The sequence below is a fragment of the Scyliorhinus torazame genome, chromosome 7, assembly GCF_047496885.1.
Source record: "Scyliorhinus torazame isolate Kashiwa2021f chromosome 7, sScyTor2.1, whole genome shotgun sequence".
Taxonomy (NCBI): Eukaryota; Metazoa; Chordata; class Chondrichthyes; order Carcharhiniformes; family Scyliorhinidae; genus Scyliorhinus; species Scyliorhinus torazame.
In genome coordinates, this window is record NC_092713.1 from 190,056,051 (window position 1) to 191,209,483 (window position 1,153,433).

The 1,153,433-nt window shown below is 47.9% G+C and overlaps 2 protein-coding genes and 1 non-coding gene across 6 annotated transcripts; all 3 read left to right on the plus strand.

The window, feature by feature from the left end:
* Positions 1-2,589: 2,589 nt before the first annotated feature.
* On the plus strand, positions 2,590-185,935 carry rnf145a (ring finger protein 145a). The gene is made up of 10 exons (XM_072511899.1): positions 2,590-3,062; positions 52,046-52,154; positions 77,366-77,457; positions 122,649-122,884; positions 135,907-136,082; positions 137,121-137,261; positions 138,197-138,379; positions 145,765-145,912; positions 181,071-181,427; positions 184,426-185,935. Exons 1-10 carry the CDS (start codon positions 2,858-2,860, stop codon positions 184,948-184,950), a joined length of 2,172 nt encoding a protein of 723 aa, XP_072368000.1. The 5' UTR covers positions 2,590-2,857; the 3' UTR covers positions 184,951-185,935.
* On the plus strand, positions 11,846-12,034 carry LOC140427549 (U2 spliceosomal RNA). The gene has a single exon (XR_011948561.1). It is a non-coding gene; the product is annotated as a U2 spliceosomal RNA (small nuclear RNA).
* Positions 185,936-226,583: 40,648 nt separating the features above from the next.
* On the plus strand, positions 226,584-778,497 carry ebf1a (EBF transcription factor 1a). Of its 4 annotated transcripts, none has more exons than XM_072511900.1 (16): positions 226,587-227,694; positions 228,375-228,531; positions 229,063-229,126; positions 229,836-229,891; positions 234,679-234,752; positions 247,059-247,127; positions 512,064-512,145; positions 535,987-536,128; positions 575,684-575,814; positions 593,829-593,955; positions 695,914-696,002; positions 752,003-752,068; positions 752,624-752,801; positions 761,374-761,553; positions 766,636-766,830; positions 775,325-778,497. In XM_072511900.1, the coding sequence occupies exons 1-16, from the start codon at positions 227,561-227,563 to the stop codon at positions 775,354-775,356; spliced, it is 1,776 nt and encodes a 591-aa protein (XP_072368001.1). In that variant the 5' UTR covers positions 226,587-227,560; the 3' UTR covers positions 775,357-778,497. The 4 variants fall into 4 exon arrangements, with proteins under 4 accessions (XP_072368003.1, XP_072368004.1, XP_072368001.1 ...); XM_072511901.1 differs by having other exon boundaries at positions 535,987-536,104; XM_072511902.1 differs by lacking the exon at positions 766,636-766,830 and having other exon boundaries at positions 226,584-227,694; positions 775,316-778,497.
* The last annotated feature ends 374,936 nt before the right edge of the window (positions 778,498-1,153,433 follow it).

The following is a 1,153,433-nucleotide window of genomic DNA, read 5'->3' on the forward strand; positions in this document are numbered from 1 at the left end:
ATTGTGTCTCTTTAAGTAGCAAAACCAGCCATTTGTTTCAAAGACCATAATTAGATAATGTAGCATTAAACACCATGCTAAGTACTGACTGAAGCTTGTGTCCTTTTTTTCCCCAGTGGTGCAAAGTTGTCTCCATCAAGGGATTATTAAAGGGTGATATTCATGATAGGCAGGAGTCAGGAGGATTCCCTGCTGGGTTAAAGAGTCAATGCACTACCTGATGTGGTGCTGAGCCACACAAAGTTTCTGTTTCAATATTTTATCAGAACTAATCATGGATTTAAGCAGAGAAAGCTGAGAAAATGGCAACTACTCCCCAAGATTAAGATGGGGGAAATCAGCTTGTTATCCATTGAACCCAGCTGAAAAAATGTGCATACATGCACCTGGGACAAAATGCCCTCTGTAGCGTCATGACATGCATATGTCTGAATGAAGAACAACCACTTGTTGGGAAGGATATATCAAACATTTGGGTGGCATGGTGGCAAGCACTGCTGCCTCACAGTGCCAGGGACACGGGTTCAATTCAGGCTTTGGGTGACTGTGTGAAGTTTACATTTTCTCTGTGCCAAAGAACAAAGAAAAGTACAGCTCAGGAACAGGCCCTTCGGCCCTCCAAGCCTGCGCCGACCATGCTGCCCGTCTAAACTAAAATCTTCTACACTTCTGGGGTCCGTACCCCTCTATTCCCATCCTATTTATGTATTTGTCAAGATGCCCCTTAAACATCACTATCGTCCCTGCTTCCACCACCTCCTCCGGCAGCGAGTTCCAGGCACCCACTACCCTTTGTGTAAAACACTTGCCTCGTATCTCTCCTCTAAACCTTGCCCCTCGCACCTTAAACCTATGCCCCTTAGTAATTGACCCCTCTACACTGGGAAAAAGTCTCTGACTATCCACTCTGTCTATGCCCCTCATAATTTTATAGACCTCTATCAGGTCGCCCCTCAACCTCCTTCAGCTGTGTGAGTTTCCTCCGGATTCCGCTCACAGTCCAAAGATGTGCAGGTTAGGTGGATTGGCCATGCTAAATGGCCCTTTAGTGTTCAAAAAAGATGTGCAGGTTAAAGGGTTATTGGGATAGGGCAGGGAAGTGAGCTTGGATGGAACACTCTTTCAGAGATATAGACTCAATAGGCCGAAAGGCCTCCTTCCGCAAAGTACCGATTCTATGATTCGATACCCCAGCGTGAATAAGTATCTCTCAGAGGAAAAGATAGCGGAGCAAACTCTTGATACAGTCAAAAGAGCAAAAAATGTACATAGTGCTGTTCACACATGTCCCTTACAACAAAGTACTTTTGAAATGTAGTCCCTGCTGTAATATCAGAAACATGACAGCCAATGTATGCATGACAAGCCACCAGAAACATAACTGTGCTGGTGACCAGACCACCTGTTTTCATGCTGTTAGCTGAGGGATAAGTCTTGGTCAAGCTACCATGGTGATTGCCTTTGCAGGTTCTGACAAACAGCACAATGAGAGCACCTGAGAGGGCAGATGGGGACTCAGTTTAGACCTCATCCAAAAGACGGCACCTGGGACAGTGCGGCACTACACCACTAACTCAGTACCGCACTGGAGGAGGGACAGACAGCCTGATAAGGAAAATAGACAGTAAGAAGTCTTACAACACCAGGTTAAAGTCCAACTGGTTTGTTTCAAATCACTAGCTTTCGGAGCACTGCTCCTTCCTCCGGTGAATGAAGAGGTCGATGCCAGAAACATATGTATAGACATAGTCAAAGATGCAAGACAATGCTTTGAATGGGAGCATTTGCAGGTAATTAAGTCTTTACAGATCCAGAGAGAGGGATAATCCCAGGTTAAAGGGGTGTGAATTGTCTCAAGGCAGGACAGTTGGTAGGATTTCGCAAGCCCAGGCCAGATGGTGGGGGGTGAATGTAATGCAACATGATTCCAAGGTCCCGGTTGAGGCGTACGCATGTGTGCGGAACTTGGCCAGAAACTCAGCACCCATGGACCAGTTGAACAAGGGGCATTCCTTGTCACAATGGACGTCTCGGCACTCTACACCAGCATCCCCCATGACGATGGCATTGCTACAACTGCCTCAGTACTCAACACCGACAACTGCCAATCTCCAGACGCAATTCTGCAACTCATCCGCTTCATTCTGGATCACAACGTCTTCAGCTTTGACAAGTTCTTCATCCATCTTGCATCTTTGAATCTGTCTATATATATGTTTCTGGAACATACCTCTTCATTCACCTGAGGAAGAAGCAGTGCCCCGAAAGCTAGTGTTTGAAACAAACCTGTTGGACTTTAACCTGCTGTTGTAAGACTTCTTACTGTGCTCACCCCAGTCCAACGCCGGCATCTCCACATCAGGAAAATAGAAGAGCGGCTGCATCAACCACCACCACTACCAGCAGCTAGCTGCCAGCTTCGCCAAGCCTGACTGGTGAATTCAGCTGACCGACTCTCCCCCTAGTGTGCCCCCCTCCTCGCCCACTCTCCGCGCGCGCGCGCCCCTTCCACCCCCACTCCGCGCGCGCGCGCGCTCTGCCTCCCTCCCGCGCCCCCGCCCACTGCGCATGCGCACTGCGCCGGACTCAGAGCTGGAATAATGGCGGCGGTTTGATGGTTCCGTTTTTTTTGTGCGTCGTTTCCTTTCACCTCAGGAGCCGAATACGAGAGAGAGAGAGAGACGGGTTGAAGGAAGGGGCGGGGGTTTGTGGGCTATGCCGTTCTTGTGAACCACTGGCCCAGTCCTCCCTACAATAACAGAACAATAATCGGCAATAAGAGACAGAAAATACCAGAGTCCGCCCGATCGCACCGCGCCTTAACTTTAATCTCCTCTGCCGCCCGCCACTCACCTCGATGGCCGGCCTGAGGGTGATCATGAGTGGAGTGAGGGAGAAGCTGGAGGCGGTGCTGAATGTGGCCCTGCGGGTGCCCAGCATCATGGTGCTGGAGATGCTGTATCGGTGGGACGTGAGCTCCTTCTTCCAGCAGATACAGGCCCGGAATAACAACAACCTCCTTTTCCAATACAAATACCTGGCCCTCAACCTCCACTATGTCGGTGAGTGAGTGCATTGGCAAACCCGTGTGGGCTGGGCAATTTTATTTGACGCTGCGTGTGTGTAATTTATATATGTGTGGTATTAAATGTGTGTATGTATATTCACTGTATTGTGGTTGTGTATGTGTGTATTGTGGTTGTGTATGTGTTGTGGTTGTGTGTGTATTGTGGTTGTGTATGTGTGTGTGTTGCGCTCGTCTGTGTGTGTTGCGCTCGTCTGTGTGTGTTGCGCTCGTCTGTGTGTGTTGCGCTCGTCTGTGTGTGTTGCGCTCGTCTGTGTGTGTTGCGCTCGTCTGTGTGTGTTGCGCTCGTCTGTGTGTGTTGCGCTCGTCTGTGTGTGTTGCGCTCGTCTGTGTGTGTTGCGCTCGTCTGTGTGTCTTGCGCTCGTCTGTGTGTCTTGCGCTCGTCTGTGTGTCTTGCGCTCGTCTGTGTGTCTTGCGCTCGTCTGTGTGTCTTGCGCTCGTCTGTGTGTGTTGCGCGTATCGCGATTGTCTGTGTAGCGGGTGCGTGTATACTGTTTTTTGTAGCGGATTTGTGTACAGATATGTGTCTGTGCAGTGAAGTGTATGTGTATTGCGATTGCCTGTGTGTGTATCTGTGTTTCGATTATCTGTCGCTGAAATGTATTGTGATTGTCCGTAGGTGTCTGGGTGAAGTATGTCTGTGTGTGTGTATTGTGATTGTCTGTGTGTTTATTGCGATTGTGCGTGTGCATTGCGATTGTGTGTGAAGTGTGTGTGAGTTTCTTGAGTGTTGTTGGAGCTGCACTCATCCAGGCAAGTGAAGAGTATTCCATTACACTCCTGACTTGTGCCTTGTAGATGGTGGACAGGCTTTGTGGGGTTAGGAGGTGAGTTACTCACCATCGGATTCCTAGTTTTTGACCTGCTCTGGTAGCCACAGTATTAATGTGGCGAGTCCAGTTCAGTTTCTGATCAATGGTAACTCCAATAGAACATTACAGCGCAGTACAGGCCCAGGTGTTGATTGTTGGGGATTCAGCGATGGTAATGCCATTGAATCTCAAGGGCCGGTGATTAGGCGGCAGTGGAAGGGTGAGAATCAGAGGTCACCAATTTAAGGTGATTAAAAAAAAAAAAAGAGTAATGATTACATGAGAAACATTTTTACACAGCAAGTGGTTAGGAGTGCACTGCCTGTGTGTGGTAGAGGTAGACTCAATCATGGTTTTCAAAGGAAAATTAGATTCAGCACCTGACGAGAGAACATTTACAGGGTTATGGAGAAAGGGAGGGGGAATGGAATTACCTGAGTTGCTCTTGCAGAGAGCGACATGGATACAGCATGGGTTCCCCCTCTGGTGTAATTCTAGATTCATACATGAAATATGATATGAGATGTGAAATTTTGAAATATTTCCCGAAAGGATGAAAAACTGTTGATTACCTCACAGGCTGGAAATAGGAGAACTGTGAGGTAATGAATTAAGAGTAATACATCCTTCCTGAATGCCAAAGTAAGTTTATTGAGTTAACCAAGTTAGAAAAGTCCCAGGTTCAGTTGGTGAACTTGCCTCTGTATAGCAATATAGCATCTTTCCTATAGAGGAAGTGTCCCAAGATAATTCATAAAAGCATAATCAGGAGGGCGGCACGGTGGCGCAGTGGCCCCAGGTCTGTCTGTGTGGAGTTTGCACATTCTCTCCGTATCCGTGAGGGTCTCACCCCCACAACACAAAAGATGTGCAGGGTGGGTGGATTGGCCACACTAAATTGCTCCTTAATTAGAATTTTAAAAAAAAGAAATTTTAGTAATAGCATAATCAGATAAAAATCAGCACTGAGTCAAAAGAAGAGCTAACAAAAAGGGGAACAAAAAAAAAGAGATGAGCTTCAAATGGATTTCAAGAAGGGGATGGAAGTGGATAAGCAGAGAGGTTTAGGGAGAGAATTCTTTCAAGCTGAAAGTCTGATGAATCAGAGTTTTGGGGGTGCACCATCGACCGGAGTTGGAGGAATGTAGGAGTTCCAGTGGATTGTTGTGGAAAGTTGCAGTCATAGGGAAGATGAGTTCATGGAGGGATTTTAACATTTAAAAAAAAAAATTGGAGTACACAATTCATTTTTTCCAATTAAGGGGCAATTTAGTGTGGCCAATCCACCTACCCTGCACATCTTTGGGTTGTGGGGGCGAAACCCACGCAAACACAGGGAGAATGTGCAAACTCCACATGGACGGTGACCCAGAGCCGGGTTCGAACCTGGGACCTCAGTGTCGTGAGGCACCAATGCTAACCACTGCGCCACTGTCCTGCCCTAGAGGGATTTGAATATGATAACGACGTGGACTGTAAATTTCAACTGTTGAGAGACTGGGGGCTAATGTAGATCAGTCAGTGCAGTGGATCAGCTTTCCTTTGACTTATGTTTCACTCAAGGCGCCGAGGACCCGGGTTTGATCCTGGCCCCGAGTTGCTGACCGTGTGGAATTTGCATATTCTCCCTGTGTCTGCGTGGGTCTCACCCCCACAACCCAAAAAGATGTGCAAGGTAGGTGAATTGGCCACTCGACTTGTCCCTTAATTGGAAAAAAAAAAGAATTGGGCACTGTAATGTAAAAATTGGGTAATGTAAAAAAAAAAAAGATTTAAAAAAAGACTTGTGTTTCACATCCCAGAAGTTTGTTGGGGATGTGAGGGGGTGTTAGGCCGAGAGGAGTAGCAGCCAACGGTTTCCATTCTTGATCAGTATCCAGGGAGGGCACCAGGATAGGACCAGGCTGTAATGGACTGCAAGGTTAGGTATCCGGCCAAGTTGCCAGAAGGTGACTGACATCAATGGAACTGTGGTCACAGAAGTAGCCAAGGTTTTTTAAGTGAGATTAGACAAAGAATGGTGACAAGGAGGTGGGGATTTTTTTCAATCCTCCCTGTGTTGGCCATTTCCTTTTGCTCTTTCTCTTTTATAGTTTTCATTGTTCTCATTTATCTTATAGGGCAGAAGACAAAATGCTGCAGGGCTCAAAATCTGAAACATTATCAGAAAATGCTGGAATATTGAATTGGACAGACAGCATCTGGAGAGAAAAACAATTCCTGATTCAGGTTAATGACACTGGAACAGCCACAGACCTGAAACGTTTCTCTCTCAACAGATGCTGTCTGACTCCTGAGTATTTTCAGCATTCTGTTCTGTTTATATTGCAGGATGGATTTCACTTTGTGCAATACATTTAATTTCTCCTCAGTTCATCCCACCACAACAATGATCAGTGACAGCCTGTATTCACCAATGTCTAAGTGATATACAATTCCAATGGACAAAATCCATTTGGAAGGGCAGAATTTTATTTTCTGAATATTTCTCACAGTTCAAATGACTTAGATGTGAAAAATGGACATACTCAACATTGTACATCAGTGGAATCGCAGTGATGGTACTGATTTGTCAGGGGCTGTATTGATTAGCTGTTTGTAATTCCTTATTTGGCATATATAAACCAATTTAACTGCATTAATGTTATTATGCATTGTAATAATTTACTACCGCTTCTTTCCAGGATCATGGCTTAAATATCTTTTTAAGTTGCTGTGTCATTTTGAGTTTTGAATTTGTTATAAATGTTGGTGTGTAGAGAGACCATGATTATATCTAACTCCAACTGGTTACTGCATCTGTCATGTACACCATTTATCAGCACTTCAAAGAATCTGGTACGTACGCAGTTTGTAAATGTCACACGTCTTGTGTTCTCACATCACAGGATCACTAAGCAGGTGGACAAACCAGCCCCATGTTTAAATTTTTGATCTTGGCATTTTATGGTTGATTGAATAATTTACAATCCATTACAATTTTTGGACATTCTTTATTTTCATATGAAGTGTACAAATATTGCTCAAGTGTGTGTGTGTACGATCCCACTTTAGTTGTTAACATATTTCTCATTGCACTTTGCCTCAGAAGTAGGGTTTAGTTTGAAGTGCACTGTTTTGACCATGTTGATGCATGCATGATACTGCGTTATTTATAGGTGCTGTTTGTACACACAAAAGCAGTGAATTTGCATGCCTTTACTCTCATCTCTGATTTCTGCTTGTATTTGTACATTTTTCTTCCTTTTGTAATTCATTATTTGACTTTCTGATGGCATTAAGAAATTTAACATTTTAAGCAAAGCTGTTACTTTAAAGAGTATAGTGATTGCTTTGGCAGAGTATACTGACTTCATATTTTAGTCTGGTTTCCATATCATGGCAGAAACCACCAAGAAGAAAAAGCTATACATTCTCAAAACTGGCTGTCTTAAAAACTGAAGTTGTCCGAAATCTGACATTATTAGAATGTGTCATGCATCATGTTTTCTGTTTTATTCAATTAAAATGAACTTAATGGGACAATTCAGCTGGGCACTGCATGGTGCTGGACTTGTTATCCCCTTAACTACTTATTCGCTGTTCTATTCCCACACTCCAAGCTGCCTTTGACCCCACCTGACGTGGATTGATCCAAAGTGCCCAGTCTGAATTCTGGCAAAACCTAAAATCGGACACAGGTCCTGAGGTTGTCAGTTTGGAGAGCGTGTAACTGCAGAAAGAAAAGAACAAGTTGCCGTTTGAATTCTGATCTCTAATTTTGTTTTTAATACGTTTCATTGTTCAGTCGCTACTTGCATGGTAAACTCAGTCTATAAAATATTGGAGATGAAATTTCATGCTCCTCATAAATCTGCTTCCAACCTTAAGAAAACATTTTGAAAAATTACAGATTTAAGTCTCTAATCTCATTTGATTGTGTAGCATGTTGGTGTCAGCATTGTTTAGGAAATCATTTTATTGTTTATCATGTTGGTATCTGCATACTTGAGGAAATATTGGACTAAATCGTAATGTTTTAAAGAAGCAATAACTCAACTCATCATTCCAAATTGCCTCAATGACAAATCTGAAGTCAGCACTCTGACCTTGTGTTGCTTTCTTTAGTCACCACCCAATGCAATAACTGCTATTGACTCCTTCTCGCAGTTCAAGTGGTCTCGGTACCTAACCACCATGGTACTTTACTAAGGTCCTAATGAAAGTAAGATTGCAATTTGTATGTCTGAGTTTTGTTATAATTTCCAGCTTGGGACTTGGCATGTAAAGTTACTTATCAGATTTCAGTAAAACCCCGTACTTAATTTTATTTTTAGATGGTATACAATCACTGGGCTCACTTCATTGATGTCGGATTGGACTCCACCTGATCAGTTCTGTTCAGATGAATTGTTTTAGGCAATTCAAATTGGAATTATTTAATGTTGTGTAAAATATTTCTGAGACATTGATTTATTCTGAACGTTAAGTGTTTCACTATTCAGATCAAATTTTGCCTCTCCCCTGTTGACAGTTATTAAACAATTGTAGACACATCTCTGTGTGGACAAAAGCTTTTTCTTTGTATACTTAAATACCATGGAGCTTAGCTTATTGCTGTTGAACCCTTCAAACACAAAGTAATTTCTTTTTTTGGTCATCATGAGGAAATGAGGACAAAATGTGAACGTAGATCATACTGTAGTAATTTCCTTTTCAAACTTGCATTGTCTGGGGATTCATGCATAAACTTGAGGGAAAGAAAACCTTGATTTTCCATTTCCAAAATATTCCTTTTAATATTTTCAGGATATGCCGAGTTACGGACTTGACTATTTAAACTATTTGTGGAGCAACATTTGCACACTGACGATGTGTGTATCTAAGCCCATGTAGTTCTGACATGGAAATCTACAATGTCATGATATGCAAAACTTATTGAATTCAGGGATCACAAAAGCCCAGGACTTAATAATAACTAAATGAATCTCTTATTAACTTTAGTCACTGATAGGGCTGCACGGTGGCGCAGTGGGTTAACCCTGTTGCCTCACGGCGCCGAGGTCCCAGGTTCGATCCCTGCTCACTGTCCGTGTGGAGTTTGCACCTTCTCCCCGTGTTTGCATGGGTTTCGCCCCCTCAACCCAAAGATATGCAGGCTAGGTGGATTGGCCACGCTAAATTGTCCCTTAATTGGAAAAAGTGAATTGGGTACTTTAAATTTATTTTGAAAAAAACTTTAGTCACTGAAAGTGGGGAAGGTACACTTAATTCAGGTTGGACACTTTTGAGTCCAACATTGGAGGACAACGAGACTTAGTGTGGCATGTGAAAATGAGTGTATAAGGCTAGTGTTCAATAAACACTTCTGGGTGGTTCTGAGAGCTGAACATGCAGGAAAGTACCAAAGCAAAATCTGATGCAGTGTGCAGCAACTGGGAGGATATAATGACCAACACTCAAATAATGAGTGAGTGTGTACCACAACAAGATAGTATAATTGAATAAAATAGAAAACACGATGCATGACACATTCTAATAATGTCTGGTTTCGGACAACTTCGGTTTTTAGACAGCCAGTTTTGATGTATCTGTGCTATTTGATTTAAGATTGACTTCATTGATGTTGGATTGGACTCCACTTGGTAAAGGACTGCTTAGATTTAAACAAAATGTTTTATTCCATTCTTAAAGTTAGAAAGCCATTGCGCAGAGTGGACAGGGCAAGCCTTTAATCCATCTCCTTGCTTGCTCAAAAAGAAATTCCAATTCAAATTGAATTCAACTCTGTTTAGAAGATGGGAATGTTAAAATTATAGCATGGGAAGTGTAACATGCAGAGAGAGTGGAGCACAGTTTGGTGGTTATAACCACAGACGACAATTTTCAACAATCGCAATTTCTGTGAACAGGCAGGCAGACGTCAAAATGTATTACTGTAGAAGCATTTCTACATTGAAAAATATTTTAAATGCATAATCTGTTTCACTACTAACTTGCATGTGCTTCGTTATCTATTTTCACCTTGGGCAGCAATTCGAGTGTTGTCATTTTTTTCATGCGCTTTGAGCATCGCTGGTAAGGCCTGCATTTATTGATTGTCCCTAATTGCATTGGAGAAAGTTAAGGTGAGCCGCCGCCATGAATCATGTAGTGCAGGTACACCAACAATGCTATGAGGTGGAATTTCCACAATTTTGACCCAGCCCTGACATTCCAGGACGAAGAAAACAAAATTAGCTAGAGTTGGCTCAAGGATGCTTTGACGTGACTTCGGCTAAAAAGTGCACATCGGTGGACTTCTGATTACAAAATGTGCCCAGCTGTGTTATAGATTGCAGTGTAATTTTATGTTGACTTTGTCGCAGTGCTGTGTTTAGCTTTATGCATGTAGAAATACTACTCTAATGAGGTGACTAAGGTCTGTTGGTGCCAGTTGAACTATTTTCCAAGTGTCAGTGACCTCCGAAGAGGGAAGAAAATAAAACACCTTGTATTCATGTTGTGCCTTTACATAATAAAACTTTCCAAGGTGCTTCTTAAGAGCATTATCAAGCAAAATTTGGCATTGAGCATGCAAGGAGATATTCGGGCAGATGACCTAAAGTTTGTTGAAAAGGTTGGTTTTAACGAGGAGAGAGAGGTGGAGACAGTTGCAGAGCTCTGGGCAAGTGAAAAGGCACAGTGCCATTTATGGAGCAACTATAAGTGGGGATGCGCAGGAGGTCAGAATTGAAGGAACGGGGCTCTCATGAAGAGTTGTAGGGTCTGGCGGAGGTTCCAGAGATATGGAGGGGGGAGTACAGGAGGAGTTTGAAAAGTGAAAAAGATTAGGCTTTTTTGCATCATGAACCAGTCTAAGTCAGGGAGCTTAGGGATGGTGAATAGTATTTGATGCAAATAAATAATCGCAGCAGAGTTCAGAACAAGCTCAAGTTTATGAAGGACGGAGGATGGGAGACTGGCTTGGAGTAACCAACTTTAGAAGTAGCTGGAGCATAGATGAGGGTCCAAAAGAGAAAATGCTGGAAAATCTCAGCAGGTCTGGCAGCATCTGTAGGGAGAAAAAAGAGCTAATGTTTCAAGTCCAGATGACCTTTGTCAAAGCTTTGACAAAGGGTCATCTGGACTCAAAACGTTAGCTCTTTTCTCTCCTTACAGATGCTGCTAGACCTGCTGGGATTTTCCAGCATTTTCTCTTTTGGTTTCAGATTCCACCATCCGCAGTAATTTGCTTTTATCTTTAGATGAGGGTTTCAGCAGTTGATAAGTGAGACTGCATAGTGGTTAGCACTGCTGCCTCACAGCACCAGGGGCCCAAGTTCAATTCCGGCCTTGGGTCGCTGTCTGTGTGGAGTTTATATGTTCTCCCCATGTCTGCGTGGGTTTCCTCTCACGGTCCAAAGACGCACAGGATATGTGGATTGGCCATGATAAATTGCCTCGTAGTGTCCAGGGATGTGCAGGTTAACTTGTGGGGTTGCAGGGTGGACAGGAGAGTGAGCATAGATAGAATGCTTGTTCGAAGGGTCGGTGCAGACTCGATGGGCCGAATGGCTTCCTACATGCAGGGATTCTATGAGGAGGGGCAGAGACTGGCCATGTTATGGAGGTGGAAGTAGGTGGTTTTGGTAATGATATGAACATATGATCAGCAGCTCACCTTGGTGTCAAATAAGACTGTGACTTCAGTCATCCAAATGCTGGAGGAATTTCTGCTCATGCAGTGCTGGACGTTGGACTGGCAGTGTAACAAATTAGGGAGGGCTCAAGAAGATCTTGAGTGCCCTCATTGTACTTATGGAACCTGATATTATGTTTTTGGATATTGTCACGTTGAGCAGCATGGAAATGAGAATTAGGAGGGTGCCGGGGAATATCCTTGGGCATCCAGAAGCAGAAGTGTGGGATCAGGAAGAGAAGTTATTGGAAACGTTTCTTAGCTGCGACTGTTAAGTATAGACCAGGTATCGCTTCTCGGCCTTTTGGCTAAGATCAAGTGTAGTATCTGCTCTCCTTTTGGCTCAGATCTAGTATCTCTCTCTTGGATTAGATTCAATTTGAATTGGTTTTGGGAGCAGGCAAGGAGCTGGATTGGTGGTTTGCCCCTGTCAACACTCTGAGCCCTGGCTTTGTAACTCCGAAAAGGTCATTTAAAAAAAAAATGTATAGACCAGGCAAGGGCAGTCCCTTGACAGATTTTGAAAAGGGAGAACATAATTGAGAACAGGAGATAGTATTGTGGGGAATAATGGTGTAGATTAATGGTGTACATGAGACCACCAAGACACCGTATGGACATAATGAATTTTAAAAAACAAGATTTATTGCTGATCCATTGAGCTCCCAAGTAATTACATTAAGAAATCTGCCTCTAAATGTGTTAGTCTTAGAGAAGCAGAATTCCTTCTGACATGTGACCTTGACAAATCGATATCCAATTATATGGTTGAATGGTGGTTGCAGTAGACTTGGAATTAGCATCAGTGCAATATTTTGCTACAAGATCAGTTCAATTCAAAAGTTAGAACATCATATTTTAAGTTTGAATGATGATGCTTTACGGAATTCAGTAATTTATTGGGCTTGTGCACAAACTGCGGCTAATGGCTTTATATGCAAGATTGACAAACGTGTGCTTAACAATCTTTATTTTAAATGTAACCTTCATCCTGCTGAAGAGAGAAAATGCACCTCCGTTCTTCTGATGGGCTCGTGGGTAAATGTAAACCCTAGATTGTCAGGCCATTCAGTCCAGAGGCTTGAGGCTGTTTCAAGTTCTCCACGTGTTTGCGTGGGTTTCGCCCCCACAACCCAAAGATGTGCAGGATAGGTGGATTGGCCACGTGAAATTGCCCCTTAATTGGAAAAAAAAAATTAGATACTCTAAATTTATAAATAAGAAAAAAAAACGAAAACGTCACGTCACTAAAACAGATTGGATACATTTGCGGATGCTGAGGGAATTGAGGATATTGTGGAGATACAGGCTGTAATATGCCAATTCTTCTTAGACACTGGGATTGCTGCCAGAGGCCTGGAGAATTGCAAATATAACACCCATCTTAAAAAGGTGTAAAGACAAGGCTAGCAACTACTTGTTGAGATGATAATCCGGGACAAATTTAGCAGTCACTTGGGCAAGTGGAGATTAATTAAGGAAAGCCAGCACAGATTTCTTAAAGGCCAATTGTTTTCACCAACTTGATTGTGTTTCTGGATGAGATACAGAGAGGGTTGATTGACGAGGATAATGTGGGTGATGTGGCCCATATGAACGCCTGAAAGGCGCTTGATGAAGTGCCATGCAAACTGCTTTTGAGCAATGTTGAAGCCTGGGAAGGAAGGGGGAGTGGCAGCATTGGTAAGAAATTAGCTGTGTGAGTGACCACTGGACGGCTTTAGGAATATTAAATTTAAGGGTTAAAATCCTGGGGTTGGAGTGTGTTTGACTGCAATGGTCATGTTTTAAAAAAAAATCAATTCTGCTCTACAGGGCCTGGGTGTGTTTAGCAGCCAGAAGGTGAAATTGACAAAGGAATGTGTTTTCTACTCTGGACTAATGGACAGTGGTTTGACTGTGAAAGTCCCTGGGGAGTGGAAATGCTTTGCAGCCAACAGAGATAATTTGTTTTTAAGCTTGGGGAGATTAGGTCATTGCTTGATGGAGCCAAGGGAGGCAGAAAGACATTTTGAGAGTATTAGAGAGTTAGTTTTGTGGAGAAACTTTGGAGAGGGGAATTAAATTGTGATCTGCTTGATGTTGAGTCCACAACTCCCCCACAGTTAGATAGATTCGGATCTGTATGTTTCTTTTCTTGTTTCATGGGAAATTGAGTAGTTGGTGTTCAAGGGGTATGTAAGCTGTTCTTTTCTGATGCGAAGTTAAAAACTTTAATATTGTGATCACAATAAAGTTTTGTTTTAAAAATACCAAATCTCTATTTCTTCATGCAGTCACTCCTGGAGCGAATCATTATTTCCGCACAATCTTACAAATAAACTAAAATATTGTGGTTTCAGTCCAGTATCCTAGCCACTGTTGGGGTCTGACCTGGAATCGTAATATGTGACGAGCAATATGGAGTATTAGTGAATGGTTGGTTTTGAATAGGAGGAAGGTATGCAGCAGGATTCCCTAGAGCTTAGTACCAAGACCACACACCTCTTTATTGAAATAAATGACTTAAATGTAGGTGAACATGGCACAATTTAAAAATTGCATATGACATGAAATTATAAGTACTTTGAACTGTGAGGAGGATAAGGACATAGACAAGCTTGTTAAATGGACTGACCAGGAGGAAATTGAATTTGATGTGGACAAGTGTGAAGTGATACATTTTGGTCGGAAAAATTAGGAAAAGCAACATTGAATAAAGGGTACAATTCTTAAGCAGATGCAGCAACAGGGAAACCGGGGCATATGTGCACAAATAGGTGGAGGTGACAGGTAGGTTGAGTGAGTGGTTAAGAAGGACACAGGATCCTGAACTTTAGAAGTAGGGGCACAGCATACAAAACCCAAGGAGGCTATGAGAGTGGCACGGTGACACAGTGGTTAGCACTGCTGCCTCACAGCACAAGGGACCCGGGTTAGATTTTGACCTCGGATGACTGTGTGGAGTTTGCATATTCTCCCCGTGTCTGCATGCATTTCCTCCCACAGTCCAAAGATGTGCAGGTTAGGTGGATTGGCCATGCAAAATTGATGCTTAGCGTCCAAAGGTTAGGTGGGATTACGGGGATAGGGTAGGGGAAGTGGGCCTAGGTAGGATGCTCTTTCGGAGGGTCGGTGCAGACTCAATGGGTTGAATGGCCACCTCTTGCACTGTAGGGATTTTGACAAATCTTTGTAAAATATTGGTTTGGCCTCATGTGGAGTTTGTGTCCAAGAGAGGATGCAGAAATGATTTCTGAGAATGTCTCCAAGAGTGAGAGATTTCAGCTGAGCGATTAGACTGAAGAAGTTTTTTTTCTTCCTGGCAGATGAGATGGTTGAACGGATATTTGGTAGAGCTCTTCAGAATCGAGTGGTATCTAGACAGGATCTGGGCACTATAAATTTATTTTTAAAATATGTTTCTATTCATTTGACATATTAACATATGCTTCATAATTTCTTCGTCAGAAAGCCACATCCTCCATAGGTTGGGTAAAGAATGAGGCAACGTGCATTTTTAAAATAAATTCAGAGTACCCAATTCTTTTTTTTCCAATTAAGTGGCAATTTAGTGTGGCCAATCACCTACCCTGCACATCTTTGGGTTGTGGGAGTGAGATCCACGCAGACACTGCGAGAATGTGCAAACTCCACACGGACCGGGATTGAACCCGGGTCCCTAGCGTCATGAGGCAGCTGTGCTAACCACTGCACCGCTGTGCTGTCCCTAATTGAAATCTAAAGGCTACAAAGGCAATCGTGGTAGACCCAGATTCATGTTTGTTCGAGTAAAACCCTAAAATGCTGGAAATAGACATTGGCTCCATCAGCATTTTGAAAAAAGAGTCATCTGAAAATACTGCAATCTTGGTTCATCATTTCAAGCACAGTTTTTAAGAAGACTTTAGGAAATGGCACACCTGTTCGAGGTGTGTGGATGAAAATGTGTTGGGCCCATTGGATTGAGTTATGCTTCACAGTCAATTAACTGTTTCTAACTTTTGTCTGACGTCTTGTTCAGCAGATGAACACTAACTACAAACCCACAGAGGACCCAGTACACATTGTCAGAGATTTGTAATATCAGCAGTTGTACTGAACATTTGTGAAAAGAGCTAGTGGCACCTTGGGAGATGGAATTTGTAATCTGTGAACTGTACAACATCACTCAGTCAGAGAAAAGGCAATCAGTTGTCTAAAGCAGGGTTTTTCCAACTCAGGGTTGTGACCCGTGGGTGGGTTGCAGGAGGGCCGCGGAGTGATCGGTCGTGGCGCTCCCCATCGTGGGAACAGTGCCCAACGGCCGCACCCAGCTTTTAGGTTGAGTGTGCCGGCCATGACTACCAGCAACTGCAGCATTTTGCCCTGCTCCATCTGATTGGCACCCAGATTATTCAATGGGTGATAGCTTTCCTAACGTCCCATCCAGCACCTCATTGTTCCGCAGACCAATAGGAGACGATGGGGAGGCACTTCAGCGGTCGGACTGTTGGAGCCCACAGGGCCTGTGAAGGATACCGTGAGTGGCAGAGAGAGTTTGGTGAGGGGTGAGAATGGCAGGTCACGATCCTGGCAGTCAGCACCAGTTCACTGTTTTCCATTCGCACTTCAATGCATACATCGGTACAGTAGCACAGTGGTTAGCACTGTTGCTTCACAGCTCCAGGGTCACAGGTTCGATTCCCGGCTTGGGTCATGTCTGTGTGGAGTCTGCACGTTCTCCCTGTGTCTGCGTGGGTTTCCTCTTGGTGCTCTGGTTTCCTCCCACAAGTTCTGAAAGACGTGCTGTTAGGTAAATTGGACATTCTGAATTCTCCCTCTGTGTACCCGAACAGGCGTGACTAGGGGCTTTTCACAGTAACTTCATTGCAGTGTTAAAGTAAGCCTACTTGTGACAATGAAGATTATTATTATTATTATTAATAAGGTAGGAGGAAGTATGTGATAGCTACATAAGCAGCGATTGCAGTAATTTGTTTGTTTTTCAAACTGATCCAAGAAGAAGGCACCAGCAGCAATCACAGAAAATAAATGATGTGTGGTTCTCCTCTGGGGAATTTAAGGAACAGCATGTTTGAAACCTCTGCAATCGTGTCACTATAATAGTGTATTATAAGTTATCGGTCTTCAGAAATGAAACTCATGGACACCATGTGCTGTTTTTTTTTTGAAAAGAGAATGCTGTCCTCCTGCATGATCCCTCCGGCAGATCTGGCAGTGCACAGGCCTAGTGCCCAGTGGGGCAGACTGCCACCTCCTGACATCAGCGTGCTGTCCCAGTACGTCTCCTCCTGATGTCAGCGCGTTGTCCCAGGACTAAATTTCTTTGAAAAAATGGCAGTCTTCCCACCAGAAGTGGCGGCAGAGAGCAGGTCACGCGCATGGCATGTGCACTGACGTCATGCGATTTGCGCTTTGGCCGCAAGATCACGGAGGAGAGCTGTCAGCTTTGTAGCTGCCAGCAAGAACACAATAGGACTGTGTAAAGAACTGGAGATGGATCAGTTTGTAATAAGGAAGAGTGGGCCAGAGACACAAACAGGCCAGGGTCTCTCAACTGGATCTGCTGGAGAGAGCTTCTGAGGAGAGTCCTTGGTAGGGCAAAGCAGTGCTGGTGAGAGCTCCAGGGCCTCTGGTGAACAACCCATTAAGAAGCTGAAATTGGGACTTCCGGTTGCGGCGATGCACTGCTAAGCTGCATGTTTCGGCAGCTCCCGTTCTAACGGACTTTTGGGCTCTTTTCGGGAACCCCAATGGAAATTTTTTCAGACCAAACCCAGTGTGGGGTGACGAAGGAAGGTGTGCCCCCGGGGGTATATGGAAAGGACCAGTGGCAATGGCCAGATTGCGAAGGATCCTTTGGAGCAGCGGCAGAGAAGAGAAGGGAGAAGCAAGATGGCGGCGGATGGAGCCCAGACGACATGGGGCCCGGACCAGCAGGAATTCCTCCGATGGTGTGTGGAGCAACTAAAGAAGGAGGTGCTGGCGCCGATGCCATTGGCCGAAAATGAGGATGAGATACAGGGCCTGGGTGGTAAAAACGGAGACGCATGAGGGGCTACATAAGAGATGTATCGAAAGGTTGGAAGCTCTGGAGAATAGCTCGAGGTGGAAGAACCTACGGATTCTAGGTCTCCCCGAAGGAACAGAGGGAGCTGATGTTGGGGCTTATGTGAGCACGATGCTCCATACGCTAATGGGAGCTGAGGCCCCAACGGGCCCCCTGGAGGTGGAAGGAGCACACCGGGTCCTTGTGAGAAGACCAAAGGCGGGTGAAATACCAAGGGTGATAGTGGTGAGATTTCACCGCTTCATGGACTGAGAGGCTGTTCTGAGCTGGGCCAAGAAGGTACGGAGTAGCAAGTGGGAGAATGCGGTGAAACGAGTGTATCAGGACTGGAGTGCGGAGGTGGCGAGAATGAGGGCGAGCTTTAATCGGGCCAAGGCGGTGCTTCACAGGAAGAAAATAAAATTTGGGTGCTGCAGCCGGCGCGATTGTGGGTCACGCATCAGGGCAAGCACTACTACTTTGAAACGGCGGATGAGGCATGGACCTTCATCCAAGAAGAGAAACTGGACTAGAACGGAGAGTTTGATGCTGGGGGGGAAACAACGAGGTTGTGGTACAGAAATGTAAATTGGGAAATGGGAGGTTTGTTTTTTTTAAAAAATATTTTTATTCTCCTTTTTCACATTTTCTCCCACATTTACACCCATCAACAATAAACAATAATCAGCAAGATATGTCAATCCCCATAATAACAACGATCCCATCCGCCCACCAACCCGCAAACTTCAGCCCACATGTTTACATAAACAAATGACAAAAAGGAATCCGGGATTACCCATAGTCACCCTTAATCTACACAGCCCCCCCCTCCCCCAAACTAATGTTCGATGTTATCCAGTTCTTGAAAGTGCATAATAAATAGTGCCCATGACTTGTAGAACCCCTCCGAGTTTCCCCTCAGTTCGAACTTAACCTTCTCAAGGGTCAAGTATTCCAACAGGTCCCCCCGCCACGCCAGGGCACTGGGTTGAGAGGCTGCTCTCCATCCCAGCAGGATCCGCCTTCGGGCGATCAACGAGGCGAAGGCTATGCTATCTGCCTCCGCTCCCGTTTCCAACCCTGGCTGGTCCAACACCCCGAATATGGCCTCCTGGGGACCCGGGTCCAGTTTCACACGCACCACCTTGGAAATTACCCGAAACACCTCCTTCCAGTACTCCCCTAGCTTTGGACAGGACCAAAACATATGAACGTGATTCGCAGGCCCCCTGCCGCAACGCTCACACACATCCTCTACTCCTTCAAAAATCGGCTCATCCTCGCCCTCGTGAGGTGCGCTCTATATACCACCTTCAGCTGTATCAGCCCCAACCTCGCACATGAGGTGGAGGCATTCACTCTCCGGAGCACCTCACACCAGACCCCCTCCTCTATAACCTCTCCCAGCTCTTCCTCCCACTTTGCTTTGGTCCCTTCCAGTGGTGCCTTATCCTCTTCCAGAATAGCTCCGTACACCGCTGACACTGCCCCCTTCTCCAGTCCCCTTGTCAACACCTCCTCCAGCAATGTGGAGGCCGGTTCCTCTGGGAAGCTCTGTATCTCCTTCCTGGCAAAATCCCGAACCTGCATGTACCTAAACCCTTCTCCCTGCTCTAGCCCATACTTCGCTTCCAGCTCCCTCAATCCTGGAAACCGACCCCGAAGAAACAAATCTTTTAGCGTCTTAATCCCCTTCTCTTCCCATTTCCGGCAAACTTCCATCCCATCTCCCTGGCTCAAATCCGTGGTTCCCCCGAATCGGCATTTCCCTTGACTCTAAACCCAACCCGAAGTGTTGGCGAAACTGCCTCCAGATTTTCAATGAAGCTATTATTACCGGACTCCCTGAATATTTCCCCGGAGCTATCGGGAGCGGCGCTGTTGCAAGTGCCTTCAGCCCCGACCTCCTGCACAAACTCTCCTCCATTCTGACCCACTGAGAATCCACCCCTCTGACCCAGCTTCGCACTTTCTCCACATTCGCCGCCCAGTAGTAGTACAACAAGTTCGGGAGACCCAAACCCCCTGCCTGCCTTCCCCTCTGTAGCAGCACCTTTCTCACTCTGGCCACCTTCCCTCCCCATATGAATGAGGTAATCCTTCCCTCAATCTCCCTGAAAAAAGTCTTTGGCAGGAAAATCGGTAGGCATTGAAAAATAAACCGGAATCGCGGCAACACATTCATTTTAACCGCCTGTACCCGACCTGCCAGTGACAGAGGAAGGCCGTCCCACCTTGCCAGGTCGGCTTTCACTCTCACCACCAAACTAGTGATGTTGTACCTACGAAGCCTCCCCCACTCCCGGGCAACCTGCACCCCCAGATACCTAAAATGAGTCCCTGCTCTACGGAATGGCAGCCCCCCCACCCCCCGGCCGAGACACCACAAAGTACTCACTCTTGTCCAGGTTCAACTTGTACCCCGAGAAAGACCCAAATACCCGCAGTAGCTCCAATATTCCTCCTATCGACGCACTCGGCTCCGACACATACAGCAGCAAGTCACCCTATGCTCTATCCCAACCCCCCCCCCGCACTATTCCTTTCCATGCTCCCGAACTTCTCAATGCGATGGCCAACGGCTCAATCGCAAGTGCAAACAGCAGGGGGGACATAGGACATCCCTGTCTAGTCCCACGGTGGAGAGAGAAATATCTCGAACTGATATTATTTGTGTGGACACTCGCCTTCGGTTCCTTATATAATAGCTTTACCCAGTTCACAAACCTTGGTCCAATCCCAAACCGCTCCAGCACTGCCATCAGGTACCCCCATTCTACCCGATCAAACGCCTTCTCGGCATCCAATGCCACAACTACCTCTGTTTCCTTTCTTTCCGCCGGTGCCATAACAACGTTCAAAACCCTCCTAATGTTCGAAAACAGCTGCCTCCCTTTCACGAACCCCGTCTGATCCTCCCCTATTACCTTCGGAAGACACTCCTCCAGCCTACCCGCCAGTACCTTCGCCAACACTTTTACGTCCACATTCAGAAGTGATATGGGCCGATACGACCCACACTCCGTCGGATCCTTATCTTTTTTTAGTAACAGGGAAATCGATGCCTGCCCCAAGGTTTGCGGCAACACCCCCTTCCCTATCGCCTCCTCAAACATCCCCACCATCAGGGGTGCCAACCTATCCTTAAATTTTTTATAATATTCCACCGGAAACCCATCCGGCCCTGCCACCTTCCCCGACTGCATCCTCCCAATCGCATCCTTTATCTCCTGCTCCACTATTGCTCCTTCTAATGTAGCCCTGTCCCCCTCCCCTAGCCTCGGGTACTCCAACCAATCGAGAAATTCCTGCATCTCACGGTCTCCTCCGAGTGGCTCTGACTTGTACAACCTCTCATAAAACTCCTCAAAAACCTTGTTAATCAGCACAGGAGCCACCACCAACTTCCCTGCCCTATCCTTCACCTGAAGAATTTCCTTTGCCGCTGCCTCCCTCCGGAGCTGACCTGCCCCGCCTTATCTCCATGTTCATAAACTGCACCCTTGCTCGTCTCAGTTGGCGCACCGCCTTCCTGATGGACAGTCGGTCGAAGCTCGCCTGTAGTTCCTTCCTCTTTTCCAGCTTTGCCGGGTCCCCATCCTCTGCATACCTCCTATCTAGCTCCAACATCTCATCTATTGCCCTCTGCCGCTCCAACCTCTCCTCCTTATCCACCCTAGCCTTAAACGAAATTACCTCACCTCTCACCACCGCCTTTAGAGCCTCCCAGATGACTGCCTTCGACACCTCACCCGTACAATTGAAACCTACATATTCCTTAATTACCGTTTCAATTTTCTCACAGAATACTTGGTTCCCCAAAAGCCCCACATCCAGTTTCCACCCCAGTCTCTGCGCTGCCCCCTTCTCTAGCACCATATCCACCCAATGTGGAGCGTGATCTGACACTGCAATTGCAGATTATTCCGACCCCTTGACTCCAGCCAGCAAAGCCTTCCCCACCACAAAAAAGTCGATCCGCGAGTATACCTTATGGACTGCTGAGAAAAATGAATACTCCCATTCCCTTGGGTGCAGGAACCTCCAAGGGTCCACCCCTCCCATTTCCACCACCCCTCCCATTTCCACCATTAGCCCAGCCAGCGCCTTCGCCCCCCCCTGATGGGACCAGCGAGCGCGGCCGTGATCTATCCAACCTTGGCTCCTGTACCAGGTTCCAGTCCCCCCCCACAATCAGCTCATGTGTGTCTAAGTCGGGAATAGCCCCAACCACCTTCCTTGCGAATCCCACATCGTCCCAATTGGGACCGTATACTTTTAACAGCGCCACTAATCTCCCCTCCAATGCCCCTGTCACAATCACATATCTACCCCTCTGATCTGCCACCACCTTCTCCATCTGGAAGCGTACCCTTTTGCTGACCAGCACCGCTACCCCTCGAGCCCTTCCAACAAATCCGGAGTGAAACACTTGGCTAACCCAGCCCTTTTTAAGTCTCACCTGGTCCTTCACCCTCAAGTGAGTCTCCTGCAGCATTGCTACATCGGCTTTCAAACTTTTAAGATGTGCAAGCACTCTTGACCGGACCTCCTAACCCTCTCGCGTTCCACGTGATTATCCTTACTGGGGGTCTCTCACCCTCCCCACCTTTCTTATCCACCATCACCATACCACCGGGCCCTGCCCCATAAGCCTGACCCACCCCTGTCCATTGTTAACATCGAACCCCCCCCCCCCCCTCTCCCAAGAACCCCCCTACAAAAACATCCCTCCCTCCACCCACTCTTGCTCGCCTCGTAGGCCCATTGAAGCCTGCTACCCAGGCTCCAACGTCCGCAGTCTTCTCACCTCACCCCCGTTCACTAACTGACTCTAGTTAGCTAGCGCGGGTGGCTCCCGCCCGCCAATACCTCTCGTCCCCTTCCGCCCAGTCCCAGAGAAAGAAACACCAAAACAAACCCAACAATCCAACCCCTACAATTCACTAACATAACATTTAACCGTCGCAACACAGAACGCCATTAACTTGAACTCTGCAACAATGCAAAGAGAAGTAAATTTCAATACCAATCAGTAAAAAGAAAGTTGTAACATTTGTACATTTTCCAGCCGCTCAAACGCAGTCCACAGTCTTTCTTCCAGTTCCGCTCTTCACGTCTGTCCCAAGCCTTCTGCCCTCACGAACGCCTCAGCTGCCTCCGCTGTCTCAAAATAAAAGTCTTTGGCTTTATATGTTACACTCAACTTCGCCGGGTACACCAAACCAAATCGCACCCCCTTCTTGTACAAAGCCGCCTTCACTCGCCCAAACGCCGCTCGTCTTTTTGCCAACTCCACCGTCCAGTCCTGGTAGATCTGAACCGCAGTACCATCCCACAGCACCTCACGCTTCTGCTTCGCCCAGCTTAATACTTTCTCCTTCATGCAAAACTTATGGAAGCAGATAATTACTGCCCTTGGCGGCTCGTTCACTTTGGGCTTCGGCCTTAATGACCGATGAGCTCGTCTAGCTCGTACAGGGTGGGGTTCTCACCCTCCCCCATCAGCTCCACCAACTTCTTAGCGAAGTATTGCGTTGGCCTTGGGCCCTCTGTCCCTTCGGGCAAGCCCACAATTCTCAAATTGTGCCGCCTTGAGCGGTTTTCCAAGTCTTCCAGCTTTGCTCGGAGCCCTCTGTTAACCTCCACCACCCTCCGCAGCTCGTCCCCCAGCGAGGTGACCTGGTCGCTGTGTCGTGTCACGGCCTCCTCCACCTCCTTCATCTTCTCGCCCTGCTCTCTCACCTCGGCCAATGCCTTTGCCACCTCCACCCTGATCGGGCCGATTGCCTCCTCCAACAATGACCTCACCACGACCACCATCTCTTTCCTCAGGATCTCCATGTGCCTCACCAAACCTTTTTCCAGCTCCACCACCATCACCTCGGTCATCTTCTCCACCATAAGTAGTGCGGTCCCGCCTTGCAGTTCGGCTTCCGCCATCCCGTCAACACTTTTGCTTTTGCTCGTCTTCTCCTTCGGTGGTGAACCCGCGTTTCCTCCTTTCTTTGACGCTGCTTTTCGCATCTTTTAGCTGCTTATTGTTTTTTATCTTCTTTCCTTTCTCCTCTCTCCCCCTTCACCCTCCCGCCCTTCATCACTCTGACATTCTTCTTTTTTGAGAAAAAAAAACTTTTACCAAACTTCCATGAATCTTCTTTCTTTCTCCTCTACATTCACCTGGGACCAGGCTTCAAACCTTCTTCTTCCTAGGTGGGAGCCATCCGACGTGGAGCACCCTCCCTACATGGCGCTCGGGCCTGCCGCCTCGACCTCTTCGAAGCTCCGCCCCCGCTGCTCCGACCTGCCGGGCCCGGCGCCTCAGCCTCCGCCGCCCGACACCCGCGCGGGGTTCTTCGCCGGCTTTTAAACCGGCCCCGCTGGCTGCTCGTGGCGGCCCCAAAGGCCGACGATAGTCGGGGAGTGCGTGGGGTCTCGGGGATTTCCCCGAAATCGCCGCGAATCGCAGCCACCGGCGGGAGCTCTTTTTTTTTTTTGCGGCCGCCCTGCTCGCCCACCCCACCGGTAGCCAAAATGGGAGGTTTATTATATAGTAACGTTGGATGGGGAATTTCTCTCCCCATTGATGGGGGGACACGAAGAAATGTGGAAAAAGGGATAGAGAGGGGGGATGGGGAATGAGGGAGCTGCGCCATAGGGGGCGGGGCCGATAGGAAAGCGCGGGGTTTTTCCCGCGCTATGGAGATGATGGCGGGAAGATAGGCGCAGGGAGGAAGAGAGCCCCACGCAGGGGGGTCAAAGAGAGAACGGGGGAAGCCGGGGTCATTTAGAGTTAGCTGACTTTCGGAAGCATTATGGGGGGAGTAACCATGCTAGATGGGGATCTAGCGGGGGACTAACTGGGTTGCTGCTGCTGAATGCAAGGGGGAGCTGGCAAGAGAAGAGGTGGGCGGGACGGGAAGGCGCCGCCTGGGGGACAGGTGGGTGCACGGGACCTGGACGGGGTCTGGCCCAGAAAAGGGGATGGCTAGTCGGCGGGGGGGGGGGGCGACGAATGGCCCCCCAATCCGGCTGATCACGTGGAATGTGAGAGGCCTAAATGGGCCGATTAAGAGGGCCCGGGTGTTCGCGCACTGAAGGCGGACGTAGTCATGCTTCAGGAGACGCATCTGAAGGTGGCGGATCAGGTTAAGTTAAGAAAAGGATGGGTGGGACAGGTATTCCACTCCGAGTTGGACGCGAAAAACAGGGGGGCGGCGATACTGGTGGGGAAACGGGTGTCGTTCGAGGCTAAGAATATAGTAGTGGATAACGGGGGCAGATATGTGATGGTGAGTCGAGATTGCAGGGAGAGGCGGTCGTGCTGGTAAATGTATGTGCCCCAAATTGGGATGACGTGGGATTTATGAAGCGGATGCTGGGACGTATCCCTGACCTGGAGGTGGGAAGCCTGGTAATGGGGGGGGGGGGGACTTTAATACTGTGCTGGATCCAGGGCTAGACCGGTCTAGATCCAGGACCGGAAGATGGACACCAGCGGCCAAGGTGCTTAGGGGATTTATGGAACAAATGGGGGGAGTGGATCCGTGGAGGTTTGCTAGGCCGTTGGCCAAAGAGTTCTCCTTTTTCTCCCATGTCCACAAGGTATATTCCCGACTTCTTTGTTATGAGTAGGGCACTGATCTCGAAGGTGGCAGGAATGGAGTACTCGGCCATAGCCGTTTCAGACCATGCCCCGCACTGGGTGGATCTGGAACCAGGAGAGGAGAGGGAGCAGCGCCCACTCTGGCGACTGGATGTGGGACTATTGGCAGATGAGGGGGTTTGTGGAAGGGTGCGGGGGTGTATTGAGAGATACCTGGAGGTCAATGACGATGGTGAGGTCCAGGTGGGGGTAGTATGGGAAGCGCTGAAGGCGGTGGTTAGGGGTGAGCTGATCTCCATTAGAGCCCACAAGGAGAAACAAGAGGGCAAAGAAAGGGAGAGATTAGTGGGGGAGATTTTGAGGGTGGATAAAAGATATGCGGAGGCCCCAGACGAAGGACTATATAGAGAAAGGCGAAGACTTCAGACGGAGTTTGACCTGCTGACCACAGGAAAGGCAGAGGCACAGTGGAGGAAGGCACAGGGGATGAGATATGAGTATGGGGAAAAGGCGAGCCGGCTGCTGGCCCACCAACTTCGTCAGAGGATAGCGGCGAGAGAGATTGGGGGAGTTAGGGATGAAACGGGAACTATGGAGCAGAGAGCTGGGAAGGTAAATGAGGTGTTTAAGACCTTTTGTGAGAGGCTATATAAGTCCCAACCCCCGGAGGGAAAAGAGGGAATGCTACATTTTCTGGACCAACTAAGGTTCCCGAGGGTGGAGGAGCAGGAGGTGGCAGGTCTGGGGGCGCCAGACGAGGTGACTAAGGGACTGGGGAACATGCAGGTAGGGAAGGCCCCGGGACCAGACGGGTTTCCGGTGGAATTCTACAGGAAATATGTGGACCTGTTGGCCCCGCTGTTGGCGAGAACCTTTAACGAGGCCAGGGAAGGGGGGATACTACCCCCGACAATGTCGGAGGCGACGATATCATTAATCCTGAAGTGGGATAAAGATCCGCTGCAATGTGGGTCATACAGGCCTATCTCACTCCTAAATGTAGATGCCAAAGTGCTGGCGACAAGGATAGAGGATTGCGTCCCGGGGGTGGTGCATGAAGACCAGACAGGGTTTGTAAAGGGGAGACAACTGAACGTCAACGTTCGACGGCTGCTGGGGGTGATGATGACGCCCCCAGCGGAGGGGGAGGCAGAGATAGTGGCGGCGATGGATGCGGAGAAGGCATTCAATAGGGTGGAGTGGGAGTATTTGTGGGATGTGCTGAGGAGGTTTGGGTTCGGGGAGGGGTTTGTCAGATGGGTCAGACTCCTATATGGGGCCCCAGTGGCAAGTGTAGTCACAAACCGGCAAAGATTGGAGTATTTTCGGCTACACAGGGGAACAAGACAGGGGTGTCCCCTGTCCCCATTACTGTTCGCATTGGCAATTGAACCACTGGCCATAGCGTTGAGGGACTCTAAGAAATGGAGGGGGGTGGTTAGAGGGGGAGAGGAGCATCGAGTGTCACTCTACGCTGATGACTTACTGCTATATGTTGCGGACCCGGTAGAGGGGATGACAGAGGTGATGCAGATATTGAGGGAGTTTGGAGATTTCTCGGGATACAGGCTAAATATGGGGAAGAGCGAGCTTTTTGTAATACACCCCGGGGACCAGGGAAGAGGAATAGATGCTCTGCCGTTAAGGAGAGTGGAAAGGAGCTTCCGATACTTGGGGATCCAGGTAGTTAGGAACTGGGGAACTCTACACAGATTTAATCTGACGCGACTGGTGGAGCAGATGGAGGAGGATTTCAAGAGGTGGGATATGTTGCCGCTCTCATTGGCGGGCAGAGTGCAGGCGGTAAAAATGATGGTCCTCCCGAGGTTTCATTTCGTGTTTCAATGTCTCTCCATTCTGATCACAAAGGCCTTTTTCAAAAAAATAGACAGGAGCATTATGAGCTTTGTGTGGGCAGGGAAGACCCCGAGGGTAAAGAGGGGGTTCCTGCAGCGCAGTAGGGATAGAGGGGGACTGGCGCTGCCAAGCCTGAACGACTACTACTGGGCCGCCAATGTGGCGATGGTTTGTAAGTGGATGAGGGAGGGAGAGGGGGTGGCGTGGAAGAGCCTGGAGATGGCGTTCTGTAAAGGAACGAGCCTAAAGGCGCTGGTGACGGCGCCGCTGCCGTTCTCCCCGAAAAGGCATACCACAAACCCAGTGGTGGTGGCAACCTTGAGGATCTGGGGGCAGTGGAGACGACACGGGGGTGACAAGTGCCTCGGTGTGGTCCCCGATCAGGAATAACCGCAGGTTTGTCCCAGGAAGGATGGATGGGGGGTTCCAGAGTTGGCAACGAGCAGGAATTAGGAGACTGAGGGACCTGTTTATAGACGGGACGTTTGTGAGCCTGGGAACGCTGGAGGAAAAATATGAGTTGCCCCCGGGGAATAACTTCAGATATATGCAAGTGAGGGCGTTTACGAGGCAACAGGTGAGGGAATTTCTGCAGCTCCCAACACGGGATCCAGGATAGAGTGATTTTGGGGGTATGGGTCAGGGAGGGCAAAGTGTCCGAAATATATCAGGAGATGAGAGATGAGGGGGAGGCGCTGATCGAGGAGCTGAAGGGAAAATGGGAAGAAGAGCTGGGGGAGGAGATTGAGGAGGGGGCTGTGGGCTGATGCCCTAAGTAGGGTAAATTCCTCGTCTTCGTGTGCCAGGCTTAGCCTGATTCAATTTAAGGTTCTACATAGAGCACAAATGACAGGAGCAAGAATGAGCAGGTTCTTTGGAGTGGAGGACAGGTGCGGGAGGTGCTTGGGAAGCCCGGCGAACCACACACACATGTTCTGGTCGTGTCCGGCACTGGATGAGTACTGGAGGGGAGTGGCAAGGGTGATCTCCAAGGTGGTGAAGGTCCAGGTCAAGCCAGGCTGGGGGTTAGTGATATTTGGGGTAGCTGAAGAGCCGGGAGTGCAGGAGGAGAAAGAGGCCGATATTCTGGCCTTTGCGTCCCTGATAGCCCGGCGAAGGATTCTACTTATGTGGAAGGAAGGGAAACACCCCGGCGTGGAGGCCTGGATAAATGACATGGCAGGGTTCATAAAGCTGGAACGAATGAAATTTGCGCTGAGAGGATCGACTCAGGGGTTCTCCAGGCGGTGGCAACCGTTCCTTGACTATCTCGCGGAACGTTAAGGGAAAATAGATTGACAGCAGCAGCAACCAAAGGGGTGGGGGGGGGGGGACCACTATTTTTTGTCACTTTGTTAGTTCACTATATTATTTAAATAATGTTATTTATCAGTTATTGTATTATTTTTATGTTGATTTGTAAAAACGGAAAAATTTTGCTTGAAAACTTTAATAAAATATACTTTAAAAAAAAAAAAAGAATCTGAAATCGGAAACAAAGCAATATAAAGATAATTTTGTGAGGTTTTGCTTTATTAATTGTGCCAATGCAAATCAGGATGCAAAGCCCATATGTGTTATGTGCAGGAAAGTACTCGCAAATGAAAGATTAAAACCCTCAAAACTTCAAAGGCATTTGAAGACTAAGCGTGGCAAGTTTGAGGACAAACATCTTGATTTTTTTCGAAGGATGCAGTGAGAACTTAAATCTTCAACTGAAGCCCTTAGCAGAAATGTAACATTGAATAACAAAGCAAGTGAGGTTGTGAGGGCCAAGTAGGCTCATCAGTTGCATTAAAGGTAAACAAAAAAGTCGGGTTGTGAAGTTGGCCGGCTGTCGTGGGTCCTGAAGGCTGACCGGTTGGTAAAAATGGGGCCTGGGCAAAAAAAATTGAAAAACACTGGTCTGAAGATGTTGTATGCTTAGGCAAATGAAACTCATAAGAATTTTGAACAGTGAAAGGTGTTTAAAGTTGAAATAAAAAACAAATTACGATGGTCAGATATCTGAAATAAGAACAAAAATGGACAGCAGTGTCGGCACATAGAAGGTCGAGGCAAGTTAATGTTTTATTTGGAACCTTTAATTCGAAATGTTTTGGGGAAGGATTTCTACACACAAAAAATTCTGACTTGCAAATAAATAATCTAGTGTGGATGTTAAATATTTTCTGGGCGGCATGGTGGCGTAACATTGCTGCCTCATGTGATGCTGCTTTGATGCCGGGTTACTATCTGTGGGAATTTTGCACATTCTCTGTATACCTGTGTGGGTCTCACCCCCCACAACCCAAAGATGTGCAGGGTTGTTGGTTTGGCCACGCTATGTTGCCCCTTAATTGGAAACATTTTTTTAAAGTTAAACTTTTTTTGCTTTTGCCGAAGCTTAAGAATATGAGGTACACAGTACTGAACTGTTAACAATTAATTGAACTTTGAAGATTATTGTGAGTGGCAGAATACAAAATGATAATCCTCAGATAATGCATTATCTGGTGAAATAGCCTGCCAACACTATTTGATCGTTCAGGTGTTGAAGATTTGCAGTCTGTAGAATCTTTACCCAGCATGCGTCAGCATCTTTTGGAGTGAAGGAAAATTAGTGTCAACGAAAATGAAACTGGATTCTTACCCCTCATGCCACACACGCGCGCGCACACACACACACACACTCACCCTTCCCTCTGAAAAAGGCTTAAAATGCAAAACATCAATGAGTGGGAACTTCTAGTTGTCTCTTTATGCATGCCTACATTATACCCTATTTCCTGTATGAGACAAATAAATGATTATGACATGCCTCTTAATGCCAGTCTGACTGCTGGAACTTTGCAGGAGCAGTTATAGATTCACTTTTATTTCTTTTTTCCTGTTCTGATGGAATGCATTAGATTGGCAGTTGCTGTATAAAGAAATTCTGATGTGGAATGCAGTTTGTGCTTGAACTGCTTTGTTGACATCAGTCTTCTCAATTCACATAATTGTATTTGTAAAAATGTATACATTATATGTGGCTGCAAATAGCTCTCTAGAACTATTGCATATCAACTCATAACAATGGCTATTTTCAGAAAAATGTGTGTGTTCTCAAGAAATGCAAAACCCTTGGAGAAATACTGGATGAGTCATGGGCAAAACATGCTGGATTAACACACAGCCTATCTAAGGGGAAGCAAATTAGCCTTGTGCTGTGTTAGTGATTAAAGAGCCCTTATTTTCCAGCAACACCTAATTGTGACAGGAAATGTCATAGCTCTCAAGGCTGTCACAACATTCCGGTCCTTCATGCAATGATATAATTTGTTATTGGCTTAATTCCTTGACCTATTGAGTGTTAATGCTTACTCAGTGGAATTCCTCGTCTTTTCTGCACAGCCTTCTGTAAAATGCATCCAACATTTAAACAAATCTTCTGACAATTCCAAACTCAAGATCAGAGTGCATGAGAAAGCTAAAAATTAGATTATTATTAGCTAAAATTAGACTTAGATTATTTTCTCCTCTAGTCCCTCCGCCTTCTCTTCCTGCCCCTAAACAGGCATAGACTCCCAATTTGGTATACTACTACAGACACGAGCAGCCTGCCCCATCCGTTTCACTGCCATTCATGTGATTGTAGCAATAGTGTGCTTGATGAGAACAAGGATTGAGTTTAGCTTAATTAACATTTGAAGAATGGGATCATTCATGAAATAATGAAGCTGCCACTGCCTGTGGAGCCATAGCCTTGAAAGAGTGGATATTTTCAGGGCAGGTGAGAAAAAATGGGAGGGGAAGCTGTACAAGTATAAAGCATTTTAAATTGAACTCATTGCTCTTTTGAAATTTGTTAATTGGAAAATACTTTAAAGAACAAATTATTAATGTTGTTGTGGACTAATTTAAGTTAGTATGCTTTCTAAAGTTAAAGATTTGGGATGTTTCCCCAGTAAGATTCTCAACTTGATAGTTCATAGCATATGACAAGCTGTTATTCCAATCAATTTGGAAATATTCTCGAAATTTTGTGAGCCTTGAATCACTTGTATACAACTTCATTGGTAGAAATACATTCAGCTTTAATTTAATCCAGAATGGGGCGTCATGGTTCCGCAGTAGTTAGCACCGCTGCCTCACGACACCGAGGACCCAGCTTCGATCCCAGACCTGGGTCACTGTCGTGTGGGGTTTGCATATTCTCCCCGTGTTTGCGTGGGTCACCCCCTCCACAACCCAAAGATGTGCAGCGTAGGTGGATTTGCCATTCTAAATTGCCCTGAAATTGGGAAAGAATTAATTCGGTACCCTAAATGTATTTTAAAAAATTAATCCAGAATGCTCTTAATTTAGTTTCAATCTAACTAAATTGATTATAATTTGCTGTTCATTAACGTACATTTATCAAAGGTATCAATTTTGGAATACATTTTCAAATTTGGGACCTATTATCAGGATTTAGCAATCTCAGGTCAGGTTAGTTTAAAAGATTACAGTTGAGCCTCACATGAGGAGTAATGTTTGGGTGGATGGCAAAAACTCTGTTCAATCTTTACTTCAAGGCTTCAAAAGAAAAGAAGGGGAAAATGTAAACCTGTGTTTTTTTTAAATAGGATTCTTGAGCGGGCTTAACAGGGTGGATTTTGAGAGAATCTTTCCTTTCATGGGGGAATCTAGAACTGCTGGGGAGGCGGCACGGTTTCAAAATAAGTAGCCTCCCATTTAAGCCAGAGGCAAGGAGGAATTTATTCTCTGATGGTTATTAATGACTTCAAAGGATATGGAGATAGTATGGGAAAGTGGCATTGAGGTAGATAATCTGCCATGATCTTATTGAATGGTGGAGCAGGTTCAAGGGATTGAATGGCCTATTCCTGTTCCTATTTCTTATGCTCATGTGTTAAGTTGGAAACTGTATTTACAAAGCCCTTAATGAACAACCTTGTCTTTATTAAAGAGGGAAAACCAGCATTTTTAATACACCAAAAGCATGCCAGTTTCATACTTAAATATGCTCCAGTTTTGTTCTAGTCTAATATTGAAATAGTACACTTCTATCATTGTTTAAACGTCCAATAAATCTGAGTCCTTCCTGCTTATTTACTTTGTTCCCATTTATTTTATTTTTATTATATCTGCCTGTGGACCCATAATCGGGACGTGCCTTTAAGCAGAAGATTCAAAGTTGAAACCGCCTGCTTGCCAGGACATTATGTTCAGGTGTTGAACTTGATGATCAGCCATGATCAGAATGAATGGTGGTGCAGGCACGAAGGGCTGAACGGCCTCCTCCTGCCTCTATTTTCTATATATGTTTCTATGTATGTTCCCAGGTTTTGTATTTTGGAAAGGAGAAACCAGACTCCTCAGCACCGAGTGGATCTTAGCAACCAGGTTGTGGTGGGAGTCGGTTTGATTGGTTAACTGACAACCTGTGGGTTGGCCAGAGACGGTATTCAGCCTGACAACGGTCAGTGATTGGTTCCTGCATGATGCTTCCTGAGCAGAAGTGTTTAGACCTTGGAAGTGAAAGGAACAGTCTCTCTCTCTCTCTCTGAAATGAAATAACTGCGCTATTGTTCTGAAAGCGGTGAGTCCCTGGCACATTCTTTGCCAGGAGACTGTAGACAGCCTTGCCAGAGAAAACCATCTCAAGCCTAAGAAGGAAGAAGTGCCAAATGAAAGCCTGAACTTCAGAAATACATTAACTGGAAATCATCACAGGCATCAAAAATTTATATTTTCCTTTCCCTTTCCACTATCCTATCCCCCCTGATGTTTGTTTGTGTCTGTGTGTGTGTGTATATAGAGAGTGGGGCAAGTTGGGGGGTTGGGTAAGGGGTAATAAATTGTTACATTTTCTGTGTGTTTAATTATAATACTGTACATGATTAAAGGCTATTTGTGTTTTAAAGCTACAAATCTGGTGACTGTAGTTTATTGGGCTCAACCAAGGACGTTGAGTATTTTAAATAAACTCTGATTTCACCTGTGTTGTGACTCCTGGTCACGTGAGGCTGCAATTGACCAAACACTAGCCCAAGGTGTTGTGACAATATTTAGACTTTTGAAATGTAAAAAAGGATAATTCAAACACGAATTCAAACACGAAATGCGTAGCACTTGATTCCACATGGACGTGTGACAATACCATGATCCATAATGTATAATGAAAAGCTTGCTCATGTGCTCAGAAGTCCAACTTGTACCATTTGCTGTACCAGTGCTTTGAATCAGTGGATTGAACTTTGTGAAAATGATGATGAATGGATTCTTTTGTTACTGACTTGACATGAAAGCAGCAGCTTTTTAAAGTTGCTGACAGCTATTCATTGCTGGCTAACATCACTGGTGCTGTATCTGCTTCTGTGTATGCATAGTGAATAATCCATTTGTTTTCATTTGCTCCGGCAAGGCATGGTTTAATCATAGTTTTAGTTGGCAGTGTACTTGAAATTTCATGTCAAATTTCTTTGTCAAATCGTTAAAACTTTTCAAAGCTTCCTATTTAACCTGACACTGGTGTTTTTGTGAACTCGGCTATTAGATTATGTGTTAGAAGCTGCCAGGTGCTAAACAGGTGCATTGTAATGATTGATAGTAAAAATTTAGGAATTGAAGTATTTATGCCGTGTTGAGTAAGATTATCAGTCTAGAAACGTGGTTCAGCTACTTACGTTTTACCTGCATCATAGAACCATCATTTAGAGCTTATTCTTTTATAAAGTGAAGCTTTTAAGCTCTGCAAGTATATTATCTGGATCTAAACTGCTAGCCTCACAAATATTGGTACAATTTGCTTAATTGCAATGCCACAGGCTATAATTTACCATTTTATGTATGTTGTATTTCCTAATTGCATAATGACCAATTTATTGGTGGATTACAGTTCCCATATATGTTGAACTGCCACTTTGCAATTAACTATTTACATCCAAATACTGAAGAGCACCGAGAGTGCTGCACTGCAATTAAAACATGGTTAATTTGGGCTTTCAGTTTAGAGGCCCAGAATAACTTGTAATGGCTCCACTTGTGGATTTGTTCCAAGTATAATTAAAGCTAGAAAATAAAACTGTCAGCTTATCTCCCTTTTGGTGCTTCTTCTTGATAACTACAGTACTTTTCCTTTTTAATTGTACTGCATCCACAGTTGGATAAAACTCCAAATTAGAAACCACATCACAGTTTCCTGACATGCACACATTTCACGCTCAAGTGAGTGAACCAACAGGACGTTCATTCAGATCAGTGGCCATTGTGGCTGTCGGGAATAAGTGCATACTGCTGAAAAACCACATTGTCGCATTTTTGTCAAAATCCTTATGTTCTCGAAGTTGGCTGCAAATATGTCAAAGCCTGACTTGTGTCAACTTCTAAATATGTTATTGTTTCTTCTGTGCATTGTGTTGTTGATATCCTCTGATTACTACCAGGCAGCTCAATAACATTGACAAATGTGGGAGTGGTGAATGGTAGGAAAATGGTGATCATGTCCAGAAGCCTTTTAAAAATAGTTTTTAGACGCATGAGTCTGACTGCAGTTTTGGAGGAAGCTGCTAAAAAATTTCATCTGGTCTAAAAGCTGTTACACATAAAGGGTCACCCATTGAAAACTGAGTTGAGGTGAATTTTTTCTATCGGAGGTCTGTAATCCTTTGGAACTTCTTCCTAAAAAGGCAGTGGAAGCAGAACCGTTGAATATGTTTACGGCAGAGGTGCATATATTCTTGGTAAACAAGAAGGTGAAAGGTTATTGCGGGTAGATTTGAGGTTACTATCATATCAACCATGATCTTACTAAATGACAGAGCGGGCTCGAGGGGCCAAATGGCCTTCTCCTGCTCCTTGTTCGTATGTTCATAAAGTTGCTGATAACTGCATGTATGACTATTGGTGCCTCCCCCACCGGAAATATGATTCTGTACAAATGTAAGACTTTCTTTATGGCTATCTGTCTGCCTAATCCTGGTCACACTTATGTGGCTCTATTGGCCTAATATTGTGAACTGAGTTGATATCAACCACAGAACAGTGCCCATTTTTCCCGTAAGTCAAGACATTAGATGTTAGTCGGATATTAAATCATAGACATTGGAGGTGAGGCAGGCTAGGGCGGTCTTACACAGCTGGACCATAGAAGGCAAATGTTGGAGGAGGCGGTGTGGTTAACTGTGAGAAAGGCTGCAGATAGGTTTAATAATAATCTTTATTGTCACAAGTAGGCTTACATTAACACTGCAATGAAAAGCCCTTAGTCGCCACATTCGGTGCCTGTTCGGGTACATAGAGGGAGAATTCAGAATGTCCAAATTACCTAACAAGCACGTCTTTCAGGACTTGTGGGAGGAAACCGGAGATGCCAGAGGAAACCCACGCAGACACAGGGAGAACTTGCAGACTCGTACAGACAGTGCCTCGAGCTGGAATTGAACCTGGGACCACTGTGCTAACCACTGTGCTACCGTGCCGCCCGTTGACAAGTATGAGGAAGGATAGTGTAAGAGTTTCACAAGATGTCACTTGATTGTTGTGGGAGGGGTGGAAACCTGATTGCGGAAGTTTAAACATGAACTTGCAGGTTCGGTGGATTGGCTATGCTAAATTGCCCCTTACTGTCCAAAAGGTTAGGTGGGGTTACTGTGTTACGGGGATAGGGTGGAGCCATGGGCTTAAGTTGGGGGCTCTTTCCAAGGGCCGGTGCAAACTCGATGGGCCGAATGGCCTCCTTCTGCACTGTAGATTCTATGATTCTATTCTCGTGATCAAGGTAAGATGGATTTTGGAGATGACAGCCTGGTCAAGGAATTCTGATTGGAAAGAGAGGCTGGAGATGAGGAGGTAATTTGCATGGTCTAGACTTCTTTGAGGAAGCGGTAATGATTACAAATTTGAATGGGAGGAGAGCCATACCTGTGAAGAGGGAACTGTTGCCAATATTGGCTTGCATGGGGATCTGCTAAGTAAACTTAATTGGTCAGCAGTTAAATTGCATATGGTTGAGGGAGCAAGAAGTGGGTACCATGGATAAATTGCTCTGAGAGGGCATGAGCGATATTGAGAGAGCAATGAGAGAAACATATGCTATCATGTTGGAACTGGGGAGAATCTATGGAAAAGTTCAGCTTTGTGGGCTAGTGAATGGGGATATGCGGCACTTTAATAGGTGGTCTTGATCCTTGTGTCAAAGAAACCCACCTTTCAATGATTGGGGTACACCAAAGCTTAGTTGAGGACTCAAACTCAGTTGATTAAATTTGCAGATCAGTAGAGATTGCCAAGCTAGAGGCAAACAGCATCAGGCATGCCTAAAAGTGAGGAGCTAACCTGGTGTAGTTATACAGGACAACATGCTCTTTCCACTGTTTAGCATGCATGCTAGACTGAGCTCAGTGGTTCCACAACCATCTGACTGGATCAAACTCTGCAGTTACTACATCAAGTTGTGAATGCTGGTATGCAATTAAGCAACTAACCAAAGGAAGAAGCTCCACAAACATCCCTATCCTCTACTTTAGGGGAGTGCAGCAAGTCGGTGCAAAAGGCAATGCATTTGGAACCATCTTCATCCAGAATTGCTGGGTATATGAACCATCTTGGTCTCCTTCTGAGGTTCTGGCATCACAGGTGCCAGTCTTCAGTCAATACGACTCACTCCATTTGATAGAAAGAAACAACTGAAGGCAGTGGATTCTACAAAGGCAATGGGCCCTACAAGTGGACAGGAGAACGGAAGACTTGTTTGTGCTCTGGAACTAGCCGTGCATTAGCCAAGCTGTTTGAATACATTGCAAAACTGACATCATAGAATTTACAGTGCAGAAGGAGGCCATTCGGCCCATCAAGTCTGCACCGGCTCTTGGAAAGAGCACCCTACCCAAGGCCAGCACCTCCACCCTATCCCCAGAACCCAGCAACCCCACCCAACACTAAGGGCAATTTTGGACACTAAGGGCAATTTATCATGGCCAATCCACCTAACCTGCACATCTTTGGACTGTGTGAGGAAACCGGAGGACCCGGAGGAAACCCACGCACACACTGGGAGGATGTGCAGAGTCCGCACAGACAGTGACCCAAGCCGGAATCGAGCCTGGGACTCTGGAGCTGTGAAGCAATTGTGCTATCCACAATGCTACCGTGCTGCCCAAGACATCTATCTGACCATGTGAAAAATTGTTGAGGTATGACCTGTCCACAAAAAGCAGGACAAACCCAATTCAGCCAATTACCATAGATAAAAACAAATCACTGTGGATGCTGGAATCTGAAACAAAAACAGAAAATACTGGACAACCTCAGCAGGTCTGACATCAACTGTGGAGAGAGAAGGGAGTAAACGTTTTCGGTCTGGATGACTCTTTGTCAAAGCTAGCTACCACCCCGTCATTCTACACTCGATCATCAGTGAAGTGATTCAAGGTGTTATTGACAGTGCTATCAAACGGCACAGAGAACACATTCTCAGAATATAGCCAGCCCATTTAAGACTGAGATGAGGAGGAATTTCTTCACTGGGGGTGGCAAATCTTTGGAATTCTCTATCCCAGAGGGCTTTGGAGGCTCAGTCATTGTGTATTTTCAAGAAATAAGATTGATATATTTCTACATATTGAAAACATCAAGGGATAGGGGGATAATACAGAAAGATGGTGTTGAAGTAGAAGATCAGTATTATCTCATTGAATGGCCTGTTCCTCCTATTCTTTATGTTCCTTTGTTGTCCAGGTGGCTCTTATTTGTGCAATAACATGTAATATCCTGCTGAATTGAATCTGAGATGTTCCATACATTGGTTCCCAACCCCTCCCATTTTGTGGGGGTCATCTAAAAATACTTCCAAGTGCTTTTCTGACCTCATGATGCAACTTAATGCCTTAACAGTGTCTGTGTTATGGAAAGGCTGTTCACTGCATGCCACTCTTCTTTCATTGATTACTGCACACCACTGATTTTTACCACAAATATTATGATTCCAGACCCAACAATGGCTAGGATACTGGACCAAAACTCCAATATTTTAGTTGATTTGAAATATTATGCGTAAAGAATGTTTCGCTCCAGAAGTGATTGTGATTGCATGAAGAAATAGGGCTTGGTTATTTTTGAAACAAAACTTTATTGTAACTACAACATTAAACTTTTTAACTTCACACCCAAAAAGAACGACTAAACACTGCTACTTAATTTTCCATTCAACAATAAGAAAAGAAACACGTACATCTTAATCTATCTTACTGTGGGAGAATTGTGGACTCAGCATCGGGTAGATCAGAACGCAACTCCTCTCTGCAAAGTTTCTGCACCAACCGCCACTCTAATGCTTTCAAAACTCCTCTCTGCCTTTTATCCAGCAATGGTCTCATCTCCCCAAGCTAAAAAAAACAACTTACTTCTGCAGTCTGCAAAGCACATTAACTCCCCGGGTCTTCCCCAGGCAAACCGCTATGCTGTTAGCCCAGACTGAAAAACACATTCCTTTGTTAATTTTACCTGCTGGCTGCTAAAACACCCAGGCCCTGCAGAACAGAATTATTTTTAAACACACACATTCTAGCCCCAGGCATTTAACCCTTAAATTTCCCACTACATTTATAATCCAATTTTCTTAACATCTTCCAATCATCTTTGCTTCCAGTGTATTCAGTTACAGGCTTGGGCTGCGAATGTTTGGCTTTCAGAAAATCGTGCGAGAAATGATTTACCACTGTACTACTCGTGTAACTTTTTTTTATAGAGGAACAGGTCATGAATTGTTCAAAGTCCTTGCTTTTTACAAATCAGCCACAAATACTTGATCACTCCCCATATCTTCGATAATGCAGCCATTTATACTGTGGTTTTGTGGTCTTTGGTGACTGAGGAGAGAATATTATTACCGTGGATGTGGAAATATTTTATTTTTAACTTGACTAATAATTTGTCCAGATTAATTTTGTTGATATTCTACATAATATTACAAGTTCAAATTGATGCCAGTGAACAATTCAAATGACCTTTTTCACGATTGTCGCGAACTAATAGCTGAATAAAACCAGTGAAAGAGGACACAGACGGGGAACATCTTAACATGTATTGAGTATGATGCCCTTGCTGTGAAGGTGACTGAACTCCAATTTTGAAACCTTGTCCTGGAAAAAATTGCAGTGGAGTTGTGATGTGAGAAATGTTTCATTTTTCAGTCCCTCCTTATACCAGGGGCCCGATTCTCCGTTTTTGGGAATTTGTCCGCACGCCTTCGGGAAAACTGTGGTCTTTTACGCCAGGAAAACTGGCATCAAAAGGCCACAGATTTCCCGTTTTGCTGGCTGCTAGCAGGCAGCTGTCGTAGAGCTCGCAGCTCCAGCTGCCGATACGGCCCCCCACAGTTTCGGGTCGGAGGCCTCCAGCGGCCGCGCCGTGCTCCATGGTGGACTCAGCCTGCGGACCTGGACCGCCAAAATAGTGTCCCGCATTGGCAGCTCGCGCGGCCCATACTGCCCGCACACATTGCCCCCAGCCCGAATTAAGCCTCCCCCGACTGTGGCGGTCCCTGAGTCCGCAGTCCCCGATTCCGCAACCGCCGCACGAGGATCATGGGCGATGAGACCATGTCAAAACCACGTCGTCGGGAATTCGACTGGTCGGAGACGGAGCATCGCGGGGCGGGCCTCGGGCAATGGCCTGAGGCGATGGATACTCGGTGCGGTGTACTCCACGAGTACGCCGACTTCCGGGGGGCGGAAAATTGAGAAACCAGCGCCGGTCCTAATTTTGTGCGCCAAAATGGATTCTCCGCCCCATCGCTGAACGCGATTTCGGTGTTGGATCGGAGAATCCAGCCCCAGATCTTGTTCTCCGCTTGGAAATAGCTTGGAATCTAAGGGTACAAGAAAACAGATAGTTGGATAGTCTTTGAAAAATTACATATCATTACCTTTTTTTGGTTCATAAGTGATCTTGAGTAATAATACCATTGATCTTTTAACTGAGGAGTTCTGACACTTGTTAGCCACTTTAAATTACTGCTGTATCCCTCAGCTGTAACCAATTATAATGTTTTCTCAAGATCAGCATTTTGACTTTGTCCACAAAAAACATAGTAATTTCCAGAGACTAATTGTATAAAAATCTTCTGATAAATAAACGATTAACTTTCAAAATGTGTAATCACAGTCTATGTTCAAGAACAAAGAAACTTGAACTTCATGTCTGAAGTTTTTGCATCTGTAGCCAGAGGTAGGAGATTGAGGGCCTTCATCCTTTTGCCCTTATGAAACATCAAATACAGAGCTCTGTTCATAGTTCTGTGATCTGCTTTTCAGTTCTGGTCATCCGATGCCAAAACCAAGATCAGCAGCCTAAGAATTGCAGTGTTTTTGTGATCCATCACAAGCTCACAATAATGAGGTTTGATTTGATAGGTATACCTATCTGTAAGGGAACCAAGGATTATGGGGATAAGGTGGTCAAGCGTAGTTGACGATTATCATATCAGATCAATCATGATCTTGTTGAATGGCAGAGGAGGCTCGATGGGTTGAATGCCCTTCTCCTATGTCCTATGGTCTTATTTCAATGCCATTCACCTGAGCACCAGCTGAGAATGTACATTCTCTGAAGGTTTCCACATCAGCAGCAGTCAGAATCCCAGCTGTTCATCCTATTTCCAATCCCTTTTTTGCCCTGTTCTTACCACCTATCTGACCTATTATTAAATGTTGACATGGGCTCTCTATTTCATCGCTCACTACAGTCATACCGTAAATAGCCTCTCACGCCTTTGTTTAAAAATATGCTTTCATAGAATCACTACAGTGCAGAAGGAGGCCATTCGGCCCATCGAGTTTGCACCGACCCCCTGAAAGAGCTCCCACCCTATCCCCATAACCCAGTAACCCCACCTAACCTTTTGGACACTAGAGGAAATTTAGCATGGCCAGTCCACCCAGCCTGCACACCTTTGAACTGTGGGAGGAAACCCACGCAGACACAGAGGGGACGTGCAAACTACACACAGACAGTGACCCAAGACTGGAATTGGACCTCGGCCCCTGGCGCTGTGAGGCTGTAGTGCTAACCACTGTGCCGCCGTGCTGCCGTTATGCTGTACTCCCTCTTAAATTTTACCGTCATTCCCCTTTCTCTGCATCTCCCAATTGCTAAGGCCTTTTGTTTTAGCCTGTTTTGTTGCATTCCTTCATAATTTTAAATAATTTGTCAAATCACTTGGATTTTTTGTTCATATTTATATTTCCTTCTACAAAGATTTGTTTGGTACATTCACTTATATTTTGACTTTCAAATTCTATGGCATTTGTATTTGATGAGTTGTGTTATGACCTTATCTACTTCATAGAATCGCTACAGGCAGAAGGAGGCCATTTGGCCAATCAAGTCTGCACCAACTCTTCGAAAGAGCACCCCCCTAGGCCCAATCCCCCACCATATTCCCGTAACCCCACGCAACTTTTGGACACTTGGAGCCAATTTAGCCACATTTACCTGTGATGCTTTTATAGTCTTGTGAACCTAATTACCCATTCCTCTGCCCAAATGCCATTGCTCTTCTACATCATTTAAAGGATAATTACGTTATAATCAAAATATACAATGCTACTTCATATTTACTGGGTTGAATTTCCTCAACCACTCTTGTTAATTACACCAGCTTGCCATTATCCTTTTGCAGCTTGCATTGGTCTTTAGAATTATTTGTATTGCCTCCTATTTTAGCATTGTTTCCAAACAACCTAGATACCACTTCTGCTAGCTCTATATCCAAATCATTACAACATAGGAAGAACAAAACCCTGTGGGACATCACTACCACTTAGAACACAATGTCTGACTTAAGGGCAGGTTGCCAAACGGGTTCAGGGCTTTGAAAGTACGGGCTGGTTGAGTCTGGTCAGTGCTTTACGTACCGCTGTCTAAAAGTAAATATGATTACGTGCTTGGACAGGACTTGTTGAAATATCCTAAGTGATAAGAATTACACTAACTGTTTTAAGATTATCAGTTGGGCTAGCAATGTGGTTTCCCTACACTTGCAAGAAGCTCCATATATAGATACGCAGATACCTATTTTCTGCAGGCAGAAAGAACAGCTCCAAACAGTATGCTTTTATGAATGAAACAAAAAGCATAAGGGACAATCGTTCTCTGGTCGATTCTCCACGGCAGTGCCTTGACCAATCGGAATTGACTTACCAATGAATTAGCACTCTTTTCTCATGCAGTATGAATTGTTGCCTCCTTTGAAACTTAGCATTCTTGCAATTGTCCTGATGAGTGCAAGCAGAAAAGCTTCAACAGCACATCTCTTTTTACAGCAATACCCAAGTTCTGCACGACCAAGTAACAAAAAATATTTTTTGATCAGGATTTGCCATCCAAGAACAAATCAACATAATTTGAAAGCCAACCTCCAATGTAAGTGTACATTCACATTTTCACTGTGCAAAGTCCTATGTTTACCACAACATTTTAACTAAATGTCAAGGCTTTTACAGTTGCATCAAAATATTATGGCAGTTGAATGTTGATTGAAAACCACTGATCGCAGACGTACTGTTCTTCCAGCATGATGAACCTTTTATTATGAATTTTATCACCCCAATCTCCAGAAAACCAGTGGCATTGTCATCTCACTTTCCAAGTGATCTTATGACCCGTCTTCTAATTGATTATGCCACCTCTGATTGTGCTGAGGGAATTCTTGTTTCGTTGTGATACACCTCTATCAGCATTGTCCCACTCCTACATGTAAACTGTCTAGTCCAAGTAGCACCAGAAAAATACATGAAGCAACAGCATGTGAAAGTTGCAACACCCTCCCATGGATACATTAATGAAGTAGAAGAGCTTATTGTTAGATGGAACTAAATAGTATGACTAGTCACCATTTCTTTAGGTGCCTTAAAAGTTTGGAGTTTACAACGTGTAGAATTCTAGACCATATTTTACTATCGTTTAGTATTTGCATATTTTTATAAATCATTTTTACAGGATGTGGGCTTCGTTGGCTAGGCCAGAATTTGTTGCCCATCCCCAACTTCCCTTGAAAAGGTGGTGGTGAGCTGCCTTCTTGAACCACTGCAGTCCCATGTGATGTGGGTCCACCCAATGTGCTGTTAGGGAGGGAGTTCTGCGATTTTGACCGAGCAATGGTGAAGGAATGGCGATTTATTTCCAAGTCAGGATGATGAGTGACTTGGAGGGAACTGCCTAACCTATCCAACAGGATTGCTGAACATAACCTTTTGCATATCGATATTGCTTTTGTTTTGCTCAGTAGCACACAAATATGTGTTAGGTGATCAGTTGCTTCCATTTTGTGCTTTAGTGAGAGGAGTAACAAAGAGTTAAAAAATAAAAAGATTTTGCTCTGGTTGAGCATTACAGTCAACATTTGTTTTCAATGAAAAAAGTAAAGTCTTTTTTTCTTAGATTATGATGAGTTAAAGATATCGTGCAGAATTTAATTTTTTTGTTTATTTGAATTAAATACAAACAAGAATTATTCAATTCAGATTTATTGGCTTGTGTTCTCTGTTGGCCAGACTTCAGAACTTGATTTGTGTGTTTAGTGACTTCAGTAATTTGTAGATTCACAGTGGCGTAGTCGCGGATATTAGAGCTGCATTATTCCATTTGAAAGGACTCCTTGTCAGATTCATGGTGCCTGATAAATCAGTCATTGGTGTCTATATACCGAGGGGATGTTAGAAATGGAATGTCTTCCGTACTGATAAATAAGATATTCCCTGAGCAAAATGGAACTGAATCTTTTAAGAAAACATAAATAACATTAATATAAAAAGGTGAACTCTATATCTTGGTCATAACTCAATTTATGGGAGTCTGAGACCTGTAACCAAAGGTGATCATGATTTTCCATTCTAGGTCTGTTGGTACACTACAAATGGAGCAGCACCTCCATGTTATGGATATCTAGTTCAGAGTCTCCGTCGCGACACCTGGCATTAAAAGTGCCTTTTTGTCAACCTGTGCTTTATGGCGTCAGGGTGAAAGAACGCATTTCTCAGTGACTGCTTAGCTGGACTTCCATGTGCTTGATATTCCCGAAACCAGTGATTCTCCAACTTCGTCGACTGCTGACCTTTCGGTGGGGAAGAAGACCCTGGGAATCAACTCCCTGTCTGACCCAACCTGCTTTCACTTGCCTCTGAAAAAACTCACCAGAATTTAAGGAAATTATGAATAGTTCACTGCTTTCTTCCCTAGAAGCTGTAATACATTTGTACCCGTTATATTTTTAATTGAATAGCTTTAGTAAATTAATTCATACCAGAAATAAAAGTATAGGCACTTCTATTGAACATTAATGCTACAAGAGATCACGTTTATTTGAAACATTCTAATGTGTTATAAAATCATCTCAATCTTCTGAGAAATAAATACGTAATTTATGTTTCTCTTTAACAAAATCAAAAGTAACGTAAATCTTGCTGATAAAACAACGTTGTTATTAATTGCACTTATGATGACTCATGCTGTGCACATGGGAGGCTGTCTACAGGTGTGACATGGGCAACTCATGGGGCTGAGAGTTCAACCTTGTTCTCTCATATAGAATTTTTTTTTTTAGAATTTACAGTGCAGAAGGAGGCCATTCGGCCCATCGAGTCTGCACTGGCTCTTGGAAAGAGCACCCTACCCAAGGTCAACACCTCCACCCTATACCCATGACCCAGTAACCCCACCCAACACTAAGGACAATTTTGGACACTATGGGCAATTTATCACAGCCAATCCACCTAACCTGCACATCTTTGGACTGTGGGAGGAAACTGGAGCACCCGGAGGAAACCCACGCACACACGGGGAGGACGTGCAGACTCCGCACAGACAGTGACCCAAGCCGGAATCGAACCTGGGACCCTGGAGCTGTGAAGCAATTGTGCTATCCACAATGCTACCGTGATGCCCTTATGGTCACAGCTGGAGGGTTGTGCGTCAATGACTTGCATTTTGCACCAGCATGCGGAGCAAACCCAAGTGAGACTTGGTAACGTCAGGCCTGAACAAAGACATTTCCGGAAAATAGGATGGTAATTGCTTTGGGATTTCCCAAGCTTGATCTGACATCACTTGGTGCTCAGATGTTGTAAACAATCGATCCTATTTGGCTGATAATTCAAATTTGACATCCTTGTCGTGAATTTGAGATGCATGAGCAAGATTTTTAAAATTTAATGTTTGAAGTCTTCCTTCCATTTCGAGTGGTGAATTTCCAGAAAGTCAGCTTTATTATGTGTTTATAACTTAATTGCCCAATTTAGTGACCTGTAGAATGCACATCAGCCAAGATCCAGTTGGATAGATTCCCAGGGGCTGGTTTAGCACACTGGCCTAAATCGCTGGCTTTTAAAGCAGACCAAGGCAGGCCAGCAGCACGGTTCAATTCCCGTACCAGCCTCCCCGAACAGGCACCGGAATGTGGCGACTAGGGGCTTTTCACAGTAACTTCATTGAAGTCTACTCGTGACAATAAGCGATTTTCATTTTTCATTTCAATGCCTTGAGAGAGACTTCTGTTGGCAAGGTTATAAATTTCACTTTCAGTTCCATTGTATTAAATCCAAAGATTTTGATTGGTAAGTAAATGACCTGCAAGTTTCAAAACCAAGTCATATACCAGATGGTTCCAGATTCAGTCCTTGATCGATTCTGAATTGGTTGCGTATTATAGGAGCAATCAGTAGGTGCTACAAATGTGGGAAGGAAAATTAGGATGACTGATCCTCATCTAAATATCCTGACCAATATCCTGGGAGGGAAATTTGCTCCAGCTCTTCGGGGGGGGGGTTAAACAAATTTGGCAGGGGGATGGGAAACTGATTTGTAGTCCAGGAGATAGCGTTGCTGGAGTTCAGGAAGTTGAGGGTAGTGCAGTACTGAGGAAGGTACCAAGGTCACAAGAGTGGACATGCAAGCATGAAGGTGGTTTGAAGTGCGTCTACTTCAATGCGAGGAGCATCAGGAATAAGGTTGGTGAGCTTGAAGCATGGATTGGTACCTGGGACTACGATGTTGTGGCCATTACGGAGACGTGGATAGAACAGGGGCAGGAATGGTTGTTGGCGGTTCCGGGGTTTAGATGTTTCAGTAAGATTATGGAAGGTGGTAAAATAGGTGGAGGAGTAGCATTGTTAATCAAGGATAGTATAATGGCTGCAGAAAGGCAGTTTGAGGAGGATCTGTGTACTGAGGCAGTGCGGGCTGAAGTTAGAAATAGGAAAGGAGCGGTCACTTTGTTAGGAGTTTTCTATAGGCCTCCAAATAGTAATAGAGATGTGGAGGAAGAAATTGCAAAGCAGATTATGGATAGGTGTGGAGGTCTCAGGGTAGTTGTCATGGGTGACTTTAACTTTCCAAATATTGATTGGAACCACTATAATTCGAATAGTTTGGATGGGGCTGTTTTTATCCAGTGTGTGCAGGAGGGTTTCCTCACACAATATGTGGATAGACCGACAAGAGGCGGGCCACATTGGATTTGGTACTGGGTAATGAACCGGGCCAAGTATTAGATTTGGTTGTGGGAGAGCACTTTGGAGATAGTGACCACAATTCAGTGACTTTCACTATAGCAATGGAGAGGGTTAGGAACATACAGCAGCGCAAGGTTTATAACTGGGGGAAGGGTAATTACGATGCCATTAAGCAAGAATTGGGGAACATAAGATGGAAACAGGAACTGTCAGGGATAGGCACAATTGAGATGTGGAGCTTGTTCAAGGAGCAAATACTGCGTGTCCTTGATATGTATGTCCCTGTCAGGCAGGGAGGAAATGGTCGAGTGAGGGAACCATGGTTTACAAAAGAGATTGAATGTCTTGTCAAGAGGAAGAAGGGGACTTATGTAAGGATGAGAAAACAAGGTTCAGTTAGGGCACTTGAGGGATACAAGATAGCTAGGAAGGAGCTCAAGAAAGGGCTTAGGAGAGCTAGAAGGGGGCATGAGAAGTCCTTGGCGGGTAGGATCAAGGAAAACCCCAAGGCTTTTTACACTTGTGTGAGGAATAAAAGAATGACCAAAGTGAAGTTAGGGCCCGTCAAGGACAGTAGTGGGAACATGTGCATGGAGTCTGAAGATATAGGAGAGGCCCTAAATGAATACTTTTCTTCAGTGTTCACAAAGGAGAGGGGCCATGTTGTTGAGGAGGATAGTGCGATACAGGCTGGTAGGCTGGAGGAGGTAGATATTCGGAAGGAAGATGTGTTAGAAAATTTGAGAAGCCTGAGGATAGATAGGTCCCCTGGGCCTGATGGGGTATATCCTAGGATTCTTTGGGAGGCGAGGGATGAGATTGCAGAGCCTTTGGCTTTGATCTTTATGTCCTCACTGTCTACAGGAATGATGCCTGAAGACTGGAGAGAGGCGAATGTTGTTCCCTTGTTCAAGATGGGGAATAGGTATAACCCTGGGAATTATAGTCTGGTTAGTCTCACTTCGGTCATAGGTAAATTATTGGAAAGGACCCTGAGGGATAGGATTTATGATCATTTGGAAAGATACAGCATGGATTTGTGAGGGGTAAGTCTTGCCTCACAAGTTTGATTGTATTCTTTGAGGAGGTAACTAAGTACATAGATGAAGGTAGAGCAGTTGATGTATACATGGATTTTAGTAAGGCGTTTGATAAGGTGCCCCATGGGACGGCTCATGCAGAAAGTAAGGAGGCATGGCATAGAGGGAAATTTGACCGATTGGATCAGTAACTGGCTATCACATAGAAGTCAGAGGGTGGTGGTGGATAGTAAATTTTCATCCTGGAGCCCAGTCACCAGCGGAGTACCACAGCGATCAGATCCTCTGCTAGTTGTGATTTTTATCAATGACTTGGATGATGGAGTTGAAGGTTGGGTTAGTAAATTTGCTGATGACACCAAGATTGGTGGAGTAGTGGGTAATGTGGAGGGCTGTTGTAGGCTGCAAAGAGACATTGATAGGATGCAGAGCTGGGCTGAAAAGTGGCAGATGGAGTTTACCCTGATAAGTATGAGGTGATTCATTTTGGTAGGACAAATTTGAATGCGGATTACAGGGTTAACGGCAGGGTTCTGAAGAATGTGGAGGAGCAGAGAGATCTCGGAGTTCATGTCCATAGATCTCTGAAAGTTGCCACCCAAGCGGTTAGAGCCATGAAGAAAGCCTATAGTGTGTTAGCATTTATTAACGGGAATTGAGTTTAAGAGCCGTGAGGTTATGCTGCAACTGTACAAGACCTTGGTTGGATCAAATTTGGAATATTGTGTGCAGTTCTGGTCACCTTATTATAGGAAGGATGTGGAAGCATTGGAAAGGGTGCAAAGGAGATTTACCAGGATGCTGCCTGGATTGGCGGGTAGGTCTTATGAGGAAAGGTTGAAGGAGCTAGGGCTTTTCTCATTGGAGCGAAGGAGGATGAGAGATTACTTAATTGAGGTGTATAAGATGATGAGAGGGATAGATAGAGTGGACGTTCAGCGACTTTTTCCTCGGGTGGATGTAGCTGTTACAAGGGGGCATAACTATTAAGGTTCATGGTGGAAGATATAGGAGGGATGTCAGAGGTAGGTTCTTTACTCAGAGAGTGGTTGGGGTGTGGAACGCACTCCCAGCTATGGTAGTGGAGTCGGACTCTTTAGGAACTTTCAAGCGGTTATTGGATAGGCATATGAAGTGCACTAGAATGATTGGGAGTAGGTTGATTTGATCTTAGTTTCAGACTAGTTTGGCACAACATGGTGGGCTGAAGGGCCTGTACTGTGCTGTACAGTTCTATGTTCTAAAAAAGTTTTGAAGTGTCATTTATGATGGGTTTTGCTGGGAGTTTCCCACTGGCTCTGTCGCAAATTCCCCACTTATCTTACCACACTTTGTCCCTTTTTTTCGGGCCCTGGGGAGTTACTCCCTGGTCAAGCCCACACAGAATTATTGTCGTCGCTGGGGAGCTGAACTTACTGGAGAGTCAACCTCCTCAGAGATCAGGCTGTAATTTTGGAAGGGTGCCGCAATCTCCAAAAGTGAACTTGTGGTTTCCCCACACAACCTACCCATGGGCAATGTCACCCGCCCCCTCCTCCGCGATTATAGAAAATACTCAAGCTCTGTGTACTCCTTCCCCTACCCTGCGATTATAGAAAATAATTCTATATTTTGTGTGTGGGAGAAGTGAGACAACAGTTTTCTAGAGCACAGTTTCAGCGGATGTTAACCTGCCTCCATTTGTCTTGCTTGGAAACAGGTCAATGTTACTCACCAAACAGTTCAGATTGTTTAATTGATGATGTAGGAAAGCTTGCCACATTGAGGTTAAGGTCGAAACTAATTGTCTATCATTATCACAGTCATTAAAGATGGTGTTATACCAAGCATTAAATCCATTAGATTTATTTCTGACCTGACTTAGTAAACACCCATAGAAATTGAGAGAAAGTATTGGATGCTTCACAAAAGACTCTCCTTTCATCTGGAATTACTGTTTGAATCTTGAATATTGCTGATTCTCGACGTTCTGCAGTCCCTTTTTGGGGATTTTGAGACCATGTAGCCACAAAAAACAAAAGGCTAATTATTCACTTTGTCTTTCTATCAATCTGTTCCAGGAAATTGTGCAATTTATCAAACTATTCATGTTTCATAATTTCTGTTTATACAGCGATAGGGGAAACCTTATCATGGAATGGGTGCGGCACAGAAATTACTCATTCAGCCCATCGTGCCTCGGGTGGCACGGTGGCGCAGTGGTTAGCACTGCTGCTCACAGTGCTGAGGACCAGGGTTCGATCCCGGCCCCGGGTCGCTGTTCTTGTGAAGTTTGCACTTTCTCCCCAGGTCTGCGTGGATCTCACTCCCCACAACCCAAAGATGTGCACAGGAGGTGGATTGGCCACACTAAAATTGCCCCTTAATTAGAAAAGAAAGAATTGGGTACTTTAAATTAAAAACAAAATTCAGCCCATCTTACCATGCTGGCTTTCTGCAAGAGCAAAACCCCTTGTGTTACTCCTTCTACATGTCTCCACATTCTTCCGACCAAAATTAATCACCTCACACTTCATTAAATCTTATCCTTAAACCTGTCTGTCATTTTTAAGTTCTGCATTATCCTCCTCATTTCCAAATTTTGTATTGACAGCAAATGTTGAAATTGTGCCCTGTACACTCAAGTCTAGATCATTAATATAAAAGGTAAAGTTGCCATCGTCCCAGATGACCATAGGCTGCTTTTTCCTTTGACTGGCGGCGGTTTAACCTGAGGATCACAACACCTCAGGCGAGGGGCAAGGTTGAGAAACCAGTATAGGAATTGAACCCGTGCTGCTGGCCTCACTCTGCATTACAAACAGCTGTCTAGCCAACTTAGCTAAATTTAATACATATCAAGAACAGTAGGGGTCCTAACATTGACACCTTGGAAACTCCATTATAAACCATCCTCCAATTCAAAATACAACCGAACACCACTACCACGTTTCCTGTCTCTCAGCTGATGTCACATCTGTGTTGCTACTGTTCTTTTTTTATCAGATCTGTTTTGCGACATTCCCTTAATGTAATATGTGTTGAAAATACTATATTGAGCCAAATTGGCTGCAGAATCTTGTAGACTTTTATTTGGTCTCCGATGGGACTGATGAACCAGAGCCCTGGAAACTATGTAACATAATTTGACATTGACACTAATTGTTGTTGCAACCGTCTTAATCGTTTGAACTTCTTGGGGTCCATTGTCAGTTTAGACTGGTGGATTCTGCTTTGGTTTTGTAGTGATGGGTGGGGGATAGGTTTAATTTAAAGTTGACTTTGGAGCCTATTTTTTCAAACAAAAACTTTGGGGGTGAAATAGGTTGCAATGGCACATGTGAGGGCATTTGTTGAGATAAAAGGATTTGAAATATAGTGAAGTAAAACATGGGGAAGTGTGATGTATTATGTATTCTGTATCATCATGTTGTGTTAATCGAACAAAGTACCTTTAATCGCTGTCATTCTGCACGTTGACCTTATCATAAAGTCTTGCAATAAAGCAGCTTAACTGTTCGGACCAAGGCTCACCTCATTTTGTGTTAACTTAATCTGTTTTTGGAGAGATTGAAGAAATACATCTGTGAAAGACATATGAATCCTCTTGTGGTCAGGGGTAGTCTTGGCACATCCGTGGGTTATGCCATCGTAAGTAGATAGAGAGCACTATATGTCAGCTCCCAAAAAAGCAAGACGCTTAGGTCTTTTAAATAAATCTCATAGTTGTGCTGCTGTGATTGAATATGTTTCTTCTTATAGTTGTATTGCTGTTGAACGCCTCCACCTCATGTGCGAGGTTGGGGCTGGTACAGCTGAAGGTGGTGTACAGAGCGCACCTTACAAGGGCGAGGATGAGCCGGCTCTTTGAGAGGGCAGAAGATGTGTGTGAACGTTGCGGGGGAGGCCCCACAAACCACGTTCATATGTTTTGGTCCTGTCCAAAGCTGGAGGATTACTGGAAAGAGGTGTTTAGGGTAATCTCTAAAGTGGTGCACGTGAAACTTGACCCCGGGCCCTCGGGAGGCCATATTCAGGATGTCGGACCAGGGTTGAAAACAGGCGCAGAGGCTGATGTTGTTGCCTTCACCTTGTTGATCGCACAAAGGCGGATTTTGTTAGGGTGGAGATCAACCTCTCCACCCTGTGCGTGGCGGGGGGACCTGCTGGAATTCTTAACGCTTGAAAAGGTCAAATTTGAACTGGGGGAAGGATGGAGAGGTTCTACAATTCATGGGCATTATTCATTGTGCACTTTCGAGAATTGGATCACATTGGAGTCTGGGAGGATTGGGGGACGGGGGACTGAATGTGTTAATGGTGACTATGGGTGATTCCTGATTCCTTTTTGTCATTGATATGGGGATTGACATTACATTCGTTACTGATTATTGTTTATTGGGTGTAAATTTGGGAGAAAATGTGAAAAAGGAGGAGAATTTAAAAAAAATAGTTTTATTGCTGTGATTGAATGTGTTTCTTTTTTTAATTGTCCTTTAGGTTATATAATAAGCCTTGTTCTCCTCACTCTGCCTCGGCAACACTTGGTCCAGCTGTATCTGTATGTTTTGACTGCACTACTTTTGTACGCTGGGCACCAAATTTCCAGGTAAGGATCATTGGAGTGTTCAGTTCTCACATTGATTTAAAAACTGCTTGTTTTGTGTAAGCATTAAAGTAGAAAGGAGTAGATGTTAGACAATTACCTGTTGCCTCTGGAACCCAGTTTAAATCCTGGTTTGTTTAGATGGCATAATGATTGTCTTTGCTGGCCATTATTCTTAACCGATAATGAGTGTAGATAATCTGAGCTACAGAACAAAATTATCCCTTTGATATGAAGTGACAAAAAATTGCCAGTCTCAGACCAGGATTGGGAGTGGTAAATAGAAAATCTGTGATTCAGGGTATTGGTGCAATTAGAGCTATTTTTCTGAGATTGGAGCTGAGATATATTCGGCAGATATATTTAAAGGCAGCTTTGCTCTGTAACTTGCCATATTTCACCTGATCTGAGAATGTAATGTTGTCGCTGGGTTCTCAAAATAAAAACTGCTCCTCAGTATTTGTCATTTTGAGTACAGACAAGATGATGAAAAAAAAATGTTAAAAGCCAACTCTTAAGCCCTTGAAATTTAATGTTACTGTTATCTATCAAAGGGGCTGGCTGTAGCTTCCTCGTGTGGCTTGACTCTGAGTTTCAGGTACATTGTGAATGCTCAAAGCACTCAAAGAATGATGTACAATCAGGAGTATTCTGTTCCATTCTTTAATGTATGTCATTACTGAATTTTTATCAACACATGGATTTCTTGTGCTTTTTTTTCACTTGTTTTTGTTTGCGTTTCTGCATTTTTCCATACTTTGTTTTCTGTGTTACTGCTCTTTTTCTCCTCCCATCACTATTTCATTATACAGTTGCATGAAAACTGACAACCTGAGAGTATTTTCAAGTTAGTCTCATTGTACTGCATGTGCCCAAAGATAGACGCTTAAACCCAATCTAGTTTGTAGGGGAAATAGGAAGATTTAATAGAGACTGCTCCTCTCTTACATTTTTTTATGGCAGTTGTATTTTGTATTGGAGATTGGTGCATTGCATACGCTTACTGCAATTTTCTCATTCAAGATCATTTTCAACAGGTTAAAAAGTAGATCATTATTGAGGCTGTGTTTGCATGAAAATGCAAAGTATACTGTGAAGCTCTGGCAGTTTGGCCAGTACAACAACAGTGGCTCACATCAGATTGCAGAAATATTCATCCAAGTCTCCAGCTTCAAGTTGTGTAACTGAAGGGAATGTCTAATGCACATATTGCATCACTGCTGTACTAATATCGCCTCAGTGTTTACAGCCATCCTCGCAATATTTGGACAATTTTGTTATTTTGTTATTTGTAGAATGTGCATGTTGTGACCTGTAGATTTGTAACGCTGCTCTATGTATATTGATATAAGGGCATGCTACAATCTTTATTGATGAATTATTATTGTGTTTCAGTATTTTGAGTTTTTAAAATTTAGAGTACCCAATTATTTTATTTTTCCAATTAAGGGCAATTTAGCGTGGCCAATCCATCTAACCTGCACATCTTTAGGTTGTGGGGGTGAAACCCACGCAGACATGGGGAGAATGTGCAAACTCCACACGGACAATGGACCCAGGGCCGGGGTTCGAACCCGAGTCCTTAGCGCCACAGTCCCAGTGATAACCACTGTGCCACATGCCGCCTAGTATTTGAGTTGTTGACAAAGAATGTCATACGTGTCGCAAGTTGCTTTGTCATTACAGTTGACTGCATCTGCAGGCTGTATTGATCCTATTGTCAGTGCATCTTCAGTTTTTAAAACATTAATCCAGTGACAGTTGCAGCAATGGTTTTGCACCAAAATGTGTCTCAAGTTACAATTTGGATTTAGAAATATTGTGAACTTAAAACACGTAGTAGGAGGAGAGATAGCATTTTGGATTGATCGGGGACAAACCATTGGAAATAGGATAGTAGAAACAAAAAGCATTTTAAGGTAGCTCAGAACGACTGTGAGAGGAGTGGCAGAGAAAGAAAGCCAGATCCAGGAGTGGACCGTATATTGTTGGATTGGATTGTCACGTGTACCAAGGTACAGTGAAAAGTACTTTCTGCGAGCAGCTCAACAGATCATTAAGTACATGAAAAGAAAAGGAAATGAAAGTACATAATCGGGCAACACAAGGTACGCAATGTAACTACAAAACACCAGAATCAGGTGAAGCATACAGGGGTGTAGTGTCGATGAGGTCAGGAGTCCATAAGCGGGTCGTTTAGGAGTCTGGTAACAGCGGGGAAGAAGCTGTTTTTAAGTTTGATCGTGCCTGTCCTCAGACTTTTGTATCTACTGCCCAATGGAAGAAGTTGGAAGAGTGAGTAAGCCGGGTGGGAGGGGTCTTTGATTATGCTTCGATTAGCTTTTCTTTTTAAGCCCTTTTAATCAAAAGCAAGTTGTTCACCTGAAGAAAAATCCTACCAGCTTCCAGAACCATCCTGTTATATCACTACAAACCTGGTGTCTCTTTTTAATTTATACTGTAACCCAGACGTGTTGTCTACCATTCTAAAGATCCCGGACTCGAGCCCATTATTTATGCTATGACACCCTGGACTAGGGTGCAGTCAGTTCCAGCCCTCCTTGACCTGGACTCGCAACACATTTGAATTGAGCCCATTATTTATGCTATGACACCCTGAACTAGGGTACAGTCAGTTACAGCCCTCCTTGACCCAGAGTCGCAACACAATTGAATTAACCAATAATTCTTAGAAAAATACCCACAGTCTTTGGCCCTTGGCTGCCCAATAATTACAGTCACCAGGTTTGTAAATGTAAACACAATTGCGTTTTATTTCTAAAAAGAACTAACGAAATATGCAGCAAATATAACTGGTTAACTATTATCTAATTCCTAATTCCCCACGCTCTATATATACAGGCCGGTTTAGCTCAGTTGGCTAGACAACTGGTTTGTGATGCAGAGCGAGGCCCGCAGTGCGTGTTCAATTCCCATACCAGCTGAAGTTATTCGTGATGGTCCCGCTTTCTCAACCACGCCCCTCGCTTGAGCTGTGGGGATCCTCGGGTTAAATCACCACTAGTCAGCTCTCCCCATCAAAGGGGAAAGTAGCCGATGGTTATCTGGGACTAGGCCGACTTTACCTTTACCGTATACACACAGACCCTATAAACATAGACACGCGCACAATGGCATGGGCACACGCACAGAGACACGCACGCACACATTCTTGAAGCAGAATTTCCTTCAAACCAGGCGTTCAGATCAAGATTTCTGCTTTCCAGTCTGTAATGGTTTTCACTGTAAATTCATCCAGGTCTCTGCAGTTTCACAGCAGCTTTTCTGGAGGAAAAACAAGGTAGAAAGAGAGAGAGAGAGCAGGTCCTTGTCTCTCAGTGTCCAGGTCTCCAACTCTGCTTTCCTTGGGTCTCTGGAAATCATCCTACTCAGGCAGGATCCAAGCACCACCTGTTACTGGGCAGAATACGGCCTTCTGGTCAATGAATTGGCCACCAGCCAACCAATTGAAGCGAGTCCCACCCAATCTTTCGGGTGCCACAAAGTCTGAGTTCAGCTGCTCGACAACTAGCACCATATACCAAGTTGCAAATTTTTGAATTCCTCATTCTCTCTGCTGTTTGACTTAAAGATACATACACATTAAGGATCCATGGATCGAAATGATAACGGCAAATAATAAAGAATGGGGAAATAAGGGAATCAACAGGAAGGACCCCTACAATACGAGCATGGAACATATGAATTAGGAATAGGCCATTCAGCCCCTCAAGCTTCCTCTGTCACTCTGTAAGATCATGGCTGATCTATTATGACCTCTATTCCAATTCCCACCGACCTCCGATAACCTTTCACTCCCATGTAGTCAGGAATCTCAGCCCGTGGGAGATTGGAGATCAGAAGCAGGTGACAAAAGCTGGAACCAGGAGTGGAGCTGTTGGTGGGAGAGACGAGCAGCGAGTGATAAAACCAGGCCCAAGACTGGAGTTACTGTGGGTGATTGAACCAGTCCAGAGATGGAGCTGCAGGTGATTGAACCAGACCCAGGAGCAGAACTCTGGGTGATTGAAACAGGCCCAGGAATGGAGTTAGTGTATATAAAGCTGGGCCCAGGAGTAGAGCTGCAGGTGATTGAACTGGTCGGGAATGGAGCTGCGGGTGATTGAACCAGACCCAGGTCCGGAGCTGCCTGTGATTGAACTGGTCAGGAATGGAGCTGCAGGTGATTGAACTGGTCGGGAATGGAGCTGCGGGTGATTGAACCAGACCCAGGTCCGGAGCTGCCTGTGATTGAACTGGTCAGGAATGGAGCTGCAGGTGATTGAACCAGGCCCAGGTCCGGAGCTGCCTGTGATTGAACTGGTCAGGAATGGAGCTGCAGGTGATTGAACCAGGCCCAGGTCCGGAGCTGTCGGTGATTGAACCAGGCCGGGAATGGAGCTGCGGGTGATTGAACCAGGCCCAGGTCCAGAGCTGCATGTGATTGAACTGGTCAGGAATGGAGCTGCAGGTGATTGAACCAGGCCCAGGTCCAGAGCTGCATGTGATTGAACTGGTCAGGAATGGAGCTGCAGGTGATTGAACCAGACCCAGGTCCAGAGCTGTGTGTGATTAAACTGGTCAGGAATGGAGCTGCAGGTGATTGAACCAGGCCCAGGTCCAGAGCTGTCGGTGATTGAACCAGGCCGGGAATGGAGCTGCGGGTGATTGAACCAGGCCCAGGATCGGACCTGCGGGTGATTGAGCCAGGCCCAGGATCGGACCTGCGGGTGATTGAGCCAGGCCCAGGATCGGACCTGCGGGTGATTGAGCCAGGCCCAGGATCGGACCTGCGGGTGATTGAGCCAGGCCCAGGATCGGACCTGCGGGTGATTGAGCCAGGCCCAGGATCGGACCTGCGGGTGATTGAACCAGGCCCAGGAGCATAGATCATGATTATTGAACGAGGCCCTGGAGCAAAGCTGCCAGGCGTTAAGCCTGGCCTGGGATCAGTGTTCCAGAGGTTGAGAGGGACAGCGGGAGGTAAAGCCATGACCTGGAGCAGAGCTGTGCGAGATTCAGGAGGTGGAGGTACAAAATTAGCAAAACTTTGATAATCAACGAGTGGCGTCACAAGACGGTAAATTAGTGAGTGGCTGGTTAGTGTTGAAGGTTTATTTTTGCTTTTTAAGTTGGTTAAGTGCTCGTCAAACCTGTATCTAAAACTGTGGCTTAATAATGAATTGGATAAACTGAGCGGGTGGCACAGTGGTTAGCACTGCTGCCTCACAGCTTCAGGGTCCCGGGTTCAATTCCGGCCTTGGGTGACTGTCTGTGTGGAGTTTGCACTTTCTCCCCATATCTGCGGGTTTCCTCCCACACTTCAAAGAAGTGGAGGTTAGGTGGATTGGCCAGGCTAAATTTCCCCATCATGTCCAAAAGGTTCGGTGGGGTTACTGGGTTACGGGGATTGGGTTGAGGTGTGGACTTAAGTGGGGCGCTCTTTCCCAAGGCCGGTGCAGAGTCGATGGGCTGAATGGCCTCCTTCTGCACTGTAAATTCTTCTGCATTGTAAGTTCTATGATTCTAGGAAACAAACTTAACTTCAATAATAAACACCTGTTTTCTAAGCCTTACTATTGTTCTCAAAAGAATCAACTATTTAACTGTACAAATGTTTTTGGCTGCAAGATTCAATGTGGTGAATGTTATGCATGAGCCTTTTGAAAGGATTTAACAAATAGCCATTGAAAGATGTAAAGATTTTGGAAATGCAGCAGTCTGATTCAAGGGATGATTAAAGAGCACAAAGTAGAGGAAAGGCCTTTTTGATTGATTACAATGACCCTCGGCCGTTCCGTTCAATGACCCTCGGCCGTTCCGTTCAATGACCCTCGGCCGTTCCGTTCAATGACCCTCGGCCGTTCCGTTCAATGACCCTCGGCCGTTCCGTTCAATGACCCTCGGCCGTTCCGTTCAATGACCCTCGGCCGTTCCGTTCAATGACCCTCGGCCGTTCCGTTCAATGACCCTCGGCCGTTCCGTTCAATGACCCTCGGCCGTTCCGTTCAATGACCCTCGGCCGTTCAGTTCAATGACCCTCGGCCGTTCCGTTCAATGACCCTCGGCCGTTCCGTTCAATGACCCTCGGCCGTTCCGTTCAATGACCCTCGGCCGTTCCGTTCAATGACCCTCGGCCGTTCCGTTCAATGACCCTCGGCCGTTCCGTTCAATGACCCTCGGCCGTTCCGTTCAATGACCCTCGGCCGTTCCGTTCAATGACCCTCGGCCGTTCCGTTCAATGACCCTCGGCCGTTCCGTTCAATGACCCTCGGCCGTTCCGTTCAATGACCCTCGGCCGTTCCGTTCAATGACCCTCGGCCGTTCCGTTCAATGACCCTCGGCCGTTCCGTTCAATGACCCTCGGCCGTTCCGTTCAATGACCCTCGGCCGTTCCGTTCAATGACCCTCGGCCGTTCCGTTCAATGACCCTCGGCCGTTCCGTTCAATGACCCTCGGCCGTTCCGTTCAATGACCCTCGGCCGTTCCGTTCAATGACCCTCGGCCGTTCCGTTCAATGACCCTCGGCCGTTCCGTTCAATGACCCTCGGCCGTTCCGTTCAATGACCCTCGGCCGTTCCGTTCAATGACCCTCGGCCGTTCCGTTCAATGACCCTCGGCCGTTCCGTTCAATGACCCTCGGCCGTTCCGTTCAATGACCCTCGGCCGTTCCGTTCAATGACCCTCGGCCGTTCCGTTCAATGACCCTCGGCCGTTCCGTTCAATGACCCTCGGCCGTTCCGTTCAATGACCCTCGGCCGTTCCGTTCAATGACCCTCGGCCGTTCCGTTCAATGACCCTCGGCCGTTCCGTTCAATGACCCTCGGCCGTTCCGTTCAACTACCCTCGGCCTTTCCGTGAACGGAACGGCCGAGGGTCATTGAACGGAAAGGCCGGGGTCACTGAACCGAAAGACTTGTGGATGGCGAACCGAAAGGCTTGTGGATGGCGAACCGAAAGGCTTGTGAATGGCGAACCGAAAGACTTGTGGATGGCGAACCGAAAGGCTTGTGAATGGCGAACCGAAAGACTTGTGGATGGCGAACCGAAAGGCTTGTGGATGGCGAACCGAAAGGCTTGTGGATGGCGAACCGAAAGGCTTGTGAATGGCGAACCGAAAGGCTTGTGGATGGCGAACCGAAAGGCTTGTGAATGGCGAACCGAAAGGCTTGTGGATGGCGAACCAAAAGACTTGTGGATGGCGAACCGAAAGGCTGGGTAATGGCAAAGAGGAATGTTCAGAAATTAAATCTGAAAGGGGAACTGAAAAGCAGTCAAGTGATTAATCAAAACCTTGAAATATTTACAAATGGAGGAGAATCATTATCTCTAAAGAGAAAAGTACCTGCAAAGACTAGTTAGAAATAGGTAACCAAAAATAGGGAAAATGGTGAAGCAAGATATGCAGAAATTAGTGAAACGCAGGAAATGTTAACCAAAAGCCAAAAATAATTTCCAGAGAACAAGTCCACAGTGGCTAATGGTTAACCAATGGCAGCACGGTAGGATAGTGTTTAGTACAGTTGCTTCACAACTCCAGGGTCCCAGGTTCGATTCCCGGCTTGGGTCACTGTCTGTGCGGAGTCTGCACGTTCTCCTCCTGTCTGCGTGGATTTCCTCCGGGTGCTCCGGTTTCCTCCAACAGTCCAAAGATGTGCAGGTTAGGTCTGCAATCTGTCAGGATAGGTAACAGCACCTCCTCCACAACAGTCCTCAACACCAGGACCCCGCAAGGATGTGTGCTCAGTCCTCTACTGTACTCCCTATATACACACGACTGTGTGGCAAGATTCAACTCCAATTCAATCTATAAGTTTACAGATGATGTGACTGTGGTGGGTTGTATCTCAAACAACGACGAATCAGACTATAAAAGGGAGGTAGATTACTTGGTTGCATGGTGTACCGAATGCAACCTCTCTCTAAATGTTGGAAAGACCAAGGAACTGATAATTGACCTCAGGAATTGTAGTACGACCCCCCCCCCCCCCCCCAAACCCGGTCTACATCAATGGCTCCGAAGTGGAGATGGTCGATAGCTTTAAGTTCCTGGGGGTCATCATCGCCAACAGTCTGTCCTGTCCACGCACGTTGATGCAACAGTCAAGAAAGCCCAACAACGTCTCTATTTCCTATGGAAGCTAAAGAAATTTGGCATGTCTACATCGACTCTCTCAAACATCTACATATGTGCCATAGAGAGCATCCTATCCGACAGCATCATAGCTTGGTATGGCAACTGCTCGGCCCAAGATCGCAACAAACTGCAGAGTATGGTGAACTCAGCCCAACGCATCACACAAGCTTGCCATCCTCCCATTGATTCTGTCTATACCTCCCGCTGCCTCAGGAAGGCAGACAGCATTGTCAGAGACTGCTCACACCCAGGCTTTGCCCTCTTCCAGACCCTTCCATCAGGTAGAAGGTACCGAAGTCTGAAGACCCGCACATCTAGACATAGGACAGCTTCTTCTCCACAACTACTAGACTCCTCAACGACTCTCCCTCGGACTCATCAGTTCCCTGTAAGAACACTATTCACGACACCCTATACTGCTCTTGTTTGGCCCTTGTTCTGCACTGTAACCAATCACTATCTGTTGACATACCATTTGTCAATGTACTCTGTCGATTATTCTTTTGTCTACTATGTACGTACTGTGTACGTTTCCTTGGCCACAGAAAAATATTTTTCACTGTACTTTGGTCCATATGACTATAAATATCAATCAATCAGGTAAAGCTGTCTACGTGATGGATTCAAGCTAGTTTCAAATATATAGTGGAGATATGCCAGCACTCGCTGGTTTAGAACAATAAAGCAGTTATTTATTTCAGCAGCGAGAGAGAGTTAATTCTCCTTTCAAGGTCTGGGCCAGAATTCTCCAATCCTCAAGATTTTCTGTACCCGCCGACTACACACCACTGCCCATGGGTTTTCCAGCGGCGTAGGGTGTCTTCAATGCGAAATCCCATTGACAATTGGTGGGCATTGAGAATCCTGCCGTCAGCTAACCGTGCACCACCTAGAAGCATGCGGCTGGGGGACTGGCGAATCTCACCCGTTCTGCCCAGCTCTCTCAGAAGCATCGTGCAGGAACCAACCACTGACTGTTGTTAGCCAGAACATTGTCCCTGGCCAACCCACATGTTACCAGCCAGCCAATCGAACCAACTTCCTCCAAAGCTGGTTCTTAAGGTTCACCCACTGCCGACGAGTGTTGTCTCCTCTTCAAAATACAAAACCTGGAACCCACTGTTCTGACTAGCAGGCTTGAGCCCTCTGCTTAACGGCGTATTTGACATTTGGGTTCACGGATTTAAAATAATAAAATAAACAAGATCAAAGGGAAATAAGGGATGACTCTAACAACATGGAGACAAGTGATACATCCAGTAAGCGGAAGTATAATGGCAAGAGGTTCTGTTTGGCACTCATTTGCTATAGTTACTCAAACTTAAAGCAGGTAAAGATACTCTCCTGTTTTTAGGAAGTAAAGACTTATCGAAATGATCTTGTGGTACTAAATCCAAGCAAAATGTTTTTGTGTACTTTATTTGACCAGAAAAATAACTGAGCCAACCACACATGTTATAACTACATCAGCAAATCAGAACTGGGTATTCTGCAGTGAGTGACACAGTGCCTGACTCAAAGTCTTTATTTGATCCACAAGGCTGAAATTGGGAGTGTGGTGGAATATTGTCCACTTGCTGGGATGAATGCAGCTCCAATGGCATTCAAGAAGCTCAACACCATCCAGATGAGGGGACCCAGAGGACAGGAGTGTCAGCCTCTGCTCTTGCCCAACAGGCTTGGGGTTTGCTCAGCTTGTTTGGATGAGAGTGGGGACTGCAGGGTGGATGTGCAGACTGACCATGGCACCGCGGTACAAGAAGCCATTGTAGTGAGGGGGAAAAAGGGACATTGTGGTAGTATGGGGACGGTACAGTGAGGGGGATTGCCACTGTTCTCTGCAGCAAAGAGCCAGAATCCAGACGGCTGTGTTGCCTGCCTGGTGCTAGGGTCCAGGACATCCACTCCGGGTGAGTGGAACTTGCAATGGGAGTGGAAGAATCCCATTGTCATAGTCCATGTAGGTGCCAATAACAGGGAGAAAGAGAAGGGTTTGAGGAACTAGCCACTAAATTAAACAGAACCTCCACAAGGTTGTAATCTCTGGATTATTACCTGGGCTGTGTGCAAATTAGCATAGGGTGCAAAGAATTAGAGATGAATATGTGGCTCAAAGAGTGGCGTATGAGAAGTGTGTTTTGGTTTGTGGGACACTGGCATCAGTACTGGGAAAGTGGGGGCTGTACTGTTTTTGGATGGCGTATCTCTGAACCATGCTGGGACCAGTGTTCTGGCAAATTGCATATCCAGGAGATGTAGAGGGGCCGGGAGGGTGCGGGGGGTGGTTTGGGAGTGGGCGTATGGTATGTAGGCTTACAAAACATGACCATATGGCAGCATTACAAAGCAGCTATTTGGGTAATGATGCCCAGATTGTGACAGAAAGTGACAAAAGTGTCCAAACATAAAAGATTAGCAAATAGGGCGAAAGGGGGGGGGGGGAATGGTTAAAAAGTCATGAGGGCAGAGTTGGCTGGAGGGGGACTGGGAAAGGATTTTAGCAGAAAAGACGGTTGATCAGCAATGGCAGACATTTATGAAAATAGTTCATGACTCATAACAAAGATATATTCCAGTAAAGAAGAAGGATTCTAGGAAGGGGGTAAGTTAACCACGGTTAACCAAGCAATTAAAGTATTAAATGGAAAGAAAAAAAACATACAATTTGGCAAAGATTAGTGGTAAACCAGAGGATTAGGAAAGTTTTAAAATGCAACAAAAGATTGGGGAAGGGAAAGTCAGGGAACCAAGAGGTGAAGTAATCAGTGGGAAGCGTCGCTGCTTAGCAATACAAAAAAGCACGAAAAGACAAAACTCAGGAGAGGTTACGATAGTCCCCATCCCACAAAATATGACACAGTGTATGGAAAGGCTCAGTAAACCAAGGTCCACCACACTAATAAAACAAAAAGGGACGATCAATAGAGAATTAAAGGTGCTATATTTAAATGCGCGCAGTGTACGGAACAAGGTAGATGAGCTTGTGGCCCAGATTGTGACTGGCAGGTATGATGTGGTAGGCATCACAGAGACATGGTTGCAAGGGGTTCAGGACTGGCATTTAAACATCCAGGGATTCACAACCTATCGAAAAGACAGGGAGGTGGGCAGGCGGGGCGTAGTTGCCTTGTTAATTAGGAATGAAATTAAATCAATAGCACTAAATGACATAGGGTCAGATGATGTGGAGTCTGTGTGGGTAGAGTTGAGGAACCACAAAGGCAAAAAAAACATAATGGGAGTTATGTACAGGCCTCCTAACAGTGGTCAGGATCGGGGGCACAAAATGCACCACAAAATAGAAAGTGCATGTCAGAAAGGCAAGGTCACAGTGATCATGGGGGACTTCAATATGCAGGTGGACTGGGTAAATAATGCTGCCAGTGGACCCAAGGAAAGGGAATTCATTGAATGTTTACAGGAGGGCTTTTTGGAACAGCTTGTGATGGAGCCCACGAGGGAACAGGCCATTCTGGACTTAGTGTTATGTAATGAGCCAGACTTGATTAAAGATCTTAAAGTAAGGGAGCACTTAGGAGGCAGTGATCATAATATGGTAGAATTCAATCTCCAATTTGAAAGAAATAAGGTAGAATCAGATGTAAAGGTGTTACAGTTAAATAAAGGTAACTACAGGGGCATGAAGGAGGAACTGACGAAAATCGACTGGGAGCAGAGCCTAGTGGGAAAGACAGTAGAACAGCAATGGCAGGAGTTTCTGGGAGTAATTGAGAACACAGTACAGAGGTTCATCCCAAAGAAAAGAAAGGTTATCAGAGGGGGGATTAGGCAGCCATGGCTGACAAAGGAAGTTAAGGAATGCATCAAAGCAAAAGAGAAAGCCTATAATGTGGCAAAGAGTAGTGGGAAGTCAGAAGATTGGGAAGACTACAAAAACAAACAGAGGATAACAAAGAGAGAAATAAGGAGAGAGAGGATCAAATTTGAAGGTAGGCTAGCCAGTAACATTAGGAATGATAGTAAAAGTTTCTTTAAATACATTAAAAACAAACGGGAGGCAAAAGTTGACATTGGGCCGCTCCAAAATGACGCTGGTAATTTTGTGATGGGAGACAAGGAAATAGCTGAGGAACTAAATAAGTACTTTGCGTCAGTCTTCACAGTAGAAGACATGAGTAATATCCCAACAATTCCGGAGAGTCAGGGGGCAGAGTTGAATATGGTAGCCATCACAAAGGAGAAAGTGCTAGAGAAACTAAGAGGTCTAAAAATTGATAAATCTCCGGGCCCAGATGGACTACATCCTAGAGTTCTAAAGGAGATAGCTGAAGAAATAGTGGAGGCGTTAGTTATGATCTTTCAAAAGTCACTGGAGTCAGGGAAAGTCCCAGAGGATTGGAAAATCGCTGTTGTAACCCCCCTGTTCAAGAAGGGAACAAGGAAAAAGATGGAAAATTATAGGCCAATTAGCCTAACCTCGGTTGTTGGCAAGATTCTAGAATCCATTGTTAAGGATGAGATTTCTAAATTCTTGGAAGTGCAGGGTCAGATTAGGACAAGTCAGCATGGATTTAGTAAGGGGAGGTCGTGCCTGACAAACCTGTTAGAGTTCTTTGAAGAGATAACAAATAGGTTAGACCAAGGAGAGCCAATGGATGTTATCTATCTTGACTTCCAAAAGGCCTTTGATAAGGTGCCTCACGGGAGACTGCTGAGTAAAATAAGGGCCCATGGTATTCGAGGCAAGGTACTAACATGGATTGACGATTGGCTGTCAGGCAGAAGGCAGAGAGTTGGGATAAAAGGTTCTTTTTCGGAATGGCAACCGGTGACGAGTGGTGTCCCGCAGGGTTCAGTGTTGGGGCCACAGCTGTTCTCTTTATATATTAACGATCTAGATGACGGGACTGGGGGCATTCAGGCTAAGTTTGCCGATGATACAAAGATAGGTGGAGGGGCAGGTAGTATGGAGGAGGTGGGGAGGCTGCAGAAAGATTTAGACAGTTTAGGAGAGTGGTCCAAGAAATGGCTGATGAAATTCAACGTGGGCAAGTGCGAGGTCTTGCACTTTGGAAAAAAGAATAGAGGCATGGACTATTTTCTAAACGGTGACATAATTCATAATGCTGAAGTGCAAAGGGACTTGGGAGTCCTAGTCCAGGATTCTCTAAAGGTAAACTTGCAGGTTGAGTCCGTAATTAAGAAAGCAAATGCAATGTTGTCATTCATCTCAAGAGGCTTGGAATGTAAAAGCAGGGATGTACTTCTGAAGCTTTATAAAGCATTAGTTAGGCCCCATTTAGAATACTGTGAGCAATTTTGGGCCCCACACCTCAGGAAGGACATACTGGCACTGGAGCGGGTCCAGCGGAGATTCACACGGATGATCCCAGGAATGGTAGGCCTAACATACGATGAACGTCTGAGGATCCTGGGATTATATTCATTGGAGTTTAGGAGGTTGAGGGGAGATCTAATAGAAACTTACAAGATAATGAATGGCTTAGATAGGGTGGATGTAGGGAAGTTGTTTCCATTAGCAGGGGAGACTAGGACCCGGGGGCACAGCCTTAGAATAAAAGGGAGTCACTTTAGAACAGAGATGAGGAGAAATTTCTTCAGCCAGAGAGTGGTGGGTCTGTGGAATTCATTGCCACAGAGGGCGGTGGAGGCCGGGACGTTGAGTGTCTTTAAGACAGAAGTTGATAAATTCTTGATTTCTCGAAGAATTAAGGGCTATGGAGAGAGAGCGGGTAAATGGAGTTGAAATCAGCCATGATTGAATGGTAAAGTGGACTCGATGGGCCGAATGGCCTTACTTCCGCTCCTATGTCTTATGGTCTTATGGCCAAATAATAATAGAGAGGAGGTAAACTATGCAAGTAAACTAGCAAGTAATATAAAAACAGACAGAAAGAACTTCTTAAAATATATTAAAGGGAAGCGAGAGGCCAACGTGAACATCGGCCCAAGAATGAAACTGGGGAAATAATAATGAGGAATCAGGAAATTGCAGAGGAGTTAAACAAATACTTTGCATCAGGGGCAGCATGGTAGCATAATGGTTAGCACTGTTACTTCACAATGCCAGGGACCCGGGTTCGATTCCTGGATTGGGTCTGTGCAGAGTCTGCACATTCTCCCCGTGTCTGCGTAGAGTTCCTCCGGGTGCTCCGATTTCCTCCCACAAGTCCCGAAACACATGCTTGTTAGGTGAATTGGACCTTCTGAATTCTCCCTCAGTGGACCCGAACAGGCGCCGTAGTATGGCACTAGGGTATTTTCACAGTAACTTCATTGCCATGTTAATGTAAGCCTACTTGTGACACTCATACAGATTATTATTATTAAAGAATAACATTCCAAAATTACTAACTAATCAAGGGGCGAAAGGGGAGGGGGGAGAGGAGGAAATGAATTCAATAACTATACATTAGAGAAAAAGTACTCTGGAATCTAATGCGGCTAAAGGCCAATAAGTCCCCTGGACCTGATGGGTTGCATCCTAGGATGTTGAAGGAAGTAGCTACAGATGTAATGGATATATTGGTGGTAACCTTTCCAGAATCCTTCCATTCTGGAAAGGTCCCAGAGGATTGGAAAACTGTCAATGTAACACCCTTATTCAAGTAAGTAGGGAGACTGAAACAGGTAACTGTAGGCCAGTTAGCTTGGCATCCGTCATTGGGAAAATATTGGAGTCCAATATGAAGGATGTAATAGCAGAGCGTTTAGAAATGCATAATATAGGGGACTTCCGGTGATGGCGGGCGGGAGGCGGCCGCACAATGGAGGGCTCCCGTTAGGCAACGGCATTTTCGGGGCTTTAAGCCCGGTCCCAGGGTCCGCGGAGGCGGCAGAAGAAGGGAGAAGGCACGGAGGAGGCACAGTGAAGACACAGGAGGAAAAAAGGAACAAAGAAAAATGTTGCAGGTGAGCAAGAAAACGGCCGGAAAAAAAACAGCTGGAGGTCCGTCGGGGAGTGGAAAGGTTACCGCGGGGCCACCAGGAAAAATGGAGGCTGGAGCACTAGGGAAGGCCGCACTGCTTACGGCTGAAGAAATAACTAAGGTGATGGCTGCGGAATTTGAAAAGCAGTTGGCGCAGATTGCGAAATGCATGGAGACGGTGAGGAAGGAGATGAGGGCGGTTTTGAGTGTGCTGCTGGAGGAGGCGGTTTCCCCGGTGAGGGCGGAGGTGGCGAGCGCAGTGGCGGAGGTGCGAGAGCAAGGGGAGGCGCTGAAGGAAGTGGAGGAGACGTTATTGCAGCACGGTGATCAACTTGCCTCGGTGGGGAAAGAGATGCGGAAGGTGATGGATACTAACAAGGATCTGCGAGGAAAAATGGAAGACCTGGAAAACAGATCCAGGCGACAGAATTTGATGATTGTGGGGCTGCCCGAAGGAGTTGAAGGACCGAAGCCGACTGAGCACTTTGCCGCGATGCTGGCAAAATTATTGTGGGAGGGGGAGGATCCCTCCCGATATGAACTGGATCGGGCTCATCGGTCGTGGAGGCCTATACCAAAGGCGAGTGAGCCGCCAAGGGCAGTGACTCTGTGCTTCTGTAGGTACAGGGTGAAGGAGAAGGTCCTGAGCTGGGCCAAGCAGAAGCGGGTGGTGCAGTGGGCTGGAGCTGGTATACGTGTATGCAGGACTTTACGGTGGAGCTGGCGAGGAGGTGGGCTGCCTTCGACCGGTTGAAGAGGGCACTGTACATTAGCAAGGTGCGGTGCGGCATTGTATATCCAGCGAAGCTGAGGGTGACCTACAAGCTCAGGGACTTTTATTTTGCAGCGGAGGAGTTTGCGAAAGCAGAAGGACTGTGGCAGAACTGACAAATTGAGGAATGATCATGTGCCGATGTAACCTCATGACTGTATTTTCTTCTTTTTTGTATCACTGCGCGCGGGTGTAGAGATTAAAGGAGCCAATGTGATATATATTTGGACAAGGGAAGGGACGGGTCTTTCACTTGAAATCGAGTTCTTTGGGGTGTAGGTGGATATGCGGGGTTTGTGTGCTAAAAGGGGATCTTTGGGCTTTCCTAGGGCCGGGCAAGTGGGAAAGGGACCTGGGCGGGGGCCTCCACGCTGGCCGGTTTAAGCCGGCCAGTGAACGGGAGTGAGGTGGGGGGGAGGGGCTGCGGCCATCGGAGCCTGGCAGAACAGGGTCCGAGTGGTCTAGCCGGGGTGGCAAGTTGGGGGGAAGGAACCAAGGTTGGGAGGAGGAGTTTTACAAGAGGCAGTGGACGGGAGGAGCTGGAGACCTGCGGTGGGGTGGGGTGGGGTGGGGGTGGGAAGGGAGGGGAGGGGGGAAGCTGTGTAAGATTAAGGGTGACTACGGGTAATCCCTGATTCCTTTTTGTCAGTTGTTTATGTAAATATGCGGGTTGAGGTTTGGGGGTTGGTGGGTAGATGGGATCGTTGTTATTATGGGGATTGACATATCTTGCTGATTATTGTTTATTGTTGATGGATGTAAATGTGGGAGAAAATGTGAAAAAGGAGGAGAATTTAAAAAATTTAAAAAAAGAAATGCATAATATAATCAAACAGGATCAGCATGGCGCCATGAAGGGGAAAAAATCATGTCTGAATTGGGTGACAACGAGCAAGAGAGAGAAAGGCCAGTTTCCATTAGATTTAATACACTTGGATTTCCAAAAAGCTTTTGATAACATTCAGTACAAAAGGCTATTTAATCAGATCAGAGTCTATGGTATTGAGGGTAGTATGTTAGCATGAATAGAGGATTGACTGGTTAATAGAAGACAGTTGGGATTTGAGGGGCATTTTCAGGTTGACAACTGTAACTAGTAGAGTGCTACAGGGATCAATGCTGAGGGCACAATTATTTACAGGGAAGTGAATGTACGATTGCAAGTTTGCAGATGACAAAAAAATAGGTGGGAAGGCAACCAACAAGGTTGACACAAAGCATCTACAGAGAGATATAGATAGGTTTAGTGAGTGGGCAAAAACCTGGCAGATGAAATGTACTGTAGCAAAATGTTAAGTTAAGCACTTTGGTAGGAAGGATAAAAGGAGCTGAATATTAAAATGGACAAAGGCTGCAGAAAGCTGAAGTACAGTGGGATTTTGGGTTTCCCGTGCATGCAAGTTGGTTAATAGGGAAGACAAATGGAATATTGGCCTTTATTTCAAAGTGAATGACAAAAAGTCATCCAGACTCAAAACGTTAGTTGAGTGAGGGAACCATGGTTGACGAGAGGTTGAATGTCTTGTTAAGAGGAAGAAGGAGACTTGTGTAAGGCTGAGGAAACAAGGTTCAGACAGGGTGCTGGAGGGATACAAGATAGCCAGGAGGGAACTGAAGAAAGGCATTAGGAGAGCTAAGAGAGGGCATGAACAATCTTTGGCGGGTAGGATCAAGAAAACCCCAAGGCCTTTTACACATATGTGAGAAATATAAGAATGACTAGAGCGAGGGTAGGTCCGATCAAGGCCAGTAGCGGGAGATTGTGTATTGAGTCTGAAGAGATGGGAGAGGTCTTGAACGAGTACTTTTCTTCTGTATTTACAAATGAGAGGTGCCATATTGTTGGAGAGGACAGTGTGAAACACACTGGTTAGCTCGAGGAAATACTTGTTAGGAAGGAAGATGTGTTGGGCATTTTGAAAAACTTGAGGATAGACAAGTCCCCCGTGCGTGACGGTATATATCCAAGGATTCTATGGGAAGCAAGAGATGAAATTGCAGAGCCGTTGGCAATGATCTTTTCGTCCTCACTGTCCACAGGGGTGGTACCAGTGGATTGGAGAGTGGTAAATGTCGTGCCCCTGTTCAAAAAAGGGACTCGGGATAACCCTGGGAATTACAGGCCAGTTAGTCTTACTTCGGTGGTAGGCAAAGTAATGGAAAGGGTACTGAAGGATAGGATTTCTGAGCATCTGGAAAGACACTGCTTGATTAGGGATAGTCAGCACGGATTTGTGAGGGGTAGGTCTTGCCTTATAAGTCTTATTGAATCCTTTGAGGAGGTGACCAAGCATGTGGATGAAGGTAAAGCAGTGGATGTAGTGTACATGGATTTTAGTGAGGCATTTGATAAGGTTCCCCATGGTAGGCTTATGCAGAAAGTAAGGAGGCTTGGGATAGTGGGAAATTTGGCCTGTTGGATAACGAACTGGCTAACCTATAGAAGTCAGAGAGTGGTGGTGGATGGCAAATATTCAGCCTGGATCCCAGTTACCAGTGGCGTACCGCAGGGATCAGTTCTGGGTCCTCTGCTGTTTGTGATTTTCATTAATGACTTGGATGAGGGAGTTGAAGGGTGGGTCAGTAAATTTGCAGACGATACGAAGATTGGTGGAGTTGTGGCTATTGAAGAGGGCTGTTGTTGACTGCAAAGAGACATAGATAGGATGCAGAGCTTGGATTGGATTTGTTTATTGTCACGTGTACCGAGGTACAGTGAAAAGTATTTTTCTGCGAGCAGCTCAACAGATCATTAAGTACATGAGAAGAAAAGGGAATAAAAGAAAATACATAATAGGGCAACACAACATATACAATGTAACTACATAAGCACTGGCATCGGATGAAGCATACAGGGTGTAGTGTTAATGAAATCAGTCCATAAGAGGGTCATTTAGGAGTCTGGTGACAGTGGGGAAGAAGCTGTTTTGAGTCTGTTCGTGCGTGTTCTCAGACTTCTGTATCTCCTGCCCGATGGAAGAAGTTGGAAGACTGAGTAAGCCGGGTGGGAGGGATCTTTGATTATACTGCCCGCTTTCCCCAGGCAGTGGGAGGTGTAGATGGAGTCAATGGATGGGAGGCAGGTTTGTGTGATGGACTGGGCGGTGTTCACGACTCTCTGAAGTTTCTTGCGGTCCTGGGCCGAGCAGTTGCCATACCAGGCTGTGATGCAGCCTGATAGGATGCTTTCTATGGTGCATCTGTAAAAGTTGGTAAGAGTTAATGTGGACATGCCGAATTTCCTTAGTTTCCTGAGGAAGTATAGGCGCTGTTGTGCTTTCTTGGTGGTAGCGTCGACGTGGGTGGACCAGGACAGATTTTTGGAGATGTGCACCCCTAGGAATTTGAAACTGCTAACCATCTCCACCTCGGCCCCGTTGATGCTGACAGGGGTGTGTACAGTACTTTGCTTCCGGAAGTCAATTACCAGCTCTTTAGTTTTGCTGGCATTGAGGGAGAGATTGTCGTCGCTACACCACTCCACTAGGTTCTCTATCTCTCTCCTGTATTCGGACTCATCGTTATTTGAGATCCGGCCCACTATGGTCGTATCGTCAACAAACTTGTAGATGGAGTTGGAACCAAGTTTTGCCACATAGTTGTGTGTGTACAGGGAGTAGAGTAGGGGCTAAGTACGCAGCCTTGCGGGGCGCCGGTGTTGAGAACTATTCTGGAGGAGGTGTTGTTGTTCATTCTTACTGATTGTGGTCTGTTGGTCAGAAAATCGAGGATCCAGTTGCAGAGTGGGGAGCCAAGTCCTAGGTTTTGGAGCTTTGATATGAGCTTGGCTGGGATTATGGTGTTGAAGGCGGAGCTGTAGTCAATAAATAGGAGTCTAATGTAGGAGTTCTTGTTTTCAAGATGCTCTAGGGATGAGTGTAGGGCCAGGGAAATGGTGTCTGATGTGGACCGGTTGCAGCGGTATGCGAATTGCAGTGGATCAAGGCGTTCTGGGAGTATGGAGGTGATGCGTTTCATGATCAACATCTCGAAGCACTTCATTACGACTGAAGTCAAGGCCACTGGTCGGTAGCTCAGCTGGGCTGAGAAGTGGCAGATGGAGTTTAACCCTGAAAAGTGTGAGGTCCATTTTGGAAGGACAAATATGAATGCGGAATACAGGGTTAACGGTAGAGTTCTTGGCAATGTGGAGGAGCAGAGAGATCTTGGGGTCTATGTTCATACATCTTTGAAAGTTGCCACTGAAGTGGATAGAGCTGTGAAGAAGGCCTATGGTGTGCTAGCGTTTATTAACAGAGGGATTGAATTTAAGAGCCAAGAGGTGATGATGCAGCTGTACAAAACTTTGGTAAGGCCACATTTGGAGTACTGTGTACAGTTCTGGTCACCTCATTTTAGGAAGGATGTGGAAGCTTTGGAAAAGGTGAAAAGGAGATTTACCAGGATGTTGCCTGGAATGGAGAGTAGATCTTACGAGGAAAGGTTGAGGGTGCTAGGCATTAGAATGGAGAAGGATGAGGGGCGACTTGATAGAGGTTTATAAGATGATCAGGGGAATAGATAGAGTAGACAGTCAGAGACTTTTTCCCCGGGTGGAACAAACCATTACAAGGGGACATAAATTTAAAGTGAATGGTGGATGATATGGGGGGATGTCAGAGGTAGGTTCTTTACCCAGAGAGTAGTGGGGGCATGAAATGCACTGCCTGTGGAAGTAGTTGAGTTGGAAACATTAGGGACCTTCAAGCAGCTATTGGATAGGTACATGGATTACGGTAGAATGCTATAGTGTAGATTAACTTGTTCTTAAGGGCAGCATGGTAGCATTGTGGATGGCACAATTGCTTCACAGCTCCAGGGTCCCAGGTTCGATTCCGGCTTGGGTCACATGCGGAGTCTGCACATCCTCCCCATGTGTGCGTGGGTTTCCTCAGGGTGCTCCGGTTTCCTCCCACAGTCCAAAGATGTGCAGGTTAGGTGGATTGGCCATGATAAATTGCCCTTAGTGTCCAAAATTGCCCTTAGTGTTGGGTGGGGTTACTGGATTATGGGGATAGGGTGGAGGTGTTGACCTTGGATAGGGTGCTCTTTCCAAGAGCCGGTGCAGACTCGATGGGCCGAATGGCCTCCTGCACTGTAAAGTCTGTGATAATCTATGATTAATCTCGGACGAAGGTTCGGCACAACATCGTGGGCCGAAGGGCCTGTTCTGTGCTGTATTTTCGATGTTCTATGTTCCATGTTAGGTCCCATTTCTCTCCACAGATGCTGTCACACCTGCTGAGATTGTCCAGTATTTTCTGTTTTTGTTGTGATAAAAATAGAAAAGTCTTGCTAAAACTATACAAGACACTAGTTAGATTTTCCCTGAAGTTCTTTTTTTTAAATGTCTTTATTGGGTTTTCACATCGTATCTTTCTTAACTGATAAGTTTCATGTTACAAAACGGTGCAATAAAGGAAAATAAAAAAGACCAACAGAAATCAACATATCTATTTCCAGGCAAATATCTTCCCTCCAACTGTGGCATACATCTGTTACAATCCCCAGTAAGGCCAGAGCACGCATTTACATATGTCTATTTACAGTTTAGTTTGGGCTTCAGTTTGCCCTCGAACCAGTCCCCTGCTGTTTTGTCCCTTGCCCCCCTTATATTCTTTGCATGCCTCTGTCTTCTAACCCCTTCTTTTCCTCTTTGTCCCATGGCTCGTTTGTTGGTGAGCCCAGAACATGTGGGTGTGGTTGGCCGGCCTCCCTGGCACCATTCACATTTGTCCTCCACCTCCGGAAAGAACCCACTCATTCCGGTTCTGGTTAGGTGTGCGCTTCGCACCACCTTTAGCTGTGTTAGGCTCAGCCCTGCGCATGTGGAGGTGAAGTTCGCTTTGTGTCGTGCTTCAATCCAGAGTCCCTCCTCCCACTTTCTCCTTGTCTCGTCCAGGAGGGAGCATACCTCTTCCAACAGTCGCCAGTACAGGTCTGCACAGTTGCCCTTCCCTAGACCGCCCGCATCCAGCACTTCTTCCACTAACAAGTATCCTGGTATCTGGGTATGTTGTTGTTTGCTTACGGAGAAGGTTTTTGACCTGAATGCATCTCAGGTCATTTCCTCTTGGTAATTGGAACCCCTCTGTGGGTTTCCCCAGTGTCACTACTCTATCGCACTTGTACATGTCCCTAACCGTCTGTCCTCGCGTTCTGTCTCCACCTTTTGAAGATGGCCTCAATTATTGTGGGAGTAAACCTGTGGTTGTTGCAGATGGGGACCATGGTGAACATTTCAGTTAGGCTGAAGTGCTGCCTCATTTGGTACCACGTCTGGAGCGTGGCTACTACCACTGAGTTCCTTGTGTGCTTCGCCAGGGGGGATGGGAGAGCAGCTGTGGCAAGGGCTTGGAGGGATGTCCTTATGCAGGAACATGCCTCTATCTTCACCCACTCTGCTCCTGGTTCCTTTGCCCATCCCCTCACTCTTTCTGCGGTGGCCGCCCAGTGGTAGAACTGTAGATTTTGGAGGGCCAGGCCTCCCATGTTTCTTTTCCTTTGTAGGACCTTCTTTTGGATCCTCTGGTTCTCTTCCCCAACCCCCAAACCCTCCCCCTCAAACCTCACTCATTCACTCACTCACTACCTCACTCCTTACCTCACTCACTCCCTCACTACCTCACCTCCACTCATTCTCACACACACACACAACGTGCGCGCGGACACACACCACTAGGTTGATCCCGGAAAATGGAAGGACTTTCTTTTGAGGGGGTTGGGCCTGTACTCATGGGAGGTTACAAGACCTGAGAGTCGACCAAATTGAGACATACAGAATTTTCAGGGGACTTGACAGGATAGATGCTGAGAGGTTGTTTCCCCTTCTGGGGGAGCCTAGGACCAGAGGGCAAAATCACAGAGTCAGTGGTTACCCATTTAAGACAGATGAGGAATTTATTTTCTGAGGTGAATCTGTGGAATTCCTTACCGAAGTGGGCTCTGGGGGCTGTTCATCAAATATCTTCAAGGTTGTGATCGACTGATTTTTAATCACTAAGATTGGGCTGTGGGGATAAGATGGGAAAGTGGTGTTGTGGATTGACGCATCAGATCAGTCATGAATGAGGCGAAGTAGACTTGCTCTCTACTATGTCTTAAGGTTTTCAGGCCATCTAGCCAACTTGATTGGCACCGCACCCAGCATATTTTTAAAATAAATTTAGAGTACCCAATTATTTTCTTTCCAATTAAGGGGCAATTTAGCCAAATTTAGATCGAACCTGGGTCCTCAGCGCCGTGAGGCAGCAGTGCTAACCGCTGCACCACCGCAACCCTATCCATCCAGCATCTTAAACATGCATTTCCTTCACTGGTGCACTGGCTGCAGTTTATCATCTGCAAGATGCCATGCAGTAACTTGCCAAGCTTTCTTTGGCAGCCTCTTAAACCCATGAAATGTATCACTGAGAAGGACAAGGACACTTTATGTCATCATTTCTTCACTGCTACCAGGCCAATATCTAGAAACATGGCTAGAGTATTGCTGAAGAATGAGACATGCTTTTAAACCACTTGCAAGCCAGTCAGCACCCTCCTGTCATGTAGTATGTATTGTTGATCCATTTGAGATTTGGTATTCTTGGGATCTCTCCTCATGAGTGCAGACGAAAGGCTTCAGCAATATGTCTCTCTGCTTGTCAATTTTTAAAAAAATTTAGAGTACCCTATTTTTTTTCAAATTAAGGGCAATTTAGCGTGGCCTGCCCTGCACATCTTTGGGTTGTGGGGGTGAGACCCACACAGACACGAGGAGAAAGTGCAAACTCCACATGGACAGTGACCAGGGCTGGGAACGAACATGGGTCCTTGGCGCCTTGAGGTAGCAGTTCTAACCACTGTGCCACTCCTCTGTTTGTCAATAATCTTGGAACTTTGTCGAATAGCACTGCGGGGAAATATCAATCACACAGGCTGCAGTGATTCAAGATCCCCTCTACCAATGGAACAGATGTTCTCTGTGAGACCCCTCATGGTTTTAAACACTTCTATGAAATCTCCTGTCAATCATCTCTTCCTTAAGGGACGTAGCCCCAGATTCCCCAATCTAACCTCATAACTGCAGTTGCTCATCCCTGGAACCATTTTCATAAATCTGTGCTGTATCCTCTCCAATGCCTTCGCATCCTTCCTATTGTTCTCACAATTAGATGCAATAGCCCAGTTGAGCCTTAACCAGGTTTATGTAAGGTTTACCATAGCTCCTTGCTTTTATACTCTATGCTCCTATTTATAAAACCCAGGATCCAGAGGCACTGTTAACAACTTCCTCAGCCTGTCATGCCACCTTCAACAACTTGTGCATCAACAACTTGTGCACACATGTCCACAGGTACTTCTCGCTCCCTCATGTCCTTTAGAAATGTATCCTTTTATTTTACGTTTCAGTTCATTGTTCTTCCTACCACTTGGCACTTATTTGGAATAATTTCACCTGCAACGTGTCTTTCCGTTCCACCAATTTGTCTATGTTCTTTTGAAGTCTGTCATTATCCTCCTCACAGTTACAATACCATTCATCCCAGTGAATTTTGAAAAAATGAGGTTGGCATTGCTATTTAAGAAAAACACCCCAAAATGCAGTGGATACATAGCTTGAAACTAACTTTGGATTCAAGGGGAAAATCAGCCAGATTGACCATTACTTATCAATATACCAATAACATGTTGCAAAGTAAATGTGTTTCAGTATTGAGTGAGAAAGGGATTCTGCCCAGCTGTGATGCCCCTCACTAAGATTTATTGTCTACTGACAAGTTTCACATTCTAACCACTTGGTAAAGATGTTTTTCCTGAATTCCATTTATTTGGATTTATTTCTGCCTGTCTTACTCTTCTGGCCCCTAGTTTTGGCCACCCTGTAATGCAAAATATCTTCCATACATCCACCTATCGAACCCCTTCATAATTTAGAAGACATCTATTGGGTAATCCCCATAGCCTCCCCTTAAACTGCAAAACTTCTTGGCTTCAGATCTAATGTTTGTTATTATAAATTTAGAGTACCCAATTATTTTCTTCCAATAAAAGGGCAATTTAATGTGGCCAATCCACCTACCCTGCACATCTTTGGGTGAGCCCCACGCAGACAAGGGGAGATTGCGCAAACTCCACATGGACAGTGACTCGGGGCCAGGATTGAACCTGAGACCTTGACTCCATGAGGCACCAATGCTAACCACTGTGCCACCCTGCTGACCCTCAAATATAATATTTAAGTGCTAAGGAATGAAATGCTTGTAGATTTTCCTCCTATGTGTAAAAAGGGACAGAAATACACGACGTATTAAAATTTTAATTGCTCTATTTGCACTGCATTCTGATAGAATTAGCAAATGAAGAGCAGTTTTATTGAAATATCAATATCCTGTTGGTTTCTTTTACTTTTCAGAGACTTTGTGAGGAGTGAGATTGAATTCGGCCATGATGGACCTGTGTATGAGGAACCTTTGTCCCTGAACCGCTTCACTACTGCTTTGATAGGTATGGTGTGCCTTTGAAATTCATCCAATGATTAATGCTTGCCGGTAAATTTAGGGTTGATTGCAGAGATTGGTGAAATTTAGTGCTATACATTGACCAACAAATACATCTTCAAGTTGGTGTAAGGAATTGGGTTAACAGACAAATTTATTTGGAAATTTTTATTCTCCGGGCATGGAAATGGGTTTCCAAATTTTAGCTTTTTCTAAATCACGAGTTCATTTGCTTCAGCACGGTAGCATTGTGGATAGCACAATTGCTTCACAGCTCCAGGGTCCCAGGTTCGATTCCGGCTTGAGTCACTGTCTGTGCGGAGTCTGCACATCCTCCCCGTGTGTGCGTGGGTTTCCTCCGGGTGCTCCGGTTTCCTCCCACAGTCCAAAGATGTGCAGGTTAGGTGGATTGGCCATGATAAATGGCCCTTAGTGTCCAAATTTGCCCTTAGTGTTGGCTGGGGTTACTGGGTTATGGGGAAAGGGTGGAGGTGTTGACCTTGGGTAGGGTGCTCTTACCAGGAGCCGGTGCGGACTCGATGGGCCAGGTGGCCTCCTTCTGCACTGTAAATTCTATGATAATCTCAGATTCATGCTGGAGTACAGTGTAGAAAACTGCTTTTTTTTTGGTCAGTTGCTATTGGTCGATGTTTGAGTATGGCTGTTTAGTGAAGATGACCTGTCATCCACCTGCATTTGCTTTCCAGCCGGAATCACTTGGATACCTCTTTCAAATGGCATCTTATCTTGACACATTTTTCCTCTCTCTCTCCCTCCCGTTTCCATACTGTGGAGGTGCAGCGGTCCGTTGTAGTCCCTCAGTTTCTGGCCTGGCTTAGATCAGTTCATAAATTATGAAGAGACTACTGCAAGAGCTCAGTATGATGATCAAACTTAAAACAGTACAAAATATAGGAATGAAATCACAAGTCTCTTGGTCCGAGAGGCTCGGCATCTGACTGGGACTCAGCAGAGTCCTGGGATCCAGCATACCTCTGAATGCTGACTGCCTTTGATGTTCCTGCCTCCACCTGATATGCATCAACAACTGTGTGGTGCTCATCATATTGTGTCCCAGAAGCCTGCCCTCTGCCACTTCCTCCCAGGTGACATTGGTGACCCTGCTGCTGGTCCTCCGACCCCCTCGGGGAAACAGGATGTCCTATTTTGCATCCCCAGCGTCGAGATGTGTGGCCAGGTTGGAATTGCCAAAGCAAGGAGCAGATCTGCACACTGCCATGCTTGTGTGTTGACTGGAATGAGTGGCGAGGAAGCGTTTAAAAGCAACTTCCCCTTGTTAGCGACGAGACGCTGAGGTGCAAGTCTGGCAAATCAGATGGCAAGACAGCCAGTAGTGGCAAGAAGCTTGCAGGCTCATTTCCGCCTTTAAGTGATGCGAAATCCGGGCCCCGATCTCGCCAAAGTCCGACAATCGTGCCCAAAATGTCACTTAGAAATGTTTCCGTTAAATCACACTCAGCGTCTATCCTAATTTGATCCTGGATCCATGCCTGTTTTTCCTATGCTTGCCTCGAATCTGATTTGAGTTTCGAGAGTTCCATCATCACTGCACGGGCCATAACTGCAGTGTTGCTAACTGTGTTAATGATCAAAGAACACTATCCTTGTCCTCGCTGCAGATCCTCAGCTTGTTTGACTAAACCATTCTCCCTTGTAACATCTTCGTCTTAAAATTTTTTTTAAGAGTACCCAATTAGTTTTTCTCAATTAAGGGGCAATTTGACGTGGTCAATCCACCTACGTGCACATCTTTTGGTGTTCTGGGGGTGAGACCCACGCAGACAAGGGGAGAACGTGCAAATTCCACACTGACAGTGACCCAGGGACGGGATGGAGTCTGGATCCTTGGCGCTGTGAGACAGCAGTGCTAACCACTGGCCACCGTGCTGCCCTACACACATTAGTAATAAAGTATTTGAATTTCGGTGCCAGTGTGATACCAGGTTTGTAGGCCCTATGTCCCAAAGACTGGTGGATTGTATCAAACAGCATATCCTTTCCGCAGTCAGCACCAGGTAAGGTACAAACCGTAACCAAACAGCCTTTGCTCGCAAAACCCAAAAGTGTCCAACATTAGATGTGATTCTGCGACTGGACAACGTTTGCTAAATGATCTTCAGTGTGCAAAGAATTACGCTATCAACCAATGTAAGATTGTCGGTTAGGCTCACAGTATACTTTTGGGCAGCACAGTAGCACAGTGGTTAGCACTGTTGCTTCACAGGACCAGGGTCCCAGGTTCGATTCCAGCTTGGGTCACGTGCAGAGTCTGCATGTTCTCCCCGTGTCTGCGTGGGTTTTCTCCGGGTGTTCCGGTTTCCTCCCACAAGTCCTGAAAGATGTGCTTGTCAAGTGAATTGGACATTCTGAATTCTAATACTCCCTCCGCGTACCCGAGCAGGTGCCGGAGTGTGGCGACTAGGGGATTTTCATCGTAACTTCATTGTAGTATTAATGTAAGCCTACCTATGTCACTAATAAAGATTATTATTGCATGTACTGGAAGTTGCGTGTATTAATACACCGGGCCCTATTCTTTGCAGATGGAAAGAACATGTGCAAACATTGCGCCTATTTCAGCTAAACAAAATAAGTGACAACCATTCACTGGTTCATTCCTCAGGGCAATGCCTTGACCAAGCAGATTCAAAATGCCTGGTTTAAATTTCAAACCACGCATGGCAGTCAGTTTCCATCACCTGATCAGACTCGACTTGCCAACCAATCAGCACCCTCTTATCGTACATTCTAAATTTGTCATTTCCCCTGACTTGATATACTTGCTAATTGTCCTGATGAGTGCAAGACGAAAAGCTTTGACAAAAAAAATCTCTTTTCAAGTCTGTACTACCACCCAAGACCTCTTTTTCTGAAGCACTAAAGCTTCATCCATTGTATAACAAAAGGAAGCTTCTTGTTCAAAGATAAGGATATATGAAGATAAGTATTTGGAGTGCAGACCTTTTCTTAACACATCTACATCTTTGCCATATTATCTATGCACCTTTTCCCCAATCTGGTAGAAACATTTCCACCTTCCACTGCAACATTCAAATAGATGATTCAGTGTAAGTGTTCAAGAGCCTTTCAACTTCACAACATGAGAAGTATGTGTGCATTCTGCAACTACAAACCAGCACCCTGGAGAAGAAAATTCCAGTTTCTGTTGAATTGATTGGGGTGCTGCTGATGAGGTCTGTGATTCAATTATTTTATTTTATATACGCAGTTCCTCCAGTAACTCTTAAGTATCAGCTGCGATAACACTTTGCTGTATGGTTTTAAGTTCCTAAGTTCAATTCCCTGTCTTTGCTGGATAATTTGATCTGAGTTGGCACGACAGCAGAATTGCAGTTAGCATTGGGTTGAGGAAAGGAAAAATTCTTCAATATTTGCTGTCCAATGTCCACTGTTGCAGAGTATGTATGTATAGACTTTGGTTGAGTCCAGGATTCAACTTGAGTTGGAAACAGATAGAAATAGGTAAGTTTTTTCTTATTCACTTCAGAGGTCCTTATTTCTTTGAGTCAAAATGCAGAACATGAGATTATACTTGAATCAAAACATATCATTGTATGATAAAAATTGCAACAGAACTAGTTTTTTCTCTTCAATTAACATCTTCATAAATGCCTGGTTTAAATTTCTCTTTAGGAGAAAAAGCAGGAAATTGCATTCAGATCAACACATCTGAGATGTGATGTAGAAGTGAGAGAAAATTGCTAAAGATTAACCAGAAAGTAGGAAAGGTTAAGCGGGAGGCGTTATGTGCGGTTAGCATATAATGCGAGAAAGTCACAGTTGAAAGACTACCAACCCAATGATCCACCGAATGGGTCAGTGTCAACTTTATGCACATTCTTAGATTACATTTTATGGTAGTTCATTGGCTGCAAATTATCGAATGAAAATGTTACATTAAAATAAATTGAAATACATGGAATGCAGAGATAATTTGAAAAATGTTGCTGAGTCATGTTTTGGCGCTCAAATATAATGCATTTTCTCTATTCTGGGTGCTTTCTTCTGAAAGGATTCACTACCTGCCGTCTGAATCCAAGTTTTCTGCCTTTTTTATGGAAACCAACATAGCTGAACTTAGTTGAATCTTGTTCTTGTCCAATTTCCAAATATCTTTGTAGCGGATGCCAAGGATGTTAACCCCAGACCTTGCTGTGGCTGCTTTGTTTTTCTGGCACCCGCCAGAAATCTATTTGAACTTGCCCCAGTCTCCACGAGTCATCTAGATATATATATTTTACAAACAAAGTCAATGTCATAATCAAGAGCATGAATCCTATTGGTTTTGTTCTCTTTGTTCCCTAACCTGGAACTGTTACCTAACCTACGTCCCATAACCAACTGATAGCAACCAACTTAACTATCCAGTGGTAGAACATTTGACAAAGTTTTGTGTAAAATGCTGCCACCTGTCCTTAAAAGTGGGTCGGGATTTATGGTGCAATCTGGGAATGGATGAGAATTTGATGAGCACGACACAGTGGGTACATTTGAGAGACGTCATGCCAAGATGGTGAGAAGCACCGAGTGGAGTACCCAGGTGTCGCACTAGGACTTTTACTTTACATTTATTTCAGATTCAGAAAAAACACTGAAATTCATGGATATCTCAACTTTGTGGGAGGGTGGGGCAGTTCAACTGATCTACAAAATGAATTAATTAAATAATGCAAGTCGGTAGAATGGAGATGATATTCAATAAACGGCAAATACAAAGTATGGCTTACAGGAAGAAAAAAAATAGCCATCATTAATAGCCCATTAATGCTGTTGAAATAGTTGAAATTGCATTTCAGTGGTGTGCTAAAACAAGTTCTCGTCATTATATTGCAACGGGGGCATTAAAGTGCTACAGCAACAAAGACGAGAAAACACAAGAATGGTCCACCGGTCAGAGTGCTAATTGATGAAGAATGGCTGGAGATAATCAGGCAAGAGAGCAGATTATTGTATTCAAAAATAAATTTCAGATTGATGTCAGAAAGTTCTTCACACAGGAACGACTTTGAAATACAGTAGTGAAGGCAAAAATTCAGGATTAATTGAAATATACCGTGATGATGAGACTAGTTTTCTTCTGGATGGATGAATGAGGATTGGGTGAAAGGCCTTCTGCACCCTATCTGGTGCTCAAGGATAAAAAAATATGAGACAGTTCTGATTTATGTGGTTCAGCTACTCATTGGATGAATTGACTGAGTTATGAGGAGTCAAGCCAAATGTTTTCTAACTGTGCACATGGTGCTGTGATCTTGTGCTTATGACTGAGGTAATTTATTTAATTTAAGGTACTTGAGAGCTACCAGTAGGGGTTGTATTTAATCCCAAATTTAAGATTTGAATGTGTACTTAAGCAACAATGCCACTCAGTTCTCCTGTTTCTTCCAATAATCTACCATTCAATATGTTTACTTTGAACACAGTTTCAGAAAAAACGAACGTTCCCTGCTGACCACCCAAACTCAAATGTTCCCATTGTAATATTCTTGGCACTCCACACTGTGCTGCTACAAACTTAAAAGTGCTGAACAAAGCTCTGCTGCCCAAAATCTTTGTGTTTTTGTGTTAACTATGAAAGGGACAGCAACTGGGAGAACCTGCTTACAGGCTCAATGGAAATCCTTGGGCCATTTCTCAGCACTTTTGAATGCATAAAAGATAGAAGATGGAACAGTCCACTTGGCCCAACTGGATTGTATCTAGTGTACTGCAACAAGTCAACTAAATAATCTTGTTCTGCTCAGAAAGGCGATGCATGAAAAATAAGTTATGCTAATGAGGAAATCAATGAATGATGAACTGAAAGCTGACCACAGTTTCAAGAAGCAATTGCTTCTGGTAAAGTTAACGAGAGTTGCGCATCCATTTGACATATCAGGCCAAATTTCCACAATTGTTTAATTATAAGTTCCAAGGTGTCAGAAATAGGAACAACTGTCTGGGAGGCAGCTGGTGATGCAGCTGCAAAGTGGTTGATGATTCTTTTCACTCGGTTTCCAGTTCCTGACTTTTGTGGACAGGGAGCTGAGATGAAAAGCTTATCATAGAAAATAAAGAAAATGTCACCTGCCTGATCGACAAAAACAATTCGCTGGTTCATTGAGACTACCTCACATAATCATGATGACTTGAGCATGATTTAAAACGCATCCTACCACAGCAGCCATGTCATCTCCTGGGAGCAACAAAAAAAATCTACGGCCAATTTAAGAAGACAAAACATAGAACATTCCCCTCCGACTCCCCAAATTTAATTAAAGGTTAAAACTACCTTGGAGAAAATCTTGTCCACGATTTATATTGCTTTATGTTCACCTATCTTTCATATGCCCTGATTTTCAGTGCAGGCAGTAATTGGTGTGGTTGTTTTGAAGACATGCAGCAATTCTTCAACTGTCAGCACTCTTAAAGGTATGCATTGAATCTACACTCAGGGCGTGGGCTGATAATGTGTTTCATTGTTTATTATCCTGTGAGAAGGGAAGAACCTCCTGACATTCGAGCCTCATTTTACCCTGTGCAATTTACATCCATAACTTATTCCTAGCCTATTTATTTGAAATAATCCAGTGGTGAATGTAGTCTAGTCGCTTTATTACTTTAAGCCCTTGAATCAGATGGTTCTGGAGTCTATATTTCTCCACAGTAAATATGCCAACTTTTTAAGTTCAGAGTAACAGGTGTTTTAAATTTGGGTTTAGTTCTCAATACTCTCTAAATCTTTCCTAACATTTCAATACCATCCAGCACGAGGGCATCAAAACTGGATGCAGCATTCTGAGCAAGGCCCAATTTACCAAGAATTGAATTATCCCAGCAATTCAACAGTATTTGCTTTGACTGTTAATTCATTACATTGGTGTTGAAACTTTTCCACAGATTTTCATATTCTAACTCATAAGAGTCGATAATTTGGCCTATGGGAGCGTTACATGTATCTTTTAAATGCCATTTGCTGTATATGAACCCATTGCTCAAGAGCATCATGTTCCTCTTGGAGTATTTTATTTTATTTGAGCCCACAATTTTAATGCTCATGCAGATCTTGATCTTGGAATAACATGCAAATGATTCTGCTGTTATCCATGTCTTAAAGATTGTGAACGGCAATGCCCCGAACCACAATCCCGATGGATCACCACTCATAAATGGTCTCCAAACAGATCCACAGCCATTAAAACAAAATTCTGCCTATCGGAGTGCAACCAATTCTTAATTGACTCTTCACACCTTCCCACCAATTTCACAGAATTTTAGGGTAACCTATTGTAAAACACTTGATCAAAAGCTTTTAGAAAGTCTCCAATATACACTGTTACTGGTCTACTTTCATCCATCAACCCAGCTCTTAATTAAAATGAACAATCATGGTAAGCCGCAGCCTGGTTTGTTAGCAGCCTTGTTAAAGTGAGTGACCCCTAGTTATTTGTCCAGTCTTCTTGAGGGCTGATTAAAACTTGTTGCCAACAGAAAGATTTGTGGAGATGTGATTAATATTGCATGGTTTTATTACTGGAGATGGGAGGTTACTTTGTTGACAAGTCAGTGCTTTATTATTCAGGATTAATGGGCAATAAGGTAGCATCATTTTGTTTCACAGTAACAAGTTCTTAGTACTTTCCCGAGTCCAAGCAACTCTGGGGATTTCAACTCACACTGTAAGTGGATACAAAGGGAACCAGTAGCTCAAAGCTTGTTACATTAATTGAATAACTTTAATTTTCAGCTGTTCATTAAAAATAGTCAGTGGGAAAATGTTATGTTTAGTGTTTGATCAATTTAATAATGCTTTCTGATTAGTTTTTTGTGATAAGTTGGCTGTAAAAATTGGTGACAAACAAGTTCCTGGCCCACTTGTTATCTCTGCCAGAAACTGAAAAGCAGGGCAGCATTTAATTTGGTTGTGACAGTGTGATGCCACTGAAGTCCCTGGACCAAGGTGAGTGGGGCAGAATTGGCAGCTACATTCAGGGATCCCTTTGGAGGGGTGTTGTTGTCAAGAGGTGGTGGTGGTTTCCCTCCCATTCTGCTGGCCAGTACCTCTTTTGCACAGAGGATGTCTGAGAAGAAGGGATCCCACTCACCAGGCCTAAGGTATGCTCATCAGGGTCTACCTGCCATTTCCCCACATGCTGTGGCCCTTGCCTGCTGCTGGTTGAATGCTAGTCGTGTCAAGATGAGGTCCTCAAGTAGTTACTTAATGGCCTCAGTTTGACCTCTGGATAGGGAGACAATTCTGAAGACTTTCCACTCGGGACTTAATTTGGGGAGAATTGAGAAGGCAACAGGCTGCATCTTCCTGCCCCATTTTGTGTTCATTCATTTGTGAATGAATCTCTTGATTGACTTTTGAATACTGTTTCTGAGATGACCTGAATTCAGATACATTGGCCAAATATACGACTAAGGCAATTCAGTAAGGATTTTCAAAATGTTTAAGCAGTGGTAGAAAATCCCAATTCTTCCCCAGGTAACCAATAAACAGCAACTGTTGCAGGTGACAAGCAACCATCCCTAACACAGCAAAAAGATGTGAATTAATTGTATTGCAACTTTATTTACATTGTTGAGAACACTTCGCATTTTGGAAATAAGTATTTCTTGAATGAATGACAAATGCTTGGGTTCTAGCTGATATTTTGTGGTCACGTGCTGTTTTTATACTTTCAACCTAAAGGCTGCATTTAGGTTTATGCACCCAAAACAAAATTAATCTATTTTCAAAGGGCTTATGTCACCACTCCTGTTCATAGTCTTTACTCATGCCCAGTCCCTTCATAAGCAATGGGCCTTTATACTATTAGCACAAGACATTTTTTTGGTACGTGTAAAATAACAATACAATATATAAATTCACACCTTTGATCATTTATAAAGTCATCTTTGACAAGTTTCTTTTCAGCTGGAGATTTGGCAGACCTTGCTAAATGGAGATTTCAATCACAGCTGAAGAAAATAAATTAACAGTAGTGAAGTAAAATTAGGAATACTGAAGAAATCTGTAACATGGCAGGAAGGCAGGCAAAGAATCTCTACATTAAATATTAAGCTCTCTAGTGAGGGATCACTTGTGCCTTTGCAGCATTTCTGTTTATTTATTTCATGTAATTGTGCTTAATTATCCTGCTAGTTTTTTTAAATTTAAAGTACCCAATTTCTTTCCAATTAAGGAGCAATTTAGCGTGGTTAATCCACCTATCCTACACATCTTTGGGTTGTGGGGGTGGGACCCACACAGACACGGGGAGAATGTGCAAACTCCACACGGACAGTGACGCAGGGCCGAGACCGAACCCGGGTCCTCGGCGCCATGAGGCAGCAGTGCTAACCACTGCGCCACCGTGCTGACCCTATTATCCTGCTAGTTAATGACATGTTTACATGCCAAACGGAAGATTCAGATTCTGAGAGCTCTCATGAAAACGCTCAATTAAAATTTAAATGGTTTGCTGTCTTTCCTGTAACTATGGAGATTTTAATTTTCTTCAAATTGTTTTATTTGCCATTACTTTCATTGTTTTCCCTTTTGCTTTGATCCTTTCCTTTCTCTTTTTACTGTTCCTTTATTGAATTTGCTGATTCATCCTCCTGCAGTTTGAATCTTTTGGCTGCTTTTCACCTATGCTTAAACTTTCTTTTTAAATACCCTGTGCTTTTGCAGCTCTTTTGTTTTTATCTAGCCCCATCCACTGGTAAGACACTGATAAAACAAAATGGCACCAGATTTTCTGAATTCAGAGGAAGATTTAGCAGTAGATTCAGCCTACAGTCACAAAACTAGCTTTTGAACTATGCTCGACAGTACCTGGAATTTGTCAGAAAGTTTTCAGAGGCATCTTTCTCTTAATATGCCGTTCACCAAAAAATTGAAGTAACAGTAAAAGTTAGTTGATAGACTACTTGATGAAGTAATATGCTTCAACTACTGTTTGGCAGGGCATGCAACATCAATCTTTACAGAGGATGTTTTGTCTGGTGGCTGTGCAGCTGTAATGGCAGCTGCAGAGAATATTCTGGGCCATTCTGTCTTTTTGACCAAAAGATTACAAGGGAAGCCAAGAGGGGTATGTTGGAGGTGGGGTTTGGAATAGGGAACAGACTGGAGGAAATACTAAATATGGGGTAATTAGCACAACTAAGAGAAAAAGTAAATAAAAATGTTAGATCTCGTCTGGGGGACTAATACTATTGATAAAAAGTCACTTCAATTACATTTGTCCTTCCTTACAATTTGTGACAATCCAATGTTTGTCGTCATCTGCAATCAGGGAAGCTGTTACACAAACATATTGATTATTAAATGGTAAAAATATATTTTTTGCCCTCTCGCCAAATGAAATCTATCCTTTTGTCTCTGAGATGTCTTAGTTAGTGAGTGTAGTTTCCCAAATTTTTATTGACTGAACTTTCATTGCTCTGGAGACTTGAGTCCCATTTCATCCCTTTTCTATTAAGGAATGGCATTTTTGCAGTCTTCACTGATTAGTTTTACAGGCTGTAATTAATAGGACATTTTTAATGTATGTTGAGTTAAAATGTAAATTATTAACCAATTAAATTTAACAAAAAAGTTGTTTCCTTTTGTTTGAGTGTGACCACCATTTTGTTTCGGGCACACAAGGTTGGATTTAAGTGCTTTCAGGTTAAATAGAGCAATTCCTCCCTACTCTGCATCAGACCTAACAGTAGAAGAGCACCTCCCACTTTTAATATTTATTTCCTAGATTCTATCTTGTCCTGGATCACCATTCAGTTACCTTTTTCTCTGCACACACAGTATATGCAAAAATCTGGCCTCCTTATTTCTCATCAGAGGAACATAGGTGAAAAAGCAGATTGTGTAGGAAATGTAAATGTGTGTAAGTCTATTCTAAAACATTTTTTTATAAATTTGGGGTACCCAATTTTTTTTCCCAATTAAGGGGCCAATTCACCTATGCTACACACCTTTTTGGGTTGTGGGGGTGAGACCCATGCAGACACGGGGAGAAAGTGCAAACTCCAGGCAGACAGTGACCCGGGGCTGGGATCTACCCGAGTCTTTGGTGCCGTGAGGCAGCAGTGTCATCTATTTTAAAATAACAACACGCAAAATAAAAGGTGTAAATTGCAAGTGTATTACGGTTTTGCTTAAACTTCTATCTGGAAAAATATGAGCAAGTCTGAAGCATAACCTGAGCATACTGAGAAGGGCACCTGCTTCCCTTGATGATCCAAGGTAGCTTTGAGACATCAATGTCAAGGAGGTCAGTGATACGAGTAATGTAAGTGTTGCAAATGAAATTTAGAATTTGGAACTAGGCAGGGTGGATAGAACTTTAATCCATTCTGTGTCTGGTGTGGGCGGCACGGTGGTGCAGTGGTTAGCACTGCTGCATCACGGCACCGAGGACCCGAGTTTGATCCCGGCCAGTCACTGTCCGTGTGGAGTTTGCACATTCTCCCCCCCCCCCCCCCCCCGGTGTCTGCATGGGTCTCACCCCCACAACCTAAAAAGAATGTGCAGGGTAGGTGGATTGGCCATGCTAAATTGCCCCTTAATTGGGGAAAAAAAGAATTGGATACACTTTTAAAAAAAAATATTTTTCCTAAAAATCCTGTATCTGGTCAGCAGAGTGCTCAGTGCATACTGTTAGTTGTTTAGAAGTATTACTTTCAGTTGCCTGTAACTGTCCTTTATTCAGCTGTTTCTCCGCATCTCTGATACTTATGCTCTTATAATCCTAAATTGCCATAGCATTACTCATGGTGAACCAAATGCTGCTTAACTTGGCATTTTGTTGTCCCATTTATGTTGTGGTTGGTTCCTTAGTACAGTGTGAATGCCCGTCTTCTGATTTCACTGCATTTATATTGTTGAGTGGATTTGAAATTCATTCAGTTTGTACTGTGGGGCCTTAAACTTTAAGCAGTAACAGAGTGGATGGTCATGATTTCAGGTGACATATTAAAGGAGTGATGACAATGACAGATGTGTAGTTCTCATGCTGTTGGCCAACAGTTGGTTCTCACACTGTTAGTGGTACTTATATGTCAAGTTACTGACCTCCAGAGACCCAAATATTTATGAGTACTAGAAATCACTGAAGGGACTCCAACAAATATAAACAGGGAAGAAGTGCCAATGGAGGTCATAAGTCTACATTGGTCTCAAGGGACCATGTGTTTCATATAAAACTCCTTCTGCTGGCACACCTTTCAATTTATACTACCCTTGAAGCTTGATTCAAAATGACTGCACTTTTCTCCTCTGCTAATTTAGAAACAGGCATCATACTTTCACAGTAACTTTATTGCAGTGTTAATGTAAGCCTACTTGTGACAATAATAAAGATTATTATTATGTAGGAGATTTGAACAGTAGCTTCATCATTGCTATTCCCAGCAAATAAAACTACTGAAAAAGCATGCAGTTCATGTCAAAGTTACCTGGTATCAAAGCTATCAGGTATGAGTAATGCAAGTGTTGCAATTGAAATTTAGAATTTGCAATTGGGCAGGGTAGATAGAACTTTAATCCATTAGCTATTAGTTGCTTAGGAGCATTACTTTCAGTTGCCTATAACTGTCCCTTATTCAGCTGTTCCTCTGCATCTACCACAGCATTACTTAAGCGTACCCAAATGCTGCATAACTTGGGATTGTATTGTCCCATTATGAACACCAATGAACTGATCCACTGAAAACATCTCTCAGGAAGCAGGCTGTTTGGAAGCCACTGTTTGAAGGGCGTAGGTTCACCCAGAACACGTGCACTGTCCAAACCACACTGGTCTGATTGTCGAAAACCTGTGGCATGGGTGTGTTCACCAGGGTCAGCAATGAGAACCTGAGTGTAAACTGAAGAAAGGAACTCTTGAGTTCTGTATAAAATCTGAAGACATGTTGGTTGCTTGGATTCATTCTACTTGAATAAAAGTGTCAGATGGTTTGGAAAATCCGTCATTATCATTTCACACTGCAAGTGCATGGTGGTTTTTTTCCTCGTAGGTAAGTCTCGTTCTCCCCTTTATGTGAGGTTGCTTTTCTTCCCTCCTATAAAATTTATTTGAGGATCACAGATTACCCAAAAAAGTTGAGAAATCAATAGCAATTTAAACCATGTTTATTGAGGAGCAAATATCAAAATAGACACAGCAGACATGCAGTACAGGTGAGAAGATTTACTGGTCTTGGATGAGATGGATGAATGAAGAGGCAGAACAGTTTGATCTTTGTAGTCTGTGGTGATCATTTCTTTGCCTTCCGTCATCTTTCAAGCTGATGGAGTTAAGCTGAAGCTTGCATGGGTCAACCTCGAACAGTGCCTGCCTGTATTTCCTCTTGACCACCTATTTATGTACCTTATTTTTAAATGTTTTAGTCCATTCTTAAAGTTACAAAACCAATGCACAGAGTGGGCAGGGCAAGCCCTTAATCCATCTCATTGCTTGCTCTAAAAATTGAAATTTAACTTGAATCCAATTCATGGTCTCCACAAGAGAGATGTACAAGATCCAAGCTGACAAGAAAAGACATGCATCTCATCTTTGACTTGATCTGACATTTGAACTGGTGGATACCTCTTATCAATCATTAGTTTGACCCATTTAATTGACCAATCATCAGGGAATAGATATCCAAGCTAGGTCCCTCCTGTCCTAGTCTCCAGATCATTTCTTAGCTTTGTATGAACATCTTGCTACCCGCCTGTGATGAATGTAGGGATTTCATGTATATTGTTTTGTATGTATTTGGTGCAGTAAGGGTTAAAAGCCTGGGATAGTGTGTATATGACTGTTGCAGTAGTGGGATTTTTAAACCCTGGTTTTGCAAGACAGCTAGACTTTTTGGGAGCCAGGAGGTTTGGGCTAATGGATTTTTGTTCATATTAAGAGGGTTCTCTGCAGAGTAGTTAATTGGAGACAATGTCTTCAGTTGGCTGGTTTAGCACAGTGGGCTAAATTGCTGGCTTGTAATGCACCAGCCTCCCCGAACAGGCGCCGGAATATGGCGACTACGGGCTTTTCACAGTAACTTCATTGAAGCCTACTTGTGACAATAAGTGATTATTATTATAAATGATGATTTCCAGTTGGTGGCTCTCTTGAAAGTTTGGAATTTGGCACTTTTAGACCGCAAATAGACCACTAAGTCTGCAAACGCCCCCCCGCCCGCAAGATCACCACAGATATAGAACACAGAACATGCAGTGCAGAAGGAGGCCATTCGGCCCATCGAGTCTGCACCGACCCACTTAAGCCCTCACTTCCACCCTAACCCAATAACCCTTTCTAACCTTTTTGGACACTAAGGGCAATTTAGCATGGCCAATCCACCTAACCTGCACATCTTTGGACAGAGATGCCCACGAACAACTCAAAAAACCGAAGAGATAATGGAGTTAGCAAGTGCTGCTGAGATAGCACCTGCTGAGATTTTCCAGCATTTTCTCTTTGGTAGAGTTAGCTAGAGTTTTGAGAGGAAGAACGACACGGCGAGAACACTGAGCGAACGGAGCAGGTTGCAACCAAGCCGTCCGGGTTGGCGATGCACATGTCCAACTACCTGCCAATTGGAGCTCCTGAAGCCTGGAGATGATGATGGTGGTCGCGGATGCCCACACCCCTTCAAGGAGGTGTTGGAAAAAACTGGGCAATGGTTGGAGGCGCAGGTAGCGACTAAAAGGGGGCTGGAAAAAACAGCGACCGACCAAACCAACCAAATCACCTCATTGGAGAATGAGATGGCAAGCTTGGGGCGACCCAAGAAACACTTGAGGGGACGGTAGAGGATCAGGAGAACCGGTCACACTGCCAGAACGTCTGGGTCGGAATTGTGATAGAAAGGCGGGGGGGGGGGGGGGGGGGGGGGGGGCGGCGGTGGGGGGGGGGTTTAAGAATGCTGGATACAACCGGTCACCCATGGACTGGAATACCAAAAATGGCCATCCTGGATGGCCCTCTAACAAAGGGAAACCCCGGAGTGCAAGGTCGCATCCACATGGTAGGCATGGTTGATCCCACAGGAGGGGGGGGGGGGGGAGAGACAGAATAGTCACCTGGAAAGACAGCGGACTTGATGGCCCATTGAATGATGCAGAGTCTTCGCCCATTGGAAGCCCAATTTAATCTTCCTCCAAGAGACGCGCCTGAGGGAGAAAGACCGACGGGGTAAGAAACAGCTGGGTATGACAGGCATACCAGTCGTGTTACAGGACGAGGGCGAGGGGGGTGGCCATAGTGCTCAATAAGAGCACGGCATTCACAGTGACAAAGATGGTTACGGACCTAGGGGGGCGATATGTCATGGGCACCAGTGGTCTTTGTAAACGTGTATGCTCCCAACTGGGAGGACACGGAATTCATAAAGAAAACCATGGCAGAAATCCCCGACATGGACTCCCACCGACTCACTGAGAGGAGACTTCAACTGTGTACAGGACCCACAGACAGACGATCTAGCCCCAAAGCAGGGAAGCAGCCAAGCATGGCGAGGGAGCTGAACACCTACGTGGAGCAGAGGGGGCAGTGGACCCACGGCGGGTCACTCACCCAAGGGAGAAGGAGATCTCCTTCTCCCAGGTCCACAGGATCTGCACTAGTATCGACTTATTCGTCGGGGGGGAAATCGGTGCTTCTGCAATCGTAAACTCCGACTACGCGCCACATTACGTGGATGTGAGATTGGAGACAGGCCAAGCTCAACATCTCCCATGGAGGCTGGACACGGCCCTCCTCGCCGATAAGACATTCTGTGAGCGGATATCACGAACCATCGATGGGTATGTACCTGCAACCAGAATGGGGAGGTCTCACCCTCCACATTCTGGGAGGCACTGAAGGTGGTGATAAGGGGGAAATTATTGCGTACAGGAAATAGCTCAGGTAAATGATAGAAGTGGCAGACTAGTTGCAGCACCAGAGCAGACTACCAAGGCCGTGGCAACCTTCTACCGAGAGCTGTACACCTCTGAACCATCCGAGAGGGGCTCGAAGATGAAGCAGTTCCTTGATGGACTGAACATGCCGGTCGTGGGGGAAGGTAGGAGACAGGGCCTGGAGGCACCATTAGAGCCAGGGAAGTAATGGAGAGTGTTAACTCCATGCAGGCGGGGAAGGGGTCGGATGGACTCCCAGCGGACTTCTATAAACAATTTGCACCAGCATTGACCCCACACTTGCAGGAGGTATTCGCTGTCAAAGGGAACCCTGCCAACAACACTGGCTCAGGCCTCAATATTACGGATCCCCAAAACCGACAAAGACCTGACGGAGTGTGGGTCTTACAGATCCATCTAACTAATTAAAACTGACATCAAGATTCTGGCAGAGGCCGTGGCGAGGTGGCTGGAGAGCTGCCGGAGGTAGTCTGGGAAGACCAGACAGGCTTTGTCAAGAGCTGAGAACTGAGAAGGCCTGCGATAGGGTCGACTGGAAGAACCTCATGGAGTTACTGGAACAGGTTAGGCTTGGGCCAGGATTCACTTTGTGGGTGAAACTACTGTACAATCCTCCCATGGCACGCGCACAAAGCAGGGATGGCCATTGTTCCTGCTACTGTTTGCTCTGGCAATCAAGTCACTGGCGATCGCGCAAAAGGGTGGAGAGGTATCCAAAGGGGGGGGGATAGAGAGCATCGAATTTTACTCTATATGGATGATCTACTCCTCTACATCTCAAACCCCCTGGCCAGTATGGAAGGGAGAATGAAACTCCTAAGGAGTTTGGAGCCTTAGGTTACAAACTTAACCTGAGTAAGAGCAAAATCTTCCCTGTGAACCTGCAGAGAGGAGTAGCAGAGCTGGGGAGGCTGTCGTTCAAACTGGTCCAGACCAAATTCCAATACCTGGGGATCCAAATAGCCCACGACTGGACACTGATCCACAAATGGAACCTGATGAGTCTGGTGGAGGAAGTTAAAAAGAACCTGCAGAGCTGGGACTCACTCCCACTCTCCCTGGCAGGGAGAGTGCAGACGATCAAGGTAACCGTACTGCCGAGTTTTCTCTTCCTGTTCAGATCCCTCCCGATCTGCATCCCCAAGGCTTTTTTCAGCACAGTGGACAAACACATCATGGCGTTTTTTTTGGAGAGAGAAGAGCCCTAGGATTAGGAAGAATGTCCTACAAAGGAGAAGAAATGTGGGAGCAGAAAGGGTATGGGGATGGGCAGGGAACCGGGAGCGGAGTGGGTTAGAATGGAGGAGAGCTCCTGAACGGGAACATCACTCAGCGCGCTGGTCACAGTCGGATTCCCATCCACCCCAGCCAGGTACTCAAAAAGCTCAGTGGTGGTGGCCACGCTCCGGTTGTGGAACCAAATGAGACAGCACTTCGGGCTAACCAAGATGTCCGCTATGGTCCCTATCTGCACAAATCACAGGTTCACCCCCGCAACAGTGGATGCCTCCTTCAAAAAGTGGTCAGGGCGAGGGGACACTAATAGTTAGGGACATGTACACGGACTGTAGAGTAACATCCCTGGGGGAACGACCTAAGGTACGTACAGATCAAAAACTTTCTCCGCAAGGAAACAACGATGTACCCCCAGATACCAAGACACTTGTTACTAGAAGGACTACTGAATGCGGGTGAACGAGGAGAGGGGAACTGTGCGGACATGTATGGACGACTATTAGAGGAGGTACGCTCACCCCTGGACAAGACCAGAAAGAAATGGGAGGAAGAGCTAGACAGGGAAATAGGAGGACAACTCTGGATCAAAGCACTGCACAAGGCAAAGTTCACCTCCATGTGTGCTGGGCTGAGCCTACCGCAGCTAAATGTGGTGCACAGGGCGCACCTAACCAGAACACGAATGAGTGGGTTCTTGCTGGAGGCGGAGGATAAGTGTGACCGGTGTCAGGGAGGCCTGACCAACCAGACCCACATGTTCTGGCCCTGCCCCAGACTTGTCGGGTACCAGATGTCCTTCAAGGCCATGTCCAGGGTTGTGGGATTAAGGGTGGAGCCGTGCCCACTAGTGGCGGTCTTCATGGTATCAGAGCTGCCAGAGCTCTTCACGGGGAGGGGGGTTGACACCCTAGCCTTTGCCTCCTTGATCACCCACCAGAGACTCCGGCACCACTCAAGGCTGCGGATTGGCTGTCCGACCTGGTGGAATTTCTCAGGCTGAAGAAAATAAAGTACTCCATCCGAGAATCGGAGGAAGGCTTCCACAAGATGTGAAAGCTGTCACCAATTTCTTCCAGGACCTATTTGTAACCAGCCACAAATAAAGTAGGGACAGCGGGGAGGGGGACCCAGGACAAGCCACAAAATAAGGAAGAAAAAGGAAGGGGAGAAGAACACGGGGCGGGGGGCGGTGGAGGCAGCGAGTGTCGAAAGCAACCAAGAAAAACATGGGACAGGTAGAGGAGAAGAAAACCGCAAGGGACAGTTTGCTTGTAAATTATTGCCGAACCATAGTAGCTGTAAAATTTTGTAAATACATGTGTTGGATGTCTGGTTATGTAAATTTTGCAATGAAATGTGAAAACCCGAATGAGACCTCTCCCACAAGTCCTGAAAGACGTGCTGTTAGGTGAATTGGACATTCTGAATTCTCCTTCAGTGTACCCGAACAGGCGTGGGGAGTGTGGTGACTAGGAGATTTTCACAGTAACTTCATTGCACAGTAACTTGTGACAACAATAAAGATTATTATTATAATAATTATAATAATTATTATTATTATTTAAAAGTGGATTGGGATCTGAGATGGTTTTGTTTTTAGTGCAAATAAAGATAGCAGTTAAGGGTTATTGTGTCATTGTATTGATGAGCATTGTTTAAGAGGTAATTGTAAGCTATTTTCTTGTGTGATATTAAAGATATTTTAAAACTGCTGGGAATGAAGTTTGTTTTACTATACATATCCCTATTTTACATGAAACAACTCCTGGAGTGAGGTATCCTTTCCTCACAGTCTAACAAAATTAAAATAAATTATAGGGGTTACTGCCAGGAATCCTCGTCACTGTTGGGGTCTAGTCCAGGATCGTAATACTCCCCTCTCACAGCAGGTTCAGATATGCTGATCATTATGCTCCCTTTTATGAAGCCCAGCTCTGCTTACCCCAAGGTTGTACAACCTTTTTGTCTGAGGGAACAACATTCAAATTTTCTCTCGGTCAAGGGTCGATGAGCAAATTTAACGTTCGTTGCAACATTACATATGAATTTAAACAGAAAGAGATATGAAAAGAAACAACTTGCTGTGCAAAAACAAAGGAGTAATAAATAGGATGGGTATTAGGAGTGTAATGGGGTGAAAGAATGTGTTGTCCGGTTCACTCATCAATAAGTGCTCACTCACTCGCCCTCAGTTAGAGGAAAAGCGAGTGCATGGTGGTGTGTGTTTGTGAGGGTAACTGAAAACCCTGATAGTGGGAGAAAGCCAAACTAATGGACAGGCACTGCCGCACCCCCCCCCCCCCCCCCCACACACACACAAACTAACTTTGTTTCTCTCTCCCCTCACACCATCTTGCCCTCACTCACTCTCACCTTCAGAAACTATTGCCCCCTCAAATCTCTCACTTCACACACACTATCTCTCCCACCACTTTCCCCCTCACACCACCGGTCCCACACACTCCCTTCCCCACTTATACCCTCTACCTCTCTCCACTGCTCACACCCTCTCCACCACTCACAACCTCTTCTCCCTCACAACCTCTCCTTCTCATCCATCCCCCACTCACACCAGCTCCCCTGCACACAACCTCTCACCCCCATGCGCACCATCTCTGTCCGTTCGCACCCTCCGCCCGCGCACCCTCTCTGCCCGCGCACACTCCCTCTGCCCACACACCCTCCCCCCGCGCACCCTCTCCCCAACCTCGCAACCTCTCTACCTCTCCCTCGCACCCTCTCCCCCTGCCCCCGCGCACCCTCTCTCCCTCCCCCTCGCATCCACTCTCCCTCAGCCCTTTCTCCCTCAACCCTCACATCCTCCCTCCCTCTTGCACCCTCCCTCCCTCTGGCACCCTCTCTCCCTCCCCCTCGCGCCCTCTCCCCCTCCCCCCGCGCACCCTCTCTCCCTCCCCCTCGCATCCACTCTCCCTCAGCCCTTTCTCCCTCAACCCTCGCACCCTCCCTCCCTCTGACACCCTCTCTCCCACCCACCCGCACCCTCCCACCCACTCGCACCCTCTCTCCAACCCACTTGCACCCTCCCACCCACTCGCACCCTCTCTCCCACCCACTCGCAACCTCTCGCCCTCCCCCTCGCACCCTCTCTCCCTCCCCCTCACACCCTCTCTCCCTCCCCCTCGCACCCTCTCTCCCCCCCTCGCACCCGCTCTCCCCCCCTCGCACCCTCTCTCCCCCCCCCTCGCACCCTCTCTCCCCCCCCCTCGCACCCTCTCTCCCCCCCTCGCACCCTCTCTCCCCCCCTCGCACCCTCTCTCCCCCCCTCGCACCCTCTCTCCCCCCCTCGCACCCTCTCTCCCCCCCTCGCACCCTCTCTCCCCCCCCGCACCCTCTCTCCCCCCCTCGCACCCTCTCTCCCCCCCTCGCACCCCTCTCCCCCCCTCGCACCCTCTCTCCCCCCCTCGCACCCTCTCTCCCCCCCTCGCACCCTCTCTCCCCCCCTCGCACCCTCTCTCCCCCCCTCGCACCCTCTGCCCCCCCTCGCACCCTCTCTGCCCCCCTCGCACCCTCTCTGCCCCCCCTCGCACCCTCTCTCCCCCCCCTCGCACCCTCTCTCCCCCCCTCGCACCCTCTCTCCCCCCCCTCGCACCCTCTCTCCCCCCCTCGCACCCTCTCTGCCCCCCCTCGCACCCTCTCTGCCCCCCCTCGCACCCTCTCTGCCCCCCCTCGCACCCTCTCTGCCCCCCCTCGCACCCTCTCTGCCCCCCCTCGCACCCTCTCTCCCCCCCTCGCACCCTCTCTCCCCCCCTCGCACCCTCTCTCCCCCCCTCGCACCCTCTCTCTCCCCCTCGCACCCTCTCTCGCCCCCTCGCACACTCTCTCCCCCCTCGCACCCTCTCTCCCCCCCCTCGCACACTCTCTCCCCCCTCGCACCCTCTCTCCCCCCTCGCACCCTCTCTCCCCCCTCGCACCCTCTCTCCCCCCCTCGCACCCTCTCTCCCCCCCTCGCACCCTCTCGCCCCCCCTCGCACCCTCTCTCCCCCCCTCGCCCCCCCTCGCACCCTCTCTCCCCCCCTCGCACCCTCTCTTCCCCCCCTCTCACCCTCTCTTCCCCCCCCTCGCACCCTCTCTCCCCCCCTCGCACCCTCTCTCCCCCCCTCGCACCCTCTCTCCCCCCCTCGCACACTCTCTCCTACCCTCGCACCCTCTCTCCCCCCCTCGCACCCTCTCTCCCCCCCCTCGCACCCTCTCTCCCCCCCCTCGCACCCTCTCTCCCCCCCCTCGCACCCTCTCTCCCCCCCTCGCACCCTCTCTCCTACCCTCGCACCCTCTCTCCCCCCCCTCGCACCCTCTCTCCCCCCCTCGTACCCTCTTTCCCCCCCTCGCAGCCTCTTCTCCCCCACCTCGCACCCTCTTCCCCCCCCCCTCGCACCCTCTTCTCCCCCCCTCGCACCCTCTTCTCCCCCCTCGCACCCTCTTCTCCCCCCCTCGCACCCTCTTCCCCCCCCCTCGCACCCTCTTCTCCCCCCCTCGCACCCTCTTCCCCCCCCTCGCAGCCCCTTCCCCCCCCTCGCAGCCTCTTCTCCCCCCCCTCGCACCCTCTCTCCCCCTCGCACCCTCTTTCCCCCCCCTCGCAGCCTCTTCTCCCCCCCTCGCAGCCTCTTCTCCCCCCCCTCGCAGCCTCTTCTCCCCCCCCTCGCACCCTCTTCTCCCCCCTCGCACCCTCTTCTCCCCCCCTCGCACCCTCTTCTCCCCCCCTCGCACCCTCTTCTCCCCCCCTCGCACCCTCTTCTCCCCCCCTCGCACCCTCTTCTCCCCCCCTCGCACCCTCTTCTCCCCACCTCGCACCCTCTTCTCCCCCCCTCGCACTCTCTCCCCCCCCGCACCCTCTCCTCCCTCGCACCCTTTCCCCCCTCGCACCCTCTCTCCCCCCCTCGCACCCTCTCTGCCCCCCCTCGCACCCTCTCTGCCCCCCCTCGCACCCTCTCTCCCCCCCTCGCACCCTCTCTCGCACCCTCTCTCCCCCCCTCGCACCCTCTCTCCCCCCCTCGCACCCTCTCTCGCCCCCTCGCACACTCTCTCCCCCCTCGCACCCTCTCTCGCCCCCTCGCACACTCTCTCCCCCCTCGCACCCTCTCTCCCCCCCCCTCGCACACTCTCTCCCCCCTCGCACCCTCTCTCCCCCCCTCGCACCCTCTCTCCCCCCCTCGCCCCCCCTCGCACCCTCTCTCCCCCCCTCGCACCCTCTCTTCCCCCCCTCTCACCCTCTCTTCCCCCCCTCGCACCCTCTCTTCCCCCCCTCGCACCCTCTCTTCCCCCCTCGCACCCTCTCTCCCCCCCCTCGCACCCTCTCTCCCCCCTCGCACCCTCTCTCCCCCCCTCGCACCCTCTCTCCCCCCCCTCGCACCCTCTCTCCCCCCTCGCACCCTCTCTCCCCCCTCGCACCCTCTCTCCCCCCCTCGCACCCTCTCTCCCCCCCTCGCACCCTCTCTCCCCCCCTCGCACCCTCTCTCCCCCCCTCGCACCCTCTCTCCCCCCCCCTCGCACCCTCTCTCCCCCCCCTCGCACCCTCTCTCCCCCCCTCGCACCCTCTCTTCCCCCCTCGCACCCTCTCTTCCCCCCTCGCACCCTCTCTCCCCCCCTCGCACCCTCTCTCCCCCCTCGCACCCTCTCTCCCCCCTCGCACCCTCTCTCCCCCCTCGCACCCTCTCTCCCCCCCTCGCACCCTCTCTCCCCCCTCGCACCCTCTCTCCCCCCCCTCGCACCCTCTCTCCCCCCCTCGCACCCTCTCTCCCCCCTCGCACCCTCTCTCCCCCCCTCGCACCCTCTCTCCCCCCTCGCACCCTCTCTCCCCCCCTCGCACCCTCTCTCCCCCCCTCGCACCCTCTCTCCCCCCCTCGCACCCTCTCTCCCCCCCTCGCACCCTCTCTCCCCCCCTCGCACCCTCTCTCCCCCCCTCGCACCCTCTCTCCCCCCCTCGCACACTCTCTCCTACCCTCGCACCCTCTCTCCCCCCCCTCGCACCCTCTCTCCCCCCCCTCGCACCCTCTCTCGCCCCCTCGCACACTCTCTCCCCCCTCGCACCCTCTTCCCCCCCCCTCGCACCCTCTTCTCCCCCCCTCGCACCCTCTTCCCCCCCCTCGCAGCCCCTTCCCCCCCCTCGCAGCCTCTTCTCCCCCCCCTCGCACCCTCTCTCCCCCTCGCACCCTCTTTCCCCCCCCTCGCAGCCTCTTCTCCCCCCCCTCGCAGCCTCTTCTCCCCCCCTCGCACCCTCTTCTCCCCCCTCGCACCCTCTTCTCCCCCCCTCGCACCCTCTTCTCCCCCCCTCGCACCCTCTTCTCCCCCCCTCGCACCCTCTTCTCCCCCCCTCGCACCCTCTTCTCCCCCCCTCGCACCCTCTTCTCCCCCCCTCGCACTCTCTCCCCCCCCGCACCCTCTCCTCCCTCGCACCCTTTCCCCCCTCGCACCCTCTCCCCCCTTCCTCCCCGGCGCCCACTTCCTCCCCGGCGCCCACTTCCTCCCCGGCGCCCACTTCCTCCCCGGCGCCCACTTCCTCCCTCACAACCTCTCCTTCTCATCCATCCCCCACTCACACCAGCTCCCCTGCACACAACCTCTCACCCCCATGCGCACCATCTCTGTCCGTTCGCACCCTCCGCCCGCGCACCCTCTCTGCCCGCGCACACTCCCTCTGCCCACACACCCTCCCCCCGCGCACCCTCTCCCCAACCTCGCAACCTCTCTACCTCTCCCTCGCACCCTCTCCCCCTGCCCCCGCGCACCCTCTCTCCCTCCCCCTCGCATCCACTCTCCCTCAGCCCTTTCTCCCTCAACCCTCGCATCCTCCCTCCCTCTTGCACCCTCCCTCCCTCTGGCACCCTCTCTCCCTCCCCCTCGCGCCCTCTCCCCCTCCCCCCGCGCACCCTCTCTCCCTCCCCCTCGCATCCACTCTCCCTCAGCCCTTTCTCCCTCAACCCTCGCACCCTCCCTCCCTCTGACACCCTCTCTCCCACCCACCCGCACCCTCCCACCCACTCGCACCCTCTCTCCAACCCACTTGCACCCTCTCTCCCACCCACTCGCACCCTCTCTCCCACCCACTCGCAACCTCTCGCCCTCCCCCTCGCACCCTCTCTCCCTCCCCCTCACACCCTCTCTCCCTCCCCCTCGCACCCTCTCTCCCACCCACTCGCACCCTCTCTCCCACCCACTCGCACCCTCTCTCCCACCCACTCGCACCCTCTCTCCCACCCACTCGCACCCTCTCTCCCACCCTCTCTCCCACCCACTCGCACCCTCTCTCCCACCCACTCGCACCCTCTCTCCCACCCACTCGCACCCTCTCTCCCACCCACTCGCACCCTCTCTCCCACCCACTCGCACCCTCTCTCCCACCCACTAGCATCCTCTCTCCCCCCTACTAGCATCCTCTCTCCCCCCTCGCACCCTCTTCCCCCCCTCGCACCCTATCCCCCCCTCGCACCCTACCCCCCCTCGCACCCTCTCCCCCCCTCGCACCCTCTTCCCCCCCTCGCACCCTCTCCCCCCCTCGCACCCTCTCCCCCCCTCGCACCCTCTCCCCCCCTCGCACCCTCTCCCCCCCTCGCACCCTCTCCCCCCCTCGCACCCTCTCTACCCCCCTCGCACCCTCTCTCCCCCCTCGCACCCTCTCTCCCCACCTCGCACCCTCTCTCCCCCCCCTCGCACCCTCTCTCCCCCCCCTCGCACCCTCTCTCCCCCCCCTCGCACCCTCTCTCCCCCCCCCCCTCGCACCCTCTCTCCCCCCTCGCACCCTCTCTCCCCACCTCGCACCCTCTCTCCCCCCCCTCGCACCCTCTCTCCCCCCCCTCGCACCCTCTCTCCCCTCCCTCGCACCCTCTCTCCCCTCCCTCGCACCCTCTCTCCCCTCCCTCGCACCCTCTCTCCCCTCCCTCGCACCCTCTCTCCCCCCCTCGCACCCTCTCTCCCCCCCCTCGCACCCTCTCTCCCCCCCCTCGCACCCTCTCTCCCCCCCCTCGCACCCTCTCTCCCCCCCCTCGCACCCTCTCTCCCCCCCTCGCACCCTCTCTCCCCCCCTCGCACCCTCTCCCCCCCCCTCGCACCCTCTCTCCCCCCCTCGCACCCTCTCTCCCCCCCTCGCACCCTCTCTCCCCCCCTCGCACCCTCTCTCCCCCCCTCGCACCCTCTCTCCCCCCCTCGCACCCTCTCTCCCCCCCTCGCACCCTCTCTCCCCCCCTCGCACCCTCTCTCCCCCCCTCGCATCCTCTCTCCCCCCCCTCGCACCCTCTCTCCCCCCTCGCACCCTCTCTCCCCCCCTCGATCCCCTCTCTCCCCCCCTCGCACCCTCTCTCCCCCCCCCTCGCACCCTCTCTCCCCCCCCTCGCACCCTCTCTCCCCCCCCTCGCACCCTCTCTCCCCCCCCTCGCACCCTCTCTCCCCCCCCTCGCACCCTCTCTCCCCCCCCTCGCACCCTCTCTCCCCCCCCTCGCACCCTCTCTCCCCCCCCTCGCACCCTCTCTCCCCCCCCTCGCACCCTCTCTCCCCCCCCTCGCACCCTCTCTCCCCCCCCTCGCACCCTCTCTCCCCCCCCTCGCACCCTCTCTGCCCCCCCTCGCACCCTCTCTGCCCCCCCTCGCACCCTCTCTGCCCCCCTCGCACCCTCTCTCCCCCCCTCGCACCCTCTCTCCCCCCCTCGCACCCTCTCTCCCCCCCTCGCACCCTCTCTCCCCCCCTCGCACCCTCTCTCCCCCCCTCGCACCCTCTCTCCACCCCTCGCACCCTCTCTCCACCCCTCGCACCCTCTCTCCCCCCCTCGCACCCTCTCTCCCCCCCTCGCACCCTCTCTCCCCCCCTCGCACCCTCTCTCCCCCCCTCGCACCCTCTCTCCCCCCCTCGCACCCTCTCTCCCCCCCTCGCACCCTCTCTCCCCCTCGCACCCTCTCTCCCCCCCTCGCACCCTCTCTCCCCCCTCGCACCCTCTCTCCCCCCCTCGCACCCTCTCTCCCCCCCTCGCACCCTCTCTCCCCCCCTCGCACCCTCTCTCCCCCCCTCGCACCTTCTCTCCCCCCCTCGCACCCTCTCTCCCCCCCTCGCACCCTCTCTCCCCCCCTCGCACCCTCTCTCCCCCCCTCGCACCCTCTCTCCCCCCCTCGCACCCTCTCTCCCCCCCTCGCACCCTCTCTCCCCCTCCCTGCACCCTCTCCTCCCTTGCACCCTCTCCTCCCTTGCACCCTTTCCCCCCTCGCACCCTCTCCCCCCTCGCACCCTCTCCCCCCTTCCTCCCCGGCGCCCACTTCCTCCCCGGCGCCCACTTCCTCCCCGGCGCCCACTTCCTCCCCGGCGCCCACTTCCTCCCCGGCGCCCACTTCCTCCCCGGCGCCCACTTACTCCCCGGCGCCCTCTTCCTCCCCGCGCCCTCTTCCTCCCCACGCCCCCTCTTCCTCCCCCCGCGCCCTCTTTCTCCCCCCGCGCCCTCTTTCTCCCCCCCGCGCCCTCGTTCTCGCCCTCGTTCTCGCCCTCGTTCTCCCCCGCGCCCTCTTTCTCGCCCCCTTTCTCCCGCGCCCTCGTTCTCCCCGCGCCCTCGTTCTCCCCGCGCCCTCGTTCTCCCCGCGCCCTCGTTCTCCCCGCGCCCTCGTTCTCCCCCGCGCCCTCGTTCTCCCCGCGCCCTCGTTCTCCCCGCGCCCTCGTTCTCCCCCGCGCCCTCGTTCTCCCCGCGCCCTCGTTCTCCCCGCGCCCTCGTTCTCCCCGCGCCCTCGTTCTCCCCGCGCCCTCGTTCTCCCCGCGCCCTCGTTCTCCCCGCGCCCTCGTTCTCCCCGCGCCCTCGTTCTCCCCCGCGCCCTCGTTCTCCCCGCGCCCTCGTTCTCCCCCGCGCCCTCGTTCTCCCCCGCGCCCTCGTTCTCCCCGCGCCCTCGTTCTCCCCCGCGCCCTCGTTCTCCCCCGCGCCCTCGTTCTCCCCCGCGCCCTCGTTCTCCCCCGCGCCCTCGTTCTCCCCCGCGCCCTCGTTCTCCCCGCGCCCTCGTTCTCCCCGCGCCCTCGTTCTCCCCGCGCCCTCGTTCTCCCCGCGCCCTCGTTCTCCCCGCGCCCTCGTTCTCCCCGCGCCCTCGTTCTCCCCGCGCCCTCGTTCTCCCCGCGCCCTCGTTCTCCCCGCGCCCTCGTTCTCCCCGCGCCCTCGTTCTCCCCGCGCCCTCGTTCTCCCCGCGCCCTCGTTCTCCCCGCGCCCTCGTTCTCCCCGCGCCCTCGTTCTCCCCGCGCCCTCGTTCTCCCCCGCGCCCTCGTTCTCCCCCGCGCCCTCGTTCTCCCCGCACCCTCTTTCTCCCCCCCGCGCCCTCGTTCTCGCCCTCTTTCTCCCCCCGCGCCCTCTTTCTCCCCCCGCGCCCTCTTTCTCCCCCCGCGCCCTCGTTCTCGCCCTCGTTCTCCCCCGCGCCCTCGTTCTCGCCCTCGTTCTCCCCTGCGCCCTCGTTCTCCCCGCGCCCTCGTTCTCCCCGCGCCCTCGTTCTCCCCGCGCCCTCGTTCTCCCCGCGCCCTCGTTCTCCCCCGCGCCCTCGTTCTCCCCCGCGCCCTCGTTCTCCCCCGCGCCCTCGTTCTCCCCCGCGCCCTCGTTCTCCCCCGCGCCCTCGTTCTCCCCCGCGCCCTCGTTCTCCCCCGCGCCCTCGTTCTCCCCCGCGCCCTCGTTCTCCCCCGCGCCCTCGTTCTCCCCCGCGCCCTCGTTCTCCCCCGCGCCCTCGTTCGCCCCGCGCCCTCGTTCTCCCCGCGCCCTCGTTCTCCCCGCGCCCTCGTTCTCCCCGCGCCCTCGTTCTCCCCGCGCCCTCGTTCCCCCCGCGCCCTCTTTCTCCCCCGCGCCCTCTTTCTCCCCCGCGCCCTCTTCCTCCTCCCCGCACCCCCTCTTCCTCCTCCCCGCACCCCCTCTTCCTCCTCCCCGCACCCCCTCTTCCTCCTCCCCGCACCCCCTCTTCCTCCTCCCCGCACCCCCTCTTCCTCCTCCCCGCACCCCCTCTTCCTCCTCCCCGCACCCCCTCTTCCTCCTCCCCGCACCCCCTCTTCCTCCTCCCCGCACCCCCTCTTCCTCCTCCCCGCACCCCCTCTTCCTCCTCCCCGCACCCCCTCTTCCTCCTCCCCGCACCCCCTCTTCCTCCTCCCCGCACCCCCTCTTCCTCCTCCCCGCACCCCCTCTTCCTCCTCCCCGCACCCCCTCTTCCTCCTCCCCGCACCCCCTCTTCCTCCTCCCCGCACCCCCTCTTCCTCCTCCCCGCACCCCCTCTTCCTCCTCCCCGCACCCCCTCTTCCTCCTCCCCGCACCCCCTCTTCCTCCTCCCCGCACCCCCTCTTCCTCCTCCCCGCACCCCCTCTTCCTCCTCCCCGCACCCCCTCTTCCTCCTCCCCGCACCCCCTCTTCCTCCTCCCCGCACCCCCTCTTCCTCCTCCCCGCACCCCCTCTTCCTCCTCCCCGCACCCCCTCTTCCTCCTCCCCGCACCCCCTCTTCCTCCTCCCCGCACCCCCTCTTCCTCCTCCCCGCACCCCCTCTTCCTCCTCCCCGCACCCCCTCTTCCTCCTCCCCGCACCCCCTCTTCCTCCTCCCCGCACCCCCTCTTCCTCCTCCCCGCACCCCCTCTTCCTCCTCCCCGCACCCCCTCTTCCTCCTCCCCGCACCCCCTCTTCCTCCTCCCCGCACCCCCTCTTCCTCCTCCCCGCACCCGCTCTTCCTCCTCCCCTCCGCACCCGCTCTTCCTCCTCCCCTCCGCACCCGCTCTTCCTCCTCCCCTCCGCACCCGCTCTTCCTCCGCACCCGCTCTTCCTCCTCCCCCCGCACCCGCTCTTCCTCCTCCCCCCGCACCCTCTCTTCCTCCTCCCCCAGTGCCCCCTTCCTCCTCCCCACGCCCCCTTTCCTCCTCCCCACGCACCCTCTCTTCCTCCTCCCCAATTCCACCCCTCGGCCTTCCCAATTCCCCCATATAATTTTTCCCCCATCCCTTCTCTTCCTCCCTTGCTCCCTCCCTTCCTCCCCCGCTCCCTCCCTTCCTCCCACGCTCCCTCCCTTCCTCCCCCGCTCCCTCCCTTCCTCCCCCGCTCCCTCCCTTCCTCCCCCGCCCCCTCCCTTCCTCCCCCGCCCCCTCCCTTCCTCCCCCGCCCCCTCCCTTCCTCCCCCGCCCCCTCCCTTCCTCCCCCGCTCCCTCCCTTCCTCCCCCGCTCCCTCCTTTCCTCCCCCGCTCCCTCCTTTCCTCCACCGCTCCCTCCCTTCCTCCCCAGCTCCCTCCCTTCCTCCCCCGCTCCCTCCCTTCCTCCCCCGCTCCCTCCCCCGCTCCCTCTCTTCCTCCCCTCTCCCTCTCTTCCTCCCCCTCTCCCTCTCTTCCTCCCCCTCTTCCTCCCCCCAGCTCTCTCTCCCTCCCATTCCCCCCTGCTCGCACTCTCTCCTCTCCCCCCACCCTGATCGCATCCTCTCCCTCTTCTCTCCCCCCGCCCTGCTCGCACCCTCACTCTCCTTTCCGCTCACACCCTCTCGCTCTCCCCCCTGGTCACACCCATTTCCAGCCCCCCACCATCACCACATTCTCTTTGTCATCCGCTCCCACACGCAGACACTCTTCCTCTCCAACCACCACCACCAGATACACAGTCTCCCTCTCACACACCTTTCAGTCACTCGCCTACTCAGACGCCAGTGGACTCTGCTTCTGCTGTCTCCTGCTCCGTCCTGGATGCCCAGCCCCCACTTCCTGCCATTCCCCCTCTTGGGTTTATTTGGCCCTTGGATCCCCCGCATCAGGGCCACCCACAACCCTCTGACCACCCCTAGCTCTGAACGAGCTGTGTTTGGTGTTCGCTGCTCCTCCAATCACAAATTATTTATCTCGCAGAGTGAGTGTGAGCCTATCGGCATCAAACGTCAGAGAATCGACCTGTGATTGGGGGAGCAGCTCCTTACAGAATTTCCCATTCCCATTTGGCTGAGATTTTGAAAACTGGCTCCATGGGCTGCATAGAAAGGCTTCACAGGCTGTATCATGTTCATTGGACAAGCCTAGCTTACACAAAAGCTTGTTTCTGTTATATCCCTGGCCATATAACAGGCCCTTGAGAAAATTCTTGTTCATCATTGACACTATTTTTTGTCAGTTCAGGCTGACTGCTAAAGCATCTCCTTTAACTGAAGAAACCTACTTCTCAAGATTCAATATCGGGGCTGGTTTAGCACAGGACTAAATAGCTGTATTTTAAAGCAGACCCAGGCAGGCCAGCAGCGCGGGTTCAATTCCCATACCAGCCTCCTCGGACAGGCGCCGGAATGTGGCATCTAGGGGCTTTTCACAGTAATAATTTGAAGCCTACTTGTGACAATAAGCGATTTTCATTTTCATTTCATTTCATAAGAGCTTTACTTCTTACACTCATCTCAAACCCTTGTAAGTCATTGCTGGGTTACAATTCCACAGATGTTGGTTGCTTCTGGTACCGTGCAAAAATGGTCATGATTCAGCTTTGAGCTGGGTGGATTGGCCACGCTTAATTGCCATTAGTGTCCAACGATTAGGTCGGGTTACGGGGATAGGGTGGGGGAGTGGACTGAGGGAGGGTGCTCTTTTCGAGGGTTGGTGCAGACTCGATGGGCCAAATGACGACCTCCTGCACTGTAGGGATTCTATGGAGACAGGGTGTAAGCACTTTATTTGACTGGCAGGACATCACAAGCGTAGTCCTGTCGCCACCTAAATCCCGCATATGCTGACTTTCTGGCACTAGAATTATAAAATTCTAATATATATTATAAAATAAATTATTAGGGCACGAGAATTATAAATCAGATTGATTTTCCCCTGCTTACACAATCTGCTGAAACCTCTATTGCTTAGATCAGTGCAGAATCAGAACTACGTCTTCTGGTTTCTGTGTCTCAGTTGTGCAAATGGGGGCTCTTATATCCATATAAAAATGATACATAGAACACAGAACATTACAGCGTAGCACAGGCCCTTCGGCCCTCTGTTGCGCCGACCTGTGAAACCACTCTAAAGCCCATCTGCACTATTCCCTTCTCGTCCATATGTCTATCCAATGACCATTTGAATGCCCTTGGTGTTGGCAAGTCCACTACTTGCAGGCAGGGCATTCCACGCCCTTACTACTCTCTGAGTAAAGAACCTGCCTCTGACATCTGTCTTATATCTATCTCCCCTCAATTTAAAGATTGTCCCCTCATGCTAGACATCACCATCCGAGGAAGAAGGCTCTCACTGTCCACCCTATCCAATCCTCTGATCATCTTGTATGCCTCAATTAAGTCACCTCTTAACCTTCTTCTCTCTAACAAAAACAGCCTCAAGTCCCTCAGCCTTTCCTCATAAGATCTTCCCTCCATACCAGGCAACATTCTGGTAAATCTCCTCTGCACCCTTTCCAATGCTTCCACATCCTTCCTATAATGCGGCGACCAGAATTGCATGCAATACTCCAAATGCGGCCGCACCTGAGTTTTGTACAGCTGCAACATGACCTCATGGCTCCGAAACTCAATCCCTCTACCAATAAAAGCTAACACACTGTACGCCTTCTTAACAACCCTCTCAACCTGGGTGGCAAACTTTCAGGGATCTATGTACATGGACACCGAGATCTCTCTGCTCATCCACACTGCCAAGAATCTTACCATTAGCCCAGTACTCTGTCTTCCTGTTATTCCTTCCAAAATGAATCACCTCACAATTTTCTGCATTAAACTCCATTTGCCACCTCTCAGCCCAGCGCTGCAGCTTATCTATGTCCCTCTGTAACTTGTAACATCCTTCCGCACTGTCCACAACTCCACCGACTTTCGTGTCATCTGCAAATTTACTCACCTATCCTTCTACGCCCTCCTCCAGGTCATTTATAAAAATGACAAACAGCTGTGGCCCCAAAACAGATCCTTGTGGTACACCACTAGTAACTGAACTCCAGTCTGAACATTTCCCATTAAACACCACCCTTTGTCTTCTTCCAGCTAGCCAATTTCTGATCCAAACTGCTAAATGATCCAAACACCACCCTTTGTCTTCTTCCAGCTAGCCAATTTCTGATCCAAACTGCTAAATGATCCTGAATCCCATGCCTCCGTATTTTCTGTAGTAGCCTACCATGGGGAACCTTATCAAACGCTTTACTGAAATCCATATACACCACATCAACTGCTTTACCCTCATCCACCTGTTTGGTCACCTTCTCAAAGAACTCAATAAGGTTTCTGAGGCACGACCTACCCTTCACAAAACCGTGTTGACTATCTCTTATCAAATTATTCCTTTCCAGATGATTATACATCCAATCTCTTATAAACCTTTCCAAGGTTTTGCCCACAACAGAAGTAAGGCTCACTGGTCTATAGTACCGGGGTGATCTCTACTCCCCTTCTTGAACAAGGGGACAACATTTGCTATTCTCCAGTCTTCTGGCACTATTCCTGTAGACAAAGATGACTTAAAGATCAAAGCCAAAGGCTCAGCAATCTCCTCCCTAGCTTCCCAGAGAATCCTAGGATAAATCCCATCCGGCCCAGGGGATTTATCTATTTTGACACTTCCCAGAATTGCTAACACCTCCTCCTTATGAACCTCAAGCCCTTCTAGTCTAGTAGCCTGAATCTCAGTATTCTCCTCGACAACATTGACTATTTCCTGTGTGAATACTGATGAAAAATATTCATTTAGCACCTCTCCCATCTCCTTGGACTCCAAGCACAACTTCCCACTACTGTCCTTGACTGGCCCTACTCTTACCCTAGTCATTCGTTTATTCCTGACATATCTATAGAAAGCTTTCGGGTTATCCTTGATCCTACCTGCCAAAGACTTCTCATGTCCCCTCCTGGCTCTTCTTAGCTCTCTCTTTAGGTCCTTCCTAGCTAACTTGTAACTCTCGAGCGCCCTAACTGAACCTTCATGTCTCATCTTTACATAAGCCTCCTTCTTCCTCTTGACAAGTGTTTTGACTGCTTTAGTAAACCACGGTTCCCTTGCTTGCCCACTTCCTCCCTGCCTGACAGATACATACTTATCAAGGACACGCAGTAGCTGTTCCTTGAACAAGCTCCACATGCCTCATCGCATCATAATTGCCTTTCCCCCAGATATCACTCTTGCCCTGCGGTATATACCTATCCCTTTCCATCACTAAAGTAAACGTAATCGAATTGTGGTCACTATCACCAAAGTGCTCACCTACCTCCAAATCTAACACCTGTCCTGGTTCATTACCCAGTACCAAATCCAATATGGCCTCGCCTCTCGTTGGCCTATCTACATGCTGTGTCAGGAAACCCTCCTGCACACATTGGACAAAAACGGACCCATCTAAAGTACTCAAACAATAGCATTTCCAGTCAATATTTGGAAAGTTAAAGTCCCCCAAAACAATTACCCTGTTGCTTTCGCTCCTCTCCAGAATCATCTTTGCAATCCTTTCCTCTACATCTCTGGAACATTTCGGAGGCCTAGAGAAACCCCCTAACAGGGTGACCTCTCCTTTCCTGTTTCTAACCTCAGCCCATACTACCTCAGTAGACGAGTCCTCATCAAACGTCCTTTCTGCCACCGTAATACTGTCCTTGACTAACAATGCCACCCCTCCCCCTCTTTTACCACCTTCCCTGAGCGTACTGAAATATCTAAACCCTGGCACCTGCAACAACCATTCCAGTTCCTGCTCTATCCATGTCTCCGAAATGGCCACAACATCAATGTCCCAGGTACCAACCCATGCCGCAAGTTCACCCACCTTATTCCGGATGCTCCTGGCATTGAAGAAGACACACTTTAAACCACCTTCCTGCCTGCCGGTACACTCCTGCAACTTTGAAACCTTACTCATGACCTCACTACTCTCAACCTCCTGTATACTGGAGCTACAATTCAGGTTCCCAAGCCACTGCTGAACTAGTTTAAACCCTCCCGAAGAGCATTAGCAAATTTCCCCCCCAGGATATTGGTACCCCTCTGGTCCAGGTGTAGACCATCCTGTTTGTAGAGGTACCACCGACCCCAGAATGAGCCCCAATTATCCAGAAAACTGAAACCCTCCCTCCTGCACCATCCCTGTAGCCACGTGTCCAACTCCTCTATCTATTCCTCGTCTCGCTATCACGTGGCACGGGTAACAACCCAGAGATAATAACTCTGTTTGTCCTAGATTTAAGTTTCCACCCTAGCTCCCTGAATTCCTGCCTTACATCCCTATCCCTTTTCCTACCTAGGTCGTTAGTACCTATGTGGACCACGACTTGGGGCTGCTTCCCCACCCCCTTAAGGATCCCGAAAACACGATCCGTGACACCATGCACCCTGGCACCTGGGAGGCAACACGCCAACCGCGAGTCTCTCTCGTTCCCACAGAATCTCCTATCTAACCCCCTAACTATGGAGTCTCCAATGACTAATGCTCTACTCCTCTCCCCCCTTCCCTTCTGAGCAGCAGGGACAGACTCTGTGCCAGAGACCTGTACCCCATGGATTACCCCTGGTAAGTTTCCCCCCCCCCCTCCCAACAGTATCCAAAGCGCTATACTTGTTACTAAGGGGAACGACCACAGGGGATACCTGTACTGATACCTCCCAGCCCCTCTCACCGTCACCCATCTATCTTTATTCTTCGGAGTAACTACATCCCTGAAGCTTCTATCTATGACCACCTCTGCCTCCCGATGAAATCATCAGGGACACTGACGGCGTCCCTCACCTCAAACATTCTGCAGGAGGAACATTGCACTACCTTCCCTGCCATCCCCTCTAGATAAAAAAAGAAAAAGAAAGATCTTACCTGTTATTCACTCCCCTTCTCAGCAAGCACTCACTCAGCAACCTCTGCGCCCCGCACGATAACACCTGAGGGAAAATAAAAGAAAAACTACTTACCAGTCACCAGCCAATCCTTTACCTGCAGGCTGTGACGTCACGGTTCAACTTCTTTCTACTTGTACCTGCCCTCAAGCCTTCCTCTTGATCTTTACAGCGGTTGGGTTTTTTTTGTTAGAGGAGGGGGTAGGGAGGGAAGCACTGAAGAAGTGTTTCAGGTTTAAGTGTCACTTGACAACAGCTCCACAAACCACCTTCAAGTTAGGGTGAGCACACGGACGTATGCAAATTCCCCCCTCAACAGCCCATCAGCAGCTCTGCTCTACTGCCCTCTGCTGGATGCTTGTCTTCACTTGAACAGCTGGAGTCTCTTGCTCAGGTACACCTTCAAGTTAGGGTGAGCACACGGACGTATGCAAATTCTCCCCACAACAGCCAATCAGCTGGTTTTTAAACATTTTTTACATTTGATTTCAGAATGTGATTTATTAGAATCCCAGGAGTCAGCTTTCAGGTCTGAGGTTTTTGAATGCTTCAAGAATTTGACTTCAACATGTAAAAATGAAAATGATTTTCAGAGTGAGCACCCTGGTCAATAAATAGTTGTCCGGTGTAGTGTCTTGGTTTAGCTCAGTGGGCTAGACAGCTGGTTTGTAATGCAGAACAAGGCCAGCAGCATGTCAGAATGTGGCGACTAGGGGCTTTACACAGTAACTTCATACTTGTGACAATAAAAGATTTTTTTTGTGTGCATCATCTTCAAGCACAAGGATGGAGTTACAAGAATTCTTTGTCCCATCCGAAATGAGATTGTATTCTATGCAAAAATTATTGGAGGCAACAGTATTTTAAAAAATATATATTTTTATTCTCCTTTTTCACATTTTCTCCCAAATGGGCAGCACGGTAGCATAGTGGTTAGCACAATTGCTTCACAGCTCCAGGGTCCCAGGGTCAATTCCCGGCTGGGTCACTGTCTGTGTCGGAGTCTGCACGTTCTCCCGGTGCGTGCGTGGGTTTCCTCCGGTTTCCTCCCACAGTCCAAAGGTGTGCAGATTAGGTGGATTGGCCATGCTAAATTGCCCTTAGTGTCCAAAATTGCCCTCCGTGTTGGTTGAGTGGGGTTATTGGGTTATGGGGATAGAGTGGTGTGGGCTTGGGTAGGGTGCTCTTTCCAAGAGTGGTGCAGACTCGATGGGCCGAATGGCCTCCTTCTGCACTGTAAATTCCATGAAAATTTACACCCACCAACAACAAACCATAATCAGCAACAAATATGTCAATCCCCATAACAATAACAACGATCCCATCCACCCACCAAGCCCCAAACATTAGCCAGCATGTTTACATAACCAAATGACAAAAAGGAATCGGGGATTACCCATAGTCACCCTTATTACACACAGCCTCCCTCCCCTCCGACCCATCCCCCCTAACTAATGTTCGATGTGATCCAATTCTTGAAAGTGCATAATGAATAAGGCCCATGACTTATAGAACCCCTCCGTCCTTCCCCTCAGTTCAAACTTCACCTTCTCAAGAGTCCAGAATTCCAACAGGTCCCCGCGCCACGCCAGGGCACAGGGTGGAGAGGCTGCTCTCCATCCCAACAGGATCCGCCTTCGGGCGACCAACGAGGCGAAGGCTACGATATCTGCCTCCGCGCCCGTTTCCAACCCTGGCTGATCCGCCACCCCCGAATATGGCCTCCCGGGGACCCGGGCCCAGTTTCACGTGCACCACCTTGGAAATTACCCTAAAAACCTCCTTCCAGTAATCCTCTAGCTTTGGACAGGACCAAAACGTATGAACGTGATTTGCGGCCCCCCCCCCGCAACGCTCACACACATCTACTCCTTCAAAGAATCGGCTCATCCTCGTCCTCGTGAGGTGTGCTCTGTATACCACCTTCAGCTGTATCAGCCCCAACCTCGTATATGAGGTGGAGGCATTTACTCTCCGGAGCACCTCACACCAGACCCCCTCCTCTATAACCTCTCCCAACTCTTCCTCCCACTTTGCTTTGATCCCTTCCAGTGGTGCCTTATCCTCTTCCAAAATAGTTCCATACACTGCTGACACTACCCCCTTCTCCAGTCCCCTTGTCGTCAGCACCTCCTCCAGCAATGTGGAGGCCGGTTCCTCCGGAAAACTCTATCTCCTTTCTGGCAAAATCTCAAAACCTGCATGTATCTAAACATTTCTCCCTGCTCCAGCCCATACTTTGCTTCCAGCTCCTTCAATCCTGCAAACCGACCCCTAAGAAACAAATCTTTTAGCGTCTTAAACCCCTTTTCTTCCCATTTCTGAAAATTTCCATCCCACCTCCCTGGCTCAAATCTGTGGTTCCCCCGAATCGGCATTTCCCTTGACCCTAAACCCAACCCGAAGTGTTGGCGAAACTGCCTCCAGATTTTCAATGAAGCTATTATTACCGGACTCTCTGAGTATTTCCCCGGAGCTATCGGGAGCGGCGCTGTTGCTAGTGCTTTCAATCCCGACCCCCTGCACAAACTCTCCTCCATTCTGACCCACTGGGAAGCAGCCCCTCTGACCCAGCTCCGCACCTTCTCCACATTCGCTGCCCAGCAGTAGTACATCAGGTTCGGAAGACCCAAACCCCTTGCCTGCCTTCCCCTCTGCCGCAGCACCTTTGTCACTCTGGCCACCTTCTCACCCCATATGAACGAGGTAATCCTTCCCTCAATCTCCCTTAAAAAAGCCTTTGGCAGGAAAATCAGTAGGCATTGAAAAAAAAACAGAAATTGCGGCAACACATTCATTTTAACCGCCTGTACCCGACCCGCCAGTGATAGGGTGTGGAGGGCTCCCAGAGGGGGACCATCCCATCTTGCCAGATCGGCTTTCACTCTCCCCACCAAACTAGAGATGTTGTACCTGCAAAGTCTCCCCCACTCCCGGGCAACCTGCACCCCCAGATACCTAAAGTGAGTCCCTGCCCTACGGAATGGCAGGCCCAGCCCCCCCCCCCCCCCCCCCCCCCCCCCCCCCCCCGGGACACCACAAAATACTCACTCTTGTCTAGGTTCAGCTTGTACCCCGAGAAAGACCCAAATACCCACAGTAGCTCCAATATTCCCCCTATCGACACACTCTGTTCCGACACATATAACAGCAAGTCGTTGGCATATAAGGACACCCTGTGCTCTTACCCCCCCCCCCCCGCACTATTCCTTTCCATGCTCCCAAACGTCTTAATGCGATGGCCAACGGCTCAATCGCAAGTGCAAACAGCAGGGGGGGGGACATAGGACATCCCTGCCTCGTTCCACGATGGGGGACATAGGACATCCCTGCCTCGTTCCACGATGAAGAGAAAAGTATTTTGAGCTGATGTTGTTTGTGTGGACACTCTCCCTCGGCTCCTTATATAGTAGCTTTACCCAGTTCACAAATCTTGGTCCAATCCCAAACCGCTCCAGAACTGCCATCAGGTACCCCCATTCTAGCTGGTCAAACGCCTTCTCGGCGTCCAAAGCCGCAACCACCTCTGTTTCCTTCTCTTCCGCCAGTGCCATAACGACGTTCAAAACCCTCCTAATGTTTGAAAAAATCCGCCTCCCTCTCACGAACCCCATCTGATCCTCATCGATCACCTTCGGGAGGCACTCCTCCAGCCTACCCGCCAGTACCTTTTGCGTCCACATTCAAAAGTGATATGGGCCTATACGACCCACACTCTGTTGGATCCTTATCTTTTTTTAGCAACAGGGAAATCGATGCCTGCCCCAAGGTTTGTGGCAACATCCCCTTCCCTACCGCCTCTTCAAACATCCCCACCATCAGGGGTGCCAGCTTATCCTTTAATTTTTTATAATATTCCACCGGAAACCCACCCGGCCCTGCCACCTTCCCCGACTGCATCCTCCCAATTGCATCCTTTATCTCCTGCTCCACTATTGCTCCTTCTAATGTAGCCCTGTCCCGCTCCCCTAGCCTCGGGTACTCCAACCCATCTAGAAATTCCTGCATCTCACGGTCTCCCCCAGGTTTCTCTGACCTGTACACCCTCTCATAAAACTCCTCAAAAACCTTGTTAATCAGCTCCGGAGCCACCACCAACTTCCCTGCCCTATCCCTCACCTGAAGAATTTCCCTTGCCGCTGCTTTCCTCCGGAGCTGACCTGCTAACATACCTTATCTCCATGTTCATAAACTGCACCCCTTACTCGTCTCAGTTGGCGCACCACCTTCCTGGTAGACAGTCGGTCGAAGCTCACCTGTTGTTCCTTCCTCTTTTCCAGCTTCGCCGGCTCCCCATCTTCTGCATAACTCCTATCTACCTCCAATATCTCATCTATTACTCCAACCTCTCCTCTTTGTCCACCCTGGCCTTAAACAAAATTACTTCACCCCTCACCACCGCCTTTAGAGCCTCCCAGACAACTGCCTTCGACACCTCACCCGTACAGTTGAAACGTACATATTCCTTAATTACCTTTTCAATTTTCTCACAGAACACTTGGTTCCCCAAAAGCCCCACATCCAGTTTCCACCCCAGCCTCTGCGCTACCCCCTTCTCCAGTACCATATCCACCCAATGCAGAGCATGATCTGACACTGCAATTGCCGAGTATTCCGACCCCTTAACCTCAGCCAGCAAAGCCTTCCCCACCACAAAGAAGTCGAACCGCGAGTATACCTTATGGACTGCTGAGAAAAACGAGTACTCCCGTTCCCTTGGGTGCAGGAACCTCCAAGAGTCCGCCCCTCCAATTTCCACCATTAGCCCAGCCAGCGCCTTCGGCCCCCCCCCCTGATGGGACCAGCGAGCACGGCCGTGATCTGTCCCCCCCACTCCCACAATCAGTTTGTGTGTGTCCAAGTCGGGGATGGCCCCAAACACCTTCTTCGCGAATCCCACATCGTCCCAATTGGGACCGTATACACTTAACAGCGCCACTAATCTCCCCTCCATGGAGGCAGCAGTATTGATTGAGAACTGGTTAATAAAGCTTATAGGATCCTGGGCCCTGTAAATAGGGAGTAGAATAAAAAACAAGGAGTTATGATGATCCTTTATAAAACTCTGGTTTGGTCTCAAGTGGAATGTTGTGTCCGGTTTTGGGCACCACACTTTAGGAAGGATGTGAAAGCGTTAGAGAGGCTGCAGAAAAGATTCACAAGAATGGATTCAAGGTTGAGGAACTTCAGTTATGCAGATAGATTGGAGAAACCTGGATGTTCTCCGTGGAGTAGAGAAGGCTGAGAGGAGATGGAGATGCTCAAAAATAATGAGGGAGCTGGACAGAGTGGCTAGAAACTGTTGCCATTGACGAAAGATCAAGAACAAGAGAGCACAGATTTAAGGTAATTGTCAAAAGAAGCAATGGTGACATGAGGAAAACTGTTGCACAGTGAGTCTATGACATCTGCAATGCACTACCAGTGTGTGTGGCCGGGTCAGGTTCAATCATCACATTCAAAAGAGAATTGGACCATTAGCTTGAAGAGGAAAGATTTTGAGAGGTACAGGGTAGTGGCCCTAAGTGGCTTGTTCTTGCAGAGAGTTAGCATGATGGATCAAATGGCCTCCTTCTGTGCTGTAACCACTCTATGGTTCTAGGAGAGGATGGAGAAGAGAAAGATTCTCTTGCTCTTGGGCATTGTGGGCAGTTCTGAGAAAAGGATGAACTCAGCAAAATTGTAACCTGCATCCTGATACGTAAATGAAGTAGAGTGAAGAGGGTTTAAAATAAAACCCCAGAGGAGAGGTGAAGCCAGACAGTAGAACAGGCAAGGAATGAATTTTAAATATAATTTTTAAAATTGCCCAGTTCTTTTTTTTTCAATTAAGGGGCCAGTCCATCTACACTGCACGTCTTTGGGTTGTGGGGATGAGACCCACACTGACACAGGAAGAATGTACAAATTCCACACACTGACATGGGGCCGGGATCGAACCCGGTGCTGTGAGGCAGCAATGCTAACCACTGTGTCGTCCATGCATTTTAGATATATAGGGCATGGGAGATGGACAAGTCAAGATTGAGAGAGGTTAAACTTGGATGGCTTATTTAGAAAGAAGAAATCTGGTAACAGAAAGGTGAAAAGGAGAAATTGCCATACCAAAGGGATCCATATTGATAAGAAATATAATGTTGCTTGACTCATTGACAGAATATCATGTCACAACAGTTCAAACATAACAGTGGCTGGGTTAAAATTGACTATTTCATATTCTTGACAATACAACTTTATGGAGAGCTTGAGCAGGAGCACAATTAGGAGGAGTAATACTTACTCTGAGAAGTTATCGTAGCATTAGTGAATAATGATTTGAATGGTTCAACAGAATCCCTCTGAATTGAGTTAAGATGAAGCAAGATTAGTTATGTTGTAAGAATGTGTGGCTGAACTGCAGGAAGAATTTAATTTTTTTTAGATGAGAATGTGAGCATCACTGAAAGGCTAGAGTTTATTACCCATCCCTAATTACCCTTGAGATGGTGGTGAGCTGCCTTCTCGTACTGCTGCAGTCCATCTGGGACACTCGGTGCTGTCAGGTAAGGAGTTCTGGAATTTTGATCCAGCAACAATGAAGGAACACTTGATATATTTTCAAGTCAGGATGGTGTCTGGCTTGGAGGGGAACTTGCAGGTGGTGGTGTTCCATGCATCTGCTGCACTTATCCTTGTAGGTAGTAGGGCATGGATTTGGAAGTGGTGTCAAAGGAGGCTTGGCAAGTTATTGCAGTTTTTTTCTTCGTTCGTGAGATTGCATTGCTGACAAAGCCATGATCCTCGACCTTTTCCCGTAGTGTCACGTGTGTCTTGCCATTTCTGTCACTAATGCGGCGATTCGGTCGCTCTGGTCTGTCGAGGCTCCCTTATCGTTGCGTCCTGGGTCTCCAGCTGCCTTTCCGCCTTTTCCAGAGCAGCCTGCGGGGTAATCAGCGCCTCTGCCATCGCCACCTTCACCGTTGCTGTAATTTCCGTCTTAATGTCCTCCTTGAGCTCCTGGAGTTCCTGTGTGAGGAACACCCTCTATCCATTCGTTGGAGTGGTCCGTCTTGTTCAGGTGCGGCCGGGACCTCACACCCCATGTGGTTGGCCACACCTCATTCCTTCTCTCTAGGCTTTTGCTGCCTTTTCCATCTTTTCAGCCCCTGGAGCTGCTGCCACTTGGCATGTCTTGTCCTTATGGTGTTGGAGGAGGGTGAGGGGTATTTTCTCCTGATTTTAGCCGACTATTTTGGACTTAAAGTGCCTAATTCCAAGTTTTCAGGAGGAGAGCCACCTTTCGTGCGTCCACTCAGCACATCCATGTCCCCGGAAGTCCCCTTATGTGCTAGGTAGGGCTCCAACTGACGGAAAGCTTTCTTGCTGATTCTCACTGATTTTAGTTTTGCGAGAGCTCCTCAATACCACACATACTAATAATGCCTTAATACTAAGGGCACTTATTCTCATTTCAACTGTAGAGTTCAGCTCTTTGGTCCAGGGCTGCAGTGAGGTTTGGAGACGAATGGCTCTGGCGTGGCTCAAGCTGAGCATCAGTGAGCACGTCATTTTTGTCAAAATCCAACTTGATAGCGATGTCGTCGGCATCTTCGATCACTTTGTTGATGATGTGAGCGTAGACTGATTGGGTGGTAATTAGCTGGATTAGATTTGTCCTGCTTTTCGTGAGCACTGCATACCTGGGCAATGTTATTGCTGTAGCTGTACTGAAACAACTTGTCTAGGGCTGCAGCTAATTTTGGAGCGCAAGTTGTCAGTATTACTGCCGGATGTTTCCTGGCCTCATAGCCTTTGCTGTATCCATTATTATTTCTTGATATTAGGTGGAGTGAGTCAAATTGGCTGATGTTGGGCAGCTGTGATCATGGGAACCTACCTCCGAAGGAAGTTCGACACTTGTACCTGGGGTTGATTTAGCCTTGCCTTTTCCACTGATGCACTGGGCTCCCCCAGCATTGAGCTTGGGAATGTTCCTGGTTAATTGGTTAGTTGCCGACCAGAGTTCAGGACTGTGTCAGGACTGACCATAAGAACATAGATTGTCGGAGCAGAAGTAGGCCATTCAGCCAATCAATTCTGCTCCGTCATTCAATGAGATCATGGCTGATCTGATATAATCCTCAACTCCATGTTCCCACCTTATCCCCCTAACTATTGGCCAGAGCCAGAGGAATGGATAATTCGTACAGGGTTGGGTGAGGAGGCGCATGGTTGGAGAGTTAAAGGACAAGGCCCACGTATTTAAAGACAGCCATGAGAAATTTATGTTTACTTGTGGGTGCCCATGAAGGCCAGCCTAGATGAGAAATTGAAATCATTGAGTCTGAAGATGACAAAGGCTTGGCTGAAGGTTTCAGCAGCAGCTGGGCTGAGTAGGATTGTTGAGTGGGAACTAGCAAGAACATTTCCAGAGTAAGAGTGAAAAATCCCACCGGAGGGACAGAAACCGATCCACAGATACTGGAATGTATAGTCCAGCAGGAAATTTTCTGTAGAAAGTGGTGGCTAAAATGAGATGAAACCAAGAAACAAGGAATGGAATTTGGCCTGAGGAAAAGTGGATTTCTTTTCTTTTATAAATTTAGAGTGCCCAATTCATTTTTTCCAATTAATGGACAATTTAGCGTGGCCGATCCACGTACCCTGCACATCTTTGGGTTGTGGGGGCGAAACTCACACAAACACTGGGAGAATGTGCAATCTCCACACGGACAGTGACCCAGAGCCGGGATCGAACCTGGGACCTTGGCGCCGTGAGGCAGCAATGCTAACCACTGCATCACCGTGCTGCCTTGAAGAGTGGATTTCTATCTGCTATTCATTCTGATGTATTACTGCAGTGCCAAGATCATTAAGGAATATTGCAACGCTGGAAACAGCTAAGATTAATGGAGCAAAAAGTTCACAGACCTGGCACTTCAACTCTGTTTCTCTTTCTTCACATATGCTGCCCTGTTGAGTTTTTGTCAGCATTTTCTGTTTTATTTGAGATTAAAATAATGGTCATAGTGAATTTCCATCTATTGCATGTCCTTTTCAGTTTTCTCTTTGCTTAGAGGTTTTCATAGCTTAGCAGAAATATCCATTCTGTCCTTGACATGATCATTATTGCCATTTTTGGTTCTTCTGTTGGTTGTGCTGGTCAAGATGTTGTGCAGCTAAGATTCAACTGTCTTATTCGGTTTTTAAGCCTCTTCAGTTATGATAGTGGTAGGAATTTGATGCTTTCAGCACCCATTGAAAACTTTTTAAAAATAAATTTAAAGTCCCCATTTATTGCATTTTAGCGTGGCCAATTCACCTACCCTGCACATCTTTGGGTTGTAGGGGTGAGACCCATGCAGACAAAGCGAGACTGTGCAAACTTTACACAGACAGTGACCCAGGGCTGGAATCGAACCCGGGACCTTGGCGCCGTGAACCCATTGAAAACTTAACTTGCGTTCCCCAATTCAGGATACTCCTGTTTGAAATGTCCACATGTCGAGTGAGGATGTTCAAATGTGAAGTTTGCCAATGAATCTCAACAAGCTTTCAACTGGAGGAGCATTCGGGATGAGCTCTTACCATAACAGCATGCAATGCAACAGATATGATGTGAACTTTGTAGTTGGATCTTTTAACTAACAAATCATGATTATTACTAAATCCATAAACCATAATCTCCATTCTAATTATAGTATATCTATCTGTCTTTTGCAATCTTTAGCATGGTTCCACTGATAAAAACATTGAGAACTTGTGTCAAAATATTGTAATTTTTATCTACCTTAAACTATGCCTTCATATATATGCTGTAACAACATTCAAAATAGTTTCCGACATGTGGAAAAGGTCAGTCATGGTTTAATGGTAAATGCACCACTTTTATGGTCCTGTGGTATGTAGAAAGCCATGGGGTGGGACCGTGGTCTGGGATGTATTAGTTGTTTTAAGTTGAGATGTATCAATCAGGGACTTTTATTTTGGGACTGGGAATGGGCAGATTAGTTCTCGTGTATGATCATATGCAGTTACACATGCTGAAACCTGCGTGTATGTGGGCATCAAGCAAGGTCAGGAGGATAGCTTGCCCACGGCACTATCCATTTGCATGGCGAATGACTCAGGGAAGATATTGAGGAGTGCCCATGAATAAGTTGAGGCCTTCAGGAGAAGAGACAATGTAATGTTAATTTTAGCCCACTATTCTACCAGTGAAGGTAAGTTATGGTGATACTTTGTTTTGGCTGGATCTGTTCCAATTGCATTGATTCTTTGTTGTGTTGTTTTTATTATAGGACAGCTGGTGGTGTGCACACTTTGCTCCTTTGTTATGAAGACAAAACAGATCTGGCTATTTTCAGCCCATCTGCTACCCTTACTGGCACGGTTCTGCATGGTTCCTGTGGAAATGCTTGTTATTATCAACAGGTTTGCCATGATTTTCACAGGACTGGAGGTGCTTTATTTCCTGGCCTCTAACCTGTTGGTACCATACAAACTGGCCAAATCAGCATACAGAGAACTGGTGCAGGTGAGTGAACCAACCAGATGAATTGAGTGTAAACATAGTTAAGTAGAAAATAGCTGCAGGAGTAGGCCATTCTGCTCTTCCAGCATGCTTCGCCATTCAAAATGATCAGGGCTGATCCTTTGTCTCAACACCATATTCCTGTACTCACCCCATACCCCTTGACACCTTTAGAGTCTAGAAATCTACCTATTTCCTTATTGTATATATTCTGTGGTAGAGAATTCCACAAGTTCACCACCTTCTGAGTGAAGATGTTTCTCCTCGTCTCAGTCCAACATGACCTATCCTGTGTCCTGAGACTGTGACCTTTTGTTCTAGATCCCCCAGCAGAAGAAACAACATTCCTGCATCCCGTCTATCCAGCCCTGTCAGAATTTTATACATTTCAGTGAGCTCCCCTTTCTTCTAAATTCCAGTGAATACAGGCCCAGTTGACCCAATCTTTCCTCGTATGACAATCCTTCCATCTGAGGAATCAGTATGGCGAACCTTTGCTGCATTCTTTCTATGGCAAGGAGAAATAAGGAGACTCACAATACTCTGGATGTGGTCTCACCAAGGCCTTGTACAGCTCCAGTAAGACATCCTCGCTCCTGTACTCAAGTCCTCTTGCACTAAAGGCCAATATACCATTAGCCTTCCTAACTGTTTGCTGCACCTGCATGCTTGCTTTCAGTGACTGGTGTACGAGGATACCTAGGTCCCTTTGTACGTCAACATTTCCCAAACTATCACTATTCAAGTAATACTCTGCCATTCTGTTTCTCCACCTGAAGTGGTAACTTCACATTTATCCACGTTATACTGCATCTGCCATGTATTTGCCCATTCACTTGTCTAAATCACCCTTGAAGCCTCTTCACATCTTCCTCATCACTTGCGTTCCCACTAAGTTTTGAGCTATCAGCAAACTTGGAAATGTTACTTCTGGTTTCCTCATCCAAATCATTAATGTACATTGTGAATAGCTGAGGGCCAAGCTCTGATCTTTGCGGGACGTCACTAGTCACTACCTGCCACTTTGAAACACACAACTTTTATCTCTACCCACTGTTTTCTGTCTGTTAACCAATTCTAAATCCATGCCAATATATTACTACCAATCCCATGCGCTTTAATTTTGCACACTAACCCCTAACGTGGAACCTCTCTTTTTTTGGTAAAGATATTTTATTCTGAACATCAGCAAATATACAGTCCATCAAAGCATAATCAAAAGTTTGTACAGTTTTTCCCCTTTTTATTCGCCCCCAGCGCGATGAACAACCCCTCAAATAAGGTCATGAACGGCCTCCACCATACCTCAAATCCCTCCTCTGACCCCCTCAACTTGAAATTGATCTTCTCCAGCAAAAGGAAGTCATGCAAGTCTCCCAGCCAGGCCGCCACCCCTGGCGGCGTATCTGACCAATTCAGCAGGATCCTTTGCCGGACAATCAGAGGCAAGGGCTACAACATCAGCCCCCTTCCCATTCAGCAGTTCCGGCTCCTCCGAGACCCCAATGATTACCACCATAGGGTCCAGCCAAACCTCCACCCCTACGATCCTAGATAGCGTCCCAAACACTGCCTCCCAAAAACTGTCCAGCTTCTCGCAGCCTCAGAATATGTGAGCATGATTCGCTGCCCCCCCCCGCACTTCTCACACCCATCGCCCACCCCCTGGAAGAACCCACTCATCCTCGCCCGACTCATGTGCACCTTCTGTACCACCTTGAACTGAATCTAACAGCAACGGGGCCGTCACAAGGGCCCTCAGACTATATCCCCTATTAGACTCCTCCAGCGTGATCTCCCCCCACCCACCCTCATCATCGCCTCGCCTTCTTCACGTTCACGGCCCAGTAATTACACAACAGGTTTGGGAGCGCCAACTCCCTTCTGTCTTTGCCTCTGCAGCAGAGCCCGCTTCATCCTTGGTATCTTCCCTGCCCATATAATCTCCGAGATCAATGCCTCCACCCTCCGGAAGAAAGCCTTCGGGAGAAAGATCTGGAGGGTCTGAAAGACAAACGGGAACCTTGGCAGTACATTCATCTTTACCATCTGCACCCGGAAAGGCGGAGAAGGCCCCAAACCTTTCCAGCAGGCCAGTGATTCTGCCCATATTCTTCAGTGGGTCCTACACGAATAAATTCCTGCCTCTCTTTCCCACTTCACCCTCCAAACAATACCGTCCAACCTCAATCTTCCCTTTATGTCTCTGTTTCTTCACTGTTGATATGAGCCCTGCTGTAAGTATCCCAGTTACATCTGTTCCCTTCCTGTGTTACTGTGGGGCATTTTCCATCTAATGTCATCCAGCAACTGTCCAATTGTCTGCCCAAATGTTTGCTTTTTCACTGAATTTGGATCATGTTTTGAAGTTCTGAAGCATCTTACAAGTGGCTGAATTGCTGTGAACTAACATTTGACTTGTTACTGTTGTGTAATGTGACAATGACCTCCTCTTTGTTTACTTTTTGCATTTCTGTTTGGGGGTTTCCCTCATGTATTGTAATGTATTGCAATTTAATGCAAAATGTCCTGAAGTAAATATTTTAGAAGAAAACAGGGCAGCACGGTGGCACAGTGGGTTAGCCCTGCTGCCTCACGGCGCCAAGGTCCCAGGTTTGATCCCGACTCTGGGTCACTGTCCGTTTGGAGTTTGCACATTAGAACATAGAACGATACAGCGCAGTACAGGCCCTTCGGCCCACGATGTTGCACTGACATGGGAAGTCAAAAAACAAAAGCCATCTAACCTACACTATGCCATTATCATCCATATGCTTATCCAATAAACTTTTAAATGCCCTCAATGTTGGCAAGTTCACGACTATTGCAGGTAGGGCATTCCACGGCCTCACCACTCTTTGCGTAATGAACCTACCTCTGACCTCTGTCCTATATCTATTACCCCTCAGTTTAAGGCTATGTCCCCTCGTGCTAGCCATTTCCATCCGCGGGAGAAGGGTCTCACTGTCCCACTATCTAACCCTCTGATCATTTTGTATGCCTCTATTAAGTCTCCTCTTAACCTTCTTCTCTCTAACGAAAACAACCTCAAGTCCATCAGCCTTTCCTCATAAGATTTTCCCTCCATACCAGGCAACATCCTGGTAAATCTTCTCTGTACCCGTTCCAAAGCTTCCACGTCCTTCCTATAATGAGGTGACCAAAACTACACTCAATACTCCAAATGCGGCTGTACCAGAGTTTTGTACAGCTGCAACATGACCTCATGACTCCGGAACTCAATCCCTCTACCAATAAAGGCCAACACACCATAGGCCGCCTTCACAACCCTATCAACCTGGGTGGCAACTTTCAGGGATCTATGTACATGGACACCGAGATCCCTCTGCTCATCCTCACTTATAAGAATTTTACCATTAGCCAAATATTCCGCATTCCTGTTATTCCTTCCAAAGTGAATCACCTCACACTTCTCTACATTAAACTCCATTTGCCACCTCTCAGCCCAGCTCTGCAGCTTATCAATGTCCCTCTGTAACCTGCAACATCCTTCCGCACTGTCGACAACACCACCGACTTTAGTGTCGTCTGCAAATTTACTCACCCACCCTCTAGGTCATTGACAAAAATGACAAACAGCAACGGCCCCAGAACAGATCCTTGTGGTACGCCACTTGTAACTGAACTCCATTCTGAACATTTCCCATCAACCACCACCCTCTGTCTTCTTTCAGCTAGCCAATTTCTGATCCACATCTCTAAATCACCCTCAATCCCCAGCCTCCGTATTTTATGCAATAGCCTACCGTGGGGAACCTTATCAAACGCTTTACTGAAATCCATGTACACCACATCAACTGCTCTACCCTCGTCTACCTGTTCAGTCACCTTCTCAAAGAACTCGATAAGGTTTGTGAGGCATGACCTACCCTTCACAAAGCCATTCTGACTATCCCTAATCATATTATTCCTATCTAGATGATTATAAATCTTGTCTCTTATAATCCCTTCCAAGACTTTACCCACAACAGACGTGAGGCTCACCGGTCTATAGTTGCCGGGGTTGTCTCTACTCCCCTTCTTGAACAAAGGGACCACATTTGCTATCCTCCAGTCCTCTGGCACTATTCCTGGAGCCAATGATGACATAAAAATCAAAGCCAAAGGCTCAGCAATCTCTTCCCTGGCTTCCCAGAGAATCCTAGGATAAATCCCATCAGGCCCCGGGGACTTATCTATTTTCAGCCTGTCCAGAATTGCCAACACCTCTTCCCTACGTACCTCAATGCCATCTATTCTAATAGCCTGGGTCTCCGCATTCTCCTCCACAACATTCTCTTTTTCCTGAGTGAATACTGACGAAAAATATTTGTTTAGTATCTCGCCTATCTCTTCAGACTCCACACACAACTTCCCATCCCTGTCCTTGACTGGCCCTACTCTTGCCCTAGTCATTCTTTTATTCCTGACATACCTATAGAAAGCTTTTGGGTTTTTCTTGATCCTACCTGCCAAATACTTCTCATGTCCCCTCCTTGCTCGTCTTAGCTCTCTCTTTAGATCCTTCCTCGCTACCTTGTAACTGTCAAGCGCCCCAACTGAAACTTCACACCTCATCTTCACATAGGCCTCCTTCTTCCTCTTAACAAGAGATTCCACTTCTTTGGTAAACCACGGTTCCCTCGCTCGACGCCTTCCTCCCTGCCTGACCGGTACGTACTTATCAAGAACACGCAGTAGCTGTTCCTTGAACAAACTCCACATATCCAGTGTGCCCAACACTTGCAGCCTACTTCTCCAACCTACCCCTCCCAAGTCATGTCTAATGGCATCATAATTGCCCTTCCCCCAGCTATAACGCTTGCCCTGCGGGGTATACTTATCCCTTTCCATCACTAACGTAAACGTCACCGAATTGTGGTCACTGTCCCCAAAGTGCTCACCTACCTCCAAATCTAACACCTGGCCTGGTTCATTACCCAAAACCAAATCCAATGTGGCCTCGCCTCTTGTTGGCCTGTCAACATATTGTGTCAGGAAACCCTCCTGCACACATTGTACAAAAAACGACCCATCTAATATACTCGAACTATATCTTTTCCAGTCAATATTTGGAAAGTTAAAGTCACCCATAATAACTACCCTGTTACTTTCGCTCTTATCCAGAATCATCTTCGCCATCCTTTCCTCTACATCCCTAGAACTATTAGGAGGCCTATAGAAAACTCCCAACAGGGTGACCTCTCCTTTCCTGTTTCTAACCTCAGCCCATACTACCTCGGAAGAAGAGTCCCCATCTAGCATCCTCTCCGCCACCGTAATACTGTTCTTGACTAGCAGCGCCACACCTCCCCCTCTTTTGCCTCCTCCTCTGAGCTTACTAAAACACCTAAACCCCGGAACCTGCAACAACCATTCCTGTCCCTGCTCTATCCATGTCTCCGAAATGGCCACAACATCGAAGTCCCAGGTACCAACCCATGCTGCCAGTTCCCCTACCTTATTTTGTATACTCCTGGCATTGAAGTAGACACACTTCAAACCACCTACCTGAACACTGGCCCCCTCCTGCGACGTCAAATCTGTGCTCCTGACCTCTAGACTTTCAATCTCCCGTACCCTAAAACTACAATCCAGGTTCCCATGCCCCTGTTTCTCCCCGTGTTTGCGTGGGTTTCGCCCCCACAACCCAAAAATGTGCAGGCTCGGTTGATTGGCCACACTAAATTGCCCCTTTTTTTTTTATAAATATTTTATTGAAAATTTTTGGTCAACCAACACAGTACATTGTGCATCCTTTACACAATATTATAACAACACAAATAACAATGACCTATTTTATAAACAAAAAATGAATAAATAATAAATAACAAAAATGAAAACTAACCCTAATTGGCAACTGCCTTATCACAAGTAAGACTCTCCAAAAATATAATTTAACAGTCCAATATATAATTATCTGTCGCAACGACCTATACATATTATACAGTATATATTAACAACCCTGAGAGTCCTTCTGGTTCCTCCCCCCCCCCCCCCCCCCCCGATCCTGGGCTGCTGCTGCTGCCTTCTTTTTTCCATTCCATCTACCTTTCTGCGAGGTATTCGACGAACGGTTGCCACCGCCTGGTGAACCCTTGAGCCGACCCCCTTAGAACGAACTTAATCCGCTCTAGCTTTATAAACCCTGCCATGTCATTTATCCAGGTCTCCACCCCCGGGGGCTTGGCTTCTTTCCACATTAACAATATCCTGCGCCGGGCTACTAGGTACGCAAAGGCCAAAACATCGGCCTCTCTCGCCTCCTGCACTCCCGGCTCTTGCGCAACCCCAAATATAGCCAACCCCCAGCTTGGTTCGACCCGGACCCTCACTACTTTTGAAAGCACCTTTGTCACCCCCATCCAAAACCCCTGTAGTGCCGGGCATGACCAAAACGTATGGGTTATGATTCGCTGGGCTTCTCGAGCACCTCGCACACCTATCCTCCACCCCAAAAAATTTACTGAGCCGTGCTCCAGTCATATGCGCCCTGTGTAATACCTTAAACTGAATCAGGCTTAGCCTGGCACACGAGGACGACGAGTTTACCCTGCTTAGGACATCTGCCCACAGCCCCTCCTCGATATCCTCCCCCAGCTCTTCTTCCCATTTCCCTTTTAGTTCATCTACCATAGTCTCCCCTTCGTCCCTCATTTCCCTATATATATCTGACACCTTACCATCCCCCACCCATGTCTTTGAGATCACTCTGTCCTGCACCTCTTGTGTCGGGAGCTGCGGGAATTCCCTCACCTGTTGCCTCGCAAAAGCCCTCAGTTGCATATACCTGAATGCATTCCCTTGGGGCAACCCATATTTCTCGGTCAGCGCTCCCAGACTCGCGAACTTCCCATCCACAAACAGATCTTTCAGTTGCGTTATTCCTGCTCTTTGCCACATTCCATATCCCCCATCCATTCCCCCCGGGGCAAACCTATGGTTGTTTCTTATCGGGGACCCCCCCAAGACTCCAGTCTTTCCCCTATGCCGTCTCCACTGTCCCCAAATCTTCAGTGTAGCCACCACCACCGGGCTTGTGGTGTAGTTCCTCGGTGAGAACGGCAATGGGGCTGTCACCATAGCCTGTAGGCTAGTCCCCCTACAGGACGCCCTCTCTAATCTCTTCCACGCCGCTCCCTCCTCCTCTCCCATCCACTTACTCACCATTGAAATATTAGCGGCCCAATAATACTCACTTAGGCTCGGTAGTGCCAGCCCCCCCCTATCCCTGCTACGCTGTAAGAATCCCTTCCTCACTCTCGGGGTCTTCCCGGCCCACACAAAACCCATGATGCTCTTTTCAATCCTTTTTTTTAAAAAAAGCCTTCGTGATCACCACCGGGAGGCACTGAAACACAAAGAGGAATCTCGGGAGGACCACCATCTTAACCGCCTGCACCCTCCCTGCCAGTGACAGGGATACCATATCCCATCTCTTAAAATCCTCCTCCATTTGTTCCACCAACCGCGTTAAATTTAACCTATGCAATGTGCCCCAATTCTTGGCTATCTGGATCCCCAGGTAACGAAAGTCCCCTGTTACCTTCCTCAACGGTAGGGCCTCTATTTCTCTACTCTGCTCCCCTGGATGCACCACAAACAACTCACTTTTCCCCATGTTCAATTTATACCCTGAAAAATCCCAAAACTCCCCAAGTATCCGCATTATTTCTGGCATCCCCTCCGCCGGGTCTGCCACGTAAAGTAGCAAATCGTCCACATACAAAGATACCCGGTGTTCTTCTCCTCCTCTAAGTACTCCCCTCCACTTCTTGGAACCCCTCAACGCTATCGCCAGGGGCTCAATCGCCAGTGCAAACAATAATGGGGACAGAGGGCATCCCTGCCTTGTCCCTCTATGGAGCCGAAAATATGCAGATCCCCGTCCATTCGTGACCACGCTCGCCATCGGGGCCCTATACAACAGCTGCACCCATCTAACATACCCCTCTCCAAAACCAAATCTCCTCAACACCTCCCACAAATAATCCCACTCCACTCTATCAAATGCTTTCTCGGCATCCATCGCCACTACTATCTCCGTTTTCCCCCTCTGGTGGGGCCATCATCATTACCCCTAACAGCCTCCGTATATTCGTGTTCAGCTGTCTCCCCTTCACACACCCAGTTTGGTCCTCGTGGACCACCCCCGGGACACATTCCTCTATTCTCATTGCCATTACCTTAGCCAGGATCTTGGCATCTACATTTAGGAGGGAAATAGGTCTATAGGACCCGCATTGTAGCGGGTCCTTTTCCTTCTTTAAGAGAAGTGATATCGTTGCTTCAGACATAGTCGGGGGCAGTTGTCCCCTTTCCTTTGCCTCATTAAAGGTCCTCGTCAATACCGGGGCGAGCAAGTCCACATATTTTCTATAGAATTCGACTGGGAATCCATCCGGTCCCGGGGCCTTTCCCGCCTGCATGCTCCTAATTCCTTTCACCACTTCTTCTACCTTGATCTGTGCTCCCAGTCCCACCCTTTCCTGCTCTTCCACCTTGGGAAATTCCAGCCGATCCAAGAAGCCCATCATTCTCTCCCTCCCATCCGGGGGTTGAGCTTCATATAATTTTTTATAAAATGTCTTGAACGCTCCATTCACTCTCTCCGCTCCCCGCTCCATCTCTCCTTCCTCATCCCTCACTCCCCCTATTTCCCTCGCTGCTCCCCTTTTCCTCAATTGGTGTGCCAGCAACCTGCTCGCCTTCTCCCCATATTCGTACTGTACACCCTGTGCCTTCCTCCATTGTGCCTCTGCAGTGCCCGTAGTCAGCAAGTCAAATTCTACATGTAGCCTTTGCCTTTCCCTGTACAGTCCCTCCTCCGGTGCTTCCGCATATTGTCTGTCCACCCTCAAAAGCTCTTGCAGCAACCGCTCCCGTTCCTTACTCTCCTGCTTCCCTTTATGTGCCCTTATTGATATCAGCTCCCCTCTAACCACCGCCTTCAACGCCTCCCAGACCACTCCCACCTGGACCTCCCCATTATCATTGAGTTCCAAGTACTTTTCAATGCACCCCCTCACCCTTAGACACACCCCCTCATCTGCCATTAGTCCCATGTCCATTCTCCAGGGTGGGCGCCTTTCTGTTTCCTCCCCTATCTCCAAGTCTACCCAGTGTGGAGCGTGATCCGAAATGGCTATAGCCGTATACTCCGTTCCCCTCACCTTCGGAATCAACGCCCTTCCCAGCATAAAAAAGTCTATTCGCGAGTAGACTTTATGGACATAGGAGAAAAACGAGAACTCCTTACTCCTAGGTCTGCTAAATCTCCACGGGTCTACACCTCCCATCTGTTCCATAAAATCTTTAAGTACCTTGGCTGCTGCCGGCCTCCTTCCAGTCCTGGACTTCGACCTATCCAGCCCTGGTTCCAACACCGTATTAAAATCTCCCCCCATTATCAGCTTTCCCATCTCTAGGTCCGGAATGCGTCCTAGCATCCGCCTCATAAAATAGGCATCATCCCAGTTCGGGGCATATACGTTTACCAAAACCACCGTCTCCCCCTGTAGTTTGCCACTCACCATCACGTATCTGCCCCCGTTATCCACCACTATAGTCTTTGCCTCGAACATTACCCGCTTCCCCACTAATATAGCCACCCCCCCTGTTTTTCGCATCTAGCCCCGAATGGAACACCTGCCCTACCCATCCTTTGCGTAGCCTAACCTGGTCTATCAGTTTCAGGTGCGTTTCCTGTAACATAACCACATCTGCCTTAAGTTTCTTAAGGTGTGCGAGTACCCGTGCCCTCTTTATCGGCCCGTTCAGCGCTCTCACGTTCCACGTGATCAGCCGGGTTGGGGGGCTTCCAACCCCCCCCCCCCCCCCCCCCCCTTGTCGATTAGCCATCACCTTTTTCCAGCTCCTCACCCGGTTCCCACGCAGCTGTATCTCCCCCAGGCGGTGCCCCCCCGCCCATCCCCTCCCATACCAGCTCCCCCCTCTCCCCAGCAGCAGCAACCCAGTAATTCCCCCCTCCCACCCCCCCCCCCCGCTAGATCCCCGCTAGCGTAATTACTCCCCCCATGTTGCTCCCAGAAGTCAGCAAACTCTGGCCGACCTCGGCTTCCCCCCGTGACCTCGGCTCGCACCGTGCGACGCCCCCTCCTTCCTGCTTCTCTATTCCCGCCATGATTATCATAGCGCGGGAACCAAGCCCGCGCTTCTCCCTTGGCCCCGCCCCCAATGGCCAACGCCCCATCTCCTCCACCTCCCCTCCTCCCCCATCACCACCTGTGGAAGAGAGAAAAGTTACCACATCGCAGGATTAGTACATAAAACTCCTCTTTCCCCCCTTTTTAACCCCCCTCTTTGCCCCCCACATTCGTCCCACCACTTTGTTCAAACGTTCTTTTTAATAACCCGCTCATTCCAGTTTTTCTTCCACAATAAAAGTCCACGCTTCATCCGCCGTCTCAAAGTAGTGGTGCCTCCCTCGATATGTGACCCACAGTCTTGCCGGTTGCAGCATTCCAAATTTTATCTTCTTTTTATGAAGCACCGCCTTGGCCCGATTAAAGCTCGCCCTCCTTCTCGCCACCTCCGCACTCCAGTCTTGATAAACGCGGATCACCGCGTTCTCCCATTTACTGCTCCGAGTTTTCTTTGCCCATCTAAGGACCATTTCTCTATCCTTAAAACGGAGGAATCTCACCACTATGGCTCTGGGAATTTCTCCTGCTCTCGGCCCTCGCGCCATCACTCGGTATGCTCCCTCCACCTCCAACGGACCCGCCGGGGCCTCCGCTCCCATTAACGAGTGCAGCATCGTGCTCACATATGCCCCGACGTCCGCTCCCTCCACACCTTCAGGAAGACCAAGAATCCTCAGGTTGTTCCTCCTTGCGTTGTTCTCCAGTGCCTCCAACCTTTCCACACATAGTTTCTGATGTGCCTCATGCGTCTCCGTCTTCACCACCAGGCCCTGTATGTCGTCCTCATTCTCGGCTGCCTTTGCCTTCACGACCCGAAGCTCCCGCTCCTGGGTCTTTTGTTCCTCCTTTAGCCCTTCAATCGCCTGTAGTATCGGGGCCAACAGCTCTTTCTTCATTTCCTTTTTGAGCTCTTCCACACAGCATTTCAAGAACTCTTGTTGTTCAGGGCCCCATGTTAAACTGCCACCTTCCGACGCCATCTTGGTTTTTGCTTGCCTTCCTTGCCGCTGTTCTAAAGGATCCACTGCAATCCGGCCACTTTCTCCTTTTTCCATCCGTATCCAGGGTGGATTCCCTTCTGGTTTACCGCACAGTGTTTTTAGCCGTCAAAATTGCCGTTGGGGCTCCTATCAAGAGCCCAAAAGTCCATTTCACCGGGAGCCGCCGAAACGTGCGACTCAGCTGGTCATCGCCGCACCCGGAAGTCTCCACACTAAATTGCCCCTTAATTGGAAAAAATGAATTGGGTACTCTAAATTTAAAAAATAAAAATAAAAAATTTAGAACAAAACTTTGCCCAGAGGATGGTTAAGAAAAAGAATGAACATTAGCCTGGCTTTTTCCAGGGATTTTTAAAAAATGTTCCGAAAATGCAGCCTTAAAGCTGCTCCAATACTTTATCTGGAAGTGGTAAGTGGGTTGCGATGATCACCCACTCCTGTTAAAAGGTTTATGGAAATATTGGCACAGAATTTGCTGGGAAAACAACAATGCGTTGAACGTGTATGATGTCTGTGGTGTGTAAACTCTAAAGCAATTTGTGGTAATGAAGGGATGTGCTGTGAGGTCTGATCCAGCACACATTGCTGGGTGATTTCTATCGTTCTGATGTTGGCCTCATTGACTTACCCTGTTTACAGAGAAAATATGAATTAAACTCACTACAGAAAATACGTAACAGGGCAGGACCCTTTTTAATAATAAGATTTATGTTCATTCAATGCCACTCAACTTCTCTGGTCTAGAAATGGAACACTTGAAACTGCAGAGTGTCATTGTTGAGATTAAAGTTTTTTTTAAATACATTTTTAAATTACTTTTCCTTGCTGTCGCATTATGTTCCATCTCTTGATTCAACCTTGCTTTTCCTTTCTACTGCATCTGAGCTGACTCTATTTCACCCTATTCTCTTCTATGTCATTCCTGTTTGTTTTCTTTCTTTGCATCTCATTGATTAATTGTTGGTCCTATAATTCAGCAGGTATTATTTAAACTCTGAGGTTCATAACTCTTGAGCTGAAGAGCAAGAAAAGCCATCTAATGAGTGGAGAATGTGTGAGAAATGGCGAGCTCCAGCAAATTCTGGTCATTGAATATTTGAACATTCAGTGAGATCCAGTGTACGCATAGTGGTTTCTCACATGATTATAATGGAACAATTAACTCCATACTCCTAATTACAAGTCCAGCATTTTTATTTGTGGTAATTTCTTTAGGAATTTGTTACGCCCTTTTGGCAGGTCACTAAGCCTCGTGCCAATTTATTCTCCATTAAACTAGTGAATCATGTGCTTTTCACGGAGAGGAGTGTCCTTTGGGCAATGAAGCACTTTTTCACATGCTGCTCTGTCAGCTTCTATTATAGTACAAGCAATAAACATATCTTCCTCTCCTTTTCCATAACAATATGTTTTAATCAAATCTCAGAAAACCAACTTCTGTTGCATGAGTATCATAGAATAAAATGTTTGCATCATGGAAGGGAGGTAATCTGGCCTGTTATGTCTGTGCTCGCTCTCTGCAAGAGCAATTCACTTGCCACTCCATGTTTTCTGCCCTTAGCCCGACAAATTATTCCCTTTCAGATAATTGTCTAAATGTAGAAATGATTCCATTTCCTGTTCTGTTTATCCATGCACTTTACCAATGATTTAGTGCACATTATACGCCCCTTAATGTGCTGGATCTGTGGATTGGGTTAAGATTGCCCAAATAAATTTAGCACATTTAAGTGTTGTGCCAGAGAGAGTAGAATACCGTAATGTGTTGTCTTTGAGTTGTGTGGTACTACCATGTTAATGGGTTTTCAATGTAATCCAAATCCGTTTATACCTCCTCTTTCATTCCTTCTTTGGACAGGTAGTGGAAGTTTATGGGCTGTTGGCACTGGGAATGTCTCTCTGGAATCAGTTGGTTGTCCCTGTGCTGTTTATGGTTTTTTGGCTGGTCCTGTTTGCTCTACAGATATACTCTTACTTCAGTACACGTGATCACCCCACATCTCGCGAGAGACTGCTCTTCCTCTTCCTTACAAGGTATGATTTACTTTTGCACTTAAGCTAGTGACATTTCACAATTCAGCTTGGTCAGTAGAATTTCCATTAAGGATAATGGTTGTTGTAAATGCTTCAGCTGTGGAAGAACATCTAACCGTATTATTCAATCTTGGGCTGTTTGCTGAGATCATTTCAGTGACAAATCCCAAATTTCTTTACCCGTCAGTCTGGCCTCAATAAAAGTCAAGATGGATTTGCAGGTACAGCATTAGTTATTTTATTTGGCTTGCAAGCCTGATTCATCTCAGAGAGGCATAAGACACATCCAGTCTCCTACACCCCGGAAAGCGAATGAACAAAGAGACAAAGGGATCTCTGCAAATCAATTCAAATGGTATCAAGTTTCACATACACGATTCCCATAGGTCATCCTACACCCCTCCTGACCTAGTCAGACATTCTGATTGGCTCACTTCCAATCCCTTCCTCTGGCCCCTATTACCCAGCATCCTTTTCTCCTCCTTTGGTGGACACACCTCCTCCTTGCTTTGCCATGCGGTCTGAAATCCTTTGTCTGTGAACTCACCAGAATGAGACTGGCCTATCTCTACATTACAGTAACTAATATCTCTAAAGTAACTATTTCATATCACATTCGTCATCAGCATTCTGCTTTTTGAATTTCATCCATCATTGAGGGATGAGTATTGAAAATAGAAACCGTGTTGTGCTGCTGAGTTCAAATTGTTCCCACGCTGCTAAATGTTAACTATTGCTAATAATTGGGAGAGTTATCTCTTGATTCCTGTTTGATATGCTACTTGAGAGTTAACAGTAAATCAACATTGGAGCACATAGGAAGCTATTATACAATTGATCTTGGAGTTGACTTGTGTATTCCAATACTGTCACCCATGTGCAGTTAATTTGTGAATAATAAACTTTAGGGAGGGGAGGGGACAGGCTGATGCATAAAAGGCCAGCGTTGCGGTCAGATAATTGTGTTACCGACAGGATTAATAAAGGTATACCTTCTTTCATCATGGTTATGTCACTCAACTAACATTTCTATTGCAGTATTGCTGAATGTTGCAGCACTCCTTATTCTTTGCTGGGACTCATGTTCACAATCTCCTTCATTACGCTGGGTGTTCTGACACTTTGCAAGTTCTACCTCCAAGGCTATGGAGCTTTCATGAATGACAATCTCATGCATAGGTAAGAAGCAATCCCATGCTGAGGTGTGTAAAAACATATAGTGCACCTAAAGTTGGACGTAGAATGCTTAAATAAGTTTATAGTCTTCTGAACAGTTCTGGTAAAATTAAAACTAGCAATTTTTTTCTAAATAGTGACAATGCTGTGAATATAAGCTATCCATTATTCTCAGCATCATCGTAAGCTAGGAAATCTGATTTAAAAATGTATGATTTTAGAAATGGCTGAGCTTCATTGGCCCTTTTACATTTAGACCATTTGAAGAAGTGACTGACTAACTGAAGAGCACCTTTACAGCATGGTTCGTTGTTTATTCCAAATGATCTAGGCTTCAAAATTAATCTCATCCTCTTAGTACATTATTAATAAAATTTCTCTGAACTAGATTGCCTGGTGTTTCAAAAAAAAAGCACCAGTTGCAAATCTTGGTGAAAGTTTGATATTTACTGTATCCAGATAGAGCATGTGTTATTGCTGATAGCAATATAACTTGCAAAGCATTTCAAAACGATTTTTAAAAAACTGCCTAATAGTATTTTTTTCAAAATTCGAATTAGTATGTTTTGTGACATTACTCTTTTTTAAAAAAAAATTTGGTGTACCCAATTCATTTTATCTAATGAAAGGGCAATTTAGCGTGGCCAATCCACCTACCTTGCACATCTTTGGGTTGTGGGGGCGAAACTCACGCAGACACGGGGAGAATGTGCAAACTCCACACGGACAGTGACCCAGAGCCGGTATCGAACCTGGGACCTCGGCGCCGTGAGGCAGCAATGCCTCCGTGCTGCCGCTTGTGACATTACTCTTAATTATTAAGTCATAACATTTTGATTTGCTGTAGTCTTTTTCGTCTTATAAATTTAGCGACTGGGAAGCACAGCAGAGATGTATTACATCAATTGAGATTTTATTTCTTAATCGTTTTTCCACAGAGGAATGACTGAAGGTATCACATTGCTGATTCTGGCAGTACAGACTGGCCTGATTGAATTACAGGTTGTGCATCGAGCCTTTCTGCTGAGCATCATTCTCTTCATCGTGGTAGCTTCCATCCTTCAGTCAATGTTAGAAATTGCTGACCCTATTGTTCTTGCACTTGGAGCATCAAGAAACAAGTAAGATGATCTTACAATCTGAATCTTTCACAGCATAAGGGGATGCAAATTTGGTCTCATGTACCTTTTCCTGATGTCTCAAGGAGCCACCTCCGTCCCTTGTCTATCCAGTAGCTTAAGTGCTGTGAGTTTCTATTTCAACTGTTCTGATATATTAACTGCAAGTTGTTCTGCTAATTTTGCACTCTGTCTTTCCACTGACAGTTTGGTTACTTCCTAAAAATTAGACAGCATTTACAGTTAGACACAAGCTATTCTTCCCAACAGGTCCATGCCTGTGTTTATGCTCCACACGAGCCTCCTTCTGCCTCCTTTTAAACTCATCAATTTATCTGTCAATTCCTTTCTCCCATATTTGTTCATCCAGCTTTCTCCAACCAGTGCATCTGTTCTAATCAGCTGAATTACCCCTTGTGGGAGGAGGTTCCATATTCTAACTTGTCTCTGGATAAAGAAGTTACTCCTGAATTCCCTATTTTCTTTACTATTAACTATCTTATTATATCTTCTTAAATGGTCCTTCGTTCTGGTCTCCCCTGCAAGCCTCTGAATGTCTACGCAATCATAATCTTTTTTAAAAAAAATTAAACATTTTTTTTTAGAGTATCCAATTAATCTTTTCCAATTATGGGGCAATTTAGCGTGGCCAATCCACCTACCCTGCACATCTTTGGGTTGTGGGGGCGAAACCCACGCAAACACGGGGAGAATGTGCAAACTCCACACGGATAGTGACCCAGAGTCAGGATCGAACCTGGGACCTCGACGCCGTGAGGCAGCAGCACTGACCACTGCGCCACTGTGCTGCCCCACGATCATAATCTTAAAAGACCTATGTCAGGCCTCCCTCGGTCTTCTCTTTTCTCGAGAAAAAAATATAATCTGTTCACTATTTTCTGGTACATATAATTTTTCACTTCTGATATCAGCTCAGGAGGTCTTTTACATACCAATGTTTCCAATTATTTTCCTAATATGGAGATCAGAATTTAACACCATACTCTCCATGTGTAATCTAACCACGGTATTATCGAAGTTAAACATAATTTCTCTCCTTTTCAATTCTATCACTCTAGAAATTATGCCCAGTGCTTTATTTGCTTTTTCATGGCCTTATGACCTGCGTCAGTACTTTGTGATTCATGTATCTGTACCCCAGTTCCCTCTGCTCCTCTACTCAGTTCGGACATTTATTTTCAAATAACATTAGCCTCCATATTCTTCCTAACAAAATGTATCATCTCACACTTAATTATATTGAATTCCATTTGCCAATTATACTTCAACAAGCTTATTAATCCCTTCCTGTATTTTGTTGCAGCGGAAAGGGCAAGTGTGTTTTGAGACTGACACCGATATTGTTTATAGTGTTCTTTTATTGTAAACAAGTAAAATATCAATACATGCAAGTATTTAAGCGATAGTTCACAGAATAAGGCAAAATTTGATACACCTGCTCCTACTCTGGTAGAGTCCAATGTCCCTTGACCGGTCACCATCAAGCTATGGCCGTCATAGATTTGACTCCACACTGCTTCAGTGTGACTCTTTGTTTTGACCCGACAACTTGAACTGCAGACGTGCCTTTGCTTTTAAACTCATGGGGCAAGAAAGCTGTAGACTGCATTCTTACACCTTGGAGAGTCAATTACCCGCGCAACACACCTGTTCCACTTCCTGAGCCATTTTGTTTGTTTGACTACTGATCAACTTAAACTGTGGTTTCACGCTTGGGTCTTCAAAAAAACATGAGGTCTTGCTGAAACCTCGGATGTTGTTAATGATTCTGCAGCTGGTCTGTGTGTTAACTTCACTGGCTCCATTGTCCTGATTAATCTGAGGTTAACATGACACATGGGATGTCTTCCACAAACCCGGGATGTTGCCAGCTTATTTGCGTTTTCCTGATTCTCCATTTTCCTGCATTACCTCCAACATTAGCAAATCCTAATCAGGATAATAATATGATCAACTTTTGACTCCTGTCAGAAGCCTGTGGATTTAATTGATCCACTTGGGGTGATTTGCATGGCGGATAATATTGCCAAACAAAAGATGTTAATTTTGCTCCCAAGTCCAATATTCATAAACCATACACTCCACCACCCTGCCCAGCCCACTTCCCAAAAGATCTAATGTCATATGCACATTTTAAAATTATGCCTCCCAAGTCCAGAGCTCATATTGTTTAACTAAATGATGAATAAATGTAAATCGAGCACTGGCCCTTGTGTAACACTAGTTTCCTCCTATTGCCAGTCTGAGCAACTACCATTAACATCAACTCTCCTCGCTGTTTTTACTTTAGTTGGTGTGGTATCCATTTTGCTACTTGTCCGTAACTCCACATGCCTGACCTTAGTCATGGGTTTATTGTACAATACCCTATAAGAACGCCTTTTGAAAATCTAAATATATTGTAATAATCTTTATTATTGTCACAAGTAGGATTACATTAACACTGCAATTAAGTTACTGTGAAAAGCCCCTAGTCGCCACACTCCGGCGCCTGTTCGGGTACACGGAGGGAGAATTCAGAATGTTCAATTCACCTAACAAGCATGTCTTTTGGGGCTTGTGGGAGGAAACTCCGCGGAGCACCCGGAGGAAACCCATGCAGACATGTGGAGAACGTGCAGACTCGGCATGGACAGTGACCCAAGCCGGAATCGAACTGGGACCCTGGCGCTGTGAAGCAACAGTGGGAACCACTGTACTATAGTCCCGCCCAACACCTACCTTCTGCTTGTCTATCCTTTCTGTTAACTTTTTCAAAGAATTTAATAAGGTTGGTCAAGCACGATCTTTGTTTGAAAATCCTGCAACAATAATAATCTTTATTAATGTCATAAGCAGGCTTACAATAACACTGCAATGAAGTTGCTGTGAAAATCCCGAGTCGCCACACTACAACGCCTGTTCGGGTACACCGAGGGAGAATTCCGAATGTCCAATTCACCTAACAAGCACGTCCTTCGGGACTTGTGGGAGGAAACCGGAGCACCCGGAGGAAACCCACACAGACTCCGCACAGGCAGTGGCCCAAGCCGGGAACTGAACCCAGGTCGCTGGCGCTCTGAAGCAACAGTGCTAACCACTGTGCTACCGTGCCACCCATTAGTTTCTACATATTTTTCTCTTACTTTGAGCAATGATTCCATTATCTTTCCTGCTACTGATAAACTAATTGGTTTATCCTTCCCAGGTCTGTTCTATTTCCCCTTTTACATATTGGAATGACATTTGCTGCCTGTCAGTCTCTCCCTTTTTTGTAAATGTGTAATTGTGTTTCTGCAATTCCGTAACTTATTTTATTTATTGTACAGGTATGCAATCTGGGCCTTGGGTTTTATCCTCTCTGTTCGATTAGATTCCTCCCCCTTTTCTATCTTTTTTTAAAGTATATTTATTTACATTTTAAAGTTTTACATTTAAAACACAACATTAAAAAACAAAACCCAACCCTAAAACCGCCCACCCTTCAGCACCCAAACCCCATCTTTTATGGAACCCCTCGAGGGCGGCACGTTGGTGCAGTGGTTAGCACTGCTGCCTCACCGCGCCAAGGACCCGGGTTTGATCCCACCCCGGGTCACTGTCCATGTGGAGTTTTCACATTCTCTCCATGGTAGCGTGCATCTCATCCCCACAAGCCCAAAGATGTGCAAGGTAGGTAGATTGGCCATGCTAAATTGCCCCTTAATTGGCAAAAAAAAAAAGAATTGGGTACTCTAAATTTATTGATTTTTTTAAATTTATGGAACCCCTCACACACCTCTTAGAGTGAATTTCACCTTTTCCAAATGAAGAACTCCATTAAATACCTCTGCCACACCGAGGCACAGGGTGAAGAAGCTGACCTCCACCCCACCAGAATCTGCTAGCGAGCGATCACTAAGGCAAAGCTAAAACATCTTCCCCTGCTCCCATCTGCAGCTCCGGGAAGACTGACACCCTGAATATGGCCCCCAGGGGACTGGGCTCTATAAGACCACATGCAAGATCGGCAACATGATGCTGAAGTACGACCTCCAAGATTTCTCCAACTTAGGGCAGGACCAGAATATGTGTACGGGATTGGTTGGGCCTCTACCACATTGGTCGCAAATATCCTCCACCCCCTCAAACAGTCGGTCCATCTCAGATGCGCTCTGTATACTACCTTTAGCTGTATCAACCCACACACAAGGTTGAGGCATTCACCCTCCACAGCACCTCACACTAAAACTCCTCCAGTGCCATCTGCAGCTTCTCCTCCCACTTGGCCATCACCTCCTCCAAATTTGCCTTTTCCGCCTCCAAAATCCTTCCATGTATTGCCAAGGTGACTTCCCTCCCCCCAACCTCATCACCGACGACATCGCCTCCAGCAGCGAAGAGGGCAGTGCCACCGGAAAGGTCGGAAAAACCCCGCACCTGCATGTACCTGAAATCCTCACCACGGGGGACCCCAAACGTCTCCCAACTCTTCCAAAATCAAGTCCATCATTTCCCTCACCCGTCGCTCCTCCCACCCCGGAAACCTCGTATCCATCCTCCCTGCTCAAACACTTGATTCCCTTGGATTGACATCAACTTCAACCCCACCCTCAACCTAAAGTGCTGTCGATATTGTCTCCATATTTTCAGCGTGGCCACCACCACAAGTCTCACCGAGAACTGCCCTGGGGTGAAGTGGAACGACACCATTTCTAAACCCTCTCCCCCACCCCAACCCCTTGCAAGAGCCAGCCTTCATCCTCGCCCACAAAGCCTCCATCTCCCTACTCCAATCCCGCACCTTCTCCACTTTCGCTGCCCAATTATTTTTTTAAAATAAGTTTAGAGTACCCAATTATTTTTTTTCCAATTAAGGGGCAATCTAGCATGGCCAATCCACCTAACCTGCACATCTTTCGGTTGTGGGGGTAAAACTATGCAGACACGGGAAGAATGTGCAAACTCCAGACGGACAGTGACCCAGGGCCGGGATTCGAACCCGGGTCCTCAATGCTGTAGTCCCAGTGCTAACCACTGCACCACGTGCTGCCCTCGCTGCCCAATAATAATATAACCAGTTCAGTAGGGCCAAGCCCCCCTGACTGTTGCCCTCTCTGAAGTACCGACCTCCTAATCCTTGCCACCTTATCTGCCCACACAAATTACAAAACCAACCTATCCACCCCCATAAAAAAACGATATCAGCAAAAAGACCAGTAAGCACTGAAATAAAAATTGTGGCAAATTATTCATCTTAACCGCCTGCACCCCATCTGCCAACGATAGGGGAAGACTGCCCCACCTCGATACATCCGCCTTAACCCTGTCCACCAGACTCGTAAAGTTCAACTTGCGGAGCCAGGCCCAATCCCAAGCTACCTGCACTCCCAAATACCGAAAGTGGTTTGCTGCCACCCGAAATGGCAACGGCCCACCCAACTCCCGCCCCTGCAGAAGACACAACAAAACACTCACTTTTTCCAAAATTTAACTTGTAGATGAAAAAGCCCCAAAAGTCCCAAGTAGTCCCCATTACATCTCCCACATGGTACAAAATCAGTTCATTATGATCTGAGTCAAACGAGGATGTTCAGTTATTTTTCTTTATGACTGTTGCAGGTTTGGGGTGGAGACACGCAAAGTTCAACTTATTTTTTCTGTTCTTAAGCGTAGATAACAGAATGGAACAATTAAGGACTGTAGCAATCTTCCACAAACCTTAGTCTCCAGACCCTCCAAGGATTCATTGTGCATCTCCTGTGAAAGTTCCCTGGCAAAAGACTATGGAGGGAAATCTTAAGAAGTCCAAAGATGTTGGACTTGATGTAGCCGTTAGCGGTGGAGCAGCAGTGTTCACCATTGACCTTGAAGGAAGCTGCTCACAAAGATCTAGCAATCTATGTGACATGGATTTCCCCTTTCCTCAACATCAGTTTGAATCTAAGACCAAGCCAAAGGGATCTCCCTACATCCAGCAGCGGTGTCATGAAACAGGAAAAGCAGCCAATCGCTGAAAAAATCTCACCAACATCAAACTAGGAAATAATAAATGCTGAATGACTTCACTTTTAATTTAAAGTTTAACACTTTTAACAATCTCTCCATCCACAGCTCACCTCAAACCCCTCAGGGCTGAAAAAGAGCAAGTGCCAAATGGGACCCACTCCTTTCACATATCCTCGCCCCCCCCCCAACTCTCAATTACAGTGACACATCGTGTTGGTGCTTTTTAGAAATGTATTAAAACATGAAATATCAAAATAAATCATTCTTTATTAAAAATGTAAAGTCTGCTGAAAAAAAAAACCATCATTCGTTTCGGTCCAGCCAGTACCACTGTTTGATAATTATGAAATTATTAAGCTATTGAAAAAGCAGTTACTTTTCATTTAACACTTTTCAAAATTCATTTATGGGATGTGGACATCGCTGACTAGGCAAGCACTTATTGCCCATCCCTAGTTGCTCTTCAGAGGTGGTGCGCTGCCTTCTTGAATCGCTGCAGTCCAGTGCTGTTAGGGAGAGTTACAGGATTTTGACTCAGCGACAGTGATGGAAGGGTGATAGATTTCAAAGTCATGGTAGTGAATAACTTGGTGGGGAACCTCCAGGCAGTGTTCCCATGTATCTGCTGCCCTTGTTCTTCTAGATGGTAGCTAAGGAGCCTTGATGAATTCCTGCAATGCATCTTGATGGTACACATTGCTGCTACTGTTCGTTGATGGTAGAGTGATTGAATGTTTGTGGAAGGCGTACCAATTAAGTAGGCTACTTTGTCCTGGATGGTGTTGAGCTTCAATGTGTTGGAGCTGCATTTATTCAGGCAAGTGGAAAATATTCCATCAAATGTTGTTACATTTTCAAGAGCTTTTACCACAAGACTAACAGTGTGACCGGTTTCTCATCAGTTCAATGTCTTCTAATTGCATTCACAGGGCACCTCAGTACCGTAGAATCATTGACAGCAACCTTCCACATTTAACTGCACATGTGAACGCTCCAGATTTTGCTGTCTGTTTCAGCGAAGTAATGATAGTGAATGCTACCTGTTATGGCATCATTACTGCCTCAAAATATAGGTCTTAACATTTCTTGGTTCTGATTTCATCACCGGTGAGGCAATATTCTTTAAGATCCTTTTGGGAAACTCTTGACAGGCAGAAAAAATTTATAAGTGCAAGTCAGATTCCGCTTCCTTAGTTCTGCAGACTAGATTTCCAGGGCTCAAGGCAAATTGGATACCCCTGGCTTTGTGTCTGCAAAATCCTGATGGGTGTCTTCTGCAGTGTATTTCTAACAAAGTTGTATTATATTTTTTAAGGTGAAATTTGTAAAAGATTTTTTGCTTCTCGGTGCTGGAATTTGACGTGTTTCTTATTTACTACATTTTATGTGCTTGCTTACAGGAGTCTGTGGAAGCACTTCCGAGCAGTCAGTCTGTGTTTGTTCTTGCTGGTGTTTCCAGCCTACATGGCCTACATGATTTCTCAGTTTTTCCAGATGGACTTCTGGCTGCTCATCATCATCTCTAGCAGTGTTCTGACATCCTTGCAGGTAATGAATAAACCTCTTTCTATAATCCCATGAGATTTTGTTGGCATTACTGCATAACATGATCCTTAGAAACTATGACCTTCCATCTCATTCGGTATCCATCAGTGCGAAGTACACTTAACAGTGGAAAAAGGTTAACATTTTTTAAAAAAAATTATTTTTATTCCAATTTTCAGACCTCCAGAATCTTTCCAATTTCGGGCAGGACCAGAATATATGCACATGTTTAGCAGCAACCCTCCCACAGATGTCCTCAACCCCTTCAAATAGCTGGCTTAAACTTGACTTTGTCAGGTGTGCCCTGTACAACACCTTCATCTGTCTCAGCCTCAGCCTCGCGCACAAGGTCGAGGCATTCACCCTCTGTAGCACCTTGCACCACAATCCATCCTCCAATGCCGTCCCAACTCCTCTTCCCACTTAGCCTTAATCCCCTCCATGGACACCTTATCCTCCTCCAAAATCATCTCATGAATTGCTGAGATGACCTCCCTCCAACCGCCCCCGCTGACAGCACCTAGTTCAACATTGAAGAGGCAGGCGCTATCGGGAAGGTCTGGAAGACCACCTTCTCAATATCCCTCACCTGCATGTACCAGAAACTCTCCTCCTGCGCCAGTCCAAACTCCTCATTCAACTCCTCCCAGCTCGCAAACCGCCCTCCCAGAAACATATCCTTCATCTCCCTGATCCCTATCTCCTCCAATCCCTGGAACCTCGCATCCATCCTCCCCGGCTCAAATCTGTGATTCCCCCTGATCGCATCACCCTGAACCCACTCCCAACCCAAATGCTGCTGAACCTGCCTCCAAATCCTCAGTGTGGCCACCACCACCAGACTTCCCAAATACTTCCATGGAGCCAATGGGAGTACCGCCGTTGACAGAGCCCGCAACCCTAACCCCCTACACAAACCCGTCTCCATCCTGAACCACAAAGCCCCCAATTTCCTATTCCAACCCCATGCCTTCTCCGCATTTGCCGCCCAGTAATAATACAGCAAATTCAGGAGGCCCCCCTCTCTGGAGTGCCACCTTCCTTATCCTGACCACCTTCCTGCCCAGATAAACTAAGAAATCAACCTATCCACCTCCTTTAAAAACGCCAAAAGCAAAAAGGCCGGCAGCACTGAAATAAAAACAAAAGCCGTGGTAAAATGTTCATCTTCACCGCCTGCCCCCGACCCGCCAATAACAGAGAAAAATTATCCCACCTCATCAAATCTGCCTTCACCCTCCCCACCAAACTTTAAAAGTTCAACTTCAGAAGACTTGTCCAGTCCTGAGCCACCTGCACCCCCGGGTACCGAAAATGAGACGCTGCCACACGGAATGGCAACCCCCCTACCCCAACCCCCATGCTTGGAGTGGAAACCACAAAATACTCACTTTTCCCCAAGTTCAGCTTGTACTCCAAATCTTTGAAGCAAACCCATTATGTCCCCCACCGAGGAACCCAGCACCCAAATGTAAAACAACACATATCCATTCCAAGGACACCCTATACTCCACGACCCCCCCCCCCCCCCCCCCCCTTCACTATCCCCTTCCACAACTCTGAGCTCCTCAGTGCAAGGCTCTATCGCTAATCCGAACAGAAAGGGGGACATGGGCATCCCTACCTTGTTCCCCAGAGCAACAAAAAAAGTACCCTAAATTCATATCGTTCATGCGCACGCTCACCATCAGCTCCTTATACAGCAACTTCACCCATGCCACAAACTTAGGCCCAATCCCAAACTTCTCCAACAATGCAATCAAGTAACTTGACTCCATCCAATCAGAAGCTTTTTCCGCATCCAATGCCACCACCACCTCCAACTCCCCTCAGCCAGAGAAAGCACCACATTCCGGAGCCGCCGCACATTCAACGATAGCGGTTTGATCCCGGCCCCCGGTTACCGTCCGTGTGGAGTTTGCATATTCTCCCCGTATCTGTATGGGTCTCACCCCCACAACCCAATAAAATGTGCAGGGTAGGTGAATTGGCCATGCTAAATTGCCCCTTAATCAGGAAAAAAAAGAATTGGGTACTCTAAAATTTTTTTTTTTAAGTCCCACACTCCACCGGGTCCTTGTCCTTCTATAGCAGCAACCAGATGGAGGCCTGTCCCATCGTTTTTGGCAAAAACCTCCCTGACCATCACATCCTCGAACATTTCCACCAACACCGGTGCCAACTTACCCTTACATTTCTTGTAACATTTCTACTGGGAACCCATTTAGCCCTGCCGCCTTCCCTGCCTGCATCTTCCCAATTTCTGCCTTCAACTCCTCCACCCCCACCGATTCCGTCAGTCCTGCCCTCTCCATTTCACCCACCCTCGGACACTCTAACCTCCCAAAAAACTCCCTCATCTCCCGATAATCGTCTGGTGGTTCCAACTTATGCAAGTCCCTACAGAACTCCTCAAACACCTTATTAATCCACCAAGTCGCCTGCCCTATCCCAAATCTTAACTATCTCCCTCACGCAGCTTGCCTATGGAGATGACCTACCAACATACGACTCGCCTTCTCCCCATACTCATATACAGCCCCCTTCGCCCTTCTCGGCAAACGCTCCGCTTTCCGCTTCCCCATGGACAGCAGATCAAACGTCGCCTGCAACTCCTTCCTCTGCACCAGGAGTCCCGGGTCCGGGTCGCTCGCATATCTCCAGTCCACTTCCAGAATCTCTTCTCTCAATCATTGGCATTCCTCCCTCTCCTCCTTCTCACCTTAGCCTCCCACCTCGCCACTGCCTTCAGAGCCTCCCAAATCACCGACAGCGAGACCTCTCCATTTCAGTTAAACCCCACATACTCCTCAATCACCTCCCCCATCCTATTACAGAAACTTTGGTCTGCCAACAACCCCACATCCAGCCTCCACCCAAGCTTCTGAGGCAACCCCTTCTCCAGATCATGCCCATCCAATGTGGAGTGTGATCCAAAATCACAATTGCCAAATACTCTTCCCTCGTAACTCCAGCTAACAGTGTCTTTCCCAGTGCAAAAAAAATCAATCCTCGAGAACACCTTGCGCACGAAACAAATACTCCCGATCCCTCGGGTGTAACATCCTCCACGGGTCATCCCCCCCCCCCCCCCCCCCCCCCCCCATCTCCCTCATAAACCCAGCCAACGCCTTCGGCCCCCCCTTCCCCGATGGGGTCAGCGAGCATGGCTGGGACCTATCCATCCCCGGTTCCAGTACTGTGAACTAATTCTGCCCACTCCCGCCAAAAAATCAGCTTATGGCTATCCAGATTCGGAATAGCAGCCAGCGTTTCCTCACGAACCCTGCATCATCCGAATTGGGGGCAAATACGCTGACCAATGCCACCAGCTTCCCCTCCAGCACACCCGTTACAATCATGTACCTAGCCCCCTGAGCCGATACCACCTTCTCCATCTGAAACCTCACCTGCTTACCCACCACAGTCACCAACCCCAGGCCCTACTATCAAGCCCAGAATGAAACACTTGGCTCACCCAGCCCTTCCTAAGCCTCACCTGGTCCTTCACCTTCAGATGGGTCTCTTGTAGCATCACCACATCGGCTTTCAAAGTCATCCAAGTGCGAGAAAACTGTCACCCTCTTCACCAGTCCCCCCCCCCAACCCGCGCATGTTCCATGTCACCATTCAGACTGGGAGCCTCATTCCTCCCCCCCCCCCCCCAGCCTCCCACGATCCTCAAATTCTGTCTCATCGATCTGTTCTCCAGGCCATCCACTTTGGGTCTCAGCCGTTTATTGACCTCCGCCACCCTCCGCAGCTCCTCACCCATCGAGGTGAACTGGTCGCCAAGCTGCGACAATGCCACCTTCATATTCGCACCATGCTCCCGCACCTCCATCGATGTCTTTATCAGCGCAGCCTTTATTGGGAAAAGTGTTTCCTCTTTGAGCGAAGTCGTCATTTCTCTCTGCGATGCACCTTTAAATGCTTGCCGAACAGCCTTACAAACTCTGCCGATACCACTTCGGTCAGCGTTTCTTTAAAATTTTTATAAAGGCATTTATACATGTATATTATATTAAACACAACCAAAACCAAAAAGAGAACAAACAGCCTCCTGACAAATAAATAACCAATATCCCGCGCCCCACCCTCCCAGCGGTACCACCCACCCACTGTGCCTCCATTTAAAAAATATATATAAATTTAGAGTACCCAATTATTATTTTTGCCAATTAAGGGGCAATTTAACGTGGCCAATCCACCCAACCTGCACATCTTTGGGTTGTGGGAGTGAAACCCACGCAAACACAGGGAGAATGTGCAAACTCCACACGGACAGTGACCCAGGGCCGGGATTCGAACCTGGGTCCTCAGTGCCGTAGGCTGCAGTGCTAACCACTGTGCCACGTGCCACCCCATCTGTCTCTTTTTTAACCCCCCCCCCCCCCTCCCCCGCCGCCACCCCAGGAACCTCTCGTCAAAGCCCCCCCCCCCCCCGGAACAAACCTGTGGTTCTCACAAATCGGAGCCCAAACCGAGGGCCCCCTCCAGCCTCAGGTGCTTCCTCCACTGTCCCCACACCCTTAGGGCTGCCACCACTACCGGACCTGTGGAGTACCTGGCCGGTGAGAATGGCAGAGGCGCCATCAATAGTGCTCCCAAGCTAGTGCCCTTACATGAGGTTGCCTCCATTCGCTCCCACACCGACCCCTCTCTCACTACCAACTTCCCGACCATGGCTATATTTGCTGCCCAGGAATAGTTAAGTAAGTTTGGCAAGGGTAGCCTGCCCTCCCCACGTCCCCACTCCAGCAGCACCTTCTTCACCCCCACCCACACAAACCCCAAGATCAATGTATTAATCTTCCTAACGAAGGCCTTTGAAATAAAAATCAGAATGTTCTGGAACACGAAGCCTGGATCGGAAAGACCTCACTCTTCCCCATGTTTAACTTATATCCAGAAAACCGGCTAAATTCCAACAAAGTGCCCATGATACCTCCAATACTTTCCAATGGGTCCGACATGTAGAGCAACAGGTCGTCAGCATATAGCGAGACCGTGTACTCCAACCCCGACCCCCCACTATCCCTTCCCAACCCCTTGATGCTCCAAGCACCATTGCCAGTGGCTCTATCATCAAGGCAAAGAGCAAAGGGAAGAGTGGGCATCCCTGCTTGGTCCCACGATGCAGCCTAAAGTACCCCAAACTCACCCGATTCATCCTTACACAAGTTGGTGGTGCCTGATATGACAACTGGATCCAATCCACAAACCCCTGCCTGAACGCAAACCTCCCCAGTACCTCCCACAAATATTCATTCTACCCGATCAAAGGCCTTCTCCGTGTCCATAGCGATCGCCACGTCCTCATTCCGACCCTCCGAGGGCATCATTATAACATTCGACAGATACGTCCCTTTTACAAATCCTGTCTGGTCTTCCCCGAACACCCCCGGCAAACAGTCTTCACTCCGCGAGGCCAAGATCTATGCCAACAACTTGGTGTCTACATTCAACAGTGATATCGGCCGGTAGGACCCACACTGCTCCGGATCCTTATCCTTCTTCAAAAATAAAGCTATTGAGGGCTGCGATAACATGGGGGATGGGCTCACCCCCTTCTCCCTCGCCTCATTAAATGCCCTTACCAGTAGGGGCCCACATCTCCTAAAAACGTTTTATAAAATTCTACCGAAAATCATCTGGGCCCAGGGCCTACCCTGCCTGCATCGCCCCTTACCCTCCCATCACCTCCACCAGTCCAATGGGTGCTTCCAACCCCGCTACCAGGTCCTCTCCGATTTATAAAGCTTCCTGTAAAACTCTTCAAATAGCCCGTTCACCCCCACTGGATCCAATACCACTCCATCCCTACTGTCTGTCACACACACGAATGGCGGCCCTCATCCGCTCACATACCTCCTCATTCGCTAACAACCCTGGGTCCAGCCTACACTACGGGCACTGGGCCACCTGCCCAGTCCACTTGCAAGTTCACCCAATGCGGCACGTGGTCTGAAACCATGACTGCTGAGTACCCTGAGTTGATCACCCCCGCCAATAGCGTCTTACCCACCACAGTAAAATCAATCCGAGAGTATACCCTGTGCATGTGGGAGAAGTACAAAAACACCTTCACCCTCGGCTACCCAAACCTCCAAGGGCCCACCCCCCCCATGCGCTCCATGAATCCCTTCAGCTCCTTTGCCACCGCCGACACCCTCCCCAACCTCAGGTCGACCGGTCTAGCCCTGGATCAATGACCGTGTTGAAGTGTCCCCCCCCACCCCATATTAATAACCGTTGCGAGTCCAAGCGTGGGGCCTTCCCCAACACGCGCCTCTCAAACTCCACATCGTCCCAATTTGGAGCATAAACATTAACCAGGGCCACTGGCAACCCCTCCAGCTTCCCACTCAACATCATGAACCTTCCCTCTGAATTTGCTACTATGTACCCCACCTCAAATGCCACCCGTTTATTTACCAGCACCGCCACCCCCCGCGTCTTCATTTATAATCCTGAATGGAAGACTTGCCCTACCCACCCTTTCCTTAACCTTGTCTGATCCCCAATCTTCAAAAATGTGTTTCTTGTAAAAAGGCCACGTCCGCTTTCAAGCTCCTCAGGTGCGTGAAAACATGTGACCGTTTAACTGGCCCATTCAGCCCCCTCACGTTCCATGTGACCGACCTGGTTGGAGGGCACCCTGCTCCCCCCCCCCCCCCCCCCCCGCCTATCAACCATACCCCTTCTTAGGTCAGCTCTGGCCCATACCATGCGACCCTCCAGGCTCCAGGCCCACCCTCAGATGTCCACCATCACCACCCCCTCCCATGTTACCCCACAGCAATAACACCTTTGTCAGTACCTCCCCCTTCCCCTAAACAAAACAACTACCCCATCCCCTCTGTTACACTAACCACCTGTGCCATCATAGTGTTCCTTATAATTTTAACATAAAAGGGTCGCATGTGGTGCAGTGGTTAGCACTGGGACTGCGGCGCTGAGGACCCGGGTTTGAATCCCGGCCCTGGGTCACTGTCTGTGTGGAGTTTGCACATTCTCCCCATGTCTGCATGGGTTTCACCCCCACAACCCAAAGATGTGCAGGTTAGGTGGATTGGCCACTCTAAATTGCTCCTTAATTGGGGGAAAAAAAATAATTGGGTACTCAAAATAATAATTCTAGCATAGCTGTTGTACTCTATACCTCTCTTTAGAAAACCCAGGCTCATATATACTTTGTTAGCTGCTTTATTAATCTGTCCTGTCACTTTCAAAGATTTGTGCACAAATATCCCATGGCTCCAGTGCCCATTCAGAATTATACATTTTTGCATGCGTGGCCCCACTCCGTTCTTCCTACCAAAATGCATCATCTTACACTCCACCACATTGAATTTCATGTGTCGACCCACTCCACCAGCCTGCCTGTGTTCCCTTGATATCTGTTGCCATCTTCTTCAGTTTTATTACACTTACAAATTTGGTGTCGTGCGCAAATTTTAAATTTATGCCTGGTACCCCAAGTCGAAATCAACAATGTATATTGGAAACAGCGGTGTTCAGGTACTGAACCCTTGAGGAAACCACTCCATACATTCCTCCAGTCTGAGAAACAGCTGTTCATCACATGCGAACATAAGAATTAAGAGTAGGAGTCGACCTCTCAGGCCTACTGCACCACTTGGTAAGATCATGACTGATCTGATTGTGACCTCAACTCTACTTTCCTCTCTATCCCTATAAACAAAGAACAAAGAAAAGTACAGCACAGGAACAGGCCCTTCGGCCCTCCAAGCCTGTGCCGACCATGCTGCCAGTATAAACTAAAATCTTCTACACTTCCTGGGTCCGTATCCCTCTATTCCCATCCTATTCATGTATTTGTCAAGATGCCCCTTAAATGTCACTATCGTCCCTGCTTCCACCACCTCCTCCGGTAGCGAGTTCCAGGCACCCACTACACTCTGTAAAAAAAAAAAATTTTTTAATTTGCCTCGTACATCTCCTCTAAACCTTGCCCCTCGCACCTTAAACCTATGCCCCCTAGGAATTGACCCCTCTACCCTGGGGAAAAGCATCTGATTATCCCTCATAATTTTGTAGACCTCTATCAGGTCGCCCCTCAACCTCCGTCGTTCCAGTGAGAACAAAGAAGTTTATTCAACCTCAAGGCAAACTTTATTCTCTCCAACTTGATAAACCCTGCCATATCATTTATCCAGGCCTCCACGCTGGGGGGCTTCGCCTCTTTCCACATTAACAAGATCCTTCGCCTGGCTACTACGCAAAGGCCAGAATGCCGGCCTCTTTCGCCTCCTGCACTCACGGCTCGTCCACTACTCCAAATAGTGCTCGCCCCCAGCTTGGCTTGACCCGGACTTTCACCACCTTAGATACTGTTCCCGCAACTCCCCTCCAGAACCCCTCCAGTGCCGGGCATGACCAAAACATATGGACATGGTTCGCAGGACTTCCTGAGCATCTCCCACATTTGTCCTCCGCCCCAAAGAATCTACTCCGCCTCGCCCCCGTCATATGCGCTCTGTGAACTACCTTAAACTGTATCAGGCTAAGCCTGGCACACGAGGAAGAGGAATTAACCCTACTTAGGGCATCAGCCCACAGCCCCTCCTCAATCTCCTCCTCTAGCTCCTCTTCCCATTTACCTTTTAGCTCCTCTACCAAAGCCTCCCCTTCTTCTCTCATCTCCTGGTATATCGCCGACACCTTGCCCTCCCCGACCCATACACCCGAAATCACCCTGTCTTGAATCCCCTGTGCCGGGAGCAGCGGGAATTCCCTCACCTGGCGCCTCACAAACGCCCTCACTTGCATATACCTGAAAGCATTTCCCGGGGGTAGTCCAAATTTCTCCTCCAGCGCCCCTAAGCTCGCAAACGTCCCGTCGATGAACAGGTCCCCCATTCTTCTAATCCCTGCCCGATGCCAGCTCTGAAACCCCCCATCCATCCTTCCTGGGACAAACCGATGGTTATCCCTGATCGGGGACCACACCGAGGCTCCCATCGCTCCCCTATGTCGTCTCCACTGCCCCCAGATCTTTAACGTTGCCGCCACCACCGGGCTCGTGGTGTACCTTGTCGGCGAGAGCGGCAGCGGTGCCGTCACCAGTGCCCCCAGTCTCGCTCCTTTACACGACGCCATCTCCAACCTCTTCCACGCCGCCCCCTCTCCCTCCATCATCCACTTACGGATCATCGCCACGTTGGCTGCCCAGTAGTAGCCACCCAGATTCGGCAACGCCAACCCTCCTCTATCACTGCTACGCTCCAGGAACCCCCTCCTTACCCTCGGCGCCTTGCTCGCCCACACAAATCCCATAATGCTCCTGCTTACCCTCTTAAAGAAGGCCTTGGTAATCACAATTGCGAGGCATTGGAATACAAAAAGAAACCTCGGGAGAACCACCATTTTGATCGACTGTACCCTGTCCGCCAGCGAGAGTGGCAACATGTCCCACCTTTTAAAGTCCTCCTCCATCTGTTCCACCAGCCACGTCAAATTAAGTTTGTGCAGTACCCCCCCAGCTCCTAGCTACCTGAATCCCCAAGTATTGAAAGCTCCTTTCCGCCCTCCTCAACGGTAGGTCGTCTATCCCTCTTCCCTGATCCCTCGGCTGCACCACAAAGAGCTCACTCTTTCCCACATTGAGCTTATAGCCCGAGAAGTCTCCAAACTCCCTTAGGATCTGCATGACCTCAACCATCCCCTCCACTGGATCCGCCACATACAGCAACAAGTTGTCTGCGTACAGCGACACTCGATGTTCCTCTCCCCCTTGGACCACCCCCTTCCATTTCCCCGACTCCCTTAACACCATGGCCAAAGGTTCAATTGCTAATGCAAACAGCAGAGGGCACAGGGGGCACCCCTGCCTCGTCCCTCAGTACAGCCGGAAATACTCCGACCTCCGCCGGTTCGTGACCACACTCGCCACCGGGGCTCTGTACAGGAGCTTAACCCAACTAATAAACCCTCCCCCGAACCCAAACCTCCTCAACACGTCCTAGAGACACTCCAACTCTACTCGGTCAAAGGCCTTCTCCGCGTCCATGGCTGCCACAATCTCTGCCTCTCCCTCCACCGATGGCATCATTATCACATTTAGGAGCCTTCGCACATTGGTATTTAGCTGTCTACCCTTTACGAATCCGGTCTGGTCCTCATGAATCACCCCTGGGACACAGTCCTCAATCCTCGTAGCCAACATTTTTGCCAGCAGCTTAGCATCTACGTTGAGGAGCGAGATCGGTCTATACGACCCGCATTGCAGTGGGTCTTTATCCTGCTTCAAGATCAAAGAGATCGTCGCCTCCGACATTGTCGGGGGCAGAGTCCCCCCCTCCCTTGCTTCATTGAAGGTCCTTACCAGCAACGGGGCTAACAGGTCTACATACTTCCTATAAAACTCCACCGGGAACCCATCCGGCCCCGGGGCCTTCCCTGCATGCATACTCCCCAGTCCTTTAACCAGCTCCTCCACCCCAATGGGTGCCCCCAAACCAGCCACCTCCTGCTCCTCCACCCTCTGGAACCCCAGTTGGTCCAAGAATCGTCGCATCCCCTCTTTTCCCCTTGGGGGCTGGGACCAATACAGCTCCTCGTAAAAGGCCTTAAATGCCTCATTCACTTTCACCGCACTCTGCACCGTAGTTCCCCTGCCATTCTTGACGCCACCTATTTCCCTCGCTGCCATCCTCTTACGGAGCTGATGTGCCACCATCCGACTCGCCTTCTCCCCATATTCATATAGCGCCCCCTGTGCCTTCCTCCAATGTGCCTCTGCCTTCCCTGTGGTCAACAGGTCGAACTCCGTCTGGAGACTTCATCTCTCCCTGAGTAGTCCCTCATCAGGAGCCTCTGCATATCTCCTGTCCACCCTTAAAATCTCCCCCACTAACCTCTCCCTTTCCCTGCCCTCTCTCTTCATCCTATGAGCCCTGATGGAGATTAACTCTCCCTGACCACCGCCTTCAGCGCCTCCCATGCTACTCCCACCTGCACCTCCCCGTTGTCGTTGGCCTCCAGGTACCTTTCGATGCACCCCCGCACCCTCCCACACACTTCCTCGTCTGCCAGCAGTCCCACCTCCAACCACCACAACGGGCGTTGGTCCCTCTCCTCCCCCAGCTCTAGCTCCACACAATACAGGGCCTGGTCTGAAATGGCTATGGCCGAATACTCCGTTCCCTCCACTTTCGGCAGCAATGCCCTGCCCAGAACAAAAAAATCTATCCGGGAGTAGGTCTTATGTACATGGGAGAAAAAATAAAATTCTCTGGCCAAAGGCCTGGCAAATCTCCACGGACCTACTCCCCCCATCTGATCCATAAACCCCCTGAGCACCTTGGCTGCCGCCGGCCTCTTCCCCGTCCTAGATCTGGAACGATCTAATGCCGGGTCCAACACCGTGTTGAAATCCCCACCCATTATCAAGCTCCCTACCTCCAAGTCTGGAATACGCCCCAACATCCGTTTCATGAATCCAGCATCGTCCCAGTTCGGGGCGTATACATTTACCAATACCACCTCCGTTACCTGCAACCTACCGCTCACCATCACGCATCGGCCTCCATTGTCCGCTACTATGTTCTTGGCCTCAAACGACACCCGCTTCCCCACCAATATTGCCACCCCTCTATTCTTCGCATCCAGCCCCGAATGGAACACCTGTTCTCCTCCCCCCCCCCCCCCCCCCCCACCGCCGACTAGCCATCTCCTATCTTAGGCCAGTCCCGTGCCCGCGCCTCCCGCACCCTCCAGTCCCCCCGACGGGGAACCCCCGCCTCGACCACCTCTTCCATTTTCAGTTCCCCCCTCGGCCAGTGCAGCAGCAACCCTATTGCCCCCCTTCTCTCCTCCCCCCCCCCCCTCTCCCCGCTAGATCCGCATCTAGCGTGGTGACCAGAATTGAACACTATACTCCAAGTGTGGCCTAACTAAGGTTCTATACAGCTGCAACATGACTTGCCAATTCTTATACTCAATGCCCCGGCCAATGAAGGCAAGCTTGCCGTATGCCTTCTTGACTATCTTCTCCACCTGTGTTGCGCCTTTCAGTCACCTGTGGACCTGTACACCTAGATCTCTCTGACTTTCAATACTCTTGAGGGTTCTACCATTCACTGTATATTCCCTACCTGCATTAGACCTTCCAAAATGCATTACCTCACATTTGTCCTGATTAAACTCCATCTGCCATCTCTCCGCCCAAGTCTCCAAACGATCTAAATCCTGCTGTATCCTCTGACAGTCCTCATCGCTATCCGCAATTCCACCAACCTTTGTGTCATCTGCAAACTTACTAATCAGACCAGTTACATTTTGCTCCAAATTATTTATATATACTACGAACAGCAAAGGTCCCAGCACTGATCCCCGCGGAACACTACTAGTCACAGCCCTCCAATTAGAAAAGCACCCTTCCATTGCTACTCTCTGCCTTTGATGACCTAGCTAGTTCTGTATCCACCTTGCCAGCTCACCCCTGATCTGTGTGACTTCACCTTTTTTTACCAGTCTACCATGAGGGACCTTGTCAAAGTCCTTACTGAAGTCCATATAGACAACATCCACTGCCCTACCTGCATCAATCATCTTTGTGACCTCTTCGAAAAACTCTTATCAAGTTAGTGAGACACGACCTCCCCTTCACAAAACCATGCTGCCTCTCACTAATACATCCATTTGTTTCCAAATGGGAGTAGATCCTGTCTCGAAGAATTCTCTCCAGTGATTTCCCTACCACTGGTATAAGGCTCACTGGCCTGTAGTTCCCTGGATTATCCTTGCTACCCTTCTTCAACAAAGGAACAACATTGGCTATTCTCCAGTCCTCTGGGACATTACCTGAAGACAGTGAGGATCCAAAGGTTTTTGTCAAGGCCTCAGCAATTTCCTCTCTCGCCTCCTTCAGTATTCTGGGGTTGATCCCATCAGGCCCTGGGGACTTATCTACTTTAATATTTTTCAATACGCCCAACACCTCGTCTTTTTGGATCTCAATGTGACCCAGGCTATCTACATACCCTTCTCCAGACTCAACATCCACCAATTCCTTCTCTTTGGTGAATACTGATGCAAAGTATTCATTCAGTACCTCGCCTATTTCCTCTGGCTCCACAAATAGATTCCCTTGCCTATCCTTCAGTGGGCCAACCCTTTCCCTGGCTACCCTCTTGCTTTTTATGTACGTGTAAAAAGCCGTGGGATTTTCCTTAACCCTATTTGCCAATAACCTTTGACTCCCTTGTCAATCAAAATCTATTTAACTCGGCCGTAAAATATTCAATGACCTAGCCTCCATTGTTTTCTGGGGAGGAGAATTTCATAGACTGATAACCTTCTTGAGCGAAAACAATTCTCTTCTCCATCCTAAATTAAAGACCCTTTTATTTTAAACTGTGTTATACGTGAGCCTTCTCTGAATTGCCTCTACTGCAGTTATATCCTTGCTTAAATAAGGAAACCAAAGCTATATGTAATACTCTAGAGGGGGTCTCACCAACACCCTGTATAACTGTAGCAAAACCTCTTCTGAAAGTAAAGTACTGCAGATGCTGGTAGTCTGCAATAAAAACCGAAAATATTGAAAAGAGTCAGCAGGTCTGGCAGCATCTGTGGAGAGAGAAACAGAGTTAACGTTTTGAGTCCGTATGACTCTTCAGAGCTTAATAAAGAGTCTGTATGACTTCTTCCTTTTGTATTTTCCATTCCCCTTGCAATAAAAGACAACATATCATTTGCCTTCCTAATGACTTGATGTACCTGCATACTAACCTTTGGTGATTCATTTACCAAGACACCAAGATCCCTCTGTACCTCAGAGTTATGCAGTCTCTCTCCACTTAAATAATTCACGGTAAACTTTGTTATCCAGCATTGTACCAACCGGAATGCTCTATTAACCAGAATTTCTGATATCCTCTAATCCCTGACGCATCTAATTTTTTTTAAAAATCCAGCCGAAACTCTCAAACCTGCTCAGACTTGGAAGCAGTTACTGCTCAGAGCAAGTGCCAGTGAAACTGACAGCTTGTTTTTTTTAAAGCCGGGGTAAAGAGTCAAATGAAGGATTTCCGAAACCCCAGTGTCAGAAGTCTGCCATTTGGTGGAAATTTCTCATCCCTGGGCATAGTGCAATAACACAACATACATTTTATAATTTATGAATAGGGTTTATTTGTTCACATCGCATTGTATCGTCAAATCCACTCAGTGAGCATTTGGGTATCATGCTCAGAGCTGTTTTTCTAAAGAAGTGAGAGCTTCTGTTCAACTTAGTCTTCAGTCGTGGTGGTAATCTGCAGTAATTTGCTTTTATCCATGTGCTATTTGTTCGTTTCCGGTTGTCTTCCCTTCTTTAATAAAGGAGGTTTAGATGTCCGTGACATCTACTATCTCAGTAAGTACTTCTTTTGGACTCAAGATGTAGGCCATCAGGTCCTGAACACTTGTCAGCCTTTAGTTCAAATAGTTTTTGCACTACTTTTTCCCTGGTCATTCCAATTGTTTTTTGTTTTTTTTTAAAACATTTTATTAAGGCATTTATAATTTTATAATCTATATTAATGACTTGGATAAGCTGTCTTGTACTGAAATTTTTAATATCCAATTAATTTCTTCCAATTAAGGGGCAATTTAGTGTGGCCAATCCACTTACCCTGCACATCTTTGGGTTGTGGGGGCGAAACCCACACAGACACGGAGAGAATGTGCAAACTCCACACGGATAGTGACCCAGAGCCGGGATCGAACCTGGGATCTCGGCATCGTGAGGCAGCAGTACTAAGCACTGCACCACCGTGCTGCCCTCTAATTTTATAATAATAACAGTAAACAGTACAAATATAAAGGGCAGCACGGTGGCCCAGTGGGTTAGCCCTGCAGTCTCATGGCGCCGAGGCCCCTAGTTCGATTCTGGGCCACTGTCCGTGTGGAGTTTGCACATTCTCCCTGTGATTGCGGGGGTTTCGCCCCCACAACCCAAAGATGTGCAGGGTAGGTGAATTAGTCACGCTAAATTGCCCCTTAATTGGAAAAAATTAATTGGGTACACTAAATTTATTTAAAAAAACAAATACAAATATAAACATAGTGCAAAGACGACTGCCTCCCTCCCTCACAAGGCCCACCTCCTCTAAACAATAATCTAACTCTTTCCCCCCCACCACATCCACTGACAGTTACTTTTCTCCAAAGAAGTCGACAAACGGCTGCCACCTCCCGTTGACCCTCTTCGGGCGAACTTTATTTTCTCAAGTCAGATAAACCAAGCCATGTCACTGAGCCAGATCTCTGAATTCGGGGGCTTCAAGTCCCTCCACGCTAACAATATCCGTCTCCGGGCTACCAAGGAGGCAAAGGTCAGCCTCTATCATCTCCTGGACTCTCGGATCTTCCGACACTCCGAAAATCGCCACCTCTGGACTCGGCACCACCCTCGTTTTTAACACCGTGGACATGACCTCTGTAAAACCCTGCCAAAATCCCCTAAGCTTCGGACATGCCCAAAACATATGGACATGATTTGCTGGCCCTCTCGCACACCCGTCGTCTATCCCAAAAAACTTGCTCATCTGTCATGTGTGCCCAGTGGACAACCTTAAACTGAATCATGCTGAGCCTGGCACATGATGAGGACGTGTTGACCCTGCTTAATGCATCTGCCAAAGACCTGCCTCAATTCTTCCCCCCCCCCCCCCCAGCTCATCTTCCCACTTGCGCTTTAGCTCCTCTGTCTGCGTTTCCTCCGACTCCATGAGTTCTTTATAAATATCCAAAACCTTCCCTCTCCCACCCCCGTTCTGGAAACTACCCTGTCCTGTATCCTCCGTGGTTGTACAAGCAGAAGGGTTGAAACCTGTCTTCGCAAAAAATCCCGGACCTGCAGATATCTGAATCCATTTCCTGCTGCCTGTTCAAATTTCTCCTCTAAATCCTTCAAACAGGGGAAGCTCCCCTCTGTAAATAGATCCCCATCCTCTCAATCCCTGCTCTCTGCCATCTCCGAAATCCCCCATCCAGCCTTCCCGGTACAAACCGATGGTTACTGCAAATCGGGGCACAGACCGATGCCCCCTCCACTCTCATATGCTTTCTCCACTGCCCCCAGTCTCTCAGGGCCGCCACTACCACCAGGCTTGTGGAGTACCGGGCTGGCGAGAATGGCAGAGGTGCTGTTACCAATGCCCCCAAACTTGTGGCCCTGCATGATGCCGCCTCTATTCGCTCCCATACCGCCCCCCCCCGCCCCCCACCACCCATGGCTATATTTGCCGCCCAGCCATAGTTGCTCAAGTTCGGCAGCGCCAATCTACCCTCCCCTCGGCCACGCTCCAGCAACACTTTCTTCACTCACGGGGTTTTACCCGCCCACACAAAACCTGAAATCACCTTGTTTACTCGTTTAAAAAAGGCCCTTGGGATAACGATAGGGAGGCACTGAAGAACAAACAGAAACCTCGGGAGGGCTGTCATTTTCACGGTCTGTGACAGCGGGAGCATGTCCCACCTTCGAAAGTCCTCCTTCATCTGTTCTTCTAGCCGGGTCAAATTTAGTTTATGTAACAGCCCCCATCGCATGCCACCTGGATTCCCAAATAACGAAAGCTCCCTCCCACCACTCTGAACGGCAGCTCTCCCAAACTCCTCTCCTGCCTCCTTGCCCCGAATTGCAAACATCTTGCTTTTCCACATATTCAATGTGTACCCCAGAAAATGGCCAAATTCACCTAAAATCCTCACAATCTCTCCCATCCCCCCTCACGGGTCAGAAATATACAGGAGCAGGTCGTTGGCGTATAGCAAGACCCTGTGTTCTACCCCGCCTCGGACCAACTCTTTCCAGTCCCTTGAAGCTCTTAGCGCCATCGCTAGTGGCTCTATGGCCAAAGCGAACAGCAGTGGGGAGAGGGGGAATCCCTGCCTAGTCCCCCAGTGCAATTTAAAATAGTCCGACGTCAACCAATTCGTTCGGACACTAGCCACCGATGCCTGGTACAACAACTGGACCCGATCAATAAAGCCCCGCTCAAATCCTAACCGCCCATCACCTCCCACAAATAGTTCCATTCCACCCGTTCGAAGGCCTTTTCTGCATCCATTGCGACCACTACATCCACCTCCGTCCCCTCTGGGGGCATCAGGATCACGTTTAAGAGCCTTCTAAAGTCGGCCGTTAGCTGCCTGCCCTTAACAAACCCCGTCTGGTCCTCCCCTAACACCTCTGGGACACAATCTTCTATCGTTGAGGCCAAGATTTTAGCCAACAGTTTGGCATCAACATTCAATAGGGAGATTGGCCTGTATGCCTGCATAGCTCAGGGTCCTTCTCCCGCTTCAGAATCAGTGAGATCGAGGCCTGTGACATTGTTGGGGAAAGAAACCCTGCTCCCTTGCCTCATTAAATGTCCTCACCAGCAGTGGGCCCTGTATCTCGGAGAACTTTTTGTATAATTCCACTGGGTAGCTGTCTGGTCCCGGGGCCTTACCCGACTGCATGGATTTCAGCCCCTCTGTGATTTCTTCAATCCCAATCGGGGCTCCCAACCCCTCCACCAACCCTTCCTTCACCTTCGGAAACTGCAACTCTCCCAGGAACTGCCTCATCCCATCTACCTCAGCTGGGGGTTCCGACCCGTATAGCCGGCTATAAATCTCCTTAAACACCCCGTTCACCCTTGCTGGGTCCAAGACCGTGTTCCCATCTCTGTTCTTCACTTTACATATTTCCCTGGCCGCCTCCCTTTTCTTTAGCTGGTGTGCACGAATTCTGCTGGCCTTCTCTTAATACTCGTATATCGCCCCCCTCGCCTTCTTCAGCTGCTCCACTGCCTTCCCCGTAGACAACAGATCAAACTCCATCTGTAGCTTCCGCCGCTCCTTCAATAATCCTGCCTCCGGGGCCTCCGCGTATCTCCTGTCTACCTGGAATATTTCCCCAACCAACCTATTTATCTCTGTTCTCTCCACCTTCCTCCTGTGGGCCTGTATCAATATTAGATCCCCTCTAACCACTGCCTTTAGCGCTTCCCAAACCATTGCTGCTGAGACTTCCTCAGTGTCGTTTATTTCCAGATCGTTCTGGATGGACTCCCTCACAAGCCCGCACAAGGGCAGCACGGTAGCACAAGTGATTAGCACTGTGGCTTCACAGCGCCAGGGTCCCAGGTTCGATTCCCCGCTGGGTCACTGTCTGTGCGGAGTTTGCACGTTCTCCCCGTGTCCGCGTGGGTTTCCTCCGGGTGCTCCGGTTTCCTCCCACAGTCCAAAGACGTGCAGGTTAGGTGGATTGGCCATGCTAAATTACCCGTAGTGTCCATAAGGGTTGGGAGGGGTTATTGGGTTGCGGGGATAAGGTGGAAGTGAGGGATTAATGTGGGTCGGTGCAGACTCGATGGGCCGAATGGCCTCCTTCTGCACTGTATGTTCTATGTAATCTATGTAAACCCCTCGTCCGCTAACAGTCCTATGTGCAATCTCCATTGCGGTTGCCGGCCCCCCTCCTTGCTCACCTGCAGGTCCACCCAATGTGGGGCATGGTCCGACACAGCAATCGCCGAATACTTGTTATCTACCACCCCCGCCAGTAGAGTCCTGTTCAGAATTTAAAAATCGATCCGGGAGTATACTTTATGTACATGCAAAAAGAAAGAAAATTCCTTCGCTCTTGGCCGACCAAACTTCCATGAGTCTACCCCACTCGTCTGCTGCATGAACCCCTTTAGTTCCTTCGCCATTGCTGCCATCTTCCCTGTCTTTGAGCTTGACCGGTCCAACCATGGGTCAATGAATGTATTAAAGTCCCCGTCTTCTCTCTCTCTCCCCCCCTCCCCTCGGTCAGGTTGTGTGAATCCAGGTCCGGGATCTTCCCTAACACCCGTCTTATAAACTCCGCATCATCCCAGTTTGGTGCGTAGACATTCACGAGCACCACCGGTGTCCCCTCCAACTACCCGCTGACCATGCTTGCCCCCCATCTCTGCAACTATTTTCCCCACCTCAAATGGCACCCGTTTATTAATCAGGATCGTGACCCCCCTAGTCTTTGAGTCCAACCCCGAGTGAAATACCTGCCCGACCCACCCCTTCTCAATCTGGTCTGATCTGTTACCCTCAGGTGTGTCTCCTGTAGCATTGCCACGCCTGCTTTCAATACCCACAAATGCGTGAACACCCGAGCCCTCTTAACCGGCCCATTCAGCCCTCTAACATTCCACGTGATCAGCCTGACCGGGAGGCATCTCGCCTCTCCCCCTGCCGATCAACCATCACCCTTCTTAGGCCAGCCTCCAGCTCGGGCCCCCGCAGTCCCGCCCTTCTGCACCCTCCGTCCTCGACCTCCCATTTGTCTCCCAGCAACAATCCCTCCCCTGTCAGCAGAACAATCCCGCCCCCCTCCATTAACAATACAACAATTCCAACCTCCTTTTGCAAACTTATCATCTGCTCACCCCCCACTGCGCTTCCGTGCGCAAGCCTGCCCAGCTAGCCTGGTAGCTCCCCCCGCCATGGCGCCAAACATCCAACCCACTATTGTTTCCCCCCTCCCCCAATCGGACATACATACTCAAAAAGCATAGTTCCAACCAAACACAAAGAAAAGACAAAGAAGATCCATCCACCCTTCCCCCACTAGCACCAGGTTAACTTACAAAACTGAGCAACAGCCCAAGAATCAAAATAAAAAACATTTCACATACAATTCAAAAGCGAGAATAACTTTGACAAAATCGATTCAGCATTACCCATCCCAAGAGTTCCGTGTCCTCAGTCACCTGCCAGCCCTTACTTTTAATAAAGTCCATTGCCTCGTCCGGCGATTCAAAATAAGAGTTCCTGATCTTCAAAAGTGACCCATAAACGAGCTGGATATAGCAGCCCAAACTTCACTTTCTTCTTGAAAAGGGATGATTTTACTCGGTTGAATCCCGCTCTTCTTTTGGCCAGATCCGCACCCAGGTCCTGGTAGATGTGCAGCATGCTGCTCTCCCACTTGCAGCTCTGTGTTTGCTTGGCCCACCGCAGAATCTGTTCCTTATCCAGGAACCAGTGCATTCGCACCACCATCGCCCTCGGCGTCTCATTCACACGCGGTCTCCTCGCAAGCGTTCTGTGCGCTCTATCCACTTCCAAGGGTCGAGCAAACGCCCCATCACCCATTAATTTCTCGAGCATATTCGCCACATCGGCCCTTGCGTCCGTTCCCTCACAGCCCTCAGGGAGGCCGACGATCCTCAAGTTCTGTCGACGGGACCTGTTCTCCAGGTCCTCCACCATCTCTTGCAGCCTTTTCTGCTGATCCCTCATCAGCCCCACCTGTAACTCCAGCACATGTTCGTCATGCTCAACCACCTTCTCCTCAACTTTCTGGATCGCCCGACCTTGGGCTTCCAGCCCCTGCTCCACCTGGTCGATCGTTGCCTTGATCGGGTCTAGACCTTCCTCCTTTTCCTTGGCGAAACCCTCCTGATTAAATTTCACCAGCTGCGCCGTTGACCACTGGACCTTTTGAGCCAGTACCCTGCACCTCCGCCATGTTTTTCTGTGCTGTGGGTTTTACACGTGCCTTCTCTGCTCGATTTTTCTTTCTTCTATGACCATTTCTGGTCCACGTCTCCATATACTGGTGTGGGATTTCTCCTCACTGTTCCATCCACTCCTGATTTTTCAAGTAAAATTCGAAAAAAGTCAGGGGGAAAAGGGTCCAAAGGTCCGTCACGAGCGGGAGCTATCAAATGTGCGACCTCCTACTCCATGACTGCCACCGGAAGTCATTCCAATTGTTTTAAGTTCCTCCCCTTTCACCTCTTGATTTACAATTATTTCTGGGATGTCATTTGTGTCTTTTAGCGTGAAGACGGAGACAAAATATCTGTTTAAAATATCAAAATATGCTTTTGCCAATTCCTTATTTTCCATTATTAATTCCATCAACTGACTGTCCAGAGGACCAGCGCTCACTTTAGTTACTCTTTTCCTTTTTAAATGCCTATAGAAACTCTCACCATATATATATTTTTTTTATTTCTAGGTAACGTTTGCTCGTACTCTATTTTGCCCTCATTGTTTTAGTCATTCTTTGCTGGTTTTTAAATTCTGTTCGATTTCTGACCTACAACCAATCTGAAGAATTGTACACATTTTCTTTCAATTTGATACTACCTTTAACTTCCTAGTTAGCCACAGATGGGGCATCCTTCTCAGAGAAGGAAAGATCCTTCTCATCTTTCTCACTGGAATATATCTTTACAAAAAGTTATGAAATATCTCCTTAAATGTCTGCAACTGCATCACTACTGTCCTACTCTTTAACCTAATTTCCCAGTTCACTTTCGGCAGCTCTGACTTCATACCCTTGCGATTGCCTTTATTTAAGTTTGAAACACTAATCTTAGATCAACGCTTCTCGCTGTCAAACTTAATGCAAACTTTAATCATGTTATCATACTGTTACCTACAGGCTCCTTTACAATGAAGTCATAAATCAATCATTGTAGATTTCCTTGTCTGGAACAGCCTGCTATCTTAGAATGTGTTGCTGTCAGAGGTTGTCCCAAATCCAGACTTTCAACACATCTTCCAGGCTACCTTTGCTGATCTGATTCATCCAAACTACATGTAGATTAATATTAACCATGATTATTGCTGTACCTTTCTGACAAGCCGTCATTCTTTCTTCCTGTATACTCCATCCTGCAGTGCAGTTACTGTTAGGGGTCCTAATGACTCCTCCCACAAGTAACTTCGTAACATTGCTCTTTCTTGTCTATTCGCAAACTGGTTCTATGGCATAGATTCTTCGGACGCACCCGCCACAAGATCGCCACAGACGGGACGGGGGACCATGTAACGGTCCATTGACCTTGGGGTGGAATTTCTGGTCTGCAGGCGGGCAAGGCCGGAGAATTCCGCCCTACATCTTAATCTTTAGAGCTGGGGTCATTTCTCACTTTTGTACTAATGGCATCCTGAATTAACACAGCTGCCACAACCACTAGCTTCCTGTCCTTCCAAAATATCATGTAACCTTGAATATTCAGGCCCTAGCCTTGGTCACCTTGAAACCACGGCCCGGATTCTCCGAAAATGGGGCCACCCGCCGGACAACGGGCACGAATCACTCCAGTCTTTTTCCAAAAAGTCCGGAATGATTCTCCGACTTCAAGAGGGATAGTAGGGCCCCGGCGTGCGCCGCACAGCTCCTGCTGCCGGAGAATCGCGTCCCGGTGTTGGAGCCGATCGCGGGTATGAGACCCCATTCTCTGCCCCTGCGCCGAGCACGTTTCGGAGCGGAGGTTCGGAGAATCCCTGCCCATGACTCTGTAATGGCTTTCAGGTCCAACATATTTATTTCTGTTTGTCTGACAATTCATCCATTTTGTTACAAATGCGACATGCATTCAGATGCAGAACATTTAGTTCTGTGTTTTTATTATTTTCTGCAAACTATGGCCTAATTACTGGTGCACTCTTAGGTTTTTATTCTCTGTCCCTTCCTGCCATGTTCTGATTAATAATAATAAACTTTATTATTGTCACCAGTAGACTGACATTAACACTGCAATGAAGCCACTGTGAAAATCCCCTAGTCGCCACATACCGGCACCTGTTCAGGTTCACTGAGAGAGAATTCAGAATGTCCAAATTACCTATAAGCATGTCGTTCGGGACTTGTTGGAGGAAACCAGAGCACCCGGAGGAAACACAAGCAGACATGGGGAGAATGTGCAGCTTCCGCACAGACAGTGACCCAAGCTGGGAATTGAACCTGGGACCCTGACGCTGAGAAGCAACAGTGCTAACCACTGTGCTACCGTGCCACCCATTACATTACTCTTTTAGCTATCTTGCACTATTGCCTTGTTCTTTCCCTTTAATTTACTACATCCTCCCACATATGATCCCTCTCTCTGCCTCCATCCTCCACTATTTAGTTTAAAGTCCTTTCTACCACCCTAGTTATATGACTATAACCGGGGAGGCGGTGGCGTAGTGGTATAGTCACTGGACTAGTAAACCAGAGACCCAGAGTAATGCTTTGTGGACCCAGGTTCAAATCCTGCCACTGCAGATGGTGACATTTGAATTCAATAACAAATCTGGAATTAAAAGTCTAATGATGACCAAGAAACCATCGTCAATTGTCGTAAAAACCCATTTGGTTCACTAATGTCCTTTAGGGAAGGAAATTTGCCTTCCTTAACTGGTCTGGCCTACATGTGACTCCACAACAATATAGTTGACTCTTAACTGCTCCCTCAAGGGAAATTAGGGATGGGCAGTAAATGGTGGTACAGCCTGCAGCGCCAACATCCCATGAACGAATAAAAATAAACTCACCAGACATTCATTTTTTTAAAAATAAAGCGTAACCAATTCATTTTTTCCATACAAGGGACAATTTAGCGTGGCCAATCCACCTACCCCACAAACACGGGAGAATGTGCAAACTCCGCACTGGCAGTGACCCAGAGCCGGGATCGAACCTGGGACCTCGGCACGGTGAGGCAGCAATGCTAACCACTGCGCCACCGTGCTGCCCTCCCAGACATTCATTTATGTACATTTCGGGGGAGGATTTTCCCAACAGGGCAGCTCCCATTTTTCTCCAATGCTGATGCCAAGACCTCATGAATCCCATTTTTCCCCACACAATCTTTGATTCACGCATTCCACTCTCTAATCTTATTTGCCCAATGCTGATTTTCTTGTTGCTTAAGTAATAATCCAGAAATTATTACTTTTGTGGTTCTGCTTTTTAATTTATCCCCTAGCTTTCCACATTCGTAGTTCTTTTTTTTTAAAATGTTTTATTGACATTTTTTTCCCAAACAACAATTTTTCCCCTCTTACAAAGCAAACGCAACAATAACAATACAGAAATTTTTAACAATACACAAGTAACAAAATCCCTTTATCTTTGAACTAAACTAAACCCCCCCCCCTCCCCCTGGGTTGCTGCTGCTGGTCATCTGTCTTCCCTCTAACATTCCCCTAGGTAGTCGAGAAATGGCTGCCACCGCCTGGTGAACCCTTGAGCCGATCCTCTCAGGGCAAACGTTATCTGCTCCAGTTTAATGAACCCTGCCATATCATTTACCCAGGCCTCCAGTCCGGGGGGTTTCGCCTCCTTCCACATGAGTAGGATCCTGCGCCGGGCTACTAGGGACGCAAAGGCCACAACGTCGGCCTCTTTCGCCTCCTGCACTCCCGGCTCTTCCACAACTCCAAATAGAGCTAACCCCCAGCCTGGTTTGACCCGGGCCTTCACCACCCGCGAAATCACTCCCGTCACTCCCTTCCAATACCCTTCCAGTGCCGGGCACGCCCAAAACATATGTGCGTGGTTTGCCGGGCTCCCGCCACACCTCCCACATTTGTCCTCCACTCCAAAGAACCTGCTCAATCTTGCTCCCGTTATGCGTGCTCTATGTAGCACCTTAAATTGAATCAGGCTAAGCCTGGCGCATGAGGAAGAGGAATTTACCCTGCTTAGGGCATCAGCCCACATACCCTCCTCTATCTCCTCCCCTAGTTCTTCTTCCCACTTTCCTTTTAGTTCGCCCACCGACTCCTCCCCCTCTTCCCTCATCTCTCGGTAAATCTCTGACACCTTGCCCTCTCCGACCCACACCCCTGAAAGCACTCTGTCCTGAATCCCCTGTGTCGGGAGCAACGGAAATTCCCTCACCTGTTGTCTAGTAAACGTCCTCACCTGCATATATCTCAAGAAATTTCCCCGGGGCAACTTATACTTTTCCTCCAATGCTCCCAAGCTCGCAAAAGTCCCATCTATAAATAAATCTCCCACCCTCCTAATTCCCAACTGGTACCAGCTCTGAAATCCTCCATCCATTCTTCCTGGGGCGAACCTATGGTTGTTCCTGATTGGGGACCCCACCAGGGCTCCCCGCACCCCTCTCTGTCGCCTCCACTGTCCCCAGATATTCAATGTTGCCGCCACCACCGGGTTTGTGGTAAACTTTTTAGGTGAGATCGCTAGCGGCGCGGTCACCAGTGCCTCTAAACTCGTCCCTTTACAGGACTTTCTCTCCAGTCTTTTCCACGCCGCTCCCTCACCCTCCATCATCCATTTACGTATCATTGCCACATTGGCGGCCCAATAGTAATCGCCCAAGTTCGGTAGTGCCAATCCTCCTCTGTCCCTACTACGCTGAAGGAACCCCCTCCTTACTCTCGGAACTTTCCCTGCCCACACGAAGCTCGTGATGCTCCTGTCTATTTTATTAAAAAAGGTCTTGGTGATTAGTATAGGGAGACATTGAAATACAAATAAGAACCTCGGGAGGACCATCATCTTAATTGCTTGCACCCTGCCCGCCAGCGATAGAGGCTGCATGTCCCACCTCTTGAAGTCCTCCTCCATTTGTTCTACCAACCATGTCAGATTAAGTCTGTGCAAGGTTCCCCAGCTCCTAGCGATCTGAATCCCCAGGTATCGGAAGTTTCTTTCCACTTTCCTTAGAGGCAAGCCTTCTATCTCTCTACTCTGGTCCCCTGGATGTATCACAAATAATTCACTCTTCCCCATGTTTAGCCTATACCCCGAGAAATCCCCGAACCCCCTCAAAATTCGCATAACCTCTATCATCCCCCCGCTGGGTCCGACACGTATAACAATAGGTCATCTGCGTATAACGAGACTCGGTGTTCTTCTCCCCCTCTAATCACCCCTCTCCATTTCCTGGAGTCTCTCAACGCCATGGCCAGAGGTTCAATTGCCAACGCGAACAACAATGGAGACAGCGGGCATCCCTGTCTTGTTCCCCTATATAGTCGGAAATACTCCGATCTATGTCGACCTGTAACTACGCTTGCCGTTGGAGCCCCATAAAGAAGTCTAACCCAGCTAATAAACCCGTTCCCAAACCCAAACCTCCTTAACACTTCCCATAAATACTCCCACTCCACCCTATCAAATGCCTTCTCTGCGTCCATTGCCGCCACTATCTCTGCCTCCCCCTCCACTGGGGGCATCATTATCACCCCTAATAGTCGTCGCACGTTAACATTCAGTTGTCTCCCTTTTACGAACCCTGTCTGGTCTTCGTGCACCACCCCCGGGCCACAGTCCTCTATCCTCGATGCCAGTACCTTTGCCAACAATTTGGCGTCCACGTTCAATAATGAAATGGGTCTATAGGACCCGCACTGCAACGGATCTTTATCCCTCTTCAAAATTAACGATATCGTCGCCTCCGACATCGTCGAGGGTAGAGTCCCCCCTTTCCTGGCCTCATTGAACGTCCTCACCATCAACGGGGCCAACAAGTCCACATATTTTCTGTAATACTCCACCGGGAACCCGTCTGGTCCTGGGGCCTTCCCTGCTTGCATGCTTCCCAGTCCCTTAATAACCTCGTCCACCCCAATCGGTGCCCCCAGGCCTACCACCCCCCGCTCCTCCACTTTCGGGAACCTCAATTGGTCCAGGAACTGCCGCATCCCCTCCTCTCCCTCTGGGGGTTGAGACCTATACAGTTCCTCATAGAAGGTCTTGAACACCTCATTTATCTTTCCTGCCCTTCGCACCGTGTCTCCCCTTTCGTCTCTAATTCCTCCTATCTCCCTCGCTGCTGCCCTCTTTCGCAATTGATGAGCCAACAGGCGACTAGCCTTTTCCCCATATTCATACCTCCTCCCCTGTGCCTTCCTCCACAGTACCTCCGCCTTTCTGGTGGTCAGAAGGTCAAATTCCGTCTGGAGTCGTCTCCTCTCCCTGTACAATTCCTCCTCCGGGGTCTCTGCAAATTCCCTATCCACCCTTAAAATCTGCCCCAGTAATCTTTCCCTTTCCTTGGCCTCTGTTTTCCTTTTGTGGGCCCCAATGGAGATCAGCTCTCCTCTGACCACTGCTTTTAGTGCTTCCCATACCACTCCCACAGGGACCTCGCCGTCGTCATTGACCTCCAGGTATCTCTCAATACACCCCCGCACTCTTGCACACACTCCCTCATCTGCCATCAGTCCCACATCTAATCGCCAGAGTGTTCTCTGCTCCCTTTCCTCTCCTAATTCCAGGTCCACCCAATGTGGGGCATGATCCGAAACCGCTATGGCTGAGTACTCAGCTTCTTCCACCCTAGAGATCAACGACCTTCCCAAAACAAAAAAATCTATCCGGGAGTACACTTTATGGACATGGGAGAAGAAGGAGAACTCCCTAGCCCTAGGTCTAAGAAATCGCCATGGATCCACTCCCCCCATTTGGTCCATAAATCCCTTAAGTACCTTGGCCACTGCCGGCCTTCTTCCGGTCCTTGAGCTGGATCTATCTAGCCCCGGGTCCAGCACCGTATTAAAGTCCCCTCCTAAAATCAAGTTTCCTACCTCCAGGTCCGGTATACGCCCCAGCATCCGTCTCATAAATCCAGCATCGTCCCAGTTTGGGGCATACACATTAACCAACACAACCTCCATTCCCTCCAGCCTGCCACTCACCATTACATATCTACCTCCGCTATCTGCTACGATGTTCTTTGCTTCAAATGCTACCCGTTTCCCCACAAAAATGGCCACCCCTCTATTCTTTGCGTCCAGTCCTGAGTGGAACACCTGTCCCACCCATCCTTTCCTTAGCCTAACTTGGTCCGCCACCTTTAGGTGCGTCTCTTGGAGCATAACCACGTCTGCCCTTAGTCCTTTCAAATGCGCGAGCACTCGGGCCCTTTTTATCGGTCCGTTCAGGCCTCTCACGTTCCACGTGATGAGCCTCACTAGGGGGCTACCTGCCCCCCTCCCGTGTCGACTAGCCATTACCTTCTCTAGGCCAGTCCCATATCCCGCCTCCGCGCTCCCGCTCGCTCCCCCAGCGTCGCACACCATCCCCGCCCACCCACTCTTTAGCCATTTCCTTTTGGATTTCCGCAGCAGCAACCCAGTTGTCCCCCTCCCTCCCCCCCTCCCCGCTAGATCTCTTTCTAGCATGATTGCTCCCCCCATATTACTTCCGTAAGTCAGCTGACTTCAACTGACCCCGGCTACTCCTGCTCACTCCTCGACCCCCCCGTGTGGGGAACTCCCATCCGCCTTGCGCCTGTCTTCCCGCCTTATTCTTTCTGGCACGGGAACATCCCTTTACCTGACCCGCCTCTTATGGCGCAGCTCCCTTCCCCTCCCCCTCCCCTTCCCCATTCTCCAACTATGTCCCGTCTTTCCCCCCTCACCGGCGCCCACATTTCCCCAATGTCTCCCCCCTTCCCAATTTACTTCTCAATTAACTTCAACCGTAACATTAACAATAACATTTCCTGCAGCATCAGTCCCTCAGTTCCGATCCAATTTCTCTTCTTTGATGAAGGTCCATGCTTCCTCCGCCGTCTCAAAATAATGGTGTCTCTCCTGATACGTGACCCATAGTCTTGCCGGCTGCAGCATCCCGAACTTCACCTTCCTTTTATGCAACACCTCTTTGGCTCGGTTGAAGCTCGCCCTCCTTCTCGCCACCTCCGCACTCCAATCCTGGTATACCCGTATCACTGCATTCTCCCATCTACTACTCCGCACCTTTTTAGCCCATCTCAGGACCTCTTCTCTATCCTTAAGGCGGTAAAATCGCACGATTATCGCCCTGGGTGGTTCTCCCGCTTTTGGTCTTCTCGCCGGAATCCGATTTGCCCACTCCACCTCCAAGGGGCCCGTAGGGGCCTCAGCACCCATCAGTGAGCTCAGCATCGTACTTGCATACGCTCCACAGTCCACTCCTTCCACACCCTCAGGGAGACCCAGTATCCGAAGGTTCTTCCTTCGCGCTCCATTTTCTAGGGCTTCGATCCTTTCAGTACACTTTTTATGAAGTGCCTCGTGCGTCTGTGTCTTAACCGCCAGGCCCAGGATCTCGTCCTCAATATCTGTCACCTTCTGCTCCACCACGCGGAGCTCTGTCTCCTGGGTCTTTAATGTCTCCTTGAGCCCCTCAATTGCCTGTAGCAACGGGGTCAGCACCTCCCTCTTCAGCAGCTCCACGCACCGTCTCACAATTTCATCCTGCTCAGGCCCCCATGTCGCCTGCGCTTTCTCCGCCGCCATCTTGTACTTCTCTCTTTCTGACCCTTTGGTCGACGATTCCTCGCGCTGCAGCCGCCGCCGCCTGTTTTTTCCTCCTTCGTTTGGGGGGGGACTCCCTTCTCACACACCCCACACCGGGTTGCGTCGTCGAAAAATTCCCCGTTGGGGCTCTTAAAAGAGCCCGAAGGTCCGTCGGAGCTGGAGCCGCCGAAGCGTGCGGCTAGCTAGGCATCACCGCAACCGGACGTCCCTTCAGTGGCCTTGATGAGGTCCTTTCACAGTTGTTCCCTCTGCTGCTAGAATTCACCTTTGATACAGGCCCTCAGGTCAGCTTGCAGCTTTAAGCTTGCCCTTCCCCCGCCTGCATGCTGGAAGAGGCCCTGTTTATCCTGTTTTACTGTTTCTGCCGTGTCTGGCAACCCAGAGACATACCCTTCCTGGGGGACACTGTCGGGGGAATATTGCAGCCTTCTTCCCACACCGGGAAATGTCAAACAAATGCCGTGGGGGCCCTGTAAAAGAGCCCAAAAGTCCGTTCCAAGCAGGAGCTGCCGAATATGCGACCTAGCTCTGCATAGCCGCACCCGGAAGTCCACATTCGTAGTTCTATCTATGTCATTGGTGCCAATGTGGATCATGACCACTGGATCTTTCCCCTCCCACTGCAGGTTCCTCTCCCAACACCGCGCATGTGTCTCAAACCATGGCACTGAGTTGGCAACAGAGCCTTCTGGAATCTTGCTCTCAGCTACAGAGAACTGCATCTATCCCTCTAACTACACTGTCTCCTACTCCCACTGCATTCCTATTTATTCCCTTTGCTTGAATGGCTTCCTGTGTGGTGGTGCCATGGTCAGTTTCTTAATCTATTCCGCAGTCCCTATTCTCATTGATATAAGCTGAAAGAATATCAAACCTGTCGGATAATCAGGGCAGCATGGTGGTGCAGTGGTTAGCATTGCTGCCTCACAGCACCTAGGTCCCAGGTTCAATCCTGCCTCTGGGGTCATTATCTGTGTGGAGTTTGCACATTCTCCCCGTGTTTGCATGGGTTTCGCTCCCACAATCCAAAGATGTGCAGGGTAGGTGGATTGGCCACGCTAAATTGCCCCTTAATTGGAAAAACTGAATTGGGTACTCTCAATTTATTTTTTTTAAACCTGTCAGATAATTGCATGCACTGTGGCTCCTCCACGTTTGCTTTTTCGGCTCTCGTACCTTCCTCACTTGCAGTCACATACCCCTATCCCTGATCACTGACCAAATCAGAAGGCTCTGTCCTAAGGGGTGTGACTGCCTTCTGGAACAAAATATCCACGTAACTTTCCCCCTCCCTAATGACCGCAGTGTTTATGGCTCTCTGGTCTACAATTCTCTGTTTCCTATCCCTTAACCAAATCTGCTTCACCATTCCTCTTCATTCTGAAGGCAACCCCCATTCTGAAGTATTCTCTGAACTGTTTCTAATTCAAGTAAAGCTTGAGTAAGGAGATAAAAACTATACAAATTACTACGGTGTGGTCTCGCCTGTGCCCTGCACAGTTGTAGAAAGACTTCTCTACTTTCATACAGCATTCCCCATTGCAGTAAAGGCCAACATTCAATTTTTCTTCCTGATAATTTGCTGTACCTGCATGCTAACTTTGTGATTTATGTACAAGCGCACATAGATCCTTTTGTACCGCAGCATTCTGTCCATTCAAATAATATTCTGCATTTCTATTCTTCCTTCCAAGATGAACAGATTCACATTTTCCCACATTGTACTCCATTTGCCATGTGTTTGGCACTCACTAACCTATCTACCCCATTGCAAACTCATTGATACCTCACAACATGCTTTCCTACTTATCATTGTCTCATCTCAGTGGTTTGCACTGCTGCCCCATTGCGCCGAGGATCCAGGTTCGATCCCGGCCTGGGGTCACTGTCCGTGTGGAGTTTGCACATTCTCCTCGTGTCTGCATGGGTCTCACCCCCACAACCCAAAGATGTGCAGTGTATGGATTGCCCACGCTAAATTGCCCCTTAATTGCAAAAAAGAATTGGATATTAAAAATTTCAGTACAAGACAGCTTATCCAAGTCATTAATATAGATCGTGAGGCGCAGAGGATAACACTGCTGCCTCATGGCGCCGAGGTCCCAGGTTCGATCCCGGCTCTGGGTCACTGTCCATGTGGCGTTTGCACGTTCTCCCTGTGTTTGCATGGGTTTCGCCCCACAACCCAAAGATGTGTTGGGTAGGTGGATTGGCCACGCTAAATTGCCCCTTAATTGGAAAATAATTATTGGGTACTCTAAATTTTTTTTTTAAATATTGATCGTAAATAGTTGAGACCCGAGCACTGATCGCTGTGGAACCCCACTAGTTACAGTTAGCCGACCTGAAAATGGTCCATTTATTCTGACTCTTTTTCCTGTTAGCCAATCGTCTGCTCATGCGAATAACTCCCTCAACTGAGCTTTTACGTGTGCAATAACCTTATTGAATACCTTTTGGAAATCCAAATACGCAACATCTACTGGTACCCCTTTACCTACCCGGTTTGTCCTAACCTTGAAGAATTCTAATAAATTTGTCAAACATGATTTCCATTTCATGAAACCACATTGACTGTCCCTGATTATGTTGATTTTTAAAAATATCCTGCTGCTGTATCCTCAATAGTGGATTATATCATTTTCCCAACAACAGAAATTAGGCTAACTGGCCTAACATGTCACCTTTCTGCCTCCTTCCTTTCTAGAATAATGGTGTTATATTTGCATTTTGCAATTTGCTGGGACAATTCCAAAATCGAGGTAGGGAATTTCGGGACATTACAATCAATACTAGCACTATCTCTGCAACCACTTCCTTTAAACCATGGGATGCTGACCAACAGATCCAGGGGATCTTTCAACATTGGGCTGGATTCTCCCTAAATGGGACTATGAACCCAAGCTTTCATAAAAACGGTGGAGTTCTACTCCCGAAATTTCTATTAAAAAGTTGAGCTAATTCAATGCCCTGCAGGGGGCTAGCAGGGACCTGGAGTAAATCTCGCAGCTTTAGCTGCGGATACGGGCCCCCGCACTTCCGGTTCGGAGGCCGCGCATGTGCGCGGCGGCAGCCTTCCTGAGCTCCATGGCTGACTCGGACTGCGGAGCCAGACACAGAAAGGAGACCCCCCCGGATCGGCTGCACGCCTGAGCATCAAACCTCATGGATCTAACTCCTAGCCTGCTATAAGGCCCTCCCTGGCCTCAAATCCCCCCGACCAAGGTAACCGTGGACTGAGTCCGGAGCCGCCACGCCAGCATCCCGACCGGCAATAGGTGGTTAGTTCCACGCCGCCGGGAACTCGGCTGGTCGGTAGCGGAGGTTTGCAGAGAATCGCTGGGCCCGATTACGGCGTGAAAGTGGATTCTCCGCCCCCGCACCAGCCACGATTTTGGGGTGGCGGAGAATCCAGCCCCTTGAGTCACACTAGTTTTCCAACTTATTGTTCTTTAGTAATCATGATTTCTTTAAATTCCTTCTTGCCTTTTTCCCCCTGCTTTTTTTCAACAACTTTTGGAATTTTTTTGTGCCTTCTACTGTGAAGACAGTTACAAAATAGTTGTTCAATGTGTCTGCCATTTCCTTGCTTCCCATTCTTAATTTCCCATTTTTATCCTCCAAAACACCGCAGAATTCCAAAATTGTTATGGTGGCGGCAATTTGGTCCTTGACGTATACACTGGCTCTCCAAACAAGCAGCATGACTTAGCACCATTCCCCTGTCTTTTCCCTGTACTCCTGCACATTGGTTCTGTTCAATAAATCATCTAATCCCTCTTGAGTGCCTCGATTGAACCTGCCTCTACCACACTTTCAGGCAGTGCATTCCGGAGCCGAACCACTGACAGAGTTTTTTCTCACATCCCATTTGCTTCTTTTGCAAATCACTTTAAATCTGTGTCCTCTCTTTCTTGATAGAACATAGAACATACAATGCAGAAGGACGCCATTCGGCCCATCGCGTCTGCACCGACCCACATATGCCCTCACTTCCACCCTATCCCCGTAACCCAATAACCCCTTCTAACCTTTTCGGTCACTGAAGGCAATTTGTCATGACCAATCCACCTAACCTGCACGTCTTTGGACTGTAAGAGGAAACCGGAGCACCTGGAGGAAACCCACGCAGGCACGGGGAGAACAAGCAGACTCCGCACAGACCGTGACCCAGCAGGGAATCGAACCTGGGACCCTGGCGCTGTGAAGCCACAGTGCTATCCACTTGTGCTACCGTGCTGCCCAAAAGATGGAGAACAGTTTCTCCCTATCTACTCTGTCCAACCCCCTCATGATATTGAACATCTCTATCGAATCAAACCAGCGTTCACTTTAGCTACTCTCTTCCTTTATGTCTCCTTGTAAAAGCTTTTATTGTATTTTTTTATTTTTCTTGCTAGTTTTCTCTCATATTCTAATTTCTGTCTGTTTAATATTTCTTTTGGTCACCCTTTGCTGGTTTCTGTTCCAAATCTTCTGGCCTATCACTAATTTTTGAGGCATTATATGTCCTTTCTTTCAATTTTATACCTCCTTAACTTCCTTGGTTAGCCATGATTTTGCATTCTTTTCATAGTCTTTCTTTCTCAATAGAATGCATCTTCCTTGAGAGTCATGAAATACCTCCTTAAATGTCTGCCACTGCTTTTCTACTTTCTTACCTTGTAATCTATTTTCCCAGCCCACTTAGCCAACTCTGTCATCCTTTATTCAAGTTTAAGCCTCTAGTTTCAGATCCAAATTTCTCACCCGCAAACTGTGAAATTCTACCATATCTCGTTTTACTAGGAGGATCATTTACTATCATGTCCTTAATTTATCTTGCATCATTGCACATTAGTAGGTCTGAAATCACCTGTGACTAGGTTGGCTGTAAGAAACTATCCCAAATCTTCTAAGAACTCATCCTCCCACCTACCTTTGCCAATTTGATTTATACCACTTATATTAAAATTGAAATCTCCCTGGGGGCAGCACGATGGCACAGTAGTTAGAACTGCTGTCTCATGGCGCTGAGGACCCGGGTTCGATCCCGGCCCCGGGTCACTGTCCTTGTGGAGTTTGTACATTCTCCCTGTGTCTGTGTGGGTCTCTTCGCCACAACCCAAAAAGATGTGCAAGGTAGGTGAATTGGGTATGCTTAATTGCCCCTTAATTGGAAAAAAAAGAATTGGGTACTCAAAATTTATTTTTTAAGGTTAAAATGTCCCTTGATTATTGCAGTATCTTTCTTACAAGCCCCCATTATTTATTGATTTATACTCTGTCCTACAGTGTAGCTGTGGACAGGACATCTATAAACTATTCCCACCAGTGATTTCCTCCTTTTGCTGTTCATTATCTTCCTGCAAAGTGAGTCTACATCTTGATCCTCTGAACCAATATTATTTCTAACTACTGTACTGATTTCATCCTTTATTAACAGAGCTACCCACCTTTTCTTCCTGCCTTTCTGAATAGTCAAATACCCTCAAATATCCAGGTACCAGCCATGGAGCTGGAATATTGGACTTTTAGCTAAGAAATTTAAGTTTGAATTCCAGAATCAAGTATTTGCTCGGGCATGTGACCACCTCACTGAGTTTGAGGGCCCAGTAAGTACCAATGGTGTTCTCATTGATTTTTTAAATTAGTATAGTCCTCTAAAACAAGGACCTTCTTGGTCAAAACATTTAACTGGTGAGTTTTTCCAAGGAGCCTTTGCTTTTGGTTTCAATGAGTTTCAAAATGTTCTTATTGCTAATGTAACATACCTTTAAGTAATGGCATTTTGATCTCTAAATGGAATTTCCTATTGGAGAAAAACTACAGGTTGTGATTTTTATCTAATAGCTTGTCAGCTTTTGTCGTGAGAATGAAAATACTGTACATTTTCTACTTGGGCACATTCCATATTCAGCTTTTGAGTGCAATTAATGAAACTTGAGTGGTTACAGTATTATGAGCCAAACAGGCAAATGGTAATATATATTGTAAAAATGCTTCTTTGTGTTCAAGCTCCAACCATAACTTAAATTCACTATTTAGAGTTGCCGTGTTTTGCTACATATAGACAGTTGATGCAATGTTAAAACCATGCTCTAATACAACTTTGCATTTCTGATAGGTGCTTGGAACACTCTTCATTTATATCCTGTTTATGGTAGAGGAATTCAGTAAAGAACCAATGGAAAACCTTGACGATGTGATCTACTATGTGAATGGCACATATCGCTTGCTCGAGTTCCTGGTTGCTTTGTGTGTTGTTGCATATGGTGTGGCAGAGACAATATTAGGAGAGTGGACTTGGATGGGTTCATCCATCATCTTTGTCCATTCCTACTTCAATGTCTGGCTTCGAGCACAGTTGGGATGGAAGAGCTTTCTTCTCCGCAGGGATGCAGCAAATAAGATCAACTCGCTGCCAACTGCCACTAAAGAGCAGCTTGAAGAGCACAATGACATTTGTTCCATCTGTTACCAGGTATGTAGTATGGCACCAGTGCAACACTTAAACCCTGGCTTTAGTACCCAAACTCTCATTCAGGACGATCGCAGTTGGTTGTCCTTATGTTCAGTTCACATTCTGTATTTGTATTAGCTTCTGCTAATTTCTAATCGTTATAAAATTCCTTTTGTCACCTTCCAGTGTCACTTATGCTATGAAACAGGTTTAAAGGCAACCAAACTTTTTAAAAAAAGTAATTGATGGTTTTACAAACTGTTGGAGTGACTTTCACGATCTATATAATAACTGGGGACCTTCAATAGGTTGAAAGTTAGTACGGGTCAACTATTGGATATCAGGGGTAAATGGAAGTATTGGGGCAACAGGCACACTTCACCGGTAAAGATTGTCTCCATATATATTCATGCAAATACTGAGGCAACCACCCTAAATGAAAGAGAATTCAGAAGCATAAGCATGTCACTGTTTAACTATGAGCAAAAATTGGTCTTTCACCCATAGGGGATAGAAAATATAAGTTTATTTATTGAAAATAATTCAACAATAATGAATGGGGATGTTAGTTTGCTGACAGGTATTATATATACAGTATTTTAAAATATTTTAAGTCCCTCCCTTAGCAGTGTAATTGTAGTCAGATAGCAATGAACTGCATCGAGCTGCTTTTTTTCTAAAATTTGAACGGTAATCATAACAAAATAGTTTTAAACAGTGATCAGAAGTGTGTTTGAGAGGAATTCTTAATCCAGGTGCAGGTTCCATTTGCAATACTCCTCACAACACAGTTACCTTTTTTTTAACTAGCGTCTGTTTCCAGGTTAGCAGATGGCTGCTTAATTGAGTTACAGGTTCTATTGAATTACATGTAAATTAGAAACCTATTGGTTTTGAGAATCACTGGCTTTATTGCACAGGTGGCTATTTATTGAAGGTGACCAGAAGGACAGGTTTTACTATTTGTGAAAGCATTGCCTGTAGTTTGGCTCTTTGAGGTTCATTTAGGACAGTGCTGGATCATCAGTGTCTTAATGTTGTAATTCCCAGCTGCACTGCTTTTTCTGTTCCTCTATGCCATTCCACAGGTACGGCCAGCACTCCCATACCTATATCAACTTACGGTTTTCATTTATACAGGCAATAAACCATCTATTCAACTGTGGAGGACATCACATTCAGTTCTCATCTTGCTAGTGTGTTCTGTCTCCTGTATATTTAAAAGTCAAATGTTGGAGATCCGATCTGAAATATTTTTTTAAATGCAAGAAAAACTCAGTAGATCTGGTAGCGTTTGTGGAGAGAGAAACCGTTAATGTTTTGAGTTGAATGACACCAAGAAAGTTCTTTTGGACTCAAAATATTAACTCTGCTGCTCTCTCCACAGAAGCTGCCGGACCTGCTGCATTTTTCCAGCACTTTTTGTATTTACCCCCTTTTACTTTCACTTCTCTATGTGCACACACATGTACATACTTTCCAGCAGGAGCTACTTATTAGGAATCGAAAAGAAACCATGGCTGACCTTCTACGTTTCCACTCCTCCCTGATTCTAGATCGGGTGACTCAGCAGACTATAGCAGGATTGACCCTAAGACCCTCTTGCCTGCATGGCTTACCTACTAAGATATCAGGGAATCTGTCTTCATTGTATTTTATGTATTTTTGTTTTGGCTGGGCCTCTGTATGCTTGTCGCTGGATACCAGATGATTCTCAAGCTGTCAGGGTGACTTTATCTGACTTTTTCCTCCCTTTACTATTGGAGAAATCTTACTTCTGCTTTGCCCTGTCAATCCAGAAGACTAGCTTTGCAATCTTTGTGTTAATGCAGTGCACCTTGTGATGCACGATTGATGGGTGTGACTGCACTTAAAGTTTTGATTGTAGGCTGGACAGATCTTTTGTTTCCTCATGTAATGACTTGTCATCACTAATAATATAGGGAACAGATCTCATTTGGATAGGAACTGTCTTGACTCTGTTTCGAGGCATGTAGCTGCAACTTAAATTGAAGATGAAATTAAATTAAAATTGCTTATTGTCACAAGTAGGCTTCAAATGAAGTTACTGTGAAAAGCCCCTAGTCGCCACATTCCGCCGCCTATTCGGGGAGGCTGGTACTGGAATTGAACCGTGCTGCTGGCCTGCCTTGGTCTGCTTTCAAAGCCAGCGATTTAGCCCTGTGCTAAACCAGCCCCCGATGTTTCTTGTTGACTAATGAAAACAATATAATGTACTATACATTGAGAATTGCCACTAAAATAGTGGCAATACATTAGTAACAATGTATTGCCATGTGCTTTTAGGTACTAAGTTTCTATTTATTTCCCTTTTTTCTTAATTGAAGACATGAAAATGTAATGTGCTTTTAAAATTCATAATGGACTGTACAAAGGGAGTAATTCAGTGTCTATCTTTTGACCCTAATAGGTACTTACACCTCACTCTCGATTTTATGTCAGCAGAACTGTTTAATTAAGTTGCTGCTTTATGGCTAATCACCTTAACATGATGGGATAATTCCCCAAGGGAAGAGATGAGGTGAAACTATCAATGTTGCACTTGTTGGTGTGACCAGACCATGGCATATAAATTTAAGAGCTTCCCCAAAGAACTGGTAGATTGTGGCACACCGTCATACAATATTTAATGGTATTGACCTTATGGTTGTGGGTTTCATTCCAAGTGCTTTTCATTAATTGACCTGTACTGGACTCAGCACCCTTACCAAGAAAGGAATTAAAATACATGTCAACCACTATAACCTTGCTCAATTATATGAGGATGTGAACACTGGATGGTTAAAGGGTTAGTTCACCTGTTATGGCCACCATGCACCAACAGACTTTTGACGTTCGCGGTCCAGGTTCATGCATGAAGAATAGCCAGTTGGGCTGCAGGCACAGGATGAACAAGCAAGCACCAACAGCTGCCGCAGAATAGGGAAAAAGCAGCAACAATAATTTTGCACTGTTTTAATATGTTGTTTCTTACCAAATTGAATTTTCTTTACTTTAGGACATGCATTCCGCAGTGATTACACCATGCAGCCATTTCTTTCACTCAGCCTGTCTCAAGAAGTGGTTATATGTGCAAGAAACGTGCCCATTATGTCACCAACAGCTGAAATCTCAAGGACAGCAGGTTGGGACAACACCAGTACAAGGACCAGGAGAGCAATTGCCCCATAATGAGGGAAGAGCAAACCAAGAATTGGCTGGACAAAAGGATGGGCCTCCTGGTAATGATTCAAATCTAGCTCTCGGTTCTGAAGTTAGCCCTGCGGGGCAAAACGAAGAGGGCCAGAAAGCTCTAAACACTGATTGCAGTTCTCATGGAGATCCAGGCACAGATGAACATCAATGTGCACACAATAGCTCTAATATGGGCAATATTGAGTTTCCACACCCAGCAGAACTTTGTGAGGATGATGATCAACAATTGCCTGTTACACAGGAGAGTTTAAATAAACAATGCATGGAGGTGTCAAGTGCCCACGGAAGGGAATTGAATGAAGCAGATTGTCACCTTAACCTGCCCTGATACTGCAGTGATGTTAAAGCCTTAAAATAATGTAGGCAATGGCTTTCTTTTTGAACTTGACAGCTTAAGCAGGAGGTGAAATGAAATGTATTTACAGAGAAACAGAATGTAATGTTCTCACAAGCAGGTCTGGAGACATTTTGTAAGAAGGGATCGAGTGAATTTGTTGCCACATCATCTTTACAGTATTAGACACAGCCATGGCAGGACAGGGAGGATGTTTTTGCTAGACGTTTTGTAGGCATGAAATAATTAGATTGACTGACGTATTATATTTATATATAATTAGAAGCTTTAAGCATGGTTAGAGTCACATGCTGCAAGCAGACTTTTTAAAAAAACAAATTAAAAATTTTTGTAGCTCTATATTTGGCAACTGTGATTGCACTGTCATAGTTTATAGTGCATTTCCAAAGTATTTAATGAGTACCTGATGAATGGTGCGTGAATAACTTTGGCATGTACTTACCTGCTCAATGAAGTAGACTGGAGCTTTTATGAGCACTTTGTGATTCCTTTCAAATTCTTAAAGGGTCATAAGTGGGATGAACTGCAGGATACAGATAAGAGCAGAGTTGCACGATGAACATGGCACGTTTGACTTCTGAAACCTGAGGGGTACAATGTTATTTTTAAGTTGACAACTATGATTTGTGGAAATGATTACATTAACTTGTATGATGAAACAAAGAAAAAGAAAAAAGCCATTTTGTAGCTCTGATAGATTTTGCACAATTTTCTTTTTGGGAGGAGGGGAGATATTGGTGACATATTTTCTTAATTCATCATGGCTTAAGTAGGTAGACTCACATTTGACATTATTTTATTGTGTGCATTTGAACAGAAAAGGGAAACTCGCTTTTTTTCATCAACGAGTGAACCAGAGAATTGAGAGTCTTACTGTGTAGCTTTCAAAAATTGTGAACAATTTGCAAACAACCAGGCTGGCATTGAATAATAAATATGACATCATGAATAGAATCAATCTGATACAATTCCTCTGGGTTTTATTTTGAGAATGTGTATGTCTGAATAAATACGTCAAGGTCATCAAGTGCATTATTATTGTTTTCTCTCCTCTTGAAGACACTGACACCTTCTGGGGTGTAATGTTCTGTCAGTCTGAGCTTTGACACTCAGCTGTGGTGAGTATTCAGCCATGGACTGCAGAACAGCTGTGCTTGATCTCACTTTATCTGACATCCACATACATACCCTATTCAACAAGGGTGGCTGGATAGCCAGCAGGGATGGAACCCTGGCTGAGTTTCTTTTCTCCCCCATCCCGTGCAATCAAACTTTCTACCCTCTAAGTCCTACAACCGATTTGTTGCACCCTAATGGATGTTCCAGTTGAGCCCAACTAACTTGGCAGAAACCAGAAATTGAATCCCAAATCATTCTGGTGCGGTGAACTTTGTATTTCAGTGGAACAAACAGTACATTTATTTTGCTCGAGTATGTCTTGCTTTTATGGTCAGTGCCTCATCCGGTACTTTTACTGTTTATTGTAGAATTTTCTTGGATTGGGCCATTTTACAGAATAGTACATTTGAGCACAGCTGACAGAAACTGCTTGTTTCAAAATCAGTAGAGCTTTACTAACATGTACTGAGTGCACTATTGAATGCAGCTTCAAATGTTTCACTTTCATCAGTAAAACCTCGCCATGGAAAATCAATGTTGAGTGTATGCATGCTTGTTTTATTTCAGTTCATTCAAACCTATGTATTGACTGTATTTAACCATACTTAACTGTATTGACTGCATACGAGGGACTCATGACACTCATTTAAACAAAGTTGAACTTCTGTCAAACTTTGAAATCATCTTCAGGAAAGGTTATCCTTATAGATCATTTCTGAAAGTTTGCTGTAATTTGGCAGTCAGATAAGAAGATCATCAAAGATATATAATGGAATACTAATTTTGAATCCAGTGCCCACACCAACTCCATCTTAGTTAGGTGTGAGGTACTGATTAGATGCAGGTTGAAACTGCCTTCATTATGCCCTCTGAAGAACATGCCAATTATATTATATTTTCAGTACCAACTTTCCTCATTTTTGTGTGGAACTGCAGACCTCGTGTAGAATAAGAAACAATTTTGTGCTGGATATTTGTTCTCAGTATGAACCATCTTTCAGTTATCCAAATAGGTTCTATTTATGAGTGTTAGAGCTAACGAAGAGGGGGAGAATGTTGTTCATCAGCCGAGCATGAATTCTAACCTTGGTAAGTATGTGCCGCTTAGTTCCCTTGCAGTGTAGAAGTTAATGGGATACCTACATCAGGTTCACTATTTTTTTTCTATTAACTTCACTGAAGAGAACCTCTTTTGTGTGCTGCGCTTCATCTTTTTATATTCTTTAACTGTATTCTAGAAAAAAAATCCATGGAAGTTGGTGGAGATCTTGGAAAGTGTGCCCTCTATAATTTAGAGGGGTTTGTTTGCAAACACCATATTTATCCATTCTTGAGGATTATGCTGTGAGATTTTGTGGGTTTATATGCAAGTGATCTTCTCCATAAATTGATTACAGCATAAATAGGTAAAACATGTAAGAGGATAAAGAAAGTGAGACTGGATGGCTTCAGTCCAGAGTGACCAAATGGGCAAGTTTGAATTGTTAAATAGCTGTCTTCTGTGCCCAAGATTTTGAAGTTAATTAGCAGCACTATGAGTCCATTTGATATGAGTTCATTACATTTTGGACTTCTAGTTGAGTTATGAAAGATTCCTTCAACTATCAATTAGTCTTGAAATTGAATAAAATTCACAAAGGCCCACCTGAGTCAGCACACTTCAATGCAGCAATAGTTACTTTCTCCTTTTAATTTTAACCAATCCATGATTGGGTTAGGGTTATTTTTTTATTAATTTTTTTCCAATTAAGGGGCAATTTAGCTTCGCCAATCCACCTATCTGCACATTTTTGGGTTTTGTGGGTAAAACCCATGCAGACACAGGGAGAATGTGCGATACATCTATTTATAATAGGTTTCACTGTAGAATTTGAGACAACCATAGTAAAATCTTGATGTAGTAAAGTACTGATTTGTCTTTAATGCCCCAGCAATTATATGAACTTCTTTAAAAGTAGGTTGTTTTTGCTGAATGGAGAATCTAGATCATTGGGTGAAGGTGGGCAACAGTCTCGGGATAAAAGTTTGATCATCTTGGATTGAGATGAGGGGAAATTTTTTCACTCAAGGGGTTTCTAATATTTGGAGCTCTCTACCTCAAAAAGAATTGTGGATGCTCCACCTTTGAATATATTTAAGGCTGGAATAGACAGATTTTCAGTGTCTCAGGAAATCGAGGAATATCCGGAGCAGTAAAGCGCAGGTGAAGCCCAAGATCAGCCCTGATTATATTGATTGGAGGAGCTAGAATGATGTGCCAAATGGTGCATCTCTACCCTTATTTCTTGAGGAATCCTGTTTGGATCGCTTGTAGCCCTGGTTTTGGACTGTTGCTCACTCTCCATGACTCATCTTTGTTGACATTTGGCTGAAGAACCATATTGAAGGCTGTTAGCATTAATAGTGCTGCATTCACAATTCCAGAATCCCAATTCATTAATAAGATTCCACTCATTCTACTGATTTTCAGGATAGTGTCATTGGATGCTCATGGGTGACATTAATTTATCTTTAAAATTTGGAATGTTGTCAAGTGGGGTTTAGAGGTTTTCTGAAAATTCTTGAACTACAGCAGAAAATACCATGAACTGCTTTTTGGTACTGGAACAGTGCAGGCTTGACAAATTTCTTGTGAGGCCAACTGCAGAATAACATTTACATGAGATACAAATTTTCCAAAAAATGTTTTTCCATCATAATCTATATAGAGAAGGACATTAGGCACATACAGGGTCTGAATGAGGCACGATTTGAGCGTCAGAAATGTGGCAGAGACGCAGACTGTCATTTAAATATAGTCAAATCTTAAATGTAGATTTGCCAATGTTTGAATGACCCCATTAGTCTATTTTAAGTTTAACAGGATCCATCCAGAGCAAATAGAGAAATTCAGACACTTATAAAAATAATAGAACATAACCTTTCCACAACGTATCTGCTGTTTGACTTTTGGCAGCTATTGTTGAAGCCCTTGGACAAAATCTGTTTTTTGTTAACAACCATGAATGAACATACGTGGGCAAGAACTGAGCTGTTCAGATAAGTGCTTAGCTTGATGTGTGTATAATTTATATGAAATCAAAATGATATAGGCACAGTGTTCTGATACTTTGGGGACTTGAATCATCGTCTATCTTTGAAAATGCAAGATTAGCAATCCTACTGACTCCTATTCTCCCCTTCTTTTCTGGCTAATGGGCATTGAGGTCAATTGTAGTCATCTGTTTCCTCCTCCAGAGTGTGTTTTTGCACTCTGATACAATTAGAAATGTGCATTCAAAAATAGGCCAGGAACATTTCTGATTTGTATCATAAATGTTTTCTGCACTGTTGTACCTTGCAGCAGCTCCATAAACCCATTTGAGTATGAAGTCTCACTTATGCTTAAAGATTCATATCACGGGGCAGCACGGTGGCGCAGTGGATAGCACATGGCGCTGAGGTCCCAGTTTCGATCCCGGCCCTGGGTCCGTGTGGAGTTTGCTCATTCTCCCCGTGTTTGTGTGGGTTTCACCCCCACAACCCAACTTTGATCCTGTAGGATTCCACCAGCACCCTTCAGTCTCGCACATAAAATACTCTCATGCAATGAACTATTGAAATAGAGAAAACCAATGAGGTGTTTGGATACTGATTAGGGAAAGGAAAGATTTGATTTTCTTCACCTGAACTAAGTTACTCAGATATCTCAGTGCGCCACTGATCGGCCAAAGGGGAAGATTCAGATGTTCCATTCAAGTGTGCTCTTGCTCTGGGTCACTATCCATGTGGAGTTTGCACATTCTCCCCGTGTTTGCATGGGTTTCGCCCCCACAACCCAAAGATGTGCAGGATAGGTGGATTGGCCATGCTAACTTGCCCCATTTAATTGGAAAAAATGAATTGGATACTCTTTAAAAAAAAAAAAAAAAAAAAAAAAAAAATTTTTTTTAATTAAATTTAAAAAGTGTGCTCTTACACCATGATTACTCAAAATGCTGCCCTGGTATATATCAGGTCGGTTATCTGGTTGGCCCATACACCATTTAACATCACTATTGCACTATGTTTAGCTATTCAAATTATTTATTTTTACTTGCTATGTTTGCACAATTGCAAAATGGACCTATATATATTATTCAAACGTATAACTAACGCATTATTCTTGTAACTGATGTATGACAGCAGTTTGATAAAATTAAGATTTTTAGAATTAATTTGTTCAGCTTGACATAGATATTTATTGTACATTTCAGTTAAACTCTTTACTCTGGCAAGGCTTATTTATTGTTGCACCTTTTAGAACCCTTTTTTTTCAATTTCCTATGACTGTTGGTTCCACAGAGCATACGTGAGATGCATTGTGGATGAGAGGAAGTCAGGGGCCCTATTTATCTTTTCAAAAGGCCCTCAAGAATCAGATGTATATTTCATTTCATAGGTATATGCTTTAAAATGAGAATGGGCTTTGAGCATGCAACAAATTTTATTAAGGCCATGTGGTAAGAGAACATATCAACTCTGCAGTGTGGATGATGGGTGAGAACAGCATTGGTTTAGCTGTATTGCCCTGTGATTACTTGGCTTTCTGCTATTTGCTGCAACAACTTACATTTGACACTTGGGTGAGCTACAGATGAATTTCCTTTCCCTTTGCATCCATACCCCAGTTCTATAGAAAGGGGAGAAATATAGCGTGAGGGAGAGAAGAGAAAGAAACTATAAAATAGAGACCGTGAACTCAAAACGGTGAACCAATGTGCCTCGTCGGCATGTTTCTAATTGCTCACTGGCAGTGGTCAAATAGCTCCTCAATTATCTGGGAGGCCTGCTGAGGGTATTACACTAGTTATTGGTGCTGTATTGGTTACCATTTAATTTTGCAATTTGATTGTACATGGGTCTGAATTATTTTTGCTGCAGTCTTCACACCTAACCTGCTGAATCGCATTTCGCATCTCTTTTTAAAGGTGTTTACTAGCAGAAAGTTAAACGGAATTATGGCTAATTAATGAATTTGGAAGGCAAGCGTTCTGAATTTGGAAGGCAAGCGTTCTGAATTGCTTCTTTTCACTGAAGGTAAATTAACCATATGAGCTGGAAATTAGTTATGATGAATGATCACAGAATTAAATTTTAAATTGGCTATAAAAAGAACGGAATTATAACTTTGTATTTCAAAATTGGTTCAACTTGTATCCAATGTCAACTTTATCACACATGGTCTTCATTACAAGTAATTACAGTGGTGTATTTAAATTTAAACTTGTTCCCCAATGTTCATCATCAGGCATCCAATTGACTTAAAAATAAAGCAATTAAAATGGATGGATTAATCATTCAAACTAAGTGCATTTCATTTAATGATAGCTGTTAAGCACAAGATTATTAATGTAGACACCATAGTGTTGCAGTAATTGTATAAAAACAATCTTCGTTTCAACCTGGATGTGTTATGAAGTACCAGATTTTATCAAATAATCTGCATCTCTCAGGAAGATGTGTAATATGGGGTGGTGGGTAACTAAGTGAATAAAGGTTCAGTTGAAGCTCAAGTGGGCTCATGTTTGTACAATTCTGAAGTTTCATTATTACTTTTATTTTTCCCAGGTTTTTCTGCTTTCTCTGCATTCTGACTCAAGTACAGCTCCATGGGTAGTCTCAGCCTTCTCGTGAAGCTTGGACCTTATCAATGTTTTTATTCTTTGTGTACAACTGTTAGCAGACTCTTATCTCCAAAACATGGCATCCACAAACCCCTATCCGCCAACATCCAGCCATGTACTTTGGTGCAGCGATTGTTGGAGCGGAAAAGTACCTGTTGTTTCTCTCCCACTCCCTTCACAATGCAACTGTGCTGATACCAATGGTAGTACCCAGCGTTTTGCTCCATCATAAGCAAACTTGGCTCAGAGCAAACTGAAGCTTTATGGCTATCCACCATACCATGGGACGTGTTTGTAACAAAGACCTCAAAATAATATTGCTGTAATATCAACTACAGGAATCTCGTACACTAGCTAAGCAGTAAATTTTCATTCAATTCAGCTTAATGTTATGATGATTACTTATTTAATCTGGAGAACCTTTGATGATGTTTGGAATTGGAAATGCTGCATGATGATGGGGACAAGGAGCATCACTGATATTTAGACGTGAAACCTGAAGGCACATTGAAATGAACCAGGTGTGTTTTTAACTGGAAGATTATTGGAAATAATCTTTCTGTATTATAATGCACCAAATCCATAATTACTATTCATCCTGTGGTGCACTACAGATATTATAATGAATATATAAATACATGAAATGAAAACATCATAGAACAGAAGATGCGTGTTTTATCCAGATGGTCTTTCAAAATTCATTCCCACAATGGCTGATAGCTGGCTAGGCCAGCATTTATTGCTCATCCATGTTGCCCTTGACCGCCTTGTGCTCTGCAGCCTGTGTTGTAATGCTGTTAGGGAAGGAATTCCAGAGTTCTGACCCAGCGACAATGAAAGAACAATATATTTCCAAGCCATGATGGTGTGTGGGTTGGAGGGAAACTTCCAAGTGATGGTGTTCCCATACATGCGCTGCTCTTGTATTTCTAGATGGTAGAGGTCATAGGTTTGGAATATGCTGCCTAATGAGCCTTGCTAAGTTCCAGTAGCGCATTGTGCAGATGGTACACACTGCTGCCCCACTGTGTGTCAGTAGTGAAGAGATTGAATGTTTGTAGATGGGGTGCCAATCAAGCAGGCTGCTTTGTCTTGAATGGTGTTGAGCTTCTTGTGTTGGAGCTGCGCTCATCCAGGCAAGTGGAGAATATTTCACCACACTCCCGACTTGTGCTGTATAGATTGTGGACAGGCTTTGGAGACTCGGGGTGAATTACTCACCGTAGATTCCTAGCCTCTGACCTGCCCGAGTCACCACAGTATCCGTATCGCTAGTTCATTTCAGTTTCTGGTCAATGATAACCCCCAGGATATTGATAGTGGGGGATTCAGCAATGGTAATGCCATTGAATATGCAGGAAAGATGGTTAAATTATCTTTTGTCTGCCACTTGTGTGGCACAAATGTTACTTGCCACTTGTCAGTCCAGGTCTTGCTGCATTTGGACATGGACTGCTTCTGTGTCTGAGGAGTTGCAGAAGGTGCTGGACATTGTGCAATCATCAGTAAACATTCGAACTTCTAGCATTATGAAGGATGGAAGGTCATTGATGAAGCAGCTGAAGATGGTTGGGTCTATAACACTACCCTGAGTATGGATGGCCTGGTGGCACAGTGGTTAGCACTGCTGCCTCATGGCACTGAGGACCCGGATTTGATCCCGGCACTAGTCACTGTCCATGTGGAGTTTGCACATTCCATGTCTGCGTGGGTCTCACCCCCACAAACCCAATTGCATAGGTAGATTGGCCATGCTAAATTCCCCTTAATTGGAAAAACAAGTTATTAGATACTCTAAATTTATATTTAAAAAAAGCACTACCTCCCGCAGTGATGCCCTGGAACTGAGATGATTGACCTCCAACAACCACCACCATCTTCCATTGTGCTTCAGTTTTGTTAGGGCTCCTTGATACCACACTCAAATGCTGCCTCGTAGTTCAGCTCTTTTGTCCATGTTTCAACCAAGACTGTGATGAGGTCAGGAGCTCAGTGGCCCTGGGATATCCCAAACTCTGTGCTGAGTTAGCTGTTCCTGGCTAGGTTGGCAAAGGGTGCATCAATTTGGTTAGAAAAGAGCAGGGTGGGCAGCATTGCTGCCCCACGGCACCGAGGTCCCAGGTTCAATCTCGGCTCTGGGTCACTGTCCATGTGGAGTTTTCAGATTCTCCCCGTGTTTGCGTGGGTTTCGTCCCCACAACCCAAAGATGTGCAGGGTAGGTGGATTGGCCACGCTACATTGTCCATTAATTGGAAAAAATTAATTGGGTACTCTAAATTTATTTTAAAAAAAGAAAAGGGCAGCAGGATGTAAGAGAAGGGTGGGCTTATCAATCCAGATTGTGTCCCCTTCTCATTTCCAACTGTTTCCTCATGGAATGTGAATGTTGGATGATACAGGATTGAGTGTACGTATTTGAATAGCCTCATTTTAAAAAAATTATCCAGGCTCTCATCAAGTGAGGCTACTTGGATGAGTTAGACGAGAAGCACGAGGAAATTGCCATTTGGGAAAGATCAAATCACTACCTTTTTTCAAATCACAGATAAAAATAAGCTCTTTGGCATTAGTCTCTTGATAGATCTAATTTTGCAAACATGGAATTACACTGTACTGTGAACACATGCCAGATAAAATTAGGAGTGTTTTATTTTATTACCCAATTCAGTGATCACCTTGCCATACCTCCCCCCATAAAAATATTGAATAAGCTCTGTAATGCTATCTCTATTGGTGACTTTTTTAAAAACAAAAGTAGAACCAGTTTAGCATGTATTACTATTTACTTTGGAAAAAGAAAGATTTGTACTTGTAGCACCTTATCAAGTTCTCAGTTCAGATACAGTAAGTCTCCATTTTAAGTAATTCTGCTTTAACGTTGGCCAGTTAATGGGACCCATATTTGCATTTAGCGTGTGAAGTTTTGTTTTAAGGTTCTTCCATGTTGGGGTGGACACCAAATCGCATGACCCAATTGCGCATTTTGGGAGTAGCCTCTGCTGCTCTTGACCCTTCCACTCACAATGACCCTCCGGTTCCCGGTTCTTCCAGCTCCCTGACCCTCATTCTCAATTTTGACTTTCTGGTTTGTGGACTCTGTCACTCCCTGACCCTCCTGTTTGCTGCTGACCCTCCAGCTCATGGCTTTGGCCGCTCCCTGACCCTTTCTTTTGCTGCCAATCTGCTGGGTTGCCTCCTGCGTGACAAAGCTGCCCTTCCTGCCTCTCACTGCTCATCTCCAGAGTCCTTTCTCACAGTGAGTGTTCGGGAGAATAGGGGAGCAGGAGGTTCTATGAGTGGAAGGGTCCACAGTGACTGGGAGGACATGAGAAAATGCAAGCTATTGACTTTTTTAGCTTTGACTTTTTAAAAATGGTATCTATGGTGGCACTCTTAAGTACAAGCTGCTCAGCGGCTAAATGTCCTGCCAATGTGATACTCAGTTGCCATGGTTTAACCCTGATCTGGGAAGTTGATTGGAGTAGTAGTACAGAAACAGCAGTTTGCCTCATTATTCCTAGTCTCAGAATCATTGTACCTGGAGGTTCCTATTACCATTTACTAACCTATAGATTTGTGGATGCCCAGTGAGGGTTGGATCAGTCTGTACTTCTGTACTGTGATACCTGTTCAGTCTAACATTTGCTGTGTTTTTTATACACAAGGGGATTTACGCGTCCTGGCGCCTATGTTCGCCTTCATTTCTTCCCCCTCCACATGACATCAAACTCTGCAAAAATTCGATTCATCTTTTAAAGATTAAACTGTGACTGGATTTCAAACAATACTCACTCTACTCTTCTCCCCTCCCCCCTCGCAAACTCTCCCTCCCTCCAAACTGCAGCCCGGCCCCCTCACACACTCCCACTCTGCAACCCTGGCTAACCCCTCCCCACACACTCCTCCCGGTCCCCCACCCCTCTCACACTCCCATTCTCATAATCTCCCTAACCTCGCAGGGGTCTTCAAGGCAGCCTCCTGCCTCACTTATCATCTCCTCATACTGGTAATGCTTGCTTCGGCACCTCGCTGTTGCTGGCTGGCCTTCCCTCCTCACCTCCCCTCATTGCTCAGTGGCTCCTGGCCAGCTGGTTCACCTTGGCTCGTGGCTTTCATCTGCTGCCTGACCTCGCTGTTGCTGACTGGCCTGCCCTCGGCCCTGGGGTCGATTTGGCCCTTGCCTGCTCCCCTCGCTGCTCGATGGTTGCTGACCCCAACCAGCTGGCTCCACATCATGTGGCTTTCTCCCAGCACCTCACACCTCGCTGTTGCTGGCTGGTCTACCCTCCTCAGCCTTGGCTGGGTCAAATCACTCCTCGCCAGCTCCCCTCAAAGCCCAATTGCTGCTGACCGGCTGGCTCAACTTGGCTTGTAGCTTTCAACTGGCGCTTTGCCTTCCTGTTGCTGGCTGACCTGTCCCCAGCCCTGGGTTGAGAAACCTGCTGGCTGCACCATTTTCCGCAAAAGTAAAACACAGGATCTTCTGCCTCTGCTTCTCTCCCTCCTTGCCTGGCCACCTCTTGTTCCTTGCGGGCGTCTCAATGTTCAAACCAGTGTTTTACGGCTCTAAGGGGACTCGACCAATCAGAGTCTGATGACGCTCTGCATTGTCTGCTGATAGTTATCAGTCTCTGATTTGTGCCCACAGACACCGGCTGGTATGCCCAACCCTCCCCAATGGCCAGTGCCCTGTGTCTAGACAAATCCACCTTGAAAAGGGGCACATTGGAGAGGTAAAGGAAGCCATTTTTGTTCTTGAGCCATGAGTCGCCATCGTCGGGTGGAGGGAAATAGAAAATTGAAGGTGGACAAATAATTTGACATTCTTCAGCTTCAATTTCATCTTCATACTTGAAAATTATGAATTCTCAGGCGGCACAGTGGTTAGCACTGCTGCCTCACGTTTGCCGAGGACCCGGGTTTGATCCCGAACTAGGTCACTGTCTGTGTGGAGTTTGCGTGGGTCTCACCCCCCACAACCCAAAGATGTGCACGCTAAATTGGCCACGCTAAATTGCCACTTAGAAAAAAAAAGGATTGGATACTCTAAATTTGTTCTTAAAAGAGTAAATGAAGAATTCTCAAGTACCTGTTCCCAATGGCCTTTTGATGGCCTCTGCTTTAAAATGAACATTGGTTGAAGATAGGATAGGACTCGATGACAATTACAGAATAATTCTGGATGAGCAAAACCATTCAGCCATTCATCGTTAATCTACCCAGAAGAATTATTCCTTCATCCATTGTTCCTTCAGTTGTTCAAAGGATTTTTTGCCTCCACTACACAGTCTCGAGGTTCGTTCCAAAATGTTGATCACTCAGTGAAGAATTTCTTGACATAAGTCCTTTTTTTTTTTCAAACTTTAGCTCTTGCTATTTGGGTCTATGCCCTGAGAAGCCTGTGTTTATTTAGTCTTTGCTCTTTAGACAGCCCTTAGACATCAGGATCAGCCTTGTGGCTTTTCTCTGTGCTGCTTCCAGCACTTGAGTGTTTCCCATGTGCCTTGGTGACCAAAGCCAGACACAGTACTTAAGATGTGGTTTCACCACAGTGCTAAACTGTTTCATCACTGCTTCTGCAGACTTGTATTCTACAGTTCTGACTCGATGGCTGAAAACTTTATTGGCTTTGTTGATTGCTGATCTGCACTGTTTGGATGTGTTGAGTCAAATAAGACTTTTAGGTCTGTTTTAGCTTCCTTGAGCAATTGGCTTGTCTGCCAATAATCATTTCCTGCATTTGCATGAGAAACGTTCACTAGGATGAGATATGAGAGGGCTGCTTTTGTCTGTGGGACACTACGCTTCTGGACAAAAGAGGAGGAAATTAGAGGCAAAAAAATATTTGTAGTTGTCTTGCGACTTGTGCTATAAATATCCAGACTCAGGATCTTGTTAATTTTCAAAATTTGTTCTCTCTTTCCCCCCCCCCCCCCCCCCCCCCACCCCCAGAAATCATGATCACAGTGTCAGCTTGTGGCTCAATTGATATCATTCTCACCTCTTGAGCCAGAATGTTGTCTTGCTCCAGGACTAGAATGCAACAATCTAGGCTGACACTCCACTGTAGTACTCCCTGAAGTGCTGTCTTTCAGGTGAGATATTAATACAAAGCCTTGTGGCCCTGTCTGGTGGATGTAAAGGATCCCATGTCACTATTTTGAAGATAAGCAGGATATTACCCTGGTTTCCAGGCCAATATTCATCCTTCAATCAACATAACAAAAACCTGGTCATTATGCATTGTCTTTATTGTGCCTAAATTGGTTGCTGTGCTTCTAACATTACGACAGTGATTATTATGATGAATTTTTTTTAAAATAAGTATATAGTACCCAATTCATTTTTTCCAATTAAGTGGCAATTTAGCGTGGCCATTCACCTACCCTGTACATCTTTGGATTGTGGGGGTGAAACCCACGCAAATAAAGCGCAGAATGTGCAAACTCCTTATGGACAGAGACCTGGGGCCAAGATCGAACCGGGTCTTCGGCACCGTGAGGCAGCAGTGCTAACCACTGCGTCACCGTGTTGCCCGCTATTGTGATGTGTAGAAAATGTTATATATTATTTCATATTTGTGATAGTAATGTTATTTAAAACCCCAGTTTAAAATACATACAGGCAATATTTCTACTGAAGCTGTAATTAAGGTATTGCAAAAGGTGAGGTAATGATCAACTTTAACTATTTACTTGTTTACAGAGGGATGGCTAATGGGATATTATTCTGATTGCTGGAGATTCCCTGGAGAGTAGATAATTTATGAGGGATTGAATTTAATCCTAGCTAGGGCAAAACGGTGGCACAGTGGTTAGCATTGCTGCCTCATGGTGCCGAGCACCTGGGTTCAATCCTGATCCCGGGTCACTGTCTGTAAGGAGTTTGCATGTCCTCCCCATGTCTGCCTGGGTCTCACCCCCACAACCCAAAGATGTGCAAGATTGGTGGCTTGGCCACACTAAATTGCTGCTTAATTGGAAAAAAAATAATTGGGTACTCTAAATTTTAAAAGAAATTTAGTCCTAGCTAAGCAGGTGATGAGACATCTTAGTGGGATGGAATTAATAGGAGGAGCCAGGTCTGTTTGTAGTTTGCAGTTTTGCCAAATGCTGCTGGGTTCAGCAAAAGGGTCTGACAAGATGAGGATTTTCCGGTTGTTCGAGAAAAAGGTGTCTCTCTCCAAAGGTCTGTGTGGATAAGGAATTAATCTGTTTTTGTCAACCTTATTTGTAAGTGTCATTTGAATGAGATTAGGTTGCTTAATTGGAATTAGTGGCATTGGTAGATTGTAAGTTAACATTTTTCCTTTTATTTAAGAATTGGTTAACTCTTAATTGTAATGCAATTTTTTGATAATGTGGTTAATTCTGAGTTGAAATTTAATTTTGTTTTAATATAAAAGATGCCTATTGGTCAGAGTCACCACTCGTGGAGTGAAGTAAGTATCTTTTCCTCACAGTTTTACAAATTGAAAAATAGTTTAGGGTTCTCATCCAGTATCTTCCTGGTTTCTGGTATCTGAACACTATGCTTCATAAAGTACTTCATTGACCGTAAAGTGCTTTGGAACGTCCAATGGTGGCGAAAGATGCCATCCAAATGCAAGTCATTTTATGATGCTGTATTTTCATAATTCCTGTAGGCGGTGCAGTTTGATCAAAAATAATTAGGATGTCGACAAGGTTACAAAACCTACCAAATTGTGTTGCTAATTGCTCTCATTTATACAATATATACAGTTTGTTGTATTATTGATGCGATTTTTGATTAATTATATTTAATTTCAAGTTTCTTGGGTCTTCTAGATTTAATCCAACTCATAATAACCGAGTTCCAGGCAAGAAATCGATTGATATACAGTAAATGTCCAGTTTATTCTGTTGAACTGGTCGTCTGTTTACTGCAGGCGCCATCATCTCTAAGATAGATGAAATAGATTGTGCATGTAACCTGCCGGGATCCAGCAAAAACAGTGTCAGTGAAAAGCACAGGCACATGAAATCCACAGTACAAATTACAAGTAGGGAGCTGATAGATGAGCTACAATCTAATGTTCAAATACTATTACAAATCTCTCCGGATTTGCGTTCACATTGTAAGGCATCATTGGAACCCTTTGTGATTCTTCTCATGTAATTAACCTGATATCTATCTTTGACTGTATATTCTGACATATTTTGGGCTGGATTCTCCACCCCGCCACGCCACTTTTCAGCCTCGACCTGCCAGCGGGATTCTCCGATATGCCGGCCGTTCAATGGGCTTTCCCATTATGGGGCAGCGCCACGCCGTCGGGAAACCCCCGGGCTGCCGACAAAACAGAGAATCACGCCGGCGGAGAATCCCGCCCTTTATGTCTCATCACTCTCCTGACGTTTGTCCTTTCATTTTTCTCCCTCCTTTTGTATTGACTCTTGGCTGGGTGCACTTCCACAGGAATCTTCTGTTGACCAATCAGAGGGTCGGTGCAGACTTGATGAGCTGAAAGGCCTCCTTCTGCATCGTAGGGATTCTATAAACCACTTTAGAAATCTGCTGTAATAGGGCGCATGTGGCACAGTGGTTAGCACTGGATCAGCGGCGTTGAGGACCCGGGTTTGAATCCCAGCCCTGGGTCACTGTCCGTGTGGAGTTTGCACATTCTCCACGTGACTGCGTGGGTTTCACCCCCACAACCCAAAGATGTGCAGGTTAAGTGGATTGGCCTCGCTAAATTGCCTCTTAATTGGAAAAAAAAATAATTGGGTACTCTTTAAAAAAAAAAAAAAAATTTTTTTTAACATATCTGCTGCAATGAGGACACACCAAATGATTATTGTTAGTGACCATTTTTCTTTAAAATATAGTTTGTCACATCCTAGGCATTTCAATAATTTTTCAAGTAACTTAGTAAGGAGAGATAGGAAACCTGTTTGCAAAACCACAGATCAACAAAAGCTCGCATTTGTGTAACATCTTAGATATAATAAAACAAACGGAATTACAGCTTTATTAGAACTGGAAGTCTTCGATTTTTTTTAAAAATCTGTTTTGACCAGAATGGCCCGAAAGCATAAATTTGTGTCCGTAGTTTGCCACCCATGAGGCACAGTTCAGTTTTTAATCTTTGACCAAGACGGAGTTGGTGTTTCATGCCCTCAGAGATGGCGTGTTTGGCCAGTTCCCCCAGCCGCATGAGATGGACGGCGCCCTGGATCTTCAGGCCGACATGGTGTACCGCTTGTTGTAGCAAATGAGATGCGAGGCCTCCAAAATGCCCATCACGGTGGAGCTCCTGAATCTCCTGGCCATGAATGTGATCTGGGTGTAAGGGTGCATCTGGGTCAGCAGCCGGTACACCACCGTGGAGTAGCTCTGCTTGTGAGATTTCCTCTGCTTCTTGGTGGCTTTAGCCAGTGATTGCTGGGATGTCCCCATCGTCCGTCGCCAGCTCAGGCACCCCGCTCCAATTCTGCCTGGCTTTGGAAATTGTTCTGCCACTGGTGTTTCACATTTCTTGCTCTTCTGTAAGAATTGCCTCCCCAACAGTGGAGTGAACTCACGCTCATGACCCTCCGTCACCATGTCACATCTACTACCTCATCAAGCAGTCACTCCTCATGGGAGCCTCGGCCTTCAGCAGATCATTCAACCATGATGGGTATTTACAATCTGCTCCATACCTCTCCCCTTCCAACATGATGCCATCAACAGTTGCTGATTATTTGTGAGGAATGTGAGGTTTTAGCAAATAGAAGGAAAATCTATTTGGATTTCCTATAGCTCTATCTGGTTGATTTATCCCTCTTTTACGCCATCCTAGCCTTCAGCTATTGGACCCAGTCAAAATATTCACTGAACAACAAAGAAAAAAGAAAAGTACAGCACAGGAACAGGCCCTTCGGCCCTCTAAGCCCGTGCCGACCATGCTGCCCGACTAAACTACAATCTTCTACACTTCCTGGGTCCGTATCGCTCTATTCCCATCCTATTCATGTATTTGTCAAGATGCCCCTTAAATGTCACAATCGTCCCTGCTTCCACCACCTCCTCTGGCAGCGAGTTCCAGGCACCCACTACCCTCTGTGTAAAAAAACTTGCCTCGTACATCTACTCTAAACCTTGCCCCTCGCACCTTAAACCTATGCCCCTAGTAATTGACCCCTCTACCCTGGGGAAAAGCCTATTCACTCTGTCTATGCCCCTCATAATTTCTGTAGACCTCTATCAGGTCGCCCCTCAACCTCTGTCGTTCCAGTGAGAACAAACCGAGTTTATTCAACTGCTCCTTGTAGCTAATGCCCTCCACACCAGGCAACATCCTGGTAAATCTCTTCTGCACCCTCTCTAAAGCCTCCACATCCTTCTGGTAGTGTGGCATCCAGAATTGAACACTGTACTCCAAGTGTGGCCTAACTAAGGTTCTATACAGCTGCAACATGACTTGCCAATTCTTATACTCAATGCTCTGGCCAATGAAGGCACGCATGCCGTATGCCTTCTTGACTACCTTCTCCACCTGTGTTGCCCCTTTCAGTGACCTGTGGACCTGTACACCTAGATCTCTCTGACTTTCAATACTCTTGAGGGTTCTACCATTCACTGTATATTCCCTACCTGCATTTGACCTTCCAAAATGCATTACCTCACTGCTATCTCTCTTCGAACCATCTTCAACACTTGGATCTTCAACCATGTGCCTGGGCTGTCTCCTGCTTTACCATCCTCTTTCAAGTATCATGGCCTCCGAGGGCATTGACGACCATGGTCTTCCGTTGGGTTATGGCTTGGCAAAGCACTGCAGTGGTCTGCCATTGCCTTCTGCAGTCTGGCTGACAAGGAAACTCTTCCATAATAACCGTCTGCCTTCAGGTGTATTGGAAGGATTTGCAGGCTGATAATCAATCGGTTCGGCCACGTTACAACCTTTCCTGACCATCGAATCCTGAAGTGGGAGATTCTGGGCAGAGGTAGGAATGCTACCCATTGCACCACATGACCTCCTAGGAAAAATGCTGCATTGATTTAAATTGTTAATATGGATGAAATTTTGGTTCATTTTAAGACCTTACGACAGAGGAGCAGAATTAGGTCATTTGACCCATCGAGTCTGCTCCGCCATTCAATCATGTTTGATATGTTTCTCATTCCCATTTTCCTGCCTTCTCCCCATAACCCCTGATCCCCTTATTAATCAAGAACCTATCTAGCTCTGTCTTCAAGACATTCAGTGAATTGGCCTCCACCGCCTTCTGCGGCAAAGAGTTCCACAGATTCATCACCCCCTGGCTGGAGATATTCCTCCTCATCTCTGTTTTAAAGGATCATCTCTTCTGTCTGAGGCTGTGGCCTTGGGTTCTAGTTTTTCCTACTAGTGGAAACATCATCTTCACATCCACTCTATCCAGGCCTCTCAGTATCCTTTTAAGTTTCAAAAAGATCCCCTCTCATCCTTCTGAACTCCAAGAAGTACAGATCCAGAGTCTTCAACTGTTCCTCATACGACACACTCTTCATTCCAGGGATCATTCTATTGAAACTCCTCTGGCCCCTTTCCAAGGCCAGCACATCCTTCCTTTGATACGGGGCCCAAAACTGCTCACAATACTCCAATGAGGTTTGATGAGAGCCTTATGCAGCCTCAGAAGTACATCCCTGCTCTTGAATTCAAGCCGTCTTGACATGAATGCTAACATTGCATTTGCCTTCCTAACTGCCGACTGAACGTGCACGTTAACCGAAGAGAATTGCTCTGGATGGTTTACTTACACATATTTAGCTAACAGATGAGAAAGCAAATATTGTTGATTAAATGAAAACTAAAAAATGTATTTAAATACGTCACTAAGTGACCATGGCTGGATTAATTACATATGTTATGAGATCTTGCTCCGCTGTTCCTCACATTGACCTTTTAGTTTTATACTGCCATGGTTATTCATAACTGTATCATGTCTTATGTCTTGTAGCTGGGAAGATTTTAATGGGAATTGCTATTTTGGGCATTCTTACAGTTATGGGAGCAACAAGAGCACAGTTCCAGCCTTTCTGTTAGGCAATCGAATGGTGGATGTGGTCTAAAAGTCAGAGAGCAGTTCGCTCACCACAGGCAGTTTAAGATAAAACTTAGAAATAGAAGCAACTGAGACTTTTAACATCAGTAAGGCAGTGTTTGATGGGATGAGAGATGAACCAAGCAGCATAAGTCAGCATTCACTGAGGTGATGGGTGGGCACAGAGCAAATGGAGCATATTCAGCTGAAAAATGGCTGGGCCCCTCAGCTTTTAGAGTACTAGGAATGTTTGCATTGGAATTTTCTTTTTGTGTGTTATGTTGTATGGAGTGGGACTGATTGCTTTTGCAATTTTGCGCAGAAGATCTTAGCTTCACTCGTCTGTAGCCGTGGTTCATGTGCTTGATACCTGGTTTCAGTTCGTTCCCCTCTGTTGTACGCTGCCCAATGCCTGTAATGTGGCAAGCAGAACACCATATTGTGCATGAAGCTGGCACATGCAGTGTGATATGCTTACTTGTCTCACTTACCGTTGAAAGTCGGGTTAAAACATTGAGTTTCCTTTGCTAATTCCGGGATGATCCTAGATTTGAATGGGACGGGGTTCAGTATCAGAACTCTGCACAGATGGAGGTAACTAAGCTCACACCGGGAGACCGTGCAGGAGACATAGGTGACACATCATCTGTTCATGTTGTGGATGATCTGTGAACTGGGCAGTGAGGACGAATTAGGTACAGATCATCACATCAACAGTGACACGACTGCCCCTGAATGGTACAGGACAGGACGCTGCGTTCATTTAAAAAACATTATTGCCCCCCCCCCCCCCCCCCCTCCTTAATGGTTAACCCCTGCATCTTTCCATGTCTCCGAACAAAATATCTTTGTCTTTAAAAGAAAAAGCCCTACCTTCCGACTTTGATTACCTGGACTATCCGCTGCTTTTTCACCCTAATCACTGAAATAGTGAGTGAGACTCACATTAAACTGGTCACCCACCCAAAAAGACTTGCTCGGTTATTTCAACTAAATCAGTTCCGATCCCCCCTCCGCCCAAAAACGGCCCAGCCGGTGAACTCTTGGTTTTCCTAATTTCAGATTGTAGCCAACGACAGGATTGTGTGAATGGGAGAGAGAGCTGCGGAGAGATGGAGAGAGCTGCACAGCCGGATTTCTGAAGGGAAGAATAACAATCGTTCCGCAAACACGATTGCATCTGCGCGTCTTCTCGTTTCTTCGTTAGAAATAGTTCTCGGCTGGGTCAGAATGAACCTTTTATTTTTATCCAGTCTGCGGGCCGGTTCATTGTGGGTTAGAGACTGCGAAAGCTGGCCTATTGGCCGTCTGCGAGAACGGGGCTTAAGCTGGACCAGAGCCTGGGCTCCGGCCACACTTGGGGGTTGTTAGTGAGAGAGGCCGGAAGACTCCTGTACCCCACATGGTCCTGGGCAGAGTTGCATTGAAATCGAATGACTCCCACGGTCTCTCAACAGAGAGGGGAGAAGGAGAGAGAGAGGAGCAACAAGTTCGACCCAGTTCATTGCCAACTCACTGAAACATGTTTCCATTTTGTTTGTTTATCCAAAATTGTGAAGAAAGGGGGCAAAAATAATCAACAAAACGCGGAGTCCTCGGCGAGTTTAGTTTAAATCCCGCAGATATATAGCCACTGCGTGTTCTAATGGGGTTGGGGACAAAATCTGTGCAGAATGACAGTCTCAGCTCATCACCCTCCGTCAATTCTGCTGCTTTGTCTTTTCACAACAGAGTGAGGAAGCCAGAGTGTTGGGTAGAATGTAACCATTTAACCGGAGGAGTTGTGCCAGTGGCGACAGCACTCCGAATAGATGTGGTTTGTGTTGTATCAGTTAGGGCTGCCTCGGAGAGTGGGCAAACGGACATTGCAGCCTTGGGGATTGAGCTGTGTGTGTCTGTGTACGGGGAGGGTCTAAACAGTCACACACGCGGGAGATATCATTCCACATAGTCTTCTTTTGCAGTTAATGAGAAAATTGCTGGGGAAACTCTGCAGGTCCGGCAGGGTCTGTGGAGAGAGAAGAGAATTCACGTTTGCAGTCCAGTATCACCCTGTTCCAGAAAAGAGTGGAATCACCAAACTTGGTTCATATCCAGACAGATATTGCCAGCAATTAATCTATGGAGAGGGATAAGTGAATCCTGATTGCTCTGAAACCCCAGCGCATTAACAGAATCCATCCGGCGATATTGCTTAAGGAGAAATTCTGCACATTATAATAACCCTTGTTTAGGTTTCACACGGGTGGCGGGTTCAATGCGGGAGCGCGTTCTTGGCAGGCAGGCGGGGATTCCAGAGTGGGCCCAGCCTGAGGGAGAGACAGATCTAGAGCTCCACCTTAGATTTGTGTTGAATGAATAAAAATATATTTCAAATCGGTTCGAACTCTAAACCAGAGCTGTTGATGATTTGTGCCAGCGATTTTCGTCCTAGGAAGCGGCGGAGAGAATCGAAAAGCCTTCCCGGGCGATATAACCGTCAGTGTGAGGAAGAAAGTTATCTCGAAGAACGGAGTTCAAAACGGTTCCGAAAGGTTTGGACTTGTGCCTGCTCCCCTGGATTAAATGTACCTAAAATACAGGGAGATATGTGAGAATACAGGGGGATATATATAGGGAATATAGGGAGATGTGTGGGGATACAGGGAGATATGGGGGAATATAGGGAGTGTTATGGGCCAGGGTTGAGAGACCCCAAAGTGTAGCATGGAGTTCACCTGACCCACAACTTTTACTAGATTGTGGTATGGGGAGCACATGGCCCACTCTACAGGTGTGGCACAGCAGGAATGGGAAAGTATTTTTTAAAGCAAAACAATGTTTATTCTATGAACTCAAGTTAACCTTTTTAAAACATACAGTGAACATCCTAGCAACCATTAATTCAGATACAACCCCCAAAGAATACAACACTAAGTAATCCTTCAAGTTTTCCTTTTATCATCCATAAGACTGAAAACACCTTTTATCAGAAGCACATCAGGTTAAAGTCACTACTATTATTAGTTTTAAATCACCAGGATCGATTTACAGTCTTTAGATTACAGAGAGAGACTCTAATGGACCTTCTGGCTGTGACTGCAGCTATCCAGCTCTGAAAACGAAACTAAAACACACCCTGCAGCAAATAGCCGAAAATGAAAGTAAAACGCTGACAGGCAGCCCAGCTCCACCCACACTCTGACATCACTGATAAACACCCATTTCTTAAAGGTACATTTCGTAAACACCCATTTCTTTAAAGGTACTCTCACATGACACCTTCCCCAAGAAAAGAAAAATCCATCAACTTCAGGATGGTTTCATTTTTCACCTTTTCACTATCCTTTAAGAAATGCACACAGAAAATATACTTTTTTGTTTTAAAAAAAACAACACACACAAACAGGTATAATAATATAGTCCATTTTTTTTCATTCTTCTTCCAACTGAAATCCTTCTTGATTGACAGTCTCTTTGAACAAGAAGGTCTCTGCACGATCCATCCATTTCTCTACACCTCAGTATGTCTCTTTAAAGTCAGATACTGTAGTTCAATCTGATCACAAGTCCCTTGTAACTCTAAAACACAGGAGCATTGGTTATCACAGCTGTCAAATGCCTGTTGAAAGTCTGCAGTCCACTGAAATTTTTGATGTTTCTTCAGCAAGTCCATCAGTGGAGCAATCACGCCACAAAACATTTGCACAAATGTCCGATCAAATCCACTCATGCCAAGAAATTGCATTATTTTGCTTCATCTTAAAGGTATTGGAAACTCCTCAATAACTGTTGCTTTCACATCCCGTGTGACCATTCGACCCTGTCCGATTGTATGGCCAAGGAAAGTGACCTGGGCTTTTCCAAATTCACTTTTGGCTAGGGTTATCACCAAACCCGCCTCCTGAAGTCGAAATAACTCCATCAGATGTTTTAAATGTTCTGTCCACGTCTGGCTGAAAATTACCAGATCGTTGATATATGTGGCACAATTGGGTAATCCTGAAACAACTTTGTTAGTTAACCATTGAAATGTGGCTGGAGCGTTTTTCATGCCAAATGGCATAACTTTGAATTGGTATATACCATCTGGAGTCACAAAAGCTGAAATCGCCTTCGCCCTTTCGGATAAAGGTACCTGCCAATAACCTCCTAAGTAAATGCAGTTTGGAAATAAAAGCTGATTGTCCCACTTTCTCAATGCAATCCTGCAAACGTGGGATAAGGTAAGGGTCCATTCTTGTAACTGCATTAACCTGTCTATAGTCCACACACAACCGTTGGGTACGTCTGGCTTTGGTACCATCACTATGGGTGAGCTCCATTGGCTGCAACCCACTTCAATTATGCCATTTTTAAGCATACTCAATCTCTTTGTTAACCTGTGCCAATTTTAAAGGGTTAAGTCTGTATGGATGTTGTTCGATTGGAACAGCCTTTCCCACATCTACATCATGTATAGCCATTTTAGTACTTCCCAATTTATTTCCACAAACTTGCCCATGTGATGCCAATAACTCTTTCAGGTCAGTCCGTTTTTCCTCTTGAAGGTAACTCAACAATTTATCCCCATTTTTAAGAACATCTTCGTTTTCCAATTTAATTTGGATATGTCAAATTCACAGTCATCTGGATTTGGTTTGTCACTTTGAGTTAGAATCATTAAAACCTCCTCCATTTTCTCTCCTTTTTTTCAAAGTACCCTGTAAGCATATTCACTTGACACACTCGGTGGGTTTTCCTTCTACCTGGTGTTTTTACCACATCATTCACCTCACTTAATTTCCTTTCAATCTGAAAAGGTCCACAAAACCTTGATTTGAAAGGTTCACCTCCCACTGGTAACAGTACTAAAACTTTATCTCCACTGGCAAAACTACGAACTTTGGATTTCTTGTCCGCTACCCATTTCATCACATTTTGTGCAACTTTTAAATGTTGTCTAGCCAATTCACCTGCTCTGTTTAATCATTCCCTAAAATTTGACACGTAATCCAATAATGTAATTTCTGATTTCTCACTCACCAATTTTTCCTTAATCAATTTAAGTGGTCCTCTTACCTCATGACCAAAAATTAGTTCAAAAACACGGAATTTGGTTGACTCATTCGGTGCATCCCTAATTGCAAACAGTCCGAATGGAATTCCTTTATCCCAATCCTCTGGATAATCGTGACATTAAGCCCTCAACATTGTCTTTAATGTCTGATGCCACCTTTCTAATGCATCCTGCAATTCTGGATGGTACGCAGTTGATTTCAATTGTTTTATTCCTAAGCTATCCATAACTTCTTTGAATAACCTTGAGGTAAATTTTGATTCTTGATCCAATTGTATTTCTGTGGGTAGTCCATATCTAGTAAAGAATTTAAGTAACTCCTCCACAATCTTTTTAGCTGTAATATTACGTACTGGAATGGCCTCTGGAAACCTAGTAGACACATCCATTATCGTCATAAGATATTGATTCCCACTTTTCATTTTCGGAAGTGGCAATCAATTAGGACTCATGTAAAAGGTTCCTCAAATGTTGGAATGGGTATTAAGGGCGCTGGTTTTATCACCGCTTGAGGTTTCCCTATCACTTGACATGTGTAACATGATTGACAAAATGTAACTACATCTTTATGTAGTCCAGGCCAATAAAAATGTTTCTGGATTTCAGCTTGAGTTTTCCTTATTCCCAAATGACCTCCCACTGGTACCTCATGTGCAACTCTCAAAACCTCCTTTCTCTACCCTACCGGCAATACTACTTGATTAACTTCTGCCCACTTTTCAGCCGCCTGCATATGTATAGGTCTCTATTTTCTCATCAAGACATTACTTTTATGATAATAACACTCTGGTATACACTCAGATTCCTCTTCTGTATATGCTTTCTGATACATCCGTTTTATTTCTATATCTTTCTGTTGTAATTCCGCCAATTCTTCTGAACTAAAAATGTCTGCTTCATCCTCCACCTGTTTTTGTTCTTTTTCAACCATCTGATCAAAAATTGTTTCTAATAATTGCACTTCCATTTCATCTTCACTCTTTGATTTCTCCTCTTGTCTTAACCTGTGACTTTACGACGTTGTTACTACACAATTCGGAAGAATCCCAGGATATTCGTCCTTCAACACTTCAGTTGTCTGATTTTCCACTGGCTTATCAACCACAGTAGGCATCACTCCCACCTGCAATCCAGCTATATCATTCCCCAAGATAAACTGTATTCCTGGACAAGATAGTTTCTCTATTACTCCTACTGCCACTTCACCACTCGTCACTGGACTTTCCAACCTTACCTTATATAATGGAACACTACTCCTCTCACCCTGAATTCCACATTTTACCACCTTTTCTGGCAACATTCTTCCCAAATTACGTAACTCCTCATCTCCTACCATTAAAGATTCACTAGCTCCCGTATCTCTTAAAATTGTGACTTCTTTACCTGCTCCTCCTGATACACATGAGTAAATTTTACCCACACAAGTAAATTCTTTAAAGACATCTGGCACCTTCTTATCAATCACCTCTTCATCAGGCTGTACAATCTTTTCCACCTCCTTCGCTTCACTTGGGCTTTCCTTTACCACTTTCACAAACCCCACTGTCTTATCCTGTTTTACCACATCAGCCTTCCCAGTGCTTTTCTTAAACCACCAACACTGTGACTTTACATGGCTTAGTTTATTACAGTGAAAACATCTGAAACTTTTCATGTCTCTTCCACCCTCCTGGATTTCTTTTTTAGTCTAAGGTACACTCTCCTTATTATCTCCCATCAGGTCACCTTTACCACTTGAGTATTTCTCATGTCCCCAGTTTCTATTCCTTATAGGCTAAAACTGATGTTGGAAACCAAGCTTTGATTTATGAACTAATTCATAATCATCTGCCATTTCTGCTGCTAATCCCACAGTTTTAACCCTCTGCTCTTCCACATGAGTTCTCACTACGACAGAAATTGAACTTTTAAACTCCTCCAAAAGTATAATTTCTCTGAGAGCTTCATACGTTTGATCTATTTTCAAAGCCCTTATCCACACATCAAAATTACTCTGTTTGATCCTTTCAAACGCCATGTATGTTTGACCAAATTCTTTCCCTAAATTTCTAAACCTTTGTCTGTAGGCTTCAGGCACTAGTTCATATGCACCTAAGATGGATTTTTTCACCTCCTCATCCATCCCAGATACCTCCGGTAGTGATGCAAACACTTCACTAGCCCACCTACTAGCTTTGTTTGAATCAGTAATACCCACATGTCCTGTGGCCATTTAATTTGTTTAGCTACCTTCTCAAGTGAAATGAAAAAGGCTTCCACTTCCTTCTTGTCAAACCTTGGCAATGCTTGGACATATTTAAATATATCACCACCAAGCCTTCGACTATGATGTTCTTTCTCACTATCCTCATCACTATCATCCAACTGTACGTTTCCCTTTATGTCTGCCAATTTTAACTGACTGTCATGTTTCATGGCTACTTTCCGAAGTTCAAACTCTCTCTCTTTATCTTTTCCCCTGATCTGTATCTCCCTTTCTCTTTCTTTTTGTTTTGCTCGGGCTATTCTTTCTTTTCTTCTTTCTTCTCTCTCTTTCTTTTTCCTCTCTATTTCTTACGTATTCAAGCTGCTTTAATTCTTTCTCATGTTCCATTTGTTTAAGTTGTAACAGAATTTTTGCCATTTCTAATGAGTCAAACTATATCTCAGGCAACTTTAAATGCTTAACCACCGCCATAATTACCTCATCTTTTCGCATTTTGTCAGGTAATGTTAACTGCAATGTTTTTGCCAAATCTAACAGTCTGCTTTTAGTCTCAGTCTGTAAGGTACAGCGTGTGACCGTCTCCACCCCCAAGAACTTCAGAGCCTCTGAAAGACTTATTGTCCACAACACACTCCCCACTTAAACTAAAATACCACATCTGAAAAGCAACCACAATATGCTCATCCCTCACTGTCTTTAAGTTCACTAAGCCAATCCAATAGATAGACCTTTATCCTGGACGAGCCCCCAATTTGTTATGGGCCAGGGTTTAGAGAACCTCAAAGTGTAGCATGGTGTTCACCTGACCCACAACTATTAATAGATTGTGGGATTGGGAGCACACGGCCCACTCTACAGGAGCAATATAGCAGGAATGGAAAAGTATTTTTTAAAGCAAAACAATGTTTATTCTATGAACTCAAGTTAACCTTTTTAAAACATACAGTGAACATCTTAGCAACCATTCATTCAAATACAACCTCAAAAAAACACAACACTAAGTAATCCTTTAAGCTTTCCTTTTAACATCCATAAGACTTAAAACACCTTTTACCAGAAGCACGTCAGGTTAAAGTCACTTCTGTTATTAGTTTTAAATCACCAGGATCGATTTACAGTCTTTAGATTACAGAGAGAGACTCTAATAGACCTTCTGGCTGTGACTGCAGCTATCCAGCACCTAAAACGAAACTAAAACACACCCTGCAGCAAACAGCCTAAAACGAAAGTAAAAAGCTGACAGACAGCCTGGCTCCACCCACACTCTGACATCACTGATAAACACCCATTTCTTAAAGGTACATTTCGTAAGCACCCATTTCTTAAAGGTACTATCACATGACAGGAGATATGTGGGGATATAGGGAGATACGTGGGAATATAGGGGGATATGTGGGGATATCGGGAGATATGTGGGAATATAAGGGAAGAGAATTCCTTTGCCACGTCGCAATGGTCAATAAGCAAGGTTAACTGGAAGCTTTTAAATTGCGCTGCAATTAAAATGCCGAGTTACGCCGTTTTTTCCGATCGGGGCTGTTCATACAGACGACAGTTGACAATTGAGAAGTGTACAGAGGTTGAACAATGCGGCACTGGACTCCCGCGATTAACACTTTGAAGCATCTGGATTGCAAACCCTCTTGAAATTGAAGTGATTGGAAATCTGTGCGGAAATTCACTTTCAGCTCATCCTGAAGCGGAATTTGATGGCTGCTAAAAGGGATTGGAGTTAAGGTGTGGGGTGGTGGTGGGTGAAGTGACCTATGGACAGTGGGATGTAGATAGGTGACAATGTGTCCTCTGTCTGCGGGCACCTGGTCAGAGTGACCGTGTTGCAGAGTTAGAGAATGTGGCTTCACCGAGGGGCCACAGCTTCTGGCGCCCTTGTTAAGTTAACAGCAGCCCACTCAAATACTGCAATGCAATCGGTGGAAAACCCCGTCTGCAAAGTCAGAGTCCATCTGCTGACGGGAGGCAGCGAGTAAAAGCTGATATAAATAAAGTTCAATAAAGGAACTTCGATACATTTCGTGCTGTGCTGAGCACCACTGGGTCGGTGATAAATAAGCGTCCACACTGACTACGGGACATCTTTCTCTCTCTCGGCTGTGATTTCTTTGGCTGGATTTCGGGTCAAGGCTGAATGATTCCTCTCGTTTGGTCCCGAGTAGTCTCGGTGCGAATCGGGACTTTGGCAGACTGAATGAAGAGATTGATCCGGATGAGTCTTGGATTTGCTTGACATAAGTTAGAATGTCTTTCTGCGTGAAAGTGGTCAGAAAGGAGGAATTAGAGGAATCTATTTAGGATTGGGGTGAATTCCTTACTTTAGTTAGTTCCTGATAGCCCTCAAAAGAAATCTTTCATTTGACCTTTTACCTTCCAAATGAAAAAAAAACGATGCATTGGACAAAGAGCCCGGTTTATAAATGTCCATCTCAACGGGGACGTGGACATGACATTTGAACATAAATCCAACACCGGTGCAAAGGCTAAACTGTGTCTAGTAAAGCTCAGATGCAGATCATCTCGTTAACTCTGGCTTTTCCCAAAGATACTGCCTGACCCGCTGAATATTTCCCAAACATTTTCTGTTCCGATTTCTCTGAACGTTGATCTTATTTCCAGGTGTGTTTTTCGCAACAACAAATGTGCTTGAGCATGCGCAGTGGCTCGCACCTAGATACACTGCCCAGTTTTCCACTCAGCCATATCTATCGTGATATGCTCCTGTGTAACCTCAGCCATATCCATCATGTGTGCTCCTGTGTAACCTCAGCCATATCCATCATGTGTGCTCCTGTGTAACCTCAGCCATGTCCATCATGTGTCTTCCTGTGCAACCTCAGCCATATCCATCATGTGTGCTCCTGTGTAACCTCAGCCATGTCCATCATGTGTGCTCCTGTGTAACCTCAGCCATATCCATCATGTGTGCTCCTGTGTAACCTCAGCCATATCCATCATGTGTGCTCCTGTGTAACCTCAGCCATATCCATCATGTGTGCTCCTGTGTAACCTCAGCCATGTCCATCATGTGTCTTCCTGTGCAACCTCCGCCATATCCATCATGTGTGCTCCTGTGTAATCTCAGCCATGTCCATCATGTGTCTTCCTGTGCAACCTCCGCCATATCCATCATGTGTGCTCCTGTGTAACCTCAGCCATATCCATCATGTGTGCTCCTGTGTGACCACTGCTTGAGGTGGAGGTGTGAAGGTCCCAGGGATATCGGCTATGATACCACCCTGTGTGTGTGATATGGGGCGAGGGTGCACGATGGTGGCCATGCTGGCTTTGGGCCACCTTTCGCATCCAGGTCACCTCCAACTGTTCAAGTGCAGAACATATCACAGCACTATTGGAGGAGGAGGAAGGGTTTTATTTCCATGTCTTGGTCAATATTGCTCTCCCATTCAGTCTCTGTTTAAACTTATCAGATGATTGGTGATTGCTGTTTGTTGTACCTCGCTGTCCACATCTCGACAGTGAGTGCCAGTCAGTCCATTCATTGGTCGTGAAGCGCTGACCACCTCTCTGAAAGGGACTAGATAAATGCAAGCCTTTTCCTTCCTGGACAGAGGAGAATGCTGAATGGCCGACTGGAGACGACTCCAGACACTTGGGGAAACGGGCATGAAAAGAACAATATTTTTTTCAGGGAACTGCTGACCTGGCCAACATTCATCCTACAACCATCATCACTGCAGCATTATCTAGTCATCATCATCATCGGGGCAGCACGGTAGCATTGTGGATAGCACAAATGCTTCACAGCTCCAGGGTCCCAGGTTCGATTCCAGCTTGGGTCACTGTCTGTGCGGAGTCTGCACATCCTCCCCGTGTGTGCGTGGGTTTCCTCCGGGTGCTCCGGTTTCCTCCCACAGTCCAAAGATGTGCGGGTTAGGTGGATTGGCCATGCTAAATTGCCCATAGTGTCCAAAATTGCCCTTAGTGTAGGGTGGGGTCACTGGGTTATGGGGATAGGGTGGAGGTGTGGACCTTGGGTAGGGTGCTCTTTCCAAGAGCCGGTGCAGACTTGATGGGCCGAATGGCCTCCTTCTGCACTGTAAATTCTATGAAAAAATCTCATTGCTGTTTGTGGGAGCTTGCTATGCACAGATTAGCTGCTGCCGTGTATACACTTACAATAGGTGCCGACATTTCAGCGAGTCCCTCATTGGGTTTAAACCCCAATAGAATGTCGTGAATGTATTTCTATTCTCCCCATCTCCCTCTCCATCTGTCCATCCATGCAAGTTTCTTTCTTTTGAATTTAAATTTGACTTGGGGTTGTTGGGGAGGTCGGGCTGTTTAGTTGTTTGAGGGTCGGGGTTGGTTGTTGGTGTGGGGTCGGGGCTCGTTGGTGGGGGAGTCGGTGTTGGTAGATATGAGGTCGGTGATGGTTATTGGGGGGTCGGGGTAGGTTGGTTGGTTGGTGATGGTCGGGGGTTTGTTGGTGGGGGTCAGGGTTGGTTGTTGGTGGGAGTCAGGGTTGGTTTTTGGTGGGGGTCGGGGTTGGTTGTTGGTGGAGGTCGGGGTTGGTTGCTGGTGAGGGCCGGGGTTCATTGTTGGTGGGGGGTCAGGGTTGGTCGGTTGGTGGGGGGGGTCAGGGTTAGTTGATGGTGGGGGGTTGGTTGGTGAGGGGGTCGGGGTTGGCTGGTTGTGGTTGGGGGTTGGTTGGTGATGGGGGTCGCGGTTGGTTGGTGGGGGGGTCAGGATTGGTCGGTTGGTGACGGGGTCGGGGTTGGTTGGTGGGGGGTCAGGGTTGGTCGGTTGGTGAGGGAGTCGGGGTTGGTCGGTTGGTGGGGGGTCAGGGTTGGTCGGTTGGTGGGGGGGTCAAGGTTGGTCGGTTGGTGGGGGGTCAGGGTTGGTTGGTGGGGGGGTCAGGGTTGGTCGGTTGGTGAGGGGGTCGGGGTTGGTTGGTGGGGGGTCAGGGTTGGTCGGGGGGTCAGGGTTGGTCGGTTGGTGAGGGGGTCGGGGTTGGTTGGTGGGGGGTCAGGGTTGGTTGATGGTTGGGGGGGTCAGGGTTGGTTGATGGTGGGGGGGTCAGGGTTGGTTGATGGTAGGGGGTCAGGGTTGGTCGGTTGGTGGAGGGTCGGGGTTGGTTGATGGGGGGTCAGGGTTGGTCGGTTGGTGGGGGGGGTCAGGGTTAGTTGATGGTGGGGGGTTGGTTGGTGAGGGGGTCGGGGTTGGTTGGTTGTGGTTGGGGGTTGGTTGGTGATGGGGGTCGCGGTTGGTTGGTGGGGGGGTCAGGGTTGGTTGTTGGTGGAGGTCGGGGTTGTTGGGGGGGTCAGGGTTGGTTGTTGGTGGAGGTCGGGGTTGGTTGTTGGTGGGGGGTCAGGGTTGGTTGTTGGTGGAGGTCGGGGTTGGTTGTTGGTGGGGGGTCAGGGTTGGTTGTTGGTGGAGGTCGGGCTTGGTTGTTGGTGGGGGGTCAGGGTTGGTTGGTGGGGGTCGGGGTTGGTTGGTGATGGGGGGTCGGGGTTGGTTGTAGGTCGGAGTTGGTTGTTGGTGGGTGTAGGGGTTGGTTGTTGGTGGGGGGTCAGGGTTGGTTGGTGGGGGCCGGGGATTGGTTGGTTGGTGGGGGTCGGGGTTGGTTGGTGATGGGGGGTCGGGGTTGGTAGGTTTGTGAGGGGGTCGGGGATTGGTTGGTTGGTGGGGGTCGGGGTTGGTTGGTTGATGGGGTGTCAGGGTTGGTCGGTTTGTGAGGGGGCCGGGGATTGGTTGGTTGGTGGGGGTCGGGGTTGGTTGGTTGATGGGGTGTCAGGGTTGGTCAGTTGGTGAGGGGGTCGGGGTTGGTTGATGGTGGGGGTCGGGGTTGATTGGGGTCGGGGTGTCGGGTTTGGGTGGTGGGGTGGGGGAGTTAAAGTTCCTTGCGATAAAATGATGACTAAAAATGATGGGCAGAACATCCTGAAAGTGAGTTCGGCTGTTACATGGGCCTAGTTTAGATGATCTGGCGGCTTAAAGAGACCCTTTTCCTGGAAACATTGCAACCCCCCCAACTCCTGTTTTTGAGGTTTTAAAATATTTACACTCCCGTGGAATTTATTGACTGCCACTTAATCGAAGCGTCATTTCTGAAGGACCTGGATGATGACACTGGCTACCTGATGCTTAGCAAGTATTTGACGTTGGGCTTTGGGGTTGAGCCACGGCTGGAGTCCAGTCGAGTTTGATTACACGCGCTGGGTCTATTTTAAGACAGTAAATTTAGGACTTGCTAAAATGGTCTGGGATAAAATAATCTGTTCGCAGAAGAGTTTAATTCTCGAGTCCAGTGTCATTAGTAAATTGGGGAGGTGCTATGTTCACAGAGGAAGCAGGAGAGGTTGAGGCAGGTTTGAAATGATGAGGGGGCAGCGAGTTAAATCGCTAATCTGGGCGGAGATATCAAATTCCACTCTTGAGTTACCTTGCCGCAGTAGCCACCTCATCATTAATCAATCGCCTTTTTTCCTCCTTGTTCAGTCCCCGTCCTGTAATACCTGGACACCGCCGCTTGATGTCACTCTTGATACAGGAATGGTAGATGGCCATCTCCAGGCATGTTGATCAGCTGCAGCACAGAACTCGGTATTGCAAAACTTTGCGCCTCGGCCTCTTTCCAAAATACTATTTGCATTAACTCGTTCTTTCCTTCATTCTCCAACGGCATGCCAAGCCAGCGCATATCCCAATATTTGTGCGGTGTAACCCCATTGTAAAATTAACCCCACCTTCAACCGAAAACACTGAGGGTGAGAAAATCAGTAAGTGGGGAAGAAGGGGAGGGAGTGGTGTGGGATTGAACGAATATTTAATTAGCAAGGTACAGGTGAACATACAATTCGGTGTGACCTTGTCCCTTTGTGTTGTCGCGTCATGTCCAGCTCCACCCCCAGGTCACTCTCCAGGGCCTGGGGCAATACACCTGGATGTCCACCAGTCTCCAGCTCTGGCACACATGTGTGTCCCAGGAACCCTGCCAATCGGAACGGAGCCCAAACGAATCCGCGCCAGTGTATCTCCCTCAATGGGTTGCCGTGTTTCTGTTTGGAAGGAACTCCCAGCGGGCTGTACAGCGCCTTGGGCAGCCAGACCCCTGCTGCTTTCTGGGACACCAGGGGCAGTTTGGATGACCGCTTTACTGAGCCTCCTCCCTGTGATCCTGACCTCCAGATGTCTCGTCACTTGACATTCCTGCTCTCCATCCCCATCCAAACGTCCTACCTTAAGGAGGTGACGCGTACCTGTGCCCCCCCCCCCCCCCAGTTCTCAGCATTGGCTCGAGCAATTACGGCCTCAACCCCTGGTTCCTTGGCCATTGCTCTTAATGAGCTCCCGCTCCATCCTTTCTGTCCTGGACCTGTTTTCAATCTTTAAACCCGTTAATTCCATTTCACTGCCTGACTTCAGATGACGCTATTATACCGTTCGCCTCTTTTCGATCGCTTCATAGCTTAAACCCTGCTTATCGACCATGACACCCAAGACCCGCTTCTGGTGATAGGAACTAAAATACTCACCTCTTAACTCGTCCGTGTTCTGCCCCCCAATCCCTCTTATTCAGTCCTACCAAAGCAGTTCATGTGTCGAAGATTAAAGCAAATTACTACGGATGCTGGAATCTGAAACAAAAACAGAAATGTGTCTGCTACATTTCAGTCCCAAGCTGCGACCTGCATTCAAATGTTATTTTATCCTCCTCAATGATGGGTTGTTCTATATTTTCAATTTTTATTTGGGTATTAGTGTATATGCGTAGTTCTTATATCTTTATATAAACGATCATATATACTTGTATGTATATTACGTATGTACACATGCATAATTTTACCTCTGTAACTTCGAATGACAATAGCTGACAAGAGGTTTAAATAATTTTATTTTGCTCACAATCTCCCAGTTGATTAATGGGCTTTATTTTTTTCTGATATGTTTTAAAGGATATTTCAGAAAGGGTTTATAAACTTTACACTGCCATAGATCATACAGGCCAAATGGCCAGGTTTGTGCTTTAGAAACAGTGTCTGTATTTTACACAACCTTCCTCCCATTGCACAGGATAACATAGGAAGATACAGTGCAAAAACATTTGACCCAACCATTTCAAACCGGCGTGTATACTTCCTCCATTCATCCTTATTGAATTCTAACAGAATATTCCCTTCTCCCCGTGCCCAGTTTCCCTTAAATGCACCTATACCATTCGCCTCGACTCTTCCCATGTGAATGTTGCACATTCTCTGAAGAAACAAATTTGCTCTGAGATCCCAATTTGATTTCGTGGTGACTATCGTACATTGTTGGCATCTAGCTCTTCCTCACAAGTGCAAATACGCTTAAAGTCCAATCTGTCGAAAACTTTCACATTTTACAGACCCGCGTGATAGGTCATCTCTTAGCTTTCACACAATGTGCAGAGGAATCAATAGCGTCTCCAGCGAGAGGTTATTCACTGTATATTTCCCCCGTATCAAATTGTTCCTTTTGCGCGAGACACACTTGATCGTATTCCCGATCATTACTGAGTGTTCGGGAAGGTGGTAGCTCCGAGTTTGGGAATTACACCACGGTTTGGCTCAGCGGGCACACACCGCGCCGCTAGATGGTGCGCTTGTGCTCTGAATGCTCTCCAATCAGACACAATTTGCTTTATGTTCCCCCCACTCAATATTCCAACTCCCCAACCCAGCGCCCGGTTGGTTTATTTCGTTCTTTCTCGCCGTGATTTCAATTCTCTCATTCCCGGTTCTTTTCCCGCTTTCTTCTCCCTCTCCCAATTTTTCCCTCCAAATCACCTTTAATGCCAACTCTTTTAATCCATCCCTCACCAAAACTCACACATTCCTGCTTCCTGATATATTAATCCAGCTCCCCCCCTCAAATAAAAAACCAAAAATGCAATGTCATGTATAGAACATTATACTTGCATTGCAAATTAACTTTCCATCTGAACTGGGCTATAGTTGGACAGTAGTTGTCCCAGGCTTCGTGTTCTTAGAGCGGAATTGTTAAACACGTCTTGTCAGTTCGAGGATCTGAGTGAGAGAATTTAAACGCGGTTTGACAAGGGGTTTCATTGACAATATTGTACATCGCAGGAATATCCAGGGTATTCTCGTGTGCTTTCTATATCATGACCCGCGCCCACCTAACACTTTTTAATGGTGAAACACATCGAAGGTGGTAGGCAATCGGAATTATTTGCGAGAGGTTAGTTGAGGCGCCCAAACGCCAGGTCTCTCCCTCTCCTCATGCGAGGCAGTCACAGCTCGGGAAACAACCCCGCTGGAACAATATGAGGGACGGGACTCAGTCCCAGGTGACACCCCACATTTTGACGCCAAGACTTGAACTCGGGAAAATGATAAGATAAATGAAGCCCCACAATCTGGTCTGTAAGATTGCCGACGGGTTGTGGGGTACGCTGTTGGGGCTGTTGGGGCAAGTTGGGGAAATTTTATTTCCCCACGTGGAATGTATTTTCCCCTCCTTCGACCTGTGGGGTCGAATCGAATGGAGTTTCACTCAAGTCCGAACAAGGCAGTGATTTCCAGCTACCTATCTTTAATCAATCCACCAAAAGGCATATTCTCTTCAGAAAGATCCCGCGCCCGTACAGCTCGGCCTGCCCATTGTGCAGGCTGCAACGCATATGGATATCGGTGAAATGTCATTGGTGATGTTTGAAATTCATGCCACCCTGATTGAATCCGATAGCCCAGAGGAATTACACGGTGAATTTTCTATTGCAATAACGTGTGTGATCTTCCCAAGTTTATACTGCGCGAACTCTCACCCCCCCCCCCCCCCCCTCACCCCGCACCTGCATTTGGGGTGACAATTCATTCAAACACTGTTACCTTGGAGGGATGTAATACCCAGAAAAACATGCTTTCGCCTAATCGATAGATTTAAATCATTAACCTTTTCCAATATTATTCAACAGCAACTGTCGTTTAAAGAATGGGTTTGTAATTGGGACGATTTGTTACTTTTCGGAGACAGTCACAGAGAAGGCAAATATTCAATTTATTGTATTCGCTCATGTGTGTGTGCTGGAGAGAGGAAAACTAGTTTGTATATTTAAAACATCGTGAGTAGCTGAAAAACACAGAGGCGATTCCTTTCGCTCGCCCGCTCTCGCAGAAGAAATGTCGGAAACGCCCGCACTGTTTGCAATCGATTATAACAATAAATCTTCAATAAATTAAAATAACACCAAAATAAAACCTCCCCGGAGTAAATCTGCCGCCTCTCCATCTCTCATTGGCCGCTTTAAACGGCACTTTGACAACACTTTGCTCTCTGTGTCAATTACAAATACCTGCCCACCCTGTCTATTTAGCAGCATTTACTCCAAAAGGTGTGAATGCATTTCGACTCGTTTAATTTAGCCACGCTTCTGCCCTGCTTTTTGATGCGATATTGCAAGGTATCCGCCGCGATATTGACTGAAAGTGTGTTCGGCTGCTATCACTTTATTTTGTTCGACCTTTTGCTGTCCAACGTGCCATCGATTAATCGAGAACAGCAACGCCGGTGCCCTGGACGAATATCACTCCTGTCTGAAGTTCACCCCATCCACCACCTCCCTCCCCTGTTTAAATCCCAGGAAAGGGGTTGGAAATTCTTGTTCGCTAACACTGTTGGCGAGCAGCGTACGGAAGGAACATGCCTTCTCCCAGCAGGAGTTGGATGTCCAAAGTGTTCCATTCCCTTCAACTCCAAATCTTTCCAGTTTATCCTTTAGAGAAAAAAACCCTGTGAAATTGAAGATAATTGAAAAACGTTAAATTGATACTGCGCCTTTGCAATTTGTTTTCTGCGCCTTCAAGACCGTAACCCCCGAGTTAAAGGCACAACACTGGTCATATTCCATACACCAGGCGGGAGGGGGTGGGGGGTGTCTCTGGGCTGTTTGTTTTGCCCGAAGCTTTATTGAGCAAAGGTACATCACTCACATCGCCAGTTCCTACTCCTTGTAATAAGTGAAACATCTGCTCCCCCTGAAATCAGGGTGGAACAGCTGGATAGGATTCTGTACCCCACACATACAATCTAAAAAGGGGTTACTGCAACTTCTAACATTCCCGAAGTGATGTTACGTTGCCGTCTATTCTAGCTGTAAAGCGGCGAGGACGGTGTTGTCAAACGCAGGCGACAGAAACTCGAGACCTGGGCTCCAAACTGGCCAGAGGTGGGAGAGAAGCGACAGTGTCAGCGCTTCCAGGCGGAGGAGCTATTAGCATGAAGCTGTGAATCGCGTTGTATTCAATCCAAAGAGAATGGGAAAGGTGGCCCCATGTTGAAGATTGCTACCTGTTGTATTTACAGTGAGGCTTAACCCGCGATGATATTAAATCTTAAACCAGTATCCAATTATAAAGGGGCATTTTACAAGATAAATCAGTCCCCAATGTCACAGAACAGCGCTCTGATTTAGATATCAAAAAATCAAGCTCTTGAGGTAATAAGATTCATGTATGTCATGCTATATTTTATTTTTTAAATCCCCTACTTAAACGACAATTAAGTTATGAATTTGAGCATCATTCGGCATTGTAATCTCAAATATGTATGCTTGCATCTATGAATGTGTGTTTGTATCTATGTGTGCATATATCTCTGTCGCTATGTATGTGTTTGTATCTATGTGGGCATATATCTGTGTCCTTATGTGTGTGTGTGTGTGTTTGTATCTCTTTCTCTGTATGCATAGCTCTAAGTCTGTCTGTGTATCTATGTGCACATATATATCCCTTTGCGTGTGTGTCTGTATCTATGTGTGCATATACCTATGTCCATGTGTGTTTGTATCTATGTGTGCATATATGTGTCCCTGTGTGTATATGTTTGTATCTTTATGTGCATATATCTGTGTTCCTGTGTGTGTGGTATGTTTGGGGCAGCACAGTGATTAGCACTGCTGCCTCACAGCTCCAGGACCCGGGTTCAATTCCGGCCTTGGGTGACTTTGGAGTTTGAAATTTCTCCCCATGTCTGTGTGGGTTTCCTCCGGGTGCTCCGGTTTCCTCCCACAGTCTAAAGATTTGATGGTTTGGTGGATTGGTCATGCTAAATTGCCCCTTAGTAGGGTAACTGGGTTGCGGAGATAGTGTGGAGGCCTGCGCTTAAGTGGCGCCAGTGCAGCTTCGATGGGCTGATGGGCACCTTCTGCACTGTATGATTCTATGAATCTCTGTGTGCATATATCTGTGTACCTATGTGTATGTGTGTATGTTTGTATCTCTGTGTGCATATATTTGTGTTCCTGTGCATGTGTATATATGCTTGTATCTATGTGCATATATCAGTGTCCCTGTGTGAGTGCTTGCATATGTTTGCATCTCAGTGTGTGTATATCAGTGACTCTTTGTGTGTGTGTATATATATATATATGTTTGTATCTCTGTGTGAATATATCAATTTCCATGTGCTGGTGTGTATGTTTGTATTTGTGTGCATATATGTGTCCCTTTGTGTGTGTGTGTGTATATGTTTGTATCTCTATGTGCATTTATCGGTGTTCTTGTATGTGCACATGCTTGTATTTCAGTATGCATATATCTGTATCCCTGTGTATATGTTTGCATGTCTGTGTGCATCTATCAGTATCCCTGTGTGTGTATATGTTTGTATCTCTATGTGCATATATCTGTGTCCCTGGGTGTCTGTATGTTTGTATCTATGTGTGTATCGATGTGTCCTTGCGTGTATATATTTGTATCTCTGTGTGCATATATTTGTGTCCATGTGTATATGTTTGTATCTCTGTGTGTATTTATCTGTGTCTGTGTGTATATGTTTGTATCTGTGTGCATATATCTGTGTCTGTGTTTGTAATTCTGTGTGCATATATCTGTGCCCAGTGTGTGTATATGCTTGCATCTCTGTGTATGTATATCTGTGTCCGTGTGTGTGTATGTTTGTATCTCTGTGCACATATATCTTTGTGTCCATGTGTATATATGTTTGTATCTCTGTGTGCAAATATTTGTGTCCCTGTATGTATATGTTTGTATCTACGTGCATATATCTGTGTTCCTGTGTATGTGTGTGTATGTTTGTATCTCTGTGTACATATTTTGTGTCCCTGTGTGTGTATGTATATGTTTGTATCACACTGTACATGTATCTGTATCCCTATGTGCATGTGTTCTGTATGTGCATTTATCTGTGTCCCTGTGTGTATATGTTTGTATCTCTATGTGCGTTTATCTGCATCCCGGTTTGTGTGTGTATGTATATGTTTGAATCTCTGCATGCATATATCTGTGTTCCTATGTGTATGTGTGTATATTTGTATCTCTGTGTGCATATATTTGTATCTCTGTGTGCATATATCTGTGTTCCTGTGTGTGTATATGTTTGCATCTCTATATGCATCTATGTGTCTGTGTGTTTGTATCTATGTATGCACGTATCTGTGTCCCTGTGTGTGTATATGTTTGTATCTCTGTATGCATACATCTGTGTCCGTGTGCGTATATTTGTATCTCTGTGTGCATATATCTGTGTTCCTGTGTGTATATTTGTATCTTTGAGGGCGGCATGTGGCGCAGTGGATAGCACTGGGACTGCGGCGCTGAGGATCTGGGTTCGAATCCCAGTCCGGGTCACTGTCCATGTGGAGATTGGACGTTCTCCCCATGTCTGCGTGGGTTTCACCCCCACAACCCAAAGATGTGCAGGTTAGGTAGATTGGCCACACTAAATTGCCCCTTAAATGGAAAAAAATAATTGGGTACTCTAAAAAAAATGTTTTAATATTTGTATCTCTGTGTGCATATATCTGTGTTCCTCTGTGTATATGTTTGCATCTTTGTGTCCATGTATGTGTCTGTGTGTGTGTATGTTTGTATTTATCTATGCATGTATCTGTGTCCCTGTGTGTGGATATGTTTGTATCTCTGTGTGCATATATCTGTGTTCCTGTGTGTGTGTGTGTGTATATTTGTATCTCTGTGTGCATGTATTTGTATCTCTGCGTGCATATATCTGTGTTCCTCTGTGTATATGTTTGCATCTTTGTGTCCATGTATATGTCTGTGTGTGTGTATGTTTGTATTTATCTATGCATGTATCTGTGTCCCTGTGTGTGGATATGTTTGTATCTCTGTGTGCATATATCTGTGTTCCTATGTGTATGTGTGTATATTTGTATCTCTGTGTGCATGTATTTGTATCTCTGCGTGCATATATCTGTGTTCCTGTGTGTATGTGTGTATATTTGTATCTCTGTGTGCATATATTTGTATCTCCGTGATCATATATCTGTGTTCCTGTGCATGTATATGTTTGCATCTATGTCTGCATGTATGTGTGTGTGTGCATAAGAACATAAGAACTAGGAGCAGGAGTAGGCCATCTGTCCCTTCGAGCCTGCTTCACCATTCAATGAAATCATGGCTGATCTTTTGTGGACTCAGCTCCACTTTCCCACCCATGTATGTTTGTATCTATGCGTGCACGTATCTGTGTCCCTGTATGTGTGCATAGGTTTTTATCTATGTGTATATATCTGTGTCCCTATGTGTGTATGTGTTTGTATCTATGTGCATATATCTCTGTCCCTGTGTGTGTGTAAATGTTTGAATCTGTGTATATATCTATGCCCCTATGTGTGTATATATATATATTTGTACCTCTGTGTGCATTTGAATGTGTCTCTGTGTATATGTACGTACCTCTATGTGCATATATCTGTTATGTGTGTGCATGTTTGTATCTCTAAGTGCATATATCTGTGTCCCGGTGTGTGTATATGTTTGTATCTGTGTGTGTACGTATATATGTGTCCATGTGTGACATTTACATTTTACATAGAGACACGTTATCTGGACAGTCACTGCTCTGACACCGGAGTCACGCCGCCGCCCCCTAACACCCCCGAGATGCCAAAGGCCCTGAAATAAATGCTCACTGATCCCCAGGAGGCATTACACCATCGTAGAAAATAAATATATTGTCTAACGGCCCCTCCAAGAACTTTCTAAATGTAAGAAGTTAAAGAAAAGGAGAAAACGGTTAGTTTTTGTTGATAGCAGCCCTCATACGGAGGCAAAGTGAATTTCCTGAAATTTGATGTGACTCCCAGATTAAGTTGCGGAACTGTTTGAAGAGGGAGACCTCGCTTTCTGCGATATCTTTACTGTTAAATGGACCCAAGTAACCCTCGTGGGAATTGTTTCCCAGAAATTATCCAGACAGGGGACAGCTATAGAATGTGTTCCTCAGCACAAAACATACATGTCAATATTTCATATGTTTTTCAATTAAAACAATCCAATAGGGCAGATAATACTTTTCAAAACAGCGAATCCCTTGTACCTTTACCCGCTTTTGTAATTTCAGATATAAAAACAAGAACAAAACATGTTTTACTCCATTGTCATGACTTCTTGTCGATCAGCCACACACATCGCACCAATTGGCTTCGGGAAAGGGCGGGCTTTACCATATTTGGCAGTCATCGTTCAGCCTATTCTACTCCCACCCCTTCCAGAGAGGCGACCCATTCTTGGAGGGGGGGGGGGAAGCATGGTTTTGTTACCTCCCACCCCTCTCCCCGGGATGAGAGAGGGGTTGGTGGGGTCGCTCCGAGCGCCGGGTTGCAGACAGGCAGACAGGCAAGACAGAGGGAGGTGAATTCGCACAGGGCAACCGGCTCCCGTCACTCACTCCCTCCCCCCTCCCCTCCCACCCTCGGCCACCCCACCAAAACCAACCCTCGTCTTCCCACCCCGAGAGATCAGAGAACTAGCATCACTCCCACCCACACCTTCCCCCGCCCACTCCCCCCTCCTCCCCGGCACCCCTCACCCCTTCCTTTCCAAAAACAAAATCCCCGGCATTATTGAGAAGGGAAACCTCGCCCGCCAGCATTTCTCATTCATTTGCCGGGACTGGTAGACACAGCCGTTTGTGAATGCACACACACACACACATACATACACAGAGAGACACACACACACATACAGAGAGACACACATAGAGACACACACACAGACAGAATAAACTTAGTGTTTCTAATTGGACGATGACACTTGGTGTTGGAAAGCCCGGTAGCTCGACTTGATCTTGTGTGTGTGTCTCAGACCTCACCTGCTCCCCACAGCACCTCCCCCACCCCCTCACTCCCCTCCCCTTCCTTCTGACTCCCCCCCCCCCTCCCCATCCTTTTTTGGGGGGAATATTCCACTTATCGGGATCACCAATCTCCAGGACTCTTCTCTCTTTCTCTCTCCTTTATTTCCTCTCTCTCTTTCCCCCCCCCCCCACCCCCCCCCCACGAACTGAGTGATTCCCCCGTGTGTGTGAGTGAGTGTGTGTGTGTGTGAGAGAGAGAGAGGCAGGCGGACCCGCAGTTTAAAGATATTATCACAGGCGTTGCATTTGCATTTCTCTTGGAGGATACTTGACTTGAGCGACAAAAACTGCGTTTCAACATCTTCAACCGGTTCCTGGTGGCTTTTATTTTTTGACGGCAGAGAGAAGAGAGAGAGAGACACATACACACAGAGGGAGGGGGAAAGAAAGCGTGTTTCCATGTTTGGGATTCAGGAGAATATTCAGCGCAGCGCGGGCAGCATGAAGGAAGAGCCACTGGGAAGCGGGATCAATGCTGTCCGCTCCTGGATCCAAGGAGCCGGGATTATGGATGCGAACACGGCCGCTCAGAGGTAGGCAATGGGTTTATGTGAATTTTCCTTCACACAGACACACACACGTACATTATTGTGTGTATGGGTTAACAATACATGCTGAGTCTGACCAAAGTCGATTTGGAACTCTTAAACAAAAGCTGTATATGTTTACAGTCCTGACACATTTTAAACATTCCGTTTCATGTTACAATCATTGCCCGTCCCTGCTATATGTTTTTAAATCTTGCTGCACATGGGGTGAAATGACACAATTTGAGATACTGAGAATAGACAGTGATTTTGATTTGTTTTTTACAATTGGTCCCTTCCCGTTACTCTGTCTGTTTTAACTGTGGCGCTAACTTTATTTAAACCGCCAAACTTAAAAATGATGCATTTCACAATGAGAGACCCCAGACTTACTCCAAAACATCCCCAGAAGTTCTCTAGGTCACTCAAAGCATCTGGCCACCGTTGACACCGCAATACAACTCAATCCGCGAATGTCCCGAAGTCTTCCCTTCACTTTGGGATCTTTCATTTGTCCAATGGCATTGGGAAGTTGTTGTTTTTTTAACTTTCGAGAATAAATGCGAGTTTTCTACACGGTCAGGGAGAGCGGCGAGGGATTTTTTGTTGTTGTTGCTGTAAAAAAATTTGGGACGCGCGTTTGCTTTTTCTGTTCCCCGACTCACCCTGCTCTTGTCTGCCCGCAGCGGAGTGGGCCTGGCCCGGGCTCATTTCGAGAAACAGCCGCCCTCCAACTTGCGCAAATCCAACTTCTTCCACTTCGTGCTGGCTCTCTACGATCGCCAGGGTCAGCCCGTGGAGATCGAGCGGACAGCCTTCGTAGGATTCGTGGAGAAAGAGAAAGTAAGTTTGGGAATCCATTCTCAGATAGAAAAGTTTGAAGGGACGAGGAGAGAGGGAAGGGGGCGGAAAGTTTATTCATGGGAAGGGGACAGGCGGAGCGCCTCAAGCAGAGCTGCCTAGAAACTATGTCATGACCGGCGGCTGCACGACAGCTATTAGACCAACGCTTTGGTTTATACAAAACAGGGAAATCCTAACATGTTGGGAATATTTTCTGATATAAGAACGCTTATATGTGTCGATATATGCACAGACATGCCAAATAAGCGATGCTTAACCGAGCCAAACTATTCACACTAAAATGGGGGGCGGACAAAATTGTAAAATAATTTTGCCCAAAATTTCAGATTTAAAATCTCCCAGGTTTTGGGCGAGTGGGTCACTGGCCCCATAGATCCTTAAAACGATCCAGAGACCGGAATCTCGCGTGTTCGAAGCTCGATAACTTAAAAAAACATGGATCTTAATTGATATTTGACTTTAGTTGGCAAATTTTTTTGAATACGCATCTTTTTTAAAAACTTGTTTCAGGAAATAGGTGGGGAGAAGACCAATAACGGGATTCATTACAGATTACAACTGCTGTACAGTAATGGTAAGTTGCCTGTATCTCGCCTTTGACAATTGCTGCTAACTTGGAGCTGCCTCTTTGGGATCTTTGTGTGTGTGTGGGGGGGGGGGGGGGGGGGGGGTGCTGGACAGCGAAGGTCCAGCTCAGCTGCCGAGTAACTCGATTATTCCTCGGTTTCTTTCCAGTACATTGCCCCGCTTGCGGGCAAAAGATATAGTTTCTTTGGAAACTTGGCGCTGTTTAAAAAGCCCACACTTGCTCCCCGCCAAGCTCTCATGCACATCTCACTCGCGCGTCCATCAGGTCACTGGCACTAGTCTAACCGCTGCCCCCCCCCCCCCCCCCCCCCCCCTCACACACACATTTGTCGCTGCTTTTTTGATTTCAGTATTTCTAAAGAAGCCGGAATCATTTCATTAGCGTGTTCCCCTAACCCCAAGTTTCTGCATCAGTTGCCTTGTCCATGCAACATAGCCCGTCTTCAAGCAGCACTGCCCCTCTCTGTATTAATCACCGCCAACCCTCTCTGTGTAAACCCAGCACATTTCCAGCTCAATTCACTGCTTTGCGTTATTCTGCGGAATGCTTCACAGTGTTCCCATTCTGAGTGCGGGGAGCAGTGGAGGGGTGGGTGGGAACATAAATTAAAATCAGACTGCTGCTCCCAGTATTTCTAAAATAGCAGCGATGGAGTGAATCTGACAGTCTTCGTTCAATATGTTGTCATATTCAGGGATCAGGACAGAGCAAGATCTGTACGTGCGGCTGATCGACTCAATGACGAAACAGGTAAGGTGATCTTTATTCCAGTGACTATCAGGACAGTTTTGTTTAAAATCTTAGGAAAGCGTGTAAAAAGAATTGACAACGGTTTTAAACGTGCCCGGAGAGTTGAGATTGAGCTACAGGTCGTGGCGATACCGTTTCTCCAGTCTAAATAAAATGCCGGGTTTATCCCCCCATAACAGATATACTTGTTCCACACGGTCAAAGTCAAGGCAGGGACAACAGCAGAACTTGATGTGTTTTGGTAATCAGTGAGAGAGGTTTTGGGGAAGTTAGATATTTACAAGCTGCTCCATGTGTCCGACACAAAACAGACAACACATGCAAAAAAAAAAGTTTTCTGACCCCCCCCCCCCCCCCAGTAGGGTAAAGTGGGGTGTGAGGGGGTGTGGTGAATGGTTAGCTGGGGAGGGAGGGTGGGGAGATCTCCAATGGATTAAGATCGAGAGATAAATCGATCTGACATGAAGGGAGCGCTCCGAAGGGCCCCCACAATTTCCAAAGTGTCCGTGGAGGGAGTTGCTACAATTTAAACGTGTCAATATTTCAGAGTGTGGGAGACTGAGAGCTTTTTATTTTCGTATTTACCCAGATCGACCCCCCCCCCCCCCCCACTAATTCCACTTCACTTTTATTCACTTCACTTTTATTCACTCCACTTTTATTAATTTCACTTTTTGTTTTATTCGCGGGCAATGGGGTTCAAAGCGCGAAGCGGCCGATTCTGCCAACACACTGGACAAGTTATCCATTTTAACACCAGGCTCTGATCAGATTTATTTGCGTGGCTGCTTCCAGTTTCGCTAGGTTAGCTGGCTCTCTCGTCATCGTCAACAACTCTCCTGCAGGACTAAATATTCCAGTTTGTTATAAATCACGACTCCGTCCAGCTTTAGGCGAGCAGCAACTCTAAATACAAATTCGCTCAACTTTAGATTCATATTAGTCAATAAGCAGCATTTTGTCCGTTATTTGAGCCACACGTATCCCTTGAATTTAAATTTAATTTCGGTGTTTATAATTATGCTCTTGTGTGTCCTCATGGTTCAAGACTCAGGGGCTGTCACTGTGTCCCCACACACACTCACTCTCCGTCCCTCCACCAGACATTCACCACTTCGCGCGCTGGAACCTGCAGTCTATTTCCACATGTTCATTTCAGTCCCTTCCCCCTTCTTCGGTCTCCTGGAGTCTTTAGTCAATTTCAAGGCGGCTGCAAACGGACATAATTTTACATCGATAAAAATATTAATTTTGAAATGCACAAACATTATATGTGTGTGTGTGAAATCTTCACCCTCCCTTCTCGGCCACGTTTGGTTCTTAATGTACCCCGCTTCCTGCTCCAGACAAATCATTACATCAACAGGCAACTCTTGTTTTGAAAATATCTCCGCAGTTCTTTTGATATTCTTTCTGAACGCGATTTCCTGCTATTGAGTTCTGCCAGACCAGGTCAGAGAGAGAGAGAGAGGCGCATCTGGAATCAGAGAGAGAATTCCCAATTTCAGCTCTGCAATGTTGATCCATGTGCAAACAAAGCCGCATTTTAACAAGTTCAAAAATATACATCAGACCTTTGTTAACATAATCAATGCGCCATTAATCACGATGCTAACAGCAATTCCGTGACGTGCGTTTATCTGTGCAATATATATCTTCGGATATAGTTATAACCTTTGCGGGAAAGCCAAATTAACTCGAGTTAACTTTTTTTTAACGATGTGGCCACGCCGCTCTCAAAATAGCTTGTTCTTGCAATTATTTCCCCTCTGGACTACATGCAGTCCGTTGATTTTATAAACCAAACGCCCTCCCCACACACACAAAACGGGGTGCCCTGAGGTTGATGATATATATTTGGATTGTTTGGAGGACATCCCTTGATGGCTGGGATTTGTCCAGAATGAAAGGGACAGGAAATGCTCCCCATTAAAATCACTGTGATTCCTGAGAGTCCGTTTTATTTCCTGGAAGGGCCGAGGACATTGTTGGGTCCTGCGGCTGTGCTTGACCTCCTGAATCTGATTATCTGAATTCATCAAACTTCTGATGTGACCATATATAATGTTTATTTTTTAAAACATGTTTAACTCTATTTCAAACACCAAACGCATAGCATCAATTCTAAAACATCGCAGGGGTTTGTACCTTACAACCTACATAAATCTAGTCAGATGGAATATTATTCTAAATGTCTGATCGCATGCTCTCCCCGCATGTGTAATAGAAGAATAATTATCTGCATGCATTAAAAATGAATGAAGTTTAAAAAATCCCAGATAGCACTTCGATCAAACACATCGCTTTCAAGGGGTTCGTATTCCTACTGCTAGATTTAATACTTTTTTTTGTTAAATCATTTATTAATATATTGCTTTTATAGTGTATTCATCTGATATATGTTAAAAAAAACACGAGGAGTGCCGATGAGTTCTCTGTTTTCCTGATTTTCTTTTCTTTCTCGCCTCTGTTGTTGGCTTCTCCTGTGTGTCTACCAGGGAACGGGGTTAAGCTTTCACACAGAAAATAGAGCTGGCGGAAACAACAATAAACACATGGGAGCAGTTGGGGTGACATACTGAACGGCGCTCACCATCTGTCCGCAAATATCTCTCCAAATCTGCTGCCCCATTCCTTCTCCGCACAGCTTTGTCTCCGGGGCCACAGTCTGCCCAACGCGCCCCCCCGCCCCCCCTCCAAACCCCAAACCTCTCACCCCAGCCTCAACTCACTGCGATGACCAGCGATCCCAATGATATTCTCCACCACCCCCCCCCCCCACACTTATCCCTTCCCGATTGTGCATTTTTACATCATATTAACTTGCTTTCTGATGAGGGGGGGGGGGGTACATTAAACACACCACCACACGCTGTATCCTTTATCTGGGCAATGAATAGTGAGACATACCTTGTGGAGGAACATCTTTTTTTGCAAATGTGGAAATTAACATGAAATTAGCCAACCGTGTAATGAGCATTGTATATTGGATTTCCATTCTGGTCCATTATTTATAGTGGTGTAAGTAATATCGAAAATATACCAGGTTGCACAGAGTCACAGGATCATTGTGAGTGCAAAGACCAGGAATTATACAGTAATTATCCAGAGTTACAGTGCGTTCACCTATTGTCTAAATTCACAATTTGATAACTGTAGCAGTTAACATGACATAACAATTTGTGTGTAAGGTATTTTACACTTTGTTTCCTCTAGAAGTCAGATCATTCCCTCTTTCTCTCTCCATCTCCCTCTCTGTTGGCACCTGTGTAACTGCCCCTCTTCCTGCTTTTAGAAATGCAGACCTGTGCCCTATTGTGTGTCACCCTTCACCTTTTACAACGCTTGTTCACGGTGCAACAACCCTAGTTGAAGTGACAATGAGGGGTTTCCTTCAACGTGGAGTTGCTGCACCCCCTTATGTAGTGAGCGACCAGCGGGCGGAGGGGAGCGTTTTGATTGGCATCGGAGGCAGATGAGTAATATGCCCATTCGGAAGTTGCGATATAATTGGCCAAGTCTTTGGAGCAATTGATAATCATAGTTGCGCCAAATAGAATGACAATGTTGCTGCCAACTTTTACAAAATAGGTAGTGCCTACTTTTTAAAAAAACTATGTAACCCCCCGCCCACCCCCAGCTCTGTAAAATCGCCATATCTGAAGTATACCGATGAGAGTGGAAAAGACTGACATTGAGGTACATGTATACTTTTGCAGCACCGTCTCCCGGGCCCGATCTGGGCTCCATTCCCCTCCATCCCTCCAATTACTGTTGGCATGTGTTTCTCAGTTTGAACTAACAAAACAAAACACCTTCTCTTGCCAGCAAAAAATAAAATAAACTGTTATCAATAAACGTTGAAGAAAAAATACTTCCACGATTAATATTGATGAAGTGACTCTGTGAGGAGAGTATGCTAAGAAGTGACTCTGTGAGGAGAGTATGCTAAGGTCTAAGGAAGTCCCAGAGTTTAAATGTCACATGATGCTTTGATTTTTGGTTAAATTGCCAGCACACTTTAATGATTCTGACTGAAATTCAGCGAAGGCAGATTTGTAGGTGTGAACTGAGATTATAGGTAAACACGGAGTCAGCAAACGGTAATACAGACCGTTAACGCATAAAAAATACCCCGGGGGAACGAGAATAGTGAAAGGTGAATTACAGAATAACAAAGTCATTCAATTTGTTCTGTTTTTTGGGGGCTGCCATTTAGATAGTATGTAACTCCATCCTTTGGAGCAATGCGATTATTATACTTCAATGGATTTGTACCAGTCAGTGTAAAATACTGTAACATTCCCTCGAACGGTCAACGATTTGATTTGGGAAATGTTGTACTTCGGTATCGATGGAACTTGAACATCTTGGTTATATATAAGATCCGCGTGTCAGTATGACAGTATAATAGCTATATTACTGAATAGAGGAGCTTGATAATCCAGACAATGTGAGTTCAAATCCTGCCACGGCAACATCACAACATGAATTCAGTTGTTTAAAAAAGCAATCTGTTGTACCCGCCCCCCCCTTTCCTTATGCAGTCTGGCGATATGGGACTCCAATCCCTCAGCAACGTGATTGATTCTTAAATACTTTCTGAAGCAACCTAGCAAGCAACGCAAATTGGTAGGACAATTAGCGACAGATAGATAAATGCCAACTTTAGCAGTGACGCTCAAATTCTGGCATTGAAGAACAGCAACAACAAAATAATCTGCTGGGAAAATGAGTGTGGAGGTGAATCGGGGCTTCACAGTTCAAATGTTTTCTTTCTGTCCCAGGCTATCGTGTATGAGGGGCAGGACAAGAATCCAGAAATGTGTCGAGTCCTTCTCACGCATGAGATCATGTGCAGGTAAGGAAGTTCAGAGCCGTCCCAAAGGCTATTTGACCATGCCTGCGAGTGTAAGAACAATATAGTGAGTTTCATTGTCTTTACCACCACCCACTCCATCCCCCAGGTTACAAACTTCAGTTATAATCTTAGACGTAGGTTTTGCTGTTGTGCTCATTAAGCTTGAAGTGTTCTCAACTCTGGACAAGCCACCGTGCAGCCAAAGTGGTTTCTTGCAGAAGGACTTCCAAAAGTACAATTGCAGTCTTTGAAATGAGCTTCAAAACTATTTGTGGTCTTCTTTTAAAAAAATGGTATGCGTTAGTTTGACCGGTGGTTTATGTCCAGTATGTCGCATTAACGTGTATTGTATTGTACAGGAAGCATGCACTTTCATTATCCCAGTACATGGAAGATCATAGTCACATATTTTGAACATAGAAATACATTTATACAAAACAGGAATCTCTCCTTTTTCTCCCTATGCACTCCCAACCGATTTCCTCCTTGTGCCACGCAGTTTCCCGGATCCTCCGAGATCCCCTGTCTCTCAACGATGTGTGAGCCAGGACAGTGATTGTGGGCAGGCCATTTGAAAGTGTGTGTGCGTTGGGGGGGGGGGGGGGGGGGGGGGGGGGGGGGATACTTAAATAAATATATTACACACACGAGCTGAGCTGAGTATGATTCTAAGCTCGTCTATTATCCTTACGCATACACTTTCGAGCAGGAGTCACTAAACATTGGTCAGGACCAGGAAACCTGGCTACTATTTTCCCTCCTTAACCTTAGGGGCACTGAGGCCAATTTCTCCTGTCGCCCTAGCTAACTGGGAACAGACCAGGAGTTGGAGTTGGGACCTTCTGGTCTTGATTTCACTGTTTGGCTTGGAAGATTTGCGAGACTTGACAAATTATTCCAACTGCCTAAATGACATTTATCTCATTATAACAAATTCAGGGATTAAAAAACCTCCCATTATAATAAATGTTTCCCAAGCTCCCAGCTGGACTGCATTAAAGCCTGTGGTGTCCAAAGCCCAGTTAAGACAAACTTTGCTGCAAGAGTAAGTGATTTATTTCAGGCTCCTTCCATAGCACCGTTCTCCGAAGCTTTCAGCTGCCTTAACAACAACTGCACAGCTGTAATTATTTTAGCAGTCACCGGAAGTGGACAATACAGTCAAAAAAAATTTCCCATATGTGGTTCCAACATAGACGCAAGTGTCGGAAAACCGCAGCAGTCTGTTTTGAAGGAATGTCGTCGAGAAAGCAACTCAGAATCTCAGTAACACGACCTTTCTCTCCCCCCCCCCCCCCCCCCCCCCCCCAATTCCACACACCCGTGTTCATTTTGTAGGAAGAGCTATTAAGAACCTGTAATGGTAAGATTTGGCTGTGGAGGCTGAAAGCAGCTGGCGGCGCTAACTAAAAATGGTCTTGATATAGTCACAACACAGCAAGGAGCTTGTCCTAGAAATTGTCCTTGTTCCAAGTTCCAAACTATGTCATTTAAAGGAGAAGCACATGTTTTGCACTTGAAAATGCTGCGTGAATTTGTCTTAAAAGTTATTCCCACGGCGAATTTATTTTTGAAATGCAGCAACTAATGTTATGTAATTTAATTTAATTTGGAAAATACCCACCCCTTTATCACAGCGGGTAATATGGTTCAACATACAGAAAGTTCTCAATTTCTATCCCTGGTTCAGGCCGGAGCTAGCTCCCCTCCCCCGGCTGCACTCGGGGCTGCTGTAACTGGCCTCTGGGTTCGAGGGCAGGAAAGCTGGACAAGGTTCCTAACTCCCCGATTGCAGTCAAGTAACCAACCCTCTTTGCTGAGAAGTGTGTGAAGATAGGTGCTGGGTGAAGACTGATTCAGCCTTGATTGCAGCTTGACGCCCAGAGGCTAATAGCCAATAGGTATTATGTGGAGGTATTGCAAGGCTGCCAGCAATTGTCGAGTTGAACCTTCCAGCCCTGCAACTTTCAGGAGAGGAGGAGTAAAAAATCACAAGCCTCTTAACATCCGGTGAATTCATTTCATTTGGACACAAGTTCCAAGTACTGTGGTGTGTACGTGCAAGTCGACGTTATGCTTAACAATTGTTTTATAGTTACCTGCTTCCATAACACAAGTAGTAAAATTGTAATTTCAATCATTATATTTGACAGGCACAGAGTAACCCTACTGACCCATTTGTTAAAGTCATTAATGGGTGCTGATGAATAATAAATGCTCGAATGGACCCATAATACTACTTCTTGATAACCAAACAGAGAATGTCTCCTTAACTTGTAACATTTTGCTGCATTATAGACTCAGCCTTAGATTAACAAGTGCATAAATGGGGCGAAAGCACATTTACTGCTCCTGGGAAACATTTTATTCCCGTTTACTGGTGTACACCATACATCTCCAAGTTGTTTTGTGTGAGGTCTAAAAGACCCATCACTGCAATGGTCTTCCATGTTCACTTGTCTGAGTTCCACTGTGCTTATAATCAGATAGGAAAACAGAGGAAAATTGGAGAAAATAACAATAAGGCCAATTTGAACAACAGTCCTGATTTTTGGGACAGTCAGTAATAAAAGTATTTTAAAAGCAGTTCTGTAGCTTTTAAAAGTAGGAGCTTAGCAACAATAATACACAATATTGGGGAAGGAACCAATACCATCATAAATGACTAGCATCAGATGCAGTTACCCAATCGAGCATCTATCAATTTGAAAAGTTGTTTTCTTCCCTTAATGTTCGTTAATATGCAACAATCTAATACTACCTAGTTGTTCTCTATACTATTTTGGGTTGAACCGATTAATTGTTCTTTATATTGAGTAATAATGAGGATCAATAGTGCTAACCTGGTAAATGGGCAAATTGTTCCATCAAGTGAGTTGAACACTATTAAATTTATATAATGGAAATTACCTATAATCATGGGAAAATTGCTAATTGGGAGACCAGCAGCAATAAAGTACTTCTGTGTAGAACAAAATAACTTGCCTTTACAAAATGTGTTATTATATTCTCAAGACAGTTCTTTACAATCAACAAATTACTTCAGAAGTGAAGAAACTTTGTTACATATACAGACAGGGAATCAGTTTGTGCACAGTAAAGCCATACAAACTTCAATGAGATGAGATGCCCAGTTAGTATGGACATGGAACTGTTGCTTGCAGGTGTATTGTTAGCATTGGCACTGGAGAAGTCATTGCTCAAAAAGCAGTGCATTGGGATCTTTCGCACCCATGTGAACAGACAGATGGTAGTCTTGATCTAATAGTCTACTAAAAGATAGGCACATCCAGCAGTGTGACACTCCTTCAGCACATCGCTGAGGTTTCAGGTTGGATCAGCTGTGATGTGAAAAAATACCCCTAGGTTCATCAAAGGCTCGAATTGGGTGACAAGAATAGACAATTGGGTGACAAGAATAGAATTGGGTGACAAGGGAGAGAGAAGCATTTTACAAAAATACAGTTTTGAGGAAGGTTTTAAGGACAGGAAGAGAAGTAATGGGACAGGTGGGGTGGGGGTGGAGAAACCTCAGAAAGCAGGGCTGTTAAAATGGAGACTTTTGCACTGACAGTGAGATGGGAGGGAAGTTGGGGACTTAGATATTGGGGGATCAAGGGGCACAGGCTGAACCAAATGGGTGGAGGATGCCATCACAGCATTAGAGAGGAATAGCGCTGTGGAGAGATTTCACATGACATTCTCTGTCCAGTATTTTAACAGCAGAGTTAACCCATTTAAAATAAATAGGTCAATGTCTCAGTTAAAATAGCAGGGAGTAGAATATCATATTGCACTTGTAATTTCTAGGTTTCAAAGCATTTATTACAGCAATGCAGTCCCCCTTTTTTTGCATGGAACCTCTTGTTCTAATTGGATACTAGATATAAAAAAACAAAAATAATTGGGAAATAAGTCCATAAATAATTGGATAAATGCACTGCCTGCCATGGTGCTGAGCCACAGGGATCAAACAACCCTCTTCATGCTTGCTGAGTTAGCTGGCCCAAGGCAGGATAGAAGCTGAGTGTGTTTCTGTCAACCTAAATATCCTTGTACTAAGAGGGGCACAAAATATTTAAACCTGAGTGCCCACTGACCTCCCGATGGAGAACACATATGAAAATGAATGAGTGTGGGGCGGGGGGGGGGGGGGGGGGAGGGGGAGGGGAGTGCATGTGTGTGCCTGTATGTGTGTGTGTGTAGTTGGCATGTGTTGAGTGCCTGGATATAGGGTGCCTGTGGAAGTGTGCACGCAATTGTGTACATTGGTTGAGGACAGATTCAATTTAACTGATGGTCCCAATGGCTCTGGAGCTTGCCTGATGCTCATGGAATGCCACGTCTGAATGAGTGCTGGAAGCAGAGGCAGTCGTAACTCTCAAAAGGGAATTGGATATATAATTGGAAAAGATACAGATTTAGGGCTGTGAGGACAAAGGACAGGCATGATTGGCCAAATGGTCTCCAAATGGACTTGTACGATTCTGTGAGCAATGACAACTGTAAACTTGCAATAAAGTGCATGTGTGATGCTGCCACTGAGATATTGAGTATACTTTGCAGCATAAACATTGAGTTGAAATGCGGATGCCACATTTCTGGAATCTAATCTAAAAGTGGCTCATACATTGACTCTCCCTGTAGAGTCTGAACCAACTGAACCAAATTTCAGTAAGACTACAGGAGAGGAGGAGAGTAAACTGAGGACATAGTGAACAAAGAAACAAGAAAAAACAAGACTTAGTGTTGCTGCCGCTATTATTTAGATTTGCAGTTGTTCAACAAACAGGTGCCCCTTCTGCTTCTCAAAAGGTAGCTTCTGTGATAACTGGAACATCCTTCTCAACTCAGCTCAATGCTACTGGAAGGAATACATTTACAGGAAGAGATGGACTTAAAAAGAACAGATCCTAACAACTAAACATCGAGTTAAAGGCAGAAGTGATTTTAACTTAAAATGGCAACTCTGTACTTAGTATTTCTCAAAGTGGGACCAAAATTATTCAAAGCGTTGGTGTAAAGGCTGATCTTAGGCAATAGGTCCTATGATAAGCTCATGTTCTGCAAATAGTATGTTGAGGGCAGGTTGATAACTGTGTGCTTGCTGTGAATCTTGTTTCTGTTCATTACAAAGCATCCCACCTAATCAGAATTGAACGCTGTCCTTGTCTGTAAAGGGCCGGGGGGGGGGGGGGGGGGGGGGAGGGGGTGGAGTGCTTGGCTAAATTTAAAGCTTCTTTATTTTGAGACCCAAAACGTCAAACTTCCAGATTAACTTTGTGAAAAAAGTAAACTTGTTAAGTTTGTTTATAATAATTTGATGTTTTGCACTGAACATCATACGATATATCTTATGAATATGTCTTGTAGTTTTAATCCTAATTAGTTTGAATAATTCTATGATGTGATTCTTTGGCTGTGCAAGGGCTGATCATGCAGCAAGTGTGGTGTGTTGTTGATTCCTGTGCCTGAGTCTGTCTGTGTCTGCAACAGGGGCTATTCTCTACGGATGTTCTGTCCTCGAGTTTGAAATATAAACTCTGTGAGAACCGATTGTACATTTTCAGAAACTGAATTCTTGTGGGACATTGCCACAGTCTGGTTCTTTTGTGCAGTTCGTTGTTACATGACAAATGATGCAGCATTGCCGAAAATGTGTTTTTTTTTGTTTAAGGTACTCCGATTGAACAGGAATAGTGCCTACAGTTTTTTTTTACAAACCCATGGAAAAGCAGAGAGTGCTGACACTTCCTTGTTGATAATTTCCTTCTGTCGATCTGGAGCTTTTGACTTCTGGCTGAGGTGTGATCCTGTGCGTGTTAACAGTCCCTCTGGTATTTCGCTCAAGTGGGCATTCTTCAGGCTAGGCACGGAGTGTCGAGAGGCCATTTGATTCCGGGGGGTTGGGGGGAATCATGACTGCAGAATCTGATTCTACCTCCTCCCATTGTCTACTCATCTGTGCACTCTCCAGTAGGGGTCGCCAGTGAGTGATCAGGACAAGGATCTCTGACATAATGGTCTCTCTTCTCTAGTGCAGGGGCATAAGGCCAAGCACAATGCCCTAGACAACGTGGACCCATCCTGGGCTGTGGGGCTCATCCAGTTAATCGGTTGAGCCATTGACCAAGCGCGCCTGACATCTCCGCCGATGGTATTCACATCTCTTCAGCCTTTTAATTTGTGGGAACCTTGCTCCGTAACGATAATTTGGGCTTCCACGATGAATAGCTGAGCTCATATTGACAATTGCCCCCCTTGTTTATATGTTTGTGTGTTGTGGATTTGCAGTGAGGTGAGGGTCAGGTCAGATTAGGGTAGCTGCCCAAAGTTCCCACCACCGTATGGCCCAGATTATAGGAAATAGAAAACCACACGGGATAATATATTTCAGTGTGTGGAGGACGAAGGAGAGAGGGTGGAAAAAAAAGGCATGTTGTGAAAGGTCAGCCAGCTGATGAGGGAGATTACAGGTTTCATTGTTGGCCATTGAAACAGGGTTTTATATGGGCGCTGTTTGTTTATTACTTGACGTGACCCGGCTGATATGGGAGCTGTCATCCATTGTGTCACTAATGCTGTTTTGCATTGCAAATCCCATGCCATTCGGAGCATGGGCTGCAGACATGCCCCCTTCTTCTCCATGGCCGCCACATTGCAAACCCATTTTCTCACTCCGCATTTATTGTCAGTGCAACTTTGGATATGCTGAATTTGCACCGGGGTGCAAACGTGCCCTCCGTTAGAAGCATAAAATGAGAGCCTGTTCGCCATTAATCACCTCAGCTAATTGCTATGCGCTCTCATTACCCAGATGGTGTGAAACCAGCTTGTCTTGCGGTAACACAAAAACATCCACAGTTTCAGTTAAGGTCTGCTTTTTTTGTTGTAACTTTTTTTTCTAAATAATGTGACTTCACGGCACTCATATGTTATATTACAAGGTAAATATTATTTGTAATGAATCACAGAGAATGACATGTAGAGAATGACAAATGCTCGAAGTAAGGTTAGCAAGACCACATCACCCCTGTGCACATTTGGTGATTATAATGAAAGCACCATGATCTTTCAATTTTCGACATTACTGTGCTGGGAACTCTTCTCTCTCCCCCCCCCCCCCCCCCCCCCCCCCCCCCCCAAGTTGAGAAGCTTTCTTGTTGCTCATCCATTTCAGGTCGGTGGCTTCGATTGACTTGGTATTTATTCTTCAGCTGTTTTTTTTTAAACGGTTTCAATGACTGACTCAGACATATTTAGCCTTAAACACAATCAGAGTGAAATGATCGTTAGATTTACAAGCCAGATAAAACACTTGTAAATTTCTGCAAAGCTGTCCAGAAGCGGGACTCGGGCACAGAATGCCGTCTCTTATTTAAAAATAGAAACAAGACATTAAAAAAAAATCACAGATGTCCCACATTCGATAGCAGCCTGAGCTGGATTAGTTGATCTCAGCTGGGGATGTTGTTGAAGTGTTCCAACTCTCCTCAGTGTGGCCCCCTGGGCAATGGAGGAGAATAAATCAGCTCGGGTCCCTGCTGCTGATCCTTATCCATTCACCCTTGGTGCATAGATGTCGATGTTGCATAGAACACTGCTCAGAAACGGCCCTTTCAGCCCAAATGCTGAGGATCCATCCAGCCTCCTTCCGTCTTCATCTGCTGAGCGAGGAGCATGTATGTGCGGATTGGGAAGACCCTCACCATACATGCCCTGATCGCGTGCTGACAATTGACTCAGCTCCCTAACGAATTGTGGCCACTGTTGTGAGATATTGGTGCCTCGGGAATCAGTCCCAACATGAGATATTGGGGGTGGGTGGAGAGAGGGTGGTTGGCAACAATGACTTGTATTTATATAGTACCTTGAACATCCTAAACAATTCCAGGACATTGCACAGAAAAGTTATCAGATAAACTTTGACAACAAGCCTCGTAAGAAGGTATTAGGACAGTTAACCAAAAGCTTGGTCAAAGAGGGTTGGTTGTCTTACAAAGAGGGAAGATAATAGTGCAGAGAGGGTTTTGAAAGCAACAGCAGAGTTTAAGGTACAGGCACTTGAAGGCACAGTGGCTCATGTTGGAGGGAAGGAAATCTGGAAGTGGCTGTATTTTACCAATTAACACTCTACCTGTAAATACACAAAGGGCTAAATGCATTGTGCAGTGAATTGCACCAATAGTGTGACTGACGCTCTTATTTAAAAAAAAAATTTAGAGTACCCAATTCATTTTTTCTAATTAAGGGGCAATTTAGCATGTTCAATCCACCTACCTTGCACATCTTTGGGTTGTGGGGGTGAAACCCACGCAAACATGGGAAGAATGTGCAAACTCCACACGGACAGTGACCCAGAGCCGGGGTCGAACCTGGGACCTCGGCACCGAGAGATTGCAGTGCTACCACTGCGCCACCGTGAAGCCCGACTGACACTCTTATGTAGCTCTGACATTGCACCATTAGCATGGGTGGGTGGGTGGGGGGGGGGGGGGGGGGGGGGAGCCAGTGTCTTTGTGTAAGGCATTGTCTCTGATGCCAAAAATATAACTATTTACTAACATGAACTGAAAGTTCCTGCTCACTTCCTGCTCATTCTATACATGATGCTGTAGTAATAACTGCAGCAATCACATTGGACATAATGCAAAATGTAACTGTATGTAACCTGGGCCAGAAACCTGGTCAAATGCCATGCTATAGGGCACCCCTTAAACAAATGAACCTAAATTCAGGTGCAAGACTTTATTTTCAAAGGCTGGTTTACTCTAAATTCCTTCCTTTCTCTCTGGTTAGAGTGCAGTTTCCCAACCTCCAATACAATGTTCAAGTGGCCATCCTTTATGTGGGACCTTCCCTGTGAGTGGCAGCAGGTTTTCTGCCTTCGACAGGTGAGATGTGATAAATGGTATCCTTGGTCTTCCAAATAGTGATCAGCAGCACATGGGGAGGTGGTGGCATAGTGGTCACTTGACCAGAGTTCTAGGAGCTTTGACAAAGGGTCATCTTGACTCGAAACATTAGCTCTTTCCTCCCCCTACAGATGCTGCCAGAGCTGCTGAGACTTTCCAGCATTTTATCTTTTGGTTGCAGATTCCAGCATCCGCAGTAATTTGCTTTTATCCAGAGGTCCAGGGTAATGCTCTGGGGCCCCTGTTTCAAATCCCGCCATGGCAGATGGTGAAATTTGAATTCAATAAACATCTGGAATTAGAAGTCTAATGATGACCATAAAACCATTGTCTATTGTCATAAAAACCCATTTGGTTCACTAATATCCAGAAGGAAATCTGCCGTCCTTACCTGGTCCAGCCTACATGTGACTCCAGACCCACAGCAATGTGATTGACTCTTAAATGCCCTCTGAAATGGCCTGGCAAGTTACTCAATTCAAGGACAATTAGGATGGGCAATAAATGTTGGCCCAGCCAGTGACGCCCACATCCCATGAAATATCTTTTTAAAGACAAAGAATTCTATCCCCCAGGTTTTAGGGACTGAGGTGAATTGCCATCCCTGAAATATTGAGCCAGCTAACTTAGCAGAAATTTGGAATCAAACTGGGCACGCGGTACTGACTGCCTGTACTTACTAGGCCACAACATTATATTTTAATGATGTATCGCTTCCAATGTAGTATGAGCACTATCTGACCAATCACATCAGGTTAGTGGAAGTCATCACTAACACCGATAAATATTCATTGCGTTAGAATGTAAACTTTATATGTGCTATCATGCTATCATTGCTCTCTGCTGATGATGCTTATATCTTGTGAAGTGAAAGTCTCACAGACTTCCCAAACGTTTTAAGAACACTACTAAATGGTCTTCTGGCTAAAATGAAATGTAGTGCATTGAATGAAAAGGGTCAGGGTCTTCAGCTGGCTATTCCCAAAGTTTCAAGGAAAAGAGAAGAGCCTGCTTAAAAGTAAATGAGTTTGTGATATCAAGATTTGTCTCAATGGTCATGAGAGGAAGGAAAAGACAGGAGTACAAGGAGTTCCGTGATGTTTGAGATCTTGGAAATGAATTAGGAGATAGCGCAAGGAGTTAGTGAAGAGGAGGGAGGAGCTTTTATATTGGATTAAGCTTCCAAAATATACAAATACCTTTTGCCAAGAAAATGTTTTTCCCAACACAGTACAAATATCAAAAACTGTTAACTGGAGTCGTGGCAGGAACCAAAATGGCAACATTCCCACTAACTTTCAAGTAGATATAATTCACACAAGCGTGATCATACAATCCAGAAGAGAACTAATTATTTTTTTGTTGGTTCCTGGGATGTGGGTGTCGCTGGTTGGCCAACATTTATTGCCCACCTTAATTGCCCTTGAGAAAGTGCTGGCGACACCAGGAAGAAAGAAAGGAGAGAAATCCAGGAACAGATAAAGAAAAATGAGTGAGAAATAAAATGATTCACTTGTGGCCCTGTCATTTTCAATGGCACAAACACTGAGAGAAGAAGAAAAAATGCTTAGATAATTTATAAAAGTACCTGTTTGGAGGTTGTATCAGCCGACAATGGGTACTTCTTTAAACTCAGTCTCCTAACTCATGATCTATTGCGTTAGAAAGTAACTGAATGCAAAGTGTTTATGTGCATTAGATCCTTTGGTAATGCTACAGCAGGGGGCTTTAATACACATGCTAACTATCTGGAGAGCAGATAGATTTTTGGGAGTGTTTCCCCCCCCCACTCAGCTTCAATTTTCTAAAGAGAGCTCTCCTCTTTGTGAGTTGGTTGGAAGGAGTGGCACCTTTCTCACTGCCTTTGACCAATGCTATAGTTCCTCTTATTAAGGGAAACTGTCTCCTTTATTCTGTTCAATGTCGTTAGGTGGCAGAAGTACAATGCTCCTGCATCCAGTGCCATGTTATGAATATGCTTAGCGCAAAGAAAGATAATTGGGCTCCAACAATCACAATAATCTCATTCCCAGGACATTGCAGCGGGAGTTCCTTGGAGTAGGCCTAGGCCCTAACATTTTTAGCTGCTTCACCAATGACCTTCTCTTCACCATAAGGTCAGAAATGGAGATGTGTGCTAATGATTGCATGGTGTTTAGTACCGTTACAATTTCTCAGATAATGAAGCAGTCGTGCTTGTAATGAACAAAACCTGGACAGCACTCAGACATGGGCTAGTAAGTGGAAAGTAACATTTGTGACTCCAACATGAGAGAATCTAACTGCCTCCTTTTGACATTCAGTGGAATTACCATCATTGAACTTCGCACCATCAACATCCTGGGGATAACTATTGACATGAAACTGAACTGGTCCAGTCACATAAAGACTGTGGCTACAATAGCAAGTCAGAGGAATTCTGCAGTGAGTAACTCACCCCCTGACCCTCCAAACGCTGTCTTACTATCTACAAGGCACAAGTCAGGAGTGTGATGAAATACTCTCCACTTGCGTCCAGGATGGAGCTACACTACATAGACTGAAGCGGTTCAAGAAGGGTAACCACCACCTTCTTAAGGGCATTTAGGAATGGGCAATAAATGCTGGCCAAGCCAGCACTGACCACCACCATAAAGAAAAAAATAAAGGTATCTTTTGAGAGCCATTGGGAAAGCTGACAATAAAGATGAAATATTAAAGAGAAATTGCTATATACTCTGTTCATGCCAAAAAGCAATAGCAATGCATTTTGCATGAAGACAATGGAGCATGTGTTTGCTCATTTGGGGAAGTAGCAAATTTGTACAAGAGCAATGGGACATAAATGACCTCAGTTCTATTTAAACAAAGATTTTAACTCTTTAGATTCCACCCCTCCTCCACATCCTGCTTAAACCACCGGTGCACTTTTACTTCCAGCCTTTGCCATTCTGTTGTGTGGGGGCCTGATTTCTGCCAGTGACTGTTTCACTGAAATGTATTCACCATCTGTGATGTTTGTAAGATGAGAACCAATGAGACCGACACCCTAGTGCTGAGGAGGTTTGTCCCATCTATTGTTCTGAGAGGGGCTGCTTACCTGCCTCAGGTGGGTCCTGCTTCACTGCTCACCTTTACAAAGGCACCTTTTGCCTCTTAATTATCACCAGCTGTCTAGGGGAAGTGGAAAGTAGTAATTTACCTAGAAACAAGTATGGTCTCCTACTAATTTCTACCTGTTGTCGTGTACTGCAAAAGGTTTGGGAGTAGTTACTTACCCATTATGTGGTTGTTAAATTGTACCTACCCTGCTTGTTTAGCACAGAGAGGGAAGGCATCAGTAATTTAAGCCATATGCAGCAATTGTTCCGTACTGATTTTTAATTCTCTCCCTCTTCTCCTCTTCCCACAGTCGCTGCTGTGACAAGAAAAGTTGTGGCAACAGGAATGAGACGCCATCGGACCCAGTGATAATTGACAGGTATGAACAATTGTTTGCTCTTCATTATTGTGTGGCACCTGCCAGTCCGCAAATGGTGCTGGTACATTGGACTGTTGTCGCGTGAGGACGTGAGGGTGTGTTTCATCTTGAAAGTGTATAAACTCTCGGTCTCTCTCATCATGCTAAAGGTTCTGTAATTGTGTTGTTCACTTGTGAAAAGCTGGAACATTTATGGTATTTTGTGTCCCTCCGAAGCCAAAGCTCTTGTTGACTCATCATAAGGAGGACATCCTTTCTGTTTGCATCTTACTGATTCTCTCTCTCCCTGTGATTTAACATATGTATCCCATCAGACACATTAATATATATATGTCCATTTGTGTATTATATATATGAAACCCACTACCTTGTGGTTCTGAATGGCTGGAGAGGCGAGGCCATTTTGGATTTGGTACTGGGTAATGAACCAGGACAGGTGTTAGATTTGGAGGTAGGTGAGCACTTTGGTGATAGTGACCACAATTCGATTATGTTTACTTTAGTGATGGAAAGGGATAGATATGTACCGCAGGGCAAGAGTTATATTCTGGGGGAAAGGCAATTATGATGCGATGAGGCAAGACTTAGGATGCATCGGATGGAGAGGAAAACTGCAGGGGATGGGCACAATGGAAATGTGGAGCTTGTTCAAGGAACAGCTACTGCATGTCCTTGATAAGTACGTACCTGTCAGGCAGGGAGGAAGTGGTCGAGCGAGGGAACCGTGGTTTACTAAAGCAGTCGAAACCCTTGTCAAGAGGAAGAAGGAGGCTTATGTAAAGATGAGACATGAAGGTTCAGTTAGGGCGCTCGAGAGTTACAAGTTAGCTAGGAAGGACCTAAAGAGAGAGCTAAGAAAAGCCAGGAGGGGACATGAGAAGTCTTTGGCAGGTAGGATCAAGGATAACCCTAAAGCTTTCTATAGATATGTCAGGAATAAAAGAATGACTAGGGTAAGAGTAGGGCCAGTCAAGGACAGTAGCGGAAAGTTGTGCGTGGAGTCCGAGGTGATAGGAGAAGTGCTAAATGAATATTTTTTGTCAGTATTCACACAGGAAAAAGATAGTGTTGTCGAGGAGGATACTGAGATTCTGGCTACTAGACTAGAAGGGTTTGAGTTTCATAAGGAGGAGGTGTTAACAATTCTGGAAAGTGTGAAAATAGATAAGTCTCCTGGGCATGATGGTATTTATCCTAGGATTCTCTGGGAAGCTAGGGAGGAGATTGCTGAGCCTTTGGCTTTGATCTTTAAGTCATCTTTGTCTACAGGAATAGTGCCAGAAGACTGGAGGATAGCAAATGTTGTCCCCTTGTTCAAGAAGGGAAGTAGAGATAACCCCGGTAACTATAGACCAGTGAGCCTTACTTCTGTTGTGGGCAAAATCTTGGAAAGGTTTATAAAAGATAGGATGTCTAATCATCTGGAAAGGAATAATTTGATTAGAGATAGTCAACACTGTTTTGTGAAGGGTAGGTCGTGCCTCACAAACCTTAATGAGTTCTTTGAGAAGGTGACCAAACAGGTGGATGAGGGTAAAGCAGTTGACGTGGTGTATATGGATTTCAGTAGTGCTTTTGATAAGGTTCCCCACGGTAGGCTACTGCAGAAAATACGGAGGCATGGGATTCAGGGTGATTTAGCAGTTTGGATCAGAAATTGGCTAGCTGGAAGAAGACAAAGGGTGGTGGTTGATGGGAAATGTTCAGACTGGAGTCCAGTTACCAGTGGTGTACCACAAGGATCTGTTTTGGGGCCACTGCTGTTTATCTGTTTTATAAATGACCTGGAGGAAGGCGTAGAAGGATGGGTGAGTAAATTTGCAGGTGACACTAAAGTCGGTGGAGTTGTGGACAGTGCGGAAGGATGTTACAAGTTACAGAGGGACATAGATAAGCTGCAGTGCTGGGCTGAGAGGTGGCAAATGGAGTTCAATGCAGAAAAGTGTGAGGTGATTCATTTTGGAAGGAATAACAGGAAGACAGAGTACTGGGCTAATGGTAAGAGTCTTGGCAGTGTGGATAAGCAGAGAAATCTCAGTGTCCATGTACATAGATCCCTGAAAGTTGCCACCCAGTTGAGAGGGTTGTTAAGAAGGCGTATGGTGTGTTAGCTTTTATTGGTAGAGGGATTGAGTTTCGGAGCCATGAGGTCATGTTGCAGTTGTACAAAACTCTGGTGCGGCCGCATTTGGAGTATTGCGTGCAATTCTGGTCGCCGCATTATAGGAAGGATGTGGAAGCATTGGAAAGGGTGCAGAGGAGATTTACCAGAATGTTGCCTGGTATGGAGGGAAGATCTTATGAGGAAAGGCTGAGGGACTTGAGGCTGTTTTCGTTAGAGAGAAGAAGGTTAAGAGGTGACTTAATTGAGGCATACAAGATGATCAGACGATTGGATAGGGTGGACAGTGAGAGCCTTTTTCCTCGGATAATGATGTCTAGCACGAGGGGACATAGCTTTAAATTGAGGGGAGATAGATATAGGACAGATGTCAGAGGCAGGTTCTTTACTCAGAGAGTAGTAAGGGCATGGAATGCCCTGCCTGCAACAGTAGTTGACTCGCCAACACTAAGGGCATTCAAATGGTCATTGGATAGACATATGGATGATAAGGGAATAGTGTAGATGGGCTTTAGAGTGGTTTCACAGATGGGTGCAACATCGAGGGCCGAAGGGCCTGTACTGCGCTGTAATGTTCTATGTTCTATGTTCTATGCTCTATGAATCAGCAGATTGTTAGACAGGCAATAAGTGAAGAATTGAGAATTTCCATATGAGCTTTTTTTCAGTTTTGTGCTGTGCCTTGTTAATGGAAGCATTATATAAAGTTGGAACCTGTTTCGCAGATGGCTCAAACAGTGAAATCACTGCAAATGTGGGACTGAACCATTCAGTCCTTGGTCTGTGTCAGCTTAACATGGCTGCGGCCAGAATTGCAACACAGGAGGTTGCTGTAGTTGGCTTCTGTTCCCTGGGCTGCGTGCAGGAGTGAAGTACACCCAGGTTTCTTGCTCCTGATCGCCAATCAAGTGATTTATACCAGAGGTTATACTTGAGTGATACTGGCTGAGAGCCTGGCCAGGCTGGTGCTGTGATGGCTTCCATGTTGAATTGCCCCTCAACACTTGCACACAATATGCAGGCACCTGGGCATGGTAAAGTAGAGTACACCTCCTCCTCAGTCACTGTGCTTCACACAGGTCCACACCTTCTGGAGAGGAGGAGGAAACAAATGGATGAATGGCAAAAATAAAAAGGAATGTAACCTTTTGAAGGATTAAGCAGCACTTTCAGATTGTGACATTATTATAAGATTGAAGATCAGGATGGATTGTTTGTTGCAGCAGGCATTGATAGATCCCATGTGTTTGCCGTGTTGTTTTATCATATGCACTGAACTGTGGAACAGGGAAAGCCAGAATTGCAGGTTTCACTTCAGTGGAGTATTATTGAAAGTGTCTGTACGCACTCTGGGTGCATGTGGAGGCTGACGCGTTAATAGATGGTGCACCTGTATTGGTGCCAAGCAAAGGCAGGCTTCCTTCACTTCTGTCAACCAATGTTTGTTTTAAAAATAACAAAGGCATAATATGATGGGATGATGGCTCCCTTCATCGACAAGACCGGGTGGACCAGTAAGCAATCAGGAAACTGCATTACTGGCCCCCCATTCAGTGGGCTCTGTATTCAGCTGGTCAGTGGGTGCTCAGGAGCAATGACAGCCTGAGGAGACTGTGTTTATATCTGCCAGCTGGGTGCCATTGCTTTCTGTCTTGGGGTGGGCCTCAGTACCTCCAGAGGTACCACCAGCATTGCATTCATGTTCCATCCAAACCATGAGACCATAAGACATAGGAGCAGAATTAGGCCATTCGGCCCACCGAGTCTACTCCGCCATTCAATCAGGCTGATATGTTTCTCATCCCCATTCTCCTGCCTTCCCCCATAACCCCTGATCCCCTTGTTAATCAAGAACCTATCTATCTCTGTCTTAAAGACACTCAATGATTTGGCCTCCACAGCCTCTGCGGCAATGAGTTCCACAGATTCACCACCCTCTGACTGAAGAAATTCCTCCTCATCTCTGTTTTAAAGGATCATCCCTTCAGTCTGAGGCTATGGTCTTGGGTTCGAGTCTCTCCTACTGGTGGAAACCTCCTCTCCACATTCAGTCTATCCAGGTCTCTAAGTATCCTGTAAGTTTCAATAAGACCCCCCTCATCCTTCTAAACTCCAATGAGTACAGACCCAGAGTCCTCCACCGCTCCTCATATGACAAACCTGGGGCAGCAGCTGCAGTCAGGTGGATTAGGGAAAATACTAGGCAGAACGACTCAAAATGGAAAGTATTCTAACCCTCCTTTATGAGGAGACTGACAATGTTCACAAGCAGTTGTTGTGCCATTGTGAACCATTTCGCAGTTGAATAGTGGAGTTGGTTGGCCCACCAAACTCTCGGTTTTCCTGTAAGCTTTCGTTACACTTCAACCAGATTTTTCTCACTCGACACAATACGGCACATTCCCATGTGGATAGGCAGACATGTGTCACATTCATGATACTTTTCTGTTTTCATCATCACTTGCTGGGAAGGATACAGGGTGAGTACTGACTTCCCTCCCCATCTGCCAACTTCTTTTAAAGGACATGGATTTCTTTGGAATTTCCGTGAGATAAGTGGATTCCAATGATATGACCATATGGAACCCTGCCTGGGGCTGAAATCTCTCAGTTCCCACATGGTCTGTCCCTCCCTGGAAAGACACATTGAGGGAGAAGAGAATGGAAGAGAATGGAAGGATATATGGCAGAGCTGGATGAAGTAATTAGACAGAGGAAAATCATGTGGCATTGAACGCATCAGTTGGGCCGAATGGTCATATAGTGCTAGAGTTTTACAGCACAGAAAGAGGCCCTTCGGCCCATCATGTGTGCGCTGGCCATCAAGCCCCTCTTTATTCTAATCCCATTTCCCAGCACTTGGCCCGTAGCTTTGTATCCTATGACGGTTTAAGCGCTCATCTAAATGCTTCTTAAATGTTATGAGGGTTCCTACCTCTGCCACCCTTTCAGGCAGTGAGTCGACATTTCAACTGCCCTATGGGTGAAAAGGTTTTTCCTCAAATCTTCGTTAAATCTCCTGCCCCTTACCTTAAATTTGTGCACCCTGGTTATTAACCCTTCTACTAAGGGAAAAGTTTCTTCCTATGTATGTCCCTCATAATTTTATACACCTCATTTAGGGTCCTCCCTCAGCCTTCTCTACTCTCTGGAAAACTATCCCAGCCTACCCAGCCTCTCGTCACAGCTGAAACGCTCCAGCCCAGGCAATGTCCTGGTGAATCTCCTCTGCACACTTACTAGTGCAATCACATCCTTCCTATAGTGTGGTGATCAGAACTGCACACAGTTCTCCAGCTGTGGCCTACCCAGCGCTTTCTAAAGGTAAATTCGCCATAGCCCAGATGACAATGGGCTACTTTCCCCTTTAAAGGGGAGAGCTGACTGGTGGTGGTTTAACCTACGGTTCACCACATCTCAGGCGAGGGGCAAGGTTGAGATGGCAAGACCTTCATGGATAACCTCAGCCGGTACAGGAATTGAATCCGTGCTGCTGGCCTTGCTCTGCATCACAAACCTCTCGCCAACAGAGCTAAACTGGCCCGCAGCATTTTATACAGCTCCATCATGACCTCCCTGCTCTTATATTTTCTGCCTCAGCTAATAAAGGCAAGTACCCCATATGCCTTCTTAACCATCTTATCTACCTGTCCTGCTGCCATCAGGGATCTTTGGACATGCACCCCAAGGTCCCTCTGGTCCTCTGTACTTCCTGTTTCTGTTTTGCAGATTCTATGTAGCGTACACTGAACAGGTAATAAATGAGGGTATGTCATTGCTCGGATGCAGAAAAGGAGGAATTAAGTATCCTCAACTTCTGGACTTGGAAGAAGGGAGGCCTGTGGTGTCCTGAGTTTAACCAGGTAGCGTGCTACATGAGCCACAGGCTGGAGGTGAAGTGGGAGTGAAAAGTTAAATTCTTTGAAGCTGAAGGCACCTGCTACGTTATGTAAGGCAAATGCAACCTTCTTTATTCCAGTGCTTGGTTTGGGATTTAAAGTAAAATTCCCATCTCTGGGTATTGTCTCAGTGCTCACGTAGTTTTGACTGTGAGTTAGCCGGTGATATATTGGCAGATGCAGGCGGAGTTTGGCACTAATTATTTGAGCCAGTGATGGACCCGAATCCTGAGTAGAACTGTTGTTCTGGGAGTGTAATTTAGGCTTTAGATCACTGGGGTGCACTGCAGCTGAGAGGAAAAAAAATAATAGTTCTTCTGTTAGTGGAAAGCTTAAAAAAGACACGGACAGAATGGAAAGAAAACTTAGCCATGGATCAAAGTCACTTTCAACTGCACGAGCACCTCAGTTATCAGTCATAATGATCAGACGGGGCGACAAGGTGGCGCTGTGGTTAGCACAGCTGCCTCACAGTGCTGAGGACCCGGGTTCGATCCCGGCCCCGGGTCACTGTCCGTGTGGACATTGCACATTCTCCCCGTGTCTGCATGGGTTTCACCCCCACAACCCAAAGATATGCAGCTTAGGTGGATTGGCCACGCTAAATTGCCCCTTAATTGGAGTATAATAATTGGGTACTCTAAATTTAAAAAAAAGATCAGACTGGGCACCATTTGACATGGGTAGCTCCTCAGGCAGTTTTAGATTTGCTCCTGTCTCGGGGTGGCTGGAGTGACCTCCGTTTCTCTGCCCCATCTCTCTTCCATTCAGCATATTCTGTCAAGTTGTGTTTTAGATAATGCAGGTCTTGGTTGAGAGGAAATGTGAATGGACAAGATTTTGGTGAATGGGGAGCATGGGGGTGGGTGATGCAAGGCAAGGAATCATCTGCCCTCATTTTGCCTTATAGAAACGGATGACCTCAGAATGATGGACATCTGTAGACCTATATTTTCATCAGGTCAGTTGCAAATAGTGGGAGTCACCACACCAAGCAGCTTCCTGGGAGGGGATGTATGTCTGCCTTCACCACATCTTGTGACATCCGAGAGTGCTGTAGATCTCCGAATGACTGACACAAAGGACAGTGCCAATCTATCACTGTTACAAAGAACATGGATATATGGGCATCCCTCGATAATTAGGAGTTACTGATCTGGTTGAGGAGTTTAGCCACTATCAGTAATCCAAACCTTCTCCTTTAATACCTTTCTTGTCCCCCATTCACTGCAGTGAGATTCCAGGCTCTGGTCTCACTGTGGCTGCTGTCTATTAATGATCCAACTGTTTCGATTTTAATGTGGATTTAGTTTTTATTCTACTTTGTGGCAGTGTGGACATCGGGTGTTAATGCTTGTCATTGATCTGTGATGGATGTCACGTTGGGGATTTATTTGGAATTACTGTGAAGCTTTGAGTGGTGTATCTACAGAGCTGTGTTTCTACACACATGTATTTCCATGGATGTTTAGGCTAGTGGTTTGCATCCCTCACATTTGGCTAGATGTTACCTGATTCACAGCAAGCGTTGGCACATTTTGCATTTTCACAGGATAGGAACAGAGCTTCCTCCTGGCCATGGGAACGGAATTAGAATTGGGAACAAAGGGGCGGCATGTGGTGCAGTGGTTAGCACTGGGACTGCGGCGCTGAGGATCCGGATTCGAATCCCAGCCCTGGGTCACTGTCCATGTAGAGTTTGCACATTTTCCCCATGTCTGCGTGGGTTTCACCCCCACAACCCAAAGATGTGCTGGTTAAGTGGATTGGCCACGCTAAATTGCCCCTTAATTGGAAAAGAAAAATAATTGGCTACCCTAAATAATTTTTTTTTAAATATCGGGAACAATGAACATGATATGGCTGGTTGCGTTCACTGCCAGTTTACATTCAATTGGAGCATGTGGGCTATGGGGCTTCACCCTGTCTCCGAACCCCATTCTCCTCTTGAGCACAGGATTGCCGAATGGCCCCTTGTGCCCAGTGTCACACTGTTATCCCATCCAGTGTCAAATCCAAGTTGTGTGCAATGGCATTTCACCATATACTTGGTACTTGTGTGCCACTTTCTCACAGCACTGACCTTGCAATATAAACTACATCACTACAACAGCATAGAACAGAGGGAAATTTGAAATCTTTTTTGAGTGTCTTTTTAAAAAAAAAACTTAATTTCAAAGAATATTGGACAATAATAATGTACGCGGTACCAAACGGTTTAATCATGCAATAAAGCAGAGTAATGTTATAGGCATCATCCATACTGGAATAAACTAAAATATGTCCTACCTGGCATGAGACACTTGTTTTTTGCCCTCTCTGCTGAAGGCCTTTGCCTGATTTGGGTTTTGAACCCACAGGCACTTGGCAGCTCTGCAGCACATCTCTCTTCACATAGTCAGCGCCCCTGGGCACCAGCCAGGGGACCACTGGGCACTATGCAAGTGCAAGGAACCCCCAGGTTCACTGAAACCAGCTGTAGTGTGCTGCTGTCCTGGATGAAATCAGTTAACTCCACATTGATCAGTGTCACAGTAGCTGATGCAGCTAGACACTGATCTACAGGAGAGGCTCCGTTCATATGGATAATATGGGAGTTTAACCAAGATAGATTAAATGCAACATTTTTAAACCTAATTTTGAAGAGCCCTCTTGTGCAAGAAGAAATTAGTGGCGGGGGAAGAGAATGATGAGAGAGGAGAGCAATATATTATCTTTAATGCAATGCGACCATATGCAAGTGCTGGAATTTTTCATCATTTTCATCTCAGATCTTTGTTGACAGACGAGGAAAGCTTTTTCTGAGGACTTCCAGTTCATGCAAACAGCATCCTCTTAAAAGTGCGCCATCAATACACACAGTGTAAGAAGAAAATTTTGCTGACTTATCTCCCTCAAATCACTGACCCTATGAACATTGGACGGAGGTGATGCAGGGATGGAAACAATTAACACAAATTGCCTGCTTTAGCTGAGAAAAGCTTGTTTGTTTAAAAAAAAACCCTTGTGACGTTCAAACTGGATTTTATGTGAACTGCATGGGATAGTTGCAAAAAGGGTATAATTTTTATAATGCATCCTAGTAAAGTAGGACTGTGAGAAGTTATGAATGAAATCCAGAGATTGAGGTATAACGAGAGACAGATTTTTAAGTTTAGCTACTTCAGACCACTCTGGTGAATGATATGGTGAGAAAACAAGTTTGAGTGATTAGTGATGTGTGTGTGTGCGCTTTGTGAATCTGGATTGTGTTACCTGTTTTGAATTAGTGGTTCTCCTATTGTTCCTGATGAGCCCTTTCCCCAGCAGGATAATTAAACTCTTCCTAAGCCTTGGCTAACCCTGCCAATTTAAATGGGATTGCATGCAGAAGAAAGCTGATGTTGTGGCTCACTGCTTATTTTGCCAGGAATGTCATAGGAGCTGCCAGAATGCTGACCCCCGATGCATTAGTAACCTGTCCATTGCCAACAGTTTTCAATATTTGTCTGCGTGCCAGGACTTCAGGGCATTTTCCCCCCTGTTTTGCGAGGGAAAGAGCAACGGGAAGGCAATGAAGGAGCCATTTTTGTGTGCTTTTTCTAGCACAACAAACCCAAATTCTTGCAGAGCTCACTTATTTTTTGTAATAATTTTCCCATTGTCTGCATTGGGTGAGCTGTGCCAAAGGGATGCGATATTTTGTAAGGTTGAACACAATAAGGCTTCCTTTTAACTTGTGGCTTGTGCATTCTGTGTAGGAGATGGTGCTATTTTAAGGACTATTTGATGATGGGCTTTTCGAAACTATTTGCTATTCTACATCCTGCTCTTTTCAAATGGTAGGCCTTGTTTACGGGTAACGACCCTGGTTCAATGTATTCCTGGAGGTTTCATCATCTGCCTCCCAATGTACCATCCAGTAACACAGTTTTTTCCCCTGTCTCCAATATTTTCATAGGTAAGAAATTAAAGTGCTCTAATCAATTACTTCTATGATTTTTCGCCATGGTTGCTGGCAGCAGTGTCCAAGAGAAGGGGCGGCACGGTGGCACAGTGGTTAGCACTGCTGCCTACAGCGCTGAGGACCTGGGTTCAAATCCCGGTCCTGGGTCACTATCCGTTTGGAGTGTGCACATTCTCCCTGTGTCTGCGTGGGTTTCACCCCCACAACTCAAAGATATGCAGGGGATTGGCCACGCTAAGTTTCCCCTTAATTGGAAAAAAATAATTGGGTACTCTAAAAAAATTTTTTAAAAGCGGCGTCCAAGAGATTAATCTTCAATTCCTGGAGACTTCAGCACCACCCTGCCGGGTTGGCACCCCTAGACATGCCTAAAGGGCGGCACGGTAGCACAGTGGTTAGCACTGTTGCTTCACAACGCCAGGGTCCCAGGTTCGATTCCTGGCTTGGGTCACTGTACATTCTTCCCGTGTCTGCATGGGTTTCTTCCAGGTGCTCCGGTTTCCTCACACAAGTCCCGAAAGACATGCTGTTAGATGAATTGGACATTCTGAATTCTCTCTCAGTGTACCCGAACACGCGTCGGAGTGTGGCGACTAGGGGATTTTCATTGCAGTGTTAATGTAAACCTACCTGTGACAATAATAAAGATTATTATTATTAATGTTTCAGTGGGTAACTACGCAACTTTGTTGGCAATTCAGGCTGGGAAATTTCCAGATCTTAAGGCAGCATTCAGGGCGTGCCACTTCACTGCAACGCTTCCTCCCACCCAGCAATGGAAGCAGAAAAATACTTCCTGGTTCCCATTCCAGACCACCATTCAATGAGGGACTGATTGTGAGGCGAGGACTTGATCAGTATTGGTTGCAATACCTGACTCCATGGATTGACAAGCTAACTGAGGGAGAGAAACTCTGGCTTGCCTGCTGTAAATGGCAGCACAAACCTTGGAGAAATGGCACAGATGCGGAATCTTAGAATGATTACAGCAGGAGAGACGATTCGGCCCATATTGGCTCTCTGCAAGAGCAATTCACTTGGTGGTATTCCCCTGTTCTTTCCCCGTAACCCTTTCTCTCTTTAGATGATGATCCAATTCTCATTTGGAAGCCACAATGGAATCTCCCTCCACCACACTCTCAGGCTATGGAGGCTAAATCACTGAATGTATTTCAGAAGGAAATTAATAGATTTCTAGTCTCTAAGGGTGTCAAGGGGTATGGGGAGAATGCTGGAGTATGGTATTGAAGATCCCTTCGCAGGCCACTGGCGAGTTCCTTCAGGTGCTGGAATACACACAGCGGAGGGGGATACTGGAAAATCCTGGCCATTGGGTAAAATGTTCTCATGTCGCCATTGCTTCTTTTGCCAATTTGTGCCCTTTGGTTTTCGATGGTTCCTCCATTGGGAACAGTTTCTCTTTCACTATCCTGTCCAGTCCCTTCATAATTTTGAATATCTCTGCCAAATCGCCTCACAATCTTCTCTTCTCCAAGGAAAACAGTCCCAGCTTCTCCAATCTATCCACATTACTGAAGTTCCTTATCCCTGAAACCCTTCTCGTGAATCTTTTATGCACGCACTCTAATACTCACATTCTTTCTATAGTGTGGTGCCAAGAAGTGGATACAATACTCCAGTGGTGTTTGCATCTTTTTTTCTATGATACGTGCATTTCTTCCCCTCAAGTTACACAGAGCAGCAAGAGAACCCCTTTGGAAATTTCCCCCTTAGAGTCCAGACTAGGAATACTCAGCAGTGCTCTGTTGAGGACTGGTCTATCTGGACCATGTCGGCAGACTGGAAATGGTCCCTCAAGATACACTGAACAGCAGCCATCTCGAGGGCCACAGGTCAGCAGGGCATTGGGCCACAAGAGGCCTCATGGCCTGAATATGTGATTGCCAACTTGTCCATACATGCACCAGAGGAATATACACTCATGGCGGTCCCCACTGGTGCCTATCTCCCAGGCTCAATCAGTAAGATGTTCGATTGACTTTGCTATGGGGCTTGGGTGAAGAGGCTATTGAGAAAAGCCAGTCCACCCAAAGCACTAAATCCTGTGTATTACTTTTACCTTGAAGAGACCAATAACTTCTATACCACTCTGTAAAAGCTACTTATACATTGCCATTCCAAAGGGTTTATTAGATTTTTTAACACAGGTAATTAGCATATATTGTACTAATTATGCTGGAGAACTAATGACAGGAGCTTTTATTAATTAGATTTCCTTTACATGTACTGGAAGTGGCTGGAGCCATGACAGCCACTAAACAAATGAACCCAATCACCAAACCAGACACACACTGAAATGATTATTTTTAATTATTAAGCTCAACATTGTGTTTTCTTTTCACTATTTGCAACCCCCCACCCCCCCCCACCCCCATTCCTTTCTGTCACTTTCGCAAGCACTGGTCACCTCAGAAATCTGTCACCTAAGTGAGCAAGGGCAGAATTTTACATTACCCCACAGGCAGGGTTGTGTGGAAAATACCCCAGGTGGCTGTCCCACTACCCTCAGCCGGCCAATGACCTGTTGCAAATTTACAGTGTGACGTGTGAGGCCAAGGCCAGCTTACCCGCCCTTGCTTACGTTGAGGCCCTTAAGTGGGTAACTGATAACCACTTAATGGCCATTACTCGAGACTCGAGGGAGGAGTTCAGCTGGAGGGGGATGCCTGGAGAGTTACCCTGCCCAGGCCTTGGGTGGGATGGGAGGTGCAATGGCGGGAGGAGAGGGGGGTCCTCTATCATCGGTGTCCTTTCAATATCGGACACCCTTCCCCCCCCACATGGTGTGCCTCTTGTCCATGCTCCCTCCCCACTGTCCTCTCCACCACACTTCTGCCCGTGCACTCTGGGCTCATCTCCCCTCTTTGCCCTGGAACCCCCACATTCATCTGCTCCTGTATACTGGGGCTTAGATTTAGTGCTAGCCCTGTCACTGCAGTTTCTGGCTCTGCTGGGACTTGAGAGCTGCCAGACAATCAGATTAGCCAACAGTTCTCTGAGACAGGACTTACTCCTGAGTGATGGTTGGAAGCCCATCTCCAGTCAATTAACGCTCCTTGCAGCATTAAATGGTTGCAGTGCAGTCAGTTTGGTGGGGATGCATTCACTACCAACTCTTCGGGTGACAGGATGGGAAACCTCACCATACGAAAAGTCCTAGCCCACATTTCCATGTACAAGTGAATGCCGACAAGGTAGCTGGTCATTAGGGATATTATGACCCAATCCTCACCTGGAGTCCACATGTGCACACTTTCATCAAAGAATTGGCATGTTGACCTGAAACAGGAGGCCTAAATGTTTTCCCCCTTGCCTAAACCATAGTGTTAGGGAAAATCCAGAGTCCCCAATTGCTTAACTTGGCAAACACAAAGGCTTGGCATTCATGCTTTCATTAGCTCAACACTGCAACCATCCTGTTGCCTTTTCCTTCAGTGTTAACCACTGTGTAGGTGCTGAGGGACAATTTCAATCTCTCTTTACCACAATGCCCTTAATGCCTCTGACATAAGAAAGGATTGCTGCTCCCAATCACGAGTCATTGACCCCTACTGCTGGATAACATCCATTTATTGATGATGTTGGGTAACGACAGGAGTGACTCAGTTACAATGCCCATCGATCAGTAAGGGTTGTTGTGATTTTCATTTTCCTAGTTCCTATCTGAAAATTAGCAGGCTCTCTTTTTTTAGAGTGGGGGGTCAATTTTCTCCTTTCCTGATGGTGGCTTTTGGTTGGCATATTTCCATCAGCCCAATTGCCCTTGGGTAACTGGTCATGGTATGTCGGTATGGGCTGCCATCTCTGGATGGAAATGTCATAATTCCTCTGAGCAGCTTAAATGGCATCGTCACGTCACCGAGTTGGGCACGATGAGGCCGTTTGATCGCGCCCAATACCTTCATTCCTGGGATCATCCCAGTGTACTTTCTCTGAACCGCCTCCAATGAAATAATAAGCGTGATTTAATGGCCTGGTCGCACCCGACTTGATGATGCGACAAGACCGTCTACAACCCGCAAGATTCACGACGCTTGGAAAACCTCGCAAGGCTTCATGAAATCTCATGAGCCGTCACGGTCTGGATCTCACCCTCACTGGACATGATCCAGATTAACATATTTAAGTGAGACATTAGGCTCATTTAAATATGTTTGCGCCATATTCTCCCGAGGCCTGGGAACGAACAGCCTCTCCTGGGAGACCTCGCCATGGCGCTAATTAGCACTGGTCCACACAAACGTGGACCAGACATAACAGCACCTGGGGGGGTCTCCCACACTATTGGAGACGCCAGGTGGTTGGGCTTTGGGCAGGGTGGTACCCTGGTACTCCTGCCACCTGGGCACCCTGATAGTGCCACCTGGGCACCCTGACAGTGCCATCCTGGCACTGCCAGGGTGCCAGGTGGCACTTCCAGACTGGCAGGAGCACTGCCAGATTGACAGACTGACAGTGCTAAGGTGCCTGGATGTGTGGTTGCCCTGCCAGGGATCGGGCCCGGGGTGCCCTTAAGAGGTGGGGTGAGAGGGGGCTTGAGGACCCCTGAGACCTAAGTTGGGGAAGTGAGAGGGGGGGTGGTTTCGGAGGCCGTGCTGGGGAAACAGAGGGGGGGTTTAAATATCTGGATGGTGCCTTGATCTGTGAATACCCTTCCTGCACTGGCGAACTGAATTTAATTATTCAATTTAATAATCAATTTATTAATTGATTCCAACATTTTTCCAACAATACATTTAGGCTAATTGGCCTATAGTTATCCGCCATCAGGGCCAGTGGACTTATCTGTCTTTAATTTGTCTAATACTATTTCTGTAGTGATTGTGATGGTACTTAATTCCTCCCCATATTGTTTAGTATTAATGGGATGTTCGAAGTATCTTCCACTGTAAAGACTGATGTAAAATATCTGTTTAACTTCTCTGCGATTTCCTTGTTCCCCATAACCATTTCCTCAGATTCATTTTCTAAGAGGCCTATGTTTACTTTGACCTCTCGCTTCTATTTTCTATATTTAAAGAGGCTCTTATTGTTATTTTTTATATTCCTCACTAGTTTGCCCTTGCTGTTTATTTTCTCTCTCTTTGTTATTTTTAGTCCTCTTTTGGTGGATTATGAATTTATCCCAGTCTTTGGGCCATCATTGACTTTTGCTTCCTTTTATGCTTTTTCTTTCAATTTATTACTCTCCTTACCTTCCATGGTTGGCTTCTCCCTCTCTTCAAATCTTCCCTCCCGATTGTGATATATTTTTGCTGAGAGTCATGAATTAACCTCTTTAAAGGTCTGTCACTGCTTGTTTACTGTGTTTCCTGTTAATCTATCTGTCCAGTCCACTTTCGCTAACTCTATCCTCATTTCATTGTAATTCCCTTTATTTAAGTTAAACACAGTTGTTTCCGACCCAGGTTCCTCACTTCAGTAAGTTACCCATAGATTCTGACTCCTTCAGGTGAAGCCTGATCGAGACCTTTATAGCTCCCTTTCATGCAGACTTTATGATTATCTGTAATGGATGACAACAAAGTTAGTATGTGGTCCAAAACATCTTTGTTTCATGAATTGTAAAACATGTTCAATACTCGGATTAAATTAGAAACGGTGACAGATGCACAACAGATGAATTGGAGACTGACACCTTCCTGGGGGAGGATTGAGAGCAAAATGAACTGACAGCCAGGCAGTAAATTGTTTTGGTATCTATCTCAGTATTTTCAAGGCAGCTATTAACTTTGAATTTCAAGGGATTAAAATCTGGTTAAAACTGTTTGAGGCATTACATTTTTAATAAAAGTATAAGCCTGTTAGTTGACACCTGTTTAATATTGATGTTGTTGACTGTCTCATCCAAATGCCGCTGCGCAGGATTGTTGGGCCTTTGACTTTTTCAATGAGATTACTTCAATTACCTTAATCTGAAGTCATTCAAATGGACATGTAGGCCACTGACAGCTAATAGATTTTTTTGTGTATCCTTCCTTCTTTATTTCCTTCCTTCTTCATATTATTTATTTCTGAGACAAAGCACATGTCTCTCAGATTCAGTGAGGGATGGGAGCGGGGCACACGTTTATCAAGAAATATGAAAAGGAGAGACTTGCAGCCTGATAAGCCTGAAAGCAGAGGCCCCAAAATATTGTCGCTAACTAAATCTTTCCAAACATACTCGTTTGTCTCTCCTGAAGTGGGAATAGACTACTTTTAGCAATTCTGCCTGGTTCTGAAAGAAGTGTTCAGAGTTGCCCACAATACCATTGCTTTTCACTGTCCATGTGGAGTTTGCACATTCTCCCCATGTCTGCGTGGGTTTCACTCCCACAACCCAAAGATGTGCAGGTTAGGTGGATTGGCCATGCTAAATTGCAGCTTAATTGGAAAAAAAATTAATTGTGTACTCTAAATTTAAAAAAAATACCATTGCTTTTCTCCAGTTTGGTCACCTGGGCGCATCAGACGACCATCCCCAAGCCCAATCAGCTGTTTACTGCTCCATGCCTTCCAGAAGACCAATAGCTGCCCTCGACTGACTGGAGATGGCCAGTAGTATCTTGTGTCGGAAGGAAGTTGCTTTTCCTTCTATTTTAGATAAAGTGTCAAACATAAAAGCTGCTTGTTGAATTAATCAGGTTAATTGGGAGCCCTGAGCAGTAGTCATGAGCTGACCTTTCCTTCCTGTTCAGGCTGAGTGACTGGGGGAAGGCAAAACAGTAGTGAACGCGCCAACATTGAGGGCATTTAAAAGTTTATTGGATAAGCATATGGATGATAATGGCATAGTGTAGGTTAGATGGCTTTTGTTTCGGTGCAACATCGAGGGCCGAAGGGCCTGTATTGCGCTGTATCGTTCTATGTTCTATGTTCTAAAACTGTTTTTTCTAATTGATTTAAATTCTCATTTTAAGGGACCCAGTGGTTCATAGCCAGCAATGTTTGGACTTCACTGTAGTCTTGTTTAAAGTGGCGCTTGTTTTCGTTAGTTCTGGGAGGAGATGAACTTTCAGACTTTGGTTTTGATTTCTCTCCCTGTCGATACCTGAATTTTGCTGCAATACTATTCAACACGTGCTGGATATTACTGAGCAACTTGCTCTTCATGTGTTGGCCTGGACAATGACAGATTAACAGGCTCTTTGACATGGGGGAACAACCAGGCCAGACCTTCTTCTCACTCAATATGCATGAGCTTTTGCAGTTGGGGTGTTAGGGGCGGTGGGGAGAGTAGTGGTAACTAGGAATTGCAATCAGCATCCTCCAAAGAATAGTAGCCTCCCAACTATTTCCTAATGCCCCCCCCCCCTTCCCAGGGGGGCATCAGAGCATACTGGGAATCAAACATTGGTTACACTTACCTGGATAGGTGACTGTCTTTATTAATTGTAAATAAATTATTTATGCCCATTTCAATTCATGTAATACTGTAGATAAACATGCAAACGTAGGTGGAGTATGAGTTACAGACTATAAAGCAGTGTTCACAACCAGGGTTCTCCAGAACCCAAGTGTTCCATGCAATTTTCAGCTCATTTGAAAATTATTACCAAATCTTTCAAGATGTATTGTTCTCAGATTTAATTAAAAATAACCCTTAATTCATTCAATCGTGTTTGACTTTGTTTTAATTTTTGTTTTCTAATATATATACATATATATATATGGCAGGGGAGGGCAGAGGGTCTGGGTTCCACAGAATTTCACAATATTTCCTTCACTAAAGAGATTGAAAACCACTGCTAAAGGAATATGAATTATTAGGGTCACAGAGTTATTTTTTTAGTTTGTATAAAGTATTTTGTAATCAAAGACATCACAACCTTTGAATGGCTTTATGAATAAAAATAGTGCTGCATTATTAATGTGAATCAGCATTGTATGGGGGTAAATTATCTGACCCCTGGTGATTAGGACGGCCATGATTCTGCTCTGAATGTTCAGTTTTCATTGCAGTTGAACTGGCAGTTTTGTGACCTTGTTAATGGACTAACAGTTCTCATGAAGGGCTGAGGTTGAGCTTGATTTGTTTGATCAAAGGGAAAATTTCAACATAGTGATTGGAGGGAGATTGCTGAATTTCTGCCAAGAGACAAAATGGTGAGGAGAAATGTGTGCTCTCTCATTAAGAGACAGAGGAAGTGTTCCTCCAAGTCCTTAATCAAAGTGGCTGTTCTTCACATGTAAGAGACATGGAAAAGAGAAAGGAATACACTCAGCGTATTTGACAGCGAGTCTTTTAGTTGTTCCGTCATGGGAAGCATCACAGCCTAGTCCTGGGCTTGCACAATGTCCCAATGAGTGACTGGATCTCGATCGTCATTGCATGAGCATGCTGCACCAGCTTCCTCGAATGGTTCAAATGCACATACAAGAGAACAGTAACCTGGGTGAGGTGCCAGGGGGCAGCAATAGAATCTACCCCCAACTTGGCCAAGTGCATTGAGACAAGAAGGGGAGATAACTAGAAATAAATAAATGGCAGGCAAATAAAGCGCAAAGGAGCTTTCTGATTTTGATACAGATTTTGTTGCAGAGGTAGCAATTGCTAGAGTGATCTAACACATCTGAATGATAGTGCAGATTTGCTTTCAACTGGCTTTAATGGAGTATTTAGTGTCTGTGAGCCCATTTAAGGAATGAAGTACTGACTTTCGAGAGTTCTGTTTGTTTTTTTGATGCAGCAAGATCCTGCTGTCTCTCAGCTATTTCTTAACTTGCTGACTGGGCTCAGTTTCAGAGAGACAAGTTTGGGGCTTTTAAACAGAGCTTTTATATATTTTTAATGCATATTTATGCTGTCATGAGCCTCTTTGCTCCGTTGAATGCACTATGTGTAAAACTACCAGCAATTTCAGTGCAGCATTCTCCTGCATATACTCTACCTGAAAATGAATATTTAAGAGTGTATTTTTAAACGTATCTTTTCCTCCCCTGCTCTTCTGAAAGTGTTGAATTTTACTGGGCTGTTTGCTAACTATTTCTTTCATTAATTTGCTCGATACTCTATAGCTCGTGTGAATCGAGATGGTGAATGTCAGCATACCATTCGACCACAGGGGGCATTAGAATTCTTTACTCACCTGATTTTTGTCATGATTTCTTTGCAGGGGTGAATAATAATTGATAACACCAGGAACTTGCATTTATATAGCACTTTTAATGTAGTAAAGCATCCCATGGCTGTCAAACAAAATATGACACCACAGAAGTAGGTATTTGGACAAGTGACTAAAAGCTTGGTCAAGGAGATAGACTGTAAGGAGCACCTTAAAAGATGGAGCGATAGCGAGGGGGAGAGAGTTAAGGAGGGAATTCTAGAGTTTTAGGGCCTAGGTGACTAGGTGGAGGTAAGGAAATTGGGGATTAGTAACAGGATGAAATTGGAGGACCGCAGACTGCTTGAGTGGTGTAGGGCTGGAGATGTAATTGAGATAAGGAGTGGCAAGGCCATTGAAGGATTTGCGAGCAAGGATGAAAATTGTAAAATGGAGACATTGCTGGTCTGAGATCCAATTTTTGCCATTGAGCATCGGGGTGATGGATGATCAATGCTTGATGTAAGTTTGGATACATGATCCAGCATAGATGTAAAGGGCACTACAGGAAAATTTCCCACTGCCACTTACTATTGAGGATCTTTTATAAACAGTGGCCACTTGGACGAGATGTTGGAGGACAGCCTACTACAGTAAGAAGTCAGTGTCTATCTTTAAGATGAAGTGTGAAAGCAAAGTCCTGACTGCTGGTTCAGGTGGACATTAAGGATCCCACGAGAGTATTTGAAAAGAAAAAGGTGTGCTCCAGTGTCTTGGCCAACATTCCCCCCCGCCACCAATGCCACATTAAAAAATGGGTCAATCGCTCTTTCTTCTCTTTGCTGTTCGTGAGATCTTCTTGTGTGCAAAAAGGCTGCCACAATCATCAACATAACAACTCATAGCAACTAATTCAAGTGTGGTGCTTTGGAGAGTTGACATGTTAATGCAATTCCTTTCTGAGGAGACAGGCAAAGAGAATGAACAGAAAGCATTAATTCTGTGCAATGTAATAAGGAAAAAGTGGAAAGCATGTATGGAAAAGTTAATTCGGCAGTAGTATGTGAATGATTGTTTCTGAGTGGGAAGTAAAGCTTACATGTTGGTTAATTAAAACAAGATTTCCTCTTCTTTTGTTCCAAAACTTAAAATGAATGATTTAAATTGTATCAGGACTCAGACACTCATTGCTATTCCCAGGAAAGGGTCCCGTCAGTGGATTATTTTCTTTAGCACTTGAGGATAAGGGAAACTGTTAGTTTTTAAATTGGAACCACCTGGGCTCCCCTTGGCATCCACAGGGGGAATTTAAAAAAAAGTCCAAGTTTATGTTGAAGCCCCCAGCTCTCAAATTGTTTTTTAACGCTGAGCCCAAGATCGAGAATGTTTGCTCTACTGCATCTCACAAGACTGAAAAAATGCTGAAGGGTACATAAATAAATAAACAAATAAAGCTTGTCTAATTACACAGCATTTTCAAAAAGAACTAGGTCATTCAGCCAAACAGGTCTGTTGCTAGTGTTTACGTTCCACACAAGCCTACTTCTACCCTACTTCATTTCACCCTATCTATAAAACCTTCTATTCCTTTTTCCCTCATGCTCGCATCTAAATTTCCCTTGAAAATGCCTATGGCAGGGTTTCCCAAACCTTTCTGGACATGAACCATTTTGACCTCCCAAGAGCATTGAGTGAACTCCTATTTTTTGTGAAATAGGTACGAATGTAGAAAATAAATATATGGAAGTCTTTATGTATGCATTTATTATCCTTTAAAACATTATTTTGATCAACAGAGTACTTAAGTCTGTCCCCACTCTCCCCCTCCCCTCATCGGACTCTCTCTCCATGGCCCTCTCTCCATGGCGCTCTCTCTCTCCATGGCCCTCTCTCTCTCCATGGCCCTCTCTCTCTCCATGGCCCTCTCTCTCTCCATGGCCGTCTCTCTCTCCATGGCCCTCTCTCTCTCTCCATGGCCCTCTCTCTCTCTCTCTCTCCATGGCCCTCTCTCTCTCCATGGCCCTCTCTCCCAATGCCCCTCTCTCCCCAAGGCCTACTCCGCCATCCACCACCCACACCACCCTCAGTCTCCTGCTTCGCCATCGGTCCCGATGCCTGTTGGGCCTTCTCTCTGTCTCTGTACCTTTACCCGCCGCTGGGCCTTCACTTTGTCTCTGGGCCTTCCCGCCGCTGGGCCTTCAACCTGCCGCTGGGTCTTCACCCCGCTGCTGGGCCTTCACCCTTAACCACACTGGTCCCTACCTTGGACTTTTAATGCTCACCTTGGTGCTTTTTCTAGCTAGTCCAATCAGAGGCTAGCTTCTCAGTGCTGCTGATAGGCTGATTGGTGTGCCTATAAGGAGCACATGCAGGGCAAAAACCATCTCTGATTGGACAAGCTGGAAGGACAGCTATTCTCAATTATTGCTTCTGCGGAACCCCAGAGTTCCATGGAATTCAGTTTGGGAAACACTGACCTATTTGCTGTAGCTGCTCCATGAGGTAACGTTCTACATTCTAACAGCTCTCTGGACAAAGATTTTTCTGTGATTTTTTAAAAATTTGGATTTATTAGTAACTAGCTGATAATTATGGACCCTAGTGTTGGACTTCCTAAAAAGTCAGAACATCAAGCTCTAATGGTTTTTTGTTTTGTTTGTCTTAGTGCGAGGTTTCTGGGAGAATAGTTCTTCAGCTGGTAACCTGAGAATCGCTTCCATGTGCTGCCTGTGTTTGTTGGGAAGCTGGATGTGTAGTGACCCACACTCCCAGATCTCTTGATGCCTTCACTGTCAGTAGTGTTGCCAACACCTCCAGGATTACCCTGGAGTCTCCAGGATCTGAAGATTAGTTCCCTGGACACATATGAGAAAATTCATCAGGGCACAAAAAAAAATTGTGCGTTTAAACAAAAAAATGTTTCTTTGAATGCATTTTGTTTACTAGTTGTAAAAATATTCATGATTGGAGGGAAAAAATACTTTTTGATTGGGCTGGGAGGTTGGATATGGGAGATCATGTGGCGAACACATTAGGAATATATCGGAGCGGACACGACTCTGGGGATCAATGAAGACTCGGATCCTGGTGCTCAGAGTCCTGAGCTGGGATGGTGGCAATGATGGCAGCACAATGTGCCTACAGGCTCTTGGCACTATTATCGATGTGGGTGCATCTCAAACAATACCTCCAGCCAATTCCTCAGTTAGCAGCTTTATCTGGTGTATTCCTCTCCACCCACTCCCCCCCCCCCTCCGTTATTTTTTATTTCACTTCCTGTCATAAAGGTCGAGGCAGGGTGACCCCTGCATCAGCAGCAAGGTTGCTGAATTATTCATGCAATTGACTTTGTGTCAGCGTACACATTTGTGCAGAGGGATGTTTTATTCATTTGTCTCATTTAAAGGCCTTCCCTGCACCTGTTCTATCACTAAGTACCCAGTGATTTGCATTTGATGCTAATTTAGTTACAGTATCGGACTGGTTTCCCTCTTAATTTCATTTCTGAACAGCATTCTTTCTCAGAATACCCAGTAAAACAACAAATTTGGTCAATTTTTGTTTTGTTTATTTGTTAGTGAGGGAAAGCATAACATTTTAGTTACCTGCAGTTCACATTTACATCAGCACTTTCACCTCTGTGCATGAGATGAAGGGCAGCTACAGTGTTACTCTGTGGCCTCCTATATTTAAAAATAAAATGAACCAAGTGTACCAGGTAGTTTTGGCTGAAAGCTTTGTCTGGCATATGTGTTGAACTGATTTGCAATGTTATGGCAAAGACAGCAGCGGCCTTGTTATAGTCAGGTTAAAATGATGTGACTTCCTTTAATTGAAAACAAGCTGATAGTCACAGAAAGGCCCAGTGTGTTGCAGCTCACATATATATGTAGCCTTCACTTGTACCTTTTAGGAGCAGTTCTGCTTGTGTTTTACGATGATCACAGTGGTAACTTTATAAAGCTCTGCTCCCAGTGTTGAGCCAAATGAGGATTGGGAGCATGGATTGGAAATAGGGCCACATCATAAAAAGGGCAGAATCAGTGGCCTGCAAAGTGGCTAGTGAGAAGACTCCACAGTAAGAGCCTCACAAAATTACACTTGTATGTCGCCTGATTGTAAAATACGCAATGAATGTAGCATTCTAGGAGATTGTCAGGATCCAGCAATGCACAGTAACCCTTGTGTCACAAAAATCTACTTTTCTCAGATACTTAGAGTCACCACTGAACCCCTCTCTTAATCTATATTGAAATTTGCTCTTCTCTAAACCCAATGAAGACCAATTGGAAAATTGGACGAGCAGTCTTCCCTGCAAGCAAAGTGTCTACATCAAAGCAGCACCCAACAACATTGTAAGTGGATTGAAGGTTGTTCTTGTTTCAACTGCCCCTGCCAATTTCTTTTGAAAAATTGGGATTGTGTGGTATGTCATTGCAGAGAGCCTGGGAATTGACACTGACCCGTCTGTGCAGTTTCTGAATTTACGCACTGTACATGTTCTCGAGTGTTTAGTGGACCGAGTGAAGAAATATTTCCAAATAAATGGTCAAAGGAATTATATGAAAATCGGTTTGTGCCACCATTGTCAGGGTGGAGGTCATTTTTTAATGAAGCAATGGTTTATAGAGTTAACATTGTACGTGCTGGACAATATTGAGTGGAATTTCTTAGCTAAATTGTTTATACCCCATTGATCCATTCTTCAACACTGTCTGGTTTAACCTGTCCTATAAACCAAAGCTTGGAAAACAAATGGACTCCTTCCTTAAACAGTGAGTGAATGCCTGCCGAGGGTCTTGTGGTTCAAGGATTTTGATGCAAAGCTTGGTAAAATACATAGATGGAATTTTCTAGCCGTTCCCGCCGGCGGGATCCTCCGGTTCCACTGCTGGCGAATCCCCATCACAGGTTTTCTTACGGCAGTGGGGGTGCACATAATAGGATACCCCATTGACAGTGGTAGGACCAGAAGATCCTGCTGCCAGCCAATATCCTCTTCCACCGTGAAACACGTCAGGCAGGAGTGTAAAATCAAACCTCACGGTAGCATGGTGGTTAGCACAATTGCTTCACAGCTCCAAGGTCCCAGGTTCGATTCCCGGCTGGGTCACTGTCTGTGCGGAGTCTGCACGTTCCCCCCGTGTGTACGTGGGTTTCCTCCGGGTGCTCCGGTTTCCTTCCACAGTCCAAAGATGTTCAGGTTAGGTGGATTGGCCATGCTAAATTGCCCTTAGTGTCCAAAATTGCCCTTAGTGTTGGGTGAGGTAACTGGGTTATGGAGATAGGGTGGAGGTGTGGGCTTCGGTAGGGTTCTCTTTCAAAGAGCCGGTGTAGAGTCGATGGGCCGAATGGCCTCCTTCTGCACTTTAAAATCTATGATTTGAAAGTGTTTTTCAAGTGGTTTTCAAATCTAGTCACTGTTGTAAAGTAGGGAAACGAGCAATGTCCAACAAACAGCAATGATAAAAATGATCAGATCATTGGTTTTGAGGAATAAATATTTTGATAACAGTGCCTCTGCGCTGTGAATAGTGCAATGGCCACAAGATTTATCTGTCCACCTAAGAGGGCAGAGGGAGATTGTGGAAAAATACTAATTTGAGTATCTTTGGCTCTGGACTGGGACACAGAACACCCAATAATGTGAGTCCCACAGAGTTAAGACTGAGCAGTATCCGTCATTCAGGCCTGTTTCCTTGAGTCTTCAGAGTTATCAGGTTCCAGGACGGCATGTGGCGCAGTGGTTAGCACTGGGACTGCGGTGCTGAGGACCCGGGTTCAAATTCCGGCCCTGGGTCACTGTCCGTGTGGAATTTGCACATTCTCCCCGTGTCTGCGTGGGTTTCACCCCCACAACCCAAAGATGTGCTGGTTAGGTGGATTGGCCACACTAAATTGCCCCAATTGGAAAAGAAAAAAATAATTGGCTACTCTAAATTTTTTTTAAAATTGAGTTATTAGGTTCCAAATGGTGTTATCCAATAGCAATGCTCCTTTCGTGGAAAAATGCATTATGTGGTGCTGCACTGAACCATACAAACAAGGGGGAAAATCCTCAGATCTGTGCGGAGTTAGCTGAGCTGACATTAGATGTGCTACAACTGGCCTCAATGTCCTTATAATTTCCTGGGGTGGAGAGTTTGGATCATGAACTGGACTGTTGATTGATTTCTTTCTTCCCTGCCTACCTGGCCCAGGGATGCTGGAAAAATACTTTTTAATGTGATTGAGCTCGTTCCTAACAGCTATTGCAATGCATTATTTCTCCTTTGATTAACTGGTAAAGATGAATGTCACAGGGAAAGCTAGTGAGACTTGTTTGCATAAAACGACACAGGATGAACGTGGTCATTTGCAACACTGGGAATGAAGTTCGAGTTATTGCAGATTGAGTGCAGTGTTCTAGTGCCTGTATGGTTGCAATGATACAGTTTATTATTGGAATATGGAGCTGCTCAGGCACATAATATGGATGAGATTAATTTTGATGGTGGCATCATTTATCATATTTATACAGTCACTTTAAGAGACACTCAGAAAGGGTGTTTATACAAGAGAAGATTATCACAGACATTACTGAAGCACAGTTAAATGAAACAATCCATTTCTTTTTCCTCAATTGACTTGTTGCATATCTTTTTTTTCTTAATTTTATTTGCAGTAGGCACTATAAACCAGAAAGGATCCCGATTTGATCTCAGCCAGGCTGACAGCTGAATCAAATGCTCATATTGGAAGCATGATGTGCCCCCCCCCCAGTTTTCACAGCATTGTGAGGGTTGGGGTTGGAATGAAGGGGGTGGGGGTGTCGTATTGCAGGAACTTGCCAGCTGCTGGTCTGCTTGTAAGGGCTTGTAGTTAAATCGACAGATTAACATTTTCTGCTCTTCATCAGTCAGCACACTTCCCCAGAGTGGGTGGTGGATGGATCTGGAATCTGAATCTGCTGATAATTAGCTTGCATTTATATTGCTCTTTTAATGTAAGCCACGTCCTGAGGCACTTTACACTGACACGGAGCCACCTTGAGAAAGTTAGGAGAGATGGCCAAAACCCAGGTCAGAAAGCGGTTCTTTAGCATGAAAATAGAGGTGTAGAGAGAAGGACGAAACATGGGGCGCTCAGGGAGAAAGTTGAAGACCATAGGGCCAAGGTGTCAACTTGATTGGGGGTGGGAGCATGTGTACAAGAATGGAAGGCTGAAGAGTGCAGAGGTAAGAATGAGTGGCAGACATAGGGTTGGATGCAGGCAGAAAGGGATTTTCAAATGAGCCCAGGGATTTAAAGTTCAATGGATTGGGGACAGAGAGTCAGTAAGGTATAGAGGTGGAGGGCAAATAGGCTTTTGAATATCTCATGTAAGAGATGGCACCTTCAACAGCGCATCACTTCCTCAGTACTGCATTGAAACATCAGGACCATGCATGTGCTTGTGACTCTGGTGTGCGAAGTAAAACAGCCAACATTTGCCTCTGAGGCACGAGTGCTACAACCATAGGGTCAAGGCTGAACAGCATCCATCATTCAGGCCTATAATACACAGTAGGTTTGAGTCTTCATGGGCCCAATGCTGTCTTTCTGCGCTGTTGGAATTCTATGGATTTTATGGATTCAGGGGCGAAATTCTCCCCCAACGACGGGATGTCCGCCGACTGGCGCCAAAGCCGGCGCCAATCAGACGGGCATCGCGCCGGCCCAAAGGTGCGGAAGGCTCCGCATCTTTGGCGGCCTAGCCCCAACATTGAGGGGCTAGGCCGACGCCGGAGGGATTTCCGCCCCGCCAGCTGGCGGAAATGGCGTTTGTTTCCCCACCAGCTGGCGCGGAAATGCGGCGCATGCGCGGGAGCGTCAGCGGCCGCTGTCAGTTTCCCAGCGCATGCGCGGGAGCATCAGCGACCGCTGTCAGTTTCCCACGCATGCGCAGTGGGGAGAGTCTCTTCCGCCTCCGCCATGGTGGAGGCCGTAGCGGAGGCGGAAGGGAAAGAGTGCCCCCACGGCACAGGCCCGCCCGTGGATCGGTGGGCCCCAATCGCGGGCCAGGCCACCGTGGGGGCACCCCCCGGGGTCAGATCGCCCCGCGCCCCCCCCCAGGACCCCGGAGCCCGCCCACGCCGCCTGGTCCCGCCGGTAAATACCAGGTTTGATTTACGTCGGCGGGACAGGCAATTCCTGGGCGGGACTTCGGCCCATCCGGGCCGGAGAATCCAGCGGGGGGTCCCGCCAACCGGCGCGGCCCGATTCACGCCCCCGCCCAATCTCCGGGAGCGGAGACTTCGGCGGGGGCGGGGGCGGGATTCAAGGCGGCCAACGGCCATTCTCCGACCCGGCGGGGGGTCGGAGAATGACGCCCCAGGTCTGGGATTGTGTTCAGAGGATTTGGAAAGGCAAGGAAATGAGTTCATGAGTTGGAATGAAAAGATGAGTTTGATCGGGTGCTGTTTTGCTGTTGAAAGTTTTGCCTTATTGACAAGTTTATGTCAAACAGGCGGTCGGACAACATGGTTTATTGTGAGAACAAGGGGAGGGGTGATGAGATTGAGCAAGATGTTGGGAAGCACACAGACAGGTACCGAGCTCTCTTTTCTGGATAACTTCACTGAGAAGCTGCATATAAACGAGGAAGAGGAGATAAATCCTTGGGAAATCTGTGGTGAATGTGTGAGGAAAGACTAATAACAGATGCCTTGAGAGAGGCAAGAGCAGAACCATGCAAGAGGGGAGTAAAGCAACTTGAGATGTTTTACCACGTGAAAGATGCAATATATGCAAATTTGTGTGGTCCTTACAAACAAACTGCAGAAAGGTGATGGAGGACAGATAGGCATGATACAGCTACAGCGGATATAGCTAACAATTTTGACTGAGTATCTATCAGGGAGACACTGTCATCTTACTTCTTACTATCCCTCCCCTCACCTCCACACCACCCACCAATCAGGAAGACTCTGCCCTCCCATCCCAAACTATCTCTGACACAAACACACAATCACACAGATATACATATGCACATGCAAACACTCACAGGCACACACATGTACACACACACTGACATGCACACATGCAAGCACAGACAGACACTAACATATACACACATGTGCACACACACAGATATACACTTACATGTGGGTAGTGATTAGAAACAGGGACTTAGGTTGATTTTCTTCCTCTACCTTGACCAGGGGCATAAAGATCTATTTTAATGTCCTGGCTGTCTGAGGCTGAGATCAACTAATTCAGCACAGACTGGGGATCAAGTCTGTGTTCTACCTGTTCTGTAGGGCTCAGTTCGAAGCATTTCCCCATTGAGTTCATTTCATCACGTGGTGGAGTACAGTTAGACAATAAGACCATAAGACATAGGAGCGGAAGTAAGGCCATTCGGCCCATCGAGTCCACTCCACCATTCAATCATGGCTGATTTCAACTCCATTTACCCGCTCTCTCGCCATAGCCCTTAATTCCTTGAGAAATCAAGAATTTATCAACTTCTGTCTTAAAGACACTCAACGTCCCGGCCTCCACCGCCCACTGTGGCAATGAATTCCACAGACCCACCACTCTCTGGCTGAAGAAATTTCTCCTCATCTCTGTTCTAAAGTGACGCCCTTTTATTCTAAGGCTGTGCCCCCAGGTCCTAGTCTCCCCTGCTAATGGAAACAACATCCCTACGTCCACCCTATCTAAGCCATTCATTATCTTGTAAGTTTCTATTAGATCTCCCCTCAACCTCCTAAACTCCAATGAATATAATCCCAGGATCCTCAGACGTTCATCGTATGTTAGGCCTACCATTCCTGGGATCATCCGTGTGAATCTCCGCTGGACCCGCTCCAGTGCCAGTATGTCCTTCCTGAGGTGTGGGGCCCAAAATTGCTCACAGTATTCTAAATGGGGCCTAACTAGTGCTTTATAAAGCTTCAGAAGTACATCCCTACTTTTATATTCCAAGCCTCTTGAGATAAATTACAACATTGCATTTGCTTTCTTATTTACGGACTCAACCTGCAAGTTTACCTTTAGAGAATCCTGGACTAGGACTCCCAAGTCCCTTTGCACTTCAGCATTATGAATTTTGTCACCGTTTAGAAAATAGTCCATGCCTCTATTCCTTTTTCCAAAGTGCAAGACCTCGCACTTGCCCACGTTGAATTTCATCAGCCATTTCTTGGACCACTCTCCGAAACTGTCTAAATCTTTCTGCAGCCTCCCCACCTCCTCCATACTACCTGCCCCTCCACCTATCTTTGTATCATCGGCAAACTTAGTCAGAATGCCCCCAGTCCCGTCATCTAGATCGTTAATATATAAAGAGAACAGCTGTGGCCTCAACACTGAACCCTGCGGGACACCACTCGTCACCGGTTGCCATTCCGAAAAAGAACCTTTTATCCTAACTCATTCCATTCTTGAATGTAATGACCTGAATGAACTAGAGGGAATGGTTAACATGGAGAACAGTAGGCCTTTTGGTCACTTTCTGAAGAGGCCATTGGTGGCCAGCACTGCCGAATAATCTGAAATTCAACTGATTAAACAAGCCCAGATGTGATGCAGTTGGTTTTTAGCACCCTGCATTAATGAACACTTTTGTTTTACAGGATAGAGATTACGATGATTACAACAGCCAATTCAGTTTAACTAAAATCCTGCATAAGCAGCTCATCTACATTGTCCCCGAGTTTCACAGGAAGGCTGCAATCGTGTCTTTTGATTGTGAAACAACCTTCATTTGAAACTGCAATTTTGGCCAATAGTGTGGGGATGGAGAGAATAGGATGCAGTGTCTCCCTGATTGGTCGGTTGGTGTGGGGGAGAGGATGAGACAGCTGTGTTTTCCTGATTGGTGGGTGGTGTGGAGGTAAGGGAAGGGATGAGAGGAGAATCTTCCTGATTGGTGGGTGGTGGGGAGGTGAGGGGAGGGACGAGAGGAGAATCTTCCTGATTGGTGGGTGGTGTGGCGGTGAGGGGAGGGGTGGGAGGACAGAGTCTTCCTGATTGGTGGGTGGTGGGGAGGTGAGGGGAGGGATGAGAGGAGAATCTTCCTGATTGGTGGGTGGTGTGGAGGTGAGGGGAGGGATGGGAGGGAGGAGTCTTCCTGATTGGTGGGTGGTGTGGAGGTGGGGGGAGGGTTGGGAGGACACAGTCTTCCTGATTGGTGGGTGGGGTGGAGGTGAGGGAAGGGATGGGAGGGCAGAGTGTTCCTGATCGGTGGGTGGTGTGGAGGTGAGTGGAGGGATGGGAGGACAGAGTCTTCCTGATTGGTGGGTGGTGGGGAGGTGAGGGGAGGGATGAGAGGAGAGTCTTCCTGATTGGTGGATGGTGTGGAGGTGAGGGGAGGGATGGGAGGGCAGAGTGTTTCTGATTGGTGGATGGTGTGGAGGTGGGCAGAGAGATGGGAGGGCAGAGTGTTCCTGATTAGTGGGTGGTGTCTGGGTGGGCGGAGGGATGGGAGGGCAGAGTCTTCCTGATTGGTGGGTGATGTGGAAGTGAGGGGAGGGCAGAGTGTTCCTGATTGATGGGTGGTGTGGAGGTGAGGGGAGGAATGGGAGGGCAGAGTGTTCCTGATTGGTGGGTGGTGTGGAGGTGAGGGGAGGAATGGGAGGGCAGAGTCTTCCTGATTGCTGGGTGGTGTGGAAGTGAGGGGAGGGATGGGACGGCAGAGTCTTCCTGATTGGTGGGTGGTGTGGAAGTGAGGGGAGGGATGGGAAGGCAGTGTCTTCCTGATTGGTGGGTGGTGTGGAGGTGAGGGGAGGCATGGGAGGGCAGTCTTTCTGTTTGGTGGGTGGTGGGGAGGTGAGGGGAGGGATAGTAAGAAGTAAGATGACAGTGTCTCCCTGATAGGCACTCAGTCAAAATTGTTGGCTATATCCTCTGTAGCTGTATCATGTCTATCTGTCCTCCATCACCTTTCTGCAGTTTGTTTGTAAGGACCACACAAATTTGCATATATTGCATTTTTCACATGGTAAAACATCTCAAGTTGCTTTACTCCCCTCTTGCATGGTTCTGCTCTTGCCTCTCTCAAGGCAGCAGTTATAAGTGAGAAAATATGCGACTGTTTGTGTAATTGTATCTGTTTTGTGAGGGGCACTGTGTCTGTGTGAAAGTTAGTGTGCACAAGAATCTCTGAAGATGTGTGTGCATATCTCTGTGTGAGTGTATGTTTATAATTATGTGTGTGATTGTGTTTCTGTATGTGTATCTGTGTTTGTGAGGGTGTGTCTCTGTGTGAGTTAGCGTGTGTTTGTGTTACAGAATTGGCGTTAGCTGTGCAGCTCCTCATGGTTGATTGGGCTCCCAACACTCATTGTCCAATCATATGCTTGCATGAGGCACCAAAGGTCTGGCGGTATTGGTGGAACTGTAGCACGTCTTCACCTCAAAGAGATGAGTTGAAGAAACTGTCCTGTGATAAAATCCTTGTGGAAATGAAAGCAGTTCTGAATCTGATTTTGAAGGCTTTACGCACTTGGTTTTTTATTAGCTGAGGAGGAGTTTACGTAGTTGGAAGATATTATGAACCAGGCCCTTAAACAGTAGCACCGCAATATTACTTTAAGGCAATCACTGAGAGTAATTGGGTTTTGAAATTTAAAAAAAAGGTTTATTTGCTAAATAAACATTCCAAAATGAAGAAGAACTTCTTGTAATAGATCAAATTTCACATTTTGGGCTTCAACGATAACCCTAAGAACCAACAGCTGTGTAAGTAACATTGTAGTTTGCTTAAGACTAAAGTTCGCCCTTAAATGGTGCAAATGAACAGCATCACAAAAATAATAAAAGGATAAAAGAAATGCTCATGTTGTACATTTTTGTCACTAAGTGCATTTAGAATGCAATCAGTTAAGAATTTTGTGAAGACTTAAGTAGCTTTATAAATATTAAGTGCCCTTTTTTTGGAAGGAGAGTTAAGTTTTCAGGCCCTCTCCTCCTGCCATTGTGGCTCTTTCCCCTGACTAACCTGTTTCTAGGCCTCACCCAATGGTGCTGCGTAGCTCATCCCTCAGAGTCGGCTGACAATGGCCTGGGATTATTTTGGCTTCACTCTACTTTCCATCCTTCAGGTGTTCACTTGCCATAGCGATTGCCCTCTATCCTGCTGCACCAACTAGCCAGCCTGCCCCCTGGGCTCAAAGAAGAAAATAATTCAGCCAAGATTTCTGCTCCTGTTTGCTATTCAATGCTTCCTACTGAAAAGCCTGCCAGTTCATGCGTAGCATGGGAAGGGTTAGTGATGATATTGGCCGGAATTTAATCCGTGAGGCATGGGTCCTGATGAATGAAATGGGAATGGTCGCTAATTCCGCTTGTGTTGGGTGACACATGCACGTTGTCATAACCTGTATCCGCATGGGACTTACGGGGTGGTGACGACTGTATTTCCCGCATCCTTTATGGAATATGAGCTTCCCCGCGAAGAGGACGGGAAGCTTAGTTGCTATTGTATATAAGGTCGGCCAGTTCGGGACTGGCTGTGTGTGACCCGATTGGGTACCAAAGGGAGCAGTGTACTTTAAACCTTGTGAGTAGACCTTTGTTTCTTTTGTTCAACTTGGTGTGAGCTTCCTGTGTCTTCTTAAAGCACATGTTAATTTTAAAGGGTGGGTGGTAGTGTGTAGAGTACGAGTGATCAGGTGCTAGGGAGCAGGCAGGAAGTGGTCGACCCTGTTGTCAGGTAGTTGCAGAGCAGCTTCAGGCGGGCCAATGATCAGACTGGATCTTTCGAATGTTCCTGGCCTATGTATCTCAGTGCCAATGTTTTTCTGTGCTTTATATCCGAGGAAAGAGGAGGATCAGCACAACCAGGGAAAATGAAATGAAAAATGAAAATGAAATGAAATGAATGAAAATCGCTTATTGTCACAAGTAGGCTTCAAATGAAGTTACTGTGAAAAGCCCCTAGTCACCACATTCCGGCGCCTTTTCGGGGAGGCTGTTACGGGAATTGAACCCGCTGCTAGCCTGCCTTGGTCTGCTTTCAAAGCCAGCGATTTAGCCCTGTGCTAAACAGCCCCAGAAAGGACCTCACACACACATACACACTCTCATTCACTCATTCTCACTCTCTCCCTCTCACTCTCTCATTCTCACTTGCTCACACCTCGTATTCTCATTCACACTTTCATTCTCTTTTTTTAAATTAAGCGGCAATTTAGCGTGGCCAGTCCATCTACCCTACACATCTTTGGGTTGTGTGGGTGAGACCCACGCAAACACGGGGAGAATGTGCAAACTCCACACGGACAGTGACCCGGGACTGGGATCGAACCCGGGTCCTCCGTGCCGTGAGGCAGCAGTGCTAACCACTGCGCCACAGTGCCACCCCCACACTCTCATTCTCAATCACTCACTCTCATCCTTACTCACTCTCTCTTATTCTCACTCTCCCTCTATACATATATATGTTCTGTTGTAGCAAGATGTGGGCTAAGGGTGGCACAATACAACCAGATTTTTCAAAGTTGTTTTCTTTCTTAGCCAGCAACACACACATTGCCAGTTCTCTTTTTTAAAAAAGAAAACATGTATTTTGACAAACGCCTGCTTTATAAAAAATATTTTGACAGTAAGTGCAGAAATGGGCAGAGGCAGTATCTGCAGAGAACCCTTTCCTGTGACTGGATTGTCAGGTAGAAAGTCAGAGCATCAGTCATTGAAGGGCCCAAATACGGGAACTAGCCTTCTGTGTGTGTTTTTTACCCACTAACCAGCCTGGGAGAGGCAGCTCAGGGGAGCTGGGAGACATTGATTGACAGCTTCAATGTCAGGAAGTGAAATGTGTGAAAAAGTTTAACTTCAATTTGACAAGATCCCAACAATTCCCTGCTCCCCTCCTTTCCCACAATGCTGGAATAAGCTCCAGGTTTAAGTGACCTTCTCGCTGCACAAATATCTCACCTCTTAAAGGTTCCACACACTCTTAAAGGCACAGAGTCTCGGTGCTGCCAGACTGAGTCCCCAAATTTAGTTAACAGGTTGTGTACTCCTTTATTCAAACTTCAAGTTAAATCACCAAATATGCGTGTGAGGAGGGGAATTAAATGAGTTGTTCTGGGGTACCTTTTCATCCTCTGCTCAGAAACTGCTGAGTAAAAGCCACTTGATTCTACAAGGGAATATTTATCTTCATGCTAATTTGAGCCAATACATTAATCTCGGCTGCGTGAGCCTCACCAAGATCACCACTCCAATGAACCTCATGCTTCACTGTTTAAGACCCAGCTGTCGTAGGCCGTTCTGTCTTCCTTCCGTGTTCTTACCTCCTCAGCTGAATGACCTGACTCTTGCTAGAGTTGCCCAAACAGCCATAATCCCAGCCCAGCCCTCTTTGTGTGTGAGTCTGCGCAGTGGGTATGTGCCAGAGATTCATTGACGATTGGGGAAAGCTTAGCAGCTAGATCCACTGCTCCCCAGCGCCCCTGTCCTTCAGATGTTCGCACTTTTTGGCAGGGGCCCCATGGTCTTGTATTACTACAGCACCCCAGAAATGCCCCAAATTGCCGCATGTAATTCTGTAACCATGTAGCTGGAAACCATCAGACTCTTGCACTCCTACAATACCGACCTTTAGGGCAGGCCTGATTTCCATTGCTCCATCATTGACAGCCTTGTCTTCAGTTGCCGAGGCCCTAATCTCTGGAATTCCTGCCCTAAATCTTTTCATCTCCCTTTACTTCTTTAAGACGCTTCTTAACACTTACCGACTTGACCAAGCTTTTGGAGGGTAGATGATGTCACTGGACTAATAATCCAGAGGCCCAGGCTAATGTTCTGGGGGTATGAATTCAAATCCCACCAAGGTAATTGGTAGAACTTAAATTCAATTAATAAAATCAGGAATTGAAGGTTAGTGTCGTTAATGGACAGCTATCATCGATTGTTGTAAAAACCCATCCAGTTTGCTAATGTCCTTTTGGGAAGAAAATCTGCTGTCCTTACCTGGGTCTGGCCTACATGTGACACCATACCCACAGTAATGTAATTGACTCTTAACTGGCCTCTGAATGACTGATCAAGCCATTCTGTTCATGGGCTATTAGGGTGGGCAACAGATGCTGGGCCTATGCAGGTGATGCCCACATTCTGTAAAAGAATAGGTCACTTGTCCTAACATCTCAATTTGTAACTTGGTGACTGATTTTGAATTCTGACAATCCGGTGAAGCACTTTGGGATGTTTTGTTGAGCTGAAGGTGCCATATAAATGGAAGTTGTTAAAGTGAATGAATCACTTTCAAGGTGGAGTGGCTGTTCTATAAGCAGCACCCCCCCCCCCCCCCCCCAACACCCGCCCCGATCAAAGACCCCATGGACAGAAGGCATGAAGCATAAAGGAGCACCTGGGGAGTCTTACATCAACGCAGGGTCAGACCTTTGAGAAAAGCGGATTGGTGAAGAAGCGGAATATGTATTTCCAAGTTCTAACCAGCAAATATTGAAATGAAAATCTCAAGCAATGCGTGTCCAAATTGGCAAACTTTCATGTGGAAGCTGCTGGCCGAAGACCACAAGACCGAATGTTTTGTGTGCCTAGCGTGCGCCTCTTCCTCTTCTACTTCAACTCTCCCGTACGTTCAAACCTGGCCTTCCCCACCCTCAGTGACAACGCTTCAGTCACTAAGTTCCAGCCCTGCCTAAACCTCTCGTCCTCCCTCAAATTCAACCTCCCCCACGAGCGCTTCGGGTTGCTTCCCCCAATGCTCAGACCAGCTTGGACTACTTCCCCATGTAAAGCACCTTGAGATGTTTTGTGACATGAAAATTGCTGTATAATTACAAGTTTCTGTGTTTTCTTTATTCACTGAGGTCAAACACTTTGGCTGTAGACTGTACAATGCTTTCTAAGAAGTCCTCGTTTAATGACTTGTTTCATGTCAAACAGAAGAGAGAGAAAATATTTATAAACCGAAAATTGATTTTTTTCTTTATTTTTATGTTATACTAGCCAAGCAAATTTTTATGGTCTTGACTTGAGCTGAAAGGGGATAAGGTCGAGAGTTCCAGGCAGGGTAAAAGGTAACAGAATAAGAAAGCAGCTAGTGTTGTGCTTCCTATCACTGGTGTCATTGTAGGTAGCTGTGAATTAAGCCTTAGTTTGGCATCAGCTGCCATAAATCTCAGGCTCACTGATGAGTTCAGTGTGGGCAGTGGAGCATGGAGTGAGGGAGGGGGGAGGCAGTGTTTGTGTTGTTCTTAGCGACACGTAGCAAAGCTCCCTACCCCCCCTCCACCTCTCAAACGGAAGGCTCTGGCTCCAGCGTGTCGCCACTGAAAGCAGGAACATTGCTTGCACATGTGGTAGGAAAGAGCAGTGCGTTTCACTGAGGGGACTGCAGCCAGTGAAGTTTATGCAGGAACCGAGGAGTGTAATATCGAGGTGGAACGGGAGAGGGAGAAGATACCGAGGGGGAGGTGGAAAGGAAATGAGAACAGACACCTTCAAGTCGATGACTATGATACTGGAGTGTTGTGAACTGTTCAGGAACTGTGTGATAAACTGAATTGGCATTATATTTTTCTGCATTTCTATATGGCACCCTGCATCTCCCTTGTTGCACTTTGATCCAAAGTCAATGTTGTGACAGGACTGCTGCACAGACACACACCGGTAGCTCGGAGTGCTGAATTTTTTAACATGGTGGGCACCGCATAATACCTTTTGGAAATGTACCATAAATATTATTGTTAGAGAGGAAGAGGATGCAGCACTCATAGATCACTGTATTATTAATATACAGTGTCCAAATAAAATGCAGACCTTGTCAGATTTAACAGATGACTGCGGACGTCCTAGTTTGAAACGAAAGACTCACTTCAAGAACCATTCAACTTTAATTCTCAGACTAGTTAACTCTTTCAGAGTTCAGGGTTCAGAGCGTTGGCTTTCGTCCCTCCCCCTCCCCAGTTCCCCTGATTACTTGCAGGAATAGAACTTCTCGCGTACCAAAAGCTCAGCATCCCCCCCCCCCCCCCCCCCCCCCACCCCGCACCCACTCCCTTAGCACCTCATCCAAGTGGCCACTCATGCTGTGGGAATCTGGAAATGATTGCCGGCGCGTGTTCTGAATCTTCTGGAATTAAAGAATCATCGCCTGCGACGGGCACACTAGGAGGGAAACAATAGCATTAAAAAATAGTGTTTTGTTTTCATTTTCTTTGAACAAGTTAATTATTTATTAGTTTTAAGAGTACTGGTGGATGTAGAAAAGGCAGTTTTACTGGGCAGGATGGCAAATTGTGGGAGGCTCACTGTTAAAATCTCCAGGAATATGTCCAACCAGAGTTGGCTACGTGAGTCCACCTTGTATTGCTTGAGGTCTAAAGATAGTCTCCCTCTTGCCACACATGACATTGCATCTTTTCACTTGAACCTTTGAAATTATACCCAGTGAACAGAAAGAATGACATGCATTTATATAGCGTCTTTCATGACCACAGGATGTCCAATGGTGCTGTAGGAATGCGGCAGCCCATTAAATGTTCATTAAATGTTTTTCAGATAAAGATAGATAGTTTTTTGAAGAATAAAGGGATTAAGGGTTATGGTGTTTGGGCCGGAAAGTGGAGCTGAGTCCACAAAAGATCAGCCATGATCTCATTGAATGGCGGAGCAGGCTCGAGGGGCCAGATGGCCTACTCCTGCTCCTAGTTCTTATGTTCATATGTACACAGCAAGTTCTCACAAACAACAATGTGATAATGACAGGATAATCTGCTTTAGTAATGCTGACTGAGTTGGGCAGCACGGTAGCGCAGTGGTTAGCACTGGGGCTATGCCGCTGAGGACCCGGGTTCGAATCCCGGCCCTGGGTCACTGTCCGCATGGAGTTTGCACGTTCTCCCCGTGACTGCGTGGGTTTCACCCCCCCCCCCCACCCCCCCCACAACCCAAAGATGTGCCGGTTAGGTGGATTGGCCACGCTAAATTGGCCCTTAATTGGAAGAAAAAAAATTGGGTATTCTAAATTTATTTTAAAAAATGTAATGCTGACTGAGGGATAATTATGGCCAGTACACTGGGGTTAAATCCTCATCTCTTGTTTGAAACAAATCCAAGAAGATTGGCTTAAGGTTCAATGGTTGTCTGTGGGACTCTGCCCACTTTCCTCATGGCTGTTGTTCTATGGTGGGCCTACAAAGTGCATGTCATTTAAATGTAGGGAGGCCATCACTATCCAGTCCATAGACTTCTGCCCCCTCCTTTGGCATTCACACGCATGCACTTTCCAGTGGGAGATGGCTGAATCAGGAGTAGGGGTGTTCTCCCACCTTCCCATCTGACTTATTGATTTTCTTACTCTCACTTAGGGGAGATGAAAGCGGAGTGATAATATCACTTGACTGGTAATCCAGTGGTCCAGGCTAATGCACTGGGACATGGGACCAAATCCCAACATGGCAGTTGGTGGAATTTAAATTCAATCAATAAATCTAGATGAGAGAAGCTAGACTCAATAATGGTACCATGAAAAATATCATTGACTATTGTAAAAAAAAAATCTAATGTCCTTCACCAATGCCCTTTAGGGAAGGAAATCTATCATCCTTAACTGGTCTGGCCTCCAGGCCCACAGCATAATGGTTGACTCTTAATGGCCCTCTGCAATAGCGTAGCAAGTTACTGTCAAGGAGAATTGGGAATGGACAACAAATGCTGGCTTTGACAGTGACACCCACATCCCATGAAAAGATAAAATACTTTCATTGTCCAGAACCATTGGGACGAATGATAATAAACTCACACGCTCAAGATCAGGTAACTCAGCACTGATCTGGACTTACATTTGAAGCCTCCTAGCTTGTCTTCCTCAGCATTACATTAACACATTGGTCCAAGTTTTCCATTCATAACATTAATAGTGAGCCCCTAAAATGAATGAATTTATTAATGTCCTGAGTCATGGGAGGACGGGGTGGCGGGGCATGCAGGGTGGGTGTGAGTCAAGGTTATTGGTGTGGGGAAATGGAGGCAGGGGGAGATAAAATTAATATCACGGAAACTTGAATTAAAGACAGAAAACACTGGACAACATTTAGCTGATCAGCTGCATCTTTGGAGAGAGAGACTGAGTGTTTCAGGTCAATGAACTTTCATCAGTTTTGCGAAATGCTGACTCTTGTTCTTGTCTCCATGTGGATGCTGCCTGAAGTGCTGAATGTTTTCCATCATTTTCTGTCTTTAGTTGCAGCAAATCAAAGGGTCGGCTTGTATCTTCTGTCTTTTGTGATAATTATTTACTAGCTCCAGTTCTCCTCTTCTGTATGCTTGCTACTGACATCATTCCAGCATCAGTGACATATCAGTTACATAGTGAATCAGCAGTAATAATGAGAATGTTTGAAAGCCCTCGCATCTCCTTTACAATTACACCAATCTGCTCTTCAGGCAAACTCTTAGAAAGACAATCATATGGTAATTACAGTAGGCTCAGACACAACAGCAAAAAGGGCAGCGTGCAGTTGATGCCGCTGCATCTCATTGTCCTGTCCCCCTTGTTCCTTATATTTACAATGCAGTTAGGTAAGGCAGGAGGGGAGGGGGGAAGGGCAATGTTTTAACCAATTACTTGTTCTCTGAAGACCCTTTAACCTACGTGGGGACACTGGAGAGAAAAACATCAGCATTTTAGGCAGCATTCAAAAAGTACTCCCTTCAATCCCTGTGATTTTTCATGTTAATCAGCTCAGTTGTACAATTGCTGAAGTTATTCATGAAGGTCTCATTCTCAACCTTGCCCCTCGCCTGAGGTGTGGTGATTCTCAGGGCAAACCACCACCAGTCAGCTCTCTCCCTCAAAGGGAAAAGCAGACTATGGTCATCTGGGACTATAGTGACCTTACAATTTAACAGTAATCACATTATTGCGAAGCTTGAATTTTTTGTTGCAAATAAAATGTCATGCAGTGCATGAAAAATGTTTTTAGTTTAGGTTAATGCTGCGATTATTAGGTATGGTCACTATTAAAATAACTCTACAATTGCAGATATCTTCCTTATTGCAATACAGAAACAAATTGAGAGATTCTAACCCCTTGCTGGTGCTGAAAATACCCCCCCCCCCACCCCCGCTCTCTCTCCTCCTCTTTCTCCCAATCTCTTTCTCTTGCTCTCTCTCTTTATACACATATCATTGGAAGTGAGCCCCAGTGAATTTTAAAATATCTTTTGGTCAGTATAGAGTTAAGGCAGGCTGCTTTTGATGACGCATGTATTCACAATATATTTTTGATGGGTTATATGCAAATGTTATGAAATGATACCTTTGGGTAACTCAGGCAGGAAGCCTCACTGGGAATAACCTCAAATAGGCAGCCATGATGCACAGCAGCCATCACAATAGTAAAATACACTTGCTTCAAAAAAGATTCCAGATTTTCTGCCTTTCTCTCCTGCACCATTGACTCATGTTTGGGCCCTTCATATGTGACCAGATTATTCCACATGACAGCCGATCCTGATCCTGCACGATTTTTCCAACAGGAGTTACGGAATACCAGATTGAGAGCAGGCCGGTTTGTGGAAACCCCCCCCATCCCACCACCACCCCAGCACCCCCCCCCCCTCCCATCAGTTCTTTTTCTCATCCTGGAAACTACCAGGATTGGGGCCTTTATAAACTGGTTCTAGCTGTGGTCAGCGAGCGTACCCACTGATACAGAATCTAAATTGAGACTGTGTGCTTCACTCACCACACAGTTAATTTTTTTTTTACCACACAGTTTATTGTGTGCACGCTGTGTAATATGCCCCACACTTTGGTTTAATATATTTGTCTGAAATTTGTACAGATGCAATTTTAGCAGTTTATTTCAATGAGTTCAAACACCGAGTGCAGAAATTTCATGTGAATACACTAACCAATGTGCCACAAATATTTTCCATTTGAATTCAACCCCCACTGCCGCCAAGAATATTTTGAGGTTTCTCAGTGAGGTCAGCAGTTTACTGTGGAAACCTACAGTGGATCTCTGGAGTGTTTTTGGTCAGTGGCTGGATTTGTTGTGATCACATTGGCTGTAAAGAACTCTGTGACCATCTCATTTTAACACAGGCTGTCTTTGTGACCTTATTTTTTGTTAAATTTAGAGTATCCAATTCTTTTTTTTTCCCAATTCAGGGGCAATTTAGTGTGGCCATCATAAAAGCAAATTACTATGGATGCTGGACTCTGAAATCAAAAGTGAAAATGCTGGAAAATCTCATCAGGTTTGGCAGCATCAGCAGGGAGAGAAAAGAGCTAACGTTTTGAGTCCAGATGACCCTTTGTCAAAGCTCAGCTGGTGTGAACAGCCAGTACATCCCGCCCATTTTAATATTTTTGAGATTTTTTTTTGCCCTGTATTTGCTGCAGCAGTGTCCAAGAGATTAATCTTCAAGTCCTGGAGACTCCAGAGCAATCCTGGAGAGTTGACACGAGTAGAGAATCAGGATTTCACCTGTGCTGGAGGTGAGATGGTCGGGAATAAGGCCTGTACAAGGCCCCTCTTCCCTCCATTATATTGGGATTTTCCCACCTCTACCCCAGATACCTTGAGGCAGGAAAACAAAGGAAGATTCAGCCCTTAGTCCAGACTTGCACAAGGTGCTGTTTTTTTCAAGGACATTAATTACATAATAACAGATTGCCACTGTTGGGAATCTATTTATGGAACCTTGTTGAGGCGTTAGGGGTTTCGCCTGCTGACTGGAGAGCCGGCGAGAGATCCAAGTTGCCTCCATTTAGGTAGCCCACTGAACCATGAGTCAGTCAGGCAGTGGGGGGGCCATCCCCTGGAATCAAGGCCCCAGAGCGGTGGACTCACCTATCAAGAGCTGCTGGCCAATCAGAAATGGGCAGGTCTTGTGCTCAGGAGGTCCACTGGGGAGGCCTTGGTGGCTGCCGGAAAAAATGGCACTAGAGTCCCACGATCACGGGAAAACCCACGTCACAACTAAGTTACGTGGCGGGACGAGGGTGGGTTCCAGAATGGTGGTTACAGGGGGAAGGGTACAGGGGGGCAACAGCAGCAAGGGCAGGGGAGTGACTCACAGTGGGTCTCCCCATGCCAGATGTTGGGTCATGTGATGAGATATCGAGTGCCTTTGATCGAGTAACCCATCCCACCCACACTCTAAAGGTGACAAGTTAGCTGCACAGTTTTACCCGTCATGCAGGCCACATGTCGACAGGCCAACCTGCAGCTGGATTAATACCAATGGTGCCGGACGAGACCCTTAAGTGGTCATTAATTGGGAGCTAAAGAGCCTCTATAGGGACGGGCCAGGAAGATCGACTATGAACTAAATTCTGGCAGAGACAGTGGTGTTCTGGTATGATGCTATCCTACCTAATTACATGGCCTTTCTGACTCCAAGCTCACCACCAGCGAGAACACAAGATTCCACCCTACTTTGCTGCTCCACTTCCCCAGCTCCTGTCATAAATTCCTTAACTCCCTTGTGTTTATCCATTTATGGAGTGAGTAGCTGAGCCATAAGAAGGCAGGAAGGTCCCAGCTTTGATCCCTGGCCTGTGCTGAGTTTGTATATCTTTGCCAGGAGAGTGCCGATAGTGCGACAATGACTAAAATTGGCCTGTGTTCCTGCTTCTGATCACCATCGAGCTGTCGCCCAACAAGGCTCCCAGCTCCATCAGCAGAAGAAGGAAATAAATTAGGGGAATGGAGGGCTGGAAACAAATCAAATGTCTACTCTATTTAACCATAGTTCTTGTTGTCTTAATCTAGTGGATACACAGCAGATTTTCATATTCTTCTTTCAAAGCAGATGGGATTTTTTCCCCCCTCGTCCCTGAGTAACAGGGACTGCTCTGTTTGTTTTGTGGTCTGTTGCTTCTTAAACAAAGTAATCTTTTGCTGGTGCCATTAAATGAGAAAATAAAATAGCAGGCATAAAAACTGTATGAAATGGAAGCCTTAATGTACATGGTTTGGTGGATGTGGGATGCACTAACTGGGATCAATTTGCGCGTTTCACAAAAAAGGCAAAACATTACACTGAAACATGTCTTCTACACTTGTAAATGTGACTTAAAATCTTGCACAGAAGCTCTCGGAGTGGGTTAATTCAATCAGCTTGAAGCAGCCTTTGCCCTGTTAGATGAAAGATGGAAAAGAGGTCAAAGGTCCTAAGGCTGCCTTCACCAGAGCACTAATCGATCAGCCATCAAGGTGGTGCCAGTCTCTCAAGTGGGATAAGAACCGAGCGCCACTTTTGGGTCCAATCTGCATAATTGCCTGATGCCTTATTGTGCACCCTTTTATGAAAAACAGAACAAAACAAAAATTACTGCCAAGTGCGGTATTGATTCTGCATTTGTCTGAGCTAATTTGGTTAGTGCTTGGAACTCATCTCTCTCTGTGGTTAAATAAATCCACTAATTATCGAGGTTTTGGGGGTAATTTTAATTCAATTATCTGTGGAATGGTTGCAAGGAGATGATCAGGTTTGGCTGACATGTGGAATCTGATTAAACAATCCGGTTATGTTAATAATTTGGTTTTCAAAGATCGACAGTTGAGCCATTCAGATGAACAAATCAATCCAATGTTTAAAAAAAAAATAATCAAGGAGGCTCTCAACTCATTTCAAGGGGATTTTGTTTTTCTTTAGCCTCCCAATCCCTCCTGGGTTCAAATAGCCCTTTGGTGTTTCACCCCAAATGATGTTGCGTTTGGAGAGGTTGGCCCTCGATAGCCCTGAAGACGCGCTGCAGTGGAAGAGGATTAGAACCTCTGGAACACGCTAGCCCCAAATCTGGAGATCCAAACTGAAACCCCAAGGATGGGATAACTTGAACGGCTGAGGGTCGGGGGAGAGGGTGTGTGTGGAGTTGAGGGGCGAGGGCACATCAGCAGCAGTGTCCCCTGCCTCACCCACCAGTTAGAATGGCTAGGCAGTGCCATGTTGTTTCGATGTTAGACAGGGATCTCAGTGAGAGCTACTAAGGAAATTCACCTCTTTGGATCTTCTATACCCAGTGGAACGAAGAGCCCTCTCTGGAATTGATTACCATTCGCTAGGAAACATTTAGGGTCTGTCAAGGCCCTCAGTGGGACTCCTGCCAGATCTCTAGCTGGTCTGACTCCTACTGAGATCTATAGTGGCTGCAGCTCTGAGGGGAGTGTCACATCTGAACCCGGGAAGGACCCACTGATAGGATGGATGGGCATCTTGTTGCTCACCTACCAGATTCTAAAGAATTGCAATATGGGGTAGAATCTCTGTGTAATCACAGCCCTCTCCTTTCCTAATGTGCCAACTTTGCCTCTCCACAGGTTCTGCACTGAAATGAGGGAATTTCAAACTTGCCCAGACTCAGCAATTTCAGAGTCTAAGTGCGGGATTTTTTTGCCCTCCCCCTCCTCCCAAGGCGTGTTTTCCAGCAGCGGTGGCGGCTCGCCATTGGCCAGCACCGGGATCTTCCAGTCCCGACGATGGCTCTGCCACTTTGTGTGGCTTGCCTGGTTCGGGGGGCAAGAGTTGCCTTTGGTGGTATCTGAACATCTCGCTGCGGGGGAAGGGCATGAAAATACCACCCTGAATGTAAGCAGCCCACCTCAACAATGAAATGGGAGAGGGCAGCATGGTGGCGCAGTGGTAGCACTGCAGCCTCACGGCGCCGAGGTCCCAGGTTCGATCCCAGCTCTGGGTCACTGTCCGTGAGGAGTTTGCACATTCCCCCCGTGTTTGCGTGGGTTTCGCCCTCACAACCCAAAAGATGTGCAGGCTCGGTGGATTGGGAAAATGATTTGGGTACACTAAATATATAAAAAAAACAAGAAAAAACCCCCAATGAAATGGGATGAGAAGAGGAGATCATGGGCATCAATCCCGCCCCCGCCGTCCTCCAAATTCTCCCGCCCCCCAAAAATCGACCCGGCGTGTCCGGCGCAACTCAATGGGCCCCGAGGCTGCTCGAATCCTCCGGCCCGCGATGGGCCGAAGTCTCGCCCGTCTTTTGCCAGTCCCGCCAGCGTAAATTGGAGTAGGTCCTTACCGACGGGACCTGGTGGCGCGGGCGGCCTCCGGGGTTCTGGGGGGGGGGGGGGATCTGGCCCCGGAGGTGCCCCCACGGTGGCCTGGCCTGCGATCGGGGCCCACTGATCCGCGGGCGGGCCTATGCGTGGGGGCACTCTATCCTTCCGCACCGGAGGCTGTACCGGTCCGCCATTCCCGGTGCGGAAACAAAGCCCTCTGCGCATGCTCGGGGATGATGCCAGCACACTCTGGCACTCCTGCGCATGCGCCAACTCACGCCGGCTGGCAGAGGCCCGTTGGCACCAGTTGGCGTGGTGCCGCCGGCCAGCGGGATGCAATCCACTCCGGGGTGGGCCTAGCCCCTGAAGGTGCAGCGGATTCCGACGTCGGGGGCGGCCCGACGCCGGAGTGGTTCGCGCCACTCCGTCCTGCCGGAGTTGCCTGCCCCGCCGATTACGGAAGAATCCCGCCCCATGAGTTTTGAGTTCCTTCCCTGCAAAAATGCTCACACTGTGTTTCTGGCATTGAGCTGTACAATCTGAAGTCTTCCCAGGCCTGAGTTGGGTATGAGGTACCAATAATCTGCTACCATCTGCACAACCAAATCCTGGTATGACCAGTATGTGTCGGAGAGGAGGGCAGACAACAGGATGAATCTCACTTCGTAAACGAGGCATCAACGTTTTCCACATCCGCAATGGCAGAAAATCCTCGCTAACCTGGTTCAAAGCTGTGGGGCGGAGCAGCGAGCTGTTGGCAGAGGGGCAGGTGAAAAAAAACATTTCCTGCAATATTTCCTTATTCACGATACTTACCAATTTTTTTTTAAAAAGAAACACAAAGTTGCCTTTCCTGTGACCAAACCCACACACCCATCCCTGGAATTGAAAGTCACCCAGACTCATTGTTTCATTTGAACTTCAAATGCGGAGATTCTCTTTGTCTTTGAGAGGAAACTACTGGTAGTTTAGTAGAGAAGACCAAAAGGAAAGGTTTGCGTGCTTGGCGGTGATGTCCCTTGTTTGTTGATAGCAAGTGTTGCCCCTGTATCCAAGACAGAGGGCACGGAAAGGCAACCATGTGACAATCATACAGGAGAAATCTGTGCTCTCTGAGGAAAATACAGGAAAATATGGCCTGCCATGAATATGTACAATATACAAGGAAGGAAGCTTGGACGAATGCTATGGAAAGGTGATAATGACATGATTGGCCTTTTCCCAGTTATTTCTCTGAATTGTACTTTTTAAAAAAAATCCAAGTTTCTTCCTCTTCAAAACCAAAAAAACAAATGATGTCAATGGACAGAAATAAAGTGGCACATTGTTGTGCACTCTTAAAGTGCAAAAAACCTCTTTTAAACGATTGTGTTGAAGATTTCTTCACGTTCTACATAATATACGTTTGGAGAGCCCAAGGAGTAGTTTCCTCAAGGTTCAAGCAGGTAACAGTAGCTACTCGTAATCTTCAGAGGCCAATGCTGGGAAATTCCAGACTAACAGTCTTTCATCAAAAGAGTGGGAGCTGACCGGAAACTTCTTGGAATACTGGCGAAACACATCAATGGCAAAGTGCAGGACCAGTGTGCTGTCCCTCTGGGTCAATGCAAAACGGGAGACCTGTGATTAACTGAATGGAGCTGACCCGGGATGCAGGCCGGCACCCCCACCCCAACCCCTCTCCCTCCTCCCCCTCTCTGCTGCAGTGACCAATTAGAGACCAGCTGTACGGTTCTTTTTTCATTCTTTCATGGGAAGTGGCCATTGCTGCTAAGACCAGCAGCTGTTCCCCATCCCTAATTGCCCTTAAGAAGATGAGATAAAGGGCAGCACGGTGGCGCAGTGGGTTAGCTCTGCTGCCTCACGGCGCCAAGGTCCCAGGTTCGATTCCAGCTCTGGGTCACTGTCCGTGTGGAGTTTGTACATTCTCCCCGTGTTTGCGTGGGTTTCGCCCCTACTACCCAAAGTTGTGCAGGGTAGGTAGATTGGCCACGCGAAATTGTCCGTTAATTGGAAAAATGAATTCGGTACTCTAAATTTAAAAAAAAGTGAGATATCGCTTGTTTTAAAAGATACTGGGCGGGATTCTCCACTCCCGCGCCGAAGTTGCCGCGCCGTCATGAACACTGTCGAGGTTCACGACGGCGCGAAACGGCTCCAGTCCCGACCGATTCAGGCCTTGACAATGGGTTAGGATCGGGGCCGTGTCATCTACATGCGCCAGGCCTTGTCGCCCCGCGTAAAGGTGGCGCCGCATAGATGACGCGGCCAGCGCCGCATAACTGGCGTCATCCGCGCATGCGCAGGTTGGCTGGCGTCAACCCGCGCATGCGTGGTTGCTGTCCTCTCTAAGTCCGCCCCGCAAAAGATGGAGGACAGATCTTGCGGGGCTGCGGAAGGAAGGAGGTCCTCCTTCAGAGAGGACGGCCCGACGATCGGTGGGCACCGATCGCGGGCCACCCCACATTTGAGGTACCCCCCTGTGCAGGATCCCCGCTCACCCCCCTGCAGGCCGCTCCCCCAGCATTCACGCACCGTTCACGACGGCAGCGACCAGGTGTGGACGGCGCCGGGGGGAACCCACCATTTTGGCCTGGCCGCTCGGCCCGTCCGGGCCTGAGAATAGCGGGGGGGGTGCCGGAGAATCGCCATTTTGGGTGTCTCCGGCGATTCTCCGGCCTGTGGCCCACGGAACTCGAGTGGGCCATTCCCGCCGCTTGGGAGAATCGCGAGAGGGCGTCAGACCGGCATCCTGGGAAATTTTGGCGGCCCAGGCGATTCTCCCAACCGACGCGGGAGTGGAGAATCTCGCCCAATATGCTTACGTAATGAAGCACCAGGGGCGTCATTCTCCGCCGGCGGGAGTCTCCGTTTTGCCGGCGCCCGGGGGTTTCCCGACGGCGTGGGGCTGCCCCACAATGGGAAACCCCATTGACCGGCCGGTGTTACGGAGACTCCCGCCGGCGGGTCGGGGCAGAAATGTGGTGGGGCGGGTAGGAGAATTTCGCTCCAGATGAGTTGTAAAAGAAGTCTTCACAATTTTTCTTTTACTTTAATCTTTTATTTGAAGTATTTTAGCATGTCCTAACGCCCTGGGGAATGTGAAAAGCCTCCAGGTTTTTTTTCAGCTGACCTTTCTGTCTTATTTTCACTGAATATTAAATTATTTTTAAAACCCAAATATTTGTACTTTGGGAGAAACTGCTTCCTGTTGCAATGTGGGGCAGACTGAGATTGCTACCACAATGTGGTGTGTCACTTCACTGAGAAGGAAATGAAAATTTGAGGAATAATATTGACAAGCAGATGTGGGCAGGAATGGGACGGATCAACTTTTTCTGCTGAAAAACATTAATTTGTATCTCAATATGTAAGGCTGACTGAGATGGGGGGGGGGGGGGTGATTTTGGAAGGGAGACCCCCCTTGGTTTGAGAAGACAACTATTTCAACAGCAATGGGGGGGGGGGGGGGTGTTATATCAAAACAATAAAGTGCTTTTATATAGCTACTTTCTCATTCTCAGACTTCCCCAAAGTGCTTCTCAGTTAATGAAGTACTTTGAAAGTGTGATCACTGATGTTTAGGTAAATATTGCAGCCAATTTGTGCACAGCAAGGTCAAACGAACAGTAATGTGACAATGACCAGATAGTCTGTTTGAGTAATGCTGGTTAAGGGATCAAAATTGTCCAGGACATGAGGGAGAACTCCCTTGTTCTTCCAATCAAGCTGTAACATACACCTAAGGGGGCACACACAACGTTTATTTAACACCTTATCCCACAGAGCTCTGACCATGCAGCATCCCTCAGACAAGACATGGGTTAAATTGGTAATGTGGTCAGTACCAAGTTCAGGGGCGAAATTCTCCCGAAACGGCGCGATGTCCGCCGACTGGCGCCCAAAACGGCACCAATCAGACGGGCATCGCGCCGCCCCAAAGGTGCGGAATGCTCCGCATCTTTGGTGGCCGAGCCCCAACATTGAGGGGCTAGGCCGACGCCGGAGGAATTTCTGCCCCGCCAGCTGGCGGAAACGGCCTTTGTTGCCCCGCCAGCTGGCGCGGAAATGACATCCCCGGGCGGCGCATGCGCAGGAGCGTCAGCGGCCGCTGACAGTTTCCCACGCATGCGCAGTGGGGGGAGTCTCTTCCGCCTCCGCCATGGTGGAGACTGTGGCGGAGGCGGAAGGGAAAGAGTGCCCCCATGGCACAGGCCCGTCTGCGGATCGGTGGGCCCCGATCGTGGGCCAGGCCACCGTGGGGGCGCCCCCCGGGGCCAGATCGCCCCGCGCCCCCCCCAGGACCCCGGAGTCCGCCCACGCCGCCTTGTCCCGCCGTTCAAAAGGTGGTTTAATCCATGCTGGCGGGACAGGCATTTTATCGGAGGGACTTCGGCCCATCGAGTGGGGGGGCCCGCCAACCGGCGCGGCCCGATTTCCGCCCCCGCCGAATATCCGGTACCGGAGACTTCGGCAACCGACGGGGGCGGGATTCACGGCAGCCCCCGGCGATTCTCCAACCCGATGAGGGGTCGGAGAATGACGCCCCTGTACTCTGAGTGTGATAACCCCTCTCATCAGGAGATTTAAAGGGGCGTTAGTGATGCTGGCCAGCGCCACTGCGCATGTCCTCGCTGACGCCGGAGTCACTGCGCATGCGGGGGTTGGCGCGGCGCACAGTTCACGCCGGGATGGGAGGCTGGAGCAGCGTGAACCGCTCCAGCGCCGTGCTGGCCCCCTGAAGGGCCCAGAATCGGAACTCCCAGCGGCCCGTTCACGCCATTGGAAATGACGGCGTGTGCACTCTGCCGCTGAATGGGAGAATTCTGCCCTGTATCTTGGTAAATAATGGGTCAAAACTGGGCACCAAACCTTGAAGAGCTTGACAGTTATATCTTTTCCCCTAGTACACTTCCCACTCCCTTTTACCCCTATGGCCCAACAACCCCACCCCCACAAGTCATTCCCCTCCTCCCTAAGGCAGGGACATGCAGTCCAGCCACCGGGCTCCAGCTACTTTCACGGTTGAGATCAATTGACTCATGCAGGCAAAGAACAACCTCGGTACTTTCAAGACCTATATATTTTTTTTCTTTTTATAAATTTAGAGTAGCCAATTATTTTTTTTTCCAATTAAGGGGCAATTTAGTGTGGCCAAGCCACCTAACCTGCACATCTTTGGGTTGTGGGGGTGAAACCCACTCAGACACGGGGAGAATGTGCAAACTCCACACGGACAGTGACCCAGGGCCGGGATTCAAACCTGCATCTTCAAGACCTATATAGCAGGCCAAGCAGTGAACTTGTACTCGTATGAAAATAAAATCCTACCAGTTTGACGCCCAGAGCCTTATGGAGTGATATCATAGGTGGCCTGGCATGGCTTTTAATGTATATAATCATCACAAGGCTGACTAAGTTATTACCTTGTGTATATTGTTAGGGTAGCATCGGAGAGCCCTCTGGCATTGATGAAGTACAGATTTTACTGGACAGTGGTCATTAGATCAATCAGCCAAAGATTCCCAGTGGTGTTCAGAAGATCCTGGGGAATGTTAAAGCCCATCAAAGCTTCCTCCCAGTTTTGTTTTCCATCAGAATTGGAGTTCAAATCTTCTTTATTAGGCAGTGGCTAATGTCCCTAATTAACAGAGAGACAAAGGCTCTGGTTACACGTGAGGCCCTCCTGAAACGTGTGGGAATTGGGGAATATCCCGAGGAGAGCAGCATCTGAAGCATGCCTGCTAATCCATTAGAGAAAACTTACATTTATGTAAACACCTCACAAAGGAGATTAAGCACTTTAAATAATTGGACAGCCAAGAGGGGAAACACACGGGATCCACAGCACTCCGAAAGAACAGAAAACTATATCCATCCACCGGGAATACTGTTAGAACCTGAGGTTTGAGGCCTTCAGTAATTTATGGTGGTTTTCCTGTGATAATGCACTAACTGAGGTATTATCATGGCAAAACCTATTGCTGAAGCGGCGGCATGGTGACGCAGTGGTTAGCATTGCTGCCTTACGGCATCCAGGACCCGGGTTCGATCCCGGTCCCGGGTCACTGAACGGTCTCCTCGTGTCTGTGAAGTGCAGGGTAGGTGGATTGGCCACGCTAAATTGCCCCTTAATTGGAAAAAAATAATTGGGCATTTAAAATTTCTTTTAAATCCTGTTGCTGAAGGCATACAAAGAAGTTGGCATCTGAACTGCTGCCACAGGAAGCACATCAAATGCAGGCTTCTGATGGACCTAATGGGCACCAGCAGTGCACTGCAAGCAAATGCAGGGAGAATGGAACTGGTAGGCCATAGGTCTCTGCCTGACTCCTGTTCTTCCCGTGGCTTGTCAACAACATGACAACATCAGCGCATTTGACAGAGATGTCTCAGATTGCAGCTCCCATTTACACTAAAGTTACACTGCGGTTGCCAGAGTGCCAGAAACAGCAGAAGGGTAACTGCATGGGGGCAAAGACTGTGGATTATCATTGGATAAATGAAGAGGGAGTCGCAATACTATTTTTCTAAGGGTGAGCTATTATAACATGGAATGCTTTGCCACAAGTGGCTGATGAGATGGCAAATATAATGCTAATGAGCAGGGATTTGGATAAATACTTGAAAATACATAATATAACGGAATAAAGGAAACGGCTCGAAAGGGTAGGGCAGGGAAAGATTGAAGAGTTAGTGCCAGGAGATGCACAATGGACAAGTATTGGGCGGGATTCTCCGTTGTGAGTTGGCCATTCTAACGAGACATTGCGATGTAAATCCCGCCTATTGTGGTTGGGATCATTTTTTGGACAATCTGCATTTCAGAACGAGATAGTTAGTATCACTCTAATGTGCAGATTTACGAGGTACCTGAGACTTTGCGATTCATCCCCTTCGCCTCAGCGACCTCGGGTGAGTGCCTTTCAGCACTGGTCCCTGCAAACTGGGACCAGAGGGAACGGCACTTGTGGGGGTCTCCCAGTGGTTTGCTGGCCGCCAGCTGCAAGCCCTTTGGACATTGTGCCCTGGCACTGCTGGTGCCACATAGACACCTTGGCAGTGTCAGCGTGGCACCCTGGCAGTGCCACTGGGTGCTAGCCTGGCACAGCCTAGGTGCCCAGGTGGCATTGCCAGCTGGCATGGGTGTTGGGACCCTTCCACATCCCATAGTGCATTCAGGCTTGGGGGGGGGGGCATTGGGCATCGCTTTGGGAGTCTCGGAGTGGAACTCCCCAGTGTACAATAAAACGGGGCTATGTGCGGCCTTGCCCTCGTGCTCCTTGCTGAGGCCCCCTATCTAACACGAGTTGCGTTGTATAGCCATGTATTTCTCTGCGCTGCAAGCGCGGGAAACATGCGACTAAACGTGCCCGCTTTGGGACTTTGTTCCCATTTAGTTGAATTGAGCCCATTGTCTTGAATGTGAATCTAAAGTTTCAACGTTTTAACAACGACATGTGACGTTTATTTTCTGAAGGCAGGACCTCCCTGCTTGATGGGGGAGAGGGTGTGGTGTGTGGATCAATATGAATGAGCGAGCTAACAGACGAAACCTGGGGGCCTGCTGCACCCAGTAACTTGTATGGGCCAGGAGTGGTCCAGCAGCACAGGGAAACATAAAGACATCCTGTGACGATTCCTCTTGTGAGGCAGTGTAGGACCAGGGGACACAGTATAAAAACTAAGGGCCCCCCATTTAAAGACAACTATGAGGAGAATTTCTTTCTCTCAAGAGGGTCGTGAGCCTGTGCAACTTTCTTCCCCAGAGAGCGGTGGAGGCTGGGTCTTTGAAGATGTTCAAGGCTGAGTTAGATTGATTTTTGATTAGCAAGGGAGTCAAGGGATATGAGGGTGCTGGGCACACAGCAAAGCGGAGTTTTTTTTTTTCTTTCCTTTTTTTAATTAAATTTAGAGTACCCAATTATTTTTTCCAATTAAGGGGCAAATTAGTGTGGCCAATCTGCACATCTTTTCAGTTGTGAGGGCAAAACCCACGCAAACACAGGGAGAATGTGCAAACTCCACACGGACAGTGTCCCAGGGCCGGGAGTCGAACCCGGGTCCTCAGCACCGTAGGCAACAATGCTAACCACTGCGCCACCGTTCTGCCCAGCAAAGTGGAGTTGAGGTCTCAATTAAATCAGCTATGATTTTATCAAACGGCGCAGCAGGCTCGAGGGGCCGTATAGGCTATTTCTGCTCCTCGTTTGTGTGTTCTTTTTTTAAAAATGTAGAGTACCCAATTCAGTTTTTCCAATTAAGGGGCAATTTAGCGTGTTCAATCCACCTACCTTGCCCATGTTTGGGTTGTGGGGGCGAAACCCACGCAAACACAGGGAGAATGTGCAAACTCCACACGGACAGTGACCCAGAGCCGGGATCGAACCTGGGACCTCGGCGCCGTGATCGTTTGTGTGTTCTTGATGGCATTTCAAGACAACAGGTATTGTGCAAGCCCTCCCTCATTACATTGCAGTCCTGGTGATGGAGATAATGCAAGTCCAGCGCTAAATATTTCACTGAACAAAGAAATCAACATGCTATGCTTTTCTTCAAAAGTAAATGACCTTTTGAATGTGCAGGTGGACTTGAAGTTCCTCTGTTCCATCCCCATTCTGAATGAATTAGCTGATCACAGCTAAAATTGGTCATTGGATCCTTGGGCTAGATGGAAATAGGAAAGTGAAAGATTTTAATTTCTCTTCATTCCCCACTGCTGGGATGTATATGTGATTTTGAAATTTTTAAATTCTTTTTTAATATAAAGTACCCAATTCATTTTCTTTCCACTTAAGGGGCAATTTAGCGTGGCCAATCCACCTACCCTGCATATCTTTGGGTTTTGGGGATCCATCCCACGCAGACACGGGGAGAATGTATACATATGTACTCATAGATACGGACATGCGCATGTATAACACACAAGCAAGTATTTACATCTGTAACATTCAGGCAAGTACATACACATGCATTGAACTGAGGTGCACATTTTGGCAATTGTTGCCGTTCAACACTCTTTGACTTCCGAAGAAGGTAGTTTTGTTAGCACTGTATATAGATTAATATAGGATGCAACTGTGACAAAACTATACAAGTCCATGAAATCCTTTCTCATATTTAGTGGATGATCATCTGAATTTTCACTGGACTGGGATGACTCGTGAGCCTTTTAAAGGTGGTGGGTGGGAATCTGGGAATCCTGACCCCATCCATGGGCTTTCCGATTTTCTTCAGGGCCTTTTTTTCTTTTTATAAATTTTTTCCAATTAAGGGGCAATTTAGCATGGCCAATCCACCTACCCTGCATATCTTTAGGTTGTGGGGGTCAAACCCATGCAGATACGGGGGGAATGTGCAACCTCCACAGACAGTGACCCAGAGCCGGGATCGAACCCGGGTCTTCAGCACCATAGGCAGCAGGGCTAACCACTGCGCCACTGTGCTGCCCTTTCTTCAGGGCCTTTTAAAGGGTGGGGGTTTGGGTCACAATTCCGCACTCTGCTGTCCTGACCTGGTTGGTCCCATTATGGAGTTAGACATGTCCTAGATCTCCACAGTTTTCATGAAATTGGACCAGCTATGCAAAGAGTCATGGTTCACATCAACTCAGAGGTGCGTCATGAACCATAGTTTGCATGAGGGAACCTGTGGAATGATAAGTTTAAAAGGACCCCTTCAGGTCCCCTATGCCAAGCTATTCCCCACAAACAACCCAAATGTTCCCCATGCCCCCCCCCCCCACCCACCCATACCCCCCACAGCCCCTCATATCATCTGTGCCAAGCTTGGCACTTCCATGCCCAATGATCCACTAAACACCATATAGAACCAATGAGCCCTATACTGACAATTGTATATGCAAAAAGAGTTTTAAAAAATCATTCATTCATAATTATCCATTATGTTTAAAACAAGAAATAAAAATGTCAATCATCCAGACCCTTTAAGGTGACAATAGCAGAAACTGTAAGCACTCGATACCTCTTTAACTTGTCTCAATAAATATTGTGCTGTTGGCAGTAGAGATAAGAAAATCAGAGCTGTCAATCAAGCAATGTTTCCTCTGGGACAGGGTGATGGATTTCTGGGCTTTGTGTAATGAGAATATTCAGTCAGGTTCCTGCTCATGACTCCATAAGTGAGTGCATATGGACACTAGATAAGATATGTCAGACCTGTTTTTTTAGTTGCATAGCTTACCGACACATGCAAGGCATTTAACTTACTCAAAATCCATTCACTTACACAGGATTTAAATCTAGCCCCATGGTTCACACGCCAAGCATGGTCACTTGGTGAGGAAAATATACCCTGAATTCCCACATGAGCATGTCGTATCATGTTTATGGAACAAAGTAGTGGGCGGCATGGTGGTGTTAACACGCTTTATGGCGCCGAGACCTGGGTTCAATCCCGGCCCTGGGTCACTGTCTGTGTGGAGCTTGTAAATTCTCCTGGTGTCTGCGTAGGTCTCACCCTCACCACCCAAAAATGTGCAGGGTAGGTGGATTGGCCATACTAAATTGCCCCTTAATTGGAACAAATATAATTGGGTACTCGAAATTTATTTTAAAAAATAGAACAAAGTATGTAGGGGGATGTTTTGGAATCCATTGTTGCGCACATGTATAAACTCTTTGATAACTGAAGCCTTTTGGCTTGTGCTGCACTTGACCTGTGTTCAGTAAATCTCTCAGTTACTCTTTAATTTATTGCTTGGTTGTTTTATAGCCAGCAACTTCCAGCTACATTGCAAAGAATATTTTATATAATGTACCCTTATAAAAATGTTAAAGACTTAAAGAATGTCTGAAATGGTGAAGACAAAATTAAATTTTTCTTCAACTCTAATGAAAGTCCCTGCTTAAAAGTTTAATTTCATACTGCTCGCTAAATATTTTAATAATTTAATCTATTCAGGCAAATTTATGTGGAGACCAGTAAATTAATTTTAGTAAACCTGTAACATTGGAAAGGAATTTGCATTTGCTTTCTTTTTTTAAATGCAATCTTTGTGCGATTTCATTGACATGATTACTGGTGCAAAGTAATTCACTCAAGAGTTTCTCAATGGGTATGCAAATCAGTTCATTTGTTTTGCTGTGATTATTTGGGCCAGTTTGAATTTGGGGTAGATTGACCTTGGAGTGGATTGATCTTTTGTGGAAATTGTCGCAGAGCTGGAAGTCATGCGATAGGCCCAAACCTCGATGGGTAATTGATTGGTTATTCTCAACTCACAATAGAAACACATGGGCCTCAACGCCAGTCTCAACGGGGGGATGGCAGCATAGTAGTAACATCGCTACTCATAACCTGGAGGCTCAGGCTAATTCTCTGGGTACATGCGTTCAGATCCCACGATGTTAGCTGGTAGAATTTAAATTCAACAAATAAAAACATATGGAATTGAAAAGCTAGTCTCAGGAATAATAGAATATCGATTGTCCTAAAAACGCATCTGGTTCACGAATGTAATTGAGGAAAGGAAATCTGCCACCCTTGTCGGTTCTGACCTAACAAACACCAGGCCCACAGCAATGTGGTTGACTCATAACTGTCCTCTGGCCTAGCAAGCCACTCAGTTCAAGGGCAATTAAGGATGGACAAAAATGCAGGCCCAGGCCCAGCCCCAGGCAGCAACACCCACATCCCATTGAAAGAAGAAAGTAATATAACTGATTTAGCGAATGGAATATCCTCCAAAGGGCCTTAAATTTGTGAATGCCACCACATCGATCGGGTGCAATGACACCCAACAATTCAGCCTGATTTGCACAGGTTAGTTCAACTAGCAGGCCGAATTCAACACAAACTGGAAAGTTGGATAGAAGCAAGAATGGCAATTACCTAACAACATGCTTACGGTGACAGTGCAGGACAGTAATCCAGAGGTGTTTGAATAAACCCTTGACATTATTATTTGCGGGAAGTAATGAGAGCAATATAACTTTGGCTGTTTTTTAAAATAAATTTAGAATACCCAATTATTTTTTTCCAATTAAGGGGCAATTTAGCATGGCCAACCCACATACCCTGCACATCTTTGGGTTGTGGGGGTGAAACCTACGCAGACATGGGGAGAATGTGCAAACTCCACACAGACGGTGACCTGGGACCGGGATCGAACCCGGGTCCTCAGCGCCGTAGGCAGCAGTGCTTTAAAAAAAATTTTTTTTAGAGTATCCAATTAATTTTTTCCAATTAAGGGGCAATTTAGCACATCCAATCCACCTACCCTGCACATCTTTGTGTTGTGGGGGCGAAACCCACGTAAACACGGGGAGAAAGTGCAATCTCCACACGGACAGTGACACAGAGCCGGGATTGAACCTGGGACCGCAGCGCTGTGAGACTGCAGTGCTAACCACTGTGCCACCTTGCTGCCCTAGGCAGCAGTGCTAACCACTGTGCCACTGTGTCGCCCCAAACTTTGGCTGTCTATGGATGTATTTAAGGCGGTTATGTTGAAGTTGTACCTGTCCTTGGTGAGACATCACTGGGACACTGTGATTTCCAATTACAGGGAAGATGCAGAATTATTGGGGACCAGTGGAGGATCATGGGCTAATTCTTAAACGTTGAAAGTGACAGCATGAGGAAAATTGGTATACCCTGAAACCTCAATCACTGGAGCAAAAAAGGGCGAGGGTGGTGGCACTTGATTGGAGATTTTGGATGCTCACTGGTCTTTCGATTCACGGACTGGGGACACATTATAAAATTAAGGGTGTCAGAGAAAACAGGCTAACGAGCCAACATTTTTATTAGTAGGAAGGAAGTTGAAAACGGAATGGATTATGGAGAGGTGCGACAGAAACCAATGGCAGAGTTTTTCAATTGAAGGACTGGGTGATTTCTGGTTAGGAAAATGGGTAAAGGGCACTCAGTTCCATAATAAAGTAAGGAAACTGTTGGGTTTAACTTGGAAGGGTCGGTGTACAGAACAATGGGCTAGCTCGAAACATCAGCACATTAGCATTTGAAGTTGAAATGAATCTTTCCATGTTGTTCAGGAGCAACTTCATCACCTGACATATTCATAGAAAGGAACTGGATTGATTAGACATTGAGGATGAAAATCGAATTTGGCAGGGGTGCAAAATGGGCAGTGAGCCATGTATGTACCCATCCCATTTAGAAAGGAGAAAGCACAAGAAAACGTTGAAGTTTATGATCGGCTTGGTGATAAATGCCTTACCATGCCCCTCTATTAGGCTGGCCTCCCAGATTAAACAGTGCTGGCTTACTTTCACCCCTTCATGCAATGAGAGCTTATTGATCCTGGAGTGCATTTCAGGCCATCTCAGATTGACCGCAAAGATTACCAGTTTAAAAGAGGGAAGTAAAAAGGAGGCCATTATTTTTATTTCAAGCATACTGTTCAATATTGGAAGGTAATGGAGGCTGTCGAGATGTCAAACGCTGGCAAGGGTTAATAAGGTTAAACAGACAGTGCTGGGAGTATCCATAGCAACGGAAGGTTGGTTTAAAACTTGGGGCTAATAAATATGGATTTCTGTGTAAAAGCGGAGAGTCAGGTGTATACTACCTTTGAGTCCAGTGTGTTATTGTGGTGGGCTGCTGTAATGTTGTGTAGAAATGGATGGTTGCCGTGAGGTTGCATGGTTATTACATGTAATTGATTACTCGGTCAGGCTTGTGCTTTGCCACCAGGCCTGTCTCATCTCCATATGCCTGGCGTTGAAATACAGGGACCAGCTGGTCATTCACATCAGAGAGCTAAGGCAGAAACTGATTCCTTTTGGGCATCAGAGTGGAGGATGGTGATGTGATTCAACAATGCATTATTTAAAAAAAACAAAAATCATCATTTCTAAATTGGTGATGCCTTTTTTCACCACCTTATAGTTTAATCCATTAACATTCAGTTTTACAGACCACAGTGTTTATCCCATGCACTTATTACTCAGTTCAATATAGCCTGGGATATACTGTAAGAAATATTAGTGAATAAACACTTAAATCTGTAAGCCGATACTGCCAAAAACAATGTCTAGGCTGTGCATGTTTCATAATGAAAGGAAGAAGGAAGGATGTGCCTTGATACAGATACTTACCCTATTTCTTAAAAGCATTCCAAACAATGAATTAGTTCAATACTGTTATTTAGGTAAACAACTAAGGTAACAGTTTATCGGGCAGCAAGGCCCCACCAAAGGCAATGAGATGAATAACCAGTTAATCCCGTTTAGCGTGGGTTGGAAGAAGACTGCTGATCCGAGACATAAGGAAAACTTGCTGTTCTTTGAAAGGTGTTCCACAATCTATAGAACAGGACTTTTCCTGGGGCTTCAGGAACCCATCGGCAGGGCTAAATGGGGGTCCTGATCGGCCACAATTGCCAGAAGTGTGCTGGTCAGCTCAACTTTCCTAATTGGCTGCCTTCACCTTCATTGTCCAATTAAAGAAAGCTGTCAGGCTCTTAGTGCTGCAGGCCCAATTGTGGTGGTGGGCCGCTCCCTCAGTAGCATCATGCCAGCAAGGGTACACAATCACTCAAATTAGGGACTAAATTATCTTAATTAGTTGCCCAACTCTGTGATGTGGTCAGCCATTCCGTCTCCCCACCTGTGCCAGGAAAGGTCCCTGGTGGCCGAGGCGCCCATTATTCGCCTGATTTCCTCCTCACCTCTTGCCTCCTCCCCCAACCCCTCCCTCCACCTCCAAACCACCTCCCCTCACCCCTCTCTCCCCCTCCCCCCCCCATCGCCCCACCTCCAAGCCACCTCCCTTCATCCCTTTTGTAATGTATCAAACACAGCAGCCAGTTTGCACAGGTTTAGGAAACAGGATAATGCACGTGCTCTTCACGCAATGCTGCGGGGGTCTTTTACATCCTCTGGAGATGGCAGCCAGGATCTCTGTTTAACATCTCGTCAAAAGGACAGCACCTGCAACAGTGTTGCACTCCCTCAGTATTGCACTGGAGTGCCAGTCTAGATTATGTACTCAGGTTTCTGGGGCGCGATTCTCTACACCCACGCCGAAGTGGCCGTGCCGTCGAGGTTCACGACGGCACGGAACAGCCCCGGTCCCGACCGATTCAGGCCCTGACAATGGGCCAGTATCGGGGCCGCGTCATCTACCCGCGCCAGGCCTTGTCGCCGCGTAAAAGCGGCGCCGAATAGATGACGCGGCCGGCGCCGCTCAATGGACGTCATCCGCGCATGCGCGGGTTGGCCAACGCCAACCCGCGCATGCGTGGTTGCCTTCCTGTCCAAATCCGCCCCGCAAGAAGATGGGGGACGGATCTTGCAGGGCCGCGGAAGGAAGGAGGTCCTCCTTCAGAGAGGACGGCCTGACGATCGGTGGGCACCGATCGCGGGCCACCCCACATTCAAGGTGAAGCCCGGTGCAGGATCCCCCCTCGCCCCCCCACAGGCTAGATTATTCCCCAGCGTTCACGCACCGCCCACGACTGCAGCGACCAGGTGTGGACGGCGCCGGGGGGAACTCGCCGTTTTGGCCTGGCCGCTCGGCCCATCCGGGCCTCAGAATCGCGGGGGTGCTGGAGAATCGCCATTTTGGGTATCTCCGGCGATTCTCCGGCCTGCGGCCCGCGAAACTCGACTGGCCTGTTCCCGCCGCTCGGGAGAATCGCGGGAGGGCGTCGGACCGGCGCCCCCGGAAATTTTGGCGGCCCAGGGGATTCTCCCAACCGGCGTGGGAGTGGAGAATCGCGCCCCTGGGGTGGGACTTGAACCTACAACCTCCTGACTTAAAAGATATGAGAGTGTTACTAACTGAAACATGGCTGACACCTGAGCACAGCAGCATGCAATGTCACTTGAAATTGTCGTTGCTGTGTTGAGAATGTTATTAACAGATCTGGGGCGAAATTCTCCGGTATCGGCGCGATGTCCGCCGACTGGAGCCCAAAACGGCGCAAATCAGTCGGGCATCGCGCCGCCCCAAAGGCGCGGAATGCTCTGCCCCTTGGGGGGCCGAGCCCCAACCTTAACGGGCTAGGCCCGCGCTGGACGAATTTCCGCCCCGCCAGCTGGCGGAAAAGGCCTTTGGTGCCCCGCCAGCTGGCGCGGAAATGACATCTCCGGGCGGCGCATGCGCGGGAGTGTTAGCGGCCGCTGACAGTTTCCCGCGCATGTGCAGTGGAGGGAGTCTCTTCCGCCTCCGCCATGGTGGAGACCGTGGCGAAGGCGGAAGGAAAAGAGTGCCCCCACGGCACAGGCCCGCCCGCGGATCGGTGGGCCCCGATCGCGAGCCAGGCCACCGTGGGGGCACCCCCCGGTGCCAGATCGCCCCACGCCCCCCCCCCCCCCCCCGGACCCCGGAGCCCGCCCGCGCCGCCTTGTCCCGCCGGTAAGGTAGGTGGTTTAATCTACGACAGCGGGACAGGCATTTTAGCAGCGGGACCTCCGCCCATCCGGGCCGGAGAATCGCCGGGGGGGGGGGGGGGCCAACCGGCGCGGCGCGATTCCCGCCCCCGCCGAATATCCTCCAGTGCCGGAGAATTTGGCAACCAGTGGGGGCGGGATTCACGCCAGCCCCCGGCGATTCTCCGACCCGGCAAGGGGTCGGAGAATCTCGCCCCTGGTGTACATTTGTTAATGTATACTATACGTCTTATTGCTTATGAAAGCTTCAGACAATCTGACAAAAGAGAAAGATACAGCATTGCCAAATAATGCAATAAAATCCAGCTGAAGTATGTACTTGCTACGTAAACCGCCACCCCCCCCCAGGTTTTGTGGTCCCAGTCTGAGAGATTGGCCTCGATTGAGCGTCCAAACGGCACACAACCTTGGGCTATTGGACTTGAACTGCAAACCAGAGATTGTGGTGTGGCTCAGTGGACTCCGAAGGCGCTTCAGAGTATGGTCCTGCCAAACCGCTTTATGACGTGGCATTAATGCTGGTTTAGCCAGGGGCACCCCACATTCCATGAAAGAATGAAAGGAAGGGACCCGTATTCCATCAATCATGACGACTAGTGTTGGGGTTAACATTGGATTGGCTTAGAGTCGTCATCAACAGAATCTTCTCGGAAGCACACCCACATCTATAAACCCCATTAAAAGGATCATCCCGCCTCTGTGTAACTTTTACTTGACACCTTTGCTTGATTCCGGTTCCCAAGGGAGATAAGTTTACCTCCTCCTACAATATCTGCTGCTCAAAATGAAAAGCAATATTTAAAACAATCCTTTGAAATGAAATAGAAATGTGTAATGTTTTGGTACAAAAAAGGAAGACTGTCAAATAAAACTAGAGGGAGGTGCAGCAATTTTTGGACATGGAAGATCTGAAGAATAGGGATTTCTTTTGGCCATCTTTAACTTTGAGGGATACTGAGGTACTGCTTTCAAATCTGGGCAAAAATGCACTTGGAACAACCCCCGGGACCTTGATTTTCCATGGAAAATTACAACATTCACAATGTGTGAAATGCCAGAGCATTATTATTGCAGCTGCCGAACTGCACTACTCAGTGTGGAAGAGAGTTACACAGACCAACGGATTCGAGATTCAAACCCTGGTCTGTACTGCTCGCTGATCTAATCTTGAGTCAGATAGAATTAGCCTCCGTGTACAAGGGCTATGGTCAGAAAGTTTAGTCAGGGTTTCCACTACTGATTGGAAGCTGGGAAGTGAAATTCCTCATGTACAGGTATTGGCTGAATACAGGATTAGACTTGATTGTGATGCTGCCCAGGTTGAATAGCCTCCAGATCTCTAGCTCACAAATGAAAGAAGATCACATGGGTGAGGTGCTAGAACAGTGCTGATCAGCGTGGAACTACGGCCCCGGCCTGAACCAGGAGGAAACAGATTTGCATTTATATGAGCTTCTCTTCGAAACATGCAAAATACGTTTGTGATTAATTTGAAGTGCAGTTGTGCTTGCCATGCGGGCGAATGGGCAGCCATTTTGTAGATAGCAAGGTCCCACAAGCAGCAGTAAGATGAATGACAGGTTTGTTAAGGTATGGGCTGAGATGGCCAGAGCAGCAGCCGAACCATTTGCTTCTCTTCAAATGATAACCTGGAATCCTTCCAGCCAACACAGAATCATAGGATTTACAGTGCCATTCAGCCCATTGAGTCTGCACCAGCTCTTGGAAAGGGCACCCTACCTTCACCCTATTCCCGAAACCCAGTAACCTCACCCAGAAGGAACTTTGTTTATTATGTCATATGAAAGATCAGGGGCGTCATTCTCCGACCCCCCGCCGGGTCGGAGAATGGCCGTTGGCCGCCGTGAATCCCGCCCCCGCCGAAGTCTCCGGTACCGGAGATTGGGCGGGGGCAGGAATCGGGCCGCGCCGGTTGGCGGGACCCCCCCTCAATTCTCCGGCCCGGATGGGCAGAAGTCCCGCCCAGAAATTGCCTGTCCCGCCGGCGTAAATCAAAGCTGGTATTTACCGGCGGGACCAGGCGCCGTGGGTGGGCTCCGGGATCCTGGGGGGGGCGCGGGGCAATCTGACCCCAGGGGGTGCCCCCATGGTGGCCTGGCCCGCGATCGGGGCCCACCGATCCGCGGGCGGGCTTGTGCCGTGGGGGCACTCTTTCCCTTCTGCCTCCGCCACGGCCTCCACCATGGCGGAGGCGGAAGAGACTCTCCCCACTGCGCATGCGTGGGAAACTGTCGGCGGCCGCTGACGCACCCGCGCATGCGCAGCATTTCCGCGCCAGCTGGCGGGGCACCAAACGCCATTTCCGCCAGCTGGCGGGGCAACAAACGCCATTTCCGCCAGCTGGCGGGGCAGAAATCCCTCCGGCGCCGGCCTAGCCCCTCAATGTTGGGGCTCGGCCCCCAAAGATGCGGAGCATTCCGCACCTTTGGGCCGGCACAATGCCCGTCTGATTGGCGCCGTTTTTGGCTCCAGTCGGCGGACATCGCGCCGTTGGGGGTGAATTTCGCCCAACGTATCCATCAATGGAGTACTCCCTCAGTACTGCAGGGGAGTGTCAGCCTCGATTTTAAAATCTAAATTCTGAAGTAAAAATTGGAGTATTTTTTATTGTTCCCTCATACTCTGATTGGTTGCAGTCTCCTCGATGTTAATGCAGCTTTTATGGTTAAAACAGTTTACTCTGTTACCTGTTGACAGTTTGTTTGTTTTTCTTTGGGTAAACGTCTAGGTTAACAAGTCTTCATTTAATGGCAGTCTGACTTACACTAATTGGTGCCAAAGATTCTGAAATGCCTTGGAAAGGATTTTTGATATAATCTGAACAGTTTTACGACATTCAAGATTTACAATACGGATAAAGGCCAACTTGGCAGAGCACTGAAGGTGTTAAGTTTATTAATGAAAGAGAGTTCCATATAAATCATTTGTAAAGAAGGAGTTGCGAAAGCATTGCGCGCACTCAGATTCATCTATTTTTCTGCGTCGACTGAAAGCTCAACTCTGCAATATGTTTTCAAGAGAGGATCCTTCCATCTCCCCCCCCCCCTGCCCCCAACACCGCTACCTCTGCCGCCAACACAATCCACAGCTTTGAAGCCCTGCTGTCATCAGCCTCAGGAAAGTCTTCACAGGATCAAAAACAAATTGAGCAGTGCAGAGCTTCCGGGCAGCTAACTAAAGAAAATATACAATTAGAGGATGTAGGCCAGTGAGTAGCAAGGCTGTCACAGCAGTAGACTTTGGACCTTCTCTTCCGTTTTTGAGTTGCACCCTGCATCTGGTCAGGTTCCAGTAATTATTGTCGAGATGTTCTAAAAACGGAGGCTGCAGGGTGATCCATAAATGTAGCAGGAAAGGCCTCTGGTTGCCTTCTTCCTTACAACAACATGTATTATATTGTATCACTGAAATTTCTAAAACAGGACTTTGGCACGGGCTTTGGCTGTTGTCCCACATTTGGGGCGTCATTCTCCGACCCCCCGCCGGGTCGGAGAATGGCCGTTGGCCGCCGTGAATCCCGCCCCCGCCCCCGCCGAAGTCTCCGCTCCCGGAGATTGGGCGGGGGCGGGAATCCCCGCTGGATTCTCTGGCCCGGATGGACCGAAGTCCCGCCCAGGAATTGCCTGTCCCGCCGACGTAAATCAAACCTGGTATTTACCGGCGGGACCAGGCGGCGTGGGTGGGCTCCGGGGCCCTTGGGGGGGGGCGCGGGGCGATCTGACCCCGGGGGGTGACCCACAGTGGCCTGGCCCGCGATCGGGGCCCACCGATCCGCGGGCGGGCCTGTGCCGTGGGGGCACTCTTTCCCTTCCGCCTCCGCTACGGCCTCCACCATGGCGGAGGCGGAAGAGACTCTCCCCACTGCGCATGCGCGGGAAACTGACAGCGGCCGCTGACGCTCCTGCGCATGCGCTGGGAAACTGACAGCGGCCGCTGACGCTCCCGCGCATGCGCCGCATTTCCGCGCCAGCTGGCGGGGAAACAAACGCCATTTCCGCCAGCTGGCGGGGCGGAAATCCCTCCGGCGTCGGCCTAGCCCCTCAATGTTGGGGCTAGGCCGCCAAAGATGCGGAGCCTTCCGCACCTTTGGGCCGGCGCGATGCCCGTCTGATTGGCGCCGGCTTTGGCGCCAGTCGGCGGACATCCCGCCGTTGGGGGAGAATTTCGTCCATTGTGTCTCCCAAGCAAAGGAAACCTTTCCCTGAGCATCTCTCGTTGTCTCAGCCTGTATGTTGGGTGCACACTGCAGTGGCGGGGTGGGTGGGGGTGGGGTTGTGCGTGCTGGAAGTAAATATTTGTGCTCAGTTCCAGCCTGTAATGTGCTCCTTTGCCAAACTGCAAAACGGATCAGCAACAGCATTTCCGAATTAGTTTTTGTTGGAATTGCCTCTGCTTCCAATTGTTTGCAAGGAGGGACCTCCAATCAGTTGGAATGGCAAATTCGTCACCACTACACAGCTCCACCATCAAAGTTTAGAACTCCTTGCTGCTGCAAGGCTAATTACCCCTCTGATGCCTCTACCAATGCCCTTTCTTCACCTATGCCATGTCAGTAAGTATTAAAGAAAAATGTGTATTTATATAGCGTGTTTCACAATCTCAGGACAACTCAATGTACTCCATAGCTAATACAATACTTTTTTATGTATAATCACCATTTTATTTATGGCCGTTCATTTCCAAGCTGAAGCCAAGTCCAATATCAATATGTCCACCTTTCAGCTGTTAGCACTGGTGCAGGTTGATGTTATTCCTCCCTCACTTGTGGAGGGGGGAGCACCAAAGCCAATTGTACCCAAGCATGATCACTCAGTTCCACACGTGGACGATATTGTACTTAACAATACTGCACTAAGATTCAACATTCCCCCAATCTTGAATATACTGGACCATACATGGGGTGAGCACGGTAGCACAGTGGTTATCACTGTTGCTTCACAGTGCCAGGGTCCCAGGTTCGATTCCCAGCTTGGGTCACTGTCTGTGCAGAGTCTGCACATTCTCCCCGTGTCTGCGTGGGTTTACTCCGGGTGCTCCAGTTTCCTCCCACAAGTCCCGAAAGACATGTTGTTAGGTAATTTGGACATTCTGAATTCTCCCTCAGTGTACCCAAACAGGCGCCGGAATATGGCGACTAGGTGCTTTTCACAGTAACTTCATTGCAGTGTTAATGTAAGCCTACATGTGACAATAATAAAGATTATTATTATACTGTACTTAACAATACTGATGCAGCATTCCCCCAATTAACAACTTAACAACATTGCACTAAAATTCAACATTCCCCCAGTCTTGAATGTACTGGATGGTTTCGGGAAGTCATAAATGTGTTGCCTTGGAGATGATGAAGGAAGAACAACTGGAAAAGTCACCACAGACTCACGATCTCACATGTCCTGACTAGCCAACAAACAGCACCCCTTGCTAATAGTTGACCTTTCTCCGTGCTCCATTGTCAGACGAGATTGCATGAACTGAAGAGATAGAGGTGGTTTGTTTAAAATAGGGATATTTCTGTCTAATCTGCGGACTGAATTTCAAACTTGCTGGCCTGTATGGCGCGTGCGCAATGGTTGCGCAATGGAAGCACCAGATTAGCGCTTTTCCCTCTATTGCCCTTTGCCTCATATTTTTCAGGGAGAATCCAAACACTTCCTTCTTTTACTTTCAGGGCAGTAATACTTTGGGGGCGATTCTCCTAGCCCCGTGCCAGGCCGGAGAATCGCCGCAACCGCGCCACGACGCCCCGATGCCGGGGCGCGATTCTCCGAAGTGCGGAGAATCGGCGCCATTTGCGCCGACGCGTTTGTTGCGGCGCCGGCCACGGGCCGCTGGAATCGGCGGGGCCGCCGATTCTCCGGCCATATTCTGGCGCCTGTTTGGGTACACCGAGGGGGAATTCAGAATGTCCAAATTACCTAACAGCATGTCTTTCGGGACTTGTGGGAGGAAACTGGAGCACCCGGAGAAAACCCATGCAGACACGGGGAGAATGTGCAGACTCTGCACAGTCAGTGACCCAAGTTGCCGGCGGGAACTCTGCATGAAGGGTCGGGGGGCGGCCTGTGGGGCGGGGAAAAGCGATCCTTCACTGGGGGGGGAGGGGCCTCCGATTGGGTCTGGCCCGCGATCGGGGCCTACCGATCGGCCCCCTTAATTTTATATAAATTGACATTATTTTGAAGAAACACAAGTCAATCTGAGCCAATGCTTATTAATGCTGTGACATTGGTCTCCCATGTATGGTAGAGTTGTGCACTGTCTCACTTGCATGCTGCTGCCGTCCTATCCAGAGCTCCCCTAAGGATCGGAAATCTCTCAGTGGAGCTTTTGAAATGGGCAATACAGTTTCCTTGTTTGTTTGAATTTCACAATCCATTTTAGTCACATAAACAACAGTTTTCCTTCTCTATTTCTCAGCATGAGTGGAAGTCATTGAGAACCTGTTCAAAGTGGGGGGACGGGGGGCTTTCCTCACCATTAGGACAAAACTTCCAGCTCAGACCAAATGTTAGCTTTGAGAAGAAATTGAAACAATCCAAAAAAAACTCCTGCTAAAACCTTTAAATCAAAGTTTCTTCTGGATTTCAGACTCATGATGCAGACTTGGATTGGCGACGCTAAATTGGCCCTTAATTGGGCAAAAAAAAATTGGGTACTCTAAATTTTTTTCAAACGTTCAATCTGGTTGTGGGACATCAAGTTAAATCAGTGCCATATTCTACTGTATCACTACTATTCTTTGCCTTGGAAGCAGACACGGGGCGAGATTCTCCGACCCCCCGCCGGGTCGGAGAATCGCCGGGGGCTGGCGTGAGTCCCGCCCCCGCCAGTTGCCGAATTCTCCACCACCGGATATTCGGCGGAGGCGGGAATCGCGCCGCGCCGGTTGGCGGGCCCCCCCCGCGATTCTCCGGCCCCGATGGGCCGAAGTCCCGCCGCTAAAATGCCTGTCCCGCCGGCGTAGATTAAAACACCTACCTTACCGGCGGGCTCCGGGGTCCTGGGGGGGCGCGGGGCGATCTGGCCCGGGGGGTGCCCCCACGGTGGCCTGGCCCGCGATCGGGGCCCACCGATCTGTGGGCGGGCCTGTGCCGTGGGGGCACTCTTTCCCTTACGCCTTCGCCACGGTCTCCACCATGGCGGAGGCGGAAGAGACTCCCTCCACTGCGCATGCGCGGGATTGCCGTCAGCGGCCGCTGATGCTCCCGCGCATGCGCCACCCGGAGATGTAATTTCCGCGCTAGTTGGCGGGGCACCAAAGGCCTTTTCCGCCAGCTGGCGGGGCGGAAATTCGTCCGGCGCGGGCCTAGCCCCTTAAGCTTGGGGCTCGGCATTCCGCACCTTTGGGGCGGCGCGATGCCCGACTGATTTGCGCCATTTTGGGCACCAGTCGGCGGACATCGCGCCGTTTCCGGAGAATTTCGCCCACGGAAACCATGCAGCTGGGTAAACAGAGGCAAAGAATGACTACCACATCAGGCTACTGAACGCAATACCATACCAGGCCATTGGGCTCAGTATCAGAACAGGTATTGGGCTCAATACCACACCTTTTTAAAAATAAATTTAGAGTACTCAATTCATTTTTTCCAATTAAGGGGCAATTTAGCGTGACAAATCCACCTACCCTGCACACCTTTGGGTTGTGGGGGTGAAACCCAAACAAACATGGGGAGAATGTGCAAACTCCACATGGACAGTGACCCAGTGCCGGGAGCGAACCTGGGACTTCGGCGGCATGAGGCAGCAGTGCTAACTACTGCGCCACCGTGCTTCACTCAATACCACACCTGTCTTTAGGCCTCAGTACCACACTGGACCATTGGGCTCCATACTAGACCAGGTCATTGGGCTCAGTTCTATATTAGATTGTAGGCCTTAACAGCACACAAGACCATTGGGCTCCGTACCACACCAGGCTTTGGCTTGAGTACTACCCTAGTCCATCGGACTCAATACCACACCAGGTTGCAGATCTCAGTATCACACCAGGCCATTGGACTCGATACCACACCAAGTTGCGGACCTCAGTATCACACCAGGCTATCAGGCTCAGCATAACTCCAGGTTGTCGTCCTCAATATCACACCAGTCCATCGGGCGCAGTACCACACCAGGTTGTAGGCCTCCGTATCACACCTGGCCAACAGGCTCAGTACCACACCAGGTTGTAGACCTCAGTATGACACCAGGTCATCGGGCTCAGTACCACACCAGGTTGTAGGCCTCGGTATCACACTAGGCCATCAGGCTCAATACCACACCAGGTTGTGGGCCTCAGTATCACACTAGGCCATCAGGCTAATACCATACCAGGTTGTAGGCCTCAGTATCACACTAGGCCATCAGGCTCAATACCATACCAGGTTGTAGGCCTCAGTATCACACTAGGCCATCAGGCTAATACCACACCAGGTTGTAGGCCTCAGTATCACACCAGGCCATCAGGCGCAGTGCCACACCAAGTTGTAGGCATCAGTATGATAGGCCATTGGGTTCAGTGCCACACCAGGTTGTCGGCCTCAGTATCACACCAGGCCATCGGGTTAAGTACCACACCAGGTTGTAGGCCTCAGTATCACACCAGGCCATCAGGCTCAGTGCCACACCAAGCTGTAGGCCTCAGTATGACACCAGGCCATCGGGTTCAGTACCATACCAGGTTGTAGGCCTCAGTATCACACCAGGCCATTAGGCTCAGTATCACATCAGGTGGAGGCCTGAATGCCACATCAGCACAAATGATTCAGTAAACTGCTGCGGCAGCTACTTCAATACATCATTTTGGATTAAACCAGTAGTTGGGGTCTAAAAAAAAGTGCTGGAACACTGATAAAATAAAGAAGCAGGAAGAGTTGCTGAATGATTTTGGGAGGGGTCTGGGTAATGTGGCATGGAGCAATTGAGTAGAAGTAGAAACACATTGAGGACAAGAGAGAGTTGGAGTGGGAGGGAACGATAGTAATTGAGCATTAGAGATCACAACACACGAAGATAGATCTGACAGCTCGAGTTCCATTGAAACCTAGATGGTGACAAAATAAATTTCCTGTCTGCGGTAGTTATCTTTCACCTTAAGCCCCCACTTACAATCTCTTATCCCTTCATTGAGTAGCTCCGAGTCAATCCTGACATGGCATGTGGGTGAGCCGAGGGCAAATACGCAGTAGAATGCAGACGGCTGCAGCCCAGCGTTTGACAAAACCCTTCAGCTGTACATGTGCAGCGTTCCAGTAGACTAAATAGTTTTTTTTGTGTGAAAATGCTGAGGTGAGGAGATTGTTACTGTATCAGATACAGACACTTATGGGATTTGACTAATGAATTCCCCAATCTTTTTGGATTACTTCCTTTTGTTGGAGGATTCTGGCGAGATGTCAGAGGCTGACAGAACGCAGGAGTCTGGAAATTCTTGCTCGTTTGCAGTGAACTACTTCAAGAGGTGCTGCACTGTAAGGGACAGCAGGCCTCTGTGACAGAATGGGTCTGGCGTTTGTTGGGTCACACTTTTTCTAGCCGTGAGTCTGCTTTTCTTGAAGTCATTTTTACTTTGCTTGCTGACTGTTTTACATTGTCCCCATCATGCAGTGAGCTGTAATGCTTTACCCTTGCAGAACAATTTATATCAGGAAACCGCTAAAGGCTTTTAAGTAGTAACTTGTCAAATTACTTTTGCAGAGATAAATTGGCTTGTTCCTTCCCTCCCAGTTTTCTCCCTTCCCCTTTTAAAGGTGATGTATTTTGCTGAGACGTAGCTCCACTGACAGTCCAACTATGCATCGAGCAAGTAGCCACTCTGTGTGAGCCCAAACAATGAGTGCCCAGAGTAAGTCAGTGCCATTGATGCTGAGATTCTGCCCTCAGCTGAAGTAGGCACATTGACCCGGCCTGCAGAAGTCTCTGAATAGTAATTCTGGTGGAAGGGCCACCACAATTGGCATCAGTGCCCTCAGGAGTCATGAAATGGGTTAGAAATAAATTCACCTAATGGCCCCAGCTGGCAGTCCACTTGTGGGGGCATTGGAAAATTGCTCCCATTCACTGTCTAGACTTGCGTCCCTGAATAATAGTTGCGTCGTTGATGTTCAGTAGGGCACCCTACACCTATGGAAACCCCAACAAAAGAGTTGATAGCTTTGGGAGTGAAGAGGAGAAACGTGAGCCAGCACGGGTATTGGTTGAGGATGGGGTCATATATATTTCGACTGTGCAATTTAGAATATCCTGCTCATTCTAGCAACCCAGTGCTCACGTGGAAATAACAGCCACCAGCGTGAGGTGCTGGAGATCTGCTGCTGCCTCTGGGACTGCAGCCCAGCAAGGCCCTGTACTGGAGTAACAAAGGGTTGAATGCTCCTGTTTTGTGTCAATACATTAGGTTTCATGTAGGATTTACAAACAAGAATCTCAGTCTGAAGCGAAACAACGGCTACTTCCCCAATGCAAACACAGGGCTAAAGAGGGTCTCAAGCAGTTAAAAGATAATTTTCCATCTCTGGGAAGAATAAAATTGCACAGGGTTTTTTTTTTAACCACATAATGAATCCTGATATACAACAGCAGTGTCATTCACACAGGAAAACATCCATCAACTGTCTGTAAGCCGTCAATAATCACCTTCCATTACGATCATATTGCATCTTTAAAGTAGATGGCAGAAGTCCAACTTTTCTTCATTCCTTCCGTTCCTGTACATTTGGAACCTACTGTGCACAATCTGCTGTATTAGATTTTGCTTTGCAGAGAGGGAAAGGTATCTCATAAATAACGCAGGGCAGACCATGAAACCAAGACGGCCTGCAGGAAAATGTCTGGAAACCTCGGGCTGTTAGAAGGACCTTGCTGAGCTGCCAGGTGATACTGCTTGTCAGCACTCCCCTCACACCTCCTGAGGTTATTTTCTTTGTGGGCAGGAGAGGGGAATTGATTTTTTTTTTGGAAACGGATTATGCAGTGAATGAAGAGTGGAATGAGGCTTTGCTGAAGGATTGACAGAAGGGGAGACTTGGATTTGGTGGTATTACCTCAGGATAAGGTGAAACAAAATGTTTCCTCACCACCCTCTCTCATTATCGTCTTGCCTGCATGAGTGTCCTCGGCCCCTGACATGATGACCCCATGTATGTTCCAACAAGAAACGGTTGGAAGATGGAGCTTCTGTGTTCAATCAAAATGCACTCAGCATCTCTGATGCTCATTTGGTTAGTAGACTAGTGTGAAGTTGAGCCATGAAGTGTGGATGGATTGTAGGATCCATCTCCAGAACATGCTGGGTTAACTGATCTCTGGAACAGCAGTAGGCCGCTATGGCTGATTTCGCTATCCCTGGATAAGGAAGCGAGGGGCAAAGTCAGCCGATGTTGTATTCCTCCATTCATACCAACTGGTGTGATGCTGGTTGAGAATTGAATCAGTACGTATTGCTGCTCCATCAAGGCATTCTTCCATAGCATCTCATTTAATAATTTGCTGGCCGTCGGTCTTACTTCCATGTGGCTTACTGGACCATAAGACATAGGAGCACATTTAGGCCACTCCGTCCATCGAGTCTGCTCCACCATTCAATTGTGGCTGATATTTTTCTCATCTCCATTCTCCTGCCTTCTCCCCATAACCCCTGATCCCCTTATTAATCAAGAACCTGTCTATTTCTGTCTTAAAGACACCCAGAGATTTGGCCTCCACAGCCTTCTGTGGCAAAGAGTTCCACAGATTCACCACCCTCTGGCTGGAGAAATTCCCCCTCATCTCTGTTTTAAAGGATCATTCCTTTAGACTGAGGTTATGTCCATTGGTTCTAGTTTTTCCTACAACTGGAAACATCCTCTCCACATCCACTCTATCCAGGCCACTCAGTATCCTGTAAACAACAAAAGAACAAAGAAAAATTACAGCACAGGAACAGGCCCTTCGGCCCTCCAAGCCTGCGCCGATCCAGATCCTCTATCTAAAACTGTCGCCTATTTTCTAAGGATCTGTATCCCTCTGCTCCCTGCCCATTCATGTATCTGTCTAGATACATCTTAAATGACGCTATCGTGCCCGCCTTTACCACCTCCGCCGGCAATGTGTTCCAGGCACCCACCATCCTCTGCGTAAAGAACTTTCCAAGCATATCTCCCTTAAACTTTTTCCCTCTCACCTTGAACTTGTGACCCCTAGTAATTAAGTCCGCCACTCTGGGAAAAAGCTTCTTGCTATCCACCCTGTCTATACCTCTCATGATTTTGTAGACCTAATCAATAAGTTTCAATAAGATCCCCCCTCATCCTTCGAAACTCCAACGAATACAGACCCAGAGTTCTCAACCGTTCCTCATACAACAAGTTCTTCATTCCAGGAATCATTCTTGTGACCCTCCTCCGGACCTTTTCCAAAGCCATCCTTCCTTACATACAGGGCCCAAAACTGCTCACAATACTCCAAATGGGGTCTGACCAGAGCCTTAAATAGCCAAATCCTTCTGGTCAGCATGGTGTGATGCTTCATTGGGTTAGCCCACCAGAGAACTTTGTTTGGAAGTACCCAAGTTGGACATTAAAGTCAATAACAAGGCCAACGAGGCAGCACAGTGGAACAATGGTTAGCACTGCTGTCTCATGACGCCGAGGACCAGGGTTCAACACCAACCCCGGGTCACTGTCCGTGTAGAGTTTGCACATTCTCCCCATGTCTGCGTGGGTCTCACCCCCACAACCCAAAGATGTGCAGGATAGGTGAATTGACCACGCTAAATTGCCCCTTAATTGGAAAAAAAAATTGGATACTCTGAATTTATTTTTCAAAAATAACAGGGCCAGCTACATTGCCATTGATTATTGAATAACCTGATGGCATTCAAAGTCTACATTCATTACATGAAAATTGAGGTCTTGTGGAGAGATTGCTGGGATTCTGGTGTCCCCAGCAAGGTGTCTTTACGCGAGAGCTGACATAAAAAATTATTTTGGTCCTGGTTTATGGGTTCTCTTGCCATCTGCTTCATCATAGGTTGAACTTTCGAACGTGACAACATTTCTCACTGTTGAAGCTCTTTACAAAGGGAGTGACAATATAATGTTAAAGCCAGCATAATGTTAAGGCGGTGTGACAGTTCTCTTTCCTGCCATTTACCTCTCTTGGCCCTGTTTCACACATTGTAGTGCCAAAACCAGCCCAGTACAAACTGAGACTAGCTGGGGATGGCCAAAATTCTGAACATACCATGCTTTTTCCGCTCATTGTCATCTCTGTGATTAATGGTGTCGTTGACTTAATGTCAGACAATTGTCAGCTTTTCCTGACAGAAGTATAAAAAGAAACACAGAGTCCCCCACCCTTCTGCACAGTGAGTCATTTAAATATGTATTTCTGATTGAAACACACTTGTAATCAAGCGTATGCAGAGAGGTGCACCCATGAGTGAAGCTGTGTGTGTGTGTGAGACCATGTTGCTATTGTGAAACCCGAGTGTCTTTGTAGATAGGGATTCCTCTGGGGTTTGTCAAAACAAGACAGGAAGGGGCAAATGTAATTGTTAACTTTTTTTTCCCTCTGTTTTATTAATAATTCTCCGTGCATTCACTGGAACCTGTAACTGGTCACAATTCTTACCCTGCCAGCTTCAATGTACTCTTACAGAATGGCAGTATTCTCTAGGGCAGTTGTATAATACTCAGCTCTGCTGTCAGCCGCAATCTTTGGCATTCTGGCTTAATCTATCATTCAGGGAAAAGTAAGAGACTGCTGTTGACTGGTTGAGCCCAGAAGGTTTCCACTTCTCTCCTCTTGAAGGTATGCTGTTGTTGGGGCGCGCGGGGGGGGGGCGGGGCGAGGGGGGGTGCGATGGGGGTGGGGGGGGGTGCAGGGTTTCACACTCCCTCCTCACCAAAGTGGCTGTTCTTCACTTCCGCAAATCAGAGAATGCGCACTGTCAGACTATTCAACAAACAAGCTCAGCAAGGGAAATAAATAGGGAAGAACAAGGGGAACTATTTCCGCCAGTTGGGGATGTCTAGGGCAAGGAGCTATATTAGAGCCAGACATTTCTCAAATAAAATTAGTAAATACATCTTCTAAATGACAGTCGCTGCTTGATCAATGATAAATTTTAGATTTGAGATTGATAGATTTTTGTTAATCAAAAGGATTATGTAATGAGGGGCAAAGGCAGATATATATGCAGTGAGGTCATAGATCAGCCATGATCTCATTGCCTGACAGAACAGGCTTGGTATGTTAAATATCCCTGTGTTTTTATATTCCTATGTGCAGTACAGAACAGTTGTAATATCACCCTATGCAGTGTATTTACTCACTTATTGAGCAGTTCAAATGACTGAGAGTTGCAAGAACTGTTGATTTAATTTTTGTTTTGAATTTGTAACTTAGCTCATTGAAGATCACCACGTCTTTGTAAAAGCCGACCTTTCGTTTTTATAACAAATGGCTATAGTTAGAAATAATAAAGAATTTAATTTGCAAATGCAATGTAATGTGCTCGAAGTGCAGTGCTACGTTCTGCTGGTGAAGGCAGTGAGGAGCTGCGCTATTGTAGGCCCCATTGATTCCAGTTGCCCTCCCTGCACCATGGTTGGTTAGCTGAAATCAGGTTGGATGGTGTCAGGAAAACTGGGCCTGACTTCAGTGTCCTCTACCCTGCTAGTGCTCCCATTCCAGATCTGCACCAGAAATTGCGCACACATGTGGCAGTCAGAATCGGGTTCAGTTATGATGCTTACCCTGGAAAATATAGTGCTGGCGCTTACTTCCCAGTGCACTCATCTGAAGGACAGGCTGCAGACTGATGACTGTCTGCTAGAATGGAGGCAGCACCTTCAGGAGGAATTGAGAGGAAGATTGAAGATGGGAGAATGGAGAAACACAATTTCATATTCAGAATGAGGCTTGGTGAGCTGAGGTGCAGTGCCTTGACCAGAGAGTATGAGCAAACCAGTATTTAACCAATTTGTTTTTGAAGCAATTAGGGCATTGTAGGGAAGAAAATCAACTTGCTCTTAACCCAAAATTGGTATTATGAGGACTTTTGTCTGTTTGAGATCTGATTTCCAAATTGTTGCTGAGGCGTAAATTACTGTTAAGTGATTTGCTCTATAGTTGAGAGAGCGCTTCAGCTTCTTTCTATTATTGTAATAATTTATATAAAAAGCACATACATTAATGTCATTTTCATTGTTAAAAAGTTTCAGCAATGTTAAAGGCTGTTGTTAGACACAATTATATTTTACTTAAATTGTTAGTACTTTACAAATTGAGACTATTAGGAACAGTGAACTTTCTTTTTTTCTAAAAAGGGTGGGATATCTCTTTTTTGTTAGTCTCCCTTGGGTACATTTAAGAATATAAAAAAATACCTACACATCAATACCCTACACAAACATTGAATCCTTTTGTGTCAATCCTTTCTTCTTCAGCTCGTATAAATATGGCAGCTAGAGTTAGGCTTGTGGGCCTGCTCATCATCGCATTGAAATTTGATTGTAAATAAGTTGAGTTTGGTAAAATGGTCCAAACACGGACCAGATAATTCTCTTTCAGTCTTGAGCTTTGCTAGAATGTTTTTTTTATCCATCACATGGTGCTAGGCAGAAATGTTCTTTATCCCCCCACCCTCCTCCCCATCCTCCATCACCCCAGTTCAGCAGCTGCTGCTAATAATAATCACAATTTTATTTTGGCAGCTGTGATGTTGCTTTCCTCCCTCTGTGACTTTGGTTTAGCTTGGCATTCACAATTCATATGGCACTGTTCAAAAATGACCAAGGGGCCCGCGTGGTGGCTTCTTCTGAGGCTACGGTGTAGTGGTATTGTCACTGGTCCAGCAATCTAGAGAACCAGGGCAATGTTCTTGGGTCCTGGGTTCAAATTCCACAATGGAAAATGGTAAAACGTGAATTAAATAATAATCTCGAACCATGAAACCATTGCTATAAAAACCCATCTGGTTCACTAATATACTTTAGGGAAGGAAATCTGCTGTATTTACATGGTCTGGCCTACACCTGGCTCCGGACCCATAGCAATCTGGTTGACTCTTAAATGCCATCTATAAATCAGGGCAGTTAGGAACAGGCAATAAGTGTTGGCCCAGCCAACATGAATTAAAAAAGTTACCTCCTACCTCATTACTGTGCACAGTAGTTGCCTTCATAACAGCACCTTGTAAGGAACCTTTTTAAAATCCTTGTCTGATCCTGGTTTCCTTTTAATGCCTGCTGGTCATTTTTAAAACTACAGGCCTTTGAGTCTGAAAGAGAATTATCTGCTCCGTGTTTGGACCATTTTACCAAACTCCCCCCCCCCCCCCCTTCCCCCGCAAGCTGCAGTTTGAACTGCCTCAGGCACACCATCTGGTTGCAGTGGGCTCTGCAACATAGCTCGTGATGTCATTTTTATGGACTTGGCCAGCAGCGAATCCCCTCTTCTGCACTTCTGGGAAATGTTCTGTTTGCGTTGGGATTGGTAGTGGCTTTCAGAAGATTCTGGAGCAGAAGGCAGGTTCAATTTTTGCTTTCCGTTTCATTCTGAGAAGGAGCTGGGCAGAAGAGTGCTAAATATCTCTCCCAGAAAGGCTGGAACTCCTTCTCTCTCTGATATCTCAGCTGGAGTGAGCAGGCCTGGACACTCTATCAGTCCTGTCAACGTTAAATCTCTGATCAAAAGGCTGCAAGCAGTCTCGAGGCAGATCTGTGATCGCCTACCCTCTGATTGGAAGGCTGGGGAAGGCACAGCGCTGATAGCTCTCCCGTGAGAAAGGGCCTTTTACTTTCTTTTCACTAAAGTTAATCTTGATCTGCAGAAAGGGCAGACAAACATTCCTGATGCAGAGTGGATGAAAAACTCTCTTGTAAATTCTCATGGTGAGAACTTCAGTTTGACTCAGTGAGGCTGATGGTCCATATGGTGGGTGCAAGGCAGAATTGCACAGAACGGAGGGGAATTTTTCTGTGAAAGCTCAGGTCAGTGGAGGGGAAGGTAACTTCCCAGAGGAAGCCTTGCAGCCTACAAATTCTATTTGGAGACAAATATTAGAAGATCCATACCAATCGATAATTTCAATACTTCATATCCTTGGAGCATTGCGGATTACAAAGACTGCTACCTCAGCAGCGAAGAGTCTCATCTCTCATCCAGTTTAATCCCTATTATTTTGAACCTTTCCTACCCCCTTCATCATGTGTCTGTCTCATGTGCATCTGGATGGAAAGTGGGACAGGGTTTGGGAAATAATCTGATTAGTAGACCATTGTTTTATTAATTCCATTACATGTTTTTCTCTACTCTTGTTATAAATAAACCATTTTTAAAATGTTTTACTTACAAATCTGGTGTCTATAAGTCATTGGAGCAGTTGAGCGTCAAAGATCTCAGGAAAACATATGAATTATTGGTCATTTCACTGATGTTGGGACTCCGGGGTCTGTGGGGCTGGAATTCACCGTGCACTAACCCAGGGTGTCGTAACAACCTCAAAGTAGAGCTTTGTGTTTCTGGGAGATGTGATCAGATGTGAATTGGTTTGTGATTGCAGAATAGTTATAGTGAGGTTGGTTGTCTTCCTAATTCAGTGCAATGCTAGATAGCCAATGGTGTCCAACTCCGATTCTTGAATAGTTTCCAGTTTGTGTCCATGTGCTTTAAAAAGGTCAGATTTTAGTGCTGGCATCATGTTATAGTAAGGCATTTCCTGACCTATTCCTTGCATCCTTCCCAATATTTCAGAGCACTGCTCTTGCCACGGCTGAGGGATGTATCTTTACTCCTGGAATTAGATATGGCCGGAATTCTCCGGCTGTTGGGATTCTCCTTTCCCACTGGCAGCACACCCCGGCCATGTGTTCCCCAGCGACGTGGGGTGGCTTCAATGGAAAATCACATTGACAAGCAGCAGGAAGAGATAATTTGGTTGCCAGCGAATGGCCCGCCACTGAGAAACATGCTGCTGGGGGACCAGAGAATCCCACCTATGGTACAACATAATACACTTTTTTTGCTTTTTGTTTTGCATTTGGTGCCATTGAATGCATGTACCTAGGATACATTGCTATGGGTATGTAACCCTTGGGTAGGTAATGCAAGAAGGTATTCTCCATTCATAATGTTGGGTGGTGATTGCTGCCAGGTCTTCCAGCTCTTCCCATTTCAGAGGTGCAGTCTCCAGCCCCTATGAACTGTGTTATTAAATCTCAGCTTTTACAATGCGAGGGAAGAAGGACTGGAATTACATCACAGCGGACATTGCAGATCTGAAAGGGCTCCATTAAAACCATGTACATATTAAGACAAATCTGCCCAGTGTGAAATAGAAAAAAACTTAGACAGATTCGGTCAATAGGAAAGATTCATAAAGAGATCTCCATAAATTCCCCAGTCAACTATTTGAAAACTAATCTGAAATAAATCAATAGCTTGTATAACGGAGCCTTGAGAATGATATAATAAAGAATGTAAAGAGCAGAGAAAAATAAAGAAGGAAGTAGCTTTTCTAGCTAGGGCCTGTTGTTTTTCTGGGGAATACAGTACTGAATCAAACTAATAGGAATTAGGTGAAGGGCGATCAAAACACTGCCACAAAGTTCATTTTTGGAAACAAAACATGAGGGAAAAGCTGAAAGTGTGATTGAACAGTGAAAATGAACCTTATGCGAAACTGCCTTGCAGAACTTGAGGGTTGGGAGGATGATTGGTGGATTTGGCCTTTGGCCTTGTCCATCAGTCACCTCGTCTTCACCCAAGCAGCCTACAATCACATCCATTATTGCTTTAAATCCAAATTGACTGTTTCTTCACATTCAATATGAATCAACAGCCCTCAGTGCAAAGAGAGGACTCCAGCAAAGCACTTGTATGTTATCGTAGCAGGAAACCAATAAAAGGCTTAACGGCGGGGGATGGAAACTTAGAAACTGGAAGCAGACTGGGGGGGTAGTTCGGGGCACGTAAAAGGTGAGGTACATTGGCTGACACCAAGCCAACATGCATCAAGGTAACTAAAACGCCAAAACTAAAGAAATTGGGTACAAAATAAACACACAACTCTTCAGTTGGAGGAACTTCATCTGAAATCAAATATTTTAATAAAGTTTATACTTACCATCAGCCCTGAAGAATGTACTTTTTCTCATCCAGTCTCACCACTTTATTTTGGACAAATATATAAAATATAATTAGTTTTAGGGTGCTATGTTTTGCTGGCTGTACCTTGAAGCTTAGCAATGTGATTATACAATTCCTGCTAGACGCCATGTGGTTTTGATTAGCAGAAACTTGTGATTGACTGATTTCATGAGGCATGTCAGTAAGAACAGATCACTAACTCACCGAAGTTACACAGGGGAAAAAAAGTTGTTTCAAGCAAAGGAATCACACAAGCCTATTGTATCGGTGACCATTTCATGATTTACCATGGGGAATACATTCGGGAGTTGGGGGAAGGGGGTGGGGTGGGGGGGGGGGGGGGAGGGGGGAAGGGGGCAGTGGCTGGAGAATAAGGGATAACTGCTTCAGATTGCTGCCTTCTTGAGATTTCTTCACCCTTACTGGGCTGGTGTGGAGTAAATTGTCCACAGCATGGACCATGGAAGCAGTTTGACGTTCTTGGAAATGTTTCACCTGTAGTGTGTACATCAGCACATCTTAAATAATGTCCACTGGTCAACCATTTTTCTTAAATTTAGAGTACCCAATTATTATTTTTTTTCCAATTAAGGGGCAATTTAGCGTGGCCAATCCACCTAACCTGCACATCTTTGGGTTGTGGGGGTGAAACCCACGCGGACACGGGGAGAATGTGCAAACTCCACATGGACAGTGATCCAGGGCCGGGATTCAAACCCAGGTCCTCAACGCCGCAGTCCCTGCGCTATCCACTGCGCCACCGTGCTGCCCTTCCTATGGTCAACCTAATGGTAATCATAAGGAAGTCCTTGCGAGAAGTGTGAATGTTGCAAAGATAGGGTGACTACAAAGAAATTGAAAGTGCCATACACCGGGTATAAACAGGCACATAGTTATTTAACAAGGACAGAAAAGCTCAACAGGATCTGGCGGCATCTATTAGGAGAGTTGGCAGAGTTAACGTTTCGAGTCCTCTGGCTTATGCCAGAACTGAAGGAAGGAAGAATGTGTTAGAACTGTAAGAGATTGCAACAAAAGTAGCAATTTTAGGAACAAACGATGGGTGGCCTGGTGTGAGAGGGGGAGAGGGGGTTTGCATTGAGGCAATACATGTATGGGACATTTTTTAATAAGGGAGTTTAAGATGGAGGAGAAAGGTCAATATCTAAAGTTGCTGAACTCAATATTGAGTCCTGAGGGCTGCAATGTGCCCAACCGGAAGATGGGATGCTGCTCCTTCAGTTTGCGCCAGGCTTCACTGGAGATTGCAGCAGGCCATGGATGGACATGTGGGCATAAGACCAAGGTACTGAGGTAAAATGACAGCAACAGGAATGTTGGTGTCATGCTTGCGGACTGAGCTTTTTTTTGTTTATGATGCGACCATCAATTCACACGAAACCAGGAGTAGGAGTAAACTGTGGCTTTAATCAACTAGAACAGTGCCTGCCTGCAACTGGTCTGCTAGTGAGAGCAGCCTACAGGGCTACTACTCTTTATACCTCGCCTCAAGGGGTGGAGCCAGGGGCGGAGCCCACAAGGCACCAACATGATACATTACAGGTAATACCTTACAATGGTCCATAGGTGGAGCCCACATGGGCAACAGCGTGATACAGTTATATACATGGTGAATGGTTACTGCAAAATGTTCACCACAGTTTATAAATTTAGACTACCCCATTCTCTTTCTTTTCCAATTAGAGGGCAATTTGGCGTTGCCATCCGCCTACCCTGAAGATCTTTGGATTGTGGGGGTGAGACCCATGCAGATACGGGGAGAATGTGCAAACTCTACATGGACAGTGGCCCGGGGCCAGGATCAAACCTTGGTCCTCAGTGCCGTGAGGCAGCAGTGCTAACCACTGCGCCACCATGCCGCTCACTGAGCTTTTTTAACATATTTATTTAACCGTGGTTTCAGTGGTGCCACAAACCTGCTGGTTGATTTTTAAAAAAAAAATTTAGTGTACCCAATTCATTTTTTCCAATTATAGGGCAATTTAGCGTGACCAATCCACCTACCCTGCACATCTTTGGGTTGTGGGGGCGAAACCCATGCAAACACGGGGAGAATGCACAAACTCCACACAGACAGTGACCCAGAGCCAGGATCGAACCTGGGACCTCGGCGCTGTGAGGCTGCAGGGCTAACCCACTGCACCACCGTGCTGCCCACTGCTGGTTGATTTTAAAGGGTATGGTACCAGGGATATAATCCAATTTTCTGATTCATCAGGAAACTGCACCTTTCCGTGCTGCCCCTTTCCGTGCTGCCCCTGGTCTGTGATATATGTATTTGGTTTCTATTTAATAAGCATCTTTGTGAAACTGGAAATCCGCCTGATCGCATTCGTCCGCGTTTACGAACACCCTTCTTATTTATTGTTATTTATTATTCTCCTCATCGTTTCTGCCGGTTAGTCTGAGAAAGCTGGGGCAATGTAGCAGCGAAGGCTTTTCTGGCATTGGCTCTTGCTCAGGTACAGTTATCAGCGTGATGCTCACCTTCTGTGCCTGAGCTAACTGGTCACTTCCCGCATGTGAGCCCTGACACTGAGTGAAGTTAGGAATAGGAACTGCCTACCACTATGGTTGGCTTCCTAAAGCATGGCCGCTGGGGTGAAGGGTAGGTACCATTCCTACTGCAGTTCTCCCGAGGTGAAAGAATAGATCAGGATTTGGCCTGGGACTTTGTTTAGTCTGTGCAGGTTGGTTATTCACTGAGCCGCTGAAAGCTTTCCTTTTAGTCACCATTTGGTAAATTTGCCTGTGGGATATTTGTGGGACTATGCTGACACAGAATTCCATTCTGTCTGCAGCCTATTGCATACATCTACAGCACAGGAATTGACCGTTCAGCCCAGCTGGTTATGCCCCATTCGAGCCTCCTCCCACATTATTCACCTCCCCTCTCAACACAACCTTCTATTCCGTTATCGTTCATGCATTCCCCTGAAATGCAGCTACGGTATTCACGTCAAATACTATGTTGGGTAGCGAGTGTCACATTCTCACCACTCTTTGGATAAAAAGTTTGCCCTGAAATCTCTATTATGAATAGTTTAATTATTTATTAAGTATTAAATGATTTGTTGATTATTTTATGGTTAATTATTTGCCTCAACGATGCCTCATGGTACATATCCGCTTTGCTACTTGCTCTAACATTGCATTCAGTCCGGGCCTGGTGAGTGACCTCCCTGTGCCGTTTTCCTGCTGTTATGCCTGGTTTAGGGCGTGGCCAGTCCCTTTGACAAGCTGAGAACTACCTCCTGGATTTGCTCCCTCACACAAACCCGGCTACAGAAGTTCAGGCTCTGGCGGAGGTGCACAGGGTCTGCAGCTGGCTGCATTCCTGAAGTGTAAAAGCAGTTTTGATTGCTGCCTGTCACTTCTCATTCGCAACCTCATGAAGTTCCAGTTTGCTTACAAGGCTGGTTTACAACATTAACACCAGCTTGATGTTATTACCTGCTGTTACTAAAGAACGCTGGCACTGGCTTTCTCTTGCAGTGTGTAAATCAAAATCTTAGGAAATCGGAAACTGCTGACAAACCAAATCCAGTTATTTACTTAAAAATGGACATTGCCTTCATTTGAAAACACGACTATAACATCAATGAACTTTAATCATAACCACTGAATCACTGATACCCCTCATGAATCACTGATACCCCTCATGAATCACTGATACCCCTCATGAATCACTGATACCCCTCATGAATCACAGATACCCTTCACTGAAACACTGACACACCTCACTGAATCACAGATGCCCCTCACTGAATCACAGATGCCCCTCACTGAATCACTGATACCTCTCACTGAATCACAGATGCTCCTCACTGAATCACAGATTACCCTCACTGAATCACAGATGCCACTCACTGAATCACAGAAACCCCCCACTGAATCACAGATATCCCTCACTGAATCACAGATGCCCCTCACTGAATCACAGAAACCCCTCACTGAATCACAAATACCCCTCACTGAATCACTGATACCTCTCACTGAATCACTGATACCCCTCACTAAATCACAGATGCCACTCACTGAATCACTGATACCCCTCACTGAATCACAGATACCCCTCACTGAATCACTGGTACTGCTCATGAATCACAGATGGCCCTCACTGAATCGCAAATACCCCTCACTGAATCACTGGTACCCCTCATGAATCACAGATCCCCTCACTGAATCACAAATACCCCTCACTGAATCGCAGAACTCCCTCACTGAATCACAAATACCCCTCAATGAATCACTGATCCCCCTCATGAATCACAAATACCCCTCACTGAATCACAGATACCCCTCACTGAATCACAGATGCCCCTCACTGAATCACAGATGCCCCTCACTGAATCACAAATACCCCTCACTGAATCACAAATACCCCTCACTGAATCACAGATACCCCTCACTGAATCACAAATACCCCTCACTGAATCACAGATGCCCCTCACTGAATCACTGATACCCCTCATTGAATCACAGATGCCCCTCACTGAATCACAGATACCCCTCATTGAATCACAAATACCCTCACTCAATCACAGATGCCCCTCACTGAATCACTGGTACTGCTCATGAATCACAGATGGCCCTCACTGAATCGCAAATACCCCTCACTGAATCACTGGTACCCCTCATGAATCACAGATCCCCTCACTGAATCACAAATACCCCTCACTGAATCGCAGAACTCCCTCACTGAATCACAAATACCCCTCAATGAATCACTGATCCCCCTCATGAATCACAAATACCCCTCACTGAATCACAGATACCCCTCACTGAATCACAGATGCCCCTCACTGAATCACAGATGCCCCTCACTGAATCACAAATACCCCTCACTGAATCACAAATACCCCTCACTGAATCACAGATACCCCTCACTGAATCACAAATACCCCTCACTGAATCACAGATGCCCCTCACTGAATCACTGATACCCCTCATTGAATCACAGATGCCCCTCACTGAATCACAGATACCCCTCATTGAATCACAAATACCCTCACTCAATCACAGATGCCCCTCACTGAATCACAGATGCCCCTCACTGAATCACAGATGCCCCTCACTGAATCAATGATACCCCTCACTGAATCACTGATGCCCCTCACTGAATCACAGATGCCCCTCACTGAATCACTGATGCCCTTCACCGAATCACTGATACCCCTCACTGAATCACTGATGACCCTCACTGAATCACAGATGCCCCTCACTGAATCACAGATGCCCCTCACTGAATCAATGATACCCCTCACTGAATCACTGATGCCCCTCACTGAATCACAGATGCCCCTCACTGAATCACTGATGCCCTTCACTGAATCACTGATGCCCTTCACTGAATCACAGAAACCCGTCACTGAATCACTGATACCCTTCACTGAATCACAGATGCCCCTCACTGAATCACAGATGCCCCTCACTGAATCACAGATGCCCCTCACTGAATCAATGATACCCCTCACTGAATCACTGATACCCCTCACTCAATCACAGATGCCCCTCACTGAATCACAGACGCCCCTCACTGAATCACAGATACCCCTCACTGAATCACAGATGCCCCTCACTGAATCACTGATAATCCGCACTGAATCACAGATGCCCCTCACCGAATCACTGATACCCCTCACTGAATCACAGATGCCCCTCACTGAATCACAGATGCATCTCACTGAATCACAGATGCCCCCCCCCACTGAATCACAGATACCCCTCACTGAATCACAGATATCCCTCACTGAATCACAGATACCCCCCACTGAATCACTGATACCTCTCACTGAATCACTGATACCCCTCACTGAATCACTGATACCCCTCACTGAATCACAGACGCCCCTCACTGAGTCACAGATGCCCCTCACTGAATCACAGATGCCCCTCACTGAATCACTGATGCTCCTCACTGAATCATAGAAACCCCTCACTGAATCACAGATGCTCCTCACTGAATCACTGATACCTCTCACTGAATCACAGATGCCCCTCACTGAATCACTGATACCCCTCACTGAATCACAGAAACCCCTCACTGAATCACAGATGCTCCTCACTGAATCACTGATACCTCTCACTGAATCACAGATGCCCCTCACTGAATCACTGATACCCCTCACTGAATCACAGAAACCCCTCACTGAATCACAGATGCCCCTCACTGAATCACTGATACCCCTCACTGAATCACAGATAGCCGTCACTGAATCACAGATGCCCCTCACTGATTCACTGATACCCCTCACTGAATCACAGATGCCCCTCACTGAATCACAGATGCCCCTCACTGAATCACTGATACCCCTCACTGAATCACAGATGCCCCTCACTGAATCCCCGATACCCCTCACTGAATCACCGATACCCCCCACTGAATCCCAGATGCCCCTCACTGTATCACAGATGCCCCTCACTGAATCACAGAAACCCCCCACTGAATCACAGATAGCCCTCACTGAATCACAGATGCCCCTCACTGAATCATTGATACCCTTCACTGAATCACAGATAGCCCTCACTGAATCACAGATGCCCCACACTGAATCACAGATAGCCCCTCAATGAATCACAGATAGCCCTCACTGAATCACAGATGCCCCTCACTGAATCACAGATTACCCTCACTGAATCACAGATGCCCCTCACTGAATCACTGATACCCCTCACTGAATCACAGATGCCCCTCACTTAATCACAGATAGCCCTCACTAAATCACAGATGCCCCTCACTGAATCACAGATAACCCTCACTGAATCACAGATGCCCCTCACTGAATCACAGATAACCCTCACTGAATCACAGATGCCCCTCACTGAATCACAGATGCCCCTCACTGAATCACAGATAGCCCTCACTGAATCACAGATGCCCCTCACTGAATCACAGATGCCTCTCACTGAATCACAGATGCCCCACCCCACTGAATCACAGATACCCCTCACTGAATCACAGATATCCCTCACTGAATCACAGATACCCCTCACTGAATCACAGATGCCCCTCACTGAATCACTGATACCCCTCACTGAATCACAGATGCCCCTCACTGAATCACTGGTACCCCTCACTGAATCACTGATAACCATCACTGAATCACAGATGCCCCTCACTGAATCACAGATGCCCCCCACTGAATCACAGATGCCCCTCACTGAATCACTGATGCCCCTCACTGAATCACTGATACCTCTCACTGAATCACAGATGCCCCTCACTGAATCACTGATACCCCTCACTGAATCACAGATAGCCGTCACTGAATCCCAGATGCCCCTCACTGATTCACTGATACCCCTCACTGAATCACAGATGCCCCTCACTGAATCACAGATGCCCCTCACTGAATCACAGATACCCCTCACTGAATCCCCGATACCCCTCACTGAATCACAGATACCCCCCACTGAATCCCATATGCCCCTCACTGAATCACAGATGCCCCTCACTCAATCACAGAAACCCCCCACTGAATCACAGATAGCCGTCACTGAATCACAGATGCCCCTCACTGATTCACTGATACCCCTCACTGAATCACAGATGCCCCTCACTGAATCACAGATGCCCCTCACTGAATCACAGATACCCCTCACTGAATCCCCGATACCCCTCACTGAATCACAGATACCCCCCACTGAATCCCATATGCCCCTCACTGAATCACAGATGCCCCTCACTGAATCACAGAAACCCCCCACTGAATCACAGATAGCCCTCACTGAATCACAGATAGCCCTCACTGAATCACTGATACCCCTCATTGAATCACAGATGCCCCTCACTGAATCACAGATACCCCTCATTGAATCACAAATACCCTCACTCAATCACAGATGCCCCTCACTGAATCACTGGTACTGCTCATGAATCACAGATGGCCCTCACTGAATCGCAAATACCCCTCACTGAATCACTGGTACCCCTCATGAATCACAGATCCCCTCACTGAATCACAAATACCCCTCACTGAATCGCAGAACTCCCTCACTGAATCACAAATACCCCTCAATGAATCACTGATCCCCCTCATGAATCACAAATACCCCTCACTGAATCACAGATACCCCTCACTGAATCACAGATGCCCCTCACTGAATCACAGATGCCCCTCACTGAATCACAAATACCCTTCACTGAATCACAAATACCCCTCACTGAATCACAGAAACCCCCCACTGAATCACAGATAGCCGTCACTGAATCCCAGATGCCCCTCACTGATTCACTGATACCCCTCACTGAATCACAGATGCCCCTCACTGAATCACAGATGCCCCTCACTGAATCACAGATACCCCTCACTGAATCCCCGATACCCCTCACTGAATCACAGATACCCCCCACTGAATCCCATATGCCCCTCACTGAATCACAGATGCCCCTCACTGAATCACAGAAACCCCCCACTGAATCACAGATAGCCCTCACTGAATCACAGATAGCCCTCACTGAATCACTGATACCCCTCATTGAATCACAGATGCCCCTCACTGAATCACAGATACCCCTCATTGAATCACAAATACCCTCACTCAATCACAGATGCCCCTCACTGAATCACTGGTACTGCTCATGAATCACAGATGGCCCTCACTGAATCGCAAATACCCCTCACTGAATCACTGGTACCCCTCATGAATCACAGATCCCCTCACTGAATCACAAATACCCCTCACTGAATCGCAGAACTCCCTCACTGAATCACAAATACCCCTCAATGAATCACTGATCCCCCTCATGAATCACAAATACCCCTCACTGAATCACAGATACCCCTCACTGAATCAATGATACCCCTCACTGAATCACTGATGCCCCTCACTGAATCACAGATGCCCCTCACTGAATCACTGATGCCCTTCACCGAATCACTGATACCCCTCACTGAATCACTGATGACCCTCACTGAATCACAGATGCCCCTCACTGAATCACAGATGCCCCTCACTGAATCAATGATACCCCTCACTGAATCACTGATGCCCCTCACTGAATCACAGATGCCCCTCACTGAATCACTGATGCCCTTCACTGAATCACTGATGCCCTTCACTGAATCACAGAAACCCCTCACTGAATCACTGATACCCTTCACTGAATCACAGATGCCCCTCACTGAATCACAGATGCCCCTCACTGAATCACAGATGCCCCTCACTGAATCAATGATACCCCTCACTGAATCACTGATACCCCTCACTCAATCACAGATGCCCCTCACTGAATCACAGACGCCCCTCACTGAATCACAGATACCCCTCACTGAATCACAGATGCCCCTCACTGAATCACTGATAATCCGCACTGAATCACAGATGCCCCTCACCGAATCACTGATACCCCTCACTGAATCACAGATGCCCCTCACTGAATCACAGATGCATCTCACTGAATCACAGATGCCCCCCCCCACTGAATCACAGATACCCCTCACTGAATCACAGATATCCCTCACTGAATCACAGATACCCCCCACTGAATCACTGATACCTCTCACTGAATCACTGATACCCCTCACTGAATCACTGATACCCCTCACTGAATCACAGACGCCCCTCACTGAGTCACAGATGCCCCTCACTGAATCACAGATGCCCCTCACTGAATCACTGATGCTCCTCACTGAATCATAGAAACCCCTCACTGAATCACAGATGCTCCTCACTGAATCACTGATACCTCTCACTGAATCACAGATGCCCCTCACTGAATCACTGATACCCCTCACTGAATCACAGAAACCCCTCACTGAATCACAGATGCTCCTCACTGAATCACTGATACCTCTCACTGAATCACAGATGCCCCTCACTGAATCACTGATACCCCTCACTGAATCACAGAAACCCCTCACTGAATCACAGATGCCCCTCACTGAATCACTGATACCCCTCACTGAATCACAGATAGCCGTCACTGAATCACAGATGCCCCTCACTGATTCACTGATACCCCTCACTGAATCACAGATGCCCCTCACTGAATCACAGATGCCCCTCACTGAATCACTGATACCCCTCACTGAATCACAGATGCCCCTCACTGAATCCCCGATACCCCTCACTGAATCACCGATACCCCCCACTGAATCCCAGATGCCCCTCACTGAATCACAGATGCCCCTCACTGAATCCCCGATACCCCTCACTGAATCACCGATACCCCCCACTGAATCCCAGATGCCCCTCACTGAATCACAGATGCCCCTCACTGAATCACAGATTACCCTCACTGAATCACAGATGCCCCTCACTGAATCACTGATACCCCTCACTGAATCACAGATGCCCCTCACTTAATCACAGATAGCCCTCACTAAATCACAGATGCCCCTCACTGAATCACAGATAACCCTCACTGAATCACAGATGCCCCTCACTGAATCACAGATAACCCTCACTGAATCACAGATGCCCCTCACTGAATCACAGATGCCCCTCACTGAATCACAGATAGCCCTCACTGAATCACAGATGCCCCTCACTGAATCACAGATGCCTCTCACTGAATCACAGATGCCCCACCCCACTGAATCACAGATACCCCTCACTGAATCACAGATATCCCTCACTGAATCACAGATACCCCTCACTGAATCACAGATGCCCCTCACTGAATCACTGATACCCCTCACTGAATCACAGATGCCCCTCACTGAATCACTGGTACTCCTCACTGAATCACTGATAACCATCACTGAATCACAGATGCCCCTCACTGAATCACAGATGCCCCCCACTGAATCACAGATGCCCCTCACTGAATCACTGATGCCCCTCACTGAATCACTGATACCTCTCACTGAATCACAGATGCCCCTCACTGAATCACTGATACCCCTCACTGAATCACAGATAGCCGTCACTGAATCCCAGATGCCCCTCACTGATTCACTGATACCCCTCACTGAATCACAGATGCCCCTCACTGAATCACAGATGCCCCTCACTGAATCACAGATACCCCTCACTGAATCCCCGATACCCCTCACTGAATCACAGATACCCCCCACTGAATCCCATATGCCCCTCACTGAATCACAGATGCCCCTCACTGAATCACAGAAACCCCCCACTGAATCACAGATAGCCGTCACTGAATCCCAGATGCCCCTCACTGATTCACTGATACCCCTCACTGAATCACAGATGCCCCTCACTGAATCACAGATGCCCCTCACTGAATCACAGATACCCCTCACTGAATCCCCGATACCCCTCACTGAATCACAGATACCCCCCACTGAATCCCATATGCCCCTCACTGAATCACAGATGCCCCTCACTGAATCACAGAAACCCCCCACTGAATCACAGATAGCCCTCACTGAATCACAGATAGCCCTCACTGAATCACAGACAACCCTCACTGAATCACAGATGCCCCTCACTGAATCACAGATAACCCTCACTGAATCACAGATGCCCCTCACTGAATCACAGATAACCCTCACTGAATCACTGATACCCCTCACTGAATCCCAGATGCCCCTCACTGAATCACTGATACCCCTCACTGAATCACAGATGCCCCTCACTGAATCACAGATAGCCCTCACTGAATCACTGATACCCCTCACTGAATCCCAGATGCCCCTCACTGAATCACTGATACCCCTCACTGAATCACAAATACCCCTCACTGAATCACAGAAACCCCTCACTGAATCACAGATGCCCCTCACTGAATCACAAATACCCCTCATGAATCCCCGATGCCCCTCAGTGCATCCCCGATGCCCTCACTGAATCCCAGATGCCCCTCACTGAATCGCAGATGCCCTTCACTGAATTACAGATGCCCCTCCTGAATCACCGATGCCCCTCCTGAATCACCGATGTCCCTCACTTAATCACAGATAGCCCTCACTAAATCACAGAAACCCCTCACTGAATCACAGATGCCCCTCACTGAATCACAAATACCCCTCATGAATCCCCGATGCCCCTCAGTGCATCCCCGATGCCCTCACTGAATCCCAGATGCCCCTCACTGAATCGCAGATGCCCTTCACTGAATTACAGATGCCCCTCCTGAATCACCGATGCCCCTCCTGAATCACCGATGTCCCTCACTTAATCACAGATAGCCCTCACTAAATCACAGATGCCCCTCACTGAATCACAGATAACCCTCACTGAATCACAGATGGCCCTCACTGAATCACTGATACCCCTCACTGAATCCCAGATGCCCCTCACTGAATCACAGATGCTCCTCACTGAATCACAGATTACCCTCACTGAATCACAGATGCCCCTCACTGAATCACAGATAACCCTCACTGAATCCCAGATGCCCCTCACTGAATCACTGATACCCCTCACTGAATCACAGAAACCCCTCACTGAATCACAAATACCCCTCACTGAATCCCCGATGCCCCTCAGTGCATCCCCGATGCCCCTCAGTGCATCCCCGATGCCCCTCAGTGCATCCCCGATGCCCTCACTGAATCCCAGATGCCCCTCACTGAATCCCAGATGCCCTTCACTGAATTACAGATGCCCCTCCTGAATCACCGATGCCCCTCCTGAATCACCGATGTCCCTCACTGAATCACCGATGTCCCTCACTGAATCACAGATGCCCCTCACTGAATCCCAGATGCCCTTCACTGAATTACAGATGCCCCTCCTGAATCACCGATGTCCCTCACTGAATCACAGATGCCCCTCACTGAATCACAGATGCCCCTCACTGAATCACACTGCCAGCTAGTTGCTGGTTGCTGTTACATGGCAGAGTTTTACTTTGAGATAAGAGGAACGAAGCATCATTCATTTTTGATGAACATTGCTGCTTCTGCGAGAATGGCAATGTTTAGCAGAATGTTGATCCTGCAGTTACCCCAGTGATTTCATCACAGTGCTGGGTGGTGGGAGTGGGAGTGTTGCAGTGGCTTGGTGTTTCACATGATATTACCTATCCATCAGGAATGTTACAATTGTCCTCAGCCACTCCAGGTTCACAGTGAGACGGTGTGAGGTGAATTTGGGGCCCTTATCTGCTGCATGACTACCTCGATTGATTCACCGTTGACACCCGCTACCCTGGCTCACCCCATGGAGCATTGCTGCTGAGAGTGAGTCTCACAGGACAGTCGCCCCCTGCTGAATCCCAAACAAAGCAACAACACTTTCTGTGCGGACATCTGAATTCACTGCGATATAGGCTGGTGTGTGGCACTGCTGGCCCTGCTTTATTCCTCCACTCGGGGATCCAAGTCTGGAGTTGTGTTTAATGTGTTTTGTTGAATATCCGATGTGCATATACACACAGAAACATCACACAGCTCATCCTTGCCGACTTAATTCCTTTTTTTTCAGACACCTCCAGGGTAGCAGTCCCCAGTGTTAGATCAAACAGCAGGTTTCCAGTCAATATTGCAGAGTAGTACATTTATACCGTAACAAATGCATGCTGGGGTCTATGTTGTTTTATCCACGCAGTAATTAAATGCAGCTTCAAACAGTATTGAAGGTACAATTCTTTGTGCTCACTGCTTAATTAGTTTTGCCTTGTCCTCGAAGTGTCCCATCACAGCCCAATCAATAGCACTCTGGAGAACCCTCAACTGATAATGGAAACAGATCTGACTGCCTTGAGGTGGAACCCGGACAGTCTTTAAGCTTAGAAAAATAGTTCCAATAAATGTATCAACAGTCATATAAAACTCCGGCCATTAATCTTGTCAGGGTAGGAAATATAATGAGTGGTTTTAATTGAAGTTTATTTCTTTGAGTGTAGTTGGTTTATTAGGTGGAAAGTGATTCAGTAGTAAATTGTAACTGTGGAAATCTGCTTAAATGCAGTAGCCTGCAAAGCATTTTAATGCATAAGCCTGATAGATGTGGAAAATAGAGGCGTCTATGGAATTTTACTGTATATTTTATTGATGCCTACACTGTACAAATCATTGTGTTTTATTTGGTTGCTGAGTGGAGCATTAATCCTTGATAAAGTCTCTCTTCCAAAAAAAAAGCACATTGGCTTTTTACTTTGGCATTATAAGGGTTCTTAAAAGGGGTTGGCCAGTCAGTCCTGAAGGAGGTTTTATGTGAATGGGCTGTAGTCAGCAGAAAACAGGCGGTTCTCCCACCTATGAATTGTGGCCTGTTTGTTGTGTATCCAGTGCGATGATTCTGCTAAGTACACGAAAGCGGTTTGATGTCTGACGGTTGTAACACCAAAGATGCTCAGGGAATGGATCTCCCACCGTTTTCCAGTCAGCTGCTGTATTGGTCTATCAAAAGCAAACACAGAGTGTGATGAAATAAACATGGGGAGAGTAGTGCTGGGAAGTTGGTGTAGCATGGTCCTCCTGGAACCTAGCAACTTGTATACACCTTAACAATGGACTTAATCATAGCTCCCTATCAATGGCTCATGTGTATTTATTTATCAGACTGTGGATAAACTGAATGATTGTGCACTTCCTTTGAGATTTGGGGAAAAAACAATATTGGAGGATTGGAGCTGAAGCCTCATAGTCCTATCTCTAACTCTTACTCCCTTCACTGGCTAAATGGTGTAATTTTCCTCTGTATTCTGTGATAGAGGAGAGGTTAAATGTATTCAAATCTGCCCTCAATTTAGTTGCCTGGTATGGCAACTGCTCGGCCCAGGACCGCAAGAAACTTCAGAGAGTCGTGAACACCGCCCAGTCCATCACACAAACCTGCCTCCCATCCATTGACTCCATTTACACCTCCCGCTGCCTGGGGAAAGCGGGCAATATAATCAAAGATCCCTCCCACCCGGCTTACTCACTCTTCCAACTTCTTCCATCGGGCAGGAGATACAGAAGTCTGAGAACATGCACAAACAGACTCAAAAACAGCTTCTTCCCCACTGTCACCAGACTCCTAAATGACCCTCTTATGGACTGATTTCATTTACACTACACCCTGTATGCTTCATCTGATGCCAGTGCTTATGTAGTTACATTGTATATGTTGTGTTACCCTATTATGTATTTTCTTTTATTTCCTTTTCTTCTCATGTACTTAATGATCTGTTGAGCTGCTCGCAGAAAAATACTTTTCACTGTACCTCGGTACACGTGACAATAAACAAATCCAATCCAATCCAATCCAAATTCTCATGATAAACAGAGCATCTCATGTGGTCTTTCTAACAGAAGGGGAAAAGCATACATTTGATCTTGGTAGTATCAGAGAGTGCTATAGAGAGGGATGTATTATAAAGAAGGTTTACTATATCGTTTCTGTTTTACAGGAGGGCAATATTAGTCTGGTATTCTATATCAGAGGTTGTGGGGTATCGCAAGGCTTGCTTAACATGTCCAAGCTTTATCTTTAAAGAGTTAATCCAGGGCAGCACAGTGGCACAGTGGTTAGCACTGCTGCTTCACGGCGTCGATGACCCAGGTTTGATCCCGGACCCAGGTCATTATCCATGTGGAGTTTACACATTCTCCCTATGTCTGCGTGGGTCTCGCCCCCATAACCCAAAAAGATGTGCAGGATAGGTGAATTGGCCACGTTAAATTGCCCAGCACCTTTGAAAATCATGTGTGTCTCTCTATAAATTGTGCCTTGTCACGCGCCGATGTCCCAGGTTCGATCCCAGCTCAGGGTCACTGTCCGTGTGGAGTTTGCACATTCCCTCCGTGTTTGCGTGGGTTTTGCCCCCACAACCCAAAGATGTGCAGGCTAGGTGGATTGGCCACGCAAATTGCCCCTTAATTGGAAAAATTAATTGGGTACTCTAAATTTATTTTTGAAAAAACTATGCTACTGGGATACCATGATGCCAATCTATATTGCAAACCTCGTTTTATCTTCTAATCATTTAACATTCAAAAGGATGTGAATTTGTATTTGTATTGCAGGCAAATAGTCAGAAAAAAATCCCCCACCCCACTGTGAGTAAAGCACTAAGAGACCAAGATATCCCAAATCTGCATTGGGCCAGCTGATCTCTCAAGTTTGGGCAGAGATAGGCAGCATGGTGGTGCAGTGGTTAGCATTGCTGCCTCACAGCACCGAGGTCCCAGGTTCGATCCCGGCTCTGGGTCACTGTGTGGAGTTTGCACATTCTCCCCGTGTTTGCGTGGGTTTCGCCCCCACAACCCAAAGATGTGCAGGCTAAGTGGATTGGCCACGCTAATTTGCCCCTTAATTGGAAAAAATGAATTGGGTACTCTAAATAAAGTTTGAGCAGAGTGCTCATGTCAGGTGCTCGATTTGATCTTAGCACCCACAGTAAAACAAAAGCAGCTAGCACTTTTGCTTTAAAGTGTGGCACAAGTATGGTTGGGTCATGACTGTATTTGGTAATGATGCTCCCAAGTTTAAATAGTTTGCTAACATTGACTGCCCGACCAAAAACGTAACAGTTCTCATTTTGTTTTGGAGGATGTCTGTGAAATTGACCATCCAGTGGTTGAAGCATTCAGGAGAATAGGAAGAAAAGGGACAAAATTGCCCCAAAATTGTGATACAATTGTGATAGTCAAAAAAGCATTCAGCAGTTTCTAATTGAGGGAGGCCCCTGTGGAGAGAAATGTCCCATCTGACTGGGATCTAAGCACTTAATGATGTTATTCTTCAGCACTTTGATGTTTATAGAGAGTGGGATTTTTACATTGCAGTCTGGTGAGATTGTTGCTGTTTGGCTGCTTCCCTTTGCAACCCCTCAACTCCTAATAACCTTCTACAGACACACTACACTAGCACGAGTGAACTGAAGCCAGCACTTTTTATGATAATTATTTTGTTTGTTAATTACCTGCCAATAAACAAATGGCAGCGGGAGGAATTTGCCAGGTTCTGGCGCATCGTGTCTCTCTTCACGCCAGCTGAGACACTAGAGTTGTTCTTTTATAAGATGGGAAGCCCCCATTGCCAGTTCTCAGTCTCAAGTGGCACTTGACAAAAGAATGTGGCTGGCCTGGTGGCAACACGTCGCGACAAGCTCGGAGAGACTGTGAAGTGTTAAAATGTTTACATAAGGAGTGCCAATAGTCATTAGCATGTGAGGAGGAATGCTTCTAAACATGCATGCTGGTTCACTTTCCAAAGGCAGGCAGCCTGTACAAAGGATTGCTAGTTGGAATAAAGCCACTTGCTTTTAAGTATCTCTTTTTTTACTCAACTAGTAGTAATTGAGTCAACTAATAGTGATTGATTGACACTCACAAAAGCTGTAAATCAGGACTGTACCTAATTGTACTGTTTGATATTTTACGTTTCCAAAGGGAAGATGCTTGTTACTGAATGCTCTTTCTCTCTGAGATTTTTCCCACTCTTTCTGCTAGGTGTTGTTCACCCTGTGTTCTGCTCCCACAGATGGGAAGGCTGGTAGACTGGTTTATGAAGAGCCCACCAGGGCATCTAGTGCAAGAACATCACTTGAGTTGAATTATGCTGCCAATCTTTATCTATCTCTGCCTTTTGTACTTTGCCTTTTTTTGAAAGCAAAGCCTAATTTTTGCCCAAGCACTTTGTGGCAATGTGTGTTGACTAATACCTTGAGACTTTCTGTTCCCTGATCTACATATACTGGAAACTATTGTCAATGGTGTTGTGACACATGGGCTAACGCACTCAAATCAAAATCCTCTGTCTATTTTAATAGCGGTGTTAATCTGACCAAGAACAATGTATGAATGATTTCAATGTAATTTATTTAATGATCGGCAGGAATACTGGGAACTACAAAGCTTTGAAATCAAAAACACCGCTATAAAAAGCATTGTATTAGCCAAACAAGACCTGAAGTGGTCCAGTGAATCCATATCTAATCCAGACCCGTCACAGATGCAAAGTCACATTTGTTGTCACAGCCAGCAATCATAACAAAATGAACTAAACAAGTGTCTGAAATTTAGTAGCCCAGCCAATATTTTGGTAGCCTGCCTTCTTTGAACTTTGCCCCTTACTTGAACTCATTTGCTTCGGCTGGGTGACTTTCACAACTCTCAATGGGGCCATGGATGAAAATCTCTCAAGGGATCAAGATTGTGCCTCTTTCAACTGAAAACGCCATTTGGCATCACCTTAGTTCGACGAGACAGTGAGAGTGTGGTAATTATGCCTCAATTGGTACATTCCTTCTAAAAGTGACATTTCAAGAGGTAAAGATGAAGGAATGGTGTTGTTTGCAGAGATTGTCACAGGAGACAGTTCAAAATATTAGTTACTGGCCATTGAATGGACTTGGCATGCGTGCTGGAATATTTTAAAAGTAACCCATGTAAATTTATTTAAAACTTTTTATAAACATTTCTTTATATGAATTTGACAGCAAATGTTGCTATGTCTCCTCAACTTCTGTCTTGGCTTTGATGCATGCAGTTTATCCAAGATGATCTTACTTGAAAACGATAGTTTACGGTCACTAGTTACAATAATGATGACATTGGTGTTGATAAAACACGAACTGGGAGCTCACCTCACACCATGGTGTGAGTCCTGAGTAAAACCACTAGTGACACCCTGCTCAAGGCCCATGGATCTTCCCGAACCCCAGACTTTGCTCCTCTCAATATGTCGGGCAGTCGTGATGTTGCAGTTGGCCTTTTTGACTTGGGAAGGGAGAGAGGGAAAAAGAAAATGAGTCAGTGTCCTCACTCCCACCCTAGAAGTGATTACTTTTGGAAAATGCACACATGTTACATTTTGTATCTGTGATGCATCATGCAGTTAAACAGCCTGTCAACACCCATCTCGGCTCATGCATGCCCATTGGGCACCTGGATGGTGGCGCCAAAGTGTGTCGAGCATTTACTATGATGTATGAATCTTTACGAAGTCTTACAACACCAGGTTAAAGTCCAACAGGTTTGTTTCGATGTCACTAGCTTTCAGAGCGCTGCTCCTTCCTCAGGTGAATGAAGAGGTACCTCTTCATTCACCTGAGGAAGGAGCAGCGCTCTGAAAGCTAGTGACATCGAAACAAACCTGTTGGACTTTAACCTGGTGTTGTAAGACTTCGTACTGTGCTCACCCCAGTCCAACGCCGGCATCTCCACAGTATGAATCTTTAGCAGAGAAAGGCAAATTTTAAAAAAATCTTTGGATGTCATCATTTCCCATTTACAAGTTGCAACCGCTTTGAAAATATCCTGACTTGACATACGTTGCTTAGTTAGTGTACATAGATAAGTAGGTCTGTCAGAATGAGAAAATTACTATTCAAAATGCATGCAAAAACAAACAGTCCCAAAAAGCAAATTTACCGTTGTCTTGTGTTGATCATTATCCAGAAATAAGTTGTCTCTTCACAAAAAGTCATGTAAATATTTTTATTGATGAACTCTTCAAAGAGCAACACAACAAAGAACATTTCAATATCCTATATTTCAAGATTGGAAGTTTGCATTAAATTATAACTATAAGTTGCTTCTAATGCCACACTTTACAAGTGTTTTCAATGATAGAATGGCACAGTAAGATAATGTACTGCCCTGTGAATTATTATTATTTTTAAAAATAAAGTTGGAGTACCCAATTCTTTTCTTTTCCAATTAACGGGCAATTTAGCGTGGCCAATTCATCTACCCTGCACATCTTTGGGTTGTGGGACAGTGACCCAGGGCCGGGATCGAACCCGGGTCCTAGGCGCTGTGAGGCAGCAGTGCTAACCACTGCGCCACCGTGCCGCCTTGCCCTATGAATTATTACAATCATCATATCTTCACATTCCTTGGTTTCTGAAAAGTCTGTTCATGCTGTTCCCGGTTTTCATTTCAAAACATTGCCTGATTGTGCCCCTCAATTCTCTTCCTTTGCTCCTGAAAGCAGCATCCACACTCTGGAACACTTTGGTGTGTTAAGTGGTTGTCTTTTTGCAACAGTTCCCTTGGTGGCCTCATTGCTTCTCCCATGCATAAACCTCAAGTCATCCAGAACATTTTGGGCCATGTCCTTACTCACACTCCCATCCCTGTTGACTCAATCTTTACCAAGTTCCACTAACATCCTAGGTCCCAGAGAATTGACTTTAGTATTCTTGTCCTTGCCTTCAGTACCTTCCTTGACCGCAGTGATCTGTGTCCTCTATGCACTGTCTGGTTCTTCAATACAGGTTTACTTCTTGTCCCTTGCACCATCTGCTGCATTACTAGCTACTTCCTCAGCCCTTTTTCCCTCTGCAACTGCCTCCCTTGGCATTGCTGCTTTGCTGTCTATCTCTGTGCTTCCTAAAGGGGCTAGGGGCTGGTTTAGCACTGTGGGCTAAGACAGTTGGCTTGTAAAGCAGAACAAGACCAGCAGCGCGGGTTCAATTCCCTTTCCAGCCTCCCCCGAACAGGCACCGGAATGTGGCGACTAGGGGCTTTTCACAGTAACTTAATTGAAGCCTACTTGTGACAATAAGCGATTATTATTATCATTAAACCTCCTTCAAGTCCTCTTCTGCATTAGTACCTTTGCTTTTTCTTGAGCCTTTTTCCTTTATTTTCTGCTCCACTTGCTATTTACTTGCCTTGTACCGCACTCTAGGATGCCTTTTTGTATGTAACAAGCATTATAGAAGTGTAAGCTAATGTTGTGGATCGGCTGGCATTAGCCAGAAGCAGGGATAAGGGTGTGACAATTGTCTCTAGTGCCCGTATGCTTGGGAGCGGAAATAAAATCATTGCATTAGGGGCATACCTTTGTGATCAGTACCTGGAATGATCCTCGAGGTAGAATAGTGAAGACAATAACTCCGGATCATTCAGGAATCAATTGAGTTCTTGAATGCCAGGGCATAGGTTTCAATCCAAGTACAAGCTAGTTGGGCTGAATGGTCTACCATTCTGCACTTGTCTTTGGGATACCTACTGGACAGTGCTTATGTGGATGGCAGAATGGGCTATGATAAAGTCTATGGCTTTACCGGATATCACCACCTAGTTTCACAGGGAAAGCAAGAGTGGGTGAAGTGGTAGGGCATCTCCGGAATAGTAATGCAGAATGAGGGGGAAAACAGGGAGAGCGAGGAAGAAAATAAAAATTGAATAAATCCGATTTCCAGAATACACTATTCATTTGACTCAAAATACCTTCCCGAAAAGGAGTAAAATAAAATGGAAGTACCTATTTTGTATTCACCAAGAATTAAGTGATTTTATTGCAGTTCACCTTCTGAACTAATTTCTAACAATTTTGGCAAAATTTGTTGAATCTGTTGAGTGTTTATTTTCTTATGGGAATCTTTCTTGCATGGGTGTGTGTGCGGGTGTGTGACAATGTGTTAATGTGTGAGTGAATGAGTATGTGTGTGTGTGTGGCTGCGTGTGCGTGCACAAGTGTGCATCTGTGTATTGTTGTTTCTCAGAATCAACTGTGTCAGGAATGCATCCTTCTCATGTATATTTGATACCAGGCTCCAGCCTAATCTGATAAAGTGCACTGTGCCTGTAGTAGCTTACAATAAGCCAACTGTGTTAGTGCCGGGAAAAATCAATAGCGATTTATAATTTACAATCGCAAACCTATCAGTTTTTATGGCCCCTCCATCCAGCCTCATTAATATTACATTAAGACAGACTGCAACAGGGGAAAAAATTTAAGCTAGACTTGCCTTTGCATCTTGAGCCTTGGTAACGAAGTAGGCATTAATTGGGTTCAGTTTAGTGCTTTTCAAAGGCTGCTCCTTTGGTTCAGATGCATTATTAATGGCAAGTCAGGTGAATTCTTGACGATCTTTGCTAAAATAATTTATTTTTTCTGTGTAGTCTCTTCGTATTCAGATTCACATCATACTTGGAACTGTGTAATTTGAAGAGCAATTATTTAATTCAAAATAGTGACAAGGGACTGATTTGTTCACCTTAATGGGGTAACTAACAATTAAAAAAGCCCCTGAGTTTCTTTGTTTTGAAAATAAAGTTTATACAAATTAAATGTATATATTATTGTTCAATTTACTTGATTAAAAGCATATTCAAATAAATACAATCTGAAAATGCTAGAAATGCTTAGCGGGCCAGGCAGAATTGATGGAGAGAAACAGATTTAATGGGCAGAATGTTTTGCCCCCATTTGAGGGTGAAGTATGAAGATTGGAATGCATGAAAATCAATGTTGGCATGACGGTTTGCTGGCACCCTTTAGCATCCCTCCCCCACGAGCCATTTACCAATGGCTGGGGAGCTACCCTGCCCCCACAGAAGTGAGGTAGCCAATTGAGGGAAGATATTTGACCTTAATTTAAAAAATATATATTTAGAGTACTCAATTAATTTTTTCCAATTAAGGGGCAATTTAGTGTGGCCATTCCACCTAACCTGCACATCTTTGGGTTGTGGGAGCGAAACCCACGCAAACATGGGGAGACTGCGCAAACTCTACACGGACAGTGACCCAGAGCTGGGATCGAACCTGGGACCTCGGCGCCGTGAGGCCACAGGGCTACCCACTGTGCCACCGTGCTGCCCGATATTTGACCTGAATTGGCCATTTACAGAAACTGTGGCAAATTCCACTCAGCGTGTGGACCCCCTCGTGGCTTTGGAGGCCTCCTGGTAGCAGATTGGGTTGGAGGAGCAAGTGCAGGCCCTTTATGGACCTTCCCATCTACTGCTACAGCTGTGACCACCGCCTTCCCTGTAGAGTAATTTCCCTCCATGACGGTAGCCCAGCTGCTATGGCCATTTCTTCACTAAAAATATTAAAAGTGGCTGTCAGGGTAAGCACCCCCTCTATTCCTTAGCAGCAATAGCAAGCTGCAGAGCCTTCCACGATAGAGTAGAAGATCTCCTATTGGCCATCCAGCTTCAAGAGCCAACCCACCCTCCTTCATTGGATGGTGACCCTGCCCTCCAGCCACTGATTAGTCAACTAGGGTAAAATAATTGCTGGGTAAGTGTTTCCCAAACCATGCGGGATGGGGACTCCCATTTGATCCCGACATTGGGGCTCCACCCCAAAATCCTGCTAACATTTCAGGCCAATGACAGCTCAGATGAAAGATCATCAAGCTGAAATGCCAACTCTGTTTCTCTTTCCACAGATGCTGCCAGGCCGATTGAGTATTTCTTTTTTCTATTTTTATCTTGGATTTCCAACATCTAGGAGCAATCTAACGTTAAAAAAATAGTCCGTTATGGGCGAGATCAGTGGGTTGTTCCTGTGAATGGCCCCACTATCTAACGGCACTCTGGTTTTTTTTGGTGACCTGGTGCCCCCCCCAGCCCATCCCCTTCCCCCCCCCCCCAGCCCCCCCCAGCCCCCCCCCCCCCCCCCCCCCAAGCCGACGAGCAGGAAGAGGAGTCCTCTGGACCCCACTCCCCATCTCACACAGACAGGGTACCCCGGGCTCGATCCCTGGCACAGGCAAAATGTCAGCCTGGCACATTGGGCATTGCCAGCCTGGCATACTGGCTGTGGCCCTGCCAGCCTGGCAGTGACATCTGGGCACACTGGCACTGCCAGGGTGATATTGCTAAGATGGCTTTGCCAAAGTGCCAGTACCAGGGTGCCAGGTTGACAGTGCCTAGGTGCCCGGGTGGCACCAGTGGTGCCAGAGTACCACCCTGCCTGGAGGCTGACCACCCAATACCCTCCGATTACCTGGGAGACCCATCGGGTACCATTCCGCCTGGTGCCGGTCGTGTGGACCTGTACTGAACTGCTCCTAGTTGGGGGTCTCCTCAGCGAGGCCGATGGATGCCAGGTGGCCATTAGACCCGGCGTGAGCATGGCTAAGTGCGTTCTTAAACTCACTTAGCCGTGCGAGACTGGTTCCGACCCATTGTGGACGTCACACGAGATCTGGTTAGGTCTCGTGAGGTGTAACGTCCATCAGGAATCCTGGGAGAGGCCTCACCCAGGATCTGCCGGCCGTGTCACGCCCCGGTTCCGGCAGAATGTGGCTGGATTTTCTCTTGACACTGCGCTTATTACATAACAGGTGTAGCAGCAAGTCCCAGGATTTGAACCTTTGTCTTTGCTGTATTATCTGCTCTCAGCCAGGGTATCATTTATCAGTGCCACAATAGATATTAGCACTCTTGGACTGGGGAAATGAATAGCCAGCCAAGCTGGACAATATACATATGTGGACATTGTATTCAACATAGGATTCTACTGTGACACTTTCTTTCACTATCCAGCCCTACCCGCCATTTGTCGAACAGCTTGACAACAGTTGTTTATTTTTTGTAAAATTAGAGTACCCAATTATTTTTCTCCAATTAAGGGGCAATTCATTTATTTTAAATTTTTTAACTTTTAATTTTATTTAGAGTATCCAGTTTTTTCCCCCAATTAGGGGCAATTTAGCATCGTCAGTTCACCTACCCTGCACATCTTTGGAGTGTGGGAGGGCAGCACAGTGGCGTAGTGGTTAGCACGCCCGCCTCACGGCACTGAGGTCCCAGGTTCAATCCCGCCTCTGGGTTACTATCCATGTGGAGTTTGCACATTCTCCCCGTGTTTGCATGAGTTTCACTCCCACAACCCAAAGATGTGCAGGGTAGGTTGATTGGCCACGCTAAATTGCCCCTTAATTGGTAAAAGTGAATTGGGTATTCGACATTTATTTTAAAAAAAGAAAGAAAAGAATCTTTGGGTTGTGGGTGCGAAACCCAAGCAGACACTGGGAGAATGTGCAAACTGCACACAGACGGTGACCCGGGGCCAGGATTGAACATGGGTCCTCGGCGCCATGAGGCAACAGTGTTAACCACTGTACCACCGTGCCGGCCCTGACAACAGTTGTTTTTACATCACACAGTAAGAGCATCTACTTAGATCAGAAATTAGAGGAACAGTACTTGCTTTTGGGGAAATGGGGAGATTATTAGGTCTGTTTGTGAACATTTCCATTGCCCCCTGTTAGACCCTTTTCTTGCAACAATTCACTGCACATTCGTTTCAGTCCCTGAATTTGCTCTGAGCAAAAACACGAAGTCCAAATGCTTAAATACCTCCATATTAAATCCTAATTTTGCTTCTTTAATAGACGCAGTGAGTTGCCTGTTTATTTTAAATGCATTAGCATCTTAAAATTGCAACTTTGAAACTGAATATTATATATGTTTTTATATTGAACATATCCACCTTGGCTGAGTGGTACGAGTTAGAAGGTTGAGCGATCAAGCCACGTTCCCGAGACCTGAGCACAAAATCTACTCTGACAATTAACTACAGAATTGAAGGGGTGCTTCACTGTTGGAGGTGCTGTCTTTCAGATGGTGATGTTAAATTGAAGCTCTCAGTACTTTACCAATCTTTCAGAACCTTCATGGGGAGCCTTTTAGTATTAAAGATTAATCACTGGGCAGCACGGTGGTGCAGTGGTTAGCATTGCTGCCTCACGGTGCCGAGGTCCCAGGTTCGAACACAGCTCTGGGTCATTGTCCGTGTGGAGTTTGCACATTCTCCCCGTGTTTGCGTGTGTTTCGCCCCACTAACTAAGGACGTGCAGGTAAGGTGGCATGTTGCGCAGTGGTTAGCAATGGGACTGCGGCGCTGAGGACCCGGGTTCAAATCCTGGCCCTGGGTTACTGTCTGTGTGGAGTTTGCACATTCTCCCCATGTCTGTGTGGGTTTCACCCCCACAACCCAAAGATGTTCAGGTTAGGTGGATTGGCCATGCTAAATTGCCCCCTAATTGGAAAAAATTAATTGGGTACTCTAAATTTATTTAAAAAAAGAAGAAAAAAAAAGATTAATCTTGGGGACACTGCTTCGAGCAACACCCAGAGAAAAATTGCAGGCCAATCAGAAAAAAAACGGTGATTTTTCATTTAGTCTGCGCAATTTACTTTATTAGTTAGGAAAATATCAGTTTTGAAAAGAAGATGGATCAATTGGAGGTGGGGAGCTGGGAGATCATGTGATGAAATCCTCCAGAAATACTTCCAATCAGAGTTGGCGACCCTATCTCTCAAGTAGTCATTCATCCAGTTGCTGCCTTTTGGGGCCTTGCTGACTGTGAAGCACTTTATGAAGCCCTGAGTTTATGAAAGACGGTGCATAAATGCAAGTTTTTCCTGAAACCTCTGACTGGTGATTGACATGGTGATAGGAGAGTTGTTCTCACTATTTGATTGGGAATATTGACCAATGCGCTTATTTTGCTGGCATATTCTGAAAGCTACTGAAGAAGTTGATTGTATCGGGCTATCCTGATAGTTTAGTGGCTGAGTCCATCATAGAACTGAATCAGACAGATCAGGAAGGTCACGACTTGACCATGTTGTGCTTATTGATCTCAGCTTATGGTATTGGGAGATCAATGTTAATCTTGGTGTCCCTTGGATAGGTAAAAATCAGCCAATGCTCCCACTCCTGTCTTTATGTGAACATTAGGTTAAGGTTGAATTGGGTTTGGGTGCAATGCCATTCATGGTAGAATTGTTTGAGGTCCTTTACTATTTAATCTCACACAGACTGTATGCAGGAGGTTGGGGAGGGCAGCTGTAGGATTGTTTTTTCAGCACCTGCAGGAATCAAAGGGATATGAAAAATAGTCAAAATCTACTTAATCAGATTATTAATGGTAAATGGTTGTTTCAGCACACATGGTGTGAAGCTATCATGCATGCTAATCACTTCCCGGATCGCATACATTATCTGTGTTAGACACTGTTCTCAGCCTTTCTGGATCCATCGCTACACCAGGTGCTGGAATGTTGCAGTCACTTGTCTTTTCTAGATTTCCTGACAGACACTGGCTGCAGCAAGGTTGGCCGGCGCATCATGAAATGGGCAGAGTGAACCATTCTAGTCACTGGCTCTGGGCCTCCCAGCTTCAAAGGGGCCCATTGTGACATGCATGAAAGGGACACCACTGATGATTTACCACCTTCACACAAACATTGGCTGGTAAACAGGATAAGGTGCCAGTCAAATCAATGTGACTCTGCCAGGCAGTAAGAGATGGGCAAATGCAATAGTGAGTTATAAATTTGCTTTGAATTATTTGTTGCTATTAATATTGGGGATGTCTTAATGTTATATCTATGTTCAACCAATATATCTCATTGAATAAAGCCCTGACAATTGCACCATCTGTTTTGTTCGCTATCCTAATAATTGCAACTATGATAACTGTGTGATAGCTGCGATGAATCACTACAAAATGGGTTTTATGAAGACAATGATAAAGCATTCCTGCTTGGAGAGAAAAATCTTTGTTTTCAGTGGGAAGAAAGAACAGTACTATTACTGTGTCAGTGATGTTACACAATTATTGATGTAGAGAATATTGTTCCTAAAGAGTGTAGCTGACAGTTACATGTGCAATTATAAGGGGCAGTCATTTAACAGGACTCTATGTAAAGCATATTGTATTGCAAAAGCAGTGCTTTTTGTAATAGTGCTGTTTAATAAATACCACTTTTGTATGGAATGAAAGTTACAGAACCATAAAAACGAACCATTGAAACTCAATGCCTTTCAAAACGTCTTGCAGTGAAGTACTTTTGAAATGTGGTCACAGTTGTAATGCAGGAAATGTGTCAATTTGCCCACATAAAGGTCCCCAAAACAATGCTGAACAGTCAGCTGATCAGCTGTTTATAGGGATGTCCGCTGAGGGACACATCCGACATCTTTCCTGCGCTTGTTCGATATAGTGCCATGGGATGCTTTCCTTCTCCCTGATAAAGCTGACACAGCCTCAGATTTAGAATGCCTCCAACAATGTAGCACTCCATTGGAGTATCAGTCCAGATTGCTACCCAGGCCTCTGGAGTAGGACTTGAACTCACAACCCTCTGACTCAGATGTAGGAGTGCTAATATGCCAGGAACTTCAAAAGGTAAGACCGAAAATGCTCAAAACACTCAGCATATCTACCAGCATCAGTCGGGAGAACAAAAAAGGCCCCTGGGGTAGCCAGGCTGGAAGTTCTGGGAATACAATAGCGGGGATCCCGAACAGGATGACTCCCGAAGCATTTCGGTCACCGAGAATACTTCACAAGGGTGGCTGGGAGTGGATCGGTTGCCTGCCACATGGAAGCAGGCAGTCAGATTCCAGGTCAGCAGTCATGCCCCCCCTTGGCTCCTTCCATCTGAATCACTTGTTTCTCACTGTCTCGAACCACATATGGTCAATGGGCGTGGTTTGAGAGAGATGTCAGGACACACATAGCCTGGACCAATTAGCGCCACTGAGAGGGGGAGATGGAGAGTTGGTATTAAAGCGCTACAGGTAGAACATTCCTTTTTCAAAAAAGGGGGAAATAAACATGAAATACCGGAAATCCACAACAGGATTGTCTGAATCAGAAAATCTGGGTTAATATATTAAGTGTTCTGTCAAAGACTCTACATCTGAAATGTGAGCTCGTCCACAGTTACTGATCCAATTTTCTGTTCCTCTTTCCAATTTCCTCTCCTGCAGTTAAAGTGCCTGCTTTTGAACAAGAAAGCTTGTGAGTCCTACAGAGTGAGATAAATTCAATACAGATAAAATCATTTAATGGGGATTGCTCATGAGTGTTTGGGTAGGGGTGGAAAGAAAGGGAAGAAAACTTTCTTTTACCGGGGACTTCCTTTCAGGCAGTAAATGATTTGTGGTGTGTATAAATTACTATTGATGGATGTTGCTTAATGGGAATGACACGAATCAGAAGCAGCCCAGAGGCTTTGTAGGGGCTCCTGTGTCAAGGGTTAATTGTGGGAGGAGGCTGTGATGCTCTTTGTGAGTTATATTGAGTGGGATACTTTGCAAACATTTGAGTTCAAGACAAAGGTTTTGTTCTGTTGCCTTCTGTTCATTTGAAGTTTAAAGCCAAGCTTGTAGAGGGAGGACGGCTGTATTCTGAAAAGGATTTTCTTTCCTGCAGATGGATTTACAAATAATCCAGACTGCCATTTGGGTGCAGTGCTGAGGGAGTGCTGTGCTGTCAGAGGTGCCAGCTTTCACATGAGATGTTAAACTGAGGCACTATCTACCTTCTCGTGGTGGGTGTAAAAGATACCCTGGCAACATTGGGGGAAGATTGCAGAGGGGGTGGGGATGGTAGTTCTCCCCAGTGTCCTAGAATCATAGATTCCCTACAGTGCAGAAGGAGGCCATTCATAACATCGAGTCTGCACCGACCTTCATATTATGAGCACACTACCTACATCCAATTCCCTGCCCTCGTCCCACCTATCCTTTTGACACTCAGGGGCAATTTAGAATGGCCAATCCACCACTGTGGGAGGAAATCGGAGCATCCAGAGGAAATTCATGCAGACACAGGTTTAATGTACAAACACCACTCAGACAGCCACCCAAGGTTGGAATCGAACCCGGTATTGGCATTGTGAGGCCGCAGTGCTAACCACTGTGCCACCATGCTGCCCATAATGTGGCCAATATTCATCCTCAACCAACACTTGAAATGGATTACCTCGTCATTTATCACATTGCTGTTGGTAGGAGCATGCTGCGGAAGAAATGACAGCCATTTTTCCAACAGTATAATGCTTCAAAAAGTGCTCACTTGGATGTAGTTTTCTTTGGGATGCCTGGTGAAAGGTGCAAGTTCTTTCTCTTCGTAAAATAGATTGTGCTTTATTTTTCATCCATGGAAGGCCCGTTTCCAAGGACACCTCATAACACATCTTCCTTGTTGGCTTTTGGCAGGATATTTGACTATAGAAGGTAGGGGATGTGTTGAAGGATCAAAACCCATGCCCTTGTCCAATGCCTACCCACATAACTCCTTCCAGTATCCAAGGGATTGAAACCCTGACTTATATTTTTCTTTCATCACTCCAAGTGCAGTGATTGCTCCTGTTAGCTTGGTTGTGAGAGATTGAATTTCGGCTATCTGGACCTGTGAGGTTCACTGGGGTAAATCACTGGTGTAAATTTCCTGCTCCCACTTGCCACGGAAATCATCACATGTGGGACAGACAATTTGATGGACCATTAAAAAGTCTGCTGACCTTAGGTGAGAATTTCCAATTCTGGAGCGGCCAGAACTGGAAAATCCCACCCTGAGATTTTAAGTTGCTAGTTTTTTTATCGAGCACACTGGGCTAAAATCGCTGGCTTTTAAAGCAGACCAAGGCAGGCCAGCAGCACGGTTCAATTCCCGTACCAGCCTCCCCGAACAGGTGCCGGAATGTGGTGACTAGGGGCTTTTCACAGTAACTTCATTTGAAGACTACTTGTGACAATAAGCAATTTTCATTTCACCAAGTCAGACTTGGAGATTGCCTCGTTGCGGGCTCAGATAGACACGGGGCGGAATTCTCCGGTATCCGGCGGGCGGGCCGTACCGGCGCCAAAGAGTGGCATGAACCACTCCGTCGTCGGCCGCCCGGCAGGTGCGGAATCCTCCGGCCGTCGCGAGTTGGCGCATGCGCAGGAGCACCAGCGTGTTCCCAGAACCACTGGCGTGATTCCTTCCCATGCGCAGTGGGTTTCTTCTCCGCACCGGCCATAGTGGAGCTTTACAGAGGCTGGCGTGGAGGGAAAGAGTGCCTCCACGGCACATGCCTGTCCGCAGATCGGTGGGCCCCGATCGTGGGCCAGGCCACCGTGGGGCCCCCCCAGGGTCAGATCCCCCCGCGCCCCGCCGAGGACTCCGCAGGCCACCCACAGAGCCAGGTCCCGCCGGTAAGAACCTTGTGTAATTTACACCGGCAGACAGGCCGAAAATGGAGCAGCGAATCGCCGGGGGGGCCGCTGCGAATGGCCCCCGACCGGCGCAACGCGATTCCCACCCCCGCCAAAAAACCGCCGCCGGAAAATTCGGCACCCGCCGTCGGGGTGGCGGGGCGGGATTCACGCCGCCCCCCTCCCGCCGATTTTCCGGCCCGGCGGGGGGGGGGGGGGGGTCGGAGAATCCCGCCCATGGATCCTTCTCAGTGAGACCTTTGGTTATCAGACAACAGTTAGTTTCCATAACATGTTGGTCCTATTTGTTTAAGTTACATAGTCTACCAGGGAATAAATTCATCTTTCACCATGACATGATAATCGGCCTAAGCAGTTAGGGAAAGGAAAAATCATCCAAGGTTCCCTGCTGCTAATTGTAAACCCGGCACTTATTCTGGAAGGGTGCTACACAATGAGCAAGTCTATAAACATCATAGCCATGATGATTTGAGTCGGAGTGCTGAGGTCACTCAGGGTGTGGTATATTTTATATCTCAGAGTTATTCAGTGGTAGCACTAGTTTTTATGTGTGCAGGAACTTTATTTGTAAGAGTTTTACACAATGTTTTAAAATGTCTGCTCCATGCTTCTCGCTCTGTCTTCCAGTTCTTTCTTCAGATTTGTTTACCTTTTGGGCAGCACAGTGGCACAGTGGGTTAGCCCTGCAGCCTCACGGCGCTGAGGTCCCAGGTTCGATCCCGGCTCTGGGTCACTGTCCGTGTGGAGTTTACACATTCTCCCCATGTTTGCGTGGGTTTCACCACCACAACCCAAAGTTTGGCCACGCGAAATTGCCCCTGAATTGGAAAAAATCAATTGGGTACACTAAATTTATTTAAAAAAAAGATTTGTTGACCTTTCCTGAGTCCACACCCAGGTTTAACAAGTCAACCACACTGAGCAGCAACAGTAAACAGACTCACGTAATCAAACACAGAACATTTGAACAATTGAATGAAAATGTACACAGGTCTTTACAAAGATAAACAAAGGGAATTCTGGATTTTAGAAATAGGGATGTAAAAATTATCATGAACCTGTTAGAAAACACTGGTTTGGCTTCAACTGGAGGATTGTGCCCAGTTTTGAGCACCACACTTTAAGAATGATGTGAATATATTAGAGAGAGTGCGGAAATGATTAACGGAAATTGCTCCAGGGATAAGAAACTACAATTCTATGGATAAATCGGAGATTTGGGACTATTCTCTTCGGATGGAAATTTGAGAGGAGATTTGATAGAATTGTTCAAAATGATGAGGGGGCTGAACAGAGTAGACAGGGACCCAATTGCTGGAGTGATTGACCATGAGAAGCACAGATTTAAGGCAAGAGGTAAAAGCAGCAATGGCGACATGCAGAAAAACATTTTCACGCGGCAAGTGGTTAGGATCTGGAATGCATTGTCTTACCATGTGGTGGAAGCATTGATTTTTCAAAAGGAAATTGGATAATTAAATGAAGAAAAATCAATTGCAGAGCTAAGGGTGAAAAGGCAGGGCAGTGGGACTAGGTTGGTTGCCTATGCAGAGAGTTGACAAAGACAAAATGGGCTGAATGGCCTCCTTCTATGTTACAACCATTCTATCATCCCATAGAAGAATCATTTAAAACAAATCTAAGTGTGGAAATGTATTGACCAATATTGTCTTTCTAGTGGCCATGCCTGCACTCACTTGATGCAAGAACATTATGCATTTTAAACAGATCCATCTTAAAATCATCTCGAGAGTAGGTTAGAAATTGATCAATCTTTATAGGGTTTTGGCTGAAAGTGTAAGAAGATATGGTTGATTGACTTGGAAGAGAGGCAGAAACTAGAGCAAAAATAAAAACACGTGACCGAATACAGTAAAATAACAGTCTTCTTGAATTATATGGCTACTACAGTAACTTAGAGAATGGGAACAGTGGGAATGAAATAAGGGAATTTGTTGATTTCTCAAGTGTAGAGCATGGAAGTGCTGTGCGACAGCCTGTGTCGTGATTGTTTTTTTAAAGCTGTTTGTTTCGATGCTGACTGACAGGTGCTATTGATTTTCTTAGTACTCTGCCGTCATCAGTTCTGAGCAGCACAGTCGACCATATGTCGAGGTCAGAATGAGCCAGGGGTTCAGTCAGGCAGGTACCGCCAGGACCTGAGTGAAGGGCCGCTGAAGGAAAATCAATCATGTCATAAGTGGGAAGCGTCAGAACGGTCTCCCTGTATGACGGGGGTCCATCAGGGCTGTCTGAACAAGGCTGAACACTCAGAGCCGGAGAACTGTCAAGTCAGGCTTGGCAAAAAAGCTTTCAAAAGCCACTTAACCCACCAAAGCCTCTCCTTGCTAATATTTCTGTGCCCACTCAGTGAATATGACAGAATATGTACAGTCTTGTTTGCTCGCAGAAGCAGCAATGTACAAATAAGCTGAAGTTCAGCATTTCAGAAAGAGTTTAAGCAAAGACGCTAATTGGAGAGGACAGACATAAAGCGGGAATTAACCCCCCCCACCCGCCCCCATCATTAATAAGGCCAGCTAGATGCTGGGTATCACAAAAATGTCACATTTATAAAAACAAACAGTTTGTAATGTGCGGTTAACTTTTAACATGCTTTTTAGATTCCCAATTACTCCCTTTTGAATGTTTTCATTTAAACAGTTAGTGTTAATTATGTTATTGGGGGACTTGGCTGTGAGGAGTTCCTGAGCCTGGCAGTATGAGGGAACTTCATTAACATCGACAGAGATAGAGTCATTATCACAGGAAGTTGGTACACTGCAAACAGTAATTTTGAGATTTGTTTCTATATTTATAATCCAGCTTTCACCTCAGACCAAATTTAGTAAACCCTCTATACAAGACCCTGTGCTACTGACTGTACCTCAACTGATACAAATCCAGCTCCCTCATGCTCTCACTCAGTAATCTCTGTGGTGATATGCTTTGGTCAAAGCTGCATCGAGTTGCAGCCTGTGTTATCCCAGAGTACATAACACAACCTCAATATCCAGGACCCTGTGTGACCGAATGTCTCTCTACTGATGAGAATCCAGCTCCCTCACAATCTCTATCAGTAACCTCAATATCCAGGATCCTGTGTCACTGACTATACCTCACCTGGTACAAATCCAGCTCCCTCACACCCTCCCAACCAGCACCCCTGAGTTATTGACTGCATATCTACTGAAGTGAATCCAGCTGCCTCACACTATCAGAGTTGGGAACTCCTCTCAATCATTGCTCTCTTATAAACATTAGGATTTATGTAACAAGAGGGAAAAAAACACAAATAATTGTTTAGAGTGAACAATGTTTTGGAACTGAATTGCGGATGGTGATAATCAAGTTTTTAGTTCAGCATGTGTTTACAAGTGGATCTGGCATTTGTTTCTGAGTGCACAGTTAAGCCTAGTAAGATACAGTGCATGTCTTTTACATGCTGCAAAACAAAATGATACAATCCCAATTAATTAAGATCTCCAAAAGTGACATTGTTTTTTTTAAGTCTCAGCATTCATTATCAATTGGGAGGAGAGAGGGACAAAGAGAACAATTAGTTATCTACAGTTTTTAATGAGTTGAATAATTTGAAGCTCATGTATTTTTTTAATGCTGTTAATTTTCCCATTAGTAAATGCCTGATGGCTAGAGCATGATGCCTTGTGCTGTAAAAACTGGAATAGAACTAGATCTGCATGTGTATTCTGGGACAGAATGAAAAATGTACACTCAAAGGCCCTGTGAGACTCGAGCGGGATGAATTGCATTGGGTGGGGGGCAGTTGGAATGTGAAAGGGGCAGTAGTGAATCTTTTCCAACAACTGAAAAGATAATCGGTTAGAGTGTAGAATGTATTGCTGATTCACCCAATTCATGAACTCACAAGACAATTTTTATCCCCATCCTGAGATTTCCATTCTTCCTCAATTATCTACCCTCATTCCTCTCCCTGAAGATATCAAAACTCACTGGGATGCAGCGGCACAGAAACTAGCCACTCTTCTACATGTGAGACTAGACAGTGGGCATCTCAAAACCTTATCTTTTCCGAGAAATTCCCCATTCTATTTAAATGCAAGTTGATGTTGTTACACAGGTACAATAATTAAGGTCTCCTCGCTACAATGGATTGTAAAGTTAGAGATTCATCATGGCGCCAAGCCCTGTGGGCCAGGCACGTTCCAAATTTGATTCAAGGTCTATGCTGCTCCAAGCTGGATAGTGGGCACACCCTCCAATTGTTCCTCAGCTTCCTGGTGTTTAGTGAGGGGGAGAAACATTGGCCAGCATTCCTGTCCAGGTGGGAGTCAATTCACCTCTGCTGGAGTGTGTACTTATATGAACATCGGATAATGTCGGTATGGGCAACTGGTGCAATTTCTGCTATTGGTGCAATGTGAAGCAGGTCCCCTTAGCATGATCCAGGAGGACGGTCTGGTCTGTACCTGTGGGACTGCTCTGTTGGAAGACTGCACTAGCTGTCAGGAGATGAGGGGAAAAACCTCAAGTAAAAACCACAGCAATAAAACAGGACAGGGGGGTGGGTGACAGAACTTAAAGTGAATAAAGTCATAATTATTTGTAATACACTTGCTTTCTATTAATCATGACTAAATTATTATGCTGTCCGCTGCAAGATCTTTTAACCCAGGTAACTGGCTGCCAGAGATATTCGCACAAAACACATATGATCACATTGGGAATCATATTCTGATGTCTCCATGGGCATAGCATTTGCAAATATGTTTAGACTTTCCTGTCAAAATAAGAAGGCAAAGATATACAAAAGCATTTGGGCTGTTTGCAGGGTGTGGTTGTTTCTTGGAGAATAAGATTGGGACTTAAGGTGGAGGAGCCGCAGTATAAAGGCTCTGGAACAAGTGACGGCTCACTGCTGTCACCTTCTGATTGCCTTCACAGAGTCAGAATCTACACTGAAATCAGACCATTTGATCCATCACATCCAAAGCCTTTCTTAGTTTCAAGGAGTGAAATAGCAGATTGCTTTTCAATGTGTACTCTGCCTAGATTTACTTTCTGCAAAGGCCGATGGTGAATGGTTAATCTTTTTCAAAATAAATTTAGAGTACCCAATTATTTTTTTTTCCAATTAAGGGGCAATTTAGCGTGGCCAAACCACCTAACCTGCACATCTTTGGGTTGTGGGGGTGAAACCCATGCAGACACGGGGAGAATGTGCAAACTCCACACGGACAGTGACCCAGGGCAGGGATTCGAACTTGGGTCCTCAACGCCGTAGGCAGCAGTGCTAACCACTGTGCCACATGCCGCCCCTGTGAATGGTTAATCTTTACTGTCTGCTTTCTATCCCGGCTGAAGTTGAATTCTTGCCCCTTGTGTTTTCATTATGTGTCCGTGGGTCTCACCCCACAACTCAAAGATGTGCCATGCCAAATTGCTCCTCAAATGGGGAAAAAATTGGGCACTTTGAATTTTAAAAAAAGGATTTCAATGCTTTAAATGAATAATGAGATCAAATACTTGGTTCCCTCCAAGTCACATAATTTCCCACTCCCATTCTTTTATTACCTCTGGGTCAAAATCCCAGAATACGCGCTTGACAGCAGTGTGCGAACCTGCATCACACAACTGTTGCTCTTGAAGAAGAGGGCTCATGCCACCTTCTCAAAGGCATCAAGGGTGGAAAATAAATGCCAGCCTTGCTGTTGATGCCCTTTTCCCTGAGAATTAATTGGGGGGAAAAAAGCACATCATATCACAATGAACAAACATCAGGTCACTTTGCACAGTGAATCAGTCTTTGGCTAAGTAAGGTTAACGATTTGCAACAGGTCTTGGATATTTTAGTTCGCTGTCGTTTTAAGGTTGCGCATTCTGTCCAAATTTAATCTTTTGTCACCATTCAAAATGGTCATGCAAATATGCCAGTGATAGCACAGCAGTGCCTCCAATAGGAGGGCAATGTAATTACAGCGTTATAAGTTTACATAGGTCATCCCCATTTCATGGGAAATCAGGTAAGTTTTTAATATATATATATAAAAAATTTAGGTATATAAATAAACATGCTTACGCGGATATGAATAATGGATATCCTGAAAACACAATTAGAGAAACACCCTCGGACTTCCGGTGACGGTGGGCGGGAGGCGGCCGCACAATGGAGGGCTCCCGTTCGGGAACGGCATTTTCGGGGCTTTAAGCCCGGTCCCAGGGTCCACGGAGGCGGCAAAAGCAGGAAGAAACAGTAAAGGCACAGTGAAGAAGAATGTCGAGGGTAAGCAAAAAATCGTCCGTAAAGAAAACAGCTGAAGGTCCGTCGGGGAGTGGAAAGGTCACCGCGGGGTCACCAAGGAAAATGGAGGCTGGAGCACCAGTGGAGGCTGCATTGCTTACGGCTGAAGAAATAACTAAGGTGATGGCTGCGGAATTCGAAAGACAGTTTACAAGATACATGGAGACAATGAGGTAGGAGATGAGTGAGGTTTTGAGTGTGCTGGTGGAGGAGGCGATTTCCCCAGTGATGACGGCGGTGGCGAGCGCAGTGGCGGAGGTGCGAGAGCAAGGGGAGGCGCTGAAGGAAGTGGAGGAGACGTTATTGCAGCACGGTGATCAACTTGCCTCGATGGGGAAGGAGGTGCGGAAGGTGATGGACATTAACAAGGATCTGCAAGGAAAAATGGAAGACCTGGAAAACAGATCCAGGCGACAGAATTTGAGGATTGTGGGGCTGCCCGAAGGAGTTGAAGGCCGATTGAGTATTTTGCCGCGATGCTGGTGAAACTATTGGGGGAGGATATGAACTGGATCGGGCTCATCGGTCGTGGAGACCTGTACCAATGGCGAGTGAGCCGCTAAGGGTAGTGACTCTGTGCTTCCGTAGGTACAGTGTGAAGGAGAAGGTCCTGAGCTGGGCCAAGCAGAAGCGGGTGGTGCAGTGGGCTGGAGCTGGTATACGTGTATACCAGGACTTTACGGTGGAGCTGGCGAGGAGGCGGGCTGCCTTCAACCGGGTGAAGAGGGCACTGTACATTAGCAAGGTGCAGTGCGGCATTGTATATCCAGCGAAGCTGAGGGTGACATACAAGCTCAGGGACTTTTATTTTGGAACGGCGGAAGCAGCGGAGGAATTTGCGAAGGCAGAAGGACTGTGGCAGAACTGAGAAATTGAGAAATGGTCATGTGCCGATGTGACCTCATGAATGACTGTATTTTCTTCTTTTTTGTTTCACTGCGTGTGGGTGTATGGGCTAAAGGAGCCAATGTTGTATATATTTGGACAAGAGAAGTGATGGGACTTTCACTCGAAATGAGGGCTCTTTGGGGTGTAGGTGGATATGCGGGGTTTGTGTGCTAAAAGGGGATTTCTGGGCTTTCCTAGTGCCGGGCAAGGGGGAAAAGGACCCGGGTGGGGGCCTCCACGCTGGCCGGTTTAAGCCGGCCAGTGAACTGGAGTGAGGTGGGGGGAGGGGCTGCGGCCATCGGAGCCTGGCAGAACAGGGTCCGAGTGGTCTAGCCGGGGTGGAAAGTTGGGGGGAAGGAACAGAGGTTGGGGGAGGAGTTTTACAAGAGGCAGTGGACGGGAGGAGTTGGAGACTGGAGGGGGGGGGGGGGGGGCGGGGTGGTTGTACAACTCTTGGGTATCATGTATGGTACTCTTTCAGAGGTTGGATGGCGTTGAGTGTAAGGGGGGGAGGGGGAGTGGACTCTATAGGTCAATGGTGACCATGGGCGGTCCCGGACTCCTTTTTCTTTTTCTCCTTTGTTTTTTGTTGCCACCGTGGGAGGGTTTGTTTTATTGGATGCATATATTGACAGGTGGGCAGTTGTTTGGGGTGGTGGGAGGATGGGATCTGTGGGTGGGGTGTAAATTTTGAAGGAAAATGTGAAAATGGAGAATAAAAACATTTAAAAAAAAAAGAGAAACACCCTCATAAGCAATGGCTTTTTGGACAAAAGAGTCCATTGCATAAAACTAGGGTTAGATAATGGGGAAGATCTTGTTCATCTATTTGGAACCATGGTTGTTAAGTATAGAACAAATAATTTTGCTGCATTGTAAATACCCGGTGACAAACCAAATTACCAAAAGTTTTTAAAAAATTAAAATGAGTAATTGCCAGAAGAGTCCAGTGTGTTTGGAAACCCCAGGGTCTTAAAAAAAAAACTAATGAGATATTTTGTTCCTTTTCCCTTCAGAGATAAACAAGCTGCATCGCTCCTTCAAAAAAAATGTTGAAAATATTTTTTATTAAATTGGCATAAGTATCTGTTACCTCATAATTTTCCCCAGGTGACTAGTGTCACCATGGCAATTTCCGGCCTTAATGAAGGAAACCTAATTAGCAAAAGACTCACTGATTGGTTTGCTGGTATAATTAACACAGGTGATGCTAATTAATTCCTAGGAAACCAGCAGTTCATGGAAAATAAGCAGAGCTTTGCAATATTGCTTATTGGACCATGACATTTGGAAAGAATATTTTGAAGGGTGTATAATATGTTTTGGTAGGTCACACGGTTGCTGTTTGCATTAAAGAAAATGACTGCAAAGTATTTCCCGTACTTTGATTGGATTCTTTCCCCCCCCCCTCCCCCCTCCCCCCCACCACATTGGATATTTTTACATTTGTGCTCACCTGGGAGATCTGTCCATGTTCCATCTAGCACTGGGGGGAAAAAACAACAGGCAGATCACATTTTCTTTTAAAAGTGAAGGACTGGGAAGTGGGGATGGGGGGCGGTCGCGGTAAAGGACTGGGGAGTTGGGGGGGGTGGGCCAATGGGGCACAGGAGAAGGGGAGGAGGGCGGTGACACCAACCAAGATGCAGGGCAAGCAAGGCAGAGGAACCCAGAAGGGCAAAGGGTAAGGAAACACGTGGGTGCGACCACATCAAATGTGCACCCAGGTGATGCCTTACACACCCCTGGTATGTTTTAGTACCAGGAGAAGATATATACAAAGTAAGTGCGACACGGATGGGGAAGCCGGTTTTTGGGGGGCCGGAACCCAGGGTCCACGTATCTATCTGTGCACACATACCCTCGTATACATACCTATGTATGTCCCTACAGTGGTGTTTTTCTTTGTTTTGTTTCCCCTGTCTTTGCTATTGGAGTACCCAATTATTTTGTTTTCAATTAAGGGGCAATTTAGAATAGCCAATCCACGTGCTAACCACTGCACCACCGTGCTACCCTCTATTGTAAATATGTATAGATATACATATTTCCACTCTGTAGCTATCTCTGTACGACTGTGTAATGTTCCTTGCAATATTATTACAAATACTAATCAATAAAAATACTTTTTTTCAAAAAGTGAAGGACTAATGCAAGTATGCACCAAGATCGGGAAGGATAAGAAAAGGCGAGTACTTTTCACATCCTTGAGATATGCCAAAGTACTTCACAGCCAATGGATCATTACTGAAGTGTAGTCACCGTTGCTGTTTAGGCAACGTGGGAACTAATTTGTGAATAGCGAGGCCCCACAAACTGTACGCCATGGTGGCTCAGTGGTGAGCACTGCTGCCTCACAGCGCCAGGAAGCCAAGTTCTATTCTGGTCTTGGGTGACTGTTGTGTGGAGTTTGCACATTCTCTCAGTGTCTGCGTAGGTTTCCTCCAGGTGCTCCGGTTTCATCCCACAGTCCAAAGATGTGCAGGTTAGGTGGATTGGCCATGTTAAATTGCCCCGTAGTATTCAGGGATGTGCAGGTTAGGTTACGGGGTTAGGGTGGGATGGGTGAGGGAGTGGACCCGGGTAGAATGTTCTTTTGGAGGGCTGGTGCAGACTTGATGGACCAAAACACCTCCTTCTGCACTGTGGTGATTCTATTCTTTGAGGTAATGAGCAGTTAACCTGTTTTGGAAACTTTAGTTGGATAGTTAAAAATAATTCAATCAAAGTCTCTCCTGTGCCTGTTCCCTATCCTTGTGATTCCTGTTGGCTGTGGATCGGGTGTGACAGCAGCCTTGGACTCAGCTGTGATGCCCACTGCAGTCAAACAGTTTGTTGATTCTGACCGTTTTAGCTCTTGGGCAAGTTGGCATGTGCGGGTACCTGTAGAAACATGTCACAACCTGAGTTAGCTTTTGAAGAAAAAGGTGTGCAATTAAAAATACCAATATTGATGCTGTCACTACACTTTTCTTGCCTCTTTTACTGTCCATTACTTTTTAAAAAATAAATTTAGAGTACCCAATTATTTGCTTTCCAATTAAGGGGCATTTTAGCATGGCCAATCCACCTAACCTGCACATCTTTGGATTGTGGGGGTGAAACCCAAGCAGACATGGGGAGAATGTGCAAACTCCACATGGACAGTGATCGAAAGCCGTAATTCAAACCCGGGTACTCAGCCCCGTAGTCCCAGTGCTAGCCACTGCGCCACGTGCCACCCGTACTGTCCTTTACTTCTGACGTGGCATCATTTTGACTGTTGACTTCTCTGCGCAGATCAGGCCAAGTGAGGCGGGGTATAGGGTGGGAGCAGGGAACCTAGTCTAGTCTATTAATGGCACCTGGCACGATTCCTCTGCCCAACCTTGAATGTTGGCCCGTCACTACAATGAAAAACCTGTCTGCGATCAGAAACTGCTGTCAATCACAACTATCGCACATTAGTGAATGACTTAATTGATTAGAAACATTTTTATTGGCTGCCAGCCTTTTATGCAGTCATACGATGATCTACAGATTATGACAATTAGGGGAAAGCAGTTTGGATACAACTTATTATGATGGAAAAATACCGGCCCCAGTCCTGTGACTTGATTATATTTACATGATTATGCACTGCGCTATAAGGTAAAAAGATATTTACCTTATCTTCTTAAAGGCTGAATCCCACTTCCTCAAATTTCTCCATCCTCACATTCAATCCAGGAGGTGTCTACTTGGGGGTTCACTGCACATTGTGTGGAAGAGAATAGGAATCATAAGCTGCGATGGAGAATTGTATTACATTCATTCCACTGGTTTGGAGGGGAAGCAGTTGACTTTTACTCTCTAAAATCTCCTTTATCGTTGTCGTGGAAATTATAATAATGACAAATTCTTCAAGGTTCGATTGAAGGAAATTTATTTACACAAATATTTGCAGAGAGGGCAGTGGTCTGGCTGCATAGTCATTCCGCAGCACTCTGAGTTATACACTTGAAAACCATTATATTTAGAGTGTGAAATAAAAACTTTGAAGACATAAACCTTGGGAACAAACGCAAGCGGAAATATGAATGTTTTGCCCTTGGTTTAAAAACAATTCTCGAGTACGCATTTTGTTATCCTTAAGAAGAACAACGTCTTATCATAATAAGGCCGAGTCCAAAATATTAAGCAGTATTTTGGTTACGTTACCGTATATACTTACTTTTGTTCAAGAGCAGTGTTAAACTATAGTCAAGCATTTCCCAGCATGCTTCTAAGTGGGCAACTCATTAATTTCCCTTCCACAATCGTTCTCTCCCCTCCTGAACATATTAAATCCTTCACTTGGCTGCACTCCCTTGGCCACTGGTTTCTTCCTGCTACCTCCCAACAAGTAAGTGGTGACACTTGCTGTGTACATACCAGCAGGTCATTTGCGGAAGGAAGGCACCACATCCCAGCTAACACCTGACAGCTGTGCACCTGTATTAGTTAGTCCAGGCCACACTCCTGTCCGGTCTCTGCTTAGTACAGGTGTAACACGGGTTAAAATATGGCCCCAAGCATTCAGTTCAGCTCGTAGGAGTTGACACATTACCTTTGCTTTGATAAAACTGGTTCCCTTCTCTGGAGAAGAAACCAATGGGTCTATGATTCTGTCATGAGCTTCAGTTATGAAATATGTGGAACCCATGCATGGAAACTGGGCGCCTCGGGCATCAGTTTTAAAAAATTGGTGCCAAATTCTGATCCCTTGATAAAACTGCATCAAAATAACCAGAAAGTTTGTTTGTTAAGTGTCTTTGCAGAGTTAGCCAATCCTAGCTGAGGTGCCAATAAAAGTTGTTGCTTCGCAGCGCCAGGGTTCCAGGCTCGATTCCCGGCTTGGGTCACTGTCTGTGTGGAGCCTGCATGCTCTCCCTGTGTCTGCGTGGGTTTCCTCCGGTTTCCTCCCACACGTCCTGAAAGACGTGCTGTTAGGTAATTTGGGCATTCTGAATTCCCCCTCAGCGACAATACTTGTGACAATAAAGATTATTATTATTATATAACTTCATTGTCATCACTACGATAGGGAGGGGGAAAAAACCACCATCAACCTTCCAAATGTCTGATCACCAAGCACTGACTGCCGCTGGTAATGTGCACATATAGGGCAGCACAGTAGCACAAGTGGATAGCACTGTGGCTTCACAGCGCCAAGGGTCCCAGGTTCGATTCCCCGCTGGGTCATTGTCTGTGCGGAGTCTGCACGTTCTCCCCGTGTCTGTGCGGGTTCCCTGCGGGTGCTCCGGTTTCCTCCCACAGTCCAAAGACGTGCAGGTTAGGTGGATTGGCCATGATAAATTGCCCTTAGTGACCAAAAAGGTTAGGAGGGGTTATTGGGTTACAGGGATAGGGTGGAAGTGAAGGCTTAAGTGGGTGGGTGCAGACTCGATGGGCTGAATGGCCTCCTTCTGCACTGTATGGTCTATGATCTAATACCTCCGGTAGGTAATGGCAGGCCTAGCAGGATGTGGTCAAATAGTCTGCCCAAAATCGCGAATGACAAAGACAAGTGACCCCTTGTGTGAGATATTGAAGGGATCTCATCAATCAGGAATCGTGTACCAGAAGTTCATGCCTTGAAGAGAGGGGAGGACAGGAGAGGAAATTCACAAAGAACATGTTAAATACTAAGCTTATTGAAATAGCTTCATGGTAGATACATCTGTTGATTCCTGTGCCTTCAGAGAGTTTTATATTCCTCAGGTTATGTCAGCATTACATGCCAGTATTTAAGCTGAGCTACTTTGATTTATTCTGTGGTGTGAAATGTTTTTTCTTATCTACCTAAACAACCTCTTTACCCACAGCTGGTTCTCTCTTTATTTATCTTCGCTTGTCTCATTTCCTGTCCTGTTTGTGTCTTTCTGTTTGTCACCATTGCTTGTCTCTCTCCTTGTTCCTGCGAACTTCTGATTTTGATTCTCTTTGCTTTCTCATGTTTCGCTCTGTTTTATGAGTTTATTTTCACATATTTTATTCTTTCTTTATGGGATGTAGGCATCGGTGGCTGGGCCAGCATTTATTGGCCATCCCTGAGGGCATTTAAGATTCAACCGCATTGCTGTGGGTCTGGAGTCACATGTAGGCCAGACCGGGTAAGGATGACAGCACCTCATGACTTAGAAAGTTTGTGTATCGGTCTGGGACTTGAGCACAAAATCAGGGCTACATGACAATCCATTGCAGCATTGAAGGAGTGCTGTGCTGTAGGAGGTGCATCTTTCAGGTGAGATATTAAACTGAGGCCTTGTCAGGTAAACTATCGCATGGCACAGTTTTGAAGAAGAGAAGGGGAGATATCCTTGATCTCCTGGTCAATATTTATCCTTCAGTTAACATCACTGAAACAGATGACCTGGTCATTGTCACATTGCGCTTTCTGGGAGCCGGCTGTGCGCAAATTGGCTTTTTCACATTACAACAATGACCATACTTTAAATTATTTATTGACTGTAAAGTTCTTTGAGATAGTCCGAGGTCATGAAAGGCACTATATAAATGCAAGTCTTTCTGTTTGCTGGGTATAACTTGGCTGTTTTCTTCAAAACAGTGCAATGGGACACCTTGGGCGCGATTCTCCGCTCCCGCGACTAAGTGCCCACGCCGTCGTGAATGCCGTCGAGGTTCACGACGGCGCGAAAAGGCCCCGATCTCGACCGATTCAGGGCCCAAAAATGGGCAAGGATCAGGGCCGCGAGAAACTCGGGGGGGCGTGTCGCGAACGCAACGTCGTCAGCGCGCGCCAGGCATTGGCGGCACATAAAAGCAGCGCTGCGTCATCCGTCGCGTAACTGGTGTCACCCGCGCATGCGCGGGTTGCCGTCCTCCCCGAGGCTTCCCCGCAAGAAGATGTCGGATGGATCTTGCGGGGCGCGGAGGAAAGGAGGTCCTCCTTCAGAGAGGCCGGCCCGCCGATCGGTGGGCACCAATCGCGGGCCAGACCCCTTTTGAGTCCTATCCCGGTGAAAGAACCCCCCTCGCCCCCCACAGGCCCCCCCCCCCCCCCCAGCGTTCCCACGCTGTTCCCACCGGCAGCGAACAGGTGTGGATGGCACCGGCGGGAAGCCGTCGTTTTGGGCAGGCCGCTCGGCCCATCCGGGCCGGAGAATAGCGGGTGTAGCGGAGAATCACCATTTTGGGTGTCCCGGGCGATTCTCCGGCCTGCCCCGCGCAGAACTCGACGGGGCTGTTCTCGCCACTTGGGTGAATCGCGGGAGGGCGCCAGACCGGCGTCGCGGGGAAAAATGGCGCGCCAAGCGATTCTCCCAACCGGCGCGGGAGCGGAGGATCGCTCCCAATACATCTGCCCAAGAGGGCAGGCAAGCCTTTGGTTTAATATCTCACCCGCGAGTGCAAAACTCCCTCAATACTGCATTGGAGTGTCAGCATACACTTGGGACGCGATTTTCCACTCCCGCGCCGGTTGGGAGAATCGGCAGGCGTGCCAATGTTCCCCGTGACGCCGGTCCAACGCCCTCCCGCGATTCACCCAAGCGGCGGGAACGGCCCCATCGAGTTCTGTGCAGCGCAGGCCGTAGAATCGTCCGGGCCACCCAAAATGGCGATTCTCCGCTAGCCCCGCTATTCTCCGGCCCGGATGTGCCGAGCGGCCTGCCCAAAATGACGGCTTCTTGCCGGCTCCATCCACACCTGATCGCTGCCGGCGGGAACAGCGCGGAAACGCTGGGGCAGCGGCCTGTGGGGGGGTGAGGGGGGTTCTTTCACTGGGGTAGGACTCAAAAGGGGTCTGGCCTGCGATCGGTGCCCACAGATCGGCGGGCAGGGCTCTCTGAAGAAGGACTTTCCTCCGCGCCCCGCAAGATCCATCCGACATCTTCTTGCGGGGCAGCCTCGGGGAGGACGGCAACCATGCATGCGCGGGGGACGCCGGTCACGTCATTTACGCGGCGCCGCGTTTACACGGCGCCAATGCCCGGCGCGTGTTGACAACGCTGCTTTCGCGACACGCCCCCCGAGTTTCTCACGGCCCTGATCCTAGCCCATTTTCGGGCCCTGAATCGATTGAGATCGGGGCCGTTTCGCGCCGTCGTGAACCTCGACGGAGTTCACGACGGCGTGGGCACTTAGTCGCGGGAGCGGAGAATCGCGCCTTTGGTGTTCAAACCTCTAGTGTGGGCCTTAAACCCATAAATTTCTGACTCAGAGGCAAGATTATTATATCCACTTAGTCATGACTGACAGCTATTGGGACATCATAATGACGAGATATTGAAGGGTTTGTTCAGAGAGATTTCCTTTCCAATTTGCAGCCTTGCCCAAGGAGAGCATGGATTGGGGAAACAGACATGGGGGTTGTAGCATTCCCGATTTTCCATTGATGGGATTTAATCAGATAAAAATTCGGCAAGGAATCCTAAACAACAGCTCTATTTCTCTGGTACATGATTGTGTTGTGCAAGCAAGGCACGCTCATTGATTTCTTCCTTAAATTCAATCCTGGGTCGAGATTCTCTGACTCCCCCGCCGGGTCGGAGAATCGCCAGGGGCTGGCGTGAATCCCGCCCCGCCGGTTGCCGAATTCTCCGGCACCGGATATTCAGCGGGGGCGGGAATCGCGCCGCGCCGGTTGGCCCCCCCCCCCCCCCCCCCTGCGATGGGCCGAAGCCCCGCTGCTAGAATGCCTGTCCCGTCGGCATAGATTAAACCACCTACCTTACCAGTGGGACAAGGCAGTGCGGGCGGGCTCCGGGGTCCTGGGAGGGGCGTGGGGCGATCTGGTCCTGGGGGGTGCCCCTACGGTGGCCTGGCCAGTGATCGGGGCCCACCGATCTGCAGGCGGGCCTGTGCCGTGGGGGCACTCTTTTCCTTCCGCCTTCGCCACGGTCTCCACCATGGCGGAGGCGGAAGAGACTCCCTCCACAGCGCATGCACGGGGATGCCGTGAGCGGCCGCTAACGCTCCCGCGCATGCGCCGCCCGGAGATGTCATTTCCCCGCCAGCTGGCGGGGCACCAAAGGCCTTTTCCGCCAGCTGGTGGGGCGGAAATTAGTCCGACGCGGGCCTAGCCCCTTAAGGTTGGGGCTCTGCCGCCCAAGATGCGGAGGATTCCGCACCTTTGGGGCGGCGCGATGCCCGACTGATTTGCGCCGTTTTGGGCGCCGGTCGGCGGACATCGCGCCGATACCGGAGAATTTCGCCCCAGGTCTTTTCTTTGAACCCAATTTCTCTTGCTTTCTCTTGCCTCCTCTTCGGGAGTTGCTCATTCATGCTGGGGTACAGCTCCATACACATTGCCCAGAGTATCTTGCTGAAATGGCCACTCTTTTGCACATAAATGTTCTTAAGCTAATTGACCATGGGGAATCGCAGGCAAGCTCAATGACTATGCCCTTTCCAGTGGGGGTCACTGGATCGCAAGCAAGGACCACTCTTCCAGTGGGTTATATTTTCAGCCTAGCCAATTTGCAAAGATATGAACTATATCAGTCTCGTCTCTGCCCCTCTGGCTAATATCAGCTGACTTGGCAATGATCAATTGTTTAGCTACAAAAAGAGAAGACTGTATTGGCTTCCACTGGTAATGTAACATCATTGCTTAGCAACTGATCAGGAAGTGGCAGTGATAGTGGCTATAGAGAGTGGCCGGTAATGGTATGATCCAGGCGAGCCCAACTGCACACTACTCGTCCTGGTCACCTTATTACCGGATTGTGGCCGACCAAGGAGGAAGAACTGCGAATGAACGTTATTGCGTTTTCCCATTAGTTAAATGGTGCTCACGCAGTTGGTTTGCAGCTTGAAGCCAGCTAAATTGTCCGAACAGCTGCGAGTGGTTCACACTGACCTGCTCCAGACCTCCTCAGCACAGACTTCAAACATGTTTCCTCATCATAACTCATATCCAGTAAAGTCACAGCAACCTTACAGAGAGGAACGTATGGCCTGTTGACCACCCAGATATCGGTCAGCAAGCAGTGGGATCTCCAAAAATAAGTAAAATTGCAATAACGTTGGACTATACAATAGTCTTGAATGCACAGCCTATGTTTTGCATTAGGGGTAGGCTCTTTCTCACATGAGACACTTGTAAAGAAGAACAGACACACACATTTACATTGTGTCTTCTGTATGCTCTTAATCACTTTGAACCAGTAAATTAATTTTGATGGACAGTCCCTGTAATTTTGTGATGTGGTTTAGAACATCTAATTCTAGATTGTAACTAACTGCTCAGATTATACTACGGGCCACTTATAAAGGCCAGTGTTTGGTAGAGTTCTAGTGCAGGTGTGTAAATGCACCATACAGAATGGATCTGAGCCATATTAATTGCAAAGGTCCCAAGCTCATTCCCTGCTTGTCATTTGTTTAGAGGTTGTCAGTTTTAGTAGGGGATTGATGCGGAGCAATTGGCCTCAATATCTCACTGAGCCATAGAAAGGGAATGAGTAGCCGCAGGGTTCTCACTCCACTATCCAGTGCCTCTGCTGTGCCATGCGGACGCATGGAGGTTGAGTGTTGACTGAATCAGTCTACCATCAAATGCACAGCTTAGGTTTACACTTGGACATACTATTGCAAGGGCCACCAGCCACCATGGAACTATATCCCAACAGGGGTCAATGCCCCAGATTTTTCAATCGTTATCCCAAGATAACTCCATTCACTTTTTAAAAAATTATTTTTATTGGCATTTCTCATTTTTATAAACAGTTGCATATATACATTACATTTTTCTTGCCTGCGCTAATTTACTCTATTGTACAGAGAGGTTTATTTTATCCTTCATTTAACTGACCGTATGTACATTTCGCTGCCCTCTGGATCGGTCTATCGTGTCCCCCCCCCCCGTCCCGTCCCGTCCCCCCCCCCGTCCCCCGTCCCCCGTCCCCGTCCCCTCCTCCCTTGGCTTCAGCTGTGTTTTTCTTTTGTTTTCAGGGAAAGATAACTCCATTCATTTTAAATGGATTCCAATTGATATTACAATCAAAAAAAAACTACCAGTCTTAAGGAGTGACGTGATCAATTATACAAGGCTGATTTTTGAAAAAAAACAGAAATTCATAAATGGATTGTACTGAGGGCTTTTGAAAGCGTGTTCCACCAGGCAGCTGGGCTGGTTTGTGATAGGTTAACTGGTTTGTTACAAAATCTCCTCTTTGTTGGTGAGATCTACTAGTTTGTGGCGATCTTTATGATCCACTGCTGTATAGTAAGATGGCCATATGGATTCTTCAAAGATATGGAAAGTGGCACACATCTGTCCTTAATCTCCTGGTGAATAAAGTTTTTTAAAAATAAATTTAGTGTACCCAATAATTTGTTTCTAATTAAGGGACAATTTAGCATTGCCAATCCACCTAACCTGCACATCTTTGGGTTGTAGATGTGAAACCGACGCAGACACGGGGAGAATGTGCAAACTCCAAACAGACAGTGGTCCAGGGCCGGGATCGTACCCGGGTCCTCAGCGCCATAGGCAGCAGTGCAACCGCTGCACTATCGTGCCGCCCCATTGGTGGAAAGGTTATTGGATGTGATGGCTTCAAGCTCATGATCTGGAGTGGGGACAACCAGACCAGCTGGAATCCATAAACTACCAGCATTAATCCAAGTGATGCCAAAAGATGTCTTCACCCTACCCATCACTCCACTTCCTTTGCTGGTGGGTCTGATGGTGGACTGACATGATTGGCTCCATGGCATGCCATGCAACCTCCAGTAGCTCGCCGGGGTGCCCTTTACTCATGCGACTGCCGGCATGAGTGGCAGCAGGCAAGTGAAGCCCGGAAAGCACCACACGGGGGACTGACCCTGCCCTCATCCACCTCGCTCGCGCGTCCAGCCCACAGGGGGTCCTGGGAAGTGCCGCAGGGCCTTGCACTCAGGAGCTGGTGCTTTCAAGAGAGGAAAGAAGTAACTAGAGCGGGAAGAAAAGAGTTTTATGGATTTGACATTTCACAATATTGTCGACCTGTCTGTGCTGATCTGACGTTAAGGGACCAGATGCTCTGTAAAGTGAAAAAAATATATATATACCCAATGTGTTTTCTGAATGTGTTGTTAACTAGAAAATGCTCTTTAGTAAATGCAGGGATAGAGAGGAGAACAAAGGAATAAAGTTGTCTGATGCTCATATCATTTAATAGCAGAGAGCAGCTGAGTCTGAAAGGCAGCCTGTCACGCCATGTCAAACTGACATTTCATGACATTAATTAGTTTGGACAATTTTTACCCGTTGTGAACTAGACGGCAGGAGAAAGTGTAGCATCCTTCAAGAGAGTAGCAGCTAATCGATAGCTCGAGACGAGCAGTGAGCTCGCTCCCCATTACGTCGAGATCAGGATTTGGCAGCAGAAAGCAGGGATTGCCTGAATCAAAAAGACACAGCAGACAGAATAATATTGTGTGTGTGAGTGTGTGCAAACATAAATGTCTAGTTGCTTTCGGATGTGTCTAAATCTAGATATGTCTACATCTTCAAACTTTAAACAAAATTCTTTATTTCTCTGTCCTCCTCACCTTTCCCTCATTTTCTGCTTGACTTTTCCTCATTGTTTGTTTCTCTCCATCTGGGGTAGATATTTCTCCGCGCTGTGTTAATGGCAAACATTCAGGAAATTCCTCTGTCTGCTATTTAAGATGGAAATTTTAACCCATTTATTCAAATGAGTTACAAATAGTGGACAGGGAGATTTGATTTGACCATGTTAAGCATTTTTTTCTATTCAGCTCTCTTTTTTAATAAATTTAGAGCACCTAATTCAGTTTTTTCCAATTAAGGGGCAATTTAGTGTGGCCAATCCATCTACCCTGCACATCTTTGGGTTATGGGGGCGAAACCCACGCAGAGAATGTGCAAACTCCACACAGACAGTGGCCCAGAGCCGGGATCGAACCTGGGACCTCGGCACCGTGAGGCAGCAATGCTAACCACTGCGCCACCGTGCTGCCCCTCTTTAACTCTCTCTTTGTCAGTCTTTTCATTTATGTTTTCACTCTCCCTCACTCCCTCTATTTCTCCCCTGTCTTTGTTTGACCCTCTATTTCTTTATTTCACTCCCCTGTTGCAATTGCTGTCTCTTTTCTTTCTGCCTCTTTTCCCTCTATTTTCTCCTCTCTTTCATTCTCTCCATTTCCTGTCTCCCCTTTTATTCTTTCCTTTTCCTTAGCCTCTCTTTCTCTATTCTCCCATTTTCTCTCTCCATCCATTTTGCTTTCTGTTTTTTCGTCGATTTTATCCTTCTGCTGTTTTTTTTCCCACCATGTCTCTCCTTCAATCGATAGATAAATTGTTTTCCTGGCCTCTAATACCACATACAGCCTATACTTGAAACTCCTCAAATCCCCTTCTGCTGTGAAAATGACCAATCGTCGGAAGAAAGGAACTGCAGGATTTCCCAGTCAATTTGTATGACAAAATTGGCCAGAGGCCTACAGGGATGAAAAAAAGTCAATGTCGAATTTGCAAAACCAAATCCAGCCGTAAATGGAGACCACTGAATAACAGTGGCTCCCTTCATCAATCAAAGCTAGTGAAGGGTTCTTTGTGATAGAATTATTGAGTCTACGTGTCATGCATTGCTGCTTAGATGACTTGGCCTCATCCTTCTATCTCCCGTCATTTTTTAAAATTAAGAATCTAAACTTGCTATTGATTTGATTTTGTGAGCCTTTATACATTTGTCAATTTGGCCTCTTGTTGACTGACCTTCTCTGGCTAGCTGGTGTGGTTATCTGGATGGCCTAGTTTTTCACTCTAACCAACATCTATTTCTCTGTTGGCACTTCTCAGGTCTCAAGCCTGTGCAGTCAGCTCAAGTCCCAAGACTCCAACACTCAATCACTCGAGCTATTTTCTGTCATAGGCTGATTCTTTCAAAGAGGGGGAAAAAAACAACCTTGCTATGTAGGAACCCTCAAATGCTGAGTGGACAAATTCACCGTGTAGTGTGCTGCTGAGTTATGCCGCCCAAGGAGTTTAAGATTCGGTCAGTGCTCTGTTATGACTTGATCAGCCTCAACCAATGTTCTTGCTCCTCATCACTACCCAGTCATCCCAGTGAAAAGTGGGTGAAATCCTTCTTTTACCAAAGTATGAAGAAAATGTGTCCCTCCTCTGATTGAGGAGAAACTGGTTCTCTCAGAGTGTCGTGAATCTTTGGAACTCTCTTCCTCAAATTGCAGTCGGGAATATTTGAATATTTTTAAGGTAGAGGTAGTTAGATTCTTGATAAGCAAGGGGGTGAAAGCTTATTAGCAGTAGGTGGAAATGTGGACTTGTGGGTAAAATCAGATCAGCCACGATCTTATTGAATAGTGGAGCAGGCTTGAAGGACCGAATGACCTATTCCTGCTCCTTATTCGTATGTATGTTCGGATATGTCCAATCAATCTGCTGTTGAAATTGTGGGAGCGTGGAGTTTCTGAGAGAGGGATTTTACTAGCCAGTCACTGATTATGGCATAAATAATTGCTGACTCTCCTGCATTTTACTGAAAGGCAAACTGTGACACATGGGACCTTAGTGCCCCAGGGGTGGTACCCAATGGGTAAGGAAATTGACTCCCCCCTAGGGAACCAATGGGTGGGGTAATGATTGACTTTAAACTCCTTTACTGTCCGGGGGGCAAGGGCGCATCGATAGTGACATGATTAGCTGTCTGCCAGATAATCCTAGCACTTGCAGATTTATATCCAATGTAAAGAGAGCCTCTTTTGGTGGATTGGCGGATTGCAGAGTTTCCTGTTTTTTGTTGCCTGAGCTGTAGGTTGCCCCGATCCCTGTTATATTCCCAGCAGCATTTAGCTGCTAAACTGTGAATATTAATAGAAGTAAATACCAGGAGACTGCAGCTCTATTGTGGGATACTGAACGAGTGCATTCGATTTTGTGAGACTCCCAGACATTTATGGAACAGTATTTGCATAGGATCTGGGCACTTGGACTGTTGGCTCCAGCTTCCATTTTTTTCATTTCAAGCAGAATATTGAATTCTTGTTTCCTTGAATGGGTGAGATTATTTATTTTACACACTACTTTTTGAAAATACGGATGAGATCTATACAAGTCTGGTATGATTACTGTTCTGCTGCGCTTGAAATCATAATCCTGCCTAATGGAAATCTGAGCTTTCTTATTTGGTTAAAGAGCCACAGACTAAGGATCTACCATTCCTGGTAATTCTCCCATTCATCACTTAGATGGCGAATTTAGCCAGTTAGATAAAAGAGCCAGTTATACCAACACAAATCATTGTGTGAGTGTCACTACCCTGGGATCCAGGCAACAGAAGCACTGGTTAACATTCACAAAGAGCATTGGTTAAATATGTGAAGAGGGAAAATCTACTAAGACTGTACTCAAAGTGCAGGACAAGTGGCACTAATTACATGGTTCTTTCAAAGAGGCGACACAGGCTTGATGGGCCTAATGGCCCCCTTCTGCATTGTAATAATCTACACAGGCGCGCTCTTATGTTGTTAACACATCGACAATTCAGAAGATTTTGGGGTTCAAGCTCAGTCCTATGGCAGGATTGTCAACATCAGCCAGAGTTCCTTGCTTGCTACTCATTGACTCCTGCTGCAAAGTTCACATGTAATTGAGATCAGTCAAGAGGGGCAGCACGGTAGCATGGTGGTTAGCACAATTGCTTCACAGCTCCAGGGTCCCAGTTCGATTCCCGGCTTGGGTCACTGTCTGTGCGGAGTCTGCACGTTCTCCCCGTGTGTGCGTGGGTTTCCTCCGGGTGCTCCGGTTTCCTCCCACAGTCCAAAGATGTGCAGGTTAGGTGGATTGGCTGTGATAAATTGCCCTTAGTGTCCAAAATTACCCTTAGTGTTGGGTGGGGTTACTGAGTTATGTGGATAGGGTGGGGGTGTGGGCTTGGGTAGGGTGCTCTTTCCAAGACCCGGTGCAGACTCGATGGGCTGAATGGCCTCCTTCTGCACTGTAAATTCTATGATTTTATGAAGAGCAAACCATACAGTGATTTTCTCCCTGTGTCCAACTAGCCTTTCATGAGTCAATGTCCAGGCTAACAGTAAGAGGTCTTACAACACCAGGTTAAAGCCCACAGGTTTGTTTCGAATCACTAGCTTTCGGAGCGCAGCTCCTTCATCAGGTGAGTGAAGAGGTGGGTTCCACAAACTCATATATAGATAAAGTCAATGATGCAAGATGACACTTTGAATGCAAGTCTTTGCAGGTAATTAAGTCTTTTCAGGTCCAGACGGTGCGACTGGAGAGAGGGATAATCACAGGTTAAAGAGGTATGAATTGTCTCAAGCCAGGACAGTTGGTAGGATTTCGCAAGCCCAGGCCAGATGGTGGGGGGGTGAATGTAATGAGACATGAATCCAAGGTCCCGGTTGAGGCCGTACTAATGCGTGCGGAACTTGGCTATCAGTTTCTGCTCGGCGATTCTGCGTTGTTGTGCGTCCTGAAGGCCGCCTTGGAGAACGCTTACCTAAAGATCAGGGGCTGAATGCCCTTGACTGCTGAAATGTTACCCAACTGGAAGTGAACATTCCTGCCTGGTGATTGTTGCGTGATGGCCGTTCATCCGTTGTCGCAGTGTCTAACAGATAAAGGCGAACGGATAATGGAAGAATGGACGGCAGGGGAGTGGTGCTGAAGAGCTAACAATGTCAATTGAACATTGCGTGCCTTAAGGAGAGGAGAGGCGAGGGAGTGACAAACAGAAGGGGAAATGGCACAGTAACAAAGAATAAATATCTGCTGGAGAATGACCGTGTGGTGGACCATGTTCTTGTGTTGCAGACAGTAGGTCTGAACTTGAGCTGCAAAGACAGCATTTTAAAGAACTCTTTGTCTCTGTCCCTTGATGCGAGTGAAGGGTTAAAGCAAGGACCTGTTGCTCTTTTATTTAAAGTGATTCTAATGGTCGTCCCACCTGACAAGAGAGATGTGAAAGTTTTGTTGTCAAAGTGGCAGAAAGCAGAACATTCTTCAGGCGGGATTTGTCTGTCCTACTAAGTAATTATTAAAGCTGAACTGTGAGGCAGCAAAAGGACTCTTGGTGTATAAGCTGCCACCTTGTCTCATTTCCCACGTGTCTCAGCTGTCAAGCTGTCCTGCCTTCCAAAAGAAAAGAGACCAATATGAATTTTATTTACCCCATTTGCTGTGAGTTAGAGTGTTTGAACTCCATTATAGCGCAAATTACCATATTAAAACCCAGTGATGACAGTGAGTTTAGTGTTTTGTACGATTTATTTCCTCATTAGCATACTGCCCTTGGGCCAATATAATTGGTACAAGAAGACTCTCTCTCTGTACTACTTACAGTGTCCCCTTTTGAACCCAGATGGAAACCAACATAGGGAACATATAATACAAAGAGCAGAGGGGGTTGTTTCATTATTCATGCATCTTTGAACTAATAAAACACACTGTCAATATAGTTTGAGATATTTGACATAATTTAGGTAGGTAGGTGGGAGAGTAGCTTTCTACCATTCAAGCTGCTTAAAGGTGTTTGCACTTGCTTCTGGGATCTCACACCCAGCAGCAACCCTAATATAACCAGGACCAGTCACTGGGAAGATCCACATTGTTATAAACCGAGTTGGCTGGCCGGGACTGAGCGAAAGCTGGAAATGTTCAATTTTGTACTTGTGCCAACCCGCTAAGCTAGGTATAAAAGCATTTTTATTTTAGTCAGTGTGATGTCCCTCTGTTAGTGCTGGAGTATCAGTTAAGTTCGCACAAGCCCAGGATCAAACCTGGGTTCAGAGATCGGGCCTTGCATTTATACTTTCAACCTTAAGTGTTAAAGTGAAGTAGGAATGCTGAAGTAAGAGAATTTAATTATTTTAAAACTTCTCTTTGTTCACATATCCCTTTGCAACTTCAGCCCCCCCCCCCCCCCCCCCCCCCCTATCTCTGTAACATTCCCAACCCTGAGATCCCCACGTTCCTTCAATTCTGGCTTCTGGTACAACCAGAATATTCATTGCTCTATCTTCAGCTGCCTTAGTTCTGTACTCTGGAATTCCCTCCCTAAATCTCTCCACTTCCCTCTCTTCCTTTAAGATACTTCTCATAGGCCAAGCTTTTGATCATCTCTTCTAACATCTCCTTATGTAGCTCAGTATTGATTCATTTTTTGCTGACACTCCAATGAAGCAACTTGGGACATTTTAATAAGTTAGAGGTGCTATGTAAATGCAAGTTGTTCTTACCTAATTTTGGGCTTCTCTGGCCTTGGCTGTGGCGGGGCCTGCTGTGACCGAGAACGGAAAATTTGGTGTTCCGGCCAAAACTGCATTCACTTTCAGCGGCACCGGAAAATCCCAACCCTGAGCGAGGGTGGGAAATTTCGACACTTGACTCCAAATTGAGACTGAAATTTACAGCAGCTAGGGTTTTTTCACCAGACACACTCAACATATTGTCAGGATATGTCCATCCTCCTGCTGCTCTGCTGCCTTGTACAATGTTGCGTAGTCTTGTGATGCCATTGTGCTAACATTAAGAGCAAGGAACCATGAACAAACCGTGGACCTGCCCAATGCTCAAAGACTGACTACAGATTTGGGGCAGCAGTATGAATTGATTCCCATTGAGGATGGGTTAATGATTAATTTAGGGGTGGTGGTGGTGGAGTGGTCATGTCACTGGACTAGTAATCCAGAGGCCCAGGGGTTAGTGCCCTGGGGACATTGGTTCAAATCCCACCGCGGTAGCTGGTGGAATTTATATTCCATTAATAAATCTTGAATTAAAAAGCTCATCTTAGTAAGTGTGACCATGACAACTATCATTGATGGTTGTAAAAACTCACCTGGTTCACTCATGTCCTTTCGGGAAGGAAATCTGCCATCCTTACCCGGTCTGGCCTAGATGTGACCCCAGACCCACAGCAATGTGGTTGACTCTGAACTGCCCTCTGAAATGGCCTATCGGCAATTAGGGATGGATAACAAATGTTGGCGATCCACATCCCACGAAAGAAGAAAAAAAAGAGGTTTTGCGATTGCTTCCTCGTCAGGGGCCTTCCAGAGTTAGCACAGAAAACATGGTAGCAAAAGGTGTGCAATTACTTTTCTGTTATTGAGACTTGTAAAACTGACCATAATTCACTGAATCAGTCTTTCTGTTTCAAACGTCAATCGCTCAAGTGAGCCAAATGCGCAGGTGGTCTTTAAACTGCAGTGGTTCACAACCAGAAGCTGAACCATGTGCTTCTCATCATATTCAGTCTCCTGTGCATCTTGTCTACCACAGAATAAATCAGCTTAGGCCATGAACCAGACAATGCTTTGCCGAGTGTTAACTCAGTCCACCCACGGAGAGATCAAAGGACCGCACGTGCTTAAGATAGAGATACGGTCCAGGTCACAATGCAGTTTTCAGCGGGGCACTCCTGCTGCCTTGCTTCAGATACAGGGCAGTGGGGATCATAGTTTGTGAAAAGAACAATAGATAAAGGAGGCAACCAGATTCTTAAGGGAGCCACTGAGCCCAAGGAAGTGGTGTGGCAGTCCCAATCAGGAGAGTTCCAGCAGCACACAACATTAAGCAACTGTTGCTTAAAGCAGCCGTAAGTTTGTGAATGTGCCCGGAATAGATGTTAAATGTAAAGCACTCTTGCAGCGTGTTTAACTGGGATTGATTTCATATTGATAAGAAAACATGAGAAGAAAAATCATATGTTTTAAGTCCCGCTCTGGCGTCAGGTGAGTTGAGGGGAAATCACTGTCACAGTGATTCAATAAATCTGAAATATAAAGTTAGTCTCAGCAATAGTTTTAAAAAATAAATTTAGATGATCCAATTCATTTTTTCCAATTAAGGGGCAATTTAGCGTGGCCAATTCACCTACCCTGCACATCTTTGGGTTGTGGGGGCGAAACCCACGCAAACACTGGGAGAAAGTGCAAACTCCACACAGTGACCTAGCGCCGTGATCGAACCTGGGACCTCGGCGCCATGAGGCAGCAGCATAACCACTACGCCACCCTGCAACCGTCTGTCTCACCAATCGTGACCATTTCGTACCATCACAGACAAACATCCTGGCCACTGTTCAGTCTCATCTGGACCAATGATTATTTTGAAAGAGTAGTGGAAAGGGCAAATCTGTGCCCCAGCATCAGTCAACCCTCTGTGGATTCGGGTAGAAGGTGTCGGAAGGGGGAGAATATTGAGATGGTTGGAGGGGTGGGGGGAAAGAGTTGCTAGTACAATTCCCAGCAGTGAACATTCTGCCTTTTCAGCTGCAGTGTGTTCTTATTATAAAAGACGTGGACCTAACGACAGGTTGCCTCAATTGGATTCGAAGCACGAGAATTTGCTGATGTGCGAACAAAAAGGCTCTTTTCCTGCAAATATGCAGCAATATTTCTGCAAATTTGTCATTTGTGAAAATCCACGTGGGGAGGGGAGAAAAGCGACCACTGTTAGAGGAATGTCAGAAAATAGCGCATCAGCAAATCTCTGTGAGTCAGGACCGCAGTGTGTTTTAATTTAGCGATAATGAGAAGGAAAATGTCCATTAATTGGTAAAATAATTCACATCATTACTGAAGCACTTGTGATGTATTTTAATCACTAGCTAATAGGAACATTACAAAAAACAGCGTCCTGCTTTTGTGCCATTTTGTTTTATTTCAAACTTTTTTATTCAGTCTGACATGGTGAATAATGATGATTCTTTCTCTTATTTCATTATTTCCTTTCTCATCTTCCTTCCTATTGTCTCCAAATTTGCCAGCTCCTTGCTGAGTGCTGGCACCCCTCTGGTACCCAAATAGCTGAGCTTTGTCAGTGAGTCCAGACTGCAAGTGTCAAACTACACAGATTTATTCAACTGAAGGAAATGATTCCTGATACATTTCAACCATTTGAGCACATCATCAAGGTTGACACTTCAGAGGGCAGCACTCTCACCTCTGAGTTATAATGTTCTGGCTTCAAGCCCCACTCCAGACACTTTAGCGCACCACCTCGGCTGATAGTCCACTGCAGTGCTGAGCTGTCGAAGTTGCTGTCTGTCAAACAAGCCAATAAACTGAGGATAACAGCAGGAAAAGCTGGAAAAACTCAGCAGGTCTGGCAGCATCCATGGAGAAAGAAACAGAGTTAATATTTCGAGCTCTGAAGAATCAATACAGACTCGAAAAATGAACTCTATTTCTCTGTCCACAGGCCTGCTGAGTTTATCCAACAGTTCCTGTTTTAATTTCAGATTTCCAGCATCCGCAGTGTTTCGTTTTTACAATAAACCAAGGCCCCATCTGGCCTCTTGGGGGCACTATGCATTCCTCTCATTCAAAAAGAAATAAATTTAGAGTACCCAATTCACTTTTTCCAATTAAGGGGCAATTTTGCATGACCAATCCACCTGGCGTGCACATCATAGATATCATAGAATTTACAGTGCAGAAGGAGGCCATTCAGCCCATCGAGTCTGCACCGGCTCTTGGAAAGAGCACCCTACCCAAGGTCAACACCTCCACCTAACACTAAAGGCAAATTTGGACACTAAGGGCAATTTATCATGGCCAATCCACCTAACCTGCACATTTTGGACTGTGGGAGGAAACCGGAGTGCCCGGAGGAAACCCACGCTCACACGGGGAGGATGTGCAGACTCCGCACAGACAGTGACCCAGAGCCGGGATCGAACCTGGGACCTCGGCGCCGTGAGGCAACAAGGCTAACCCACTGCGCCACGGTGCTGCCCCCACATTCCTCTCATTTGACAGTGAGGTACTAACGGATGACTCCTGCCTGTGACAATAGCACCCTTGGTCAGGAACTCAGCACCTGAGGGAGAAGAAGGCATGGAACAAAAGTAAAAAAGTAATTCAGAAAACTCCTCCATTTGCAATATAAGTATACATAAAACTCCCCTTCCAATATCGCTCCCCTTCCAATATCTGTTGTCTTGATGAAGGGAGAAAGTAATGATTCCTGCTGAAAGTAATGAATGAAAGGATAAAATGTGCTTTATTATCTACTGGAGGAATTTTCTATCTAATTGCATGCCCAGTTCACCTACTGCTCCCAGCATCTGTTACTCTATCTTTCCCCCGAAAGCCCAGCATTGGCTACAACCAATATTATTCCGAGAGCGTAGCCTTTGAAAATAAAATTCAATCCCACGACCCACTCAGGCAGAAGGGAAAATAATCACAGGGAAAAAAAATAAAGCAACACCTCCGAAATGCCATCTAAACAGGAGCTGCTTCACCAGGGCTGATGAAACTGTTCCCTCAGCGCTATATCGGCTTGTGAAGTCTAACTTTGTAAGCTACTATGGGGAAGGTAGATGCAAGAGAGACAATCCTTGTAACATTATTGTGAACTTACCGGGTTTACCGATGGGGATGCAAAAGGTGCTGAATTTCCCTCACCACTGAGAATTAATACGGAAATTGGTGACTTGTGTTGGGGTGCCATCCCACCATGGCCAGCCATGAGATTCAGTGACTGGTAAGCAGTCTGAAGAGGTTTGGCACATCATGTAGGGCACAGAGTGGGAGATGAGGGACAGGAAAGGCAAAGAATAACTGAAAGGTGAAGTGAGCACACCAGGAAGGCCTGAAGGGACCCTGGTAGGAGATTCCAGGTTCGAAGAGCGGTTTACAATATGCAACCAATCACAGAAACTGGTACAGAGGTGAAAGTGCTCCTCTTGGTGTTTACTCCCCAAATCTCAGCAGCCACAGACCTGTAAAACCCCTCCAGCTTCCCTGGTAAAGATTCCTATCCCAAACCTTTCAGGGGCTGAAAATCCAGAATTTCAGATAGGCCAGGACTTGTAGGCAAGAGGCAGGTCTTTCCTCTCCCTTCCAGATCCTTTTGTTTGAAGCTATGACTTGCAGCCCTGCTCCCACCCTTGGGATTTCAAGGAGAAAGCCACCAAGCTTAACAATTTACAACCATGTTTTATGTTTGGCTGGCAGTTGGTTTGTGTGAGTCAGAGGCTTCAGGAGCTGGCCAGGCCAGCACAGTGTTAAAACAGCTGTAATTAAGAAGGTCTTGGGGCTGTTGTGTTGACGCTTGTTTCCTGAGTGTTGTTGGCAATCTCTTCATAAATACTGTACATTCTCCCAGATGTGAGATTTGTAACAATGTTGATGGTAATGTGGGAGTTTTATAAAATGGCAGTTGAAATGAAATGAAAATCGCTTATTGTCACAAGTAGGCTTCAAATGAAGTTACTGTGAAAAGCCCCTAGTCACCACATTCCGCGCCTGTTCGGGGAGGCTGGTACGGGAATTGAACCGTGCTGCTGGCCTGCCTTGGTCTGCTTTCAAAGCCAGCGATTTAGCCCTGTGCTAAACAGCCCCCTAAACAGTTTGAGGGACTGTGCCATTTAGAGAAGTTTAAACAAGATTGGCAGCAACAAGATGAATCCATGTTTCAAAAAAATATATTTCCTGTGCATAATAAACAGGGGCCAGGTAAAGTGCCAGGGCTTTACACAAGGGCTTTACACAACAACTTGCATTTATAGAGCATCTCAAATGCAATAAAACCTCCCCAGATGCTTCACGGGAGCATTATTAGAGAAGGCCTGACACTGAGCCACACAAGGAGGTAGTTGGAGAGATCAACAACAGCTTCGTCAAGAAGCTTCATGGAATATCTTAAAAGAGGAGAGAGAGGTGGAGATGTGGAGAGATTTAGGGAGGGAGTTTCAGAGATTCAGGCCAAGTCACAGCCACCAACGATGGATTGATGAGACCAGACTGTGTACATATGCATGAGCCATTTTACACTGAGAATTGTACCTGTGATGTTCCCTGGTGGCTCAATATGCAAATGTACAATGTGGTCCAACGGAAGGCCTTACCAAACTGGACCATTCTTTGTTTGAGTTCTGCTCTGTGTCGCGATAGCTGATCCTGGGAGAAATGAATGTGAGCGGACCGCAGCCCTGGACTAAGGAGCAAAATCAACTCGAGATCTGATTTTCATCCTTATCCACTGCCCCTGACTGAATATTTAGGGCATGTGTGCCGAGGTAAGAGCAGCCTTAGCCTTGCAGTGATGCTCTTTTGGGGAAGGAGCCTTTTAACAGATTGTTTTTTAAAAAAATTTGTTTATCTGACATGGGCGTCCCATTTGCTGCTCATCACTTAAGAAGGTGCCTTTATTAGACGGAAAAGTTAAAACAATTTGACTTGGAACCTTGTTGAAAGTGAGTATACATAGGACTGCTAACTCTGTTTGGATGTAATCCTGGAGGCACCAGCACATGGCCTCCAACCATCCCACTGGCCCAAACAAACTATCTTTTTCTCCCCTTCATCTCCAATGTGTTTATAATTCAGAAACAAAGGTATAAAAAAAATCTTATAATGGCTGAGATTATCCGATCCGACGATTCGAATTTGCCCTGCCAGCGGGAACGGAGAATTTGGCGCCTAGCCAAAACTTCATTCACTGCAGCAGGACTGGAGAACCCCACCAGTGTGAACGGACAGATAATTCTGGCCATAGTCTTTCTCTTGGGTTATTTACAGCAATGTTTGGGAAATTAATCTTTAGTGCCTGGCAATAGAACCCGAATATGTAACATTGAGGTGTTGATTGAGGTGTTGAAGATTAAAGAAGTTGGTAGTTACTGGAGGGAAACTATTGGCAGGTGTGTAAGAGATGGGGGATGTCCAGAACAAATTATATCACATAAAATTTACAGTGCAGAAGCTGGCCAATTGGCCCATCATGTTCACACAAATGTTTATGCTCCACAGGTTTCCTCCTATCTCACCTGCTAAAACTATCATATATTCATCCATTCCTTTCTCCCTCATGTGTTTATGTGGCTTTCCCTTTAAAAAGGCACCCATGTTATTCCCCTCAACCCCTCCTTGTGGTCGTGAGTTCCACATTCTAACCACTCTCACGACAAAGAAGTTTCTCCTGAATTCCCTGTTGCATTTAGTAGTGACTTGAGAGTCCTGAGTTTGAACCATCCAGTTCAAGGGCGATGTCAGGAAAGACATCTTAACATAAAGGATAGTGGAAATGAAAAATTCTGGTCCTGAACAAGGATTGGTCAATAGAAAGGTTCTAAACTGAACCATATTGATTTGGGGGCAGCACGGTGGCAGAGTGGTTAGCACTGCTGCATCACAGTGCCAGGAACCTCGGTTTGATTCTGACCTTGGGTGACTGTCTGTGTGGAGCTTGCACATTCTCCCCATGTCTACCTGGGTTTCCTCTGGGTGCTTTGGTTTCCTCACACAGTTCAAAGATGTTCAGGTTAGGTGGATTGGCCATGCTAAATTTCCCCTTAGTGTCCAAAAGGTTCGGTGGAGTTACAGGGTTACGGGAATAGGGTGGGGGCATGGGCCCTAGGTAGGGTGCTCTTTCAGAGGGTTGGTGCAGAATCAGTGGGCTGAATGGCCTCCTCCGTCACTGTAGTGCTTCTGTGATAAATTGGTTAAAGGGTTAGATAGAGTTGAGTTACTGAAGGTATACAATCCAAATGTTGTATTACATTGTGAGGGTGGAGCTATGGGAGCATGTGTGTGTGTCTCTCTGTTACAGGCTTCATCTTGCTGCCAAGCTCTTGGCAAGTGAGAGGTGTAGTTTGCTGGCTCTTGTGCCAGGAAAATTAGCCTAATCTGATTTGCGTGGATTAAGCAGGTTTGTGAGGGAGGCTCTGTCAGTGCCCAGCAGCGGCCTGGAGGAGTCCCGCAGGGCTTTGATGAGAGCTGTGACTCTGACTGCAAAAAGAAAGCTAGAAAATTCTGAAGGGAGGAAAACGAGCTTCATTTGAGCATAAAGGTACCTGTCACTACACAAGACTGGAAGTCAAAGAGAAGAGAGAGAAAAGGACCACCAACTTCTGTTAGATGATGGGACTTTGAACACTGAGAATTAGACCAATGGGCATTTTACTAAATTGCAGTCAGCAAAAAAAGGTATTTTTATTAGATGCCACATGAGCATCAACAATTTACTGATGTTTTTTTAAAAAAAAATTTTTGTTGAGGTTTTCACAAAATATCAACAACAGAATGAAAAAGGAACCCAATAGAATTAAATACAGAACAAAATAAAACAACCCACGTGCCCCCCCTTCCCCCTATACATAAATAATAAATTAACACCCCGAGTTAACACAAAGCAAACATAGCAAATATATACACCCCCTCAGATCCCCCAGTCTAAACAAACAAAAATAAAATAGAACCCCCCGCCCCCTCCCCCCCCCGGGTTGCTGCTACTGACCATTGTCTACCGTTCTGCCAGGAAGTCCAAGAACGGTTGCCACCGCCTGAAGAACCCTTGTACCGATCCCCTTAAGGCGAATTTCACCCTCTCCAATTTAATAAACCCCGTCATATCTTTGATCCAGGATTCCGCGCTTGGGGGCCTCGCATCCTTCCATTGAAGGAGAATCCTTCGCTGGGCTACCAGGGACGCAAAGGCCAGAATACCGGCCTCTTTCGCCTCCTGCACTCCCGGCTCCTCTGCCACCCCAAATATTGCGAGCCCCCAGCCCGGTTTGACCCTGGATCCTACCACCCCCCACACCGTCCTCGCTACGCCCTTCCAGAATTCCTCCAGCGCTGGGCATGCCCAGAACATATGGGTGTGATTTGCTGGGCTCCCTGAGCACCTAACACACCTGTCCTCACCCCCAAAGAACCGGCTCATCCTTGTCCCGGTCATGTGTGCCCTGTGCAGCACCTTAAACTGTATGAGGCTGAGCCTCGCGCACGAAGAGGAAGAGTTCACCCTCCCAAGGGCATCTGCCCACGTCCCCTCCTCGATCTCCTCTCCCAACTCCTCTTCTCACTTACCTTTCAACTCCACCACCGAGGCCTCCTCCTCCTCCTGCATCACCTGATAAGTTGCCGAGATCTTCCCCTCTCCAACCCCCCCCCCCCCCCCCCCCCCCGAGAGCACCCTGTCCTGTATTGTGCGTAGTAGGAGCCGCGGGAATTCCACCACTTGCCGCCTGGCATACGCCCTTACCTGTAAATACCTAAAGGTGTTCCCCGGGGGGGAGCCCATACTTCTCCTCCAGCTCACCTAGGCTCGCGAACTTCCCATCCACTAACTGGTCCCCCAACCTTCTTATCCCTGCCCTGTGCCACCCCGAAAACCCTCCATCTATTCTCTCTGGGACAAACTGGTGGTTCCCCCGTATTGGGGTCCACACCGAGGTCCTACTTCCACCCTGTGCCATCTCCGCTGCCCCCAGATTTTGAAGGTAGCCGCCACTACCGGGCTCGTGGTATACCTCATTGGAGGGAGCGGCAGCGGCGCCGTTGCCAGCACCTCCAGACTCGTACCCTCACAAAATGCCGTCTCCAGCCTCTTCCATGCAGCCCCCTCCATCACCCACTTGCGCACCATCGCCACATTGGCGGCCCAGTAGTACCCACAGAGGTTGGGCAGTGCCAGCCCCCTCCCATCCCTACTCCGCTCCAGGAACACCCTTCTCACCCTCGGAGTCCCTCGCGCCCACACAAACCCCGTTATGCTCCTGTTGACCCGCCTAAAGAAGGCCTTCGGGATAAGAATGGGGAGGCACTGGAACAGGAACAAAAACCTTGGGAGCACCGTCATCTTAACTGACTGCACCCTACCCGCCAGGGACAGCGGCAACGCATCCCACCTCTTGAACTCCTCCTCCATTTGCTCCACTAGCCTCGTGAAATTAAGCCTATGCAGGGCCCCCCAGCTCCTAGCCACATGGACCCCCAAATACCTGAATCTCCTCTCCGCCCTTTTTAGTGGGAGCTCGCCAATCCCCCTCTCCTGGTCCCCTGGGTGAACCTGGGTTGGCCTCCTGGTCCCCTGGGTGAACTCGCTCTTCCCCATGTTGAGCTTGTACCCTGAGAAATCCCCGAACTCTCTGAGGATCCTCATTACCTCCGGCATTCCCCCCCACCGGGTCCGCCACATATAGCAGCAAGTCGTCCGCATAGAGCGACACCCTATGCTCCTCCCCACCCCGCACCAACCCCCTCCAGTTCCTCGACTCCCTCAGTGCCATAGCCAGGGGTTCAATCACCAGTGCGACGAGCAGGGGGGACAGGGGACACCCCTGCCTCGTCCCTCGGTGCAACCGAAAGTACTCCGACCTCCTCTTGTTCGTGGCCACACTTGCCATCGGGACCTCGTACAACAGCCTAACCCACCTGACAAACCCCTCCCCAAACGCGAACCTATTCAGCACCTCCCACAAGTATCCCCACTCTACCCTATCGAAGGCCTTCTCAGCGTCCATCGCCACCATTATCTCCGCCTCCCCCTCCCTCGCCAGCATCATAATAACATTCAGGAGCCTCCGCACATTCGCGTTCAACTGCCTCCCCTTCACGAACCCCGTCTGGTCTTCGTGGATCACCTGCGGCACACAATCCTCAATTCTCATGGCTAAAACCTTCGCCAGCACCTTGGCATCTACGTTTCACAACAAAATCGGCCTGTAAGACCCACACTGCAGGGGATCCTTGTCCCGCTTCAGGATCAAGGAGATCAGTGCCCGGGACATCATCGGGGGCAAAGCCCCCCCTCCCTTGCCTCATTGAAGGTCCTAACTAGAACGGGCCCAACAGCTCCACATATTTTTAGTAGAATTCGACCGGGAAACCATCCGGCCCCGGTGCCTTCCCTGCCTGCATGCTCCCTAACCCTTTGGCCAGCGCCACCAGCCCAATCGGGGCCCCCAGTCCCGCCACCAGTCCCTCCTCCACCTTCGGAAACCTCAATTGGTCCAGGAAGCGGCCCATCCCTCCCTCCTCCAGTGGGGGCTCGGACCGATACAGTTCCTCATAAAAGTCCCTGAAGACCCCATTGATGCCAACCCCACTCCGCACCACACTCCCTCCCCTATCCTTAACTCCCCCGATCTCCCTAGCTGCATCCCGCTTCCGAAGCTGATGCGCCAGCATCCGACTTGCCTTTTCCCCATACTCATAAATCGCCCCCTGGGCTTTCCTCCACAGCACCTCCGCCTTCCTGGTGGTCAACAGGTCGAATTTGGCCTGGAGGCTACGCCTCTCACTCAACAGTCCCTCCTCAGGCACCTCCGCATACCTCTTGTCTACCCTCACCATCTCCCCCACCAGCCTCTCCCTCTCCCTCTGCTCTCTCCTCTCCTTGTGGGCCCTAATGGAGATCAGCTCTCCCCTAACCACCACCTTCAGCGCCTCCCATACCATCCCCACTCGGACCTCCCCATTATCGTTGGCCTCCAGGTATCTCTCTATGCTTCCTCGGACCCGCTCACTCACCTCCTCGTCCGCCAACAGCCCACCTCCAAGCGCCACAACGGGCGCTGGTCCCTCTCCTCCCCCAGCTCTAGGTCTACCCAATGCGGGGCGTGATCTGAAATGGCTATCGCCGAGTACTCGGTATCCTCTACTCTCGCTATCAGCGCCCTACTCAAAATAAAAAAGTCGATCCGGGAATAAGCCTTATGAACATGCGAGAAGAATGAAAATTCCCTAGCCCCCAGCCTTGCAAATCTCCAAGGGTCCACCCCTCCCATCTGGTCTATAAACCCCCTCAGCACTTTAGCCGCCGCCGGCTTCCTACCCATCCTAGACCTGGAGCGATCCAATGCCGGATCCAACACCGTGTTAAAGTCCCCCCCCCATTATCAGGACCCCCACTTCCAAGTCCGGGATCCGACCCAACATGCGCCGCATAAAACCCGCATCGTCCCAGTTTGGGGCGTACACGTTGACCAGCACCACCCTCTCTCCCCGCAGCTTACCACTTACCATTGCATACCTGCCGCCATTGTCTGTCACAATACTCGACGCCTCGAACGACACCCTCTTTCCCACCAAGATCGCCACCACCCGATTTTGGCATCCAGCCCCGAATGAAACACCTGACCTACCCACCCCTTCCTCAATCTTACCTGGTCTGCCACCTCAGGTGTGTCTCCTGGAGCATGACCACATCCGCCTTCAGCCCCTTCAGGTGCACAAACACCCGGGCCCGCTTGACCGGCCCGTTCAGTCCCCTTACATTCCAGGTTATCAGCCGGATCAGGGGGCTACCCGCCCACCTCCCCCGCCGACTAGCCATAACCCCTCCTCGGCCAGCCACGCGCCCGCACCCCACGCCCGGCCCGTTCCCCATGGCGGCAGACCCCCGTCCCAACCCCCTCTACTCGCTCCAGCTCCCCCTTGACCATACCAGCAGCAACCCGGTTCCACCCCCCCGCCCCCCCAAAGCTAGGACCCCTCCTAGCTGCTTTGCTCCCCCCATTGCACTCCCGCAAGTCAGCTGACTCCTGCTGACCCCGACCACTCCCGCCTCTCCTTCGACTCCTCCCATCATGGGACATCCCCTCCTCCTCCATTACCCACCAGCAGGCTCTCCGCCTCCCCCTTCCATCCCAAGCGCAGGAAACAACCCTTGCTTCCCCGCCCCGGCCCCGCCCCCTCCAGCCTTCAGCGCGGGAAAAAGCCCGCGCTTTCCACCTGCCCGGCCCCGCCACCTCTGACGCAGCTCCTTTTACAGGCCCAGTCCCCTCCCCCCGACTCGGGCCTCCCCCTCCCCCGTGGGGCCCAATCCCCCCTACCGGCCATTCACCCCTACTCCATTTACTTACCCCCTTCCAAGAGCCCACCCGACAGACCCAACCAAAACAGTGCCCAACCCACCCTAACCACCCACATCGAACCAAAAAGAAACAAGAGCAAAGAACCCCCCTCAAAATGTAACACACCAACAGCAATCCCCGACCACCAAACCGGACCCTCAGTTTGTGTCCAGCTTCTCGGCCTGAACAAAGGCCCACACCTCCACCGGGGACTCAAAATAATGGTGCCGGTCCTTGTAGGTGACCCACAGTCGCGCCGGCTGCAGCATGCCAAACTTCACCCCCTTCCTGTGCAGCACCGCCTTCGCCCGGTTGTACCTGGCCCTCTTCTTCGCCACCTCCGCACTCCAGTCCTGATATATTCGAACCTCTGTGTTCTCCCACCTGCTGCTCCTCTCTTTCTTGGCCGACCTGAGTACGCACTCCCGATCAGCGAACCGATGAAACCGCACCAGCAATGCCCGCGGCGGCTCGTTAGCCTTGGGCCTCCTCGCCAGCACTCTATGGCCCCTTCCAGCTCCAGGGGCCCCTGGAAGGATCCCGCTCCCATCAGCGAGTTTAACATGGTGACCACATAGGCCCCCACTTCCGACCCCTCCAGCCCCTCCGGGAGGCCCAGGATCCGCAAATTCTTCCGCCTCGACCAATTCTCCATCTCCTTGAACCGTTCCTGCCATTTCTTGTGGAGCGCCTCGTGCGCCTCCCTCTTTACCACAAGGCCTAAGATCTCGTCCTCGTTGTCGGAGATCTTTTGTCGGACTTCGCGGATCGCCACCCCCTGGGCCGTCTAGGTCTCCAGCAGCTTGTCGATAGAAGCCTTCATCGGCTCCAGCAGGTCCGCTTTGATCTCCCTGAAGCAGCGCTGAATAACCTCCTGCTGCTCCTGCGCCCACTGCATCCACGCTGCCTGGTCCCTGCCCGCCGCCATCTTGCTCTTCTTCCTTCACACTTTCTTTGAGTTCACCAGAAGTTTTTTAGTCGCCCCGCTCCTGGTCCAAGCCATACACTGTCGGGTGGATGTTGCAATCTTCTTCCCACACTGGGAAATGTCGAAATAATGCCGTTGGGGGCCCTGAAAAGAGCCCAAAAGTCCGTTCCAAGCGGGAGCTGCCGAACGTGCGACTTAGCTCTGCATAGCCGCAACTGGAAGTCAATTTACTGATGTTTAACACTTATAAGAGCCTAGTTTTCAATAATATGCGCTGAGATGCAACTTAATCATTGATGGATTTAATCAGAATGGCTTTTATCCAAACAGGCTGGCATGAGCCACTGTAACAGATAAGACAGTTGATTTTATTATTTCAGAGTTCCCAGCTTTTTTAAGAATTAGATTCAATTCTTGTTAGGCTACAATTTCATAGGTGAAGGGGAGCCCTACAGTACTTCACCTACGTAAGGATATCCCACCGCTGCTGATTTGTCACAGCTTGCATCCTGGAAGAGCCACCTAATTCTCCAAGCCTGCCAGATAGTCTACAGCTTACTGCCCTAAAACCCAGCCGTACTATGGGCGGGGGCCCCGATCCAACTTGAGTGCTAACATGGCCGTGACAATATTGGAAAGTGCGCAGAGTGGTGATGCACGCACATTTGGATTTGTTTATTTGGATTTGTTTATTGCCACGTGCACTGAGGTACAGTGAAAAATATTTTTCTGCGAGCAGCTCAAACAGGTCATTTAGTACATGAAATGACCGGGCAGCACAGTAGCATGGTGGTTAGCACAATTGCTTCACAGCTCCAGGGTCCCAGGTTCGATTCCCGGCTGGGTCACTGTCTGTGCGGAGTCTGCATGTATGGTCTTATGGTGTCTGCATGGGTTTCCTCCGGGTGCTCCGGTTTCCTCCCACAGTCCAAAGATGTGCAGGTTAGGTGGATTGGCCATGATAAATTGCCCTCAGTGTCCAAGATTGCCCTTAGTGTTGGGTGGGGTTACTGGGTTATGGGAATGGGGTGGAGGTGTTGACCTTGGGTAGGGTGCTCTTTCCAAGAGCCGGTGCAGACTCGATGGGCCGAATGGCCTCCTTCTGCACTGTAAATTCTATGATCTATGATCTAAAATAAAATTAAATTAAAATAAAATACATAATAGGGCAACACAAGGTACACAATGTAAATACATAGACACCGGCATCGGGTGAAGCATACAGGGGTGTAGTATTAATCAGGTTAGTCCATAAGAGGGTCGTTTAGAAGTCTGGTATCAGCAGGGAAGAAGCTGTTTTTGAATCTGAAGTTGTTTTTGAAAAAAAGCAGGGCATGGGGTTGGGGACAACCAAGGCTTCAGCCTAAGAAATTGTGTCTGGTTTAGGTACAAATGCCTACTGTAGAGACCCATAATAGAGGGTGCCAGGGGGAAAAACAGAATAGAAGCAAACGAGCCGATGAGAGTGTTTTTGCTTCCTCCTCCCTCTCTGGGCCAAGGATACCTGGCAGAGCATGGGAAGGTATGTTAGAGGAGAGTGCACCATATGATGGACTACTTAGTCATACATAGCAGAAAGTACCAACTTTGATGCCCAGTCTGAGCTGCATCAGCTGGGGCAGTAGCAGGGTATGAAAATTATCATCAATAACCCTTGAGTAGAGAATGCTTCCTTGACATGTTGACTCATTGAGTGCTTGTGGAATGCCTGTTGAGGGCAGAACTGGACTTGGCTTTGTTGTCCTACAAAGTCCCAACGTGTACCTCGCATTTATCCCCTTCAAGAACTAATCTCGTGATACCAGTTCCCAGTTCACTGGTTTTGCGTTGCCAGCATCTATGCCAGGTTCACTAAGGCTGAATAACCTAGTTAAATCAAATGTTCTTGTCAGCCTGCCTGTAAAGAAATTGGTCAGTTTTCTCTGGGATAGTGACTGATCACTATGTGACACCACCGCTGCTGTAAAGAGGAAATTGTGAATATAGATGTCCGCTGAAACCAGCAGGGCTGGTTTAGCTCAGTGGGCTAGACAGCTGGTTTGTGATGCAGAACAAAGCCAGCAGCGCGGGTTCAATTCCCGTATCAGCTGAGACTCCCTCTGTGTACCCGAACAGGTGCCGGAATGTGGCGACTAGGGGCTTTTCACAGTAACTTCATTGCCGTGTTAATGTAAGCCTACTTGTGACAATAAACATAATTTATTTTATTTATTATTTTATGTTGAGTTCAGCTAACATCCTTGAGACTCCTCCGTTCTTCCAATTCTTGCCTCTTACACAACCACAGTGTTAGGTGTCCCTCAATAAGCAGCCATCCCTTCAGCCGCTGAGGTCCTGAGCACGAGAGCTCCCTCTCTAGACATCTTCACCTGTCTTTCTTGCTTGAGAACAACCCTTAAAACCTACCAATCTTTTGGTCATCATTCCTGTTATCTCCTTGTGTGCCATAGTGTCAAATTTTGGATGTGCCTGTTGAATTGCCTTGGGACAGTTTATACATTAAAGGCACCTTGTAAATGCAAAAGTTGTTGCTGCAGATACCCCAATGGATGATTAGCCTTCTGGGCTCACAAGTGATGAAGGTCCACTTTGGTGAGGTACCTGACTTCCATGGAGCTGTACCTTAGTGGGAAATAGCTCCTTTCAGGGGGTGAGTGGAAAAGTTAAAACTAAGGGCTCGAAAAAAAAACCCATAATAATAATCTTTATTAGTGTCACAAGTAGGCTTACATTAACACTGCAATGAAGTTACTGTGAAAATCTCCGAGGCTTGATGTTACTGCATATTTAAATATTATAAAGGCCAATTCCAAATTAATGTTTACTAATTTTCTGATGTGCTGAGATCAAACTAGAACAGAGGCACAGAGATTCAGATATAAATGATTTTTTCAGTTTAAACATCTTTTCAAATGTTCTTTTTACACTAAGAATAGCAATCCAGCAAATTGAGCAAACTCATAAATCATGCTCTACTTTTGCATTAATTAAGCACTAATTAATGAAATAATAATTGCGTCTTTCCCAATAAATATTTTAGCCAAACACAGAGCAGTAAATCAGGAAAAATGTCTTTTAGTCAGGCAAAGCTGCTGTTAATAAGACCGCCAATGCTCTCGAGAAGAAGCTTGCATTTGTACAGTACGATCCTTTTAATTATATTTAAATAAAAGGACTACATTTGAAATAATATTATTAATACTATGTGATGTCTTAAAAAGTAGCAGTTTGCTTTCTAATTGCCATCTCCACAGGACTGACTGGGCCTATTGTACAGTGGGATAAAACATCCTTATCTTGAAGCAACAATAGATTGGGTGGTAATCCTCTGACTTTAGTCCATGGGATTTCGCAACAAAAAAAACTGGGTTAATTATCACCTACTGTAGCTCTTTGCCTAACAAAAGATACAGGCCTCTTTTCTTCCTTTCTGACTGACTGTAAGGTCCTTTGAAATACGATAGTTTAATCGGCAACACCTCCTGTATGACGATTTATGCATGCAAGGGCCTTCAATAGGTATCTCATGTTGCTGGGAACCTTACAGAAATGAGGCGATATGACCTTTAGACTCCCTTTCATATGAAAATCCAGTACATTTGGTGGGTAGGATTGTACCTCTTCACAGTTTTCCCTGGCCTTAGAGAACCTACTTGCTTGCTAATTGTTTAATTTTTTTATATATATATATCAAGAAAGCTTCCTTCCCTGTCCTACCCCTCCCATTACATTGGTTTTGACTTGACAATGTAAGGAGTTGAGTACAGTATTACCATTTTTGGCGCCACGCAAACAGCTTGCCTTTCTTTGAAAAAAGAACACACATATATAAACGTGGAATACGCTTGAATATAAAGGGGGGGGGGGGGGGGGGGAGGTGATAGAGAGAGAGAGAGAGGCTGTGGAAATATTCCAGGCTTGATATTTTCCTACACTTGTCTGCATCGATAACCATCCACTGCTCTGAGTTTCCATCCATGAAGTGGAGAATGTCAGCTGTCAGTCAGAGCGACAGAGAATACCAGGGCTCGGATAGAGGCTGATGGCAGATCAAGAGTAGAATAAAAGCCATTTGGATTGTTTGTTCCTATGCCATTTCTTGTCCTTCTCACTCACTTCCCACAGGCTGAATAGCTGAAGGTATCCGATACAGTGAAAAAGACTCCACCCCCCTCGAAACCCTCTCCACCCACCATTCGTTCCTCTCCACACACCTCGGTTCCTTTTATATATATATATAAAGGAGCCTGCAGCTCCTTCCTCCCTGAGGAACACTAAAAATAAAAACAAAACAAAAAAAAGGCAGAACAATAAACAAAGCCGCCTAAGTTTTCTATAATTCATTTCTCCTGCCTGGGGTTCTTGATATCATGCTTCCTTAACATCTCGAGCTGTCAAACCTGTTTGCATTTTTCATCATTCTGTGGCATTTTCTGTTACTGTAGAGCATGTGGCTTTGTTGTGTGTACTCCTGCCGTATAATTATGACAGCGAGCAGCCTCTCGCTTGCTGGATATCAATCACTCGAGGGGTAACCCAATTCTGGCGGATCAAACAAACGAGATTAAGGTGTAAACCACTAAAGGCGCAGAGGAGCACTCAAGGCAGCCTTTGAGAAGCAATCCTACAAAGTGCAGCTCTTTAGATGTGGCAGGATAGAGCGGCACAGAACATGAGTCAGCTCTGTATACCCACGGCAATTTTTGTTTTAGTAAAAGAAAGTTCCACTTCCCACCCCTTATGCAGAACATGACCCATAGCTGCCCTCTTCGTAGTAGAACTAGTTTCATTTTGAGTCACATTTAAAAATAGTACCATTGGGTATATAATTTAACACACACAAGCACCACCTTCACACATACACACACTGACGCACGCACACTCTCACATACACACAAACATTGACACACAACACTGACGCACACACACACTGACACACTCTCACATACATACACACACAACACTGACACACACATTCTCACATACACACACACAACACTGACACACACACTCAAATACACACACACACTGACACACACTCACATGATGTGGAGATGCCGGCGTTGGACTGGGGTGAGCACAGTACGAAGTCTTACAACACCAGGTTAAAGCCCAACAGGTTTGTTTCGATGTCACTAGCTTTCGGAGCGCTGCTCCTTCCTCAGGTGAATCACCTGAGGAAGGAGCAGCGCTCCGAAAGCTAGTGACATCGAAACAAACCTGTTGGACTTTAACCTGGTGTTGTAAGACTTCGTACTGTACACACTCACGTACACACACACAATACTGACACACACTCTCACAACACTGACACACACTCACATACACACACACAACACTGACACAACACTGACACACACACTCAAATACACACATACACTGACACACACTCATACACACACACAATACTGACACACACTCTCACAACACTGACACACACTCACATACACACACACAACACTGACACATACACACACACAACACTGACACACACTCACATACACACACACAACACTGACACACACACTCAAATACACACACACTGACACACACTCACATACACACACACAATACTGACACACTCTCACAACACTGACACACACTCACATACACACACAACACTGACACATACACACACAACACTGACACACACACTCACATACACACACGCAGAACACTGACACACACTCACATACACATACAACACTGACACACACTCTCACACATACACACACAACTCTGACACACAAACACAATACTGACACACTCACATACATACACACACAACACTGACACACATACACACACACAACACTGACAAACAACACTGACACACAGTCTGACACACACAACACTGACACACACACTCATATACATACACACAACACTGACACACACTCTCTCACATATACACACACAACACTGTCACACACACTCATACACACACAACTCTGACACAATACTGACACACACACTCAACACTGACACTCTCACAGACATACACACAGAACACTGACACACACACTCATACACACACACAATACTGACACACTCTCACAACACTGACACACACTCACATACACACACAACACTGACACATACACACACAACACTGACACACACACTCACATACACACACACACAACACTGACACACACACGCAGAACACTGACACACACTCACATACACATACAACACTGACACACACTCTCACACATACACACACAACTCTGACACACAAACACAATACTGACACACTCACATACATACACATACAACACTGACACACTCACATACACACACACAACACTGACAAACAACACTGACACACAGTCTGACACACACAACACTGACACACACACTCATATACATACACACAACACTGACACACACTCTCTCACATATACACACACAACACTGTCACACACACTCATACACACACAACTCTGACACAATACTGACACACACCCTCCATACACACACACAACACTGACACACAACCTTGACACACACACTCACACACACAACACTGACACACACACACTGCCACATACACATAACACCGACCCACTCACATACATACACACACAACATTGACATACGCAACATTGACATACACACACAACACTGACACACTCTCGCATACACACACAACACTGACATACACAAAAATCACCTTCACACAACACTGGCACACACAATACTGACACACGCACAAAGCACTGACACACACACACAACATTGACATATACACACACACTGACAGATACGCACATACCACCTTCACACCGATACACACTCTCACACATACACACACACACAACACTGAAACACACACAACACTGACACACACACAATACTGACACACACACACAAAACACTGACACAAACACACACAAAACACTGACACAAAACACTGACGTATGCACACAACACTGACATACATACAACACTGACATACACATGCTGACATACACAAAGCACTGACACACACTGACACACAACACGGACATACACATGAACAAAACACTGACACACACAATACTGGCAACACACGACACTGGCACACACACAACACTGGCACACACACAACACTGGCACACACAAAGCACCAACACACACTGACACACCCAAGACTGACACACATGGTGCCTCACAGCGCCGAGGGTCCAGGTTCGATTCCGGCTCTGGGTCACTGTCCATGTGGAGTTTGCGTATTCTCCCCGTGTTTGTGTGGGTTTCGCCCCCACAACCCAAAGATGTGCAGTGTAGGTGGATTGGGCATGCTAAATTGCCCCTTTGGAAAAATAATAATTGGGTACTCTGAATTTATTAAAAAAATAAAAATAAAAACCAAACAAAAAAAACCCCACTGACATACATAAACACAAATTACTGACACACACACACAACACTGACACACACACACTGACACACACACAAAGCACCAAAACCACGACACTGACATATATACACACCAAATACTGACACACACGCACAAAACACACATATCATACATCCCACACATACACAAACACACCACAGCCCCCAAACACACACACTCCCATCCCGACTCACAAATACACAGAGCACACACGCTCTCAGACCACAAACATACAAACACACACACACACGTGAGAGTTATTTGTTTAAGGGAAGTGATTGCCATTTAATTGTCAAGCTTCATAAGTAACCTGACAGTGAAATATTAATGGTCTGTTGTTAACCCTCTGATTGCTACACCAGTCAAAGGTTATGACAGGGTGCTCTTTTTAATCAACTAAATTTTTTCACATAATGATCTCAATGAGCAATTATAAGCCTCACAACTGATATCAGCAATCCATTTGGAGAAGTTTCAGTTAGTCCTCACATTAACAATTGGAGGACACAATAGTGGTGAGAATAAGCAGCAGAGATGCTTTCCCAAGAAGGCAGCAGGCGAGGTTCAAATCTGTTAATAGGAAGAAGGACTTGCATTTCTACAGTGCCTTTCCCGACCTTGAAATGGCCCAAAGCAATTTACAACCAACTAAATACTTATGAAGTGGAGTCGCCATTGCAATATGAGAAACCCTGCAGCCAATTTCTACACAGCAAGCTCCCACACTCACAAATGCAATGGCAACCAGATAATGTTGCTTAAAGAATAAATGTTTACCAAGACACTGGGGAGATCTCCCCTGCACTATTTGAGACAGTGGCATTGGATCTTCAATACCCAGCTGAGCAGGATGACTGAGCCTTGGTATCCAAAAGAAAGCACCTCAATGCTGCAGCACTCCCTGAATATAGCAGGGGAGTGCGAGCCTAGATATACTCTCACTGCCACCCAATCCCTAAAGTATGCCTTCATCTTCTCAAGACTACCTTCTACCTGCATCCTCCATAAATATCAAATCCTCCAAGCTCACTTGCTTGCTTCTTCCCCTGCACTGAGCCTGGCAAGCACATCATCCCATTCGCTTTTTTTAAAATATCAATTTAGAGTACACAATTATTTTTTTTCCAATTAAGGGGCAATTTAGTGTGGCCAATCCACCTAACCTGCACATCTTTGAGTTGGGAGTGCAACCCACACAGACATGGGGAGAATGTGCAAACTCCACACAGCCAGTGACCCAGAGCCGGGATCAAACCTGGGTCATCAGTGCCGCAGTCTCAGAGCTAACCATTGCGCCACATGCCGCCCCGCCCCCCCCCCCACCCCCACATTCTCAAGAACTATGTTGGCCCACCTGCCAATGGTGAGTCAAATGAAAAGTTCTCTTTCTGATCTACAAACCCCTACCCTGACTCCTCACCATCATCTTCTCCCACAGCTTTAATGCTCCCGACTCTTCCCTCCAGTGCTTCCTCCGTCCCCAGCAGCTTCATCTTCAATGACAGACTCTGCAGCCTTTTCAGCTCTAGGCTGGGATTTTCCGGTCCTTGTTGCTGCCTCGCCAGATTTTCCATCCTACCCGTAGCGGGTCCCAAAGTCCCGGCCCTGCTCATTCCTACTCCGCTCTCCAACGTACCTTCCAAACTCTTGTAGATTGCACACACTTGCCACTACTGTGTGTCGGTGGTGGAGGGTGTGAATGTTTAAGGTGTGGATGGGGTGCAGATGAAGCATGGCTGGTTTGGCCTGGATGGTGTCCAGCTTTGTAAGTGATGTTGCAGCTGCCCTCATCCAGGCAAGTGGAGATTATTTCATCGCACTCCTGACTTGTGCCTTGTAGATGGCAGAACCGCTTTGGGGAGTCAGGAGGTGAGTTACTTGCCGCAGGATTCTCAGCTTCTCTGACGTGCACTTGTAGCCACAGTATTTATATGGCTAGTCTAGTTGAGGTTCTGGTTAATGGTAACCCCTCTGGGACTCAGTGATGGTAACACTGTTGGATGTTGAGGGAAGATGGTTAGATTCTCTCTTGTTGGAGATGGTCACTTTTTTGCAGTCAAAAGATGAGAAGGTTCAGCAATAAGGGCTGAGTGTTGCTGATATTCAATAATATTGGTTGCGATTTTCACCCGTTAGTTGACAGCGCGAATGGTAACGCGGGCACAATATATGTCAGCAAGAATCGGGAAATGCGATTCTTGCCAGCAAGACCGCGTTTTCCGATTTTCCAGGCACCTCATCGGTGACACACCAAGAATCCTGCCACGGAAGGTTGGGAACCTGATTTAAATATCATTAGCCAGCCCTCCAACCACGACCCCCCTCCCCCCAGTGAATACTCATCGGGTGCCAGTGTGATGACACGCCGGCCCGATTTACAACTGTATAAAAACGAGAACCTGGATACCCCACCTCCAAAGGAGGTGAGCGTTCAGATCACCATCACCTTCCAGGGTGCCAGTTGCAGAGGGGGCACCGGAGAGGATGAAGGAGAGACAGAGAAGTGGAACTTGGCTGTTGCGTGGGCTGGGGGATGTTCATGATCAGTTTGTGCATCTCGGGGGGTGGGGTCACTCACAGGCCTTAACAGCCCTTCAAGGCTGTGAGCCTCTAGGTGTAAAGGGTCGTGTTCAGGCAACACTTCCCGTATCCTCTTACTGGGCGTATGGCAATATAACCGCTGTGGGATTGCCCTTCCAGAGTGGCAACTGGAAAGTGGGTGAGGGTAGGTGAATCCACAGGATCAGCATAGGGGGGTGACTGTGAGGTCCCTGGGTGGAGTCCCCTGGGACTCCGGGCTGCATGGGCAGAATGGGGACTCTTGACAAGATCCTCACATGGGGGGAGGATAAGTGCAGTCAGAATGAACCCCCATACTCAGGCTGAACTTCGAAGCCAGAGGGCTTGAGCTGTCTGGAAAGTCAAGCCACTGGTTATAGTGGCCAGTCTGTCAGGGATTAATGTCTGTCTGGCTGGCTATTCAAGTTGGAAGGCTTGTTTAATCAGCAGCCCATGAGGGATGGGGGGATGAGTGTTCCCTCGAAGGATGAAGTTGACTGCAAATTGCAATCTTCACATGCACCAGGTGTGCCCGGCCTGCCATAAGAGGAAGCCAGTTACCTAATCAACTCCCTGACCCTTCCATGACAAGACAATTGTGCAAATTTAGCCTGCATAGCAATGCATGAGTGTGCCCTGGATTGAGCCCAAATATTAATCCTTTAATTGGAAGCATAGCCCCAAGCATTGAACTCCAAAGCTAAAACAACATTACAGAGAGGTAACACAGGTTTAGCCCTCAATGCAAGACCTTATGGCGAAGGTGCTCATCAGTCACACCATTCAGGAGATTGCAGGTGGTAGCATTTCTAGAGCCCTGCTCTAACTCCTTGGGGGAGTGGGCAGGTGACCGCCAAGGCTCTCAAGGGTCGAAGCACTTCATTCAGGTGGAGTTGAGAGGGACAACTGTGGAGAAGCGGCTATTGGGTGACACGGGAGAGAGTTAGGCTCATTGGAAAGGCTTTCACATTGAAGGATGCAAATGGTTGGATGTTAGGAGTGGCGCGGCTTTACTGCGTCGTCGCTGTGGGAGGTGGGAGAGACATAGTGCTGCCATTCTCTCACTGCACAGGGATGAACACTGAGTTGGCGTGGTAGTTTGTGGAGCACGGCACCATGATGTGACATCGCGGAGGATGCGTATGGGTGAAGACATTGATTTTTATTACAAGTGTGCTATTAAAATGGTGACTTCTCTCTACTAGTGCCTAGGTTCACCCATGTCTACTAGGTGTCTATGGTTTCTTACTCTTTCTAACCCTCCCTCTACTTCTAGGTGTATCTCCAGGATCCACAGCTGAGGTTGAGGTAGCTGCTGACTTCCATGCCCTCTCTGAGATGTTCCCTGAGATGCTCTTGGTGGGCGTCACATCGGGGTTTGGACTCTGAGAGTCTGGGCCTACTTTCAAGCTGCATGGGTGTTGCAGTGCTGCCGCCTTGGTGTGCAGGACTTGAGGCATGTCACTCACAGGGAGGGGTTGTCAGATAGGCTGGACACCCGCAGGGTCACCTGGGTGGAAGGTCCCAGGCTGTGTACCTGCCAATCCTCTTTCCTTCGGATGCCCAGGGGCTCCCCCATGGGATAGAAGGGCAGCTGGAGTGATATCTAGAAACCCCACCGTCCTGTGGCGCTGACACTCGTGGATTCTTACTCATGCCTGAACCATGCAGTTGATGCCCTTGGAGCTCATGCCCTCAGCCGTGGAGGTAATGAGCTGAACCATGCAGTGTTGGCCTTGTTACATTGGAGTGAAGACACCATCTCCTTGGAGAGAAGGCGATGGGACTCCTCCAGTCATCTAGAAGTCCAAGGAAGTATGCTGACACCCTGTCCGAATACTCGCGACTCTGCCTTTGTAGCTCCAGAAGCTGTGGAATGACTGGACCCAGGGATGTGCCACTGGGCTGAGGTTTTGCTGAGTCCTGGGCTCCAGCATCCCTCCAAATGCCAGACCCTTGGGTCATTCCGTCCTCTGTTTGCTTTGCTTCTTCAGCTGTGGGATGCTCACCATTGACTGGCCTAGAGACTTGCCTGCTAGTTAATCCCCTGAGGTGTGAGAATCTTTGCTGGTGGAGGATGGGGGTGACAGCTGTACACCTCTTCGATGCTTGTCTCCAAGATGTCTCCCTTGAAGCTGTTCGGGTCTATGGTGTTCAGAGGATGCGAGGAATGTCCAGCCTGATCGACTGATTGACCCGCGAGGGAAGCGGGATGTCATTTGTGCATCACAGGGGCAGACTGATGAGAGAACATTAACTTAAGGGAGGCTTGCGCCAAGGCTGCATGCGTTGGGGGTTCTCAATAGTGCCTCTTGCCCCCACCTCACCCTCTTCACAGGTGTGGTCCTGCTCCTCGCTGGCCAGCTCAAGGGCTCTCTCTTCATCGGGTGTTAGGGTTCTCAGCTCGGACATGACTCTGGCAGGCTCACGCCAGTTGTGTTCGGGTTCGTCCTGCAATCAGACAGAAGGGGTGAGTGTAGCGAGAGTCCTGCCAGGTCAGGTGATGATGAACTTTGGCATGCAAGGGAGGGGAGTGAGAGTGGAGGCGCGAGGAGCACATTATCTATTGGTGGGATCATAGGAAGTGGGGGAGCTGGTGGGGAGGCTGGCATGACAAGTGTTGGGAACCCGTGAGGTGGCTGGGATAGAGATCACCGTGGAGGTGTGATTGGTGTGTCAAGGGTTGCAGCGGGAGATGTGAGTCAACAGACTTACCCTGGCTGCATGAAGAAGGTCATTCATCTTCTTCCAGCAGTGTAGCCCCATCTTCTTATGCAGCGAACTGGCACTCCCTATTGTGGCCACTGCCTCGCAGGCAGGCTTGATGGCGTTGCTTGATGGAAATGTGGCCAATCGTGGTATAGGATGTCACGCCTCTGCGCGACACCGTCCAGAAGTTTGGTAAGGGCTCCCTTCGTGAAACGTGGTGCTGTTTTCCTGGCAGCCATCCCCCGACTGGAATTGGAACATGTGATGGGGAAGGGTTTAAAAGGAGCGCCCCACCAATTGCGGAGATCAAGTTTTCCCAGGGCGAATGAATCTGAAGAGACAAGCCGCCAAGAGCACGGAGCGAATCCCATGGATAAAAAATACATTGTTAAAGAGGCTGAATTTCCAGCGGGTTTTCCAGCTGATTCTGCCCAGTTTTCTCACCAGGACCGACACTTAAAAAAGTATCAGAAAATTCCACCCATTATGTGCGCTGAAGCACCTAAGGATAATCAGTCAGTTTTTATATCATAAACTCATTCCAGCTATGAATGCTTTGATCATTTTTCAGCAGCATGTTTGATAAGTTAACAGAGTCAGACTTAGTGAGTCCACCTTGGCGTTGAGAGCGAACACAATGGTGAACAGCTTCAGTTGTGAGGACACAGCAAAACACAGGAAAATCTTGAAAAGCATTTTATTGGCAACAGAATGTTTTGTTCAGTGTTAGAGGTGGGCTTCTAAGCCGCCAAGACCCCTTGGCCCGAAGTGTCTGACGTCAGGAATTCCCTACTTCTCCAGAGTCACTGTGTGGTAGGAAAGGATGTTCCCTCAGTACAAAGTGAAAGAATCCAGTGTTCAAAAGATTTGTGACATCTCAGTCAGTGTGGTACCACTGCTGAAGGGGGAAAGAAAGAATTAGAAAAGGATTTTCTTAGGTGAATGCCAGAGGCTAGGATCTATTTTCATGTGAGTTCAAGGCTTATCCCATGGGTCATCAGGCACAAGGGAAGGTTTAACTGGGTGTATGTTTTAATTTTAAACCAGCGGGGCTACATTTTAGACTAAATGAACCAACCTCTCAATTGCCTTTTGGAAACACTTATGGGGCTTATTCATTTATGCGCCTAATTCAGACAGCAACAAAAAAAAACCTCACAGCTTGCTGGGTGGGGCGGGGGAGATAGTATAAGGCGTTGTGGGAAAACAAATCAAAGGTCAAAGGTCCAGAGACCCAGACACCTCCCTGCTGTCCGCTTTGAAGGTTGGCACATGTTTACCACCCAGCCTCCTGTCCCCTGCTCAGCCCACATAGAAAAGATTGTCCCTGTCTATTTTACGCTCAAACACTAAATTATGAGCACTCTCTTATTGAAGGCACTCCGCAGGCTGTTACCAATTAGGTCATGTGTTGGCAATAAATTATCGGTAGCCCTACTCCCCTAACAAGATGCTTGGGCAATACTTCAGAAAGTAGGTAATAGATCTGGAGTATCCAACCGTCCAAACAAATCGGTAAAAACAGCAGAATAGGACAATGTTCGACGGCAAAATTATTTTGTGCAAGCATGCATTTATCCCCCATCCCCCGGCGCATGCACACACTTTTTTCCCTTTTTGTCCTGATGTTTCACTGATTCCTGGCATGGGTGGGTGGGAGGTCGTGGGGGGGGGGGGGGGGGGGGGGGGGGGTTGTAAGGTGGGTTACCGTATAAGGAAAGATTGGACAGGTTGGGCCTGTATCCATTGGAGTTCCGAAGATTGAGAGAAGTTCTTATTGAAACATATAAGATCTGGAGGGGATTTGATGGGCAGGATACTGAATTGGTGTGTCCCCGTGTGGGGAAGAGACTAGAACTAGGGGACAAAGCTTTAAAAGTAAGGGGTCTCCCATTTAAGACAGAAATGAGAAGGAATGATTTCTCTCAGGGAGTGCTGAGCCTTCCCTGGAGAGGAGTGGAGGCAATATCGTTGAATATTTTTAAAGCAGAGGTGGATAGATTCTTGACTAGCACGAGAGTCAGAGGTCATCAGGGGTACAAAAGTTGAAAATGCTGGAAAAGCCCGCAACCCTGGCAGCATCTGAGGAGATTCCAGCATTTGCAGTATTTTACTTTCACTTCAATGATTATCAGGGATAGACAGAATACGGAGTTGAGGTTACGATCAGATCAGCCCAGATCATATTGAATAGTGGAGCAAGCTCAAGGGGCCGAATGGCCTACTCCTGCTCCTAATTTGTATGTTGATATCTCGAGGTGTGGTTTTGCAGACACTCTTAAAAGTAACTTGACAAGAGTGGCAAGGTGACACAGTGGTTAGAACTGGGACTACCGGGCAGCACGGTTGCACAGTGGTTAGCACTGCTGCCTACGGCACTGAGGACCCGGGTTCGATCCCGGCCCTTGGTCACTGCCCGTGTGGAGTTTGTACATTCTCCTCGTGTCCGCGTGGGTTTCACGCCCACAACCCAAAGATGTGCAGGGTAGATGGATTGGCCACGCTAAATTGCCCTTTAATTGGAAAAAATAATTGGGTACTCTAAATTTATTTTAAAAATAACTGGGACTACAGTGCTGAGGGCCAGGGTTCGAAACCCGGCTGTGGGTCACTGTCCATGTGGAGTTTGCACAATCTCCCTGTGTCTGCATGGGCTTCACCCCCACAACCCAAAGATATGCAGTTTAAGTGGATTGGCCACGCTAAATTGCCCCTTAATTGGAAAAAAAAATAATTGGGTACTCTAAATTTATAAAAAAAGTAACTTGACAATTTTCTGAGCATGAGACTAGGCAGTTTTGCTTGTTTAGCCATTTGCCTATTGATGCTCCAAGCCCATATCATCCAGCAGAGATTGCTGGATTGCAGTCAGATTAAATCTCCTTCAACCCGACCGCAACTGAAGGTTCTCTAACTTTACTGAACTAATTAAACACAGGGCGGCACGGTGGCGCAGTGTTAGCGCTGCTGTCTCACGGTACTGAGGACCCGAGTTCAATCCTGGCCCCGGGTCACTGTCCGTATGGGATTTGCACATTCTCCCCGTGTCTGCGTGGGTCTCACCCCACAACCCAAAGATGTGCAACGTTGGTGGATTGGCCACGCTAAATTGCCCCTTAATTGGGGAAAAAAATGAATTGGGTACTCTAAATTTAGATTAAAAGAAGAACTAATTAAACACTGGCTGAATTTGGAAACTGGAAGCGTCACAGAATAACTTTCTACAAAGGTGGCTTTGTCGTTTGCTACAGTTTTCTCCTCCTTTGTCCCTCCTCACTTAGTGTACCCTGGTCGGGTATGGTTCTGCGTTCTCTGGCGGCATGTACATTACCCTGCTGATGAGAAGTCAATTAAATTTGACAAAATAACTCTAATAATAATAAAATCAGCGAACACAGGGCCCCTTTACAGAAATATGCTTTGCAATGTGAGGGTGGTTTTGGTCCTGTTGGGTCAGTTGAACTCTGGGCTACTACAGTTTCATGGTACCACTAGATTGCAGTGGAGAAAATTAGCTTTGTAATTAGGTCGAACTTTTATCATGATAAACCCTCCCGAGGGACTTAAAGGGCCTATACGTGGACTTCACATACTATCAGGCTTGTCTGAGCCAAATCTCGTACATAAGGAATTGCTGTTTGGCTAAGGAATCAACAAGTTGCATTTACACAGCGCCTTTACAGTAGTGAAACATCTTGAAGTGCATCATAGGAGAGTTATAAAATAAGATTTGACACAGGGTCACTTAAGGAGATATTAGGATAGGTTTTAAGGATCATCTTAAAGGCAGAGAGGTTTACGAAGGGAATTCAAGAGGCGTAGGCCCCAGACAGTTGAAGGCACAGTCCCTTATGAGGGGGGAACAGTGAAATTTAGGGATGAACAAGAGGCCAGAATTAGAGGAGGGCAGAGATCTCAGAGGGTTGTAGAGCTAAAGAATATTGCAAAGGATAGGGAGGGTGTCAGGGATTTGAGCCAGTGACGGAAGCAATGCCCTTGTGGAATGGAGGGGAAATTATGAAGAGAAATAAAATGCCTGATAAGTGAAGATGTGACACCATAAAGCTGTTTGGCACCACGAATATTGCTGGAGAAACAAGAGGCAAACTTTTAATGGACAATATTTGCGGTAAAGAAATGTTTTTGACAAGTCCCTGGATAAACACATTTAACGGTGTACTGAATTGCTGATATATCAGTTTCAATGACCTCATTAGTGTCAGTTAATTAAAACTTTCAGTACTTGACTTTGATGCCGTTGCAGCTCAAAAAATAGAATTCTGATTGGACCGACACAAAGCTAGTTGCGCTAATGAATAGCAGCGATTTCTAATGGAACCGAATTATACCTGCTTCTTGCAACTCAGATAAAATATTATTAAATACACAGCAACTTTGCATAAAGCAAATTAATCAGCTGCCTGTGCTTTTCGCTTCATAATAATCTCTAGTGCTTATTGATCATGTTTTTAACGCAATTTTGAAAGCGCATGCATCAGGTTCTCGCTAATTAAAGCCACAACTTCAGAATATGCCATAATAACGGTTAATTAGGAGGATGCTATTTTCAACATAATTTGCTAATTAGTTACTGAGCCAGTACAGTGTATCTCCCTAATTATGGGGAGGACTGAGCGTTAGGCACTTGTGACTGGAGTGCAAATGACACCATTATGGGGTTCTGCGTTGTGATTTCTCTGCAAACGGTTAATTGCCCCCTCTTTCTCTTCTGATATTGCGACAGAAAAATAATAATCTTGAACTTGTGTCAAAAAATATTTGTAACCGAGATGATGGAATTTTGTTTTCTTTGTGTGTTCATTTTCCTTTCTGATCTGGTAAGGGAGGGCAACAAAGGGCTTGTTTTGTTTTATTCAAAAAAAAACTTCTCTCAAAATTTTCTCCGTTCCTTAACCAGTCACACTTATTCCCCCAAACCACAGGGTGGTTATGTGTCCAATTATCCAAGCCCTCATGGGTGTGGCGAAAGGTTCAGTTAAGAAGGCCATAGCTGGCCCCCCACCCTGCCTTACAATTAGAAGTTGGTTTGAAGGAAGCATGGGCCTACCATCACGTTCTCTCCCTAGGTGTAATGACACCCTGGAAAAATTGTACCTGTTAATCATGTTGAAGCTGATTTCTATTTGAACCCTATGGTTAGCCCAAGGATAGTGAGATTAAATCCATTAGCCTTACGCACACCTGATTGAGGGAGGCAAGCCCACTACAGGCAGGGCTCTAGACTGAACGAGCACCAGCCCCTGCGATGTAGGCCTTAGTGAAACACCAAGAGGACTGTGCAAATCTTCTTTTCTAAGAAAGAGGAGAAAAGGAATGCATACTTAATCCAGGAGTAAATGAGACATAGTCCAGTGTTGCAGTCACTTAAAGAAAACCTTAGTGCAAAAATCCCCATTTAAAAGGGATGCATAATAGTAAATCATATTGGAAAACGTACAGGCTGTTCTCATTGCTATGCTATGAGGGATTGCAATTAATGAAACCTTCTTCAACTTCTGTGCAAACCGCCTTTCTGCTGTTGTGACTGACAGTGTTATGGCTCAATCAATGTGACTTTGATGTAATTGTAGCCGAGTAAAATCCAGCAAAAATTATATTTTGCATTAGAAACACATTTTGTCATCCAGGTTCGGATGTTTCAAGGGCAGTCATATTGGGTTTCCTATGTCGTGTCACTTTTCCTGGAGTGCCTTTTAACAGCTCGGAAATTTTAATTTCCCATCCACCATCATCCATAAACTCCCCCAGACATAACCATCTGAGATCTCTGCGTTCCTCCAAATCTGGCCTCTTGCCCAGCGCTGATTTTCTCTGTTTGCGTTTATACCTTTGCCTGCCAAGATTATAAACTCTGGAATTCCCACGCTAAATCTCTCCGCCTCTCTGCCTCTACATTCTCCTTTAAGCAACCTCCATCACCAAGCTTTTCAGCATCTATCCTAACATTTCCTTTTGTACTTTGGTGTCAAATATTTGTCTGATGACACAGCCTTGGAACATTTTATGTTTTAAAGGTGTTGTATAGATGCATAATGTTGTTGAGTGCGAAGGCCCATTCATAATAGTTTGTTCCAGATCAGACAAGGGATAATAATTGCGGGAGGGTGGGAGGGTGGAGAGGGCTGTGTGTACATGTGCATGTTGTTCCAGGGAGGAGGGAATAATTGAGGGATCGGCCAGTGAGTGAATGAGTGAGTGAATTGGTCAGTTATCACAGAATCCCCACTCAGTTTTCAGTTCCTTTGGTGTTGGTTAAGTTTGTTGGGCGAGGGGACAGGGGTGTGTGTAATTCCAGAACAAGGGACGTAATCTTAAAATTAGAGCTGGCTGTTCAAGAGTGAAATATTATGCTCTTATATCAGATTCTACATTACAACAGTGACTACATTTCAAAAATATTTTATTGGCTGTAAAATACTTTGGAACATCATAAGGCTCTACAGAATTGTTAGTTCTTTTTGTCTTCCCAACCGATTGCTGCAAACAAATTGTCAAGGGCTGTTGTTCACTGTGCATCCCCTTTGCATCCGACAATCCTTTGGCGCACTAGGATTCTCTTCTTCAACCTTTCCTCCTAACCCCCACCCTTCTTCCTTTCAAAAACCTTTAACTTCCCTGCTACATTTTCCTATGGTTTCCCACACAATACAAACTCAATCAATATAAACTGCTGTTGGTATAGAGTGCCAAGAGACAATGGGAGAGAAGTAAAGAGCTTGAGGATATTGAACATAAGAAATAGGGGCAGGTGTAAGTGTAGGGTATTATGGGCAGCACGGTGGCACAGTGGTTAGCACTGTTGCCTCACAGTGCCGGGGACCCGGGTTCCATTCCGTTCCTCTCTCCTGACCATCACCCCCCTCCTGATTGTCCCTCGCTCTTCACCGTCCCTCCCTCCTCACCGTCCCTCCCTCCTGACTGTCTCTCCCTCTCAGTTTATTACTGGCTGTGACTTAAGTCCCGTGTTGTGATAAAGTTCAAAGTGTAATCAGTTCAGGAGATCCTTTACTTTATTATATCATGGGCAGCCGGGTGGCACAGTAATCAGCACTGCTGCCTCACAGCGCTAGGGACCTGGGTTTGATTCCGACCTTGGGTGACTGTGGAGTTTGCACACTCTCCCTGTGTCTGCATGGGTTCCCTTCGGGTGCTCCTCTTTCCTCCCACAGTCCAAAGATGTGCAGGTTAGGTGGATTGGTCATGCTAGATTGTCCCTTAGCATCCAAAGGTTAGGTGGGGTTGCAGGGTTACAGGGTTGGGATGGGGAATTGGCCTGGATAGGAAGCTCTTTCGGATGGTCAGTGCTTACTCCATGGGCTGAATGGCCTCCTTCTGCACTGGAGGGATTCTATGATTCAGTCTGCTCCCTCATCCAATAAGATCTTGGCCTTAATTCCACTTTCCTGCTTGCCTCCTCATAGGGACAGCTTGTATATATGTAACATCTCATCATGTCAGTCCAATAGAACCCAAAGGCCTTTCCATACAAGTAATTGCTTTGAACTGCTGTGATTATAACTATGTAATTGACCACAATTTCCAATCTATACACAGCAAGATTCCACAATTAACGCACATTTAGGGGCAGTTGGACTTGATTTGGGAGTTTGGTTGAGGGAGGAATGTTGACCAAGGCAACAGGCGAGTTCTCTGCTCTCCTTTCAGTTGTGCCACAGGAGCTATAGTGCTTACCCGAAACCCTGGAAGAGACAGATGGATCACTCGATTCAATGAATCTCCGACAGTGCAGCATACCTCGGGCTTGGGAGGGGATGTTCTTGAATTTCATGTTTGGATAGGTGTCGAAGTAATACTCCTTGACCTGTCAAACGATCTGACAATGTTGCTTGCGCAAAAAACCCCCGAAACAATGTAAAACTGTGACTGAAAGGTAATGGCACGGGATTCAGGGATTTGAGAATCGCATCCTATAACGCTGTGTCAACATGAAAAAAGGGTGTAATTTGGAAAGATATCCGCAGACGAATGATTTGGAGAAGTGTCCATCAATGTTTTCACTTGATTAATCGCATGTTCCATACACAAATCATCATGCAAACCCAAGAAATGCTTTAAAAAAGAAAGCCATCACCATTTATCTCCAGATAAAACAAGAGGCATGGTATCTGCAGGATACAGGTGAGATTGTGCATGGGAGGGAGACAGGGCAGCGGGCAGAGTGGTGGTGTGGTGGTGGTGGGGGAAGTGGTGGGGGGGAAGGGGGGGAGTGTGATGGTGGGAGGGAGTGTGGTGGAGGGGGGGAAGAGGGGGAGTGTGGTGGTGGGGGAGGAGTGTGGTGGGGGGGAGGGGGGGGAGTGTGGTGGTGGGGGGAGTGTGGTGGTGGGGGGGAAGAGGGGAGTGTGGTGGTGGGGGGGAAGGGGGGGAGTGTGGTGGAGGGGGGGAGTGTGGTGGTGGGGGGAAGGGGGGAGTGTGGTGGTGGGGGGAAGGGGGGGAGTGTGGTGGTGGGGGGGAACTGATGGGGGGGGAAGGGGGAGTGTGGTTGGGGGGGGAGTGTGGTGGTGGGGGGAAGGGGGGAGTGTGTGGAGGTGGGGGGGAAAGGGGGGGAGAGTGTGGTGGGGGGAAGGGGGGAGAGTGTGGTGGTGGGGGGGAAGGGGGGAGTGTGGTGGTGGGGGGGAAGGGGGGGGAGTGTGGTGGTGGGGGAAGGGGAGAGTGTGGTGGTGGGGGGAAGGGGAGAGTGTGTGGAGGTGGGGGGGACGAGGGGAGAGTGTGGTGGGGGGGAAGGGGGGAGAGTGTGGTGGTGGTGGGGAATGGGGGAGGAGTGTGGTGGTGTGGGGGGGGGGGAAGGGGGGGAGAGTGTGGTGGTGGTGGGGAAGGTGGTGGGGAAGGGGGGGGGGGGAGTGTTGTTGTGGGGGTCCCCGAGACCCAGCAAAGAAGCAAACTGCTTTCTGACCCCAGTGCCCCAAAGCACTGCTGGGGACAGATGGGAAACTAGCACAGATCAATAAGTGTCAGCCTCGCAGATGGACAAGCAGGCAGTGTTCATATCCTCGCTCCCATCCTTTGCAAAAGGAAATCGATGAGCTCTCCATGATAGGCAATAAAGAAAGATGCAATCTGACCACCTCCTCGCCCCCCCACCCCCACCCTCCAACCACCACCCCCCAACCATGTCTCTAACCAGGCACTGTGGATATTAATGAGGATCCCAATGTGTTAAAGCCAGCTCTAATTAATGTAATACAGCACGTCTGCCGTGCAATTTACAGACAAGCAAGGGAAAACCTTGTTTTGGAATTAGGTCTCCCAGTTCCGTATCCAAGGGTTTCACAGCCGTGTTCCAATCCCGACAAGATTCTTTCCCGGAGCCAGCCCACAATAATAAAGAAAGGGCATGTCACCTTACTGGTGTCTTGATATCCTCTAAATGGACCAATTTAAAACCCAGTCAAGGTCTCGCTGGTCAGCCTGAGAACAGCTGTGAGCGGCGAAGGCAAATGAATATTATTTGCAGCACCAGCTAATCATCACCAGGACCAAATGGTGTATGGTGGGGAGACAGTGGGAGGGGTGACTGTGGAAAGCACAGCTTGCAAACTGGCAAGGAGCAGTCTGTTTTTTCCCAAAAGCACGCAATGTGTTTTTCTTTACGGAAAAGCCTTCGAGCTCTACCTCCTCCTGGTACTATTCTGGGTGTATTTACACCCCCCCCCCCCCCCCCCATCCCCATCCCCTCCACATACACAAATACACTCGACCCATGTCAGCTGTTGTTGCAAAAGCCAAGAGGTACAGTACACGAGCATTAAATGGGCAATTGACAGTGTTAAACATTAAGGACATAAACAATACTAGATACTGCCAGCCAGACGGACTCATTAATGCTATCTCTGTAGTGGCTGGAAGTGTTTGCTTGGCATGGCAATACCTTCATCTCCCGTGTTTTGATCACAGTTGCTTTGAGGAGGATGGACCCGTTTTGAGAGCCATGCTGATGGCACCTAAAGGTCATTTTTACACCAATGCCTTTTTAAGTTGGGATCTTAGGGAGTGGATTCACAATGGGGGGAATCTCAACTGGCCATGGAGAAGCGGGTGAGCAAGGCTGATTTTTACACCTTACCTGAATATTGCTCCCCATTTAAGTCAGTCCAGTGAAGCTGACAACAATGGGGAAGGCAGAGGAAGTGAGCGACATGGAGTCAGCCCTTTCTCAAGTCTGGTACAAAAGACAAAACTGAAAGGAGAAAGTCCATCATAATTAAGTCTGCACGGCACCCAGAATGTGGGCTGCAAAGTTGAAATAAAGGCTATCGATCTCAACTTTCCTGTTGGTAATGGTGCTGAGTGTGGTCAGAAAAATTGGCACATTGGTTTATCCACGGCAGCCACAGTCCATGTTAAAACTTATAATAGGCAGGCTCCAGAAGGTGGAGTCCACTTACTCTGAGCTGAAGATCATCACCTCTATTAGTTCCTAAAGCAGTCACCTGGGGATTCCGTTTTTAAAAAAATTTAGAGTACCCAATTCATTTTTTCCAATTAAGGGGCAATTTAGTGTGGCCAATCCAACTAATTTACACATTTTTGGGTTGTGGATGTGAAACCCAGTCAAACATAGGGAGAATGTGTAAACTCCTCACGGACAGTGACCCAGAGCCATGATCGAACCTGGGACCTCGGCACCGTGAGGCAGCAATGCTAACCAATGCGCCACCGTGCTGCCCTCCTGGGATTCCTTCCACCAGCAACACTTCCCCAAATAATAAGGACCAGGGGCAAAATTCTCCGGTATCGGCGCGATGTCCGCCGACCTGCGCCAAAAATGGTGCAAATCAGTCCGGCATCGCGACGCCCCAAAGGTGCGGAATCCTCCGCATCTTGGGGGGCCCAGCCCTAACATTGCGGGGCTAGGCCCGCGCCGGACTGATTTCCGCCCCGCCAGCTGGCGGAAAAAGCCTTTGGTGCCCCGTCAGCTGGCGCAGAAATGACATTGCCGGGCAGCGCATGCGCGGGAGCGTTAGTGGCCGCTCACGGCATCCCCACGCCTGCGCTGTGGAGGGAGTCTCTTCCGCCTCCGCCATGGTGGAGACCGTGGCGAAGGCGGAAGGAAAAGTGTGCACCCAAGGCACAGGCCCCGGTCGCGGGCCAGGCCACCGTGGGGGCACCCCCCGGGGCCAGATCGCCCCGCGCCCACCCCCCAGGACCCCGGAGCCCGCCCGCGCCGCCTTGTCCCACCGGTAAGGTAGGTGGTTTAATCCACGCCGGCGGGACAGGCATTCTAGCAGCGGGACTTCGGCCCATCCGGGCCGGAGAATCATGGGGGGGAGGGGGGGCCCAACCGGCGCAGCGCGATTCCCGCCCCCGCCGAATCTCCGGTGCCGCGACGCCCAACTGTCTGGGGTTATTCATGAAGGACCCAGCTTCTCAACCTTGCTCCTCGCCTGAGGTGTGGTGACCCTCAGGTTAAATCATCACCAGTCAGCTCTTCCCCTCAAAGGCAAAAGCAGCTTCAGGTCATCTGGAACAATGGCAAGTTTACTTTACTTTGTTTTAAATTTAGAGTATCCAATTCTTTTTTTCCAATTAAGGGGAAATTTAGAGTGGCCAATTCACCTACTCTGCCCATCTTTTTGGGTTGTGGGGGTGAAACCCACGCAGACACGGGGAGAATATGCAAATTCCACATGGACAGTGACCCGGGGCTGGGATCGAACCTGGGTCCTCAGCGCCTTGAGGCAGCAGTGCTAACCAGAGCGCCACTGTGTCGCCCTTGACTTTACTTACTTTGCATGGGATGGAAGCCGATATATCTGACTCAGCACCTAATTCTCTTTCCTTCTGCCGCAGTGCATCCAGGAGAATGCAGGGCTTTAAAGTCCAGTAGAGTCAACCATGCACTTAGGACAATACAAAGGGGTTTCACAGTCCCCTTAAATTAAAATAAACTGAGGAAGCAAAAAAAAGGCTTGAATTGATGATGACAGATGCTCGGAGAAATTATTTTATGCAACGTGTTGTCCCTGGAATGAATTGCATGGATGCATACTGGAAGCAGATTCAATAATCTGTTTCAATCAACAATTGGATATTCATTTGAAAAGAAAATGTTTGCAGGGTTGGGCGAAAGGAGGAAGGAGTGGGACTAATTCAATAGCTAAGAGCTAGCACAGACAAAATGGGCCAAATGTCCATGTTCTGTACAGTATGGGCAAGATTTCACTCAAACAAAACCCATTTACTTTCAGGGAGATAAAATTGGGCGCATACACAAGTCTATAAATGAGGAGGGTTTTCTTATGTGACCCATTTACATCACATTCTTCCATCTGCTATTTTTAACCAAAGTAGTTATCCATTTCACTCACCAATGTGAAGAAAATGTTCGAAAACCAACATCTCCTTCAACCATTTTGAGAAGTTCGCACCAGATAGGGTTGGGCAATGGAATGGAATGCATATCTCTTTTCTCTTCCCTCTTCTCCTGAAGCTATTGATCTATGCTGCGAGGCACCATGGCAGAGCTGCCAATTACTCTCTGTCACCTTCCCACTCTACTTATGAACTTAAATTGTGTCGTTGGGCAATCTGTTTGTGGGTGCCACATAGACAGACCCATATGTCCATGCTGAACATTAGAGCTGCCGACCATCCAGAATTAACCTGGAGCCACCAACAACTGAAGATTTCTCCCAGATGGTAGTGAATATGTGGAATTCTTTACCACAGAAGGCTGTAGAGCCGGGATCATTGAGTATGTTCAAGGCTGAGATGGACAGATTTTTAATCAGTAAGAGAATCAAGGGTTATGGGGATAAGGTGGGAGAGTGGAGTTGAGGATTCTCATTTCAGATCAGTCATGATCATAGAATCATAGAAGTTTACAGCATGGAAACAGGCCCTTCAGCCCAACCAGTCCATGCCACCCAGTTTTTACCATTAAGCTAGTCCCAGTTGCCCGCACTTGGCCCATAACCCTCTATACCCATCTTACCCAAGTAACTATCTAAATCCTTTTTAAAAGACACAATTGTACCCGCCTCTACTACTACCTCTGGCAGCACATTCCAGACACTCACTACCCTCTGAGTGAAGAAATTGCCCCTCTGGGCCCTTCTGAATCTCTCCCCTCTCACCTTAAACCTATGCCCTCTAGTTTTAGACTCCCCTACCTTTGGGAAAAGATGTTTACTATCTACCTTATCTATGCCCCTCATTATTTTATAGACCTCTATAAGATCACCCCTAAGCCTCCTACGCTCCAGGGAAAAAAGTCCCAGTCTATCCAGCCTCTCCTTATAACTCAAACCATCAAGTCCCGGCAACATCCTAGTAAATCTTTTCTGCACTCTTTCTAGTTTAATAATATCCTTTCTATAATAGGGTGACCAGAACTGCACACAGTATTCCAAGTGTGGCCGTACCAATGTCTTGTACAACTTCAACAAGACGTCCCAACTCCTGTATTCAATGTTCTGACCAATGAAACCAAGCATGCCGAATGCCTTCTTCACCACCCTGTCCACCTGCGACTCCACCTTCAAGGAGCTATGAACCTGTACTCCTAGATCTCTTTGTTCTATAACTCTCCCCAACGCCATACCATTAACTGAGTAGGTCCTGGCCTGATTCGATCTGCCAAAATGCATCACCTCACATTTATCTAAATTAAACTCCATCTGCCATTCGTCGGCCTACTGGCCTAATTGATCAAGATCCCGTTGCAATCCTAGATAACCTTCTTCACTATCCACTGTGCCACCAATCTTGGTGTCATCTGCAAACTTACTAACCATGCCTCCTAAATTCTCAACCAAATCATTAATATAAATCACAAATAACAGTGGACCCAGCACCGATCCCTGAGGCACACCACTGGTCACAGGCCTCCAGTTTGAAAAAGAACCCTCTACAACCACCCTCTGTCTTCTGTCGTCCAGCCAATTTTGAATCCAATTGGCAACCTCACCCTGGATCCCGTGATCTTTAACCTTCTGCAACAACCTACCATGCGGTACCTTGTCAAAGGCTTTGCTAAAGTCCATGTAGACAACGTCCACTGCACTGCCCTCATCTACCTTCTTGGTCACCCCCTCAAAAAACTCAATCAAATTTGTGAGACATGATTTTCCACGCACAAAGCCATGCTGACTGCCCCGAATCAGTCCTTGCCTCTCTAAATGCTTGTAGATCCTGTCTCTCAGAATACCTTCTAGCAACTTACCTACTACAGATGTTAGGCTCACCGGTCTGTAGTTCCCAGGCTTTTCCCTGCTGCCCTTCTTAAACAAGGGCACAACATTCGCCACTCTCCAATCTTCAGGCACCTCACCTGTGGCTGCCGATGATTCAAATATCTCTGTTAGGGGACCCGCAATTTCCTCCCTAGCCTCCCACAACATCCTGGGATACATTTCATCAGGTCCCGGGGATTTATCTACCTTGATGCGCTTTAAGACTTCCAGCACCTCCTCCTCTGTAATATGCACACTTCTCAAGACATCACTATTTATTTCCCTTAGTTTCCTAACATCCATGCCTTTCTCCACCGTGAATACCGATGAGAAATATTCATTCAGGATCTCACCCAACTCTTGTGGCTCTGCACATAGATGTCCTTGTTGATCCTTAAGAGGCCCTACTCTGTCCCTAGTTACTCTTTTCCCCTTTATGTATCTGTAGAATCTCTTTGGATTCTCCTTTGCATTATTTGCCAAAGCAATTTCATGTTCCCTTTTTGCCCTCCTGATTTCCCTCTTAACTCTATTTCGACAATCTCTATACTCTTCAAGGGATCCACTTGATCCCAGTTGTTTATGTACGTCATATGCCTCCTTCTTCTTTTTGACCAACGTCTCAATATCTCGAGTCATCCAGGGTTCCCTACTTCTACCAGCCTTGCCCTTCACTCTAAAGGGAATGTGCTTACCCTGCACCCTGGTTAACACATTTTTAAAAGCCTCCCATTTACCAGCCGTCCCTTTGCCTGCCAACAGTCTCCCCCAATCTACCTCTGAAAGTTCCTGTCTGATACCATCAAAATTGGCCTTGCCCCAATTAAGAATTTTAACTCTAAGGCCAGACCTACCATTCTCCATAGCTATCTTAAAACTAATGGAGTTATGGTCACTTGTCCCAAAGTGATCCCTCACTAACACTTCTGTCACTTGCCCTTCCTTATTTCCCAAGACGAGGTCAAGTTTTGCCCCCTCTCTAGTCGGTCCATCCACATACTGAATGAGAAATTCCTCCTGAATACACTCAACAAATCTCCCTCCATCCAAGCCCCTAATGCTATGGCTGTCCCAGTCAATGTTGGGAAAGTTAAATGATCTCATTGAATGGCAGAGCAGACTCGATGGACCGAAAGGCCTACTTCTACTCATATGTCTTATGGTCCCATTTACCTGCAGGATCCTGTCACAGGCAACCCAGGAGTAAAATCACTGGGGGCATTAAATAATTTCAGAGTACCCAATTATTTTCTTTCCAATTAAGGGGTAATTTAGTGTGGCCAATCCAACTAACCTGCACATCTTTGGGTTGTTGTGGGGTGAGAACCATGCAGACACAGGGAGAATGTGCAAACTCCATATGGACAGCGACCCGGGGCCGGGATCGAACATGGGTCCTCAGCAGTGCGAACCGGGTTTGGGGCAATTGGAGGTCATGTGATGAAATCTGGGAGAGGTCCAACCAGGCTTGGCGAACATAGCCGCCAACCATACTTGCACACTCGCCTCCAGGAAGTGCTGCTGATGTTAACTTCTTTCTCCTGCCCCCTGTAGTTGACCTCAGTCCCCTTGGGCCAAGGATGAGAAATAATTGATCTGGGATTTCAATACTTGAATGTGTTATGGACGAGGGTTTAGAGAATCCCAAGGTGTATCATCGAGTTCACCTGACCCACAATTTTTAATAGATTGTGGTATGGGGAGCACACGGCTTACTCTACAGGTGTGGTACAGCAGAAAATGGACCAGTGGTTTTTAAAACAAAACAATGTTTATTCTATGACCTCAAGTTAACCTTTTAAAAACAAACAGTGAATATCTTAGCAACCAGTAAATCAAATACACCCCCCAAAGAATAAAACACGAAGTATGCTGTCCTTTTATCATCCAAAAGACTTAACAAACCTTCAAACAGGAACACATTAGAGTTTACATTCAATACTGAAATCATTTATAATTCTGAATTCACCAAATGATTAAGATAGTCTTTGGATGTCAGACTTCAGATGCAGCTCCCTGAAAAACACAGACACACCCAATCTCTTCGCAAACTGAAACTCAAAAAGCAGAAGTGGAGCTCAGCTCCACCCACACTCTGACATCACCCTAGTAACATGAGCAGCTCCATTTCTTAAAGGTACATTTCTTAAACACCCATTTCTTAAAGGGTACTCTCACATGACAAATGCTATCAACTAACTCCTATTGGAAAGCAACCCCTAGCTCTAAGTCCATCTGTGGTTACATACCTTGCTTCACCCTTACTGTTTATGTTCACCTACATCAAACTGCTACTTGGGTAAGATAGCACAAGAAAAATTGTGACTAATTCAGGAGCAAACTGAAAAATAAGTGGAGGAATAAGCAATAAATCACGTTGAAACTTTGAATATTTTACTTTGGTTTTTGTTTTCTGTTTGTCGGTGGGTTCTTGATCCAGTGATGTTTTGAATCTCAGTCATTCTGACTGTCTTCTACAATCCCCACAATGTCGAGCTTTCCAATGTTCATTTTAAAAACAGACCTGAGTGGTGCCATCTTGGCAAGAGAATGTGAAGGTCAGAGGTCTCAAAATGGTGGCCGTAGCACTGCCAGCACCTCCGGCATGACCAGCACAGCACATACCGGGAAGGTCATGAGGGTGGGTGTGCCATGTGCCTGCCAGGAGCTTTCGTGGCGGACAGATCGTGACTCCAAACAGTCTCCTAGCCTGAGTTGATGCAGGTTCTGTAAACCTGGAGGGTGCAGACCCAGTGAACACCCTTTCCTGATCATTCACAGCTGTACCTACAATCGGCTGTGAGAGGGACCTGCCCTCCTTCCTGAACCAGCACTACTATTTTAAAATAAATTTAGAGTACCAAATTCATTCTTTCCAATTAAGGGGCAATTTAGCGTGGCAAATCCACCTGCCCTGCACATCTTTGGGGACAACCCACGCAAACACAGGGAGAATGTGCAAACTCCACACCGACAATGACCCAGAGCCAGGATCGAACCTGGGATTTTCGGCGCCGCAGGCAGCAGTGCTAACCACTACGCCACTGTGCTGCCCCCTGAACCAGCACTACTTGAAGAGGGCTGATCATCAAACTTTCAGGCGAGGCGGTTTATCTTTCTTGTGGAATTATTGTATACTGCTGGAGGAGGTTTGCTGTCCTATTGGATTTGGAAGGGAGTGTCGCTACTGCACCCTGCCAGGGACGGCAGTGGAGGTTTTGTGAGATAGCTACAGAAATGCTCCCATGCTTCTGGGAGCTATTGTTGTGTTTACTCTGGATGCATCATGACAGGGAATTTGGGCTGAGGCTGCAGAGAGGAGAAGCTATGTGCAGCGGGAGCAGGAGGACTGAATGGACACTGGGCGTGGGGGGGGAGGGGTGACAGCAGACATTCTGTCGCTGCTGGTTTCCACAAGTGCTGTTACAGAGTTGGCCACCACTTGCACGCCAGAAAGGATGGACTCCAAGCTCTGCACAATACCCTGTGCCCATTTCAACCTGACTGTTCCACAACAGTGACAAGAGTCTGCCCGGAAAGCAGGCATTACGCCTTCCACAGCTGTGTGTACTTCCATCAACCTTCTTCCGCCTGTCAATCCATTGAGGAGCTCACCTGAGCACCCTATAGCGGAACATACCTGCAGTCTTATTCTCTGGAGAATGACCAGTCCTTTGTCCCAGGCTTGGCTGCAGCACATATGCCCAATGAATGACCACTTGTAGATCCTGACTCTATACTATCCCTTAAAATATGCATTGTGCCAGTATCCGAGCTAGTGGCTGTGGATGTAAGGTGAAGTGACAGTGCTTCATTATTAGAGGTCTGTAATAGCTCTCGTTCATTCGCGAGGCTGCTGTGGCTGGGCAGATGGCATTTCCTGTGTATCTGAAAGTAGAAAATCAGAAGGGGCAGGGTGAGGGAAGTGAGGGGCTGGAAAAGGTCGATGATCACTGCAGATCTCAGGCCTTCCAGACACCAGGATGAGGGCATGGTGGGAGCTGAGAAAGGGTCTAAGGTGGGTTGATCGCTCCATCTGAGAATCTAGGTGCCCTCTGTCTTGGCTGTTGCTCCACTTGCTGTCCTTCTCCTTAAGTCCACTTGTGTTACAAGCGGCAGCTTCCTTGTCATGAATGTAGCTGCCCTTGAAGAGTTGCAGGATAGCTGGAGCAGGCCATAGCCACAAATACTACCAGGCCCCGCCATTCAGCGTTTAGCCAGCCTGTAGTGTGGCGCATGCTCAGGTGAACCTTACTTCAAACAGGGAAGTAGTGTGAAGATTGTGTTTTTCTTGCTTCAACTGTGAGCTGATAATGGATCAAAAAACCATTCACAATGTTAGAAACTGATAATGTGAGAAATGTGAGAAATAATGTTAGAAATCGATCATGTTAGTTATTCATAAGGTTAAAAGTTGCTCCACTTTCCCACTTTGTCACATTCTATCCTTTCCTGAGGGTGTTGAATTTTGTATCTATAAACAGAGCCTAACATTGTATAATCCTGCTTAGGCAGTCGCTTGGCATTGAGGATGAATTGCCTCCACTGTGGTTCAATGGCTTCTGAGATGGCTGATATGTCCAATGCATGACTGTAGGCTCTGCTTCATGTCGGCAGGTGGTGCTTGAAGGGCTTGGGTAGATGGGTTGTTTGGAGGTTTGTGCGCTCCCTCCGCCACCTCACCTTTGCCTCTGCACATCCCAAATGTCTTGCGATGTGTTCAGTGCCTTCCCCAATGAGCCTTCTCCATTTTGATTGCTCACAAGCCAGGATTCCTCATGGGTTTGTTTGAACTCTAGGCATGTTCTGAAAGTATCCCTGAAAAATGTTTCTGTTGTCCTCCTGGAGGTCTCCCGCTGAGACCGAGTTCTGAGTAGAACAGTTGCTTTGAGAGTCAAGTGTCAGGTGACGAATGACATGTATGGCCCAGCAGAGCTGGTTTTCAATGATTAGCACCCAGATGCTGGGCATCTTGATTAATACGGAGATCAGGGGTTATGGGGAGAAGGCAGGAGAATGGGGATGAGAAAAATATCAGCATGATTGAATGGCGGAGCAGACTCGATGGGCCAAGTGGCCTCATTCTGCGCCTCTGTCTTATGGTCATTTATTAGCTCAGGAGAGGACACCACTGCGGGACCATCTCCCTTGCCAGCAAATTTGGAGGATCCTGTGAAGGCACTGCTGGTGGTACTTCTCCAGTGCTTTGAGGTGCCTGCTGTTCCCCAAACATCCGAAGCATATAGGAGCACCAGGATCACTGCTGTCCAGTAAAGCTGCTGCGCAGATTCTACAGTACACTTCTCCTCAGTCGGCCGAAGGCTGAGCAGGCACTTTGGAGATGATGGTTAGCACAGTGGTTAGCACTGTTGCTTCACAGCTCCAGGGGCCCAGGTTCGATTCCCGGCTTAGGTCACTGTCTGTGCTGAGTCTGCACATTCTCCTGTGTCTGCGTGGATTTCCTCCAGGTGCTCCGGTTTCCTCCCACCAGTCCCGAAAGATGTGCTTGTTAGGTGAATTGGACATTCTGAATTCTCCGTCTGTGTACCCGAACGGGCGCCGGAGTGTGGCGACTTGGTGATTTCCACAGTAAATGTAAGCCTACTTGTGACACTCATAATGACTATTATTATTATTAATTTTGTCACCTATGTTGCCTTCACAAGAGAAGGCTCCCAAGATATAGAAAATAGTTTACATTTTGCAGGACTCTCCATTGAACTTAATCAATAGTGGTTTGTTGTGGGAGTCAGTTGGAAGAGGACCTTAGTTTGTTGGGTGTTTAATGAAAGGTCTATTTTACTGTATGCTTTGGGGAAGGAGTCGATAGGAACTTGACTCAATTTCTGAGTGTGTATACACACACAAGTGTCATGTACACACTGAAGCTCACTGACTCAGGTTGGAATGATTTTGGTTTTGGATCGAAAGCAGCACAGATTAAACAGTTTCCCATCTGTTCTTCAGATTATCTCCAGACCTGTGGGCAATTTGCTGGAGGTAATGGTGCAGAATTGCAATGAGGAAATTGAAGAAGATGGTCGGTGCAATGACATAGCCTTGTTTGATCCCAGTCTTCACTAAGCTCGGGTCTGTGGTAGTTCTGTTGGTGAGGATCACAACCGGTATCTCATCATGGACTGGGTGGAGGCTGGTGACAATTTCTGAGGGCAACCAGATTTGAGGAGGATAAGCCATGAGTAGAATATAAACAGATTGATGTACAAACTGTACAAAATAAACAGACTGACTGTCATACTGTACAATATAAACAAACTGTACCATATAAACAGACTGACGGTCAAACTGTACAATATTAATAGAATGATGTACAAACTGTACTATATAAAGAGACTGACTATCACACTATACAATATAAACAGACTGATGAAGAAACTGTACAATATAGGGCAGCACTATATTGTACAGTTTCTTCATCAGTCTGTTTATATTGTATAGTGTGATAGTGGTGCAGTGGGTTAGCACTGCTGTCTCACGGTGCCGAGGTACCAGGTTCGATCCCGGCTCTGCGTTACTGTCCATGTGGAGTTTGCACATTCTCCCCGTGTTTGTGTGGGTTTCGTCCCCAAAACCCAAAGATGTGCAGGGTAGGTGGATTGGCCACGCTAAATTGCCTCTTAAATGGAAAAAATGAATTGGGTACTCTAAATTTATAAAAGAAAACTGTACAATACAAACAGTCTGTCACACTGTACACTATAAACAGACTGACTATCGCACTGTACACTATAAACAGACAGATGTCCAAACTTTACAATATAAACAGACTAGCTCTTACACTGTACAATATAAACAGACTGACTATCGCACTGTACAATATTACTGTGACTCACATTGTACAATATAAACAGACTGACTCACTGAACAAGATAACCAATCGATGTTCACACTGTACAGTATAATCAACCTGAATCTCACACTGTACAATATAAACAGACTGACCCTCACACTGTACAATATAAACAGCCTGAATCTCACACTGTACAATGTAAACAGTCTGATTCTCACACTGTACAATATAAACAGACTGACTCTCACACTGTACAATATAAACAGACTGACTCTCACACTGTACAAAATAAATTGTCTGACTCCTACACTGTACAATATAAACAGACTGACACTTACAATAAAACAGTCTGACTCTCACACTGTACAATATAAACAGTATGACTCACTGAACAATATAAACAGATTGACTCTACAATATAAGCAGATTCACTCTCACACTGTACAATATTAACAGCCTGAATCTCACTGTACAATATTAACAGCCTGAATCTCACTGTACAATAGTAACAGCCTGACACACACACACTGTGGAACAGGGATTTTCAAACTCAGAGTCATGACCCATGGGTGGGATCTGGGCATGTTTCGGGAGGGTCGCAGCGCGATCAGTGGCAGCATTCCTGATCGCTGGAGGAATGCAACTGGCTTTTAAAAATGCCAGATGTGATGGACTTTTGAGATTGCTGGCTATCCTGCACCTGCATGCCACATCAAGCATTGCGCAGACCCGGAGCCCAGCAGGGTGGTCCGCCTCCTCCTGATGTCGGAGACCTCCCACCAGAAATAGCAGCAGACAGCAGGTCATGCGACCTGTATGCTGACATCATGGGTGGGATTCTCTAAAAATGGGGCTATGTCCCCACGCTGGCGTGAAAACAGGTGCCAACGACCCCGGCGTCAACGGCCCCCGAAAGTGAGCAATTCTCACCTTTCTAGGGGACACTTCCGGTTGCGGCTATGCCTAGGTAGGTCGCACGTTCGGCAGCTCCCGCCGGGAACGGACGTTTGGGCTCTTCAGAGGGGCCCCAACGGCAATTGTTCGACGGCTTCCAGTGTGGGAAGGTGACAGCAAGGTCTTCCCGACATTATATGGATTGGACCTGGAGTGGAGCAGTTAAAAAAGTGATCCTGGTGCAGCGAAAAGTGCGATGGAGGAAAAGCAAGATGGCGGCAGGTGGAGACCAAGCAGCATGGGCGCAGTGGTCGCAGGAGCAGCAGGAGTTTCTTAAACGCTGCTTTGAGGAGCTGAGGACAGAAATGTTGGCGCCAATGAAGGCGGCGATTGAGAAGCTTGTGGAGACCCAGAAGGCCCAAGGGGCGGCGATCCGGGAGGTGCGGCAAAAAGCCTCGGAGAACGAGGACGAGATCTTGGGCCTGGCGGTGAAGGCGGAGGCGCACGAGGCGCTGCACAAGAGGTGGGCGGAAAATTTTGAGGACCTGGAGAATAGGTTGAGGAGGAAGAATCTTCGGATTCTGGGTCTCCCTGAAGGAGTGGAGGGGCCCAATGCCGGGGCATATATGAGCACGATGCTCAATTCGCTGATGGGCACGGGAGCTTTCCCGAGGCCCCTGGAGCTGGATGGGGCTCATCGGGTCCTGGCAAGGAGACCCAAAGCCAACGAGCCGGCAAGGGCTGTAGTGGTGAGGTTCCACCGCTTTATGGACAGAGAGTGTGTCCTGAGATGGGCCAAAAAAGAGCGGAGCAGCAGGTGGGAGAACTCGGAGATCCGAATTTACCAGGACTGGGGTGCGGAGGTGGCTAAGAAGAGGGCTGGTTTTAACCGGGCTAAGGCGGTGCTCCATCGGAAGGGGGTGAAGTTCGGGATGCTGCAGCCAGCGCGATCATGGGTCACGTTCCAAGATCGGCACCGCTATTTTGAAACGCCTGATGAGGCATGGAATTTTATCCAGACTGAAAAGTTGGACTCAAACTGAGGGTTTGTCGTGGGGGGATGTTTACTGTGTTTACTGCATTTGGGGAATGTTCTTTTTGTTTTGGGGATGGGTGGGAATGGGTGAATGGATTTGATGTGGGGGCTGTGGGAGAGTGTGGGCGTCGGTGTTGGAGGGGCAGGGCCCCGCGGAGGAAGGGGGGGGGTGGAGGCCCAGGGATGGGGAGTTGGGGTAAGGCCGCAAAAAGGAGCTGCGCCACAGGGGGCGGGGCCAGCTCAGGAAAGCGCGGGCTTTTGTCCCGTGTTAGGGAAGGATGGGGGCGGGGCTTGGGGGGGGAAGGGCGGTGCTGGAGAGGAGCGCACACTGACTGCCAAGGGGTGGGGGGATTCTCACACTGGGGGGTCGATGGAATGGCGGGAGAGGCCGGGGTCAAGCAGGAGTCAGCTGACCTTCGGAGTGTCATGGGGGGAGCAAAATGGCTAGATGAGGATCTAGCGGGGGGGGGGGGGGGGGATAACTGGGTTGCTGCTGCATTGGCCAAAGGGGAGCTGGAAGTAGGAGAGGTAGTTGGGGCGGGAGTCCGCCGCCTGGGGGATTGGAGGGTGCGGGAGGCGCGGGCACGTGGCTGGCCTAGAAAAGGTGATGGCTAGTCGGCAGGGGGGGGGGGGGCGAGTAGCCCCCCGATCCGGCTGATAACTTGGAATGTGAGGGGCCTGAACGGGACGGTCAAGAGGGCCCGGGTGTTCGCGCACTTAAAGGGACTGAAGGCAGACGTGGTTATGCTCCAGGGGATACATCTGAAGGTGGCAGATCAGGTTAGGCTGAGAAAGGGATGGGTAGGGCAGGTCTTCCATTCAGGGCTGGATGCGAAGGACAGAGAGGTTGCAATACTGGTGGGGAAGCGGGTGTCGTTCGAGGCACTGAATATTGTAGTGGATAATGGAGGTCGATATGTGATGGTGAGTGGTAGGTTGCAGGGGCCTAGTGTTTACTGCGGCCTAGCAGGGTACTGGTGAACGTATATGCCCCGAATTGGGATGATGCCGGATTTATGAAACGCATGCTGGGTCGGATTCCGGATCTGGAGGTAGGAAGCTTGATAATGGGGGGGGGGGGGGACTTCAACACGGTGCTGGACCCAGCCCTGGACCGTTCTAGGTCCAGGACAGGTAAAAGGCCAGCTGCGGCCAAGGTGCTCAGGGGGTTTATGGACCAGATGGGGGGAGTGGATCCATGGAGGTTTGCCAGGCCGCTGGCCAGGGAATTTTCCTTCTTTTCCCACGTCCATAGAGCCTACTCCCGGATAGACTTTTTCATTCTGAGTAGGGCGCTAATCCCGAAAGTGGAGGGAATGGAATATTCGGCCATAGCCATCTTGGATCACGCCCCGCATTGGATGGAGCTGGAGTTGGGGGAGGAGAGGCACCAGCACCCGCTGTGGCACCTCGATGTGGGACTATTGGCGGATGAGGGGGTGGGCGGGCGGGTGCGGGGGTGTATTGAAAGATACTTGGAGGCCAACAACAACAGGGAGGTGCAGGTGGGGTAGTCTGGGAGGCGTTGAAGGCGGTGGTCAGGTGAGAGCTAATCTCCATTAGGGCCCACAGGGAGAAGAGAAGGGAGCATGCAGGCGGGGAAGGCCCCGGGGCCAGATGGGTTCCCGGTCGAATTTTACAGGAAATACGTGGACCTGCTGGGCCCGTTGCTAGTGAGGACTTTTAATAAGGCGAGGGAGGGGGGACCTTGCCCCCGACAATGTCCAGGGCGCTTATTTCTTTGATCTTGAAGCGGGACAAGGATCCATTGCAATGTGGGTTGTATAGACCGATCTCGCTCCTCAGTGTTGACGCTAAGTTGCTGGTGAAGGTGCTGGCTACGAGAATTGAGGACTGTGTCCCGGGGGTGGTTCATGAGGACCAGGCGGGATTTGTGAAGGGTCGGCAGCTAAATACAAATGTGCGGAGGCTCCTCAATGTGATTATGATGCCCTCGGTGGAGGGGGAAGCAGAGGTAGTGGCAGCTATGGACGCGGAGAAGGCCTTTGATCGGGTGGAGTGGAAGTATCTTTGGGAAGTGTTGAGGAGGTTTGGGTTCGGGGAGGGGTTCATCAGTTGGGTCAGGCTGCTATATAGAGCCCCAGTGGCGAGTGTGGCTATGAACCGGCGGAGGTCGGAGTACTTTCGGCTGTACCGGGGGACAAGGCAGGGGTGTCCCTTATCCCCCTTGTTGTTTGCACTGGCAATTGAGCCGCTGGCCATGGCACTGAGGGAGTCCAGGAAATGGAGGGGATTTGTCCAGGGGGTGAGAGGAACACCGGGAGTCGTTGTATCCCGATGACCTGTTGTTGTATGTTGCGGATCCAGTGGAGGGGATGGCAGAGGTCATGCGGATCCTTAGGGAGTTTGGGGACTTTTCGGGGTATAAACTCAACGTGGGGAAGAGTGAGCTCTTTGTGGTGCATTCAGTGGACCAGGGAAGGGGGATAGACGAGCTACCGCTGAAGAGAGCGGAAAGGAGCTTTCGGTATCCAAGTGGCTAGGAGTTGGGGGGCCCTGCACAAGCTCAATTTGACGTGGTTGGTGGAGCAGATGGAGGAAGATTTTAAAAGATGGGATATGCTGCCACTCTCACTAGCGGGTCGGGTGCAGTCGGTCAAAATGACGGTCCTCCCGAGGTTCCTCTTTGTGTTCCAGTGCCTTCCCATTTTGATCCCCAAGGCCTTTTTCAAACGGGTAAGCAGGAGCATCATGGGATTTGTGTGGGCGAATAAGACCCCGAGGGTGAAGAGAGTGTTTCTGGAGCGTAGCAGGGACAGGGGGGGCTGGCCCTGCCAAATTTGTGTGGGTATTATTGGGCTGCCAATGTGGTGATGATCCGTAAGTGGGTAATAGAGGGGGAAGGGGCGGCGTGGAAGAGGCTAGAGATGGCGCCCTGTGTGGGCACGAGCCTGAGGGCGCTGGTGACGGCACCGTTGCTGCTCTCGCTGACAAGGTACACCACGAGTCCGGTGGTGGCGGAGACGCTGACGATCTGCGGGCAGTGGAGGCAACACAGGGGCGAGGTGGGAGCCTCCGTTTGGTCACCGATACGGGAGAATCATCGGTTCGTCCCGGGAAGGATGGATGGGGGGTTTCGGAGCTGGTATCGGGCAGGGATTAGAAGAATGGGGGACCTGTTCATCGATGGGATGTTTGCGAGCCTCGGGGTGCTGGAGGAGAAGTTTGGGTTACCCCCGGGAAACGCTTTCAGGTACATGCAAGTGAGGCCGTTTCTGAGGCGGCAGGTGAGGGAATTTCCGCTGCTTCCGGCACTTGGGATTTAGGACAGGGTGATTTTGGGTGTATGGGTTGGAGAAGGCAAGATTGCGGCGATTTACCAGGTGCTGAAGGAAGAGGAGGAGGCCTCGGTGGAGGAGTTAAAGGACAAGTGGGAGGAGGAGCTTGGGGAGGAGATAGATGAGGGTTTGTGGGCTGATGCCCTGAGTAGGGTTAATTCTTCCTCCTCTTGCGCCAGGCACAGCCTAATACAGTTTGGGGTGGCGTTTGGGTGAAGGTGTTTTTTTTTCCCTATTTGTGCTTTTAAATGTTATATGGGGGGTTATTGTACATGGGGGAAATCCAATGTATAATTTCTGATTGTTGTGTTTTTGTTCTTTTTTCTTGTTGTGGGGGGGGGGGGATTTGTTGAAAATTTGTTGAAAAATTTGAATAAATATATTTTAAAAATAAATAAATTTATACAAGATTTGAGGGGGGAAAAAAACCTTTCTAGGGGACTAGGTTGCCGACGGAGTTGTCCCCGCAGCTCCAGCCAGCGGGGAACGGACCGCGCGGATCCACGCATGTGAGGAACGGCCAGCGTATTACCGCACATGCGCGGAACGGCTGGCGTATTTCTGCGCATGCGCGGGGGTTTCCTTCTCCTCGCCGCCCCCGGGTAATATGGCGGAGCCCTACAGGATGACCCCGCACCCTTACCTCCCAGGTCCCGCCGTGTGGGAGGTGAGTAATCCACGCCAGCGGGACCGGGCCAAACTCGTCGGCCACTCGACCCATCGGGCCCCGGAGAATCGCTGGGGGGGAGGCGCTGTCAATGGCCCCCGACCGGGGTGGCGGCGATCCTGCTGGCGCCCGGAAAACAAAGCCGGAGAATGGTGCAGCCAGCGGTGGGGCTCAATTCTCGCGCTGACCCGGCTCCGGGTCAGAGAATCTCGGCCCATGTCTTTTGGGTTCAAGAGAGAGTCCTCCATTTTGCAGCTGCCAGCAGTGCTGGTGTGAACAACTCATGAAAAAGAAGCTGAAAACAGGAATAAAGCAGCATAAAGGTGATTTCTTGAGATATGGGTTTATTAATTGTGCCACTCTGTTTATATTGTACAGTGAGAGAGTCAGTCTGTTTATGTTGTACAGTGTGAGAGTCAGGCTGTTTATATTGCAGTGTGAGAGTCAGTCTGTTTATGTTGTACAGTGTGAGAGTCAGTCTGTTTATATTGCAGTGTGAGAGTCAGTCTGTTTATACTGTACAGTGTGAGAGTCAGTCTGTTTATATTGCAGTGTGAGAGTCAGTCTGTTTATACTGTACAGTGTGAGAGTCAGTCTGTTTATATTGCAGTGTGAGAGTCAGTCTGTTTATACTGTACAGTGTGAGAGTCAGTCTGTTTATATTGCAGTGTGAGAGTCAGTCTGTTTATACTGTACAGTGTGAGAGTCAGTCTGTTTATATTGCAGTGTGAGAGTCGGTCTGTTTATATTGTACAGTGTGAGAGTCAGTCTGTTTATGTTGTACAGTATGAGAGTCAGGCTGTTTATGTTGTACAGTGTGAGAGTCAGTCTGTTTATGTTGTACAGTGTGAGAGTCGGTCTGTTTATATTGTACAGTGTGAGAGTCAGTCTGTTTATGTTGTACAGTGTGAGAGTCAGGCTGTTTATATTGCAGTGTGAGAGTCAGTCTGTTTATACTGTACAGTGTGAGAGTCAGTCTGTTTATATTGCAGTGTGAGAGTCAGTCTGTTTATACTGTACAGTGTGAGAGTCAGTCTGTTTATATTGCAGTGTGAGAGTCGGTCTGTTTATATTGTACAGTGTGAGAGTCAGTCTGTTTATATTGCAGTGTGAGAGTCAGTCTGTTTATATTGTACAGTGTGAGAGTCAGTCTGTTTATATTGCAGTGTGAGAGTCGGTCTGTTTATATTGTACAGTGTGAGAGTCAGTCTGTTTATGTTGTACAGTGTGAGAGTCAGTCTGTTTATATTGCAGTGTGAGAGTCGGTCTGTTTATATTGTACAGTGAGAGAGTCAGTCTGTTTATGTTGTACAGTGTGAGAGTCAGTCTGTTTATATTGTACAGTGAGAGAGTCAGTCTGTTTATGTTGTACAGTGTGAGAGTCAGGCTGTTTATATTGCAGTGTGAGAGTCAGTCTGTTTATACTGTACAGTGTGAGAGTCAGTCTGTTTATATTGTACAGTGTGAGAGTCAGTCTGTTTATATTGTACAGTGAGAGAGTCAGTCTGTTTATGTTGTACAGTGTGAGAGTCAGGCTGTTTATATTGTACAGTGAGAGAGTCAGTCTGTTTATGTTGTACAGTGTGATAGACAGTCTGTTTATGTTGTACAGTATGAGAGTCAGGCTGTTTATATTGTACAGTGAGAGAGTCAGTCTGTTTATGTTGTACAGTGTGAGAGTCAGGCTGTTTATATTGTACAGTGAGAGAGTCAGTCTGTTTATGTTGTACAGTGTGAGAGTCAGGCTGTTTATATTGCAGTGTGAGAGTCAGTCTGTTTATACTGTACAGTGTGAGAGTCAGTCTGTTTATATTGCAGTGTGAGAGTCAGTCTGTTTATATTGTACAGTGAGAGAGTCAGTCTGTTTATGTTGTACAGTGTGAGAGTCAGGCTGTTTATACTGTACAGTGTGAGAGTCAGTCTGTTTATATTGTGCAGTGTGAGAGTCAGACTCTCACACTGTACAATATAAACAGACTGACTCTCACTGCACAATATAAACAGACTGACTCTCTGTACAGTATAAACAGACTGACTCTCACACTGTACAATATAAATAGTCTGACTCTCACACTGTACAATATTAGCAGACTGACTCTCACACTGTACAGTACAAACAATCTGATTCTTACACTGTACAATAAAAACAGACTGACTCTCACACTGTACAATATAAACAGACTGACTCACACTGTACAATATAAACAGACTGACTCTCACTGTACAGTATAAATAGTCTGATTCTCACACTGTACAATATTAGCAGACTGACTCTCACACTGTACAGTATAAACAGTCTGATTCTCACACTGTACAATAAAAACAGACTGACTCTCGCACTGTGCAATATAAACAGACTGTCTATCACACTGCACAATACAAACAGACTGGCTCTCACACTGTACAATATAAACAGATTGACTCTCACTATTTCATATTGTGCTGAGTAATAATGCCCCCAGTTCTCTGGTTGATCCAGCAGGAGGCAGGCAAGGTGTGATGCTGGTTGTGGGTCTCTGATCCACTTCTGCATTTGGTCTCAGCAGCTTACAGCTGGAATTAGTCCACCAACAGCAAAGTCCAGTAGCGCTTAAGAAAGCGACACGGGCTGTGTGCTCGTTGCTGGTGTTGCCAATGGAGCCAGTTGCTTTTCTGCAAGCCTGTGATGTAAAATCTCCCAAGAAATCAGTGACAAGGGAGCATTGTGCTCTGCCCTCCCTGCCCTGTTTCAAATTAACCCACCTCCCCTGAAAGGTCATGCTTTCTTGTGTGCATTTGTTAGTGACAAAGTATAGGAGATTAGTGCATGCCTGCAAAGGTTCATCAGCGTCTGTTATCAATAATTTAGGTGCCTTTTCCTTCGTGCTACTGAACAACAGGGCTGCCCACATTCACTGTCAGCTCTCTGTAACCTACCAGTCCAGTGAACTTGATAAGTGTCCCATCATCCTGTTAATCAAATTACTTATGAACCGAAATTGACAGTTTTCATTAATTATAAAGGATTATTCTAATTGCAATTCAAATTTATTCATTTAGAACAGACGGCATTCAGTAATATTTCAAGAAATTTGCATATTAAATGGAGAGGGTCGTACATTAAGTATGATAATATATGCATATTTCCTTATTTTTAACTTCTAGGCCATATGCACCGCTGCTGTTTCAGCAGGTGAAAAGCCCGAACGTGTTTAATTTGCTCGACAAACACAGGGGCTGGAGCTCGTCCTTTGGCATTGACTGCCGCTGCCCTTCCTAGCTTAGCCCTTCCTGTATGAATCAAGCCTGCTCCATCTGTCTCCCCTCCCCACACACGCTCTCACTAACCACCCCGCCACCCCTTGCCACCATAACCGCAACCCCCCTCCCTCTCTACCTCTCTCCTCCCCCAATCCCCCAAGCCAGCTGAGAAAACACGCGTTGAATTACATTTCAGCCGAGCCAGTTTTGACGCGCAGCACAGCTGGGTGAGATGATTCCGATTTATTACCGCACTCTCATTTCTTCCGCTTTGCTGAAGCGCCCATTAAGGTCGCCAGTAGGGCCCCTTGGCAGTGCCACCTTGCCCAGCAAAGGCGGGGGGGGGGGGTGGCACGGGGGTTGATGGTGCTGAATCGGCAGGGCTTGCACCATCGACTGGAGAGCCTTGTGTGGGGTGCCAGAGATTCACCTTGTCAAACATCCATGCAAGTCCATCAGGAGGCTAGAGAAGGCATTTCTGAACAATGCTGAGTCTATTTCATAGGCCTAACTAACCTCTATTAAAAATATACATATATGTTATCCAAAAGCTCTCTGTTGCTTCAACCATAACTGTCAGTGCAGAGCTACTAAATCAGTGGTTTTACAGCTCAAATTGTATGTTTTGTAATAGGTTTCTTGTTTTTTAATATTCTTTAATGGTCCAAACACAGCAGGTGGAGTGTAAGTGTTCTGCATACTGGCACTGGATAAGATATAAACTAGGGGTGACACCTTCAAAACAACTAACAGTGATTGCAGATGCAGAGATTTAATTCATCCATTTCAGACCTCGTCTTTCTCGTCATTTATAAATATTATTAACACGTAAACATAGAAAAGATCTGGAAAAGGCTCAGTTGATGCCGGGACGGGACAACTGAGCTGTACCAATCAAAAGGTTCTGATCTTGAATCCTCCTCCTACTTGGCTTAGCTGAAACCAGCCCGCCCCCCAACCCCCTCAACCCCCCCCCCCAATTGGACACTAAGGGCAATTTAGCATGGCCAATCCACCTAACCCGCACATCTTTGGACTGTGGGAGGAAACCGGAGCACCCGGAGGAAACCCACGCAGACACGGAGAGAACGTGCAGACTCCGCACAGACAGTGACCCAGCGGGGAATCGAACCTGGGACCCTGGAGCTGTGAAGCAACCGTGCTAACCACTGTGCTACCGTGCTGCCCTTTGTGCTACCGTGCTGCCTTCAGGTAAAGGCGGCTTGGTGCCTCGATGCTCTCCTGAGTCGGATGATTAATGGGGTAAATTTTCCACTAACCCTCCGCGTAAGGGCGGCACGGTGGCACTGCGGTTAGCACTGCTGCCTCACAGCGCCAGGGACCCAGGTTCAGTTCTGGCCTTGGGTGACTGTGTGGAGTTTGCACATTCTCCCTGTGTCTGCGTGCACTTCCTCCGGGTGCTCCGGTTTACTCCCACTGCCTAGAGATGTGGAAGTTAGGTGGATTTTCTATGCTAAATTGCCCCTTAGTGTCCAAGGATGTGCAGGCTAGGTGAGGTTACAGGGTTAGGGTGGGGAATTGGGCCTTGGTAGGGTGCTATTTCAGAGGGTTGGTGCAGACACGATGGGCCGAATGGCCTTCTTCTGCACTGTAGGAATTCTATTCTATATCTAAGTTGCATCAGGAGGGTCGGAATTTTGAACCTTGTCGTTTAAGCCCACTTGCGGAAAATATTTTCCGGTCGGGAATGAAATTGGAGGGAGGCCATTGGCGTCCAAAATACATCCCAGCCTCATAGGAAGAGAAGGAAGAAAACACCGGTCAGGAATTGGCAAAAAAGATAGAAAGCATTCTGCTTGTCCGTAATGACATGAATCCATGATATTGTAATCAGTACTGTTTGGGTTTAACACTTGTCAAAAGACTTTTCCCTCTGATATGACTAAACTAACATAACAACAGTAAAGCAGAATGTGTCAAAACAATAGGCTGAAAGTTTCAATAACTCCTCAAATCAGTAACTGGGCCTTCACATCATATTTGCCAAAATAAACTGTCCTTTCACTCACAAACCAATTCTGCACTCACTGGCAGACAGCACTTCCTTTACCCCAACTCACTGAATTTAAAATCCGTTTCCTCATCTTTAAATCTCTCGTTGGCCTCAACTCGCCAGATCTCACCCCGGCAAAAGCTAGGAATTCTGCAGTGAGTAACTCAACTCCTGACTCTGCCCCTGTCCACCCAAACCCTGTCCACCATCTACAACCCACAAGTCGGGAGTGCGATGGAACTCTCCACTTGCCTGGATGAGTGTAGCTCCAACAACACTCAAGAATCTAAACACCATCCAGGACAAAGCAACACTCTTGATTGGCACCCCTTCCACAAACATTTAATCCTCCACTACCGATGCATAGTAGCAGCAGTATGTCCCATCTACAAAAGGCACTGCAGCAACTCGCTAAATCTCCTTTGACAGCCTCTTCCAAACCCGTGACCTCTACCATCTGTAAGGACAAAGGCAGCAGACACTTGGGAACCAGCAACTGTAAGCTCCCCTCAGTGGTGATTATTCCTTTCAGGGCAACACAGCAGAGTAAGGGTCATATGGCCTGTGCCTCAGACATCGGGACTCAGAGTGTGGAATCACCCCGTGGTGAGGCTCCTCGGAAAAAAGACATTTTGGGAGCTAGCTACAGCTAAGAGACTGTTGTACAATCCTTATTAATAAATATATTTTGTGTTCATTAATGGAGGCCTGTGAAAGTGTGTCCTCCAAGCTGCTTACCATCTTAACTTGGAAATATATTGGCTGTTCCTTTACTGTCACTGGGTCAAGTTCCTGGAACTCCCTAACAGCACTGTGGGTGTATCTACACCACATGTGGCTCACCACCACTTTCTCAAGGGCAATTAGGGATTGGCAATAAATACTGGCCTAGCCAGTCACATATACATCTTATGAACCTTTAAAAATCAACACCAGCCAAACTTCTCGCTTACACCTGACTGCCTCTGCAACATGGCCCTTTTCATCTCTTTCTCCATATTGTCGCTGATGGTGGCCGAATCTACAACTATTTAATTCCTATCTCAGGAATTCCTGCACTAGCCCCTTCACTCGGCCTCTCTGCCCTCTCTACTTCTGTTCCTACATTTATAAACTTTGTCAAGACCAAGTTTTCAGCCATCAAATTCTCCCTCCTTGGAGTCTCATTATTATCACTCAAGAGTGACCAGGAACTAACCATACACCCAGAAGTTCAGATATCTTGCTCCTGATTGACTTTCCCCCTCAAGAGTAACAAATCTGGCTGAAGGAAAGCATGGGCTGCAAATTTAACCAGTCTTCCTGAAGCAGATATGTGAAGCAGAATAACGCATTTCGAATTGAAACAAGTGGGATTGCCTGATGCCAACACTGGCTGTGTGAAGATGGGCACATTAAAGAATTGTTTCAAACAGGTAGAAAATTAATCAAAATTTTAATCATTTAGAGGGATGTTAGAGGCCACTACATTTGTAAAAATCAGCTCCGATGTGAAAATTAAATCCTGTAGTCACTGATTTGAAAATAATCTTTAGTGAACAAGTTTGAAAGTTTGACCATTGACTATTCTAGTAAAAGCTTGTACTCCCATCTCCCATCTCAGGGGCAGGCCATTCAGCTGCTCAAACTAGTTCCACCATTCATTGCGACCAGGGCTGGTCTCCACTCACTTTGGCTCCATATCCTGGGGAGCAAAAACCCAACAGTTTTCAGCTAACGAATCTCACGCTTCTTACGGAAGCGATTCATACTCCTACACCCTGTTGACAGGATTTTCCACACCCCGTGGTGTGTTTTGCGGAGGCAGCCCACCATTGGCCAGGGTCCCGCCGCAATCAATGTGGTTTCCCGGTTTCCGCACCCTCTGCTGCCAGGGAACCTGCAGTGGCGGGTCGCTTTCGGCGGGACCGGAAGATCCTGTCGGCAGGAAAGTCCCACCCTTTGTGTACGACGAGATGTTTCCTTTTTTTTTAGCTCTTTAAAGAACTTGTTTAGTTCCAGTAGATATTTCCTGAGGTCTTGTGGTGCAGTGGGTAATATCTCTACATCTGGGCCAGAAGCTCCTGGCTCAGGTCTCATTTCATGACATGACGGCCATGGAAAGTGCATTCATAACATGGCCGAACAGGTTAATTATCAGCCTGTAACTGCTTCCAATATGCCTGATGGCAAGTGGTAAGAGTGAGAGAGTTTCCTGATCAGCCATGCTGCAGGAGGCAAGGGTAAAGCATTGCAATACATTGCCAAGCACAAGCATGGACCAATCCAATGGAAGTCCATGGTCACCAATGCCCTCTCAGGGCACGGTACCTGGAGGTAGGGGAGGAGATATTACCTAATATTATCCTATATTTTATCATAATTGTTGAACAGGCGATGTGAGTTAATTCTTTCAAAGGCTAACATCAAAATGGAAGAGGTCAGTGAGCAGATTCAAAGTCTATTACTGTCCATCCTGACTTACAGCACAGGTCACCGAATGCTGATCAAAGGAAAGATCCTGGCTTGATTCTTTCCCTCCTGCAAACTCTAAAGGTTTAGGAGGTGGATGACGGGAGCTGGTTTTCTGAGTATGCAGCGGCAGTGGGGAACCGGCCCTATGTGTTGGTGACATCGCAAGAACGCTTGACCAGGATTTCTCAGCCGTTGGAATCAGCAGCTTGTAAATGACGGGCAGCGGCCGTGGCGTTCACTGGTTGGCAGCCGAACCCAGTTCAGACCAGGAAAATTAACCATTCTGCCCCCCCTGACCCCTGACCTTTTCAGTCAAACTGAGATGAGTTTTACCTCAACACTGACCAGTAATGCAACCCTGAGACCTACAGATCAGTGACATTCGCAACAAGGAACAGTCCCCCTGACCTCTGCACACAACAGCATTGCAAATGCACGCTTACGGAGGACATCACAAGACACAGTGAGCATCTCTCAACCATTGAGCTTTGGGAAGCAGCCACCTATTGATTCAGTTTGCATTGATACCCTCATTGCTACATCTCATTGGATGGTCAGGAATGGGTGAAGGAAAGACCTGTGGTCAAATTAGCTCCCGTCAATCAGACTCATTCTCAGCAGCTAGAATTCAGACAGCTGCTTTTCAAAACAGCTATTTCAGATGAAATGCTTGTCTTGCTACTCTGTTACTTAATTGAAATTTCAAAATATGTCAGCATACCTGTGTCTCCCAGTAGCAGAGAGACATTTTGCTGAATGGACTAAGAAGCCGGATGTCCTTGATTAAACATTAAGACTTATACCCCATTTCTCCTGGGTCCTTGGGACCTTCCCTTGGGAGGCCCATCTTTAGACAACAAACTTTTTTTAAGACTGATTGCGTTTTATTTTCTCTTTCTGTCAACAAAATAAACCAAACGAGGGACTATATATTGCAATGTACCTTCACAAGAATGTGTGTGGAATATTCCTTTGAGGGACTTGCTGTCCTGGGTGTCACTTTAAGATGTTCTGCTATACATACATAAATCACTGGGCCCCACTTATTTCTGAAGGAAGTGGTGTGGACAATCGACTGATGTAGTCAAGATATCAATTCATTAAAAAGAATCCATTGCCTCTAGATCGCGTCCTCTTTTCACAAAGGCTGATGAGTAGCAGTACCTTGTTGCCTGTCTGGCTCAGTTACAGCTGATCCCAGTGAATGATTATTTGGTGGAAACTGGGAGATTTCACACTGTACACACAGGTTGCCCTTTATCTACCCCAGTGCCTATCTGTCTGGATGATGAATTGACCATATATTAAGATGCATTTGGCACAATCAAGGGCTCTTTCGCCTAATGCAGTTAAATAAGGAGCTGTGCATTATCGGTATATATTAGATATCACGAAAAAGCATTAAGCACTTACATTATTCAATTAACGTGTGCACCATTGGAGGCTTAACAGGCTGTGATCAGAAAGGAAACTTGCTCGTGTGCACTTTGAGGGACAACAATTTCAACTGCTTGGTTGAGGAGCATGATTGTGTCTTGACTTACAATTGACTGATCTTTTCTTCCTCCCCCTTCCACTTTTCTCCTGAATGGGTTCATTCCTGCTGTAGTTCTGTTATACCTGCGACCGTAGCCTACTCGGTAATTGAACTCAGTGTCGTGTTGGGTGTTCTGGTTCACAAACAAGCCAACAATGCTGGAAGTGGTGTAACGCTATTTTATTAACTGTTCAACTATGCTAACATACTGTAAACGTGGGTATAAGCAATACCAGCTTAACTGTGGACCCTTTCCTATCACTAGCTATGGTGAGGCACTCAGCACATGGTGAATGTCTGTGATGCAGGCTGTGAGTTCTGTGCTCTGAGCTGGCTGCTGCTAGAATGAGCGGGAACTCTCCTGTCCCCTGTCTTTATAGTGCTTGTGCTACACTAGTGATTGGCTGCGGTTTTATGTATGCTGATTGGTCCTACTGCATGTCCATCAGTGTGTGTATGTGATATGTGATTGCACCATAATGTACTGATGTATATTATGACACTCAGCACAAACCGGGATTTGTAATAGTATTGGTTCTGTGTAATAATGCCCTGCATCAATAATGGGCTGCTATGATGGGATGGCGGATGAGTGCACTGGCTCTGAGGCATTGGGTCAGGATTTGCAGGAATGTGCTATCTCGTGGTAAGCACTGCGAGTTGGAATTTCCCACCCTTCAGCTGAGATTCATTTGTAGCTGCAAATTGTTGGGAGTTTGAGATGCGGAGAGGTCAATATCTTGGTGAATGTGCGATGGAGACTGGGGTGGGATCCAAAAGTCTATCTCCTTAACCAGTGAGAGTGGAGGAGTGAGAAAGAAACAGGAAATGATGGAGAAAGAAAAGAGGTGAATTCAAGTCAGATTAAAGTAGAGATCGAGAAATCTAATTCCTGCAGGAATATGCTTTGTTGTTCCAGCTTTGCTCTCACTGAGTACGAGAGATTGAATGGCTACTGCAGGGAGAGCGAGTCGGCTTTGCTCATTTGACTGGTTCGTGATGCAGAGCGAGGCCAGCAGTGGAGGTTCAATTCCTGTACTGGCCGAGGTTAATCATAAAGGCCCCGCCTTCTCAACCTTGCACCATGACTGCGGTGTGGTGATCCTCAGGTTAAATCACCACCCGTCAGCTCTCCCCCTCACAGGGGAAAGCAGCTTATCGTCATCTGGGACTAGGGTGCCAGAAAGCAGCTTATCGTCATCTGGGACCAGTGTTAAGGGCGCCATGGCACGCTCATCCAGGCACTGGCGTTAGTTCCTAGGTGCTGGGATAATCCAGCACAGACATATTTAAATGACCAATGGCTCATTTAAATATGTATGTCTGGATCTCGCCCAGCGAGGGTGAGAGAGCATGATGTCTTGCGAGATGCCGTTAGATCTCGCTAGGCATTCCAAGCGCAGCAAATCTCGTGAGAGGCTTCTTGCAAGATTTACTGGCCTCATCGCATCTGAGGGTGACTTTATTATGTTACTATTTACTGCAGGAACATAGAATATCTTATTGAAAGGATTCTCACCTTGTGAAATACCAGCCCCAACTTTCTGTGGCAATTTAGTTGCCAGTTAATGGGCAACCCTGTGGGGAGGTTGAGGGCGAGGTTAACAGCAGAGGGGCATACATCATCCAGTAATTGGTGGCCATTCACCATTCATGCACCAAGTGCTGGGTTATTTACCCAGTAATGATAACGTGCCACATTAAACTTGTTCCTATTGTGGCAGCAAGTTCTGGCCCAGTCCCCACTTTGGCCCTGGCATCTACTGGGTTATTTCATGGGTTGGCGAAATCGGCCATGGTTGCCACTCCTGATTGGGGTATTCTTGTAAATAAACGAGTTACCAACTTCAGAGGAGGTGAGCAGTGCAGAAAGTTAGAGAGTGAGTACCATTGCTTGTTTGACTTGATGATTACATTGTAAGAATATTGCTGAATACTCCTCACAGCTCAATAGCTTTATTACTGTGGTTTCTTTTGGATGGAGAGAGAAGCACTTGTTTGCTCCACCTTTGAGGTCCTGCATTCAATTGTGCTGTAATATTATTGTGTTTCTGTTTCGGTGCCCTATCTCAGGGTCAGAGCCTGTGTTCTTCAATGCAAGACATGTAACCATAAATCTCCTTAAATAATACCGCAGGCTCTCAGGGTCACAGAGGAAGCACACAGTCACTCTGCCTGAGGTGGCGTTGATACTTAGCAAAAGAAGCAGCCTAGGTAAGCAGGAAGGTATCTGCGAGTGCTCTAATCTGCAGGCATTACTGATACGGCCTACTCCTCCTGTATAACTAGGTATGATTGGCTCATTCAGAAACCAGTCAGATCATGATATGTCGGCTCCTGACACAAACTGAGAAAATATTAAGTTAGGAAGCACCGATTGGTCAGTGTTAAGCGAGAGGTTTGCCTTCTTCCCCAAAAGGAGACAAAAGACTTCTTACTCCCAGGGTGGGATTCTCCTGTCCTGCATCCATGTGTTTCTCGACGGCACTACGTTTGCTGGTGATGGGATTCTTTCTTCCCGCCACTTCTCAATGGGATTTCCCATTGAAGCCAATCCACACCATATTCCCCACCCACTGCAGCCACAGTGCCAGTGTTCCTCACATACTGCAGCCACAGTGCCAGTGTTCCTCACATACTGCACCCACAGTGCCAGTGTTCCTCACATACTGCACCCACAGTGCCAGTGTTCCTCACATACTGCAGCCACAGTGCCAGTGTTCCTCACATACTGCAGCCACAGTGCCAGTGTTCCTCACATACTGCACCCACAGTGCCAGTGTTCCTCACATACTGCACCCACAGTGCCAGTGTTCCTCACATACTGCAGCCACAGTGCCAGTGTTCCTCACATACTGCAGCCACAGTGCCAGTGTTCCTCACATACTGCACCCATAGGGCCAGTGTTCCTCACATACTGCACCCACAGAGCCAGTGTTCCTCACATACTGCAGCCACAGAGCCAGTGTTCCTCACATACTGCAGCCACAGTGCCAGTGTTCCTCACATACTGCACCCACAGTGCCAGTGTTCCTCACATACTGCACCCACAGTGCCAGTGTTCCTCACATACTGCAGCCACAGTGCCAGTGTTCCTCACATACTGCAGCCACAGTGCCAGTGTTCCTCACATACTGCACCCATAGGGCCAGTGTTCCTCACATACTGCACCCACAGAGCCAGTGTTCCTCACATACTGCAGCCACAGAGCCAGTGTTCCTCACATACTGCAGCCACAGTGCCAGTGTTCCTCACACACTGCACCCACAGTGCCAGTGTTCCTCACATACTGCAGCCACAGTGCCAGTGTTCCTCACATACTGCAGCCACAGTGCCAGTGTTCCTCACATACTGCACCCACAGTGCCAGTGTTCCTCACATACTGCACCCACAGTGCCAGTGTTCCTCACATACTGCAGCCACAGTGCCAGTGTTCCTCACATACTGCACCCACAGTGCCAGTGTTCCTCACATACTGCACCCACAGTGCCACTGTTCCTCACATACTGCAGCCACAGTGCCACTGTTCCTCACATACTGCAGCCACAGTGCCAGTGTTCCTCACACACTGCACCCACAGTGCCAGTGTTCCTCACATACTGCACCCACAGTGCCAGTGTTCCTCACATACTGCACCCACAGTGCCAGTGTTCCTCACATACTGCACCCACAGAGCCACTGTTCCTCACATACTGCAGCCACAGTGCCAGTGTTCCTCACATACTGCAGCCACAGTGCCAGTGTTCCTCACATACTGCAGCCACAGTGCCAGTGTTCCTCACATACTGCACCCACAGTACCAGTGTTCCTCACATACTGCACCCACAGTGCCAGTGTTCCTCACATACTGCACCCACAGTGCCAGTGTTCCTCACATACTGCACCCACAGTGCCAGTGTTCCTCACATACTGCACCCACAGTGCCAGTGTTCCTCACATACTGCACCCACAGTGCCATTGTTCCTCACATACTGCAGCCACAGAGCCAGTGTTCCTCACATACTGCACCCACAGTGCCAGTGTTCCTCACATATGCACCCACAGTGCCACTGTTCCTCACATACTGCAGCCACAGTGCCAGTGTTCCTCACATACTGCACCCACAGTGCCAGTGTTCCTCACATACTGCACCCACAGTGCCAGTGTTCCTCACATACTGCACCCACAGTGCCAGTGTTCCTCACATACTGCACCCACAGAGCCAGTGTTCCTCACATACTGCAGCCACAGTGCCAGTGTTCCTCACATACTGCACGCACAGTGCCAGTGTTCCTCACATACTGCACCCACAGTGCCAGTGTTCCTCACATACTGCAGCCACAGTGCCAGTGTTCCTCACATACTGCACGCACAGTGCCAGTGTTCCTCACATACTGCACGCACAGTGCCAGTGTTCCTCACATACTGCACCCACAGTGCCAGTGTTCCTCACATACTGCACCCACAGTGCCAGTGTTCCTCACATACTGCACCCACAGTGCCAGTGTTCCTCACATACTGCACCCACAGTGCCAGTGTTCCTCACATACTGCACCCACAGTGCCAGTGTTCCTCACATACTGCACCCACAGAGCCAGTGTTCCTCACATACTGCAGCCACAGTGCCAGTGTTCCTCACATACTGCACCCACAGTGCCAGTGTTCCTCACATACTGCACCCACAGTGCCAGTGTTCTTCACATACTGCACCCACAGTGCCACTGTTCCTCACATACTGCAGCCACAGTGCCAGTGTTCCTCACATACTGCAGCCACAGTGCCAGTGTTCCTCACATACTGCAGCCACAGTGCCAGTGTTCCTCACATACTGCACCCACAGTGCCAGTGTTCCTCACATACTGCACCCACAGTGCCAGTGTTCCTCACATACTGCACCCACAGTGCCAGTGTTCCTCACATACTGCAGCCACAGTGCCAGTGTTCCTCACATACTGCACCCACAGTGCCAGTGTTCCTCACATACAGCACCCACAGTGCCAGTGTTCCTCACATACTGCACCCACAGTGCCAGTGTTCCTCACATACTGCACCCACAGTGCCAGTGTTCCTCACATACTGCACCCACAGTGCCAGTGTTCCTCACATACTGCACCCACAGTGCCAGTGTTCCTCACATACTGCACCCACAGTGCCAGTGTTCCTCACATACTGCAGCCACAGTGCCAGTGTTCCTCACATACTGCAGCCACAGTGCCAGTGTTCCTCACATACTGCAGCCACAGTGCCAGTGTTCCTCACATACAGCACCCACAGTGCCAGTGTTCCTCACATACTGCAGCCACAGTGCCAGTGTTCCTCACATACTGCACCCACAGTGCCAGTGTTCCTCACATACTGCAGCCACAGTGCCAGTGTTCCTCACATACTGCACCCACAGTGCCAGAGTTCCTCACATACTGCACCCACAGTGCCAGTGTTCCTCACATACTGCACCCACAGTGCCAGTGTTCCTCACATACTGCACCCACAGTGCCAGTGTTCCTCACATACTGCACCCACAGTGCCATTGTTCCTCACATACTGCACCCACAGTGCCAGTGTTCCTCACATACTGCACCCACAGTGCCAGTGTTCCTCACATACTGCACCCACAGAGCCACTGTTCCTCACATACTGCACCCACAGTGCCAGTGTTCCTCGCATACTGCACCCACAGTGCCAGTGTTCCTCGCATACTGCACCCACAGTGCCACTGTTCCTCACATACTGCACCCACAGTGCCAGTGTTCCTCGCATACTGCACCCACAGTGCCACTGTTCCTCACATACTGCACCCACAGTGCCAGTGTTCCTCACATACTGCAGCCACAGTGCCAGTGTTCCTCACATACTGCAGCCACAGTGCCAGTGTTCCTCACATACTGCAGCCACAGTGCCAGTGTTCCTCACATACTGCACCCACAGTGCCAGTGTTCCTCACATACTGCAGCCACAGTGCCAGTGTTCCTCACATACTGCAGCCACAGTGCCAGTGTTCCTCACATACTGCACCCACAGTGCCAGTGTTCCTCACATACTGCAGCCACAGTGCCAGCGTTCCTCACATACTGCACCCACAGTGCCAGGTTTCCTCACATACTGCAGCCACAGTGCCAGTGTTCCTCACATACTGCACCCACAGTGCCAGTGTTCCTAACATACTGCACCCACAGTGCCAGTGTTCCTCACATACTGCAGCCACAGTGCCAGTGTTCCTCACATACTGCACCCACAGTGCTAGTGTTCCTCACATACTGTACCCACAGTGCCAAAGTTCTCCCTCATTTCCCTCTATCCTCCCCCACACCAGTGCTTCACTCAAGGCATCAGTTGCCCTCTTGTGTCTCTCCCAGAATCTCAGCGCCCATGCCTGATTCCTGAACAGTGTGTGCAGACTGATGTTTAATCATGTGGACCTGTAATAGGTGTAGGGGTGAGTACTGATAGCCTTTTTTTTGCGGGGGGAGGAGTGGCGTGCAGGGGCGGAGGGGGGAGGTGATGAATCTAACAGTACTAATCAAATTCCAAGCCACTTGCCAACATCCTATGTGCTGGGTTGTGTGTTTTGTTTGGGGGAGCGGGCAGTGGAAAGGAACTGAGGGGTGGGTTGGTTGGATTTAAAATGGGTGGGCCTTCTCGAGGGAACTGGAAGAAGCAGATGTGAGGCAGGAAGTAGCTAGCTCTCGGTGGGGATTTGGAAGAGGCGTGTGAGCTGACAAGGATCGTCTACGCTTCTTTGACTCCTCAATGTGAACTGCCAGCCACTGTTCAATTGCTGTTGTGCGCCTATGATTATCTTTGTTACATAGGATAACATGATAGTTCCTCCCTCCTCATGCTGACTTGGTACTGCAGTGCACCTTGATGTACTGTTGAAGGCAAAGAGATATCCTTGGTGCAGATTGAATCCCTATAGGATTTATGGTGACAGGATTCTCTCTGACTATAAGGGTGTGCCCAGTATTTGGAGCCTAGTCTCACAACGCTACGTTGGTGGTAGTATTATGTGCAGCTATGCCCTGTGTTTATTAGATATACAGAACCAGCACCTTGTAAATATATTGCTCTCTGTGGGACGCAACCAGACAGACCAGGAAAGTTTTACCATCATTTCCCTGGTCCCCACTGTTGTAAGCTCAGGACCACAGTGGGATGTTTATAGGAGTAGTACAGTTGCCAGAGCAGCCCATTGGCTAGAGTGAAGAAAAATTGGTTACATTTCCCATTGATGCCCCAGTCCCATCCACCCAGTTATCTGTTGAAGAATGACCATCTATGGACATTGGTGGAAAACAGGACCGATTGAGATCACCTGTGATGCTTTTACAGGGCAAATAGCTAACTGACATTCAATGTCTGGACTATATGAGACATTTTGGTATCTCAATGTCTGATGTATTTGTTTGACATTGTGGAAGATGGTCAATGCCGACAGAATCAGTACTCTAGCAAAAGATAGGGATGTTCGGAGGAGGGTAGCAGCATTGTAAAACCAGGTGGTGTTTTAGGAAACCCATGATTTAGAACAAGCAGATGTCAGCAACCCTTTCATATAATGCCTGGGGAATTATGTTGCTTCGTTCTGTCCTGAATCTGTTGGGGTAGAGTCCCACAGTCCCAAACCTGTTGGGGTACAGTCCCACAGTCCAGCACCTGCTGGGGTACAGTCCCACAGTCCAGCATCTGCTCGGGTACAGTCCCAGAGTCCCAAACCTGTTGGGGTACAGTCCCACAGTCCCGACCTTGCTGGGGTACAGTCCCATAGTCCCGAACCTGCTGGGGTACAGTCCCATAGTCCCGAACCTGCTGGGGTACAGTCCCACAGTCCAGAACCTGTTGGGGTACAATCCCACAGCCTAGGACCTGGTGAGGTAGATTCTCACAGTCCCGACCCTGCTGGGGTACAGTTCCACAGTCCTCAATCTGCTGGGGTACAGTCCCACAGTCCCAAACCTGTTGGGTTACAGTCCCAGAGTCCAGCACCTGCTGGGGTACAGTCCAGAGTCCCAAACCTGTTGGGGTACAATCCCACAGTCCCGACCCTGCTGGGGTACAGTTCCACAGTCCCGAACCTGCTGGGGCACAGTCCCACAGTCCCAAACCTGTTGGGGTACAGTCCCACAGCCCAGAACCTGCTGGGGTACAGGCCCACAGTCCTGAAGATGCTGGGATACAGTCCCACAGTCCAGAACCTGTTGGGGTACAGTCCCACATTCCTGAACCTGCCGGGGTACTGTCCCTCAGTCTTGAATATGCTGAGGTACAGTCCCACAATCCTGAAGACTCTGGGATATAGAGCCACAGTCCTGAACCTGTTGGTGTTCCACAATCCTGAAGATTCTGGGATATAGAGTCACAGTCCCGAACCTGCTGGGGTTCAATCCCACAGTCTTGTAGGTGTTGGGGTACAGTCTCACACTCCCAAATCTGTTGGGGTTCAGTCCCACAGTCCAGAATGTGCTGGGGTACAGTCTCACAGTCCCAAACCTCTGGGGTACAATTCCCTGTGTTTTCATGCATACTGTGTGTGTTGTGCATGTGTGTACATTGTCAATGTACTGTGTGCGTTTTATAATAATCTTTATTAATGTCAAGTAGACTTACATGAACACTCGAATGAAGTTACTGTGAAAATCACTCATTCCGGCCCCTGATCGGGTATATTGAGGGAGAATTCAGAATGTCCAATTCACCTAACAAGCACGTCTTTCAGGACTTGTGGGAGGAAACCGGAGCACCCGGAGGAAACCCACGCAGACACGGGAGAACGTGCAGACTCCTCACGGACAGTGACCCAAGCTGGGAATTGAACCCAGGTCCCTGCCGCTGTGAAGCGATAGTGCTAACCACTGTGCTACCAATTTTGTATGTGCTTTGCGTGTTGTGTATGCTGTATTTGTTGTCAATGTAGTGTGTGTGCTGTGTATGTGCTGTTTGCTGTGTATATGTGGTGCTGTGCATATATACTTTGTTGTGTATTGCTGTATATGTTGTCAATGTGTGTATGCTGTGTGTGTTGTGAGGTGCTGTGAACATGTGTGTACACTGTGTTGCGCTATAGTTTGTGCTGCATATTCTGTATCAATTGTGTGTATGTGCTGTGTGTGTATGTGTTGCATGTTGTGTGCTTTGAGTGTGGTATGTATGTAATAAGTGTTTTATATGTGTGTGTTGTGTGTGTATTGCAAACATGGACACAAAGCTAAATCTATCCTCTCCAGCAGTATCACTGAACAACAACAATGGGAAGATGGTCAGCACTAGCATTACTCTAGCATAAGGGAAGGTTAGTCAGGAGAGTGGGGGAGGGGAGGGAAAGCAGCATTCATCCATGTGGTGTTTTAGAAATACCACCACTGAGCTTACTTTATTTTTCCCTTGCATCTCTCCAGCCCAGGGACACTGAGATCAGCCATACTCGTCCAATAGTCCAATCGGCTTGGATCAGCTCACCTTTGTGGAAATCATGGACTGAATGTCCAGTTAAAATATAATCTTCTGAACCTGTTGATCAGCAAAGGGTTATTGAGACTCAGTGGTGTCATGCAGCCTGAGATCCAAATTGTTGGAGGTCTCAGTAACACTTGGTACTTCCTCACAAGCTGCCTTGCTAACTAGCAGAATCGCCCGTCAATATGAGCTGTCAATCAGACAAGAGCAACTGCAGACCTTTGACCCCCCCTCCCCTGCTTCAGCAACACTATCCTGAGCGCACAGTTCTGATTTACGATAAGATATCGACAATCAGCATCCCAGAATTTTCTTCAGAGAAAAACCCCTTCCATATTTCAGTGGTCATTAACGCGGTGCATAATGCACAGGATTTATTCAGAGCAGCTTGTAAACCCAGTGCAAACAGGATGAAATGTGGGCTCTTGCAGGCGTTCAGCTCCACCACGGCAGCGCGTAATTCATGCACACCAGTTTGCACCACTCTGACAGGAACATGTTCTCCCTGGAATCGCAGTGCTGGCATGGTTCAGTAACAAGGAAGAAAAATTGTTTTATATTAGTTTAATAAAGCAGGAGACGAATGTTACCCCATCGCTGTGACTGAATTACACACTTCATGAACCAAATTAGTATCACAATTGCATTGCTTTGTTCAGAAGGTGATGTTCATTTATGAGCTCATTTTTCACCAAGATAAATATGACATAAGTCACAACTCCCCCGAAGTAAATATTGTAAATAATAAAAGCTTCTGCCAAGGCAGGTGAGAAATGGCTTAATCTTCCCCATTTATACAGTGCGTCGAGCAGTCACTGACCAAATTGTGTAACAAACTGCCTGGATAATCCTTCCCACTTATACCTGAATAAAAGACAACCCTGGGTTCAGTAAAGTGCAATAGTTAATACAAAATATGGCACCTTTGTATTGTGTGTATATTTTATATATATTCAAGTGGTTAGCACTGCTGCCTCACGGCGCCGAGGACCTGGGTTCAATCCCAGCCTGGGTCACTGCCCGTGTGGAGTTTGCACATTCTCCCTTTGTCTGCGTGGGTCTCACCCCCACAACATAAAGATGTGCAGGGTAGGTGGATTGGCCATGCTAAATTGCCCCTTAATTGGAAAATAAAGAATTTGGTACTCTAAAATTTAAAAAATGTTTTAAGTATATATTCCACATAATACCATGTTGTTTTATTTATTAGTGACAGCAATGTGCAAGAATCATTGGTGGAGACTGATGCAGAGTTTGTGTAGAATCTTAGATTTTAGAAATCGCCTTTATTACGACAATCTCCTCTCTCTGATTGAGGTGTCCAATGAGTGCCAGCAGGCTGTTCCACTGCGAGGAGTATCACAGACGAGCCCAGCCTCACACCTCCATGCCACTGACTTGGTTTCGCCTAACTTACTGGGGAGTGCCGCACCCTTTGACCTGCGTGACCTTTGAGCTATCAGAGTGCTTGAAAGGAAAAACCAGGAGAAGTTGCCAGGGAACAGGTTGAGCAGAGGTGAGACCCACTGGCTCATCTTAAGCATATAACTGATGTACTATCAATTACCACAAAGACGTGAGCAGTGGAATAATCGAGGATTTATTGAGCAAAGATTTTTTTAAACGATGGATCTCCGCATCAAGCCTGATCGCCTGCAGCAATATACAGCAGGGCAAGATCAAAAATGACAAGATCTTGAGGTGGAGGATCGAGCTCTCCACCTATAACTATGAGATCTTGTATCGCCCGGGGAAGCTCAATGAGCTCCCTGATGCCCTATCCCGCGGTACATGTGCCAGTGCACAAGTGGACCGACTCCGGGGTCTCCACTATGACCTCTGCCACCCGGGGGTCACCCGGTTCTTCCATTTCATCAAGAACCGCAACCTGCCCTACTCCATTGAGGAGGTCAGGACCGTCACCAGTGACTGCCAGGTCTGCGCAGAGTGCAAGCCACACTTCTACCGGCCAGATCGAGCGCACCTGGCGAAGGCCTCCCGCCCCTTTGAGCGCCTCAGCATGGAATTCAAAGGGCCCCTCCCCTCCACCGACCGCAACATGTACTTTCTGAACATGATTGACGAGTACTCCCGGTTCCCTTTCGCCATCCCATGTCCCGATATGACTTCTGCCACAGTAATTAAAGCCCTCCACAGCCCCTTCACTCTGTTCGGTTTCCCCACCTACATCCACAGCGATTGAGGATCCTCTTTCATGAGTGATGAGCTGCGTCAGTTCCTGCTCAGCAAGGGCATTGCCTCGAGCAGGACGACCAGCTACAACCCCCGGGGAAATGGGCAGGTGGAGAGGGAGAACGGGACGGTCTGGAAGGCCGTCCTGCTGGCCCTGCGGTCTAAAAATCTCTCGGTCTCCCGCTGGCAGGAGGTCCTCCCCGACACACTCCACTCCATCCGATCGCTCCTCTGCACCGCGACCAACAAGACCCCTCACGAACGTGTGTTTGCCTTCCCCAGGACGTCCACCTCCAGGGTCTCGCTCCCAACATGGCTGACATTTCCTGGACTCGTCTTCCTTCGGAAGCATGTGCGGACCCGTAAGTCGGAACCCTTGGTCGAAAAAGTCCACCTCCTACATGTGAACCCGCAGTACGCCTACATGGCACACCCCGACATGCGCCAGGACACAGTCTCTCTCCGAGACCTGGCACCCGCTGGATCCCCACCCATGACCCCTGACCTGACATCGCCCCCCACCTCCCCAGTTGCCTCATTCACCCCTGCGCCACTCACTCACCCTCCCTCCAGCGAACCTCACCGCAGCCCCCGCCCCAGTGGGATCCGTCCTCCCGCTGGTTCCACTCAGGGGTGACGAAGACGAGGACAACACGCTCCCGGAGTCGCAGGTGACCAGGTCGGCGCCCACATCACCACCAGGACTGAGGCGATCGCAGAGGGCGGTCAAGGCCCCCGACAGACTTAACTTGTAATGTTTTCCACCACCCTGCCAGACTCTTTTTTTAACAGGGGGTGAATGTGGTAGTCACCACTAATTGTATTACATGTATTATGGCACTGCCCGTATAGTAGAGGTACAAGGGTAAATCCCTGTCTGCTGGCTCCACCCAGTACGCGGCGTATAAATCTGTGTGCTCGCCAGTGCTGCAGCCATTCTGGTTCCAGCTACAGGAGGCACAACATCTTTGCTCAATAAATTGATGCACTATCAATTACCAAAAAGACCAGAGTAGTGGAATAATTGAGACTTTATTGAGCAAAGATGTGGTGCCTCCTGCAGCTGCCACCAGAATGGCTGCAGTACCGGCGAGCACACACATTTATACGCCGCCTACTGGGCGGAGCCAGCAGGCAGGGATTTACCCATGTACCTCTACTATACGGGCAGTGCCGTAATACATGTAATACAACTAGTGGTGACTACCACAATAACTAACGGCTGGATTAAAACAGGAGGTCTGGGATGACATTCAGGAACACTGCACTTTGGAGAAAGTGGGCGGGATTCTCCACCCCCACGCCGAAGTGGCCGCGCCGTCTTGAACGCCGTCGAGGTTCATGACGGCGCGAAACGGGCCCCGGTCCCGACCGATTCAGGCCCTGACAATGGGCCAGTATCGAGGCCGCGTCATCTACCCGCGCCAGGCCTTGTCGCCCGCGTAAAAGCGGCGCCGCATAGATGACGCGGCTGGCGCCGCATAACGGACGTCATCCGCGCATGCGTGGGTTGGCCGGCGCCAACCCGCGCATGCGTGGTTGCCGTCCGCTCTAAGTCCGCCCCGCAAGAAGATGGTGGACGGATCTTGCGGGGCCGCGGAAGGAAGGAAGTCCTCCTTCAGAGAGGACGGCCCGACGATCGGTGGGCACCGATCGCGGGCCACCCCAAATTTAAGGTACCCCCCTGTGCAGGATCCCCCCTCGCCCCCCCACAGGCCGCCCCCCCAGCGTTCATGCACCGCCCACGACTGTAGCGACCAGGTGTGGACGGCGCTGGGGGGAACCCGCCGTTTTGGCCTGGCCGCTCGGCCCATCCGGGCCTCAGGATAGCGGGGGTGCCGGAGAATCGCCATTTTCGGTGACTCCGGCGATTCTCCGGCCTGCGGCCCGCGAAACTCGACCGGGCCGTTCCCGCCGCTTGGGAGAATCACGGGAGGGTGTCGGACTGGCGTCCCCGGAAATTTTGGAGGCCCAGGCGATTCTTCCAACCGGCGTGGGAGTGGAGAATCGCGCCCGTTGTCTTTTGAATGTGACATAAAACTAAGAACCTGTCTGCCATTTAAGGTGGTTGTAAATGATTCCATGGCATTGCTCCAAGGAAGGAAAGTTCTACATGGTGATCTGGCTAATATTTATCCTTCAACCAACATTGTTGTTCATGGGAGCTTGCTGTGTGAAAATTTGCGGCCGTCTTTCCTCCATTAAGATAGTGACTACATTTCTAAAATACTTAATTGGCTGCAAGCACTTTTGGACCTGTTATACGGAAATCATACAATGAATATTACATGCGATCATATAGAAGAAAACAACAGAAACATGTTATAGGATTCAGATGTCTTTGTTAGAATCTAGACTTGTACAGCTATTGTGTCTTCAAAACCGGCAACCATGGACCGACCGAATGCGTGTCAGGTTATAGGCTTCGCCAGTTTTCTGGTTGGTCAGTTCGAGGTGGGTCGGGTCGAGGTCAAGGGTTGTTCTAAATGTGAGAAGAGACCAGCGTGTAAATTTGTTACCCAGTTTGATGCGCCACCACGCCAATGCAGCACCCAACCGAGCAAGTTACATGTTTAATCAGAATTAAAATTCATGTATGGCAGGTTATAAAAACGTCCGGTTTTAGAACCATAGAATCTCTACAGTGCAGAAGGAGGTCATTCGGCCCATCGGATCTGCACTAACCCTCTGAAAGAGAACACTACCCCACTTCCCCACCCTATCCCTGTAACACCGTCACCCCACCTAACCTTTTCTTTCAAATTTAGAGTATCCAATTATTTTTTTTTACAATTGAAGGGGCAATTTAGTGTGGCCAATCCACCTAACCTGCACATCTTTGGGCTGTGGTGGTGAAACCCACGCAGACACGGGAAGAATGTGCAAATTCCACACGGACAGTGGTCCAGAGCCAGGATTTGAACCCGGGTCCTTAGCGCTGTAGTCCCAGTGCTAACCACTGAGCCACGTGCCTCTCCAACTCCACTTAACCTACTCATCTTTGGACACTAAGGGGCAATTTAGCCTAGCCAATCCATCTAACCTCCACATCTTTTCTGACATTTCCAGTTTCTCGAGAACCAGATCTGAGACACGGGCTGGAATTGTCTGGCCACTCGCTGCCGATGGGATTCTCTGTTCCTGCCGGCAGTACACCCCTGCCTGCGGATTTCCCGATGGTGTGGGATGGCTTCAATGGGAAATCCCATTCACAGCGATGGGAGCAGAGGATCCTGCCGGCAGCGAACGACACGCCACTTCCCACTACCGAGAAACATGGGGCGGGGAGGCTGAGGAATTCCACCCAGTTTATGTATACACATGCTCACAAGACTTAATTTCATGAAGTTTAAATTTATTAAAACTTAGCATCTCTGAATGATTTAATGACAGCAGCAGGAGTAATTCTGCTAAGAATGTGTCATCGCAGGTGGTGATTTTTCACGACCCTGCACGTGTCTTGCTGTTTTGATAAGTTTTATTTTCTTCCTGACTCCAGCCAGTAAGTAATCTCTTTCACTTCTTGAGTGATAATGCTGCTGCATCACAGGAGCTCAGGAACAATTTAGAAATGGTAATTTAGTCCCTGAAGGCCTTTTTAGCCTCTGCCTAGCCTGCCCACCCTCGACAAGCTGTCCGAGGGAACAGGAAAAGATAGATTGTTTGGATGTTGTGCTCAGTAATTTAGTCCCACACATCTGGGAACATGCTCCAGTCTGCCACTCTGTATGGATCTCACTTAAAAATGCATTTTTCCACTTGTATCTTGCATGTCCTACAAGGTATTTGGAGCCTCTCCGCCTCATATTTTATTTGCAATATATTTTATTGCTAAGGCAGTTGGCCCTGGTCTGGACAGGGGTTTATGTGAACAGATTCTGCTGGCAATAAACTCAAAGCCATATTACAAACGAGGAAAAGGAATGGAGGGTTTGTGTTTTGGCTTTTGGCAAGCCTTTCGGCTGCCAAAACTGGAAACCACTCGCCAGCTCCTCACTCTCTCTACTTGAGTTCCACTGCTTCAGAGCGCACAGGTAATAACTGAGGAAGCTTTCTGATGCTTTACTTCACCGGTTTCTTTAATTATAAATACACAACATTACCCAGGCTGAGTGTTCCCCCTTGATACACTCATTGCCAAGCCAATGAAGTCTGCACTAGAATGATTGGGTGAATGACACCCATTTATCCAAAGGCCATATGTATGATGAACCCTGCCACTAGGCCATGACCTCCTGGGTGTTCATAACTCTGCTACAAGGACATCTGTGAGCAAGATATGAAGATGGCGGACGTTGACTTGGAGACAGTTGCTGACTGAACCCTGACCTCTGCAGGCTTACTGTGTGGAAGGGCATTGGAAGAGATGACCAGAAACGAAAAGCTCAGCTGGCCAAGAAGAGAACCCAGAGAGTACAGAGGCCAGCGAATCATATGCATTCTTAGCCAGCCATCTTCCTCTGTCGCCAATGCAGCACCGACTCCCATCCCAGAGTGGGGCTCCTGAGTCACACCAGGTGATGTTTAACACAGGGTTGACCACCGTGGCACAAGCCAACGCCTGACAGAAGACTGCTACCACAAATTGAACCCTTTTTCTCCTGTTGCTTATTTATTGTACATAAGCAAGCCTCACATTCCTTCGAGGTCTCTGCGTTCCTCTAATCCCGGACCTCACGGATGTATTATTTAATGCTCCATCATTGGTGGCCGTGCCTTCAGCAGCAATGAGGGTGGGAAGCTCCTCCTCATCTATGAGCGGTGTGACAGTGCTTAGCACAGTTACCTCACAGTGCCAGTGACCCAGGTTCGATTATGGCCTTGGGTGACTGTTTGGAGTGGATTGGTCATGCTAAATTTCCTCTTAGTGTTCAAAGATATGCAGGTTCGGTGGGGTTACAAGGTTACGGGGATAGGGCAGGAGGGTGTAACTAGGTAGGGTTCACTTTTGGAAGGTCAGTGTAGACTTGATGTGATGAATGGCCTCCTTCTGTTCTGTAGAGAATCTGTAGATAAACCCCACCACACACAATTGTCCACCTGCAAATTTGGGGATTTCACTACAAATGGAGGAGTTAAATGTAAAAAAAAAAATAGAAATGCTGAAAGGAGTCAGTGCTTGTTAAGAAGACAACAGCAATTAACACTTTTTTTCCCTAAATTTAGAGTACCCAATTATTTTTTTTCCAATTAAGGGGCAATTTAGCGTGGCCAGTCTACCTAACCTGCACGTCTTTGGGTTGTAGGGGTGAAACCCACTCAGACATGGGGGAAAATGTGCAAACTCCACACGGACAGTGACCCAGGGTTGGGATTGGAACCCGGGTCCTTAGCGCCGTAGTCCCAGTGCTAACCACTGCGCCACATGCTGCCCATCCCTGAAAAGGGCTGTTTCCCGCTGAGGTACAGCTCCATGGAAGTCAGGAAGTCCCAGTGCTAACCACTGTGCCACATGCCGCCCTAGCAATTACCACTTTAACATTGAACCATTCAGTCAGAAGTTTAGTATCGCTGATTTAAAGCTGCTTGATCGCAGCAAACAAAGTCAGATGGGCCCTTTGAATTCTTCTCCTTGTCGAAGATGCGTTCAGGCTGATCTTAATTTTCAGTCTGAGTGCAAGTGAGGCAATAGTTCATGTTGACAGGAGTTAAGCCATCCCATCCACTTGTAAACAAGTGGAGACAATTAAAGAACCAAAGCAAAATACTCCTCCAGTGCAGTACTCTGAGAGAGCAGCGAAATAATAATAATAATAGCGTATTGTCACAAGTAGGCTTCAATTAAGTTACTGTGAAAAGCCCCCAGTCGCCACATTCTGGCACTTGTTCGGGGAGGCAGGTATGTTAAAGGAAGGGCCCCTGTTGTCGCCTGTTCAGATAGATGTAAAGGAGCCCATGGCACTGTGGACATTTGAATTCTGAAATAAAAGCAACAAAAAAAAGTGCTGGATCTACTCAGCAAGTTCGATAGCATCTGTGGAGAATGAAGCAGAGTTAACATTTCTGGTCTGTGACCTTTCATCTGAAACATTAGAAATGCATTAGGTTCTGAGCAAGTGAAAGTAAGTGAGAGGCAGGGGCTGTGGGTGGGTGGGGTTAAAGAACAAAGGAGAAGGGGAACAGACCAAAAGGCTGGGCAAACGCTTTTTCTCACACCTTCAATACTTGTTGAAACATTGTGCAGGCTTTCCCATCTCAAACCGATATAGCGCCTTAAGAAAAGCTTGATGTTCGTCACAAATTGGAATGCAAACCACTTCCTAAATCTGTAAAAAGGACCTTGTCACGATAGCACGGAATATTCAGGAAATCCAGTGCAAACCAACAAGTGTAGAAACTAAACATCAGAACATTTGTCAGGATGGGGATGAAGCTGTTGGAGCCTGTCCTTTATTCCTCATTCAGTCCCACCAACTCACATTCTCAGCAAACTCTCTCCTCTCTTCTCCAGAAACCCATCTAGTTCTTATTGGACACCCGTCTAAAGCTGTCTGCTTCAAAATCCGACTCAATTCCACAACTCTTGGAGTGTGAAAAAAGAGCTTGCTCCCAAAAGCCAAATTTAATTTGAAATATTTCCAGTTTTCCAATCACTGGGGCTCGGCACTGATTTACAACTTGCAGCAAAACATTTTCTCCACTCGTCAGACCCCCCACCCTGGCCCAATGGCTTGGGATATCCCCTGTATGCTGGTACGGTGCTGTATGCAATCTGGTGTGACATGAAATATTTGCCCTATTCCTCTGTACCTTTTATAAAATTGCACGGATCTAGGATCTCTCTCCTTTTCCTCTCTAGTTTAAATTCAGTGATGTGTAGTGTGAAACGAGTTCAGCAAGAGTTTCATTTCCACGCTCGAAAAGTGCCTTTAAGAAATAAGCAGCCCCACAAAAGGTGGACAATTTTCAGACTCCCACATCAGGCTCTCTCTCTCTGCATGTCACCTGGCAACAGTACGGTTACCTATCCTGATCCTCGCAAAGCATTTTGGAGCATCCTCTAGTGGTTACTCTCCAGAATGACATGGGAAAGACCAATAACACTGCACGCTCACCTATTTAAACACCATCCATTCACACTGCGAAGGGGGTCTTTAGTTGGGTCTCATTGCTGTAAAGAATGACTCTCCCACTATCACCTATGGAAATTGAAACAGCTTGATCAAAACTTCCTCCACGTTAGGGAATATCACTGCAGAGGCAGCCTTCCCTTGCTACTCCAAAACATATCTGGTGCAGAATTCTTAAGATTACACAGATACAGGGCAGCACGGTGGCGCAGTGGTTAGTATTGCTGCCTCACGGCGCCGAGGTCCCAGGTTCGATCCCGGCGCTGGGTCACTGTCCATGTGGAGTTTGCACATTCTCCCTGTGTTTGCGTGGGTTTCGCCCCAACAACACAAAGATGTGCAGGGTAGGTGGATTGGCCACGCTAAATTGCCCCTTAATTGGAAAAACAGATCTAATGGCGCATTACGCTCAACTCGGGACGTGATGCGGCCGGTACGAATTACTCGGCTCACCACGCGTGGGGTGGCCTAATTCCCATTGACAGCGGCGGGAGCAGAGAATCCATGCCCAGCAAACGGCGTGCTGCTTCCCGCTGCCGAGAAACATGCAACGAGAAGGCCAGACTCATTCTCTCTGTATCCAAAATCTTTAATCATTTCAAATACATCTGTTAGGGTCACCCCTCAACCTTCATTTTTCAACAGAGATATGTGACCCAATCTGTCAATCCTTTCCCTCTGTGTATATCCACCCATTTCTGGTATTGTGCTTGTAAATCTTCCCTGCACCCTCTCCAGGGTGTCAATATCCATTTTATAATATAATGACCAGAACTATTCTTAAGTGTGTTATAACTAAACTGCCCCGCTAAATGCTGCCTGGCCCTCCTTAAAACATCCCACTGAAGTTTGAAAAGTATGCAGGGAGAGTTATGGGGAATCCCACTCAAGGGTGACACCCAGTGATGTGAATAAGATTCAAGCCTGTTGGTGAAGTAGAAACCAAGGCACAGAACCTCCCTTTATTGTTCAGTCTCACAGCTCTCCTCCCACTCAACCCTGTGTCCCAGCTATCTCCTATTTCCACGTGCTCAACGGCAATTAATACCTGTCGTGTTGTTCACCCTGGGGTAACACGGATCGCACACGATGCAATTAACTGATCAAGTATTTTTTTTTTCCCCAAAAATATACTTTATTCATAAAATTTATCATAAGCATTACAGAAACATTTCAAATTGTCTTGACTGTACATTTCCGGCAGAGTTACACATTGCCTTGACTTTCTTCCATTCAATTTTGATATTATTATACACATATCACTCTTTACATTACAATTCCTTCTTAAATATTTACATTGTCATGCTTGTTTTATACATTGGAGTGTTGGTGACCCAGACCGAGGGGGGTTTACACTGTTACCCGCCCCTCGGTGTACCTTTGCTGGTAAGACCTTACACAATGGTCTTTCCCCATTGCGCCTTGGCGGCAGCTGCCCCAAGCTTGAGTGCGTCCCTCAGCACGTAGTCCTGGACCTCGGAATGTGCCAGTCTGCAACACTCGGTCGAGGACAATTCTTTGCACTGGAAGATCAGCAAGTTTCGGGCAGACCAAAGAGCGTCTTTCACCGAGTTGATGACCTTCCAGCAGCAGTTGATATTTGTCTCGGTGTGTGTCCCTGGAAACAGTCCGTAGAGCACAGAGTCCTGTGTCACAGATCTGTTCGGGATAAACCTTGACAAATACCACTTCATCTCTCTCCAGACCTTCTTTGCAAAGGCACATTCCACAAGGAGGTGTGTGACCGTCTCATTTCCCCCACAGCCACTCCGAGGGCAGCGTGCATTGGCGCAGAGCCTTCGGGTGTGCATGAAGAATCTGACAGGGAGGGCCCTTGTCACCACCAGCCAAGCTAGGTCTTGGTGCTTGTTTGAAAGTTCTGGTGATGAGGCGTTCTGCCAGATGACTCTGGCAGTCTGCTCAGGGAACCATCCAACGTCCTCCAGTGTCTCCTTTTCCCTGAGGGCCTTGAGGACATTACGTGCTGACCACTGCTTCATTGCCTTGTGGTCAAAGGTGTTTTTCTTCAAAAACCTTTCCACGAAGGACGGGTGGTACGGTACGGTCCAACTACTTGGAGCGTTCCGCGGCAATGAGGCCAGGAGTATACACCAAACGAAGGCGTTGGTTCAATAAAAGATTTATTGAACTCTAGCAACAAAACACACAGCTGCTTGTGGGTTGACTCTCTACGACCCTAAGTAAACTAAAGCTAACTAGCTAGACCAGGCTAGCTCTGATCCACGTGTTGGAGGTGTTGAATGATTTGTACACCCTATCACTATAGCTACCACCAGTGGAAAGAGGCAGAGTGCTGATGCCTTGTGTGTTTTATAGGTGTAAGTCCCCCTCTGGTGTCCTGTCTTGTGATTGGTCGTGTTCTGTTCTGTACATTGATTGGCTCACCTGGGTGTCTGTCACTGCCTGCTTTTACCTCATGATGTGCATGGGTGCATATTATGACAATACCCATCGCCTGTTTCTCTTAAACTTATCAATGTAATTAACAAACCTTAACAATGTAACATGACAAGAAATTAACAAACAACACCTAATGAAAGGAGTCACATGTGAAGGTCAGGGTCAGGACAGGTTGGGCTCAAGCAGCGAGGCCCATGTAGTTAAATGGTGCTTGCTTCTCCAGTGACAAAGAACAAAAAACAAAGAAAAGTACAGCACAGGAACAGGCCGTTCAGCCCTCCAGGCCTGAGCTGATCATGATGACCTAACTAAAAAAAAACTTCTGCCCTTACTCGGTCCGTATCCCTCTATTTCCTCCCTATTAATGTACCCATCCAGAAGCCTCTTAAATGTTGCTAATGTGCCTGATTCCACCACATCCTTCGGCAGCGCGTTCCAGGCACCGACCACTCTCTGTGTGAAAAACCTACCCCGCACATCTGCCTTAAACTTTGCTCCTCTCACGTTGGACCTGTACCCCCTTGTAATTGACAGTTCCACCCTTGGAAAAAGCCTCTGACTATCCACCCTGTCTATGCCTCTCATAATTCTGTAGACCTCTATCAGGTCTCCCCTCAGCCTCCGTCTTTAAGTGAAAAGAATCCTAGTTTATTCAACCTCTCCTCATAGCCAACACCCTTGAGACCAGGCAACATCCTGGTGGACCTTCTTAGCACTGTCTCCAAAGCTTCCACATCCTTCTGATAATGTGGTGACCAGAACTGCACGCAATACTCCAAATGCGGCCTAACCAAGATTTTATACAGCTGCAACGTGATTTCCCAACTCCTGTACGTAATGCCACCTGTGATTAAGAAGGCGTATGGTATGCTTCCCTTCATCAGCCGGGGCATTGAGTACAGGAGTTGGGAAATCATGTTGCATATAAAACCTTGACATTGTGGAAGAATGGACACATGGACAAACGGTTCAAAGTGGTGCCTGGTTCGTCCGTGAACAGAGGTGGCATTGCATCATGATATTGCAGGGAAGAAATTGCCTGCTGAGATGCTGCACTGCCGGAGGGCCTAACTCTGCATCAGTTGTATTGTAGCGCGATTCTGAAAGTCAAGGCTAGAGCTGGGTATGTCATAAATTTATCAATAGGTGCACTCTGTGTATTTCTTGAATTGCTACTTTTCAACCAGCTCTTCACAAATGAATGGTTGACTGAGAAATTGGTTGAGCGTTGCAGGACTAGCTGCCGGGATGGGTGAGAAAATGCACATGCTAATGCTGGTCAGCTTTGGCAGGTTCTCTCCCCTCCCTCAAATTAATAATTTCCAAGGCTCCTGGTTGCAAAGCCACGCTGTCACCATTCAGCCGTCACCCACCCACTGGCATTAGACCAGAAAGTGCAGTCACCGTAGGGAGTAACCCCCCCTCTGTGTCCTTCCATGCTCCCCCCATACCCCCTCTGCTTCTGACCCAGCAGGGGTACAGTGTGTTAGCTGAGCAATCGACTTGCACAAATTGTATTTGAATAACTAAGGCTCGTTCGGCAGACCATGTACACAACATCCCAGCACTAATGATTCCTCCTGCTGGAACATAGCACAGGAGCCTGGGCCTTCCAACTCCCCTTAAAAAAATCAATAATTTCCTCATGAATTATTCAGATGTTTGGCTTGGGCCTTGTAAAATATACAGGGAGCATTGCTGGGAATTTTATTTTGTCTCAGTGAGCGCGCACAGTGTATAAATAAATAAAAAAGACTGCAAAGTTATTTTTGTGTGTAAAAGGTAATTGTGAAATGCTTTAAAATGCTTGGTTTCTTGAAAAATTGTGAAATCCTTGTATTTGTTCCTGCGTTTGTTTTATGTCTGCTACCTTTAAATTTCCTTGCTCTTAAAATTCAGTCACTTGAGCGGATGTACTTTGAAGCCATTCCAGTGAATGACCTACATAAGCAAAACTTAATACTTATCAGAAATTAATCCTACATAACATTATCTTCACTATTTCCCAAATTTCTCAGATAGTTGTTTTTTCCACATCCGTTTTCTCCCGTTGAAAATCTGCTTTCCCATCAGATTTTGTTTTCCTGTCAGGAATTGGGAGGGTTGGGGGAAAAGGGGGAAATGTTTAGGTCTTGCCTTTCTCCAGAGTTCCACGGTCATCAATTTTCCTCCTCTCTTCTTCTGAAGGACTCGACACAGTATGGAATACCCCACATGGAATACTGTGATCAGAACTGGGCACCACACCTTAGAAATTATATTTTGCCTTGGAGGGAGTGCAACGTAGGTTTACAAGAATGATACCTGGACTTCAGGGGTTAAGTTATGTGGAGAGATTATACAAATTAGGCCTGTTTTCTCTACAATTTAGACGGTTAAGGGGTGATCTGATCAAAGTCTTCAAGCTAGTACAAGGAAAGGACAGGGTAGATAAAGCTAAACTGGTTGCAGATTCTCGAACTAGGCAACATCGTCTAAACATCGCCAGCATGGCACCTCCAATCTGGCACCCTGACAGTGCCCCTTCTAGCTGGCAGTGTCACCTGGACACCTTGGCAGTACTAGGCAGGCACCCAGGTAGCACTGCCAAGGTGCCAGGCTAGCAGTGTCAGGGTGCTGGGTGGCACCAGCAGTGCCAGGGTGCCTCCCTGCCCAAAAGGCTTGTAGCTGGGGGCCTCAGATCCCGGGGAGAGACCCTCACGAGTCCAGTTCCATCCGGTCCCTGTGTCTGGAGACCAGTACTGAACGGCACTTGTCCAAGGCCTCCGAGGCAAGGGAGGTTGATCCCACACTTCAGATAACTCAGGAATCTGCACATTAAAGTGAGACTAGCTGTCTCTCTTTAATACGCAGATTTGATAAAAAGTAATCCCACCCACAATGGACAGGATTCACATCGCAACATCTCTCGTGAGGCGCAGCGAACCATGTAGATCTTGGCTCTTATCGGCCACGTTGCACTGTGGTGAGCTGCTTTTCGGGCACAGCGTGACCATTAAATCGCGCCCAGTATCTTATGGAGTGAGAACAGAGCTAACATTTCGAGTCTGGATGACTTTTTGCCAAAGTTTTTTTATCCTAGCTCAGATATTTTTATTGCCGATAATCAAACCAGTTTTTTTTAAGGACAGTTTCTTGCAGTGCCTGGATAATATTTCTCCCATGCATGCTCATTCAGTTTTCTGGAGATTAGCCCTCAATTCCTGGAGACTCCAGGGCAATCCTGAATGACCCTCTTATGGACTGAACTAATCTTTCTACGCATCTTTTCTACAGTTGTAGCACTATATACTTCTTCTGCTGTCGATGTTTATGTTTTTTCATTATGTATCCTCATGTATTTATCATGTTTTTATGTATGGAGCGATCTGCCTGGACTGTATGCAGAATAATACTTTTCACTGTACCTCGGTACATGTGACAATAAATCTAAATCTAACCCAATCTAATCCAGATGGAGGGTTGACAATCCTATTCTGATCCTGACCTAACATTGATGTTGCAAGTTGCCAATGGATGAAAGGTTACTGGGTAGTCATCTGTAGTTGTGCAGAAGGCACATAAAGGTCTTCCTTGCAAGTTACCAGGCATGGGTTATCACCGGGCGGAAGAAGGTTCGCCAAGCTCAGCATATTCTAGAATGAAGGCTAATGTCTTCAACAAACAGTCTGACTGGTCCTAGGAGGAAGACAGATTTGACTAACTCGAGGTGCTCTCTTGTGTCCCAGTGTTCTGGTTAAATGAGGCAAGAAAGCTTCCCCATTTCCTAGTCTGTGCTTATTCAGCTCAGTTCCCGGCAGTAACTGCAAGTTCATTTGGCTCAGATACTTCACAGAGAGGGAGAGTGAAAAAAACAGCGCCTGATTTCTTTTGACCGTTCAGTGCTTCCTGCTCATTAAGAATGAATTTGTGTTTGAGGTCCGGCCAGGATAGGTTCTATTACATTACCCTCCACATAAGAAGACTTACATTTATATAGCATATTTCCTGAGCTCAGAATACCCCAAAGCACTTTACGGCCAATTAAGTACTTTTGAAGGGATTTAATATGCAGATTTGATAAAAAAGTAATCCCACCCACAATGGACGGGATTCACTGTTGTTCTGCAGGAATAACCTGGTTGAACAGCCCACCATCACTAGCTGTCGAGCTGAGTGCATGGAAACTGATTGTGTGGTAATGGAGGGCAACCAGAGCCTGTGACACTAGCCCCAGAAGGGAAGAAAATGAGGAAATAAGCCAAGCAGGTCTAAACTTTGAACCAGCAGTCAAGTGTTTAACAATTGGTACCTTCCTTCACCAGATGTATTTAGTATGGTCAAACCAAAGAACGCTTCAGGAAATGTTTAGGTACCTTTGGGTTTAAACAACATTTTTTCTTTGTAATATAATACATACAGAGACAATATGGGTTTGAATTCTTCTTGTTATAATACAACTTGCATTTATATAGCATCCTTCACATAGTCAAACCTCCTGAGGCACTCAACAATGGCATAATTAGGGAAAATTTGATACTGAGTCACTTGAGGAAATAGTGCGAGAGATGACAAAATGCTTGGTCAGAGATAGCACTCAAGTAGCATCTTAAAGCAGGAAGGAGAGCTGGAGAGGGGGAAAGGTTTAGGAAGGGAATTCCAGAGCTTAGGGTGCACACAGCTGAAAGTATGGCCACCGGCAGTGCAGCAATGAAAATTATGCAAGAGGTCAGTGTTGGAGAAGTGTGGAGATCTTGGAGGGGGTTACAGAGATATGGAGCAGCGCAAACATGGAAGGATTTGAACAACAGAACGAGAATTTTTAAATCGAGGTGCTGCTGGACTGGGGGCCGACATAGGTCATCGAGCAGAGGGCTGATGGGTGAACGAGGGGGGCATAAAGCAGAAGGATGTCGTATCTATAATTGCTGACTCGCTGAGAGAGAAAAAAAGTCAGTGCACGTTCGAGTTCAGTAATAAGCCCCTCATTTTGCAATGCTCTGATACCTCATGCCCTCTTGTACATAACATGCATTGTTTATGGCTCCCACAGTAATAAAGTGTACAAAAGACCCTCATTATAATGTAGCTTTCAGTGTAATGGGGAATTCCTACAGCTCCCAAAAGAGAGTATTACAGTGAAGAACTGCTATTTAATGCTTGACTATTGCTGGTTTGGGTCCCTGCATGCTGGCAACTGGTTAGAGCCCCCCCGCCCCCCCCCAACATCCAGAAAGCACATGTTTAACCCTGGGACTGCCAGCAGCTATCAGAACCTTGAGGAAAGTGCTTCCTGACTGAAATTTAATGCAGCTTTTGATTAATGGACTCGGTCAATGAAAGCGTTACTTCAATAATCTCGGAACTAATTAGGAAGTTAAGGGTTCGCGAGTTATTAACTATTAATCTTCGCAGTCGTAGAGGCACCGAGAGTTCGGGAATATAAAAAAAAGGAAGAGGTTTCTTTCTGACAGATCAGGGTATAGTCATAAACTTGACAAATAGGGTGCTTTCGGACTGCCTGTGTGTATCAGCATAATGTGAGTGGGAAACAGTCTGACATTCAGTAAGGGAATGGGGATGATTGGCAGCTTTGACTTGCCGAATGCCACGCCATTTCCCACTCATTCTGGTGCCTATCAGTTACAATTTGCAACATGAAGTGTCAGTAATGTAAAATAATGCTGACCTCTGACCCTAGCCCCGGGCCAGGAATGAAGCTTTGTGTTTCATTCCGTGTGCAGAGAGACTGGCCCAGATTCCTGTGCTCTTCATAGACGGTGATAACGGAAGACTTGGTGCAATGCTTTCGTTCAGCTGCTCTCACTGAATTGATAAGGGCTTGCTGTGGGGTGGAGTGAGGTGGAGGGGGAGTCAAATCTCACTCCAACTCTCTTGCCCGCCCCTGCCTCACCCACATAGCACACAAGTAAGGCAGCAGCACCAGGCTCTTCTGCCGGTGCATTTCTAGCTAACGACTTGATGGCAGATTGTCATAAATATGGAGGGCTAATCAGATTGTGCCTCTGTATTAGGTAACAACCCAGTACTCTAATTGACTTGTGAGCTCAGCGCGTCTTAACTCATCCCCGCAAATAGAGACAGGAAACACTAGACGGCTCCCGTGGCACCTGAACCAAGAACAGAAAAGCCCAGTTTAAAAGTTTCAGGCCAGGGCCTTCTTTTCATCAAATGCTGTGTAGTCTTCATGAGCACCTGGGCTTAGTTTCATCTGCCATGCACAGTCTCCTTCCTTTGTTTTAACTGTTTCATAATTGATGTGGAAACAGCTTGTCGCGACCCCTCATCTCTCAGCAATTTTGACCCATAATCTCCCCTTCAATCCCGACTTTAATCACTCCAGCATTGGCTTTAAGCTGCTAGGCACCAAGCTCTGGAATTGCCTCTCTAAACCTCACTGCCTAAATCCTCCTTTAGGATCCACTCCTTCAAATGTGCCTCCTTGACGAAGCTATTGCTCCTTGTCCTAATATGTGGATCCGTGTCAAATTGTGTTTCATAACCCTCCTGTGAGGTGCCCTAGGACATTTCAGTGCATTGAAGGTGCTCTATATAGACATAGGGCACGAACGTACGGCCTCACCACGCCCACCTCGGGATGCGACAAGGCTGTTACCACGCAAGATTTGCGACGCTCGGGATACCTCGTGAGATCTGCCGAGATCTCGCAAGACACTGCAGTCTAGATCTCGCCCTCAATGGGCAGGATCAAGATTTGCATATTTAAGTGAGCAGTTAGGCTCTCGTAAATATGTCTGCGCTGGAGTCTCTCAGGGCCTGGGACCAAACACTTGCGCCTGGGAGACCTCGCCGTTGCGCCATTCAACGCTGGTGTAACGACACCTGGGGGGGTCTCCCAGGCCATCGGAGGCCCCCAGATTGTCAGGCTCTGGGCAGGATGGTACTCTGGGATAGCACAGTGTTGCAGTGGTTAGCATTGCTGCCTCACGGCACCGAGGTCCCAAGGTCGATTCCGGCTCTGGGTCACTGTCCGTGTGGAGTTTGCACATTCTCCCCGTGTTTGCGTGGGTTTCGCCCCCACAACCCAAAGATGTGCAGTGTAGGTGATTTGGCCTTGCTAAATTGCCCCTTAATTGGAAAAAATGAATTGGGTGCTCTAAAATTATATAAAAAATGGATGGTACCTTGACACTCCCACTGCCACCTGGGCACCTTGGTACTGTCAGCCTGGCATTGTGGCACTGCCACCCAGGCACCCTGGCAGTGCCACCTGGACACCCTGGTAGTGCCACTAGAGCTCGTCAGTGCAGGAAATTAAGGTAAGCGTGGCTTCATAAGGCCAGAAAAAAAAACTTTTTTTTCCTGTTAAATCGCACGCATAAGTTACTGTTGTTGAAGGCAGCACACATGGCTCCATCGGTACTGGCAATTTTTGCTACCTCAGTAAAGTAACCTGTCTTGATTTGCAAGTCAATTTTGGTTGGTTGATGGTCAAAAGTGGGTATAGAAGCCAACACGAACACATCCTGCTCACCCATGAGTTACTGACAGGAATTACTAGACAGTTGACTTTTCTTCATGCTCTTCCAATCATTGAATGCCACTTTGGTCCATTGTAAATGGGAAGAACATGAATTCCTATAGTGCTTTTCACGACCTCAGGACAGCCAATCCGTGCACAGTAAGCTCCTACAAACAGCAATGTGCCAATGATCACATCATTTGTTTTAGTGGTGTTACATGAAGAAGAAATATTGGCCATGGTGCCAGGAATCCTCTTCCATCCAGCTGAGAGGGCAGACAGGGACTCAGTTTAATGTCTCGAGTTTAATGTCTCATCCAAAAGGTGATACCTCCACCAGTGCTGCACTCTTTCAGTCCTGCTCTGGAGTGCCAGCCCAGATTTTGCATTTGTTTTTGTTAACATGGGGCTTGAATCTACAGTCTTCTGAGGCCAGAGGCAAGAGCACTCCCTTCAGCTACTGTGGCTCGCGAATGGCACCCTAACTGAGATCACAAGCTTTTTAACACAACCAATAAACAGGCAGCCTGCTTAGGAATGGAGCGTGAGCTTGTAGCATTGCATTTGGCAAAAACCTCAAGAGTTGAAAAGGCGGACGATTTGTGCAGAAATGAAGGAGTGGTTGACTGGTGACCTCCAGCAATGGATGATTCAACACTGACTAGCTTTGTGGATAGAGACATCAACCAGCTGACCATGTGTGGAAATGCTCATCAACAGGGTCACTTTATAGCCTGAATCATGCAGTTTACGTTTGGCAGCATTGTGATGTCTGTTAATGTGATTGGTATTGTGAAATCAAATGATACCATGCATTTAAAAACAATATTTAATAAAATAAGATTCCAGTAAAGATCTGAATTGCGTTCAAACGCTAGTCCATAACCAGCCTCTACGACGCCACCATATTGACTAATGTCTTCAGCTTTCTGATGCCTTGGGGGTAAAAAGGTGGCCTGGTTAGTGCAGTGGGTCCTTTCACGTTGTCTGTAAGGGTCCTGTGTGAAATGGGACAGAGCTCTTTTCAGACAGGGTTGAGGCCAATTGTAAGGACAGAAAAGCGGAGTATTTCTTGGTCTGAAACTATTAACGGCCCCTTGGTCTATTGTGCCTGTACTTGCTCTTTGCATGAGCCATCCAAAACTCATCCCTTTCTTCATTTTGCACATTTATCTGATTGCCCATCGGATAAAGCTTTACCTATCACTGTGGTAAAGTATTCCATGCCCCACCAACCACCTGTGTAAATAAATTGTTTCTTTCCTTGCTGGCGAAGATAACTTCCTTCTGGGACGACTGTTTAGTTTGACAGTTTTGTGAAACACCTTTAATTTCCTACACAGAGACCCGCAACCCAGGACTCTCTGTGGATCTGCCAACCCTTCAGGAGTCTCCGGGAATTCAAGAAGAATTGCTGGCAGAATCACAGTAACATCAAAACATAATTGTGGATTTTCTTTTGTTAATTTTCTTTGGCACGATTACCGATTTGTTACAGAGAGTGGAGGTGGGTAAAAGAGGCTGTTGCACTAATAATCAATATTAATCCAATTGGATAACAAAGTGTCTATGAAATGTCACTTGTATTACAGAACCTGAATATTACTCTGCACATTGCCCGAATATTTTTTTTTACCTTTTTAAATTTAGAGTACCCAATTTTTTTTTCCAATTAAGGGGCAATTTAGCATGGCCAATTCACCTACCCTGCATATCTTTGGGTTGTGGAGGTGAGATCCACACAGACATGGGGTGAATGTGCAAACTCCACATGGACAGTGACCCGGGTCTGGGATCGAACTCGGATCCTCAGCGCAGTGAGGCAGCAGTGCTAACCACTGGGCCACCGTGCTGCCCTTGCCCAAATATTTTGACTCGCATTCATTAGGACAAATATCCAGCAACACAACAATTAAAATTATGCCTCCTCCAATCAGAATCTACTTGCCAACCAATCAGCGGTCTTTTTTTCTGTGCTATAAATGGTTGTGATCATCTGAAATTTGACATTCTTGCATTTCGCCCGCTGAGTGCAAGACAAAAAACTTTGTCAACATGCCTCCTCCTTTCAGCAATGAAGTGTCTATCTCATTTGTTACTGCCATTGGCCTGGAGAATGGACCAATGGGTGATATGTGGGGGCTGGGTGGTTTGCAGTGGAGATCATGTGATGAAACCAGGAATATACCCAACCAGAACCAGCAGCGCTCGCTCACTGGCATGCCAGGCTGCTCTAGTGAGAATCCCTGTCCATTCCGGATCAATGCCATAGGATCCAGTGGAGTGACACCACTTAAACGTGGGCTCCTGTGTCATTCGACCCCAGGAAACACAGCTAGGAGAGCAGAGACAACCCAAAAGTGTCCATTGTGGTGGGATGCTGTGGATCCACACTTACAATCTCAAAATTTTCTACTCAGACTAATATATATTTCACCAACCATGTTTCTTTTTATTCCATATTGCTCCGTGCCAGTACAGTAAGCAGGTATGAGTTGTTGTAGTTGTGAGTTCTCGGATGGCAGAATCTACATCATGTTTCCTGCTGGGTAGAGCTGCTCAAATCTATGGAAGTTAAAGAAGCTTCTGCTCCAGACAGTGATGGTTGCCTTTAGGACGAGGTGGTTAATCTCTTCACTGCTCACATGTGTTTTTTTATTAATGATTAATAGAAATACAGGTGCAGGAGTGTGATTTCACACTTAGTGAACTTCCAATCTTCGCTGCAAAATCCGAGGCTGTGTTAGGTTTGGATCTTTTAGGTTTTACTCCTCTTCAGATGACATTGTGCTTATAGAACTGCAGCTGATGGCGTTTGTGTTGGTCTCCTACCTTAGCTGCCACTGGGCAGTGTCACAACTCCAAATTATTTTGGACTGACGGGGTTGGAGAGCCACCTTTCTTTGGAAAAGGACGAGGGGTTGTGGTGGGTGCATGCTTTTGTGAACTTTGGCTTATCATGTTCCCAGTGGTCACTAGGAGGCTGGGCTATGTCCACACAGCAGAGACCAGTGCTGCCATCTTTTTTTAAATGAATTTAGAGTACCCAATTCTTTCTTTGTCCAATTAAGGGGCAATTTAGTGTGGCCAATCCACCTACCCTGCACATTGTTTTGGGTTGTGGGGGTGAGACCCACACAGACACAGGGAGAATGTGCAAACTCCACACGGACAGTGACCCGCGACCGGGATCGAACCCGGATCCTCATCACTGTGAGGCAGCAGTGCTAAGCACTCAGCCATCGTGCCGCCCCACTGTTCCCACCTTAAAGCAACTGCAACACTCCCTTCCATACTGGTACTAACAGAAAATAGGCAGAACGTCATGTGATGGAACTCCCGATTGTTGTTTAGCACCGTTGTGAAGGGGCAGATGGGCTGGGGGTGAGGGCTGAGAGAGGAAAGGGAAGGAGTTGTGCAACTGGTGAGCAGAATGGGGGGTAGTAACTGGTAGAGGTGGTGTCAACTGCATTGTAACATCAAAGTGCGCTGGGAACAAAATAATTCTATGAATACTGGACCGGATTTGCCCAGACTACAAGATAAAAAGGGATCTCAGGGTGAATTCTCCGCCTCCCCAGCTGCGTGTTTCTCAGAGGCACACCAACACTGGGAGCGGGATTCTCCGCTCCTGCCACAGGCCAATGGGACTTCCCATTGTAGTCACCCCACGCCACTGTGTTTGGCTGCGCTGCTGGGGGAACGGAAAATCCCGCCGGCGGAGAATAATAATAATAATCGCTTATTGTCACAAGTAGGCTTCAATGAGGTTACTGTGAAAAGCCCCTAGCTGCCACATTCTGGCACCTTTTCGGGGAGGCTGGTATGGGAAATGAACCCGCGCTGCTGGCATTGCTCTGCATTACAAGCCAGCTGTTTAGTCCACTGTGCTAAACCAGCCCCGATCCACCCCCTCAGCTATCAGCCTGCAGGAGAACAATATATGAGCATAGGTTGACCGGGAGAGAACAAAAATCAAAATCAAGATTCCTTTTCTCAGTTACATTGGTGATTCCTGTTGGGAAGTAGGTGTGGTGCTGTTAACCAAGGGTGGGAATAGGTTTGGCAGTGATGCCACTTGTGGTCAAACAGCTGGGTTCTATTCACCACTCCCACCTCCTGCATGAAGAATGACTATTCAGGCGAGACACCAGTGTGAGAGACAGCGGGAGAGATGTCAATTCTCCCTTTGGGACACTGTAACCTAGCAATACAGGATGATGGGTGTGGGAGCAACAAAAACATAGGACGAAAGTCTGTGTAAACTCCTGAACTGAGGGAACACAATCTCGACAGATGTTAACAACATGAATTTCAAGTCAAGTTCAGCAGTGGGAGGAGGGTATTTGAGAAACCGAGAAAGGGAAAAAAAAAGTACTGGCAAGACACAGAGGCAGTGAGAAGCAGCTGAGGCCTGTGTGCGCTCAGATATTGGTGATTCATTCTGAGGGCTGCTTTAGCCCCCATAAAATATTCATTCTGGTTGTGGATGGGCTCCATAATTGCCATCTCTAGCCTTGAATTATTTATAGGGTGGGCCACTCAGATAGGCTCATTTGCTGATACCTAGGATAACACTGAACAAGTGGATCCCAAACACTGTAATGCGGTTACTTTGCATTAAATAGCAGGATTCTATTACCCAAGGTGTGAGGCTTTGGCCTCTGTGCATTTTACACACCCTGGAACTGATATAATTTCCCTATTTATGATATGCATATGACTCACTCCGCTTCTCTTTCCAGCCTAGCATTCAGCAGCAGGCAGCCTGGGTAGAAATTTTGATAGAACCGGTGAATGTAGACAAATATTCACTGTCTCCAGATATTTATAAAAATGGGACGACATCTCTGTGATATTATAGATTATTGGACCGACCATCCTCATTACATTCAGGGGCTGCTTCTTCTAAAATATGAGAATTTTGCCACAACTTATTAATATCCCCTTCCTCTTAACCACAAACTGACGATGGAATGTTTTACAATGAGATGCTGCCAATGACTGATGGCAAAGATTTGTCGTGGATGGGGTGAGGGGGCTGGTGTGTTAAGGGGAGATCAGGTTATAAGAGGTTATTGAAGGTAGGGAGAAGGTCATAAGCAGTATAACGTCTGTAGGGTATGGTCTACAGTCGTGAGGCCGATGGAGCAAGAGGCAGGCAGTAATCTGGAGTCTGGGGAGTGCAAGAGTATAGCCTGGGATATTTGATACCCTGATGGTTCCATGGGCTGCTGTATGGGCTAATGAGCTAAACAATGAAGGAAGGTATCAGGGTTGATCTCTGCTCTCAGTACGCTGACCTCAGAGCTGCCAGTAAAAGAAAGAAGAGAAATGCTTTATTTATCACAGTGTGGAAACAGCTCAAAGTGCTTCATACAGTGAATTATTGTTGGAGTGCCGTTCTGCAGGTAGCAGTGCTGCAGAAATTGGCTTCGCTGTCTGCTGTGCTCATTACATCCAATTTCGGGCAGCACGATGGCACTGCTGCCTCACGGCGCCGAGGTCCCAGGTTCGATCCCGGCTCTGGGTCACTGTCCGTGTGGAGTTTGCACATTCTCCCCGTGTTTGTATGGGCGTAGCCCCCACAACCCAAAGATGTGCAGGTTAGGTGGATTAACCACGCTAAATTGCACCTTAATTGGACAAAAATAATTGGGTACTCTAAATTAAAAAAAAAATTACATCCAATTTCCTGCGCCTGATCACTACTCCGAGACAACATGTACATACGTGGATAGGATTGGATTCAACTGGTGCAACTACCCCCATCTACCGCCCCCTTCCCTGGGCAGGTCAAAATATCTACTCAATGCCATTGTTAAAGCTCAAAATGGAGTATGAGGAACTGCCATATATCTGGGTTGGTACCTCAAGAGAGAATTGCACAGTGCAGATGGAGGATTGAACCAGCAACGCTCCTACTTTGTATGGCCAGGCTTGGTGGTGGGGGGATGTTAGAGTTTCTTTTTAATTGATGAAACATCTCCGGGTGAAGGTCTGACCGCATTTGAACTTGTAAATGTTGCCTGGGTGTGAACTGTGTCTGCAGGAAATGCCTCTTTGAGTCAGGTTTTAGTTGGAGATGCAAATATCTAGCGTGTGTAAATGATTCATCAGCTAAACATATGTATGATAAATTGATTTGAGACATTTGGATCTTTCATTTCAGCAGTACAATACGATGGTATCTGTCTGTTTGTCCCTGCTCTATATCAGTTGCTGTACTGAGCCACATACTTTGAGAGCCATGCTGGAAACTGAGGGGATATGTTCCAAATGGGAGTGGACATGCATTTGGAAATGATGCTGAAATCTTTTAATATACAAAGCAGAGTCCTTAAGGAAGGAAGGTTGCACTGCGTTGCTTAGAGCTTGGACATGGTTTCGTTGCTCATGTTTTCCTCTATTATCAGTGTCACTGGTTCTAGGCTGGTGTCAATGCAGAATTAGCATGAACTGAGTAGCCTGGGGAGGGGGAATGTGGTGGAGTTTGGCGCACAGCCTGTTTCCATTGGGTTTCTTTGATACAATTGTTGACTTGTAAGGTGAGTGGCCATGGGATGGGTGGAGTTGGAGGGAGACGGGGAATTTCTGCCTCTCTCCTCCTCGGCTGGTTCGTGATTTTTGTATGGGGGACCAGCTGAATGCTTGGGTGTACCCAGCGAGGTACTGGCGGGGTCCTGACCGATGTGCAGCCAGCTATGATTAAGTCTTCTTGCTGCTAGGTGCACTCGCCATTCTGCATGGGCCCAGAATGCAATCCTCAAATGGCAGTCAGCCACAGAGAGACCATTTTATATTGGCTGTAAACACACAGCAGGGGCTATGACATTCAAAGTGGTAGACCTGGGCTATGCATCTATGGGGAGATGGTGGAGTAGTGGCAATGTGACTGGACTGTTAATCCAGAATGCCATGCTAATTCTCTGGGAGTGCAGGTTCAAATCCCATCACATTGGAACTTGAATTCCATTTAAAAAAAATCCAGAATTAAAAGCTTGTCACAGATCGTCATAAAAACCCACCTGGTTCACTAATGTCCTTAGAGAAAGAAATCCGACATCTGTACCCTGGTCTGACCTATATGTGACTCCAGATCCAGTGTAATATGGTTGACTCTTATCTGCCCTCTGAAATAGCCTAGCAAACCACTCAGCTCGAGGGAAATTTGAGATGGGCAACAAGTGCTCCTTTGCAAGTGACACCCACATCCCGCAAAAGAACAAATCATTTTTTTAATCCTTCTGCTACACCCTGCCACCACCCAGCCTGATGCTACCAGAATGCCACTAACCCATGTGGAGCAAGTGCTTCGGTTGTCCTATTAATAGGAAGATGTCAAGACAAGGACAGATACGGCAGCACGGTGGCACAGTGGTTAGCGCTGCTGCCTCACGGCACCGAGGTTCCAAGTTCGATCCCGGCTCTGGGTCACTGGCCTTGTGGAGTTTTCACATTCTCCCCGTGATTGCATGGGTTTTGCCTCCACAGCCTGTCAAAGGCAATATTTTCCCGCTTCTGTGGTAGGAAAATTCAACACACTCGTTAAGAAAGAATAACAAGCTTTATTTTCAAAAACAACTGCTTGCAGTAATGGCTGAAACTTGAAGTCAGAGAGCAGTCAACAAAACTGCTCAGTCTTTCACAAGTTCCGCACTTTCGCGGAGAATTAGCTCAATATTTATACATGATCTTTATCAAGATTATGTGACAACAGTATGGTCAGGGGTTTGATCGGAAATACAAACGGAAGCAAAGACCAGACCATGTTTGGTCATATCACTCATACCATTATTTAGTCCTCGGAGGGAACATTGAAAGGTCAGAATCGACTTGTTTCTTCCTGAACTTATCTTGTTTTAAATTCCTACGGCCCTGGGTTATGACGAATTAGTTTTATCAGGAGTTGCCGAGGTCCGGTGTTTTGGAATGGCTCGACCTTCGCTGATCTTTTCAGACTTCAAGTTATGCAGAGTTGGCCTTTGGCCATACCAGTAGGAAAATAGTTAGGGCAGCATTCTTTACCTGGGCCTGGGGAGCTGGAATGAGTAGTTTCAGTCTATCGTGTATTGTATCAAACCTTTTGACCAGTCTTCCCATTGACCAGTTTTCCCATCATGCCATTACTTAATTTGTACCATATCACAAGCCCAAAGATGTGCAGGGTAGGTGAATTGGCCACGCTAAATTGTCCCTTAATTGGAAAAATAAATTGGGTACTCTAAATTAAAAAAAAAAGACAAGGACAGATTATCCCACCCCATTGCTCCTCTGTGAATAGAGTGGTGCCTCTGGTATGCACACCACCCACCACAATCATCCTCCCATCCCCCTCTCACCCACCATCTTACGATGTTGCTTCCATTGGTGATATGTCCATGGTATGAACTCGGTGGACCATGTACCTATGGCTCATGGTCCACCGAATAGGGATGCGAGGTGGTGAGGAAGGGCATGGGTGTGCAGGAGGCTAAATAACAAGCAGTAAACCTACTAAGAAGAAAAGTATGTGTGTGTGTGAGGCTTGGACCTTTGGAGATTCTTGCATGTAGTCTTAAAGCTTTAGTTTATCCCTGCTGTAGAATCCGATTACCAAATCAGTGGACAAGTAATAACCATTATTCAGGGGAGGTGGAATGGTAAGGAAAAATGACCAGGCCATAGACCAGCTGGAATTTTCAGAAAGATTGACTCATTTATTGGAGCTGCATTTTTCATGCCTAATTTCAATTGCAATTGAATCACATTTTCCGAGAACAGGATAATATGTAAAAGGTTAAAGGACAGGGGGATTTTTTTTGTCTTCACTTTGAAATAAAAACAGATGAGATCCTTTTTTGTAAAGAAAGATGGATTGAATTATCCCTGTTTATCAAGTGTCTCAGAAATGTCCATGAAATGCTGTGAAGCGTAGACGCCCTTCTGATGAATTTGGCAGCCAATTAAGCAAAGAAACAGCAGTGTGATGAATGACCAGTTAATCTGTTCTAGAAACATAGAAAATAGGTGCAGGAGTAGGCCATTCGGCCCTTCGAACCTGCACCACCATTGAATATGATCATGGCTGATCGTGCAAATTCAGTATCCCACTCCCGCTTTCTCTCCATACCTCTTGATCCTTTTGGCTGCAAGGGCCATGTCCAGCTCCCTCTTGAATATATCCAACAAACCGGCCCCAACAGCTTTCTGTGGCAGAGAATTCCATCAGTTCACAACTCGCTGAGAGAAGACGTTCTTCCTCATCTCTGTCCTGAATGACTTACCCCTTATTCTTAGGCTGTGACCCCCAGTTCTGGACGTCCCCAACATCGGGAAATTCTTCCCACATCTAGCCTGTCCAGCCCCATCAGGATTTATATGTTCCTATGAGATCCCCTCCCAATCTTCTAAACTCCAGTGAGTACAAGCCCAGTCGATCCAGTCTTTCTTCAGATGTCAGTCCTGCCATCCCGGGAATTAGTCTGGTGAACCTTCGCTGAACACCCTCAATAGCAAGAATGTCCTCCCTCAAACTAGGAGACCAGAACTACATACAATACTCAAAGTGTGGCCTCACCAAGGCCCTGTATAACTGCAGCAAGACATTCCTACTCCTGTACACAAATCCTCTCGCTATGAAGGCCAGCATGCCATTATGTTTTCCTCACTGCCTGCTGTACCTGCATGCCAACCTTCAGCGACTGTTCCACCATGACACCCAGGTCTTGTTGCACTTCCCCTTTTCCTAAACTGCCGCCATTCAGATAATAATCTGCCTTCCTGTTTTTGCCACCAAAGTGGAGAACCTCACATTTACCCACATTGTATTGCCTAGTATTTGCCCACTCAGCCAGCCTGTCCAAGTCACCCTGCAGCCTCTTTGCATCCTCCTCACAGCACACACTGCCACCCAGCATAGTGTTGTCTGCAAATTTGGAGATATTGCATGCAATTCGTTCATCAAAATCATTAATATATATTGTGAACAGCTAGGGTCCCAGCACTGAACCCTGCGGTACCCCACTAGTCACTGCCTGCTACTCTGAAAAGAACCCATTTATTCCCACTCTCTGCTTCTTATTGGGGGTCGCAGGAGTCATGTTCGCCAGGATACCATGAGAGCTTGCTGGTGTACTTTGATTAGTGTCTGTAATACCAGAGCAGGTGAACAGGCCTTCATTTCATTACTTCCTCCAAAGGATAAAGCAATACAGTCAACTCCTCATTGCTCTATAGCTTAACTCAATTTTGTATGGTTCAATATTTTGTAAAAACTAGGGCCAGGTTTAAAAGTGGCCCGCAGGATTCAATGCAATAAGAGACCCGACTTGTATTCTTATGGATATAAAGACAAGGAAGGTTCCACTCTTGGTCTGTGTCGGGTTGGCTCAACACTTTCAGGTGCTCTGGCAGGCCTGGACTAGTGAGGAAAATAAGTCAGCTAGGGTTCCCACAGAAATGGGACTCTCAGAGTGCCGGCGATTTCCAGGAGATGGAATTGAGTGACCGAAAGTCTTCCAGACATTGCTGTTACCAAACATTAATATATTTATCCCATCCTAACAGCACTATTCATGTACCTACACCACATGGACAGCAGGGGTTCAAGCAGGCCACTCACCAATACCTTCAGTTAGGGATAGTCAATAGATGGTGGCCTTGCTGGTAACACCCATATTCCATGAATGAATTAAGAAATAATTATTGGCTGCAGTTTAAAAAAAAATTTTAGAGTACCCAATTATTTGTTTTCCAATTAAGGGGCAAATTAGGGGGTGAAACCCACGCAGACACCGGGAGAATTTGCAAATTCCACATGGACAATTACCCAGGGCTGGGATTCAAACCCGGGTCCTCAGCGCCGTAGTTCTAGTGCTAATCACTGCGCCACGTGCCGCCCTTTGGCTGAAGTTTTTAAAGGGGAAAAAGATGTAAAGATAGAGGATCAATTCATTTTTTCCAATTAAGTGACAATTTAGCGTGGCCAATCCACCTACCCTGCAGATTGCGAAACCCACGCAAACACGGGGAGAATGTGCAAACTGACAGTGACCCAGAGCCGGGATCGAACCTGGGACCTCGGCGCCGTGAGGCAGCAGGGCTATCCACTGCGCCACCGTGCTGCCCGATGTCGAGATAGTTAAGGGAAAACATTTAAATGAGAGTTCAGAAGTTCAGGGATGTCTATTAGTCAATAAGTTTTTCTAGAGTGATGAGTAAACCGGGCTCAAATGGCCAGACCTATAAATGCTCATGAACTGAGTTGCCATTTTGCACACAAACAGCATTCAGTTATTTGCCAGGCTCAAACACCATGACCGATATGTGCTAATAGTCCCATTTGAGCAAGTGATATAACACCCATGGTGGCAAGATAGGGAATGAGGACCGTGTTTCAAGTTGTCTCAGACCATCAGTGGTTGTTTGCATCTCATTGTGCCATCGATGGCAGGGGCAAGACTTGTTGTCCTGCTGCAGATTACCAAGGCAAAATAGTCACTCATCTGAGTCTCTGTCTACTTGAGTAAGTTCTGAAACCTCTTCATTCAGACAATGAGGTGGTGAGGGTTAAGGAAATGGAGAGGAAGTGATCCAAGTATTCCTTGCACCAATGGGTCCTCCGGACAGTTATTTGGAATCAATGTTGGAACAATTTTCAGCCCTTGTCCTCTGGGAAATGTGATGACAAGCAGCCAGTAATGGGAGAAGAAACCATTTAGTGGACTGAACTGTGCCAGAAATAACCCAACTAATTCCCATAGGCCAAAAGGATTTGCAATATGTTTTGCTTATTTGTTCCCCTGCCAGTTTTCAGTTCTGTCCTGAAGGAGGTGATCTTTGTTGGAGTATAGGCACGGACAGCCCCCTGATACTTCCATCAAATTGCCCATGTGTAAGCCAAGGTCAAGAGTGTCACCATGCTATTCAACTACCAAGGGCATCGTAGGCAAGGCCAACCCTGTTGCCACCTGATGACCTCACTCATTGCAAGGCAAGCAACATGACCATTTATCCTTTTAAAATTGGTGCCAGAGGCTGGCTGTGGTGGCGCAAAAGGCACACAGCTACTATTAATCAAACCTGAGAAAATTTTAACTCCAAATACCTGCCCAGCAGTTTAAAGAAGTTGATAGTGCCACATTAAATTGCCGCGTGAGACAGAAGGCCAGTTGGCTGAAATGGGGGAAGCACCACAATTAAAATGGCATGTCTCAATTTTTACAAAGGAAATACAGCACCTTCATGAAAGGCGCAGAAACATTTGAGAGAGATCAGAGTGCCATTGAAACCTTTGGCCATTGACCAAAAAAACAAGCGCCTGCTTAAAATAGAAATCTATATCTTCCCCTTTGGCCGTACTTCAATTTACAGTGAAAACCATTTCCCATTGATTGTGCGCGTCGCTCCCTCTGGCCAGGGCAGACTGGAGGGAGGAGGTCAGTTTATTTGTTAACAGTGACAAAGCCACCCTCATAAACTATGACATGTTGCATTAATTTATAGCTGCTGAGTGACTTATTAAAAGCGACAAGTAAAATCTAACACAGCGTGCTGGCTGCAGTGAAGAATGATTCGCTTTTTTCTTCCTGCTTTTGAGTTTGATTTGTTGACAGGTCAGAGTTATGGATTGTGGAATCCGAGCACATGTCTCATTCTCTCATTACTCAGTATTAGATGCATTAATAGTAATAATTGCCTGTATTAATCATTCATAATGTTTTAATAAATGTTCGGTCAGCACCTGATCTATGCTGTCAAACGTCTGCAGTCTGTGCAAATTACAGTCAACGGGGACTTTAATCTCAGTGCGCTGGGGACCTGAACCATCTCAGTGACTGCACCCCTCTGATTCAACAATACCTACATCCTTAGGGAGTGACAGTTTAAAAAGTTAATTCTGTCATCTGCAGACATGATCCCAAGGGACAGTTATTCACTTTATTGTTGAAAGTTTACATACTCCGAGCTGTTCAATTGGCTTTGGTATGAAATTAAAACAAAATTCTGATGTTGTTAAGGGAATGTTCTTAATACGCACAGTTCTGACAACTGTTCTTTCAATAGAGTCCTGTCTCTGCCCCTGTGTGAAAAAACAAAGGCAGCAGGCCTGAGGTTTTTAGTTTTTATCACAGCGCTGCTGGTTCACAGCAACTGAATGAACGCATTGCCATTTTTAATTTACCAGCATGCGGATTTGGGGATTTTTACCAATATGTTGAATGAGAAATCACTGGCTTTGGCTATATGATGCCATTTATATGGGTCCCAAAGCCCAAAGATTGTTTTACAATACCTCGACTGGGCAGGATTTACAAAAGAACAAAAACCCACTGTCCTTTTATAAAACGACTCCTTCCAAACCCTCCTATCATTGTGAAGGACCAGGGAAGCAGATGCATGGGAACACCATCACCTTCAGACTCCCCTCTAGGCCACACACCATCCTGACTTGGAAATATATCAGACTTCCTTCACTGTCGCTGTGTCAAAATCCTGGAACTCCCTCCCTAACAGCGCTGTGGGCGTACCTACACCACATGGACTGCAGCAGTACAAGAAGGCGGCTCACCACCACGTTCTCGAGAGCAATTAGAGATGGGCAATTAATGCTGGCCTAACCAGCGACATCCACATCCCTTGAATGAAGAAATTTTAAAAACTCACCATGTATTATTTTGCTGTAAAGTTGGAGCTGGCCTGTCAGTTTAAGACCATTGTGTCTAATTGTTTATAAATCTTAAGATTAATTGGATGGGCCTGGAAAATGCCTAGCTCTGGGGAGGTTTTCTTTTCTCTGTGTAGTACTTTGATGCTGATTTTCTGAAGTGTGACTCTGACATTTTGGTTAAAGATGAGTGGAAAGAATGATAGAGGAAGAGAGATAGAGGGATCGATAAATAGATTGGATGGTGGATAAATAAAAGAACTTACATTTACCTTGCATCTTTAATGTAGAGATATTCCAAAGAGCTTCACTGAAACACTAGGAGCAAATTAAATAAAAATCTGGACTTAATGGAAAAGAGATTGAAGGCACAAAAGGTGTTCTCCTTTTGCCAGAGGCAGGGAGTCTATATTCCTGAGTTCTCTTGGATGTTCCTGGCATCTTTTGGCTGCGGGACCTGTTTGAGAGTTGAAAGGACTCTGTACTGTGTTTGTCTGATGCTTTTGAATGCTAGCAGTTCACACAATTTTAAAAGTACAAATCGCAGTTTTGGAAATCATGTAGGAAACACAGAAAGATTACAACTGGCATCAGTGACAACAATCAGGCATTTAAAAATTTTTTTTAGGGTACCCAATTTATTTTTTCCAATTAAGGGCAATTTAGCGTGGCCAATCCACCTACCCTGCACATCTTTGCGTTGTGGGGGTGAAACCCATGCAAACACGGTGAGAATGTGCAAACTCCACACGGACAGTGACCCAGAGCCGGGATCGAACCTGGGACCTCGGCGCCGTGAGACTGCAGTGCTAACCACTGCGCCACCGTGCTGCCCATCAGGCATTTTTTTAACTGCACAAAAAGGTGAGGTAACCTGGAGGGGTAAATTCGCCCTGAGGGGTGTTATTATCAAGCTGCCTAGTTTAGGAAGGTTTTAAATTAATCTGTTCTGGTGTCAGATTGGGCAGTGGCGATGGTGCTACTATTGGCCTCTGGAATTTAAAGTTACTCGACCACTTTGATTGCTACTCAGTGGCTGTGAGGTACACCCAGGCTGGTGTGGGATCAGGCCAGAATGGGACTTGGCAAAATTGCCCTCTTCAAAGTCTGCCAGCAATTGCTGTCCTCGGCTTGTGCTCAGAGAATCTCACTGGGGTGGTGGATATGGAGGGCTGTTGGAGAACTGGAGCTCCAGAGGGGGTCAGAGGTGGGTTGGGGTGGCAGGGTGGGGGAAATTTTGATTACAGAAGATAGGTGGAATTTGAGTTCCCTGTCACTCTCTGCCAACAACTTGCTTCCAGAGAGCAGTGCACTTGGAGATCTGTCCTGACACCTCATAGCTGCGCATCTGACAGAATCTCATATGATTGTGGCTGTCAAAAAATGGCAAGGGGTAACAAAACATAGTGACAGAATCAATATGATGTCGGGTATAATTGACCTTGCGAGGACTGAATGACCTCTCCTGCATTTGAGACAAAAATATTTTTGTCAGTGTATTTCTTAAATGACTTATATTTTTCAAGACTGTGACACTGAGTGTAACAGGATGTGGTGAGGACAATGCACGTAATAATCAGAGAATATCTTCGTATACTACTGTGAAAATGGAGATTTTTTTAAAAGAAAGGACTTGCATTTATGTAGTATCTTTTATGTCCTTATGACATTACAAAGTGCCTAAAACCAATGAAGTTTGAAGTGTAGTTGGTGTGGAATACTCCGGCAGACACATCAGTAAAATTGCTAACAGAATGGTCCAGTAAACAATGAAATCACCTATTTTTACTGGTGTTGTTTCAGGGAAAAATGGTGGCCATGATGCTGGAAAATCTCCAGTTCTTTTCTTTGAATAATGCCATGGGATCTTTTACACCCACTGGAATTTGCAGATGGGGGCCCTGTTTTAAATGTTGACATCTCTGACATGGCAGTGCTGGACTGTCAGTCTTGATCGTGTGCTTACATCTCTGGAATGGGTTTTGAGCCCACAAGCACCTGACTCAGAGGCGAGAGTGCTACCCACTGAACCAAGGATCATGTAACCTACAATAATTTACAGCTGTGTGACTCCCGAAATGTCACTGTTCAAAGTGAGGAAAGACATTGTACCAGTTCTGGTATATACCTCAGGGGTGAGGTTTAATTCTGATTCTGTGTTAAATCTGCATCTGGGCATAGCTCAACCGAAAGAGACGTGCAATTAGCCAGGATTGCCACCAATACTGGCGGGCGGAAATCAGATGATGACACACCTTAGCTTATTTGTCAGAGCCCCCCCGCCATAGCCAAATAGCAGATCAATATTCATTGCCCAGCTTACACATGAAGAACAACCAATGGTACCACTTGGCAGAAGGTGGGTTCATCTCGTCCATCTGGTGGAACCATGTCCAATGTCAGTAAGTTTGGCAAAAGAAAGGAAAAAAATTGTCAAAAAGGGGGAAAAATATTGTTGTACTGTGACACTCTGGAAGAGTGACGCTCAATCACTGCTGGGGCAATGGGAGTCAGAGTTGAAGAGAAGTACGAAATGCTCAGATTCATGGCAAGGTTTCAGTCGGCAACAAGTAGACATTCGAATCTCTACAAAAGTTGGAAATTTGAATCCTTGTCTTAATGATAGGGCATAGACTCTGTCTTCATGCACAGGAGATGACAAAATTGTTCCAATAATTGGGAAAACTATTAAATATCAGTTGATCTCCGGGGTCATCACACATGGGGAGAGAAAAGACCCAAGTATAACTTCAGGTGAAGTCACGTTAGAGGGTGGCGAAAATGGGACCAGGTTGCACAAAAGTAAGTCAGTACCCATTTTGAAGTGATACTTTCTTTCTTTCTAAGTGATATATGATTTTATGTTATTAATTTATAGCATATTAAAAAATATGTCTACATATACTGCCTGTCAACTTTTTCCATAATAAGTTCTCAGAATGGAAACTTTCAGTGTAAACTTGTTACATTGTAATTATACCCTTGGTGGTGTAGAGTAGATGGCAGAGTGCAATTAAAGTGAGGCACATTTACGGAGGTTAGTTTCATGATAAATGTGGATGTAGGAATTGCAATAAAAAAGGCTGATTGGAAGTGCATGCTAATTTTTGTATAACTTACATTTATACAGCGCCTTTCTCAAACTCAGGATGTAGTAAAGCATTTTACGGCCAACAAAGTACTTTGGAAATGTAGTCACTACACAAAGTAAGATATCATAGTGTCACATGTAACGTATTAGCATGGATAGAGGATTAGTTTGCTGACAAAAAACAGAGAGTAAGGGGCAGCATGGTGGCGCGGTGGTTAGCACTGCTGCCTCACGGCGCCGAGGTCCCAGGTTCGATCCCGGCTCTGGGTCACTGTCCGTGTGGAGTTTGCACATTCTCCCCGTGTTTGCGTGGGTTTCGCCCCCATAACCCAAAGATGTGCAGGGTAGGTGGATTGGCCACGCTAAATTGCCCCTTAATTGGAAAAAATGAATTAGGTACTCTAAATTTGTTTAACAAAAACAGAGAGTAGGGATAAATGGCTCATATTTGGGTGGTAAGATGGAGTGCCACATGGATCAGTGTTGTGGCCTCAACAACTTACCCTCAATATGGAGGCCTTGGACGAAGGGACCAAATGTATTGCTGACAAATTTATTGCTGACACAAAGCTAGTGGAAAATTAAATTATGAAGAGGACATAAAGGCTGGATCCTCCCTCCTGCGACACACGAAGTGCATTTCCCAATGGGACAGAGAGTCGGGGGAAATTCGGAATCGGCGCCCACTGCCTATACGAACACGATGCCCTGACTCCCCGCTGACACTGGGATTGAGGTTCACGACCACACGCCAGCAGGATGGTGTAAATGAATGCAAATCAGCATCCATTTAGCGGGCTCGGTGCCAGAGTCCCCGGCCCACCGAGATTCCCCGGTCTCCTGGGCTGGAAATCACATGGGCGTGGATCACTTCTGGTATTTACCAACATGGCCCTGACGTGGTGGACCTCGCAGTGAGCCTAGGGGGTAGCTCCTTAGGGGAGTTGCCCCCCTCCCCCACAAATCACAACCTGCCCACCCCTCCTCTACCAGACTCTTCCATACCCACTGCCCCAGGGACCCCATGAATAGGGCCCCCCCCACCTCCCCCCCCCCCCCAGGACCCCATGAATAGGGAGGGATACTCCCCAGAGACCCAATGAATAGGAAGAACCCCCTGGGACTCAATGAATTGGGTGACCTCCCCCACAGAACCCCTTAACTGAAGGAATCCCGCACAGGGTCCTCCTGACTAGAGGGACCCCCACAGAGACTCCCAAATAAAGCGACCCCCACAGGAAACCCCTGACTAAAGGAACCCCCTGTCTAACTGGACCGCCCCACAGCAGCTCCCCCCCTGCAGGAAAGAGAGCAGTCCAGACAGGGGAAGTGAAAAAAGTGACAGCTTAACACTGACCTGGAGGTCCACGTGTCCATTCCTCAGAGTGCATCTGTGACCTGTGTTTAAATCCCACTGATCTATTATCTGCAAGCCACTCATAACTTTCTAGTAGTGGGCGGTGATTGACAGCTTCTACAAACCAGCTGCAGCCTTAATTCATTCATCCCCCTTCATGGATCAGTGACTCTAAGTGGTGAAAACCCAATTTTTGTAAACATTGACTACATCAAAGAGAGGTAACTGCATTCCAATTGCATGCTTGAGTGATTGGAATGCACTTAGTGCTTGGAATGCACTTACTTCCCTTACCTCAGACGGGATCCTGATTGCGACACCTCACAAAATCCGGATAGATCTCGCAAGGCATACTAGCTGCCGGGATGCCCACAGAAGGCCTCTCCCGGGATCTACCGGCTGCGTTGTGCTCCCGTTCGGATACGGTGTGGCCAGTAGATTGCACCCATCATCTTTTATTGCAAGGATAATAGAATATAAAAGTAGGGATGTTTTACTACAGTTGTGCAGGGCATTGGTGAGACCACACCTAGAGTGCTGTGTACAATTATTGTCTCCTTATTTAAGAAAGGATATAAATGTGTTTCAGGTGGTAGAGAGGGAGTTCATTTGACTGATTTCTGGAATGGGGGGGTGTTAGCTTGTGAGGAAAGGTTGGTAGGCTGGGCTTGTGTCCATTGGAGTTTAGAAGATTGAGAGGTGATCTTATTGAAACATACAAGACCCTGAGGGGGCTTAACAGGGTGAATGCTGAAAAGATATTTCCCCGTGTGGGACAGACTAGAGCTAGGGGGGCCACAGTTTAAATATAAGGGGACTTCCACTTAAGACTGAGATAAGAATAATTTATGTGTCTCTGAGGGCCATGAATGTTTGGAATTCTCTTCCCCAGAGCCTGGTGGGGCAGAGTCATTGAATATTTTTCAGGCAGAGGTAGATAGATTGTCAACTAACAAGGAAGTCAAAGGTTCTCAGGGTAGGTGGAATGTGGAGTTGAGGCCACAATCAGATGAACCATGGGGCTGAATATTATGGTTGTGGGGGGGGGGGGGGGGGGGATGTTGGTGGTAATCCCCCTACTCCCTGAACCAAAGCCGGCTTACAGCCTACATGTCCTACACTGCCCTACCACACAGACATAACATGCTGCACGGCGGCTAAAGAAAGACCAAGTGAGACTTCCGCCCCTCACTGGGGAGAAAGTCCTTCCCTCTGGAGCTGCCGGCCAATCCGATCCTTCAAGCCTGGCCACACCAATAGAGTGTCGGTGTTTGGGACCATGGGCGAAGGAGGATGGAGACTCATCGATCCCAGGAGTAGGCAAGGCTGGGGTCTTGGGCATGGAGGGTTTGGATAGGTCAGGGAGAGGGGCAATGGGGATGGGTTAAAGCTGCGGGCAGGTATAAAGAAGGGGAGGTTTCCATTTTATGATCCCACAGTCGGCAAAGGGCAGCCCCCTGATGAACAAACCACCTCCCACTTTCCTTAACCCACTTTTAAGAACTTTAAAAAAAACTTAGGCTGCCCATTCCCTCCTGGCAGCCCACATGCCCAAATGGTTTATGGGGTGGGCAGCCTGTTAACACGGTAAAGTGGCCTATATAGCATTGACCTATATAGCAGGCAAGCTGCCGATTCCGACGCCCAGCATTATGGGGGTGAGCTTGGTTATGTGTTGCTTACTCCCCTCCTGCCAAAACACAACCTGTGAGGGGAACGTAAAATACAGCACCTGATCTTATTGAATGATGGAGCAGGGTCGAGGGGCCAAATGGCTTGCTCCTGCTTCTAATTGGTATGTTCGGATGTTGTAATCTAGAGAACTCTGTAACAAATAGTTAAGTAATGTTGGATGAGGGATAAACATTGGCCAGGGCACCGGGGGTGAATTACCTTGCTCTTGGAAGTGAAGCAATGGAACCTTTTTGCCATCCACTTGATTGGGCACACAGGGCCTGGGTTTAATAGTTCCTCTGAAAGATGTTGATAATTGTTGGGATCTCCCTTGAAATTTCAGAGTGGAGGAATGTGAGAACTGGATCAACTGATGACAGTAGTGAAGGATGCATATTAACGCAGCCAGGTGATAATTTTCCTGTCCAGTATTACAGCAGCTACATAAATTCAATCAAGAGATTCTTAACAACGCATTAAACTGGCCAAGGAATGCCACCCAAAAACGCCAGTTGCCTTGAGGCCCAAGAGCTGGGCCATTGTGTAAGTAGGAATGTCCCTGCAAGGCAGATGAGAAGTGCTCTTCAATCTCTGCCGGAGACTATTTGTCCAGTAAAACTTAACCATTGCGATAATTATTAGATGAAGCCAATATTTTTTTCATGCGCTTCCCTGGCTGTGATTGGAATATACATCTCACCTTCAAGCAAATCACCAGATACAGCTGTTTGAAGATAAAAACAAGCAGCCGGGCTGCCCGCAACATAAAAAGGCATCCGACCCTGGCTAATGCAATTACGAGGTGCTGGAAATCAGCCCTCAGCACTCCAGAAGAATGGGCTTGAAAGGCAGTGGCAATCAGATAAGCCCGCACAAAGAAGAAGTGTCAGGCCTTATTGCTGAAATAAATCAGTCTAATCTGATGGAGCTTCTCCCAGCTTCTGTACTGAGGATGTGAGCTCACTGCATCAAAGCTTAATGACGAGGAAAAGGGCTTGAACCTTGTGCAGTATCAGCAGGCTGGCTCTTTCTTTCCTCCCTCAGAAATCCAATACATATTGACCCGTGTACCACTGAGAGCACTTTGCCTGGATGTCAGCAGGTTGTTCAGGAACTCGTGTATTGGAATTGGCCCTGATTGTTTCGCGAATTTAATAAAACACATCAGACAAGCGCGAGTTTGACCAGATCAGCTAGCAATCGATAGGCAATGCGCGAGAGAGCATACTTTAAATAAATCCTGTTGCTCAAAACGTTTACCATAAGCTGCCGACTATTATTTTGGAGGTGGGGGGAGGCGATAGGTTTCGTTCTGCAGTTCCACATTCTTTTGGGACCAGACTGATGGCAAAAGGTTAGAACAGCGCAGACTCTTCAGCTCTGAGATAGATTGAATGAGAGAAGATCGAATTGAGGTATGGAAGATACTGGATAGAATGGTAACAGTTAATCCCAAGCGCTGCTTTTAAATGAAACCATGACTATGGCATAAAGTAACGGAGGGACAACTTGGGAAAAGAAAATCCAATTGCATTGACATAGCATCTAGACCACCTCAGGACGTCCAGCTTTACAGCCAGTGAAGTACTTTTGAAATGTATTCACTCTAGGAAAGGAGGAAACAAGGGCAATTTCGGACACACATTGTAATGGAGACCTGCATGCAGTGGGCACCCGGAGATGGTAGTGGTGGAAAAGTTCCGGAATCATTTAATGCTGGTTAGATGTTGCTCTCCATGGAAGGGCGAGTAAGGTAGACCAGATAGTCTCCCTCACCTGTACCTGTTGCTGGGAGTAAGTCTCCCTCACCTGTACCTGTTGCTGGGGGAGTAAGTCTCCCTCACCTGTACCTGTTGCTGGGGGAGTAACTCTCCCTCACCTTTACCTGTTGCTGGGGGAGTAGGTCTCCCTCACCTGTACCTGTTGCTGGGGGAGTAAGTCTCCCTCACCTGTACCTGTTGCGGGGGGAGTAAGTATCCCTCACCCGTACCTGTTGCCGGGGGAGTAAGTCTCCCTCGCCTGAACCTGTTGCTGGAGGAGTAAGTCTCCCTCACCTGTACCTGTTGCTGGGGGAGTAATTCCCCCCCCCCCCAAGTGTATTGGCCATGATAAATTGTCCTTAGTGTCCAAAATTGCCTTAGTGTAGGGTAGGGTTACTGTGTTATGGGGATAGGATGGAGGTGTGGGCCTGAGTAGGGTGCTCTTTCGAAGAGCCAGTGCAGAGTCGATGGGCCAAATGGCCTCCTTCTGCACTGTAAATTCTATAATTCTATGATTCTTAATTGGAAAAAATGAATTGGGCACTCTTAATTTGTAAAAAAACGAATTCAGAATGTCCAATTTACCTAACTTTCGGGACATGTGGGAGGAAACCGGAGCACCCGGAGGAAACCCACAGAGACACGGGGAAATTGTGTAGATTCCGCACAGACAGTGGCCCAAACCGGGCATCGAAACTGGGACCCTGGCTCTGTGAAGCAACTGTGTGAGCCACTGTGCTACCGTGCCACCCTTATCACAATGCTATTAGTGGGAGCTTATTGTGTAAATTGGCTGCCATATTTCCTAAGACAGTCACTACACTTTTAATTAGCTGTTGATACTGAAAGGCATTAAATAAAGGTAACTCTTTTTTTACTCTTCTTCATCACTGCCTTGTCATTCCACACAGCTGATCATGGACAGGATGCAATTCTTCCATTAGAAATGTTGACAGCAGAAATCGGCAGCCAATGGCTTTCCTTTAAACTGTCCACAGATCAGCATTGCCGTATGAGTTATAAATCAAGTGGAGCTGATGAGTATTTACTGGGGATTTAGCATGACTGAAAGCAAAACTGGGTGTCAGCACAAAGGTTAAGCCTCGTGGCTGACGGAATCTCTCACATTCCCTGTGTTACTGATACCCTGCGGCAGCTGAGATCCACTGATCTTGTACTGCTAGTCTGTGTACGTAGAGAAATCCTGCCTTCGGAAGAGAGACAACACCGCCAAGCGCCTTAGGCAAATGTACCAGTTCCAGTGGAAATGAAAAAAATTGTGGTGACGCCCTGAAGTTGATTTAATCTAGTTTGACGTTTTCTCTTAAAGCTGAAATACTTGTTTGAATTTGTTTGTTGGCATTGAGATAGGGAAGGTGCTCTGTCCACATCCCAGTTCTGTGCTGTGATTGCTGATCTCAGCTAAGGCTGGGCCATGTCAATCTCATTCAGCATGTCTGCAGTCCGAAAGGTGAGAACTATCCTGGATTTTAATTCTCATTCATGGACAAGATTGGGGTTTGTCGCACTGCACACAGTGGTAGTATAGCTCACTGACCGTCATCGTCCAGGCTGGCACATGAAGCATGGCACCTTATGGCAAAGTATATGTCTGGCATTTGGCAGCGAACCGTGCTGCACCAGTCTTCCCGTACCTCACTCAGTGATCAATTTAGTCTGTCTTCAAATGCATTGGCTGGCTACTTGGCTAGTGGACACGTGACCATGCCAAGACACATTTGTCCTGTCCAGTAACCACACAAGGTGTATTTAATACCAGAGTCACTGTGCAACCACGGAGAGCAGAATGCCATGGTACTTTTCGTGTGTTGAGGACCAAACATTGTGACTCAGGATGCTACCAGCGAGCTCAGTGCAGATTTGGCGATTGAATCTCTGACCTTGCTGTTCTGCTGGATCAATACTAACCCAGAGAGCTATCGGGCGAACTGTGCCAATGTTATTACTCTTGACTCTGATTAAGATGGTCAGAATCTGAGCCCATAATCTAGGCTGATGCCCCAGTATAGGACTGTCCATTGTCAGAGGTGGCGCCTTTTTGACGATACGTTAAACTGAGGCCTCTGTCAGTTTACATGAGCGGATGTAGAAGATCCTCTGCTGCTGGCTGAAAGAGAAAGGGAAATTCTCCCCAGCACTCTGGTCAATATTGATCTCACCAACCAACCTATCTAGAAACAGATAAACTGGTCACTTATTTCCTTGTTGCTTTGGAGAATTTTCTTTTCTCCCACATTTGCCTGTCAGACAATAGTGATTGTAGCTGAAAGCTAACTCATTGGCTTTAAAGCCCTTTGGGGTGTCCCAGTAATGGGGAGTGTCAGTGTCCCCCCTTGTTGAGCAGAAAATAAAGTGACCCTTCACTCCTGGTATGGGGTGAACTGAGATAGGGATAAATATGGCAGTTTCAAAATAAAACATTGCATTTATATAGCCTTAGGATGTCCCAAAGCATTTCACAGCCATTTCAACACGTTTGAAGTGTAGTCACTGTTGTGATACAGGAAATGCAACACACAATTTACTCACAGCAAGCTCCCACATACAGCAATGCAAAATTATGACGTGAAAATCTGCTTTATCTTTATCGCTTTGCAGTGAAATATTGATGAACAGACGAGGGGAAAATCCCCTTCTGTTCTTTGAAATAGTCTTGTGGGATCATGGGAAAAGATAAAACTTTGACTTGGAATCTCATCCCAAATCCCTTTGACAGCACAGCTCTCTGTCGGTGCTGCATAGAGTGTCAGTTTAGATTTTGTGCTCAAGTCCCTGGAGCTGAACTTGAACCCAAGGCCTTTTGACTTGGAGGCAAGAGTCCTCACTGAGCCATGGCTGATGTATTAACCTCATCCATCCAACCCACCCTCCCATCAAGCAAGACAATGTTCTGGGAATGCTAAATATACCAACGTGTGTTAATAAAGTAATTGTGTTCGGAGTTTCCTGGTTGGAAATAGCGGATACTGGACAGGTACTGGTGTGATTCCATATTTAAACCAGTGGAATGATCCCACAATCTGCAAGCATTACATTCAGCTGTAACTATGCCTCACTTGGATAAGTGTGGTGCCACATTAGTGCCTGGGTTCATTGTTAGTTTACACATTTTCTGTTGTGGACTTGTAATTAGGGAAGGCAAGCACAGCTAGGACACTGCATTTTGGATGATGCTACCTGACTTGTCAGCTCATACTGATGCCCTAATGTGTAATGATTTGTGTGACCAGGCCACATCTTATATATCTGCTGTTAAATGGGGGAGAAACTCCTCTTTGAACCGAGAGCAGGTTTTGTGCTCAAAATTTCATTGTGTAAAAGGTTTCTTGCGACAGTTACAGCTGCTGAATTGAGGGAGAGACTCATTAGCAGCTGTGTGTTATCTTCAAATCCCTTCGAAACTGATTGCTTTGGGTTTATCTCGGGAGCATTAAATTAACCCCTACGATTTCAAACATTTGTTTTTTAAAAAGGTAAGCATATGGACTCACTTCGAGCAGTATGCTCGACAGCCTTTCCAGGCTGAGTGACGGATTCTTGCAGTCTCTTGTATGTTATCATGAAATGAAGATTTAAGCGGCATCGCAGATTATCAAAGCGGCATGAGGAACCAGTGATCTTTGTGGGAGCAAAGTAGCTATTTTCACACTCATTGGGCAAGGGCAGGCCTTTCAAATGGTGAGCCCAAATTCTTAGCTCAAGGAAGACAATGGGAAAGAAATTTTAAAAAGCAAAAAAAAGTTTAAAATTCGATATTTATATTGTGCCTTTCACGACCTCAGAACACCCAAAAGCATTTTACTGCCAATTAAGTACTTTTACATTCTAGTTACTGTTGTCATATAGGAAATGTGGCAACCAATGGCAGGGATTCTTCAAAACAGCAGCTAAGTGGTTTTTTTTCCTTTAAAAAAAAATATTTATCAAAGTTTTTTAACACAATTTTTCTCCCTTACAAACAATAACCCCCCCCCCCCGTAACAAAAAAAACCCGAGAAATCGCGCAGAGCAAGATATATACATGGCAAAATGATATATTTACACAGCTTTGTACACTGGCCCTCACCCGTACGTGCCAGTTTCCCCAACCCTTCATGTTATCTCTTGCTAATCCACCCTCCCAGGCAGTCCCCCCTTTCCCCCCCCCCCCCTCCCCCCCTCTCCCAGGACGTCCCCTCCACCCCCCCCGGGTTGCTGCTGCTGCTGACCGACCTTCCTCTAACGCTCCGCGTCTAGGACTATCGCCACCGCCTGTAGAACCCCTGCGCAGACCCTCTCAAGGCGAACTTAATCCTCTCCAACTTTATGAACCCAGCCATATAATTTATTCAGGCCTCCAGGCTGGGGGGCTTCGCCTCCTTCCACATTAGCAAGATCCTTCGCCGGGCTGCTAGGGACGCAAAGGCCAGAATGCCTAACCCTAACTCTTTCGCCTCCTGCACTCCCGGTTCATCCACTACTCCAAATATTGCTCGCCCCCAGCTTGGCTAGACCCGGACTTTCGCCACCTGAGATATAGCTAAGTGTTGACTCCGGTGTAAACACCAAAGTGTTTCACGCCGGCGTCAACGGGCCTCTTGGCCCAGCGATTCCGTGGCCCACAGGGGGCCAGCACGGCGCCGGAGTGCTCCACGCAGCTCCGGCTGCCGATACACGGACCTGCTCTGCCAGCCGCAGGTCCGCGCATGCACGCGCTGCCCGCTTTCGCGCCGGCCCCGCGCAACATGGCAGACCCACACAGTGGGCCGGCGCAGAAGAAGGCGTGTGCCCGCCGATCAGTGGCCCCCGATGGCGGGCCTGGCTGTCGTGGAGGCCCCCTCCCCCCCGGAGACTGATACCACCCGCCCCCCACCAGGACGGCCACCGCAGCTGCGATGCCGAGCTCCCGCCGGGTGGAACCATACGTAAACCACACCGGCGGGAACTCCGCCGGTCGAGTGCGGAGAATCACCATGGGGAATCATCGGCCCCTGACTGGCGCCACGATGATCGTTCGAGCACGACTGGCGCCGGTTCTCTGGTCGCCGGAGGTTCGCGTCCCGGTGTCAGACCCGATCGCGGGTCTGACACCCGCCCTCGCGCCGAGCCCGATTTCACCGTGGAGGCTCGGAGAATCTTGTCCAATCTAATCACAGCAAGCTGCCACAAACAGCAATGTGATAATGACCAGATCAACTGTTTGTAGTGACATTGACTGAGGGATGAGTGATGGCCTGGACACCAGATGAACTGCCCTGTTCTTCTCCAAAAGTGCTGAAGTAATTTGAAAAATCTTTTACACCCACCTGAGAAGTGGAGGCCTTCGTTTAACGTCTCATCTGAAAGACAATGGGCACGATTTAACGAGTCCCATTTTGGGCACGACCTCATCAGCCACCGCAGCGCGGCCTCCGAACCCCCCCAACTTACCAGTGAGGACAAAATCCAGATTGCGATGTCTTATGAGATCCCATTAGATCTGACGAGCTGTTCTGAACATCACAAATCTCACGAGGCCTCTCACGAGATTTAATGGTCTCGTGCATCACCGAATCGGGCGCAATGAGGCCATTCGATTGCGCCCAACACCTCTCTCAGTGTGGCACAGTTTGAGATCTCAGGATTCGTTGAACTCTCCTGAGCTAAACCAAAATTTTGGTTGGATCGATGGATAATCCACAGCTATCAGGGTGTCTACAAGTGCTTTCAACATTCCTGGCATAAGTCAGTGACCCCTGCTGGAAAGGACCGTGTATGGATATAAGTTGGGGACAGGACTGAACCCAACTGAAAGAAAGGCTTTTCCCTGTCAATTTGTGACATGCTATGGCATAGAAAGAGGCCATTCAGCCGATCGTGTCTGCACTGGCAGGCAAACTAGCCACCCATTCTAGACCCATGTTCCAGTACCTGTAATCTGTAGATTACAGCACTTCCACGTGCCGATCCAGGTAGCCTTCAAATCGGCACCCCCTGGTAGTTGGCCTCTCTGCTAGGAGAAACAAGCTGTTCCTGTCTACCCTGTCTCAGCACCTCATTATTCTGTACACCCCATATCAAGCAAAACAACCCTAGCGACCCAACATTGCCTCATAGCTGCAATTTTCAAGCCCAAGTAACATTCTTGTAAATCTCTTCTGTACTCACTCCAGAGTAATTACGCCCTTTCTGTAATGTGGAGTTACAGTGAGATTGGCTACCTTGCAACTCCTGCAGGCATCCTTTTGCCTAAGGAGCTGTGCCCAAGCAAGAGTCAGTGGAATCAGGAATGGAAGGGAGGGAATCTGAGAGGAGAGGGAAGGAATTGAAAATGGCTGAAGATTAGATGGAGGCAACATTCCAGAAAGGGAAATAATTATAAATTGGTTGATTGGGTGAGCATAGGACTTGTCGGGAAGCAACTGAAGACAAGTGAGATTAATTACCAGATTCTTTATTCTATCTCAAAGTCACTGCATTGAGAGCATTCTAACAAGGCCTGTCACAGTCCTAACTCCAAACTTGACCTTTAACTCCTTACAACATTATTGCTTCGTAGGCAGAAGGGAGAAACTGCTTGATCAGAGCAAAGAGCTAAATCAGTCTGTGAATGTCAAGTGGAAGAAAATCAGTAATTTGATAATTAGAGTTGTGTTGCACAGGACATTGAAAATCACACTCTAGTGGCCACAAAGAATATGTTCGTAATGTGTAATATTGAATATTCATGTCATTTATTGTGGTTATTTAATTAATTAACGTTGACATATTTTATGCTGAGCTGGTAGCTAATGTTCTGAATAGATTTTGAACCTCCAACATCGTCCTTTTCTGCGATAGCTCCTTGTTCATCATGGATAACAGTGGATAGACCAACTTTTATCTATCTTACCCGCCTTCCACATGTAAGTGCTGGCTCGGGGTGTATTTGCTTGCTTCCTCTCACATCCGCAAGTGGACATGTCAGGGAAGGTCAAGAGGCAAATTTCAAGGAGTGTCATAAAGGTGTGAATGGTGTTGTGGTGGTGGGGGGGGGGGGGGGGGGGTGGAATTTAGAGAGGAAATTCCAGAGTTTATGCCCAAGGCAGCTGAAAGCAAGGTCACCAATGGTGGAGTGATTAAAATCAGGGCGGCATGGTGATGCAGTGGTTAGCACTGCTGCCTCATGGCGCCGAGGACCCGGGTTCGATCCCGCCCACGGGTCACTGTCCGTGTGGAGTTTGCACATTCTCCTCATGTAATTTTAAAATCTCACTTAAATAACTATTTTGGGTTGATTTAAATGACTATTTTTAAGTTGATTTAAATAACTTTTGTAATATTAATGAAATAACTTTTTAAATTTCAATTAAATAACTATTTAATTTGTTGTAAGATCAAGCAAGATAAATACTCAGGGATAAAGCTAATTAAATAGTAGACGAGGATTGGATTTAATCTGACACAAAAACATCTTTCTCAAGTTTAAAAGCAATAATTCATGGCAGGACAGCTCCAAGGCATGGTCTGCTCCCCTTGCTCCATGTGGCAAGCTGGGGACAGTTCCAGTCTCCGGGGCCAGCATGTGTGCAGGAAGTGTCTCCTGTTACAGCTCCTGGAAGCTCGAGTTTCTGAGCTGGAGCGGTGGCTGGAGACACTGTGGAGCATCCGCGAGTCGGAGAGCATCGTGGGTAGCACATATAGAGAGGTGGTCACACCGCAGGCTCAGGCTCCGGAGGCAGGAAGGGAATGGAGGCATCAGGTGGTCACACCGCAGGCTCAGGCTCCGGAGGCAGGAAGGGAATTCCCGTACCAGCCTCCCCGAACAGGCACCGGAATGTGGCGACTAGGGGCTTTTCACAGTAACTTCCTTGAAGCCTACTTGTGACAATAAGCGATTTTCATTTTCATTTTCATGGGTGACCACCAGACAGAGCAAGAGAGCGAGGCAGGTAGTGCAGGAGTCTCTTGTGGCCATTCCCCTGCAGAACAGATATACCGCTTTGGATACTGTTGAGGGGAATGGCCTCTCAGGGGAAAACAGCAACAGCCAAACTCGTGGCACCACGTTTGGTTCTGCTGCAGAGAGGAGGGGTGAGGGGTGAATTCAATTGTAAGGGGAATAGACAGGCGTTTCTGTGGCCGCAAACGAGACTCCAGGATGGTATGTTGCCTCCCTGGTGCTAGGGTCTAGGATGTCTCGAAGCGGGTACAGGACATTCTGGAGGGAGAGGGTGAACAGCCAGTGGTTGTGGTACACATCGGTACAAACGACATAGGTAAAAAAAGGGGTGAGGTCCTAAACGCAGAATACAGGGAGCTAGGAAGGAAGTTAAGAAATCGGACCTCAAAGGTAGTGATCTCAGGATCTGCTAGTCAGAGTAGAAATGACAGGATATATACGATGAATACGTGGCTGAAGGGATGGTATCAGGGGGAGGGTTTCAGATTGCTGGGGCATTGGGACCGGTTCTGGGGGAGGTGGGACCTGTATAATCTGGACGGGTTACACCTGGGCAGGACTGGAACTGATGTCCTAGGGGGGCTATTTGCTAGAGTGGTTGGGGAGTGTTTAAACTAATGTGGCAGGGGGATGGGAAACGATGCAGGAAGTCGGAAGGTAGTAAAACAAGGGCAGAAACAAAAGGCAGTAAGGGGGAAAGTGTAAGGCAGAGAAGCCATAGTCAAAAATAAAAAAGGGTGACAGTACAAGGTACAGTGACTGAGGGGAGCTCAGTGAATAGGCCCAGTAATACTAAAATAAATAAAACGGGAAGTAAAAACATAAATGGAAAGCAACGCGGCAGGTTGTTACATGAAGATATGGATTCAACGACAAGGAAAGTTAGGAGAAACGTTAAGAGGAAAAATAACTTAGGAGAGGTTACTGATCAAGGTGTTAAGATTCAAAACAGAGGTATAAAAGCCAACATAAGTGTACTTTATCTGAATGCTCGTAGTATTCGGAATAAGGTAAATGAGTTGATGGCGCAAATCATCGTGAATGACTATGATTTAATGGCCATTACTGAAACATGGTTAAAGGATGGTCACGACTGGGAGTTAAATATCCAAGTGTATCAAACTATTCGGAAGGACAGAGTGGATGGTAAAGGAGGTGGTGTAGCTCTGTTATTTAAGGATTGACACCGGTCAATAGTAAGGGATGACATCGGTGCTATGGAGGATAAGGTTGAATCCATTTGGGTGGAAATCAGGAATAGTAAGGCGAAAAAGTCACTGATAGGAGTAGTCTATAGGCCACCAAATAGTAACATTATGGTGGGGCAGGCAATAAACAAGGAAATAACTGATGCATGTAGAAATGGTACAGCAGTTATCATGGGGGATTCTAATCTACAAGTCGATTGGTTTAACCAGGTCGGTCAAGGCAGCCTTGAGGAGGAGTTTATAGAATGTATCCGCGATAGTTTCCTAGAACAGTATGTAATGGAACCTACGAGGGAACAAGCGGTCCTAGATCTGGTCCTGTGTAATGAGACAGGATTGATTAATGATCTCATAGTTAGGGCTCCTCTTGGAAGGAGCGATCATAATATGGTGGAATTTAAAATACAGATGGAGGGTGAGAAGGTAAAATCAAACACTAGTGTTTCGTGCTTAAACAAAGGAGATTACAATGGGATGAGAGAAGAGATAGCTAAGGTAGACCGGGAGCAAAGACTTTATGGTGAAACAGTTGAGGAACAGTGGAGAACTTTCCAAGCGATTTTCACAGTGCTCAGCAAAGGTTTATACCAACAAAAAGGAAGGACGGTAGAAAGAGGGAAAATTGACCGTAGATATCTAAGGAAATAAGGGAGAGTATCAAATTGAAGGAAAAAACATACAAAGTGGCAAAGATTAGTGGGAGACTAGAGGACTGAGAAATCTTTAGGGGGCAACAGAAAGCTACTAAAAAAGCTATAAAGAAGAGTAAGATAGATTATGAGAGTAAACTTGCTCAGAATATAAAAACAGACAGTAAAAGTTTCTACAAATATATAAAACAAAAAAGAATGGCTAAGGTAAATATTGGTCCTTTAGAGGATGAGAAGGAAGATTTAATAATGGGAGATGAGAAAATGGCTGAGGAATTGAACAGGTTTTTTGGGTCGGTCTTCACAGTGGAAGACACAAATAACATGCCAGTCACTGATGGAAATGAGGCTATGACAGGTGAGGACCTTGAGATGATTGTTATCACTAAGGAAGTAGTGATGGGCAAGCTAATGGGGCTAAAGGTAGACAAGTCTCCTCGCCCTGAATGCATCCCAGCGTGCTAAAAGAGATGGCTAGGGAAATTGCAAATGCACTAGTGATAATTTACCAAAATTCACTAGACTCTGGGGTGGTCCCGGCGGATTGGAAATTAGCAAATGTGACACCACTGCTTAAAAAAGGAGGTAGGCAGAAAGCGGGTAATTATAGGCCAGTTAGCTTAACTTCGGTAGTAGGGAAGATGCTGGAATCTATCGTCAAGGAAGAAATAGCGAGGCATCTGGATGGAAATTGTCCCATTGGGTAGATGCAGCATGGGTTCATAAAGGGCAGGTCGTGCCTAACTAATTTAGTGGAATTTTTTGAGGGCATTACCACTGCGGTAGATAACGGGGAGCCAATGGATGTGGTATATCTGGATTTCCAGAAAGCTTTTGACAAGGTGCCACACAAAAGATTGCTGCATAAGATAAAGATGCATGGAATTAAGGACAAAGTAGTAGCATTGATAGAGGATTGGTTAATTAATAGAAAGCAAAGAGTGGGGATTAGCGGGTGTTTCGCTGGTTGGCAATCAGTAGCTAGTGGTGTCCCTCAGGGTTCAGTGTTGGGCCCACAATTGTTCACACTTTACATAGATGATTTGAAGTTGGGGACCAAGTGCAATGTGTCCAAGTTTGCAGACGACACTAAGATAAGTGGTAAAGCAAAAAGTGCAGAGGATACCGGATGTCTGCAGAGGGATTTGGATAGGTTAAGTGAATGGGCTAGGGTCTGGCAGATGGAATACATTGTTGACAAATGTGAGGTTATCCATTTTAGTAGGAATAATTGCAAAAGGGATTATTATTTAAATGATAAAATATTAAAACATGCCGCTGTGCAGAGAGACCTGGGTGTGCTAGTGCATGAGTCGCAAAAAGTTGGTTGACAGGTGCAACAGGTGATTAAGAAGGCAAATTGAGTTTTGTCCTTCATTGATAGAGGGATGGAGTTTAAGACTAGGGAAGTTATGCTGCAATTGTATAAGGTGTTAGTGAGGCCACACCTGGAGTATTGTGTTCAGTTTTGGTCTCCTTACTTGAGAAAGGACGTACTGGCGCTGGAGGGTGTGCAGAGGAGATTCACTAGTTTAATCCCAGAGCTGAAGGGCTTGGATTACGAGGAGAGGTTGAGTAGACTGGGACTGTACTCATTGGAATTTAGAAGGATGCGGGGGGATCTTATAGAAACGTATAAAATTATGAAGGGAATAGATAGGATAGATGCGGGCAGATTGTTTCCACTGGCGGGTGAAAGCAGAACTAGGGGGCATAGCCTCAAAATAAGGGGAAGTAGATTTAGGACTGAGCTTAGGAGGAACTTCTTCACCCAAATGGTTGTGAATCTATGGAATTCCTTGCCCAGTGAAGCAGTAGAGGCTCCTTCATTAAATGTTTTTAAGATAAAGATAGATAGTTTTTTTGAAGAATAAAGGGATTAAGGGTTATGGTGTTCGGGCCGGAAAGTGGAGCTGAGTCCAAAAAAGATCAGCCATGATCTCATTGAATGGCGGAGCAGGCTCGAGGGGCCAGATGACATACTCCTGCTCCTAGTTCTTATGTTCTTATGTCTGCGTGGGTTTCACCCCCACAACCCAAAGATGTGCAGGGTAGGTGGATTAGCCACGCTACATTTCCCCTTAATTGGAAAAAAAAAAGAATTGGGTACTCTAAAATAAAAATAAATTTTAAAAATTTCAAAAAGGCTACACGAGATGCCCAAATAGGAGGAACACCAAGAAGATCAGCGGTTAATGAGAGGCCCAAATTGGAGGAGCATTGAGAGTTTGGAAGGTTGTAGGGCTGGAGGAAGTTAGAGAAATAGGGTGGGGTGAGGCCACAGAGAGATTTGATCAAAAGAATGAGAATTTGAAATTGGAGGCATTGATAGACTAGGAGCCAATGTTGATTAAACAGCAGAGGGGTGATGGGTCAACGGGACTTGATGCGAGTTAGGATGTGGGCAGCAGGGATTTGGGGTGAACGCTGGGAATGAACAATAAGTGCAGACAGTTGGGGGTGGCACGGTGGCGCAGTGGTTAGCACTGCTGCCTCATGATGCCGAGGACCTGGGTTCGATCCCAGCATCGGGTCACTGTCCGTGTGGAGTTTGCACATTCTCCTCGTGTCTGCGTGGGTTTCACCCCCACAACGCAAACATGTGCAGGTTAGGTGAATTGGCCACGCTAAATTGCCCCTTAATTGGAAAAAAAAGTATTTTAAAAAATTTGTGCAGACAGTTATCATTATACAGAGAGCATCACAGCTGTGCTTAGAATACCTACCCCGACCCCTACACCAAGAATTAGGCAAGTGAACAGCAATCAGCATTTGAATTTCAAACCTCACCCTTTCTCCACCAGCCCAAGGGTACTGAGGGCAATTATAATACCTTAATTGGGACTTTAACTGGACGATGGATTCTCACAGACCAAGGATTGAATCTATGGGCATTCTCATCTGCGTGGTTACTACTGAGGATGATGCATTTAACTACAAGGACATTTATAAAAGTCCTTATGAAATATTATTTTATGAAGACAGCATCTTTCAAAGCACAGCAGAGGTAATTACACAGGTCAAATGGTTTTGAGAAATGGGGCAATAACATGGTGAGTTATATACAGTGCCCCCCCCCCCCCCCCCCCCCCAATGTCAGGCCTGTCTTAGTTTCACCAGGCCTGGGACGTAACTCACTTATTTCCAGTAACAAAATGACGAGCATTAGTATACACGCTTATTTTACTTCCAGTACACATACTCTTTGGACCTCATGATAATTGCAAACACAAACCGGGGTCAGAAAGAATATGGACAAATCATGAGACAGGTTTCCAGTTACAATGTTGAACAGGGCTACACATGTAACAGGGCTGATCGCTAAATACCAGCACCACAGGCGTAATTTTCTGCAAGTCCCCATTGATAATCTAATGAAATGTGAGGGGATGCATGGGACTTGAGGCAACAAGCCTTCTTAATCGAAGGTAAAGGGATTCTTTCACACCGGATGTAATTATAGCCATACCACCGTCAGATGTGGCCCCGCAGGTAAAGTAAAGCAGTAACTGTGACTTAATTTAACCTCCCACCGTGCATTTTGTAGCCCAACAAATCCATGGCACATTGCACTGAGTGCCAATCTGCCCTTTTTGCTCTGAATACTACCTCGGCTTTTTATCCTCTTGTTTCTTATACTCTGGCATCGAAATTAGCCAAACCACAGAGAGGGGAAAAGAAAGCGTGAGGAAATGAACTGACCTGGTCGGTGCTGATTATGTGAAACTGACCTGAAACTGACACCGAGGTGAGAAAAGGGATAGTGCAGCTGACATTCCTTCTGAACGGGATTGTTTCCCTATATTTGGAAAAAACCGACACGACAGCAATTCGCCACATGCCCCCACCCCTCCTGTTTATAAATTCCAGGCAAATTTATTCCAGAAAAAAAATCCATACTCTGTATCTCACACGCCATTACTCAGTTTGGGCGGTGGGGTGGGGGGTTTGCATGCACGCGGGTATTTTTAACTGTTTTCATCTACATCAGTTTCAAAGTATTTTGTTGGGCTATCATGGCCAAAGTGGGCAGCTGCAAAGGCCTGTGCATTTTCAGAGACGCTCGGCGGGCTGGTCTCCGGGGCCCTCAGCAGCTCCCCTCTGAATCGGCACTTTCTGAGAGAAATCGCCACATAAGGGCCTGTTTGAGGCTCCGTGCACCGGTTGACAGGGGCTGTCTTTGCCTCCCGACAGATGGTACGTCTCTTTATTTCGACAACACACTCATCGCAGGGAGGCCACAGCAGACCAGGCCCATAGGCCCTGCCAAAATTCCTGTCGGCAGCAGCAGGTCAGGATCAGGGATCTGGTGTCTGTGCCCTTCATACCTCTGGGTACTAACTGACAAGCTGTTGACATGCCCAAGCGACAGGCAGCGAGAGGGAGAGTAAAGAGAGAAGGCGTTGGCATGTCAAGAGCGTGGAGTGTGTGTCCGTGTTTCATTTTGTCCTGGCACCACTCTTGTCGCATTCAGCACTTTGCTCGTCTTTCATGGGCTTTCTTGGCACTGGGACAAGCCCCTCCCCCAGGGCACACATTTGTCTCTCCTTCAGACGCCAGTGTTTATGCTGACAGCCTGTGTTGTGTGTCCTGAGCAGGCTGGCACAGTTGGATGTAAAAGTTTGACAATGGGGGGAGTGAAAATGGAGAGCACAACATAAGAAACAGGAATCAAACAGCAACAAGCCTTTATTGGAGACCCCCTCCTTTCTCCGTAATAAAAAAGAAGGATCTGGGAACGGGAATCCGAAAATGAAGACAGATAAATGTTGGAAATAAACACAAAGACCAATAAGCTTTGTGAAGACAGGAGACAGGCTAACTGCTCTGGTACAGTCCATCACCTGGCAACATGACCCCCATCTCTTCTCTGTATAAAGGCTATCAGACCTCCTGTGTGTTTGTCAAATCTGCTGTTGTTATTTGTGTTGGGGGGATGGATGGTGTTTTTGGGGGGGCAGTGGTGGAGTGCAGTGTTATTAACACAATGTGCACAGTCAGTGCAGTCTCATTATATCTTTCCCCACATGAACTTTGGTAACAGTTCCACAGACATCAGCAACCGTCAGGTTGTGACTAATCTTCCTGCCTGAGCGTAGATTGTGAATGCTAAACAGCTCTTTGACCTGAGGGTGCATCGTAACCAAGCTTAATCCTGTCCAATGCCCACACTGCTCCTAACACGGAAGGTGCGCTGAATTGCAGTCAGGCCTTTCCATAGCCCCCCACCCCCCGAGTGCTGCCCAGCTGAGACTTGCTGACTTTATGGTCAGTACGACACCAGGCAGTGCTTTGATTCACTGGGTTATCAGGGGAAACCGTGAGGCACAGCTTCTCATGTCCAGGTTGCATCTTCCCTTTCACAAAAACACAGGAACACACACCCATACAGACACATATGTGCACATACAAATACACACTGATATACACACAGAAACACACATCTATACACACCCATGCATACATACAGAAACACACACACCTATGTATACACAGAAATACACACGCACACACGAATATACACCCATGATTACACACATGCACACACAAATGTATACCTACATATACACAGAAACACATACATGCACACCACAAATGTACACCTATATTTACACAGAAACACACACATCTATATATAGACGGAAACACTCATTTATCTAAACACAGAAACACACACATTTATATACAGAGAGAAACATACACATTTATATATACACAGAAACACACACATCTATGTATTCACAGAAACACACGCATCTATGTATACACAGAAACACACATGCACACACAAATACACACTCATACATACAAATAAACAAACACAAGTACACACCCATGCACAGAAATGTACACATCTATCTATATATATATATATATATATATATACAGAACACACAAAGTTGCACCCATACCTACAGAGACATACAATGTATACAAACTGATATTAACACAAAAACAACAATTTGCATTTATATAATGCATTTAACATAATAAAATAAATTCCCAAGATAGCTCACAAGAACCATATCAGACAGAAAATGCATACAAACACAGATATGTACAAATACAAACATGCACACAGCTACCTTGGTACGGACCAGGAATGAGCCGGGGTCATCTGGTCTGTGTGACTCAGTCATACCCTACAGATTAGAGACCAAGTCCACACATCCTTAAATGAAGATTTATTTTTGTTTGCATCGACCCTGTCCCTCCTGTTGCTGATTAGTGAAATTATTGAAGAAAGTAAATAAGGTAAAAGACAGCAGAAGGTAAAAAAGGTTGTCACATGTGCTAGAAGTACAAGGAACAGACACAGCAATGATCCCGATGTGTTGTGCACTGCACTCAAATCGATGGAAATGGAATTGTTTAAATTCTCTCACAAAGTGGACATTTCCTTTAATTTAGTAAAAGAGTTTTAATCAAATTCTGTTTTTCCCTCTCCCACTTTCCCACTTCAGGTTCTTCTTGAAATTCTTTCTGAAATGCAATCAGAACTGCCTGAAGAATGCAGGAAACCCAAGGGACATGCGGAGGTTCCAGGTGAGTATGGTTTTTATCTCTGCAGCCATCTCCTCTGAAAGCTAATTTGTGAACAAATAATGATTCATTTGTGGAGATTTAGCTCTAAGTGGTAATGGCAAGGGACAGAGATGTATTCGATGGCTTAGAATGTTTTTAAAAATCTATCCTCACTTGACACATTTTTCACAGGGGAGAAGAAAGAAATTTAAAAAAGTTTGTAGTGTTTAATATCCCTTCTAAACAGTGAAAGCTTCTAACTGTTTGACTTGATGTCTAATGAGAGCCCTTTGTTGGAGCAAAGGATCTATGGAAGTGTACGCAGCCAAGTTCAAGTACGGGCTAATACACACTCATTGATGAGGCTGTAGCATTTAACGAGGTAATGTTTGAGGGCCATCTCCCAGCTACCAGCCAGCGTCGCCATGTTTCTGGTACACTGTGCGAGCATTTAAGATGCTTCATGTCGACTTTCTCCAGTTCCACTGCACTTGTGATAGGGGCAGAAGCATTGCAGTAAGATCCGTTGTGTTGTGTGGGGTTAACCACCTTACGCTGAGTCTGAGACGTGAAAGAGGGAGGACAAAGGAGGTTCTTAACAATAACTTTAGTGGCAAGATGTTCCAAGGTGCGATTGGATACATGGTCGGATTTGAGGGACTGGGGAGACAACCAAAAGGGGGTGGTCGGGGTGGCACAGTGGTTAGCACTGCTGCCTCACAGCACTGAGGACCCGGGTTTGATCCTGGCCCTGGGTCACTGTCTGTGTGGTGTTTGCACATTCTCCCCGTGTCTGCATGGGTTTTGCCCCCACAACCCAAAGATGTGCAGGTTAGATGGATTGGCCGCGTTAAATTGCCCCTTAATTGGAAAAAAATATTGGATACTCTAAATTTTCACAATACAGAAGGAGGCTGCCATTCTTGCTGGAGCTATCCAAAATTAATCCCGCTGCCCTGCTTTCGCCCCATATTCTTCAACTTCAAACATACGTTCCACTTTTCTGTTATGGAGCATGAACTGGAGAACTGCAAGGGACACCGAATCATTGAAACTGCTCTTCCATGATATTGGACAGCTAACATGAGGCGTGTGATTCCTGATCAGTCCTTTCCCTTAGTAACTAACTACTCATATTTCCCATATTGGCAATTGGATCAATACAAAACCTTCCCCAGTCCTGCTTCAATCAATAGCAGAAGGTTCCTTGTTGGACCCTCATTATTGGTATCCTGCAGCAGAATTTCTGATTCCTCTGACGGGTCAGTGGATGAATGCCTCCTAAGAAATGAAGAGCAGGCAGGCTCGAAGGTTGAGAGCACTAATTTGTGCTGAGTTGGCTGGTTTCAGACTAGGCAGAAATAAGGTTGCTGTAACAAGAGACAAAGAAACAATAGGGAAATTGATGGAAAGCCATGACACGTGACCCAATTAAATAAAGACTGCTTCCCTCTGTGCTGCTATCTTTGGGTCTTAAACTAGGAATTGGTCTTCTGATTGCTATTTGTTGACTCCTGCTGGGGCAAAGATTAAACTCAGTTGTGATTCCTTCTTCCTACTTTCTCCAACGTGGAGTTTCCTGTTCACAGCCACGGACTAGGCTTCCAGATGAAGAATCAAAGAAGTGTGCCTGGCAGCTGGGACTCCGTATCCCAACAATAAATACCAACTTACATTCATATGAGCGTCTTTCATGTGGTAAAATGTCCCAAAGTGCCTCACAGGAGTGTGATCAGACAAAAAGTAGCACTGAGCCAAAGGAGACATTCGGGCAGGTAATCTAAAGCTTAGTAAAAGAGGGGCATGATTTAACCGAAAGAAACAGAGTCTGGTGTCGAGCACATTTAGCTGGGTGTTCCCAGAACTGGCAGATTCCCCCAATGGACCTCTGGACCACCCAAGGCCCGAACTCACCAATAAAGGGGTAATCGAGCACCGCACCTCATAAGTGAGTCCATCTGATCCTCTGCACTTCCCAGTATCTTACCGTTCATTGTGTATTCCCTTGCCTTGTTAGTCAGAGCAAACGAAGTGGGATATGGACAAGAGGCCGGAGTAGAAGGAACACAGAGTTGGCGAAGGCTTGTAGGACTGGAGAAGATTACAGAGGAATGGAAGGATAAGGCCAATAAGGGATTTGAACACAAGAACGAGAGCGAGTAAAAGAAACGTTGAGTTCTTAGTGGGATGTAGAACTAGCATTAATCAGCATTTCAGGGGGAAAAAAAACGAGAGTTGAAAACACACCGAATAAACTTCACTCAGAGTGAAACTTGGCAAATCATTGACTGCACTCAAGTAATTAGGAAAGGAAAGTCACTTGTAAGACACAGTAGGTCCTTTGTTGCTGTGGAGCCTGAGTTATCTTAGAAAGAACAGGTACTTGTCTTGTCAAGTACTCTGCCAAGCAGACATGGTAAGGGTTCACCGGACAGTCCACTGGACGATCTGTACGATGATTCACCTAATAAGTACTCCCATCATTCAGGCTAATTTTCATATGGCAATCACTCTTCACGTAATCTTGCTTCTGCAGTCAGCACTTCTCGTGTGTGATTGGTTGAATCCAGGGAAGGTTGCTGATCTGTTGACTCTTAGAATTGTTACTGTTAAATTGGCACGAGCCCATGGTAGTTGAGCCTTCAAGTATGTGAACAGTGACTGCTTAATTACTTGTGCTGTGTCAATTAGTGTGACCTTAGCATTTGGCAAAAAAAAGGACTAGCTTGTACAAGGGTAAAAGCAAAGAAAAAAATCTACTTGGACTGCATTGAAGTGTTTAGATAAAGCTTCCAAATTGGAGTGGCCTGTCAGCTTCGACAAACTTAAAAACATTAATAATATGCCGTCAGATCTCAGTAACATAACACATGCAAGCTGTCAAACAAACAGATGTTTAGTTGTCTCAGTTAATGTGCCTCTTAAGCATCTACTATTGGGGAACAAGTAGTCCACTAACACAGGATGTATACAAACTCTTTTCATTCTTTGTGAACTGCATTTGATGGTTATTGAAAGGAAGATCCGTCATTGTCTCTGAGATTTTACTGGCTGAATGTACATACAAACCTGCAAACATACGAACTAGGAACAGGAGAAAAGGCCATTCGGCCCCTCGAGCCTGTTCCTCCATTCAATATGATCACGGCTATTCTGATTGTAACCTCAACCCCATTTTCCTGCCTACCCCCTATAACCTTTCACACTTCTGTTTATCATGAATCTATCTACCTTAAAAATATTCAAAGATTCTGCTGCCGCTGCCTTTTGAGGAAGAGAGTTCGAGAGAGTCTCAGCCCCCCAAGAGAGAAACATATTCCCTCATCTCTGTCTTAAATAGGCGACCCTTTATTTTTAAATAATGGCCCCTAGTTCTTCATTCTCCCACAAGAGGAAACATCCTTTCCACATCTACAGAGATGAGGAGAATATTTTCTCTGAGAGCTGTGCGACATTTGGAACTCTGCCCCTGGTGGAAGCAGGGTCACTGAATATTTCCATGGCAGAGGTAGATAGATTCTGTTAGACAAGGGAATTAGAAGTTATCGGGGTAGATGGGAATGTGGAACTTGAAACACAAATGATCAGCCATGATTTTATTGAATGGTGGAGTAGGCTTGAGGGGCCAAATGGCCTATTTCATCTGTTTGTATGCCCCATGTGTCTAGCCACAATAAATGAACCCATAATGTGTTTACCCCCCTCTCTAAAGAGCAAAAATGAAACTAAAATGGATCTCTTTTTTCTAAATATTTTTATTGGTTATCACATTTTTTGTTACACATTTCAGTTTGTATGTTAAATTACAAGTGTCGTAACTGTGCATAATATCAAACAAAAGCAACCAAGGATAAATTAAAATTACAAAAGAGAGATAGGCCAAAGAATGAGAAAAACAAAACACAAACAAACAAGGATCACTATAAATATTTACATTTACATGTTTTACCCCACTCTGTGCCTACGGGCCCCGATCTGCCTCAGTTGCATTGTCCAGCGTTGGCCCTAGCGTGTATTACCCAGCGTGTTTGCTACTCCCTCTGGTTTTCCACTTGCCCGTGGGCCTGTCCCCTGTGGTCCCGCAGTCTTTTTTATGGGACTTTGTGTCCCTCCTCTCCCCGACCCTTCCCCACTCCTCTCCCTGTTGTGTTATGCTTCTTCATGTCGCATAAACTGCTTCCTGGATGTATACTCTGACAAAGGAAGGTTCATACTTGGAGATAGGTTTAACACATTTATTGAACAGTTAACAATTCTCCTACTTGAGTTCGACTCTCCTGCTCAAGTAGTAACTCAATCTAACTAACCAGTCTGCTCTAATCCATGAGGTGGGTGTGATGCTTCCTGACGTGCCCCTGAGTCTCAGTGAGTGTCGCCTGTGGAAAAGAGAAAGAGCAAGTGTGCCCTGTCCTTTTATATGGGTAGCCCCCTTATCGTAGTGTCACCTCCGGGTGTGTCTTGACTGCCCATTGGTCGTGTCCTATCTTACTGACCTATTGGTTGAATGTTTGTGTGTCATGATGTGTCTGGTGCTCCCTCTAGTGTTTATTCAGTCTTATTGTATTTACATTAACCCCTTGTGTATTTACAGTGATGCATATCACCACATCCCTTCCCTTTCCTTTATGATCTGTGACTCGTCTGTGCCCCCCCCCTCCCCTGTTTCCCCCCTCCCCCTCCGCTCTACTGGTTGCTGGATACGAACAGGGCTAGGAACATGTTAGTGAATGGCTCCCACATCCTATGGAAGTCCTCTTCCGACCCACGGCTGGCGAATTCTATCTTCTCCAGTTGGAGGAATTCCAACAGGTTGGATAGCCTGTCTTCAGCATTTGGTGGTGTTGCTGATCACCAGCTGAGCAGGATTCTTCAGTGATATAGGAGGCAAAGGCTAGTGTGTCAGTCCGCGCCCCATAAAGAGTTCTGGGTGATCTGAAACCCCGAAGACCGCTACTTTTGGGCATGGCTCCATCCTCACCCCACAACCTTGACACTGCCTCAAAGAAGGTTCCCCAGACCCCAACAAGTCTGGGGCAGGCCCAAAATATTTGGCTGTGGTTGATCTGGCCTCCCTGGCACCCTTTGCACTTGTCCTCCACTTCCGGGAAGAAATTGCTTATTCAGGTTCTGGTTAGGTGCGCTCTGTGCACAACCTTTACCTGCAATAGGCTCAGTCCTGCGCATGTGGAGCTGGAGTTCGCCCTGTGCAGTGCTTCATTCCAGAGTCACCCACTACTTCTGTGCCCAGTGTTCCTCCCATTTTTCCCTCGTCTCGTCCAGGGGGGAGGGTAAATCTTTCAACAGTCGTCCGTACAGGTCCCCACAGTTCCCCTTCCCTAGGGCACCCGCGTTCAACAGTTCCTCAAGTGGCGAGTGTCCTGGTGTCTGGAGGTATGTCTTGTTTCCCTCCGTGGAAGTTCTTGATCTGTATATATTACATTTCATTCCTTTTAGGTAGTTGGAACCTCTCAGTAAGTTCTTTCAGGGTCACTAATCTATTATCTGTGTACATGCTGCTTACCATCAGTATCCCCTTGTCCTGTCTCCACCTTTTTAAGGTGGTATACAATGTTCTTGGTGTGAACCTGTGGTTGTTGCAGATGGGGACCATAGTGGACATTTTGGTTAGGCTGAAGTGCTGTCTCATTTGATACCATGTTCGGATCGTGACTACTATCACTGGGCTCCTTCAGTGTTTGGTCGGGGGGGGTGGGTGGGGGTGGGGTGGGGGGTGGGTGGGGGGGGGTAGCGTGGACTGCGGTCGTGACTAGGGCTCGGAAGAACGTCCCTATGCAGGAACACTCCTCCATCCGCACCCATTGCGCTCCCAATTCCTTCACCCATCCCCTCACTCTTCCTGGTGTGGCTGCCGAGTGGTAGAACTTGTGGGAGGGCGAGGCCATTCGCCACACACAACGCCATGATTAGTTTATTTACCGCATTGAAGAAGGCCTTGGGGATGTAGATTGGGTGGGATCTGAACAGGAAGAGGAACCTGGGTGGTGGCCTGCAGCGGCCGCGCCGTGCTACATGGCGGAGGCCACTCGCAGACCCGGCTCACAAAATAGTGCCCCCCCTTTTGGCCGGCTCGCGTGACCCAGACCACCTTCCCACAGTGACGCCAGCCCCTAAAAAAGTCCCCCCTGCCCGCGGATCGACCCTCCCCCGACTGTGGCAACGCTGGACTGAGTCCGCAGCCACCACGCCGAGATCCCGACGGATGAGACCACACGCGACCGACGCCGTCGGGAACTCGGCCGGTCCGGGACGGAGCATCGGGGGGCAGGCCTCAGGCCATGTCCTGAGGCCATCGATACGTGGCGAGGCGTACTGGGAGAGTACGCTGCTTTGGAGAAGGTGGAGCATCACAAAAGCGGCGCTTCTCGATTTGGTCGGGAACTTTGATTCTCCGGCCGATCTGGAGAATCCAGCCCCTTGATTCCCTTCCTGATTAAAAATCTGTCTATCTCAGCCTTGAACATACTTAATGGCCCAGCCTCTACAGCTCTCTGCGGTAAAGAATTCTACAGATTCACTAACCTCTGAGAGAAGACAAGCCTCCCAGTCTGAAAAGCTCAGCGACGCCCTCCCTTAATCACCTGAGCTAATGCACCTTTATTCCTGAGTGAATAGAAACGTGAAAACTGTCGTGTTGGATGATCAGGGGCGAAATTCTCTGGAAACGGCGCGATGTCCGCCGACTGGCGCCCAAAACGGCGCAAATCAGTCGGGCATCGCGCCGCCCCAAAGTTGCGGAATGCTCCGCATCTTTGGGGGCCGAGCCCCACCCTTAAGGGGCTAGGCCCACGCCGGACGAATTTCCGTCCCACCAGCTGGCGGAAAAGGCCTTTGGTGCCTCGCCAGCTGGCGCGAAAATGACATCTCCGGGCGGCGCATACGCGGGAGCGTTAGCGGCCGCAGACGGCATTCCCGCGCATGCGCAGTGGAGGGAGTCTCTTTCGACTCCGCCATGGTGGAGACCTTGGCGAAGGCGGAAGGAAAAGACTGCCCCCACGGCACAGGCCCGCCCGTGGATCGGTGGGCCCCGATCGCGGGCCAGGCCACCGTGGGGGCACCCCCCGGGGCCAGATCACCCCGCGCCCCCCCAGGACCCCGGAGCCCATCCGCACCGCCTTGTCCCGCCGGTAAGGTAGGTGGTTTAATCTATGCCGGCGGGACAGGCATTTTAGCAGCGGGACTTCGGCCCATCCGGGCCGGAGAATCACACGGGGGGCCCGCCAAGAACGGCAGAACAAGTCAGTGAGTCCAATAGTGCAAGGTTTATAAATCAAGTCTTTGGGGTGGGTGACGAATTCGGGTTGACCGCCTCAAGGGTGGTTCAGGATCCACCGGCTGAGGAATGGGAAGGGCCACGGTCGAGTGACGAGGAGGCAGGGTATCCGGAAGCTCAGCAAAGTCCCTGTCAGGGACAACAGGAGGGTGTGGCACCAGTGCAGAATTTCGTAGCGGGCGTGGAACCAGATGAAGGGCACGCCGATTGCGGCGGCGAATGGAGCCATCAGGCAGGCGAACCAGAAACGAGCGGGGAGCCACCTGTATAAGAACCTCAGCGGTTGCCGACCAGCCACCCTCCGGAATATGTATGCGGACATGATCTCCAGGCACCAGGGCAGGAAGATCAGTTGCCCGAGCATCATGAGCCGCCTTGTGTTGCTCACGCTGTTGCTGCAGCCGCCGTAGTACCGGAGCATGGTCGAGGTCTGGGACGTGAATGGACACCACAGTGGTCCTGAGGGTGTGACCCATAAGCTGTTGGGCCAGCGATAGGCCCATGGACAGTGGGGCCGAGCGATAGGCCAGTAAGGCGAGGCAGAAGTCAGATCCTGCATCAGCAGCCTTGCAGAGGAGCCTTTTTACAATATGGACGCCCTTCTCTGCTTTGCCATTTAACTGAGACGTCACGTGTGCAAAAGTTGTATGCACTAGCGAAGGAAGACCATTCCTGACTCGCGAAGCAGAGGCCATTGTCTGACATCACGGTGAGCGGAATGCCGTGGCGAGCAAAGGTCTCTTTGCAGGCCCGGATAACAGCCGATGACGTGGTGTCGTGCAGGCGTATGACCTCTGGATAGCTGGAAAAGTAGTCGATGATGATGATGTAGTCCCTGCCGAGCGCATGGAACAGGTCCACGCCCACCTTCGACCAGGGGGACGTGACCAACTCATGGGGCTGAAGTGTCTCACGTGGTTGTGCAGGCTGGAACTGCTGACAGGTGGGGCAATTGAGCACAGTGTTGGGAATGTCCTAATTTATTCCTGGCCAGTATACAGCCTCTTGGGCCCTCCGTTGTCACTTCTCAATGCCGAGATGGCCTTCGTGCAGCTGCTCTAAGACAAGCCGGTGCATGCTGTGTGGGATCACAATGCGGCCCAGCTTCAGGAGGACACCATCCACGACTGCCAAGTCGTCCCGAATGTTGTAAAACTGTGGGCATTGTCCCTTGAGCCACCCGTCCGTCATGTGGCGCATCACACGTTGCAGAAGAGGGTCAGCCGCAGTCATGTGGGCAAGGCGTTCGTCAGTGGCTGGCAGATTGGCAGAAGTGAGGGCTACATGTGCGTCGACTTGTCCAATGAACCCCTCTGGGTCGGACGGAGTGTCGACTGCCCTGGACAGAGCTTCTGCTATGATCAGGTCCTTACCCGGGGTGTATTCAAGTTGGAAGTCGTACCTCCGGAGTTTGAGCAGAATGTGCTGGAGGCGAGGGGTCATGTCATTAAGGTCCTTTTGGATGATGCCAACCAGCGACCGATGGTTGGTCTCCACAGTGAACTGGGGAAGGCCATACACGTAGTTGTGGAACCTGTCAACGCCAGTCAACAGGCCTAGGCACTTCTTCTCAATTTTCGCATAGCGCTGCTCTGTGGGGGCCATAGCACGTGACGCATAGGCGACAGGGGCCCATGATAAGGCGCCATCCCGTTGCAGGAAGACCGCCCCAATGCCGGATTGGCTGGCGTCAGTCGAGATTTTTGTCTCCCTTGCAGGATCGAAGAACGCCAGTACCAGGGCGGTGGTGAGCTTGACCTTGAGCTCCTCCCATTCACGCTGGTGGGTGGGAAGCCACTGGAATTCAGTTGTCTTCCTGACAAGGTGCCGGAGAGCTATGGTGTGGGAAGCGAGGTTAGGGATGAATTTTCCCATGAAGTTGACCATTCCTAGGAAGCGTAGCACCGCCTTCTTGTCTGTCGGCTTCTGCATGGCCGTGATGGCTGCCACCTTGTCGGCATCCGGACGCACACCCAACCGGGAGATGTGGTCCCCCAAGAACTTGAACTCGGTCTGGCCAAAAGAGCATTTGGCTCTGTTGAGGCGAAGGCCCTGGTCCCGTATCCATTGAAAGACGCGTTGGAGGCGACTGATATGCTCCTGCGGTGTGGTAGACCAAATAATGATATTGTCCACATAGACGCGCACGCCTTCGATGCCCTCCATCATCTGTTCCATGATGCAATGGGAAACTTCAGAGGCCGATATGATTCCAAATGGCATCCCATTGTAGCAGTATCTGCCAAATGGAGTGTTGAAGGTACACAGCTTCCTGCTGGACTGATCCAATTGAATCTGCCAGAAGTCCTTTGAGGCATCAAGCTTGATGAATATTTTTGCCCGAGCCATCTCGCACATAATCTCCTCACGTTTCGGTATAGGGTAATGCTCCCTCATTATATTGCGATTTAAGTATTTCGGGTCTATACAGATCCGGAGCTCGCTGGAAGGCTTCTTGACGCCCACCATGGAGCTGACCCATGCAGTTGGCTCCGTCACCCGGGAAAGCACTCCTTGGTCCTGAAGGTCCTGCAGCTACTGCTTGAGGCGATCCTTGAGGGGTACTGGGACTCTGCGAGGTGCATGAACTACCGGGGTGGCATCCTGTTTGAGCAAGATTTTGTATGTATAGGGCAGTGTGCCCATGCCCTCGAAAGCATCCTGGTTGTGAGAGAGGATTGAGTTTAGTTGCGCCCTGAATTCCGCATCTTGGAAGTCAAACGTGCCTTCTGGAGAGAGAGAGTGTACTCGCTGAACGAGGTGGAGGAGTTTGCACGCCTGTGCACCTCGCAGAGAGTCCTTTGAAGAGCCCACGATCTCGAAGGGTAGGATGGCTTTACGCGAGTTGTGCGTCACTTCGAGTTGGCACGACCCCGTGGCGGTGATGACGTTGCCATTATAGTCGACCAGTTGACAAATGGATGGAAGAATTGCTGGCTTGACCCTCAGGGTTTGAAGTGCTGACCATGCGAGAAGATTTGCAGAAGCACCCTTTTCCAGGCGGAATGTGATCTGGGATCGGTTGACTGTCAGGGTGGCACACCACTCGTCGTCCGGATCAATGCTGTGCACCGACAGCGGCTGGTGCGTTCAACTCGGGGACAGCTTGTTCTTGTTGATGACAGCAATGCAGAAAGGCTCCCTGTCCTCAGTGTCACTGGTCTGTATGATGTCAGGATCGGACTTGGTGAACGTGGGTAGAATTGCCCGAACATTTCTGCGAGGCTGGTTAAACTGTTGTGAGTTGGCAGGCTGAGGTACTCGACAGCAGGCAGCATAGTTCCCAAGCCTGCCACAGCGTAGGCATTGTCGCGCTTTGGCCGGACATTGCCGCTTTAAATGGGCGGAGCCACAGTTGCCGCACGTCATGACGTCAGTGCGTGCGCGGTGTGGTCTTACGTAGATGCGCGCCTCGCGTTCCTCCATGTCAACGTCCCCTCTTTTGGCGCGTACAAGCGCGGGAGGCCACGGAAAGCGCGCAAAACGGCCGCCCTCCTCCAGGCCGCGGGCCGGGAGGTACCCGACCATCTGGACCCGCTCCACCTCGTGGGGCCCCTGCCATGCCGTTTCAGCCGCCTGGATGTGTGAGTACCGGCTGGTGGCGGTTTCATGCAGGACGCAGGTCTCGATGGCCGTCGCTAGGGTGAGCTGCTTGATTTTAAGGAGCTGCTGGCGCAGGGTGTCCGACATGACCCCGAAAACTATCTGGTCGCGTATCATGGAGTCAGAGGTGGGCCCATAGCCGCAGGACTGCGCGAGGATGCGGAGGTGCGTTAAATAAGACTGGAAAGGCTCGTCCTTACCCTGCAGGCGCTGCTGGAACAGGTACCTTTTGAAGCTTTCGTTAACTTCAACGCTGAAGTGTTCATCAAATTTTAGGGGCAGCGTCTTGTATTTGGTTTTGTCCTCGCCGTCCACGAATGTAAGGGAGTTAAAGATGTGGATGGTGTGTTGCCCTGCCGTGGACAGAAGAAGGGCAATCTTCCTGGTGTCCGATGCATTCTCCCTGTCTGTGGCCTCTGGGAAGAGCTGGAAGCGCTGTTTAAAAAGCTTCCAATTCACCCCGAGATTGCCAGCGATGCGTAGCGGCGGCGGCGGGTTGATGTTCTCCGTGCTGCAGGATGGCGGATTGCTGATAAGTTGCAGGTAGGTCTCACAGGGGCTAGTATATGTCCACTCCTGGAACCATGTCGTGTTGGGTGTTCTGGCCTACAAACAGGTCAACACAGCTGGAGATGGTGTAACTCTATTTTATTAACAACTCAACTGTAATAACATACTGTAAGCTTGGGTACGTGCATTACCAGCTTATCTGTAGAGCCTGTCCTATCACTATCTAGGTGAGGCACTCAGCACATGGTGAATGTTTGAGAGGCAGGCTGTGAGCTCTGTGCTCTGAGCTGGCTGCTGCTAGAATGAGCGGGAACTCTGGTGTCCCCTGTCTTTATGGTGCGTGTGCTCTCACTGGTGATTGGCTGCGATGTTGTGTATGCTGGTTGGTCCTACTGTATGTCCATCAGTGTGTCAGTGTGTGTGTGATTGCACCATGATATGCTGATGTATATCATGACAAAAAACGAATCCAGCTCAGTAACAGGGCTTCTGAGTAGCAGTAAAGGGTGGTATCATGTCAGGTTGAACCTGAAGCACCCTTTGCCTGTCCACTGATGTAGGTACCTCATTTCCCCTTCCTCTTTTTGCCTCTCCTGCCTCAGTTCCCCCAAACTCACTTGGAAGAAAACAGTGAGTTGTGGCACACAGTCACAAGTTCTCAGCGCTGCTTATTGAGCTGGAGCCCGCTTGTCCTGCACCCAGGCGGGCACTCCCGCTTACATTGAGAGAAGGCTGCAGTTCACTGACACAAATGTTGAAGTGTCCTCACTCAGCCAATCTCGCGGAGCAGCTTGTCTCCACTGAGACACCGGGAGAGTGCTTTGCTGATCGTTGTCATGCCGTCCCTGCTCCTCGTGTGACTAAAAGCCTTTGCAGAGCGCGATGCAATTAAAACAAGAGCCTCTGAAAGTGACTTGGGAATTTCAGACAAAATAAGTTGGGCAAAGCTCTGTAAATGGCCCCGGTGAGTCATTTATTGTGAGAGCAAATCTATTAGCACTTTGCTTTTTTTGTCTTTCATTTCTCAAGTGAAGCGATTTTAATTAAATTAATCTGACTGTCAATCTATCAATGATCAATCACCAGTGCCGAGGCCCTTTCAGCGACAGGCAGTAAAGGGCTGACAGGGTCTGATAATGAAAAAAGGAATATACTTGTGAATCGAGTCAATTAGCCTGCATAATGGGTGGATTAAACAGCACCTAGTTTATTGCACTTTCAGATGTCAGCCCCTGAGTTGGGAGATTTGCCAGCAATTAACTTGGCTGTTATGATATTTGTTTATGGGGAGGTTGCACACAGGAACACGCCTCTGAGGATTTCTTCCTTAATGCTGTCACTGTGCATTAAAAAAAAGTCACTGGGAACGCTTCTGTTTATAGGGGAATATTAATTTGGGCATCAGCGTTAAATCCTGAATGACCCTGCCACTGTAAAGATGAAGCAAGGCCACATTAGAAGCAGGAGTTGCTTTTAGCTAGTTCGTCCAGAAAGCTATCCAAAGCTTCCCAGTGCAAGGAAGGCAGCATGCGAGTTAAGTGCGAGCAGTTGCTATGACCTGGAATGCGTTGCCTGAAAGACAGGCGGAAACAGATTCGATTGTAACTTGCAATTGGTTTGTGTGGTGGGGGTGTGGTGGGGGTTGCAATATGTGCGTGAGAGGAGAAAAGGAATGCAACCTATGGGGAAAGGGTGGAACTAATTGAGAGAACGTTCAAAAGAGCTAGCACCTCATGTCGGGCCAAAAGGCCTCCTTCTGCAGTTTCTGTTGACTTTGGGAGAGCTGGATTCTGAGCCCTCCCTCACCCATGTTTAACCATTTCTGTGTTACCCCCACGCATCCTGCTTTTGAGAGAACTGGGGATGAGGGGTGGGTGGGTGGGTGTAACAGGTTCAGCTCAAAGTCTCATCCAAAAGCAGCCTGCTGACATGGCTGAAGTAAGAAATGTTAAAACACTTGCGCCTTTTACCACACCAATGCTCGACATTAGGGCGAAACAGGAATCCCTCTTGTGCTCAGGACGAAATAACACAAATAATGTTACATGATGGGCAGAATCTTCCAGAACAATTATTAAGTGTCATTTCGGGCACAAAATTGGTGCCAATCACACCAGCTGTTCTGGTACAATTCCCATCGTGATCGTCCCACAATTAGTCATTTGTTTTTAGGAGGGCATAATTTGAACCGGCAGTAAAATCGTTGCCAAGCCTTTTAAAAAATAAATTTAGAGTACCCAATTATTTTTTTCCAATTAAGGGGCAATTTAGCAAGGCCTATCCACCTATCCTGCACATTTTTGTGTTGTGGGGGTGAAATCCACATGGGGAGAATGTGCAAACTCCACACGGACAGTGACCCAGGGCTGGGATTCGAACCTGGGTCCTCAGTGCCGTAGGCAGCAATGCTAACCACTAGGCCACCATGCTGCCCCTAAAACGTTGGCAAGCCTGGCTCCACAGAGATCAGGTCGCCAAAATGACAGTCCTGGCACCCCGCACCCAACATCACCAGCATAGGGGCTTTAGTGCCTCGCCCCCCTCAACCATCCTCAGCAGTTTCAGCCTCTCTCCCCACCACACTTCCCCAATGGCCGCTGGCATCAGTGCCCTCCCAACGGCTCTCCCATCAGGCCCCCCCTTCTCGCTGGCATCAGGCACTCCACCCCCCCCCCCCCCCCAGCCTCAGGTGAAAGACACCCTACTATGTGGTCGCCATTGCCCCCCCTTCATTTAAAACGACAATGTATTGGACTTTTGGCATTTTAGATCAACTGTTACAGAACAAGACAAAGACAAAATCAACGTATGCATCAAGGCACAGCGACACCATCTGTAGTTTGAATTATCATAGGGCGGGTTTTACCGAGCGATCCGCTGTGTGTTTTTCAATGGTGGAAGCAGCCCACTGGTGAGAATTTCTGGTCCTGCCATTGCCAATGGGATTTCCCGTTGACTGCACCCCCCGTCGCCTGGAAACACAGGAACCAATGGGCCGTCGGTTGGACCTGAATATCCTGCCAGCATGAAGAGCTGGTAAATTCCACCCAGAGTATACAGTCTTGACATGTAAAACTTATATTACAAGGTGCGCATGTTAAGACCAAAAAAAAAATCGAAAAAAGATACAAGAGGAAAAAAACATGCTTTCGCTTACTGCCCTTTGCCCCTTTCGGTTCTCTGCCTTTCCTTTGGTGGTGTGTCCCTCCCCTATTCTCCCCCTCCCCCCATCCACCCCTTCCCCCCCTTTCCTGCCTGTCTCCCCCCATTCTCCCTTTCCTCTCTTTGTTTCGTATTCAAGACTTCCTCCGATCCTCTGATGGCGTATGTTATTTTCTCGAGTTTCAGAAATTCTGTCAGGTCGACAGCCAGTCTGCAGCTTTGGATGGTGCTGCCAATGGCTTGCAGGAGTCTCTGGCAGGCAATCAGAGAGGCAAAGTCTAGGGACATCCGCCTCTCTCCCCTTGAAGAACTCTGGCTGTTCTGATACCCCAAAGACCCCCTCTAATGGGCAAGGCTCCAACCCCCACAACCGTAGCCTCAAAGAAGGACATCCAGTACTGGACAAGTCTGGGGCAAGACCAGAACATGTGGGTATGGTTGGCTGGGCCTCCCTAATGCCCCATTCATGCCCCCCTTAACGCCCTTCCCCATCATGCACCCCCTTTCAGGCTCCACCCATTTCATGCCACACCCTTTTGGCCCACCCCACAGGCCACGCCTCTTCAGGCCCCTGGGTGAGGTCATCACATCAGGCGTCCAGCGGTGGAAATCAGTAGTGATTGTGCCGTGGGGGGCGGGGTTTGTGGGGGGGAGACTGGGAGCAATTTAAATCTGCTAATCTGGGCGTGAACCAGACTACGTCAGCTGCAGTAGGCCGGGAGCATCGCGTGCTGTTCGGTGCCCAGTGTGAATCCTGTTTCAGGGCTCTCCCGCTATTCTCCGACGTAGCGTGATTTGTGCCAGGCTAAATATGGCCAGAGAATTGCCCCAATGTTTCTCTGTCATTTTGCAAAGCATTTGAATGCACCCGTCCAAATTCTCTCTGGCAAAAGTTTCAACAAGTATGGAAAACAAGTGATAAACTGCAAGAAAAGCTCCTGAGGAATATCATGCCACACCCTAACTCCCGAGCACTACTCCAACAGAAAATCGAGGCCAGCATCTCAACAGCATTGCTCCTTCAAAGAGGGAGAGGAATCATTTAGGAAGTTCAAAAGAAGGAAAATGATTGTCAGAATTCATATGAAAGCATAGTGCAGATCATCAACAATGAGTTTTTCAATGCAAATCCCGACAGAAAGGAATCAGTGAGAGGCAGTTACACCATCAGGACTGTTTGGAAAGAAAATGATCTCATAACAAGAATCACCTTTATGCTGGGAGAATAGAGTGTTTTTATTGGGAAATCACAAATTAATACTCTGGAAAAAAGAAACACATATCACCAATCCACATTTACAGAATTTACAGTGCAGAAGGAGGCCATTCGGCCCATCAAGTCTGCACCGGCTCTTTGGAAGAGCACCCCACCCAAGCCCACACTCCCACCCCATCCCCCAGTAACCCCACCCAACACTAAGGGCACTTTTGGACACTAAGGGCAATTTATCATGGCCAATCCACCTAACGTGCACATCTTTGGACTGTGGGAGGAAACCGGAGCACCCGGAGGAAACCCACGCACACACAGGGAGAACGTGCAGACTCCGCACAGACAGTGACCCAGTGGGGAATCAAACCTAGGATCCTGGAGCTGTGAAGCAATTGTGCTAACCACTATGCTACCATGCTGCCCTGCAAAGAGAGAGTCAGCAGCAGGATGTATTTTAAAGGAAGACTCACCAGCAGGACGTATTTTAAACTGAGAATCACCAACAGGATGTATTTTAAAGAGAAAATTACCAGCAGGATGTACTTTAAACTGAGAATCACCAACAGGATGTATTTTAAAGAGAAAATTACCAGCAGGATGTACTTTAAACTGAGAATCACCAGCAGGATGGATTTTAAATTGAGAATCACCAGCAGGATGTATTTTAAATTGAGAATCACCAGCAGGATGTATTTTAAACTGAGAATCACCAGCAGGATGTATTTTAAATTGAGAATCACCAGCAGGATGTATTTTAAATTGAGAATCACCAGCAGGATGTATTTTAAATTGAGAATCACCAGCAGGATGTATTTTAAACTCAGAATCACCAGCAGGATGTATTTTAAACTCAGAATCACCAGCAGGATGTATTTTAAATTGAGAATCACCAGCAGGATGTATTTTAAATTGAGAATCACCAGCAGGATGTATTTTAAATTGAGAATCACCAGCAGGATGTATTTTAAACTCAGAATCACCAGCAGGATGTATTTTAAACTCAGAATCACCAGCAGGATGTATTTTAAATTGAGAAACACCAGCAGAATGCAGTCTAAATTGAGAATCACCAGCAGGATATATTCTGAAGAAAGAGTCACCAGCAGGATGTACTTTAGTACTTTAAACTGAGAAATACCAGCAGGGTGTATTTTAAATTGAAAATCACGGGCAGAACGTAGTTTAAATTGAGAATCACAAGCAGCATGTATTTTAAATTGAGAATCATTAGCAGTTCCTTTTAAAAAGCACAAACTCAGCGTCAGGATTTACTTTACCGTCAGTGGTTAGCATTTCTACCTCACGGCACCGAGGTCCCAGGTTTGATCCTGGCCCTAGGTCACTGTCCGTGTGGAGTTTGCACATTCTCCCTGTGTTTGCGTGGGTTTCGCCCCCACAACCCAAAGATATGCAGGTTAGGTGGATTGGCCACGCTAAATTGCCCCTTAATTGGAAAAAATGAATTAGGCACTCTAAATTTTTTTTTTAAAGGATTTACTTTAACGTATCAGAAATAGCTAACAGGGGCAGCACGATGGCGCAGTGGGTTAGCCCTGTCGCCTCACAGCGCCGAGGACCCAGGTTCGTTCCCGGCTCTGAGTCACTGTCCCTGTGGAGTTTGCACATTCTCCCTGTGTTTGTGTGGGTTTTGCCCCCACAACCCAAATATGCGCAGGCTCGGTGGATTGGCCATGCTAAGTTGCCCCTTAATTGGAAAAAATGAATTGGGTGCTCTAAATTTTTAAAAAAATATTTGCTTTGTGGAAAACAAGCAGCTAGCTTGATGCACTCACAAATGTAATGCCAGCGCAGCTCCTTGTTTACGAGAGGATAGTTTGGGCTTACCTTCAAATTGTGTTCTGCTGATATTTTGATGGATCATCTCCGTTCCGCTGAAGAGGGAAGTCCTACTTTATGCTAGGATTAATAGATGTATCGCTGATTGAGGATCACAGAGAGTTTAAGTGTGACGATTGTCCCTTTCACCAAACAGCCTCTTCTCAATCAGTTTTCTTAACTACCTGATGTACTTTGACCTCCACAGCAATGAACTGGAACTCAAGGTTTTATCGTCCAAAACACATATCTGTTTGCAAATAAATTGTGAGCATTGCTAAATGCACACAGGGTTGTGCAGTTTTAACTGCAGTGCATGCCCTGTGTAGTTACATCCTGTTCTGCCTCATTGAAGTTCACACCAATTTCATTGGGCCACGTGTTCCTTCAGGGATTCTAACTGTCTTTGAAAATCTCTAATGGTGTTGCATCCTGAAGCCACTTGAAACTGACTGTGCTTTAAGATATGCCAAGCATATCTTGATTTGGCTCAACCTCAATATCCAAATGGAAATCCCTCTCACAGAAGAACAGAAGGAGGCCATGCAGCAACATAAACAAATGATGCAGTCACCATCCACATTGCTGTTTGTGCGAGCCGGCTGTGTGTAAATTGGCTCCTACATTGCAACAGTGACTCCTCTTCAAAAAAAGTACTTCATTGTTTGTGCATACAAATCAGGAGAAGGCCACACAGCCCCTCGAGCCTGCTCCCCATTCAATAACATCATGGCTGCTCTGATTGTAACCTCAACCCCACATTCCTGTCTACCCCCGATAACCTTTCACCCCCCTTGTTAATCAAGAATCTATCCCGCTCTGCCTTCAAAATATTCAAAGTTTCACGGCGTGTCACTCTCCGTGTTTGCGTGTGTCTCACCCCCACAACCCAAAGATGTGCAAGATAGATGAATTGGCCACGCTGAATTGGCCCTTAATTGGAAAAAAAAATTGGGTATTCTAAATTTATAGAAATTAATTTTTTTTAAAATTAATATAAAAATATTCAAAGATTCTGCTTCCACTGCCTTTTGAGAAAGAGTGTTCCAGAGACTCACATCTCTGAGAAATGGGGTGCAATTTAACGGGACTGGTTCTAAGTGCGATAGCGAGTGAGATTTCCCACAAGCTTCTCGACGGCCATGTTAGGCTGTCGTGAGTTTCTCCCCAGTCTAACCCACACTTAGATTATTTTGAGCACTGGGGAGCTGAGCTTGCTGGCCAGACTGGCTCTTCAGATCGGGCCACCAGTTTGGAAGGATGCCCTCGATTTCTGAATGAGCCTGGGTTTTCACCCACCCCCCACCCCCCCCCCCCACACCTAAGGGCAGTGTCACCCCCCCCCCCCCCCCCCCGCACACATGGGTGCTGCCCCCCCCCCAATGGGGACACACCTTTCAGCCTGTCACGCACCCCCTTTCGGCCTCCCCCTTTCCGGAACCCCCATCCTGCACCCTCCCAACATTACGGAGGCCACCCATGCTCGCCCTTCAACCTCCATCCTCCATATTCCCCCTCATCTCTCCTCTCATGGGCATCGATCCCCTAAGGCCCAAACCTTTGGCAGTGCCACCCAGCACCTGGGCACCCTGGCACTGACACCCTTGCATCCTGTCAATGTTCTTGCCAGCCTGGCAGTGCCACCCTGGCACCTTGGCAGTGCCAGTGTGGTGGTGCCAAGGTGCCCGGGTGCCAGGGGGAGAGCCAGGATACCACCCTGCCCTGACCACTCACAGGCCTCCAACGGCCTGGGGGACCCTCCAGGTGCCAGTCTGCCTGGTCCTTGTTTGTGTGGACCAGTACTTTTTAAAAAAATAAATATTTTATTGAAAATTTTTGGTCAACCAACACAGTACATTGTGCATCCTTTACACAATATTATAACAACACAAATAACAATGACCTATTTTATAAACAAAAAATGAATAAATAATAAATAACAAAAATGAAAACTAACCCTAATTGGCAACTGCCTTATCACAAGTAACACTCTCCAAAAATATAATTTAACAGTCCAATATATAATTATCTGTCGCAACGACCTATACATATTATACAGTATATATTAACAACCCTGAGAGTCCTTCTGGTTCCTCCTCCCCCCCCCCCCCCCCCCGATCCTGGGCTGCTGCTGCTGCCTTCTTTTTTCCATTTTTCCATTCCATCTATCTTTCTGCGAGGTATTCGACGAACGGTTGCCACCGCCTGGTGAACCCTTGAGCCGACCCCCTTAGAACGAACTTAATCCGCTCTAGCTTTATAAACCCTGCCATGTCATTTATCCAGGTCTCCACCCCCGGGGGCTTGGCTTCTTTCCACATTAACAATATCCTGCGCCGGGCTACTAGGGACGCAAAGGCCAAAACATCGGCCTCTCTCGCCTCCTGCACACCCGGCTCTTGTGCAACCCCAAATATAGCCAACCCCCAGCTTGGTTCGACCCGGACCCCCAGTACTTTTGAAAGCACCTTTGTCACCCCCATCCAAAACCCCTGTAGTGCCGGGCATGACCAAAACATATGGGTATGATTCGCTGGGCTTCTCGAGCACCTCGCACACCTATCCTCCACCCCAAAAAATTTACTGAGCCGTGCTCCAGTCATATGCGCCCTGTGTAATACCTTAAACTGAATCAGGCTTAGCCTGGCACACGAGGACGACGAGTTTACCCTGCTTAGGGCATCTGCCCACAGCCCCTCCTCGATCTCCTCCCCCAGCTCTTCTTCCCATTTCCCTTTTAGTTCATCTACCATAGTCTCCCCTTCGTCCCTCATTTCCCTATATATATCTGACACCTTACCATCCCCCACCCATGTCTTTGAGATCACTCTGTCCTGCACCTCTTGTGTCGGGAGCTGCGGGAATTCCCTCACCTGTTGCCTCGCAAAAGCCCTCAGATGTGGACCAGTACTAATCGTCGCTCATGCGATCTCTCGCTGGTGAGTCCGTTTGATCCCAGGAGATCGTTGGATTAGGCGACCATCTCATTTATGAGATGGGCATTGGCCATAATTGGTGATTATTGTCTTCTCGCCACGCCTAGGCAAGTTCCGGAATCCTCCAATGGGAACAAGCCGGTTTGATCGCAAACTGCTTGGCAAGATTCCTGATTTAGGCCGCTTCTGCGATCGAACCGGCTCACACGGATTCTCGCCAGGTGCGACAAGGCCGTTAAATCACACCCAAGATCTCTCCTCATCTCCCTAATACAGCGATCCCTTATTTTTAAACAGTGACCCCTAGTTCTAGATTATTCGACATTAGGAAACATCCTCTCCATATCCACCATGCTAACTCCCCTCAGGGTCTTAAAGGTTTCGATCAAGTCACCTCTTTCTCTGCTGAACTCCAGTGGATACAGACCAAACCCCTCTAATCTTTCCCCATTGGACAACCCGTCCATTCCTGCTATCAGTCTAGTGAGCCTTCTTTCCTTAAATAAGAAGACCAATGTTGTCCACAGTACTACAGATGTTTTCTAGGGTTTTTGTAGATCCTGAAGTTACAAAAAGGCGCTATTGAATTGCAAGTTCTTCCTTTTCATAACTGGCCCAAATGGCGTTTAGCAGCAAGAAGGAAGAGTGGAAATGTCAACTGCCTTGTAACCGCAGCCAGGATGGCGTATATGAGATACTGAAATGGTGTTTGGGCTGGCTGCTGTATCCTCTTCGACCATCAACCTGCTGATACTCTCTCTCCAAAGTTGTAAATTGTATTGGCCCAGATTATTAAGGTCCCATGGAACACTGCCTTTTTAAAAAAAACAACGTATTTATTTAGCAACTTTAACATAAGAAAACACCTCAAAAATCTTTTCCATGAATTCAACAGCTCCATAAGGAGATTTTCAAGCAGGGGACAAAATACTTTCTCAAAGAGGTAGACTTTAAGGAGCATTTTGAAGTAAGAAAGAGAGGCAGGGAGGCAGAGATATTTTGAGGAGGGAATTCTAAAATTCAGGATCTTGGCATAAAGGTACACAACAGATTAAAATGCAGATACTTAAGAAACTAGTTTTAGAGGAGTGCAGATACCTCTGGTTTGTGCGGCTGGTGTTGATTACAGAGCTAGGTGAGGTAAGGCCATGGAGGGATCTGAACAGATGGATGATCGGGATTGTGGTAGCATGCCCCTTTAAGGGGGAGGGGAGGGAAGTGTCTCCAGAGGGTCATGTGACCCAATTGGTGAATGGGATCTGGGCGCGCGAACCCTGTGGGCGGAGCACAGATTCCCATGCAGTTGGAATTTGGAGTCTTGGAAGAGGGTAGCTTTTATCTCACTCTCCGTGAATAGTTTCTTATTGTAATCAATCATTCATTTGTTAATCCATCTGGTAGTCGCTCATCTGTCTGATGTTACAAGGATGTTGCCAAACTAGGAACCAATGTAGTTCAGTGAGAACAGGGGTGTTGGCATCAGAGTTTTGAATGAACACAGGTTTGCAGCAGTTGCAAGCTGAGAAAATTCTACCAGTTTTCTTTGTCCCTTCTCACTTGGGGGCACTTGGTTTTGTTTTTGAGACGAGGTCCCCAGATTCCTGCAACTTCCATTGTCTTGTGTGAGTCACACTTATTCACAAAGAGTCAGCAGAGTTGACGTGAGGAGGCCAGGCGACCATGGATCCAATCCTTACTCAACATTCACATCTGCACACATTCAGCAAAGGGAATTTTACGCATTGTTCAGGAGTCAACTGTCCATATCCTGCCTCAGGAAATGCTACAATCAAAATCCGGAAGAGATTGGATAACTCAGCGCTGACCCAGAGAGAACCTGGGTCTTTCGGTCATACGAATATACGAACAAGGAGCAGGAGAAGGCCATTCAGTCCTTCGAGCCTGATGTGCCATTTAATAATATCATGGTTGATCTGATGGTAACCTGAAATCGGCATCTTGCCTCGCCCCAATAGCCTATCGTCCCCTTGTTTATCAAGAATCCACCTTTGCCCTAAAAATATTCAAAGACTCTGCTTCCACTGCATTTTGAGGAAGAGAGTTCCAAAGATTCACGACCCTCTGAGAGAAAGAAATTCACCTCATCTCCATTTTAAATGAACGACCCCTTATTTTTAAACAGCGATCCCTAATTCTAAGTTCTCCCACAAGGAGAAACATCCTCTCCAGATCCACCTAGTCAAAATCCCTCAGGATCTTGTATGTTTCAATCAAGTTGCCTCTTAGTCTTCTAAACTCCAGCGGATCCAAGCTTAGCCTGTCCAGCCTCTCCTCATTAGACAACTTTACCCATTCCAGGTATTATTCTGGTAAACCCTCTCTGAACTGCTTCCAAAGCATTTCTATCCTAAAATAAGGTGACCAATGGTATACACAGTTCTCCAGATGTAGTCTCACTAGTGTCCTGTACAACTGGAGAATAATCCCTCTACTTTTGTATTCAATTCCCCTCACAATTAATGATAACACACTGATAGCTTTCCTAATTGCTTTCTGTATATTAGTCTTTTGTGCACTAGGACACCCAGATCGCTCTATACCTCTGAGCTTTGCAATCTCTTGACATTTAGATAATAAGCTTCTTTTTTATTCTTCCTGCCAAAATGGGCAATTTCACATCTTCCCACATTTGCCAGATATGTGCCCACTCACTTAACCTATCTATATCTTTTTGGAGCCTACTTACGCCCTCTCCACATTCTACTTTTCTACCTATCCTTGTGTCATCAGCAAATTTAGCAACCAGCTTAATGAGATGTGACAGTATTTAACGTACACCAGAAATGGGTAGACCAGAATTGGAACAAGTGCTCACAAGATAGGTTATGATGAAGAAGATCTTTTCACCTTATCCTTTCTGACTACTGACCCTATGACCTTCCCGTTGAGTTGCTTCTTCAACTATTGGAATGTCCAGGCTTCAACTACCCTTTCTGGAAACGTCTTCTACCGACTGATCACCCTCTGTGTAAAGAAATCCTCCCATATTTGTCCTAAACTTCCCCTCATGAACCTATACCTTTGCCCTAGTGTCTCTGAAAGTACTGCCCCAGGTTTACTCTCTCTGTCCCGGTAAGATATCTCACTTCCATTTCCTTCTCCCTGCTCCAGGAACCTGGCATTGTTTTCTTAATTCACTTTTACTTCTGAATTTGATTGTTTATTTTTCCCTTCTCCAGAACAATATGATTGAGCAGGGTAGGGTTGGCTCTGGAACACCGATCATTACGGGTTAGTCTCTGGAATGATGGAGCATCTCTCTAACGCCCTTTCAATTTCTCCCTCCACAGGTCGTTGTCTCCACAACGGTGAACGTGGATGGCCATGTGCTTGCCATTTCCGACAACATGTTCGTCCACAACAACTCGAAACACGGTCGGAGGGCTCGAAGGCTCGATCCCTCTGAAGGTACGCCCTCTTATCTGGAACATGGTAGGCATATCATTTTCATTGGTTAACGTTAAACCCCCCCCACTTCCATCCCCAGCACCTAACTTGTAAATGCTTGCGAAGTTCTGTTTTTGAGTGTTCCGGCTGCAACATCTCTCGCACTTTTTGTTTCACTTAATGCAGTTAAAGTGACAGCAGTCACTGGAACAAATAGGTAGCATTTCAGTAGAATTTACATGAACTCTAAAACACAGATACAGCCCATTTGTTCCAAATCGTCTATAACCATGCTTATGTTCCACACATATCGTTTTCCTCCCAACTTCATATAACCCTATCAACATATCCTTGTGTTCCTTTCGTCCTCATTCTACTTCTCCTTCAGTTCTCTGCCCAAAGGCAGATCCTTGGCGATTATCCATCAATCCGCGGACAATGTGCTGTGATTTTCCTTTATTGCGGATAGGGTGATGAGGCAGGCCCCAAGACTATCTCAGCTGGAATGGAGTTCAAACTCCCTGATGTTGCCATTAATCTGATCATCTAGCCAACCCCCACCCCCAACATACTGATAAACATTCCCTTAAACGCATTCATGTTAATTGCCTCAGCCTACTTGAGATAGCGAGCTCCACATTTTGGGCAGCGATATTTCTCCTGACTTTCCCTATTGGGTTTCTCTTATATCGAAGGCCTCTCATTTGGTAACTCCCTCATTGCCCTGTGCCTACCTTATCAAACCCTTTCAAAAGCACTCTGATCAGGTTATTCCCTAAAACAGAGGAAGGAGCCCCAATCTGTTCAAGCTTTTCTGATAAATGTAATCTCTCATTTCTAGTATAATCCATGAAATATATGTTAATTGATTACAAGTACACAACAAACCAAAGATTGATGATTTGAAATGACTTTGCTTAGTCATAAGTGATTTGCCAATGCTCAGATCAGCTTAGAAGTTGGTAGTCTCGGTTCATATACCATTTGTGCAAAATTGTTTCACTTACGCTGCAAACCATGTTACATGTGCACAACTGTGGGATTTGATGAAGGAATGTGCTCCCATCCAAGGCACCTGTCCTCATCATTAAGCCTCTTGACTGTTTTGGACCGTGGAGCGACTATTTATTAATGTTTCCTCTCACATACTAAAGTGCAATAGCATCTATGCTGCAGTAACAGTGCAAAATCCTCTTCACCACATTGAAATCAAAACACATAGCTCATTCATTTTGCACAGTCTCAAAGCAGGGAAACTCCTCACCAGGAACCGCCTTTGGTTCCTGATTTATCTTTGACAAATTTGATGGTCTCTCTCACCAGGGTTTCTTCTTTCATTGAACTCCTCACTCTTCTTACCCAGGGATTGATAGACTCTACACTGACTTTACATTTTCAACAAAGCCAGGCACTGAGGCATTTTCTCCTCTCAAGCCTAACGTCCCCAAGGCCAAGTATAATAGCTTTGCTACTATACAGGGATAGACTAACACAACACGGACCAGGAACTGAACCATGGAAGCCTCTTTACATTATGCCCTGCCATTGCCAACTCAGATGTCAAAGCAACATGCAAGGGTTAATCATCTCCTTTTACTATAGAGTCAAGTGTCCAATGTACTGTAAACCAACCATGTGAACTATTATAGACCCAATTGTCCAATAATAATAATCACTTATTGTCACAAGTAGGCTTCAATGAAGTTACTGTGAAAAGCCCCTATTTGCCACATTCCGGCGCCTGTTCAGGGAGGCTGGTACGGGAATTGAACCCGCGCTGCTGGCATTGTTCTGCATTACAAGCCAGCTGTTTAGCCCACTGTACTAAACCAGCCCCTAATACAATCCAATATAGACCCAATGATCCAATACAGGACCAAGCATCCAATATATTATCAAAAGAAACAACTTGCATATATATATTACCTTTCCAGACCAGTACTTTATAGCCAATGAAATCCCTTTATAATGTAAAGAAACATTGTAGCCAGCAAGATCTCACAAATAGCTTTGAGGTACATGATAATAGTTAGTCATAAAATCATAGGGTCTTGGAATGGTTATAGTGCAAGAGGAGGCCATTCAGCCCATCATGTCTGTGCCAGCCCGCTGCAAGAGCAATTCACTTGTCGCACCCATTTTCCATGTAACCCTGCGATTTTAAAAACATTTCTGCTAACGATCCAATTCTCGTCCGAAAGCCACAATTGAATCTGCCTCCACCACACTCTCAGGCGGTGCATTCCAGATCCTCACCTCGTGCTGCGTTAAAAAAACTCTTCCTCGTGTTGCCCTTGCGCCTTTTGTCAATCAGCTTAAATTGGTGCCCTCTTGTTGCCAACCTTCCAGTGGGAACAGTTTTTCTCTGGACACCTCATGCATTTGCATATCTATCAAATCTTCTCTCATCCTTCTCTTCTCCAAAGAGAATAGACCCAGCTTCTCCAATGCACCCACGTTACTGAAGTTCCTCATCCCTGGAATCATTCTTGTGAATCTTTTCTGCGCACTCTCTCGTGCTTTCACATCCTTCCTAAGGTCGAGTGCCCAGAACTGGTCCAGTTGGAGCTGAACCAGTGTTCATGCAGTTCATTATAACTTCCTTGCTTTTGTATTCAATGCCCCTTTTGTATTTTCTGCCTCAGTATCTCACATCCTTTTTTCACCGCTGTCTCAACCTACCATGCCACCTTCAATAATTTGTGCATTTATACCCCAAGATGCCTCTGCTCCTGCACCCCATTTAGAATTGTACCCTTTATTTTTTTATTGTCTTGCCATGTTCTTCCTACCAAAATGAATCACTTCACACTTCTCGATATTAAGTCTCATCTGCTGGTTGTCTACCCATTTTACCAACCTGTCTGTGTCCTGTTGAAGTCTATCACTACCCTCATTACAGTTCACAATATTTCCACATTTTGTGTCATCTGCAAATGTTGAAATTCATACCAAGGTCTGAGTCATTAATATATATCAGGAAGACCAGGGTTCCTAAAACTGGCCCTGGGGAACGCCATTATAAACCTTCCTCCAGTCTGAAAAACCGCCATTCATCACTAGTCCCTGTTACAATTTAACATCCATGTTGTTACTTTTTAAAAATAAATTTAGAGTACCCAATTCTTTTTTTCCAATTAAGGGGCAATTTAGCGTGGCCAATTCACCTACCCTGCACATCTTTTTGGGTTGTGTGGGTGATCCCACGCAGGCACGGGGAGAATATGCAAACTCCACACAGACAGTGAGCCGTGGTCGGGATCGAACCTGGGTCCTCGGCGCCGTGAGGCAGCAGTGCTAACCACGCCACCACCATGCTGCCAAATCTATGTTGTTACTGCCCATTTTATTTTTGAGCTCTGACATTGCTCATAAGTCTGTTCTGCAGCACTTTAACAATTGCTTTTTGGAAGTCGATGTAACCCACATCAACAGCATTACCCTCATCCAACATTTCCGTTGCTTCATCCATGAAGCACGATTAAGTTAGCTGCACACCATTTGCCCTTAACAAATCCACGCTGGCTTTGCTTCATTCATCCACAATTGCGAAAGTGACGGTTAATTCTGTGAGTTGAGGGATAAATACTTGGAAAAATTAGCTCCTCTCCTTGACAGAGTGCCTCAAAATAATTTCCCGTCTCAGAGGGAAGACTGGGTCTTGGTTCGATGTCTCACCTGAAAGGTGGCATTCACCAAAGTGCAGTGACAGAACTGCATGGAAGTGTCATCCTAAATGATGCTCTCAAATTTCTGGAATGGGCCTTCAAACTATGGCCTTTGGAATCAGAGGTCCAATCCAATACACTGTATGAACATGCACCTAATTTGCTATCGGGTCATGCATGTGGTAACCGGTTTAGCTCAGTTGGCTGGACAGCTGGTTTGTGATGCAGAGTGAGGCCAACAGCACTGAGGTTATTCATGAAGGCCCCACCGTCTCAACCTTGCCCCTCGCTTGAGGTGTGGTGATCCTCAGGTTAAATCATCCCAGTCAGCTCTCCCCCTCAAAGGGGAAAGCAGCCTTTGGTCATCTGGGACTATGGTGACCTTACTTTTTTTATACTATTCAATAGTATAAAGGCCAATGTGTGTGACAAGCAGTCAAATTGGATTCTTTGTACGAAATAAGAAAAATGTGGATTTAATTTAATCAGCTACTTCATAAAGCTTCACCATATCATTGCAAAAGTTAGGGGAGTATTAGTGGCATTACCTGTACTCTCAAACTGAGTTGTGAGGGAAAATTATGTTCTAATTGGTTCAATTTCATATGTAAATTAGACACAATTAGCATAATTTCTTCATAAGTTATCCATAATGGCATAACAATTATACTCTCTTAAGTTTTATAAAGATTGTTCTTATGGATTTGCCATTATGGAGGGAAGTCTATTTTCTAATTAACTTAATTGGCATAAGCAAATGAGATTGAATTAGCAGAATGTGCTGATCTGTTATCCCAATTAGCCAAACAATTATACCCTCCTAGTTTCATAAGAGTTAGAAATCTCAGATGATGGGCTACGCACAAAACTGTGACAAAGTTTGAGAGTGCTGAAGGGGTCCCTGATATAGATCTCAACTACAGTCTCCTATTGTTTAGGCTGTTGAAGGGGGATAAGTACTTGGTTTGGGGAATTCGCCATCAGTTTTATGTCTCACAATCACCACTGATCTAAACTGTGTCCATCACATCTGTTGGGATTTTTTCATGTTTCCCCAATTACAGACAACAGCTTAGGCGTCAGTCACGTGTGAATGTGCTAACTGTTCTGAGAATGCCTTGTGGTATTTGGAATTCGGAATTGAAAATGTTAAACTCAATAGAGATCTTCATTCATTTAAAAAAAAAATTTAGAGTACCCAATTCATTTTTTCCAATTAAGGGGCAATTTAGCGTGGCCAATCCACCTACCCTGCACATCTTTGGGTTGTGGGGGCGAAATCCACGCAAACATGTGCAAACTCCACACGGATAGTGACCCAGAGCCGAGATCAAACCTGGGACCTCGGCGCCATAAGGCAGCAATGTGAACCACTGCCCCACCGTGCTGCCCAGAGCTCTTCATTTCTGCCTTGCTGCTCACCCGCTGTCTTCCTCTACTCTTCTATGGTGCTACCCAATGATCTAGAGCAGAAGCACTATATAATGTGGCTCCTATTTTGATTCCTGTGCCAGGATTAGTAAACCTTAATGGTAGTGGCGCGACCTTCACGCTGGTGCCCCTGAGGGTAGGGAGATGCAAAATCAGTCCGATTGCCTGTGCCCAACCTCTGCTGGGAAGTGCACAGGTTTAGCAGTGGGGCAAGAACAGGAGGGGTTAAACTTTTGCAATCAAAAGGCCTATAGACATTCATTGCCTAGCCTCACATGTGAGATGCTTGTGGAACAGTACATCAGGAGAATCAACAATTTCAATGCAGGAGGAGGTCCTTTGCACAGTCCAAATCACTAAAGATCTAGAATATTGCCTGTTTCTTAGAAAAATCTTTCATGGGATGTGGGTGTCGCTATCCTTATTTGCCCTTGAAAAGGTGGTGGTGAGCTTTCATCTTGAACTGCTGCAGTAGGTACACACAGAGTGCTGTTAGGGAGGGAGTTCCAGGATTTTGACCCAGTGACAGTGAAGGAACAGCGATATATTTCCCATTCAGGATGGTGTGTGGCTTGGAGGGGAACTTCCAGGTGGTGGCATTCCCATGTGTCTGCTGCCCTCGTCCTTCTAGATGGTAGCAGTCGGGGTTTTTTAATGTGCTGCCTGAGGAGCCTTGATGAGTTCCTGCAGTGCATCTTGTGGATGGTATACACTGCTGCTACTGCATTGCATTGCTGTGTAACCTGCAATGCTGAATACGGGACTGCATCGCTTAATTCCCCCCGCCAGTGTCTCAAATTCAACTAATGCTAAAAATAGCTCTCGACGAGGCAACAATCAATTGGTAGACCCTTTTATTTATATAAATCAGGTGGGCTGTAAAATATATTGCTAACTTGTTTGTGCTACTTTTGAAGTCAAATCTCAACATGTGGAAATCAAGTAAAAAGCTTGTGGGGTGTTGGATATCTCAGGGCTAACATTTGAACACCTTGAAAGGCTTACAGTCTTGGCATGCCACAAGCATGTCTGAAAAGACCCTATTTCGTTAATTAATGCTGTCCTCTGTCTCCCTTTATGGAATTGCTATCTTTTCCTGGTTGGCTTTTTTACAAGCCCCATCTCCTATTAAAAGATAGATTATCGTTGCATGGATTCATTGCTGTGTGCTTACTGGTCATCCTGTGTGTCAATCACTGCCTGTCTGCACTTCATTATATACAGGTGTGGATATTATGACATCTCCCCTCTTTTAAAAAATAAATAAATACTAAGGTGTGGCTGCTTATAAATCTCGATATACATATGTGCCTGACTATATACAGAAAGACGTCTAAACGAACGTATATACATAGGAAGGTTGCGATAGTGCAGATACATGGCAAACAAAACAATATTTACAGAGGTCCAATTGGTGAAGTCACAAAAATGTACAGAAGCTCAGTTTATAGATTTAGTCTTTGTGGTGGGCGACAAATTCTAGTTGATCACCGCAGAGGCGGATCAGGAGCCGCCTGCGCTTGGAGAGGCGGGATCGCTGACATCGCGGTGGGCGCGTGGACCGGCAGGATTGCTGGTAGATCGGTGACCTCATGGTAGGGTACGTCTGGAGGAGGCATCGTAGGCGGCGGGGCACGCCGGTCAGGTAGCGGGCGTGGAACTCTTCGCAGTGCCCGTCTGTTGCGCCGTAGCAGGGAGCCATCAGCCATGCGGACAAGGAATGATCTTGGGGCCACTTGTTTGATCACAACAGCTGTGGCTGACCAGCCGCCTTCAGGCAACTGGACACGAACATGATCAGTTGGGCCAGCTCGGGCAGATCCGTGGCATGGGCATCGTACGTTTCTTTCTGTTGGGCCCGTGACTGCTGCATTTTCTGTAGGACCATGAGGTGGTCAAGGCTGGGAACGTGGATGGCTGGAACTGTGGTCCTCAGAGTGCGATTCATGAGCATCTGCGCTGGAGACAATCCAGTGGACAGTGGGGTCGCACTGTATGCCAGCATCGCCAGGTTAAAATCGAAGCCTGAATCTGCAGCTTTGCACAGCAGCTGCTTTACAATGTGGACCCCTTTTTCGGCCTTCCCGTTTGACTGCGGGTAGTGGGGACTGGAGGTAACATGACAGAAGCTGTAGGACTGTGCGAAGTCAGACCATTCCTGGCTGTAAAAGCAAGGACCGTTGTCGCTCATTACCGTGAGCGGTATATCATGCCTGCCGAACGTTTCTTTGCAGGCTTTGATTACCGCCTTCGACGTGAGGTCGGACAGTTTCACTACTTCTGGGTAACTCGAGAAGAAGTCGACCAGGAGTACGTAGTCACGCCCCTTGGCGTGGAAAATGTCTACACCGACTTTGGACCACGGAGAGGTCATGATCTCGTGCTGCTGCAGCGTTTCTTTGGGTTGAGCTGGCTGAAACTTCTGACAGGTAGGGCAATTGAGGACTGTGTCGGCAATGTCCTGGCTGATGCCCGGCCAATAGACCGCCTCCCGAGCTCTGCGTTGGCATTTCTCGACCCCAAGGTGACCCTCATGGAGTTGGCCCAGCACCATAGCCCGCATACTCAGAGGAATTACGATTCTGTCGAGTTTCAGAAGGATTCCCTCCACCACCATCAGGTCATCTTTTACGTTATAGAACTGGGGATATTGTCCCTTCTGCCAGCCATTGCTGAGGTGCTGCATCACGCGCTGCAGCAGAGGATCCTTGGCTGTCTCCTCACAAATTTGGACCTCCCGTTCGTCGGAGGCCGGAAGGCTTGAGGCACACAACTGCACTTGGGCTTCTATGTGGCAGATGAAGTAACCTTGTTCATGTGGTGTGGTAATGGACCTGGCCAGGGCATCTGCAACGATCAGCTCTTTATCTGGCGTGTAGACCAGTTCAAAGTCGTAGCGGCATAGCTTTAGAAGAATACGCTGTAACCGAGGTGTCATGTCGTTTAAAGCCTTCTGGATTATGTGGACTAGAGGCCTGTGGTCCATATCTACTGTGAATTTTGGCAGACCATACGCATAGTCGTGGAACTTGACTATCCCTGTTAGGAGGCCCAGACACTTCTTCTCAATCTGAGCGTACCGTTGCTCAGTGGGCGTCATGGCCCTGGAGGCATAACGCTATTGGAGCCCAGGACGCGGAGTCATCCCGCTGAAGGAGCACCGCCCCAATGCCGTCCTGGCTTGCATCAGTTGATAACTTGGTTTCCTTGGTTGGATCAAAGAATGCTAGGACCAGGGCTGTCGTGAGTTTTGCTTTCAGCTCGCGCCATTCCTCTTCATGCGTGGGCAGCCACTGGAATTCCGTTGACTTTTTGACGAGGGGGCGGAGGGCTGTGGTGTGGGATGCCATATTGGGAATGAATTTCCCGAGGAAGTTGACCATTCCGAGAAAGCGGAGGACCGCATTTTTGTCCTCCGGGGTCTTCATGCCGTTGATCGCCGAGATCTTGTCGGTGTCTGGCCGTACGCCCTGCTGCGAGATGTGGTCACCTAGGAATTTGATCTCTGATTGACCAAATGAGCACTTGGCCCTTTTGAGCTGAAGACCATGTTCATGGATTTTTTGGAATACCCTTTTGAGGTGAGCGATGTGTTCCTGGGGCGTTGTGGACCAGATAATGACATCGTCAACATACGCTCGCACCCCCTCGATGCCCTCCATCATCTGTTCCATGATGCGATGAAATACTTCGGAGGCAGATATGATGCCAAAAGGCATCCGGTTGTAGCAGTATCAACTAAACGGGGTGTTGAACATGCACAGCTTGCGACTGGACGCGTCCAGTTGTATTTGCCAAAAACTCTTGGAGGCGTCGAGCTTAGTAAAGAATTTGGCGTGAGCCATCTCACTGGTCAACTCTTCTCATTTTGGTATCGGGTAATGCTCCCACATGATGTTGCGGTTTAGATCCTTAGGATCAAAGCAAATGTGAAGCTCCCCTGACGGCTTCTTGACGCAGACCATGGAGCTGACCCAGTCTGTGGGCTCTGTAACCTTTGATATGATGCCCTGGTCTTGGAGGTCCTGTAATTGCGTCTTCAGACGATCCTTGAGGGGCGCCGGCACCCGGCGAGGTGCATGAATTACAGGGGTGGCGTTCGGATTGAGCAGGATTTTGTATTGGTATGGGAACGTGCCCATTCCGTTGAATACGCTGTGGTACTGCGTGATGATGTAATCTATGTCGGCTTGCAAGTTTCCATTGAGCGAGGCCGTCGCCGGTGATGATGACATGGTGTGGACGCGTTGAACAAGGTTCAGGAGTTTGTAGGCACGAGCACCGAGCAGAGATGCTCTGTCAGGCCCGACGATTTCTAACCGCAGCGTCGCCTTTATTGCCTTATTGGATACCCCCAGTTGACAGGAGCCACTGGCAGCTATGGCGTTGCCATTGTAGTCAAGGAGCTGGCAGGCTGGTGGAAGAATGCTTGGTTTGGCGCAGATAGTGTCGAGGTCGGATTTCAAGATGAGGTTCGCCTATGCGCCGGTGTCCAGTTTGAACCAGATACGGGCCTTGTTCACTGTGAGGACAGCAGACCACTCGTCGTCGGGATCCACACTGAGGATCGAGAGGCGTTGCGTAGGTGTGGTGGAAGGCAGTGCATGTGTAGTTATGATGCCCACCCGGTATGGGGACTTGAGGCAATCAGCATCAGGGTCCATTGGGCTGTCGGGACCGTAATCTGGCATGCCTTGTTGTATTGAGCGGACACTTCTGCGCCGCAGCTGGGATCGCTGGCTGCTGAGCGGTGGAGCAGATCTGCAAAGGGCTGCGAAGTGGCCAAGCTTGCCACACTGTAAACACCGGCATCCTTTTGCCAGACATTGCCGCTTTAAATGGGCGGAGCCACAATTCGGACACGTCATGACGCCGACGTCAGTGCATTCCGTGCGCCATCGCGCATGCGCAGTGCGGTCGGTCGATGTACGCACCTGCGCAGTCGGATTGTCAGGCTCGTCGTCCACTCGGTCGTGGCGCGCATGCACAGGGACCCGGGAAAAGCGCGCAAAACGGCCACTCCTCGATGCTCAGGTCCTGCATTTGTGCAATGGCCTGCACCCGTTGCGCCTCGTGGGAGGCCAGCTTTGCAGTTTCTGCCACCCTGATGTGGGAGTAACGATTCTTAGCATGCTCATGGACAACGCACATTTCGATAGCGACAGAGAGGGTCAACTGTTTGACCTTCAGGAGCTGCCGCCGAAGGGAGTCGGAGTGGACCCTGAAAACGATCTGATCCCGGATCATGGAATCAGCCATCGAGTCATAGTTACATGACCGCGCTAGGATGCGGAGATGGGTGACGAAGGACTGAAAAGGTTCATCCTTACCCTGAAGCCTCTGCTGGAAAACGTACCGTTCAAAGCTCTCATTCACCTCAATGTCACAGTGGCTGTCAAACTTCAGCAGGACTGTTTTGACTTTCGTCAGCGAACGTGAGGGAGTTGTAGATGTGGATGGTGTGGTCCCCCGCGGTGGAGAGAAATAGCGCGATCTTCCTGGCATCCGATGCTGCTTCGAGGTCAGAGGCCTCGATGTATCAGAGGAACTTTTGCTTGAAGAGCTTCCAATTTGCGCCGAGGTTGCCGGAGATGAGGAGCTGCGGAGGAGGCTGGATGTCTTCCATGTCACTGGATGGCTGCTTGCTGATTCACTCAAGGTAGGTCCGTCAATTTTCAGTATCACTCCGTGGTACCTGATATGTTAGGCAGGTCGGTTCGGTGTGGACTGCACTTGATGCAGCGATGCGAGAAACAGGCCTCTAACACTGTAGAAGATCCAACACGGTTTTATTGAACAATAGAACTAACATACATATTTAACTGTGGGTCGACACTATACTGAACTGACTGGAGACCTTGTACTAGCCTGACCAGACCTACTAGCTACCGCATGGTGTTTGCACTGTGCTAGCTCATGGACTCTGACTGTCTCAGTGGCTGGGTCCAGAGAGAGCAGGAAACCTAGTGCCCTCTGGCTTTATAGAGGTGGTGTCCTGTCTGGTGATTGGCTGCACTGTGCTGTGTGCTTACTGGTCATCTTGTGTGTCAATCACTGCCTGTCTGCACTTTATTATATACATGTGTGGATATTATGACAGAGAGGAGTCAGGGGGATTAGTCAGTGGGGTCGAGAGGGGGGTGCTGGGTGCAGTGTGAGTGATTGGGGGAGTCAACTCTGGAGTTATTCTGGTGTTAGATTCGGTTTTAATCTGTCTGACATTTCCTGGGTAATGATTTTGTTAAGTCCTATGGAACTGCCCCAAATCTCTTCGCAGAGAGACCCACGGAGCAGGGGAATTTCCTATCGGAAACTTCCCACGAAGGGTAGTGCATCAGGACCTATTTACAAGGGGCCTGACACACATCTTGAGTCATATGTACACACAGACCCATACACACGGACACAGCACATGCACACAAATGGCACATGCACACACATGGTACATACACACCTGTAGCACAGACACACATGGCATAAACATACACGCACATACACATGCATGCACATATGCACACAGCACAAGCATGTACACACACACAAACATACACATACACACAGATGCACACACACACATGAATGTAGACACAAATGCATGCACACATGCACAGATGCATACACAGACATGTTGGTACACTCGTGCACATATATACACACACAGAAATGTGGGAAGTGTGGTGTATGACATAATTCAAAGGTAACTAGAGCAAATTCGGGCAGCACGGTAGCACAAGTGATTAGCACTGTGGCTTCACAGCGCCAGGGTCCCAGGTTCGATTCCCCGCTGGGTCACTGTCTGTGCGGAGTTTGCACGTTCTCCCCGTGTCCGCGTGGGTTTCCTCCGGGTGCTCCGGTTTCCTCCCACAGTCCAAAGACGTGCAGGTTAGGTGGATTGGCCATGCTAAATTACCCGTAGTGTCCATAAGGGTTGGGAGGGGTTATTGGGTGGAAGTGAGGGATTAATGTGGGTCGGTGCAGACTCGATGGGCCGAATGGCCTCCTTCTGCACTGTATGTTCTATGTAATCTATGTAAAAAATGCACAGGCATACATTTATGCAAAACTACCTTTTTTTTCTGTTCTTCAAGTTCAAGTTTCTGAAGTGGATGATTGCTGTTTATCATTCTCACAGAATAACTGGAACAGTACCTGGACAGTCACATTCCTCACTATTTGTTCTTACTCTGTTTTGACCTCATAAACTGGCACCTTCTTTGCAGCTACTTGCACCCCCCACCTCCCCACACTAACTCATACACTACACGCAGTGCCCTGGAAATGACAAAAAAATAACGAGGTATGAACTGTGGATGTGAACCAACTGAAATTATTCGCAATGTCTTCCTGAATGCATTGCGTTGCCTTTAACCTTGAAATTGTCACAAGTTATTTTTAGGCAGCAGCAGAGAAAAAAAACTCCAAAGCCAGTTTTCAGGACAGGAAAGTTTAAAACCAGGAAGCACACTGTTTTTTTAAAATTTAGAGTGCCCAATTAATTTTTTCCAATTAAATGGCAATTTAGCGCGGCCGATCCACCTACTTTGCACATCTTTGGGTTGTGGGGGCGAAACCCACGCAAACACGGGGTGAATGTGCAAACTCCACACGGACAGTGACCCAGAGCCGGGATCGAACCTGGGACCTCGGCGCCATGATGCAGCAGTGCTAACCACTGTACCACCATGCTGCCCTATTGTCTGTTTTTCATGCCCCCGTGAAGCACCTTATATAAATGCAAGGTTTTGTTGTTGCTGTTGTTGTAACAAAATCTCTTCTAACAAATTAATGCGCCTCCTTCTCCATTCCAAGGTGAGTCGACATAAAAACATGTGCATTTATATGTTGCTTTCAATGTAAAGTTACTCTAGCCATCAGGCATGCCTCACCACCTTCCAGACTACAATGTGTACTCAAACCTTGTTTGATTCGCATTTAAGCAAGATTTCTATCCTCACCATCAGTTGAAAAGCACGCCATTCCCACATCACGGCTGATGCAGCCTGATTATGGAGATAAAGCAAAAAAGCTGAAAGGAAAAGCAGGGAGTCTGTCAGCATCTGGGAAGAGAGAGAAATGAAAAACGGCAAGCTAACATTTGGGCACTAGATCATTCAGCAACAGCAGCAACTTGCACTTAGATAGTGCCTGAACCCAGGCCATTTGCAATCTTGGTGTCATATTTAGCCTCAAGATGAATGTCTAACGATATACCCAATTCATCACTGGGCCACTTATTTCCAGCAATGTAATGTCATCAGACTGCCCCCTGCCCACCTCACCTGTTGCGGAAACCCTGGTCCATGCCTTTCTCCCGATAGGTTTGACTTCCAATGCACTGGGGGCTGGCCTCATACATCCCATCTCTCATAAACTTGGTGGCATGCAAAACGCTGTTAGCTCACACAAAGTCCCTCCCGTTCACCCATCGCCCCTCGGCTTGGCTCCCGGTTAAGCAACATCTTGATTTAAAAATGAATATCTTTGTTTACAAATCCCTCCCATGTCGTCACTCCTCTCGAGTTCTGCAATCCCCTCTGGTCCTACACCGCTCTGTGATATCTGCGCTGCTCCAATTCTGGCCCCTTAAGCATCAGAGATTTTAATTGGCAGTTGTGCCTTCAGCTGTCAAGGCCCCACATCCTGGGATATCCTTCCTGCAACCCTCTGCCTCTCAACCTCACTATCCTGCTTTCAGACAGTCCTTAAGACCTACTTCTTTCGTCAACCTTTTGATCATCTGCACTATTGTGCCTTTATATTGCTCAATGTCAAACTTTGTTGATGAAGGGTGTGATCTAATGGAAACTCCACACAGTCACCCAAGTTTGGAATTCAACCCAGGTCCTTGGCACTGTGAAGCAGCAGTGCTAACCACCGTGCAGCCCCGCTGCCCATGATATAATGTTATAAAGGATTTCTTGAACTGATTACATGTTGCACTTTACATAAAATGGAAATTAAATCACAGCGAAATAGCGAGTAATAAACTGAGAGGGAGGGACGGTGAGGAGGGAGGGATAACAGGAGGGAGGGATGGTGAGGTGGGAGGGACGGTGAGGAGGGAGGGAAGGTGAGGAGGGAGGGACGGTCAGCAGGGAGGGACGGGGAGGAGGGAGAGAAGGTGAGGAGGGCAGGACAGTCAGGAGGGAGGGACGGTCAGCAGGAAGGGACGGGGAGGAAGGAGAGAAGGTCAGGAGGGCAGGACAGTCACGAGGGCGGGATGGTCAGGAGGGTGGGACGGTCAGGAGGGAGGGATGGCCAGGAGGGCGGTCAGGAGGGAGGGACGGTCAGGAGGGAGGAACAGTCAGGAGGGAGGGATAACAGGAGGGAGGGACGGTCAGGAGGAGGGGACGGTCAGGAGGGAGGGACGGTCAGGAGGGAGGGACGGTCAGGAGGGAGGGATAACAGGAGGGAAGGACGGTCAGGAGGAAGGGACGGTCAGGAGGGAGGGACGGTCAGGAGGGAGGGACGGTCAGAAGGGAGGGATAACAGGAGGGAGGGACGGTCAGGAGGGAGGGACGGTCAGGAGGGAAAGACTGTCAGGAGGGAGGGAAGGTCAGGAGGGAGGGAAGGTCAGGAGGGAGGGGCGGTCAGGAGGGAGGGACGGTCAGGAGGGAAGGACGGTCAGGAGGGAGAGACGGTCAGGAGGGAGGGACGGTCAGGAGGGAAGGATGGTCAGGAGGGAGGGTCGGTCAAGAGGGGGGGGGGGGAAGGTGAGGACGGAGTGGCAGTCAGGATAGTCAATCTTTCTGCTGCACAGCCTGATAACTCTCAGTATTTATTACAAGTTAATGCATGCCTCCAAATTCATTCCTATTGAACTACATATGTATATATATCACTTTTTAACAATTGGGGAAGCAATATTTCTTTGTCTTATAGATTTATTCATTAGTGAAGCCAATTAGTGTGATGTATCCTTGCATTTCTCTCCTGCCTGTAACCCTCAATTAGAGAACTGATTTTCACCATTATTTCTATATAACTATTTGAAGGTTTGCTGGAAAATGCTGCAGAATAATTTAAATCCAGCATACATTTTTTTCTTTAAAGTTGCAATTGCTTCACCTTAGCTGAGGAATTTCACAACCTTCCTTTAGATTCTCCAAGGCTTTGGATAGTAAACATACTGCCCAGTGTGAGATTGAACCTTAGAGTCCAGAAGAGCTGAATTAGCTGTTGTCAGATGCACTAATAAGGGCCCCATGATTAGTCCCAATGTTTGTGGGCCAGAGAAGACCCACCTTGCAAGAATTGGCAGGTGTTGCAGCTCTTCATTGCTCACCAGTGCCACTGTGCAGACATTGGTTGCTGCTAGTAATGCACCCTCTCGAAGCCCAGAGTTGCCAAAGGACTTAGGTCACATGTGATTGATGGATTGTGGGTTCCATTTGCTGGGGGGAGAGGTGTTGGCAGCAAAGGCAGGGACTGGCTCTCAGTGGGCACCCTTCCTAATGCCAAATCCCTTAACCAGGCCCTGATTGCCTTTGAACAAGGAGTCCACTCCCTGGAAGCCAGAAAGCAGTGGTGACAGGGTTTGCTTCACAGGATTACTGCCTGGTGAGTTTCTTGCCCACTGCTTGGTTAAATACCAGTGGTGGTGGGATGAGTGGGCATTAATTGGTGATTTTAGGGCTTTAATTGGTGGATGGGAAGGTATTCATTCCATGGGCCATCAAACCAGCCACTGGGGAGAGCATCAAACTCTTCCCATAGGGTGCAGTATTTAAAAATAAACGCTGGTTGGGAGGATTTTCAAGTCCTGACCCTGCAATTGCTGTCAGCACACCCACTGACAGTTTCCTACAAGATGTGGGCTCCTAATCAGCTGCCTCCATGTCTCAATCAGCAGTCCTGTGGCCTCGGATGGACAACAGCCCCATCGGCAGAGTGGAATCGTTCTGCTGTAGGATGGGGTCCATAAAGACGTCCTCTGAAGGTATTTCCATTTTGAAAAAAGAAATAATGGCCACAGCAGCCAGGCCGCCATTGTAGGGGGAATATTCCTTCACAATGAGGCCTGCAGCCGTAGCTACGGCCCACTGATCTGACTCTGGTTTGGAGGGGCATCGGATACATAGGAAGCCTTGTGACCCTGTCCACGCAGCCTTCTGCAAGCCCTCTCCAGGGATCTGCTGTGCTTTGGCCTCAGCAGCCAAACTGTCCACCAACAGCAAGATTCTGGCAGTGTCCATAATCTGCCCATATGTGGGCACTTACACATTCAAATTGGTTATCCACCACTGCCAGGCATGTAGCCCTTGCTGATTCTGTCGTGCCGTTGGAAAGATCGATTGGAGGCGGGAACCCGACTGCTCGCTGGCCTGGTGCCCTCTGCCGTCACTCCCAGTCCACTTCGGCACGACCGGGAAGATTCCATCAGAGAGTACAAAAACAAGGAAGCTATATTTTTGAAATCGTTGCTTACGTCTCAGCTGAATATTGGGTGGAATGAAATGCCCTCCGCTGAGGCGACTTTGAAGGTGGAGAGGGCATTTAATAGGGTGTGAGAGTGCTGCGTGGAAACTCCGCTGCCTTTGCTCCTCTGCCCAGATAGGTCTGGGGTTGGAAGGCTCATGGATGGCTTTCCTGTCCCAGTGTCAACTGAGGCCCTTCAGTGAGCAATTAATGCCCACGTGAGGACCTCGTCCTGCTGCCACTATTTGAATAACAGTGCAGGTTGGGCAGTCGGGTGTTGTGCGTTGGGATTATGAGATGGAAACGCTGACGAGTTTGCTTGTGGGCTGCCGCCCGATTAAATGTCCATGCCACCTCTTGTTCAAAGCCACTTGGAGCCTGATTGATGGTCCTGTCATGAGGATGGGGGGCGGGGGGTGGTGGTGGGGAGGGGGGGAGCGGTGTGGCGCTGACAGGCAAACACCTGCCTCTTCTTCTGACCCCCTGCTGCCACAGCCAGTGAACCCCTTCCAGGGACCCCTTTCCAGTGACAGCCCACCCCACCTCCCCCAACACACACACACACAATACAGCCCTCAGTGTCCTGTGGCCTAGGTTCCTTGTTAATCCAGGACCTCTGGTGTGGGGTTATCCCCACCAGAAAGCATTCCAACTCATCACTCCCCTGGTGGCACTGACCGGCATGAGGAATTGTTGGCCTCTGATTGGCCGCGCTCTTGGGAACCAGAATTCCCCCCCCCCGCCCCCTGCAAGATGAGGAGAATTCTTTTACACAGTGAGTTGTCATGGCCAACGGTGCATAAGGGTTATGGAAGGAGATTGAACATTAGCTTTCAAAAGGGAATTAGAATGCTACCTGAAAGGGAAAAATTGGTGAAAAGGCAAGGAGTTGGCCTAATTCGATAGACCTGGCACAGCCCGGAAGGGCTGAATGGCCAGCTGCTTTTGCAGTATGATTCTGTGATTTTCTGAAATAAACTGGTAATCTGTTTTGGTGGTGTTGATTGAAGTCTAAATGTTGGCCAGGGCACTGTTGCCTTTTCTGTTTACCGGTGTGGACACAAAGCCCTCTGCTTAATCTACGAGGAGTTTCTTTTGGTGGCTGTGCGGGTATGGAAAAGTGTGGCAACATGGTGAGGACAGGCGTAGCTCTGGGGCCCGTCATGGTCTTGATAACTTGCTGGCAACTCGAGGCGGGTCACATGAGCAAGATACAAGCATGAGATCTCAAGCATAAGTCAGCACCTTAAGGGGAGGAATTACAAGGGAGAATTAGGGAAGAATAAAAACAATGTAAAGTGGCAAGTATGCCAGCGTCTGTTTAAAGTAGGGATCAGAATAAGCATTGTCTTCTGGGTTTTTTTTCCCGTGTGACAAAGAAGCTCTGCCCGTCAGGAAATGATAGTTACAGACCCTGTCAGCCTGGCCTGATCTAACACTTTATTATCTAATGATCTGATACACATCCAGGCAAGGCCAGGGCATCGCTCTGACAGGCAGCCTGCGAGAAACAACTCCATCAGTGTATGTATCATTACTGCTACAAGTGACAAGGAACTCACTGCAAGCCATATGCAAATCTCTTGCTCGATAACACAGGACTGTGCAGCGGAGGGTTGAGGAGAACTGTGTGCTTTTTATGTCAATCTGGGGAAGCTACATTGGGTAGATGTTGCAAATTTAGATTAATGGATGAGTAATCTTTGTGGAGCACAATGACCTCTGTTCCTACATTCCTGATATATACTCCTGGTGAACAAAGCTTTATAATAGGAACGGGAATCCATATAATCTGTTTCTATATCTATAGCATGCAGCTTTAATTATCTATGTATCTGCATATAATTTACATTCCTCAAATTCTGGCCTGTTTAGTGACCCCAGTTTTAATCTCTCTACCATTATCTCATTGAAACTTAGGGCAGGATTTTCTGGCAGTGGAGACAACTCGCCATTGGCTGCCAGTGGGATACATAGAAAATAGAAGCAGGAGGAGGCCATTCGGCCCTTCGAGTCTGCTCTGCCATTCATTATGATCATGGCTGATTATCAAGTTCAATACTCTGATCCTGCCTTCCCTCCACATCCCTTGATCCCTTTAGCCCCAAGAGCTATATCTAATTCTCCGGAACTTCCGGTCCCGCCAAGGTCTGTGGTGTTTTTATATGGCTTGCCTGCCCCGCTGCAGGGGAACCCACCGCAAAGGAGGGCGGGGGTTGGGGGAGGGGGGGTGGGTCGTCTTCGGCAGGACTGGAAGATTCCATCGCCAGCAAGCAAGAAGGGGAGGAAAATCCAGCAGTTAGGAATTTCTTACATGGCTCAAAAAGATAGACGGAGGAAGGATGTTTCCTCTGGCTCTGGGAACCTAGAGCCAGGAGACACAGTCTCAGGACTGGAGCAGACCATTTAAGACTGAGATGAGGAGGGATTTCTTCACTCAGAGGGTGGTGAATGTTTGGAATTCTCTGCCCCAGAAGGCTTTGGAGGCTAACTCAATGAATATGTTCAAGACAGCAATCGCAAGATTTCTGAATACTATTGACATTAGGAGATGTGGGGGTAGCGCTGAAGTAGAAGATCGGCCATGATCGAATCGAATGATGGAGCAGGTTTGATGGGCCAAATGGCCTACTCCTGCTCCTGTATTCCATTGGTGGCTGTGCCTTTAACTGGCTGGGCCCTACGCTCTGGAATCCTCTTCCAAAACTCTCTGTTTAACTTTCCTCCTTTAAGATATTTCTTTAAACTAGGGCAGTACGGTGGCACAGTGGTTAGCACTGGGACTACGGCGCTGAGGACCCGGGTTCGAATCCCCGCCCTGGGTCACTGTCCATGTGGAGTTTGCACATTCCCCCCGTGTCTGCGTGGGTTTCACCCCCACAACCTAAAGATGTGCAGGTTAAGTGAATTGGCCACGCTAAATTGCCCCTTAATTGGAAACAAAAAATAATAATTGGGTACTCTAAATTTTTAAAAAAAAATAAGATATTTCTTTAATCTCTTTGACCAAACTATTAGTCACCTAGCCTAATATCTCCAAATACGCTTCATTGGCAAGTTTAATTTGATAATGCTCCTGTGGAATGCCTCAGAACATTTTACTGCGTTAAATGTGCTATACAAGTACAGATTTGTTGTTACATTGGAAAAGTAATTTTTTTTATTCGTTCATGGGATGTGTGGATCACATTGCCCTTGTGGGAGGCAGTTAAGAGTCTACCACATTGCTGTGGGTCTCTAGTCACATGTAGGCCAGACCAGGTAAGGACATTAGTGAACCAGATGGGTTTTTATGACAATCGGCTATTGTTTCATGGTCATTATTAGACCTTTAACTCCAGATTGTTATTGAATTCAAATTTCACCATCTCCAGGGGCGGGATTTGAACCTTGGTCCCTAGAATATTACTCTGGATCTCTAGTCCAGTGACAATACCACTATGCCACTGCCTCTGCAAGGTGGTTCATTAAGAGCTGTCAAAAGTATTAATCAAAATGAAATATCCAGGTGACCTGGTTGCCTCACAGCAGCTGAAGATTTTGACAGCGTTTGTCAAAAGGATGCAATCCTTTCTTTAAATCTCCTTGTGTTTCACCGGGATGTTAGCTTCCTTGTGTTCCTATCACCGCTGAATGAACAATGATACTTGAAGCTTCGGAGTTGGTGACAAACTGTAGCATCCCATTGTAATCAGAGCAACTGATTTAGCACAGTGCGGGGTTAATCCTTCATCTCCTTACTCTGTTGCGCAGGGCAGCATTCAGCAAGTGTTTAGTCACTCAGACCCAGGAGATTCCAGGGAAGCCTCGGGGCTGAATTTTCCTGTGTTTATTCCACCCTGTCACTGTCATCTTGGCTGCAACCCCCATTTCTTGCTGCAAATGGGGTTCTGCAGATTTACTATGGAGAATAGCCCTGGGGAAATACAGTCACCTGTACTGTCCTCAAACATCAGCCTCGCCGGTGAGTCAAACTGGATTATTCCAGCCTAATACAGGTTGAGTGAAGAACCCAGAAGCTCAGGTAAACCCGTGAGGGCTAATATTCCCATCAACACAGGCTGCACACAACACCATGTCGCAACTGGACTTGGACAGATTTTATTTATAATGTGCAATAATTCATGCAACAGTGTGAGCTTTACATCGGAGCAGACAGTTTGGCTGCTGGTGATGAAAAATAAATAATTAGGAGTGTGTTTTTATTTAGTTGATATGGCAGTGATGTGTGTGTTGCCTTGTATCTCCTGGAGTCAGGGAAGTCATGCTGCCATATGATTTGTTAGGAGGCGGTTATTCCTTGTGAACTCTTTGCCCTCGCCAGATACCAGGACATATTTTTTTCCCCCTGCTGTCAATAGTCTTCTCTTTACTGGCCTCATCTCCTTGAAACCACTGCCTCTTATCGGGGTCCGGATTCATAGGCAACCAGGAACTCTCCAGCAGCATCTGGTCACAGGCAAGCATCGACATTAAGTGCAAGCAGAAAATGAAGCCACAGAGAGACCTCATACATGTGCGAATTGTCCCCGTGGAGACTCGCGCAAGGGGATAAAATTTAAGATTGGGTGTTAACACAAAACAGACAGTGTCACAGTGGCCACCAATCAGACTGAATAGTGGGTGGGGTGTACAATGGACTACTGCTGCCATCTTTTTACCTTACCATCCTGGACAGTAGAAGGGCGCTGGGAAAGACCCGACGGAGTTTCTTTTCAGGATCTCTTTACACTTTTTTCCATTCTGGGGAATAGTGGTGGAGGGATTCCCAAGCTGATTATCAACTCTTTAAACGTGTTACGAATGCTCCTTCTGCAGCCAACTAGACCTGGCATTGAGCTTGAAGTCGGAGCTTCTGGTCCAACAGCAGGGCGCTATCCATTGTGCCACAAGACCTCCTAGCCGAGAGAGTGCGACGAATGGGACAACTCTTTTAAAGTGCTAGCACAGACATAATGTGGGTTGAATGGCCTCCTTCATATGATTCTACATTTCCTAATAGGTTAGTGAAACCAGGCACTCTCTCTGCTCTCAACCAACCCCCGGCCTGTCCCAGGTCGTGTGGCTAACTGAGAATAGTGACAGTGGAAGAGTGAATGACCAAGAGTAACTGTTGAGGTAGCCAGTAATTGAAAGCCTGCTTGGCTGATTGGAAATCCAAATGTCACTTCCTTTCTTTAGATTAAAGATCTATTAAATGTAAAGTATGTAAGTGCTTATAATCATAGAATAGTTACAGTAATAAACCCACATGCATAATTTATAATGCAAAAATTCAACATTGTTCTGGGAAAGTATGCTCCTCAAATCCCCCAGGGATGAAGCAATAATTCACCATTTGGAATCTCCCTTCAGGCCTTCCCAGACTCGGCCATGATTTGATTGAATGGCGGAACAGGTTCGATGGGCCAAATGGCCTACTCTTTTTCGTACGTTCCTATGTGTTCATTCTTTTTCACCTTGCAGTTTAACAACAAGAATGATTTACATTTACGCAATACTTTTAATGTAAAATAATGTCCCCCAAGGCGCCTCATGGCAGCATGATCAACTAACTAAGGGCCAGATGGCCAAAAGCTTGGTCAAAGAGGTGGGTTATTTGGGAGCATCTTAATTAAGGAAAAAACAGTTCGAACCGGTATTCTTATTTCCCATTTTACTATTTTTTCCTTTTGGAAGAAAGGAGAGTTAGACAGGCAGAGATGTTCCGGAAGGAATCCTGGAGTTTAGAGCCTTACCAGATGGCCAAAAGCTTGGTCAAAGAGGTGGGTTATTTGGGAGCATCTTAATTAAGGAAAAAACAGTTTGAACCGGTATTCTTATTTCCCATTTTACTATTTTTTCCTTTTGGAAGAAAGGAGAGTTAGACAGGCAGAGATGTTCTGGAAAGAATCCTGGAGTTTAGAGCCTTAGCAGCTGAAGGCACACTTGCCTATGGTGTTGTGATAAAATTCAGGGATGTGCAAGAGGTCAGTATTGGAGGAGTGCAGAGATCTTGGAGAGCTATAAGGCTGGAGGTGGTTATAGAGGACGGGAGGAATTTGAAAGCAAGGATTTGAGGAGTTCCTGGACTGGGTGCTAATGTAGCACAGCGAACACAGAGGTGATGGGTGAACAATACTTTGTGTGAACATTATTAGTCCTACTGCTTATGGTAGATAATAAGCTTGTGTAGTTATATGTTACCATCTGTCAGGGCCGTTCTTTTATTTTTTTAAAATTTAGAGTACCCAATTTTTTTTTCTAATTAAGGGGCAATTTAGCGTGGCCAATCCACCTAACCTGCACATCTTTGGGTTGCGGGGGTGAAACCCATGCAGATATGGGGAGAATGTGCAAACTCGACACGGACAGTTACCCAGGGCCGGGATTCGAACCTGGGTCCCCAGCGCCGCAGTCCCAATGCTATCCACTGCGCCACATGCCGCCCGTCAGGGCCGTTCTTGAGCCTTTCTGATGATTGCATTGATTTTCTTTATGCTATTGGTTAGCTTTTGCTAGTCTCTTTCTAGGTTGACCTACGAGGTCTTTACAGCTAAAGCCAATTCCACCCTCACCCAAACTCCCAAATCCCTTCCAGCAGGAGTCAGTAGGTAATAATGAGTTACTCTGGTTGATTTATTTCCACTTGGTACCCCAGGAACACCGAGGTCAATTGATGTCATTATTCAGCAGCAAACCCAGGAATCAAGACGGGGGGGACCTTGTCTTGTGTGGCTCATCAGGCAGCACCTTAAGTGGTGCAAGAGCTCACAAAGCTGTTGTGGGAACTTACTGATGCTGAAACAATTCCTGCCAGAGCCAGTGGCATTGTCAGCTGCCAGAACGAAAAAAGAAAAATGACCGGGTAGCCCAAATTAACGTATTTGAAAGTTCAGCTTTCAATCTGTGAAACACTCTCAGGAGTCGCACAGTGGAAGAGTTCGAACTCCTCGTGTACAGTGGGTAGTTGATAGCAAAAATACTGTTAGTCCAAAAGGAGGGAAACGAGGGGTAAAAACAAGTTTCACCCTACTATAAATTCCTGAAATATTTATTTGAACTGAATGAATGAGTCAGCTATCAATACTGTATTAGGCTATTGGTTTGTACTACATGCCCAGACACCCTTGACATTCACTGCTTTGTGCCAATGTTCTCCAAATGTGCCAATAATGACCATAGTTCACCTCTCTGACACAGTTCCGTATGTTCAGTTGGTTCTATTGCACGGTGTAAAATGCTATCTCACTGGTGTTTCTGATCCCTGAGCGCCCATTACCGACGTGGAGTTTTAAAAATTCATTCCTGGGATGTGGCCACTGCTGGCTAGGCCAATATTGATTGTCCATCTTGAACTGCCCTTGGGAAGGTGGTGGTCAGCTGCCTTCTCGAATTGCCACGTGGTGTAGGTACACCCAAAGTGCTGTTACGAAGGGAGTTCCAGGACTTTGACCCCCAGTGACAGTAACGGAACGTCGATATATTTCCAACTCGGGATGACGGGTGGGATGCTTAGAAGGCCCATTGCAGAGCGAAGTGTAGATCAGGAAAACTGACAGCCTGGGCTCACACATGAAGAGCAGGTAGCGCAGGGTGCCCACAGAACTATATCCCCAGCCTGAGTCAGCAGCTTCAAGGGAGGAAGGGAAGCAAAGAGGAAGGCAGCTCTCAAAAACCAACAGCGGTGCAGCTGTGGAAGAGTTAACATACATAAAAAAAACACATAATGTGGCCTCAGTGTTAGTGTAGTAATAATATATACAGGCTGAAAATTGGAAAGTAGCTGTAAGTATGTTAAACAGGACGTTATAGAGATTTTAGTTTTATTAGTTTTGGCACAATCTCTCTGAAAAGCAGCAAAGAAGGTTACTGTGGGATTCATTTTCTTTACCACATCTAGCTTTCTCCCGATGGAGCATAATATTATTCTGTGCACAGTCTGTGTGCAGGAACCGCAGAAACCTCTATCTCAAATCCCTACAGTTATGAGACATGGAACTGTGAGGCACTGTGCGAACAGATGCACCAAGAGAGAGCCCATTCTCTTTATCTAAATACTTTCTCAGGATCATCTTGAGTTGGTGGAGGAACTTCTTATTTTCCCATCCTAAAGCTGTGCCACTTCCTCCACCACCCGTACCTTGAAATCAAGACCATTCACACCATCTCTCGTCTCATTCTTTCCCCTCTCGTCTTCCCTTCCTCACAACCTTTTGGATTTGAAAAGCCAAACTGAGTGCCCCATTTTTACCACTTCCTAATTTGTCCCTGATCCATCTCTGGCCCCCCACAACATATTCTTTTGAGGCTTTCTGGAAGCAATTGGCCTTCCACCCCAACGAAGGATGACTTTCCTTTTGCACAGGGCTGCTGCATTGTGTGTTTTGTATCTCTGGCCATCGGGGGTGGGGGGGGGGGGGGGGGGGGAGGCGGTGGTGGCGGGGGTGATGTCAGTCACAGGTTGTGTTAAGTAGGTGGCGAGACAGTTAAGGAAAATTGATGGAATAATCCCACAGATTCAGCGGATGATTTGCAATTGAGTTGTTTGGAATGCAAATCCCATATTTCTTTTGGGAGCGCCATCCAGTTCTATTCATACACAGGGCAACCTTAACGTTATTCCCAAACATATAAAATACAACAATGACCCTCCCCTGATTACGGAGTTACACGTGAGAGATACAACATATTTAAATCCCCTGTTAGAAACTCAAAAGATCAAAAGAGCACAATTGCATATCGGGATCGTAAGGTACAAAGCCTTTTTTTTTCAATAAAAAAGACAAAAATGGTCAAATAAAGCCTTGCCTGTAATGATGTGCGGACGGTGAGGACAGAAGCTGTGATTGTGGTTGTTGAGTTGTGGTGTATGCAGGCTTCGGGGAAGAGCAGATGGAACAGAGGGAGCCACAAAGGTCTAATCCTATCAGATGGAGTCTCTTCCTACCATCTGGATAATCCGTGCACAATTTCAAGCCTTGTTAAAAGATTCTACTTAGGCAAAGATTAGCATTTGGAAATTTCTGACCACTTTTTTTTTTGTTACATCTTTCAGCCTTATGTTTCATCCGGTCAGAATATCCCCCTCCCAAATTGGTATGAAGAAATCAAGTTACTTATTTGAGAGAAAAGTGGGAAAAAAAGATAAATGGTTTTGATAAAATTGCCATGTTGTCAAGTTTGTGTCTTACAACGAGTGGACTGTAATATTCTTGAGGGGATTGTGATTAGGTTGCTCAGTTGCTGTTTTACCATTTCTTAGGGATTAAACAGAGATTCTCTTTTTTCCCCAACTCTGCGGGCAGAGGCAGGGAGGAGGGGAGGGGTTGCAGTAACTCTTGGTGAGGTATGCTTCCCACAGGTGCCTCACCTAGGTGGCAACTCGCCGCCGCGAGATCTTGGCCATTGAGTTGTGGCAAGCTGTTGAAACAGGGAAAGTATCTCCGTCCACTCCAACTCTGTCCTCGCCACACAATTTCAGCTGGTTTATGATTTCTTCAAGATACGCACGCTTTCAACTGGACAAGTTGTGGATTAGTTATTATAAGTAGCATGCTTTAGAAATGTAAATTTACAGTCCTATCACTATCGTAATCAGACCGTAATATTTTGACTTGAGGAGAGTGCAACCCAGTACTCCCCATCCCCGAACCCCCATGCTGATTAAAGTTGCCCTTTGGATGTTGCACTTTGCTTGCAAGGTGAGCTGACTATGAAAACGTGGGGGCCAATTGTAGAAGTGTGCAGCTCCTCACTTTTATATCATCATCACTTCCCCCCCGGTTCAAGGAAAATACCCCTTCAGATCGCCCCATTGAAGGGGAATTACTATGGTAACAGATACTGTCCAGCTGAAACTCTGTTGCTATGGTAACAGGGTCAGTGACAATGGTAACAGATTCACATATAACTCCGCTGTGTTTTATTTCTAATGGGCATTTGTATTGTAAGTTTGGTTGTAACAGCTGAGCCATCATCTGAGCCTCATAAATCAACATAAAATGTGTTAAAGGTGCCTCAGGACTGTTTGCTGGAATATTGAAACTCTGAATGAAGTCAGCATGATGCAGTGTGTTGGAGTAAGTGTCTATCGGTAGCTTAAAGCTTTTAGTTAATAGAGGATTAGAGTCTCGCATATCCAGGGCCGAAAGTGCCACACAGGCACCATATCTTGAAATCTCACTCAACCAGTAAAGCCTAGCTTAGTTTGAAGGTTCTGCTAAATGACGGATATTCATCAGTACACTGCCCAGTGCGAAGATCACAAGGTCCAAGTCTCCATCTTTAATGTGTGATGACTCCACTGATCTCAGCCAGAGATAGTGTGGGTGATTCTCTGGGCGTGTTGCGCCCTGTGCAAATCTGACTCTGTCGGGAGAATAGCGAGGGAGCCCCTAAACGCAATTTGCACTGAGTGCCGACCAGTCCGCGATGCTCACAGCTTGCTGCAGCTGATACAATCTGGGTCACGCCCTCGTTGGATGTGACACAGATTAACATATCTAAATCATTGTTTAAATATGCTAGGACTGTTTGAAGCCGAATTGTCCTGGCTCCCGGTATTCCTATCTCTGCCGGCGCAGCGTAGAGCCGACGGGAATCACGATTGGTCACATGATGACCATGCCCGGGGAGGGGCTCTGAGGACATTGTAGCCCCTGGGTGGTCATGGACATGGCAAGGCAGTGACCCCTGGCACCCTGGTAGTGCCTAGGGACTTGGGTCTAAAAGGGGTGGGGCATATGGGTGCATGAATGGTGGTGGCATTTGGCAACCGCATAGCAGGGTTTCGCTCACATGGAGTGGGGTGGGATGGGGACACTGGAACCGGCGATTGATGCTGGAGGCCTGAAGGAAGACCCATTGGGAGGGCTCTGATGCGACCAACCTTGGGATGGCGGGGACAGAGGATTAATGCCGGCGAGGATGGGGGGGTAAAGGAGAGGATCACTGAAGCCCCCGATGCCGGGAATGGTGGTGGAGGGGCTTCTTTGAGATCAGTGCATGCTTTAAAAATGACACCACTGTCTCTGTGAAGCCAGACTTGCCGGTGTGTTTAGGCCCCGCCCCTCTCAGTGCCAGTGCAAAACTCGTGATCTGGATCGTGCCAGCCCACTCGAACGAGATCAGGCCTCTTTTCCCTCTCAGACCACACTTAGAAATATTTTTGGAGAATTGCACCCAGTGTTTTTAAACAGCTATCCATTAACCCTTCCATGTCTGGAGGTCTGGTAAAAACAGAATTGCGCTTTGCTCTGATTAAATGAAAATGAAAATCGCTTATTGTCACAAGTAGGCTTCAATTGAAGTTACTGTGAAAAGCCCCTAGTCGCCACATTCCGGCGCCTGTTCGGGGAGGCTGGTACGAGGCTGATGCCCCCATGATTGAAAATCTCTATCTCCATCAGTGAAAAATGTTCACAGAGTGAGACACCAGCACTAATTCTGTACCACATCAAGAATCAGAGGGATGATAACATTGGGAGAGGAATGATGAATATGCCTAGGCTATGAATATTGCTGGCCCTCCAGGGACCCTTACCTCATACTGCGTAGTCAGTGTAATTTGGTCCAGGTGCTGATTTCCTCGATCCTATTGAATAATTAAAGCACTGTTGTATGATGTGAATATGCCCCAAACCATTAATATCAAGTTTAACCATCATCTTTACATTGATTTGTTTAAAAGAATGGATCCCCACCTTATTAAACCAAAAATGGTGAATATTTTCACAGCTGATCCTTTCCGATTAGGACCAGATGTAGTTTGAGGGGCTGCAGCTATCACACTTTGTCCCTGATGAGTTGTCCATCCCCCCTATCCCATCCCATCTCATTTCACCCATCCAACCCCGCCCCATACCATCCTATCCCATTCCAATCCCCCTTGCCTACATCATTCCACATTGTACCATGGCAGCGTGTTCTACCTTTTTAATTCTATCCCACATCACTCTATGCCATCCCATTCGAGCTTACCCCACCAGATCCCATCCCCTGTCCTGTCCCACCACACCATGATACATTATCTTATCCTGTCTCGTTCTGCTCAATCGCACTCCATCCTCTCCTCAGAAGAGCTGTCCTATTCCACTGTTGATTGCTATCGAGAGACACCCCGCCCTCCCCACCTCTGCTAGAAGATGTGCATTTGGATGTAGGGTGAGAATAGAATTTTTAACATTTATCCCTTCATGAAATGTGGGCATTGCTAGCTGAGCCAGCAATTGTTGCCCATCCCTAATTGCCCTTGAAATGAGTGGCTTGCTCAGCCATTTGCGAGGATAGTTAAGAGTCAATTAAGCCCTCCCAATGGGTATTCTTGCAGACCTCCAGCATTAATCAGCGGTTCCAGCACCACCCCCCCCTCCCCACCCCACTCCAGGTGAGCAACACCCCGCAATGCAGTCGCCAAATGCCACCCCCATTCATGCACCCATATGCCCCACCACTAGGCACTGCCAGGGATCACTGCCCTGGCTGATGGCCTGGAGTCACATGTAGGCCGGATCTCTAAGGATGGCAGATTTCCTTCCATGAAGGACAATCGTGAACCAGATGGAGTTTTTTTATGACAGTCAATGGTGAAGACTGGCTTTACAGTTCCAGGCTTTTTAAAATTAAAATTAAAAAAAATAAAAAATTTAGAGTACCCAATTCATTTTTTTTCCAATTGAGGGCAATTTAGTGTGGCCAATCCACCCACACTGCACATCTTTGGGTTGTGGGGACGAAACCCACTAAATCACAGGGAGAATGTGCAAACTCCACATGGGACAGTGACCCAGAGCCGGGATCGAACCTGGGACCTCGGCGCCGTGAGACAGCAGTGCTAAGCACTGCGCCACCGTACTGCCCTATAGTTCCAGGCTTTTCAAGTAATTGAATTTAAATTCCACCAGCTGCCTGTGACGATATGTGTATTGCAAGCATAATGAAGGGTTAACAATTTACTGTACCTACATCCAACCAGTAGATGGCGATCAAGCGCATACACGTGGATCACATGACACTCTTGATTCGGGGTGTAGGTTGTTCGGCGAGATAGTGAATAGTCGTGTTATCAGGTGCTCTGTAGTTAGTAACATAATTTTAGTCAATTTGTAATCTTTTATTTCTTAGCAAGCAAAACAAATCTAGTTATTTTGTAGTCTAAATAAATTAGCTTTGTTCAAAATATAGCTGATGTTCTTTGTGAGACACTACACTTCGAAGCCATCCTCATTACGAAATAAAAGAGCGAGCAGCACGGTGGTGCAGTGGGTTAACCCAGCTGCCTCACGACGCCGAGGTCCCAGGTTCAATCCCAGCTCTGGGTCATTGTCCGTGTGGAGTTTGCACATTCTCCCCGTGTTTGCGTGGGTTTCGCCCCCACAACCCAAAGATGTGCAGGCTAGGTGGATTGGTCACGTTAAATTTCCCCTTAATTGGAAAAAAAAATGAATTGGGTACTCTAAATTTTAAAAAAATCAAAGAGCAGCACACTGCCTTGGTGGAATTGAGCCCATTCTCGCAGCGGAATCGCCTCTGGATCACTGGTCTAGTGACATAACCACTATGTCACCGTATCCCCGTCATTCACCTTGAAGGATACCAAAGTCAAATGGCCCAACGCTCACTATTTAGATTTAACTTATGAGATACTAGCGGGTAGATGAGAACTGGAACCAAAACCAGTGACACTGAAGAAAACCTGAGGTAGGAGAATGTGGGGAAGCATGTAGAAGAAGCTAGTGTTTTGGCAAAACCTTTTTACATGAACACATTGAAGCACTTAGGTTGAGCAGTACTACCACCAGTAATGATGAATTGCTCCCATATCCAGCATACAGTATTAAAAGTGAGACTGCCAGGACTGAGTTGTACATTGCAGCTTGAGTATTGACGAAGGACTAGATGCACCTTTGAAACGCCATTGCGACTCAGGGACCATTACAATTAGGATTTGCTGGACAGATGATTCGTGAGCTTAACTTGTCGGTTGCTCGTCCTGTGCCCAGGTAATGCATTCGCCAAGCAACGATACTGCAAACGTGACACATGACAAAGTTAAATCGGGAAGAAGTAGAGATCTGCAGCTGGAATTGTTTACATTCAGCTGCTGCCTATGGTTTTACCGAGCCTTATAACTGGCTTCAAATTCCTCATTGAGAAAGGCAAATCCCTTGCTCTTTATTTTATAGCCTGTAAATCATGAGGAATTTACAGTTCATCCTGTGATGCGACAGTATAACAGCCAGGCATTTCCACCTTATTGTAGTCCTAGGATAGAACTCATGAAGCATAGTGGGTACAAACCCACTAGCAGTTACGAGGGAATTAAAAAAGCAAGGTCCATTTAATTCCCCTTCTACCATCCTGGTGGTGACATGATACAATGATAATGGGTATTCATAGCAGCTGCCATCCAGCAAACAGAAAACTTTGGAAACCAAGGATTCAGCGTTTTCTGTTCTTCCCTCAAAAATGACACTTAACCACCGATGTTCCCTGTAAGCTTCTCAAATGGCATGGTGGCACAGCGGTAGCACTGCTGGCTCACAGCACCAGGGACCCGGGTTCAATTCCAGTCTCGGGTGACTGTCTGTGTGACATTTGCACGTTCTCCCCGTGTCTGCGTGGGTTTCCTCCGGGAGCTCAGGTTTCTTCCCACAGTCCAAAAATGTGCAGCTTAGGTGTATTGGCCGTGATATATTGCCCCTTAGTGTCCAAATATGTACAGGTTATGTAGGGGAGTGGGGGGAGTGGGCCTAGGTAGAGTGCTCGTTCCAGGTTCGGTGCAGACTTGATGGGCCGAATGGCCTCCTTCTACACTGTAGAGATTCTATGGATTCTATTCTATTCTAAGCCAAAAATCCTCACACACTTAAGTAAATCATCCACACACTTCCAAAGCATATTTAGAGGGTACATTGCTTGCCGCATATGTCACGCCTCAAGTTACCAATAAACTGGAACTTTTCTACTTTTCAAAGTATTTATGCAATTCCCTGTTGAGAATTACTATTAAATCTGTTTCCAGCATCATTTCTGTTAGTGAATGCCAATATCATAAAATATCACTGGAAAAAAATCCTCTCATCTCCCCTCCGTCTTTTTCTTTGCCATTGATGTTAAATCTATGTCCTCTATTTATTGACCCTCCGGCCTGTGGAAACAGTTCCTCCCTATTTACCCCATCAAAACCTTTCACAATTTGAACACCTCTATTAAATCTCTTGCCACTGCTCTAAGGAAAACAATCCCAGCTTCTCTCGTCTCTCCATTGAACCTTCTCACCCTGGCACCATTCTGGTCAATTAACTCTATACCCTCACCGACACCTGGGCTTCCTGTATGAACATTTGGCATTTGGGTGCAGTCATCCCTCTCTCCTTGACGGAATGGCATGCTGTGGTATTCGCTGTCAGAGCTCTCCCACAAAGTGTTGGCACTTGGGCGAGGACTGGAGACTGGGCGAGATGTGCCACCGCGGTGTGTATCAGGTCCAGGGCAACTAAAAAAAAAAGCCCCATGAAAGTCAATTAATCCAATTCATATACATTTCTCAGGACGGAATGCTCGCTTCACTGATTCAAAGAGACATTTGAGAGCGAAGCCACCAAATTGATTTTCTTGCCTTTGCCTGGATACTGACAATGTTTTGCCAGGCCTGTCTCAGCCCCATTGGCAGCTGGCTCGCTCAGTAGTGCAGTCACTCCCAGCTAATAGCCGACGCAAATGCAGAAGACGGTTAAAAAAAATCCTCGGTGACATCATGTCGACAGATGATATTGGATTTAAAATGTACTCTCTGGGCTGTGGCTCCTCACCCCTTGGGTCTTCGCTTCTCCCCAGCCACCCCCCCCACCCCCCTCTCCATTTTGTGTGCAGGGAAATTGGAATTCTAGTAATTAGACCCTGACTTACAGAAACGGCATTAGGATCTCGAGAGTCAAAGTTCAACATCCCGAAATGAAATTTAAACCAATTAATCTGTTAGATTTTTATCGCTCCTCCATGTTTTCCCAGCAATTCCCTCAGCGCTTGGCCTTTGATTGACTCAGATCAGTCTTGCAAGAGTCCTGATTGTCTGCCTAGTGCTTCAAAGCTTGAGATGACATTTACACCACACTCATAAAACAATCAAATTTGCAAAGCTTTTAAACAACTGGGGCATAGTTATATTTAATAAAAGCCTGTCTATAATAACCTGAATTAGCATTTTATGCCATGTAATACCTCTGAGAGCGCAGGATTTTATGGAGCCATGTACTGTTGAGGCCATATCCTTCCAATAGGGGAGATTATCTGACTGACAGTCTGTGGTTTAACCCTTCAGCGTCTTGAGTGTTTCGTGTGTGCCCAGCCTACGAAATGGCACGGTGATCCCACTTATCTTGAGGCTGCATGACCACATTGCCTCTTCCTCTTCACTCCATTCATACCTCAAAATCATCTCAGTCTTCACACTTGCTGGGCATTCGTTTAAAGGGTCTCACTCTTCACTCAAAAAATGTAATGCAAAGAAAAAGTGAACTGTGTTAAAATGCATCATTGCACCAATTCTTTTTTAAAAATAAATTTTAGAGTACCCAATTCTTTTTTCCAATTAAGGGGCAATTTAGCGTGGCCAATCCACCTAGCCTGCACATCGTTTTGGGTTGTGGGGGCGAAACCCACGCAAGCACGGGGAGAATATGCAAACACCACACAAGATCGAACCTTGGACCTCAGCGCCGTAAGGCAACAGGGCTAACCCACTGTGCCACCGTGCTGCCCTTCATTGCATCAATTCTGATGGCTCTCCTGGTGCTCCTCTCTCTCTCTACCCAAAAATTATTTGCAAACTAGCTTCGCACAAAGAGGGTGCTGTCAATTACTATTCCTTTGCGATGATTTACATATAATTTTAATGTTTTTAATACTTTTGTTATGATTTAATACTTTGATAACTTTACACAAAGATGGTGCTCCATCAATTTCTAATCCATGGCAACACGTAACTTATCATTTTTATACTTAAATTCCATTTACTGCAAAGAGTGTTGATGACTGAGATGCATCCAGGAGGTTAACGACACTGTTGTTTCGGCCTATATATCGACAATCATTGTGCTGCAAAAGTAATTCATTGTACATGAGGTGCAAAATCATGCAAATATTTGGTAAAAAATATATTAAAAGTCTTGCATGAACTTCCTGTAGGTGTGAAACATACTTCCCATCACACGTAAGCTGTCATGCTTCAGATGTCGCAGTTAAGCATATGTCATGACTCACCATGAACAGGGCAACATAGAGAATCTAGCAGCAATACATTCAAAGATATTGATAATTGTCACACTTAGTTCCACTTACTTTCCCATCAGACTTTTCCACAAGTCAATTCAATTGTACAACGTATGTCCTCCGAAACACAATAAACAACCGAATAGTGGATCAGCTCGTATTTCTTCTGCATGTGCTCCCAGATGAGGAAACGATTAGAAGGATCCCATAATAAAAACGGAAAGTGCTGGAAATACTGGCCGGAATTATCCGGCTGTTGGGATTTTCGTTCCTGCTGGCAGTGCACCCTCACCAATGGGTTTCCTGGCGGCATCAATGGAAATTCCCATTGACAAGTGGCGGGAAGAGAGAATCCTGCCACCAGCGAACGGCGCACCACGGACAAATACACGGTTGGGGGACTGGAGAATCCTGCCGACTGTTTTGAGTTGAATTTGACTGATCAAAAGAAGAAATATTAGGCCCCGATCGAATGGCTTTATCGCACCAGACTCGGGATGCGACAAGGCCGTTAAATCACGCAAGAGGCCTCTCATGAGATTTGCAACGCTTGGGACACCTTGAGATGCCTCAATTTGGATCTCGCCGACGACGAAATCGCGTTCGGCGATCGGCCGGAGAATCCGAGTTCCCGACCAAATCGGGGGCGGCGCCGCTTTTGCGATGCTCCACCCCCTCCAAAGCAGCGTACTCTAGGAGTACGGCTTGCACCGTATAGACGACCTCAGGACGTTGCCTGAGGCCCACCCCCCGATGCTCCGCCCCCGACCGGCCGAGTTCCTGATGGCGTGGAACATGTGTGGTCTCATCCGTCGGGAACTCGGCGTGGCGGCTGCAGACACAGTCCAGCGCCACCACAGTCGGGGAGGGCCGATCTGCGGGCAAGGGGGGGACATTATTTGGGGCTGGGGGCACTGTGGGGGATGGTCGGGGGCACATGACAGGCCGAAGAGGGGACTATTTCGTGGGCTGGGTCCGCGGGCGGTCGCCGCCATGCAGCACGGCACGGTTGCTGCAGGCCTCTGCCGTGCGTATGCGTGGCCACGGACCCGGCAATTCTCCGGGCCATATCGGCAGCTAGAGCTGGATGCTCTACGCTGCCATCCTGCTAGCCCCCAGCAAATCGTGGAATTGGTGACCGTTTTGCCCCATTTTCTCAGGCGTAAAACGCCACCGTTCCCATGCCAGCGTGGGGACATAGCCCTAGAATTTGAGAATCCAGCCCAGTGTCTCTGTTATTTAGTTTCCGCAGCCAAGGAAAACAACCTCTCAATGTCTACCTTATCCTGCCTCGTCAGAACCTTGCATGTTTCAATGAGATCACCTCTCATTCTTATAAATTCCAGAGAATATAGACCCACTTTACTCAGTCTCTCATCATAGGACAACCCTCTCAGCCTATGTCTGAGGGCGTGATCCAACCGAAAGGGGAAAAAAAATCCCATTTATGCCGAGAAACACATGGCTATAAAACTTCACCCGGATTAGATAAGGGGTTGAAGCATAGCCTTGCTTTACACACAGAGGAGCTCTGCTTGCCGGACACAACTGGCGACATGACCTCTCCAAGCCCCAACACACTATGGGAGGGTCCCCGACCCCCCAACACCCACACAGGGCACCACCAGCCCAATAATGCCAGCCTTGCACATTGGCAGTGCCAACCTGGCAGTGCTAAATGATGCCCACCTGGCAGTGTCAGGGTGCTCAGGTGGCATCAACAGTGCAAGGGTACTACCCTTCCTAAAGGGCATGCAGTTGGGGGCTTCGAATCCCCTGAGAGACCCCCACGAATGCTTTCCATCTGGTCCCCTTTTTTGTGGAGACCAGTACTGAACAGTGCTCACCCGAGGTCTCCGAGGTGAAGGGTATAGATCCAACACCTTGGGTAACTCAGGAATCTGCACCTTAAAGTGAGACTATCTTTCTCGCTTTAATATGCAGGTTTGGTAAAAATTAATCCCACCCACAATGAGCGGGATTTACATCGAAACATGTCTCTCGCGAGGCATTGCGAGCCGATTACATCACGGGAGAGGGGGTCTCCTGGCTTCTATTGGCCATGTTGTGCTGCAGCGAGCTGCTTTACAGGCGCTGTGTGGCCATTGGATTGCACTGAGTCATGAATATAGATTGTAAATAGCTGAGGCTCCAGGACTGATCCTTGTGGGACTCCACTATTTACAGCTGGCCAGCTTGAACATGCCTTATTTACTACTACTCTGCTTTGTGCCTGTTAACCAATCCATTCTAATATATAACCACCACCCTCCCAACCAACTTCATGAGCCTTAGCTTGCTTTTGTGTGGCGCCTTATTTTAATTCAAGTATACTACATCTACTAATTCCTCTTTATCTACCATACTACTTACATCCTTGACAAACTGTAATAAAGTTGCCATACCGGATTTCTCTTTCACAAAACCATGTTGACTTTGTCTGAGAACATTATGACTTTCTAAGTGAAATGCTTAATAATAAATTCCAGCACTTTCCTGATAACTGACGTCAATCTAGCTGGCCTGTAGTTCCCCGCTTTCTTCTTTCTTCTTAAGCAGGATAGACGGAAAGACAGATGGAAACAATGGGTGGGATTTTCTTACCCGCCAAAGGCCCCCCCCCAACTGAGGAGGAGGATCCCCGTCGGCGGCCATGGCAAGCCACTTCCGCTGCTGGGAAACAGGCCATGGAGGGGGACAGAAAAGCCCACCCAATGCCCTGACTAAGTCCGTTTGACTTATTTTGATATGTGTGACCCATGTGCTAGGAGTTGGCAGCATCAGTGTGGCCCTCAAGCAGCATAAAAGCAGCGTCAGTTGCCCACTTTGTTCCTGTTTCATGGCAGCCATTTGTTCTTTGAGTTAATGAACCTGACCAAGCCTGCACTTAGTTACCAATTTAGAAGGATACTGCCTTTGTGAAAAGGTGTTGCCAAAATGTTTCCTGTATGGATACAAGGGCACAGCACGGTGATATAAATAACATAGAAGGGGCAGCACGATGGCGCAGTGAATAGCACTGCTGCCTCACGGTGCCAAAGTCCCAGATTCGATCCCGGCTCTGGGTCACTGTCCGTGTGGAGTTTGCACATTCTCCCCGTGTTGCTTGGGTTTCGCCCTCACAACCTAAAGATGTGCAGGGTAGGTGGATTGGCCACGCTAAACTGCCCCTTAATTGGAAAAAAATCATTGGGTACTCTAAATTTATAATAAATAAATAAACAAATAAATATATAAATAACAGTGAAATGCTCCATGAATGTTAATGTTGTAATATCCTGCACTCTGCTTCGAACCATTGGATCCTCATGGTCGAGGATCATGACAAAGTGCACGTGGCAGGGTTGTTGAAACTCAGTGGGCGGGAAGAGCTGACAGGGGCGAACGGTGGCAAGAGGGGAATGTTGGCCTCATCTATCTGGTGGAATACTGAAGGGGCTGGATTAGCACAGTGGGCTAAACAGCTGGCTTGTAATGCAGAACAAGGCCAGCAATGCGGGTTCAATTCCCGTACCGGCCTCCCCGAACAGGCGCCGGAATGTGGCTTTTCACAGTAACTTCATTGAAGCCTACTTGTGACAATAAGCGATTATTATATCATTATTATATTATGTGTTAAAATTGGCTGCTAGCTTGGTACACTGCCCAATTTTACTGCCCCTTGGTATGCTGGAGGTCAAAATCAGGCTGGTGTCAAAAGCGGACAGCCGATCTGATTTGATCACCAGGCAGTTTGGGATAAAATCCCTTTCTCCATGCCTGCGAGCTCCTCCCTGCCATTCCATTTGGGAGCAGGGTCTGGTACAACATAAGGCAGCAATTCCCTCACTAACTGGTAACTTGATGAAAATCACACCTGAATGTGGACACACTGGCCTAAATTTCTGGTCCCACCCGCTGTGGGAATCGTTGCCACCGGATGGATAATTTGATGGAGCAGTGAAAGGTCGGTTGACCTTGTGCGGGAATTTCCAGTCCTGGGTTGGGCGGGACTAGAAAATCATGCTCACTGCATTGACAGCACGTTGACAATGTAAACTGGTTCTTAGGAACGGAGGGAATTGTCAACCCACTAGAACATGGGTGGGTCTACAAGGAAGCTGCTGTCATGTAAAAGCGGAGAGATGGAACGCAGTGAGAATTTCACATAAAGAGCATGATTACTGTGACCGAGTCTTGGAAACCTGAGTGGGCGAGCAGAGTGGACACATTGCGCTCTTACAGCTGGATGGAATATAATTTCCAACAGAAAGCTGGCTTCACAACTTACTTCCATTCTGAAATTCTCAAGTTCACATTATAAACTTTCCTGTGCCTCGCACAGATGATGGGGGAAATTCTCCGATACGGAGGCTTAGTGTTCGCGTCGTCGTGAACACCGTCGCGTTTCACGATGGCGCAAACAGGGCCCGGGCATGACCTATTCTAGCCCCCACAGGGGGCCAGCACAGCACAGGTTCACGTCGCTCCAGCGTCCTTACGCGGCTCCAAATGGGCGCCGCGCCAACCCGCGCATGCGCAGTTGGGGCAGCCCAATCCTGCGCGTGCGCAGTTGGGCCGTGCCATCCTGCGCATGCGCGGGGAACGTCCTACGCACGCCGGCCCCTCACCAACATGGGGCCGGTGTTCTGTGGCCGCGCGCGGAGGGAGGTAGGCCCGGGCGAGGAGAGGCCGGCCCACCGATCAGTGGGCCCGGGTGAAGGAGCCCCCGTCCCTCCCCCACAGGCCGCACCCCCAGCATCCCCGCAGAGTTCCCGCCGGCAGCAACCAGGGGTGGACGGGACTGGCAGGAACCTGTCGGGTCGTAGCGGCCGCTCGCCCCATCCGGGCTGGAGAATCGCGTGACGCTGGTTTCCGGGGGGTGGGAGAATCGTGTGTGGGGGTCGGGGCGGCGTGGCGCGATTCACGCGGCACCCCGGCGATTCTCCCACCCGGCGTGGGGGGGGGAAGAGTCGTGCCCCAGGTCCCTTCTTCTCCCCATCAATCTTGGGGTTGGCAGCTCATGACAAGGTAACTGTTCCAAAGGCATAGCCTGTCTTCTCACCTTTGCCCAACATAATGGTGTCTCAATAAACTCTAACAGACAATCCAACTGGAGAGCATGAAAGCCGAATCCAAACCCGCAGTCAACCAATGTCCACATGCACACTCTCCATTAAGGGTTTAGCTCATGGTGACCAGGGAGAGGGCAATGGCTGCCTTCATTCACGAGATCCCTGAAGTGCAAGCACTGAGACCACCCAGTTTAGTGTAGATAACCCAGGACCATACGTTACACAAACAATGACCAACCAAACTTTACCCACTCTTTTCAATCTCTCTTTCCCAGGCATTTATAACTTCTTTTTCTGCGCCCCCCCCCCCCCCCTCTCACACACACACCGCTCCCCCCTGTGTTTGATTCCAGCAGCCTTGATTTTGCAGCCCATTTAAAAATAACAGCGTTCCTTTGAGTCCAGAATCAAATTGGTTCTGAACCCTATAATGACCACGTCCTTGGGGTTGCAATTACATATTCACAGTAATACAATATTTATCATTTATTAGGTTTTCTGCAGAGGGCATCAGTTCATCTTGGCTTTCCGATGGAAATTCCACTGCACGTGGAATTAATGTTAATGCCTGACTTTTGTTTGGACAAGAGTTAAGCATTTAAACCCATTACCTCAGACGCAGAGAATCACCAAAGCCTCAGAACTAAACCCTGCTAAGATTTCTTACATCATTACCGTGCTGTACTTCTCTTATTCCTGCCTGTTGACTTAGGAATTGGTGAAAAGCACCAGGACATTTTTTTTTAAAACTTGATTTTATCTCCCTTTCTCAACAGCCACCCCCTGCATCAAAGCCATCAGTCCCAGCGAGGGCTGGACTACCGGAGGAGCCACTGTCATCATCATCGGCGATAATTTCTTTGATGGATTACAAGTCATATTCGGCACCATGCTGGTGTGGAGTGAGGTACGTGAAGGAAATGTACATTCTGGTAATTTAACAGCGAGGCATTGGTCTCTGAAACCTGCGCGATCTGTGATTCTTCACATGAAGGAGAGTTGTTCTGCAAAAAAGTGCCTCCAATAAGTATGTGTCTTGTATGCCTCAGTCTGCTGCTAATGTGACAGTGAGCTTTATAAAGTTAAATCCAACTAAAGCTCCAAGTGTTTCCTATTACTGCCATTCAGCTGATTGTCTCCGAACGCCATGTCAGCATCTACATTTTAAGCTGAGCTCTCCCGAAGGCTCGCTTGCAAACTGCTCTGCCAAAAGTAGCTCGCTCTTTCTTTCTCTTCTCTTTTTTTCTTTTATTCTTTCTCACACTCTGTTTCTCATTAACATCATCTCTTAACAAATGTCGTCTGCAATTCCGCAGAAAATTCAGCACGGAACCTAGCACAGGAGAAAAGAGATGGGCTGAGTGGACTGTGTGCCACTAATGTTGAAAAGGGTTATGCACATTGAGGTGTGCATTATTCCATCCCATTCTTTCGCCAGTTATTCCATGAGATTATTTTTAGATCATAGAATGATATGGCACAGAAGGGGTGGCACGGTAGCTTAGTTCCATGCCCTTGTTTTACCTGATGTAATTTTTGTTTTGGGGGGGTGGGTGGAGGATGCACGCATGGTTGCTGTAAGTAGATAACAGTCACTACTTTAGCTCCTTCATTCAGCATCCCCAAAGTTCTCCACTCTTCTGAAATCGCTGATATCTGCTGCCATACGGTTCTGCGTGTGTGCCAGCTTCATGCCCTTCACCAAAACTATCTGTTCTTCTTGTACCATGATGGCCAGATTTGAGTATCAATAGGCCATGCAACTGCAGTAGGCATCGCAGCTCAACCCGACCCTCGCTTTGTCTGACATCCAGAGGAATCAACGTGGAACAGCCAGAAGCAAGACCCCTGGCAGGTTTTATAGTCCCCTCCTCAACCCATGCTAGCCCAGAGGCGCTGAAGTTAATTTTAGCATCTCTACCACTGTAGAACAACAAACTGGGCATTGCAGTTCCAAAGTGAGCCTTCAGGCGAGCTTAACTTAAAACCTAAATGCTGGCACCGCATTCAGGAACAATTACTGGAATAGCACTAATAAGAAACACTCGGAGCTTCAGTTGGATTTCACTTTATAATGTGCACATTAGCAGCAGACTTAGGCATGCAAGGCACATATTTATTGGAGGCACTATTTACAGAATGACTCTCACCTTCATATAGATATATCATGCAGGCGATAGCAATTGTTTCAATATCTTGTGAATGGTAGGGCAGCATGGTGGCACAGTGAGTAGCACTGCTGCCTCACGGCGCTGAGGTCCCTAGTTCGATCCTGGCTCTGGGTCACTGGCCATGTAGAGTTTGCACATTCTCCCCGTGTTTTCATGGGTTTCGCCCCCACAACCCAAAAATGTGCAGGGTAGGTGGATTGGTCACACTAAAATTGCCCCTTAATTGGAAAACATGAATTGACTTTAATTTTTTTATTTTTAAAGTGCATCGTGCGCACAGTTCTGATTTTTGGCTGCATAAATGAGGAATTAGACTCAGCTATAACACCCAGATTTTATTTTTAAAATTTAGAGTACCCAATTCATTTTTTCCAATTAAGGGGCAATTTAGCGTGGCCAATTCACCATGCTTGCACATCTTTGGGTTGTGGGGGCGAAACCCACACAGACACGGGGAGAATGTGCAAACTCCACACGGACAGTGACCCAGAGCCGGGATCGAACCTGGGACCTCGGCGCCGTGAGACAGCAGTGCTAACCACTGAAGCACTGTGCTACCTTAATAGCACCCAGATTTGATCCACAGTTGTGGGAAGTCAATATCGATCGTCTCCCTCGTTTACTGGCTTCAGTTGAGTGGCTCAGCGACATATTCAAGACTCTGCCTGTGGCGTCATGTGATGTGATGCTCATTCGGACCAATCAGGCAGATCCCAAGATGAGTTGGTTGAGCTGAGCCTGAACAGAGGTGGGGGTGTTATAATATGCTACCGTGTCACTGCCCTGGGAGGGGTGGTGGGGCAAACTCAGCCAGAGACTCTTGTCATGCTCATTATCTCCGCCTGTTGAGTCCTTCAGTCCTTCTGAATAGACTTCAGGCGTGAACATCTCAGGCTCTTCAACAAAACTCGTTCCCAGTTGGGAAGCCTGTCACTATTTACCGACTTAAATACCTGTAAGAAGAAAGTTAACTTAGGAGAAGTTTCAGAGTTTTTCAGCATCTTTCGAAAAATCCCAGCATTAGCATTTATTTTGGAATCCCAGTTAAGTTTTTTAACCCTGTGCTGACCAATACGTTAGCCAGTAACCATCGAGCTGATTGGAAATTCAGATGTGGCTTGCTGCATGCCCACATTTGTAATTAAAAAATAACTAATAGGCACCGTTGTAGGGAAGTGATCTCAATAGTAATAGTCCTAGGACTCTGCGTGTGCACTTTAAGCTTTATGGCCTTTTGTTGGTCATTCTCCCAGAATCTGGGCTGTTCTACCTCCAAGGCCAGCAGTGCTCAGGTTTGCATGAAGCCAGTATACTTGGTTTAGAGTGCCATTTTTGGGCCCCATAGTGTCATATTTAAACGGCGACTGATCTCAGAGAAATCTGCCAGACATATTTTAATAAATCAATGAGGGCGCAGCTCCTGTGGTCACTTATCTCAGTCTCACAACTTTAGGCAGACTGTATTGACTTGTACCACTCTGAGAACGCAGATAAAGCACCCCGTTAATGCCAGTGGGCACCTACCCCTATTCTAACAACCCGAATCCCAGCAATTGAGCCCAGCCTGAGGCAAGGACTGCTTTTCCATTCAACCACTATTTACTCTTAAGTCCCCTTTTCTCTCACTCTATTTCTCTCTCTGACCCCATTCCTCTCTATTTCTCACTATGTAATTCCTAATTTTCTTCCTCTTATATTTTCTTTCAGTCCTTCTCTATATGTTTCTGTCCCTTTGCTCTCCCTGTATTTCTGTTCATCTCTCTCTCTCTCTCTCTCTCTCAGCCTTGCTGGCCACCCCCTAGGCTGATGGAGGCAGACATATGGCAGCAATTTCCATTTGAATGACACCCTCTGGCCGTTCCTGTAAACCTCAGACTGGCGAAATTCACCTCTCGTTCTTAAGCCTGGGGCCCACCCAGTGCCATATGTTAACAAAAGGAGACTTGAATGGCTCAATATCCCAGCATAAGCAGCAAGGGGTTAGATGTGATTTTGTATTATTTATATTAAAGGTGACCTCTTTAACCCTGTGGATCCTGGAAGGGTTTCAGATTATAACACTATGGAACCCAAGCCTCCAAACGCTCTCAAGCTTTTATTGGCTTTGTCAGAAATGAGATTTATGCAAGGTACAGCTCATTTTTCATTAAATTGGGCAGAAGTGCTGATTATTTACACATTCCCCTGTTAATAAGCATTGTTCAGCCAGTAAACAATTATCATTTAAAGTACATCTTTTTACACACGCACACGACAGAAAAATGAAATCATTTTACAGTCAACATAACACTGATTTCTAGATGGTTCTCAGGCTTTTCCATTCCTCAAAGTACATGGCAACTAATAATTAAGTTCATATTACAGAACTTTCCCTGGTGTTTCCCTCGGGACCCTCGTCCAGCGCAATTTGCGTTTATACTTTCAGGGTAAGGTTCCCCAAAGTCAAAATCTTGCGTCGTTGTTTGATAGTTGCCGCTGCGATTTCTACTTTTTAAAATTAGTTTTATCTTTTGGGACTTTCCCCTATGTGCTCAGTGTCGTCTGTGAGGGTAGACTGAGTACCCAGCTGGAACGGCAGTTTAATTCTGCAGGATTTGTGTTGTCAGTTTCTTACTGGGTCGCTTTGACCACAGGATCCACAGAATTTAAGAGCACGGAGGTTATGCTCGAACTGAATAAAACACTAGTTATATCACTGACTGAGTACAGTTCTGGTCACCGCATTGTAGGAAGGATGTGCTCTCACTGGAGAGGGCACAGAGGAGATTTACGAGGGTGTTGCCTGGACTGGAGAATTTTAGTTCTGGGAAAATATTGAGCAAGCTGGGATTGTTTACTTTGAAACAAGGGAAGGCTGAGGGGAGGTTTAATTGAGGTGTATAAAGTGGTGAGAGGTTTAGCGTTGTTAAGGCCCGAGGTCAGTTACCAGGGGTCATAGAGTTAAAGTAATTAGCAAAAGGAGGGAATTGAGGGGTAATTATTTCACCCCAGAGAGTGTTGGGGAGCTGGAACTCACTGTCTAGAAGGGCAGTAGGGGTAGGAAACCTCATTGCATTTAAAATGGAGTTGGATATGAAATAACGTGGGAAAATGTGAACGTGTTCACTTTAGCAGCAGGAATGGCAAAGCAGCATATTTGCTAAATGGAGAGAGATTGCAGAATTCTGCTGAACATGGTACATAATCACTAAAGATTAGGATGCAGGTACAGTAAGTGATTAGGAGGGCAAAGGTAATGTTGTTGTTTATTACAAGAGGAATGGAATGTAAAAGTAGGGATAATTTGCTACAGTTGTATAGGATAGTAGTGAGACCACAACTGGAATAATATGTACAGTTTTGGCTTCCTTAATTAAGAAAGGATATAATTGTATGAGAAGCAGTTCACAGAATGTTTTCTTGGCTGGTTTCTGGGTTTGGGTGGAGGGAATGGTACCTAGCGAGGAAAGGTTGGGTAGGTTGTGCCTGTACCCAATGAAGATGAGATGAATGAGAGGTGATCTTGTTGAACATATAATATCCTGAGGAGTCTCAACAGGGTGGATGCGGGCAGGATGTTTTCCGTGTGAGAGGGACTAGAACTAGGGGACACAGTTTAAAAATGACGGGTCTCCCATTTAAGATGGAGATGAGAAGAATTGTTTTTTCTCAGAGGGTATGTGGAACTCTCTTCCACGCAGAGCGGTGGAGGCAGGGCCAATTAATATTTTTAAGGCTAAGGTAGTTAGATTCATGACTAACAGGGGTTGGGGGGGCGGGGTGAAAGGTTATCAGGGTAGGCAGGAAAGTCGAGTTGAAGCTAAAATCAGCCATGATCCTCTCAAATGGTGGAGCAGGCCCAAGGGGCCAAATGGCCTACTCCTGCTCCTAATGCGTATGTTCATATACTTGAAGCGCTGTAAACTAATAAATTACAGATCAAGAGCTGGAAAGTGGGAAGATATTTTTCAGCATGATGGGCCGAATGGTTTTCTTCTGTGCGGTAAATTTCTTTGATCGTAGGATTCATTCCAAAATGACAGAATAAATCGTGTATAATTCACCCTGAGACATAATTGCCTTACGACTTTTAAAAGAGCAACACCTTCATGAGCAAAAATGTTTGCCATTTGTCTTCTGTTCAGAATGATGCTGTAAAACTGCATGGAAGCACATCACAGCTCCTCGCCATGGTTACACAGAAAAAGACAGAGAGACGTACATTGTACCTACGCTCCCAGGGCTGCTGGGGGCGGAGGGATGTGGGGGGGGGGGGGGGGGGGGGGGGGAGATTTGTCTAGTCGTAATGCCCCAACCATCATTCATGGTTTTTTTTATTTTTTCGTGGAACGTAAGCATTGTTGGCAAGGCCAGCTGGCTCATCCCTAATTGCCCTTGACACAATGGGCTTGCTCAGTCATTTCAGAGGACAGTTAAGAGTCAACCAGATTGCTGTGGATCTGGAGTCAGATGTAGGCCAGACCAGGTAAGGATGGCAGATTTCCTATCCTAAAGGACTTTGGAGAGCCCGGTAGGTTTTACGACAATCAATGATAGTTTTGTGGTCATCATTACTGAAAGGATATTCGAGATCTTTGTTTTTCCCCAACGGGATTTGATTCCACCAGCTGCCATGGTGGGATTTGAACCCATTTCCCCAGAGGATTAGCCTGGGCCTCTGGATTACTGGTCCAGCAACATTGCCACTGCATCCCCGTCTTCCCCTAAGAGTCATGTTTGTGAACGTGGGAGGAGGTGGTGTTGTGGTATTGTCATTAGATTAGTAATCTAGAGACCCAGGATAATGCTCTGGGGACCTTGGTGTGAATCCCACCACAGCAGATGGTAGAATTTGAATTGAATAAAAAAGTCAAAGCCTAGATGACCATTGTCGATTGTTGTATAAAACCCCATCTGGTTCACTAATGCCCTTTAGGGAAGGGAATCTGTCATCCTTACCTGGTCTGGCCGACTGCTGATTCATAGCAATGTGGTTAACTGTTAACTCAGTTAGGGGCAATTAGAGTGCTTATGTTCCATGAATGAATAAAGAAAAATATATGCATTCTGGTGTGTGTCGTGTGTGTGTGTACAAGTTTGTGCTGATATTACGGTTGCTTACCCTGAAGTTGAGGATTAATCTCCATGTCACTGATATTTGTGAAATTATAAAGGTATTGGGAAAGTTTAGTTTTGTCCTCATTTGCTTGGGCCATTTTTCTTTGTTGGTTATAGAAATTTGGAGAAGGGGTTGTTTGACAGTCAAGAATCAGGTAATAAAGAGTATGTTTGTATTCCAACGGGCTTAGAAAGGTGGACATGTTGGGTAACCAATGGACAGGAATATGGAGGTAGGGCAATGGGAGGTGAAAGGTCATGTGATGGGGCCCCTGGAACCTGGCCAAGCAGAGCTTGACAAATTTAGGTGCCTCCCCCGATTATCTCGTTTGGAGGCCCGAGCACTGCTTCTTTCACATTGCAGGGCTGCTGCTGAAGATAGGCGCTGGCATCACCAGCTGCACCATGCTATAAAGGGGTCGGTCACTATTCCATCCAGCCGCTGGAGACTTCGGATTGGGAGGTTCATTGTGTGCCTATGGGCGTAGGACTTGGAAAGAAGTGTCCTGCTGGCTCCCCCAGTGGCCTGTTGCATAACTGCAGTGCTTAACAAGGCATTGAGAAAAGTCTCAGCTAGTGAGTTTGTTGCCTCAAATTAGCCTCAGACCCTAAGGTGAGGGAGGAAAATAAAATCCCCCCCCCCCAGGTCAATGTTATTCTGCTGAACTGGTGCAGGATAAGGGCACGCAGGGGTTTGTGAGTAATACCATGGTTGAATAGAGGCTGCTGATGCTTACTGTCCAGACTGGTGCCTATAAGTTAGGTAAGTTGGGAGAGACAGCAGAAGACTGCTGGCTGTTTTAGGAGTCTACCCCACAGCAGCTCCAGGATGTGGCATGGGGAGATGGGGAGAACAAGCAAACATTGTGTCGTCGTCGTCCCGCACCACCACCGGCCCCTGCAGAATTACACTTGGCGAGAGGGGAAATTGGAAAGGTTGAACAGCAAGCAGGTTTTCAATTTAAATTTAATTATGCTTAAATTTGTACCTGATAAGATCTTGTGTATCTGACAGCACAAGCTGTATAAAGACTGATAAGGACTATCTTAGCCTGGCTGATATCGATCATGGAGTCCCCTGATACTGATCAGGCTGTTAAATTAAGTGCTACACACATGTTGATCACAGCACCCTGAAGGGACTTCTCCGTAACTGTGACAGACTATCTCAAGTGGATTTGCAAATTAAATTCAGGGAGGGTTCTTTTTATCAGTTCAATTTCTCATTTTTGTCTGTAGAAAATATTTTTGCGGTGTTTTCACTGGGATTTCAGCCATGTGCCATGGTGGGAGTAGAACATTTGATACTCTCCACACTTGAGCTGTGAAAATGCCCAGCAGCATAGTAACAACTGCTGCATTTCTAAGCTGAGCGCATGAACCATGTGAAGTACAGGTACAGGTCTGGCACTAGTGGGTATTGGTTTTACCCTGATGGGTACAGGTCCGGCACTAGTGGGTATTGGTTTTACCCTGATGGTACAGGTCTGCCACTAGTGGGTATAGGTCTTACTCTGATGGGTACAGGTCTGGCACTGGTGGATACAAGCCTGGTATTAGTGAGTACAAGTCTGGCACGTATTGATATGGGTTCGACATTAGTGGGTAGAGGTCTGGCACCAGTGGGTGCGGGTTTGGCACTGGTTGAATGTTAGTGGGTGCAGGTCTGACAATGATGGTAACAGTTCTGATTCGGATGGCGTTAGGTCTGAAACTAGTGGATAACAGGTCTGGCACTGGTACAGGGAACTAAGCTTGGGGCCTTTGGAGTACCATGTGGCTCCGTTCCTAAATGTGCTGTGCACTGATCAACTAAGCTGTTGATGGAGTATTTTAGTTTTATTTTACCGAAACATGCATCCCTCCTCAGCGTCTCTGGAAATAAGCCCATAACTCGTTCTTTTCTGTTCAGCCCAAACCATGGGCTTTTATGGTTGAAGGAATTGCTTCCAGTTGATAAGAATGCACCTTGTTTGTTTCTGAATCAGATAGCCTGAGTGTTAAGGTGGGAGGTTCCACACAGTTGGTATCCTGATTTCAGTGTTATCCCTACTCTAACCCTGGCATCACAAGTCTTCTCTCTTAAAGAATAAGATATGGCTATTTCAATAGCCCAGTGGTTAAAGACATGCCTTGCTGCACTTTTGAGCCATGCAAAGCAACAGACTCAGTTTTAAATCCCAGTTTGAGCTGAGTAAGCTGATCATGACAAGAGAAGCCAGGGCAGCACAGTGGTGCAGTGGGTTGGCCCTGTTGCCTCACGGCGCCGAGATCCCAGGTTCGATCCTGGTTCTGGGTCACTGTCTGTGTGGAGTTTGCACGTTCTCCCCGTATTTGCGTGGGTTTCGCTCCCACAACCCAAAGATGTGCAGGGTAGGTGGATTTGCCACGTTAAATTGCCCCTTAATTGGAAAAAATGAATTGGATATTCTAAATTTAATTTTTTAAAGAGGGTAGGGGGGAAGAAAATGAGAGGAAAGGTGGAAGTTAACAGTTTCCCATCAGTCTCACTTGTTCTGTTTGCTCATTATCTGCATGTTCGGGTATTCAGGCAGAATTCTTTCAGGCTGATCTCCTGACCAGATCGTCCTTCCCTCGTAATGGGCCTTTTTCCATTCACTGCCCTGAATGTGGGTGAGTTCTGCAGTGTACATCAAATGCCCCAATACAGTGTAGGAAGACAGTACTGGCAGGAGCAGGAACAGGCCTCACAAGGCACAATTGGACACTCACAGTGCGGTACTGCCAGTTAATGCTGAGACACTCACAGGCTGCACTGCCCTGTCTTGTCTTCTGAAAGTAGAGGAAGTGTAGAGACCAGATGACGTGGTGGATGGGCGTGGGGGTGGCGGAAGTGGAATATCTGTTATATATATTTACATATTGTGCAAACATGTGTGAATATTAAACAAGTTTGTAATTTGCCAACATGATGAGTCTGCTGTGGAATCCCTCCATTATATGTTGTCTATTTATATAGCAGAGACACTAGGGCTTCACTGTTTTTAACAGTGCGATATTTATATTGTGGGCTGGTATCCATAGCAACATCAGCAGCCATTTTGACTTGAGATGGTGATTCCTCCGACCTCTGTCACTGAAGCAAGCAGAGGTTAGGGGCTTGATTTCTCATTCCAGCTCTGTCTCCGGCCAGTTTTGCAAGTTCACAGCAACAAAAGGTCAATTATATTGCTGTAAGGATCCGTACCACCTTCCCCAGGCTCCCACCTTTAGTTCTTGGACATGTCCATCCCTTTGTTGCATTTTCTGACCACGTCAATTGGAAAGCAAAAGATTCTATGTTGCCCAATTTGGATTAGCTGACAGTTAAACAGCCTTGTTTTCTTTATCTCCACTGTTTTTGTTACCAATTAATAAATATGCGTAAAGGAAAGGAACTTTTTTTTAAACATCCTCTGTGACATTTCTCCTGGGTTTCCTTGCTGGAAATTCTGGAGAATGGACAACCCCACAGGAGGAGCTTGTGGAGGGGGGGGGGGGGGGATCATTATAATCTGACACACCCCAATTTAGATGGGAGAGTAAAATGGGGCAGGGTGGAAAACGTGCCCCCTTCCCATCTCATCTCATCAATTCTCTCATCACACAGGTCAGTTAAAATGTAGCAGGCTGTCTGGATCAGGGACATGCGCTGTATGCTTTCTGATACCTATGCTTTTAGATGTGCACTAGCAATGGCTGGGGTTCCCTGTTGCTGGAAAATTACCTCCTGCTTTTCTATTGAGCAAGGAGACATCATCACAGTTATTTTAACAACAATTATGACATGGGCATGATATTCCCAAAAGGGAAGAAAGTCCCCTAGCGAGCGCGTTTAGCCGTGTGAAACACATGACTATTCACCGTGACTCGCTTTGAATAAGGGGCTTGAATGTGATATCGATATCGCTGCTAAGGCCAAAGTTTGTTGCCCGTTCTTGCCCTTAAACCGAGTGACTCGCTAGGTCATTTCAGAGGTCAGTTCTGTTGCAACCACACTACTGTGTGTCTGGAGTCACATGTAGGCCAGACAGGGTAAGGACAGACAGATTTCTTTCCACAAAGGGCATGCGTAAGCTAGATGGGTTTTTACCACAATCGATGATAGTTTTGTGGTTGCCATTACTGAAACTAGTTTCATTTTTAAATTCCACCACCTGCTATGGTGGGATTTGAACCCACGTCCCCAGGTCTCTGGATTACTAGTCCGGTGACAATACCAGTGCCTCACTGCCTCCACGGAGTAATGTAGTAAAACGTCCCAAGGCACTTCATAATAGCCTAATTCGACAAAATCTAACACTGAGTCAAGGAAGGAGATATGAGGAATTCTTGGGCAAAGATAAGATTTAAGGAGCATTTTAAAGGAGGACATGAAAAATGGAGAGGATTGGGGGGAATTCCAGAGTCGGGCAGCAGATGGCACGAGTGCCAATGGTTAGCTCTATTAATTTAGTGATGCCCAGGGGGCCTTTTGGAGGAATGCAGCGTTCTCAGAAGGCTGAGGGGTTGAGGAGGTTACAGATGGCGTTATGGGTGTTAGGAATATGAGGACGAGTATTTTATCATCATGGAGTTCGTGTACCTGGAGCCAATGAATGTCAGTGAGCACTGGAATGATGGGTAAATGGGATTTGGTGCCAGTTAAATTAGAGTTTTGGATGGGCTCAAATGTTTGGAAAATGGAAACTGAGAAGCTGGACTGGAGAACAATGAAAATTGTCAAGTCTGGACGTACTAAAGCCAGGAATGAGCGTTGTATAATATAATAATCTTTATTGTCACAAGTAAGCTTACATTAATACTGCAATGAAGTTACTGTGAAAAGCCTCTTGTCGCCACATTCCAGTGCCTGCTCGGGTACACGGAGGGAGAATTCAGAATGTCCAATTCACCTAACAAGCACGTCTTTCGGGACTTGTGAGAGGAAACCGGAGCACCCGGAGAAAACCCACACAGGCACAGGGAAAAAGTGCAGACTCTGCACAGACAGTTACCCAAGCCGGGAATCGAATCTAGAACCCTGGATCTGTGAAGCAACAGTGCTAACCACTGTGCTACCATGCCGCTATAGCAGCTAATGGGCTAAAGCAGGGGCTGAGATGAGTGATGTTACGGAGGTGGAAGTGAGTGAGCGAGTGAGGGTTTGGTTCAATCCTCCTTGGTTACTGTTTCATGACATAGTCTTGGGCATTCTGGCTATCATAGATGATCTCAGGGACAGTAAGAGATAGATAATTTACACTTTCACTCCATTGTCCAGCAACCTCTGTAGTATACTCACTATATATAGCTCACTACCTTGGCATCCAGTAAAATGATGGACAACTGAGTAAGGAGGCAAAGGAGAAACCCAGTGACTGTTGGTGCCTTATGCATGAAGTGCAATTCCGTGTATTGCTTAAAAAAAAGACATGCAGTTGAAGCTTTTTATTTTGCACTCATCATGACAGATGTAAGGATGCCAAATTTCAAAGGGAATAACAATTTATAGTGCAAGAGAAAATCAGTGTTGATTGGCAGAAACATGTCCCAGGCATTGCGCTTTTCAGAATTAGGCAGATTCCTGGGGTCAGTAGTTCCCTGATGCATTATCCATGGCAATGCTTCGACCAATCAGAGTCACCTGGCCAATCAATCAGCACCCTTTCTCATAACTAATTTCTCCTTTTTAACATTTACATAAGAACATAAGCACCTGGAGCAGGAGATGGCAATTCAGTCCCTCGAACCCACAATTCAGATCAATCATGGCTGATCTCATCTTGCTCCCCATAACCCTTCATCCCGCTACTTATTAGAAACCTACCTATCTCCTCCTTAAATTTGTTTAGTCTGCTGGCATCACTGCACTTTGGGTGGAGAATTCCACAGATTCACGATCCTTTGAGTGAAGTAATTCCTCCCCATTTCTGTTTTAAATCTGCCACTTCTTAGTCTAAATCTATGGACTCTTGTTCTAGAGTGTCCAACAAGGGGAAACATCCACTCCATATCTACCCTGTCAATCCCATTTAGCATTGTATATATCTCAATTAGATCCCCTCTCATTCTTCTAGACTGCTCAATCTCTCTTCATAGGGCAAATACATTTGGTATTCTTGTATCTATCCTGATGAGTGCAAGATGAAAAGCTTTGACAGCGTGTCTCTTTTTACAGCAATACTCATGTTCTGTATTACTGTCGGTAACTAGCTCGGTGGCGCAGTGGATAGCACTGCTGCCTCACGGCGCCGAGGTCCCATGTTCGATCCCGGCTCTGGGTCACTGTCCATGTGGAGTTTACACATCCTCCCCGTGTTTGCGTGGTCCCCGTGTTTGCGTGGGTTTCACCCCACAACCCAAAGATGTGCAGGCTAGGTGGATTGGCCATGCTAAATTGCCCCTTAATTGGAAAAAATTAATTGTGTACTCTTAATTTTAAAAATAGTTCTGTATTACTAAGTGACGATAATTCTCTACATTTACAATATTGGTGAATGTTTCCTAAATTAGAAAAGAATGAAAGAAACATACGATCTATTGTTACATTTTGACATACTTGTAAAGAGCAAACAAATACTTAACTATAAAATATGTTTGCATATAATGCCCTACTCTGCTAGTTTTAACTAAGAGTTTAACTCATATACATGTAAAATTAGGAGGAAAGGTGCTTTAAGTACATATCTTTTGCTGCCTGCATATCTCTTTCTATCTCCGTGCCCTATTGTACTGGTCTCGGTAATTGGAATAATTTTATTTCCCGCTATCCACGAAAGCCAAGTGATAATTACAGACTGCCTGGTCCCTTTCAAAACTCAACTGATGCTTTTAAAAGAAAAAATTAGGATGAGGATCAGCTTAGCTTGCTTTTGGAAGCTTTCGAGCATGTTATTTTAATGCCATCTAAAGTTTCCACAGTCGTGTAATCATTGCAGTTGTAGGATATGCCTTCAGCTTATAGTTAGCACTTTGTGTAAAGATATCTCGCCCAAGCCAATGCCGTTTACCATCAACGTCCAACTGATACATTTTGCATGAGATTTTGCTGTGTATTCTCAACTTTAAGATAAGAATTAAATACGAATAAGGAATATAAAAGAATAAAGAATAAAATAAAGCAGAAGAATAAAATAATATATTTATAACATAAAGGCTACTCATTGACATGTTTCATGGAATAAAGGACAGATACTTTAGCATTCAATCCCCAAAGCCCCGGTAAAAATGAAGATCAGCATTTAATATAGATGAAATTTCTAAATCCGTGGACCTGCTGTTATCTCCCGCTGGGTATTCACAACATTACTGCTAGAAAGCAGCAAATCTCTGATTCAGAATGAACAATATCATTGGAGACCCACAGCACGTTGGTACATATTAAACCAGGAATATTATTAGTCCTAATTATTTTATTAACATTAGCCCAGTATGGCCAGAGAACATAAATTTAAATTTGTGAAAAGTAAATATAGAACTAATAATTAGGATAAATGATTTCACTCAGTGTTTAGCCCCGATATTAACCTAACCCTCTCCCACCACAAGTGGAAATCATTTGGGTCGCGTGCTTGCGCTCCACTGATTTCAACAAGCAGGGTGTGAATCAGGTATGTGTCCATCCTACTTCTTTTTTTATATAAATGTTTTTACATAGAACATACAATGCAGAACATACAATCCATTTTCACATTTTCTTCAGAGTTTACACCCCACCAACAAACAGTAAACGGTAACGAATACAATGTCAATCCCCTTATCAACAACAATGATCCCATCCTCCCACCATCCCCCAAACAATGGCCTACATGACAATATAAGCATCAAATAAAACAAAACCTCCCAAGAAGGAGAAAAAAAGAAAAAGAAAAGTGAATCAGGAATCGCCTACGGTCACCATTGACATATAGAGTCCACCCCCCAACCTCCGCCCCCCCTAATATTCAATGCCATCCAATCCCCGAAAGAGTACCGTGAATGACACCCATGAATTGTAGACAGCCACCCCCCCCCCCCCCGGACTCCTCCCCTCCACTTCCTCTTGTAAACTCCTCCCCCCAACCTCGGTTCCTTCCCCCAACTTTTCACCCTGGCTAGACTCACCGAAACCTGTTCTACCAGGCTCCGATGGCCGCAGCCCCCCCCCCCCCCCCTCACTCCCGTTCATGGGCCGGCATAAACCGGCCAGCATGGAGACCCCCACCTGGGACTCCTTCCCCCTTGCCCGGTCCCAGGAAAACCAAGAAATCTCCTTTTGCACACAACCCCCGCATGCACACCCAAGCCCCAAAGAACCATCATTGCAAATGAAAGCCCCATCTCTTCCCTTGTCCAAATATATACAGCGTCGACTCATTTAGTACATACACCACCACCCAGTGAAAAAATAGTTACATGAGGCTACATCGGTACACGACCATTTCTGAATTCTGCCACAGACCTTCTGCCTTCGCGAACTCCTCCGTTGCTTCCGTCGTCCCAAAATAAATGTCCTTGGATTTGTAGGTCACCCTCAACTTAGCTGGATATACTGTACCGCACTGCACCTTGCTGATGTACAGTGCCTTCTTCACCCAGCTCCCCGCCAGCTCCACCATAAAGTCCTGGTATATACGTATACCAGCTCCAGTCCACTGCACCACCCGCTTCTGCTTTGCCCAGAACAGGACTTTTTCCTTCACACTATACCTACGGAAACACAGAGTTACTACTCTTGGCGGCTCACTCGCCTTTGGTATAGGCCTCCACGACCGATGAGCCCTATCCAGTTCATATCGGGAAGGATCGTCCCCCTCCCCCAAAAGCAGTGCCAACATTGTGGCAAAATACTCCGTCGGCCCCGGGCCTTCCACCCTTTCGGGCAGACCCACAATCCTCAGATTCTGTCACCTGGATCTGTTTTCCAGGTCTTCCATTTTGGCTCGCAGACCCTTGTTGGTCTCTATCACCCTCCGCAACTCCTTCCCCATCAAGGTGAGTTGATCACTGTGCTGCGATAATGCCTCTTCCACTTCCTTCAGTGTCTCACCTTGCTCCTGCACCTCCGCCGCTGCGCTTGATACCGCCGTCCTCACTGGGGAAATCGCCTCCTCCACCAGTACTTTCAATACCGCCCCCATCCCATTCTTCATCCCTTCCATGTGTTTTGTGAACTGTTTTTCAAGTTCCATCGCCATCACCTTGGTCATTTCTTCTGCTGTGAGCGATGCGGCCGCCCCTGGTGCTCCAGCCTCCGCTTTCCTGCGCTGACTTTTTCACTCCACGGCAGACTTCCGTTAACCCCCTTTTTCATGGCCGTTTTTCTCCCAAACTTGGACATTTCTCCTCCCTGTGCCTTCTTACAGCCTTTTCAGCCTCCGTTGCCCCCGGGACCGGGCGTTAAAACTCTGAAATTCCTATTCCCGAGCGGGAGCCCTCCAGTGTGTGGCTGCCTCCCGACCGCCGTCGCCGGAAGTCCTTTCGTGTTCCTCCTACTTCAATCCAACTGGATGGATTATGTTAAAATCGGGGCTAGATATTTGGAATAATCTGCCAGAATGATTAATTGTGTCAAGGAGCATTCAAAATGCAGCTAGTTGTTAGGCTCGGTTAGTTAGGATACTTGAGGAGTAAACTTTACTGATTTTTGAATGTTTCCATATTAATTTTTAATTTTGTGTTCTTATCCAATATTTTTTTAATCTCCTAAATCTCTAGCTAAGCGGGTTTAGCTTGTGTATCTGTCACCCAGCCAGGTAATGGAGTCCCTATTATTCAAAGGTTATTTGGTCTCCTTACTGTCAAATTCTTCCAATTTAAACGGCAAACCAGAACCAGAATGGAGGTTAATAACTGGGCATGTGCAAGGCTTGCTCACGCACAATTGTTCAGAGGTTTGTGATCTTAATTAACTGGTGGTATCTTCCTAAAGGTCCTGGAAGGCAGCAAGTGGAGGCTATACAGGCAGGCCAAATCCTCTCGTGGTAGGGTTGTTAACCTTCCAGGAATAGCCGGGAATATCCTGGAATCGGTATTCATTTTCCACTGGCCAAAGAAAGCCTTCCAGGAGATTTTTAAACCACAACATCAGTGGCAAAGGGAGAAGGCACTGTCAAGGTTGCGGTTTCTTCTCTCGTCTGTGTTTGTTTGATCTGGGCCACCTTTAACGTCGGTGTGCCTTTTTGGGGCCGTTGACTGCACCGGCAGTGCTTGCCGGACATTTAGACATACAAGCATATGAAATAGGTGCATAAGTAGGCCATTCGGCTCTCAAACCTACCCCACCATTTGATAAGATTATGACTGCTCTGATTGTGTTTCGCATTCCACATTCGCGTACACCCCTGATAAACTTTGGTTATCCCTTGCCTAACAGGAAACTATCCACTTTCGCCTTAAAAATATTCAGTGATAGGGCAGCACGGTGGCGCAGTGGTTTGCACTGCTGCCTCAAGGCGCCGAGGTCCAAGGTTCGATCCCGGCTCTGGGTCACCGTCTGTGTGGAGTTTGCACATTCTCCCCGTGTCTGCGTGGGGTTCGCCCCCATAACCCAAAGATGTGCAGGGTAGGTGGATTGGCCATGCTAAATTGCCCCTTATTTGGAAAAAAATGAATTGGGCACTCTAAATGTATAAAAAAGAAATATTCAGTGACACCACTTCCATCGCCTTCTGAGGCAGAGAGTTCCAAAGCTGCACAATCCTCTGAAAAAAAGATTTCTCTTCAATTCTGTCCGATAAGGGCGACCCCTAATTTTAAAACCATGCCCAATCCAGCTGACTGCTGATTAGACGCAGCCACTTCACTGGAAAGTGCAACTTTGTCCTACTGCGGCTCTGATTGGCTACAACAGCTCTGACCTGGGACCTTTAAATGATCCAGGGGTCGTGAGAGCTGGAGCTGGGAATTTAAGAATCCTTCTTAAGCCCTCCTTTAGGGTGGGAGCCTATTGCCAGAATATCGTGTACTTCTCATCTTATCTTCTTTAGGCAGGGAGATACTTTGGACAGAGATGATCCGTTGGCAATCAGTTGATGTTTTCAAACGCTCCCAGACCTGCTCTCGCTGCACTGCTGGCTTTCTGTGACATAACTTCTGCTGACGTTTCCTGGAATATGTCCAGCCAGAGTTGGTAACCCTATCAGGAGGCCCAGGGTCCAGGCCCAGGCAGGACCAAGGAAACATACCTGGCCCAGCTGTAACTAGCACCTGAGGTTTATTGGCACTGATCCAAGTGCATCTAATGCCCCGCATAGCTAATACTTGCTGTCAGAGACAAATGTGTGAAATGAGGGAGATACCTGTTAATTTACAGAAAGGAAATATCTCCAGATTGCCCCCACCATCTCCTCCCCCTTATTCTCTAAAGAATGTATTCTGAAATAAAGTAACCTGTTTCAATAAAACACTTATATGAATCTACGTCTATTGCACATTGTGTTCGCGGCAGGAAGTCAGCCAAGTCACATCAGACCAGGAGAATACAGAGTTAATTGCTTTACAACTGCATTGTAAAACACTTTTAATACTCTTGTCAGTACAATTTAATGTGCATTCTATCAACAGAGTATTAGGGCAGTGACACGTTTATTGCGAGTTTGAGAAAGCCCTGTTTACTGAAAGTTGGCAATGAAGTGCTGCTGAAGAACATCACCTGATAGCCTGATGGCATTTTTACTGTGCTTTATTGCAGCTAATCACCCCGCATGCAATTAGGGTGCAGACCCCTCCCCGGCACATTCCTGGCGTGGTGGAAGTCACACTGTCCTACAAGTCGAAACAGTTTTGTAAAGGGACTCCCGGTCGATTCATCTACACAGGTAAGCCAGCCCATAACCGTGGGGTTTTGTTTTTTGGGAACTTATTGGTGGTGTGGAGTGGCTGGTGGTTCTTTACTCTTTGCTCCTTTGTAGTATTTGTAACCATTGTTGCTTGGTTGATTCTTCCCAGTACACCTGCTCAGAGTTCGCTGTCACGTTGAACGTTCCATTTGATTGTTCTGCCAGTGGCTCTGTTGGTAAATGCACTGGCTGCTGTGGAACGGTGGGTTGTAGACCTCTCGGGGGTCCTGGTTTAATCCCCAATTGAGCTGCACTTGATTTCAGTCCCAGTCACAAATGTGTTTCCTTCCTGTGATGTCTTGCATTCTGCACCCCTGTCCTCCCTCCCTCTCATCCTGGATCACTACCGTAGGAATATGTGTGTGTAGCACCGTCAATATGACGCGAGGCAGGTTGAGGTAATGTCAATTGAAGGCTTTATTAAGCAGAACTTTATCCCCAGCAGCGTGATTACAGAATGCAGCTGCTGAGGGAAATGAAGGGAAAAACTGGGTTCTTATACCGGCATTTCTGGGTGGAGTCCAGTAGGTGGCAGATCCTATCAGGACCTGGCATCCCTCCACCAATAGCCTGTCGACACGTGGTGTACCGTATTACCCCTAATACATACCACCACAGTGTGCGTGTGTGTTAAAAATGGACAGAGATGGAATTAGGCTTGATTGCATTGATGCCCCTATGATCAAAAATAGCCTGCCAAGACTCATTATCCAGGATCATGTCTGCTTGGGGAGAGGTGCTGGGAGTACAGGAGTGAAGGAGAGGGAAGTACTTAGAGTTAGCTGTGCGTTAGCAGAGTTAGGCAGTGGTGGGGACCAGCTGAAAATAAAGGGAAGTTGCAGCATTCACACTGTGTGGGTTGGTTTCTCCGTGGTGTGCAGGCTTGCCCATTTCGACAATACAGTGACTTGTGTGAACTATGGTAGTGTCTGGATGCAGCCTGTGCAGGCATTTGCCCACATATTCACTCCAAACTCCACACGGAAGTAATTCTGTTCCTGGGATCCTGCAGAATTCTTTATGCGTACATTAAAGAGCTCACTCCTAGCCCTCAGAAGCATACGATTGAGTGTAACTCTCTGAAGGTCATTGAAGACATTAAGCCTCCTAAAAACCTAGCTGAATTGTTACTGAGCAGCCAATAGGTTCCCCCATTGACTCCACAGGTCAGACTGCCATGTGATGTGAATCCGAACCATGCTGATTAGGTTGGTACTCAGCTAGATTCCCAGTATGCCCTTAGTGTGCTGTTGGCAGTGAAGGTACCACAGTTGCCCTGGGTGCACCTGGGTTAGGGATAAGAAGCAATTCCTTACCATCATGACTCCCATTGGGTATCACAGGTACAAGCAGGAGATCAGTAGCTGCCTCAACTAATAAAACATCCTGAACCAGACTTGAGAGTTCAGACTCAATCAGTTATTCACTTGTGAAGAGACATCATTGTCAAGTCTTATCCTGGCCTCAACAAGCAGGGGCTGTGGTTAGTGACCTGGATTGATAAATCTCCCTCATGCAAGAGACACTGGCATGTTTACAGCCACGAGCACCTCTCCAGCTGAGATCAGCTAACTTAACAGATAGGTTAACAGTTCCCCTCATCAGTAGCCTGGGCTGGATTAGATCTGGTGATGATTACTTTATAACCTGACTCTCTCCCCCTTCAAGGTGCTTTTACCAGCATCACGGTACCGAATCGCACTAAAGAAAATAGCTCTTCCAAAGAGCTGGCACAGGTGTGATGGGCCGAATTGTCTTGATCTGTGGTGTAAGATTCTATGATTCAAACACTAACTCCTGTTTTATGTGTTTGGCACTTGTAGTCAATGCCAGGGCCAAATATATGCTCACTGCTTTTTGGCAGTGAAGACCCACTTTTGGCTGTTACATCAACCCATCAACCCTGTCCCCCCAATGGCCTTCTAAGCACACAGAGCCTGTTGGGTACTTGAGTATGCTTCTTCCAAGATCTTAGTTGAACAACAGCACAAGTGCATAGCAGATCTAATGATACAAATACACACACTCGGAGACTTAAAACACATGGACGCACATGCGCATGCATCCATACGTATGGTTACACATATATGCGTATACACACAAGAGACACAAAAACACACACTGGCATGCGCACATTGCTCTCACATGTGGGAAACATGTACATATGGGCCCACGTTCTGGACAGGCAAACATATTAGTGTGAATTACAGTTTCATTTTTCCCCAAGGGCCTGAATGAAAATTTAAAACTCCGATTCTCATGAGACTGCCCTTGTGGCGACCATATTTGCAAAGACCCCTTGCGATGGATAGAAACAAGCAGGTGTAGAGTTAATTCAATGGAACATGAAACCATCACTCTGAGTTTTAAGTTTAATAGTGCTAGAATCTCTCATACATGATTACACAAATAAAAAGCCAATTATGGGGATGTAATGAAAGTATTTGACTAATAGTTCCTTTAATTGTATTGCAGATAGAATTAGCCTGCCGACAGTACAATTTAAACACTGGCATAAATATAAAACCATTATTTTTATTTACGGGGAAACAGAAGCCAAGTTTTGCCATTGCTTTTAAAACAAATAGAAATTATAATTTCCTAATTTGCAAATATCACAACGTCAGACTACATCAGAAGTCATTCAAACAGGCAATGGAGGAGGAAGCACAGTTTTTTCATTTGATTGTAGTCTGTGGCAAGTGGAGTCATGATGCACATGTTAGAAGACCTGAGTTTTATTGCTAGTAGTACAGGCAGGCACAAAGATGACCCAGGCCATGACCATGTAGTGAGAGTGGGTGGAAGTGTTCCCTCCCTACATATATTAAGAGCCTGGGCTGGATTAGATCTGGTGATGATTACCCGAGTGACTTTTAAAATGTATTTCTAGACTGTGATGTTGTACACGTCAAAATGGTGCGAGAGTGTTCCTCCAAGGATTGATTCCTCCACTCAGTGTACCAAATGGGCATCCCACTCTTGAGTTATACTGCCAGTCGCTCATCGCAATGCCTACCCAAAGCCATTTCACGATGATGTGGAAGTGCCAGTACAACGGATAGGCTTTTTGGGGGGGGGGGTTCTCCCGTTGAGCTATATGCTGTTTTCCTTTTCACTCTCGCTCTCTCTGCATTTCTATGTGAGGCCTGAACCCTTTCCAGTTTGCAAGGATATGAGTCAATCGGCTGCCACTTTAGTCTGTACTCTTAAAATCTCCACTAGGTGTATCTGGGCACAGGACCTGGGGGTGGAACATTACTCATGGTCTTCCATTGTGAGGCAAGTAGCTATTGCTGAGTGGACATGTTGACCCCGGAGGGCTTGCAGGAATTGGAGAACTTGCCACATGCAGCTGCATTTTCAAATCCCCAGCATGGCACCCAGGCACATCAGAACTTCAGGTGAGTCAGGCTGGCTCTTGAATGGATGCCAGGGCTACAATTAGCACCTCTCTGAAATAGTTAATGAGAAACCGAGTTCGGTTTCACAGATACACCATCACTTTCCATTCTGGTCTACAGGACTGTCAACCTGCTCCCCCTAGTGGTGGACCAGGAATTACATTACCCGGCTTGGAACAGAAACTATCCAGGTCAGGTAGGCCCCAGTCCGTGACTGTGATGCAATGGTAATGAAAAAAGGAATCGCATTTATGTAGCACCTTTCGTAATCACAGGCAATCCCAAAATGCTTTACAACAAAAGAAGTACTTTGGAAGTGTTATAATGTAAGAAGCACAGCAACCAATTTGTGCACAGTAAGCTCCCACAACAACAATATGATAATGTGGCGCAGTGGATAGCACTGGGACTGCGGCACTGAGGACACGGGTTTGCATCCCGGCCCTGGGTCACCATCCGTGTGGAGTTTGCACATTCTCCCCATGTCTGCGTGGGTTTCAACCCCACAACCCAAAGATGTGCAAGTTAGGTGGATTGGCCATACTAAATTGCCCGTTAATCGGAAAAAAAAATTGGGTACTCTAAATTTATAAAAAAAGAAAAAAAAGAAAAAACAATGTGATAATGACTGGATAATCTGTTTTTGATTGAGGGATAAATATGGAGGAACAAATAACAGAGAACCCGAGGGTCAGTAACTTTCTGGGAGCAAATCTTTAATTTTTTTTCATAAAATTTGGAGTACCCAATTCATTTTTTCTCATTAAGGGACAATTTAGAGTGGCGAATCCACCTCGCCTGCACATCTTTTGGATTGTGGGGGCAAAACCCATGCAAACATAGGGAGAATGTGTAAACTCCACACGGACAGTGACCCAGAGCCGGGAGCGATTCAGGGAGCAAATTAACGAGTCTGTCTAGGTTCGGAAACGCGCTGATACCCCCAAACACAAATCACTTCCAGGGCCGATGCATGTGGAAAAGAATAGTGGGCGATGCATGCTCAGGCACAAAGACTGGCCGACGCAGACAGATTCTGGGACAAAACATGTCCTGGGAAGGCATGACCCGTGATAGTCCTGGATAATGCGGGTTCGTCAACCTGGAGAACTCCACCTGAATGAGCAGACTGTAAATCAAAATAAGAAAATTGATCAAATGAAGAAATTACCACATCTGGGGCGTCATTCTCCGACTCCCCAGCGGGTCGGAGAATGGCCGTTGGCCGCCGTGAATCCCGCCCCCGCCGGTTGCCGAAGTCTCCGGTACCGGAGACTGGGCGGGGGCGGGAATCGGGCCGCGCCGGTTGGCGGGCCCCCCCGCTCAATTCTCCGGCCGGATGGGCCGAAGTCCCGCCGAGAAATTGCCTGTTCCGCCGGCGTAAATTAAAGTAGGTATTTACCGGCGAGACAAGGTGGCGCGGGCGGGCTCTGGGGTACTGGGGGTGGGCGCGGGGCGATCTGACCCGGGGGGGTGCCCCCACGGTGGCCTGGCCCACGATCGGGGCCCACCGATCCGTGGGCGGGCCTGTGCCGTGGGGGCACTCTTTTCCCTCCACCTCCGCAACGGCCTCCACCATGGCGGAGGCGGAAGAGACTCCCTCCACTGCGCATGCGCGGGAAACTTTCAGCGGCCGCTGACGCTCCCGCGTATGCGCCGCCCCGATATGTCATTTCCGCGCCGGCTGGCGGGGCAACAAACGCCGTTTCCGCCAGCTGGCGGGGCGGAAATCCCTCCGGCGCCGGCCTAGCCCCTCAATGTCGGGGCTCGGCCCCCAAAGATGCGGAGCATTCCGCACCTTTGGGGCGGCGCGATGCCCGTCTGATTGGCGCCGTTTTGGGCGCTAGTGGGCGGACATCGCGCCGTTGGGGGAGAATTTTGCCCCTCATCTGAAAGACAGTGGGCAAGATTCTCCACTCCCGTGCCGGTTGGGAGAATCGCCTGGGCCGCCAAAATTTCCCGGGACGCCGGTCCGACGTCCTCCCGCGATTCTCCCAAGTGGCGCAAACGGCCCCGTCGAGTTTCGCTGGCCGCAGGCCGGAGAATCGCCGGAGACACCCAAAATGGCGATTCTCTGGCACCCCCGCTAATCTCAGGCCCGGGTGGGCCGAGCGGCCAGGCCAAAACGGCGGGTTCCCCCCGGCGCTGTCCACACCTGGTCACTCCCGTCGGGAACAGCGCGGGAACGCTGGGGGGTGGCCTGCAAGGGGGGGGGGGGCGGATCCTGCACCGGGGGGTACCTCAAATGTGGGATGGCCCGCGATCGGTGCCCACCGATCGTAGGGCCGTCCTCTCTGAAGGAGGACCTCCTTCCTTTCGCGGCCCTGCAAGACGCAGAGAGGACAGCAACCACGTATGCGCGGGTTGGCGCCGGCCAACCCGCGCATGTGCGGGTGACGCCAGTTATGTGGCGCCGGCCGCGTCATCTATGCGGCGCCGCCTTTACGCGGCGACAAGGCCTGGCGCGTGTAGATGACGCGGCCCCGATCCTAGCCCATTGTCGGGGCCTGAATCGGTCGGGATCGGGGCCGTTTCGCGCCGTCGTGAACCTCAACGCCGTTCACGACGGCGTGGGCACTTCGGCGCGGGAGTGGAGAATCCCGCCCACGACCTCTGTGCGGTGCTGCTTCAGCACAGCTCAGGAGATTTGAACTCTTAACCTTCACTGACTCAGAAGTATTAGTGCTATGAACTGAACCACTGGGAGTGGGTGTGAAAGAGCCTCTGACTCAGCATTGTTAGGGATTAGGGTTAGGGAGGGGTGGCGAGGAAGGGGTCGAAGTCCAGGTTAAGGTTTACTGCTCATGATACAGGCCTCTCTTTGCCAGTTCAACAAGTTGGTTTGGAAAGTGGGCGTGGCAAAGACTTGCTGTGATTCCTGCTGTGGCGTGCGATAGATCACCAAAATGAACTCAGCTGATGTACAGTGAACCGCCACCTGGCAAAACACCAGAGGCTGCCAGGAAAATAATGCCCTTTTGGAATGGAGGGTCGCAAACTGTGAGTGGAAAAGCTTAAATATAGTAGCACGGTGGCACTGTGGGTAACACTACTGCCTTGGAGGACAGCCCGATGGCGAAGTGGGTTAGCCCTGATGCCTCACGGCGCCGAGGTCCCAGGTTCGATCCCGACTCTGGGTCACTGTCCGTCTGGAGTTTGCACATTCTCCCCGTGTTTGCGTGGGTTTTACCCCCACAACCCAAAAGATGTGCAGGTTAGGTGGATTGGCCACGCTAAATTGCCCCTTAATTGGAAACAAATAATTGGGTACTCTAAATTTTTTTTTAAACTTTAAAAAAAACACTACTGCCTTGGGCGACATGGTGGCACAGTGGTTACCACTGCTGCCTCACAGCACCAGGGACCGGGTTCAATTCCAGCCTTGGGTGACTGTCTGTGTGGTGTTGGCACGTTCTCCCTCTGTCTGCGTGGGTTTCCTCCGGGTGCTCTGGTTTCCTCCCACAGTCCAAAGATGTGTAGGTTACGTGGATTGGCCATGCTAAATTGGCCCTTAGTATCCAGACACTAAGGTGAGATTATGGGGTTAGGACGGGTGTGTGGACCAAGGTGGGGTGCTCCTTTGGAGGATCAGTGCAGACTCAATGTGCCAAATGGCCTCCTTCTGCACTGTAGGGATTCTATGAACTGAAACAAGCAGTTTAATCTTGACAGGCCACACAAGGAAACTATGAACTCATCATCCCCCTTGGCAGAATGTCCAAACAATTGAAATTAATGGGAACAACATACCCAGTGGGAACAAGGTGCCGTTCTTTTTTCCCAATTAAGGGGCAATTTAGCATGGCCAATCCACCTAGCCTGCACATTGTTGGGTTGTGGGGGTGAGACCCACACAGACATGAGGAGAATGTGCAAATTCCACATGGAAAGTAACCCTGGGCCGGGATCGAACCCGGGTCCTCAGCACCGTGAGGCAGCAGTGCTAACCACTGCGCCGCCGTGCCGCCCAAGATTAATCTGCTTGAGTGTGGTTTAATTTCACAATCCTGAAGGAAGACAGTGAGCAAATTGTCAATGTTATTTGCGTTGGTTGATGGTGGTTGCGGGTTATTTTAAGGGTGGGTTTGGGAGAGGAGTGGGTGGGTGGGTTGCACAATGTTATGAAATGAGCATTCCAGTGGGTCATTTTCTCCCTGCTACAACAGGCCGGGTGGATATTGGCAGATTGCCGTGTGTCTACACTGTTGTTGCACCTAATTGAAAACCATAAGCATGACTGTGGAAGAAAAATTTGTTTGTCGTACAATCATTCTAACATCAAATTAAAGAAAATGGTTACAAGCCATTTAGCCAGGGTTTCACACTGAGTTCAAGAAATCCCCAAACAATTTTTGCTCCACTTAATGAAGACAGTCAGCATTTTTGCAAGAAGGAAAATTGAGAAACGCATACTCTGTCTCTGCTCTGCAGGAGAAATAATGCAGTTTAATAGTAAAATCTTTAGCCTCTGAAGGACATGAAGCATAAATCCTGTCGTATTCTCCAACCAGCAGACTGCTGTTTTTTAATTGACTTTATTGGTCCCTTGTAGGTTTTGAATAACAACCCAACTAGCTGTTTAGCAAAGCTATCCAAGGTTTGTGTGTAAGCCATTCATATTTCCCATGTGAACTTGTTTTAACTCCCACATACTTTGTACTGCTTTTTTTTTTAACAAGCCTCATTATAGTCCTACAGGAAATAGACCAATTGGAAGTTCTGATCCTAACACATTCCATGAAACATTCCAAAAACCTGGAGTTTTTTTTTCTTTGACTCTGCAATGTTCCACAGCGAACATTGTGTTCTGGAACATATTATAAAACCACAGTGGCCATGTGTTTTCTCAGAGGGAATTGACTTCAGTCCTTCAGCTAAAATACTTAAGCATTGCTTGTTCGATTGACCTCATTTGGAGGAGGGGGAGAGCAAGCGGAGAAGGGCTGGGTGGGTAGGAAGAATAGGGATGCGGTGTGTGCAGGGGGTGGGGGGGCGGGGGGAGGGGGGGGACAAGCAAACTGAACTGCAACCTCTTTGCAATCTGGTTCAGTACACAATCAGCCGTGCTTTCCTCTCTTGTACAACTAGTCCTCCGCTCCTCATGGTTGAATGCTTGTGGTTGGGTCTCATTTAGCAGAAATTATTTTTAACTGATGAGCCAAAATTTGCCCTGTAACCATCTATCTACCTGTGAGCTGCCACTCAGGCTGACCTGAATCACATTCCTCTGAATTTATTTATTTTTTAAAAATGCACACGTGAAATTCATGAGCTGATCTCAAATAGGGAGCATGCTGCAGACAAGGTTGCACGCCCGAGCAGTGCCCCTTGGGCAGTTAGAGTTTATAGAATAGAATTCCTACAGGGCAGATGGAAGCCATTCGGCCCATTGAGTCGCAGCCAAACCTTTGAAAGGACACCTTACCTAGGCCCACTCCCCCATCCTATCCCCATAACCCCACCGAACCGACACATTTTTGGACACGAATGGGCAATTTAGTATGGCCAATCCAACTAACCTGCTCATCTTTGGACTGTGGGAGGAAATCGGAGTGCCCAGAGGAAACCCACGCAGACATGGGGGGAAAGTGCAAACTGCACATAGTCAGTTACCTAAAGCCAGAATTGTGTTATGGGCCAGGGTTTAAAGAACCCCAAAGTGTATCATGGAGTTCACCTGACCCACAACTTTTACTAGATTGTGGGTATGGGGAGCACATGGCCCACTCTACAAGTGTGGTACTGCAGAAATGGAAAAGTATTTTTTAAAGCAAAACAATGTTTATTCTATGAACTCAAGTTAACCTTTTTAAAACATACAGTGAACATCTTATCAACCATTAACTCAAATACAACCCCCAAAAAATACAACACTAGGTAATCCTTTAAGCTTTCCTTTTAACATCCATAAGACTTAAAACACCTTTTACCAGAAGCACATCAGGTTTAAGTCACTACTGTTATTAGTTTTAAATCACCAGGATCGATTTACAGTCTTTAGATTACAGAGAGAGATTCATACACCTCTGGCTGTGACTTCAGCTATCCAACTCTGAAAACGAAACTAAAACGCACCCTGCAGCAAACAACCTAAAACGAAAGTAAAAAGCTGACAGACAGCCCAGCTCCACCCACTCTCTGACATCACTGCAGTAATAAACACCCATTTCTGAAAGGTACTCTCACTACAGATACTTACATGCATACCCATTTATAAACACCCATTTCTTAAAGGTACTCTCACATGACACCTCCCCCCAAGAAAAAAAAAAACCCATCAACTTCAAGATGGTTTCATTTTTCACCTTTTCACTATCCTTTAACAAATGAACACAGTAAATATACTTTTTTGTTTCAAAAAACAACACACGCAAACAGATATAATAATATAGTCAATTTTTTTTTCTTCTTCCTCCAACTGGAATCCTTCTTGATTGACAGTCTCTTTGAACAAGAAGGTCTCGGCACAATCCGTCCATTTCTCTACGCCTCGGCATTTCTATTTAAAGTCAGATACTTTAGTTCAATCTGATTCCAGAGTCCCTTGTAATTCTCCAACACAGGAGCATTGGTTATCACAGCTTTCAGGCAGTCAAATGCCTGTTGACACTCCGCTGTCCACTCGAATTTGTTACGCTTTTTCAGCAAGTCCTTCAGTGAAGTAATCACGCTACAAAACCTTTGCACAAATGTTCGATCAAATCCACTCATGCCAAGAATTTGCATTATTTCCCTTCATCTTGAGGGTATCGGAAACTCCTCAATAACTGTTGGTTTCACATCCCGTGTGACCATTCGACCCTGTCCGATTGTATGGCCAAGGAAAGTGACCTGGGCTTTTCCAAATTCACTTTTGGCTAGGTGTACCACCAAACCCGCCTCCTGAAGTCGATTGAATAACTCCATGACCGGCTGAAAATGACCAGATCGTCAATGTATACCGCACAATTGGGTAATCCTGAAACAACTTTGTTAGTTAACCGTTGAAATGTGACTGGAGCGTTTTTCATGCCAAATGGCATAACTTTGAATTGGTATTTACCATCTGCAGTCACAAAAGCTGAAATCTCCTTCGCCCTTTCGGATCAAGGTACCTGCCAGTAACCTTTAAGTAAATCCAGTTTGGAAATAAAAGCTGATTGTCCCACTTTCTCAATGCAATCCTCCAAACGTGGGATAGGATAAGAGTCTGTTCTTGTAACTGCATTCACCTTTCTATAGTCCACACACAACCGTTGGGTACCGTCTGGTTTAGGTACCATCACTATGGGTGAGCTCCATTGGCTGAAACCCACTTCAATTATGCCATTTTGAAGCATACTCTCAATCTCTTTGTTAACCTGTGCCAACTTTAAAGGGTATGAATGTTGTTTGATTGGAACAGCATTTCCCACATCTACATCATGTATAGCCATTTTAGTCCTTCCCAATTTATCTCTACAAACTTGCCCACGTGATATCAATAACTCTTTCAGGTCAGTTCGTTTTCCCTCTGGAAGGTAACTCAACAATTTATCCCAATTTTTAAGAACATCCTCGTTTTCCAATTTAATTTAAAAAAAAAAAAATTTAGAGTACCCAATTTATTTTTTCCAATTAAGGGACAATTTTAGCATGTTCAATCTACCTACCTTGCATATCTTTGGGTTGAGGGGGCGAAACCCACGCAAACACGGGGAGAATGTGCAAACTCCACACGGACATTGACCCACAGCCAGGATCGAACCTGTCACCTTGGCGCTGTAAGACTGCAGTGCTACCACTGCGCCACTGTGCTGCCCTTCCAATTTAAGTTGTGGTATGTCAAATTCACAGTCATCTGGATTTGGTTTGTCACTTTAAGTTAGAATCATTAAAACCTCCTTTCTCTCTCCTTCCCTTTCAAAGTACCTTTTAAGCATATTCACATGACACACTCGAGTTTTCCTTCTATCTGGTGTTTTTAACCACATAATTCACCTCACTTAATTTCCATTCAATCTGACAAGATCCACAAAACCTAGCTTCTAAAGGTTCACCTACCACGAGTAACAACACTAAAACTTTATCTCCACTGGCAAAACTACGAACTTTGGATTTCTTGTCCGCGACCCGTTTCATCACATTTTGTGCAACTTTTAAATGTTGTCTAGCCAATTCACCTGCTCTATTTAATCGTTCCCTAAAATTTGACACGTAATCCAATAATGTAATTTCCGATTTCTCACTCACCAATTTTTCCTTAATCAATTTAAGTGGTCCTCTTACCTCATGACCAAAAATTAGTTCAAAAGGACTGAATTTGGTTGACTCATTAGGTGCATCCCTAATTGCAAACAGTACAAATGGAATTCCTTTATCCCAATCCTCTGGATAATCTTGACAATAAGCCCTCAACATTGTCTTTAATGTCTGATGCCACCTTTCTAACGTTCCCTGCGATTCTGGATGATACGCAGTTGATTTCAATTGTTTTATTCCTAAGCTATCCATAACTTCTTTGAATAACCTTGAGGTAAAATTTGATCCTTGATCCGATTGTATTTCTGTAGGTAGTCTATATCCAGTAAAGAATTTAAGTAACTCCTCCACAATCTTTTTGGCTGTAATATTACGTACTGGAATGGCCTCTGGAAACCTAGTAGACACTTCCATTATAGTCAGAAGTTTTTTAATTCCCGCTTTTTGTTTTAGGAAGCGATCCTACGCAATCAATTAGGACCCTTGTAAAAGGTTCCTCAAATGCTGGAATGAGTATTAAGGGCACTGGTTTTCTCGCTGCTTGAGGTTTCCCTATCACTTGACATGTGTGACATGATTGACAAAATTTAACATCAGTCCAGGCCAATAAAAATGTTTCTGGATTTTAGCTTGAGTTTTCCTTATTCCCAAATGACCTCCCATTGGAACCTCATGTGCAACTCGCAACACCTCCTTTCTATACCCTACCGGCAATACTACTTAATGAACTTCTGCCTACTTTTCATCCGCCTGCATATGTAAAGGTCTCCATTTTCTCATCAAGACATCACTTTTACGGTAATAACACTCTGATATACTCTCAGATTCCTCTTCCGTGTATGCTTTCTGATACATCCGTTTTATTTCTACATCTTTCTGTTGTAACTCCGCCAATTTTCCTGAACTAAAAATATCCCCCTCATCCTCCACCTGTTCTTGTTCTTTTTCAACCATCTGATCAAAAATCGTTTCTGAAAATTGCACTTCAACTTCATCTTCACTCGCTGATTTCTCCTCTTGTCTTAACCTGTGACTTGTGACTTTACGACCTTGTTACTACACAACCCGGAAAAACCCCAGGATATTCGTCCTTCAACACTTCAGTTATCTGAGTTTCCACCGGCTTATCAACCACAGTAGGCATCACCCCCACCTGCAATCCAGCTATATCATTACCCAAGATAAACTGTATTCCTGGACAAGATAGTTTCTCTATTACTCCTACTACCACTTCACCACTCTTCACTGGACTTTCCAACCTTACCTTATATAATTGAACACTACTCCTCTCACCCTGAATTCCACATATTGCCAGCTTTTCTGGCAACATTCTTCCCAAACTACATAACTCCTCATCTCTTACCATTAAAGATTGACTAGCTCCCGTATCTCTTAAAATTGTGACTTCTTTACCTACTCCTCCTGAAACACATGAATAAACTTTACCCACACAAGTAAATTCTTTAAAGACATCTGGCACCTTCTTATCAATTACTTCTTGAACAGGCTGTACAATCATTTGCACCTCCTTTGCTTCCCTTGGGCTTTCCTTTACCACTCTAACAAACCCCACTGTCTTACCCTGTTTTCCCACATCAGCCTTCCCAGTGCTTTTCTTCAACCACCAACACTGTGACTTTACATGGCCTAGTTTATTACAATGAAAACATTTGAAACTTTTCATTTCTTTTCCACCCACCTGGATTTCTTTTTTAACCTGAGGTACACTCTCCTTATTATCTCCCATCAGATCACCTTTACCTCTACCGCTTGAGTATTTCTCATGTCCCCAGTTTCTATCCGTCACAGGCTGAAACTGATGTTGAAAACTAAGCTTTGATTTATGAACTAATTCATAATCATCTGCCATTTCTGCTGCTAATCTCGCAGTTTTCACCCTCTGCTCTTCCACATGAGTTCTCACAACATTAGGAATTGAACTTTTAAACTCCTCCAAAAGTATAATTTCTCTGAGAGCTTCATACGTTTGGTCTATTTTCAAAGCCCTTATCCACCTATCAAAATTACTCTGGTTGAGCCTCTCAAACTCCATGTATGTTTGACCAAATTCTTTCCTTAAATTTCTAAACCTTTTTCTGTAGGCTTCAGGCACTAGTTCATATGCACCTAAGATGGATTTTTTCATCTCCTCATAGTCCCAGATACCTCCTCCGGTAGTGATGCAAACTACCTATCAGCTTTGTTTGAATCAGTAATACCCACATGTCCTGTGGCCATTTCACTTGTTTAGCCACCTTCTCAAATGAAATGAAAAAGGCTTCAACCTCCTTCTCGTCAAACCTTGGCAATGCTTGGACATATTTAAATAGATTCCCACCAAGCCTTCATTTTTTACGCTCTTTCTCACTATCCTCATCACGATCCACCAACTGTACGTTTCCCTTTATGTCTGCCAATTTTACCTGACTATCATGTTTCATGGCCATTTTCTGAAGTTCAAACTCTCTCTCTTTATCTTTTTCCCTGATCTGTATCTCCCTTTCTCTTTCTTTTTGTTCTACTAGGGCTATTCGTTCTGTTTTCCTTTCTTCTCTCTCTTTTTCCTCTCTCTCTCTCTTTCTCTTTCTTTTTCCTCTCTCTCTCTTTCTTTCTCTCTTTCTTTTCCCTCTCTCTCGCTTTTGTATTCAAGCGGCTTTAATTCTATCTCATGTTCCATTTGTTTAATTTGCAACTGAATTTTTGCTATTTCCAATGAGTCAAACTGTATCTCAGGTAACTTTAAATGCTTTGCCGCCACCATAATTACCTCACCTTTTCTCATTTTGTCAGGTCATGTTAACTGCAATGTTTTTGCCAAATCTAACAGTCTGCTTTTAGTCTCTGTCCGCGTGTGACCGTCTCTACCCCCAAAAACTTCAGAGCCTTTGAAAGAGCCATTGTCCACAACACACTCCCCACTTAAAATAGAATACCACACCTGAAAAAGCACCCACAATATGCTCACCCCTCACTGTCTTTAAGTTCACAAAGCCAATCCAATAGATAGACTTTTATCCCCCTCGAGGCCCCAACTTGTTATGGGCCAGGGTTTAGAGAAACCCAAAGGGAATCATGGAGTTCACCTGACCCACAACTTTTACTAGATCGTGGTATGGGGAGCACACGGCCCACTGTACAGGTGTGGTACAGCAGAAATGGAAAAGTATTTTTAAAAGCAAAACAATGTTTATTCTATGAACTCAAGTTAACCTTTTTAAATCATACAGTGAACATCCTAGCAACCATTAATTCAAATAGAACCCCCAAAGAATACAACACTAAGTAATCCTTTAAGCTTTCCTTTTAACAACCATAAGACTTAAAACATCTTTTACCAGAAGCACATCAGGTTAATGTCACTACTTTTATTAGTTTTAAATCACCAGCATGGATTTACAGTCTTTAGATTACAGAGAGAGATTCATACACCTTCTGGCTGTGACTGCAGCTATCAAGCTCTGAAAACGAAACTAAAACACACCCTGCAGCAAACAGCCTAAAACGAAAGTAAAAATCCGACAGACAGCCCAGTTCCACCCACTCTCTGACATCACTGCAGTAATAAACACCCATTTCTGAAAGGTACTCTCACTACAGACACTTACATGCATACCCATTATAAACACCCATTTCTTAAAGGTACTCTCACATGACAATTGAAATTGGGTCACTGGCGCTGTGAGGCAGCAGTGCCACCATGCCGCCCCTGTCTGCCATGCCAGCCTGAGATAAACATGATGTTGGTAGGAGTATCTCAGTGGATGGTGGTGGTGGTGACCCAGTTGATAGGCCTATTGCAATGCCGTATAGCACGACATTGAGGCTGCGGTGGCCTCCCAGCCCCTCACCCCACAACCCAACCCCCATTCTGGTGCCACCCATTGATACTGTAGAATTTTACAGGGCATTGATTTTGCTCCATTGACTTGGAACAGAAATCTGTCAATGAGTTGCAGTTGTTCAAAGAAGTGTCATGGAGTTTAATTGCTAATTCCTGAAAGCTCCGGGGGGATCCTGGAGGTTTGGCAGCCCTAGCCAGAGGACTAAGGTAGACCTTGAAACCATCTGTCTCCACTGAAATCATCAGATCGGAGCTTTGCCTGATATTTTGGGTCCATGGGATGTGGTAATCACTGGCAAGACCAACATTTACCGAACAGGGACGGACACAAGGGAGATGCAGTCCAAAGGTTAGGGAAGAGGGGACCAGGTGGGAAGAGGTAGTTAGAATGGGAGGAGACCCGTGTGGATTATAAACGCATTGGACGGGATTCTCCGACCCCCCCCCCCCCCCGGGTCAGAGAATCGCCGTGGGGGCGGCATGAATCCCGCTCTGCCGTCGACTGCCGAATTCTCCGGCGCTGAGGTTTTGGCGGGGGTGGGAATCGCGCCGCGCCGGTTGGCAGCCGCTGGCAGTGCCCCCCCCCCCCCGACGATTCTCCGGCCCGTGATGGGCCGAGCGGCCGCCTGTGTGAATCAAGCCAGGTCCGTACCGGCGGGACATGGCTCTACGGGTGGTCTGCAGAGTCCTCGAGGGGGAGGGGGGGGGGGGCGGGATCTTGCCCGCCCCCAAGGTGGCCTGGCCCACGATCAGGGCCCGCCGATCCATGGGCGGGCCTGTACCATGGGGGCACTCTTTCCCTCCACGCTGGCTGCTGTCAACCTCTGCCATGGCCGGCAAGGAGAAGAACCCCCCTGCGCATGCGCTGGGATGACGCCAGCAGATGCTGATGCTCCCGCGCATGCGCCAACTCGTGCCGGCCGGCGGAGGCCCTTCGGCGCCGGTTGGCGTGGCGCCAAGCCCTTCTGCGCCCACCGGCGCCAGCCTAGCCCCTGAAGGTGCGGTGGATTACGCCACTCCTCGGCGCCGGTACGGCCCGCCCCGCCGGGCACAGGAGAAACCATCCCACTGTTGGGAGCAATTACCTTTTCTGTGCTATGGATTAATTTAGTCGGATTTTCCAGCCCTGACAGGATTATCCAATCCCACCGAAAGTCAACAGAATTTTGGCTGGGCCATGCCGAATCTCCCATGATAGGTCCCAGAACTATGGGCGGGATTCTCCCATTGGGCGGCTAAGTACCGACGCCGATGTAAAAACGGGAGTGTTTTACTCCTGCGTCGGTGCCCATTCCGGGACCCCATTCTGCGACCCACAGGGGGCTAGCACGGCGCTGGAGCAGCCCACGCCGCTCCAGCTGCTGATCCCGGCCTAAACCCGGCGCCGTGGGGTCCACGCATGCACTGTTGGGCTGGCGGCAACTAGCGCATGCGCAGTGGCCTTCTTCCCTGCGCTGGCTCTGACGACAAATGGCACAGGGCTACAGTAGCTGGTGCGGAGGAAAGGAGGTCGGGGACAGAGAGGCCGGCCCGCCAATCGATGGGCCCCAATCGTGGGCCAGGCCACTACGGAGGCCCCTCCCGGGGTCTGACTCCCCTAACCCCCCCACAGGCCGCTCCCGGACCCTTCAAGGCCGAGGTCCCGCCGGCTCAGAGGATGTTAGAACAGCACCAGCCGGACTCGGCTTTTTGATGACGGCCGCTTGGCCCATCCGGGCCGGAGAATCGGCGCGCCGGCCCGTGCCGGAAAGTCGTCGCATACCCCGACCGGCGCCGCGTCCACCACGCCAGCCCCAATGGTGCCGATTCTCCGCTCTGCGTGGAATCGGGTCGGCGTGGCGCGATTAGCACATCCCGCCAGCAATTCTCCGACCCGGCGGGGGGTCGGAGAATCCTGCCCCATATCTTTCAATATACTGTGTTCTTTTCCTGTCCGCTATGATGCTCCCTGGGTAGTCGCGTGATCCCCACATGACCTTGTCCAGGTGTCCATTCATAAATGAGGCAGTTCAACTGCACAAGGCTTCACTGCTGATCCCAATCCATCCCTTGTCTGACATTTTCCAGAAGTGGTAACTGGATAGCGATCAGGATAACTGGTTGATTTCCAATCCCAACCCCAATATTCCTCCTTCCCTCTACAGTGTCAGGTTTGTCATGGTAGGTCACTCTTCTACTCTCGCTGCTTCAGTAGAGGTTAGCTACCTCCACAGAGATCAGGGGCGAAATTCTCCCCCAACGGCGCGATGTCCGCCGACTGGCGCCAAAAACGGCGCCAATCAGACGGAATCGCGCCGGCCCAAAGGTGCGGAATGCTCCGCATCCTTGGGGGCCGAGCCCCAACATTGAGGGGCTAGGCCGGCGCCGGAGGGATTTCCACCCCGCCAGCTGGCGGAAATGGCGTTTGTTGCCCCGCCAGCTGGCGGAAATGGCATTTGTTGCCCCGCCAGCTGGCGCGGAAATGCGGCGCATGCGCGGGAGCGTTAGTGGCCGACAGTTTCCCGCGCATGCGCAGTGGGGAGAGTCTCTTCCGCCTCCGCCATGGTGGAGGCCGTGGCGGAGGCGGAAGGGAAAGAGTGCCCCCACGGCACAGGCCCGCCCGCGGATCGGTGGGCCCCGATCGCGGGCCAGGCCACTGTGGGGGCACCCCCCAGGGTCAGATCGCCCCGCGCCCCCCCAGGACCCTGGAGTCCGCCCACGCTGCCTTGTCCCGCCGGTAAATACCAGCTTTGATTTACGCCGGCAGGCCAGGCAATTTCTGTGCGGGACTTCGGCCCATCCGGGCCGGAGAATTGAGCGGGGGGTCCCGCCAACCGGCGCGGCCCGATTCCCGCCCCCGCCCAATCTCCGGGAGCGGAGACTTTGGCGGGGGCGGGGGCGGGATTCACGGCGGCCAACGGCCATTCTCCGACCCGGCGGGGGGTCGGAGAATGACGCCCCAGGAACAGAAAGCTCTGGTGCGAGATTCTCCACTCCCGCGCCGGTTGGGAGATTCGCCTGGGCCGCCAAAATTTCCCGGGACACCGGTCCGACGCCCTCCCGCGATTCTCCCAAGCGGCGGGAACGGCCCCGTCGAGTTCCGCGGGCCGCAGTCCGGAGAATCGCCGGAGACACCCAAAATGGCGATTCTCTCGCACCCCCGCTATTCTCAGGCCCGGATGGGCCGAGCGGCCAGGCCAAAACGGCGGGTTCCCCCCCCGGCGCCGTCCACACCTGGTCGCTGCCGTCGGGAACAGCGCGGGAATGCTGGGGGGGGGTGGCCTGCGGGGGGGGGGGGGGGGGGTGGGAGGGGGGATCCTGCACCGGGGGGTACCTCAAATGTGGGATGGCCCGCGATCGGTGCCCACCGATCATCGGGCTGTCCTCTCTGAAGGAGGACCTCCTTCCTTCCGCGGCCCCGCAAGATCCGTCCGCCATGTTCTTGCGGGGCGGACTCGGAGAGGACGGCAACCGTGCATGCGCGGGTGACGCCAGTTATGCAGTGCTGGCCGCGTCATGTAAGCGGCGCGTCTTCATGCGGCGACAAGGCCTGGGGCGTGTAGATGACGCGGCCCCGATCCTAGCCCATCATCGGGCCCTGAATCGGTTGGGATAGGGGCCGTTTCACGCCGTCATGAACCTCGACGGCGTTCACGACGGCGTGGGCACTTTGGCGCGGGAGTGGAGAATCCCGCCCCAGATTTCATCTATAAAGGCAGAATTAATATATACATATAAAATATTTGGTAGGAGTTTGAATTTTTACTTTGTGCTGTTGATCTTGAGCCGATGGAAATCTGAGCCAGAATTTTCACATTCGGGAAAATTTTAACTCGCCAATGAATAGGGTCACTGGGACGCAAATCCCAGCAAAAAAAAAGCAGCCATCATATTTGTTGGCCCAGGGTGGTCACAGATTACCGGCAGTATCACTTTGCATTGATTAATAGGCCTGAGCACTCCGCATTAATGCATGCATCCCAGTGTACTACAGCCTGTAATGGGTACCTGTGGAGTTTCTCCTGCTGTCCCTCCATTATCTTTGGCCACTCCTGACAATTTCTTGTCTGTACTTTCACGAGCAACTGTAGGGCTCACACCTCTGCCCTGCCCCCGACTCGCCAAATGCAATTATTGAACTTTCCTATCAATTAAAACCGCCAAAAGAGCAGAGTCATGGAATCATGGGGCACCGAAGGAGGCCAATTGTCCCATTATGTCTGTACTGGCTCGTCAAATGTTTTATCTATTTAGTCCCACTCTCCTCATAGTCCTGGGAATGTTCCCTTGTCATGTGTATGTCCAATCCCCTTTTGAAAGTTACTGTTGAACCTGTAATTCAAGCATTACACAGAACTCCCCTCATCACTTTGGTTCTTTTCCCAATTATCTTAAATCTGCGTCCTCTCGGGGCAGCATGGTGGTGTAGTGGTTAGCACTGCTGCCTCACGGTGCCGAGGTCTCAGGTTTGAACCCGACTCTGGGTCACTAACAGTATGGAGTTTGCACATTCTCCCTGTGTCTGCGTGGGTTTCGCCCCCACAACCCAAAGATGTGCAGATAGGTGGATTGGTCGCTCTAAATTGCCCCTTAATTGGAAAAAATGAATTGGGTACTCTAAATTTAAAAATAAATCTGTGTCCTCTGGTTACCACATCTCCTGCCTGGGGAAACAGTTTCTCCCTATCTACTCGATCAAAACCCCTCAGAATTTTGAACGCATCCATTTAATTGAACTCATGGGCAGCACGGTAGCACAAGTGGATAGCACTGTGGCTTCACAGCGCCAGGGTCCAAGATTCGATTCCCTGCTGGGTCACTGACTGTGTGGAGTCTGCACGTTTAGGAGCGGTTATTGGGAACGGGAATAGGGTGGAAGTGAGGATTTAAGTGGGTCGGTGCAGACTCGATGGGCCGAATGGCCTCTTTCTGCACTGTATTTCTATGTTCTATGTTCAACCTTCACCCCTCTGATTTTTTCAGCAACTCAGCACTTTGAGTACCGTCACCTGTGGCGCTACGGACCAAGTGCTGAGAAGTGGGAGCCACTGGGTGGCTCGTTTTTCGGCCGACGCAAACACGATGGGCCAAGTGGATCTTTCTGTGCCGTAATCTTTCCATGATTCTATGGGAACTTGCATTTAGAGAGCTTAACCTGTAGAAAATGTCAGTGTTTTCAGCAATGGCTGGGGTGGGGTGGACACTGAACGGGAACCAAGGAATCCGGGAGAAAAGTGGAAAGAAATGAAGCCACAGGTAGTGAGATTACTGGGTAAGAGGTTCTTTGAATGTAGGAAGGCATTGGGCACACCAAATAACTTTGGAAGAGGGTTTCAACGAGAATATGGCACGAGAGGGCTATAATATTGGCTTGTGCTGATAGGCAAAAGGGTGGAGTAACGTAAGCTGTCTCAACTGGCTCGGTTGTCGATTATGCTACCCAGTCATAGTGACCAGGAAGATACTTGTTCGACTGATATGTCACGACATTAGCTGATCTCACCGTGGGTACTGGTAGCAATGTTGTGATGAGCCTTTGAATTCCCTCTGCCTACGGAGGGAAGAATCTGCTGGTCTCACTCCTTGGGCGAAGTTCTCCGGAAACGGCGCGCTGTCCGCCGACTGGCGCCCAAAACGGCGCCAATCAGACGGGCATCTTTGGGGGCCGAGCCCCAACATTGAGGGGCTAGGCTGACGCGGAGGAATTTCCGCCCCGCCAGCTGGCGGAAATGGCCTTTGTTGCCCCGCCAGCTGGCGCGGAAATGACATGTCAGGGTGGCGCATGCGCGGGAGCGTCAGCGGCCGCTGACAGTTTCCCACGCATACGCAGTGGAGGGAGTCTCTTCCACCTCCGCCATGGTGGAGACCGTGGCGGAGGTGGAAGGGAAAGAGTGCCCCCACGGCACAGGCCCGCCCGCGGATCGGTGGGCCCGATCGCGGGCCAGGCCACCGTGGGGGCACCTCCCGGGGCCAGATCGCCCCGCGCCCCCCCCAGGACCCCGGAGCCCGCCCACGCCGCCTTGTCCCGCCGGTAAGGTAGGTGATTTAATTTACGCCAGCGGGACAGGCAATTTATCGGCCGGACTTCGGCCCATCCGGGCCGGAGAATTGAGCGGGGGGGCCGTCCCCGACGAATATCCGGTGCCGGAGACTTCGGCAACCGGCGGGGGTGGGATTCACACCAGCCCCCGGCGATTCTCCGACCCCTGACTCCTGCTGGAAGGTGAGGACATAAGATGAGGCCAAGGTTGGGTTTGCATGTATGGTGATGCTCTCATAGAATTTACCGTGCAGAAGGAGGCCATTTGGCCCATCGAGTCTGCACCGGCCCTTAGGAACGAGCACCCCACTTAAGCCCATGCCTCCACCCTGTCCCCATAACCCAGCAACCCCACCTAACCTTTTTGTCTTTGGACACTAAGGGTAATTTATCATGGCCAATCCACCTAACCTGCACATATTTGGACTGTGGGAGGAAACCGGAGCACCCGGAGGAAACCCACGCACACACGGGGAGGATGTGCGGACTCCACACAGACAGTGACCCAAGCCGGAATCGAACCTGGGACCCTGGAGCTGTGAAGCAATTGTGCTAACACTGTGCTACCATGCTGCAGTGGCAGAACAGCCTGGAGAGGTGTCGGAGGATTGCTGGCATTCGGACTGCATCCCAGATTGAGTCAGCAACCTTCAGAAGAGTGCAGAGGAGAGGGAAACTGGAAAGAAAAAAAGCTGAATGCCATTGCAGCCATTTATCACAGACTAGTGAAATGAAGTGAAAGTTGCCACAGTCCCAGAGGACCATAGGTTGCTTTCCCCTTTGAGAGCTGCCGAGTGGTGATTTAGCCTGAGGGTCACCACACCTCAGGCAAGGGGCAAGATTGAGAAGGCAGTGCCTTCATGGATAACCTTAACCAGGATGGTAATTGAACCCGCGCTCTTGCCATGGCTCCACATCAAAAAACAGCCATCCAGCCAACTGAGCTAAACTCCCCCCCCCCCCCCCCCCCCCCCCCCACTACCCAACCACCACCACTTTCCCTGCCCCGACATCACTCTCCCACCGCACCCACCATCCCCCCCCCCCCCCCCCCCCCCCCCAATCACCACTCCCTCTGCAGGACTGTTAAGAGCTCAGGATTCATTGAGTACGGGAGGTCAGCATGTTAACGTACTTGTCGTAAAGGCTGTTGCACGTGCCCGGGGGAGGGGGGGGGGGGGGGGGGGGGGGGCAGCTCACACATGCAGTGGAGAAATGTTTTTTAAAAAGTCCATTACAGATGTCTGTGTGGTTAGCCCCGATGCTCTGTTATCTGTATATGCCCTTGCATCTTCTGCATCACGCAACACCAGGCAGCGTAATGATAGTCTTGTGGCTTCCTATAGTGCAAGTTTCCTTCTGATTGTTGCTACTTTTAGTTAGGTAAGAAGTAATTGTAAAAATAGCTGATCTTGAAAGGCTCTATTCTAGCTGCAACTATTATGCTTTTCTCTTTGGTGTTTCCGCTACTGTTGTAGCTCAGCCTCTTCCACTTCATTCTTCATAGGCTTGATTAAAAAAGAATGCAGGGAGCAGAAAATGCTGCCCCTCTGAACATTGCAGATTCATTCTTTCTAATCGGCCACAAGGTTGGGAACTGTTCATTTTCAATGGATGATCCTTGACATCAGGATAAGTTCAGGTGCCTTCACAGGCAAGAAGAAGGAGGGCAAATGGGTTAAATCGAGAATTACCAGTTAAATTACACCATACTTTAGTTTTCAAGACATTGAAGACTGTAACAAAAATGGGAAAACTAAAGGAGAAAAAGGGGCTTGATTTTGAGCCGCTGCTAGGCACTGGGATCAGAGCTGGATAGGCCTGAAAAATAGGCCTGCCAGCTGGTTTCCCAGCCTCCCATTTCCATCCCATTCCTCAGATCATTTTCCTGGGAGGCAGGATGGTTGGAGAGGGTGGGGAGGGGAATTGCCAGGGGCAGCAGAGCTACCCATCCCCATATGGAAGGTAGTTGATCCAGCTTGTTTATGGGACACTGAAAGAGGTTGACTTTGATCTCCCAGCAGGCGGCAGGAATTAGTTTAGCTATCCGGAGGTGAGCTCACGATAGCAGGTGGTTGGGAGGAAGTGGGGTGGCGGGAGGCAGCACTCCTGGCAGCCTAGGCCCTCCCTGCCTCCTGGGTCTAGGAGCAGCCACAGGCTGTCTTGCAGGAGGGATTTCTCCCCTCCACCACACTCTGCACCATTTCACCCCACCCCTCACAGAAGTGGCCTGGCCATTTCTTGTTTTAAATACAGAAAAGGACACCATCATGTTTGTCTGGTTAGCCCTGGCACTCTTATCTGTGCATGCTCTTGCATGTTCTGCATTACGCACCACTCTCTCCATTACCTTCCATGACATCCTGCTGCCTTTTTTACAAACTGGAAGGCCTTTGATTGACCCTTCAGCTTCAAGAGCCTGCCCACTGTCTTGAATTGGATGGCAAGCCCATCTTCTGGCCAGTAATTAGTTGCCCCAGGGAAAATCACAAATTAGTGACTGTTTCCCACACAGTGTGGGCTTCTGATCCACATTTGGGCCTGACAGCAGGATTCAAGTGCCTTACAGTGGGGTTCAGAAACCTATGGGGAAAATCCCATTCAAGGAGTTGGCATTCTCGAGGGAGTTGGGTCATGTTTTATTTGAAGACAAAGAAAGAGATTACATCTATGTAGCATTATCACTTTTCGGAATAGACAGGTGCTTGATGGCTGGTGCAGGCATGATAGGCGAAAGGGCATCATTCTGTGCTGTAAAACTCTATGGCAGAAATTTTCCAGCTGTTGGGATTCTTTGTTCCCACGGGCATCGCACCTGCACCCACAGGTTTCCCGGCAGCATGGGGTGGCTTCAATGGGAACCCAAATTGACAAGCGACGGAAGTAGAGATTTCATCCAGCATGGAAGGGTGCACTGCCGAGGAACACGCGACTGGGGAACCAGAGAATCCAGCCAGTAGACTCTGGAGCTGTTGTTGTGGTGTCAGAAACAGGGAAATTTGAACACAGCAAGATCTCACAAACAGACCTGAGGCAAATGACTAAACAGTCTATTTTGCTGGTTAAAAATGGAAATTATTGGAAATGCTCATCAGATTTGGCAGCATTTGTAAAGAGAGAAACAGGTGACAGTGCTGGTTAATGTCCTTTCAACAGAACTGGGAAAAGTTGGAGATTTTAAGCATCCATACGATTTTCCAGTTCTGAGTAAAGGTCATTGACCCAAAACGAAAGGTGGGATTTTCTGGTGTCGCCCACCGCAGGACCAGAAATTCCCACCTGAAGTCAACGGAGCTTTTGGAGGTTTGTTTAATTATCCGTCTGACCCGCGACGATTCCCATGGTGCACAGGGCCAGCAAATCAAGGCTGTTATCTCTGGTTCCCTCCCCACAGAGGCTGCCAGACCTGTTGAGCATCCACAGCATTTTCACTCTCTAACTTTAGTGGCGCTGGGTGAGGAAAGACAGAATGTTTCCCAGTACACCGGGAATAACTTTGCATCTCTTCTTTGAGTGGTTCCTTGGTTGGAATGATTAAAATCCCCTGAACAGATGAGTTTACCATAACATCACATTTGGAAAGCAGCACTCTCTCACTAGCCCGTTGAAGTGCCAGGCTAGGTTAACTCTTGAATCCTACAATGAGACCTGAACTGTAACTTTCACAGAGAAAGTCACTGTTTTGGTGGCGGTAGAGAAAGAACAGGTGGAATCTGTGGATGTAATTTTGTTATGATGAGGTGCTGATTCATAATGTTGTACTTTCACTGCAGTCACACGCGTGTAATGCACTCTTTTGCGACTAGGTTGCTCTTTGACTCCAATTTTCAGAGAAGAGCACAATCAGCCTGATATGAGTTGCCAAACCCCACTGATAATTTAGCAGCTCAATAAGTAAAAAGGGAATTAGATTGTTGTTTCAGAAAGAGAAATATTAATGAAAGACTTCTATTTTTATAGTGCCTTTCACAGATATCTCAAAGCGCTTGACAGCTAATGAAGTACTTTCAAAGTGTAGTCACTGGTATAAAGTAGGAAATGCAACAGCCAATCTGTGCTCAGAAATGTGATAATGACCGGATAATGTCTTCTTCTGTGATGTTGGTTATTGAGAGATAGCTATTGGCCAGGACATTGCAGAGGAGCCCTCTGCTCTTCTTCAAAATAATGCTGCGGGATCTTTGACATGCATCTGAATGTGCAGACGGGGCCTCAATTTAACATCTCACCTGAACGATGGCACCCCCCCCCCCCCCCCCCCCCCCCACCCACTCCCACACACACACACACACCACCATGATCAGCAAACCGATATAATTAAGGCTCACATGTGAAGAATATGATTGGGTGAAGAGTTGCAGAACTGTATCCCAGCAGGGGTCAGTACCTTGGAAGAGAAGAGAATTGAAGTGAAAATAATTTTTTACCTTTAAGTCTATATCCCCTTTAAGAGTCATTTATTTTAATATAAACAAAATTTATCTCATAGATTCCTGTGGGAGAGACTTCTGTTAATTATGTAATGATAAGGGCAATGTTCGTTTTAAGTGTACTTTTTTCCCGTGCACAATTAAGCAGCAGATTAATGGGCCAGTTTTCACCTGTTATTGTCCGCATCTGCAGGTCAGGTTAGAACCTCATTATTCATAGACTATACTGCAGTCTCTACGGCAAATTGCCTGCATGTGCTTGTTAGAGGGGTCCCTAAACACGGCTATTGTTGTAAATGCTAAACAGTGTTTTCCTAAGTTAGTGGCATACAAATGGCTCGTTAAAAACATTCCTAACATTTCCTGTGTTATTATAGTAAATGTGAAGCAGCATTTAAAATATAAATCATTGTACACATATGCTTGTTACAATGTTCTAATCTGTGCCATTATTGTGGCTATTGAGATGTTTCCCCCTGAGGGATTAAGTGGTATGGTGGTTTATTACCCTGTCCTTTCACTCCTGGTACCTGGGAGAGAATCCATTCCTCACTGATGGCATGAAACATGGCAAAAGAAGCAATGGCGAGTTGAGGAAATTCCTTTTGTTGTAGCAAATGGTTAGGACGTGGAAGGTGCCGCCAAATGTGGTGGATGCAGATTCAAAAGAGAACTGGAGGATTGAAAAGAAAATATATGCGGAGCTATCGGGGAAACGGCAACAGTTCAAGAAGGTGGCTCACTACCACCTCCTCAAGGGCAATTAGGGGTGAGCAATAAATGCTGGCCTGTGGTGGTGGTTAGCACTGCTGCCTCACAGCGCCAGGGACCCGGGTTTGATTCCAGCCTTGGGTGACTGTGTGGAGTTTGTACATTTTCTCCATGTCTGCGTGGGTTTCCTCTGGGTGCTCCGGTTTCCTCCCACAGTCCAAGATGTGCAGGTTAGGTGGATTGGCTGTGTCCAAAAGGTTAGGTGGGGTTACTGGGTTACGGGGGTAGGGTGGGGGCGTGGGCCTAGGCAGGGTACTCCTTCAGAAGGTCAGTGGGGACTCAATGGGCCAAATGGCCTCCTTCTGCGCTGTAGGGATTCTATGATTCTAACCAGTAATACCCATGAAAGAGTAAATTTTTAAGAAAGGTAGGGAAATGGGACTAGATGAGTTGCTCCTGCAGAGTGAGAGCTGAGAAAGACATGATGGGCTGAATGGCCTCCTTTTTGTGTTGTTAACATTCTAAAATGTTCTCTGCCCCTCAGTACATTCAGAAAACTTACTCCCATCTTGCACCATGTACGTTAAATTAATTCCTGATATTAATCAACTGACTGTGGGCATCGCCTTGGATATCTTACTGGTGGTAAACTGATGCATGGCAGAAGTTTCAGGACTCATTCAAAAGTAGAAGGCCGCTCGTTCCAAAATAGACTGGCAGCATTTGTGGTACAAGTGCAGAGGGAATTTTAAGCGGAATGAAGTGAGGGCAGATGGATAAACTTGACTTCCTAGTGCAGTGAATCCTGCTGGACAATACACTTATGTATTACAGTATTGAAAACAGGATCCGAGCCAGCAGCCTACATTCACTTAAGGCATTGACTCCTTCCGAAAGTGTGGTTCCAAATCCACTGGTATCTTACTCAAGGGACCATTCACATATGAATCTTGCTTGTAAATATTCCAGCGCAGTGGAACATCACAAACAGATCTCTCCTTACTTAACTCGCACGCATTCTGGCACACATTCTGAGTGCTGATTGGTGGTAGCAGTCACTAGAAGAGAAGGCCATTCAGTCATTTGAAATTGTGCCTCCGTTCAGTTATGCCCAGCATTTCCATTCCCCATGAGCAATTGTACGCCAGAAGATAGCTGGTGGACCCCTTGGAAGTCTCCACACAAGGAATGCAGGAATTGCCCAGGAAGTTTAAACTTTTGATGGCAATTGCCTTACGCTGGGAATCATCCAATACTCCGATTCAAGTCAGAGTCCTCCGATGGTTCTGACTCGCTGAGCAGAATACCTACCCAGGAAAAGTTGGAAGGATTAAAAACACTTCTAATTGCTGGATAATTATGCACCCTATTCGATCCCCTGACTATCCGCCCACCTCCCGATTACCCCTCCAGACCTCTGACTACCCCTCCCCATCACTCGACTACCCTCCCGAACCCTGGCTTTCCGCCTGACCCTCCTCCAAGTACTTCCTCAGCCCCTGACTACACCCCCCCAACTTTCCACCCAGCCCATCCTTCCCCTACCTCGACCACCTTAATTCCTCATCTGCTCATCTTAGACTCTTACCTTCTTTCTGGCTTCTCAAGGCGGTTGGGACCTCTAAACTCGCCTGCTTCATGGCGGCCAGTGCTGTTAAAAAGGGCCAAAGTGTCACTTCCGCTGACACTGCTGCCCTGCACTGAGGTGTCTCCGGAGCTGGTACGCTGCACACTTCTCACCTGAGTCGGATATCCGGTTGAGAAATGCCCAGCTCCCGACTAGGGTAAATAGTAAGGAGCGGAGTGGCAATCCGAATGTAATTGTCACTCCTCGGAAGCTTTGGCATTCTGCTTGTTCTGTATCACAGCTGCATTGCCCACATTGGTTCCATGTCGCTTAATATCCTTACTTGATCAATATTTATCCTTCAAACAACATCATGAAATCCAGAATATCTAATCGGTATCAAATTGTTGTTTGTGGGAGCTTCCTGTGCGCAGGTTTCAGCAAAATGATGGGAAGTGTTGTCGGCAGCGCTATCAAACGGTGCTTACTCAACAATAACCTGCTCACGGATGCTCATTTTGGGTACTGCCAGGATCAGTCAGCTCCTGACCTCATTACAGCCTTAGTCCAAACATGGACAAAAGAGCTGAACCTCAGAGATGAGGTGAGAGTGGCCTCCCTTGAGTTCAAGGCAACATTTTTCTTTTTAAATTTAGAGTACCCAATTCATTATTTCTAATTAAGGGGCAATTTAGCGTGGCCAATCCACCTAGCCTGCACATCTTTGGGTTGTGGGGGGGAAACCAACGCAGACACGGGGAGAATGCAAACTCCACACGGACAGTAACCCAGAGCCAGGATAGAACCTGGGACCTCGGTGCCGTGAGGCAGCAGGGCTAACCCACTGCGCCACCGTGCTGCCCCTCAAGGCAGCATTTGACCAATTGTGACATCAAGGAGTCCTGGCAAAACTGGAGTCAATGGGAATGAGGGGGAAATCTCCGCTGGTTGGAGTCATACCTGGCACAAAGGAGGATGGCTGTGGTTGTTGGAAGTCAATCACCTTAGTTCCACAACATCACTGCAGGAATTCCTCAGGGGAGTGTCCGAGGTCTAACCATCTTTAGTTGCTTCATCAATGACCTTCCCTCCATTATCAGGTCATAAGTGGGGATGTTCGGTGATGACTGCACAATGCAGATGACCAGCACCATTCGCAATTCCTCAGTTACTGAAGCAGTCGATGTCCAAATGTAGCAAGACCTGGACAATATCCAGGCTTGAGCTGACAATTGACAAGTAACATTTGCGCCATCTTCAGCTGCTTCATCAATTACCTTCCTTCCATCATAAGGTCATAATTAGGACATTTTGTTGATGATTGCAAAATGTTCAGCATCATTTGAGACTCCTCAAATACTGAAGCAGTCTGTGCTCATATGCAGCAAGACCAGGACAACATTCAGGTTTGGGCTGATAAGTGGCAAGTAATATTTGCACCACACCATCTCTAACAAGAGGGAATTAAACTACCTCCCCTTGACGTTACCATCACTGAATCCCCACTACCAGCTTCCTGGGGTTACCATTGATTAGAAACAACTGGTTTAGCAATATAAATACCGTGGCTGCCAGAGCAGGTCAGAGGCTAGGATTTCAACAGGGTGTATCTCACCTCCTGACTCCACAAAGCCTGCCCACCATCTGTAAAACACAATTCAGGAATGCGATGGAATATTCTCCACTTGCCTAGTTGAGTGCAGTGCCAACAACCCTGAAGAAGCTTAGGGGCTGGTTTAGCACAGTGAGCTAAGCTGCTGGCTTGTAATGTAGAACAAGGCCAGCAGCGTGGGTTCAATTCCCATACCGGCCTCCCCGAACAGGCACCGAAATGTGGCGACTAGGGCTTTTCACAGTAACTTCATTGAAGCCTACTTGTGACAATAAGCGATTATTATCATTATTATTATCAAAAAGCTCGACACTATCCAAGACAAAACAGCCTTGATCGGCACCCCATCCACCACCTTCAGCATCCATCCCCTCCACAACCGACACATAGTTGCAGCAGTTTTTACCATCTACAAGATGCACTGCAGCAACTCACCAAGGCTCGATTGACAGCACCTTCCAAACCAATGACCTCTACCATCAAGAAGGTCAAGGGCACCAGACACACATGAGCAAGTTCCCCTCCAAGTCATTAACCATCCTGACTTTGAAATATACTGCCGTTGCTTCCCTGTCCCTGGGTTAAAACCCTGCAACTCCCTCCCTAACAGCACTGTGGGCATACCTACACCTGCAGCGGTTCAAAAAGGCAGTTCACCACCACCTTCTCAAGAAAAATTAGACATGGGCAACAAATGCTGGCTTAGCCAGTGACACCCGCATTCAGTGAAATAATATGTTAAAAGTTTACTGTTGTGTTTCCTACATTACAACAGTGACTATACCTCAAAATTGTATTGTGAGGTAAAAATTGGTTGTAAAATGCATCCTGAGGTTGTGACAAGTGCTATATAAATGCAAGTGTTTGTTTTTTTAACCCATCATCAAATCTATCAATTTCAGTTTTGGAATTTTCAGTGGATCCTCAAGCTTTAATACACTGTTGGGGGAGAGAAGAGCTTTTGAAGAAATGCCCCCTGTCTTCACTCCTGAGCTTTCATTTTAAGGTTATGTCTGTGCCCTTGTTTGGAAACAGTCAAGCCAATTACAATGCACTGAACATCAGACTGGGTGGTATTAGTCAGTGCTGTGCAATCAGGGATGAAACGGCAGCATGGTGGCGCAGTGGGTTAGCCCTGATGCCTCACGGTGCCAAGGTCCCAGGTTCGATCCCGGCTCTGGGTCACTGTCCGTATGAAGTTTGCACATTCTCCCCGTGTTTGCGTGGGTTTCACCCCCACAACCCAAAGATGTGCAGGTTAGGTGGATTGGCCACGCTAAATTGCCCCTTAATCAGAAAGAAAATGAATTGGGTACTCTAAATTTATAAAAAGAAAAAAAAAAGTATGAATCTGGGAGCTTCCTTTTAAAAAATATATATTTAGGGTGCCCAATTCATTTTTTTCCAATTAAGGGCCAATTTAGTGTGGCCAATCCACGCTCAGATGGGCAGTGGGTGGACCAAGGTAGTGCCATTTGGAGGGTCAGTGCAGACTCGATGGGTTGAATGGTCTACTTCTGCTTGTTCTATGGGTATTTCTGGAAGTGTACAATCATTTACAGAGAGATTGCCGGAATTGTGTCAATATTTACATTGGGTATCTGAGATTGTGCCAATATTTCCAGGGCGCCTCCGGCAGTGCAGCTCCATTTGCAGGAATCCCTGGATATGTGACAGTATTTATAGTGAATCCCTGAGTGTGTGACAGTATTTATAGGGAATCCGAAAGTGTATGACAGTATTTATAGTGAATCCCTGAGTGTGTGACAGTATTTATAGGGAATCCCAAAGTGTATGACAGTATTTATAGGGAATCCCATGGTGTGTGACAGTATTTATAGGGAATCCCAAAGTGTATGACAGTATTTATAGGGAATCCCATGGTGTGTGACAGTATTTGTAGGGAATTCCTGAGTATGTAACAGTATTTATAAGGAAACCCTGATGTGTAAAGTACTTATATGGAATCCCTGAGTGTGTGACAGTATTTATAGGGAATCCCTGAGTGAGTGACAGTATTTATAGGAAATCCCTGAGTGTGTGACAGTATTTATAGGGATTCCCTGATTGTATGACAGTATTTATAGGGAATCACTGAGTGTGTGAGAGTATTTATAGGGTATCTCTGAATGTGTGACAGCATTATTGGGAATCCCTGAGTGAGTAACAGTATTTATAGGAAATCCCCGAGTGTGTGACAGTATTTATATGGAATCCTTGAATGTGTGGTAGTATTTATAGGGAATCCCTGAGTGTGTAATAGTATTTATAGGGAATCCCTGCGTGTGTGACAGTAATGATAGAGAATCCCTGAGTGTGTGACAGTATTTATGGGGAATCCCTGAGTGTGTGACAGTATTTATAGGGAATCCCTGAGTCTGTGACATTATGTATAGGGAATCCCTGAGTGTGTGACAGTATTTATAAGGAATCCCTGAGTGGGTGACAGTTTCCCTGAGTCTGTGACAGTAATTATAGGGAATCCCTGAGTGTGTGACAGTATTTATAGGGAATCCCTGAATTTGTGACAGTATTTATAGGGAATGCCTGGGTATGTGACAATATTTGTACGGAATCCCTGAGTGTGTGACAGTATGTATAGGGATTCCCTGATTGTCTGACAGTATTTATAGGGAATCACTGAGTGTGTGAGAGTATTTATAGGGTATCTCTGAATGTGTGACAGCATTATTGGGAATCCCTGAGTGTGTGACAGTATTTATAGGGAATCCTTGAGTGTGTGACAGTATTTATAGGGAATCCCTGAGTGTGTGACAGTATTTATAGGGTATCTCTGAATGTGTGACAACATTTATTGGGAATCCTTGAGTGTGTGACAGTATTTTTACGGAATCCCTGAGAGTGTGACAGTATTTGTAGGTAATCCCTGAGTGTGGGACAGTATTTATAGGGAATCCCTGAGTGTGGGACAGTATTTATAGGGAATCCCTGAATGTGTGGCAGTATTTGTAGGTAATCACTAGTGTGGGACAGTATTTATAGGGAATCCCTGAGTGTGGGACAGTATTTATAGGGAATCCCTGAGTGTGTGACAGTAATTGTAGGGGATCCCTGAATGTGTGGCAGTACTTTCTTTTATAAATTTAGTGTACCCCAATTCATTTTGTCCAATTAAGGGGCAATTTAGCCTGGCCAATTCACCTACCCTGCACATCTTTGGTTTGTGGGGGCGAAACCCACGAAAACATGGGGAGAATGTGCAAACTCTGCATGGACTGTGACCCAGAGCCGGGATTGAACCTGGGACCTCGGCGCCATGAGGCAGCAATGCTAACCACTGCGCCGCCGTGCTGCCCGTGTGGCAGTATTTATAGGGAATCCCTGAGTGTGTGACAGTACTTATAGGGAATCCCAAAGTGTATGACAGTATTTATAGGGAATCCCTGAGTGTGTGACAGTACATATAGGGAATCTCTGAGTGTGTCAGTATTAATAGGAAACCCCTGAGTGTGTGACAGTATTTATAGGGTATCTCTGAGTGTGTGTCAGTATTTATTGGGAATCCCAAAGTGTATGACAGTATTTATAGGGAATCCCTGAGCGTGTGACAGTATTTATAGGGTATCTCTGAGTGTGTGACAGTATTTATAGGGAATCCCTGAGTGTATAACAGTATTTGTAGGGAATTCCTGAGTATGTAACAGTATTTATAGGGAATCCCTGAGTGTGTGACAGTATTTATAGGGTATCCCTGAGTGTGCGACAGTATTTATAGGGAATCCCTGAGTGTATGACAGTATTTGTAGGGAATTCCTGAGTATGTAACAGTATTTATAAGGAATTCCTGAGTGTGTAAAGTACTTATATGGAATCCCCGAGTGTGTGACAGTATTTATAGGGAATCCTCGAGTGACAGTATTTATAGGAAATCCCTGAGTGTGTGACAGTATTTATAAGAAATCCCTGAGTGTGTGGTAGTATTTATAGGGAATCCCTGAGTGTGTGATAGTATTTATAGGGAATCCCTGCGTGTGTGATAGTATTTGTAGAAAATCCCTGAGTGTGTGACAGTATTTATTGGGAACCCCTGAGTGTGTGACAGTAATTATAGAGAATCCTTGAGTGTGTGACAGTATTTATAGGGAATCCCTGAGTGTGTGACAGTATTTATAGGGAATGCCTGAGTGAGCGACAGTATTTATAGGAAATCCCTGAGTGTGTAACAGTAATTATAGAGAATCCCTGAGTGTGTGCCAATATTTATAGGGAATCCCTGAGTGTGTGACAGTATTTATAGGGAATACCTGAGTCTGTGACAGTGTTTATAGGGAATCCCTGAGTGTGTGACAGTATTTATAGGGATTCCCTGATTGTCTGACAGTATTTATAGAGAATCCTTGAGTGTGTGACAGTATTTATAGGGAATCCCTGAGTGTGTGACAGTATTTATAGGGATTTCCTGAGTGTATGACAGTATTTATAGGGAATCCCTGAGTGTGTGACAGTATTTATAGGGTATCTCTGAGTGTGTGACAGTATTTATAGGGAATCCCTGAGTATATGACAGTATTTGTAGGGAATTCCTGAGTATGTAACAGTATTTATAGGGAATCCCTGAGTGTGTGACAGTATTTATAGGGAATCCCTGAGTGTGTAAAGTACTTATATGGAATCCCTGAGTGTGTGACAGTATTTATCGGGAATCCTTGAGTGTATGACAGTATTTATAGGGAATCCCTGAGTGTGCGGCAGTATTTGTAGTTAATCACTAGTGTGGGACAGTATTTATAGGGAATCCCTGAGTGTGGGACAGTATTTATAGGGAATCCCTGAGTGTGTGACATATTTGGAGGGCATCCCTGAATGTGTGGCAGTATTTTCTTTTATAAATTTAGTGTACCCCAATTCATTTTGTCCAATTAAGGGGCAATTTAGCCTGGCCAATTCACCTACCCTGCACATCTTTGGTTTGTGGGGGCGAAACCCACACAAACATGGGGAGAATGTGTAAACTCCACATGGACTGTGACCCAGAGCCGGGATCGAACCTGGGACCTCGGCGCCGTAAGGCAGCAATGCTAACCACTGCGCCGCCGTGCTGCCCGTGTGGCAGTATTTATAGGGAATCCCTGAGTGTGGGACAGTACTTATAGGGAATCCCTGAGTGTGTGACAGTATTAATAGGGAACCCCTGACTGTGTGACAGTATTTATAGGGAATCCCTGAGTGTGTAAAGTACTTATATGGAATCCCTGAGTGTGTGACAGTATTTATCGGGAATCCTTGAGTGTATGACAGTATTTATAGGGAATCCCTGAGTGTGTGGCAGTATTTGTAGTTAATCACTAGTGTGGGACAGTATTTATAGGGAATCCCTGAGTGTGGGACAGTATTTATAGGGAATCCCTGAGTGTGTGACATACTTGTAGTGTATCCCTGAATGTGTGGCAGTATTTTCTTTTATAAATTTAGTGTACCCCAATTCATTTTGTCCAATTAAGGGGCAATTTAGCCTGGCCAATTCACCTACCCTGCACATCTTTGGTTTGTGGGGGCGAAACCCACACAAACATGGGGAGAATGTGTAAACTCCACATGGACTGTAACCCAGAGCCGGGATCGAACCTGGGACCTCGGCGCCGTAAGGCAGCAATGCTAACCACTGCGCCGCCGTGCTGCCCGTGTGGCAGTATTTATAGGGAATCCCTGAGTGTGGGACAGTACTTATAGGGAATCCCTGAGTGTGTGACAGTATTAATAGGGAACCCCTGACTGTGTGACAGTACTTATAGGGAATCCCTGAGTGTGTGACAGTACTTATAGGGAATCCCTGAGTGTTTGGCTGCATTTATAGGGAATCCCGAGTGTGTGGCTGTATTTATAGGGAATCCCTGAGTGTTTGGCTGTATTTATAGGGAATCCCTGAGTGTTTGGCTGTTTTTATAGGGAATCCCGGAGTGTTTGGCTGTATTTATAGGGAATCCCTGAGTGTTTGGCTGTATTTGTAGGGAATCCCTGGGTGTTTGGCTGTATTGATAGGGAATCCCCGAGTGTTTGGCTGTATTTATAGGGAATCCCTGAGTGTGTGACAGTACCCATAGGGAATCCCTGAGTGTTTGGCTGTATTTTCAGGCAATTGATGCACCCATCTCTATCTACAAAAACATATGTTGACATTGAGAAATGTGCCATTGACATTTTCCCACCCACTGTTCTTTCTTGTTAAATGGATGAATACACATGTTTAAATATTCAGCAGTAACTTTGATAAGTGAATTGGATAAATACTTGAAGGGGAACAGTTTGCTGAGTAATGGGATGAAAAGCAGGGAAGTGGGCCTAATTGGATAACTCCAACAAAGAGCCAGTCGAGCACAATGGGCTGAAGGGCTTCCTCCTGTCTTGTATCATTGTATAATTCAGTGAATCTGTGATAAGTACTACCTCAATGCATCACATTTATGTTCCCCTTTGATTAATGCAGCCCCTGGTCACATTTCTAGTCAGTTCTGAGGTGTTAGCTAAGATAATTTCAGGGCTTGGGAATAGGGGAATGAACTGGATGGACAGAATGGCCTCTCCTTCATCCTTTATTTATTGCTGCCTTTTCAAGATATTTATTTCAGAACGAGTGTCACTGAGTCAATGACTCGACTTACTGACCATTGATTAGCTCCATGCTCTGAGTGTGTCACGTCTGGCGATTAATATTCAGAGAAAACCGTGGGTGCATTTCAGCCTCGAGGAAGAATGAAGCATTCTGGACTTTGGAGAAACGTTCGCCATTAGTTTAGTTATAACAGGAGGCCTGGCAAAAGAGATTGTGGTCCAGCGAGGGGATGTGAAGCTATTGAAGGCTGTACGATGAGCTGAGGCTGCCAGTGTTGCACAATACTTTGTGATACTCTACCACATGCACACGGCACATTTAGGGCTCAAATGGTTAAAGCAGCGAGTCACTGATCCCTGCAGATGACAAAGGTTTTCACTTTGACCACCGATGTGTGCTGTATCAACTGAACACAGCCAGAAGCAACTGTAGAACTGTCCCAATAGGCTGTGCTAACAAGTGGGCAGAATTAGCCAGGTCCTGATTCTGATTGCCACTCAGAAAATAGGGATGATAAGATACTGCTTGTACACAAAGGATAAGAGTAGGATTGGGTTTGTTCTCACAATCAATTGGCTGACTGATGCTCACTCTTCAGGCTTGTCTAAATCAGTGATTTAGGGACAATTTGGGAGGTATCATAAGATACTGGTACCTGGACGTTCCTTAGGTCTCTCTGATTCAGTGCAATGCTGGTGCCCACCGATCGTCGGGCCGGCCTCTCTGAAGGAGGACCTCCTTTCTTCCGCAGCCCCGCAAGATCCGTCAGACATCTTCTTGTGGGGCAGACTCGGAGAGGACGGCAACCACGCATGTGCGGGTTGGCGCCGGCCAACCCGCGCATGCGTGGGTGACGCCAGTTATGCGCCGCCGGCCGCGTCATGTATGTGGCACCGCCTTTACGCGGCGCCAAGGCCTGGCACGCGTAAATGACGCGGCGCCGCTCCTAGCCCATTATCGAGCCCTGAATCGGTCGGGATAGTGGCTGTTTCGCGCCGTCGTGAACCTCAACGCCGTTCACGACGGCGCAAACACTCTGCCTCCATTTTGGAGAATCCCGCCCCAGGAGTATGGTCATTTGGCTGAGATACCAAAGGGGTTTTAGAGAACTAGGTCCTTCCCCCTCCCATCGGAGCTGTATCCCAGCAAGAGTTAGCACCCTGAGGAGGGCAGGAAAGAAAAATGAAGGGGAAAATGAAGTGACTTGTTAACATCCAACGTCTTTAGAGCTGAAACAGTGAGTAATGGGGGAAATGCATTTGTCTGAATCAGCAGTCTGTGTGACTGATAGGTTAGGAATATAGTGCTGTGAAGGTGGCGAGAGTCACAAGGTTAAAATTCTCCATCTGGTGTCAGAGTTATCCTTGGATCAGCACTGTGTTTACTTTGGAGGTATCTGTACTATTAGCGAGAGAATTAGGGACAGCTGGCATGCAATGATACATGCCATTATGGGAAAAGTAACAAGGAGAAAAATCATAAGCTTGAGCTGTTAACATTTTTCAAGGTAGTGGAGTGCTTTATTTATCAGCTTGCCAGTCCTCCAGCCTTCCAATTAGTAATTGTTTTGAGTATTTAGCAAGCATTGGGTTTGCGTGCAGCCGATTGCCATTAGTCAGACATTAGTCAGTCTCTTGTCCTGAGGGAAGAGTGACCTGGGAAAGGCTTGGAGCCCCCCCGCCCCCCACACCCGGTGTGTGTGCCCACCCGTTTTTCCTCACCAGTCAGAGAGTTAATAAAGCAAAGCACAGCCAGGAAATCAATCATTCAAATCCTTGTCAAGGAGAACGTATTGACCGCAGCCAAGCAGATAACAGCCAGCGACAACACCTCAATTCATCATGTAGCCATAAGAATGGCCTGCTTTACACTGCATCACCAATAGGTCAGTGCGTTTGCCCAGGGAGGAACTGATCCATATAGAGCCTAGGTTTAATTGTCTATTGGCTCAGACGCTTTACTCAGGGGATAGCTGCATGCCATTGAGGGCTTTGACTCTCATGAGGCACTGAGTTAACCGGCCTCAATCAGAATGATCGTGAAAGTGATACAATTTACCTCAGTGCTTCTGGGGGTTGGGGGAGTGAGGGGGGGGGGGCGGGGTTGGTGGGGTAGGGGATAGTAAACTGACTGAGCTTCCCACTGCTGACCAGCGTTCAGTGTACTGTACATGCCGGAGTAGGTATATCTGGCTTCTGCAGGGATGGGTACAAGATTGTGACTTTGATGTGTTGCAGCCAATGGTCACTTACCTGAGTTATTGTAGGATGCCTGTCGCCTGAGGAACTGCCACCCTATCCCAGTAAGGGATAATTGCCTGCAAAGGAAAGGGGAAACATTGGTGAGAGAAGGTAGAGATAGTAAAAGATTGTTCATTGCTTTTTGTCAGACCTGTTTCGAATAGATGTTTCCAAACCACTGACTGCTAAGGGTTTCTGATTTATTGGTCCCGTTCCACCGCTCAAATTACTTTTTTTTTCTGCTGAAGCCACGGCTGAGCTTGTGCATGTAGATTTTTAATCCCACGTTCAGAAGGTATATTAGGCTGACATAAATGAAGTCAAACCACAAGGATGTGCAGGCTGGATCAGACAGACCAATTCATGTACTTTTTCTTGCGTCCTATTCATCATTAATAGATGAAAGGCCGCAAGGAACTGACTGGCAAGTAATCAAGTTCTTCCATATTCACGCACACAAAAAGATTACCCAGCTCAACAGATTCCAGTCAATAGAATATCACTGGGTGGGGAGGGGATTGAAGAGAAAATGAATTTTAAACTCTGAACACAGCATACCAATGTATGAGATGGGCTGCTGTTAAATCTTGTATCCTGATTTTAACCAAATCAGTCCAAATTTAGTCCTCTGCGTTCTGGTTTTCTATGATTATGAAGAACATTCTGCAAAGGCTTCTTTGAGCGTAATGTTTTTCTCTAAGTATCCACATCTTTTGCCTGTCTGCCTGAGACTAACTGACCACTGCTGTAATTTCTGTCCCAGGGCTGCACGGTGGTGCAGTGGTTAGCACTGCTGTCTACGGCACTGGGGACCCGGATTCGATCCCGGCTCCGGGTCACCGTCTGTGTGGAGTTTGCACATTCTCCCAGTGTCTGCCTGGGTTTCATCCCCACAACCCAAAAATGAGCAGGTTAGGTGGATTGGTAATGCTAAATTGCCCCTTAATTGGAAAAAAATAATTGGGTACTCTAAATTCAAAAAATAAATAAAGTAATCTTTGTCCTGCACCGTCTCACTCCGGTGAAAGACCCAAGATTTTGCCCCGCCCCCCATTTTCCACTCCAGTCACTCTGTGGCTTCCCTAACTGGCAGTGGCAATAATAATCTTTATTGTCACAAGTAGGCTTACATTAACACTGCAATGAAGTTATTGTGAAAAGCCCCTAGTTGCCATATTCTGGCACCTGTTCGGGTACACTGAGGGAGAATTCAGAATGTCCAAATTACCCAACAGCATGTCTTTCAGGACTTGTGGGAGGAAACCGAAGCACCCGTAGGAAACCCACGCAGACACGGTGAGAACGTGCAGATTCCACACAGACAGTGACCCAAGCCAGAAATCGAACCTCGGACTCTGGAACTGTGAAGCAACAGTGCTACCCACTGTGCTACCGTGCTGTCCAAACCAGTACATTAGGGGCTGTTCAGTGCTGATAGCCCCTGCTCAATTTGAAATAGATCGAAGCAACCACAAAGTAATATCAAAAAAATGTTCATACATACAATATACATACAGCATCTGTTATTGTTCCCCCTGAAATTCACAGCTAAATGATGGCTGGAACCACAAAAAGGAACAGTGTTCAGGATTCAACTTTTGGCAGGATTAACCAATCTACACTGTTATTGCAGTAATGAGCCAGGTGAGGTTACTGGAGGCAGTGGTTGGAGCACTAGAATTGGCTACTGTAGCACTGGTGAGAGAAGGGGAAACATCAGATAGGGTCCGACTGCTGTTCGCTATCCCTTGCTGGGAAGCCATGTTGGGGCGGGTGGATGGGAGATGGCTGCCAGGTGAGGAAAGGAACAGGCTCCGTGTGGTGCCACACATGGTTGAATATCAAGCAGATACTCGCTGCCTCAGCTCAGACATGAGGAAGGGCAAATCGGAGGAAAGCTCCTGTCGCATTGCCAGACTTTAGGGAGTTGTATCCTAGCATATGGGCAGGGGAGGCAGAAAGGGGACATTTTTAAAGGGGAGGGAAAAGTTAAGCAAAATACCCCTGAGGAATATGGAAGGCTTCATGAATTAGGTGGGGTTACTGGGTTACGGGGATATGGTGGAGGCGTGGTCTTAAGTAGGGTGCTCTTTCCAAGGGCTGGTGCAGACTCGATGGGCTGAATGGCCTCCTTCTGCACTGTAAATTCTGTGATTCTATGATAATTGTGTGGCACTTGAGAGGCAGGCCTAGGTATTAAAGTCAGGCAGATTTCAAACCAGTTGTTTGTTATGGAGCCACGCTTGTTTGCGGTGCCTTAATTGTATTGAACATTTACCAGGGGGGCTATTAGGCTCTTGGGTCAATCTTTAATATCAGCGGGTTTGCAGTGATAGACGTGCAGCAAGTGACTAAAACAACCTGCGTTTCAGTGGACTCGTAAAAGCCACCCTGACGTCTAAAAAGAGGAGGAAAAAAAAATCCCAGCTCGGCCTTATTTGTCCTGTCGGAATTCACAGTTAAAACTAATCACAAAATTTATGGAGAAATTGATAAAAAAAGGTTGTAAAATATTGATCAGGGGAAAATAACACAACTCATCTATAATAAGAAGAAAAATGAAGCAATAATTCAAGCCTTATCGATCAGGCTTGCCTCTTTGTGTATTGATCCAGCGCTTTAGTGTATGAGATCGCACCCGAGATTGGATCCGAGCAAAACAGCCGACTACTATGGAGCCTCTTTGTACTTCCAGATTCCAGCAGCGCCCATTGCAAAGAAAAGACAAAGAGTGAGCCAATCCAGTGTGTTTACCATTTGTGCTGCTCACAGTCTCCAATCGTATTGTAACGATAAATAATAATAAAAAGATTCAAATCCTCAGCGGGCCAAGCCGAATGTTTGCGCCTGTGAGGGGGAGGGGGTGGAGGGGGGGGACTTTCTTCTGGAGCTGCCCCGAGGCTGATGTTGCTTCCTTGCTGGTCATTACCTTGAAATATGAGCTGGAGGTAGCTGACAGTGTTCTTAGTGGATCAGTGTTCATGAAATTTCTATGAGCATTGATCCGTGTGATTGCGTTGCCCTTCCACGGATCCTTGAGATTGTAATTTCTCTAAAGTTTGATTGCCCCCCCCCCCCATCACCTTTCGCCCTTGCCTCCCACATCTTGCTGATAAAATATGGTCAATTGTCGATCACGGTCAATATACAGCTTGCGCTGGGCACCCACTTCATTGCCAGTGAGTCTTCCTATATGCTGGTATCCAGTTAATGGTTTGCAAATTAACTTCTAATGTTGTGTTGGTTAAAGAAACAGACAGGCATCTCCATCTGATGGTTCAGCTGCTGAATAGCTTGCCTGCTTTAAAGGTGGCCTATACAGACCAGTAAGAACTGCGGCGAGTTAGTTTAGATTTTCACAGTAACTTCATTGCAGTGTTAATGTAAGCCTACTTGTGACAATAATAAAGATTATTGTAATTATTATTAAACTCAACCTGGACAGTGCTGAATCTTTTCCAGTGTGTTGGTTTCCCATGGAATTCAACCCCATTGATCTTCCCTTCCTCCAACAATCCTAAAACCTAAAATTGATGGCCCGCTAGTTGTGATTTCAAAAAATCTTGTTGCTGGCTCACTTCCGACAATTTGTCAGCACTCAGTTCACCCAATGATAGTGGGAGCTTGAACGGTTGCACCCTATATGGTAAAATGACTACCCCCCCCCCCAGGAGTGGTTTGGTTTTGACAATTGGTCCTGATAACCCACCCAACACTGGTGCTTCAATGGCCAAAACCTGGGACCTTGCCTCGACGGGATGTTCAGCAGCAACAACAACTTGCATTTAGATAGTACCTCAAGGTAAAACATCACAAGGTGTCTCACAGGAGCATTAAGGGACAAAACTTGACAGGAGTCAAGCAATGAGCTATTAGCAATGATGAGAAGCAAGCTTTAAGAAGCGTCTCGAGGGAATAACGAAAGATGGAGAAGTTTAGGGATTACATTCTGGAGTTTCTGACCTAGCTGGCTAAAGGGAAGACTCCCAATGGTGCAAAGTGATTAAAACTGGGGATACACAAGAGAGTAGAATTTGAGGAGTTCAGAGATCTCAGCGGATTGAAGGACTGCAGGAGGTTACCGCAATTGGGAGGGGGTGGCGATAATGCAGGATTTGAAAACAATTGAATGTAACCCCAAGGTGTATTGTTCAAAATTACACAATGAAGACCTCTGCGACCAAATTCAGATTGGCACTGCAGTAAAAGGAAGAACCAAGATCCTGCTACGGATTTACACAGAGACGTCGATTAAGTACAGAAATGGGGGCAGGCTGCAGGCTAATCTGAATACTGCCAAATGAAAGACATTATTGAATGAAGGAAGCTGTGACATAAAGACTAAATGACGAGAGTAGAATTGATGTAGGTGACTCCGAAAGGACCCTGGCTGTTAGAGCGGGCTTATCTCCAACAATGTCAAAACAATGCAGTTAATTAAGTAGAACAATGGACAACCAAAACTGTGTTAAAACACTAAACAAACCTCACTTTGGCCACATGACTGTACGCAGTGCTCAAAAGGGATGTGGAAGTGGTGGAGAGGAGTGCGGAGGAGAGAAACAAGAAGGTCCCACCAAGTTCGGTATTGTCTGTAAATGTAATAAATTTGCATTTGAGTTTTGGTATCAGAGTCATTGGTGTACATTAGGACGAAATCTAGAACTGAGTCCTGGGACATCCTGCTCTGTATTCCCCCACTCTGACAGCCGCTTTCTTTTGCATGCCCAAGATTTGCTTCGAATCCCCGTTGGTTTGAGCTTAATTAGAAATCTTTCATGTTGACCTTTTAACGCATGCCTTTTGGGAGTCTGAATACACAACATTGTGTGGTTTGCAGCAGTCACTTCCTCAACGAAATCAAGGAGGCTGGTCAGGAAGTGTCTTCCTCTTTAAAGGCACATTGACTGCCGTTTACTAGTTTATAGCGGTGCAGAAAATCCTCAGGTTTATTCCTGACGATTAATTCTATTCTATTTTAATTATTTTGCACAGAAATTAAGTTAAGTCTGGTTACCTGATTGCAAAGGCGGATGGAATACAAACATATCGGGAGACTTGTTACAACTGCCCAGGGCATTGGTGAGACCACACTTAAAGTACTGTGTACAGTTGTTGGTCTCCTTATGTAAGGGAAGATATATTTGCATTGGAGGCAGAGAAGGTTCACAAGGTTATGTCTGGGATGAGGAGGTTGCCTTATGAGAAAACATTGAGCTCACACTTATTGGGGTTTAGCAGAACGAGAGTTGATCTTATTGAAACATTTCAGATACTGAAGAGGTTTGGCAGGTAGGATGCGGAGAGGATGTTCCCCCTCAAGGGAATCTAGAACGAGGGGTCACAGTTTCAAAATAAGATGGGGAAGAGGTGGAATTTCTTTTCCCGGGGTGGCTAATCTCTGGAGTTCTCTACTCCAGGAAGCAGTGGAGCCTGGGTCATCGAATATATTCAAGGCTGAATTGGACAGATTTTTGGTATGCAAGGGAGTTGAGGGTTATGGCGGGAGGTAGGAGAGTGGAGTCAAGGCCACAATCGGATCAACACCTATCTTATTAAATGGTGGGGTAGGTTTGAGAGGTTGACTGGCCTGCTCCTGTTCTTATTTCTTATGCCCATCCTTTTTAAACATGGACACAAAGGTAGTTTAGTTCATTTCTATTGTTACTTCCCCAGTGCCCACTTACTCCCCCTTAATGATGGTCAGGGTTAACCAATCCCCTGGCTCAGCTTAGCAGCACTGTGCCTTAATGACCATTTTACCCTGGAGATTGTTTATTTTCAGCCCTTTCAACTGCAAGTCCTTAATAGCCTGTTCTCATCCCTCACTTTTCTTATGTTCTGGTACTAGTCTCGGCTGAGTGGGTAGTACACTCACCTCTGACAGAAGGTTGTGGGTTCAAGCCCCATGCTAGACTTGAGACTAGAATCTATGCTGATATTTCAGAGCAGTGCAGAAGGAGCTCTGCATTGTCAGAGATATCATCATTTGGATCATAGAATTTACAGCACTGAGACATGATAGAACAGTGGCTAGTACTGTTGCTTCACAGCTCCGGGGTCTCAGGTTCGATTCCCGGCTTGGGTCACTGCCTGTGCGGAGTCTGCACGTTCTCCCCGTGTCTGTGTGGGTTTCCTCCGGGTGCTCCGGTTTCCTCCCACAGTCCAAAGATGTGCAGGTTAGGTGGATTGGCCACGCTAAATTGCCCATAGTGTTCAAAAAGGTTAGGTGGGGTTACTGGGTTCCGGGGATAGGATGAAAAGTGTGGGCTTATGTAGGGTGCTCTTGCCAAGGTGCAGACTCGATGGGTCGAATGGCATTCTCTGATTCTAAAGGGCAGCACGGTGGCACAGTGGGTTAGCCCTGCTGCCTCACGGCACCGAGGTCCCAGGTTCAATCCCGGCTCTGGGTGACTGACCATGTGGAGTTTGCACATTCTCCCCGTGTTTGCGTGGGTTTCACCCCCACAACCCAAAGATGTGCAGGCTAGGTGGATTGGCCATGCTAAATTGCCCCTTAATTGGAAAAAATGAATTGGATACTCTAAATTTATAAAAAATAAAAAATAAATAAAAAATAAAAAAATTCTATGATTCTATGACATGCCCTTTGGCACAAACTGGTCCAAGCCAACAAAAAAAACCCATGTAAGCTAATCCCATTTGCCTGCATTTGGCCCATATTCCAGTTGGAATCATAGAAAACATCATAGAATCATGAGATGCTAAACTGAGTTGCTGTCTGCTCTCTCAGATGGGGGTAAAAGATAACATGGCACTATTTGAAACAGAAAATGGGTGTTAAACTGGATTACTGTGTCCTGTTCTGGGCATCACACTTTGGGAAAGATGTGAAGGTATTCAAGAGAGTGCGGAAAGGATTCACAAGAATTGTTCCAGTGATGAAGAATTTCAGTTAGGTTGATATTGGGATTGTTTTACTTGGGCAAGCAAAGATTGAGAAGAGTTTTGATCGAAGTATATAAAATCATAAGGGATCTGGACAGAGTAGACAGGGACAATCTGTTATCATTGACGGAAGGATCGAGAACCAGAGGACACAGATTTAAGGGGATTGACAAAAGAAGCAATGGCAACCTGATCAAAAACCTTTTAACGCAGTGAGCAGCGAGAATCTGGGATGCACTGCCCATGGGTGTGGCGAAGGCAGATTCAATCGAGAATTTAGGAGGGAATTGGATTATTGTCTGAGAAGGTAGAATGTGCAGGGCTTGGGGAAGAAGGCCAAGGAGTGGGGCTTGGTAAATTGTGCCTTTGGAGAGTCAGGGCACATATGATGGGCCTAATGGTCAACTGTTGTGTTGTCACCATGCTGTGATTCTGTGATTCTCCTAATATTCATCCCTCCACCAACATGACTAAATCAGATTATCTGGTCATATCACATTATTGTTAGTGGGGCTTTGTGCAAATTGGGTGCATTTCTTACTGTGCAACAGTGCCTACACTTGTATCGTAAGTCATTAAGTGCAAGTATGTTTAGGGTCCGATAACAACAGGATCAGCACTGTGCAGCAGCATTGCTTTGACAGTAATTCAAAGTTGAAACAAAAAGCAAACTTGAAGCATATGAAGGGCCATCCATGAGATAGGGTAAAAAATAAGAGATGTTTCTGGTCTCTCCCATTATCAGGGAAAACAAGCTGCCCTGATGGCAGAACCACAGGTATTTGGTCCATGTCTTTGCGTTTCCTCCGGGTGCTCTGGTTTCCTCCCACAGTCCAAAAATGTGCAGATTAGGTGGATTGGCCATGCTAAATTGCCCTTAGTGTCCAAAAAAGGTTAGGTGGGGTTACTGGGATGCGGGGATGGGGTGGAGGTGTGGACCTAAGTAGGGTGCTCTTTCTGAGGGCTGGTGCAGACTCAATGGGCCGAATGGCCTCCTTCTGCACTGTAAATTCTATGATTCTATGAAATCAAGTGACTAGGTTTCTTTGGGGTAAAAAGAATACTTAATAGTGAAGAAATAACATTTGAAAAAGAATATGAATAGTAAAGGTAAGGCTTGAATCAGGCGGGGTAAAGGATTGTTTGGACTACTCTGAGAGGGAAAAGTTTGGTGTCCAAAGCCCATAGCTAACTTGACACTCCACCATGCAGCCAAATTTGTCCAGATGATATATTTTACTTATTTAAATAATAACAATTAATATTGATTCATGGCAGCCGAGAAAAATGTGCAGTTTTGGGACAACTCCAGGTTTTTGGATGGTGTTTGTGACAATAAATATCAATCAATCAACCAACTCCAGGTTTTTGGATGGTCGGATTTGGGACATCGCACTTGTAGTGAGCCTCTCGCACTGGAAGCATGGACTCCAGGATTTTATAATTACATCCAAAAGAAGACTGCTGCAAAAACAGATTGTGAGCTTCGGCTGAAGAGCTAAGAACAAATAGTTCAACTTGCAGGCCCATGGTCATAACCGTTACTTTCAACGTAATAATTTTGAGAAAAATGCTTGAAACAGAATATTAATGGCACCAACATTCAGTGAACATCCTGTTTCTGACCTTAGTAGCTCTTCATCTCCCAGTGAACTGTTTTTGTTTGTGTTAAATTCGTGCCTTAACCAACATTATTAAACAAAAACAGATTATCTGGTCATTTTCACATTGTTGTTTGTAGAACTTTACTGTGCTGTAGTTGGCTGCTCCTGCATTACAACAACGACCACATATCAAAATTTATTCACTGGCTGTAAAATCTTTCTTTCTATTGCCGGGCAACACCTCAGTTTACATCCTATTTACATGTTCTACCAGGCTGACAGTGCAGTGCTCCACTGGTCTCTGACAGTTATATAAACTACAGCCAGTGGTCCAGTACACCAGGTTTAAAGTGTTTCTTCTTTGACTCATTTATGCAAGGCAAAAACAATGAGTCTTTAAATAATATTTATTTCTCTTGCCACTTTCTACCTGTTTTCTCCTCTCGTCTTCTCTTGACTCTGGTGAATAGCCACCAGCTACCTTTGGGAACATTTCCAATTGTCCATCTTTCATTTGGATGAGCCTGGACAGACTATTTGACCATATTTAGCATTGCCCTCACATCGTGGAAATTTAGTGGATTTGTCTCTTGCAGCCAGTGTTAAGGCCGGTTTTGACACTTTAGCATTCAAGTAGGCGAGATTAGCTGACCCAGCACAACTGGTGGATTGAACCATGAACCTTCTGGTCAGGACATTCAGCTGCTTACTGCCTTTACCATCTGATCCATCAGAGGTGCTCAGTAAAGCTTCTTCCTTTTTTCTGGGTATCATCCTCGATTAGTTATGTGTTAACAAACCGTGGCTTTGATCATAGAATCCCTACAGTGCAGAAGGAGGCCATTCAGCCCATCGAGTCTGCACTGACCCTCTGAAAGAGCACCCCACCTAGTCCCACTCCCCCCACCCTATCCCCCTAACCCCACCTAGCCTGCACATCTTTGGACACGAAGGGACAATTTAGCATGGCTAATACATCTTACCTGCACATCTTTGGACTGTGGGAGGAAACCGGAGCACCCGGAGGAAACCCACGCACACACGGGGAGAACGTGCAAAGTCCACACATTCAGTCACCCAAGGTTGGAATTGAACCCTGGTCCCTGGCACTATGAGGTAGCAGTGCTAACCACTGTGCCATCGAGCTTCTACTTGTGCCACCGTGCCGCCCCTAGAGTGATTTTCGGCAGGGCATGTCTACCTTAGCTGGAAAAGGGACCACACACTAGTTGTCAAGCCAACTGAACTAACCGGCTTCTTAGAAGACTGATTATTGAAAGGTGACATCCTGTTTTTTTTAAATTTAGTGCACCCAATTCATTTTTTCCAATTAAGGGGCAATTTAAAAAAAAAGTTTTTAAAACGCATTTTATTCAAACTTGTATCAAAGTAGGTTACAGCAAATAAAAACCCTGGGAAACATTCTTCCCAACAATCAACTATACAGTTTGTACAGATTTTTCTCCTTTTGCACCCCGCCCCTCCCCATCACCCACCCCCCCCCCCACTCCTCTGCGATGAACAGCTCCTCAAACATGGTCACAAACATCCCCCACCTTTTCTCAAACTCCCCTGCTGAGCCCCTTAACTCATACTTTATCTTCTCTAACCGCAGGAAGTCATACAGGTCACCCAACCATGCTGCTACCCCCGGTGGCGATGCTGACCGCCACCCCAGCAAAATCCGTCGCTGTGCAATCAGAGAGGCGAAGGCCAAGACATCGGCATTCCTCCTCTCCATGAGCTCCGGCCTCTCTGAAATCCCAAATATCACCACCAAAGGGTCCGGGTCCACTCCCTCCTCCACTATCCTGGCTAAGACCGCGAACACTCCCGCCCAGAATCTTCCCAATTTTTCACAACCCCAAAACATGTGCACGTGATTCGCTGGTCCCCGCCCATACCTCTCACACTCATCTGCTACCCCCTGAAAGAACCCACTCATTCTCGCCCGAGTCATATGCACCCTGTGCACCACCTTAAACTGTATCAGGCTCATCCTTGCACAAGAGGAGGTCCCGTTTACCCTTCGCAGTGCCTCACTCAATACTCCCCAATTGATCTCCATCCCCAACACCGCTTCCCATTTCTCCTTGATCTTCATCACCCGCTCGCCTCTCTGCTCCCCCAGCCACTTATATATATCCCTAATTCTTCCCTCCCCTTCCACATCCGGAAACAGCAGTCGCTCCAGCAGGGTGTATCCCGGCAATCTAGGGAACCCCTTCCAGACCTTTCGTGCAAAGTCTCTAACCTGTAGATAACTGAACTCACTACCCCTCGGCAGCTCTACCCTCTCCCTTAGCTCCTCCAGACTGGCGAACCCTTCCTCCAAATAAAAATTTCTCACCTTTACCAACCCCACTTCCCTCCACCTCCTGTATACACTATCCACCCCCCCCCCCCCCCCCCCCCCCCGCTCAAACCCATGATTCTCGCACAGCGACATTAGCACCAACATCCCTTCCACCCTAAAATGCCTCCTCAGCTGATTCCATATCTTCACCATGGACTGCACCACTGGGCTCCCTGAATATCTACTCGGAGCCATTGGCAATGCTGTTGTCACCATAGCCCTCAAACTAGACCCCTTACAAGATTGCTCCTTCATCCTAACCCACTCTACCCCTTCTCCTTCCCATCACCACCGCACCTTGTCCACATTCGCCGCCCAATAATAATGAAGCAAGTTTGGCAATGTCAACCCCCCCTGCTGCCTCTACCTCTGTAGCAGGGTCCTCCCCACCCTCGGCTCCTTCCCCGCCCATACAAAGTGAGAGATGATTGTGTCCACTTTCTGAAAAAAGGCCTTTGGTATAAAGATCGGGAGAGCCTGAAAGATAAACAAGAACCTCGGCAGAATATTCATTTTCACCACTTGGACCCTCCCCGCCAACGTTAAGTGCAGCGTATCCCACCTCTTAAGTTCCTCCCTGGCCTCCTCCACCAGCTTCGTTAAGTTCCACTTATGGAGCCCCGCCCATTCCCTCGCTACCTGAATCCCCAAATACCTAAACCTATCCCTCGCTACCGTAAATGGCATCCCTCCTAAAGTAGCCCACTGTGCCAGCTCATTCACCGGGAATACCTCGCTTTTCCCTACATTCAGCTGTATCCCGAGAACCCGCCAAACCTCCCAACAGGCCCATAATCCTTCCCATACTCTCCAACGTATCCGAAACATACAGCAAGAGGTCATCAGCATAGAGCGACACCCGATGCTCCCTCTGTCCCCTCATTATCCCCTGCCACTCTGCTGACCCCCTGAGAGCCATCGCCAATGGCTCTATGGCCAGCGCAAACAGCAGCGGCGACAGCGGGCACCCCTGCCTCGTACCCCTGTGTAAGTCAAAGCTTTGTGAGCTCATACCATTCGTCCTCACCCTCGCTCTTGGCGCCACATACAGCAACCGCACCCATGCCACAAATCTCGGCCCAAACCCAAACCTTCCCAAAACTTCGAACAAGTACCGCCACTCCAGCCAATCAAATGCTTTCTCCCCGTCCATGGACACCACCACCTCCGGTACCAGAGCCCTCGGCGGATTCATCACCACATTCAACAGCTGTCTTATATTACTCGCGAGCTGCCTGCCCTTCACGAAGCCTGTTTGATCTTCTGCAACCACCCCCGGGACACAATCCTCCATCCTCCCCGCCAACAAGTTAGCCAATACTTTCACATCCATGTTCAATAGTGTGATGGGTCTATACGACCCACATTCCACCGGATCCTTCCCTTTTTGGGGGATTAATGTGATTACTGCCTGCTTCATCTTCTCCGGCAACTCCCCCTTCTCCAGAGCTTCATTAAACGCCCCCAACAGATGTGTTGCCAGGTCCGCCACAAATTCCTTATAAATTTCTGCCGGGTACCCATCCGGCCCAGGGGCCTTCCCCGACTTCATATCCTTGATACTATTTGTAGCACAATCAATCACTCACGAGGCGAGATGAGATGAAGTCAATCGATGGCTTTATTACGCAGACTTGTTCCCCAGCAGCTCGGTTACAGAATGCGGCTGCTGAGAGAACCCGGGTTCTTATACTCCGCCTTACTGGGTGGAGCCAGTAGGCGGCAGATCCAATCAGGACCCAGTGTCTGTCCACCAATAGCCTCTCGGCATCACAGGGTACCGTAATACCCCTAATACATACCACCACACTATCCAGCACCTCCCTCAGCCCCCGGGGCTCCTCCAACGCCTGCCTCTTTGCTTCCTCCACCTGGGGAAATTCCAGCTCGTCCAGAAACCACCCCATGTCCCCCTCCTCCCCTCCTGGGTCTGCCTCATAAAGTCCCTGGTAATACTCTCTAAATGCCTCATTTATCTTCCCTGGCTCTGACTCCACATCCCCAGCCCCAGTCCGGATCTTCAATATTTCCCTGGACGCAGCTGGTGCGCCAGTGTGCAGCTCGCCTTCTTCCCGTACTCATATTGCACCCCTCTTGCCCTACGCAGTTGTCCTACTGACCTCCCCGTTGTCAGCCTGTCAAATTGCTCCTGCAACATTTTCCTCCTCGCCAATCCCTCCATGGTGGGCACCCTCGAATATTCCTTGTCCACCTCCACTATCTCGCTCACTAGACGGTCATGTTCCGCCCTCTCCTTACTCGCACGAACCGTAAATGAGATAATTTCTCCCCGGACCACTGCCTTCAGTGCTTCCCAAAAAATGCCCGCTGACACCTCCCCATTCTGATTGAACTCCACATAATCCCTAATCGCCAACCGCACCTGATCACAAAAACCTCCATCCGCCAACAACCCCGAGAAAAACCTCCACCCCGGCCTCTGCTCTCGTCCTGTACTGAACCGAATATCCAGCCAGTGGGGTGCATGGTGGCGGCCTCCAGCGGCCGCGTCGAGTTTCATGGCGGACCCGGACTGCAGAACCAGACACAGAAAGGAGACCCCCCCCCGATCGACCGCACGCCCGAGTATCAAACTGCGTAGATCTAACTGCTGGCCACCTATAGGGCCCCCCCGGCCTCCGATCCTTCCACCCCTAACCAGGGCAGCCGCAGCCGCCACACCAGCATCCCGACTGGCAATAGGTGGTTAGTTCCACGCCGTCAGGAACTCGGCCGGTCGGGAGCGGAGGTTCGCTTGGCGGGCTTCTGTCAATGGGCCCCCAGCCGCAGGGCATACTCTGCGGTCACGCTGATTTTGGGGGCCCGGAGAATCACCGGACCGGCGGCCGGCCCGATTCCGTTGTGAAAGTAGACACCCCCCCCTTGCCGGCCACGATTTTGGCGCGGCGCTGGGGAGAATCCAGCCCACAATGTTTCGCCCTCAATTCCTTCCTGTGGTAGCAAATTCCACAGGCTCACCACTCTCTGGGTGAAGAAATGTCTCCTCATCTCCATCCTGAAAGGTTTACCCTGTATCCTTAGAATATGATCGGGAACATTCTTCCTGCATCTATTCTGTTCAGCCCTGTTAGAATTTTATAAGTTTCTATGAGATTCCCCCCTCATTCTTCTGAAAGCAAATATAATCCTAATGATTCAATCTCTCCTCATACGTCAGTTCTGCCACCCCAGGAATCAGTCTGGTAAACCTTCGCTGCACTCCCTCTATAGCAAGAACATCCTTCCTCAGGTAAGGAGACCAAAACTGCACACACGATTCCAGGTGTGGCCTCATCAATGCCGTGTGTAATTGCAGCAAGATATCCCTGTTCTTGTACTTGCTATGAAGGCCAACATACCATACGCCTTCCTTGCTGCCTGCTGCACCTTCAGTGACTGGTATTGGTGGACACCAAGGCCGCATTGCACATTCCCATCTCTTAATTTATAGCCATGCGGATAATAATCTGCTACCAAAGGGGATAACCTCACATTTATCCGCATTATACTGCAACTTCCATGCATATACCCACTCACTCAAATTGTCTAAATCACAATGAAGCATCTCTGCATCCTCTTCAAGCTCACCCTCCCAACCAGCTTTATGCCATCTGCAAATTTGGAGATATTACATTTAGTTCCCTCATCTAAATCGTTAATAGCTGGGGTCCTAGCATTGATCTTTGCAGTCCCCCACTAGTCACTGTCTGCCATTCGGAAAAAGACCCATTTATTCCTTCTCTTTGTTTCTTAACGTACCCTCACCCCAGAATGAACCAGCAATATCGGGAGACAGGGTTGCCAACCCCCAAAGTTTGTTCTTGAGTATTAATGATTAATCTTTCAGACAATCCCTGGGGGAGTAACAATGGCAGTAGTAAGAAATAATGAAAGTGTTTTTTTTGTCCCAATTTTTTTGAACACATTCAAGAAAGCGAGATTGTTTGACCCGGGTGGGGTGACTGGAGACAGTGTGATCAGACCCCTCTATGAGTACCTCCGACCAGAGTTGACTTTCACATTAAGTTATGGTGGGACCAAAGCGAAGAGACAGAATCACCTTTGCCAGCTCCAGCTGACACAAAGATACGTGCCTGATTTATTGTTTGAACTACACCAATCATTTTTTAAAAGCTCCAGCTAATTTTAATTCTTTTTTAAAAATTTAGAGTACCCAATTATTTTTTCCAATCAAGGGGCAATTTAGCGTGGCCAATCCACTTATCCTGCACATCTTTTGGGTTGTGGGGGTGAAACTCACGCAGACACGGGGAGAACATGCAGACTCCACACGGACAGTGACCCAGGGCCGGGATTCGAAACCGGGTCCTCAGCGCCGTAGGCAGCAATGCGAACCTCTGTGCCACCGTGCTGCCCTACTAATGTTAATTCTAGCGGAGATATCAAAAATAACAACGTAAGACCAGGCAAAAGCTTTGAAACCGCACTTGGCACTTCACTTTCCGAAATTTTAATTTATGAGGGAAGGGGCAGCAATAAAAAAAAAACAGTTGAAATAACAAATCTGGCCAGCTATAAATATGTGTGCGGTTTCAACAGTTCCACATTTGAAGAGCTCAGCACTGAAAATCTTTCAATTTAAGTGGCCAGTGAGAATTTCACTTCCTCTTTAAATTAATAGAGCCAGAGAGTTCGCCGGTGGTGGAAACAGGGGCAAAACAAAACCCCATCCTTTGCAGAAGGTGAGCTGCGCCCGGAAGGTGCATTACACAGATTGCTGAGCTAAAAAAAATCCTGACCCCTCATTGACAGTCAAGCAGTGTCCAGCATCTTTCCTTATCTCTCTCCCCTCTGTAGAGCTTAGGTTGCAAATGGCAGGGAAAATTGCAGTGTTCATAATAATAATAATAATCTTTATTGTCACAAATAGGCTTACACTGCAATGACGTTGCTGTGAAAAGCCCCTATTGCCACATTCCGTGGCCTGTTTGGATACATGGAGGGAGAATTCATAATGTTCAATTCACCTAACATCACGAGCGGGATTCTCCACTCCCGCGGCGAAGTGCCCATGCCATCGTGAATGCCGTTGAGGTTCACGACGGCGCGAAACGGCCCCTATCCCGACCGATTCAGTGCCCGATAATGGGCTAGGAGCGGGGCCGCGTCATTTACACGCGCCAGGCCTTGTCGCCGCGTAAAGACGCGCCGCTTACATGACGCGGCCGGCACCGCATAACTGCCGTCACCCGCGCATGCGTGGTTGCCGTCCTCTCCGAGTCCGCCCCGCAAGAAGATGGCAGACGGATCTTGCGGGGCTGCGGAAGAAAGGAGGTCCTCCTTCAGAGAGTATGGCCCGACGATCGGTGGGCACCGATCGCGGGCCAGACCCCATTTGAGGTACCCCCCGGTGCAGGATCCCCCCTCCCCCCCCTGCAGGCCGCCCCCCCCCAGCGTTCCTGCGCTGTTCCCGACGGCAGCGACCAGGTGTGGACGGCGCCGGGGGGAACCCGCCGTTTTGGCCTGGCTGCTCGGCCCATCCGGGCCTGAGAATAGCAGGGGTGCCGGAGAATCACCATTTTGGGTGTCTCGTGCGATTCTCCGGCCTGCGCCGCGCGGAACCCGACGGGGCCGTTCCCGCCGCTTGGGAAAATCGCGGGAGTGCGTCGGACAGGCGTCGCGGGAAAATTTGGCGGCCCAGGCGATTCTCCCAACCGGCGCAGGATTGGAGAATCGCGCCCCCTATCTTTCAGGACTTGTGGGAGGAAACCGGAGCACCCGGAGGAAATCCACACAGACACAGGGAGAACGTGCAGACTCCCCACAGACTATGGCCCAAGCTGGGAATCGAACCTGGGATTCTGCCGCTGTGCTACTGTGCCACCCACTACAGGAGCCCGCTGCTGTAATGCCGGTCCCACCAGCGTGAATTAAACCAACTCCCTTACCGGCGGGTCAAGGTGGCGCGAGCGGGCTCCGGGGTCCTGGAGGGGGTGCGGGGTGGTCTGGCCCCGGGGGGGTGCCCCCACGGTGGCTTGGCCCTCAATCGGGGCCCACCGATCCGCGGGCGGGCCTGTGCCGTGGGGGCACTCTTTCCCCTTCGTGCATGCAAGTGGATGACTTCATCAGCCGCTGATACTCCCGCGCATGTGCGGACTTCCGCCAACTGGCGGAGTCCTTTCGGCCCCGGCTGGCTTGGCGCCAAAGGCCTTCCACGCCAGCCGGCGGGGCGGCAACCACTCCGTCCCGGGCCTAGCCCCTAAAGGTGAGGGCTTGGCCCCTGAAGGTGCGGAGAAATCCGCACCTTTCAGGCGGCCCGACGCCGGAGTGGTTCACGCCACTCCATCCCGCTGGGACCCCCCGCCCCGCCGGGTAGGGGAGAATCCCGCCCCAGTTGTGCATTCCTCATTGTGGTTAAAGGTCTTAGCTCATCTGCAAAAAATGACTTTGCAGTCCCTTTGTTCCAGCATCATCTTTGTCCTTAAATTATTCCCAGGTTGTTGTCTTTTTTTATTATTCACTCATGGGATGCTAGCTAGGCCAGAATTCATTGTCCATCCCTAATTGCCCTTGAGAAGATGGTGGTGAGCTGTCTTCTTGAACTGCTGCAGTCCATGTGGTGCAGATACACCCACTGTGATGTTAGGCAGGGAGTTCCAAGATTTGACCCAGCAACAAAGACTCTGGGGGGGGAGATTCTCCGACCACCCGTTGGGTCGGAGAATCGCCGGGGGGGTGGGGGCGGCGTGAATCCCTCCCCACCGCTGGCTGCCGAATTTCCGGCACCGGTTTTCGGGCGGGGACGGGGATTACGCCGCGCCAGTCGGGGGCCGTTGGCAGCGGTCCCCCCGGCAATTCTCCGGGCCCCGATGGGCCGCGCGGCCACCCGTTTTTGGCCAGTTCCGCCGGCGTGAAATGGACATGGTCCATCGCGGCGGGACCTGGCTTAGAGGGCGGCTAGCGGAATCGGGGCCCACCGATCTGCAGGTGGGCCTGTGCCGTGGGGGCACTCTTTCCCTCCGCGCTGGCCTCTGTAAGGCTCCGCCATGGCCGGCGCGGAGAAGAAACCCCCTGCGCATGCGCAGGAAACATGCCGGCAGTTCTGCGCATACGCCAGAAAACGCCGACGGTTTTGCGCATGCGGCAGCCCTTCGATGCCAGTTGGCGCGGCGCCAACCCCTCCGGCGCCAGCCTAGTCCCCATAAATGCGGAGGATTCCACAAATTCCGGGCGGCCCGACGCCAGAGCGGTTCGCGCCGTTCTTGGCGCCGGCGTCAGGTCATCCGGCCAGTTGCGGGAGAATCCCGCCCTCCATCTGTGAGTCCATTCAGTGCGTTGATAGCTGCTACTGATAACAGTCCTATAATTGCAAGTTTGAACCATGGTTCCTTGCCCTCCTCTCTCTCTCTCTCCATTTCTCGCCATTCCTCTCTCCCCTCTGTCTCTCAGTTCTCTCCTGTCTCACTGGGGTGCATTGCCACAAGTGCCCCTGGTACCTTACTCAAGTGGCTGTGCTTCATTTGGGAACTTGGATATTAGCTCTTGCTAACTGTGGCAATCCCTGTAACCATCTGGAGTAGGATCAGTTATCTCTGCACAAATTGGAGATCAAAGCTACCTCCTTACTGCCCTGCAGTCGCTTCAGGAGGGATTATGCCAGATAATTAACCATGATTTCAATTCCCCTTTTCTTTCATTCTCTCTTCAGAAGTGCCAGTTTTGGCTCAGTGGCAGCACTGTTCCTTCTCAATCAGAAGGTTGTGGGTTCAAGACCCACACCACATACTTGAGCTTGTCATCTAAGCGGTCACTTCAGTGCGATGCCAAGGCAGTTTTGCACTGTCAGAGGAGCACCATCCAGGGGGAGCATGATGGTGCAGTGCTTAGCACTGTTGCCACACAGCGCCGCAGTCTCGGGTTCAATTTGACCCCGGGTCACTGTCTGTGTGGAGTTTGCACATTCTCCATGTGTTTGCGTGGGTCTCACCCCCACAACCCAAAAGATGTGAAAGGTAGACCATGAGAACTTGCCCGTTAAACAGAAAATAAATTGGGGAGTCTACATTTATTTTTAAAAAGAGATGCGCCATCTTTTGGTTGAGATGTTGAACCATCTTGCCCCAGGTGGATGTAAAAGATCCCATGGCACTCGCTATGTCAAAGAAGAAGCAGAGGAGTTTACCCCCGATCTCCTGGCCAATATCTATCCCTCAACCAACACCATTTAAAAAAGATGATTATTTGGTCATTGTCTTGTTGTGGGATCTTGCTGTGTTCAGGTTGGCTGCAATGTTCTCGACATTGCAATGCTTCAAAGGTACTTCATTTGATGTGAAGTGCTTTGGGCCCGCCTGAGATTGTGAAAGACATTGGCTGGAATTTTCCAGCCATTCCCGCTGGTGGGATATTCTTTTTTAAAAATAAATTTAGAGTACCCAATTAATTTTTTCCAATTAAGGGGCAATTTAGTGTGGCCAATCCACCTACCCTGCACATCTTTGGGTTGTGGGGGCGAAACCCACGCAAACACGGGGAGAATGTGCAAACTCCACACGGACAGTGACCCAGAGCCGGGATTGAACCTGCGACCTCAGCGCCGTGAGGCTGCAGTGCTAACCCACTGCGCCACCGTGCTGTCCCTGGTCGGATATTCTGATCCCGCCGGTGGCGAACCCCCACCGCTGGTTTCCCGGCGGTGAGGAGGGGGTTGCATAAAACAGGAAACGTTGTTGACAGCGGCGGGACCAGAAGATCCTGCCACCGGGCCGATGGCAAGCAGTCTCTGTGAAACATGCGGCAGTAATGGGGGGCATGGTAGCATAGTGGTTAGCACAGTTGCTTCACAGCTCCAGGGTCCCAGGTTTGATTCCCGGCTTGGGTCACTGTCTGTGCGGAGTCTGCACGTTCTCTCCGTATCTGTGTGGGTTTCCTCCGGGTGCTCCGGTTTCCTCCCACAGTCCAAAGATGTGCAGGTTCGATGGATTGGCCATGCTAAATTGTCGCTAGTGTCCAAAAAGGTTAGGTGGGGTAACTGGGTTAAGGGGATACGGTGGGTTTAGGTAGGGTGTGCTCTTTCCAAGGGCCGGTGCAGACTAGATGGGTCGAATGGCCTCCTTCTGCACTGTAAATTCTAGGATTCTATGAGTAGAGGTGGAAAATCCCGTATAAACGCAGGCTTTCTGATTACCCCCACGTCTGAGGATGTTCCATTAAAAAGTAACAGGAAGTCATGTCTTCGACATTCACCACTCCTTTGGCCACTGCTTTGAGATCTTTGAAGTATCCAAAGTTAGAAATTCTAAATATCATTACAGGATATTGCTCAAAGTGACACGAAAGTTATTAATATCACAACATTATTTTCATCACTCACCCCAGACTGGTAGGAATGGTGGCCTTGGCAGGGAAGCGAAAGTGCTTGTCTGCAGTTTTATGAATGGAAACTCATGGTTAGTTCATGGTTTGTGAATGGCCCAAATTGCAGTGCTGTCTGCAGCTAGCACAAAGTTATCCCTAGAAGCTGCAGACATATAGGTTTGTGTTAACTATTGGGTACTCTAAATTTAATGAAAAACTATGGAATCCACCACATCGCTCAATGAATACATCTACTGCCCTACGTGTTGAACCATTCTGCAAGGAAGCTCCCAGACTGACAACTGCTGTTAGCTGGAAGGGGGAAGGGAAAGCTGGGGAACTATAATTGCTTATCCCTCAACTAATGCCACCAAAAAATAAATAGATTAGTGTTCGTCTGTGTGATAAGTGACTGTAATCCATTGCACATATATCTTAGGATGTTTTCCGAGAGACAGGATTAAGTGCTTATCAATGTAAATTGGGGGCTGCATATCATCATAGAATTTACAGTGCAGAAGGAGGCCATTCGGCCCATCGAGTCTGCACCGGCTCTTGGAAAGAGCACCCTACCCAAGGTCAACACCTCCACCTATTCCCATAACCCAGTAACCCCTCCCAACACTAAGGGCAATTTTGGACACTAAGGGCAATTTTGGACACTATGGGCAATTTAGCATGGCCAATCCACCTAACCCGCACATCTTTGGACTGTGGGAGGAAACCGGAGCACCCGGAGAAAACCCACGCAGACACGGGAAGGATGTGCAGACTCCGCACAGACAGTGACCCAAGACGGAATCGAACCTGGGACCCTGGAGCTGTGAAGCATTTGTGCTAACCACCATGCTACCGCGCTGCCCCCAAATATGGCGCAGTGGTTGGCACTGGGACTGCGGCGCTGAGGATCCGGGTTCGAATCCCGGCCCCGGGTCACTGTCTGTGTGGAGTTTGCACATTCTCCCCATGTTTGCCTGGGTTTCAACCCCACTACCCAAAGATGTGCTGGTTAGATGGATTGGCCACGCTAAATTGCCCCTTAATTGGAAAAGAAAAATAATTGGCTGCTCTAAAATTATTTTTCAAAAATCAATGTAAATTGTTCAATCTTTCCTGTTTTTAACAAGGTATGTATTTACCTGTTTCTTAGTGGTATTAATTAGCCCAGCATTAAAGAGGGAATCTGCATTTCTATAGCAACTTTCTCATCCTCAAGATATCCCAACATGCTGCACAGCCAATGAAATACGTTTGATCTGTAGTCGGTGTTGTAATGTTGGAAACATAGCTGCCAATTTGTGCATAGGAAAGTTCCATAAATAACAATATGATAAATCACCAGATACTCTTGGCTGAGGAATAAATATTGCAAGCAACAATGGACAGACCTACTCTGCTGCTGTCATGGGATTGTTTATCTTTACCTGAAAGGGTAGATGGGGCTTTAATAAATGTCTCATCTAAAAGATGGCATCTTTGACAGTGCAGCACTCCTCAGCACTGAGCACCAGCCTAGATTATGTGTTTTCATTCCTGGAACAGGGCTTGAATCAGCAACCTCCTGACTTAGCAGCACAGTTGGATTGCTGAACCATAGCTTGACTCTCATGATGGGGAGCCTCCAACACATTTTGTTCTGTTTATCACACAAGATACAGGGCTGAGCGAGTAAAGCGAGTGCAGTTTTTGTCCCATTTCATTGGTTTTGGGGTGTGGTAGCCAGTGTTCATCTCCCATAGTCATTCCCGGCCATCTTACCTGGCCAGCAGGAGGTGGGAATGTTAAGTGCTAGGTGAAGCCTGAATGAGGCATAGTTGTGATGGCTTCCATGTTCAAAGTGCCTCCCGATTCTCACTATCTAGGCTCAAGCACAAAGAATAGGGTCTTGGACAAGCGCACAAGGATTGCCTGCGGAGCTGTACTTTGGTGTGTCCCCAAGGCTGGAGTGGAGAAACATTTGAGGGCTGGGTAAATCCTGTGATATTTACATCAACTTTGTTTAATCTTAACCAGACCTGCGTGATGATATCAACATTTCTTTTTGTTAGAAATCTGAAATCTGATCAAATTCACATTACAAGTTCTTTAGCACTGGTCCTCTTTTTTAATTATCTGCTTGGCTAGTGACCAAATTGCAAAGAAGCTGGAAATCAATAGCAATAAACTGAGCAAACAGACAGTGACAGCACAAACTGCAGCACATGTTTACCTAAAGCCAACCTTATCCATCTTAATATAAGCTGGGAACAGCACAGTGACTGTCTCGGCTGCCCAGCCACTTGTCTTGTAATCGCCCCTGTTACTGGACAGGAAAGTTCTTATTGAACGATGAGTGTCCCACATTACTTGCAGTGAGGAGGACTCGCAAGGATTTCAGTGCAAGCCTACAAAGACTTTTTTTGCTGCAATTTTCCCAAATGCGATTCTGGTTTCTTTATTTTTGCCTGCTGTCCAGCCAGTTTATATTAGCATGAACCATATTGCCATATTGTTTCTCCCATTGTACCCCCTCCTGTAGGTGCTGGCCACTGCTCGGCTACAGTTCCAACCCTGTTGGCTTGAAGTGCATGGGCCAGGACTTTGAGCAAAGTAGATCCAATTCTTGCCTGAAGAAATTCAGCGAATCTGCCCTCATATAATTTGTAAGCGTAACCTCCTAGTCTTCCCTGTCCTATCCAGTTGAAATAATTGTTGCATATAAACGCGATCTAGTCCCTTCACTATTTTATAAAACTTGATCAAATCACCTCTGAGCCCAGCCACTCAACTCCTAAAATATATATGGAGGGTTAATACTGTAATACCACAGGCAACCGATGAAGCATTTAACAATGCTCAGTAAGACTGTAAAGTGGGGAGATTCCTAAAATAACTGAATTACACAAAACACGTTACATAGAAGGTGACTTGTATAAATGGTTCAAGAAATGAATATGTCTTCAACAGGGATGCATAGTTATATTAATACGTGAAGGGTTGTAGATAGGAAATGGATTCTGATTTTCCATTTGTGCTCACTTAACAGAAACAACTATTTCTCAGGTATTCAGTGAAGTGTTGGTGACTGGGGACTGCAGTCATGTGCATTCCTTCAGAATGAGTGAAACTTTAAAGCTCAGGCTGTCACAGTATATCTGAAATATACACTGCTACATAGACTCCCTCCACATCTATAAAATACCCCGTGGCTGGCAATCAGAGAGCAGGTCAATAAATCTTACTAAATTATATCACTGTCCACTAACTAAAACACTCATTTCATTGAAAAGCCGGAGGGAGATCAAGGCTTGAGTGCTGGCCTCTGCTGAGTTAAGTTGATCTCTGCTGGCTGAACAATAGGGGCACTGTCATTGCTGTCAAAAGCCCAGGCTAGAGACCAAAGTGTCCTGTAGAAGTTCTGTAGCAAGGTCAATGGACTCGAAACATTAACTCCAAAGTTAACACATCTCCACAGATGCTGTCAGACCTTCTGAGTTTTTCCAACTTATTTCAGATTTCCAGCATCTGCAGTATTTCGTTTTTATCAACAAGGGACACTCGGTCCTGATCACTATCCATTGAATCCTGCTACAGGTCACAATCCTTGGCTCTTGATCACTTTCCAATGACTGCTGATCACTATCCAGTGACTCCTGATGACTATCCAATGACTGTCCAGTGACTGCTGATCACTATCCAGTGACCCCTGCTCCTAATCACTGTCCAGTGACTATGCAGTGATCCCTACTCATAATCACTGTGCAGTGACCATCCAGTGACTCCTGATCACCATCCAGTGACCTCTGCTCCAATCACTGTCCAGTAACTATCCAGTGATCCCTGCTCATAATCACTCTGCAGTGACCATCCAGTGACTCCTGATCACCATCCAGTGACCCCTGCTTCTAATCACTGTCCAGTGACTATCCAGTGACTCCTGCTCCTAATCACTGACAGTGACTATCTAGTGATCCCTGCTCCTTGTCTCTATCCAGTGACTCCTGATCACCATCCAGTGACCCCTGCTTCTAATCACTGTCCAGTGACTACCCAGTGATTCCTGCTCCTTATCTCTGTCCAGTGACTCCTGCTCCAGATCTTTATTTGGCAGCTTCAGTTTGAAGTTGGTTGGAAACATAATTGGACTCATTGTGACCTCCACTACAGCCGCTGCCTGCCAGTTGTGAGAAATGGAATCGAAGTAAAAAATGATTTTCAAGATATGAGCAAGGCGGACATTTATTGCCTGACCCTAGTTGCCCTGAGATGGTCATGGTGGACCTCCTTCTTGAACTATTTGACATAGCTGGGTGGCTTGCTTGGCCACTTCGGAGAGCTGGTAATAATCATCCAAACTCAAAATGGGCAAAGCAGGCAGGACTTGGTTAGGACAGCACATTCCCTACAGGACATTAATGGACCAGTTATTTTGAAAATCCAACAGCTTTATCATAACTTTTACAGTTGCCAGCTTTTTACTTAGCTTCTTAGTTCCAGTTTTGAAAAATTGAATTGAAATGTTCAAACTACCGTGGTGGGATTTGAGGTTGTGATCTGTGGATCATTAGTCCAGGCTACTAGAATTACTAGTTCACTAACATGGCGGCCACATTATTGTGTCCCTGGATCAGTTTAGATTTCTGGTTAACAAGACTGAACAAAATGATGGTTAATGCAAATCAATGCAGCATCGAACAATGCATTTAAACTGTGTCTGCACTTATCTTGGCTCTGTCATTAATGTGGTTGCTGTCCCTTCCCTCTGTTAAAAGCTGAAACAGTCACATTCACAAACAGTGTTGACGTTTGCTCGACCGTCTCACCAACAGGCTGCAAGTATATGAGATAATGGTGAAGGGGGGAGGGAAGAGGGGTGCAGCAGGAGAAAATTGAGGAACAACATGCAAATACCAAACCACATCATTTCTGAGCAACCCTTCAATGTGCCAGGTGGCTGTGACCTAGATTCTGGTGTTAACTGTGTGCATTGAATTGGGCCACTAGTGCGGGGTCTCCATATTTCAGTTTAGCTTTTATATCTAATGCTGTTCCGCAGGCCCCCACTCCCTCCTCTCTGAAAGTGTTGATCAAAGGTGTTGTCGCCCAAAGTGGCAATTCTTCATCAATGACTGTAAAGGGGGGGGGGGGGTGTTGACGACCTTGGCAGGGGGGAGGGAGGGGGAGCAGAGGGTGCCGAGGGAGCTGAGCGCAGCCGAACCCTCACCCAATTATTGTGAATGTACCCATTCTGACAGAGGACTCCAGATTGGTTTCATATTATTCACTGCCAACCCTGGAACACAGAGGCCAGTGGTGACAGCACAGCTGGAATGAGCTAACTCAGTCCAAACTGAGGATCGAACCTGGAACATTCTGCTCTATATGACTTTGTGCTTTCCCCTGAGATAGGCAATGGCTACTATTTAAAGAAAAACCACAAGGTCTACAACAGATATATATTCCTTTAAGGCACCGAAAGCCAAAGGAAAAAGGTAAATCAACCGCGGTTAGCAAAAGAAGTTAAGGATTACATTAGATTAAAGGAAGTGTCTTATAAGAATGCCAGAAAATACTAGCCTGAGGATTGGGAGCAATTTTGAACCCAGCAAAATAGGTCCAAGAAACTGATTAAGAAAGGAAAAAGAAGGGCAGCACGGTGGTGCAGTGGTTAGCACTGCTGCCTCATGGCGCTGAGGTCCCAGGTTCGATACCGACCCCGGGTTACTGTCCGTGTGGAGTTTACACATTCTCTCCGTGTCTTTGTGGGTCTCACTCCCACAACCCAAAGATGTGCAGGGTAGGTGAATTGGCCACGCTAAATTCCCACTTAATTGGAAACAAAAAAGGTGGCCTGTAAAAGTAGTGTAAAAGATTTGTTAAGGCAAATGTGGGCCCATCATAGGTGGGGAAAGGAGAATTTATAGTGGAGAAATGGCAGAGAAACTAAAGTTACATTGTGCCTGTCTTTACGGAAGGAAATACAGAAGAATCTCCCAGAAACACTAGGAAATCAAGGGACTTGTATTGTAGCAAACAGGTAATTCTTGAACGTTAACTGGATTGAAGGTGATAAATCAATCTCCTGGACCAGATGAGCTTCAACCCAGAGTGATGAAGGGGGTGGCGAGAGATAGGGGATGCATTAGTCGTTATCTTTCAGAATTCTATAGATTCTGGAAAGATTCCTACAGACTGCAAAGTAGCAAACATAACCCCACAATTTAAGAAGGGAGATAGAGAGAAAATGGAGGACTAAGAACTGTTAGTTTGATGCCGGTAGTAGGGAAAATGTTAGATTCTATTATTAAGGATGTGATAACTGGGCATTTAGAAAAGAACGATAAAATTGGGCCAAGTCAACAAGGGTTTATGAAAGGGAAAACGTGTTTGTCAAACCTGTTGGATATTTTTTAGGATGTCACCTACAGCATAGATAAAAGAGAACTAGTGGACTTCCGGGTGCGGCGATGACCAGCTGAGTCGCACGTTTCGGCAGCTCCCGGTGAAACGGACTTTTGGGCTCTTGATGGGAGCCCCAACAGCAATTTTGACGGCTAAAAACACTGTGCGGTAAACCAGAAGGGAATCCCCCCTTGATACGGATGAAAAAAGGAGAAAGTGGCCGGATTGCAGTGGATCCTTTAGAACAGCGGCAAGGAAGGCAAGCAAAAACCAAGATGGCGTCGGAAGGTGGCAGTTTAACATGGGGCCCTGAACAACAAGAGTTCTTGAAATGCTGTGTGGAAGAGCTCAAAAAGGAAATGAAGAAAGAGCTGTTGGCCCCGATACTACAGGCGATCGAAGGGCTAAAGGAGGAACAAAAGACCCAGGAGCGGGAGCTTCGGGTCGTGAAGGCAAAGGCAGCCGAGAATGAGGACGACATACAGGGCCTGGTGGTGAAGACGGAGACGCATGAGGCACATCAGAAACGATGTGTGGAAAGGTTGGAGGCACTGGAGAACAACGCAAGGAGGAACAACCTGAGGATTCTTGGTCTTCCTGAAGGTGTGGAGGGAGCGGACGTCGGGGCATATGTGAGCACGATGCTGCACTCGTTAATGGGAGCGGAGGCCCCGGCGGGTCCGTTGGAGGTGGAGGGAGCATACCGAGTGATGGCGCGAGGACCGAGAGCAGGAGAAATTCCCAGAGCCATAGTGGTGAGATTCCTCCGATTTAAGGATAGAGAAATGGTCCTTAGATGGGCAAAGAAAACTCGGAGCAGTAAATGGGAGAACGCGGTGATCCGCGTTTATCAAGACTGGAGTGCGGAGGTGGCGAGAAGGAGGGCGAGCTTTAATCGGGCCAAGGCGGTGCTTCATAAAAAGAAGATAAAATTTGGAATGCTGCAACCGGCAAGACTGTGGGTCACATATCGAGGGAGACACCACTACTTTGAGACGGCGGATGAAGCGTGGACTTTTATTGTGGAAGAAAAACTGGAATGAGCGGGTTATTAAAAAGAACGTTTGAACAAAGTGGTGGGGCGAATGTGGGGGGCAGAGGGGGGTTAAAAAGGGGGGAAAGAGGAGTTTTATGTACTAATCATGCGATGTGGTAACTTTTCTCTCTCCCACAGGTGGTGATGGGGGGAGGTGGAGGAGATGGGGCGTTGGCCATTGGGGGCGGGGCCAAGGGAGAAGCGCGGGCTTGGTTCCCGCGCTATGATAATCATGGCGGGAATAGAGAAGCAGGAAGGAGGGGGCGTCGCACGGTGCGAGCCGAGGCCACGGGGGGAAGCCGAGGTCGGCCAGAGTTTGCTGACTTCTGGGAGCAACATGGGGGGAGTAATTACGCTAGCGGGGGATCTAGCGGGGGGGGGGGGTGGGAGGGGGGAATTACTGGGTTGCTGCTGCTGGGGAGAGGGGGGAGCTGGTATGGGAGAGGATGGGCGGGGGGGGCACCGCCTGGGGGAGATACAGCTGCGTGGGAACCGGGTGAGGAGCTGGAAAAAGGTGATGGCTAATCGACAAGGGGGGGGGGGCAGGAAGCCCCCTAACCCGGCTGATCACGTGGAATGTGAGAGGGCTGAACGGGCCGATAAAGAGGGCACGGGTACTCGCACACCTTAAGAAACTTAAGGCAGATGTGGTTATGTTACAGGAAACGCACGTGAAACTGATAGACCAGGTTAGGCTACGCAAAGGATGGGTGGGGCAGGTGTTCCATTCGGGGCTAGATGCGAAAAACAGGGGGGTGGCTATATTAGTGGGGAAGCGGGTAATGTTCGAGGCAAAGACTATAGTGGCGGATAACGGGGGCAGATACGTGATGGTGAGTGGCAAACTACAGGGGGAGACGGTGGTTTTGGTAAACGTATATGCCCCGAACTGGGATGATGCCAATTTTATGAGGCGGATGCTAGGACGCATTCCGGACCTAGAGATGGGAAAGCTGATAATGGGGGGAGATTTTAATACGGTGTTGGAACCAGGGCTGGATTGGTCGAAGTCCAGGACTGGAAGGAGGCCGGCAGCAGCCAAGGTACTTAAAGATTTTATGGAGCAGATGGGAGGTGTAGACCCGTGGAGATTTAGCAGACCTAAGAGTAAGGAGTTCTCGTTTTTCTCCTATGTCCATAAAGTCTACTCGCGAATAGACTTTTTTGTGCTGGGAAGGGCATTGATCCCGAAGGTGAGGGGAACGGAGTATACGGCTATAGCCATTTCGGATCACGCTCCACACTGGGTAGACTTGGAGATAGGGGAGGAAACAGGAGGGCGCCCACCCTGGAGAATGGACATGGGACTAATGGCAGATGAAGGGGTGTGCCTAAGGGTGAGGGTGTGCATTGAAAAGTACTTGGAACTCAATGATAATGGGGAGGTCCAGGTGGGAGTGGTCTGGGAGGCGTTGAAGGCGGTGGTTAGAGGGGAGCTGATATCAATAAGGGCACATAAAGGGAAACAGGAGAGTAAGGAACGGGAGCGGTTGCTGCAAGAACTTTTGAGGGTGGACAGACAATATGCGGAAGCACCGGAGGAGGGACTGTACAGGGAAATCAAAGGCTACATGTAGAATTTGACTTGCTGACTACGGCCACTGCAGAGGCACAATGGAGGAAGGCACAGGGTGTACAGTACGAATATGGGGAGAAGGCGAGCAGGTTGCTGGCACACCAATTGAGGAAAAGGGGAGCAGCGAGGGAAATAGGGGGAGTGAGGGATGAGGAAGGAGAGATGGAGCGGGGAGCGGAGAGAGTGAATGGAGTGTTCAAGACATTTTATAAAAAATTATATGAAGCTCAACCCCCGGATGGGAGGGAGAGAATGATGGGCTTCTTGGATCGGCTGAAATTTCCCAAGGTGGAAGAGCAGGAAAGGGTGGGACTGGGAGCACAGATCGAGGTAGAAGAAGTGGTGAAAGGAATTAGGAGCATGCAGGCGGGAAAGGCCCCGGGACCGGATGGATTCCCAGTCGAATTCTATAGAAAATATGTGGACTTGCTCGCCCCGGTACTGACGAGGACCTTTAATGAGGCAAAGGAAAGGGGACAACTGCCCCCGACTATGTCTGAAGCAACGATATCGCTTCTCTTAAAGAAGGAAAAGGACCCGCTACAATGCGGGTCCTATAGACCTATTTCCCTCCTAAATGTAGATGCCAAGATCCTGGCCAAGGTAATGGCAATGAGAATAGAGGAATGTGTCCCGGGGGTGGTCCACGAGGACCAAACTGGGTTTGTGAAGGGGCGACAGCTGAACACGAATATACGGAGGTTGTTAGGGGTAATGATGATGGCCCCACCAGAGGGGGAAACGGAGATAGTAGTGGCGATGGATGCCGAGAAAGCATTTGATAGAGTGGAGTGGGATTATTTGTGGGAGGTGTTGAGGAGATTTGGTTTTGGAGAGGGGTATGTTAGATGGGTGCAGCTGTTGTATAGGGCCCCAGTGGCGAGCGTGGTCACGAATGGACGGGGATCTGCATATTTTCGGCTCCATAGAGGGACAAGGCAGGGATGCCCTCTGTCCCCATTATTGTTTGCACTGGCGATTGAGCCCCTGGCGATAGCGTTGAGGGGTTCCAAGAAGTGGAGGGGAGTACTTAGAGGAGGAGAAGAACACCGGGTATCTTTGTATGCGGACGATTTGCTACTATACGTGGCAGACCCGGCGGAGGGGATGCCAGAAATAATGCGGATACTTGGGGAGTTTTGGGATTTTTCAGGGTATAAATTGAACATGGGGAAAAGTGAGTTGTTTGTGGTGCATCCAGGGGAGCAGAGTAGAGAAATAGAGGACCTACCGTTGAGGAAGGCAACAAGGGACTTTTGTTACCTGGGGATCCAGATAGCCAAGAATTGGGGCACATTGCATAGGTTAAATTTAACGCGGTTGGTGGAACAAATGGAGGAGGATTTCAAGAGATGGGATATGGTATCCCTGTCACTGGCAGGGAGGGTGCAGGCGGTTAAGATGGTGGTCCTCCCGAGATTCCTCTTTGTGTTTCAGTGCCTCCCGGTGGTGATCACGAAGGCTTTTTTAAAAAGGATTGAAAAGAGCATCATGGGTTTTGTGTGGGCCGGGAAGACCCCGAGAGTGAGGAAGGGATTCTTACAGCGTAGCAGGGCTAGGGGGGGGCTGGCACTACCGAGCCTAAGTGAGTATTATTGGGCCGCTAATATTTCAATGGTGAGTAAGTGGATGGGAGAGGAGGAGGGAGCGGCGTGGAAGAGATTAGAGAGGGCGTCCTGTAGGGGGACTAGCCTACAGGCTATGGTGACAGCCCCATTGCCGTTCTCACCGAGGAACTACACCACAAGCCCGGTGGTGGTGGCTATACTGAAGATTTGGGGACAGTGGAGACGGCATAGGGGAAAGACTGGAGCCTTGGGGGGGGGTCCCCGATAAGAAACAACCATAGGTTTGCCCCGGGGGGAATGGATGGGGGATATGGAATGTGGCAAAGAGCAGGAATAACGCAACTGAAAGATCTGTTTGTGGATGGGAAGTTCGCGAGTCTGGGAGCGCTGACCGAGAAATATGGGTTGCGTCAAGGGAATGCATTTAGGTATATGCAACTGAGGGCTTTTGCGAGGCAACAGGTGAGGGAATTCCCGCAGCTCCCGACACAAGAGGTGCAGGACAGAGTGATCTCAAAGACATGGGTGGGGGATGTTAAGGTGTCAGATATATATAGGGAAATGAGGGACGAAGGGGAGACTATGGTAGATGAACTAAAAGGGAAATGGGAAGAAGAGCTGGGGGAGGAGATCGAGGAAGGGCTGTGGGCAGATGCCCTAAGCAGGGTAAACTTGTCGTCCTCGTGTGCCAGGCTAAGCCTGATTCAGTTTAAGGTATTACACAGGGCGCATATGACTGGAGCATGGCTCAGTAAATTTTTTGGGGTGGAGGATAGGTGTGCGAGGTGCTCGAGAAGCCCAGCGAATCATACCCATATGTTTTGGTCATGCCCGGCACTACAGGGGTTTTGGATGGGGGTGACAAAGGTGCTTTCAAAAGTAGTAGGGGTCCGGGTCGAACCAAGCTGAGGGTTGGCTATATTTGGGGTTGCACAAGAGCCGGGAGTGCAGGAGGCGAGAGAGGCCGATGTTTTGGCCTTTGCGTCCCTCGTAGCCCGGCGCAGGATATTGCTAATGTGGAAAGAAGCCAAGCCCCCGGGGGTGGAGACCTGGATAAATGACATGGCGGGGTTTATAAAGCTAGAGCGGATTAAGTTCGTCCTAAGGGGTCGGCTCAAGGGTTCACCAGACGGTGGCAACCGTTCGTCGAATACCTCGCAGAAAGATAGACGGAATGGAAAAAAGAAGGCAGCAGCAGCAGCCCAGGATCGGGGGGGGGGGGGGGGGGGGGGGAGGGGGGGGGGGGGGAGGGGGGGGGGGGGGGAGGAGGAACCAGGAGGACTCTCAGGGTTGTTAATATATACTGTATAATATGTATAGGTCGTTGCTACAGATAATTATATATTGGACTGTTAAATTATATTTTTGGAGAGTGTTACTTGTGACAAGGCAGTTGCCAATTAGGGCTAGTTTTCATTTTTGTTATTTATTATTTATTCATTTTTTGTTTTGTTTATAAAATAGGTCATTGTTATTTGTGTTGTTATAATATTGTGTAGGGGATGCACAGTGTACTGTGTTGGTTGACCAAAAATTTTCAATAAAATATTTGTCAAAAAAAAAAAGAGAACTAGTGGATGTGGTGCATTTAGATGTTCAGAAGGTTTTTGATAAGGTCCCACGCAGGAGCTGAGTAAATAAAATTGGAGCACATGGGATTGGGGATAAATATACTAGTATGGACTGAGAATTGATTATCAGGCAGATAACAGTAGGAATAAACAGGTCATGCTCAGGACTACCGGGGTATTGCAAGGATCAGTACTGGGGCCACAGCTGCTCATAATCTATAGAAATGTTTTGGATGTGGGGACCAATTGTAAGATTTCCAAAGTTACTGGTGAACAAAACTGGATGGGAATGTAAGTTGTGAAGAGGATGCAAGGCGGCTTCAAGAGGGTTTGGACAGGCTACCCGAGTAGGCTACAACATGGAAGATGGAATATAATGCAAATCAGTGTGAAGCTATTCACTTTGGTAGAAAAAACAAGAAGGCAAGAGTATTTCTTAGATGGTGGAAGGTTCGGAACTACAGGTGTCCAAAGGGACCTGGGTGTCCGTGTTCATGATTGACGAAAAGCTAGCATACTGGTGCAGCAATTAGGGAGGCAAATGAAATGTTAACCTTTATTATAAGGGGCCTTTGTGAGTCCTCACCCAAGTATTGTGGACAGATTTTGTCTCCTTATCTAAGAAGGGATATACATGCCGTGGAGGGAGTGCAATGGAGGTTTACCAGATTAATCCCTGGATTGGCAGGATGAAAATATGATGTGGGGATGCTGCCATTGGACAGGGGTGAGCACAGTAAGAAGTCTTACAACACCAGGTTAAAGTCCAACAGGTTTATTTCAAATCACTAGCTTTCGGAGCACTGCTCCTTGAAGGAAGGAGCAGTGCTCCGAAAGCTAGTGATTTGAAACAAGCCTGTTGGACTTTAACCTGGTGTTGCAAGACTTCTTACTAGGATGAAAATAGATTGAGGAGATTGGGCCTACATTCCCTAGAATTTCAAAGATTGAGGGGTGACCTAATTGAAACTACAAAATTCTTACAGGGTGTGACAGAGTGGATGTAGATAATAATAATATTAATAATTATTGTTATCCACATCCACCCTGTCACATCCTAAGGGCGGGGATTCACCAATATTGTGGGCAAGTGTTGATGCCAGTGTCAAAACCAGTGCGAGCGACACCGGTGTCAACGGTGTCTCCAGGCCCAGAAATCCTCCTCTTTTTCGGGGGCTAGAATGGCGCCGGTGTGCTGTGCGCTGCTCCGGTGCCGAAAGCTGGTCCTACACGGCCGGCGTGGGTCCGCGCATGCGGGCAACGGCCTTCTCTGCACCCACGCATGCACGTGGTTGCCGTCTCCGCGCCGACCCCCGTTCAACATGGCGCAGCCGTACAGGGGCCCAGCGCGGAGGAACATAGGCCCCCCTCCGGAATGAGCACGCCCGCCGATCGGTAGCCCCCGATCGTGGGCCTGGCCACCGTGGAGGCCCCCCCATGGAGTCGGATCCCCCCCCCCCCCAGGACGGCCCCCGCAGCCTGAACGCCGAGGTCCCGCCGGGTGGGACCATATGTAAACCACGCCAGTGGGACTCGGCGGGCACTCGGCTCATCGAGCGCGGAGAATCGCCGCGGGGGCCGCTTTCAACAGTCCCCGACCGGCGCCGCGGTGACCGCGCGATTGGCGGCGATTCTCCGGTCACAGGAGAATCAGCGGCCTGCTGGGGTGACGGAATTCCCGCGCGCCACCGGCGATTCTCAGGCCTGGAAAATCTCGGCCAAGATGTTTCCCCTGGCTGGTGAGTCTAAAACCGGGAACATAATCTCAGGATAAGGGATAGGCATTTAAAACTCAGATGAAGCAATTTCTTCACTTATAGGATGGTGAATCTTTGGAATTCTCTACCCAAGAGGGCTGTGGAAACTCAATCATTGAGCATTTTAAAGACAGAGATCGAAAGATCTCTGGATACCAATGACACAAGGAATCTGGGGACAGTGTGGGAAAGTGACGTTGAGGTAGGTGATTAGCCATGATTAAACTGAATTGCAGGGGCAGCACGGTGGCGCAGTGGGTTAGCCCTGCTGCCTCGTGGTGCCAAGGTCCCAGGTTCGATCCCGGCTCTGGGTCACTGTCCTTGTGGAGTTTGTACATTCTCCCCGTGTTTGCGTGGGTTTCGCCCCCACAACCCAAAGATGTGCAGGCTAGGTGGATTGGCCACGCTAAATTGCCCCTTAATTGGAAAAAATTAATTGTGTACTCTAAATTTATTTTAAAAAACTGAATTGCAGAACAGGCTCGACGGGCCGGATGGCTTCCTCCTGCTTCGATGTTCCATGGTGTGTCCCTGGGCTATCGAGAAGCCCTCATATATTGTTGCACTACTGAAAAAATAACATGGTTTTAACACTGCCAGCGGTGGGGAACGATCCTGTTTGCAAAAGAAAAAAGAAAGATTTGCCTTTATAACGAACCTTTCACAATCACATGGAGCCAAAAGATAATGAAGTACTTTAAAAGTTGTGATGAATGTAGGAATTTCCGATTATTGTATTATTGTATTAAGTATTGTAATAAAGAATAGCCATTGTTGTAATGTAGGAATCACAGCAGCCAATTCCCACAAACAGCACAAATCTGTTTTTCTGGTGTTCGTTGAGGGATGAATATTGGTCAGGAATGCAAAGAGAACTCCTCTGCTCTCATTTGAAATGGTGCTATGGGATCTTTTACATTGGCCTCAGAGCACAAGCCTTGGTTTAATGACTTACCTGAAAGAACGGCACCTCCAACACTTTAACGCTCACTCAGGACTGCATTGGAGTGTCAGCTGAGATCTTACACACAAGTTCCTGGAGTGGGAATTGGACCTACGACCTTCTGACTTGGAGGCAATACTACCTTGTGAGTAACAAGTGGTCTGATTCCACAGCCCTCGAGCACAGTCACTGTTCATGGAGGATCATGATGTGTTAGGCAGGTAGGTTCGATGTGGACTGCACTCGATGCAGGGAAGCTAGAAACAGACGTCTAACACTGGAGAAGATCCAATTTTATTCAACGATAGACCTGATATACATATTCAACTGTGGGTCGACACTATACTGAACTGACTGGAGACCTTTTTGTAGCCTGACCAGACTTACTAGCTACCGCATGGTGTTTGCACTTGCTAGCTCATGGACTCTGACTGTCTCAGTGGCTGGGTCCCGAGAGAGCAGGAAACCTAGTGCCCTCTGGCTTTATAGTGGTAGTGTCCTGTCTGGTGATTGGCTGCACTGTGTTGTGTGCTTACTGGTCATCCTGTGTGTCAATCATTGCCTGTCTGCATCTCATTATATACATGAATGGATATTATGACAGATCACAGATTGTAATGCTATTTTATACCTGCTTTATCCTTTCCCAGTATCCAAGATAGACCTCAGCACAATGGTGAATGGGAGTTCAAATTACTGGTCTGTCCGAGCAGGTTGACTATTGGCGGCCTGTCAGGAGCACAGAGAAAGACTGTTGCATTAACCCCAGTTGCTTTGTCTTTCTGGAATGCCAACCCTATCGCCCTCTGTGTTACGATACCAGACTGCTCCTTCAATGCCATAACCATGAATTTCCATTCCAGCCATTGGTAATCTAAGGGCTCTAATGTCTCTGGGAAAGATCATCTATTTATCAGGCTTTGGTTCCTTAGGAAGAAGTGGCCCCTCCAACAACACTCTCTTGGCAAACATTTCATACCCTCAACCAACACCTAAAAGGACAGGCATTTTGCTTGCTGTTTGTGGGAACGTGCTATGTACAACTTGACTACAGCAAGTCCTCACTTAAAATTGCTGTTGTGTTCCTGAAAATCACAGCTTTAAGAGAGATTACTTTAACCAAGTCGGATTTCCCATTGAATCCAAAAGAAAAGCTGTCAGATTCTGTAGGACCTCCGTCATGAGAAATAAGACATTCAAATATTGTACCTATAAATTGAAATACTTTACATTGCTAAATTCCTATATTGGTAAATTAAATAACTTGTCTCATAAAATAAATTTAGGGGCAGCACGGTGGCGCAGTGGTTAGCATTGCTGCCTCACGACGCCGAGGTCCCAGGTTCAATCCCGGCTCTGGGTCACTGTCCGTGTGGAGTTTGCACATTCGCCCCGTGTTTGCCCCCACAACCCAAAGATGTGCAGGGTAGGTGGATTGGCAATGTTAAATTGCCCCTTAATTGGAAAATGAATTGGGTACTCTAAAATTATAAAAAAATAAAATAAAATAAATAAATTTAAAGATATTTTTAAAAAGCAACTTTCTTCTAACTTGTACATTCTGCTCGCTGCTGAACCTACGTCCTGAACTTCCTGCTCGCTCCACATTCCCCCTCTCTGACCCTCCTGGTCATTGTGTCCTCTTCCTCTGGTCAACCATTTTGACTTGTGGCCTCTGCCACTCCCGACTCACCCTCCCGCCAAACCTCCTGCTCCCCGAATCCCTCCGCCTGCCACTTCCCTTCCTGGAACAAAGAACTGCTGTACTGTATTTCCCATATTAACATAGTGTTTACATTTCAAAGGTATTTAATTGGCTGTGAAACGCTTTGGGATGTCATAAGGTCATGAAAGGCAGTGTTATAAATTCAAGTTTTTTCATTTAATGTTTACCTGACAGCTCCGATGCCTGATTGTATTAATATAAGGTGCAGAAGTCATAAACCTAGTTGTCATTCATAGAATCATAGAATTTACAGTGCAGAAGGAGGCCATTCGGCCCATCGAGTCTGCACTGGCTCTTGGAAAGAGCACCCTACCCAAGGTCAACACCTCCACCCTATCCCCATAACCCAGTAACCCCCACCCGCTACTAAGGGCAATTTTGGACACTAAGGGCAATTTATCATGGCCAATCCACCTAACCTGCATATCTTTGCACTGTGGGAGGAAACCGGAGCACCCGGAGGAAACCCATGCACACATGGGGAGGATGTGCAGACTCCGCACAGACAGTGGCCCAAGCTGGAATCCAACCTGGGACCCTGGAGCTGTGAAGCAGTTGTGCTATCCACAATGCTACCGTGCTGCCCACCAGCTCATGATATGCAAACATGCAGCTAATGAACACATAGAATAGGACATGACCAATGAGCAGTCAGGACACTCAGGGGTGGTATCTCACTATAAAAGGGATGAGGCATTCACACCCCACCTCTTTCCACAGACCAACATCTACAGAGTGAGACAGGGTGTATCCTCAGCATCACACCCCAGCACGTGGCTTAGAGCAAGGCTGGTTCAGTTAGACTGAGTTACAACATTTAGATTAGCAGAGAGTCGAACTCATTGAGAACTGTGCTAATAGTTCAATAAAACACATTGAACTCACTTCAAAGCCTGGAGCATCTTTTACTCAAAACTGCATCAAGTGGCAGCTTGTGTTATTCCAAATTACATAACACAACATGATACCAGGAGTCTGTTCAATCTAGTTAGTTCAACTCAGCAAGATCCGTGACGACCAGCGACTGTATACCGGCACAATGGAAAAGATTCCGGCTCCTCACCAGCTCAGGACCTCCGGCAATCTCAGTGCCAACTGGCGGACATTCAAGCAGAAATTTCAGCTTTACGTCGAAGCATCAGACCTCAATGGGGCGTTTCATGCACGGAAGATAGCTCTTTTCCTCACCACAGCGGGTGATCACGCCTTGGAAATATTCAACTCCTTTCACTTCGCCGAAGACCAGGACAAGACAAAGTTTCAGACCATCCTGGACAAGTTTGACAGCCACTGTGAGGTGGACACTAACAAAATCTTCGAGGGCTACATATTCCAGCAATAATTGCAAGGTAAAGACGAATCCTTCAACTCATATTTAACTAACCTTAGACTGCGAGTGTAATCCTGCCACTTCGGTGATATCACTGACTCCATGGTCAAAGACCAAATCGTTTTTGGAGTTCACTCTGATCCTCTGAGAGAGCAGTTACTGAAGATCATGCATATGACCCTGCCAGTCGCGATTGAAACATGCACAGTGCATGAGCATGCTGAAAATCGCTATTCCCAGTACAAAACGGCAGAAAATGACAAACTATGCCTCCCACGTCGGCGGAGAATGTGCAGGCCATCTCCCGGATGCAGCGCCTCAACATTGATGAAAGCAGCCATTTTGCGCGCTCTTCCCGGGGCCCGACGCATGCGCGATGCGAACGGGATAACGAAGCGGCCGATACCCGCACGCGCAGGTGCAGACGTCTGAGAACCGCACTGCGCATGTGCAACGACGCACGGAGCGTCAGGCCGCTGACGTCATGATGTGTTCGAACTGTGGCACCGCCCATTTAAAGAAACACTGCCCTGCAAGAGGCAGTCGCTGTTTAAACTGCAGGAGGCCAGGCCACTATGCAGCTCTGTGCAGATCTGCAACACCAGTCAGGAGCCAGCGCTCCCAATTCCGACGACGGCGCATCCGGAGTGTGCAACAACGCCTACAGGATTCTGATCCCGGCAGTGCAACGGATCCAGATGATGAATGCCTGGACAACGCCTACCGTGTGGGCTTTATTACAACGTGTGAATATGCCACACCAGACTCATCACAAATCCAGTAAATCCTAGCTGTGGATTCCGAGGACAAATGGCAAGCAGTGATGAAGGTCAACCACTGCCCCATCCAGTTCAAGCTGGACACAGGTGCCTCTGCCAACCTCCTCTCACAGGCACATTAAGAAGCCCCCCATGGTCCTTCCAGCTGTCTACAAGCTCCTGGATTACAACGGGAATGCCATCACGGCACTGGGATCCTGCCATCTGCACGTATCCAACCGACACGCACAAGCACGGTAACGCTTTGAAATTGTTAAGCCGGACAGGGCATCCCTACTAGGTGCGCACGCCTGCAAGCAGCTGAACCTCATTCAAAGGGTTTACACCACAACATCCTCCCATGTGGATCTTCAGGCTGGCATCGACAATATCCTCGTCCAGTATCCAGATGTGTTCAACGGGACGGGCACGCTGCCGTATCAATACAAGATTCTGCCACGGCCTGATGCCAAGCCAGTGGTCCTCGCACCATGACGTGCCCTTGCTCCACTGAGAGAGCGCCTGAAGGCACAGCTCAAGGATCTTCAGCATAAAGGCATCATTTCCAAGGTCACCGAACCGACTGACTGGGTCAGCTCGATGGTGTGCGTAAAGAAGCCTTCGGGGGACCTGCGCATCTGCATTGATCCCAAGGATCTCAATAAGAATATCATGTGGGAACACTACCCCATCCCGAAGCGGGAGTGAGATGGCACAAGCTCGCTTCTTCACCAAATTGGATGCATCACAGGCATTTTGGCAAATCCGGCTGGAAGAGTCCAGCAGAAGGCTCTGCACCTTCAACACGCCTTTCGGCAGATACTGCTACAATCGCATGCTATTTGGCATCATCTCGGCATCGGAGATATTCCATCGCATCATGGAGCAGATGATGGAAGGCATTGAAGGGGTTCGTGTGTACGTGGACGCCATCATCATATGGTCCACGATCCCTGGAGAACATGTGTCCCATCTCCAGAAGGTATTCCGCCGTGTACATGACAATGGCCTAAAGTTAAACAGTTCCAAATGTTGTTTTGGCACATCGACGCTCAAGTTCCTAGGCGACCGGATCTCACAGCATGGTGTGCACCCGGACACAGACAAAATCGAGGCCATCGAGGTGATGAAGGTCCCTGAGGCCAAACAGGCGGTGCTGCGCTTCTTGGGTATGGTCAATTTTCTGGGCAAATTCATTCCAAACATGACCACACACACCACGGCCCTACGCAACCTGGTGAAAAAGTCAACTGCCTTTGAGTGGAAGGCGGCACACCAGACAGAGTGGCTAGAGCTGAAAGCCAGGTTCACCACTGCACCAGTCCTGACATTCTTCGACCCGGACCGGGAGACAAACATATCCACAGATGAGAGTCAGGATGGCATCGGTGCGGTGTTGCTTCAACGAGATGGCACATCATCCTGGGCACCAGTAGCCTACGAATCAAGAGCGATGATGCCCACTGAAACCAGATATGCTTAGATTGAGAAGGAGTGCTTGGGTCTTCTCACTGGCATCCTGCCGACATTCACTGTCGAGACAGATCATAGGCCTCTGGTCCAAATCATCCACAAGGACCTGAAATACATGATGCCTCGGCTGCAGAGAATCCTGCTTAAACTTAGGAAGTATGACTTCAACTTGGTGTACACACCTGGCAAGGAGCTCATCATCGCTGCTGCATTGTCCCGCTCTGTCACCTCGCCCAGTGAGCCGCTGGAGATCATCCAGCACATCGAAGCGCAGGTGCAGCTGTGTGCTAGCACTCTCCCGGCGACAGACGGGAAGGTAGTTCTCATCCGTGATGAGACAGCCAAGGACCCCCTCTTGCAGCGAGTCATCCACAACCTCACCAATGGCTGGCAGAAAGGGTAGTGCCCACAATTTTACAATGTCAAGGACGACCTGATGTTATCCTCCTCAAGCTGGACAGGATTATCAGTCTCCAGAGCTTGGTGCTGCGCCAGATTCATGAGGGACACCTGGGCGTCGAGAAGTGCAGAAGCAGAGCCCAGCAAGCTGTCTACTGGCCCGGCATCAGCAAGGACATCACGAACATGGTCCTGAACTTTGCCACCTGACAGCGGTTCCAGCCAGCGCAGAGCAAGGAGACTCTCCAACAGCATGACATAGTGACCTCTCCGTGGTCCAAGGTTGACATCGACCTCTTTCATGCGAATGGTCGCGATTACGTATTGATCATCGACTATTTCTCGAATTACCCTGAGGTGCTGAAGCTCCCGGACCTCACCTCTCGGACCGTCATCAAAGCCTGTAGGGAGACGTTCTCAAGGCATGGCATCCCAATTACCGTCATCAGCGACAATGGCCCGTGCTTTACCAGTCAAGAATGGTCCACGTTTGCCAAGTCATACTATTTCCAGCATGTCACCTCCAGTCCGCACTATCCGCAGTCCAATGGAAAAGTCGAGAAAGGGGTGCACATTGTGAAACAGCTCATTTGCAAGGCCGCGGACTCTGCTTCCGACATACACCTTGCGCTGCTTGCGTACAGGGCGACTCCATTGTCCACTGGCATGTCGCCGGCTCAACTCCTGATGAACAGGGACCTGCGGACGATGCTTCCAGCCATACACCTGCACAACCTGGATCACCTCCCGGTGCTGCAGAAGATGCAGCAGCTCAGAGACCGTCAAAAGCAGGGCTATGATGCGCATGCCACCGGTCTGGCCGTGCTATCCCTGGCAGACACTGTCAGGATCAAGATACCGGATGGTGGGTGGTCTGCCTCGGCTGTCGTTGTTCGACTGGCCGTGCCCAGCTCTTATGTTGTACGTATGGCCGATGGCTCCATCGTGCGAAGGAATCGAAGGGCACTGCGCAAAGTTGCCTGCCCGCAACCACTTTCTCCTCCATTTCCATATGTTCAATTGCCACCTCCTGATACCTCGCACCACGAGGCCATCAGTCAGGCTTCTATCCCGCCTGTCAAGGCGCCGTCGTCCCCTCCGCCACCTCTCGGCGGTCAACCAGGATCAGACGCAAGCCTCAGAGACTGGACTTGTGAACGTTTGTTTTGTTTGCTCTGTTCTGTTGTCCTCTGTCAGTCACGTTAGACAGACTCATTCACATGTAAATACATTCACATACGCCAACGAAACATTAAAAAAAAGGGGAGATGTCATGATATGCAAACATGCAGCTAATGAACACATAGAATAGGACACGACCAATGAGCAGTCAGGACACTCAGCAGTGGTATCTCACTATAAAAGGGATGAGGCACTCACACCCCGCCTCTTTCCACAGACCAACATCTACAGAGTGAGACAGGGTGTATCCTCAGCATCACACCCCAGCACGTGGCTCAGAGCAAGGCTGGTTCAGTTAGACTGAGTTACTACATTTAGATTAGCAGAGAGTCGAACTCATTGAGAACTGTGCTAATAGTTCAATAAAACACATTGAACTCACTTCAAAATCTGGAGCATCTTTCAATCAAAACTGCATCAAGTGGCAGCTTGTGTTATTCAAAATTACATAACACAACACTAGTCAGATCCGTCGGCTCCAAGCTTGTCTCTAATTATATGTTCTCTACATTTCATTCATACTTTTTCTTGTGTTTGTAGGAGAGGGGGGTGGTGTGGATGGGGGAGGCAGTGCTCTTGGTGGAATTGCTGCGTGTTGTTCACAGGTTTAATAATGAGGGCTCGATCATGGAATAATAGTCTCACCTCAATTTGCATTATTGTACAGCAGTTGGTTGTAGAAATTTCAGATCCATTATGTCTGACAGCGTTTATCTGATCTGCTTCTCTGCAGTGTGAGAGTTCCAGTAAACCATGTCTTATTGTGTGACCTTTTCATTTTCCACTGAAAAAAGAGAGATCAGTTCCGCAAATGTAATCGAGTGAGCTACAAGGCAGGGTACAGGGAAAATGCGTGCTTTGAAAATCCAAGCATGCGGGGAACAAGATGCTTTAAATCAATGCCATTTATCTTCTGTCTTGTCCCAGCAAAGCCAATGCTGGGCTCATTTAGAGGAGAGGTAGCTGATATAAGTATATTGTCACAATGTTCAGTGGGCTGTGAGAGCACTGGGAACACATGTTCTTGTGCTCTGCTTTTATATCTAATTTTTGATGAAGTTATTACAGGTAGTGTCACCGCTGAATAGAATGCCGACAATGATCGTGTTAAATAGTGGCGCAGGGCATGTTTTCATTTGAAAAGTAATAAAGTGCTTCTTCGCCCCTGCTCTTGGCTGCACAGGAGGATGCTTTGACCCCTTGTCGACCTCTCTAATGATGATCTACCAAAGCGTGCCTCTTCCCCTTGAACACGCAGCTAAACTGAATCAGAATCGTTTATTATATTTTTTCCAGATTGGTTCAGTTTGAGACTGATTTGGCCTGGGATTCTTTTTTGCAGTAATCTTAAGTTTCTGGGGCCTCTGTTCTACCTAAATGCACAGGTTGGGGGGGGGGGCGGGGGAGAGAGAGACAGAGACAGAAAGAGAGAGACCACATTCATCCTGAAACACACTCTTTTTTTATTTACTGAGTACATGGCCACTGAGAAGTAAATGACTATGAATCTGCTTCTGCCTTACGGGTAAGGGAGCGGAGCAGGCAGTCCTGGCTGTGGAGGATGGACTGGAGAGGTGGGGTGCCGTTTTGGGAGACGGGGGAGAGGGGAGATGGGGTGGTGGAAGGGGGCTGCTGGGTTCGTTGAGACCGGTGATTCAACAACTGCTGAAGTGAGATTGTGCCGGAGGAAGTCTGAGGTGCACACTGATGTGTTGTGTACTCTGGGATAACACAGGCTGTAACTGGATGCAGTTTAAACCAAAAGATACTCCAGACCTTGAAGTTAGTTCAATCTGATTTTGTTGAACCAGTAGCACAGTTAGCACAGTTCTCTATGAGTTCGACTCTCTGCTAACCTAAGTGTGGTTACTCTGTCTGACTGAACCAGACTAGTTCTTAGCCACGTGCTGGAGGTGTGATACTGTACATACACCCAGACTCACTCTGTAGATGTTCATCAGTGGAAAGAGGCGGAGTGCGAGTGCCTCGTGCCTTTTATAGTGAGATACCACCCCTGAGTGTCCTGCCTACTCATTGGTCATGTCCTGTTCTCTGTGTTCATTAGCTGCCTGTCTGTGCCTGTCTGTATATCATTATCTGCAAGTCTGCATATCATGACACACACTCCCAAGTGAAGCATGTTAAATTTAAAGAGACAGTAGCAATTTTGCTCCAGATTGACTCTAACAGTATCCAAGTATAATTCTGCTTGCGATATGTCATGGAGAATCCAGCATGTTGGCAAGCAATGATTCAGGCTCCAAATGCCTCCAACATCCCATAATTACTATCTTCTAACCTCAAGACACCAACTTTCAGCCCACAGATCAAGGGCGGGGGATTCTCCAAAATGGAGGCAGAGTGTTCGCGCCGTCGAGGTTCACAATGGCGTGAAACGGCCCCTATCCCGACCGTTTCAGGGCCCGATAATGGGCTAGGAGCGGCGCCGCGTCATTTACACGCGCCAGGCCTTTACGCGGCGCCGCATACATGACGCGGCCGGTGCCGCACAACTGGCGTCACCCGCGCATGCGTGGTTGCCGTCCTCTCCGAGTCCGCCCTGCAAGAAGATGTCTGACAGATCTTGCGGGCCTGCGGAAGAAAAGAGGTCCTCCTTCAGAGAGGCCGGCCCGACGATCGGTGGGCACCGATCGCGGGCCAGACCCCATTTGAGGCCCCCCCAGGTGCAGGATCCCCCCTCGCCCCCCGCAGGCCGCCCCCCCCCCCAGCGTTCCTGCGCTGTTCCCACCGGCAGCGACCAGGTGTGGACGGCGCCGGGGGGAACTCGCCGTTTTGGGCAGGCTGCTTGGCCCATCCGGGCCGCAGAATCACGGGGGTACCGGTGAATCGCCATTTTGGCTGTCCGGGAGATTCACTGTACCGCGCCGTGCAAAACGCGATTGTGCCGATCTGGCGGTTTCAGTGAATCACAGGAGGGCGTCGGACCGGCGTCGCGGGAAAATTTGGCGACCCAGGCGATTCCCCAACTGGCGCGGGAGCGGAGAATCGCGCCCCATGGGTGAAGCCAAGTCTTCCAGACGTTCCCATGAATCTTTTGTGGCTTTCCATTTTTACCTGTCTCCGGAACTGTCATTGACTCCCACTGGAGTAAATCTCCCTGGGTGTCAGAATTCCTCTGGCACCTCACTCAGCTTTCCATTCTTTATTCTGCCATAGTATTATGGGCGACAGTGCAGAAGGAGACCATTCAGCCCATTGGGTCCTTGGCAGCTCTCTGCAAGAGCAGCTCGGCTAATCCTATGTCCCTTTTTTCATAGCCTTGCAATTTTTTTTCCCATCAAGTTTTTTTTAAAGTAAATTCCCTTTTGAAGGCCACAATTCGATCTGCATCCAGCACACTCTCAGACAGTACATTCAAGATCATAACCACTTTCTGCATGAAAACAAAGATTCCCTCATTTTTTTTCTTTGGTTCTTTTGTCAATCGCTTCAAATCTGTTGCCACTGGCTTTCAACCCTTCCAGCAAGAGGAATAGCTTTTCCCAAACTATTCTGTTCTGTGATTTTGAACACCTCAATCACATCCCCTCTCAAAACGTCCTTCCCCGAGGAGAACCATCACAGCTTCTCCAATCTATCTGCATCACTGAAGTCCCTCATTACTGGAACAAAATTTGGGTAAATCCTCTCTAAAACCTTCACATCCTTTCCTAAAGCTCATTGCCCAGAACCCGACGTAATACTCCAGTTGTCATTAAACCAGTGTTTTACAAAGTTTCATGCTAACTTCCTGTCAACATAGACAATTAATGCAGGTTATTGCATTAAGGACACTGGAGTCAAATCCTTTTCACACTCAGGGTCCACTTTGTGCAGACGTGACTGCAAAGAGTGAGTAGCCTAGTTCATCATTTACTGTGTTTTAGACAACGGTCGCACACCAACTGCTACAATTTCAGTGAGGTCAGCCAACAGTACAGCTGGGCATTGAACCTTGGGCTTACCTCTCTGTTTGGTTTAGCATTCTCATCCATTTGCGATGTCGGGAAACATTGGCAGTGTGCTGGGAGCATGTCATCTGCCGTGGAATGGTAGATAGTTGGCATGGCCTCAGAACAATGCAAAGTGGAAAGATGGCATCGCGGTATTGTCACTTGACTAGGAATCCAGAGGACCAGGCTAACCCGAACCCGAACATGGGTTCAAATTGGCAGCTGGTGGAATTGAGATTCAATTAATAAATCTGGAATTTAAAGCACGTCTCAGTAATGGCGACCATGCCAAATATCATCGATTGTGAGGGCGGCACGGTGGCGCAGTGGTTAGCACTGCTGCCTCATGGCGCCGAGGACCCGGGTTCGATCCCGGCCCCTGGTCACTGTCCGTGTAGAATTTGCACATTCTCCCCGTGTCTGTGTGGGTCTCATCCCCACAACCCAAAGATGTGCGGGGTAGGTGGATTGGCCACGCTACGATGCCCCTTAATTGGCAAAAAAAGAATTGGGTAATCTAAATTTAAAAAGAAATATCATCGATTGCTGTGAAAAACCATCTGGTTCATTAATGCCCTTCAGGGAAGGAATGGACAGGCCTAGACGTGGCTCCAGACCAACAAAGAATGTGGTTCACTCTTAACTGCCCTCTGAAATGGCCAAGCAAGTCACGCAAGGACAATTAGGGATAGGTAACAAATGCTGGCCCATCCAATGACATCCACATCCCATGAAAGAATAAAGAAAAAGTACAAAGCAATTTAAAAAGTGCACAGTAATCAGACCATGAGTGACATCATCGCTAGGCTTAATCATGACCTCACCCAACAGTGACCTTGCCCGAACACTTTCTCGACAGTGATAAGGAATTACAACCCTTCCCTGAATTTCTTTCCTTCTCATCCCAGGTCTCGAACATGCCAGCCTCCTGGTGGGTAAGGCTTGGTCATACAACCTACGGGGCAGCACACCTTTCGACAATTAATCAATTTATTTACAAATAAATAATTCAATTAAACAAAAAAGGAGCCATTATAAATCACACAATACTTATGCAAACACAGATACACTGTGATTTTAGTCACCCTTTGCAAGAACTTCTCCCGATTGGATTCGCAGTCACTGTTACATAACCAAGTTATTGTTTTAGAATGGTGAATTCAATCTCTTCTTTTATATTCTGTCCCACTCAAACCATTGTTCATCCTCAGGCTGTACTTTCTTGTCTCAATAACCATGTTCAAAAGCAGCTCTGGACTGTGTGAAGCTCTTTGTTTGCACATTTTACATGTCAGAACCATCACTTCTATCCTTGATGTATAGGTTCCCAGACAAACTGAACAATTTTCTTCATACACATTTCCAAGCGACAATAGAAAACAGATGTCACAAGGACAATGATGACTATCCAGGCCATCTGGTGGGAGATATGACCATTTTGCATGCTCGCACTGAACATACCAGCTTTCACAATAGAACAAACCAACTCGTTTTTAGATCAAAAGAGCAACACCACTAATTAAATCAAAGAAACAAACCAAAAGACAAAATTTCAAATTGGATTGTTTTACCCTATTTAATTAGCATTATTATCCTTTGATCGAAAAGAACTGATTCTTTTGTAGTAAAAATAACAAAAAAATCAACTTCTTTCCCACAGACCAATAAACTCAATAGTCTTTTGTTTCAAGAACTGTGCATTTTTCCTGCTCATTAAATACTTCATATTCCCTTAATCGGCCTGTACCCTCTCTTTCTCCTTGTGCCAAGTATGAGCAGAAATATTTTGAGGAAAGCTCATTGGGAAATGGGGAGTCAAGCTGTCAAATATCCACAAACATTCAGCCAGTGGCCTGACGTTAGCACCTCCAAGGGACTGGAGTCACAGCGGATGATGTCATCATGCCATCAGATGAAAGTCTTTTTTTAAACTTAACCAAATGCCACAGCATATTTCCCTTTTAACTATGAAGTGCTTCTGAACATCAGCACTTTTGCCCACAAAAAATGATATTATTAAGTTCTCACTGTGGGTACTCAGCACTTTAGGGTATTCACTGATGACATACGACACGCTCTTAACTTGGCATTTACCATAAAGCACTCTTTCTGACGAACATATTATTTGCTGAGTGCCACATTCCCAAGCAATGAGTTTGCTTGAGGGATCACTTAGGGACACAGTACCGGGGAGTGATGGAATGTGCATTTGCAGCCACGGTTTTCAAATGGTGAGGGCCCCCGGTGCCAGTTTGGGTCTTGGCATGTTCAACATTTTCCTCAGCTAAAATGGGAGGGAGAGCTGAAGGGTTGGTAGTGTCCCAGCTGTTGCAATGGCTCAGAGATGGAATCTCTACTCATGAGCTATAAGGATGAGGGTGACACTAGATTCGATACCCATTTTATGCTACTTCATCTCAGTCAGAGCAACAGTTGTGGCAATTAACCATATGTTAGAGAAAGCAAAAGAAAAAATAAGCCAGGCTTCCTGCTTCCCATTGGGATGTCTATTGAAATGTCCATGTAGCCGCTGGTACAAGGGCAGGTTTGGACTCAGCTGTGATACCTCCCACAGTTGGATGGCCTGATGATGTCCAATATCAAATCTCAAAGTGTTGGTGATGCCTATTTAATGATAAGAACAATACAGCACAGGAACAGACCCTTCGCCCCTCCAAGCCTGCGCCGACCATGGTACCTGCCTAAACTAAAACCGCATGAACTTACGGAGTCTGTATCCTTCCATTCCCACCCTGCTCATATATTTGTCTCGATGCCCCTTAAATGCCACTATGGTACCTGCTCCCACCACCTCCCCAGGCAGCGTGGTCCATATATTTACCACCCTCTGGGTAAAAAAACTTGCCTCGCACATTAGTTCAAAACTTTTCCCCATGCACTTTAAACCTAAGAACCCTAGTACTTGAGTCTCCTCCCCTAGGATAAAGCATCTGACTATCCATTCTGTCCATGCCACTTATAATCTTGTAGACCTCTATCAGGTCGCCTCTCAACCTCCGTCGTTCCAGTGAGAACAGATCGAGTTTATTGAACCTCTTCTCTTTGCTAATGCCCTCCATACCAGACAACACCCTGGTAAACCACTTCTGTGCCCTCTCCAAAGCATCCACATCCTTCTGGTAGTGTGGCGACCAGTATTGTACACAATATTCCAAATGAGGCTGAAGTAAGGTCCTGTACAGCTGCAATATGACTTGCCAATTTTTATATTCAGTGCCCAACCGATGATTGCCAGCATGCTGTATGCGATCTTGACCACCTTATCCACATGCGATGCCACTTTCAGTGATCGGTGAACATGCATGCCCAGATCTTTCTGCCTGTCAGTACTCGCAAGTGTTCTACCATTTATTGTGTAATTTCATCATGCATTGGACCTTCCAAAATGCATTACTTCACACTTGTCCGGATTAAACTCCATCTGCCATTTCTCCCACCAAGGTTCCAACCAGTTTTTATCCTGCTGTATCCTCTGACAATCCTCTTCACTATCCGCATTTCCACCAATTTTTGTGTTGTCTGCGAACTTACTAATCAGACCAGCTACATTTTCTTCCAAATCATTAAAAAAAATTTTAAAAATAAATTTAGAGTACCCAATTCATTTTTTTCCAATTAAGGGGCAATTTAGCGTGGCCAATCCACCTAGCTTGCACATCTTTTGGGTTGTGGGGGCGAAACCCACGCAAACACGGGGAGAATGTGCAAACTCCACACGGACAGTGACCCAGAGCCGGGATCGAACCTGGGACCTCGGCACCATGAGGCCACAGTGCTAACCCACTGCGCCACCGTGCTGCCCCCCCAAATCATTTATATACACCACGAACAACAAAGGCCCCAGAACACCACTAGTCACAGCCTTCCATTCAGAAAAGCACCCATCTACTGCTACCCTCTGTCTTCTGTGCCCAAGCCAGTTCTGTATCCAACTTACCAGCTCTCCTCTGATCCCATGTGACTTCACCTTTTTTACCAGTCTACCATGAGCTACCTTGTCAAAGGCTTTAAAGAAGTCCATGTATACAACATCTACTGCCTTTCCCTCAGCTATCATTTTTGTCACTTCCTCGAAAAACTTGATCAAATTAGTGAGGCACAACCTCCTTTTCACAAAACCATGCTGTGCATCACTATTAAGTTCATTTGTTTCCAAATGTGAGTAAAGCCAATCTCTAAACATCTTTTCCAATAATTTCCCTACCACTGACGTGAGGCTCTCCGGCCTATAATGTCCTGGATTATCTCTGCTGCCCTTCTTTTTTTAAATTTAGAGTACCCAATTATTTTTTTTTCCAATTAAGGGGCAATTTAGTGTGGCCAATTCGCCGATCCTGCACATCTTTGGGTTGTGGGGGTGAAACCCACGCAGACACAGGGAGAATGTGCAAACTCCACACAGACAGTGACCCAGGGCCGGAATTCGAACCCAGATCCTCAGCGCCGTAGGCAGCAATGCTAACCACTGTGCCACCATGCTGCCCGTCCCTGCTACCCTTCTTAACCATGGAACAACATTGGCTACTCTCCAGTCCTCTGGAACTTTACCTGTAGCCAATGAGGATACAAAGATTACTGTCAAGGCCCCAGTAATTTCCTCCCTTGCCTCCCTCAGTATTCTGGGGTAGATCCCATCAGGCCCTGGGAACTTATCTACTTCAGTGCTTTTTAAGGTGTCCAACACATTCTCTTTATTGATATTAATATAATAAGAAGAAAGAAAGACTTGCATTTGTATAGCACCTATCATGACTTCAGGACATCCAAAAGTGCTTTACGTCAATTGAGTACTTTTTAAAGTCATATAAACATTGTGGCTACAAGAGTAGGTTAGAGTCTAGGAGTCCTGTGGCGAGTAACCCACCTCCTGACTCCCCAAAGCCTGTTTACCATCTACAAGATACAAGTCTGGAGTTTAATGAATACTCTCCACTTGCCTCGATGAGTGCAGCTTCATCAACAGTCAAGAAGCTCGATACCATCCAGGACAAAGCAGCCCACTTGATTGGCACTCCATCCACAAACATTCACTCCCTCCACCACGAACACACAGTAGCTGCCATGTGTACCATCTACAAGGTGCACTGCAGTAACTCACCAAGGTTCCTTAGACAGCATCTTCCAAACCCTCGACCACAACAATTTGGAAGGACAAGGGCAGAAGATACATGGGAACACCACCACTTGGAGGTTACCCTCCAAGTCACTCCCCATCCTGACTTGGAAATATATCGGCGTCCTTTACTAACTTTGGGTCAAAATGGGCGGCACGTGGCACAGTGGTTAGCACTAGGACTAAGGCACTGAGGAGCCGGGTTTGAATCCCGGCCCTGGGTCACTGTCCGTATGGAGTTTGCACAATCTCCCCGTGTCTGCATGGGTTACACCCCCACAACTCAAAGATGTGCAGGGTAGGTGGATTGGCCAGGCTAAGTTGCCCTTTAATTGGGAAAAAAAATAATTGGGTACTCTAAATTTTAAAAATAACTTTGGGTCAAAATCCTGGAATTCCCTCCCTAACAGCACCGTGGGTGTACCTACACCACAGGGACTGCAATGGTTCAAGAAAGCAGCTCACCACCACCCTCTCAAGGGTAACTAGGTATGGGCAATAAACGCTGGCCTAGCAAACGCTGCCCACATCACATGAATACCTTTTGAAAAACTGCTCAGTGTTGTAATGTATTGCCAGTTTTACACAGAGCAAGCCCCTTCAAACAAAAAGGTGCTAATGATAACCTGAATTCATTAAAAAAAAAAAAAAATTTAGAGTACCCAATTCATTTTTTCTAATTAAGGGGCAATTTAACGTGGCCAGTTCACCTACCCTGCATATCTTTGGGTTGTGGGGGCGAAACCCACGCAAACACGGGGAGAATGTGCAAACTCCACACGGACAGTGACCCAGAGCTGGGACCGAACCTGGTACCTCGGTGCCGTGAGGCAGCAGTGCTAACCACTGTGCCACTGTGCTGCCCCGATAACCTGAATTCATGATGTTGGCCGAGGAGTATATATGGACGAAGAGTCTGGGGAGAACGTCCCTACTCTTCTTCCAAATAATCCCATTGGATCTTTTACATCCACCCAAGAGGGAAGGGGGTGACACCTACAGGAGAAGCACAGCTCTGTGAGTGACTTTCTGCATTTAGGTGAAACAGAGCAGGAACTGAGAACCTGGAACCCTTTCTTTTGCTCTCTGGCTTGCCTTTTAAGAGTTAATCCTTTTCTGACTTGCATTGGGCAGAATAGAAGAGGCTGCAGTGTTGAAACCCTGCTCTGGCCAACTCTCATAGCTGGACAAGGTACGAAGTGAGGCTCAGAGAGTGGCTCTGTGAGGGTCAAGGGGCAGATAGCTGCAAGACTAGATTGTGACACAAACGTACAAAATAAATGGACAGGAAAGACTAGCTGGCCCCACAAGCATGCCCCAGCCTTGGGGGCTGCAGCATCCTAAATTGACACCTCTGCGCTCCCTACTCCCGTTGATATCATTTTAAAAATAAATTTAGAGTACCCAATTATTTTTTTCCCAGTTAAGGGGCAATTTAGCCAATCCACCTAACATGCACATCTTTGGGTTGTGGGGCGAAACCCATGCAAACACCGGGAGAATGTGCAAACTCCACACGGACAGTGACCCAGAGCCGGGATCGAACATGGGACATAGATACATAGATACATAGAACACACAGTGCAGAAGGAGGTCATTCGGCCCTTCGAGTCAGCACCAACCCATTTAAGCCCTCACTTCCACCGAATCCCCGTAACCCAATAACCCCTCCTAATCATTTTGGTCACTAAGAGCAATTTAGCATGGCCAATCCACCTAATCTGCACGTCTTTGGACTGTGGGAGGAAACTGGAGCACCCGGAGGAAACCCACGCAGACACGGGGAGAAGGTGCAGACTCCGCACAGACAGTGACCCAGCGGGAATCGAACCTGGGACCTTGGCGCTGCGAGGCAGCCACTGTGCTGCCCCACTCCTGTTGATATCATGAGCACTACTGTTAATAAATCCCTGCCGCATGCAGGTCCTGCAAACATGTGGGAGAGCTGGAATATAACCTGATGTCTACTCATTATTATTGTATGCAAGTCGCTATGCATGAATTGAGCATTAAACAGCAAGCAAAACCTTGAAGTGACTGTATAACCTTGGTTTCGTGATTTTGAGGTCCAATTCCTAGACACAATTTTCAACAGATTTAAGGGTGAGGTGGCATATTTTTGTTAAAAAAGTAGTGATAATGATAGGTTGAATGGGGAGATACTGGAAGATATAGAAGTGCTGAAGGAATGACCAGACATTAAAAGTAACATGTGAAATGGGTTAGGCTAGAAAACATTGAATGAAAAATTGGGTTTTAAGGCAAGGGATTTTGAGTGTGTAAACTGAGATTTGGGCCAGAATTGTCAGACTATTCGCTGGTGGCAGGATTCTCCGGTCCTGCCAGTAGCGCACTCCTGCCCACAAGTTTCCCAGCAGCGTGGGGTGGCTTCAATGGGAAATCCCATAGACGGCGGCATGAGCAGAGAATCCCACTGCCAGTGAACAGCACTACCCCTCCCGCTGCCAAGAAACATATGCTGGGAGGGTGGAAAATCCTGCCCATAATTGCAAAACTTGCTCAGACCCCAACTGGAGTAGCGAGTGCAGTTTTCAGATTGCGTACTGTAATTTGTTTTGAATTTGAAGTACCCAATTATTTTTTTTTCCAATTAAGGGGCCAATCCACCTACCCTGCACATATTTGGGTTGTGGGTGTGAGACCCACGTAGACACTGGGAGAATGTACAAACTGCACATGGATAGTGACCTGGGGCTGGGATCGATCCCGGTTCCTTGCTTCGTGAGGCAGCAGTGCTAACCACTGTGCCACCGTACTGCCTGCTGCGCACTACGATAACAACTTGCACTTATGCTGTGCCCTTAATGTAGAGGTCCTCCAAGGTGCGTAAGCAGATAAAATTTGACACTCAGCCACCAAGCCATTCCTTCATTCCTCCCTCTTCTCTGGAGAGTGGGAGAAGCAGAGTAAATGAATATTCTAAGGCAGTGGTCGATAGATTATTCGTATTTGGAAGAATTTGATCATTTAATCAAATGTCTGATTACACAGAGGGTGGTGAGGCTGTGGCAGTCGCTACCAAGTTAGTGATTGAAGCAAAAATCATATTACACATTTAGAAATAGGTTAAGTTGATGGAAGATGGAACGGCTAAAGGAATATGGGAACAAGGATGTCACATGAGATTAGGATCACTGCTCATATGAAGAATAAATACGAACGTGGACTGGTTGGACTGAACAACCTGTTGTAATTTTTACATAATTCAATGTAACTGATGAACGTCTAACCTCAGCCGCATTGTTGGGCAGGGGAGGCATGTCAACTGAGATTCCATCCTTACATCTTCTTGAGTAAGAATGGTGTTTTGGCAGAGGCACATGAACAGGAGGACAGGTGGTCCATTGAGATGGCGGGTGGGTAAAAGGAGTTGGGGGTGTTGGCGGTGAGGGGAAGCGAGGAATCATATTATGGTTCCATGAAGAATGGTGTGAATCCAGATGGATCCAGCAACAGTGTCTTAAATTTGGTTTTGAAACAGGTAAAATTATTGGTAACTTTTGGGACAGGCATAGGGTTAGAGTCGATTGAGCCTGAGGTTGTTGATGGTCCCTCTTCTTTGAATTAAAAAAAAAATTGAAGTACACAATTCTTTTTCTTCAATTAAGGGGCAATTTAGCATGGCCAATCCACCTACCCTGCATATCTTTGGGTTGCGGGGGTGAGACCCACGCACACGGGGAGAATGTGCAAACTTCACACAGTGACACATTGACCCAGGGCCGTGATCGGACCGGGGTCCTCGGTGCCGTGAGGCAGCAGTGCTAACCACTGCACCACTGTACCATCTTCCTCTTCTTTGAAATTGACAACTCGGTTCACTGAAGGTCAACAACAGGCCAATTGCAACGATACATTCTACAGCCACCAGCCCTCCAGCATTGTCCTGCAGTATCTGGAAATTAAAGATTAATCTCTAAAGCACTCATATGAGTAATCTGGAAGAAAATACATTAAAATAATCCTTGTTCCCATATCTCTTTATCCCTTCTATTTTTCAACCACCAACTTAACATGCTCTTAAAAGTTAATAGGATCTCAATTTCAGTCTCGAACTCGGTAGTGTCACAGCCTCACAACCTTCCGTGTAATAAGAGATTTGAATTTCATCAAGTCTTTACATTTTCATTTCCTCATTACAAGCATTTTAATTTTTCTTGGGAACACTTTTGTTAATTAATTATAAAAATATTAGATGAGGGGAGGAAATGCAGCTTGACTGACATCCAAGAATCAACCGATCAGTTACCAATGTATTTGTTTGCTTTGCCATTGAGATAAGAAATGGTGTGCCGTGATAATGGATGTGTCGTACAACCAACAGCAGGATGGTGGGGGTGGGTTGGTTGTGGCAGATCATGGACTGATTGTACACTTTTCGGTGGGGTGAGGGAATGGGATGGAATGGAAGGCATGTGGCCTGCTCACTGCTGCCCCACCATGTCAGATTGTTGAATCAAGCATTGCGTTAGGTCAATGAGCCCCACTTGATTGGCACCCCATCCACAAACAGTTATTCACTTTGCCATAAAAGCACAGTGGCAGCCATGTGAACCATCTACAAGATGCACTGCAGGAACTCATCAAGGTTCCTTTGATAGTACCGTCCAAACCTACAACTGCTGCCATCTAGAAGGACATGAATAGCAGATACATGGGAACACCACCATCTGCAAGTTCCCCTCCAAACCACCTACCATCCTTCATTGTCGTTGGGTCAAACTCCTGGAACTCCCTCCCTAACAGCACTGTTGGTGTACCTACACCACATGGACTGCAGCAGCTCAAGAAGGCAGCTCACCAGCACCTTCTCAAAGGCAATTTGGGATGGGCAATAAATGCTGGCCTACCCAGCGATGCCCACATCCCTTGAATTAATAGTTGGCCAATTAGTGGTGGCAAGGGGAGGGGGCTCCGTGTCCAATCAGGCACCTTGAGCATGCACAGGAGATTGATCATGGCTACAAATGTTAAGACCTTCTGCTCTCAGAATCTGTCTATTTATTAAAGGCTTAAAAAAGTGAATAAATTATGTCAAAGACATGCAGACTGTGCCATCTTCCCCAGCAGGATCTGCTGCTATATGTAACCAGGGGCCTTGTGGCAGGTCTTCCGCCTTTGTATCATCTAATCACCCTCCCAAATATTTTTTTTCAATAAATTTAGAGTACCCAATTATTTTTTTCCAATTAAGGGGCAATTTAGCGTGGCCAATCCACCTAACCTGCACATCTTTGGCTTGTGGGGGTGAAACACATGGAGACACGGGGAGAATGTGCAAACTCCACACAGACAGTGACCTGGGGCCGGGATCGAACCCGGGTCCTCAGCGCCATAGGCAGCAGTGCTAACCACTGCTCCACCGTGCCGTGCACCCCCCTCTCCCAAACATTTAACCACCCAATACCAGAAGAATTCAGCCCGGAATGCAAAATTCCATCCACTTGGTTCTTTAACAAGATTGTTAATTGGTGGTTTTGAAATGACAGGAGGGCTGCTGATTTTTAAAAAATAGATTCTTTTTAATATAAATTTAGAGTACCCAATTATTTTTTTCCAATTAAGGGGCAATTTAGCATGGCCAATCCACCTACCCTGCACATCTTTGGGTTGTGGGGGTGAAAGCCACGTAGACAAGGGGAGAATGTGCAAACTCCACTTGGACAGTGACCCAGGGCCGGGATTCGATCCCGGGTCCACAGCGTCGTAGGCAGCAGTGCTAACCACTGTGCCACCATGCCGCCCAGGAGGGCTGCTGATTTGCATATCAGCTCAGCTTGTGGAATATCTGGGACTAGCCTGATAATGCGATTTTGCTGACTCAACGACCATCACCCTGCATTTATATTCGGCTGCTCCATTTGCGGCCATATCACCCAGCCCCATGTGACAACGATACCTTGAATACGTTTGTGGTGAATGTATTACTGTTACCATTCACCATTGTATTACATTACATAACATAGTATTATGTTGATTGTGGCCCATGATTGTATTACATTACATTACATTGTATTACGTTGGTGCCCTTGTGGACTCTGCCTCTGGCTCCGCCCCCTCGGGGGAGGTATATAGATCTGCATCCTGTAGGCGGCACTCAGTACAGAGCAGTCGCAGGCAGGCACAGTTCTAGCCGATTAAAACCACGATTCACTTCAACTCTCCGTCTCGTGTGAATTGATGGTCGCATCAACGTTCACCAGACGTGGAAACCTTAATACAATCCTGGCCCTGGGATAATATCAAACCAAACTTCCATACAATCAAAATCCTCATGTAGAATGATTTACACCACGAGGCAGCCAAGTAGTGTAAATCAGATCCTGCTTCTGTAATGCATCTCTCAATAGAAAAATGTGCATACCTCTGGTTTCCCGTTTAAAAAAAAAAAATCTCCTCGAACACAGCAGGACCTCTTAATAATGTCGAATGTTTAGAAAAATTGTGTTACTTTGGCAGTTTTGAAGTGGAGCAGCCAAAAATCTAAGGGGGATGGAGGGGTAGAGAAAGGCATTCTGTTCCTTTCTAGTTTGGAAATAATGCAGATGTTAAGAGAATGTGCCAGATTATCACATGTATTGAATTAACAAATGTCAGGCTAACAAGTCACTATTGTATCCTGAGACTGACTTTGCCATTGGCCCTGCCAAATTGTTAGTGGGTTTATATTGTGTTCAGGATATGGTATAGCTATCAAGGATGAAACATTATTGCACCCTGTCAAACAAAAATTCTCCCTCATCAGCCAACACAAGTTATATTTCAAAATTGACAACATCACACAATATATACCCAGCTCGCTTTTCAAAAAAAATAATTTTGACTACAAGTAACTTAAACTTAGAAATTTAGGATTAGGCCCATTCAGCCCCTCGGACTTAGCCTGCCATTCAATTAGATCATGGTTGATCAACCGCAGTTACCTGGCTTAGCTCTATATCACTTGATGCCCTTATCCTCCCGCAGTCAGTCTTGAACCTCCAATTACCCCAGTAGCCACAGTCCTTTGCGGATGGAGGTCCAGATGCCCACTTGAGCTGAAAGTTGGTTTACGGTTCTATGGGGCCCTAGGTCTGGCATCTCACTCAAGTAGCTGCTGTACGCACAATCAGTAAGCCATTCAACTATGGATGGCATCACTGCCTGAGCTCCAGCCTGCTCTCACCTGTTGTCCACATGCAGGCACTAGCCAATAGGGTCCACTTGACAGCAGAAATGACAGCCGGAATTTTTCAGATGCTGTAGCCCTCATCGCTTAGGAGGTAAGCCCTGCCTCTGCACAACCAGGAAACCAGAACCTGATATTACAGCTGGTTGGCTGTTAATTGCTCAGGCTGTGGCTTCTATCTCCTCACGTGACCACTCGGTTGGCAGATGGCAAACTGTTTGGCCCTTGGTCTTATTTCCATTTAGTAATTCCTATATCCTGTGTGAGGAGCAGGAAAACCTGACTAAGAGTATCCTCCCAGATATCTTGGTCAGCTTGGGGTGGTGTTAGCACCAACCAAGTCAGGTTCAGTAACCTACCTCCCCTTGCTGCCCATAGAATGGCAGTGACCAAACGACCAGGAGTACGTCCGATGTGAGTTGGAACCCTCTGCCGCCCCCAACCGAAGGGTAGTCGGGAGATTCATGAGGTCCCCAGCCCCTTTGGCGATTGCATATCAGAGGAATTTTTCGGTTGCTGGAATGGCACGTGGTTAAACCCCCAGCTGCCACCGCCTTTTTTACGCAGTGCGTTTATCAAAACCAAGATGCCTCATTGCCACAAGCGCGGTTAGGAGTTTTGCTGGGCATTTCTTCAGGGGTCAGGTCGAACCAACCCAGCTACGCAATGAGGAGAAAATACTCGAGCAATTCCATTGCTCGGCGACCCTCCTCAGCACATGTTTGTTTTTCTGCAGAATGACATTAATATGTGTCACAGGATAAAGGCTCCATGTGTGGAGCCCTTTATTACATCTTGCAATGCAGCGCTGTGTACTGTTTAACGCCCCTGGGCTACCAGATCAGTGGAGTTATTAAACAAGTTATTTTAATTGCTTATATGAAGTGTCGATCATTCTGCCACTCCTGGCAGCACAACTCAAGAAAACAAATTCCTCTCCAATTCAAATCAGACAATCTTTTGATTAAGAACTGAAGCACTGTTGACACGTTTAGGATTCATTATTGCGGAATTGTAAAAAATTGGTTCATGCAGAGGCCCAAGTAGCACAGAGCTGCTGGGGCGAAGTACGTCGCTTTGCTTCTTCAAGGGGATAAAAACATTGCACTCAAAGTAAAGATTCGGAAGGACTTGCACTTATGTAGCACCTTTTAAAACCTCAAGATGTCCCAAAGTGCTTTACAGCTTCTTTTGAAGTGTAATCACGGGTCTTGATGCAGCCAGTTTGTACAGCTGCAATGAGGTGACGAGCAGTTTATCTGTTTTTAGTCATGTTTTTTGATAGATTAATATCGACCACGAGAGCTCCCCTGCTCTTCTCTGAAATGGTGCCATGGGATCTTCTACATCCACCCCAGAGGGCAGACAGGCCTCCGATTAACACCTCGTCTGAAAGAAGCACTCCTAACTGTTCAGTACTGAAGGAGTGTCAGCCCAGATTATAGGTTCAAATCCTGAAATGGGACTTGCACCCACAACTCACAAGGAGAGAGCACTGTTACTGAGCCAAGGCTGATAGATACACGGCCTGCTCAGGTAAAATACTCTGCCAGCATTCAGTGTCAAAGCTAATACCCACAGAATGACTATTTGGGTGGGCAACTGCAAAGCTTAAATCATCATCATCAGGACAGAAAGAGTGACAAAAAAAAGATTTTTTTAAAACGTAATCTGTCACTGGATGTGGGAGTCATTAGCTTGGCCAACATTCATTGCCTTATCCTCACTGTCCTTGAGTCAGTATACCTTTTTTCAGTTAAAAATTTTTTTAAGTGCCTAATTCTTTTTCCTCCAATTATGGGGCAATTTAGTGTGGTCAATCCATCTAACAACCACATCTTTAGGTTGTGGGAGTGAAACCCACGCAGACATGGGGAGAATGTGCAAACTCCACACGGACAGTGACCCAGGGCTAGGATTCGAATCCGGGTCCTCAGCGCCGCAGTCCCAGTGCTAACCACTGTGCCACATGCCACCCCTTGAAAAGAGTCAATATTATCATGCAACTGACACACACACACACACACACACACAACACGAAACACGTACTTACTGGGTCTTATTGTATTCTCATGTACTAGAAGGTATGCCGCACGTAACCTCAGCAAATCCAGTATGATTATAACTGGACTGGCACTTTCTGTAAGGCTCCCGCTCAGGCAAGGGTTGGTAGAAGCCTCCTGTTTGTGCTTTACGGGCTTTGGGAAGATTGCAATCCTCACTCACTGCTTGAGAAATAGGAATGACCCTCATCCTAACTTCGCACTTCACCCTCCTGGCTTCCATTATTAAATTTGCTCCGTAGTAGGCTGAAAGTTTCCCCAAACCGCCAGCCATGTGTCCTTTGCCGGTTTTATTGCAGTTTCATTGTGATCAGCAGATTTGGGTGCTGCAATCTTATTCTGGCAAAGAAAGAAAGCCCACAAATGAAGAAAACCCAGAATAACAGCAAGGGCCAGAAATGAAGGAGAAGACTTGCATTTTTATGCAGTGTGTCTCACAACCTCGAGGCACCTCAAACACTTCACAGCCAATGGAATACTTTAAAAGTGTAGACGCTATTGTAATGTAGTAAATGTGTTAACCAATTTGCGCATAGCAAGCCCCACAATTGGAGGTCATGATCAGATAATCTCTTTTCAGGTGGTGTTGGTTGAGGGATAAATATTGTCCTGGACCATGGGGGGAAACTCCTCTTCAAATAGTATCCTGAAGGATAGAGCTGGAATGAAAATTTACCCCTCCCTAACCTCCAGGTCAACTATTGTGAAGGAGGTTGGATAGGGAGAGAAGATTCCCCAGACATTACCAGCCAGGACTTTAAATCCTTGTCACTATCTTTAATCTGTTTGCCATCAAGATTTGGCACACAGGGCAGTGAATGAAAGCCTCGTCCCAAGATCAGGGACAGCATCCTCAGATCTACAAAAGACAGGGCAACCTCTGGCTGGGGATTCCCATCTCGCTAAAGCTGATCTGTTCTTTACATGAAGAGTGGAGGAGCTGCTCTGTATTTCTAGCATTTCCTGCTTGCTTCGCTTGTTGAAAATCTAAGCTAGATTTCACCAGGAACAAGCAGGGAGAGAAAGAAATTGAGTTTTGTTCAAAAGCCTGCTGTACATATGTTTAAAAAAAAAATCCAGGCCTCCACCTTGTCCATTGGCTTTGACCAATCCACGAGCCAACCCTGAACGCAACGGTCAACAAAGCCTTCGTTTCTGTTTTGCTTTGGAAACTGCCTTCTGCCAGCTCGCCCGATAGCTCACCACAGCAGCGAGATTAAAATAAATCAAAATAAGATTAAAGAGGCTGAGGGCATCGGATGTTGCTTTTCTTTTTCTATATATTCAACTTCGATGATTTACATGTCATGAAGACATGTTTATATTCAAATTGCTGTTTTTTCCTGACATTGAACAAAACCTTAATCATTAAGCTGATTTGAGTGGGTTTACGGCCACTTACTGCTCTTGAATAAAGTGTTCTGATAAGGCGTCACTTGCAGTGCTCACAGCTGAAGCCCTGTCACTCAGGAGTTTTCCAGGATGAGTGCCGTACGGAGGATGACTGACAACGATTTGGGATTTTATTTTTGGCGGATGACAAGTTAAGGGGTTTAGTGGTGCAATTATGCACCAAATTCAAGGTGCTCAGATGTAAATGTCCTCTAACCACTCTGTCATCCAGACTTATTACAGCTCTTTTATGCAGTTTCCTTTGCTTCGAGCCGCAGCCCCGCTTCGCTTTTCCGGGGGAGGGGTGCAGGCAGCGGGAGAGTGGGGGTGGAAGCTGGTGGGGTAGCCTCATGATGAATGCTGGAAATGTAACGCAATTGTCAAGTCTTTTTGTTTTCTGAAGATTTTTATATATTTAAAAAATTGGTAACTTATTTGTGAATAGTGGAGCATCTTAATTTTCATACATACATAATTTAATATGCACTTTTTGTTTGAATTGCAATTTGAGAAAAGAAAGTGGATATATTTTCATGACAATTGTAAATTCTTTGTGGAATTTATTATGCTTTATGTACCTCCCTTCCTCATCCTCTGTTTAATCCTCTTATTCCACTGAGAGCATCGATACTGAAGTCCAGTTCTCTGGGTGTTGCACCATGTGTGAGCATGAGCAGGGTCAGCGGCATATTGTGCTGTTAAAAGGGGCTGACAGGGTTCGGCCTAGTCCGATCCTCATCTGATACCTGTGCACGTTCACATTGGCACAACTGGGATCGAGAGCCGGTTGTAGTCCTCCATAAAGCTAGCTCTCAAACCTCTGCTGCAGTTAAGTCAGCACTGACTATGAATCAAACCCGTGATTCCTGTTTGATTTGATGCTGGGTACAGCGCCAAGCCGTATTAACAGGTTTGAACAGATCCTCCTGGTTGTATTCATGATTGCTTCATTCAGCTTTTCTGATCGTTTTTTTAAAACACACATCTTGCTGTGTGTTATTTATGCCACTTAATTCAAAGTATTGGATAATTCCCGTTTGTTAGACAAGAGAGACAACTCTGAATTATCAGAAGTTGAATGTGCAACTTTGAGGAGAGGAAACTTCATAATGTTTTGAAATCTGGTGTTTAGTTACATGACTGAGGTATAAGATACTGATTTCTTGATTACTTTCATCTTCTGAACTTGCTTGTGTCATTTCTTATTAAGCAGTAAAACATGACTAAGTGTACCTTTGCAGTGTAATGGATTGTATGGTGTGGTACTGAGCATAGGAAGACCCAGGTTAAATTTCTCATCTGAGCAGCACCACAATCATCTAGGGCACCTGGGTCAGGGAGGGAAATGCAAACATCTGAACACCAATCAGCTGTTCACTGTTCATTGTCCATGGCAACGAGGGAGGCAGCTCCAACTAGCCACAGCATTTTCTCCCCGATGGGTATTACCCTCTCCATGCACCTCCATCCTGTGACCATTCTGCACGTGCGAGCCTGAACGGTGAGGGACGTCCCAGGGCTATTTTGCCTCGGGGGGGGGGGGGGGGGGGTCAGAGAGGCTTGGCAGGCGTCAGGGACAGGATCCGTGGCTCTTTGTGTCTCTCTTTATTTGTTGCCTCGGTTTTAACCCTCATATCTGGCATCCTGGTGCTGCCCTGGTGTTCTTTACACTTAACTGATCCCATTTCTTCTTCCTTATTGCAGCTTTGAATGAACCCACCATTGATTATGGCTTCCAGCGGTTGCAGAAGGTTATCCCCAGACATCCGGGTGACCCCGAACGATTGCCAAAGGTCAGTTATACACTTAAACTTTGCTATTGAACTATTTCTAAATACTCTGGCATTGGCCTGTTTTGGCACATTACTTTGAATGAGCAGGAAGACCTCAGCAGTTACAAATGATATTGTTAATCCAAAATGTGACAGGTAATGTTCCTCTCTGTTTTTGTGTTGTATCTGTGTTGAAGATGAGGTATATTCTTCTCTTCACTAAAGCATGATGTATGCTAACTCACAGTCAACATTTCCATCCCCTCCTTCTCTCCTGTCATTCACAAGCTCAGGGTGTTCCAAAAAACTCCACAACTGAGTACATTTCGAAGTTCAGTTGCTGCTGTAATGCAATAAATGTGGCCAGTCAATTTGACCCCACAAATAACCCCACACAATCTATCTTATTGGTGTTGGTTGAGGGGTTAATGTTGAACAGTTCACTGAGGAGAACCCCCGTACTCTTTGTTGAAATAAAGCCACCGGATCTTTTATGTCCACCTGATAGAGGGCAGGAGGGCCTTGATTACCAACATAGACCCCTAAGGACATTGCTACAGGTATCAATCACCCTGTACCACCTTCCTGTGAGGGGCCAGGCTTTGGATGTGAGCGCAAGTGGTGAGTAGTCAGCAATGGGGGCTTCAGCAGCAAACCGCCCAACGCTTCCATGATCATTCTTCACGTGTAGTCAACATGTGCAGGCTGTCAAGCAAGAGCTTGCTGGATCGCAGTCTGGAGTGGGGGCTTTGACACACTGTGGAGCTGCTTTCTAACAGGCAGGTTTCCTGTACGAACCTTAGGTCGAATGTTAGGGTCCTTGAAAGGATGCAGAGAAGATTTACCACAACGGTTCCAGGGATGAGGGATTTTAACTACAATGTTAGGTTGGAGAAGTTGGGTCGGAGCAAAGGATAGTTAAGATATCAACAGTTGTGGGGGGGGGGGGGTTATATGGGGTAAAAAAGGGGAGGCAGGATGTCATTTATTTGTTATAAGACTTCCTGTTTGTTCTCTTATTTTGGTTTTGGTTGTGTTTATGTGTACTTTTATAAATGCTTTTATTAAAATACTTTTTTTGGAAAAAAAGGATGGTGGAAGCAGAAACAATCAATGGTTTCTGAAGGAAATTTGATGGGCATTTGAAGGAAATAAATTTGTGGTGCTCTGGGGATAGACGGATGTAACTGATTGGATTGCTCTGGAAAGAGCCTTTCTTGACTCACTGGGTCAAATGACCTCTTTCTGTGTTGTAATGATGCTATTACTCTACTGAGACTTTTGCATTGGCTTACAAAATGTCAGAAGCTCATCCCCTCATGATGAATATAGCCTGGGAATACACACACGCATGAGATACCAGCGACTTGTTAAGACAAGCAGAGTCATGTGTCAGCATGAGAGGAGCAGTGCTAAAATGGAGGAAGACAAAGGGTGGAAATAAGTTAAGGACATTGAACACAGAACGTGCACCACATGCACATTTAATCACCCAAGAGACGTTGTGCCCAGATTTTTCTGAGGGTACGGATAAACTCGAGAATATCGATTTAATTATGAGGTTACCTTCACTGACCAAATAAAAAATTGGTATTGTTCATTTGCTCATTGTGCATTCCCCATGGGTAACCAATAGGGATAAAACACAGCTGCATTGTCAAGTGAAAAAGAAGCTGATCGATGTACATGGCAGGACAGTCAGTATCTGTGAAAAGGAAAGATGGGTGAGCATTTCAGGCATATCATTGATGTATAAACAAATTAATTGAAGTATATTTAGACCCCTGTGCGGTATTGGCCTACGTGGCATGCATTGTCGGCACTATCTCCCTGCTGCTGCAAGCGGTTGGACGTCTCCAATTGCACGTGGATGCTCGACGACAACCCCTCATCTAGTCCCTGGCTCTGCGACTGCATCTCCACAATCGATGGGACTGTTTGTTCCAGAAGCTTGAGACTGGTCTGGACGGCAGCTGGTCCCTGGGATGGGCCTGCCCTGCGACCCTCCGCCCCCTTAGGTGCTCCTACCTCCACCTGCTGTATCGGACGAGATGTGTGGTGCGCACCAGAGTCTCCCATGAGCCTCTTCACTAAAGTGCCCAACCGTGGTGAATGTCACTGGGATGGTGGAGGGTGTTGGAGACAGCTGTGACGGAAAATCTGTGTCATCCTCTGACCCGAGCTCCAGGGTCTCCTGAGTCTTGGGGGGAGGACTGCTGTCTGAGCTGCTCTCCTCGTCAGTGCTCGGCTCACGGAGGGGGGGCCCCCGCTGTGGCACTGGCGAGGGACGTCAGATGGACCCAACCCATCTCCAACAGGTCCTGCAAGACACAAGACAAGATGCATGATTAGACCATGGGTCGGAAGGGATTGGGGGTGGGCATGTGGGTGGGGGTGGTGGGGGGGGGGGGGGTGAGGGTGGTGAAGGGGGGGGGTTGGCACACTTGTCATGGGGAACCGCAACTAAGTGGGGTCTCACTTCCTTGCCCACGGCCGAACTCCACCTCGGAGACCTCCCGTTCCTCTGGGCCGACGACTACATCCAGGGCCCTCTGCTCGGCTGCGGTGAGGGGCCGCAGGTCCCCTCCTGTCTTCTCTCGCTTCCGGGGGTTGTGCGCGGCCTTCTCCTGGGGTGGGTGGGGACACAGAAAACGGCAGTGTTAGACAGTCTGACGCATGCAGCCCGGGGGTGGGGGGGGGGGGCTGGTGGCCTCAGTGGCCATGGCACGCGGCCATGGCGGACGGTATGGATACCGGCATGTGGGGTCCGGTTATGGGTGTGTGGGACGTGGGTTACTGCCAGGGGCACAGTGCTGCCTACTCACCCTGGTGGCCCTCAGGAGGTTGTGCAGTTTTTTCCGGCACTGCTAACCCATCCGGATGGTGTTGCCCACAGCACTCACGGCCTTTGCCACCTACGTCCAGGCATGGCGAACAGTGGCAGCTGACAACATCCTTCCCGGGCCGGAGTACAGGGTCATCCTCTGCTCCTACCGCCTTCGAGGGGGTCTCCAGCTCGGCATCTGTAAACCTTGGGCTTGCCCTTCTTGCTTCACATGGATAGTGACCCAGAGCCGGGATCGAACCTGCTAATCACTGCGCCACCGTGCTGCGTTCCCACAACCCAAAGATGTGCAAGTTAGGTGGATTGGCCATGTTAAAATTGCACCTTAATTGGAAAAAAAAAAGAATTGGGCACTGGTAAGTTTTTTTTAAAAGAATCGATTGTGTTCCACGTGGCACTGGTGCTAGCCCCTTGGCAGTAGCAAAGTCATTCAGGTGAAAGTGCACGGATTCTGCGTTGGCGTCAACACTTAGTCTCAGAAAAGTAGAATCCCGTCGCTTGGGTGGAAGGCCACTGCACATGCACTAGTTGGCGCCAGCTCAACTGCGCATGCGCGGACCCTGCGATGCCGGGTTCACGCAGGGATCGGCAACTAGAGCGACATAGGCCATTCCAGCGCCGTGCGACCCCACTGTGGCCCGGAGAATCGGGTCTCGGAATGGGCGCCGCGCCTGAGTACACCACTCCCGTTTTTACCCCAGCGCCGGCACATAGACGCCCGATGGGAGAATCCCACCCCTTATGTTTCATTGTTGGATCTCAGAGGCAGTTGCTTCAAACTGGACTTGGTGAAGTTGACCTCCAATGTCTTCAGTGTGCTTGGTGAATGCGATGCAGTGTTGAACACGTTAGTGACCCCTCTTAGCGGGATGTCAATACTCCACCCACCCTTTTTCAAATTGGTGCCTCATCATCCAATTGGGCATCCTGACCCTCTCTGCTGAGTATAGTGGAAATAAATGCCTTGCATTTCTGTAGTACACTTCACATTTTGCAGGTGCTCCAAAGTGCCTCGCAGCCAGTCAAATACTTTTGTGTGTAAATAGGGCAGCAAATTTGTGCACAGCAAGCAACCCCCCCACCCCCTCAGAAGGGGAGAAAACAGTAAAATGGAGAAATGAGAACACTGGTCCAAAAAGATCTTGTGTGCTTAATAATAAGGCTTACATTAACACTGCAATGAAGTTACTGTGAAAAGCCCCCAGTCGCCACATTCCGGCACCTGTTCAGGCACACTGAGGGAGAATTCAGAATGTCCAAAATACCTAACAGCATGTCTTTCGGGACTTGTGGGAGGAAACCGGAGTACCCGGAGGAAACCCACGCAGGCATGGGGGAACGTGCAGACTCCGCACAGACAGTGATCCAAGCTGGGAATCGAACCTGGGGCCCTGGAGCTGTGAAGCAACAGTGCTAACCACTGTGCTATCGTGCCACCTTTTAAGACAGGACACCAGTAAAACGGAGAAATAAGAATACTGTTTTGAACTGGTTTTTTTCTTCTGGGCCACAATGCGATAATGATCAGTTCATCTGTTTTAGTGATGTTCGCCAAGAGATTAATATCGGCCGGTGCTGAATATCTGCTGATAGTGCCATGGTTAGACCTAGCTATCGGAAATCAATAAGAACTATAAGTCCAAAGATGTGCAGATTACGTGGGGTTAAGGAGTTAGGGGATAGGTTGGGGTAGTAGGCCCACGTGGGGTGCTCCTTCAGAAGGTCGGTGCAGACTTGATGGGCTGAATGGCCTCCTCTTCATTGTAGGAAATCTACTGTCCTAACTAAACGGCAACTGGGACCTTGGCCGGATTTCCCTGACCGTTGGGATTCTCTTTTCCCACTAGCAGGGTACCCCCGCCCGCAGGTTTCCTGGCAACGTGGCTTCAATGGGACATCCCATTGATAAGCAGCGGGAAGAGAATCTTGTTGCCAGCGAACGGCGCGCCGCAGAGAAACACGAAAGCTGCCCCTTTGTTTCTTTCCCCTTTCTCACCTGGGTAGTAATTGGGCAGAACCCATTAGAATCCGCCCAGGTTTCTTCCGTTTCTATAAACAATCCAAAAAGATAAATGGGAGTGCTCTACAACAAAGGGACAATCTGATCAACCACAGTACCAACCAGGCATGGTGAACATTTTGCCATTGGATCGAAACAGCTGTGCCTGATGCCATCTGCCCAGTTACAGTGAGGCACTGCTTTGAAATAAAGTGACCCTGTCAGGTTATCAACCTTCGGGTCTGTCTTGCACTGAAAGGGAGAAAACAAAAGACTAGCATATATGTAGCATCCTATATGACCCCAGGATGTTCCAAAGTGCTTTACAGATAACAAAGTACTTTTGAAGTATGGTCACATTTATGAAGCAGAAGCTGACCAGTGCCAATGAGCACACGGCAGGATCTCACAAAAAGCAATGTGATAACAAGCCGTTTGAGATGGTTGGTGGGGGGGGTGGGTGGGCTAAATATCGTGCAGAACATGGGCAGAAATTCCCTGCTCATTTCAAAATAACTCCTTGGGAATTGTACATCTGCCTTCAGACGGATGGTGGTTTAATGTTTCACCTGAAAGCAGCAGCTCTGACTGTGCAGCACTCCCTCGGTGCCGCAGTGAAATATATGGAAGGCGATTCTGAAGCTCACACTGCCATCAGGCATGCACAGACCAGAGCAGAAAATGGCTAAGAAAATAAATAATTTATTACATGGCATAATATAACTGGCATCAAAACCTTACATTGCTGTGTGCGAGAGGGGCCACAGGGGAAATAAGCATTTAAATGTTTTAATTTAAAAACAAGCTAACCCAATTGCCAGCAATGAACTGGGAGACCTCTGAGTATCTGGGCTTAAACACATCAGGGTCTGTTGTAAGACTGAGCTGCACTTCTGTCCAGAAACCCAGTCCCTGGTGTGCCCAGGATGAATTGCGAGTGAATTATGGCCTTAGCTAAAGTTAGCAGTATTCATTTGACAGGAAGCAAATGCAATGAATAGATAGAGAAAAGGGGTCAGTTCATATCAAGTTGACAGACATATTTTACTTGTCAAGTGGTGCATGGAGTGACTGTACGGGTGCAGGGCTGGATAGATTTTCCTCAGATCCCATCGACAAATTTGCATCGCGACTGCCTTCTTGAAAAATAAATCAGCTGGCAGCCAAGCCTTTGATCCCAGCGTGTTCCTGGGTTTTATCAGGAGGATACAGGGGGCTCATCTACATTGTGTCAGAGAGCACCTATTTGATCGTTTACATGGCAGGGGTATCACAGTGCAAATCTGTTCAGAGTGGATAGATTGCACCCAGTGTCGTGACTGCCTTCTGAGCAAACTTTGATAAAAGACAAAATTCAGTGGAGAGAAAGGCGAACAGCGTTTGTGTGTTTTGCTCCTCCAAGCTGCAAAATACCAAGCAAATTGATCCTCTGGGAGTAGTAAATACACATTACTTTATCTTGTACTTCATGTCCATGGCTTTCATATACCCCTGAGTCCTGATAGAACAACAATAGTTAATAGACTAAAAAGAGTAATTACAAGCATCTTTTCAGCACTTCCAGCTTGACTGACTTGGTTTGACCTTATAATTTTTACCTCAGCTAATCTGGCTGCTACATTTTTGATTCAATTTGCATAGCCTGTGTATTGTATAGTGATACGTGACCTTTTCTTAATGTCACCTGTCAAAGAATTTTACACCGGTGTTGTAAAGAAAAGCCCCATTAAAGATTCACACGCCGCTAAATGGGAGCCATCGAATCACGTCAGTTTGTGAAGGTCCAAGATGGCAGAGAGATGGGATGGTAATGGCAAATGTTGGCCAGGCGAGAGAGATGGGACAGTTTTGTTTGTGTGGAACCCGTGGTTCTCACAATTACATAGAATTTACAGTGCAGAAGGAGGCCATTCGGCCCATCGAGTCTGCACCGGCTCTTGGAAAGAGCACCCTACCCAAGTCCACACCTCCACCCTATCCCCATAACCCAGTAACCCCACCCAGCACTAAGGGCAATTTTGGACACTAAGGACAATTTAGCTTGGCCAATCCACTTAACCTGCACATCTTTGGACTGTGGGAGGAAGCCGGAGTACCCGGAGGAAACCCACGCAGACACGGAGAGAACGTGCAGACTCCGCACAGACAGTGACCCAGCGGGGAATCGAACCTGGGACCCTGGAGCTGTGAAGCAATTGTGCTAACCACCATGCTACCGTGCTGTCAGAACACATCCAATTTAGAATGCAGGCCAAAGAATTAGATAAAACTTTGAGGGGGTTGAAATTCAGGGATCTTCCAAGTGTGTCCAGGCCTACTGCTGGGGTTTAACCAACTAAACCCTTGGAGCACACCAAATTATTGATAGGTTACCACAATTTTAGCATCTGATGCCACTTCAGCTTTGGTTTGTGGGATTGCTGAGCTGATTACGAACTTTGGAACAGGGAGTAGGTTATTCAACCCTGTTCCGCCACTCAATTAGATCATGGCTGCTTTGGACCTCAACTTCAATTGACTGGCCTTTATTCCATATTTTTTAATAAAGTCACCTGATATAAAAATTTGTCTTGGCAGAAACGCACAGAAGTAATGCACTTGGTGCAGTAGGTTTAGGCCTCTGTTTCTGCTCCACATGAGTCCCCCCCCCCACCCTTCCCCCACTTTCATCCAACCTTATCAACATAACCTTTTATACCTTCATGTGTTTATCTAGCTTCCCTGTCAATGTAGCTACATTTTGTCTCAACCATTCCACGTGTCAGCGAGTTCCACACTCTAACCATCCTCTCGGTGAAGAAGTTTCTCCTGAATTCTCTGCTGAATGTATCAGTGATTAACCTATATTTATCTATCACAATTTGATCCTCCAGCCTCAAAGGCTTATTGAGGAAGATAGTTCACTTTTTTTTGTGAAGAAGCGCTACCTAGCTGGCCTAACTTTGATTTCAGACCTCTCCTGGTTTTATTGGTGACTGATTTGTCAAACATCAAGAGTTCCCTGGAGAACTCTGCGACTGCCTGGCTCAGGTACAGATTCCTGAATTTGCCGGGGTGCGTGACATGATTCCAATCTTCCAATGCCTAGCATGTCATCTTGCAGCCAATTCAATTCTAAGGCGACACTGCCTACCTCTCCCATTAGAGCAATAGACGCATGAGACTAAGATAGATAATTATCCAATAGCTTAGCCCTCCTCTTGCCTGTCACTCTTCATTTCCTTTCATGTGCTACATAATGGCGTCGGGCTCTGTTAAATCAAATTCAAACTGGAGAATTAGCTGAAAATATCTGAGTTCTCAAGACCCTGTGCCCCATGTATAGTGTGCCTGCATTAAGAGACACATATAGTTGAAACTATTACTTGAGCATTGTAGCCCTGAGTTTTAAACTACCAAACCGGCGGGATCGGGGTGAGGTTTGTACAAAAGTTTCTTTTCTACCTTATCTCTGATTTCATGCATCCAAAATGATAGTGCGCAACAATCCAGGTTAAAATGTATCACTTGATTTTTCTTCGGATTGTTGCTCATGTGAATTACTGATGGCAACGACGACTCAGAGGACTTTCTGGAAAAATTGGCAGAGGTCCTGATGGTTGTATTGGTCAGTTCGAATGGTGGCACTGAGCTATGTGGGTGAAAGAAAGAACATACATTCTTATAGCCCTCTTTACTTTCGTGGGACCTCCCAAAGTGCTTATCAACCAATGATGGTCACTATATAATAGTTACTGAGAAGCTCTGGCTTTTGCTGCTAATTGTTAGGATGCTGATTTTCTGCTGTTATCCCCAGTCGTATTGTGTGATTGGTTCGCAAGCAGGGCTGCCAACCGGCCATCGCTGTCTGCCATCAATTTTCTTTCCTAAAATTTAAAGTATCCAATTATTTTTTTTTCCAATTAAGGGGCAATTTTGCATGGCCATTCCACCTTCCCCTCAACATCTATTTGGATTGTGGGGGTGAGACCCATGCAGACACAGGAAGAATGTGCAAACTCCACATGGACAGTGACCCGAGGCTGGGATGAATCCCGGGTCCTCGATGCCGTGAGGCAGCAGTGCTAACCTGCTGTCTGCCATCATAACCAAACACTTGAGAGAAATTAAAACATAAAAAATATTGGAGCTGTGCTCTTATATATGTGAGAGCTGTGCTCTTATATATGTGAGCCTAATTATCCACAAGAAGTCTTGCTCAACAAAACCTTTCGCAAAGCGCCACCCCATTGTACAGCTCTCCTGTTACCTGCACTGTGTCATCTTATCTTGGCCAATAAAGTAAATTAATGCATTATTTGTCATTTGCATTGTTCTTGTCTTCATTCCTGCATCTAGGTATTAATGCACCAAAATGATAAACACTCTCCATTATTTACCCAGGGGAAGAGGAGGGATACAAACATTGTAGAAATGGTAATGGCTTGATGTGGAAATGACATTAATTATTGTAGTTTGTAGCCTAATCTAAATGTCACAACATGTATAAACTACAGCCAGTGCATTTTCCTTTTATTTTTATATTTATATAGAATTATATTTCATTTTATATATACACTTAAACCTAAATGGAAATACGAAGGAAGAGAATTGCTGGAAACACTCAGCGGGCCAGGTGACATATGTTAGGCGTCAATGACCTTTCATCAGAAACAATTATATTGATCGGTCATCAAACTGAAACATTAACTCGGGTTCTCTCTCCACAGATGCTGTCTGACCTGCTGAGCATTTCCAGCATTTTCTGTAATTAATATGTCCTTAATTATTTTGATTTTGCTTCAAGGAAACATTTATGTTGAAACAGTGTTAATAATGTGTTTGTGGGTCGAGCTGGATCTGAGTTACTGAGCCAAACAATGCAAGGGCGTTCAAGTGACATAAGCAGTCACAATCATTACTGCAAGAACTTTTGGCATTCACATCACTTTGACTGTGCATATTAATCCAACTCCCTCCCCGTCACTGTTGGGCAAATCTCCAAGCTAATTCCCCTGATGTCATTAGCACCAACTGATTAAACAAAATATATTGCTGAATAAAACAGAGAAACAGCTAAAGTAAAGAGCATGTTAGCATCAATCGGAATTACTTTCTAAGAGACTTTTGAAAGCCGCCCTGATAGTGATATCTTTGCATTATATGCACATATGATATCATTATGGGACATTAGGAATGGAGGCACACTGGCTGAATGCCAGACTCTCAATGATGCTTCATCATAAGGATTTCCAAATGTAATTTTTTCCCACTTCCACTACTTATTTTGAACTGATTTGGGCTATTGAATTATTGTTTAGCAAAATCACTTTCTAGAACTTATTGCTGTAATTATTGAAATGACAACCATTAATAATTTGGTGGAATTGTAATCTTAGTGACATATATATCTTTATATATAATATAGAACATTATATACTCACACACACATATATATATATATTTTAAAAATAATAATTTTTATTAAAGTTTTCACAAAATATCAACAACAAAATGTAAAAGGAACCCAATCGAATTAAATACAAAACCCCCCTATACATAAATAATATATTAACACCCGCCGAAACACATAGCAAACATAGCAAATATATACACCCCCTCAGATCCCCCACTATAGATAAACAAAAGTAAAATAGAACCCTCCGCCCCCCCGGGTTGCTGCTGCTGCTGACCAATGTCTACCGTTCTGCCAGGAAGCCCAAGAACGATTGCCACCGCCTGAAGAACCCTTGCACCGATCCCCTTAAGGTAAATTTCACCCGTTCCAATTTAATAAACCCCGCCATATCGTTGATCCAGGATTCCACGCTTGGGGGCCTCGCATCCTTCCACTGAAGAAGAATCCTTCGCCGGGCTACCAGGGACGCAAAGGCCAGAATACTGGCCTCTTTCGCCTCCTGCACTCCCAGCTCCTCTGCAACCCCAAATATTGCGAGCCCCCAGCCCGGTTTGACCCTGGATCCTACCACCCTCGACACCGTCCTCGCTACACCCTTCCAAAATTCCTCCAGCGCTGGGCATGCCCAGAACATATGGGTGAGGTTTGCTGGGCTCCCTGAGCACCTAACACACCTGTCCTCACCCCCCAAAAACCGGCTCATCCTTGTCTCGGTCATGTGTGCCCTGTGCAGCACCTTAAACTGTATGAAGCTGAGCCTCGCACACGAAGATGAAGAGTTCATCCTCCCTTGGGCATCTGCCTACGTTCCCTCCTCGATCTCCTCCCCCAACTCCTCCTCCCACTTACCTTTTAGCACCTCCACCGAGGCCTCCTCCTCCTCCTGCATCACCTGGTAAGTTTCCGAGATCTTCCCCACTCCCACCCACCCCCCCGAGAGCACCTGTCCTGTACGGTGCGTGGCGGCAACAGCGGGAATTCCACCACTTGCCGCCTGGCAAACGCCCTTACCTGTAGATACCTAAAGGTGTTTCCCGGGAGGGGTGCCCGTACTTCTCCTCCAGCTCACCCAGGCTCGCGAACTTCCCATCCACAAACAGGTCCCCCAACCTTCTTATCCCTGCCCTTTGCCACTCCGAAAACCCTCCATCTATTCTCCGTGGGACAAACCGGTGGTTCCCCCGTATCGGGGTCCATACCGAGGCCCCCACTTCCCCCCTGTGCCACCTCCATTGCCCCCAAATTTTGAGGGCCGCCGCCACCACCGGGCTCGTGGTATACCTCATTGGAGGGAGCGGCAGCGGTGCCGTTGCCAGCGCCTCCAGACTCGTACACTCACAAGACGCCGTCTCCAGCCTCTTCCACGCTGCCCCCTCCCCCTCCATCACCCACTTGCGCACCATCGCTGTATTGGCAGCCCAGTAGTACCCACAGAGTTTGGGCAGCGCCAGCCCCCCCCCCCCCTATCTCTACTCCGCTCCAGGAACACCCTTCTCACCCTCGGAGTCCCTCGCGCCCACACAAACCCCGTTATGCTTCTGTTGACCCACCTAAAGAAGGCCTTCGGAATAAGAAGGGGGAGGCACTGGAACAGGAACAAAAACTTTGGGAGCACCGTCATCTTGACTGACTGCACCCTACCCGCCAGGGACAGTGGCAACACGTCCCACCTCTTAAACTTCTCCTTCATTTGCTCCACCAGCCTCGTGAAATTAAGTCTATGCGTGGCCCCCCAGCTCCTGGCCACCCGGACCCCCAAATACCTGAAGCTCCTCTCCACCCTTTTTAGTGGGAGCTCACCAATCCCCCTCTCCTGGTCCCCTGGGTGAACCACAAACAACTCGCTCTTCCCTATGACGAGCTTGTACATACATATATATGTATACACACACACACATATGTACATATACACACACACACACACAAAACAAACATATAATAACATAGGTCTTTTGGTGGTGACTCCGGATCTGATTAACAAGGTTTTTGAGGAATTTTATGAGAGGTTGTACAGGTCAGAGCCACCTGGCGGAGACGTGAGATGCAGGAATTTCTAGATGGGTTGGAGTACCCGAGGTTAGGGGAGGGGGACAGGGCTACATTAGAAGGAGCAATAGTGGAGCAGGAGATAAAGGATGCAATTGGGAGGATGCAGTCGGGGTAGGTGGCAGGGCCGGATGGGTTTCCGGTGGAATATTATAAAAAAATTCAAGGATAGGTTGGCACCCCTGATGGTGGGGATGTTTGAAGAGGCGATAGGGAAGGGGGTGTTGCCGCAAACTTTGGGGCAGGCATCGATTTCCCTGTTGCTAAAAAAACATAATGTTCCGCCGGAGCGTGGGTCGTATAGGCCCATATCACTTCTGAATGTGGACGCAAAAGTGTTGGCGAAGGTACTGGTGGGTAGGCTGGAGGAGTGCCTCCCGAAGGTGATAGGTGAAGATCAGACGGGGTTCGTGAGAGGGAGGCAGCTCTTTTCAAATATTAGAAGGGTATTGAACGTGGTTATGGCACCGGCAGAGTGGAAGGAAACAGAGGTGGTTGTGGCATTGGACACTGAGAAGGCGTTTGACCGGGTAGAATGGGGGTACTTGATGGCAGTTCTGGAGCGGTTTGGGATTGGACCAAGATTTGTGAACTGGGTAAAGCTATTATATAAGGAGCCGAGGGCGAGTGTCCGCACAAATAATATCAGCTCGAGATACTTTTCTCTCCCCCGTGGGACTAGGCAGGGATGTCCTATGTCCCCCCTGCTGTTTGCACTCGCGATTGAGCCATTGGGCATCACATTAAGAAGTTCGGGGGTATGGAAAGGAATAGTGTGGGGTGGGGGGGTGGAGATAGAGCATAGGGTGCCCTTCTATGCCGATGACTTGCTGTTATACGTGTCGGAACCGAGTGTGTCGATAGGGGGAATATTGGAGCTGCTTCGAGTGTTTGAGTCTTTCTCAGGGTACAAACTAAATCTAGACAAGAGTGAGTATTTTGCGGTGTCTCGGCTGGGGGTGAGGGCAGGGGTGGGGGGGGGGTGCTGCCATTCCTTAGGACAGGGACTCACTTTAGCTACCTGGGGATGCAGGTTGCCCAGGAGTGGGGGGAGGGCTCCGCAGGTACAACATTTCTAGTTTGGTGGGGAGAGTGAAAGCTGATCTGGCAAGGTGGGATGGTCTCCCTCTGTCACTGGCGGGTCGGGTACAGGCAGTTAAAATGAATGTGTTGCTGCGATTTCTGTTTATGTTTCAATGCCTGCCGATTTTCCTGCCAAAGGCTTTTTTCAGAGAGATTGAGGGAAGGATTGCTTTGTTCATATGGGGAGGAAAGGTGGCCAGAGTTAGAAAGGTGCTGCTACAGAGGGGAAGGCAGGCAGGAACCTGATGTATTACTACTGGGTGGCGAATGTGGAAAAGGTGCGGAGCTGGGTCAGAGGGGTTGATTCCCAGTGGGTCAGAATGGAGGAGAGTTTGTGCAGGGGATCGGGGCTGAAGGCACTTGCAACAGCGCCGCTCCCGATAGCCCCGGGGAAATACTCAGGGAGTCCGGTAATAATAGCTTCATTGAGAATTTGGAGGCAGTTTCGCCAACACTTCGGGTTGGGGGCAGGGTCAAGGGAAATGCCGATTTGGGGAAACCACAGATTTGAGCCAAGGAGGTGCGATGGAAATTTTCGGAAATGGGAGGAGAAGGGGATTAAGACACTAAAAGATTTGTTTCTTAGGGGTCGGTTTGCAGGATTGAAGGAGCTGGAAGTGAAGTATGGGCTGGAGAAGGGGGAAATATTTAGATACATGCAGGTTCGAGATTTTGCCAGTAAGGAGATACAGAGCCTCCCGGTGGAGCCGGCCTCCACATTGCTGGAGGAGGTGTTGACGACAGGAGAACTGGAGAAGGGGGTTGTGTCAGCGGTTTACGGAGCTATTTTGGAAGAGGAGAAGGCACCACTGGAAGGCATCAAAGCAAAGTGGGAGGAAGAGTTGGGAGAGGATATGGAGGAGGGATTCTGGTGTGAGGTGCTCCGGAGAGTGAATGCCTCCACCAGGTTGGGGCTGATACAGCTGAAGGTGGTATACAGAGCACACCTCATGAGGGTGAGGATGACCCGATTCTTTGAAGGAGTAGAAGGTGTGTGTGAACGTGGCCGGGGGGGGGGGGGGTTGGGGGGGGGGGGGGGGGTTGGGGGGGGTGGTGCTAATCATGTTCATATGTTTTGGTCTTGTCTGAAGCTAGAGGATTACTGGAAGGAGGTTTCTAGGGTAATTTCTAAACTGGTGCACGTGAAACTGGACCCAGGCCCCCGGGAGGCCATATTCGGGGTGTCGGACCAGCCAGGGTTGGCAACGGGTGCGGTGGCAGATGTTGTAACCTTCGCCTCGTTGATCGCCCGAAGGCGGATCCTGATAGGTTGGAGTGCAACCTCTCCACCCTGTGCCCTGGCATGGCGTGGGGGCCTGTTGGAATTCTTGACTCTTGAGAAGGTTAAGTTTGAACTGAGGGGAAGGATGGAGGGGTTCTACAATTCATGGGCATTATTCATTATGCACTTTCAAGAACTGGATAACATCGAACATTAGTTGGGGCGGGTGAGTGGGAGAGTTGGGGGGAGGGAGGCTGTGTGTGTTAATGGCGACTATGGGTGATCCCTAATTTCTTTTTGTCATTTGTTTGTGTGAACATGCGGGCTAATGTTTGGGGTTTGATTGGAGGATGGGATTGTTGTTATTGATATGGGGATTGACATATTTGTTACTGATTATTGTTGTTGTTGGTGGGTGTAAATTTGGGAGAAAATGTGAAAAAGGAGGAGAATAAAAATATTTTTTAAAATAATAATAATAATAATAACATAGGTCTGGGGTTTGATGTGCATTACGGGTTCAGCCATTCAGAACTTGTACATTGTCCAAGGTATTTAAATTATTAACTTGCCAAGAAAACTAATCAAATGCACAAGGAGATTTGGGAATCTCTCAAGGGAGCTTTGCATTTTATTTGCAAAATCTAGTTTACTGTGATCAACAGAAGTTGAGGCAGAAATTTCTCAAAAATGGCAGCATGGCGCAGTGGGCGGGAAAAAGAGCGATGAAGCCGCCAGTCCCAAAGGCAGTTTTCTCTGCCGTATTGTTCACCACATAGCTGAAAGAAATGAAAGGACAATCCGATGACATCCTGGGCAGATGGGCCCAAGATCCGATGGCATCTTGCTCATGCCAGGGATTGGGCCCGGGGTACCCTGCCCTTATGAGGTGGGGTGCGGTGAGCTCGATTACCTCCTTATTGGGGGATCCAGAGGCCGGGGTGAGGGGTTACAGAGGTCAGGGCTCCATTACAAATGGTGCCCGATCTCTTCCTACACTAGCTAGCGGCACTCGTTAGTGCAAGAAGTGGGACTAAGTGCAGCCTTGGTGTGGCGTTCCTCGCCAAGGCTGATAAATGAAGCAGAGTCACGTTTAATAACGGGATAATTCTCAGTAATGCCAACACCGGGAAATAGCCAGCACGCGACACGGGACTGTGTTTCATTTGCGTTAAATCATGCCCATGATCTGATCAATAGTGGAGAACGGCATACATTTGCAGCACAGAAAAGGCCCTTCAGCCCATCATGGCTGTAGCAGTCAAAAACAACCACCTAATTATTCTAATCCCATTTTCTAGCATTTTGCCCATTGCCTTGTATGCTTTGGCATTGCAAGTGCATGTCCCGAAAGACGTGCTTGTTAGGTGAATTGGACATTCTCCCTTAGTGTACCTTAGGCGCTGGAGTGTGGCGACTAGGGGATTTTCACAGTAACTTCATTAATGAATCTAAATATTTCTTAAATGTTATGAGTCTCCACCACCCTTTCAGACAGTGAGTTCCAGATCCCACCACCCTCCGGGCGATAAAGGTTTTCCTCACATCCCCTCTGAACCTCCTGCCCCTTATCTTAAATCTAAGCTCCCTGTTCATTGATCCCTCTACCAAAGGGAAAAGTTTCTTCCTGTCTCTTCTAAGTATGCCCCTCATAATTGTATGTCTAAATCATGTCCTCTGCTCCAAGAAAAACAACTCCAGTCTATCCAATCTCTCTTCATAGCTCAAAGTCTCCAGCCCAGGCAGCATCCTGGTAAATCCACTCTGCACCCTTTCCAGTATTATCACATCCCTCCTATAAAGTGAATTCCAGAATTGCACACAATACTCTAGCTGTGGCCTAACCAATGTTTTATACAGTTCCAGCATAACCTGCCTGCGCTTAAACTCTATGCCTCGGCTAATAAAGACGTGTACCATATGCCTTCTTAACCACAGTATCTACCTGCCCTGCTACCTCAAGGGACCAGTATACATGCACATCAAGGCCCCTCTGATCCTTGGTGCTTCCCAGGGCCCTGCCATTTATCATGTATTCCCTTGCCTTGCCAAATGAACAACCTCACACTTATCTGAATTGAATGCCATTTGTCACTGATCAGCCCATCTGACCAGCCCACCTACATTCTCCTGTAATCTAAGGCTATCCTCCTCACTAGCTACCACCCCACCAATTTTTGTATCATCTGCAAACTTACTGACCAACCCTCCTACATTCATGTCTAAATCATTACATAAACGACAAACAGCAATGGCCCCAACACAGGTCCCTGCGGGACCCCACTGGACGCAGGCTTCCAGTCAGCAAAACACCCCTCGACCATCACCCTCTGCTTCCTGCCACTCAACCAATTCTAGTTCCAATTTGCCAAATTTCCTTGGATCACATGGGCTCTTAAGTTCGATATCAGTCTCCCATTTGCGACCTTGTCAAAAGCCTGTGTATAAGATGAAGTTACAGTTAATTAATGTTTTATGTTACCTTACTAAGGTCTTCTTTGTGTCACAGTAACGTATTAAAAAGCTGACTTTGAACGGTTTGGATTTTCTTGGTGAACTTGGTGGAGTAATAGTATGCTTTTCCATATTGCCAACCATTAAGTGTGCTTGTGAAGATTAAACTTCCAACTAACTCTGTGCTGCCTCACAAGACTGCTCATAATTGAACGGCTATGTCCCATCCTGCAATTGAATCATTCCCCTGTCTCTCTCTCTATTTCACCCCCATCACCATATGGCACCCAATAAAATATGCTGAGACTCCATATGGAGACTCGGAGATGTGACCTGTATCCATTTTGATGGACAGATGAGAGGCTTGCTTCTCTCCTGAAGCTTAATTTGGGAGTGTCAGCTGCCGGCACCGTGTAGTTATGGCAACTGCGCTCCCGTAGCATAGTCCTAATTTCTGTGTCAACCACATTTAAACATCAACGTGACAGGAACTACACCAGCATTGTGTGGCTCCATAAGTGAGGAGGTCTGATGCAATTAAACCTCCCTCCAGCTTTAGCTAAAGTGATTGTTTGCCGTCTCACTCCAGAAGATCACTTTTAGCTTCTATTTTTGGAATATTTTACAATGATAATGATTCAAACACGTCATGAATATCAACAGTGACAGTGTCTGTAATTGGAGCAGCAAGGGCCCAATGCGTAATTACTCTTAAAACATAGATCAGGGTAACCCTTTCATCCTCCAGGCTGCTTTTATTGTCTCGTGTGACTGTTGTTGAGGGTGTGAATCGCACCTATTCACTTAGCGCAATTGCCAAGCATTTTGCCAAATTGAAATTGATGGCTATGTGTTAGTTTCCATTGTCGCTTTATTATTACCCCAGTACTCTACTAAAGGAAAGAAGAACGAGGAAATAAAAAGGAAGATATTCCAATATAATGCTTGGCTGCTCACTGCTAATTATTTGTAAGTGGGGAAAATGTTATGGAGGCAAATTAGAGGAACATTACCAGCAAGACTGTGAGGAGCTGGGCACCAGTCAAAGCTCATTAACAGAAGCACGTGTAACATGTATATCAGTGGATTCACATTCAGCAGCTTCTTTGCTGAAAAGCAAACCTTTCCGTCTCTCACTCTTTATCGCTCCCTCCCTCTCTCTGTTTTATGTTGACTCCACTCTCTCCACCTCTCTCTCTGAACTTAATGTGTGGCTCTTGATGGTACAAGCTCCTGTTGATGGCCATTCTCATTGAGCACTAGTGACCTATTCCCCTGAGCGGGGCCACCATAGCTGAGCTCAAGCACACCCTCTCCCCAATGCTAAGGGCAGTATTTCTCAAAACCTATCCCTCCTGTGACCCCATTTTGAAGCTCAAAGGTTGACGCAACCCCTGAGGGAGAGCTGGGAGGATGGGGGAGTGAAGTTGAGCATATAATGGAAAGTTGTTTAACCTGCAAGGGGATTTAAAAAAATAAGACATTGATCTTTTCACAGTTTTCTTTTGTCACAGCTCCCGGGTCTCTCTGCCTGTTAGGATGTGCCTACGATTAGAAACAAAAATGTGGATTTAAAGGGGCATCTCATTAGCATTCAGTCTCAGCTCCATGGCAACCATTGCTACCTCAGAGCTTGCGACCCCAAAACCTTGTCTTGTGACCCCCGCCCACAGTTTGGCAAGCCCTGTTTTAGGGTGTGTGCTTCTCATTAGATAGCAAGCAACCAAGGCTGATATTCCTTATTTACTCTCCGTAGCCAATGAGCTCCAAAGCCAATTGGAATATACTCTCTTCCAACACTTCCCCCCCCCCCCCCCAGCATTTCCCTTGGCTGGGATCAGCTGACTTAGTGCAGGCAGGGTATCAACCCCGTGACCTTTCCATTCAGCCCTTAATGCAGACTTATTAAGTATTGATGTTCCACTTTCTTCAATTTGAGTGACAGAGGCTCTCTTGATCTCTAGTTATATAATGATTTTTGCCCAGAGTAAAAGCTGTAGATGTCAGTAAATTAAGCTGGGTGATTTGGTGGCTCTGTGTTAAAGCTATGGAGGTTTAAGTCTTATCTCTGGTGTGCAAGGCCATCGGTCCACTTGCTGACTCGGATTGTCAGCGGCTGATAAGACAGCACAGTGGTTCAGTCCCAAGACAAGCTACATAAGAGTATGTGTGCTATTGGGTGATGCCACTTGAGCAGCCCCTATTGAATGGCCCCCACGCAGAATCAGGCCATTCATCCCGTCATGCCTGGGCCAGGTTTCTTTAACATTTGGCAACAATCACGAGTTACTCTTAAAAATGTTGATTATCCCTGAATTCATGTTAGCTAACCACCCCAACAGCTGAGCATATTTGCAAACACATTTGGCCCATGAAGAGTAACAAAGGAATACAGAACTGCAAAAGAGACAGAAAGACACAGTAGTTTCTCAGGCACATTAATTTTAATTGCTCTTCGGGTATGTATGGCTCGTGTCCGGAAGTCTTTCCCTGAGGTTTTTCCAGAATCTAGGGCACTGGGTAACTGCTTGAAAGTCTCTGCAACAACGCTGCACGATGGACAACTCCCCAAGACCAGAGACTGTAACGGGAATGCTGCGGAATAAGTGAAAGAAAGACGGCCTTTTATTTATGTAGCAACATTTGACACCTCAGGATATCCCAAACGTGCTTAACAGCCAATAGGAACAGGAATAGGTCATTCAGCCCATTGAGCCTGCTCTGCTATTCAATACGATCAACACCTTTTACACCCATTATCCCCATAACCCTTCACATAGACACATACATAGAAAATAGAAGCAGGAGGAGGCCATTTGGCCCTTCGAGCCTGCTCCGCCATTCATTATGATCATGGCTTATCATCGAGTTCCTGATCCCACCTTTCCCCCCCCCCCTCCATATCCCTTGATCCCTTTAGCCCCAAGAACTATTCCTTCTTGAAATTACGCAACATTTTTGTCTCAGCTACTCTTTGTGGTCGTGAATTCTACAGATTCACCGCTCTCTGGGTGAAGAAATTTCTCCTCACCTCAGTCCTAAGGTTTACCCCTTATCCTCAACCTATGACCCCTAGTTCTGGACTCTTCCACCATCGAGAACATTCTTTCTGAATCTACCCTGTCTAATCCTGTTAGAATTTTATAAGTTTCTTTGAGATCCCCCCCCTTACTCAACTACAATTAATATAATCCTAACTGATTTAGCCTCTCCTCATATGACAGTCCGGCCAACTCAGGAATCAGCCTGGTAAACCTTTGCTGCACTCCCTCCATAGCCAGAACATCCTTCCTCAGATAAGGACACCAAAACTGGACAGAAAACTCCAGGTATGGCCATATACAATTGCAGTAAAAATCCCTTTGTTTTTTAATTTAGAGTACCCAATTATTTTTTTTCCAATTAAGGGGCAATTTAGCATGGCCAATCCATCTACCCTGCACATTTTTGGGTTGTGGGGGTGAGACCCAAGCAGATACAGGGAGAATGTGCAAACTCCACACGGACAGTGACCCGCGACCGGGATCGAACCCGGCTAACCACTGCGCCACCCCATAGTAAAACAACCCTATTCAGTGGTCAAATCCTCTCGCTATGAAGGCCAACATACCATTTGCTTTCTTTGCTGCCTGCTGTACCTGCGTGCTTACTTTCAGCGACTGATATAAGAGGACACCAAGGTCTCGCTGAGTATGCACCTCTCTCAATTTACACCCATTCAAATAATAATCTGCCTTCCTATTTTTGCTGCCAAAGTGGATAACCTCATATTCCTTTATTGTTAATCAGATATCTATCAATCTCTGCTTTAAACATGCACAATTGCTGAGCTTCCACAGCCCTCTGGGGTAGCGAATTCCAAAAATTCACACGCCTTTGCGTAAAGAAATTTCTCAGATTGGACCTTGGTGACATCCACTGTATTTTGAAATCGTGCCCCCTGGTTCTAGACTCCCCAACCAAGGGAAACATCTTACATGTATCTACCCTCTGTATTCCTTTAAGTATTTTGTAGGTTTCAATGAGATCACCTCTCATTCTCTGAAACTCTAGAGAATACAGGCCCTGTTTTCTCAATCTCTCTTCACAAGATAGTCCTGTACCCCCCAGAACAAGTCTGATGAACGTGTGTTGCACTCCCTCTATGGCAATAATATCCTTTTTGAGGTAAGGGGACCAAAACTGCACACAGTATTCCAGGTGCGGTCCAACCAAAGCTTCTATACAATTAAAGCAGGACCTCACCCTTCTTGTGCTCAAGTGATCTTGTGATAAAGGCTAACATTCCATTACCCTTCCGATGAAGTAGATCTCTAATATAATGTCAGAAATTATGTGGCTATATGCCCCTGTTCCACCTCCCCTGACCCCACCCATTAAAACATAACAGCTGCTGAAGGTGCCTAAATTACTGAAATAAAAATCTAACTTGCAGTCAAGTCAACCCAGATTTTGTACAACACACATAATCTGGGCTGCCCTGTTCTGGAAATGAAAGGGATGATTTTAACGTGCCCCACCTAATAGAAAAGGGGCAGTAATGGAGTTCAAACCATTGTGCTCCACTAACCACCCTTCTGCCTTGTTCCCCCGGCTCTTTTACGGGATGTCCCAGGCTCATGCTTGAATCAGCCAGGAACCTTTTCACACTCACTGGCGCGATCCAATGGCTACGCTGCGCCCGAAAAGCAGCTCGCGGTAATGCAGCATGGCCATTGAAAGCCGGGAGACCCTGCTCCCAGGATCTACCTGGCTCGCAACGCCTCGCGAGATTCAACGCACCTTTTAGCAAATCTGCATATTAGAGCGAGGCAATAAGCCTTACTCTGAGGTACCTGAGGCTCTGGGATTCAACCCCTTCACCTCAGAGACCTCGGGCGAGCGCCGTTTAGCATTGGCCCCCACAAACGGGGACCAGACAGAACGGCACTCGTGGAGGTCTCCCAGGGGATCGGAGGACCCCAGCTGCATGCCTTTTGGGCAGGGCGGTGCTCTGGAATTGCTGGTGCCATCTGGGAAACATGCAGCTAAATGCGCTTGCGAGGGGACTTTGTTTCCTTTAGGAAGAATTGCGCCCACTGTCCCTAATTCCACTTCTGTAACAACACACAACATTGTCCCTTTTTCACCTTATCTACTGCTGAAACCCCCAGTCTTACCTTTTGATTTACCTCTAGACATGACTATTCTGACCTACTGCTGGCTGCTTTCCCACATTCTATCCTCTAGAAGCTTGTGGTCATCCACACTCTGTGTCCATGTCTTAACTCAGGTTCCCCTATCAGCCCTATGACCGTTGTCTTACATTTACACCCAGTCAAGCATTATCCTGACTTAAAAATTCTCATCTGCATTTTCAAACCCCTCTGTGGTTTCACCTTTCCCTATCTCTGCTTCCTCCTCCAGCCTCACAATCCTCCGAGACATCGATGCTTTCTCTAATTCTGGGCTCTCATGCATTCTCAATTCTAATCGCTCCACTATTGGTGGCTGTGCCTTCAGTTGCCCATGCCCAAAGCTCTGCTACTCCCTAGCTGCACCTTTCTGCCTCTGTACCTTATTTTTCACCTTTAAGACACTCCTATAAATATATCTCACAAAGCATTTGGCCATCTGACCTAATATCTCCGATGTGGCTTTGTGGGGGGGCATGCATTGTTTTATAACGCCTCTGTGAAACATCTTGGGGCATCTTATTACATTAAAGGTGCTATATAAATATACGTTGTTGCCCAGACTCAGACGAAGAAGAGCCATTGGACCAAAATACAGCAAGGCTGCAGGACCTGCTTCCCAGTGGGAGAGGGCGGGCAGAATTGTAGATTAAAACAATATCCTTGGCACCTGCCTGGAGAGGCATGGATTAATCTAGACACACCATTGCTTCTTGGTTCCTCACTGCCCTTTCTAACATTCCTGAATATAATTTGGAATGTATTTTTAGAAAGAGTTTAATCATGTGGTGGAAAATCTGTGGTTTTTGTTGGATATGAAATGCATTAATCAATGGTTTAATACATGCCGAGTTGACTGGGCACATTTTGTACTTTTCAAAATGTTACAAACTCCAGCTAACCTACTTTGCCACATTTCCTCTCTCTCGCTTTGATTTATGAAGTTTTGTAACCCACCATATTAAAAGAAATTTCCTGCACCCATTCCCTGACAGGCAGCCTGGCATGGAAACAGCTTCTACATTACAGTGATGGCACCAAGTGTGTTGAATCACCCTGGTTGGGCATGTGCTTGTCTGGGGGTCACCTCACTCATACTCAGGCTTCAACCTTTGGGTTCTCCAGTAAATAATCAGACCTTGCAACGTCTGTGATTTCAAGGATTGACAACTGAAATTTGCCGATGGAGCTAAATTTCGAGGGAGTTGAGGAAGTTACAACAATAAGTATAGATTCAACTAGGTAGATTGTGAGGATGGGCCAGCAGTTGGCAGATGCAGTTCAATATAGAGTGTTATGATTCCCTGGGCTAGTGCGGTCAGTTCCAGCCCCACTTGCCCGGAGTCGCAACACAATTGAAGCTGTTGTCAAATTCCAAAATGGCTCACTAATGTTCTTTAGGGAAGGAAACCTTTCCGGGTCTGGTTTATATGTGGCTCTGGTCTCATATCTTAACTACCCTCTGAATTTGTGGCTCAGGAAGCCATTCACCTATATCAAATTGCGACAGGAATACCAACGTAACTGCAATGGTTCCCAAGGAGATGAAAGAGTAACGAGGGATGGACATTAAATACTGGCCTTGCAGTTGATGTTCATATCCTGAGAATTATTTTTTAAAAGGTGATAAGGAAACATAATTTTCTTACCCCCCCCCCCTGCACGGTGTGTCTTGTGGCAGCAGAGGCGGCCCCCACCATTGCACGGTGGTGGGCTCATCAACTGTTCGCATCTTGTTGACTACAAAATCCCGCCCTTAGTTTGTAAACGTACAGGTCAGCGTGTTAATAAGGTCATAAAAAGGCAAACACAATCCTTGGCTTGTAACGAAAGACATTGAACAACAAAGGCAAGGTACCATTGAAATTGTGCAAGACCTCAGCGCTGCTTGAACCATTCCGTAGAATTATTGAACCCCATGTTGATAGTGTTATTTAAAATCAATGAAAAAGATAAATATATCCTGATTTTACCAGGGATAAGTGGGTTACAATTAAGAAATAAAGCCTGAGTAAAAGTTTTTTTCACTGGAGATAAAGAGATTCAGATATCCAGACTTATACAGAAATGGGAAGAGGAAATGTGAATTTAGAGAACATCTTTCACGCCTCGGGGTGTTCCAAGTGCTCTACAGCCAATCAGGTGTTTTTGATATGTGTCCACTGTTGTAATGAAGGCAACACGGCAGCTGACTCGTGCACAGCAAGCTTCCACAAACAGTGATGGGCTTATGACCTGATCATCGCTTGAGCGATATGTTGTCCAGGTTTTTGGGATAACTTTGTTGCTCTTCGTGGGATCTTTTATCCCCACTTTAGAGGACAAATTAGGACCTCAGTTTAAAATCTCTCCAGCGCTTTAAAGGACATTGTCATCTGCTAGTGTTGGGATGGATGGAAGAGAAGGCAAAGCTTGTTTTGGTGAGCATTGAGATCAGTTTGTTGGAGAAAGAGTGTAAAATTGCAAAACTTACCTGTTGATCGATTGACTATGCAGCCTAAGTTTAGTTCCATTGTTCAATTGCTAACATTGGGTGGAATCTTGTGCTCTTGCTAATGGCAAATTTAGAGGCGGCAAAGGTTTGTACCTAGGTACTAGGATTTGCTTTCATCTGAATTAATTTCTGGGCAGGAAAACCATGGTCAACCTTCCCATCATATCGCCTATTGTGGCCCTTACGTGTTCAATTAATGACCATTTAAGAGCCTCATCCTGCCACCACTGGTATTTACCCAATGGCGGGTGTGCTTGTCGGCATTTTACCTTCACCTGATCACTAAAACAGTGCAGCCATTGTCACCTCCTGGGGATGGTTCATTGATCAAAGGTACTCAGTGCCTGATAAAGGGACTGGACATTGGGAAGGTGGTTGGTGGGTTAGGAGGCGCTGCTGAGAGCCAGTCCCCTGCATCTCATTCCCCGTGGCCCCCACTCTGTAAACTCCTAGCCTCCACACTATCCTTCTGTGGCTTGGGTCACTCACCAACCCTGGGACACCAGTAGGTATTTTGTCTTGTAGCAGCAATGGCCTCCCTGGTGATGCTGCCGAGCACAAGAGCTGCTAATCTCTGATTGTCTGGCGGCTCTCAGTCAGCAGGATTTCCGCTAGGGGTCTTGATTCCACGGGAAGGCCTGCCGGTGGTCCTGTCACTGCCTGATTGGTCTGTGGTTTGGCAAGCCTTCCCAAAAAGAGACAGCATTGGCCACTCACTGGCACTCCAGCGGCATCCGAGACCCCCAATGCCTCAATAAGATTCCACCCATAGTGGGTATTTGAGCAGCCTTTTGAAAGCAGGTCAGAGCCCCAAAAGCTTCCATACTGGACCACATCATAGGGTTACATGGACCCTACAGCACAGCTGGGCTTCGGCCCATTTGTTTTTTGTTGGCATTTATGCTCCACATAAGCTGCTGGTTAAAGGGAACAGACGCTAAGCAACATTTTAACCCGGGGCAGTAGTCCATACGATATAGAAGAGACCAGTTAAAAATGGAATGCTTTTCTTACCATCTTGGCCAAGTGAGGGTTTGGCCCCATTCAACTCATCTCAACCCAACCATACAGTAGCAAATTGCACTATTCCTCTCAAGCACTACTGCAAAGTGCTGCACAATTGCAGCGCACAGAGGCTCCAGTCTGTGGCCTATTGAGAGCTGCCTGTTGCAGCTTGAAGTCCGAATCTCCCCGTTGCTCAAGGCAGGACTAGCCCGTGTGGATCCCCACTTGCAGCGTGATGAGCCTGACGCCAGGCTGATGATCCATCATAGCAGCGGCAGCTGTCCAAGACTGGCTGGCTGAGGTCATTCTATTGAATCCCTGGAACATACACTGTTGCTATTGCTCAGGGAGAAGTAGTAGATGTGTGAGAAATAGCAGCAGTTCAATAAAGTGGGGCAGCAGGAGAAATCTGTATTCACTTAAAGCAAAAAATTAAAAAAGCGAATGAAATGAAATGAATCTTTGCTACTAATGCGAGTTGTTTCCTCAAAAATAAATGGGATGGAATAGGTGTGGGTAGTTTTTGTCATCGTCGTACTGGACATGTATGAATGCTGCACACACACATATGCGAAAAGATTGAGGAGTGAATCAGGCTGTCAGAGGGTCCCTTCAAAATGTTGACAGTGGAGGGGAGGGGAAGATGTATTGGGTGGTGGTCTCATGCTGGAGGTGGGCAGAAATCATAGAATCCCCACAGTGCAGAAGGAGGCCATTCGGCCCATCAAGTCAGCACTGACTCTCTGAAAGAGTGCACTACCCAAGCCCCCACCTATCCCTTGCAACCCCAACTAACCCGCACACCCCTGGACACTAATGGGAAATTTAACATGGCTGATCCATCTAACCTGCACAGCTTTGGACTATGGCGGGAAACCGGAGCACCCGGAGGAAACCCACGCAGAAGACGAGGAGAACTTGCAAGTTCCACGCAGTCACCCGGGACCGGAATTGAACCTGGGTCCCAGGTGCTGTGAGGCTGCAGTGCTAACCACTGACCAACATGCCATCCTGGAGGAGAGTGGGGATGAGTAAAATATCAGCCATGATTGAATGGCGGAGCAGACTCGATGGGCCGAATGGCCTAATTCTGCTTCTATGTCTTATAAGATGATGATCCTTTGATTGTTGAGGTGGGGGACAGAGGGGAACCTTATCGGGGTTCTAGGAGGAACGGGAATGGGTGAGAGGAGGAGTGTCGAAATGGCTTGAACATGATTGAGATTCCTGTCAATCATGGGTGGCGGCGTTGGGGGAGGCGCACGGTGGGGGGGTGGGAGCACGGTGTGTTGTGGGGAGACCTTTGATTGAGGAAAAACGCAAACATATCCAAAATGTTGTTGTGGAAAGTTGCAGCATCAGCATCATTCTGCTCTTTAAACCCCTCTCTCCTCATCATCCAAGGCACCAAACACTCCTTCCAGGTGAAGCAGCGATTTACATGCACTTCTTTCAATTTAGCTCATTCTATTCGCTGCTCACAATGCGGCCTCCACTACACAGCTGACTATTCCCAGCACTTTTTGTTGTTCCTTCAGATTTCCAGCATCGGCAGTATTTTAGCTTTTAGCTTCATTAATGTGTTGTACTTTCCGGCAGGAAAATATGTTTTGTGTTTAGTTTTATTAAATACAATTGTGGGAGTTCTAGAGAAAATCCATGGCCAGAAAGTAAAGCACTCTCTGACCTACATTTAACAAAGCATGCCTTGAAAGATTTTGAGTGTTGACATTGCAGCATTTAATATTATTGAGAGAGTATTGATTAAACGTGGGTGAGGAGGAGGTGGCAGGTTAAAGGACCAGCAACAAAAACAGCCAGGTCTACTCTTTGAAATATAGTTGGGGGTTGGGGGCTGTGGAGATGGGTGGTTGGGGAGGTTCTCAGACTGAAGGAAGGTACAGAAATCAAAAGATTGGAGGGGGGGCAAGGAAGAGAAGGTTACATGTGTACCACTGGGGACTAAAGCAGGTCTGCAATGATGAGTTAGTGGGTCCTAGGGTGCAGGACGAAATACAAGCAGCAGAGTTTTGAATCAGCTGTGGAAAGCGGAACAGGAGGCTGGCCTATCTCGAGCAGATGGGACCTCAGTTTAACATCTCTTTTGAATATTGCATCACTCCCTGAGAATGTCAGCCTGACAGGAATCGAACAAAAATGTATTTATATTTAAGCAAAAGAAAAACACATGGATATAGCTTTTCTATTTTTGCATTTTGCATTCTTTAAAGATCATTTGGTTCGAGACTATAAACAGGAACGAATGATAACATGATGTTCTGAAGGCTGCTTCATTTGACCCTCGCTGAGAGAATGGGGGAGATTTTCTGACCACGTTGCGCCCTGCATGAATCCCATTATTTCGGGAAAATTCCGGGATAGCCCGGAAACGGGATTTGTTCTGGGCGCTACACAGTTTACGATGTTCCCAGGTCCTCCCAGTGAGAACATGAATCTGATTGCCATTCATTCAAATATATTTTAATATTCAAAATTGGCTTAACGCCGAATCTTCCAGGAACATGCTATGTTCCCACCCGCTGGTATGATGTGACACTGGGGGGATTCACTACTGGAGACCAGACATGATGACCAGTCATGGGGCTCGGAGGCTATTGCAGTCCCTGAGTGGTCGGGCGTGGCAGGACACTGCCTCCTGGAACTCTGGCAGTGCCAACCTGGCTCTTCCATATAGGGCGACCCATTGAGAGGGCCCCGATGCTGGCGATCTATGTGTTTGCAAGGGGGGGGGGTGGGAGGAGGAGGGGGGGGAAAGAGGGGGGGGGGAGGAAGAGGAGGGGGAGGGAGGGGGGGAGGAGGAGGAGGAGGAGAGGGAGGGAGGGAGGGAGGGAGGGAGGGGGGGAGGAGGGGGGGGAGGGGAGGGGGGGAGGAGGAGGAGGGGGGGGAGAGGGGGGAGGAGGAGGAGAGGGGAGGGAGGGGGGAGGGGAGGGGGGGAGGGGAGGGGGGGAGGAGGAGGAGGGAGGGGGGAGAGGGAGGGAGGGGGGGGAGGGAGGGAGGGGGGGGAGAGGGAGGCAGGGAGGGAGGGAGGGGGGGAGGGAGGGAGGGGGGGAGGGAGGGAGGGGGGGGGAGGGAGGGGGGGGACATGCCATCAATGAGAGGGTGTCCCAATGTCCTTTGGGGGGGAGGGGTCCTTTAATTGCACTTTGAGGTCGGGCTTGCCGGCGTGTTTAGGCCCCACCCATCACAATGATGGTGCAAAACATACCCCTCTTCAAAATAAAAGGCCATGTGGGCCAATCTCGCTGGAAAACCTGCCTGTTTCTTTTGGAAAATACACACCAGTTTTCCAACTGAACCTTACACTTTCAGCGCGATCTTCCCAAAAGGGAACAGTGTTCCCGAGCGAGTGTGTTTAGCCGCGTGGTTACCAGCACTCGCAGTGGTGAGAAACACATGGCTATTCAACGTGACTCGCTTTGAATATGGGACCTAAACAGGAAACATGCGGCTAAGGCCGCTTATAGCCCCGTTTTCTTTTTTACAAGGGTGATCTCCGCTCGCTGGAACTCCTCGTTGTAGCAAGAGTGTCCCGATCTCCGAGGTCCACAAGAAAAACCCCCAACCTCCCCCCAGCTTGAACACCAACCCATACCGGGCAACCCTGGCACAATCGTGCATGCACAAAAATGCCAGCTTGGCACTGCCAATCTGGCAGTGCCCCTGCCAACTGGCAGTGCAAGGCTGGCACCCAGGTGGCACTAGCAGTGTCAGGGCACCACCCTGACCAAATGCAGCTGGGGGCTCCTGATCCCCTCGGAGATCTGGTTCCCGTTTCTGGTGACCAGTACCAAACGGCGTTCGCCTGAGGTCCCCCAGGCGAAGTGATTGAATCCCAAAGCCTCGGGTCCCTTGTGAAACTGTACATTAGAGTAAGGCTTCCTGCCTCACTCTAATATGCAGATTTGCCAAAAGGTCCTGTTGTGGGTGGGATTCCTCTTGCAGCGTCTCGCGATATTGCGTTGAATCTCGTGAGGTGTTGCGAGTAGATCCCAGGAGCGGGGTCTCCCGGCTTTCACCGCTGCTGAGCCACGGCGAGCTGCTTTTCCGGCGCAGCGTGGCCGTAAGATTGCCCCCTTTGCCATTTTGAGGGAAAATACCTCCCAATATTAGGGCAAACTAGTAAAAGGTGAGTTAAAATTACAACAAGCAAATGCAAATAATCAAAGACCGTCTTGCCACATAAAAAGTAATATTGAAAGAGAATAAAGCCTCAACAAAACATGTTTTTCAACATGAAGCCACTGACTCATCGGTTGTTTGAATCATATAAATATTACTTGGCCAAGCTATTTACAGAGTTTTGTACATTGTTATTTGCTATAGGAGATATTGACTTAAGGACAGTTACCTTTGAGGCAGATAGATTAGTTATGAATTATGCAGTGATGGGACATCATTGAGAATGCACAAGGAAACTGAGTGTTCTTGACCTGCAGTCAGCTAGCTTGCCTTCTGGCTGTTTGCTAGTAATCAGAGTATTTAATTGAAAGAAGGACCGGGTCACTCATGGCTACGTAATGGAGGATCCTGTTAAATAATTACTGATGAAGTCCGCTGCAAGTACATCCCAGCAAGCCATTAGCGAGCAATAATTTATCTGGATTATATATCAGATGGTTATTAATATTTAAATTGACAATCCATGTGGTGCAATGAGGTAAGCAGGTTTATGAGCTGTGGTTATCTGGAAGTACTCAATTTATGGAGGCAGTGTAGGGGACTGGCCCCTTTTGTGTTAGTTCATCGACATCAATAAAAGAAACAAGTGTTTCTCTTCATTATTTTGTCTCTGTTGGTTTGTTTTTGTGCCGCATACAGCCTTTAAGCAGGTCTCGCAGTCAGGCCCAGATACTGACACTGCAATAAAGATCAGTAACTCATTCTGTTCAACCTGTAGATGTACCACGGCAGGGACTACACTTTTCACTGGTTATGAGGCAGTTTCAGATGTCCAGAGGAAGTGATAAGATGCTATAAATGCAATGAAAGTGAATTCCTCACTTTCTCAAACTTTAAATTTTCTCCCGTTCATTCATATCTCCCCTGCTCCCGTCCGCATCTGATCTTCAGGAATGTTCCTTTTCCAGCTGCGGATCACTGGAGAATGGTGACCCTGGACACTTTCTGCTCTCTCTAAACCATGGTCAGAGTTGAGGCACTGCCTTAGCATTCGCATCTCTGAATAGGAAGGAAGAGGGTTCGAACCCCACTCCGGAAGACCCCAATGAGTGGAGACTACAATAGCCTCTAAATACCTGGATGAATAATCACCGCTTGGAATCCCTGCCTCTGAATCAGAGGGTTGTGTTTGCACATCACTCCAGACAGCCCGACTGAGGGAAGACTAGAGGCTCAATTAGACATCTCGGATCTAAAGCAAAGTGTGTCTTTGGGCTTGGTTGAGCCCACCGGAGAAGATGCTGAAAAGATAAAATCAATGAGCAAAGCAAACTGAAACTACCTTTTGCTATTCTTCCCTAGTAAGCGCCTCACGAATCTCGGGTGGGATACTCTCAGCCCAGGCCAGGCCGGAGAATCGCCGGGACGGGCACGAATCGCGTGCCGCCGCCCCAACGGCAGTCTGCCGATTCTCCGGAGAGCGGAGAGTCGGCGGCATTGGTGCCGGCGCAGTCGGCACGGTGCCGGTCGGAGGCTGCTCTACGGGGCCACCTCGGCGATTCTCGGCCCGAGATGGGCCGAGCGGCCATACAAAAACACCCGAGTCCCACCAGCGCCGTTTGCACCTGGACTTACCTGACGGGACCTCGGCTTGAATGGATCCGGGGGCGGCCTGGTGCGGGGGGGGGGGGTCCGACCCCGAGGGGGACCTCCGCTGCGGCCTGGCCCGCGATCGGGGCCTGCGGATCAGCATGCCGGTCTCTCGGGCTGGGGGCCTCTTTTGTTTTGCGCCGGCCCCTGTAGCCCTATGCCATGTTGCGTCGGGGCCGGCGTGGATGAGGGAGCCACCGCGCATGGCGGCAACCGTGCCAGTCCCACTGCGCAGGCGCGCGTTGCCGCCAGCCCCACTGCGCATGCGCAGACCCACGGCGACCATCTGACGCCAGGATCGGCAGCTGGAGCGGCATGGGTCGCTCCACTGCCGTGCTGGCCCCCTGTAGGGGTCAGAATCGCTGCTCCTGAGGCCATGTTGACGCCGCCGAGAAATGCAACGGCATTTACAACGGCATCAACACTTAGCCTCAGGATCAGAGAATCCCGCCCCTCATGTCTGAGCTCCATCTGCCCCAGGGCCGAACACAATGGATGGATGGAACTGTGCTAAGTTAGCACAGACAGGAATCATTTGTTGGTTCATCATTCATGCCTCTGAGTTTAATGCCTGCTGGGGGCACACACAATTCAGTCCCTTGTCTCTAATAGTTCACCAAAACTACTACTGGGATTGAGAATTCTTGACTTTATTATTTCTTCAAGGGTTTTCTTGAGATTGGGTTGACAACTAACCTGTTCTGTGCCATGAAGCAGCTTCCACACCTCTGCAAGGATATTTCACAGTTGCCTCCATCAAGAAGAAGAGACCATGGGGCGAAATTCTCCCCCAACGGCGGGATGCCCGCCGACTGGCGCCAAAGCCGGCGCAAATCAGACGGGCATCGCGCCGGCAAAAAGGTGCGGAAGTCTCCGCATCTTTGGCGGCCTAGCCCCAATATTGAGGGGCTAGGCCGACGCCGGAGGGATTTCCACCCCGCCAGCTGGCGAAAATGGCGTTTGTTGCCCCGCCAGCTGGCAGAAATGGCGTTTGTTGCCCCGCCAGCTGGCGCGGAAATGCGGCGCATGCGCGGGAGCGTCAGCCCCACGCCCCACGTCCCCCCCCCCCCCAGGACCCCGGAGCCCGCCCACGCCGCCTGGTCCCGCCGGTAAATACCAGGTTTGATTTACGTTGGCGGGACAGGCAATTCCTGGGCGGGACTTCCGGCCGGAGAATCCAGCGGGGGGGTCCCGCCAACCGGCGCGGCCGGATTCCCACCCCCGCCCAATCTCCGGGAGCGGAGACTTCGGCGGGGGCGGGGGCGGGGGCGGGATTCACGGCGGCCAACGGCCATTCTCCGACCTGGCGGGGGGTCGGAGAATGACGCCCCATGTTTGCCCAGCCTGTACAAACCACTTTGCTCCCTTGTAATTTACAAATTGACTGAATCTTCAGGTAATAGAAGCCAGTTACAGTGAAATTTCGGTTATCCGGTACTTTAACTGGAGTTGCCTGTTCAGTGGAATTCTGGGGTTGGGTCTATTGTTTTAACTGGAGATGTCAAGCTCTTTTTTTAATATAAATTTAGAGAACACAATTTTTTTTTCAATTAAGGGACAATTTAGCATGGCCAATCCACCTAATCTGCACATCTTTGGGTTGTGGGGGTGAGACCCACGCAGACACGGGGAGAATGTGCAAACTCCACATAAACAGTGAACCGGGGCCAGGATCGAACCTGGGTCCTCAGCGCCGTAGGCAGCAGTGCTAACCACTACACCACCATGCTGCCCGGAGATATCAAACTTACTGGTAGTTGCTATGGGAGACCTATCTTCGCTCCAAGCTTCCCACAGCTCTAAAGGACCGTATCCCCTCACTGTTCCCTCACTTAATTCACGTGCTCCCGCATTCTCCTGAGACCTCAATACCTGCGCGATTGTCCTGATGCTCTGTCATTGGATGAAAACGGGGAAGTCACCTAACATCTCGGTTAACCGTCATATTTGATGAACCAACACCTCCCATTCCCGGAGCGTCCCGGATTACAGGGATTTTCCTGTACTCGGTGAGCAGAGTAACTGGGTAGTCTGCAGGGATGGGGGAATAGTTGCAGACCTGAGATGGTGGGAGCAGCTGCCTCTGGGTTCAAGACAAATATCTGACAAAGCAGACAAGTAGAACTCACTTCTTGAAGCATTCGACCCCTAATGCTCCTCATATTTGCAGCCAAGAGAATAAATTGGCAATAATCAATCTTTCACGATGACAGTGAGAGCAATCATCAGCGCTGTCAAGATGGCTGCCACTTATGCTTCTCCTGCTGCAACTTGGTCAGAAGCAGCCAGATCTTGATAAACACTGCGATAGTATCACTTGCCCTGTTAATCACTGTGTCGTCATTTTTAAACTGTGGGAGCTCTCAATGCCATTTCAAAGCTTTCACCTATTGGTAAAGAAGAGAGTGACGAGTGCGCACCGCCCACTTCCAACTTTATTTGTTTGACCTACTAGCTGAAAGGTTAGCTTCAGCGCGGCATGGTGGTGCAGTGGTGAGCACTGCTGCCTCAGGTGCGGAGGATTCGGGTTCGATCCCGTCCCTGGGTCACTGCCTGTGTGGGGTTTGCACATTCTCCCCGTGTCTGCGTGGATCTCACCCCCACAACCCAAAAAGATGTAGACTAGGTGGATTGGCCACGCTAAATTGCCCTTAATTTTGAAAAACAAATTGGGTACTCTAAATTTATTTTTAAAAAAACAAAGGATAGCATCTCACTATCCATCGCTATTGGAAACCACCTGGACACCTTAAGCTTAGCTGTATCCCCCCTGCACCACCCCCCTCCCCCGATCTCGCTGGCAGGAGGGCAGAACACTTTTTGAAGTAACAATTATAAAGGAGAAAGGAAAAGATGCCTTGGCGTCCTGTTTACCGTTTGGAGTTTGCAGGTTTTATTGCATGCAGTGTGGAACCTGAAGGGTTAAAGGCAGTGTCTGTGCAGCCAGCTGGCAAGCAGATCCTTGCGTTTTCAATGAAAGAATAGATGGGCAAAGTTATCTGGCCTGACTCACTGTGTTGCAGGAAGATTCGGGTCACTCCAGCAATTGAGAAAATGATGGGGAGTTGTCGGGGCTGTGAATGATGTCATTGTCATCATGGCCTCTAATGATGTCATTCAGGCTCCACAGCTGTTCCCCTGACAGATGACTTCTCGCCTGCACCATAGCTCCATGTTAATCAGTATGCTGAGCTGCGCACTGCCCAATCGTGCATATCTATCATTACAAATACCACCCCCCACACTTAAAGAGGCATACCAGACTTCATTTCATGTCAGGCCAATCAGTAATTGTGGCTGAGCAAGTGAAGCAGCCAGTGTGGTACTGGAACACTGGAGTATCCCGCATCCTGCGTTGTGTTAGTTAACCTAGTATTTACTTTACACTCTTCGAGCAGAGTTTAATGGGGCACCAGGAGCGGGAATATTTGGCGGCCAGGTGACTTATTCAGGTGAGATCCAAAATCTCGGCTTCCTGACGTGGATTGAATTTAAGGGATTAGGTCGTCAGTGTTTCAGCGGTGAGTGTGCATTCAACAGCATCTGCTGGAGGGAACCTCTTTTCCCTATGTTTGCATGTCATGAATATTCATTAAATCACAACTTCTTCAATTTAAAAATAAATAAATTTAAGAGTACCCAATTTTTTTTTCCAATTAAGGGGCAATTTAGCACGGCCAATCCACCTAACCTGCACATCTTTGGGTTGTGGGGGCGAAACTCACATAGATTCGGAGAGAATGTGCAAACTCCACACGGACAGTGACCCAGGGCCGGGATTCGAACCCGGGTCCTCAGCGCCGTAGGCAGCAGTGCTAACCACTGTGCCACGTGCCGCCCCAACTTCTCCAAATTAAGTCAGTTCTTCAAGATTGAGTCAGTGGTGAACGGGAGACTTGAGCCACCTGATTTGGGCTGGCTAAAGGTGACGGGCACCAGGTGAGGTGGTCCATTTGGATCATGGTTGAGCGGTTGACTTCGTTGAACACTGAGGAAAAGTAGAGGGGAGCATGGAAATGTTCAGGGATCTGGACTGTCAGTAGCAACAAGGGCAAAGTGAGCGTGGGGCGATGGGTGATGAGTGATGGCTTCCAGAGCTTCCCAAAGCTGCAAATTCTGTGCCCCAATTGACCTGCTCCCTGCCTGCAGAGCCTGTCTGCTTGTGGGGGGGGGGGGGGGGGGGGGGGAGCCCGCCTGGAACTGCACTGCAATCATTTGACAGCGGGTTTGACCACTTCCTGCCTACCCCCCACCTCCTGCAAGGTCACTTGTGTCCCACCTGTCCACCGCCTATCCTTTAAAATTATCTCTAAATTCTGTGCACGCTGATACCCAACACACCTCATGGATTAAATTTCACACATTATTCCCCTTAATTTGAAAGGAGAAGAAAATATGATGAAGAGAAAAAGATGTGTCAATTAACCTTTAAATGGAAGGAAAAAGGAAGGGCTCGGGTTTACACACTGCCTTATCACACCGCTCTCAAGAATTGCAAAGTGCCTCACGTGAATGAAAGTACAGTGGCCGTTGTCATGGGTGGCCATTGTCATGGAGATGTCCGTAGCAGCCATTTTGTGTGCAAGCCGTAATGACTGTTGCACAATCAATCACTCACGAGACGAGATGAGAAGGAGTCAATCGATGGCTTTATTACGCAGACTTGTTCCCCAGCAGCACAGTTCCAGAATGCGGCTGCTGGGAGAACCCGGGCTCTTATACTCCGCCTTACTAGGTGGAGCCAGTAGGCGGCTGATCAAATCGGGACCTGGCGTCTATCCACCAATAGCCTCTCGGCATCACAGGGTACCGTAATACCTCTAATGCATACCACCACATTCATCCCTTGTTAAAAAAGAACCCGGCGGGGGTAGTGGGCCGTATGGTGGTAGGGGTTTACAGAATCGGTACCTGGGATGCCACTAACACAGCGGCTATGCTCCGATATCAAACTACTGGCACTATTTACAATGCCGCTTTTACTGGGCAACTGAATTATTTACAGAGGCATTTCTTGCTTTGTTATAATGATTCGATGATTTGAATGGGTGCCCTGGTCGTCCTCCCCGATCGTCTCAGCCCCAGTGGTGATGCAGGCACTGGCTCGGGCATCGTCATCTCTGGCAGCGTAGCGATGTCTCTTCCTGCTTCACTACCCCTAGGCGGGGCCGGGGGAAGGACCGATCCACCCAGGAAGGGATGGCTGTGGGGCACGCCGGTGGGAGGGAGGGGGTGATTGGTGTTCGGGGTGTGTGTGTAGATCCGGCGGGCGCCAGGTCCCGCAGAGAGACCGTGTCCTGTCGGCCATCGGGGTACGCCACGTGGAGGAGGTGAACCCTCTCGACCAACGGGTCTGATTTGTATACCTGCACATGTTTTCGGAGCAGGATGGGTCCCGGGGCTGCCAGCCAGGTCGGGAGTGTCGTTCCGGAGGAGGACTTCCTAGGGAAGACAAGGAGGCGTTCGTGAGGTGTTTGATTTGTTGTGGTACACAGCAGCGACCGGATGGAGTGAAGGGTGTCTGGGTGGACTTCCTGCCAGTGGGGTACTGGGAGATTTTTCGACCGTAGGGCCAGCAGGACGGTCTTCCAGACCATTCCGTTCTCCCTCTCTACCTGTCCGTTACCCCGGGGGTTGTAACTGGTCGTCCTGCTCGAGGCAATGCCCTTGCTGAGCAGGAATTGACGCAGTTCGTCGCTCATGAAGGAGGACCCCCTATCGCTATGTATGTAGGCGGGGAAACCGAACAGTGTAAAGATGGTGCAGAGGGCTTTAATGACCGTGGCCGCGGTCATGTCGGGGCAGGGGATAATGAATGGGAAACGGGAGTACTCGTCAACCACGTTCAGGAAGTATGTGTTGCGGTCGGTGGAGGGGAGGGGGCCTTTGAAGTCCAGACTGAAGCGTTCAAAGGGACGGGAAGCCTTTATCAGGTGCGCTTTATCTGGCCTGTAGAAGTGCGGCTTGCACTCTGCGCAGATTTGGCAGTTCCTGGTGGCTGTTCTGACCTCCTCGATGGAGTAGGGCAGGTTGCGGGTCTTCACGAAGTGATAGAACCGAGTGACCCCCGGGTGGCAGAGGTCCTCGTGGAGGGTTCGCAGGCGGTCCACTTGTGCGTTGGCACATGTGCCGTGGGATAGGGCATCAGGAGGCTCGTTTAGCTTCCCGGGACGATACAAGATCTCATAGTTATAGGTGGAGAGTTCGATCCTCCACCGCAAGATCTTGTCGTTCTTGATCTTGCCCCGCTGTGCATTATCGAACATGAAGGCAACCGACCGTTGGTCAGTGAGGAGAGTGAATCCCCTGCCGGCCAGGTAATGCCTCCAATGTCGCACAGCTTCCACTATGGCCTGGGCCTCCTTTTTCACTGAGGAGTGGCGGATTTCTGAAGCGTGGAGGGTGCGTGAGAAAAAGGCCACGGGTCTGCCCGCTTGGTTGAGGGTGGCCGCCAGAGCTACGTCGGACACGTCGCTCTCGACTGGGAAGGGGAGGGACTCGTCATGGCCTTTGCGATATCCGTTTTGATGCGGCTGAAGGCCTGGTGGGCCTCTGTCGACAGGGGAAAGACAGTGGACTGAATTAGTGGACGGACCTTGTCCGCGTAGTTGGGAACCCACTGGGCGTAATAACAGAAAAAGCCCAGGCAGCGTTTCAGGGCCTTGGAGCAGTGAGGGAGGGGGAACTCCATAAGTTCCGGGTCTGGGCCTATAACTCCGTTTCGCACTACGTAGCCGAGGATGGCTAGCAGGTCGGTGCTAAAAACGCATTTCTCCCTGTTGTATGTGAGATTCGGGGCATTTGCGGTCTGGAGGAATTTTCGGAGGTTAGCGTCGTGGTCCTGCTGATCGTGGCCGCAGATGGTGACGTTATCGAGATACGGAAATGTGTCCCGCAAACCGTACCGGTCAACCATTCGGTCCATCTTTCGTTGGAAGACCGAGACCCCATTAGTGACGCCGAATGGAACCCTTAAAAGTGCTTCAAAAGCAGTGTATTTGCGGTCGCTCGGGCGGATGGGGAGCTGGTGATAGATGGACTTAAGGTCCACCGTGGAAAAGACCTTGTACTGTGCAATCTGATTGACCATGTCGGATATGCGAGGGAGAGGGTACGCATCCAGCTGCGTGTACCTATTGATGGTTTGACTATAGTCTATGACCACCCTCTGCTTCTCCCCGGTCTTTACAACTACCACTTGAGCTCTCCAGGGCCTATTGCTGGCCTGGATTATGCCTTCCCTCAGCAGCCGTTGGACTTCTGACCGGATAAAGGTTCGGTCCTGGGCGCTGTACCGTCTGCTCCTAGTGGCGATGGGTTTGCAATCCGGGGTGAGGTTTGCAAACAGGGAAGGCGGGTCGACCTTGAGGGTCGCAAGGCCGCAGATAGTGAGTGGGGGTATAGGGCCGCCGAATTGAAACGTTAAACTCTGGAGGTTGCACTGGAAATCCAACCCTAGGAGTGTGGCAGCGCAGAGGTGGGGAAGGACTTAAAGCCGATAGTTCTTGAACTCCCTCCCCTGCACTGTGAGGTTCGCGATGCAGAACCCTTTGATCTCTACAGAATGGGATCCTGCTGCCAGGAAAATCTTTTGATTACTCGGGTGGATCGAAAGGGAACAGCGTCTTACCGTATCGGAATGTATAAAACTTTCCGTGCTCCCAGAGTCGATCAGGCAGGGCGTCTCGTACCCGTTTATAAATACTGTCGTTGTTGCCGTTTGGAGCATTCGGGACCGCGACTGGTCAAAGGTCACCGAAGCCAGTCGCTGTTGCTGCATCGGGGTGTTTTCCTCAGGCTCCGTGGGGCCGTCCATCCCGGGGTCCTTAGCCATCAGCCAAGGTGGCGGTGTCCACGGGTCGTACACGGTCGTGGGTGGACAAGATGGCGCCACCCATTGATCGCACGTGGCCGGAGGAGCACAACATGGCGCCGCCCATTCCTCCCGCATGGAGTCCGGGACCCAAGATGGTGGCACCCGGTGGCCGCACATGGATCGTTGGGGGGGTTGAGGTTGGGGTCCTGGTTCTCCCCCGTAGATTGTGGCGACCCCCCGGGCCTGGCACACAGCTACAAAGTGTCCCTTTTTGCCGCACCCTTTACAGAGGGCTGAGCGGGCCGGGCAGCGCAGTCGTTGGGTGTTTCGCTTGCCCACAACAGTAGCAGCGGGGCCCACCCGGGTGATCTGGTGCTCTGGCAGCACAGGCCTGCGGGGGTGCAAGGGGTTCAGTCGCGGCGGGGGTCCACGGTGCCCAAGGGGCTGCCACGCGGTCGGGGGCATAGGCACGGGCGTTCTGCAATGCCACATCGAATGAGGCAGCGAGGGCCCATGCCTCCTTGAGGCCTAGTGAGTCTCTTTCCAGCAATTGCTGGCGAATTTGGGACGAAAGCATACCTGCCACGAAAGCATCCCGAATCAGTAGCTCCGTATATTCATTAGCCGAAAACGGTGGGCAATTGCAATTTCTCCCCAGTATTAGCAGCGCACTGTAGAATTCGTCCAGCGATTTCCCGGGGATTTGCCTTCTCATCGCGAGTTGGTGGCATGCGTAAACCTGGTTGACGGGCCGAACATAGAGTCCTCTCAGCATGGCGAGCGCCGCCTGGTAATCGTCCGCGTCTTCTATGAGAGTGTAGATTTCCGGGCTCACCCTGAAATGCAGGACCAACATTTTCTGGTCTTCTGTAGGTACGCAGGTGGCCATTCGGAGGTATCCTTCAAAACACGCTAACCAGTGTTTAAAAGTGGCCGCTGAATTTGCCGCATAGGGGCTGATTCGCAGACACTCCGGAGTGATTCGGAGCTCCATGTCCTTTAAAGGCTGATTGTTGCACAATCAACCACTCATGAAACGAGATGAGAAGGAGTCAATCAATGGCTTTGTTACGCAGACTTGTTCCCCAGCAGCACAGTTACAGAATACGGCTGCTGGGAGAACCCGGGCTCTTATACTCAGCCTTACTGGGTGGAGCCAGTAGGCGGCTGATCCAATCGGGACCCGGCGTCTATCCACCAATAGCCTCTCGGCATCACAGGGTACCGTAATACCCCTAATGCATACCACCACAATGACATAAAAGAGCAGCTGACCTGTCTGTGGTGGTTATTGCCGGAGGAGAAACATCGGCAATTGTGGCATTGGACCTGTAACAACCGTCTAAACCATTGAACCAGGCCTTGATTTAAAACCTATACCCAAAGAACATGTCGAAACACATCATTCCCTCCATCAGCCTTGGGCACGCACTAAAGTTCGACAGTGCGGCTCAAACCCATTAACGCCCTAATTGAGAGTAAAAACTACAGCCTAACTCCCATCAACAAAACAAAAGCTTCCCTAAGTTAATTCAGTTGCTGGGACAGGCTAGGCTGTACAGGAAACATGACATCATTTACTATCCTCTCATGTCACACAAGACAAAAGACTGTCTCATTGCTCTCGAGTTAGAGCTTAAACAGAACATTAAATGATGATAAAACTGTTAATGAACACAAGCCGCACAAAAAATTCATCATCTTTTACAAGCGGCTCTCCCTTGCAGTGCATGCATCCTGCAACCTTTCCTCCTCCATATGTCAGCAGTCTGGCAGTATACCTTCCCCATTATAGAGACTGTATCCTCTTCCTCCCCAACCCCCCCACCCACTCCACTCTGTCCCTCAGCTTTTCCTTCAATGTTTCCTTCAGGAAAAATAAAACCCGTGTGGTGTTACTTATCCCATTCCACTGGTGTGAGGCACAACCAAGGAATCTATAATGCAGGTCACCTATGCTATGATGACCAATCCAATGCTGGTACCTAATGACACATTAACGATTCTGGCTTGAACGTCTATTAAGAAGCTGGCTGCCTGCACTGCCTGCAGTCTGTCACAGAATGAGGTCATTATAGATTGGCTCGTGTGAAGGCTTGGAACAGATTATCTTCGAGGTGGTGTGGATCTGTGTACAGTTCACTTCCACTTAAAGGAGCACAGCCTCGCCCTGAGTGAATCTGTTTCTTTTGCTTCCTAAAGCCCGATGCAGTAACCGTGGCATCTGTTGTGTGTCACATTGCCACAATGATTGAATCTTAGGTCTGACAGCCCTCGAGCAGCTAGGACTCACCACCATTACACAAGCTCATCCTGGTTATTGCCCCTTCACAAAATTAAGGGGTGGGTACAAATTAAAGGGCTGGTTTGGCATGCCACAGATATAATGGCTACCGGTCAAATTTTCAACAAGCGGGTCTCATTCTGCTCTGCGTCAACTCTATTTGGAAGAATTTTATTTTTAACAAGTTATTCAAATGTCGCAAATCTAAAAGAAAAATAAATCTTTTACTGCTTTGGAGTGCTGTAGTTATGACTTCCATGAACTATAGGCCTAATGTCCTAAATGTACCTTTAAAGGCCTGCATATAAGATAGTTTGAATAATACTTCTGTTTATTAGTAAACTTGCCAAAAATCTCCATCGCATTGCCAGACAGGATACAATGAAAAGCTTAATATCTGATAGGTGATTTTTCCTCACTTTTACCTTCCACTTCTCTCTCCCTCTCTCTGCCTCTGTATTATAACCTGCCAAAACTTTATTTTAACCAAAAGTTCTTCGGTCAACATTCCTTGACCTTTTTCCCCTCTATTACAGCATCAAACAGCACAAGACAAGGCCCACTGTGCATGAGCTAATTCTTTAGAGGGGCTATCCAGTTAGCACCACTCCCCTGCTCTTTGCTCATTACTCTGCATATTTTTCCTTTTTAAATGGAGATCCTCCTTTGAAAGTTATTGAATCTGATTCCACCAACCAATGTTCCACAACTTTGCTCCTCTCCTTCCTGCATTCTCGCTGTTTCATTGCCGTGACCAGGGGCAGTCAGTATCGGCCCTGGCTGCAGTTTCCAACATAACATACGATTATTTCTTTTGTCACAGTTTCCAAACCGGCAAAAATAAATGTCCGTGTTGCCGGCTTCACCTCTCTGTTTCTTTTCATCCCCCAGTGGCTTGTACACAACAAACCTAGCTTTGCTTCACAAGAATAAGGGAAAAACAAGGTCATTGCAACCCGGTTCTTATTAGGGGGATGTCTTGTTAAAATGATGCTAAAATGATGCCAGTTGGAAATGGCTCTTGGTGAGATTTTCCTCAGAATGCTGTTCAGCAGATGTGTGAACCCATTTCTTTAAGTCGGGTTCAAGTCTCAGCCCAAGTAGAAGGCAATGGGATGCCCTACAAAAGCAATGAGCGTTGAACCATTCACATTGCCGCCCATTCTTTAGCTTTGGCTCAACTTGGCTACAGCTTCAAACTGTCAATTGTCTCAACTGCCTTCCTTATTTAAGAATCCTCTCCCCTGCTGAATAAGTTCCAAGTAGTTCTGCCTTGAGTACCACAGTGTAATTTTTAAGAGCTCATAAATGAATAAATGGCAGTTGATTTGCACAGAACTACTGTCATCCCCCTTGACTAAATTTACTTAAAATATTCTGAAAAGATGACAAGTCTTGGATATGTAAAAGAGAATGATTGCTGATAATTGTAATATCCCATCGTATAGATGGTAATAAAACAGACAAAGTATTTTATTCACTTAACAAGAGCTATGTAGAATGATGTAGTCAGATAATCGGGTATTAGCCAGAGGCTTAAGAGTCTGAAGAAAGCTTAGTCGAAATGTTCCCTAAAAGGTTTGTAGTTACTTTGCAATTGTGTTTTTCACAATGGTTTTAACTACCCAATTATAAAACATTTATTCTTTTGCTTTTCAAAGGTTTTTTTTTGATGGCCTGTGTATTATTATCGATGTGCAGATCACCCAAGAGGAAAATCACCTCACTCGGGCCGAAATATTAACGAGCCATTTGCAGAATAAGATAGCAGAACTAATCATTGGTTGCTGGAAGTGTGTGTGTGCGTGTGTGCATGTATGTTTGTGTGAGTGGACATTGAACAGAAAATCTGGCTCAACTCTTAATGCTTTGCAAATAACATGCTAAAAGTAACTGTGTTGGCTTATAGCTGGAGAATGGCTGCTTAAGTACGATGCAAGGTTGCTTTTCATACCTGCAGAAATGAAGTCCCAGTAAAATAAAGTATAAACCGGAAAGAAGAGGAGAATAGAAGGTGGGAGGGCTGCAAAGGATTATCGTGCTTTGCTTACTTGATCTGTAGTTGACTGTACATCTCGCTCTTGAAGAATTGCTAATATAAGTCCTGTATTAGGCAGAATATGGCTGGAATTTAACATACTAACTTGACTATGTGAGGCTGCATTGCCAAGGACAGTGACAGGCTTCACATGCTCATTAAAGTCAAGCAATAAAGCACTATCATCTGTCCCTGTATTACCCTGTCATCTAAATATAACTGGTCTTTAAAATACATTTGAAAAGTTATGAAAACGTATTCAAATGTCAACCTGGTGTTATAAATTTATGGAAAATTACCCTTTCAGCTCTAGTTTAAAATTCGGTAATAAATAATGCACAGAATATTCTTTTGGCTTAAGTGCTGTGATTATCTGAAATCCATATTTAAAATAGATGATAAATTTCTCTGACCCAAATTAAGTGCACTGTGCCCAGCTGCAATTGTGTTTGCCATTGACCCAGTGATGTCACCCAAATGGCTGTTACTGTACAGGGAAGATCCCCCCCCCCCCCCCCCCCAACTTTGCTGCCAATTCCACTGGCTGAAGTCTATCTCTGCTATTCCATGTCACATAATATTATGGCTATAAGGAGGCCCAGGGCTTGCGTTTGCAACACAACACATAATAGAAACAGCTTTCTCTCTCTGCCGTCCCTTCTCACTGTCTCTCCTGTGTAATGGGCCTAGGAGCTTTACAATAAGCCGTATTGCCACGAGCACTTCAGAAAAGGTGAACTTCTCCCAATCACCCAGCATAAACTGTGACAGTACTATCCTGGATTCAGTCCTTCTAAACTGGGGCCACGCCTGGAGGGAGCTGTATAACACTCGGACGACATGCTGATAGTTACAGTTTGAAATCACTTTGAGTGCAGCGACTGCTCCTTTTATGGAGTTAGCAGCTTTTCTGCACCAGGAACCTCTCAATAAACAGCAGTGGTTTGATGTTGACACACATGTGGTAGCTAGCCCCTTTAAAGGGCAATCTTCTGCAGGGTCATGTGACATGCTCGTCCAATCGGTAACTAGCGCACGGAATCACCTGAGCAGAACAGTTAGATCCTAGAGGTATGACGAAGCACTGAATCTTCAACACCCTACCCTGTAAATGGTTGTGTTAATTAACATTTATGGTTCGTTCGTAACTAGTGGAGCCAAGTTATTGCACAGGGGATGTTGGTCGAGTCTCTACAATTCCCTCCTTCTTCCATTGTTGCCTCAGGATCTTCAGTGTTCACTTAAACCACCAGAAGAAGGAGAGTGACAAAGCAACACTCCCTCAAAACCGTACTGAGGTCACAACCTGGAGCAGTTCTAAAGCCTTGATACGAGCCTCAAAGCCACAAACTGACTCAAAGGTGAAGCCAGCTTTATCATTGGTGACGACAGTATTGGGACAGTGTAAAGTGGTCATACAAGAGGACAATTAGTGCAACTTTAAAGCTTATTCACTTAAATGTGATTTTCTTCCAGCATTTTGGAAAACAAGTCCACACTGCGAACTTATAACCTTCACAGGAAGAAAAATGTATCCCTTTATAAATTGACCAATCCACATCCTTTGCTTCAAACTATGTTACAAACTATATAATCTATGAGTAAGGCAGCAGGCCTCGATAGGTCTCTAGAACCATTGATAGAGCAGGAATGGAGGCTTTTTGGCTCATCGTCTAAGTACTGGCTTTAAAAAAAAAAGATTTTGAGTCCCCAATTCATTTTTTCCACTTAAGGGGCAATTTAGCGTGGCCAATCCACATACCCTGCACATCTTTGGGTTGTGGGGGCAAAACCCAGGCAAATGCAGGGAGAATGTGCAAACTCCACGCGGACAGTGACCCAGAGCCAGGATCGAACCTGGGACCTCGGCGCTGTGAGGCAGCAGTGCTAACCACTGTGCCACTGTGCTGCCCAAGTACTGGCTTTTTGCTAGAGTAATCCAAAATGAATCTCACTACCCCAATATTTCCTCATATCTCTGTACCTCCTCCTGCCTCAAATATCTATTCACTCCTTCCTTGAGATATGTCTCCACCTCAGTTGCTTTCTGTGGCAAAAGCATTTCAAGCTTTAACAATTCTTTGTGGAAAGATATTTCATGTAACCCATCTCCTTATTCCCTTCCAGACAACTTAAAATTGCCACCGAGACAGTTTTCACCTAGCTTGACAAGCCAGTGCGCAGTGTTGAGGTTTTAGCAAGGCAGCTAAAGGACACGAATGCTGGGTTGACTTCGCCTGACTTTCCCAGATGAGACCAACACATTTATTATCATTTAACCACTGTTTTAAAGGAAGGGAGATTTTAACTTGTTGCGACAATTACTTGGAAGTGACGAGAGGGAATTTTCACCATGTCAAACCACTTTCAGATGTGCAAATAATGGGCTCACAGTATGAGTCATGTGACTCAGATTTTACAAACACTCATGATTGCTCACTAATGATGTCACAAAGACAACAATACAACTTTCGGCATCTTTGTGTTTCCAAATTGATATTTTCATGCAAGCTATTTGGCAAAAACTGCTTTTTAACTTGGTACGACTACCCCTGCCAGTGCCCAAAAGCTGCGTTTAAATTATGTTCAATGCCACATGATTATAACATGATAAATAGACCTATGACGAAGCTCAGAATTGCAGCAAATCAGCTTGAGCATTTGAATGAGTGCTGAGAGGATATGAGCCTGAGTATTCTAATCCAATTACAGGAAAAATCTAATATTGGTTATTGAATCATAGAATCCCTACAGTGCAAAAGGAGGCCATTTGATCCATCGAGTCTGCACTGACCCTCTGAAAGAGCACTCTATCTAGGCCCAATCCCCTGCCCTACCCCCGTTAACCCCACCTAATCTTTGAACACCAAGGAGCAATTTAGCATGACCAATCCACTTAACCTGCACATCTTTGGACTGTGGGAGGAAAACAGAGCACCCGGAGGAAACCCACGCACACACGGGAGAATGTGCAAACTCCACACAGACAGTAACCCGAGGCCGGAATCGAACCCGGGTCCCTGGTTATTTAAACAAAAGGTATTTATATCAGGCGTTTCACCTTCTCAGGATATCCTAATACGGCAGCCGATATGTACAAAACACAGTCAAAAGAACAACAATAAGGTAAACTACCATATAATCGTTTAGAGTCACAGAATCATAGAGTCATTCACTACAGAAGAGGCCCTTTGGCCATCGAGCCTGCACCAACCAGACTACACTAAATCTGCTCTAATTCCACTTTCCAGCACTTGGTCCACAACCTTGAATGTTATGACATTTCAAGTGCTCATCCACATACCTTTTAAAGGTTGTGAGGTTTCCCGCCTTGACTACCCTCCCAGGCAGCGCATTCCAGACTCCCACCACCCTATGGGTGAAATAATATGTTTTTAAACAATGTTGGTTATTGTCAAGACATCAGAAGAACTTTCTTGCTTTTCCTGGAATAGTAGTCACAGGAGAATTAACTTGTCATCTGAAAGGTGATACATCTATTTGGGCAATGTTCCCTCATTATGGCACTGGAGAGTCAACCAAAATTATCCGGTCAAGCCCCTGGAGGGGGAACTTGGATTGAACCACACGCAAGAGTGTTAACAACTGAGCTCAAACTGACTCCAGCTTCGCAATGCATCTTGGCCTAAAGGTTATCTGCAAGGGCAGCAGATGCATGGGGAAAACTACCACCTACAGGTTTCTCTCTAAGCCACTCACCATCCTGACTTGGAAATATATCGCCGTTCCTTCAGTCACTGGGTCAAAATTCCTGGAACTCAGCAGCACTGTGGGTGTACCTACACCATATGGTCTGCAGCGGTTCAGGAAGGCGACTCACCACCCACCTGCTCACTCAATTAGGGATGAGAAATAAATGCTGGCCTAGCCAGCGACACCCACACCATTGAAAAAATAAACAAAACTTAGATATCTCTCCGCTTCCGAGTATATTCCAGTCAGTAATACTAAACTAAACATTTTGACTCCTCCAATTATTATTTAAATATGCAATACCTACATAAAGTGTATTTCCAATGAGACAACAGCGAAACCTGTGGAATGAAGAATCAAAGAGGGGGAAGAGAGAAGAAAGGATAGAGAAAAAGAGAGGAAGGAGTCTGTTACTCCATCAGTATTTCTTAGCAAAAAGGTTTTATTTTTAAAAATTTCGAGTACCCAATTCAATTTTTCCAATTATGGGGCAATTTAGCGTGGCCAATCCACCTACCCTGTACTTCTTTGGGTGTGGGGGCGAAACCCACGCAAACACGGGGAGAATGTGCAAACTCCACACGGTCAGTGACCCAGAGCCGGGATCGAATCTGGGACCTCGGCGCCATGAGGCAGCAATGCTAACCACTGCTTCACCATGCTACCCCAGGTTTTATTCTTTATTGGCAAAGCCAGCATTTGTTGCCCATCCCTCATTACCCTTGAACTTAACATTGCAGAGGACACAACCACATTACTATGGGTCTAGAGTTGCACGTAGGCCAGACTGGGTCAAGTCAGTAGATTTCCTTCCCTAAAGGACATTAGTGAACCAGATGGATTTTTGTGACAATCAGTGATAGTCACAAAATCACCATTACTGAGACTAACTTTATAATTCCAGATTTATGAATTGAATTTAGGTTTCACCAGCTGCCGTGGTGGGATTTGAACCCAGTACTTGAGAGCATTTGCCTGAGCCTTTGGATTATTAGTCCAGTGACATGACCACTATGCCACCGTCTTCCTCTAGTGCAATCTGCATGGAGGATTGGTATGGTCTGGGTTGCTCTCCACATTGATTCACCCAGTCATGAGTCAGAAGACATGCCCTGGAGCTCAGCACATTCGCCAGCCATTTTCCAATGTTGAAATTAGATGTGAGAAGATTGAGTTACTTTGGTGGAATTGACTGGGGACATGGGCACATTCTTCCAATTAATGGAAATCACCATGTTTGAAAAGGATGTAAACTACACTTGCTTAGAGGGTACCGAAGGGCTTCTGGCATCTTGTGGAAATAGCTACTGTGGATCTCTAATCACCCTTGGGATACTTGGATTAGGAAGTGGGAAAGAATCACCCAGAAATACATGTCCTACTTATTATCCAGTGACAGGGATCAAAAGAGGATATGACTGTGCTCATGTAGATTTCCAATAGAATCATAGAACGTTTAGGGCACAGAAAGAGACCACTTCACCCATTGTGTCTTTGCCGGACGAAAAATGAGCCCCCCAGCCGAATCCATCTGTGAGGCGATTTGGGTGTGATCTCTCTGTCGTGTTATTCACCCTGGGGTAACACGGACTGCAACAGGATGCAGATGAACTGTAAAGCATACACCAAACGTAGGCGTTGGTTCAATACGATTTATTGAACTTCTGTAACAATGCACATAACTGGCTGTGGGTTGACACTTTACTACTCTAAGTGTACGAACTCTAGCTTACTAGACCAGGCTAGCTCTGATCCACGTGTAGAAGGTGCTGACTGATATATACACCCTGACTGTCACTACAGTTGTCACCAGTGGAAGGAGGCGGAGTGCTGATGCCTCGTGTGTTTTATAGTTGGAAGCCCCCCTCTGGTGTTCTGTCTGGTGATTGGTTGTGTTCTTTCCTATATGTTGATTGGCTAACCTGGGTGTCTGTCACTGCCTGTTTTTACCTCATGATGTGCATGGGTGCATATTATGACACTCTCCTTAGTGATTAGTACAGAGGTCTGGAAATTTAAACAAGCAGATTAAACACTTTGGTGACTTCATTGTAACTCATGATTGCTGCCTTGGGTTACCCATCACATTCTGTCTCATGTACTTGCCTCTGCAGTAACTGAGGGACAGTCTGTTGACTAATGAACATACAGGTGGACCACAGGTCCCGATATACCCTGAACTTTCCCCATCCCCATACATTTGTTGCAAGAACTTGGAAGAAAAATGTTCCGGCCATCTGCAATACAACACTTGCATTTTCAAATACACATGATAGTTTCCCACAGTTTAAAAGTTAATTATGGGGAATTTCAGCCCTCTTTCTGCCAAAGCAGAACAATGGGCAAAGTCGCAGCAGACATGAAAACTAAATTATGTGTACAGCAAGTACTGGTCTTTGATAGCGCGTTCCCATTGGGCAACAGATAGCATGTCTCGGTTAGGCACCAGGTAGCGTGGCTCGATTGGTCAGCAGGTAGCATGTCTTGGTTGGTCAGCAGGTAGTGTGTCTCGGTTAGACAGCAGGTAGCGTGTCTCGGTTGGTCAGCAGGTAGCATGTCCTGGTTGGTCAGCAGGTAGCATGTCTCAGTTGGTCAGCAGCTTGCGTGTCTCGGTTGGGAAGCAGGTAGCGTGTCTCGGTTGGGAAGCAGGTAGCGTGTCTCGGTTGGGAAGCAGGTAGCGTGTCTCGGTTGGGAAGCAGGTAGCGTGTCTCGATTGGGAAGCAGGTAGCGTGTCTCGGTTGGGAAGCAGGTAGCTTGTCTTGGTTGGGAAGTAGGTAGCTTGTCCCAGTTGGGAAGCAGGTGGCTTATCCTGATTGGGAAGCACGTAGCGTGTCTCGGTTGGGAAGCAGGTAGCGTGTCTCGGTTGGGAAGCACGTAGTTTGTCCCGGTTGGGAAGCAAGTAGCGTGTCCCGGTTGGGAAGCAGGTAGCGTGTCTCGGTTGGGAAGCAGGTAGCGTGTCCCGGTTGGGTACAGGTTGTGTGTCCCGGTTGGGAAGCAGGTAGCGTGTCCCGGTTGGGTACAAGTTGTGTGACCCGGTTGGGTACCAAGCAGTGTCCTCCTGTTGGCAGCAGGTAGCGTCCCCCTGTTGGCAGCAGGTAGCGTGTTCTGGTCAGTCCAAGTAACATGCAATGATCGGGTTGCAATGGAAGCTTCTTGAACTTGGGGACAATCAAGTGAGCCGTCCTGTTCCCTGCTGCTGTGCGCACATTCACCACCATACACATTACCTGCAGTCGCAGATCAAGAGTGGGCACCAGGGTGAGGAACCCCAAGCAGTTAGTGCTTCATCAACCCCCCCAGCTACAGGCCATTGGTGTGAGGAGATGAGTGAGGTTATTGGGACGAAAGGGGTGGTGAGGGCTGGTGGGAGAGAGTGACACCTCCAATCACAGAAATATTTTGCCAAATGGAAGAAAAGAGAGGCCCAAAGCAGCAGCCATTCAATATGCACAAAGAACTATTTGAATTGTAAGTGGCTGTTAGTGGAAATGCAAACAATTTTACTGTGTACTGTGCAGGATTTAAAATCCAGTAGCTTGTCATCAGAAAATAGACGGAAAGATTTTTGAAAATGTTGACGTTGACAGCTAAATGAATGTAATTATGTTACTAAAGTGTTTTACCTTCTTTCTAGGGGCCTTTATATATACAAACACTTAAATAGTGCCTGGAAATTGGTCATAACTACTAAGTTGCCTATAGTGACTACATTATTTTATATGAGGTGAATTTTAACTATAATTAATGTTCTTGTTGTTAGAATATAGAATAAATCCTATAAGTCTTTTACTGCTATCTTCATGCTTTGATGCATTGCTTACACACAGACTGTGAAAAGTGTTATTTGTAACATTCACAGTGCCTGGCGGCCCAGACTTACTCAGATTCAAACATGCTTCTCTTGCACACCGCCCCTCTTAAAGGTGCAGGGTCTCACTTCCTTTGGGACTTTCTGTTTGTGCAGCAGCGTCTGCAGAATGGGAGAGAAGAAAACGTCATGGTTAATGCCACAAAGAAGGAATTGTTGAAATTAAATATAAAGCATGATGCTCGTGACTTTTTATTTTATTCATTCATGGGATGTGGGCTTTGTTGGTTCGGCCAACATTCATTGCCCACCCCTAATTTCCCTTGAGAAGGTGGTGGTATGTGTGTGTGTGTATGTATGTATGTATGTATGTATGTATGTGTGTGTGTGTGTGTGTGTCTGTCTGTCTGTCTGTCTGTCTGTCTGTCTGTCTGTCTGTCTGTCTGTCTGTCTGTCTGTCTGTCTGTCTGTCTGTCTGTCTGTCTGTCTGTCTGTCTGTCTGTCTGTCTGTCTGTCTGTCTGTCTGTCTGTCTGTCTGTCTGTCTGTCTGTCTGTCTGTGTGTGTGTGTGTGTGTGAAGCTGGACTGTTTTACACCCCAGATGTCAATAATATACCAACCCACACTGTCCAGGCTCTCATTCCATGAAGGTTCACTTGGGTGAGGCCAGACTGTCTCCATACCCTTAACCCAACAAGCGACGGGCACCTTCGAGAGAGAAATTGGAGGAATTATGAGTTTTCCCAGGGCACACAGCAGCAATCAGCTTTTAAGTCGGAAATATTTTCGTTTTCCGATGAGATATGGCTCTCTGTAGAGAATTTCCAACTGAAAGCAGCTCTGAATCTGGGATTCGTCTCCTGCTGTTTTTTTTAGCGATAGAGTGCAGGGCAAGCAGTCTCATTTTTAAACAATAGCTTGTTTTCAGCTCCACTAAAATCTAGTGCTTGGAGATGACCTTTTCTTCTTGCACAGTAGTTTGATTAATACCCCATTAAATAACAAAAAGCTTCCTAAAATGCCAATGGCCCTTCTGCACCTACTCCCTCAGCTTGCTGCCCAGCATTGTACCTACTGACTTGTCAAAACTGTCAGCTGCCTCTGTTCTCTGGTGTTGCTTTCGCAACATGTACTTTGTGAAATCTGTGTCAATGAAACCCTGCTCCTCAGGGCTCTGTACACTACAGTAATCAGTTGGGATCTTTGCAAAAAATAAGGAGCACCTCCTCATCAGTGTTGCACACATTATGTGATTTGTGGAACATTCTACAGATTGCAAGCAGAAAACCTTTCTCTTCCATTCCCTTCCATTTGTGTCTGCTTTTTAAAAATTCAATTCGCTCTTTCCTGTATCACACCATATTATGTACTCATTCAAGGATTTGCTAAAATACAGGCAAAATATTGTGGAAACAGGAAATCTGAAGTAAAAACAGAAAGCCCTGTAAAAACTCTACAGATTTGGCAGCATCTGTGGGGAGAGAAATGGAATTAATGGATGGGGTGGGAACAGAGCCAGTAAATGCGGTGAGCCGTTTGCTAGTGGGAGGGGCCGTGAAAGTCTGCCCAACGTTTCGGCTCCGCAAGCTTCTTCAGAGCTGGGAAGAACAATTGTACAGACTCAAAATGTTTACTCTGTTTTTCTCTCTCCACAGATGCTACCAGACCTGCTGGGGTTTTTCCAGCACTCTCTGTTTTTATTTCAAGCATTCATTCCCGGCCCATTCTCTGCCAATTGTTTTTCTCTCTCTTGCCCATTTGTGATCTATCCTCTCCCCGCCCAGTGTCACTCTTGTCTCTCCGTCTCCGCTTTCATCATCCCCATGTCTCTTGATGCTCCTCCCTGATCCTACTCACTCATAGGTCCAGGAGTAGATCACTCAACCTCTCAAACCTGTTCCAATGATCTAACCTGCATCTCAACTCCATTCACTTGCCTTTTCTCCACATTACTTGATATTCTTGCCAAATAAAAATCCATTAATCTCAAGTCTTGGAAAATTCCATTCGGTCCTCAGCATCCAGAGCCTTTTAGGTCAGCGGGTTGCAGATATCTGCTGCTTGTTGTTTGAAAATATGTTTCTTGATTTTACACTCAATAGGCGCAGTGGGTTAGCACTGTGGCCTCACGCCGCCGAGGTCCCAGGTTCGATCCCGGCTCTGGGTCACTGTCCGTGTGGAGTTCGCAAATTCTCCCCGTGTTTGCGTGGGTTTCGCTCCCACAACCCAAATATGTGCAAGCTAGGTGGATTGGCCATGCTAAATTGCCCCTTAATTGGAAAAAATGAATTGGGTACTCTAAATTTTTTTTTTTTAAAAGGCTGGGGTTCGTTTTTAACTTTATGTCCCTTTGTTCTGGATTCCCCCGCCAGAGGAAATTTAGCATAGCTCGTCTGCCTCCTGTCATATCGCTAATTTGGGCCCTGCTCGCCTCAATGTACATAAAGAACAATGTAACCTCTGAACCTGAAAGGTGTAAAAGTTGGATAAGTAACATAGCCCAGATCCAAATATCTCCAGCTCTGTTTAATCATCACAGCAGAATGTTTTTCAAGATGCTTTAATATGTTTTACGTACAGTGATTACAGCAGTGGCCTAGTAGACAAAAGGACAGCAGAGCTACCCCAGCACTGTTTCAGCATCCAACATGGTGGAGGTTTAGAAGAGTTTTCATGGTACTCTTGGGACTAAGGCTGTCCGAAAGCTGTTCAGTAACAGATACTGTCCCTTTAAGTGGCTAAAAGCAATTTACCATCGCAGCATGTAACAATTTGGTTCAGGAAGTTGTTAAAAGCAGGAAGGAGAAATCATAACATGAGCCATTTAGGATAATGCTTTTTTCTCTGAATCAGAAAATCTTGCCAGGCCTTAAAGAAGATGCTACTGAATTCTTCTATTATCCCGGACATTATAAATGGGTGATGTGTGTGCAGAAACCAATCTTAAAATGAAACTTAGAAGGAGCCGTTTTGTGGCGATTCTTTTGTAAATATGCAGTATAGTTTTGCAGAATGCAATGGAATAGGAGTGAAATTGGAAAGAAAGGTTTTGTACAAGGGGATTGAGGAATAATGCAAATAGAAATGAACAGATTCAACTGTGCTGGTTTGGCTCAGTTTGCGGCATTCTCTCTTCACAGAGTTAGAGGGTTCACCCTTTACACTCACTGAAGCACACAACCTAGTCCAACATTTCAGTGTGATACTGCAGGAGTGCTGCATTGCCAGAGGTCCTGAAATTTGGATGAGGTGTAAAACTGAGACTCTGTTTGTCTGGCACCTGCACTTAATAGGCTCGTGGCAGCACTCAAAGAGCAGGGAGTGCTCCTGGTGTCCATGAGGGGGGAGCGGGGCTGGGATTATTGCTCCTTCAGTACGATGATCATCTCATTCGCTGTTTGCGGGATCTTATTGTGGCTGCTTTGCTATGTTTGACGACACCAGAATCGTGACTGCACTTCCAAAGTAATCCACTGGAGATAAAAGACATGTGGCCAATGAAGGGGCAAGAAAATTGTCTAAAGGTGGTCACAAAAGATGCAAAAAGTTCAATTATAGAGTTTCAAAATAGATTACACATTAAATAGAAATATTCAGGTACATATGTGTTTGCGAGAATGTATCAACTGTGAAACACGGGGCAGCACGGTGGCTCAGTGGGTTAGCCCTGCAGCCTCACGGCGCCGAGGTCCCAGGTTCGATCCCGGCTCTGGGTCACTGTCCGTGTGGAGTTTGCACATTCTCCCCGCGTTTGCATGGGTTTCGCCCCCACAACCCAAAGATGTGCAGGCTAGGTGAATTGGCCACGCTAAATTGCCCCTTAATTGGAAAAGATTTATTGGGTACACTAAATTTATAAAAATAAATAAATAACTGTGAAACATATACCAATATTTAGGTACGTTTATTAATAATCTCTTGTATAATTCATTCTATCCCCTGCCAGCACAGTGGCGCAGGCAGCACGGTGGCGCAATGGTTAGAACTGCTGTCTTACAGCGCCGAGGTCCCAGGTTCGATCCCGGCTCTGGATCACTGCCCTTGTGTAGTTTGCACATTCTTCCCGTGTTTGCGTAGGTTCTGCCCCCACAACACAAAGATGGACTGGGTAGGTGGATTGGACATGCTAAATTGCCCCTTAATTGGAAAAACTGAATTGGGTACTCTAAATTTATTTTTAAAAACTCTTCTATCCCCAGTGGCCATTTAATTCCAAGCAGCACACTAATTCAAACCGCAGTAAACTATTCCATTGATTAAAAAAAGGAGTCATCAGGCAATTGCTACTACTCTGTGATAAAAAGGCTTGATTGCTTTATTTACAGATAACGCACGTTCACACAGGTTAAGATTGTGTTTAGCATCATGACTGCATGTCAGTGTGTAAAGGAAGTGTGGGAATGAGCCAAACAGACCAGGACATTTCTTGGTCCAGATCTGTGCCAAGTTAGCTGACCTGCAACGAGAGCAGCATTATCATTTTGACAACTCAAGGCGAGATAAGCGGAAAATGATCCGGTAGTCTGGATTCCCCTGCGCGTGGCTCATGCCACAATATGTTTGTGGGTGTTTAAGAGTTGAGGGCAGGATGAGTTGTACTGTGACTAGAACCCTAAACTGCCTGGTTGTAAAGAATTGGGTTTGTGTGGGATGCCCATTGAAATCAGTGGAGCATAAAATCGGCATGGGGTGCAAAATGAATGCCAGTCCTGGATCCAGACCCATAACCAGATCCATCCCATTCCCACTGTGAGACTTAGGTTAAAATCAGGTCCAGTGTATCGGAATGATCTTGAATTAAAACAGTATGTTGGAAATCTAAGAAGAAAATCTTTGTCCTTTTCTTCCACAGGAAGTTATACTGAAGAGGGCGGCTGACTTAGTGGAGGCACTTTATGGCATGCCACATAATAACCAGGTAATGGCTAGTTCAATGTATCATTGTATAGTGATAACACTCTGGCAGCAAGGGCTGGGTGACTTGAGTGTCAGTGACTGAGGGTCTCTGAGGGCAAGGGCATTGAGGGCCAAGATTCTGAGGCCTGTGAAATCATGAACCAGTACTTGGACAGCCAAGAAACCAAGGTCTGGGGAACTGAGGGAGGGACAACAAGGGCTGGGTCACTGAGGTCCAGTGCACCAAGGACTGAGGTACATTGAGAGAGAAGGAACTGATGGAGGGACACTGAGGGCCATTACACTGAGGACTGATGGACATTGAGAGCGGGTGAATTGAGGAAGAGACATCGAAGGCTATCACATTGAGGACTGAGGGACATCGAGAGCTGGGGAACTGAGAACTGGGACACCTCAAAGCATGGAGAGGGAAGGCAAAAAGGGTAGGAGGTTAAGAATGTAGCTGCTGAATCCTTACATGCACTGATGTATTACTCTTTTAAACACTCTGAGAATTGGCAGTCAGCTTGTTTCTATTGGACTTAACAACTTATTTTTGCTTCAAAATGCCTGGTAGGAAATTATCCTGAAGCGAGCAGCTGACATCGCAGAGGCCCTCTACAGCGTCCCTCGGAACCACAACCAGCTTCCAGCTCTCAGTAACACATCCGTCCACGCAGGGATGATGGGAGTCAACTCCTTCAGTGGTCAGCTGGCGGTCAATGTGTCTGAATCCTCTCAGGCTGCCAATCAAGGTGAGGCTTTGACACGCTGAATGGAGTTGTCTCTGTTACTGAACAGGTTTCTCATGCCGCACCACCCCAACCTTGTCCACTCGTCCCATTAGACGGGTAAGGTAGGGAAGACTGAAGGAACTAATTTCATAGACTTTCATTGAGAATTTACAGTTCACTCATTTTTAGAGACTTTGAAATAATTTTTGTAACTGATTTTCCCGAAGAAATACCTTTTGGCAGCGTGGGGAGGTGGGAGTCTGAATGAATAAACACAAGCAGGACACACGACTGGGTCCCTTGCTGTCCCTGGTATATATCAATAATTTAGACTTAAATATAAGTGGCATGGTATGAAGGTGATTTGAAAATTGACCATATCGTCGAGAGTGATGAAGAAAACTGTAGACGGCAGGAAGATATCAATGGACTGGTCAGGTGGACATAAAAATGGCAAATAGAATTCAACCCAGAGAAGCATGAGGTAAGGACAAGCAAGACAAAGACTACACAACAAATGCAAGGACTTTGAAGCTTGCAAAGGTACATTGGAGGAGGAGGAGGCCATTCGGCCCATCTGGCCAGCTCTGCAATTCAAACAAACCATGGCTGATCATCTACCTCTGCACCATTTTCCCCCACTATCCCCGATGTCATTCGTACTCAGAAATTTTGTACATACTCAATGATTGAGCTTCCACAGCCCTCTGGGGTAGAGAATGCCTAAGACCCACCACCCTCTTCAGTGAAGAAATTCCATCTCATCTCAGTTTTAAATGACTTAACTCTTATTCTGAGAATAGAGGAGCTATGGGGTGTCTGTTTACAGATCCCTAAAGGTAGCAGGTCAGGTAGATAAGGTGGTCAAGAATGCATATGGGAGGAATGCTTTCTTTATTGGTCAAGGCCTAGAATATAATAGCTGGAGTTTTAACTATGAGAAAAGTTTGAAGAGGCTGGATTTGTTTCTCTTGGAACAGAGGAGACTGAAAGGAGATTTAATTGAGGTGTATAAAGATATGAGGGATCTATACAGAATGGATAGGAAGGACCTATTTCTGTTGGCAGAGAAGTCAAAAAGTAGGGCACATAGATTTAAAGTAATTGGCAGAAGGATTAGAAGCGAATTGATGAGATTTTTCACTCAGGGCGTGTTAAAGGTCAGGAACTCACGGCCTGCAAGGACTATAGAGGCAGAAACCCTTACTGCATTTAAAGACACTTGGATATATCCTCGAGGTGCTGTAACCCACAGGGCTCTGGAGAAAAGAAGTGAGATAGGCTGGATAGTTCCTTTTTGGCTCGCATGGACATGATGGACAAAATAGTTTCCTTCTCTGCCATAATTCCTCTTGTTCCTAACTGGATTTCCTCTTAAGTCTGAACAGGAAAACAACTGCAAAATCTTTAGTTAAATCATGCACAGGTGGCACCCGGGTGCCAGTGCCAGGGTGCCAGGCTGGCAATATCGAGCTGCCAATATGGCACCAGCCGTGTCAGGCTGCCAGCCTGCCCAGCGGCCGAACACCTGGGGGCCTCCGATCACCTGGGAGACCCTCCCCCGTGCCATTCCGGCTGGTCCCCGTTTGTGGGGACCAGTGTGAAGCAGTGCCTGGCTGATAGATGCCAGGTGCCCATTCGATCCAACAGCAGTATAGCTAAATGAGCTTTTAAGCTCTTTTAGCTATGCGAGTCTGGGTCCTGCCCATTGTGGCACTTCCCGGGAATGCACGGTAGCACAGTGGTTGCACAGCGCCAGGGACCCGGGTTCGATTCCCAGCTTGGGTCACTGTCTATATGGAATCTGCACGTCCGCCCTCTGTCTGCGTGAGTTTCCTCCGGCTCCTCCGGTTTCCTCCCACAAGTCACGAAAGACGTGCATGTTAGGTGAATTGGATATTCGGATTTCTCCCTCAGTGTACCTGAACAGCTGCTGTGTGTGGCGACTCGGGGATTTTCACAGTAACTTCATTGCAGTGTTAATGTAAGCCTACTTGTGACACTAATGAAGATTATTATTATTATTTGCTGGCCTCGTCCCGTCCCGATTCCGGCGGGATGCGGCTGGTAAATCGCGTCCTCAAATCTGGAGCTTGCATCCCTGAGGTTGGATACAGGTTGAAGAGCCCTGTTAGGAACAAAGGAACAGAAGTAGACCATTTGGCCCCTTCTGCTCTGCCATTTAGCTCAATCATGGCTGATCTTCTACCTCAACAAGATAGTCTTTCCGGACTATCCCTGTGTCCCTTAATGTAATTGTTAAAGCTGTTACTCAGCCCTGGGTCACTGTCCGTGTGGAGTTTGCACATTCTCCCTATGTCTGAGTGGGTTTCACCCCCACAACCCAAAGATGGTTAAGTGGATTGGCCACACTAAATTGCTTCTTAATTGGGAAAAAAATAATAATTGGGTACTCTAAATTTATTTTAAAAAATTAAAGGTATTATTAATGAATGGATAACTGTACAGTGTATATGGATACACTACATACAGTAATCAAAATATACCATTTGTAGCATACTTTGAACAATGAATAACACTGCATGCCGTAATCATAATATACCAACCATTGCACACATTATACATTGGAAACAATGAAAGGGTGGCACGGTGGTACAGTGTTAGCACTGCTGCCTCACAGTGCCAAGGACCCGGGTTCAATTCCAGCCTTGGGTGACTGTCTCTGTGGAGTTTGCACTTTCTCCCCGTGTCTGCGTGGGCTTCCTCCGGGTGCTCCGGTTTCCTCCCACAGTCCAAAGATATGCATGTTGGATAGATTGGCAATGTTAACTTGCCCCTTAGAGACCAGGGGTGTGTGGGTTAGTTGGGGTTATGGGGTTGCAAGGGATAGTATGGGGGCCTGTGTAGGGTGCGCTTTCAGTAGGTTACTGCTGACTTGATGGGTCGAATGGCCTCCTTCTGCATTGTAGGGATTCTATGATTTCTGCCACCTCCAGCATGAGGCCACCACCCAACACATCTTCTTCTCCCCTCCCCTGTCAACATTCCTTTCCCACAGTCCAACGGTTAGGTGGACTGGCCAGGCGAAATTGCCCCATAGTGTTCAAAAGATTACGTGGGGTTACTGGGGTATGGCTATGGGGTGCGAGATTGAGCATAGGTAGGGTTAACTTTCAGAAGGTCGGTGCAGACTCAATGGGCAGAATGACTGAATGACCTCCTTCTGCGCAGTAGTGATTCTATGATACACAGCCGACAGTGATCATAACACACCACTCGTAGTACACACACAATTTTGGCATTGATTATTCATAATGTGGGCTTAAAAAGATGGGTACTTGATGACACTATGATGCTGTACTGCTTTGAGGTTTAATCTTAGCAGTGAACATTCTGTAATCGCTGCCTGTTGACAAATTCTATAAATAGATTTTTCTACTAAAATAGCTTGACAGGATTTGGTGAAAATATAACATTACTTTTGGAACTTAATAGTGGTAACTGAATCGTGTAAATAATTGTGGGTTGTCATTTTGCTTAACTGCCTTTTAGTCTCTTATTTGTTATCTTGAGGTTTACAGATGCTCAAAATAAATACTGATTTTTTTAGTGATTTGTTTTCCCCCTAAATTTACCTACTCTGATTCTCGTTGCTACCCCTGATTGTTTTCAATGCTAAAAATAAAATCCAGAAGACTGCCTCACCTCAACTTTCCACAAAAAAATAGACAAGCTTTTAGATTGGCATTAAAGTAGACTTAAAGATCCTTACTCAATCTCTGTATTGGTGATGCATCTGGTTAAGGCACAGGCATGTGATCAGGCCCCCTACCGAGTGCCCCTGTGGGTCCTAGCAAACCCGCGGGCCTCCATCCATGCCTAGTCCAGCTAGGGGATATTCTCAGAGGAAGGATTCAGCTTGAGAGTCCTTTTCCTGTAGTGCAGACAGAGTAAAGAAGGCATTCAGTATTCAGACTGTGAATAAAAGCTAGTTTAATGATCGTGCCGATTCTTTCCTGCTTCCTGCGGGGAAATGCCAGCCCCTTCTTTACAACTGCCCAAAGTGTCACGTGTGAAAATGAGGAGTTCAGCCGACTTGTGCGCAGTGATGCAGCATTTTGGAGCATCTCTGCGAGTGTTCCTTACCTTCAGATTTGTGATGCCAGTAAAACGTTAGGAAAATAACACTTGCTCTATTACCTCTGAAAGAGAAAATGGTGAGTTGACCCATAAGACAGTCAGAATTTCTCTAGCCGTACAGGCTTGGTTTTCTGAAGTTGCACTTTTTTTATGTTAGTTTGACACAAGTGATAGGTTTCCTTTGGTGGATTATTGTGTCCATGAAAGTGAATGGTGTCTGAGCCAGAGTGGGAACAGCACAAGCAGCTCTCAAGTACAGTCATAACCCAAATAGTGTGATGCAATAATGTGCCTCATTTGCAGCCTCTGTAGACACAATCACACTGAGCCAGTGTGGATTTTCTTTCCCATTTTTGAAATCAACTGAACTCATCCCCTCTTAGGATGAGATGGTAAATTAGTGTCAAATTCCTGTTGTGGGGGTGTGTGGTGGGGTGGCACAATGGGAAAGATTTGGAGCATAATTTTCCAGGCTTTCCTGTCGGTGGATCTTCTGGTCCCGCCGATGGCGACTCCCCACGGCGGGATTCCGGGTGGTGGGACAGGCAAGGCACGTAAAACAGGGCAGACTTTGGCGGGACCAGAAGATCCTGCCGGCAGCCAATGGTGAGCCGACTCCACTGCCGAAAAACACGCCGCGCGGGGGAGGAGGCAAATTTGGCCCTTGGGTTGAGAACTGTTAAACTTCATTTTGTCTAAGGCCCTTAAAACCAGCAAAAAGAGAGGAGGGACTTAGAATTTCCATCACATCAGTCTGGGCCACATTTGCGATCTCACCCAGAGCGAAAAGGATACTGCATCATCCCGTCCCTTGCAATGGTTTTGTCTGAAAAGATTTCTTCCTCTCTTTTCATGTGGGAAATTTTCTTCTTTGCTGTCCAGAAATTGCACACTGCAATTCCTAATTTTCTGTCCTGTAAACTGTTCCTTCTACCTAGACAACCCCACATTGACGAACGGCAATAAAAGAAAAGGATTATAGTGAAGGTTCTGATATCGGAGCGCCAGCAACATCAAACCTAGGCAGCAACCTCTCAAACAAATTTTGGAACACTTGTAATGTTTATATGGAAGACAGGGGAAAAGTCAGGATTCACTAAACTCCAAAGAGAAGAATTGATCAGTATCTAACGTAGTATATTAGATGCTACTTCACAAGTCTGCGGTATCTAGGCAGTGAGAAATTACTCTGCCCTTGTAGCTGCAGTATTGCTATTTCTCTGTAATAACACCATGTGACTACACTGTGTTTTACTTTGATTGGTCTCCCTCCTAACTCTGCCACTCTTGTCATTTTTGGTGAGGTGATTCAGTTAATGACAGGTGTCAAGCAAACAGCACAGGCCCTAAGATAGGAAGAGGCCACTGCAACTAAATGCACTTCAAGCACCTCGTACTTGCTTCTGTCCTGCACCAGCTGGACGTTATGTTCACTCCCAGTTCTTGCATCTCCGGGGGTGCGGGTGGGGGGATGTGCAGATTCCTCATCTTCCATGGGGTTACAATTCATTATTTCCTCTCATAAACCTCACAACTTACATCCTATGGGACTGTGTCAAAGGCAAACATTTCCTCCTCGTCCTACTCGACCTGCCTGCGGCCTTTGACAGAGTTGACCACATCATGCTCTCCAATGTCCTCTCTCTTGTTGCTTAGCTGGATCGGACTTCTCTCACCTGGTTCCATAGCCGGAGAATCCTGACCCATCCATGTTTCTCATGCTGCTCCTTGACGACATCATCTGAATGCATAACTTTAGCTTTTACACATACACAGGTGACTGTGTATGACCCATCCCACTTCACCACCATCTCTCCCAATTTCCCCCATATCTGACATCCAGTAATGAACGAGTAGAAATTTCCTCCAATTAAATATTGGGAAAACTGAAGTCATTATTTTTGATCCACCACTCTGAATTCCTTTCTCTCAGCAATGACTCCATCCCTCTCTCTGGCAACCGTCTGAGATTAAGCTGGTCTGTTCGCAACCTTGGTGGCACATGTGATCCTGAGCTGAGCTTCTGACTTCATATTCGAACCATCACAAAGACTGCCTATTTCCACTTCCTGACTTTGCCCCTATTTTAGCTCATCTTATGCTGAAACCCTCATTCATGCCTTCATTATCTCCAGACTTGACTATTCCATTGCAGTCCTGAATGGTCTCCCACATTCTACCTTCCATATCAAATCACTCCATGACCTCGCCATCTTCTACCTCTGTAAGCTTCTTCATTCCAAAACCCTCTGAAATAACTGCGCTCATCTAATTCTGGCCACTTGAACATCTCTGATTTTAAATCCTCCACCATTGGTAGCCATGCCTTCAGTTACCTTGGTCCCAAGCTCTACACCTTTCTGCCTCACCACCTCACTTTCCTCCTTTAAGAGTCATCTCTTTGCTCAAGCTTTTGACAATCTGGCCTAATATCTCCTGATCTGACTTGATGTCATTCTTTGTTTTAGAATGCTCCTGTGAACCACCTTGGGATGTTTCATTAGGTTAAAGGCGCTATATAAATATACGTTGTTGCTGTAACTGGACCCTTTGAGCACAGTAATGACTTGATATTTAATGCTGTTTGTTGCATAGGATTAATTTTAAAAAAAAATTATTTATAAATTTAGAGTACCCAATTCTTTTTTTCCCAATTAAGGGTCAATTTAGCGTGGACATTCATCTACCCTGCACATCATTTGGTTTGTGGGGTGAAACCCAAGCAGACACGGGGACAATGCGCAAACTTTACACGGACAGTGACCGGGGGCAGAGATTCGAACCTGGGTCCTTAGCGCCATAGGCAGCAGTGCTAACCACTGTCCCACCCTTCAAATAGGATTAATTTAATAAATGTTTAGATAGAGTGCAGGCGGGCAATGGGACAATAAGGAATATGTTAAAAAGAGGGTGTTGCTCTGAATTTTACCCCTTTTTCCTCCGAGAATTCCTGTAGTGCGGAAGGATGCCATTTGGCCCATCGTGTCTGCACTGGCCCTCAGAAGGAGCACTCTATCTAGGCCCACTCCCCGCCCTATCCCTGTAAATTCCACATAACCTTCAAATCCTGGACACTAAGGGGCAGGTTAGGTGGACCAATCCACCTAACATGCTCCGGTTTCCTCCCACAGTCCAAAGATAGGCAGGTTAGGTAGATCAGCCAGGCTAAATTGCCCCTAAGTGTCCAAAAATGTGCAAGTTAGGTGGGGTTGCGGGGATGGGGCAGAGAAGTTGGCCTAAGTAGAGTGCTCTTTCAGAGGGTCAGTGCAGATTTGAAGGGCCAAATGGCATCCTCCTGCACTGTAGGGATTCTATGGTCCTTCTCCGCTAGAAAAACATTGGCCGGAATTTTACGGTTGTCACCCCGATGGGCTCTTCCGGTCCCACCGGCGACACACCCCAGCCACATGTTTTTACCGGACGTGCCTTCAACGGGAAACCCCATTGACATTGGCGGAACCAGAAGGACCCGCCGTTTGCCAATGACGGGCCGCCTCCACTGCTGTGACACATTTGGTGGGTTGTGCTGAAACTCCTGCCAATTGAATCTTGCTGGGAGGTAGTACGCACATAACAGGTGTCCCCCAGAACCTTCCCCCAGTTATCAGATTCATGTATCAGTCTCTATGGCCAGTGGATCATTCTGGTCTTTTGATGGATTGGTTATCAGAACATCTCAATATTATGACATTCCTGTAGCTATTTGTGAACTGTTGCTGTTATCTGGCTCTGAATCTGGATTAAAAGCTTGTGCGGTGTAACAAGGTCAAGATACGCAGAAAAAGGTCAATGCATTTAAGTTTAGAATCTCAGTTGGTTGGCATTTCAGTATCTGGAGCAACACAGGGAATCCAACCTTTTTAAATGTTTTAATTATTTTTTATAAATTTAGAGTACCCAATTACATCTTTCCAATTAATGGGCAATTTAGCGTGGTCAATCTACCTAACCTGCACATCTTTGGGTTGTGGGGGCGAAACCCATGCAAACACGGGGAGAATGTGTAAACTCCACACGGACAGTGACCCAGAGCCAGGATCGAACCTGGGACCTCGGCGCCGTGAGGCAGCAGAGCTAACCCATTGCGCCACCGTGCCTTTTTTTATTTCTAAGGAACCTTTTGAGGACATTTTCATCCCCTTTTGTTACGCACTGGCATACACATCAACTCCATCAAAGGGCTAGGACAATTCAGCAGATTAATATCTTCCATCATGGCTTCTCCTAGGTTAATCGATCAATCCATGCAAAGATGGGGGTTCTGTTATCACACTGGACAGTTTTTCATCCAACCCGTGCCCTTTATCAGATGCTCAGCACAAACATTAACAAAGAGCTGATTTCAAGCCATGGTGCCCAGTCAATTTTATCAAGTCTTTCGTGTTTTAGCTCCCAGGCCTTTGATATAACATCCTCTAATACAGGATGATGTGTAGACGACTGTGAGAGAGATAGTAATGATGTGTGCGTATATATCCCTTCTTCAATAAAGGTTTCACTCGCAACACAAGCAGTGTGTCTCCTCATGGATATGTGCCGAGCTCTACTCCACAGCAGACGAACTACAATTCCGTGACAACGAGTATGAATGGATATGGAAACGCTGGGATGTCCAACCTGGGAGGCTCTCCTGGTTTTCTCAATGGTTCTGCTGCCAATTCGCCATATGCCAGTAAGTAAAAACAGACGCGCACCAGATCCTACCGTCATTAAAATTGGCCTCATCTGTTTGTCCAATGTCATGTCTTAGTGAGGACTCACTAACATCTTAGCAGCATTAACATTATGAGCGATACATAAGGACCCACCCCACGTCTTTCTGTACTTTTCAATCAGTGATATGTTTGGCCATTGCATGATTATTTTGTACTAGTGCTGAAGAAAAGTTTCTATTCTGTTTCAAGCAAAGGTATTATATTACTTAGTAACAATGAACCATGCTTCAAAAGGATTCATTGTCTATAAAGAAGGACTTGCATTTATTTAGCACCGTTCGCTATCTCAGGACTGCCAATGCAATGTGTTTTGAAGTGTAGTCGCTCCAGCCCTATTTTAAAATTAGAACAGTGATAGCTAGCAGAACCAGTTTCACAGCTTGGGAAGGCAAAACCTTCCTTATCAGTCTTTGGTGGGAGCCAAGTTTACAATTAAAAGATTATCCAGCACAAAGTCCGCCGGGTCTGTTGCATTCCAAATGTCACAACTCATTTCAGATGCAAAGCCAAAATAGAGAGAAAAAAAGCCGGCCTTTTCCTGTTCTTCGATTCCAGAGAGGAGACAGTTGAGCACCAATTGATTTCAGGACCAGATCAACATTTAAACTTCCCGAGTAGTTGGTGCATGCAGACTGCCTTTGGAAAAATCGTCGGCTAGGGACAATCCTGGGGAACTTCCTTTGGGATTGGAAGACCTACAGAAACCCTGAGGAAATTCCTGCCAAATGCACACGATGGCCAATAACAGAATAAAGAGAGAGTTTGCAACTTCACGTGCAGTTTCATTAATTAAGGATTAAAACTGATCTTTGATTTTCCTTTGAGTCCAATTGAGAATTTGTGATTCTGTTTGCCACCTTGTCTCTCACACAGTTATGCAGAGAATTAGACAGCCTCCCGGCTCCTGTCCGTCACAAAGACTTTGCGCGCAATTTTCCGTCCTCGCTTGCAGCTAGGATTTTGCAGTGCCGCTGAAAGTGAATGGAGTTTTGGCTGGAACGCCAAGTTTTCTGTTCTCACTAGCAACAGGTCCCACAACAGATGAGACCGGAGAATCCTGCCCTTTGACTAGGATTTTCCGGTCCCGCCAGGGGCAGGCATCGTCACAGGCGGGACACAAAAATTTGGAGAGTGGCCAAAGTCAATCCGACCCCTGACCTTTTCAACCTGGGACTCAAAATAGGGACTCAACCCTATTGAGTCAAAGCAATTGTTGAGCCAATAAAAAGTGGATGTGAGGAACAGAAAAGCAAAACGCTGCAGATGCTGGAAATCTGAAATAAAAGCCGAAAGTGCTGGAAATGCTCAGTAGGTCGGGCAGCATCAGTGGAGAGGGGAAAACAGAGTTAACATTTCAGGAGAGTGTGGAGGCTTGTAGAGGATTTAAAACTGTGCACCCAATTCTAGAATTTCTGTAAAGATGGTGTTTATTTCTTGCAATAATCTATTGACTTCAGAGTTGGAAACAATTTAGTTAATAAGAAAAGGCACCTCACTTTAAGGGACTTACCATTCGTCCAACTTCCCCAGAATGAAAGGGCATTAGCACCATTCAGGATAGGGAACTGAATTGTAGTCAGATTAAAACCTTTAACTATCACTGAATGAATCTCCCCCAACCCCAAACTCGGCAAAGCCTCATTTGGTAAATTGCTCAGTTTGGAATGTGCCATTTAGACCAGGAGAAAGAGAGACTGGCGTGAACCCTGGTCTGTTACATTACATCCTTAGCATCGAATTATTGAACAACAGAAGCTAGATGGAGCATGGATTTCTCCACACTTAAGAGACTCAGTTTTCCGAGAGAGAGAGAGCAATAACCTGGTTTCACAGAAGCTCTACTCTTGAAAATAAACAGCGTGTGGCCAGATTTTACAGATACAGTTTACCGGGAGGAAGCCTTGCCTGTCCGGAAACTGTGGGCTTGCCGCCAGAGAACATCCAGTCATTAATGTCATGAACGGAAAATCTTGGAAGGAGCTATTTCCATTTATGGCTGGCTAATGGGTGAGCCTTCTCACTGATAACACACATTGTTAACCCATTAGTCAACAATTGTGCTCTTTGCAGTGAGGCCTGCAAGAACTCATCATTGAGCTGCATGTAATTTGTGTTGGTACCATGGAATATCTCCTGTGATGTATCTCCCCTGGCTTGGTGATATCTAAAGCCGAGATTAATTTAAAATGAAATTGGCCTCGTTCTGAACTCAGAGCTAACAAGGCCAAGGGATAAAATTGGAATCTGTGAAGATGGGAAGGGCAAAAAACAAGCATGTTATTCCATTAAAAGCAAAATACTGCGGATGCTGGAGATCTGAAATAAAAGCAGACCATGCTAGATAATCTGAGCAGGTCTTACAACTTCTGTGGAGAGAGGAAGAGTTACTAGTTCAAGTCCATATAACTCTTCTGTAGAGGAATCATATGGACTCGAAACGTTAACTCTGTTTCCCTATCCACAGATGCTGCCAGACCTGCTGAGTTTATCCAGCATTCTCTGTTTTTATATGCTATTCATATCCCTTCTGTGCTGAACTTGCTCATCTCAACCAAAGTAATAGGTGGGTTGTAGTTTCTCCAGTGAGGGAAAAGGGAATATGTTTCCTGCTCCCAGCTGGAAGTGTGTGTCTGTGTGTGTGTGTTGTGTGGGGGTGGCACAGTGGTTGGCACTGCTGCTTCACAGCACCAGGGACCCGGGTTTAATTCCAGCCTTGGGTGGCTGACTGTGTGGAGTTTGCACTTTCTCCCTGTGTCTGCATGGGTTTCCTCTGGGTGCTCTATTTTACTCCCCCAGTCCAAAGATGTGCTGGTTAGGTGGGTTGGCCATGTTAAATTGCACCTTCATGTTCAAGGGTGTGTAGGTTAGGTTAGGTGGGATTAAGGGGATAGGGTGGAGGGAGTGGGCTTAGGCAGGGTGCTCTTTCAGAGGGTTGGTGCAGACTTGTTGGGCTGAATAGCCTCCTTTTTCACTGTAGGAATTCTATTTTCTGGTGTGTGTGTGAGTGCGCGCATGTGTGTGTGTAAATGTCGGATGGATTACTGGAGAACTATACCCTAATATCGTCAAGAAAGGGGAAAAGAGGCAGAAATACGGCAGATGCAGGCATACCAACAAGTGACAGCACCATCATACATAGAAAAATTAGAAAGTTATCAGTCAGGAAAAAACTATTTAACTCACCAAGCTGGCCTCACACTCACACTCATAGGAGAGCATTGTGACTAGTACTTCCTACACTCTCACCACCCAACAGCCCATGTAACCTCTTGGGAGAGATTAAATTATTGGTTTATCGCCATTGGCTGTGCAGATGTTCAGGCCTTTCTTTAAACTGGGACCGGTTTTCTGGAAGATTCCAGAGGAGTCTGTTCCTTGAGGTTGTTGCATCAGGGATCCTGTCAAATTGTGCAATGACATTCGAAAGAATGATGGGATTTCTCAATTTACTGAAATGTGGTTCATTGTTAAACCAATCCATAGAAACCATCTTCATTGCACTGTTGTTGTCCATTTTGCTGTTTTCCTATTTTGTGTATTGTTTTCCAGCATACTGCACTGTGGGTAGGTGTTTGTTAAAGCTTCATATCCTCACACGCAGCATCCTAGATTTAGCAACCACTTAAAATAAATGGGTTACCACTGTGGTAAAATTATTGGGAAATCTAAGTAAGCAATTTAGGTCCCCTCATGAATACGCTTACGTGGGTGCTTTCATCGATGTTCCTTCAAATCTCTAAATCAAAGATTACGCTCAATTCTGAACACCTTTGCATCGCTGTTAATTAATCACAAGTAAAAATGCGAAGCCTCGCTGTATCATAGCTGAACAATGTTAGTGATCTGATATTTGTTAACGTTTCGCTGAGCCTATTCATTGTAGCTCGAGTCTTCTGTATCATTCAATGTCTAATCATAGAGAGAGCTGCTGAGGTTATCCACACAAACTTCACTTCTATACTTATTCAGGGGTTAAATTGAACTTTACACCAGGGTTTGAGGCTGGATGCTGGAAATTCAAAAACCTCCCCATAAAGGCTGCCGAGAAGGGGACGCTGTCTCTTTAACAAAAAAGGGAAGTTTTTGATTGTTCTGTGCCACTCCTACCTGACCTGTCCCGTCAGACAATGTCTCGGTCAGGCTCTCTAATTAAAAGGCGTCATCCTTAATTAAATCAATAAACTAATTGCATGAGTAATGATTAAACAACCAGCACTTTGCTCGCATTACAAGGAGCTGAGATGACCTTAGCTAAAGACATTTTTATATCTATGGCTGCTGTTTGCGTAGCTCTAATTTTCATCAATCGATTACCTTTTCTCTTATACCCACGGGTGTGTTGTCTGATTAAAAAACACTCGCTGATGACAACCATGCAGGCCCAAGGAAGGGCCATGAAAGCAGTAAGAGCAGGATGATGGGGGAATGACTAAACTGAACACGCACTGCAGACGAGCTATTGGCATACCAAAGTAATTCCTTGGTCACCCAAGAGGAAAAGGCTGGACTTGTAATTTTGCAAAAAGCAGACCAAGGGGCTGTGCCTGTTGAGGTAACTACACCATGGTGTGAGGTGGATGCTATTTGACTGTGGCACTTTTGCGTTGACCAGACCTGCCCGCCCACTCCCTCGCCTTCCACGTTTTGTCATTGTTCTTCTGTTTCTTGCCAAAGGTAAAAATCAACTCAAAAAGGCCCCCACCCCCAACCTTTTAACTTCCTTCAACCTTTTAAAATATAAACTGATGTTAACCAACAAACTCAGGGGGTTTGAAAGGGTTAAGTCACCAATGTCGCCAGGTAAGTGACCCAGTGAGTTACGACAAGTCGTTCCACTCAGCTGTGGTCACACGATTATTTTTTTCTCTCAACGTCTTAAAATGACTCAAATTGTCTTGCACCATCATTGACTAACTATCCTGAAAATGGTCGATGAATTGTACAAATTCATATATATATTTATATTTGTATATATATATATGAAAAAATATATATATGGCACCCAAATGGTTGACATATTTCCTCCTTTCTTGTTGCAGTAATGCCGTCCAGTCCTACCATGGCCTCCTCCACCAGCCTTCCTTCAAATTGTAGCAGTACCTCTGGCATTTTCTCCTTCTCGCCAGCCAATATGGTCTCTGCAGTGAAACAAAAAAGCGCCTTCGCTCCGGTGGTGAGGCCACAGACCTCCCCTCCCCCGACCTGCACCAGCGCCAACGCTAACAGTCTCCAAGGTGAGCTCACACACACCACAGGCATAGGCTGGTTTCATTCCGTGTGGTTAGATTGGAAACTCTACACTCTTAATAGGAATAATAAATAAAACATTCCGGACACATTAAACTCTCTTGAAAGTCGGGATGCATGTATAAATTGCTTTTGGGATGGCCACCCCCCTCCACTCCCCTGCCCTGAGCGTATGATATTAGAGATTTCTCATCGGTTTATCAAACTCTGCAGTATTGTAATACAATCCAAATGCGCAATGCTTTTTTTTGTTTTACAAGTCTCAACATTTCTGTTAAAATTACATTAGAATGTCTTATCAGCTCGCGACCCTCATTGTAACTACACAAGGCCACCAAGACTCCTCTTTTCTGAGAGAAAAAAAAATGTTTTTGCAGAGCCATCCTGTGAGGGTTTTGTCACAAGGAAACAGACCAGATGAGCAATGATTAAGACACAGGCACATCAGGTTTGCAGCAATTATTGTGCTAACCCTGAAAGACCTGTCATTGCTTCATATTGGCAGCTGTACGGGTTTAGCAGAGGAAGAGTTAAATATAGACCCTCATGCATATAAATCAAAGTCAGCATTCACATCTGTGAGCGTTGATAATAACAACAGAATGGCAGTGGACTTGGTCCAGGTGCCACCTTTTGCAATATAACTCCTATGGTTTCCATACCAACGCCATTGCTTCCAAAGACACTTTTCAAGCAGGGTCTTTTAAGGGGCCTTTCTGAATGAGGAGGTAAAGCAGATCCTGATTGTGAGGCTGAACGCAGTGCAGTAAAGCCCAAAAGCCATAGTCTTTGTCAGTGTGTTATCCATTCACTGTTGCGTTACTTGTTTTAAAATGAATGAATGGCTAGACTACTTTCCCTTTTCATTGGAAATCACTAATGCCATTTCCTTTTCTCTCCCTACCCCCACCCACCCTCCACCCTCTCCTTCCACACTCTCCCCACTGTTTGACCAATCTTTTGTGGACTCTAGCAAGTACTCCACTGCAGGGTCACCACAAGGGCTGGCCTTCTCCTGAATTAACACTGTACCTTAGCTGTCTACCGGTTAGCATTCAGCGCTTTCACACTGTGATCTGAGTTCGATTCCCTGTCAGGGGTGTATATTTCAGCCTGTCGAATTCTCTTTTCCCAGAGAACTTGGGAGGCTGGGTCACTGCAAATGTTCAAGGCTGAGTTAGATTTTTGATCAGCAACGGGAAGTCGAGCGTTATCACAGCACAGCATTTACAGTGCAGAAGGAGGCCATTCGGCCCATCGAGTCTACACCGGAAAGAGCACCCTACCCAAGGTCAACACCTCCACCCTATCCCCATAACCCAGTAACCCCACCCAACACTAAGGGCAATTTTGGACACTAAGGGCAATTTATCATGGAGTGTGGAAGGTGGTGGTGTCCGGCAGGGGGGGGGGGGGGGGGGGTGCGCAGACTGTACGGAGTCTGCACGTTCTTCCCGTGTCTGCGTGGGTTTCCTCCGGGTTCTCCGGTTTCCTCCCACAGTCCAAGACATGCAGGTTAGGTGGATTGGCCATAATAAATTGCTCTTAGCGGAAGGTGGAATGAGGCCACAATCAGATCAGCCATGATCGTGTCAAATGGCGCAGCAGTTTCAAGGGGCTGAATGGCCTACTACTCCTAATTTTTGTTCGCGTCAACTTTCCTCCATCTTCCATTTCACTAGAGGCTGAACAGGAATCTTACTTGCTGACTATATATTGTGCTGAACTTGCTTGAATCAGAATGAGCTGAATGATGCTGTTTGGTTGGCACCGCATCCATGCCTTTTATCAATGTCCCACCTATCCCATCACACAATAATAATAATCCTTATTGTCACAAATAGGCTTCAATGAAGTTACTGTGAAAAGCCCCTAGTCGCCACATTCCGGCGCCTGTTTGGGGAGACTGGTATGGGAGGCCAGCCGGTAACAAAGGCAATGATTTAATTTTTCTTCACAGAGAAAGGCCAATTCAACAGGTACTTCTGCACCTGGGTCTGACTCGGTGGAAGTTGGGGTCAAATAGAGGGAGTTGAAGTTGTGAATTTCCCATTGTTGCTGCCATTTGGCTGAATTGGCTATCGAAATGTTGGGTGGACGTTACTGTTTCATGCTTGTAGGTGTCTTGGAGGGCATATCACTGCCAATTCCTCAAACCAACACAGCAAGACAGTCTGCGACACAAGGACACTCGGTTTTAAAAGTACACCCTCGGTGGGGGAGTGGGGAGGGGTGGCGCAGGAAGACTTGTGGTGGGAAATCAGATTTCTGTTCTGGATTGCTTTCCACTGAGCCACTGGCACTACTCTGGAGAACATAGAGTGAGGGCTTGGATGTGATTCACTTCCTGGTTGAATAGACAGTCTAAGGCATGGTGGATAGCTACAGCAGTGAGGAACTAGAGGGTGCCAGTGTGTGTACCACCTCATTGCAATGCAAGGGGGAAAGCGAATCTCCATGAATTTGTAGTATTGAGGTTTGACTATTGAGAACACTGGCGTAAGATTATCATTAATAATGTACACTGCCATAATTAAAATGATAGCATTCATATTACAGTCACATGAATTGTGGAATACCACTCCTATTGTTCACAAAACTAAGTTACAGCAGTTTTTCTTGGTTTCTGACTCGCTGTGAGTTCCAGTGAAAGAGGGTATCACTTGAATCTTATCTGCTAAACTGGTTCATTAACTGTTTGTGTCCACGTTATATACCCTGGCCAATGCAGCTAGGCTTTCAATAGGAAATCGCAAAATGTTGCTTACTTTTAATGTATTCACCATTTGGCTAGGATCTGGGTCAGTTGTGAAATGGATCGGCAAGTACCGCCCTGAGCCTACCCAGACTTGCCTATGCTCTTCGCTAATCTCAATGGAAGAGAACATAACATGCATTTATATAGAACCTTTCGTGATTTCAGCTCATCCCAAAACACTATATAGCCAATGAAGCATTTTTGAAGTGTAGCAACTGTCGTCATGTAAAACATGTTGCAGCCGTTTTGTGTTCAATAAGCTCCTACAAATAACATCAGAAAAATATTCACTAGATGCTGCTGGAGGGATAGATGTCACTGGGACACCAAGGATGACTTCCCTGCTTGTCCGCAGATAGCAGCATGGGATGTGTTCCAGGAGCCAGAGTGGTGGACATTACCACATCTGTTCGGAAAGATAGCATCTCCTGTGGTGCAATTGCCTTCAAACTCCACGGGTTAAGAAAGGGGGAAAGTCAAAAGCAACTATGGCAGCCATTGTGATAGGTGTATCTAAGGCATATTAGGAAAGTGCATGTACCGATACTGGATGAGATTAGGGATGCCACTGTCTCCCCAGCACTCAAGTAAGACCGTGTGAACTCCTACATGAGGGACTGATCACTTAGACAAGGTACTCATGGGCTGTCAGTTTCCAGGCCAAGAAGGAATCAACAACTCGAAGGGAGGTGGGTGGGGGTGCGGTTTGGGATTTGTGGAGGAGGAGGAGTGGTGGGGCTAATGTTACTGTAATCGAGCAACGTTCTTTGCCGCTTTAACAAGCACTGACCAAAATTATATCCATTGATATGCATGTTGCCAGCATGAAGGCAAAGCAAGTACACACAAAAGGTTGGCTCAGTTAAACAGGCCATCTTTGCGTGTGGGCTGCTAAGAAGGTCATCCTGGAATTTAAAATTGTTTTCCTCTCGAACGGGAAACAAAAATGAAAGCTCAAGGGAATTTTCTGATAAAAATCTGGCAGATTTTACTTCTAATTGTCTCAGATCAAAGATAGCACACAGAACAGAAAAAGCACAGTGGGTGGGTGGAATCAAGGCAGCGAGAAGGGGCATGGTAAGAATATTGTTCCTTTAAAAAGTGATAGCCGTTTACACTGTCTGCCTGTGGTACATCATTGGGCCTGCCCATCAGAATGAACCACTTTACTGCATGACCTGTCCATGAGGTGCAGGAACCTGAACTGCGTGCGGCCAAAACTGGGTGGCAACACGTGTGCAGTCTGACCTTCCACTCTATGTCTTTCAGCATTAGATAGGAGCTTCACGTCGTCAATTTGCATTTTATTTCCCCCCCCACTCACTGGGAAATCCCTCACAGGGTCATCAGATACACATGCTAATAAGGTATTTCTGTCCACCCACCAGCCTATATCAACTGCAAAGGGATCCACCAGCCCCTCTCCATTCGAGGCTGCCTAGAGGAAATTAATCACTGCTGGTCTCTATCAGAGGGTCCCACTCCCCAGGGCTCTTTCAAACTTGCTACCACTTGCTACCCTCACTCATCTCTGTCCACCCCTCAGCCATTTTAATAGCCTAGGGTGAAAAAAGCCAGGCAGTCCTGGGCCTGGAGGAGGAACACATTTCAGTTGTTCGGTACCTTTCTGAACCTTCAGGTGCATCATAACCAAATCCAATCCTGATCTCACCTGACATCCACACAATATTCCAGCACTGGCATCACAGACATTCCTCCCCCTCCCTAATTTAGACAAATATCAAAAATAATCCCACCTAGAAAGACAAGGGCAGCTGACATATGGGAACACGGCAACCTTCATGTTCCCTTCCAAGCCACATGCCATCCTGACTTGGTGAATGTATCGCCGTTCCTTCACTGTTGCTGGGTCAAAATCCAGGAACTCCATCCATAACAGCAAAGTGGGTGTACCTACACCACATGGGCTGCAGCAGTTCAAGAAGGAAGTTCACCACCATTTTCTCAAGGGCAATTAGGGATTGGCAATAATTGGCACATCCTATGAACGAATAATAAAATTATAGCACTTTGACCACTACCCAACTCTGGGAGGGCATATTCCTGGAGGTTTCGTCACATGACTCTCTGCCTCCAAATCCCCCAGCCCTTCCTTACTGCCATTGATAACCCAACATGTCCAACCTCACAGAGTACCATTTTCCCCCGGCTATTTGGAAAGTCTTTGTTACCCAGTTGGACAATTCTTCACTCTCGAACAGCCTTTTTGTCGCAAAGTCCAATATTTTTAGAACTCAGGAACAGAAGTATTCAAAGAAAATGGATAAAACCTTTTTATTATTAATTCCCAGTTGGCTTTTCCCCAGGATTCCTCGCACCAGTGTCATGAAATCTTCAGTTTCTGAAATCTCCATGCCAGTCCCTCTCTGAGATCTGTTGGCTCAACCATAGCTTAGGGATGATGATGGGATCTTCTCAGCTGTACGGCAGTGCCATTATCCTTTTATAGACAGATCCAAAACAATGATGGAGAGGAAAAAAGAGAAACCATCCTTTAATACAAGCTAACTGCAAGGCGGGAGCAGCAGCACACTTTTGTTTCTGTTGACTCGATGGTTGATAATTGCTTCCACGGCAGAATGTTGTTTTTTCTGACAGAATTTGAATGTCAATCTCTCAATGACACCCTTTGCCCTGACCTTGAAGTGCCTAGGCCAGTTGCTGTGGTAGGCCATGCCTGGACACCACAGCTGCATCTTAGATGATAAGACCATCAGATGCAGGAGCAGAAGCAGGCCATTCGGCCCATTGAATCTGTTCCGCCATTCAATGAGATCATGACTGAACTGACACGATATTCCTCAACTACACTTTCCTGCCTTATCCCCATAACCCTTGATTCCCTTTACTCATTAAAAGTCTGTTTATCTCAGCCTTGAACATTCTTAATGACCCAGCCTCTACAGCCCTCTGTGGTAAAGAATTCCACAGATTCACTATCCTCTGAGAGAAGAAATTCCTCCTCATCTCTGTCTTAAATGGACCACCCCTTACTCTGTGAATATGCCCTCTGACCCTCGACTCTCTCACAAAGGGAACAACCACCGTGGGGAAAATCAAGGGAGTTAATTTTTGTTTTCCTCCTGGATTGGCAAAAGCAAGCTTCCAAACGACAGCAGACTTCAAAGCATGCTGCCGGCATTGTTTGTTGGCCTTCCCAGCACAGGACGTGAGTGCAGCAATGGGGACAATTGGAAGGGCAAGAATGGTAATTAGTGAGAAGACAGCAAAATTCAGTTATCAAAGTGCTGGAACTCTTCAGAAATAATTGGTTCATTGCAAAGCAAAACCAGGGCAGAGGCGCATAACAAAAGTAAAGGCAATTTGCCCATCAATAAGCTGGGATGTTGCTATTCTCTCTCCCTCGATTGTTATTAATTACACTCGAGAAATACAGAAGCAACGTGTAGTATTTTTAAAACTCCTCTGCCACCGTCCCATAGATCATTCCAGCTGCCATTTCTAGCCTCTATTTCACTAAACAAGAGGGGGCGGGGGGAAGAAAAAAAAACACCTTCCTGTTCTTTGACGTCTGAGGGCCACCAGTGCTGTGAGATTGGAGAATCTGATAGTGCTGAGACGATAAACAAAGATCAGCTGCCAAAAAAAAGAGGGAATGGGAGTGGTGGTGGGGGGTGGGGAGAAGAGCTGCGAGGTCGGGGGAGGGAGGAGGGAACAGAGCCACAGCTATACAGCAAAGGAGAGAAGGCTGTTGGATGCTGCTTGTAGAATTTTCCAACCCTCTCTCGGCCCTGAGTTGGACCACTCTGTTTCTCAGCTGTCATTGGGGTCAGCTCCCTCAGGAGTCTGGATTGGAGCTTGTTATTGGATTGAGTTTCTATCGACGCTTGTACTCATGATGCATCCTGGTCATTGTTATAGCAAAATAGAATGGAAAAGGGTCCCTCTGCTTTTCAGCAGGAGAGGAAACCTTCCAAAGGATTCACAGTGGATCAGAATAGTCGATTCAAGCCCTTACTTGGGCTGGACTCTGAATAGATTGCAGAGGGAACTGTGACCAGCACCCCCCCGCACCCCCCCCCCCCCCCCCCCAACCTTTATGAAGATACAAGGGCTGATTGTCCCCCTTGTTAGTCTGATGCTCATTGAGATAGTCCAGTTACTAGCCCCTGACTGAGATCAAGCAACTCAACACAGCCCAACTAGCAAACTTGCACTTTTTGCTCTAATGCATCAGAGAACCTTTTTTAGACAATGCTGCCTCTTATCCAGCAATAGTAATTAGGTTAAGCAAATTTGCTGATGTTTTGCCTTTATTTTTATTAATTGCCCTCTCTCCCAAAATGACCAATCAAGTAACCTGACACAATAGCAGCGGAAGGTGGCTTCTGGCTCAGTTACAGTCTTTTGATTTTCCAATTCCTATCGCAATCATTTCACTCATAGAAAACAAGTTTTGTCTAATTTGAAAATCGCTTATTGTCACAAGTAGGCTTCAAATGAAGTTACTGTGAAAAGCCCCTGGAATAAATAAACGAAAAATTTATTTTTCATTTCATTCACACACATGTAGCAGTGAGGTAAAGAAAGGTCATTAGGGCACCACGGTGATGCAGTGGTTAGCACTCTGCCTCACGGCGCCGAGGTCCCAGGTTCGATCCCGGCTCTGGGTCACTGCCCGTGTGGAATTTGCACATTCTTCCCGCGTTTGCATGGATTTCGCCCCCACAACCCAAAAAGATGTGCAAGGTAGGTGGATTGGCCATGCTAAATTGCCCCTTAATTGGAAAAATTACTCTAAATTTATTTTTAAAATTTAAAAAAGAAAGGCCATTATATAATTTGCACATTGCGACAAAAAACATCCAACACAATTTGCTTCAGCATCCATGGGGTATACATCAGGGGCTGGTTTAGCACAGGGCTATACAGCTGGTTTTTAAAGCAGACCAAGGCAGGCCAGCAACATGGTTCAATTCTCGTACCGGCCTCCCCGAACAGGCACTGAAATGTGGCGACTAGGGGCTTTTCACAGTAACTTCATTTGAAGCCTACTTGTGACTATAAGCGATGTTCATTTCATTTTCATCATCTGGCACACCAACTGTGATGGCAAGAAGGGGTGTGGATGCCAGTTTGAGCACTCAATCTAAGTTCTTCCAAATGGGATCTGAGGGGTTTCCGCTGTCCTTCAGATGAGAAGTTAAACACAGACCCTACCACTCTTCCAGTTGTTCAGCTGCAAAACTAAGCAGACTATGGAGTTCTCCTGGTGGCCTGGCCAACATTCGCCCGTCGGTCAAATACAACCATGCCTCAAAAACCACAGATTCACAGATCATTGTTGCTGGTGTTAAGTAGCTAACATTCCTTCCAACATAACACCAGTCACTGTGCTCCAGAAGTACAAATTGGAACATTTTTATATAGTGCGATTGGACACTGCAGATATATTAACAGGCTGTGTAACGAGGGCCGCACATTGAATAGGCTGCCAATGTTCACTGTTTAGACTGGTGCACTATGTACAGCCACTTGTTAATATGGTGCCTGGCTTCTGGGGAATGGTCACAATTCAGCACCCTCAGAACATGCAAGAGGGAGAGCGAGAGAGACCAAACGAAAATGAGCAAATGGGGTTTACACTTTCAAGCGGGTCTTTCTGCGTTTGTTGTCTTCTGTTCCTGCCTGTATGTTTTCCTTTTCAATAAACGTTTCTTCTCCTCATTTATATTTTGCAGCTATATCCGGCATGATAGTTCCTTCAATGTAGATAGATCCCATGCCTTGAAGACTGCATCTATATGCTGACAATTGCGATGAATTTTGTGCTCCATGAGGAGATGAGATGCAAGTCCCACAGACGAATGGAACTTTTAACTCGGGCCTTTCGCAGAAGGATTGTGTAGAGTTAAACAATCACAGTAACACTTTTTAAAACCTTCAGCCTTGCCAATTCTGATGAATTGAATGCATGGTGGCAATTTACACGTTAGGTCCCATATATTTGAGTGGGGGAAAACTAAAATAAATAGTTTGTTCTATGTTGACGAATGTTCACTTTTTCCAAAATGCTTAAACCCAATTTATTCATTTTAACAAAAAAAACAATAAATGCCTTTTAGAGTCAGAAAGTTCTGGAGAGAACACTGTAACAGAATGTGATGCTTAATTTATAAAGATTTGACCGAGAGAAACTAAAAGTGTTTGAAGGTGGATGAGCCGAGTAGTGATAATTAATAGGTGGAAAAATGTAGAGCATTTAGAGTGTGATAGTTGGTTACAACCTGTAGAATTGCCAGTGCGGTTTTTAACTGTAAATGGATTGAAAGATGCAGAGTCTAGATATCGCTGTGTCCAAATTCAGCATCAGCTGTTACAGTGCGAATGCTGTTTCAGAGGAAACTCTTCTCTGCTTGTAAGCCGATTGAACTGTAGATATGATACAAAAAACCCCAAAACGAGACATAGGATTAACGTTCAATGACTCTACAAGTTTTAATGATGATGGTCGACATCGTGCCACTTTGGTAATGAACTAAAGCAGGGAAGGTAAAAACCCATGAGTCAGTTAAGAAGCAGTTAGATGCTGCGACATGAGGACTTGGAACTGTAGGTTTTTTCCAAAAGGTCGAGCTGACTCTGGCCAAATGGCTTCGGTCACTCGTTTCCTTCTCTTAAGGGGTGGGGAAGGGGGAGGCATGATGGAATGGCACCCGCTGGTATTTTGGACTTTTCTTTGTGCTTTCTTCATTGTGTTGCCAATACCAATGCCAGCCAATTACTGTCCTGTGCCCAACCCATTGCCCATTCCTTGGCTTCAGTCGGATCCGATTGTCTTGTTTCATTATACAAAAAAAAAATCAGGAATAGGAAATGCGACTACAGATATCACAACCAGCACTTCATTAACAAGGGTTTGTACATTGTGAAGGACTTTGGAAAACGCAATATAGATTTAGCTGCTCTATTTTCAGGGGTTGAAAGGTAGACGGAATCAAAAGTACCAGTGCTGTGTGGGGACAAACATGAAGGGGGAGTTTTTTTTTGTTGAAAATTGCTATTTTATTAGCACTGTATTGAGAATGCTCTTAATGTACTTTATCGAGGATCCATCAGAGGTCTGATGATGCATTATCCAATAATTTTCCGCTATATTGTGTTTGTATGTAGTTATAAATATTGTAGATTTTTTGTGAATTTTTTCTTTTGCCAAAGTTGTTGTTTAAATATTTATACATTTAAATGTCTTAAATACAATTTCCAATATTAACAAGGAATTTTATTGCATAAGCGTATCTTTTTGCGTCCCATTTTTCATTACTGCAAGGGGTTCACTACCATTCATTTTCTTTTGCTTGCACATCCTTGCGTAATTAAACATGTATCGGTTTGAAAACAAGATTTGTGGGTTTTTTTTGTAAAGTAAGCTTATAAATAATGTATTTATCTTTGGAAATTTGTACATTGCTTTGTTTGGATTGTGTTCTTTTCCCCATTTGTTTATTCGTTGGATTAATTTTAATATCTAAGTACGGTAATACATGAGAGGTGTCAACAGAGTAAGCCATTTACAATTGTACCTGAGTAAGAAATTGTTTAAATGTGATTTTAAAGTTTTTGTTGCGTTATATATATATAAATATATATATAAATATATCATATTACATTTTTTCCAATCGAGTCGATATTGTGCTAAGTATTGATTTGGAGCATTCTTCCCTTTTTTTAAAAAGAAAAAGTCATGTCAAAAAAGCCATCGTCTATTTTTATATTTTTTTTGTAAGTTGAATTGAATCATCAAGTTTTTTTTAAAAATTGTGTGGCAAAGAAAAGCAGCATCTTATTCATTAGCATTTACTTCTGTAGATGGTGAGTTTTGTTCTCCTGCAGCTTATGAAGGGTAGCGCTGTTTTAAATATAGTGATGTGCATGGGGTATCCTCTCCACACTGGGCAATGGCCTCTTCTTTCCTGCATTAAAACAGGGAAGAAAAACAAATCATTTAGAATAAAATTTCCACCTGCCTGCATTTCTCCCTCCCTCGCTCTCTCTCTCTCTCCTCGCTTCCTCTTTCTATTCGACATTAATCAAAATTCTATAAACCAGCAGTTCTGATGCCTTAACAATGCAAAGCTTATTCATTTTCAGTAAAACATTATACCCTGAACCTGAATTTTTCAAGGAAAGAATAAGAATGGAAAATCGTACACTTAAATATTGTTAAAATGAGGAATTATTTTTTGGTTCTTTTTTTTTTCAAAAAAAGCACAATTTTAACTGTTTTGTCACCCTGAAAAATGTACCTCTTTTGTTGCCATATAACCCAAAAGGGTGTGACAGTGCTGCAGTCATGCAAAGCTCCCAGTCTGATATTCCAGTGGCTTTACAAGGACATCTTTGAGTCTCACTTGCGATGTGAAAAAAAAAGAAATTTGAGGATTTTTCTAAGGGGATGAATGAGGAACAAGCAAACGCTGATGCTTGGGAAATGGAAAAGATTTGTCATTTTTTTTGACCAAGTGATATACTGTCCTTGTCCAAACCTCTTTTCGGTCTCTGCGGCTGAACTAGTGCATACATGCTTGGTGTCAGCTATTGTATAAGCACTGGCGATGGACTAAATATATAAAGGAGTCAACCGCACACTTCAGACTTGAACACAGAAACGAGAAGAAACCTTGGTGATGGAAAATGTGAAGCAATGCCTCCCAGTTGCCAATATCAGCCGTAGTCTCATTTAAACTGATTGCCTTCCACTTCCTTTATGTGAACTGTTGGACACACTGTACAGATAAATGGTTAGACAAACAAACTACTGTAGAGATTGTTATAAATTTTTTGCAGAAATTTGAGCTGTAAAAAACTTTTCAACTTACACAATATTTAATTAAAGTTACTTCTTGTCTGTGAATCTGGACTTGTGTGTTCAATTCTTAACATATTCCTGTACGGCACCTTTAAATCAGGATTGATACATTTCTGTTAACCAAAGAATGGGGGAGGGGGGAGGGGGGGGGGGTGGGGGTGGCTATGGAAACAAAGCACGTGGATGGAATTAAAATCCAGATTAGCCATGATCTAATTGAATGGCTCAAAGGGCTGAATGGTTTACTTTTGTGTTGCTAAAATGACTGAAGGCACAACTGCCACTGGTGGAGAACAAAGGCAGAGGGGAATGCACAAGAGGTCAGAGGAAGGGAGAGCTCATGAGGTGGCAATTCATGAATAGGGAGGAGACAAGGCCATCAAGGTGTTTAAACACATGGATGTGAATCACACTGTTGCCTTGGCATTCATAAAACCGATTAACCTGCTGTACAGATATAGTGCAGGATGATGGCACTGGGATACAGGACCAGCCATGATCTACTTAAAAAGCAGGAGCCAAATGGCCTACTCCTGTACCTATGTTCCTATACCTGGTGCTAATTTAGAATAACATTTTTAATAGTTTCAAAATCGTAGAATAATGCAATTTGTTCTGTACAGGAAAAGGTTTATGTTCAAGTCATTAACATAGCTAGATAGATCTATAAAAGCACTTTAATGACAATGGGCGAAAGTCTCCACCTTGCACCGCCGGTAGCGGAGTTCCTGGTGAGGCGGAAAATCCTGAGGTAGTGCCGGAAACAGGATTGGCGCTGGGTGTTGATCCGTTTCCGATAATCCGGCCCTTGGCTGGCGTTGGGGTCGAAGATCATGCTCCGTGCCAACGGGATGATGCAGATGGGTCATTGAGGCAGATTTGCCTCCACTTAGTGGGCAAGAAACCATATTCTCCACGCTCGTGTGATTTTCTGGTCCTCTGGGACGGTAATCATGTGGGCGAGAATTACTACTGCCATTGATAAGCTCGGACTCGGTCGACCTAGGGGGTAACTCTTTCAGGCATTTTCCCCCAAAGTCAACCCGAAGGCCACCCTCCCCCTCCACTCACCCCACCCCCGCCTACACCCAAGCCAACTGGAACCCCCCCTCGCCCCACTGAGACCTCCTAAATAGGGGGTCCCTCCACAGAGATCCGCGAACTAAGAGACCCCCCAGAGACCCCATAACTAAAGGGACCCCCCAGAGATCCCCTAACTAAAGGAAGCCCCACTCCACAAACCCCCCCAGAAAAGAAAGCCCTGTCTGGAAGCTAGACAGCAATGCAGACAGGGGTAGTGAAAAAAATTACAGTTGTAACACTCACCTGGACATGCACCTGCTGACTCAGACAGAGGAAGCCCCGTCTGTCCATTCTGGGAAAGAGAAAAGCATTGACCTGTGTTTAAACCCCTCAGATCCTTTAGTTACTAGCCATTCATTCATTTCTCCTAGTGCGCTGTGATTAACAACTTCCACAAACACAGGTTTCCTTCATGATTGAGTGATTCTGAAGTGCTGTAACTGCAATGTTTATAAACATCAAGCACTTCTAAAGAGAGTTAGGTGCTGCCAATTTCCAGCTCAATACATCGGGCGCAATTCTCCGGCCTCGTTATGCTCTTGCTCAAGTGAAACGAGGCTGGTGAAAAGCAGGAGAGGTCAAAAACGAGAATTGCGCCAGGTGGCAACAGTTTGCGATGTAACTGGCCCGCTCCCGTAGGTGTAATCGGGTCTCGCTGTAGCATAGTGAAAAACCAATTATCACCACTTAAACCCTATTTCCATACAATTAATGGGAGCCACCCCATATTCAACAGCCTCCTGTTATTCATCGGCCTCCCCAGCAAGTGGTCACACTGGCACCAATTAGTACTACTTTTGAAAAACGTGAACCTGGCGGAAGGGCTTCTGTGGGGAGCTGAGGAGGTGAGTAGCCATCTTTGCTCGCAAAGAGCCCGCGGGGCGCTGGGATTGCCGCCATTGTGCCCGGCGAGGGGTGGAGGTGTGTGTGGTGGGGGGGGGAGCTGCTGGGGTGGGGCTCGGAGCACCATCATGCCATCCCCTGGATCGTGTTTACCTGTTCTGGGGGCAACACTTGTCCCTGCCCCTCTGCGCACCCGTAACCCCCATTGACTGCGGAAGCCTCTGGCCGTGCATCAGAAGACTATTGCTAATAGGGAATTGGGAATCATGGTTAAGTGAGTACTTTGGTGCAGCACGGTGATGCAGTGGTTAGCACTGCTGCCTCATGGCGCCGAGGTCCCAGGTTCGATCCCGGCTCTGGGTCACTGTCCGTGTGGAGTTTGCACATTGTCCCCGTGTTGGCGTGGGTTTCGCCCCCAGAACCCAAAGGTGTGCAGGTTAGTGGATTGGCCACGCTAAATTGTCCCTTAATTGGACAAAATGAGTTGGGTACTCAAAAGTTTTAAACAAAAGTGAGCACTTCACACAACCCAAGTGGATTTCCATGGGTGGGCAGGCCATGTAGCATGTAGGAGTCATTGCCTAACATCCCAATCATGCCTGGTCACTGTGGCTGAACATTGCAGGAGGCAACACCACACATGCAGCAGCCAACATACAAACTTCCAGGGGGTGGGACACAGCTCCAGGGACATGTCCCCAGCCGGAGGGTGGGTGGGTGCCATGGGGAGGGGGAAATGCCTGGAGAGATCAAACAAGGGTTCGGAGGTCGGCCCGCATGGCGGAAGAAAGTGACAGAGGCATCTTACTGGTTGTGCAGAAGGCTGTTCAATGTGTCCCATTCGCCCGATGGTGGGGTGGAACTCGGGGGAGCTCGTGGCCACCATCCGCACTCCATGGCTCCAGGTTGGCACTTAGCGCCCCCTTCTCCAGGTCGGCGCCTATGGGCAGCAGGTTTGAGCCCCGGCTGCCCCTGCATCATTTGGCTCTGCCAGCCCACCATTGTGTAAACTCCCTCAGCGATGCTCTTCAGTGACTGCTCTGCAGTGCCTCAGCAATGCCCACCTGCGACTGCGACAAGCTTCACTAAGCCTCGGCCATGCCCAACTGAGAGCGGGACATGGTCAGCCTGGTACTGGGTGACATCCCCCAGTGAAGCAGACATACTGCCGAGACCCTCAGCCATGGCCGTCACCAACTGCGCGATGCCTTGGACACCTTCACTAATGGTGCCGATGTTGTGCACCAGGCTCTCCACTACGGTCACCACCCTAGGTGCCACTCATTGCAAGCGACACCTCCTGCACGGTAGCCTCTGGGACTCCTCCAAGCGGCTATGGATCTGCTGGAGTGATGCTGATATCTCCCTCTGGATGTCCCGGCTGCTCCCTATCGTCTCCCTCAGCCCCGGATTACCCTGTTCCACAGGCTCAGCATCAGGCTGGGTCCCAGCTGGGTCCTGGGATCCAGCAGCCCTCCAACTGCTGTCTCGCCTGGGGGTTCCTGCCTCCACCAGATGTACATCAGCTGCTGTGTGGTGATCACCAGATTGCGCTCCAGAAGCCTGTCCACTAACATGTCCCACCGAGGTGTGTGCATCTGCGCTGGTGGAAAGTGGGGCTGACAGCTGTGCCGTGACTCTAACAGTGGCATCCTTGGAATTCTCCTCCGAGATGGTCTCCTGGGAGGCAAGAGAGGGGGGCCTTTGGGATGGGCCGGCGGCGTCGGCTGGAGGACTTGCGGGAGAATGAACATGAGGTCAGTGGGAGGGATGGGTCAGTCAGTAAGGCAATCACTACTCACATTGACAGGTCCTCCAGATAGAGCCCGGTGGTTCCTCACCTCAAAGGCATCCACCAGCCTCCTTGTGGCTGACTCATCTGTCCTCGGCCACCGCAGTCACATCCAGGGCAAGCTGCTCGAAGGAGATCAGGATCCTTAAGTCCAGCACCCCACCGCCAGTCTGGTCCCTCTCCCGGCGATTATGGGAGAGCTTTTCCTGAGGAGACACAGAGGGAGCATCGTTAGAAACATGCGTAGTTCACAGTGGTGGGAAGGGAGTGTGAAGGGAGGGTTGGGGGGTGGTTGAAGGGGAAGGGCGGTGGAGGGAGGGTTGAGGGTCGCATGGAGAATTGGAGGGTGGATGCTCCCTTGCGGTTGGTGCGGGGGCGTTGGTATCTCCTCACTCGTGCTGCCTGATGTAGGCTGTTGCTCTTTTTTGGCACTGGAAGCCAGTCCTCCTGGTCACACTCCCGGAGCTTACTACCGCCACCAGCTCGTCCCAGGCAGCATTGGCTGCCCTGTGGCTCACCTTCCTGCACCCTCGGGGGAACAGGAAATCCCTCCTGGCCTCCACTGCTTCTAGCAGCCTCCACGGATCAGCGTCCCCGAATCTCGGGGCCGGTCTCCTCTGTGCCATTATTGCGAGCTGGCTGGGGTTGGCTGAGCAAGTGCAACAAAGTGCTGCTCGACCTTGTTAGCGGGGGCTGACGAGCGCGGTCCTGGCAAATCAGCTGGTGAGCCTTATTTGCGGAGAGATGCTCATAAGGTCTTGTTAAATGGACCAATTAACATCGAATAGCGTTGCCAACCTCGTTGGGCCGAGCGCCGGGATGCTTGTGGCAATTCCCGCTCGCTACCACACTTAGAAATCTTTCCGTAGAATTATGCCCTAAGTGTGAAGGGAGTGATTGGAATGTGGTTGATGTTTGTATATGTTTATTGCAATTAGAGTTTATGGAAAACGAATGAAGCTTGGCTGACAGCTGTGTGTGTGTGTGGAAGCTGTCAATCACAGCCTAGTAAGGAAAATTAATGAATGGCTTGCAGCTCAAGAATTTGAGTGGTTTAAACACAGCTGACTGGTTTCTCTTTCCAGGAAATGACATGTGTGTGGCATTTTCATAACTATCAGCATTGCAAGGGTTAATGTAGTGTCGAGAGTAGCCACTAGAGGGATCTACAGTTACAACTATATCGGGCAATGATGGTAGACCTTAGGGAACGGGTGCATGCAGGAGTTAGCTAGTGAAGATTGTCTCAATATCCACTCATATATATATAATGAGATGCAGACAGGCAGTGATTGACACACAGGCCCTGGGCGAAATTCTCCTGAAACGGCGCGATGTCCGCCGACTGGCGCCCAAAACGGCGCCAATCAGACGGGCATCGCGCCGCCCCAAAGGTGCGGAATGCTCCACATCTTTGGGGGCCGAGCCCCAACATTGAGTGGCTAGGCCGGCGCCGGAGGAATTTCCGCCCCGCCAGCTGGCGGAAACGGCCTTTGTTGCCCCGCCAGCTGGCGCGGAAATGACATCCCCGGGCGGCGCATGCGCGGGAGCGTCAGCGGCCGCTGGCAGCTTCCCACGCATGCGCAGTGGAGGGAGTCTCTTCCGCCTCCGCCATGGTGGAGACCGTGGCGGAGGCGGAAGGGAAAGAGTGCCCCCACGGCACAGGCCCGCCCACGGATCGGTGGGCCCTGATCGTGGGCCAGGCCACCGTGGGGGCACCCCCCGGGGCCAGATCGCCCTGTGCACCCCCCAGGACCCCGGAGCCCGCCCACGCCGCCTTGTCCCGCCGTTCAAAAGGTGGTTTAATCCACGCCGGCGAGACAGGCAATTTATCAGCGGGACTTCGGCCCATTCAGGCCGGAGAATCGAGCGGGGGGGCCCGCCAACCGGCACGGCGCGATTCCCGCCCCCGCCGAATCTCCGGTGCCGGAGACTTCGGCAACCGGCGGTGGCGGGATTCACGCCAGCCCCGGCGATTCTCCGACCCGGCGGGGGGTCGGAGAATGACGGCCTTGATAACTAATGAACACACACGACCAATCACCAGACAGGGACACCACCACTATAAAGACCACAGGGCATTAAGACTCTCTCTCTCTCACAGGACACAGCTACTGAGATAGTTAGAGTGCACAAGCCAGTGAGCACCATCTCCATGTGGGAGAGAGCTAGTCTGGCCAAGCCAGTAGGAGGTTATCAGTTAGATTAATAGAGTGTCAACCCACAGCAGATTATGTACAGCAATCAGAAAGTTCAATAAAACAGTGTTGGACCATCTCCTGTGTCGGAAGCCTGTTCCTAGTTTCACTGCATCCAGTTGCAGTCAACGTTGAACCAACTCACTTAACACATCAAAGGTCAGAACAGCAGATAGTGTTAGTGTAGATCATAGTTTAAACCAGTTGTGAGATTAGCTATAGATGAATGTAGTTTAGTTGTTATTATTCAACTGTGTATTCTTAAGGAGTATGTGTCGAATCCAAGGTAGTAGTGTAAATGAATTAGTAGCTTTGTTTAAGTTAAAGCTATTTTGTGATCTTTGTGAACACAGCATCAACCATCCTGAAATAAGCAACACAAAGAATACCACAATGTGGTGCTTCCTCTGTCTGAGCTGCAGGTGTATTGTTCAGGTGAGTGTTACAACAGTAATTATTTTTCACTGCCTGTGTCTGCACTGCTCTCTAGCTTCCAGACCAGTGTCCCTTTTCTGGGCGGTATCCTGACAGGGGTCTTTTTTCTGGCCGGCTGCCTGACAGGGGTCTCTTTTCTGGGGCGTCTGTAGGGGTATCTTTATTTAGGGGGTCTCTGGGAGATCTCTTTATTTCAGGGTTTCTGAGGTGACTCATTTAGGGAGTCACTGGGCGCTCTTATTTAGTGAGTATCTGGGGGGAGTCTCCTTATTTAGTGGGTCTCTATGGGGGAGTGGGTTGAGTCACCCCCTCAGGAATCCGGTGCAATCTTCACTTTAATAAGGGCACGGGGAGTCCACACCAAGTAAAATAAAGAAACATAATTTTATTTACAACACACTATGTACGCTGCCTGGTAGATCCCTACCAGGTTCCTGTTCTGGTCGGTGCCTTTTTGGCCCATCTTTTATACAGAGGTTAATAGTGGACCCCACTCCTAATGGGGGAGCTCGTACTCCGCAAGAACTTGGGGGAAGATAATCATTCTCACCCCGTAGGCCCCATGGCATGGCAAAGGATTGGGAATCGCTTCCTGATTAATACTGATCTGCGCAAATCAGGTGCATTTCAGGTCCGGCGGGAGAACATAGGGTGGGATTCTCCGTCTAGCGACCCTGGAATCGGGAAACGCGATTGGGCGGAGAATCGCGCGAGTCAGAATGCCATGCTCCGGTGCCTCACTGAATGCATTATACTCCGCATGTACAGTAAACACCGTTGACATATCATTAATGGGCCCGACCCGGTATTTTCCAGGGCTCATAGAACATAGAACATAGAAAATACAGCACAGAACAGGCCCTTCGGCCCACGATGTTGTGCCGAACCTTTGTCCTAGATTAATCATAGATTATCATTGAATTTACAGTGCAGAAGGAGGCCATTCGGCCCACTGAGTCTGCACCGGCTCTTGGAAAGAGCACCCTACCCAAGGTCAACACCTCCACCCAACACTTAGGGCAATTTTGTACACTAAGGACAATTTATCATGGCCAATCCACCTAACCTGCACATCTTTGGACTGTGGGAGGAAACCGGAGCACCCGGAGGAAACCCACGCACGCACGGTGAGGACGTGCAGACTGCGCACAGACAGTGACCCAAGCCGGAATCGAACCTGGGACCCTGGAGCCGTGAAGCAATTGTGCTATCCACAATGCTACCGTGCTACCCTTAAGAACAAATAAATCTACACTATATAATTTTACTGTAATCCATGTACCTATCCAATAGCTGCTTGGAGGTCCCTAATGTTTCCGACTCAACTACTTCCACAGACAGTGCATTCCATGCCCCGACTACTCTCTGGGTAAAGAACCTACCTCTGATATCCCTCCCATATCTTCCACCATTCACTTTAAATTTATGTCCCCTTGTAATGGTTTGTTCCACCTGGGGAAAAAGTCTCTGATTGTCTACTCTATCTATTCCCCTGATCATCTTATAAACCTCTAACAAGTCTCCCTCATCCTTCTCCGTTCTAATGAGAAAAGGCCAAGCACCCTCAACCTTTCCTCGTAAGACCTACTCTCCATTCCAGGCAACATCCTGGTAAATCTCCTTTGCACCTTTTCCAAAGCTTCCACATCCTTCCTAAAATGATGTTCTGCCTCCGCCAGGAGGAATTACCGACAGCAAGGTTCACTTGTGGTTTTAAAAATCGGGAAACAGGCGCTGTGTCTGTTGAGGGAAAGAGAGGAGGCAGGTCATGTTCCCAGAGATATGACTGTGGGCTGCCGGTCGAACCGCTAGCAGGCTGCCTGGGGGGGTTGGGGCAGTGGCGTGGAGTGACCAGGGGGTGGGCTGTGTGGTCTGGGTGACGCCATCGGGACTGGGGTGTCCTGGCATGGACCACGATTGATGTGGCCTACAAGGCAGCCATCTTGCTGCGCACCCCACTGACCGCCCACCGTGGCTCATGGTTGCGCAGAGTGACACCGGTCGTATGGGTGCCCCAACTGGTGGGCCACAGAGCGTATCTCTGGCATGGGTAGGAGGAGATGGGGGCAGAGTCAGAACGAGCACAGTGTTAGGCTATTGGACGCATGCAACACAGGGGCTGAGCAGCTCGTGGCTTTTGTGAACAGGCCATGGTGGGCGGTATGGGGCACGGTAGCACAGTGGTACGCACTGTTGCTTCACAGTGACATGGCCCCAGGTTCAATTCCCGGCTTGGGTCACTGTCTGTGCAGAGTCTGCACGTTCTCCCTGTGTCTGCGTGGGTTTCCTCCGGGTGCTCCGGTTTCCTCCCACAAATCCTGAATTACTGTTAGGTAATTTGGACATTCGGAATTCTCCCTCTGTGTACCCGAACAGGCGCCGGACTGTGGCGACTTGGGGCTTTTCGCATTAACTTCATTGCAGTGTTAATGTAAGCCTACTTGTGACACTAAAGATTATCATTATCATTATGGGTGTTGAAATGTGGTGCAGGGTGGGGAACGCACACACTGCCGGTGGGTGGGGTTCAGTCACCCTCTGGGTGGGACGGTACTGCCTACTCACCCTGGCTTCCCGAGGAGGTCGTGCAGCTTCTTTCTGCACTGCTCTCCGGTCCTGGCAGTGAGGCCCACGGCACCCACGGCTTCTGTCACCTGCGCCAAGGTGACAGGTGGCAGCCTCCTTCCCACCCCGGGGAACAGGGTATCCCACCTCTCCTCTATGGCATCCAGCAGGGTCTTGAGCTCTGCATCCGTGAACCAGGGTGCTGCTCTCCATGCTGCCATCTTGTTGGCTGGGTTGAGTGTGTGTGGAGTGGAGTGCTTATATCGCTATCAGCCTCTCAAGTTGTAATCCCGACCCCGGCGAATTGGACACTGTTTTTCATTGGAATTGATCGAGTTCCACATGGCACCGGTTCTAGCCCATTAACGGATCATGAATTGCTCTGGGATGGGTGCCAATTCAGTGGTCCTAAAATTCCACCGATTCAGTACCAGCAACAGAACTTATGGCTGAATTCCCCACCGGCGGGATTCTCCACTGCGCCGGCATTTACCCACGCCTGCTGGCTTCCTGGTGGTGTCGGGTGGCCACAATGGGAAATCCCATTGGCAGGTGGCACAAACGGAGAATCCCGTTGCTGGCGAGGGCGCGTCGTTCAGGAAAATGCGGCTGGCCTTAATTTCTGAAACAGAGAATCCCGGCCATAGTCTCCCAGACGGAGAATTCTGCCCATAATTCCATCAAGCAGATTCAGCATGGGGCTAAATTCTCCACCCCTCGGTGCCGGATGCAGTTTTGGTTGACTTGCTTGTCGTATGCTGACCCCCGCCTCAGAGATAGTCCTCTCCTGCACCTCCCCGGATAATGCCATCTGCTCGGCGGGGAGTGACGGCCCGGAGGTCCCAGAAGCCCTCCAGAGTTTTCTTCCACTCCCTGTTGTTAAGGGCTGTCTTTTCCGAGGGAACACATTTTTTTGAAATTAATTTAGAGTACCCAATTATATTTTTTCCAATTTTTAGGGGCAATTTAGCGTGGCCAATCCACCTAATTGCACATTTTTGGATTGTGGGGGTGAAAACCACGCAGACATGGGGAGAATGTGCAAACTCCACACGGACAGTGACCCAGGGCCAGGATTTGAACCCGGGTCCTCAGCGCCACCGTCCCAGTGCTAATCACTGCGCCACAGGCCACACAATACTGATGTTGGGGTTGGTGTAGGGTGGGATGTGAGGGAGATGCTGCAGATGGGTTTTGATTGGCCTCTAGGGCAATGGAGGGGTGACGTGATGAGTGAGGGACAGGAGTGACTCCAGAGGCACAGAGGTGGTGATTCATCCGAGCTGCACTAAGGAGGTCATCCATCTTCTTGTGGCACTGTGTGCCACTCCGCATGGTGAGGCTTGTGGCACTGACAACTCTGCCACCTCCACTCAGGCCCCGTTGATGTTCGCGGGTGGTGGCCTCCTGCCCACCCTGAGGAGAGGGTATCCGCCTCTCCTTCACTATACCCAGCATTCGGTCAAGCTCCTCATCTGCAACTCAGTGACGGAGGGGGGGCGGGCAGCACACTTTCTTAGCTGGAATGAGAGTGTGTGAGGAGTCGAGTGCATATAAGCAGCTCCAACTTGTCAGGCTCTCCAGCGCCAATTCCGGCCCCAGTGAGTTTGACGCCGGCAGGGATGGGAATTTCTCTAGATTCACGTGGACAGAGTGCTGGCCCATTAGGATTTCCTGAATTGCTTGAGAAATAGCGCCTCCAACGGTAACATGAACCGCTCGTAATTCAATCCCGGCGTCAACACTTAGATTTGAATTTTCCCTCGGCGGGATTCTCCGTTCCGTCGGTAGCGGACTCCAGCCCGAGAGTTTCTCGGCAGCGTGGGGTGGCAGCAATGGGAAATCCCATTGGCCAGTCGCTGGAAAGCCACCTATCCTGCTGCCAGTGGTGGCTCGCCGCCAAGAAACCCGTGGCTGGGGAGGCGGAAAATCCACCACGTAGTCTCTCGAACATAGGGCTCGATTCTCTGTCCAGCAACGTTGGAATCGGGAAATGCAATCGGCCGGAGAATAGTGTCAGCCGAAAATCGAGGCGGAGAATCGGTCATGAAGCCATAATTGTGGCGGGAGCATGCAAGATTGCCATGCTCTGGTGCATCGATAGTGGTGATAGTGGCCCCGGTGATGCTCTGCCGGAACTCCGGGGAATTACTGAAGGCGAATTTCACTTGTGTTTTAAAAGTCGGAAAACACGCGCCATGGCTGATGAGGGGGAAGGCGGAGGTAGGACATTCAGAGGCATGACCGTGGGCTGCCGGTCATGCTGTTGGCAGGGCTGTCTGGGGGGGCGGCTCCGCTAGGCCTGAGGGGGGGGGGGGGGGGCAGCGGAGGTGACGGCGGTGGGCAGGGATGGGCCGTGGGGTCGGGTGACCCCCAATGAGACCAGGGCATCCAGCCATGGACCGCTATTTCCGCGACCTGCAAGGCAGCCATCTTGCTGCGCACCCGACTGGCCGCCCAGTGTGACCTCTGGTTGTGTCACCGGCCATATGGGGGAGACAGAAAACACACAGTTTTCGACAGTCGGACGCATGCAGCCCAGGGGGTGGGTAGCTGGTGGCCTTCATGGCCAGGGCAGCTGGCCTTTGCGGTCGGTATTTGTGCTGATAGATGGTGCAGGGTGGGGGTTCGGTCGCGTCCCCCCGGTAGGGGGGGAAGGGTGGGGTTAAAGGAGTGTGGGACGGGGGGTTACTGTTAGGGACACAGTTCTGCCTACTCACTCTGGCTGCCGTGAGGAGGTTGTGCATTGTTGGCCAGTCCTGGCAGTGTGTCCCACGGCACTCATGACCTCTCCCATTTGCGGCCAGACTCGGTGCACGGTAGCAGGTGGCAATCGCCTCCCCAACCCAGGGTACAGGGTGGCCCGCCTCTCCTCCACTGTGCCGAGTAGGGTCTCCAGCTCAGCATCCGTGAATCGGGATGCCGCTCTCCTTGCTGCCATCTTGTTGGCTGGGATGAGTGTGTAGGGAGTGAAGTGCTTATATCCGGCTGCAGCTTGTCAGCCTCTCGAGGGTCAATCCCGATTCTGGCGAATCAGAAACAGTTTTTCATTGGAATTGGTTGTGTTCCATGTGGCACCGGTGCTAGCTTATTAATGGTGCATTGATCTGCAAACAACACCAATTTTGCTGTCCTAGAACACCACCGATTCAGTCCCAGCGTCAACACTTAGTTTTTGGTATGGAGAATTCTGCCTTAAGTGTTGATGCCGGGACTGAATCACTGGACTTCTGTGACAACAAAATTGGTGCTCGTCCTGGAGTAATTCAAGATTCCTGGTGCATCCGATGGGCAGCGAGCAGAACCAAGCGTGGCACCAAGCCACCTGGGAAACCTGAGAAACTGCCGGGCGTGTCCGCTCGGCCAGAGAACGGCTGCCAAAGGGGACCCAGGTCACAGGGTGGGAATTGCAGAAGGCTGCCTCCACCTCTGAATGTACCACCTGAGGAATCACCAAGATGGGAGCGTTAGGGCCCATAAGGCCAGAAGGTTAGACACCAGTTAAGTTGACACGGGTGCAGCCCGACTCTCAAGTGCTGCCTATGTTGCTCCCGCCCCCCCCAAATGGGAGTTACGTGGCCGTGATTTGGTGCAAGTATTTAAAAACGAGTTTCTGGCGACTTGCATTCCGAGTGGTGACAAGCTGATGATTACCCTCCCTATATATGTCTCCAGGGTGCCAAGAGGAGCCCTTTTGGAGGTAGGGTTGAGGGGGGCTTATGCTGGGCTGGAGATACTCAGGTCAGGGTCTTTCTCAGGATGGGGGTCGCTTTTTAAAGATTTTGTTTATGTTTTTAAAATCTTTTTTAGAGTACTCAATTCATTTTTCCAATTAAGGGGCAATTTAGCGTGGCCAATCCACCTACCCTGCACATCTTTTGGGTTGTGGGGGTGAAACCCACGCAAACATGGGGAAAATGTGCAAACTCCACACGGACAGTGACCCAGAGCCAGGATCGAACCTGGGACCTCGGCACCGTGAGACTGCTGTGCTAACCACTGCGCCACCATGCTGCCCTCAACACCATGCTGCCATCAGGATGGGGGTTGCTTGACTGCTCTTCCCATCTGTAGCCTTTTAATCCTTTAAAATGTCTTTCAGTATCTTGAAATGTAAAAAAAATTTAGAGTACCCAATTCATTTTTTTCCAATTAAGGGGCAATTTAGCATGGCCAATCCACCTAGCCTGCACATCTTTGGGTTGTGGGGGGTGAAACCCACACAAACATGGGGAGAATGTGCTAACTGCACACGGACAGTGACCCAGGGCCAGGATCGAACCTGGGACCTCAGCGCCGTGAGTCAGCAGTGCTAACCACTGCAACACCGTGCTGCCCCCAAAATCTTAAAATAAAGTTCTCTGACAATAAAGTGAAAAGCTCCCCATTTGTAGCCCTAAACCTTTTAAACAGTCAACATGCAAAGTTCAAAGATCTGTGAGATGAAGGTAAAAGTAGTCACTTTAATGTCGTGGAAATCTTTGAAGTGGTTTTAGCACAGTCAATGTCATTAACCTTTAAGCATTGAAGTCTGTGTGTATGCCTGGAAGGCTAGAAGCTTTGAACCACATTGTTTACATTCAATTTCACACACCATTGCCTCCTAAAAACCTTTTGATTGACAGGTCAAAGCAGTTTCAAACGGTAGGATGAAGGTTGTTTATTTAAATAGCTCTGCAGGGATTCAGTAACCCAGATGAACAGATGGTGTTCTGATCTGTTTTTTTTATGAGGCTGTCCCAAGCGCTTCCTAGAAAGAGATGTGTGGGCAAAACCAGTTTGGCACTGCCAGAGTGCCAGGATGCAGTGCCAGGGCACTTCCCTTCCGTATGCTGACCACCCAGGAGCTGCAAAGGCCTCCGAGCCCATTCCCTGATGTGGTCATTACATCTCTCTATTTGTGGAGACCACTCGTGATTCTCACCAGCTTCATGTTGCGCTGGCAGGTTGGAGAATTGCAGAACCTAAGAGAATTTGAATATTTAAATTTGATTTTGTATATGTTAATCTGGTTCGTGTCCAGTGAGGATCCCCGTGGCTGTCGTACAGACATCTTCAACGGAAGCTCCCACCGCCACCCCCGGCAGTGCCCCCGAGTACTGCCCCCTTAGGCCAGTGCCAAGATGCAGTGCCGAGGGTACGGCTGGGCATGACTCACTCTGCCCTGAGTCTGCACTTACCTGTGTGCTCCTGGCAGGGTTTCTTCACCAGGTCCCCGTTTGTCAGGACCTGCTGTTAACTCTGCCGACGTGACAAGGAAATCCTAATGCACTGCAGGGAAGTCTGCAAATTAGATGTAAATGTATGGGAATGGGGTTTCCGACCTTTTGTGGCAGGAACCCCATCATGTCATTTGTTGGGGGGAGGGACAATTGGGGTGGGAAATCCCGCCAGCGTAAAGCCGTTTATGAACTCCCATTGGATTCTCTGCCCCACCGGCTTTCTCGCCTGCTGAAAACAGGGGGAGGGGGGGAGAATCAGCCCATGTTTCTGTGATGCCCCAAGTCAGATCGGGATCTTACTATGCGGAGAGGAGTGGGAACAGTTCTATCTTTCGGCAGGTACTGGGGCAGGACAATTCCACTTCATAGCCGCATACCTCAGAGGCACCAGACTATTTGGAGTGCTCACCTTAGCTTAGTATCTTACTTTATAGAATTATCTGAGATGCGCTTCTTTAAACAAATCTTTTTCTCAAGGACGCGTAGTTAAGCAAATACAAAGATGTTCTCGTGTAAGTTCACAGAAACACAGAATTGTTATGGCGTAGAAGGAGGCCATTTGGCCGATCATGTCTGCACCAGCTCTCCAAACAAGCATCATAACTTAGTGACATTCCCTTCTTTTTCCCTGTACTCCTGCACATTGCTTCTAATCAAATAATCATCTACTGCCCTCCTGAGTGTCTCGATTGAACCTGCCTCCATCACTCTTCCAGGCCATGCATTCCAGACCCCAACCACTCGCTGCCTGAAGAAGTTTTTTCTCACATTCCATTTGCTTCTTTTGCAAATCACTTTAAATCTGTGCTGTGTCATTCTTGATCCTTTTACAAGCGGGAACAGTTTCTCCCTATCTTCTCCGTCCAGCCCACTCAAGATTTTGAGCATCTCTATCAAACTTCCCCTTAGCCTTCTTCTCTCCAAAGAGAACAGTCCCAACCTCGCTAATGTATCATAAGTGAAGTTTCTCATCCCTGGAACTATTCTTGTAAACCTATTTTGCACTCCAATGTGTTCAGATCCTTCCTATAGTTTGGGACCCACAACATACACAGTACTCCGGCTGAGGTTTAACTAATAATAATAATCTTTATTGTCACAAGTAGGCTTACATTAACACTGCAATTAAGTTACTGTGAAAAGCCCCAAGTTGCTACATTCTGGTGCCAGTTCAAGTACACAGGGAGAATTCAGAATGTCCAAAGTACCTAACAGCATGTCTTTCGGGACATTTGGGAGGAAACAGGAGTACCCGGAGGAAACCCACGTTGACATGGGGAGAACGTAGTGTCTTGTATCAGTTCAGCATAACCTTCTTACTCTTGTACTCTACACCAGTTAGGATCATAAATGGGCTATGTAAATGGATCAAAGATACAAGACCTGTGAAAAGGGCAGCACGGTAGCATTGTGGATAGCACAATTGCTTCACAGCTCCAGGGTCCCAGGTTCGATTCCGGCTTGGGTCACTGTCTGTGCGGAGTCTGCACATCTTCCCCGTGTGTGCGTGGGTTTCCTCCGGGTGCTCCGGTTTCCTCCCACAGTCCAAAGATGTGCAGGTTAGGTGGATTGGCCGTGATAAATTGCCCTTGGTGTCCAAAATTGCCCTTAGTATTGGGTGGGGTTACTGGGTTATGGGGATAGGGTGGAGGTGTTGACCTTGTGTAGGTTGCTCTTTCCAAGAGCCGGTGCAGACTCGATGGGCCGAATGACCTCCTTCTGCACTGTAAATTTTATGATAAAATATGGCGGTGGATGAGAATGTGGGGTTGGTCCAACGGAAAGGAAGATTCCTTTTGGGCTTCATGACCTTTCAATGTTGCAAAATATTATCGAACTCACAAGAAGAACAATTAATAGGAGCAGGAGTAGACCACACATCCATTGAGCCTTTATCTCTTCATTACTCGGCCCGATTACGAACGTGAACCTGTTCAATTGTCCTGATTAAGAAATGGCCAGAAATTGTTCAGTGTAGCTGAGGCAGGCAGGTAATCCTTGGGCAATCAGGACCCAACTTTTCTAAAGCTAACTGTGCCCACACAGTTCCTGATTCACATGCTGTGTTAATCCCTGCTTCAAACATTGTACAGTATATTTAAATTATATACATAAACCATTCATGTAATATAAACTATTCGCACAGCAACTCCACATGCAATCAATTCATGAAGATCATTGTTTGTTTTCTTTTTGAAATGTTTCAGGAATCTCGATGTTTATCTGGGGATGATGGATAGCAATAATTGGGAATGCGGCACTTTATCACGCTTAAGAAAAATGTATTTTGTATGTAGTACATTGCTGCAACAATTGATCCTTGTTTATCCCTCAAGCAACTTGAGCCCCTTGCTGGGCCACTGCTGAGGCAATTGGTGACATTGGTGTGGGACTGGAGTCGCTCAATGTGTAGACTAAGGAAGGACGGCAGCTTTACCTACCAAAAGGACATTATTAACCCAGCTGGATTTCTGTGGCAATCCAACAACTTCAGGGTCATTTTGATTGATGCCAATTTTTAACTTGTAGATTCGATTAAAAAAAAACTAAATTAAAATTCTCAAAGCTACAGTGGCAGGATCATAAACTTACATCCTCTGTATCATTGGTGAAATAACCACCATGTTACGAAACCTACTTTTATGTCTAGAGTCAGCATGAAACGCTCCAGGTATCCAATAGACAACATGGAGTGCAAAGCTCCCAATTTGAGCAAAGCTTGATTTGTTACACACTAGTGTAACCTTCCCACTTCCAATGCTCCCCATCATCATGCCACTGCTGTGTTGACAGTTCTAGATAGTGTGCTGTGTTTGGTTGCTGGCTGCCAGCTGTATCGACCCCTGAGTCCTGGAGATCAGCAGGGCCCATATTAGGTTCCTGGCAAGCACAGAGTTCATTGGGCCAGGGTTTATGACTCGCTCCTGATTATCACCCAGTGACTGGCTTCCACATACAAATCACAACGCAGAAGTTGATGTTGCACCCTGTCCAAAACATTCACGACCCCATCTCCCAGTCCAAAGAGATCCATGAAGGATGGATACTTGCTTGAGGGGTAGGGAGGGGCAGCCAAAGCCTTTCAAACTGTACCCCAGCAGGAGTCACCACATTCAGCAACTGAGAAAGCCCCGACTGCGAAACCTGACTTTCAATGGCGGATATATTAGATTTTGCACTTTGTTAGTTGCTGTGCTTGTGTGGTGAGCGGCGAGATGCAGAGATACAAATGTAAAGCAGCGGGCAAGCTGTGGCCTTCATGTCCCTTGGTCTGTGTCTCCTGGCATGGTGCACAGAACGCAATGATCCCAGAGGGAGGTTGGAGCCATAGCTCGCATCATAGCCCAGGCTCAGTCACCCATATTAACTTAATGAGGCTCTCAGTTTGCATGCCAAGATGAATCTAGCTTTATCCATCAATGTAAATCGAAAATAAATAATCAATTGTAGTGCATTCAAAATTAAATAGTAAGGGACAAATGTGTGTAGTGTCTTTCACATGGTGGGGGATCAGCTGGGCATTTGAAGGGCAAGATTAAGGATCAAACCTATTAATCCAGTCGAATTATCCTCTGACGGGAAGAGAAACCAAATTGTAAGTGTTGAAAACGTGAAATAAAAAGAGAAAATACTGGAACACACAGCAGGTCAGGAATGTAGGAATTGTTAGATAAAGAAAGAGCGAGGTTAATCTAGTTCACCTTCGACCATCTTGATGCAGGACACTAATTCAAAAAAATCAATCTCTATCACTTTGTCTACCAGAGAGCCAGACATGATTTGGGGGAAAGCACCCAGTGGTGCAAAGCATCTGTAGGGAGAAAAGGGTTTTAATGAAGAGTCTTTATCTGGAACATTTGTCTGTATTTCTTCTCTCTTGTTATGGGCCAGGGTTTAGAGAACCCCAAAGTGTATCATGGAATTCACCTGACCCACAACCTTTAATAGATTGTGGTATGGGGAGCACATGGCCCACTCTACAGGTGTGGTACAGCAGAAATGGAAAGGTATTTTAAAAAGCAAAACAATGTTTATTCTCTGAACTCAAGGTAACCTTTTATAACATACAGTTTAAAACATACAGTGAACATCTTAGCAACCATTAATTCAAATACAACCCCCCAAAGAAAACAACACTAAATAATCCTTTAAACTTTCCTTTTAACATCCATACGACGTAAAAACAAAACCTTTAACAGAAGCACATCAGGTTAAAGTCATTACTGAAAACATTCATAATTCTGAATTCACCAAATGATCAAGAGATAGTCTTTTGATGGCAGAGAGAACAGCAGTACACCTGCTTGGTCTGGCTTCAGCTCCAACACGGAAAACAAAACTAAAACACACCCTGCAGCAAACAGCCTAAAACGAAAGTAAAAATCTGACAGATAGCCCAGCTCCACCCACACTCTGACATCACTGATAAACACCCATTTCTTAAAGGTACTCTCACATGACACCTTGCCCCCCCAAAAAAACCATCAACTTCAAGATGGTTTCATTTTTCACCTTTTCATCATCCTTTAGGAAATGCACACAGTAAATATACTTTTCGTTTCAAAAACCAACACACGCAAACAGGTATAATAATATAGTCCATTTTTTTTTCGTTCTTCTTCTACCTGAAATCCTTCTCGATTGACAGTCTCTTTGAACAAGAAGGTCTCTGCATGATCCATCCATTCCTCTATGCCTTGGCATGTCTCTTTAAAGTCAGATACTTTAGTTCAATCTGATCAGAGTCCCTTGTAATCCTCCAATACAGGAGCATTGGTTATCACAGCTTTCAGGCTGTCAAATGCCTGTTGAAAGTCCGCTGTCCACTGAAATTTTTGACGTTTCTTCAGCAAGTCCATCAGCGGAGCAATCACGCTACAAACCTTTTGCACAAATGTTCGATCAAATCCACTCATGCCAAGAAATCGCATTATTTCCCTTCATCTTGAGGGTATCGGAAACTCCTCAATAACTGTTGGTTTCCCATCCCGTTTGACCATTCGACCCTGTCCAATTGTATGGCCAAGAAAAGTGACTTGGGCTTTTCCAAATTCACTTTTGGCGAGGTTTATCACCAAACCCGCCTCCTGAAGCCGATCAAATAACTCCATCAGATGTTTCAAATGTTCTTTCCATGTCTGGCTGAAAATTATCGTCGTGTATACCGCACAATTGGGTAATCCTGAAACAACTTTGTTAGTTAACCGTGGAAATGTGGCTGGGGCGTTTTTTTGAATTGGTATATATCATCTGGAGTCACAAAAGCTGAAATCTCCTTCACCCTTTCGGATAAAGGTACCTGCCAGTAACCTTTAAGTAAATCCAGTTTGGAAATAAAAGCTGATTGTCCCACTTTCTCAATGCAATCCTCCAAACGTGGGATAGGATAAGAGTCCATTCTTGTAACTGCATTAACCTTTCTATAGTCCACACATAACCGTTGGGTACCGCCTGGTTTTCGTACCATCACTATGGGTGAGCTCCATTGACTGCAACCCACTTCAATTATGCCATTTTGAAGCATCCTCTCAATCTCTTTGTTAACCTGTGCCAATTTTAAAGGGTTAAGTCTGTATAGATGTTGTTTGATTGGAACAGCATTTCCCACATCTACATCATGTATAGCCATTTTAGTACTTCCCAATTTATCTCCACAAACTTGCCCATGTGATATCAATAACTCTTTCAGGTCAGTCCATTTTTCCTCTGGATGGTAACTCAACAATTTATCCCAATTTTTAAGAACATCCTCGTTTTCCAATTTAATTTGAGGTATGTCAAATTCACAGTCACCTGGATTTGTTCGTCGCTTTGAGTTAGAATCATTAAAACCTTTGACAAGGGATTTGACAAAGAGTCATCAGACTCGAAACATTAGCTTTTTTCTCTCCCTACAGATCCTGCCAGACTTGCTGAGATTTTCCAGCATTTTCTCTTTCGTTTCAGATTCCAGCATCCGCAGTAAATTGCTTTTATCATTAAAACCTCCTCCTTTTTCTTTCCTTCCCTTTCAAAGTACCTTTTAAGCATATTCACATGAGTCATCCTTCTATCTGGCTTTTTTACCACATAATTCACCTCACTTAATTTCCTTTCAATCTCATAAGGTCCACAAAACCTAGCTTTTAAAGGTCACCTACAACTGGTAACAACACTAAAACTTTACCTCCACTGGCAAAACTACGAACGTGGGATTTCTTGTCCGCTACCCGTTTCATTACATTTTGTGCAACTTTCAAATGTTGTCGAGCCAATTCAACTGCTCTATTTAATCGTTCCTTAAAATTTGACACGTAATCCAATAATGTAAGTTCCGATTTCTCACTCACCAATTTTTCCTTAATCAATTCAAGTGGTCCTCTTACCTCATGACCAAAAATTTGTTCAAATGGACTGAATTTGGTTGACTCATTGGGTGCATCCCTAATTGCAAACAGTACGTATGGAATTCCTTTATCCCAATCCTCTGGATAATCGTGACAATAAGCCCTCAACATTGTCTTTAATGTCTGATGCCACCTTTCTAACACTCCCTGCGATTCTGGATGGTATGCAGTTGATTTAAATTGTTTTCTTCCTAAGCCATCCATAGCTTCTTTGAATAACCTTGAGGTAAAATTTGATCCTTGATCCGATTGTATTTCTGTGGGTAGTCCATATCTAGTAAAGAATTTAAGTAACTCCTCCACAATCTTTTTGGCTGTAATATTACGTACTGGAATGGCCTCTGGAAACCTAGTTGACACATCCATTATAGTCAAAAGATATTGATTCCCACTTTTTGTTTTAGGAAGCGGTCCTACGCAATCAATTAGGACCCTTGTAAAAGGTTCCTCAAATGCTGGAATGGGTATTAAGGGCACTGGTGTTATCACTGCTTGAGGTTTCCCTATCACTTCACATGTGTGATATGATTGACAAAATTTAACTACATCTTTATGTAGTCCAGGCCAATAAATTTTATTCTGGATTTTAGCTTGAGTTATCCTTACTCCCAAATGACCTCCCACTGGTACCTCATGTGTAACTCGCAACAACTCCTTTCTATGCCCTACCGGCAATACTACTTGATGAACTTCTGCCCACTTTTCATCCGCCTGCATATGTAAAAGTCTCCATTCTCTCATCAAGACATTACTTTTACAGTAATAACACACTGGTATGCACTCAGATTCCTCTTCCGTATATGCTTTCTGATACATCCATTTTATTTCTACACCTTTTTGTTGTAACTCCGCCAATTTTCCTGAACTAAAAATATCCGCCTCATCTTCCACCTGTTCTTGTTCTTTTTCAACCATCTGATCAAAAATCGTTTCTGATAATTGCACTTCAACTTCATCTTCACTCTTTGATTTCTCCTCTTGTCTTAACCTGTGACTTTGCGACCTTGTTACTACACTATCCGGAAAAATTCCAGGATATTCGTCCTTCAACACTTCAGTTGTCTGATTTTCCACTGGTTCATCAATCACAGTAGGCATCACTCCCACCTGCGATCCAGCTATATTATTACCCTAGAGAAACCGTATTCCTGGACAAGATAGTTTCTCTATTACTCCTACTACCACTTCACCACTCTTCACTGGACTTTCCAACCTTATCTTATATAATTGAACGCTACTTCTCTCACCCTGAATTCCACATATTAGCACCTTTTCTGGCAACATCCTTCCCAAACGACACAACTCCTCATCTCTTACCATTAAAGATTGACTAGCTCCCGTATCTCTTAAAATTGTGACTTCTTTACCTGCTCCTCCTGAGACACATGAGTAAACTTTACCCACACAAGTAAATTCTTTAAAGACATCTGGCACCTTCTTATCAATCACCTCATGATCAGGATGTACAATCTTTTGCACCTCCTTCGCTTCACTTGGGCTTTCCTTTACCACTTTAACAAACCCCACTGCCTTATCCTGTTTTACCACATCAACCTTTCCAGTGCTTTTCTTCAACCACCAACACTGTGACTTTACATGGCCTAGTTTATTACAGTGAAAACATTTGAAAATTTTCATTTCTATTCCACCCTCCTGGATTTCTTTTTGGATCTAAGGTACACTCTCCTTATTATCTCCCATCAGATCACCTTTACTTTTACCACTTGAGTATTTCTCATGTCCCCAGTTTCTAGCCCTCATAGGCTGAAACTGATGTCGGAAATCAAGCTTTGATTTATGAACTAATTCATAATCATCTGCCATTTCTGCTGCTAACCTCGCAGTTTTAACCCTCTGCTCTTCCACATGAGTTCTCACTGCATCAGGAACTGAATTTTTTAACTCCTCCAAAAGTATAATTCCTCTGAGAGCTTCATACATTTGGTCTATTTTCAAAGCCCTAATCCACCTATCAAAATTACTCTGGTTGAGCCTTTCAAACTCCATGTATGTTTGACCAAATTCTTTCCTTACATTTCTAAACCTTTGTCTGTAGCCTTCAGGCACTAGTTCATATGCACCTAAGATGGATTTCTTCACCTCCTCATACGTCCCAGATACCTCCTCCGGGAGTGACGCAAACACTTCACTCGCCCTACCTACCAGCTTTGTTTGAATCAGTAATACCCACATGTTCTGTGGCCATTTCATTTGTTTAGCTACTGTTATAACCTGCCTGCTTACCATAGGCTGGGGACTAATGACAATCCCACAATCCTGTGGGAGTATGAACTTCCCCAATGAGGGGGGGGGGGGGGGGGGGGCGGATAAATCATTAGCAGACTCCCTGTATAAATAAAGCTGGCCAGTTTGGAATCAGCAGGAAGGAGTAAGCAGCAAGTGAGGTTGCTGCTGTTGTGTATATATATGTTATTGTGAATAAATGTTATTTCTTTATATCCTCGAAACTCGTGCTGGATTCTTCATGGCCCTCCAAAATTGGCGACAAGGGTTAAAGTGAATAACTGTCTACACCGCTGAAGCCACCTCCCTGGATTTTTCTTGGATACCTGTTGGAAGTTGTTTTCTGTTACACCATGCCTCTGTACGGACGTTTGGATGTTTTTGATGCTGCGCTGGAAAGCTGGAACCAGTATGCACAACGGATGCGTTACTATTTCTGGGCAAACAATATCACCGAAAACGAGCGCCAGGTGGTCATATTGCTCACCGCCTGCGGCCCGCATACGTTTGGGGTGATTAGGAGCCTTACGTACTCAGCTGCGCCGGACACCAAATGTTTGATGAACTTGTGAATTTAGTGGGGCAGCATTTGAATCCAACCCCGTCCACGATAGTCCAACGTTACCGGTTTAATACCGCTGAGAGGACCCCAGCAGAATCCCTTGCCGACTTTCTATCCAGGCTACGCAGGATTGCGGAGTACTGTGACTATGGTGAGACCTTGTCAGAAGTGTTACTCGACCATTTGGTTTGCGGTATTAACAATGCTGCCACCCAGAGAAAGTTGTTAGCTGAGCCAACATTGACTTTTCAACAGGCCATTTAAATAGTATTGTCCCGAGAGAGCGCAGAATGAGGAGTGCAGGAGATACAGGGAATGGAAGTGCATGCCTTGTGGCGCAGCCCCTTCCGTCCGAAAACGTCCCCCTGCACTCCTGCGGTACCTTGGGCGAGACGACGTCCGGATCGACGCCAGTGGCCGTCGGACATTACTCCCCGAAGAGAGCCTTCTCCAGAACCAATGGATGAGGAGCCATGTCTGTGTCAGACTTGTAGGCGCCGACCTCGTCGCAGACGCCGGTCCTGGGGGCACCAGAGGCGCCGTCGTTCCGACCGAAACTGGGACCAGCCCAGGGGCCATACCTTCCATGTGGATGAACCTACGGCGACTACTCCTGAGGATGTGGAGACGGTGGACGACTGCCTGCACCTGCATTGTGTGGCAGCTCCCCTTGTGGCCCCCATTAAGGTGACAGTACGGGTCAATGGTCACCCGCTTGAGATGGAGTTGGACACTGGCGCAGCGATCTCCGTGATCGCCCAGAGGACATTCGACCGCATCAAGCAGGGTATACAGACCCTTACATTAACCGACTCACAGGCCAGGTTGACCACCTACACGGGGGAACCACTGGACATTGCAGGAACTACAATGACCCCTGTTGTTTCTGGACACCAGGAGGGGCGTTTCCCACTTATCGTGGTGTGCGGCCATGGGCCCAGCCTGTTGGGTCGGGACTGGTTGCGCCATTTGCACTTGCAGTAGCAGCACATCCTCCAAACAGTTTCTGGAGTGTTGACTGAGGTGCTAGGACGATACCCAGATGAATGCCAGCCCGGTTTGGGGAAAATAAAAGGGGCCGTAGCCCATATCCAAGTCGAACCAGGAGCCACGCGCGCTATTTCCGGGCGCGCCCAGTACCTTACGCCTTGCTCGAGAAGGTAGAATGGGAGCTCACTCGTTTGGAAGCTTTGGGTATTATCAGGCCCGTCCATTTCGTTGACTGGGCAGCACCAATTGTACCTGCAATGAAGCCAGATGCCACAGTTCGCTTGTGCGGCGACTATAAACTTACAGTGAATACGGCGTCCCGACTCGACCGATATCCAATGTCTCACATAGAGGATCTCTACGCAAAGCTTGCAGGTGGACTCTCGTTCACAAAATTAGATATGAGTCACGCCTACCTACAGTTGGAGCTGGACCCTGCCTCCCGACCATATGTAACGATTAATACACACCGGGGCCTGTATGAATATACACGTTTGCCCTTTGGAGTATCCTCTGCCTGCGCTATTTTCAACGCGTTATGGAGGGCATTTTGAAAGGTTTACCGCGTGTTGCTGTCTACTTAGATGACGTTTAGATCACAGGGACGTCGGAACAGGAACATTTGGAAAATCAGGAGGCTGTCCTTAGACGCTTTTCGGAGGCTGGAGTCCGTTTACGTCGCACAAGGTGCGTCTTTCAGGCGAAGGAAGTAGTCTACCTGGGTTTTCGGGTGGACCGCAAATGTTTGCACCCCGTCGCAGAGAAGGTGCGCGCGATTCAACAGGCCCCCGCCCCGACTGACACTTCGCATCTTCGTTCTTTTCTCGGCCTCATAAACGATTACGGGAAGTTCCTCCCCAATCTGGCAACTACGCTGGCCCCGTTGCATCTTCTGCTAAAGAAAAATCACACCTGGGTTTGGGGTCAGCCGCAAGAAACCGCTTTGCGGCAGGTAAAACAACAATTGTCGTCGTCTGGGTTACTAACCCACTATTATCCTGGAAAGTCTTTGCTCGTCACATGTGATGCATCCCCGTATGGTATTGGGGCCGTCCTGTCCCACAAGATGGAGAACGGGGCCGAGCGGCCGATAGCTTTCGCCTCCCGTACATTGACTGCAGCGGAAAAGAAGTACGCGCAGATCGAGAAGGAGGCCCTGGCAGTGGTCTTTGCGGTGAAACGTTTCCACCAGTACGTGTATGGCCGCCACTTCACTATCGTGACTGATCATAAGCCTCTGCTGGGATTTTTCAGAGAGGATAAGCCAATACCGCCCATTGCTTCCGCACGGATCCAGCGCTGGGCTTTGTTGCTCGCTGCATACGAGTATTCTCTGGAGCACAAACCAGGAATGCAGATAGCGAATGCCGACGCACTGAGCCGATTGCCTTTATCGACTGGCCCCATGTCGACCCCCACGACCGGTGAGGTGGTTGCAACCCTAAATTTTATGGACACCTTGCCTGTCACGGCATCACAGATCCGTGAGTGGACCCAGACGGAGCCAGTCCTGTCAAAGGTTCGACACATAGTCCTGTATGGTGGGCAGCATAGACAGCTCCCAGGCGAGTTGCGGACATTTTCCTCCAAGCTGTCAGAAATCAACGTGGAAGACGGCATCCTCTTGTGGGCGACGCGTGTGATTGTCCCGGAAAAAGGACAGGAGCTGATACTAACAGACTTGCACAATGGGCATCCAGGTGTGACCAAAATGAAAATGTTGGCCCGGAATTATGTTTGGTGGCCAGGTCTCGACGCCGACATTGAGAAGGTGGCCCAAAACTGCTTCATTTGCAGGAGCATCAGAAACTTCCACCGGCCGCGCCCCCTCATCACTGGGAATGGCCAGGGCGGCCTTGGGGACGCTTGCATGCGGATTTTGCCGGCCCTTTTCAAGGATCCATGTTCTTTTTATTAATTGACGCCCAGTCTAAACGGCTAGAGGTGCATAAGATGCAGGGGACAAAGTCCTGCGCAACAATTGAGAAGATGCGTTTGTCTTTTAGTACGCATGGCCTCCCCGAGGTGCTGGTCACGGATAACGGCACTCCATTCACCAGTGAGGAGTTTGCGAGGTTCATGAAGATGAACGGCATACGCCATATCCGCACTGCCCCTTACCACCCGGCTTCAAATGGGTTGGCGGAGCGCGCAGTGCAGACATTCAAACGAAGCCTAAAGACGCAGTCTTCCGGGTCAATGGACATGAGACTGGCTCGCTTTTTGTTTTCGTATAGGACCACCTCCCATGCGATGACTGGGGTAGCTCCCGCAGAACTCCTAATGGGCCGGAAACTTCGCACCCGCCTTAGCATGGCTTTCCCGGACATTGGCACAAAAGTACGCCGCACACAAGAACGGCAGGGACAGGGTTTTTCTCGGCATCGGCCGATTCGGCAGTTTGCGCCCGGTGACCCAGTGTTCGTTTGCAATTTTGCTGGTGGTGCCCAGTGGGTCCCTGGCGTAATCTGGTGAATTGTGTCAAGCCAGGACAGTTGGTAGGATTTCGCAGGCCAGATGGTGGGAGATGAATGTAATGCAACAAGAATCCCAGGTCCCGGTTGAGGCCGCAATCATGTGTGCGGAACTTGGCTATCCGTTTCTACTCGGCGATTCTGCGTTGTCGCGCGTCCTGAAGGCCGCCTTGGAGAACGCTTACCCGGAGATCAGAGGCTGAATGCCCTTGACTGCTGAAGTGTTCCCCGACTGGAAGGGAACATTCCTGCCTGGTGATTGTCGCGCGATGTCCGTTCATTCTTTGTCGTAGCGTCTGCATGGTCTCGCCAATGTACCACGCTTCGGGACATCCTTTCCTGCAGCGTATGAGGTAGACAACGTTGGCCGAGTCACACGAGTATGTATCTCGTACCTGGTGAGGTGGTGTTCTCACGTGTAATGGTAGTGTCCATGTCGATGATCTGGCACGTCTTGCAGAGATTGCAATGGCAGGGTTGTGTGATGTTGTGGTCACTGTCCTGAAGGCTGGGTAGTTTGCTGCAAACAATGGCTTGTTTGAGGTTGCGCGGTTGTTTGAAGGCAAGTAGTGCGGGTGTGGGGATGACCTTGGCAAGATGTTCATCTTCATCGATGATCATCGACATGGATACCACCATTACACGTGAGAACACCACTCACCAGGTACGTAGTACATACTCGTGCGACTCGGCCAACGCCACGGGCTCCTTGAGTTCTTGGCTGCGGGAAATGGGAGTGGGGCCATGGCCAGTGCTTGGAGGGATGACCCCATGCAGGATGTCTCCTCCATTTTCACCCATTCTGCCTCTGGCTCTTGATTCACACCCGTATCGTATCTGAGTTAACCGCACAGTGGTAGAATAGAAGGTTCGGAAGAGCCAGGACCACCACCCCTCCCACCCCAAAAACCATGATTAATTTGTCTACTTTGGTGAAGAGGTCCTTGGGGATGAAGATCGATTAGGATCTGAACAGGAAGAGGACTCTTGGCAGCACATTCATTTTGATTGTCTGCATTCTCCCCCCAAGGAGAGCGGGTCCCACCTCCGCATGTCTCTCTTTACCTCTTCCATCAGACTTGATAGATTCCACTTATGGATCCGATGTCCTGTCCTGGTCTATCTGGATCCCCAGGGATCGGAATTTGGTTTGGGCCAACTTGAGCGACAGCTTCCCCAGCTCTGATCCTCAACCCCCCGTGGGTTCACAGGGAAGATTTCACTCTTGCTCAGGTTATGTTTGTAATCTGAGAAGGCTCCAGACTCCCTTAGGAGTTCCATTATTCCTCCCATGCTGGCCACGGGGTTTGAGACGTAGAGGAGAAGATCATCCACACGGAGAAAGTCACTATGCTCTGTGACTCCCCTCTGGATGCCTCTCCACTCCTTGGCTGACCTGAAAGTGATAGCCAGTGACTCAATTTCTAGGGCAAATAGCAGTGGGGATAAAGGGCATCCCTGTCTCCTACCTCTGTGCAGCAGAAGTATTCAGAGCTGGTGGTGTTTGTCTGGATACTTGCCATGGGAGTGCTGTACAGTAGCTTCACCTTGAGGTGACCCGTTGCCCAAAGCAAAATTGTTCCAGTACCGCCATAAGGTACCTCTATTCCACTCCGTCAAAGAACTTCTCTGCATCTAGGGAGATGATCACTTCTGGTGTCCCCTCCCCTGGTGGGGTCATAATCAGGTACGGCAGGCGTCTGGTGTTCATCATTACTTGTTTAGCCTTGACAAAGCCTGTCTGATCCCCCGCGACTGCCTCCGGCATGTCGCTCTCCAGTCGCCTTGCCAGGGCTTTCACCAGGACTTTGGCATCAGTGTTCCGGAGGGAGATGGGTCTGTATTACACGCACTCAGTAGGATCTTTGTCTATTTTAGGGATCAGCGATATCGAGCTGAGTGCCAGTGTGAACTGCAGGGTCCCTCTTGACACCCAGTCAATGAATATCTCCGGCAGGTGTGGGCCATAGCTGCCGCAAATTTGTGATAGAAGTCCACCGGGAATAAGTCTGGACCTGGTGCCTTCCCCGGCTGCATGAAGTTGATGCTCTCCATGACTTTCGTTGTTTTAGTGGTGCTTCCAGGCCCTGCCTCTTTTCCTCCCCCACAGCCTGCTATGTCCAGCCCATCGAGAAACCTATTCACCTTCGAGTCCCCCATCGGGGCTTGGAGGTGTACAGCTCCTTGGAGGTGTACAGTAGTAGGTCGCAAAAGCCTCATTGATCTTGTTTGGTGCTGTGACCAGCCTACTGTTTCTGTCCTTCAACTGTGTTATCTCCCTCGTGGCTGCCTGCTTTCTCAGCCGGTGGGCAGCAGGGGCTGGCTTTGTGGACGTGTTCGTAAAAGGTCCCCCATGTTTAGCGGAGCTGGTGCACTGTTTTCCTGGTGGAGAGAAGGCCAAATTCCAATTGTAACTTTTTCGGCGAGGAAGGCTACGTCCAGCCTCAATGGGGGGGTGGCTGGGCCCAGCTCATCTCCAACCTCAAATCCATGTTGTGTGGTGTTGAGAAGGTCATCCTTTGGCTTAGCAGGATGGCCACCCGCTCGCTCTCATACCGAAGCTCGCTTGGTATGTCTGTCCTATCCAGCTCTTCCTTACCCAGAGTTGTTCCTTATCCATCAGCTATCTCTTGAAGGAAGACTATGTCGGCCTTCAGGCTCCTTGCCTTGTACAACACCCACTCTTTGTCCTGAAACTAATGTCGTTTTGCTGTTATCGCAGGCGGTGATTCTCCTGATTTGGGACTTTTCCAGAGAGACCTGTGGGCCTGGTCCACCTCTAGGGGTTTGGCGAAGCTTTCCCCTCTGACCAGCTTCCTGAGCATACTCGCGACATACTCTGTCGGGTTTCTGAACTTTGTACCCTGAGGTAGCCCGACAATCCTTGGGTTCTGGTGGCGATCTGATCATCAACCTTCCCTTGAGTGCTGTCTCGGTTGTTACCAACCTTGCCACCTCGGCCTCAAGCGAGGCGATCCTCTTGCTCTGGTTGGTGGCTGTTTTCTCCAGGTCCCGCACTGTCGCTTCCTGGGTCGCTAGTTTCCTTTCCATTCTGTTTAACGCCTCTTTAATGAGGGCCAGAGTGGTTTCCATGGCCGCCCTCATGGCCAACATGAGGTCCTCCTTTATAGAGTCACTGGGCAGGATTCTTGGTAAGGCGGCACCAAAATCGGAGCGTGCGATTAAGCGGAGGATAGCTTCTGACGCCAAAATCGTGGCAGGCGCCAGTTTGACGCCAAAAAAAACGGCGTCAATGCGACGCATGCCGCACGTACTTTAAACACCGTTTGCATATCATTCGCGGGCCCACCTGCGATCCTCTGCCTCCGATGGGCCGACAGCACGGTCCACATGGGCTCTCAAAAACCTCAGGCTGGCCTGGTGGCTGCTGAGAGAGAGAGGGCGTACGGACAGTGTCCAAGACCGCCATACTTCGGCGACAGTTGTGCCGCTGGGCCGGGGCCTTCTGCCAATGCTGGGGGAGTAGCGCCAAGAGGTGGACTGTGGGGTCAGGGTGGATGGACATGGAGCACCATTGCCGCAGCTGGCACGGCAGTCATGCAGCTGCGCACTCCGCTAACAGCCCACTTTGAACCTGATGCCACAGGCCATATAGGTCCCCCCCCCAGGCCACCCCATGGGTGCACCCTGGCCCCAGCTGACCGATCAGCTATATGGGCGCGCTCCAGCACAACCAGTGCCATCTTTTGGGCTGGGATAAGTGTGTGTGGGGAGTGTACTGTGTATGTGCGGCTGTAGCTTGTCAGCCTCGCGAGTGTCGATCATGAACCCGGTGTATCCTGCACCGTTTCTCATGGGAACCGATGGTTTGTCATGTGCAACCCGTCACTTAGTCGCAGAAATGGAGAATCCAGCTCCCTGTGTTTCTGGAGCTCTATTGAAAGAAGTTCCATCCACTGCTCCATCCACTGCTCCATCAATGGGTGGGCTGGGTTTACATTCGAGATCCTGCTCGGTCCGCGATGCTCTGCTCCGCTTCACTCTGCGTGTCCCCTGGCTCTGAGGTTGGGGTCGTCCTCTCCCGACTTTTACTATTTTTCGGCTCCGTGGCGTTTCGATGGTATTTCTTTGTTTGGTTGGTAGTTTGGGGTGGTGGGGGGGTTGTTCCTTTTGGAATTCGATTGGCAGGTTAAAAGGGCCCAAGTTGAAGTTCCCAAGAGAGAGCCACCTTTCATGCGACCGCTCAGCTAATAGCAACCACCGGAAGCCCCACCGTCAAACATTATGAAAAACACATGATGGGTATTCATTGTCTTTGAGCACATAGACATAGGGAATGGCTGGGGCAAGGGGTTGAGTGGGAGGAGAGCTGATAGAGTGAACAAGTCAATAAACTCTCTTGGTATGGAAAAGCTCTGTGCCTTGGTTTCAGCTTCACCAACCAGCTGGGTTCCGATTAACAATCTGGACAAATAATCCAGACAACATGAGTTCAAATCCCACCAGAGCAGTTTGAAAATTGAAATTCAGATTGAAATTCTGAAAATAAAAAGCTGGTATTAGTCAAAGGTATTCAGAACTGGTTGTTAAAAAGATAAATGGTGCAATGATGGCCCTTCAGGGCCAGAAATCTGCCATCCTTCCATGGTCCAACCGCATGTGACTCAAGTCCAATACCAGAGCAACTGAGCAAGATGATTCAAGATGGTGGCACTTTTTCAGAGTTACTGGGAGTAGCAAGCTTGAATATGAATATATACTTTAAAAATGTCCTGTCTCTGCAGATGCTGTCTGACCAGTTGAGTATTTCCAAAATTTTTCATTTATATTTCAGATTCCCAGCATTTGCAGGATTCTGCTTTTCGCTGTTTAATAGCTTGTTCATTAATTATAGGACTGGTTCAATCCCGCCGAAAGTCAAAAGACTAATCGTTGGGCTGCCAGATCTCCTATGATGGGTACCACCATGGCAGGGGCAGAATCTTGTGCCCATAGAACTATACAATTGGCAAACTTATGTTTATGAAAGAACTTCCTTCTAGAGAGGATTTATTCTGACCTCGGGACCTCTTCATTGCCAACAAAGTACTTTTGACGTGTAGTCAGTGTTGTAATGTTGAAAACACAGCAATCAAAGTACACACAGCATATCGGCCCCAATAATGAGAGAATGATTAGATAATCAGTTCAAATATTCATGTTTATGGGATAAATATTGGCAGTGCAACCAGAGACCTCCTCTTCCCTTTATCATGCATCTGAGAGAGAAGGTGGGCCCTTTGTTTGACTCCTCCTGCCATGTCTTGGCTGCATTATAGTGCTCCTTCCTCAAAGGCTTGAATTCCACCATGGCAGATGGAGAAATTTGAATTCAATAAAAATCTGGAATTAAAAGTCCAACGATGGCCAGGAAACCATTGTCGATTGCTGTAAAACCCCATCTGGTTCACTAATGTCCTTTACGGAAGCAAATTGGCCATCCATATCAGGTCTGGCCTACATCTGATCCCAGATCCACAGCAATGTGGTTGACTCTGAACTGCCCTCTGAAATGGCTGAACAAGACACTCAGCTCAAAGGCAATTAAGGATGAGCCCCAAATGCTGGCCTGGTGACTCCCACAACCCCTGAGTGAATAACAAAAATGTGAGGCCCAGATTAGGTATCTCAACAACGAATAGATACACACCAGGATACATGCAACATGCTTCTGCCAGTTGCTTATCCCCTGTGTCTGCTCAACTGCTGTGCCTCCTGTAACACCTCCATTTTCAAATTTGCATCCTTGTTTTCAAATTCCTCTATGGCCTTGCTTCTCCCAATCTCTGTAATCTCCTCCATTTCCACAACCCTCTGAGAAACCTGCACTACTCTAATTCTGACCTCTGTGTGCGTGGGTGTGTGAGAGATGTGGGTGTGAGAGGGATGTGGGTGCGTGAGAGAGTGTTGTGAGCATGCATGTACACGTTTGAGATGGCTGAAGTGTGTTTGTGCATCGAAGATTTTGTCTATGTATGTGTGTGTTGTCATGATATCCATATTCACATATCATGGTGCAATCACACACACACACTGATGGACAGGTAGACGGACCAATCAACACACACACAACATCACAGCCAATCACCAGTGAGAGCACACGCACTATAAAACAGGGAACACCACAGTTCCCGCTCATTCCACCAGGAGATAGCTCAGAGCACAGAGCTCACAGCGTGCCACTCAGACATACACCATGTGCTGAGTGCCTCTCTAAGATAGTGCTGTAGCCACCTAAAATGGCTGATTCCCGATTAATTTGGCCGAAACCCGATATAAAATGGCTAACCGAAAAGGCTGATGGGAAAATCAGCCAACAGGACACAAACGGACAGCTGTAGACAGAATAGCGTATTCGGCTCTGGGGAATTCGGCCCACATCGATACCTGCGACTATTAGCAGCACATCAACACAGACATCTGCAGTTTAATCAGCTATCCCCGGGAACAATTGCAACAGATTAGCAATTGAATGCTGGGCCAGACCTCTCGGCACCTGCAGTGGCCGAAACAAAGACAGGTGAATGACCACCCCCCCGATCGAGGAATCGCCCCATCATTGGAGCATTTCGAACCCAGTGATTGGGAACAAGTCCAATCACTTGGGACTCAGGGTCAAGGGCCGCCCTGAGAGGCGGGAAGCCCCTGGGCCCTATAAATTGAGGGGCTAAGTTCAGTTCTCGCTCTCTCCCTTCTTCTCCTGCTCGTATCCTTCGCAAGAACATCAACCAGAAACTGTAAGTTTGACTCCAGCGATCGCTACCCGATAGAGACTCCTAGCCATCGACCTTTTGAATCCCGCAGGCCAGACCCAATTTGATAAACCATTCGTTTCCCTGACCTGGTGGGCCATCCCCAAAAGTTAAGTATTGGCCAGTAGTGGTAGGTAGTGATATAGAAAGTAGGATTATTGTGTAAGTATTTATTGCTGTACATAATAAATGACCGTTGATTTCAATCTTACTAAGCGGTGTGCTGACTTATTAATCATAACTCGAGCTTGAACCACGTGGAGGTATCAGAAAGATACCTGCCGACTCGTGAGCAAAGGTGACATAATCAGAGCTAATAAAACTAAGGCTAATAAGAGCAACAGTGCTAGGGCTGGGTCCACAGGTTAACTGGTGAAGTACGAACCACAGCCAGAAGTTAACAGTTGTTATTGTATAGAATAATAAAACAGAGTTGTACCATCTACAACCGTGTTGGTTCGTTTGTATATCGGAACACCAACACGACATGTGTTTATGTCTGTATGTAAGTGTGTTTGTCTATGTGAGTGTGTTTTTGTATTTGACAGATTGTCTGCGTTTGTGAAAGTGTTTGTGTATTTGCATGTGTGATTTTGTCTGAGAGTATGTTGTGATGAATGTAGGAATTGCAAATATATTGGGCGGGATTCTGACGCCGAGATCACAAAACGTAATTGACGGGGAATCGGTTCCAATGCCAAAATCGCGCCCTTGGTTCTGCAGAGTGATACCAGCCTTATGGGTGTCCCCCGCACCCGCACCCCACCCAACACCATACCCCACCACCCGGTCCGCTGCCCGCTGGTGGCCCACCCAGGACAATGCCCACAGTAGCCACTACAGGGACGCCGGGCGGGGGGTCACTAAGCGTACCACTGGAAAGGGCAGTGGCAGCCGACAGTATGCCTGGCATCAGGGATGGATGCCTGGGCCAGAGGTCCCCACGGTACTGGGCATCGACGGGGCCAGAGGTGCGGGGATGGGGGGGGGTAACATGCCAGGGCAGAATCCGCAGTGCCAACTGAGGCCATCGTGTAGCTGGTTGGACACAAGGCTATGCACCATGCTAACATGTCGGCCTTTCACCCTCTGCAGACAATCGCTATTGGGATCCAGCCAGCAATGGTGGCCTTCCTTCTAGCAATGGAGAGCCAGCCACCCAACAGGCCTGGGTGGAGGTGCCAAGGAGGTGCCGCATGAGGCCTCGCGTGCTCCAGCAGCATCTGTCATTTGAGAACTTGTGGACCGGGTATGCCTTTGAAGACTACAACTGAATGGGGAAACAGTGCAACATATCTGCCAGATGATGACACACCTAGCACCGCAGGGGCATGGGGGGGACACCCGCGCCCAGTGGTCGTCAAGCTGACGGTCGCCCTGAACCTTTTCGTGATGAGGTCCTTCCAGGCACCGAGTGGGGACTTGTCCGGTATCTCACAGGCCTTAGTGTACATGTGCATCCGTGCCGTCACAGAGACTCTACAAACCCAGGCAGCTCAATATATCCATCTCAATGTGGACCGAGCCCACCAGGAAGCCCAGGCAGCAGGTTTCGCCGCCATCAACGGGATGCCCTGGGTCCAGGGGGTGATTGACGGGATGCATGCCCCCCTATGAGCGCCTGCAAATGACAGGCTGCTCTACACCAATTGAAAGGAGTTCGATTCGATGAATGTGCAGCTGATATGTGACCATCAGCTACGCATCACATGTCTGCCCCCTGTGGTGATTTGCCTATGAATCGTATTGTAGATTTTTTTTTTAACTTAAAGTTTTTTTTAGAGTACCCAGTTATTATTATTTTCCAATTAAGGGGCAATTTAGCATGGCCAATCCACCTAACCTGCTCATCTTTGGGTTGCGGGGGTGAAACCCATGCAGACTTGGGGAGAATGTGCAAACTCCACACGTCAGTGACCCAGGGCCGGGATTCTAACCCGGGACCTCAGCGCCGCAGTCCCAGTGCTAACCACTGCACCACATGCCGCCCCATTTTGTACATAGTTAGCAATGCGACCTCCAATCAGCTGGTGGTGTAAGACATCAGTCATGTGATGTGAAAGACGCGCCAGTTGGTATTAAGGCGTACAACAGGCAGTCACACCGAAGGGTAGTTCCAGGAGACTTCACGGAACTCACATAGTAACTTTGTCCACGTGTTCATCAGTAAATCATTGTCCTAGTTAAGCAACCAGATGTTCTGTGAATATCATTGAAACAGCAAGGTCACAGAACACAACACGCCCGATACCCGATCAATGTGCACGAAGCCTTCATCCTGGCACACTCGACAATTCCTGCCATGTACGAGATGCCCCACCCTGGCTGGAGGGTTTGTGCCTTGGTGACAGGGGTTATCCACTGCGGTCGAGGCTGATGACAGCGATTCGCATGCCACAGACCAACGCAGAGACCTGCTACAACAACGCCCATACAGCGACCAGGCGCGTGACTGAGCGATGCTCCGGCCTCCTGAAGATGTGGTTCAGGTGCCTGGACAGCACTGGATGGGGCGTCCAGTATAATGCTGAAAGGGTCACCTGCATTGTCGTGGCTTGCTGTGTCCTCCACAACATCGTGCAGCAGAGGGGCAAAGTGCTGGAGGAGGAGGAATACCAGGCCATGTCTAATGAGGAGGATGCGGGGGAGGACGAGGATAGGCAGGACATAGCAGGCACAGGAGGCCGCACAACATGCATGTCAGGCCCAAAGCGCACGGGACTCTCTAATCACTTCCAGGTTCACCAACTAGGGGGGGAGACTGGCCAGGGGCATGGACACCGCATCCCAGCCCCGCACACCCTCACTCCACCTCCAGCCCCTGTGATGCTCGATCAATAACTCCAGAAGCGAGATTGGATGACAATTGAAGGCTTTATTGGACTAGATGTTTCCCCCAGCAGCGCAGGTACAGAATGCAGCTGCTAGGGTGACACAGGCTCTTATACTCCGCCTTACTGGGCGGAACCGGCAGGCAGGCTTCACCAATGATATTGCTGTCTCAGGTACCTCCCACACCAATGGTCCCACACAAACACCTGCGGGTGCCAGGTCCCGTAGGGAGACCGTATCCTGTTGGCCGTCGGGGTACGCCACGTAAGCGTATTGAGGGTTAGCGTGAAGGAGGTGGACCCTCTCGACCAATGGGTCCGACTTATGCACCCACACGTGTTTGTGGACCAGGATGGGTCCAGGATCTGCCAGCCAGGTTGGGAGCGAGGTCCTGGAGGAGGACATCCTAGGGAAGACAAGGAGATGTTCGTGAGGTGTCTGATTGGTCGTGGTACACAGCAGTGATCGGATGGAGAGGAGAGCATCCGGAAGGACCTCCTGCCAGCGGGAGACTGGGAGATTCCTGAACCGTAGGACCAGTAGGACGGTCCTCCAGACCGTTCCGTTCTCCCTCTCTACTTGTCCGTTTCCCCGGGGGTTGTAACTGGTCATCCTGCTCGAGGCAATGCCCTTGTTGAGCAGGAATTGATGCAGTTCGTCGCGCATAAAGGAGGTCCCCCTATCGCTGTGTATGTAGGCGGGGAAACCGAACAATGTAAAGATACTGTGGAAGGCTTTTATGACGGTGGCTGCAGTCATGTCGGGGCAGGGGATGGCGAATGGGAACCGGGAGCACTCGTCAATCATGTTCAGGAAGTACGTGTTGCGGTCGGTGGTGGGGAGGGGCCCTTTTTTCTTTACCCCTCAACCACCTCCCTTTCCCTCGCCCTCCCTTACCCCCTCCTTCCCTCATCCCACTCCCATCTCTCCTCCCTCCAGCTCTCTTCTCCCACCTCTCTTCTCCGTCCCTCTCCCTCCCCCTCCGTCATCTCGCTCCCCCTCTTTCCTCCATCATCTCCCTCTCTCCTCTGCCTCTCCTTCTTTCCCACATCTCCGCTCTCCTTTCCCTCACCTCCCCTCCTACATCTGCTCCTCCCCTCCCAATCTACCCCTCTCCCTTCCCTCATCACCCCTCTCCCTCATCCCCCCTGTCCTCCCTCTCATCACTCCTCCTCCCACATCACCCCATCCCCTTATCCCCTCTCCCTCATCACCCCATCCCATCCCCTTCATCACCTCCCCCTCATTACCCCCATCCCCCCCACTCATCATCACCCCATCCCCTCCCCCTCATCATCATCCCCATCCCCTCCCCCTCATCATCACCCCCATCCCCTCCCCCTCATCACCCCATCCCCTCCCCCTCATCACCCCATCTCCTTCCCTTCATCACCCCCATCCCCTCTCCCTCATCACCCCTATCCCCTCCCCCTCATCACCTCATCCTCTCCCCCTCATCACCCCCATCCCCTCATCATCGCCCCATCCCCTCCCCCACATCACCCCCGTCCCCTCCCCCTCACCACCCTGTCCCCTCCCCCTCATCACCCCCGTTCCCTCCCCCTCATTCCCCTCATCCCCTCCCCTCATTCCCCCCATCCCGTCCCCCTCATTCCCCCCATCCCCTCCCCCTTATTCCCCCCCATCCTCTCCCCCTCATTCCCCCCCATCCTCTCCCCCTCATTCCCCCCATCCCCTCCCCCTTATTCCCCCCCATCCCCTCCCCCTCATTCCCCCCCATCCTCTCCCCCTCATTCCCCCCCCATCCACTCCCCCATTCCCTCCCATCCCCCCACATTCCCCCCATCCCCCCTCACCCCCCATCCCCCCCATCCCCCCCTCATCCCCCCATCCCCCCCTCATCCCCACATCTCCCCCTCATCCCCCCATCCCCCCCTCATCCCCCCATCATCCCCCCATCCCCCCTCATCCCCCATCCCCCCCTCATCCCCCCCTCAACCCCCATCCCCCCCTCATCCCCCCATCCCCCCCTCATCCTCCCATCCCCCCATCCCCCCCATCCCCCCCATCCCCCCCCTCATCATCACCCCTCCATCATCACCCCTCTCCTATCCCTCACATCAATCGCCCCTCTGCCCTCATCTCAATTCTCCTCATTTCGACTCCCTTCGGGAGGGGCCCTTTGAAGTCCATACTGAGGCGTTCAAAGGGACGGGAAGCCTTTATCAGGTGCGCTTTCTCTGGCCTGTAGAAGTGTGGCTTGCACTCCGCCATTTGGCAGTTCCTGGTGGCGGTCCTGACCTCCTCGAGGGAGTATGGCAGTTTGCGGGTCTTAATGAAATGGAAGAATCGAGTGACCCCCGGGTGGCAGAGGTCCTCGTGGAGGGCCCGGAGTTGGACCACTTGTGCTTTGGCACATGTGCCGCGGGATGGGGCATCAGGAGGCTCATTTAGCTTCCCGGGAAGATACAAGATCTCATAGTTGTAGGTGGAGAGCTCGATCCTTCACTGTAAGATCTTATCGTTCTTTATCTTGCCTCGCTCTGCATTATCGAATATGAAAGCAACCGACTGTTGATCAGTGAGGAGAGTGAATCTCCTGCCGGCCAGGTAATGCCTCCAGTGCCGCACAGCTTCTACTATGGCCTGAGCCTCCTTTTCAACTGAGGGACGGCGGATTTCTGAAGTGTGGAGGGTGCGTGAGAAGAAGGCCACGGGTCTGCCCGCTTGATTGAGGGTGGGCGCCAGAGGTACGTCGGATGCGTCACTCTCGACTTGGAAGGGAAGGGATTCATCGGTTGTGTGCATCGTGGCCTTTGCAATGTCTGCTTTGATGCGGCTGAAGGCCCGGCGGGCCGCTGCCGACAGGGGAAAAACCGTGGATTGAATTAGTGGGCGGGCTTTGTCCGCATAGATGGGGACCCACTGGGCATAATATGAAAAAAAACCCAGGCAGCGTTTCAGAGCCTTGGAGCAGTGGGGGAGGGGAATCTCCATGAGGGGATGCGTTCGGGATCTGGGCCTATAACTCCATCATGCACTACGTAGCTGAGGATGGCTAGATGGTCAGTGCTGAACACGCACTTGTCCTTGTTGTTGGTTAGATGAAGGATTTTTGCGGTATGGAGGAATTTTTGGAGGTTGGTGTCGTGGTCCTGCTCGTCGTGGCCGCAGATGGTGACGTTGTCCAAGTACGGAAATGTGGCCCGCAGCCCGTACTGGTCCACCATTCGGTCTATTGATTCTTGGGAAGACCGAGACCCAGTTGGTGACGCCGAAGGGGACCTTGAGGAAGTGGAAGAGGCGGCCGTCTGCCTCAAAGGCTGTGTAGTGGCGATCTTCCGGGCGGATTGGAAGCTGGTGGTATGCGGACTTCAGATCTACCGTGGCGAACGCCCGGTAGTGTGCAATCTGATTCACCATGTCCGCTATACGGGGAAGTGGTTGGTGTCGTGGTCCGGCTGGTCGTGGCCGCAGATGGTGACGTTATCGAGGTACGGAAACTTGGCCCGCAAACCGTCCCGTTGGTAGACCGAGACTCCATTTGTGACACCGAAGGGAACCCTTAGGAAGTGGTAGAGCCGCCCATCTGCTTTGAATGCAGTGTATTTGCGGTCGCTAGGGCAGATGGGGAGCTGGTGGTAGGCGGATTTTAGATCCACCGTGGAAAAGACCTTGTATTGTGCAATCTGATTGACCAGATCAGATATTACATAGATTACATAGAACATACAGTGCAGAAGGAGGCCATTCGGCCCATCGAGTCTGCACCGACCCACATTAATCCCTCACTTCCACCTTATCCCCGCAACCCAATAACCCCTCCCAACCCTTATGGACACTACGGGTAAATTAGCATGGCCAATCCACCTAACCTGCACGTCTTTGGACTATGCGGGGGAGAAGGTACGCGTCGAGCTGTGTATACCTGTTGATGGTCTGACTATAATCGATGACCATCCTATGCTTCTCCCCGGTCTTTACAACCATTACTTGAGCTCTCCAGTGACTGTTGCTAGCCTCAATAATACCTTCCTTCAGTAACCGCTGGACTTCCGACCTAATGAAGGTCCGGTCCTGGGCACTGTACCATCTGCTCCTGGTGGCAACGAGTTTGCAATCCGGGGTGAGGTTCGCAAAAAGGGAAGGCGGATCGACCTTGAGGGTCGTGAGGCTGCAGACAGTGAGGGGGGCTGTAGGGCCGCCGAATTTAAAAGTTAAACTCCGGAGGTTACATTGGAAATCTAACCCTGGGAGCGTGGTAGCGCAGAGGTGAGGGAGGATGTAGAGGTGGAAATTTTTAAATTCCCTTCCCTGAGCCGTGAGGTTCACTACGCAGAACCCTTTGATCTCTACAGAGTGAGACCCGGAGGCCAGGGAGATTTTTTGATTAACTGGGTGGATGGGAAGAGAACAGCGCCTTACCGTGTTGGGGTGTATGAAGCTCTCTGTGCTCCCGGAGTCGATCAGGCAGGATGTTTTGTGCCCATTGATGAGCACGGTCGTCGTCGCGGTCGAGAGCGGTCGGGGCCGAGGCTACAAGTCGTGGCAAAAGTTAGAGGTTTTCCTCGGGCAGTGTGTGGTCATCCGAATTGGGGTCCTGAGACTCTAGCCAAGATGGCGGCGCCCACTGGTCACACATGGCTGGGGGTGTGCAAGATGGCGGCGCCCACCCATCGCACGTGGTGGCTCTGGAACAGGAAGATGGCGGCGCCCATTGGCCGCACGTGGCTCGTGGAGAGAGTTGGGGTGGGAGTCCCGATTCGCCCCTGGAGGCCGCGGCGACCGCCCGGGCCTGGCATACCGCCACGCAATGGCCCTTTTTGCCGCACCCTTTGGAGGTGGAGGAGCGGGCCAGGCAGTGCTGCCAGGGGTGCTTGGCTTGCCCGCAAAAATAGCAGCGGGGACCCCCGGGGTTGCCTGGTAGTCACACAGCACAAGCTTGTGTGAGGATGGGGGATGCATCGGAGTCGTCCGCGGGGCAGTTCCACGCTGCCCAAGGGGCCGCCGCGTGATCGGGTACGTAAGCGCGGTCATTTCGGGAGGCCACATCCAGGGAGCTAGCAAGGGCCCATGCCTCCTTGAGGCCTAGCGTCTCTTTTTCTAGCAGCCGCTGGCGGATTTGGGAGGACAGCATACCTGCAATGAATGCGTCCCGGATCAAAAGTTCTGTATGGTCGCTGGCTGAAACTTGCGGGTAGTCACAATTCCTACCTAACACCAGGAGCGCATGGAAGAATTACTCCAGCGATTCCCCGGGGATTTGTTGCCTCGTCTGGTTTACTGGGCGAATATAGTGTCCTTTCAGCTGGGTCATTGCGGCTTTGAAATCGTCAGCATCCTCAATGAGGGTGTAGATTTCTGGGCTCACCCTCGAGTGGAGAACATGCAATTTCTGGTCCTCTGTAGGTGCAGTCGTGGACGTCCTGAGGTACCCTTTGAAGCACGCCAGCCTGTGTTTGAAGGTTGCCGCTGAGTTTGGCGCATGAGGGCTGAGTTGAAGACACTCCAGCTTGATTCGGAGCTCCATTCTTTAAAATCTAGTCCAATAAATTGATGCTCGATCAATAACTCCAGAAGTGAGATTGGATGACAATTGAAGGCTTTATTGGACTAGGTGTTTCCCCCAGCAGCTCAGGTACAGAATGCAGCTGCTAGGGAGACACAGGCTCTTATACTCCGCCTTACTGGGCGGAACCGGCTGGCAGGCTTCACCAATGATATTGCTGTCTCAGGTACCTCCCACACCAATGGTCTTACAGCATCAACCTGGGTATCGTAATACCCCTAATACCGACTACCACACCCTATAACTAAACTGTGCCCTGCACCTGTGCCAACTTAACTAATGTCTAACTTTCTGGCCTTACGGGCACTAAAGCTACGTCTAGGTGGATCCCGAGACGGTACAGCTGTGGTGTTCCGCACCTCTCCTGCAGGAGTCACCAGCACGGACCCCATCCCCATCTCCTCCCTCGGGGTGCCCGATGGCCCCCGGGCTACTCTATGGGGCAGAGGTGTGAGCGGAGCTATCCCCTGATGCTTCCCTGCCACTTGAAGCTGCCAGTCCTGTAGGCCCGCTCTGATCTCGGCAAAGATTCGCACACTCACGGTCATGGAGCACAGGAAATGTAGGGTGAGGGTGTGGGTGTGGTGTAAGGTGAAGGTGGTGTGGAGTAGAGTGGGGGTGAGGTTGGTGTGGGGGTGGTGTTGGAGGGGTGGTTGACAGACATGCCACGGGGAACCGCAACTAAGCGGGATCTCACTTCCTCGCCCGCAGCCGATCTCCACATTGGCGACCTCCTTTTCCTGCGGGCTGCTGGTCGCATCCGGGGCTCTCTGCTCTGCCACGGTGAGGGCCACAGGTCCAGAGGCCCCCCTCCTCTCTTCACCCGCTCCCAGCGGTTGAGGGCGGCCTTCTCCTGGGAGGGGAGGAAATAGAAAATGACAGTGTTAGACAGACCGACGCATGCAGCACAGGGGGTGGGTAGCTGGTGGCCTCAGTGGCCAGGGCACCCAGCCATGGCGACCGCTATGGGTGCCGGCATGTCGTGCAGGGTGGGGGGGATTGCGGGTGAGTGGGACGGGGGGTTAATGCCAGGGGCGCAGTGCTGCCTACTCATGCTGGCCTCCCTGAGGAGGTTGTGGAGTTTCTTCTGCCACTGCATGCAGTCCAGACGACGATGCCCACAGCGCAGACCGCCTCTGCCACCTGCGTCAGCAAATGGAGAATCCAGCCCTAAGTGCTGACGCCGGGACTGAATTCCTGGTGTTCTATGACCTCGGAAGCGACCGGTCCTGGAGGAATTCAGGATCCCGTTAATGGGCTAGCACCAGCGCCACGTGGAACTAGTGCAAGAGCGGCACGATCCACTCCGGCGTCGGGCCACCCGGAAGTTGCGGAATCCTCCATTGGTGCATGTGCAGAACCGCCGGAGCCTTACAGAGGCCGGCGAGGATGGAAAGAGTGCCCCCACGGCACAGGCCCGCCCGCAGATTGGTGGGCCCCGATCGCGGGCCAGGCCACCGTGGCCCCCCCCCCCCCCCCCCCCCGAGGACTCCGCTAGCCACTCTCCAAGCCAGGTGCCGCCAGGATGGACCATGTCCATTTTAAGCCGGTGGGTCTGGCCAGGAACGCGCGGCCGCTCGGCCCACCGGGGCCCGGAGAATTGCCGGGCTGGCCGCTGCCAACGGCCTCCGACCGGCGCGATCCCCGCCCCCGCCTGAAAACCGGTGCCGGTGAATTCGGCAGCCGGCGTCGGCGCGGCGGGGCGGGTGATGCGACCATCAATTCACACGAGACGGAGAGTTGAAGTGAACAATGGTTTTAATCAGCTAGATCTGTACCTGCCTGCGACTGCTCTGTACTGAGTGCCGCCTACAGGCTGCAGCTCTATATACCTCCCCCGGGGGCGGAGGCAGAGGCGGAGCCCACAAGGGCACCAACATAATACAATGTAATGTGGTGTAATATAATGGTGAATGGTAGCAGTAATACATTCACCACATTCACCCCCTGTTAAAAATTGAAGTCCAGCGGGGGTGAAGTGGGCTCACAGATTGAGTCTGTCTGGCGCCTTGATCGTTTGCTGCGATTGCCTGAGCTCTGGTTTCACTTCAGGCACTGGTGTTGAACTCGCCGCCGCGGGCACGGGTGTTGAACTCGTCGCCGCGGGCACGGGTGTTGAACTCATCGCCGCGGGCACGGGTGTTGAACTCATCACTGCGGGCACGGGTGTTGAACTCATCGCCGCGGGCACAGGTGTTGAACTCGTCGCTGTGAGCACGGGTGTTGAACTCGTCGCCGCGGGCACGGGTGTTGAACTCATCGCCGCGGGCACAGGTGTTGAACTCGTCGCTGCGGGCACGGGTGTTGACTCCGGGAGCGTGTCTTCTGGAGCTTCATCCCTGTAGGTCGGCGATGGGGGGAGGGGGGGTGTAGGCCATGTAGGGGCGGGGGCAGTGTTCGGTGTAGGGTGGGGAGGGGTAGGTGATGGCCGCAGGGGAACCGGCGGGTGCCAGGTCCCGGAGGAGACTATATCTTGTCGGCCGTAGTGGTGCGCCACGTAGGTATACTGGGGGTTAGCGTGAAGGAGCTGGACCTTCTCGACCAGGGGGTCGGACTTATGGCTCCTCATGTGCTTTAGGAGGACAGGCCCTGGTGTTGTCAGCCAGGACGAAAGCGAGACCTCGGAGGTGGATCTCCTGGGGAAAACAAATAGGCGGTCATGAGGGGTCTCGTTCATGGCTGTGCAGAGGAGCGACCTAATGAAGTGGAGTGCATCGGGGAGGACCTCCTGCCAGCGGGAAACTGGGAGACTCCTAGACCGTAGGGCCAGAAGGATGGCCTTCCATACCGTCGCGTTCTCCCTGTCCACCTGTCCGTTTCCCCGGGGGTTGGAACTGGTGGTCCTGCTCGAGGCGATGCGCTTACTGAGCAGATACTGACGCAGTGCGTCGCTCATAAACGAGGAGCCCTGGTCACTGTGGACGTAAGTATGGGAACCGAACAGGGGGAAGATGCTATGCAGGGCCTTAATGACAGTGGCCGCGATCATGTCGGGGCATGGGATGGCAAAGGGGAAACGGGAGTACTCGGCAACCGTTAAGAAAATACACGTTGCGGTCAGTGGAGGGGAGGGACCCTTTGAAATCGACGCTGAGGGGTTCAAAGGGGTGGGATGCCTTCACAGGTGGGCCTTGTCTGACCTATAGAAGTGCGGCTTGCACTCCGTGCAGACTTGGCAGTCCCTGGTCATGGCCCTGACCTCCTCGGTGGAGTAGGGCAGGTTGTGGGCCTTGATGAAGTGGAGAAGCCGGGTGACCCCCGGGTGACAGAGGTCATTGTGGATGGCCCGGAGTCGGTCATCTTGCGCGCTGGCGCATGACAGGGCATCTGGGGGCTCATTGAGCTTCCCGGACGATATACAATATCGTAATTATAGGTGGAGAGTTCGATCCTCCACCTCAAGATTTTATCATTCTTGATCTTGACCCGCTGTGTATTGTTGAACATGAAGGCTACCGACCGTTGGTCGGTGACAAGGGTGAACCTCCTACCAGCGAGGTAGTGCCTCCAATGCCGCACAGCTTCCACAATGGCTTGAGCTTTTTTTTTGACTGATGAGTGTCGAATCACGGAGGCGTTGAGGGTACGGGAAAAAAAGGCTACGGGCCTGCCTGCCTGGTTAAGGGAGCGGCGAGGGCGACCTCTGACGCGTCGCTCTCCACCTGGAAGTGGATGGACTCATCCACCGCGCGCATCGCGGCTTTGGTAATATCTGACTTGATGCGGCTGAAGGCCTGGCGGGCCTCAGTCGTCAGGGGGAAGATGGTGGCTTTGATAAGTGGGCGGGCTTTGTCCGCATAGTTGGGGACCCACTGGGCAAAATACGAAAAGAACCCGAGGCATTTTTTCAGGGCCTTGGGGAAGTGGGGGAGGGGGAGTTGCAGGAAAGGCGCATGCGGTCGGAGTTGGGCCCTGGGACTCCGTTTTCCATGGCATAGCCGAGGATGGCCAGTCGGGTTGTGCAGAAAACGTATTTCTCCTTGTTATAGGTGAGATTGAGGGCTTAGGCGGTTTGGAGAAACTTCTGAAGGTTGGCGTCGCGGCCCTGCTGATCATGGCCGCAGATGGTGACGTTGTCCAAGTACGGAAACGTGGCCGGCAGCCCGTACTGGTCCACCATTCGGTCCATTGATTCTTGGGAAGACCGAGACCAGTTGGTGACGCCGAAGGGGACCTGGAGGAAGTGGAAGAGGCGGCCGTCTGCCTCAAAGGCCGTGTAGTAGCGATCTTCCGGGTGGATTGGAAGCTGGTGGTATGCGGACTTCAGATCTACCGTGGAGAACGCCCGGTAGTCTGCAATCTGATTCACCATGTCCGCTATACGGGGAAGGGGGTACGCATCGAGTTGCGTGTACCGGTTTATGGTTTGGCTGTAGTCTACAACCATCCAGTTCTTTTCCCCGGTCCTGATGACCACCACTTGAGCTCTCCAGGGGCTATTAATGGCCTCGATGACCCCCTCCCTCAAGAGCCGCTGGACCTCTGACTTGATAAAAGTCCTGTCCTGGGCACTGTACCACCTGCTCCTGGTGGCGATGGGTTTACAGTCGGCGGTGAGGTTCGCAAAGAGCGGGGGAGGAGCGAGCTTAAGAGTCGCGAGGCTACATACTGTGAGAGGAGGTAGGGGCCCGCCGAACTTCAGGGTCAGGCTCCTGAGGTTGCACTGGAAGTCCAGTTCCAACAGGAGAGGAGCGCAGAGGTCGGGGAGGACATATAGTTTGAAATTGGCGTACTCGGCGCCCTGTATCGCGAGGTTTGCGACATAGTACCCCCGGATCTGCACCAAATGTGATCCGGAAGCGAGGGAGATTGTTTGGAATGTGGGGGGAATTTGGAAAGAACAGTGCCTTACCGTGTCTGGATGTACAAAGCTCTCCGTGCTCCCAGAGTCAAACAGGCAGGACGTTTCGTGCCCATTGAACCGGACGGTCATCGAGTTCCGGAGGTGCTTGGGCCGTGACTGGTCAAGGGTGACAGTGCCGAGCTGCGGGTAGCCGGCATGGTCGGAGGTGGTGGGGTGGTCCCAAGATGAATCCCCCCGTCGGTCGCACGTGTCGGGCGGCGTTGGAGATGGCGGCCAAGATGGCGGCCCCCGTCGATCGCACGTGTCGGGCGGCGTTAAAGATGGCGGCCAAGATGGCGGCCCCCATGAGTCGCACATGGTTGGGTAGGGTTTTTAAAAAATATATTTTTTTATTAAAGTTTTGCAAAGTTTTTCATAATAAATAGTAATAATCCTAACACAGCAAAATAGAGTGAACATTAACATAGTGCAAAAAGAGAGTATGCAATAGCAATTGTCTAGACGTGACCCCATGCGCCTCAGGCTTCCCACACCCTCCCAACGGAGCACTCACCCCCACTCCCCTATGGGTCGCTGCTGCTGCTGACGTTTTAATTTTCGATGAGAAGCCATTGGGCGGTATTATGCCCCCGCTCAACAGCAGCAGCTCTGTACACTTGGCAAAATTATTTACACACATAAGTAGGCATCTGTTTGTGGTGTTGTCGTCCCTTGCTTCTTTCAGACGGAGTTCGCTGCCGTTGTCGTCTCGTTCCGCTTCTGCGCACTTCCGCTTCTGCGGCCCTCCCGTCTTCCCCGTTTTCTCTGTTCCTTGGACGTTAAGTTTATTAACGTTTCCCTGCCTCCCCCCTCCCCCTCCCTGGCTCTCCTCTATTGTTCCCTGTCTCTTCCCCCCCCCCCCCCCCCCCCCCCCCCCCCCCCCACCCCGTGGCTAGCCTTTCCTTCCTCTTAGATTTAGCTGTCATCGCCCCCCCCCTCCGCCCCTCTCCCGGTCTAACTCTCCCTCCCATGCTTTGGCTACTCTCCCCGGTTTCTTGGCTACCTGGCTATTCTTCTGCTTGTTCGTTGGCCACAAACAGGTCCAGGAACAATTGGGTGAATGGCTCCCACGTTCTGTGGAAGCCGTCGTCTGACCCTCGGATGGCGAATTTGATTTTCTCCATTTGGAGAGATTCCGAGAGGTTGGACAGCCAGTCTGCAGCTTTGGGTGGTGCTGCTGACCGCCAGCCGAACAGGATTCTACGGCGGGCGATCAGGGAGGCAAAGGCAAGGGCGTCCGCCCTCCTCCCCAGGAATAGATCTGGCTGGTCTGAAACCCCGAAGACCGCCACTTTCGGGCACGGCTCCACCCTCACCCCCACCACCTTGGAGTGCTCCATAAGTCTGGGGCAGGACCAGAACATGTGGGCGTGGTTGGCCGGGCCTCCTTGGCACCGTTCACGTCTATCCGCCACCTCCGGGAAGAACCTACTCATACGAGTTCTTGTTAAGTGGGCTCTATGTACCACTTTTAGTTACGTCAGGCTGAGCCTTGCTCATGTGGAGGTGGAGTTGACCCTATGCAGTGCTTCGCTCCAGAGTCCCCACCCTATTTCGAGCCCCAGGTCCTCCTCCCACTTCATTCTTGTTGCGTCCAGTACGATGTCGGCCCCTTCGACCAGTCGGTCAAACATGTCGCTACAGTTTCCTTTATCTAGGATGCTTGCATCCAGTAACTCTTCCAGTAGTGTCTGTCGTGGTGGTTCTGGGTATGTCCCTGTCTCCTTTCGTATGAAGTTTTTTAGTTGCAGGTACCTTAGCTCGTTCCCCCTGGCGAGCTGGAATTTCTCTGTCAGTTCGTCCAGTGTTGCGATCCTGTCGTCCGTGTATAGGTCCCTGACTGCCAGTGTCCCTCCGTCCTGTCCCCACCTTTTGAAGGTGGCGTCAGTCAGCGCTGGCGTGAACCTATGGTTGTTGCAGGTGGGAGCTTTACCCGACATTCTGGTCAGGCCAAATTGTTGCCGTAGTTGGTTCCAGGACTGGAGGATGGCTATCACCACCGGGCTGCTGGAGTGTTTTTTGGGTGGGGATGGGAGTGCCACCGTGGCAAGGGCCCGGAGGGAGGTCCCCATGCAGGAGGCCTCTTCTGCGCGCACCCACTCGGCTTCTGGCTCCTTGATCCATCCCCTTATTCGCTCGGCCGTCGCCGCCCAGTGGTAAAGTTGTAGGTTTGGGAGGGCTAGCCCCCCCTGGATTATGTTTTTTGTAAGACCTTCTTTGGGATCCTAACATTCTCCCCCCCCTCCCCACCCCACCCCCCCCCCTTCCCCCCCCATACGAACGCCATGATTAGTTTGTCCAACTTTGAAAAAGGCCCTGGGGATGTAGATCGGGATGGATCTGAATGGGAAGAGGTACCTGGGCAGCACGTTCATTTTGATCGTCTGGACTCTCCCCACGAGGGAGAGTGGGAGTGTGTTCAATCTTTGCCGGTCCTTTCTTACTTCCTCTGTCAGACTGGTGAGGTTCCATTTGTGGATCGCTTTCCAGTCATGGGCTATTTGGATCCCCAGGTAGCGGAATCTGTGTCGGGCTTGTTTAAGGGGCAGTCCCGTTAGGGCTGCCCCACATACTTGTGGGTGTACCGGGAAGATCTCGCTTTTGCTCATGTTGTGTTTGTAGCCCGAGAAGGCGCCAAACTCTTTCAGGAGCGCGATGATTCCGTCCATGTTGCTTTGTGGGTCTGAAATGTAGAGGAGCAGGTCATCCGCATCGAGTGAGACTCTGTGCTCTCTGCCTCCCCTTCGGATCCCCCTCCAGCTTTTTGCTGCTCTGAGCGTGATTGCTAGTGGTTCAATCGCCAGAGCGAACAGCAGCGGGGACAGTGGGCATCCTTGTCTGGTGCCCCTGTGCAGCTGGAAGTATCGGGACTTGCATTGTTGGTCCATACGCTCGCCATGGGAGTGTTGTATACGAGCTTTACCCAGGAGGTGAACCCTGTTCCAAGTCCGAACCGCTCCAGTACCTCTATAAGGTATTTCCATTCGACTCTGTCGAAGGCCTTTTCTGCATCGAGGGAGACGATCACCTCTGGTATTCTCTCCCCGGAGGGGGTCATCATCACATTCAGCACGTGCCTGATGTTCGAGGTAAGCTGTCTACCTTTGACAAAGCCCATCTGGTCCTCTGCGACCACCTCAGGTTCACAGTCTTCTAACCTTCTGGCTAGGATTTTGGCCAGTATTTTGGCGTCTGCATTCAGCAGTGAGACACACCACCCCGCCACCCCACACCACCCCGCTACCCTACACCACCCCGCCACCCCCACACTACCCCGCCACCCCCACACCACGCCGCCACCCCCACACCACCCCGCCACCCCCACACCACCCCGCCACCCCCACACCACCCCGCCACCCCCACACCACCCCGCCACCCCCACACCACCCCGCCACCCCCACACCACCCCGCCACCCCCACACTACCCCGCCACCCCCACACCACGCCGCCACCCCCACACCACCCCGCCACCCCCACACCACCCCGCCACCCCCACACCACCCCGCCACCCCCACACCACCCCGCCACCCCCACACCACCCCGCCACCCCCACACCACCCCGCCACCCCCACACCACCCCGCCACCCCCACACCACCCCGCCACCCCCACACTACCCCGCCACCCCCACACCACCCCGCCACCCCCACACCACCCCGCCACCCCCACACCACCCCGCCACCCCCACACCACCCCACCCCCAACACCACCCCGCCACCCCCACACCACCCCGCCACCCCCACACCACCCTGCCACCCCCACACCACCCCGCCACCCCCACACCATCACACCTCCCCCACACCACCCGCCCACCCCCACACCCCCACACCACCCCGCCACCCCCACACCACACCACCACCCCCACACCACCCCGCCACCCCCACACCATCACACCTCCCCCACACCACCCCCACACCACCCCCACACCACCCCGCCATCACCACACCACACCACCACCCCCACACCACACCACCACCCCCACACCACCCCGCTACCCCCACACCATCACACCTCCCCCACACCACCTGCCCACCACCCCAATCCGCGATCCATCCGTGCATCATATCTGGGTCTTGCAGTATCACCTGGCGATGAGGCAGACCCTTCTGGTGTCCCCTGCCCCCGGCCACAGCCCCAGGACACATCAAGCGTAGATGCAGCATTGGACCCAGCTATGCGAGCCCCAAACGTCAGCCTGCGACACCCCAGAGCATCAGTCCAGAGACTCACCGACTTTCCGTCACAGCTATCTCCAATACCCTCCACCATCCCAGACACTCTCACCTCGGTTGGGCATTCTAGTAAAGAGGCTCCTCGGGCACTACCTGCTGCGCACCACACATGTGCACGGTTCTTCGGTGGAGGTAGAAAACTCCCAGGAGTCACGTGGTCAGAGGACGGACCGACCCCGGGGACTAGCTGTCGTCGAAACGGGTCTCGTGCATCTGGAAGAGGAGGTCCCATCTATGCTGAAGATGCGGACACAGAGTCAGGGACTACATGAGCGGGTGCCAGCAACCATCCAGTGCCTGCAGGTGCAGTCGGAGGATTCCAACCGCCTGCAGGGTCAGGACCAGTGCCAACCATCTGTGCCAGACAGGCCAGCACTGCATGGGTGGCGTCTGTAGTGGAGGCATTGGCCATGGGTCAGGATATCCAAGGCCTGGGGCACTCGGTTCGGGCGGCGGCCAAGGCACAGGACAGCTGTCCTGTCACAGGCAACTATGTACATGGGCCACCTGGACATCGCAGCTGCACTCCAGAGCTAGGCCCAGCCACTAAAGGTCATGGCTGCGAGCGTCAACGAAATTGCCACGACACTGGCTGACCTGAACCAGTTACAGCAGAACGTGGTACAGTCCCCAAGGGAGATGGCCCAGTCCCTGTGCTCCATGGCCATGAGCATTGAGACCCTTGATCCAGACAAGAGTGGGCCTCCAGGACTGGCAGCAAAAGGAGGAAGGTGGGGGGGGGGGGCAATGTTGGTGCAGGGCTGGTGGACATGGGAAGCGTTGGTGAGCTAGGGGGAGTTGTGGGGGCAATTTAGCGTGGCCAATCCACATACCCTTCACATCTTTGGGTTGTGGGGGTGAGACCCATGCAGACACGACAAGAATGTGCAAACTCCACATGGACAGTGACCCAGGGCCGGGATCGAACTTGGGTCCTTGATGCCGTGAGGCAGCAGTGCTAACCACTGCGCCACCGTGCCGCCATCCATCTGCCTTCCTAACTGCTTGCTGCACTTCCATGCTTACTTTCAGTGACTGGTGTACTACGACACCCAAGTCCCTTTGTACCGCAGGCGTCGCGTCAACTTTGGGTGGTATGACCACGCCCACTTCTGTGGCCTCACCGACAAGTTGAAACATCTCGGTTTCTGGTGCCTGAGTGAAGGTTGGAACTGAGGGTGCAGGTCTCACCCCTTCTTGGCTCGCTGGAGCCTCACTTACTTGCTCTTTGTCACTTGCGATGACAATGCTCCTGGTTGAGCTGATCCAGGCACTGGGTCATCTTGATCAAACTCACAAATGTGCGAGTGGTCCGTGGAGCTGCAAAATAAAATTATCATCAGCACTTCCTCAGGGTCAGTCTCAGAATTGCCTACAACCGCAAGCTCTATAGTCGTCATCTGCATCCTCCCATTCGACATCGATGTCGTTGATGGTTTGGAGTGAATTACGGGAACCGTTTCAAAGTCCTGGAACTGGTCACCACATATCTCCAAGACCAGTTTTTCAAAGATCGGGATGATTTCTTCCATCTCTCTCTCAGTCAATGGCTGATCTTCTGTAATATCAGCAGCTTCAATTTATAAGTGCGCCACGTCCGAACTCCCGCTCTCCACGGAGTCCAGCGCGGTCTGGGCGTCCCCCGTGATCACCTCCTCATTGCTTGCAGACCACTGGTGTCGTGCTGCTGCAGCCTCATCTGTGCTGCTGGAATAGAGATCTGCATGCACCTCATAGTGTTTGTCATCCGTCTCACCTCCCAGGCCATCACTTTCTGCATCATTGCTGACAACTTCAAGCAGATATTCGTAGTAATCAACCTCAGGTTCAGCATTGTCTGCAATGATTTCATCTGAAAAATATAACATCACAGACAGAATTATTTGCTCACGAAATCGGGCGCCAAGTTCAAAATCAGCCTTTTGTTCGGCAGCCAAAGCTTGGCTTAAGATTCCTGCTGTGGAACTTCAGTGGGACTGAAGAAATTGAAGAACGATTCGTTTGGTACTGTTCTTGTCGCCGTTCTTGGAATGCTCCGACCTTTGTACTTTGGTTTCGTTCGGATTGTTCCCATCGTTACATTTTTGCCCTCCCTCCAGATGATTGTGCGGCGTGCGCAGCTGATGATTTGTGGTTCAGCAAAAAGTGATTTAAGCGGCTGCGACTCCAACTCATACACTTTAGTGATCACCTCATTTATGAAATACTCATTCAGCTCGAATGCAAACTGCAGAGTGAAGCTCCACGGCTTCCCATGCTCTGTCCATTTAACACTCACATCTCGCAGATACTGTAACACGGGTTCATCATGTTCACGTATCATGCCATTCAGCCTGTGCACATTCTTGAAGACTGTTCACCCAAATTGCGGAATGCTCATCGGCATTCCGTCCCCTCCTCTGATTTGTCGTCCTCCACTAGGATTTCTTCTGAATCCTCATAAACCGTGCACACTGTAATGTCTTGCAGAGATCCATAGTGCTCAGCTGACTACCCATCTTCTTGGACACATAATCACTTGACTCGATTCAGGGATTCACATAATTTTATACCAAGTACTGAGTCAATGTCCATGTCTAAAATGTGAAAGAGCAGTGTGTGCTCCATGTCTGCCAATGAGAGCCCATAGGCATATCACCACATAAACTACATCCATAACCCTTCCCTCATCAATTTTCTTTGTCACATCTTGAAAAAACTCAATCAAGTTGGTGAGACATGAACTTCCCTGTACAAAACCATACTGCCTGTCACTAAATTGTCCATTTTCTTCCAAATGTGCATATATTCTGTCTCTCAGTATCTTTTCCAAAATCTTCCTCACCATTAATGCCAGGTTCACCAGCCTATAATTTGCTGGATTATCCCTGCTTCCTTTCCTCAACAAGGGAACAACATTGACTATTCTCCAGTGCTCTGGAACCTCGCCTGTGGTCAAAGAGGATGTGAAGATATATGTTCAGGCCCCAGCTATTTCTCCCCTTGCCTCCCACAGTAACCTGGGACAGATCCCATCCGCCCCTGAGGATTTGTCTACCTAAATGCAATTTAGGATACTCAACAATTCCTCCTTTGACATATTGGCATTCTCAAGAGCGTTCACACACCTATCCCTGACCTCAACATCCGTCATGTCCTTCTCCCTGGTGAATACCGATACAAAGTACTCATTAAGGGGGACTGCCGGTGTGGCGGCATGGAGTGACGGCCGCATCTCGGGTGGCTCCCGCGGAGGCTCTGGCACTTCGGGCTTATCTGCCCAATTGAAGAGAAACTTTTTATTTAAAAAAAAATAAAAAATCGGATGTCCTCAGCAGAAAACTGCCCGTGGAGTTTGGGGCCCGAGCACTGTGGCGAGGGAGGGAGCAGAGGTGCCGATAAGTGTGGCTCAGGCAAGTTCAAGCGGGGCACAAGCCGGGCCAGTGCGGAGCTCAGATCCAAGCAGCCAGATCAGGAACGCCAAGTTCACCAATCTCCCAGAGAGCAAGAGAAGAAAAGTATTGAAGTAAACTAAAGAAGACTTCCGGTGGCGGCCATCCGCGGGTAGGTCGCGTTTTTGGCAGCTCCCGCCGCTAACGGACTAATGGACTCTTTCAAGGAGCTTTGATGGCCCCTTTTCGACGCAAACCGGTGGGCAAACAGCGCTAGAAGGCTGCCCACAGCAGTTTATGGAGGGGACCAGGAGCAGGACGGCCAAACAAACAACCAGCGAGAAGCGGCAGCAACGGGCGCGGGTTCAGAAAATGGCGGCCGGCTTGGATCAGGCAGCGTGGGCCCAGTGGTCGCGGGAACAGCAGAAGTTTCTTAGAAGTTGCTTTGCTGACCTGAAAACGGAGATGCTGGCCCCAATGAAGGCCTCTATGGAGAAAATGGTTGAGACCCAGAAAATGCAGGAGAGGGCGATCAAGGAGATTGAGAAAAAGGTCTCGGATAATAAAGACGAGAGACTGGGACTGGCTGTCAGGGTGGAGGCACACGATGCCCTACACAAGAGGTGGCAGGAGAGGCTGGAAGACTTTGAAAACAGGTCCAGGAGGCAGAACCTGCGCATTCTGGGCCTGCCTGAGGGTGCGGAGGAGTCGGACGCAAGTGCATTCGTGACCATGTTATTGGGTCCCTGATGGGGCCAGAAGCATTCCCTCGGCATCTGGAACTGGATGGGGCACACAGAGTCCTTGCAAGGAAGCCCAAAACAAATGAACCGCCGAGGGCCATGGTGGTACGGTTCCACCGCTTCTCCTGCGATGGGCTAAAAAGGAGCGGAGTAGCAGGTGGGAGAGCAGCGTAATCTGCATCTGCCAAGACCTGGGAGCAGAACTGGCCAAGAGGCGCGCTGGATTCAACCGGTCTAAGGCGGCTCTCCACAGCAAAGGGGTGAAGTTCGGGCTGCTGCATCCGGCGAGGCTGTGGGTCACGTATCAAGATCGCCACCATTAGTTTGATACACCGGATGAGGCGTGAAATTTCCCTAAGCAAGAAAGGTTGGACTTGAACAAAAGGACAGGCACACTGGGACGTTACTCTGGTGGGGATGGTAATTGCCGAGTAGCCGGAGGCAGCGACATTATGTTGTCTCCTCTTATTCTTGTTTGTTTCCTGTTTCTTCAGCCATGTTTTGTAGAACTCGGCCGCAGAGGGAGGAGGGGGGCCCTACACGTGGGGCTGCTCTCCTGGCAGCTGGGGCCGTGTCTTTGATGGGGCCAGGTTTGCGCCTGGGGTTGGCTGTTTGTTTCGCTGGGGGGAGGTGGCGGAAAATGTTCTTTGGGGGCCATTGAAGCTGATAAGTTGAGCTTTCCATAGGGAAGGAAGGGCCCGCAAAATGAGGCATCTGACTAATCGGAGACAGAGGCGGGAGAGGCCGGGGTCAGCATGGGTCAGCTGACTCACGGAAGCGTAATGGGGGGAGAGCCAGTGTCAAGCGGGTGCTTGACTTGGGGGTTTGGGATTACGGTGTTGCTGTGGTGGAGGGGGGGCGTTGGGGTGCTGCTTGGCTGACAGAAAAGGTGCCAACTTGGGGGAACAGAGGGAGAGTCGGGGGGGGGGGGCTCCAATGGGAGGGCTCGAGTAAGCGGGGGGCGCGGGCTCGTGGCTGGCCGAAAAAGGGAGATGGCTAATCAGCAGGCGTGGGGGGCGGGGGAGCTAGCCCCCCCACCCAGGCTGATTACGTGGAAAGTGCGGGGCCTGAATGGGCCGGTCAAGAGGGCTCGCCATGTTCTCGCACTTAAAGGGGCTAAAGGCAGACTTAGCCATGCTACAGGAAACGCACCTAAAACGTGCGGACCAAACAAGATTGAGAAAAGGGTGGGTGGGCCAGGTGTTCCATTCGGGGCTGGATTCAAAGACCAGAAGAGTAGCAATCCTGGTCAGCAAACGGGTGGCTTTTGAGGCAGGGAATATTGTAGCTGTCAAGGGGGGCAGATACATAATGGTCAGTGGGAAACTGCAGGGGACCCGGGTGGTGCTAGTGAACATTTACGCCTCAAACTGGGATGATGTGGTATTTATGAGACGCATGCTGGGTAAAATTCCAGACTTAGACTCACACAATCTGATTATGGGGGGATGACTTCAACACAGTTATAGACCCTGTACTGGACCGGTCAAACTCCAGGTCGGGGAAGCAACCAGCGACGGCTAAAGAACTGAGGGGATTCATGGAACAGGTGGGGGGGCGTAGACCCGTGGAGATTCGCCCGACCGAGGGCAAAAGTGTTCTCTTTCTTTTCCCATGCCCACAAAGTCTACTCCCGCACAGATTTCTTTGTGATGAGCAGGGCGTTGATCCCCAGGGTGGAGGGGACAGAATACTCGGCCATTGCAGTCTCCGATCATGCTCCACACTGGGTGGATTTGCATCTTGGGAGGGAGAGAGGTCAGCCCCCACTATGGAGGCTGGATGTGGGGCTGCTGGCAGACGACGAGGTTTGTGGGCGGATAAGGAGGAACATCAAGAATTACCTGGAAACTAATGATACGGGGGAGGTAGCAGCGTCCACGGTGTGGGAGGCCCTGAAGGTAGTTATTAGAGCGGAGTTGATCTCTATCAGATCCCATAGATAGAAGAAAGAAAGAGCGGAGGGAGAAAGGCTAGTCGGGGAGATACTCAGAGTAGACAGGAGCTACGCGGAGACCCCCGAGACGGGGCTACTGAAAGAGCGCCGGAGACTGCAGGCAGAATTCGACCTGCTGACCACTGGGAAGGCGGTAGCATAGCTGAGGAAGGCCAAAGGGGCTGTCTACAAATACGGGGGAGAAAGCGAGTAGAATGCTGGCCCACCAACTTTGCAAGAGGGAGGCGGCCAGGGAAATTTGGGAAGTATGGGATAAAGAGGGCAACACGGTTATAGACCCAGAGGGGGTGAACAAAGTCTTTAGGGCGTTTTACCTAAATTGTATGAGTCAGAGCCCCTGCCGGTGGGGGAGGGGATGAAGCAATTCATGGACCAACTAAGGTTCCCAAAGGTGGAAGAGGATCTGGTGGAGGGACTGGGGGCCCCAATAGAGCTGGAGGAGATGGTAAAGAGTTAAGGTGACATACAGTCGGGCAAAGCCCCGGGGCTGGTCGGCTACCCTGTGGAATTCTACAAGAAATTTTCGGAACTGCTGTGCCCACTCCTGCTAAGGACCTTCAATGAGGCCAAAGTGAGAGGGTCCCTCCCCCCAACAATGTCACAAGCTTCGATTTCACTCATCATCAAGCGAGAGAAAGATCCGCTACAGTGTGGATCTTATAGACCGATATCGCTCCTGAACATAGACGCCAAACTGCTGGCCAAGATCTTAGCTGCTAGGATTGAGGACTGTGTCCCTGGGATGATAGGGAAGGATCAGACAGGCTTCGTCAAGGGCAGGCAATTGAACTCCAACGTACGGAGGCTCCTAAATATCATCATGATGCCCTCAGAGGGAGGGGAGGCAGAAGTGGTGGCGGCAATGGACGCGGAGAAAGCCTTTGACCGGGTGGAATGGGAGTACCTGTGGGAAGCGCTAAGAAGGTTCGGGTTCGGTGAGGGGTTCATAGGTTGGGTCCAGCTACTCTACCAGGCCCCAGTGGCAAGTGTGTGCACGAACAGGGTGAGGTCGGAATACTTTAGGCTCCACCGGGGGACAAGGCAGGGGTGCCCCCTCTCCCCGTTATTATTCACCCTTGCGATAGAGCCGCTGGCTATAGCGCTGCGGACTTCAAAGAACTGGCGGGGGTTGGTTCGGGGGGGGGGGGTGGAGGAGCATCGGTCTCGCTTTATGCGGATGATCTGCTCCTGTATATTTCGGACCCACTAGAGGGGATGGGGGAGGTCATGCAGATTCTGAGGGACTTTGGCAATTTCTCGGGGTACAAGCTAAACGAGAAGAAAAGCGAGATGTTCGTGATCCAAGCTAAGGGGCAGGAAAAGGGACTGGGAGAGCTTCCGCTGAAATTGGTCGAGAAGAGCTTTCTGTACCTCGGGATACAGGTGGCTCGAAAGTGGGATGCCCTCCACAAGCTTAATCTATCTCGGCTGGTAGAGCAGATGGAGGGGGACTTCAAAAGGTGGGACATGCTCCCGCTATCTCTAGCGGGGCGGGTGCAGACCGTTAAGATGACAGTCCTCCCCAGATTTCTGTTCATCTTCCAGTGCCTTCCTATCTTCAACCCTAAGTCCTTCTTTAAGCGGGTGAACAAGATCATCTCGGGATTTGTCTGGGCAAATAAGACCCCGCGAGTAAAGAGACTGTACCTGGAGCGCAGTCAGCGGGGAGGGGGCTGGCACTGCCAAACTTTTGCAGCTACTATTGGGCGGCTAACATAGCCATGATTAGGAAATGGGTATTGGGGGAGGGGTCGACGTGGGAGCGGTTAGAGGTGGCCTCATGTAAAGGTACCAGCCTAGGGGCACTTGCAACGGCACCTCTGCCGTTCTCGCTGGCGCGCTACTTCTCTAGTCCGGTGGTCGTGGCGGCATTAAAGATCTGGGGTCAGTGGAGAAGGCACAGGGTGGTGGAGGGAGCCTCAGTCTGGACCCCGATACAAAACAATCACAGATTTGTCCCGGGCAGGATAGACGGAGGGTTTCAAAGCTGACATAGGGCAGGCATTAAAAGGATGGGGGACCTGTTCATAGAAGGGACCTTCCCCAGCCTGAAAATGCTGGAGGAGAAATTCAGTTTGCCCCCTGGAAACGCTTTCAGATACCTTCAGGTGCGTGTCTTTCTGAAAAAGGAGGTGGTATCATTTCCGCTGCTACCCCCACGCAGGATACAGGATAGGGCGATCTCCGGCACCTGGGTAGGGGAGGGGAAGGTTTTGGACATTTACCGGGAACTTCAGGAGGCGGAGGAAGCCTCGATGGAGGAGCTTAAGGGCAAATGGGAGGAGGAGCTAGGTGGGGAGCTGGATGCAGGCCTGTGGGCGGACGCCCTAAACAAGGTCAATTCCTCCTCATCATGTGCCAGGCTTAGCTTAATCCAGTTTAAGGTGATCCACCGGGCACACATGACGGCAACCAGGATGAGCAAGTTCTTTGGGATTGAGGATAAATGTGCGAGGTGTGCGGGAAGCCCTGCAGATCATGTCCATATGTTCTGGGCATGCCCGGCTCTTAAGGGATTCTGGCAGGGATTTGCTAAGGCAGTGACCAAGATCTTAGGCACGCGGGTGGTGCCGAGTCCAGAGATAGCGATCTTTGGTGTGTCCGACGAGCCGGCAGTTCAGGAAGTGAAAGAGGCCGACGTATTGGCCTTTGCCTCCCTGGGAGCCCGGAGATGGATCCTTTTAATGTGGAGAGACTCGAAGCCCCCGAGTGTAGAGACCTGGGTTAGGGACATGGCTGGGTTTCTCAGTCTTGAGAAAATAAAGTTTGCCTTGAGAGGGTCCATGGCGGGGTTCTCTCGGAGGTGGCAGCCGTTCCCCGACTTTATAGGAGAGCAGTAAAGGTCAGCAGCAGCAACCAGGGGGGGGGGGGGGGGATTGTTACATTGTATTCTTCCTTTCTTTGTACATACGGTTAACACTTTTTTTTCTCTTTGGTCTGTTAATGGTTGCGTACGGTTATGCAAAAATTATGTTTTTTGACAAAAATATGAATAAAAATAATTTTTTAAAAAACACCAAAGTACTCATTAAGGATATCACATACTTCCTGTGGTTCCATGCATAACTTCCCTCCATTGTCCTTGAGTGGACCTACTCTTTGACTTGCTACCCTCTTGCTCCTAATGTATGCATAAAAAACCTTGGGTTTCTCCTTGACCATGTTTGCTAAAGATGTGGAGATGCCGGCGTTGGACTGGGGTGAGCACAGTTAGAAGTCTTACAACACCAGGTTAAAGTCCAACAGGTTTGTTTCAAACCACTAGCTTTCGGAGCGCTGCTCCTTCCTCAGGTGAATGAATAGGTAGGTTCCAGAAACGTACATATAGACAAAGTCAAAGATGCAAGACGCTACTTTGAATACGTGCATTTGCAGGTAATTAAGTCTTTACAGATCCAGAGATAGGGGTAACCCCAGGTTAAAGAAGTGTGAATTGTCTCAAGCCAGGACAGTTGGTAGGATTTCGCAAGCCCAGGCCAGATGGTGGGGGGTGAATGTAATGTGACATGAATCCAAGGTCTCGGTTGAGGCCGTACTCATGTGTGCGGAACTTGGCTATAAGTTTCTGGTCAGCGATTCTGCGTTGAAACAAACCTGTTGGACTTTAACCTGTTGTTGTAAGACTTCTTACTATGTTTGCTAAAGACATTTCATGGCCCTTTTTAGCCCTGCTAATTCCACGTTTAAATTCCATCCTACTTTCAATGTACTCTTCAAGGGCCAGGAACTCACTGTCTGAATGTGTGGTGAAGGCAGAAACCCTCAAGACATTTAAGAAGTACTTGGATTTGTAGTTGAAGTGCTCTCACCTATTGACCAAGGGCTGGTAAGTGGAATTATACTGGATGCTTCTGTGGTGGCTCGAGACTTACACTGGAGGCTTCCAATAACAAACAAAGGGGTTTATTGATGAGAGACAAAGGCAGTTAGATAACAGGCACAGAACACTACAGGTCTTTACTCTTCAGCTCGCTGGTCCACACTGCCTGTGGTCCTGCTCCTAAGGCCCCGCACAAACTCCCCATTGGCCAGGGTGCGTGCACTGTTGCGCGATTGGCCCCGAGCCGGTCACGTAGTCAGTGGAGCTCACACCTTACAGGGGTCACGCTACCACAGCTCCTTCATCAGCCACTGAATAAGCTGAATTGTTTCCTTCCATGTTTTGATTAATCAATACATGAACAAGTAAAGATCTGTGAAATTTCTTCTGTTTACATAAGTTACTTTTCAGATTTGGGGTACTCACAACAGAGTTTGTCTTTTACAGTTTCTCCAGCAAATGCACTTGTGTCTCAGTCTAGTATCATCCCATCAGAGGATATTAACTATTTTAAATGCCAAATTATATAATTTTAAAATTTTTTAAAAATTTAAATTTTAGAGTACCCAATTCATTTTTTCCAATTAAGGGGCAATTTAGCCCCTAGCTTGCACATTTTTGGGTTGTGGGGGCGAAACTTACGCAAACACGGGGAGAATGTGCAAACTCCACACGGACAGTGAACCAGAGTCGGGATCGAATCTGGGACCTCAGAACCGTGAGGCCGCAGTGCTAACCACTGCGCCACTGTGCTGCCCTTCAAATTATATAATTTCAAGGATCCCTTGCATCCTAAATGGGGAATTGTAATTATGTAAATTAGCTTTTGCAAGGTTGGTGCTTTGTCCTTGATCGACTCTCCAGAGAGTTTTGACACATGCACCATGAAACTTGACTGGTAACAGAGCCAAAGGAAGTTAATCGGGCATTCGAGACCTTCTACCGGAGACTGTACGCCTCCGAGCCGCCCGACAGAGATGCGGGAATGAAACAGTTCCTAGACAGACTGGAACTACCAGTGGTGGGGGAAGACAGACGGGGGGAGCTGGAAGCACCAATAGACCTGGGAAAAATCATGGAGAGCATCAGCTCCATGCAGGCGTGGAAGGCACCGGGACCCGACGGGTTCCCGGTGGACTTCTACAGAACATTCGCACCAGTCCTGGCCACACACCTAAGGGACATGTTCGCGGACTCACTGGCGAGGGGCACCCTGCCCCCAATGCTAGCGCAGGCCACAATCCACTAATACCCAAAAAAGATAAAGACCTGACAGAATGTGGATCATACAGACCCATTTCACTACTGAACGTGGATGCGAAAATACGCGCAAATGTCCTGGCCAAAAGGTTGGAGGGTTGTGTACCAGAGGTGGTCGCAGAGGACCAAACGGGCTTTGTCAAGGGTCGGCAGCTCACAGCGAACATCAGGCGGCTGCTGAATGTGATAATGACCCCCCCGGGGAGGGAACACCAGAAGTGGTCGTCTCCCTGGACGCAGAAAAGGCCTTTGACAGAGTCGAATGGAGCTACCGCCCTGAGATACTGGAACGGGTTGGGCTAGAAGCGGGATTCACCGCCTGGGTGAGGCTCCTGTACATCGCTCCCAAAGCGAGTGTCCAAACTAATACCACCAGCTCTGAATACTTCCAGCTACAGAGAGGAACAAGACGGGGCTGCCCCCTGTCCCCACTTTTGTTCGCGCTAGCGATCGAATCCTTGGCGATAGCCCTGCGGGATGCAAAAAGCTGGAAGGGAATCCGGAGAGGAGACAGAGAGCACAGAGTCTCACTCTATGCAGATGACCTGCTCCTCTATGTCTCAAAGCCACAGGAGGGACTGAAGGTAATACTGCAAATACTGAAAGAGTTTGGAACCTTCTCGGGCTACAAACTTAACCTGGGCAAAAGCGAGACATTCCCAGTGAACCCCAAAGGGGGAGGGACAGAGCTGAAGGGGCTCCCGTTCAAAACGGCACAGCACAGATTCCGTTACCTGGGGATCCAAATAGCCAGAGACTGGACACAGATCCACAAGTGGAACCTGACCAGCCTGGTGGAGGAAGTAAGAAAAGACCTTCAACGGTGAGACTCACTCCCACTCTCCCTGGCGGGAAGAGTGCAGATGATCAAGATGAACGTCCTGTCAAGGTTCCTCTTCCTGTTTAGATACATCCCGATCTTCATCCCCAAGGCCTTTTTCCAAAACATAGACAGGCTAATCCTGGGGCGGGATTCTCGACTCCTGCGCCGAAGTGCCCACGCCGTCGTGAACGCCGTCGAGGTTCACCACAGCGCGAAACGGCCCCTATCCCGACTGAATCAGGGCCCGATAATGGGCTAGGAGCGGGGCCGCATCATTTACACGCGCCAGGTCTTGTCGCCACGTAAAGGCGGCGCCGCATACATGACACAGCGGGCGCCGCATAACTGGCGTCACCCGCGCATGCGTGGTTGCCGTCCTCTCCGAATCCGCCCCGCAAAAAGATGTCTGACGGATCTTGCGGGGCCGCGGAAGGAAGGAGGTCCTCCTTCAGAGAGGACGGCCCGACGATCGGTGGGTACCGATCGCGGGCCAGACCCCATTTGAGGACCCCCCCCGGTGCGGGATCCCCCCCCTCCCCCGCAGGCCCCACCCCCCCCAGCGTTCCCGCGCTGTTCCCGCCGGCAGCGACCAGGTGTGGATGGCGCCGGGGGGAACCTGCCGTTTTGGACTGGCCGCTCGGCCCACCCGGGCCTGAGAATAGCAGGGGTGCTGGAGAATTGCCATTTTGGGTGTCTCGGGCGATTCTCCAGCCTGCGCCGCGCGGAACTCGACGGGGCCATTCTCGCCGCTTGGGAGAATCGCGGGATGGCGTTGGAGCGGCGTCGAGGGAAAATTCGGTGACCCAGGCGATTTTCCCAACCGGCGCGGGAGTGGAGAATCCCGCCCCTGGTGTTTGTGTGGGGGTGCAAGAACCCTGGAATTCCAAAACTGACACTGCAAAGAGGGAAAGTCAGAGGGGGCCTGGCTCTACCGGACCTACAATACTACCACTGGGCAGCAACGGCAGAAAAAGTGAGGGGATGGGTACAAGAACCCGACACTGATTGGGTACAAATGGAGGAGGCATCCTGTGAAGGAACAACCCTCCGGGCCCTGGCCACAGCAGCACTCCCATCCTCCTCAACAAGGTACACAACGAGCCCAGTGGTAGCGGCCACACTGAGAACGTGGATCCAGTTGAGACAGCACTTCGGGATAACCGAAATGTCCCTTATGGCCCCCATATGCGGCAATCACAGATTCCCCCCAGCCATGCTAGATACCACCTTCAAAAGATGGAGGCGGGACGGTGGCACACTGACGGTCGGGGACTTCTACGTAGGGCACAGACTGGCAACACTGGACGAACTGACGCGGAAGTGGAAACTAGCAAGAGGACAGGAATTGAGACCCTCCAAATAAAGCACCTCCTCTGCAAAGAAACAGTAGGGTACTCCGGGGCCCCAGAAAGCACACTACTAGAGGACCTGATAGCCTCAAGCAGTGAGAAGGGGGGGGCTATGTGGGAAAATAAACGGACAGCTACTGGACAGAGCCCAAACACCACTGGACGGACCAGACAAAAATGGGAGGACGAACTGGGGACAGAGGTAGGATGGGGACTCTGGAGCGAAGCACTGAGCAGGGTGAGCTCCACCTCCTCCTGGCAAGGCTAAGCCTAATGCAGCTCAAAGTGGTGCACAGAGCGCACCTGACCAGAACCCGAATGAGCAGGTTCTTCCCGGAGGTGGAGGACAAATGTGAACGGTGCCAGAGGGGCCCGGCCAACCACACCCACATGTTTTGGGCTTGTCCCAAACTTGCTGGTTCTGGACCGCCTTCTCTGAGGCAATGTCCAAGGTTGGGGGTGAGGGTGAAGCCATGCCCAATAATGGCAATCTTCGGGGTATCGGAGCAGCCAGAGTTACACATGGTGAAGGGGCCAACGCCCTTGCTTTCGCTTCCCTAATCGCACGCCGGAGAATCCTGCTCGGCTGGCGATCGGCAGCACCACCCAAAGCTGCGGACTGGCTTGCTGACCTTTCGGAATTTCTCCACCTGGAGAAGATTAAGTACGCCACCCGAGGGTCAGAGGAAGGCATCCTGGATACTTGCGGGCAGTTCGTCGGCCTGTTCCGAAACCTGTTCGAGGGCAGTAACGAGGAGTAAGCCAGGGAAAAAAAACCCAAAAGATGAAGAACCAAAGGACTGTGCATCCCGGGGGGCGGGGGGGGCGGGGGGGGGGGGGGTGGTAATTTGGACATTGTGAATTCTCCCTCTGTGTACCCGATCAGGCACCGGAATGTGGCGACCAGGGTCTTTTCACAGTAACTTCATTGTAGTGTTAATGTAAGCCTACTTGTGGCAATAAAGATTATTAAATATTGTATTATAAGTTCCGCATGCATGAGTACAGCCTCAACCGGGATCTTGGATTCATATCTCACTACACTAACCCCCCACCATCTGGCCTGGGCTTGCGAAATCCTACCAACTGTCCTGGCTTGAGACAATGCACACCCCTTTAACCTGTGATTATCCCTCTCTCCAGTCACGCCGTCTGGACCTGTAAAGACTTAATTACCTGCAAAGCCTCGCATTCAAAGTATCATCTTGCATCATTGGCTTTGTCTATATATGTGTTTGCGTAACCCACCTCTTCACTCACCTAATGAAGGAGCTATGCTCTGAAAGCTAGTGATTCCAAACAAACCTGTTGGATTTTAACCTGGTGTTGTAAATCTTCTTACTGTTTTAAAGAGTGTTAACCTCTTTTAACTGAACTGCAGTCTGAGCAAACATTAACACTGCAATGAAGTTACTGTGAAAAGCCCCTGGTCGTCACATTCCGGCACCTGTTCCGATACACAGAGAGAGAATTCAGAATGTCCAAATTACCTGTGCAAACTGCTTCACTTCTGGTCATAGCTTCATTCAGCTCACATCTGAACTGTTTTCTGCAAAATGTCTTATTGCTTATCTCCACCCAGCAACAACATCATTTTGCCAAGCTGAAATCTAATTAACACCACAACGTTGACGCCCTTAATCCAAACAACATTCCATTAGCCCAAGCTTTTTGCGATGGTTTAATTGCATCCCTGGCTCTGAAAATATACTTACCTTTCAAACTAGGATTTATTTTAAAACATGATTGCAGCAGTCACACACACACTAATCCAGGCTTGTAACCCTTACTGCACCGAATATCTATAATACATACACCTGAAATTCCAACATTCATCATAAAGGAGCTTCTTCACCAATATGTCACAGGGTTTTGTCCAGAGCTACAATAGAAAATGCCAGCATAAAATAAATATTCCAACCCAAATTTATAAATTAAACCATGCTGTATTGCATACAAATATCACTTAATCCCCCAGTGCCTTTCTGTGTCCAAGTGACGTTGATTGAGATACAAACATTGGGAACATGTCACTGCTCTCTCTTCAAAATCATTAGTTAGAGGCAGACAGTGCTTTAAATTAACATCTCATCTGGAACATAGCACTGCTGACAATGCAGCACTCACAGAGTCCTTGATGTGTTCCACTGGCGAAGAGGAAAGAAATGACAAGCTAACATATCTGAAGGAAGCTGGTGTCCTTTCCGAATCAATGGCGTCTCTTCTGGCATGATCTCATTGGTGACGACAAGACAGATTTGGTTCATGGGAACCAAAGAGACTTTTACTTCAACATAGTCAATGTAAGCTAATTCCCAGGGGCAGGTAAAGACTTACATTGATATGCCAGATCTTTGGTAACTGGGTATATTGTCATGCGTTAACAATGTACTGCAACGATTAGTTTTTTTTTGTACTGTTGCATGGTTTACCTAATAAACAATACATCAGATTAGTTAAGCGATTATGGGTAAACATCTCTGGACAAATTGAACTGCTAACCTGAACCAGCTGAGTCTATTTGTTGATGTGATTTGCCATGTTTGGTTGACATCAAGGTAAGGTTATGTTATATGAGATCACCCTTGGTCCTCCGCATTGCCCAGCCATTGCTCACAGTTGTGGTCACTCCTGGGTATAGCTACAATAATGACGAGCGATGTAAAACTGCAGAGTGGGTAGTTTTGCTGAACAACACAGGTGGGGGGTGTTTTCTTGCTGTTCATTTAGCTAGGTGTGTTTCAGAGAGGGGGGTGTTTATTGGAGTGACGCACTCCAAGATGGCAGCATTGTCATCAAATCAGCATCGCAATCTGCCTACTCTGCACACTTCTTGTTGTTACACAACCCTGGGCTAGTGCGCAGCCAATTCCAGCCCCACTTGACCCAGAGTTGCAACACCGGTGAAATTAGATTTTGCATTAATACGCGTGGCTCTGGTTAAGTTGACTATCGCAACCAACCAGGTTTGTAAATTTAAACAAAAAGTAATCATTTATTAACAGTAATTACATTTAAATAGGGGAAAAATACTGGCTGACCATTATCTGATTCCCAACACCACCCTTTCTAACACACCACACCCTCTACAACACACACTACACAGAAGGGAAAAGGTGGCTGAGAGGTAAAGAACAAATAATAAAATAAACGGAGAAAGGATCTTTGATTCAAATGTATAACTTCCAGTTAGTTTCTTTCTCAAAGTTAAGCCTTCAGTTGGGTACTTTCTTTTCCTTCAGCTTGTAATGATCTTCACTGTAGACTCACGGAGACAGCAAGAAGCCAGCAGCAGAGAGCGGGAGAAAACACAGCTCTTCCTCCTTTGCAGGACTAGAGGCTTCTTGCTGATTTTCTCTGGCAAGGTTGCCTACTTTTCTGTAGATTCAGGGTCATTTCAAATTTGCAGCAAAGATGTGCCAGGCACTCACTGGTTTTAGAGCAATAGAGCAGTTCTTTCAGCAAGAGAGATAGAGAGAGCGTTCCTTCTCCTTCCAAAGACTAAACACTTCTGCCAGGCTCTCTCAGAAAGCAGCACAAAGGAACCAATCACTGACTGTTGTCAGGCAGAACACTGTCTCCAGCCAACCCACCAGTTGCCAGTTAACCAAAAGAACCGACTTCCTCAAAAACTGGATCCTAAGATTCACTCGACGCTGACGAGTCTGGCGTCTCCTCTCCAAACATAAAACCTGGGAATACAATGTCCTGACAAACAGGGTGCTTCAGCTTGAGCCTTCTGCTTAAAGGCACATTCCGATTATGTGTCCAAGGACCAAAAATAATAAAAGAAAAGAAATGAAAAAGGAACAAAAGGAAATAACAGGAAGGACTCTTACATTCTGGATGTTCTGTAACATCGCCACAAAAATAGCATCCGGTGCAAATAGCTCCAAGAAGTGCTTGCATGTGTGGCAGACAGTATTTTGCAGGCAGAATTGAACTCATAGCACTGAAAGATTAAAAACCGCGCAGCAGTATTTCATGACATGAGTGCATCGCAGGGCCTCTGTCTTGCTGCAATGGTCAAATATGTTAATGGTTAGTGCTTGAATATTCCCTCTCTTGCTAATACTTGATTTGCAGCTATGTCTTTAAGAAATGGGGCAGACAACTTCTGTTAGATCACATTGGATGCCACAGATGAAGCGAAACTTCATGGTTACGTACCATGCGAACCACAGGTGAAAGATTCTCTTTCAGGTGTTACATTGCTGTGGAAGAGTCAAACCAGAGTTCGATCCCTGAAGACCAGAGAATTATAAAGAACAGGGCCAAGAATTGACTACTGAGGAATTCAAACTGGTACAGGTCAAGGTTCTAAACCTAATTTTTTTTTTTCAAATAAAGGGCAATTTAGCATGGCCAATCCACCTACACTGCACATCTTTGGGTTGTGGGGCGAGACCCATGAGACATGGGGAGAATGTGCAAAGTCCACACGGACAGTGACCCGGGGCCGGGACCAAACCCGGTTCCTCGGCGCCGTGAGGCAACAGTGCTAACCACTGCACCACCCTGCCACTCTCCTAAACCTAATTTCTTACTAACATCAGACTTGATATTGGAAGGAGAATGATCCAAATTATAGGAATAATCCAGCCTCTTGCTGGGACATGACTCCATTACTACAGAGCACTTCAGAGTAATTAACTATACTTGAAGCATTTAAGGACATCCCAAGAGACGTGCTATATCAAAGCACCGTTTTTTTTCTGCTGGTGACCTTTTCTTGGTAGACAGGTCAGTCCCCCGACATATGCAGGCACATAGATCATCCAATGTGTATGTGTATAGATCTGTATCTTTAGCTAAGGATTGCTGGAGAGAGATCAAAGCTAGGAAGACTATCTCCTTGGCCTTGTTTAGCACCCTCAGCCCTCCCCTCACTTTGAGTAATTTAACTCAGTAAAGGCTATGCATTGAGCTAGTTTCAGTGTCAGAATTAAATGTGTGCCACAGTCCTAGGAGTGTCGGCAATTTGGTGTCAATCAGCACACTTCGGGCTAATGTTGGAAAGGAAGGCATCACGTCTGCAGCTTCATTTTGTTGAGGAGAGACAAAAGACAACAGTTAGGGGTTAGTGTTTACTTTCATTGTTAAGAATTGTTTAATGGGTAATTGTAAGTTATTTTCTTGTAAGAGGTTAATGTTATTTTAATTCTGTGTCAGTAATAAAGTTTGTTTTAATATACCATATCCTTCTTTGTTCGTGAAATCACTTCTGGAACAAAGTATCCGTCCCTCACAGTCTTACAAATTAAATAAAATATTAGGGATTCTGTCCAGAATCCTAGCGACTGCTGGGGTCTGGTCCTAGATCATAATAGACCAGAAAGGCAAGTCCCAGGATTTTAGGGCATAGAGGGATCAGAGAGCCCAGAGAGCAAATTATGGGGCTAATATTTGGAGGGCAGGCAATGCAAAAGGAAGGGGGGGGTCACCTCTTGGGAAATAGTGCCCCCAATGAGTGCAGGGCACACCTTGAATGAGGTGCACCAACCACCCCCTCTCTCCATCCTTCTTGCCTGTTTCCACCTGGGCCTTAAAAAATGGCCTCCCCACTCCTGCCCATCCGTACATGCCAACCTTAGTTTGTTAACAGGCTGAACTGACCATAAATGATTTATTTACATATGGTGCATGGGCTGCTGATTTTGGTGTTCATCCACCCACTGTATTTTGGAGAACAGTGCGGGAGTGGGTGGGAATATCGTGGGTTAGTCTCTCGACATACTTTTCTGTGCCCCCTCACCAAAAACAAATGCAGCAAAGAGATGTATAAAACCAAGCCCCTGGTGTCATTCCCGTACTGGCCGCCCCGAACAGGCGCAGAATGGGGGGACTTTTCACAGTAACTGCACTGAAGCCTACTTGTGACAGTAAGCGATTATTGTTCTTATATAGGGGTGAGCTTTAAAGCTGCAGTAACAACAACAACCTAGCATTTATGTAGCACTTCCAACACGGCAAAACATCCCAAGGTGTTTCATTAGAATGGCAAGAGGCCGGAACTGGAGGGGCATCGAGATCTCAATGGCTACAGGGCTGGAGTAGGGTTCAGAGATAGGGACATGAGGCAATTTGAAAACAAATGTGAGAATTTTAAAGTGGAGATGTTGCTGGACTGGGATACAGTGTAGGTCAGCGAGCACAAGAATGATGAGTGAACAGAACTTGGTGTGAGCTTGGAGTTTCAAGCAGAGGCAGAGCTTCCCTCTACACCTAATCAGTCTGTACCAAATCTGTCACTACCTTATATAATGGATACTTCTACACTTTACATCTATCTTCCTATGATGGGCATTACAATTTCATCACAATCTTCAAGAAAGAGAAATAAACGTTGTTCACACAGTTATTCACAGAATAAGTAATATTAAGTAAATGTTTTATATTAGCACATCCTCCTTATTTCATTTATGGCAATATTTGAAATGTCATATTTGGGAAGGGAGATAGCATTTAGAAAGAAGTTTATAAGACACCACAGAGTTAACAAACTAAACACTTTGGCTAGTTCAAGGTAAGCAACTTACATTTACATGGCCTATTGCAGGGAGGTAGATAAATACTGATGTGTTGGGTGTTCTGGATCACATACAGGTCACCAACACTTGAAATAGTGCAACACTATGTTATTGAATCGTTAACTGTTTAACTTTCTTAGACTGTGGGCTAATACGATACTAGCTTTAACTAAAGACCTTTGCCTTGTCCTAACCAGTCGATGCACTCAGCACATGGTGAATGTCTGTGTTGCAGGCTGTGAGCTCTGTTTCCTAGCTAGCTGCAACTCGAATGAGCGGGAACTCTGATGCCCCCTGTCTTTATAGTGCATGTGCTCTCACTGGTGATTGGCTGCGGTGTTGTGTGTGTTGATTGGTCCCACTGTGTGTCCATCAGTGTGTGTCTGCACCATGATATACTGGTGTATATTATGACATCCCCCCTTTTATAAAAAATGTACCTGCATGGCAATAAATAGTGTATGGTGAATGTTCCTGACTATGTGTGTGCGATATATTTACAGGACTATGGACATAAAAACTAAGCTATTTACATGGGAAGGTGCCTGGTGCAGAAAAACAGTGTGTCACAAGAATAACGAGATGTACACTATATACAAACCACTTGAACGATTAAACGGAAGAACAGAACAAATCAGAAAGTCCATAAGTCCACAAAGTTCACAAATTAAGGGCGTCATTCTCCGACCCCCCGCCGGGTCGGAGAATGGCCGTTGGCCGCCGTGAATCCCGCCCCCGCCCCCGCCGAAGTCTCTGCTCCCGGAGATTGGGCGGGGGCGGGAATCCGGCCGCGCCAGTTGGTGGGACCCCCCGCTGGATTCTCCGGCCCGGATGGGCCGAAGTCCCGCCCAGGAATTGCCTGTCCCGCCGACGTAAATCAAACCTGGTATTTACCGGCGGGACCAGGCGGCGTGGGCGGGCTCCGGGGTCCTGGGGGGGGGCGCGGGGTGATCTGACCCCGGGGGGTGCCCCCACGGTGGCCTGGCCCGCGATCGGGGCCCACCGATCCGCGGGCGGGCCTGTGCCGTGGGGGCACTCTTTCCCTTCCGCCTCCGCCACGGCCTCCACCATGGCGGAGGCGGAAGAGACTCTCCCCACTGCGCATGCGCGGGAAACTGACAGCGGCCGCTGACGCTCCCGCGCATGCGCTGGGAAACTGACAGCGGCCGCTGACGCTCCCGCGCATGCGCCGCATTTCCGCGCCAGCTGGCGGGGCAACAAACGCCATTTCCGCCAGCTGGCGGGGCGGAAATCCCTCCGGCGTCGGCCTAGCCCCTCAATGTTGGGGCTAGGCCGCCAAAGATGCGGAGACTTCCGCACCTTTTTGCCGGCGTGATGCCCGTCTGATTGGCGCCGGCTTTGGCGCCAGTCGGCGGGCATCCCGCCGTTGGGGGAGAAATTCGCCCTAAGTCTCTGAGGTGGGCGACGAATTCTGGTTGACCGCTTCAAGGGTGGTTCGGGAGCCGCCGGCTGAGGAGCGGGCTGGACTGCGTCAGAGTGAGGAGGATGCAGAGCGACCGGAATCTCTGCATAATCCAGGTCCGGGTCAACAGGAGGGCGTGGCAATGGTGGAGGATCACGTAGCGAGTGGGATGCCGTGTCGAGCAAAGGTGTCCTTACAGGCACGGATGACTGCAGACGATGTGATGTCGTGTAAACGTACCACCTCCGGGTAGTTTGAAAAATAGTCTACAATCAGGACATAGTCCCTGCCCAGCACGTGGAACAGGTCGATGCTGACCTTGCACCAAGGGGACGTGACCAACTCTTGGGGCTGTAGGGTCTCACTTGGTTGGGCCGGCTGGAAGGGCTGACAAGTGGGGCAGTTGAGCACTGTGTTGGTGATGTCGTCATTGATGCCGGGCCAGTACACTGCCTCTCGGGCCCGTCGGCGGCACTTTTCCACGCCAAGATGGCCCTCGTGTAGCTGTTCCAAGACGAGCTGGCGCATGCTGTGCGGGATGACAATGCGGTCCAGTTTCAGGAGAACACCATCGGCTACCGCTAGATCATCTCTGATGTTGTAGAACTGCGGGCATTGGCCCTTGAGCCACCCGTCTGTTAGGTGGTGCATGACACGCTGTAGCAAAGGGTCAGCCGCTGTCTCGCGGCGAATTTGGACGAGGTGTTCATCCGTGGCAGGTAGATTGGAGCCACGAAGGCCACATGGGTGTCAACCTGGCAGACTAATCCCGCTGGGTCACACGGAGTGTTGACTGCCCTGGAGAGAGCATTGGCGATGATTAGGTCTTTGCCCGGGGTTTATACCAGCTGGAAGTCGTATTGCTGGAGCTTGAGACGTATACGCTGGAGGCAAGGCGTCATGTCATTCAAGTCTTTCTGTATTATATTGACCAGCGGGCGATGGTCGGTCTTGCGGTGAATTGGGGAAGGCCGTACACATAATCATGAAACTTGACAACACCGGTCAAAAGGCCCAGGCACTCCTTTTCTATCTGCGCGTAGCGCTGTTCTGTGGGGGTCATGGTGCGTGACTCATATGCTACGGGGGCCCATGATGAGGCCTCATCGCGTTGCAGGAGCAATGCCCCAATGCCAGATTGGCTGGCATCGGTCAAAATTTTTGTCTCTTTCGCTGGATCAAAAAAAGCTAAGACCGAGGCCGTGGTGAGTTTGATTTTGAGTTCTCTCCATTCGCGCTCGTGGGCAGGAAGCCATTGGAAGTCTGTCGTCTTCCTGACCAGGTTCCTGAGAGCTGTGGTATGAGCGGCAAGGTTAGGGATGAACTTCCCTAGGAAGTTGACCATGCCCAGAAATCGGAGCACAGTACGAAGTCTTACAACACCAGGTTAAAGTCCAACAGGTTTGTTTCGATGTCACTAGCTTTCGGAGCGCTGCTCCTTCCTCAGGTGAATGAAGAGGTCTGTTCCAGAAACAAATATATAGACAAATTCAAAGATGCCAAACAATGTATCTGTAGCCCTTTCGGGATCTTGTCTGCTTTCTTGCATCTTTGTAGAAACTTAATGTCAGTGTCTATATGCGCGATCTTCCTGGAGATCCTCTCCACTTTGAGCCGGCAGTTTGCGGTGTCAATGGTAGCCATGATGTGGAGATGCCGGCGTTGGACTGGGGTGGAGAGGATCTCCAGGAAGATCACGCATATAGACACTGACATTAAGTTTCTACAAAGATGCAAGAAAGCAGACAAGATCCCGAAAGGGCTACAGAGTAAGACTTCGTACTATGCTCACCCCAGTCCAACGCTGGCATCTCCACAGAAATCGGAGGACCGCCTTCTTGTCCTCTGGCGTTTTCATGGCTGTGATAGCAGCCACCTTGACGGCATCCGGCCGCACACCCAACTGGGAGATGTGGTCCCCTAGGAACTTGAGTTCTGTCTGACCAAAGGAGCATTTGGCTCTGTTGAGGCTTGGGCCCTGCTCCCGTATGCGTTTGAACACGCGCTGGAGGCGACTGACATGCTCCTGTGGGGTGGACCAAATGATTATGTCGTCGACATAAACGCGAACACCTACAATGCCTTCCATCATTTGTTCCATGATCCTGTGGAACACTTCTGAAGCCGATAAAATCCCAAACGGCATCCTGTTGTAACAATATCTGCCAAAGGAGGTGTTAAAGGTACACGTTTTCCTGTTAGATTTGTCGAGCTGTATTTGCCAGAATCCTTTCGAGGCGTCAAGTTTGGTAAAGAGCTAAAAAGAGCCATCTCGCATGTGATCTCTTCGCGCTTGGGAATTGGATAATGCTCCCTCATGATATTGCGATTCAGATCCTTGGGATCAATGCAAATTCTCAGCTCGCCGGAAGGCTTTTTTACGCACACCATGGAACTGACCAAGTCGGTTGGTTCCGTATCTCTGGAGATCACTCCTTGGTCTTGGAGGTCCTGCAGCTGCTGCTTGAGGCGGTCCTTGAGGGGTGCTGGGACTCTGTGAGTTGCATGCACCACAGGCGTGGCATTCTGTTTGAGTAGGATCTTGTGAGTATATGGGAGCGTGCTCATGCCTTTGAAGACGTCGCGGTGCTGGTCGATGATGGCGTCGAGTTGCGCCCTGAAGTCAGCGTCCTGGAAGGCGGGCGTGTCATCAGGAGAAAGAGAGTGAACTCTTTGAACGAGGTTCAACAGCTTGCACGCCTGTGCGCCAAGCAGGGAGTCCTTTGAGGAGCCCATGATCTAGAAAGGAAGGATGGCTTTCCGTGACTTGTACGTCACTTCAAGTTGGCACGAGCCGGTAGCAGGAATGATGTTGCCATTGTAGTCCAATAGCTGGCAGGCCGATGGAACGATGGCTGGTTTGACACAAAGGCTTTGGAAAGCAGACCACGCCATGAGATTGGCGGAGGCACCAGTGTCCAAGCGGAATCGTATTTGGGACCGATTGACCGTCAGGGTGGCACACCACTCATCGTCTGGATCGATGCTGTATACCGACAGCGGCTGGTGTCTTTGCTTCGCGGACAGTCTGTTTTTCGTTATGACACCGACTCGAAAAGGCGCCTTCGGGTCCTCGGTGTCACTGCTGTGTGGGAGGTCGGAATCGGACTCGGTGACCGTGGGTTGAATTGCCCAAACACTCAGCACATGGTGAATGTCTGTGTTGCAGGCTGTGAGCTCTGTGCTCCTAGCTAGCTGCTACTCGAATGAGCGGGCACTCTGATGCCCCCTGTCTTTATAGTGCGTGTGCTCTCACTGGTGATTGGCTGCGGTGTTGTGTGTGTTGAATGGTCCCACTGTGTGTCCATCAGTGTGTGTCTGCACCATGATATACTGGTGCATATTATGACAAAAAACATTTGCATCTCTGCAAGTCATACGGGAGATCAGCTCCACACTGTTTTGGAGAACAGTGCAGAACAGAGGCGGCCATTCAGCCCATCGTGCCTCTACTGCCTCTTTGCCTTCTCATTTCCCCTCTGTCTGTTTTGCCGCTTATATTAAATCTGTGATTTTTCTCTGGTTACCAACCCGCCTGCCTGTGGAAACAGTTTCACCTCAGTCACTCTTAACCCCACATAATTGTGCCTATTAAATTATCTCTTAACCTTTACTACTCGAAGGAGAATATTCCCTGCATTTCTTTTTCATGTAAAGTATGGGTTAGTATAGCAAAGGCCAAATACCTCATAGACCTCAAAGAAGGTTTACTTCTTTTCACAAATGGTGCTTTTAAAAAAATATATATATTTCTCCCTATACACGAAAGGTTCCTCTGGGCAAGCAGAGGAATGCCTGACTGGGGCCATCATTCCCCATGTTATTAAACAGTTCCACTTAAATAAGCATGTTCAAATTCAAGACATTTATTCAGAATCAGATTCCACGGTTGAATAATTAACAGTCCTTCCGGAATTTCTGCTACTTCTATTAATCATGTGCTTTTTTTTCTGGTTGTTTTTGAGTTCTTTCCGACATAACCATGAGTAGAACAATTGCAGCTGGTGGGTTCACTTACAAAGATTTAAGGATTTCAATGTGAAAAGTTTCATTCGTCACTCATGTGACCTGCTATATTTGCTCAATAACCAACTCCAGTTCATCAATTTGAGTCTAGACACCGGTAGTCGCTCCTTCTTCAATGAATCACTTTCAATCTAGTTGACTGGACGGTTCAGGAATTGACAGGCTGTCCTGGCCTGGAGTTGGGAGAGACCATCCCACTCTTCCTTTGCGATGTATTTTATGCTTCGGGGATATGCAGAAATGATTCACTCCAGATTATATTTTTTGTGTAGGAGCTTTATTCAATGCTTTAAAATTTCTAGGGCTGGAACTACTCTGGCAAATCTCTTCTGGGCCACCTCCAACACCTTCCTGTCCTTTCTAAGGAGCGCCTAAGGAGAATTAGATGATTAGAAGGTTGTGGTCAGTGCCTCTGCAGTTTCTGCCCTTAATTTCTCTCAGCAACGTAGGATGAAACCCATCCATATTGGGTGAATTAACCACTATTAAGAACTTCCAACTTTCTTGGCATCTCTACTTTAGCTATTTTATCTCATCCTGCAACAACCTCCAGCCCGGACCGACCTGGTGTTTTATTTATTGTATCGAAACTGCCTGAATTTTGTCCCTATTTCTCCAGCCCAAGATTATGTCTACATTATTAACTGCTTTATTAACCTGTCACACCACTTGAAAGTGCACATATAAACATTCCCATGTTTCTCTGTTCTTGCACCCCTTTAATATTTAATTAATTACATTTAAAATTAAAATTGTTAAATTTTGCATGCATGTTGTCCCATACTTCCTACCACACTGTATTACTTCACACTTATTTGCATTAATTTAATCTGCCATGTAGCTTCCCACTTCTACAGCCAATGTCGTCTTGAAGACAGTCACTAGTTTCAGCGTTTTCTATACTTCCAGATTGAGCATCATCGCAAGTTTTGAAATTGTGCTCTGGATCCACAAGTCCAATCGATTAATATATATATCTAAAATGCCAATGGTCCTTGTCGTGAACCTTTGAATCCACCCCACGTCGCTGGGAAACCTGTGGGCGGGGCTACTGTTACTATGCCTGCAGAGGGGGTTAATTTGGATTCATTTTTACTTTAACCATCAATGTATTCTCGTATTGTTGCTTTGCCCCTCGTTTCCTTTATCATTTCCCCCTGTACTTTTTTATATTCCGTCTAAAACAAAGAACAAAGAAAAGTACAGCACAGGAACAGGCCCTTCGGCCCTCCAAGCCCGTGCCGACCATGCTGCCCGACTAAACTACAATCTTCTACACTTCCTGGGTCCGTATCCCTCTATTCCCATCCTATTCATGTATTTGTCAAGATGCCCCTTAAATGTCACTATCGTCCCTGCTTCCACCACCTCCTCCAGCAGCGAGTTCCAGGCACCCACTACCCTCTGTGTAAATGGACAATTTGTTTTATTATTCATGCCAAATGGAGTGGATTGGACACAAGAGTGGACACTAGCAAGGATGCCAGTCAGCCATGTTTCTTTGTTATTGTACCATGGCCTGGGATCAACATTGCCCGAAAGGATGGTGGAAGCAGATTATGTCACAACCTTTAAAAGGAAACTGGATCTCTTCTTTATAAAAGGAGAAGAAACATACTTGCAGGATTGTGGGGAAAGAGTGGGCCTAATTAATAGCTCCTCCAGAGAGCCAGTACACTTATGATGACCTCCCTCTGTGTTGGATGATTATATTAAAAAATGGTCGGCATCTGACTTTTTTCAGTATGGGGAGCAAGTAGTTCCACTCTCTGACTGAATATGCTTTCTCAGCATTCAGTAAGATGACTGTAGCCAGGTTCTCCACATCCCCTTGGGTAATCATACACAATGTAGGCAGAATTCTCCCCATTTTGCACGGAATAGCTATTTTTCACGAACCGCACTTAATTCCTAGCCACGAAATTTCCCAAATGCTTTCTGCGAATGTCGTGCTAAATCCTTGCCAACATTTGGACCTCGACAGGGCCTGCACGTCTATACGCCCACATTGAGTGGAATTTTTTCCTCATTTTATTATTACAGTTATGGGAGCTTGATTCAATGTGGGAGGTAAACACCTCATTCACCTTCAATGGGCTTGGAGCTCATTCATGATTCAGTGCCCTATAGGTGTCAACTGGCAACCTGCCTCCTCTGGCATGAGCGATCCTTCTAAGAAATGAAAAATAAACTTGGAATTAATGCAAACGTTATTTTTCAAAGGAAGTTGGGATGCTTTGAGAATTCCTTCGCTACAACCTGAGTAGCTTCAAAGGGGTTTAGTGATTACAATATTAATGTTAAAAAAGTCTGTGGTTATTAACCAGCTCAATGTAAGAGGGATAACCCCCCGCACTAATGTAGCATGTAACCTGTTGAAATCACAGCTGCAACTTATGAACTCCCACAATTATGAAGCTTCAAGATGTATTATTTAAATAACACAAACTTCCTCAATGCGACCTGAAGGTGGAATGAAGGTCACAGAGATGATGGTTGATGGCTGAGGTCACCGACGGAAGGAATTTAGCATTTCTTTGAAGTGAGGGTCAACAGGTGGGGAGCTCGCAATGGAACAGACGTATAATGAAGTCTGGGTGGGGGCGGGGGAAGCGTTCTGGGCTCAGTGGCCTTGGCTCACTCTGCGTTTTCTGAAAGGATGTAAAACTTGAGTTCATGTAATTTCTATTTCATTCAAGTAGTTTTTGTTCACGAGTTACGCCCTTGCCATGTTTCAGTGGTGACTCCGAATGAGAAGGTTTTCATTTCAAATCTTATACCACATTTGTTGACCGCACATAACCTAGGTGGAACGCTTCAGTGCAGTACTGAGGGAGTGCTGCACATCCAGAGGCGCCGAATGTTTGATGAGAGATTAAGCAACGGTCGTGTCTTCCCTGTCAGGGTGGATAATCTTTGAAGAAGAGCAGGGGGTTTCTTCTCGCCGGTGTCTTGGCGAATATTTATTGCCAACCAATAACTAAAAAATCAAATTGGAGGCGGCACGGTGGCGCAGTGGTTAGCACTGCTACCTCATGGCGCCGAGAACCGGGTTCGATCCCGGCTCTGGGTCACTGTCCGTTTGCACATTCTCTCCATGTCCGCGTGAGTCTCACCCCCACAACCCAAAGATGTGCAGGGTAGGTGGATTGGCCAGGCTAAATTGCCCCTTAATTGGAAAAAATATGATTGGGTACTTTAAATTTATAAAATTAAAAATAAAAATATTTTTTAAAAATGAAAAAATCATATTGGTGGGATTTAGCAAGCAACCCACTGCGTGTTTTGGGGGTCACCATTGGCTGGTGACTGGATCTTGTCAACGGGGTTTCAGGTTGAATGCATCTCTCACTGCCGGGATACCCAGGGCAGGGGTGCGCCGTTGGCGGAACTGGAAGATCCTGCTGGCATGAACGGACAGAATATTCTGGCTATTATCTCTGGTCATTATCTTTATTTGTGGGGGTCTTTGCTGTGGGCAATTTGGCTGCAGCATTTCCTACATTACAACACTGGCTACAATCCAAAAAGTATATAATTGGCTGTGAAGCACTCTGGGCATCCTTCAGTCTTGAAAGTGCTATTGAAATAAGATTCTCTTTTGTATACGTTATAAAGACAGTGAAAGTTATTTTGGCACAGTGGTAATGTCCCTATCTCTGGGTCAGAAGCTCTGGATTCAAGTCCCACTTCAAGACTTTGTTTTTTATAAATGTTTTTATTGGGATTTTGAATAAAGTGTATTTACCGTTATGTACACAGGATAAGAAATATATATATATATACATATATAGAAGAGAAGGGCACACCCAAACATACCAAAAAAAAAGTAATAATAAAAAATAAAATAAAAAATAAAATAGAATAACTGGTAGGGTATTGTGCACCAGCTCAACAGCAGCAACTCTGTACAACTGGCAAAATTATTTACAACAAATAAGTCGGTGACTGTTTGTGGGGGGGGAGGGAGGGGTGGGAGTGGAGACTGGGGAGGTAAATATACATTTGGGTGCCGGAGAAACAATTACAGAGGGCAATACGCGAATGGGTTTGGTATTGGCGTTGTCCCACTTCAAGACTTGATAGTCATGGGAGCTGGGTTCACATTGTGGCCAAACAGTTTGCTTATCAACCTGGAAATCCTTCCAGTACGTACACCAGGTGGCAGGTAGTAAGATAGCAAGAGCTTCCTGGTTAACCATACTGCAGAAGGCAATGGCAAACCACTACAGTACTTTGCCAACCCTATCAATGCAAAGGAAGCCCATGGCTGCTGATGCCCTCTTAGGGCATGGTGCCTGGAGAAGTATATAGTCATTTGGGTCTTTGCTGAATGAGGTGTGATGTGGTGCAGGAGTGCCCATTCCCTAGGAGGAAAGATCAGGGCCAGAATTCTCCATCTGTTCGCTGGCGGTGGGATTATGTGGTCCCACTGGCAGCACACCTCACCTGTGGCTTTCCCAGCAGCATGAGGTGGCTTCAGTGGGAATTCTCTTTGACAGCAGCAGGAGCTGAGAATCCCGCTGCCAGCAAGTGGTGCAGCTCCTTCCTGAGAAACACGTGGCTGGGAGGATGGAGAATCCTGCCCCAGTTATCAACGGGTCTATTTTTGGATATTGGAAGTGATCCAGTTGAGCTGCTCCCAATCAGTCAGCTGACCAGTTCCCAGTCGGTCAGCTGACCAGTTCCTAGTCGGTCAGCTGACCAGCTCCGAGTCAACAGCTGACCAGCTCCCAGTCAACCAGTTGACTAACGCTTAGCTGACCAATTGAATTGCTCCCAGTTGAATTATTTCCACTTGAGTCATCAAGCTGGGTCCAGTTGTGTACACTTAGCTTTGTTAAATTTACCAGCCCTGGGTTATCAACTCTTCTGAACTAAAGGAACACTTTGACAATGCGATTGGGTTGGGTTGGGGTGTTGGTGACTCTTCGTGCAGGGCGGTGGGGTTTGATAAATGTGAGGGGGGTAGGTTTGAGAGGGGCAGGGTTGTGAGAGGTGGGATTCAGAAAGGTGGGGGCTCTTTTAATTGAGAGAGGGGGTGGCTGAATTGAAACTTATCTCGTTGAGACCTTGTGATCACCAGTTTAGAAGACAACGGATGGCAAATCAACCAGGATCTATAATCGGCAGATTCCAGGCATTGTGGCAAAGGCAAATACTTACCCTATTGCTCCATATCTCATTGGGTCAGGATTGAGGGCAGGGCAACAACATACCCAATTTCAAATTGCCAGTTGAAGCCCATCGTAGGTTCATTTGATTTTATTTGCTCTGTGAGGAAAGCCCCAATTTCATGAAGAAATTCATTGATTTTTAAAATTAAAAAAAAAAATGAGTGTACCCAATTCATTTTTTCCAATGAAGGGGCAATTTAGCATAGCCAATCCACCTACCTTGCAAATCTTTGGGTTGCGGGGAGAAACCCACGCAAACACGGGGAGACTGTGCAAACTCCACACGGACAGTGACCCAGAGCCGGGATCAAACCTGGGACCTCAGCGCCGTGAGGCAGCAATGCTAACCACTGCGCCACCGTGCTGCCCAAGAAATTCATTGATAAGTGAGTGTGGTGATTTAATTACAGAAATAATTGCTCCTTATACAGGTGCATACACAAACATGCACACCATGGTTGTTACCATGTACGTTTGCCTTCGCTCACTGGTGTCATACCAGTAAGATGGGACAATCAGAGCCTTCATGATATTTTGTTGGGTAAGAATATCAAAGCAGAAGCAGGAAAACGGGGCTGAGTTGTAAAACAGCCATGACCTGATGGAATGGCAGAGCTAGGTCCAAGGGAATGAATGACTTACTCCCTATGCTCCTGGGCTATTAAGATAAGAGGTTTGATTTTAACTTGGAATGAGTTTAAGCAGGCAGTTTGAGTGTTCGGTTAACATAGTGATATGCCACTGGTGCTCATTCCCCGAGGCACAGTATCCTGAGTCGGAAAGCTATCAACATTTTTTGCATCAAAACATATTTACTTTACTAAGAAACTGGTTCATGTATATTGATTAAACTATTACATGATTTTAAAATCATTTTCATTGATCTTAAATCAGGTTCCCGAAGAAGCTAATTTTTGGCAGTAAAGCCATTTTCCGCTGCATTAATAAAATCACACCAGGTTCTAAAGAATCCTTTTTAATGGAAAGAGGTTAAAGAAAAAAAAAATGAAGTTCTATTATGCTGCTCGACGGTGCTGGTTCACTGAGGATTTTACATTTGTGATTTTACTGATAAGTTTTACCTTGTGGGAAGTTTGAACTGTGAAAGGACCAGAGTCATTCTGAGTGCTTTCTCATCGCAATTTCTCGACTGTGCCCAAAATGAAAGCTGCATAAGACACAATCCATTTCAGCTCTAACTGTGGCATCATAATGGTTGTCGTTGGATAGAAAGTGAAAAATGGGAGTGTCTAAACGCCACTGAGATGATCCAATTCCAGTTAAACTCCATCTCTCAGGTTACGTTTGACAATATCATCAGTCATCAGCTTCCATCACAAATGCTTCTGCATAATAACCGAGAACTACATGGATTTAAATAGCAAGGAAGTCCATCAAATGTTTCTTGGGCAATAAGCTGACACTGTCTTTCTTACTTGGTGTCCGGGCTGTCAACGCTTGAATTTTCATCTTTGGGATGGATCCCCCCCCCCCCCCCCCCCACCCCCCCCGCCCCGCCCCCCCCCCCTCCAGTATCTCTGTAACCCCCCCTCCAGTATCTCTGTAACCTCCTCCAAACCTCCGAGACCTCTGAGCTCCTCCAATTCCAGCCTCTCCTTTAATAAGCTCCACCAATAGCAGCTGTGCCTCTAGCTGCCAAGACCCTACGTTCTGCAATTCCTAAACCTATCAGCCTCACATTGCTTTTGTGGCATTACCCCACCTAATCTAAATAATAGTTATTTCCTTTATTAAGTCATCTAAAGATGCATGGCCTGGTTAAACTGGGTTGAGATTCCATGGTGCAGGCTATCCCCAGCTGCCTGTCATCATTACAACTGAGTGTCCTGTGCATATGACAGGACTTCAATGTACATATTTAAAGGATATTGAAAAGGGTGGACTACTTCCTGCCCTATGGAAGGCCCAATTACTGCAAATTAATGGGGCATGATCTTTGTTGGCTATCTTCCCACCTAACGTTATGAAAATTTAAAAATTAAATAAATTTAGAGTACCCAATTCGATTTTTCCAATTAAGGGGCAATTTAGGCGGACAGCACGGTGGCGCAGTGGTTAGCACTGTTGTCTCACGGCGCCGTTCAGTTTCAGTTCAGCGTTCCATGTGGAAATTTGTATGGTTAAAATGAAAAGATTTTATTAGAATTCCTACATTTACTTTTCATATTAGATAGCAAATCAACTGAAAATTATTATTATTGCAACACTTGTAGATATCATCTGCCCCTGTTTCCCCATGTTAATTTGGATTCTTATTTAAATGTTTATTTCTGTCTCTGTGTGAACCTATTCAAATTATAATGTGGAACATCGGTATATTTTTTGATGAACTTAACTGATTCTAGATCATTTTTATGGTCGATAGACTGGGAAATATGGACTAAAATGACAATACAGTCGAACTTCTATTACCTCCATTATCATCCGGAATGTTGCTGGAATTATAAATTCAAGACTGCTCATCATATTTGTGTCAGCTCTTTAAAAGAGCTCCCCTGTTATTTCCCCATAGTCCTGCAAAACTTGCCGTATATCCAATTCCATTTCTGCAAGATACCATTGAGTTTGCTTCCTTCACCCTTTCAGGAAATGCACTAAATACACTTCCTTTGGATTCCTCTCAGATCCTTTTGCTAATCATCTTGAATCGGTGCCTTCTGGTTATCAATATTTCTCCCCAGTGTTCCACAGAACAGAGCCGTGCACTGTTGGCTCATTATAGCTTCTTTAGTTGTTTGCATTTCATCACCTTTTCTCAGTGAATAAAACTCCGTTATATATCGCAGTAGGTTGAGCAGCATCTCTGGAGAGAAACAGAGCCGACATAGCGGGTTCAAAATTGCTTTGGTCATCTTGACCTGAATGTTAACACTGTCTCTCTCCACAGATGCTGCCTGACCTGCTGAGTATTTCCAATATTTTCTGTTTTTAATCCAGGTTTCCGGCATCTGCAGTATTTCACCTTTGTACATTTAGGGTCATTTAATTAACCACAGAATCACCATGGAATCCCTACAGTGCTAGGAGGCCAATTGGCCCATTGAGTCTGCACTGACCCTCTAAAAGAGCACCCTACCTAGTCCCATTTCCCCATCTCATCCCTGTAAACCTGTAACCCCACCTAACCTGCACATCTTTGTACCGTGGGAGGAAACTGGAGCACCCGGAGGAAACCCACGCAGACACAGGGAGAACATGCTATCATGGGAGTGTCCCTTTAAGAAATGTTTTTGTCTTATCACATGGCCTCAGTGATGTCATTGTGTGGGTGGAGTTGGGTTGTGGCGCTGGGACTTGGTTTTACTTTTGCTTCAGTTTGTGGCTCTGAGTTTCTTTTGGCTTTCGTTTTCACATTTGGCTGCTGTACTCAGAAAGAGAAGCCTTGGCCTGTCTCTCTATCTTCAGTTTAAAAGCTGTTTCCAGATTACCTGATAACTTAAAAGAAATAATTGCTTTCTGGAAGGAATTCAAACCTGCTGTTTTGGAAAGGAAACAAGAGCATACCATACCAGGTTTAGAGTGCTGTGTGCTGGGCCACCCCTTTGAAAAGGGTTTTCTGGTTTATGGGATCTTGTTATTAAATTGGAACAGTTTAAGGGGGGATTTTATTAAGGGTGATACATAGAGTACTGTAGCTGTGCGGGGTATTTATGTTTGTAGTTGATAAAAATGCTTACTGTGTGTGTTTATAAAAATGTTAACGAAATTCGTAGAATAAAGATTGTTTTGATTAAAAGTGCTTAAGGCCTCTGTTGAATAACACCTAAAAGGTAGGCCCTTGTGCTCACCGTAACCAAAATCAATAAACAGTTGTAGGTCAGGTGAACTCCATGATATACTTTGGAGTTTTTTGGCCCATAACAATGCAAACTCCACACAGTCAGTTACCCGAGGCTGGAATCAAACCGGGTTCCTGGCGCTGTGAGTCAGCAGTGCTAACCTCCGTGCCACCCTGCCGCCCTATTCTTTGAGCCTGCTCCGCCATTCAATAAGATCATGGCTGATCTGGTTGTGGTCTCAACTCCCCCCTTGACTCCCTGTATCTAACAACAATCTGAATAATTCTGCCTTGAATAAATAGGCATTGTATTTTCAATCCCTGTCCTGACAGCATTACTATGCCATAACCGTAAAAGCACAATTTAGAACCTCCCCATTTCTATTATTTCACCATTTCACCATCAGCCAGAGAGCTTCATCAATTATGGTTGATAGTCAAGGTTCTGTTTTGCAAAAGAAACACATAACGCAAGGAATATCTGCCTATTAATGTGAAGAAAAAAGTTTCTTGAATGACAGCGTACAAAAATATTGACACGCCGGGGAAGGTGTTAATTTTAACTTTGGCCAGTGCTGCCAGAAAATGGTCACTATCCAACTGGCTGCCCTTTCTACTACCCCTCCCACCATCACTCACCATGCGTCCCCCAAACTGTTGCTATTTCCTCTTTCCAATGGTTCCATTGGAAGGGAATGTTAAAATGACCATCATAGGGGCAGTCCGTAGACAGTGATGAGGAACAAGATCACTTTCTAGCCCAGAAACACTGGCACCAAGTTCACGACCCCACAAGGAGTGTGACAACGTTATATTCTAAGTAAAGTGGTCTGCAGAGTGGGAGTCAAGTAGAACAGTTTTGAAACTAAGAATGAATCAGAAGGCAAAAGTGCCTGCAGTAACACTTCATTTGTATGTGATCAATCAAATGCATAGTTTTACTGTATCTTTAATATATATGAATACAGAAACTGGTGCGAACATTAGCCCGAAATCCTATTCTTAGAATGGGTTTGCTCCACTTTGCATTATTGAGGTCAAAGCAAAAGGTCTCAATGGAGTTTTGCTATGTGATAATTAGTTAAATATATAACTTATTAATTACTACTAATGACGAATGCCTCCTGTGTAAATGGCATAGAATTCCTTTGTGATATAAGTGTGATGCACATATTATAAATGTGTCAGTATAAATGATTGGCAATAAGTACAATATTGAAAGCTTGTGTATTTTACTGCTTAAATCAACCCACTAAAAACATGTAAGAATATATGGAAAGAATTGCCTCCAATTAAATGGAGCTTTTCACAGCCTCATGATTTCCCAGACAATTGTAGCCACAGTTGCAATGTAGGAAACACAGCAGGAAACCTGTGCATAGCAAGTCTCCTCAAAGGGTAATGAGTTAAAGACTTGATAATCTGTTTTGTGCTGTTGGTCGGCTCGGACTCTAGGGAGAGTTCCACTTCAGAACTCACAACTCATCTGCCCTTCTTTGAAATAGCGCAATGGGATCTTTTGCATTTCCCTGAGAATGCAGAGGGGACATGATGAAGCATGGAGTGAATAAAGGTCAGTCAATTATCATCTTCAGATCATGTGCAATCTGTCTTCTCATTGTGTCTCCACCATCTCATTCTCTATTTGGTCTCTTGAAGAGAGTTATCAGTAACTGGTCAAACTCCTTCGAATCCATATAATGCCTACAGTGCAGAAGGAGACCGTTCGGCCCATTGAGTCTACACCGACCCTCCGAAAGAGCACGCTATCTAGGCCCACTTCCCCACCCTATCCCCGTAACCCTGTGCATTGATCATGGCCAATCCACCTGACCTGCAATGTTTGGTCTGTGGGAGGAAACCGAACACTGGTGGAAACCCACGCAGACACGGGGAGAACATACAAACAGCACACAGACAGTGACCCAAGGCCGGAATTGAAGCTGGGTCCCTAGCGCTGTGAGGTAGCAGTGCTCACCACTGTGCCACCATGTCTCCAAGATTATAAAGCTCTATCAAGCTTCTCTCTGACCCATAATAATTTTTTAGAATATAAATTTAGAGTACCCTTTTCTTCCAATTAAGGGGCAATACAGCGTGGCCAATTCACCTACCCTGCACATCTTTGGGTTGTGGAGGTGAGACCCAAGCAGAATGTGCAAACTAATAATTATTAAGCAAAACATTGGTCCCTAAATGAAATCCCCCAGCTTCTGCACCTCTCGCTAATTTCAATCCTTTGTTGCTGCCTATGTGATCCTAATAGCTGAGAGACCCCGAATATGCCTCAAATCACTGGATCCTTTTTGTTTTTGTTTCTAACATTCATTCACCAACAGCTACATTCTGAAGGAGCTGATGAATAATGCCTGAGCTGGTAGTTTTTCCTAAAGGGGAAAGGAACTTTTGTGTTCAGGGTAGTCCCCTTTTTATACTGACAAGTTACTTACAACATCCATGGAGGCAAATATCTAATTAATCACCCACGTGGAAACTCCAGATATGACTTTCTGAGCTGCCAGTTGACAGTGCAGACTAGAGCGCCACTATTGTAAGTACAGTCAAGTTGTGACTTTAGACTGATTGCAGAGCTCCTCTGGAGCTGAAGGCTTCCCAGGAAACTGGCCTGTCACATTCACGCCCCACAGACTCTGACAGTTCTCGGGCTGGTCTGAATCTGTAAGCTCTGTTGTTTATGGCGAATCTACATCTCTGCCAATGAGAGACCAGCCAGGAAGGCAAATGAACCTTAGGTGTTTCTATGGAGCCTGCTAAACTGAGATTTCTATTAATAATGCCAAGTTTATAATGTTCCGCTATGCAATAATAAGACTTAGATTTGTACCAAAAAGCATTGCACCTTTCATATCTCCAAATCTACACGACTGCATTCTAATAACTCCAGTTGAAGTTGTAATTATTAATCCAAATTGTTCATCAAATGGATGTTCTGTACTTCCTTTTGAATGGTCAGAGCCTGGTGGTCAATGAAGAATTCTTTTTTATTTATTCATTCGTGGGATGTGGGCCTCACTGGCTGGGACACCATTTATTGCCCATCCCTAATTGTCTCTGAACTGAGTGGCTTGCTTGGACATTTGAAAGGGCATTGAAGAGTTAACCATATTGCTGTGGATCTGGAATCACAGGTAGGCCAGACCAGGGTAAGGATGGCAGATTTCCATTCCTAAAAGACATTAGTGAACTAGATGGGTTTTTACAACAATGGTTCCACGGTCATCTTAAGATTTTCAATTCCAGAATTTACCATTCAAATTTCACCATCTGCTCTGGTGGGATTCGAACTTGGGTCCCCAGAGCATTACCCTGGGTTTCTGGATTGCAAGTCCAGCCAAAATACCACTACATATATAAAACATGATAGGCATGTAAGGCCATGAGCAGGCCATTCAGCCCCTCAAATCTGTTCCACAAATTAAGCATTTGTATCGAGAGAAGACACCTACTTTTGAAAAAGATCTCACTCAGTGTCTCATTCTTTTTAATAGCCGCACAAAGCTGAATTTTGCAATAAATTCTCTGTGTTTCTGCTGTAATGGGGAAATGTCATGGGGCTATTGCATCGGAATGTTGCGATGTGCTAAAACAGGAAATGGACGAGAGTTGTGAAAATGTAATTGCCATAGTCATACCTATAACAATCCTTTCCCAATCAACTGATGAGTACCAAATGTGTGGCTAGGAGCGTCCTCTTAAGACAGCCAACTGCGATTCAGTTCATTACTTCCACCAAGAATGTGTCAGTAAAATGTATGGAACATAATGTAAACCCGAGGAACCGCATCTCATCTTTCAATTAGACACTTTTTATAGTCTTCCTGACTCAACACTGAGTTGAACTATTTCAGATCATAACCTCTGCCCACATTTTATTGGGACTGTATTGATTAATGATTCTGCTGTTCCCATTTACACCCCTACCCCCTCCCCGAGACCCATATTTTGTTTCTTTACTTGTCCCAGTACCATCCCTCTTTACCCGGCACCATTGTCCCGTGAGGCAGCGGTGCTAACCACTGTGCCGCCGTGCTGCCCCCTTTTTCCAGTTTTGACGACAGATTTGAATTTCCAGCATGCCTTCTTTTTGTACATAAGATTGTCATCAGGGATACAATGCGATAGCACTAAAGGGTTGACACTTAAATGCCCTCTGAAATGCCACATTAAGGTGATTAAGGATGGGCAAGAAATGCTCACATCCAATGAATGAAAAAAGAACAGTCCTAATTAGTGAAGATTGGCGATATCAGAGGGGTTCCTTTAGGTACATTCAACAACATTAGCAATTAAGAACGAAAGAGAAAATGCTGGAAAATCTCAGTAAGTCTGGCAGCATCTGTTGGGAGAGAAAAGAGCTAACGTTTTGAGTCCGATGACTCTCTGTCAAAGCCCTTGCTGAGGCAATTAAGAAGTCTGCCAGACTTTCTTGGGCCCAGTGGGCACTCAGTCTTTTACCCTGATGTAAACTTGATTGAGCACACCCCTGAATCTCTGAGTAGGGCACTCAATTGCCTTCTAGGAGTCAGTGTGAATGCATCTCCATCACCTCGTTCCTGGGCTGGGAATCAATTCGGAGACAATATGGTGCTGCTCAAAACCATTAAGCTTTCAATTTTATTCCGGCCATCACCAGCAAGATCTAGTTACGAGGCAGCTGCATCTGGTGGCTTCAAACAAAGCAAACAGGAAAGCGGTGGGAATTTAAGGCTGCAATTAGCTAATGGAATATTAAGGGAACACAGGGACCCACGTCGCCTTTCAACTGGAGGTCTTAAACGGAAAGGCTTTAGGTTAAACCAATGGCATCCACCCAAGGGAGTCAACTGAACTGGCAGGCTGTGATCTAATGATGAGCAGGTGACTAAATGGATCTGTCAGACTGAAATCATGTTTCTCAGAAACTAGTTACACACTTAGCACCTGCCGTTGTCAAATGTTGAGTCTGACGGACTGACCTGCGCAATTGTGTCTCTTACTCTGTCATCCCTAGGTTGATGAGGGGGCTACGGAGGGTTAATGAGCAGCGAACAGATAGACTGCTCCCAGATTAGCTTCTTGATGTCGCTGCGACAGCAGAAGCACCAGCACCACAAATGGAAACTGAATTTGCACTTTTGCATTTTGTGCATTACCCATTTCCTAAAAGATGTCACCACAGGCACAGTTTGACATTTAAAAACTTGGCATGCACATCTCCTTCTGGTCATTTTACCTGTCTTAATATAATTTTTAAAAATTGGTTCAATGTCAAATATAGTCTGATTCTACTTCTGAATGAAATGCCTTGGAGCATTTCTAAGTTAAAGACATAATTTCAAGTTGATGTACACATACACTGTGTCATAATATTCAGATAAACATCATGGTGCAAACACACTGATGGACAGATCAACGGACCAATCAACACACACGCAACAGCACAGCCAATCACAGGCAGGGGCACACGCACTATAAAACGGGGAACACCACAGTTCCCGCTCATTCCAGACGGAGACAGCTGAGGGCACAGAGCTCACAGCAAGCCACTCAGACATTCACCACGTGCTGAGTGCCTCTCCAAGATAGTGTTAGGGCTGGGTCCACAGGTATCAGGGTAATGAATGAACCACAGTAACAAGTTTATAGATGTTGTTATTTACAGTAATAAAACAGAGTTGTACCATCTGCAACCGTGTTGGTTCATCTGTGTAGCAGAGCACCCAACACGACACACTGGACTCCCAATAAAACCTTGTTTTCAAATTACGTTAACCCAGTTATCGTTACTGCTCTCGGTTTCTGATTACAGTTGATAAACGCGAAACCATATCACGGAAACCGCGAAAGTGTGGGACCAGGGTACTGCCACAATGGTGGGGCGATTCCAGGCTCTCTCTGGCCAGCAATGAGATTGAATAGCATTAATCAACCTTCCAGGAATGAACAATTAATATTTTGGACACTCTACCCTCGGTGGACAATCTCAGGAAATGTTTTCCATTTTCTTTAAAGACTTTCGTTGTTAAGTTATATTGGAAATAATAAGAAAGAGTGGTGGAGAGGGATTGAAGATGAAAGGAATATATCCAACCAAAGTTAGCAAGTCGAGGACTGAGTTAGCCTGCCTCAGATGGATTAGCAGTGGAGATGCTATAGTTAGAATGTATATCTTTGGGTTACCAGAGGACAACAAGCCCCTGGTGTCAACTTGTGTGGTGGGTCGAAGGGGCAGCACGGTAGCATTGTGGATAGCACAATTGCTTCACAGCGCCAGGGTCCCAGGTTCGATTCCGGCTTGGGTCTCTGTCTATGCGGAGTCTGCACATCCTCCCCGTGTGTGCGGGGGTTTCCTCCGGGTGCTCCGGTTTCCTCCCACAGTCCAAAGATGTGCAGGTTAGGTGGATTGGCCATGGTAAATTGCCCTTAGTGTCCAAAATTGCCCTTAGTGTTGGGTGGGGTTTACTGGGTTATGGGGATAGGGTGGAGGTGTTGACCTTGGGTTGGGCGCTCTTTCCAAGAGCTGGTGCAGACTTGATGGGCCGAATGGCCTCCTTCTGCACTGTAAATTCTATGAAATCTCTGTTCTGCATCGTATGGAAGGCAAGAATATTAAAACATAATAGTTGGTTCATGTGATCTGCACTGATTTTGATTGCTTGGAGAGAAATCTCAGAGAGCATTTTTCTTTCTCTTTGAGACCTGGGATACTTTCCCGCTTTTTGCCTTTCCTGGGAAATCCTGGTTGTGTATTGTGGGGGAGAGAGAGGAGTGAGGTGCGGGGGGAAGCAGAAAGAAGTGTTCATGCTCATGATGCTGTTGCCATCATGGGATGTGATCGGGCTCGATCGGCCAGTGGACTTTATCCTGCCCCTCAATTCTATCTGTTAAGAAATTTGGGGAGAGAGCGCGGGGGGAAGGGGGAATTTGGGGAGAGAGCGGGGGGGGGGAAGGTTCCAGTGAGGAAGAAAAGTAACCAGAATTCCTGCTCACAAGCATTGGCAACTCCTATTTATGTCAACATTGGGTGATGGACATAATTGCGAGGCCCAAATAGGCTGCTGAGAGTCACTGGCCAGTGAATGATATTATTGGGCAGATGGGTTTGTAGAACCAAGATCCCACCACCTTTAGAGGGTCAATATAGAGGTGAGAGAATTTGGTTCCTTTTAATTCACCCAATTGAAATGGAGAAAGTTTAAACTCCTCTCAATTATGTTGATAATGAGATTATTCTGAATGTCGGTCGCCGTTTTCATGGAGAGTTTCCTGATATCTGCTAATACTTTTATTCATCTGTGTTCCACACCTCAACATGGCATTCTTGTTCACTTCAATAAGGGCCCTTTGATCACCTCCTTTCAAGTTCAAAGAACCCCTGTCTCTGTTAGCAAAATGGTGTTTGTGCTGCACATATGTATCTCTGGTGTGTTTGCCATGATATCATCTTGGTAAGGGCATTAGCACAGGCATCAGGAGTGTGCACTGCTTTGCTGCCAACACTGCCATTCTCCAACTCACCTGCACAGCACCAATTAACTCTCTGGTCTTAAATTTGCGTTTTCTTCAGAAAAAGTCGCCAAGAACAAAATAATGCAAATAAAGGAAATATATAACAGTGATTAAAATGAAATTTGTTATGGAAACCTCCCACCAATCTACTTGTATATCATTGACCTCACTCTCTCAAAACCACCCAAATACAGTCCCTCCTGTTTCCCAGTACTGAGAACAGAGATTTCTCCATCAAAATAAATGCTTTTCAATTAAAATGTTTCCCTCCCTGTGATGTGTTAGGCAGGTCAGTTCGGTGTGGACTGCACTTGATGCAGCGATACAAGAAACAGACCTCTAACACTGTAGAAGATCCAACACGGTTTTATTGAACGATAGAACTAAATACATATTTAACTGTGGGTCGACACTATACTGAACTGACTGGAGACCTTGCACTAGCCTGACCAGACTCACTGGCTACCGCATGGTGTTTGCACTGTGCTAGCTCATGGACTCTGACTGTCTCAGTGGCTGGGTCCAGAGAGAGCGGGAAACCTAGTGCCCTATGGCTTTATAGTGGTAGTGTCCTGTCTGGTGATTGGCTGCACAGTGCTGTGTGCTTACTGGTCATCCTGTGTGTCAATCACTGCCTGTCTGCACTTCATTATATACAGGCGTAGATATTATGACACCCAGAACATATTTAATCTCATTTTAAGAACAATCCAAACAGCAATCCAGATGCTCAAATCCATCATAGACAATACTTTATCCCAAGACCAATTTTCCAATCCCAACCCAGAAGGATTACCTGCAGAGATAATTGGGAAATATTAGGTTGATGCAGGTGACCACTTAGCTATCTGGAGTGGCAAAGCAGAGTGAAGAGCAAGGGGCGGGGTTCTCTGTCGGCCGATGCCGAAATCCCGAAACCCGATTGGTTTTGACTCCAAAATCATGGCAGGTGCCGGGTTCATGGCAAATTGCAATTCTCTTGTGCCTTGTCAGTGGCGTCAATGCGTTCCACTATGTTGGCATATCATTTGCGGGCCTGACATGGTATTCCCCGGGGCCTCTGTGATTCTCCGCCGCCACCGAGGGAATTCCCAACGGCGAGATTCACTTGTGCTTTCAAAAATCCTGAAACAGGCACCATGGCCGATGAGAGGGAGAGAGGGGGTATGGAAAATGTCCAACATTGCTACAGTGTGCTGACAGTTGTGCCACTGGCCGGATAGTTCTGCCAAGACCGAGGGGAGTAATGGGGGTGGCCAGGAGTTGGGCTGATGATCGGGATGGGCAGGCCGACTGCGCACGCCACTGATTGCCCACTGTGAACCTGGCACAATGGGTTGTATGGGTGCCCCTCCCCCTCCCAGCTACCCTCTGGCCCCAGCCAACCCATTACTGGGATGGGCGCACTCCAGTGCACCCAGTACCATCTTGTTGGCTGTGATGAGTGTGTATGGGGAGTGTAGTGCTAATATGCGGCTCCAGCTTGCCAGCCGCTCGAGTGCCAAGCCTGACCCTGGCAAATCCGATACCGTTTTCCATTGGAATTGATCGTGTTCCACATGGCGCCGGTGCTAGCCGCTTAACGGTTGGTGAATTGGACCAGGTGTGCAGCATCAGTTTTACTGTCGTAGAACTCCATGAAGCATGTGCGGGTGTCAACTCTGTCTCAGGAACAGAGAATCCAGCCAAAGATATCAGGATTCGATAAAAGATTGACAAAAAAATTTTCTTCAGCAAGTATATAGCAGCAAATGATATAACCATGTCAGCCATAGGTAAAACAGCTGCGTGAAGGGAGGTGGACAGGTTTCTGCTAATTATAAATGAGAGGCACAGCCATTGGATTTTCAGTTTGCAAATATATATAAGTATGCAACGCCTTGCCCCCATGACATTGGTGGTCCTCAGCAGATTGCCTCTGGGACCTCATTTTCAGTCAGCTCATCAGCAGGATAGTGACTGAGATGCAATTCAGTACTGATCCTCATTTTGTTTTTAAACAAACTTTCTAGCATCAGCAAATAAATTGATGCCGTCAGGAGGCAGGTAATACCTGTACTCAGTGCTACTTCCCTTTTGGGAATGGCGTTGTTCGAGAACATTAATCTGAAAACTTTTTTTATATATAAATTTAGAGTACCCAATTCATTTTTCCCAATTAAAGGGCAACTTAGCTTGGCTAATCCACCTCCCTGCACATTTTTGGGTTGTGGGGGCGAAACCCATGCAAACATGGGGAGAATATGCAAACTCCACATGGGCAGTGACCCAGAGCCGGGATCAAACATGAGACCTCGGTGCCGTGAGGAAACAGTGCTAACCACTGCTCCACCATGCTGCCCTATTAATCTGGAAACTTACTCACCACCGCACAGCATGTTATCCGTGACTTGGTGCTCCATTGATTACCACAGTGGGAGGTTCGAACCACAATTCCGCCCAGTTTCTCATCTGAACTGTGTTTTATTGGGGGTCATTCCAAGTACGACTCAGTTCTTTTCCCACGAGTAGGTGGAAAATCAGACAGTGAATTATCAAAGTATTCTCAAATAACTCCTTGACAATGGTTCGCTAAACTACTAAATCATTGGTAGTGTTATGGTGATCTTACCACTGGACCACAGCTGCATGCCCAGAAAAGCATGGGTGTTGCAATATGCCATCAAGGGATAGTAGCATGACATCACGAGAAGGGAAGTGTGTCATGTGATCCAGCCTTAGTTTCACTTTGGCCTACGAGCAGAACATAGCACACACAACCCTGCTGCTGATGTCTTCAAGTTGTTTGTCTATGTATATATGTTCTTGCGTGCCTAGTCTAAATAAATGAACCCACAACATGTTTACACAATCCCTTATGAGTGACTGGTGCCTGTATGTCATTATAAAAATACAACATTGGGGAGGGAGTGAAACGTAAATAATTATTAACCATATAAACATTTTAACTACATTTCATTCACTTTAAGTCATCTAAATAATATCTCAGCAGGCTTGTGAACTTAATCACTAGCCTTGTGCAGAGTAGACTGCAGGATGACTGATAATAAAGGCAACAATCTATATTTCTTGGCTGTGGTCTTCAAAATAGAAACCAGCTCATCTTCTATTCAGTGATAGTTCAATCATGAATGAAATTGGTCACATTGCCATCTGACACAATGGTGACTGGCATTGCCAGGCAGATCCACAGAGTACAATCTGTTGGTTTAATGCCACTGACCAATGCCTTATTTGTGTCTCACTAAAAGCCTTTAAGGCTTTCTGAATCACACAGCTACGTGCCATCAACACTGAATAAATAACAAGCAGAATTTCATATAAAACTATCCACAATCTGTACAATATAAATTCTCTGAGGATCCACAATTCAAGCCTTCTGTCTTTGGGGCCACATGTTAATGTAATGCGCTTAGCTTTGTAAAATGTCCCAAGGCATTTTGCTGGAGTATTCTGAGACAAAAATTGACCATATAGTTGATGGCTCTGAATTTCCAATACATTGACTTCAAAGAAACAAATCTTCTTGAGGTGGGATACATGCTCCATTTTTAAGTTGGTAGAACAGAAGGTGCACAGGATCAGTGAATGAATTGCATTGGTGGAAAAATCACAGACATGTCCAATGATGCACTTCCTGCTATTGTGCCCCCTCTTAAATTTGCAGAGCTGAACATGCATTTAGGAAGAGCATACCCAGACCTTCCCACCCCACCAGTGATACCTAAAGGAATCATCAACAACTTACAGATTCATTGTTGGTTACTGATTCTCTTTGAGTTTATGGAAACACTGGGTTGGTTACAGTTGGTGGAGTCTGCAGGGAGTGGGGCTGCATCCGGGGAAAGACCAACATTCCCTCTAAAAGCTGTGCAGTTGCGCAACACTGCAGTAATCGGAAATATAAGCAGCGGTCCCTTTAAGAAGCATGAATATGTAGACATGCAACAATATTACAGTACATCAAACCTTGAGTCAAGTAAAGGGACATTAGAGGGAAGAGTAGCTGTGACTGCAAGGGTTTGGTCAGACCACTTGTTATTGGTCATGGGTGCTATAAATTCCTCTTGCAGCATGAGAGGGAAATGGAGCAGAGAAAGTAATCAGGAGGGCAAGATCCTTGCAGAGAGAAGAGGAGGAGGAAGAGAAGGGATCTCAGCAGGAGGCCTTATCCACCTAGGGTTTTTGAAGATAAATTATTTTATCTGCATCTAAGCCAGGAGCAGTGCACATCGATTGCCATCTGTTGGAACTGGAGTTGCAGCTTCAGAGCAGGGCACTGCTGGCATTGCCAGCAGCAGGGAAGGGGATCCTGGCCATTAATTTATTTGTGTCCACATTCTTCCAAGCTGGGGCAGGTGATTATGCGTAACATTTCCAGATTCAGTGTCCACCATGTACAGAGGGGTGGCAGGGGCTGCTTATGCCAGAGTAAAGTTCACTGTGTTGTTTCTGTATGGAGAGCAGTAAGAGAAGTGCGCATACGGCTTTGCCAGGAGAGTGGGCAACCCCCATTACACCAATTACATACAGGTGGCTTTTCGGGCACCGCAGTTCAATGTTGAGATGTACGGGAAACATAGAAACATAGGAACACAGGAACACAGGAACAGGATAAAGCATTCAGCCCATCGAGCCTGCTCTGCCATTCAATATGATCACGGCTGATTATCAACTTCAATGTCTTTTTCCCCACTACCCCCTATCTCTTTATGTCATTGGTGTTAGATATCTCAATCGTTGCTTTAAATGTACTCCAAAAATATTTCTCCTCATCTTAATCCAAAGTGGCTTTCCCATTATTCTGAAATTGTGCCCCTGGTTCTAGACTCCCCAACCAAGGGAAGCATCTGACCTGCATCTACCCTGTCAATTGCTTTAAGTATTTTGTAAGCTTCAATGAGATCGCCTCTTATTCTTCAAAACTCTAGAGAATACAGGCCCATTTTCCCCAATCTCTCTTTGTAGGACAGTCATGACACCCCAGAAACATGTCTGGTAAACCTTCATTGCACTCCGGAATGGTCATAATATTCTTCCTAAGGAAAGGGGATCAAAACTGCTCACAACACTCCAGATGCGGCATAAGCAAGATTCTATACAATTGAAGCAATACTTCATTAATCCTGTATTCAAATCTTCTTGCAATGAAGGCTAGTATACCTACAGCCTTCCTAATCCTTTACCATCCCTTTGCCCCTTGAACACCAGTCTTACCCCTGAGCATCTCTCCCCCCATTGTACCACAGTCCCAACACCCAACCAGCCCTCTGCCCCTTACACCACAGTCTCACCCTCTACCACCCTCTGCCCCTTATACCACAGTCTCATCCCCTACCATCCACTGCCCCTTGCACCACTGTCCTAACCCTACGATCTCTCTGCCCGTTGTACCACATTTGTTCCCCTACCACCCCCGCCCCTTGCACCACAGTCCCAACCCCTTACCATCTCTCTGCCCTTTGTACTGCAGCAGACACGGGGAGAAAGTGCAAACTCCACATGGCCAGTGACCCGGGGCCGGGATTGAACCGTAGGCAGCAGTGCTAACCACTGAGAAACCGTGCTGCCCCCTCTTGTACCAGGTCCTACCCCCTAACCATTCTCTCTGTTGCAGACCTTCAGAGAGCTCTCTCAGCACAAAACAATCATTCCATAACAACCTTATCTAACAAAACATCTAGGGCGGGATTCTCCGACCCCCCCCGCCGGGTTGGAGAATCGCCAGGGGGCGGCGTGAATCCCGCCACCGCCCCCTCCGGCTGCTGAATTCTCCGGCGCCGGAGATTTGGCGGGGGCGGGAATCGCGCCGCGCTTGTCGGCGGCCATTGACAGCGGCCCCCCCGGCGATTCTCCTACCCGCAATGGGCCGAGTGGCCGCCCGTTTTTTTGCCGGCCCCGCCGGCGTAAATTAGAGTAGGTCCTTACCGGGGGGACCTGAGGGCGCGGGCAGCCTCCGAGGTCCTCGGGGGGGGGGGGGGGTGCAGGGGGATCTGGCCCCGGGAGGTGCCCCCACGGTGGCCTGGCCCGCGATCGGGGCCCACCGATCCGCGAACGGGGCTGTGCCGGGGGGGCACTCTATTCCTTCGCGTTGGCTGCTATTCTGCCGCGATGGCCGACGCGGAGGTGAACCTGCGCATGCGCTGGGATGACGCCAGCACATACTGGTGCTCCCGCGCATGTGCCAACTCACGCCGGCTGGCGGAGGCCCTTGGCGTGGCGCCAAGCCCCTTCCCCGCCGGACGGCGTGGCGCAAACCACTCAAGGGCCAGCCTAGCCCCTGTCCTGGGAGCGAACAGCAGGTTTATGCTCCGTGGAGTCACATCCACTCCCCTGGTGTAGTGTTTCAGCCACCCTTGTCATGTGCTGGAGATTAAAGCTAGCAAACACTACAACATAGTTGAGTTTTCAAATGTTCTTATGGAGTTTGCCACCACTTTGATTCTGGCGAGGATCGGCTCCAAGCTCTGCCAAAGCCCTTTGCCAAATTGGAGCTGGCCTACCCTATACTACATAATGGGGGCATCAAGCTTTCAACCAGGCCTGCCAAAGAGCCAAGCATTTAATTAGGAATGCCAACAGTCCCATTGAAGTCCTCACCTGATTCCTCAGGAACAGATGATTGCACAATGTTCAACACAATGCGCGCCCATTCAGCCGCTCAAGCAGTCGATGTCCAAATGCAGCAAGACCTAAACACTATCCAGGCTTGGGTTGATAAGTATCAACAAAATTCACACTGCTCAAGTGTCAGGCAATGACCATCTCCCCATCTAACCATCGCCCCATGACATTCAATGGCATTACCCTCGCTAAATCCCCCGCTATCAAATCCTGGTGGTTGTCATTGACCAGAAACAGAATTAGACCAGCCATGTAAATACTGTGGCTAGAAGAGCTGGTCAGAGGCTGAGAATTCTGTATAGCTCACCTTCTGACTCCTCAAATCCCGTCCACCATCTACAAGGTACAAGTCAGGAGTGTAATGGAATACTCTCCACTTGCCTGGCTAAGTGTAGCTCCAACAACACTCAAGACGCTCGAGACCATCCAGGACAAAGCAGCTACACTTGATTGATACCCTATCCACAAACATTTGATCCCTCCACCACTGACGCACAGGAGTGGCGTGTGCCATCTAGAAGATGCACTGCAGTAACTCGCAAATGATCCTTAGGCAGCACCTTCCAAATCCACGACCACGAGCATCTAGAAGGACAAGGGCAGCAGATACTTGGGAATACTATCATCGGGAGGTTCACTTCCAAGCCATTAACCAACATAACTTGGAAATATATCGCTGTTCCTTCACTGTCACTTGTCAAAATCCTGGAATTCCCTCCCTAACAGCGCTGTGGGTGTACCTACAGCAAATGGACTGCAGCGGTCCCAGAAGGCCGCTCACCACCACCCTCACAAGGGCAACTAAGGATGGGCAAGAAATGCTGGCCCAACCAGCGATGCCCACATCCCATAAAATAAATAAAACAAAAATGATAGTGGCCTACACAGTCCCATGCTAAACATATTGTTGAATGCCTTCACACATGGGAAAGGTTCTACAAGGCTAACATCACAGAAAGCTGGCCTATACCACTTAAAGCCAGCCTGCACTTTGTAAGAGTTGAGGCCTATTTTGGATATTGCAGGCACCAGAAGTCAGTGAAGAGTGCCTGACCTACAGACGCATAAAGATGGCGCAACATGGCAGAGAATGGGCTCCAGTTTGTCTGATGTCGCAGTCGAAGCCCTGGTTCAGGAGATGCAGAGGAGGAGAGAGATCATCTCCCCACAGGGAGACAGGAGGCTCTCCAAACAAGAGCTCAGAAGGGAATGGGAGTGAATAGTGATGGACGTCAATGCCCACAATGCTGTCCCGAAGAGGAGGATGCAGGGCTGCCAGAAGTTTAATGATCTCAAATAACTCGTCACGGTCAGTGAATTTATCTGCAAGTATCACATCCATAGAACTAAATCATAAGAGCTAGCCACTGCTCAATCATCACTCCTCCTCGCTGAGAAAGCCTTCGATAGGGTAGAGTGGGTACCTCTGGGAGGTGCTGAAGAGGTTCGGGTTTGGGGAGGGGTTTGTCAGGTGGGTTAGGCTGTTGTATGAGGTCCCGATGGCGAGTGTGGTCACAAATAGGAGGAGGTCTGAGTACTTTCGGTTGCACCGAGGGACGAGACAGGGGTCCCTCCTGCCCCCCCTGCTCTTCGCACTGGCGATTGAACCCCTGGCTATGGCACTGAGAGAGTCGAGGGACTGGAGGGGGTTGGTGCGGGGTGGGGAGGAGCATAGGGTGTCGCTTTATGCGGACGACCTGCTGCTGTATGTGGCGGACCCGGTGGGAGGAATGCCAGAGGTAATGAGGATCCTTAGGGAATTCGGGGACTTTTCGGGGTACAAGCTCAATATGGGGAAGAGCGAGCTGTTCGTAGTTCAGATAGGGGGCCAGGAGAGGGGGATTGGCGAGCTCCCACTAAAAAGGGCGGAGAGGAGCTTCAGATATTTGGGGGTCCAGGTGGCCAGCAGCTGGGGGGCTCTGCATATGCTTAACTTTACAAGGCTGGTGGAGCAAATGGAGGAGGAGTTCAAGAGGTGGGGCGCGTTGCCGCTGTCCCTGGCGGGTAGGGTGCAGTCAATCAAAATGACGGTGCTCCCAAGGTTTTTGTTCCTGTTCCAGTGCCTCCCCATGTTTATCCCGAAGGCTTTTTTCAGGCGGGTTAACAGGAGTATAATGGGGTTTGTGTGGGCGCGAGGGACTCCGAGGGTGAGAAGGGTGTTCCTGGAGTGGAGTAGAGATAGGGGGGGCTGGCGCTGCCCAACCTCTGTGGGTACTACTGGGCCACCAATGCAACAATGGTGCGCAAGTGGGTGATGGAGGGGGAGGGGGCTGCATGGAAGAGGCTGGAGACGGCGTCCTGTGTGGGTAAGAGTCTGGGGGCGCTGGCAACGGCTCCGTTGCCGCTCCCTCCAAGGAGGTATACCACGAGCCCGGTGGTGGTGGTGGCCCTCAAAATTTGGGGGCAGTGGAGGCGGCATAGGGGGGAAGTTAGGGCCTCGGCGTGGACACCATTATGGGGGAACCACCGGTTCACCCCAGGAAGAACAGGTGGAGGGTTTCCGGGGTGGCACAGGGCAGGGATACGAAAGTTGGGGGACCTGTTTGTGGATGGGAAGTTCGCGAGCTTGGGTGAGCTGGAGGAGAAGTACGGGCTCCCCCCGGGGAACACCTTCAGGTACTTACAGGTAAGGGCGTTTGCCAGACGGCAGGTGGTGGAATTCCCACTGCTACTGCCACACACAGTACAGGACAGGGTGCTCTCGGTGGGGTGGGTGGGAGTGGGGAAGATCTCGGAAACTTACCAGGTGATGCAGGAGGAGGAGGAGGCCTCGGTGGTGGAGTTGAAAGGTAAGTGGGAGGAGGAGTTGGGAGAGGAGACCGAAGAGGGGACGTGGGCAGATGCCCTAGGGAGGGTGAACTCTTCCTCTTCAAGCGCGAGGCTCAGCCTCATACAGTTTAAGGTGCTGCACAGGGCACACATGACCGGGACAAGGATGAGCAGGTTCTTTGGGGGTGAGGACAGGTGTGTTAGGTGCTCAGGGAGCCCAGCAAATCACACCCATATGTTCTGGGCATGCCCAGCGCTGGAGGAATTTTGGAAGGGCGTAGCGAGGACGGTGTCGAGGGTGGTAGGATCCAGGGTCAAACCGGGCTGGGAGCTCGCAATATTTGGGGTGGCAGAGGAGCCGGGAGTGCAGGAGGCGAAAGAGGCCGGAATTCTGGCCTTTGCGTCCCTGGTAGCCCGGCGAAGGATTCTCCTTCAGTGGAAAGATACGAGGCCCCCAAGCATGGAATCCTGGATCAGCGATATGGCAGGGTTCATTAAATTGGAGAGGGTGAAATTCGCCTTGAGAGGGTCGGTACAAGGGTTCTTTAGGCAGTGGCAACCGTTCTTAGACTTTCTGGCAGAACGATAGACATTGGTCAATGGCAGCAGCAGCTCGGGGGGTGGAGGGGGGGTTTACTTTATTTTTGTTTATGTTATTTACACTGGAAGGGTCTGAGGGGGTGTTTTCACCTGTTGTCTTAAGTCGGGGTGTTAATGTTAGTTTATTATTTAGGTACGGGGGGGGAGGGTTTTGGGGGGTTGCTTTTTTAGATTGTGTTTTGTACTTAACCCTGTTGGGTTCTTTTTTCTTTCTCATTTTGTTATTGATATTTTATGAAAACCTTTAATAAAAATTATTTTTGAAAAAAATCATCACTCCTCCTTCACTCCACGACCAACAACCTCTATCAAGCATGACTCATACCTCTAATTCATAGCTTCATCTCACTCTCGCATTCTTAGCAAAGCTGCAAGCCTCACCCCCACGCCTCACTGTCAGCTATTCAACCATGACAATGACATCAACAAAATGCAATGCACCAAACGCACTGATGTACATCCCTCCTTCTGATAATGTGGCACACAAGAGCAGGTAGCAGCAGTAACCGTCAGTAACAGGATTGGCTGCTGGTCACCATCACCATAGAGAAACTGTCTCTATTTGGCCACAGTTGGAACCATGGCCAGCAGCAGAGCTGAAACCATTGAGGATGACAGCATGTACATATATAATTCTCCTTCTCACATCCTACTTCCCCTTCCTCCCACAGCTACAGGTACTGTAAGCATTCACCTCTTGATTCCCCTCTCCTGCATTACAGTCTTACCCTTTATCTTTACAGATACCCAAGAATTGCCTGCTGGATGGGCATTGTGCAGGAAAGGGGAACAAAGAGATGCATGCTTCCACCATCTAAAGAGGTATCCTTCTGACAAAATGGCTGCACCATTCCATGCATCCTCCCTAATTGGCTGGGGAGCATGGAGGTGGGCTCTTGTTTAGTTTGCTCTGGTAACAAAGTGTTACGTTTTTGGTTCTGTACCTTTCAAGATCAATCAGTACACAAATAGGCACAGGAGGTGATTGAAATTGCAACTGTCCTTTATTGCTGTCTCAATCGAATTAATGAGAAAACATGGATCCTATGATCCCACAATGCTAAGTCCGGCAAGCCAGACAGAACATACTGTACATAACAACGAGCAGCCCCCGAGGCAGTGTTCAGGTCTTGGCCGCTGCCCCTGCCCAATGGGCTACTTCGCCCAAGGGTGAGTGCACACCGCCTTGCCGACATTGTGGTTACAGAACTCAAGAGGGCTAGAGTCGCCGGTGCGACGCAGGGCACACCGTCTGCGACAATGCCAAGGCCATCCTGGACCAGGGTCTTGCATGTGGATACCCCAGAGGAGGATGAATATTTGATGCAAGTGATCTGTGTCTTGGTTCAGAGAGTTGCTCCAATTCGGATCACTTTGCAGGTAAATGGGCACTAGGTTCCAATGGAAATGGGCACTAGGGCTGCCGTCACCATTCAAGATCTCTGCACACTTTAGCGGCTTCGCACGGGGATTATGCTGCTGCAATTGTGGAATATCAGAGCAAGGTTGTCTCCCTACACGGGGGAACCATTGAAGATTGTGGGGACCACCTTGACGCCGGTGAAGCATGAACAGCTGTCGGTTGGTGTTCCTTTGGTGGTGGTGCAGGGACGAGATTCTGACTTGTTAGGTAGACACTGGCTGAGAGTCCTCAGATTCGACTGGCAAAAGGCCTTTCAGATGGGCACCGGGAATCTCTACGGCATATTGGGTAAATAGCTCGATCCACGTGGATCCTGCTACTCCGCCCAGGTATTTCAGCACCAGGCCTTTCCCAGACACACTGCTCCCGATGGTCGATGCAGACCTGTGACGCCTGCAGGATTTGGAGTTATCCACCCTGTTCAGTTCACAGAATGGGCCACACCTATGGTGCCAGTGATGAAGCCTGATAAAACTGTCCAGCGGTGTAGGGATTTTAAGCTCACCATTAACAGAGCCTTGTGGCTGGACCAGTACCTGATGCCCCAGTTGGCTGGAGGCTGTTCATTCTCTTTTTTACAAATACATTTTGAGTAACCAAATATTTTTTCCCAATTAAGGGGCAATTTAGCGTGGCCAATCCACCTACCCCGTACATCTTTGGGTTGTGGGGGTGGGATCCACACAGACACGGGGAGAATGTGCAAACTCCACACAGACAGTGACCCGGGGCCAGGATCGAACCCGGGTCCTCGTGCCATGAGGCAGCAGTGCTAACCATTGTGCCACCGTGCCGCCATGATGCTATTCATTCTTAAAGCTGGACATGAGACACACATACTTTCAGGTAAAGCTCGACCAGGAATCCAGAAAATATGATACCATCAATACTCATTTGAATAAGCCCGCCTTCCATTCGGGGTTTCAACTGCCCCGCAATTTTTCGACGAGTGATGGAAAACACCTTGCAAGGCTCGTCGAAAGTGGTCGTCTATTTGGATCTGAAACCGAGATGAATGAATGGAAAATATCAACTAATCACAATCTCTCTGTCAGATTGTATTCTATTTTAAAAAAAATATTTTTATTAAGGCATTTGTATAAACATTAAACACAACCAACACAAGAGTAAGAACAAACAGAAAGCTCATAACAAATGAATAACTACCCGTACTCCCCAACCTCCATGCTGTTACCCTCCACCCAACCTGCCTTCCCTATTTTAACCCCTTTATCTCCCCCTTCACCCCCCCCTCCGCTGACACCTCAATTTTCCTTGAAGAAGTCGATGAACGGAGATGTTCACAGATTCGCTGGGAAGGGGCACACTGCCATCTACGTTAGCACAAGCCTCAATCGCACTAATACCTAAGAAAGACAAAGACCTGACTGAATGTGGTTCATACAGACCCATCTCGCTACTAAACGTAGATGCCAAAATATTGGCCAAGATCCTAGCCTAAAGGCTGGAAGACTGCGTATCAGAGGTGGCCGCAGAGGATCAAAAGGGCTAACATCGAACATCAGGCACCTGCTGAACGTGATCATGACCCCATCCGGGGACAGAGCACCTGAGGTGATCGTCTCCCTGGATGCAGAAAAGGCCTTCGACAGAGTCGAATGGAAGTACCTCGTAGAGGTACTGGAGCGGTTCGGGCTCGGAAAAGGATTCACCTCATAGGTGAAGCTCCTGTACAACGCTCCCATGGTGAGCGTATGGACAAACATCACCAACTCCCGGTACTTCCAGTTGCACAGGGGCACCAGGCAGGGATGCCCACTGTCCCCACTGCTGTTTGCCCTAGTGATCGAACCATTAACGATCGCGCTCAGAACAGCAAAGAACTGGAGGGGGATCCAAAGAGGAGGCAGACAGCATAGAGTCTCGCTCTACGCAGATGACCTGCTCCTCTACATCTTGAACCCAAAAAGCAGCATGGAAGGAATCATCGCGCTCCTGCAAGAGTTCGGTGCCTTCTCGGGCTACAAACTCAACCTGAGCAAAAGTAAGATTTTCCCGGTGAACCCGCAAGGAGGAGGAGAGGCAGCATTGGGGGGACTGCCGTTTAAACAAGCCCAACACAAATTCCTCTACCTGGGGATCCAAATCGCTCATGACTGGGCGTGGATCCACAAATGGAACCTGACCAGTCCGACAGAGGAAGTCAAAAAGGACCTGCAGAGATGGAACACACTCTCACTCTCCCTGGCGGGGAGAATGCAGGTGATCAAAATGAACGTGCTGCCCAGATATCTCTTCCTACTTAGATCCATTCCGATAAATATCCCCAAGGTCTTTTTTAATTCACTGGCGTTTGTATGAGGGGGAAAAAATGCTTGGATCACAAAGAAGGTCCTACAGAAGATAAAATCCAGGGGAGGGCTAGCCCTTCCATACCTACAATTCTACCACTGGGCAGCGACAGCAGAAAGAGTGATGGGATGGATAAAGGAGCCAGAAGCCGAGTGGGTGACGTGGATGAGGCCTCCTGCAAGGGGACCTCACTCTGGGCCCTCGCCACAGCAGCACTCCCACCCCCACCAAAGGAACACTCCAGAAGCCCAGTGTTAATAGCCAATCTCCAGACTTGGATCCAACTACGACAGTGATTCAGACTGACCGAAATGTCTTACAAAGCCCCACCTGCAATAACCACAGGTTCACACCAGCACTCACCGACGCCACCTTCAAAAGATGGAGACAGGATGGGGGGACATTGACAGTCAGGGACCTATACACTGACGGTAGGGTCACAACACTGGACGAACTGATGCGGAGAATCCAACTGGCAACGAACTCAGGTGCCTGCAGCTTAAAAACGTCACGGAAGGAGAGGAGGACATACTTGCGACCACCACGGCAGATACTATTAGAAGAGCTACTGGTCGCAGACACCCTCGGCAGAGGGAAATGTAGTGACATGTACGAACGACTGCTGGAGAGGGCCGACACCGAAGTGGACATGACAAGAAGGAAATGGGAGGAAGACCTGGGGTTCGAAATAGGATGGTGGATTCTGGAGGGTCAACTCTACCTCCACATGCGCGAGGCTCAACCTGACACAGCTAAAAGTGGTACATCGACCCCACTTGACTAGAACCTGAATGAGCAGGTTCTTCCCAGAGCTGGAGGATAGATGTGAATGGTGCCAAGGAGGCCCGGTCAACTCCGCCCACATGCTCTGGTCTTGCCCCAGACTTGCTGGGTATCGGACAGCCTTCTTCGAGGCAACATCCAAGGTGGTGGGGATGAGGGTGGAGCCATGTCCGAAAGAGGCAGTTTTCGGGGTATCAGACCAGCCAGATTTCTTCATGGGGAGGAGGGTGGACGCCCTTGCCTTTGCCTCCCTGATCGCCCACCGTAGAATCCTGTTTGGCTGGCGGTCAGCAGCACCACCCAAAGCTGCAGACTGGCTGTCCAACCTCTCGGAATCTCTCCAAATGGAGAAAATCAAATTCGCCATCCGAGGGTCGGAAAAGGACTTCCACAAAACATGGGAGTCATTCACCCGACTGTTCCGAGACCTGTTTTGTGGCCAATACATAAATAAATAAGTAGCCAGTAGCCAGGGAGAAATAGCCAGGACAAGATAAAGGTAACAATGTGAGGTAATGAAACCCACCAAGAAAGAATGGGGGGCAGCAGTGAAGAAGGGGGGAAGGGGGTGGGAAGGGAGGGAGTGGGGAAAGGGGGGAACAAAAAAGGGGAGCCAGAAGGGGGAAGAGATAAGAGAAAATAAACAGGGGGGAGAGCGCAGGGGAAGACAAAAGTGTCAGCAACCACAGCACAGCGAGTGAACGCGAAGAAAAACGGGAAGGGGAAATGAGCAATGGCCGAAATGAGCAATGGCCGAAACCCAGGTGCCCCCTCCACCCTAGTTAGATGATCTGTAAAAAGGAGAGAATAGAAGAGAGGGGAGGAAAGACCTTCCCGTCCGGTTATATTTCCTAGAGCCTTTGTGTTTTGCTTTGCAAGGTATATGATCTGTATTTATAACGTGTACAAAACCAAATTAAAAATATTTATTAAAAAAAGAAGCAATCGGTGAACAGCTTCCATCTCAGGGCAAACCCATCAACCAATGGTCTCAAGGCGAACTTAATTTTTCCAGTCTTAGGAACTCCGCCACATCGCTCACCCACACCCCCGGCTTCGGTGGCTCCGAGTCCATCAACTCCAGCAAAATCCGTCTCCAGGGTAACAGGGAGGCAAAGGCCAAACGTCAGCCTCTCTTACCCCCTGGACTCCCGGTCTTCCGGCACCCCGAATAACGCCACTTCTGGATTCGGGGCCATCTTCACCTTCAACACCTCGGACATTACAACGATGAACCACTGCCAAATCCCCTCCAGCTTCGGACATGCCCAAAACATGTGAACGTGGTTCACAGGCCACCCCGCGCACCACGCACACTTATCTTCCACCCCCTCGAAGAACCTACTCATCCTGGCCACCGTCATATGCACCTTGTGAACCACCTTAAACTGTATAAGGCTAAGCCTAGCACGCGACAAAGATGCATTCATCCTCCTCAGAGCCTCCTCCCACAACCCAGCCGCCATTTCCTCCCCAGTTCCTCCTCCCACTGCCATTTGATTTCCCCTATCGGGGTTCCCTCCCAGTCCATTAGCTCCTTGTAAATCTCGGGCACTTTACCCTCACCCACTCCTGCTTTCGACACCACCTTATCCTGTAGGGCGGGTGGGCTCGGGAAAGAGGCACCTGCTTCCTAACATAATCACGTACCTGTAAGTACCGGAACCCGTTCCAACTCGAAAAGCTGCCCCCCCACAAACAGGTCCCCAAACTGCTCGATCCCTGAAACCCCACATCTAACCCCCCCCCCCTACCTGGTGCAAATCTATGATTACCGCAAATCGCTGCCCACACCAAGGCACCTTCCAACCTCAAATGCTGCCGCCACTGTCTCCACACCCGCAGGGCAGCCACCACCACCGGGCTGGTCGAGTACCTGGCCGGTGAGAATGGCAGAGGCTCCGTCAACAATGCCCCTAAAGTTGTACCCCCCAAGAGGCCGCCTCCATCCACTCCCACGCAAGCCCTCCCCACTACCCACTTCCTAACCATGGCTATATTCATTGCCCAGTAATACTTCATTATGTTTGGCAAGGCCAGCTCACCGCCCCCCATGCCCCCATTCCAACAGCACCTTCTTTACCCGTGGGGATTTGCCTGCCCACACAAACCCCAAGATCAAAGCATTAACTTTCCTGAAAAATGATTTTGGGATGAAGATCGGGAGGTTCTGGGAAATAAATAAGAACCTCGGGAGTACCGTCATTTTCACTGTCTGCACCTGGCCCGCCAGTGATAGCGGGAGCACATCCCACCTCCTGAAATCCCCCCTCATCTGTTCCACCAACCGCGCCAGATTCAACTTATGCAGTTGTTCTCATCCCCCACCACCTGGATGCCCAAATATCTAAAGCTCACCCCCACCACCCTAAATGGCAGCTCGCCCAACCTCCTCTCCTGCCCCGTGGCCTCGATCGGGAAGACCTCACTATTCCCCATGTTTATGGAAAACCGGCCAAACTCCTCTAGAACATTCATATTTCTCCCGATGCCTCCCAATGGGTCCGAGATATAAAGCAACAGGTTATCCGCATAGAGCGAGATCCTGTGCACCCCCCACCCCCACGCACTATCCCTTTCCAACTCCTTGATGCTCTAAGCGCCTTTGCCAGTTGCGTTATTGCCAAGGCAAAAAGCAATGGGGAGAGTGGGCACCCCTGTCTTGCCCCTTAGCTCGAAGTACCACAAACTCACCCGATTTGTCCGTACACTCGCTACCGCCGCCCTACAGAACAAACGGACCCAGTCCACAAACCCCTGCCCGAACCCAAACCGTCCCAACGCTTCCCACCCGATTGAATGCCTTCTCTGCATCCATTGCGACCACCATTTCCACATCCTGTCCCTCCAGGGACATTATTATCATATTCAGTAATCCCCTGACGTTCGCCCACATATGTCTCCCCTTTATAAACTCTGTCTGGTATTCCCCTCCCACTCCCATCACACAGTCCCCAATCCTTGAGGCCACAACCTTTGCCAGTAGTTTGGCGTCCACATTTAGCAACGATATCGGGCGATAGGACACACACTGCTCTGGGTCTTTATCCCTCTTTAATATTAAGGATATAGAAGCCTGTGATAACGTAGGGGGGAGTTCCCCCTTGTCCCTCGCCTCGTTATATACCTTACCAGCAGAGGGCCCAAATCCCCAGAAAACCTCTTATAAAATTCTACAGGGAACCCATCCGGGCCCGGGGCCTTCCCTGACTGCATCGCCCCCATATCCCCATACCGCCATATCCTCCATCACCTCCACCAGTCTGGTGGGGGCCCCCAGCCCCTCCACCAGGTCCTCCTCCACCTTGAGGAACTCCAACCCTTTCAGGAATCACTGCAACCCCTCCCCCCGGTCGGGGGCTCTGCTTCATAAAGTCTCTTAGAAAACTCCTCAAATATCCCATTCACCCCCACGTGGTCCAGTACCACTCTTCCTCTCCCGTCCTTCACCCTTCCGATCTCCCTCGCTGCCTCCTGCTTCCTAAGTTGGTGGGCCAGCATCCTACTCGCCTTCTCCCCATATTCACTCACTGCCCCCCTGGCCCTCCGCAACTGCCCCACTGCCTTCCCCGTGGACACCAGCCCAAACTCCATCTGAAGCTTCTGCCGCTCCTTCAACAACACTGCCTCCGGGACCTCCAAGTATCTCCTATCTACCCGCAGGATCTCGTCCACCAGTCTTGCCATCTGTGCTCATCCTGCCTTCTCCCTATGCACCTGGATTGATATAAACTCCCCCCTGACCACTGCCTTAAGCGCCTCCCATAGCGTGGCTGCCGAAACATCACGTGCACCGTTAAGTTCCACATACCCCCGGATCGGGTCCCTCACCCGCTCACACACCTCCTCGTCCGCGTGCAACCCCACATCCACATCCAGCCTCCACTGCAGGTGGTGGGTCCCCCCCCCGGTCCACTTGCAAGTCCACCCAGTGCGCGAGTACCCCGAGTCGACCACCCCCGGCAGCAGCATCCTGTCCACCACAAAGTAATCGATTGGCGAGTACACCCTGTGCACATGGGAGAAGTACAAAAATACCTTCGCCCTCGGTCTCCCAAACTGCCAGGGGTCCCAAACGCCCCATGAACCCCTTCAGTTCCTTCGCAACCCCCGAAACCCTCCCTGACCGGGGGCTCAACCGGTCCAAACCTGGTTTAATGACCGTGTTAAATGCCGCCCCCCTCCCATAATCAACCAGTACGAGTCCAGGTCCGACATCTTCCCCAGCACCCGCCTCATGAATCAACATCAACCCATGGACAGCACGGTAGCACAGTGGATAACATTGTGGCTTCACAGCGCCAGGACCCCAGGTTCGATTCCCCGCTGGGTCACTGTCTGTGCGGATTCTGCACGTTCTCCCCGTGTCTGCGTGGGTTTCCTCCGGGTGCTCCGGTTTCCTCCCACAGTCCAAAGACGTGCTGTTAGGTGGTTTGGCCATGATAAATTGCCCTTAGTATCCAAAACGTTTAAGAGGGGTTATTTGGTTATGGGTATAGGGTGGAAGTGAGGGCTTAAGTGGGTCGGTGCAGACTCGATGGGTCGAATGGCCTCCTTCTGCACTGTACGGTCTATGTAATCAGTTTGGGGCATAGACATTCACCAAGACTACTGGCACCCTCTCCAGCTTCCCACTCACCATCACGAACCTCCCTCTCAATCTGCCACAATGTTCTCCACCTCAAACGCCACGTTTGTTTATCAGCAACGCCACCCCCCACAACTTTGTATCTAATCCTGCCCTAACCACCCTTTCCTTAGACTAGTTTGATCCCTAACCTTCAAGTGCGTTTCTTGCAAGAAGGCCATGTCTGCTTTCAAGCCCCTCAGATGCACGACCACGTTTGAATGGCCCATTCAGTCCTCTCATGTTCAATGGGACCAACCTGGTTGGGGGGCACCTTGCCATACCCCGATCAACCATACCCCTTATTGGGCCAGCCCCAGGCCTTTGCCACATGACGTTCCAGGCCCACCCTTGGATGTCCACCGCCACCACCTCCTTTCTTGCTACGCCACTACAGCCACACCTTTGTCAGCAGCTCCCCCTCCCTCGCTAAACACTCCCATCCCCCTATGTTACATTAACCATCTGATCACCCCCCACTGTGCTCCTGTTAACTAGCCCGCCCAGCTAGCCTGGCAGCCCAGCCTATGGTGCCAAACCTCCTACCCCACTTCACTGAGTCCCTTTACCCGCTCGCTTCCACCTCCAGAGCGCAAACAACAATGGAATAAGAAAAAGGTGCACTCACCCGCCACGTTCCCCAATCACCCTGCCAGAGAAACAAACAAAACATCTCAAAGAAGAGAGGTTCTCCCCTAACCAACAAACCAAAAGCAATAAAGCGAAAAGGCAGAGAGAGCCAACATATTCTCACATTTTCTCCACAGTTCAATGTCCTCCCTCCTGCCAGTCCTTTGTCTCTCAGAGACTCCATCGCCTCCTCTGGTGGCTCAAAATATTGCCCTTGACCGTTGTAAGTCACTCAGAGGCGGGCCGTGTATAGCACCCCAAACTTCACCCCTTTCTTAAAGAAGGCAGCCTTCACTCAATTATACCCGGCTCTCCTCTTCACCAGTTCCGTGCCCAAGTCCTGGTATACCCGGAGCTACTCGTCTGCCTAGCCCACCGCAAAATCTTCTCTTTGTCGAGGAACCATTGCCCTCGGCGGCTCGTTCGCCTGCGGCTTAATCATCAGCACCCTATGCGCCCAGTCAACCCCCAGGGCCTGGTTACAAGCCCCCTCACCCATCAACTGCTCCAACATCTTGGATACATATGAGCCAGCATCCGTTCCCTCAATGCCCTCGGGCATTCCCACGATTCCTGGCTCCGGGAACGCTTCTCTAGATCCTCCACTTTCTCCTTTAGCTGCTTCTGTGTCTCTCGCATCATCCTTATCTCGGCCGCAAATGAGGTAACCTGCTCCTCATGCTTCCCCAATGCCTCCTCCACTTTCTGAATTGCCTGGCCCTGAGTCTCCAGCCTCTGCTCCACCCGATCGATTCCTACTTTCAGTGGTTCCACCGCCTTGGCCAGGTCCTCCTGGACTTACCTCCTCTGCTGGCTGAAGTTCTCATTTAAGAAGTCCACCAACTGCTCCATCGACCATTGGGCTGCTAGGGCTGACCTTTAACCTCCGCCATCTTCATCTGTGGCGCATGAAGAATTTCTTGCTCCAAAAGCTCCTTCCTTCTCGACCCACTTCTGGTCCGTAGATCCACATACCAACACCACCAGTGGAGTTTAACTTGCCTCAAAAACACTTTTCTACACACTTTTCCACCAAAACATTTGCCCAGCAAACGGTGAAAAGGACCGAAAAAAACGCCACGAGCGGGAGCTGTCAAATGTGCGATCGCTCAATCCATGGTCGCCACTGGAAGTCCTGTAAGATTGTATTCTAGTCCACAGATACGTCTTCAGAAGTTTGGATCGATTTAGCTTTGAGTAATTTTTATTTGATGAGTCAAATGGGAACACAGCAACTTCTGAATCAAACATTCCAAATTCTATTCTTGTAACTTGAGCACAGGATCCATGCTGACAGTCCCATTGCAGAGGGAGTTCTGCGCTGTCAGAGGTTTCGCCTGAAACCAAGTCTTGAGATATGTAAAAGACGACATAAGGAAAAGCAAGGGAAACTACCCCAATGTCCTGGTCAATATTTATCCCTCAAATAACATGGCTAAAACATATCACCCGGTCGCTATCATCTTGCTGTTTGTTGGATCTTGCTCTGCGCATTTTGGCTGCTGTGTTTCTTACACTGAAACAGCAACTGCACTTCGAATATACCTCAGTGGCTTTGAATTAGCAATCAACAGATAATGATCTCAAAAGACTATTGGACAGGAAGTTGAAGGTAATAAACTTAACAGGGCTACCGTGATAGAATAAGGGAATAGGGCATACTGGGTTACTCTACAGATCATGGCCTAAATGGGCGTAATGGCCTTCTCTGTGCAGAAATGACTCTCTGAAGTGTTTTGTGATTTCCAGCACAGAAATGCAGACTCTTTCTTTCTGCAATGTTTATTTATTTTTCACTGTGTATCCGTATAAACTCTCCGAGTCAAACCGTGTCTCAATTTCTGTTATGTGTCCCCCCACTCCCCGCCACCTACCAGGAACTAATCTGAGACTGTCCAAGCTCTTGGCACTTATGACCTTCAAAAGCTAACAGAGATAAGAAGCATCTGTTCCGTCAATCTGCTCTGTATTTCAATGCAGGTCCCAGAAGTTGAAAGACAGTACACAAACCTACACGATCCCTGCAGCATTGATAACCCCCCTTCACCCACTCCACAGAATAATCTGAGGATCTAAAGTTCCTGTAGCACACTCTGCCAGTTAATCAGGCCCTGTTGATGGATTAAGCAAAGCTGTGCCAAATGGATTTCAACCCATTTAACTTTCAGCTCCTCTATTTTGGACCTTAAAAAAGATAGACCTGATTTTCGAAAGACAAACAGCTAGTACCAGTGGAGGCCCTAATACAGAACCATAGAATGGTTACAGCACAGAAGGAGGCCATTCAGCCTGTTGAGCTCCTTATGGCTCTCTGTCAGAGAGTTAGTCCCACTCCTCATCCTTTCCCCACAACTGAATCTTCATCCACTACCATTTCAGGTGGCCCCTTCCATATTGGAACTACATGCTGATTTAAAAACCTTTGACATTATTTCGCCTTTGATTATTTTGCCAAACATGTCAAATTGGCATCCTCAGGATCTTGTCCCTTCCGCCAATAGGAATAGTTTATTTCTATCTCATCCATGCCACCACTTTGTCTTTTATTCCATGAACTTCAACTTTACTGCCAAGCCTATTATGTGGCACTTTATCAAATGTCTTTTGGAAGTCCATTTAAATGGCATCAACTGCGTTTCCCTCATCAACCCATCCAGTTCCCTCATCAGAAAACTCAACCAGGTTAATTAAAGATGGTTTGCGTTGAACAAATTCACCCTATACAGTGAATGGTAGAACCCTCAAGAGTATTGAAAGTCAAAGAGATCTAGGAGTACAGGTCCACAGATCACTGAAAGGGGCTACACAGGTGGAGAAGGTAGTCAAGAAGGCATACGGCATGCTTGCCTTCATTGGCCGGGGCATTGAGTATAAGAATTGGCAAGTCATGTTGCAGCTGTATAGAACCTTAGTTAGGCCACACTTGGAGTATAGTGTTCAATTCTGGTCGCCACACTACCAGAAGGATGTGGAGGCTTTAGAGAGGGTGCAGAAGAGATTTACCAGAATGTTGCCTGGTATGGAGGGCATAAGCTATGAGGAGCGATTGAATAAACTCGGTTTGTTCTCACTGGAACGAAGGAGGTTGAGGGGCGACCTGATAGAGGTATACAAAATTATGAGGGGCATAGACAGAGTGGATAGTCAGAGGCTTTTCCCCAGGGTAGAGGGGTCAATTACTAGGGGGCATAGGTTTAAGGTGAGAGGGGCAAAGTTTAGAGTAGATGTACGAGGCAAGTTTTTTACGCAGAGGGTAGTGGGTGCCTGGAACTCACTACCGGAGGAGGTAGTGGAGGCAGGGACGATAGGGACATTTAAGGGGCATCTTGACAAATATATGAATAGGATGGGAATAGAAGGATACGGACCCAGGAAGTGTAGAAGATTGTAGTTTAGTCGGGCAGTATGGTCGGCACGGGCTTGGAGGGCCGAAGGGCCTGTTCCTGTGCTGTACATTTCTTTGTTCTTTGTTCTTTGTTTTCTTGCTTTCTTTATTTAATCCAGTCCATCCAAGAGACTACAAATTCTGTTCTGGATTATCATTTCTAAAAGCTATCCATCACTAAGGGTAAACTGACTAACTTGTGGTTGTTGGACACATCCTTACTTAAGCACTTTTTTGAACAAGGGAATAACATTTTAATTCTCCATTCCATGTACGCAGATCAAATCATGGTCAGGTCCAAAGAAATATATCGGGGCTACTGAAATATAAAGGGGAGGATGTTTCTCTACAACAAAGCCCTGGTTAGACCACACTGTACAGTGCTGGGCACCACGGGCGGAATTCTCTGTTAATGGGGCTATGTCCCCACGCCCACGAGAAAACGGGCGTGAATCACTCTGGACTTTTCTGGAGAAAGTCCAGAGTGATTTTCCAACCTGGTGGGGGCTAGCAAGGCCCCAGAGTAGTCCTCGCAGCTCTGGCTGCTGATATGGGGCCCTGCACTTCCGGCCGGGGTCCGCGCATGCGTGCAGTGGTGGCCCTGCGCAACATGGCGGACCCAAATCGTGGACCGGCCCCGACAACATAGCCCCCCCCCAGATCTTGCGCGCCTGCGGATCGGAGGCCCCGGATCGCGAGCCTGGCCATCCTGGAAGCCCCACCCGGTGACGGATCCCCCCCGCCCCCCATCAGGGCAGCCGCGGACTGAGGCCGCAGCCGCCACTCCAAGCTCCCGCCGGGTGGAGCCATGAGTGAACCACACCGACGGGAACTCGGCCAGTTGCGGAGAATCGCCGCGGGGGCCTCTTTCAATGGCCCCCAACCGGCGCCGCGTCAACTGTGCGCATACATTTGGCGCCGATTCTCCGGGATTGTGGCGCGGAGGTTCGGAGAATCCCGGTCCACATCTTTGGAAAGATACATTGGCCTTTGAAGGTGAGCAGTGTATATTTACCAGAAAGTTCCCAGGACACCAAACGTTAAATTATGAGCAGGATAAAACTTGGAATTTAGTTGTTTAAACAGAAGATCCTGTTGAGACTTTTAGAATTAAGAAACAAGTTGTCGGGTAAACGGACGGCACGGTAGCACAGTGGTTAGCACTGTTGCTTCACAGCACCAGGTACCCGGGTTCAATTCCCGGCTTGGGTCACTGTCTGTGCAGAGTCTGCACATTCTACCCATGTCTGTGTGAGTTTCCTCCAGGTGCTCCGCTTTCCTCCCACAAGTCCCGAAAGACTTGCTTGTTAGGTGAATTGGACATTCTGAATTCTCCCTCAGTGTACCCCAACAGGCGCCGGAGTGTGGCGACTAGGCTCGTCCCTTAAATGCATGTAGTGTTGGCTCACGTGAGAAAACCAGTGTGAATCTCGTAGGGAGGGAGGGGGTGAGTGTGTATAGGCCATTGAGTGGGATGTGGTGGTCATGTTTGAAAACCTGTAGTGATTCACACTGGCGTGACATTTTACTGGCTGGGTGGGTAGCTATGATGGGGCAGAAGTCATGGTGTCAAGTTCGCTAATAAGGGCAGGGGGGGGGGGGGTGGTGGGGGGAATCTCATTCTGAAATCTCGCCAGCGCCAATCACATGTTTGACCTCTTGTAGGACTTAGCGGCCATTAGGGGATTTACGACTGCAGCCAAACACGAGTAGAACCGTAAGACTCACAACCGACAATGGCAAATAAAAGCAAAAGATAACAAGGAAGTCGATTTTTGATTCCCCCAACTAAAGGTATTCCAGATGGTGTAAAGGGGCGAGCACCCAGGATAGTTAATTGATATGGGGGCGAGGGGGTTTTGGGTGGGGGTGGTGGTGAAGCTGGGTGTACAGGATGCACCCTGCGGTCTCCCTCCAACAAACGGCAGTCGGGTTCCATCTTAAATTCCTGCCCCCACAATGAGTCAACCCCCCGCCGCTCTCCCCATCCCCTCCAGCATCTGGGATGTCAATCGTCACGCTTCCACCAGATTTGCAAAAACTGAGGAGAATGAACACTACCAACAGCTAGGGAAATACAAAATGCAATTCTATCAGGCCCTATTGCTTCTTTATTTCCCCACAGAGCTTAGAGGAGAAGGTTGATCTGTGTCTATCCTACAAAAGTCTGTTCTCTCAAGGTATAAAACTTCTTTAGTTTGATTCTGAGGTGTACAATATTCAGAAGCAGTTCATTTGCGTCTTTGGCCTGTGTTTCATGTTGTTTGGACACAGTCTTAGGGGAAATCCGAAGATGATGTGCCAGAGGACTTACTTTAGAGAGAGAAAGAGATAAAAAAAACATCTTTTACAAACTGTCCTGGAAATATATTTTTTTGCAGGGAGGTGGGTGCTCCCAAGGGGTTGGATCAGACACTGAGGGGTTCTAACACTGCTGAGTGATTGATGGCAGTGGCGTACTCCTTATAGCCAGTAGAAAGCAGGAGCTGATGGAAACCCCCGAGAGTCAGGGGAGGGAGGCCACGGTAAAAATAAAGTGAGGAAGAAAGAGATGCTGGGTAGAGAACAAGACGAACACAGATGGAAGCAGCCCGGAGGGAAATCAGCCTGTTAACAAACAACAGAAAGCAAGGTGGAAATGCTTTCAGCAACAACAAAACCTGAGGTCTTAGTGTTCTACAAATAAATTACCAACTACTTTAGTCAGTGTTTGCAAATTGTTATTGATACCATCAAAGTGACTGAGGCAGTAATTTCCCAGAATCGGAGCCAGTGAACATAAAAGCCTCCTGGTGGGCTAGACTAAAGAAGCATGGGTGGCACAAAAGGTTTTTTTACCCTTCTCTCTCTGTTTCCTTCTCCTTCTGAAAGGCACAGGCTGCTTGGCTAAATACGGCCCCATCCCATTAACCCTTTGGGTTCTGGATTTTGCTTCTGGCAGGCACAAATGCAAACACGGCAAGGGTTACTCCGTCCGATTTTGACTGAAGTGTTAAAGGCCTCAGTGCAAGCAACCCCTGTCCCCCAGTGATTTTGTTGTAAATGAATTAAGCCGTACAGACCAGAGGGTGCCAGCGGGTCTCCTCCACCCGAGGTTTGTTGAACTAAGTGACCTTCACCCGGATAACAGTGGGGCCTCAACTTTCACTGAAGCCTCTGGGATAGGAAGGGGAAAGTTTAGGCATGATTCCTATTCCTGATCAATGTCTAGTGAACACTTGTTTTGAATAGCAGGGTGATATTGGTCCTCCACTTTGTTGTAATATTTCTTTCAGGGATTGCAGTATGACATCACTAGAAAGGAAGTGTGTCATGTGATCCAGTTTTAGCTTGACTTTTGCTTTCAGCAGAGTACACGTTGAAGGTTGAATATCAGAGAATCACCTTAGAGAAGCCTAGATGAAGAGCCAAGGATGGACACCACCGATAAACGATCAAAACAAATCAAAAAATACGAATCGGATGTTAAATGTTTACATTTTAAAGGCATGTGGACTGCAAAAAGAAAGGGAAGATGAAGAGTATAAATGATGTATTTTATTATTAGCTGAAAAGTAGTGTTCGTGATAATAATGGACACATGTTTAATGTGCTTCTTGGCCTGTTATAGCAAAAACAACTTGTATTTACAATGCCTCTGGTCTAGGACATTCTCCCAAGGCACTTCACCGTGCATTAACAGGCAAATATTGATACTGACACAGACAAGTGACCAGAAGCTGGAGGCAGGAGCATCTTAAAGGAGGAGAGAGACCCTGAGGGAATTCCACAGTTTTTTTAAATAAATGTTTTTTTTGAAGTTTTCATTTTAACACTGCACAGGAGATGACTGAAACGGTAAATATTTACAATTTACGTGCTGTTCCTTTTTGGCACCCCCTATTCCCCACCACCTTTGTTCCCCCCCACCCCTGCTACCCCCCTCCCCTTTTCTGTTAGTTTTGGGCCCTATCTTAGGGCCCTTTCCTCCGCTGCAGATGGTTTATTTGCTGCTCGTTTTGCTCTTCTAGCTTTGTGGGGTTCCCTCTGGCCCCCGTGTCGGCCTCTCACTGGGTTTACTCCTGGAATTTCCGTGGGTCTCTGCCCCATTTCCCCCACCTCCTTTGTTCCTGTCTGCTTTCTGTGGCCCTGGTGGTTTCCGTGTGTCCCCCCTCCCCTCGCTCTACCCATTGTTGGCTTCAAACAGGTCCTGGAACAGGCTGATGAATGTCCCCAAGCTTTGTGGAAACCATTTTCTGACCCTCGGATGGTGTGCAACATAGAAGATACAATGCAGAAGGCGGCCATTCGGCCCATCGAGTCTGCACTGACCCACATAAGCCCTCACTTTCACCCTATCCCCGTAACTCACAAACCCCTCCTATTCTTTTTGGACATTAAGGGCAATTTAGCATGGCCAATCCACCTAACCTGCGCATCTTTGGACTGTGGGAGGAAACCGGAGCACCCGGAGTAAACCCACGCAGACACGGAGAGAACGTACAGACTCCGCACAGACAGTGACCCAGCGAGGAGTCGAACCTGGGACCCTGGCGCTGTGAAGCCACAACGCTATCCATTGTGCTACCGTGCTGCCCCAAGATCAAGTGTACTTGATCTTCTCCAGATAGAGAAATTCCGATAGGTCAGCCAGCCAGTCTGCAGCTGTGGGTGGTGTTGCTGATCGCCAACTGAGCAGGGTTTTCTGGCGAGCGATTAGGGAAGCAAAGCCAAAGGCGTCAGCCCTCTTCCCCATATGAAGTTCTGGCTGGTCCGAAATCCCAAAGACCGCCACTCTCGGGCACAGCTCCAGCCTCACCCCACAACCTTGGACATCACCTTGAAGAAGGCTGCCCAGAACCCGACAAGTCTGGGGCAGTCCCAGAACACGTGGGCTTGGTTGGCCGGGCCTCCCTGGCACCGTTCACATTTGTCCTCCACCCCCGGGAAGAACCTGCTCATTCGGGTTCTGGTCAGGTATGTTCTGTGGACCACTTTAAACTGCATGAGGCTTAGCCTAGTGTGGAGGAGGTGGAGTTGGCCCTACTTAGTGCTTCGCCCCAGAGTCCCCATCCTATCTCCGTCCCTAGTTCTTCCTCCCACTTCTGCCTTGCTCCGTCCAGTGGTGATCGCACACTTTCTAAAAGTTGGCCGTATATGTCCCCGCACTTCCCTTTTCTCAGACTGTCTGCGTCCAGTAGCTCCTCCAACATTGTGTCTCTCGGGCCTCTAGGGAACCTTGTCATCTCCTTGCGGAGAAAGATTTGACTTGTAAATGTCGGAGTTCCTGTCCATTTGGTAGTTCTAGTCTCTCCGTCAGCTCTTCTAAGGTTGCGAGTCTATCCTCCCATGTATAAGTCGCTGATCGCTAACATCCCCCCGTCCTGACTTCACCTCTTAAAGGTGACGTCTAGCACGGCTGGTGGAAACCTGTGGTTGCTGCAGATGGGGGTCATGATGGTCACCTTGGTTAGATAGAAGTGTTGTCTCATCTGTTCCAGGTTCTTAGTGTTGCCAATACCACTGGACTGGATGTGTGTTGCGGGGATGGGAGTGCGGTTGAGCCGAGGGCTCGGAGGGTCGTTCCTGTTCAGGAAGACTCCTCCAGCCTCACCCATTCCATGTTCGGTTCCCTAACCCATCTCCTCACCCTCTCAACTGTGGCTACTCAGTGATAGCATTGGAAGTTCGGGAGGGCCAAGGCTCCCATATTTATTTTTCTCTGCAGTGTTGGCTGAGGGAATCTTGGATTCTTGCCCCCTGCCATACAAACGCCATCATCATTTTATCTATTCTTTGAAAAAAGGCCTTGGGGATGAAGTTCGGTGTGGATCTAAACAGGAAGAGGAACCTTGGCAGTACATTTATCTTGATCGTCTGCACCCTCCCCACCAGGGAACGCAGGAGAGCATCCCATCTCTGCAGGTCCTTTTTAACGTCCTGCACCAGACTGGGCAGATTCCACTCGTGGAACTGTGTCCAATCGTGGGCTATCTGCATTCCCAGATAGCGGAATTTGTTTCAGGCTATTTTAAATGTGAGACCTTCCAGCTCTGCCCCTCTCCTGTTCAGGTTCCCTGGGGAAACCTCACTTTTGCTCAGTTTGAGTTTGTAGCTCGGGAAGACCCCGAACTCTTCCAGGATTTCTGTCATGCCGTTCTGCGGGTCTGAGATATAGAGGAACAGGTCATCCACACAGAGTGAAACTGTGTGCTCTCTGCCTCCTCTTTGGATCCTCTTCCAGCCTCTCGCGTCTCCAAGGCGACCGCCAAGGTTTCAATTGGCAGGGCGAACAGTAGTGGGGTCAGCGGGCATCCTTGCCTTGTGTCTCTGTGCAGCTGGAAGTATTCAGAGCTGGTGGTATTGGTCCAAACGCTCGACTTGGGGGCATTGTATAGGAGCTTCAACCAGGAGGTGAACCTCGTCCCTAGCCCAAACTACTCCAGTACCTCGAGGATGTACTTCCATTCGACTCAGTCGAAGGCCTTTTCTGCATCCAGGGAGACGATCACCTCTGATGTTCTCTCCCCGGATGGGGTCAGTATCACATTCAGCAGCCGCCTGATGTTCGCAGTTAGCTGGCTACCCTTGACAAGGCCCGTCTGGTCCTCTGCGACCACCTCTGGTACACAGTTCTCCAGTCTCTTGGCCAGGACTTTTGCGAGTATTTTCGCATCCACGTTCAGCAGCGAAATGGGTCCGTATGATCCGCATTCCGTGGGTCTTTGTCTTTCTTGGGTATCAGTGCTATAGTGGCCTGGGATAGTGTCGGAGGCAGGGTGTCCCTCGATAGCGAGTCTGTGAGTATCCCCCAAATGTGAGGGGCCAGAGCTGGTGCAAATCTTTTATTGAAGTTCGCTGGGAACCCATTGGGTCCTGGCGCCTTCTCGCCTGCATGGAGTTGACGTTTTTTGGTTTGGCTACCAGTCCGCCTCTGCTGTCCTTTACCTGGGCTAGTTCCCTCGTAGCTGCCTGCTTTCTCAGCTGGTGAGCCAGCAGACGGCTAACCTTCTCTCCGTGATTATAGAAGGTCCACTGTTGTCTGGCGGAGTTGGTTCACTGCTTTCCTGGTAGATAACAGTTAAAGTCCATGTGTAGCTTCTTCCTTTCTGCCAGAAGTTCTAGGGTCTGGACCTCAGAGTATCTTCTGACGACCTCCAAGATGGAGTCGATCAGTACCTGCCCAGCCACCCTCTCTATCCTATCTCTACGAGCCTTGTAGGCTTTAATCTCCCCCCTAATCACCGCCTTCAGTGCCTCCCACAATGTAGAAGGTGAGACTTAACCGTTCTGGTTGTTAGTAATGTACTCACCTATGACCTGTGATGTTTTCTGGCAGAAGACCTTGCCGGCCAAGAGGTCCATGTCCCATCTCCATGTAGGGCGTGGGCACGGCCCGTCTCCAACTCACATCCAGGTAGTGCGCAGCGTGGTCAGAGATGACTATCCCGAGTATCCTGCTCTATTTCTGGAAGCACCGATTTCCCCACTATAAAGAAGTCAATGTGTGTGTAGACCTTCTGTACTGGTGAGAAGAATGAGAATTCCTTCTCGACTGGGTGCAGGAACCTCCATGGGCACACAGCCCCCATCTGTTCCATGTACATTCCTTGTTCCCTAGCCATGCCTGTATTTTTCCCCCTTCTGGGGTTTGATCAGTCCGTTAATGGGTGATGTACGCAGTTAAAGCTCCCCCCCCCCCCCATGATCAGTTGGTGTGTGTCGATGTCGGAGATTTCCGCCATGATCTTCTTTATAAAATCCGTGTCGTCCCAGTTGGGAGGTACATGTTTACCAGAACTACCGGTGCCCCATCTAGGACACCGGTGACCATGACGGACCGTCCCCCTTGGTCCGTAACCGTCTTTGTCCCCGTAAACACCGTCCTCTTGCTTCTCAAAATAGCTGCACCCCTATCCCTCACCCCGTAGGAGGAATGGTAGGTCTGTCCCACCCAGCCCTTCCTTACCCACAGTCGGTCCTTCTCCTTCAGGTACGTCTCTGTCGGCTTTCAAACTTCTCAGATGGACGAAGACTCTGGATCTTTTCACAAGGCCGTTAAGTCCCCTAACCTTCCAGGTGATAATCTGCTGGGGGATTTTTACCCCCCACTTCCTGCGAGATCAACCTTACTTACTGTGACATTATGAGAAATGTACAGAACTGTAATGGTTAATGTTTTAAAAAAAATTTAGAGTACCCAATTTTTTTCCAATTAAGGGGCAATTTAGTGTGGCCAATCCACCTACCCTGCACATCTTTGGGTTGTGGGGGCAAAACCCACGCAAACAAGGGGAAAATGTGCAAACTCCACACGGACAATGACCCAGACCGGGATCGAACCTGGGACCTCGGCACCGTGAAGCGGCAGTGCTCACCACTGCGCCACCATGCTGCACACAAGGATTAATGTCATGTCCAAATCAACCACTAGAGGGAGCTAAATGCAGAAAGTATTGATGCAAAGCCTTCTGGGAGAGTGTTGAGGAGAAGGCTAGAAGAAAGACTGTAGGAAAGCTAGTGTGAGTGACAGCAGATCATAGTTATTGTATTAGTGTCGAGATTAGTATAGATTGTATATTTATTGTCAATTGTTTATTGTATAGAAGTAAGAGGTCGAATTTAATTGAGAAGTGTAAATAAATCTTTAGTTTTGTTTCATACAAAAGCTAGTTGTGGTCTTTGTGAATACTACGCCAACCATCCTAGGATCTGAACCACAAAGAACACCACACTTACCTTGTGGATGCGCCCCTGCACCCCGGGGTTTCCCTTTGTTCGGGGGCCATCCAAAATGGCCGAAGTCCTCGTTCTCACCAAGAGGCCGGGTCCCTGCGCTCAGGGGTTTCCATTCGTTCAGGGGTAACCCAACATGGCCGCTAACTATGTGTACTACATGTGGATGAACCCCTGCATTCCGGGGTTTCCCTTTGTTCAGGGACCCTTCAGGGTGGCTGCTTATAGCACCATCTTGTTCCTTCAACCCAAGCCTTACTTGCTGAAGCCAATCTAAAACCCTTCCCTTCCTTTACATTGTGCTCCCCTCGTGGTCACCCTTCCCTCCACTGTCCCCATTTCCATCCTCCCCCTCCCCGCCCATGTCCCCTCCTCCCCAGTCACCCAATTACATTTCCCCTCCCTGCCCCTGTGGCACCAACCCCCCCCCCCCCTCCCACCAGACGCTCCCTCCCCACTGAGAGATGTGCCGCAGCCCCCTTGCTTTCATACTTCCTAGCGCTAGCTTTCCCCGCTAGTGTAGTGGCCCCCCTGTCCATACCCATCAATTGCTGGCCCCTCTGTCTCCTCTTCCCCGTTTCCTGCACTCCACTGCCCTTGCCCCTTCCTTCCTGTGAAGAGCTGGTGCTCTTGCTCACAGCGAGTCAGTACTGCCCCGCGCAAACATTGTTCAGCTCCATTACTTTTCTTTCTCCTTTCTCTCTCTGCATCTTCCTGATTGCTGTCTTGTCTGCTTTTTGTCGAGGCCTTTCGTCCGTATAAACTCATCCACCTTTGCCAGGGTGTTAAAATAATGTTCCCTGTTTTGGAATGTCACCCAGAGCCTGGCACAGTGACTCAGAGTGCTGCACCATCAGAGGGAGGGTCAGAACTAAGGGAGTGCTGCTCTGTTAGAGGGTCAGTACTGAAGGAGTGCTACGCTAATAATATAATAATAATCGCTTATTGTCACAAGTAGGCTTCAATGAAATTACTGTGAAAAGCCCCTAGTCGCCACATTCCGGCGCCTGTTCGGGGAGGCCGGTACGGGAATTGAACCCGCGCTGCCGGCATTGTTCTGCAATACAAGTCAGCTGTTTAGCCCACTGTGCTAAACCAGCCCTGCAGTAGAGAACCAGACACGGTCCTTGGGACCGGATTGAAATCAGAGAACTGGGAAAAGAATGGGTTGTCAGCCCAAGGCAGAGGTGGATTGCTTTTGATGTGGCGGGGATCACCCCCAGGAAACTTGCCGCTGTCATGAATTTGTCTGTTTTCATTGGAACCGAAGAAGCCATATCCAGGCCTATTGCCACGCGAGGCAAAGTGCACCAATGCCAAAAGAAATCAGTAGCAGCAATACCCGACCCCACGGAACCAAATAGAAAAGAACTCTGAGGTGTAGCACAGAATGTACCTTCTGAATGTTGTCAAAGTAAATAAGACAGCCTCAATCAAAATAACTCATCAATTGAACGGGAAACGTTTGAAGATCAAGGCCATTACCGGGACATCGGTTACAGTTATCGGGGAGCAGACGTTTGATTATATTTGAGAACAGGCTCAGACTCTGAATTTGGGTAGTTTGTCTCTTTACAGATGCTGCCTGACCTTGCTGAGTCTTTCCAGCATTTTTATTTTTGTTTTTGTTCCAATTTCTAATATTCGCAATGTTTTGTCTTTGTACTGAAAGTGGAAATCGCCTTTTTAAGATGGTGCTCCATCTAGTGGCCAACCCAAGAATTGGCAAAACTGGGGATGAGTCAAACAAGCGATGAGAGACACAAGTCCAAAATGGGTTAATCTCCATCACTTCAGAAAGATAGGAAGTTCATCTACCTAACGTGTGTTGAAGCGCTGATGGTTTGTCCCTTTAAGAAAAGCCGGACATGAACACCATTATGCCCAGGCACCAAGGCAGTTCACCTCAATGTCACTTTGGTCCTCACATGACTGGAACTCTTATCACTCTGCACCAAATGCAATACAATCTAGTGTCACATTTTAGGCTTCCCACATGTTAGCTGCTGGAAAGTCCTTATGGTTTAAGATTCACTTTATTTATAAGAATAAAAGAAGTAGTCATTTAATAGTCCATAACTTGTGTAGTGTTGAAAATAGATACATGTCGAAGCTTTTCGTTTTGCACTCATCAGCACACTCTTCAAGAATACCAGTATAAGGGAAAAACAATTTCTACTGTATGAAATAGGAGTGCTGATTGGCTGGCAAGTAGACTCTGCCTGGTAGTGATGATGCCATGGAGAATGTATCAGGTGACTGACAGTTGACTGCTGTTTGAAATTTAAACCGGGCAGTTTGACCCTGATTGGTCAAGACATTGCTCTGAGTAATGAATCAGCGAATGGCTGTCACTTATTCTGTTTATCTGAAACAGGCGCAATGTGTGCGCATGTTCTTTCTGTCTGCAAAGAGCAGTGCCCTGTGCATTAATATATGTAGCTTCTAGTACTGTGAGCTTGACTGACAACCTTAAATTGATTTTCAGTGAAATTTTTTGTAAACTGCTGATTATTTAGCAAACGTTGTCCAATCGCAGAATCGCATCTAATGTTGGACACTGTGTTTTGAGTTTTGCAAGCAAGGGCTGTTTGGATACGATTTGTACCTTACCCGGTGCTGACTGCAGAAAGGACATGCTGTTTGGTACAGCTACCAGTCTTTGGGACTATATATCTAGTATCACGTCGGCACTGAAATGCATATACCACATTACTCATTTGTGTAATAGGCACAATGTCATTTTGGCTTGATAGCAGTATCCTGTTAGTGGCAAATACCACTCGCATAGCAACAACATGAAACAGCTAGCTTCAGCTGTTGCTTAGATTTTTGAGATTCCTTACCCTTCCAGGGTAGTTTGAGGTTGGCAGGTGAATGTTCAGGACTGAGAGTGGTGGCCATAGGCCCATTCACGAGTTTGTGTGATACACAGCCAGGAATGATCTGATCAGGGTAGCCATTATCCTGCAGGCTGGCTTAGGTACATCTAGTTCAGCATCAAGCTTGCATAGTGAGCAAATGGCTTCGGCCCCATTTGCGAGGTTGCCAATAAGGTCAACATTATAGCGTGGAACAGGAGAAATTTGAACACATATACTGACCAGTGAAGGTGGGCTTACAGGATACGGTAGTAGCGAACTCACTGGCAGATTTCCCAACTAGACGTCAAGGGAAGTGAGCTCATTTGAGTGCTCCATTTCAAAGGTGAATTTTAGCGCAGGATGGAGCCTATTAAGGTGGGTAAGGAAATTCTTACATGTAGCTGTAGATTTAAATATAACAAATGCATCATTCACGTATTGGAAATTGGTATCGATGTGCAAGTCCTGTAAGGTCTTCACAAATGTAAAGGAATCCTTCACTGTGTACCGAGAAAACTTACTCAAAGCTGGTTGTAACAATTTGCCCAAACATTTGGCCAATCCATGCTTTGCATAACCAGTCATAGATAAGACAGGGTTTAAAGGGACATCCCTTTTGTGTGTCTTGGGCATCCCATACATATGCTGACGCAGCGAGCTATGAGCACGGGCCCTGTCATATATGTCACATGGCAGCTCATCACTCTGACTCATGTCCACCAAGCCATCTTTCAGCTTTCTTTTGAGCAAGGCTGCTTAGTCATTTTGAGCGGTAGATCCAATTGGTACGAATTTGGATCCGTCATGAAGAATGGCGTACATTTTGTTGATATTGTCATCTTCAGTAGGGAAGACTATTCCCATCTCTTTGTCAGGCTTACTGCTGCGCATGTCGGGGTTGGACTTAAGGACCCTCGCTGCTGTAAGACACAATGAGTTGCATGTGAAAGTTAGAGTCTACTTGCCAAACAATAAGCACTCTCGTCTCAGAGGGTATAAATTGTTATTTCCCCCTTCTACTGGTATTCTTGTAAAGAGTCCTGATAGTGCAAGCTTGAAAGCTTTGACATGTCTCTATTTTCAGCAGCAAAAGAACTGTAATAATCTCATCATTGTGGTTGGGGAACCCTGGAACTCAGCCGTTCCAACCCAGAGCGAAAAATGTAAATCAAATACACTTATCCTTACTCCCATATAACCTGCCGTAGGGAGGGTGAAAGACTTGAACTCATAACCATCTGGGCACGAGGTAAATAGCCAAGCACTTATCACAGCAATCCGCTATATAAAAGCAATTTCCTAAACTCAAAGCTTTTTTGACCACTTATGCTTATATTATTAGTGGATGAAAAAGCAAAGTATTTCAGTGAGATGAGCAATCTGTACAATGTCCCCAGTGAATCTGTTCAAGAAAGCATCAGCTCGTCAGAAGTAATGATACTCGGGTAGTGGGATTGGATGGTGCAGCGAGTTAGCACACTGTACTCTCCACTAAGGAACCCAAGATGTTATACCTATGACACAGTGGCTTTTCAATGCAAAGGTTGGCAGTTCAAGCCCCACTCCGGGGACTTGAGCATATCCAGGCAGACACACCAGCGGTGTACATGTGGAGTGCTGCACCGTTGAAGGTGCTGTCTTTCAAATAGAATGTTAAACTGAAGCCCCTCCTGCTCTCTCAGGGGATCATCAAAGATCCCAGGACACTACTTCAAAGAAGAATAGGGAAGTTCTTGCAAATATCCTGGCCAGCCTTTATCCAGTAACTAGCAGTGCAAAAATAGATAATTGATTAGATGTGTTTCCTAAGGTGGTGACTATAATTCAAAATAATTCAGTGGCTGTGGAGCACCAATTAATATTCACTAAGTAACTATAGAATGCAGGAAATGTTAAGTTTCCAAACTTTATCTTTGTGTTACTGACCATCATAGTGTTCCTTTGGCCAGACTGCTGAAGTAAAAAAACACCCCAAAACCAATTTATCAAACAAACCTGCCAATATTCCAAACAAAACTCAACCAATCCCTCTTGTACGATCTCCTCATTCCTGACCTCCACGTGCCATTGGCTGGTGAAATGCTCCGATGTGGCACAGCCCCAGTGACTGCTGTATGGCTGGTGGAAGACTGTTGATTTTATACTAGCTGTTGCATCATTGGCCATCAGGTGTTGCATCATTGTTGGATACACAGGTGTATTAATGGAGTTGGCCACCACTTTTGCTCTGGAAAGGATGGACTGCAAGCCACATGCAAAGCCGTGGGCAAGGTTGGGGCTGGATTCCCCCATACGACATTGGCCACAAGCTTTCTGGAAGACCATGTATGAAGCATTTCATTGTGCATACCCATCATGGGGCTGGTTTAGCACAGGGCTAAATAGTTGGCTTTTAAAGCAGACCAAGGCAGGCCAGCAGCACAGTTCAATTCCCGTACCGGCCTCCCCGAACAGGCGCCGGAATGTGGCGACTAGGGGCATTTCACAATAACTTCATTTGAAGCCTACTTGTGACAATAAGCGATTTTCATTGAATTTTTCATTTCATTTCATCAGTCTTCTTCTGTCGGCTGACCCATCGAAAGCCTCATCTGAGTCTTCATCTGTGTGACCTCATCCTCTGCTGAACTGGTACCTGACTCCTCTTTCCACCCCTACCCTGGTTACAGGTCACTCATGCCGGTGATTCGCGACGTGCAAGATCCTGTCTCTAAGCTATGCTTTGAAGGGTAAAGCTTGCCAGTGTGCATAAGCATGAGGTCGAGTGACAGTGCTTCTTCCTTATTCACTCTCTTCTCATCCTCTTGCACTTCACACTCTTGCATCACTCCGGACCAGGTGGCAGCTCTGGGGTATCTGAAAGGAGCAAATCAGAAGAGATTGTGGGGTGAAGTGGGAAGTGAGAAGGAAGATTAGGTGGGAAGAAATTGGCCGGAACTTTCCGGCCGTTCACGCTGGTGGGATCTTCTGGTCCCCCCTATGCCACAACCCTGCCACGGGTTTCACAGTGGCAAGGGGTGCATTCAATGAGAAACCCCATTGACAACGGTGGGACCAGAAAATTCCACCTCCAGCTATGGTGAACCACCTCCCGCCCACCGCGAAGCATGTGGCAGGTTGCATGGTAAATCTCACCCATTGTCACCCTTTCAGCCCTGCTGCAGGCCATGGCCTCGGTCATGGCTGCTCCAATGATGGGGTCATAGGTTCAAATCTCACCATGACAGCCGGTCGGATTTAAATTCCATAAATAAAATCTGGAATATAAAGCTACCGTCAATAATAGTGACCATGAAAACTATCATACATTAATGTAAAAACCCATCTGGTTCACTAATGTCCTTTAGGGAAGGAAATCTGCCATCTTTACATGGTCTGGCCTATATGTGACTCCAGACCCACAGCAATGTGGTTGGCTCTTAAATGCCCTCCAAAATGACCTAGCCAGCCACTCGGTTCAAGGGAAATTCGGGATGGGCAACAAATGCTGACCCAGCCAGCGATGCCCATGAAAGAAATTTGAAAAAACTTTAATGGACATTCCAGATAATAACCACTTCCTGCATGATACAAAAATTCCTCCTGTTGCTATTTCTTCTTTTGTCAACCTGTGTTCTCTGGTTCTTGACTCTTCCATTGAAGGGGACAATATCCCTCTATCTACTCTCGGCCCCTCAGAATTTTGAACACCTTTATCAAATCTCCTCTCAACCTTCCCTTCTACAAGGAGAACATCATCAGCTTCTCCAATACATCCGCATAAAAAAGAGTCTTTCCACCCTGAAACCATTCTTGTAACTCTTGTAGCTCCCTCGCTGATGCCTTCACATCCTTCCTGAAATGCAGTGTCCAGAGTAGGGCACAATATTCCAGGTAAGGCTGAACCAATGTTTTATGAAGATTTGTCAAGGCTGATTTAGCTCAGTGGGCTAGATAGATGGTTTGTAATGCAGAACAAGTCCAGCAGCACGGGTTCAATTCCCATACCAACTTACCAGAACAGGCGCCGGAATGTGGCGACTAGGGGTTTTTCACAGTAACTTTATACTTGTGACAAGGTTATTATCTATAAAGCCCAAGGTCCTACATAGCTTTATAACTATTTCCTGACCATGTCCCATCACTTTCTACAACTTGTGCACATATGGAATCATAGGGGGCAGGATTCTACAATCCTGCAGCAGTGTCCACGCTGTCGTAAACGGCGTCGCGTTTTACGACGGTGTGAACGGGTCGACCCGACGATTAATTCTGGCCCCCAAAAGGGGCCAGCACAGCACTGGAGCGGTTCTCACCGCTACAGTTGCTGATCCCAGCACCGCAAGGTCCTCACATGTGCCGTGGCACCAGCGCCAACGCGCGCATGCGCAGTGGATTCCTTCAACGCGCCGGCCCCGACGCAACATGGCGTAGGGTTAAAGGGGCCGGCGCAGAAGAAACGGGGCCCCCAGCCAGAGAGGCTAGCCCGCAGATAGGTGGGCCCCGATCGCAGGCCAGGCCACATCGGAAGCCCCCCCCCGGGTCGGACCCCCCCCCCCCCCACAGGCTGCCTCCCCTGACCCTGCCACGCTGAGGTCCCGCCGGCTGAGAGCAGGTGTGACGGCGCCGGCGGGACTCGGTGTTTTCACGATGGCCGCTCGGCCCATCCCGGGCCGAGAATTGGCAGGCCGGCTGCGTAGAGAGGCCCCCGACCGGCGCCTGTCGCCGCGCTGGGGTGGCGTGGTGCGATCCGCGCCATTCGCGGGGATTCTCTGGCCTGGCCCCGGGCTGAGTGAATCCCACCCGGAATCACAACAGTGCAGAAGGAGGCCATTTGGCCCATTGGGTCTGCACTGACCCTCTGAAAGAAAGAGGCCTACTTTCCCCCTTCCTACCCCCGTAACCCCACCTAACCAGTACATCCCTGGACACTAAGGGGCAATTTAGCATGGCCAATCCACCTAACCTGCACATCTTTGGACTGTGGGAGGATGCTGGGGCACCCGGAGGAAACCCACGCAGACACAGGAAAGAGTGCAAACTCCACATAGTCACCTGAGGCCGGAATCAAACCTGGGTCCCTGGTGCTTTGAGGCAACAGTGCTAACCACTGAGCCACCATGCTGCCTAAGGTCTTTCTGTTCCTGCACCCCCTTGAGAATTGTACCCTTCAGTTCATATTGTCTCATTGCCTCTTCTGTCTTCCTACCAAAATATACCACATCATACTTCTCTGTATGAAATTTCATCTGGCATCTATCCACCCATTTCACAAGCCTCTGTCCTCACAGTTCACAAACATTCCAAATTTTGTGTCATCTGCAAATTTTGAAATTGTGCCTTATACACCCATACCAATTTCATTTGCGTATATCAAGAAAAGCAGTGGTCCGAGGACCAACCCCTGGGGGACACCACTATCCTCCAGTCTGTAAAACAACCACTCACCCCTGCACTGCTTCCTGTCACTCAGCAGCTTCTTGTCCATTTCATGCTATGGGCTTCACCTTTGTTGGCAAGCCTATTACATGGCACTTTGTCAAATGTCTCAGGGCTACGTTGACCCGCACAACTATCCATTTCCACTACTTTCTTGGAGATTGACTGGAGGGCTGTCTTACCCTAAGTGTATAATGGGCCTCTTTACTCCTGTCCACCTATTCCACCAAGGGTTGCAGTGTTGTGTCAGAAAACCTTGGCCTTGCTCCTGCCGTGTTATTCCCTTTCTTGTTTGTTCCCAGATCAAACAGAAATAACTTCTGGTGCCCGCTGAAGTTTTGACGAATGAGAGGTAATCTTATTGAGACATATAGGATTCTTAGGTGGCCTGACAGATTATGTGCCAAGGTATACAAAGCTATGGCCTAAGTGCTGGAAAATGGGACTAGGATAGGTTGTTTTTGACAGGTGCAGATGCAATGGAACGAAGGGCCTTTTCTGTGCTGCAAACCTCGACCCCTCTCTGACTCTATGACAGGGTAGATGCTGAGAAGTTGTTTCCCCTGTGGGAGAGTTTTGGGCCAGAGGGCATAATCACAGAGTATGGGGTTGTCCACTTAAGACAGAAATGAGGAGGAATTTCTTCTCTCAAAGGATAGTGAATATGTGGAATTCTTTACCACAGAAGGCTGTAGAGCCGGGATCATTGAGTATGTTCAATGCTGAGATAGATAGATTTTTAATCAGTAAGGGAATCAAGGGTTATGGGGCTAAGGTGGGAGAGTGGCATTGTAGATTACCATATCAGGTCAGTCATGATCTCATTGAATGGCGGAGCAGACTCGATGGGCCGAATAGCCTGCTTAACCTCCTATGTCTTATGATGCAAACAAAATGCAGCTCTCTTTTAAGAGGTTGTGGCTGGTTTTAAGTAGCAACGCTTAGCTTGAACTCCTGCCACTCTCACGATGTTGTGACCCCTGCTCAGTGTGCAGTCACTCAGGTATAAGACAAGCACTGGATGTACACAGCAATCATTCAAATGAGTGCAAAGTTTGCCTTTTGGCTGCACAGGTAACAATGGATACTAGTTAATCATGTATTGCGATCTCGCCCCTGTTTTCAGGTGTTATCGAATTTTGCCCTTTTAAAAGCTAAATAAGGTTAGCAAAACTTGAAGTACAGAACAATCCATCAGCATTTGAACAGAGAGTTACTATATTGGGTGGACCAGCCTTTTTAAGAACTGAAAATTTGTTCCGATGAAGAATCTTCAGTCAAAACTGAGCCCATCCTTTTTCTGTTGAGATGCTGATCTGTATCTACAGTGTTGTCTGTTCTTATTTCATGCCCCGAGCCTGCCTCTTTTATTTGGCGTGCTAGGTCATCAATTCTTCCAATCTATTTTCTTGTAACATAACCGTTTGTTGGAATAATTTGGCCAATCGTTTAGTTTACCTCGACAATACTCTGAGCTTCCAAAGTGACCTATTCATGTTTAATTGAAAAACAGTCTTGTAAACATGAGATGGTTCCATGCTTAATCTCAAACAGGGCGTGTTTTACATCTGCTTTTAATGTCTTTTGTCATAACAGCGCTTTTATTTTCCATTTTTTGCTTAGTCTATACTTGCATATTTGTGACTTGGCTTCTCTATGCAAATACTGACTGTGCATAAAGTTTCAGCAGATTAATGAAAGAATCTTTGGCTTGTTTATTTTGGCGATCTTGCTCCGCTCCTCATATAAATGACTGCAAAGGGAAATATGTTCCCAATTAGTGCAGCGGCATCTTCAACAAGTCAAGAGTAATTATGTCGTTGAGGTGTGTAGCCCTCCATTTCCAATGTACTAGATTTTGCCGAGGAGAACATGGCTCCCATTTCCAAAGACCCATACATATTGCTAAAGGATCATCCCCAAACCCCAATGCAATGGCAAAGGACTCATTCTTCACTTTCAATATTCCCCCCACCCCTGTGGAAATATACACTTTTATATGTGATGTATAGTTACCACCTTCACTGTTCACAGCTCCGGAATCCGGAGCTATGAACAGTGAAGGTGGTAACTTCAATTTTCTGGCGCTGGTTTGATGCCGGTTTGCAAGTCTCCGTCCTCTCCGAACCAGCATCATAATGCCGCACGCAGTCACAATGCCGTTGGCGCCTCATCGGCCGGCCTACTCGCGATGCTCCGTCCCCCATAGGTCGAGTTCCCGACAGCGTGGACATGTGTCGTCACAAAGATTGTGACCCCAGTGTGGTGGCTGTGGACTTGCCCAGCGCCTCCACACTAGGCCGAGATCCATGCCGCTGGGCCGGGGGGTGGGGGGGGGGGGTGCGGGTGGTGGCTACAGCAAGGGCTGGGGGAACTGGGTACTGGTGGGGGTTGGCCAGGGGGTGGCCAGGGGTGGGCTGTGGGGTCGCAGTTTGCGGGTCGGGTCCACGCACGGCCGGCGCCATGTTGCATAACACGACCGCTGCAGGTCGTCAGTATGCGCATGCACGGCCCGGAACCCGGTCATTCTCCGGCCATTTTTTGCGCGATCCACGGGCGTTTCATATGGCGCTGGTGCTAGCCCCGCACCGGTACCGGAATCGGTGAATGGGTTGCGCCGATTTGCCAGTCGTGAAACATCCTGGGTCCCACTCCGGTGACGGCACTTGGCCGCAGAGGTGCAAGCTGACAAATGTAGATCTGGACATTAGATTAAGAGGTATGAAGGTAGATAGGCAATGGAAAATTGTTAAATAAATATGACATAATTCTTAACAATACACATCTTATTGAGAAGTAGAAACACCATGGGTAAAGTGATCCAGCTAAATAGGATAAGGATAATATCAAATTGAAAGAAGAGGCTTATAATATGACGAAGAAGAGTTGTAAGCATTTTAGATTTTAGCAAAGGACGACCAAAAAATGGGTAACAAATGGGAAAACTGAATGAGAGCAAATTAGCAAGAAAAATGAAAACAGAGTATAAGAGTTTCTACAAGTATGTAATCAGAGGAGAGGTGTGAAAGTGAGTGTGAGCGCTTTAGAGGGTGAGACAGGACAAATTATAATGGGGCATAAGAAAATGGCAGAGATGTTAAACAAAATTTTGTACCTGTTTTCACACAGAAGGCACAAAAGACAATCAGAAATATCAGACAGCGGCCCTTAAAATAATTAATATGAATGAAGAAAATGTATTAGACATTAATAGAATTGAAAACCAGCAAATCCTCTGGAGGATTCCTTTTTAGGGTTCTAAAAGAGGTGGCTGCACTAGTTAAGATTGACTAAAGTTCCCTAGATTCATGAAGGGTCCCTGTGGATTGGAAGGTCACGATTGTAACATTCAAGAAAGGAAGTGGTGGAAAAAGAAATGGTGGAATCTATTTTTAAGGAAATGGATCTTAGATGCCTAGAAAACCATTACATAGAAACGAAATCAAGACTGAAAAATCTATACAGCTGTTTGAGGATGGAACTAGCATATACAGGGAACCAGTACATTTAGGCTATCAGAAGGCATTTGATAAGGTGCCATACAAAAAATTGTTGCACAAAATAAGGGCTCATGGGGTTGAGGTTGGTATATCAGCGTGGACAGAGAATTGGTTAGAGGGCAGGTAAAATATCGCAGGAACAATTATGTAGGACTGGATTCTCTGTTCCTGAGACTAAGCCGGCGCAGGATTCTTGGAGTTCCACGGCAGCAAACTAGGCATGGCACCTGGACCGATTCAGCGACTGTTAAGGAGCTAGCACCGGCACCACATGAAACACATTCTATTCCAATGAGAAATGGTGCGAGTTTTGCTGGATTTGCGATTGACACTCAGGAGGCTAACATGCTGCAGCCGCATAGACACACTTCACTCCCCATGGCAGCGAGGAGAGCAGCTCCATGATTTACAGACCCCGAGCTGGAGACCTTCCTCGATGCGTTGGAGGAGAGGCCAATGACTCTGTACTCCGGTCTGGGAAGGAGGCTGCCACCTGCCACCATTCATCATGCCTGGGCGCAGGTGGCAGAGGCAGTGAGTGCCATCGGCAACATTGTCCGGATGAGCCAGCAGTCCAGGAAGAGACTCCTCAGGGCAGCCAGGGTGAATAGGCAACACTATGTCCCTGGCACTAACCCCCATCCCACACACAGGTATCCCCCCGCCCTAAACTAGATGGAGACCACTGGTCCTGCGGCCCCTCACCATGGCTGAGCAGAAGGCCCTGGACGTGGTCGATGGCCCAGAAGAAAGGGGGTTGCTGGGGTGGAGATTGGCTGCAGGTGAGGAAGTGAGTCCCCGCTGAGTTGCAATTCCCTGTGTCACGTGTGTCAACCACTCCCCCACCAACATCACCCCCGCGACACCATTACCCCCACCCTCACTCTCACCCTCACCCCCACCTGACTCTCACCTTCACCATCGTTCCCAGCCCTACGTTAACCCTCACCCTCACCCCCACCCTCACACTCATCCTCACCCCCACCATCCCCAATCCTTCCCGACCCATGGTCTAATCATGCATCTTGTCTTGTGTCCTGCAGTACCTGCTGGTGATGGGGCGGGTCGATCTGGTGTCCCCCGCCTCCAGCCAGTGCCACAGCTGGAGCGCCGGGTGCCAAGCAGTGATGAGGAGAGCAGCTCGGACCTGAGACCCAAGACACCTCGGAGCTCGAGTCCGGGGATGACACAGATTTTCCCTCACAGCTGTGTGCAACACCCTCTACCATCCCAGAGACACTCACCTCGGTTGGGCACTTTAGTGAAGAGGCTCCTAGGACACTAACTGCGCACCACACAGCTGCTCCGGTACAGCAGGTGGAAGTAGGAACTCCCGAGGGGGTGGGCGGTGGGAGGGCAGGCCGACCCCAGGAACCAGCTGCTGTCCAGATGGGTTTCGGGCTTCTGGAAGGGACTGTCCCATCGATTGCAGTTGCAGAACCAGGGCCGACATGATGGGTTGTAGGGTGAGCATCCAGTACCTGCAGGCGCAGGTGGAGGAGTCCAACCGCGCCTCCTGCGGGAGCAGGAGGTGGTACTGACCATGCGTGTCACCCAGGCCAACACTGCACGGGTAACGTCCACGGTGGGGACATTGGGGGTAAGGGTTTTGGCTATGGATCAGCATGTCCAAGGCCCGGGGCATTCTGTGCAGACGCTGTCCAATGCCGAGCACAACGTTGCCACCTCACAGGGAGTCATGTGCGAGAGCCACCTGGGAATTACAGCGACGATACTGAGAATGGCCCAGACACAGGAGGCCATGGATGGGAATGTCGGTGGCAGTGCCTAGGCGCTGGTCGATGTGGTGCTAGAGGGATGTGGCCCAGTCCCAGAGATGGATGGCACAGTCACTGGCTGGTGTGACACAGAACCAGAAGGTGGTAGCACAGTCAATGGGAGATGTGGCGCAGTCCCAGATGGCGATGGTCCTCAATCACTCTTCTGGTCGTGCATGGGCGTCGTTGTGCTGTGTCTCGGCATTGGTCTGTAGCCGCTGGATAGGCGGCGGCGGCATCAGCCACGACTGCAGCGGATAACCACTGTCACCCAGGAACCAACACCAGGTTGGGGGTGGGGGGGGTGGTGCGCATCTGATATCAGCATGTTCATCGAGTGGAACCTCTTTCAGTTTGTGTAGAGCAGCCTGTCATCTGCAGGAGCCCGTAGGGAGGACATGCATCACATTGATCACCCCCTGGACCCGGGGCATCCCGTCGATCACCCCCTGGACCCCGGGCATCCTGGTGGGCAATCCTGGTCCAGATTTGAATGGATGTATTTTACCGACTCGGCATATAGGGCCTCCATGACTGCGCAGATGCACCTGTGCACTGAGGTCTGAGATCCGGGACAGGTCCCCACTCAGCACCTGGAAGGATCCCATGGTGTAAAAGGTCACCTTGACGGCCATTGGGAGTGGGGGGTCATAGAACATACAGTGCAGAAGGAGGCCATTCGGCCCATCGAGTCTGCACCAACCCCCTTAAGCCCTCACTTCCACCTTATCCCCGCAACCCAATGACACCTCCTAACATTTTGGTCACTAAGGGCAATTTATCATGGTCAATCCGCCTAGCCTGCACGTCTTTGGACAGTGGGAGGAAACCGGAGCACCCGGAGAAAACCTACGCAGACACGGGGAGAATGTGAAGACTCCGCACAGACAGTGACCCAGTGGGGAATCGAAGCTGGGACCCTGGTGCTGTGAAGCCACAGTGCTACCCACTTGCGCTACCGTGCCCTCCCCCATTCCCCCCGGCGCCAGGTGCGCCATGATCTGGCAGATATATCGCACTGTCTCTCTGCTCAGCTGGAGTCTTCAAAGGCATGGCCGGTCCGGCAGATCCTCGAATGACAGGCGCTGCCGGTACACACGAGGCCTCTTGCGGAACCTCCTTTGCAGCTCCTCCTCCTCGGCTTGTTGGGCAGTCGGCTCTCCTTCCAGGACGGCTGGCTCCTGTTCCTCTGGGGCAGGCTCCGCTGCATGCTCCATTGTTGCAGCATCTCCTCCTCGAGCAGCGGCAGCTCATACAGCCAGAGGGCATTCCCCAGAGCTGTGGGGACTAGGAGGAAGGCCACCATTGCTGGTTGAATTCCAATATCCATTGCCTGCAAGGTGTGAAAGGCCGACATGTTAGCATGGTGCGTACCCCCATGCCCAACCAGGTCCAACGGGGTACATGGTGGCCCTGGTTGGCACTGCGGGATCTGCCCTCATCTCCGCACCCCTGGCCCCGTTGCTGCCCAGTGCCGTAGGGGCCTCTGGCCCTGGCGCCAGTTACTAATGCAGTTCCGTTGGGGGTCACCTTGGTCACCTTGGAGGAGGAGAATCACAGTGGCCCCGGAGAAATCTGGGTCAGGCACTCTAATAATATGCAAACGGTGTTTCCTGTACTTGCGTTCCGGACCACATTGGCGCCACTGTCGAGGCGACGAGCATTGCGCTTTGCCGTCAAATTGGGGGCCGCCACAATTTCGCAGTCGGAACCAATTCTTCGCCCAATGGTGATTCCCAATTTTGGTGTCAGCTGAGGGGGAATCGCACCTGTAATTTTCAGGTTGACAGGCAATAATTAGTGGAATGCTGCAAAAATTAGTGCTGGGGCCTGAGCAATTTACAATCTGCGAGTGCGATCTAACCAAACACAGTCAGTTCTGGGCGGTATTAGCGGGATCTTTTCCAGCGATACCCCGCTATCTAACGGCACTCTTTTTTGGAGGGATCAGCGGGCAACACCCCACTCCTCAGTGCAGGAAAGGATCGGGGCGCCATTTAAAAATACAGGCAGGGCACCCCTTGGCCCATTCCCCGGCATGGGCAAAATGCCACCCTGGCACCTTGGCACTGCCAGCCTGGCACCCTGGCAGTGCCTCTGCCATCCTGACAGTGCCACCCGAGCACCCTGGCAATGCCAGACTGGCACCCGGGTTGCACTGCCAGTGTGCCCAGGTGGCGCTGCCAAGGTATGAGTGCCAATGTGCCCAGGTGACATCAGCAGTGCCAGGATGCCACCCTACCCAGCCACCAGCCACCCGCGGGCCTCTGATTGCCTGGGAGACACCCCCAAATGCTGTTCTGCCTGGTCTTTGTGTGTGGGAACCAGTGCTGAACGGCGCCCAGCTGGGGCCTCCTCTGCGAGGCCGATTAGATCTAGCGACAGCAGAGTTAAGTTTTAAGCTCACTGAACTCTGAAAGCCTAATGGGCGGGATTCAGTTTGCGACGGAGGCGTTTTTGAAACTCAGAATTTAAGAGTGTCACTAACTTCTGGTTGGTCTCTATCTTGGACTTTTCAGAAGCCCATGTTGCAGCTTCTTTCTTTATCGCTCCATATCTATTCAGTATCTGTCAGTGAACAGGATGCATTGTAAACTGGCCTCTGCTTTCCATCTGCCTGTTTCTGAAAGAGTACAGCTCCCAATGTGTACAAGGTGCATCTGCAGCAAGGATAGTGCAAATCTCTAGGGTGTAGTGAGCTACAATGTCAGGTGATATCGGCATAGCTTTAATTCTCTCAAAAGACCTCTGTTGCACTTCCACTTAGCACTAAATATTGTCAGCTGAAGTGGTAGGTTACTGCTGACAGCCAGCTGGGCAGGAACCTTCCAACTTGGTTTGCCATACCCATGAATCACTGGAGGTCAGTCAAGTTGGGAGGGGCTGGAAACTCCTGGCTTGCTCTTACCTGACAATGATATCGCTTTCACAGTCACCCATTGCTGATCTGCTCACTTCTCACGTCTGCAGCAAGGCCCGACATGGTTTGATGCCTAACAAATATCCAATATTTCAGCTATACATCTGCTTGGTTGGGCCTGCGACTTTCTTGAAGCTTTGCAATATTGGCAAAGGCTACACCATGGCTGTTCTTTCACTCGCTGTCACCATTTAATATTCTTGGTATTGTTCAACTAATACAGAATATATATGAGTCTGCAGAGGTAAATCAAACACAGGCTTTATTGGAACCCATCTTATTGTTCTGGCTACATCTTCCCACAAGACTGCACAAGAGAGAGAAAATCATATGATATCACCTCACTTCCTGTGGTAATATGCACAGTCTATGCATATTAAACAGTTAGAATTAACCCATTCTACTACAGTGGAGAAACTATGAAATGTTGGTGTTTAGAGGTATGACAGGGTAGATTCTCAAAGGTTGTTTCCTCTGGCTGTAGAGTCTAGAACTAGGGGTTACAGACCTTGAGTAGGTGACTGAGGAGTAATTTCTTCACACAGAGGTTCCTGAGTCTTGGGATTATTTTTATCCCAGAGGGCTATGAAGCCAAGTTGTTGGGTGTTTCCAAGGCTGAGATTGATTTGGGACATGAAAGAAATCGAGAAGAAAAAAGGCAGGCAAGTGGATTTGAGGTTGAAGATCAGCTGCGATCTCATTGAATGGCAAAGCAAGCATGAAGGGTCGTAGGCCGATTCCTGTCCTATTTCATATGTTCTTGAGCCTTCATGAACCACCCAAGACCTCTTTTGGCTGAATGAAACCTCATTAAGCACTACTGCTTTGTGAACTCCAGTCAGTAAGTACAGATCCGCTATAGCTGCATCCTGGCGTAGTCTGTTCTGGGAGTGGTAAGATTATATTATGCAGCCTATGGTATTAGATCGGATGTTCTTGTGGTTACTGGCCTCCTGCACAATATTTCTCCCTCAACCAACATCCCTAAAACCAGATGATTTGACCATTTATTTCATTGTTGTTTGTGGGATCCTGCTGTGAAGAAGAAAGGGAAAAAGAAACCTTGCTGAGGAGAAATTGACTGCTGTGTTTTCAAGATTACAAAACTTCAGCATAAGAAATAAGAGTAGAAGCATTCAGCCCACTGAGCCGACTCCACCATTCAATATGATCATGGATGATCCTGTAGCTCAACTTCATTTGGGGTAAATAATTCTAGAGATTTACAAACCTCTGATCAGTCTTTTATCCTGAAACTGTGCCCCCCTGTGTTCTAGATTCTCCAGCCAGTGGAAACAACCTGAGTGTCCAGAGTAGTTCGCTGCTTGAAAAACACCTGGGGACATCCTGTGCAAGTGACAGGCGCTGCATAAATGCAAGTCCTTTTCCTTCTTTTGGTTCTATTATGTCCACTGTTTATGGGTGTGATAACCTGCATGGAAACACATGGGGCGGGTTTGATTGCTTTCCCTGTGTGGCTCGAGGAGTATGAGCTCCCCCATTAACTACGGGGCTGATAGCTAAGTTGTATAAAAGGCCTGTCAGTCAGGAACCAATCTACACCGAGAGAGAAGCCGCTGAGGTAGAACCGTGCCTCATGTAAATAGTTTTTGTCAATAAACATCTTTTTTGTACTTGTCGGACTCCCCTCACCTTTCTTAAACTGGCGACAAGGGTTAAACTGGAACTGTCGACATGAAACTCTGCCGACTGAGGCGCCTCTCTGTGAGTTTGCTTCTTCCTTGGACTAAGGTACGGCGTTAAGTGCTTCACTATGCCTTTGGTCAATTGGATGCTTTTGACTCTGCTGTAGAATCCTGGAATTGGTACGCCTGCATTACTTTTCAGAGCAAACAACATTACCGACAAGTGAATGACCGACAGTGATTCTATTGATGGCCTGAGGGGCGCACACGTTCGGAGTAATTAGGCGGCATACGTTTCCAGTGGCACCCGATCTGCTTGCATTTGACCAGCAATCCCATTGGTGGGAAACCATTTTAACCCAACTCTGACGATCATTGTGCAAAGATACAGGTTCAATATGGCGGAAAAGTCAGAAGGGGAGTCCATTACCGAGTATGTTTAGCATTGTGGAAAATCGCCGAATAGTGTGAATACGGCACTGTATTGGCGGATATGCTCTGCGACCGCCTGGTTTGCAGTATTGAAAACCTTGAAATCCAAAAGAAGCTTCAAGGTGAGAGTTCCCTAACATTCCAACAGAGTTTGCAAATTTTTCTTTCGGAGGAGAGTGCCATTCGGGGTGTACAGGAACTCTAGGGAATGGGGGTGAATGTTGTCCGGATCCGCCCCCTCCTGCAGCTAGAAAGGACCGCCGAGATGTTACGGGCCCGAGGTCTTGAGGCCCTGAGCCACGTTGCACACCCTCTCCGGATTCGGAAGTTGCCCACTCCGCCCCTTGTGAGAAGTGTGGACTTGGGCGCAACAAAGCCACTGGCAGCATGATGAGAATCCTTGAAGCGGTACTACAGAGATTTTCGGAGTATGGTGTCTGTCTGTGTACGGCAAAATGCATCTCCAATGCTAAGGAGGTGGTGTATGTAGGCTACCGGGTCGACCAGGATGACCTGCACCAGTCGCTGACAAAGTACAGATGATCAAGATGGCACCTGTGTCACGTGACGCTACTGAATGTAACTCTTTCTTGAGGGCTGATCAATTATTACAGCCATTTTATCCCGAACTTGGCAATGTCCTGATCCCCCCTCATTTTCTTCTAGAGAACCGCTGACCCTGAGTTTGGGGCGAAGAACAGGTTGCTGGTTTCTGATTGGTGAAGCAACAGTTGGTTTTGTCGAGGGTGCTGACCCATTTCATGGCAACTAGGCCCTTGTATCTGATGTGGGATGCATCGCCATAGTGCATCGGTGCCGTCCTCTCCCATTGGATGGGTAATGGCCGTGACCGTCCAATAGCTTTTGACTTCAGGACTTTGGCGGCTGTGGAGCGTAGCTAGGCACACATAGAGAAAGAGGGCCTGGTGGTCGGATTTGGAGTCAAATGTTTTAAAAAATAAATTTGGAGTAACCAATTATTTTTTCCAATTAAGGAGCAATTTAGAATGGCCAATCCACCTAACCTGCACATCTTTGGTTTGTGGGGGTGAAACCCACGCAGACATGGGGAGAATTTGCAAACTCCACACGGACAGTGACCCTGGACCGGGATCGAACCCGGGTCCTCAGCGGCGGGAGCAGCAGTGCTCACCACCGTGACACCGTGCCACCCTGGAGTCAAACGTTTTCATCAGTATGATTACGGCCACCATTTATTCATAATTACGGATCATAAGGCACTGATTGGCCTGTTTTGCCAAGATAAGACCGTGCCACCGATCGTGTCTGCCTGTATCCAGAGGTGGGCTCTGCTTTTGACTGCGTACCAGTATACTTCCGAGTGCTGATAGCGAATGCAAACATGTTTAGTCGTCTTCCACTGCTGTGGGCTTCAGTGAAACTGCTCTCAGCCAATGAGATTGTTACGGTCCTAAATTTCATGACACTGCCCTTGACGGCTGCCTGAATTTGCAAATGGACGCAGGCCGACCTGTTGCTGGTTAAGATGCGACATTTGTTTTTTTACGGTGGACAGCTTCCAGTAGAATTAAAGGCCTTTCCCATCAAGATATCGGGGGAGACCATCGAGAAGGGTATCCTCTTGTGAGGCACGAGTGTCGTCGTCCCTGCAAAAGGCCAACCTGTGGTTCTGAAGGATCTGAACGTGGGTCATCCGGGTGTCTTTGAGATGAAAAATGCTGGGCAGGGGTACGTTTGGTGGCTGGGCCTTGATGTGGACCTGTTTTGTTATGCTCTTGACGTAGCATTAGCTGCTTCCTTGATGTGCACTCTGACAAAGGAAGGTTCAGACTTGGAGATAGGTTTAACACATTTATTAAACTATTAACAATTCTCCTACTTGGATTCGACGCTACTGTTAATCCTTCTATAACTACTCAGTTTGACTAACCAGTCTGCTACAATCCACGTGGTGGGAGTGATGCTCAATCAACCCTGTGTCTGTACTCACTGAGAGTCTCCACTGGAAAGAGACTGAGCATGTGTGATGTGTCCTTTTATATGGGTTGGTGTAATGCCCCCCTGTGGTAGTGTCACCTCTGTGCGTGTCGTGAATGCCCATTGGTCGTGTCCTATCTTACTGACCTATTGGTTGACTGTCTGTGTGTCATGTCTCTGGTGCTCCCTCTAGTGTCTAGCTAGGTGTAGTGTATGTACATTAACCCTTTGTGTACTTACAGTGATGTATATCACCACAGGACCTTGAGGTGCTGGCCCAACTTTTGTCAGGAATATCAGAAGCTTCTGGCAGCGGTGCACTTGCACCCGTGGGAGTGGCCAGGACATATCAGTGTTCGCATTCATGCAGATTTCGCTGGCCCATTTTTAACATCCATGTTTCTCACCTCGCTGGATGTGCAATCGAAGTAGCTGGAGGTCCACAAAATGACGTTCATCACCTCTCGTGCAACCATCGAGCGGTTGCGCATCTCTTTTTCAGCCCACGGCATACCGGAGGTACTCGTTACCACCAACGGAGCCTCGTTAACAGGTGAGGAGTCCGCTGCATTCATGGGCAGCATGGCAACACAGTGGTTAGCACAGTTGCTTCATAGTTCCAGGTTCTCAGGTTCGATTCCCACCTTGGGTCTGTGCGGGGTCTGCACGTTCTCTCCGTGTCTGCGTGGGTTTCCTATGGGTGCTCTGGTTTCCTCCCACAGTCCAAAGATGTGCGGGTTAGGTGGATTGGCCATGCTAAATTGCCCTTAAGTGTCCAAAAAAAGTTAGGTGGGGTTACGGGGATAGGGTGGAGTGTGGGCTGGGGTAGGATGCTCTTTCCAAGGGCTGTGCTGACTCGATGGGCCGAATGGCCTCCTTCTACACTGTAAATTCTATGATTCCATGAAAGCAAATGGCATTCGCCATGTCCCCACTGCTCCTTATCACCAGGCGCCAAATAGACTGGCCGAGTGCGCATGCAGACGGTGAAGCAAGGCCTTAAGAAACAAACCACAGGTTTGATGGAAACCAGGCTGGCACATTTCCTGTTCTCGTATAGAACTGCGCCTCATGCTGTGACTTGGGTGGCCCCAGCCAACATGTTGATGGGTTGCCAACTCCGGACTCGGTTGAGCTTGTTGCTCCCCAACATTGGTACAAATGTGCACTGTACACATGATTTACAAGGGTGTTGCCCAATGAGGCATCGCCTTCTTCAAGTCTCGCACCTGACTAAGTGGTTTACGTCTGTAACTTTGATGACCCTTGCTTCGGGTGCTCCAATTTCCTCCCACAAGTCCTTAAAGACGTGTTGCTAGGTAATTTGGGCATTCTGAATTCTCCCTCCATGTATCCGAACAGGTGCCAGAATGTGGCGACTTGGGGCTTTTCACAGTAACTTCATTGCAGTATTTCATACAATTTACAGTGCAGAAGGAGGGCATTCGGCCCATCGAGTCTGCACCGGCTCTTGGAAAGAGCACCCTACCCAAGCCCACACCCCCACCCTATCCCCATAACCCAGTAACCCCACCCAACACTAAGGGCAATTTTGGACACTAAGGGCAATTTAGCATGGCCAATTCACCTAACCTGCACATCTTTGGACTGTGGGAGGAAACCGGAGCACCCGGAGGAAACCCACGCACACACAGGGAGAACGTGCAGACTCCGCACAGACAGTGACCCAAGCCGGGAATCGAACCTGGGACCCTAGAGCTGTGAAGCAATTGTGCTAACCACTATGCTACCGTGCTGCCCATTAATGTAGCCTACTTGTGACAATAAAGATTATTATTACTAAATAAAAGTTATTAAAAGTGAAATTTTATCCTTTTTTTCTCGTTGGGGGTGTCACTCGGCAAATTGGGTTCTTTTTAGATTGTTGATCTCCATGGGGGTCATAATATAGGGGCTGGTTTAGCACAGTGGGCTAAATAGCTGGCTTGTAATGCAGAACAAGGCCAGCAGCGCAGGTTCAATTCCTGTACCAGCCTCCCCGAACAGGCACCGGAATGCGGCGACTCAGGACATTTCACAGTATCTTCATTGAAGCCTACTTGTGACAATAAGCAATTATTATTATTATATATTCCGGATGCTTCACCCAATGTCTATGTCTATGTATTTAGATCATGTATCTATCGTATATCCTATGTTTTTCATGTATGGAATGATCTGTCTGGGCTGTACGCACAACGATACTTTTTACTATACCTAGGTAGATGGGGCAATAACTCTAAACCTAAATCATATGACAAATCGAGACATTGCCCTTACACTCATTCTCTGAGTTTGATGGATAACTTCTACCTGTGTTGCTTGTACATTTCGAGATATTGCAGTTCTGTCCTAACCCCAATGTGCACGTGAGTAAGAACACTGCCAGTCATTGTCATTTCCACCTTCAGGAAACTAAAGTTTTTTTCTCAGGCTCAGTTGATTACAAGTCCTAAACATGGAAGTTTTATTTGTGTTAATATTATAGGATGGATGGAAAGCTCAGAGCAGTGGTGATCACCAACATCGCCAATTTCTACTCAGTTTTGAACTCTCTTAAACATAATTTTCTATGGCCATTACCTTTAATGCCAATGGGGATTTACAGCCCATGTCGCTACTTTGTTTCTCTAGCCTCGTACATCAAGCAAGCACTTTGTGACTGAGACCGTGACTAAACAGTAGCACATATTTCAGGATGCCTCATTCATATTCTCAGCTCTATTGCAGAGAGAATTCAGGCCACCCATCGAAAAATGTGTCAGAGCCAACCTGTTATTGTGGTTGGCTCCAAAATAGCTGCACAGTTAATTCCGAAGCCAGAACGAGTACCTGCTTGGCTCCCGACCTGCTCCAGTTTGCATTGCGGCCAATAGTACAAAAAGAAAACTTTCAAAGTATGTCAATTGCAAAACGTTTAACTCTTCAGTGTCAGAGAAGCTCTCTTTCCATGTTTGGACAATCTCCCTCTTCTCAGAGTTAGGTTGATACATTAGCTGGTCTTATTGGGGAGGGGAAAGGGCAGGGTCGGTCATTTCTGTCTCCAATTAAGATGGTAAGCAGCCAAAGCTGTTCATCCACCAGTTTCAGCGCCCATTCTAGAATCTGCTCTGCCAATGGTTGTGCTAGTTATACTCCTGGAGAAGAGTGACCTAAAACTGGGGTTGTTGGTGTCTGAAGTGAATGAAAGCTGCTTTTCCATTGAGTTTGGCGGGTTGCAAGATGGCTGGCTCCACACAGCGGAAGGCAATGCCAGAGTAAACATGGCAGATCTGTTGAACACTGGCTGCTGGGAAGCACCAGTATCAAACATCTGGCTGTAACAAATTGGTGCTTGCTTCTTGTTTGTTCATGAATGTGAATGTCATGTCACTGGCTAGGTCAGCATGTGTTTCCCATCCATAATTGCCCATGTGAAGGTGGTGGCGAGCTGCGGTGTAGATACACCCACAGTGCTGTTAGGGAGGGAAGTCCACATTTTAAACCCAGCGAATGTGAAGGAACTGAGGTATATTCCCAAGTCAGAGTGGTCAGTAGCTTGATGGGGAACTTGCAGGGGGGCTGATGTTCCCATGCTTCTGCTGCTCTTGTCCTTCTAGGTGGTAGATGTCCCGGATTTGGAAGGTGCTGACAAAGGATCTGATACACATTGTTGCACTGCATCTTGTAGATGGCACACACTGCTGCCACTGTGTGCCAGTGGTGGAGCGGGTGAAAGTTGAAGGTGATTGATGGGTGCCAATCAAACGAGCTGCTTTGTCCTGGATGGACTCAAACTTCTTGAGCTGGATTCTCCGATCGCCGTCGCCGAAATCGCGTTCAGCGATCGGCCGGAGAATCCACTGTTACGCTGGAATCAGGGGCGGCACCGTTTTTATGATGCACCGCCCCCTCAAAAACGGCATACTCGAGGAGTACACCACACGCCGTGGGGAAGGCCGAAGGACGTCACCTGAGGCCCTCCCCCGATGCTCCACTCCCGATGGGCAGAGTCCCCGACGGCGTGGGACACGTGTGCTCACAACTTTCGGGGACCTCGCGTGGCGGCTGCCACAGTCGGGGGGGAGCCGTTCCGCTGGCTTGGGGGGGGGGGGGGCTGGGGGGAGTGGTGGGGGGGGGGTCCGGGGGTGGCGAGGGGGTTTACATGGGGGGCTGTTCAGCGGCGCAGGCGACTGCCGTGTGCATGCGCGGTCATGGACCCGCCCCTTCTGCGGCCTTATCCGCAGGTAAAGCCAGGGGCTTTATGCTGCGTGGCTGCTTGCCCCCCACCGGGCGGAGGATCGGTGCGGGGGCAACGCCGACTTTCTGGTCGTAAGCAGACGGATCCTGCGGACATAGCCCCTGGAGAATCTAGCCCCTTGAGTTTCCTTCAGGATTGTTCTGGGGTTGGTGAGACTGGGTACTCTTGGTCTGATTATCTTCAGATTGTCTTCAGTAATTAACTGATTATCTTCAGTGTCAAAGCAGCAACAACCCACAATTATATTGCATCTTTTATACAGTAAAACGTCCCAAGGTGGTTTGCTGGAGCATTATAAAGAGAAAGAAAGAATTACATTTATATAGCACCTTTCATGATGACTGGATGTCTCAAAGTAGTCACTCCTGCAATATCAAGCAAGAACAAAATGTTATGGAGCCAAAAAAGGAGACAAAATTAAACCAGGTGACCAGATGAGCAACAATACTGTGATACTATTCAACGCAAACCTCTCCACAATACTGCATCTGATTAAATTATTCTTCAGAAACAAATTCAACCCAGAGATTTGGACAGGGATTTATGGAAACAGACCCTGTCGCAGCAGGAGGGGTGGGGGAGGGAGTGGGTGCTGGCAGCGAGGCTGGAATCCATTTCTTAGCCAATCCGACTTTGCTGTGGCATGTTAATTGAACCATGGCATTAATATTCTGTTTCCAGGTTTCCTGACCAATCACCGACGGTAGTTGCGATGCCAATCTACCCCTGGAAATGAAAGAAATCTTCTATGAAGGCATCCCAGGCAGGGTCGGAATGATTGCATCCAAACTTTGCTGCCGTAGCATGTACAAGCGAACAAATGGAAGGAAGACGTGGCAAGGCTGCCCACCCCGCACCCCTACTCCCACCATCAACCCCCGTCCACCCCCCATCTCCAGCTTTGGCCCGATTCTCTGAATCTTCCTGATGCTCAGGAAACATGCTGTCTCCTGGAAGAGGCTAACCATTGATGAGAGAGGGGCGGCTGATGGCATCCAAGGCTTTCAGCAGTAAGAATGGGAAACCCAGGATCTGAATGCAGTGGTGAGAAAGGTTTAACGTCCTCATTTGCCGAGAACAGATGAGTGGCCTACCACTTCCATCATTCTCTGACTGCCCTAGCTTTTTCCTGCACAACACTCCTCGCACCAACCCACACCTGGAATTCTACTGATTCACCTCAGAGAATCCCTACAATGCCGAAGGAGGCCATTTGGTCCATTGAGTCTGCATCGACCCTCTGAAAGAGTTCCCCACCCAGGCTCATTCCAACGCACTATCTCTGTAACGTCAGTTAATCTGCACATTAAGGGCCAATTTAGCGTGGCCGATCCACCTAGCCACCACATCTTTGGACTATGGGAGGAAACTAGAGCGCCCAGAGGAAATCCACACAGACACGGGGAGAACATGCAAACTCCACACAATCACCCAAGGTTGGAATTGAACCCGGGTCTCTAGTGCTTTGAGGCAGCAGTGCTAACCAATGCCACCATGCCTCTCTCACTTCCTCACATCCCCACAGATCCACAGCAGCATGGCTGACTCTTAACCTCTTAATTGCCCTCTGAAATGGCTGAGCAAGTCACTCAGTTTGGGAGTATTATGATCCCAGACCCCAACAGTGGCTAGGATACTGGACCGAAACTCCAATATTTTAGTCTATTTGAAAGGCAGTGTGGAAAGAATGATTCGCTCCCAGAGTGATTGCATGAAAAAAAACAGGGATTTTGTATTTTAAAGCAAAACTTTATTATGAATACAATATTTCACACCTGAAAAGAACAGTTTACAATTATTCCTTAACACTACTACTCAATTCCTCTTTAAGAAAACATGAAAATAAACATTCAGCTCTCAATCCAGCTTTCAAGCAGCAGGGTATAAGATATACTTGCTTGACAGGACAGATTCTGGCTCTTGTTAGAACCCCTTCAGACTCTGGTTGAATATCCAGTTGTGCTGGACCGCGTACCCATCGACCCCAACCCCACAGCCCACCGCCTGGCCACCCCCCACTACTGCCACCAGCCCTGGCAGAAGCCCCCCCGGCCAGCAGCACGGCTCTCAGTGGAGTATGGCGATGCTGGACACTGTCTGCATACCCTCTCTCTCTCTGCAGCCACCACGCCAGGCTCAGGACTGCTGAGACCACATGTGGCCCGCAGCGTCGGGAACTTGGCCCATCGGAGGTGGAGCGCCACGGGTAGGCCCGATAATGATATTCAAACGGGGTTGCGACTGCGCGCAGCGCGCATCTCGATATTGCCGATTTGGAGGGGTATTGCCGCGATTTCGCCGTCGGGAGCCATTCTCCGCCTGATCGCAATTTCCGATTTCGGCATTGGGAAATGGAGAATCCTACCCAGATCTCTTCAAAAGTTTTCTCAAAAAATCTCCCTCTATCTTAGCTCCATCCAGCACTGACATCATCTCCCCAAGCTGAACAACAAATTAACTTAACTCGCCAGGGATTGTCAAACTGCAGTCCATTAACCCAGACTGGAAAACACATTCCTGCGTCAATTTCACCTTCTGGCTGCTAAAAGCTCCCCGGACCTGCAAAACAGAACCTTTTTTTCAAACAGGACCACTGCAGTCAATCACACTCTAACCCCAGGCTTTTAACCCTTAAATTGCCCAATACATTTATCATCCAATTTTCCTAAAATCCTCCATTCGTCACAAGAGCAATTAGGGATGGGCAACAAATGCTTGCCTTGCCAGGGACGCCCAATTGCTGTGAAGAAATAAATCAAATAAAAAGGTTGTCCCAGAAAAAGAGGAGGTTCTGGAGGTTGGACTAAATGAGGGTGAGGGGAAAGGGAGGCCGTAGGGTATTATAGGGGACACCCAAAGGAAATCCTCCCTGATCCAACGCTGGCTTGTCCAATAAAAGTTGCTGAGCTACCTACCGGGCATATGTGTCCCCCACCACGGGTAAAGTAGTAAAGTAGTGGTGGGTGAGGATGAGGCATTTAATTGTTCAAAGGTGGGGCCTCAATAAGCCCAAGGCTGTCCAATGCCTCCACTGCCCGCCACCTCACCCCTGTAAAATGAAAGGCAAAGGCGCAGGCAGGTAGGTGGTGGGCGTGCGGGGGGCGAAGGGGGGGTGGGGGGTGCGGTGGGGGGGGGGCACACAATGCATTTTACGAACCCCTCACCTTCAAACCTGCAGAAAACTATCTGTCCTCATCTTGGCCACTCAACATCTCTCTGAAGTACTGGAAAGTGCTCTTCAGCTCTTGACCAGCAGAGTGCCATGAGAGGGAAGATGGAGAAAGGGGTCATGAAATTGGGCACTCTACTTTGAATGTTCCCACTTTCCAACGCTTTACCTTCCTCCCAGACAGAGCCCACCATGTGGCCTCTTGACCCAATGAGACTGCCCCTGCACAAATACAAGTGGGGCAAAGTTTGGTGGGGTCTTCACCAGCTCTAAAAATCCAGAGGGTGTCCGCCACACGTATCTCAGTTGTCAAGAGTATGAGATTGAACAACCTGCCTCTAATTCTGCTGAAGCCACAGGAATAGCACTGTGTAAGGAGCAATAGAAAATGCTAAAGGAAAACATATTACTTACTCAAGGGGATTCATTTAGATGTGTGTTACTGTCTCAAATTGGTTTTGTCTGTGTTATTGATAAAGAATAATAAACGTCATTTGAACTCTGCATTGTTCTGCTTTCTCCATGATTGCATTCTGAATTCTGTTGACTTCACAACAGAATGTTACTGAATGAATGGAGGGTGACAAAACCCTCTGAATGTGATGGAAGGGTTTTATGACAGTGTTTGTTGGGGGAGGGTTTAGTTTAATACCGCCATATGTGCTTTGAGTTATCTGAGATGTGCCTATATGAACCTAATACGGGTATCTCTGGCAGCAAGGTGAGAGACTGCATCAACTCTAGTCACATCAGGGTTGTCCTCCCTTTCTTACTCCTCTGAGGGGGAGAGCAGTCATTACCTCCATCCTCCTGCCCCTCCAGCTCTCCCTTTAGTATCAAATTGTGTAATATACAGCCGATCACAGCCATTCTGGAGATCATTGCTGGTGAATGCTGAAGACCACCCTCCTCCCCCCCCATCCTGATCTGGCCAGGCACTTGAATCACATAATCTGTGTCCAATAGCTTGTCCAATGACCACTCTAGTGCTCATATGGCTCAGTTGTAACTTTCCTCTGCATCAGTGGGAGGCCTCTTCACAAATGTCATCAAATGCATCCTTAAGGACTCCTTGTATCTAAGGAGTCATTCACTCACTCTACTTGGAGCTCATTGTTGCCAACACCCTCTTAAGGCTTGGGTACCCGGGGAGGGGGAGGGACCAGCTTCCTCCCCCCGTCCCAGCACAATTGGCAGTCAAAAGACTGCCCTTTAACAATGAGCTTAATTCCCACCACTGTATTCAATAAATGTGTTGATTTATAGGTTGGCACTAGAGAAGCAGAAGTGACCAGGAAAGCTGCAGGATTATTATATAATAATCTTTATTTTCACAAGTAGGCTTACATTAACACTGCAATGAAGTTACTGTGAAAAGCCCCGAGTCGCCACATTCCGACGCCTGTTCGGGTACACAGAGGGAGAATTCAGAATGTCCAAATTACCTAACAGCACGTCTTTCAGGGCTTGTGGGAGGAAACCGGAGCACCCGGAGTCAACCAACACAGACACGGGGGGAACGTGCAGACTCTGCACAGACAGTGACCCAAGCCGAGAATCGAACCTGGGACCCTGGCGCTGTGAAGCAACATTGCTAACCACTGTGCTATTGTGCTCCTGATTATTGTAGAAACCCAATGGGTTTACTAACATCCTTTGGGTATTTGGATAAATGTGAAGTGATGCATTTTGGTAGATCAAATCAGGGCAGGACCTACTCAGTTAATGGTAGGGAGTTGGGGAGAGTTACAGAACAAAGAGATCTAGGAGTACAGGTTCATAGCTCCTTGAAGGTGGAGTCACAGGTGGAGTGGGTGGTGAAGAAGGCATTCAGCATGCTAGGTTTTATTGGTCAGAATATTGAAAACAGGAGTTGGGATGTCTTATATAAATGGTACAAGACATGGTAAGACCACACAAGGAATACTGTGTTCCGTTCTGGTCACACTAGTATAGGAAGGATATTGTTAAACTAGAAAGAGTGCATAGAACATAGAACAGAACAAAGAACAATACAGCGCAGTACAGGCCCTTCGGCCCACGATGTTGCACCGAAACAAAAGCCATCTAACCTACACTATGCCATTATCATCCATATGTTTATCCAATAAACTTTTAAATGCCCTCAATGTTGGCGAGTTCACTACTGTAGCAGGTAGGGCATTCCACGGCCTCACTACTCTTTGCGTAAAGAACCTACCTCTGACCTCTGTCCTATATCTATTACCCCTCAGTTTAAAGTTATGTCCCCTCGTGCCAGCCATATCCATCCGCGGGAGAAGGCTCTCACTGTCCACCCTATCCAACCCCCTGATCATTTTGTATGCCTCTATTAAGTCTCCTCTTAACCTTCTTCTCTCCAACGAAAACAACCTCAAGTCCATCAGCCTTTCCTCATAAGATTTTCCCTCCATACCAGGCAACATCCTGGTAAATCTCCTCTGCACCCGCTCCAAAGCCTCCACGTCCTTCCGATAATGCGGTGACCAGAACTGTACGCAATACTCCAAATGCGGCCGTACCAGAGTTCTGCACAGCTGCAACATGACCTCCCGACTCCGGAACTCAATCCCTCTACCAATAAAGGCCAACACTCCATAGGCCTTCTTCACAACCCTATCAACCTGGGTGGCAACTTTCAGGGATCTATGTACATGGACACCTAGATCCCTCTGCTCATCCACACTTTCAAGAACTTTACCATTAGCCAAATATTCCGTATTCCTGTTATTCCTTCCAAAGTGAATCACCTCACACTTCTCTACATTAAACTCCATTTTCCACCTCTCAGCCCAGCTCTGCAGCTTATCTATATCCCTCTGTAACCTGCTACATCCTTCCACACTATCGACAACACCACCGACTTTAGTATCGTCTGCAAATTTACTCACCCACCCTTCTGCGCCTTCCTCTAGGTCATTGATAAAAATGACAAACAGCAACGGCCCCAGAACAGATCCTTGTGGTACTCCACTTGTGACTGTACTCCATTTTGAACATTTCCCATCAACCACCACCCTCTGTCTTCTTTCAGCTAGCCAATTTCTGATCCACATCTCTAAATCACCCTCAACCCCCAGCCTCCGTATTTTTTGCAATAGCCTACCGTGGGGAACCTTATCAAACGCTTTGCTGAAATCCATATACACCACATCAACTGCTCTACCCTCGTCTACCTGTTCAGTCACCTTCTCAAAGAACTCAATAAGGTTTGTGAGGCAAGCCCTACCCTTCACAAAGCCATGCTGACTATCCCTGATCATATTATTCCTATCTAGATGATTATAAATCTTGTCTCTTATAATCCCCTCCAAGACTTTACCCACTACAGACGTGAGGCTCACCGGTCTATAGTTGCTGGGGTTGTCTCTGCTCCCCTTTTTGAACAAAGGGACCACATTTGCTGTCCTCTGGCACTATTCCTGTAGCCAATGATGACATAAAAATCAAAGCCAAAGGTCCAGCAATCTCTTCCCTGGTCTCCCAGAGAATCCTAGGATAAATCCCATCAGGCCCCGGGGACTTATCTATTTTCAGCCTGTCCAGAATTGCCAACACCTCTTCCCTACGTACCTCAATGCCATCTATTCTATTAGCCTGGGGCTCAACATTCTCCTCCACAACATTATCTTTTTCCTGAGTGAATACTGACGAAAAATATTCATTTAGTATCTTGCCTATCTCTTCAGACTCCACACACAATTTCCCATCCCTGTCCTTGACTGGTCCTACTCTTTCCCTAGTCATTCGCTTATTCCTGACATACCTATAGAAAGCTTTTGGGTTTTCCTTGATCCTTCCTGCCAAATACTTCTCATGTCCCCTCCTTGCTCGTCTTAGCTCTCTCTTTAGATCCTTCCTCGCTACCTTGTAACTATCCATCGCCCCAACCAAAACTTCACACTTCATCTTCACATAGGCCTCCTTCTTCCTCTTAACAAGAGATTCCACTTCCTTGGTAAACCACGGTTCCCTCGCTCGATGCCTTCCTCCCTGTCTGACCGGTACATACTTATCAAGAACACGCAGTAGCTGATCCTTGAACAAGCCCCACTTATCCAGTGTGCCCAACACTTGCAGCCTACTTCTCCACCTTATTCCCCCCCAAGTCACGTCTAATGGCATCATAATTGCCCTTCCCCGAGCTATAACTCTTGCTCTGCGGTGTATACTTATCCCTTTCCATCATTAACGTAAACGTCACCGAATTGTGGTCACTGTCCCCAAAGTGCTCTCCTACCTCCAAATCCAACACCTGGCCTGGTTCATTACCCAAAACCAAATCCAACGTGGCCTCGCCTCTTGTTGGCCTGTCAACATATTGTTTCAGGAAACCCTCCTGTACACACTGTACAAAAAAACGACCCATCTATTGTACTCAAACTATATCTTTTCCAGTCAATATTTGGAAAGTTAAAGTCTCCCATAATAACTACCCTGTTACTTTCGCTCATATCCAGAATCATCTTCGCCATCCTTTCCTCTACATCCCTAGAACTATTAGGAGGCCTATAAAAAACTCCCAACAGGGTGACCTCTCCTTTCCTGTTTCTAACTTCAGCCCATACTACCTCGGAAGAAGAGTCCCCATCTAGCATCCTCTCCGCCACCGTAATACTGCTCTTGACTAGCAGCGCCACACCTCCCCCTCTTTTGCCTCCTTCTCTGAGCTTACTAAAACACCTAAACCCCGGAACCTGCAACATCCATTCCTGTCCCTGCTCTATCCATGTCTCCGAAATGGCCACAACATCGAAGTCCCAGGCACCAACCCATGCTGCCAGTTCCCCTACCTTGTTTCGTATACTCCTGGCATTGAAGTAGACACACTTCAAACCACCTACCTGAACACTGGCCCCCTCCTGCGACGTCAAATCTGTGCTCCTGACCTCTATACTCTCATTCTCCCTTACCCTAAAACTACAATCCAGGTTCCCATGCCCCTGCTGCATTAGTTTAAACCCCCCCAAAGAGCACTAACAAATCTCCCCCCCAGGATATTTGTGCCCCTCAGGTTCAGATGTAGACCATCCTGTCTGTAGAGGTCCCACCTTCCCCAGAAAGAGCCCCAGTTATCCAAAAATCTGAATCCCTCCCGCCTGCACCATCCCTGTAGCCACGTGTTTAAATGCTCTCTCTCCCTATTCCTCATCTCACTATCACGTGGCACGGGCAACAACCCAGAGATAACAACTCTGTTTGTTCTAGTTCTGAGCTTCCATCCTAGCTCCCTGAAAGCCTGCCTGACATCCTTGTCCCCTTTCCTACCTATGTCGTTAGTGCCAATGTGGACCAAGACTTGGGGCTGCTCCCCCTCCCCCTAAGGACCCGGAAAACACGATCTGAGACATCACGTACCCTTGCACCTGGGAGGCAACATACCAAACGTGAGTCTCTCACGCTCCCACAAAATCTCCTATCTGTGCCCCTGACTATAGAGTCCCCAATTACTAATGCTCTGCTCCTCTCCCCCCTTCCCTTCTGCGCAACAGGGACAGACTCCGTGCCAGAGGCCCGTACCCCATGGCTTACCCCTGGTAAGTCCCCTCCCCCCACAAGTATCCAAAGCGGTATACTTGTTTCTCAGGGGAACGACCGCAGGGGATCCCTGCACTGACTGCTTTTTCCCAGTCCCTCTTACAGTTACCCACCTATCTCCAAACTTTGGTGTAACTAATTCCCTGAAGCTGCTATCTATGACCCCTTCTGCCTCCCGAATGATCCGAAGTTCTTCCAACTCCAGCTCCAGTTCCCTAACTCGGTCTTGGAGGAGCTGGAGATGGCAGCACTTCCTGCAGGTAAAATCAGCAGGGACACTAACTGCATCCCTCACCTCAAACATCCTGCAGGAGGAACATTGCACTCCCTTCCCTGCCATTCCTCTAACTTTCTACCAAGATCTGGCTAACAACTAAATTAAATTTTTATAAAAAATAATAATAATATAATAAAATATGGTACTTACCTCAGACCAATGGGTTTTATTATTAGGTTAGAGGAGGAGGGTGGGTGGGAGACACTACACGTGTTTCCTCTCCACCAGAATTTATTGGTGAGGGTCTTCCCAGACGTCCGCGGGTCGACTTCCTGTTCCCGCCTAAAAAACTCCCAGCAACCTCCTTCCGCAATGCTCCCGCTGAAACTGACTCACCAGCTGTTCTCCCGCCGAAATCGACTCTGATGCAGAAGAGATTTACAAGGCTGCTACCAGGACTTGGTGTTCTGGGTTATAAGGAGAGGCTGGATAGGCTGGGATATTTTTCCCTGAAGTGTAGGAGGCTTAGGGGTGATCTTATAGAGGTCTATAAAATAATAAGGAGCATAGATGGGTAGATAGTCATCATCTTTTCCCCAAAGTAGAGGAGTCTAGAATTAGAAGGTATAGGTTTAAGGCGAGAGGGGAGAGATACAAAAGAGTCCAGAGGGGAAATTTGTTCACACAGGAGGTGTTGAGCATCTGGAACAGGCTGCCAGAGGCAGTGGTAGAGGTGGGTACGATTTTTCTTTTAAAAAGCAGTTAGACAGTTACATGGGCAGGGTGGGTATTGGGGGATATGGGCCAAATGTGGGCAAGTGGGACTAGCTTAGTGATAGAAACTGGGCGGCATAGACAAGCTGGCTGAAGGGCCTGTTTCCGTGCTGTAAACATCTATGACTCTATAAATAATCCATTCGGGCCTATCAGTGACTCCATTATCACATTGCATGGTTGCCTTTTTGCGTCCTGAGATGGCATTGTACAAATAATTGGAACGAAGCCATGAGATGCCCTCAAATTGGATGGGCAATATATGTGACCATCCGACAAACAGAACAAAATTTTTTTTTTTAAATTGCAAGATCCAGCAAACAGAAATGGGATGAATCAACTTTATTTCCAATCCTCTGGAATTTCTCTTTCCTTTGCTGGGAAATACTGTAGCCTCTGATCAGTGTTTCCTCACTCAGTTTGGCTCTAACCATGCACTGATGGGAGTTGGAATGTAACCTTCGCTCTCCCACCCCAGGTCAGTACTTCAACACTCAACGACACTCATAAATAATACCACAACAACAAATATTGCTTCTTCATGAAGTGTGTTCCTTGAATAAATATGAAATAATGGCTAACTTGGCAGTGAGCTGGAATTCTGAAATCAAATCAGGGTTTGGATTATGTCATGAGCTGTGGGAGGAAAGCTTGAGTCATTAATAAATGAACTCTACGGTTAGATTACAGCCTTTAACTCATTCCTTGACATCTGTTATTTCCTGTAAAATGTACATTCTTTATTTTTAAATGGGACCTTAGAACGGTTGCTTCACACTGCGTTGGAGGAGCTTTTGTGTCTTACTGGCATAATAACATGATGTTAACCTCTTTCCAAAATCATTGGAGCCCCATTACCAGAGAATAGTTCCTTTTTGACTTCACGGTAATCCTATATGCAGTCCAATGAATTTTGTCTCGAAGAATTTCCTTATTTTCAGGAATCAGACACAAATTCTAATACAGTGAAGTTTGCAGTGTCAAAGTTACTTTCCTTCAGTTGAGATGAGGTCTCTTCCGCCCCCTTTAGTGGTTCAGATGGCAGTTGGAAATCCAGTGGTCCTAGTTGATCGAGATCAAGGAGTTCTTTTTGGTAACCTAGCCATTGTTCGTCTCTAAATCAGGGCATTCATCAAATCGTTTTTATTGGGGCGGCAAGGTGGCACAGTGGTTAGCACTGAGACTGCGCGGCTGAGGAACTGGGTTCGAATCCCAGCCCTGGGTCACTGTCCGTGTGGAGTTTGCACATTCTCCCCATGTCTGCGTGGGTTTCACCCCCACAACTAAAAGATGTGCAGTGTAGGTGTATTGGCCACGCTAAATTGCCTCTTAATTGGAAATAAACAATTGGGCACTCTAAATTTATTTTAAAAAAAGAATTAAATATCGCACAACTTCATAGTGTTCATCACTTACTCATGCTGAGTTGGGGCACGATTTCCCTACCCCATTCCGCCCGGCGCTGATCCATTGCACCGGGGGAATAGCGGGAGAAACCAAAATTGAGATTTGCGCCGGGCATGAAACATTTTGGAATTCACCCAGCCCACTCCCGATGGTGAGTTCTGCATCCTGCCCAGAAATGACAAGAAGATCATTAAGCCTAATTTGCTATCATTTCAATCTCATTAATGAGACTGAAGTCGAATGAAGTGGCCGCCTGGGAGTCACCCGACTCCCCAGGAAAGTCATGCAGCTGTTGTTTCGTACTCCCCGACGTAAATGGGCGCTGGCGCAATGGTCAACGAGGGGAAGTGAGGAGGTGTGTCGCCCTTTCCATTTACTGGCATGCAGCTCAAGTGCATCAGAGCTCGGGTGGTGGGTGGGGGCCTTCGGAGGTTGGGGTTGTTCAGGGGGGTGGGAGGAGTCAGGTCAGGGGTCGCCTCTGGGCCAGTGGGGGAAGGGGTTTGCATCAATGGGTTATTCAAGCCATCTTTAAATTTTGTGGAGACCCATAACAGGGGCAACCACAGCTTCAGCCTGTCTGTCCTACCAACCCTTCCAGGACAGAGACCTACTGCAACTTCTCTCATGAAAGTTAATTTCACTCCCTTTGACTGAGAACAGCCTCCAGCTTCACAGCATAGATATCATCGATATCATAGAATTTACAGTGCAGACGGAGGCCATTCAGCACCAGCCCTTGGAAAGAGCACTCCACTTAAGCCCACTCCTCCACCCTATCCCTGTAACCCAGTAACCCCACCCAACCTTTTTGGACACTAAGGGCAATTTAGCATGGCCAATCCACCTAACCTGCACGTCTTTGGACTGTGGGAGGAAACCCGGGCACCCGGAGGAAACCCACGCAGACACGCAGAACATGCAGACTCCGCTCAGACAGTGACCCAAGCTGGGAATCAAACTTGGGACCCTGGAGCTGTGAAGTAACAGTGCTAACCACTGTGCTACTGTACCGAGCAGAAGGCTATTTCAAAAGCGAGATTACCTTGTTAGTTATGATAGCACTTCACGCTCCTCAACTCTCAAGTGCCTCCTCAAAGGAACAACTGCCATGTCTCAGAGGATGATTAGTGCACTGCATGTCCAGCAAACTTTGATGCCTGAACAGTGTGCCTGTACTCTCGGAGCGTCAGCACCATAGAGGCAGCTGCTAACTATCAAATACTAAAGAGCAGGGCTTCACCACTGAGGATCCTCCCTTGGCCAAAGGTAAGTGTCTGGATGAGCGGAGGACAGCTGAGCACATCCTACCTAATGTTCCCGGCAGTGATCTGGGGTCTAGGGGCTCCTGATCTGGATGGGAGTGAGTGTGCAGAGCAAAGTTTGCCAGCTCAACTGGTTTGTTGGATGGCACTCTGAGAGAAGGCAGGACTGTCATGGTAAGGGTGGGGGAAGCTTGGGAAATATGAGTGTCCTGGGATGAAAGACTTAACTGATTGTCAGTCTCTCTCCTTCTCCAGTTCCTTCCAGATTGGCGGTGTTGATTCCGCAGAGGCTGTCCTTGTGCTTGTTGCAGCCGAGGTGGGCAGATGCCAAAGAAGACAGCAAGACCAATGCAGACAGGAGGCGGACCACATGTGCAGGGGGCTACCACACACCCTCAAGACCCAGCTGCCATCAGGCTAAGGAGGAGGCCACAAGGGGAATTCACCAAAATACCAAGGTATACAGGAGCCGTTGGTCCTTCAATGAGCTAATGAACAACATAGGCCACAGAAGACTGTGGCTCAACAGAGAGACAGTGCGCACCTGTGTAATACTCTCATGGACATGGTACCTCGTTGACAATGAGGACACCCGCGCCTGGTGTCCGTGAAGGCCACTGCATTTCTAAATTTCTACACCACCATGTCATTCCAGGGTTCGAGCGGAGACCTGTGTGGCATATCCCTATCTTCCCTCCGCAGGTGCATCCGGGGAGGGTGACCGATGCTCTTTATGCCCGGGTATTTGACTATATCACCTTCGACCTGGACCAGACACCAGCCCGGGCTGCAGGATTCGCTGCCATCGTGGGATTCTCCCGCTTCCCATGGCCATCGATAGCACGCTTGCCACCCTGCAAGCACCAGGGCATCAGGGAGTGCCCTATATTAACAGGAAGGGGTTCCATTCCCTGAATGTTCAGATCATGTGCTACTACCGCCTCAGGATCATGAGTGTCCATTATCCTGGGAATGTGCATGACAGCTACATCCTGGGGCACTCTGAGAACCCCGGTATCTTCAAAGACTTCCTTAGGATGACGTGTTGGTTCGGGGACAAGGGATACCCGCTGAGGTCATGGCTGATGCCCCAGTATGGAGGCCTGAGACCGAGGTAGCGACCCAATATAATGAGGCCCATGCTGTCACCCGTGCTGTCGTTGAACAGTGCAATGGGCTGCTTAAAATGAGGTTCCGACGCCTTGACTCTCTGGTGCTACCCTGCAGTACACCCCCCCCCCCCCCCCCCCGCCCCCACCCCCCCACCCCCCGAGGGTCTCCCGCTTTGTGGTGGTCTGCTGTGCCCTCCACAATCTGGTACAGCAGTGGGGCAACATGCTGGACAAGCAGAAGAAGGAACATACAGCCTCATTTGAAGAGAAGGAGGACCAGGAAGCCGTGAAGGACAAGCTCGAGGATGAGCCCAAATGTGGAGGACAGGTGGCGCAAGGATCTGACATGTAAGGAGGACCAGGGAGGCACTCATCATCTTGAGATTCCCTTGCGATGAGGCTCAGTCTGTCAGCTCAACACACCCTTTACTCCCCACCCCCACATCACATTACCCCTTCCCTAACCAACTTGTTCGCCCCTCTAAGGGTCTATCTAACATCACTCCAGGATAATGGGCCTGTGTTGACACTGTCAGCAGGTCACCATACAAGGCAAGGAGAGTGATGATCACTCGCTGTGAGGAAAGCTCTGATGCTCTTCAGGTTCTGGTTCTGTCAGACTCCTGTTTTTCTGCTGACAACCCGCTCACATCCATACTTATGACGGAGTCTGCATCGGGGGCTTTTGATCTTGGACAACTGTGAGTGGGGGGCGACTGTGGGTCTGGGGTGTGGGCAGGCCCACTGAGAAGATTAATGTGGCAGAAGCTTCACATGTATCAGGTGTGAGATGTTTTAATGGATAGTTTTAATGTGGCAGATTTACACTCCCCCAGCTACAGATAGTGACCCCACCCCTCCCTGCCACCCCAGTACCCACTCAGAGCTCCTCCTCTTGATCATTCATGGCCCAGAGCTATGTCTGGTGCGCCCCAGGATGCATATCAGAGATGGAGACAGTGTGCTGCCTTCCGCGATGCCCTTGACGGATGTCCTCTGGAGGGCCTGGAGCTGGAATGCCCTTGTCAGCTTACCAGTGACACAGGCATTGCCATGTCATCCTGTTCTGCCTGTTGCACTGATGCAGACCGTGCATCAGCTCAGGCATATACGCACCTTGGTGATGCTGGCAAAACAGACAGTTGAATTTCCACGCAGTGTCTCATATAGCACAAGCGAGGAAGAACACATGGGGGAGATAACAGTGGAGAGTCATGGCTGGGATGGGGACACAGCACTCTCCGAGCTCTACTCAGGCATGCATAATATCGTATGCCAATCGTGTTGACAATGCAATGATACCTTAACCTACGGAAAGTGCAAGGAGTACGATATGTGATAAGGAAATGAAAGCATACTGGCCCTCACCAATGGCTCACACACTTGAATGCTATCTCAAACAGCATTGCTGAAAAGGTAACCATGGCCCTTCATTGTCCCATTGATGTGCAGCAAAGTGCTCTTCAGAGTGTTGTTACCAGGGAGATGTGGCTGGGCCACGTGAGTTAAGAATGAGAAAGCTGGAAGTCGGGGACTCTGTTCAAGGAGCTTACACCTGTCAGCCATTGCAACGTCCTGGCACAGGCAGTGTCCCACACGCTGCACCATCTCCTGCATTGGTGCAGGTGGGCTGCTCCTTATCGACTCCAAGACCCAGAGGATGTCGGGGAAGAACATCTCAGAGCAAGGATGTGAGCAGTCTCCTCCCCCGCTACTGAAACCAAAGGGGTTACACCATGAAAAACACCATGAAAAACAAGTAGATCAAGGAAGGGTGAAGTTCGTAGTTGCACAAGAGAACACTCATGGGTGTATTACACAATGTCAGATTGTGACCTTCCTGTTCATGTTTGGCATTCATGTGCAAATGATTTTGTCATAATATACACCAGTATATCATGGTGCAGACACACATACTGATGGACACACAGTGGGACCAATCAACACACACAACACTGCAGCCAATCATCAGTGAGAGCACATACACTATAAAGACAGGGGGCATCAGAGTTCCCGCTCATTCGAGTTGCAGCTAGCTAGGAGGACAGAGCTCACAGCCTGTAACACAGACATTCACCGTGTGCTGAGTGCATCGACTGGTTAGGACAAGGCAAAGGTCTTTAGTTAAAGCTAGTATTGTATTCACCCACAGTCTGAGTATGTTTAAACAGTTAATGATTCAATAAAATAGTGTTGCACTATTTCAAGTGTTGGTGACCTGTATGTGCACTTCTTAGACCTACCTGCAAGTGAACTGCCTTCCGCCAGCATTCCGTCATCCTGCAACATGGACAACATCAGCCCGCCGCCGCCGCTCCGCATCGCCGGCAACCTCGGGGCCAACTGGAAGATTTTCAAACAGTGCTTCCAGCTCTTCCTTGAAGCCACAGACAGGGAGGGCGCCTCGGATACCAGAAAGATTGCTCTTCTCCTCTCCACGGCCGGGGACCGTGCCATCCACATTTTCAACTCTCTCACCTTTGCGGATGATGAAGATAAAACAAAGTTCAAGACGGTCCTCCTCAAGTTTGACACTCACTGCAGCGTAGAGGTGAATGAAAGGTTTGAGTGCTGCGTGTTCCAGCAGTGATTGCAGGGTAAGGATGAACCTTTCCAATCCTTTCTCACGCACCTCCGCATCCTTGCACAGACTTGCAGCTACGGGCCCACCTCCGACTCCATGATACGCGACCAAATCGTTTTTGGTGTTCAGTCGGACCCCCTACGTCAGCAGCTCCTCAAAGTAAAGCAACTCACCCTAGCGACCGCCATCGAGACCTGTGTCTTACATGAAAATGGCACGAGTCGGTATTCCCAGATACAAGCGGCTGAAACGGCGCGGCAGGTCCAAGTAATTGAGCACCTCCAGGGCCTCAGCCTGGATGAGGGTGGCCATTTCGCGTGCTTTTCGCGGACTCCCGCGCTTGTGCGCACCAAACGAGGGGACGGCGACATGGAGGAACGTAATGCGCAGGCGCGCACCACGCACGACCGCACCGCACATGCACGGTGGCACCGCACATGCACGGTGGCGCAGCAAACGTGCTGACACGATGTGCGGCAACTGTGGCTCCGCCCATTTAAAGCGGCAATGCCCTGCAAAAGCTCGACAATGCCTACGATGTGGCAGACTTGGCCACTATGCTGCCTTCTGCCGAGAAGCTAAGCCTGCCACTTCATATCACTTCAGCCAGCCTCGCAGGAATGTTCGGGCAATTCAACCCTGGGTCACCGAGTCCGATTCCGACCTCCCACACAGCAGTGACACCGAGGACCCGAAGGCGCCTTTTCGAGTCGGTGTCATAACGAAAAACAGGCTGTCCCCGGAGCAAAGACACCAGCCGCTTTCGGTATACAGCATCGATCCAGACGATGAGTGGTGTGCCACCCTGACGGTCAACTGGTCCCAAATACGATTCCGCCTGGACACTGGTGCCTCCGCCAATCTCATGACATGGTCTGACTTCCAAAGTCTTCATGTCAAACCAGCCATCCTTCCATCAACCTGCCAGCTATTGGATTATAATGGCAACGTCATTCCTGCTAGCGACTCGTGCCAACTTGAAGTGACGCACAGGTCACGCAAAGCTATCCTTCCTTTCGAGATCGTGGGCTCCTCGAAAGACTCCCTGCTTGGCGCACAGGCATGCAAGCTGTTGAACCTCGTTCAGAGAGTGCACTCTCTCTCTCCTGATGACACGTCTGCTTTCCAGGACGCTGACGTCAGGGCACAACTCGACGCCATCATCGAACAGCACCGCGACGTCTTCGAAGGCATGGGCACGCTCCCATATACTTACAAAATCCTACTCAAACAGAACGCCAAGCCTGTGGTGCATGCACCTCGCAGGGTCCCAGCCCCCTTAAGGACCGCCTCAAGCAGCAGCTGCAGGACCTCCAGGACCAAGAAGTAATCTCCAGAGTTACGGAACCAACCGACTGGGTCAGTTCCATGGTATGTGTAAAAAAAGCCTTCCGGCGAATTGAGAATTTGCATTGATCCCAAGGATCTAAATCGCAATATCATGAGGGAGCATTATCCAATTCCCAAGCGCGAAGAGATCACATGCGAGATGGCTCGTGCCAAGCTCTTCACCAAACCCGTCACCTCGAAAGGATTCTGGCAAATCCAGCTCGACAAATCCAGCAGGAAACTGTGTTCATTTAACACCCACTTTGGCAGATATTGTTACAGCAGGATGCCGTTTAGGATCATATCTGTTTCAGAAATGTTCCACAGGATCATGGAACAAATGATGGAAGGCATTGAAGGTGTTCGCGTCTATGTCGACGACATAATCATTTGGTCCACCACCCCGCAGGAGCATGTCAGTCGCCTCCCGTGCGTGTTCAAATGCATACGGGAGCAGGGCCCAAGCCTCAACAGAGTCAATGCTCGTTTGGTCTGACGGAACTCAAGTTCCTCGGGGACCACATCTCCCAGTTGGGTGTGCGACCGGATGTGGACAAGGTGGCTGCTATCACAGCCATGAAAATGCCAGAGGGCAAGAAGGCGGTCGTCCGATTTCTGGGCATGGTCAACTTTTTAGGGAAGTTGATCCCTAACCTCGCCTCTCATACCACGGCTCTCAGGAACCTGGTCAGGAAGACGACAGACAATCAACGGCTTCCTGCCCACGAGAGCGAATAAGAGAACTCAAAACCAAACTCACCACGGCCCCGGTCTTAGCTTTCTTTGATCCAGCAAAAGAGACCAAAATTTCGACCGATGCCAGCCAATCCGGCATTGGGGCAGTGCTTCTGCAACGCGATGTGGCCTCATCATGGGCCCCCATTGCATATGCGTCACGCGCCATGACTCCCACGGAACAGCGCTACGCGCAGCTAGAAAAGGAGTGCCTGGGCCTTCTGACCGGTGTCGTCAAGTTTCACGACCTTCCTCAATTCACCGTCGAGAGCGACCATCGCCCGCTGGCCAATATAATACAGAGAGACTTAAACAACATGACGCCTTGCCTCCAGCGTATTCTTCTCAAGCTCTGGCGATACGATGTCCAGCTGGTATACACCCCAGGCAAAGACCTCATCATTGCCGGCGCTCTCTCCAGGGCTGTCAACACTCCGTGTGACCCAACGGGATTCGTATGCCAGGTTGACGCCCATGTGGCCTTCGTGGCCTCCAATCTACCTGCCACGGATGAATGCCTCGTCCAAATTCGCCGCGAGACGGCGGCTGACCCTTTGCTACAACGTGTCATGCGCCACCTAACAGATGGGTGGCTCAAGGGCCAATGCCCGCAGTTCTATAACGTCAGAGATGATCTGGCGGTAGTAGATGGTGTTCTCCTGAAACTGGACCGCATTGTCATCCCGCATAGCATGCGCCAGCTCATCTTGGAACAGCTACACGAGGGCCATCTTGGCGTGGAAAAGTGCACCCGACGGGCCCGAGAGGCAGTGTACTGGCCCGGCATCAATGACGACATAGCCAACACAGTGCTCAACTGCCCCACTTGTCAGCGCTTCCAGCCGGCCCAACCACGTGAGACCCTACAGCCCCATGAGTTGGTCACGTCCCCTTGTACCAAGGTGGGCATCGGCCTGTTCCACGTGCTGGGCAGGGACTATTTCCTGATTGTAGACTACTTTTCAAACTACCCGGAGATGGTATGTTTACACGACATCACATCGTCTGCAGTCATCCGTGCCTGTAAGGATGCTCAACATGGCATCCCACTCACTGTGATGTTGGACAATTACCCCTGCTTCGCAAGCCAGGAATGGTCCAACTTTGCCAGGAGGTACAACTTTGTGCATGTGACATCCAGTCCCCTGTACCCCCAATCCAACGGCAAAGCGGAGAAGGGCGTCCACATAGTCAAACGGCTCCTCTGCAAGGCTGCCGATGCTGGGTCCGATTTCTACCACGCCTTGCTGGCCTATCGCTCGGCCCCACTGTCCAATGGCCTGTCGCCAGCCCAGCTGCTCATGGGTCGCACCCTGAGGACGACGGTGGCGTCCATTCATGTCCCAGACCTCGACCACGTTCCGGTCCTTCAACGAATGCAGCTGTCTCGTGCACAGCACAAGGCGACTCATGACTCACGTGCAGCTGATCTCCCTCCAGATGACAATGTCCGCATCCATCTTCCGGATGGTGGCTGGTCTGCAGCCACTGTGGTTTTCGGCAGGTGGCCCCCCGCTCATTCCTGGTTCGTCTACCGGATGGCTCCATTCTGCGCCGCAATCGACGTGCCCTTCATCTCGTTCCACGCTCGCTACGTGATCCTCCACCATTGCCACGCCCTCCTGTTGACCCTGACCTGAACTATGCAGAGATTCCGGTCGCTCTGCATCCTCCTCACTCTGACGCAGTCCAGCCCGCTCCTCAGCCGGCGGCTCCCGACCCACCCTGGAGGCCGTTAAGCAGAATTTGTCTCCCACCTCAGAGTCTTAATTTGTGAACTTTGTGGACTTATGGACTTTCTGATTTGTTCTGTTCTTCCGTTTAATCGTTCAAGTGGTTTGTATATGTATTTTCTTTTATTCCCTTTTCTTCTCATGTACTTAATGATCTGTTGAGCTGCTTGCAGAAAAATACTTTTCACTGTACCTCGGTACACGTGACAATAAACAAATCCAATAGTGTTCATCTCATTATTCTTGTGACATACTGTTTTTCTGCACCAGGCACCTTCCCATGTAAATAGCTTAGTTTTCATGTACATAGTCCTGTAAATATTTCGCACACACGTAGTCAAGAACATTCACCATACGCTATTTATTGCCACGCAGGTACATTTTTTATAAAAGGGGGGATGTCATAATATACACCAGTATATCATGGCGCAGACACACATACTGATGGACACACAGTGGGACCAATCAACACACACAACACCGCAGCCAATCACCAGTGAGAGCACACGCACTATAAATACAGGGGGCATCAGAGTCCCCGCTTATTCGAGTTGCAGCTAGCTAGGAGGACAGAGCTCACAGCCTGTAACACAGACATTCACCATGTGCTGAGTGCATCGACTGGTTAGAACAAGGCAAAGATCTTTAGTTAAAGCTAGTATCATATTCACCCACAGTCTGAGTATGTTCAAACAGTTAATGATTCAATAAAATAGTGTTGCACTATTTCGAGTATTGGTGACCTGTATGTGAGCCAGAGCACCCAACACATCAGATTTGTTTCTATCATCTTCCGCATCTCCCATTTCATCCTGTCACCTCACAAGTGACCTTCCCACTTTGTGATGAATGATAAGATGAGACTTCAAAGTGAGAAATGGGTGTCTGTGACAAGGGTGCTTTGTTGACTGCTTTGCAGGGGAGGGTGGGTGGCAAGTGAGTTTAAAACGTGGATGTCAGGTGAGTGCACTGGTTCAATTTAACCAAATGGAAAAAAATGCGCCATCTCGTGCAGCGATGTACACCTCTGCTCGTCCCCTGTCATACCACGTTCCAGCTCCTCCTCCTGCATTCAGACTGTTCCACCTCCTCCAAACTCAGCATACAATTACTCTGGCTGCTCTAAGCCTCACTGGAGAGTGCAGCTTACCTCTTTCAATCTCGATATGAAGACTGGTGCGTGGAGTAGCGTGCCCCAGATCTGTCCAGTGTCACTTTTCATGGGCATGTGGCTTCGGTTGTATCATTTCCGGGCCTCTGGGGTTCTGACAGGTGCGATCTGCCATGAATTCAGCGGGGTGTCTTCAAGTAGCCACTGTTTTGAGGTCCCAAAGGGCTCAGGGAGGGTAGACTGGTGCAGGATGAAAGCATCATGGAAGCTGTCTGGAAATCCCATAAGCACAAGATGATGATCTTTCTGTGATTGTACATGTGGTATATATTGATGGAGTGGAAGCTGTTACAGTTGATGAAGACTTCAGGATAATCTGCAGCCGCAGGTACGCAAGCAATCACTCCCTGGATCCATGGGAGACCAGACGAAGCTGCAAGCGCGAGTGCCCGCTCATTCAGATTGGCCTCATTGGTGGCAGAGTGTATTAAAGTGCCAACCTGGCAAACATGGCGTCAGCCACCTGAGCGATGCATTGGTGGGCCAGCTAATTCTGAAATTCTGAAAAGAAATCGCCTACAGATCCCTGAAAAGAGCCCAAGGTGAAAATGTTGTGGGCGGTGGTCGATTGGGTAGCTGATGGTCAACACTTGTCATGTGTCAAACATCAATTTAGCTTGGGTGCCATTCATACAGCTTTACCACGGATCTCAGGTGAGGAACACGATGAGGAACAAGAACAATAGTAACAGGAGCAGCAACCACTGCCATGTCATCACTAAACAGTAGATTCACAAGCGGGAGTGGATGAACGCAACAGTGCAGCTTGCAGGAGGCAATACACGCTGCATTACAAAGTAGTAGAAATGACCTCCAAAGTAGTGAAAGCAGAAGTCTTGTAAGCAAACACGTAGGCAAGGACACAGACAAATTTGGGTACTTTCAGGGGATTTTATTTTGTCTGACATTTGTACCGCCCTCTCAAGTGGCGTTGTGCTCCCGCTTCCCTTTCACTGGCAAGTTCCAGGAAGCCTGGGAAACCCGTGCACCCACAGTTGATGTTGAAAACCCCAGTTCACATGAACCTTTGACATATTTAAATTGGCAACCCAACTCTTCCAACGGGGGTTTCTCACAGGCAGCTGAATGCGTGGCAGCTTAAAAGCAGAAATTAGTCGGTTCCAGCTGGGTTCCTGACTGCCCCTACCCAGCCTACACACTGGCAAGTTAAAATTTCCCTCAGAGTTCTTCATAAAATACACTTGTGTTGGCAGAGCAAGATCTCATGATTTTCAGGACTCATGAACCTAGAAAGGATGAGTCTTTAGAGATGATCCTATCAAAATATACAAGACTACCACGGATATGAATATGTAATGGCATTAGTAGTTAAGGGTGTGGGTGGTTAAGGATATGGATATTTTAGGGTATGGATAGTAAAGGTATGGATGATGATGATATGAAGAATTAAGGGTATGGATACGTAATAGAACATAGAACATAGAAAAATACAGCACAGAACAGGTCCTTCAGCCCACGATGTTGTGCCAAACCTTTGTCCTAGATTAATCATAGATTATCATAGAATTGACAGTGCAGAAGGAGGCCATTCGGCCCATTGAGTCTGCACCGGCTCTTGGAAAGAGCACCCTACCCAAGGTCAACACCTCCACCCAACACTAAGGGCAATTTTGGACACTAAGGGCAATTTATCATGGCCAATCCACCTAACCTGCACATCTTTGGACTGTGGGAGGAAACCGGAGCACCCGGAGGAAACCCACGCACACATGGGGAGGATGTGCAGACTCCGCACAGACAGTGACCCAAGCCGGAATCGAACCTGGGACCCTGGAGCTGTGAAGCAATTGTGCTATCCACAATGCTACCGTACTGCCCTTAAGAACAAATTAATCTACACTATATAATTCTACCGTAATCCATGTACCTATCCAATAGCTGCTTGAAGGTCCCTAATGTTTTCGACTCAACTACTTCCACAGGCAATGCATTCCATGCCCCCACTACTCTCTGGGTAAAGAACCTACCTCTGACATGGTATGGATTATTCAGTGGCTATAAATTAGTCACAGGTAAAGGTAATTTAAAAAAATTCTTAATATGTGGGCATGTCTAACAAGGCCAATATTTTTGCAAATCTCTAGTTGTCCTGAAAAGGTAGAGGTGAACCTTCGTCTTAAATCACTATGGGACTTGAGCCACAGTTAGGCCGGTTCTGAACATTCTTCTCCATCCTAAAGGACATTGCAATAACTGATCATTTTAACCAAAGGCAGTTTTTGATTTCCAGAATTCCAAAAAAGCCTGTGTTCAAATTCTCAAATTTCCATTGCCGAGGCATCTTGATTCCCATTATCTCTCTGCAATTTTACCTGAAGTTGCAATGTGAGATTAGGAAAAAGACGCCAATTTCAGATTTGTATTAGTCTTCAAACAAAGAGCAATAAATCCCAGGGACTGGATTTGCAGACAGAGCCATGGAGCCAAAAATAGCGAAATAATGTAAGAGAAAATTGGCCGTTGTAATGCTGTAGCATCATCCTGGGTGCCTGCACCAAGCTTAGCCAAATTATTTTCCTCATCCCCAATTACGTTGTATGTGTTTGTGCCTCATAAGGTCTGTGCTCTTATTAGCCTTAGTTTATTAGCTCTAATTCTGTCACCTTTGCTCATGAGTCGCCAGGTATCTTTCTAATACCGCCACGTGGTTCAAGTTTAAGTAATGATTAATAATGCAGCACACCGCTTAGTAAGAGTTAAATCAATGCTCGTTTATTATATACAGCAATTAATATTTATACAATAATCCTACTTCTAGACTAATACCTACAACTAACAGGCCAATACTTAACTTTGGAAATGGTCCACCAGGTCAGGGAAACAAATGGTCTTTCGAATTGGTCCTGAGCCTGCGGGATTCAAAGGCTGATACAGGTCGATGGTAGGAGTGTCTATCTGGTAGCGATCGCTGGAGTCAAACTTACAGTTTTCTTTGTCGAATGTTCTTGCGAAGGTTGCGAGCAGGAAGAGAAGGGTCGAGTTGAACTTGGCCCCTATTCTTATAGTCCCCAGGGGCTTCCTGCCTCTCGGGGCGGACCTTGACCCTGGTCCCAAGTGATTGGACTTGGTCCCAATCACTTGGTTCGATATGCTCCAATAATGGGGCGATTCCTTGATCGGGGGGTGGTCGTTTACCTTTCTTTGTCTCAGCCCCTGCTGGCTCCGAAAGGTCTGGATCGGCTTTGTGTTGCTAATGTGTAGCAATTGTTCCTGGGGATGGCTGCTTAAAATGCAGATGGCTGGGCTGTTGTGACGTTGATGGCTGCAGGAATCGGTCTGGGCCGATTTCCCCAGAGGCGAATACATTGTTTTACCTGCAGCTGTCCGTTTGAGTCCTGTTGGCTGATTTTCCCATCAGCCTCTTCCGTTCGCCATTTTAGATCGGGGTTTGACCATTCTAATCGGGAATAAGCCATTTTACGTGGCTACAGGTCAGAGTCGGATTAGGCCATCATGCCCTCCACAATAAAGAATAGTCAGTAGATCCTGCAGATGCACTGGTCCCAGGTAATGTACTCCTGCAAACTATCTCTGGCTTCAGATTTCACAGGATATCGAGAGGTTGTGTAGTGGCTCTGCTGTGTTGGGTAAGTTGGGTCTGCGAGGACTGCGTTTACTGTAGCAGAGAGAGAGAAACAGGCTTCCAACACTTGGAGAAATGCAACTCTATTTTATTAAACTCTTAACTATTAAACATGGCTCCCTCACTCTTTCCAACTTGTAAGGGTCCTTCCGCTTTATTCCCTGTTTATTCCCTTACTTTCCCTTTTATTTTTGTTGTTACAGTTTTGATCCATGGACAATTGATGGACATGTCACTTTAAGGTAAGCAGCCTGTATCTTTGAATCAAACAGAAGAATCCAGGCTCTGCTGGTTGGAACAGAAGCTGCAGACTTGACGGCACCAAAGAGAGAGGTGGGTTGGGTATCGGTTTGGTTATTTGGCTGGCGGCCAATGATTTTGCCCAAAAGGCTGTGCTCTGCCCTGTACCAGGTGGTGACTGCATCTGATCCCAGTGGTATGCTATGCAGAGTATTTCAAGGTTACAGTTTGACTCCTGACAGCAGAAAAGCAAAACAACTCTCGACGTTTCTCCAGAAAGGCTGAGTTCCTGAACTGACAGAGAATCCGGGTGAATCTATTGACAGGAGAACCAGTACAGGCAGTGCAAGTAAAGTCCAGAAGGCCTGCTGCGGTTCAATAGAAGGCCTAAAGAGTGCTGTTTTCCTGAAACTACAAAAGTGTGAATGCAAACCTCGAACTGAAAGCAAAGTTGAAACAGAAATAATGTGTCTCTCCAGAAAAATCGGTGAGTAATTTATTTCTAAACTACAGAGAACCTGAATGAATGAATATAAAAAGAAGATCATTGCAGACTGTAAACCAATGACTTTAATCTGTAAGCTTGCAGTGAAGAAAGGTCTGCTAAGAACAATTATCTGAAACAAAGACTATTTCTTCCTTTCACTTATGATTTTTATCCCTTTCCAGCCCTCTGTGTTTGTCTTTTTTTTGTGTGTGTGTGTGGAGGGTGGAGGCATGACTAAGTGGGAATTAGGTATTAGCTAATAGTTAACCAGTTGTATTTGCTGCATATTTCATTATAATTCCTGTTATAAATAAACAGTAATTGTGTTTACATTTACAAACCTGGTGACTGTAATTATTGGGCAGCCAAGAGCCAAAGATTTCAGGTATTTTTATAAGAATTATTGGTTAATTCACTTATAAGACCATAAGACATAGGAGAAGAATAAGGCCACTCGGCTCATCGAGTCTGCTCCGCCATTCAATCATGGCTAATATTTTCTCATCCCCATTCTCCTGCCTTCTCTCCATAACCCCTGATCCCCTTATTAATCATGAACCTATCTATCTCTGTCTTAAAGACACTCAGTGATTTGGCCTCCACAGCCTTCTGCGGCAAAGAGTGCCACAGATTCAGCACCCTCTCGCTGAAGAAATTCCTCCTCATCTCTGTTTTAAAGGATCGTCCCTTTAGCCTCAGATGGTATCCTCTGGTTCTAGTTTTTCCTACAAGTGGAAACATCCTCTCCACATTCACTCTATCCAGGCCTCGCAGTATCTTGTAAGTTTCAATAAGATCCCCTCTCATCCTTCTAAACTCCAATGAGTACAGACCCAGAATCCTCAAACGTTCCTCATACAACAAGTTCTTCATTTCAGGGATCATTCTTTTGAACCTCCTCTGGACCCTTTCCAAGGCCAGCACATCCTTCCTTAGATACGAGGCCCAAAACTGCTCACAATACTCCAAATGGGGTCTGACCAGAGCATTATACAGCCTCAGAAGTACATCCCTGGTCTTGTATTCTAGTCCTCTTGACATGAATGCTAACATTGCATTTGCCTTCTGAACTGCCGACTGAACCTGCACATTAACCTTAAGAGAATCATGAACAAGGACTCCCAAGTCCCTTTGTGCTTCTGATTTCCGAAGCATTTTCCCATTTAGAAAATAGTCTATGCTGAAATTCCTCCTTCCAAAATGCATAACCTCACACTTTTCCACATTGTATTTCATTTGCCACTTCATTGCCCACTCTCCTAGCTTGTCCAAATTCTTCTGCAGCCCCCTTGCTTCCTCAATACTACCTGTCACTCTACAGATCTTTGTATCATCTGCAAACTTAGCAACAGTGCCTTCAGTTCCTTCTTCCAGGTCATTAATGTATATTGTGAGAAGTAGTGGTCCCAACACAGACCCCTGAGGCACACCACTAGTCACTGGCTGCCATCCTGAAAAAGGCCCCTTTATCCCCACTCTCTGTCTTCTGCCAGTCAGCCAATCCTATATCCATGCCAGGATCTTACCCTTAACACCATGTGCTTTTAACATATTTAACAGTCTCCTTTGCGGCAGCTTGTCAAAGGCCTTCTGGAAATCTAAATAAATCACGTCCACTGGTTCTCCTTTGTCTAACTTCCTTGTTACCTCCTCAAAGAACTGTAACAGGTTTGTCAGACATGACCTCCAGATTTGTCAGACATGAGTGTAGAATACTACCGGGCAGACTATAGCTTTAACTGGACTTAGGAGACTTGAGGTAAACACTGCCTTGGAGTAGGTATGAGGAATGAAATAGATGAGAGATATGCTGAGTTTTTGTCTAAGGGGAAGATCACTCCATTTTTTCTCAACTGATGTAGCCAAATCCATAACTATCTTAAGGGACACAGGACCTACTCAAATTCTCTTACTGGAGAAGGATTTGGTTTTCCCTCCAGAAGCTCCATGAAAACTGAGGTATTAGTGAATGGGATAGGTGGAGATTGTATCCCAGTTCCATTGTATAAAATACAGTTGGAGTGTAATTTATTATCAAGTCCAGTGGTTGTCGGAGTGGTTCAGGAATTCCCAGTGGATGGAGTAGATTTACTTTTGGGCAATGATCTGGCAGGAGTGAAGGTTGTAGCTTCACCCATGATTACAGAGAGTCCGATGGAAGTACTGCGGATGACTCAAAGAATGACTCAAATCATCCTAATTTGCATTGGCAAAATTAACAATCCCAAACCTCAAGAAATCATCTTTATTCTGCTTTGGTCCCAATTTCAGTTTCTTTTTAATTCTTTGTTCACCACCATCCGCAGTAATTATTGCACCCCTTGCTCTGCACTTGCCTTTGATAAAGCTATTTCGGCAGCCTCCTGTAAATCTAAGTGGGTCTCGGCCAACAACCTGTTCTGGGTGGCTGCGTCCCGGATACCACAGACCAACCGGTCCTTTAGTGTTTCGGATAGCGCCGCACCGAAGTTACAGAATTTGGCAAGTGGGCCAGGAATTTGGTCACTGATTCCTCTTGGTGTTGGATGGTGGTGTGGAATCAAATATGACTTACTATAATGGCCGGTTTTAGATTAAAATGCTCGCCCACCAATGTGACCAGTTCCATGAACGACCGCGCATTAGATGCATCTCGGTAGGTTAAGCTCCTTATGATGCTTTGAGTGGCAGACCTGCAAACCATGAGGAGGGTAACCTTCTGCCTTTTGATCCTAATGATTGCATTTAAATGAAAAAAATACTGCATCCGTTTGATGTACTGGTTCCAATCACCCGTATCCTCGTCAAATGCCTCCATCTTCCCTGTGTGCAGCATATGTGTTGCCTGGCTGGAGGCCTCCCTAGCCTATGCGAAGTGGGCTGAGTTTGGAGGAAATGATGTCTCCTGCAGCTCCAGTTGATCCTCGTCGCCTGTGTAAGGATCCAGACAAGCGACCACAAGGGAGCGATATTGGATGTCGAACAAAAGGTTTAATATACAATAGCTACTTAAATTTACCAGTCCCCGAACGATCTCCCATGCCCGACTTGGGTCGGGTTTTTATGTCCGCCGAGCTTCCGGTTAAGGGTTAAGCCCTGCCCCCTCATCAGTATTATGGTGAGGCCACGGGGAACCTAATGGTCTAAACCTTGCTTGGGTTATAAGAGCTAGAAACATTTATAAGATCATAGTTTTTTGAAGTAGAACACCAAGGATCAACCGTGTTCCTACTCCTGGCTTCACAAAAATACTCTTAACCACTCTCACCCTGTCTCGGTATGGCAAATCAATCAGTCCTACACCGCCACCTTACTGACCCACCTCTGGCCCTCGACCAGCTTCCCAGCTGGCTTCGGAGGCTCAAGTGCAGGCAAGCAGGCAAACTTTCTACACCTGCAGCTCACCCGCCGGATTCAAATGAGGTCCGAGGGCCTCAGAATGATGGTGGCCTTGTCCAAAACCGACCTCCTCGGGTGTTGTTGACATGCAACCTTGAGTAGCTGAAGGTTTCTCGGATGTTAATGCTGGGTCCCCGGACAGTTGTGCTTCTTGCTTTCGTTGGCAGTGGTTGCCAGTGTGTCGTCGCTATGTGCCCCTCAGTTCCAGATGGTGCTGGTTAATTGGTAGAGAGAATTGTATACATTAGCACTACATCACTGTAGTTCTGTGACAGCATCAGCTGTTAGGTACACACCTATCTTTCAACAATTATTGCATGACATAAGGCATGAATTCAGCAACAGTGATGCCATCCTGTTCCATTCACGATGCCAAGCCGCCCATTAAGTCAGACTTTCCTAAAGGTATAACAAACTGAAGAGAAGATCCTCCACATAACAGCAAAATACCCGACATCAGCTCCCATGATTGCTTCCATAGTTAATGCAGAACAGCTGGGGCCTACTCTCTGCAACATCTGTCAATCTCTACAGCTGCCAGGGGACTTTTTCCAGTAGTTCTCCTGATTGGGTTATGTGCGTAATCTTCTCCATGGTTGTTGTCTTCACACATTTCACCAATTGCCTCACTCCCTCGTGCCTGAATTGCCAGATTTTCTTCAACTGCCAGGTATCTGTCTTCCTGTGTCTTTGACTCTCGGGTTTGACGCTTGTTCAGAAATGGCTAGCTGGAGGCCTCCCTAGCCTATGCGAAGGCCTCTTCCCTAACTAGGCCCCATTTCCTCCTCAGCTCTTGCCTGTGTTCCTATGTGGCTGGTCATTCTCCATTAGAGAAGGAATGACTTAAATCGCCTTTCACAATATCCCTAATCACCTTAAAGTCAAGTGAGTGCTTTTGAAACACAGAGAAGGATCCCCTAAATTGCATCATTGTAATGGTCAGATCATTTGTTTTTAGGGTTAATTGAGAGAGAAATTTTGGCCCGGACAGCCAGCAACTCCTCTGCTCTGTGAATTAGTGTCATGGAATCTTTCACATTCACCTCCTAGGGCAGGAAGGGCCTTGGTTTAACCTATTTCACCTTTAAAACAACATCATAGACTCCTTACAGTGCAGAAGGAGGCCATTCGGCCCATCATGTCTGCACTGACCCTCCGAAAGAGCACCCTACCTAGGCCCACTCCCTCGCCCTAGCCCCATAACTCCAGCTAATTATTGGACACTAAGGGGCAATTTAGCACGGCCAATCCACCTAGCCTGCACATCTTCAGACTGTGGGAAGACAGAAAGAACTATTCATGAAACTACAATAGTGAACAAAGCAGACTTCACCAGTGGCAATGAAAGGTTAGATCACTTTCACATACGCCAACACACATATAGACTTCCACATTACAGTCTTTCGCAAAATGTTATATTCCTTATTCTGTTTAAACAAGTTTTACTAATTTGTGCATCTTAATGACTATTCCAAAACTGTGAAGCAGTAAATAATATCAAATAATTTAATTGATTTCACTCTATTGTGATGATTATTGATGGTGCAAATTGCAGTAACACATATGTGAGCAATATTACATGCATAATGTGCATTTTTTTGAGTACATATCCTGTGAAAAGTGTAGAACAATGAGAACGGACAAGCAGTATCCTAATATTCTGCTTTCTCATGTAAAATAAGTCTGTAATTGTAAATGCAGACTTTCTATTCATACTAATGCACAATATTCACTTACAAAAGTTAATTGTGGGGGTGGATGAATAAGGTTGAAGGTTCATCTAGGGTAATACTCTTACACTGACCCTGAGTATTAAACTGTACTGATTGCCTTATTTATTGCAACCCGAAGCCATAGTTTGGAGCTTTCAGCATTCCCTTCAGGGTAGTAAGTAAAAGCATTTACTGCAGTAATGCCTTAATTCCAGCAGATCGGAATATTGCTTTCTATTGTTTAAACATAACTAAAGAGTGCTAACTGCAGTCACTGTGTGATAAATATTGTATGAAACACTCTAATAAACAACTGGGATTGTGTAATAAAAAAGAAACAGAAAGTGAATGGATGTGGGAACAGATGGCTCATCAAGTGTATTGCCACGGAACACAGATTAAATGAAGGTGCGGATAGGTGCAGACAACAACAGATGTGCCTAGGATTGAACCTCAGTACAGACTAATGCCAATTTATATTCCATAGTTTAAGTAAACTGGAATGCAGCAATATATTCCGGTCCTTAAGCAATTCAAGCCCGGATTTGCCTACTAAACCTCGATCTGCCTATTTTGAAGTTTTGACTTGTATCTTTAAAAGCCACTTTCACCAGATTTGCAATGCATCAGAGGTACCATTGTCTCCAATTCTGCTTCAACAAGTGCAATGTTGCGTGGTTAGAACGTGCAGTGTACTATCCTTTCACTCCCGGCCGGAGGGTTTACACCCAGTGCAGTCCAATGTGTGAGACTTCCCTCCTGCTGCGCCAACAGTTTGTTGCTGGGTTCCTGATCTGCCATCCCCTACACAAACTGTCTCTGTAATGTGGACAGGCCCGCATTGAGTGAATGGGGGCTATGATCTGGGACAAGCTGCAGCCAGTTATTGGTCATGGTTAATGGAAGAAGTTTTTGTTCCAGATTTCAGCATCCACAGTACTTTGCTTTTATCCAAGGAGTTTAATCTACCTGGCAGAATTTAAATGGAAGAATTTGTCTGGAGAAGTAAGGAAGGAAGGAAGGAAGGGAGGGAGGGAGGAAGGGAGGGTGGGAGGGAAGGAGGGCTCATAGAGACTCAACAGATCTTGCAGTGTCTGTGGAGAGAAAAACTGAGTAAATGGACAGAATTCTCCCATGGCCCTGCTGACGGGTTCAATAGTGGGCGAAGGCGAGGGGGGCGAATTTGGCAGGAGTTCAAATATCGGTATCACGTCAACATGAATTTCCTGTGGTATCTTCCGCTGGTGCCCTCCATGGCAGATCAGGAAATGCACTGGAGACCAGTGTGACACTGATTTGCAGCCTGCTAATGGGATGCTGATGAAGGCCCTGCCAGAACCTTCTACCCATGCCCGATTTTCCATGACACCGGCAGGAAAACACACCGGTCCAAGACACATCTGGAATAACATGGCATGCAGAAGTCGGGACTTACTTGAACAATGTTTGGGGCTGCCTCTGCAGTTCGGGGTGGAGGCTGTCAGCAACCCTAGACCCTGGAACCCTGCAGGTGGTGGGAGCGCCGACAGGCGTATCTTCCAGATTCAGTGTTATTGAGGAGTTCCACCTTCCAGACTCAGAGTGCTCAGGAGATCCATCATCTTTTTCAGGAGGTCCATCTACTTTCTTCAACGTTGGATGTTTTTTCAATATGGCACCCAGATTTGATGGCAGGACCCAAGCCATCATGTCCATGGAATATGGCATCAAATCCTCCGGTTCATAATTTATGAGATCAGAGTTGGAAGATGTGGTTTCCCGCCGTCCTCCGCAGTGTGAAACACTCTATGTTCCCGCTCCCTCCAGGGGGAAATTTCCATCCAATATTCCACGTCCATGTGACTCTGCTTCCAAGCCCTAGGGCCATATGGACTCTATTTCTTGCTCCACAGATGCTGTCTTTCCAGCATTTTCTGGGGGATTCATAACACATGCTAAGATCAGAAAGGTTGTGTTCCGAGGGTCACACAGTTACATGCTGAATGTTGAGATCTGTCAGGGTCTGGATGCAAACACACATATTATCCTTGATAATTGCTGCTACTGGTGCCTGTGAAATATCCTTTTCCAGTTATTCTCTGGATCAAGGAAAGCTTGGTTTTGACACATTGGGAATGGACAGAGGAGGAGCAACATATCGGCCCAGATCCCCAACGTACAGTAATCATCGGTGGATTGCCACTCTGCTGGAACTTTTGCCCATTCTGATGCTGCTCCGCATTTCTTGCTGGATCTTCTGAGCCCAGTTTCTCCAGAAGTGTGGGTCGCAGAATCCATCACAGCGCTGTTGTGTTAGGGAGAAGACAGGACATGTCCTCTTTTAAAGGCACCAGCTGTCCTATGGTGTGGTAAAAGGTCCAGTTTGAATGTTAATGAATGTGTGAGTGGATGAATGAATAAACGGGTAGGGTGATAGGCTGGGAAGGTGGCTGAGGCAAGTGGGTGGGGTGTCAGATGGATGAGATGGTAGGTGGATAGCATGGTAGATGGGTAGGGTGATGCGGTGCAGGAGGGTGAACTGATGAGGTGGTTGAGGTGGGCAGTTAGTTAGTGGGTCAGGGGTTCGACAGGTTGGGTACTAGTCAGGTGATGGGGTACACAGGACAGGAGCTTGTCAGATAAAATAAAATTACTGAGGATGATGGAATCTGAAACAAAACCAGAAAATACTGGACAACCTCAGCAGATCTGACAGCATCTGTGGAGAGAAACGGGAGCTAAGGTTTCGAGTCTGGATGACTCTTTGTCAAAGCTAGAGAGAACTGGAAATGGAGTCATATTTATACTGTAGTGGGGGGTGAGGGGGGTGGGGTGCGTTGAGTGGTGGGGCTGGATAGGGGGCCAGCGAAAGGTGGAGATTGACAAAAATGTCGAGAACAGAAGACAAAAGGAAAGTAAATGAGATGATTAAGGCTAAGAAGGGTTCTGATAGTGGTACATTAAGAGATTAGAATGTGTGTGTGATGAATGATATCTGTATACATATGTACCTTTAATGCGTAGGCCCCCTTTAAGTCCGCCTCTGGCTCCGCCCCCAGGAAGCTGTATATAAGGTTACGTTCAGTAGGCAGCGTGCAGGGAGCACACTTCTCGGCAGCTGTCTGATTTTCTGGTTATTAAAGCCTTTGTATTATCAAACTCCTCTCCTGAGTTCTAATTGAGGGTATCTCAATTTAATAACCAGACTACATCATGACGGAAAGCCGAAGAAGCTCAATTTGGACGCTCGGCCGCCGGAGGCCACTGAAATTTTTAAATACTGGCTCCGGTGCTTTGAGGCCTATCTGAATTCCTCAGAGACTGAAGGTGACGGACCTCGCAAGCTGAGCTTACTACATGCCTGGTGGGCCACCGACTATCCTCCGTGATCGAGAAAGCTACGACGTACGAAACGGTGGTTGAAATCCTACAGAAGCGTTTCGTAAAGCCGATAAACGAGGTACATGCCAGACATTTGCTCTTGACCTGCCGCCAGCGCTCCGGGGAAACGCTAGATGAATACTTGGAGAGACTCACCACGCTCGCCAGGAACTGCGACCATAAAGAGGTGACGGCAGAAGTCCACATGAACTTACATATTCGTGATGCTTTTGTGTCCGGTATCCGATCCACGTACATCCGGCAGCTGCTCCTAGAAGACGGAGCGAAGGACCTCCAAGGCACGGTAACGCTGCCTCTTCCCTGGAAGCGGCCCACCATAATCTCCGCATGTACTCCGCGGACCTTGCAAACCCCTCTCGATCCCCTCCAGACTCGGCCACGCTTCAGGCCTGCACCACGCGGCGACCCGCTCACACCGGGGGCCCCCAATGCTATTTCTGTGGGCAAGGCCAGCACTCATGCCAGCTTTGCCCGGCCCGCTCCGCTATCTGCGGCGAATGCGGAAAGAAGGGGCACTTCGCGAAGGTCTGCCTGGCTGGGCCTAAAGGCCAGGAACAAAAGTCTCATCGGGCCCAGAAATCGAACTCCCGGGACCACAGGCCCCGCAACGCGGCCGCGCGGCGGCCAGACACGCCTTCTTCCGACGCGTCATCGGCCCCGTGCGAGTCATGGGGGCGGCCATCTTGGAGGCAGCCATCTTCAAAACCCAAAACGTGCGACCGACGGCGGCAGCCATTTTGCGAGTCCGATTCAACCGAGGACTCTGACTGCCTGCAACTAGGAGCGATCACGCTCGATCAGTCGCGGCCGAAGCACCTGCGAAAATCAATGATGCAGGTTCGAATCAACGGCCGTGACACCCCCTGCCTTTTTGACTCCGGGAGCACGGAGAGTTTTATCCATCCAGACACGGTAAGACGCTGCTCCCTGCGCACCTATCCCGCCTCCCAAGCTATCGCCCTCGCATCTGGGTCTCATTCGGTCCCAATCACGGGGTATTGTGTCGCGAACCTCGCTATCCAAGACGCCAAATACGCCCGTTTTAAACTTTATGTCCTCCCTCACCACTGGGCTCCCCTGCTACTTGGTCTGGACTTTCAGCCACCGAAGCCTGACCCTGAAGTTCGGCTGACCCCTGCCCCCGCCCACGGTATGTAGTCTGGCGACGCTCAAAGTTGCACCACCCCCCCTCTTCGCGAACCTCACCCCCGACTGTAAGCCTGTCGCCACCAGGAGTCGGCGATACAGTGCCCAAGACATGACTTTCATCAAGTCAGAGGTTCAGCAGCTACTAAAAGAAGGGGTCATAGAGGCTAGCAACAGCCCTTGGAGGGCACAAGTACTGGTAGTCCGCTCCGGGGAAAATCAACGTATGGTGGTGGACTATAGACAGACCATAAACCGCTTTATGCAACTCAATGCGTACCCACTTCCCCGCAAAGCAGAAATGGTGAACCAAATCGCCCAGTATCGAGTATTCTCCACAGTTAACCTAAAATTATCTTATCATCAACTCCCTATCCGCCCAGAGGACCGCCCCTATACAGCCTTCGAAGCAGCCGGTCGGCTCTTCCACTTCCTCAAGGTCCCTTTCGGTGTTACAAATGGAGTCTCAGTTTTCCAAAGGGCAATGGATCAAATGGTGGACAAATACGGCTTACGGGCTACATACCCGTACTTGGACAACGTTACCATCTGCGGCCATGACCAGCAGGACAATGACGAAAACCTAAGGAAGTTCCTCGAGACCGCCCGGGCCCTCAATCTGACATACAATAAAGAGAAATGCGTGTTCCACACAACCCGGCTAGCCATCCTCGGCTACGTCGTGGAAAACGGGGTCCTAGGGCCAGACCCCGACCGCATGCGCCCCCTTAAGGAACCTCCCCTCCCCGTAACCTCAAGGCACCCAAACGGTGCCTGGGGCTCTTTTCCTATTATGCCCAGTGGGTCCCCAGATATGCGGACAAAGCCCGTCCACTCATTAAGACCACGGTTTATTCCCTGACGGCTGAGGCTCAGTCGGCCTTCAGTCGTATCAAGGCCAATATCATCAAGGCCTCCATGCACGCGGTGGACAAAACCATTCCCTTCCAGGTAGAAAGCGACGCATCAGACGTCGCCCCGGCTGCTATCCTCAACAGGCGGGCAGACCGGTAGCGTTCTTCTCCCGAACCCTCATCGCCTCGGAAATTCGACACTCCGCAGTCGAGAAGGAGGCACAAGCCATAGTGGAGGCTGTGCGTCACTCGAGGCACTACCTAGCCAGTAGGAGGTTTGCCCGCGTCACCGACCAACGGTCGGTCGCCTTTATGTTCGATAACACACAACGGGGCAAAATAAAGAATGATAAAATTCTGAGGTGGAGGATCGAACTCTCCACCTACACATACGATATTACATATCGTCCGGGAAAGCTCAACGAGTCCCCAGATGCCCTGTCCCGCGGCATGTGCGCCAATGCGCAGAAAGACCGTCTGCAGGCCATCCACGCTGACCTCTGCCACCCGGGGGTCACCCGGCTTGCCCATTTCATCAAGTCCTGCAACCTACCTTACTGCACCAAGGAGGTCAAGGCCATGACCAAGGCTTGCCAGATCTGTGGGGAGTGCAAACCGCACTTCTATCGACAAGACAAGGCTCGCCTGGTAATGGCCTCTGGGCCCTTTGAGCGACTAAGTGTGGACTTCAAAGGGCCCCTCCCGTCCACCAACCGCAATACCTACTTCCTCACTGTCATCGACAAATTCTTCCGCTTCCCATTCGCTGTCCCCTGCCCCGATATGACCTCGGCCTCCGTAATCAAGGCACTGCACAGCATGTTCACCCTGTTTGGTTTCCCCGCCTATATCCACAGCGACCGTGGTACATTGTTCATGAGCGATGAGCTGCGTCAGTATCTGCTCAACAAGGGCATCGCCTCGAGCAGAACGACCAGTTATAACCCGCGGGGAAACAGGCAGGTGGAGAGGGAGAACGCAACAGTTTGGAAGGCTGTTCTTCTAGCCCTACGGTCAAGAAGTCTCCCAATCGCCCGCTGGCAGGATGTCCTACCCAATGTCCTACATTCCATTAGGTCGCTCCTCTGTACGGCCATGAACGAGACCCCTCACAACCGTTTGCTTGTCTTTCCCAGGAAGTCCACCTCTGGGGTCTCGCTCCCACATTGGCTGATGACTCCGGGACCAGTTCTACTCCGGAAGCACGTGAGGAGCCATAAGACAGATCCCCTGGTCGAGAGGGTCCAACTATTACACGCAAACCCTCAATACGCCTACGTCGAGCACCCCGACGGCAGGCAGGACACCGTTTCCCTGCGAGACCTGGCACCCACTGGCTCACCCACCGCCGCCCCCCCTTCCACCGACGCTCCCCTCCCTGCACCGGCGGTCGACTCCGGCAGTGCCCCCCCCATAGCGCCCCCCTCCCCCCAGCCGGCACCAATCACCCTACTCACCCCGGGTACCCCCCCTGCTCCAACGTGGGCAAAGGCTCAGACAACCGTGCTCCTGGATGTACCACCACCAAGGACGACCGTATCCGCCGCACCACCGCCGGAGCTGAGAAGGTCAACACGGGCAATCAGGCCATCCAAAAGACTGAACTTGTAATTTCACTTCACCCCCGACGGACTATGCGTTTTTTTAAAACAGGGGGCGAATGTGATGATGATATATACAATGTGTACCTTTAATGCGTAGGCCCCTTTAAGACCGGGTTTGGAACCCTGGGGGACTCCGCCTCCGGCCCCGCCCCCAGGAAGCTGTATATAAGGTTACGTTCAGTAGGCAGCGTGCAGGGAGCACACTTCTCAGCAGCTGTCTGGTTTTCTGGTTATTAAAGCCTTTATATTATCAAACTCCTCTCCTGAGTCGTAATTGAGGGTATCTCAGTGTGACTGGCAGAACAAATGTGAGCAGTGTGTCAAAGAGAAACTAGGAACAGTTGACCCAAGTGGAATGGGGAGGAGGGGGAACAATGGTGAGGGAGATACAGATTAATGGAAGAAATGAAAAAAGATTGATAGAAATAAAAATGGAACAATGTTCCAGTGAAGCCCAATACTAACTGGAGGAACAGCATCTCATCTTCCGATGAGGCACGTTAAAGTCTTCCGGACTTAACATTGCATTCAACAACTTCAGACTGTGAACCCTCTCCTCCACCTTCACCCCATTTTTATTTCGACCAATTTAGTTTCATAGACTTGCGGAGGGTCCTGTGAAACAGGGGAACTGCCCATCGGACGTTGAAACTTCTTGGACGGATGTGAGGGCGCAGCGGCAATGTCACTGGATTGGCATTCCAGAGGCTCGAGCCCATCCTCTGAGATATGGGTTCAAATCCCACCATGGCAGCGGGTGGTATTTAAATTCAAATAACAAAATCTGGAATTATAAAGCTAGAGTTACGACAACTATCATCAATTGTAGTAAAAACCCACCTGCTTCACTTGTGTCCTTTAGGGAAGGAAATCTGCCATCTCTACCTGGTCTGGCCTACATGTGACTCCAGATCCACGGCAATGTGGTTGATTCTTAACTGCCCCCTGTAATGGTCCAGCAATTCATTCAGTTCAAGGGAAAATAGGGGTGGGCAACAAATGCTGGCCTTGCCAATAATGTCCATATCCCATCAAAGAATAGATTTGGAAAAACACAGGCACCAGGAGAAACTTTTCTTACTATGTTCATGATTCTGTGAAACACAGACACTGGGGGAAACCTTCCTGCTGCGATTTTAAATTTAATAATTGATTGAATCTTTCTCTGAACCAGTTCCTATAGCTGACAAATTAATAAAAAAGGGAAAGGGCACAGAACTGTAATATTAAGGGTGATTCTTCAATGTTTCTCTGCCTGGATGGGAAAATTGTAGCAATAATTTTGTGTCTCTATCTCTGACCTTCTCTGTCTCTGACCTGTGAACGTGTCTGTCAAAGTCTTACGCCAATTGTAAAGCTCTGCAAACCTGCCTCAACAATCTTTCCTGTTTATCTGTGGTGTTCTCAGAACAAGTATTCTGGTGGCTGCCAGGCAGCCATTATTATTAGATTGCCAGGCAGAAATGTCATTGAAATCATTAAAAGGATCACTCCAAACTAAGTCTCGATGTATCTTGATATTGTTTACATTCCAACTCTCTCAGCATTGGGGGTATGGCATGTCTCCCAAAATGCTGAACATATACAGACCAAAGAGGTCTCACATCCTCTCTCTAACTTCCCTCAGATAGTTGATCTCCCATAGGGATCCAGTTGGAAGGGTCCAATTCACCTCAGAGTTCCTGGACTGGAGAAACACTGTTAGGGCTCCTCCGATGGGGATCCATATGAACCTCCCAGAAACTGCAAATGGCTGGTTTGGACCCGATGCCCTTGACGAACAAATTGGCCACAAGATTATGCTCCTTTGGGCCTGCTGTTTCAGTGCTATGGTTGGCGGTTTGTTACCAAAATGGTATCTGCGTTAAGTGACAAATGTCATTTTGGTGAGGTAATTAGCACACGCATTAAGAGCATGCACCGCACGTATGCAGAGTAGTCAGGTTGTGATGTCGGTCAGCGTGTAACACTAATTTGAGATCATAATCAATCTCTTCATTACAAGCCAGCTGTTTAGCCCACTGTGCTAAACCAACCCCTGTCCCTAGCTTTTCACAGTAACTTCATTGAAGCCTACTTGTGACAATAAGCGATTATTATTATTATTCAATCTCTTACTCGTTAGTTGTTGATTGGTTCCTATTGGCTTGATTTGAGTCTATGGAAGTACTTGGTGGTTTGGAGAGTGGTTAAAGTTGGTGACGTGGGAGTGGTGCTGCTCATGGAGAAGGCCTTAGTTCTGGCTGCAAGGGTTCTGGTCAGGACACATGGCTTTTTTTACCATTTCCCTTGGCCTGTAGCATGAGAGGGAGATGGAGCTGAGGCAGCACAGAAGAGGGCAGGCTGCTCAGAGAGCGAGACAGAGGAGGACTCTCAACTGGAGGCCTTATCCTCCGCAGGTTTCCAGGTGAACTTTTCTTACCTCTGCCAGGAGTTGCGTGCAAGTTATCTGCATTTCACAAATGGGGTGGTCACAGAGTTCTATCACCTCTTGGACATGGCTTGGAGGCTCAAAGCAGGGCAAGGACAGCACTGCCAGTGACTGTGTCTGGGATCATGAATTTCTTCACATCATAATCCTGCCAAGTTGGAGCAGTTAACACATCTAATATCTCCCAGTTTGCTGTCCACTGCTGAGTAAAAGAGGAGACAGATGCCATTTCCCCCAGAGACAGAAGTTTATTGCATTCTCTTGGGCCTGGCAGAAGCAGTGCAAATTGTGCATCTGCCTGGAATTTGGCGTTCCCCATGGTGCAGATGCCATGAACTGAACATGGTTTGGTGGGAACCTTGTCTAAATGCGGAGATGTAGAGCAGCCAGACAAGGTTCCACTCCCTGATATACTGTTGGTGTATGGCCATTCTCAGCACATCTTGTTGGTGAATGCCAGCGATTCTGGTAGCTGCGGTGATGCCTCGATTCTGCGCCAGTTCACCGTTCCAACGTTAAGTCAAAGGTTGGCTCCTGGATGGCAAGGGATACACCGGGCTCATGACTCTGCTCTACAATGCAACCACATGTGGCCAGCTAGTGTATGATGGGAGCCATGCTCCATGGTTAATTCTGGCGCTGCAGCAATGGGCGGGAGTGTTCGGTCCACCAGCTGTGTTTCTCGGGCGCGCACCATTCACTGGTGGCGGGATTTTATCTTCCCGCCTCTCGTCAATGGGATTTTCCATTGTAACTACCCCACACTGCTGTGGAACCCGCTGGCGGGTATGTGCTGCCAGAGGAAAAAGTGAACCGCAATAACTGGATAATTTCGGCTGATGTTTCTGTTGCCTAGACTGCTGTGGCGGAATCTTCCAGTAATCATCTGTGCCAAATCGTGGTGGTATTCCTATTTCCTTTAGAACCATAGCATCATGATAGTGTAGTCCTTGTCCTCAAGGATAGGGGAGCAGCTTGGGAGGAAGGGTGTCAAGGGGTCAAGAGGAGATGGAATGGGGGACGCAGCAAGCACATCTCCTTTCTGTTTTGTCAGTTCTTTAACTCGATTATAGTTCCACTGAGAAAAAACCCAAATCCTTGTTGGACAGCAGTCCCATACCTTTCCACCCCTTAGTCACTGTTAGTCACAAGAGGGAAATAAATGTCACAGGGGAGGACTATTCAAATCTAACTTCATGCTCCAAATTAATTTAATTCAAAAGTCAACTAAACATCCTCGTGCATTTCCTAATTCTTTCATGGGATGTGGGCGTTGCTGGCAAGACCAACATTTGTTGATCATCCCTAATTGCCCTTGAACCGAGTGGCTTGCTCGACTTTTTCAGAGGAAAGTTAAGATTCAACCACCATGACTTGTGGTGACGGGATGTGCTGAGCAGTTGCACATCAGGTGGCTCTCCTGCAGAACACAATAAAATGTGCACTTTTGGACAAACGAAGCCCGAAAATTCAGACTCATTCTATCCGTAACAGGAAAGGAAGAGGAAAGGTGCAATATGCCTGCGAGTTGGAGCACAAGGGGCCGCAGTGAAGATAGAAGTGGGGGAAAAAGGCAGAAACGGCGAACGATCGAGCCAGCCGACCCACGAGGCGAGGGGTCCCCGGCCACGCCCGTGAGAGGGAGACCGACGACCCGGATAACGGCAGCCCCCCCTCCCCCCCCCGGAACTGGAGATGGATGGAAGACATTCCTGACTAAGGAATTGGCAGCGATGAGAGAGACAATCAAAGTGGAGATCCCGGTGGCGGTCAAGGTGGTGGTGACGGAGGCGCTGGTCACCATGCAGACGCCAATTGATGGAATGGTAAAAGCCGGCAGCTATGGGGAAGACAATCCAGGAACTTGAAAAGGCGTCAACTGGCCAGAGCGACAGGATTGTTGCTCTAGGAGTGGCATGTGGTGCAGTGGTTAGCACTGAGACTACGGCGCTGAGGACCCGGATTTGAATCCCAGCCCTGGGTCACTGTCCGCGTGGAGTTTGCACATTCTCCCCATGCCTGCGTGGGTTTCACCCCCACAACTCAAAGATGTGCAGGTTAGGTGGATTGGCCACGCTAAATTGCCCCTTTATTGGAAAAAAAAATAATTGGGTACTCTAAATTAAAAAAAATAAGAACTGTTCCTCTGAAGGCCGAAATAAAGGTTGGTGGCAACTCAGGGGCGTCTGAAGGGGAAAGTCGAAGATCAGGAAAACCGGTCTCGGCACCAAAACATCCAAATTGTGGGCCTGCCAGAGGGGATCGAGGGCAGGCACCCGACATACTATCTAGCCCAGATGCTGGGCAACTTAGTCGGAAGAGACAGCTTCTCCAAGCCGCCAGATATCGACAGGACACACAGGTCACTCCGGAGAAAGCCCAAGGCCGGGGAGCAGTCAGGAGAGATAATCGGCAAACTACAGATACCGGGATCGGGAGACGATCCTGTGTTGGTCTCGGCAAAAAAAGGAGAACAGTTGGGACACAGAATACAGGTGTACCAAGACATTGGGGCAGACCTGGCAAAGCGCAGGGCTGAGTTCCACCAAGCAAAATCGGCCTTGTACAAAAGCGGAATAAAATTTGGGATGCTATTCCCAGCCAGGCTCTGGGTGACATTCCAAAACAAGGAACATTATTTTAACACCCCGGCGGAAGCGGACGAGTTTGTGCAGATGAATGGCCTCGACGATAAGCAGACAAGGCAGCGATGATGAAGATACAGAGAGAGGAAGGAGAAAGAAAGGTAATAGACCTGAACAATGTTTGCGTGGGACAGTACTGACTCGCTGTGAGCAAGAGCACCAGCTCAGAGGAAGGGGCAAGGGCAGTGGAGTGCAGGAAACGGGGATGAAGAGACAGAGGGGACAGCAAACAATCAGGTATAAGGAAGGGGTAAGATCAGCCCTGGGATGGGGGCCACTACACGAGAGGGGAAAGCTAGCGCTGGGGAATTTGAAAGTAAAAGGGGGCGTGGCACATCTCCCAGCAGGGAGAGCGTGTCTGGCAGTGGTGGGGAACCACGGGGTCAGGGAAGGGGAATGTAAGGGGGTAAATAGGGAGGGGGGGGAACAAAAAGGAGGGAGGGAATAAAGCTATGACTGTTGGTTAGGTATTAGCGCGAAAAAGGATGTGTTCCAGATGGCAGCCATTTTGTGCATGACATCACGAATGTCATGATGTGTAAACAGTGTGGCAACGCCCGCCAGATAAAAAAAATGCCCTGTGCCAAGTGCCATAAATTGAATCACTATGCATCTCAGTGCAGATCAGGAATAAATTCGCAACAGTTTAAGAAGCTCAATACAGTGAACAAGGGAAGAGCTGCACAAGAAATAAGCATTAACAAACATGTTAATCTAGCGATTGATCCTGACTCAATGGAAGATGCATTCGATTTTAAAGATTCTTGTCGTAAGAGTAGAAAGTGTAGAGAACGCGCAACAGGAAACTTCCGATTCGCACATTTTAAAACAAATATCAGCTGTACAAAATAATGATGACTGGACGACTCCATTAATAATAAATGGAGCCACAATTAAAATGAAATTGGACACTGGAGCAAAAGGTAATCTCATTAATCAGACAGACCTACCCAAATTAGAAACTACACCAGTAATTGACGAAAATGACTGTCAGCTGCGGGATTACAATGGGAATGTGATTACCGCAATGGGCACTTGCTACCTAACAGTAGAGGTCAAAGAGAAAAAGGTTCCAATTAAATATAAAACAGTTGAGCCAAAGCGATTGGGTGTTAAGGGTGTCACTATTGGGTGTTAAGGCTTGTGAGATTCTGTAACTTGTGAAACCCATTTACAGCTTGGTCAGGATTTCATCCATCCATTTGCAATGATCAGCTTGAGGCCATAATTCCGACATTTCCTCACGTCTTTCATGGTATGGGAACACTACCATTTGGATATAAAATCCAGCTAAAAGCGAATGCCATACCAGTCAGTCATCCACCGAGGAGTGTATCAGCTCCTTTGAGGGAACATCTAAAAGCAGAACTTAAGCATATGCAGCAGTTGGGGATAATCACTAAAATGGAAGAACCAACTGACTGGGTTAGTTCTTTGGTTTGAGTGAAGAAAGCCAACGGTGACCCGAGAATCTGTATAGATTCCCAAGGATCTAAATCAAGCAGGAATACCACCCGATTCCTAAAAGAGAGGAAATCACGGGTGAGATGTCAGATGCCAAGATCTTCACCAAGCTAGGCGCATCCAGAGGATTTTGGCAACTAAAGCTAGACGAAGCGAGTAAAAAAAAACTCTGCACGTTCAACACACCTTACGGGAGGTACTGCTTCAATAGAATGCCTTTAGGGATCATTTCAGCTTCCGAAATTTTTCATCGGGCTATGGAGCAAATGGTCGAAGGTATTGCAGGCGTACGAGTGTACGTTGATGACATCATCATTTGGTCATCAAATGAAGAGGAACATAACGCACGACTTCTGCAAGTCATGAAGCAAATTGAAAAGTTTGGTCTCAAACTGAACAGAGCCAAATGCTAATTTGGCATCTCCATATTAATTTTCTTGGGTGATCAAATATCAGCTCAAGGAGTCCAGCCAGACTCTGAAAAGATTGCAGCCACCACCAGAATGTCATGTCCAAAATGCAAAAAGGCTGTATTATGATCGGTGGGTGTTATCAACTTTTTGGGCAAATTCATACCCAATTTGGCATCACGCACCACGGCATTAAGAAACATGATCAGAAAAATGTGAATTTCACTTTGTCTGAGGAACACAATAGAAAGTGTTCTGACCTGAAGAGAGCATTCTATCCGTCTTTGATCCCCAAAATAATTGAAGATTTCATCAAATGCCAGCAAAAGCATAGGCGCAGTGCTGTTACAGCAGTCAAGTGAAGGGCTATGGCAACCTGTTGCATATGCTTCGAGAGCGATGACACCAACCGAGCAGCACTAAGCGCAAATTGAAAAGGACTATTTGGGTCTACTCATGAGAATGGACAAATTCCATAACTTCGTGTATGGGTAACCCACATTCACAGTGGAAACTGATCATCGTCCTCTCATTTCTATTATAAAAGAAACTTGAATGGCATGTCACCGAGACTACAAAGAACGGTTATAAAACTTCAAAGGTATGATTTCAAGCCCGTCTACATCCCAGGAAAAGAGATAGTTGTAGCTGATGCACTATCGCATACAACTGATGATCCAGGGACGACAGACATCGTCCAGATCATTGAAGCTCAAGCAACCCTCGTTGAAGAAAACCTACCTGTCTCTGATGAAAAGTCAAAGCTCATTAAAGAAGAAACTTCGAAAGATGAAACAATCCACTGTGTGCTGAAGTACATGTGGGATGGTTGGCCCAAAGGAATGTTTCCCAACTACAGAAACAAACGAGCGAAACTCAGCAGTGTAAATGGATTCTTGCTCAGGCAAAATCGTATTGTTATTCCGACTTCTTTAAAAACATGATCCTCAGCAAGGTGCATGAAGGCCATCTGGGGATAGAAAAATGTAAAAGAAGAGCTTGTGAGTCCATGTATTGGCCAGGAATCAACAATGACATTGGCAACCTCGTGTCACAGTGCGATACGTGTTAGAAGAACCAGTCCCTTTAACAGAACGAGACACTTATGAAGCATGAAAATCGTTACAATTCCATGATAGGCATTGATCTGTTTTTCTTCCGAGGCCATGAATATTTGTTCGTCATAGACTATTTTTCGAGCTATCCAGAGATAATCAAGCTACCCAACTCCAGTTTGAAGGCAGTCATCCAGGCTACGAAGGAAATATTCGCGAGGCATGGGATCGCAATCTCCGACATGAGTGACAGTGGACCGTGTTTTGACAGCCGCGAATGGACGGAGTTCTCCAAACAATACGACTTTCAACACTATAGCCATCTGGGATGGCCACTTCCCGATTACAAAATGGACACTTTGCAAAGATTGCAGGGAAAATGGACAATACTAAGAAAGCAAGCAGGTGCAAGGTTTGCCTGTTGATTGGAGCCATAGCTCCCAGACAAGACCGATACTGCAAACCATTTCCATACTAATAAGCCATCCCCAGGAACAAAAAGGTAACATTTAAGTAAACAATACCAAGATAGACACCCCGGCGCCAGAGGAGACCAGAACAAAGCAGGCCAACGGCCACCTAGGACACGCCCAGCAATCAGGGCACCCGCTCTCTATTGGAGGAAATTGATGGGAATGATTGGGAAACGGCCCAATTAATTTGGGCCAAGTTCAAGGCCCGCCCAAAAGCGGGCGAAGCCCCTTTTGGGTATAAGAAGAATCCCCCAAGAGAGAATCGTTCTCTTGCGGCTCCGGCTCTCACCAAGGAGAGACCTGCCCAACAGCAACATCAGAACAAGTAAGTCCAAGGTCAACGCACGCTACAAGACAGATGCTCCTAGCTGTTATTCCGTACCAGTTCAACCCCAGCAGCCTCAGAACCGAACAACGGCCATTGTTCCTCTGACTGAGTGGGTGCCCGAAGCTCAGTATAGTCTTTAGCAGTAGTGATAGTTTAGTTTGTAGAGTTTTATGCATGAGTATATTTAACTGTGTGTGTAAATAAATGAGCATTGAGTTTGAACTTACTAACTGGTGTATCGAATCTTTGATCAGTATTCGGTTTTGAACCTTGTGGCAGTATCGAGAGATACCTGACAACTCTAGAGCAAACGTAATTAGAATTAAGGAGGGCAACCATATTGCTGTATGACTAAATAGATTGGTTGGTCAACAGTTATTCTTGTCATATTGTTCTGGAGTATCGCGTCATGGCGACATGGATACACAACTCAAATAAATGAATTAAGCCTTGTTTATAGAGGGTAAGCTTGTTTCACTGTGTCATTTTACATTCCCAGAGATAGAGGAAAGGGGCCAGACATGGAAAGGTATGAAAGGATCACTTATCTTTCTTCATAAAGCTAGCTTTCAATTATGCAAATAAAGGAAGAAAGACTTGCATTATACTTGTAATCAAACTAAGTTTGCAGGGCAGCTGGAGAGAGCAGTTAGTAAAGCACACTGTATTCTGGGCTTTATTAGTAGGAGAGTACAAGAGCAAGAAGGTTATGCTGCACTTATACCAGACGTTAGTTAGACCTCAGCTGGAGTATTGTATACAGTTCTGGGCCCCACATTATAGTTAGGATGTGAACGCAATGGATAGAGTGGCAAAGAGGTTTACAAGAATGGATCCAAGAATGAGAAACTTCAGTTGTAGAACTTACAGTGCAGAAGGAGGCAATTCGGCCCATCGAGTCTACACCGGCCCTTGGAAAGAGTACCCTACCTAAACCCATACCTCCACCCCAGCCTCACACCTAAACTGTAACCCCATAACACCATTTAACCTTTTTTGGACACTAAGGGCAATTTAGCATAACCAATCCACCTAACCTGCACATCTTTGTACTGTGGGAGGAAACCGGAGCACCCGGAGAAAACCCATGCAGGCACAGGGAGAACATGCAGACTCCGCACAGACAGTGACCCAAGCTGGGAATCGAACCTGCAACCCTGGAGCTGGGAAGCAACTGTGTTAATCATTGTGCTACCATGCTGCCCAAGTTATGAGGATAGATTGGAGAGAATCACAAAATCACAGAATAATACAGTGCAGAAGGGGCCCTTCAACTCATCGAGTCCGCACCGACGCATGAAGTATCACCTCACCTGCCTACCTAATTCCATTTGCCAGCACTTGGCCCATAGCCTTGAATGTTATGACGAGCCAAGTGCTCGTCCATGTACTTTTTAAAGGATGTGAGGTGATGCTCGATCAATAACTCCAGAAGTGAGATTGGGGACAATTGAAGGCTTTATTGTACTAGATGTTTCCCCCAGCAGCGCAGGTACAGAATGCAGCTGCTGGGGAGAATCTTATACTCCGCCTTACTGCGAGGAACCAGCAGGCAGGCTTCACCAATGAAATAGCAGTCTCAGATACCGCCCACACCAATGGTCTTACAGCATTATTCAGGGTACTGTAATACCCCTAATACCGACTACAACATTCACCCCCTGTTAAAAAAAAGAGTCCGGCGGGGGTGGTGGTCTCGCGTTATACAGCGGTAGAGGTTGAGGTTATGGTGGTACCCGGTATACATTAGCACAGTGTTTTGCCTCGTTACATGTCGCAACTATTTACAGTAATTATTTACAGTCAGAATGAAGCAATTAGTCGATCGGGGCCCCTTTCGTCCTCTGCGAACGTCGTAGCTTCGGTGGTGATGCAGGCGCTGGCTCGGGCATCCGTGGCTCCGGGAGCGTGGCTTCGGCTTCTTCAGCAGCTTCATCATCCCTAGATGGGACCAGTGGAAGGACCGGTCCACCCGGGAAGGGGGCGGCTGTGGGGTGTGCCAGTGGGCGGGAGGATGGGGTCGCTGGTGGAGGTGTGGGTGGGGATCCAGCGGGCTCCAGGTTCCATCGGGAGACCGTATCCTGTCGGCTGTCGGGGTACGCCACGTAAGCGTATTGAGGGTTAGCTTGAAGGATGTGGACCCTCTCGACCAATGGGTCCGATTTGTGCGACCACACGTATTTGCGGAGCAGGATGGGTCCAGGAGCTGCCAGCCAGGTTGGGAGCGAGGTCCTGGAGGAGGACTTCCTAGGGAAGACAAGGAAGTGTTCGTGAGGGGTTTGATTGGTCGTGGTACGCAGCAGTGATCGGATGGAGTGGCGAGCATCCGGGAGGACCTCCTGCCAGTGGGAGACTGGGAGATTCCTGGACCGTAGGGCTAGTAGGACGGTCTTCCAGACCGTTCCGTTCTCCCTCTCCACCTGCCCGTTTCCCCGGAGGTTGTAACTGGTCGTCCTGCTCGAGGCGATGCCCTTGCTGAGCAGGAATTGATGCAGTTCGTCGCTCATGAAGGAGGACCCCCTATCGCTGTGTATGTAGGCGGGGAAACCAAGCAGCGTGAAGACACTGTGGAGGGCCTTTATGACGGTGGCTGCGGTCATGTCGGGGCAGGGGATGGCGAATGGGAACCGGGAGTACTCGTCAATCACGTCCAGGAATTATGTGTTGCGGTCGGTGGAGGGGAGGGGCCCTTTGATGTCCATTCTGAGGCATTAAAAGGGATGGGAAGCCTTTATCAGGTGCACTTTCTCTGGCCTGTAGAAGTGCAGCTTGCACTCCGCGCAGATTTGGCAATTCCTGGTGGCGGTCCTGACCTCCTCGATGGAGTAGGGCACGTCTTAATGAAATGGAAGAATCGAGTGACCCTGGGTGGCAGAGGTCCCCGTGGCAGTCCACTTGTGCGTTGGCACATGTGCTGCAGGATAGGGCATCAGGAGGCTCGTTTAGCTTCCCGGGACGATACAAGATCTCATAGTTTTTTTTTACATAGATTACATAGAATTTACAGTGCGGAAGGAGGCCATTCGGCCCATCGAGTCTGCACCAGCTCTTGGAAAGAGCACCCTACCCAGGTCCACACCACCACCCTATCCCCATAACCCAGTAACCCCACCCAGCACTAAGGGCAATTTTGGACACGAAGGGCAATTTTAGCATGGCCAATCCACCTAACCTGCACATCTTTGGACTGTGGGAGGAAACCGGAGCACCCGGAGGAAACCCACGCAGACTCAGGGAGAACGTGCAAACTCCGCACAGACAGTGACCCAGCGGGGAATCGAACCTGGGACCCTGGAGCTGTGAAGCAACAGTGTTAACCACTGTGCTACCTACCGTGCTGCCCTTGATTGATGCCTTGCTTGATAAAGGCCAGTGTCCCATATGCCATTTTCACCACACTATTAACCTGCTCTTCTGCCTTCAGACATCTATGGACAAACACTCCAAGGCCCCTTTGTTCCTTGGAACTTCCCAGTATCAGGCAATTCATTGAATACTTGTCACATACTCCTTCCAACATGTATCACCTCACATTTTTCAAGGTTAAATTCGATCTGCCACTTTTCTGCCCATTTTACCATCGTGTTTATATCTTCCTGTAACCTAAGACACTCAATCGCACTGTTAACCAACCATCTAATCTCTGTGTCATCTGCAAACTTACGGATCCTACCACCCACATAGTCACCTATGTCATTTATTTAAATGATAAACAATAGGGGATTTGATTTGATTTGATTTATTGTCACATGTACCGAAGTACAGTGAAAAGTATTTTTCTGCGGCCGAGGGAACGTACACAGTACGTACATAGTAGACAAAAAGAATAATCAACAGAGAACATTGACAAATGGTACGTCGACAAACAGTGATTGGTTACATTGCAGAACAAGGGGCCAAACAAAGCAAATGCATGAGCAAGAGCAGCATAGGGCGTCGTGAATAGTGTTCTTACAGGGAACAGATCAGTCCGAACGGGAGTCGTTGAGGAGTCTAGTAGCTGTGGGGAAGACGACCCAGCACAGATCCCTGTGATACACCACTGGACACTGACTTCCAGCCACTAAAGCAGCTGTTTGTCATCATCCTCTGTCTCCTACACCTAAGCCAATTTTGAATCCACCTTGTCAAGTTATCCTGTATCCCATGTGCATTTGCCTTCTTCATAACTCTCCCATGTGGGACTTTGTCAAAGGCATTGCTGAAATCCATGTAAACTACATCAACTGCACTACCCTCATCTACACACCTGGTGACATGTTCAAAAAATTCAATCAAATTTGTTAGGCATTACCTCCCTCTGGCAAAGCCATGCTCAGTATTCCTGATCAAACCATGCCTTCCCAAGTGGAGATAGATTCCCTCCTTCAGAATTTTCTCTAATAGTTTTCCTACCAGTGACATGAGACTCACTGGTCCTTAGTTCACTGGCTTATCTCTACAATCTTTCTTAAACAGTGGGACCACATTAGCTGTTCTTCAGTCCTCTGGCACATCCCCCATGGCCAGAGAGGAATGAGAAATTTGGATCAGAGCCCCTGCAATCTGCCTCTTCGTCTCCTAAAGCACCCTGGGAGAAATTCATCTGGACCTGGAGATTTGTCGATTTTTAAGCCTACCAACATCTCCAATACCTTGCCACTCCCTATGACAGTTTGCTCAAGAACCTCACAGTCTCTCTCCCTGAGTTCCATATCTACCTCCTCATTCTCCAAGGGCTGTTTTCCTTGGAGAAAGAGGCTAAGAGGAGATTTGATAGAAATGTTCAAAATCATGAGGGGTCTGGGCACAGTACATAAGGAGAAACTATTACCACTCGTAAAAAGATCAAGAACAAGAAGGCAGAGATTTAAAATGATTTGCAAAAGAAGCAAATGTGATGTGAAGAAAAACATTTTCGCACAGCGAGTGGCTCAGGTCTGGAATGTACTGCCTGGAGGTGTGGTGGAGGCAGGCTTAATCGAGACGTTCAAGCGGGCATTTGATGATTACAATAAACAGGAGTATGGCGAAACGGCGTGGGATGGCACTGAGCCATACTGCTCACCTGGAGAGCCAGTGCTCAATGGGCCGAATGGCCTCCTCCAGATGGCACCCGAGCAATTCTGTGATTCTGTGAGGACAACCTAAAAGTGCTTCCAAGGTAATGGAGGAAACTCGATTATACTTGCACATTTTCATAATTTTAACGATTTAACCTTGGTTGTTTGCTTGCCACAGCTGCATGACGAGGACATGCACCATGCCACATCGAGTATTCGATCATCTGGGCCCATATTTATCTCTATAATCTTCACCTGTGAATCACACTGATGTTTTTTTCTACAATCCTTTGCATCTCCTTGAGCCTCAAAAGTTTTGATTGGTGCCAGGTGCCAAGAAGACGTTTCCAGTTTCTTATTCTACAAGGTCTTCTGTAGGATTTGGAAATTCCTGCTTTGATTGCCCGATTCCTTGTGTTCAGCCTCCACCATCTTGCCTCCTCTGTGAGCATGAAGAATTGTGCACACTTATTAATATAATCAGTATACAGGTGGCGGCCGATGTTTGAATCAAGGGTTACGAATGTCACACCTTCTAATTCTGATGCAGCACCCCCACCTGAATATCGGACAATAGACTGGATTCTCCGTTTCAGGGACTATGTCCCCACGCCGTCATGAAAACTGCGGTCTTTTACGCCAGAAAAACTGCCGTCAAAAGGCCACATATTCACAGCCCAACAGGAGGCTAGCAGGGAGCCATCGTGAAGCTCGCAGCTCCAGCTGCAGATATGGCCCCCCGCATTTCCGGGTCAGAGGCCGCGCATGCGCATGTAGGCGGCCTACAACGGCTGCGCCGTGCTCCATGGCGGACTCAGACCGCGGAAATAGTGCCCCCGATTGGTCGCGTGCCCGACCCCGACCTCCCGCTCAAAAATACCCCAGTCCCGTATGAGGCCCCTCCTGCCCTCCAATCGGCACGGCCCTGACCTAACAAGCACGTCTTTCCCAAATGGCTGGGACCATATTCGAAATACGCCGTTAGGGCTTCGGCCGATCGGGGGCGGAGAATAGCGGGGCGGGCCTCAAGCAATGGCCACAGGTGGGGGATACGCCGAAGAATCGAGGAACAGGAGCCGGTCCCGATTCCATGCATGAAACTGGATTCTCTGCCCTGGCGCCGGACTCGATTTTGGCGCTGGGGTGTGAAGAATCCAGCCCAATGTCTATTTTTCAGAGGGGAAAGGAAGCTGAGGGGAAAGGAAGTCTACTTCTTTCCTTTTGTGTTTTCAACTCTGCGTACAATGACATTGTGCTCATAACACTGCCTAAGGAAGGAGAGACGCAATCTGCTTTTCCGAATATTCCTTTATTTTATTGCAGAGCCAGCTCTTTCATAGGACATTGCAATGATTTTGATAAAAGTAAAATTATCAGCTAGTCACATTTCCATGGGAGTTGTCCTTGCCTATATATTCTCGCTCAGACGACGCCACTTGAAATGCGAGGTAAACTTAACAAACAACCTTGGAACCAAATTCATAATCTGACCTATCCCGACTTTAGCTAATTTATTGTTAATTTGTAAACACTGGAGCTTTGCTTTAATTTTATTTAAAAAAATCATTGTTTTCACCTTCCTTCCTGAAGGCTCGACCACGGGCAGCTCCATTGAAGAGGAGAAGCAGTTGTAAGTTGGGATTCACGTATGCAGGGAGTAATGGGCAAAAGGATGGGTCACATCCTGATACAGCGAGGAATCTCTGTTAGCTTTAGTGATTGGTTCCCGCTTCACTGAAATGGAAATGGCACCATTGTAAATACGACTCCTGCTGCAGAGTATTTTTCCACGCTGCTCTGGAAAATAGAATTACCAAGAGTGTCTGCTGAAGTTTGCTAAACCTTTTAAATCCCAAATGTATACTTTGAGTGATATGCCTGCAGTGCTGCGCCTGATAGCACAGTGGGATGCTGCAGTTGTGACAATTCAAAGAATGTGGGAAGGAGTATCAACTATTAATGATGTGCTGTGTATTGGGGTGGGGGGGGGGGGGGGGGGTGGCGATGGTGGAGGTGAGGGAGATGCCAATGAAGAACTGGGGAATGATAGCAAACTTTCGAAAGCTCTATGTGCGCTGCATGGTAATTACATTAAGACATATGGGGTGTTTTTGCTAGTTTGTACCCCCTTGTGTATTCTACCCAACCCTTTGCTCTGGAACATTGAATAAGAGTGGGTGACCTTAACCTTAGCGTAATAGCACTTGTGAGTCAGGATTCAAGGTTACTGTATAAATATACCAGTGTGCATAATCTGTGCATGTTCATTTGTGCTATTTATACCACCTTCTATGCCAAGCTCCAAGCTAATAAACAGAGTAATCTTTTTTAAAATTCTGAATATTGCAACATTTCAATAAAAGTGTAAACCATTTGTTGGATTACTCCCTTTTATTTTCTCTCTTTGCTTTAACGTTCAATTACATAGGCAACTTTATTTGATATTGTTCTCCAACAGGCCAAACCCACAAGACACTATTTACACATACAGAACTGTATGAAAGAATTTGAGATGCCTTAAATAACCAATGCAGCTGTCTAAAGTTCTTCTTGAAAGCCTACGGGTTTCACGACTTCTGTTATGTTTGGATCAAAGTATCTGCACTCTTCTGATGACAGATTACCCTTTTGTGATCACTTTGTGGGTGGGCGAAGTTGGGGGTCCAAAACTAGGGCCTCTGGATGTAACATGGCCGCCAATACATTCAGCCAGGAAAGAAGGAGAAATCTCTTTCACCAGAGATTGGTCAGACTGTGGAATGCACTGCGTTAAGGAAGTGTTGAAGAAAATGGCAAATATATGGCTAAGGGGAAGCTACGTAAACACAAGAGGGAGAAAGAAATAGTTTCTGTCTGTGGAGTTTGTTGAAAAGGAGCAAGACAAGTCTCGTGGGGACCACAAGACATCGGAGCAGAAGAAGCTAATTTGGCCCATCGAGTTTGCTCCAAATTTCAATAAGATTACATGGTCTGATCTGATATAATCCTCAACTCAACCTTCACGCCCTATTCCCATACCCCTTGATTCTCTTACAAATTAAAAATCTGTCCATCTCAGCCTTGAACATACTTAATGATCCAGCCTTTACAGCTCTCTATGATAAAGAATTCTACTGATTCACTACACTCTGAGAGAAGAAATTCTTCCTCATTTCTGTCTTAAATTTGTGACCCCTTATTCTGAGATTATGCTCTAGACTCTCCCAGAAGGGAAACATCCTCTCAGCATCTACCCTGTCAAGACCCTGAAAATTCTATATGTCTCAATTAGGTTGACTCTCTGTTATAACCTGCCTGCTTACCATTGGCTGGGGACTAATGACAATCCCACAATCCTGTGGGAGGAGGAGCTTCCCCATTGAGGGGGGCGGAGGTATCATTAGCAGACTCCCTGTATAAATAAAGCTGGCCAGTTTGGAACCAGCAGAAAGGAGTGAGCAGCAAGCGAAGTTGCTGCTGCTGTTGTATATATATATGTCATTGTAAATAAATGTTATTTCTTTGTTTCCTTAAAACTCGTGCTGGATTCTTCGTGGCCCTCACAAAACTGGCGACGAGGGTTAAAGTGAATAGCTGTCTACACTGCTGAAGCCACCTCCCTGGATTTTTGTTGGATACAGGTTGGAAGTTGTTTTCTATTACACCATGCCTCTGTACGGACGTTTGGATATTTTTGATGCTGCGCTGGAAAGCTGGAACCAGTACGCAAAACGGACGCATTACTATTTCCGGGCAAACAATATCAACGAAAACGAGCGCCAGGTGGTCATATTGCTCACTGCCTGCGGCCCGCATACGTTTGGGGTGATTAGGAGCCTTATGTACCCAGCTGCGCCGGACACCAAAACGTTTGATGAACTTGTGAATTTAGTGGGGCAACATTTTAACCCAACCCCGTCCATGATAGTCCAACGTTACCGGTTTAATATCGCTGAGAGGACCCCAGGTGAATCCCTTGCCGACTTTCTATCTAGGCTACGCGGGATTGCGGAGTACTGTGACTATGGTGAGACCTTGTCAGAAATGTTACGCGACCGTTTGGTTTGCAGTATTAACAATACGGCCACCCAGAGAAAGTTGTTAGCTGAGCCAACATTGACTTTTCAACAGGCCATTCAAATAGTATTGTCCCAAGAGAGTGCAGAACGAGGAGTGGAGGAGCTACAGGGAATGGAGGTGCATGCCTTGGGGCGCAACCCCTTCCATCCGAAAACGTCCCCCGCACTCCTGCGGTACCTTGGGTGAGGCGCCGTCCGGATCGACGCCAGTGGCCGTCGGACATTCCTCCCCGAAGGGAGCCTTCTCCAGAACCAATGGATGAGGAGCCATGTCCGTGTCAGACTTGTAAACGGCAGCCCCGTTGCGGACGCCGGTCCTGGGGGCGCCAGAGGCGCCGTCGCTCTGACCGAAACTGGAACCAGCCCAGGGGCCGTACCTTCCATGTGGATGAACCTGTGGCGACTACTCCTGAGGACGTGGAGACGGAGGACGACTGCCTGCAGCTGCATTATGTGGCCCCCATTAAGGTGACAGTACAGGTCAATGGTCACCCGCTTGAGATGAAGTTGGACACTGGCACAGCGGTCTCCGTGATCGCCCAGAGGACATTCGACCGCATTAAGCAGGGTAAACAGACACTTACATTAACCGACACACAGGCCAGGTTAGCCACCTACACGGGGGAACCATTGGACATTGCAGGAACTACAATGACCCCTGTTGTTTATGGACGGCAGGAGGGGCGTTTCCCACTTATCATGGTGCGCGGCCATGGGCCCAGCCTGTTGGGTCGGGACCGGTTGCGCCATTTGTGGTTGCAGTGGCAGCACATCCTCCAATCAGTTTCTGGAGGGTTGACTGAGGTGCTAGGACGATACACAGATGTATTCCAGCCTGGTTTGGGGAGAATAAAAGGGGCCATAGCCCGTATCCAAGTCGAACCAGGAGCCACGCCATGCTATTTCCAGGTGTGCCTGGTGCCTTACGCCTTGCTTGAGAAGGTAGAAGGGGAGCTCACTCGTTTGGAGACTTTGGGTATCATCAGGCCCGTCCGTTTCGCTGACTGGGCAGCACCAATTGTACCTGTAATGAAGCCAAATGCCACAGTTCGCTTGTGCAGCGACTGTAAACTTACAGTGAATACAGCCTCCCGACTCGACCGATATCCAATGCCTCGCATAGAGGATCTCTACGCGAAGCTTGCAGGCGGACTCTCATTCACAAAATTAGATATGAGTCACGCCTACCTGCAGTTGGAGCTGGACCCTGCCTCCCGACCATACGTAATGATTAATACACACCGGGGCCTGTATGAATATACATGTTTGCCCTTTGGAGTATCCTCTGCCTGCGCTATTTTTCAATGCGTTATGGAGGGCATTTTGAAAGGATTACCGCGTGTCGCTGTCTACTTAGATGACGTTTTGATCACAGGGACGTCGGAGCAGGAACATTTGGAAAATCTGGAGACTGTCCTTAGATGCTTTTTGGAGGCTGGAGTCCATTTACGTCGCACAAAGTGCGTCTTTCAGGCGAAGGAAGTAGTCTACCTGGGTTATCGGGTGGACCGCGAAGGTTTGCACCCCGTCGCAGAGAAGGTGCGTGCGATTCAACAGGCCCCCGCCCCGACTGACACTTCGCATCTTTGTTCTTTTCTCGGCCTCGTAAACTATTACGGGAAGTTCCTCCCCAATCTGGCAACTACGCCGGCCCCGTTGCACCTTCTGCTAAAGAAAAATCACACCTGGGTTTGAGGTCAGCCGTAAGAAACCGCTTTCCGGCGGGTAAAACAACAATTGTCGTCGTCTGGGTTACTAACCCACTATGATCCTGGAAAACCTTTGCTCGTCACATGTGATGCATCCCCGTATGGTATTGGGGCCGTCCTGTCCCACAAGATGGAGAACGGGGCCGAGTGGCCGATAGCTTTCGCCTCCCGCACATTGACTGCAGCGGAGAAAAAGTACGCGTAGATCGAGAAGGAGGGCCTGGCAGTGGTCTTTGCGGTGAAACGTTTCCACCAGTACGTGTATGGCCGCCACTTCACTATCATGACTGATCATAAGCATCTGCTGGGACATTTCAGAGAGGATAAGCCAATACCGCCCATTGCTTCCGCACGGATCCAGCGCTGGGCTTTGTTGCTCGCTGCATATGAGTATTCTCTGGAGCACAAACCAGGAACGCAGATAGCGAATGCTGACGCACTGAGCCGATTGCCTTTATCGACCGACCCCACGTCGACCCCCACGACCGGTGAGGTGGTTGCAACCCTAAATTTTATGGACACCTTGCCTGTCACGGCATCACAGATACGTGAGTGGACCCAGACGGAGCCAGTCCTGTCAAAGGTTCGGCACATAGTCCTGTATGGTGGGCAGCATAGATAGCTCCCAGGCGAGTTGCGGGTATTTTCCTCCAAGCTGTCAGAATTCAGCGTGGGAGGCGGCATCCTCTTGTGGGGGACGCGTGTGATTGTCCCGGAAAAAGGACAAGAGCTGATACTAAGAGACTTGCACAATGGGCATCCAGGTGTGACCAAAATGAAAATGTTGGCCCTGAGTTATGTCTGGTGGCCAGGACTCGACACCGACATTGAGAAGGTGGCCCAAAACTGCTCCATTTGCCAGGAGCATCAGAAGCCCCTGCATCACTGGGAATGGCCAGGGCAGCCTTGGGCACGCTTACATGCAGATTACACCGGCCCTTTTCAAGGATCCATGTTCCTTCTATTAATCGACGCCCAGTCTAAACGGCTAGAGGTGCATAAGATGCTAGGCACAACGCCCTGAGCAACAATTGAGAAGATACGTTTGTCTTTTAGTACGCATGGCCTCCCCGAGGTGCTGGTCATGGATAACGGCACTCCATTCACGAGTGGGGAGTTTCTGAGGTTCATGAAGATGAACGGCATACGCCATATCCGCATTGCCCCTTACCACCCAGTTTCAAATGGGTTGGCGGAGCGTGCAGTGCAGGCATTCAAACGAGGTCTAAAAAAGCAGCCTTCCGGGTCAATGGACACAAGACTGGCTCGCTTTTTGTTTTCGTATAGGACCACCCCCCATGCGGTGACTGAGGTAGCTCCCGCAGAACTCCTAATGGGCCGGAGACTTCGCACCTGCCTTAGCATGGTTTTCCCGGACATTGGCGCAAAAGTACGCCGCACACAAGAACAGCAGGGACATGTTTTTTCTCTGCATCTGCCGATTCGGCAGTTTGCGCCCGGTGACCCAGTGTTCGTTCGGAATTTTGCTGGTGGTGCCCATGGGTCCCTGGCGTAATCTTTCGCCAAACGGACCTTATATCTTACCAGGTGCAAGCCCAGGGTCGTCTCCAGCGCAAAAATGTAGACCACGTTCGGTCCAGAAGACCATCCCTTCCAAAGATTCCCCGCCCCCGGAGCTCATTTCTACAGCCACAGAGACCAGAGACAATGGAAAGTAGTCCTCACAATCTTCCTCTGGTGCCTCACTCAAAGCCTGCGCAGGTCGTTACAGAACCGCGCGGAGATAGAGACGCCGAGATGACAGAGGCAGCAGACTCTGACTCCGAGATGGAGACACAGGATACACCAGAAGGGGAGTCCTCGGGCCCACGGGCCGTGGATGTACAACTGTTACGCCGTTCATCACGGAAGCACCGGTCTCCGTCTCGTTACATGCCGCCCGATCCAGCGCCGCGTGCAAATGGTGTACGGCCTGCGGCAAAACAAGTCCGACGCCCTCCTTCGCCAGGGTCTTCGGTGGATTCCTTGGACTTTGGGGGGGAGGGATGTTATAACCTGCCTGCTTACCATTGGCTGGGGACTAATGACAATCCCACAATCCTGTGGGAGTATGAGCTTCCCCAATGAGGGGGGCGGAGATATCATTAGTAGACTCCCTGTATAAATAAACTGGCCAGTTTGGAACCAGCAGAAAGGATTGAGCAGCAAGCGAAGTTGCTGCTGCTGTTGTATATATACGTTATTGTAAATAAATATTATTTCTTTGTATCCTTAAAATTCGTGCTGGATTCTTCGTGGCCCTCACAAAATTCTCATTCTTCTAAACTCCAATGAGTACAGGCCCAATCTCCTCAACCTCTCCTCATAAGAAAATCCCTCCATACCTGGGGTTAACCTTGTAAATTTTCACTGTAATGTCTCTGATGCTGGTATATCATTCGTGAAAGCCCTAACCTCTCATCACCCTCTGGAGATGCGTTGGGAAGCAAGGTAACACCGCAAACTGTTTGGGAAGTTGGGTTAGGAATGTTGTGCTTTGGGAGAGGGTGTCTGCGCCTTGGCTTGGGGGATTGGGTTTGGGTCAGGAGTTAGGTTCCTGGGTTTGAAGTGGGAGCTTTGTGTTGTTGCATTTGGACTATGGGGTCTGGGTCCATGCACTTGGGATGTTGGTTTTGTGGTGAGAATTTGCAGTACTGGAGTTAGGATAGAGGTTTGGGAGATTAGTTGGGAGATTAGACCGGCGGCATGGTAGCACAGTCATTAGCAATGTTGCTTCGCAGCGCCAGGGTCCCGGGTTCGATTCCCGCTTGGGTCACTGTATGTGAAGTGTCTGCACATTCTCCCTGTGTCTGCATGGGTTTCCTCCGGGTGCTCCGGTTTACTTCCATAAGTCCTGAAAGACATGCTTGTTAGGTGAATTGGACATCCTGAATTCTCCCTCAATGTACCTGAATAGGCGCCAGAGTGTGGTGACTAGAGGATTTTCACAATAACTTCATTGCAGTATTAATGTAAGCCTACTTGTGACAATAATAAAGATTATTATTATTATATCTTTCCTTAGACAAAGGGACCAAAACTGTTCACAGTATTCCAGGTGTGGTCTAACTAGTGTCTTGTATAGTTTTAGCAAGACATTCCTATTTTTCTTTTGAAATAAAGGCCAATATTCCATTTGCCCTTCCGATTACCTGCTGAAGTTGCATACTAGCTTTTTGCGATTTATTCACGAGCACCCCCAAATCCCTCTGTGTTGCAGCTTTCTGCAATCTTTCTCCATTTAAATAATATTCAGCTCCTTTATTTTTCCTACCAAAGTGTATAATGACGCATTTTCCTACAGTATATTCCATCTGCCAAGTTTTTGCCCATTCACTTAACCTGTCGATATCCCGCTGTACGCTCTTTGTGTCATCCTCACCAGTTGCCTTCCCACCTATTTTTGTGAACGTGGCAACTTGGTGAACTTGCCCAAGTGATTAATATATATTGTAAATAATTGTGGTCACAGCTCTGATCCCTGTGGTTCTTGACTAGTTACAGGTAGTCATCCTGAGAATGCCCCTCTTCGCTCAACCTTCTGTCTTCTATCAGTTAGCCAATCCTCGATCCATGTTAATATACTACCCCCAACACCATGGGCTCATATCTTATTCAGTAGCCTTTTCTGCAATACCTTATTGAACGGTTTTTGAAATCCACGTATATTATATCTACTGGTTTCCCTTTATCTATCCTGCTTGTTACCACCTCAAAGAATAATAATAATCTTTTATTGTCACAAGTAGTACATTAACACTGCAGTGAAGTTACTGTGAATATCCTCTAGAACTTTAGTGAATTTGTCAGACATGATTTCCCCTTCATGAAGCCATGCTGACTCTGCTTGATTGTATTACGCATTTCTACATTTTTTGCTATTACGTCCTTTATTTTTTTATTTACAAATAAATAAATTTAGAGTATCCAATTATTTTTTTCCAATTAAGGGGCAATCTAGCATGACCAATCCACCTACCCTGCACATCTTTGGGTTGAGGGGTGAAACCCACGCAGATATGGGGAGAATGTGCAAACGCCACACGGACAGTGACCCAGGCCCGCGTTTCGTACCGGGGTCCTCAGTCCCAGTGCTAACCACTGCATCACATGCCGCCCCCTATTACGTCCTTTATGATGGATTCTATTATTTTCTCAATGAAAATGTTAAGCTGACTGTCCTATAGTTACCTGTTCTTTTTCTCCTTTCCTTTTGAATAAGGGTGTTACATTGACACGCTTCCTATCCTCTGAGACTTTTCCAGAACTTAAGGATTCTTGGAAGATTGCTAACTGTGCATCCATCTCTGTAGCAAGTTAGAGTCATAGTCATAGATGTTTATAGCTTGGAAACAATCTCGTCGGCCCAGCTTGTCCATGCTGCCCAGTTTCTATGACTAAACTAGTCCCACTTGCCCGTATTTAGCCCATATCCCTCTATACCCACCTTGCCGATGTAACTGTCCAACTGCTGTTTAAAAGACAAAATCGTACCCGCCTCTATCACTGCCTCTGGCAGCCCATTCCAGATGCTCACCACCCTCTGTGTGAAGAAATTTCCCCTCTGGTCTCTTTTGTGTCTCTCTCCTCTCACCTTAAGCCTATGCCCTCTAGTTTGAGACTCCTCTACCTTTGGGAAAAGGTGTTGACTATCTACCTTATCTATGCTCCTCGTTATTTTATAGACCACTATAAGATCACCCCTAAGCCTCCTACATTCCAGGGAAAAAAGTCCCAGCCCATCCAGCCTCTCCTTATAACTCAGACCATCAAGTTCTGGTAGCAACCTCGTAAATCCCTTCTGCACTCTTTCCAGTTTAACAATATCCTTCTGATAATTTGTTTTTTAAAATTTTAGCGTACCCAATTCATTTTTCCAATTAAGGGGCAATTTAGCATGGCCAATCCACCTACCCTGCACATCTTTGGGTTGTGGGGGTGAAACCCACGCAAACACAGGGAGAATGTCCAAACTCCACACGGACAGTGACCCGGGGCCGGGAACGAACCTGGGACCTTGGCGCATTGAGGCTGCAGTGCTACCCATTCCACTACCATGCTGCCCCCTTATCCTTCCTATAATAGGGCCACCAGAACTGAACACAGTATTCCATGTGTGATCTTACCAATGTCTTGTACAAATTCAACAAGACATCCCAACTCCTAGATTCAATATTCTGACATCTCTTTGTTCTGCAACTCTTCCCAAATTCCTGTCATTAACTGAGTAGGTCCTGCCCTGATTTGATCTACCTAAATGCATCACCTCACATTTTCCAAATTAAACTCCATCTGCCATTCATTGGCCCACTGGCCCAATTGGTCAAGATCCTGTTGCAATCTTATATAACCTTCTTCAGTACCCACTATGCCACCAATCTTGGTGTGTAGCCATCTGGGATGGCCACGTCCCGATTACAAAATGGACACTTTGCAAAGAATGCAGGGAAAATTGGACAATACCGCAAAAGCAAGCAGGTGCAAGGTCTGTCTGTTGATTAGAGCTGTAGCTCTCAGACAAGACCGGTACTACAGAACCAGCTACATACTAATGAGCCAACGCTGGGAAAAAAAAGGCAACATTTAGGTAAACAATGCTAAGACAGAGGAGACTAAAACAAAGCAAACCAACGGCTACCTAGGACACGCCCAGCAATCAGGGAACCCACCCCTCTATTAGAGGAAAATCGATAAGGACGATTGGGAAATGACCCAATTAATTGGGGCCAAGTTCAAGGCCTGCTCAAAAGCGCACGAAGCCCTTTTGGGTATAAAAAGGACTCCCCAAGAGAGAATCGCTCTCTTGGCCATGGCTCTCAGCGAGGAGAGACCCGCCAAAGCTGCTCCAGACCAAGTAAGTTCCAAGTCAACGCATGCTATGAGATAGACGCTCCTAGTTGCTACACTGTAAACTGCTCAACCCAGCAGCCTCAGAACCGAGCAACGGCCATTGTTGCTCTGACTGAGTGGGCACCCGAAGCTAAGTATAGGCTTTTAGCAATAGTGATAGTTTAGGTTGTAGAGTTTTATGCATGAGTAGATTTGACTGTGTGTAAATAAATGAACATTGCTTTTGAACTTACTAACTGGTGTATCGAGTCTTTGATCAGTATTCGGTTTTGAACCTTGTGGCGGTATTGAAAAATACCTGGCGACTCTTGAGCAAACGTAATTAAACAGAGCCAAATTAAGAGACAACAGCAAGTTAGCAACAGGTGTCATCTGTAAACTTACTAATCATGCTTCCTACATTCTCATCCAAATCATTGTATATATAACAAATAACATTGGACTCAGCACCGATCCCTGAGGCACACCGCTGGTCACAGGCCTCCAGTTTGAAAAACAACCCTCCACAACCACCCTTTGGCTTCGGTCACCAAGCCAATTTTGTATCCAATTGGCTGCCTCACCCTGGATTCCATGAGATTTAACCTTTTGCAACAACTTACCATGCGATACCTTGTAAGAGGCCTCGCTAAAGTCTATGCAGACAACGCCGACCGCGCTGCCCTCATCTACCTTCTTGGTTACCCCTTCAAAAAACTCAATCAAATTTATGAGACATGACTTTCCTCTTACAAAGCCATGCTGACTTTCCCTAATTAGCCCTTGCTGTCTAAATGCCTGTAGATCCTGTCCCTCAGAATACCTTCTAACAACTTACCCACTACAGAAGTAAGGCTCACCAGTCTGTCGTTCCCAGGCCTACCCCCGCAGCCCTTCTTAAACAAGGGCGCAACATTTGCTACCCTCCAATCTACAGGCAACTCTTCTGTGGCTGTTGATGATTCAAATGTCTCAACTGGAGTGCCGGTAATTTCTTCCCTAGCCTCCCACAACATCCTGGGATACATTCCATCAGGTCCCGGGAATTTATCTATCTTGATCCGCTTTAATACCTCCAGCACCTCCATGGATGCAACCAATCAGGTCCAGGGGACCTATAGGCTTCCGGCTCCATTAGTTTCCCTCGTACTTTTTCTCTCGTGATAGTTATTGTATTTATTTCCTCCCCCCCTTTTGCCCCTTGGTTATTTAGTACATTTGGTGACATTTGGCTGCACCCCTTGCACCTAGTATCTGTGCTGTACATTCTATGTCATTCTAACTTGTGAAATTACCCATTTGTTGCTCGTGCCAGAATGGAATGGAAAGAACATAAAGCAAGATATAATTTCACAAATTAGCCCCAATTGTGGTTAGGATTTCTTGTGCAACATTTTTCATGCCAAATATCAATTGCCAGTTACACCACGGAGGATTTTGAAGTTTATTTTATTCCATAAAAATAACTTGCACGTGGCACTTACTGGCAGGTGTCGGGCAGCACGATAGCACAGACAAGTGACCCAAGCCGGGAATCGAAAGAGTCCCTGGGCACCAAGTCCTGGGTCCCAAAATAAATGCTTGTTCAGTAAATTGGACATTCTGAATTCTCCCTCAGTGTACATGAACAGGCACCGGAGTGTGGCGTCCAGGTGATTTTCACAGTAACGTCATTGCAGTGTGAATGTAAGCCTACTTGTGACACTAATAAAGATTATTATTATTATTATTAAAGGAGTGAGATATCCCAGACATGCACAACAACAACTTGCATTTGTGTAGTACCTTTAGAAGCACTTTACAGGAACACAATGAGACCAAGAAAGGAGGACAGATTAGGGCTTGCTGAGTATAACAATGCACTCACAAAGGGGGAGATGGTGGTGTTGTGACAATGTCACTGGACTAATGATTCAAAGGCCCAGGCTAATGCTCTGGGGATTTGGGTTCAAATGCCACCATGGCAGCTGATAGTATTTAATTGAAATTGATAATATCTGGAAGTAAAACCTATTTCTTGTAATGGCGACCACAAAATTATCATCAATTGTCATAAAAATCCATCTGGTTCACAAATGCCCTTGAGGGAAGGAAATCTGCCATCCTTACCTGGTCTGGCCGACATGTCATTCCAGGTTGCCGCTCTGAAATGGCCTAGCAAACCACTCAGTTCAAGGCCAGTGAGGGATAGTCAATAAATGACGACCTTGCCAGCTATGCCCAAATCCCCAAAATGCAAAATAACAAGTCTTGAGCAGAAACATAGAAACTAGGAGAGGTTTGTCTTTCTGTGGAACCACTTTATATCTCTCAGAAACAACTCCAATTTATATCATAAACATAAATGACTTTGAAATCTAGCCACTGCTGTTGTATAGGCACAGCGGGGGCGATTCTCCGAGCCCTGCGCCCAGCCGGAGAATCGCCGCAACCGCGCCATGACGCCCCGACGCCTGCGTGCGATTTTCCGAGGTGCGGAGAATCGGCCCATTTGCACCGGTGCGTTGACGGGGCGCCGGCCGCGGGCTGCTGGAATTGGTGGGGCCGCCGTTCACCCCTGGTCGCTACTGGCGGGAACTCTGCGCGAGTTCTGTGGGGGCCAGAATCGGTCGCCCCCGTGCCCATTTCGCGCTGTCGTGGAATGCGACGGCGTTCACGACGGCGTGAGCACTTGGGCTCCATTTGGGAGAATCGCCCCCAGCCTGTTCTCCCAAAATGCAATGAGATTTATGACCAGTTAATCTGTTCTTAATGATGTTCCAGCAGGAAGAAAAGCTAGCTGAACATTGTGCTCTTCCCTATTAACTACCTGAACCGCCAGAAGTCAACTTAATCTCCCTCTGAAAGCTAGGACCAGCGGAAATACTGCACTCCTTCAGCACGACCCCAATGTCAGCTTAGGTTATGCGGCCAAGTCCTGGGTCTTGAACTCACAAGCTCCTGGCTCACAGTCAAGATGCTGCAAACTGAATCAATGTTTTTAAAAGTATATAATTCCCTGTGGCATGAACTGAAGTTTGTAGTGGAAAAGTGTTGAATAATCAGTCACTGGGGATGTTGTAACTCATCAATTTTGAGTTGTTCCTCATTTGTATATGAACATACAAATTAGGAACAGGAGTAGGCTATTCAGCCCCTTGAGCCTGCACCACCATTCAATAAGGTCATGGCTGATCTGATTGTGACCTTAATTCCACATTCCTGCCTACCTCCGATAACCTTTCACCCCTTTGCTTATAAGAAGCTATCTACCTCTGCCTTAAAATAGGCAAAGCGCCATTGGCCGCTGGCAGGATCTTCTCGTCCCACCAATGTCCATGGCCTTTTGCATAGCTTGCCCGTCCTGTCGTGGGTAACCAACCATGGAAGTTGCTTTCGGCGGGACTGGAAGATCCCACTGGTAGGAAGGGCCAGAAAATTCCGCCCAGAGATTCTGCTCCCACCGTTTTTTGAGGAAGAGAGTTTCAAAAACTCACGACCCTCGAAGAGAAAAAATTTCTCCTCATCTCTGTCTTAAATGGGTGACTTCTTATTTTTGAACAGCGACCACTAGTTCTAGATTCTCCCACAAGAGGAAACAGGAAACATCCTCTCTACGTCCCCCTTGTCAAAACCCCTCAGGATCTTACATGTTTCAACCAAGTCGTCTCTGATTCTTCTAAACTCCAGCGGATACAAGCCTCGCCTGTCCAACCATTCCTCATAAGACACTCCACAAATCCGGGTATTAGTCTGGTAAACCTTCTCCGAATTGCTTCCAAAACACTTAAAGGATATGATGGACATTCAACTACTTCGTTTTCACTATCTCTTACATCGTATTTGACGGCTTTAATTTATAAAAGGCAACAGACAGGCTGAACTGACGGCTTGGAGTTTTCAGAAATAAGCACTCAACACATTGAACATCTATGTTTAGCCACAGACTACACGTCTCAATGTTGTACATCAGCTAGAAGCGTAGGATACTGTGAAAGGTTCATATATTGGACCAATTTTGTCTTGTATTGTAATTCTATACAATAGAAATGAAGCATAAAAGATGTTTACATCAGGCAACAGCAAACCAAGTCTAATCCCAACTGCATTGCCCACTCCATGTGACCCTATAGCTCCCTCAGCTTCACACGTTTAGGCAATCTTCCTTAAAAGATCCAATGGTGTCAGTCTCAATTATTCCCTTAGGCAAAACGTTCTATTCTCTAACAATGCTCGGAATAAAAACACTTCTCCTGACCTCTCCCTGCATCATATTAGTAAGAAATTGAAACAGATATCCTCTCATCACTGCCTCTCCAACATGAGGAAATGGTATTCCCCCACTCACTCTATCAAAACTCTAAACATCCGTATTAAATATCCCAAGCTCCAGTGGCAAAAGTCCAATGTGGGATTGCAGGTTGGAACTTCATACCATGTGAAATTTGAATTTTATACAATTGGAAGTGCTTAGTCCTTTCATGAACATAACATGAGGAGTGATTTGCTCCATTAGAATTCCATAAAATGGGAAGCAACTTCAACTGGAATTTTAAAAAACAGGACATGAAATCATCCATTGGGCATTTGATTTGGTCCATTTGAATTATGAAAAATGCAAGGTGGGATTCCATATAATTGATGATGTGATTATTTGTTAAGTGCTTGAGCCTGAATACTAGATGTGTAGATCATAAGCACAGTCTAATAATTTCTGCATGCAATATCAACACAAACATTTAACGTGCTCATATTAAATTTCTTCCTCAGCTATTTAACAGACAGTATTCCCCATTCATTGTAAACGGGCTATTCGTGCCTCTGTAACAATAACGGTTTGTAACAAAAACGTTTTGCTCGTAATATTGCAAAATAACACATTGGCAGCAATCTTCACACTGTATCTACCCTGAGTCAACAAGCACAGGATTATATTTAGTGATGGCCTCTGCCAATAATAAAACATTGGTAATGAAAGAGATCTGTATATTTTCTGGAGCATTGACCTAACTGTAGAGAATTTGAGTGTGACTTTCACACAGATTAAGGTATTACAAGGTATGGAAACACAGGAATTCTAAAACGTCAAATTTCAATGAAATATATGTTGAATAATGGATACCTGAAACTGAGTTGTAAGTCTGTAATTTAATGGGGAGATCAAATATCACTGTGTCTGTTTTTGTAAATGGACATGAAGTTTAAGCAGTATGAAAATGTCCTCTGAACCCAAGATTAGATTACAGACTAAGAACCCACAGTCTTAAATCCATTGTCTCATATCTGTTATTTTATCTCTCTCTCTCTCCCTATAAAATGCGTTTATTACAACTCAGACATCTCACTTGTGAAAAACACCAGCAAATCACAGCAAATATGCAAATCCAGGGAGAAAATTAGCCTTTTCCTGCTGCTGTCCTCACCTTCAAATGAGCCGGCATCTCCCCTAACAGCAATAATCAATTTACTTCTAAATATTTCCCTGAGGCAATGGTGTGGACAACTTGGGCATGTGAAGAGGTTTTAAGATAGGGTGAATTAGCAGCTACACATGCTTCACACACCTACCTGTGAGCCACACAACAGGGAGTTAGGTGACCAGCTCAGAACGTTATTTTGCACCCACACCCAGCTGTCAAACTCCCAGTTCCAGATGTAAAATTAGTCTCTGCTCCTCATTGAGACACCAATCTGACAGGCATGCTTCAATTCGTGAGGTGCCAATGATCACACAACAAATAAGCTCGAGCAGTAAGGTCAAGTTTACAAGAACTATGACCTTAATTGTAAATGCAGATGCTCATCAGCAGCAGAATACAGCATTGTGCATCATATGACATATTACTCACAGAATGTACAGGATCGAAACAGGCCATTGTAGACGAATGGGCCCATGTCAGTGTTTCTGCACCACACGAGCCTCTTCCACTCTCTCTTTATAATAATAAACTTTATTGGTGTCACGAATAGACTTGCATTAACACTGCAATGAAGTTACTGTGAAAATCCCCGAGTCACCACACTCCGGCGCCTGTTCGGATACACAGAGGGAGAATTCAGAATGTCCAATTCACCTAACAAGCATGCCTTTCAGGACTTGTGGGAGGAAACCGGAGCACCTGGAGGAATTTTCGGGAACCTTGGATAACGAGAGATATTGTAGGCCTCGTCAAAAAGAAAAAGGAGGCATTTGTCAGGGCTAAAAGGCTGGGAACAGACGAAGCCTGCGTGGAATATAAGGAAAGTAGGAAGGAACTTAAGCAAGGAGTCAGGAGGGCTAGAAGGGGTCACGAAAAGTCATTGGCAAATAGGGTTAAGGAAAATCCCAAGGCTTTTTACACGTACATAAAAAGCAAGAGGGTAGCCAGAGAAAGGGTTGGCCCACTGAAGGATAGGCAAGGGAATCTATGTGTGGAGCCAGAGGAAATGGGCGAGGTACTAAATGAATACTTTGCATCAGTATTCACCAAAGAGAAGAAATTGGTAGATGTTGAGTCTGGAGAAGGGTGTGTAGATAGCCTGGGTCGCATTGAGATCCAAAAAGACGAGGTGTTGGGTGTCTTAAAAAATATTAAGGTAGATAAGTCCCCAGGGCCTGATGGGATCTACCCCAGAATACTGAAGGAGGCTGGAGAGGAAATTGCTGAGGCCTTGACAGAAATCTTTGGATCCTCACTGTCTTCAGGGGATGTCCCGGAGGACAGGAGAATAACCAATGTTGTTCCTCTGTTTAAGAAGGGTAGCAAGGATGATCCAGGGAACTACAGGCCGGTGAGCCTTACTTCAGTGGTAGGGAAATTACTGGAGAGAATTCTTCGAGACAGGAGCTACTCCCATTTGGAAGCAAATGGACGTATTAGTGAGAGGCAGCATGGTTTTGTGAAGGGGAGGTCGTGTCTCACTAACTTGATAGAGTTTTTCGAGGAGGTCACGAAGATGATTGATGCAGGTAGGGCAGTGGATGTTGTCTATATGGACTTCAGTAAGGCCTTTGACAAGGTCCCTCATGGTAGACTAGTACAAAAGGTGAAGTCACACGGGATCAGGGGTGAGCTGGCAAGGTGGATACAGAACTGGCTAGGTCATAGAAGGCAGAGAGTAGCAATGGAAGGATGCTTTTCTAATTGGAGGGCTGTGACCAGTGGTGTTCCACAGGGATCAGTGCTGGGACCTTTGCTCTTTGTAGTATATATAAATGATTTGGAGGAAAATGTAACTGGTCTGATTAGTAAGTTTGCAGACGACACAAAGGTTGGTGGAATTGCGGATAGCGATGAGGACTGTCAGAGGATACAGCAGGATTTAGATTGTTTGGAGACTTGGGCGGAGAGATGGCAGATGGAGTTTAATCCGGACAAATGTGAGGTAATGCATTTTGGAAGGTCTAATGCAGGTAGGGAATATACAGTGAATGGTAGAACTCTCAAGAGTATTGAAAGTCAAAGAGATCTAGGAGTACAGGTCCACAGGTCATTGAAAGGGGCAACACAAGTGGAGAAGGTAGTCAAGAAGGCATACGGCATGCTTGCCTTCATTGGCCGGAGCATTGAGTATAAGAATTGGCAAGTCATGTTGCAGCTGTACAGAACCTTAGTTAGGCCACACTTGGAGTATAATGTTCAATTCTGGTCGCCACACTACCAGAAGGATGTGGAGGCTTTAGAGAGGGAGCAGAAGAGATTTACCAGAATGTTGCCTGGTATGGAGGGCATTAGCTATGAGGAGCGGTTGAATAAACTCGGTTTGTTCTCACTGGAACGCAGGAGGTTGAGGGGAGACCTGATAGAGGTCTACAAAATTATGAGGGGCATAGACAGAGTGGATAGTCAGAGGCTTTTCCCTAGGGTAGAGGGGTCAGTTACTAGGGGGCATAGGTTTAAGGTGAGAGGGCAAGGTTTAGAGTAGATGTACGAGGCAAGTTTTTTACGCAGAGGGTAGTGGGTGCCTGGAACTCGCTACCGGAGGAGGTGATGGAAGCAGGAACGATAGTGACATTTAAGGGGCATCTTGACAAATACATGAATAGGATGGGAATAGAGGGATACGGACCCAGGAAGTGTAGAAAATTGTAGTTTAGTCGGGCAGCATGGTCGGCACGGGCTTGGAGGGCCGAAGGGCCTGTTCCTGTGCTGTACATTTCTTTGTTCTTTGTTTGTTCTTGAAACCCACACAGACATAGGGAGAACCTGCAGACTCCACACAGACAGTAACCCAAGCAGGAATCGAACCTGGGACCCTGGTGCTGTGAAGCAATAGTGCTAACCACTGTGGTACTGTGCCACCCAGGATCAAATGCTCTCAGCATAGCCGTCTATTCCGTCCTCTCATATGTGTTGATCTAACTTCCTCACAAATAGATCTCTGCTTTTGCCTAGACTTCTTTTGGTAGCGAGTTCTACATTCTAACCATGCTCTGGATAAATAGCTTTCTCCTGAATTCTTTATATGAACATTTCAATTAAGAGCATGAGTAGGCCATTCAGTCCCTTGAACCTGCTCCGCCATTTAATAAGATCATGGCTGATGTGATTGTAACCTCCTGCCTTCTCCAATAAACTTTCACCTCGTTGCTTATCAAGAATCTATTTGCATCTGTCTTCAAAATTCTAAATCCTAAAAATGTTTCTGGGCCAGATTCTTCCACCCTGACTGCCGCAAATGCACCATGGGAGGGACGCAGACCATATAAAGGTCCATGGATATCGGGCGGGAATTTCCGGTCGCCGTGCAGGTGTGGCTAGAGAATCTCGCCCATTGCTTCCACTGCGTTTTGAGGATGAGTGTTTCAAAGACCCTCTGACAGAAAAAGATTCTCCTCATCTATCTTAAATGGGTGGCCTAAACAGTGATTCCTAGTTCTATATTCTTCCACAAGAGGAAACATCCTCTCCTGTCAACACCCCTCAGGGTCTTAAAGGTTTCAATCAAGTAGCCTCCTACTCTTCTTTATAAAAAAAATTTAGTGTACCCAATTATTTCTTTTCCAATTAAGGGGCGGTTTAGCGTGGCCAATCCACCTACTCTGCACATCTTTGGGTTGTGGGGGTGAAACCCACACAGACACATGGAGAATGTGCAAACTCCATATGGAAAGTGACCCAGGGCCGGGATTCGAACCTGGGTCCTCAGTGCCTTAGGCAGCAGAGCTAACCACTGTGCCATGTGCTGCCCCAGCCTCCTATTCCTCTAAACCTCAGTGAATACACGCCTAGCCTGTCCAGTCTTTCCTCATAAGACCACCCTCCCGTTCCTTGTATTAGTCGCATAAACCTTCTCTGAACTGCTTCCAACACATTTACATCTTTCAGAAAATAAGAAGGCTAAATACTGCACACAAGATTGTAGATGAGGATTCTTCGGCCCCCGACTGGCTCCGCGCCGACCAAGCCGGTGTCGGGGCGGCGTGGCGCGATTCGCGCCGGTCGCGGGGATTCTCCGGCCCGGTGTCGGGCTGAGAGAATCCCGCCCCGTATTCCAAATGTGGCTGAACCAACGTTCTATATAATTGTAACATAATTTTCGAGCTTTTATACTCGATTCCCCGTCCTATGAAATCAAGCATGCCATATGCATTCTTTACCACCATTTCCACCTGTGCTGCCACTTTTAAGGATCTGTGGACCTGCACGTCAAGATCTCTCTGTGTCTCTGTGCTCCTGATAGTTCTGCCATTTATTTTATAGCTCCCACCTGAATTGGATCTACCAGAATGCATCACCTCACATTTGTCCGGGTCAAATTTCATCTGCCATTTCTCTGCCCAATTTTGCAGCCTATCTATACCTGTCGTAGTCTCTGACAATCTTCATCATTATCTGCAACTCCTGCAATCTTAGTATTATCCGCAAACTTGCTAATCAGACCCGCTACTTTTTCTTCCAAGTCATTTATATATATTACAAAGTCATTTATATATATTACATGAGGTGATAAGTAGAATTTTCAACAAACAAATTGGCTATTCAACCCTACTCTTCTAGCTCGGTGGATATGCTCCACATGAACTTTCTCCCATCCAACTTTCTCTAATCTTGTCAGCCGAACCTGATACTTCTTCCTCCCTCGTGTGCTTATTTAGGATTTTCTTGAATGCATCTATTGATTCTGAGACTTGCTCTTCCTCAGTCTTCAACCACCTCCTATCCTGATGTTAGTGCGGTGCAGCTGCAAGGATGGCAGCACCGCTCCAGTTACTCACCTACTGGGCCAGTAAGTGGCAGTGGAGGCAGGCTCTTCGACTGTGAGAGTTTGCAGCCAAGTCTAATCCTCATCGATGAACCCCAGTCATACACTTTCCAGTCAGGAGGCTATGGACAGCTATCTATCGGGAACAGGAACATTGGCTGCATTTCACAATGCTGAGGCCTACTGAAGCACTCCAGCAATAGCTTTAAACAAATGACAGGGTATCATCGAATTGTTACAGCGCAGAAGGAAGCAACTCGGCCCATTGTGTCTGCGCCGGTTCTCCGAATAAGCAAATCATTAATGCCATTGGGCTGAATTTTCCGACCCTTCCCGCCAATGGGAACTTCTGGTTTCGCTGATGGCGTCTCGTGCTGTTCACCTCCACAGCTGGGGGAACCCATCATGGGGGAAGGGGGGGGGGGGGGGGGTAGAAAATTCAGCATTTTTCCCCCTTTCTCCCCGTAACCCATTCCTCCTCTCTGCAGGCCATGGGCCAATTCCCTTTCCAATGCTTCGATTGAACCCACCTCCACCACACTCTCTGCAGTGAATCCAGACCTTAACCACTCGCTGCGTGGAGAAGTTTTTTCTCGTACTGTTTTTTGCTTCTATTTCCGAAGTTGGTGAAGCCGGCGCTCAAGTAGTTAAAGAAGGACGGAGAGCAGCGCCTTACTCTTTTGTTCGATAGCAGCAGTTTCTAATTTATTTATTCATCACTTGGACAAACTGATTGATGCTTGTGTCTCTAGAATCAATCATATATTTATTTCTATTAATTAAATTTACAATGCACCATTAAATATCATTGAAATTTAATGAAAGACATTTCAATTCACAGCAAAAGCTAATTGGTAATGTAATGTTGTGTATCCAAAATTATGAACAGAAGATTTACAAATAAATGAAACAACAAAGTACTTAAAAAAAATATATATATACATATAAAAACAGCTGGGTCTGCTTTGAGATCAGAAAATAGAAGGGTATAAGGGATCCAGCAGCTGTGTACAGCAAATCAGGAGTGTGAATCATACAATAAATATGCCTCATCTACTCATCAAAAAATGCTTTGATACTGTAGCTGCCCTGGTTAGATGCACTGAGATTTCCTCACTCTCTTCATTTCCTTCTTTCCTGAGCTGCTGAATCTTGCCAGGCCCGTTTGTAAAGGTGCCAACAGCCCTCTGCCAACTCAACCAAAAAAAGCCCACACTTTAGCTCAAACAGTGAGACATAGCCTGGCCCTTTGCCCATTGTAGGCATAACAGTCTACCCTGTCCAATCTGTGCCCAAGCAAGCCCGGGCAGCATCACTGCCAGCCACAGCTAGCTGGGCATGAGCAATCCACTTTGGACCTGAGACTTCCCTGGTAAATCAGACTCGGTCCCCACTCCAGGGCATCGAGCTGACCGAATCGCTGGGAGAGCTGACAACCTGCATCTTCCCATATCATCTTCCGCGAGCTGGAGTGGGACATCAGAGCCAAGCCCCGCGAATGTCGCTGAGGACTTTTCCCCCAAGCTGGTGCTACAGCGTGTATCTTACAAAGAATCATTCAAGTTTATGTTCAGATCCGAGATAATTAGATTTCCACACTGATATTCCAGTCGTACAGTTTAAATAAACACCAGAGCCCTTCTTGGGAGACAAAACTTCAAAGTGACAACAGTCAGATGCATTCATCCTTCTGACTGTTTTTAATAAAGTGAACATGTTTTATTTTGCAGGCTGTATGTTTGCTTAAAGTCACAATGTTTTTAAAATATTGACTGGAAATTTAAGGAAGTAACTTTTTAAACATGAAATGTGAGATTTTGTTGTACAACTCCTTGTGTTTGTAAAGGATTTGCTCACAGCATGTTAACAAATTTGTTCATGGAGTCATACCCTACAGAAGAAGGCCCGTTCGCCCGTCGTGTCTCTGTTTGCTCTTTGAAAGGGCTACCCAATCAGTCCCACGCCTACCGCTCTTTCCACATAGCCCCTTTGAGCAAGCATTTGGTCAGCTGGCCCAATGACTTTCCTTTGGCACAGTCTCTGAGAACGTTCAGTGTGGGTGGAAGTCAGAAACAAGAAAGGAGCAGTCACTTTATTGTGAGTTTTCTATAGACCCCCCAATAGCAGCAGAGAGATAGAGGAACAGATTGGGCGGCAGATCTTGGAAAAGTGCAGAAGTAACAGAGTTGTTGTCATGGGTGACTTCAACTTTCCTAATATTGACTGGAACCTCCTTAGTGCAAATGGTTTGGATGGAGCAGATTTTGTCAGGTGTGTACAGGAAGGATTCCTAATTCAATATGTAGATAGGCCGACTTGGGGGGAGGCCATATTGGATTTGGTGCTTGGCAACGAACCAGGCCAGGTGTCAGATGTCTCGGTGGGAGAGCATTTTGGTGACAGTGACCACAACTCCTTGACCTTTATCATAATCATGGAGAGGGATAGGAACACACAGCATGGGAAAGTATTTAATTGAGGGAGGGGAAATTATACTGCTATTAGACAGGAGCTGAGGAGCATAAAATGGGAACAATTGTTCTTGGGGAAATGCACAACAGTAATGTGGGGATTGTTTAAGGAGCACTTGCTGCGAGTGCTGAATTGTTTGTCCCACTGAGACGAGGAAGGAATGGTAAGGTGAAGGAGCTTTGGATGACAAGAGAAGTGGAGCTTCTAGTCAAGAGGAAGAAGGAAGCTTACGTAAGGTTGAGGAAGCAAGGATCTGACTCGACTCTAGAGGGTTACAAGGTAGCCAGGAAGGAACTCAAACATGGACTGAGGAGAGCTAGAAGGGGGCATGAAAAAGCCCTGGCAGGAAGGATTAGGGAAAACCCCAAGGCGTTCTACACTTATGTGAGGAATAAGAGGATGAGCAGAGTGAGAGTAGGGCCGATCAGGGATAGTGGAGAGAACTTATACCTAGAGTCTGAAGAGATGGGAAAAGCCCTAAATGAACACTTTGCTTCAGTATTCATTAGAGAGAGGGACCTTGTTGCTCACGTGAACAGTGTGAACCAGGTTAACAGACTCAAACAGGTTGATATTAAGAAGGAGGATGTGCTGGAAATTTTGAAAAGCATCAGGATAGATAAGTCCCCTGGGCCTGACGGGATATACCCAAGGTTACTACGGGAAGCGAGGGAGGAGATTGCTGCGCCGTTGGCGATGGTCTTTGCGTCCTCACTCTCCACTGGAGTAGTACCGAATGATTGGAGGGAGGCGAATGTTGTTCCCCTATTCAAGGAAGGGAATAGGGAAATCCCTGGGAATTACAGACCCATCAGTCTTACGTCTGTGGTGAGCAAAATATTGGAAAGGATTCTGAGAAATAGGATTTATGATTATTTAGAAAAGCATAGTTTGATTAAAGATAGTCAGCGTGGCTTTGTGAGGGGCAGGTCATGCCTCACAAGTCTCATTGAATTCTTTGAGGATGTGATGAGACACATTGATGAATGTCGGGTAGTGGATTTGGTATATATGGATTTCAGTAAGGCATTTGATAAGGTTCCCCTTGGCGCAGAAAGTTAGGGCTACATGGGATACAGGGAAACCTGGCTGGCTGGATACAGAATTAGCTGGCTGAAAGAAGACAGCGAGTGGTAGTGGATGGAAAATATTCCGCCTTGGGGTCGGTGACTAGTGGTGTCCTGCAAGGATCTGTTCTGGGACCTCTGCTCTTTGTGGTTTTTATAAATGAGTTGGATGAGGAAGTGGAAAGGTGGGTTAGTAAGTTTGCTGATGACACAAAGGTTGGTGGAGTTGTAGATAGTGTGGAGGGTTGTTGCAGATTACAACAGGACATTGACAGGATGCAGAGCTGGGCTGAGAAGTGGCAGATGGAGTTCAACCTTGATAAATGTGAAGTGATTCATTTTGGAAGGTCAAATTTGAATGCTGAATACAGGGTTAAAGACAGGATTCTTGGAAGTGTGGAGGAACGGAGGGATCTTGGGGTCCACGTACATAGACCCCTCAAAGTTGCCACCCAGGTTGATACGGTTGTTAAGAAGGCGTATGGTGTGTTGGCTTTCATTAACAGGGGGATTGAGTTTAAGAGCCGTGAGGTTTTGCTGCAGCTTTATAAAACCCTGGTGAGACCACACTTGGAATATTGTGTCCAGTTCTGGTCGCCTCATTATAGGAAGGATGTGGATGCTTTGGAGAGGGTACAGAGGAGATTTACCAGGATGCTGCCTGGACTGGAGGGCATGTCTTATGAAGAAAGGTTGAAGGAGCTAGAGCTTTTCTCACTGGAGTGAAGAAGGCAGAGAGGTGACTTGATGGAGGTATACAAGGTGATGAGAGGCATGGATAGAGTGGATAGCCAGAGACTTTTCCCCAGGGTGGAAATGGCTGTCACGAGGGGACATAATTTTAAGGTGATTGGAGGAAGGTATAGGGGAGATGTCAGAGGTAGGTTCTTTACACAGAGAGTGGTGGGTGTGTGGAATGCACTGCCAGCAGAGGTGGTGGAGTCAGAGTCATAAGGGACATTTAAGCGACTCTTAGACAGGCACATGGACAACAGTAAATTGAAGGGGTGTAGGTTAGGTTGATCTTAGATTAGGATAAATGGTCGGCACAACATCGTGGGCTGAAGGGCCTGTACTGTGCTGTACTATTCTATGCTCTGTGTTCTATATTCCTGTGAGTATTTGAGACATATTGCTGTATTAAAGGAGATTTATAAATACACATTGTTGCGAAGTAAGAATTTTTAAAATGACAAATTTAAGAAGAGGGTTTCAGTTGAAGAGCTAGCACAAGAAGATGGGTCGAATGGCATCCTTCTGTGTAGTGATTCTGACTATGCCTACGGCAAACACATTTTCAAGAACCCAGCCATTTTTGCAGCCGCACTTCGAATAATATACAATCTTGTGCGGGCCATTTCATGGTGTAGCGTACGAGGTTCTTACCTTTCAGTACTGAACTAAAACAAAATAAATTTGTTTTAATTTGTTCACTGCCGTGTAAGATTTCAGATCACGGGGGGTTGTTGTCAGCCTTGGAAAAGCAGATTCCAGTGATTTCAGCTGCTCGCTGTTGTAAATCAGCCCACAAAACTGTGTGTGATTTCTATGGGATCCTGACCATTTTGCAGTAATGTGTGCCAGGATCTGCCGTAATTCTTTGAGTGCTACAGCCTGACTGAGGCAGCACAAAGCTCAAAGCCCAGGCCTGCAACTTCTCCAGGACCTGAACCATTGTTGTTGCTATTAGCAGCGGACAAGCCAATAATGATAAGATTTAAAGGAAAAGATTTTAAAGGTGGTTTCCTTGTGTTGTGCTGCCAGTGGCTTTCAACGTGACTTGCATGATGAGGCGTGCCTGAAGTAGTGCCTATGCAGCCTGTTGGAATCATGTGGGGTAGATTGAAAGTTCCCAATTTGAGCGATGCATGTCCACACATCAGATTTGTGTGTCACTCTGAATAATAAGTGCAAAGAGGCTGGATGGCTCCTCTCGTGAGGTTATTACGTCTCTACTTCCTACGGAAGCTAAAGAAATTCGGCATGTCTGCATCGACTCTCACAAACTTATACAGATGTGTCATAGAGGGCATCCTATTCGACAGCATCATAGCTTGGTATGGCAATTGCTCGGCTCAAGATTGCAAGAAACTGCAGAGTGTGGTGAACTCAGCCCAACGCATCACACAAGCTTGCCATCCTCGCATTGATTCTGTCTATACCTTCCGCTGCCTCAGGAAGGCAGACAGCATTGTCAGATCCCTCATACCCAGGCTTTGCCCTCTTCCAGACCCTTCCATCAGGCAGAAGATACAGAACTCTGAAGACCCGCACATCCAGACATTTAAAAAAAAAAAAAAAATTTTTATTAAAGGTTTTCATAAAATATCAATAACAAAATGAGAAAGAAAAAAGAACCCAACAGGGTTAAGTACAAAACACAATCTAAAAAAGCAACCCCCCAAACCCCTCCCCCCCTGTACCTAAATAATAAATTAACATTAACACCCCGACTTAAGACAACAGGTGTATACACCCCCTCAGACCCTTCCAGTGTAAATAACATAAACAAAAATAAAGTAAACCCCCCCCCGCCCCCGCTGCCATTGACCAGTGTCTATCGTTCTGCCAGAAAGTCTAAGAACGGTTGCCACCGCCTAAAGAACCCTTGTACCGACCCTCTCAAGGCGAATTTCACCCTCTCCAATTTAATGAACCCTGCCATATCGCTGATCCAGGATTCCATGCTTGGGGGCCTCGTATCTTTCCACTGAAGGAGAATCCTTCGCCGGGCTACCAGGGACGCAAAGGCCAGAATTCCGGCCTCTTTCGCCTCCTGCACTCCCGGCTCCTCTGCCACCCCAAATATTGCGAGCCCCCAGCCCGGTTTGACCCTGGATCCTACCACCCTCGACACCGTCCGCGCTACGCCCTTCCAAAATTCCTCCAGCGCTGGGCATGCCCAGAACATATGGGTGTGATTTGCTGGGCTCCCTGAGCACCTAACACACCTGTCCTCACCCCCAAAGAACCTGCTCATCCTTGTCCCGGTCATGTGTGCCCTGTGCAGCACCTTAAACTATATGAGGCTGAGCCTCGCGCATGAAGAGGAAGAGTTCACCCTCCCTAGGGCATCTGCCCATGTCCCCTCTTCGATCTCCTCTCCCAACTCCTCCTCCCACTTACCTTTCAACTCCACCACCGAGGCCTCCTCCTCCTCCTGCATCACCTGGTAAGTTTCCGAGATCTTCCCCACTCCCACCCACCCCACCGAGAGCACCCTGTCCTGTACTGTGTGTGGCAGTAGCCGTGGGAATTCCACCACCTGCCGCCTGGCAAACGCCCTTACCTGTAAGTACCTGAAGGTGTGCCCCGGGGGGAGCCCATACTTCTCCTCCAGCTCACCCAAGCTCGTGAACTTCCCGTCCACAAACAGGTCCCCCAACTTTCGTATCCCTGCCCTGTGCCACCCCGAAAACCCTCCACCTGTTCTTCCTGGGGCGAACCGGTGGTTCCCCCGTAATGGGGTCCACGCCGAGGCCCTAACTTCCCCCCTATGCCGCCTCCACTGCCCCCAAATTTTGAGGGCCGCCACCACCACCGGGCTCGTGGTATACCTCCTTGGAGGGAGCGGCAGCGGCGCCGTTGCCCACGCCTCCAGACTCGTACCCACACAGGACGCCGTCTCCAGCCTCTTCCATGCAGCCCCCTCCCCCTCCATCACCCACCTGCGCACCATTGTCGCATTGGCGGCCCAGTAGTACCCACAGAGGTTGGGCAGCGCCAGCCCCCCCCTATCTCTACTCCGCTCCAGGAACACCCTTCTCACCCTCGGAGTCCCTCGCGCCCAAACAAACCCCATTATACTCCTGTTAACCCGCCTGAAAAAAGCCTTCGGGATAAACACGAGGAGGCACTGGAACAGGAACAAGAACCTTGGGAGCACCGTCATTTTGATTGACTGCACCCTACCCGCCAGGGACAGCGGCAACGCGTCCCACCTCTTGACTCCTCCTCCATTTGCTCCACCAGCCTTGTAAAGATAAGCCTATGCAGGGCCCCCCAGCTCCTGGCCACCTGGACCCTCAAATATCTGAAACTCCTCTCCGCCCTTTTTAGTGGGAGCTCACCAATCCCCCTCTCCTGGTCCCCTAGCTGAACTACGAACAGCTCGCTCTTCCCCATATTGAGCTTGTACCCCGAAAAGTCCCCGAATACCCTAAGCATCCACATTACCTTATGGCATTCCTCCCACCGGGTCCGCCACATACAGCAGCAGGTCGTCCGCATAAAGCGACACCCTATGCTCCTCCCCACCCCGCACCAACCCCCTCCAGTTCCTCGACTCTCTCAGTGCCATAGACAGGGGTTCAATCGCCAGTGCGAAGAGCAGGGGGGACAGGGGGGACCCCTGTCTCGTCCCTCGGTGCAACCGAAAGTACTCGGACCTCCTCCTATTTGTGGCCACACTCGCCATCGGGACCTCGTACAACAGCCTAACCCACCTGACAAACCCCTCCCCAAACCCGAACCTCTTCAGCACCTCCCACAGGTACCCTCACTCTACCCTATCGAAGGCTTTCTCAGCGTCCATCGCCACCACTATCTCCGCCTCCCCCTCCCTCGCCGGCATCATGATAACGTTCAAAAGCCTCCGCACATTCGCGTTCAACTGTCTCCCCTTCACAAACCCCGTCTGGTCTTCATGGATGATCTGCGGCACACAATCCTCAATCTTCGTGGCTAAGACCTTCGCCAGCACCTTGGCATCTACATTTAGCAAGGAAATCGGTCTGTAAGACCCACATTGCAGGGGATCCTTGTCCCGCTTCAGGATCAAGGAGATCAGTGCCCGGGACATCGTCGGGAGGTAAAGCCCCCCCCTCCCTTGCCTCCTTAAAGGTCCTAACTAACAGCGGGCCCAACAGGTCCATATATTTTTTATAGAACTCGACCGGGAAACCGTCCGGCCCCGGTGCCTTCCCCGCCTGCATGCTTCCTATCCCTTTGATCAGCTCCTCCAGCCCAATCCCCCAGTCCCGCCACCAGTCCCTCTTCCACCTTTTGAAACCTCAATTGGTCCAGGAAACGGCCCATCCCTCCCTCCTCCCGTGGGGGCTCGGATCGGTACAATTCCTCGTAGAAGTCCCTGAAGACCCCACTGATGCCAAACCCACTCCGCACCACGCTCCCTCCCCTGTCCTTAACTCCCCCAATCTCCCTAGCTGCGTCCCGCTTCCGAAGCTGATGCGCCAGCATCCGGCTTGCCTTTTCCCCATACTCGTAGACCGCCCCCTGGGCCTTCCTCCACTGCACCTCCGCCTTCCTGGTGGTCACCAGGTCGAATTCGGCCTGGAGGCTGCGCCTCTTCCTCAACAATCCTTCCTCAGGTTCTTCCGCATACCTCCTGTCTACCCTCACCATCTCCCCCACCAGCCTCTCCCTCTCCCCCCCGCTCCCTCCGCTCCTTGTGGGCCCTGATGGAGATCAGCTCTCCCCTCACCACCGCCTTCAGTGCCTCCCATACCATCCCCACTCGGACCTCCCCGTTGTCGTTGGTCTCCAAGTACCTCTCTATACTTCCTCGGACCCGCTCGCTCACCTCCTCGTCCGCCAACAGCCCCACCTCCAAGCGCCACAGCGGGCGCTGGTCCCTCTCCTCCCCCATCTCCAAGTCCTCCAATGCGGGGCGTGGTCCGAAATGGCTATTGCCGAATACTCGGTATCCTCTACTCTCGCTATCAGCGCCCTACTCAAAATGAAAAAGTCGATTCGAGAATAAGCCTTATGGACATGTGAGAAGAATGAAAATTCCCTAGCCCCCGGCCTTGCAAATCTCCAAGGGCCCACCCCTCCCATTTGGTCCATAAATCCCCTCAACACTCTAGCTGCCGCCGGCTTCCTACCCGTCCTAGACCTGGAGCGATCCAGTGCAGGATCCAACACCGTGTTAAAGTCTCCCCCCATTATCAGGCCCCCCACTTCCAAGTCTGGGATCCGACCCAACATACGCCGCATAAAACCCGCATCGTCCCAGTTCGGAGCATACACATTAACCAGTACCACCCTCTCTCCCTGCAACTTACCACTTACCATTATGTACCTACCGCCATTGTCTGCCACAATGCTCGACGCTTCGAATAACAACTTCTTTCCCACCAAGATCGCCACCCCTCGATTTTTGGCATCTAGCCCCGAGTGAAACACCTGACCTACCCACCCTTTCCTCAGTCTTACCTGGCCTGCCACCTTCAGGTGTGTCTCCTGGAGCATAACCACATCCGCCTTGAGCCCCTTCAGGTGCGCGAACATGCGGGCCCGCTTAACCGGCCCATTCAGTCCCCTTACATTCCAGATTATCAGCCGGATTAGGGGGCTACCCGCCCCCCCTCCCCCGCCGACTAGCCATGACCCCTCCTCGGCCAGCCACGCGCCCGCACCCCACACCCGGCCCGTTCCCCACAGCGGCATACCCCCGTCTCGACTCACCCCACTCGCTCCAGCTCCTCCTTGATCTTAGCAGCAGCAACTCGATTCCCCCCCCCCCCCCCCCCCCCGGCTAGGACCCATCCTAGCTGGTTTACTCCCCCCATTGCACTTCCGCAAGTCAGCTGACTCCTGCTGACCCCGGCCACTCCCGCCTCCCCTTCGACTCCTCCCATTGTGTGGCACACTCTCCTCTCCCGCTCCCCATTCACAGGCTCTCCCCCTCCGTTCTAAGCGCGGGAAACAATCCTCGCTCCCCTGCCCCCTTCCCGCCCCCCGCAGTCTTCGGCACGGGAAAAAAATCCCGCGCTCTCCACCTACCAGGCCCCGCCACCAACCAAAACAGTGCCCAACCCACCCCATCCACCCTCCCCAACCCGAAAGAGAAAAACACAGAGAAAAAGAAACCGAAACAATGCAAAGGCCCCCCCCCCCCCCCCCCCCCCCCCCCGCCGAACCAAAAATAGGCATAACATATCCACCGCAGTCCCCAATCGCCCATCCCGACCCTCAGTCTGTGTCCAGCTTCTCGGCCTGAACAAAGGCCCACGCCTCCACCGGAGACTCAAAATAATGGTGCCGGTCCTTGTAGGTGACCCACAATCCGCCGGCTGCAACATGCCAAACTTCACCCCCTTCCTGTGCAGCACCGCCTTCGCTCGATTGTACCCGGCCCTCCTCTTCGCCACCTCCGCACTCCAGTCCTGATATATCCGAACCTCCGCGTTCTCCCACCTGCTGCTCCTCTCCTTCTTGGCCCACCTGAGCACACACTCCCGATCGACGAACCGATGGAACCGCACCAGCACCGCCCGCGGAGGCTCGTTAGCCTTGGGCCTCCTCGCCAACACTGTATGGGCCCCTTCCAGCTCCAGAGGCCCCTGGAAGGACCCCGCTCCCATCAGCGAGTTCAACATGGTGACCACATAGGCCCCCACGCCCGGCCCCTCCAGCCCCTCCAGGAGGCCCAGAATCTGCAGATTCTTCCGCCTCGACCGATTCTCCATCTCCTCGAACCGCTCCTGCCATTTCTTGTGGAGCGCCTCGTGCGCCTCCACCTTTGCTGCCAGGGCTAAGATCTCGTCCTCATTGTCAGAGATCTTTTGTTGAGCCTCTCGGATCACCACCTCCTGGGCCGTCTGTGTCTCCAGCAGCTTATCAATAGAAGCCTTCATCGGCTCTAGCAGGTCCTTTTTAATCTCTCTGAGGCAGCGCTGGATACCCTCCTGTTGCTCCTCCGCCCACTGCCTCCACGCTGCCTGGTCTCCGCCCGCCGCCATTTTGTCCTTCTTCCCTCCCTTCTTCTGGTCCACCACCACCTTTTTTGTCACCCCGCTCCTAGTTAAAGCCATATACTGACGGGGAACTATTATTAACTCCTTCCCACACCGGGAAACGTCGAAAAAGTGCCCTTGGGGGCCCTGAAAAGAGCCCAAAAGTCTCGAGAGTGAATCCTTTTGGCAGTGTTCGCTTCACCAATCTGCCTCAAAATGTCCGTGGAAACTCCTGAAAAAGGTCTAAGTGTCTGTTTCAGACGGGAGCTGCCGAATGTGCGACCTACTCCTCCATGGCCGCCACCGGAAGCCTCGTCCTCGCTTCTTCAGTGGCCCTGGTGAGATCTTTTCACAGTTGTTCCCTCTGCTGTTAGAATTCACTTTTGTTAAAGGTCCTCAGGTCAGTTTGCAGCTTTAAGCTTGCCCTTCCCCCGCTTGCATGCTGGGAGGGGCCCTGTTTATCTTGTTGCAGCCAAATCTTCCACTGCTTCTGCCGGGCCTGGGAGCCAAAAGACACAACACTCCTGGGGGACACCGTCAGGGGAGGGTTGCAGTCCTCTTGCCACACCGGGAAATGTCAAACAAATGCCGTGGGGGCCCTGTAAAAGAGCCCAAAAGTCCGTTCCAAGTGGGAGCTACCGAATATGCGACCTAGCTCTGCATAGCCGCACCCGGAAGTCCCCGCACATCCAGACATAGGAACAGCTTCTTCCCCACAGCTACTAGACTCCTGAGTAAATAACCAATTCTTCCAGAAGTCTGAAGGCCACTCTGAGAAGAGAAAGAGAGGGAGGAGAGGGGGAGAAAGAGTGGAAGAGGATGAGGAAGAATGGGAGAGAAGGAACAATGGGAAGAAGAAAAGGTAGGGGGGTGGGGGGGGAGAGCAGCAGGAGGCAGGGAAGAACTATCACGAACCCCATGTAACTGGACACAGTATGAGACAGAGGATTGTGAAGCTTCACTGCTATGAAACCAACTTCTCCATCTCAATATGGACCCACTATTCCCCACTGTCACACCACTACCCATCACAATGATCCCTTAGGCAACATCCAGCAAAGAAAATTTCAGATTGAAACCTTAAAAAAAGAATGTTACTCAACCAAAGACACAAACAATAATGGATAATAATGCATTCCCTCAGTGTCTGTCTTTTCCAGGCCTAATGCTCCCAAACAGTCCAACTCCTGGGCATGTTGGAAGACTGCTGACTTTCACTAGGGGAGGCTGCAGATGGCCTTGCAGGACACCCTCAAGCAACTCTGAGCCTTGAGGGACTAGCTTCAGACTACACCATCTTGGCAGAGACAGTCTGGGTTGACTGGCTGAGAGGCACCCACAAGAGCACTGACAGAGTGGCAGTGATGGAAGCATGAAAGAAGACAGCACGTTCGTGCTCCACAATCTCCAAGGAGACAGAATCTAACCATCGCCCCTTGACATTCAATGTCATTGTCATCACTGAATACCCCACTATCAACATCCTGGGGGTTACCATTGACCAGAAACTGAACTGGACTAGCCATATAATTCCTGTGGCTACAAGAGCAGGTCAAAGACGAGGGATTCTGTGGCAAGTAACTCAGTTCCTGACTCCCCAAAGCCTGTCCACCATCTTCAAGGCACAAGTCAGGAATGTGATGGAATACTCTCCACTTATCTGGATGAGTGCAGCTCCATCAACACTCAAGAAGCTCAACACCATCCAGAACAAGGCAGCCCCACTTGATTGGCACCCCATCCACAAACATTCACTCCCTCCACCTCTGATGCACAGGAGCAGCAGTGTGTACCATTGACATAATGTACTGCAGGAACTCTTTCAGGCTCCTTAGGCAGCACCTTTTAAATCCTCGACCACTACCATCTAGAAGCACAGGAACATCAGATACCTGGAACCCCACCACCTGGAAATTCCCCTCCAAGTCACTCACCATCCTGACTTGGAAATATATCGCCTCTCCTTTGCTGGGTCAAAATCCTGAAACTCCCTTCTAAAAGCACAGTGGATGTGCCTACACTACATGGACTGCAGTGGTTCAAGAAGGCAGCTCACCACCACATTCTCAAGGGTAATTAGCAGTGGGCAATAAATGATCGCCCAGCAGCGAAACCCAAATCCCATCAACATTAATTTTAAAAAACAGTGTCACTGCCATCTTAGAAATCCGAGTAAATCCATTGGATCACACATTCTGGCCTGCCCCGCGAGTCGGCATGCTATTTTGAACATCCACAGATATGATCTCAGCAGCCTGAGCCTGCATGGCAACAACCAATGATCTCAAGACCTGTGCCTGAGCTTCCATGGGCAGCACTGAGACATTGGGAGGCTCCAGCCTGGGCTGCAGTGCAAGTAGAGACAGCAACCAGCCGACACTCCATCATGGGCTTGTCTGGCAGTGCTGCCAGAGCGGTGCCCATGGTGGAAAGGATGGGCTCAGGGCTCTGCCTGGTACTCCTCTGTACATGCTATGCTGGAGCCAGACTCCTCCATGCTCCGTGGCAGTGAAGAGACACTGCCTTGCAGTACTGCCACTGCAAGGCAGTGGAGATGGTTAGCAGTTTCAAATTCCCAGGGGTACGCATCTCCAAACCTCTGTCCTGGTCCACCCACGTCGACACTACCACCAAGAAAGCACAACAGGGCCTATACTTCCTCAGGAAACTAAGGAAATTCGGCATGTCCACATTAACTCTTGCCAACTTTGACAGATGCACCATAGAAAGCATCCTATCTGGCTGCATCACAGCCTGGTATGGCAACTGCTCGGCCCAGGACTACAAGAAACTTCAGAGAGTCGTGAACACCGCCCAGTCCATCACACGAACCTGCCTCCCATCCATTGACTCCATCCACACCTCCCGCTGCCTGGGGAAAGCGGGCAACATAATAAAAGACTCCTCCCACCCGGCTTACTCACTCTTCCAACTCCTTCCATCAGGCAGGAGATACAGAAGTCTGAGAACTCGCACGAACAGACTCAAAAACAGCTTCTTCCCCTCTGTTACCAGACTCCTAAATGACCTTTATGGACTGATCTCGTTAACACTACACCCTGTATGCTTCACCCGATGCCGATGCTTATGTAGTTACATTTTATACCTTGTGTTGCCCTATTATGTATTTTCTTTTATTTCCTTTTCTTTTCATGTACTTAATGATCTGTTTGAGCTGCTCGCAGAAAAATACTTTTCTCTGTACCTCGGTACACGTGACAATAAACAAATCCAATTCAATCCAATCCATTGCACTGTACATCATCATTGGCTGCTCCATCGCACTCTTCATCTGATATCCCTGCAGCAGAGCTTATGTGCAACTTTGCCCTCTGGTGCACTGGCAGAGGAGCCACCCTTTCCCTCCTGGCCCAGCTGCAGCCTACTCATGCCCAGTGGTTCACCACATGCTGATCCCTATTCTATTCTCTAAAGTTTTCACAGTGCGAGCATCTGAACTGGAGACAGCGAGTGTGAGATTAAGTGATGCTTCCTCCTCCTAACTGTTGCTGGGTTTCTCTTTCTCTTGGCTATGCTGAGGCTGTCCAAGAAGCAGAACCTGGGTATCTGTAAGGATAAAGGGAAGGGTTGGGGTGATGTAAGGGAGGAAAATCAGGAGATCAATAGTAACATAGTCTGCAGTGTCCACATCTCAGAATGAGGGTATGGCGCAGAGAGGGGGGGGGGGGGGGGGGGTGCGGTGTGTGGGGGGGGGGGGGGGGGGGGAGTTGTTACTTATCATCAACCTGAATGGCTTCAGAGGTACCAGATCAGATACAATGAGTTCTGTTGCTGCTGGTCCGATGATGCAGAAATCCTTCTCATTGAGGGGGCTGAGGAGATCAGTTGTGTCAGACATCTGGCTCTTCCTGAGGCCAAAGGCAACCTTCTCCTGAAAGACAGAATGTCAATGATTTTATCACACTGTGATTCTGTGATGTGCCAGCCATAGTTGAACAGCTGGAGGTCGGTGTTGGCAGCGACCAGATCTGTATGTGAGGCTGGGTTCATTAAGTGAGGTACGTGAAAGTTCAGTGTGAATCCTGAGTGACTGGGAGTGGTGCTGGATGCGTGATGGGGATATGATGCCTTGAGTATCGTGAGAGGTAAGCGGTGTTCTGGGTGTGAGATGTGATGTGAAGATTAATTCACTCACCTTGACCACCCTCTGAGTTCATGAAACCTTTTCTGGCACAGATACCATGCTCTCAGAACCAGGCTCTACGAATTCACCTCCACTGCCACATCCTCCCACTTCCTGCCGTGTGTTCCCCTTCCCTGGGGAAACACGTCCCCTCTACTGGCCTCCCCCTGGGTGACAAATGTACCCAAGGCACTGTCACTAAATCTGGGAACCCTCTCCCTTTTCAACTTTCCAATTTCCCCTGCATCTTGAGCCTTGTCAAATCATTTAGTAGCAGCCTTCAGTTCATACATGCAGCTTCCCGGAAGGGAGTGTGTCTTTATGCTAATCATTACCTCAATGAGGTGGAAGCACTAAAATTTTATGTTCCTGTGCTTGGAGTTGGCGATAGACCAATTTCCACCCCCAAGTGTTAGCACTGTTTCATTCTGAAAGAACACTCCAGCATTTGGCCTTTTTTTGTATATAAAATGCAGGCATTAGTTATTTTCCCACATTACACTGCGATGGTAACATTCCCTGTCTATTTGTGTATCAATGTACTCATATATATAACATACACCAGGGATTGCACTCAGTTCTCTGACAGAGCTCCCAATTAGTCCTTTTCCCCTGCTCTTGCGTGTTAAGAACAAAGGACAAAGAAAACTACAGCACAGGAACAGGCCCTTCGGCCCTCCCAGCCTGCGCCGATCCAGATCCTTTATCTAAACTTGTCGCCTATTTTCCAAGGATCTACCTCCCTCTGTTCCCCGCCCGTTCATATATCTGTCTAGATGCATCGTAAATGATGATATTGTGCCCGCCTCTACCACCTCCGCTGGCAAAGCGTTCCAGGCACCCACCACCCTCTGCGTAAAACAATTTCCACGCACATCTCCCTTAAACTTTCCCCCTCTCACCTTGAAATTGTGACCCTTTGTAATTGACACCCCCACTCTTGGAAAAAGCTTGTTGCTATCCACCCTTTCCATACCTCTCATAATTTTGTAGACCTCAATCAGGTCCCCCCTCAAACTCCGTCTTTCCAACGAAAACAATCCTAACCTACTCAATCTTTCTTCACAGCTAGCACCCTGCATACCAGGCAACGTCCTGGTGAACCTCCTCTACACCCTCTCGAAAGCATCCACATCCACCTGGTAATGTGGCGATCAGAACTGCACGCAGTATTCCAAATGTGGCCTAATCAAAGTCCTATACAACTGTAACATGACTTGCCGACTCTTGTACTCAATACTCCGTCCGATGAAGGCAAGCATGCTGTATGCCTTCTTGACCACTCTATCGACCTGCGTTGCCACCTTCAGGGTACAATGGACCTGAACTCCCAGATCTCTCTGTACATCAATTTTCCCCAGGACTCTTCCATTGACCGTATAGTCCGCTCTTGAATTGGATCTTCCAAAATGCAGCACCTCGCATTTGCCTGGATTGAACTCCATCTGCCATTCCTCTGCCCAACTCTCCAATCTATCTATATTTTGCTGTATTCTCTGACAGTCCCCCTCGCTATCTGCAACTCCACCAATCTTAGTGTCATCTGCAAACTTGCTAATCAGACCACCTATACCTTCGTCCAGATCATTTATGTATATCACAAACAACAGTGGCCCAAGCACGGATCCCTGTGGAACACCACTAGTCACCCTTCTCCATTTTGAGACACTCCCTTCCACCACTACTCTCTGTCTCCTGTTGCCCAGCCAGTTCTTTATCCATCTAGCTAGTACACCCTGGACTCCATGCGACTTCACTTTTTCCATCAACCTGCCATGGGAAACTTGACCAAATGCCTTACTGAAGTCCATGTATATGACATCTACAGCCCTTCCCTCATCAATTAACTTTGTCACTTCCTCAAAGAATTCTATTAGGTTTGTAAGACATGACCTTCCCTGCACAAAACCATGCTGACTATCACTGATAAGTCTATTTTCTTCCAAATGTGAATAGATCCTATCCCTCAGTATCTTCTCCAACAGTTTGCCTACCACTGACATCAAGCTCACCCGTCTATAATTCCCTGGATTATCCCTGCTACCCTTCTTAAACAAAGGAACAACATTAGCAATTCTCCAGTCCTCCGGGACCTCACCCGTGCTCAAGGATGCTGCATAGATATCTGTTAAGGCCCCAGCTATTTCGTCCCTCGCTTCCCTCAGAACCTGGGATATACCCCATCTGGACCTGGGGACTTGTCCACCGTAATGCCTTTTAGAATGCCCAAAACTTCCCCCTTCCTTATGCCGACTTGACCTAGAGTATTTAACTATCCATCCCTAACCTCAACATGTTATATTATAAATTACTTACAAATGGACAGTCACTGTGTATTTTTTTGTGTATTCAGTTTAGATTTGCATGTTCACCAAGGTGAGTTATGAATTGGGGTCAGTGTGCAGCCATCCTTGGCAAACCCAGAGTTTAAGGTTCTTCAAGTGCATTTCAGCCCCTTCCCACTGACAGATAGCTGACCTTGTCAGAGATGGTGGTGTAGTGGTATTGTCACTGGACTAGTAGCCCAGGGACCCAGTGTAATGATCTGAAAATGGGGTTCAAATCCCACCATGGCAGATGGTTAAATTTGAATTAAAAATTATCATGAAACTGTTGTTGATTGTGATAAAAACCCATCTGGTTCACTCATGTCCTTCAGGGAAGGAAATCTGTCATTCTGACCTGGTCTGGCCTACATGTGACTTCAGACACACAGCAATGTGGTTGACCAAGCAAAGGACAATTCAGTTGCAATTAGGGATGGGCAACAAATGCTGGCCCAGCCAGCGACATCCAGATCCCCTGAACTAATATTTTTTTAAACTTCATCATTCTGGGTTGGATTTGGACATAAAGTGTCCAACCCACTGTGCCACCCAGCCCTGTAAATTCAATTTTTCGGGTAAAATAGTGTGTGGTATAGGTTAAGGGATAAATATTGGCTCGGACACTTGTTTCCTTTGAAATATTGCCATGGGATCTTCTACATGCACCTGAAGGAGCAGCCGGGGCCTCGGTTTAATGTTCCATCCAAAAGAAGTCTGACAATGCAGCACTCCCTCAGTTCTTCACTGGAGTGTCAACCTGTATTACACGTTTGAACCAACGGCCTCCTTCACTTGGAAGGATTGGTTCCTGTTGATTTGTATTATCATTACGTGTTACACACTGAGCTGTGTGGGGGGTTCGGAAGAGTGTGGGTTAGGTTATGAAAGCTTTATATTGGTCTTTTGACTTTTTAATCTATTTACAGTGATATCTGAATCTAATGTGCAGTACCTTTATTTTAGCAGTTGCCATCACCACCAGAATGAGTAGGATAGGAGCCAACAGCTATGGAGGGCAGCCAATAGCGATTGAATAATACAGACATAAAGTATTCTGCAGTTTGCTTGAGTACTTTTGGTTCTTCTTCTTTCATATGTTTTTAGGAGCAGAAGATGTCAAGTTCTGCAACCAGCCAAGTGCCCTGCTGGAGACAAAATGTAACAACAAGATGTTGCCCTCAATTTTGAGTTGGGGGTAAGATGTCATTGTGTGCCTCATGGTATGGTCAGGGTTTCCACAACCACAGCCAGGCGAGGTTTTGAGGCGCCACTGGTACATCAGGTGACCACCTCGACCATGTCCGGTCCGTACTCCATTCCGCATTGTCCACCTCTTCCCTGGGGAGATTGTAGCCTGGTTGTTGAAATGTTGAGCAGGATCTACTGTCCCCTGACATTGGCGGGCATCATCTCAGGTGGGACAGGGGGATTCTCAACCATGTCTGCCGGTGTTGGAGGGGACAGGAGTTTCCGCACATTGGGTTGCTGTGTTTACTAGGGAGGGTGCCCACTATGGAGTTGGAGATGTTTGCTTCATGTCCAGAAGGGGCCTTCAGTGACCAGAGTATATGAAAGAGGTGGAACTTTTGATGGGGCATATTGTGCATATTAGGTTCACAGCATGAGCTTTCTTGGATTCAAGCGCCTTTCTCATTCCATGTTTCCTTCAGCTTTTAAAACGGAAACACATATTTACTTCAAAACTTTGCAGGAAGTGACCAGCAGTCAACAATGAAACTGAGGAAGGAGTTTTTATATGTCATCCTGGCTCTGTATCTTAACCTAATATATGTACAGCTAATATTTTTGCAAGAGTGTACCATTCATTGGGATCAGGAAAAGGATCTTGTATCCAAAGGGGCGAACTAAATCAGTCATTGTAATTCTCTATTCTCTTCTCTCTTAAATGCTTTGCTTTCAATGCCTCTATACTTCCTGTGGCAGTGAGTTCCATATTCTTACTATCCTCACACAGATATCTGAGGATGGCCAATGCTTCTTGCTGCCAGTTATTAATTTTTGATGGCACAGATCCATCCTAATGTTTACTTAGGGGTACCGTCACCTCTGTCACCCGCCAAGAGTCTACCTGTCAGTCACTTGAAGTCGGCTCATTTTCTGCATAATCTCCCCCCCCCCCCACCATTTTGATGTCCTCTGCTTGATATATATTGCTCCTTTAATTCAGCCTGTTACTTTTTAAATAAATTTCAATTATGCGGGGCAATTTAGCCTAGCAAATCCACCTACCCTGCACATCTTTGGGTTGTGGGGGCGAGACCCATGCAGACATGGAATTCAGCCTGTTATTTTAGTGCCTTTACTTTTAATGAATCCTTTCATAGGAGTATAAAGTGCGGAGTGTCCCAGCCCTTCCCGCCAGCGGGAGGTCCCGCCGAAAGCCACCACCTCCTCCCGCCCCCGCTGTGGTGGGTTCACTGGCGGTGGGATGGGCGAGCCATGCAAAATGTTGCAGACTTTGGTGGGTCCGGGAGATCCTGCCAGCGGCCAATGTCGAGCTGCCTCCCCCGCTGGTAAACGTGCTGTGAAGGCATGTGGAAAATCCAGCCCAAAGACTCTCAGCTTACAAGAAAGATCCACAGCATCTCTCTGTAATGTGGCATGCACCTTATTGAATCTCTGCACCATCTTGTCCCAAGAGCCAAGGAGGTCATCGTCTATTTGTTCTGTTACTCAGCTTAGTTTGTGTCATTATAGCTCACATCGCTTTACCATCAACACTGAGTTACTGCTACAAGAAGCTGGGGTCAAAATACTGATCGGTTGACTAGTTCCCCTTTTTTTTCATCAGTGCTGAGCTTCTTTCGATCGATGTTTCTACTCTAAGTAACAACATTTTCTGATATTTGTCAGTCGATCATGAAGCAATTCCTCAGGTAAAAAAAACTTACACACGCAAAATTTAACCGATGACGGTATGAAGCAACATTGGCTCTAACAGAAGAAGCTTCTCTCTCCCCACCCCCTCTCTGTCAAAAGGTAAGTCAGGGCCCTGCTCAATTTAAGCCCGTGAGTTAACAAAGAACAAAGAACAAAGAAATGTACAGCACAGGAACAGGCCCTTCGGCCCTCCAAGCCCGTGCCGACCATACTGCCCGACTAAACTACAATCTTCTACACTTCCTGGGTCCGTATCCTTCTATTCCCATCCTATTCATATATTTGTCAAGATGCCCCTTAAATGTCACTATCGTCCCTGCTTCCACTACCTCCTCCGATAGTGAGTTCCAGGCACCCACTACCCTCTGCGTAAAAAACTTGCCTCGTACATCTACTCTAAACCTTGCCCCTCTCACCTTAAACCTATGCCCCCTAGTAATTGACCCCTCTACCCTGGGGAAAAGCCTCTGACTATCCACTGAGTTAATTCTCAGTGTTTGAACTGCATCCAAATCTGAAATAGAGATATCCTGGGCAGGTTGATGGAGCTAATGTGAGAGTGTAATGAACTTGCAAGAGAGACATCCTCCTTTGTTGGCCTGCCAGAATCCGTATGAAGCCAGAGAAAGTGCAGCTACTGAAAATAGCATGTTGGTAGGTTCAGAAACTGTCCATTGGGATTCATAGTTTCCGTTCGAGTTCAACTGCGTAGTAGAATCTGGAACTCAGCCATCCAGGGGACATGAGCTTTGGCTGTTTCTCCCTTCCTCTCTGACTTGTTACAGGGCGAGTGTTCTACCGCCATCACCCATTGAATACTTCACCCAAGAGGCTAGTCTCTACAAGTGTCAGTGGATCATGTTCCTAGGAGATGCATCCTAACTGACCCTGATCATATTCCTCTACTTGACTTGTATCCGTACATGTGCAAATGGCCATGTCCAGGGATCATAGCATGTTGATCAGGAGTGAGAATCCTTTTCCAGTTGTTCTTTTATTGATCCCCATTGTAGAGTCAGCCTGGTCAAGATCAGCTAACCTGGGATGTACCAGGCCCTCTCATCTTCTGTATAGCCAAGCACTACTCTTGCACTCAACAGATTATTAGGAGATCCCTTCTGTCCTTCAGGGTCAATAGCAATTCCATAGGTGTTAAATGAGCAATTTGAGCAGTTAAAACTCCATTTACAAGAGTCACAAATCAGAAGGAGCTTGTCCATTGTGTTTCTTTTCAATTGAGAAGCCCAAGGGAATAGCTAAGGACTTAAGTAGGGTTTGAAAAGAATAGGAGATAATCTGAGATAGATCATAAACTCCCGAAACACGTGGTGTTCATTGGAATCCTTCTAAAGGAAACTCGAGAAACCATGACACCAAGAACTTGTCCAGTCATGGGAGCGAAGAGCACCTCAACTGTGATCATGCAAATTCGTGAGGGCTACCACCGCTTGGAGGCTTGATTGTTGTCACGGGTTAGAGAGGAATTTCCCCAAAGCTGTTTCCTAAATTTGAGCACGGCCTTTCCACTATTCTGCTGGGTGTTTCCCTGGAGATTCCATGGTTACGGGTCGGTAGGACGATCCCTGGGATGTCACCATTGACCATGTGGGGCAAGACCGACTTCTCTCCGTGCACCATTCCCCTGACCTCTCCAGACTTGTGTAGTAATGAAGTGACGTGAAGCTGGGGCTTTAAATTTTACAGATTACCACAGAAAATAAATAATGAGGGTGTCAAGAGGAGGAGGAGGAGGAGGTTAGAAGTTAGAGTGGGAAAATTGAATTTTAACACAAGATGATAGAAATGAATATCTGTGGGCGGGATCTTCCAGCTGTTTTGTGGGATCTTCCAGTCCTGCCGACAGTGACTCCCTGCTGTATGTTCTCCGGTGGCAGTGGGTGCGAATAACGGGAAATCCCACCGACAGCGGCAGAGAAGATCCTGCCACTGTCCAATGACGGGCCACCTCTGACGCTGCAAAACACGCCGCATGGGCGGGGTGTGTTGGAGGGGGTAGTCCGGGGGGGGGGGGGGGGGGGCAGAATATTCCGCCCATAGAATTTTCTATTTAAAATCTAACAGCAATGGCAAAGAAATATTCCGCAAAACAATGCATTTTGTACGTATGCAAAATATGAAGTTACTGCACTATAAACTGACGCATATCCTATTGATTTACATAGAATCACATGTAACTGAAAGTACAAAGACTGGCCATTTGACCCAACTGGTCTGTGCTGGTTCGTGCTCCTCTCACCACTCTTCATGTAATCCCATCAGCATAAACTTCAATTGTTTACTCCCTCATGTGTTTATCCAGCTTCCACTTGAATGAATTAAATATTTCCCTGATGAAGCAGTTTTGTTTTTGTTATGTTGGTAACAAAGCAGAAAAGACAGCAGGACTTCAAAACATGTGGTTTGTATTCATGAGCCATTTTAGCACACGGCATGCAGCTGTCAAACCATACAGATCTTCAGCAAGTCAGACCAAACAGTAACGGAACTTCAGGTAACTTAATTCCAATTCCAAATATCGATACACAATGCACTAGCGAAGGGCACCATGACATTATACAAAAACATATTGCAGTAAGAGAGGCATTTGACAAAACTTTTCATTATGCATTCATCAGGACAAACACAAGACTGCCAAATTTAAAATGATCCCAATAATTTATACTGGGCTGATTGGTTGGCAAGTTGCCTCTGGCTGGCCAAGGCATTGTCATTGAGAAGGCACCGTCACCTAGAGGCTCCCCAAATTCACGGGTAATTGAAAAAAGATGCAAGGCTTGAACATGTTTCTTTTGTTTGCAGAGAATGGGTCCATGAGTATGAAAGTGTGTTGCTTCTAGCAAGTATAAATGAGCCACATTACAAGCTCGCCTGATTAAATTGGTTTAATATAGCTATTGACGCACTCAGGATTGTTCAGAAAGTGCTGCCCAGTTGGGGAATTACATCGAACAGTCGTCATTTTGTTTTAAGTTTTGCAAACTCAAGCTGGTTGATCAGTGTGGAGCTTGCACATTCTCCCCGTGTTTGCATGGGTTTCGCCCTCACAACTCAAAAGATGTGCAGTGTAGGTGGATTGGCCAAGGTAAATTGCCCCTTAATTGAAAAAAGTAAAATTGGATACTCTAAATTTAAAAAATCTCAAGATGGTTGAATATATTCTATACTCTCTCTTAGTACAAAGGTCTGACGCCAATCACTGGGACTGGCGGCCTATAGCCGAGAAGGGAAACAGGAGGCATTGTGAAAGGTTTGGGCTTATATACTTTGTTGAGGAAGGGTACCAGGAGATTTACTCTGTGAGCTCAAATAAGACAGGAAATCCTGTCCTGAAATGTGCTTCAATATCTCCCTCTGTGCCCCTGTAACCCCCCCACCCCCCCCTCCACCCCCATACACACACACATTCCCAACATAAGGAGCTTTGTACCAGAGTTGCAAACCTGGAAAGTGTATCCCTGTGGAGGCTGGAGTCATGCCTACTACTGCAGTTGGCAAGCCCAAGCTGGAGATGTTGAGGTGAACAGGTTAAAAGAACCATCTCCATTCACTGTGACATCGGCCCAGTTCTGCAGATTATTTTAAAGCCGACTTCACCCCCTTCACCCGCTTCAACCCACTTACACTACTCACCTCCTCACCATCTTGACTGCGCTCACCCCACTACCCTTTCAACCCTTCTCATCTTCATAGCACTCACTCCTCTTAACCCCCCTTACATCATGAACCTCCTGTAGCGCACAAAGACTCCCGAGAGACGAATAGAGGTGAAGTCGATGAGGCTTTATTAAGCGTGACTCGTTCCCCGCAGTTCAGCAACAGACTGGAGCTGCGGGGAGAATTCCTGGTTCTTATAATCCGCCTTCAGGGCGGAGCTAGAGATCAACAGCCAACCAGGACCCGGGATCTGTCAGCCAATGACATCACGGCTTCACAGTCCCACATGACCCCTAATGCATACTACCACATTCACCCCTTGTTAAAAATGAACCCGGCGGGGTGCTGCTTCGCATGGTGGTAGGGGTTTACAAGGCTGGTCCTGGGAGGAAAAAAAACTTTTGCATGTCATTACAGTGCCCTACACTGGGCTATGTACAGGGTTTTTTGTTTTGAACTATTTACAGTATTCGTAAGAGGGAAAAGGAAAAAAAACATTCTCGTTAAAGTCCACAACATTCTAGTGTTACACCGATGCCACGAGTCGGGCTTGCGGTCTGGTCGCCCTTGTCGATCGCCTCAGCCCCGGTGGTGGTGGTGCTTGTTCCAGTGTTGTCGCCTCCGGGAGCTTTACGGTTTCTGCTTCAGCTTCACTTCTGGTCGGACCTGGGAGGAGGTCCGATCCTCCCGGGAAGGGGGCTGTCGCGGGGTGCGCCGGTGGCAGGGAGGGGGTGATTGGTGTCGAGGGGGTGTGTGTGTTGCCGGCGGGCGCCAGATCTCGCAGGGAGACCGTGTCCTGTCGGCCGTCGGGGTACTCCACGTAGGCGTACTGCGGGTTCGCGTGGAGGAGGTGAACCCTCTCGACCAACGGGTCCGACTTGTGCGCCCGCACATGTTTCCGGAGCAAGATGGGTCCTGGGGCCGCCAGCCAGGTCGGCAGCGACGTTCCAGAGGAGGACCTCCTGGGGAAGACAAGGAGGCGCTCATGAGGCGTTTGGTTAGTGGTGGTACACAGTAGCGACCGGATGGAGTGGAGGGCATCCGGGAGGACCTCCTGCCACCGTGAAACTGGGAGATCCCTGGACCGTAGGGCCAGTAGGACGGTCTTCCAGACCGTGCCGTTCTCCCTCTCTACTTGCCCGTTCCCCCGGGGGTTGTAGCTGGTCGTCCTGCTCGAGGCTATACCCTTGCTGAGCAGGAACTGGCGCAGCTCGTCACTCATGAAGGAGGACCCCCTGTCGCTATGGACGTATGCGGGGCAACCGAACAGTGTAAATATGGTGCTAAGGGCTTTAATGACTGTGGCCGCTGTCATGTCAGGGCAGGGGATGGCGAAGGGGAAACGGGAGTACTCGTCCACCACGTTCAGGACGTATGTGTTGCGGTCGGTGGAGGGGAGGGGCCCTTTGAAATCCAGACTGAGGCGTTCAAAGGGACGGGAAGCCTTGATCAGGTGCACACTATCCGGCCTGAAAAAGTGCGGTTTGCACTCTGCGCAGATGTGGCAGTTCCTTGTGACTGTATGGACTTCCTCCACGGAGTAGGGGAGGCTGCGGGACTTTATAAAATGGTAGAACCGAATGACCCCCGGGTGGCAGAGGTCCTCGTGGAGGGTTTGGAGACAGTTAATTTGTGCGTTGGCACATGTGCCGCGGGATAGGGCATCGGGCGGCTCGTTCAGCTTTCCGGGACGGTACAAGATCTCATAGTTGAAGGTGGCGAGCTCGATCCTCCACCTTAAGATCTTGTCATTTTTAATTTTGCCCTGCTGTGCATTATCGAACATGAAAGCTACCGACCGTTGGTCAGTGAGGAGAGTGAATCTCCTGCCGGCCAGGTAATGCCTCCAATGTCGCACAGCTTCCACTATGGCTTGGGCTTCCTTTTCCACTGAGGAGTGGCGGATTTCTGAGGCGTGGAGGGTTCGGGAGAAAAAAGCCACGGGTCTGCCCGCTTGGTTAAGGGTGGCCGCTAGAGCTACATCGGAGGCGTCGCTCTCGACCTGGAAGGGGAGGGACTCGTCGATGGCGCGCATCGTGGCCTTTGCGATATCCGCTTTGATGCGGCTGAAGGCCTGGCAAGCCTCTGTCGACAGAGGGAAGGTCGTGGTCTGTATTAGGGGGCGGGCCTTGTCTGCGTACTGGGGGACCCACTGGGCGTAGTATGAAAAGAACCCCAGGCAGCGTTTGTGGGCTTTTGAGCAGTGAGGGAGGGGAAATTCCATGAGGGGGCGCATACGTTCGGGGTCGGGGCCTATTATCCCATTGCGCACTACATATCCCAAGATGGCTAGCCGGTTTGTGCTAAAAACGCACTTGTCCTCGTTGTATGTGATGTTCAAGGCTTTAGTGGTCTGGAGGAATTTTTGGAGATTGGCGTCGTGGTCCTGCTGATCGTGGCCGCAGATGGTTACGTTGTCGAGATATGGGAACGTGGCTGGCAACCCGTGTTGATCAACCATTCGGTCCATCTCCCGTTGGAAGACTGAGACCCCGTTTGTGACGCCAAATGGGACCCTTAGGAAGTGGTATAATCGCCCGTCTGCCTCGAAGGCGGTGTACTTGCGGTCACTTGGGCGGATGGGGAGCTGATGGTAGGCGGACTTGAGGTCCACGGTGGAGAAGACCTTATATTGGGCAATCCGATTGACCATGTCGGATATGCGGGGGAGAGGGTACGCATCTAGCTGTGTGTACCTGTTGATGGTCTGGCTATAGTCTATGACCATCCTTTGCTTCTCTCCTGTCTTTACTACTACCACCTGTGCTCTCCAGGGACTATTGCTGGCCTGGATTATGCCTTCCTTCAGTAGCCGCTGGACTTCGGACCGAATAAATGCCCGATCCTGGGCGCTGTACCGTCTGCTCCTAGTGGCGACGGGTTTGCAATCCGGGGTGAGGTTTGCAAACAAGGATGGGGGCTCAACCTTGAGGGTTGCGAGGCCGCAGATAGTGAGTGGGGGTATTGGGCCGCCGGATTGGAAAGTTAGGCTCTGCAGATTGCACTGGAAGTCTAATCCCAGTAATGTGGGCGCGCAGAGTTGGGGAAGGACGTAGAGCCTGTAGTTTTTAAACTCCCTCCCTTGCACCGTTAGGGTCACTATGCAGAAGCCTTTGATCTGTATGGAGTGGGATCCTGCAGCTAGGGAAATCTTTTGCGCACTGGGACGGATGGTCAAAAAACAGCGTCTTACCGTGTCGGGGTGGATGAAGCTTTCTGTGCTCCCGGAGTCGACCAGGCATGGTGTCTCGTGAACGTTGATCAGCACCGTTGTTGTCGTCGTCTGGAGCGTCCGGGGCCGTGCTTGGTCCAGCGTCATTGAGGCCAGACGTGGTCGTAGTGCTTCAGCGTCTTCCTCGAACCCCATGGAGCCGTCGATGCTGGGATCCATTGTTGCCGTCCAAGATGGCGGCGGTGGTGAACAAAATGGCCGCCCCCATGCATCGCACATGGCTGGGGGGTCACAAGATGGCGGCGGCGGTGGACAAAATGGCCACCCCCAATGCGTCGCGCAGAGCTGGGGGGTCCCAAGATGGCGGCGCCCATCCTCCCCTCGTGGTGGCCGGGACCCAAAATGGCGGCGCCTGCGGGTCGCACATGGGCGCTGGGGGGGGGTTGGGGAGCGTTTGGAACGCGCAGGACTCCTTCTTCTCCGGGGACAGCGGCGACCCCCCGGGACCGGCACACAGCCGCGAAATGGCCCTTTTTCCCGCAGCTCTTGCAAATCGCTGCGCGGGCCGGGCAGCGCTGCCGGGGGTGTTTCGCCTGGCCGCAGAAATAGCAGCGGGCCCCCCCGGGACGACTTGGCGTCTGAACCGCGCAAGCCTGTGGGGGGGGGGGTTTGTCGCGACGGGGGTCCACGGAGCCCAAGGGGCTGCCGCGCGGTCGGGGCCGTAGGCGCGGGCGTTTCGCGTGGCCACATCTAGTGAGGCTACAAGGGCCCATGCCTCTGAGAGCCCTAGCGACTCTTTTTCTAAAAGTCTTTGGCGGATTTGGGCAGAGTTCATACCTGCCACAAACGCATCGCGAATTAACATGTCCGTGTGTTCAATCGCGTTTACCGGCGGGCAGCTGCAGGCCCGTCCCAAAATTAGCAGCGCGGCGTAGAATTCGTCTAGCGATTCTCCGGGACTTTGCCGTCTCGTTGCGAGTTGGTAGCGTGCGTAGATCTGGTTCACTGGGCGAACATAGATGCTCTTTAGTGCTGCGAACGCCGTCTGGAAATCCTCTGCATCTTCTATGAGAGGCTAAATTTCCGGGCTTACCCTCGAGTGCAGGACCTGTGGTTTCTGGTCTTCTGTGACCCGGCCGGGGGCCGTTCGGAGGTAGGCTTCGAAACAAGTCTGCCAGTGTTTAAAAACTGCTGCTGAGTTCACTGCGTGGGGGCTGATCCTCAGGCATTCCGGGACGATCCTGAGCTCCATAGTCCTTTAAGCACGCTTAATAAAGTCACACTTAATAAATTGTAGCGCACAAAGACACCCGAGAGACGAATAGAGGTGAAGTCGATGAGGCTTTATTAAGCGTGACTCGTTCCCCGCAGTTCAGCAACAGACTGGAGCTGCGAGGAGAATTCCTGGTTCTTATACTCCGCCTTCAGGGCGGTGCTAGAGATCAACAGCCAACCAGGAACCGGGATCTGTCAGCCAATGACATCACGGCTTCACAGTCCCACATGACCCCTAATGCATACTACCACACCTCCTCACCACCCTCACTATCCTCATCCCCTTACCCCTTCACCCTTCCTTACAACCCTCACTCTCTTCACTCCTTACACCCAACTCCTCCTAATATATCTTCACTCCCTCTTACTTCTTTGCCTCCTCACTCCCACTTCACCACCTTTATCCCCTCACTGCTCTTCACCTCTTTCACCCTCATCTTCCCACATCATCTCTGCACCCCTGACCACTTCTTCACTCTCTTACATCTCCACTCACCCCTTCAAACCCTCTTCACCTCCGGTCACCCTCCTTCACCTCCTCTTCACTCCCCTCATCCCCTCTTCACCCCTTCATCCCCTTACTCCCTCTTTGCACCCACTTACACCCTTCACCTGCTCATCCTCCGTCACCCTCTCACCCACTTTCTTACCCCCACACTGTCCCTTCATCCCAGCAGCATGCGGAGTGGCAGACACCCTCCCCCACCCGCCTCCCCCACTGCTGAATGTAGCAGGAGGTGGAAATGAGGGCGGAACTTCCAGATCTGCACTTCGGCTGCCATTGTTTTCTCCTGTCCGACTCTGTCAGATCCTGAATTGGGACTGCAAACTTCCCACCCTGGGAATGTCTGACCAATAATGCCCCTCGCCTTGACAAGCACAAAGTTAATAACGCCATCAACTGCTCACCCCACCCCACAAAAACCTGTGAAATCCCTACACAGTCAGAGACCCATGCTAGATAAATCTCCAAAGATGGATATTCCAACTTCAACCTCAATGTAAACACTGCCAAAAATGTTTCTTGTCCATTTCTGTTCAAGCCCTTTTTTTCCTGTTGCATGGGTTAGTCGAGATATTTCTGAGTTAAATGTAACGTTAGACCCACCACAACCTCATTCTTCTCATTCCAAATATTAATCTGCTAATCATTTAGCTATCTTGCAAAGTGCAGCCACTATAAATATCCCAATCTGTTAAGCTTTGAAACTGTCACTGTTACTCTAAATATAAAACAGTGTCTTGTTACTGGTTGGTAAACAGGATTGTTGATTTAGGCTGCAATTCAATACCTCTCAATTCACACCACAATCCTTTACGCTTTATATACGAACATAAGAATTAGGAGCAGGAGTAGGCCACTCGGCCCCTCGAGCCTGCTCCTCCGTTTAATAAGACCTTGGCTGATTTGATTGTAACCTCCTGCCTACCCCCGATAACCTTTCACCCCCTTGTTAATCAAGAGTCTACCTATCGCTGCCTTAAAAATGTTCAAAGATTCTGCTTCCACTGCCTTTTGACAAAGTGAGTTTCAAATACTCTCTGAAAGAAAAAATATCCTCCTCATTTCTCTATAAATGGGTGACTCCTTATTTTTAGACAGTGACCCCTAGTTCAAGGTTCTCCCACAAGAGGAAATATCCTCTCCACATCCACCCTCTCAATACCCCTCAGGATCTTAAATGTTTCAATCATGTCACCTCTGACTCTTCTAAACTCCAGCATATACAAGCCTAGCCTCTCCAACCTTTCCTCATAAGGCAACCCACCCATTCCTGGTTTAGCCTACTAAACCTTCTCTGAACTGCTTCCAATGCATTCACATCTTTCTTTAACTAAGGAGACCAATACTGTGCACATGACTCCAGATGTGGTCTCACCACTGCTCTGTGTAACTGAAGAATAATCATAATCAATTCCCTTCACAATAAATAGCAACATTCTATTAGCTTTCCTAATTACTTGCTGTACCTGCATACTAACCTTTTATGTAGCTTTCCTCAGAGACTGCTCCTGTTCCTTTAACTTTGTGTTTCCAGCAAAGCCTTGAGCTGATTGAATTCAATGACACAGAGCAGATGGTCTGTTGCTGCTCTGGGCTGGGGAACCCTGTTCTATCTCCCCACTCCCGTGATCCCTTTACCGAGTGGCAACGGACCCAGTCTCAGCTTTGTGTCCTTGTCTTGTTCGTTGGTTTGTCAGGATCTTAATTACTGATGACTTTCTCTCTCTGTGATGTTTCGAGAAGTTACAGATCCCCTGGGCTGGATAGGCGACATCTGAAGGAGGGGAGGGGAAAATAAGAAAGGTACTGGCTCCCACCAAAGTAATAAGAATCTACAGGCCTGGCAGTGACAATCCTAGTTCAGCGGCAGGACTCTTGCCTCTGAACTCGAAGGTTGTGGGTTCAAACCTTACTCCAGGGCCTTTGAGAAAGTCATAATATTTCGAGGGAGCACTGCACTGAAAGAGGTCTGCTCCTTTGAATGAGGGTTTGAACATGATAGATTTAACAGAAATCTATAGAATCCCGACAGTGATGAAGGAGGCCATTCAGTCCATCAAGTCTGCACTGCCCCTCTGAAAGAGCACTTTACCTAGTCACATTTCCCACCCTACCCCCATAACCCCACCGAACCTTTACATATTTAGACTTTGGGAGGAAACCGGAGCACCCGGAGGAAACCCATGCAAACATGGGGGGAAACGTACAAACTCCACACAGACAGTGACCCAAGGCTGGAATCGCACCCGAGTCCCTGGTTAGCCCTGCTGCCTCGCAGCACCACTCTTTGATATATAGGGAGAAACTGGGCGCGATTCTCTGGCCTCGTGCTCTCGCTCAAGCATAATGATGCCGGTGAATAACAGGAGAGACCAAAAACAAGGGGCTGGATTCTCCATCCCGCCGCGCCTGATTTCTGGTTCAGCACGCCGGCAGGATGCTCCGTTTCGCCGTCTGGTCAATGGAGTTTCCCATTGTGGGGCAGCCCCACGCTGTCGGGAAACCCCGGGCTGCCAGCAAAATGGAGCATCCCGATGGCGGAGGATCCAGCCCAAGATCCGAGTCAGGTATCAAACAGCTTGCGATGCAACCAGTCTGCTCCCATAGGTGAAATCGGGATCTCGCTGTAGCGTGGCGAGAAAACAATTATCACCACTTAAGCCCCATGTCCATACAATTAACGAGAGCGACCCCATATCAGCGGCCTCTCAACAAATGCTCACGCTGGTGCCGATCGGTACCCCTTTTGAAAAACATGACCTGGTGGAAGGGCTTCTGTGGTGAGCTGAGGAGGGAAGTAGCCATCTTTGCTCACAGACAAAGAGCCTGGGAGTCCTGGGCTTGCCCCCCAGTGCTCGGTGACGGTGGGAGACCCTCCGCAGAGGTGGGTCGCCATGGGGGAGTGGGGTGTGGCGCTTAGTGGCAACCGGGGACCAATCGCCCGCGGCACCTCCATGCCAACCCTGGATCATGTTTACCCATTCTGGGGACAACCCTTGTCCCTGCCTGTCTTCCCCACCGATCACCCTAAGCCCAACGACTGATGAGGCTTCTGGCTGCGCGGCTGAATAGGGAATTGGCAATCGTGGTTAAGTGAGCACTTCAGATACCAAGTAGATTCCCGTGGGTGGGCGGGCCATGTAGCATGCGGGGGTCATTGCCCAGCATCCCAATCACACCTGGACACTGTGCTTGAACACTGCAGTAGACAACACCACGCCTACGACACCCGAACACCCAGAGGATGGGACACAGCTACGGGGACATGTCGATGGCCGGAGCGTCTCGGGAAGGTGGGGCGGGTGCCTGGAGAGATGGGCAAAGGGTCTGGAGATCGGGCCGCGATGTGGAAGAAAGTGACAGAGGCATTATAATGTGTTATGGACGAGGCATTTTCAGAACCCCAAAATGTATCATGGAGTTTAACCAACCTCTCCCTTTAATGTATTTGTTGCTTTTCCTAGCACACGGCTTGTTCCCTAGTTGTGGGATTACAATTATGGACACGTGGGTTTTTAAACACAAAACAATGTTTATTCCATGAACTCAACTTAACATCTCAAATAAACATTGGATCTCTTAACACCCCTTACTTCAAAGATAACTCAGAAAATATTGCAACAGTAAATAATTCCTCAAAATGTTCCTTCAAACTTCCAAGAGATTAACACCTTTAAACAGAATCACATCAGGTTAAAGGCATTACTATTATGAGTTTAAATCACCCGAATGATCCAGAGATAGTCTTTCATCAAAGAAATCCAGCTCACTGCAAGCACAGACACTCCTAAGCTCTTTTCAAACAAACTGGAGCTCTCTGGAAACACACAGACACACACAAGTTGCTTTTTCAAACTGCAAAACTAAACTGCAAAATGGCTGAACTAAAGCCCAGCTCCACCACTCTCTGACATCACTGCTTTCTTAAAGGTACATTGCTTAAACATCCATGTCTTAAAGGTACTCTCACATGACACCTCCCCCCAAGAAAAAAAAACCCATCGACTTCAAGATGGTTTCATTTTTCACTTTTGCACCATCCACTAAGAAATGCACACAATAAATATACATTTTCATTTAAAGAAACCAACACACTCAAACAGGTATAATAATATAGTCCATTTTTCTTCGTTCTACTTCCTCCAACCAAAATCCTTCTTGATTGACAGTCTCTTTGAACAAAGTCTCTGCACGATCCATCCATGCCTCCACTCCTCGGCAATTCTTTTTAGAATCAGATACTTTAGTTCAATCTGACCACAGAGACCCTTGCAATTCTCCAATACAGGAGCATTGGTGATCACAGCTTTCAGGCAGTCAAATGACTGTTGAAAGTCCGCTGTCCATTGAAATTTTTGACGTTTCATTAGCAAGTCTATCAGTGGAGTAATCACGCCACAAAACTTTTGCACAACTGTTCGATCAAATCCACTCATGCTAATACACCGCATTATTTCCCTTTGTCTTGAGGGTATCGGAAACTCCGCAAGGAAAGTGATTTGAGCTTCTCCAAATTCACTTTCGGCTAGGTTCATCACCAAACCTACCGCCTGAAGTTGATCGATGATTATAATGTTCTTTCCATGTCTGGAAGTTGAAAATAAAAGCAGATTGTCCCACTTTCTCATTGCAATCCTTCAAACTTCACAGTCATCTGGATTTGGTTTGTCACTTTGAGTTAGAATCATTAAAACCTCCTTTTTCTCTCCTTCCCTTTCAAAGTACCTTTTAAGCATATTCACATGACACACTCGGTGAGTCTTCCTTCTATCTGGTGTTTTTACCACATAATTCACCTCACTTAATTTCCTTTCAATCTGATATGGTCCACTAGCTTTTAAAGGCTCACCTACCACTGGTAACAACACTAAAACTTTATCCCCACTGACAAAACTACGAACTTTGGATTTCATGTCCGCTACCCGTTTCATCAAATTTTATGCAACTTTCAAATGTTGTCTAGCCAATTCATCTGCTCTATTTAATCGTTCTCTAAAATTTGACACGTAATCCAATAGTGTAATTTCCGATTTCTGACCCACCGATTTTTCCTTAATCAATTTAAGTGGTCCTCTTACCCCATGACCAAAAATTTGTTCAAAAGGACTAAATTTGGTTGACTCATTCGGTGCATCCCTAATTGCAAACAATACGAATGGAATTTCTTTGTCCCAATCCTCTGGATAATCATTGACAATACGCCCTCAACATTGTCTTTAATGTCTGATGCCAACTTTCTAACGCTCCCTGCGATTCTGGATGGTACGCAGTTGATTTAAATTGTTTTATTCCTAAGCTATCCATAACTTCTTTGAATAACTTTCAAGTAAAATTTCATCCTTGATCCGATTGAATTTCTGTGGGTAATCTATATCTAGTAAAGAATTTAAGTAACTCCTCCACAATCCTTTTAGCTGCAATATTACGTACTGGAATGGCCTCTGGAAACCTAGTAGACACATCCATTTTCGTCAAAAGATATTGATTCCCACTTTTTGTTTTATGAAGCGGTCATACACAATCAATTACAACCCTCGTAAAAGGTTCCTCAAATGCTGGAATGGGTATTAAGGGTGCTGATTTTATCACTGCTTGAGGTTTCCCTATCACTTGACATGTGTGACATGATTGACAAAATTTAACTACATCTTTATGTAATCCAGGCAAATAAAAATGTTTCTGGATTTTAGCTTGAGTTTTCCTTATTCCCAAATGACCTCAGACTGGTACCTCATGTGCAACTCGCAACACCTCCTTTCTATACCCTACCGGCATTACTACTTGATGAACTTCTGTCCACTTTTCATCCGCCTGCATATGTACAGGTCTACATTTTCTCATCAAGACATCATTTTTACGGTAATAACACTCTAGTATACTCTCAGATTCCTCTTCTGTATATGCTTTGTGATATATTCGTTTTATTTCTACATCTTTCTGTTGTAACTCTGCCAATTTTCCTGAACTAAAAATATCCGCCTCATCCTCCACCTGTTCTTGTTCTTTTTCAACCATCTGGTCAAAAATCGTTTCTGATAATTGCACTTCAACTTCATCTTCACTCGCTGATTTCTCCTCTTGTCTTAACCTGTGACTTTGCAACATTGTTACTACACAATCCGGAAAAATCCCAGGATATTCATCCTTCAACCCTTCAGTTGTCTGATTTTCCACTGGCTTATCAACCACAGTAGGCATCACTCCCACCTGCGATCCAGCTATATCATTACCCAAGATAAACTGTATTCCTGGACAAGATAGTTTATCTATTACTCCTACTACCACTTCAGCACTCTTCACTGGACTTTCCAACCTTACATTATATAATGGAATGCTACTCCTCTCACCCTGAATTCCACATATCATCGCCTTTTCTGGCAACATTCTTCCCAAACTACATAATTCCTCATCCCATACCATTAAAGATTGACTAGCCCCTGAATCTCTTAAAATTGTGACTTCTTTATCTGCTCCTCCTGATACACATGAGTAAACTTTACCCACCCAAGTAAATTCTTTAAATACATCTGGCACCTTCTTAACAATTACTTCTTGAATAGGCTGTACAATTATTTGCACTTCTTTCCCCTCCCTTGGGCTTTCCTTCACCACTCTAACAAATCCCACTGTCTTATCCTGTTTTACCACATCAACCTTCCCAGTGCTTTTCTTCAACCATCAACACTGTGACTTTACATGGCCTAGTTTATTACAGTGAAAACATCTGAAACTTTTCATTTCTTTTCCACCCTCCTGGATTTCATTTTTAATCTGAGGTACACTCTCTTTATTGTCTCCAATTAGATCACCTTTACCTTTACCATTTGAGTATTTCTCATGTCCCCAGTTTCTGTCCCTCACCGGCTGAAACTGATGTCGGAAACCAATCTTTGATTTATGAACTAATTCATAATCATCTGCCATTTCCGCTGCTAATCTTGCAGTTTTAACCTTCTGTTCTTCCACATGAGTTCTCACTACATCAGGAATTGAATTTTTAAACTCCGCCAAAAGTATAATTTCTCTGAGAGCTTCATACGTTTGGTCTATTTTCAAAGCCCTTATCCACCTATCAAAATTACTCTGTTTGAGCCTTTCAAACTCCATGTATGTTTGATCAAATTCTTTCCTTAAATTTCTGAACCTTTGTCTGTAAGCTTCAGGCACTAGCACATATGCACTTAAGATGGATTTCTTCACCTCCTCATACGTTCCAGATACCTCCTCCGGTAGTGATGCAAACACTTCACTAGCCCTACCTACCAGCTTTGTTTGAATCAGTAATACCCACATGTCCTGTGGCCATTGCATTTGTTTAGCTACCTTCTCAAATGAAATGAAAGAGGCTTCTACGTACTTCTCGTCAAACCTTGCCATGCTTGGACATATTTAAATAGATCCCCACCACGTCTTCGACTATGACGCTCTGTCTCATTATCCTCATCCATCTCCTCCAACTGTACGTGTCCCTTTGCGTCTGCCAATTTTAACTGATTTTCATGTTTCAGAGCCATTTTACGAAGTTCAAACTCTCTCTCTTTTTCCCTTTCCTCTCTATCTCTTTCTTTGTTTCTTTCTTCTCTCTCATTTTCTTTTTCCTCTCTATCTCTTTCTCTTTCTTTTTCCGTATTCAAGCCGCTTTAATTCTTTCTCATGTTCCATTTGTTTAATTTGCAACTGAATTTTTGCCATTTCCCATGAGACAAACTCTATCTCAGGCAACTTTAAATGCTTAACCACCGCCATATTTACCTCATCTTTTCGCATTTTGTCAGGTAATGTTAACTGCAATGTTATTGCGAGATCCAACAGTCTGCTTTTCGTCTCTGTCTGTAAAGTACTGTGTGTGACAGTCTGCACCCTCAAATACTTCTGACCCTCTGAAAGAGCCATTGTCCGCAACACACTCCCCACTTAAACTAAAATACCACATCGGAAAAGCAACAATCCTTCACTGTCTTTAAGTTCACAAAAGCCAATCCAATATTTAGACTTTTATCCCCCTCGAGCCCCCAATTGTTATGGGCGAGGCGTTTTCAGAACCCCAAAATGTATCTTGGAGTACAACCAACCTCTCCCTTTAATGTATTTGTTGCTTTTCCTAGCACACGGCTTGTTCCCTAGTCGTGGGATTACAATTATGGACACATGGGTTTTTAAACACAAAACAATGTTTATTCTATGAACTCAACTTAACATCTTAAATAAACTTTGGATCTCTTAACACCCCTTACTTCAAAGATAACTCGGAAAATATGACAACAGTAAATAATTCCTTCAAACTTCCAAGAGACTTAACACCTTTAAACAGAATCACATCAGGTTAAAGGCTTTACTATTATGAGTTTAAATCACCCGAATGATCCAGAGATAGTCTTTCATGGCAGAAATCCAGCTCACTGCGAACACAGACACTCCCAAGCTCTTTTCAAACAAACTGGAGCTCTCTGGAAACACACAGACACACACAAGCTGCTTTTTCAAAATGCAAAACTAAACTGCAAAATGGCTGAACTGAAGCCCAGCTCCACCCACTCTCTGACATCACTATTTTCTTAAAGGAACATTGCTTAAACATCCATGTCTTAAAGGTACTCTCACATAACAAATGATTGTGCAAAAAGATGTTTAATATGCCGTACAATACCCCACTCCCAGTGGTGCCTCCCCCCTATTCCCCAATTCCCCCCCAACCCACCCCCTTCCTACCCCAGTACCCTCAGTGATCCTCAACATGCCTGGCTCTCCTAGCTCTACCACTACACCTAGGTGTTTCCCCAGGATGCACTGCTGAGGTGGAGGCTGTCAGATGCCTACCTTGTCCTGTGGCCTTCGATGCCCCCACTCCTCCCGATCGGTGGCCTTAGTGCCCTGTAGACAACATTGGGAGGGACGGGCAGCTACTTCGAGCCCCGGCTGTCCCTGGACCACCTGGCTCTGCCAGCCCTGGCGGTTTCCCATGGTCTGCACCATCGTGTCGACACCCTCAGCAATGCTCCTCAGTGACTGGGACACGCTCCATAGTGCCTTAGCCATGCCCACCTGAGAGCAGGATATATCCTGCAAAACATCATCAAGGTCCGCCTTGCACTGGGTGACATCCCCCAGTGAGGCAGTTATTCTGCCGAGGCTTGCAACCATGGCCGTCATGACTGCGCAATGCCTTGGACACCTTCACTCATGGTGCTGGCGTTGTGCACCAGGCTTTCCAGTGCAGTCGCCACCCTAAAAGTGTTGCCCTCAGTGCCACTCATTGCCAGCGCCATTTCCTGCACCTGTAGCCTCTTGGGCTTCTCCAAGGGCTATGGATCTGCTGGAGCAATGCTGACATCTCCCTCTGAACATCCCGGCCACTCCCTATTGTCTCCCTCAGCTCCGGTAATCCTGTTCCAGAGGCTCAGCATTAGGCTGGGATCCAGCTGGATCCTGGGATCCAGCAGCTCTCCGACTGCTGTCTCACCTGGGGGGTTCCTACCTCCACCTGATGTACATCATCAGCAGTGTGGTGCTCACCAGATTGTGCCCAGAAGCCTGACCGCGAACATTTCCCACCGAGGCGTGTGTATCTGCGCTGGTGGAGGGTGGGGATGGCAACTGTGACGCGGCCATAATAGTTGCATCCTCGGAGCTCTCCTCCGAGGTGTTCTCCTCGGGTCAGGGGCGAAGGCCGCCGGGATGCGCCGGCACTGTCTTCTGGACGACCTGCGGGAGAATGGACACGTGGTCAGTTGGAAGGATGGGTGAGTCAGTAAGGCAATCAGTACTCACGTTTGACAGGTCCTCCAGGTGGAGCCCTCGGCCACACCAGTCACCTCCAGGACCCGCTCCTCGAAGGTGGTGAGAATTCTTATGTCCGGCACCCCACCATCACTCTGGGCCCTCTCCCGCCAATTGTGGGAGAGCCTTTCCTGCGGGGACACAGAGAGGGCATCGTTAGCCACACGCGTGGTTCACAGTGGTGGGAGAAGGGGTGTAATGCGGAGTTGGGTGGGGTTGAGGGGAGAGGGCTGGGGGTCATCTGGCGGGTTGGGGGGGGTGTGGATGGTCCCTTGGGGGCGGGAGGAGGCGTTGGTGTCCACTCACTCGTCCTACCCGGTGTAGATCATTGATTTTTTCCAGTACTGAAGACCGGTCCTCCTGGTCACAATGCCGAAACTGACAGCTGCTGCCACCTCATCCCAGGTAGCAAAATTAGATATATATTTGAAAAGGAAAAACCTACAGGGCCATGGAGGAGGAACAGGGCTAATTGGATTGTTCTTTCAAAGAGTCAGTGCAGGCATTATGCTCAAATGGTCTCTTTCTGTGCTGTAATATTCTAGTTTTCTATTCTGTGGATTCTATCCTCCCAGGCGGATGTAAATATTTCCATGATACTTTTCAAAGAAGAGCCAGTGAGTTCCCTGATGTCCAGGTCAACATTTATCCCTCCACCGAGATCACCAAAATAGTTTATCTGGCCATTTAGCTCATTGCTCGGGGTAGCAGGAGTAGCTGAATGACCCCAGGGTGCGTTGGACCCTGTGCTTTTGTGAACACAGGCCCGGCTGCTTGGCTAGTAGCCCCTGAAAGGGGGTTGTGCTCTGGTTTACGAGTGCTGGTTGACAGTCAATCCAACAGGTTTTAATGTGGTGAAGGGGGAGGTTCTCGGAGGAACTGACTGCTGCCAACTGAAGGTTCTTCTGAGAAGAGGGTTTAGTGTTTCCTTCAAACACACAGGAGGAAAACAATGGGGAAGCACCTCATACTTCCCTTTTACGTAGTCAAATTTGGTCAGCACAATAAACTTTTAACAGTACAACGTGACTGCCTGTGCGGAGTTTGCATTTTCTCCCCGTGTCTGCGTGGGTTTCCTCCGGGTGCTCTGGTTTCCTCCCACAGTCCAAAGGTGTGCAGATTAAGTGCATTGGTCCTGCTAAATTGCCCTTTTGTGTCTAAAGGTTAGGTGGGGTTACTGGGTCATGGGGATAGGTTGGGGGCATGGGCCTAGGTATGGTTCTCTTTCAGAGGATATGTGCAGACTCGATGGGCTGAGAGGGTTCCTCCTGCTCTGCAGGGATTCTATGATTCCAGAATTCTATGAACAGCATGAATGGGGTTCACGGGTCAACATCTCATTCAGTACAAACATCCATGAACTGTAGGTGGAGCCTATTATTGGAGAGTTGTCAGAGGGAGGGAGGGAGAGAGTGATGGGAAGAGGGGAAGTGATAGTCTCATTCACTTGCTGCAGCTTAGGCTCCCTCTTCCCTCGCTGGAAACACTAATACGCTCACTCACTTTGAACAGTTGTCAACCGCATTTCTAATAATCAGCTGTGTTACGATGATTTGGAGAGTTTGGAAGACTATGGTCACAGACGCCACCTGGCGTGGCACTGGGACGATGGATAGATCAACGATCGTTTTCTGTGGGATCTCGCTGTGCACAAATTTGTGATCGCATCATTGATTACACCTCAAAAGCAGGTCCTTGGCTTAGAAGCTCCCTGAGGCCTCCTGCAGCTGTGGAATGCCAAGAAAAAGTGGTTCCTCAAGTGATTGTGTTTAACAAGGGCAACAGCAATGAACCTTGTACGGCAGAAACCATAACCTGCACCAAAGACAGATAAAATAATGGTACATAGAGCCGACAGCAGGCAGTCAGAGTATTTATGCAGAAAGAAATGAATAGAAACAGGCCTATGAACAGGCCTTCATAGAAAATATTCCCTGTCCTCTTTCAGGGTGTTATTGATCAGGGCAGAGGGTGAGAAATAATGGTCCCTGGTGCGATTCCTGTTTCCGGGTATCTTATCCTCGCCCTGCCCTTTAACTCTCCCCCTCAATCATGCATACTATTTTTTCCCCTTTCATGAGGCACCAACCAGGCAATCACAGAAAGTTCCCAGTAAAATGATAACGCTCATTGGTGTGATATATATGCAGCATGGGTCCTTAATACTAAGACCAGCAAAGATGGAATACGTTAGCTTGTGTGTGTCCGATAGGGGATCCCACCATGACATTCAAACAAATCAGAGGGTTTTAGTTTTTCAGCATTGTACAATATTATTAATTTGACAGGAAAACATTCCATGAATTATTATAACACTGCAGACAATAAGACTGATTTTGGTGACTGCCTCATTAACATGTTCTGCACAGTGCGCCACATGTACACGGTGACTGTAAATTTAAATTCTGGGTAAAGATTTAATACTTTAATCTCAGATTGCAAGAAAACATTTCCGGTTTTGTTCTATTTCGATTACCTGCCCTGAATAGAAAACAAAGACCTGTCTCCATGCAACAGTTCACATTATTCCATTGAACGAGAGTTGTCGGGGGGAGGGAGGGAGGGAGAAAGTGAGGCAAGGATAAGAGGCGATAGTCTATTTCACTTGCCGCAGCCTAACCTCCCTCTGCCCTCCCTGGACACACTAATACACTTACTCACTTTGCACAAGGTCACTCAGAATCACCAGAAGTGAAGCTCCGGTTCTTTGGGAGTGGCTCATGCTGCGGAAATGGACGACACCCAGGTCTTGCCTGACACGAGGTGAAGTTACAGCTGCCCCTAGACCTGCTTCCCAAGGGCCTTCTCCCCCACTGGGACCTTCACTTCCCGGGGCCTCCTCCAAAAGAGGCCTGCACCCCAGAGGGCCTGCTCTCCCAAGGCCTGTTCCCTTGGGCCTGCACTCCCCCAGGGCTTGCTCACCCTGAGACTGCTCCCCGCTGGGGCCTGGTACCCCATGTTGTACTCCCCCAGTGGCTTGCTGCCCTCGGAGCTTGCTGTCCCGGGGACCTGGTCCCCCTGGGCCTGCTGCTTCCGTGGCCTGCTCCCCCTGGGGCTTCTTCCCCTGGGGCGTGCTCCCCATAGCCCCTACTCCCCCGTGGGCATTATCCCCCTGGTGCCTGCTCTCTCTGGGTCTTCCCTCCCCGAGCCTGCTCACCCGGGGTCTACTCACCTGGGCCTGTGCCGTTCCCCCAACCGAACTCGCCTGGGACCTGCTCCCCCCAGGCTTTATCCCCCCCATGGACTGATCGCCCTGTCTTTGCTCCCCATGAAGCTTGCTCCTCCCGGGGTCTGCTTTCCCGAGGCCTGCCCTCTCATAGAATCATAGAATGTACAGTGCAGAAGAAGGCCAGTCGGCCCATCAAGTCTGCACCAGCCCTTGGAAAGAGGACCCGACCAAAGCCCACACCTCTACCCTATCCCTGTAACCCAGTAACCCCACCTAACCTTTTTGGACACTAAGCGTGACCAATCCACCTAACCTGCACATCATTGGACTGTGGGAGGAAACCTGAGCACCTGGAGGAAACCCATGCAGACACGGGGGGAACATGCAGATTCCGCACAGACAGTGACCCAAGCTGGGAATCGAACCTGGGATCCTGGAATTGTGAAGCAACAGTGCTAACCCCTGCACTACCGTGCTGCCCTCCCGTGGCCTGCTTCCCCCTAGGTCCTTCTCCCCCCTGGTGAATGCTCCCCCTGGGGCCTGCTTCCATCGGGGCCTGCTCTTGCCTTGTTACTGGCGGAGGCTTCCTCCTGTTCATTCATTTTCTGCTTCTTCTTCGTCCAGAAGATGCTGTCACAAATTGTCAGTGAGGCTGAAAGCCTCTAACATGGTAATCCATGGGAATGGCCAGAATAACTGCTCCAGCTCCTCCTGTCAGAGGTTCCCCGCCCTTGCTGCTCCTCCGATCATAGATTCTGTCTCTGGTGGAGCGGAACGATTGGGAGAGGTGGAACATGTGTTTGGAGGAGCTGGAGCAATGACTAACTTGAGCACTGAATGCGCAGTCTTGTCTTTGACTCAAAAACTGTCCCAGTGGATTGTATACAACAGGAATGACCAACTTCGAAGGAAGATAGCATTCGAGCTACGAAAGAAAACCCTCGGCAGTTTAATCACACTTGCATATCTGTTTGTGCGTTATAACTTGTTCATTTGTTTTTCATACATAAAATGAAGTGGAACACAAGACCATTTTTATAAATCAATCAGTGTGAGGGATAGAGGTACAGACAGATTGGAAAATCAGCTCAGCAAGCAAATCACAGGAATTAAGGAATGAAAGGAAGAACTTGAATATATCCAACAGATTATGTCAGCAAACATCGCTTCAGCCTTCACTGGATGAAAGCAGTGGGGATTGCATTAATGGACCAGATGGACCTATTTTTTGACAGTACGCAACAATTTCCATGATTTCTCTGGGACAGAGAAGGAATTCCTGCTGTCCTCAGGAATGCTGTCATCACATCATTTTCAAGAAAGGAAACAAAGCAGACTGTGGGAATTAACGAGGAATGTCCTTATTCTCCATTGCCGGAAAGATCATTGCCTGAATTCTTGCTAGCTGCCTTCTCCCAGTCTCTGAAGAAATCCTTCCAGAAGGCCAGTGTGCCTTCCCACCAAATCGTCAAACAGCGGTCATTATTTTCACTGCTCGACAACTTCAAGAGAAATGCCAGGAGAAACATCAATCACTCTACATGGCCTTCATCGATCTGACCAAGGCTTTTGACTCAGTCAGTTGGGAAATGCTATGGAAGATCCTGTCAAAGACCGACTGTTCAGAGAAATTCATCAACATCCTCCGACTCCTCCACGACAAGATGTCGGTGACAGTCCTCACTGACAGAACTAACACAGAAACCTTTAAGGTCAAGACTGGAGTCAAGCAGGGATGTGTCATCACCCCCCCCCCCCCCACCCACACCCTTTTCTCCATCCTCATCGCCACAATTCTTCACTTTGTCAAGAGCAAACTTCCCAGTGGAGTGGACATCATCTACAGGATGGACAGAAAACACTTCACCCTCAACTGGCTGAAATCCAAGAAGCAAATGACACTAACAACTTCGGTATGCAAATGACGTCATCTCCACTCGCTCAGAGGAGAATTTCCAATCCGTGCTTGACACCTCAGCAGAAGCTACCTAATAATCAGTCTCAGCTTTAACTTCAAGAAGACTCAAGTGTTTTACCAACCCGCGCCACAGGACAAGATCCTCTATCTCCCTCTATCAAAATCAATGGAGAAATCCTACAAAACGTGGAACATTTCCCATATCTGGGGTGCCATATCCTCTAAGGTTGACATCGATGTGGAGATCCAACATCGCATCCAATCTATGAGCACATCCTTCAGACAGCTAAGGACAAGAGTCTTTGACAACCACAACATCCATGTTGATACCAAGATCTTCATGCACAAGGCAGTCGTTCTCCCAACTCTTCTATATGGCTCAGAAATTTAGACAACAACAGACGCCACCTGAAGGCCCTGGAGAGGTACAATCAATGCTGTTTGAGACAAACTCTCCTCATCAGCTGGGAGACATGGGTACTATCATCAACATCCTCGAAGGAGCCAAGAGCACCAGCATCGAGGCCATGATCATCCGAAACCAACTCTGCTGGGCTGGCCATATGCTTAGGATGTCAGAGCCCCGACTGCCAAAGCAAACCTTCTTTGTCCAGGTCAAAGAAGACTTCCAAACAAGAGGACAAAGAAAGCGCTTCAAAGACACCCTGAAGGCTTATCACAATAAATGCAACATAGATGTCAAAGCCTGGGGGACCCTTGCTGAAAAGAAACCTACTTGGGGGAACCTCCTGATTGAAGGGGCACAATTCGTTCTGGGAACCCGATGGCAAGAGGAGGCCCAGAAAAGGACCCTGGGAGAGCGATTTAGAGTCCAAGGACCAATCCTACTTCGCGGAAACAACTGCCATGTGTGTGTCTCTGAGATCGGGCTCATCAGCCACGCAAGGAGCCACACAGCCCATGACCAGTAACACGGAGTTTCTTAGGTGGACAATCATACTTGTTAGTGAGTGATCGCCAAAGAATATTTCCATGATTTACTCTGGGTATAATCACACTTCCTTAGGGCTCACTATTACAACAGAGATCACTTATGTGGTGAGAGTTTACATGTTCAATATGAACACACCAGCACTTCAACTGAAAGGCAGTAACAGGGTGCAATCCTTGAACTTCATTCCCTTCCACCTACAGCTACAATTTAACTAATGATGAAACAAATAATCACAACTCTATTGAAAACATATCTATTTGACCTTTGAGCTTTGTCATTGCAATACTTGACAGCATTGTTCTTTTCTAAGAGATGGCCCCCACAAGGTCCCTGGGGTAGGGACTGCTCTCAGTGTAAAAGTTCAGGGAAGAGTGTACAGCATTTGGAGACAGTTGTGCTGCGAGTCACCCGTTATACCTTTCGCTTCCTATTCCATCGCACTTATTTCAGTAGAAGTTAATATGAGCGTGGGGTACAATGGGAAGCTAAAATAATTCCTCCTGTGTTACGGCTCTGACCAAATCCCACCCTCACCCCTATGTGTGTCCAAGGTGAGCTTTGCTAGGCTAGGGATGCAGGTTTGATAAAGGTGAAGAAATCTGCCGCTCAGATTAAGTAGGTCCCAGTAACCAGCCTTCTGTAAGATATCCTGAAGGTGTTGTGGGGTCTACTTCACTGATAGGTTGGCCTCCCCAGAAAGAAATGCACGAAAGGAAAGTATTCTGTCAGTGCTTTTACTACAAGATGGTGATTGTATTGAAATGTAAAGAGCAGTCAGGGTGTGTGGGTTTTGAACAGACTCAAAGTTCGAATACTCAATTGCTCAATACTGTTAGAAATGGTTTATCAGAAAAGGCAAAAAGAACTAAGGTTAAAAAATTCAACAATTAAAAGCTGAGGTTAGAATCATAGAATTTACAGTGCAGAAGGAGGCCATTCGGCCCAGCGAGTCTACACTGACTCTTGGAAAGAGCACCCTACCCAAGCCCACACCTCCATCCTATCACCATAACCCAGTAACCCCACCCAACACTTAGGGCAATTTCGGACACCGAGGGACAATTTAACATGGCCACTCCACCTAACCTGCACATCTTTGGACTGTGGGAGGAAACCGGAGCACCCGGAGGAAACGCACGCACACGTGGGGAGAACGTGCAGATTCTGCACAGACAGTGACCCAAGCCAGGAATCAACCCTGGGACCCTGGAGCTGAGAAGCAATTGTGCTACCCACTGTGCTACCGTGCTGCCCTTTCTTTCTAAGGAATACCATTATTCGCAAAGGTTGGCTTTCTGTTGGAGAGTGCATCATTTTAACTTTGCCAAACAAATTAATATTGTGGAGCAGAAGCTTTTGTAAGTGTTAGGAAATAAAATGTAAAAAAAATGTCCAGGTTAAAATTCTGCAACTTAAAAAAAGAGACTATTAGGAATGATGCACGGTTGTTTTATTTAATGTATCAATTGTGGGCAGATGTTTTGTTACATGAATCCTAGCTAAAAAGAGTAGAGTAAAACCTTTTAGGCCTGTGCATTTGATGCTGCTGAAAACCCTAATGATTTATAACAGGTGTACAAATAATTACTTACACCAATAGAACTGCTGTTCTGTGGATCTCCCCTGGTCTTGGTCTTTCAAGAATATTAGTTTTATTGAAATGTATTTTTAAGTTTATAAATGTGATTATTTACCCAATTCCATGTCTTCATTGAAAACTTAAACAGACTTTGTGCTGTATTGTTCTTTGTCTGTGCTGTATTGTTCTTTGTTCTTTTGTGCTGAGGGTTTTGGCCAAGGCTGGTATCATGACTGGTACAGACTTGGAGGGCCGAAGGGCCTGTTCCTGTGCTGTATTGCTCTTTGTTATTTGTTCTTTAAGACTACTTTTCATTCCAGTTGTTTTAACCCATCCTCTCTCCAAAGGATGCCCACACAATCTGAGGGCACAAGAAATCTTTGCTGCTTTGCCGCCCATCCCTTGATACATTTCTGTATTAATCTCCCTCCACCTCTAGCTCGCCATGGTCAATGTGACAATAGACTGAGGCTTTATTTCCAATCCTCACTCTGGCTCTTTCTCTCTCTACCCCCACCATCCCCTCTCCCCTTCCCATCTCTAAAAGCACATTTTTTTTCTCTGATAACCTGTTTCCTTTTATTTTTCTAGAAATTGAATGCATAAATCTTGGAGCAATTGATTTCAAAATATAAGTGACCTATATTCAGTGAATGCTATCAGAAGAATGTTGGAGGCCAATACACGAGTGGGAGATGCAAGAGCTATGATTGGAGGATCAGCTTTGTCTTTCCCATGCCTGCTTCTCCTCCAATCATCGTCCTGAAAACAGTTATCGCCCTCAGCAACTGACAGGTTTTTTTTTAAAAAGAAGAGGCCTTCAGGCAGCTTCATGGTTGAAGGACTTAAATAAATCAGGACTGTTAGTTCTGATTTTTTTTGGAAGCTTGTTTGAAGCTCTGGCTGCTCAGTCTGTGCGCCAAGAACTATGTTTACAGCCCCCGTGCCCCAGCGTTTTGTACCAGTTGCACCTGCACCCTCTCCCAGGCCCTGTCACAGATCAAATGGATAATGGATCTCTTATATAATTTATTTTATATATTTCTTCCATATAATGGATCTCTTATATAATTTCTTCCACATAGTCCCACATGGAAGCTTCTTGTTAAAAGTCAAAAGCTATACAGGGTGAGCATAGGACTTGATAACAAAATAGTTGGTCAGCAAAATAGCAAAAGGTCTTCCATAAAGGCCGTAAGGTGAGATCGTGGAGTGCGTGGGATGGGAGAGAAAGCATTGAACAAAGTTTCACAGGACCCAGTGGCTTCGGCTCAGGTTCCACACTCATGATCTGGATATCAAATGCAATTGTGATTTGTCAAAGTTGCTGATGACCTTACGATAGGATAAGGTTTCAAGATGGAGGACACAGCTTGAAAGGATTTCAATTGACCATGTAAAGGGATTGTTGATAAATATGCTGATACGTAAATTGTTCAATGTTGGCTCATTAAATGGTGGCCAGTGAATTGGGCCTTTCTAAGAGAGGGTCCTGAGACAAACTCTTGACTTGCATCATCCTGTAGTATAAAGGGCTAATGCCAAGTATTAAATATATCATCAGTGACATAAGGTCACATGACAACAGAGCATGGAGAGAGATAGTTCTATGTAGAGCCTCAAGCTAAGGGGCTTTCAGGGGCTGTTTAGCACAAGGCTAAATCGCTGGCTTTGAAAGCAGACCAAGGCAGGCCAGCAGCGCGGGTTCAATTCCCGTTCCAGCCTCCCTGAACAGGCGCCGGAATGTGGCGACTAGGAGCTTATCACAGTAACTTCATTTGAAGTTACAATAAGCGATTTTCATTTCATTTCATCTACATGGACCAACACAATCCTCACACTGTCAGTCATTAAATGGACACACTGCTGCTTGAGTTGGTGGAACAATGACTCAAACCCTCACAAAGGGTTATCAGGAAACTGGGTGCTATACCAGGAGAGGCCACAGAAACGGAAATAATCAGCTGAGAAGGAATTAAATATATGCCAGTGCGGTGACTGTATAACTGCTAATAATTCACCAATGCATTGTATCATGTTCTGCTGTTGTGTTATGTTGTTAACCCTATGGGCTCTGCCTATGGGCCATTGTATGGCTTCACCCACAGGGGGATATGTTGGGGCATGTACAAGCTCCGCCCATGGCTCCTCCCCTTAAGAGGAAGTATAAAGAGCAGCTGACCTGCGGGCCGTCCTCAGTATTGTACCGGTCGCAGGCAGGCACTGTTCTAAGCTGATTAAAACCACGGTTTACTCCTCCTCGTGTCTATGAGTGAATTGATGGTCGCATATGTGTGTTTATGCTATGTTTACATTTGTATGTGTTTATTTGTACATATGAGAGAACGTGGGCTGGATTCTCTAGTCGTCAACGGCTAGATAGGGTGGACGTAGGGAAATTGTTTACATTAGCAGGGGAGACTAGGACCCGGGGGCACAGCCTTAGAATAAAAGGGAGTCACTTTAGAACAGAGATGAGGAGAAATTTCTTCAGCCAGAGAGTGGTGGGTCTGTGGAATTCATTGCCACAGAGGGCGGTGGAGGCCGGGACGTTGAGTGTCTTTAAGACAGAAGTTGATAAATTCTTGATTTCTCGAGGAATTAAGGGCTATGGAGAGAGAGCGGGTAAATGGAGTTGAAATCAGCCATGATTGAATGGTGGAGTGGACTCGATGGGCCGAATAGCCTTACTTCTGCTCCTATGTCTTATCGTCTTAAAATCGCGTTCAGCGAATGGCCGGAGAATCCAAGTTTTCGACCAAATCGGGGGGGGGCGCCGCTTTCACGATGCTCCGCCCCCTCCAAAGCGGCGTGCTCTAGGCGTATGCCATGCCTCATATCGACAGCCTCACAACATTACCTGAGGCCCGCCTCCCCGATGCTCCGCCCCCGACTGGCTAAGTTCCTAACGGTGTGGGTCTCTCGTGGTCTCATCCATCAGGAACTTGGTATGGCGGCTGCAGACTCAATCCATCGCCGCCACAGTCAGGAGGAGGGCCGATCCGCGGGGGACATTATTTGGGGCTGGGGGCACTGTGGGGGGTAGTCCAGGGCACGCGAGCCGGCCAAAGGAGGGGGCACTGTTTTGCGGGCCGGGTCTGCAAGCAGCCTCCGCCATGCCCGCCTTCCCGTACCAGCCTCCCCGAACAGGCGCCGGAATGTGTCAACTAGGGGCTTTTCACAGTAACTTCATTGAAGCCTACTCGTGACAATAAGCGATTTTCATTTCATTTTCATTTCATTTCATTTCATTTTCATTCATGTAGCATGCCGGCATGGGGACATAGCCCCAGAATCGGAGAATCCAGCCCCCTATACGTGCATGCCTGTCTGGAAATGTGTGGGAATGCCCCCGTATTTGGATATACAGCTTTATGGGCAACTGTGTGCGCTGATGTGCCTGTGTATTAGACATTTTTGCATTTGTGATCACTTGCGACTGACAGTTTCTGGAATGATGGTGCAGAGATGATTTTGTGGTCTTCAGATGGCCTAATGGGAAAAGGGTACTGCCTGCATGGTGTAGTATACTGAGCCACAAAGTCCCTAGAAAGTCTCTGGTTTGGCTTCCAGCCTGTGCTTAGGGACACAGTAAAGGAAGCAGTTAGACATAAACATAGACTTAGAATTTACAGTGCAGAAGGAGGCCATTCAGCCTATCGAGTCTGCACCGGCCCTTGGAAAGAACACCCCACTTAAGCCCATACCTCCGCCCCATTCCCGCAACCCTTTTTGACACTAAGGGCAAATTATGATGGTCAATTCACCTAACCTGCACATCTTTGGACTGTGGGAGGAAACCGGAGCTCCTGGAGGAAACCCATGCAGACACAAGGAGAACGTGCAGACTCCGCACAGACAGTGACCCAAGTCGGGAATCGAACCTGGGACCATGGCGCTGTGAAGCGACAGTGCTAACCATTGTGCTACCGTGCCGCCCTATTGTTACGTCTGTTGTCAGGGTTTCCTGGTCCCGGAAGAAGAAAATGACACCTGGCTGGGTCCCGTGAGTAAGGCCATGACCAGTCTTGGCTGTGATTCCTTCCATGGGAAGAATTCGTGCTCAATTCAGAAAAATACCCAGTTGGCTAAAATACAGGAGGGCTGACCCTACCAGACATTCCCACTGTTTACCTCCACCCTATCCCAGGACACTGGGGCTGACTGTAGCCCCTATTCATCCACAGACGGGCATCAGCTAATTCAGTGCCAATCCCCATCGAACACTGGGGCTCTCTGGATAAACCATCCTGAAAATAGTTTTCATAAAACTAAGTACATTTGTAACATTTTAGGCTCCCACTCACTTGAATGCGAATCCAGAGACTAATGAGGAATATTCTAGAAAGCTCATAAAGATTGGAACTAAAATTAACTGAACAGATTGGATAAATTAACCTCCGAAGGTTACATTAATAATAACCAAATATTTCCCTTTGCTCAGAATTCCACAGAATAATGCTGAAGGAAATTCCAAATACCAACGACATCGAGAATTCTGAAGAAAGCATTCTTATTACCGGCACTGTTTATTGCTCTTCACACTGCTAATTATGTAAGTCCCCCTGTCTCTCGGTTAACATTTGACCTAACTGGCACCTCCTGTCAACACACACCATTTTGTATCCCCCAGGATTGATTAGGAGGAAGTGCAAATACGGGATACGTATTCCTGGGGATTTATGGCGCTGGAAACTGTGTCTCACATTCCTGTAACATTACACATAAATCTCATCTGGTAAATATTAAACAGTGTTTCTGAAATATAGCTTCTTTTCTTTTCCGTTTATTACCCTGACAACTGATTCTTTTACTTGCTGCATTTCAGCGTGTGGACCCCAGGTATCACAAGCCCTCCACTCTCCCCCCACCAACCCCATCTATTGAATCATCCTCAAATGCCTGATGCTTATTTATCAAGGGATACATGTAATCTACCTAGCCTAACATCTCGAGGGACAATTCGGCATGCGATAGAATGGTTAAAGAAAATACTACAGCCCAGGATGTTTTAGTGAGAGGCAAAAAGGACTAAATGATTCTCAGCAGAATGCACTGCTCCGACACTACCAGTGTGTGACCCTCTGTGTCCTCCTCTACTTCCTGTCCAGTCCATGCCAGTCAATCACCATGGTAGACGATGCCCTGCTCTTGGCTTTCCACTGATGTCAGTCTGCAGTCAATGGGGCGGCACGGTAGCACAGTGGTTATCACCTCTGCTCCGACTGGACTCGCAACGGAGAATCCGGCCTTGGTATACAAGTCTGATTCTTAGCATCGGCTGCTTGTAGATTTACGACGAGTTATGAAACAAACCATCATATTCGGTTGAGACAGCAGTGCTTGACAGTTGTGGAAGACACGCTTCCTTAAGGGTACAGGTGCCTCATATCACAATAATTCTCAGAAGTTCGGAATAATTATGCCATTATACACAGCTGATGTGGAATGTAGTTTTCAGATCTCACCGTGTGCTGCAGAACAATACATTGCCGTTTTGGTACACAGATTGTAGTGCAGTAGTGAGTGCTGTGGCATTCGGGATGTACGTTGCATGACAATGTAGTTCTTTCATCGCATTCAAATAACATAACAACATATAACATGTGTATACAGAGCTTCCCGATGGAGCCGGCCTCCACATTGCTGGAGGAGGTGCTGACGACAGGGGGACTGGAGAAGGGGGTAGTGTCGGCGGTTTACGGAGCTATTTTGGAAGAGGAGAAGGCACCACTGGAAGGCATCAAAGCAAAGTGGGAGGAAGAGTTGGGAGAGGATATGGAAGAGGGGTTCTGGTGAGAGGTGATCCGGATAGTGAAGGCCTCCACCTTGTACGCGAGGTTGGGGCTGATACAGTTGAAGGTGGTATACAGAGCACACCTCACGAGGGCGAGGATGAGCTGATTCTTTGAAGGAGTAGAAGATGTGCGTGAACGTCGTGGGGGTGGGGGGGGGGGGGGGGGGGTGGGGGGGGGGGGAGTGGGGGGGGGGGGGCACATTCATATGTTTTGTTCCTGTCCAAAGCTAGAGGATTACTGGAAGGAGGTTTTTAGGGTAATTTCTAAAGTGGTGCACATGAAACTGGATCCGGGCCCCCGGGAGGCCATATTTGGGGTGTCGGACCAGCCAGGGTTGAAAACTGGTGCGGAGGCAGATGTTGTAGCCTTCGCCTCATTGATCGGCCGAAGGTGGATCCTGTTGAGGTGGAGATCAACCTCTCCACCCTGTGCCCTGGCGTGGCAGGGGGACCTGTTGGAATTCTTGACTCTTGAGAAGGTTAACTTTGAACTGAGGGGCAGGATGGAGGGGTTCTACAATTCATGGGCATTATTCATTATGCACTTTCAAGAACTGGATAACGTCGAACATTAGTTGGGGCGGGTGGGTGGGAGGGTTGGGGGGAGGGGGGGCTGTGTGTGTTAATGGCGACTATTGGTGATCCCTAATTCCTTTTTGTCATTTGTTTGTGTGAACATGTGGGCTAATGTTTGGGGTTTGGTGGGAGGGTGGGATCGTTGTTATTGATATGGGGATTGACATATTTGTTACTGATTATTGTTTATTGTTGGTGGGTGTAAATTTGGGAGAAAATGTGAAAAAGGAGGAGAATAAAAAATGTTTTTAAAAAAAACATATAACCTGGTGAGACGAGGTTAAAACCAGTTGCACTGAGAGTGTGCAGAGTGCCAGGAGTGCAAGTTTCGAATGCACATCTTTCCTCATGTGAGTAACGGAGTTGGATTTCCACAGGCATTCTCTGAAGATCTGCAAAGTGGCGGCCAGAGGATTAATTCCATTTCCCAGGGGTTTGGACAGATCTCAATTGAAATTCAGCCTTAAAAGATGTGGAACACAAGAGCAATAATCCGCAGGAGCCAACTTGACCATCACCACCTTGGGCCACAGTCAGTGTGGGAATTCAAACAGTGCTCCTTTTAACATTCTGCTTTTTCACTGCAATACCACAGTGTATTGTCAATACCACTGTTTAGGAGAAGCTTGTATCTTTATCCAGAATATAATTAGAGGGCATCCTAAATTACTCAGGGGCTGCCTGCCGTCATTGCATTTTCTGTCACCTTCTGTTAATCATAAGAGAACAATTTTTCACTTGCTGTTTGTTTAACGCTGATATGTGGCTGATTAAGCTTGATCCATCATGTAGTTTTTTTTAACGCAAAGCCAAAGGATGTGTTTGGGGAGGCTGTCCTGGTTCACTCCTTGACTAGCACGCCAGTCTACACATCCCAGCTTCAACAAATGTCAAGTTCAGCCAACCCAAACCCCAATCTAAACCAACCCCAATAGCTCACCTCAAACCGGCATTGCCCCCACCCACTTTCCAACAATTCCCACATGACACAATGAGAATTCTTTACACCAGGACGTCCTCGCTGAAGTATACTGCCAATGTTTCTCCAATTAATGGTGGTCTCAGAGTTGCTTTTGTTGTGCGGCCATGAAGAATGGAGAGAATCATGGGATGGCTACATCACAGAAGGAGACCATTTGACCCACCATGCTGGCTGTCTGCAACATCATCTTGGTTAGCACCACCCTACACCACCCCTTCCACCTCCCCCAACCACCTTTTCTCAACAACCCTGCAAATATTTCTCTTGAGGTAATTATCCAAATCCCTTTTGAAAGCCATGATTGAATCTGCCTCCAGCACACTCTCAGGCAGTGAATTGCAGATGCTAGCCACTGGCGGCATAAAACAAGTCCTATTACCTTTAGTTCTTTTGCCAATCACCTTAAATCAGTGACCTATGGCTCTCAGCCCTTCCATCATTGGAGGCCATTTCTCCCCATCTACTCTGGCCAGACCCTCCTTCATTTTGAGCACCTAAAATCTATACTGCCATTCCTTCTTCCTTCACTGTCGCTGGGGGAAAATCTTGGCACTCCCCCCCCCTAACAGCACTGCAGGTGTTCTGGCACTGCAATGGTGCAAGAAGGCAGCTCGCCACCATCTTCTCGCAGATGGGCAATAAATACTGGCAGAGACAGCGATGCCTCTACAAATCTGGGGCGAATTTCTCCGGAAACGGCACGATGTCCGCCGACTGGCGCCCAAAACGGCGCAAATCAGACGGGCATCGCGCCGCCCCAATGGTGTGGAACGCTCCGCATCTTTGGGGGCCGAGCCCCAACCTTAAGGGGCTAGATCAGCGCCGGACGAATTTCCGCCCCGCCAGCTGGCGGAAAGGGCCTTTGGTGACCCGCCAGCTGGCGCGGAAATGACATCTCCGGGCGGCGCATGCGCGGGAGCGTCAGCGGCCGCTGACGGCACGCCCGCGCATGCGCAGTGGAGGGAGTCTCTTCTGCCTCCGCCATGGTGGAGACCGTGGCGGAGGCGGAAGGGAAAGAGTGCCCCCATGGCACAGGCCCGCCCGCGGATCGGTGGGCCCCGATCGCGGGCCAGGCCACCGTGGGGGCACCCCCCGGGGCCAGATCACCCCGCGCCCCCCCCAGGACCCCGGAGCCACCCGCGCCGCCTTGACCCGCCGGTAAGGTAGGTGGTTTAATTTACGCCGGCAGGACAGGCATTTTAGCGGCGGGACTTCGGCCCATCCGGGCCGGAGAATTGAGCGGGGGGGCCCGCCAACCGGCGCGGCGCGATTCCCGCCCCCGCCGAATATCCGGTGCTGGAGACGTCGGCAACTGGCGGGGGCAGGATTCACGCCAGCCCCCGGCGATTATCCGACCCGGCGGGGGGTCGGAGAATCTCGCCCCTGATCTTGACCAAGCACAACAGATTTCTATTCATTTAGCTGAAGTTCCTCATCCCTGGAATCATCCTTGTGGAATTTGTCTACACACTTGCTAAAGCCTTCACAACCCTCCTTAAATGTGTTGGCCAGAATTGATATTGCCATTCTAGTTGAGGGTCTTGTCGTGCAGTGGGTAGCGTCTCTGCCTTGTGGTCAGAAACTCTGGGTTCATGTCGCACTCCAGCACTTAATGGCCAAGGATGATATGTTTATAATGTGGCCAAGCAGGTTATAAGAGTGGGAGACTTCCTGGTCAACCAGAACCTGCAGATGGCAATGCCAAGCAAATGCACTACCTTGCCAAGCAAATCCTGCCACGGCAGCTGGTGGCATTTAAATTCAACTGATAATATCTGGAATATAAAGATAGTCTCAGTGACGGTGACCATGAAACTATCATCAGAGATTGCAAAAACCCATCTGGTTCACTAATGTCCTTGAGAGAAGGCAGGAAATCCGGCCAGGCCTAAATGTGACTCTAGATCCAATACATGGAAATCCATGGTCGCCAATTCCATCTCAGGGCACGGTACCTGAGAGCGAGACACAAGTTTTTCCCAACAGGATCCTCATGAACAGAAGGGATTAAGCCAAACGCTAGAACTGGAAGGATTCCCATACTCAGGGTAGTGGTTCTTTTCAGTTCCGCAGAATGTGTCGCTTTTGTTGGACCAGACATGGATCCCATGAAGTAGTGCTGAATCGGAGTCAGAGCAAGGAGTTCACTCATGTTCTGCCGAGCCACTTTGTTTGCCAAAGCCTAAAAGTAACTCAACCTCAACTAGTTTGGCAAAAGTGGAACGTTCCAGGTCTTACTCCATTGGCAAAGTGTCAATGGCACTTTCTTCGAACTTGAATATGAATTGCTGCTAAAAATACCGGGAGTCTTAAAAAAAACAGCAGTATGTTCAGGCCTGAGCTTAAAGGGCTATTGATTTTGCAAACAAATATTGGGCCAAAAAACAATTTTATTTTGTATCAGAAAGACAGAAAGTGTTGCAATGATACAGTTTGATTTATGTTGCTGTCTGTCGTGCATTCGTAAACATCTGAGAAAATGTTTGGCAAGCATTTAGTCCATGAAGGTGGTGTTCCTTTTACCAGTCACTCGTATACGAAACTGCCAAGCACATTGAATGAGAATGATGAAGCACCGAACACAGTTAACCTCCGCTATCTACCATAATAAAATAGAAGCTTTCTTTGTCGCAAAAGATCATGGAAACTGTAGGACGATTTAAGACCTGCCCTCTGTTGAAATGTGAGGTGGGATTTAACGCACCCCCCCCTCCCCCGTCCCTCCACTCTGGTGTGATTTGCGGTGGTGGAGGCAGCCTGATGTTGGTTGCCGGCCGGGTTTCCCATTGTTCGCATCCTCCTCCACTCGGAGTGTTCAGCGTGAATGTCCGGAAAATCTCACCCTCCATGTTTGCTATGGATATCCCGTTTTTAAAAATGTATTCATTATTGGGATATGGCATTGCTGGCAAACCATAATTGTCCCCTGAACCGAGTAGCTTGCCAAACCATTCCAGAGGGCATTTAAAAGTTAACCACATTGCTGTGGGTCAGGAGTCACATGGAGGCCAGACCAGGTAGATTTCCTTCCCTGAAGGACATTATCAAACCAGATGGGTTTTTACAACAATTAACAGTAGTTTTACGGTCCCCATTGCTGAGACTTTTCTGTTCCAGATTTTATGAATTGAATTTAAATTCCACCAGATGGTTGGTGTGAACATGTGTTCCCAGAGCATTATCCTGGGTTTCTGGGTTACTCATCCAATGACATTACCACAACACCACTGTCCCCTCCCAACTCCTTGGATTAATGGCACCAGCTCCCCTCTGGATGGATCCTTATGTTCAGGCTCACCTTTGCGTTTCGTGGAGTTCTCACAGACCCAAAATTTGACAGACTCAATATCAGGGTATATGATAGTGTGGTTAGGGTGTGTTACAGTTCATGCAGGAGTCCAGGTTGCCACGGCAATATGTATTTTTAACAGGAATGTTGCAGCCTGGAGGTGTGGATCGTGACGGTAAAGGCTCCAATCTTCTTTCCATCACATGGCTTCCCAGGAATCTCTCTCATCCGTCATTGCCATTTGTGGAAGGAGTTGCAGGTTGATTCTCAACCTATTGAGCACATGAAGTGGCAGAGTGGCACAGGGGTTAACACTGCTGCCTCACAGTGCCAGAGACCCGGGTTCGATTCTGACCTCAGGTAACTGCACGGAGTTTGCATGCTCTCCCCATGTCTGCGTGGGTTTCCTCTGGGCACTCCGATTTCCTCCCAAAGATGTGCAGGTTAGGTGGATTGGGCATGATAAATTGGCCCTTAATGTCCAAAGATTAGGTGGGGTTATGGGGATAGGCGGTGGTTAGGGCAGACTATTGGGCCTAAGTAGGGCTCTCTTTCAGAGGGTTGGTGTAGACTCAATGGACAAAATGGCCTTCTTCTGCACTGTAGGGATTCTATGGATTATGAACACATCTTCCTTGACTGTCAAGTCCTGGATTGTGACTTGAACCAGGAGCTTCTGGTTCAGGGGCATGGGTGCTATGCAATCCCATAAGACCTCCAGTGACCTGGGGATTTAACATTCCCCCACCTTTTCCCTTGACATGCTAACTGGACATTCAAACTCACTTATGTCTCAACTCACTTTTCTCACCTTTTAAGAGGTGGAGCTGATGAATATTCTGATAACAGAAAGTTTAACAGAAAACCAAGGAGTTGTTTTGGTAGGGGAATGCACACAACTGAACACAAATCCAGACTATGGGTAAAATCGAGCCAAGTGTAAAATCAGGGCACCAGTAAGAGTGATTTGCCCCTACCCCTTTTCCCACTGCCCCCATATCTTGGAAGTGTCTGAAATATGAACAAAAAAGGGTTGAAATATCACAATATCTGAAAAGTGAAGAGACAGGTTAACACTTCAGGTGTAGATGTTCTGTTAGCTGAGCTAATCCCTGGATGGGACAGCAGAATTGAGTGAAAGAGACGAGTAAAAATTCAGTTGACAAGAGATCAGAACTTCCTCATGAGCTTCACTGACCCTCATTTTTATTCCCACTTCAGTTCGACAAAAGAACTTGTTGTGCACTTCCAGCCAGGTGAGTGTTCCATTGTCTAGATCCTGTATGCAGGTGATGCTGACGTGGTGGAGAGATGTCATGGACAAGGATTTTCTGATTTGAGTTCCGCCGCCCTGCCACCACTGCCAACGAGAATGAAGATTTTGATGCTCACCCACAACTCCATTCACTGCAGCAGCATCGGAGAATCCCACCGCCGTGAGTGGACGGGAAAGTCCGCCCATAGTGTTAATGTCTAGTAATTATCATAGAATTTACAGTGCAGAACGAGGCCATTTGGCCCATCGAGTCTGCACCGGCACCAGCTCTTGGAAAGAGCACCCTACCCAAGGTCAACACCTCCACCCTATCCCCATAACCCAGTAACCCCACCCACCACCAAGGGCAATTTTGGACACTAAAGGCAATTTATCATGGCCAATCCACCTAACCTGCACATCTTTGGACTGTGGGAGGAAACCGGAGCACCCGGAGGAAACCCACGCAGACACGGGGAGGATGTGCAGACTCCGCACAGACAGTGACCCAAGCCGGACTCGAACCTGGGATCCTGGAGCTGTGAAGCAATTGTGCTATCCACAATGCTACCGTGCTGCCCGAAGGCCGAGCCAAATGATTTGGGGACAAGGGCTCAAGTACCCCCACGGTAGCTGGGGAAATTTTAATTTAGTTAATAAAATCTGAAATCTCAGTATTAGTGACCATGATTGTCATAATAACCATCTGGTTCACTAATGCCCTTCAGGAGGAAATCTGCCATCCTCGCCTGGTCTGGCCTATATTAATCCCAGATCCACAGCAATGTGGTTGATTCTTAACTGCCCTCTCGAATAGCCTAGCGAGCCACTCAGTTCATAGGATGAGCAATAAATGTTGGCTTTAAGCGATGCCAGATCCTATTGAAAGAACAAATGCAGTTCTTTGTGCACACAGTAGGTTTCCAATGAAGAAGAAAGCTTGAGTGCAATTGGAATTTTAGTGATATAATCAAATTGTCCTTTCCCATTCTAAGAAATAAAAACAGAAACTATTCTGGGCTGAAAATGGAAGACAGGAATCGCGGCGATTTCCAGCTTCTTGCTTATCCATTGTCGAGCAGCAGAGACTAATGTCTTAACCTCTTTCTGAACTCTGCCACACTTAGTTGTCTAATTGATACCTACCGGGAAAACACACCCTGCTGTATGGGCAGAGGAATACCTGAGGGAATATCCTCAGATGTAAATGGATCTGTACAACAATAACAACTCACATTCAGCTAGCATCTTTAATGTAATGTCAGCATCCCAGGATGCTTCACAGAAGCATTGTAAAATAACGTATGATTACCACAAAAGGGGATATTCGGTCTGATGGCTGAAAACTTGGTCGAGGAAGGAAATTCTAAGAGGTGTCTTAAAGGAGGATAGCAAAGAAAATGTGAAAAAGGAGGAGAATAAAAATATTTTTTTAAAGATAGAGGATAGCAAATGAGAGAGATGGGGTTGTGAAGAAGGGAATTCCAGAGCTTGGGGCCTAGGCAACGGAAGGCACAGCCACCAATGCTGGAGCAATTCACAATAAGGAATGTACAAGCGGCCAGAATTGAAGGAGTGCGGGTCCCTCAGAGGGTGGTAGCGTTGGTGGCGATTACAGAGATAGGGAGGGGCAAGTCCATGAAGAGGTTTGAAAACAAGGATGAGGATTTTAAAATCAGGATATTGCTTGACTGCGATTTAGTGTGGGACAGCCAGCACAGGACTTGGCGCAAGTTAGGACAAAGGCCGCAGAGTTTTAGATGTGCTCAAGTTTGTGGAGGACAGAGAGATTCGTTCATGTCTTAGCCCCATCACCCCAAATCTCTGCCATTCCCCTTCCCTGGCAACTGTCTGAGGATGAACCTGACCTGATGCATAATTTGACCCCGGGATGAGCTTCCAACCACATCGCAAAGGCTTAGCTCCTGTTTTGTTAATATAATTAATTACTTTGCTCACCTGCAGTGCTGCTTATAATAATATGTTCAGCTGAATCCCTAGATACCTTCACTCTTCTACTCCATTCAGTCTCTCATTTTCTAAGATGTAAGGAATGTTCATGTTTTTCCTACCAAAGTGCATAACCTCACGTTTATCAATGGTAAGGTTAATTTGCTAAGTAATTGTCCAATCCGTAGGTTTTCTCATGCCTTTTTGTATTATCCAGTATTCTACCTTTGTGTTAAACTGTACCTCACTACCCCCAGTTTGCTATTATCTGCACAATGTGATATTAAGTAACTTATTCCCAAGTCCAGATCATGAATATAAATTATGACTAACAGTGGACACAATGATCCTTGTGGGACACCACTCTCCATGGCTTTCTTCTGTGTTGTAAATGGACTCTGTGACTTAACCAAATCCAATCTGAATAACTATCCTTTACCTCTTGTCTCTGCTTTCTATATTAGTTAGCGAATGTGATGTCCGTTCAGCTATTTGTCTCCTGATTGTCTTGTGTCTGTCTGTTGTGTGGTAACGCACTTATTGAATTGTTGTGTAGGGACTTTGCCAATAACAGCCAGTCACAGAGTCATAGAGGTTGACAGAGTGAAGACAGGCCGTTCGGCCCAACTTGTCCATGCCGCCCTGTTTTTACCACTAAGCTAGTCCCAATTGCCCGCTTTTGGCCCACATCCCTCTATACCCATCTTACCCATATAACTCCCTAAACGCCTTTTAAAAGACAAAATTGTACCTGCCTGTACTACTGCCTCTGGCAGCTCATTCCAGACACTCATCATGCTCTGTGTAGGTTTCAAACAGTTGAGAATAGAAGGCCACCCCAGGGATTGGGAGATGTGGGAATGTTATTCTGGACCCTACTACAATAGATTGATCCTACTCGGCCACAGGCTCAGCCCACTTTCCCATCTCTTTTCAGCCTTACCCACACTTCCCCTTCTCTGTCCACCCCATTCCATGCGGACTTACCATGGGCTACCTTAAATAGTGCCAGCCGAAACCCAGTGAGCTGTGTCTGGGTGTTAATTTGAGGGTGAGCCCCCTGCAGACACCTTTTGGAAGGGGGCTTAGCTGTCCCATTGAACTCCCATTGCAGCTCCAGACTGCTTTGCCCTCACATTCAGCTTGAGTGATAGCGAGGTTACGGCATTACAGCTGAGCCTGATTCTCACTCTGCAAACCCCCCCCAGCTCAGACACACTGAGACCAACTGCAACATCTCCACCAATGGCCCTGCTACATTCACCTAACTCAGCACCCAATGGGACATGCCTCTGGACTCTGAGCTCCGAAGACGAGTCACTCTTATTGGACTCAAAACGTGAATCCAGTTTCTCTCTCCACAGAGACTACCAGACCTGCTGAGTTTTCCCAGCACTCTGTTTTAATCTTTGGACTGTACATGCAGCATAAGAGCAAATGTAGAGATCAGGGCAGGACCCTCTGCCCAGCAATGCCGATATTGCGAAATGCGATTGGACAGAGAATCGCGTGTGTGGCGAAAATCACGGCCGGACAGCATGCCATGCTCTGGTGCCTTGATAGCTGCATGAATGCATTTTACTCTGCAAGTACAGGAAACAAAGTTGGCATATCATTCTCAGGCCCGACCCAGTATTCTCTTGGCTCCCGCGACGTTCCGCCTCCGCCAGGAGGAATTGCTGACGGTGGGTTTCACTTGTGGGCTTAAAAATTGGGAATCAGGCTCCGTGGCTGCTGAGGGCGAGAGGGAGAGGAGGTCGGACATGTTCCCAGAGGCGCGAATGTGGGCTGCTGGTCCTGCCGCTGACATGGCTGGCTGGTGGGGGAGGGATGGGGTGGGGGGGACATCTGCCTGGGCCGGGGGAAGAATCGGGGATGGGACATGTGGTCGGGGTGACCCCATGGGACCGCCATGTCCAGGCACGGACTGCCACTGTCGTAGCCTGCAAGGCAGCCATCTTGCTGCGCACCCCACTAAGCACATCATGCGGCCCACACAAGGGCAACATGGTAACCCCTAAAGGAGGGGGGCAGACAGGGGCCACAGAGGGTACCGCTGGCATGGATAGCAACAGCCACTAGTACTACTGCCGGCACGGATGGATGTCGGGGTTAGAGGCCCCCACGGTGCCAGGCATCGATGGGGCCAGGGGGCGGTGCCCAGGGCAGAGTGGGAGGGGGAACGGCTGGGGGTGTGGGTGAGGAGGGGGTATGAGTGGTGGATAGGGGGACATGCAGGGGCAGGCGCTGCAGTGCAGCCCGGTGGACCTGGTTGGGCATGGAGTACGCACCATGCTAACACGTCTTCCTTTCACTCCTTGCAGACAATGGACTTTGGAATCCAACCAGAATGGGTGGTCTTCATTTTCGCCACCACAGCCCTGAGGGATGCTCTGAAGCTGTACAAGCTGGAGCTGCTTGGGGAGGATCCTGAAGCAGCAGAGCCTGACTCTAAGGAACAGGAGCCAGCCGGTGGGGATACAAGAGGTCGAGGATGAGTTGGGAAGGAGGTGCCGCATGAGGCCTTGTGTGTACCAGTACTATCATTCGAAGATCTGCTGAGCTGGGCATGCCTTTGAAGACTCTGGAGGCAACAGACCGACGCGGAAACCCATACAACGGCCCCCATGTTGCAATCAGGGCAATGATCAAGCAGTGCTTTGGTACCCTGAAGATGCAGTACAGGTGTATGAGCCGCTCTGGAGGGGCCCACCGATATAGCGCTCGGAGTCTCCCACATCGTGGTGGCCTGCTGCATCCTCCCCAAAATCACGCAGTAGCGGGGTGACGTGCCTGAAAAGGTGGATAAATGTCAGGCCTCTTCCGATGAGGAGGATGCAGAGGAGGGCCAGGATGAGCAGGGTATGGGTCTGGCCAACGGCACAGGAGGCCGCACAGCGTGTGTGCCAGGGCCGCCGACCACGGGACGCTCTAATCACCTCCAGGTTCACCGACCAGAGGCCTGGCCAACAGCACGGACATCCCAACGCACAACGCCCTCCCATCCGACCACCTCCTCCCATGACCACCTGTCCTACACCACCCTTCCCTGAAACCCCCTTGGTGATTCCTACCTGCAGGTGCGGGCCCTGGGTTGGCAGTAACAGCGGGTCTGGTCCATGGGATGGAGTATGCAATGAGCTCTGTGATGAGCTCTGCTGTTCTGCATCATTTGACAACATCTGACTTCCTCCCACGGTAGGACCTTCCACCTGGGTGATCCCGGCATGCACACTGGCCATTCCATTATACGGTTCCACAGAACCCACGGGGTGGCTAGCGTGGGGATGGGGTGTCGGGGGGGTGTTTGGACAAAGGGGAGGAAGAGGGGTGGGGTACCGGGGTGATGTGGAGGGTCCAACGTGGGGGCCCCACACTGTGACCACCTCCATGGTCCGCCCATCTCTCCACACCACCCTCCCCAACGTCCCCTCTGCGGCCAGCCCAGCCCATCCCTCACACCCTGCTGACAGAGCACCGAGGCAGGTTGGAACTTTTGTGCACAGGTGTTTATTTTACAAAGAACATGTGAACATCTCTATAACGGTGTGTGCCCGAGCACCCAACGCTATCCTATGTGCTGCACGCGTGCATCTTAACTGGTTTCTACTTTTCTATCCCTGTGGGCCTGAATGTTACATATAGGTGAATCCCCAGGCTGTACATTAGGAGTGGAGGTGGCCTGCTGCGAATCCCGCCCTGTGGCCTGGGTCCCGTTTGGCTGCCGCCCTCTGGAGCGACCCGGCAAGGATGGGCCCAGCTGTCACTCAGGTGTCCCAAGTGACATGGTGCCTCCTTGTTCTGCCCACTCGAATGCACCAGGGACACAAAGTGGGCGGGGGGGGGGGGGAGTCCGAGGCGCTGTGTTTCCCAGCAAGTCCCCTGCGGGAATTACCGGCACGGGCCCCATTACATCCACCTCCTTCGGGGTGCCCGATGGCACCCAGGCTACTCTGTGGGACGGAGGTGCAACTGGAGTGAACTCCTGGGGCTCCTCCGCCACCTGGCGCTGCCAATCCTGGAGGCCTGCTCTCGTCTCGACATGGGTCTCCATGCTCGCGACCAGGGAGCACAGGGACTGGACCACCTGCCTCTGGGACTGTACCACATCACTCAATGAATGTACCAGTCCTTCCAGGAATGGCGTATATCAGCCAGCGCCCAGGCAATGTCTACGACGCTCTCAGCCGTAACCCGTTTTGATTGGACACTGGAGTGCCGCTGCAATTTCCAGTTGGCCCTAGTACATAGCTGCCTGGGACAGCACAGCCCTGTTCTGTGCCTCGGCCACTGCTCGCACAGAGTGCCCCAGGCCTTGGACATCCTAACCTATGGCTGATACCATCACGCCCAAAGCCTCCATGCAGGCGCCACCCATTCGGTGTTGGCCTGGGTGGCACGTATTGTCGGTTCTGTCTTCTGTCCTGGCAGGCGGTTGGACTCCCCCAAATGCACATGCAGGTGCCGGATGTTTGCTGACATCCCCTCATGTAGCCCCTGGCTCTCTGTCTGTGTCTCCATTATCGATGGGACCGCCCTTTCCAGAAACCGAAACCCGTCTGGACGCCAGCTAGTCCCTGGGTTTGGGCCACCCTCTGACCATCCATATATGTAGTGTGCACCAGTTGGTGCCCCAGGAGCCTCTTCACTAACAATCCCAACCAAGGTGAGTGTCTCTGGGATGGTGGAGACATGATTGGAGAAGCTGTGACGGTAGGTCGTCCCCAGACCGGTGCTCAATGGTGTCTTGGGCTGGCGTTTGGGGGGTCTCTTTGGTATCCATCAGCCCCTCGTCATTGAAATCTGCTTGGGATTGTCGCCGACGGGGACACCAGAAGGGTCCATATCATCGTTGGGTGATCCTGCAAGACATGCTGGAAAGCTGGATCTCAGGTTGGGTGGTGGGTAGTAATGAGACGGTGCTGAGGGGGTTGTGTGGGGATAGTGACGGTGCGGTGTGGGGATGGTGAAGGGATGGTGAGCGGGTGGTGAGGGGGTGGTAAGGGTCTGGTGAGGGGGTGATGAGGGGGTGGTGAGGGGTTGGTGAGGGTGTGGTAGGAGGTGGTGAGGGGGCGGTAAAGGGGTGGCGTGCAGGTGGTGAGGGGGCGGTAACGGGGTGGTGTGCAAGTGGTGAGCGGGTGGTGTGGGGGTGGCTAGGGGGTGGTGTGGGGGTGGTAAGGGGGTGGTGAGGGGATGGAGTGAGGATACTGAGGGGGTGGTGAGGGGGTGGTAAGGGTCTGATGAGTGGGTGGTCAGGGGGTGTTCAGGGGGTGGTGTGGGGCTAGTGAGGGGGTGGTGTGGGGGTGGTAAGGAGTGGTGAGGGGGCGTTGAGGGGTTGGCGAGGGATTGGTGAGCGGGTGGTGAGCGGTGCTGTTGGGGTGGTGAGGGGGTGGTATGGGCGTGGTGCGGGGGTAGTGGTGTGGGGGTGGTGAGGTGAGGGGGTGGTGCGGGGGTAGTGGTGTGGAGGTGGTGAGGTGAGGGGGTGGTGTGGGGGTGGTGAGGTGAGGGGGTGGTGTGACGGTGGTGTGGGGGTGGTGTGGGGGTGGTGTGGGTGTGGTGAGGTGAGGGGGTGGTGAGTGGGTGGTGAGGTAAGGGAGTGGTGTGACGTTGGTGTGGGTGTGGTGAGGTGAGGGAGTGGTGTGGGGGTGGTGAGGTGAGGGGGTGGTGTGGCGGTGGTGTGGGGGTGGTGAGGTGAGGGAGTGGTGTGGGGATGGTGAGGGGGTGGTGAGGTGAGGGGGTGGTGTGGCGGTGGAGTGGGGGTGGTGATGTTTGGGGGTGGTGTGGCGGTGGTGTGGGGGTGGTGAGGTGAGGGGGTGGTTTGGCGGTGGTGTGGTGGTGGTGAGGTGAGGGAGTGGTGTGGGGGTGGTGTGGGGGTGGTGTGGCGGTGGAGTGGGGGTGGTGATGTTTGGGGGTGGTGTGGCGGTGGTGAGGGGGTGGTGAGGTGAAGGGGTGGTGTGGCGGTGGTGTGATGGTGGTGTGGGGGTGGTGAGGTGAGGGGGTGGTGTGGCGGTGATGTGGGGGTGGTGATGTTTGGGGGTGGTGTGGCGGTGGTGTGGGGGTGGTGATGTTTGGGGGTGGTGTGGCGGTGGTGTGGGGGTGGTGAGGTGAGGGGGTGGTGTGGCGGTGGAGTGGGGGTGGTGATGTTTGGGGGTGGTGTGGCGGTGGTGTGGGGGTGGTGAGGTGAGGGGGTGGTGTGGTGGTGGTGTGGGGTGGTGAGGTGAGGGGGTGGTGTGGGTGTGGTGAGGTGAGGGGGTGGTGAGGGGATGGTGAGGTAAGGGGGTGGTGTGACGTTGCTGTGGGTGTGGTGAGTGGATGGTGAGAGGGTGGTGTGGTGGTGGTGAGGGGCTGGGGGGGGGTGATGTGGGGATTGGGGGTCGTGCCTCGCTTGGTATGGGAAACCGCACCGCAGCAGGGTCTCACTTGGTTGACCGATGCCAATTTCTACCTCGGCATCTGCCCTCTCCGAGGGTCCACCTACCAGGTCCAGTGCCGGCTGCTCCGCGGCAGTGAGGGGCCACAGGTCCGCCATTCCCCTCTGGTCTTCTATCTCTCAGGGCAGTTGTGGGCCGCATTCTCCTGTGGGTGGGGGGGGCAGACAATACACAGTGTGAGATTCTCAGATGCTGGCAGCGCAGCAGGTGGGAAGCTGATGGCCTTCATGGCCAGGGCACTTGACCATGACGGCCGATATGTGTGCTGGCATGTGGTGCAGGGTGGGGAGCAAGCATGCCTGTGTTGGCTGGGGTTGGGTCGCACTCTGGGTGGGGGAGTTTGGGACGAGGGTTGGTGCCAGGGACACGGTGCTGCCTACTTACCCTGGCCGCACTGAGGAGATGGTGCAGTTTGTTCTGGCACTGCTAGCCGGCCCTGGCAGTGAGGCCCATGGTACTCATGGATTCTGCCACTGTGGTAGTATGCATTAGGGGTCATGTGGGACTGTGAAGCCGTAATGTCATTGGCTGACAGATCCCGGGTCCTGGTTGGCTGTTGATCTCTAGCTCTGCCCTGAAGGCGGAGTATAAGAACCAGGAGTTCTCCCCCGCAGGCCAGTCTGTTGCTGAACTGCGGGGAACAAGTCACGCTTAATAAAGCCTCATCGACTTCATCTCTATTCGTCTCTCGTGAGTCTTTGTGCGCTACAGCCACCTGCACCCAGACCCGGTGTTTTCGGTGGGTGGCAGCCTCCTTCCCGCACCGGGTAACACGGTGGCCCGTCTCTCCTCCGCGTCGTCCAGCAGGGTCTCCAGCTCTACGTCTGCAAACGGGGGTGCCACTCTCCAAACTGACATCTTGTTGGCTGGGTGAGTGTGTGTGGGGAGTGGAGAGCTAATGTGGCTGCAGTATGTCAGCCTCTCCAGTGGCAAACCCAACCCTAGTGAATCGGACTCCATTTTTCATTGGAATCAATCAGGTTCCATGTGGCGCTGGTGATAGCCCAATAATGGATTCTGAATTGCACCAGGGCCGGCACCAATTAAATTTTCGTAAAAGTCCACCGATCCAGTCCAGGCAGCAACACGGCGGCGACCTGCGGCGGTCGTGCCGTCCAACATGGTGCCGGCCGCACGCGGACCCGGCCTGCCAGATAGTGCCTCCCTGTAAACCCCTCGCCACCCATGGAACATCCTCCACCAGTCCCCCCGGCCAGTGGAATGGCTCCCCTGCTCCCGACTCTGGTGGCGCTGGGAGCAGGCCGCAGCCGCCATGCAAGGTCCCCAAAAGCGATGAGCACACGTGTCCCACGCCGTCGGGAAGTCGGTCTATTGGAGGCGGAGAATCGGAGGAGGGCCTCAGGTGACGTCCTAAGGCCGTCCGAAAGGCGTGCAGCGTACTCACAGATGATGCTGTTTTGGAGGGGGTGGAGCATCTAAAAAAACGGCACCGCCCCTAGTTTCGGAGTCAAAACGGATTCTCCGTCCAATCACCGAATGTGATTTCGGCGTCGGCAATCGGACAATCCAGCACTTAGCTTCTGAAACGGAGAATTCCACCGCTTATCTTCAGTTGGAGCTTGGGGACAAGTATTCTGTTGTGTCCGGGGCCCCTGCCTGTTGGGAATAATCTCCACCCTCAGCCCAATCCCCCTTCCCCCACACTCCGGAAACAAAACCCGCATTGATTCCAGTCACCAAAGGCCAATATGCATTATCGCCGGCACGATCTAACAAGTTTGTTTTGGCATAGAGAACTTAAGGCATATGTCTTTGACTGAGCATATTTCTATCAATTAAGACCATTAGTTCTGTACATTGTGTGGATTTTTTGTTCCAGTTTAATTGTTAAAGCATGTTTCGAAAGCACAACAATTGAAATGTTTGACAGTGAGGGTTGAAAAATATCTTGGTTGTTCAAATTAGATGTTGATGCAGGAAGTTGATATTCTGGGGTGGTATAACTACTCGGGTCTTGCCCTCCCCTCTGCCGCGTTACCATCTCAAGAGATTGTTTGCTTGGTGTGGGGGGTGGGGCTTAGCGGGAGGAATAATCCCAATAGACTGACAGATGGAGAGACGGGGAAGCTAGACTACATCTGAGTATTCGCCACATGGGCATCTCCTGACTCCCACCATGACACAATGGGGGAGTTTCCAAGCATGTGTTCTGCTTCCTTGAGGTTTTGGGATAGCTCCACCTCCTGATAAGAGTTGTATCTCTAACACTGTGAAAAAGAATGGGGGAGTTATCAAACGTCGCCTTCAGCTGGGGAGGGGAGGTGGTGGCAAAGTGGTATTGCCACCACACGAGTAATCCAAAGACCGAAGGCAATGCTCCGAGGACCTGGGTTTGAATCCCACCACGGCAAATGGTGAAATTTGAATTCAATAAAAAGAATCTGGAAATAAGTCTAATGATGACCGTACTGATTGTCGTAAACCCATCTGGTTTACTAATGCACCTTCACAGAAGTAAATCTGCCGTTGTGACCCATGGCAATCCGGTTGACTCTTAACTGCCGTCTGAAATGGCCCAACAAGCCACTTAGTTCAAGGGCAATTAGGGATGGGTACAAATAATGGCCCAGCTTGCGAAGTCCACGTCCCCTGAACAAATAAAAAAAGAGTCAGAAATCTAGTAATAACCTGGAATTTTGCTCAGGGGTTCCCAAACAGGTGCTGTTTAGCACAGGGCTAAATCGCTGGCTTTGAAAGCAGACCAAGGCAGGCCAGCAGCATGGTTCAATACCCGTACCAGCCTCCCCGAATAGGTGCTGGAATGTGGTGACTAGGGGCTTTTCACAGTAACTTCATTTGAAGCCTACTTGTGACATAAGCGATTTTCATTTCATTTCATTTTCAAATGTAACTTCAACCTAACTCCACCGGAAGGGTATCGTAACTAGGGGGGTCATCTGTTGTACTTCCAGTGAAGTAACGGTTGACAGAACAACCCCACAGCTCTGAGGAAATTCTCAGCCAGTCAGTCATGCTGGACATGGTTAAGAGCACGGAGCTTAGAAATTATGGAACATACAAGGAGAAACCCGAGGTGCTGGGATCATGTGCGCTCGAGCAGAGAAAGCAGAGGTTAAATAAAAGTTTTAAAATTATTGGTATTTCGATAAAGGTGAAACAGGAAAGATTATTTCTTCTGGCTGGGAAGCCTGGGAGTTTTTAGAAGTGTCAGCAAGAGAGAATTTTTAAGAAGATTTTTTTAAGAATGTACAATTCCACTCCACAATTCTTGTTCAGTTATGAACTATGGCCTAGTGGAGGTTGAAGCCCTTTCTCCTTCACTGTGGTTGCAAGGCCAAAATGCTCTCTGCACAGGATATTTCAAGGTGATATTTTATTTTGTAATCTCTTGCTAAATTGTTCGCAAAGGCTCTGTTTTTAATGGTTAGCTTCACAAAGTTGTCCGAGGCTCAACAGAGGTTAACACCCCTCACCCACCAGATGATCTGGCTCAGCGATTGCAATGGTTCAGGACTGAGGTCAAGGTCAAAGGGCTTGGGAATTGGCTTGGGTCAACCTAACCAAGAGACCTAACCTGAGGCTGGTTGACTGATTTTACATTGGAAGTGACCCTTCCCTGAGATTTGCTTTTTTTTCACAAAGGCATATCCAAGGAATAGTTTTCCGAAGATCCATTGGCATGAGAGAACTTTGCACGCTCTTATCATATATTGAGTGAGCAATTCATAAGATCATCTGAATGGCTCTAAAATCCTGTGCCGTGACTGTTGAAATTCCAATAGATGTTGACAGTGAATGAGGCACCCCAGTGGGAGCAGAAGTCTGAAAATGATTCCTGATGTTCAATATATATTGTATAATTAAACTTGTCTTGTTAGCTTTAAATATTTATGTGCATTTGTGTGTACACAGGCCATGGTAAATCAACCATGAATTAACAATCCATATTGCTTTGGCCTGAGAAGCCATTTTAATTTTAGGATCTTTTTTATAAGAAAGAACTTGCACTGATGGAGCACCTTTCATTGCAGGACAGTCCAGTTGGTGAATTGTCTGTGAAGTGTTCTGTGCACTTATAACATGTGTTAGCTAACTTGTGCACAGTCAGATCCCACAAACAACAATGAGATAAAGAACCAAGTCATCTATCTTTTGGAGGTCTTATGGCACAGTGGGTCGAGTCAAAAGGTTTTACTGCACAGCAAGAGACCCTTCGGCCCATCAGGTACTGTTCCTACCTCTGGGCCAGAAGCTCCATGTTCAAGTCCCATTTCAGTGCATTCATAACATGGCCGAACAAGTTAATTATGAGTCTATAAATCTTTCCAATACACCTGAAGGCAGGCGGTAAGAGTGGGAGAGTTTCCTGGTCAGCCAGACTGCAGAAGGCATTGGCAAAGCACTGCAGGCCTTTGCCAAGCATAATCATGGACCGACCCAGTGGAAGCTCATGGTCGACAATGCTCTCTTAGTGCTATGGAACCTGAAGGAAGAATCTGTCTTTCGTGATGTTGATTGAAGAGTAAATATTGACCAAGAAACTGGGGAGTAACTGCCCTGTTCTTCCAATAGTGCCTTTATGCCTTTCATATCCCCCGCTAAAGTGGCGAGATGGGACCTCGGTTTGACGTCTCATCCCCCAAAGTGCAGCATTTCCTCAGTGTTAAATTGAAATTTCACCCCAGATTGTGGGCCCAATGCCAGGAGCAGGGCTCAAATCCATGTCCTTTTGACTCAGGGGTGAGAGTTTAGATCAAATTGTGGTCTTTGCTTTAATTTTACAAGACTATGCAGCCCAGATGAGATTTTTCAATCAGCACTGTCATGGGAATGTCACTTTAAGAAATGTTTGCCTTCTCAAGTGGCTGCAGTGATGTCAGAGTGTGTGTGGAGCTGAGCTCTGGCTCTGCTTTTTAGTTTCGCTTTGAGGAAAAGCTTGGGTGTGTCTGTGTATTTTAGTTTCGTTTTAGTGTTGGAGCTGCAGCCAGCCAAAGAAGGTGTCATTTTGATCTCTCTGCCATCTAAAGACTATCTCTAGATCATTTGGTGAATTCAGAGTGATAACTGCTCTCAGTAGAGAATTTAAACCTGATATGCTTCTGTAAAAAGGTTTTTTGTCTTATGGATGTTAAAAGGAAAGTTTAAGGATTACTTAGAGTGTTGTATTCTTTGGGCGTTGTATTTGAATTGATAGCTGCTAAGATTTTCACTGTGTGTTTTAAAAAGGTTAACTGAGTTCATAGAATAAACACTGTTTTGCTTCAAAAAATACTTTTAGATTTCTGCTGCACCACACCTGTTGAGTGGGCCGTATGCTCCCCATACCACAATCTAGTAAACGTCGTGAGTCAGGTGATCTCCATGAAAAAACTTTGGAGTTCTCTAAACCCTGGCCCATAACAGCACACAATGGAAATTCAAAAGTACTCTATTGTAAATATTCTGATACATGCCGATTTTATGTCAAGACTTCAAAGATCCTGTTGTTCTTACCTTAGTTACTCAGCTATTTACTATTGAGCAATGTTGATTTAGTGGCAATCTGATAGAGTTCTATAAAATATTGCAAAGGCCTGATTGCCGATTGATAGATTATTTGAGCTCGACAGAATAAGATAGGACATGCATTTGCACAATGAATAGATTAGAGGTTAGGTGGTTCGGTGGTTCTACTTTCCCCAGAGAACATCTGGAACACATTGCCGTAGGTGTGGTAGGTTTGCCTTCTTGAGTGAACTGGGCAGGTTCTTGGCTGGAGCAGATATCATCTTATATAGTACTTGAATTAACAGCAAATATAGGTACGGTCCATGAAACCTCCTGGACTGGATTCAATCATCTGGATGGGCAAAGAAGAAATTTCCACAGCACCTTTTTGCTTCTTGGCCTGGAGTTTTTCACAATGTGTTCTGCCTTCCCAGGGGATTACATGGCAGTGCGTAAGGTGGAGAGGGAAAGAAACTGTTTAGTCATAAGGGCTAAGATTTTCCACTGCGGGGACGGCCCGCTACCACTGCTAGCGTGGACAGAGAATACGGCCCTCAGCCAAATCTCCTATTCACTGCAGCGAGACTGGAAAATCCCACTGCCATGAATGGGAGAATCCCTCCCAAGATCTAAGAAATAGGAGCAGACGTAGGCCACTCGGCCCAGCTCTTGAGCCTGTTCTGCCAATCAATAAGATAATGGCAGACCTGATTGTGGTCTAAATTACACTTTTTTACACGTCACCGGTACCCCTTAACTCCCTCGCCAACCAAAAATCTGTCTATGTCAGCCTTGAACATATTTAATGACCCAGTCTTCACTGCTCTCTGTGGAAGTGAATTCCAAAGATTAATGCCCCTCTGACATCATCTCAGCAGCTACCCTATTAAACCACCTCAGAATCCTGTTTCAATTAGTAGTTGCGGCCCTCAGGAGTGTCAGGAGGTTTGATGGAGCAGTTGCCTTTTCATGCCCATCATTTTCATAAGAATATAAATTCTAAATTCAATTTACCAAAAAAATAGTTACTTCAGCGAAAGACTATTTTCTCCTTTATTCCCCAAGGCAGCTCACTATAAGCTTTCAATGCTTACATCACAATTGTTAACTCTTCAACGATGTCAGCAGATGCTAATTATGAGGCATGTAACAATCATCAGTGTCTGCACAACAAGTTTGCAAAAGGAAAGACCAGCAAACTGACGCTTCCAAGTAATTTCGCTTATTGCACAATTGGTGAAACGATGGAGGTGATTAGTTTGGAATAATCCAACGTCCAGATTGGAGTTTCTCTCTCTGTTTATGAAGTAACCTGAACATGTCAATGGGGTCATTACCATCTAGTTTACCCCTGACTTCGGGATTGACCTTTGAACTGCAGCCAACAACCCCTCTGAGAAAGAAACATAAATACACAGGAGGCTGTTTGCCCACTTTAGCTTATTCTGCCATTTGGTCAGATCATAACCGATCCATATTTTAACTCAATTTAACAGACTTAGTCCCGTAACCCACAATACCCATGTCGAGCAACAATCCACCAAGCTCAGAGTCAAAATTTCCAATTGATCCTGAGCTTAGCAACATTTTGGAAGGCAGAGCTCCAGATTTCCACTTTGCTTTGTGTGAAAAAATATTTCCTGACGCCACCCCTTATTCAAGGTTATGAACCCTTTTCTAGACCCCCCCCCTCCTTCCCACCAGGGGGAATAGTTTATCTCTATCTGTCCTATCAACTAATTTAATCGCCAGAAACAATTTAATCAGATCGCCCCCTTAATCCTCTGTTCTAGAGCCAATACAAATGTATTCTATGCAATCTGTTCTCACAATTTAGCCCTTTCATCCTCTTGAAAAACACCACAAAGCATTTTATTTAACTGAGGATGTGGTTTTGAATGCTGGAAATACAGTGTGACAATAAAAGCAACAACTTGCATTTATATAGCACCTTTAATGGAATAAAACATCCCAAGGGCTGCACAGGAGCGCACAGGAGCACAAATGTCACTTCATAGAATCCTTACAGTGCAGAAGGAGGCCATTCAGCCCATCTAGTCTGCACCAGCCCCCTGAAAGAACATCCCACCGAGGCACCATCTCTGTCTTACCCCCTTAACTCCAACTAGCCTTTGGATACTAAGTGGCAATTTAACATGGCAAATCCACCTAACCTGCACATCTTTGGATTGTGGGAGGAAACTGGAGCACCAGGACAAAATCCACGCAGACATGGGGAGAATGTGCAAACTCCGCAGACAGTCACCCAAGGCTTCAATCGAACCTGGGTCCCAGGCACTGTGAGGCAGCCGTGCGAATCACTGTGCCACCTTGCTGCCCTTTGAGCAAAGATTGGGAGCTGAGCCACATCGGAGATGTTCGGGCTGTTGACGAAAGGCTTGTGCAAAGAGATAGGTTTTTAAGGAGAAACTTAAAAGGAGAAGAGAGCGGGAAGGAGTCAGAGGGGTTGAGGGTGAGAATTTCAGAATTCTGGGCATTTGGCAGCTGAAGGCTTAGACACCAGTAATGGGAATCAGAGACACACAAGAGACCAGAACTTGAGGTACGCAGAGATCTCACAGGGTCAACCAAGTCGGTCAGGGACTGGAAAAATAGGATTCACATTCCACGGAGGGAATGTTGACGGAACATGCAAAATCTGAAGGGGTAGACTTCCAACATTTGCACTTCAAATTTCCAGCATTGCAGTTCAATTTTAATGTTACAACCGCTGGACATCTTTGCAGCAAATTCCCGAGCAGTTCAATGCCTCCAATTATTACCTTTTCCAGTTGACAATTACTTGACACAAATTAAAGCCAGCACAAATTAAATCACTTCTCAAGATGGGAAGAAACAGCAAAAAAGGACTTTCAGGCAAAGCTTTTAATGCCAGGTCACACAGGTTTTGAGTGACAATGCAGATTTAGGTGAGGGTTAACAGCATTTCAGGTATTTCTTTTCCATAACAAATACAAATATAACCCATTGATGAATATGCCAGGAAAAGGCGATATTTCTAATTACGCAGAAAGTTCTCTGTGCGGAAAAAGCTTTTTTCCAAACAGTGTCCCTCTCTCTGGGCTCCCTTGCTCTGTGACCTGACCCAATCTGGCACAATATACATGCTGTTCAGGAAATCTTCCTGTTTCAAGGTTGGGAAAGGTGCAAGTTCTGCACCATTTGCTTATGCCATATGTAATTAAGGATGGAATTTGAGAAGTAGCAGCATTGAGAAAGCAGAAAAAAAGAGTTCTGATCCAATGTTTTAAGGTATCAGCTCAGTATAGGGTGATTGCAGGGACGATAATCCCATGACAATGTCATGTGACACAAACGCCATTTTGAAAAGTTTACCTTCACACAAAGAATTTTAAATAGAATGTGACACATTATACAGGCTTTAATGCAGCACAACCCATGTGGAGGGCACAAGTAACCACTTTTGAAAGTTTCTGTGAGAAATGAAGGCTATTCCGGCTCATTTTAAATGGATTTAGTATAATTTACAATTGTGCAGTGTCCATGTGATGGATTGTGTTGGAGATGGGGAAAAACAGAGTCATATGCACCGTTCCACACTTATGTTAAAACTCTGCTGACACAGAGGAATAAAGCATTTACATTTTGATATTTTTCTTTTTGTCAGCCAGAAAGTTCTGATTTAGAGGAACTGACCCAGATACATGCTCAACCATCGAAACATTCAGGAGAGGAATGCAACTTGATCAGATTGGTGGTGGTGGCGGGGTGTGGTGGGGATGAGTTGGAGGGCCTTAAAGGTTGTGAGTTATCTGTGTTTGTTACTCCTTTCCACACTTTGGTTCCCACTCCTGTTCTGAAAATATTGACCTATTGCCCACCAGCCAAACGGTCACGGTTCATATCTGAGTCTCAACAATCGGAATTGGTAGGCTATTTGACCACAGTGGGCATCACAGCTGACCTAATTGTCACCCAATTCAGCACCATGTGCATACTTTCTTGCAATGGTTACTATTGTGATAAGGAGCAAGGTGCCAAATTGCTTTTGTCCACCTTGGGAATGTTGAAGTAAATTGTAACCTCACCCCTTCCCCGCCCCCAACCTCTCCCCACTGCATAAACTCTGTCCCTGGTGCCCTGGGTGAGATTCGCCTACTCGACACAAACCAATGGACGCAGTGGCAAATTAACGCTACAGACTGAGACTCTAGGGGAATGGATCACTCTGCTTGAATGTAGTGAGACTTTTTCACTAAAGCAGGAACATCTCTCAATAACCCAGTTTACGAATAGCAGTGCCAGCTGCAGTTGCCAACACTTCAACATTGCCCTAGAGTCTCTGGGAGTTGAAGTCTAATCTCCAGGACAGCGTAGCGAGAAATCCCAGGAGAAATTTCATCGGGGTTGATAAAAATTGTGTCTTTTCAAAAAAAAAGTAATTGAAAGCTTTGGTTATTAGTAATAGCACTATTTGACAGGGGGGAAATGTTCATTTAACTACTGAACTTCTCTTTACTCAAGGAAGCATCTGTACACACATACTACACAGGTAATAAAGAGTATATTTGCTTTCTGACTGGCCATATGTGGGAACGTAGGATGTCACCAGGAGGGACACATTGGGTGACTAATGTAGGGTGTCATGTGATGTCACCTCGAGGAATACATCCATCCAGAGATGTCAACTCTAGACGCCCCTGTCAAAGCAACATGTGCTAACAATTCATTGAATGACTCCAAAATAGCCTGTCTACTCCCGATCACACAGCTTTCTGAACACTTTAGCTTATTCTGACCCTGCATACTTTCTTCAATGAGGTCGAAACAATCGGCCCGGGCACTTCCTGTTTTGCAGGCTTTGTGCAGTTTACCAGGCCCCAACCACAGCAAATTTCACAAAACAAGGTGATTACAACACAAAAATTGCTTGAGATTTCAAAAGGAGATTTTTTTTGCGTTGTCGACTAATCAAAAAAGATGACTTTAACCTGTTTCCTGTCGTGCATTGCCATTATAGCAAGGGTAAAAGGGCCAATTGCACTGCGCAACACAATGAGCATCAGAGCCTCATCTGACTGCTGTGTGTATACTTGTGCACGATAGCTTCATGCACCCTTTGTCCTCACAGAGAAATGGATCATTTAGCTAAACCGTTTAGTTATGTGAGTTAACAACCTGCTAAAATAGAATGGAAGAGCAGTACTTGTTTCTGGCATTCACAGTGTGATCAAGGCTTTGTTCTTCAATGTATATGTTAAAGGCAAGCAATCCTGAATTTGAATTATAATTTGTTCTGTTTTTATTTGGTGTCTGTCTGTGAACCTTTGGCTTAGATTACGATTCCTCGGAAGAATCTCTGTCACGCATCTTCAGATTTAGCAAACTGTTACAATTCGTACTTAAATCGAAATTGAGATTTAGGGTGGAAATTGTCTTTGCTTCTTTTTCTGGACATTTTTGTTCGGTATTTCTAGAAATGTCAGACATGGGAAAAGATTTGTTGGACTGACAATCAAATATCATGTAATTATCATTGAATCATAACATTTACAGTGCAGAAGGAGGCCAATCGGCCCATCGAGTCTACTCCAGCCCTTTAAAGAGCTTCCTACTTAAGACCACACTTCCACCTTATCCTCGTAACCCAATAATCCTACCTAACCGTTGGACAGTTAGGGGCAATTTATCATGGCCAATCTACCTAACCTGCACATCTTTGGACTGTGGGAGGAAACCGGAGCACCCGAAAGAAACCCACGCATACACAGGGAAAAAGTGCAAACTCCACACAGACAGTCACCCAAGGCTGGAATTGAACCCGAGCTATGAGGGAGCAGTGCTAACCACTGAGCCACTTTGCCGCCCTGTTCAGTGACAAAGGCAGAATTTTATTGGTCAGGCAGACGGGTGGACTCGAGGTGCCATTGGTGGCATGCCCACTGCTGGGTGTCCAGTTCCCATCACGATTTTATTGTCCAATCAAGGATCTCTCCGTGCCACTCTGAAGGCAGGAGAGGCCAGCACCCAACCTGCAGCCTGGCAAGTGTAACCCTCCGGGCTGTTGGTTAGTTAAAGGGGAGGTTGGTCCCTGTTGCCAGGTCCCCAGTGCCAATCGAAGATCTCGCTCCACAGTTGTGCCTCCCCATGTCCACCTTCCCCCACCCTACCCTGTCCAACATGCCCACCACATATCCTTCCTTCTTGCCAGGGTCTTTCAGCCAGATCCTGGACTCGCCTGAATGTTGGGGTACATTGCTCAATGACACCTCCTTTTGCCTCGCTGCAGTACCACAAATGGCCACTGCTCCTGCAGGCATTTAGATGTAAGAGTTTGTATGATTGTAGCTCCAGGAGGCGATTGCATTTAAAATCCTATAAAACCCTCTTCAGCTCAGCCTCCATATTTCTGCAACTCTCTTTCACTTTATTCTGCTCCACATCCTTCTTTCAGACTCTGGCCTCCTTCAATGTCACCTCTTCCCCCTATCTCCCTTGCACCACTTTTGGTGAAGTAGCATCTTGTAACATATTGAGCAGAATCTTTGTCAAGGACACGGGGTTGGGAGTCTAGAAATGTCCTGATCCTGTGATCAGTACTGAAGGAGCCCACTCACTTATTCTCATTTCGGGAGGTATGCATGGGATGGAGTCAAGACTTTGCTGCCTTTCGAGGCAGGCCTGAGATGGCAATGGGTGCGAAGATGGTGAGGTCAGCAGGTCAGAAGGCCTGCCTCCATTTACTGGGAAATGGGCCCAGTTTTAATCATGGTTGTTAGGCTCCCTAGGCCTCATCTCCCATCCACCCACTTTGTCCCCTTCATGCTCCATATGCTCCCTCCATGCCCTCTCATATCTCCCACATCCCTTCCATGCATATACATATCTTTCAACCTGAAAAGCAGATATCTGGGCATCTGCTGAACCTGCTTTCATTGATACAGTTGCCAGATGGCCACACTATGAATTCCTGGCTGTACTCAAAGAATGATTAAAGGACTGAACTCCGCAGGGCTCTGTTTACTCAGTTGCAAAGGAAAGGGCTAAGCTTTGCTTGTTTGACATCTTACTATCTTGTAACGATCTTTCTTTGAAGTGGTTTCTCAAAGTATGTGTGCTTATTTGGATAAGATTAAGAGGTGTATAATGGATTGAAGGTTTCCTCAATGAGACTTTCACTACCTATGTTTGATTTCCAGCTTTATAAGAAAGCAAGAGGGGTATATTTTATAGGCCTAGTTATATTTTTAGGTTCTGAACTCAAGACCAGGGTTCCCCAGTAATTCACCATGCCGCTGAGATGCTGTGAATCATGCCTCCTAACAAAACGAACCCAACTGCATGAAAGTAGAGGGGGGGTGATGGTTGGAAATGTTCACCTCTGTAATGGAACCAGCATAGAATAAGGGTGCTGTATGTGGCCTCGCAACACACAACCTTATCCTGTGCTAGCAAAAGTTACCGGCAGCGGGAATAGGTGCAGGAAGGCCAGAATTGGGTCCTATCTGTTATTTTTAAAGCCCACTCCTGCTCTGTTCCAACATGGATGGAGACATGAAAATCTGGATCCTTGTCTTTGCCTTCTGGAATTCCCTCACTAAGCACTCCCTAGCTCTATACAATCCCTGCCCACCTTACACACACTTCTGGAAATCCATCCATTTGACCAGGGTTTACAGTCACCTATCTTGCCCTCCCCCAAAGACTGGGGGTTCAGTCCAACGCTTTTGTTCCCTTTTGAACTACCTGGAGCCATTTTCTTGTGTTAAAAGTGAGTAAGTAGATGCAAATAGACGTGGGGAGGTGGTGGCATAGTGTAATGTCGCTGACCTAGTAATCCAGAGTCCCACTGCAGGCTAACCCTCTGGCGACCTGAGTTTTCATCCCACAAGGCAGCTGGTGGAATTTGAATTCAGATAATGAAGTATGGAATTTTAAAGCCAATCTCAGTAATGGTGACCAGGAAACCACTGTTGGTTAAAAAACCCATCTGGTTCACTCATGTTCTTTACGGAAGGAAATCTCCCATCCTTCCCTGGTTTGGCCTACATGTAAGACCAGATCGACAGCAATGTCATTGACCCTTAACTTCCCTCTGAAATGGCTGAGCAAGCTACTCAGTTCAAAGTCAATGAGGGATGGACAACAAATCCCATTGACACCCATATCCCATGAATGAATACAGGCAACGTGAATCAACGACTACTGCCGGTGGCCTTGACATCTATCATTATGAAGTGCTTCGAGAGGTTGGTCATGAGACACATCAACTCCATACTCCATACTTGATCCACTGCAATTTGCATACCACCATGACAGGTCTACAGCAGATGCCATCTCCTTGGTCCTACACTCATCCTTGGAGCATCTCAATAACAAGGGCTCCTACGTCAGACTCGTATTCATTGACTGTAGCTCTGCCTTCAACACCAAAGTCCCATATTAGCTCATATCCAAACACCAAAACCTAGGACTTGGCTCCTCCCTCTGAAACTGGATCCTCGACGTCCTGACCCATAAACCACAATCAATAAGGATAAACAACGACATCCCCTCCAAGATAGTCCTCAATACCGGGGACCTGCAAGACTGTGTAACTAGCCCCCTACTATATTTGTTATACACACATGACTGTGTGGCAAAATTTGGCTCCAACACCATCTACACATTTGCTAATGACATGGTCATAGTGGTTTAGATCTCAAATAACGATGTGTCAGAGTACAGGAGGGAGATAGAGAACCTAGTGACATGGTTCAACAACAACAATCTCTCCCTCAATGTCAGCAAAATTAAAGAGCTGGTCATCGACTTCAGGAAGCAAAGTACTGTACACGCCCCTGTCAGCACCAATGGTGCCGAGGTGGAGATGGTTGACAGCTTCAAATTCCTAAGTGTAAACATCACCAACACTCTGTTCTGGTCCACCCACGTAGACGCCACGACCAAGAAAGCACAACAGCACCTATACTTCCTCAGGAACCGAAGGAAATTTGGCATGTCCACATTGACTCTTACCAATTTTTACAGATGCATCATAGAAAGAAACCTATCTGGCTGCATCACAGCTTGGCATGGCATCTGCTCAGCCCAAGACTTTAAGAAACTACAGAGAGCCGTGAACACAGCCCAGTCCATCACGGGAACCCACCTCCCATCCATTGACTCTGTCTACACCTCCCTCTGACTTGGGAAAGCAGGCGCTTTTCACCCGTGAATTCTCTCTTCCAACACACACTAACAGGTTCAAAAACAGCTTCTTCCCCGTTGTTACCAATCTCCTGAATGACCCTCTTAATGGCTGAACTGATCTCTCTACAATCTTCTCTACTGAGTAGTATTGAACTCCTTATGCTTCACCCGATGATTATGTCTATGTATTTACATTGTGTATTTATGTATGTCCTATGTTTTTTCATGTATGGAACGATCTGTCTGGACTGTATGCAGAACAATACTTTTCACTGTACCTTGGTGAATGTGACAATAAATCAATTCATATCTAATCAAATCAAACATTAGAAAAAAATAATTCAACTGTGGTACATATTCTCTTCATCCAAACTTGTTCATTAATTACAAATATACAGTTAGTTTGGAAAACTTTCCCATCCATGCTGATCCTTTACTGGGGTATATTTAAAGGGTGATGGACACTCTTCAGTACCTCACCACAATTATTCACATGAGAGTCTACATGGTGAACATTACTGTGTCATTTGACTGTGATGGACGCCACAGACAGGGCGGATGTGTTTTCACCCAACATTCACCCATATGTAGCCTGCACCACTTTTTCTTTTAGCCTGCACCACTTACATGATGGTCAACCCTAGCTCCCCTAAGTGGGTGGTGTTTATCACAATAATAGTAATCTTTATTGTCACAAGTAGGCTTACATTAACACTGCAATAAAGTTACTGTGAAAAGCCCCTAGTCCTCACATTCCGGCGCCTGTTCGGGTCACAGAGGGCGAATTCAGAATGTCCAATTTACCTAACAGCAAGTCTTTCAGGACTTGTGGGAGGAAACCGGAGCACCCGGAGGAAACCCACGCAGACACAGGGAGAACGTGCAGACTCCACACAGACATGACCCAAGCCTGGAATCAAACCTGAGACCCTGGCGCTGTGAAGCAACACTGCTAACCACTGTGCTACTGCGCCGCCCTGACACAATGGCGCCTGCTGCTTCTCCCTCAGTTACGATGGACTAATTCAATACATCCCGGGGTATAAAACCAGTCCTCGCATGACTCAGTACCACACTGCTCCTGACCAGGTCAGCCAGGCCTGTCACTGGGTTTTGTGCACATTCTGAGCTTTTGGTTTTGCAACTCGTCAAACCATTTCAACAACAACTGACCCTCTCAAGATGGAAGGGGTTGGAGGAGCAGAATGTCGATCGACATCCACCTTTACCTAACAATCGAATTTTCCGAAATCATGGGCGGGATTCTCCGAAAACTGGCACGATGTCTGGGACCCGGCGCCAAAAACGGCACGGATCACTCCAGCGTCGGGCCCCCCAAACAACGCAAATTCTCTGGCCCCGAATGGGCTAGCAGCGGTGTGACGCCATTCGCGATGGCGTCACCCGATGTGGACGGTGACGCCGTGTGGCGTCATTGACGCCGCATGGCGTGATGGCTCAAAAGACTCGCGCTCCTGGACGCAGTGGAGGAGAGGAGGGAGTCCCTGTACCCCGGACACGGCCGCAGGGTCACCCAACGCCTCAGCCGGCACCTGTGGAGGGAGGTGGCAGAGGCCGTCAGCGCTGTGGCTCTGACACCACGGACAGGCACCCAGTGCCACAAGAAGGTGAACGACCTCATCAGGGCAGCCAGAGTGAGTCGCCCCACCCCCCCTGCCCGATGTGCGGCACACCCCAGGTGAAACCAACCCTAACCGTATAGTGCAGAGGTTATCTGCACTATACTCGCAACCGATGGCGTGCATTCATATACCTGTCTAACACTGTTTACCCCTGCCACCCACCCGCCCCCCACAGGAGAAGCGCGCACACAACAAGAGGGAGCATGAGAGGACTGGAGGGGGCCCAGCTGATGAGAGGCCACTCACCGTACATGAGGAAAGGGCCCTAGAACTGGCTGGCAGACCTGAGGACCGGGAGGTTGCCGATGCAGAGGTCGGGGGCCCACCAGCAAGTGAGCCACCAACAGCCCGTCCCCATATCCCCTCTCCCCCATATCCCTCATATTACCCCTCCCCATATCCCCCATATCCCCCTCCCCATATCCCCCATATCCCCCCTCCCCCATATCCCCCATATCCCCCCTTCCCCATATCCCCATATCCCCCTCCCCATATCCCCCTCCCCCATATCCCTCCTCCCCCATATCCCCCTCCACAATATCCCCCATATCCCCCCACATACCCCCTCCCCATATCCCCCCTATCTCCACTCCCCCATATCCCCATATCCCCCCTCCCCATATCCCCCATATCTCCCCTCCCCCATATCCCCCATATCACCCCTCCCCATATCCCCCCTCCCCCATATCCCCCCACCCCATATCCCCCATATCCCCCCTCCCCCACCTCCCCATATCCCCCTCCCATATCCCCCATATCCCCCTCCCCATATCCCCCATATCCCCCTCCCCATATCCCCCTTCCCCATATCCCCATATCCCCCCTCCCCCATATCCCCCATATCCCCCCTCCCCCATATCACCTGATCACTGCCTGCGTGTCTAACCATGCATGCTTCATTGTGTATCGCAGGACCAAACGTCCAGGCACCCATCCCCGCAGATGCCGACCGCCCACAGGATGCCCCAGGGCGACCACAGGATACAGAGAGACCCGGACCCTCTGGCACGCCACGCCCGCAGGATGCACCAGGGTGACCACGGGATACAGAGAGACCCGGACCCTCTGGCACGCGACACCCGCAGGATGCCCCAGGGCGACCACGGGATACGGAGAGACCCGGACCCTCTGGCACGCGACGCCCGCAGGATGCCCCAGGGCGACCACGGGAGACGGAGAGACCTGGAGCAATAGGGAGACTACGCCCCCGTCTCGTGCGAGTGTGGCGACGCAGGCGTGTGCCACCCAGCGACGAAGGGGGCAGCCACAGGCCCCTGTCGCAGCTGAGCCACGAAACCACTACCCAGGACAGCCCTACCCACGACACGACTACCCACGACACCACTACCCAGGACACCACTACCCACGACACCACTACCCAGGACACCCCTACCCAGGACACCCCTACGCAGGAAACCCCTACCCAGGACACCCCTACCCAGGAGACCCCTACCCAGGACACCTCTACCCAGGAGACCCCTACCCAGGAAACCAAAATACAGGACAGTGACACAGAGTGGATGGGTGGAGACGAACCGCCACCCCAAGGTGCCATGGACTCAGAGTCGGACGATGCGCATGACACAACGCCACTGCTGTCTCCAACACCCTCCACCACCACAGAGACACTCACCTCGGTTGGGCACATTAGTGATGAGGCGTCTGGTACACTCACTGTTGCGCACAACACAGCCGTCCCGGTACAGCAGGTGGAGGGAGGAGCAGCAGAGGGGCCGGGAGGTCGGAGGGCATCCTGGCGCAAGCGAACATCTGCCGCCCAGATGGATCCCGGGTTCCTGGAGTTACCACACCCACCCATAGATCCGATGCAACCACCGAACCTGGGACAAGCGAAGAGGGTGACGGCCGGCTTGCAGCGGCTGCAGTCGCAGGTGGAGGAGTCCACCCGCGTCCAGGAGCTGGGAGTGGTGCCGATCACGCGTGTCACCCAGGCCGACACCGCACGGGTGGCGTCCGCGGTGGAGGCAATGGATGCGACGGTGTCAGACATGGGGAGCAGTATGCGAGGCCTGGGGCTTTCCGTGCAGGTGGCGTCTGTGGCCCAGGACATGGCTGTCCTCTCACAGGAGACCATGAGCCAGCGCCAGCAGCAGATGGCAGAGGTGCTCAACGCCATGGCCCAGTCTCTGCAGGCCATGGCCCAGTCTCAGCAGGCCATCGCTGAGGGCATCGGCGCCATTGCCCATGTGCTAGCCGGCGTCGCACAGTCACAGACAGGGATGGCCAACTCCCTGAGCTCCATGGCTGCAAACCTGCAGACCCTTGTCGATACCAGCATGGGCCTCCAGGACTGGCAGTGCCAGGTGTCGGAGGGGCGTTGGGTGGCTGGTCCGTTCGCACCCCCGACCCATGTAGAGGCCTGGGGGCCATCGGGCACCCCGAGGGAGGAGGAGTTGCTGGCGCTCGTCCCTAGTCCACCTGTAGGGGAGGCCCATGAACACTGCAGCATCTCGGACTCCCACCCCCGTTCCGTCCCAGGTGCATCGGGTGGGCAACGGGTAGGACAGGCTGGCAGCTCGCCATCCCAGTCGCCCGGGCCGCAGCCTGGCCCATCAAGGCCAGGACGCCCCAGGAAACGGCCTCCAAAGGGATCCCGAGTCAGAGGGCAGGAATCACAGGAGCCCACCTCCAGTTCTGCTGTACCGTCTGGGGAACCACCTAGGCGTAGTCAAAGGGCCCGTAAGGCCAAACAATTAGACACTGAGTAAGTTGGCACGGGTGCAGGGCAGACGCGTTTTAGGGGCTAGGGAACATGTATGCACTGTTTGTTATTAAAATCACTTTAACACCTACAGAAGCTGCCTTTGTGCTCTGTCCGAAGCGTGCGGGGTTGTCATGTACGTTGAGCGGCAGTGTGAATGTGAGGGGTGGTCTTATATCGGCCTCAGGTGAGGCTGCCCCTTCCCCCTGGGCTGCCCTCACCATCCCCCCGGGCAGAGGACGGGACCGTGCGCTGCAGTGTCACAGCCGCATGCAGGGATGGTCCGGGTGGATGGTGGTACTGTGGCCACGGGTCAGACATCGTCCAACGATGTGGAGCCAGGAGCTCATCGCAGAGCGGGTTGTCATCATCCTCCATGGCCTGCAATAGACACGCTTCCACCGGCACCCGTGAGAGCCCGGCCGTCGTGCCGCAGGTGGATCTGCAATGGAGGGGTGGTGTGCATGCAGGTGGGGTGGGTGTGGTTGGGGGGGGTGAGGGTGTTCGTGTGTTGCCATGGTGTGCGGTATGTGGCCATACTCGACGATTCCCACGCCCCCTAGTCAGTGAAGCGGGCGGCTATCAGCCTGTCCCGTACCCGCTGGCCCAGTCGGTAACGGTGGACAGCCACCTGCCCATGACTAGCCCATCTGCCCTGACCATTGCCCCCATCCCCCTCATCTGGGGAGGACTGCGCCTCTTCCTGCTGCTCCTCCACTCCCCCCTCCTCTGCCTACGGAACATCGCCCCTCTGCTGGGCTATGTTGTGCAGGACGCAGCACACCAGAATGATGTGGCCGACCCTATCTGACGGATACTGGAGGGTGCCTCCAGAGAGGACCAGGCACCTGAAACGCATTTTGAGCACGCCAAAGCACCTCTCTATCACACCCCTTGTCGCTGCATGGGCATCATTGTAGCTGTTTTCCGCGTCATTCTGTGGCCTCCATATAGGCGTCATCAGCCACAACCACAACGGGTAACCCCTGTCGCCCAGCAACCATTGGTGAACATGGCCCTGCTATCTGCAGCTGGCCGCACGGCGATGTGCATCCCATCGATCGCGCCCTGGACCATGGGAAACCTGACCACGGCAGAGAAGCCCACGGCCTGGGCCCGGTTCACAGGGAAGCGGATGTAGCGGTCCGCAATGGCATATAGGGCGTCTGTCACTGCCCAGATGCACTGGTGTACCGATGACTGCTAGATGCCGGACAGGTTCCCACTCGGTGCCTGGGATGACCCCGTGGCATAAAGGTTCAGGGCCACCGTAACCTTGACGGACACGGGGAGAGGGTCCCCCCCCCCAGTGCCACACGGTGCCAGGTGTGAAGCAGGTGGCAGATGTGTGCCATGGTTTCCCGGCTCATCCGGTGTCTCCTCCTGCATTCCCGGTCCGTGAGGTCCTGGTACGACAAGCGGGGCCGGTACACACGGGGCCTCCTCGGGTGCTCTGTTGCCGTGGCACCGCGACGTCCTCCTCCCCCTCCTCGTGTTCATCCTCAACTACGTGCTCCCCCTGCTCCTCCTCCTCGTCCTGTCGGGTGGGTGTCCCTCCAGCCTGGACAGCTGCCGCCTGCCCCTCAGCGACACGCTCCTCCTCCTCCTCCAGGGCAACATGGAGAATAGCGGCTGCCGCCACGGCAGTCAACATCGCTGGCTGATCAGAAAACATAACGGCCTGCGGGGGGCGGGGGGAAACGATGACATGTCATCATTGCCCTGATCCCCCCTCCCCCTAGCCAGGTGGCATAGGCTGCATGGGCGCGACTGTTGGAGGATGGCACCTGGCCAGGTGGACAAACTCCCTTGCCCTCGCACCCCCATCCCAGGCACTCACCCCCCCATCCCCGGCACTCATCCCCCCCGTTCCCGGCACTCATCCCCCTCGTCCCCGGCACTCATACCCCCCGTCCCCGGCACTCACCCCCCCCATCCCCGGCACTCACCCCCCCGTCCCCGGCACTCTCACCCCCGTCCCCGGCACTCACCCCCCCCGTCCCCGTCCCCGGCACTCATTCATCCCCCCCCCCAGTCCCCGGCACTCACCCCCCCCGTCCCCGGCACTCTCACCCCTGTCCCCGGCACTCACCCCCCCTACCCGGCACTCACCCCCCGTACCCGGCACTCACCCCCCATCCCCGGCACTCAGCCCCCAGCCCCGGCACTCACCCCCCCGTACCCAGCACTCATCCCCCCGTACCCGGCACTCATCCCCCCGTCCCCGGCACTCGTCCCTCCATCCCCGGCACTCATCCCCCCGTCCCCGGCACTCATCCCCCCGTCCCCGGCACTCACCTCCCCGTACCCGGCACTCACCCCCCCGTCCCCGGCACTCATCCCTCCATCCCCGGCTCTCATCCCCCCGTCCCCGGCACTCACCCCCCCGTACCCGGCACACATCCCCCATCCCCGGCACTCACCTCCCCGTACCCGGCACACATCCCCCATCCCCGGCACTCACCCCCCCCCAGACCCGGCACTCACCCCCCCAGACCCGGCACTCATCCCCCCGTACCCGGCACTCACCCTCCTGTACCCGGCACACACCCCCACGTACCCGGCACTCATCCCCCCATCCCCGGCACTCATCCCCCCCATTCCCGCACTCATCCCCCCCCCCGTCACTCACCCCCCCCCCCCACCTCCCCCCCGTACCTGGCACTTTTCCCCCCGTACCCGGCACTCATTCCCCCATACCCGGCACGCACTCCCCCGTACTAGTCCCCCCATACCCGGCACTCATCCCCCCCGTACCCGGCACTCACCCCCCCCCCATCCCCGGCACTCATCCCCCCCGTCCCCCTCGCCGGCACTCACCCCCCCTTCCCCGGCACTCACCCGAAGCCCACCCCACCCCACAACCCCCCCACCCCACCGCACACACACCCACAAACACCTCTCCCCCACACACACAGAGTGCGGCCACGCCATCACCTGTCCTGCAGCCACCCCCCCAGGCCGTGACCTACCTCCACACTGGATGACGTGAACCATCAGCACTGGTTGACGCCGTTAAAAAGGTGTTTTGATGGCGGGACTTCGGCCCATCCGACCGGGAGAATATGGGCAGCCCTGGAGTCCATTGTCTCGCGCCCGCTCCTGCCATTCTCCGAGGCGGGCAGCGCAATTGACGCCCCGCCGACTTTTCACCCTTCGCAGAATTCGGCGGGCGGCTGGGGCGGGATTTACGCCGCCCCCCAGCGATTCTCCGACCCGGCGGGGGGTCGGAGAATCCCACCCCCTGTACTTCAAAGATGCGGGTTGCTATCATTTCGATAGAAGGGCACTGAGTACATAAACACAAGAGAAAATGTTCTCTTTGTATTATAGGGTCACTCACCCGTTCCCCTCCCCCTCAGTGTCAACAAACCTTTAATTGAACAAGTGGCCACAGTTTGATAAATTACTGGCCTCGAATTAATTCATTGATTCCAGGCCAAATCATTTGACCACATGGATTGATAATCATTACTGCAGTGCGAGAGATGGAAGGCGTATGCACTCCCTGTGTAAGAGTCTCTCTGTGCTTTATACATGCAATTTACAAAGCTATAGGGATTGTGACAGGAAATTGTAATATTGAATTTACTAAACCTTGCTTGACTTAAGCAGAATTAATTGTGGTGTCTTGTTGAATCAAACCAGGCAGTTATTTTATTTCTACGCTTTCCAATTATCTTAATCATATTCACGGGAGGCTTCTTTGGGCCAGTGTTATTCACACTGTTTGTAGCTGATTGCTGGCCCTCTTCAACCTTTCTCCAGCATTGAAAATAAACATAACTTAATCAATACAGAGAAATAACAGAAAGGTAGTAAAGAGGAAGGAAAAGAAAAATAATTCAAAATCGCCATTGGGGCTGAGGATGGAGGTTGAGGGACAGATGGCGGTAGGGGGGCATGATAGATTCATGTCAGAACCAAGGGAGAGGGTGATAAGCTAAAGAGATACAGTTGCCCCTATAGGTATTTGAATTCAGTATCCAGGATATGGGCAACAACACATTTATTGCCCCTCCCCGCAGATCCCCGAGAAGGCAGCAGACAGAGGCCATTGGCCTTTTAGGACTGGAGTCCTAATTAGACTTGACTGGGTGAGAGGAGATTTGGCAGAGGTATACAAAATCATGTGGTGTCTGGATAAAGTAGAGGGAAAAATTGCCCCCAATGGCAGAAAGGACACAGATTTACGGTAATTGGAAAAGAAGCAATGGCGACATGAGGAGAAATATTTTCATGCAGAGAGTGGCTGGGGAATCCACTTTCTTTTAAATTTAATAATCTTTATTGTCACAAGTAGGCTTACATTAACACTGCAATGAAGTTACTGTGAAAAACCCCTAGTCTCCACATTCTGGCACCTGTTCGGTGTCATGTGAGAGTACCTTTAAGAAATGGGTGTTTGTAAATGGGTGTTTATAAATGGGTGTGTATATAAATACCTGTAGTGAGAGTACCTTTAAGAAATGGGTGTTTACTACTGCAGTGATGTCAGAGTGGGTGGAGCTGGGCTGTCTGTTAGCTTTTTACTTTCGCTTTTGAGCAGGCTGCAGGATGTGTTTTAGTTTTGTTTTCAGTGTTGGAGCTGAAGCCAGACCAAGCAGGTGTACTGCTGTTCTCTCTGCCATCAAAAGACTATCTCTTGATCAGTTGGTGAATTCAGAATTATAAGAGTTTTCAGTAGTGACTTAACCTGACATTCTTCTGATAAAGGTTTTGTTTTTAAGTCCTATGGATGTTAAAAAGGAAAGCTTAAAGGTTTACTTAGTGTTGTAGTCTTTGGGGGTTGTAATTGAATTAATGGTTGCTAAGATGTCCACTGTATGTTTTAAAAAGGTTAACTTGAGTTCATAGAATAAACATTGTTTTGCTTTAAAAAATACGTTTCCATTTCTGCTGTACCACACCTGTAGAGTGGGCCGTGTGCTCCCCATACCACAATCTAGTAAAAGTTGTGGGTCAGGTGAACTCCATGATACACTTCGGGGTTCCCTAAACCCTGGCCCATAACATCGGGTACACGGAGGGAGAATTCAGAATGTCTAATTCACCTAACAGCACGTCTTTCGGACATGTGGAAAGAAACCGGAGCATCCAGAGGAAACCAACGCAGACACGGGGAGAACGTGCAGACTCCGCACAGACAGTGACCCAAGCCGGGAATCGAACCTGGGAACCTGGAGCTGTGAAGCCACAGCGCTAACCAGAGTACTCCCGTGCCGCCTGTAACTTCCTGAGAGTCTGGTGGAGGCAGGTTCCATCAAGGCATTAGTGAGGGAATTAGATTATTAGCTGACAAAGAAGAATGTGCAGGGTTATGAGGGGAAGGCGAGGGAATAGCACTCGGTGAATTGCTCCTTCAGAGAGTGAGGGGAGACATAATGGGCCGAAAGGCTTCCTTCCGTTTTGCATCCATAGGAAGGTATTAGGGAACCAGCTGGATGTGTTTTTTTACAGTAATTGAGCAGTTGCAACGCTCAGCTTTTCTGATGCCAGCCCACGAATAACCTGGGCTGGAATTCTCCAGCCATTGGGATTCTCTTTTCCCATTGGCAGCGCAACCCGCCAGCGGGTTTCCCGATGACGTGCGGTGGCTTGGAAGGAAAATCCCATTGAAGTTTAGCGGGATGAGAGAATCCCACCGGCAGCAAACAATGCGGCTCCGAGAAACACACAGCTGGGGGACTGGAGAACCCCCTGATCTTTTTAATTAAATTAGCATCAGTGGGTTTTGAAATGCAAAAATGAAATGAAATGAAAATCGCTTATTGTCACAAGTAGGCTTCAAATGAAGACACTGTGAAAAGCCCCTAGTCGCCACATCCCGGCGCCTGTGCAGGGAGGCTGGTACGGGAATTGAACCATGCTGCTAGCCTGCCTTGGTCTGCTTTAAACGCCAGCTCTTTAGCCCTGTGCTAAACAAGCCCATATGATCACTTGAGTGGGGCACATTGGATTGCTTTAATATTCGTTCGCAGGTTGTGGGAAAGGCTGGCATTTATTACCCATCCCTCATTGCCTATAACTGAGTGTTTTGCTGAGTCACATGAATAAATAATCTTTATTGTCACAAGTAGGCTTACATTAACACTGCAATGAAGTTACTGTGAAAAGCCCCTAGTTGCCACATTGTGGCACCTGTTCGGGTACACTGAGGGAAAATTCAGAATTCTCAGCCGACACGGGAATTGAACCCGCGCTGCTGGCCTTGATCTGCATCATAAACCAGCTGTCTAGCCCACTGAGCTAAACCAGCCATCTTGGAAGCCAATTAAGAGTTAATCACCTCAGTGTGCAGACGGAAAAGGTTAACTTATGTTCATAGAATAAACATTGTTTATTCACATATAAACATATAGAGCACACGTCAGGATGGCAGATTTGCTTCCTGAAAGTGTTGTTCAGTTTTTCGCAACAATCCAACAGCTCCACGGTCACTTTTACTGATTCCAGTTTTTTATTTCAAGAATGGTGGGATTTTACACAATGTCCCCATGATTACTAATTCAGTAACGTAACCACGACTACGTTCTAACTCATGAAGCTGAACTCATGGCCTTTGTTTTCCTAGCCTGGTGCCAAAACCACGACAGTTTAGAAATAAAATGCTCTCATTTTTTTTTTGTTACCACGCACTATGCATAGGTTTTTTTCAGGTTAAGTAACCTAAATTCAATCTAGGTGGTAGGTGTAAGATTACAATGTGAAGTTAGTGTGGGATGGAGGGTATAGACAAGGGGTGATATAATCACAAATGTTTCAAAATAAGGGATGAAAGCAAATTCCTGCAGTTGCAGGAATTTGAAACCAAAGAGAAAATGCTGGAAAATCTCAGCAGGTCTGGCAGCATCTGTAGGGAGAGAAAAGAGCTAACGTTTTGAGTCCAGATGACCCTTTGGTATCTACTGGTGCCCTTTCGATGGTTTCATTTTTCGTCTCTTTAACATGTGTTCTTTTGGCAGAATCGAGATGACTGGATACTTCCTCCACCAATCCTGCCAATCCCGCCTCGTGACTGCGATTGATGGTTAGATCCATAATTTTGTTTGTGTAACTATCCTCCACTTGCTGCATTTTACTGGAGGAATACCCCAGCTTTTATCAGGAGAGTTTGCTGTAGTTTTTGTCATGAGTTCAGTTTGGTGTAGTTCTTGGAGGCTCTTTTTAAATAGACTCAGTTTCCAGAGCAAGTTTACTGTTTGCTGTGAATCCTACAGTAAGTCCCACTTTACCTTCAAATCATTGGCTGGCTGATGAATATTCCCTTTGTTTTTTCTTTAATGCACACTTGCGCTTGGGTTGTGGGAAAATGCTGGCAAGGCTGCAATGTCTATCCATCCCGAGCTGTTCTGAGGGCATTAAAAATCAACCATGTTGGTGTGGAGCTGGAGTCAAAAGTAGGCCGGAGTGAGACCAGGACAGAAGCTGAAAATGAAAAATTGAAATGAAATGAAAATCGCTTATCGTCACAAGTAGGCTTCAAGTGAAGTTACTGTGAAAAGCCCCTAGTCGCCACATTCCGGCGCCTGTTCGGGGACCTGGTACGGGAATTGAACCGTGCTGCTGGCCTGCCTTGGTCTGCTTTCAAAGCCAGCTATTTAGCCCTGTGCTAAACCAGCCTCTAGAAGCTGCAGTTGTTAGTGAACTCATTGGAGCTTCCATGCCAATCCAGCAGCTTTCACATTTGGTGATTGAGCACTCGGTGCTTATTCACCCACATGAAAATTTAACTGGTGTTTGGGACGCTGGTGACAGAAGAGGTGGATGTGAAAAGAGCTCAATTCATTTGAGCGGCACACAGCCTGCAGTATGACTCTAATCTATGATGCTGCAAGTTCAAGTTCAAACCCGCTCTCATACAACTGCAGTGTGGCACCTGGTCAACAAAGAGAGAAGGGATTGTTCAACAGAGAGCAATTTATGAAAGCATTTACAAATAAATCATGCCTATTACCTGTGTAATCATCCACACCTCCTCCAGCATCTATATAGCAAATTGAATCCAGTCCACAGAATTGTTATTGCACAGAAGCTCTTTGGCTCATCGTGCCTGCACCATCCAGATCGACCTTTTCCCTCAATCCCTGTGAAGCAGACCCCCCTCAGAGAGGTATCTAAATACTGACCGACCTGCACAGAGGAGAATAAGGGCAAGAAAGGACGTAGAATTGTTTTGTGGGCTCTGATTCAAATTAGTTCAATACCAGCCCCAAGAGTTGTGTATTTCATGGCTTCGGCCTATTACCCCATTAATTTCACAAGGACTTGCCTAAATAAAGGCCATGCCATGCTAGAAATTAAGTGCGGTGCTTAGCTGATGGTTTATTTCGCCGTGTACTAACAGCAAACACCAGTATCAAAAAAGGGGGTATCTGGCTATAGGCAGATTGCGGACTTTCAGAGAGGGGTGGAATTGGCCTCAAGTACGAATTTGGGCAATGGAGTGTCGGCTGTCAATTTTACTTTCCACTCAAATTTCACCCTCTTCTTGTAAATGATGTAAATGAGACAAATTCAGCCCTGTATTATAAAATGGGGCATGGGAGAAAATTGTGCATGTGCGGGGGGGGGGGCAAATAGGAATTTGTTGCGAAGCCTTTCTTTGCAACAGTGTTGTAAGAGATCGAGTCTCAAGGCTTTTGATAAGGTCCTGTGTGGGAGACTGATCAAGAAGGTAAAAACTCATGGGATCCAGAGAAATTTGGCAAATGGGATCCAAAATTGACTTAGTGGCAGGAGACAGAAGGGATGGTCGAAGGTTGCTTTTGTGACTGGAAGCCTGTGCCCAGTGGTGTACCACAGGGATCGGTGTTGGGTGCCTTGCTGTTTGTAGTGTACATTAATGAACTAGACGTGAATGTATGATCCTTAAGTTCACAGATGACAGAAAAATTGGTGGTGTGGTAAATAGTGAGGATTACACAATGTTACAGATGAGCTGGTCAGATGGGCAGGACAGTGGGAAATGGAATTTAACCCTGAAACGATCTGATGCATTTTGGGAGGACTAACAAGGAAAGGGGATACACAATGAATTATAGGACACTAGGAAGAACAGAGGACCAGAGGGATCTTGGAGTGCATGTCCATAGGACCTTGAAGGAAGCAGGACTGGTAGGTAAAATGGTTAGAAAAGCATATGGGATACTTGCCTTTATTAGCTGAGGCATAGAATATAAGAGAAAAGAGGTTATGGTGGACCTGTATAAAATGCTTGTTAGGCCACACTATACGATGTACAGTTCTGGTCCCCACACTATAGGAAGGCTGTGATTGCATTGGTGAGGGTGCAGATGGAGATTCACCAGGATGTTACGTGGGCTGAAGAGTTTCAGCTATGAAGAGTGGCTGGTTAGGCTGAGGTTGCTTTCCTGCGAGCAGAGAAGGCTGAGAGGGACCTGATTAAGGTGTACAAAATTATGAAGAACATAGATAGGAAGAAACTTTTCCCCTTAGTTGAGGGGTCAATAACCAGAGGGTTGTGAGATCCTGGAACTCACTGCCTGAAAGGGTGGTAGAGGCGGGGAGCACTTGCAACATTGAAGAAGCATTTAGATGAGCATTTGAAACGCCATAGCATACAAGGCTATGGACCAGGTGCTGGAAAATGGGATTTGAATGGATCGGTGCTTGATGGCCGGCGCAGACACGATAGGCCGAAGGGCCTCTTTCTGTGCTGTAAAACTCTATCTCGCCCCACCAAACATTGCACTTTTTCCCTCCTCAACCGAAACCTTTTTTTCTTATATTCCTCCAGCTGAACGGAATCCAAGCTGTTGGGGAAAATCCACAGGAAATAGCTACACACAAAAAGATTAGTAACTCACAGTTCGCCACATCTGGAAATGATTGCTTACAATCTCATGTAATAGGGCCTGCATTACATTTAGATTCTGTTTTCAATTTGGGGAAATTAAAATGCATGAGTGATCGTGTCATTAAATTGCTTTCACTTTGGCTATGCAGGTAACATTGTCAGAGTGACGCAAACTCGGTCAAACTTGTTAAAACTCCCAAAGTATGGCATAACTTTTTTCTTTGCTTAAAGATCCATTTAACAAGCTGCTTTCTTTTAGATGGAGACAAATAACCGCCGTACCAAAATGTAAATCTTCAACTGGAAGTTGGACTTCACCCTTTGACAATCTAAAGCGGGACACAAAACAGGAGCATGTCTTTGCTTCCACACCCGGTGTTGACTGAGGGATAAATATTAGTCAGAACTGCTCCTCTTCCAATTATTGCCTCGAGGTCTTTCATACACAACCTGTCTTGTTAGCTTTGACTTCTCATCAGAGAGGAGCCATCTTCACTCAGCAGCACTTCCACAGTATCGCATTCAGTCTAGAATATTCTGCATAACGCACTACAGGATGACTTGAACCTACACCTAACCTTCAGCCAGGAACGCAAATGTGCTTATTGCTGAAACACAGCTGGCACCAGGGGCAACTGACAGGATGCAGTAATAAGGTTGAAAATTATTGTCCATTCTCTTAACGTGCCCATCACGCATTCCTCTCTGCACTATTTTAATGCAGGTGTTAAACCATTTATGAGCACCAGCACATTATTGTAATTTCTGTTTTGACATCGCTTAACCTGAATGTTAATTCGGTATTATTAACCTAACACAGCTTTAAATGCTTTCCACAATAGGGCATGGAGGGTGGACTGTCTCACACATTCATCGCTGCCTAGAGGGGAGGCAGGGGAAAAGAAACCAGCCCATCTCTCTGAGTTCTAGCTTAGCCTGAGCTTGATTACAGGGTTACGGAGATAGTGTGGAGGCGTGGGCTTAGATAGAGTGCCCTTTCCAAGGGCTGGTGCAGACTCGATGGGCCGAATGGCCTCCTTCTGCACTGTAGATTCTATGATTAACGTCCTCCTTGTGTCAATCAATTCTGTATGTCCAGAGCAAGTAAACCGCCTCGCTCTACCTCGCTGCTCACTTTATCTTTAGCTTTTTCCAAGTCCCAGGAAACAATCTTGCCCTTCGTGAACCCTTTCTTTCTTGTTAATTCTCCTCTCAGTCTTCCAAAGGATTCCTAGATCCGGCTTTGACCACATCCCTCGGTCCTCTTCCAGTACTGCGCAGTGTTTCCATCTCCTCTGCACAGCCCGAGTTAAAATAATAAAAATTATAAATGTAAGAAGTGATGGAAACAGCAAGTGTAGGTTTCCAATGTGATGTCCAGGTATAAAGCCAACCTTGCGGGTCAGTTATAAAAAACTGTCCCTTTCTCCTCAGTGGGGAAGAAAATCACGCAGCTTCTATAATGGTTGGACAGTCCATAATTTCAGCTTCACACTTTAGATTTTAGTTGAAAATCAACCCGTTTTAAATTCATGCTTTCAATTTTTTCTTTGTCTGAATTTTTATTCCCAAGAACTCTTTAAATTGCTGACCATTGCCCATTCCTGCATGAACTATGAAGTCATATTGTTTTGCTGCTCGGGATCATTCCTTTTGCTATCTCCAAGTGGTGTTCTTACTTTATTTTAGCCAAAGCTACTATCATGTAATATAGCATATGGTCATTCATGGAACTGCATAAGAACAGCACACATACATTCGGCCCAATTGGTCATGCTGGTTCTCAAGTGGCAGCCAAGCCATGATCTTATTAAATGGTGAAACAGGTTCGAGGGGCTGAATGGCCTACTGTTCCTTGTTTGTATGCATGTTTGTAAGCTTCCTCCAACTCTAATTTCCCTTCCCACATTCCCCTGCTGCCATATTCATCTAAGGCCTTTTCCCCCTCATGTACACTTTAAACCTTTCCTGAAATGAACCATTGTTCCAAACTGACCACAAGTGGAAACAGTTTCATCATATTCTCCCTATCGACCATCTGTACAATTTTAAAGACCTCTATCGGGTTTCCACTCTGCCTTCCCTTTTCCTGGCTTACTCAATCATCCTGGTAGGTTCACCTCTTCATTTTGCAAGCAGCCAGGACAAAGCAACCCACTTGATTGAAACCTCATCCACTACCTAAAACATTCATTCCCTCCACCATTGGCATAGCGTGGCAGCCGTGCTTTCCATCCACTGCAGCAACTCAGCAAGGATCGTTCAGGAAGCACATCCTAAACCATTGACCTCTACCACCTGGAAGGACAAGGACTGCAGATGCATGGGAGCACTACTGCCTCCAAGCTGGCCTCAGAGCTGGACACCATCCTGACTTGGAAATTTAGCGCTGTTCCTTCATCGTCACTGGGTCGAAACCCTGGGACTTCCTAGCTAATGAACAGTGGGATTTTTACCAGCAGTTCAAGTAAGGCCGCCAATCGCGACTATCTCAGGGGTAATGAGGGATGGACAATATACAGCTGGCTTGGCCAATGACATCCTTGCCCTGTGAAAGAAAAAGACTAAAAAAATAACAAAACGCTCTGCACTTGTGGGATCTTCATATGTGCAAAATGGCTGTCACAATTACTTACATAACAAATGTTACTTCAAAGCAATTGATTATGTATGATGTGTTTTCATGGGTTTCTGGGAGACATGCTCAGATGTAATACAATTACTAGGCTTTCTTTCGCTCTGTGTGTTTGTAATGGAGATTTTGAGCAGCAGCAAGTTCCTTAATCATCACCTTTTTCCCCTTCTAGACTCTCCACCAAAAAAAAAAGAAATGTATTCCATATTCCAATTCCATAAGATGTGAATTACATGAATCAACTGATTTATGCTATCTCAGCACTCATTTCCCCCCCCGAGCCCAAGTAACATAACTTGGCTGGCGTCCAACACGCACTATGAAGAATCTTAAATTGGATCAATCTGCACATTTTGTGATTCCTTTTCCACATATTCTTCCACTTCTGACTGCTTGCCTTGCTCAGTTTCTCATACATACTTTAAAATCTTTTATTGACACCCTGGTTTCCGTCCAAGGGTCTGAAATAGAACCGTGAAGCCAAGTGGGGCCTATTAGTCACACCATTCAATGCGAGAGCTACAGTGTGAGCACTTCACCCTTCAAAATCCCTTCCACATCCTGCGACTGGTCATATTGCAAAAGCTGATGGGCTGATTAATCATGCAGCTTGGATCAAGGTCAGAAGAGAACAGCAAAACCTCATCAATAATCTGAAACAATGCAACCACTGGAGGTGAGCCTCGTCCAGTGACCTTTCACCTTTGCCACCAGGCTGAATCTGCTCTAACATAATGGATGAAAGGTCCTCAACCCTATACTGTAGGGTCCCTATATAGAATGAGTTTACTCAGCCTGGCTCCAGCTCTTAGGGAACATGGGCTTACGTGATGCGGTAAGCAGCAATTTCACCGTGAGTGCTCACAAGGATTGCTGGATTGTGATATTAAGCTTTAAAAACATTGAAACCCAGTGTGTTTGTGGCTCAAGCACACTTTTGGGAGCAGAGCATATTTTGCAAAAGCAGCTGAATATCCTGCAACTGACCTGGGGATATTTGAGGCTGTAACTTCTTCACTATAATAGGAAAATAGTGCGAGCTGCAGAATGGAACAGGCTCACAGCAAAAATAATTTAACTTTTTGTGATGAACGGTTACTGTAACACTGTACCCTTGTCATCATGAAAGGTGATGTCCCCTTTAAGACCGGGCTTGGATCCCTGGGAACTCCGCCTCTGGCTCCGCCCATCTGTGAGCCGTATATAAGGGGCCGCCTTGTGGGCAGTGCAGCAGTTAGCACACGTCTCGGCTCTAGCCTAGTTCTTAGTTTATTAAAGCCTTCTTTACTGTTCACACTCTAAGCGTCGTTATTGAGGGTACCACATTTTTTCAACAAGGAGAAAGGCAAATACTGGATTGAGCCAAAAGTGAAGGATGAGTACAGACCGACAGGATCAAACATTATAGGACCCACAATGAATCTTGCTACAGGGGGTGAAAGAAGGGGTTGGTCTCTAGGCAGAGGCAAGGACCTGGTGGGGGGGATTGGGGTAGGTTGTTTGTCTTCAGGGGAACCTAACACCCTGATCATTTCTGCGTTCCAACTCTGTGTTGTACCAGCTTCAGTGAAACAATGCGATTTTCATAAACTAAGGGCCTGCCTGGCCCTGGGGCAAGCCCAATGCTCTATCAACAGCACTGGGGCAGGCTGGTGTTGGGGCATCAATCCAGACAGCCTTTGGAAAAGGCAAACAGTAAAAATGATGGGTGTTAGACAGATGTGCACAGCGGGCATCTCAAAGGCCAATGCTGACATGGGTAATGCATCCATGAATGGCACCAAAGTCTTTGGATGCTTCCCGTGAGGGTCTCATGGATGTAGTGACAGACAACATAAAGACCTTTATCAGGAAGAAGAAATGAACTCGGAGAGGGGGCCAATCTACCGGTGAAGGGCATGGAGGTAACTCTTACCAATGCACATTGGGATGGTGCAACTGCTGTCATCTATTGGGTTGGTTATTCTCAGGCAGCTGCACAGTATAGCATGTTCTCAGCACCGTCGTCTTGTGTTTCCCAAAGGGCCACTCATGGAGGAGGAGCAAAGTGTTGCAGTTATCTCTCCCTCCCCTGCTCCAACACTCCCCACCCTTCAGTGGAAAGAGGTTTGCTGAGGCAGCACCATCACTTCATTGCTCCGCACCTGTCACCAGTGAACAGACACACACCTTGGCTGGGACTCCACCAAGATTAGGACAGGAAGCACTAGATGAACCATACGTTATGAATGAGCAGGAGAAGGAGGGTGAGGGAGAGTCAGCTGTGGGCAGTCCCCTTGGAGAGAGAATATGCTGGATGTCAGGTATCACGCGCAAGGAAGGTCTTCCTGCAGTGTCAGAGGCAGATGAGTTCCCGAATGTTAAAGATCACTGGGGCATTGTGGAGCCATGGGCAGACAATGGAGCAGTCCATGCAGCGCTTCTAATACTTGGTGATTTTTGAACAGGAGTCCCTCCATTGAGAGAGTAACCAACCAGTTGGAGGGCCATATGCAGCATCACTCTGAGTGGGTGCAGGAACAGAGTGCGGGCATGCACAGAAATGGTGAGACTCTCTGTTGCATTGGCCGCTCAGTGCTGCTGATGGCGCAGATATGCTTGGGTGCCAGCTGCATCCCAACTGGTGCCCTCACCTGGCACATAAGGGCATCATGAAAGGGCTGTGGCAGACTATGGGACTGATGAGGGGTCATCCCCCAGGCCCTTATCGTCCATATGTCTATCCAATGTATGTCGCATGCCATTGGGACGTTAGCTGAAGGCCCTCCCCGATGCTCCGCCCTCGATGGGCCGAGTTCACGAGTTCACTATGTCCGGAGAAAGTGTCTAGTTCGACGATGGCGAGGCTCCAGCACGGACCTTCCGACAGATGAGGGGCTAGCAGCCGCACCATGTAAAACACACGGCCGTTACAAAATAAATGGCTGGAGAATTGCCGGGGTCCGTGGCTGCGCATGCGCACGGCGACGACCTGCAGCAGTCGCGCCGCACAACATGGCGCCGGCCACGCGCGGACCCGACCTGCCAAATAGTGCCCCCATGGACACCCCCTTGCCACCCATGGACCACCCCCCACCAGTCCCCCCCAGCCCTCGCCGAAGCCACCACTAGCGGCATGGCTCTCCCCCCCCCCCCCCCCACAACTGTGACGACGCTGGACACAGTCCGCAGCCGCCACGGCAGGTTTACGAAAACTGAGAGCACATGTGCCCCGTGCCTTCGTGAACTCGGCCCATCGAGGGCGGAGCATCGGGGAGGGCCTTCAGCTAATGTCCCAATGGCATGCGGCATACTCCCCCGATTCGGTCGTAAAAAGGGATTCTCCACCCAATCACCGATTACAGAATCGACATCGGGAACGGAGAATCCCGCCCATAATCTTTCACCTCCTTGGCCCCACAACCGACGGATCATCCATGAAGCATATCCCTGTGCAGAGCTGCCCCTGCAATGATGCAAGTGCAGAGCCTGTGCAGGAACCAAAAGGCACTTGGATGATGTGTTCTCAGTTTCTTTGTTCATTATTGTTTTCCTTTATTAATAATTGCTTCTGCGTTTGGTCAGAATAGTGTATTATAATTGCTTGGTGTTAAAAGGGACATGGAGGCAATGCTGGGGAAGGGGGCGTGGATTTGATGTGGTGCCATGCGCAGTGATGTGGGTCAGCATTGGTGGAGACCCTATTGTCAATCTGTTTAGGTGGTGATGGGATTATTCAGCTGTGTGCTCCCTGGATAATTTCTCTCTCTGGGGGAAAGTGAGTTTTGGATGGTCTGTCATAAGAGCTTAAGAAGTGCTTAAGAGAAGTGTTACTGAATTAGCGTGGTTCTTGCAACCATGCCAGTCTGCTAGTTGCCTCTGTGAGCCCTGCAATGGGCTCGGCAGCCTTTCTCTAATACTGAGCACCGGGCATTCTGGACCTTTTCCTTCTCACCCCTCTTCTTCCTCTTCTTCTTCCTCTCCATCTTCCTTCAAGGAAGAATGGTATCCCAGGATGCTCTTCATTGAGCTCCAGTTCTCTTTTTACAGGTATGATTTGAGTGCGCAGCAAACAATCACAATACAAGACACCCTGGCTAGCTCAAACTGGAAGACTAACTGACCGGTCAAGGCAATGGAAGTGTATCTTCAAGAAGCCAATAGTCTGTGTGATGTGGTTTCATGTTAGTTGATGACTTTGGTTGTAGCATTTCTCTTCCTCAGTGTTGGATGTCAGACACGTGTCAGGAACTTTCTCGACCGAGAAGAACCCTTATCCCCCCCGCTGTCATCCATGGAGTCTGGATGTTGGTTTGATGAACTGCAACACGAGGGGATTCTCAAAGGACAAAGGAATCATTACAGATAATTAAGAGCCAAACACAGACCAGCTGGGTTCGTTATCTGTGGTCACAGACCAGCTAGACATTCACCGAGTGGCAGTATTTTCTGTTTAGGAATCTGATTGGTCGGTCTGGCAGACCTGAATGTTTATTTAGGAATAATCAATGGCCTCCAGAACCTAAGGATATCCATGGGCGGTGAAAAAGACCAAAACCTTCTGGTCACTGCTGGCCCATCTGCCCCAAAGGGGTTATAGTCCCCATCTGCCAGAATAGGGCATCCATGACCTGCCTGATGGCAAGATGAACTGTCAAGTGCCAGATACCACTCAGGTGAGTGATTTACTGCTGGAATTACCCAAATGCACAAAAATTAAGCAGCACTGTGACCATGACAACTACAGGTAAGGGATTGCAATGGAAACTTGTGACATCAGTTGTGAATGAGAGAAACTGGCTGAGACCAGCCGGCTAGGCAGGCATTGACACTGTCACTTGCAGCTGACTCTTGGGCAGTACAACCAATATCCAGCACCTTCTTCCTCTTCAGGCCCCTCACTGTCCTCCTCTGACCTTCTCCTGACCAGAAGGATGCATCTGCTGAGGCCCCTTCTCACTACCCTGTCTACTGTTAGAGTAGCCAGCTTCTGTTCCCACTCTTTCGATTGTCGCTTGTTTATTTACAAGGGCTCCCTCTACCAACCTCTGCTGTCCACGAGTTTACAACACTCAGGTTCCTCTCTCGTTCTTCTGATCACAAATATAATCTGCATCTGAGATTACAACCCTGTACTAAAGGCCGAGCCACGAGGCAGAATATTCAGTTTCCTAAATATGTTGACCAATGCATCCATTAGCCTTCATGGCTCCCACTGTGTTCATGAGAGTTGGATCCTAACATGTGAGGTATTCCGTTTTCGTAACGCATCCCAAATGAAAATTGCAAACTGCTGCTCCAAAACATTTCATTTCGCTCAACAGTGTGTTCAATAAACACTTAATTGAAGGTAAGTTGGGTTTGAGTTGGGCTGGATTTTATTGTTCTTTAGGCCTCCTACAAATGTGCCTCTAAATTTCATTTCTACGTTTGCGCCAAATCGACAGCATTGAGAGAGTTTCCTTAACTCGAGAATGTAATCTGCATCGGTCTCATTTGGCAACTGCTTCTTTTCATGGAATGCAACTCTTATTCTTGGTTGTGTGGTAACATGAGTCCAGAATCTCATTAATTTCAGGATAATCCATAGTACTGGGGTCTCGTGGGCAACACTGGTTAGACACAACCTCAAACGCATCTGGCCCCTTCACTTTCAGCCAAACGTGTAATCTTCATTCATAATAACACCGGTCCGCTTTGTCAGGGCTCAAGTCCCCCATTGTCCCCAAATATGCCTTCAGTGCCATGTACTGTGCTGACTCACCTGATGGAATGGAGCAATCTTTCAACACACTCAAACTTTAACCAACTTCAGAAGTTCCAGAAAAATGTGGCGCAATGTCCTTCAGTCCTTAATTCCATCTTATTTTCATCACCATTGTTCTGTTGTGTATTGCACTGCGTAGGACTAACAAGCTCAACCGCAGGTAGTCATGATTGGACTAACTTTATTTACACCGCCACAGCAGAAGGACTGGATGATCCAGGCAGTGGGGGGAGCCAGAAACTCCATCCCCATGACCCTTTGTTCTCGGCCTGTCAAGTACTGTGAGGCACGATCAATTTGACTGGAGACGAAGTTGAATTCAAACTGAGGCTTTATTAATATCTGATGTGTGGCCTCCTACAGCAGCTGACGAAATGGCTGCGAGCTGAAGGCCACACATATTTATAACCCGGCTCCTGGGCGGAGATAGCATGCAGGGCCCCAGGTGAACCTGTAGTGCAGGTTCTACCGTACAACCCTTAATATAAGAACACAGTGGTTTACCACATTCACCCCCTGTTAAAATTGAGTCCGGTGGGGCTGGTGGATAACTATATACAATTCGCAATCTTTAATATTTACAGAACAGTAAAAAAAATGACTCTGGTCATCCGGTGGGCTAATAAGAGGTTCAGCCGGTCCGGCGCCTTGATAGTCCTCTGGGATCGACGAAGTGGCGCCGGCGATGTTGGTGCTGTCGTGGTCGAAGTTGACTCCGGGAATGTGCTGAAATCCTCTTCATCAACGGGGGTGGGCAGGGGGAGGACGGACAGTTCTAGGGGGATGATGGGGCGGCGGGGGAGGGGAGGGTGGCGCCGGGGGCGATGGGGATGGTGCGGGGGTGGAACCTGCTGGTGCCAGGTCCCTGAGGGAGATAGTATCCTGGCGGCCGTCGGGGAATGCCACGTAGGCGTACTGTGGGTTTGCGTGTAGCAGGTGCACCCTTTCCACCAACGGATCCGCCTTGTGGAGCCGCACATGTTTACAGAGAAGCACGGTTACCGGAGCTGTGAGCCAAGTTGGGAGTGATACCCCGGATGTGGACTTCCTACTGTTAGTAGCAGTGCAAAGTAATGGGCAAATGGAATATAGTGCATCAGGGAGGACCTCTTGCCAGCGGGAGGCCGGGTGATTTCTGGACCGTAGGGCCAGCTGGACGGCCTTCCATACCGTCCCATTCTCCCTTTCTATCTATCCGTTTCCCCAGGGGTTGTAGCTTGTCGTTCTGCTGGAAGCAATACCCCTGCTGAGCAGGAACTGACGTAGCTCATCACTCAGGAATGAGGATCTCCTGTCACTGTGGATGTAGGCGGGGAAATGAACAGAGTGAAGATAGAATTAAGGGCTTTAATGACGGTGGCAGACGTCATGGCGGGGCATGGGATGGCGAAGGGAAAACGGGAGTATTCATCGATCACACTGAAGAAATACGTGTGTCGGTCTGAGGAGGGGAGGAGGCCTTTGAAGTCCACACTGAGGCGTTCAAAGGGGCAGGAGGCCTTCACCAGGTGCGCGCGGTCTGGCCGGTAGAAGTGCGGTTTGCCCTCCGCACAGACCTGGCAGTCCTTGGTGATCGTCCTTACTTCCTCGACGGAGTAGGGCAAATTTCCTGCCTTATTGAAGTGGTACAACCGATTGGCTCCTGGGTGACAAAGGCTGTCGTGCAGGGTCCGGAGTCGGTCTTCCTGTGAGCTGGCACATGTACCTCGGGATAGGATGGCTGGGGGCTCGTTGAGTTTGCCAGGGCGATACTTAATCTCGTAGTTATAGGTGGAGAGCTCGATTCTCCACCGCAAGATTTTCTCATTTTTGATCTTGCCCCGCTGCGTGTTGTTGAACATGAAGGCTACCGACCGTTGGTCAGTGAGGAGAGTGAATCTCCTGCCGGCCAGGTAATGCCTCCAATGTCGCACAGCCTCAACGATAGCCAGGGCCTCCTTTTCGACGGATGAGTGCCGAATTTCAGAGGCATGGAGGGTGCGGGAAAAGAATGCCACGGGCCTGCCTGCCTGGTTGAGGGTGGCGGCAAGGGCGATGTCTGATGCGTCGCTTTCTACTTGGAAAGGAAGTGTTTCATCTGCAGCGTGCATTCCAGCTTTGGCAATATCAGCTCTGATCCGGGCGAAAGCCTGTTGGGCCTCGGCCGTCAGGGGGAAATGAGTGGACTGTATGAGTGGGCGGGCCTTGTCTGCATAGTTTGGGACCCACTGTGCGTAATACGAGAAGAACCCCAGGCAGCGTTTGAGGGCCTTGGGGCAGTGGGGGAGGTGGAGCTCCATGAGGGGGCGCATGCGGTCGGGATCGGTCCCCAGAACTCCGTTCTGGACTACGTAGCCGAGGATGGCTAAGCGGTTTGTAAGGAATGCGCACTTCTCCTTGTTATACGTGAGGTTGAGGAGAGTGGCGGTGCGGAGAAATTTAGCAAGGTTGGCGTCGTGGTCCTGCTGATCATGGCCGCAGATGATCACATTGTCTAGGTACGGAAACGTGGCCCGCAAGCCGTACCGGTCGACCATTCGGTCCATCTCCCTTTGGAAGACCGAAACCCCATTGGTGACGCCGAAGGCGACCCTAAGGAAGTGATATAGCCGCCCGTCTGCCTCGAAGGCGGTGTATGGCCGGTCCGATTTATGGATGGGGAGCTATTGGTAAGCGGATTTCAGGTCCACCGTTGAGAAGATACGGTACTGTGCAATCTGGTTAACCATGTCAGGTATGCGTGGGAGGGGGCACGCGTCGAGCTGCGCGTACCTGTTGATGGTCTGGCTGTAGTCCATGGCCATTCGGTTTTCTCCCCAGACTTAACCACTACCACTTGAGCTCTCCAGGGCTGTTGCTGGCCACAATGACTCCCTCCCGAAGCAACCGCTGGACCTCGGACCTGATGAAGGCCTTATCCTGGGTGCTGTACCGCCATATCCTGGTGGCGATGGGTTTGCAATCTGGAGTTAGAGATAACGAGGGAAGGAGGATCGCCCTTTAGGGTTGCGAGGCCGCACACAGTGAAGGGTGGTAAGGGTCCGCCGAATTTAAGGTCAGGCTCTGGAGGTTGCACTGAAAATCCAGGCCAAGGATAAGTGCAGCGCAGAGGTTAGGGAGGACGTAGAGGCCAAAACCGGGGAACTCTACGCCTTGGACTGTGAGCGTGACCGTGCAGTACCCCCGGATCGCTACGCGATGGGATCCGGAGGCCAGGGAGATAGTTTGATTGGTAGGGTGTACTTTAAGGGAGCAGCGCCTTATTGTATTTGGATGTACAAAGCTCTCAGTGCTCCCGGAGTCCAGTAGGCAGGAGGTCACATGGCCGTTGACTTTCACGCTGGTGGATGCGATGGTCAGAGTGTGTGGTCGGGACTGGTCGATTGCCATGGATGCGAGTCGTGGTTGATCGTTGGGTAGTGAGGTGGCCGCTGTGTCGGGGTCCTGAAACGCCGTTGGTCTCCATGTGCTGCAGGGTGGACAAGATGACGGCGCCCGGAGGTCCTGGGGGTCACAAAATGGTGGCGCCCATGGAACACATGTTGTGGGGGTGGAGCAAGATGGCGGCGCCCATGAAACGCACGTGTTGTGCGGGGGAGAAGATGGTGGCGCCCATTGCTCGCACATGGCCTGGGGAGGAGGGGAGGATAGCGGCGGCCATTGTCCGTGACCGGGGTGGTGGGGGCGACCGCTGCCGCTGAGCGGGCCTGGCACACCGGTGCGTAGTGGCCCTTCTTCCCGCAGGCCTTACAAAGGGCAGTGTGGGCCGGGCAGCATTGGTGGGGGTATCTTTGTTGGCCGCAAAAATAGCATTGGGGCCCCCCGGAGATCACTGGCTGGCGCGTAGCGCAGGTGTATTGGGTGGGTAGTGCCCCCACTGGGGCGGCTGCCTGTGGGGCCCATGAAGCAGAGGAGGAATGGGCCGCGCGGTTGGGGGGATAGGACTGTACATTGCGCAGGGCGACCGTCATGGAAAGCGCTAGTGTTTTAGTGTCTGTGAGGTCGCGCATGGCCCCTTCTAGGAGCCGCTGCCTGATAACATCAGACCCAATCCCAGTTACAAAAGTGTCCCTCATAAGGAGATCTGAGTGCTCCTTAGCTGTAACGTCCTGGCAGTCACAGTCCTGAACTAATGGGATCAGGGCCCTCCAGAAGTCCTCGATTGACTCACCAGGTAGTTGAGTACGCGTTGCGAGTGCGTGTCTGGCAAAAAGCGTGTTCGTCTTCTGCTCATAATTTTCTTTGGGTCGAGTCATAACATCAGCGTAATTGGGCGCATCCTGGATCAGCGGGAAGATTTTAGAGTTGAGTCTGGAGTACAAGATTTGAATCTTCTGAGCCTCTGGAACAGGGGTCGGCGCCGCGTTGATATACACTTCAAAACAAACTAGCCAGTGCTGAAAGTCCTTTCTGGCGTCGCTTGCGTGTGGATCCAGCTGCAGTCGATCTGGTTTAATCCGGAGGTCCATCTTCTGAATCAGATACTAATAAATTGAGGCACGATCAATTTGGCTGGAGACGAAGTTGAATTCAAACTGAGGCTTTATTAGTATCTGAAGTGTGGCCTCCTATAGCAGCTGATGAAATGGCTGCGAGCTGAAGGCCACGCATATTTATAACCCGGCTCCTGGGCGGAGCTAGCATGCAGGGGCCCAGGTGAACCTGTAGTGCAGGTCCTACCGTACAACCCTTAATATAAGAACACAGTGGTTTACCACATACTGGAAATAATCTGCTTCGAACTACCTCTCTCATAGTTTTAGAATTTTTAAACAATTCTCTCATGTCACTCCGTAGTCTGAAAATTTCTAATAAGTTCATTTGGGCTCATTTCTAATGAGTTCACTTGACTCAGTCCTGGGATGAATGGCTTATCTTATGAAGAATGGTTGAACAAGTTAGGCCTATAGCCATTGGAATTCAGACGAATGAGAGGTGATCTTATTGAAACATATTAGATCCTAGGGGAATTGATGGGAGGGTCTTTCCACTTGTGATGGAGACAAGAACTAGCGGACACAGTTTAAGAATAAGTCTCCCTTTTTAAAAAATAAATTTAGAGTACCCAATTAAGTTTATGCAATTAAGGAGCAATTTAGCGTGGCCAATCCATCTACCCTGCGCATCTTTGGGTTGTGGGGGCGAAACCCACGCAAACAAGGGAGAATGTGCAAACTCCACACGGACAGTGACCCAGAGCCAGGATCGAACCTGGGACCTCGGCGCCTTGAGGCAGCAATGCTAACCACTGCGCCACCATGCTGCCCCAGGCATTGGTGATGATCTTTCAGGAATCACTGGAGGCAGGAAGGGTCCCAGAGGACTGGAAGGTGGCTAATGTAACACCACTGTATAAGAAGGGAGGGAGGCAGAAGACGGGAAATTATCGGCCGGTTAACATGACTTTGGTCATTGGTAAGATTTTAGAGTCTGTTATTAAAGATGAGATCGCAAAATGCATGGTAAAATAGGACTGAGTCAGCACGGCTTTGTCAAAGGGAGGTCGTGTCTGACAAATCTGTTAGAGTTCTTTGAGGAGGTAACAAGGACGTTAGACAAAGGAGAACCAGTGGATGTGATTTATTTAGATTTCCAGAAGGCCTTTGACAAGGTGCCGCATAGGAGACTGTTGAATAAGTTAAAGGCCCATGGTGTTAAGGGTAAGATCCTGGCATGGATAGAGGATTGGCTGACTGGCAGAAGGCAGAGAGTGGGGATAAAGGGGTCTTTTTCAGGATGGCAGCCGGTGACTAGTGGTGTGCCTCAGGGGTCTGTGCTGGGACCACAAGTTTTCACAACATACATTAATGATCTGGAAGAAGGTACTGAAGGCACTGTTGCTAAGTTTGCAGATGATACAAAGATCTGTAGAGAGACAGATAGTATTCAGGAAACAAGGGGGCTGCAGAAGAATTTGGACAAGCTAGGAGAGTGGGCAATGAAGTGGCAAATGAAATACAATGTGGAAAAGTGTGAGGTTATGCACTTTGGAAGGAGGAATTTAGGCATAAACTATTTTCTAAATGGGGAAATGCTTCGGAAAGCAGAAGCACAAAGGGACTTGGGAGTCTTTGTTTACGATTCTCTTAAGGTGAATGTGCAGGTCCAGTTGGCAGTTAAGAAGGCAAATGCAATGTTAGCATTCATGTCAAGAGGGCTAGAATACAAGACCAGGGATGTACTTCTGAGGCTGTATAAGGCCCTGATCAGACCCCATTTGGAATATTGTGAGCAGGTTTTGGCCCCGTATCTAAGGAAGGATGTGCTGGCCTTGGAAAGGGTCCTGAGGAGGCTCACAAGAATGATCTTTGGAATGATGAACTTGTCGTATGAGGAACGTTTGAGGACTCTGGGTCTGTACTCGTTGGAGTTTAGAAGGATGAGAGGGGATCTTATTGAAACATACAAGATACTGCGAGGCCTGGATAGAGTGGACGTGGAGAGGATGTTTCCACTTGTAGGAAAAACTAGACCCAGAGGACACCATCTCAGACTAAAGGGACAATCCTTTAAAACAGAGATGAGGAGGAATTTCTTCAGCCAGAGAATGGTGAATCTGTGGAACTCTTTGCCGCAGAAGGCTGTGGAGGCCAATTCACTGAGTGTCTTTAAGACAGAGATAGATCGGTTCTTGATTAATAAGGGGATCAGGGTTTATGGGGAGAAGGCAGGAGAATGTGGATGAGAAAATATCAGCCATGATTGAATGGAGGAGCAGACTCGATGGGCCAAGTAGCCTAATTCTGCTCCTATGTCTTATGGGCTTATGGTCTTATGGTGAAGAAAACGCAATTCATTTTCAATGCTCTGGCCCCTCACTGACATCAAGATCGAGGTTTGCATCCACTTAGCAGGCCGGGAACCTAACTCCCTGGTCTTGCATCATTCTCTGAATCTCTGGGCCGGAATCGGCGAGAATTACTACTGGTCCTGACAAACATGTCCCTGACACAGTGGACACCGTGGTGGGCCAAGGTGGTAACTCTTTAAGGGAGTTGCCCCCAAAGTTTGTCCGAGGACCACCCTGTCCCCCACAATGCAAGACCCGCCAACCCCACCCCCAGCAGTCTCTCCCACCATCCCCCACCAGAGACCCCGATAAATAAAGAGACCCCCCCCCACAGAAACCCCTAAATAAGGAGACCACAGACTCCCAGAAAAGAGACCCCTGCCAGGAAGCCCCTGAGAAAAGAGACCCCTGTCAGCCGCACATAAACGATTCTCCCCGCACACACACCATTCCAACCAACAAGATGGCTGTAAGGAGAACAGTGCCGTGGTTCACCGACGCGGAACTGGAGGCCACCCTGGACAGGGTGGAGGAGAGGCGGATGACCCTTTACCCCCGCCCGGGAGGAAGGCCACCAGGTGCCGTGCCTGGGCACAGGTGGCAGAGGCAGCCAGCGCCATGGATGTCTTCCGGACCGGCATCCAGTGCAGGAAAATTTGCATGACCTCCTCAAGGCGGCCAGGGTGGGTTGCCAGCACTATGCCCCTGGTACTAACCTCGTTCCCCCCCCCCCACATACCCGTACCCCACCCCTCCTCCCCCCGGGGGATGGCCAGATCTTCACCCTGCCCCACATGCCAGCACACATGTCAGCCGCCATGGCCAGGCGCTCTGGCCACTGAGGCCACCAACTATCCACCCCCTGGGCTGCATGCGTTGGACCATCTAAAAGTTTTGTTGTATGTGTTTCCGTCCCCCTCTCCCCAGCAGAAGCCCGTGCTCAACCGCTGGGAGCAGGAGAAGACCAGAGGGGAACCAGCAAACCTGAACGTGGTGGCGGCTGAGAGGAAAGGGAGGTCACCGGGGTGGAGTCCGGTCACGAGCAAGGAAGTGAAACCATGCTGAGTTGCGGTTCCCGTGTCGAGACCATTCCATCACCCCCACAGCCCCCACCCCCACACCACCCTCACACCCTCACCACTCTTACCCCCTCACCACACTCACCCTACACCACCAACCCCCCCCACCTCCGATCCCCACACACACACACACTGTCCCCACTCACCCCCAGCCCGCTATCTGACCATACATGTCGTCTTGTGTCTTGCAGGTCCTGCCGGAGATGGGGCGGGTCCATACAGTGGCCCCGCCCCCAGCTCGTGCTAGAGCCGGTTCCCCCCCAGAGGGCCGAGCACTGACGGGGAGAGCAACCCGGACACCAGCCCTCCACCCGAGAGTCACGACACCCCAGAACTCGGGTAGGAGGATGGCACTGATTTTAACTCAAAACTGTCTCCAACACCCTCCACCATCCCAGAGACACTCACCTTGGTTGGACGCTATAGTGAAGAGGCTCTTGGGACACTATCTGGTGCGCACCACACAGCTGATGTTGGCGAGCATCCAGCACCTGCGGGCACAGGTGGAGGAGTCCAACTGCCTGCAGGAGGAGGTGGTGAAGTCGACGCGGTGGAAGCATTGGGGGCGACGGTTTCAGCTATGGATCGTGTCCATGGTCTGGGGAATTCTGTGCAGGCACTGGCTGAGGCCCAGGACAGGGCTGCCCTCTCACAGGCAACCATCTGCCAGAGCCACCTGGACATTGCAGCGGCGCTCCTCAGCGTGGTCCAGTCACAGTGGGCCATGGCGGGGAACATCAGCAGCATTACCCAGGCACTGGGCGACGTGGTGCAGACACAAAGGGAAGTGGCCCAGTCCCAGAGGGAGATGGCGCAGTTACAGCGTGATGTGGTTCAATCCCTGACAGCGATGGTCAACTCCCTGACTCCATAGCCATGAGCATGCGGGCCCTGGCTGAGACCAGAGTGGACCTCCAGGACTGGAAGTGCCAGGTGGAAGGGGAGCCTCAGGGGATGGCTCCTCTCGCACTCCCATCCCATGGAGTAGCCCGGGGCTATCGGGCACCCTGAGGGAGGAGGAGGTGATGGGGCCCGTGCCGGTGACGCCTGCAGAGGAGGTGCCGGAACACTGCAGCACCTCGGACTCCACCTTCCTGTACCATCTGGGGAACCATGTAGGCGTAGCGTTAGGGCCCGTAAGGCCAGAAAGTTCGACACCAGTTAAGTTGGCACGGGTGCAGGCAACAGTGTAGTCATAGGGGCTAGGACACAGATATGTGAATATTTGCTCACAATAAACACTTGTTACCACCGTTACAACCTGCCTCGGTCCTCTGTCGGATGGGTGTGAAGGGTGGGTTGGTCTAGGTAGGCCGGGGGGGAGCGGGGAAATGGTGCAGGCACTCTGGATGGACCGTGCTCTCCACCATCCTACGCCCCCCCCACCACCGCCCCCGACCTTCCCCACCACAGCCACCCCAGAGATTTGGTGCGACCTTGCGATAGAATGGCCAGCCCGAATGCAGGGTCACCCGGGTGGACGGTGCAACCGTGGACAAGGGTCAGATGTTGTCATATGATGCGGAGCACCAGATCTCATAGCAGAGCGGTTTCCATCACCCTCCATCCCATGGACCAGGCCTGCTGCTACTGCCAACCCAGGGCCCCAAACCTCGTAGCGCTGCAGGTATGTGTAACAGAGGGGGATTTCACAGGGCGGGAAGTGAAAGGGTGTGGGTTTGGGATGTGGTGTCCGTGCCCCTGACCAGTACCCCCTCCACCCTCCCCATTGAAGCGGGTCTCTGCGTCGGTCTGTGGCCTCCGGTTAGGTGGCATCAGCCACAGCAGCACGGTCAATGTCCGGGCCGGCAGCCCACGGTCGCTTGCCTCCATGTCCTCAGCTCTGTCTCTCTCAGCCAGGGTCATAATTTTTGAGAGCAGACGTGGTCCGCGCCGTCAAGAACTCGGCCCATTGGACGTGGTGAATCGCGGGTAGGCCCACTAATGATATGCAAATACAGTTTAAACATGCGTGGCGCATTCACGCCATTTTCGCAGTGCCGGAGGATCGCGATTTGGCGTCAAACTTCCGCCTGCCGCGATTTTGGTGTCGGAGGCTATTCTCTGTCTAATTTCGATGTCAGCTGACGGAGAATCCCGCCCCCGGTCTCCCAAATGGAGAACTCCACCCATGGTCCTTTTTAGGTTTGAAATAAATCAACATTAACTCATGGTTTTTAAATTTTGTGCGTATTTTAATAAAAACTGGAATTGCCTCAGCTTTTTTTAAAGTCGACCTGAGCCAGTTCCTTTAATGCCCTGAAAGCTCCAAATGGCTTTGTTCTTCCACAGCCCTGTGCTTACATCCATTCAGAGTACAGTCACTCCTCTGCAGGCACTTTTTCACCAACAAGTGTCACCTCAAATTTAAATGGATGCCCATTCATTGCTTTTTCGCCCATTATTCCATTTTTCAATATCTTTGAAAGAATTGTCCATACCTCCTATTTTGGTTCAATGCAAATTTTGACGCCTCGCTCTCTGGGCCAGTATCCGCATCGTTAATATCCACAGAGAACAGGAGTAGCAGCAGAATCCAATTCCACCTCTAATCACACTTGAAAATCTGTCTTTAGCTCCCAATCCCTGTTTTCTCCCCCTTGATCCAGTTTGCTATCCTCCCCTCAATTCCTTTCCACTTAACTCCCATGACAGAACTTGCTGAATGAAAATTGCCTCCCATTTTTACTGTCTTACATAATAACTGTGATTGCAATTCAAATAGTGATTCATTGGTTGCAAAAGCGCTGAGGGACATTCCAAGGATATTGAGGCACAACATTATTTAAGTTCGTTCCTTTCCTTCTATCATTTGACATGTCACTATCTTTTTTTAAAATTTTAATTTGGAATAAATGGCCAAAGTTTAGAACAAACAAGGATGATAGTCAGTTCTTACATTCTAGATCCCTCTGTAGCCACCTAAAATGGCTGATTCCCAATTAATTTGGCCGAAACCCGATGTAAAATGGCTAACTGAAAAGGCTGATGGGAAAAGCAGCTAACAGGGCACAAACGGACAGCTACAGACAGAATAGCGTATTCGGCTCTGGGGAAGTCGGCCCAGATCGATACCTGCAACCATTAGCAGCACATCAACCCAGGCATCTGCAGTTTAATCGGCTATCCCCGGGAACAATTGCAACATATTAATAATTGAATGCCAATCCAGACCTCTCGGCGCCAGCAGTGGCCGAGACAAAGAAAGGTGAACGACCACCCCCCGATCAAGGAATCACCCCATTATTGGAGCATATCGAACCCAGTGATTGGGAACAAGTCCAATCACTTGGGACCAGGGTCAAGGTCCGCCCCGAGAGGCAGGAAGCCCCCGGGAACTATAAAAATAGGGGCCAAGTTCAGATCGACCCTTCTCTCCCTTCTTCTCCTGCTCGCAACCTTCGCAAGAACCATTGACCAGCAACCGTAAGTTTGACTCCAGCGATCGCTACCCGATAGAGACTCCTAGCCATCGACCTGTATCAGCCTTTTGAATCCCGCAGGCCAGACCCAATTCGATAAGCCATTCGTTTCCCTGACCTGGTGGGCCATTCCCAAAAGTTAAGTATTGGCCAGTAGTGGTAGGTAGTGATATAGAAAGTAGGATTATTGTGTAAGTATTTATTGCTGTACATAATAAATGACCGTTGATTTCAATTTTACTAAGCGGTGTGCTGACTTATTAATCATAACTAGAGCTTGAACCACGTGGCGGTATCAGAAAGATACCCGGCGACTCGTGAGCAAAGGTGACATAATTAGAGCTAATAAAACTAAGGCCAATAAGAGCAACACCTCTAGGCTCTGTGTAGGAATCTGTACCAGCATTTCCTCCACTATGTCCTGGAGTTTCACAAAGTCTTTGCTGCAAGAACGGGCCGAATGATTTAACATAATTGGCAAAAAGAACGGAGAGAATTTTTCAGGCAGTGAATTGAGCTGGGACGCGTTGCCTGAAAAGGCATTGGAAGCAGATTCAATAGTAACTCTTAAAGAGTTTGGAATATAGGCTTGAAAATAAAGCAGTGTTACGAGGACCAGCAGAAATGTGGGACTGGTTGGATAGTTCTTTCAAAGATTGGGCACAATGGGCTAAATGGGCTCCTCGTGCCATGTGTGACACAATGAGAAAAGGCTTGTGGTTTCTTGTGAACGACAAGCTCTGTCTTGTTTTCATGTTGTCATCCTGCTACAGTTAAGTGTGTTGTTTACTTTGGCAAGTGAAAGCAGTTGTCACTCGAAAGAGAAAATGCTGGAAAATTTCAGCAGGTCTGGCAGCATCTGTAGGGAGATAAAAGAGCTAACGTTTCGAGTCCGATGACTCTTTGTCAAAGCTAACAGACAGTGGGAAATATTTATACTGTGGAGTGAGGATGAAAGATGAGTCATTGCCACAGAAACCCAGGGAAACCGGGTGCTAATGGCCACAGAAACCAAGGGGAAAGAGTGCTAATGGCAGTCCCCAGAGAGAACAAAAGATGTGAAAGGCCAAACAGCAGAGAAACTAACATCAGAGGATGAACTGTAGATGCGGGGAGAGGGGAAGGGGAAGCAAAGAGCAGAAAGGGTAAGGAAAGGTGGATAAGGTGGCGGGGGGTGGGGGGGGGGGGGGGGTGGGGGGGTAAATATATATTAAGAAAGACAAGAAAGAAAGAAATGGTAAAAGACAGTGAAAATGAAATGAGATGAAAACAAATGGGTCGAGGTGGGGTAGAGCTAATCATCTGAAGTTGTTGAATTCAATGTTGAGACCGGAAGGCTGTAGCGTGCCTAACCGGAAGATGAGATGTTGTTCCTCCAGTTTGCGTTGAGCTTAAAGCAGTTCTCATTCATTGGGGAAAGATAAGGGAATTGTTCTTAAGTATACAAGAACCGGTTTGTTAAGGAAAAGACTGGTTCCACACTTGCCCTTTCCTCAATGTATCAGCAGAGACTTTAATGTCCTCCACTCAGATTTGATCCATTTTATCTGCCAGAAGGCCAAGTCAACGATTTTCCTCCCCACCCAAATGAAACAGAGCAAAACTGCAGAATACCTGGCTAATGTTATTCCCTTGAATTGGATGACCTTGCCCGGCAGGAGATTTGCATAGTCCGAGTACTTCAGAAGTCAACATTTGCCAGTATTCCATTGTCTGCCGCTCCTGAAATGTGTCTTTGCACTAAGCTGCTTCTTGTGTTACAGTTTGTTCTGTATGTTGCACTGAGCAAGATCTCCGAATCTGTACGATTAAACATTCCATTCGACTCCCTTATTCTGACCTTTATCATTACAAATTAATGGTCTGTTGTGTTGTTATGAATATTTTTTCTTTGGACATTGAATAGGCCTCAGGAGATATACATTTTCCTCAGCCCTGCACAAAAGCTGAGTAGCTGGTTTGTCCAAAGGCCTAAGTCTTGTTCTGGTTACTGTATAAACAGAGTACTGCAATATGTGACAGACGGTTGGCGAGAAACCAATGATCACCAATTAAGTCCAATCTCCACACCATTAACGGGAATCACATCCTATCGAATGGCCACCCATGATCTATCCACCTCCCCAGCGAGCAATCACGCAGGAACCGTTTAGTACACCTTTTAAAATTGCGAAGCCTGCAGAATGGCTATTGTGGGGATCCGAGGAGGTGAGTAGCTATCTTGGAAATCGGGCAGTCAGCCCCGGGACACTGGGGCCACTGCCCCGATGCACAGGGTGGGTGGGGGGGAAAGGGCTCAGTCAGGAGGTGGACTGCCATCGGTGGGGTTCGCCCCTAGGCTGGGCGGTGTGGGTGACCCAGCGCCCACGGATCCGCCATGCCACTCCCCGGATCGAGGATACCCATAATGAGAGCAACTCCAACTGCTGCCTGTCTGTCCCACCAAACATCCCCGTGACAGAGCCACGTCCGTGGTAATATGGTGAAGGTCACTTTAGCTCCCACTGACTGGTGGCCGCAGGTACACAGCTGGAGGCTATTGCTAATGGTGAATTGGTGATTCTAGTAATGTGAGCTCTTCACAGCTCCCACGTGGATCCCCATGGATACATGTGCCATGAAGCAGGCAGATGTTACTGCCTAGCATCCCAATCAGACTGTGAGGCCTGGACACTTTTCCTGAACTCTGGAGACAACAATACCACAGAGGCAGCAACCAACATTATAACACCCAAGAGCCGGGCTACAGTACTGGGGACATCCCCGCGACCAGAGGGGTGAATCAGGGAGTGAGCCGCCACCTGGACCAGGTAACGTTTCCAGCAGGTGTATGGGGTCCGGTGCCAAGGTGCCAATGCTGCGGCCGGGGTGCGTCTGTAGGGCGTGTTGGATAGCACGCTGAGGGATGGCAGGGGATGTGAGAGTGGGGAGGCCTGGGGGACCCACAGGTCCGGGGTGGAAGCCAGAGCTGATTCTCTGTCCTTCTCCAATTCCTTACAGATATCACAACATGGATAATATTGTGGGCCCTGCAGAAGCTGACCTCGCACTGCTGCTGGCAGGCCAGGTGGCCAGGTGGCCAGGCGCCGGAGAAGGTGGCAGCCGTGCCACATAAAGGCCTTTACCTGCAGATACGGACGGAGAATTGGCGGGTTCATGGCCGCGCATGCGCATGACGGCAACCTGCAGCAGTTGCGCCGTACTCAGTGACTACGCCGTTTTTGAGGGGGCGGAGCATTCAGAAAACGACGTCGCCGCGATTTCAGCATAAAAACGGATTCTCCGGCGAATCACCGAACACGATTTTGGCGTCGGCAATCGGAGAATCCAGCCCTTAGCCTCAGGAATGGTGAATCCAGCCACCTACCTCCATCTGCTGCACCAGAGAATGTGTGTGGTTCTCACCAGATAGTGTCCCAGGAGCCTCTTCACTAAAGAACCCAACCGAGATTAATGCCTCTGGGATGTTGGAGGATATTGGAGACAACTGTGACAGGAAATCAGTGTCATCCCCGGACCTAAGCTCCAGGGTATCCTGCGATGTGCGTCGATGGCTCCCGTCCGTATCGGTGGCATGTCGCTGCTCGGCATCTGGGGCTCTGGCTGCGGCTGCGGTGGGGTGGGGGGAGGGGGCGGGACACCAGAAGGGCTCACCCCATCACCAGCAGCTCCTGCAAGACACAAGACAAGGTGCATGATTGCATCGCGGGACATGGGGTAGTTGGGGCTGTGGCGGTGTGTTGGGGAGTGGGCATGAGGGTGTGTGTTGGGGAGGGAGAGGGGCTGTATGGGTGGTGGTGTTGGTGGAACAGGGGTGTGGGGGTCATGTGGGGGTGAGGGTAGTGCCCGGGTGGTGGTGGGTGTGAGGGTGATGTTGCGGTGGAGGTGGGGGTCAGGTGACACATGTGCAACTCCTGAGCCCTTTGCAGAATAGAAAAATGCCTGCCGGCGTCTGTGAAAAAATAAAATAACATATTCTAATCATTATTGTTACAATCCCCTGGGTGAGTGAGCGGTGAATTCCAGCCTCACTTGACCCAGAGTTGCAACACAATTGAAATGAATAAATATTTCTGAGAAAAACTGAGAAGTCTTTGGTCTTTAGCTGCTCAGTACCTACAGTCACAAGGTTTGTAAATGTAAACACAATTAAGTTTATGAATAACAATAATTCTAATTAAATATGCAGCAAATGCAACAGGTTAACACCTAACCCCCTCCCTCCCCGCCCCACACACACACTTAAACCCATCCCATCCTCTACACACACACACACAAGACAGACAAACACAGAGGGGAGAAGAGGAAGGTAAAATAATAAGTAGAAGGGACAAAAGTCTTTGTTTCAGATGGTTGTCTAAGAGCACACCTTTCCTCTCTAGAATCTAGCTTTCAGTTCAAGGTTGTCACTGTAGATTCATGCAGATTCTGTGTACAGCTATGCAGTTTTTCTTCCTTCCATCTAGGCTTTCAGTTTGAGATTTCAGCTTTCTAGTCTGTAATGGTTTTCACTGTAGATTCATTCAGGTCTCTGCAGTTTCAGAAACTGAGCAGTTATACAGCTTTTCTGGAGAAAACACAAGGGGGAGAGAGCGAGACTCACACAGCCCCTTTTCTCTGAGCATGCAGGACTCAACTGCCTTTCCCCTGGCTCTCTGAAAATCATCGCACCCAGGCAGGACCCAATCACTGCCTGTTACCGGGCAGAACATGGCCTTTTGACCAATTCATTGGCCATCAGACAACCAATTGAACCGAGTCCCACCGATCTCTCTGTTTTAGTCTCCAGAGCTAGCACAGTGTATTCTGTCGTAACTTTAAAGTTCCACATTTCCCCTGCTCAACTTAAAGATATGTCTATTAAGCATGTATGGAAAATGATAACAGCAAAAATAAAGAAAGGGGATAAAAGGAACCAACAGGAAGGGCCCTTATAGTCACAATAGGTCATTCTTGACAACACTCTAAGGTCTATTATTATGTTAGTGTTTATGCTTGTCTGCTTTCCACATCTTGTTATTATCTCAGCAGAGGAAGTTCACATTTTGATTGGCAGCTCAAAGAGGATTAGTTGTCTTTGATGTGGGGTAATGAATACAAGTCTGCTTGTTTTTATATGAGGCCAAATGTTTGAGGGGATTTAAAAGGTTTCATGAATACAGTAATAAATGTTTAAAACATTATTGTATTTCATCTCAGTATGGCTCCTGAGGTCTGCCGTTGTGGATACTGGCTTGGGGTCTATAAGGGGCCATGGTTATAGGCATGTTGGTATGAGCTGGCATGAATTGACATTAAATTGACATGGGGTACATTTTTGGAGAGGTAGGGATATGGATATTGCCCAGGGGCATCTTTGGAGGAAGTCATGTGGCCTTTGGGAGAAAGGAAGTGACCCTTGGTATTGTTAAAAGTTGACATGAATGTTCATGAAGTGTGCATAATCTCATTGGAACTGTCAGAAATAACTGTTAAAAGGAACCGTCAGAAGCAACAGAATATAAAACTCCTGTCATTTATACATCTGAAAAAGCTTTTTAAAAATGAATATCATTTCTTGAAATTTCACTCTGTCTTTTGACATAAGCGTGTGGGATATCACTGGATTAGGGCTGCACAACTGATTTTACAACCTTCCATTAGCACAGTGGGGTGTCCCTCAGTTCACAGTTTGATTGAGAGATTCAAGTGTCCATCAACTCTATGGGATTATGAATTCCAATGCTTATTATGTAAGGATTTGAAGGAAGTTAAATGTAGTGAATGTTTTGCTTTAATCAATTAGAGTATTTCTTTATGAAATAGTGAATTCTTCAATGGACACTTAAAAAAGTCTTAAATCTCAGCATTGGTCCTGAGATCTTCCCGTGGTGAATACTTGGTGAGTTGGCATGATAGGCTGAGGAGCAAAGGGCGGTGGGTAATGTTGCCAACTGTGGCTAAATGTATTCCTGGAGGTTTCATCACATGACGTGTCCCACTTTGCAACCATTCGTCGGCCAACATAACCATCCTTGTGACGCACTGCCTTCCTCGGCCAATTGTAAAGCAAAACAACTCATTACCCAATTGAATGAAAGTTGGTTGTCAGCCAAGCAGCCTTTCCCCCCATTTTCAGAATTTTTAGGTCTGGTGAAGAGAAATTTTCAAAGAAAATGAAAGGAAAATCTCTTTCACGCTTCCAATGAATGTTCTCGAGGGTTACACGGGTTGGTCACCCTAGTGACTAATGGAGGGCACGGGTTGGCATGAATTGGCATTAGGTTAGCATAGGGCAATAAAAAGTCCTGGGGTGTAGGTAAAGGGGCATAGGTTGGCACAGGGGCTATAAATGCTGTGGGGCTGGACAGAGGTCATGAGGTGACATGGATTGGTATGGATGAGACATAGGGGAGTGGGTGAGGCTGTGTGAGGGCTGAGGGCTGGAGAGATGTTTGAGATGTTTGTAGTTGTATTCTTTTAAAAAAATCTTCGACGTAGGCCAGGATTCTTCAGCCGTTGTGATTCACTTTTCCTGTCGGCAATGCAATCCTGCCCAGCGGTTTCCCGGCATCGTGGAATGGTTTCAACGGGAAGTCCCAATGACAAACGGTGGGAAGATAGAATCCAGCCAAGAAGATAGAATCTAGCCAATGGCATTCCCCGAGAAACACATGACTGGGGAACCAGGGACTCCTGCCCCCCCGTGTCGGCGCACAAAGGCAGGCCTTCCCAATCCCCATTTGCACCCGGCAGTCCCTGTTTCCAGGGTCATCCATCACAGATTCCAGAGAACGTGACCCCTTGGAAAAAAAAGTCCTGGGTCAGGCTTTTGGAGCCAAAAACTAGGCGCTTTTGACCCAGGAATGAGGATTCAGGCCTTTGTCTTTTCTTCTTTGATTTGGCTGACACTGGCTTCTATCCTCTGATGATTGCCATCACAAACCGCATGGAAATAATCATAATAGTGGCAATGTTTGTAGGAGCAGTCATGGACAAACTGATATCCCTCCAGCTTCTCCTCTCCTGAAGAACACAAAGATTGAAAGAAACAACTTGCATATATCACCTCTCACCACCCGAAATATGCCATCGCTTCTTTTACAATCAATTAAATACTTTCTGAAATGCAGTCACCCCTGTTTCAGAAATGTTGGTGTTAATTTGTGCACAGCCAGGCTCTGCAAAGAGAAACAAAATAATCCATTTCAGTGATATCAACAGAGGGATAAATATTAGCCAAGATAGTGGAGAGGAACCCCTGCTCTTTTTTGAAAGCGTTTCGGGTGAATCTTTCACTCCCATCGGAAAGGGGAGAGGAGGGATGCCTAAAGACAGCACCTCCAACAGTTACCCGCTGGGTAACTGTGGGTAACTTTGTTTCAATATTGTGCTTGAGATTTTTTTTCCCCTCATCGCACTGCAGTGGGACTTGAACCCACGACCTTGAGAATCAGAGGTGAGATTTCAATCAGTGAGTCATGGCTGATAACAGGTGTATTTACAACATAAATGCATGGATTAAAAATTTTTTTTTTTAGAGTACCCAATTAATTTTTTTACAATTAAGGGGCAATTTAGCGTGGCCAATTCACCTACCCTGCACATCTTTGGGTTGTGGGGGCGAAACCCACGCAAACACGGGGAGAATGTGCAAACTCCACATGGTCAGTCACCCAGAGCCGGGATTGAACCTGGGACCTCGGTGCCGTGAGGCAGCTGGGCTAACCCACTGCGCCACTGTGCTGCCCTAACGTATGGATTTTTGAGTCTATTATTTATTACTGGTTCATACATTCATTGAAAAAGCCTATTTTTAAAATATCTATCTAGATTCTTCCCCTCTAAAGGCCTGTAAAGCTAAAACTGGATCGATGTGTACAATTTTAAAATGTCCGATAAACAAATATTGTTAACTCGCCTTTTGATGAAGGATCAGAGGAAAACAGCAACACTGAACTTGTAGAATTAGCCTCAGACTTATTCAGCCATCAGATCTCTGAAACAGCATCTGCATTTCCGTGTGGCAATGATTCAATAAAGTTTTGAAAAGCAAGTCTTTGGTTAACCACATCACTAATCCCATGTTAAATTTTGCATGCATGCAGAATTCTGTGAGATCTCTGTAGCCATCTGGGATGGCCACTTACAAAGGGAAACATGGCCACTTGCAAAGAATCACGGGAAATATGGCCAATGCAGGATCCAGACAAACTCAGAGCTTAAGTGTATATTGGCCACTAGATAACCAGGCACTATCGAAACCCCCTGCCGATTTGCATTCTAATGGCACATTTCCCCAGAACAAAAGACTTGTACTCAGGTATCAGATACAGATCCAGACTCATCGGCGCCACTCCCTTCACCCAGGAAGCCCAGCCAGCCAAGATCAATGACCGCTCAGGACATGCCCAGCCATCAAGGCACCCGCCCCTTTATTGGCTAAAATCAAATGCAGTAATCGCAGCCTGCCGAATTATTGGGTTCAAAGCTAAGGACCGCCCAAAAGAGCGCGACAACCCCGAAGGATAAAAAGAGACACTGCCATGTGTTCAGTCTCTTTTGGCCCCGGCGCACCGGCACTCTCTTGGCCCCGGCTTGTGCCCAAAACCAATTGCAGCACCATGACCACAAGCAAGTTCAAGACCAACGATCGCTACCAGATGGAAGAGCCCAGCAGAAACAAAGTCACTTCTCCAGACCCAGCCACGCAAGATCCGAACAAAGGCCTTGTTCCGCTGCATAAAGCCGGGAGCCTGAAGTTAAGTACAGGTTGTTGTGGTGTTAAGTGTAATTTAGCTTGTAGTGTTTTATGTTGCATGTCGAAGTAATTCTTGTGTATAAATAAACTATCATTGAACTTGAACTAACTAACTGGTTGTTGGGTCTTTGATCGATATCCGGCTAAACCTTGCGGTGATATCATTTGATACCTGGCGACTCTGAAAAGCAATATCATCATTAATAACTGTCATATTAGTATCCAGTTAAAAAGAGCAACATTATTGGCATCTCCGGTGCAAATTGGCAACATCTCTCCTCAATTGAAATGCTGACAAACTATCTGTCAACACCTCAAGTCTGAATGCAATCTCTTCGATGATCGCCAGAAAGGGTTTTAGAATCATAGAATCATAGAATTTACAGTGCAGAAGGAGGCCGTTCGGCCCATCGAGTTTGCACTAGCCCTTACAAAGAGCACCCTACTGAAGCCCATGTATCCACCCTATCCCCGTAACCCAGTAACATCCACTTAACATTTATTGGACACTAAGGGCAATTAAGCATTGTCAATCCCCCTGACCAGCACATCTTTGGACTGTGGGAGGAAACCAGAGCACCCGGTGGAAACCCACACAGACATGGGGAGAATGTGCAGACTCCGCACAGACAGTGACCCAGCCGGGTATCGAACCTGGGACCCTGGAGCTGTGAAGCAACTGTGCTAACCACTGTGCTACCATGCTGCCCACAGGTTTTGAGGGTATCTTTTCCTGATTCCAGCCACTGGACCAAAACAATGACTTCTGTTGAGCAATGTTGTTTGGGCATTAATATTGTAACATGAAAAGTCTTGTCTCTCGATCTCTGCTGAAGGTGCTGATTCATAATTCACACTATCTTCCAAATTGGACATTGTTCATGGAATAAAAGCAACAAATGGTAGAAAAACCCAGCGGCTCTGGCAGCATCTATGGAGAGAGAAACCATTTAGTGTCCATATGACTTCATAGGAATGGATTCGCTCGATAAAAAAGGATCCCAGTTCATCTAGTTCACTTTCTGCCTCCCAGGAATTGGAAGGCATTGGCAGGTTTGACAGCTGGACCTTATTTCAATGCCAAGTGCCGAAATAATGATGGAATTGTTAATTAATTGTGACAATCAATCCCTGTCTGGTAGACGGCAACAGGTCCAGACGTGATTCTTGAAAAGGCCCCAACAATGGAGAGCTTCAGGAACCGTGTGAAGTGTCAGCAAACTATTCGACCATGGATGCCCTGTCAACTGGAGGTCATTGAAAACTCTGCAACACGTATCTAAACTTGCATCAGGGTAGCATGGTGATGCAGTGGTTAGCACTACTGCTTCATGGCGCCAAGGACCCCGGTTCGATCCCAGCCCCGGGTCACTGTCTGTGTGGAGTTTGCACATTCTCACCATGACTGCGTGGGTTGTGCAGGGTAGGTGGATTGGCCATGCTAAATTGCCCCTTAATTGGAATTTTAAAAAAAAATCTTAACTTGCGTCAAGCCACCATTGTCCCGTCATCCTTTTTCCCACTGACCTGAATTTTCTCCCAAAGCATCAGTGCTCGAGTATAGAATTCTTCCTCCATCCCTATTGTTCTTAAGAGAGCGGTGACAAATCGCCTTCTTGAACTGCAATGGTCCATGCGGTGTAGGTACACCCGCAGTTGCAATTTTTCTGTAGTGCCCTGATACAACTGAATGACTTGCTTGGCCATTTCACAGGGTAGTTAAGATCAGCTACACAGCAGTGGATCTGTACCGGAATTCTCCAGCCATCGGGATTCTCTGTACCCACTGGCAGTTCACCCCTGCCCATGGGTTTCCCAGCGGCATGGGGTGGCTTCAATGTGATATCCCATTGACAAGCGGCGGGAGTAGAGAATCCCGCCACCAGCGAACAGCACGCCACTGAGAAACACGAGGCTCGGGGATCAGAGAACCAACCCCTGGAGTCACATGTCATCCAGACCAAATAAAGGCAGTCGATTTCCTCCCTAAAGAACATTACTGAACCAGATGGCATTTTGCAATTATTCATTAGTTTCATGATCAGTGTCACTGAGCCGAGTTGCCGGTGATCTTTTAATGAATGGAACTTAAATACCATTGGCTGCCGTCTTTCCAGAGCATTAGTCCAGACCCCTGGGTAACTTGTCCAGTGACATCACCACAGTGCTACTATTCCTTGTGGAGGTCCAGGAGGAACATACCTGCAAATCCAGTAAGAACGACAAAAGGTTTTTGCACTTCTAAAGGGCCTTTTCCATTTCCTGGAGAGCTTCCGATCTGCATCACTGCAGTAGCTTCCCTGCTCAGGCACTGGTCACAGTGCCAGTAGTGCCCTATAGATATAATGGTACTCTGGCTTGCATAGAAATAGCAGGTCGCAGCCTGCTTTTGGCATCTACTTCATCAGTCTGCAAAATCCCTGCAGGTTAACCATCTCAATTTGTGCGGACATGTGAGCCGCTCGCTTTTAGCCTACCAGGTTAAAATCATTGCTTCTGGAAGTTAGTCAGTGGAGCAGTGACCAGGGACCAAAAACCTGGCTAATTTCCAGGTTCATCCTACCTCCCCTTCACTTGCCCAGAGAAAACAAGGACAATGTTTCAGCAACAAACTGCTGGCCAACCTGAACCAGACCAGCGGGCAAACTTTGAGGTCTTGCAGTCCATAACGGCTCATCAGTCATCACACAATTTGTGTTTCAGCTGCACCATTGCCACAAATTTAGATTATGTCTCGCTGTGCTGAAAGATTGGGGCCGCTTTTAGCCACCGATGATATCATCCAGAACACAAAGTTCCTTCACAAGCATTTCCTGTGGACCCATTGAATCTTTGTCGGTCTCCTATGAAAGAGTAATTCAAACAGACCAACTCCTCACTGGCCTTGCCACCTTCCAGCAAAGCATATCTTCCAAACAAGAACGGCCGGTCCTCGGTGGCATCGCCAAATCTCATTCCATCAACAAATTCCAATAGCAGCCGCATTGTTCCAGAATCTTGGATGGAATTCTCCGGGTGGGAAACTAAGTGCTCATTCCGAAACTGAATCTAGAGTGTTCTACATGGACGAAAGCGGTGCCAGTCCTGGAGCGATTCAGGTCTAGTTAATGCAGGCTGCGGCAATGGCGAGCATGCCCATGCAACCTGACCCTACGCCCCAACTCCTGGCTGACCCCCACTTCTCTCCACGGCCCTGGCAAATTTGCCCCGGCCAGCACAACTGTCAGCATACTACAGTAATGTTGGGCACTTTTCATACCCCTCTCTCTCCCTCAGCCACCGTGTGCCCCGATTTGAAATACCACAAGTAAACCATCTGTAATTCCTCCTGGCAGACACGGAACGTCGTGGAAGGCCCGGAAAATGCTGGTCTGGCCCGTTAATGATGTGCCAATGACGTTTACTGCACCATTTGCATGCCCACACTGATGTGCGGTGTAGAACACATTCACGACGTTGTCGAGGACGTTAATATGGCACCCGGCGCTTGCCTTGATTTTTGGCTAACGCCGAATTCTCCGCCCAATCTTATTTCACGATTCCAGTTTGCGATACATAGGTGCATAGAACATACAGTGCAGAAGGAGGCCATTTGGCCCATCGAGTCTGCACCGACCCACTTAAGCCCTCACTTCCACCCTATCCCTGTAACCCTTCCTAACCTTTTTTGGTCACTAAGGGCAATTTATCCTGGCCAAATCCACCTAACCCGCACTGTGGGAGGAAACCGGAGGAAACCCACGCAGACACGGGGAGAACGTGCAGACTCCACACAGATAGTGACCCAGCGGGGAATCGAACCTGGGACCCTGGCGCTGTGAAGCCACAGTGCTAATCACTTGTGCTACCGTGCTGCCTGCGATGAATCTCAGAAACACCGGCAATGTTCCAAGGTGGTTGGTGAAATTTCACTTTTCGACGGCGCAGTTCTTATAATTTTGGTTGGGCTGCCATTTAAAGAAGAAATTGTTTACTGAATGTTGTTGACTTCTATGCGATCCCACTAGTTGGAAAATCTGTTTTTTACTACTTAGAATTCCGTCTGTGGTAAAGTTATGTTTGATGTTCACATCTGTTTATAATCTGACCAATTTCTCTCCCGCCGTTCCCCCCCCCCCACCGCCCAACAACTATCCCCAACCAATAAACAAATAGTTTTGGAATTGTCCTTTTAAATGCTGTCTTTGTAATATCCCTCATTCCTGGGAATACTAATAGTCTGAAAAATTTAAAGAGATATTTCCCTTCCAGGAATGGCAACCATCATAGAAATTTCTATGAAATTTCTACACTTCTTGCTCCTGTCAGTTTGCCATATCATACGCTCCCCCAACCCGCACTAAAGCTGAAATATGCCTATATGTCCTGGTGATAGTTCAGTTAGCTCACACAGTTAGATTGTGTTGGGTGTTACAAGGTGGCACAGTGTTTAGCACTGTCACCTCACAGCACCCGGGACCAAGGTTAAATTCCAGCCATGGGTCACTGTCTTTATGGTGTTTGTACGTTCTCCCCGTGTCTGCGTGGTTTTCCTCTGGGTGCTCCGCTTTCCTCCCAGAGTCCAAAGATGCGCAGGTTAGGTGGATTAGTCATGCTAAATTGCCCCTTTGTGTCCAAAAGGTTAGGTGGGGCTATTGCGTTGTGGGGATAGGGTGGGGGGTGCCTAGGTAGGGTGCTCTTTCAGAGGGTCGGTGCAGACTCGATGGGCCAGATGGCCTCCTTCTGCACTGTAGTATTCTATGATTCTATGGCTCATTCTGCAAAGCAAACTTCTCCAAAAGTGGTAAGCAGTCCTCACAGTTTAAGGAGAAAATATACAGGAATGCACATGAACATTTTTGTGAGGTAATTAGAGGATAATGGGCGATGATCTCTGCTTTTGTTGGATCCATAAAGAATGCGTTTCAGATCCTTCATCATTACGCCCACACAAGAGCGCTCCAAATATATGTCAGATTTTACAGGAAGCTCCAGAAATTGTATTTCAAAATTTTCAAAATCAACCTGAAAGAAGTTAAATTCCACAGCAAAGATGCCAAGATGTTTGTGCAAAATAGCTACAGTATCGTCAAAACAATGTGGGATTTTATTAATTAAATCTGGATTAGAGCCTTCCTTTGGCCCTAGGTTCAAGTTGAATCCCAACAGGATCACTAAAACTCTCTTTCCTCTGAAGGGAAGACTGGCAACTAAAATGGGATCATGTAGGTTCCCCATGTCTTCCTCTTTGTGTTGCGGGGTTACCGCCAGCTCCTGTGGTTTGCTACAAACCTCTGACTTCATCGTTCTTTCTTTTTTGTTGTGTTGGGAGACGATGGGGAGGGAAGGCATTATTTCACAGAGAGACAGCAGTGAATCTCAAAACGTTATTTCCCACGGGTTTGCCATTGCATCCCACAGCCAAACAATAACTGAATTTGTTGATGCACAAATATTCTCTTTTTTTTGTTTATTTAAATTTGTTACTGATACAAACAGGAGAGGATCTCTGAGACGATCGCGCATCTAGACACTGACATCAAGTTTCATCATTGACTTTGTCTATATATGTGTTTCTGGAACCGACCTCTTCATTCACCTGAGGAAGGAGCTGCGCTCTGAAAGCTAGTGATCCGAAACAAACCTGTTGGACTTTAACCTGGTGTTGTAAGACTTCTTACTGTGTCCACCCCAGTCCAATGCCGGCATCTCCAAATCATGGCTCTCCTCATAAGTAAATACCCAGGATCAAACGAGTGAACCTTTTCTGGACTGCCCCCAATGCCAATATATATTTCCTTAGATATGGGGACTAAAGCTGTTCACAGCAATCCAGGTGTGGTCTTACTAGTGACTTATAAAGTTTTAGCTGGGCTTTCCTATTTTTATCCTCCATTCTCTTTGAAATAAAGGCCAACATTCCATTTGCCTTCCCAATTACCGACTGAAAGTGCATGCTAGCTTTTTGTGATTTGAAATGAAATGAAAATCGCTTATTGTCACAAGTAGGCTTCAAATGAAGTTACTGTGAAAAGCCCTAGTTGCCACATTCTGGCGCCTGTTCAGGGTGGCTGGTAGGTGAATTGAACCGTGCTGCTGGCCTGCCTTGGTCTGCTTTAAAAGCCAGCTCTTTAGCCCTGTGCTAAACCACCCCCTGCTGATTTAGGCAGAAGGACTCCCTAATTCCTCTGTGCTGCAGCTTTCTGTAGTCTTACTCTATTTCAATAATAATATTCAGCTCTTTTATTCTTCTTGCCAAAGTGCACAACTACATATCCTACATTATATTCCATCTGCTATGTTTTTGCCCACTCACTTAACCAGTCTATTTCCCTCTGTAGACTCTGTGCCATCCTCGCCACTTGCCTTCACACCTATTTTTGTGTCTTCCGCAAACTTGGCAATAGAACATTGTTCAAGGTTATTAATACATATTGTAAATGATTGCCGCCCCAGCACAGATCTCTGTGGCACCCCACTAGGTACAGGCTGACATCCTGAAAATGCTCCTCTTGTCCCAACTCTCTGTCTTCTATCAGTTAGCCAATGCTCTACCCATGCTAATATACCACCCCCAACACCATGAGCTCTTATCTTATTAGGTTTTGTGTGATATCTTATTGAATACTTTGGAAATTCAGGTATATTACAACGGCTGTTTCCCCTTCATCTTCCCCACTCGTTACCACCTCAACGAATCCTAATAAAGTTGTCGGGCATGATTTTCTCTTCATGAAGCCATGTTAACTCTGCTTAATTATATTATGCATTTCTAAATGCTCTTCTATTGCATCCATTATAATGAACTCTAACATTTTCCCAATGACAGATGTTAAGCTAATTGACCTATGGTTACTTGTATTTTGTCTCCCTCCTTTTTTGAATAAAGGTGCAACATTGGCAGTTTCCCAATCCTCTGGGACTTGTCCAGAATTTAAGGATTCTTGGAAGTTTACTACCAGTGTATACACTATCTCTGTAGCTACTTCCTTTAATATCCCACTTACAATCCATCAGGCCCAAGGGACCTATTGGCCTTGAGCCCCATTCATTTCCATAGTATTTTTCCCCTAGTGATTGTTATTGTATTTATTTCCTTCTCATCTTCTGTCGTTTATTATTTATTTTTGCAATGTTGTTAGTGACTTCCTTCATGAAGACTGATGCAAAGTAACTCCTCTCCCAATTCCTGGTTCCCCATTATTATTTCCCCAGCCTCATTCTCTAGGGGGCCAATGTTCCTTTTTATATGTTTAAGAAACTCCTGCTGTCCATTTTTATATTACTTGCTTGTTTACCCCCTTAGTTTAACTTCTCCCTCGTTATTATTTTCTGGTCATCTTTTGTTGGTTTTTAAAACTTTCCCAATCCTCTGTCTTATCATTAACATTTGCCACATTATCATTTTTTTCTTTCTGTTTAATGCTATCCTTCACTTCCTTTGTGAACGACAGTTCCCCTTCCTAGAATCCTTCTTCCTCATTGGGATATATTTTTGTTGTGGATCATGAACTATTTTTAGAAACACCTGCCATTGCTGATCAACAATCTCTCCTGCTAAACCTGTTTCCCAGTCCACTCCAGCCAACTCTGTCCTCAATTCCTTTATAATTACCCTTTTTTAATTGTAGCACAGTTGTTTCTGAACCAAGTTTCTCCCTCTCACGTTGAATGCAATGTTATGGTCACTGCTCCCGAAAGGATTTTTACCCTGAGATTTGTTATTAAATCTGCCTCATTACACATTACCAAATCCCAAAATAGCCTGATGCCTGGTTAGATCAACAACATTGTTCTCGTAAACTGTCCCGAACACACTCCATGAATTCTCCCTCATGGCTACCTCTGCCAATTTGAATCTCCCAAGTCCACATGAAGATTAAAGTAATCTATGATTAAAGGGCGGCCTTTTTTGCATGCCTTCCATATCTCCTGATTTAGTCTTCATCCTGCAGTATATCTATTGTTTGGGGACCTATAGACTACTCCCATCAGTGTCTTTTTCTCCTTGTTATTTCTAACCTCGAAACATTGGGTGCGATTCTCCCAGCCCCGCGCCGGGCCGGAGAATCACCGCAACTGTGCCATGCTGCACCGACGCCGGCACGCGATTCTCCGAGGTGCGGAGAATCGCCGCCATTTGCGCCGGCGTGTTTGCCACGGCACCGGTCACGGGCCGCTGTCTGCGGCCAGGCTGCCGATTCTCCGGCCTCAATGAGCCGAGCGGCAGAGTCCCGCCGGCGCCATTCACCCCTGGCCGCTGCCGGTGGGAACTCTGCACGAAGGGTCAGGGGGCGGCCTGTGGGGGGGGGGGGCACCTCTGATGGGGTCTGGCCCGTAATCGGGACCCACCGATCGGTGGGCCGGCCTCTCCCCCCCCCGGGCTTACTTTGTTGCGTGGGGGCCGGCGGGCTGAAGAAGTCCCCCGCACATGCGCGGGTTGGTGCGGCGCCCATTTGGCGCTGGGAAGGGACGCCAGAATTGGTTGTCCCCGTGCCCGTTTCGTGCCGTCGTGAAATGCGACGACGTTCAGGATGGTGCGAACACTTAGTCTCCATTTTGGAGAATCGCGCCCATTGTACATCTTCCATCTAAGATCAGGGGCGAAATTCTCCTACCCGCCCCGCCACATTTCTGCCCCGACCGGCCGGCGGGAGTCTCCGTAACACCGGCCGGTCAATGTGGTTTCCCATTGTGGGGCAGCCCCACGCCGTCGGGAAACCCCCGGGCGCCGGCAAAACGGACACTCCCGCCGGCGGAGAATGACGCCCCATTTCTTTCTATTGTACTTATTCCATCTCAGACTAACAAAACTACCCCACTTACCCTTTCCTTCCTGTCAGCCTTCATGAAAAGTCATACAGTCCTGAATATTTAGGGCGGGATTCTCTCACCATGGGGCCGGGTCGAAGAATCGCGGGGCCGGGCGTGATGCCATCCCGACTCCGGTCCGGGACGCCATTGGCGCCGGCGCGCTGCCGGTCAGGGGCCGCTCTACGCGGTCCCCCCGGCGATTCTCCGCCTGGGAAGGGCCAAGTGGCCACCAATAAAGCCTGAATCCCGCCGGCGCCGTTCACATGTGGTCTTCCCCGGCGGGACCTCGGCATCCATCCTGCAGGGGGCGGCCTGGTGGGGTGGGAGGGGGGATCGGACCCCGGGGTGGGCCTCCACCGTGGCCTGGCCCGCAATCGGGTCCTACCAATCGACGGGTTGGCTTCTCCTGGTGGGGGCCTCTTTTACTCTGCGCCGGCCACTGTAGCCCTACGCCATATTGTGTTGGGGCCAGCGCAGAGAAGGAAGCTACCGCGCATTCGCGAGTTCGTGCCGGTCGCAGCGTGCATGCGTGGTCCCTCGGCGCCCATTTGGCGCCGGTATCAGCAGCTGGAGCAGCGTGAGTCACTCCAGTGCCATGCTGGGCTCCTGTAGGGCAGAGGGTCATTACACTTAGCGGTCTGATGACGCCGTTGTTAAAGTCTCCGGTTTTTACGACGGCCGTCAGAAGGGAGAATCCCGCCCTTAGTTCCCAGGATCTCTTTGTAACCAGGGGCGGTATTCTCCGACCCCATGCCGGGTCGGAGAATCGCCGGGGGTCGGCGTGGTCCCGCCCCCGCCGTCCTCCAAATTCTCCGGCATCCCAAATATCGGCCAGGTGTGAGTCGCGCCGCCCGCCTCGGAGAATGGCGGGGTCCGGCAGGACTCAATGGGCCCCGGGGCTGCCCGAATTCTCTGGCCAGCGATGGGCCGAAGTCCCGCCCGTCTTTTGCCAGTCCCTCCGACGTAAATTGGAGTAGGCCCTTACCGGCGGCGCGGGCAGCCTCCGGGGTTCTTGGGGGGGGGGGCGTGGGCTCTCTGAAATGGCTATCAGATCATACCCATTAACCTCTATTTGTGTTGTTAATTGATTTATTTTGTGCTGAATGCTCCGAGCATATAAGTAATGATCAATTAATTTTGCCTTGTTGCCATTTTTTCCTTTTTTCACCCTACCTGTTGCAGTTTTTTTATGTTTGTATACTCTGTCCCTTCCTGTCACACTCTAGGTATCATTATCTAAATAGCTGTCTTGTAATGCTGTCATATCCTTTTGCTTTGTCACCTCCATATCCCCTCTACAGAACATGTCCCATCTAGTTTAAAGCCCTCTCTTCTTCCCTACGTATGCAATTTGCAAGAACACTGGTCCCAGCATGGTTCAGATGTACGCTGTCCCAATGGTACAGCCCCCATTTTCCACAGACCTGATGCCAGTGTGCCATGAACTGAAACACATTTTCTCCACACCACTCTTTCAGCCACGTAGTAATCTGTAATTCTGTGCACCCAAGCCAATTTGCACAGATTTAATCTACAGTTTACAACCTTGCAGGTTCTATTGTTTAATTTAGTGCCTAACTCCTCAAACTTATTACAAAAACAGTATTAAAGGGCGAAATTCTCCCCCAACGGCGGGATGTCCGCCTACTGGCGCCAAAGACGGCGCCAATCAGATGGGCATCGCGCCGGCCCAAAGGTGCGGAATGCTCCGCATCTTTGGCGGCCTAGCCCCAACTTTGAGGGTATAGGCCGACGCCGGAGGGATTTCCGCCCCGCCAGCTGGCGGAAATGGCGTTTTGTTGCCCCGCCAGCTGGCGCGGAGATGCGGCGCATGCGCGGGAGCGTCAGCGGCCGCTGTCAGATTCCCGCGCATGCGCAGTGGGGAGAGTCTCTTCCGCCTCCGCCATGGTGGAGGCCGTAGCGGAGGCGGAAGGGAAAGAGTGCCCCCATGGCACAGGCCCGCCCGCGGATCAGTGGGCCCCGATCGCGGGCCAGGCCACCGTGGGGGCACCCCCCGGGGTCAGATCGCCCCGTGCCCCCCCCCAGGACCCCGGAGCCCGCCCACGCCGCCTGGTCCCGCCGGTAAATACCAGGTTTGATTTACGTCGGCGGGACAGGCAATTCCTGGGCGGGACTTCGGCCCATCCGGGCCGGAGAATCCAGCGGGGGGTCCCGCCAACCGGCGTGGCCCGATTCCCGCCCCCGCCCAATCTCTGGTACCGGAGACTTCGGTGGGGGCGGCGGCGGGATTCACGGCGGCCAACGGCCATTCTCCGACCCGGCGGGGGGTCGGAGAATGACGCCCAAAATCTTTAACATCGCACTCAAAAATAATTTAAAATTATCCCGCAAACAATACTACTCAACATACTAAATAAAATGCCCCTTAATTGCTATTTTTATTCCCACTTAAACAAGGGAAAACACCATCTCAGCTCTCAATCAACTGTACTACCAATGGCACATAGAAATACTTGCTTTGTAGACCTGGGGCGGGATTCTCCGATGTTACGACAGAGACCCCGCGCTGTTGTGAACGCCGTCGAGTTTCACAACGGCGCGAAACGGCTCCGATCGCGATCGATTCAGGCCCCGAAAATGGGCTAGGAGCGGGGCCGCGAGGAACTCGGGGGGGGCGTGGTGCGAAAGCAGCGTCATAAGCGCGCGACGCCCGAATGACGCCGCGCACCGCCATAAATGCCGTGTTACCCAGGAGGAGGAGAGATGGCTGAGCCCCGACGAGCCTCACTTAGGTTCCGGGACACGGACCTGGAAACCCTCCTCGATGAGGTTGAACAACGAAGGGCCACCCTCAGCCCAAGACATGGGCATCGCCAGCCGTCCAGCACGGTGAGGCGCGGCTGGCACAACGTTAGCACCGCTGTGAGTGCTGTGGGGCACAACCCCCGGTCCAGGGAGCAGTGCAGGAAGAAGCTCCACGACCTCACTAGGGCTGCCAGGGTAAGTGCCACGAGGGAGCCCCCGGGCACAACCAACCCCCCCCCCCCCATGTCCCTCATCAACACCCCCCCTTCCCCCCCCCCCCGGGCACGAGGGAGGGAAGTGGGGGGGGGGGGCTCAGGGTGCACAACGTTGTACTTGACCCACATGAGCAGCGTGACCCCCTGGAGAGGTGCCATGGCGTGGCTCCAACTGTCCCCCCACCCAGCATTAATGTAGCCTATATCTGCATGACCTGATGATACCCACCTAATTGTGATGCTTTATCCATCCCCCCACAGGACACGACAGCTAACAACCACCGTGAGCGTATGTGAACCGTGATGCACGATCAATTGCACAAAGACTAAAGTTGGATACAACTGTGACTTCCTTACAGTCAGATGCGTGGCCTCCTGCTGCAGCTGGCGAAATGGCAGGGCACTGGAGGCCATGCATATTTATACAGCTCTCCATGGGCGGAGCCAGCCGGCAGGAGCTACCGGCGAACCTGTAGTGCAGGTCCTACCTTACATCTCCTATTACAGTGGTTCACCACATTCACCCCCTGTTAAAAATGAGTCCGGCGGGGGTGACGTGAAACTATATACAATTAGTGCAATTATGTACAGTGGTAGGGAAAGAGAGGTCCATGTTGACGGTCCGGAGTCCGTCAAAGGTTCAGCTGGTCCGGTGCTTTGGTGCTTCATTGGGAGTGGCGTAACGGTGGCGGCTAAGTCGGTGCTGGCAGTGGTGGAGGTGGCACCGATGGTGGTGGTGGCGGTTCTGATGCTGGCCAGTCATCGGGGAACTCCGGGAGCGTGCAGAAGTCCTCTTCGTCCTCTTGTGCGGAAAATGGGGGGGGGGGCTGGTCTGGTGGGGTCAAGATTGGTGGCACGGTGGGGGGTGGGGGTGGGCGCACTGATGGAGGTGTGTGTTGGGGTGGAACCTGACGGTGCCAGGGCCCTGAGTGAGACAGTATCTTGGCGGCCGTCGGGGAACTCAACCTAGGAATATTGAGGGTTGGCGTGGAGCAGGTGAACCCTGTCCACCAAGGGGTCCGTCCGCTTTGTGGAGTCAGACGTGCCTACGGAGAAGGTCTGGTCCTGGAGCAGCGAGCCAAGTCGGGAGCGACACCCCGGATGAGGACTTACTGGGGAAGGTAAAAACACGTTCATGGGGTGTGTTATTAGTGGCGGTGCACAATAGTGACCGGATGGAGTGTAGAGCGTCAGGGAGGACCTCCTGCCAGCGAGAGGCTGGGAGGTTCCTGGACTGTAGGGCCAGCTGGACGGCCCTCCAAACCGTCCCATTCTCCCGTTCTACTTGCCCGTTTCCCCGGGGGTTGTAGCTGGTAGTCCTGCTGGAGGCTACACCCCTGCTGAGCAGGAACTGACGCAGCTCATCGCTCATGAATGAGGATCCACTGTCACTGTGGATGCAGGCGGGGAAACCGAACAGCGCGAAGATGGTGCTGAGGGCCTTGATGACAGTGGCAAATATTTGATCATTTTTGATCTTGCCCCGCTGTCTGTTATTGAACATGAAGGCTACCGACCGTTGGTCAGTGAGGAGAGTGAATCTCTTTCCGGCCAGGTAATGCCTCCAATGCTGCACAGCTTCAACGATAGCTTGGGCCTCCTTTTCAACGGATGAGTGTCGAATTTCAGAGGCATGAAGGGTGCGGGAAAAGAATGCCACGGGTCTGCCTGCCTGCTTTAGAGTGGCGGCAAGGGCGATGTCTGAAGCGTCGCTTTCTACTTGAAAAGGCAGTGACTCGTCCACTGCGCGCATCCCGGCCTTGGCGATGTCTGCTCTGATGCGGGCGAAAGCATGTTGTGCCTCAGCCGCAAGGGGGAATTGGGTGGACTGAATGAGTGGGCGGGCCTTGTTTGGGACTCACTGAGCGTAGTAGGAAAAGAACCCCAGGCAGCGTTTGAGGGCCTTGGGGCAGTGGGGGAGGGGAAGTTCCATGAGGGGGCGCATGCGGTCAGGGTCGGGGCCGAGAAGTCCGTTTTGGACTATATAGCCGAGAATGGCTAACTGGGTCATGCTGAACACACACTTCCCTTCGTTGTAGGTCAGGTTGAGAAGAGTGGCAGTGCGGAGGAATTTATCGAGGTTTGCATCGTGGTCCTGCTGGTCATGGCCGCAGATGGTGACATTATCTAAGTACGGAAAGGTGGCCCGCAAACCGTACTGGTTGACCATCGGTCCATCTCTCTTTGGAAGACCGAAACCCCATTTGTGACACCGAAAGGGACCCTAAGGAAGTGGTAGAGGCGACCATCCGCCTCGAAGGCCGTGTATGGCCGGTCCGACTTCCGGATGGGGAGCTGGTGGTAAGCGGCTTTCAGGTCAATTGCTGAGAAGACCCGGTACTGCGCAATCTGATTGACCATATCAGATATGCGTGGGACGGGGTACGCGTCAAGCTGCGTGTACCGATTGATGGTCTGGCTGTAGTCCACGACCATCCTGTGTTTCTCCCCAGTTTTAACCACTCCCACTTGGGCTCTCCAGGGGCTGTTGCTGGCCTCGATAATACCCTCCTTAAGCAGCCGCTGGACTTCGGACCTGATGACGGTCTTGTCCTGGGTGCTGTACCATCTGCTTCTAGTGGCAACGGGCTTGCAATCCGCAGTTAGATTGGCAAAAAGGGAGAGGGGGATCGACCTTGACGGTCACGAGGCCGCAAACAGTAAGGGGGGTAAGGGCCCGCCGAATTTGAGGGTGAGACTCTGGAGGTTGCACTGGAAGTCCAGACCCAACAGGAGTGCAGCGCAGAGATTAGGAAGGACATAGAGGCGGAAGTTACTAAATTCTACGCCCTGGACCGTGAGGGTGACTGTACAAAAGCCTCGGATCGGGACGGAGTGGGATCCGGAGGCTAGGGAGATCTTTTGATTGGCAGGGTGGACCGCGAGGGAGCAGCGCCTTACCATATCTGGGTGAACGAAGCTTTCGGTGCTCTTGGAGTCCAGTAGGCACAAGGTCGCGTGGGCACTGATTTTAACCGTCGTCAACGCGGTGGCCAGGTTGTGCGGGCGAGATTGGTCCAGCGTCATCGAAGCGAGCTGCGGGTAGCCATCGGATGCTTCGGGTGGCGAGCGTGTGCGGTTCCGATGTCGGGATGTCCGGTGACCATGTGGGGGACAAGATGGCGGCGCCCATGGTGCACACATTGCGAGGTCGGGACAAGATGGTGGCGCCCATGGAGCGCACGTGGCCGAAGGCGGACAAGATGGCGGCGCACATTGGTCGCACATTGACCCATTGTGCGTCTGGTGTGGGGGAGGGGGCGATAGCGGGTGCGATCGCAGCGACTGCGCGGCCTGGCACACCGCCGCAAAGTGGCTCTTTTTACTGCAGGCTTTACAAACTGCAGTGCGGGCTGGGCAGTGTTGGCGGGGGTGCTTCTGCTGACCACAGAAGTAGCAGCAGGGACCCGCGGGGTGCGCGGATCGGCGTGCGGCATAGGCGTATTGGGAAGGCAGGAGCCCGGCTGAGGAGATCGTAGGCGGGGTCCGGGAGGGGTAGGAAGGAATAGAAGGGTGGGCAGTGTGGCGGGAGGGTTACGATAGTACGTTACGGGATGCGACCGTCATGGAGAGTGCCAAGGTTTTCGTCTCCGCCAGTTAGAGCTGGTCCCCTTCCAGTAATCGTTCTCGGATGCGGTCCGACGCAATCCCTGTCACAAAGGCATCGCGCATGAGGAGATTTGTGTGTTCGGCGGCTGTAACGGCCTGACAGTCACAGTCCCGGACAAGTGGAATTAGGGCCCGCCAGAAGTCTTCGATGGACTCACCAGGTAGTTGCGAGCGGGTGGCGAGTACATGCCTGGCGAAGAGCATATTCGCCTTCTGCGCGAGGTGTTCCTTCAGGAGTTCCATTGCTTTTGTGTAATTCGTGGCGTCTTGGATCAACGGGAACATGCTGGAGCTCAGTCTGGAGTACAGGACGTTTATCTTCTGAGCATCCGTTGGCTCGGGGTCCACAGCCTTGATGTCGGCCTCAAAACATGCTAGCCAGTGAGTAAAGTCTGCAGGCGATCGGGCTTAATTCTGATATCCATTCTGTGGAAAATCTGACTGTAATAAATTGATGCACCATCAATTGCACAAAGACTAAAGTTGGGTACAACTGTGGCTTTATTACAGTCAGATGCGTGGCCTCCTGCTGCAGCTGGCGAAATGGCAGGGCACTGGAGGTCATACATATTTATACAGTTCTCCGTGGGCGGAGCCAGCCGGCAGGAGCTACCGGCGAACCTGTAGTGCAGGTCTACCTTACATCTCCTATTACAGGGGTTCACCACAAACCGGAGGGGTTCCCCTGTGCTGCACCCCCTAAACGTTCACGAGCAGAGGGCCCTGGACCTCGCTGGGGGATCCGCCACCCGGGAGGTCGCGCCATACGAGGTCGGAGGCGCAGAAGCAAGTGAGACAATCCTGCATGTCCTCCCCTCCCCCTCAGCCCGTCATCACACCCCTCACACTCTGCCCACTGCACCCCCGATCCCCTCCCCCCCTCACACTCTGGCCACTGCACCCCCGAATCCCTCCCCCCTCACACTCTGCCCACTGCACCCCCGATCTCCTCCCCCCTCACGCTCTGCCCACTGCACCCCCGATCCCCTCCCCCCTCACACTCTGGCCACTGCACCCCCGATCCCCTCCCCCCTCACACTCTGCCCACTGCACCCCCGATCCCCTCCCCTCTCACACTCTGCCCACTGCACCCCCGATCCCCTCCCCCCTCACACTCTGCCCACTGCACCCTCGATCCCCTCCCCCCTCACACCCTGCCTACTGCACCCCCGATCTCCTCCCCCCTCACATTCTGGCCACTGCACCCCCACCACCACCATACACCCGGCCCAGCGTGTCTAACGAACCCCGTATCGTTGTGTTCCCCAGGGCCAGCCGCCAAACGTCCAGGGTCGTCTCGGCCAAGACACAGCCGACCATCTCCAACCTCAAGCGCACCCAGAGACGCACGCCAGCGGGTGGCAGGAGGTCGGACAGGAGGGCCATCCTCTCAGTCTGGGACGCTGGAGGGGGACGCACAGAGGACGGACAGAGACAATACTGAGGGGCACAGGATGGACAGTGACGAAAATGATGGCCGTGCATTGCCCGAAGGTGGGGCCATGAGCCAAGACAGTGACGGGGACAGGACGGGGACAGTGGATGGTGACGCACAGAGGACGGCCACACAGTCCATGGAATCACCTGGAGCGGAACATGATATGGGCCGCATGCACCTTGCGCCGGGCCATGATGGGGTCCAGGACACACCAGACCTGTTATCATTCAACATGGCACTGATCGCACCCGCTTACACAATCACCAATGTTGTGCAATCCCGTAGTGCTGCGGTGGTAAGGTGATGTGGAATTGGTGCCGTGTACGCGGTGCGGAGGTGCGGGGGTGCGGGAGGGGGGGTGGTGGGTGCTGTGTGGTGCACATGTGCACGACTGGCGGCGCAAGTGGCATTGTTCAGCGAATCCCTCCCCCACGGTGCGTGAACCGTGCGGCCACCAACGCGTCGCCCTCTGTCCTCGACGGTGCTGTCGAGCAGCCTCTTGGACATAACCAGCACACGGGCCGTGTCTGTGTCCTGTGCCCCTCCCCCACCCTGATGCATGCCATCCTCCTCCTCCTCCCCTTCGTTTGCGTTAGCTCCGGTGCCGTCGGGTCCTCCCTCCGACTCCTCCACCAGTGCATCTCCCCTCTGCATGGCAATGTTGTGCAGCGCACAGCAAACCACAATTATGCGACCGAACCTGTCGGGCCGGTACTGCAGGGCCCCTCCGGAGCAGTCCAGGCATCTGAATCGCATCTTCAGCAGGCCGAAACACCGCTCCACCACACCCCTGGTTGCTGCATGGGCCTCGTTGTATAGGCTCTCTGCATTGGTGTGAGGCCTCCGTATTGGCGTCAGCAGCCATGACCTCAATGGATAGCCCCTGTCGCCCAGCAACCAACCCCTGAGCCGGGGGGACGTCCCTCGAACTTGCGGGGATGAACGACTGTGCCAGAATGTAGGCGTCATGCACACTCCCGGGGTACCTTGCGCACACGTGCATGATCCTCATGTGGGGGTCGCACACCACCTGAATGTTCATGGAGTATGCGCCCTTCCTGTTCATGATCACTTCCCTGCTGTCTGCAGGTTGGTGCATGGGGACGTGCACACCATCGATGACACCCTGGACCATCGGTATCCCGGCCACCTTGGCGAATCCACGTGCCCGTGCTTCCTGCTGTGCTCGGTCCTCGGGGAATTTAATGTACCTGTCCGCGATGGCATACAAGGCGTCGGTCACGGCCCTGATGCACCTGTGGACCGATGCCTGTGAGATCCCAGATAGGTCCCCGCTCGGCGCCTGGAAGGAACCGGTCGCATAAACGTTTAGGGCCACCGTCACCTTGACGGAGACTGGTATAGCGTGTCCTCCACCCATTCCAAGTGGTGCGAGGTGCGCCACGAGGTGGCATATATGTGCGACCGTCTCCCTGCTGAACCGCAGTCTCCTCCTGCATGTGATGTCCATTAGGGCCTCGAACGACATTCGGTCACGGGACACCCTAGGCCTTGCTGGCCGGTGGCCCCTTGACACCACCATTAGTGGCTGCTCCTCCTCCTCCTCCCCCCCCAAGCAATCCAATATCAGTGCTCGCTTCCTGTGCATTCCTTGCCGTCGGGGGTCAATGTTCCCCTCGGCATCCCCCGGACATTCCGGGCCTGAGCGCCTGCGGCCTGCGCGGCGACGACGGGCCACTCCGCGGCCATCCCCTCTGCTGCAGCAGCAGCCGCTGCATCTGCAGCCACTGTGGGCCGTCGCAGTCTACACTGTCGGATGGCCAACTGCAGTGCAGCGGCTCCAACCATGGTGGTGAACATTGCTGTCTGGTTGGCAGGAGGGTGGTGGGGGGCAGAGAAACAACATGTTACACGGAGGTTCTTCCACACCTCGGCAGCCGGGTAGCATGGGATCCCTGTGTGCCCCGGTGGCCTGGTCGCGCTGCAGACACCTCCCACCTCCACTCCCTCCCTCACCCCCTCCTATCTCCACTTCCTCACCTCCTCCCACCTCCACTCCCTCCCTCACCCCCCTCCCACCTCCACTCCCTCCCTCACCCCCTCCTCCACTCCCTCCCTCCCTCCTACCTCCCACCTCTACTCCCTCCCTCACCCCCTCCCACCTCCACTCCCTCCCTCCCCCTCCACTCCCTCCCTCACCTCCTCCCACCTCCACTCCCTCCCTCACCCCCCTCCCACCTCCACTCCCTCCCTCACCCCCCTCCTCCACTCCCTCCCTCCTCCCCTTCCACCTCTACTCCCTCCCTCACCCCCTCCCACCTCCACTCCCTCCCTCCCCCTCCACTCCTCCCTCACCTCCTCCCACCTCCACACCCTCCCAACCCCCCTCCCCCTCCACACCCTCCCTCCCCCCCTCCCACCTCCCCCCTCTCCCTCACCCCCCTCCCACCCCCCGTTGGCCGCAGTGTTCTCGGGGAAGCAGTCCCCGGTCTGCAGGAACTCCGGGACAGACCGCTTACCTCCTCAGTGCTCAGCGTCAGCCAGCACGACTGGCTGACAACTTTATTTACCAGGTGTGAACGGCGACGGCGTGAACTGGGGTCATGCCGTCGGGACTTCGGCCCATCCGGGCCGGAGAATAGCGGGGATAGCGGAGAATCGCCATTTTGGGTGTCTCGGGAGATTCTCCGGCCTGCGCCGCGCAGAACTCGACGGGGCCGATCTTGCCGCTTGGGTGAATCGCGGTACCGGCGTCGCGTGGAAAACTGGCACGGCAGGCGATTCTCCCAACCGGCGCGGCATCGGAGAATCACGCCCCTGTTCTTTGAGAGAGATCTCTTGGGCGGGATTCTCCGCAATCGGCGCAATGTCCGCCGACCGGCGGCAAAAACGGCGCGAATACGTCCGGCATCACGCCGCCCCAAAGGTGCGGAATTCTCCGCATCTTGAGGGGCCGAGCCCTCACCTTGAGCGACTAGGCCCGTGCCGGACTGATTTCCGCCCCGCCAGCTGGCGGGAAAGGCCTTTGGTGCCCAGCCAGCTGGCGCGGAAATGACTTTGCCGTGCGGCGCATGCGCGGGAGCGTCAGCGGCCGCTCACGGCATCCCCGTGCATGCGCAGTGGAGGGGGTCTCTTCCGCCTCCACCATAGTGGAGACCGTGGCGAAGGCGGAAGGAAAAGAGTGCCCCCACGGCACAGGCCCGCCCACGGATCGGTGGGCCCCGATCGCGGGCCAGGCCACCGTGGGGGCACCCCCTGGGGCCAGATCGCCCCGCGCCCCCCAATGGACTCAAGAGCCCGCCCGCGCCGCCTTGTCCCGCCGGTAAGAGAGGTGGTTTGATTCTCGCCAGCGGGACAGGCATTCCAGCAGCGGGACCTTGGCCCACCGCGGGGCAGAGAATCGCCAGGGGGCCGGGGCCCGCCAACCGGCGCGGGGCGATTCCCACCCCCGCCGAATATCTGGTGCCGGAGGATTCGGCAACCGGCGGGGGTGGGATTCACGCTAACCCCCGGCGATTCTCCGACCCGGCGGGGGGTGGGAGAATCCCACCCCTGACTCCTGTCAAACCCATGGAGAAACTATGGACGGAATTCTCTGAAAATGGGGCTAAGTCCCCACGCCCGCGAGAAAACAGGTGCAAATCACTCTGGACTTTCCTGGAGAAAGTCCAGAGTGATTCTCCATTTTTAGGGGGCTTGCAGGGCCCCGGAGTACTCCACGCAGCTCCGGTTGCCGATATGGGGCCCTGCACTTCCGTCCGTGGATCCGCGCATGTGGCGGCCCCGCGCAACATGGCGAACCCACACAGCAAGCTGGCCCCAACAATATAGGCCCCCCCCCCCCACATCGCCCACGCCCGTCTATCGGTGGCCCCCGATCGTGAGCCTGGCCATCCTTGAGGCCCCCCCCCCGGTGACGGATCCCCCGCCCTGCTCCCCCCCCACCAGGGCGTCCTCGGACTCGGTCTGCAGCTGGCATTCCAAGCTCCTGCCGGGTGGAACCATGAGTGAACCATGCCGGCCAGTTGCCGGTGGAGAATCACTGCCGGGGCCTCTTTCAATGGCCCCCAGCCGGCACTGCATCGACCGCCCGCACGCGACTGGCGGCGATTCTCCGGTCCACGGAGAATCGTGGGACAGCATCGGACCCGATTGCGGGTCTGACGCCCCATTCTCCGCCCCCGCGCCGAGCGCGATTTCAGTGCGGACACTCAGAGAATCCTGCCCCTTATCTGTATGTCTTCAGAAGCTGTTTCTCAGCCCTCACTTGTCCTCAGACAAGTCTGCACTGGTTTAAAGACTGTTAATCTCTTTCAACTGAAGTGCAGTGAGAGCAAACTGTTCCATTTGCCCAAGCTTTGCATAATGGTTTGATTGCACCCTTGGCACCCAACCTTTCAAATTAAGATTATTTTAAAATATGACTACAGCAGCCAAACATACTCTAACCCAGGCTTTTAGCTCTTACTAATAACTATAATATATATACCTGAAATTCCAACATTCATCACAAGGGGATGAGTCGATTTTCTCTCATTTGAGATGATCATTACCTCACACTTACATGCAGTCTTGCTTGCCATTTTTCAGCTAAGGTCTGGCTGTTATTGAGGTCCTGTTGCAGACAGCCCAAGACAATTTTATTATGGATGTGCAAATGATAGATTAGCCAATGAACAGCTCAGCTCGCCAACATATCGCTGGATGTTTTCTCGAGGGTTTCCAATCAACCACTGTAAATTGAGTGGAAGATGAGTGAACAATATTGCTCAGATCTTCAGCAAGATTGAGAGGATCTCCATCGTAGAAAAAACTCTGGAAATGGCAAAAAGATCAAAATCTGACCATCGGACACAGCGGCCGGGATTTTCCGACCCCGCGCCGGGTTGGAGAATCGCTGGGGTGGGGGGGGGGGGGGGCGTGAGAATCGCGCCACGCCGCCCTGACGCCGGCCCGCTGACGATTCTCAGGCACCCGCAGGATCGCCGCCGCGCTGGTCGGGGGCCGTTGAAAGCAGCCCCCGCCGGCGATTCTCTAGGCCTCAACGGGCCGAGTGCCCGCCGAGTTTGGCCGAGTCCTGCCGGCGTGGGTTATGTATGGTCCCACTCAGCGGGATCTCAGAGTTCTGTCTCGTGGGCCGTCCTGGTGGGGGGGCAGGGGGATCCGACTCCGGGGAGTCCTCCACGGTGGCCTGGCCCAGGATCGGGGCCTTCCGAAAAGTGGGCGGGCTAGTTCCATGGGGGACTACGTTCCTCCACGCCGGGCCTCTGTTGGGCTCCACCATATTGCCCGGGGACCAGCGCGGAGACGGGAAACCACGCGCATGTGCGAACCTGCGCCGGTCATGGCGCGCCTGTGCAGATTCACGCCGTCTGTGGCGCGCCGGTTTTTGTGCGCCGGAGCTGCAGACACCTCTCCGGTGGCATACTAGCCCCCTAGGAATGGGTGGATATACCATTTGAGGCCCGTTGATGCCAGAGTGTCTCGCGTCACTTTTCACGTCGGCGTCAGAATTTGGCCGCGGGATTAGAGAATCCCGGCCAGCATGTTCCATTTTCATGCAGCAGGAGTGGAGTTGGGCCGGGGTTTGCATATGTGTAGTTTAGGGAAGCAGCTGGCCACTTAAGTAACCAGATACCTCCACTGAAGTGGGATTTTGGTAAGCCAGATGTATGAAGTCCAAAATGTTCCAGTTAGACCAGGTAAGAAGAGTCTGAGCTTAGTGGATTCTTATGGATTGCCAGGGTACCCCTTTGGAGGGGTAAGTGCCCATTTGGATAGAGTCCCTGGACCCTTTAGGAGAGGTAAGGCACCCTTTGGGACTGTTAAAAGTGAAACATGATTATTTACTTTTCACACATAAATGCATTGGAACTGTCAAATTGTCAAGGAACAGTCAGGCTGTCAAAGGACTGACAAGATATCAATGAGCTGTCAAAGTTATCAAAGCTGTCAGTGAGCTGTCAAAGGATATTAAGTGAGTTGGCATTGAGGCAGTGAGGACAAAGGGTGGTGGGTTGGGCATGGGTTGGCATGAGTTGACATAGGGGCTATAAAGGGGATGTGGGGACACGGGGGTATGAAGAGCCATAGGGGTGAGTAGAGTGGCATGGGTAGGAATAATGGATATAAGGTGCAATGGGGTGGGTGGGAGCATAAGCTTGTGAAGGTTGGAATGGATAGAGCTTGGAAAGTGTGTGGGTGGTGGTGAAGGGTGAAGACTGGCAGGATGCTTTTCATTTTATTATTTTAAAACATTTCAGCACAGTGCCAGGGCACAAAAGCAGGTCTTCTGCATCCAGCAACCCCCGTATAGGTTCTCGGGTAGCATTCTCGAAATCCCATCCAGCCCACCAACCCTAATTCAAAAATCCCATCTTTGGGTGGCTATTTCTAAAGGTCAGGTTCGCAGAGTTGGGAATTCTCCCATCTCCACACACTCAACCCAGGAGCGAAAATCTGGGGACTTTGTTTACAACGACGAGGAGGTCATAATTAAATACGGTAAAAATAGTTGAGTTGAGGAGAATTCACTGTGGATTTGTTGCTGTTATTTCCTTGAGCTGTGATGATTAACTTCCAACACCCACAAAGATCTTCCATTGAGTCAGGTACGGCACCAGTCACTGGAATCTCTCCCTTTGACACCCAGTGACTTCAGTTTGGTTCTGGTTCTTGCTGCCATACTCAATCACCTCTGACGTATCTTCCTAAACCAAGCAGAGGCCTATGTTGTATCCTCTACAATCACAGGCACAAAACGTTTTAAAACACATTTATCATCAATATGATAATGTATGCAACTTACCTATTGTTCATTATGGACTATTACATGTTGCTGAGCAAATTACACTGAGAGACCTTAATGTTTCAATTTGTTTTGACTTGCTGCACAGATGAAATCTCAATAGTGTCCAAATATATGTAAATGTATGATAACATTTTTCATTTAATTTAGACTGCTCCTGAACTCCACGCTGTGTAACCTACTGGCATGCAATTAAGCCGCATGTATAGAAACAGTAAGAATACCTCTACTAACAATCAGATTGGCATTTTCTATTTAGAATTTGATATAATTGTGGAAGGTAACAAGAAAATAAAAGAACTTTAAATAAAAATTCTCCCCTCTTGCCCTTCCTTAGCATACAGACATTTCCCAGTTGTGATCACTGGACAGTTATCAAGAGCTGGCTGGTTTGCTTTTTGTCCCTGCCTAGTCCAGGGTACTGAGGCCAACAGAACCATCCTAGCCCAGGACCCGGTTGACATCAGCCGGCCAGTTATCCAACCCAGAACTGTCTGACCTGTCAAAACATGTAGTACAGCAATCCACCCAGCCAACATGGATGTGATCCAAAGTTTCCATCAAAACCCATCACATTCCTTCCTCTCTTCAGCTCTGAAGAAGAGTCATATGGATTCAAAATGTTAATTCTGTTTTTCTCTTCACAGATGCTGCACAACCTGCTGAGTTATTCCAGAAAAATTTGTTTTTATTTCAGATTCCCGGCGTCCGTGGTATTTTGCTTTTAGCTACGCAAAGTATTCTTGTTTCTGTGTTCTCTTATAAACCTCGGGATGTTACCTCCAACTGGTGCTTTGCTCATCTGAATGTTCAGTAGAGTCTCTGGACATTTTCCCTAAATAGACTATCTCAATAAAGACAAAGTCCAGATATGGAGATCGTAACATTATTTTTTAAAATAATGTCAATAACACTTACAAATTTGGATTTAGCATCATTCCCAAAAATCCCACAACCCTTATGGTCTGGAGAGTACCATTACTGTTCAAAATCTAGCTGTATGATAGACATTTTGACCCCCAAAACCTTTGACAACATGCCAATATAGCCTGGTCTCACAGAACGAGGAACCTTAATGCCTGCAACTGGAAGGCCCACAATCTGACCAATCAAGGCTGGAATGTCCCAATCTGGTATTCTGGGGGCGGGATTCTCTGACCCTGAGGCTAAGTGTTGACGCCATCGTAAACGCCGTTGTGTTTCTCGAAGGCGTCAACAAGGCCTCAGGATCAGCAATTCTGACCCCTACAGGGGGCCAGCACGGCACTGGAGTGACCCACTCCGCTCCAGCTGCCGATCCCGGCGTCAGATAAACGCCGCCGACCCGCGCATGTGCGGTGGGACTGGCACGATTTCCGCGCATGAGCGGTTTCTCCCTTCTCCGCGCCGGCCCCGACGCAACATGGCGTAGGGCTACAGGGGCTGACGCGGAACAAATCAGGCCCCCAGCCTGAGAGGCCGGCCCGCCGATCGGTGGGCCCCGATCGCAGGCCAGGCCACACTGTCGGCCCCCCCTGATGTCAGCCCCCACCTCGCGCCCCCCCCCCCCCCCCCCCCCCCCACAGGCCACCCCGGACCCTTCCACGTCGATGTCCCGCAGGGGTAAGACCAGGTTAGAACGCCGCCGGCTGGACTCGGGTGTTTCGCTACATCCGCTCAGGCCATCGCAGGTGGAGAATCGCCGGGAGGGCCCCGTACCGACCGCGCCAGCGCCAATGGCGCTGATTCTCCGCTCTGCAGAGAATCGCATCCCGGCATCGGGGCAGCGTGACGCGATTGGCGTCGGTCGCGGCGATTCTCCGACCCGGCCCCGGGGTCAGAGAATGCCGCCCTCTGTTCTCACCGGCAGCGCACCCTGCCTGCGGCTTTCCCAACAGCGTGGAGTGTCTTCAATGGGAAATCACATTGACAAGCAGCGGGAACAGAGAAGCCCACCACCAGCACACGGCACACTGCTGAGGAACAAGCAGCTGGGGGGAATGGAAAATCCCACCCCTAATGGAGGAGGAGTGCACAGCACAAAGTCCTATTGGAAAATCTCCATGCTGCGGACATTATGGAATACTGCCACAACCGTTGACCACTGCAAGCTGAAGACTAATTTGGGTAGCTATGTACTGTGAGGTACAGGTGAAAATGGGCAGGCACCGTCAGCAGGATACCCCACAGACCAGTCCAATTTCTGGCACATTTTCAAGGACTTTGATGTGACTGCTCATGAGTTTTAAATTGATGGAATGGACCTGCATTTATCAGGATGTCTCAAAACTACTTCACAACCACTCAGCTTGCATAAGCTGACAAGGCAGTAAAATGTGCACAGTAAGGTCCCATAAACAGCAAAGGAGATAAGTGATCATTTAATCTGCTTTTGATAGTGTATGCTGAGGGTGGAATGTCGACAAAATATTTCTCAGGAGAAACCTCTGCCTTTTCTCAAAGGAAATCTTGGATCTGTCACCTCCCTCTCGATGGGCAGATGGGACAATGCTTCAACATTTAATCCAGCAACGCAACACTCCCTCAACATTGCTTGAAATGTCCAATGAAGTTACACATTCATGCCCTGAAACAGGATTTGAACACGTAATATTGAGTGCGACAAACTTAACCAATCTACTATTTGTCTTTGGTAAGAGAAGCAAGCGTAAACCTGCTTGAACTATAAACATTAAACTCGGTAAATTTCCTGATAGATCTGGGGCGAGATTCTCCCTTTGGGGAACGAAGTCCCCACATCCGCCGGAAAACGGGCGAGAATCACTCCGGACTTTTTTCTCGATAGTCCGGGGTGATTCTCCATTTTCCAGGGGGCTAGCAGGACCCCGATGTGCGTTCCGCAGCTCCGGCTGGCGGCGGGCCCTACTGTCCAGACTGCGTGGTGGCCCACTTCGGCGCGGGCAGCGCCGACACGGTGGAGCCACAAAGCGGGCCCACGCGGAGTAAGGTAGGTCCGCCCCACATCACGATGGCCCGCCGATCGGTGGCCCCCGATCGTGGGCCTGGCCACCGCTGAGGCCCCCCCGGAGTCAGATCCCCCCTGCCCCCGCCAGGACCGCCACCGTGGCCGCGGGTCCAAGCACCTACCGGGTGGTACCAGATGTAAACCACACCAGCGGGAATTCGGCCGGTCGACCGCGGAGAATCGCCGCGGGGGCCTGTTCCAATGGCCCCCGACCGGCGCCGCGATGACTGCGCGATTGGTGCCGAAGCAGCGTGGCGGGAATTTCCCGCGCTCTTGACGCGGGCTCGGAGAATCGAGGCCCTGATCTACGGTTGGTTCCCATAGATGCTGTAACAGCTTTGAATTTTGAACATAGGAAGTTGAAAGAAATGTGAGATTGAAATTGCTGAAACATGAGTGGAATTTGCAGGCTCTCTCCACTAGAATTAGAATGCTGGCCAAAGAAGATAAAAGGCTGCCAAGAACATGCAGATGGTGAAGAAGGATGTAAGAAAAATAACGCCAATATGTGTGGGAGACTGAACGGAGGCGCCAGGGTTGGGGGGGGGGGGGGGGGGGGGGGGGGTGAGGGGGGGGGGTGCGGTTGCTGGGGGATGTTATGTGACTCAAAGGGTTGAATAGGCCGAGAAACTCTAATTTCGGAATTGTGAGTGTACAGGATAAACACAATAGGGCTTGTCATTATTTGCTGAGAAATAAAGGGAAGGGGAAGATGAGTCATGGATCAGGGAAGCTGTCTTTGAGATTTCAGACCTGTCATGGGTCTGAAAGAAAGCAGTAGCGGCGCAGTGATGAACATTCTGCATCTTGTCTAAGAATGTTTTCTCTTTAAAATCTTTTCCAGGTCAGGATAGTCTGCAACCCTTGGACCAAAGTGGTTAAGACAATGAAGTTAAAACAATTTGTCATTCCATGGGGAATGCCCTAGACATTAGTCCACTTACTTGGAACAAATGCGAAACCACCATTGATGTTTTCTATACAGGAATGAAGCTGCTATCATGACTGGATTTACAGGGCATCGGCAGAGTAGACTTGCCAGCCTCATTCCAAGTGATGGGAAGACCTACTGAAGAGGAAAATATTGAGGCCACTTTGGGAAGAGGCCAGCTGGAGTAGCAGCCTTTGTTCTGCAGGGTGCCTCCAACATTGGTTTATTGTCCATTCAGATTCCTCCAAATTAATCCTTTTATCCAAACATTTAGTCCACTTGTCCTAATGTCAACTCCATTATAATTATTCTCTTACATAGGAACATAGGGATTAGGAGCAGAAGTATACAATTCAGCCCTTCGAGCCTGCACCACCATTCAATCAGATCATGGCTGATCTCTTCCTGGTCTCAAATTCACCTCCCCACCTGTTACTCATATCCCTTTAACCTATTATTTATCAAAATTATGGGCGGGCTTATCCGCCGGCAGGATTCTCCGTTTTGCCGGCTCCCGGGGGTTTCCCGACGGGGTGGGGCTGCCACACAATGGGAAACCCCATTGACCAGCTGGCGTAACGGTGAATCCCGCCGGCGGGTCAGGGCCGAAATGTGGCACGGCGGGGCGGAGAATCCAGCCCTATATCTATCTCTATTTTGAAACCATTTAATGACTCAGATTGCACCGCAATATGGGGCAGCGATTTGCACAAATTCACCGCACTCTGCGAGAAGTAGTTCCTCCTCATCTGAGTTCTAAATCTACCGCCTCTCAACATATATCAGTGACCTCTCATTTTAGATTTCCCCGCAAAGGGGGAACATTTGATCTACTTTTACTTTATCAATCCCATTTAGAATTTTGTACACCTCGATCAGATCCCCTCTCTTCCTTCTATACTCCAGCGAGTATAAGCCCAA

Coding starts and splice junctions, on each gene's coding strand:
- ebf1a (XM_072511900.1), top strand. CDS start 227,561: ATGTTTGGGATTCAGGAGAATATTCAGCGCAGCGCGGGCAGCATGAAG. Junction 696,003..752,002: donor ACCCCGAACGATTGCCAAAG/GTCAGTTATACA, acceptor TTTCTTCCACAG/GAAGTTATACTGAAGAGGGC. Junction 766,831..775,324: donor CAACGCTAACAGTCTCCAAG/GTGAGCTCACAC, acceptor TATATTTTGCAG/CTATATCCGGCATGATAGTT.
- rnf145a (XM_072511899.1), top strand. CDS start 2,858: ATGGCCGGCCTGAGGGTGATCATGAGTGGAGTGAGGGAGAAGCTGGAG. Junction 3,063..52,045: donor CCTCAACCTCCACTATGTCG/GTGAGTGAGTGC, acceptor ATTGTCCTTTAG/GTTATATAATAAGCCTTGTT. Junction 77,458..122,648: donor CTTCACTACTGCTTTGATAG/GTATGGTGTGCC, acceptor TTTTTATTATAG/GACAGCTGGTGGTGTGCACA.